At 55.4% G+C, this 938,552-nt stretch overlaps 341 protein-coding genes across 341 annotated transcripts; 180 read left to right on the plus strand and 161 right to left on the minus strand.

Annotated features, from left to right (window-relative positions):
- Positions 1-372: 372 nt before the first annotated feature.
- Positions 373-2,487, plus strand: J7T54_004529 (L-serine dehydratase 2; the record flags this gene model as incomplete). Its single annotated transcript, XM_051503192.1, has 1 exon — positions 373-2,487. One exon carries the CDS (start codon positions 373-375, stop codon positions 2,485-2,487), a length of 2,115 nt encoding a protein of 704 aa, XP_051364839.1.
- Positions 2,488-4,630: 2,143 nt separating this feature from the next.
- On the minus strand, positions 4,631-5,719 carry J7T54_004530 (uncharacterized protein; the record flags this gene model as incomplete). Its single annotated transcript, XM_051503193.1, has 2 exons — positions 4,631-4,789; positions 4,841-5,719. 2 exons carry the CDS (start codon positions 5,717-5,719, stop codon positions 4,631-4,633), a joined length of 1,038 nt encoding a protein of 345 aa, XP_051364840.1.
- Positions 5,720-7,971: 2,252 nt separating this feature from the next.
- On the plus strand, positions 7,972-9,149 carry J7T54_004531 (Trichodiene synthase; the record flags this gene model as incomplete). Its single annotated transcript, XM_051503194.1, has 3 exons — positions 7,972-8,256; positions 8,309-8,787; positions 8,837-9,149. 3 exons carry the CDS (start codon positions 7,972-7,974, stop codon positions 9,147-9,149), a joined length of 1,077 nt encoding a protein of 358 aa, XP_051364841.1.
- A 1,077-nt stretch (positions 9,150-10,226) lies between these two features.
- Positions 10,227-12,109, plus strand: J7T54_004532 (uncharacterized protein; the record flags this gene model as incomplete). The annotated part of the gene is made up of 3 exons (XM_051503195.1): positions 10,227-11,744; positions 11,797-11,909; positions 11,956-12,109. 3 exons carry the CDS (start codon positions 10,227-10,229, stop codon positions 12,107-12,109), a joined length of 1,785 nt encoding a protein of 594 aa, XP_051364842.1.
- Positions 12,110-12,257: 148 nt separating this feature from the next.
- Positions 12,258-13,780, minus strand: J7T54_004533 (oligosaccharide translocation protein RFT1; the record flags this gene model as incomplete). Its single annotated transcript, XM_051503196.1, has 2 exons — positions 12,258-13,694; positions 13,769-13,780. The coding sequence occupies 2 exons, from the start codon at positions 13,778-13,780 to the stop codon at positions 12,258-12,260; spliced, it is 1,449 nt and encodes a 482-aa protein (XP_051364843.1).
- Positions 13,781-14,110: 330 nt separating this feature from the next.
- Positions 14,111-15,475, minus strand: J7T54_004534 (uncharacterized protein; the record flags this gene model as incomplete). The annotated part of the gene is made up of 1 exon (XM_051503198.1): positions 14,111-15,475. One exon carries the CDS (start codon positions 15,473-15,475, stop codon positions 14,111-14,113), a length of 1,365 nt encoding a protein of 454 aa, XP_051364844.1.
- A 1,416-nt stretch (positions 15,476-16,891) lies between these two features.
- J7T54_004535 (uncharacterized protein) lies at positions 16,892-18,520 on the minus strand (the record flags this gene model as incomplete). Its single annotated transcript, XM_051503199.1, has 4 exons — positions 16,892-17,289; positions 17,340-17,966; positions 18,062-18,268; positions 18,490-18,520. 4 exons carry the CDS (start codon positions 18,518-18,520, stop codon positions 16,892-16,894), a joined length of 1,263 nt encoding a protein of 420 aa, XP_051364845.1.
- A 1,271-nt stretch (positions 18,521-19,791) lies between these two features.
- Positions 19,792-21,479, minus strand: J7T54_004536 (uncharacterized protein; the record flags this gene model as incomplete). The annotated part of the gene is made up of 2 exons (XM_051503200.1): positions 19,792-21,209; positions 21,257-21,479. The coding sequence occupies 2 exons, from the start codon at positions 21,477-21,479 to the stop codon at positions 19,792-19,794; spliced, it is 1,641 nt and encodes a 546-aa protein (XP_051364846.1).
- Positions 21,480-23,540: 2,061 nt separating this feature from the next.
- On the plus strand, positions 23,541-25,583 carry J7T54_004537 (uncharacterized protein; the record flags this gene model as incomplete). Its single annotated transcript, XM_051503201.1, has 1 exon — positions 23,541-25,583. One exon carries the CDS (start codon positions 23,541-23,543, stop codon positions 25,581-25,583), a length of 2,043 nt encoding a protein of 680 aa, XP_051364847.1.
- Positions 25,584-25,805: 222 nt separating this feature from the next.
- J7T54_004538 (uncharacterized protein) lies at positions 25,806-27,974 on the minus strand (the record flags this gene model as incomplete). Its single annotated transcript, XM_051503202.1, has 3 exons — positions 25,806-27,694; positions 27,764-27,835; positions 27,908-27,974. The coding sequence occupies 3 exons, from the start codon at positions 27,972-27,974 to the stop codon at positions 25,806-25,808; spliced, it is 2,028 nt and encodes a 675-aa protein (XP_051364848.1).
- A 796-nt stretch (positions 27,975-28,770) lies between these two features.
- J7T54_004539 (putative transcriptional regulatory protein-like protein) lies at positions 28,771-30,912 on the plus strand (the record flags this gene model as incomplete). The annotated part of the gene is made up of 4 exons (XM_051503203.1): positions 28,771-28,967; positions 29,021-29,288; positions 29,349-30,448; positions 30,504-30,912. 4 exons carry the CDS (start codon positions 28,771-28,773, stop codon positions 30,910-30,912), a joined length of 1,974 nt encoding a protein of 657 aa, XP_051364849.1.
- Positions 30,913-32,750: 1,838 nt separating this feature from the next.
- On the plus strand, positions 32,751-34,208 carry J7T54_004540 (Acyltransferase family; the record flags this gene model as incomplete). The annotated part of the gene is made up of 2 exons (XM_051503204.1): positions 32,751-32,789; positions 32,931-34,208. 2 exons carry the CDS (start codon positions 32,751-32,753, stop codon positions 34,206-34,208), a joined length of 1,317 nt encoding a protein of 438 aa, XP_051364850.1.
- A 3,906-nt stretch (positions 34,209-38,114) lies between these two features.
- Positions 38,115-39,164, plus strand: J7T54_004541 (Short-chain dehydrogenase/reductase family 16C member-like protein; the record flags this gene model as incomplete). The annotated part of the gene is made up of 1 exon (XM_051503205.1): positions 38,115-39,164. One exon carries the CDS (start codon positions 38,115-38,117, stop codon positions 39,162-39,164), a length of 1,050 nt encoding a protein of 349 aa, XP_051364851.1.
- A 62-nt stretch (positions 39,165-39,226) lies between these two features.
- J7T54_004542 (uncharacterized protein) lies at positions 39,227-40,864 on the minus strand (the record flags this gene model as incomplete). Its single annotated transcript, XM_051503206.1, has 1 exon — positions 39,227-40,864. One exon carries the CDS (start codon positions 40,862-40,864, stop codon positions 39,227-39,229), a length of 1,638 nt encoding a protein of 545 aa, XP_051364852.1.
- Positions 40,865-41,219: 355 nt separating this feature from the next.
- J7T54_004543 (FAD-containing monooxygenase-like protein) lies at positions 41,220-42,707 on the plus strand (the record flags this gene model as incomplete). Its single annotated transcript, XM_051503207.1, has 1 exon — positions 41,220-42,707. One exon carries the CDS (start codon positions 41,220-41,222, stop codon positions 42,705-42,707), a length of 1,488 nt encoding a protein of 495 aa, XP_051364853.1.
- Positions 42,708-42,780: 73 nt separating this feature from the next.
- On the minus strand, positions 42,781-43,951 carry J7T54_004544 (uncharacterized protein; the record flags this gene model as incomplete). Its single annotated transcript, XM_051503209.1, has 2 exons — positions 42,781-43,132; positions 43,200-43,951. 2 exons carry the CDS (start codon positions 43,949-43,951, stop codon positions 42,781-42,783), a joined length of 1,104 nt encoding a protein of 367 aa, XP_051364854.1.
- A 392-nt stretch (positions 43,952-44,343) lies between these two features.
- On the minus strand, positions 44,344-48,819 carry J7T54_004545 (alpha-galactosidase 2; the record flags this gene model as incomplete). Its single annotated transcript, XM_051503210.1, has 4 exons — positions 44,344-46,493; positions 47,275-47,797; positions 47,868-48,549; positions 48,617-48,819. 4 exons carry the CDS (start codon positions 48,817-48,819, stop codon positions 44,344-44,346), a joined length of 3,558 nt encoding a protein of 1,185 aa, XP_051364855.1.
- Positions 48,820-49,710: 891 nt separating this feature from the next.
- J7T54_004546 (short-chain dehydrogenase) lies at positions 49,711-50,591 on the plus strand (the record flags this gene model as incomplete). Its single annotated transcript, XM_051503211.1, has 2 exons — positions 49,711-50,232; positions 50,283-50,591. The coding sequence occupies 2 exons, from the start codon at positions 49,711-49,713 to the stop codon at positions 50,589-50,591; spliced, it is 831 nt and encodes a 276-aa protein (XP_051364856.1).
- A 792-nt stretch (positions 50,592-51,383) lies between these two features.
- Positions 51,384-52,247, plus strand: J7T54_004547 (tagatose 1; the record flags this gene model as incomplete). The annotated part of the gene is made up of 1 exon (XM_051503212.1): positions 51,384-52,247. One exon carries the CDS (start codon positions 51,384-51,386, stop codon positions 52,245-52,247), a length of 864 nt encoding a protein of 287 aa, XP_051364857.1.
- An 82-nt stretch (positions 52,248-52,329) lies between these two features.
- J7T54_004548 (uncharacterized protein) lies at positions 52,330-54,410 on the minus strand (the record flags this gene model as incomplete). Its single annotated transcript, XM_051503213.1, has 2 exons — positions 52,330-53,789; positions 54,263-54,410. The coding sequence occupies 2 exons, from the start codon at positions 54,408-54,410 to the stop codon at positions 52,330-52,332; spliced, it is 1,608 nt and encodes a 535-aa protein (XP_051364858.1).
- A 569-nt stretch (positions 54,411-54,979) lies between these two features.
- J7T54_004549 (saponin hydrolase precursor) lies at positions 54,980-57,100 on the minus strand (the record flags this gene model as incomplete). The annotated part of the gene is made up of 1 exon (XM_051503214.1): positions 54,980-57,100. One exon carries the CDS (start codon positions 57,098-57,100, stop codon positions 54,980-54,982), a length of 2,121 nt encoding a protein of 706 aa, XP_051364859.1.
- A 537-nt stretch (positions 57,101-57,637) lies between these two features.
- On the minus strand, positions 57,638-59,625 carry J7T54_004550 (uncharacterized protein; the record flags this gene model as incomplete). Its single annotated transcript, XM_051503215.1, has 4 exons — positions 57,638-57,704; positions 57,861-58,725; positions 58,901-59,506; positions 59,592-59,625. 4 exons carry the CDS (start codon positions 59,623-59,625, stop codon positions 57,638-57,640), a joined length of 1,572 nt encoding a protein of 523 aa, XP_051364860.1.
- Positions 59,626-60,225: 600 nt separating this feature from the next.
- J7T54_004551 (uncharacterized protein) lies at positions 60,226-61,707 on the plus strand (the record flags this gene model as incomplete). Its single annotated transcript, XM_051503216.1, has 6 exons — positions 60,226-60,435; positions 60,508-60,635; positions 60,684-60,783; positions 60,835-60,976; positions 61,041-61,249; positions 61,306-61,707. The coding sequence occupies 6 exons, from the start codon at positions 60,226-60,228 to the stop codon at positions 61,705-61,707; spliced, it is 1,191 nt and encodes a 396-aa protein (XP_051364861.1).
- Positions 61,708-62,007: 300 nt separating this feature from the next.
- J7T54_004552 (Exo-beta-D-glucosaminidase-like protein) lies at positions 62,008-64,741 on the minus strand (the record flags this gene model as incomplete). The annotated part of the gene is made up of 5 exons (XM_051503217.1): positions 62,008-63,149; positions 63,300-63,422; positions 63,471-64,116; positions 64,169-64,372; positions 64,439-64,741. 5 exons carry the CDS (start codon positions 64,739-64,741, stop codon positions 62,008-62,010), a joined length of 2,418 nt encoding a protein of 805 aa, XP_051364862.1.
- A 3,860-nt stretch (positions 64,742-68,601) lies between these two features.
- J7T54_004553 (uncharacterized protein) lies at positions 68,602-69,282 on the minus strand (the record flags this gene model as incomplete). Its single annotated transcript, XM_051503218.1, has 1 exon — positions 68,602-69,282. One exon carries the CDS (start codon positions 69,280-69,282, stop codon positions 68,602-68,604), a length of 681 nt encoding a protein of 226 aa, XP_051364863.1.
- A 647-nt stretch (positions 69,283-69,929) lies between these two features.
- Positions 69,930-71,432, minus strand: J7T54_004554 (uncharacterized protein; the record flags this gene model as incomplete). Its single annotated transcript, XM_051503220.1, has 1 exon — positions 69,930-71,432. The coding sequence occupies one exon, from the start codon at positions 71,430-71,432 to the stop codon at positions 69,930-69,932; it is 1,503 nt and encodes a 500-aa protein (XP_051364864.1).
- A 735-nt stretch (positions 71,433-72,167) lies between these two features.
- J7T54_004555 (uncharacterized protein) lies at positions 72,168-72,644 on the minus strand (the record flags this gene model as incomplete). The annotated part of the gene is made up of 1 exon (XM_051503221.1): positions 72,168-72,644. The coding sequence occupies one exon, from the start codon at positions 72,642-72,644 to the stop codon at positions 72,168-72,170; it is 477 nt and encodes a 158-aa protein (XP_051364865.1).
- Positions 72,645-75,311: 2,667 nt separating this feature from the next.
- Positions 75,312-76,901, plus strand: J7T54_004556 (uncharacterized protein; the record flags this gene model as incomplete). The annotated part of the gene is made up of 1 exon (XM_051503222.1): positions 75,312-76,901. The coding sequence occupies one exon, from the start codon at positions 75,312-75,314 to the stop codon at positions 76,899-76,901; it is 1,590 nt and encodes a 529-aa protein (XP_051364866.1).
- A 3,655-nt stretch (positions 76,902-80,556) lies between these two features.
- On the plus strand, positions 80,557-81,555 carry J7T54_004557 (uncharacterized protein; the record flags this gene model as incomplete). The annotated part of the gene is made up of 1 exon (XM_051503223.1): positions 80,557-81,555. One exon carries the CDS (start codon positions 80,557-80,559, stop codon positions 81,553-81,555), a length of 999 nt encoding a protein of 332 aa, XP_051364867.1.
- A 688-nt stretch (positions 81,556-82,243) lies between these two features.
- J7T54_004558 (uncharacterized protein) lies at positions 82,244-83,663 on the plus strand (the record flags this gene model as incomplete). The annotated part of the gene is made up of 3 exons (XM_051503224.1): positions 82,244-82,612; positions 82,664-82,854; positions 82,910-83,663. The coding sequence occupies 3 exons, from the start codon at positions 82,244-82,246 to the stop codon at positions 83,661-83,663; spliced, it is 1,314 nt and encodes a 437-aa protein (XP_051364868.1).
- Positions 83,664-83,682: 19 nt separating this feature from the next.
- J7T54_004559 (uncharacterized protein) lies at positions 83,683-84,852 on the minus strand (the record flags this gene model as incomplete). The annotated part of the gene is made up of 5 exons (XM_051503225.1): positions 83,683-83,858; positions 83,911-84,279; positions 84,326-84,412; positions 84,460-84,746; positions 84,797-84,852. The coding sequence occupies 5 exons, from the start codon at positions 84,850-84,852 to the stop codon at positions 83,683-83,685; spliced, it is 975 nt and encodes a 324-aa protein (XP_051364869.1).
- Positions 84,853-85,060: 208 nt separating this feature from the next.
- On the minus strand, positions 85,061-86,189 carry J7T54_004560 (Alcohol dehydrogenase-like protein; the record flags this gene model as incomplete). The annotated part of the gene is made up of 2 exons (XM_051503226.1): positions 85,061-85,784; positions 85,849-86,189. The coding sequence occupies 2 exons, from the start codon at positions 86,187-86,189 to the stop codon at positions 85,061-85,063; spliced, it is 1,065 nt and encodes a 354-aa protein (XP_051364870.1).
- Positions 86,190-86,716: 527 nt separating this feature from the next.
- Positions 86,717-88,461, minus strand: J7T54_004561 (uncharacterized protein; the record flags this gene model as incomplete). Its single annotated transcript, XM_051503227.1, has 2 exons — positions 86,717-86,814; positions 86,868-88,461. The coding sequence occupies 2 exons, from the start codon at positions 88,459-88,461 to the stop codon at positions 86,717-86,719; spliced, it is 1,692 nt and encodes a 563-aa protein (XP_051364871.1).
- Positions 88,462-89,713: 1,252 nt separating this feature from the next.
- Positions 89,714-90,638, minus strand: J7T54_004562 (uncharacterized protein; the record flags this gene model as incomplete). Its single annotated transcript, XM_051503228.1, has 2 exons — positions 89,714-90,397; positions 90,444-90,638. 2 exons carry the CDS (start codon positions 90,636-90,638, stop codon positions 89,714-89,716), a joined length of 879 nt encoding a protein of 292 aa, XP_051364872.1.
- A 638-nt stretch (positions 90,639-91,276) lies between these two features.
- On the plus strand, positions 91,277-92,433 carry J7T54_004563 (uncharacterized protein; the record flags this gene model as incomplete). The annotated part of the gene is made up of 2 exons (XM_051503229.1): positions 91,277-91,294; positions 91,546-92,433. The coding sequence occupies 2 exons, from the start codon at positions 91,277-91,279 to the stop codon at positions 92,431-92,433; spliced, it is 906 nt and encodes a 301-aa protein (XP_051364873.1).
- Positions 92,434-92,946: 513 nt separating this feature from the next.
- J7T54_004564 (uncharacterized protein) lies at positions 92,947-95,719 on the minus strand (the record flags this gene model as incomplete). Its single annotated transcript, XM_051503231.1, has 4 exons — positions 92,947-93,025; positions 93,114-93,192; positions 93,422-95,415; positions 95,706-95,719. The coding sequence occupies 4 exons, from the start codon at positions 95,717-95,719 to the stop codon at positions 92,947-92,949; spliced, it is 2,166 nt and encodes a 721-aa protein (XP_051364874.1).
- A 9,732-nt stretch (positions 95,720-105,451) lies between these two features.
- J7T54_004565 (D-amino-acid oxidase-like protein) lies at positions 105,452-107,804 on the plus strand (the record flags this gene model as incomplete). The annotated part of the gene is made up of 7 exons (XM_051503232.1): positions 105,452-105,483; positions 105,551-105,670; positions 105,733-105,931; positions 105,999-106,399; positions 106,465-106,694; positions 107,139-107,624; positions 107,677-107,804. The coding sequence occupies 7 exons, from the start codon at positions 105,452-105,454 to the stop codon at positions 107,802-107,804; spliced, it is 1,596 nt and encodes a 531-aa protein (XP_051364875.1).
- Positions 107,805-108,555: 751 nt separating this feature from the next.
- Positions 108,556-110,459, plus strand: J7T54_004566 (putative gamma-glutamyltransferase-like protein; the record flags this gene model as incomplete). The annotated part of the gene is made up of 3 exons (XM_051503233.1): positions 108,556-108,720; positions 108,770-108,788; positions 108,847-110,459. The coding sequence occupies 3 exons, from the start codon at positions 108,556-108,558 to the stop codon at positions 110,457-110,459; spliced, it is 1,797 nt and encodes a 598-aa protein (XP_051364876.1).
- Positions 110,460-110,552: 93 nt separating this feature from the next.
- On the minus strand, positions 110,553-111,074 carry J7T54_004567 (Monothiol glutaredoxin-like protein; the record flags this gene model as incomplete). Its single annotated transcript, XM_051503234.1, has 2 exons — positions 110,553-111,005; positions 111,051-111,074. 2 exons carry the CDS (start codon positions 111,072-111,074, stop codon positions 110,553-110,555), a joined length of 477 nt encoding a protein of 158 aa, XP_051364877.1.
- Positions 111,075-111,317: 243 nt separating this feature from the next.
- On the plus strand, positions 111,318-112,007 carry J7T54_004568 (phosphopantothenoylcysteine decarboxylase; the record flags this gene model as incomplete). Its single annotated transcript, XM_051503235.1, has 1 exon — positions 111,318-112,007. One exon carries the CDS (start codon positions 111,318-111,320, stop codon positions 112,005-112,007), a length of 690 nt encoding a protein of 229 aa, XP_051364878.1.
- Positions 112,008-112,253: 246 nt separating this feature from the next.
- J7T54_004569 (uncharacterized protein) lies at positions 112,254-113,108 on the plus strand (the record flags this gene model as incomplete). Its single annotated transcript, XM_051503236.1, has 2 exons — positions 112,254-112,533; positions 112,579-113,108. The coding sequence occupies 2 exons, from the start codon at positions 112,254-112,256 to the stop codon at positions 113,106-113,108; spliced, it is 810 nt and encodes a 269-aa protein (XP_051364879.1).
- A 67-nt stretch (positions 113,109-113,175) lies between these two features.
- On the minus strand, positions 113,176-114,393 carry J7T54_004570 (Branched-chain-amino-acid aminotransferase-like protein; the record flags this gene model as incomplete). The annotated part of the gene is made up of 1 exon (XM_051503237.1): positions 113,176-114,393. One exon carries the CDS (start codon positions 114,391-114,393, stop codon positions 113,176-113,178), a length of 1,218 nt encoding a protein of 405 aa, XP_051364880.1.
- Positions 114,394-115,148: 755 nt separating this feature from the next.
- On the minus strand, positions 115,149-116,602 carry J7T54_004571 (uncharacterized protein; the record flags this gene model as incomplete). Its single annotated transcript, XM_051503238.1, has 5 exons — positions 115,149-115,508; positions 115,564-115,991; positions 116,082-116,281; positions 116,334-116,442; positions 116,500-116,602. 5 exons carry the CDS (start codon positions 116,600-116,602, stop codon positions 115,149-115,151), a joined length of 1,200 nt encoding a protein of 399 aa, XP_051364881.1.
- A 351-nt stretch (positions 116,603-116,953) lies between these two features.
- On the minus strand, positions 116,954-118,621 carry J7T54_004572 (Gamma-glutamyltranspeptidase-like protein; the record flags this gene model as incomplete). The annotated part of the gene is made up of 1 exon (XM_051503239.1): positions 116,954-118,621. One exon carries the CDS (start codon positions 118,619-118,621, stop codon positions 116,954-116,956), a length of 1,668 nt encoding a protein of 555 aa, XP_051364882.1.
- A 1,483-nt stretch (positions 118,622-120,104) lies between these two features.
- On the plus strand, positions 120,105-121,450 carry J7T54_004573 (Peptide chain release factor-like protein; the record flags this gene model as incomplete). The annotated part of the gene is made up of 2 exons (XM_051503240.1): positions 120,105-120,201; positions 120,258-121,450. The coding sequence occupies 2 exons, from the start codon at positions 120,105-120,107 to the stop codon at positions 121,448-121,450; spliced, it is 1,290 nt and encodes a 429-aa protein (XP_051364883.1).
- Positions 121,451-121,602: 152 nt separating this feature from the next.
- J7T54_004574 (uncharacterized protein) lies at positions 121,603-122,826 on the minus strand (the record flags this gene model as incomplete). Its single annotated transcript, XM_051503242.1, has 1 exon — positions 121,603-122,826. The coding sequence occupies one exon, from the start codon at positions 122,824-122,826 to the stop codon at positions 121,603-121,605; it is 1,224 nt and encodes a 407-aa protein (XP_051364884.1).
- Positions 122,827-124,015: 1,189 nt separating this feature from the next.
- J7T54_004575 (Effector protein PevD1) lies at positions 124,016-124,527 on the plus strand (the record flags this gene model as incomplete). Its single annotated transcript, XM_051503243.1, has 2 exons — positions 124,016-124,341; positions 124,395-124,527. The coding sequence occupies 2 exons, from the start codon at positions 124,016-124,018 to the stop codon at positions 124,525-124,527; spliced, it is 459 nt and encodes a 152-aa protein (XP_051364885.1).
- A 149-nt stretch (positions 124,528-124,676) lies between these two features.
- J7T54_004576 (uncharacterized protein) lies at positions 124,677-126,014 on the minus strand (the record flags this gene model as incomplete). Its single annotated transcript, XM_051503244.1, has 1 exon — positions 124,677-126,014. One exon carries the CDS (start codon positions 126,012-126,014, stop codon positions 124,677-124,679), a length of 1,338 nt encoding a protein of 445 aa, XP_051364886.1.
- Positions 126,015-127,021: 1,007 nt separating this feature from the next.
- Positions 127,022-127,768, plus strand: J7T54_004577 (uncharacterized protein; the record flags this gene model as incomplete). Its single annotated transcript, XM_051503245.1, has 1 exon — positions 127,022-127,768. One exon carries the CDS (start codon positions 127,022-127,024, stop codon positions 127,766-127,768), a length of 747 nt encoding a protein of 248 aa, XP_051364887.1.
- A 25-nt stretch (positions 127,769-127,793) lies between these two features.
- J7T54_004578 (uncharacterized protein) lies at positions 127,794-130,748 on the minus strand (the record flags this gene model as incomplete). The annotated part of the gene is made up of 1 exon (XM_051503246.1): positions 127,794-130,748. One exon carries the CDS (start codon positions 130,746-130,748, stop codon positions 127,794-127,796), a length of 2,955 nt encoding a protein of 984 aa, XP_051364888.1.
- A 273-nt stretch (positions 130,749-131,021) lies between these two features.
- On the plus strand, positions 131,022-132,263 carry J7T54_004579 (DnaJ-related protein-like protein; the record flags this gene model as incomplete). The annotated part of the gene is made up of 1 exon (XM_051503247.1): positions 131,022-132,263. The coding sequence occupies one exon, from the start codon at positions 131,022-131,024 to the stop codon at positions 132,261-132,263; it is 1,242 nt and encodes a 413-aa protein (XP_051364889.1).
- Positions 132,264-132,384: 121 nt separating this feature from the next.
- Positions 132,385-137,211, minus strand: J7T54_004580 (Serine/threonine-protein phosphatase 6 regulatory ankyrin repeat subunit C-like protein; the record flags this gene model as incomplete). Its single annotated transcript, XM_051503248.1, has 1 exon — positions 132,385-137,211. The coding sequence occupies one exon, from the start codon at positions 137,209-137,211 to the stop codon at positions 132,385-132,387; it is 4,827 nt and encodes a 1,608-aa protein (XP_051364890.1).
- Positions 137,212-138,484: 1,273 nt separating this feature from the next.
- J7T54_004581 (uncharacterized protein) lies at positions 138,485-140,139 on the minus strand (the record flags this gene model as incomplete). The annotated part of the gene is made up of 3 exons (XM_051503249.1): positions 138,485-139,252; positions 139,430-139,562; positions 139,613-140,139. 3 exons carry the CDS (start codon positions 140,137-140,139, stop codon positions 138,485-138,487), a joined length of 1,428 nt encoding a protein of 475 aa, XP_051364891.1.
- Positions 140,140-141,868: 1,729 nt separating this feature from the next.
- Positions 141,869-143,235, plus strand: J7T54_004582 (Satratoxin biosynthesis SC1 cluster protein 4; the record flags this gene model as incomplete). Its single annotated transcript, XM_051503250.1, has 5 exons — positions 141,869-142,060; positions 142,117-142,224; positions 142,279-142,655; positions 142,759-142,826; positions 142,892-143,235. The coding sequence occupies 5 exons, from the start codon at positions 141,869-141,871 to the stop codon at positions 143,233-143,235; spliced, it is 1,089 nt and encodes a 362-aa protein (XP_051364892.1).
- A 606-nt stretch (positions 143,236-143,841) lies between these two features.
- J7T54_004583 (uncharacterized protein) lies at positions 143,842-146,853 on the plus strand (the record flags this gene model as incomplete). Its single annotated transcript, XM_051503251.1, has 4 exons — positions 143,842-144,625; positions 144,695-144,988; positions 145,076-145,910; positions 145,962-146,853. 4 exons carry the CDS (start codon positions 143,842-143,844, stop codon positions 146,851-146,853), a joined length of 2,805 nt encoding a protein of 934 aa, XP_051364893.1.
- A 4,747-nt stretch (positions 146,854-151,600) lies between these two features.
- On the plus strand, positions 151,601-152,482 carry J7T54_004584 (uncharacterized protein; the record flags this gene model as incomplete). Its single annotated transcript, XM_051503253.1, has 1 exon — positions 151,601-152,482. One exon carries the CDS (start codon positions 151,601-151,603, stop codon positions 152,480-152,482), a length of 882 nt encoding a protein of 293 aa, XP_051364894.1.
- A 2,185-nt stretch (positions 152,483-154,667) lies between these two features.
- Positions 154,668-156,225, plus strand: J7T54_004585 (short chain dehydrogenase/reductase family protein; the record flags this gene model as incomplete). Its single annotated transcript, XM_051503254.1, has 2 exons — positions 154,668-155,383; positions 156,117-156,225. 2 exons carry the CDS (start codon positions 154,668-154,670, stop codon positions 156,223-156,225), a joined length of 825 nt encoding a protein of 274 aa, XP_051364895.1.
- A 2,744-nt stretch (positions 156,226-158,969) lies between these two features.
- On the plus strand, positions 158,970-160,451 carry J7T54_004586 (Diminuto-like protein; the record flags this gene model as incomplete). Its single annotated transcript, XM_051503255.1, has 1 exon — positions 158,970-160,451. The coding sequence occupies one exon, from the start codon at positions 158,970-158,972 to the stop codon at positions 160,449-160,451; it is 1,482 nt and encodes a 493-aa protein (XP_051364896.1).
- A 359-nt stretch (positions 160,452-160,810) lies between these two features.
- Positions 160,811-163,773, minus strand: J7T54_004587 (uncharacterized protein; the record flags this gene model as incomplete). Its single annotated transcript, XM_051503256.1, has 4 exons — positions 160,811-161,279; positions 161,436-161,758; positions 161,805-161,821; positions 161,883-163,773. 4 exons carry the CDS (start codon positions 163,771-163,773, stop codon positions 160,811-160,813), a joined length of 2,700 nt encoding a protein of 899 aa, XP_051364897.1.
- A 1,202-nt stretch (positions 163,774-164,975) lies between these two features.
- Positions 164,976-166,517, minus strand: J7T54_004588 (uncharacterized protein; the record flags this gene model as incomplete). The annotated part of the gene is made up of 2 exons (XM_051503257.1): positions 164,976-166,261; positions 166,328-166,517. The coding sequence occupies 2 exons, from the start codon at positions 166,515-166,517 to the stop codon at positions 164,976-164,978; spliced, it is 1,476 nt and encodes a 491-aa protein (XP_051364898.1).
- Positions 166,518-166,610: 93 nt separating this feature from the next.
- Positions 166,611-168,468, plus strand: J7T54_004589 (uncharacterized protein; the record flags this gene model as incomplete). Its single annotated transcript, XM_051503258.1, has 7 exons — positions 166,611-166,632; positions 166,834-167,172; positions 167,223-167,294; positions 167,369-167,391; positions 167,447-167,465; positions 167,526-167,648; positions 167,957-168,468. The coding sequence occupies 7 exons, from the start codon at positions 166,611-166,613 to the stop codon at positions 168,466-168,468; spliced, it is 1,110 nt and encodes a 369-aa protein (XP_051364899.1).
- Positions 168,469-168,616: 148 nt separating this feature from the next.
- On the minus strand, positions 168,617-169,797 carry J7T54_004590 (ER-derived vesicles protein-like protein; the record flags this gene model as incomplete). Its single annotated transcript, XM_051503259.1, has 2 exons — positions 168,617-169,662; positions 169,716-169,797. 2 exons carry the CDS (start codon positions 169,795-169,797, stop codon positions 168,617-168,619), a joined length of 1,128 nt encoding a protein of 375 aa, XP_051364900.1.
- Positions 169,798-171,071: 1,274 nt separating this feature from the next.
- Positions 171,072-172,430, plus strand: J7T54_004591 (Mannan endo-1; the record flags this gene model as incomplete). The annotated part of the gene is made up of 1 exon (XM_051503260.1): positions 171,072-172,430. The coding sequence occupies one exon, from the start codon at positions 171,072-171,074 to the stop codon at positions 172,428-172,430; it is 1,359 nt and encodes a 452-aa protein (XP_051364901.1).
- Positions 172,431-172,635: 205 nt separating this feature from the next.
- Positions 172,636-173,010, minus strand: J7T54_004592 (Thioredoxin-like protein; the record flags this gene model as incomplete). The annotated part of the gene is made up of 1 exon (XM_051503261.1): positions 172,636-173,010. One exon carries the CDS (start codon positions 173,008-173,010, stop codon positions 172,636-172,638), a length of 375 nt encoding a protein of 124 aa, XP_051364902.1.
- Positions 173,011-175,222: 2,212 nt separating this feature from the next.
- J7T54_004593 (Protein of unknown function (DUF3602)) lies at positions 175,223-175,636 on the plus strand (the record flags this gene model as incomplete). The annotated part of the gene is made up of 1 exon (XM_051503262.1): positions 175,223-175,636. The coding sequence occupies one exon, from the start codon at positions 175,223-175,225 to the stop codon at positions 175,634-175,636; it is 414 nt and encodes a 137-aa protein (XP_051364903.1).
- A 359-nt stretch (positions 175,637-175,995) lies between these two features.
- Positions 175,996-177,246, minus strand: J7T54_004594 (centractin; the record flags this gene model as incomplete). Its single annotated transcript, XM_051503264.1, has 3 exons — positions 175,996-176,058; positions 176,115-176,885; positions 176,938-177,246. 3 exons carry the CDS (start codon positions 177,244-177,246, stop codon positions 175,996-175,998), a joined length of 1,143 nt encoding a protein of 380 aa, XP_051364904.1.
- Positions 177,247-177,830: 584 nt separating this feature from the next.
- On the plus strand, positions 177,831-179,932 carry J7T54_004595 (Cell division cycle-related protein-like protein; the record flags this gene model as incomplete). The annotated part of the gene is made up of 2 exons (XM_051503265.1): positions 177,831-177,878; positions 177,926-179,932. 2 exons carry the CDS (start codon positions 177,831-177,833, stop codon positions 179,930-179,932), a joined length of 2,055 nt encoding a protein of 684 aa, XP_051364905.1.
- A 315-nt stretch (positions 179,933-180,247) lies between these two features.
- On the plus strand, positions 180,248-181,558 carry J7T54_004596 (Sulfide:quinone oxidoreductase-like protein; the record flags this gene model as incomplete). Its single annotated transcript, XM_051503266.1, has 1 exon — positions 180,248-181,558. The coding sequence occupies one exon, from the start codon at positions 180,248-180,250 to the stop codon at positions 181,556-181,558; it is 1,311 nt and encodes a 436-aa protein (XP_051364906.1).
- A 2,812-nt stretch (positions 181,559-184,370) lies between these two features.
- On the plus strand, positions 184,371-185,303 carry J7T54_004597 (uncharacterized protein; the record flags this gene model as incomplete). The annotated part of the gene is made up of 1 exon (XM_051503267.1): positions 184,371-185,303. One exon carries the CDS (start codon positions 184,371-184,373, stop codon positions 185,301-185,303), a length of 933 nt encoding a protein of 310 aa, XP_051364907.1.
- A 4,817-nt stretch (positions 185,304-190,120) lies between these two features.
- On the plus strand, positions 190,121-191,839 carry J7T54_004598 (uncharacterized protein; the record flags this gene model as incomplete). Its single annotated transcript, XM_051503268.1, has 1 exon — positions 190,121-191,839. One exon carries the CDS (start codon positions 190,121-190,123, stop codon positions 191,837-191,839), a length of 1,719 nt encoding a protein of 572 aa, XP_051364908.1.
- A 530-nt stretch (positions 191,840-192,369) lies between these two features.
- On the plus strand, positions 192,370-193,557 carry J7T54_004599 (uncharacterized protein; the record flags this gene model as incomplete). The annotated part of the gene is made up of 1 exon (XM_051503269.1): positions 192,370-193,557. One exon carries the CDS (start codon positions 192,370-192,372, stop codon positions 193,555-193,557), a length of 1,188 nt encoding a protein of 395 aa, XP_051364909.1.
- Positions 193,558-193,828: 271 nt separating this feature from the next.
- On the plus strand, positions 193,829-194,707 carry J7T54_004600 (NADP-dependent mannitol dehydrogenase-like protein; the record flags this gene model as incomplete). The annotated part of the gene is made up of 2 exons (XM_051503270.1): positions 193,829-194,028; positions 194,077-194,707. 2 exons carry the CDS (start codon positions 193,829-193,831, stop codon positions 194,705-194,707), a joined length of 831 nt encoding a protein of 276 aa, XP_051364910.1.
- Positions 194,708-194,756: 49 nt separating this feature from the next.
- Positions 194,757-196,217, minus strand: J7T54_004601 (Endo-1; the record flags this gene model as incomplete). Its single annotated transcript, XM_051503271.1, has 1 exon — positions 194,757-196,217. One exon carries the CDS (start codon positions 196,215-196,217, stop codon positions 194,757-194,759), a length of 1,461 nt encoding a protein of 486 aa, XP_051364911.1.
- An 805-nt stretch (positions 196,218-197,022) lies between these two features.
- Positions 197,023-197,226, minus strand: J7T54_004602 (uncharacterized protein; the record flags this gene model as incomplete). The annotated part of the gene is made up of 1 exon (XM_051503272.1): positions 197,023-197,226. One exon carries the CDS (start codon positions 197,224-197,226, stop codon positions 197,023-197,025), a length of 204 nt encoding a protein of 67 aa, XP_051364912.1.
- A 405-nt stretch (positions 197,227-197,631) lies between these two features.
- J7T54_004603 (uncharacterized protein) lies at positions 197,632-198,474 on the minus strand (the record flags this gene model as incomplete). The annotated part of the gene is made up of 1 exon (XM_051503273.1): positions 197,632-198,474. The coding sequence occupies one exon, from the start codon at positions 198,472-198,474 to the stop codon at positions 197,632-197,634; it is 843 nt and encodes a 280-aa protein (XP_051364913.1).
- Positions 198,475-198,931: 457 nt separating this feature from the next.
- J7T54_004604 (methylisocitrate lyase) lies at positions 198,932-199,840 on the minus strand (the record flags this gene model as incomplete). Its single annotated transcript, XM_051503275.1, has 1 exon — positions 198,932-199,840. The coding sequence occupies one exon, from the start codon at positions 199,838-199,840 to the stop codon at positions 198,932-198,934; it is 909 nt and encodes a 302-aa protein (XP_051364914.1).
- Positions 199,841-200,908: 1,068 nt separating this feature from the next.
- Positions 200,909-201,187, plus strand: J7T54_004605 (conidiation-specific protein 10; the record flags this gene model as incomplete). The annotated part of the gene is made up of 2 exons (XM_051503276.1): positions 200,909-201,031; positions 201,086-201,187. 2 exons carry the CDS (start codon positions 200,909-200,911, stop codon positions 201,185-201,187), a joined length of 225 nt encoding a protein of 74 aa, XP_051364915.1.
- Positions 201,188-202,480: 1,293 nt separating this feature from the next.
- On the plus strand, positions 202,481-203,848 carry J7T54_004606 (uncharacterized protein; the record flags this gene model as incomplete). The annotated part of the gene is made up of 2 exons (XM_051503277.1): positions 202,481-202,731; positions 202,786-203,848. The coding sequence occupies 2 exons, from the start codon at positions 202,481-202,483 to the stop codon at positions 203,846-203,848; spliced, it is 1,314 nt and encodes a 437-aa protein (XP_051364916.1).
- A 1,186-nt stretch (positions 203,849-205,034) lies between these two features.
- Positions 205,035-206,510, plus strand: J7T54_004607 (N amino acid transport system protein-like protein; the record flags this gene model as incomplete). The annotated part of the gene is made up of 2 exons (XM_051503278.1): positions 205,035-205,777; positions 205,847-206,510. The coding sequence occupies 2 exons, from the start codon at positions 205,035-205,037 to the stop codon at positions 206,508-206,510; spliced, it is 1,407 nt and encodes a 468-aa protein (XP_051364917.1).
- Positions 206,511-206,958: 448 nt separating this feature from the next.
- Positions 206,959-207,817, minus strand: J7T54_004608 (NADH:ubiquinone oxidoreductase; the record flags this gene model as incomplete). Its single annotated transcript, XM_051503279.1, has 3 exons — positions 206,959-207,063; positions 207,119-207,243; positions 207,700-207,817. 3 exons carry the CDS (start codon positions 207,815-207,817, stop codon positions 206,959-206,961), a joined length of 348 nt encoding a protein of 115 aa, XP_051364918.1.
- A 418-nt stretch (positions 207,818-208,235) lies between these two features.
- J7T54_004609 (uncharacterized protein) lies at positions 208,236-208,970 on the plus strand (the record flags this gene model as incomplete). The annotated part of the gene is made up of 1 exon (XM_051503280.1): positions 208,236-208,970. One exon carries the CDS (start codon positions 208,236-208,238, stop codon positions 208,968-208,970), a length of 735 nt encoding a protein of 244 aa, XP_051364919.1.
- A 193-nt stretch (positions 208,971-209,163) lies between these two features.
- Positions 209,164-210,624, minus strand: J7T54_004610 (uncharacterized protein; the record flags this gene model as incomplete). The annotated part of the gene is made up of 1 exon (XM_051503281.1): positions 209,164-210,624. The coding sequence occupies one exon, from the start codon at positions 210,622-210,624 to the stop codon at positions 209,164-209,166; it is 1,461 nt and encodes a 486-aa protein (XP_051364920.1).
- A 409-nt stretch (positions 210,625-211,033) lies between these two features.
- J7T54_004611 (uncharacterized protein) lies at positions 211,034-212,215 on the minus strand (the record flags this gene model as incomplete). Its single annotated transcript, XM_051503282.1, has 3 exons — positions 211,034-211,463; positions 211,518-212,011; positions 212,069-212,215. The coding sequence occupies 3 exons, from the start codon at positions 212,213-212,215 to the stop codon at positions 211,034-211,036; spliced, it is 1,071 nt and encodes a 356-aa protein (XP_051364921.1).
- A 2,559-nt stretch (positions 212,216-214,774) lies between these two features.
- On the plus strand, positions 214,775-216,367 carry J7T54_004612 (uncharacterized protein; the record flags this gene model as incomplete). The annotated part of the gene is made up of 2 exons (XM_051503283.1): positions 214,775-214,985; positions 215,046-216,367. The coding sequence occupies 2 exons, from the start codon at positions 214,775-214,777 to the stop codon at positions 216,365-216,367; spliced, it is 1,533 nt and encodes a 510-aa protein (XP_051364922.1).
- A 172-nt stretch (positions 216,368-216,539) lies between these two features.
- Positions 216,540-217,559, minus strand: J7T54_004613 (uncharacterized protein; the record flags this gene model as incomplete). Its single annotated transcript, XM_051503284.1, has 5 exons — positions 216,540-216,760; positions 216,813-216,897; positions 216,952-217,076; positions 217,135-217,260; positions 217,319-217,559. 5 exons carry the CDS (start codon positions 217,557-217,559, stop codon positions 216,540-216,542), a joined length of 798 nt encoding a protein of 265 aa, XP_051364923.1.
- A 413-nt stretch (positions 217,560-217,972) lies between these two features.
- On the plus strand, positions 217,973-218,478 carry J7T54_004614 (uncharacterized protein; the record flags this gene model as incomplete). Its single annotated transcript, XM_051503287.1, has 3 exons — positions 217,973-217,983; positions 218,054-218,154; positions 218,216-218,478. 3 exons carry the CDS (start codon positions 217,973-217,975, stop codon positions 218,476-218,478), a joined length of 375 nt encoding a protein of 124 aa, XP_051364924.1.
- A 1,169-nt stretch (positions 218,479-219,647) lies between these two features.
- J7T54_004615 (plasma membrane protein Pth11-like protein) lies at positions 219,648-221,146 on the plus strand (the record flags this gene model as incomplete). The annotated part of the gene is made up of 3 exons (XM_051503288.1): positions 219,648-219,998; positions 220,062-220,453; positions 220,519-221,146. The coding sequence occupies 3 exons, from the start codon at positions 219,648-219,650 to the stop codon at positions 221,144-221,146; spliced, it is 1,371 nt and encodes a 456-aa protein (XP_051364925.1).
- Positions 221,147-221,525: 379 nt separating this feature from the next.
- Positions 221,526-222,855, plus strand: J7T54_004616 (PesA; the record flags this gene model as incomplete). The annotated part of the gene is made up of 2 exons (XM_051503289.1): positions 221,526-221,783; positions 221,833-222,855. 2 exons carry the CDS (start codon positions 221,526-221,528, stop codon positions 222,853-222,855), a joined length of 1,281 nt encoding a protein of 426 aa, XP_051364926.1.
- Positions 222,856-224,396: 1,541 nt separating this feature from the next.
- On the plus strand, positions 224,397-225,047 carry J7T54_004617 (uncharacterized protein; the record flags this gene model as incomplete). The annotated part of the gene is made up of 1 exon (XM_051503290.1): positions 224,397-225,047. The coding sequence occupies one exon, from the start codon at positions 224,397-224,399 to the stop codon at positions 225,045-225,047; it is 651 nt and encodes a 216-aa protein (XP_051364927.1).
- A 664-nt stretch (positions 225,048-225,711) lies between these two features.
- J7T54_004618 (GTP cyclohydrolase-like protein) lies at positions 225,712-226,782 on the plus strand (the record flags this gene model as incomplete). The annotated part of the gene is made up of 1 exon (XM_051503291.1): positions 225,712-226,782. The coding sequence occupies one exon, from the start codon at positions 225,712-225,714 to the stop codon at positions 226,780-226,782; it is 1,071 nt and encodes a 356-aa protein (XP_051364928.1).
- Positions 226,783-227,388: 606 nt separating this feature from the next.
- J7T54_004619 (uncharacterized protein) lies at positions 227,389-231,756 on the plus strand (the record flags this gene model as incomplete). Its single annotated transcript, XM_051503292.1, has 1 exon — positions 227,389-231,756. One exon carries the CDS (start codon positions 227,389-227,391, stop codon positions 231,754-231,756), a length of 4,368 nt encoding a protein of 1,455 aa, XP_051364929.1.
- An 801-nt stretch (positions 231,757-232,557) lies between these two features.
- Positions 232,558-232,905, plus strand: J7T54_004620 (uncharacterized protein; the record flags this gene model as incomplete). Its single annotated transcript, XM_051503293.1, has 1 exon — positions 232,558-232,905. One exon carries the CDS (start codon positions 232,558-232,560, stop codon positions 232,903-232,905), a length of 348 nt encoding a protein of 115 aa, XP_051364930.1.
- A 596-nt stretch (positions 232,906-233,501) lies between these two features.
- Positions 233,502-234,169, minus strand: J7T54_004621 (30S ribosomal protein S24e; the record flags this gene model as incomplete). Its single annotated transcript, XM_051503294.1, has 3 exons — positions 233,502-233,581; positions 233,644-233,891; positions 234,087-234,169. The coding sequence occupies 3 exons, from the start codon at positions 234,167-234,169 to the stop codon at positions 233,502-233,504; spliced, it is 411 nt and encodes a 136-aa protein (XP_051364931.1).
- Positions 234,170-234,453: 284 nt separating this feature from the next.
- J7T54_004622 (FAM86A) lies at positions 234,454-235,561 on the plus strand (the record flags this gene model as incomplete). The annotated part of the gene is made up of 2 exons (XM_051503295.1): positions 234,454-234,735; positions 234,794-235,561. 2 exons carry the CDS (start codon positions 234,454-234,456, stop codon positions 235,559-235,561), a joined length of 1,050 nt encoding a protein of 349 aa, XP_051364932.1.
- Positions 235,562-238,331: 2,770 nt separating this feature from the next.
- J7T54_004623 (uncharacterized protein) lies at positions 238,332-238,817 on the plus strand (the record flags this gene model as incomplete). Its single annotated transcript, XM_051503296.1, has 1 exon — positions 238,332-238,817. One exon carries the CDS (start codon positions 238,332-238,334, stop codon positions 238,815-238,817), a length of 486 nt encoding a protein of 161 aa, XP_051364933.1.
- An 863-nt stretch (positions 238,818-239,680) lies between these two features.
- J7T54_004624 (Peptidyl-prolyl cis-trans isomerase-like 4) lies at positions 239,681-241,087 on the minus strand (the record flags this gene model as incomplete). The annotated part of the gene is made up of 2 exons (XM_051503298.1): positions 239,681-240,950; positions 241,008-241,087. The coding sequence occupies 2 exons, from the start codon at positions 241,085-241,087 to the stop codon at positions 239,681-239,683; spliced, it is 1,350 nt and encodes a 449-aa protein (XP_051364934.1).
- A 6,406-nt stretch (positions 241,088-247,493) lies between these two features.
- Positions 247,494-252,275, plus strand: J7T54_004625 (ATPase family protein; the record flags this gene model as incomplete). Its single annotated transcript, XM_051503299.1, has 4 exons — positions 247,494-247,643; positions 247,690-248,885; positions 249,267-250,506; positions 250,566-252,275. 4 exons carry the CDS (start codon positions 247,494-247,496, stop codon positions 252,273-252,275), a joined length of 4,296 nt encoding a protein of 1,431 aa, XP_051364935.1.
- A 281-nt stretch (positions 252,276-252,556) lies between these two features.
- J7T54_004626 (uncharacterized protein) lies at positions 252,557-253,934 on the minus strand (the record flags this gene model as incomplete). The annotated part of the gene is made up of 5 exons (XM_051503300.1): positions 252,557-252,988; positions 253,061-253,269; positions 253,323-253,461; positions 253,514-253,613; positions 253,669-253,934. 5 exons carry the CDS (start codon positions 253,932-253,934, stop codon positions 252,557-252,559), a joined length of 1,146 nt encoding a protein of 381 aa, XP_051364936.1.
- A 2,332-nt stretch (positions 253,935-256,266) lies between these two features.
- J7T54_004627 (SAGA-associated factor-like protein) lies at positions 256,267-257,496 on the plus strand (the record flags this gene model as incomplete). Its single annotated transcript, XM_051503301.1, has 1 exon — positions 256,267-257,496. The coding sequence occupies one exon, from the start codon at positions 256,267-256,269 to the stop codon at positions 257,494-257,496; it is 1,230 nt and encodes a 409-aa protein (XP_051364937.1).
- A 980-nt stretch (positions 257,497-258,476) lies between these two features.
- On the plus strand, positions 258,477-259,109 carry J7T54_004628 (uncharacterized protein; the record flags this gene model as incomplete). Its single annotated transcript, XM_051503302.1, has 2 exons — positions 258,477-258,873; positions 258,946-259,109. 2 exons carry the CDS (start codon positions 258,477-258,479, stop codon positions 259,107-259,109), a joined length of 561 nt encoding a protein of 186 aa, XP_051364938.1.
- A 1,003-nt stretch (positions 259,110-260,112) lies between these two features.
- Positions 260,113-263,773, minus strand: J7T54_004629 (uncharacterized protein; the record flags this gene model as incomplete). The annotated part of the gene is made up of 3 exons (XM_051503303.1): positions 260,113-261,446; positions 262,582-263,697; positions 263,755-263,773. 3 exons carry the CDS (start codon positions 263,771-263,773, stop codon positions 260,113-260,115), a joined length of 2,469 nt encoding a protein of 822 aa, XP_051364939.1.
- Positions 263,774-264,114: 341 nt separating this feature from the next.
- J7T54_004630 (uncharacterized protein) lies at positions 264,115-264,932 on the plus strand (the record flags this gene model as incomplete). The annotated part of the gene is made up of 2 exons (XM_051503304.1): positions 264,115-264,204; positions 264,258-264,932. 2 exons carry the CDS (start codon positions 264,115-264,117, stop codon positions 264,930-264,932), a joined length of 765 nt encoding a protein of 254 aa, XP_051364940.1.
- A 25-nt stretch (positions 264,933-264,957) lies between these two features.
- J7T54_004631 (uncharacterized protein) lies at positions 264,958-268,425 on the minus strand (the record flags this gene model as incomplete). The annotated part of the gene is made up of 6 exons (XM_051503305.1): positions 264,958-266,343; positions 266,403-266,783; positions 266,884-266,990; positions 267,200-267,431; positions 267,510-267,817; positions 268,182-268,425. 6 exons carry the CDS (start codon positions 268,423-268,425, stop codon positions 264,958-264,960), a joined length of 2,658 nt encoding a protein of 885 aa, XP_051364941.1.
- Positions 268,426-269,624: 1,199 nt separating this feature from the next.
- J7T54_004632 (uncharacterized protein) lies at positions 269,625-271,424 on the minus strand (the record flags this gene model as incomplete). The annotated part of the gene is made up of 1 exon (XM_051503306.1): positions 269,625-271,424. One exon carries the CDS (start codon positions 271,422-271,424, stop codon positions 269,625-269,627), a length of 1,800 nt encoding a protein of 599 aa, XP_051364942.1.
- A 1,646-nt stretch (positions 271,425-273,070) lies between these two features.
- Positions 273,071-277,459, minus strand: J7T54_004633 (septation protein H; the record flags this gene model as incomplete). The annotated part of the gene is made up of 5 exons (XM_051503307.1): positions 273,071-275,173; positions 275,221-276,552; positions 276,599-277,105; positions 277,153-277,317; positions 277,382-277,459. The coding sequence occupies 5 exons, from the start codon at positions 277,457-277,459 to the stop codon at positions 273,071-273,073; spliced, it is 4,185 nt and encodes a 1,394-aa protein (XP_051364943.1).
- Positions 277,460-280,760: 3,301 nt separating this feature from the next.
- On the plus strand, positions 280,761-282,986 carry J7T54_004634 (dihydrofolate synthase; the record flags this gene model as incomplete). The annotated part of the gene is made up of 1 exon (XM_051503309.1): positions 280,761-282,986. One exon carries the CDS (start codon positions 280,761-280,763, stop codon positions 282,984-282,986), a length of 2,226 nt encoding a protein of 741 aa, XP_051364944.1.
- A 994-nt stretch (positions 282,987-283,980) lies between these two features.
- J7T54_004635 (uncharacterized protein) lies at positions 283,981-287,004 on the minus strand (the record flags this gene model as incomplete). The annotated part of the gene is made up of 6 exons (XM_051503310.1): positions 283,981-284,049; positions 284,119-284,243; positions 284,421-284,480; positions 284,537-285,247; positions 285,788-286,433; positions 286,483-287,004. The coding sequence occupies 6 exons, from the start codon at positions 287,002-287,004 to the stop codon at positions 283,981-283,983; spliced, it is 2,133 nt and encodes a 710-aa protein (XP_051364945.1).
- Positions 287,005-289,146: 2,142 nt separating this feature from the next.
- On the plus strand, positions 289,147-290,390 carry J7T54_004636 (Dihydroceramide delta(4)-desaturase-like protein; the record flags this gene model as incomplete). The annotated part of the gene is made up of 3 exons (XM_051503311.1): positions 289,147-289,341; positions 289,396-289,674; positions 289,746-290,390. 3 exons carry the CDS (start codon positions 289,147-289,149, stop codon positions 290,388-290,390), a joined length of 1,119 nt encoding a protein of 372 aa, XP_051364946.1.
- Positions 290,391-290,720: 330 nt separating this feature from the next.
- Positions 290,721-291,834, minus strand: J7T54_004637 (Vesicle-associated membrane protein-associated protein-like protein; the record flags this gene model as incomplete). Its single annotated transcript, XM_051503312.1, has 7 exons — positions 290,721-291,098; positions 291,146-291,271; positions 291,319-291,434; positions 291,486-291,544; positions 291,599-291,621; positions 291,679-291,749; positions 291,795-291,834. 7 exons carry the CDS (start codon positions 291,832-291,834, stop codon positions 290,721-290,723), a joined length of 813 nt encoding a protein of 270 aa, XP_051364947.1.
- A 1,043-nt stretch (positions 291,835-292,877) lies between these two features.
- J7T54_004638 (uncharacterized protein) lies at positions 292,878-293,967 on the plus strand (the record flags this gene model as incomplete). The annotated part of the gene is made up of 4 exons (XM_051503313.1): positions 292,878-292,959; positions 293,008-293,224; positions 293,273-293,423; positions 293,485-293,967. 4 exons carry the CDS (start codon positions 292,878-292,880, stop codon positions 293,965-293,967), a joined length of 933 nt encoding a protein of 310 aa, XP_051364948.1.
- A 407-nt stretch (positions 293,968-294,374) lies between these two features.
- Positions 294,375-294,880, minus strand: J7T54_004639 (uncharacterized protein; the record flags this gene model as incomplete). Its single annotated transcript, XM_051503314.1, has 3 exons — positions 294,375-294,560; positions 294,619-294,696; positions 294,809-294,880. 3 exons carry the CDS (start codon positions 294,878-294,880, stop codon positions 294,375-294,377), a joined length of 336 nt encoding a protein of 111 aa, XP_051364949.1.
- A 696-nt stretch (positions 294,881-295,576) lies between these two features.
- J7T54_004640 (uncharacterized protein) lies at positions 295,577-297,089 on the plus strand (the record flags this gene model as incomplete). The annotated part of the gene is made up of 4 exons (XM_051503315.1): positions 295,577-295,793; positions 295,841-296,100; positions 296,295-296,861; positions 296,910-297,089. 4 exons carry the CDS (start codon positions 295,577-295,579, stop codon positions 297,087-297,089), a joined length of 1,224 nt encoding a protein of 407 aa, XP_051364950.1.
- A 1,655-nt stretch (positions 297,090-298,744) lies between these two features.
- Positions 298,745-301,484, plus strand: J7T54_004641 (uncharacterized protein; the record flags this gene model as incomplete). The annotated part of the gene is made up of 2 exons (XM_051503316.1): positions 298,745-298,846; positions 298,902-301,484. 2 exons carry the CDS (start codon positions 298,745-298,747, stop codon positions 301,482-301,484), a joined length of 2,685 nt encoding a protein of 894 aa, XP_051364951.1.
- Positions 301,485-302,258: 774 nt separating this feature from the next.
- On the plus strand, positions 302,259-303,554 carry J7T54_004642 (tyrosyl-tRNA synthetase; the record flags this gene model as incomplete). Its single annotated transcript, XM_051503317.1, has 3 exons — positions 302,259-302,379; positions 302,438-303,243; positions 303,297-303,554. 3 exons carry the CDS (start codon positions 302,259-302,261, stop codon positions 303,552-303,554), a joined length of 1,185 nt encoding a protein of 394 aa, XP_051364952.1.
- Positions 303,555-304,079: 525 nt separating this feature from the next.
- Positions 304,080-304,379, plus strand: J7T54_004643 (uncharacterized protein; the record flags this gene model as incomplete). Its single annotated transcript, XM_051503318.1, has 1 exon — positions 304,080-304,379. One exon carries the CDS (start codon positions 304,080-304,082, stop codon positions 304,377-304,379), a length of 300 nt encoding a protein of 99 aa, XP_051364953.1.
- Positions 304,380-304,568: 189 nt separating this feature from the next.
- J7T54_004644 (putative peroxisomal-coenzyme A synthetase-like protein) lies at positions 304,569-306,110 on the minus strand (the record flags this gene model as incomplete). The annotated part of the gene is made up of 1 exon (XM_051503320.1): positions 304,569-306,110. One exon carries the CDS (start codon positions 306,108-306,110, stop codon positions 304,569-304,571), a length of 1,542 nt encoding a protein of 513 aa, XP_051364954.1.
- A 787-nt stretch (positions 306,111-306,897) lies between these two features.
- On the plus strand, positions 306,898-309,161 carry J7T54_004645 (uncharacterized protein; the record flags this gene model as incomplete). Its single annotated transcript, XM_051503321.1, has 2 exons — positions 306,898-308,692; positions 308,770-309,161. 2 exons carry the CDS (start codon positions 306,898-306,900, stop codon positions 309,159-309,161), a joined length of 2,187 nt encoding a protein of 728 aa, XP_051364955.1.
- A 674-nt stretch (positions 309,162-309,835) lies between these two features.
- On the minus strand, positions 309,836-311,003 carry J7T54_004646 (uncharacterized protein; the record flags this gene model as incomplete). Its single annotated transcript, XM_051503322.1, has 2 exons — positions 309,836-310,421; positions 310,471-311,003. The coding sequence occupies 2 exons, from the start codon at positions 311,001-311,003 to the stop codon at positions 309,836-309,838; spliced, it is 1,119 nt and encodes a 372-aa protein (XP_051364956.1).
- A 1,575-nt stretch (positions 311,004-312,578) lies between these two features.
- On the plus strand, positions 312,579-314,168 carry J7T54_004647 (Vitamin H transporter-like protein; the record flags this gene model as incomplete). Its single annotated transcript, XM_051503323.1, has 1 exon — positions 312,579-314,168. One exon carries the CDS (start codon positions 312,579-312,581, stop codon positions 314,166-314,168), a length of 1,590 nt encoding a protein of 529 aa, XP_051364957.1.
- Positions 314,169-315,414: 1,246 nt separating this feature from the next.
- On the plus strand, positions 315,415-316,572 carry J7T54_004648 (Succinate--hydroxymethylglutarate CoA-transferase-like protein; the record flags this gene model as incomplete). Its single annotated transcript, XM_051503324.1, has 1 exon — positions 315,415-316,572. The coding sequence occupies one exon, from the start codon at positions 315,415-315,417 to the stop codon at positions 316,570-316,572; it is 1,158 nt and encodes a 385-aa protein (XP_051364958.1).
- A 712-nt stretch (positions 316,573-317,284) lies between these two features.
- J7T54_004649 (delta(12) fatty acid desaturase) lies at positions 317,285-318,576 on the plus strand (the record flags this gene model as incomplete). The annotated part of the gene is made up of 3 exons (XM_051503325.1): positions 317,285-317,334; positions 317,392-318,333; positions 318,384-318,576. The coding sequence occupies 3 exons, from the start codon at positions 317,285-317,287 to the stop codon at positions 318,574-318,576; spliced, it is 1,185 nt and encodes a 394-aa protein (XP_051364959.1).
- Positions 318,577-321,705: 3,129 nt separating this feature from the next.
- Positions 321,706-322,353, minus strand: J7T54_004650 (Neugrin; the record flags this gene model as incomplete). Its single annotated transcript, XM_051503326.1, has 1 exon — positions 321,706-322,353. One exon carries the CDS (start codon positions 322,351-322,353, stop codon positions 321,706-321,708), a length of 648 nt encoding a protein of 215 aa, XP_051364960.1.
- A 1,369-nt stretch (positions 322,354-323,722) lies between these two features.
- J7T54_004651 (uncharacterized protein) lies at positions 323,723-324,739 on the plus strand (the record flags this gene model as incomplete). Its single annotated transcript, XM_051503327.1, has 1 exon — positions 323,723-324,739. One exon carries the CDS (start codon positions 323,723-323,725, stop codon positions 324,737-324,739), a length of 1,017 nt encoding a protein of 338 aa, XP_051364961.1.
- A 2,268-nt stretch (positions 324,740-327,007) lies between these two features.
- Positions 327,008-330,784, plus strand: J7T54_004652 (Inhibitory regulator protein-like protein; the record flags this gene model as incomplete). The annotated part of the gene is made up of 1 exon (XM_051503328.1): positions 327,008-330,784. The coding sequence occupies one exon, from the start codon at positions 327,008-327,010 to the stop codon at positions 330,782-330,784; it is 3,777 nt and encodes a 1,258-aa protein (XP_051364962.1).
- Positions 330,785-331,630: 846 nt separating this feature from the next.
- On the plus strand, positions 331,631-332,737 carry J7T54_004653 (40 kDa peptidyl-prolyl cis-trans isomerase; the record flags this gene model as incomplete). Its single annotated transcript, XM_051503329.1, has 1 exon — positions 331,631-332,737. The coding sequence occupies one exon, from the start codon at positions 331,631-331,633 to the stop codon at positions 332,735-332,737; it is 1,107 nt and encodes a 368-aa protein (XP_051364963.1).
- Positions 332,738-333,708: 971 nt separating this feature from the next.
- J7T54_004654 (uncharacterized protein) lies at positions 333,709-335,094 on the plus strand (the record flags this gene model as incomplete). Its single annotated transcript, XM_051503331.1, has 1 exon — positions 333,709-335,094. The coding sequence occupies one exon, from the start codon at positions 333,709-333,711 to the stop codon at positions 335,092-335,094; it is 1,386 nt and encodes a 461-aa protein (XP_051364964.1).
- A 904-nt stretch (positions 335,095-335,998) lies between these two features.
- J7T54_004655 (uncharacterized protein) lies at positions 335,999-337,060 on the minus strand (the record flags this gene model as incomplete). Its single annotated transcript, XM_051503332.1, has 2 exons — positions 335,999-336,392; positions 336,456-337,060. The coding sequence occupies 2 exons, from the start codon at positions 337,058-337,060 to the stop codon at positions 335,999-336,001; spliced, it is 999 nt and encodes a 332-aa protein (XP_051364965.1).
- Positions 337,061-340,180: 3,120 nt separating this feature from the next.
- J7T54_004656 (NOT3-general negative regulator of transcription subunit 3) lies at positions 340,181-342,286 on the minus strand (the record flags this gene model as incomplete). The annotated part of the gene is made up of 4 exons (XM_051503333.1): positions 340,181-340,238; positions 340,303-340,837; positions 340,886-341,957; positions 342,032-342,286. The coding sequence occupies 4 exons, from the start codon at positions 342,284-342,286 to the stop codon at positions 340,181-340,183; spliced, it is 1,920 nt and encodes a 639-aa protein (XP_051364966.1).
- Positions 342,287-343,057: 771 nt separating this feature from the next.
- Positions 343,058-343,744, plus strand: J7T54_004657 (D-tyrosyl-tRNA(Tyr) deacylase-like protein; the record flags this gene model as incomplete). Its single annotated transcript, XM_051503334.1, has 5 exons — positions 343,058-343,064; positions 343,138-343,316; positions 343,368-343,410; positions 343,462-343,655; positions 343,706-343,744. 5 exons carry the CDS (start codon positions 343,058-343,060, stop codon positions 343,742-343,744), a joined length of 462 nt encoding a protein of 153 aa, XP_051364967.1.
- Positions 343,745-344,938: 1,194 nt separating this feature from the next.
- J7T54_004658 (uncharacterized protein) lies at positions 344,939-345,952 on the plus strand (the record flags this gene model as incomplete). Its single annotated transcript, XM_051503335.1, has 2 exons — positions 344,939-345,563; positions 345,618-345,952. The coding sequence occupies 2 exons, from the start codon at positions 344,939-344,941 to the stop codon at positions 345,950-345,952; spliced, it is 960 nt and encodes a 319-aa protein (XP_051364968.1).
- A 69-nt stretch (positions 345,953-346,021) lies between these two features.
- On the plus strand, positions 346,022-346,654 carry J7T54_004659 (uncharacterized protein; the record flags this gene model as incomplete). Its single annotated transcript, XM_051503336.1, has 1 exon — positions 346,022-346,654. The coding sequence occupies one exon, from the start codon at positions 346,022-346,024 to the stop codon at positions 346,652-346,654; it is 633 nt and encodes a 210-aa protein (XP_051364969.1).
- Positions 346,655-347,095: 441 nt separating this feature from the next.
- Positions 347,096-348,864, plus strand: J7T54_004660 (uncharacterized protein; the record flags this gene model as incomplete). Its single annotated transcript, XM_051503337.1, has 3 exons — positions 347,096-347,152; positions 347,204-347,707; positions 347,767-348,864. 3 exons carry the CDS (start codon positions 347,096-347,098, stop codon positions 348,862-348,864), a joined length of 1,659 nt encoding a protein of 552 aa, XP_051364970.1.
- A 1,010-nt stretch (positions 348,865-349,874) lies between these two features.
- On the plus strand, positions 349,875-351,279 carry J7T54_004661 (uncharacterized protein; the record flags this gene model as incomplete). Its single annotated transcript, XM_051503338.1, has 2 exons — positions 349,875-350,805; positions 350,855-351,279. 2 exons carry the CDS (start codon positions 349,875-349,877, stop codon positions 351,277-351,279), a joined length of 1,356 nt encoding a protein of 451 aa, XP_051364971.1.
- Positions 351,280-351,800: 521 nt separating this feature from the next.
- Positions 351,801-352,869, minus strand: J7T54_004662 (uncharacterized protein; the record flags this gene model as incomplete). Its single annotated transcript, XM_051503339.1, has 2 exons — positions 351,801-352,614; positions 352,691-352,869. The coding sequence occupies 2 exons, from the start codon at positions 352,867-352,869 to the stop codon at positions 351,801-351,803; spliced, it is 993 nt and encodes a 330-aa protein (XP_051364972.1).
- A 490-nt stretch (positions 352,870-353,359) lies between these two features.
- J7T54_004663 (uncharacterized protein) lies at positions 353,360-355,662 on the minus strand (the record flags this gene model as incomplete). Its single annotated transcript, XM_051503340.1, has 5 exons — positions 353,360-353,984; positions 354,036-354,876; positions 354,924-355,309; positions 355,359-355,575; positions 355,623-355,662. 5 exons carry the CDS (start codon positions 355,660-355,662, stop codon positions 353,360-353,362), a joined length of 2,109 nt encoding a protein of 702 aa, XP_051364973.1.
- A 1,831-nt stretch (positions 355,663-357,493) lies between these two features.
- J7T54_004664 (uncharacterized protein) lies at positions 357,494-361,634 on the plus strand (the record flags this gene model as incomplete). The annotated part of the gene is made up of 2 exons (XM_051503342.1): positions 357,494-358,838; positions 358,888-361,634. 2 exons carry the CDS (start codon positions 357,494-357,496, stop codon positions 361,632-361,634), a joined length of 4,092 nt encoding a protein of 1,363 aa, XP_051364974.1.
- Positions 361,635-361,858: 224 nt separating this feature from the next.
- On the minus strand, positions 361,859-362,688 carry J7T54_004665 (uncharacterized protein; the record flags this gene model as incomplete). Its single annotated transcript, XM_051503343.1, has 2 exons — positions 361,859-362,433; positions 362,517-362,688. 2 exons carry the CDS (start codon positions 362,686-362,688, stop codon positions 361,859-361,861), a joined length of 747 nt encoding a protein of 248 aa, XP_051364975.1.
- Positions 362,689-364,319: 1,631 nt separating this feature from the next.
- J7T54_004666 (tripeptidyl-peptidase-like protein) lies at positions 364,320-366,239 on the plus strand (the record flags this gene model as incomplete). Its single annotated transcript, XM_051503344.1, has 5 exons — positions 364,320-364,973; positions 365,025-365,257; positions 365,309-365,848; positions 365,900-366,025; positions 366,077-366,239. The coding sequence occupies 5 exons, from the start codon at positions 364,320-364,322 to the stop codon at positions 366,237-366,239; spliced, it is 1,716 nt and encodes a 571-aa protein (XP_051364976.1).
- Positions 366,240-366,774: 535 nt separating this feature from the next.
- On the plus strand, positions 366,775-367,749 carry J7T54_004667 (uncharacterized protein; the record flags this gene model as incomplete). Its single annotated transcript, XM_051503345.1, has 1 exon — positions 366,775-367,749. The coding sequence occupies one exon, from the start codon at positions 366,775-366,777 to the stop codon at positions 367,747-367,749; it is 975 nt and encodes a 324-aa protein (XP_051364977.1).
- Positions 367,750-367,907: 158 nt separating this feature from the next.
- J7T54_004668 (uncharacterized protein) lies at positions 367,908-370,132 on the minus strand (the record flags this gene model as incomplete). The annotated part of the gene is made up of 2 exons (XM_051503346.1): positions 367,908-368,754; positions 368,802-370,132. 2 exons carry the CDS (start codon positions 370,130-370,132, stop codon positions 367,908-367,910), a joined length of 2,178 nt encoding a protein of 725 aa, XP_051364978.1.
- A 719-nt stretch (positions 370,133-370,851) lies between these two features.
- J7T54_004669 (carbohydrate-binding module family 20 protein) lies at positions 370,852-372,651 on the minus strand (the record flags this gene model as incomplete). Its single annotated transcript, XM_051503347.1, has 1 exon — positions 370,852-372,651. One exon carries the CDS (start codon positions 372,649-372,651, stop codon positions 370,852-370,854), a length of 1,800 nt encoding a protein of 599 aa, XP_051364979.1.
- Positions 372,652-373,498: 847 nt separating this feature from the next.
- On the plus strand, positions 373,499-374,277 carry J7T54_004670 (uncharacterized protein; the record flags this gene model as incomplete). Its single annotated transcript, XM_051503348.1, has 3 exons — positions 373,499-373,710; positions 373,767-373,902; positions 374,017-374,277. 3 exons carry the CDS (start codon positions 373,499-373,501, stop codon positions 374,275-374,277), a joined length of 609 nt encoding a protein of 202 aa, XP_051364980.1.
- Positions 374,278-374,355: 78 nt separating this feature from the next.
- Positions 374,356-375,912, minus strand: J7T54_004671 (uncharacterized protein; the record flags this gene model as incomplete). The annotated part of the gene is made up of 1 exon (XM_051503349.1): positions 374,356-375,912. One exon carries the CDS (start codon positions 375,910-375,912, stop codon positions 374,356-374,358), a length of 1,557 nt encoding a protein of 518 aa, XP_051364981.1.
- Positions 375,913-384,284: 8,372 nt separating this feature from the next.
- J7T54_004672 (Fungal specific transcription factor) lies at positions 384,285-386,519 on the plus strand (the record flags this gene model as incomplete). The annotated part of the gene is made up of 5 exons (XM_051503350.1): positions 384,285-384,730; positions 384,795-385,178; positions 385,232-385,441; positions 385,499-385,842; positions 385,915-386,519. 5 exons carry the CDS (start codon positions 384,285-384,287, stop codon positions 386,517-386,519), a joined length of 1,989 nt encoding a protein of 662 aa, XP_051364982.1.
- Positions 386,520-386,624: 105 nt separating this feature from the next.
- Positions 386,625-388,302, minus strand: J7T54_004673 (uncharacterized protein; the record flags this gene model as incomplete). The annotated part of the gene is made up of 2 exons (XM_051503351.1): positions 386,625-387,822; positions 387,887-388,302. The coding sequence occupies 2 exons, from the start codon at positions 388,300-388,302 to the stop codon at positions 386,625-386,627; spliced, it is 1,614 nt and encodes a 537-aa protein (XP_051364983.1).
- A 939-nt stretch (positions 388,303-389,241) lies between these two features.
- J7T54_004674 (uncharacterized protein) lies at positions 389,242-390,421 on the minus strand (the record flags this gene model as incomplete). The annotated part of the gene is made up of 3 exons (XM_051503353.1): positions 389,242-389,253; positions 389,381-390,234; positions 390,298-390,421. 3 exons carry the CDS (start codon positions 390,419-390,421, stop codon positions 389,242-389,244), a joined length of 990 nt encoding a protein of 329 aa, XP_051364984.1.
- Positions 390,422-390,818: 397 nt separating this feature from the next.
- J7T54_004675 (uncharacterized protein) lies at positions 390,819-392,441 on the plus strand (the record flags this gene model as incomplete). The annotated part of the gene is made up of 1 exon (XM_051503354.1): positions 390,819-392,441. One exon carries the CDS (start codon positions 390,819-390,821, stop codon positions 392,439-392,441), a length of 1,623 nt encoding a protein of 540 aa, XP_051364985.1.
- A 4,621-nt stretch (positions 392,442-397,062) lies between these two features.
- Positions 397,063-400,430, plus strand: J7T54_004676 (uncharacterized protein; the record flags this gene model as incomplete). Its single annotated transcript, XM_051503355.1, has 9 exons — positions 397,063-397,212; positions 397,284-397,653; positions 397,736-397,853; positions 397,905-397,969; positions 398,045-398,084; positions 398,145-398,437; positions 398,881-399,053; positions 399,112-399,364; positions 399,445-400,430. 9 exons carry the CDS (start codon positions 397,063-397,065, stop codon positions 400,428-400,430), a joined length of 2,448 nt encoding a protein of 815 aa, XP_051364986.1.
- A 2,700-nt stretch (positions 400,431-403,130) lies between these two features.
- On the minus strand, positions 403,131-404,142 carry J7T54_004677 (sodium/hydrogen exchanger family protein; the record flags this gene model as incomplete). The annotated part of the gene is made up of 3 exons (XM_051503356.1): positions 403,131-403,204; positions 403,455-403,838; positions 403,893-404,142. 3 exons carry the CDS (start codon positions 404,140-404,142, stop codon positions 403,131-403,133), a joined length of 708 nt encoding a protein of 235 aa, XP_051364987.1.
- A 1,760-nt stretch (positions 404,143-405,902) lies between these two features.
- On the minus strand, positions 405,903-408,669 carry J7T54_004678 (uncharacterized protein; the record flags this gene model as incomplete). The annotated part of the gene is made up of 2 exons (XM_051503357.1): positions 405,903-408,372; positions 408,443-408,669. 2 exons carry the CDS (start codon positions 408,667-408,669, stop codon positions 405,903-405,905), a joined length of 2,697 nt encoding a protein of 898 aa, XP_051364988.1.
- Positions 408,670-412,858: 4,189 nt separating this feature from the next.
- Positions 412,859-414,470, minus strand: J7T54_004679 (uncharacterized protein; the record flags this gene model as incomplete). The annotated part of the gene is made up of 3 exons (XM_051503358.1): positions 412,859-412,911; positions 412,988-413,468; positions 413,925-414,470. 3 exons carry the CDS (start codon positions 414,468-414,470, stop codon positions 412,859-412,861), a joined length of 1,080 nt encoding a protein of 359 aa, XP_051364989.1.
- A 5,660-nt stretch (positions 414,471-420,130) lies between these two features.
- On the minus strand, positions 420,131-422,707 carry J7T54_004680 (uncharacterized protein; the record flags this gene model as incomplete). The annotated part of the gene is made up of 5 exons (XM_051503359.1): positions 420,131-420,253; positions 420,325-420,434; positions 420,570-420,918; positions 421,951-422,172; positions 422,252-422,707. The coding sequence occupies 5 exons, from the start codon at positions 422,705-422,707 to the stop codon at positions 420,131-420,133; spliced, it is 1,260 nt and encodes a 419-aa protein (XP_051364990.1).
- A 522-nt stretch (positions 422,708-423,229) lies between these two features.
- J7T54_004681 (NRPS-like enzyme) lies at positions 423,230-426,901 on the minus strand (the record flags this gene model as incomplete). The annotated part of the gene is made up of 1 exon (XM_051503360.1): positions 423,230-426,901. The coding sequence occupies one exon, from the start codon at positions 426,899-426,901 to the stop codon at positions 423,230-423,232; it is 3,672 nt and encodes a 1,223-aa protein (XP_051364991.1).
- Positions 426,902-427,896: 995 nt separating this feature from the next.
- Positions 427,897-429,534, plus strand: J7T54_004682 (MFS transporter; the record flags this gene model as incomplete). The annotated part of the gene is made up of 2 exons (XM_051503361.1): positions 427,897-428,082; positions 428,146-429,534. 2 exons carry the CDS (start codon positions 427,897-427,899, stop codon positions 429,532-429,534), a joined length of 1,575 nt encoding a protein of 524 aa, XP_051364992.1.
- A 457-nt stretch (positions 429,535-429,991) lies between these two features.
- Positions 429,992-433,088, plus strand: J7T54_004683 (Beta-1; the record flags this gene model as incomplete). Its single annotated transcript, XM_051503362.1, has 4 exons — positions 429,992-430,038; positions 430,095-430,153; positions 430,209-430,498; positions 430,551-433,088. 4 exons carry the CDS (start codon positions 429,992-429,994, stop codon positions 433,086-433,088), a joined length of 2,934 nt encoding a protein of 977 aa, XP_051364993.1.
- Positions 433,089-433,612: 524 nt separating this feature from the next.
- J7T54_004684 (Flavohemoprotein-like protein) lies at positions 433,613-434,890 on the plus strand (the record flags this gene model as incomplete). The annotated part of the gene is made up of 1 exon (XM_051503364.1): positions 433,613-434,890. One exon carries the CDS (start codon positions 433,613-433,615, stop codon positions 434,888-434,890), a length of 1,278 nt encoding a protein of 425 aa, XP_051364994.1.
- A 73-nt stretch (positions 434,891-434,963) lies between these two features.
- On the minus strand, positions 434,964-436,679 carry J7T54_004685 (uncharacterized protein; the record flags this gene model as incomplete). The annotated part of the gene is made up of 1 exon (XM_051503365.1): positions 434,964-436,679. One exon carries the CDS (start codon positions 436,677-436,679, stop codon positions 434,964-434,966), a length of 1,716 nt encoding a protein of 571 aa, XP_051364995.1.
- Positions 436,680-438,432: 1,753 nt separating this feature from the next.
- On the plus strand, positions 438,433-439,692 carry J7T54_004686 (uncharacterized protein; the record flags this gene model as incomplete). Its single annotated transcript, XM_051503366.1, has 1 exon — positions 438,433-439,692. The coding sequence occupies one exon, from the start codon at positions 438,433-438,435 to the stop codon at positions 439,690-439,692; it is 1,260 nt and encodes a 419-aa protein (XP_051364996.1).
- A 958-nt stretch (positions 439,693-440,650) lies between these two features.
- Positions 440,651-443,951, minus strand: J7T54_004687 (Beta-galactosidase-like protein; the record flags this gene model as incomplete). The annotated part of the gene is made up of 2 exons (XM_051503367.1): positions 440,651-443,874; positions 443,948-443,951. The coding sequence occupies 2 exons, from the start codon at positions 443,949-443,951 to the stop codon at positions 440,651-440,653; spliced, it is 3,228 nt and encodes a 1,075-aa protein (XP_051364997.1).
- A 1,862-nt stretch (positions 443,952-445,813) lies between these two features.
- On the plus strand, positions 445,814-448,991 carry J7T54_004688 (chitin synthase I; the record flags this gene model as incomplete). The annotated part of the gene is made up of 5 exons (XM_051503368.1): positions 445,814-445,832; positions 446,111-446,337; positions 446,387-447,411; positions 447,478-448,224; positions 448,277-448,991. The coding sequence occupies 5 exons, from the start codon at positions 445,814-445,816 to the stop codon at positions 448,989-448,991; spliced, it is 2,733 nt and encodes a 910-aa protein (XP_051364998.1).
- A 244-nt stretch (positions 448,992-449,235) lies between these two features.
- On the minus strand, positions 449,236-450,366 carry J7T54_004689 (uncharacterized protein; the record flags this gene model as incomplete). The annotated part of the gene is made up of 3 exons (XM_051503369.1): positions 449,236-449,554; positions 449,640-449,846; positions 449,915-450,366. The coding sequence occupies 3 exons, from the start codon at positions 450,364-450,366 to the stop codon at positions 449,236-449,238; spliced, it is 978 nt and encodes a 325-aa protein (XP_051364999.1).
- Positions 450,367-450,798: 432 nt separating this feature from the next.
- Positions 450,799-452,739, minus strand: J7T54_004690 (uncharacterized protein; the record flags this gene model as incomplete). The annotated part of the gene is made up of 6 exons (XM_051503370.1): positions 450,799-451,145; positions 451,196-451,616; positions 451,675-451,937; positions 451,995-452,300; positions 452,354-452,505; positions 452,576-452,739. 6 exons carry the CDS (start codon positions 452,737-452,739, stop codon positions 450,799-450,801), a joined length of 1,653 nt encoding a protein of 550 aa, XP_051365000.1.
- Positions 452,740-453,194: 455 nt separating this feature from the next.
- Positions 453,195-454,190, plus strand: J7T54_004691 (uncharacterized protein; the record flags this gene model as incomplete). The annotated part of the gene is made up of 1 exon (XM_051503371.1): positions 453,195-454,190. The coding sequence occupies one exon, from the start codon at positions 453,195-453,197 to the stop codon at positions 454,188-454,190; it is 996 nt and encodes a 331-aa protein (XP_051365001.1).
- A 441-nt stretch (positions 454,191-454,631) lies between these two features.
- Positions 454,632-455,580, plus strand: J7T54_004692 (uncharacterized protein; the record flags this gene model as incomplete). Its single annotated transcript, XM_051503372.1, has 4 exons — positions 454,632-454,677; positions 454,758-455,052; positions 455,122-455,428; positions 455,491-455,580. The coding sequence occupies 4 exons, from the start codon at positions 454,632-454,634 to the stop codon at positions 455,578-455,580; spliced, it is 738 nt and encodes a 245-aa protein (XP_051365002.1).
- A 210-nt stretch (positions 455,581-455,790) lies between these two features.
- J7T54_004693 (putative Cytochrome P450 pisatin demethylase-like) lies at positions 455,791-457,548 on the minus strand (the record flags this gene model as incomplete). Its single annotated transcript, XM_051503373.1, has 4 exons — positions 455,791-456,410; positions 456,462-456,821; positions 456,875-457,291; positions 457,350-457,548. The coding sequence occupies 4 exons, from the start codon at positions 457,546-457,548 to the stop codon at positions 455,791-455,793; spliced, it is 1,596 nt and encodes a 531-aa protein (XP_051365003.1).
- Positions 457,549-459,534: 1,986 nt separating this feature from the next.
- On the plus strand, positions 459,535-461,038 carry J7T54_004694 (uncharacterized protein; the record flags this gene model as incomplete). The annotated part of the gene is made up of 5 exons (XM_051503375.1): positions 459,535-459,708; positions 459,769-460,027; positions 460,110-460,223; positions 460,280-460,397; positions 460,462-461,038. 5 exons carry the CDS (start codon positions 459,535-459,537, stop codon positions 461,036-461,038), a joined length of 1,242 nt encoding a protein of 413 aa, XP_051365004.1.
- A 1,601-nt stretch (positions 461,039-462,639) lies between these two features.
- On the plus strand, positions 462,640-467,024 carry J7T54_004695 (uncharacterized protein; the record flags this gene model as incomplete). The annotated part of the gene is made up of 2 exons (XM_051503376.1): positions 462,640-466,446; positions 466,497-467,024. The coding sequence occupies 2 exons, from the start codon at positions 462,640-462,642 to the stop codon at positions 467,022-467,024; spliced, it is 4,335 nt and encodes a 1,444-aa protein (XP_051365005.1).
- Positions 467,025-471,053: 4,029 nt separating this feature from the next.
- Positions 471,054-472,196, plus strand: J7T54_004696 (Thioredoxin-like protein-like protein; the record flags this gene model as incomplete). The annotated part of the gene is made up of 2 exons (XM_051503377.1): positions 471,054-471,404; positions 471,456-472,196. 2 exons carry the CDS (start codon positions 471,054-471,056, stop codon positions 472,194-472,196), a joined length of 1,092 nt encoding a protein of 363 aa, XP_051365006.1.
- Positions 472,197-472,239: 43 nt separating this feature from the next.
- Positions 472,240-472,982, minus strand: J7T54_004697 (putative uridine kinase-like protein; the record flags this gene model as incomplete). The annotated part of the gene is made up of 2 exons (XM_051503378.1): positions 472,240-472,841; positions 472,907-472,982. The coding sequence occupies 2 exons, from the start codon at positions 472,980-472,982 to the stop codon at positions 472,240-472,242; spliced, it is 678 nt and encodes a 225-aa protein (XP_051365007.1).
- Positions 472,983-473,614: 632 nt separating this feature from the next.
- Positions 473,615-475,031, plus strand: J7T54_004698 (uncharacterized protein; the record flags this gene model as incomplete). The annotated part of the gene is made up of 3 exons (XM_051503379.1): positions 473,615-473,657; positions 473,712-474,925; positions 474,975-475,031. The coding sequence occupies 3 exons, from the start codon at positions 473,615-473,617 to the stop codon at positions 475,029-475,031; spliced, it is 1,314 nt and encodes a 437-aa protein (XP_051365008.1).
- An 880-nt stretch (positions 475,032-475,911) lies between these two features.
- Positions 475,912-476,481, plus strand: J7T54_004699 (protein MSF1; the record flags this gene model as incomplete). Its single annotated transcript, XM_051503380.1, has 1 exon — positions 475,912-476,481. One exon carries the CDS (start codon positions 475,912-475,914, stop codon positions 476,479-476,481), a length of 570 nt encoding a protein of 189 aa, XP_051365009.1.
- Positions 476,482-476,904: 423 nt separating this feature from the next.
- On the minus strand, positions 476,905-479,229 carry J7T54_004700 (uncharacterized protein; the record flags this gene model as incomplete). Its single annotated transcript, XM_051503381.1, has 3 exons — positions 476,905-476,917; positions 476,970-477,422; positions 477,470-479,229. 3 exons carry the CDS (start codon positions 479,227-479,229, stop codon positions 476,905-476,907), a joined length of 2,226 nt encoding a protein of 741 aa, XP_051365010.1.
- Positions 479,230-480,781: 1,552 nt separating this feature from the next.
- On the plus strand, positions 480,782-482,493 carry J7T54_004701 (Acyl-CoA dehydrogenase-like protein; the record flags this gene model as incomplete). Its single annotated transcript, XM_051503382.1, has 3 exons — positions 480,782-481,597; positions 481,717-482,102; positions 482,157-482,493. The coding sequence occupies 3 exons, from the start codon at positions 480,782-480,784 to the stop codon at positions 482,491-482,493; spliced, it is 1,539 nt and encodes a 512-aa protein (XP_051365011.1).
- Positions 482,494-483,231: 738 nt separating this feature from the next.
- On the minus strand, positions 483,232-483,934 carry J7T54_004702 (Cellular nucleic acid-binding protein -like protein; the record flags this gene model as incomplete). The annotated part of the gene is made up of 4 exons (XM_051503383.1): positions 483,232-483,380; positions 483,439-483,577; positions 483,633-483,763; positions 483,817-483,934. 4 exons carry the CDS (start codon positions 483,932-483,934, stop codon positions 483,232-483,234), a joined length of 537 nt encoding a protein of 178 aa, XP_051365012.1.
- A 3,964-nt stretch (positions 483,935-487,898) lies between these two features.
- On the plus strand, positions 487,899-489,959 carry J7T54_004703 (uncharacterized protein; the record flags this gene model as incomplete). The annotated part of the gene is made up of 3 exons (XM_051503384.1): positions 487,899-487,929; positions 488,053-488,856; positions 488,986-489,959. 3 exons carry the CDS (start codon positions 487,899-487,901, stop codon positions 489,957-489,959), a joined length of 1,809 nt encoding a protein of 602 aa, XP_051365013.1.
- Positions 489,960-490,739: 780 nt separating this feature from the next.
- On the plus strand, positions 490,740-493,613 carry J7T54_004704 (putative ubiquitin carboxyl-terminal hydrolase 3; the record flags this gene model as incomplete). The annotated part of the gene is made up of 3 exons (XM_051503386.1): positions 490,740-491,477; positions 491,530-492,341; positions 492,395-493,613. The coding sequence occupies 3 exons, from the start codon at positions 490,740-490,742 to the stop codon at positions 493,611-493,613; spliced, it is 2,769 nt and encodes a 922-aa protein (XP_051365014.1).
- A 625-nt stretch (positions 493,614-494,238) lies between these two features.
- Positions 494,239-494,919, minus strand: J7T54_004705 (Cytochrome b-c1 complex subunit-like protein; the record flags this gene model as incomplete). The annotated part of the gene is made up of 3 exons (XM_051503387.1): positions 494,239-494,337; positions 494,396-494,558; positions 494,642-494,919. The coding sequence occupies 3 exons, from the start codon at positions 494,917-494,919 to the stop codon at positions 494,239-494,241; spliced, it is 540 nt and encodes a 179-aa protein (XP_051365015.1).
- A 1,238-nt stretch (positions 494,920-496,157) lies between these two features.
- On the plus strand, positions 496,158-497,350 carry J7T54_004706 (Mitochondrial nicotinamide adenine dinucleotide transporter-like protein; the record flags this gene model as incomplete). The annotated part of the gene is made up of 2 exons (XM_051503388.1): positions 496,158-496,521; positions 496,572-497,350. The coding sequence occupies 2 exons, from the start codon at positions 496,158-496,160 to the stop codon at positions 497,348-497,350; spliced, it is 1,143 nt and encodes a 380-aa protein (XP_051365016.1).
- A 1,250-nt stretch (positions 497,351-498,600) lies between these two features.
- Positions 498,601-500,323, plus strand: J7T54_004707 (uncharacterized protein; the record flags this gene model as incomplete). The annotated part of the gene is made up of 3 exons (XM_051503389.1): positions 498,601-498,997; positions 499,053-499,356; positions 499,780-500,323. 3 exons carry the CDS (start codon positions 498,601-498,603, stop codon positions 500,321-500,323), a joined length of 1,245 nt encoding a protein of 414 aa, XP_051365017.1.
- Positions 500,324-500,921: 598 nt separating this feature from the next.
- J7T54_004708 (fungal specific transcription factor domain-containing protein) lies at positions 500,922-501,410 on the plus strand (the record flags this gene model as incomplete). Its single annotated transcript, XM_051503390.1, has 1 exon — positions 500,922-501,410. One exon carries the CDS (start codon positions 500,922-500,924, stop codon positions 501,408-501,410), a length of 489 nt encoding a protein of 162 aa, XP_051365018.1.
- Positions 501,411-502,191: 781 nt separating this feature from the next.
- J7T54_004709 (methionyl-tRNA synthetase) lies at positions 502,192-504,229 on the minus strand (the record flags this gene model as incomplete). Its single annotated transcript, XM_051503391.1, has 2 exons — positions 502,192-503,255; positions 503,302-504,229. The coding sequence occupies 2 exons, from the start codon at positions 504,227-504,229 to the stop codon at positions 502,192-502,194; spliced, it is 1,992 nt and encodes a 663-aa protein (XP_051365019.1).
- A 389-nt stretch (positions 504,230-504,618) lies between these two features.
- Positions 504,619-505,071, plus strand: J7T54_004710 (putative ORAOV1 family protein-like protein; the record flags this gene model as incomplete). Its single annotated transcript, XM_051503392.1, has 1 exon — positions 504,619-505,071. The coding sequence occupies one exon, from the start codon at positions 504,619-504,621 to the stop codon at positions 505,069-505,071; it is 453 nt and encodes a 150-aa protein (XP_051365020.1).
- Positions 505,072-505,161: 90 nt separating this feature from the next.
- Positions 505,162-505,865, minus strand: J7T54_004711 (NADH-ubiquinone oxidoreductase; the record flags this gene model as incomplete). The annotated part of the gene is made up of 3 exons (XM_051503393.1): positions 505,162-505,186; positions 505,236-505,735; positions 505,812-505,865. 3 exons carry the CDS (start codon positions 505,863-505,865, stop codon positions 505,162-505,164), a joined length of 579 nt encoding a protein of 192 aa, XP_051365021.1.
- Positions 505,866-506,554: 689 nt separating this feature from the next.
- On the plus strand, positions 506,555-507,306 carry J7T54_004712 (uncharacterized protein; the record flags this gene model as incomplete). The annotated part of the gene is made up of 2 exons (XM_051503394.1): positions 506,555-506,867; positions 506,933-507,306. The coding sequence occupies 2 exons, from the start codon at positions 506,555-506,557 to the stop codon at positions 507,304-507,306; spliced, it is 687 nt and encodes a 228-aa protein (XP_051365022.1).
- Positions 507,307-507,525: 219 nt separating this feature from the next.
- Positions 507,526-508,800, minus strand: J7T54_004713 (uncharacterized protein; the record flags this gene model as incomplete). The annotated part of the gene is made up of 1 exon (XM_051503395.1): positions 507,526-508,800. The coding sequence occupies one exon, from the start codon at positions 508,798-508,800 to the stop codon at positions 507,526-507,528; it is 1,275 nt and encodes a 424-aa protein (XP_051365023.1).
- Positions 508,801-509,118: 318 nt separating this feature from the next.
- On the minus strand, positions 509,119-510,532 carry J7T54_004714 (translation initiation factor subunit beta-like protein; the record flags this gene model as incomplete). The annotated part of the gene is made up of 3 exons (XM_051503398.1): positions 509,119-509,215; positions 509,273-510,385; positions 510,432-510,532. 3 exons carry the CDS (start codon positions 510,530-510,532, stop codon positions 509,119-509,121), a joined length of 1,311 nt encoding a protein of 436 aa, XP_051365024.1.
- Positions 510,533-511,284: 752 nt separating this feature from the next.
- J7T54_004715 (uncharacterized protein) lies at positions 511,285-512,940 on the minus strand (the record flags this gene model as incomplete). The annotated part of the gene is made up of 1 exon (XM_051503399.1): positions 511,285-512,940. One exon carries the CDS (start codon positions 512,938-512,940, stop codon positions 511,285-511,287), a length of 1,656 nt encoding a protein of 551 aa, XP_051365025.1.
- Positions 512,941-514,519: 1,579 nt separating this feature from the next.
- Positions 514,520-516,251, plus strand: J7T54_004716 (uncharacterized protein; the record flags this gene model as incomplete). The annotated part of the gene is made up of 3 exons (XM_051503400.1): positions 514,520-515,096; positions 515,148-515,374; positions 515,439-516,251. 3 exons carry the CDS (start codon positions 514,520-514,522, stop codon positions 516,249-516,251), a joined length of 1,617 nt encoding a protein of 538 aa, XP_051365026.1.
- A 118-nt stretch (positions 516,252-516,369) lies between these two features.
- Positions 516,370-518,094, minus strand: J7T54_004717 (uncharacterized protein; the record flags this gene model as incomplete). Its single annotated transcript, XM_051503401.1, has 3 exons — positions 516,370-517,243; positions 517,603-517,839; positions 517,886-518,094. The coding sequence occupies 3 exons, from the start codon at positions 518,092-518,094 to the stop codon at positions 516,370-516,372; spliced, it is 1,320 nt and encodes a 439-aa protein (XP_051365027.1).
- A 1,266-nt stretch (positions 518,095-519,360) lies between these two features.
- J7T54_004718 (Nuclear envelope morphology protein-like protein) lies at positions 519,361-520,692 on the plus strand (the record flags this gene model as incomplete). Its single annotated transcript, XM_051503402.1, has 1 exon — positions 519,361-520,692. The coding sequence occupies one exon, from the start codon at positions 519,361-519,363 to the stop codon at positions 520,690-520,692; it is 1,332 nt and encodes a 443-aa protein (XP_051365028.1).
- Positions 520,693-521,827: 1,135 nt separating this feature from the next.
- J7T54_004719 (uncharacterized protein) lies at positions 521,828-522,367 on the plus strand (the record flags this gene model as incomplete). The annotated part of the gene is made up of 2 exons (XM_051503403.1): positions 521,828-521,840; positions 521,928-522,367. 2 exons carry the CDS (start codon positions 521,828-521,830, stop codon positions 522,365-522,367), a joined length of 453 nt encoding a protein of 150 aa, XP_051365029.1.
- Positions 522,368-522,751: 384 nt separating this feature from the next.
- Positions 522,752-523,539, minus strand: J7T54_004720 (putative H/ACA ribonucleoprotein complex subunit 2; the record flags this gene model as incomplete). The annotated part of the gene is made up of 2 exons (XM_051503404.1): positions 522,752-523,161; positions 523,215-523,539. The coding sequence occupies 2 exons, from the start codon at positions 523,537-523,539 to the stop codon at positions 522,752-522,754; spliced, it is 735 nt and encodes a 244-aa protein (XP_051365030.1).
- Positions 523,540-524,135: 596 nt separating this feature from the next.
- Positions 524,136-524,865, minus strand: J7T54_004721 (ubiquinol-cytochrome c reductase subunit 8; the record flags this gene model as incomplete). The annotated part of the gene is made up of 4 exons (XM_051503405.1): positions 524,136-524,190; positions 524,249-524,429; positions 524,670-524,695; positions 524,810-524,865. 4 exons carry the CDS (start codon positions 524,863-524,865, stop codon positions 524,136-524,138), a joined length of 318 nt encoding a protein of 105 aa, XP_051365031.1.
- Positions 524,866-525,736: 871 nt separating this feature from the next.
- On the plus strand, positions 525,737-527,599 carry J7T54_004722 (uncharacterized protein; the record flags this gene model as incomplete). The annotated part of the gene is made up of 1 exon (XM_051503406.1): positions 525,737-527,599. One exon carries the CDS (start codon positions 525,737-525,739, stop codon positions 527,597-527,599), a length of 1,863 nt encoding a protein of 620 aa, XP_051365032.1.
- A 232-nt stretch (positions 527,600-527,831) lies between these two features.
- On the minus strand, positions 527,832-528,726 carry J7T54_004723 (Prohibitin-like protein; the record flags this gene model as incomplete). Its single annotated transcript, XM_051503407.1, has 2 exons — positions 527,832-528,344; positions 528,397-528,726. The coding sequence occupies 2 exons, from the start codon at positions 528,724-528,726 to the stop codon at positions 527,832-527,834; spliced, it is 843 nt and encodes a 280-aa protein (XP_051365033.1).
- A 924-nt stretch (positions 528,727-529,650) lies between these two features.
- J7T54_004724 (putative lipase-like protein) lies at positions 529,651-530,889 on the plus strand (the record flags this gene model as incomplete). The annotated part of the gene is made up of 1 exon (XM_051503409.1): positions 529,651-530,889. The coding sequence occupies one exon, from the start codon at positions 529,651-529,653 to the stop codon at positions 530,887-530,889; it is 1,239 nt and encodes a 412-aa protein (XP_051365034.1).
- An 842-nt stretch (positions 530,890-531,731) lies between these two features.
- J7T54_004725 (uncharacterized protein) lies at positions 531,732-532,415 on the plus strand (the record flags this gene model as incomplete). Its single annotated transcript, XM_051503410.1, has 1 exon — positions 531,732-532,415. The coding sequence occupies one exon, from the start codon at positions 531,732-531,734 to the stop codon at positions 532,413-532,415; it is 684 nt and encodes a 227-aa protein (XP_051365035.1).
- Positions 532,416-533,173: 758 nt separating this feature from the next.
- Positions 533,174-533,711, plus strand: J7T54_004726 (low molecular weight phosphotyrosine protein phosphatase; the record flags this gene model as incomplete). The annotated part of the gene is made up of 3 exons (XM_051503411.1): positions 533,174-533,255; positions 533,313-533,404; positions 533,457-533,711. The coding sequence occupies 3 exons, from the start codon at positions 533,174-533,176 to the stop codon at positions 533,709-533,711; spliced, it is 429 nt and encodes a 142-aa protein (XP_051365036.1).
- A 2,369-nt stretch (positions 533,712-536,080) lies between these two features.
- On the plus strand, positions 536,081-537,455 carry J7T54_004727 (Mitogen-activated protein kinase spm1; the record flags this gene model as incomplete). The annotated part of the gene is made up of 3 exons (XM_051503412.1): positions 536,081-536,193; positions 536,251-536,383; positions 536,442-537,455. 3 exons carry the CDS (start codon positions 536,081-536,083, stop codon positions 537,453-537,455), a joined length of 1,260 nt encoding a protein of 419 aa, XP_051365037.1.
- Positions 537,456-537,961: 506 nt separating this feature from the next.
- On the minus strand, positions 537,962-538,773 carry J7T54_004728 (uncharacterized protein; the record flags this gene model as incomplete). Its single annotated transcript, XM_051503413.1, has 2 exons — positions 537,962-538,587; positions 538,647-538,773. 2 exons carry the CDS (start codon positions 538,771-538,773, stop codon positions 537,962-537,964), a joined length of 753 nt encoding a protein of 250 aa, XP_051365038.1.
- A 2,443-nt stretch (positions 538,774-541,216) lies between these two features.
- Positions 541,217-542,226, plus strand: J7T54_004729 (uncharacterized protein; the record flags this gene model as incomplete). The annotated part of the gene is made up of 2 exons (XM_051503414.1): positions 541,217-542,029; positions 542,089-542,226. 2 exons carry the CDS (start codon positions 541,217-541,219, stop codon positions 542,224-542,226), a joined length of 951 nt encoding a protein of 316 aa, XP_051365039.1.
- Positions 542,227-542,660: 434 nt separating this feature from the next.
- On the plus strand, positions 542,661-543,309 carry J7T54_004730 (Dynactin subunit-like protein; the record flags this gene model as incomplete). The annotated part of the gene is made up of 2 exons (XM_051503415.1): positions 542,661-542,699; positions 542,749-543,309. 2 exons carry the CDS (start codon positions 542,661-542,663, stop codon positions 543,307-543,309), a joined length of 600 nt encoding a protein of 199 aa, XP_051365040.1.
- Positions 543,310-544,519: 1,210 nt separating this feature from the next.
- Positions 544,520-545,680, plus strand: J7T54_004731 (uncharacterized protein; the record flags this gene model as incomplete). The annotated part of the gene is made up of 1 exon (XM_051503416.1): positions 544,520-545,680. One exon carries the CDS (start codon positions 544,520-544,522, stop codon positions 545,678-545,680), a length of 1,161 nt encoding a protein of 386 aa, XP_051365041.1.
- An 845-nt stretch (positions 545,681-546,525) lies between these two features.
- Positions 546,526-548,237, minus strand: J7T54_004732 (uncharacterized protein; the record flags this gene model as incomplete). Its single annotated transcript, XM_051503417.1, has 6 exons — positions 546,526-546,721; positions 546,775-547,057; positions 547,112-547,274; positions 547,337-547,529; positions 547,591-547,726; positions 547,787-548,237. The coding sequence occupies 6 exons, from the start codon at positions 548,235-548,237 to the stop codon at positions 546,526-546,528; spliced, it is 1,422 nt and encodes a 473-aa protein (XP_051365042.1).
- Positions 548,238-548,885: 648 nt separating this feature from the next.
- J7T54_004733 (uncharacterized protein) lies at positions 548,886-552,880 on the plus strand (the record flags this gene model as incomplete). Its single annotated transcript, XM_051503418.1, has 6 exons — positions 548,886-549,229; positions 549,287-550,314; positions 550,484-550,499; positions 551,140-551,263; positions 551,311-551,893; positions 552,324-552,880. 6 exons carry the CDS (start codon positions 548,886-548,888, stop codon positions 552,878-552,880), a joined length of 2,652 nt encoding a protein of 883 aa, XP_051365043.1.
- Positions 552,881-552,990: 110 nt separating this feature from the next.
- On the minus strand, positions 552,991-553,998 carry J7T54_004734 (uncharacterized protein; the record flags this gene model as incomplete). Its single annotated transcript, XM_051503420.1, has 1 exon — positions 552,991-553,998. One exon carries the CDS (start codon positions 553,996-553,998, stop codon positions 552,991-552,993), a length of 1,008 nt encoding a protein of 335 aa, XP_051365044.1.
- Positions 553,999-555,948: 1,950 nt separating this feature from the next.
- On the plus strand, positions 555,949-562,259 carry J7T54_004735 (Autophagy-related protein-like protein; the record flags this gene model as incomplete). Its single annotated transcript, XM_051503421.1, has 3 exons — positions 555,949-556,122; positions 556,173-562,175; positions 562,245-562,259. 3 exons carry the CDS (start codon positions 555,949-555,951, stop codon positions 562,257-562,259), a joined length of 6,192 nt encoding a protein of 2,063 aa, XP_051365045.1.
- A 279-nt stretch (positions 562,260-562,538) lies between these two features.
- On the minus strand, positions 562,539-563,480 carry J7T54_004736 (uncharacterized protein; the record flags this gene model as incomplete). Its single annotated transcript, XM_051503422.1, has 1 exon — positions 562,539-563,480. The coding sequence occupies one exon, from the start codon at positions 563,478-563,480 to the stop codon at positions 562,539-562,541; it is 942 nt and encodes a 313-aa protein (XP_051365046.1).
- Positions 563,481-566,065: 2,585 nt separating this feature from the next.
- J7T54_004737 (uncharacterized protein) lies at positions 566,066-566,757 on the plus strand (the record flags this gene model as incomplete). The annotated part of the gene is made up of 2 exons (XM_051503423.1): positions 566,066-566,233; positions 566,296-566,757. 2 exons carry the CDS (start codon positions 566,066-566,068, stop codon positions 566,755-566,757), a joined length of 630 nt encoding a protein of 209 aa, XP_051365047.1.
- A 374-nt stretch (positions 566,758-567,131) lies between these two features.
- On the minus strand, positions 567,132-568,292 carry J7T54_004738 (uncharacterized protein; the record flags this gene model as incomplete). The annotated part of the gene is made up of 2 exons (XM_051503424.1): positions 567,132-567,489; positions 567,568-568,292. 2 exons carry the CDS (start codon positions 568,290-568,292, stop codon positions 567,132-567,134), a joined length of 1,083 nt encoding a protein of 360 aa, XP_051365048.1.
- Positions 568,293-570,866: 2,574 nt separating this feature from the next.
- J7T54_004739 (uncharacterized protein) lies at positions 570,867-571,370 on the plus strand (the record flags this gene model as incomplete). The annotated part of the gene is made up of 3 exons (XM_051503425.1): positions 570,867-570,984; positions 571,057-571,107; positions 571,174-571,370. The coding sequence occupies 3 exons, from the start codon at positions 570,867-570,869 to the stop codon at positions 571,368-571,370; spliced, it is 366 nt and encodes a 121-aa protein (XP_051365049.1).
- A 199-nt stretch (positions 571,371-571,569) lies between these two features.
- J7T54_004740 (uncharacterized protein) lies at positions 571,570-572,665 on the minus strand (the record flags this gene model as incomplete). The annotated part of the gene is made up of 2 exons (XM_051503426.1): positions 571,570-572,397; positions 572,456-572,665. 2 exons carry the CDS (start codon positions 572,663-572,665, stop codon positions 571,570-571,572), a joined length of 1,038 nt encoding a protein of 345 aa, XP_051365050.1.
- A 769-nt stretch (positions 572,666-573,434) lies between these two features.
- On the minus strand, positions 573,435-574,564 carry J7T54_004741 (Homoserine kinase-like protein; the record flags this gene model as incomplete). Its single annotated transcript, XM_051503427.1, has 2 exons — positions 573,435-574,087; positions 574,141-574,564. 2 exons carry the CDS (start codon positions 574,562-574,564, stop codon positions 573,435-573,437), a joined length of 1,077 nt encoding a protein of 358 aa, XP_051365051.1.
- Positions 574,565-575,828: 1,264 nt separating this feature from the next.
- J7T54_004742 (uncharacterized protein) lies at positions 575,829-576,245 on the plus strand (the record flags this gene model as incomplete). Its single annotated transcript, XM_051503428.1, has 1 exon — positions 575,829-576,245. One exon carries the CDS (start codon positions 575,829-575,831, stop codon positions 576,243-576,245), a length of 417 nt encoding a protein of 138 aa, XP_051365052.1.
- Positions 576,246-576,968: 723 nt separating this feature from the next.
- On the minus strand, positions 576,969-577,764 carry J7T54_004743 (uncharacterized protein; the record flags this gene model as incomplete). The annotated part of the gene is made up of 4 exons (XM_051503429.1): positions 576,969-577,020; positions 577,106-577,196; positions 577,242-577,607; positions 577,695-577,764. The coding sequence occupies 4 exons, from the start codon at positions 577,762-577,764 to the stop codon at positions 576,969-576,971; spliced, it is 579 nt and encodes a 192-aa protein (XP_051365053.1).
- A 589-nt stretch (positions 577,765-578,353) lies between these two features.
- On the minus strand, positions 578,354-579,658 carry J7T54_004744 (putative vacuolar membrane protein-like protein; the record flags this gene model as incomplete). The annotated part of the gene is made up of 1 exon (XM_051503431.1): positions 578,354-579,658. One exon carries the CDS (start codon positions 579,656-579,658, stop codon positions 578,354-578,356), a length of 1,305 nt encoding a protein of 434 aa, XP_051365054.1.
- Positions 579,659-580,491: 833 nt separating this feature from the next.
- J7T54_004745 (uncharacterized protein) lies at positions 580,492-581,390 on the minus strand (the record flags this gene model as incomplete). Its single annotated transcript, XM_051503432.1, has 2 exons — positions 580,492-581,004; positions 581,055-581,390. The coding sequence occupies 2 exons, from the start codon at positions 581,388-581,390 to the stop codon at positions 580,492-580,494; spliced, it is 849 nt and encodes a 282-aa protein (XP_051365055.1).
- Positions 581,391-582,565: 1,175 nt separating this feature from the next.
- Positions 582,566-584,434, plus strand: J7T54_004746 (Complex I intermediate-associated protein-like protein; the record flags this gene model as incomplete). The annotated part of the gene is made up of 3 exons (XM_051503433.1): positions 582,566-583,494; positions 583,540-584,211; positions 584,266-584,434. 3 exons carry the CDS (start codon positions 582,566-582,568, stop codon positions 584,432-584,434), a joined length of 1,770 nt encoding a protein of 589 aa, XP_051365056.1.
- Positions 584,435-584,525: 91 nt separating this feature from the next.
- J7T54_004747 (small subunit ribosomal protein S18) lies at positions 584,526-585,223 on the minus strand (the record flags this gene model as incomplete). Its single annotated transcript, XM_051503434.1, has 2 exons — positions 584,526-584,741; positions 584,795-585,223. The coding sequence occupies 2 exons, from the start codon at positions 585,221-585,223 to the stop codon at positions 584,526-584,528; spliced, it is 645 nt and encodes a 214-aa protein (XP_051365057.1).
- A 255-nt stretch (positions 585,224-585,478) lies between these two features.
- On the plus strand, positions 585,479-586,080 carry J7T54_004748 (U3 small nucleolar ribonucleoprotein IMP3; the record flags this gene model as incomplete). The annotated part of the gene is made up of 2 exons (XM_051503435.1): positions 585,479-585,634; positions 585,685-586,080. The coding sequence occupies 2 exons, from the start codon at positions 585,479-585,481 to the stop codon at positions 586,078-586,080; spliced, it is 552 nt and encodes a 183-aa protein (XP_051365058.1).
- A 689-nt stretch (positions 586,081-586,769) lies between these two features.
- Positions 586,770-587,969, plus strand: J7T54_004749 (uncharacterized protein; the record flags this gene model as incomplete). The annotated part of the gene is made up of 4 exons (XM_051503436.1): positions 586,770-587,101; positions 587,282-587,339; positions 587,388-587,724; positions 587,773-587,969. 4 exons carry the CDS (start codon positions 586,770-586,772, stop codon positions 587,967-587,969), a joined length of 924 nt encoding a protein of 307 aa, XP_051365059.1.
- An 84-nt stretch (positions 587,970-588,053) lies between these two features.
- Positions 588,054-591,107, minus strand: J7T54_004750 (DNA excision repair protein ERCC-like-like protein; the record flags this gene model as incomplete). The annotated part of the gene is made up of 1 exon (XM_051503437.1): positions 588,054-591,107. One exon carries the CDS (start codon positions 591,105-591,107, stop codon positions 588,054-588,056), a length of 3,054 nt encoding a protein of 1,017 aa, XP_051365060.1.
- A 253-nt stretch (positions 591,108-591,360) lies between these two features.
- Positions 591,361-593,432, minus strand: J7T54_004751 (uncharacterized protein; the record flags this gene model as incomplete). Its single annotated transcript, XM_051503438.1, has 7 exons — positions 591,361-591,705; positions 591,760-592,038; positions 592,523-592,627; positions 592,675-592,750; positions 592,932-592,957; positions 593,006-593,081; positions 593,128-593,432. The coding sequence occupies 7 exons, from the start codon at positions 593,430-593,432 to the stop codon at positions 591,361-591,363; spliced, it is 1,212 nt and encodes a 403-aa protein (XP_051365061.1).
- Positions 593,433-594,624: 1,192 nt separating this feature from the next.
- On the plus strand, positions 594,625-595,442 carry J7T54_004752 (Glycosylphosphatidylinositol anchor biosynthesis protein-like protein; the record flags this gene model as incomplete). The annotated part of the gene is made up of 2 exons (XM_051503439.1): positions 594,625-594,891; positions 595,023-595,442. 2 exons carry the CDS (start codon positions 594,625-594,627, stop codon positions 595,440-595,442), a joined length of 687 nt encoding a protein of 228 aa, XP_051365062.1.
- A 2,125-nt stretch (positions 595,443-597,567) lies between these two features.
- J7T54_004753 (uncharacterized protein) lies at positions 597,568-599,786 on the minus strand (the record flags this gene model as incomplete). The annotated part of the gene is made up of 3 exons (XM_051503440.1): positions 597,568-598,041; positions 598,099-599,500; positions 599,554-599,786. 3 exons carry the CDS (start codon positions 599,784-599,786, stop codon positions 597,568-597,570), a joined length of 2,109 nt encoding a protein of 702 aa, XP_051365063.1.
- Positions 599,787-600,733: 947 nt separating this feature from the next.
- J7T54_004754 (Deoxycytidylate deaminase-like protein) lies at positions 600,734-605,017 on the plus strand (the record flags this gene model as incomplete). Its single annotated transcript, XM_051503442.1, has 7 exons — positions 600,734-601,499; positions 601,550-601,648; positions 602,714-603,792; positions 604,137-604,523; positions 604,579-604,656; positions 604,719-604,856; positions 604,925-605,017. The coding sequence occupies 7 exons, from the start codon at positions 600,734-600,736 to the stop codon at positions 605,015-605,017; spliced, it is 2,640 nt and encodes an 879-aa protein (XP_051365064.1).
- A 4,133-nt stretch (positions 605,018-609,150) lies between these two features.
- Positions 609,151-612,099, plus strand: J7T54_004755 (uncharacterized protein; the record flags this gene model as incomplete). The annotated part of the gene is made up of 1 exon (XM_051503443.1): positions 609,151-612,099. The coding sequence occupies one exon, from the start codon at positions 609,151-609,153 to the stop codon at positions 612,097-612,099; it is 2,949 nt and encodes a 982-aa protein (XP_051365065.1).
- Positions 612,100-612,683: 584 nt separating this feature from the next.
- On the minus strand, positions 612,684-615,883 carry J7T54_004756 (Plasma membrane ATPase-like protein; the record flags this gene model as incomplete). Its single annotated transcript, XM_051503444.1, has 4 exons — positions 612,684-613,683; positions 613,733-614,445; positions 614,496-615,382; positions 615,436-615,883. 4 exons carry the CDS (start codon positions 615,881-615,883, stop codon positions 612,684-612,686), a joined length of 3,048 nt encoding a protein of 1,015 aa, XP_051365066.1.
- A 749-nt stretch (positions 615,884-616,632) lies between these two features.
- On the plus strand, positions 616,633-618,562 carry J7T54_004757 (oxidoreductase-like protein; the record flags this gene model as incomplete). The annotated part of the gene is made up of 3 exons (XM_051503445.1): positions 616,633-616,808; positions 617,037-617,376; positions 617,429-618,562. The coding sequence occupies 3 exons, from the start codon at positions 616,633-616,635 to the stop codon at positions 618,560-618,562; spliced, it is 1,650 nt and encodes a 549-aa protein (XP_051365067.1).
- A 388-nt stretch (positions 618,563-618,950) lies between these two features.
- J7T54_004758 (4-coumarate--CoA ligase-like-like protein) lies at positions 618,951-620,656 on the minus strand (the record flags this gene model as incomplete). The annotated part of the gene is made up of 2 exons (XM_051503446.1): positions 618,951-619,997; positions 620,048-620,656. The coding sequence occupies 2 exons, from the start codon at positions 620,654-620,656 to the stop codon at positions 618,951-618,953; spliced, it is 1,656 nt and encodes a 551-aa protein (XP_051365068.1).
- An 895-nt stretch (positions 620,657-621,551) lies between these two features.
- On the plus strand, positions 621,552-622,483 carry J7T54_004759 (NADH-ubiquinone oxidoreductase 24 kDa subunit precursor; the record flags this gene model as incomplete). The annotated part of the gene is made up of 3 exons (XM_051503447.1): positions 621,552-621,674; positions 621,761-622,051; positions 622,109-622,483. The coding sequence occupies 3 exons, from the start codon at positions 621,552-621,554 to the stop codon at positions 622,481-622,483; spliced, it is 789 nt and encodes a 262-aa protein (XP_051365069.1).
- Positions 622,484-622,684: 201 nt separating this feature from the next.
- J7T54_004760 (Epithiospecifier protein-like protein) lies at positions 622,685-624,355 on the minus strand (the record flags this gene model as incomplete). The annotated part of the gene is made up of 1 exon (XM_051503448.1): positions 622,685-624,355. One exon carries the CDS (start codon positions 624,353-624,355, stop codon positions 622,685-622,687), a length of 1,671 nt encoding a protein of 556 aa, XP_051365070.1.
- A 2,115-nt stretch (positions 624,356-626,470) lies between these two features.
- On the plus strand, positions 626,471-628,797 carry J7T54_004761 (Vacuolar fusion protein-like protein; the record flags this gene model as incomplete). The annotated part of the gene is made up of 2 exons (XM_051503449.1): positions 626,471-626,827; positions 626,881-628,797. 2 exons carry the CDS (start codon positions 626,471-626,473, stop codon positions 628,795-628,797), a joined length of 2,274 nt encoding a protein of 757 aa, XP_051365071.1.
- A 505-nt stretch (positions 628,798-629,302) lies between these two features.
- On the minus strand, positions 629,303-630,142 carry J7T54_004762 (Allergen Asp f-like protein; the record flags this gene model as incomplete). The annotated part of the gene is made up of 1 exon (XM_051503450.1): positions 629,303-630,142. One exon carries the CDS (start codon positions 630,140-630,142, stop codon positions 629,303-629,305), a length of 840 nt encoding a protein of 279 aa, XP_051365072.1.
- A 1,101-nt stretch (positions 630,143-631,243) lies between these two features.
- On the minus strand, positions 631,244-631,809 carry J7T54_004763 (putative protein N-methyltransferase; the record flags this gene model as incomplete). Its single annotated transcript, XM_051503451.1, has 3 exons — positions 631,244-631,324; positions 631,387-631,681; positions 631,736-631,809. 3 exons carry the CDS (start codon positions 631,807-631,809, stop codon positions 631,244-631,246), a joined length of 450 nt encoding a protein of 149 aa, XP_051365073.1.
- A 1,346-nt stretch (positions 631,810-633,155) lies between these two features.
- On the plus strand, positions 633,156-635,738 carry J7T54_004764 (Axial budding pattern protein-like protein; the record flags this gene model as incomplete). The annotated part of the gene is made up of 1 exon (XM_051503453.1): positions 633,156-635,738. The coding sequence occupies one exon, from the start codon at positions 633,156-633,158 to the stop codon at positions 635,736-635,738; it is 2,583 nt and encodes an 860-aa protein (XP_051365074.1).
- A 1,558-nt stretch (positions 635,739-637,296) lies between these two features.
- Positions 637,297-639,271, plus strand: J7T54_004765 (uncharacterized protein; the record flags this gene model as incomplete). Its single annotated transcript, XM_051503454.1, has 6 exons — positions 637,297-637,332; positions 637,720-638,035; positions 638,102-638,260; positions 638,313-638,519; positions 638,575-638,835; positions 638,898-639,271. 6 exons carry the CDS (start codon positions 637,297-637,299, stop codon positions 639,269-639,271), a joined length of 1,353 nt encoding a protein of 450 aa, XP_051365075.1.
- Positions 639,272-639,880: 609 nt separating this feature from the next.
- J7T54_004766 (uncharacterized protein) lies at positions 639,881-642,397 on the minus strand (the record flags this gene model as incomplete). Its single annotated transcript, XM_051503455.1, has 1 exon — positions 639,881-642,397. One exon carries the CDS (start codon positions 642,395-642,397, stop codon positions 639,881-639,883), a length of 2,517 nt encoding a protein of 838 aa, XP_051365076.1.
- A 457-nt stretch (positions 642,398-642,854) lies between these two features.
- On the minus strand, positions 642,855-644,313 carry J7T54_004767 (Meiotically up-regulated like protein; the record flags this gene model as incomplete). The annotated part of the gene is made up of 2 exons (XM_051503456.1): positions 642,855-643,714; positions 643,986-644,313. 2 exons carry the CDS (start codon positions 644,311-644,313, stop codon positions 642,855-642,857), a joined length of 1,188 nt encoding a protein of 395 aa, XP_051365077.1.
- A 1,900-nt stretch (positions 644,314-646,213) lies between these two features.
- Positions 646,214-649,873, plus strand: J7T54_004768 (uncharacterized protein; the record flags this gene model as incomplete). The annotated part of the gene is made up of 2 exons (XM_051503457.1): positions 646,214-646,448; positions 646,506-649,873. The coding sequence occupies 2 exons, from the start codon at positions 646,214-646,216 to the stop codon at positions 649,871-649,873; spliced, it is 3,603 nt and encodes a 1,200-aa protein (XP_051365078.1).
- Positions 649,874-650,189: 316 nt separating this feature from the next.
- J7T54_004769 (uncharacterized protein) lies at positions 650,190-650,534 on the minus strand (the record flags this gene model as incomplete). Its single annotated transcript, XM_051503458.1, has 1 exon — positions 650,190-650,534. The coding sequence occupies one exon, from the start codon at positions 650,532-650,534 to the stop codon at positions 650,190-650,192; it is 345 nt and encodes a 114-aa protein (XP_051365079.1).
- A 619-nt stretch (positions 650,535-651,153) lies between these two features.
- J7T54_004770 (54S ribosomal protein L6-like protein) lies at positions 651,154-652,038 on the minus strand (the record flags this gene model as incomplete). Its single annotated transcript, XM_051503459.1, has 3 exons — positions 651,154-651,521; positions 651,583-651,696; positions 651,753-652,038. The coding sequence occupies 3 exons, from the start codon at positions 652,036-652,038 to the stop codon at positions 651,154-651,156; spliced, it is 768 nt and encodes a 255-aa protein (XP_051365080.1).
- A 415-nt stretch (positions 652,039-652,453) lies between these two features.
- Positions 652,454-654,007, minus strand: J7T54_004771 (beta-tubulin; the record flags this gene model as incomplete). The annotated part of the gene is made up of 3 exons (XM_051503460.1): positions 652,454-653,638; positions 653,688-653,834; positions 653,996-654,007. 3 exons carry the CDS (start codon positions 654,005-654,007, stop codon positions 652,454-652,456), a joined length of 1,344 nt encoding a protein of 447 aa, XP_051365081.1.
- Positions 654,008-654,899: 892 nt separating this feature from the next.
- On the minus strand, positions 654,900-657,245 carry J7T54_004772 (uncharacterized protein; the record flags this gene model as incomplete). Its single annotated transcript, XM_051503461.1, has 3 exons — positions 654,900-656,285; positions 656,334-656,414; positions 656,565-657,245. 3 exons carry the CDS (start codon positions 657,243-657,245, stop codon positions 654,900-654,902), a joined length of 2,148 nt encoding a protein of 715 aa, XP_051365082.1.
- A 3,568-nt stretch (positions 657,246-660,813) lies between these two features.
- J7T54_004773 (uncharacterized protein) lies at positions 660,814-662,061 on the plus strand (the record flags this gene model as incomplete). The annotated part of the gene is made up of 4 exons (XM_051503462.1): positions 660,814-660,831; positions 660,899-660,911; positions 661,388-661,469; positions 661,953-662,061. The coding sequence occupies 4 exons, from the start codon at positions 660,814-660,816 to the stop codon at positions 662,059-662,061; spliced, it is 222 nt and encodes a 73-aa protein (XP_051365083.1).
- Positions 662,062-662,425: 364 nt separating this feature from the next.
- J7T54_004774 (uncharacterized protein) lies at positions 662,426-664,198 on the plus strand (the record flags this gene model as incomplete). The annotated part of the gene is made up of 1 exon (XM_051503464.1): positions 662,426-664,198. The coding sequence occupies one exon, from the start codon at positions 662,426-662,428 to the stop codon at positions 664,196-664,198; it is 1,773 nt and encodes a 590-aa protein (XP_051365084.1).
- A 561-nt stretch (positions 664,199-664,759) lies between these two features.
- Positions 664,760-670,996, minus strand: J7T54_004775 (uncharacterized protein; the record flags this gene model as incomplete). The annotated part of the gene is made up of 7 exons (XM_051503465.1): positions 664,760-666,154; positions 666,668-668,444; positions 668,787-669,420; positions 669,560-669,703; positions 669,850-670,212; positions 670,258-670,895; positions 670,950-670,996. 7 exons carry the CDS (start codon positions 670,994-670,996, stop codon positions 664,760-664,762), a joined length of 4,998 nt encoding a protein of 1,665 aa, XP_051365085.1.
- Positions 670,997-672,304: 1,308 nt separating this feature from the next.
- On the plus strand, positions 672,305-673,174 carry J7T54_004776 (uncharacterized protein; the record flags this gene model as incomplete). Its single annotated transcript, XM_051503466.1, has 2 exons — positions 672,305-672,371; positions 672,444-673,174. 2 exons carry the CDS (start codon positions 672,305-672,307, stop codon positions 673,172-673,174), a joined length of 798 nt encoding a protein of 265 aa, XP_051365086.1.
- Positions 673,175-674,648: 1,474 nt separating this feature from the next.
- Positions 674,649-676,453, plus strand: J7T54_004777 (Polyamine aminopropyl transferase-like protein; the record flags this gene model as incomplete). Its single annotated transcript, XM_051503467.1, has 2 exons — positions 674,649-675,995; positions 676,049-676,453. The coding sequence occupies 2 exons, from the start codon at positions 674,649-674,651 to the stop codon at positions 676,451-676,453; spliced, it is 1,752 nt and encodes a 583-aa protein (XP_051365087.1).
- Positions 676,454-676,776: 323 nt separating this feature from the next.
- J7T54_004778 (Transcriptional activator protein-like protein) lies at positions 676,777-679,132 on the minus strand (the record flags this gene model as incomplete). Its single annotated transcript, XM_051503468.1, has 2 exons — positions 676,777-678,592; positions 678,750-679,132. The coding sequence occupies 2 exons, from the start codon at positions 679,130-679,132 to the stop codon at positions 676,777-676,779; spliced, it is 2,199 nt and encodes a 732-aa protein (XP_051365088.1).
- Positions 679,133-682,419: 3,287 nt separating this feature from the next.
- J7T54_004779 (uncharacterized protein) lies at positions 682,420-682,851 on the minus strand (the record flags this gene model as incomplete). Its single annotated transcript, XM_051503469.1, has 1 exon — positions 682,420-682,851. One exon carries the CDS (start codon positions 682,849-682,851, stop codon positions 682,420-682,422), a length of 432 nt encoding a protein of 143 aa, XP_051365089.1.
- Positions 682,852-684,423: 1,572 nt separating this feature from the next.
- Positions 684,424-685,554, minus strand: J7T54_004780 (4-hydroxy-2-oxoglutarate aldolase-like protein; the record flags this gene model as incomplete). The annotated part of the gene is made up of 1 exon (XM_051503470.1): positions 684,424-685,554. One exon carries the CDS (start codon positions 685,552-685,554, stop codon positions 684,424-684,426), a length of 1,131 nt encoding a protein of 376 aa, XP_051365090.1.
- A 2,654-nt stretch (positions 685,555-688,208) lies between these two features.
- Positions 688,209-688,580, plus strand: J7T54_004781 (uncharacterized protein; the record flags this gene model as incomplete). Its single annotated transcript, XM_051503471.1, has 1 exon — positions 688,209-688,580. The coding sequence occupies one exon, from the start codon at positions 688,209-688,211 to the stop codon at positions 688,578-688,580; it is 372 nt and encodes a 123-aa protein (XP_051365091.1).
- A 158-nt stretch (positions 688,581-688,738) lies between these two features.
- Positions 688,739-690,507, minus strand: J7T54_004782 (mfs monosaccharide transporter; the record flags this gene model as incomplete). The annotated part of the gene is made up of 4 exons (XM_051503472.1): positions 688,739-689,072; positions 689,127-689,345; positions 689,405-690,361; positions 690,413-690,507. The coding sequence occupies 4 exons, from the start codon at positions 690,505-690,507 to the stop codon at positions 688,739-688,741; spliced, it is 1,605 nt and encodes a 534-aa protein (XP_051365092.1).
- Positions 690,508-691,842: 1,335 nt separating this feature from the next.
- J7T54_004783 (uncharacterized protein) lies at positions 691,843-693,244 on the minus strand (the record flags this gene model as incomplete). The annotated part of the gene is made up of 5 exons (XM_051503473.1): positions 691,843-692,190; positions 692,246-692,813; positions 692,872-693,103; positions 693,153-693,180; positions 693,242-693,244. 5 exons carry the CDS (start codon positions 693,242-693,244, stop codon positions 691,843-691,845), a joined length of 1,179 nt encoding a protein of 392 aa, XP_051365093.1.
- Positions 693,245-694,042: 798 nt separating this feature from the next.
- Positions 694,043-695,104, plus strand: J7T54_004784 (Protein of unknown functionlike protein; the record flags this gene model as incomplete). The annotated part of the gene is made up of 1 exon (XM_051503475.1): positions 694,043-695,104. One exon carries the CDS (start codon positions 694,043-694,045, stop codon positions 695,102-695,104), a length of 1,062 nt encoding a protein of 353 aa, XP_051365094.1.
- Positions 695,105-695,194: 90 nt separating this feature from the next.
- J7T54_004785 (cell division cycle protein) lies at positions 695,195-697,270 on the minus strand (the record flags this gene model as incomplete). The annotated part of the gene is made up of 1 exon (XM_051503476.1): positions 695,195-697,270. The coding sequence occupies one exon, from the start codon at positions 697,268-697,270 to the stop codon at positions 695,195-695,197; it is 2,076 nt and encodes a 691-aa protein (XP_051365095.1).
- Positions 697,271-697,854: 584 nt separating this feature from the next.
- On the plus strand, positions 697,855-699,096 carry J7T54_004786 (Ribonuclease H2 subunit B-like protein; the record flags this gene model as incomplete). The annotated part of the gene is made up of 1 exon (XM_051503477.1): positions 697,855-699,096. One exon carries the CDS (start codon positions 697,855-697,857, stop codon positions 699,094-699,096), a length of 1,242 nt encoding a protein of 413 aa, XP_051365096.1.
- Positions 699,097-700,865: 1,769 nt separating this feature from the next.
- J7T54_004787 (uncharacterized protein) lies at positions 700,866-701,855 on the plus strand (the record flags this gene model as incomplete). Its single annotated transcript, XM_051503478.1, has 2 exons — positions 700,866-701,272; positions 701,327-701,855. The coding sequence occupies 2 exons, from the start codon at positions 700,866-700,868 to the stop codon at positions 701,853-701,855; spliced, it is 936 nt and encodes a 311-aa protein (XP_051365097.1).
- Positions 701,856-702,427: 572 nt separating this feature from the next.
- Positions 702,428-709,474, plus strand: J7T54_004788 (Calcium-transporting ATPase-like protein; the record flags this gene model as incomplete). Its single annotated transcript, XM_051503479.1, has 4 exons — positions 702,428-703,305; positions 703,354-703,416; positions 703,576-704,776; positions 705,485-709,474. 4 exons carry the CDS (start codon positions 702,428-702,430, stop codon positions 709,472-709,474), a joined length of 6,132 nt encoding a protein of 2,043 aa, XP_051365098.1.
- Positions 709,475-710,291: 817 nt separating this feature from the next.
- Positions 710,292-711,823, plus strand: J7T54_004789 (NAD-dependent protein deacetylase-like protein; the record flags this gene model as incomplete). The annotated part of the gene is made up of 2 exons (XM_051503480.1): positions 710,292-710,511; positions 710,586-711,823. The coding sequence occupies 2 exons, from the start codon at positions 710,292-710,294 to the stop codon at positions 711,821-711,823; spliced, it is 1,458 nt and encodes a 485-aa protein (XP_051365099.1).
- Positions 711,824-711,915: 92 nt separating this feature from the next.
- Positions 711,916-714,848, minus strand: J7T54_004790 (Protein kinase-like protein-like protein; the record flags this gene model as incomplete). The annotated part of the gene is made up of 2 exons (XM_051503481.1): positions 711,916-713,354; positions 713,402-714,848. The coding sequence occupies 2 exons, from the start codon at positions 714,846-714,848 to the stop codon at positions 711,916-711,918; spliced, it is 2,886 nt and encodes a 961-aa protein (XP_051365100.1).
- Positions 714,849-715,862: 1,014 nt separating this feature from the next.
- On the plus strand, positions 715,863-717,145 carry J7T54_004791 (Branched-chain-amino-acid aminotransferase-like protein; the record flags this gene model as incomplete). The annotated part of the gene is made up of 2 exons (XM_051503482.1): positions 715,863-716,082; positions 716,130-717,145. The coding sequence occupies 2 exons, from the start codon at positions 715,863-715,865 to the stop codon at positions 717,143-717,145; spliced, it is 1,236 nt and encodes a 411-aa protein (XP_051365101.1).
- A 309-nt stretch (positions 717,146-717,454) lies between these two features.
- On the minus strand, positions 717,455-717,924 carry J7T54_004792 (uncharacterized protein; the record flags this gene model as incomplete). The annotated part of the gene is made up of 2 exons (XM_051503483.1): positions 717,455-717,548; positions 717,662-717,924. 2 exons carry the CDS (start codon positions 717,922-717,924, stop codon positions 717,455-717,457), a joined length of 357 nt encoding a protein of 118 aa, XP_051365102.1.
- A 673-nt stretch (positions 717,925-718,597) lies between these two features.
- Positions 718,598-721,935, plus strand: J7T54_004793 (uncharacterized protein; the record flags this gene model as incomplete). Its single annotated transcript, XM_051503484.1, has 5 exons — positions 718,598-720,841; positions 720,893-721,121; positions 721,171-721,292; positions 721,356-721,831; positions 721,893-721,935. The coding sequence occupies 5 exons, from the start codon at positions 718,598-718,600 to the stop codon at positions 721,933-721,935; spliced, it is 3,114 nt and encodes a 1,037-aa protein (XP_051365103.1).
- Positions 721,936-722,029: 94 nt separating this feature from the next.
- Positions 722,030-726,853, minus strand: J7T54_004794 (DNA replication ATP-dependent helicase/nuclease-like protein; the record flags this gene model as incomplete). The annotated part of the gene is made up of 3 exons (XM_051503486.1): positions 722,030-725,296; positions 725,486-726,751; positions 726,809-726,853. 3 exons carry the CDS (start codon positions 726,851-726,853, stop codon positions 722,030-722,032), a joined length of 4,578 nt encoding a protein of 1,525 aa, XP_051365104.1.
- Positions 726,854-727,179: 326 nt separating this feature from the next.
- J7T54_004795 (uncharacterized protein) lies at positions 727,180-728,313 on the plus strand (the record flags this gene model as incomplete). The annotated part of the gene is made up of 1 exon (XM_051503487.1): positions 727,180-728,313. The coding sequence occupies one exon, from the start codon at positions 727,180-727,182 to the stop codon at positions 728,311-728,313; it is 1,134 nt and encodes a 377-aa protein (XP_051365105.1).
- A 172-nt stretch (positions 728,314-728,485) lies between these two features.
- On the minus strand, positions 728,486-731,185 carry J7T54_004796 (uncharacterized protein; the record flags this gene model as incomplete). Its single annotated transcript, XM_051503488.1, has 1 exon — positions 728,486-731,185. The coding sequence occupies one exon, from the start codon at positions 731,183-731,185 to the stop codon at positions 728,486-728,488; it is 2,700 nt and encodes an 899-aa protein (XP_051365106.1).
- Positions 731,186-733,758: 2,573 nt separating this feature from the next.
- Positions 733,759-734,441, plus strand: J7T54_004797 (Golgi apparatus membrane protein-like protein; the record flags this gene model as incomplete). Its single annotated transcript, XM_051503489.1, has 4 exons — positions 733,759-733,795; positions 733,855-733,870; positions 733,984-734,085; positions 734,141-734,441. 4 exons carry the CDS (start codon positions 733,759-733,761, stop codon positions 734,439-734,441), a joined length of 456 nt encoding a protein of 151 aa, XP_051365107.1.
- A 1,130-nt stretch (positions 734,442-735,571) lies between these two features.
- Positions 735,572-738,164, plus strand: J7T54_004798 (uncharacterized protein; the record flags this gene model as incomplete). Its single annotated transcript, XM_051503490.1, has 5 exons — positions 735,572-736,038; positions 736,093-736,536; positions 736,718-736,845; positions 736,958-737,144; positions 737,195-738,164. 5 exons carry the CDS (start codon positions 735,572-735,574, stop codon positions 738,162-738,164), a joined length of 2,196 nt encoding a protein of 731 aa, XP_051365108.1.
- Positions 738,165-738,489: 325 nt separating this feature from the next.
- J7T54_004799 (uncharacterized protein) lies at positions 738,490-740,172 on the minus strand (the record flags this gene model as incomplete). The annotated part of the gene is made up of 1 exon (XM_051503491.1): positions 738,490-740,172. One exon carries the CDS (start codon positions 740,170-740,172, stop codon positions 738,490-738,492), a length of 1,683 nt encoding a protein of 560 aa, XP_051365109.1.
- A 1,845-nt stretch (positions 740,173-742,017) lies between these two features.
- J7T54_004800 (uncharacterized protein) lies at positions 742,018-743,277 on the plus strand (the record flags this gene model as incomplete). Its single annotated transcript, XM_051503492.1, has 1 exon — positions 742,018-743,277. The coding sequence occupies one exon, from the start codon at positions 742,018-742,020 to the stop codon at positions 743,275-743,277; it is 1,260 nt and encodes a 419-aa protein (XP_051365110.1).
- Positions 743,278-744,295: 1,018 nt separating this feature from the next.
- Positions 744,296-745,480, plus strand: J7T54_004801 (Initiation-specific alpha-1; the record flags this gene model as incomplete). The annotated part of the gene is made up of 2 exons (XM_051503493.1): positions 744,296-745,376; positions 745,425-745,480. The coding sequence occupies 2 exons, from the start codon at positions 744,296-744,298 to the stop codon at positions 745,478-745,480; spliced, it is 1,137 nt and encodes a 378-aa protein (XP_051365111.1).
- Positions 745,481-746,122: 642 nt separating this feature from the next.
- J7T54_004802 (putative acyl-CoA synthetase-like protein) lies at positions 746,123-748,009 on the plus strand (the record flags this gene model as incomplete). The annotated part of the gene is made up of 1 exon (XM_051503494.1): positions 746,123-748,009. One exon carries the CDS (start codon positions 746,123-746,125, stop codon positions 748,007-748,009), a length of 1,887 nt encoding a protein of 628 aa, XP_051365112.1.
- A 385-nt stretch (positions 748,010-748,394) lies between these two features.
- Positions 748,395-750,026, minus strand: J7T54_004803 (Sphingosine N-acyltransferase-like protein; the record flags this gene model as incomplete). Its single annotated transcript, XM_051503495.1, has 4 exons — positions 748,395-749,000; positions 749,060-749,347; positions 749,397-749,710; positions 749,801-750,026. The coding sequence occupies 4 exons, from the start codon at positions 750,024-750,026 to the stop codon at positions 748,395-748,397; spliced, it is 1,434 nt and encodes a 477-aa protein (XP_051365113.1).
- Positions 750,027-751,816: 1,790 nt separating this feature from the next.
- Positions 751,817-752,755, plus strand: J7T54_004804 (uncharacterized protein; the record flags this gene model as incomplete). Its single annotated transcript, XM_051503497.1, has 3 exons — positions 751,817-751,984; positions 752,037-752,210; positions 752,264-752,755. The coding sequence occupies 3 exons, from the start codon at positions 751,817-751,819 to the stop codon at positions 752,753-752,755; spliced, it is 834 nt and encodes a 277-aa protein (XP_051365114.1).
- Positions 752,756-753,169: 414 nt separating this feature from the next.
- Positions 753,170-754,723, minus strand: J7T54_004805 (septin; the record flags this gene model as incomplete). The annotated part of the gene is made up of 7 exons (XM_051503498.1): positions 753,170-753,413; positions 753,468-753,935; positions 753,984-754,121; positions 754,177-754,264; positions 754,318-754,434; positions 754,520-754,595; positions 754,709-754,723. 7 exons carry the CDS (start codon positions 754,721-754,723, stop codon positions 753,170-753,172), a joined length of 1,146 nt encoding a protein of 381 aa, XP_051365115.1.
- A 1,114-nt stretch (positions 754,724-755,837) lies between these two features.
- Positions 755,838-756,939, plus strand: J7T54_004806 (uncharacterized protein; the record flags this gene model as incomplete). Its single annotated transcript, XM_051503499.1, has 2 exons — positions 755,838-755,907; positions 755,960-756,939. The coding sequence occupies 2 exons, from the start codon at positions 755,838-755,840 to the stop codon at positions 756,937-756,939; spliced, it is 1,050 nt and encodes a 349-aa protein (XP_051365116.1).
- A 214-nt stretch (positions 756,940-757,153) lies between these two features.
- J7T54_004807 (uncharacterized protein) lies at positions 757,154-757,858 on the minus strand (the record flags this gene model as incomplete). The annotated part of the gene is made up of 3 exons (XM_051503500.1): positions 757,154-757,201; positions 757,264-757,756; positions 757,803-757,858. 3 exons carry the CDS (start codon positions 757,856-757,858, stop codon positions 757,154-757,156), a joined length of 597 nt encoding a protein of 198 aa, XP_051365117.1.
- Positions 757,859-758,529: 671 nt separating this feature from the next.
- Positions 758,530-760,294, plus strand: J7T54_004808 (Cytoplasmic dynein 1 light intermediate chain-like protein; the record flags this gene model as incomplete). The annotated part of the gene is made up of 4 exons (XM_051503501.1): positions 758,530-758,833; positions 758,885-759,264; positions 759,324-759,417; positions 759,468-760,294. 4 exons carry the CDS (start codon positions 758,530-758,532, stop codon positions 760,292-760,294), a joined length of 1,605 nt encoding a protein of 534 aa, XP_051365118.1.
- A 248-nt stretch (positions 760,295-760,542) lies between these two features.
- Positions 760,543-762,825, minus strand: J7T54_004809 (Spermatogenesis-associated protein-like protein; the record flags this gene model as incomplete). Its single annotated transcript, XM_051503502.1, has 3 exons — positions 760,543-760,877; positions 760,930-762,528; positions 762,582-762,825. The coding sequence occupies 3 exons, from the start codon at positions 762,823-762,825 to the stop codon at positions 760,543-760,545; spliced, it is 2,178 nt and encodes a 725-aa protein (XP_051365119.1).
- A 1,387-nt stretch (positions 762,826-764,212) lies between these two features.
- On the plus strand, positions 764,213-765,634 carry J7T54_004810 (Autophagy-related protein-like protein; the record flags this gene model as incomplete). The annotated part of the gene is made up of 4 exons (XM_051503503.1): positions 764,213-764,325; positions 764,532-764,651; positions 764,793-765,430; positions 765,492-765,634. The coding sequence occupies 4 exons, from the start codon at positions 764,213-764,215 to the stop codon at positions 765,632-765,634; spliced, it is 1,014 nt and encodes a 337-aa protein (XP_051365120.1).
- A 380-nt stretch (positions 765,635-766,014) lies between these two features.
- On the plus strand, positions 766,015-767,479 carry J7T54_004811 (Argonaute-binding protein-like protein; the record flags this gene model as incomplete). The annotated part of the gene is made up of 4 exons (XM_051503504.1): positions 766,015-766,082; positions 766,130-766,245; positions 766,299-766,975; positions 767,030-767,479. 4 exons carry the CDS (start codon positions 766,015-766,017, stop codon positions 767,477-767,479), a joined length of 1,311 nt encoding a protein of 436 aa, XP_051365121.1.
- A 136-nt stretch (positions 767,480-767,615) lies between these two features.
- J7T54_004812 (uncharacterized protein) lies at positions 767,616-769,304 on the minus strand (the record flags this gene model as incomplete). Its single annotated transcript, XM_051503505.1, has 1 exon — positions 767,616-769,304. One exon carries the CDS (start codon positions 769,302-769,304, stop codon positions 767,616-767,618), a length of 1,689 nt encoding a protein of 562 aa, XP_051365122.1.
- A 447-nt stretch (positions 769,305-769,751) lies between these two features.
- Positions 769,752-771,158, plus strand: J7T54_004813 (tRNA threonylcarbamoyladenosine dehydratase 2; the record flags this gene model as incomplete). The annotated part of the gene is made up of 2 exons (XM_051503506.1): positions 769,752-769,762; positions 769,820-771,158. 2 exons carry the CDS (start codon positions 769,752-769,754, stop codon positions 771,156-771,158), a joined length of 1,350 nt encoding a protein of 449 aa, XP_051365123.1.
- Positions 771,159-774,470: 3,312 nt separating this feature from the next.
- On the plus strand, positions 774,471-776,982 carry J7T54_004814 (Telomerase-binding protein-like protein; the record flags this gene model as incomplete). Its single annotated transcript, XM_051503510.1, has 3 exons — positions 774,471-774,703; positions 774,773-776,230; positions 776,298-776,982. 3 exons carry the CDS (start codon positions 774,471-774,473, stop codon positions 776,980-776,982), a joined length of 2,376 nt encoding a protein of 791 aa, XP_051365124.1.
- Positions 776,983-779,111: 2,129 nt separating this feature from the next.
- On the minus strand, positions 779,112-780,183 carry J7T54_004815 (Lipase-like protein; the record flags this gene model as incomplete). The annotated part of the gene is made up of 2 exons (XM_051503511.1): positions 779,112-780,028; positions 780,084-780,183. 2 exons carry the CDS (start codon positions 780,181-780,183, stop codon positions 779,112-779,114), a joined length of 1,017 nt encoding a protein of 338 aa, XP_051365125.1.
- Positions 780,184-782,456: 2,273 nt separating this feature from the next.
- Positions 782,457-784,157, minus strand: J7T54_004816 (Acriflavine sensitivity control protein acr-like protein; the record flags this gene model as incomplete). Its single annotated transcript, XM_051503512.1, has 2 exons — positions 782,457-783,637; positions 783,707-784,157. 2 exons carry the CDS (start codon positions 784,155-784,157, stop codon positions 782,457-782,459), a joined length of 1,632 nt encoding a protein of 543 aa, XP_051365126.1.
- A 9,286-nt stretch (positions 784,158-793,443) lies between these two features.
- Positions 793,444-794,301, plus strand: J7T54_004817 (Zinc finger protein-like protein; the record flags this gene model as incomplete). Its single annotated transcript, XM_051503513.1, has 1 exon — positions 793,444-794,301. One exon carries the CDS (start codon positions 793,444-793,446, stop codon positions 794,299-794,301), a length of 858 nt encoding a protein of 285 aa, XP_051365127.1.
- Positions 794,302-801,551: 7,250 nt separating this feature from the next.
- J7T54_004818 (uncharacterized protein) lies at positions 801,552-802,758 on the plus strand (the record flags this gene model as incomplete). Its single annotated transcript, XM_051503514.1, has 2 exons — positions 801,552-801,981; positions 802,661-802,758. 2 exons carry the CDS (start codon positions 801,552-801,554, stop codon positions 802,756-802,758), a joined length of 528 nt encoding a protein of 175 aa, XP_051365128.1.
- A 485-nt stretch (positions 802,759-803,243) lies between these two features.
- On the minus strand, positions 803,244-805,574 carry J7T54_004819 (uncharacterized protein; the record flags this gene model as incomplete). Its single annotated transcript, XM_051503515.1, has 4 exons — positions 803,244-803,273; positions 803,360-804,963; positions 805,013-805,480; positions 805,535-805,574. The coding sequence occupies 4 exons, from the start codon at positions 805,572-805,574 to the stop codon at positions 803,244-803,246; spliced, it is 2,142 nt and encodes a 713-aa protein (XP_051365129.1).
- Positions 805,575-806,335: 761 nt separating this feature from the next.
- J7T54_004820 (BTB/POZ domain-containing protein-like protein) lies at positions 806,336-808,310 on the plus strand (the record flags this gene model as incomplete). The annotated part of the gene is made up of 2 exons (XM_051503516.1): positions 806,336-806,557; positions 806,607-808,310. The coding sequence occupies 2 exons, from the start codon at positions 806,336-806,338 to the stop codon at positions 808,308-808,310; spliced, it is 1,926 nt and encodes a 641-aa protein (XP_051365130.1).
- Positions 808,311-808,384: 74 nt separating this feature from the next.
- J7T54_004821 (Choline kinase-like protein) lies at positions 808,385-810,949 on the minus strand (the record flags this gene model as incomplete). Its single annotated transcript, XM_051503517.1, has 3 exons — positions 808,385-809,119; positions 809,168-810,600; positions 810,838-810,949. The coding sequence occupies 3 exons, from the start codon at positions 810,947-810,949 to the stop codon at positions 808,385-808,387; spliced, it is 2,280 nt and encodes a 759-aa protein (XP_051365131.1).
- An 850-nt stretch (positions 810,950-811,799) lies between these two features.
- On the minus strand, positions 811,800-814,032 carry J7T54_004822 (uncharacterized protein; the record flags this gene model as incomplete). The annotated part of the gene is made up of 4 exons (XM_051503518.1): positions 811,800-812,619; positions 812,667-812,969; positions 813,024-813,201; positions 813,909-814,032. 4 exons carry the CDS (start codon positions 814,030-814,032, stop codon positions 811,800-811,802), a joined length of 1,425 nt encoding a protein of 474 aa, XP_051365132.1.
- Positions 814,033-814,427: 395 nt separating this feature from the next.
- On the minus strand, positions 814,428-815,843 carry J7T54_004823 (uncharacterized protein; the record flags this gene model as incomplete). Its single annotated transcript, XM_051503519.1, has 5 exons — positions 814,428-814,455; positions 814,867-815,191; positions 815,245-815,277; positions 815,332-815,590; positions 815,640-815,843. The coding sequence occupies 5 exons, from the start codon at positions 815,841-815,843 to the stop codon at positions 814,428-814,430; spliced, it is 849 nt and encodes a 282-aa protein (XP_051365133.1).
- A 183-nt stretch (positions 815,844-816,026) lies between these two features.
- J7T54_004824 (uncharacterized protein) lies at positions 816,027-818,025 on the plus strand (the record flags this gene model as incomplete). Its single annotated transcript, XM_051503521.1, has 5 exons — positions 816,027-816,349; positions 816,405-816,990; positions 817,039-817,308; positions 817,624-817,936; positions 817,988-818,025. 5 exons carry the CDS (start codon positions 816,027-816,029, stop codon positions 818,023-818,025), a joined length of 1,530 nt encoding a protein of 509 aa, XP_051365134.1.
- Positions 818,026-818,646: 621 nt separating this feature from the next.
- On the minus strand, positions 818,647-824,762 carry J7T54_004825 (Dedicator of cytokinesis protein-like protein; the record flags this gene model as incomplete). The annotated part of the gene is made up of 2 exons (XM_051503522.1): positions 818,647-819,257; positions 819,305-824,762. 2 exons carry the CDS (start codon positions 824,760-824,762, stop codon positions 818,647-818,649), a joined length of 6,069 nt encoding a protein of 2,022 aa, XP_051365135.1.
- A 1,757-nt stretch (positions 824,763-826,519) lies between these two features.
- J7T54_004826 (uncharacterized protein) lies at positions 826,520-827,332 on the plus strand (the record flags this gene model as incomplete). Its single annotated transcript, XM_051503523.1, has 1 exon — positions 826,520-827,332. One exon carries the CDS (start codon positions 826,520-826,522, stop codon positions 827,330-827,332), a length of 813 nt encoding a protein of 270 aa, XP_051365136.1.
- A 308-nt stretch (positions 827,333-827,640) lies between these two features.
- J7T54_004827 (small subunit ribosomal protein S5e) lies at positions 827,641-828,471 on the minus strand (the record flags this gene model as incomplete). The annotated part of the gene is made up of 3 exons (XM_051503524.1): positions 827,641-827,958; positions 828,030-828,213; positions 828,332-828,471. The coding sequence occupies 3 exons, from the start codon at positions 828,469-828,471 to the stop codon at positions 827,641-827,643; spliced, it is 642 nt and encodes a 213-aa protein (XP_051365137.1).
- Positions 828,472-828,853: 382 nt separating this feature from the next.
- On the plus strand, positions 828,854-829,297 carry J7T54_004828 (uncharacterized protein; the record flags this gene model as incomplete). The annotated part of the gene is made up of 3 exons (XM_051503525.1): positions 828,854-828,856; positions 828,959-829,214; positions 829,278-829,297. 3 exons carry the CDS (start codon positions 828,854-828,856, stop codon positions 829,295-829,297), a joined length of 279 nt encoding a protein of 92 aa, XP_051365138.1.
- Positions 829,298-831,317: 2,020 nt separating this feature from the next.
- Positions 831,318-832,627, plus strand: J7T54_004829 (uncharacterized protein; the record flags this gene model as incomplete). The annotated part of the gene is made up of 4 exons (XM_051503526.1): positions 831,318-831,353; positions 831,598-831,619; positions 831,691-831,767; positions 831,821-832,627. 4 exons carry the CDS (start codon positions 831,318-831,320, stop codon positions 832,625-832,627), a joined length of 942 nt encoding a protein of 313 aa, XP_051365139.1.
- A 2,244-nt stretch (positions 832,628-834,871) lies between these two features.
- J7T54_004830 (uncharacterized protein) lies at positions 834,872-835,801 on the plus strand (the record flags this gene model as incomplete). The annotated part of the gene is made up of 3 exons (XM_051503527.1): positions 834,872-834,929; positions 834,984-835,347; positions 835,402-835,801. The coding sequence occupies 3 exons, from the start codon at positions 834,872-834,874 to the stop codon at positions 835,799-835,801; spliced, it is 822 nt and encodes a 273-aa protein (XP_051365140.1).
- Positions 835,802-835,971: 170 nt separating this feature from the next.
- Positions 835,972-836,785, minus strand: J7T54_004831 (Membrane steroid-binding protein-like protein; the record flags this gene model as incomplete). Its single annotated transcript, XM_051503528.1, has 2 exons — positions 835,972-836,469; positions 836,537-836,785. 2 exons carry the CDS (start codon positions 836,783-836,785, stop codon positions 835,972-835,974), a joined length of 747 nt encoding a protein of 248 aa, XP_051365141.1.
- A 610-nt stretch (positions 836,786-837,395) lies between these two features.
- Positions 837,396-839,477, plus strand: J7T54_004832 (uncharacterized protein; the record flags this gene model as incomplete). Its single annotated transcript, XM_051503529.1, has 2 exons — positions 837,396-837,713; positions 837,768-839,477. The coding sequence occupies 2 exons, from the start codon at positions 837,396-837,398 to the stop codon at positions 839,475-839,477; spliced, it is 2,028 nt and encodes a 675-aa protein (XP_051365142.1).
- A 222-nt stretch (positions 839,478-839,699) lies between these two features.
- J7T54_004833 (uncharacterized protein) lies at positions 839,700-841,343 on the minus strand (the record flags this gene model as incomplete). The annotated part of the gene is made up of 3 exons (XM_051503530.1): positions 839,700-840,748; positions 840,816-841,025; positions 841,091-841,343. 3 exons carry the CDS (start codon positions 841,341-841,343, stop codon positions 839,700-839,702), a joined length of 1,512 nt encoding a protein of 503 aa, XP_051365143.1.
- Positions 841,344-841,833: 490 nt separating this feature from the next.
- J7T54_004834 (Replication factor C subunit-like protein) lies at positions 841,834-843,063 on the minus strand (the record flags this gene model as incomplete). Its single annotated transcript, XM_051503532.1, has 2 exons — positions 841,834-842,875; positions 842,930-843,063. 2 exons carry the CDS (start codon positions 843,061-843,063, stop codon positions 841,834-841,836), a joined length of 1,176 nt encoding a protein of 391 aa, XP_051365144.1.
- A 433-nt stretch (positions 843,064-843,496) lies between these two features.
- Positions 843,497-845,306, minus strand: J7T54_004835 (Dihydrosphingosine 1-phosphate phosphatase-like protein; the record flags this gene model as incomplete). Its single annotated transcript, XM_051503533.1, has 4 exons — positions 843,497-843,582; positions 843,639-844,912; positions 844,968-845,184; positions 845,237-845,306. The coding sequence occupies 4 exons, from the start codon at positions 845,304-845,306 to the stop codon at positions 843,497-843,499; spliced, it is 1,647 nt and encodes a 548-aa protein (XP_051365145.1).
- Positions 845,307-845,859: 553 nt separating this feature from the next.
- J7T54_004836 (uncharacterized protein) lies at positions 845,860-846,957 on the plus strand (the record flags this gene model as incomplete). Its single annotated transcript, XM_051503534.1, has 5 exons — positions 845,860-846,135; positions 846,187-846,346; positions 846,396-846,482; positions 846,562-846,654; positions 846,800-846,957. The coding sequence occupies 5 exons, from the start codon at positions 845,860-845,862 to the stop codon at positions 846,955-846,957; spliced, it is 774 nt and encodes a 257-aa protein (XP_051365146.1).
- A 5-nt stretch (positions 846,958-846,962) lies between these two features.
- Positions 846,963-849,211, minus strand: J7T54_004837 (Ubiquitin-activating enzyme E1-like protein; the record flags this gene model as incomplete). The annotated part of the gene is made up of 6 exons (XM_051503535.1): positions 846,963-847,595; positions 847,647-848,227; positions 848,278-848,339; positions 848,390-848,488; positions 848,591-848,922; positions 848,978-849,211. The coding sequence occupies 6 exons, from the start codon at positions 849,209-849,211 to the stop codon at positions 846,963-846,965; spliced, it is 1,941 nt and encodes a 646-aa protein (XP_051365147.1).
- A 720-nt stretch (positions 849,212-849,931) lies between these two features.
- J7T54_004838 (uncharacterized protein) lies at positions 849,932-851,182 on the plus strand (the record flags this gene model as incomplete). Its single annotated transcript, XM_051503536.1, has 4 exons — positions 849,932-850,346; positions 850,399-850,553; positions 850,599-850,959; positions 851,010-851,182. The coding sequence occupies 4 exons, from the start codon at positions 849,932-849,934 to the stop codon at positions 851,180-851,182; spliced, it is 1,104 nt and encodes a 367-aa protein (XP_051365148.1).
- A 150-nt stretch (positions 851,183-851,332) lies between these two features.
- Positions 851,333-851,963, minus strand: J7T54_004839 (DNA polymerase delta subunit-like protein; the record flags this gene model as incomplete). The annotated part of the gene is made up of 2 exons (XM_051503537.1): positions 851,333-851,509; positions 851,559-851,963. 2 exons carry the CDS (start codon positions 851,961-851,963, stop codon positions 851,333-851,335), a joined length of 582 nt encoding a protein of 193 aa, XP_051365149.1.
- A 710-nt stretch (positions 851,964-852,673) lies between these two features.
- On the minus strand, positions 852,674-853,472 carry J7T54_004840 (meiotic recombination protein Ski8/Rec14; the record flags this gene model as incomplete). Its single annotated transcript, XM_051503538.1, has 3 exons — positions 852,674-853,044; positions 853,095-853,360; positions 853,465-853,472. The coding sequence occupies 3 exons, from the start codon at positions 853,470-853,472 to the stop codon at positions 852,674-852,676; spliced, it is 645 nt and encodes a 214-aa protein (XP_051365150.1).
- Positions 853,473-855,369: 1,897 nt separating this feature from the next.
- Positions 855,370-856,544, plus strand: J7T54_004841 (Septin-like protein; the record flags this gene model as incomplete). The annotated part of the gene is made up of 3 exons (XM_051503539.1): positions 855,370-855,490; positions 855,598-856,160; positions 856,209-856,544. 3 exons carry the CDS (start codon positions 855,370-855,372, stop codon positions 856,542-856,544), a joined length of 1,020 nt encoding a protein of 339 aa, XP_051365151.1.
- Positions 856,545-856,961: 417 nt separating this feature from the next.
- Positions 856,962-857,738, minus strand: J7T54_004842 (guanylate kinase; the record flags this gene model as incomplete). Its single annotated transcript, XM_051503540.1, has 3 exons — positions 856,962-857,225; positions 857,281-857,597; positions 857,648-857,738. The coding sequence occupies 3 exons, from the start codon at positions 857,736-857,738 to the stop codon at positions 856,962-856,964; spliced, it is 672 nt and encodes a 223-aa protein (XP_051365152.1).
- Positions 857,739-858,496: 758 nt separating this feature from the next.
- Positions 858,497-860,317, minus strand: J7T54_004843 (ATP-citrate synthase subunit-like protein; the record flags this gene model as incomplete). The annotated part of the gene is made up of 2 exons (XM_051503541.1): positions 858,497-859,525; positions 859,877-860,317. 2 exons carry the CDS (start codon positions 860,315-860,317, stop codon positions 858,497-858,499), a joined length of 1,470 nt encoding a protein of 489 aa, XP_051365153.1.
- A 1,999-nt stretch (positions 860,318-862,316) lies between these two features.
- Positions 862,317-864,331, plus strand: J7T54_004844 (ATP citrate (pro-S)-lyase; the record flags this gene model as incomplete). The annotated part of the gene is made up of 2 exons (XM_051503543.1): positions 862,317-862,751; positions 862,802-864,331. 2 exons carry the CDS (start codon positions 862,317-862,319, stop codon positions 864,329-864,331), a joined length of 1,965 nt encoding a protein of 654 aa, XP_051365154.1.
- Positions 864,332-865,109: 778 nt separating this feature from the next.
- J7T54_004845 (Ribosomal protein L30/L7E) lies at positions 865,110-865,379 on the plus strand (the record flags this gene model as incomplete). The annotated part of the gene is made up of 1 exon (XM_051503544.1): positions 865,110-865,379. The coding sequence occupies one exon, from the start codon at positions 865,110-865,112 to the stop codon at positions 865,377-865,379; it is 270 nt and encodes an 89-aa protein (XP_051365155.1).
- A 407-nt stretch (positions 865,380-865,786) lies between these two features.
- Positions 865,787-868,151, minus strand: J7T54_004846 (uncharacterized protein; the record flags this gene model as incomplete). The annotated part of the gene is made up of 5 exons (XM_051503545.1): positions 865,787-865,959; positions 866,013-866,125; positions 866,178-866,449; positions 866,855-867,091; positions 867,753-868,151. 5 exons carry the CDS (start codon positions 868,149-868,151, stop codon positions 865,787-865,789), a joined length of 1,194 nt encoding a protein of 397 aa, XP_051365156.1.
- A 1,467-nt stretch (positions 868,152-869,618) lies between these two features.
- J7T54_004847 (uncharacterized protein) lies at positions 869,619-870,225 on the plus strand (the record flags this gene model as incomplete). The annotated part of the gene is made up of 2 exons (XM_051503546.1): positions 869,619-869,915; positions 869,968-870,225. The coding sequence occupies 2 exons, from the start codon at positions 869,619-869,621 to the stop codon at positions 870,223-870,225; spliced, it is 555 nt and encodes a 184-aa protein (XP_051365157.1).
- A 263-nt stretch (positions 870,226-870,488) lies between these two features.
- On the minus strand, positions 870,489-871,373 carry J7T54_004848 (uncharacterized protein; the record flags this gene model as incomplete). Its single annotated transcript, XM_051503547.1, has 3 exons — positions 870,489-870,540; positions 870,615-871,026; positions 871,079-871,373. 3 exons carry the CDS (start codon positions 871,371-871,373, stop codon positions 870,489-870,491), a joined length of 759 nt encoding a protein of 252 aa, XP_051365158.1.
- Positions 871,374-871,980: 607 nt separating this feature from the next.
- Positions 871,981-873,798, plus strand: J7T54_004849 (uncharacterized protein; the record flags this gene model as incomplete). The annotated part of the gene is made up of 4 exons (XM_051503548.1): positions 871,981-871,983; positions 872,042-872,192; positions 872,373-873,553; positions 873,613-873,798. 4 exons carry the CDS (start codon positions 871,981-871,983, stop codon positions 873,796-873,798), a joined length of 1,521 nt encoding a protein of 506 aa, XP_051365159.1.
- Positions 873,799-874,152: 354 nt separating this feature from the next.
- J7T54_004850 (uncharacterized protein) lies at positions 874,153-875,166 on the minus strand (the record flags this gene model as incomplete). Its single annotated transcript, XM_051503549.1, has 1 exon — positions 874,153-875,166. One exon carries the CDS (start codon positions 875,164-875,166, stop codon positions 874,153-874,155), a length of 1,014 nt encoding a protein of 337 aa, XP_051365160.1.
- Positions 875,167-876,878: 1,712 nt separating this feature from the next.
- On the minus strand, positions 876,879-879,674 carry J7T54_004851 (uncharacterized protein; the record flags this gene model as incomplete). Its single annotated transcript, XM_051503550.1, has 3 exons — positions 876,879-879,016; positions 879,067-879,479; positions 879,532-879,674. The coding sequence occupies 3 exons, from the start codon at positions 879,672-879,674 to the stop codon at positions 876,879-876,881; spliced, it is 2,694 nt and encodes an 897-aa protein (XP_051365161.1).
- A 7,838-nt stretch (positions 879,675-887,512) lies between these two features.
- J7T54_004852 (pre-mRNA-splicing factor ATP-dependent RNA helicase-like protein) lies at positions 887,513-889,878 on the minus strand (the record flags this gene model as incomplete). The annotated part of the gene is made up of 2 exons (XM_051503551.1): positions 887,513-887,629; positions 887,686-889,878. 2 exons carry the CDS (start codon positions 889,876-889,878, stop codon positions 887,513-887,515), a joined length of 2,310 nt encoding a protein of 769 aa, XP_051365162.1.
- A 1,029-nt stretch (positions 889,879-890,907) lies between these two features.
- Positions 890,908-895,163, plus strand: J7T54_004853 (uncharacterized protein; the record flags this gene model as incomplete). Its single annotated transcript, XM_051503552.1, has 6 exons — positions 890,908-891,045; positions 891,100-891,703; positions 891,753-893,197; positions 893,714-893,851; positions 893,958-894,034; positions 894,095-895,163. The coding sequence occupies 6 exons, from the start codon at positions 890,908-890,910 to the stop codon at positions 895,161-895,163; spliced, it is 3,471 nt and encodes a 1,156-aa protein (XP_051365163.1).
- A 955-nt stretch (positions 895,164-896,118) lies between these two features.
- Positions 896,119-899,676, plus strand: J7T54_004854 (Exportin-like protein; the record flags this gene model as incomplete). The annotated part of the gene is made up of 7 exons (XM_051503554.1): positions 896,119-896,184; positions 896,240-896,269; positions 896,322-896,394; positions 896,449-897,242; positions 897,297-898,766; positions 898,814-899,382; positions 899,439-899,676. 7 exons carry the CDS (start codon positions 896,119-896,121, stop codon positions 899,674-899,676), a joined length of 3,240 nt encoding a protein of 1,079 aa, XP_051365164.1.
- Positions 899,677-901,124: 1,448 nt separating this feature from the next.
- Positions 901,125-903,073, plus strand: J7T54_004855 (Sterol uptake control protein-like protein; the record flags this gene model as incomplete). The annotated part of the gene is made up of 2 exons (XM_051503555.1): positions 901,125-901,206; positions 901,389-903,073. 2 exons carry the CDS (start codon positions 901,125-901,127, stop codon positions 903,071-903,073), a joined length of 1,767 nt encoding a protein of 588 aa, XP_051365165.1.
- Positions 903,074-903,111: 38 nt separating this feature from the next.
- On the minus strand, positions 903,112-904,134 carry J7T54_004856 (DNA replication complex GINS protein PSF3; the record flags this gene model as incomplete). Its single annotated transcript, XM_051503556.1, has 2 exons — positions 903,112-903,677; positions 903,870-904,134. The coding sequence occupies 2 exons, from the start codon at positions 904,132-904,134 to the stop codon at positions 903,112-903,114; spliced, it is 831 nt and encodes a 276-aa protein (XP_051365166.1).
- Positions 904,135-904,468: 334 nt separating this feature from the next.
- J7T54_004857 (ATP-dependent rRNA helicase) lies at positions 904,469-906,411 on the minus strand (the record flags this gene model as incomplete). The annotated part of the gene is made up of 2 exons (XM_051503557.1): positions 904,469-906,187; positions 906,238-906,411. 2 exons carry the CDS (start codon positions 906,409-906,411, stop codon positions 904,469-904,471), a joined length of 1,893 nt encoding a protein of 630 aa, XP_051365167.1.
- A 482-nt stretch (positions 906,412-906,893) lies between these two features.
- Positions 906,894-908,708, plus strand: J7T54_004858 (uncharacterized protein; the record flags this gene model as incomplete). The annotated part of the gene is made up of 2 exons (XM_051503558.1): positions 906,894-906,899; positions 907,143-908,708. 2 exons carry the CDS (start codon positions 906,894-906,896, stop codon positions 908,706-908,708), a joined length of 1,572 nt encoding a protein of 523 aa, XP_051365168.1.
- A 2,878-nt stretch (positions 908,709-911,586) lies between these two features.
- Positions 911,587-912,268, plus strand: J7T54_004859 (uncharacterized protein; the record flags this gene model as incomplete). The annotated part of the gene is made up of 3 exons (XM_051503559.1): positions 911,587-911,867; positions 911,975-912,127; positions 912,187-912,268. 3 exons carry the CDS (start codon positions 911,587-911,589, stop codon positions 912,266-912,268), a joined length of 516 nt encoding a protein of 171 aa, XP_051365169.1.
- A 1,173-nt stretch (positions 912,269-913,441) lies between these two features.
- Positions 913,442-913,981, minus strand: J7T54_004860 (uncharacterized protein; the record flags this gene model as incomplete). Its single annotated transcript, XM_051503560.1, has 1 exon — positions 913,442-913,981. The coding sequence occupies one exon, from the start codon at positions 913,979-913,981 to the stop codon at positions 913,442-913,444; it is 540 nt and encodes a 179-aa protein (XP_051365170.1).
- A 679-nt stretch (positions 913,982-914,660) lies between these two features.
- On the plus strand, positions 914,661-915,248 carry J7T54_004861 (uncharacterized protein; the record flags this gene model as incomplete). The annotated part of the gene is made up of 1 exon (XM_051503561.1): positions 914,661-915,248. One exon carries the CDS (start codon positions 914,661-914,663, stop codon positions 915,246-915,248), a length of 588 nt encoding a protein of 195 aa, XP_051365171.1.
- Positions 915,249-915,276: 28 nt separating this feature from the next.
- J7T54_004862 (uncharacterized protein) lies at positions 915,277-916,360 on the minus strand (the record flags this gene model as incomplete). Its single annotated transcript, XM_051503562.1, has 3 exons — positions 915,277-915,416; positions 915,535-916,301; positions 916,353-916,360. 3 exons carry the CDS (start codon positions 916,358-916,360, stop codon positions 915,277-915,279), a joined length of 915 nt encoding a protein of 304 aa, XP_051365172.1.
- A 457-nt stretch (positions 916,361-916,817) lies between these two features.
- Positions 916,818-919,333, plus strand: J7T54_004863 (uncharacterized protein; the record flags this gene model as incomplete). Its single annotated transcript, XM_051503563.1, has 3 exons — positions 916,818-917,023; positions 917,078-918,950; positions 919,010-919,333. The coding sequence occupies 3 exons, from the start codon at positions 916,818-916,820 to the stop codon at positions 919,331-919,333; spliced, it is 2,403 nt and encodes an 800-aa protein (XP_051365173.1).
- Positions 919,334-919,950: 617 nt separating this feature from the next.
- On the minus strand, positions 919,951-925,369 carry J7T54_004864 (Guanine nucleotide exchange factor-like protein; the record flags this gene model as incomplete). The annotated part of the gene is made up of 3 exons (XM_051503565.1): positions 919,951-924,895; positions 924,969-925,099; positions 925,352-925,369. 3 exons carry the CDS (start codon positions 925,367-925,369, stop codon positions 919,951-919,953), a joined length of 5,094 nt encoding a protein of 1,697 aa, XP_051365174.1.
- A 3,139-nt stretch (positions 925,370-928,508) lies between these two features.
- J7T54_004865 (40S ribosomal protein S0) lies at positions 928,509-929,493 on the minus strand (the record flags this gene model as incomplete). Its single annotated transcript, XM_051503566.1, has 3 exons — positions 928,509-928,768; positions 928,816-929,264; positions 929,324-929,493. 3 exons carry the CDS (start codon positions 929,491-929,493, stop codon positions 928,509-928,511), a joined length of 879 nt encoding a protein of 292 aa, XP_051365175.1.
- Positions 929,494-929,839: 346 nt separating this feature from the next.
- J7T54_004866 (30S ribosomal protein-like protein) lies at positions 929,840-930,891 on the plus strand (the record flags this gene model as incomplete). Its single annotated transcript, XM_051503567.1, has 2 exons — positions 929,840-929,873; positions 929,921-930,891. The coding sequence occupies 2 exons, from the start codon at positions 929,840-929,842 to the stop codon at positions 930,889-930,891; spliced, it is 1,005 nt and encodes a 334-aa protein (XP_051365176.1).
- A 215-nt stretch (positions 930,892-931,106) lies between these two features.
- On the minus strand, positions 931,107-932,346 carry J7T54_004867 (Vacuolar ATP synthase subunit d; the record flags this gene model as incomplete). The annotated part of the gene is made up of 4 exons (XM_051503568.1): positions 931,107-931,190; positions 931,238-932,127; positions 932,174-932,262; positions 932,315-932,346. 4 exons carry the CDS (start codon positions 932,344-932,346, stop codon positions 931,107-931,109), a joined length of 1,095 nt encoding a protein of 364 aa, XP_051365177.1.
- Positions 932,347-932,870: 524 nt separating this feature from the next.
- On the plus strand, positions 932,871-934,788 carry J7T54_004868 (nucleolar protein NOP58-like protein; the record flags this gene model as incomplete). Its single annotated transcript, XM_051503569.1, has 3 exons — positions 932,871-932,905; positions 932,965-933,054; positions 933,105-934,788. 3 exons carry the CDS (start codon positions 932,871-932,873, stop codon positions 934,786-934,788), a joined length of 1,809 nt encoding a protein of 602 aa, XP_051365178.1.
- Positions 934,789-935,400: 612 nt separating this feature from the next.
- J7T54_004869 (uncharacterized protein) lies at positions 935,401-936,507 on the minus strand (the record flags this gene model as incomplete). Its single annotated transcript, XM_051503570.1, has 1 exon — positions 935,401-936,507. The coding sequence occupies one exon, from the start codon at positions 936,505-936,507 to the stop codon at positions 935,401-935,403; it is 1,107 nt and encodes a 368-aa protein (XP_051365179.1).
- Between the last annotated feature and the right edge of the window lie 2,045 nt (positions 936,508-938,552).

Raw genomic sequence — 938,552 nt, forward strand, 5'->3', positions numbered from 1 at the left:
GCTGGTGCTGGTGCTGGTGCTGGTGCTGGTGCTGGTGCTGGTGCTGGTGCTGGTGCTGGTGCTGGTGCTGGTGCTGGTGCTGGCTGGCGGCAGGCCGCGTGTACCCGCTTTCCCCTGATGGACAGCCACCCATTGACCAATCGCCGCCCTTCCTTTACTCACCGCCCGTAATAGGCATAAAGCTCAAGGCACGGATACTGCCCGGCTTATCTGTTGAGACCACCATGTTAAATCTTGGATGGCTCAATGTTTCCTTCCGCGCGCGCTCTCAACACATCCATTTCTCTAGAGTCGTTCAGCATGAGGCGTCTCAAGGCACCCCGACAGGGCACGGTACCCAACGGACTCACTTCCGCGCCGTTGCAGCGGTCAATGGCGACCTCGTCGCGATGCACACATCACCTGGCGCCGCCAAGACCTGCCACCAAACAGCGGCTGTTAGCCGGCACAACGAAACCACCACCACCATCATCATGGCAGGCCAAGCGCTCGTTCAGCACCACGAGATCGTTCAAGGCTCCGGCTGAAGAGGCCACTGGCACCTACACGGAAGCGGATCACGAGCATGCGGTCATCTCGACTTTTGATCTCTTCTCCATCGGCATCGGGCCCTCTTCCTCCCACACAGTGGGGCCCATGCGCGCTGGCAACATTTTTGTCGCCGATCTCTTCGAGGCTGGTCTGCTGCACAAAGTCAACAAGATCCGCGTCTCCATCTATGGCAGTTTGGCGTTGACGGGCGAGGGCCACATGACGCCCTCCGCCTTGCTGCTGGGCCTCGAGAGCGAGGATGTGGAGTCGGTCGACACTGCCTATGTGCCCACGCGCTTCTCAGACATCAAGGCGACCAAGAAGCTCTACCTGGGTCGCAGATTACCCGATGGCAAGGGCAAGCAAGTGGACTTTGATTACAGTCGCGACTTTGTGTGGGAATGGGGTCGCAAGCTGCCTTTGCACAGCAACGGGATGCGGTTCACCGTCTTTGACGAGGATGGCTACGTTCTGGCACGCAACGACATGTTCAGCGTGGGAGGTGGTTTTGTCGTCAACGGCTCTCTGTCCATTGCGCCAGGGCAGCAGCTGGAGGGCAGTGAGGATGCCGCTGAGTCGCCCGCCGATGTGGAGGCGAGTGGCAAGCAACATCCCGTCGATCTGGCAGAGAACATGTACTACAAGGAGATCAGGCGTGCCGACGCGGCTGGCGATCGCAAGACAGGCGCAGAAGTCAGGTCTCTCCCCGATGGCGGTGCTGAGCCGGCGACACATGCCATGCTCGGACAAGACCCGAGCCAAGTGGACCAGCAGCACCGAGGACCAACGTCGATCCAAGCACACAATGAGGCTTCCAGCATTGATCCGAAGGCTAGCGACGAGGGCTCGTTCCAAGGTCCGCGTTACCCATTCCACGATGCGCAGAGCCTGCTGGCCTTGTGCCAGAAGCATAATCTGACCATAGCCCAGCTGGTCTACGAAAATGAAAAGGGCCTTGGCCACACGGACGAAGAAATCTACGAAAAGGTCTTCAAGATCTGGCAGGTCATGGACGAAAGTATCTTGGAGGGCGTGCAAGCAACCGAGGAGACGCTGCCCGGCTCCCTGAAGCTGCACCGTCGTGCTCCCGCGCTGTACCGACGCTTGACAAGAGGTCTGTACCCGTCACTTTCTCAACAAAACGGGGAAGGCAAGCCAAATAGCCATAGTCACAAGGACGGCGACAGCCAAATGCCCGGACTCACGGGCGGCGCGTCGACGAAACAGCTCGCCGTGAACAGGCCCAAGGACCTGGCAATGGGCCACCGCCGTGTCCCCCGTATCCACGGTTCCCTCGAGCATCCCATCAGCCCGTCGCCCACTCGTCGTACCACGTTTCCCACCATGGACTACTTGACCGTGTACGCCATCGCGGTGAACGAGACAAACGCCGCAGGTGGCCGCATCGTCACGGCGCCCACAAACGGCGCCGCCGGCATCATCCCCGCCGTGCTCAAGTATGTCATCGAATTTGTCAGCGACGACCCCGAGCGCGACGTGCCCACCTTCCTCCTCACCGCCGCCGCCATTGGCATGCTGTACAAGCGAGGCGCCACCATATCCGCCGCCGAGGGCGGCTGCATGGCCGAGGTCGGGGTCGCCTGCTCCATGGCGGCCGGTGCCTTTGCCGCGTGCATGGGCGCCAGTCCCCAGACGATTGAGCAGGCAGCCGAGATTGGCATCGAGCACAATCTGGGTCTGACGTGCGACCCCATCGGTGGCCTCGTCCAGGCGCCCTGCATAGAGCGCAACGCGCTCGGTGCCATCAAGGCCATCTCGAGCGCCAACCTGGCCCTGAGCAGTGACGCGAAGCTGCAAAAGGTCAGGCTGGACGATGCCATTGCCGCCATGAGGTTGACAGCCAAGGGCATGAGGAACGAGTTCAAGGAGACGAGCTTGAGCGGTCTGGCGACGAGCGTGCCTTTCAATATCCCTGTCAGTGTGCCAGACTGTTAGACAAAGAAGTGCCTCTTTTTCAATATACGATTGGGCGGCATAAAACAACACCGTAGAGAGGCAGTGCTGTCCGGGCAGGGAGATCTTCGACGTTGACACGAGAAGCTGAAGAAGTGCTGACTGGCATGTCCGCGATACAAGTTTGCCTTGACCACTGCCATCAGCCGTTCACTGTAGGCCATGATTGAGGGACCGTCATCCTGCTGCACAAAGCATATGGCCGGCTCAGACGAAGTTGAGAAGCGATAACCGTTGCAGCTGCAATAGAAGCCTCCAAACTATGCGCCTGCGCGGCCAAGTCCGTCACTTCTCACGGCATGATTTGACCGACACCATGGGTCGCGCGCGTTTCGTCTGCTGCGGGTGCAGACGTGACACGTGGCTTTCTGTCATATGTACCTCGACAGAAGGTGTGCGCGCCCGTGTGCCTGTGGAACGTGGACACTTGAGAATATCTAGTTGGAAACCACCGAGTTGAGCATGTCCAAAGACGACATGCATCTGCGGACTACTTCACGTCAGCGAGAGCGAACAGATTCGTGCTTTGGGGTGGCGCGAGCTTTGCGCTCCGTAATAAATAGGATAGCTAGCCTTTTGATCCAATGGGGTACGCATGTGTTTCGATACACCGACTTCATGTCTCCTCCTCTGATGGACGTATTGGGGGACATGGTCAGACCTGTGACCGTAACGTTGCTATGAACGCCTTAGCCTCATCAAGGTGGCACGCAGCCATAATCACGACGGAATCCACTGATCAACAGCGCAAGTCCTCACCACAAATGTAGAAAGATGGTAGATATGCGTCGACACCTGGCTGATCGTCTGCCACGTCAGCGCCACGGTGGTCAGGGCGACTTCTGGGCCCCACCCCCAAGAAAGAGAACAAATTGAGATACCGCTGATTCTCTTCGACCGCTTCAGCTTTTCCCTGCCTCACCGGAAACGGCTGGAGCGAAATACGTAGACCAACAACATCGTATGCGTACAAGCGGACCACATGCAACCACCACGAGGCTACGCGTCGAAGACTTTCCAGAGAACGCACGTCGACACAGGCACCCCTGCAGTGGTAAGTAGCATGCGGGTGAGGGGAGAGTCCTGCATGAACAGAAGGGTCCAGGATTGGGCAACGAACGACGCCTCCCAGCTCCAGTCGAGGCTAGCTGCCGCACTCTGAGCCGTTCTCTGCTCCTTCATGAACCATGCATGCCCGTTCTCGCTACTTGTGGAGCCAAGACAAGGTGTCAACCACATCAGAAGACAGTGGCTGCCCGAGCTTTAGGACTTGGGACACCTACTCGGTCACAACAATCGTTCGTTCGTTCGTATGACGTCTCTTGTCCATAAGGAGCAAAACCCGCAATACCCAATCGTATCAGCACGCAGTGTTTCAAGAGCCACAACCCATCGTTTACGACAGGTTATATCGTCTTGCCCCAGTATCTGTGAGAGATAATAATACCACTTGTGGGACACACACCAGACCGTCCAGACGGCACATGAATGTGGGTATAAAATAGGTGGCTCCTTGGCGCTGCTTGCTTGTTACGGTAAGTAGAAAAAAGGCGGTCATGATGTGGAGCAGACGACAAGGACCAAAAACTGGACTCACTGGAGTCTGGAGCCAGTTTCGTCTATGGTACATAGTTTGTGACCTGGTTGTCCCACGGTCCCAGATGGCCTGATTAATCTAGTTTCGCCGACTTCCATGGTGCAGGGTCCTATCCGCTGTCTCTTCCGCTTCTTAAAGCCGATTGTAATAGGAGTTAGCTTGCGAAGCTCCAAGTAAAGGATCAACCCCTTGTCCAACGTTGGGGTGTCATAGGCCGAAAAAGGTCGTCTGGAAATTGGAATGACAGTTCGGCTCGGGCCCCCGGCGCGGTACGGCTCACGCCGTCTATAGCGGACTGTTTCCGCTGTCGAGCCCGCGTAGTAGTCCCCTGCCCGTTCACCGCTGATATGTTACCCCTTCCGTGATAGTCATGCTCGTGAGCTGTCGACCACGAGGATGAATGGAACCAAGCCGTACGGAAGTGATGCAACTGAGGTTAAGAGTAACCTGGGGTATCTTGACTTGACTAACGCCCCGTCCAATTCGAAGAAAATCCATAGAGAACAGACAGATAGCGCGTTGCTGTTCTCAACCATCGTGCGAACGTGTCGAGGACGTTCCTCGGCTTGCAAACTTCCCGCCTTCTTTCAGCAACCTGGCCTCCTCAAGCGCTTCGCGCTTTGCAAATTCGTCGAGTAGTTTGTGCGCCGTCTCGAGGGGCAGGTCGGCGATCAGGTTGGCATATTCCTGTACATGTCAGTTGTGAGACTCTTGCGCAGTAGCGAGGAAGCGCCATACCCTTGGGAAGACATTAGAAGGGTAGTTCTTGAATTCTTCCATCATCCTGTTCAGCCGTAGAACTTGCTTCCAGGGAACAATGCTGTCACCAATCAAGAAAGTTGGGTATTTCGCCATGGCAATCTCCTCCAAGATCCATCGTCGTTGGAAGTACGATCTCTCCATAAAGTCATTGCAACCGACCCAGTGTGGCATCTGGAAGGGGATCATGCCTTTGGGCGCATCCGTCCAGATGTGGGCAATGCCTGCGGCCCAGCGATGCGTTGGCGCATAATCGTCTGGATGCTTCTCCCTGTCACCGGGATCGCCCCATTTGGCGGGCATGGCGTCCTCTATCTCGGCCAGTGTGGCCATCGCGACGTCCGTGTGAGGATGCTTGTCGCCGAGCCAGCCAACGACCAATTCGGCCGAGCGGTAGATGGCCTTCATGTCGGTGCGCTGTTTCGATTTCTCCGCCTCGTCCCTTTGGTTGACGCACAAGAGGTCCATCCAGATCCGGAGACTGCGTGGCGCCTCGTCTTCGAGCTTCTGGCTCGAGATCCCAAAAAGCTGCCGCAGCCATCTCGGCGCTCCATGCGGCTTCCTAGCTGGTTTTCGTTGATATCGCTTCGAGACGGTGGGGAAGAAGACGGCCCTGATGTGCTTGAGTGCTGAGACCAGGTGTTTTGGCACCGCTACACTTCGCCCGCTCATCCAGATCCTGTCCATCTCCTCCCTGTCCCCGTAGAGGGACGAGAGGGCGATAAAGTCGACATCCTCGGTCAGGCGGGCGGTGATCAGTCGACACTCCACGGGCTCTTCCAGTGTGCGGGCGGCTTGCACCTCAAGGAGACGAAATTCCTGCTTGGCTGGGTCGAGTCGTCGGTATGGGGTATTCATGATGGCTTCATGTGCCGTCTGTCGTGCACTTGGCGCTGCAGGCCGCGGATTCGGACTTTCGGAGCGTCCACCTCAATACTCGGTTCGGATAAGACTTTGCGGCGTCGGGCTCTTTCTCGTATCAGTACGCTGCGAGGGCTAAGGAAGAGCCGATGTTTGGTACAACTTGTGCCGTTCTGCACCTGAAGTGGGGATGGAGCTGTCGGTGGGAGTCCAGGATAGGCGTAGTGAGTACTCCGTACTATCGGGTGCATGTGTCGACTGCGCCTGTCTGGGTCGGTCGAGGCAGCATCATGCAACAGAAATTGTCGGAACCAGACTGGCGGAACCGCCATGGGTTTATACGGCCACAAAGACCCCGGCCTAACAGAATTTTCTCCTCGTCTGTTGAGGGCTGGACGACTGCACAGCGTCTTGACAAGCCGAGGGTCCCTGGCTCGTGGACCGCGCTTTGACGGCGTCTAAGAGACACTTGTACGGTCAAGAAGACCTAATAGGAGGGGAAGTCTGTAGGAATCGCACTAATGACCAGGCTACCTGCCTCATGCTGCTCCAGTGGAGGCACTAGTTGCGAAGGCGCCAGACGGGCACGACCGAGGTGGAGATGAAGAAGAAATGGTCCTGTCAAGGTGACAAGGACAGCACGCTCGCTAAGGCCAAGCATCACCATGTCGGACTCCCTGCTGTGGAGTAAATAACGGGGGTGGCATCGCGCGATAGGTGGGCAGTGAGCACAGCGCACCGTCGCCAGACTCAGTCTTGAGGCGGCCGTCTTTCTGAAGGAGCGGAGGCTTCTTCAGATTCCGTCAACTTTTGAGAATCCACATGACTTATCATCTGAATGACAAGCAGACTGGGATCTTCGACCCTTGCTGAAGAAGACATGTATATTAGCGCAACGGTTTCTGCAAATGACAGGCCAAGACTCTCCACTCACCAAAAGACTTTTGTCCTTTGTATGGAGCGCTGTACAGCACTGACTACGCCTTCGCTTGTTCGTTTTGTGATAAGTGATGAACTTCTGGCCCTGGCCCCTCCTGAGTCCTGACGAAAGCACCTTTCCTTGTCGCTAGGGTCTGACCATCTGGGCCCTGCGAGAGGCGCAATGGCGAGATCTCACTCAAGTCTGGAATTGAGTACTTGACCAATTTCGGTTCCGTTCTACTAACCTCTGTTCTTCCAAGCCATGGACCTTGGGACTCAGCCTCAGCCAAGTTCTTCTCTGCCTCGGCTCCCTCCCCCCACTGGGATATAACCCCACAAGGTAATATAGCACCAGCCTAGCGATAACAGCACGTGCGGGCCCGTGTCTCATCCACTTGGCCTATCTTGCGTACTCTGAATAGCCTCTGATTGCGCTCTGCGCTAATTAGTAGTACAAGTCTGCAGTGAATTTTGTAACCCGGGAAGTCTGATGCCCGAGACTCGAACGAGTCGAACATCCACTTGTCCCCACTAACGAAGTCAAAACTGAATGCAGACTCGAGGACCGGCCATGTGGACGCCCTCATCCTTCTCGACAATGATCAACACCCTGCAACACCGCGCAGAGCTCCAGGTCCAGGGAGTAACGGACTAGACAACACATATGTCCTACATATGCTGCGAGAATTGGCGTGCGGCGGCCCCCAAAACTGAATCCGATTCGGCAATCCCCTGCTCGCGCATGCAAGGCTCGCAACCCTTGGGTCCGAGGTGCAGAGAACTCTTAAGTTCGCGGATCATGCAACTGCCGCCAAGCACACAAGGGGGCCTTGTTTGAAAGGCTTGAAGCCTCGAGTCCGTGGTCTTGCAGCAAGCTGCCCGCGATCTTTCCAAGCCGGATGATCTTCCTCATCGCCGTTCCAGAGGGCAGTATCCGTATCATCTGCTCACTGATCGATAGAGCTTGCGGTGGCGGTCCCCACTTCCTGTTTAGCTGCCTGGACCGTGAACGATAAGTAGAAGCCGTAGACAGATGGACCGCGTAGCATAAAGAGGCCCGGTGGTGCCCTGTCTCTCGGGGAATATTTGACTCGTATCCCTCCCACTTTAGCCTCCGTCCGTTGTCGAACTTGCGTCTCATACCCTTGGTTCGTCTGGGGTCCCATCAGTTGCAAGTCATCATCCGTTTCTCTACCCCAGAGCCGCGGCTACTTTGTCCATCCGCGAGCCACTAAAGCACTCGCCGCCTCGTCCCAAAGAAGCAGCAATCATCGCTCCGCACCATGCATCGCCATGGTCATTCCGCATCCTCGCCCTGGAGCAAGTTAATGGGCCGCTTACTCAACACGTTGAAGGGCTTCCTCACACCAAGCGCGCTACCGCACCTGATCGAAGATGATCTATCAAAGAACCCCAAGCGCCTGGCGGCAGTGTGCCGACCGGTCTGCCAAGACATGTTGGAGCAGCTGAACTATCCTGGCGCGCCTGTGTTGAAAGCAGAGTCAGTTGAAGCCCTGTTGGAGTACATGTACACAAGAGCCGTCGAGATTGGCGTCCCTCTCAACACTCGGATATCGGCCAAAGGCTTTCGTCTGGGGTACGCCGAGGGTCTGGTGAGTCCACTGACGCGCGAGGGGTTTCTCGACAAACAACTGACAATGCCAGCTTGCGCACCCTAACCACTCAGTGGAAGCACAAGGCTATGTAGGCCTTTTCACGTGGTTGGTTGTGCAATATGACGATATCGTCGGCCAGAACGACGAGATGATGGAGGAAGCCACCATTTTCCATCAACGCTTCTTCAACGGCGAGAAGCAGCCCAACAATCTTCTGGAGGGCATCGCAACGCTGCTGCGCGAGGCGCACGACCACTATGATCCAGTGCTGGCGAATCAGCTGCAGATCTCTGTGCTCAAATTCCTGACGAGTAACCTCTTGGAGCGACACAACGGTTTCCAAAACATGCGCGTAACACCGGCGGGCGCTGGTGTCAAGTTTCCCGACTTCTACCGCGACATGTCTGGTATGAACGTGGCATATGCCGTGTTCTGCTACCCAAAGGACCAGTATCCTGATATGGGCGCTTTCCTGGAGGCTATTCCTGACATGGCCCGCTTCATCGACATTTCGAATGACGTTCTCTCGTGAGTCTTTCCCGGCAGCTTTTGGCGCATCCTCCACTAAACGTATCAGCTTTTACAAGGAGGAACTTGGCGGTGACGACCGCAACTACATCCACAACCGCATGACGGTGTGCGGAAAGTCAGTTCCAGCTGTTCTGCAGGAGACGAGCGACGAGGCAGTTGCCTGCGCCAAGCGCGTAAATGCCATCCTCAAGGGACGCGGCATCTATGCTCAGTCATGGAACGACAGCGTGAGGGGCTACATGGCCATGCACACGACCAATGTGCGCTACAAGCTAGACGACCTCGGCCTGGGCGAGGTGCACCCACTTGCGCCTTTCGAGCACAAGATTGGTGAGCTGTTTGAGAGGATAGAGAAGTGATGCCCGCTTGCTGGGGAACACCTTGGATTCGTTTGGGTGCATTTCGGTGTGACATGGGTCTTCCTCGGGATCATGTGGTCTGGCCACGGCAAGGATCATACGATGACAAGATGGGGATTCCTACACCTTCGTTAGATATCATAGCATACAGCAGCGTGTCCTTTAACTCATTGCTTGCATACCTGCGGAACACTTGCTGCGAGCGTCCCAGCCTCTTCGACTCAACTGATTCGATGTTACTTGTGTAGCAAACATGGCCACCAATCAACCAGCCAAACACTCAGATGGGGGTGCTCTCACTGAGCCTCGGCGCTGGACCTTCAGAGACGAATCACGACAGGTACATGTGCTCCTGTAGGTGAGGTACGCAGTACGCAGTACGGATGGAGAATGGTATGATCCACAACTTGGACCACAAGTCGCGCTCGGCATGGTACCCTTGCCCAGCAAAATCGAGGGCGCTGTTCGCGGGCGTCAGGACTGATATCGACGCTGGCGCTCGACATTCATGATCGTCAGCATCGGTTGGTAGCCCACTTGGTAGAATTTCGTCGAGGCTATGGGACGCATCGAAGAATGGCTTGGTCTCTGGGAAAATGATGATTTGTCAATTTTCCTCTTCAGCGCTGGACTGGCATTACTGGTGGCTGTGAAGCACAATCGACGCGAGAGCTATCCGCTCACGACGACGAATTCGCGGCCGCTGCCTCTCAGTGTGGTCCTGGGAGTTGAACAGCCGATTTCTGGCACCACTGGCGACGGTAGGAGACGCGACAAGTGGGACACGGGCTCAAGCGCGATAAAAAGAAGGGCGATGCTCAGGTCAGATTGAAGCGTACGTATCGCGTCAAGAGGTGGGGAATCCACCCCGCGATGGCGCAGGCCGCGATAAGGCACACTCGCAATCGATAGACTGACCGATAAGGAATTTCCATCTTTTTTTTTTCCTGATCCGAAATTTGCATCCCGAAGGCTGGACCAGCGCCCGCCATTTGCGACAGTCGCGTCACTGCAACTAGATTTTGTCACGTTCCCTTCTTTCCGCATCAGGATCACACTTTGTGGTCCCTAGGTACAATGGCTGCCACCAAGCGTCAAGTCGCCGACGAGGCAGACACCGTCCGCCCAAGCAAGAAGTCGAAGCCCCTCGAGCCTGAGGTCGACGCTGATTCGGACAAGGCTCGCCTGAAGAAAGAAAAGAAAGAGAAGAAGAAGACTAAGAAGGGCCAGGAGGAGGCTGAGACGGAGACCAATGATGATGTCGACCAGGACGAAGCCGAGCGCAAGGCTGCGAAGAAGGCGCGCAAGGAGGCCAAGAAGCTGAAGAAGGCTGCCGCTGCCGCGGCAGACGAGGCCACCAAGGTGCCCGATGCACCTGCGCCCGAGGTGGCGGAGGAGCAGAAGAAGGAGAAGAAGCCCAAGAAAAGCAAGAAGGGTTCAGAGCCCGTGTCCAATGGCTCCGTCATCAGCGGCTCGTACGAACAGACCATCACCCTGACCGACGTCCCCCAAGCGGACATTGATGCGTTCCTGTCCAAGCACCAGATCACCACCACGGACCCGTTGAACTCCGAGGTCACCCTTCGTCCGGTCGTCGAATTCCACCACCTGCCGTCCACAAACCTCCTCGAGAAGCAACCCTCGCCCTTTGCTGGCTTCAAGACCCCTACACCGATCCAGGCGGCGTCATGGCCATTCACACTTTCTGGCCGCGATGCCGTTGGCGTTGCGGAGACTGGATCTGGCAAGACCATGGCTTTCGCTCTGCCCTGTGTCGAGAGCGTCGCAGCCATTGGTAAGAAGGGCGTCAAGGCCGTCGTCGTCTCACCCACCCGCGAGCTCGCCATGCAGACACACGTGCAGCTCGAGAGCCTCGCGTCCAAAGTCAACCTCAAGACCGTCTGCCTCTACGGCGGCGCGTCCAAGGATGAGCAGCGCGCCCTCCTCAAGCGCGGTGCGGATATCATCGTCGCCACCCCTGGGCGGCTGAAGGACTTTATGTCCGACGACACTGTGAACCTGTCCGGTGCCAAGTTTGTCGTCCTTGACGAGGCGGATCGCATGCTCGACAAGGGTTTCGAGGACGACATCAAGAACATCCTCGGTGCTTGCCCTACTAGGGAGAACAGGCAAACACTCATGTTCACGGCTACATGGCCCCAGTCAGTCCAAACCCTTGCCTCGACATTCATGGTGTCCCCCGTCAAGATAACCATTGGCGTGCAAGGAAAGGAGTCGGCGGATGGCAGCGTAGAACTCCAGGCAAACACTCGCATCACTCAGAAAGTCGAGGTTATGGAGGGCCACGAGAAGGAGAACCGTCTGCTACAGATCCTCAAGCAGTACCAGCAGGGCAAGAACCGCAATGATCGGATTCTGGTCTTCTGCCTGTACAAGAAGGAAGCCACCCGAGTTGAGAACACTCTGAGGAGGAAGGGCGTGAATGTAGGCGGCATTCACGGTGATCTGCGTCAGGAGCAGAGGACGCAGAGTTTGCAAGCATTCAAGGAGGGCAAGACGCCCGTCCTCGTGGCAACAGATGTCGCGGCACGAGGCTTGGACATCCCAGAGGTCAAGCTGGTCATCAACGTCACAGTAAGTGCACTCGCCGGGAAATCTCATTGATGCGAAAGCTCACGCTGGACAGTTTCCCCTGACGATCGAGGACTACGTCCACCGCATTGGCCGTACCGGTCGCGCTGGCAAGACAGGCGAGGCCATCACCTTTTTCACGACACAAGATAAGACACACTCGGGATCGTAAGTCTCTGATCCGTCCCACGCCAACAAAGCTGACATTGGGTAGTCTCGTCAATATTCTGCGTGGCGCCAACCAGCCCGTACCAGATGAACTCCTAAAATTCGGCACCACCGTCAAGAAGAAGACGCACGACCTCTATGGCGCATGGGCCAAGGATGTAGACATGACACAAAAGGCGACCAAGATCACATTCGACTAGGCTTTGATGACGTGTCGCGCTAGGGAGGAGAATGTTTGTTTTACTTGGTTTTTGAGTTGCGGAAAGATAGGTACTCGCGTCGCAAGGTCTCTCTTTCGGTGAAGGCGCTATGTATGTCAGCATAGATTACGAATGTCACGCACGGAACTTACATTGATATCACCAAGGGCAATGCAAAAGATGCAACCCTGAACAACGATCTGAAAGGCAAGGCTTCGGCGTCCTCCGTAACATTGAGAGCAAACATGACTCCAGCCGTACCGAGGGCCAACGCCAGGGCAGTCTTGGGCACCAGGTCTCTAAACCCAACGGCCAGTCCGTGCCTCGCAAAGAAGCCTCTGATGAAGCTGGCACTCCAGATGATGCGACACAGCATGTTCACCGAGTTGGCAGCTACCAAGCCACCAGCACCGAGGTCTAACGTTCTCATAAAGACAACCGCACTGCCGGCGAACACCAACGAGAAGGCAAACATCCAAACTGACTGCCTGTGCACCTCACCTTCGCTGGCTACGGAAGCAACGAATGCCTCGGCGATGCCATTCAATGCAAGCAAAGGAATGTAGAAGCAATAGGTGGCCAGCACGTCGCCTGCGCCAGAGCCGAGCCATCTGCGACCAGCGACAATAGCAAGCAGTGGCTTGGCAGCAAAGGGACCGAGCGAAAGGATGACAACCGACATAAAAATGTACATCTTCAGGATGCCCTTGAAGGATTCCCTCGCTTGCAAGATAGAAGGCTTCGCTTGAGGCGGGGTGAGCAGTCGGGAGAAGTACGACCGGAGACTCTCTTCAATGGGTTGGAATAGGAGCCTTGCAAGCAGGCCACCATAGTTATTCGCCAAGGCATAGACACCCTGCACGTTTGGCGTCGATAGCAGGGAAACGAGGAACGTGTCTCCCTGGGTAAGGATGTGCTTCACGACCGACTGGGCCATCATCGTGCCAGCTAGAGAGAGGGTGGGTTGGTAGAGATAGCCGTTCAGTGCATACTCTCTCCCGGTGCCTGCGTGTCGCGGGAACAGAGATAGGTCCAGTTGCGAGACGAGTCGATAACCGGAGACGAGGTAGACGACGAACAGAGCGACACCGTACACCATCTGTCCCAGCGCGAAGGGCAATACGCCCAGATCTCGCCCACTGCGCTCTGCCCACACCGCTGATCCAAATGTGACCGCACAGCGGAGGAACGTAGCGAGACCTTCCGCCAAGGCCCTGGTGCCAAACTGCAGGCGTGATTGCATGAGCACGAAAACAGGCTCGGACAGCAACTCCACGATCGCAGCCAGCCCATACAGCCTGAGTGACGTTGCTAGGAATGCTGCGTCGGTGCTCGCAAACCCTTCGTACATACAGCCCAGTCCCACGCCGACAACGACACCGAGAGCAACGCTGACATACCCCAAGTTGACCACCGCCTGTCCAGATCCATCAGTGCGCTGGATGGCGACGCGCAGGCTCTCACGGGCGAAGAAGAGCACGGACAAGTAGTACACTTCGAGTTGTGTGGAAAGCCCCAGAAGAGGCGCGGTGAGGAATCGTACTAGGAGGTTGTTGAAGAGGAAAGTGAGGAGCCGCGAGATGAGCTGGAGAGTGATGAGTAAGGAGGCTCCTCGCAACGCGCTGGCTTTAGGCTGCGACGCTGTAGTCTCTGGCTCACTCCTAGCACCATTTGACGTTGGTTTGGATGTTTCTTTGCGTTTTTGAGTGCCTGAAGCCATTGCTGCGGTGGGGTGTGCGTGATGATCAAATCAGGTTATGATTCGAGATAAGGCGTTGAAGCCTTGGGGACCATTTGCTTGTTAACTTACGACTTGAAGAAGAAGCTTACCCGGGACCTTCGCACGCGCACAGACTTGTAACAAAACTTGAAAAACTTGATTTTAGAAAGCATTGGACATTTTGCAGTATTTGCATTTCAATATATTCGTTACTCGTTATCACAACTCCGTCAACCATCACCATCTCCTCGCTAGCAAACATCTTGAACACAACTCGTGCTTCAATAGGTAGTCAACGCAGGCGAACCATCAGCCTTGGGCAAGGAAAACTTTGTCTCCACAAAGACCTTTTGCATGGAATCCTCCCTCTTTTCGAATTTGTAGTACACCTTATCCAAATCCTCCAACCTGACGCGGTGCGAGACCATCTGGAGGGGGTCCAGCTCGCCTTTGCGGATCTGATCAAGGAGCTCATTCCAGTATTTATGCACGGGGGCCTGGCCGTTCCCGATCACGCGGATGCCGCGCTGCATGACAGACCCAATGTTGAAGTGGTTCGTGTAGCCGACGTAGATACCAGTGACTCCCACGCGGCCGTAGTTGCGGACACCCTCAATCATCTCGTTCAGGATCTCGCTCGTGTCGGTCTCGGCGCCCGTCATTATCTCGACCCAGTGCATCCAGCCCTTGGCATACTCGCCAGCAGCGCACTCCAGAGCACAGTCGGGACCCCGGCCGCCGCAGAGCTCCTTGAGCTTGCTGACAACCGTAGGCTTGTTTGTCACTCCAAAGGAGAGCTTGCTGTAGTCCACTAGCTCAAGCTTGTCGAGGTGAGAAACGGGCCAGTGCTCCTTGACGAAGGACAGACGAGGCTCCTGGTCGACAAAGATGACCTTCTTCGCACCCTCGCCAAGGGCAAAGATACCGCACATCTGGCCAATGGGACCAGCGCCAAAGATCGCAACCTCGTCGTTGGGGTAGACGGCAGTGTCCTTGACGCAGTTGTAAGACGTGGCGAGGACGTCGGACAGATAGAGCGCCTTCTCATCGGGGACATCCTCGGGGATCTCGAGAAGGTTGACATCGCCGTAAGGCACACGGACATACTCGGCCTGGCCACCGGCGAACCCACCCGTGAAGTGAGAGTAGCCAAACATGCCTGCGGTGCGCCCACCGTACATAGCATTCTCTGCCGTGTTGGAGTTTGTCTTCTCGCACTGAGACGACAGCTTCTGGTCGCAGAAGAAGCAGTGTCCGCAGGCAAGCTGAAACGAGGCAACGTAACGCTTGCCGACTTTGATCTTGCTCTTGTCCACGCCGGCTCCGACCTCGTCCACTATGCCGCAGAATTCGTGTCCGAGGATATCGCCTTTGCTCATCTGCACAACGGAACCATGCAACAGGTGCAGGTCCGAGCCGCAGACGGTGCTGCCGGTGACCTTGAGGATGACATCGCGATCCTCGAGGAGGCTGGGGCGAGGGACGTCAACCATCTCGACCTTGTTCTTGCCCTGCCAGACGAGTGCCTTCATTGAGGAGCCCTCCTTGCCCGTCTCAGCGTAGTTGGCGACGTCTTGCTGGGTCGTGGCATTGTCGCTGTGGCCCATCGCCTTTTCCGCCTGCCATGCTGCTTGGCTTACTGACATTTCGAAGTATTTTGTTCGTGTTGTGCGAGGCTCGTAGGTAGGAGATGGCGAGATCAGTCGAACAAATGAGCCTGTTTCGCAGCATTCCTCAGGTACAAGTACCGCCGTTGACTCCGAAACCCCGTGTCTGCCTCTGTTTCCCGCGTCATCATACGTTGACTTGTCGCTCCCCTTCTGTCAAAATGACGATGTTCTAGAGATTGAATCGGTGATGTGTCGTGGACGACGTCATGGATTCGCAAATTCAACTGCCGGAGCTCTTGTTCCTGCGGGGACTGGAGCACGGGCAGCCGTTAAGCGACGCCACTTCCTGGCATTCGATCTTTGACATGTCTGACAAAGCTGCTGGTAATATCCGCCTCTTTTCCACATGGAGTGCAGAGATGCGACTCTGACAAACGCTGGGTAAGTTGAGAAGAGTTCGGCACTAGGGATAGGCTGTGACGTGTTGTGGGATGAATGACATGGAGTGCCAGGTCTGTTGCGTCGACAAGGGGCCTCAAGCTGGACCAGTTCCCCTACTCGTCGTGGCTGCGAGCCAAAGCTTCTCATGACTAGAAGCGCTGTAATGGTCAGCCTTGTGCTTGTTCAACTTTAAGTTCCAAACTTCCAGTCATTCTCGAGATCACGTTAGGACAGGACGCTACGCTAAGTGCTAGCCTCGCGGGAGGACCCGGGCGCCGGATTAACTTGCCCCGCCGCTGGGCTCTATCAAAAAATCTCAGCTACAATTCATCTGATTCCTGATTCTCCTTCTTCAAGCCATCGCCCTCGTCAACGCTGCGTTTCCATGCTCCATACGGAGAGATTTCTCGTTCTCGAACCTGAAATCTCTCGCTCTCTTTGCATGTGGGAAATTCAGGGTAATGCTCACTTCCTTCGGGAAGGCCTCGCCTCCCTCTCGTCCCTCTGGACGATGCATAGGCCTGCCAGTGATGGCCTGGCGTCAATTGACGTCTGCAATCGGCATCAGAAATCTCAGAGCCTGGGCGCGCCGGAACCTTCGGGGGATGGAGATGTCCCAGTGTCTCTATGGGAGTCGTTGCTGAGCTTGTTGAGTAAAACTTGAGTGCGATACGCGGCATGTCGTCCTCCTTCGTCTGGGGGATGCGGCATAACTCAATCCTGATCATTCTGACGAGGACGATGGCTTCACCTTTTTTCCCCTCCAGGTCAGTTTGCTCTTGTGCGTGGAAGGATAATGCTAATCGGTGTGGCGCTCTTTGACTGGGAGGCCATGACTCACATCTAGGTAACGACTTCAAGCGACGCGTGTGTCGCCTTGCTTGACATAACGGCATTGGGCTAGGCGGAGGATTGCCGCACAACGGGGCTTGGGTAGATTGTGTCTTCTCCTATCTACCTCAAATCGCAAATAAGGCCTTTCTGCCTGGGAAACTAACTACAAGTCACTTCCTATTCTCGCTCCGGGTTCGTCAGCCTAATATCGTACCGTCCCACCAAGGCTGCGACTATCTTATACGTCTGAAGCAGCGCCAAATGTCGACCCAAACACATCCTTGAACCCGCACCAAATGAGAAATCGGCCGCATTGAAAAGCTTGGTGCGCTCCGCGAATGCCGATCCCGACTCATCATCCTGCTGCAGCCAGCGCTCCGGACGGAAAGTATCGGGGTCATTGCCCCAGATGCACGGGTTCCGGTTGATGATGAAAGGATTCATGCCGACCTTGGTGAAGGGGGGAATGTAGCGACCGTCGGGCAGTGTAAGACCTTCCGCGGGGGCGTACCGTTCCAGCATCATCGATACCCCTGGATGGACGCGGATGGCCTCACGAACGCAAGCGTCGAGGTCTTTCTGCATTAGCGCAGGTCGCCGTCTGGGGCGTGGAGCAAAGACTCACATGGCAATGCCTTGGCTTCAGAATACTGCGCTATGCGCCCCAATTCAAGTTTCCCGAGCTCGCTCTTCAGCTTGCGGTAGACATCCGGATGCTTCAACACGTAGTACATAACCGCCCTGATAGTCAATGCTGTGGTGTCCGAACCAGCAAGCAGATTGATGAATACATAGTTCATGACCATTCCATCATCGACAATGTCTGGATACGTCTCTTTTACTTCCATAAAACGTTGCAAATAACCCGGTGTTTTGGGGTCAAAGTTGCGGTCGTTTCCTTGGGTGCGTGCCGCAATGTGCTCGATTGCCACCCTCGTGGCATTTCCCAGGTTCGGCGGGCCAATCCGCTTGATTGGGTTTTTGTCCAAGCAATAGTCTAGGATTGGCACCTGGCCGATGGCAGCAAAGTAATCGAACGCCTTGTCCTCTGTGGAGATGGTCCCGTCGTGGTCCTTGCCTTGAGCCATGTAGCCAAAGTCCTCGCTGAACGATGCTGCGCCTACCATGTCCCAGGTGCAGAACGCGATCCATTCACCCAGATCGCATGTCTTGGCGGTCTTAACGAAACGTTCTTCTAGATGCTCTAGCAGTTGATCGATTACCTTGTCGACCAGAGGCTCAACTGTGAGCACTGCGCTGGAGGAGTAGTGTTAGCCACGGGCTTCCTCATCCTGACGTGCGCCTCAGGATCGGTTAGGGAGAACATGTTTGGGATGATGTTCCAACCAATCTTGGTCGAGTTGTTATGGTAGAAGTCAGTTTTCAGGTACTTGTTGTCGGTGCCGTACATGGTCTTGATAAGCTCAGGATAATCCAAGTCGACAACGTTGGGCCCGAGGCGGATAACAGGCCCATGCTTGTCATGAAGCGCTTTGAGTTGATGCTGATAATCACCTGTGCGGACCAGGTAGAAGCGGTACCAGTTGGTCAAACCTGGATCTCTCAGCATGAGACGCTGTTGAAAGGGCGCTGAGTGTACTCGCCGGCAATGGGAGGGCCGGGAAATCGCCAAAGCCGCGTGAAGATGATTTCACAAGCCCAGTGAACAGATACAAGTACGACGGCAAGATAAATGGCGGCCATAATCAGCCCGGCCCAGGTTTGCTCGAGGAGCGCGCCTCGCAATGAGTCGTTGTACCTGTCATACCACGAACCACTTGGCTCAGCTTGTGCCCCTTGGTCCATGTTGACTTCAGGCCCTCGATTCTCAGGTAGCCTTCTGAAGCTCACAGAGAGCAGTAACAGGCACGGACTCGATGAGGACCAGTGCAAGTTAAATGACCCAAGATTCGTTGGTGAATACACGCATGAACTTCTTTCAGTATTTGACATGCATCAGGCTGTGCTTCTTCGTGTGATTGCCAAGGCCACCATGCATGCATGCAGCATGACCATGTTGATCCGCTTGACGAGACCTGACCCAACCCGCAGAAGCAACGTCGATTGAGCGACCAATCACTTGACAGCTGTAACCAATACCATAAACTCAATGCGATTTGTGCGTTTCTCATCTTCAGTCAACGCCTGAGCCGGGGGCGTCCTGCAGTTGGTCCAGCGCCGAAGCTGGGATGCCCATTGTCAGGAACAAATTCCCTTCGATTCACAAATGTAAGTACATACGTACGTGCATCATTCGTACAGTGAATCCAGCAAATTCAAGCTCCTCATTGGCTTTCTTACATTGGGCACGCCTCGATTAGTCTTCAAGCTTTGTTACAGGAAGCCACTTTGCACATGGACTTTGAGAGCACAGGGTCCAGTCGCAATGGACATGGATGCTTACACGCACGTAAAACCAACCCCTTCATGAATCACCACCAGGGCTGAAGTATGCCTGTCACATAGATCACAGCCAGCCGTCAGAGGCCTCTTGCCATCCACAGCATACAAACATGTATTCTCGTGCACTGCGCCTTTCTGTGGTCCGCTTTGAGCACCCGTAAAATCAACCTGAAGCCGCCGCTTGTGGCATTAAATGTGCGACCGAAATCCCGAATTTGATGTCAAGCAATTACCTTCGCAACAGCGTTGGCATCATCGTCTGGTCATCTGCCGAGCAGGCTGTGACAATGATTTGCATTGGTATACCCGTCTGTCGGCCGCTATACAAGGGATATATCGACCGGTGGACATCTCATAAAACGAGCAGTCGGTACCAGAACCTCAATGGGACGCAATTAAACACTGGTCAAGTCCCTCATACTGAACAGGATGAAGATGAGATATTCGACTCGGACAGTGGTACGTGGAAGGGAGAATCAAGCGGCGTGAGCGGGGAGGATGTACCCGCTGGTGGTGCATATGTTCAACGCCCGACGTCGGCTCTACGAGGAATACGCGTAACTAAGGAAGTGTCTGTGACTGAAGCGGAATGGCATTGACTGTTTCAGTCGAAGGCGCCTTGGTATCGCCATCACTAGTCGTATACGTATAACCCGTAGTCATTGGCTGTGTGTTCAAGCCGGCACACCCACCGCCATCACATCGGGGTTGCCCTTCAGCTCCGACTTCTTGGGCATGGCTCCCGTCCTCATCAACAAGGCGCTTTGTGTCATGGCTGGGTCACGACCCATGCTCGCCATGGCGACGACCTCCTCGCCCTTTGTATAGTATGCCACAAAGCTAGCGTCCGCCGGGTTGCCGTCTACAATCACGTCGTCCCAACCACCAACTGTGTTGCCGCAGTAGCGCATTTGGGCGCCCAAGGCAGACCAGAACACGGGAATGAATTGCTCCGTCTTGATCGAAGGGTTGACAATGTGATTCGCCACTGAGCGACCGGCATTTTGTGCGACGTTCCAATGCTCGATGCGAGTGAACTTGCCTTCGCCGCCGGGTCCATGATAGGGGTATGTGCTGATGTCGCCAATGGCGTATACATCCTTCAGACCAACGACATTGAAGTTCTCGTCAGTCTTCAGAGAGCCATCTTCTTCGAGGCGGACAATGCTGTTGTTTCTCAAGAACTCAGTCGCTGGCGACACACCAACGCCGAGGATGACCAGGTCAGCCTCAAGACGAGTGCCGTCCTTGAGCAACACGGCTCCGATATTGGACGGGTCGGAGTTGGAGGGTTCAGCCTTGTCGACACCAGCACCCATGTAGAACTTGACGCCCTTGCCTTCAACAAGTTTCTGCAGGCCAGCGCCAACCTGCTCGCCCAAAACACGCTCCAGGGGAACCTTCTCCATGCCAATCACAGTAACGTCGTTGTCCGCAGCAGTTGCGACAGCAGCTTCCATTCCGATGAAGGACGATCCAACAATGACGATCTTCTTGCCCTTCTCGCCGATAGCGCTGGTGATCTTCTTTGTGTCATGGGCGCTGCGCAAGGTGAAGATATTGCCCAGAACCTTGAAGCCTTGCAGTGGCAGAAGCTTTGGCTGGCCACCAGTGGCAAGGACCAGCTTCGTGTACGCAAATTTCTTGCCTTCCTTGGTCGAAACAGACCGATCCGAGAAATCGATGCTGTCAACCTCCCCATCGACCCACTCAACCGACCCTTCCGCGAACCAGTCCTTGTTCCTCCAGGCAAGCTTATCCGTGTCCGTCATCAGCGCTTTGCTCAGCTTGGTGCGATCAATGGGTAGGTAGCCTTCGTTGGAGATGACCGTCAACGGGCCGCCAAACCCCTTCTCGCGAAGGCCCTCAATGGCACCGAGACCACCTGAGCCACCACCAACAACGACAATCTTCTCTTCCTGTCCATCCCCCGCGGCATTGCACTTGAAGTTGGGGGCGCGGCGTGAGGACTTGATAGCAGACTCTTCGCCAGTGATGTATACCGACCCGTCACGCTCTGTGACTTTGAACGTAGGCAGAGCATCAAGGGCGGGAGCATCTTCAACATCGCCAGTCTTGGAGTTGAAGCAGGCTGGAATGTCAGTCTGGTACCCAAGATCTCAGTGTGGAATTTCATACCTCCATGCCACGGGCAGGTCAGGCGACCAGACTTTGTCAATACACCTTTCACGAGTGGTGCGCCATAGTGTGTGCACTTGGATCCAAGGGCCTGGACTGTGCCCGCAGCATTGACCAGCAAGACCTTGCCGTTCTCGATACCCTCCACCTCGACCTCCTCCTTGGCTCCAGGGCCCAAGTCAAGGGACTTGACGCCCTTGAGCTTATACTCCTGTGCGGCCATAGCTCGTAGAGTTGTTGAGAAAGACCTTGTTGCTGGATATCTGTATAAGTGCGGCCGAAGCTGGTTCGCAAGACGATGTATTCGAGGTATGGACATGAGGGAGAGAATGAAAGGTGAGATGAGGGGTATGCAGCAATACAGGCAATCGTAGAACGGTCGATAACACTGCTAGCAATGCCGGAAATACGCTGTTGATGCCTCTAGTCGATGATGTGGTGACGACGTGAGCGCTGAGCTCGCCAATCCGCTGCTGCTGATTGGCTACAATCCTTGTCGAAATGTAGGCGGACGGATCGGTGCTGGCGATGGTGACGACATCTCCAGGGGAACGTTCGTCTGGGCTGCCTACCCTACTCCACGGCTGATCAGTATGTTCTCGGTGTCGTCGGGAGCTTCGCGGGCCAATTTAACAGTTCGGTACAGTACGCAGTATATATTCGCCCTTCGTGAGGTACATGATGCATGGAAGAATAGAATCTCTCATCTATCATGGTCGATTCATTACTAGACCCTTGGAGGAACAGCATTCCCGTGCAAACCAATCTCAAGCAATCATTAGACACTAGCGACGGTGGTATTTGCTCTATTTACTGTTTCACAAATGAATCAACAGCAAACAAGGGTTTATTCCATACCTTACGCTTGAACGAAGCAACTACTTATCGTAGCAGATTTTGTAAAGAAGAGGCGGCCGCTCTAGCAGCTTGAAGGTTCGTTCAGTCACGGTCGCAGTCACGGTTGGGCTTGATTGCACGTGCCTGACAAAAACCCTGCTAAAACATGGCCCGGGACCAGTATAGATAGATTATATATAAGGATATAATTATACAAAGAGCTCAGACAATGAAACTAATTCATGCTTTCCTCATCGTTCCGTCCAAATCAGGATGGCATCCCATAATTAGAGAGGCTGGTGCTCAATACAGCCATCACTGTCGTCATGCCCATGTGGTAACCAATTGCTGACCTCGACCGCAGGCCGCTTTTGGGCCGCCGTGCCTGCATCTAGCGGAGGTTAGTGGTCGTCTGACCTCCACCGCTATGCACAAGTTGCATCTGGGAATCGGCAGGTGCAGGCAAACACCTGGTGGTATATAATAGGCAGAGCTCGGAGACTGCGTTGTCAAGTGGAGATGGTTCACGAAATGCTTATACCGCCCTTTCTGAGCGTCTTCCTCTTTCCTTCCTTCATCTACAAAGTCGTCTTCAGCTAGCTTTTGCTGGCTGTGCCGCCAGGCATTGGGCACCGAACTTCATATTACCGTTGGGTGAAAGCACCACAGCAGGCTAGAGAAGGCGTGCCCCCCACCACGGGAGCGGAACCCCGCGGCTGCCCTGAAAGCAGCAGCCTTTGGCAGGAGCAGCGCCCTGGATTGAGTGGAGCGGTTTGCCGACGTCAATTCGCGCTCCTGTCCATCCATGCTGAGTGCGAAAGGATCGCGTCCTATGACACTTATCATCATTTAACTCTATTTCCAGACAGCAACGCGACGAACCTACGAACCTCGAATCAAACTACGCAAGTCCACGACCTACGAAGACCGAGTACATACCTACGTACAATTTGAGACCTTACGCCACACAGGAGTTGGAGATGTTGAGGCTTGGAGGCAGCCACCGTGACCATTTTTCCACCGAGCGATAAGACGGCGTGTGGGAGCCTCGAGGGCTTGTACGACGGGGCAAGCATCCTGAATCGAAATTGGAACGATGGAGAATATCGATCTCACGGTTAATCGACGCACCAATCCCGCCCAATCTTCCATCGACTGCTGTTGTGGTCGCGCCGATTGCGCACTGCTCAGGAAGAACTGCACGATTCTCGAAACTGTCGAAAAAGACGTCCATACTGCAGCACAGCTGGGCCAGGTACGTCTATATGTCGCTGTCATAGATTACTCTTTTGTGTTCATTTGTGTCGCGTGCGCTGTCTTTTGATGTCCCCACTGGAGAGGTTCATTTGCGAGCCGCATACCAGTCGTGGTGGTATTATTGTCAGTTGTGCTTGCACTCAGAGGAAACGTATCCTTCTTCACCTGGAGCCTTCTGGGTGCGTTAACAATGGAGGAAAAGTCTGCACAAACGTTCCAGCACTCGACGCTGACATTTGCGCTGCAGGCTCTTTTGGCCCGGCATGAGGCCTACATGGCTGATGCGGAGCGTGATCGAGTCAGTTCCTTGACGCGGATCGAAAAGCTGGAGCATGACAAGCACGAGTTGGAAACACAAAACGCCAATAAGATCGAGGAGAACCGACAGTTGCTGGACCAGCTCGAACAGATGAACAACACCGTCTCCGAGAGCGACACGAAGATACGGAGCCTCGAGGCAAGCCTATTATCATCCCAGCAAGCCGTGCGCCGGCTCGAGGCTGCTGCCGCCCGCGCTGAAGATGCTGAACGGCATTTGGCGGCACTGGAGGAAGAACAGAACCAGCTACACCAGGAGCTACGTCTGACCAAGGAGGATGCGCGCTCGCATGCGCAACGGTGCAAGGAAGCCCAGCGGGGTATACTTGATATGCAGTATCAGCTCGAGAACATGGAGAAGGAGGCCAGAAAGGAACGCGAGCGCCACGTCGAGGTCATGGATCGCATGGAACGCCAACGCGAGGTGGAGAAGCAGCTGGACACGGCGGCTGGCCGGCTCAAGGGAGCGGCTGCAACGAAAACGATGGGGAACGAGAAGAGTGGAAGCAATGTGGTTAACCACTTTGTGAGGGATCTTCTTCAGGACAATGCAAACCTACAGCTTGGTATAGCCGAGCTGCGGGAGATGTTGCTGAACTCAAATGACGAGATCCAGTCTCTCAGAGAACAGCTCATGCACCACCAACCCGTGGACCAAGAGCCTGTAAGCGTGGCCCCGAGCCTCAAAGAGGAGCTGGAGCCGCATCAACGGGCAGGGTCAAGACTGTCGCAGGAGCTACACATACATCATCACTATCACGTACAGAAGCAGGAGGCCAAGAAGCCAAGAAAGAAGCGGCCAGGCTTGACGCCTGGCGTGCTACAACCTCCGTCAATATCGCCTGCAGCAGCAATACTCTCTTCATCAGCAGCTGCTGCTAGCCTGTCACAGCCTGACAGGCACCTACCGACACATGCGGGTGCTTGGACGCCATTGTCCAACCCACCGTCCGAGTTTGCGTCTTCAGTGCCAAGCTCGCCTCGATCAAACAGGGTCAGTTCCCTATTTGACACAAACGCGTTCGACACCGGACTGCCAATGTCCCCGATTACGAGTCTCGATCCGACATCCCCTACCTGGCGTGCACACCACAAGCGACCCTCTGCCGCATCATACCAGAGTTTCCAGACGATACCCCACATGGACTTGTCTGATGTGAGTGGCACACCGTGTCACCAACGAGGCTACTTTGACAACACCATCCATGAAGAAGACGAGGACGCTCCGCCGATCGACGAGGACACTCCCGGCCTCACGCCCCCCGAAGCCTCCACCGAGGACTCCATGGAAGGCTCTGCTGCCGAGGACTCGGAATTCTCGAGCGAGTATCTGCCGCCCCCTCGCCTACGCCGAGCGACATCACACGAGTCCATCATGTCGTTGTCGGGAGGTCTCGACATCCATACCCTCAAGGCTCGCCCGAGCCAGATGACGCTGAGGCCCATCGGGGGTCTGGAAGCAGTTGTCACCGGCGTGACCGCCCAGCCAACGTTGTCGCGCACGACGGCGAAACGCAGCGATGCCGCGTTGCGGGATCACTTTGCTGGGAAACAGAGCTACCGCTCCGTCTCGTCTCCGATGAGCGCAGCACAGTCTCGTAGCTCGTCTCCCGCATCGCAGAAGGGTATCACGGGCGGCCTGGGTAAATTAGTAGGCTGGCGACCCTGGGGTGCCAACAGCTCCAACAACCCGGACGGTGCCAGTAACACGCCTACCAAAGCTGTGGACGTCCCGACGTCAACAACGGAAAACAAAGCTGAAAAGGCGTGGAGTCGAACACCAGGGATCAATCAGCCTGGCTCTATACCTGGCTTCCAGCAATACTGGGCCTCTCAGCGTCGCAAGGGCGCACCGGCGAAGGTTACGGCCGAAGTGGTCAACCACGACGTCCTCGACGAGAGCTTGCGGGAGTAATACCTATTTCCCAACATTCACTTTCTTTCCCCACTGTCTAGGTTTGCATTGCCAAGTACGGCGACACTGGTCTTGGGCGTTTGTTTAAGGGTGGGACACGGAACAACATTTTGCATATTTACAGCGTTTGGGAAAAGAGAAGATACCCTGGTCATGGCTGACCCTTCATTTGTTGACACAAAAAACACTATCGCAGATTAATATAATTCACCAAACCTCATTTCATTCATTCATTGCATCGTCACGACTCATGTGTTGCTCGTTAAAGCTCTGATTTAGCATGGTCCAGTACGTCGTGTCGACGCCCTGGAACGCCCAGTCATTCGCTCCAGACGGAAAGTCCATCCATCCTCCCGGCACATCGTACTTGTCCCCGTTGAAGGCCTGTATACCATTTGCCACGTCCCCGGCAACAATGTCGCTCCCTTGGAACGTAAAGTCGTTAAAGTCAAAGCTCAGGAATGGTGCAAAATCAGCCGGGCCCACGCCATTCAGCGTGCTACCAGGCGTTGGGAGAACATCCGACGGCGCGTCGACGGGCTGAGCAGGCTTGGAGTTGATGTTCACGGTGCCGAGAAAGGGGATGGACAAATGGACATCTGAGTCGAGACCCTGTCCAGATACTATGGGCAGCATGGCTCGGATGGTCTCGGCGCTCTCGCTGGAGAGCTTGTCGGTCTTGTGCTGGCCCATTGCCAGAAGTCTTTCGTGAGCCGCTTCGACGAGGCTGCGGTCGTCTTCGCGCTGTGGATCGACCTGCCCTAGGTGACCGAGCATGAGTGTCATGGCGGCTATAAGGGCGGAATAGTCAATGTGGCGACCCGCGACGTAGACGATGTAGTCTTTTCGAAAGGCGAGGAATCGCTCGAGGACCGCGCGGCTGGCGCGCATGCAGGTTAGGCGGTTGAAGCTGTACCGGTCGCCGCCCTTCATCAGGTACGGTAGGTGGAGGAGGATGAGAAGTGTGTAGTGTCGTACTTGTAGACGGATGGCGGAGCACTCGGAGAGCATGTCGAGCGGCGAGCGGTTTAAAGCCGCCGAGATATCTGGGATGGACCACCACGTGTTTTCCACCAGGCAGGCCGTGTTTTCGAGCTGCAGGTCGAGAGCTTGTGTGACGGCGTATGCGTCTGGTTGGTCGACAACCTCGTTCCGTTCCGAGATTTTGCGCGCGACGGTGGCGTAGGACTTGCCTAGATTGTCCAGCGGCGTGGAGGACGGATCAAAGGGCGGATCGTTGCGCGAGCCAAAGGGCAACCCCAGAATCAGTGAGTGATATCGGTCTCCGCACTGGATCCTGAACCAGAGAGTGGCTGGGTCGGCGTGGCGACTGGATAGGGACCGTGGCAGGGGCGGGACCTTTTTGTCTAGGCCCATGAGCTGGGCCATGTTGAGGGCACGACGACATGTCATCCAAGCCTTTCGGAGCTGGCCCGCGTCGCCCTGAAGCATGGTCATGAGAACCAGGCACTCGATGCCCTCAATGCTGCCGATGAGGGGGTCACTGGAGAGGACCCAGTCCTCAGAGGCCCCGAGCCAGTTGGCCAGGACATGGCAGGGACGCTTGCCGTCAAAGTCTGCCGCAATGGAGGCGAAGACAACGGGAGAGAGATTCTGGACGCAGACAGCGTACTGGAGTAACCGCCGGGTGATGAGGACCGGGTGCGTATCCGGCGTTGGGTAGTGAGGATCGGCTAGAGACGCTGGGGTCTCAATGTTGGGAGATTTTGCTGCATGGAATCCCGACAAGACCGTCGTAGCACCAGGTGAACTATACGCCAAGGTAGAGCGCAGCTTTGCCGAGGGAAGGAGAGCATACACATCTCGAGATAGCTGCTTGAGCTTTTCTGGCAGCCGAGGCCCAGCAGGTGAAGAGTATTGCCGGTTGTAGGGAGACCCGGACGCGCTTTGGGATGGAGTTGGGGCATGCGTCTCCAGCAGGTTGGCATGTCGCGCGGCTGAGGTCTCGAGAAGATCATCCTCCATGTCCCTGGGATAATTGTACTCATTCGCCTTGGACTGTGGGTCGGCCAGTCTGCCCATCATGGCTTCCAGGCGGATGAGGCGCTGGGCGAGAGCTTCATCCTGGGGACGCGAGGATGTGGATGAGGCTGGATGGGACGATGGCGCCGGGAGATTGTTATCGTCAAGCGGTGTCTCTTGAGACACACATGACGCACCTTTGGCCTGGCAGTTCACACAGACAAGGTCGTTCTCGCGCGCAAAGGTGCATTTGATCTTGCGCCGGCGGCCTGTGCATGATTCGTCAGTACATGTGCTGTCTGGCGGTCGCGCTTACGGACGCCGTGGGCAGGAAGGCGCACACTCCCAACAACTGTGAGTTCCCTTGCGGACCTTGCGCTTCTTGCTGGCAGGTTCAGGCGTGCGCATGGTGTGTTTTGTGATTCGGCCGAAGTAACGGATGAATTCAGATGGTAATCTGGCGGGAAGTCGAGGCCAAGTCAGGTTGTAGGATGGGTCATCGACACGCGGAGTTTACCTCATCTAGCTCCGGAAGGATTCGTTTGGGTACATGTAGGCATCGATGAGCGGCACAGGCATTGGCCTCATGATCCATCCTGCCAGGTACATACATGTCCATGAGACTGAGTTCGACCACTTTTTGAACTCTACCCACTGACCGCATACGCGGAGCCAGATCCAAGTATGAGGTGCCTCCTTCTGAGCGATGGTGCATTGCTTGGTTCTATTGACGGATCCAGCCTGAGTGCAGACAGCCCATGCCACCGCAGACCAGAGCCTTTGACGGCGATAATGGGCGAGGTTGACGACGTGGATGCGCTAATTATTAAGTAGGTGAATTGATACCAAAGGCGAGTCACGCCGGAGGGAGCTTCATGAATCGCTAACACCTTTGCGCTCACGGTATGCCAGAATCTGTTAGCGACCGAATATTCCCACAGGACCATCCCGGTCATTTGTCATCCTCTATTCCTCTTCATGCATTGGCCTCCATCGTGAAATCTGACCGTAGTCAAGAAATCAACATGTCAATCTCAACGAACATAGCCTGAAGTCCTCAGGAAAGCACTCTTGTTCATCCAGTGTCTTTGAAAACGGCGACTGACCCGATTGTCATCGATGCGCTCCCAGAGCCCACGGAGCCAGCGTCCGTCAGGCGAAAGGGTGAGTGAGCCGGCCGCCATCCCAACATGAACCTATCAAGATGTCAGGCTCACAGGATCCGATTCTAGCCTGCGACTTGTGTTTTACAAAGAAGATCAAGTGTGATATGCTCAAGCCCATCTGCTCCAACTGCAAGCTGTACAGCGCAGACTGCCGAACAACCAGCGTGGCAAGAAAAAGGCAGCCCAACAGCAGGCCAAAGCAGGCGGTCAAGATCCGCGAGGCCGAGACGAAAGAGTACGTGACAAGTCGGATCATTTGCTCGTCCGTCTCACTAAGCAATGTGCTAGGCTCGCAGAGGAGAATGCGAGCCTCAAGGAACGACTGGCTCGTATCGAGCAGCAGCTCCAACAGGTACTCCAGGCCGCGAAGCAGGAACATGCCCTGGCCACAGCCTCAGTTCCGGTCTCTTCGACGAACGATAGTACCCCTGAGGAGGTCGCGAGGAAGTGTAGCCCCGAAGAGCTCAAAGGACCGAGCGCTTGGCGCTTCGATCCAGTAGAGCCAAGTCTTTATCACGGTCCTGGTGATGAGGATCTGCCTTTGCCGCCTTTGGATGTAGGTCATGACCCCTTTGCACAGTACGCACGAAAGTAGCTCGCTGATCAGATCGCTTAGCACCTCATGCCCTATATTGACCACTACTTCGACACGTTCAACAGGGCTCTCCCGCTCTTCGACCAGGCAGTCTTCATGCGCATGATGCGCGATTGGCACCACACTGACCATCCCAAGCGGGACCGGGCTATCTGGGCCGCCATCCTCATGGTCTGCGCCATGGGTCTCCGGTCTCCTATTCCGGGAGACGAGACTCCCACAATTGACCAGCGGGCTCGCACCGACTGGGTAAACCGCTGCATGCGCAATGCGCAATCGGTCATGTCCGAGCTCGTCATTCGCGAGAAGGATCTCCTGGGCGTGCAGGTCCTACTCTCGTTGGTCTGCCTGTTCCACAACAGTAGTGACTCGCGGCCTGCGAGCGTCCTCGTGGGTACGGCGGTACGGCTCGCTCAGAGGCTGCAGCTGCACTCCAACGCCTCATCACGGTCATACGCGCCCGTCGAGGTTCTTCAGCGGCAGCGCGTCTTCTGGATCGCCTACCTATTCGACAAGGACCTTTCGCTCAGAGGACAGGCGCCCTCTGCACAGCAAGACGCCGACATTGACATCCCACTTCCGCCCATGAACCCACCGGACGGGGCAGGTTTGATCTACACTTCCGACAAAAAAGCCTGCCTCAACACGTTTCGGATACGCTTGGATCTCTCCCATATCCAGGGCAAGATTTTCGACAACCTGTACTCGAACCGCGCGAGGAAGGTACAGGGCGCTGAACGAAGACAACGCGTCGCGGCGTTGAGCAACATGCTCGAGCAGTGGTATGCTCGCATCCCACCGGCCTTTTGCATCGAACACGTATTGTCCACCGTCGGTGAGTCCGAGCTCGTTCAGATGGTCAAGCTCCACCACGCGTATCTTTTGGCCGTGGTGCACACGCAAGGCATCTACTCGAGTGAAAGTCAGTGGTTTGGCCGCATCAGCTCCATGAGCAAATCCATGATTCAAGACTATGCAATGACAATCCTTGGGCCCACGTCGAAATATGCCACCAGGTCCCAGGAGCCTCCGATGGCGCAGGGCTGGAAGCAGTGTGTCGATTTGAGCCGGAAATGCATCAGGCTGTTCCAGGACGCGACGCCAACGGAATGTCTTATCTGGTATGCTGTTGCTCCGAAGGTAGTGTTATCTCGCTGATGATCCCAGGCAATGCAGCTGCGCGCACTTTTCGGGGCTGATTGTTCTTCTCGCCAACAACCTCATGCAGCCAACCCACCCGGACGCCTGGATGGACCAGGAACTCAGCAATAAGGCGGTCGAGCTCCTGAACAATCTCGCCAGTGTTCTCCCGGCCAATGCATTGGAAACATTGTGTGTCGTGGTCAATGAGCTGCACGGAAAGGCGAGTAAGGCTGTCGACGCCGCGAGATTGGAGGCCGCACAGACGGATTGGATGCAAGCCAGCGACTGTAATTTACTACTGGAGAACCTAGGCGATGAGATTGGGTTCCCCATATTCGCTGGCGATGAGGATATCACGGGAGCTTTTGAACTGGATGACACCTGGGATCATTTGTTGTCGAACGACAATGTTGTCGTTGGGGGAGCTGAGTTCCAGACATGAGCTTGGCTTGCAACCAGGTCAGCGGCAGCTCGGACGCACACTTGTGGACTAGTCGTAGCGGCACGAAGCCCAGAATGTCCTGTCGTTTGGTTGGATATAGGCGGGCGACTGGCGACTCCTGGCCCCCTCTAATATGGCGGAGCACCGCCTAATTATCGTGACTCGAGTCGTGCGGTGCATTGGGCTGCTGGCCAGCCGTCACAGAGTACCCTGGCGCGAGCCGGTTAATAAAGACTGGAAATAGTGTCTCCCGCGGTCCAGACTGATCGGCTATTGACTGCGCTGACTTCCTCAGAAGTCAATCAAAGCTCAATCACGTGTCATGTCTGATTGGACACGTGACAATGAGGATCTCGCCCCAAGACAGAAATACATCGCCAAGCCGGGACGAGGCGCCTCCAACGCACGGCAGTGATAACATTGTTGCCCCGGATCCCAAGAGCTGCACATCATTGCTGACTGCATGTGCATTCCGTTGACGACGACATCAGGAGCTTGCTCACACGGACTGTGTTGATGAACGATGCCGCACAATCCAAAGAGGAGAGGCAATCCGAGAACCGTCCATATTGTGAAATTCGGCTGGCATGTGCATAAGTAGATAGTAGTTGGTTGTCAAGTAGCATCTAGAAATCCGGCGCAGTAAGATTGCAGCCATTTTGATAAAAGAAAGCGTGGGCCTGCCGTGAAGCCGCGCGGCAGCACTTGTACCACGACTCACCACCTTACTTTCCATTAGGTTCCTAGGCATAACGACATCGTTAAACGTCGATGAGGGCTACCATTATCAATCATATTTTTACCGAGTCTTTGATTGAGAATAAAAGCTGGAATCGCCTCAAGCTGGCCCAGGAATTGGCCGCAAAACGCCTGAGAGACCTACTCTGAAACAAGTCGATGCCGGGCCTAGTGCGCATCGCGCCCCCTGACGCCTTTCTAGCCTCGCGCATGTGAAGCGGGATTGGGAGCGAATTACGTACTATTACCGCGGCTGCTTGGGTGGGTCAGCTTGCGTGGACGCCTGTGCTTCAGCTTTTAGCGTGACGATCAATGGGCGTTCAATCCGCATCGTCCTTCTGAATCCCAATCTGCACCTAAGATACGCGTGGTGGAACTTGAAACCCTTTGAGCACTCCTGTGTTGACTCGTATTGGGCTCGCACACCATTTGTGTCGCAGAAGGCACAATCCCAGCGTACGTGCGAGAATACTAGGATACGTCGGAGATCTACGATGCAACCCCTGGAGGCCGGACCCCTTTCTCGGCCTGCAGACTGGAGGGGCTTGACCCCTTTTGACTTTTTTGAGAGCCTGTCAGACACTAAGGATTGGACAGTGGAGGCTGCCGCTAGCGCTAAAGTAGACCTAGGGGCCAGTGGCCACAGCGGCTCCGACAAAGATGCGGGTTCGGGCAAGAGCAGCAAGACCGGTCTTTGACGATGGGAGACTCCAGTCATCACCCACTCCAGTCGCTTTTGATCCTTTGACCTCTGTCTCCAGCCCTCGCTTCCTCCACTCCTAACCTGTCCTGTCCCTCAACTCTGCTAATTCTGTTCCTTCTGGCCTCTCGTTGCTTTTCCTTGCTCTATTCATCATTTATCCTCAGTCCTTCCATCGTCCTGTCCTGACGGGGCGTCCGCAATTCCTGTGGAATATCTTGAGATTGTCTCACTGCCGACCTGGTGCCGACAGTGAGCAAACAGCCTGCGAAAGCTTCACCATCGCTACACTCTTTACCATAATTACTCTTCCGTCCAGTCCTTTTGGCCGTATCCTCGACCCTGAACACGATACGATAAGCTTTAAACTCTATATTCCGGCCGACATCCCACCCGCACCATGGCTATTGGTGACGAGGGTAACGTCAAATGGGTTGACGTAAGTGCTGGCGCAACACGCTATGAACTTTCCCCATGTCTCGCGAGGCCGTGGTCGCACAAACGCTACCCACATGTCTCACTCAACACTACACGAGACACAAGGAACATAGGGAGGTTATGTACTAACAGTCCTTCCCAGGGCCTTCGAGGCGTTGCCTCCGCACTCGTCGTGATCAAGCACATCTCGGCTGGCTGGTTCACGTACCTCCTCTGGCCCGCAGCAGATGAAAAGGCCGCGCCCGTGCTGCTGCAGCTGCCCTACTTCCGCGTCCTCATCCAGGGCCGCATCGGCGTCGCCATCTTCTGCCTTGTCACCGGCTATGTCTGCGCCCTCAAGCCAGTCAAGAACTTCAACTCAGGCACCCAGACCGTCGCCTTTACCTCGATGAGCCGGTCCGCCATCCGTCGTGTCCCTCGACTCGTGCTCCCCGTCGCCATCATCATCCTCATCAGCTGCATCGCGACCCAGATGGGCGCCTTCCTCATTGCGAACCACTGCGACGGGTACGGATTGCCCGAGACGAGCCCCCGCCAGCGCGACAACATCTTCCTCGCCCTCGGTGCCGCGTTCAAGGACCTGCTGAGCGTGTGGACCCATGGTCAGAGTGAATACGGAGCAGAGCTCTGGACCATGATGCCCATCCTCAAGGGTGCCTTCTGGGTCTACATCTTCCTCATTGCGACCGCCTACGTGCAGCAAAAGTGGCGCATGGCCATCGCGCTGGCGCTGACCCTGTTCCGCTGGGCGTGCAACGATCCCTTCTTCGGCATGCAGTTCTTCTTTGGCGCCTTCATGGCCGATCTGCAGAACCTCGACCCTGGCTCGTTCAGCAAGTTGCAGGTCATGTCCTCGAACAGCTCCATGCGTGGCGCCCTGTCCATCTTCTTCCTCCTCGTCGGCCTCTTCGTCGCCTCGCTTCCCGACAAGCACTCTGAGTGGCAGCCGTGGTCCGACTCCCTCCACAAGTTCCTCGAATCGATCCTCCCCACGAACCCCGACTTTCCTCGCTTCGCATCCGGCATCGGACTCGACATTATCGTGGTGGGGCTGCACCTCTCGCCTATGGCCCGCGGTATTCTCGCCAACAGATTCTTCCTCTTCCTCGGCCGCATGTCGTTTGCCGTGTATCTCCTCCACAACCAGATCCTCCGCTCGGTGCTCTGCTGGATGATCTACGGCATTGCGGTCCCCGCCGAGGGCGAGCCGCATCTCGTGTTAGACAGCCCCGTCCGCCTGTTCATGGTCCTGCCCTTGTATTTCGCGCTCACCTATGGCTCGGCGTATCTCTGGACGACGCATGTAGATGCGTTCTGCGCGCGAGTTTCAGAGCGCATGGTCGGCGTCATCAAGGAGAACCAGAACGAAAAGGCCCCTCCACTGCTGCCCCAGTCTCAGCAGGGACAGCACCGTTCATAATCAGCACAATATGTATTGCCGGATCTAGTTTGAAACAAAACGGCGTCCTGGATATTTATTTTTTTTATCACATAGTCGAGGACCTTTGGATTTACTTTGGCATGGAAGCGGCTCAGGCATATGCGATCTGGACGTACAAGTAGCGAGCGGGTTGATACTCGGAAGAAGCCGAGAGTGAGAGACCCTCGATTGTTTGCGTTACTAAATATATTTTCTTCCTGTTAAGGATTCTGAGCTCGCGGATATTCGCGTATGCGGACATCGGACACGCATGTTCTTGCCAGAACTAACGGCAGTGCACGTCAGCATTGAGCGCTGCTTATTCACTTCTGGTTTCATACAATTGCTTCACGCGCGCAGCGATTGCGGCAGTTATGGCAAATATTCTTCGATTTTCGCCTCCTGGCGGTTCTTGCTTACCCTATATTCATCGCTCATCCTAGGGCACGGAAACTGATTGAAGTAAATCAACTGCTCGAGGTTAAGGCAGCTGAGACAGGCTATATTCATATATGGTGAGCACGACAGAGAAGATGTAAGCACTTTAGCTGTAGTGGGCGACAGGTAAAGGCAGAGCGTGGTTTGACCTTGAGCTATGATAAACATACAGAAACCACTTCATCCAATGAATTACAGCGCTGACCGTAATGAGCGACTACCCCTCGGGGCTCATAAGATTCTCCAGTGATCCCCGGCTTTGGCTGACATTGCTGGTATCTCATTCTTGCTACAATTGTAAACAAAATCAGCGACTACCTTGTGGCGCCTAAAGATATTTCAAACAGTAGCCACACCCGATACTGGCTCCGCAAATTTGATGGGTTGTGAGCTTTGGTTCATTTAAGATGAAAAATAAATAAAGGAAGAGCTGTGCGGATCAAGACACGCCCATTATCGCTCTCTCCAATGAATTGACAAATCTGACCATACGCATTGTAGAGGGATAAAGGCACACTGCATAGTGCCATCGTCAATTTTTGGGCATTGGACGGAGCCTAGCGTCGCCTATTTACATTTCACTAGACCAAGCTAAATACTGTGAGAGTTAGTGAAGAAAGCCCCTTGAAGGTAGGTACTTGGATATGTTTTACAAACCTTCATTGGAAACCCTTTAATAGCACGCCTCTCATTTGCTCCTTCCAGCCTCCTGGTGACTTTGAACGCTTTTGACTTTTTCGTTGATGAAGATCCGGAGGTCTTCGTTTACTTCCGACGAGTGACTTTGAACATCCACATTAATCGCATGCCGAAGGCGATGGGCGATTTCATGCTGACTTCGGCTCATCAGGGCCACAGAGATGTTATCACCAGCAGACTGTGACAATATATCCACCACAGCATCGACTTGGTCGCTGCATTCATCCAGCCCATCAACCATGATCGAGACCTGTTCGAAGGACTCGGAAATTTCTTGGAGAATGGACACCAGTCTTATGACGGCGGGTGCTTTTCCTGCAGCATTGGGTTTTAGAGGATGCAGACAGACTCTTATAATACCGTTGCAAACATTCGTATGCTTCTGAGTTCTGACTCGCCAACTGGGATACCAAGGCTCCGAGAATGTGAACAGGGTTTCCGCTTCCGAAGTTGCAATAGAAATAGGCCACGCCGACTCCTTCTCTTCGACGGCGAAGCACTTCCCGAATCATCCTACTCGCTAGGGTAGTCTTGCCAGAGCCAGGAGGTCCTGAGAGCCAGAAAAGCGAGCCAGGCTTGTCTGACCATGCCTGAAATGGGGCTGAGTGAAGCATCCAATTACCCGTGCCCATGAGATCTTGGCTCAAAATACTATCATGGCGGGCTTGAGGGTCAACCTCCATGAAGTACTGAAGAACAACCCGCTTGAAGTACGGATCCACAAGGCGGGAATCATTCAAGATGCCGTGAACTCCGAAGGAGATATCTTGAATCCCATTGGAGATCTTAGTGATAGACATCTCCAGCTGGTGCAATTTAGGAATTTCTGAAATAACAAGAGAGACACAATCAGCCCCAAGTGCCAGTCCAATATTGGCCTTCTGTCGTGAGAGGTTGTTGAGCAATTCCTTGGTTTCCAGAGCGGAGAACGGCCATTTCAGCTTCCTCTGGAGCCTACAACACCTGCTCTTATCGAAGTCGGCCTGGGTTTTGCTCAAACCAGCGTCGATTCGCTCGAGTGTTCCCTGGCATTGTGTCACATGGTCCAGGTTAAATGAGGCCATGATGGTTGTCGACTCCAGTTTCAACGCCAGAGAGGAAAGATTACGTAGCAAGTCGCTGACTGCTTTGACCTCCTGGGTAAGATCGCGAACATCCTTCTGAGCACTGTTCACAGCCTTGGCATACTTGGAGGCTCGGAAAAACACAAGATCTGCAAGAGATATGATGCCAGCTACACTTGCAGAAACAGACAGCAGTTCAGCCATATTGGCGGGTTGTCCGGAGGCCAATATCAAGTCTAGAAGCGATAGAAAATGCTGGCCAGGATTGTCTATGCTTATTTTCAAGTAAACAGGGGGGGAGACCTGGTCTTTTGATGGGAGACATTAGCTGCAGATAGTACAGCCCCAGTGGCGGTCTGCACAATGTACAGAGTGCACTGCCACTGGGCTGACAAGTGCATTAAGCTGATCACACCTCAGGCAGCAACACATGTAAGTGTGCTATGGTCAGTCCTGTACCCCCAACTGTCTGCACTGGATAGACCAGAAATCGCTAACAGGCACGCAAAGCGAGGGGAACCGAAACCCAATGGTGGTCGATCATTTTACTTTCTGTATGTGACATGTGGCGGTGGAACGCCATGATATTGTTGCCTGAATGCTCAGTCAATAACCAGCCCAAAGGGGCCTGCCTAACTTTCACCGCAAGGAAGGGACTTTCGCCCCAACTGTCCAGCCACAGACCACATAGATCTGCCCCACCTAGTGCGCTCAAAGCCTGTGACAAAAGTGGTCGCCAATTTCGATTGTGACTGTACCGTGTTTGGTACAATTTCAGAGACTCCGACATGCTAAACGATTACTAATACGTCGACGCGAAGGTACCAGCCTCATTCCCAGCTTTTCTAGCCCTTTTAAAGCCCTAGCTTGCCGACGAGGATCATGTCATGCGGCGCGTCGTCACAAGACGTCCCACTCGATCTGGTTGCTCTCACTCGAACAAGCATCCAACTCTGTGCCGTCCGTAGGCATCTGAATGCGAGCTTGGCTGTTGAGTTCAACTCGAACCCGTGGCCGATCACGCACGTGCCTCTGCAAACAAGCAGACTCCTTGTCCGCGGCAACGCCCCCCTCCTTGATCTAGGGCTAAAAACGGTACATGTTCTGTACAATACTAGTCTAGTAATCATTGATGTGTCGAGGCGCCTGCCAGCGAAAGTAAAACCTGGGGTAGTTCACCAATCGACTTGTATGCGAGCCACACCATTGCCTCACGACGCACGCGGCACGTCATTGGTCTGGTATAGAGTATATACGTACTACGTACGAACATTGAAGCATGCAGGTTGGATCGTGGTGTAGTTCGCGCGGGGTGGCCTGGGACATAGGCTCACAGACGGCCCAGTTGGGAAAGAGTTCGCCGGTGCGCAGGTTGGAGAGGAAGGGCGGATCTACGCACCGCTAGGGGTTCTCGCTGGGTTTCTCCAATCCCCACATCCTAGTCTAGATGATCATCGCCTGGGTCCGCTGGAAGACCGAGGTCCGCATGGGATCTTGGAGACTATCCATCTTCTGGGAGAGGGCTTGCGAAGCTTGCGAGCTTGCGAGCTTCGCCATGATGATACAGTTGACTTGCAAGCGAGCGATTTCCCCATCTTATCATAAGTAGCAAGGGTCCCTCGAGCAGAATACACCAACCACATGTAACCAACTCGCCGTTCCCTCATTGAATTTCGAAGACATCAATCCATAGCAAGCACCCAAAATGCCCAAACCCGCCGAACTCGCCACGTTCGGCATCAGCGCCTTCAAATCCATTGCGCTGCAGCCCGCGCTGCCCGCAGCGCTGCTCATCCTTCTCGACCGCGTACCGAGAGAGATGCTGGCCCAGGTCATCGACCCTGCCAAGCTGCACCAATACCTTGGCACCCCCCAGGCGCGCAATGTGCTCAAGATCTTCCTGGCCTTGGGTGTCGCGAGGCTGGTGAACCGCTGGCTGAGCGCGGCCGCAAACAACAACTGGAGCTTCAGCACGAAATCTACGTGGCACTGGCAGAGCGAGCTCGCCGTCGTCACGGGAGGATGCATGGGCATCGGCAGGAGCATCGTGGACGGTCTCGTCGCGCGCGGTGTGCACGTGGCCATCCTGGACGTGGCGCCTCTGCCCGAGGATCTGGCCAAGATCTCCACGGTCAAGTACTGGAAGTGCGATATCACAGCACCGGAAGAGGTCAGGGCGGCGGCGGACGACATTCGTCGGCGCGTCGGCCATCCGTCCATTGTCATCAACAACGCCGGCATCGCGCAAAGCACCCCCATTATCGACACGCCCGACGAGTTCCTGAAAAAGATCATGGGCGTCAACCTCATGAGCCTGTGGTACACGACCAAGGAGTTCATGCCCAACATGATCCTCAAGGACAAGGGCCACATTGTCACCGTCGCCAGCATGGCCTCGTACGTCGCTATCCCGACCGCCGCCCACTACTCGGCCACCAAGTCGGGCGCCCTCGCCTTCAACGAGGCCCTCAAGGCGGAGATTAAGCACGTCCATCGCGCCACGGGCGTCTTGACGACGAGTGTGCACCCCATGTGGGTCGCCACCAGCATGACGGCGCCGTTCGGCGAGCGCATCAGCAAGACACAGGGAAAGATGATGGGGCCAGAAGATGTCGCCCGTCCCGTGCTCAAGCAGATTTTCAGCGGAAAGGGGGGACATGTGTTCGCCCCGGCGGAGACAAGTTGGATCAGCGTGGCGCGCGGGTTGCCTTCGTGGATGCAGGAGACGCTGAGGGACGTGGCGGGTAAGGAGTAGGCAGCCGTATTCAACAATGAGTAGAGAAAGACATCGAAGGACATAATTTCACAATACAATTACTATGGAAGGACAGGCATCTCAAAGTTCGTCGCTAGATCAAACCATAATCCTCGGAAGCCCCCCTCGCGCGCAGCCCAGACAAGGTCCACAAACCGTACAAAGTCGACCCCGTGACGAGGATGTCGCGAGAAGGACGCCAGCTGCGGCACAATATCTATGCCCAGCCCCTTCACCTCCAGCATGGCGACGAGGAGTGGGAACGCGACGGGTAGGCCCTTCATCTCGGGCGGCGCCCAGGCCAGAAAGCCAGAGATCTCGGCGACGATCATGTGCGCGTCGCCCGCGACCTGCTCGTCCCGGACCCCGAGCGGGTAGCGCAAACGGTGGACGATGAGCAGGGCTGCCCTGCGGTACACCCTTGCCTGGACGAGCATGGCGGCCGTCTCCATGGGCGTGAACGAGGTGTAGAACCAGACGGGCGGTTTCGGCTCCCAAGCCTGTATTTGTGCCTCGACCCCGGAGAATGCATCGTCGACATTGTCCTCGGGGGGACTATAGGCGGCCGTGAAGAGGGCCCCAAAGGCCTTGGAGCGAGCACTGCACTCGCACAGCTTGTGCAGCTTGGGCAGCAGGGTCCAACAGAGGCCCAGTTGCCGGTCGACAATGAAGCGGTCACAGGTGGCCACGTTGACAATGGGCATCTCCCTCCGGAGCAGGGACTCGACCGTGTCAATCCAGACGGGCGTGACGGTGATGGGGTCGAGGCTTTCTTGCCCCAGCAGGTCATCGTAGTATGACTTGACGGCCAGCATCGCACTGCGCAGGATGGGCTGGGCCGAGGTGCATACGGTGGCAATGTGGTACACGAGCAGTATCTGGCCGACCATGAGTATGGCGGCCGCATCCTCGGGCTTGACTGTGTTCGCGTCCTGCAGGACGCGCAGGCAATCGCGCCCGGCCGAGATGTCTATCTCGCCCAGGGGCCGGATGCGATGGTGCTCCAGGTCCCAGAGTGTGAAGACGGTCTGGTAGGCGCTGAGCACAATGGCATCGGCCGAGTGGGCGATGGACTGGATGGCTCGCTGGAAGGCGTGAGCGAAGGAGGACCCGATCATGAAATCGGCGTGGAAGGTGTAGAACATGTCCTTGTCATGCAGGACAGCGTGCACCAGGGCTCGTGGCGTTGTGTCCGGCGGCAGCGTGTGCTGTCTGCCCACCGGCCATGCTGGCGATAGGGGGTCAAGGTATGGCGAAGGTGTTGTGACACTTGTCGCCGGCGGCGAGACGGGCGTGGCTTGTTGTTGTCGTAGCGGTTCCTGTTGCGCATATGAATCATCCAGATTCAAAATATCGACGAGTCCATAGGGCAACGGTTTGGCGGTCGGCCGGCGTCCAATGCGTTTAGGACGCCTGTCAAAGAGGCATGCGACCTTTTGCTGGTCGCACCTCTGGCATGACTTCTTTTCCTTGTCAAAGAGACACTTTTCCTTGCGTTTCGAGCAGCGATCACAGGCGACAGACGGCATCGTCGCGGTGTCTGTCACCCACGTAAAGGCACCGCTGTCTGCATGGGCAGCCGCCGCAGCCTTCATACCCTTTGCAGACGCCGTCGAATGTCGATTGCGGGGCGACTCCAGAGTTAGAGCATGCGTGCCGAGGCTACGCTCAGCGAGAGGTGTGCATGGATCGACTTCCATTCCGAAGCTTGCGAGGGCTGCATGCCGGAGCGCGGGGAACGTCGATCTGGGGTCGGGGACATCTTGCCCCTTTGGGAGCCGCAGTAGGGTCGGATCGTCGGACTACATGGTGCTCCGCATGCATGCAATCTTGAAGATCGATGGACGAGAAGAATGACATAGGTGCTCCGCACGAACAGAGAATGTGGCGTGCACTGTACATGCAATCGTTCCGTCGAGGGGGCGTCGAGTCGAGCCGACCGGCTTCAGCTGGTCGTGTATATGAAGCGTGGTGTGTAGACTTGGAGCCGGCTCCCAGATAGACGGACTCTTGTACTTTTCTTCACTTCACCTTTGTTCATCCACACGGAGCACAATGGCCACCGAAAAGCTTGATGTCATCATCGTCGGCGCAGGCATCTCCGGGATCAACACTGCGTACTACCTGCAGGCGCGCGGGCCAGCCGACACGACCTACGCCATCCTCGAGGGTCGGGGTCGTTTGGGCGGGACCTGGGATCTGTTCCAGTACCCCGGGATTCGATCCGACTCGGACGTCTTCACCTTTGGTTTCTCGTGGAACCCGTGGCAGCGCACGACGCCCATCACGCTGGGGTCGAAAATCTGGGCGTACCTCGACGAGTCGGCGGCCAAGGAGGGGATTGATAAGAACATTCGGTACCACCAAAAGGTGGTTGCAGCAGACTGGAACTCCCAGGCTGAGAGCTGGACGGTACGGGTCCGCAAGGTTGACGAAGGAGAGAAAGAACACGAGCACGAAAAAGAGGAAGAAGTACTGTACGAGGCCAAGTTCCTCGTACTGGGAACAGGGTACTACAACTACGACAAACCCCTAGAGACGATCATCCCGGGGATCGAGGACTTTAAGGGACCTGTCATCCGACCCCAGTACTGGCCCAAGGACCTGGACTATGTCAACAAGAACGTCGTCGTGATCGGCTCGGGGGCCACCGCCATCACCCTCGTGCCCAGTATGGCCGAGGACGCGAGGAAGGTGACCATGCTACAGCGTAGCCCTACGTATCTCGTCAGCATGCCGTCAAAACAGGGCATTGTGATGAGGTGTCTGTGGGCTGTACTGCCCGGCGCCGTCGTCAGTCGAATGCAGCGCCTCCGCTACATGGCCTTTAGCAATGTCTTGTACTTCTTCTGCCAATGGTTTCCCCACGCGGCAAAGAGGCTCATCAAGGCGCAAACCATGGCGCTGCTGCCGGCCAACTACCCCTTTGAGCCGCACTTTACACCTCGATACAACCCCTGGGACCAGCGCATGTGTCTGTGCCCCGATGGCGACTTCTTTGCGGCCCTGCGGTCCACCAAAGCGGACGTCGTGACGGATACCACTGAGCAGGTGACGGACGACGCAATCAAGCTGCACAGCGGGAAGACACTAAAGGCCGATATCATCGTCGCCGCAACGGGTCTGAAGCTACAGTTTGCGGGCGGCATGGCGCTCAGCGTGGATGGGCAGCCGCTCGACCCGTCCAGCAAGTTCACATTCAAGGGGGCCATGTTGCAGGACGCACCCAACCTGGCGTACGTGTTGGGCTACGTGAATGCGTCCTGGACGCTCGGCGCGGAGGCGACGGCCATCTTCCTGGCGCGGCTCTGGCAGGGGATGAGGAACAAAGGGATCCGCGTGGTCACGCCGCGCGCCACGCATCTCGAGACGTCCACGATGGAGACCCAGCCGCTTCTGCCGCTGTCGGCGACGTACGTGGACAAGGGCGCCAAGGACATGCCAAAGGGGGGCACGGGCGTGTGGGCGCCCAGGCGGAATTTCGTCAAGGACTTGTTCCTGGCCAGCACGACGAATCCGCTGCACGGGCTGGAGGCTCGTTGATCTCGAAAGGGTCTTTTGTATCACTATCATCTCTAGTGCCCAATGACTGCAAAAATTGCTGAGAAGGTCAATATCAGGACGTCCCGTAGTGATGTCGCATGATCATGCCGAACAGCACCAGATCATCCATCGCGTCGGCCACCGTCGTCTTGACGCTGTCCCCTCGGACCACCATGCCGTACAACTTCCTCAACTCGATGGTGTAGGGGTCCTCATACGTCTTGCGGATTGTCGTCTCCTTGTACGCGCCATTGGCGTTCTCGCTGACGTGCATCGTGATGGGCAGCCCCTTGACATACGGCGTGTCGTACTGCACCCGGACGGATTTGCTCGCGCTGTAGATCTCAATGTGGGCATCGAATCGCGGGATGTTGTCGATGCCCGACTCGTAGGAGACAGTAAAGGTTGGGTATTTCAGTAGCGCGCTGACTTTTGTTAGTCTGCTGCAGCACGGGTGGGAAGGGGCGGGCGGCCAAGTCAACGTCCACTCACTTCCAAAAGGGCGTCCCGAGCGACGAGCCCACCACCCTGTCCGGCATCCCGATCGCCTCCCTCATGAGCGACAGGTCGTGCGAGCCCAGACCACCCAGCAGCCTCCACATCCGGGTCGTCTCGTCGTTCACAGGTACTCCGCCGCCCACCTCGGCCATGGCGGTCTTCACCTGCTCCTCAGCACGCTGTGTCCTCCCCTGCGTATCCTCAGCAGAGAAGTCGCTGGGTTTGATGGGAAAAGTGCCAGACTGATCCACAAAGAAGGAATTGGAGCCAATAATGTCCCGCACCCGCGCGTAGTCGATCCGGTCCATGCCGCCAATCTCCTCGACCGCGTCCTCAAAGACCATGGCGTAGCGACGCATGTAGCCGACCATGACGCGGCCCTTGCTCTTCTTCTCTGCATCGAGCACCTTTTGGACGTCGCGTCTCGTGAGCGCGACGGGCTTCTCGATGAGGACGTGCTTGTCGTGCGCCAGCGCGAGGACGACATGCTCCGCGTGGTACTCGTCCGAGTTGACGACCATGACCACCTCCACCTCCGGGTCCGCGCAGAGGTCGTCAGCGGAGGCGGTGGTCTTGAGGTCAGGGTTGGGGATCTTGGTCGCGCAGTGGGAGAGCGAGGAGGGCGAGACATCGCAGAGGTGCGTGATGCGGAAGAAGCTGTTCATATGGAGTAGGTTGGGGATGTGGATGACCTGGGCGACCTCGCCGCAGCCAATGAGGCCTACATGGACGATGCGCGTGGCCATGGCGGCGGCGCTCGATGGGCAACTGTCGCTTGACGAGTGTAAGGTAGTCGACGGCGAGATAGTACAGGATTGAGTCCAGCAAAAGGGTCGCGTGCTGATGATGGATCGTGTCCCGTCCCCCCACACACCTTGAGGGGAAGACGGGAAGATGCAGTGCCACGCGCGCTTCTCCACCATACATGTATGTAGGTGATGTGGCATTCATTCATGATATTGATAGATGGACTTTCACATTGCAGGTTATATTCATTCATCAAACTCTACCAAGTCAAGCCGTGGCAGTGGCTGTAGCCCCAGGCCTCTGCGAGGAGACGGTCAACATCCTGCACGCGGTGATCGTAAGGATTCTCATTATTCGTTTCTATTTCGTTTCTATCCATCCACTCTGTTCGTTACACTCTCGTCGCAATGACGACGTGACTGTCATAATCACCCTCGAACCGCAGCTGCACACCAACGTTCATGAGTGTGGCCCCCGACACCGTCTTGTCGCCAACCTTGTACCTGGCGCCCGCGTCAAGCCCCTGCAGCCTGAACCAGGGCTGCGCGTAGTTGACGGTGCAGCGCGTCTGGAAGGCAAACAAAATGACCTGCTTCCCATCCTCGGAGATGAACTGGCCCGCCGGGTTGTTCGAATCCTCGGGCAGCACGAGGCGGTAGAAATCGCCCGAGACGACCGTCTGGTTGACCTTTTCGGCCAACGCCAGGATAGATGGCATCGCCTTTCTCTCGTCGTCCGTGAGACCCTTTGGGTCCAGCTCGAGACCGAACGAGCCCCCCATCATGGCGACGTGGGCGCGGAAGGTGACGGACTGTGTGCGGCCCGTCATGCTGTTGGGGCAGGCGGAGATGTGGGCGCCCATGGCGGACGCGGGGTACACGATGGAGTGGCCAAACTGGATGCCGATCCGCTCGAGGGCGTCGGTGTCGTCGGACGTCCAGAACTGGGGGAAGGACTGGAGGATGCCCGGGTCGAAGCGACCGCCGCCCGAGGCGCAGCCTTCCCACAGCACGTCAGGGAACTGCGCTGTGAGGGTGTCGAAGACGCGGTACATGCCCATCATGTACTCGTGGTCGAGGTTCGGGGAGGGCGCCTCGTGCAGGCCACGGTTGTGGTCCCACTTGACGTATGTGATGGGCGCCGAGTCGAGGAGCTTGGTCATGGCGTCGATGATGAACTCCTGCACCGCGGGCAGGGAGAGGTTGAGGATGAGCTGCTGGCGCTGCTCGGTACGGGGGTATCGGCCCGCGTGGATGGCCCAGTCGGGGTGCGCCTTGTACAGGTCGGACTTTGGGTTGACCATCTCGGGCTCGACCCAGATGCCAAACTGGAGTTTCTGGTCGGTCCCTGCCGCCTTCATCTGGGTGATCTTCTCGACCATGGGCTCGAGGCCGTGGGGGAAGCGGTCCTTGTTGACGTCCCAGTCACCGAGCCCTGCGAGGTCGTCTATGCGGGCATGCTTGCCGTTGCCGAACCACCCGTCGTCCATGACGAAGAGCTTGACGCCCAGGTCAGCGGCGGACTGGGCCATGGTGGTGATCTTCTTCTCGTCAATGTCAAAGTAGGTGCCCTCCCAGCTGTTGAGGAGGACGGGACGCGTCTTCTCCGCAAACTTGCTCTTCATCAGGTGCCTGCGGAAGAGTCGGTGGTACTGCCTCGACATGCCGCCCAGCCCTGTGCTGGAGTAGACGCTGACGACCTCGGGCGAGGTGAAGCTCTCGCCGGCCTTCAGGGGCCAGGAGAACATGGCAGGGTTGAGGCCGATCATGGCGCGCGTCAGGCCCTGGGAGCCCTTTTCGACGTCGGCCGCAAACGAGCCCGTGTAGACGAGCGAGAAGCCCCACGCCTCGCCCTGCGTCTCGGTGGTGGTGGACGAGACGAGCGACAGGAAGGGGTTGTGGAGGTGCGACGAGAAGCCCGTGCTGTTCTGGAAGCCCTGCGTGCCGACGTCGACCTTGCGACGGACGCGCAGGCCCTCACGCGCCCAGTCACCCTTCATCTCGATAATCTCGAGGTCTTCGTACGGAAAGTCGACGCTGAAGCTGGCGAGCTTGTCGAGGACAATCGCGTCATGGCCCGTGTTCTTGACCGTCACGCTGCGCACAATGGCATCGTACTTGGGGAAGATGGAGTAGAGCAGCTCGGCCTCGACAGAGCTCACGTCGTCGACGAGGGTGACTTTGAGGGAGGCGACGTCGCCGTCGCTGCCAAAGGTCGCGGGGAGACCCTGGAGGCTGGGCTTGCCGCTCACCAGCGCGTGAGACTTGTACTTGAACTCGCTGACGGTGCTGCCCTCGCTCTGGCGGATCTGGAAGGCCGGTGTGCGGAAGTCGCCGCGACCGCTGTCGGGAAACTCGCGACGGGAGCGCGAGAGCGCGGGCGCCCATCCCTGGGGCTCCCCAGGGTCGCAAACGAGGCCATCCTCGGGCGCATAGCCTCCAAAGTGGTCCGTGACGAGGTCGCCCGTGTCCGCGTCGACGTGGAAGCGGTAAGACACATTGTGGCCTGTGAAAGCGAAGGATGTGCCGTCGACGGTGATGGCTGTGCTTGTCAGATTTCAAGTTATTTCTCTTTCTGGAGACGCTGGGGAGGAGGATACGCACGCGAAACGCCCACTGTGGAACCCATTTTGACGACGGATGCTATGGCAGCAAGCAAGCAAATGGCAATACAGAAGTCGAATCAGAAATTCTGTATCTCGTCAGGGACGCGCCAGTACTTGTACTCGCTCGACCCAACGCGTCATGAGGACCGCCCTCCTCCAGTTGATTTGATGCATGTGGCGGAGTGTCCTCCTCCACCAACGCCCACCTCCACCTCCTCCCCATCCATTATTCTATCACCAACCCCGCGACGGCGAGGGGCCCTGCGGAAAAGTGGCGGAGTACCCAACTCTAGGCGTCTCATCCCAGGCGATTAGCGCGAGTCAAAAGCGCTTCTTTTCCGATGGAGGGCTTGTCACGTTCTTCTCTGCCACCCACATCACGCAGTCCATGTCCTATGGGCTACCGGTCCGAAAAGGCGGATTACGACGGGAAAGGTAGGTGATACATGAAGTGCCAAGCGTGCGGACAGAGCGGTAAACCCCCAGGATTCACTACGGATGTGATGAGGAGCGCCGTAGCCTACTATGCTTAAAGTGCTCATGGACTGGTGGGGGCGCGTTTGCAACATGGTCCGTTTGCATCCATCTCGCGGTCCTTGATCTATCTTGATCTGACATCCATGGTCCATCCATTTGATATCTCCTACCCTATACGCACCAGCCTCAGCCGACGACCAATACCTCAGACTGCGCGTCACTGGATGCCTGCAGCCTTACCTGTCCGCCTAAAGGTATACCAGAGCGAGAAATACGACACGACACCCGTCAAGCAGAGACCGCTGATGACACCAAACCCCATGAGGTACTTGGGCTCGTCGTCGTTGGGGAACAGGTACGCGCCGTAGATCTGGGCCAGGTTGCCCATGGCGTTGACAAGGGCCAGCGAGATGGCCTTGACCTCGCGCTCCATGTCGCCAAATGAGACGGATGCGTAGGAAAGGGACAGGCCGTTGGACGCCCACAGACCCGACGCCATGATCACCAGCAGCGCGTACCGCGCCTTGAAGTCGTACACGGCACAGATGACAATGGAGCACAGCATGGCCACAATCATCCAGCACGTCAGCATGAGACCGCGATACTTGGTGTTCCTGTCGGCCAGGACACCCGTGATGGCCGTGAAGACAAAGGCGACGCCAAAGATGGGGATCGTCATGTACTGCGCAGCGGTCGCCTCGTAGCCCAGACCACGGACCAGAGTCGGATAAAAGTAGGAGAGTGTCGACGATCCGACGACAGCCTGTTGATCACTCCCGGTTAGCGTCCCCTTCTTTTGGCCGTCATGCAATGGGGTGGAGGGCTGTCCTTACCATGTAGCCGACGACGAACAGCCACGTGCGCCAGCTGGTCAAGCTGATTCTGAGCGCTTGCCAGTGACCCAGTCGACTCTCGCCATCACCGTCCACGCGCGCGTTATCGTACTGCAGACGCTTGATGGCAAGCTGCCTGTCCTCGTCGCTAAACTTCCAGCGCGCCGTCGTCGCGGGAAAGTCGGGCAGGATAAAGGCCGCGATCAACGCGACGCCCATGGTCGCCGCCCCCTCGACGACAAACAGCCACCGCCAGCCCGCCTTGCCGTGCGCGCCGTCCAGACCGCTGGTGATGGACCCGGCCAGCAGACCGCCAAAGGCGCCCGACAGGATGGCGGCCGAGATGTAGACGGCGAAGCGCTTGCTCTGCTCCTCGCGCTTGTACCACGAGGACAGCAGCAGGAGGATGCCCGGCGCGAACCCGGACTCGAGGATGCCCATGAGGATGCGCATGCCGATCAGCACCTCGTAGCTGGGCGTAAAGGCCATGCCGACGGTGACGCCGCCCCATAGAAACATGATGGTGGCGAGGTAGTAGGATGGTTGCACGCGTACGAGGACCATGTTCGAGGGCACCTCGAAGACGACGTAGCCGACGAAGAAGACGACCAGGACGACGGAGTAGCGGTTCGAGTCGAGGTCAAGATCCTCCTCCATGCCGGCGATGCGGGCATTCCCGATGCTGTTTCCACTGTCAGTGTGCGTGTGTTCACTTGTTTGCCTCGTCGAGTGGCCGAGGGAGAACGTACTTGGTTCGATCCATGTACGAAAGCAGATACATGATCCACATCATGGGCAGGAGGAACATGTCGATCTTGCGCACGAGCTTCTTCTCCGCCTCCGTGTCGGGCACGTACTCGTCCATCTCGGACGAAGCCGCGTGTTCCTTCATGACAACGGTGTCGTGCTCGTGGTAGTCTTGCTTCTCCACGGTGGCAGCGTCAAGGGCCATTTTGTCTGGAGTGGGCTTCTTGGGAAAGAGGCAATAGTCGGGAGGATGGTGAGATGTGCGACGTCTCTCTGGAACGAGGGAGCACAAGGCGCGGCGCATGGTGCTTAAGTAGCCGAGTCTCAAGCTGTCAAGGCCCAACTAAGTGTGCTCGTCAAAGATTGGGGTGTTGTTTGTGTCCGCCCCCGAAACGAGAGCCTGCCCAGCATGTGTCTAGCACAATTGGAGAACCTGGGCGCCGTGACAGCCATATGGCGAAGCTGGAGGGAGGTGATGAAAGTGAGGTCGGCAATTCGTCCCTGCTTCCCTCCAGCCGCGAGGGTGCTTTTGGCAGCTTTCTCACCCGCACTATGCCCTCTCTACGGGGAACAATCCCCGCGGGGTACGGTGATCCAAGCATGAGTCAAGTTCATCAATGTCCTAGCGTCGAGGGTCTCGGGACTAGGACTCGGGAGGCACGAGTGCAGGGCGTGGGCGTCAGGACTAGACCACATTCATGTTAGTGAGGAAACGCGTTGTGGCCTCGAAGCGCGATATCCCTGTCCGAGTCCCGACACTGGTGCATCTGCTGGGCTTCTCCACGTTGCGGAAGATTGCCGACATCTCGAGGTGCCGCGAGTCGAGGCCCATGACAATTTGCCGCGCCTCGCATGCACATACATCCTTGCGTCTCGCGGCTTCAGGACCACCACGCTGCCTGGATCGTGTCGGCAAAGTTCAATAGCCTAGATACACCTGAACGTGAGATTGGTGGGACTTGCATTTCAGTGTTGAAATGGCCATCTTACTTAAATGATGCGCCTCCAGTGTCGCAGGTGTCCTCTCAACAACCACCATCCTCCGTGCTCTCTGCCTCACACCTTAAACCCACATCCTCTTCTTCCCAGTTCCAACATGAGTCCCGCCGCAGATGAAACCGCCTCGCTGCCTCTCAGCACTCTCCCACAGCCCGGCCACGACTGGTCCATCAGTCTCAAGGACAAGGTCATCGCCATCACCGGCGCTAACCAGGGCATCGGGCTGGGCATCGCCGAGGTCTGCCTGGCCAACGGCGCCGCCTGCATCTACTCGCTCGACGTCTCCGAGCCCGGGGAGCCATTCCAGGGTCTACTGAAGCAGCACCCTGGCAAGCTTGACTTCCAGCACTGCGACGTGACCGACGAGAACAGCGTCGCGGCGGCGCTCGACGCCATTGTCGAGGCCAAGGGTCGCTTCGATGGCATGGTCGCCAATGCCGGCGCCACCAAGCACCAGCCTGCGCTCGAGTTCTCCATGGAGCAGGTGGAGAGGCTGTTCAAGCTGAACGTCTTTGGCGCATGGAACTGCGCAACGGCCGCGGCCAGGACGTTCATCAAGCTCGGGTGCAAGGGGAGCATCGTCTTCACGGCCTCCATGACCTCCTACAGACCGAACAGGGTATGTCTGTCGTCTTTCCTCTCTCTACAGCGCTGACAAGGAGGCAACAGGCCGCTCCTTCCGCGCCCTATGGCGCCACAAAGGGCGCTGTGCGCAACATGACGCACACGCTGGCCATGGAGTGGGCGCAGTACGGCATCCGTGTCAACTCCATCTCGCCCGGCTTCGTCAAGACGGCGCTGACATACTATGTCGAGCGGTCGCCGGACTGGGACACCAAGATGAAGTACTACGGCGGCATGCCTCGCCTCGCGTTGCCGCAGGAGTTGGGCGGCGCATATGTTTACCTTTTGAGTGAGACGGCGACTTATACGACAGGTATTGACATTCCCATTGCTGGTATTGTCGGTGCGTGGTAGACTAGGAAGAGAGGGCATAGAACGGCGTTTCTGGTGACATGGTCAATTTAAGAATTTGAGAGAATATAAACTCGATCTCGACGAGAAGCAATATGTGCTTGGGGTAGGCGAAATTACTTGTTGCGTATGTACGCCAGTTAGCCACATTCAGGGCATATATGGAATTCCCTTTTGGCCTGTTTGATATTACTACTGGCTGATGGGTGAGACTGGACTCTGGAGTCTGGCCTCTATCCTGACCGCTGCCGCGGAGGAACCAACATGAAATTGGCGAGTCATGTGATGCTGGTGAGGGTTCATGTTGCTTGCATGCGCAAGCGACGGCATCCGTCTTGATCGCGTTTCTCTCGAGCTGAAAGATTGAGGCTGCCAAATTGTGGGAAACTCGACGGGAGTCAGACACCACGTGGTCAGCCCTCGTCGTTGTTCAACCCTAGCTACTCCGTACTGAGCACAAATCAGAAAGTCAAGATACCACCCACTGACTCGGTCCAAGTTGACGACGCGGCAATTGGCAAGACTTCATGCATTTCCCCCATGTGGAGAAGATCCGGGGAGGGGGGCTCAAGCTCCAACCACCGGCAGGCGGGAACCTGCCCTCGAGACGAGGCACACTGCCATGTTGGTGAAGTGTCACTCAAGAGTCAATCGACTGTCATGTCAATACCAGATCTTGGATGGTGAAAAAAGACTCATATCGCATCTCGTAGGACCTCTCCGACAACCCATTGACCAGATCGGTGGCTGCCAAATCCAGTCCTCTGCTCTCAACTCCGTATCCAAACCGCCATCATGACTTGGGACCCCAGTAGCAACAAGACCTGTCAGATCCTCAAGGCTGCCGAAGAAGGCGGCTATGGCGTCGTCGCGCCCATTGCATACAACATTGAAAACATCCTCTCCTTCATCCAGGCCGCCGAGGCCAAGCGTTCGCCCCTCATCATCCAGCTCTTCCCCTGGGCCATCACCTTCTCCAACGGCCTGCTGGTCCACGCCGCCGCCCACGCTGCTAGGCACGCCAACGTGCCCGTCTCCGTGCACCTGGACCATGCACAGGACGAGGCGATGATCCGCCACGCTGCAGACCACCTGCCCCTTGACTCGATCATGGTCGACATGAGCCACTACGAGATGGACGAGAACCTGGCCAGGACGAGAGTGCTGGTCCAGTACTGCCACGATCGGGGCATCGCGACAGAGGCAGAGCCAGGGCGCATCGAGGGTGGGGAGGATGGCATCGCCGATACGGCCGACCTCGAGGGCGCGTTGACGACGGCCGAGCAGGTGGAAGATTTTATCGCGACGGGCATCGACTTTTTGGCGCCGGCGTTTGGAAACGTGCATGGCGAGTATGGCAAAAGGGGCCCCGTGCTGGACTGGGACCGCATCGACATGATCAGGAGGGCGGCCAATGGGCGCGTGCGCATCGCTCTGCACGGCACCAATGACTTTCCCGAGGACGTCATGAAGCGCTGCATCGCGTCTGGTGTCGCCAAGGTCAACGTCAACAAGTTGGTGCTGGATGACTATCTGGTGCATGTCAAGGAGAAGGCGGCCAAGTTGAGCTTGACACAATTCATGGAGGGAGGGGTGACAGAGGGACGGCGGCTGACAGAGTGGCAGATGGACGTGTGTGGGTCGACAGGGAGGGCGTAGTGATGACATGTAGATTGATCAGCATCAGCTGGCAGGGGGAGATGAAGAAATCTCGACAGCAGTAGACCAACAGTCGAACGAACTACTCGTGCTCGTGCTCGTGCTCCTTGTCCACACGGGCCCATTCGCGGCGCAGATCATCCCGCCACGTCGCCATGGGCGTCCAGCCTACTTTCTGCTCGGCCGCCTCCATGAGACCCAGAATCTTGTCTCGCTTGCGACTATCCTGCACGCACAGCCCGGCACCATACAGGCACTGCGCAGAGAAGATCTGGCAGCCCTCGTCCCCCAGCTCCATGGCGATCCCGCAGATGGTGTCCACGCAGCCAGAGAGCGTCCTCTGCATCTTGAGATAGCCGTCAAAGCCAGCGGGATGGGGACTGTGCAGCGTCACGAGGATCAGCGCGAAGCTGTACGCTTGCAGAGCCACGCCAAACTGAGGCGGATGCACCCACATGGGCGTGAAAACGTCGTCCGACACTGCTTGGGAGGGCAGCGGCTTGTAGCCGGCCCCCAGAAAGGTCTTCCAGCGCGCCATGTCGGCCAACAGCCCTTCCTTGGTCGGTCGTCTCTTCATGGCCGCGGAGAGGTCATTGGTCGAGGCCGACCCGTCGACGCCCCTCGCGTCGGCGCAGTAGTTCACCGCCTGCGAGAGCAAGTATATCGCACGGTTGGCCATGGCATGTTGGTCCAGCTCTGCGTAGTCCTGCACCGGCACCCAGAAGCTGAGGCAATGCCGCCTCTCGCGAAAGGCGGCCCAGAGATCCTGCCGCAGCCACGCCCACCAGACGGACTGGCGCAGACCCCCCGAGGCCCCGTGGACGTCCTGCGAGCGCTGGATCCAGAAGACGCCCTTGAGATGGCGCTGCCAGATTCCCTGCCCGTCGGACTCATCCAGCATCTCGTACGCGGATATGGTGATGGCCGTGGCGAGCAGCTCCTCCGAGTTGGTGTATGACTTGTAGGCGAGGGCCTCGGACAGGTAGTGTAGCGTCTCGTAGTAGTAGCCTATCCACTCATTCTCGCCGCCCGCGCTCGCCGCCTCTGTGGCGCTCTCATGCGCATCGAAGCCAGGGCAGACGTCCCGCGAGCGGGCGCGATGCTTGGCCGACAGAGCTAACATGGCCTTCATGAGACCCGTGTTCCGCAGCGCCAGACGTATGGCGTAGGTAGAGAAGAGCCTTTGCGGGTCAAAGAGATCCAACCAGAGCGACGAGCGCTCTGCAAAATGGCGAAGGAGGACGGCTTCGTGGCCTGTCAGCGTGGCGTCTACGTCGCTCTGCCACGCTGCCCTCTCGAACTGGGGGGCTGCGCTGATGCCGTTGGCCAGCGCCTGTGCGTCGAAGCTGGGCTTGTGCTGCACTGAGGGATCGTCGCGCTCCGGGCTGGGGGCGAGGGAGAAGCCGCTGTCAGCCTGGGCCGCGTCTGTGGCCAGGAGACCCAGCCACCGTGTCGATGCGAGGTCAGTTGTCCAGGGTTCCGAGGTGATGGTGTCTGCTGGTGAGCAGGAGAATTGCGGTGCCTCCTCTCCGAGGGGTAAACCTATCCTAGAGAAAGTGTTTTGAGGCGAGAGGACGGAGGGAACTGGTGGGAGAGATCCAGGGACCTCGGAACGTGGCGGCGGGTTGGCTGGGGGCGGTATTGAAGGCGGAAAAGACTGCGATGCCTCATGATCTTCATTCGCTCTGGATGTTGGCGTTCTATTTCCTTCTTCGTGAATCTCATCGTCTGTCGCGGGAGACTTGGACGTCGTGGCAGCGAGTCGTCCTTGACGCGCACCACCATCCGTATGGTCGCTTGGTGTGGTTGGGAAGACGCACTGCCGCGACGAGACGCTGCAAGGGCCGCAGGTAGGCAGAGTCTCATCGCATTTCTTGTGTCGCTTTCTACACGTCAGGCTGCATGGGCATCATCAGCAATCTTTCCAAAGGCCGCCCAAGCACATGGTCTGGGGAACGTCCACGAGGCGCGGGCCACGCTTGAGGGATGCGAGGGAACAGGAAAGCGTCAATTACCATCCAGTTTTTGTGCGGAGACCCCGACCGCGGGGTTTTCTCGTGCGTTTCCGACGCTCCGCGGAGTCTGTAGAAGTATGCTGCCGCACTGGAATTTGGCCGCGTCGCTGTTCCATAGGGACGAGGTGAGACTGTTGAGCACATACATGTATGTGTGTGGACAGGAGACGCGCGACGCCGTGAGCCGTCGCCCCGGCCCCGGAGGCAGTGGTGCTTCCTGGTGGATCGCTCGGTAATAAGTAGTAGGGTGTACTGCAACTGGCTCCCCAGAATGATCAGCGTAGCATTGCTCCAGAGTCCAGACTGCTTGTCCGATTGGGGGACTGGAAATGTGCACATGTGGGGATTGGAGACGTCCTGTGACTCTTGTTGCCGTCTGTGTTGAAGATTGAAGGAGCAGCATGATCTCTTCTCCTACGTACTTATTTCAGGCTGTGCCAATCCGCAAGCCTTGACTTGACCATCTCGAGATTTTGCCACTGGCATCCACGCGACAGGGACATGGAGATGGACACACAAATGATCGCGGGTCGGAACCTCCCTCGGCTAAAGGAACGCGCCCTCTCCCAACGTCCTCGGAGCGTCTCCTGGCCCCCAACGAGAGAACACGTCGCGCGTGTCATCTCACTCGAGCGAATGTCTTTCGCATACCTAGTGCCAGCCCTTCCGTGTCGCCTCACCAAATCCGCTACCTGCTATCCTCCCACAGACTGGAGACTAAGCACCATTCAGGGGCCGCTGATACACGACCCCATCAATCGTGGTCGTCAGGTTCCCTGTGGCGTTGAAGATGTTAACCATGGCATCCAACTCCAGGAAGAACCCGCCTGGACTCGTCTTTTTCGTGGCGTTGACAGCGCCTGTCTGGCTCAGATCAGAATACCACTCGACCCGGTTGTTCCAGAAGTTGGGCGGCGTAACAGTGACTGTCACATCCTCCGTGCCATCCAGAACGTGCTCGCCGTCGTCCGAGTAACCGTCATAGTGGACTACCACCCTCTGTAGGCCGTTGACGGTCTGGTTGCCGGCAATGATGCGCACGTGTGCCACACCGAATGCCTGACCGTGGAGAGTGTAGCTCCCCGGCTCCACCGTGTAGAGAGGTGGCGCCTCGAAGTCGTCTGGGCAGTACGGAGTGGCCCAGGGGATAGACTCGGGCACCTCAAACACGGGAGGGACAGCCTTTGGCTCGTGATCCAGGCGCGTGGCGAGCATGAGACGGTACTCGCGGCCACCGTCGGCAGTAGACTCAGGGCAGGGCAGGGGGTTCACGCCACCGCAAGAGGGGGAGACCACAAGACCCTGCCAGAACACGATCTTGGTACCGTCGGGGGAGAAGCCTGGGTCTGCCCTGCCGTTCCAGTTGGGGTCGTTGACGGCGCCGTCCGTGTCATCGCCCTCAGCGTTGACCTGCTGGCCATAGTAGTCGCCCCGATCGCCATGCCGGTCTACAAGGACGGGCTGGAAGAATCGGCGTCGCCCATTGTTGCGGGTGGAGGAAGCCACAGTCACGGTGACTAGATCGATCAGGGGCGGCACGTGTCGCATGCCCGACATGAACATTTGACGCTCGGAGACCCTGGTGTCCATGGCCACAAACCACTCATCATCCCACGAGAAGGCAATGGGGTCTGCGTAGTCTGGGTGGGCCGTGAGACGGCGAACCTTGCCTGTGATGAGATGGATGGCAAACAGGTCAATGTTGTTGGACTCGACTGGGGGCCCAACGTAGGTGATCTCATCACCCGTGCCGCTGAAGCCACGAAGCTCACCCAACATGATGGCATCGTCGTGCAGACGCAGCTCAGAGCCGACCGCCTCGATCGGGGGGTTTGTATTCGGGTCCACGAGCAACTGCACGTTGGCTAGGTCATACCTGGGGACGCCATCCTCGGGATCTGGGTTCAGTGCCAGCTGTCCAAGGTAGCAGAACTGACCGCCCCTTTCGGTGAAAGAGCTCCACGCGAGATGCTCGTTGTCGGGATGGATTCGGAGCTCCCGGGGCCCCGACCCGGTCCCGTCAGGCTTGCTGTTCCAGTGGATGGGGTAGATGTGCGTCTTCTCTGCTGCGCAGGCCTCGCTTTGCAGAGGCTCACCGTCACAGTCGACAATGTTCCGGCCCCACAGGACCTTGTCGCCGCTCCGGAATGCCTGGGGATAGTTGCGCAGGGGGTCCAGAGATACAGCGTTTTCGGGGGCCACAGCGCAGCTCAGGCACTTCCATGGGTCTCCGTTGGGAAAGGTAGTGCCGTCTGCCTTGACGAGGATGAGCTGCTTGCCTGTGTAGATGCTCGCCGGATCAGGGGCAGCCGGGGCGCCGACCATGACGACGCTGACGACAACGTGGTGGCCATCCGGGGTGAAGCCACCGGCCTGGAACCCGTCCAGAGCTACTTGAATGCATCCGGTGCCGTGAGGGTTGATGTCTGGGGTACAGGCGCCCTCTCCAGAGGTGGGCGCCACAGGGGGGAGAGGCAGCTCGACGACATTGAACGACTCGGGTGCTGGGGGCGGTGGCAAGTCGGCGATGCCTCGTGTGGCGCCGAGAATAGATATGACGGCTGCGAGAGGGGCGGCGAAACGCATCTTGATGACTGAAAAAAGGTACGCCCAATAGTGCGCGGCAGGCGCACCAGGACGACTGTGTCGCTGGCGGTTGTCGATGGGTTGATGCTCTGTGGGGACGAACGAGTAGAAGGACCGGGACGAGTCCTCTGCATTCATACCGTTTTCTGGGTCACCCTTGCGCATTTGATGTAGGCTTTGCTGCTCGCCGCCATGGTTGATATAAGAGTCGACCGACTCGATGAGGTCGCGCAGATGCTGCTTGGTATACATGTGGTTCGCCTTGATCCACGCCGAATGGAAACGGTGATGAAGGGTTCATGTTTGTCTCTGTACTTCCGTCGTGCCGTGTTCATGTTCGTGTCACCAGGACATCCGTCAAACGTTTCCAAGTTCTGTCTCTGTGGCGTGGTCCGAGTACGTACGTGTATCCGTACGAGCACTCGGATTCTCTATGCGTCCGAGACCCTCGGATACATGCACGTTTCAGGTTAGATCGCGATCCAACGTTGCGCGGCTGTTGGAGAGCGAGGCGGCCGCGCCCTCCACTTGCCCTCGGGGACGTGTTGCATTGGAAAAAGTACAAGATTGCATTATCCATCGATTTGCCATCGGAGCGAACAAAAAAGTCTGGGGCATAGTACCAGACTAGTCCCTCAACGTCATCGACACCTTCCACCATCCAGCTCGCCAACGCCAACGCCAACGCCAACGACCGGGACGGGGGGAGCACGACGACGAAGCAGTAAGTTTCATGAAGTAATCCACACGCTGCTATATATGCGAACAACACTGTGACATGGGGCGCGACTAAATGGCGACAGACTTGTCACTGCCATATTTGCGCTTCCAATTTTCGTTGATGGCCCTGTAGTCCCTGGATATATACGGATGCCAAATATCTCTCCATAAGCTACCTCTGCGGGGAGGATCCAGGCCAATGTCACGCAGCAGTAGATCAAGGTACGGCACCGCGTCAAAAATGAAGCAAGGGCTTTTGTGCCACTCAGTGGGGTATCGCCAATTCCCAAACCTGTTATGCAGCACCGTCTCATATCGTAAAGCTGCCAGGGCATCCTGGTCCCCGACGGCGGCAGCTGGATCGTTTGCGAGGCGCCCAGAGAAGTAGGCACTGATCCACAGACCTTGGAGGTGAGACGTGATCACGTTACTGAAGTTGCTGACCATGCCCGCGAAGGCGACATCGCGAGTTCGCAAGAACCGCTCAGCGGGAGGCACGATGAAATGATACAGCATGAACGGAGTGAGGGGAGTGTACGGCGTGACCTTGTCGCTGCTGCGAATACCCTTTTGTTCCGTCATCGGGATGTAGTGCTTATTCCACACTGGCTGATTCTTCAGGCGCGGGAAGCGGGCGAGGATTTCCTTGTCGGCTCGTTCCATCAAGGCTGTCTGGTTGGCGAGGTCTTCCCCCGGAGCATCCTGCACTGGTGCGTGAGGGAGGCCAAGTTCCCTCTCGATACCCTCCGGGAGGAACTTCATGGGCGGGACATGCTTCCACCCCGTGTGCGCCAAGAACGCATCGGACTCAAATTCCGTACCGTCAGCCAAGTGGACTTTCCCAGGACTGAGGTGGTCGATCTCGCCAATGTGAACATCGACCAAGTCACTCTTGATAAGCTCCCAGATGTCCGTTTCCCAGTTGACGATACTGAAGCTGGTTGCCGTGAACATGGCCTCCGTCCAAGGCTTCAGCTTTGCCGTCTTGGGATGCGCGTCGTACTTGTTGAGTGCCAGGACATCCCCACCGAGAACGCGCCAGAAGCCATCGACCAACGCCCTCCCAAAGGCAGTGCCGTGTAAGAATCTGCGGATGTGGCCGAACCCATCGACATCGCCCCAGATGCAGGGGCTGAACCACGAGAGGAAGCGAACATCTATTCAATCAGCGGCAGCTGGGCGTCATCGTGAAGGGCACATACTCGCGAGAGCCTCAATCCATTTTTTGAATGGCGTAACGAATGGAGGCGACATCCAACAGGGACCATGACCAGATGCTTTGCATTGCAGTGAGATCCAAGACCTTCATGAATAAGGAGGTAGGCAACTTACACCTGATGACCCAATTCACCTTGGTTCCCGCCGACGCGTATGCGTATACCGCATCCCAGGCAAACTTGGAGCCGCCATACACCGTCACCGACTTGCCCTCCTGAATAGTATCCTTGTTCTGCAAAAAGTCTCGGCCGTGGAATATCCGACCACCAAAGGTTTCCTGGCCATCAAAGTGAGGCAAAAAGGCCTCCGAGGTCAGACCAGAGGCGACAATCAACCGGCGAGCAAAGACTGTGGTCTCCTGCTGGTCATTGGACACAGTCAGCACCCAACCACCCTCAGCGGTTTCCTGGTGTTCAGCGGCTGTGACCTTGGAGTTGGCGCGGATGAGGGTATCTATGCCAAATCTTGCTGCGTAGGCCTTTAGGTACGCGTTGAGGACACCTCCGGGGATGTGTTCTCGAGGGGCGACACCAAACGTAGCCGTATCCATGGGAAAGTCGGGAAACTCAAAGGTTCCGAGCAGATTGTTGCTTTTCAGACCGGGATAGATCCTGTGATCAGCCCACGTGCCACCGAGCGTGGGTGCCGCGTCAAAGACCACAAGCGAGCTGTCGGGGAACATGCAGTGATACTGTTTCGCCGCGCCTAGACCGTACCATCCTGTCCAAAATGTCTCAGGTCAGTTATTGCTTATGAGAGTGGGAGAATCTAACGTGAAAACCAGAGTCCACGCAGCAGAACGCACCGGCGCCGACAACAACGCAGTCGAACTTTTCCATGATGCACCCTTGACTGCCTCAATGTCACATGCATACATACATGTATGACACAAAGCGCCGGCAAAGGAAAGGGTGATTGCCAGAGCAGAAGAAACTTCTGTTTCTTTTTTGAGCGCAACGAGGGGTTGAGAAACTTGAGAGATGAGACAGGAGAAAGCCAGCTTCGGCAGAGACATAGCCGTTCCTTTTCTTGCTGGCCATGGCTTTTGGCCTCTCGGGGACCAGGATCGAAACCCGGGTGTGATTCCGGGTGTGATTCCGTGCGACTTAACAGGGCACCCCTGAAAGCTAATGTGCAATGGTTGGACGAGACTTCATCCGTAGACGGGAACCCTGGCTCATGCATTCGATGGAACCAACATTGCATCTGAGATATGAGCAGTCATACTCTGTAAATATGGATGTAATGTTCCTGGTCGGAGGGAATCGGCGGCCACTTGCCCAACCGCTGTACGGAGTATGGATACCTCATGTCCTGAGGGAGTTCATAAAGAAGAAGCAAAGAAAAGATAAGAGTAGGCACCGACCGAGGAATTGAAAGAATACCCGACACCTGTTCTTTCGACATGATGTCTCACCACTCGACAAACCATTCCCTTCATGTTTGTTGACATGGCTGCAGGACATCTTTCCGAGGCTGAAGCTGCTGCTGCTGCCGCTGCCGCCGCCGCCGCCGCTGCGGAAGCAGCTAGGCAATTCGCCATCGAAGCCTGGACTCTGCTCGGTGTTGCAATCGTCTTCACCCTGCTGAGGACATATTCGCGATTCAGAGCCGTTGGCATCAAGAGATTCAAGGCCGACGACTACCTTGTATGGGTTGCAATTGTCAGCTTGTATTCTCCATAACCTTGGGGTGATCAGACGGCTAATGCGCCACGCCAGCTTTTCTATGTCGCTGAGACTGCTCTTGCGTACTCGGTCGGCAACGCTGCGAGAGGGTTGGCCAACAATGGAATGACTGATGAAGAGAGACTTGCCTTGGCTCCCGATGAACCCGAGTACCAGCTGAGGTGAGGCATTTCGAAGCGGTCGTCTTAAACCCGGAATTGACTTTGTAGGGTTCTCGGCTCCAAGATCCAGGTTGCTGGATGGTCGGTTTATGCACCTTTGATGTGGTCGCTGAAGGCATCCTGGCTGGTATTCTACCTTCGGCTGACGGTGCGTATAGGTCAAGGTAACATTGGGCATCAAAGCTGATTGAGTATCTAGGCCGGCCTTTCCCGCAGTTACTTGATTCGCATCTACATCGGCTTCGGCTTCATCGGCTGCACCTGCATCGTCGTCCTCTTGAATCTGTTCCTCTCCTGCCGACCCTTGCACAGGTTCTGGCAGATCTATCCCAACCCAGGAAGTGAGTTGTTGCCTTTAGTTTCCCTACATATACACAGTCTCCACTAACCGAGTGCTCTGTCTAGACGCCTGTCAGCCTGCTTTGTCCAACCCGATTATTTGGACATATCTGTCGATGAACGTTTCCACCGACGTGTACCTCCTTTCGATACCGCTACCTATGCTCTGGGGATCGACGCTGAAACTCTGGAAGAAAGTCGGCTTGATGGCTCTCTTTGGGGGCGGCATTGCCGTCATCGCCTGCGCCATCCTTCGCTGCGTATTGATTGTCACCGTCAGTGCTCCGGCCTCCGTGTTCCTGTCGAGGACCCTTCTCTAACAAGGAAGCAGGATCCTATCAACGGGGCGCAGCTTGCTGGCTCCTGGGCCATTCGAGAGAGTTTCATTGCTGTCATCGCCACCAACATGCCCATGGTCTTTCCCCTGATCAAAATGTGGTTTACGCCCGTCTTCGACACTCTGTTCTCGACCCAACGATATTCTCGGAAGCTCGAGGACGAGACGCCCCCTGGATTACGCACGTTCGGCGGCGGCGGCAGCAGCGGGCCCAGCTGGCGCGGCCGTGGCCCTCCCACGGCGAATCCTATCACTAACATAGAACAGAATGAGAGCGAGGAGAGAATGGTAGATGGCACGATGATGCATGATATGAGTAGCTCACGAGGCGATGGTTCTGATAAGTCTACAAAATGTCGTGACGTGCAAAAGGAGGTTGAAGTAACGGCTGAATAGAAAGATTCACATACAATAATAGTACATCACCCTCCAGAGAGATTTGTATATAACTACGGTTAGAAGCTGGAAACAAGATACCAAGTGAGAGTTGGAAACTGAACCACACGGTCGATGGGTAAATGCCAGGGTTCGACCTCAAACTCGAAAAGATCGTTCGCCTTATTGGTAAACGCTCAGAATACAGGATGAACATTCAAAGCGGAGCAGTAACCTATTTAGGATTCTTGAATGATGCAATGGTAGGATTAGCCGGCCATAGAAACATCCTCGAATCTATCCCAACGCCACTGGACATGCTCAGAGCGTCAGCTCCTTCACCTTCACATTTCCTCCGTCCACTTTCACACGCTTGCCCCCATCACCCTCGACCTCGAGTACCATAGACTCCCGAGGCCATAGTGTGACATAGTTATCGGACCAAAACACTGGATTCACGTCTTCGCCTTGTTCATCCAGCAAATTGAGCCGGACGAAGAAGGCTGGTACACCGGAGGTATTCTCCAAAGTCACGCTCCACGTTCCATCCTTCTGATCCGTTGAGACTTCCAGAGTAACCTCGTCCATTGCAAAGAGAGACTGGTAGTCTGCGTATTTGGTGACAGGCGTGTGATACCAAGTCGATTCCGCCCAGTCCAGCTCGTCGAGCGAGGGCGCGATCCAGTATACATTCCGGCTGAGGACCGCCCCGTCATTATCGTCGTCCCGCAACATCAGTCTGACAAAGACGACATCATCCCGATCCTCTAGCGCTGGTATTTGGTCAATCTGTGCCCCTGTATTCGGATCCGTCGTGACGGCAAAAGTCTCGCTCGAGATGTTCTTGCCCTTCAAATCCACAACATCGACAACGACACTTCTCTTCCCTTTCTTCCCCAGCGATCGGTTGACGAGCCACACACTCCGACTCTGGTAATCAAAAACAGCATGCTCAACACGGGCACCAGTTTTGGTGCCAAAGTAGGTGCCCGCAGGATGCAGATAATAGTCAAACTGATTCCAATGAAGACTTGGCCACGCGTTGACCAACATCCAATAAATCATTCCGGTGGCTGGGTGATCGTCCGCGCCCCAACGCGCCGCGAAAGCTTCGTACTCAGCCCGGCTCGCTTCGTAGTCTGTCACCTGGCACTTGAGGATGTAATCTTCCAGGCTCGTGGGTTTGCCGTAGCGCGCGTAGAGACCGTCGTTGTAGATTTTGCGGTCATAGAACTGGGACACGTTGGTCGACATGTGGTACAGCCCTTTATCTGGTTTAGTCCAGAGATCCTTCATGTCTTCCTCAGTCAGGAACTTCTTCAAGCTGCTGATCTCGGGCGTGCCTACACCAGCACCCAGCTCGGATCCAAATCCAAAGGCGGCACCGTAGCGATCTTCAACTGGCGTCACATCGTACCAGTAGTTGGGCGGCACCCAGTCATAGGGACCACTCATCTTCATGCCTGAGGGACCGAGAAGGTCAGGGTACCCTCTTTTGCTCGCAGCTGCAGCAATGGGGAGCTGCCAGTCACCACCTCGTAATCCTTCCACGTAGATTTCCGTTGCTCGATCGTCTGGCCAATAATCACTGCCAACTAGGTATACGAGCATACTAGGGTGATTTTGCATCATCGATGTCTCATGTCGGATCGTTGCATTGGCGTCATCGTAGTCTTGCTCATCCCAGTAGTCGGGTGAGTCGACCGCAAGGTCGGGGTTGTACTCCCAGGATTCCCCTACGATTGTCAGTTCTCGGGTGTTCTGGTTCAGTTTTGGTCACTCACACTTATTGCAGCACTCCCAGCCAGCCATAACCATGAGTCCGAGTCGGTCGGTAATCTCATACAGCTCAGGATGCTCGTTTTTGCCTTCAAGACGAATCGTGTTCAGGCCCATGTCCAACATGTACTTGGCAATGTTCTCGAACCGTCCGGCATCGAATCGTAGGAACATGTCCGCGCTATATCCGCTGCCCATGACTTGGAAAGGCTCGCCATTGACACGAAACATAATATCGCCGTTTTCGTTGAGCTCCGAAGTGACGGTACGAAGTCCAAAGGAGCGCTCCACGCGATCGGAGACCTCGCAATTGGAAGACACCGACACTCGAGCGCTGTACAGCGGCTGGGGGCCCCATTGCTGCGGCCACCATAGCTTCGGATTGTCGAATTCTGTCTCAAATTCGAGGTCCCTGGACTGACCGGGTTTCAGGGTGATGGTCTGGTTCAGAGTGGTTGCGGGCCCACCATCAGGCTCATTGATAACAGCCTTTGCTCTAACCTTGATCTCTCTGGTCTCCAAGTTTCTGGCGGTTGTGCGGAGAATCACCTTTCCTGGTGAAATGTCCACCAGTGCGCTCAGCGTTCCAAGAGCGACTGGTCCAGTCTGTCTCACGAACACATCTCGCCACACGCCGGTCCCATTATCCGGCTACAGAGTCAGTCAAATAAGAAATAGAGGATCACGCAATCAGTTGACATACAGGTATGGGGTTCCAGTCGATGAAACCGAGGGCCAAATCCGTATAGTAATTGGTGGGATACGCTTGGATGAGTAGGCCATTCTCCTCGCTAACCCACCCAGTCACGTCGTACTCTTGCCCTGAATATGCGCCGCTCTGATCTTTCTTATCAACGACAAGCTCGCCATTCAAGTAGATGTCGGCTCGAGAAGTGATGCCGTGCGTCTGCAAGAAATAGTGATGCCCCTTCCCCGGCTCAAGTGAGAACTCATGACGATAGATCCAAGGCACTGTGAATTGTCCCCAATTAAAGTCGCGCAGATTGTCAGAGAACCAGAGGGTTTCGTCCGAGTAGACACCTTCTGCGAGGAGACAGCCCATGAGGGTGCATCGCGGAGTCGGGATGTGGTGCCACGCGGCAGTGTCTGCCCCCGGTTTTGAGAGCTGTGCAAGGTCTAGAGGGACGTCTGAAGACGACTGAATGTCCCAAGTTGGGATTCTAGCGCTCTCCCCAGGTTTGGAAACTAGAGGTTCTCCAGTTGCGAAGGCATTGAGAAGGACAAAGCCGAGAGGTCCAAGCAACTGGCGCGCCATGATCGAGGTGCAGCTGTCGCAAGTGGGAGTGTTCTGGTGGTGCCTGCAAAGGTGCGGCCGCTGCTTGTCTTGAAGGACTTTATGTGCAGTTCACAGCGTGGTATTGGGTCCCTGGACGCAGAGCAACGTTACCCAAGCCGAAGCGGGCCCTGTGATCCTACATCCTACATCCTACATGCATCACGTAGATCCCCGCAGCGCATGGACGGTGGGACGACAGAACTACTTCGCTTGAGGCTCTCTGAATTGACATGAGTTCCGTCAAAAACTTCAGGACCTAGGCAAATGCGGCTCATCCAGGTGTGGCTGACTCTACTTCAACAACATCCACAGCCGACGATAATGTTGAGGAATCAGTCATGGCACAGCGAAGCAAAACATATCACGACTTTGTCTATGCGGTCCACATTGGTTGCAATTAATTTTGTCTACTATCTAATCCTTTCCGCCTGTGCATGTTTTGTCTTCACTTCCGAAGCTACTAGACCCAGCAACCACGTTGAGGTACATGCACGTCTGCTGGGGCCCCAGTCACCCAGGGTCCGAGGGCATCGCTAATGGCCCTCCCGGTGGCCCGCTAAACGCCACACTGTCAATCCATCAAACAGACAAAAGAAAAGAGGGCCGAGGAAATAAACAAAAGTCACAGGGCGCAGGTAGTGACGGCCTGGCCTGGGGGTTTGTGTGTAGTAGGGGCTTAGGAGGGGAACTCAACGGCACCGAGCGTTGAACTCCAGCTCCTCCCATACGACCTTGAACTCAGGAGCGGCCAATGCATCTGAGGGGGGCTTGCGCTCCGCCGCACGCCCTAGATGTTCCTTGTCTGGCGTAGCTCCTTCCTCGTCCAAACCGCTGTCATGGTCTGTCGTCTTAGGGGTGGCTGTGGGGCTGATCGTTAGGCACCTTTCTGTTAGCCATGAGACCGGAGCCTCCGCGGCAGCGAGAACCCAGCTACGGCTACCACCCACCGGCCGTGCTGCCTCCTCTCGTGGAGCAAGTCCACGCTATGCACAGTACGCCACCACACACGACATGAGGCCTTGCACAGCCGGCGAGACGACCCCGACGATCTCGCGGCACAGCTCAAGTTTCGACTCGGTCATGGCAACTTTGGACAGTTACCTGATGTGGGGAGCTGTTGTTGAGGAGGAAAGTGGAAGGAGAGAAGAATACAGATCTCTCGTGTTTATATACATGCTCACAGGCGTGCAACATGTCGTGCATCATATTTTGCATTTGGTTGTTTAAGTCCATTTCTCTATCATTTTGACCAAGTCGGGTGGCTATAAACAAAACTTTAGACTTGAATGACTGCATAGCAACTTGTACATGGCGAACTGTTGAAGGGACTCGTCGGTTTGTTTACTTTGCCAACCACGAAAGTTCTCGGGTGTTAACTTTATCCACCATGGAGCTGCACTTCAAGCTGTTGCACGTATATAGATAGGTCTCTGCTAGGTCGAAGTCACTCAGAAAACGGGTCTTAGAAAATGTATCCCTCATGTAGGGTGCCTGGATGCCACGCACCCATGCCTTGTGATGAAGTTCTTCCGCCTCATCGCCAGTCTATCACAGCACCAATTCCTGAGAATATGGACTTGTATACCTCATCTCAATAGAGATTTCAATGCAATTGATGATGACATACTGCCGAGCATATACATATATTCAGCCGAGCCTGTCCTATCCTCGTCTCCATTCCTCTCCACCCCACCAATCCAAAGTAATTTTTCCAGTTACATGTACATAGAGTTCGGGATGATACTGTCATACCACGAGAAAATGGCCACCACTGAAGGTGCTTCAGCGGCTGGTATGGCTGCTTGCATAATTTATGTGCTTCCCTGTTGGCTTCATGTTGTGCATGCATACTCCCGGGGGCCTTTTTTGCTAGTTCGTTCCTCTCTCCATTTTCTTTCGTTTCCGGTCCCTCAACTGCTGACAGTGGCCACCACGAAGGTCATGAGTCAAGACTCCCGGAACACCTGGCGAGCTTAGTCAATACCTGGTGGGATATTCTGTCAACAGTGACTATCTACTTTTCCTTTTCGGGGACATAGCACCGTCACATTGCTTATCATGTTTATCCAACAGTCTTCTGGAATCATGGAGTTGGAACGCTGGCATTGCTTAATGGAGACATTTGGATGGCTTCTGGTCTGAACTGATCAGTGCAAGAAGCCTGGGTGAATTTTCAACAGAGCTGGGGCCGTCTTCAAATTGGAATATATGCCAAAACTGCCTGTATCGTCAGTGGTTTGAAACTATCCCACGAAACGGTTTGCTCCTCCTCCCTCACCTCCCTCTACCCCTCCTCCCTCTGCCTTGCCTCCTTCCGCGTCATCTCCCTCTGGCTCATTTCCCTCCGCCTTATCTCTTCCACTATCCCCTCCTATCTCCTGCTCGTACTTGGCGACTGCTTCAGCGCCTGGAGTCTTTGGCCAAGGCCACCAACCTTCCATGGGCATTTTGACGTACACTGCGTTAAAACATAGCCAAGAATCAGTTCGATACTCGTAGACCTTGGCGCGGTTCCAGTTCCAGGCGTCCACTTTTTTCGTAGTTGCTTATATGACACAACCTGGATCAAAGTTGACAATGGTGGACCGCCTACAGCTGCCCACTGCGAGCTGAGCCTTCCACTCTGGGTGTGTGATCCAATAGAAACGATAATAGCATTGTCTCGAGAATACAAGAAACGGTGTGGGCGTCCTTAACCGAACATAAGGCGAACCACCATGGATATCGACACATGACCAGTGTAGTCCCTCTCGCATCAGCTTGGGAATATTGTCAGCCCATACAATGAGCGCTGCGTGCCACCGAGGGCGTCTAAAGGTTTTTTCTAGCGACAGAAATTCGAACTAGATATTGGGCTTATGTTTGTCCTTTCCACGTACCGTGAACCAATCATGGGGACGTTGTCTGTCCCAATACTGTTCGATAGCCTTTGCCTTAGCATCGGAGGGCCCCAAAAAGGAATACGCCGGGGGCAGCATTGAAGTCGTCGGAGAGTTTGTCATGATCTAAAGTATGCTATATGCGCTGGTCTGTGGTCTGTGGTCTGTGGTGTGCGGTGCGTGGTGTCTGCTGCCTGGCATACAGTGCCTGATTCGAAAGCAGAAAATACTGGCCTGCATACTGGTAGAGGTCAAGAGCCGCTTTATAAGGTAAAACTTGGCTTATTCGAAAGCGCTAGTGAACACGTAAAGAAAGGGGACGAGATAGTCAGATGACTTGAGAATGTTGGGTAGAGAATACTAATTAGTGCACGCTTCGCATCAACAGTCGATGGTCTCGAGCCTAAATTGCTGATCATGCTCACGCTAGTAGCGTCAATTCTCTTCTGTCTCCCGGTTCAGAGGTACCGTGATTGACCAATCTTGCCAGGCCTCCCGACGTCGAAGAAGTTTGTTGCGTCTGCGGAACGTGTGAACACTAGGACGAGTACACTTACTCCATGCCATGTGCGCTGCGGCCATTGCGTGGGCTGTACTTGGTGGTATTGAGCCTAGCACATATGAAGACACGTGGCAGAGCCCCAAGGGAGAAGCTTTCACCATTGATAAAGATCCTTCGCATGGCGTGCTGCACAAGCTTCACTTTATTCCACAAAAGTTGAGCCAACAGCGTTGGCGTTGATAAGAATGACGAGGCCTCATCCGAGAAAGAGCTTGGCAGAATTCCGGGAAAGATTTCATCGGCTTGTTTATCCCCTGGCTGTACAGCTGGCCAGGTCGAGAGCATGGCATAGGCATCCTTCACGTGTGATGCACCCCCTGGGCTCAACACCATCACATAATGGTGAGAAGGGCAAGCGCTGCTAATTCTGGATTCATTAGTAAATGTGACATTTTGCTTCATGTCTCAGACTTTACCTTCTCCTCTGCTTCATATTGCTTCCACCGATACACAGTCTCCACGCCATTGCGTCGCTGCGCCGTATCGCACAGCTGTACATTCCCACATTCGCACGTGGCACCCTCTTTCAGCCACCTATACGTGAGACTCCAGCGATCCTCTCTCCATCGGACCGTGCCATCGGGCAAGGTGTCTGTCTTGCGCGCCTTAATTCCGTGCGTCCAGTGCAGGCGCGCATCGCCTCTCATCTCCATCATGCTCCTGGGCTTGAGGTCGACGTCTGTCTTCGCGTCGCCTTTGGCGCCTTCGCGAAATTGCATGAAGACCGGAGCGCCGAGCGACAGTGCGTAGAGCTGGTCGAAAGCGCTGTGCGTATCCACGTGAGGCGGGATGCCTGTTCCCGGGGCGTAGTGCTGGAGGCATACCTGATCCGGTGGTCTTCCCTCTGTCGTCGGTAACAGTGGCTGCAGCCAGTCTGGGAACGGGATGTAGGGTGTTTCCTCATCGATGCCGAAAGACTTGTAGCTGAAGGTATAGCCGTAGTGGAGAGACAGGCGACCACTGCGATCCGGCCATTCCAGCTCGTTTCGGAAGATGCGAATGAGCTCAGCCTCATGCTCTTTTGTGACAAAGTCTTCTTGCATCCGGATGCCCGACGGGCGGATCTGGAGCTCCTCCATGTGTGCGTTCCATCCTACTTGGAGGGGTGAGAGGAACAACGGAGCGGAAATTCCAGAGGTCGTTGAAGATGCGGACCATGGGCTTCTTTCTGCGTAGGGTAACCAGATACCTCGCGCAAAGCTTTGAATGCAGCCCTCGACCAAAACAGCATGGGACTCACGCCCGTGAGGAGCAGAATTCTTAGATTGGTTTCTATTCCAGACATTATGTAGCGGGTTTTGCGTAGGCATTAAACACAGCTGTGATACCTATGGACATCATATTCGCTTTTCATGTGGCAACTTCGTGTCACGAACCCGGACAACCCCTATCTGCGTTGCGCGCGGCAGTGCTACTGAGCAAACTCAAAGGGCACTAATTGTATGTACAATTAATGCCCGGGACCCGAAACTAGAGCGAGTCAGGTTTATGCCGCCGACGGCTGAAACTCCATGCAACGACGATCGCAGGCTGGTAGCTCCTTTTGCCGCATTACGGCCCATGGGCAGAGCTTTCTCGCTATGTCTGGCGACACGGATTCATCCGACCGGTAATCTGCCTCTTGTGATTGCAGTCTCAAATTCACGGACAGTGCGCGGCTCAATCTTATTATAGCGTCGTCGGTTCCGAAAGGCGTGACTTGGATTCACCATTGTCAAACAACCATTCAATCAACGCCCACCGTCGGCTCGACATCGTATTCGACATCCGAACGAATGATATACTTGGCACCTTTCCTCACGCCAGTGCCCTCGTGCAGAAGAGCGCCCTTGGTCTCGCCGTGAGGGAAAATGGCGACAGCGCCCATGACCGGCCGCACGGGGTACGCATTGAGCGTCCCCTCCTTGGCAGACGGCAAGAAAAACGTGGTCTCGCCGCCTTCAAACTCGTCATTGAGATACAGGAGAAAGGTGAACAGAGAACTCTGCTTCTTGCCAGGGGGTGATGCATCGTACACATACTTGTCATTGGGCAAGATGCCAGATGGTGGCCAAGCACCGTCAATGTGGCACCGGTACTCTGCACCTGGGACGTACCGATATACTCGGAATCTGCGGTTGATGCCCCTGGCTTGGCGACCGTTGATTGAGGAAGGCACGTACGGGGCGATGCGAGCCCACAGCTTATCATGGAATGCCGTATCGATGACCCAGTAGAAGTTATGCGCGAGGATGCTGACCTGGCCGTCGTCACGGATGGGTGCGTCGGGCACAAAATTGGCAGCCTCTCCTGCAGCAATGATGGACTTGCATTCATGCGGTGAGAGGAGGTTCCTCGCGAGACTCAGTCCGGGAACAACGGGATGCGGCTCGTGGATGATTGGCGTCTCTGGAGTCTGCGAAAGCAACACAGCGTCTGGCGCGGTGGTGTAGAGAATGGCGTCGTGATGGTTGGGTGGTTTGCGCTCAAGAGCTGGCGTTGTTTCAATTATGCGCAATAGAGAAGAGATTTTGTCCTTCTGCAGGGTATCGAAAATTGTCCCATTCTGTACGGCGGCGTGCACCTGCTCGCTGGGCGTGGACGGTCGAAGGTCCCATATGTCCTGGAGGACTACCTGCGATGTCGGGTGGGTGACAGCTGCCGGATTCGAGTCGATCGGCCCAACTGTACGAAGAACAGCATCGAGAACATTGAGCAGATCACGCTCGTTGTCGCTTCGGACGGCGGGCGCGGCGTCCTCGGCGGACCTGACAGTAGATAATCGGCTGATCACGTCCAGATCCCTGACCCATCGACAAAGAGCACCGAGCTTCGGTTCCTCTGACCTGATCCTCATTTCTGCCAGTAGAATCCTAGCATCCAGGTACTTTTCGTCGGCCAATGCCGCGGTGATCCGCGAAGTAAGGTTGCCTCCGTCAGTCGATGCATTGTTGCCGGTTGTCGATGCTTTGCGAAAGTCGTACACAGCCACGCGCAAGTCCTTACAAGACTTTCCCTTGATCAGACTCGGGTATTGGGATAGGGTTTCTAGTGTCTCGACGGTGATTTCGAGCTCTTCGTCCGAGATGACAGTGTGCAGGTTCGAGGGCGCCAGGATGGTGGTAGCGGTGGGTGAACGTCCACCATTGGAGACTTCGACGGTCGTAGTCTTTGTGACTTTAGACGGAGGCCCGCTCGAAGCTGCAGCCTGAGCCTGTCGCTTGCGCTTCTGAGCCTTGGATTTGGACATGGTGGTTGTAGTGACTCGGAAGTGTTCGTGGAGGGGCATGGACTCACGGTGGCGACCGATGCTCATAGGAACATTTCTACCAAGCAATTCAGGACCCCACTCGATGCTGACATAATCTTGCGGGACTCTTAAATCCGAGCTACCTCCTTCAGCTACCCTGTACAGGAATAGTCGCATGACGTCCTTAAAAGACACCGGCGAAATGTGCGAGCTGTTTTCTCTTTCTTTTTTCTACCAACTCTCTCATGATTAAAATTAAATTCTCATTCATGACTCCTAGGCGCGTGTTCGAAACGTCGTGTTGACGTTTGAATAATGGCAAGCATATGACGTCCCCGCCAGTTGGCAGCGGAGCACAGCAAAGCCAAATCTCAATTTGAGGTTAATTTTGAATTTCATGAAACCAATCCTCCTGACCAAAGTCCTTCTCCAGTCTATAAGCCATGTAATCATTTATGAGAGCTTCAGTCTTAATCTTTTCGCCCAATGAGCCCGACGTGGCTGTCTTCATTTTTTCAAGATCAATGTCAGCTGCGCCGCACTCAAACTCATGCAAGGCCAACCAGGTGGCCGCTGCAGGCGGTGGTTCATCCGTGGGGGGAGCGAGACCCTTCAGTACGCGAGACTCTGCGTTCGACCTTGCAAACAAAAGCTGGAACCGAGTCGTGCGCAGGAACCCTCTGGACCCTGCCAGGGACGGGAGGTGCTTGTGGGCATCAGTAGTCGCCCTCATAGTCACACGGAGCCGCAGCGACCTACCTCATCGCGGAACCATGTGTCGAATTCTTGATCACTGATGCCTCCCCCGAGCTCAACTTGATTCAAGACCAAGCTCCTTGTGTGGCCCTTCCCTTTGCTTCTGGGGTCGTAGACTTGGACCAGTCGATCGTTCCTCACATCAAGATCGGCCAAGTCATAGATGACTCCAGATCCAGGCAGCGAGGCACTCTTGAACTGAATCCCACGGAACTCGTCGCTCTTCACAAACGCAATGTCGTCCATGGCATACATGGCGAGATACGGTTTGTCCGCAGAGGGGTTCACATCCACGAAGCGTCTGGCCGAGGTCACTCCACTAGTCCGCATGATTTCGGCAATATGCTCATTGTCGTACCATCTGAGGAACGTTTCCTCGTCCAGCATATCGTTCCGTGAGATTCGAGACATGACGCACAGCATGCCCTTGCCGGACAGATCCACAGTGGCTGCCATGATGTGAGTATAGACGGCGTGGTGTCGCTCTATACGGTGTTCCCCGAAATCAATATGCGTGTCTCGGCTTTTAAAGTTCTTTGAGCATTCGAGTTGAATGTAAGTTCACAAAAGGGCTGCTGAACGAGTTGCCAGTCAATCACCTACGGTCTACCCCACGTCGGGTGTGGAATTCCTCCCCATGCGGAAATCAATAACCTTCTTGATCTGGCTGTTGTCGCCAATCCCTATAACCTCGTGAATGATATGATTTTATTTCTCTTCAAAAGCTGGAGAAAAGCCTGCTCGCTGCGGGAGCAAATTCAATAGCATTCATCTTGTGTGATGCCTGCGGCCTGCCTCATCATCACCAAATTCAACTAGGACTTCACAAGCTCTTGACATGTATAATCGAATAATTTTAGACGCCCGTTCAAATAGAGGCTCTCATTTCCCATGTGTAGCCTGCGCGTTTGCGACGAAGCCGACTTCGTCACTTGTTCTCTCGGCACGGCCACGGTCACTCGTCTTGATCACAAAGTCTGTTTTCATGAGTATTCCTCCAGCTCCCCCAGGTAGCCTGCGATTTGGTCGAACCCTCAGCAAGTCCATCCCCGTCCCACCGGAATCATCGACGCCGAGTCTTTGCGGGTTACTCAGACCGGCACCATATGTGCTAAATCTCGACCCGAACACCTTCTGCATTAGGCTGGATAGAGGTTTCTTGAGTGTGGGAAGACAAGCGCTAATAATTCCAAAGTTCATCTCCAGCAAGGTCCACATGCCTCTCTGTATGAAGTTGAAAGTAACGTCTTCCTTGTTCTTCAAGGAATTTTGTACGGATGTCGTTCGGAGGATCGAGGTGATGGTGACGCTGTTATCTCTTGTTAGTACAGAACTCGTCAATTTCAAGGAGGGGAAATGTGTCTATACGTACAAGACACCCATGGTAAAGATACCAATCACAAGCAACTTGTCCCGAGGCTTGAGCTGGAGTCTCACGATGGACGGAATCGGGAGTAGGAGAACCATTACGTCCGTCAAGATGTTCATAGCCGCGTAAGCCACCCAGAACTTGTTTGAGTTAATGCAAGTCGCCTCCAGCGATTTGTTCCAGGCCCCAGCAATGGGAACACATTGCCATATTGTAGCACCCACGCCCCCGATGCTCCACGCCACAACAATGCCCATTACTGTGTATGCCGCAACCTGGAATCCTCTCGAGATGAATATGCGCATACAGAAGAGAACCATGGCTAATTTATTCAGGCATACACTGATCTTGTACGGAGTTTGCGCGAGGAAAAAGTATCGGAGTGCCACTCGAAGCTGGTCCGTCTCGAGGTCTGACTTGTGCATACCATATCCATTCTCGATGGCTAATTGCATACAGATAGACACCATCATAGACATGACCTTTAGATGTCAGTGGCTCGATGTTGGGTTCTCGGAGTGACGAATAGGACTTACCAGTGACAGAAGTACGCAAGCATCGTCCCAGCCTATCTGAGAGGCTTTGTAGCGAAGGCTCAGGCGTGTGATAACAAGCAGCCAAGAGGATATGATCATGATCAGAGACAGCAAGTACAATTTCCAGCCATTGTTTGGCAAGTCGGCTGGAAAGCCCATCCCATAGGGGCCCATTCTGGCGCAAGTCAGCGTTATGGTCGGGTCGAAGGCACTGGCAAATCGTCAATCCTTTGGGATGATACAAAATCCAGGATAACTTATTTTATCTAGGCGTTCAGGTATCTTCGGACCTCAGTGTCATTCCGACGAGGCAAACGCGGGCTTACGTACTGCTCGACATGGTTCCATGCCGAAATTGTGCTTTTTGGACTTAGGTTCTTTCAAAAGCCTAGCCTACGTGTGAGTACTATGAAGTTAAGCATCAAGCTCGCCTTCTGTAGCTTCTGCCGAAATTGAATCGCGGCCCAAATCACCCACCCCATCGTGGTCTTTTCTAATTTCGAGCATAGGGGTGGATTGTTTTCTGTCTCACGGACGCGGACTCATCATGCAGGCTGAACCAACAGGTTCATGCAAGAGCGAGATGATATGCTGCCGGAAGCAGGTAATTGGATCGCATCATGCAAAGACCCCACGCTCGACAAATCACTTTGAACTTCACCTAATTAAAGAGTATCAATGGTCAGCCAACAGAAAACATCATCACTGACCTCCCAGAAAAACCATGTTACTTGTCTCCGACGAATGTAGGTTGCTCCTCCCCGCGATGTTGAACATCAACCTATTTACTATGTCATCACAAGCGCAGCCGCAGGGCAATGATGCGCAAAAATACTATGATAAAAATTTTTGACTGGAGAAGGCACTTATAAGCTCCACGGCTATGGATAATTCCCTCGTCCGTGAGCTACGCGCTGAGGAGGGGAGGAACATGCAGGCGGCCCACAGGCGCAGTTCCCCGGCATCCCCTGGTCTGGCTTATTGTCATGTCCGTCGAACTGGGTGATCTGGGCTTGAAAATCCTTGTAGTATTACGTGAAACGAAGAAGGAGTCACGGAAGGGCTGGAAGGGGGCGTGCTTCCACGAGAAAAGGCACACGTTCGAAACTCACTCCTTTCCCATACCACCGTTCACCTTGTTCGCGTGGCCTAGAACACCCAGCCAGCGCGGAGGCCCTCAAACAATCAGGCGCTTATAGTAGAAGATTACTAGGGACAATGGTACAGCAACCTTCATGTTTGCTACTGGCAGCCTTCGCACTCAGCGTGGTGCGCGGCAACCCTTGCCATGCCTGCCCATCAGATGTATCTGATTACTTGGTTGCGCAGACCAAGAATGGTGCCATCACCGGCCACATTGCCACAAACACCAGTTGTGTGGTCGAGTACCTAGGCATTCCCTACGCCAAACCACCCACAGGCAACCTACGTTTTGCTGCGCCCGAAGCGCCCACAAGTGAAGTACCCTTCGAGGCCGCCAGCTACGGCTTTGACTGCCCACTCTCCCCATCGCCGCCGACAGAATATCCCGGTTTTACACCACAAGCACAGCGGATAGTTGAATACTTCGCCTCAGCTGCTGGGACGCCGCAAAGTGAGGACTGCCTGACGCTGAACATCTGGCAGCGACCTTCTATCGACCAGTCTGGGGGGTTAAAGCCGGTCCTGGTGTTTTTCCACGGTGGACGCTTTGCCATTGGCAACACCAACAGTCCTTTCTACACGGGCAAATACTTTGCGCAAGCCGAAGACATTGTGGTAGTCACCGTCACCTACCGCCTCAACATCTTTGGGTTTCCAGGAGCGCCAGGGGAGACTCAGAACCTTGGCCTGCTGGACCAGCGCGCGGCGGTAGAATGGCTTCGCGACAATGCGGAGGCGTTTGGCGGCGACCCATCCAAGATCACCATTTCAGGACAGTCTTCTGGGGGTGTGGCTGTTGATTACTGGACGTATGCGTACCAGGACGATCCCATTGTGCACGGAATCATTGCCACATCGGGAAACGCATTCAGCTTTCCTGTGAATAGCCCCGGTCTCCCGGAGAGAAACTGGAATACTGTCGTGGATGCTGTGGGATGTGGTAATACGACAGAGGCCATGGATTGTATGCGACAGGTTGACTGGGAAGATATCAAAGCAGCAGCCGCCAGCGTTCGACCTACCGGAAGTTCCAGTGTTCTGAGGTCAATCCCCCCATTCTACCCGATACCCGACGAGAAGACAGTCTTCTCGGACTATATGTCTCGGACAGAGGCAGGCGACTTCTCCCCTTTACCAGTTCTCATGGGCCACAACCACAATGAAGATGGGTACTACAGGATTCCAGCCTACCGCAACGGTGTTGTACCCACCGACGAGCAGGTACGCTCGTTCCTCCTTGAGTCTTTCACCTGCCCTGTCTCTTTCCAAGCAGAGGCTCGCCGCGCCAACCACGTTCCAGCATTTGGCTATCGTTACTTTGCGGACTGGGATAACACCCGTCTATACCCCACCAGCGGCGCATACCACGGAGTCGATCTGCACATGGTATTTGGTGCATCGGAAGACACGAGCGGCTTGCCGCCATCGAAGGAACAGAAGCGCCTCACGAGGGTCATGCAGCGTATGTGGGCTGCGTTCAGTGATGACCCAACGTCTGGTCTGACGGATGCGCTGGGCTGGCCTGTGTGGGATTCGGAGAGTGACACATTGGCCCTGCTGGGCAAAGACAACTCTGCAGAGGTGGAATTTGTGAAGCCAGAAACGTATGATGCACCGTGCTCGACGGTCGTCAGGGGGGCCCTGGCAACAGGTTCAAGCGCTTGACGGATGGGTGGTGTGCACAAGTGACGAGGGTCGGGTATATATGATCCTAACATGTGGAATATCAAACTATTACCCTCTTCGATGCATGGCTGTGTCGCTTTTAATGTCGCCGTAGTGCTCTGTTCGAAGATATGTGCGCGAAACATAGCCAGGGAGATAGCTTTAGTTGATGAAGCCAGATCTGCGGCCTGGAATCATGTTCTGCGTTTTCCAGCTTCCGGGCATGGAATATGAGAGCCATGATAACTGAAAGGCCGATGATGACATACTCTATCGCGGACAAGTAGTTGTAAAGTTGCATCCTCTGGCGCTATATGTACTTAAGTTGTGTTGGACAGCCATCCAAGTACTAGGCTATAGCAGATCAAACCTGAAGATACTTTGACCAGATGACAAATGCAGTCCTTGCAAGGCTTTAGGATCAATGTTTATCTCGTCACTTATCTTATCACAGTCAATGATTTGTCCGATCTCCGTTTGCCGGACCTTTTCAGCCTCAGTTCGGTCAAGCCAGGTCAGGTTATATGTGATACTGGCCAGTTCACCACTACCACCACCAAGTGGCCCTCTGGGTCCTACCGAATATTCCACTTGTAAGGTGAATAGTGGCAATGAATGAACCAAGGGACTGGAGTTTCCCTGGATCGTCCCCATCACTGGCTGGTTTTGAGCGAGCATGTGCTTCCAAGGCCTTGATTTTTCTCCAGGTCCGTCGAGGCTCGGTTGTTTGACATCCGGCAGAGACTGAGTTTCCTCCGCAAATTCTCTTGTCGTTCGTGGGGAGGTGCAGAGACCTGTGTCGCCACTTTGAGTGGCTGGAATAGGTCGAGAAACAACGGAGAGAAGGCTATTGGCGCGACTTGGAGTCGAGGTTGAGTTTATTATAGTGAGGGCGGTGCTCTCGTTTGGGTACTGGTATAAAATTCTGTTCTGTCGCTGGAGCATCAGACTAATACTGTCTTGCACTTGGGATTCCAAGCGTCGGATGAATTCACGGGTATTGACCGAACTCAGTGTCGACAGTGGTAGCTTCCATCCTGGATATAGTCTTCCATGGCACTTTGGGGTGTGGAACTTCCCGTGAGCCGCGAGGAACAAATTGCACAGATAGCATGCATCTTTGCTCGAGCATATTACCCTCGGGCAAGGACGCACATTGGCTACCTCCAAGTGGTAAACCAACTGAACCTCGGCGTGAATTTTTGATTCGTCGAGTATTTGTTTCCTTTGTGCGAGGAACTTCGCATTTGCCTTCTCTTCTGTCGTTCCGAGAAGCCTGCATATTTGACGAACGGTTGACTTGGCGTTTTTGCTGGCCACCTTCTCATTTCCTCCCCGTATTCTTGTCAACGTCGAGGCCAAGTTACGCGAAGTTATCGATGCATCAATTTTTTGGTAAGCTTCATTAGGTAAAGTGACCAGAGTGAATGAGTAATTCCTAGCTATCGGGAATCTCTTGGCAGTCCGATGCAATAATACAGCGGCATCTTTGTATCTCGCTACCTTTTTGAGAATGTTCATCAAGTTCTGTTTTGAGGATGGATCCAGGTCTCGGTTCGGAATAGTGCTTATTAGCGTGGCCAAGCCCTGAAGCCGAGATAGTGCATGAGTGCGCTCGACCACGTCCTGAAGTCTTCGGCCTATCTGATGTTGTTCCCAGGCGTCAATGGCGGCGATCAGGCTTTTTGCTCTGCTCCCAAAGTCTGCGGATTTTCTTAGTAGTTTCTTAGCATTCTGTAGCAGTGGTTTGAGAGGTTGACGTTGGTTTCTATGCTTTTTGAGTCTGAGACGCTCTAGAATCCGTGTTGAGCAGACGGATACAATTTCGGAAACTATCCCTTGATCACCGTCTTCTACCGTCTTTCAGATCTCATTTGTCAATCGACATTGACTTTGGAAAAAACCAACCTTTGACCGACTGTGAAACGGCACGTAGTATTTTGTCCAGTCCTGCTTTGATGGAATCGAGCTTTCTGAGGCTGTCTCCGGGCGTTTGCGAATTCGCAGCAATCATAACTTCTAGTTGCATCTTCTTTTGATTCTCCCTCAGGCAGAGTGCCGGGATTCGATTCGGATCAGTTTCCAAGCTCGACAAAAACGCCAGAGTGCTGGCTAGATCACGCTCCCTCTTGAGAGGAAGCACGTAGTCTTCAGGAGCTTGTTTCAAGGACCCATCAAGCCCATTTGCCGACGGCTGCTCAGGGACTGTGTGTAAAGCATGGAGAAAAGAGATGCCGTCCGCACACGCTGTCGCTGTTTCGTGATAATTCATAGCCAGTGCCACAGGGAATTTTGAGACCGTGGGAGACAGGGGGCATTGACAAGCTAGCGGACTTTACAAATGCCATCTCCATCAAAATGCTCATTGCCAGAGAGGGGTCGAGCGACTTTATGGATTTCACTGTGCTTAGGTACATGTGCCAACTGCCCGCATACACGGACCTCGACGCCTTATCTTGGACCATCCAACCGCGCCCTCGCTTGCAGGCCCCAACGCATCGTGCGCCTGTAAATGCACATTGATGCACCCACCCGACACTCTCTGTCTCCCGCTTGGTCAACCTGAATGGGCTGAGGAGGGTTTGTGCCATGCTTCATGCAAGCCACGGAGAAGCATGACAGTCCCTTTGACTGATGATGTGTGCCCTTTGCGGGGAATTCCTTCCCAGCCTCTCCTTTCGGTCCTTCGGAGATGGAAATTCCAATCGCCTCTTCTCATGACTCGACGCCAGACGGCTGGAGAAGCCAAGTGGTTTGAGTATCTCTGCATATAGATTGTTTGATGGGAAATGGCTGGTCGACTGAGACCAGACTGAAGCAAGAAAGGGAGTATTGTCGTTGGTGGTGGTTGTCTGACTTCGCGCAGGCCCTCGACGGACAGTGGTTGGCAGTAGAAGCATGTTCTGGAAGATCTGTGTGTCACTGCTTGCTAGATTAGGATTTCATTAGCAGACAACTCTACATCGTGCAATTTACATAAAGCCCCACGGATTGATGCTGCATTCTCGCCACGTGCACGGGCATCAATGTAATTGTTTCGACCGAGTTTCGACCGAAGCTAGGCTCACGCCGCGGACGAGCATCGTAGACTGTCCCTAGACAATGGATTGGCTCCATACAAAGGGTTCTCTGGCCGACCCCTGGTTGGAAATTGGAGAGGATTCGCCGGCTCATTGGCATTCTCGCCTTTACCTAGGGCCCTGACGAGAGCGTCCACGACTCCACAACCCTCGCATGCGCGATCCTTTCCATCAGACTCACAGGTGCCTCAAATCTCCTCCTGTGTAGACATGATATCCGTAATTTTGACCCATTTAGCTTGGGCTTCCAAAAACCCACAGGGATCATTTCGGCCGAAAATTTTAGATTCTTGCTCCTAAGTCTCCTTGGGCCAGGGCCTGCTCAACTCCACAAAGCCGGTCTTATGTTGCTTGACTGAGTAGCTGAAATGACGAGAAGTCACATTTGATTCACCAGCCCATGAAAATCGTCATACATGTTCGGCTGATATCGGATCTGTGTATCATTATTCAGCGGACCACATAAACGCATGATATAAGATGGCAGCCTGTGGCCGTCAAGGCAGTCTAAGAACCAAGCAACAAACTCAATAGCACCGATTGTTTACCAAAAGCACTCTGCCTACATTGCCACCATGACGCGAAGCGCGCTGAACTTTGCATTTCCCAGCAATGCCTCGTCTCCAACACCGTTCACGATCCAGGTGGATCAAGGCTTTGTGGACGAAAGCAACCTGAAAGCCAGTCTATACCGGCCCTCCATTGACCTCCTCGACGACAGCAACAACAACTGGCTCGAAGGCCCCCCGAGCGCCAACATGACAGCACTGGCTGACTACTGGGCCAACGAGTACGACTGGACCACCCAGCAAGCCTACGCCAATGGCAACCACTCCCACTTTGCCATCACTGTACCCGAGACTCCTGCATGGCCCCACGAGGTACCATTGCACTTTATCCACGAGCGCGCCGATTATGAAGAAGCTCTGCCCTTGTTGCTGCTGCATGGGTGGCCCTCCACCTCTATGGAATGGCATAAGGTTATCGGCCCGCTCGTGTTCCCGGACAATGCCTCCTTCGCAGGCCACCACGTAGTCGCCCCAGATCTCCCTGGATTTGGGTTCAGTCCCGCCGTGGCACACGCTGAATTTGATGCCAAGGCGATCGCCGGTGTCATGGACGAACTGATGGGGCGGCTCGGCTACGACCGCTACGGCATTGTGTCCACGGACTTGGGCTGGTGGGTCACAATGAAGATGCTCGAGGTGGTTCCGTCTGGACGCATCGTCGGTCATTTCTGTGACTTCTTCCTCGTCCAGGCGACCGCGGAGGATACTGAGAGATACATGAAGAACCAGACCACGCCTGAGGAGACACGATACATGGCCAGCAGCATGGAGTGGTACGCCCAACACACAGGGTACCAATATGTGCAACAGCTACAGCCGCTCGCCGTTGGTCAGGCCTTCTCAGACTCACCCGTGGGATTCTCGGGCTGGATTTGGCACCTCCTTGAGAGCGTCAGCGACGGCTACCCATACAATTTCGACGAGATTATCACGACGGCCGTCTCCCTGTTCGTTCAAGGAACGTACGGAAATCTGCGGTACTACAAGTACGCCTTTGATGTATGATCGGACCCATTCTTCGTGGCAAGCTCTTGCAGTGACTGATTATCTATAGCCAGCCGCATTTGTGTTGGAACGCACCAACGTGCCGACGGGCGTCTCGCAATGGGGCATGGGGTCGCCCGGTAGCAAATTCCCAGGGATCGCAGATCTCAGCTTTGTTGTGAGTAGCATGGTGTCAAGGTCATCTGACAACGAGCTGACACGGTATGATGTAGCCTCGAAGTTGGTTGGAAAGGATGGCGAACATTCGCGAGATATATCGCCATCCAGGTGGAGGCCACTTTCCAGCTCTAAGTGAGCCGTCGTCGTGGGTTGCAGACGTCTTACATTTCTTCCAGGCCTGTGTATAGGCCTAGGCTCATAGGTCTTTGATATATATATAATGCGGTGGTATAGCATCAAGCCCTGCGCAGCCACGTCTTGCTTCTCCACACGGCAGTTTGATGAACCTGGAGCTCCCCGGAATCTCATGGTTCCCCGCCTTGGCAGATTCCGTATGTAGGTTCCGCCACAGGAATGCATTCAATTGGAGAGGCTATCGTGGAGTGCAGGGTTGCTGGTGCGAGTCCCCACCGGGTCGTCATTACACCGAAGCCTCTTAGTTTATTTAGGGCCACGAGCAGGCCGACAATCACAGAGCGCTTTGTACAAACGTGGAATTTGCCCGAATTCGTGTGGACCCGCCGTCGACATGAATTTCTCTACCTTGATCACCCTCCTACTGCCCCTTGGTGGCGTGCAAGCTGTTGAGCTGCTCTCCACTGCCCACTGGGACATTGGCACGGACATACAGGGTCCGCAACGATTGAACGGCGTCAGCTATCAGGAGGACGTGCTGATCACGTATGGCAACCATCAATATGTCACTTTCTACGACACGGCTCCGGCCGGGTACTCCCACCACTACGTCAACGTCGGGCGACGACAGGTGTCGCCCTCGTTGGGAGAATGGGAGTTTCTCACCCTGACGGACTATGTGCAGACGACCATGGATGGCCACAACATGATCTCAATGGGCATTTCTGGCGACGGCCGAATCCATCTCAGCTTTGACCATCATGTTTGTCTCTCCCTGATGCCTGCCGACTAGGAATTGGACTGACATGCGTAGGACGTCCCACTCAACTACAGGGTGTCGACAGCCGGCATCGCGGAGCAGATCCCGCAAGAATGGACGGCGGACCTCTTCGGCCCTGTGATCCACGAGCTCCCTGGTTCAAAAGGGCCTTGGGATCCACTGACGTATCCTCGCTTCCAAAATCTTGATGGAGGTGACATTCTTCTTGAGCTCAGAATCGGAGGGTGAGGACTACATCGTCCCTGCACTTGGCAGAGCGCTGCTGACATATATTCACAGCTCTGGCGATGGCGACAGCTACATTCACCGCTACTCCGTCGAGTCGGGCGACTGGACCCCCTACGGCATATATATCCAGGGCAACAACAACAATGCCTACATAAACGGTCTGGGCACCCACGACGGCAAGCTATACACCTCCTGGACAGTGCGGGAGACGCCCGACGCAAACACGAACCACGACCTCTTCTTCGCCTACTCCGAGGACGCCGGCCAGACTTGGCTCAACAGCCAGGGAGAACAGCTCACCAAGCCGATCCTGGCCGACTCGCCCGAGGTCATGGTTTGGGAGATTCCCCAGAACAGCGCCATGGTCAACCAAGAGGGTCAGCTTGTCGATGCGCAGGGCCGCTTCCACATGCTCATGAGGGGCAACACCTCGGGACAACAGTTCTACGAGCACTATCTTCGCGACACGGAGGGCCAGTGGACGGTCAATTTGATCAGTCCCGGTGACATCTCGGGTCCTGATCTATACGCACCACGGGGGAAACTCGCGGCCGACAGAGCAGGCAACACGCTGATTGCGCTGCTGCCAGACGAGCCCCAATTGGAGACACGAATCTACACGGCGAGCGCCACGGACGGTTTTCAGTCCTGGGATCTGCTGGCTGTCATTCCCAACGCATCCACAGAGCCATTGTACGATCAGAAGAGATTGCAAAAAGATAACATTTTGAGTGTCTTTGTCCGACAGGGCGGGCCATATCCAGATCGAAAACTCCAGGTCTGGGACTTTCAACTCGCGTTCTGAGCGGGCCAGCACATACAGACTAGAAGATAGCAATGGCATTGGGGGGACTCGCACAACCTCCTGGAAGATTCAGAGGGGCACTCGTGAGGAAGAATGTCCATCTCTGCTGTCTCTCGCATTCTCTGCTCAACGTTTCCAGATCCCACAGTTCCCCCATGGGCATGCCCCAGCCCGCGAGCAAGAAGTCGTGCAGCCCTATTGGCAGTTAGTGAATATGCCCAAGGATGACTTCTGCAGCGGGACCTACGCCATCTGTCTTCCATGGGGACCACTTCGACGCCGTTGTTGTCGCTTGCCACAGCGGCAAAGTGGTTGTCCCACAGCCATTCGAGTGTCTCTTCGCATCCCTTGAGGCCAGCCCATGCATATGCATGTGTGACGTACTTGTTCCTGTCCTGCACGCCATGCTCGTCATACCATTTTGTCCAGCCGACGCGGATGAGCAGAATGTCGCCTGGGCGGAAGGTGATGTTGCACTCTTTGGCGATTTTCTTCAATTCTTTGACGGTGATTGCGTGGTTCGACATGGGACTATACTGAATGTTGTTTCTTTCAGCGTATCGGGCGTAGTCTAGGAGGACACCGCGTCCTACGATGCCACCTCGCTTGGTCCAGTCTGCTCAGTCAGTGTCGGAGAGTAGCAGCAGAGGGCGCGAACTAACGCTCAATGCCCAAATGCTTTCCACGCGTGACTTCGTCGTGTTTGTGGCCATTGTAGTACAGGCCTGTCTGCGCATCGCCCCAGTGGCCTAGAAGCTCAGCATTGTCACATCTCGAGCCTGAGCGCGACACGTACGGAGACCATCCCATTGGCTGCCTGTCTGTGTGTTGAAGCTGATCTCATCGTCCCATGAGTAAAAGTCGAACCCCGGCTTCGTGCGCCAATCGACCAATTCATGCTTCAAGACGGAGCGGCCGAGGGTGGGCTCACTGAGCTTGTCGAGGCCCCAGTTGAGGGCGACACTGCGTCCCACCCTGATCTCCTCTTTTGCCTGCAGGACCACCTGTTCGGTCAGGATGTTCAGCGTCCCTATCTCGTCTTTGACGCCATCTTTGTCGAAGACGCCCCACGCAAAGCCGTGTCTGGTTTCTGTCAGCGAGTTTTTGTTAAGGGTGCAGTCTGGTGGCAGTACCGCGCGCCTGGCACGGCAGGCAGATCTTTCCACGTGGGCAAGTATTGGGCGTCCATGATTGACTAATCTACAGGTGTAGTAAAAATTTGGATTCTTTTCCTTTTATTCTGCTATTTTCGAGATCTACTTCTTCTACGACAGAGCGAGTCATCACTCACACGGGAGCCCTTGCCAGCTGACTCGTGATATGGGGTGGAACGCGGGGATGCGGGGACGTTCACGGCAATAGTTTTCCATTTCATACTACTCCGAGAAGACAGAAAATCAGAAGCGCACCGCCATCCTGCCCCTCGCTGTGTGGTTCTGCATCTTCTCCACCATGGTGGGCAGGTCCTCGAGCGCAAAGTACTCCGTCCTGGACACAATGTTGTGCTTGGCGCTGAACTCAATGGCCGGGCGTGTATTGTGGCACTGCCCGTTGCTGGCGCCCATGACCCTGTACTTTTGCAGCGCAATGTCAAAGACGTTCAGCTCAATGGGCTGCGCGGGGATGCCGACGGCCATGAGGATGCCATTCCCGGGGCGGATGATGGCCGGCATGGCCGCGTAGGCACGCTTGCTGGCGGTGAAGTTGACGGCGGCGTGCACGCCGCGCCCGGTGATCTTCATGATGCGGCTGACGTAGTCAGCATCTTGAGCTGGGTCGAAGACGTGCTCGGCCCCGGACGCTTTGGCTTCCTCTAGGGCAGGGGCGGCGGTGTCAATAGCAATTACCCGGTACTGCATGGCGCGCGCGTACTGGATGGCGAGCAGGCCAAGACCACCGCATCCAATGATGGCGACCCAGCTTTGGGGAGGCAGTTTGAGGTCGTCTATGGCATGGTACGCCGTCACACCTGCGCAGAATAGAGGCGCTGCCGCGACGGGGTCCAGCTCTTTGGGCAAGACGATGGCGTTGTGGTGGTCAATGACGGCGTACTCGGCAAAGTAGCCGTCCCTGCCGAAGCCTTGAACCACAGGCGCGCTCTTTTCGCACCACAGGTTGTGTCTGGGGGGAAATGATCAGTCCGCGTGACTCGCTGCTTGTCTCGACCTGTTGGTCGTTCACTCACACTTCTCTGCAAGGACGACACTCGTAGCAGACTTGGGTAGCCGGGTTGAACCCAACATTGTCGCCTAGGTTGAAGCCCGAGACGTCTGATCCGAGCTCGACAATCTGTCCTGTTGCCTCGTGGCCCATGGTTGTCGGCTTCTCCGGGTACTGCATGCCCTCGGTGGGCTCAAAAATCATAATGTCCGAGTGGCACAGCGAGGCGCAAAGGATCTTGACAAGGATCTCGTTGGGTGCCGGTTTCGGGATGGGAACCTCGTTGAGATGGATCTTGAGGTCCTCGGGATCCATCTGCTGCGCCTTCATTGTGCCCCTGGGCGTTGTGCCATTGGAGAGACCCATTGCGATGGTGGGTGGTGTGCTTGAGGGTGTGAATACTGGACGGTGGAGGGTGGAAGTGAAGTTCTAGCAGCCTTGATATGTTTGAGAATGAGGTCTTTATGACCAAGAGGCCTTTTTAAGTACCAATGTCCACATCGGTTGCGGGTAAAGGGTTCGCTAACACGAGTCATGGGCCGTCAAGGCGGATAAGATTTCCAGAGGGGTTCGCTCTGATGGGAGGGAGGCATCGCTTCCGCACACGATGATGCCCATGTTATTCCCGCTCTGCCGAGGGATCTTATATGTGTCGTCTCCTTTATGTAGGTGCTTGGTTCTTGTAGAAGGTGGGCAAGTATCGTCATGATGGACACATGCATGCTCCTTTTCGTCTACAGTCACATGATTGCATCAAACTATCACACGCTATAGACTGTACGAGCCAAAGGCGCCGAGTATCTCCGCCATAACTTGGCAGAAAATATGTATTCTTCACTAAAGTGAACGCTACACTTAGGCAGTTGATGACAACACACAGCACCGTAACCCGTCTACGCACGCTTCTCCTCCTGGACCTCGGTGACCGTCTTGTCGTCGATACGGTCGTCCTCGAGCTTGTGGCTCGTGTCGGTGTCGACGAATTCGAAGACTGTGAATCTAGATTAGCCCAGTGCACTTTGATAATAAAAGAGGAGAACATACGGTCCACAGGAGCAGTCTTGAATTTGCGGGCGGGGGTCTTCTTCTGGAAGAGGTAGTCCAGGTCGGCAAAGGAGCGGTTCATTGTCTCGGGGAGGAAGAACCAGATCCAGATGGCCCAGATGAAGCACAGGCCAAAGTAGAAGAAACCGGCCTTGGCCCCCCAGCCCCAGGCGTCGCCTACATTGTTGAGCATGCGCGGGTTGAGCTGCTGGACGCAGATCTGGCCGCAGACGTAGACGGCGCGGCCGAGGACAATGGTCTGGGCGCGGACACGGTTGGACGAGGCCTCGCCGACAATGACGTACGTAGTTGGGCCGAGGCTGACCTTGAAGGTGATTTGGACAAAGATGAGGAGGACGGCGAGGCCGATGAGGATGCCGTTAGTCTGGGGGAAGCAGCCTAGGATGCCAGTGATGAGCATAAAGAACCCGATGGCAGCGGAGCCGTAGAAGAAGAAGGTGCGGCGGCCGAGCATGCCCATGAGGACAATGGCGACAATGGTGCAGAAGATGTTGACAGACTGGATGCCCATGTTGAAGTTGAAGGCCTGCATGTCACCCATGCCGGCGGCCTTGAGGAAGATGGCGGCGTAGTTGGTGATGGACTGGCCGTTGAGGATCTGGACGACCCAGGCCATGCAGACGATGCCCGTGCGGCGCAGGTTGGTGCCGCGGAAGCAGTCGGCGTAGCTGGCGTGCTCGGCGTTGATCTTCTCCATGCGGTTGGTGTGCTTCATGAAGGCGAGGGTCTGGGCCATGGTCTGCTCGGTGTAAAAGTCCTTGCGGGCGAGACGGCGCAGGGCATGCTCAGCCTCGGGAATCTTTTCACGACGCACGAGGTACCAGGGCGACTCGGGGGCGAAATAGCCAACGAGGAAGAGGGGGACGACCCAGATCCACTGGAGGGCGTAGGGGACCTTCCAGCTGGCGTCGCCAGAGAGATCGAGGGAACCGCGCAGGGTGCCGGCGGCGAGGAAAGATCCGGCGCCCCAGCACATGGAGACCCAGGCGGTGAGGTAGCCGCGCATGGCGGCCGGGCAGATCTCGGCGGCGTAAGCGGTGGTGAGAGTCTGGAAGATGCCCCAGGGGATGCCGCAGAGGATGTTGCCGGCGAGCAGCATCTCGACGTTGACGGCGAAGAAGAGGCAGAAGATGGTGCAGGTCATGAGGACCATGGCGCCCATGTAGACGCGGCGGGAGCCGAAGCGCGACTGCAGATAGCCATTGATGAGGAGGCCGATGATGGAGCCGCAGTTGTTGCCCGTGCCAATGGCCGACTGCCAGGTGGCCGAGATGTGCATCTTGCCATTCTTGTCGGGCCAGCCAAACTTGTTGATGTAAGCATCCTGCGCGAAGAAGTTGTTGATCAAGCCAACGTCCATGCCCTCCATGACCAGCGCCAGACTGAGCAGCGCGCTGAAGATGACGCCAGGCATGTAGCGGGAGAAGAGCTCCTTGCGGGGGAGGCGCGACTCCTCGTCCGACGCGGCGTGCGCGGCCTCGATGAGTTCGTTTTCGGTGCCCCAGGCGCTCTGGTCGGCGTGCGACGTCGCAGGGGCGAGACCATGCTCGGTCTTTGTTTCGGTGACGGCCATTTCGGTTGTGCCTGTCTGTCGCTGGCCTTGTGAAGTTAAGGTGACTGGACTGGACTGGACTGGACTGGGCTGGGGAGAAAAGGACTGTGCTGGGAGGGGGGCGATCCAGGCTACTTATCCATCGTCTTTGTCTCTCCGTCCTCCCCAGCTGGGGTCATCAAGTCTCCCCCCAAGGCCCCCAATCGTGTGGGACTCTCAATCAATCTGCAGCGCAACCTCGACGAGGTCACACCTCCGCACGCGGCTGAACAAGGCTCGGCACTCTACTCCCACCAATGGCACGGGCTGTTCGACTGGCTTTGCCCCGAGGCGACGAGCCCTCACGACTCCACCATCTACCCCGTGGGCGACCGTCTCCAGTCTTTCCCCAGCTTCCTCCCCAATCCCCATTCGGGGACGCACGGGCCCCAGCAGGGGTGTTGCCTCGGTCGTCGTGCAAGTCGTGCCCGAACAGCCAATGGGGTTCGTGAGGGGGGCCTTGTTCGTCCTAGGTTCGCCCCGACACCGCTTGGACAGTCTTTGCGTGCTGTCCTATCACAGAGTACGGAGTACACGTACCGTACGGATACGCGTGCTTATCATAAAGGCACAGAACGAGGGTATCACATGTGGCCGCATTGCCTGCCAAAGCGAGGCATGTGAGGCCGTGATCCCAGTCATGCATACATGTAATCTGCATGATCCAACGCGATACTATCGACAAGTGCATGTGGCATGTTCGGGGCTGACTGGGACGCATACAACAATCGCATTCGCATAACGACTGGAACCTTGTATAATAGAAACACCCACGTGGAGTGGCATCCTGCCAGGACGAGATCTGCTAGGGCGAGATCCAAGTTACCTTAGGGACGTCAACGCGACAGGTTATTACTGGACTCAATAGGTACGGCTGCCGACGCTACTTGAGCCTTTCGCTCCTCGATGAACCGAAGTCGCCACCACCTTGCAACAAAGACAGTCTGGGGAACCTGGGGTTGGCCGCCACCAACAATTAAAGTTGGGCTGCCCTGCGGTGCCCCAAGCCCGAGCTGCGTCTGTCACATTGCCATCATTGTCACGCAGGGCCGACCGCTCCCGGCAGTCCGGCGTATCTGGACGCACCAGGTTCCGGGGTTCCGGGGAACCCTCCACGCTGTGCATTTGTTGGGACCCCTAGTGAGCTGATCTGGCTTCGATTACCAGGCGTACGTATACGTAGTAGGAGATGACTGGCGGGCAACAGCCAACAGTCTAGCTAGCATGCTCCCTCTCACGCCATGAGCTTCACCCGCCACTCGCGCCCATACATGGTCACAAACAGCAACGCCACCGCACCCAGCACCATCTGCCCAGCCGCAATCGTGCTGAACCAGCCAACGCCAATGCTACTCACCGCAGGCAGCACCAGCGCCGACGCACCCGCGCCAAAGAAGTACCACACCATCGGGTGGCCCGCCATGACCTCTGAGCCACGCCCACTGAGCACGTCAAGACAGTACGTGTTGAGACTCGGGAAGCAGAGCAGCTGAGACACGCCGCCCAGGAACATGGCGATCACGGGCACCGCGATGCCGCCCACCGCTCTATCGACTGTCCACCCGTACACGAGCATGCAACCTGGCAGAGCGATGCCCAGGGCGAGGAGACATGAGCGCACGCGATCCTCCGGCACGCGATTCCCATGACGCCTCTCGACCCACCGACGAACTACCCGGTCGGCCCATCGTCCACCAAAGAGAGTACCCGTGAGATACCCGATACCGGGCGCCAGATAGAACAGCCCAGACTCGGTAGGCGACGTCAACGCGAAGCGAGGGTTGAGCACGTAGCCAAACAAGGCCGTCAGGATCCGAAACGCAAAGAAGCTCGCAATCGTAGGCGACAGCGCGGTGCCAATGGAACACGCCAGCGTCAGGAGAACAGCCACCACGCCCGTCCACTTTCGTCCGTAGACCTGGCTCAGCGGACCCCCAGAAGGCGACGCTGATCCCCATGAAGACGAGGTTCAGCGCGTTGGACAGGGCAATGACCCGTCCCTCGGTGCCGTGCTCGCCCCCAATCTCGGGCAGCGCCGAGAGCACCGACGTACTCGACACCTGCAAGACGAGCCCGGTCCAGCTGACAATCGCCGCAGAGAGCGTCTTGCGCCACCGCGAGTACCGGCTGTACAGGCTGTTGGGCGTCTGCTCGTACATCCACTGCGCGGGCGTGCCGTCCTATTGGTCGCCAGACGCGAGACCCAGCTGCTGCTGCTGCCGGCCTTGAGCGTCCTCATCGTGCTGGCTCTTTACCGAGTTGGAGAGTGGTCGTGTGTCGACGACGACTTGGATGGCCTGCGGCCCTGTTGTGAGATCACTTGCCGGGTGCGGAGGACATGCTTGTCGGGGTTTTGAAGCATGCATGTTTTAATCTCTAGAGTGAGGGAGCCCGGGTTCATGATGTAGGATTGTCTACCCATGCTGCTTGCTTGACTCAACTTGGCTGTCGGCCAAGTGCCAGGACGCCGAGTGGAAGGGCGATTGGCGCGTCGGTGACTGGATACACGGCCGATATATAAGCGGGTCCTTCCCCGCGACCGGCCTCAAGAGCCGGATCCGCCCACCGGTCATCGGCGCGGGGAAGTCCGGTGCTCGACCGGGGAGACCCGGGGTATACATGCTATTTAGTATCAACAATCGTGTCTTTTGTCTATTGCGTGTTACGGTAACGGCTTATGAATATGAAAAATTTATTCATAAGCTCCGCGAAAACTTGAGTGTCTTAGCATTGTGTAATTGGACATGAGTCGGCGGCTAGAATCAAACGAATACAGAGGGGGCAAAAACAGCAGGATATGCCTCAAAGGACCTTGGTAGGTTTGAATTGGCTAGAGTAACGAAGTATGGCTTGAGAATATAGTACAATTCTGTAAATATACAAGTAATGACGCTTTGATGCTGTGCATATACCATGGCCTCGCCCATTTGTGCTTCATGACATAAGAAATCCTTCCTGCAGGGTAGCCCATCCGCCACTATAAACACCGACGTGCCCAACGCGACCTCCATCTCTCCAACACCTGCGCTCCAACTTCTCACTCCTCCTAGTTCCCCCAGTCTCTAGATCCCTATCCCCCCCAAGAGCGGCAGCACGCAGAGTCCCCTCCTACACGAGCACAGCCCAAGCCCGCACAAGCCCAGCAAGCGGCTATTACAATCTTCTGCGCCGCCGCATTGCAACGACACGCAGGAACCCAAATCGCAGGCAAAGTTGGTCGGGCAGTCGCTGTTGGCCGAGCAAGCGCGGCACGCGCCGTTCTTACAGACTTGTCCCGCCGCGCACTGCGTGGAAGCCGTGCAGGCGCCACACGTCCCGCCCGTCAAGCACGCCTGCCCGGCATCGCACTGGCTGGTCGCGGTGCACGACGTGCAGACGAGGCCGGCGCACACCTTGCCGCCCGAGCAAGACGCGTTCGAGGTGCACCCTGCGATGCAGACGCCGGCGTTGCAGACGTTGCCCGTGCCGCACTGGTCGTTGGTCGTACAGGAGCCGCATAGTCCGGTGCTGCTGTTGCAGACCTGCCCCGTGGCGCATTGCGAGTTGGCCGTGCACGACGTACAGACACCCGTGGACGGCGAGCAGACTTGGCCGTTGGTGCAGGATGTGGACGTGCAGGCCGTGATGCATGATCCGCCCTGGCAGACCTGTCCTGGGGAACACTGCGTCGAAGCTGTGCAGGACCCGCACGCTCCACTGGTGCAGACCTTGCCGGTGGGACAGTCCGTGTTCACTGAACAGGCAGAGCAGACGCTGTTCTTGCAGACGAGGCCGTTGGTGCAAGACGTCGAGGTACAGGCGTTGATGCATGTTCCTCCGCTGCAGACCTGGCCGCTTCCGCACTGCGTCGACAAGGCACATGGGGTGCAGATCCCCGCCACACAGGCCTGGCCGTTTGTGCAGGCCGAGTTGGACGTGCAAGCAGCGATGCAGAGGTTGTTGGAGCAGACTTGACCGGTCGAGCAGCCTGCGTTGGTATCACAACCCGCGATGCAGGCACCGTTGCTGCAGTATTGCCCAGAGGGACACTGACTCGACGCGGAGCAGGCACCGCACGCGCCAGAGCTACAGACAAGGCCAGTTGTGCATTGTGATGTAGCAGTGCAGGCCGTGCAGTGTCCATTGTTGCAGACCTGTCCCGTCCCGCACTGCGCGTTGGCCGTGCACGCAGCTTGGCAGACGCTGTCGTCGCACACCTTTCCACTGCCACATTGGCTATCAGCGCTGCAAACTTCGCAGGTGCCTCCGTTGTTGCTGGTGTTGCAGATGAGGCCGGCCGAACACTGTGAGGAGGACGTGCACGTTGTGCATCGCTTGTTCTGGCACACCTGGCCTGATCCGCAGTCCGTGTTAGACGTGCAACCGGCCACGCATGCGCCGCTGCGGCAGATCTGAGTGCTACCGCACTGCGAGTCCAGAGTACAGGAGGTGCAGAGACCTAGAAGGCAGACCTGGCCACTGGCACATTCAGACGACGAGGAGCAGGCGCGGCAACGTCCCGTATCGCAGAGCTGTCCGGTCGTGCACTGGGACGCTGATGTGCATCCTGGCTGGCACGCGCCCAACTCGCAGATATTCCCAGCGCCACACTGAGAGTCGGACGTGCAGACGCCACAGGCACCGCTGGAACATACTTGGCCGGATGGGCATTGCGATGTTGCTGAACAGGGAGCGCACGTTCCCGCTTGACAGACGTAGCCGACTCCAAGGGGGCTGCAGTCATCAGCAGACGAGCAGCTCCCGCACGCACCATTCTTGCACACTTGTCCATTGGCACACTGCGAGCTGAGAGTGCAAGCCGTGCAGCTGCCCAGAGAGCAAACTTGCCCGTTGCTGCAGTCGCTACTGACAGAGCACCCGGGCACTTGTGATGCCGCCACGCAAGCGCCATTGGAGCATTGCTGCCCATCGCCGCATTGTGTATCCGCCGTGCAAGTCGTACAGATGCCATTCGAGCAGACCTCACCCGTCGAGCACTGCGCCTGGGACACGCATAGTGGCAAGACCGTGGGCACGCACGCGCCAAGCTGGCAGAGATTACCGCTCGGGCACTGATTATTCGTGCTGCAGGGCTCGAGCGTACTCTTGACACAAAAGCCCAGCTGGCACACCTCGTCTGTCGCGCACTCGGTGTCCCCCGTGCACTGTGGCGGGATACACTGGCCAATCTGGCAGATCTGGTCGCCAGGACAGCCCGAGTCGCCATTGTTTGTGCGGCATCCCTCGACGCAGACGCCGTTTGTGCAGACGAAGCCAGACGAGCAGTCACCGTTGGCCGTGCACTCCGGGTTGGAGGGCACGCAGACGTTGTTGGTGCATGTCTGGTCCCCGGCGCACTCGCTCGACGAGGTGCAGGATGCTTGCGTGACAGCCACGCAGGCGCCGTCGACGCAGACACAGAGGCCCGCGAGACAGAGGTTGAGTCCCAGCACACTCCGTCCCAGACAGTCGTTGGCATCTCCGCAGCTGGGGGCGACCGACGTCGTCTGCGCTGCGGAGCTCGATGCTGTTGCTGTGGTGGTGGGAGTTGTGGTTGGCACCTCAGGCACGAGTGTCGGAATACCATCCAAGATTGAAGTCGCGGCTGAGATGACAGTGGTCACGCCTCCGAGCACAGACGTGATCTCCGGGATGACGCTTGTGACTTCGGGAATCACGCTCGTTATCTCTCCGACGACTGAAGTGACCGCCGGAATAATAGTGGTCACTTCAGCCACCACGCTCGTCACCTCTGCGACCACTGAGGTGACTTCGCCAACCAGCGAGGTACCGCCTTCAATCACAGAGGAGACTTCAGGTATGACGGTAGTCACTTCAAGGACGACGCTTGTAATGCCGCCAACGACCGAGGTGGCCTCAGGCACGATACTTGTGATATCCCCTACCACGGACGTAACTTCAGGTACAATGCTTGTTATACCGCCAACAATAGAGGTGACCTCTGGAATAAAAGTCGTGACACCATCAACCACGCTTGTAATCTCAGGAAGCAAGGTGGTGACGTCCTCAAAGACAGATGTAATCTCCGGGATAGCAGAAGTAATCTCAGGGATGATGCTCGTTGCTTCAGGGACCACCGTCAAAACATCATCGACGACAGTAGTTACACCGTCGAGTACGGTAGACGCGCTGCCGAGGACGCTCGAAAGCGCAGGGACAACAGTGGTGATGTCGTCCACCAACGACGTGAGTTCCGGCACAACACTCGTGAGGCCATCAACCGCGCTCGACAGCTCAGGAAGCACAGTAGGATTGTCCAAGCTGGCGCTGACGGTGGCGTCTTCCGGCGGTACAGATTCCGTGACAGGCAGTGGGTTCGTGGCGCCGCCGAGGACACAGACTCCATCAAGACAAATGCATAACCTAGGAAGCGTGCACAAGTCAATGCCAATGAGACAGTCCGTCGCCGTCTCGCACTCCAGTCTCTCCACACAGACGCCGCTCTGGCAGACGCGGTCATCGCCACACTGCGCGTCCTCGGTGCAGTCGTCCACGCTGTCATCCGTCTGGCAGACGCCATCAGCACAGATGCACAGGCCATATGTGCATACGCCCACGCCAAGCAGACAGTCGGCAGCACTGCTGCAGCTCGTGGAGGAAACATCCGCGATGCACAATCCCGCAGAGCATTTCTGATCAAATGCACACTGGTCATTGCTGGAGCATGCGATGGGTGTGGCTGGCGCCACGCAAAGACCACCCGTGCAGACGAGATCTGTCGCGCACTGGCTGTCAGAGGTACACTGACTAGGAGTGATATCGGGCACGCAGCTCCCAAGCGAGCATATGAGGCTGTCGGAGCAGTCGCTGTTGTTGTTGCAGCCCTTGGGCGCAGGGAGACAGAAGCCGTTCTCGCAAATCTTGTTGTCACTGCAGTCGCTGGACTGCGAACATGGAACGTTGCCCGTGTCGATGATGCAGACGCCCCCTTCACATCTGTAGCCTGGAGCACACGCTAGAGTCGCGTTACAGATCGGCGGGTCCGCGTCCGGAAGACAAACACCAGAAGGTGAGCAAGTCTGTCCCTCTGGACAAGGTCTCTCCTCGCCGCAAGTAGTAACGTCGGCGACGCAGGATCCATTACGGCAGACCTGATTAACCGAGCACTGGTCGTCGGCGGTGCAAGAAGAGCCGCCCAGACCATCTGGCACACACAGTCCGCCTGCGCAAACAAGTCCATCAAAGCACGGCTCGCTCTCGCTGCATGTGCTGGCATCAAGACGCACCGTACAGACGCCATTGGTACACTGCGGCAACGCCTCTGGACACGTTGAGTCGTCTTCGCAAGTGGCCTCGCCGCTGGGCAGCACGCAAAAAGAGGACACGCAATCGAATCCAGTGGGGCAAGACGCCCCGGAACCACATGGGCCAGGGCTGTTGGCGAGCGTGCAGTTGCCACTGGCGCATTGCAGACCGCCAAAGCAATCAGCAGTGGAATTGCAGGACCCAAACCCAGTGTCTAACGTGCAGAGACCATTGGTACATCGAGGTAGAGCCTCAGGACAGTCGTTGCCGGTCTCGCACGGTTCGAGACCCGAGGGCAAGGCGCAGAGACTGCTGGTGCATACGAGCTCCTCAGGACAGTCCGAGTCAGCTTGACACGGCGATAGTTCGACAGGCAGAGAACATGTCCCCGACTGGCACTCGAGACCCTGAGTGCAGTCGGCGTTTGAGGAGCAGGTTGTCGAAGGTGTCGCCAACGTACAGAATCCAGCAGTGCATTGGGGCAGGGTTTCTGGACACTCAGAGTTCGACGCGCACGGGCTGGGGCCTGATGGTAGAGAGCAGAGGCCCTCCTGACATTCAAGACCTTCGGGGCATGAACTTTCTGCTGAGCAGCCAGGGGCCTCTAGACGGACCGTGCAAACATTCTCGTTACACTGCGGTGTCAATGCTGGACAGTCATCGTCCACACCGCAAGGAATAGGCCTTATCAAGAGTCGAGAAACACAGACACCGTTCTGACAGACATCATCCTCACTAAGGCAAGGAGTTTCGTCGTCACACGACGCCACTGGCGTACGGACTGTACAGACGTTGGCGGTGCACTGGGGCAAGTTGGCTGGACAGTCGCTGTTCTGGCTACAACCCGGGGGCTCCGGCCTGGTGGTGCAAAACCCCGCCGTGCAAGTCGGCAGTTCGGAGGGACAATCTTCACTGCTGTCGCATATTGGTGGGCCTTCGAGGGGTGCAGGCGCGCAGACATTGTTGAGGCACGTGGGCAGGTCCTCGGGGCAGTCCGCGTCTTCGTCGCACGTACCTGGGACGCGAAGCGCACAGACACCATTGAGGCAGCTGGGAAGGTTTGCAGGACAATCGGCGCTTGTTATGCAGGCGATGACGGGAACTTCCACGACACAGTAGCCGGAGTAGCATTGCGGCGTGTTGGCGGGACAATCGTCCGAAGAGGAGCATGATTGAGGCGGCTGCAGGGGAGAGCAGATGTTGTCTATGCATGAGGGCAAAGCTCCCGTACAGTCTTCATTATTCTGGCACTCCACAGCTGGTGGCAGCAGTGAGCATATACCGTTGATGCAATGTGGTGAGCTCTCAGGACAGTCGCTCTCCCCTTGACATGTATCTGGGTCGACACTTTGAACGCAGATGGCCTCGACGCATTGTGGCAAGTCTTCGGGGCAGTCCAACCCGGAATCGCAAGTAATAGATGATGGAAGAACCGAGCAGATACCGTTGACACACGCAGGCAAGGACGTGGGGCAGTCCGATTCGGTACCGCAGGTCCTTGGACTGCCGTCAACAGAGCAAATGCCGTCCACGCATTCGAGACCCCGAGGACAGGGACTCTCATCGCTGCAGCTGCTAACAGGGGGTTGGACCACGCACATACCACCCAGGCAGAGGGGAAGATCGTCTGGACAGCCCTCGCTGCCATCGCAGCTCGCAGGTAGTGGCGGTAGTGAAACAGCAGGCAGCCCTGATGAGACCGGTGTTGGGATGATGTCCGATGGAAGACTGCCTGTGGGCAGAATGTCGCTCACTGCTACCCCAGTTGGTAGGGAGATGGCTGGGGTCAGCTCAGAAGTAAGTATGTCGGTCAGTGGCTCGCCCGATGGTAGCAGGCTTGAGAGGATATCAGTGAGTATTTCTCCTGACTGAACGAGATCACTGGGAGCTACCCCCGAGGGCAGCAAGCTTGTCGAGAAGTCCGAAGGTAGGACATACGTCAGGAGGTCACTTGGGGCGATCCCTGAAGCCAGCAAGCTCGTTGGAATATCAGAAGGAAGTATGTCCGTGAGAAGATCGCCTGGGCTTGTGCCTGGAGGAAACGGAGTTGTGACGTTCGGCAAAGGTGGCGAGCAGATTCCTCCTATGCAGGACGGCAAGGCCTCATTGCAGTCTTCGTCGCCGTCGCAAGTAAGTTCGCCCAACGAAAGAGAGCAGACGCCGTCCAGACAAAGTGGCAAGCCATCAGGGCAGTCCGAGTCACTCAAGCAGGGGGCTTGGGCCACGCATCGGCCTTCCTCATTGCAAGTCTGCGCGACTGGACAGTCAACATCGCTGCCGCAAGGAGCTCTCGGGGTGCAGGCACCAAGTGCACAAGTTTCACTCGTGTCACAATCTTGATCACTGATGCAGGGCAGATCAATCACGCATCCACTGTCGCCTTTGCATACACGGCCTGGACCACAGTTCGTGTCAGTCTCGCACGGATACTGACGAACGCAACTGCTGAGGACGCAAATACGTCCGTCGGTGCATTGCTCGTTGCTGGTGCAGGGGAAACGGGCTCGGCATGCGTTGACCTCACAGATCTGGCCAAGAGGACAATCGTCATCCACCGAGCAGCCCTCCGAGGGGAGGCAGATGCCTTGTGAGCAGGTCTCGTTCTCGCTACAGTCGCTGTTGTCATTGCATCCGGACTGTGGAATACAAACACCTGCCTCGCTGCAAATGTAGCCCTCGCCGCAATCATCTCCCGTGGTGCATGTTGCACGGGGCAGGCAGAGACTTGCTGTGCAAATGTAGCCAGCTTCGCAGTTTGCATCGTCCTCACAGGGCGTGACCCCTAGACTGACTTCGGGCAAGTTGGCAGATACGCTGCTGGGCAGGCTGACCGGCAGGCTGACAGGAAGATTCGTTGATGTGATGGTCGGCAAATTGATTGATGCATCCGTCAGAAGGTTGAGCGACAAGCTGGTAGGTAAATTATTGGGCAGGTTGGCTGTCACACTGGCGGACAATTCGGCGGACAGGCTGATCGACAAGCTTGGAGATGGTACGACAATGTCCGGAAGACAGAAACCTTGAATGCAAGACTGGTTCTCTGGACATTGGCTATCCACGGAGCAAGGAACAGTTGAAGACACAGGAGAAGTTATCGGAGATCCCGGGAGCCCCAGTGCCGGTACACAAACACCACCCTGACAAGTTTGTCCTGTTGGACACGTCACATCGTTACCGCAAGCAACCGGAGCCCCACACACCCCTGAAGTACACAAAAGGCCTTCGGGGCAGTCATCTGTCGATGTACACAGGAGGTCCGACAGAATACACGAGCCAGCTGTGCACACTTGTCCAGTGGGACAGTCCGAACTGTCTTGACAGGTTTCCCCAAGTCCTGGTGTCGCACTTGGTAGCGCAATAGGAGTCGTCACTGACGAGACAGGCCCGACTATAGTTGGAGGTCCCTCTCCCAGCGGAAGGGAAACTGTTGCCGTAGCCAGGAGGCTTGATGACTCTGGCAACGACGTTGGGCTGGGCAGGCTCGGAGACCCGGGTGTTGTCGGTGTATCTGGCTCATTGACAGACATTGAGACGGTCAGAAGGTCTGGCAGGCTGATTGATGCCGACAACATGAAGGATGAAGTATCTGGCAGAGCAAAAGTCTCTGCCGGGACAACAGGCGTACCGAGTGATTCTGAAATCATCGGTTCATCCGTGAGGCCAACCGATGCCGATGCCGATATCAACGGGGAGCTGGACAGCTCAATGGACACCGAATCAGTCAGTGTATCAATTTGGGTGGCTGATACTGGAGTGTCGACTGTTGTACCGGTGTCTGCGACTTCTGTAATTTCTGAAGACACGATGGTGTCTGTAGACACGATGTCCGAGGTGTCCACACTTGTAGGCGTAGGCACCGACAAAGTCTCGTCCGCTATGCTTCTAGACAGAGTCTGCTCTGTAGGTGGTGACTCTGTAAGGAGCGGCTCTAGCGAGAGCGTCTCCTCAGCAGGCAGAGTGATCTCAGTGGGCTGCGTCTCTCCTGGTTGTGTCTCTAAGGGGGGCATATCTTCTGCGGGGAGCGTTACCTCAGTAGGGAACGTTTCTGTTAGCAGCGCCTCTGTAATTGATGTTCCCGTGAGTGGTTCTTCTGTTAGGGGCGCCTCTAAAGAGAGAGTTTCCTCAGCAGGCAGAGTTGCCTCAATAGGTGGCGTCTCTGAAGGTGGTGTCTCTGTAGGTGTTGCCTCTGTAGGTGGTGTTTGAGGAGGTGGCGCCGCTCCAGACGGTGTCTCGAAAGGGAACGTCTGTTCTAGTAGAGGTGTTTCCTCTATAGAGGCGTTAACTGTTTCCTCAGCAGGCAGAGTTGCCTCAATAGGCGGCGTCTCTGTAGGTGGTGCCTCTGCAGGTGGTGCCTCTGTAGGTGGTACCTCTGCAGGTGGTGCCTCTGTAGGTGGTACCTCTGTAGGTGGTACCTCTGTAGGTGGCGTCACTCTAGATGATGACTCCAAAGGAAGCGTATCTTCTGTGAGAGTAGGGAGCGCTTCCTCTGCAGGAAGCGTCTCCACCAAAGGTAGAGTTGCTTCAGCAGGTGACGTCTCTGTAGGCGGTCTGTCCGTAGACGGTGTGTCTGTAGGTGGTGTTCCTGAGGATTGTGTCTCTAGGGATGGAGTCTCTATAGGGATCGTCCCTTCGGGAAGCGTCCCTTGACTAGGCAAAGTTGCCTCAGGAGCGAGATCCTCTGTAATTGTTCCCACGGCTGGCTCCACAGGTGGTGTTTCTGTAGTTGGCGTCGCTGCTGGTAGTGTCTCTGTAGTTAGAGCCTCTTCTAGAGGGAGTGTATTTCCAACAGGGAGTGTTTCCTCTAGAGTATCAACAGGTGTCACAACTGTTGACGGCGGTGTGCTTTCGGCATCAGTTGGAACGGCAGGAGGCAGTTCGCCCGAGTTCGTTTCCGGGGACACAGTACCGGATGACTCGAGATCCGTGGGAGCTATGCTGGCTCCGAGTGTTTCAGTGAAGACTTCAACTGTCGGGGCAGATTCAATGTCTTCCAGATCTGGCGTTATAGTGTCTGTGGCGGTAACACCGCCTGATAGTTCCTCTGTCGGTGTTTCTGCCGAAAGAGTCATGCTAGGTGCAGACGGCGCGATTTCGAGATCAGCAAGGACAGACGAAGGAATCGCCTCGATTGTTGTATCTGATAGTGATGGTTGCGTTGCCTCGCTCAAAGCCGGGCTCTCAATGTTCTCAGGCGAAGAATTGACAGTTGGTGACAAGGCTGAAGTATTTGGGTTAGAGACATCCAACTCAGCCGATGTTTGACCAGGTGTGTCCGTGATCGACGGGTCTAGTGGCGGCAAGCCGACACTGGAGGAGCTACTCGGTACAGGCGTATTCGAAATTTCTCCTGGAACCTTAACAGATGTATCGTGCGAGAGGCTAATGGTTGTCGGTGGTGCGTCTATGTCTGGTAGGGATGACGTTGGTGTTCGACCAGGATCAGGCCCGATCACAGCGTTGAGCAACACACAAAGACCATTTTGACACTCGCTATCTTTTCCGCAGTCAAAGTTCGACGCACATCGTGGCTGGGGAATGCAAGACCCAGCCTGGCATATCCGCGTGTCATCGCAGTCAATACTTGATGCGCATGGAGCGACAGCAGCACAGAGTCCGTCCTGACATTCGTATCCAGCGAGACACTCACGGCTCGACTGGCATGGCGTGCGAGGAACACAGGCGCCTGAGAAACAATATGAAGTCGGGTTGCATTCTCCATCGTTAGCGCAGCCCGTGTTGGGGACGCATGTGCCGCTCTCGCATTTATAGCCTGCTTCGCAGTTGATGTCCGTTTGGCATGCCATGGAACCTGCGTCTGGGTCACCGAAACATATTTGGTCGCCTTCGGAGCCATCGGTTCCTGTCCCTGAGCACGACGACGGAACTGGTGACTCTGTCGGTACAACAGTTGGCGGATCAAGTGGTTCAGCTGGCGTCACAATGTCGGGTATGTCACCAATTCTTGTATTGACCGGATTGCTAGGTACATCTGAAAAGCCAGGGGGTGTTATAGGAGACTCTTCGGGACCAGACTGCCCTAGGTTGGTCGATGCCTGCTGACTGGGCTGGGGCGTTGTTGCTTCTGCGTCCTCGCCTGAGGTTGTGAACGTGGATGCGTGGAGGTTTGTCGCAGAACTTCCAATTGCCTCAGAAATAATAGGCTCGGGAATAGTGTCGGTTAAAGTTGCTGAAGACTGTGTTGGCTGCTCGGCAACCGTCGTTCCAGTAATCATCGTGATAGAGTCTATCACGACCGGCTCTACTTTGTCGAGGGATGGTTGAGAAATTAACGATTGGTCCACCGGTGGTAAATCTGTAGTTGTGGTTGACTTGTCTGGCGGTGGAATTACTGGCTGAGCTGATGTTGCCGCACCTAATATACAGACGCCACTCTCGCACCTCTGACCGGATGAACAAGAGATAGTGCCGCAGAGGCTACCCTCTGAGCGATGACAAATACCTGCGATGCAGATCTCGCCGGGCTCGCAGGTGCTGCCCTCTTCGGAGCAGGCGCTTGGGTCTCCCTGAGGAACACAGCTGCCTTGGATACAGACTGTGTTGGAAGGGCAGACTTTTCCGCCTTGTCCGCAGTTGCTTAGCTCGCCCAGAGGGACACATGCGCTGTTGAGACAGACATAACTAGGAGGGCACGATCCCTGCTGTCTTGTGAAGAGTCTTCGAAAGCGGCCTGGCATAGTGCATGAAGAGGGGTTGCCAATAGCTACACACTCTCCACTGATGCACACAGTACCTGAAGCACAAGGAGGTCGGCATTGCGAAGTGTTGCTTGGTTCAGGCTGTGATGTTTCTGGCTGCGTGCCAGGAGACTCAGCGCCACCTGGCAGAGTTCCTCCCGGTTGGGCGCTGCTTTGCGCACCATCTGTTGTTTCAGTTGCTCCAGTCTGATTGCTCCGGGTTTGGTCGCCTCCAGGAATTGGCAGTTCGGCTTGGGATACCACTGACTGGCTACTATCCGCAGCTGGCGGCTGATCAGGTTCAGCACCGCCAGGGGAAATGACACCAGGCTGGCTCGTTATAGTCTCTCCAGGCTGGGTATTTTTGGTTCGACTTCCTCCAGATATGCTAGACTCAGAGGCTACGGGCTGACTGGCGGATACTTCATCAGCTCCTGGCGGAGAGGCCTCGTTGTTGCTACTGTCTGAGTCTGACCCATTGCCAGGCGCTTCGCTGACAGTTGGGATTTCTGTTACTTGTGGCTGGGAGGGAATTCCTGGTGACTGCTCGCCTCCACTCTCAAGGGTTGTCTGCCCGTCGCCAGAGCTTCCGGTCGGTTGTTGCTGCGGATTTGATCCATCGGCTTGTCCTGGCGCTGAACCGCCACTCGGGATATTACCAGAGCCTGAAATGCCACCGTATGTAATTGGATCTTGGCTAGCACTCGCCCCCTTTGATGAATCGCTGCCAGTCGCGGCTTCAGGGCCTTGGCCTTGCTGCTCGGTATCTTGATCTGAGCCGACTCCATCGCTGGGCACCCCTCCAGATTGACTGTCCTGGTCACCGCCAGCATTACTGCCAGTGACCTGTTCAACCCCTGGTTGCTGAGAATCTTCTGGTCGTGACTGGGGGATATTGATCCTCCCCGATCCGCTAGGACGTGGCTGCTGAGTCTGATCGTCATTTGGCTCGTTATTCTCGGGAACATCTCCAACACCTTCGTCTGCAGAGATTTCTGAATTGCTACTATCGGAACTCGAGCATGAGACCAACCCTGCATCAGGATCGCCAGTGTCGCCTAGGTCTGCAACGCAGATGCCCGAAACACACACTTGTCCCGGCGCACAGACAATGTCCTCGCTTCCGCAACCAAGGGTGTTTGTGTCAAAGTAAATGGGAAAGCAGCTACCCTCGTAGCAAAATCTACCTGGGTCGCAAGCCTGACCTGACTTTCCGCAAAGGTCAGCCTCGGTGGAGGAGGTATTCAGCGCGCGACAAGCCCCAGAGAGGCAGAGCTCGCCTGCAGCACACTTTGTACCGTCTGGACCGCACACGTGGGATCCAGTGGTAGCACGCACCGACTGGCAGATGCCTTGCTGGCAGGTGGTGTTTAAGGCGCAGTCACTGTCGAGACCACACTTTCGGGAAGGCGTGCCCAGCTCGAACGGTATACAGCCTCCTTGGGAACACCAGTTTCCTGGGGCACATTCTTGTTCGTCCTCGCCACAGCGATTGGGATCCTCTCCAATACTGAGTCTGACACAGACGCCGTTAACACAGAGCTCGCCTGCTTCGCATGCCTCCTTCGACGCACCGCAATGTAAAGGGTCGACCCAGACCTGGATAGGCTTGCATGAACCATCTTGACTGCACCACTGTCCTGGCTGACAGGACTGCCCAGAGCTTCCACAGTTTCCTGGGTCTGAGCTGCTGAAGTTCATCGGTACGCAGCTAGTTGCAACGCAGAGCTCGCCAGCACGACACTTGTTGCCCGTCGTGCCACAGTTGTAAGGGTCGATGCCGACCACATTGCTTGTACATGATTCTCCCACGCAGAAGCTGCCGCCCGGGCAGTCCCTCGTTTCGATGTCGATTTGGCGCTTGAAAACGGGCCGCTAAAAGGCATGGGTCGGCCAGTGTGCAGCATGGGCGCCGGTCACCAAGGCCGTTGCGACTGCCAATGATCGGAAGATCAGCATCGTGAATTCCCAGGCAAGCAAGACATCCCTGGGAAGAGTCCGGGTGACAAGATTCACAAAACGTGGGATTTCCAGACCGCAGACCTGCTACTGCTATTCTTCGCTCGTGTGCGTGGCTTCTGGGCGAAACGTCTGCCAAGGGACATGGCTATTGTCAATCCCCGCTTCATTTCACCACGAGGAATTGTGGCGTTTATTTAGCGCTCGGGCACGGAATGGAAGCTTTGGAAACTAGACACAACTTCGTATATGCCCTTTCAGCAGTCGTTCGCACGCTCAGCGGTGGCTGAGACAGTTTTGGACACCCGAAACACTAGACCTTGTGCCTTGGGGCGAGAATATCATATTAAGTACTGGGACAATGAAGTTGTTTCTGGCGGCTCGCAGTCTTTGTTGAAGATGACAGATTCTGACTATGCTCGGCCGGTGGACTTACATGACCACATGCAAGCAACCGGGTTGGATGGAATGTGTCAAGCCGCCTGGCGTCCAGCCCCAGGAGTTTAATCTAAAGCACTAAATCGGTTGGCGGATCTAAGAGGCTTCCCGGATAGCCCAAGAACCGAGTAGTGGCGCAACAAACTATCCTATTTTGGTTCTACGTAATATCATGATCATAGTGATTGAGACCACAAGCACCCACAAACCGTGTGCAACTTGCAAGCGAGCAAGCATCAGGTATTGATCGCTACCGAACACGGACTCCACGTCGTGCCTGCGATAAATGATGATTTGCCACCAGGGAGACAACATCATAGCAACGTATTGAATCATTCTTTTCTTGTTTTCAAAAATACATACCAGCCATCTTGTCGAGACTGCTTGGCGACCCCTATAAACGCTTATGCAACCGTCTCCCGATTAGGTAAACTGTCATGTCAGACTGTGGAATTTCCTATTTGGGCAATGGCGTCGAAATACCCCCGCGTGCCGTCCGGTCTCGGTCCCGGTCGGTCCCCATGGTCCCTAAAAAAATGGCGCCCATCGACCAGATTCAGATTCAGATATGTGAGATCTTGAGGCGTCATTCCAACAGATCTGAACCGTTCCGGATCACACCATCCGTTCCGAAAATGGCCAAGCAAGACACCATTGTTATTATAGGGTACCCACCTGAAAGCATCTCGCCCTAGATCACATCCCGGCGCGCACGTAGCTGACGCCCACTCCAGCGCCGGTATCATCGGCCTCGACGTCGCCTTTGTGCTCGCAGAGCGTGGTCTCGGCTCACAGATCACCATTGTGGCTGAGTACATGCCTGGTGACACTGCGACTAATTACACGTCGCCATGGTAGGGCTGGACTGAGCTTCGCTGCGGATGCGACTGGAAGTTGCTGATCATTCTACGCATAGGGCCGGCTGTAATTTCTCAGCCATCTCGGGCACGGATGCCAATGCGTTGAAGTGGGATAAACTAGGCTATGCGCATCTCATGCGCTTAGCGACTGAGTGCCCGGCTGAGTCGTATGTTGAGCGGACGCCTTCGGTCGAATATTGGCAGGAGACTGTTCCTCATGAGAAGATCAAACACATGGCGGACTACCTCGAAGACGTAAGTCCCGGCGTTCCAGAATCGGCTGAGAAAGATTATCGATGGGCGTTATCGTAACGTGCTGCAGTTCAAGGTCCTCCCCTCCAATGAGTTGCCCGAGGGCGTAAAAGCTGGCATCACATTCACAGCGGTCACCATCAACGCCCCAAAGCACTGCGAATATCTCCAAAAACGGCTCGAGGATTTAGGTGTCAAGTTCTTCCGCCAAAGGCTACCCAATCTTGCAGCTGGCTTCATCAGCCCCTCAACAAGGCTAATCTTCAATTGCACAGGCCTCGCAGCAAAGACGCTTCCGGGCGTCAAAGACGAGAAAGTCTTTCCTACCCGTGGACAGGTTGTTCTCGTCCGTGCGCCAACCGTGAAGCAAATCAGCATGCTTCATGGCAACGGCTTCGAGACCTACATTATTCCGAGGCCGGGTTCGAATGGCAATGTGATCCTTGGAGGGTACATGCAAAAGGGTGTCGGGTAAGCTAAGCCCGACCATAGACATGGAAATTGGAAGCGGGGCTCACCTTGACTGACGGACGCAGCGATGGCTCAACCTATTCCTACGAGACAAAATCCATTCTAGAACGTACAATCCATCTCGATACTAAGCTGCAAAACCCAGAGACGGAGGTCCTGGCTGCTTTCGCTGGCATGAGGCCTTCGAGGACGGGCGGCGCGCGCATCGAGGGAGATTCGATCACAGTGAAGGGTCAGAAGAAGCCGCTTGTTCACAATTATGGTGCGGGTGGCACTGGGTACCAAGCAGGCTACGGTATGGCTCTTGATGCCGTGCAAGCGGCCGATGATGAGTTGAAGGGGCTGGCTATTGATGCTACGAAGGCGAAGCTATGAGTACGGATAATGTACGGGACAATACTTCACGTGTAAGCTACAGCTGCGACCAAGCGCCCAAATCTCGAATTACGCCCACAAGGCTCTGCAACCTTCATTTGGATGAAACATGTTTGCATGGTGGCTCAGCACCATACTGGCCTATTTATGCGGCCCTGTTGTGCACTTTTCTGCCTTGGCGCCGCCTAGCTGTTGGTTACACTTGCGCGAGCTCGGATTCAGTTGCTCCTCACCTCACTTATCAAGCGACTCCTCAACCCTTTCCTCTTCGTCTCCTTTTCTCTACACGACAACTCTCTATTACTGCAACAGCTACGAAAGACTGCGACCATGATTGCTCTTATGGCCTGTTTCCCTTGTGCAGGATCTCGCAAGAGAGCCGATACCATCCCTGAGAAGCACGCACTTATCCCCAACATGAACGCACAGCTTGGAGACCCGGATGATGAAAACGAGCAGCTTCTTCGAACAATCCTCGAGGAATCACGTTCAGCCAATGCTTTTGATGCCGGCTTCCATTCTCGCATCGCAGACCACCTGAACGAAGCCGGCGCTCACGCTCTCTCCCGCGGCTGGAAGGAGCGTTTCGCTGAGCACATCCTACGAGGAGTTGAGTGCATCGTTGAGACTGAGCGCAAGATGGGCATCGCGATGGGTCGCGCCTACGACAAGGCTCACATCACCTACAAGGACTTTGCAAAGGAACACCCGGTATGGGACGGCATGATCAAGACTGGCCTCACGATCATCGCAATTGGCATTCTCGCGGAGATGCTGCCCTGGGCTCTGGAGTGGCTCGGCTTCAGGCTCCTCACTTCTGCCGGGTTCTCCGATGTTGGACCAGTCATGGGTATGTACTGAACACATCATGAAGAGATCGCTGTGTTGACGGACATCCATAGGGTCTTTCGCTGCTCGTTGGATGTCGATGATTGCCAAGAGATGCGGCAACGTTCCCGCGGGCTCCATGTACTCGTATCTGCAGCGATTGGGAATGGTCTGGAGGTACAAGCCCATTGTTAAGGTTTAGAGCTTCCAAAGCAATCTGGGAGCCGGATTGACATTCTATCTTCGTCGAATATCTCTCCTGTTTTCTGGATTTCGATTCGATTTTGAATATCCTGCTTGTACTGGATGTAGTCGCTGAGGCTTTGTCTCTGCCTTTGTTCAAGATACGAGTATGGGTGTGGCCAAGGCTCTTATGCTGCTCGCTTTTGGTCACACTCTGATAATTGAATCTACGGTCTCAGTCGCCAGTTAATGCTCAAGTGACATGTTCGGGGGGAAAGAGCGCATTGATGCGAGCTAGACGTTACATGTCCGTTTACCTTTCTTCGAATACAACAGAGACACAGAAAATACCAGCGCCTCGAATACACGTAAGCTAATAAGCTAGAATATTGACCAACAGGCCGTTCAGTTCTTGTTGATGCAGCCTCGCTGCTGTTGGAAAGAGACGTGGACTTTATGCAAAGAGAACAATTGGCAATACTAGAGAATAGGCACTATTACAGCCCCCATGATCGACTTCCATGATCAACAAGCTATCAAGATCTGTCGCCACTCCCGAAGTCAGCGCGAACTCCGAGTATCCTCCCCACGCCAACTCTTCCAAGGTCCGAGGACGCAGTGGAGTTGACACAGCTACCCCGCGTGTCGGCTATTACCCGTCGTTCTCCAACTCCGAGTACTTAAGCTTCGATATCCTGGCGCGAAGTCCAACTGCCAAGAAGATCCTCTGTTCCGAATATCTCCGATCCTCCGGTCTATAAAAGAATACTATGCCGCTGCCAACATCGTCCGTGTTCGCCCCGCCGTCGGGGGATGTGTTCAAATTCGCCTCGCGCCGTAGTGTCGTGCACTCCACGCAAGGCGTCGTGGCTTGCACACAGCCACTTGCAGCACAATGCGGTCTCGATGTTCTTCGGAAGGGCGGAAACGCGGCTGTGAGTTGCACTGTATAATATGAACCATCTTCACTTCTGACGGAATCAGGACGCTGCTGTAGCTGTTGGTATGGGCTGTGAACGAGTGATTGGCGTTGATCCACTCATATAGCTAATATGCCATAGCTGCCGGAATGAACGTGACGGAGCCATGCTCCACTGGAATCGGAGGTGACATGTTCATCCTTTACTACGATGCCGAGAAGAAGACGGTGTCTGCCATGAACGGCTCTGGTCGTTCGGGGAGCAAGTGTAACTTGTCCACGGTCCGTCAGTCGCTGGGCATCAAAGATGGTGAGTCGGGCAAAATCCCCATGAAGAGTGTGCATGCCGTCACCGTGCCTGGTGCCGCGGCCGGCTGGGTCGACACCGTCGAGCGCTTTGGCAACAGGAAACTGAGCCTCAAGGAGATCCTGGCGCCAGCCATCAAACTGGCTGAGGACGGTTTCCCCGTGTCAGAGACGACAGCCTACGCGTGGGGAGTGCAAGAGCGCTTGTTGCGCAAAGCATCGCCCAACTTTGCTGAAATGCTCAAGAATGATCCCTCGGCGGAGGGGGGCTTCCGAGCCCCGAGGGCCGGCGACATCAAGAAGAACCCAGATATGGCCACAACCTTTCGCGCATTGGCCGACGAAGGCAAGAAGGGCTTCTACACAGGACGGGTCGCTGAGGAACTGATCAAGGTTGTCAAAGACCTTGGCGGTCACCTCGAGCTGGAGGATTTGCAACACCACATGGAGGCAGGCAGCGAACCCGTGGACCCCATCTCTCTCAAGTTCACCGGCCATGGACTTGGGGACAAAGGCATCGAGCTGTGGGAGCATCCTCCCAACGGCCAGGGGATCGTGGCGCTGATGGCGCTGGGTATCATCCAGGAGCTCGAGAAACAGGGCAGGATTCCCACATTCAAGCCCGAAGACTTCAATTCGCCGCAGTGGCTGCACGCCATCATCGAGTCTCTGCGCCTGGGCTTCACCGATGCAAGCTGGTACGTCACCGACCCCAACGTGAAGGAAGTCCCCGTCAAGGGTCTCCTGAGCCCAGAATATCTCGCCGAGCGCGCAAAACTCTTCGACCCAAGCAAAGCTTCGGATCCCATGGAACCAGGCAAGCCCTCGCCCGCCCTCCAAAGCTCAGACACGGTCTACTTTGCCGTCACCGACGCCAAGGGGAATGCTGCCTCATTCATTAACTCCAACTATGCCGGGTTCGGGACAGGTATCATCCCCAGGGGATGCGGGTTCACCCTCCAGAACCGCGGCGCCAATTTCTCACTGGATGAGAAACACCCCAACGTACTCGAGCCGCGCAAGCGTCCTTACCACACAATCATCCCTGCAATGGCGACGAACGGATCCGACGGGTCCTTACACTCGGTGTTTGGTGTGATGGGAGGCTTCATGCAGCCCCAAGGACACGTCCAGGTACTGTTGGGCCAAGCAATCGGGGGCCTTAACCCCCAGCAAGCTCTCGATGCACCAAGGGTGTGCATCGGCGCTGGGATGCCCGAGCATGGTGATGTGCTGGACTGGACTGTCAACGTCGAGGACGGCATGCCGCAGGAGACCATTGACGGGCTGAAGAAGCTAGGACACAAGGTCAGTGTTCCGTGTGGGAACGAAAGGTACATGTTTGGTCGTGGCCAGATTATACGTTGGACTGTAGACGAAGTGGAAGGCACAGGCGTATGGTCGGGCGGCAGCGACATGCGAGGAGACGGAGGGGCGTATCCGCTGTAGAGATGTTCGACAGAGTCCGTACATGTATCGTATTATAGTACATTATTGTACACTGTGTGATGTCGCCTCTTTCCGTGCATACCCACTGTCCGTCTACTCGGTCTTCTCCTCCTTGCCCTCTTCCACCACGAGCTTCTTCTCCTCAAACAGCTTGGCGAGATCGCCATTCTGGTGCATGCTGACGAGAATGTCGCAACCACCAACAAACTCTTTCTCGACGTACAGCTGGGGTATCGTCGGCCAGTCGGAATACTCCTTGATACCGCTCCTCAGCTCGGCATCCTCGAGGACGTTGAAGGCGGCGAAGCGCGTGGGATCGACGCCCTGGAGGCCAAGGATCTGGATGACGGCGCGCGAGAAGCCGCACGCGGGAGTCTCAGGGGTACCCTTCATGAAGAGGACCACGGGCGCCGAGGCAACAGCCTTGTCGATGGCTGTGCGTGTCTCGGCAGACAGGAAGCGGATCTGAAGGCTCTGTCTCGGGACGGCCAGTCGAGGCGCGGAGAAACCGGCCCTGGGGGCGGCCCTAAAGGCGGTTCGGAGACCCTGGCGCTGTCAGTATTAGTGCGCGACATAGAGACTGGGACGTACTGCTGTGGCTGTTCGGGCAAACATGACTGTGGTGTTGATGGGTTGACGAGAGGGAAAGTTTGGTGATGCAATTCCGAGCCATGATTAACGAGCTGAGACCCACTATGGAGCGCTGACCAATCGCAAGCTTGGTAATCACGGCCGATGACGGGCCAGTTTTAAATAACAATTCATGAGCTGAGCCTGCTAGCCATGTTTCTTTGCTTTTTTAGAACCATATGTTGAGCAAAGTGTGAAATTTAGATAGATATGGCAGCTCACGACCTTATGGAGGCACAATCGCCAGCTCACGAAGTTGCCCTGTGCCGATCGGATGGCAAGAAACATCTTCTGCTCGCCGCATCTGGCTCCGTCGCAACCATCAAAATCGCCCCCATCATCAAAGCGCTGGGCTCGCAACCCAATCTCTCCATCCGCCTTGTGCTCACCAACTCGGCCGCCAGCTTCCTCGATGGCCAGGCGGCGGAGCAGCCTTCCCTGGCCGAGATTGCACGATATCCTAACGTCGATGGGGTCTACAAGGATGCAGCGGAGTGGTCACCTTCCTGGACCCGAGGGGCACCGATCTTGCATATCGAGTTGAGGCGCTGGGCCGATCTCATGGTCATCGCGCCTCTGAGCGCCAACACCATGGCGAAACTTGTCAACGGCATGTGCGACAACCTGCTGCTGTCTGTCGCCCGCGCCTGGGATGCCACGGGTCTCATTGACGGGCGTCGCAAGAAGATCCTCGTCGCGCCTGCGATGAACTCGGCCATGTTCCATCATCCCGTCACCAAGAGGCAGATCAAGGTTATGGACGAGGACTGGGGCGGCGCCGACGGGTGGATGGAGGTGCTCCATCCGATATCGAGGGGCATGGCGTGCGGGGACTCGGGAGACGGCGCCATGATACTCTTTGACGATATCGTACGAAAGATTGAGATGGAAATGAGACTCAATGAGTCAAGCGAGTGAGCTCATCAAGGCTGCTACTCATTCCGTTCGCAACTGCCATCGCAGCAGTGAGATTGAGAGGGTGGTCTGTTCCTGCCGCATGAAGTCGACTTGAGGGAAGGAGCGCCATACCTACACTTGCCTTCCGGAAAGGCCTTGGACAGACACAGGCTACCGCCGACAATCTCTGGCCGCTTCTTATTTCATATTCCCACCACGTCTGCAACGCTGCAACAGATACGAGCTGTGCTCACGAAAATTACCATCATGCCGCCCAAGCGCAAGCATGCCAAGCGACAGCGATCGTCAAGCCCGAGTCGTCTACCACTTGAGAACGGCGTTGGCTTCCGCGCTCGTCTTCGTAGCATAGGTCCTTCCGAGAAATCACCAGCGTCTGATTCCGCGTGCGACGTCACTACTCTACCCTTGACAGTGGAGCAGCAGTTCCGTATACATTTGCTGTGGGACTCGTGCACATCATCGACCAAGGAAGACGTCTCCGACAAGACAGCGGACAAGGACGCTGATCAGATCGCAGCGCTTATGAGTAAGTTTAGCATGGCACGTGACGGGATCCGTTCTGACCTCTCAGATGCGTTCACACGAGATGGTTCCGCCCTCCACGCCGCTGCCTTTGCGCGTCTGGCCCAACATCGAAAGACCTTTGACGAGCAGGTTGCTGACCTCACGGAGGACTCGACCAGAGCGCTCGAGGACAACGAAACACTGTATACGGGCAACATTGCCGTCCCATTCAAGTTCACTCTGTGTGAATCACAGAATTTTCCCTCCGACATTGTTCTGGCACACCTGTCAAGCCTCGCGCATGAAGTCCACCAGGCGGAGAAGGATGTGCGCAAGCTCGTTGGAGAGTGGGATCAGTGCCTCGAGGCCGAAGAAAATATTTGGCACGAGCTGGGCAGTGACGGGAGCGAGAGATCGTGTCAAGCGTGTCTTGGCGAATCCTTGTCTCCCGAAGAAAAAGTCGCTTACGAGAAGGAGGCGAAAGCCATAGTCGAGTCGGGCTGCCAGAAGATCGACGACCTGGAGACGGAGTGCAAGAACAGATGCCAAGCTCTTCTGCAACAAACATTTCAAAAGAGTTTGATGGAAATGGACTGAAATATTTTTGTCTAGCTTCTCCTTGTTCTCCTTCTGCTGAAAGGATCTATAACACACACAAATCATGCTACTCCTTTTCGGGGATCACAACGCCCCATTCATGCTGTGTCCGCCCGTACATGATATCACCCAGCCACGTCTTGACCTTGTTGGTGATCTCGCCCGGTGCTCCTTCGGGTCCCATGGGAACGTTGACGTCTTGTCCCCGGTGGTGGATCTGCGAGATGGCGCAGACAAAGTAGGCCGTGCCAGCAGCAAAGGCCTCCAGAATGCGGCCCTCGGCGTCAGCCTCCAGCACCTCATCGATGGAGTACTTCCTCTCCGTCACCTCGAGCTCGCCAGCCAGCTTCTCCCTCACGATTTCCAGGCAGCTTCGTCGCGTCACGCCATCCAGGATCAACTTGTCGTCGAGTGGTGCCGTGATGAGTTCCTTCTTTCCGTCCTTCCTCTTCCACACGACAAAGAAGTTACTGGCGCCTGCCTCTGTGCACTCGCCATTGGGGCCGTAGAGCCACAAGATCTGGTGAAAGCCCCTCTGGCGCGCATCGTGTGTGGCCATGAGACTGGGGCCGTAGTTGGCGCCCACCTTGGCGTAGCCGAATCCACCAACCCAGGCGCGGACCATATCCTCTGGCGAGGTGTGAAGACGGAGACCACCCTCGGGTGTGTCGAGGCGGGGCATAAAGGTGACCATAATGTACATCATGGCGGCCTTGGGCGCTTGCACGCCAAGCTGGCCATCGGTGCCGATGAGCGTGGGACGGATGTAGAGGTAGGATCCAGGCTTGTCCTTGGGCAGCCACTTGGGACCATCGACTGACAAAAGCGCAATCATGAGCTTGACAACCTCCTCAGGCTCGAACACGGGCAGCGAGATGCGCGCCGCACTCATCCTGAACCTCTGGGCGTTGCGGTCAGGGCGGAAAATCCTCAGCTTGCCATCGTAGCCTCGGTACACCTTGAGACCCTCGAAGCACTCGGTCGCGTAGTGCAGACAGCTCGCCGTCGGCAGTAGGCTCAATGGTCCATAGGGCTTCAGCTCCGGGGCCGCCCAGCCCTTGCCGAGAGTCCAGGTGGCCGTGATCATGTGGTCTGTGCAAACAGTCTCGAGGCCTGCATTCGCTTCCTGCTCAGTGGGCACGCCGCGAGGATTGCTGGTCAGGGTGGTAATGAGTTGTGAGGCGTCGAGAGCCTTTGGAGAATCATCAGGGGCTGTTGAGATGGATGTCTTCCTCTGGACGGCCGAGGCGGTCAGGTCGACATCTTGAACGGCAGAGGGAGCCATTGCGCCGGTTGTGGTGTGTTGTTGGAGGTTGGTTAGCTTGGATCGAGGAAAGAAGGAGGAATCTCGAATAGATGTATGTGAGAAAGAGCAATTGTCGACTGGAACAACAAGAATTATGACTACTGAGCCGCCGCTAACACGTTGGCTGGCTCCACACCTCGGATCGCCGAAGCATCCAGGTGACTCGTCAACATACAATGGCCACCACTTGCTCAGGAGGTTCTTTTTGTCCTACAATTGCATCGTGTGATAAGGATCATATGTACCATGGGCGTCGGCCGACTCCGTGTCATCGAGTATCTCATTGTGGCTATTCAATCGCTGAATTTCGTTCCAAGTACATAGTCGCTCGGTGAGTCAAGACGACTTTGGTGGGGGCGGCGTTGCCCGTTATCGTCGTCACGACTCACGACTCACGTCGGCGTGAAACCGGGGGACATGGCTTTTGCAAGGCACAATCAGCGTAGCCACGTTCAGGTCAGCCGGCGTCGTCTTTTGTGGCTGATCTCGCAGCGGTACGTACTACGTGCAGAATCTTCACTTTCCAGCAGGGATGATCAGTCTGATTGATAAGAAAACGACATGCAGGAAAAGAATTCGAAAAAGTCTCACCCCTCCAAATTTTAGACCGCGGTTAGCCGAGGCTTCCCGACTCCCGCCTCAACTACCTTACCTTATCTCTAGATTTTGGACAGACAGAATCGCAATATCTATTCGTAATCGTAAGTGTACGTATTCCATGGCCTCGTTCACAATCAATTGGCCGCTGCCAATCGCTCAGCCTCCTTCTTCCTCTGCTCCTCTTCCAGAGCCTCTCTCTCCCTAACCTGGGCCTCCAACCCAGCCTTGACACCCTTCTTCCGCTGTCGTGCCTCGTACATCTCTTTGTTCTTCATGATTCGCTCCACGATCTCGCCTGCGTTCACGTGCTGGAAAGCGTGAGAGCCAATTTCCTCGTAGATGCCCATTTCCTTGGGCGCCTTGTAGGGATCGTAGGTCAGCGGCATGTAGGCAGTCGGACCGTGGTAGACGGCGACAGGAGTCCCAGAGGGCAGGCTCTCGAGGTAGGCTCGTGAAGGGCTGGCAGGGGCGCCAAACACGACGGCGTGGATGTACTGCCGAGTCGAGATTAGCCACGTGCAAGAGCACCGGATATGATGATTCTCTTACCTTGCACTGCAAGACACAGAGCCCTCTCTCAAAAACGTTCATGATGGGGTAGTTAACCCCCTTCCACTCGTTGATGACACTGTCCTCGTGAATACCCACCACGATGTACGATGGCGGCCCTCCCTTGGAAAGCTCCTCCTCTTTGAGAGCGACCTGACGCAGGAACTCAATGTGCCCGCTGGAGAAGAGATCGAATCCGCCGTCAACGTATACAATCCTCTGCCCCGGCTGAACAGGTTTCCCTTGTATCCCCTTGACCTGGCTGAACTTGCCCGGCCCACTGCCCTCCAACGTGGCCTGCTCAATCGAGCGCCAGAACCACACGGCCACCCCTGGTGCCAATGCCGTCTCGTCGGATGCGTAGCATTTTATCCTGCTGTGCATGCTGTCCCCCAGTTCCATCCGCTCCTCCGGCGAGCCGTCGCCCTCTGTCCCTGCGAAAGCTTCTTCCATGTTTTTTATGAAGTGGCTTTTTGTACACAACAGCATCCGCCCCACGAGATCAGTTGTGGAGATACCTGGACTGCGCTTGACGACCTTGAAACGGCCGGCTTCCTTCACAAAGCGATAGCAGTCGTTCCCGTCCGAGTCGGACGTGATATCATCGCCGTGCACGACGTAGCGGCAGCCGTAGTGGGAGATGAAGGGGAGGGAGGTGACGTAGGGCGCGTATGGGATGGACTTGGTCACCCAGCGGCAGGCGTCGGTGGCAGCAACACTAATCTTGTCAGCGTCTCTGTTGCTGAGGGTATCCCTCTCGGGGGCGGTACCGCTCGTCGAGGTTCATCACTGTGGGACCCTTGTTCGCGAGGATCGCTTCATCCGAATGCACTCCAGCGTAGAGCTCGCTGCATTGTTGCCTAGCTTGGAATATCGCACCTGCGTGTCCTGTCTGGGGTCAGTATCCTCTACTTGTAGACCAATCGGGGACCCTACCGTGGTGGAAGAAGTCAAAGCAGCCATCAACCCACATGCGGCCGTCGAGGAGCTCTGGCTCAGGGTTGCCTTGTACCTGGCCTTCGAGAGGATGTGTCGTCATGTTCTCGGTGCGCGCGCGGGGGTGCGATCAAAGTGCGCTCAGGAACTGCGAGAAAAAACAACTTTCACAACAATCAACGAAAAGACGCTATTACATGTGTTGGTTCCTGATGTGCAGGAAGAGAGCGCAGCATATACTCAGGGGACGGGACTTCTAGTCCAGTGACGCAGGGCACGGCCGCACGTTGACGTTGCGCCAAAAAGGACCCCGCCGAAGCGCGGAGTAAAAGCGGGTCCCTGACATTAGGCTGCTCGAGCATGCACTTAATCCTTAATTTGGAGTACGTGTAGAAGGTCACCTCATCAAGCATCTTCTTCAAATGACCTTTTAGCTTCTCACATTTACGACTCTCTACACCGCAATACCGGCCGAGTTTTTCTGCCTGGGCTCGCCCGCCGCCTCAAAGATTCCATTGCCCAGCCTGACCAGGCCTTGCGCAGCGCTCTGCCCCGGTGCGACCCATGTGACATTGTGTCCAAGCTCCCTAAGGAAGGCAACGGTCGAGTTGTCGTACGGGTACTCGAAGCTCGTCTCGGGCGGGGACAGTTGATCGTGCAGTCGCGGCTTGGCCAAGGCATCCTCGACGTTCAAGCCATAGTCAATCACGTTGATGATGTTCTGGACGGTAGAGGTGATGATGCGACTGCCACCAGCGGCACCAATGACGTAGTAAAGGTCGCCCCCAGGCGCCTCCACAATGACAGGGGTGATACTGGACAGCGGACGCTTGCCGGGTCGGACAAAGTTGGAGGGCGAGGGCAGGTAGCCAAAGGCGTTCCGGGTGTCGGGGATACTAAAGTCGTTCATCTCATTGTTCATAATCACACCCGTCTCGGGGACGACGAGCCGCGAACCGAAAAGCAGGTTGATCGTCGTGGTGAGGGACACGGCGAAACCCGCCGCGTCGGCCGCCACAATGTGCGACGTGCCAGGCGTCTCGATGGACTCCAGACCAGCGGGGTTGTAATATTCGATGCCAAACGTCTCCGTGTCGGAGATCTTGCCGCGGATCTCCTCTGCTGTCTCGGCAGACAGCATGTCCTCGATGAACTCGGGCAGCCCATCGACGAACGACGGGTCACCAAGCTCAGCACGCTGCCCGTATGCGAATCGCAAGGCCTCGTTGAGGCGTTGAGTCGAAATGTTCTTGTTCTCCAGGAGGCCAAAGTCTTCGTACCCATCGAGGATGTTCAACGCGCTCAGAGCCACCGCGCCAGATGACGGTGCGGTAATCGTGGTGAGCTTGTGCCCTCGGTACGTGATCGACACTGGTTCTCGCACTGCAATGGTGTAGTTGGCCAAGTCCTCCAAAGTCATGATGCCGCCAGCCGCCTGCAATGCCCGGACTGTGGCGTTGGCAATGGGGCCGTTGTAGAACACATCAGCTCCATATTTGGCAATGTCCTTCAAAGTGTTGGCATATCGCTTCCTGGTGATGGTCTCGCCCAGCTCTACGAGCTTGCCACGGGGCGCAAAGTCAAGCGCCCACGCAGGATCCTCGATCAGGAATTCGTGATTGGACGTCTTTCCGAAATACGCAACAAGATCCTCGTTCACCTCGAACCCTTCTCTCGCCAGGTCAATGGACGGCTGAAGCATGTCTTCCCACGGCAGAGCGCCGTATTTGGTGTGAATGTATTCCAGCCCTCGAAGCTCGCCTGGCACACCGCTCGCCAAACCACCCATGCGACTGGCCGGCTCGTTGTCCTTGTACATGTCTTCTGTGGACGCAGCGGGAGCAGTCTCCCTAAAATCCACAGTCTCATAGTAGCCATTGGGAGTGCGCAGGGTGAGGAAACCACCACCACCAACGCCGGAATGGTACATGCCCATCGTCCCAACGCAAAAAGTCGTCGCAACGAGGGCGTCGACAGCATTGCCGCCCTCTTCCAGGATGTTGGTGCCAATCTGAGAACAGAGATCGATCTCAGAGGCCACAGCGCCAAGGCGAGGCTCGCTGCCGGAGCAATTGGTCGGTGCAGCAGCCGCCGCAGGCAGAAGCGTCAGGAGTGGAAGCATGATTGTTGGATTGGGAGTTGGACAGCCACGCAAAGCATGTGATACGAAGTACGCCACACGATCACGGCTTCAGAGAAGGAGGAGGGGAACCGTCTCCAACAGAATACGGCATCCCCGAGTATATCCATCCTCGCTGGACGCAGGAACACGCCTGATAATACCCATGCTTTAAGCGCATGTCTCCACACAAGCACTTCGCACACAAAAGTTCCTTTCCCCTCTTGTTGATCAACAACTTACCCCGCGGAAGGATCACGGTGCTTATCTACTAGTGTTGGTCACTGCCGAGGAGGGCTTGTGGGGTATTTGGAGTACAGTGATGGCTTCACTTGCTGCGAATTGTCTGGGCATAACGTAAATTGATACGTAAGAAACGCGCCCTGCTCAGCTGACCATACCTCTACCCCTCATCGAAAATTCACTAACTTATCCAGCGTTTTGTCCCTTTCTCCGGGTATTTACTGGAGTCTGAGAGGTCTGTCGCTATCAGCACCCTGGGAAGCGAATCGACTCCAAAGTCTCGTCTGTGCAAACCTACTCCAACATCTTGCAGCTCTCATCTCCTAAACGTCAGCAGTGTATGCCTGTGTGGTGATGGGTCGCCAAGACGTTGAAGAATGCTAGGAGGTTGCCGTCGGGGTCGAAGACGCTGAACATGCGCATACCCATGACCTCGCTGATCGTCATGTGTACCTGGAACCGTACTACGCCCTCAGAGGACAGTCTGCTGTAGTAGATCTCGAGGTCAACGGGTGACAGTCCAAACAGCACGGACCCTGGGCACAATGGCCCGTGACGCTCGGCGAACAGGATGCGCAGAGGTCCACATGTGAGCAGAAAGGGGCCCGGAAGATCGCCGAAGTCCTAGTCGTTGTATTCCGCCACACGGTAGTCAAAGTTCCGGAACCCCATGTATTGGATGTACCACCGAGCTGTTCGCTCGATATTATACGTGCTCAGACATGGCGTGACGCGATTGCAAGCCGCGGGCGGGTCATAGTCGGGGTCATGTGCGGAAGGGTGCTCCCAGAAATCTCCGTCTTCATTGCTGGTGTTTTGTACAATTTTTGCCAAGAGGGTCCATTGTGTGGAGGTTCTGCTGATAGACGGGACTGCGACTAAGGACAAATTGTGAGTGATAAGGATAAATTCTATAGCGACAGAAGACGGCGCTGTGGTCGACGATGTCTCTCTACCAACAAGCAATAAAGTGAAATTGCAAGCCGAAGCCATTCGGAGTGCCATCAGTTGTCGCGGAATTCAGACACGTCAATTGAAGTTGAGCTAAGGTAGGTATTGTTCCTTCCCAACGTACCAGTGACCAGCTTTTGTGATGTAGGGTAGGCCAGCCTATGCGCGGAGTTGGACCCAGCGACGCACTTCAACTTGCGGTTCGTCCTTGATCACACACCATGACGGAACCTCTAATAGTCAAATCCTTGGCCAAATCACGACTTGGTCGACCTCACAATTGATCTGCGCCATGCCGCCACCTGCGCAATGGATATGCAGAACATGTCTACGCGCTTTGCGCCCGCCTCTGGCCAGACAATTCGTCCGCCAGGCCACCACAGCTGCTGGTAAAGTTTCTCTGACCACTGCGCGCGCCTACCAACAAGCCACTGACAATCAAAAGGCGATAGCAAGTTGGCCCCTGCCCTGCTCACCCGGGCTCAGAACCTGTCCGCCGAATACGCAAACCTCCAGAGCACTCTTGAAAAGTCCTTCTCCCAGGCTGCTGCAAAACGCGCCGGCGAAATATCCTCCGTGGCAGGCGCCCTCGCCGCCTACAACAACTCAAGATCGTCCATTGACGACCTCACCTCCCTTCTCGCCGACCCGGACTCTGACGCTGAGCTCGCAAGCATAGCGCGCGATGAACTGGCCACGGAGGAGGAGAAGCTGGTCATGCTGGAGAAGGAATTGGGCAGGAGCCTGGCCCCCAAGGATCAGTTCGACGAATTACCGTGCATGATTGAGTTCCGACCCGGTCCTGGCGGAACAGAGTCGCGGTACTTTACGGACACCCTGTTCAACATGTACCAGTCTTTCTGTCAGCGCCGCGGTATGCGCACCAACGTGCTGAAGTACGAGTCGGCCGACTCTGCGGGGGATACCAAGTCGGCCGAGGGAGAGCTGCCACTACAAGAAGCGGTGCTGGAGATTCTTGATCCAGGGGCGTACGGGCAGTTCCGCACCGAAGCTGGCATGCACCGCGTCCAGCGCGTTCCCTCGACCGAAGCAAAAGGACGGGTGCACACGTCTGTCGCCGCGCTATGGGTACTGCCACTGTTCCCGGAAACGGGGGCGGGTAGCAGCATCGACCCCGACGACCCGGAGAGCGAGTTTTACGTTGACCCGTCCGAGGTCAAGGTCGAGACCATGCGCGCCAGGGGAGCAGGCGGGCAGCACGTCAACAAGACAGAATCCGCCATTCGGATCACCCATATACCCACTGGTGAATCAGTGTCGATGCAAGACCACCGCTCGCAGGGACGGAACAGACAGGAGGCTTGGAAGATTCTGCGCTCACGTATTGCGGACAAGCGCCGGGAGCAGCGCGAGGCGGAAGCCGCGCAGCTCAGAGACAGCGTCCTCACCGTCAAGCAGATCCACCGAGGCGAGAAGATCCGGACGTACAACTACAACCAGGACCGATGCACGGACCACCGCGCTGGCTTTGACACGAACAACCTAAGAGACGTGCTGGAGGGCGGAGAGGGTCTAGACAAGGTCATGGCGGCGAGCCGCGAGTGGATGCTGCAACGCGACATTGAGATGCTGACTCTTGAAGAAGAGACCAAGCAGAAGAAGCAGCAAAAGAAGTGAGCTGCTGTGTATTCATCCGTTATATGCATACCCCATCCCATGTACCAATATCCAGATACCATTTAGAAATGTATCATACCAAGAAGAGAACGCCTCATGATGATGCCTAAACGCCTCAGCCCGTCAAAAGATTCCCTACCTGCATGGCTTCGTTACATCAAGCCTCCCAGGACCACTTTGCCAACACTCGCAACCTCGGCCTTGATATTGGCCCGGCTACTCTCCTCAAACTCCTTCACAACGCCCGCCACTAGAATCTTCCGCACCCGCGTGTCCGCCTTTGCAAACTGCTCCATGACGACCGGCGTACACCCGCTCGTGGTGGGCACCAGCATGAGTATTCTGTTGTACACGTCGCTCAGCGCATCGCACAGCGTGGCAAACGTCTCAAAGTAATCAGGCTCAAAGGGGAGCGACGGCGTCAGCAGATACGTGTACTCCTCGCCGGGCAGCAGGTCGGATTCGGACGCCGCAAAGTTCATGACGCTCGGCGCGGGCGCAGAGGGGAGGCTGCCCGAGCTCAAGGGGTACGATGACGAATCCTCCTCTGCCGCCGATGTCGAGCGTCGCGATTTCCCGCCTGGCCGACGAAACATAGTGGGCAGCCTGGCGCGCGAGATGGCGGACGCAGAGGAATCATTTCGCAGCTGCTGAAAGGATTCGAATTCGTTAAGCAGCCCCGTAAACGCCCTCAGGAACTCGACAGGGCTGCTCGAGTACAGGTCGGCCAGCACCGGCAGCGAGAGGCCTAGCAGCAGGTAATTCGTCGCTCGCCTCGCCAGCTTGCGCTGGTCAAACGCACGGTGCAGATCCGACTTGTCCATGAGATATGCGTTGAACCAGTAGCACCGCCCGGCGTGCGCTTTCCGCAGGTAGTCCATTGTCGCCATTCGTTTTCGAATCGTGTCTTGCATGTGCTTGTACCCGGCGCTGGTCCCTTCACTCCCCTGCCAGAACCCGCCGCCGCCACCGATGGGGGTCGGGGGAGGGGGCATGCTGGCACCTGTCGCTGTCCTGGAGAGCATCTTGACGGGGTCTGGCGGTGAGGCCGCGCTTCGAAAGGGGTCCTCAATCTCGGCGCGTGGCGTGAGCTTGGCTGCGTTGGGGAGCGCGTAGTCGGGGAGCGCTGGAGGCGCTGTGGCGTCGGTGATAAAGGGCGCGGAGGCGGAGGAGGCGTCGGTGGTGTTGGAGCTGCCGCGCCGGCGGGCAGCATTGGTAAAGGACGTTGCTTTTCGGGAGAAGGACGACTTGCGATCCTTGTCCTTGGCGGCGGGTTGAGGAAGGGCGCTGATGGTCGCGGAAATGTCGCCTTCGCGCGTGGTCGGTCGCGGCGAGGGGAGACTGTCCAGGTTCAGGGTGAGTGGTTGGCGTTGCATAGTGCTCTGCAACTGTCGACACCATCGGTCGGCCGGTATTATTATATAATTTGTCTCTGATATTACCTTCTCTGGATGGGGGAGGATGCCATGTAATTTACCGCCTGCCCGCATAATTACGCGCCATGTGGCTGCAGGGTGGGCAGGACGCGCGAGCGCAGGGGAAGTGGGGGCGACACTGTGCGACCATCCAATCACGGACTGATGCGACGTGATTCTGTCTGTTCTAGGGTAAGTCAATTGTTCTTGACAGAAGATGGTCCTGAGCTTCATTCATTTGTTTGCAACCCCTTTATTACAAAACCAAAAGCTTGCTGGCAGTGCCAGACGGATGAGACAACATGACCAAAAGGGTTCCTTCCATGGCCCCCCCTTTCCGGTGCGAACAGCCACGGAGAACTCTCTGTCACAAGACACCCAGCGCACAGTCCATTATTCATGTCTATCTTCATTTGAACATGATTCTATAGCTTGAGCATGTCGTTACGATCCGCGTCTATCATGTGCTCAGCCTCGGACCGGACATTGACGGCTGACTTGTTGGCTTCAAGTTGCGCTCATGTCAGGCTGGACCATACCCATTCCCCCACTCCATGCATAATCAATCAGCATGGGGACTCGAGGAGGCCCGGCATTGATATCGTCGTCAGGCCTGGGCAGTAGCACAGTCAGTACCCACCGAATACGAGACTTGTCTACTTGGCGCACGCCAAGCCATCCTCACCCCGACGCGCATTGCCATCACTGCCGAGATGTGGACACAGCTCGCCCCGGCATTTGTCCCTTTGACGTAAATAACGGAACTCTGTGGACGATCCCCAGCCCCAGCGCAGGTCTTGACTGTCATCATAACCAGCAAACACGAGACAGGATGGGAATGATCGCCTCAACATCGTCGTCCTTGATTCTTCGAGGGACTCGGAACTTTGAGCGCGGCCCGGCCGGATCGGCAGCAATGAGGCTATGTACGGCATGGATGTGTTGTCGACACGTACCAAGTGTGCGTACGTCAAAGGGTCTCCAGTGGCAGATGTGGTCTTGAATTGGGTATAAAAGGTCAGCCTACCTCTGTATGACCTGACTTGAAGCAGCAATCAACCAAGCCTTTTTTCGCAACATCAAGACAACCAACTGACCACCGCCAAAACCGCCGAAACCACCAAAACCAACAACCAACGCCGCCATCACAATGCAGCTCATCAACCTCCTCCCCTTCCTCACTCTCGCGGCTGCCGCGCCCAAGGCCGCTCCTACTCCTTCCAACTACGAGAACGTGGACATTGCCGACTTCGCCGTCCGCAAGGAGCAGAGTGCAAGCGGAGAGGCACCTACTTTCAGCTCCGTCTCCTTCAAGCTCTCCGGCGACGATGCCACGGACCTGGCCTGCTCGGCTTCCAACCCTGACTTTTCCGGCGAGATCTTCACCTGCGGCGACAGCAAATACCGCTTCGCCCTGAAGTCTGGCTCGGACGACGCCGAGTTCGGTCTGACTCTTTACCACGAGTTGGGTCCTGCGTAAGTACAGCTGGCACGGCCTCGACGACATTACACTAACATTCCGCGAACAGCGTCGGTGTCTGGGGTGAGGGCAACGTGCCCACATACTGCCGCGCCGGAGGCAACGGTCCCAATGACTTCATCTGCCAGCAGGTTGCCGCGGTCACTATCGGGCTCAACTCGGATGGCTCCCACGCCCAGTAGAGGTGTACATTCTTTCCATGCCTACAGATATAGATCATGTTTAATTGAACTTGTACATTAGATCCCATGTTCCGAGCAACCGGGAGCAATCATTCACTCCATTCTAATGCCCGACCATTGCGAAAAGTGAACAACGACGCTAGTGGCCCCTATGGCAGCTGCAACGCCTCTCGATCACTCTGCCGAGCAGCCATCTCCACGGGAGATCCTTGGTGAGGCAAGGCGGTACCCCGGATCAGCAAGCCACTGCCATTGCTCGCCGGCTCTGGCACTAAAGGCTCGCCAGCCATGTATCGTCTCAACAGTTTCCACAGTATCGGCATCAGGCTCACCAAGCCCATAGTCAGCGGGATCAGCTGCCCCGTTGAGCCGACCCCATACACATCTGAGATGCCGTTCCAGACCAGCAGTAATTCGATGCCGGCGACAGACACGATAAAGGCGACAAAGGCACAGAGAAAAACCATGAGCTGCTCTCTCCCACCAGAACCAGGGAACATCTTGAGCATCCAAGTGTCAGGTACGAGATAAGTGATCCCGGCGATGAGGGTGATTGGCAGATAGACAATGCTAACGAGGACTGCGCCGAGCATGTCGTACGTTCTTTTCGAGAACCACCGCTTCACCGACGTTCGGAATATCCAAGCAGCCAGACGGAACAGGAGAGTCGCAAGCGATACCGCCGTCATCAGCGCGCTAATCACCACGATGCCTTTGCGGTCTTGGATCCGGGCGAAGAAGAAGAGCGACGTCCCGCATGGGGTCGCGGCGAAGACCATCTCGGCACCTCTGAGCAGGCATACCCAGAACCAAGCAGCGTAGCCAAGTATGCACATTTCGACCAGCGTGGACCCTGACTGAAACCCGTGCATGCCTTGCGGACTGTCAAGGTTGAGTTGAAAGGTTGTCGCTCGCTTCAGACCTGAAATAACGGGCACCTCTCTGATACCGGCATCGTCAATCTCCTGCGCGGTATGCGTGATGGACGCCAGCGCCTGGGTCATGAAGGCCGTCCACAGCAGGACGATGATCTCTACAGTGTATGTGCACGTACCGCCAAACGTCAAGACGAGTATGGCCATCATCAGCGCAGAGCTGAACGTGATCAGGCTCGTCATGAGGGAGCGCTCCTCCGAGGGCAAGAGGTAGACCACCAAGAAGACACTGAGCCACTGGAGGTAGACGCCCAGACGGATCCCCAGCCCGTAAGCATCCTCGTTTCCGACAAACCCACATCCACTCTCGCGAGCTTTGCACTGGTCCGCACCAAAGTGGTTCTTTTGCGCGACGAACACAAGGGCCAGGACGAGGGGGAGAACAAGGAAGGCGGCGAACCCCCGATGAAAGCATATGATATAGATTTTGTGTACCCTGCGTGTCCAGCGAGAGACGGCGCCTTTGGCCTGTGCTGTCCGCGGGCCATCCCCCGCGCGAGGTGGCGCATCGCTGGCCTGAGCGTGGTCTTCGTTGATATCGTGATCACCCATTTGGGCGGCCGGATTCCATCAGCTGGCTGGCTCGCCTGCGCCTAGGGTAACGAAGAGTGAGTCTCGTGATGGTCAGGACTTGGTACTCGAGAATGTGAGGCTCGTGGACGCAGGGCTGGCAGCACAAAGGTACAGAGGACATGGTAGACGTCTGCACGCTCTGGAGATAGAAGAGGGAGCGGCAAGAAAGTGCAAGGCAGCCTTCGTCGCAGCTTCCCATTCTATCCTGGTCAGCCTCACAGCGTTGAGGCAGATTCGGATCACGTGGATGCGGCTGAATCTTGGATGCAAATCGAGTCTTGATTGCAGCATGGTGTCTGCATTTCTTGATGGACGCAAAGACTGGAAAGATTCCCCCGTTCGGTCAGCCTATATCCAGAACAAAGTGACTCTGTCCACGCACAACATGACAAGGGTCGACCCCGTCTTCCTGCCGCCTGGCTGATGCATTCACACCATGCCCCCGCATCTCATCCACGAGCACAGCAACAAAATGTATCAAGTCCGTACGAGATATGATGTCTTGCCTTGTGAAAGAGGTTACCGCCTAGCGTCCAGAGGCCCAGAGCTGTTCAGCTCGACCAACCCCTCCGACGTCGGACGACGTTGCCTGGGCGACCGTGCGGTGCCATGCCCATAACCAGGGGCCGTGGCTTTTGCTTTGTCACTTGAACAAACGTGGCTGGGGGTATGATGGTCGTCAGTCGTGACCTAGGACGGGGTGCAAGAGGTGCTAAATGTATATCTGTCGTTATAGAAAGCTAGCAAGTCACAATGAGACGCCAGAGCATAAAGTGCGCAGGCGACGGGATAGACATTGAAATGGCTGCCTAACAAGCGCAATCCAAGCTCACCGTGACGATTCCCGGCGTCACGTCTGACCAGGCACCGATCAGTGTCCTTGCATGCTGGTGCTCCTAGACAACAACGAGTCCTGCCATCAAGACCAGTCTTTTTCCGCTTCATTATAGATTGATATCGTTCGCCATATTCTCCTCATGTACACCATGGCCGACAAACAAGAATTCCTTCCAGCCCCACCAGCAGCACCTCTCACCGTTAATCACATCGACTGGCGCTCCACCGCTATCCCAGAATACAACGGTCGGCTCGCGTGCACGATTGACGGCGTCCTCACTCCATCTGAATGTGACGGATTGCTGAAATTGGCCGAGTCCAGCGTCCAAGCCGACAAGCCATGGCAACCAGCCCTCATCGGCCTGACGCCCGGAACGCAGATTGCGTCGCGCCCAGGGTACCGTGAGAGCGACCGCATCATATGGTGTGATCAGACCGTCACCAACAAAATCTGGGCAAGATGCATGTTGGTTGACGGACTCGAGGCGCTGTTCGCCACGGTGCCCCAGCAATACGGCAAGGTGAGGCAAGGCGAGTGGAGGTTCGAGCGACCCAACGAGCGCATGAGCTTCCTGCGCTACGGCCGTGGCCAGTACTTCAAGCCACACTGCGACGGGCCGTACTACTACGACGCCGACGACACCGAGTACCAGACGCATTACACGCTGCAGCTCTACCTCTGTGAGTCTCGCGCGGACTCGCCGGAGGGTGTCCTGGGCGGCGCTACGTCTTTCCTTGCCAAAGACAAGAAACGCCGCGTGGACGTACACCCCAAAGCTGGTCGCGTGCTCATCTTCCAGCACGAAGGCCTCCTGCACGAAGGCGCCGAGGTGAGAGAGGGTATCAAGTACACCATGCGGACCGACGTCCTGTACAAGTGGATCCGAGACCAATAGTATATATTCACACACAATCAAGGCCTTACGACCGCTGCTTCGGCATCTTCTTCTCCTCCATGGCCTCCACGTCCTGCTTCTTGTGGAAATGCGGCGCCAACTCCGACAGCCACTTGGGTTCGATCGGCATGACGCTTCGCATGTACTCCTTGGTCGTCTGGACGAGCTCAAAGTAAATGACCATCTTCTCTGGCGGATCGACGGACATGAGGACGCTGCTGGGGTGGATCCAGACAGTGGTCTTGGTCTTGACAGTGCGGTAACTGTCACCCGACTTTTGCAGGCGCGCTGCGTTGGGGAAGAATCCAGCTGTGATGGCACGCTTGATTGGGGGCAAGTTGCTGGCGCCGCATGTCGAGGGGGTCACCTCGACTCGCTCGCAGAGCTTGGCCAGCTGGTCGCGTACATCACGCGCCCTAGTGAGCGAACGTTGCTGCAGGAAGTTCTCGCGCGCCCACACGGGGGAGTAGTCGCTGTCCACCCACTGATTGAACACATTGAGAAGAGTCAAGTGGTCACCGCCATCCTTGACTGTGAACCGGTTGCGCGCACTGTCGGCGTGGATCTTCTTGTCCTTTGGTCGAAAGAACAAGGCAGATGCCTCGCCGAGCATCGATACAATGGACAGCACCTCGTCTACGCAGCCCTCCTTATCGGCCGCGATGACGGCCTTGGCCAGCATGGGATCGGTAGGGAACTCAGCCATCTGGCGACCGATTTTGGTGAGCTGACCCTTGTGATTGAGACCCTGCAGGTTGAAAAGCTGGTTCAGCGCGCCTATGAGCGCCTCACTCGGTGGCGGGTCCATAAAGTCAAAGTCTAGGAGGTCATTGATACCAAGCGACTTGAGCTGCAAGACGACGCCATTTAGGTTGGTCCGCTGGATCTCAGGCGTCGTTGACTCGTCCATCTCGTTCATGTACGCGAATTTTGTGTAGAGCCTGAAGCATTTGCCGGGGCCGACACGACCGGCACGGCCACTTCGCTGATTTGCCGCCGCCCGTGAGCACGGAACCACGACGAGGTTGGACATGCCTGTCTGCGGGCTGTAGACGTTCTCTTTGACATATCCGGGATCGATAACGTAGACGATGCCATCAATGGTGAGCGAGGTCTCGGCGATGTTGGTCGCCAACACGACCTTCCGAGCGCCCTCGGGCGTGGGCTCGAAGATTTTGGATTGCAGTTCAGACGGCAGGTTGGCGTAAATGGGGCAGATGACGAGTTCCTTGATGCGACTACCGAGTTTCTTGGCTGTTTCCGAGATTTGAAGCTCCGCCGCCTCGATCTCATCCTGTCCAGTCAAGAAGATCAGGATGTCGCCCTTGTCCTGCGTTGTGTGGATCTGGAATGTCGTTGTGATGGCAGCCGCGAGGTAGTTGGCTTCAGGCGCCGGAGTGTAGTAGATATCGACGGGGTACCTTCGTCCAGGAATATTGAAGATGGGCGCGTCGTCGAAATATGAAGCGAATTTCTCGGCGTTCATGGTGGCCGAGGATATCAGCAGCTTTAGGTCCGGCCTTTCCCGCGACAAATCTTTGATCAAGGCCAGCAAGATGTCGGTATGCACGGTCCGCTCGTGCGCCTCGTCGATCATCAGCGCCGAGTAGCCCGCAAGATCGGGTTCCGTCATGAACTCGCGGAGCAGCATACCATCTGTCATATACTTCAGAATCGTCTTGTCGCTGGTATTATCCTCGAAACGGATCGAGTAGCCAACTTCGTTGCCCACTTTGACGCCCATCTCCTCGGCAACACGGGCCGCGACACTCATCGCTGCCACTCGACGAGGTTGTGTGCAGCCAACCTTCATGCCGTTCTTGGTGTACCCAGCCTCGTGCAAGTACTGCGGCAGCTGTGTTGTCTTGCCGCTGCCCGTCTCGCCGACAATGACCAGCACCTGGTACTGCTCCAGAGCCGCGATGAACTCGTCACGGTATTGGTAGATGGGCAGAGTCTTTCTCGTGTCCTGGATCGACAGGGCCTTTTTTTCGGCCGCTTCTATCTGTGCCGCCAGGTAGAGCTGCTCCTTGCTGAGCTGCTTGCCTTCGCCGGCTAGCTTCGAGTCGAGGGACCATTTGATGTGCTGGTCCGGATCCATTACCAACTCATAACCGTCCATATCCCGCTCCGAGCGCTGAACCTGCGCTTTCGCCTTGGCCGCCTGCTCCCTCTCCCATTCCTCATGTTCTGTGACAAATTTCTCCTTGCCATACTCGTCACGGTCGACATATCGCTTGTACAGGGCTTCTTCCTTCTTCCGTCGATCCAGCTTGCCCTTTTCGGTGATGTAGTCCTCTGGCAATGCGTATCCGTCACGGTAATCGTCTATTCGGAGTCGCTCCTCGGCCAACCGTAGGCTCTCTCGGTTCTTGGCAAAATCTGCCTTCTCGCGCTCGGTGAGCTTCACGCCGCTGCGCAGCTCCTCCGTCTCGTCGGCGACCTGTCTCCGTAGCAGCGCCAGCTGTTCCGCCTCACGCTTGCCCAAGTACTCTCTGCGTGACCGGTCGCGCAGATCGGACATGTTGACGCTGCGCGCCGCGGTCTCCTGCTTGTGACGGCCATTGTCTTTCTTGGATCTCGAGTCGTCCTTCTCCTTGAGTCGCTTTGCGAACGCATCGCGCTCTTCTTGGTCTCTCTTCTCCTCCGTCGCGCCGTCTGACAGATCCTCCTCTTCCTTTGGTGTGTGGCTCAGCTTGACGCGCTTGCTGGCTGACTCCTCAAAGTCGGGCCCTCCTTGCGGCTCGTCCTCCTCCTCATCCGTCGGAGGCTCTTCGTCGGCCCATCGGTCGTCACCATCCTCACGTCGGCGGTAGCTCTTGGAAGAGCTCGATTTTCTAGGGGACCGCGAGCGGCTGCGTCTGCGGGATCGATGCTTGTCGTCGCGATCGCGTCGTGACCTGTGCTTGCGCTCCTTTCCTACTTTCTGAGGACCCACCTCCTCATCGTCCATGGGCAGAAGAGCGTACCGTTTCGACATGACGATGAATGTTCTGCCGCAAGAAGAGGCAGGGCATACTTTACTCCCAGGTTGGAGTGTGGCAGAAAGTCGAGGTCCGCTGCAGGTTTGGGGACGGAGCTCCACCCACCCATCCCAGTCTTATCGATAATTGACCTGCAAGGGTCTACCTGCCGATAGTCACTTATCTATCATGCCACGCTGGAACTTCGAGGTCTTGCCCACGTTTGTTGTAGACTTTCCACTCTGTTCTCCCCCCACACACTCCTTTTGACGTCTTTGCGAAACAGCACCATGCTAGCCCATGGTGCACTTGCATTCCTGCTGCTGGCATTGGTCCAGCTAGCGTACTGCGCCCAGGACTACTACAAGGTCCTCGGCGTCGACCGCAACGTGGGCGACCGCGAGCTCAAGTCCGCCTACCGCAAGCTCTCCAAAAAGTTCCACCCGGACAAGAACCCCAACGACGACACGGCGCACGAGAAGTTTGTCGAGGTCTCCAACGCCTACGAGGTCCTCAGCGACGAGAACCTGCGCACCATCTACGACCGCTACGGCCACGACGGCGTCGAGTCGCATCGCCAGGGTGGTGGCCCTCGGCAGCACAACCCCTTCGACCTCTTCAGCGACTTCTTTGGCGGTGGCGGGCAGAGGCGTGGGCCGCCCGGGAAGCCGCGCGGGCGGGACACCGAATTCAAACTCGAGATCACGCTGGCTGATTTCTACAATGGCGTCGAGACACAGTTCGAGTGGAACAAGCAGCACATCTGCGACCACTGCGACGGGACAGGCAGCGCCGACCGCAAGGTCGACAGGTGCAGCGCCTGCAACGGCCAGGGCGTGGTAATCGTCAAGAAGCAGTTCGCGCCGGGCATGTTCCAGCAGATGCAACGGCCCTGCGACGTCTGCGACGGCCGAGGGGAGAAGCCCAAGAACAAGTGCCCCCACTGCCACGGCAGCCGGGTCGTCAGGAAGCAAACACCGGTGGACCTCAAGATTGAGCGAGGTATCGCCAACGGCGAGGCGGTGATCTTCGAGGAGGAGGCTGACGAGAGCCCCGACTGGCACACGGGCAACCTGGTGGTCCACCTGACGGAGAAGAGGCCGTCGATGGGGGACAACCCGCACCGTCTCGACGGCGTCTTCTTCCGGAGAAAGGGCGACGATCTCTACTGGACCGAGGTGCTGTCTTTGCGCGAGGCCTGGATGGGCGACTGGACGAGGAACATTACACACTTGGACGCGCACGTCGTCCGCTTGGGTCGCCCCAAGGGCAAGGTCGTGCAGCCTGGGCAGGTGGAGACCGTCGTCGGCGAGGGCATGCCCAAGTGGCACGAGGATGGCGACAGTGTCTACCACAAGCACGAGTTTGGCAACCTGTATGTCACGTACGAGGTGGTGCTGCCGGACCAGATGGACAAGAAGATGCAGGGCGAGTTCTGGGATCTCTGGGAGAAGTGGCGCGCTAAGAAGGGCATTGACCTGCACAAGGACAGTGGCCGGCCGGACCAGCCACCTGTACGGGATGAATTATGATAGACTACATATAGAGGATAGCGCTGACGTTGTGTTGTGTTATGGGTTGATGTTGTTGTTTGTCCATGGGCCGAATCGTACTACGCTTGAACCCATGGGATTATCCATCGCCTCGCTCCATTCACTTCTGTGCCTCCTCGTCGGTCATACCGCGACTGCCATTGCGCCTGGTCAACTTCCACCTAGTTGAGGCATTGTTGCTGGTCGGCCCCACGGTTGCCATCTCTTTCATCCTGGCCCTGATGCTCTCCTTCCTCTCGTCTTGAAACATGTTTGGGGTCATCCGTTTCTCGGGGCCGTCATGGCGCAGCGAGAGTATCTCAGCATGCACGGATTCGGTTCTTGTCCCCGTACTTTGCTGATCCGACGCCGACGAGGGTTTCGAGGTCAAGTCATGGAAGAAGCCCACGATATCGTCCGAATAAAAGGCGTAGCAGGCCAACGGCATCGTGATACCAACAGAGACCGCGAAAATGACAGCAAACGTCCATTTTGGCGTCGTCACAAAGGCGGCCACGTCAATGGCGAAGAAGGACGTGAGAAACGACATGGGCAGGAACAGGATGGTGACAACAGTGAACACCATGAGCGTCCTCCCTTGGCGGACGCTCTGCTGGGCCTGTGAAATGGCAATCTCGTTCTGCTCCAACGTCAGGGTCGTGTTGATCGAGCTCTGTATCCGTTTCGCGAGCTCGTCCATCTCGTAGATGTCCTTGAGGATGGACTTTGCGGATTGGATATCCCGTGGCTGTATCTTTTGCAGCTGGTTCTGCACAATCTCCTGGGCCTCGACAACGGCCTTGAGGATGTTGAGCTCATCTCGAATATCCTTAATTTCTCGAAACAGGCCAGCAGCCCTCCCAATGGCATTTTGCCTCTTCTGGCTTCGGAGTCTGGCGCTCTCCATTTTCGAGAGCAGTTTGCGGTACAGCTCCGATTCTTCAATGGCGGTCTTGTTGATGGAATCAAAGAATATCTGCCTGAGGGATCCGTGGGATCTCGTGGACGGACTGCCCCGGTTGAACTGCCCAACACAAAAGTCCACAATGGTTTGGCTCATCTCTAGAGCTGTGGTCGGTTGGGACACTCGGGAACGACTGTCGCCCTGGCCGAGAAGATCCAGCACTCCGCTGAAGATGGGGTCCGGCATCCCATCCATGCGATGAGTCGACGAAGTCACCAAGGTGTAGTCGTCAAGCATCCACAGCCACAGCTGGTCAACTCTGACAGCGGTAAACAGGTGCATGGCGTCTGCCATACCCATGGGAGAGCCGTCGATAGCCTTGGTAACGACTTGATCTAGGTTGCGGAGCTGCATATCCTTCTGGAACCGCTCGTCAGAGGCAAAGTGATAATAGAACTCGTCCAGCGTGCGTGAGCCATGGATAATGCTATCACTATACTCCTCGAGCAGCTTGGTGTACTTCTCCAGATTCTTGATGTAGTCATCAGATGCTGATAGCCGGCGGCGGTCTGTAGCTTCTTGCGAAAACGTGAGATAGGGTACGTAGAGAGCGAGCGGGTAGCTGTCTCCATCCTGGACGCACCGTGGCTTCATGAAGCGAGTCTTGGACGTGCGGTCTGGTGTCTGGAGCCAGCTCTTCCTCAGAAAGGCGCTCATGTCGCGGTACTGGGTCTCGCTGTAGGTTTCGTCTTCGACATACAGTTTCAAGATGAGATCTTGCATCCATTTGAGATTGTTGGCGGGCAAGTGTATCCACGTAAAGCGCAGTTCGTCGAAGGAATATAGCTTGTGCTGGTCCAGACCACCAATGGAGTCGGCATGCCGTATGCCTGAGCCGACTTGATGCATGGTCTCCCTAGCCTTGCGCATGATTTCAAGAGGACTGGAGGTGTAGATAGTCTCTTTGATGGAGCGGTAGCGCCTCAGAAACCCTGATCGTCCGCCTGTGGCATAAAAGTCAACCACTGCTGCCTCGTACTCATCAAGGATCCCCGAGGACTTTTGTTCAAACGATGGAGCCACAAACGGTTCTTTGGGGCCCGATGTCTGAGTAACTGGCGGGTCGCGCAGCATGTCTATGATGAGTCCGTAGACGTCGGAAATCCCTTGCTGGTCACCAGCATCGGCCGCTTCCTCCTCCTTCTTGGCCAAGTACTTTTTCTCGTTTGGCCGTTTGACAGTGTCGCCTTCGACGGGTCTTTTGCTCGCCTCAAGACCGGCGTGTTCCGCGGGCCAGTTATCCTTGGGCACGTTATCCACGGGCGATACGTGGCCTGTCACGGGCGTCGCGGGACGCGATGAGATTTCGGCCTCGTCCAGCTTAAGTTCTTTGATCTCTTTAACCTCTTTGACAGCGGGCGCTCCGTACTTGCCTCCGCGATATTTGGCGGACGAGTCCTTGTCCTTTGTTTTCATATGCAAAGGCTGGCCGACCACGTCGATTGTCGTTAATTTCCGAGGCAAAGCGGCAGCCTTAAGCTTTTCCTCCTGTTTTCTCCTCTCCTTAGCCAGCTTCATGGCCGACATTCTCATCTTGTCCGAATTGTCTCCTTGTTCAGTCGTACACAGGAGTCCCCAAAGCACGTTCGGCATGCCCCTGTACGCTGCCCAGTCCATCGCAGTCCAGCCCATCATTGTCTCGCTCAGCATGGGGACGGTGAGCGTTGCGCTCTTCTTGAACAACAGCCGAACAATCTCGTGCGTCTCTCCTCCATTCGCAGCCCACCACAGGGCGTTTTTCTCGGTTTCCTCGTGGTTGTCGCCAAAGTCTGCCACGTCTACACGGGCCAGTATAGCCTCGGCCGGGAACCGATTCTGGCGAACGCACGCCGTCCCCAGCGGGGTGAACTTCTCCTTGTTGCGGATAGTGAGCTTGTCCGACGGTACCTTGTCCAAGATAGAGTTGGTCCTCTCCAAGTCATTTGAAAACGCAACAAGATGGAGAGCAGTATGACCCAAGTCATCTTGGACAAGAGGGTCGGCTCCTTTGTCCAGTAAATCCACGACGACCTCATTCCATGCCCTCAAATGCTGCATCGGATCTAGCTGCTCTGTGGAGAAGGAATTCTCCACGGACTCTCCCATGGCCGCTCGATGTAACGCATTTCGCCCAGACTTGTCTCGAATAGTGAGATCAGCTCCCGCGCTCAGAAGAAAGCGAGCTATAGAGGCCAATCCGAAGGTAGCAGCAGAAAGAAGCGCTGTGGTGTTGTTGACGTTGCTAATATTGACGTCCGCTTTGCCCACCTTGACCAGCATCTCAATGACGGCTTCGTGGCCGTACGAGGTGGCATATATAAGCGAGCTGTTCCCGCTATTGTCCCGTTGGTCGACATCAACCGGCTTTTCCTTGTGGTTGAGCAAAACCTCGACAACTTGGGGTCGACCTATCTGGCATGCGTGCATTAAGCAATGAAAGCCCCCCTTGTCTCGCTTGTTGGTATCGGCCCCTCGCTTCAAGAGACTCGCCACTGCGTTCAGTATGCCAAAACGAACAGCCGCCATGAGTGGTGTGGCCCCCCGGAACGAGGATGCCACATCGCTATATGCACCCTTGTCCACGAGCACTTGCAGGATGCCGTTGTCGGGAAGGTCGGTCAGCCGATCAATTGCCGCCTGTCCAGCCGTGTCCTGTCGGTGGACATCCGCACCATGCTCGAGAAGCAAATTTACTATGCTGAGCTTATTGGCCTCGCAGGCTGTCATTAGAGGCGTCATAGCCCTCCAGTCGCAGACATTGACAGCGGCGCCTGCCTCAATAAGGGTTTTGACGACTACATCTTCGCCGTTCCAACACGCGAGATCGAGAGGTGTGTAGCCTTTGAGTGTTCTGCAGTTGACGTATGCGCCGAAAACGAGAAGCTGTCTGACAGCTTCGAGCTCGCCATCACGACTCGCCGCGTGGAGGCCTGTGAATCCGAGCTCGTCATGGCTGGCCAGGTCGGCTCCAAGTCCATAAAGTAGAGCAATAATATCCGTCTTGCCGTGCTCAGCCGCCACCCGCAAGGAAGTCATGCCTTTGTTGTCTCGGGCATGTATGTCTGCGCCGTTTTCAATGAGGATCTCGCACACTCGAAGTTGACCATGCTGCGCAGCCGATCGCAGCGGAGTCCAGTCATCGTTATCACGTGTATGTATGTTGGCGCCTGCTTTGATCAAGATCTCAGCGATCTCATGGTGGCCTTTCCAGCAAGCTGTGTCTAAGGGTGTGCATTCCAAATCGTCTTTTGTATCAATGGCAGCAAGGTCCATATGATCCAGGATCACTTGAGTGACGGCAACAGATCCTTTCCAAGCTGCGCGATGTAGAGGGAGCTGCTCAGAGGGCAAGAGGGCCATGGGGTCAGCGCCGTTGTCAATGAGGGTCTTAATGATGGCGGCGGCGCCGTCTACAAAGTCCGTCCCCAGAGCCATGTACAAAGGGGTCTCGCCTCGCTTGTCCTGTTGCGACAACAGCGTCTGCGCACATGCGCCGCCGATGCTCGCAAAAATCTTGACCAGAAGGTTTGGGTACAGCCAAGGGTTCAGGCAAAGACGATGGAGAAACGTGCGGCGCAACTGGAGAGCGGGCGCCAGTGGGTTGGCCCCTTTTTCAAGGTACGCCAGCACATCAGATGGCTTGCGCGATTTGGCGGCGACGAGAAGCTTGGTCTGAATGTCATCACGCCCATCTTCGCTCTCGTTGGTGCCGGAGAGGGAGGAAGGATGGCGATCTGCTGACCCAGGGTATCCTGTTGGGGTCGGCGGAGCTAGAGGAAATCGAGTCGTCTTTCGCGTACTGCCACTCTTCGCAGATGAAGGACTGCGCGGCTCTGGCACGATTGGCGAGCCAGTTCGCCAACTATGCCGGGTGCTGACGTCGCGACTCGGCTTGCCTGAGCCCCCCTCGCTGCCCTCGGCTTGTTCTTGACCTGCGCGAGAGCTGATGCCACCCCCTGAGGAGCCCGGGCTCCTGTTGCTGCCACTCCGGGACGCGGAACTCATGATGTGGTAGAGGCCGTGGTGTGCTGCGCTCGCGGAGGTTCTCTCGCTCGTTCTGCCTCAGTTTAGGGCTGAATGTGTGGCCTGACTAAGCAAGGTAACCCCTCAGGCTAACAATGAGGCCATCAAGACCTCCAAAAACAGCGTTCACAAATCAATCCTTGGTTTTTTCGGGTTCTCCAGCCCCGCGAACGTCAAGATGACATTCTTCCATTCATCGCAGTTCTCCGTCCCTGCAATTTTAGGCACCAATGGGGAGGATCCGACGCCAACGCCGTTGCGACTGTGTCGCCTGCATCTGCTATTTTGAGGGAGGGGTGAGGGGTCGTTTGTGAGGGAAGAAGGTTAGGAAGAGGCCTTGTGTATCAAGATTGCAGAACAATTGGTGACTCTATCTAATGATTGATGACTCTCCGTGGTGTAGTGGTTTGGGCCAGCAGACTACTCTATCAGGGGCCAGGCAGCTGGACCCTGCCCATGTTTGTCGGATTTCTGAAGTTTTTGAAGAGGGCACCATTGGCGGCTCCTTGGAGACCCGGCTAGTTGACTCTTGGGAGTCGTTCTTCTTACATAAAAACCTGCGATGCAGCTGAGCAGGTTGGAATCTGTCTCTCAGATGTAAGACGCCCTGGCTGAATCTGTAAATATATGGGGGCGCTTGCGAGTCAAGTGAACAGCCAGAACCAGTTGCGACAAATCGCCAAACTTCTTTGCTTGATGTTAATGTTGAGGTTGTGACTGTGGGCTGTTGTGGTGATGCCGCGTGTGAGGCAAAGGTGATGTTGATCCACGGTCCTGTGCGTGGTTGTTGGCGAAGACAACACATTGCACGTTATGCTAAAAGAGGAAATTCTTGAAACGAGAGGTCAGGTGTTTGGGTTCAAAGAAGATCAGATTCTATACAACTATTGTTATTGTTGATTTGCAGGCCTTGTTGCGTTGAGTGCGCACCAATGGTCCCCTCAAGACGTTCTCATCGGTGTCTTGATAACAGCCATGGTTATTTCCTTAGATACGGAAGCAACGACTTGTGCCCAGGCCGTGTATGTGAAAGGGCGAACAATTGCAATGCCAGTTGGAGCTTACGCGCACCCCAGTGTAGGTCAAGTCCGCGAAACAACTCACATCTGAAGTGTGAAACGGGGCGAACGTCCGCAGAGAATCTACTATTACTCGCGTCTGCTCGACTAAGTCAATCGATTGCAAAGGGCGTGCATGATGGATTCTCAGGCATGATCAATAAGAAGAGCCAGAAACGCTCGTCGCAGCATCCCCGTCACTTCGCCTCGAAGTTGTCCACACTTTCGAGATGGCCTGCATCACTAGGCTCAAACGGCACCTCTTTCCCAGCAGCCAAGATTAAATCCCTATGCTTCTCACTCCTCACCTCGATCTTGAAGTCGAACGCTGTCGGATAGCTCAAAATGCCTGGCTTAGGCTTGACATCTACTGGGCTGTCCGCCGATGGGCGGATGTTGAAGCAGGCGAGTGAGTTGACAATGTTCAGGAAGAGGCTCTGATCGGCGAAGAAACGGCCCGGGCAGATTCTGCGGCCGTACCCGAACGTATCAACCGGGTCGGGCTCGTTTCGTGGGCTGAGGAAACGCGCGGGATCGAATTTGTCAGGATCAGCGTATACCGAGGGATCGTGGAGGAACCATTTTACTGCGGGCAGAAGCATGGCATCCTTGGGAATGTGATAGCCGTGGTATTCAAAAGCTTCGGTAACAGTATGAGGGAAGCCCATTGGTGAGATAGGCCACCAGCGTAACGATTCCTTAACCAGAGCGGCAATATAGGGGAGATTGTCGCGGTCCTCAAAGGTCGGCAACCGGTCACCAATGACACGATCGATTTCCGCTTGAGCATGTTGCTGGACTTCTGGGTTCTGTAGCATTGCTAAGGTAAAGATGGTCAAGGTAATAACGGTGGTGTCGGCGGCCGCGCCGTATAAGCTAGCAGCCGTCCAGGCGATAGCCTCAGAGTCGTCACGGCCGAGTTGCTCGCCATCGGTCCGTGTCTCCGATTTGCATTGCTGAATAAGCTTTGAGACATATGACGGGTTTTTCGTTTGTGCATTAATTTGAATTTGGCGTTGGACAAAGTGATAGGGGATATAAGCGGTGGCTTCGATGCTGCGGCGCCACTTACGGGCAGTTTGCTTGAAACCTGCGCCTGGAAATCCTTCCGGAAGGTGTTGTAATATAGGGAGGATATCCACCGCCCAAGACATAGGCGAAGCAGCAAGCGAGAATTCATTCATCATCTTATCGATGAGGGTGACGAGGAAATCCGGCTTATGAGGCTCAACCGTGTAGCCGTAGGCCATCTTGAGCACCGTCGCGCCAGCAGTGCTGATAGACTCTCAGTCAATAGTCAAGGCTGAATACATAGGGAGACTCACGTCTTGAAGTGGTCAAGCCATCTGTCGGGCTTATCGAGTGCGCGCACGAGCTGTCTCTTGACTTCCCTCTCCTGGATGTCTAGGAACTGGGCCGCAGAAACCTTTGTTCCTAACTCGCGGTGGAGGAGCTTCCGACAGCGCTTGAAGGTTTGATTATAATCCTGGCAGAGCACAATAGACTCATAACCGCATAGCTTGTTCGCCATGACCATCTTAGGCCGCCCTGAAGTCTTCGAGGCGTGCTGTTCGAGCAGATCGTGCGCCATCTTCTTGTCGTGGATGATGACCAGCGTCATGCCCATGACAGTAACCGAAGAGATACCGCCATAAATATCTTTGTGTTTGAACCAATGCTCAAATTCGGGCACGCCTGCGGGAGGGAAGTCGGCGATGTTGCCCAGGATCGGTAGTGGTTTTGGGCCAGGCGGTAGAGGCAGGGTAGAAGAACCTGTGGTGAATCGCAAGTAGAGAAGGTACGTGCTAATAATGGCGATGGCCACGAGCGCGAGGGTCTGGAGGGACGCCATGATGACCAGACTGGAGCTGCCTCGGTCACCTCCTATCTGACCCAAGGGACGTGAATGTCGGAATACTGGGAAGGGATGAGTAGTAGCTAGAGTTGTAAGTTCAGCGAAACCTGAGTCTGGACACCATGCTCCGCCTGCCATCATTGTGTGCGCGGTGCGGACGGCCAAGCTGTGGCGTGCGCGACCCTGAAACCGGCCTCTTGTGATTGACGTGCATCACCTGCACATGGAGTTTGATCCGTGCAGGAGATTACTTCCACGGTCCAGTCGTAAATGTGGCTGTTGGAGTGTTGGTCAAGACCGGCCGGCGTCCAGGTGGGTGGGGCACCCTCGCAGCGGACCAACTCGCACCTGCCCTATGTAGTTGTTTGAGAGTGCCCCACCCGCTTTTACCCGGCCAACAGCCAGCCATCTGCAAACTTTGTAAGGGGCACCAAAGATGTCGGCAGAATAAGGTCAAGCCTACCGTTTCCATGTTGTCTCAAAAGTGAGAACTGCCGACTGACCAGGAAATTAAATCCAGAGGCTATTCAAAAACCATTGTCGTCTACTTAGCCGGAGCAGGTGCAAACCGGTTTCCCTCCATTTACATTTACAGGGGTGGGTCTTCCGCCTCCTGGAAGGATGGCCCGCTTCGAGCCGCTGAGTTCCTCGGATTTGTTCCGGGGACCTAGTGGAGACCGAGGCATCTGCAGGGCCGTACGCGCGGCCCGCTCTGCCGCAGGAAACCAATTTGTGAAGCGTGATAAGGCTTACGTTCGACGGCCGCCAGGGTCTCCACTGTCAAGCTGTCAGGGGTATCAGTCGCGCTACGGAAGTAACATCGCGCGCTGACTTTGATATAACCTTGTTAGTTGTCCAGGCGTCGAGTTACATCCAGTAGGATCGTAAATACATCCTTCACCCGCATGCTAGGCAAGACCTCCACTGATCTACGGAGCTACGGATACATAGATCTTGATCGCAACGGAGCCATTGACGACTCGTCGACAGAACAAGCTGCGCTGCCCTCAAAACAACTATTTAATAAGTTTAACCCTGCGTACGGTGCTCGAGGGGTGTCCATGTCTCTTGGCTCCGCGGATCGCTGGGCTCCCGTTCTGAGGGTGTGGACGATGGCCACATGCAGACGGACTCTTGTACATACAGCCTCGGATGATGTAGCACCATTTTGGTAATGACCACTGCATAAGGAACGCTGGCTTTCTTGCAGCTCCCTCAACATGCTCGCTACATACTCCCTCATCGGTCGCTCCTCTTGACGCTTGTTGACGAGCCGTCGGAATCCCATTCTAGGCAGGAGTCTTGTGGTGCTCTTTCGGGTCAAAGGCGCCCCCTCGGAAGCGAGTTCAGTTGCATGCGACTCTGCAGGACGGCATGCCGCGCCGCTCTGGAACACCAACAATCTACAGCGACCGGTTTAGGCTCGGATTGCATCCATGTCCTGAAGGATCCTGAGCCTCACAAACCCCTGGCGAGGCTTTTTTGGTTCCTGACGATGCGTGTGCCACCTACGTCGATCTCAAAAGTCAGGACGCATAATTTTTTCAAACCATCTTCGCCTCCTTCAACACTCTTTCGTGACACGAGGTCGTGAATGATATCGCGGAGTCATACCATCGCGTCGAGGTAGTCCACCGAAGACTATTCTCTCCACCGACCCTGGCTCTGTTCGCAACATTTCACAGGCTTCGAACGTGATTCTGTCACACGGAGGCAATTGCCCATCATGGCCATGCCAACGCCTGAAGAGATTGAGTGGATGGAAGCTCACATCAAAGACTCACTGGTACCCGATTTAATTGCTTGCTGCACTATCTCAACTTTCTTTGCGACTCTGGCGGTCGCATTACGGGTGTGGTCACGCTTCCAGCACTCGCCGAAGCTGGTTCTCAGCGACTGGCTGACCATTCTCAGCTTGGTGCGTTCTAACGAGCCGCTCTTCTTGTAGCCTCAACTAATATCAGTCACTTTCAGCTATTCTACGTCGCCTTTACCACTGTTTTCGCTTTCTCGACGCGATATGGCGCTGGCAGGATGATGATCCTGATCAAAGACCCTTATGACATGCGCATGCTGGCAATTGTAAGTGCTAACTACAGCGCCACGTTGAGTAAGATACTGACAAGATTGGTACAGCTCAATATCCTCAACGTCATTCTCTACGGAATCGCTACCGCATTCGTCAAGGGAAGCATCCTCGCCCTCTACTACGCCATCTTCCCCCAACAAGGCTTCCGAATTTACATTTGGGTCCTTGGCGTCATTAATTTTCTGGGTGCTATCGTCATCGTTCTCGTTACGGTGCTTCAATGCCAACCCCTTGAGAAGCTTTGGAATCCAACGATACAAGGCGGACATTGCATCGACTTTAGCAACTTCAGCCTGTTCAATGTCGCGTATAACTTTATTCTCGATATTCTCATCCTCTTGGCGCCTCTGCCGTTGGTGAAGAACCTCAATCTTTCTCGACGCAAGAAGATTTTCCTCGGCCTGAACTTTGCGCTGGGTGGAGGGTGAGTCAACCCCAGAATTGGTCGCAAGGTGCGCGGGATCACACGCATCAGCACTTGTGTTCCTCCCCCCTCTCCCCATCCTGGCTAACACCGTTGACCACAGTGCCTGTATTGTGGCCATCATTCGCCTCCCGTTCGCCCGCAAAGTCGGCGGGACATCCAACCCCAGCTGTAAGTAGAGCCGTGAGCTCACTCCTCCCAACCAGAACACTTTAGCTAACGTTGCATCGCTTCAGGGGACATGATTCCCGGGGGTATGCTGTGTGTTGTCGAGGTTGTGGTTGCCATTCTCTGCGCGTCTCTCCCAATCTATCGCCCACTCCTACGGCGCTTCGCTCCTGGTGCGGTGACCCGCGCTGGAACGTCCGCATACGTCCGGAGCGGCGGCAATAGCTCTGGCGTGGGCGGACCCTATTCAAAGAGCGAAGTCAACACATACATTTCCTCCAGTGGGCATCGAAGCCTACAAAAGGGAGGCATTGCCGTCACTGACGACATCAACATGATGTCCCATGTCAATGTTGACGGCAAGTGGGTGCGCATCTCTGATGACGACGACACTATGCTGGTCCATCCCTGAGACAATTCGCAAGCTACGTATATCAACAGCAGTGTGCAAAGTGTAAAAGGTTTCGGTGTTTGAAGAATCATGATATCATATTTGGGTCTCAGCCGGAAAAGTCAATTCTCTGGGAATTTGTTTGATTTTATATTCTGTTCTCTTTTGTGGCTCCTCATAAGTCTGATGCAGGTATGATTGTGAGCCTTGCGGGGCTGGCCATTGAGGAAATATTTCCTAGTGTAGATTAAATTACGGGACGGTCCCTACAACCCTTGTCGTTGGCGGTATGAGAAGCAAGCCACGGTGGATATTTGAACGGAAGGTCCGCGATCCTCCGCGAGTGCTCCGCAATGCCCCGGACCCCCGGTCCGAGGCTAGCTTAATCAGAACGGACGAGACGCCCGCTCGGATAGCTTTCAATTCTGGGCCATTCCATATCCCGGCGTAGTCCAATCAATGGCAATCTTGACGCAGCAGGCCTTGCTTGCTAGAACAGCTTGCAAGAGGCCGTTGACTGACAAAAAGCCGCTACGGGGACAACTGTAATACTTGGATCCTTCATCCCGAGCCTTTTTGAAGCCTCTGCCTTTACTTCTTCCTGTCGCAAACGTCACCAAAGTCACAATGGCGCAGTTTTTAGAAGGCGGCGCTGCAGACATACTCGACCTTCCGTGTCCCCCACGTACCAACGCGGATGCTTTCAAAACTGCTCGCGAGCTTGAGCCCGCCATCAATTCGCTGAGCAACCTGTCCCAGCTCCTGACACGGGCAGCTGTCTCCAGCGGTGGCTTGACGTTTTACGATCTCGTCAATGGGGAACTTCAGTCCGCATGGGTCTCGTACTCTCAACTACTCGCTGATACCATTGAAAATGCATCGCTTCTCCTTCATCATCCTGCCATAGCGTCGTCCGCTATTCTTCTGTTGCACTTCGACTCACAGCGCGAGAACATCATCTGGTTTTGGGCTGCTACGTTTGCAGGACATACTCCAGCCATTTCCACGCCCTTTGTCAATGATACTACACAACGAAGGAAGCACCTTTGCCATCTTCACACGTTGCTCGACCGCCCTATCGTGCTCACGAGCAAACGTTTAACGCATGAGTTTCTTGGCATGGAGGAACTGACTGTCCATGAGGTGGAATCCCTCCAAAATAGTGCGGATCGTGATGCCGGCTGCCCTACAGTTTTATCTGGTCCCGAAAAGGGGCCCATGGACATTGCCGCCTTGATGCTCACATCGGGCAGTACTGGCAATGCCAAAGCTGTCACTCTGCGCCATGGTCAGGTCTTGGCAGCTGTGGAAGGGAAGCATGCTCATCACAGCACTGCTGCCGGCAGTGTCTTCTTGAACTGGGTCGGGATGGACCACGTCGCCAGCTTAACGGAGATTCACCTGCACGCCAGTAAGCTTAACTCTGCATGACCCTCCATAATAATGATCTGCCGAGAGCGCTAACATGTTGGCCATGCAGTGCTTCTGGGCTGCGACCAAATCCACGTTCCTGCATCAGAGCTGCTGACGCAGCCACTCCAGTTCATTCATCTACTGGACCGCCACAAGATCACGTACACTTTTGCGCCCAACTTCTTCCTGACCAAGCTTCGCGACAGTTTGACGGGCTCTGCTGTCGCCCTCACTGCCGATCTGCGCCCTCTCAAGGCCCTCATTTCTGGAGGCGAGTCCAACGTCGTTGCCACCTGCGATGAGCTAACTCGGCAGCTCCGACAGTTTGGCGCCGTTGGTGATGTTATTCGCCCAGGTTTTGGTATGACAGAGACCTGTGCCGGATCCATCTACTCACGTGCTTGCCCATCTTCTGATCTCAGTCGCTCATTGGAATTTGCCAATCTAGGTACCTGCATGCCTGGAATCGCCATGCGCGTTACGCGTCTTTCCCATCCCGGGAAGCACGCTGACCTTGGCGAGGTGGGTGAGCTCCAGATCTCTGGACCAGTCGTGTTCGACCGGTACTACAACGACCCCAAAGCTACCGTGGATTCCTTTACGCCCGATGGCTGGTTCATTACGGGCGACCTGGCCTACCTCGATGAAGCCGGCAACCTGAATCTCACCGGTCGCACCAAGGATACCATCATTGTCAACGGTGCCAAATGGAGTTGTGCTCAAATCGAGACTGCTATCGAGGAGGAGGGAATCCCTGGTAGAGTCCCGACGTACACCGTTGCCTTCCCCACGAGGAAGACAGGCTCTCCGACTGAGGACATAGCCGTCGTGTATGCGCCTGCCTATGCTCCCCATGACCACCATGCCCGTTTCGAGACTGCCACTTCAATTGCAAAGGCTGTCGCCCTCGTCACTAGCAAGAAACCCGCTCATCTCATCCCTCTGCCGCAGTCCCTTCTTGAAAAGTCATCACTCGGCAAGATCTCGCGGACCAAGGTGCGCACAGCGCTCGAAAACGGTGATTACGGCGAATTTGAGCGCAGCGATCTACTCGCTCTTGAGCGATACCGCCAAGCTCGGTGGCGTCCTGCCGAGACTGCTACGGAAAAGACCGTGCAGCTAACTGTTGCGGAGCTTCTCGAGATGAGGCCTGAGCAGGTGAATCTGAATTCGTCCATCTTCGACCTCGGTGTTGATTCATTCAACCTGATCCAGCTCAAGACGAGGATCCAGAAAGCAGTCGAAGCTCAAATTGACATTCCCATGTCCGTCCTACTAACAGAGTAAGTCGCTGGACGCCCTTGTTACCAGCTTACATCGGCTAAGGAAAACAGGCCAACTGTCGGCGCGATCTCTTCTGCAATCGATACCATCCTCTCTCAAGCTCCAGCCTACAACCCAATCGTTCCTCTACAGCCTCATGGCTCCGGCACACCTTTGTTCTGCATTCACCCTGGCTCTGGAGACATTTTGGTTTTCATCGCCCTTGCAGCTCATTTCAGCACCCGCCCTGTGTATGCTATTCGCACGCGCGGCTACAACCCCAACGAGCGACTGTTCGACTCGATTCAGGAAACTGCTCACACGTATGCCGAACACATCCGCCTCACACAGCCTGTGGGCCCGTACGCCATCGCAGGCTACTCGCTTGGCTCAACTCTTGCGTACGAAGTCGGCAAGGTGCTCGAAGCACAAGGACAGGACGTCAAGTTTCTTGCCAGCATTGACTACCCTCCCCACATCGCCGAATACGTCCAGAGTCTCAACTGGATCGATGTGCTTCTCCATATTGCATTTTTCCTCGAGCTCATTGACGAGCTTACGATGGTGGAGATCACCCCCTCTATGCACACGCTAGATCGACGAGCCGCTCTGTCATATATTTTGGACATTGGCGACAAAGACCGCGTTACTGCTCTAGCAATGGACCACGAGAGGCTTGGTCTGATCAGCGACATTGCTGAGAACTTCCGTGTCAACGTCGAGCGCTACGAACCAATGGGCAAAATCAAGCATCTTGATGTATTCGTTGCAGAACCACCTACGTATGCTGCCAAGAACAGACAGGATTGGCGAGTGAATAAGCTGGGTCGTTGGACCGAGCTCTGCGAAAGCGAGGTCCGCTTCCACGACTGTCCGGGAATCCACGCAAAGATGCTGAATCGGGAGCATGTAGCGGACTTTGCAAAGATCTTCAAGGCGGCGATGCGCCGCCGTGGCGTTTAAACTATGGATCGCAAGTGAGCTTTGTCCCTTATAGAAGCCCGTATGGAACCTCCGAGGAACTTGTTCAACAGTGGTCTCCGTTGTGAGAGGCTAGATGGGAGTACATGCTGCGGCTCGAGGCATAAAGTCTGGCCCTGCACAAGTCGTATATGCCTTTTTCCCTAAGGAAATACACTCAGCTTCTACATAAGACATGTCAGAATGGATTCTTGATTCAGAGTAAGAGCACTCCTCGCTCCCAGTATCCTGCGTCGTTGCGGAGCAGCTTTCAGGGGGCGGACTTCGGACAATGTGCCCCAACGCAATAACCGGACCGAAAAGCATATTCGGCTCTTTTTGAGCAGCGGGGCCTATTGATGGCTTGCATGGTGAAGGTAGGTGTTGTTGCTTCTGTCAGAGTAGTGTTTGGTGCTGTAAGCTCGCGAACGTACCAAGGCGGGGATGGCAGCCTATGAAGCGCGTGGCGGCGGGCTACATGTACATGTAGCGCGCAGAATCTGCAAGGCAAACAGATTATCACCAACATCGCTCGGGAAACAAGATTGATTGGGCGCAATCAAGCACAAATGCTCAGGTCACTGCAGATGCAAGAGACACAGGCAGGGCAATATGACCAGGGCGCCGTCGGTTAGCGACCGGCGTTGAAGCTGCGGTCATCGACCTATCGTCAAAGTCTGCTAGAGGCACCAACCGCACCTCGTCCTGCGCACGAGCCGAGCCACCCTTTCTCGCGACCTGAAATCCATTATGCGGGCAGAGGGATCGCACTCTATTTTTCTCCGCAGACTCTTAAATCGTCATCGAGGGATGACTGTTCACCGGTTCATCGTATATGCGGCTAGTTGCTCTAGATGAGATGTAACAATATGTTTGTCTCAATTGTGTGTAGGCAGCGGGGCTGCCGCCGTGCAGGCTGGAACATCGTCAAATTATTGACACATGGGACATCGCTATCCAAACCCGCGATTTGAGTGTTCCGACGTACTTTAAGGCCGTCTCCACCAATGATTTCATTATTCTCCGTAATAAGCCCTTCAAGTTTTGAATCGCGCCGCTGTGCTTTGCACTTGCAGCCGAACTGAACCTAAAGAAGAGTGGTACTGCCTAATTCATTGCGCTTCTTGGTCTCTGTTCCCCGCTCAGGCCAAGCACTACCTGCACATAATGCTGCCGAACCCCTGTGAGTTTCTACCAATCGTCACTTACTACCCCGCGGTTTGTGTTTGGGATCTCTTGAGTGCCGCCCATAACAACACCCACGTTTCCCCGACTTATTCGCCAGTTCTCAGCAAGACATCTACAATTGTATTGCACAAGGCAAGCGAGACCTCTCAAAAGGCCAAAGTAATATACATGCTCTTACGAACGAGCTCGAAAATGAGGGCTTTTGGAACCGAATGCGGCTAGACGAGGATGGCCGAGTTACCTCTGTCTTATTCGCCTATCCTAAGTCCCTAGAATACCTTAAAGCCTATCCGGACTTGCTTATATTAGACTGCACATATAAGACAAATAAGTATAAGATACCCCTTCTCGATATAGTTAGGGTTAACGCTTATTAGCGATCTTTCTGTATCGCCTTCGCCTTCCTTAGTGGCGAGGATAAAGTCGACTATACTTGGGCACTTAATCGGTTACGGCAAATATACGAGAGCTATAGCGCGAGACTTCTATCTATTATACTTATAGATCGTTGCCTTGCCTATATGAATACAGTATCGCAATACTTCCCACAAGCGGTATCTCTTTTATGCCTCTAGCATGCAAATAAGGCTATTACTCGTCACTGCCTCCTAAGCTTTACCCGTAGCGATAAGGATCAGCCTTAAGCTCAAGGCCTTAAGAAGTGGCAAGAGTTCTATTAGCATTAGTATTAGATTATAGCTTCAAGCACTAAGGATATGTTTGAAGATAACCTTAATAAGCTCAAATAACGCTACGTCCTAGTCTATCTTAGAGAGGTTGGTTATATTATAGAGACCTAGCTTAATCTTTATAAAGAGAGGCTTATAAAAGCTTAGGTTAATAAATACCCTTACTTCGGCAATATTATCACCTCCCGGAGTGAGGGTATCCACCAGCTTATCAAGCAATATCTAAAGACTAGTTAATTAGACCTCTTTAAGGCCTAGAGGTCTATCAAGCGTGCGTTACTAAATTAGATCGCCGAGCTACACGCGAATCAGGCCAAACAGAAGATACGCACGCCTCTTAAGCTAACTAGGCCGCTATACGCCAATATACGTGGATAGGTATCTCACGAAGCGTTACGTAGAGTCGAAGAGTAGCGGAAACGATCCCTTAATATCATTCTCCCTAGTTATATAGGAGTATTTGAGTTATCGAACGGTCTTCTATACGCTCATACGCTCTAAACTCTTCGTTAATAGTAGATACCTCTTCGATTACGGCACTTCTATACGTATTAGCACCTTTATCGCGAGGGGTCTCCTTAGTTACTGATAGAGCCACGCCGGCTATTCGACCGGGTTATAGCTAGCTTAATACTACCAAAAACAAGCACTTAGCGTGAACCCTGCGCATTTAAGGCTATTAAGCAAGCATTATAGGCAATAAAAAGGACTAAAGTAAAGCCAATATACACAAGATATAATCAGCAAGGCTATATAAGAAGCTTAAAGGCGTATGCGTTACGATATACGGATCTTATACTATTATTAACCGCAGCGCTATCTCAAGAGGCTTCAGCTTCAGCTTCAGCTCGCCCGCCGGAACTGATATCAGTTTTAACACCAGCGCTAGAACTACCCTCAGTACTAGCGGTAGCACTAGATCACAATCCACTTATATCGCCGGCGCCGGCGCCGGCAATAGGTTTAACTATACAGCTAGTAGTGCCGCCAGATTCGCTCCCAGCTGCGGAGCTACAGCCACTCTCACCGAGTATCGTTTTACTATCTTTATCACTAGCGCCGAGGCCAGAGCCGGAGCCGGAGGTACCGTACTATCACCCTTATGCTATATATTAACGATATATTATAGCGCGAGAGGCTTGGTATAAGACGCTGCCTCGAGGTGATTTAAAGACGAACTAGTAATATAGAAAGGCAATAGGACTACCTCAGCGATATAGCAAGAAGGACTATAACTAGTGTTTAGATTATAAGTAAATAGGCAAACGATATATAGAGAAGAGACCTATCCGGGACTAGACTAAGGAGGAATAGATAGTATATCTAGATTAGACTATAGTAGAGGAAGCCCGGGTTAAAGCGCAGGTTGAAGCTTAGATGGTAGAAGAGATAGCTATTAGGCGGTTTTCACGTAAACGAGGCATAAAGGATGTCTAGGAGGCAGCTAAGAGAGATAGCGAAGAGCAACAGGCATTATATAGAGGTACCTGAAGAATATAGTCGAGTATATATATAAGTAAAAGACTGTAAGGCAGGTGATATTATTATAGGACTAAGTAGCCATCTAGCCTCGCAGCGTAGCCGATTTACGCGGAGGCGAGGCCTTCATAGCTTACACGCGCTGCAGGAGGCGCATCACGTGACACTTATTTGCACCCGCCCGGGTGCACCGTTACGTAAGCCTTACATGCACCCGTGCGGGTGCACCTACGCAACCTCTCGAATTGCCCATCAACCAGAGCAGGAAAACCTTACGCGATTTCTATAAGCCCAATCCGGTACCATGAGCAGGGCCGATATGAGGAGGCTGAAGTACTTCATAACACTGCCCTAGACCTTCGCCGGCATATTCTTGGTGAAGATCACCCGCACACGACTCAGAGCATTATGTACCTGGCCTCCACACGGGAGTCGTTATAGCAAATGCGGTCCTATGTAAGATCGGTTCCGTCTCGGCGGTCGCGCAGGACTGAAACGCGTGTACGGCGGACGATAGCGACAACTATGTCAAAAGTCCAGAACAGCTCAAAATCCTTATTACGTACACCTCGATGTATGTATAACTCATTCGATTAATGCCTGATCTTTTGCGCTTGGCGCAAAGACTTTGGCGTAGCCGTTACACTCATCGTCATATAACATACCCTTCTTCTCGTCACTTACCGGCCTATGATTCATCTCTCACTCTCTCTTCGAATCGCTTCCAATAATATTTGGCTCGCAAACGGCCACCTGTCCAGTGTTCCGGATAAGGCAATTTGAGGCTCTACTCAGGAGCATTCTCAGTCGACGGACATTCTAGGCGACGCACTTCGTCTGTTTCTGCCGCAGACGCAGGCGCAGACACCGCCAGGCAAGACACAAAACCCCAAGGGACCGGCTCGATGCACGACGGGAGAGTGCCGATGGAGAGCATCGAAACAGAAACATCGGGGGTCGACTCGTCGTCTCGAGCCGACTCAGAAGACATAGCAACACAGTCGATGAGCTCTTCGGCCAGCACACCGACCGTGTCCACACCTGTCGACCAGTCGACCAGCCTGAGCTCGTCACCGAGCGAAACCAAATCCAGAAGATCTGACTTATCTCACGCGACACAAACGGAACGCACGTCTAAAGGGCTCTCAAAGTCCGCGACACGGTCTGCAGGAAGCAAGCGGTCGAATAGTGCAAAAGCAAAGGCTGGCCGTTCAAGTGGCGGCAGCGACCGACAAGGAAGCGCCCATTATCATCTAACTCTGCGGAGGAGCTTGTGTCCGGGGACGAAGCGAGGTTTCTGGACCTGGAGAGACGAACAGCAGATCGAGCTAAAGCGAATGATGGTGAATTTACGATGTTGGGGGCGAAACGAAGACTCTGAAGTGATTCCCACTATGAAGTACATTAAGGCCGCATTTTCAGCTAGTGTCGACTGGGTTACCTCGTTCTATGCGTATCTTAGTGCTGGAAAGCAAGAGGCCCGAAGGGCGGATGAGCACCGTCCAGCGTCCACGGGCAAGCTCCACGCACCGAAGACCCAGCTCATATCGCCATTGCCTGATGCATGGATCAAGCGTACACGCAACACCATGAGTGCTCCTGTCGACAAGACTCTGGCCGTCACTGCAGACAAAACAGGACTGCGACATCACGACTTTGCCACAGTCGTGCCTCGGACGAAATGGCTCAATGACGAGATTGTCAACGGCCTTCTTCTATGGCTGGATCACGCTATTAACTTGGCGTCTGGCATCACCGATGTCCAGACAGAAACCCGCAAGATTCTTGTTCAAAATTCCTTTTTCTTCCAGCATATTCGAGATAGAGGTGTCCGCAATACACAGCGAGCACTAGGTCGCAAATGCGTCCGAAAGGCGAATTTCCTTGACATTGACAGCATAATCATGCCCGTATGCGAAAACAAGCATTGGACTCTCATTGTGGTTCGCCCTCAGAAGAGAACCATGTCACACATGGATTCACTGACAGATTGCGCCAACGAGAAGTATATCAGCCTCATCACTGCGTGGATCAAGGACGTCTTGGAGGAAAAGTTCGACAAGAACGAGTGGAAGGCGGTGAAAATCAAGACACCCCGTCAGACGAACAGTTCGGACTGCGGCGTCCACACAATTACGAACGCCATGTGCGTGGCTCTCGGCTTCGAGCCAAATCAAACATACAAGGCTGGAGATATGCCCTTACAGCGCCTACGGATTGCATCGGTGCTTCTGCACGGGGGGTTTAAAGGCGAATGCAGCCTGCATGCACACTGAACGTCAACTCTAATCTAAGGGGGGCGGTGCTTTGATCACGCGCTGGGAATCCTTGTACAGGCTACACACTGTTGGCTGCCGTGACCTGTGAGCTACGCGACAAGCTGATGGCAGCCTAAGGAAGCTGGGAAAGTGAGTGAGTTAGATCAACGCGGAGGGCAACTAGAGATGAGTACAGCCCCTGGGTTGTCTGGACAGGCGCCGGCAAGAACACAGCAAAGCGAAGTAGATGTTACAGTGGGGCCGTTACAGCTGTGAGCGAATGCAGCTTCCTATTCGTGCACTCTGTCTGTTTGTGAAGACGGGATCCGGATCTGTAGGTACATGAATCTACGTTGATGATCGAAAAGAAGCCGCGCTGGCGCTGCCACAGTAGCCGGTTTTGGACGAGCGCTATAGGTACTGCCAGGTCTTTATGAGTGGGTCGTAGCCCGTCAATACGGGTGCCATTGGCACAGTGACTTTCAGACAGTCGAACACTTTCAGCGGCCGGCGAAGCACAGCTTTGTGTTCGGCAACTCGCCGTCCAAATAGAGAATTTTGCAAAACACACTGAGGCCACGGCTGATATTATTATAGCCGCCCTTAGATTTATCTAAGGTTAGCTTATATTACCTTTACCTTAGCCTTATTTCGCGAGGCTAATAGGTATATATATAGGATATAGCTATACCGCGCGGAGTATTACGAGAAACCGCGGATCTACCCGGAGTATGAATTATTATATACGAAAACCCAGGATATACTCCTAGCGGTAAGGCACCCCGTAGCTATCCCGACGGGCCACCGTAGGCTAGCCTAGAGATAGTGGGGGGGTAATATTACGGTTTTACCAGTTGCTAGCGGCTGGGTATAAGACCCGGCCTAGTTCACCCAGGCACGTAACGCGTGCCCACGAGGACACACAGACCTCGTAGGGTCTTTATAGGAAAGGGGGACCGTAAATTCCCTCCTCTTTCTCTTTTCCTACCTTATCGTTAGATAGACTTAATCTAAGCTACCAAGTTATTCCAACAGGGCTTAGCCCATAACACTTAGCTACCTATGTATTTACTTACGGGGGGAAATCGAATATTTATTCGTCGGATATTATAGCTCGTGCTATACGAATACGTTACGTCTTTAGATAGATCGTTAGATATATTATAGGCTAAGCCTTATTAGAATAACTTAGTAGCTTAGATTAAGTCTATCTAACGATAAGGTAGAAGAAGAGAAAGAAGAGGGAATTTACTATCCCCTTTTCCTGTGAAGACTATGCGAGGTCTATGCGTCCTTGCGGGCACGCGTCACGTGCCTAGGTGAACCGGGCTGGGTCTTGTACCCAGCCGCCAGCAACTGGTGGAACCGTAACAATTCGCTACGAATAAGCTACGTATACGTAGATGCCGAGGACGGCATATATAGAGAGGAGCGTTCTATTAGATATATATTATATACCTAGGTTATTGCAGGCATTAAGGGTGGCTAAAGCCACTAGCCCTATAGCTAGGTATAGCTCGGGAAACCCCGATTAGGTCACGTGCACAGGGGGCGCACCGAGGGAAGAACCTTCGTAGGCGAGGAATGCTTCTAGGAAAATCAAGAGATTAATATAGTCACCAAGGACCCCGTACTCGCAGCGATCTAGCTGCGCCCTCTCGACATTGTGCACCTTCTCACTCTCTTCATTGAATCCAGTTTCTGACAATTATGTTAGTTATATTAGAAACACTAAAGTGCTAGTCGTCGAGCATTTATTCGGGTCACAGTCGAGTACAACAGAAGTGATCTAGGCCTTGACAATTATCTTGATATCTGAAAAGCTAGGTGGAGACTAACTATGATGAAGCGTAGCTTTCTATGTATTAATAGGTTCTCTAATATGCGCGGACAGAGCACATTTGGGATCTAGCGCTTAGCAGCTGGCGCTCAGTGAGGCTCAGTCCGCGCACGTCCGAGCTATTCGTGATTGGATCATGAAAAGGGGAGGGGGGGGGCTTGTGCCTATCGTCTAGTACACTTTGCAACGTTGCGGAGTATTGGTTTCCGGGGGCGGACTTCGGACATACAAATGTGCCCCAATGCAATGACCGGACCTGTAAAGTAGGAAGAAAAGCATATAAATGGCTCGTTTCTTGTTACTTTTTTTCATGTCCTTGTGATACAAGCACTTCAACGGCAGCAGTTTGTCGCATTCTCCGAGATGGTACCTTACAAGGCTATAAAAGCTTCCAACGCCCTCATCAATGACTCCAAATCGACAGCACCTCGCATCGCTGTATTTGTCGGTGCCACATCCGGCATTGGCCAGCTGACGGCCAGTGCCCTGGTTGCGACAGGCACGAGAGTCCGCATCTATCTCATCGGGCGCAAGAGCTCCAAGGAGCGCGCGCAGAATTTCATCCAGGAACTACACTCTATCAGCCTCAAGGCGGAAGTCATCTGGACAGAAGGCGAGGCATCAATTCTCGGAGACGTCAAAAGAGTCTGCGATATTATCAAGTCCAAGGAGAAGCATGTGGACTTATTGTTTCTCACTGCCGGCTACGTGCCCTTTGTGCCACGCGATGAGACCGCCGAGGGCGTCGAAGTTACGCTAAGCCTGCGGTACTATTCGCGCATGATGTTCATTCTCCAGCTTCTTCCGTTACTACGCCAGGCCAAAGCAGCGAGAGTGATTAGTGTGCTTGGTGGTGGTTTGCTAGAGAGACCGAGCATCGACTTGGATGATCTGGATCTAAAGAAGCCAGGGAGCTTCGGCGCTATGCAATCACAGGTCCTATCGGCAACTATGAACACAGCGGCTTTAGAGAGGCTAGCGGCGGACAGCCCTAGTATCACCTTTATCCACTCTTGTCCTGGATCGGTCGATACGGGAAATGTTAGGAGGGGCTTTGAGCCGGATTCTCTCAAAGCTTGGTTCGCCCGGGTCTTCCTTGAGCCCTTAATCTACCTCTTTTCGTTTAGTAACGAGGAATCCGGCCAGCGGCACTTATTCCAGAGCACCAGTGCGTACTATGGTGGCCGGGGGGTGCCGTGGACAGGCAAGGCAGGCATAAATTCGTTTTCAGAACCAAGTAACGGTCTATTCCTTGTTGATTATAGGAGCGAATGTACGCTCAATACGAGCGTGTTGCTTGTCCTACGAGAACAAGCTGTAGAAAGAATCTGGCAACATACACTAGCGGTTCTTCGACGGTACTCGAGATTGGAAGACTAGTAAAGTATATCGAGGAAGGAACACGAGTTTACTGCAAACGTCTTTCAACTTTAAATACCTTTCTCGGCCGAGACGTAACGTAATACGTGGGTCGGGTTTTTCAGGAGGGACCGACCGGGCCGCTAATTTAGATAAGCTTAAACTTTACCCCGCAAAACTCAAGACCTTCAAAAAGTAGACCATTGAAAGTGACATAGCAGCACGGGCGAGTTGATAGTATTTGTCTTGGTCCTAGAAATCGGTACAAACTCAAGATGCCCAGTAGTAGCTCTCTATTGACCTAGCCAGGTTCATGTCTAACCATAGCACTTGTTCTTGTTTAGCGCCTACCGCAAGAACCGGAAACACCGAGGTTGCTGGTGTACTTGCAGACGCAGCCGCCGCCGCAGGGAGGGCGTCCGATGCCGCAGATACCACCACATGACTGCCTAGTGTCCAGCTCGGCGAGAGCATCAGCGGGACTCGTCGGGGCGGCGATGACGGTGGCGAAGAGGCCGAAGACGGTAGCAAGCACGGAGACTATGAGAATGCGTATCAGTAGAGGTCCGGGGGCTCATGGAACGTCGAGGTCAAACGTACAGCGCATCTTGACTGCGGATGATGGAAGTGTGTTGGGTGGATGGTGTGAATTGTCTTGAGTCTGTTGAAGTCTTGTTGTACTTCAAGCGAGAACAGAGCCTTCAGGAGAGTTGGGACGGCACGCTCTTTTATACATGTATTCACTCTTGTTCATAATCATTCAAGCAGCCCCTCTCAGTACGTCGCCTAGGTCCTGTTTGCCGACATACGTGTAGATAGAACTTAACATGGGACCCCGCGACGGTCCAATGAAGCACTAGGCAACCTGGTATGCTACTGATACACTCCTTCCTAAAAGCTTCTTTATTGATCCTCCACAGTCAACCGACCGGCTTTGCCCCGCACGCCGAGTCTTAAGTGAGCAGGGAATGGAATCCTAGGACTGCTGACAAGGGAAGGTGCGCTGCGAAGTAAGAATAAGTAGGGCCCAGAATCGAACATGGATCAGGGCTACTTTTCCGACTTATCAATTTAGCACGGATTTCGGCCTTCAACCTGTCCACGAGTGGTGCATGCGTACTCGTAGTTAGACCACAAAGAATCTATGACGACCAGACGAGTACATGTGTCACTCAAAGGGTATGTAAGAGTGATTCAAACAACTCGGCAGAATCTCACATATTGCTTTTGAACTGATCATGGAGCCACTAAAGGGAGCACGAGTACGTATTGCCGGCTCCCCGGCTGACATATATATTCTCTGTTGCCCACTCTGCTAATTGTGAATGACCTGCTTGATTGCAAGACTAGGCGCAAATGCCTGTCCCCATAGTAGTCGCCGCACCACAAGGATCTGGGTCAGGTATTTAGGAACTGAAATCCATACAGATAAGTTACATGAGGAAAGGCTCCCCGCAGCTGGAGTGGAATAAGTAGACAGCAATGTGGATCTTCAGACAGGTATGATGCTCCCTTATGCCAAGTCTGATGTTGAGTCCACGCTTTGGTATCCTTGGCCGTGACAGTCGGTAGGAAAGGCAAAGGGTGCGCACTCGTCTTCATATCTGAGACTCATCTCATGTGAACTCAGGATGCCCTCACCTTAGCCTTGTTTCGCGAGGCCGGCGGGTGCAATCGACCCCAAGTTCCACGGACCGTTCTGTATGCTAGCAGCAATCTCCCCGCACTCCTATAGACTCGTCTGCCCGCCGCCATGAGGATACACCCGGTCTTCCATACGAACCTGTTGAGTCCTGCTGCAGATGACCCACTGCCAGGACAGAGGCATCCTCCGCCACCAGCCGTATACGTAGAGGTGGATGGAGGGGAGGAGTTCGGAGTCGAAGAGGTGATCGATTCCCGTTGGGAACGAAGGGGCAGAGAAGGCCCACGCCTGAGGTATCTGTTCGATGGACGCGACATGATAAACCGGCTGAGGTACCCGCTGATTGCCTAGCAAGCGCCCCCAAGGCCGTCCAGAACTTTCACCGCCATTCTCCCCAGAAACCGGGACCTGTTACTACGGCTCGCAAGGGGACTTAATGTCATAGCTCGACCGCTTAGCAGTGGCATGGCAATTAGATGTTACATAGCCACGTGCGCACGTGCGCACGGACGTCCGCGCGCCCCCGCCTCTTAGCTAGACGCGCAGTCAGTTCGTTGTAGCTCTTAGAGCTACGTCGTGTCGATAGAGGCAGTTCTACCGAAGGAGAGTGCCTATCCGTAGTAGTAGACCGAATACATTCCCCGTCCCCCCCGTTCACTGAAAGCGCGATTGTTGTATCTTGTCCACGGTGTGGGTGCCGCCTGCAGGCAGCGCAGGGCCCAGGCGGACGCGGGCCGCACATAGTAGATTCAGGCTTCTTCTTCAGCCTTGTGATGTTATTATGGATGGCATGGATTCTAGAGCTGGTGAATTGGTCAAGACGATTCGAAAACACCCTAAGAAGCTTCGAGTGGGATCCGAGCGTCTACGCTTTGATGTTTTTGCGTCAGCTACTGCGCCATTCGCAAGACGTACATGACGCAACAGCTGCCGCTGCATCCGTAGTCCCGTACTAATGAGCTATGCACAAGCTTTCGACGTTGGGAGCATCGGGGTGTCTGGACTCTGCACCGGGTAGACATGGTTCAATGGCCAGCGCGGGATAGCAAGCCCATTTATACGTAGAAACTAAAACAAACTTGTCAGACGCGGTGAATGGAATTGATGTGGAATGTGGGAGGCAATGTTCACTTCATCTTCACAGATGCTCCCAACCCAAGGGCCCAAGGCTGGAGCACCACGTGACCGGCTTCCGCCAAACAGCCAGCTCGGTCGGTGATCGACAGTGCACAAGTCCACAATGCTTCACGCCGTCGCACACTTCATGTTGACTCCCGTCTCACCTCTTGTGCTTGTACGTACGAGTACTCGGTAATTACCAACTACGTACGTAGTTTGGCCAATGCGAGCATGATCCGAGATAGAATCGACTCCTCCTTGGCGGCTCGACCCTCGTATTACGACGTCCCAACGGCTCGAAGCTGCGCCTTGTGAAAGTTATGCATCAATTGCCGTGCACAAGCGCTTGGCGGCGCGGTTGAGCTCCAGCAAGCTTACGTGCCCCCCTGTCGCTTTTTCGGTTTCCCAAGCGAGATCATCGCATCGCGAGCTCAGCGCCAGCCCTTCCCTCCCTCCCTTACCATCCTCCTAGGACTCTCGCCCACCCGTCGTCGACACTGTCATTTGTTCCAATTCCTCGTAACCACAGCCACGCCGTCGCAATGGCCCAGGACCACGCTGCACGCCTCCTCGAGGAGCACGACGCCGCCGTCAAGCGCATCCAAGAGCAGGTCAAGTACTTTCACGACAACAAGAAGCAGTTCCGCGTCTACCATGGCTCTACCAGCTCGACGCGCCCGCTGAGCTTCAAGCGCGATGAGATTGTCGACACCAGTGACATGGGCCGCATCTTCCCCGTCGACAAGGAGACCATGACCGTCAAGGCCGAGCCCAAGGTGCCCATGGACCTGCTCGCCGCCCACTGCCTCAAGGAGGGCGTCATCCCCAAGATCGTCATGGAGTTCAAGGGCATCACCGTCGGCGGCGGCTTCTCCGGCTTCTCCGGCGAGAGCAGCATGTACCGCTACGGCCTCTTCAGCAACACCGTCCCCGAAATCGAAATCGTCCTCGGCGACGGCAGCCTCGAGATTGCCAACCGCGAGCACAATGCCGACCTCCGCGAGCACGCCGCCGGCAGCCTCGGCACCTTTGGCATTGTCACCCTCTGCACCATCGAGCTCATCCCCGCCACAAAGTACGTCCACGTCGAGATCCGCGAGGTCGACGAGGTCGCCAAGGCCCACCTCATGTTCGAGGAGGCCTGCGCCAACCCCGACATCCACTTCATCGACGGCGTCTACTTCCGCAAGGGACGCGTCGTCGTCATGTACGGCCGCTTCGTCGACGACGTTCCCAAGGGCCACCAGGCCCTCAAGAAGATGCAGGTCCACTGGTTCAGCGATACCATCGAGGATCTCCTCGACAAGCACAAGCCCACCAACGAGACCCCCCAGTCCATCTACATGACCACCACCGACTACATGTTCCGCTACGACCACGGTGCCTTCTGGGGCGGCAAGCTCGCCTTTGCGCACTTCCACGTCCCCCAGAACGCCCTCACCCGCCGTCTCGCCGACCCCTTCCTCGACAGCCGCACCTGCTACCACGCCCTCCACAAGTCCGGCCTCGCCGCCGAGTACGTCGTCCAGGACTTTGGCATCCCCGCCAAGAACGTCAACGAGTTCATTGCCTTTGTCAATGACACCCTTCCCGAGCTGCAGATCTTCCTCGCGCCTTGCATGCGGCCCCGTGAGATAGGTCTCACCTCGCGCTTCCACCCACGCGTCGCCGAGGTCGCCGACGAGCGTCTCTTTGCTGTCGGCGTCTACGGTCGCGGACCCTCGGATCCTGCCGCCTTCTACGAGCTCAACCGCAAGCTCGAGCTGCGCAGCGCCGAGCTCCTCGGTGCCAAGCTGCTGTACGCTCGCACCTACTACACCGAGGACGAGTTCTGGACCATCTACGACAAGACCATTTACGACGAGATGCGCAAGAAGTACAAGGCCGAGGGTCTGCCGTCCGTCTACGATAAGCTCAAGGCCGACATGAACACGGGCGCCGGCCAGAGGAGGCCCGTCCGGGGTATTCTCGAGACCATGTGGGACAAGGCTATCGGCAACAAGGAGTACCTGCTCAAGAAGTGAGAGGCAGACGCAAGAGTAGCGAGGCAAGGTGAAGTGTAGGACAGAGGTTTTTCAGTGGGAATATGTCAGGATACCCAGTCGTGTTGTATTATCTCTCCGCATTCCATCCATCTTAGACTAATTATGTGTGGTTCACTACTACAAAGCTTATTACATTTTGACTCGTTTCGTGGAGAATCCGTACAATCAATTCATTGACAAGGTTCAGCATCAGCACTAATAACACCTCGGCAAAATATCCGAGTCACAGTTCGCCTACTCAAATGTCAAATCTCGTAATTCGTAAACACATTATACTACTCCCTATGTAAATAGTCCCCCCCAACAACCCAAGAACGTGACTCGTTACAATTCGTTAATCATCTCTTCCTGTGTCGTCCGCGATTATCGCGTCCTCCTCCGTCTCCCGAAAGCGATGCCAAAGCCCCCTCGGGCCCAGGCAGCAACCCACTCTCCAGGACATCGCCCAAGACGCCCATCCAGCCTCGCTTTCCATCCAACGCATCCGTGAAACTCCGCACCATCCGCTCCACCACCACAGGGTCAGTGCCACCAACCTGCCACGACCCTCGAACGTCCCAGTCCCCCGGCCGCTGCGGTCTTCGCTCGAATTCGCCGCTCCGTGTCGTCAGTGGCGCCTGGGGGATGGTCTGGCTCCGCGTCGAGATGGGCTGCCCATCCCTGTGGAAGCGATCGGGTAGTTCTTCTATTGACTTTGAAGAGTCGCTTTCGTCCTCCGCATTATCAATGACCAGGGGAAGGGCATCCTTGGCGGCAGTTTGCTCGTGCTCTTCATGCTCCTTCTTGTGTCTCTCCATCGTCATGGAGCTTCGCGGTGATAGCGGGATGAATGACACAGACTTGGATCGCTCTCGCCCTCGACGTTCATTTACACCATCTGCCGAGAAGTTAGCACTGCTTTCAGCTGGCTGACCGCCACGCACCCTCCGCAGTGTCTCGTGAGCGTTGGATCTCATCACTCACATGGTCTGGGGGGTAGTTACTCCCAGGAGGACCGGGTGGTGGCCCCGGGGCTGGCGGACCTGGCGGCATGAATCCCGCCGCAGGATGAGGGCCTCCTGCTGGGGGCGGTCCCGGAGCGGGAGGGGGCGGATAGCCGGTATAGTCTTGGGGGATGTAGGTTGACGGCTCTGCCGCTGGATACGGTGGATATCCCGCTGGTCCACCCGCCGCGCCAGGAGTCTGTGGGTAGGGCGGGTAGTATGCTCCCCCTGACGTGACGGGCGGTGACCCTCCCCGAACAGGACGGTCGTCAAAAAAGCCATCCGGGTCGTCACGAGCTCGGCCTGACCCCATCAGTAATGGTTTTGAACACTGCATAGAGTTACTCACGTCTCCTTGAGTGATCCCTCGATGGTGGGGCAGATCTCGAGCGATCTCTTTCATTCAAGTCACGTTCCCTTCTCTCACGAGATCGTCTATCCCTTTGCTCTCTCTTCTCGGCGTCCTTGCGGTCCTTGTACTCTTTGATGCCGAAAGCAGCGGCTCCAGCTGATGCCATGTCTCTCAGTCGGCTCTTGCTTCTGTGTCTGTCCGATGACCCATCCGATGATACGGACCGGCGGCGACGCCTCCGCCTCCTCCGCCTTCTCTCCTCTGCTTCGCTCTCGTAGCCTCGCTCGGGTCCAAGGGGGTCGTTTCCGTATTCTACAAGCCCTAGTTGGGGATCAGTCCCAGTGTCGGAACGGCGAATGGATCTGCTAGCCTGTGATCTGCTGCGGCTGCGGCTGAGACGACTGTCAACAGACCGCCCCCGTCCGCGCACGTAGTCGCGGTCGTCGTCGCTGTACGCCCGCGATGATGAGCGCGATCTCTCTTTCTTGTCCTTGTGGTTCTTCCACATCTTTGTGGCCACGCCAGCCGCTGCCGCAGCGCCACCAATCTCGGCCGCGCGTCGGATCTTGGACTTGCTGCGGCTGCGCGACCTGCTCTTCGACTTGTCACGGAAGTGTTTGACGATTCCAGCGGTCGCCGCAGTGCCGAGGGCAGCTTTCGCGGCTGTGGACAGACTACGACCCCGGCTCCTGGAACTGCTCGAGCGGGACCGAGAATACATCCGGCCGCCCGCTGAACGACGACGGCCACGACTGCGTCCTCGAGAAGCCTCCTCTTTGTCCACCTTGTTAGACTGATAGTACTTGGCAGCACCAGCCGCGGCCAGGGCCACGGCGGCTATGCCGAGGCCCTTTTTGAGCCGAGAGTGGTCATCTGGAGAATCGTCGCGATCACGGTGGCGGTCCTCGTACGCACTGTGAGCCCGACGCAATGCTTCGGTCCCCAGTGCTCCCAGAGCGCTTCCCGCAATGACCTTGCGCCCGCGGTGGTCGGGCACGTCGCCATACTCATCGCGACGGCTGTTCATCAACGCAGTGATGCCAGCACCAGCCAAGGCACCGGCTGCCAGCGTGCGCTTGTGGTTCTCCGGACTTTCGCTGCGTTCGCGCCGGACCACCCGTCGCCGATGTACGTAGTAATCATCATCGCTACCGGAGTAATCATGGTCACGGCGATGACGATCGTATTTCGCCATGCCCCAATCACGGTCACGGTCCCGATCATGTGGCCCGACTTCGTATCGTGTATGGCGATAGTAATAGTCTTCTTCGGGCCTCTCTCGTCGCGCCAATTCTCGGTCGCGCTCCTTCTCCCTAACCACCATGACACCAGGGTTCGACTGGCGTGGGATGACAACAGGAGGTGGTGCAGGAGCCTCTTCGACATAGATCTTCTGCGGCTCCCGCGGCGGGGCACGGATAATGACGGGCGACGACGGTGGTGATGGACGGGTGTAGTACTCTGTTTCCTTGCGGTAATGGTCGATCTCATATCCATGGTCGTCATACCGGTCCTCGACTCGTCGCTCGACCCTCACACCATCGTCGCGTCGCGTGAAGGTTGTTCGCCTGTCGTCAAAATCGCTTCCCTTGCCCTCGTACACTGTGATCTTGCCTCGATCAGCCTCTTTCTGTGCCTCATAGTCCCGCTCCAGCACATCGCGGTCATAGAGCACGGTACTCCTGCGATCGTCGTACTGGGAGGCCATTCCGACGTGTGGCTCGAACGCGGATCTGGGCCGCTCGGGGCGACGTTCACGCTCTCGTTCGTATTCATGATTGTCGTCCCATCCACGAGTGTCTCTCGAGTAGCGTGAGCGTCCGTCGTCGACATCTGGATGCTCATAACGATCGTCACGACTGGGTTTGATCTTGTAGCGACGCACTGTCGTGGATTTGTATGGCTCGTCGTCAGATAAGCGATCATCGTACTCGCGGTACCGGCTCTCCCGGTAGACGTCGCCCATAGCTCCAGTCTCCGTGTCGCTAATCTAACTTGGGTGCGGATGAAAATGGACAAATCGCAAGTCGTTGTAGACACGAGTGGACAGTTGCTGGTGTTCGCTCCTGTGCGGTATGTCAAGCGCTTCAAGATACCGCTGTGAACAGAATGATGCAAAAAATGCGCAATACGTAAGGTAGGGATGATGTGCAGTAAGATGACTGGAGGCTGGGGTGGACAGAGGAGGGGAAGATGGAGGGGCCTTCCTTGTGCGATGCCGTCAGCCGCGAAGGGGGGTCGCAGCGAGTGTCAAGTCGACTGACTCTGGTCGCCTTTCGAGGTGCCTCGTGGATTGTGCGCTTTGTTCGGAATACTGCTGGGTATGGACTGAGAGCGAAAGGATGATCTGATCTGTGTGTCTTTCTGCCCAGTCTCTCTTTCGTCAGTCAGGCGTCGTCATACTCAAAACTTGGCACCACTACCCAAGAAATGCAGTTACGCAGCCCAGTAAGAGCTACCCTGCAGGAAGTATTCTTCGGTAGGTCGAGATCCACGTCCTTCGTACGTCCGCACACGTAGGTGATATGCAGCTAGCTCAACTTGTGGCTGATGCGAGTTTGCACATGTCCATCTCCATCCAATCGTTGGGGCACCGGCACAGCACCTTGTGACCAGGCTGTAAGGCAGCCGACTGTTGCATCACTGGTCACGGCATTAGGGCAGGTGATAGCGCTTTCATCAGCAATGAATTCTACATAACGTCGTCGACAGGCTACTTAATGAAAGGGGACTAAAGTCGCGGCAGACTCCGTCTCCCGCGTTCCAATTCGATTCTAACCGGAGTCTATTGTAGGTCCTCCGTAATTCTGGTGGCAGGTTCTTGGTGAGAGTCATGTCCTCGGTCGGGATGTCGTCATGGGGCCCATATCGACGCCTCTGTCCACAGTAGCCTGACTGTCCAGCGGGAAGGGCGGAGCTAAGGAGAATTCATGATGGGTCCAGCGCCCACTGATCGGGTTCACATGATCATACAACTTTAGTATGTACCTATGTAAGTTAGGATTCTTTAGAAATCAGATGTTGGCTTGATCTTAGATTCACATGGTGCTGTCCGGCACTCCAGGTCTTCATGAAAGAAAGTAAAAAATCATTCTTTGAGCTATTTGCTTCTTGTCGCAAGGCCTAGGTGCACTAACAAATCATCGCTGCTTGTATTCCAAACCCACATCAAGCTCGTTTCGTGATCTGCACGACCAAATCTTGCTGGATGAGAACGCCATGGAACTTGTTCACAATAGGCCGCTCCGTGTTCAGTGCAGCAAAGTCAAAACGTCTCAGCAGCTCGGGCACCATCTTGTTGAGCTCAATCGTAGCGACGGGACGCCCGAGGCAACCCCAGCGTCCCGAACCAAAGCAAAGGTCCACGGAGTTGTCCATCAAGCGATACTCCTCCTCCGTGGCGCGCACCCATCGATCAGGCCGGTAAAAGTCTGCGTCAGCGCCGAATACCTCCCTGTCCCGCAGAGCAGCATGGGCAGACCACGCGACGTTGGTGCCGGCAGGGATATGCACGCCGCAGACCGTCGCGTCCTCGTCCGAAATGCGAGGCATCACACCAGTGATGGGGGGCCAGATCCGGAAACCCTCCTTGATGCAGCCCTGCAGATACGGCAGCTTGCGGGCCTCGGCGTCCGTGATGGGCGTCGAGATGCGGCCCTCCGCAATGCCTTGGTCGATCTCGGCTTGCAGACGTCGATAGACGTCCAGGTTGGTCATGACATGGGTCATGATGGTGCGCAGCGCCGTGGCCGTCGTGTCTGATCCCGCAATGATCTGGACTAGGGACTCGGCTTCCGCCTCCCTCTGGTCCAGACCATGCCTCACAAACGACCCCAGCATGTCGGGCTTGTCCACCTTCTTCTCGCCGAAACGCTCGGCAACGACCCTCTTGGCAGTCGCCATGATGGGACCGAGGCCAAAAGCATCACGCTCGGTGGGCATCATGCTCTTGCCCAAGGGTCCCTGTAGGATATCCACGAGCCATGGGACGAGGGCGAACATCTGCATCATCGGTATGGTGTCCTCCGTTGTCTTGATGTAGCGGAAAAAGTCGGCATCATTGTCCATGAATCCAAACGCCTCACCAAAGGCGATTTTGGAGATAATGTCCAGGGTCATGTACTGCACCTTGCGTGAAAAGTCGACGCTGACCACTTGGTCTGGGGTAGAGAGGTACTTGTCCTCGAGAAGCTTGACAAAGCGTGCAATCCCCTCATCGATATGCTCGTGCAGACCGACGATATCCTTACCGCCGTAGCCAGGGGCGAGCTTTGCGCGCAGAGCCGTGTGTATGTCGGCATCACACATGGACAGCGTGCAGTCGTTGGGCGGGTCGAGGCGGAAGCCCTTGTACCATGGAGCACGGTCGAACTGCGAGCGGACGGCCCAGAGGCGTCGCACCTCGCGAGGATCGCCGCATACGACATGGTTGGGCGCGATGCGTGCCAGGGGTCCTTTCCAAACTCAGCATTGTGGGGGGAAACGACCAGGGAGAGGGAAGGAGAAGGTGTAATAATTACCGTGTCGCTTGCAGACTTCACCAAGGTCCTCAAACAAGGAACCCCGCCATGTCTTGTAGATCAGCCACAAATCAGTGAACCCGGCGATCTTGGGGCCGGGAATGTGCGCTAGACGCCGCCAGGCTCGAAAGCGCGAGAAGGCGACATAGGCGCCTAGAAGGCAAGCCAACGTGATCCAGGCGCCGCGCATGTCGAATGCAGATGAGAGCAGGCGAACGGACGGGGATGGCGTGAGTTCAGTGACCCGTTCTGGATGGAGTGTTGGTTGGGCTCGCACATTGATATGGTCCGACCTGTTGGCCTGTGTAACCAACTATCCTGGTTTCCTGCAAGGCAATACTCAGGTACTCGCCAATCACATGAAAGCAAACAAGTGACACGTCTGTCGAGTCCAATTCTCGAATCTCTTACCGTTGGGAACGCACGGGCCGACCTGGTCCGGGCGGGGAGATCGAGCAGCTCGAGTCGGCGCCAGCGGCTGGCTGACTGGAGCTGATAACCTCCAGTCGATAGCACTCAGGTCCTCGGCCACACGTGCGAGATCCTTGCTGGCGACACGCACCTCGTGCGTGAATGTTGCACTTCCTATGACAGCCTGTCCATCAATGTCCTCCCGATCACTATGGCGGGTCGCGAGAAAACGCCTGTCAGCAGGTTAGAGCAGTCGCCTTCTCACTCCCCTCTTGCGCCTTCGGGAGATCTGGCCCCGGAAGATGATATCGACACCGGTGAAGGGGGACGCCCGCCGGTGCGACCACAATTAGCTCATCCTGTGTACGTGTCGCTGATTCCCATAGGTCGCGGCATCATTGGGCAGCTCAGATACGGACTCGGCTCTGGGGGTGGTGAGTGTCATCCGTATCCTGAGGTGGCGTCCATGACCACTGACGGATAGAACAGAGCGATGATTCGAATTCGACATCATCACTGCGCTCCAGTATTTTTGAGATGGAGGAGGAAAATGGACGTTTGTACCATGCGTACAACCGAGGCAGTAAGGCACTCCTCGTGGTCTCAGACAACCACTTACACGCACAACAGGATACATCTTGCCCAGCGATGAGGTGTGTTTGTAGCCAGCCTTAACCCCCCGACTGCTATCTGACTAAACCCTTGTAGGGTGAGAGTGAACGCTTGGGTGAGTCCACCACGTTTCCGAGTCAGCCGCCGCACATTTCTGACCGACTGATTGACGCAGACGTTCAACACGAGCATTTCTTACAGACATTCTACAACCGCCTGTGCTTTGCGCTGGGCGCGCCAACGGCCAAGCGAGTGCTTGACGCAGGGACCGGCACCGGCATATGGGCAATAGATTTTGGTAAGTGTGATAAAAGTCCAAACCACTGTTGTCCCTGTATCTCACCAAGCCAGCCGAAGAATACCCCAACGCCGAAGTCTACGGTGTTGACATTGCCCCCATCCAACCTCCCTAGTAAGCTCCGGGTTCCCAAGTATAGCTGTTCCGCCCGTTAACCACCAGTGTGCCTCCGAATTGTCGTTTCGAAATCGACGACTTGGAACAAGAATGGACGTGGACGGAGCCATTCGACTACATCTTCAGCCGCATGATGAACGCCTCCTTCGCTGACTGGACTGCCTACACGAGGAATTGCTGGGAGTGAGTAGATTCGACATGTGCGGGCCGCGCCATGGCTAACCAGAAGAGCCACCTGAACCCGAATGGCTGGGTTGAGATGGTCGACAGTGTGTTCCCCCTGGGCTGCGACGACGGGTCACTGACCCCCGAGCACACTCTGTATGAATGGTCCCAACTACTCCTGCAGGCTTCCCGGAAATTCGGCCGGTCCTTGGCCGATGCGAAGGACCACAGGCAGCGGCTGCGCGACCGGGGCTTCATCAACGTCGTGGAAAAGAGCTTCAAGTGGCCGACCAATAAAGACTGGCCCAGCAGCAAGTATCTCAAGAACATTGGGAACTGGACGCATTTCAACATTGACCGCTCACTGGAAGGCTTGAGCATGGCCCTGCTCACGAGAGGGCACGGCTGGACCCAAGAGGAGGTGCTTGCCTATTTGCCAGCAGTGAGGAAGGACATGCGGGATCCGACGATCAAGGCCTACTGGCATGTGCTCGTGGTGTACGGGCAGAAGCCGGATCTCCCGGCAGACGACGAGTAGCGTTTGCTTCTTTGATGTTCTCGCATTTCATAGGGACAGGAGTGGGTGGGTGGACATGGGTTTGGCGTTACAGCGAATGGATGTGTATACTGAAATTATTTTGGATAATTAACGCCTACGCCTCCAAATGCTCTCGAAATGCAGTAAGCTACTCGTCGTAGCCATCCTTTGTGCCAATGAACCCGGTACCGCCCCCGCTGCGTCTTTTCCTCCCAATGACGTCCTTCACCCAGTCGCTCAGGGTGAAGCCCCAGTGACCAGCCACCAGGACACCGCTGACCACGTTGATGATTCTGATCAAGAACCGCAAGAAGCTGTCACGGTGTTCCCTGACGGCCAGCGTGATGGGCTCAATGTCGTATTTGAAGAAGATGCCGGGCACACTACGGTCCCTGACGGCCTTGCTCTGCTCCGTTACGGCGTACTGGTTCGTCGTAATCTTGTGGCTGCCGTGCGTGTACTCTGTCGGCACCAGACTCAGCATGTACTGGAACTTGTGGAAGTTGGTCTCGGCCGTGTTGACCGTCCTGTCGAGCGGGTTCACCAGGGACGGGTAGAATGGACCGTAGCTCAGTTCCGAGATGATGTGGCTGAAGTTGAAGCTGTTATGGTCGAGATGCGTCTGTTCGCCCATGTCCATATAGCCGTGCCCACGAGCCGTGATGTGGAAATCGCCCTGCACCTTGTTCAAGTCCAGGGAGCCGTACAGTCGGCAGCTGTCCGCGCGTCCCTTGACACGGGGCGTCTTGGCCCACTTGGCCTTCTTCTTGCCCAGGCGCACAATGTCGTGAACGTGCTCCTCGCCAAAACCGTCGTCGTGCACCAGGTTCTTCCACCCAGCGCCAGTGTTGACCCTGCCGTGCGCATCACGGCCGAGCTTGTGCACGCCCTCGCCGTCTACCCACTCGGCCCACCTCGTCCGGTCTTTCTGCAGCTTGTTGGCCGCGAGGATAAGATCGCCCGCCGCGTCCTGCACGTTGACATGAAGGTCGGCGCACTGCATCTTGACGACAATGTCGAGGTTGACCTGCATCTGGTGGCTAATGCCCTTTTCGACCGCAAAGTTGTGGCTTTCATAGCCGTTCCACCACCGCGAGGCCTCGGCCCAGACGAAGAGGATGGAGAAGACCATCATGGCGACGGTCCATTTCCCGCCGTCGGATGTGCGAGTGACATACTGAGGTTTGCTCTTGGCTGCTGGTGGTCAGCAGGTTTCCCTCCTCAAGCTGGCCCGGGCAGTCGCTTACGGAAGGCGTCAAAGGCGCTGACGATGCTCCCCTTGGCGCCAAACGCATCGTCGTCGAGACGCTTCTCGTTGTAACCGTCCATTTTTGATGGTGGGGTGGTTTTGGAGGCAGCACTCCAACTTGGAACCCCCGGTGTCTGCTGTGACTTGTCCTTACCGCATCACCCGTCGCGCTGAGGCAATGGAACTGTTGCTGGAAGACGTGCGTTGCGTCGGACGTCGAAAAGGATTCAGCCAGTCAGGAAAGCGTCTGGCTATTGATCTTTGGCCGCAATGCCTCGGGGCGCTGTCCTGAAACTGAAAGGACACCTTGATCATTGGGCCCCTGATTTCGCGACCGTGTCTGATTGGAGCGGCGGAAGGTGCCCCCATCTTTCACGGAACATTGTTCACCCGCTGCATCTGGACAAGAAGCTCTCGTGCTGCGGCTGGAACCACCGTGACTAACGAAGCGGCCCTTCACTTCGTATACGCGCAATGCTTGCGACAGCAGATGCTCTTAATGGGAGTCTTGTGGGCGATCCCAAGCTTCTCTCCACACTTTACCCGCACCGTACGGGGCGGTGTTGACAGCATCCGTTCATTTCTAGCCAAGAGGCAGTGCAGCTCGAAATGTGCGCGCCTCGCTCGTGTCGTCGAGCTCAATGCATGCCATCATTCCCAGGAGTTTGCTGCTTGCACGCTGCCCAACCGGACGCCTGGGTTTCGCCAAGCGCGGGCGTCTTGTCGATCGGCAGCCAACAGCCGGTCTTGGCAGCAGACGTCAACCAGGTCCTAGTCTAGTTTCCCTCTCCACGAAGCAGCATGCGTGGCTTTCGACGTAGACGTTTCTCTCCTCCAGAAAAGAATCGCACTCTGAGTATTGAAAGCCCCAAAGACCGCGCGCAGTCTGTTCGGTGGCATGGACAGGTCGATCGCTTCCCCAAGCGGGGCGGCCTCCCTTGATTCGAACTTTGCGTGACGCACCATTCGGCATCTGAGTTCCGTGGCGCCTCTAGCCAAACCAGCACCACAGCATTCCCGAGGGCGCCCTCGTAATGCGCCGGCCGACTATCCGGGGCATGATGCATGCGCTCGCAAAGGCGATACGTACCTTACTTACTATGTACTAGTCCAGGCCCGTTGTGTGCGAGGGCTGTCGAACCGGCTTAGCATTCCTGTTCGCCGTCTCGTGTTGACCTCGCACTTGCTGCATCTTTGCCTTTTGCAACAATTGAATTTTAGCAATTGCGCGTGCTGTCTTCACTTGGTGTCACGTCCAGAAATCACTCGCTTCTACACCACAGTCGGACATTGGCTCCCCCGATACTCCAACCAGGCATCTCGCCAACCCATCATCCGGGCGCATAGCGCAGCCATGAAGCTATCATCAGTTCTAGCTCTGGCGACAGCTGTTACCGCCCAGCAATTCTCCATCGCGAGCGACGACGACATCAAGAAGACGGCGGCCTCCGTCGCCTGGGACCTCCTTCAATACTATCATGGCAACGAAACGGGACAGACGCCGGGCATCCTGCCCGGACCGCCTGCTTCGGGGCTAGGTCCGTACTACTGGTGGGAGGCGGGTGCGATGTGGGGGACGCTTCTCGACTATTGGTTCCTCACCGGCGACGACGCTTACAACGACTTGATCATGGAAGGCATCCAGTTCCAGTCCGGGCCGCAGAAGAACTTTATGGACCCCAACTACACGCTGTCCATGGGAAATGACGATCAAGGTTTCTGGGGTATGACGGCCTTAACCGCGGCCGAGAACAACTTCACCAACCCGCCAGCCGACAAGCCGCAATGGGTCGCCCTGGCGCAGGGTGTCTTCAACGACATGGCGAGTCCCGAGCGCTGGCAGACGGATACCTGCGGCGGTGGTCTGCGCTGGCAGGTCCCCTTCTCCAACGTGGGCTACAACTACAAGAACTCCATCGCCAATGGCTGCTTCTTCAACATTGCCGCCCGGCTCGCTCGCTATACTCACAACGACACGTATGCCGACTGGGCGGAGAAGGTCTGGGACTGGGTCGAGGGCGTCGGGTATATGGGCAAGAACAACGACGCACTGTACGATGGCGCGCACGTCGAGGACAATTGCACCAAGATCAACGAGGAAGAGTACTCTTACAACAATGCCGTCTTCACCCTGGGCGCCGCGTACATGTACAATTACACAAACGGCTCGTCAAAGTGGGAGGGGCGGGTGAACAAGCTGGTCGACCACGGATTCGCTACGTTCTTCCCCAACGGCATTGCCTACGAGCCCCAGTGCGAGACCTCCAAGACGTGCACCACGGACATGAAATCCTTCAAGGGCTATCTGCACCGGTGGTACGCCACCTCGACGTCGGTGGCCCCCTTTCTGCGCGACAAGGTCCTGCCTGTGCTCAAGACGTCGGCAGAGGCATCCATCAAGGTCTGCACCGGTGGTGACAATGGGCGTCAGTGCGGCTTCAGTTGGGCGGCGGGTCAGTTTGATGGCATCATGGGCGTTGGGCCGCAGATGAACGCCCTTGGCGCGGTCTCATCACTGCTCATCACGGAGACCCATGGCACGGTGTCGAAATCGACCGGCGGCTCCAGCGAGGGCGACCCAACAGCTGGTGGTGACGAGTCCACCACCACAAAGATCACCACCGCTGACCGCGCTGGCGCAGGAATCCTGACATTCCTGGTTCTGGGTAGCACCGTGAGCTTGTTCGGGTGGATGTGTTTCGGAGACGCCTAAGGAAAAGTATTTGATGCTCAAGTAGTTGGTTTTGGTTTTGTTTTCGTTTTTTGGTTTATTGGTCTCTGCGCCGGCGTTGGGGTGGGTGAAACGGTCTATGGGAATGGAATAGGGTATCAGCTAGAGAGCCCTCGGCGGCCCAGGGCGGCGTAATAACGTCGAAATGGTGGTGTTTTTTTTTTCCTCCCTTTGACATGATTCTTCATCAAGCTTCCCCGGCCCTCTTCGCGGCCAGGGCGCTCACTTTCTCCACTGCCGCGCCCAGAGCCCTGGGGTCCGCACCCCTGATCATGGCCTGTCCATTCACAGCCACCTGCTTCCCCTCCTTGAAGAACATGAACGTCGGCATGGCGCTGATGCGGTACCGCTGCGCCGCCTCCTGGACAGCGTCGACATCGACCTTGGCGAGAGCAAAGTGCGCGTCGACGGCGTGCGTCTTGGCCAGGTTGGCAAAGACGGGGCTGATGGTCTTGCAGGGTCCGCACCAGGTCGCGGTGAAGTCGACGGCGACGTAGGTGTGACTGGCGAGCAGGGCGTCGAGCTCGCCGACAGAGTTGATAGTGTGGACTTTGTCGGACATGTTAGTGGTAGCTGTCGCAATTCGATGTGGTTTGTGAGTGAATACCAAGGTGAAGCGGGGACATGAATGACTCTTATTATGGCAGTGAAGTGGTGGGGTTCCAGAGGTTTCTGGCATGTGCAGTTGTAATAACAGTGCTGCCATCGTCGAATGCTTACCCTACGCAGGCTTACTGCATATGTAAGCACATCAATGATAGGGGGGATGGCTGCATCTATATAGGAGCCTACGCATATGCAGAGATTACTATTTATCATTTTGGGGTAGTATTCTCCCCATCTCAGGCACGTCATATATCTTGTGTGGGCAATGTTAGCAGAATACCTGGTTCAGCACGGCTCAACTGACCAGAAGCGCTCACGCTCCGATCTCATCAGCACAGGCTTCAAGACCATCGTTACAAAGCGATGATCGTTTTTTCATATTCCCTTCGGAATGACTTTTCTTGTGAGATTCCCACAGTACCCGACTGGTGAAATCTCGCTGGCTAACGCTGTGCTGTGTTGGGACTCTTGAGTGTCTAGTACGTCTTAGTCTCGAGACACCGTACAGAAATTCTCGGATGAGAACGCCGCCCTCCATAATCCGGCTCTCGTCATGACAATGCTTTCATTCGCTTGGAATCCAGCCTCAGGAAGCTTCGCAGATCAAGACCTAAATCTGACCAACGAGCAACGGGTGCACAAGCTGTCGGCTACTTCCATAGCTACTAGCTACTCACACGGATAAAAGCATTCACAGTAGCCTTTCCGAGATCTCATCTGCTTGTGGCGTCTACGTACGACTCGCTGTTCCTTCGTGTTATTACCTAATGGGCCCTGGCAGCCCCTGGCCTTGTCGCATGGCAGCGCCCGCAACGAGGTCTATTCTCACCCAGGAGGCCATGGCCACCAGTCGTCGATACACTTTCCCGCCTATCTCTGCGCGCTATATGCGAGATCGGATCTGACAGGTAGATCCGGGGGGGGGGGACGGGTTCGGATGTCTTTGAGTGACCCTTACGTTTCCGTGCCTGCGACCATCTGAGATGTTCAAATATGAAGCCATGCTCTGGTCCTGAAGATGACGATGACACTCGCCAACAACTCCACGTCAACACTTCTTGAGCCATGTCAAGCTATCTTCTCTGGTCTGTTGTTGACGGGCCTCCTCAATACACATTGTCAAGAAGCGTACTTTGGGAGGACTGGCGTGGACAGGGCGTGCTGGCCTCCCTGACAATCCGGACCTGAGAGACCCACTTCCCCAGACTTCAAATCGGAGCCGCCCGAGACTCAAGAATTTTTTGCGCTGCGGGCCCACCAATAACTGTGCTGCGTGCAGCTTCGCGAAGCGCCTCGCATCGGCATTGCAATTTTGTTGACCGGATCCGTGCGCGTGAGAAGGCACACTCAGCCAGGCCACGCGGTCACCTGGCATGCGAGTCGCCAACGCAGTCACGTCCGACCAAGCTCCATCTCGAGCTGAAGAAGTGCAGACCGCAACACTCGTCATCGGCCCCTGGCGCCTGAAGTGAAGCGCCTGACCGTCACGCGCACCATCCATGCCGGCCATGATGCAATTCCGGCCCCATCTGGGCCCAATTCCCATTACCCCCAGAAAACCGCTGGTTGGCCGGGCAAAATTTGCCGACTCCTCAGCGTCCTCACGCTTTGCAGTTAACCGCTAGACCGACCCTCTGCTCCAAATGCGGAGCCATGTTTCCATGGGATAAAATTTACGTTTTCAAACTCCCCTTTTCCAGGGGGATGAGGTCTTGTGACGTTTCTACACAGTCTCGCTTGACCAGGCCTCACTGTTTCTGCTAGCGCTTGTGTGCACCATGCTCACAGTGTCTGTCTTGAATGGATACCTTGATTTGCACTTGCGGGGAAGGCTCGATCCCTTGTGCAGACGATCCAGCACACGCCCCGAGCGAGGATCTCACGATGTAATGGACAGAAGAGCTTTTTTTTTTTTTTTGAGTGTCGGCTGACCTGTTGACTCGGGCCTACCCGTAATTGCACTAGCTATCAAGCTTCATCGCATCATCGTGCCTGATGCTATATAATCCAAGCTTCTCGTTGCCCTGCCTCGGTGCTCGTTGTGTTCTCACATCTTGCTCCTCATCTCACTCTCCTGAAGCTGTCCACCAGAAGCCACGCACCAGCTCTACAACCACCGCAACACCTCAACAACACAGCACATCTGTCCGTGCCTAACCACCGTCACAATGCCTTCCTACATCCTCACCGAACCCGCCCCGAGCACAACTTCCTACATTCGCTCGGGCCGCGGCGGCGCTGGCAACACCTTTCGCGCGTCCCCCCAGCCCACCAGCACCACCATCACCACCTCACCAGCACCCGCGTCGTCCTCTCCACGTCGCTTCTTCTCCGGCGTGGGCGGCGCTGGCAACGTCCACAAGGCGTCTGAGCGCCCCAGTGCCTCGGCCACCCTCGACGACGAGCTCCGCCGCCGCACGGCGCGCGAGGAGAACTTCATGGGCCACTGCGGCATCGGCGGTGCTGGCAACGTCTACAGGCGAAAGGGCAGCGACGCCTCTAGCCAAGTCTCCGACGCCAGCTCCGTCAGCAGCGCCGGCAGCAGGGCCAAGCTCTGGGCCAAGGTGACTGGCAAGCAATAGCTTTTGCTCTGTTTGCAAAAAAAACGACACAAAAAAACAGGAAGAGAAGGGCTATGGCATGAGCGATTGATTTGGCGTTCACACTTGGGTACCTCAGAGCGAACGGGATCCTGGAAAAAAAGGGCATTGATTTTCCGGTGTTTCTCTGGTGAACTTTCATTATACCCCCCCACAAGAAAGGCGAAGGAAGGACTGGGCTTTTGTTTGTATGAATGAATAATGACACATGTCAAGATGACAACACACTGAATCGCTTCGTCCCTTTATGGTTACAACTTGGGTATCTTGACTCTACTGACAATGGATGCTGCGATACGCCCCTGCTCCCTCAGTGTGCATATTACAAATAACAACAGATCTTATATAAATTTCGCATGGATGCAGTCGGGGTCCTCGTGCCAGTCGTCAATTGTCACCCACATCTGGATACATTAGTGTCGAGAAGAAAAGGAGGGGGACATTGCGACCACAAACATACCTTCTTGAACGTGCTCAGCTGCGCCAGGATACTCCCGCCGATCCATGTGGTAAACTTTCGCTCGGGCGGCGCGAAGATCTTGAGCCGCATGTCCTTGGGCGCCAGCTTCTGGACCTCGGAGAGCAGTCGGTCCGGGAATCCCTTGATCATCGTGCTGCCGCCCGACAGCACAATGTTGCTGTACAGCGACTTGCGCAGGTCCAGATCCGCGCGGCTAATCGAGTCCACCACGATCTGGTGAAGGCCTGGGTACTCGAGGCCGATGATCTCCGGGTCGAAGAGGATCTCCGGTGCGCGGAAGCGCTCCGCCCCGACCTTGAGCTTGTTGCCATCTGGTAATTTGTACTCGCCCATCTTGCTCTCGCTGTGTTTGGGGCCGAACCACTCGCGCTCCTCCTTGCGAGGATCGTGCGCCACGTAGGACAGCTGCTCCTTGATGAGACGCACAATCTCCTTCTCGGCACTCGTGTGGAAGACGTGGCCGCTCTTGCGCAGCAGCATCTGCAGATATTCGGTCACGTCTCGCCCCGCCACGTCGACACGGCGGATGCTGTTCTGGACGGAAAAGCCTTCGTAGACGGGCACCGCGTGCGACACGCCGTCGCCCGAGTCGAGCACGATGCCCGTCGTCCGTCCACTGGCGTATAGTGATAGGATGGCCTGCATGGCTGTGTGGAGGGTCGGTACGTTGAAGGTCTCAAAGAGGATCTGGGCGGCCGTGTCGCGATTGCTTCGGGGGTTCAGAGGGGGCTCGGTCAACAGTACAGGGTGCTGCGCCAGTCAGTACATGTCCCTTTTCCCGGGCGAGGCCGCTGCTGCTCACATCTTCACTCATGGTCTTGAGTGCGTCGCTATAGACGTATTCCCAGATCCGCTCCATATCGTCCCAATCCGTCACAATACCATGGGCCAGCGGGTACTTGATCTTGAGAAGGCCCCTCATTTCGTTCTCTGCATGCTTCCCAATGAACACGTCGCCTTCCAGCGCACCGGCGAGCACGCGCAAATGCTTCGGCCGCCCTACGAACGCAGGGAAGTAGGTGTCGGGCATCTCACCTCCCGCGAAACCTGCGCGAATGGTGCCCGAGCCATTGTCCAGCACGACGGCTGCTTGAAGATGAGAGTCACCCATATCGTCGTATCATGTGCTTTGGAAAAGGGGGGCAGAAGGAGGATGTAGTAGCCCGCCTCAACGTCCCACGACGCCTTCTTGAGGCCCTCGAGGGACAATGAATCGCAGCACAGGCCACCGACTCGACAATGGTGTGCTCGTGGTAAGGTACAACGCAAGGGGCGAGCGTGTAAAAGTCGGGGCGCAGTGTTATGGTGTTTGCGTAGGTCGTCGGGACGGAATTGAGTCAGTAGACGCACTGTTCGTTGCTGTTGATTGGCAGCTCGTCCTTTTTTATTGACTTTCACCTGAGGACGCTCTCCCGCCAGACGCGTTGGCGTTCCGTCAGTACGGGGGTCGAGTCGAGTCAGGAGGCGCCATCACGTGTGGCGGACGAGTCGTACCTGGAGGAGGGCGCACCAGCCACTGCATCAGCCACCGCCCACCCACCCACGCTCCGGAGGCTCAACACTTAAAGTGCTTCGCGTGATGCGCGTCGCCCACTGAGTTTCGCGTCACGAACGTGCCAGATACCGAGCTGCCAGCACTGCGCAATATTCACACGTTATCCGATCAATCAATTGCTGCCCCAGCAAATCGCCATCATGGTCAAGACTGGGGGCCCAGGCATTTACAGTGCCACGTATAGTGGTGTACGTCGTCGTCCTCACTCCTGCAGCTTGCCCGTCTAACTCAGCAGATTCCCGTTTACGAGTTTCAATTCGGCCTGGACCTCAAGGAACATGTCATGCGCCGGCGCCATGACGATTGGATCAATGCGACGCACGTTCTCAAGGCAGCCGGCTTTGACAAACCCGCACGTACCCGCATCCTTGAGCGCGACGTCCAGAAGGATGTGCACGAGAAAATCCAGGGCGGCTACGGCAAATATCAAGGCACATGGATCCCACTCGAGTCCGCCGAATCCCTCGCGCAGCGACATAGCGTCTACGACCAGCTCCGTCCCATATTCGAGTACCGACCCGGCAATGAGAGCCCGCCACCTGCGCCGCGACACGCCAGCAAACCGAAGGTGCCAAAGGCCAAACCGCCCGTGCCCCGATGGAACAGCAAGGCGTCAAGTTCTCACCCGAAAAACACACAAGTCCTAGCTGCGACAGACAATGCGGGCCCTATTGTGGAGGACTATGACAATGGCGCTGACACGTTCATGGGGGACGATACACCAGACAACCTGACCACAGCCTCGGCGTCGTACATGGCCGAAGACGACCGGTTCGACATGCCGCATATCTCGACTGGGCATCGCAAGCGCAAGAGAGAGGAGCAGATTCAAGACATGACGGAACAGCAGCATTCGCTCTATGGCGATGAGTTGCTAGATTACTTTCTGCTGGCGCACAATGAGCATCCAGCCGTCAAGCCGGATCCGCCCCCGAACTTTCAGCCCGATTGGCCGATCGACGAGGAGAACCATACCGCGCTGCATTGGGCGTCTGCCATGGGCGACGTGGATGTGATCAAACAGCTCAAACGGTTCAACGCCAATGTGTCGGCGAGGAATATCCGGGGGGAGACTCCCTTTATGCGCTCACTCAACTTTACAAACTGCTTTGAGAAGCAGACGTTTCCCCAAGTGCTGCAGGAACTATTCGAGACGGTCGATGCGAAAGATAATGAGGGGTGTACGGTGATACACCATGCCGCGATCATGAAGAATGGGCGCATGTACAGCCACTCGTGTTCGAGATACTACCTTGATAACATCCTCAATAAGCTTGGCGAGGTCATGGATCCGGGCGACTTCCAGCATTTCCTCGACGCACAGAATCAAGAGGGCAATACGGCGCTCCACCTGGCCGCGCAGCGAAATGCCCGAAAGTGCATAAGAGCACTGCTAGGACGCAATGCATCAACCGACATGCCCAACAATGAGGGCGTGAGAGCAGAAGATCTCATCAAGGAGCTCAACGCCAGCAAGCGAGACAGGGGCCCGCAACGGTCATCCTCACCATTCGCGCCGGACTCGCATCGACACGCGTCGTTTAGGGATGCCTTTGCCGAGAAGGCGAAGAGACCGGTCGTCGCCTTTTCGTCGGCAGCGGCCAACACCGTCCAGTCACATATCTCGCCGCTGATACTCGAGAAATTCCAGGACCTGGCTAAGAGCTACGAGGAGGAGTTTCAGCAGAAAGATGTCGCCGAAGTGGAAGCAAAGCGTATCCTGCACAACTCTCAGGCCGAGCTTTCAACCACGCGGCAGCAGATTGCCGAGCTGGAGAGCCAGCTGGAGGCGGACGACGCAGCCAACAAGATTATGAGCGACGCCAACCTGGCTAAGCACCAGGCGCTGGAACTGATCACCTACCACAACCAGCTCCGCATACGCGACACCGTCGACGCGGAGCTAAGCAAGGTCAACGGCGACGCGTCGACACAAAAGGAGACGAGCGAGGAGAAGCTGTTGCTGGCGCAGCAGCTGTCACAACTACTGGGGGAGAGGCGGCAGGTCGAGTCGGAGTACGTCGACGCACTCAGCATGGTCGGCACGGGCGACAAGATTGAGCGGTACAGACGACTGCTCAAGACGTGCCTCGATCCCATGGACGGGGAGAACCTGGATCTCAACCTTGACAGTCTCATTGAGATGATGGAGGAGCAGCGGGAGGTGCCCGACCTGGATGGGCTACCCGCGCTGGATGGCGTGCCCATGGATGGTGGTGACGCCATGGACGTGAGGGCATAGAGGGTTCTTTGTCTTTAGTGGCATGATTGTTGACAAGCGCATCGATACAAACTATTTCTTGGATTGATTAATGAAACGATGTTTGTTCAGTCCATGATGTCGTTCTCCCGTCAACGCAAACTGTAACGGGTAAAAACTGGGTTCCCGCCGGGACGGGTGCCGGCCGGCTTTGAAATATTGCTAGAAATCACGCAATCCGCCCGGCAAAAGGGCCACGGCGACGTCTCACCACACTCACCTTATGTTCACTGTTGTTTTTCCACTGTCCCGCCCTCACTCTTTAACAGCAGTTCTTGTTTCACTGTCCACTGCAGCATGTTTCCCACACGTCTCGCCAGCGTGGCTGCGCGTCGCTCCTTTGCCACCGTCGCGCCAGCGTCGTCGTCGTCCGCGCACAAGGTGGTCGTCGTCGGTGCTGGCACGGCAGGTCTCAGCATCGCCCACCAGCTGCTAGGCACGGGCCGCTTCAAGGACCAGGACATTGCCGTCGTCGACCCCGCCGAGTGGCATCACTACCAGCCCGGCTGGACGCTCGTCGGGGGCGGGCTCAAGACCAAGGAAGAGCTCCGGCGGCGGATGACGGACCTGGTCGACCCCAAGTTCAAGTTTTACAACACGTCGGTGGGGAGCTTCAAGCCGGAGGACAATGCCGTCCGTCTGGGCAGCGGCCAGTCCCTCCAGTATGAGCATCTGCTCGTGGCGCCCGGTGTCAAGGTGGACTTTGGCAGCGTGAGTGGGCTGCCAGAGGCCCTGGCCGACGCGGCGACGCCTGTCTCGTCCATCTACGGCTACGAGTCCGTCGACAAGCTGTGGAGGGACATTTCCAAGACGAGCAAGGGCCGCGCCATCTTCACGCAGCCAGCCGGCGCGATCAAGTGCGCGGGCGCGCCGCAAAAGGTCATGTGGCTCGCGCTAGACCACTGGCGCCAGGCAGGCCTGTACAAGACCGACGGCCCGTCCGACGTGGACATTACCTTTGCGTCCGGGCTGGGCGGCATGTTCGCCGTGCCCAAGTACGCGGCCAAGCTGGAGCAGCTGCGCAAGGAGCGCGGCGTCGAGGGCCTTTTCTTCCACGACCTCGTCTCGATCAACGGCGACAAGGCCGTGTTTGCGCGACCGGACGGGCAGGACAAGGTGGAGAGGCCGTTTGACCTCCTGCACGTCGTGCCCAAGATGGGCCCCCACGCCTTTGTCAAGGACAGCCCGATTGCCAACGAGGCGGGCTATGTGGACGTCCACGACAACTCGGCGCAGCACAAAAAGTACGCAAACATTTGGTCGTCGGGCGACGCCTCGTCGCTGCCGACCTCGAAGACGGCGGCGGCCGTGACGGCGCAGGCGCCCGTCATCGTCAACAACATCCTGAACACCATGGACGGCAAGCCTGTGGAGAACGGGTACGACGGGTACACGTCCTGCCCGCTGCTGACGGAGTACGGCAAGGTGCTGCTGGCCGAGTTCAAGTATGGCGGTGTGCCCAAGGAGACGTTTGGCGACGTCTTTGGCATTGACCAGGCGGAGCCTAGGCGGTCCTTCTACCACCTCAAAAAAGACTTTTTCCCGTGGGTGTACTACAACAACATGGTCAAGGGGACATGGGGCGGTCCCAAGGGGTGGCTGAACTAAGTGGAGGAGCGACTGGAGCCAAGCAGGCTAGTCGAGGCCATGTACCACTACAAACAGGGCTGAAATGGACCAAGTTACGTCTTCTGCATGATCCTTTGAGGATGACTGGACCCGAATCGCTACAAGATCCGAGCGTTCCATATCTGAGCCCGACCTCGTGCTGTCAGCACAGCCAGCCCCACGATTGCCAGCCCCGTCGGGCTTCATGATGCAGAATGGCGTCTGACAAGACTAATAGCTCCTGTCATCCATGCATGGAAGGAGAGTCAGGTGAAGTCAAGATGTGGATAGGTCAGCCCTGTGACCGTCCCGCCTTGACACCCATGGCCATAGGTCGTAAGCCTGCCCGCGATCGGACCCAGATCCATGAGCCCTGGCCATATATGCCGCTTACGGACTTGAACATGTCCCGCGGCGCCCGCTGTCCATTGTGAAGATGGTGAGAGCCAATACGTAGTAGATTTACGTACTCCGTAGGTGAGGTGCTGTGGCCAGCGGGTGAGGGGACTGCAGGCGGGAGGCCTGCAGGGTCAAGGGTGCGCCCGCTGGCATGTTCCAGACAGGGGTTAGGTGCCTGCATACTTGTAGGGCTGAGATACGGCCTCCTCTACACGGTGGGATTCAATTCCCAGCCTCGTCGACACGAGCTTGCCGGCAGATTGCGGCGCTTTTCGACGCGTGCTACAGGATGATGCTGCGACTCCTGTGCTTGCACTCCGTGTCTCTCTCTGTGCAGAATGAGGCTGGGCGCAGCATGGCCATCTTGTCGCGTCATCGGTAGAGGCTCAGCTGTGGGTCAGACGTTCTGTGATAGGAAATAGCCGAGGGGGAAAGGGCTTTTCGACGAGTCGGATCCGTCACACGAGCACCGCAGTCGTCGTCGTTGTCGTCGTTGTCGCCGTCGTCAGGTGGCAAGAGTCTAACTTGGTGAGGTGCTACGTAGAAGCGAGTCCGTGTCCGAGGGACGCAAAAACAAACAAGAAAAAAAAATCGGAAAGCTGTTCACGGTTCGGGAGTTGCAGGAAGCCATGGACCGCAGACTTGAAAAATTGCCAGCAATGGCGGTGCCTGGAAGTGGAAGAAGGTGGTGAGAAGCCAGCTGACAACCCGCTTTTCCCTAGTCTAAGAACTCCTAGTGAAGGCTGCGACAGGTCGAGGAACAACCTGCAGGCTGCAGCATGCTGCACTCTGGCCAAGATCTTAGTATATGCGAGGCGGGCACCATCGACCTAGAGTTTTGTCGAGGAGGATTCAACAAGTGTCGCGGTGGCGTTGGTCGTCGTTGGTGTAATTGCGCACATGCTGGCAAGCTGAGCGCTGCAGTGGTAGACGCAGGCCGCGCTGTCGTGACAGGATGCACCTGATAGCTTACAGTGGACAATGAGAGGTCATCGAAGACACGCATAGGCGCATCGCGAGTCCGCATCCGTAGTTGGCCCACCATTGCCTGCATGGTGCATCGAGGTTTTGTCTGTGGGGTATTGGCGAATTCTTGGTCTCGTTTTTTCCACTGCAGTGTTCACAAGAACTGTAGGTGACTGGTAGACGGATGGCGACAATAGGTGAGTGAGGTGAAGCTGCCTGCTCCCGCGCTGGTGTGTACCACTGTACGGAGTACCTGGCCAGCTCTACGTACTTACACGCATGTAGCCTCTGGTCCCATCTGAGCCTGCGACTGGACTGGCGTCGAAATCTTCCAGGCTTCCATCGCCGTTCTTTCTGTCGATCCGCTGGCGCCATCTCTGCCAGCGTCGATAGTTGCTTCACTAGCACCATGACTCTTGCGCGCGCCCAATGGCCTTTCACGCTGCCCAAACTAGTTGACGTTTTAGGCTCGTGGCCATGTGCCAGCGGCAGGGGTCTGCTGGACGGCGCTCTCAGCTCTGTAATTAGCGACACAAGGCCCAGTCCTGCACTGGAGCCTGGAGGCTGGCAGCCGCGTTTCGCAAGACAGGCTGCGACGCTGCATGCCAGAGACTGGATTCTACTAATTCGCTCTCATGTAATAATAATAATAATAATAATAATACCAATAATAGTACTCACTCCCTACGTACAATCAAGATTAAACACCAGCTGGAGCAAGACTGGGCCGCCGCTAGCGCGCATCCGAATCAATGGCAGCGCCACACGCCACGCCAGGCCGCACGGAACGGGCGTGCCCACTGACGTCGCGGCCGCGAGGCCTGAGCTGAAAACCTGCCCCCGTGCAAAAGCCCGTAGCTGAATCCGGTCATGCGAGGGGCGACTCATCAATTTCGCGGCGCCATCGATCAATGCATCCTCAGCTACCATCAACGAAACGGCCCATCATGGTGCATGCAAATTCGAACCCGTGATGGTGTCGCCAGGAGAGGATAGTTTTCTCGTTGCTCTAGCCAGTCCCTATTTGAGCAGGCCATGTGCGACGACGTACTTGAGCTCATTAAACCACGGCTCCTTCGACTTCCATCGCATCAAATCATTGCCGGACTCCCACACCCAGGTCCCTGTCCTCACCTAATCATTCCTCACTTCACCCGAGCGCGCCTCTCGAATAAAAAAACAGTCAGCCCTCCCGTTATTGAGCATCATCAGTTAGCCCAGCCTCGCCTTCTCCTTGCGGAAAGGATCCCCAAGCTGAGGTGGACATCAAAGACAGGTCAAGGGCCGCATCACCGACAAGTACCGGTACCAACCAGACAGACCGTCGTAATTATCGCGGCTGAGCCCTCCCTGGCCCGGCTAGAGGGAACGAGCATCCATTTGATCCCACCGTTTCACCGAGTCCCACAGTTGCTGCTCGCTCTCTCGCTCGCTCGACGCTGACACCATGCCACCCGTCGCGACTACCAACCGCCTCGGCGCCGACTACTTGAGAGACCAGCCACCCACCACCCCCTTTTGGTCTGCCGCCCCCGGTGGTCTCTCCATCTTCGTCGCCGTCGTCGTCCTGCGACTCTGCATCCGCCGATTCCAGAGAAAGAGGAAGAGCAGGACGCCGTCCAGACCCCAGGCGCCCTCCCTCGTTGCTGCTGCTGCGGCTGCTGCTCCCAGGCACTTGCAGCACACCTGCCCTCACCAGCAGCTTCATGCTCCGCTGTCCGGGACCATGAACGAAAAAGAGTCTGATGACCAGCTGCCGCCCGTCCCCGGCACTCCGCGGCGCAACACCGGAGGACCAGGCGCCGGAGACGGCATGCTCCGACAACTCATCGCTCGGCCGCCTCCCGCTCCGCCCTTGACGCCCCCGGAGCTGAGCTCCACAGTCTTCGCGTTCGAGAACCGGCCTCACAGTCCCAGTCGGGACAGCCTCATCCACCAACCCAATCCAGACTACATCTCGCTGTCTGCCTCGGGCCCGGCATGTTCCCCCGACGCCACCGCAGCGTCGGCCCAGCCAAAAAGGCTGTCCTACTCAAGGACCATCCCCATCGGTGTCCCCATCACCCGGCAGTCGTCTGCGTCAGAGTCGGACACCTACTTCTCCCCAAGCTCCTATCCACCCTCCAGCCCGCTCCTGCCCCCGGCGCCTCCCACCGGCATGACAGCGCGCCTGGACACCGACGAGCCTAGCCCGGCACGAACGCGCGACATTGAGCTGCGCGGCGAGATTGTGGGCATCCTCGACGGTCAGGGCGTCGGCTGGACACGGCACACGCGTGTGTACGGCGGAGGACCATGCATGGCCTGCGCCGCGGCCGGCAGGGCCCACGGTGACGGCGGCTTCTACGGTCCCAATGTGATGCCCGAGGAGATGCGCTAGGCGGGGAGCGGGAGAAAGGCGAGGTGGGAGAAGACGGTTTGCCCGCGAGGGCCTTATGACGATTCACGACAATTTTTCCAAGACCATGATCGATTTTATTAAACGCTGTCGACGTTGACTTGCCAGCTGGCGAACGATTGACAGCTACATAGTTCTTCGATGTATATCTGCATATTCTTACTTTGTTTGTTTCTTTTGTGAACCCTCTTATTAGCCGTGATACTGTGTCACCATAGATGCACGTACAACCCACGGACCCCCAATGTAAAAGGCCAGACTTGGTGCAGTCTGTTCCGAGTGACGTGCATCTGCCGGTCTTGCGATGGATGGCGTTTACCCTCCCCGCTAGGCTGCTGACGGTCCTCACCACACATGCAGGTTATAGCTGGTTCTCACGAGGTGCACCACGGAGCGGGGCTCCAAGAAGCTGCGTGACGTGTTCAGCCAGACTTATGGGCCTGGAGGGTATCTACATGTCAGTATTTATGCATGAGGTCTGGTGGCAGGACTGGAGGCTTTGTACTGGTACATGTAGCAGCTGTGCTGTTGGGTGATCGTGATAGGGGTCCTTGTGCAAGGCTGAGGAAAACTAGACATGAAGAACTGGCGTGCTGGTTTCGTGGAACTGAGCGAGGGGCCTTTACTGGCCACCATGGAACACTTGCCAACGGTGGCGTTTGCTTGCCTTGCCCGTTTGGAGTTTACTGCTTGTGACTATATATTTCAAGGCAGTATGGACACATGCCAGATTCACCCACCAGGGAAGCAGAGGATGTTGTGCGAACATATACGGATATGAAACGTGGGTATGAGAACGACAGTACGCAGGAAGGTTGGAGACACTTGCTTTCTATTGTCCGATGGAAATAAGTCTAGTTCTTGTCATTTCCAAACGAAGTCACGGATAGTTGTAGAGGAGAGGCAGCCAAGAACCAGAGGGTACGCAAGCACTGGGAGTGGTAGGAAAGGAAGCCTGTGCCTGCACTCCTTGGCGACAACACAAGAGAGCCATACTGGCATCCGGTTTGCACCCTGTCCTTGACGGTCAACGCTCTTTCATGCTCACTGAAGTTTATGACAACTTACACTAACAAGGACACCACGACACGTCAGAGCGAAGACCCCTAGGCAGACTCAGTACGTAAGACTAGATCTCACATATAGAGAATTATGTACTCCTGCAAGAGCCACAGTAATCTTGGATCGCATCTTGTGCTGTATACTGATACCTTAGTTAAGCTGGTGGACAAACTCATGGTCAGCCGTGGACGACCTACACGAAGCCTAGATCGATTCGAAATGAGATCGGCGAGACATGGAGGACAGGAGTTGGGATGGGAACAAGTCTTCGGTTCTCAGTCGGCGCACAATTTTCACCTATGTTTTTTTTAGGTGGCTTGGAAGCTTCTTATCAATACCAGTGAGCTTCTTGATATGGCCAGTTATTCTCGAAAGAGTGTCACGCCTATAATCACGCACATACTGCATCTGGGCAGTAGGGTCCACTATCTTCTGGCTGAACCTTGGGAAGTTCAAACGTAGATTACATGACTGCTTCTAGAGATTGGAGATTTGGAACAGAATACCTTTTCGTAAGACACTGAGAACTGGCTGCTGATATGTGAACTGACACAGCTTTCGAGTACGTGCTCTGCCAAGGATGTACACTTACACACCTGGATGCTGTGCGGTGTGTTTAGATGCACCCCGACCATTGTGAAATTGTCAGCAACTCTTTAATACACTTCAAAGAACATTGGATTTTCCAATAATCCATTGTCTTTGTCAAGGACAACAGATTTCGAGTTGGATGCGCATCGAGGGACCAACTTGGAGCATGAAGCCTACCCTGTATACATCTCCTGCCACAGCATTGCGCACGCAAAGTCGCAAACTATAATGCATCTTCGGGTCCTTTGGGGCATCTTGCTTCTCGGGTGGCTGAAGCTCTGTACGGAGGGTATAATAGTTGCCGACTGCAATTGTGCACACGGCCATGTTGCCATATGCTGAGAAGTTACTCCGTGAAACCACACCCGTGGGAAAGGTGACCGCTCACAATGACCCCAGCAAATCCTCACGTGCTATCAAGAAAACCGATCAGGTCGCACTGGCACGGAACGGAATAAATAGTGAATAGCGTGAACAGCTCACGAGCTTCCAAGCCTTTCGATAACACATCACATCGACGAAGCCGGGCGATCAAACCGCATGGCCTCGTTAAGCGCTGGCGCCGCACACCCCGCATAAGGCTAAGCTACCGGCGCCCCGCATGATGCAGGATACAGTCGTTCTAAACTGTCGCAGGTCGAGCAGCCGCCATGTGCGAGCCTGTTGGAGCAGCTGTGCATGGACGAGGCCCGGGTCTAAACAAACAGGCAAGACTCAAAGACATCCATGGCGGTCAAGATCGCAAGATATCACGATAGCCGCCAAGCGCAGACGCGTCACGTCAACATTCGTTGATTAAGCGCGTCGGGACACGAGACGGGAAATGAAGTGGCGTGGCGTGCATATCATCTGCGGTATTATGGGTTTGATATTGGGGAACGCTGACCACCAGCCGACTGAAGGATGATGCTGGGCCGGGTCGCATGGAGCTGGGCTTCAGAAATACCAGACTAATACCAATGAAGTATGCCTTGCTAATCTGTATACGTACGTAAGAGCCATAACACTCCTGAACTAAATTCCAGGGGCGTATGCTTCTCGGCATCAGCTCTGCTGAGCCAAATCGCGGTGCGAATATTTCAACCTGCGGTGGGTTCGTCGCTGGAGAGGCCGAAGGAGGAAGAGATTGAAGGGGGGTCAGGGGCGGATGTCAGAGATGCAGGGGACCTGCAACGCGCCTGAGAATGTGCAGATTGCAAAGTAGCCCTTATTCTGAAACACGGTCGACTCGGTCCACCCTGACACACAGCTTCAACAAGTTTCAACAAGTTCACGCGAAGATTCCAGTCACGGAAGCACTTATGCTCCGGGAAGAACTGAGGAACCATCTGGCGGTCAAGACAATTCAGTTCGCTCAAGATGTCAATGTCCAATCATACCCGATGGCATGCATGGACGACCCAGGCGTTCCTCAGGACAAACGAGTACTGATCGCTGATTCGCCGCGATACAAAGACGCTAGACGCTGGCTAGCCTCGTGGCCTCACCCAACACGCGAGAAGACGGACTGGAGAAAGCAAACCGTCACCAAAAGGGCGCTAGCGCGCAGTCTGTCAGCTATTAATGGTGCTCTTCGATTCCAGGCTCCGAGCTCCAGTCGAGACTTTGGCTCGGCAGGGCAGGCAGGCAAAACACTCCGCTGCAGACTCTTTGTTCGGCTCTGTCGTTCAAGGTAGATCCAAGTGGCTCCCCTGCCATCGCCGTTGCCGCATCCGTCTCTGATCGCAGTCCACGTACAAATAGATGACTTCACAGAGTGCTTATCAAAGACTGGATTCGCCCCCGACGATGATCCCCGTGACGATGCTTCGCAGGCTCGCGGCAGCGCTCTTTGCCCCTGATGTTGGTGGGCAGCGCGGTGATTGGCCAGACATATCTGTGCATCCTGCATGCCAGCACACCTTTCACTGCAGCAGCAGCGGCTCCAGTGGCTCGCCGAAGACCCCTTCCGGGGGCTGCATTCCTGCCTGAGAGTGCATGCCGTGTTATCTACTGATCCACAGACACTAATTGAGTACCTGGTGCTCATTGCACAGAAGGCAGGAATCAAGTGGGCGGTCAATGTGAATCACCAGACATTTGACTCACGACCCGGCAGACAGCAGATGAAAACACTTGGTGCTGAAAAGCCGTGGCCCGCAAAATGCCTATCAGCCTTTGGCGCTCTCATTGGCTGCATTGTTGAACAGAGTGTACAGATAGATCGACGCTGATTGGATGAAAGGACCCTGGTCCCCTATGAGAGCTGCCAGAAGCCCTGGCCGCACGGAGTAACAGACTAGCGGAGTAGCGGTAGTCCTGAAGGCTGGAGCTGCAGGAGACGCCCAACTCCTGGCGGGGGCTTGTCGCCTGCCATTTTCGCCGCCGTCCATCCGACCGTGCCTGCCATCTCGAGTCTCCAGTCGCCTGTCTTCTTCTCTTTCCCAACTCCCTCCACACCTCTTCCTCCTCCACCTCGCCAAATCGCCCTTCCCTTCCCTCCTCTCCCTCTTTCAATCAGCTTCCCTCCCGTGGCTTCCTTCCTTTGTATTCCTGTCGGTTGATTAGTTCGCATCTGCAACGCACACGCACGCGCCAACGGAAAAGCTCGAGAATTGAAACACGAAAAGACCATCAGCCCTCGCGTGCACGCACAGACGGCCGACAAGGAAGGATACGCTCGAGGGCATCCATCGACCAAAATACAAACCTATCATCATCATCGGCTGACAGTAAGCCCCGGACTCCCTAATTCGACTGTATTTTATTCGATTGTTCGACTGTTCCGTTCCTTGCTTCGACCAGCACTCGGAACGTACGTCCTCCAGACCTTAATTCCCGACCCACCCGATCAAACCTCGCCGGAAGCGTCACCATCGGCTCTTGCTCACTTGGTTCTTTCTGTCTCCATCGCCAAGTTACTTGCCATCGCACGCGTCGCTCCCTCGGACTCGGACTCGATATTCATCTTCAATTCTGCATCATACTACTACACCCCACTCGTCTTAATTGCACGCAAAGAACGCAAACGCTCACAGTCACGGACAACCTCTTTTTCTGGCTGTCGAACCGCTGCACCTCTCATCGACCGTCGTGCACGCAACGAGCCTTTTAATCAACAAAAGTACATTTCTATCTGAGCTATGAACCCAGGTGGTCCCGCTCAAATGACTTCCAACAACTATCCCTCCCAGAACGGGTTCGGCAACACGGGCGGACTTGCTTCGCGACGTGGTGGCCAGAACATCAAGCCCCTGTCTTTCGATGCCTTGGGCACCAGTAAGGCTGACGACAAGGAAAACGTGGTTCCCACGCCGCGCACCAGCCGTTCTCACCTTCTCGACCGCCTGCGGACCGCGCCTAAGTCGGCGACGGCCTCGTCCTTTGGTCCCATGTCACCGACCGGCGGCTCCGTTCCCACGCAGCAGTATGCCAGGAGCAACTTGGCTGCCAATGTCCACGGGCTTGGCCAGGACAACATCTACAACGCGCCCAAGACGGCCTTCCCGCAGTACGGTCAGCAAAACCAGCAGCGCCAGCAGAACAACAATGTGCAGTACATGATGGGCCAGCAGTATGCGGCTGAGCAGGTGCTCGCCCCTCCCGAGCTCACGGTAGAGGAGCAAGTCCAAGAGGGCATGGATCCCAATCTCTATGCACAACTGGTGGCCACCAACATGTACCTCGCTCAGCAGCAGCAGCGGTTGCAGCAGCAGCTACGTAACGTGCAGGCCGCCGCCCAACAGTTCCAGCACATGAACCTGAACAACTCGCAGCTCGCTCAGCAGCAGATGGCCATCTACGAGCAGCAGCAGCAGTTGCGCAATTTGCAGCAGCAACTTGGAGCTCAGGCTGCCATGACCCAGCAGCCGCAGCGCCAATCCCAGCAACAGCAGCAGCAGTTTTACTACAACCCCATGACGGGACAGTATTTTGTCGACACCTCTGCGCAGCAAGGAGGCTCGCCCTACAACGAGCAGCCCATGACCCCTGGCGGTTTCAGCGTCTATCAGCAACAGCACGCCCAGCAGTACGGTTCGCAGGTGCAGACGCCCCGCGTACAGGTCTCTCCTCCTCCCGAGAACCAGCCGCAGCAGCAAACCTTCCGCAGCAACTCGCCTCCCAAGCGATTCGATTCCCCTGGCGAGACTCAACCCTTGCCGCCACCGTCCGCAAACGCCTTCCGCCGTGGCCACAAGAAGGCTTCGTCGCTGGCGCCTGTCAACGCCGCGCTGGCTGCCTCAGCTGGCGCGGATGGCGTCCTGCCCTCTGCTGGGCCGAAGACGGCTGCTTTCCCCATGACCCCTGGCGGCTATGGACCGGGTCAGAGCCGCGCCGGCGAGCACCCGATTCGTCAGCCTCGTGGCCCGCCCCCCATGGACGAGCTCAAGCTCAAGCCCACAGCCAAGCACGAAGGCAGCAAGAACTTTGCGACTCGCACCCGACGATCGGCCGTTCACAACCTCGTCCGCGCTGGACTTGAGCGACGCAAGGGCACGGGCAGCTCGGCCGGTAGCATGAGCCCGGTGTCCGAGACCGCGGAAGAATCGACGACACCCATCACCGACAATGATTCTGAGTCTGGGCGTAGCGGCTCTGGCAGTCTCGCCGGTGAGGAGGACTGCTCGGTGGCACGCAAGGTGGCGGGTGGAAGCTGGGGAGCCATTGGATCCGATAGGCCCGGATCGCGCCAGCGCGCACGTCGCCATGCCAGTGACAGCGACCTGTCGACGGCCAGCAGCGATACCGGCTCGTTCGCCAACGTCTTCAAGAACGGTGCTCTGCGAGCATCGCAAAAGGCCCAGGAGGCGAACGGAGACCAGCGCAGGGCCCCTCGGCTGGTGCTGACGAGCGCGGAGAAGCGCCGCATGACTCCCCTTGTGTAACAGCCCGCCCTGTTCTTTCCTTTTCCTTCCTCACTTTTTTTTTTACGACTTTATGCCAACACTCACACGATTCCTGTGACTACGACTGATTGCTCGGAACTGGCGGATTGGATTGTGACAGGGTTCATTCATCTTCGCTTCGACAGACGACCGTTTTTTGAGATTTGTTTTTCCTCGTCCCATCAGCTTCACTTCAGACTGTCCTTGACGAAATCTTTCTTACATTAATTGCACCGACGAACGGAGGCATGACTTGATTTGGTTCAGGGGGGTGGTTCCTTGTACAGGAATGGCATGGGATGGGCCACTCACCCAGGGACGATTCCTTGACGAGGAGGATAGCGATAGGTAGAAACATGGGTGCAATATACAGTTGGCCCAAAACTCGAGTGTCTTGTGCCGAGTGACTTGTGTTTGAGCAGTGGCAGGCAGGCAGGCAGCCAACCTGGAGCCGGCGGGGGCACGTGAATTGTTGGCTGTACCTCTCCCAAGTGCAGCAGCACTCACTCTATGCGTGGGTTTCCGCTCGCATGGATTGGATTCTGCTCTCTCATCTCAAGCTGCCACCCAGTCCCAAGGATGACCTCAAGACGACCATTTCAATTGATATGCTTGATCATTACGTGCGCCATGTTTCTCGTCTTTGTGCTCTCCTGCTCCTCAACACATCGCTCTCGCTAGCCTCGCCACAGCAGCCTCTCGCCTCCTCCCGGTCCTGTCCGTCACTGCCCGACAAGGTCAACACTACATATCGTCGCGGCGACGACAACACGCCTCTCGCGCCCTCCCCGCTACCGCCACCGCACTCCCTACGTGATGGACCTGCGATTATCCGACGCCTGCTCGCCCTGCCACCGAGCGCGTCGCTCAGGAGCATCCGCAACGTGACGCTGCAGGGCGACACCTTTGAGCCAGAGGGCATGGTCCTCCTTGGGCCGTCACGGCTGGTGGTGTCGTCGGCCGAGTACGTCACGCCGACTGACAAGTACGCCGCCGGGGAATGGCGGAATGGGACGGATCGCACGCCGGGCGCTGGGTTTGGGCATCTGCAGGTGTTTGACTTGAGCGACGACGGGGCGATGCTGGCGGACGCGTCCATCTCGGCGGCGGGCGCGTGGGAGTATCACAATGGGGGGATTGACTATGACGGGACGCGCATCGTGGGCGTGCTTGGGCAGCGACGGCCCGGGAGCACTGGGTTTGTGTACGCTGCGGAACTCGAGAGCCTCGCGGTGGAAGGGCTGGTGCACTTTACGGGGGATCACATGGGGGCGGTGGTGGTGGATGCGGAGAGGGAGAGGGTGCTGGGTATGAATTGGGGCGCGCGCAAGGGGTATGCGTTTGGGATTGGGGATCGGTGTGAGGAGAAGGGGGCGGCGGACGTGGTGGTGGTGGAGAACAAGTCGCTCTTTGTGGACTATCAAGACTGCAAGTTCCTGGGGCGGGTAGAGGGCGAGAAGACGACGGAAGACGGGTTGATGCTGTGCTCTGGGGTGAAGACGCTGGGCGGCAGAGAGCGGTACGTCCTTGGTGGCCTGGCGCTGGTGAGCGTGGAGAGCATGGATGTCGTGTGGGAGATGCCGGTGACGATGGAGAGTGCGAGGGGCACGCGGGTCACGATGAATCCGTTCGACGTGGCGCTGGTGGAGGATGGGCTCAGGGTATTCTGGCTGCCGGACCAGCACGAGAGCGTGCTCTACGAGTACGACCTGGCCTGATCAAGGGCTCTGGAACGTAAGCGAGGAGCGAGCGTCATCCGCGAGTTCGCGAGTTCGCGAGGCCCCCCTCCCCGCCCGCTGTGGAGAGCCGTTGACGCCCTGCCCTCGCCGACTCCATGTCGGAGCAGAGGCGCCCGAATTGGACGTGGGGAATCTAGGCATGCCCCTCCTCCGGCGCGAAGAATATATTTGCGAGGGTCTGCTTGACTTGGTCCTGCATCATCCTCCTTCCAACTCACAGATCTCTTGCCTACCGTTAAGACCACCCATCATGTCCATGTCCATTGAGGAATGCGCCGTCGCGCGCCCCGGCTTCCCCAAGCCCTTCCCCGAGACGCCCTCCAATGTCACGGAGCAGTTCAAGATGAGCGGCAAGGTGACGGTCGTCAACGGGGCGGCGGACGGCATCGGGCTCGCGGTGGCCGAGGGCATTGCCGAGGCGGGCGGCCACGTCGCGCTGTGGTACAACTCGTGAGTTGGAACCTGCTCCTTCCAGACAGAAAGACGCTGACCCTTCAGCAACGACGTGGCCGTCCAGCGGGCGGAGGAGCTGGCGCGCGCGCACAGCGTCAAGGCCAAGGCGTACAAGGTCAACGTGACGGACCCAGAGGCGGTGCAGCGGACCGTCGCGGCGGTGGTGGACGACTTTGGGCAGCTCGACGTCTTTGTGGCCAACGCGGGGACGGCCATCTCCAAGCCGATCCTGGAGCAGACGCTGGACGAGTACAAGTTCCAGATGGCGGTCAACGTGGACGGCGTGGTGCACTGCGCCAAGTACGCGGGCGAGGTGTTTCGTCGCCAGGGCCGGGGCAACCTCATCATCACGTCGTCCATGAGCGCGCACGTGGTCAACGTGCCCGTCGACCAGCCCGTGTACAACGGCACAAAGGCCTTTGTCACGCAGTTTGGCAAGTGTCTCGCCCGCGAGTGGCGCGACTTTGCCCGCGTCAACATGGTCAGCCCGGGCTTCTTCGACACCAAGATGGGCGCCAGCGACCTCTGCATCCACGAGGCCTACCGCATGGCCGTCCTCGGCCGCCAGGGCCACACCAAGGAGATCAAGGGCTTGTACCTGTACCTGGCGAGTGATGCGTCCACCTACACCACGGGCGCGGACATGATTGTCGACGGGGGGTACACGTTGGCTTAGATTTTTTTTTTTGGTCCTATTGTAAATGGTATAAATATATATACAGTCGTCATGGCAGCACCCAGGTCACCACCGTGTTCGCGGGCACGCTCCCACTCCACGTCTCGCCGCTGTCCGTCTCGACGCGCAGCCAGACAGTGTCCGCGAGCCTGTTCTCCGCCACGACCGTCCTCGTGCCGTCCGGGTTCACCGTAGCCACCGACTGGACCCCCGTGCCGTCGTCGTACGTGTAGCTGCCCGTGCCATCCAGCACCACGGCGCCCCGCGGGATGAAGCGGCTGTACTGCGCCAGCATGTAGTAGTCGACGGTGAGCTCGTACGTGCCCTGGTCCCTGTCGACGACAAAGAGGCCGCGGCAGGTGGCGCAGCCGCCGGGGATGTAGGGCCCAAAGGTGCCGTCGCCCTGGTCCGTCCAGGTGCCGAGCGTCCACATGCCGGCCGTCTCGGCCCAGTTCTGCAGGGGGCCGACAATGTTGCTGGACGACTGGTGCCAGGGCGTCGAGGGCGCGGTCCAGCATTCGGTCATGTGGTTGGCCTTGTTGGGGAAGCGGTCGTGAAAGTCGCTCAGGACGGTCCAGTCGAGCGGGTTGGCGTAGCAGTGCCACGCGGCCGCCTGGACGTAGTCGCCCGCGCCCTCGAGGACGGTCTGGGGATAGTCGGGCCGGTCCGTGTTGTGGTCGTAGGCCCAGATCTGGACGTCGCCCAGGCCGGCGGCGGCGAGGGCGGGACCGACGTGGTCCTGCGTGACCGAGGCGGCCTCGTCGGCGCCCTGGTACATGGTGACGTGGCCGCCGCCCTGGCTGTTGAGCGGCTCGTTCTGGATGGTGATGGCATCGACGTGGGCGCCGTGCGCGGCGTATGCGTTGAGGTACTCGGCAAAGTACTGGCCGTACGCCTCGTAGTACTGGCCGTCGAGGTTGTTGCCCTCGAGCTGGCCGGTCAGTTGCCTGTTCTGCTTCATCCAGCCAGGGGCCGACCAGGCGCTGCCGAGGATGTAGGCGTCCGAGTTGAGGCCCTTGAGCTCGGCCAGCAGCTCGGCCATGGCGACGCCGCGGTCCCCGAGGTTAAAGCCATCCATGTTGGGGTCGGCATTGTTGCCATTGTCGTCGTACGTGTACGCGGGGGGGCCGCTGAGGTCCGAGGCGGCAATGGTGTGTCGCAGGAAGCCAAAGTGGGCGCCGTCCGAGGTGACGAGCTCCTGCAGCAGCTTGGCGCGCTGGTCGTCGGGCAGCGAGTTGATGACGGTGACCGTGGCGTCGGTGACGGTGCCTCCAAAGCCGGTGACGGTCTGCTTGTGGCCAGAAGGGGTGTCGTTGATGGTCAGGTCCCACGTCGCGCCCGCGGGGTTGCCGGCGCCCCGGATGGGGGGGTCGACCTCGCTGAGACGCAGCGAGAGGTTCTCGTTGGAGGCGTAGGCCTTGGCTGCGGACTGGCGCGCGTGGAGGGTAGTGGCCCCGGCGGGAGAGGCGACGGCCTGGGTGGCCAGGGCGGCGAGGACGGGGATGATCATGGTGGCGGGTTTGGACTCGGGAGGCTGTTTCGTACAAGGAAGCACGATCAGGGAGACGTGCTCCCCTTGTATGCCATCTTGTAGTCAACACCTGGTCCTCGGGCACTGGCCATCGCGAGTCCCCAGCGACCAGCATATGCACGACACGTCTTGGCCGCGTCAACGGCGCGCGCGATGGATGGACGGGGTTGCCAATCGGCTCTGCGTGCTACCGAAGCTTGCCTGGACATGGAAGCTGAGGATGAGCGACCGATGCATGGCGTCGGACAATTCTGCCGAGTGTGTGGAAGCGAGCACTGCAGTCCGCAGTAGAATACAACATGGGGACTGATGATGCCCTAGGCTGGGACAGGAAGCTAATCACGATGCACCCACCGCATGATGAGATCGTTTCATCGTTTCCAGGCTCAGCACACGAGGGGGGATTCGGCCCGAGCCCACATTCAGCACCTGCACGTAACGTGCCTAGAGGGATCTGCGTAGGTCAAGGCGGGCATCGCAGCGACGCAGCCGGTGCGAGATCCGGGTCGGATCCGCTTTGTCGGCCGCACATCCGGACTCCAGACTCCGGACCCTGGAGCGACCCGCCCAGCAGCCCCAGCTCCGTCCCCAGGCGGAGGGCTGGCTCTTGCAGTGAACATTTGTCTCACCAGTCTTGTGTGCATGAGAGTGTCCATGTGATCGTGTCCAGAGATCCAGCTCTATTCATGGTCGCTCCAAGCACAAGCAAATGCTATGCATACATGTACTCCGGGAGCCCAGGCCCGTGCCGTACCTCATCAATCATTACCCTCCTACTCGTAGTCTACCACCGCCTTGTGTACTTGCTCTCCTTGGGCATGTGGTAGCCCTGCTGCAGGGCCGCCCGCCGCTCGGCCTTTTCGTGCCGGCGCAGGTCGCTGTTGTAGGCGGGCGTCGACATGTACTGGGACTTTGGGCGCGCCGTCCAGCCTTTGCCGTCGTCAATGTAGCCCCACCACTGCTCCTCGCCGCCGCCGCCAAAGCACATGTTGTACTGTTGTAGTAGGAGGGGTGTGTTTGGTGTTTGTACGTTGTAGCGTAGCTGTGTGGTGGTGGAGCAGCTGTTCGGTCGGGGTGCAGACTGCAGTGTGGGATAGATGGCAGACAAAAGCATCAAAAGACCCCGGATCCAACGATGGACTTGAAACATCTTATATAATTACGACATTCGCCGTCCTCCTGACGCTCTCCGCGTCCACAAGGAGTGTGCAGCACCACAGACTCGCCACGCGCTGCCCACCACGCCGATCATGACGGCGCAGGCAACGCAGGGTCCAATGACGCTGGAATGCACGGACGATCACCCTGTCACTGGCAAGGCTGAGCGGCGCACGGACAGAGGCTTGGACGTTGGCTGATCTACTAGTCTAGGTGGTAATGCAGAGCTAACCAACTACTTGCAGCACACAACGACAATGCCGTCCATTGTCACCCCCCAGCCCTGATTGCCGTCAGGCATCGTGTAGCGCGCGCCCTTTGTCTCCATGGCCTGGTCCAGCGCCGCCTCGTACACTTTCAACTCCTCCTCCGTGTAGTCCTTGAGGAACGTCTGCCGACCCGAGCGCACAATGACACTGACCAGCGACTCCCTCGTCGCGGCGCCGTACCGGACCTGCTTCGTGGACACCCGCACGTCCTGGAACCCAGCCTCGCGCATCACCCTGCCCGCGTGCTCCGCATCGAACCACTCGGGCTTAATGGGCAGCTTGTGCAGCACCGGCTCGTTGGGGCGCGCCGCCCGCTGCGCAGGGTTGATGGCGTCCTCAAAGTTGCCCAGGCGCGCCCAGGACGTGACGGCCGCGACGCCTCCCGGCTGGAGCGTGCGGTAGATTTCGCGCGCCCCCTTGTCGGGGGCCTCGAAGAAGAGGATGCCCAGGTTGGTCACCGAGTGCGTGAACGTGTCGTCTGGAAAGTCGAGCTGCTCGCCCGGCATGACGGCCAGGCGCACATTGTCGCGGTCGCCAAACTTGGCCTTGGCCAGCTGCACCATGTTGGGCGCCACGTCGACTGCGTGGAGGCGGACGTCGGGTGTCTCGGAGAGGATCTCGGCCGTGACGACGCATGTGCCACACGCATTGTCCAGGACGACGGAGGACGTGTCAATGGGCTTGATGGCGTTCATCAGCGTGAGGACGTGCTGGCAGAGGGCGCGTGTCGCGCCACCGATCAGGGCGTCGTAGTCGGCCGCCATCTGGTTAAAGGTGGCGGTGCCATCCATGGGTTGTGGTTGGGACATGGCGGTGAGGCTTTGAAGCAGAGAAGATGAAGTGCGGATGATGATATACAGCTCCTCTGAAGAATTGCTGATGATTGTGATTGCACGTGTGAGGAGGACGGGGGGTCTCACTGTCTGGAGCCTGGGATGAGACTGGTTTGGTGTGAAAAGGCCGAACGAAGCATAAGCTGAGCTGCTGACATGCATTCGCGCGGGGAAGCGGCACTCTGGTATACTAATAATAATCCGCCATCTATTTTACCAGGGGCCTATGTATCATCCATGGGCTGCTCTCTTCCTACATGGAAGAAGTCCATCATCAACCATGTCTCCTGGCCAGAGCAGAGGCCTCCGTACTGGGGGCCCAGTAGTACCAGACTAACACCAGAAGGCACTGCGTAGAAACTGCATTGAGCAACGTGAATCCAGCGTGAAGAGACTTGCAATCAATCATTTACTTGCCATCTCACCCCGCTCGCTACACCTTGTCGTACAGACACCCTCCCGCCTCAGCATCCACCTTGATGGCCTGCTCCAGCCCGACCACCGTAAAAAGCTTCTTGGGCGTGAACTCGCTGTCCACCCCCGTCCTGCCCTCCTCCTTGAGCTTCAAAAGCCCATCCTTCATCGCCTTGTACGCCGGCCCAATCGACGCAAACGGGAAGATGATGATCCTGAAGCCCAGCGTCTTGGCCTCGGCAGGCGTCCACGACGGCGTCGCCCCGTGCTCGACCATGTTGAGCAGCACCGGCACGGGCGCCAAAAGCCGACACGCCTCGCGCGCCTCCTCCGCCGTCGTGACACCCTCGAGAAACGCCACGTCGGCACCTGCCTGGACAGCCGCCTGCAGACGAAGCATGGCCTCGTCGAAGCCATGCGTCTGGAGGGCATCCGTCCGCGCGATGATGACAATGTCCGACCCCAGCCGGCTGCGGGCCTGGTAGGCCGCCCCGATCCTCTGCGCAAACGTGTCCACGTCGACGACGGCCTTGCCGCCCAGGTGGCCGCACCGCTTGGTCTGGATCTGGTCCTCAATGTGCAGGGCGGCCACGCCCGCGCGATGGTACTGGGCCACGGTGCGCGCCACCATGTTGGGGCCCCCGTAGCCCGTGTCCGCGTCCGCAATGAGCGGCACCGACGGGTCCAGGTTGGCCAGCATCTCGGCGTGCTCGCGCATGTCGTTGAGCGTGGCGAGGCCGAGGTCCGGCTGGCCCAGCTTGGACGCCACCGTGCCGGCGCCCGTCATGTAGAGACAGTCGAAGCCGACCTCGAGCGCGATGCGGGCGCTGAAGCCGTCGTAGACGCCGGGTGCCACGATCATGTCCTTCTCTTGGAGCATCTGGCGGAGCTTGGCGCCTGCCGACGCGGGGGCTTCTTTCGAGGACATGGTCAGCGGGGTGTGATTGTGTAGATGGCCGGGTGGTGTTGGGGCAGAGATCGCAGTATCCGTACTAGACCCTCGGATAGCTTGGGATCTTATACTTGTGTGCTTGCAGAGTGTAGTATCAGCCAAGGAAGCGAGCGGGGAGCGTCTTCAAGTGCCGAACGGGACGCGTGGCGACCTTGCCGGACCTCCGATCGGACCCCTCCGGCTTGGCCATCCCAGAGCCCCGTAGTTGGCCCAGATTCTCTCCGAGACTCCTGGACTCTGGACTCTGGAGCATGATCCAGTAGGATCCAGTGTGATAACCGTCTTCGAGCCGTGTCCGGTGGCACACAGTGAGTGGCCTTGTTCTCATGACACTAATGTACATGCATTCCATTGCACCAGACGTCCTGAAGCTCGCCTTTCACTATTGATCAGAAACCCAGACATGCCACTCCAGTTGCGACTTACCTTTATCTTGACGCCAGTTCCTCGTGCCAAGGGCTGAATCGTTCTTTGAATTCACCGCTGAATGATGTTGGCCCCAGAGAGACGATACGGACCCATGATCTGATACCACCGCACAACGTTGACAATCATGGACTTTTCTTTATCCACCTATAGATCACTGTCTATTATATGATTCGGGAACAATTGCATTGCAGGAACCATACCAGAAATTCGTCATCATCATGCCCCTGCCCCGTTTCAACCCCTCGAGACCATTAATCGAGCTGCGCACGACGTCACGACTTTGTCCAAGCTCAGCGCCAACACGCACAACACCAGCAAATCGACCTCATCCCAGGCTCGCATTTAATTCTTTGCCTTGTCAAGGGTTTTCCTTTCTTTTCCTCCAGGTTTCGTCATGCGGGGATCGTTGGTGATGACACAGCTGTCTCGTCATCTCAGCATCGTTTGTTTGCCCAGATGACGTGCACGATCGCGATGCCAGTTCAACGTCTATAAGAAGGCACCGAGACGTCCGTGAACGTACATTTGCCTTCTTCCCCTGACAATCCTACCAAAAAGTACCTAAAAATTCAATAACCCCGCAACTACCAACCAAGTACGAACCAAGCACGCACAATGGCCGACAGCAACCCCGGTAACTTTGCCAACCGCTCCAAGGAGGAGGTCCAGGACATTGCCTCCAAGGGGGGCCAGGCCAGCCACGCTGGTGGTTTTGCCAGCATGGATGCCGACAAGCAGGTGCGTCTTCTCACGCCAAGAAGAACGAGTTCATCGTGCTAACGCTTTTCGCAGAAGGACATTGCGTCCCAGGGCGGCAAGGCTTCGTCCGGCTCGTTCGAGCCAGGCAGCGAGAAGGCCAAGGAGGCCGGTAAAAAGGGCGGATTGAGCTCCTAGGGTTTTTCGTAACTCAATACAATTCGAAGATGAACTTGCACGCAGAAATCAAACCGTGATACGTGGCCCTTTGAGCTGCTGTCACATCTCCTCGGACAGGCTGCTACCAGCCATGGTAGGAGATGTGGTCTACAGTGACATCAGTTAACTCAGCGGTGCGACTCGAGGATCTGATGTCTGGCCCGGTATGTTCTGTCATCGAGTATTGATGAGTGTAAATATGTAGCCAAATAATAGTCCGTAAGCGTATGTAGCCCAGCGTTGATCAAGTCAACACTTATGCTAGGCACAGCCTACCCTACAGACAAAACGGATACCCGGACCCGTTGGAATCTCACTATTCTCGTCCGCCCAAAGTGCAGAAGTACGTTTCCGACGACCTGAGGCTTGGCTGATCGTGTGACCAACCTCGAGGCGCCACGAGCCAACCAACACCCATCTACTCGTACAGAGGTCCCAATTTGGCTGCTCGAAACTGATCAGCATCGAGTCCGATCGCTCCATCTGGCCTCAGCTTCACTTCAGCCTTCCAGCCCCGTGTGCCCGACATGGTCGCGGGCGGTCAAGGCAGCAGCATCGGGGCCAATCAGCCGGATGCGACGCGCTGCGGACAGTGCAATCCGGCAGCCTGTGCCGCCTGGCAATCCGTCCACCTTCGCCCCGGAAACGCCCCACAGACTGCAAAGGATCAGATGACGACACACGGGCTCTTTGTCACGACTTCTGTGGCATGGACCTTGTAGCGGCGACAGCGTGCAAACGCGGTATGGCAATCAGGATTGACTAGGCTCAGCTCATGCTCAATGGCAAGGCTACCTACCGCGCACATGCCCCTGGACCGCCTGGTGGCTGCCACCGACATCCCTAACTAGTCTAGATTCTGCTGCATCTTCTTCGCCCAACTCTCCAGTGGCCAAGACGCACAGCTGCGAGCATCATGCATTCTTCCACGCGAGGACTCCACCCACACCCGCCATCCATCCATCCCCCGAGGAGCAGAACCTGGGGTCCGTCCGTCCGTCTGACTCTTGACCAGGGAAGCACGAGCCCAGCCAGTCCAATCCTTCAACGATGGTCAAATATGGCCCGATGCACCTACCGCGCGCTCCCCTTGTCTCCGTCCCTCCCTCAACTTGCCATTGACCCCAGATTCCACTCGGAAGCGCATGCCTGCCATGTCTCAGAGCACCCGCTGTCGCTCCCCAGACCATCTCGACAGCAACTCGCCTGCGTTGCGCAGTACAGAGCTCTCTCATAGGGAAAGAAAGGGGTGACCGCGCGCACGCGGGCGACATGGACCTGATGGCGCCGACGCTACCGCAGCCCTCGGGGGACGGGGCGCCCACCACCATCCACACGCGTGAGCAGATCATTGTCGAGGCGTGGGGTCAAGGGTTCAACGTCGGCGCGCTGGTCTTTATTCTCCTGACGGTGCTCTGCAACTACCGGCGGAACGTCCTGCTGCACAAGCTCATCCTCCTCGAGCTGGTGCTGGCCCTGGGGCACGGGTTCTTCATCTTCGCCCGAGACCCAGCCTACGGATGGTAAGTTGTTGTATACAACAAAAAGAAGGGCCAATCTCGTTCTGACCACCGCAGGACCCTCAGCAGCACAGCCGTCGCCTTGTATGTCTCCTACAACGTCCACAACGTGGTCGCGTGGATCAAGATCAAGCCCTTCCTGCCGCGCTGGGGCGGACGCTTCTTCATCTTCACCCTCGTCGCTGTCCAGCCGTACTGGGTCCTCGAGGTCTACGCCAACTTTGCCTACTTCAACCACCTGGGCCAGGGCTGGTTCGACTGGACGCGCTACTTTGAGCCCCTCGCCCGGGACCCGTGGTGGATCTTTACGACCGTCAAGCTGGTGCTGGTCATCCGGCAGAACTACGAGTACTCCATCGTCGGCTTGGTCCGGACCAGCCCCCGCTTTGGCATCATGCTGCTGTGCATGCTGCTCTCCATTGCCTTCCTCATCACCGACGTCGTCGCCACCGCGCTCTTGTCGGCCCAGAGCGGTATCAACCCGTACTGGCGGCTCGCCCTCGTCTTCAAGTGTGCCTCGGACGCCATCTTCCTCGACGACTTCAAGTCCGTCCTCGACAAGATTGCCGAGTCGGCGCTCAAGTACGTGGCCAACCTGCCCTCGACCTCCAAGGACGGCGGCTTCGGCTCGGCGCAGGTGGTCTCGGGACGACGCAGTGGTCCGGGCGGTCATCCGGCGAGTGGTCGACGGCCCAGTGCCGCCCTGCGGCCTCGCCACTTTGTGCAAATCTCCTCCCACAGCAACAGCGACGGCAACGGCACTGGCTACAGAGACGCGTACGGTCGAGAGCACCCGCCGTCGCGTGCAGGTGGAAGCGGCCCGATGCGTGGGATTGACGAGACGCCCCTGTCGCCAGACGGGCAGATCCTGGCCGAAACGACGATTGAGGTGTCGGGGAATGATGTGACGTACAGAAACCCCAGTGCGTCGGGTGATGACCGCTCTGCCTCGCAGGAGCTGATTCTCTCCGACGGCAGTGTCAACAACACGTCGCAAGACTACGGTTGGGGAGAACCGTCCCGGTTGTCGTCGGCAGACGATGATGTCGAAAGGGGCATACCAATGCGGCCAATGAGGGCCAAGACGACTGATAGAAGTCGGAATGGGGTTATGAGTTAATGAATTTTGCCTGATGCTTTATGAAGATGATACACACATCCATGCATCCATCTCTCTTTGTATGCCTGCCCGTCTGACAGACTGACTCGGGCGGAATGGTGTCTGGGGTCGTGTGGCCGTGCCAATGGCGGCAGCCGTCAGTGAGACACACTGGATTGACGCAATATCGCAGGATGCCTTGGCTTTCCAAAAGTATCAGAGATATCACGAGGTGGACGGGCGAGCTATCGTAGAGAAGAACCTCTGTGTCACGATGAAGTCATCACCAAAGATCAGCCCTCAGCCGCAAGCCATGGTCATCACCCGCCCAGGTTCTTATCACCCGCCCCGCCCTGGGCCACTGACATCTACCTGCATACGGGATCGGGGGGTCGACCTGTCGACCTCTGGCCTTGATCACCGAGAGCAGATAAGCTTAGTCCGAATGCGGAGCTCGACTTGGACCCCGAGCACCGTCCAAGGCGTCGCTGCTGCGGCTGGTGGCCATTCATTGCCCCTTGCCAGCGGGAACCACAGGAGCAACATGATCATTGCAAATAATCATCCGGCAAGCAAGTCCCAGTAATCGTAATCGCAGTCTGGGTGCTCGAAGCCTCAGACTCGCAGCAAGACCCTGCCTGCCCTGCCCCGTGTGTGAACCCAAGGGCCAGGGCAGGGCTCCTTGCGGGCGGCAGATCGCAGGACCCTCCACACAGTGACGCCAGCCAAGGAAAGGCTTGCTTCCAAGTCCCGACGTCCATCGTCAGATTCACAACGCCTCAGCGATCATCGTGCTCGAGTCGTCGTCCATACGTAGCAAGAAGAGTATTTCTGACGTTGCGCAACGCACTAGGGTAGTGGTCTAAATAGCAGACGATACGGCACCCAATGTGATTGCATTCCATGTCCCTGGGTGTTTCTTTTTCCTTCCCTCCCTCTCCCTCTCCCTCTTCATCATCCACCGACGCAAAAACTGTTATTAACAGATTCCCACATCGCCCACCCCATAATCCACACGCAAAATCCTCTATCCCCAGGACCCTTTGTGTGCCTCCCCCTGCCGGCTTGCTTCCTTTGGTGTTCCTTTGGTGTTCCATCTTCCATCTTTGGATACAAATAGTACCTCTGCTCCCTCCCATCTCACGCGTGGCTCCCTTGGGAACAGAGAAGAAAGGCACGCAAGAGAGAAGAAGACCGCGCAACCACCATGTTTGGCCGCGAGAAAAAGTCCGAGAAGCCTCAGCTGCCCGAGCGCGCCTCGACGGAGGACATTTCCGTGGCGGGCGTCGCGCCCGCCCATGGCGATGCCAACGCCTTCTCCGAGGGCGGCAAGAACTATCGCAACATGGGCCGCGGCAGCACCGCCCTCGTCCTCATCACCAACCAGGTCGGCATGGGCATCCTCTCCCTGCCCGCCCAGCTGCAGGTCCTCGGCATCGTCCCCGGCGTCATCACCATTGTCGGCCTCGGCCTGCTCTCCACCTACACCGCCTACGAGCTGCTGCAGTTCTACCGCCGGTACCCCCACGTCGTCAACGTCGTCGACATGGCCAAGGTCGTCGGCGGCACGCCCCTCGAGATCGTCGTCGCCATCGGCATGATGATCAAGCTCTGCCTCTCCTGCGCCAGCGCCACCGTCACCCTCTCCGTCGCCTTCAACAGCATCTCCGACCACGCCATCTGCACCGTCGGCTGGATCGGTATCTCCGCCATCGTCTGCTGGCTCCTCTGCCTCCCGCGCCAGTTCAAGTTCGTCGCCCACATTGGCATCCCCTCCACCATCAGCATCTTTGCCGCCATCATGATCGTCATCATCTCTCTCGGCGTTGCCGATCCCAAAGGCGTGCCCCCCGAGGGTTGGGAGAAGGAGGTCAAGGTGGTGGGCAACCCGACTTTCAGGGAGGGCCTCAGCTCCTGTCTGCAGATCTGCTATGCCTATGCCGGTAACATGTGAGTACTGCTCCTCTTCCGCGTGAGGACCGCAAGTTGGTGTGCAATGCGCTGACACTTCCTGACCAGTGGCTTCGTCTCGTACATGGCGGAGATGAAGGACCCCTCCCGCGACTTTGTCTGGGGCCTCGCCGCTCTCCAGGCCTTCTCCATCCCTCTGTACCTCCTGGTTGCCGTTGCCATCTACTGCCTCTCCGGCCAGTACGTCGCCTCGCCGGCCCTCGGATCCGCGCCGCAGATCCCCGCCAAGATCGCCTACGGCATCGTCCTGCCTGCGCTGTTCGGCACCGGTCTCGTCTTTGGCCACACCGCCGTCAAGTTCCTGTACGTCGTCGGCATGCGCGCCCTCAAGAGCACTCACCAGATGACCGACAACTCGGCCAAGTCGTGGAGCGTCTGGGTCGGCTCCGCCACCGCCTTCTGGATCGTCGCCTTTGTCATCGCCAACGCCGTCCCCATCTTTGACTCCATCCTGTCCATCTCGTCCGCCACCTTTATCGCCTGGTTCACCTTTGGCATCTCGGCCGTCTTTTGGTTCTTTCTCAACAAGGGTCGCTACTTAAGCACCCCGACTAAGATCGCCCTCTCCGTTGTCAACGCCTTGATCATCTGCCAGGCCCTCTTTATGAACGGCGCCGGTCTTTGGACGGCCATTAAGGGCCTGCTGGAGATCTTTAACGGGGACGGTGACATTGACGGGTCCTTTACCTGCGCGGACAACTCCATTTTCTAGAATTTGCATGTCGACATGGATCTGTATATAAGCGTTCTCGAATAGTCCAACCGTTTGCTTGAGTAGAAAATAGTGCCGTTCCGAGCATGTCAATGTCCGGCGTAGTCCCGCGAAAAGCCCCTCCAGGCAATGGTGGGTTGTGGCCGTTTTGATGATGTCCGTCGAATGTCGATATGCGTCCTGCCCACGGCGTCGGCTAGAACAACGACTGGTCCGGTCCTCGGTCCTGCGTAATCAGTCGCTCGTCGCTCGCTTCCTAACCCATCGCTCACAGCACGTTGCACATGGCGAACAGGCCCTTCCACTGCACTCGCAGCAACACGCTCAATTGACCGACCGAGTGCGTCTATCCCAGTACATATACAGGTCCTACACCTCTCTCTCTCTCTCTCTCTCTCTCTCTCTCTCTCTCTCTCTCTCTCTCTCTCTCTCTCTCTCTCTCTCTGTCTCAATTGCTCCTCTCGCCGCCCTTGGCCTCTCGTAGCTCGTCCATCTTGGCCACTCGCTTCTTGAACTCGTCGTACTGGCACTTCTCGTAGCTGTGGCGCTCATCCTGCTGCTGTCAGTCCACTACGACGGGACCGGCCGGAGGCAAGGGGAGAACGCACGCTGCACTTCCACGGGGCGTACCACGTCTCGCGGCGGCACTTGTTGAGGGGAATCAGGAGGTTGGCGCAGCTGTCGCGGTAGGCGAGAGGCAGACGGGCCTCGCGCATCTCCTCGCGCGTGGCGGCTGCAAGAGGGTCAGCAAAAAGTGCGCCTGCGGACGCGAGGGCCATGCAACGTACGAGGGAGGTTTGTCGCAGTCGAGGAACCCATTGTGCTGTGTGGCAATTGACCGTTGTCGTGTTGGGGTTCGAATTGATTGAACGTTTGCGAGGTTCGCGGACTGGGGGGGTGTGGGTGCCTTAGTCATCAGGCAGGAGTGGGCAATGAACCGCACAGGCGTCGAGGATTGGGCATGAGCTTGGCATCGTGGCCAGCTTCACTTCCAAGTGCTGCCACGAAGACTGCAATGTACCACCCGCTCTCAATTATCGGCTCTCTAATGAGATAGCTCTGACAACTATAATGGCATCTCGTTGTTCCTAGGAAAGAAGGTGGCCCGACGCGTCCCAGCTGAGTGTAGCCGCGCTGCATTTCAAGCGAACGGCCAGCGTACGAACCCATGAGGTTCAGCACGATTCACCTCCGAGAATCAATGACCCCTCGTTGAACAGTTCTTCAGACTGCTCTGCGTCTGCCTGCACGTCGTTGAGATCGCGGTCTATGTTGCTACGCGCATTGGCCGTCGCGACCAGATCCATTGGCTGAGACGCGCTCATTCTGAGGACAGCAGCGTGCGGTTCTGCCAACTCACGCTGGCCACAACCGAGCTACATTTGAGCGACATGAAACAGGTGTTCCTGACGCGTATTGCTTTGGCTGTTGTGATCTCATTGTTTGGATACGATGAAAGCCAAAAGGAGTCTCGTGTGTGCGCTGTCGCTGGCCTCCCATTTCACACCTTCACCTCCTCCGCTGAGCATATAATTCATCTTCGAGCACCATCACTCTAAAGTCATAACCAGCGTGCTTCTTTTCTCTTTCCTTCTGTACCCAACTTTTTGTCTTTATACACACACATCCGTGAGAGTTACCTTTACTCGGCCATTCTTTTTGAGAACACTAGTCTCTACGACACGGCACAATACTTAATAGACACACACGTACACACAAGGCATCATGACGAGCCACGAATCTGTCATCGCCTGGCTGGTCCCAACGGCGCGCGGCACCAACGCGGACAAGGCTGTCAACATGCCCGAAAACTTCTTCAAAGCAGTCGCCACAACATCCGCCCCCTACCTAGACAGTCGTCTGCCCAACCTCATCCTCAGCCGCCCGCAGAAGGCACTGCAAATCACCTTTGACCAGACACCCAAGCGGCCGGGGCGCTTCACCCTCGGCACGGACCCTCGCAGCTGCGACATCATCCTCCCAACCCTGCCCGGCGTGGCACGCCAGCACTGTGCCCTCAGCTTCGACCACGAGGGCCGTCTCACCCTCGAGGACTTTTCCGAGAAGGGGACCCAGGTGTGGTTCGACTGGGAGAGCATGGGCGACAAGGTGGACTACACGTGGACGCTGTCGGGGACGTCGTCGGCCCAGCGGGTCGCCATTGACATCCAGGGCCTCCGCTTCCAGCTCATCATGAACGAGTGCCCCGGCCGAGATGCCGCAGCTCACAAGGCCAAGGTCGACGCCTTTTGCACACAACCACCATGGGGCGAGGCCCTGAGCTTCGACTGGGCGCGCAGAAGTGTGGCGCCCGTGTTGCCCCTGTTCACAAAGGAGCCTCTGTTTCGACACATCTTTGTAAAGGGGCTGGCGGACGACCACGCCAACGGGGAAATATACCTGTGGAACATGGCGAGACCATGGGAGCCCATGGTCAAGGCGGTCGCAGCAGCTGCTTGAGGTGCATTGTACTACACCCAAACGCATCTTTCATATAATTCACCAATTTGTCTCGCATTGGGAGGAGTTTCTTGTCTTGCCTTTTGCTCATAGGCGTTCATGGGAGAACTGAGTTAGTAATCTCAAGTCAATCAATCCAAAATCTAAACACCGCAACGCCGTGGCTTCCACAATCCTCCCCCTCCCCTAATCCTCATTCCGTCTCGGTGGCCAAGTCGCCCCCATCGGCCCCCTCTGGTAACTCCAGCGCCTGTTGCACGTCGTGCGCCTGCTGCTGGTCCTGGCCCTCCTCCTCGACGTAGTCAAACTTGGTCATGCTAAAGTCCGGCACCGTCCGCTTGAGTTGCTTGCCGCCGCGCCGCGCCCTGCGCTCCTTGGCGTCCTTGGCCTCGGCCGCGACGAGCTTCTTCTCGCTGTCGCGGTCGAGCATGGTGCCCTGCAGACTGAGGTAGGTCGAGTCGCCGCTGATGCCGACGTCAAAGTTGCGTATGCGGAAGCGCGTCTTGCCCGCGACCTTGTCGCCCGCCTCGTCGACCCAGTAGCCCGTGCTGTGGATCTGGCGGACGACGCCGTGCTCGTCGGGGACCGCGCCGGTGACGACGGACGCCGTCTCGTCCGAGACGCCGTTGTTGTCGTCGTCGTCCGAGACCCATTTCCACGACGGGGGCAGACGGCGCGCCTCAATGGACGCGTTGAACTTGCCAAAGCACACGACGCCAATGTGGCCCTCGGTCTGCAGGTTGACGCTGCCCTCCATCCAGGCACCGCGGCTGGGCACAAAGAGCTTAACGTCGGCCGTCATCCAGCCAAAGGCGCCGCCAAACTCGGCCTTGGAGGTGAGCAGCGTGGGCGACTCGTCGTCGCGCGCCGCCCCTCTGCGTCCGGGCACCTCGCCCAAAGTGATGTTCTCGTAGTCGAGCAGGACCCCGCGGAGCGAGGGCACGTACCGGTTGCGCAGGTGCCGGAGGTGCTGCGACTCGCAGCCTGTGATCGGCTTGGCCCAGCCATTGGGGAAGATGGGTTCGTAGAGGGAGACGGTCTGCTGGTAGAAGGGGAACTGCGGATGCGAGGGAATGTCGGACGGTTGGTGGATCTTGTTGGGCTTGGAGGCTGGCTTGGAGTCGCTGTCGACTTGCATGGCGTCGGGGTCGGCAGCTTCTTGCTGCTGCTGCTGCTGCTGCTGCGGCTGCTCGACCATGGGCGCGGCGTGCTTCTTGTCCTTCTTTTTCTTCTTGTCCTTCTTCTCAATTTGGACTCCGTCTTCTGGCTGATGAGCGTCGTTTTCGGTAGCGGGCGGTGCGGCATTGGAACTGCCATTGGCCTCCTCGAGCTTCTGCTTGCGCCTCTTCTCCTTCTTCTCTCGCTTCCTTTGCGCCGCCTCGTCCTCCACTACAGGGGTCTCGGCAATGGGTGCATCTTCCACGACGGCAGTCTTGTCCTTCTTCTTCTTCTTTTGTTTCTTCTGGTCTTTGACTTGGTGCTCAGTCGGATCGGCTGCTTGTTCGGGTTCGGGGCTGGTGGCAGCGACGCTCTTGGATTTCTTGTGTTTGCGTTCCTCGGTGGCAGCCTCTTCCTCCCGAGCGCGCTTCTTGGCCGACTTGTCCTTCTTCTCCTTCTTGGGCTTCACAGCCTCTGGGGTATCGATTGGCGCCATGGCTGCGCTTGGGGGTCTGTTCTCGAGATGGCGATTAATTGTATCGTGAGCGGGAGGTGAAGATGCTTGTTTGCTGAGACTGGGAAATTTTTCCTTATCGATATGGAGATGCCTTCACTTGGGTGGGGCCTGTGCTTCAGTCCTCAAGACTCCTCCCCACGCATTCGACAGGACAAGAGTTCCCCCATTGAACTTAATCGAGAACTGCTCTAAACTAGTCACGCTGTACTCCCTGACTCGCGTTACGATTACTACATCTCATCGACCATTCTTGATAGCAGCACGAGTGAGGAGTATCAGCCTCGATTGAAGGAAACCCTTCGCTCCAAAGCACGCAATGATCAAAAATTACAACAGATTCCGATACTTCTATCAAGCAGACACTAACGCCATTCCAAATAAGTCTCTCTTACTCCCGCCTACCGAGGTCGTCCCCCGTGTGGGTGATTTCGGTAGTGACCTTGATGTGCCCCGTGTAGTCTACCAAGTCCTCCTCGCTGTTCTCGCCCGAAAACCCTCGTCCCACGGTCGTCTCCATGCGAGATTTTGCAACGCCGTGTTCGTTGATGGTCCCCCCTGCATAGCCAGGCTTGCCGCTCGAGCCCATGTTCATCATCTTGAAGCCGGATCGCTTGCTGCCGGACTTGTGCGAGCTCCCGAGCAGCTTGGGCGCGTACCGCGTGGCGATAGTCTTGAAGGACGGGATCGAGGACGCCAGGATGCCGATGTTGGTCTCAATGACGGACCAGTACATGGCCCCCGAAATGACCCAGGTCGCGTCCGAGGATGTCAGCATCGGAGGAACGTAGGTGATGCGCACAATGGAAGAGACGCAGGCACTGTGACAATGTAAGCTTCACCCTGGATGAATCAACGAATAGCAGGACACTCACAAGAGTCCAAGGCTGAGGATCACCCCGAGCCCAATCTTTTGACGTCGAGGTAGCTGGATCTTGATGATCAAGGGAATCGGCAAGGTATATGTCATCACATCCGTGAGGATGTTGACGGCCGCATTCGCGAGGTAGAAGGCGTTGATGTTGATGCACTTTTTGTCTTCTGGCAGGATGGTCACGTCGTACGCTGCCTGGACAGGCGCGCACTGGAAGATGCAGGCCAGGACATTCCCACCAGCCTGGCAACAGATGACGCCAATCATGATCATGGACAGCTTGGTCAGTCGTGCATCCCCAAGACGCTTGTACAAGGCAAGAACGGAGATCTTGATGAAGCCGAGGCAAGCGTTGTAGAAGATGGACGACAGCCACACAATCTGGAAGTAGGCAATCTTGTTCTCGGTACCGAGCTTGTCAAATGCCTCGTAGTGCTGGCCCATGCCATGTTGGACGGCAGCGAGGGTACAGCCTATGAAAGCCCAGGACAGTAACTGCGAGCTTGTTAGATGATGGACCGACCAGCAGAGTTTTGTGCGATATGCACGTACAGCAGCAACGCATATCAGCCAGTCGTCGGATCCAACTGATTGCACGATGAAGAATCTCGACCACAACCGCAGACTGATGGCGATGAAAGTGATGACGCCAAACGCAATCGCCACCGAGTTCAAGAGAGGGCCCTGGGTTTCCGCCATTGTGTCCGGCGCGCTGGTGGAATCGACGAGGGCAGGCGAGCAACTGCACTGATGACAGTCTGGTAGCAACAACGACAACGACAACGACAACGACAACAACACCGACGAAAGCTTAAGAACGAGTGGTTTGGGTCAAAAAGGAGCACACGTCGTCTCCGGGTGGCCAAGAGACGTGTCACATCTTTATGATGATTGAATTTGCAGCCTTGTCCCCTGAACGCTACGTCGGCAGGCATTTTGCCTTTTGCGCTGTCAAGCCTGCGGACGGCCGACGTCCCCCAGGAACCCAGCTACCGGTTCGACAGGTCCCACCAGCCGTCTACAGTATCCATACAGAGTACAGGCTGTCGATCAGTCCTTTTCGGGTCCGAAGACTGGAGCCCGTCGAAATGACAACCTGACAAGCACGACGCGGCACGAAATGTGGCACCCCGTCTTGGCTGTCCAGGCTCTCAGCTGCGGCCGAGGCCTCTCACCTAGCTTGGCCTTGATGCTGGCTGTGGATGGCCTTAATGAGCTGACACATGATATGTAATGGTTGGACGAGAGAGGGCCAACAGGTATCGACCTGTCACTTTTCTTGATGCGGCTAAGTCGATGGTGGCTCGATTCAATTTCCTTCTTCTCTCATCGTACTCCGGTACTCATCCGAGGTGGAACGTGGAGGATTTAAATGTCCGGGTCTCGAGAAGTACATGTCAGAAACACCAATATGGTCCCTATCATAAGCCCTCACGTCCAGACGGATAGTGTTTGTTTCCCACTACGTACCGTGCCAAGGTCTTACGCCACGGCGTGTATCTGGCTATCAATGTGAAGACACGCTTGCGAGTAGTGCGTGATGATTTGCCCGTTCCGAATCTTCAAGTCGTGGGCTCGTGCCTGGGCCCCACGCTACTGCGACACTGGCCCCCTCGAACTGGTTTCCTAAAGGGTCAATAGACACGCCGATCAATGCTATGAGAACACGCATGGTCGCATTCTCGAGTCGTGGCCAACTATGGCGTAGATCCTAGCGCCAACAGCCGCCATCAAGATGGTGCATGTCTCTCTTCCAAACAGCGCGCGTCGAAAGCACCCTTAGTTAGACTATGGGTGATTGTGCCAAGACTCTATCTTTGGCACGTAGTTCAGAATATTACGACTCGAGATTGAGGCCGGAGGGCATTCTGGAACCAGACTAAACTGCGGGCGTCTCTTAGTTTTAGCGGCATTAGCCTTGAAATGGCTTGACCCCCCCCCCCCCCCCCTGTGTAGTTTGCGAACTAGCGAACGGCACGGAGCGACGGGCACCGCGACGATCCTCTCGATAGCACTGAAGTTTATCATTAGGGGCCGTTCAGCCTCACATGTTTGCGATTGTTCGAGGACAGGGAGTTCGGCGAGAGCACGTGCAGCTAGTGTCGAGCACGGCCCGGTGCGTGCGTTCGTCAGTCTGTCCAGATAGATCTCAGAGAACGCCAAAGTGAAGCGAATGAGATCAGTATCTGTACGTAGTGCGTATGCATCCACAAATCACTTGCGCGGCTATAACATCCCGCGCCCCGCTGAGAAACGCTCGCGTCGAATGAGGGACTTTGAGGACCCATCCATACTCCGTACGTGACGAGAAGATGCAGAATCTGCAACATACCGCGGTGGAGACTGAAATCTTCAAGGCGCGGGAGCATCTTCTGCCAGTCCGTGATTGGCATCGGAGCATCTGCGACATCTTTTCTCTTCAAAGTTGAGTAATTTATGGGTACCTAATAAAGACGTGGCGGATCCCAACGGTCGCTCGTTTGCGGTGCCCAGTCCAGCCGTGCCGGGGCTACGGGGGGCACGGGGGGCACGGGGATGCATATCAGGCTCCGCACGCGGTGTTGATAAGTGACAGGTCACAATGGCAACCATCTTCAGGCCGTTCGTTGGTCGAACACCTTCCGGAGAGGAGCAGCTGGACCTCCCCGGTTACGGGTAAGCGAGAGGAGGCCGCTGGGGCGTGATCCGACCCGAGGCCGATGGAAAGAGAAATGACAAGATCCAGAATGATGAACCTGCGAGCGACGCCTTGACGTGCGCGACGCCATCATGCAAAAAAGCACGGCTTGTTGCTCGCATTGATTCTTCCAAGGGGCGGCCGTATCCGCCAGGCCAAGAGGGGAAACGCGACAAGCAACCAGAAGTGGAGCACAAGTAGTTCTGTCCATGTCGTGAGAGGCTCCGCCGCTGGTTGGCTCTGCACCAACAGGATCTTGAACAGTATGCACCGGATGCGGAGGCTCCTCGCCTCTACCAGGAATACCACCAACCTTGCCTCCAGCAGCAGTACCCTGGCCATTGCGTGTCGGCGATAGCAGTTATGGAGACTTCCACGCAAAGACTTTGCCCCGGGGGTTGGGCCAAGGGACTGGCTGGCTTTCCTTATGAGAGAGAGCACGTGCATGCTGCGTCAGAACCTAAAGGGACCACACAACATCTTGTTGCACTCACTTTTGTTCACCGGCGAAACTTGTGCTGTTCTCTCACTCGACCAGCTGTGTGACTGCTGTGTGACTCAGTTGAGTCAGCCGAGACAACATGGCAATCCTTAGTGTCCAGAACTTGGCCCTAGCCTGCATCGGCTACGTGGCCTGCACCATCCTCTACCAGGTTGTCTACTACAGGTTCTTCCATCCGTTGGCAAAGTTCCCGGGCTCGTTCTGGGCCAGTGTCACGCGGCTCTGGATCGCATGGCACAATGTCCAGGAAGATGAGTGCGCCACGTACCAGAAGCTTCACGCGGAGCATGGTGAGTAGTACCACCATGGAAACGACCATGAAGAGAGCAGCAACTGACAGCGAGGAAAAGGCCCCGTCATCCGCATCACCCCGACCATGCTCCTAGTCAACGATGCCACCAAGCTCCCCTTGATCTACAGCCGCCAGGCCAGCAAGTCCCAGCACTACATCACCGGTAGCTTCGGCAAGGATGAGTCGCTGTTCAACATGCAGGAGGCGAGTCTGCACGCCAAGTTCCGCAAGCTCGTCGCGGCGCCGTACAGCTTCACCAACATCAAGCGCATGGAGCCTCTTGTCGACGAGCAGATTCAGCGCTGGCTCGAGACTCTCGGCCGCAAGTTTGCCGAGTCGCGCGAGGACTTTGACTTTGCGCCCTGGGCAGTCTACATGGCGTACGATGTCATCTCGTCCGTCGGCTTTGGCGCGCCCTTTGGCTTCATCGAGCAGGGCAAGGACGTCGAGGGCCTGATCCAGGGTTTCCACGATGGTCTGGTGCCCTTTGGCATCATGGCGCGACTGTACCCTTTCACCAACTGGGTCAAGAGCACGTTCATGGGCAAGTACCTGGTCGCCAGCCCCGAGCAGGACTCTGGCATCGGCACGCTGATGCGCTTCCGTGACCGACTCATCGCGCAGCGCTTCAAGGACATTGAGGCCGGCACGACGGACGGCCGTGTCGACCTCCTGCAGGCATTCATAGATGCGCGCGACGACAAGGGCGAGCCTCTCGACATCAACTACCTCAAGGCCGAGATCCTCCTCGTCCTCCTCGCCGGCGCAGACACGACCGGCACATCGTTCCAGGCGCTGATGCTGCATCTCTTCTCCAACCCCGACGTGTACGAGAAGCTCATGGCCGAGATTGACCAGGTCACCAAAGAGGGCAAGCTGTCGGAGATGCCGCAGTATGACGAGGTGCTCGCCCACTGCCCGTACTACGTCGCCTGCGTCCGCGAGAGCATGCGACTGAACCCGTCGGCGCCCAACATCTTCCCCCGCCTCGCCCCCAAGGGCGGTCTCGAGCTCTTTGGCCAGTTTGTCCCCGAGGGCACCGAGGTGACGTGCAACCCGTGGCTCGTTCACCGGGACCCGCAGATCTACGGGCCCGACGCGGAGGAGTTCCGTCCCGCGCGGTGGCTGGACGAGGAGAAGGCGAAGGAGTTCCAGAAGTACAACATGGGCTTCGGCTACGGTGCGCGGTCCTGCCTCGGCAAGGATATCGCCATGATGGAGCTTTTCAAGGGCCCGCTAGTCTTCCTCCGATCGTTCAAGCCGAGGGTCAAGAACGAGAAGAACCCTGCCAGGTATCTGGTCAAGGGGGGCGTCAGCTACTTTGAGGATATGTGGATCAACATTGAGAAGAGGCCTCAGATCATCCGCCAAACAAAGTGAAAAAAAGATCTCCACGACATAAAGAAACTCTGCCGCAACACCTTGTCCATTCTGTCTCTTTGTCCGCGACTTGTGCCTCCGCTAGACCTGCCAATCTTGCGCACTAGGTGATGGACATCTCGGGCATTTGTGTTACTATGATACAGTACATTAGGACCTCTCCAGTATCAAACTACTGCATCATCTCGTCCATGGAAGGTCGGACAATGTCAGGGTCCGTCGAAATCCTCCTCTCGTAACCCCAGTTTTCGATTGACTCCCACTTGGCGCACACATTCTCCGAGTTGGACTGCGTGGCAGGGTGGTCAGCCGCTGGGTCGTCCCAGTAGAAAGAGTACACGGCCGGGTTGCCGTTGCACATGATAGTCAAACGCAATGTCTCGATGCAATGATCTGAATCTGTCAGCACAGCTCTGAAAGATGTTCACGTTGGTCTTGATCTCACCCAGGTGACCATGGAAGTAGTCGTCTTGCGCCTCTGTGAGATCACCGTAGTATCGATCTTTCCACAACCAGAAGCGGAGTTGACGCTGTCATTGTTAGCAGGCAACCATCCCAGTGCCCTGGTGCTTTTTTAAACGTACCAGGCAGTGAAGTTCGTGGTACACTCCCAGACTTGCTGGGTAGCCTCCGCCTTCGAGCTCAGCAATGTTCTCGAATGACTCGCCGGCCTTTTCTAACTCGTCCCGGGTAGCATTGAAGTAGACAGCTGGGTGATTTCAGCGCAGTTGCATTAAAATCATAATCCTAGGGAAGCAGAGTCTTACGTCTCATCAAGTCATCCCACGCCTCGTCTTGCTTTGGTGACGGCCAACCTGAGTATTGGCTGTATTTGTGGTGATCCGTTGCGTGTCCAGCATTGAGTTCATGCTCAATGTGCTCTCGGACTGGTGCTGTTTTATATCCATCAGCTTCAGGCTCTGCGAAGTCGATACAGACCGGCAAGATTACACCATGATGCGCCTTTTGTCGGTCGTGGGTTTGGCCCCTTAGAATCGATGCCCATGCAGAGCGTCACGACCAAGATCAAAACTATGCCATGAAGTAGGACCATGTAGACTCTTTTGCAGGTCACGATTGAAGACCCGCGGCTGTGAAGCTTCACCGGTTGATCGTGCTTCTCTATGAGGCGTTGAGACTCTTCATCGTCGCTGAGGCTCGCGCTTCTTGAGGGATCCTCGTAGTGATTCATGTTCACAAAATGCCGTGTCAGTGTGCAATGCTTCTCGTCAAAGATAGGGCGAGAGTGGAGGATGGAGAGTTTTGACTAGAGCACAGTATCTGCTGAACCAGAGAACGACCCAGCTCAACACCGGAGTATAGTCTACGGTCGTAGATAAGAGCACAACATCATACCACCCTTCTGCGGGTGCCACCGGGGGTCGCCCCGCCCGTGATCGACAACACCATCGTCAGCTTGCTCATGCATGCAGGGTCTCCCTCGGTAGTCGATGAGCATCTGATGGAATGATGAGGCAACAGAACCGCTTCCAAAAGGCAAGCGAGCGAGGTGTGATATCAACGACCCCGCGCGTGGCGTGGTCTTGCTACCAGCCTGGAGGAGCTCTGTCTCATGACAGACTGGGTAAACAGCATATAAGAAACATGAACGGACTGTGAGTGCCCAAGACGTGAGAGTTCTTCTTCATCAGAGATCACACAAGCCTCTAATCCACATTACGACAGTTGTCTTACTATTGCCAATTCACAAGGTACCATGCAGCTCATCAAGATTGCCGCCTTCACGGCCCTGCTGGGCTCTGCCTTTGCCAGCCCTGTCCCGAATGGTACGTTTTGTTACTTCATTTGCGTTCCCACACACTTGATACTAACACACAATGTTAGCAGGCCGACCTTCAGCTCAAGGTGTCCAAGAAGAGGCACGTCTGTTCAGGCGTGATGCTGAGAGACCCCACTCTGCGGGTGTGCAAGAAGAAGCTCGTCTGTTCAAGAACGACGTTCGGCCCTCGGCAGAGGGCGTCCATGAGGAGGCCCGTCTCTTTAGGCGAGACAGACCTTCGGCTCAGGGCGCCAAGGGAGAAGCACGCCTGTTCAAGAACTCTGTGCGTCCGTCGCCTGAAGGTGTCAAGGAAGAGGGGCGTCTCTTCTAGAGAGATAGGTATCACGATAATGCCGTAGTGAATACTTATTTTGAGCGTCCTCAGCTGCAATGTTGGGTATCTTACCAATTGCATCCGCCGTCGTAATTGGCATGCGGACGTGAACGTGAGCGAAGGATGGTACCCAACCCTGGATGGGTGCTCTTGCGCAGATCACACGTTCAACTCCAGACAAGGCTCTAACTCAGGACTGATCACGGCAATAAACGTTGATTCCAGCCATTTAGGTGATTGAGGCGGGCGAGCTGAGCGTTTGATGACAATCTAGGCGGCCTTGACCGACCAAAGATCGTCCCCAGTCGGCCTGTCCGTGAGTCGATCTGTCAATCATACTCCGTCCGTTGAGCGTCGGAACATTTGATAGTCAACAACTTCAAGCGTCGACGCTGAGCGACTTGAGAGTGGGGTGCAGACTGCAGTATGCAGGTGCATTGTTGATCTGCGCGAAGGTGTCTCCATCCTTCACTACGACGTCATTGCCGTCGTATTTCATGCCCAGCAGGGCGGTCGTTGTTCTTGAAATGCCATTTTGTCGCGGGATGATCAGTGGTAGATTCGCGTACTACTGCACCACACCCTCTTGAGCTCCTCGAAGACGGGCTAACCAGCCTCGAGACATTCCTGAATAGGAACTTCGGCCGGGAATGTTGCACGTTGCAGTGCATGACCAGACTCGGAGCCACAAGTGGTCAGCCAGGCGCGCCTTCTCCGTCAGATCCTCAACCTGAGCCCTCCTGTGACGATCCTCAGGTACCTGGAATCCTTAGCCGCTCGGACACTCCTCTGCTGGGTTCTTCTGCCGTCCACCCGCCACCCTCACGTCAAGCGAGCACGCAGGCGGAGGCGGCTTCTATCCAGCGAGCGTCGACATTCTGCGCGTATACGTACGTCCCTTGCCGTACATGTATGTGTGCCTGCCTTTTGTAATTGCGACCTGCCATTTTCTGCAACTAGTCGAGCTGTGCCGCTGTTCTATTCTCATACTTTCGTGAAACGACACGCTACCCCTTTCCTTTGGTCGAGTCTAGCATTGCAAAGCATTGTACTTTCACTCTCGTTGACCGAGAAGCCCTCTCATTGGTTGGGGGGCATTTGGATCACGCGTCGAATTCAAAGATTATGGTCATCGTCGAACCCTCACATTCGTCCATCTTCCGACCATGAGCCAGCCGCAGCAGCCAGGAGGCGGGCCTACGCCGCCCGAGTTGGTGGCCCTCGCTCCCCAAGCGTACTATCAGAAGCCAGAACACCTGCTCGCAGCGAGCATAGCTTTCATCGTCCTCACCCCAGTATGCGTCGCTCTTCGATTCGGCATAAGGAGGTGGCAGGGGAGCACATTCAGGATGGACGACTGGCTACTCGTGCCGGCCACGGCGTTGACTATCGCCATGAGTGTGTTGGTGATCCACGGCGTGCGAAAGGGAGCCGTCGCGTACAGACTGGAATTCCCACAGGGCTTCACGGCGAACCCCTTGACGCTGGCAACAGACCAGACCTCGCTGATGGCGCGGGTAAGCAGTTCCCCCCGCTGCTACTTTCGTAAGGCGCAAGATCACTAACGCGCAGTAATAAAGACTGAATACGGCTTCACGATCATGCTACCCCTCGCCTTGGGGTGCAGCAAGCTTTCCTTTCTGTTCTTCTACCATCGCATCTTCGCGGTGGATCGCAAAGGAGCAATCTCATGGTTCCTCAGGGCCTTGATGGTGCTCATGGTCTTGTGGTCCATCGCCTTCTGCTTCGGCACCATTTTTGAGTGCGGCACAGACTTTGGAGTCATCTGGGGCCCGACTATGGCCATGGTCGAGAAGTGTGTCGACACCATGCTGATGATCTACGCTTTCTGCATCTCCGACTTCATTACCGACGCCATCATCATCCTCATTCCGGTTCCCCTGATCTGGAAGCTCCAACTTCCGAGAGCCAAAAAGCTGGCGACGAGTGCCATCTTCTTGCTGGGAGCAGGGTACGTGTCAATACCTCATGGCTCTTCGTGTCCTGCTGCGCCATGTGATACTGACGCTTGCATAGTACCCTGGGTGCCTCATTCTGCCGCCTGTACTTCACAGCCCAGGCCGTCAACGTGGGATTCGACCCCACGCAGGACGAGATCCTGACCATCACCCTCTATCTCTACTGGGGCCTCGTCGAGTCTGGCGTCGCCATTGTCGCCGCTTGTTTGCCCAGTCTGTCATTCATCTTCAAGGCGTCGTCCGTCAACAACGTTGTTGGCAAGTCTCGCACCATCTTCAGTTCATCGTCTTCGCGCAAGTCTCTGCACACTACCAACAGCGGCGCACATTACGAGCGCACAGCGGACATGAAGCACAGCCTCCATGATTTGGATAGCCACAGTGACGACAGTGATATCGGCTTGCAAGGCCGTGCCCACGTTGAGGACAGCTCACGCAACAGCCGTGAGCCCATCATGGACGATGCCGTGTCGGCCGTCTCAGCGCTTTCGGCGCATCCGTCGTTGATCTCCAATCTTTCACGCGGAAGCAACCGCCTTGAACAGGATCCAAGGAACTTTGACTCGTACACCACTGACTCGAGCTGGAGGACGCGAGGTCCCAGCGTGCCCGATGTCAATGAGGAGTTCCTCGCGCCGCCACCTCCCTCGCACCATACGAGGGACTTTCGCGGCTCTCCTGTTTGATGGACGTAAATGAGGGGAGTGTATCATGTGTATTGAGATTTTGTATGTGGCGCGAGTGGTCGGAGTATCGCTTTTATGTTTTGAGCGTATAGAGATACCATAGTCATTGAGGAAATCATGCGCAAGTACCACGTACGATGCGGCCGCTTGGTCACGTAATTTTCCGCAACGTTGCCTCGCTGGAGGCGCCTCGAAGGCGCATTGCTCTAGTTGCTGCAGATCCTGGACTCTCCTTGCGTCACCAACCGGAGGAAGTGCATCCTAGCAGCATGTTCTAAACAGAGGGCCCCGCTGGATGCTACGAATCCTTGGCTGTCCACGTACTGTTCTTACCAGCAACACCATACAAGGACTGTAGTTTCATCGACAGTAGCTCAACATGGCAAGCGACACTCGTCGTCTAAGAGTTGGCATCATCGGTGGCGGCCTCGCCGGTGCAGGCGTTGCGAATGCTCTCATTCAATCGCCTCATCTCGATGTGCACGTTTTCGAGTCAGCACCAGAGTTCTCCGAGAGGGGAGCGGCCATAGGCCTATCTGCCAACGCTCAACTGGCGTTGAGAGAGATCACCCCATCGGCCGAGGACTCGATGAGAAAAGCAGGCGGCGTGCCGATGAACTCATCGAGGATCATGGTCGTAGGTCGGTTCGAAACGAATAGTGAGGTCTTGAGCTGAAAATTTCCAGGGCTCGGGTGAGCAAGCGGGAACGCTGGTCTTTGACCTCGCAGGAGCAGGCATGGATCCAGGCATCATCTTCCACCGTGCTTCTCTGTTGCGCGAGCTTCTGGCGCCCTTGCCTCAACATGTCTTACACCCGCACAAGAGGCTTGATGTAATCACCCCTCAAGACGACGGCAGTGTAGCAGTGTCATTCGCCGACGGCACAGTGCTCACCTTCGACGCTGTCATTGGCGCAGACGGCATTTCCAGCTCAGTGCGGTCACATGTGCTTGGGGAAGAGGCGTTCAAGCACGCAGCAACGCCCGGGGGTTTTTGGGATGCGAGGGCGCTGGTCTCCTTAGACAAAGCGAAAGCAACCCTGGGTGAGGATCTCTTTGAGCTGGATCGACAATATGGGTGGGCGGGCGACGGCGCCTTCATCATGCACGATGTCCTGGAAGACCGCTCGCTCGTGCAAGTCGTCGTGTCAGCCGTTGAGCACGACCATCCCACAGACCGAAAACGGCCTTTGACAAAGGATGTTCTCGACGCCAAGTTCAAGAACTGGCCCGACATCCCCGTGGCCCAGGGGGTGAAACAGCTACTTCTTGACGATGCAGAGCCCGTAGCTTGGTCGCAGTGGGAGCACAAATCGACGCCCACCTACGCCAATCACCATGTCTGCATTGTTGGCGACGCAGCTCATGCCACGACCCCATGGCAGGGTGCTGGCGCCGGCCAGGCTCTCGAGGACGCCATGATACTAGGCGCCTTGTTCAGCAAAGTGCGTAGTGCATCAGACGTGGCGGCCGCATTCAAGGCCTTTGATGCGGTGAGAAGGCCGCGTGCCCAACAAGTGATAGACTCGAGCAGAGGAACCGGGGCCATCATGTGCGGGCAGGACAGAGAGTTGGGACTTGATGCAACCAAGCTGGCAGGCGGTTTGGCGCCACGATGGGGGTTCATCTTCGCCTTGACCATGACGGACCACAAGGAACAAGCCCTTGCGCAGTTGCATGAGTTTCAGAAGCGCAACGTGGCATTGTAGCACGACAAATGTCTCCCCGCACGATGCGGTGCAAGCACACATACAGTCTGTACTTCCGGGAGACACCTCACGCTTTTTGCAACTCCGGCCAAGTGAGGGTGACGCCCTCCGCCCTGTTCATTGGCTCTAGGAAACCCCGAGCGCCCGTACTTCTTGCATGCCCCCGATGGTTGAGGTCGACGGCTCCAATTCTGGAATCATGTTCCGACAGCGCGGATTCATTGATGGTACTCGCGAGCAAGGTGGCTAGGTTGCGCAATAGCCGTACAATATATTTGGAGTCAGGCTCTGAAAAGTACCAATTTTGCACGCCAACCGGGTCATTACAACCGCTAAAATGCTTCGGCAACAGGTAGCATCCACGGTTCCGGCTGGAATGTTAGTCGGGCTGGTCTAGTCGCATTTGGGCAAGTAACGGGGAAAAGCCAGACGCCAGCATTCCAGAGGAGAACCGAAAAGGCAATGTGCCCCTGGGTGGCGTCTACTGGTGCGCTCAAGTAGAAAGTCTAATGCCCTCCACCGTGAGTGCAGCCGTACAATCGCTTGTCCTGAATCGTTGCCTGTCCTTTGTCACTCAGTCCCTTGAGTCGGATGGCACAGGATCGCGCGGTGCCCCCTTCACCATCGAGTCGTCCAACTGGAGGAGACACGGCGAAGAACAGTACACTGTTGAAGCCATGTCCACATCAGAAAGTAGGTGGGTGAGACCGCCCATGGAAGAGTATCGGTCTAAGAAGCACGGCTTCGTGCATATATCACCAGGCTTTCCACCCGCAGTAATCCCCTTGGCGTGAGCCTCCCGCGCAGCCACGCGACGGGATCGTCAGCCTTTCCTTCGCTGCCCCTCCATCAGGCACGCATAGACAAGAAGCCCGCACGTGCCAGAGCACGGTACCTGGCGATCGATCCATGCGACCTTATTCGGGAGTATACCGACGAAGGGCCCGGGCACACCACCTCCAACAGGTGCTAGTGATGGTGCCTGGATCTAAACTCTTCTTGTCCATAATGCGCCATTTTCTCGGAAAAGGAAGACTTCTCTCCTTGATCTCCGTGCTTCGACCGTTGGCTGTGTGCGTGAACACTTTTCTCTGGGACCCACACAGCGGCTCGTGGCATTGGTAAACGTGTCGACCCTCTCCACGACGACATTGTCTATGTACCTGGTGTTGATTCCTAAGACAAATGGAGAAAGCGCAGGACCCATAGAGGTTTGCCCAAGTGAGGACCGGCGCAGGGGGATGTTTGAAGAGTTTGCGGGTTGCCGAGCTGGGGAATTGGGTCTTCCATGTGTATAAAAGGTCGGTCGTCCTGATGGTAGAAAGGAGTCGTTTCTTTCTTCTCTTGCATCAACAGCATATCCCTTCTTTGCAATCTCTTGCCAATTCTTGCCTCTCCCTCGGCTGGTTCCTGAGATATTTTATAAGTGATCTTTCTTGTCACAGAAACAACTGCACACATACCCTCTCTCTAGTGCCATACAGAGCAACTCAGAAGCACCACAACAAGAACACACCAATCTTTCTTTCACAACCGCCAGAATGTTCAACTTCTTCACCACGCTCATCGCCGCCTCGGCTGCTGCCACGGTTGGCGCCATCCCTGCCCGCCGCAGCCAGTCTGCGAGCATCACCCCTCACGACAAGTACTCATCCTCCATTGGTGTCCTGGGCTGCAAGATCGACACCAACAACGTCGCATACTGGCCCAGCTCGCCAGACTGTGACAAGATCTGCGTCAAGGTCACCAAGGACGGCCGTTCGCGCCACTTGCTCAAGATCGATCAGTCCGGCGGTGCTCATGACATCTCATACGACGCCTGGAACTACCTCGTCTCTGGCAAATCTGCAACCGAAGACCCTCAGATGGGCGGCGGCGTCGAGATGGAATACGAGTTCGTCGACAACGAGGAGTGCGCCGATCTCATGGACGATGGAAAGCTGGATTTTTCCGCCGCCAACAGCATCAACTTTGTCACCTCCTGCGGCGCTAATACTTGGGTTGGCAAGAACCACAAGCTCATCAACATCCAAGATTCCCAGTGCAAGTACGGCGACGATGTCGAGTGCAAGCTCGACCTCGCTGTGAGCAACCAGCCCAACTGCGGCAGCTCGGTGCTGGGCATCAACTCCGACTCGGGCCTCAAGGTTGTCGACATTGCCTACGGCACCGGCGCGAAGGTTACCGCTTGATAGAATATAGAATTAGACTTGGACTACAATTCATGAATTGATGAGAACTCGGCGTCACCGCGCGTCTCGATACATGTACATTTCCCCCTCTGAAAATGCATTGTGCAATATCTCCGGCGTCGGTATGAAAAGCGGTCCGATACAGTCGCGAGAAACGTATGCAGCCAGCCGTGCGAACAGGGCACACAAGTTGGTGAGGCGAAGCCATGTTTGATGGCGGTAATGATGTGCCCCTGACTGAGCTGTACGGGAGGGAAGGCGGGCTGCAGCGGTGCGGCTTGCCTGCACGTGGTCAAATCCCCACTTCCCCTCGAGTACTCTAGCGTTCTTGCCGACCCTGAATTCCGGCGGCGGAAAGCGCACCACATGAAGGTTGAAGGTGCCCGAGATCGGCTATGCTCGATAACCCCCCGAATCCCCCGCTTCAGCGGCTTCGCAACCCACTGAATGACCAAGCGCGCAGCGCGGATGATTGAACAATGACTAATTCGATTGCCGTCGACTAGGTTCCTCGGTATCTTTAGGTTTGCTCCAATGTTGCTGAGCATCATTGTCACTTCAAATTCTTAGAACACCCCTTCGGCCTTTCTTCTCCCATCCTCCCTAGCATTCACTCGCATTGTCATTCCTCTGGTTGGCGACGTTGAGTGGCCAATTCGCGACCATGTCCGCTGGCGACGAGAAGCTGCCACCTTTCTACTCGCCAAAAGCCGCAGCAGCCGGCGGCGATGTGCGTCAGCATGTGGACGACTTTTCGATCGATGCGCCTGCGACACGCGCCGGCCAACTCAGCCAAGAGGGACAACTTCCCCCGCCGTCCCTGCTTTCACCTGCCTTCACCCCGCCAGCGACGCCTGGGACACAGACACCGAGCGCACTCGGTCCGCGAGGCGTTCCTGTAGACAGCAGTACGCCCTCGGGGGGATGCGGCTCAAAAAAGCCCAAATTGGTCGAGTCGCTGCCAACGGTCGAATGCGAAGTCCGCGCTCGAATTCCGACTGTCAACAACGGCGAGTTCTTCCTCCACGTATACAAGAACAGCGTGGACAGCAAGGAACATCTGGCGATCGTCTTTGGTGATGCTATCCGCAGCAAGACTCTGGATGCGCCGAGGCCGAACGAGACAGAATGGGATCGGATGATGCGCGGAGCGTATACGGGCAAGCTATATCCAGGACGAACGACAAGTTCTGAGGATCCGCAAAAGGAAGGTCAGCCAGCATCAAAAGATACCCCGCTGGTGCGCATACATTCGGAATGTTATACTGGCGAGACAGCTTGGTCCGCGAGGTGCGATTGTGGGGAACAGCTAGACGAGGCCGCCCGGCTCATGAGCCTACCGGGCAATTCAGCTGGCGGTGTCATTGTCTATCTACGACAGGAGGGCCGTGGAATCGGTCTCGGCGAGAAGCTCAAGGCATACAACCTACAAGACTTGGGCTCAGATACAGTCGAGGCGAATCTATTACTGCGCCACCCAGCCGATGCCCGAAGCTACGGATTGGCCACGGCGATTCTTCAGGACTTGGGTTTGGATGAGATACGCCTCTTGACCAACAATCCCGAGAAGATCCGTGCGGTTGAGGGTCCCAACAGGGAAGTGGTTGTCAAAGAGCGAGTGCCAATGGTGCCACTTTCATGGAAAGGGCGCGGGGGCATTAGGAGCCAGGAGATTGAGGGTTACATGAAGGCCAAGGTGAGTCTGGTCGACCCAGTCATGAAGATCGTCTACTAACAGCGAACAGATCGAGAAGATGGGGCATATGCTAAGTCAAGGTGGGATATAGTAGTTCATTCGGATCTTAGAAGCTCATCTGAGTCGGAGTGGTCGGACTTGAGGATATTCTGCCATTTTCCCACACATAGATGCGTTCACCATGGCCTACACAACAATAAATCTCGTGAATACGTTCGCGACAGCAGAACATTTCAGACTTTAAAGTGTTGCAAGAGTACCTTGTAGGCTGGCCTGGTTTGCTCGTGCGTTTGAGTCAGAAAGGACAGCTTGTTTTTGCCCTGCCACAAACCCAAAATGAACTGTAGTATGCAGAGCAAGTTTAAATCTCAGTCTCAGCATCATTTTAGATAAGGTAATCACGTCCTATTTACCTGCTGTGTTGGCCCATCGACACTGGGTGTGGTTACAGGAGCAAACCCATGTTCAGCAGTGGTCCCACTATCGTCGCGCGTTTGAAACGCGGTTCCGTTGAGAAAATCGTCACCATCATTCACACCTCGGCCGGATTTCTCGCTTCATTCCACCATTGCTTTGACTTCGAAGTGTCAAGTTCATCACCCATCGATGGGCGACTAGCGATGCGGTAGCCACAATCACAATACTATGGACATCCGTCTACGACTCGCAATCCGGCGACATGGCGTGCCCGAGGTCAAGCTTGTTTGGCCGTGCACTGCATCCGACGACCTGACGATCGCCGCGTTACTCGCACAAATCAACGATGTCGTGGTTCTAGAAAGCGGTCAGTGGGGACTCGAGGACTATGCTGTGGAACTCTCAGATGGCTCGGGCAACAGTTTCGAGTGTTTGCACTTCCAACCTTTGCGCAAGGTCTTCAAGCAGGACGACCAAGTCCTCATCCGTTCGCTCTCCACTGAGGACATAAAACAGCGCCGCGCTAGCGGGCGACATCAAATCTCGAGCGACGGCATCCATTTAGTAGATGGTATCCCCTTTGGTCGTCGAAGAGCTCCGCCTGGCCGACCGCAGCTCGAACTACCACCACGAAAAAGAGCGCGCATCGTGTACGACGCGGAGGAGGAGGATGACAGCTCAGTAGAAGATGAGGTCCTAGAGCACATGCTTCTTGAAGACACGCCGAGAGCATCCGAAAAGCGCGACCATTTCCGCTCCAATGCACACAATGCTGACGTGGAGGAAGACGACGAGCCCGATCAAGACTATGCCACCGAAAACGACGCCGAGGTCGACGCTGACGACTATAACATGGACGAAGATGATGATCTTGAGGAGGAGATCCGCCTGCTCCAGGCAGATAACGATATCGTTGGGGATCATTTCTTTGACAGCGAGGACAAGCAGAACCCGCAGCCCGAACTGCCTCGACTCAGTCCACACGCACCAGAGGCTCCGAGCAGCCAACCACTGTTGCAGGAGATCACTCCTGCCGCTGTCAATGCTTTGCAAATGGCGTTCCCCTCGACGCCAGCGTCTGCTATCCGAGATGCGCTGCAAACCCATCAAACCGACATACACAACACTTATCGAGATCTCGCCGCCGAGAATGATCCAACCATGTCCTTTGACAAGGTCCTTCAAAGCTTTCTGGCCGAGCGATTTGCCAACACCAAGTCGTCCCCCGGGCCATCGCTACTGCCGGAAACTCCCAAAGTCCAGTCACGCCCACTGATACAAGTTGTTGAGGCCGACGAACCGCTAGGCTCGGGCAGCCCCCAGCCCAACGGTATCGATGATGGTGATGCGGTAAACGCCTCTTCGAGATCAGCCGAGACGTCCAGCAGCAGCGACAGCGACAGTAGCTCGAGCGACGAGGCGAGTCTGCGAGGTTATGACGAAGAGGAGAACGACTTTAGCGACGACGAAAGCTCTGATAGCGACTCGGATGAATCGAATGCAGTCACGTCGCCTAGAGCAAGTACGTCCACGGATGGCGGACTGCCTGCAGAAGAGAGCTCAGCCAGCGGCAGCAGTTCAGACTCTGAGGCTGGATCGGACAGTCAGTCGAGCTCCATGAAGAAGAAAGTCAAATCCAATACTTCTTCTAGTTTTATGAGCAAAGACGTCGGACGCGATCCCATTTCGGCAGTACCCGAACGCCAGAAGAAACCAAGGATTGAGGTTGTCTCCAGCAGCGAGAGTTCGGATTCGGATGACGAGTACAGCTCCAGCGATGATAGTGAAGACTCCGATGAGGCAAGCTCCGATTCTGACTCTTCGCCCGACGAGCTCTCGACTAGGAAGCCCTCTGCCAAGGCGACAACTGTGCCTCCGGATGTTGCACAGACAGAGACAGGGCAGCCCACGCAGGCGACGGTTCCACGGGGCCAGGGGATGACTAAAACGCAGAAGCGCAATGCGCGACGCAAGTTGGCAAAGCAGCATGCAAAGGCCGGTCGAGCCCCAGCGCCAATTTCGGAGGTTGATGAGCTTGTTGCTCGTAAGAAGGCCTTGCTGAGCGCTGTGTCGCAACAAGAAGACACCAATGCCATGGATCAGAGTGTGCGGCCGGACCAGGCGACTATGACAGAGGTCGATGAACCCCACGGACGTCAGGACCCCATGGAATTGGCCGATATCTCTCAGGACATGCCAACTGAGCCATGCTCGGTAGACATGGAAGTAGATGCAGATGCAGACGCTGAGGATTCCGTTGGTGTTATCAACCAAGCAGCAGTTTCGGAGACAACGGCATCGGCCGATTCCAACCGGCGTCGTGTAAAGATGGACAAGGACGCTGGTCGACGCTTACTTTTCGGAGCCCTGGGACTCAAGAATCCAAAGAACAAAGCAGACGAAGAGAAGATCAAGGAAAAGCTGATGAAGGATGTTCGACCACTTAAAAACCATCGACAGGAAGAGACGACGCAGCAACAGTATGGAACTCCTGCTGTCGATGACGACGGAGAGGAAGATGGCAATGAGGATTGGCGCGCCAAAATTACCTACCGTGCCGTCGAATGCTGCCATGAAGGCATGCAGCTAAGTGAGCCGCCGTTCCCATTCGTACAACGATGGGATCCTCAGCAGCAGTACGGGGCGATGCGCAAGCGAAAACGCCAGTCCCAGGAGTACTACCAAGACGACGCGTATGAAGATGGCTACGACGACGAATCTTACAACTACAAAGGCTACGAGGAATCTCATACGCCCAAGAAGTCAAAAAAGTCAAAGAAGAAGTCGAAACAGAATGGCCATGCCAACGACGAAATGATGGTCGAAGACAATGTTGTGCTCGACTATGACGATGCGCCAAAGAAGACACCCGCTGGTGAAAGCCAATTCACAGACTACGACGATTTGCCGTCGCTCCCGCCTGATGTTACCACACTTGCGGCATTGACCTTGGACATGGTCACGTCGGGTATGGTGATATGTTGGAAGGAACTACAAATGTCCAAGGCTACATCTTGGCAACCCACGATGGCTCTGGTTACTGCGTTGGTCATCTCTGTAGAGGATAGCACCATCCACGTCATCTTGGCGAAGCGTGATCGCCCCGAGGATGACCGCGAGTACGACCAGACCACCGGCAAAAGGATTTACGATAAATTCGAAGCCCCAGACAACTCTGATGACGACATGGAAGATAATCTAGAGCACGAGGGTCACAGATGGGTGAACTGGTCAGACATGGTCGAGCCACGCGTTGTGCAGAGCGCCCCATCGTCAAGGACCGCAGCCAACAGCCTTGGCCCGGAAGCCGACGACCAACATGCAACGGTAGAGCCAACTACCGAGGCAGAACCGGCCCAAATTTCCGATAGCGTCCACAAAGACCCTGCCAATGGGGAAGAGGACATTCCTACCGTTTCATCTATCCCGTCTGGTCAGACTTTTCCTCGGTTCGAACCCCTGGACACCAGTGCCTTGGATAACACGGCTGTCAGTAGCAGGACTGACGATTCCCAGGCTCAATCAGGCAGTGACGGAGCACGGAGACAGAGGCCTCGGGGCCCTCGAGCTATAGTGGAGGATTCTCAGCCGCCTCCCATGGCCAGTAAGTCGGCACAGATGCCCGGAGGTGAACGTCTCCAACCACAGCAAGAGCAGGCCCTCTGTCCCGGATCTGAAGTGTCGGTGCTGGCAGAGAATTCCAATCCGTCAGTCGACGTCACCCTAGCTAGCCCAGGTCAAGAGCCAGACGAGCGCCAAAGCCCCCTGGTGGAATACCCGCAGCTCCCACCCTTCCCATCATCGGCCGGCAGCCTCCGTAGCGGACGACAGCCCAACCCAGAGGATGAAATTATGAACGATGCTGGCGATGGTGATGATACAGTGATTCATCACGATATCGGCTCACCGGACGACGGGGCAGGCGCATTTGATAGTGAAGAGGCCAACATGCGACCCCATGGAAGCAGCTCGCCACTCTCTTCGCTGAACGATTTATGGCACACGGCAAAGAGTGCCAAGAGCTCACAGAGCCCACTCAAATCATTGCAGATGTCTGCCCTCTCCAAGAGAAAAGGCTCCAAGTCCGGCTATGAGGAGGCAATGAAACGCTTGGACGAAGGAGACGAATCGGAGCTGTCGCCCGATCGGAACACTTCAATCAGAAGTCTCATCCCCAATGCGATACAGCCATTACCGGCGGTGGATGTGTCCGCCGACCGCGGCATCGCGAACAGCAAGCAGGAGAAGGTTACGGGCCGCCGTCGCTCGTCTCCATTTCGGGTTTCGGAAGGCAGTCAGGTCATTGAGCTCATCTCTAGTCCAGTCTTGCCACGACCGGTCGAGCATTACCCCGATGACCGCATAGACAAAACGTATCAGGATGAAGAGGATGAGGAGGGTTCGTCACTGCCCCGTGGCTCCGGCTGGGTTCAGAAGAATAAGATGGAGAGAGAGTCCCGAAGGCCAAACAGGGATTCCTCTGCTGCTTCCTCTTCACCGGCCGGTGGCAGACGAGCAAAGAACAGATCATTACCCTGGCCATCAAGCGCGGCGCCTGCAGGACAAGGGCGCAGAAGGATGAGCAAGAAATTCTAAACAATGAAGGACGTGTGATACCCATGATTGAACCTGGCTTTGTGGTATTTATTTATGTAACAGCAAACGGGCTCATTGCGCCCGCGATCTTGATCAGGAACAAAAGTTCAGGATGTATGGGATGGTCGTTGTCGCGGTTGCCTGACGGCTGTCTCGAGCGATCATCACCTGGCATGCCAATCAATAAACACAATTGCTACCACAAATCAAACCACCTTGAGAGTCTCGTTATGCGCGAATCACCAAGCTGCTTAATTTGAGCACATGCGCCACATCTCGGCGTTGACCCAAAATGACCGTGGCCCTGGTCGACTTGCTCTTCTAGGACAGGCCCCGCGTGAGAGAGAGCGGTGAATTGCGGGGGGGGATTGTGACTTGCGCGCGTGCTTTGCAAGCCGCCAAGACCGATGGGATAGCACCAAGAGACACAACGATGGGGGCCGGCGCACAAAGAGGGATTCTATGTGTCCTGAAAACCAGGGAGTGAGTGAGTGAGCTGAAAGGGTTGAATGGACCGCGTCACGAGATTACTGTCAGACTCACAGCCCGCTTACAAGGTACATGTGTTCGTAGGTGGGCAGGGCAAGCAAAAGGCTTCGTTCTTTTTTCTTTAGCTTTAGCCCTCTACACAAACCTTACCTGAGGAGCATACAATGGCCTTGTTCGAAAACTCCAAATACTGAACTGCAATGTGATCTTCCCAAGCTATAAGATGCTGTCATCCCTTGCATCTTGCGATTTCGAGCGTCTGCAACGATTGAGAGGATTCAGAGAGCACGCGCTCGACGACGCCTCTTCACGATGAAAATCACCACCATACTATCACTATTCGTTCTCAGCGCCGAGGCAATGCAGTCTGCGCCTCAACAAACCACCCACGTCCAGCAACAGCTCAACAACCCGGAAAGTGTCAAACCCCCTGCTTACACGCCCATTGCGACACCAGCGCCGAATCAGGACGAGGTGTTGCGCAGCAAGGGCTTCTATCAAACGACTTTCTACAAATGCCGGACCAGGCGAGATGGGGATGAAAAGTGCGGGTGGTACACGCCCATATTGAAGGCCGAGGCGAGAAGGGAGCTCAGCATGAGTGTGGTCATGGCCACCGTGAGCGGCGCAGCTCTAATATTCGTGCTTGGCCTGCTTTGATGACAAGATGCGTACACGATATACAAGGCGCAAACCCACAAACGTGGCACGCACATCACCTAGGATGTATGGGAGAAAGCTATGAGCATTTCATACCAGGCGCAAAGGGCGCAATGATAAACGGGGTATTACGCGGCTCAGATATCGGAGGCAGGTGGTCCAAATGTGTGGCTCACATCAATCACGTCCAGCGAGGCGCGGTAGCGGGCGTTGCATCCATTCAGCAGCAACGTGATACAATTGAAATTCACCATGATACATTCAGCCGTTCGCAAATCGTGACGTCGTCCTGGTCTGAAACCCGAAACACCATTGATTCATGCTAGTGTAGAAGGGGTCGTAGAGACCATCCGTCTTTCCTCCCGCGGCGCCGAATCCAGAGTCCCGCCCGATACGGAAGAAAATTGCAGGCGGGCTCAACAGACAACAAGAGTCATATTTTTCGCCAGCACGACCGACACGTCCCCAGTGACGAGAGGCCACGCCAGCAGCTGACCGGTACAAACGCCAGCCATATCCGCACCACCTGAGGAAAGCCCCAATGCTTGTTCCTCCCCGTTTCAGATCCGACCCCGGATATAGAGGGGGCGATGCGTTTATTTGTCCTTCTTCGCCTTGGCACCCTTGACCTTCGCGGTACCGCGGAGGGTCTTCTGCCTGTTCTTCCTCTGCTTGCCTGCGATACTGTCAGTACTGGACCGTGACCACGCCATCCGTCATCATCAAGATTGTACGCACGCTGCTGTCGGGAGGCACGCTCGGCCTTGGTCGCGAGACCAACCCGGACGAGACGGTACTGGGGCTCGAACTTCTTCATGGCCTCAGGCGAATCGTAGACGAGGGCGAAGCCAGTGGTCTTGCCACCACCGAACTGGGTGCGGAGACCGAAAACGGAGATCTGGTCCTTCTGGGCCTTGTAAAGACCACCGAGCTTCTCGCGGAGCTCTTCCTTGGAGATGTTGGCGCGGTTGGGGTGCAGGATGTCACTGTCTGTCGTCAGCCGTGTCCCTGTACCATCCGTCGCATCTCATTTCCCATCCGCTGCCTCGAGAGTCGACGACAAGCAATCGTATGCACGGTATCCTCCAAAATACACCAGCAGCATGCAATTGTCCCTCGTGTCGTCGTCGTCGTCGTCGTCGGTCGAGGCAAGCGGTGTGGGGAGGTCACGGGCTACTCACACAACCATCTGCTTGCGACCCAGGAGAGGGTTGCGGATGAACTTGCGCGTGCGCAGGGTAACGGGGGAGTCGTTGTCCGCCATGGTGTCGGTTGTCGAGGTCTCGATGGGGGGAATTTGTCGAAGTTCGTCGAGAGACCGTTGGGTGGTGGTGATGGGCGTGAGTCGATTTGCGTGATGGGGGCTTGGATGCGCAAGGGCGAAAATTCCGAGCATGCCCCGTGTCGCTTACTTAATTGGGTCCAACCCTAAGAAATTGCGCGTGTGCGAGTGGTGGATGTGGGGCAGCGGCTGGCTTTTAGAAATTACTCACGTGACTGATGACAACAGGACCTTCGTGCCCGGCAGATCCTCGGCATCCCGCAACCATGATGCACCGTGAAGCAATCACCAGCGTCAACTCATGCATCATGGATAACGACGCGTCTGATCAAGTTGATCGATTCTGCCGTCAATATCTGCAGTTGGAGAAAACCCTTGACTTTCCGGAACGGATTCATCTGCGACAATCTACAGTCCAGGAGGCCATCTATGACAACCTCTTTGCAGATGAGGCCCTGCGTTGTGGACCTCCGATCAGGTACCAGGTCAAGACACTCAAGTCAATTGTATCCAAGATTGAGGACAGCATTGAGGACTGGGACCAACATGTGAGCAGCGCGGCCTTGTTTCCGTCGGGTGGCTCCGGTCTGTCTGACCTGAAGGTAGGAAGTATCTGAGAATCTCATGAGTGCCTTGTCCGTGCTCCTAGCATCCCCCCTTCCAGCAGAAGCAGAAGCTGTGCAGCAGAAGTGCTATGTCACGTATCATTTGTCGGCACTGGCGAGGCAGCCTTGCCCTCGTGTCACACTGCTAGAAAACCGGTCTCTCATCTCGGCAGCGGGAACAACAGGTCTGCGGACATGGGAGGCGGCCCTACACATGAGTCACTTCCTCTCCCAGCGCCCTGAGATCGTCATGGGAAAGCGTGTACTGGAACTCGGTGCCGGCACAGGCTATCTGTCGATTGTCTGCGCAAGTTTTCTTCAGGCCACGCATGTAGTCGCGTCGGATGGCTCAGACGATGTCATCAACAATCTTCCGGAGAATCTCTTCCTGAACGGCCTGGAAGGTGCCGATGCTGTCACAGCGATGGATCTCAAATGGGGCCACGCACTCTTGGGCACGGAGGAGGCGGCTTGGAATGGTGGTCGGTCTGTCGACGTCGTGCTCGGTGCTGACGTGACCTATGACCGGAGTGTCATTCCAGCTCTGGTGGGGACCGTGGACGATCTGTTGCAAATGCATCCCCACGCTGAAGTGTATGTTGCAGCGACTGAACGCAATGCCGATACATTCGGCGCCTTCCTTTCGGTCTGCCAGAGTAATGGTCTGGCGGTGGACGATCTGGAAGTTGAAGTACCCGCTCGCGGTCAGCAGAAGGGGCCGTTCTACAATGACCAGGTGGCCATTAGAATATGCAAGATATCAAAATAGACATGATGGGCTGTTAATTAATTCGTGCTATGCGTCGCTCATGCGTAATTACTGTTGTCAAGTGGCCAGGCCACAATGCAGTGCCGGCTTGGATGATTGCGTTGAGTGCGAAATCACATCATAATACCAGGCATCATATCATGCACGAGGATACCTGAGCATTATAGACGCATAAATAAATCGGCTATACCGAGAGGAAAACAATCACATCGTTCCTACAGCTAAAGTCTGCTTGATGAACACAGAAAGGCAACGAACGACATCGTGACATAGGGTAGCTAATTGTGTACCCGCGACTGGCTGCACCACCGATGGCTGCCGGGTGATCCAACTGATCGTTACACAAGACCACAATAATATCACGAGATCTTCTGCAACGTGGCAGGCGATGATTATGCGCCTTCATGGCATGAAAGGTGCGCCTTCAATTTGGCACGTGGATCGAACAACGTGCTGGGTTGTTGATGAAGTTGCTCACCGCGGACCATCTCGCCGCAACGCCGCACGATCCTGGAGAAATGGGAAGACTGCTTTCTAAAGTGTGGCTGACGAGTAAGGACGTACCGAGTAATGATCGGCAGCGAAGGGGGCGTCGACCTTGATTGTCGGCGATGCGATCATCATCATCATGTCTGAACCGGAGGACCACGTCCGCAAGTGGTGGTGGGTTTGATTCTATTCCACGCGACTGGATTTGGTCATTGGAAGCTTGCTAGTCAAAACGCAGATGAGGGAGGTCGATGGACCCTGATTTTGCGACGATGATGTAAGTTCCGTAATTTTTATCCTCATCCATACTTTTTTCATGCAATGATGCTGACGTTGAGTGCGAGCCTGAGCCGGACAGGACGAATGCAGTCTCGAAGTCTTCCCTTTGTGGATGGGGCTGTGAGATACGCAGTTTAGTGATATTGGAACTACACGTCCGTCTCGCTTAACGAATTACCGACGGCTTCTTGTCACGTAAAAGGCCACAATCTACGATCAAGTGGTTATTATCTTGCTCAACGTGAACGATCGACATGCAGTGTGACAATGATTTTCGGTCGCGTTGTTTCGGGCTGGGCTGACCGCTTGAGACCACGCGTCAACAATCAGCCACGATGGTGGTGCGGAAAAGAGGCGTTCTGTGATCAACGTGTGCAGTGGAAGTGGGAATGACAAGCCACAATGATTGACTAATGGGATGACGCCAGTTGTTGCACAAAAAGCTCCTACTGACCCCCTTTCCCCTTTGAGGAGACGGGCGGAAAGGGGAAACTGGTTGTGAAGTTCTGGTTCCTTCCTTAATCGATCGATGAGAGTGATCAAGGAAATGGGCCACGAATTTCGCCATCAACCGTGCGCGGGTGATAGTCTGGCGCCGCCTGACGGACCCCTGATGGTTGGATTCCTCTGGAGGCTCTGATTTGCACCCGTCAAGCCATGTTGTCAGGGGTCCTGGCCCCGAAATGGCGTACCCTTGTCCCATCATTAAATGCCTTGATTGCGTACGGGTTGAGCTGCTGTTGGAGCTCACGCCTTATCTACCCAAGCAAGTTTCTTCAAAAGAGCGACATTGCCTGCCTCGCTGCATCTCGACTGCCAGCTGAGGATCATATCTTTCCCATCTGCATGAACAAATCTGTCACCTGGACAGTGCTGCATACAACACGCATACACTGAGCTCCATCCGTCCAAGAACCGGTCAACCAAAGTCTACCACCTTAGGTACGAACTGCCGGCGCATACCGATAGCAACAAACTGAACCAAAGTCCTGCAGCGACCAGCTCAGGCCAAGACAACGCATCTCCTCCAATTGTGGCTTCCGTGGCGGCCACGCAACGCAGCACCTTGGGGTAGGGTTCCCCAGTCGAGAATCGAATACCACCGGGCACCGTCGAATTGCAGCGTCTGCCCGCCCGCCCACTTGAATCGAGACTCCGGCCCAGCCAGATACGCCCGCGCATCCAGTCCCCTCACTCGCTGTGCAGCAGCATTCTGCCACTGACCGTCCAACCGTTGTGTCCGGAGGGGGTGTGCAGCGACTGGATTTGGCCCTTATCCAAAGTTCCAGGCTACCGGAGGCGAAAAAGGTCAAACTCAATCGACTTCTTTAGCAACTGCCCATACGCTCAACCGGTCTCCACGGCATCTGCCGCTTACCTTACCTTTACCTAAAGGTAACCTCACGTTCCTTTATAAGGTGGGATCCTTCATCGCTTCGTGGGACCTAAAACAAGCACGCAAACTGGCACTTCTTGCAGGTTCGCTCTGAGCTGCAACGAGCTGCAACTGATCAGGAGTAACTCCACCTGCGAACAGCCGTTCTGTGGAGCACACAACACCACAATCGGGTGGAACCTGGATTGTTTTGGGCATCGTCGGCCTCGGGATTGTGGAGGACTCGGTTATCAACGTCTGATCCGCCCATCTGCTGCATCAGTGACTTGGGCCTCTCGACATCGATCCGAACCAACACGTACTTCACACCTACGAGTGTGAGCCATACAGGTCGACAATCAACTAACTGGCTGAACCCTCCAACCTTGCCATTGTCACGCTGGCATAACCAAATACGCAGACAAACATCCCGTTGCTGTCCGCGATACGCGCCGGAAGAACAATCCAAGCGCCGACTGCGTTACTAGCCCTCTTACGGCTCCATCGCCTGTCGAACCTCACATCTCACCCAGTCCAATGGTCTCGTTATTATTACGCGCGCCTACATTAGCACCGGTACATACTTGCTGGGACTTACCAAACGCAAACCATCCTGTTACCACCACAATGGTTGGTCACAACTACACACAAGCCATGCAAGAATACATGGACTTGAAAGGCATCCGCGACGAGCTCAGTGACCATATTGATATGATCCGCTCTGGTTCGCTCTCCACCACATTCAGCAACTCTTCATACACCACCTCGCCAGCAACGTCACCGACACGCTCTGCAAGTTGGCCATCGTCGTCACGTCGGCACTCCCGATCTGGCGAGCGCCGACATCACTCAAAAGCGCACGCTCGGTGTAGCGGCTGGGACGATAACTTGGAAACACTAGATACCATCCCAGACGAGGAGACCATGGAGGAGATCTCTGTCGAAGAGCGACGTCTGTTTGACGTCGACGAGGGCATCAAGCGGGCCTTGACCGAGCTGCTCAACTGCGAATCCGTCCGCAACAACCAGTCCATGCGTCTTTGGGTCCAATCAAGACTCATGGAAACAGAGAAAGAGTTACGCTCTGGACGGCGGAGGCGCACCTCGGAGTGACCTTGGTACCTTTTTCACCTTCAACTGTGTCACATTTGACTGGTTTTTTTACTTTACAAACCATCTTGGTACATTTCATTGCGCTAGGAGTATTTTTTCCCTGGGGTTTCGGCCAGCCAGTGAAGCTGAGTCATGGGCGTTCATCACACAAGCGATGTCTCACACAAGCGATGGCTTCGGCAATACTTTTCCTTTTCTCCAGCCATACTCATCAGCCAAGCTATTGGGTTGCTTAATACTATTTCTTTGGCCAATGGCCATGATGTTATCTTGATGACATTCAAAAGCGCGCACCTCCCATTTAATGGCTGCGACGTCAATTACGTATACACTCTTGCTCTTTTAGCCTTGCGCAGCGCAAGCAAACACCTACTTCAATTGACCAATGGTCAGCTCTCACCCTCCAACCCTCCATGAACTGTGACCACAACTCCAACATCCCCGATAGGTTGCGTACGTAGGCAAACCCTAAGCGCCTCATGGTGACATTCCGCATGTCACGTCTAATGCAGCAAAACAATTGCGGCTGGTGGTATAACGCTGATCTCGCCCAGACTTGCTTGGAGGGAGTCCTCGGGGGGGATCGCCGGTCTTGGCACAGCGACAAGCATTGCCAAGAAATGCAATGGGCCCTGCTACTGATTCTGGGGAAGACAAGGGTCGATCGTGGCGGCGAACTTTATGTGTTGCGATAGCACAATGATCAGCCACAGTTATTCGAGCGCTAAGACTAGATTGCATTTGTTTCGTGTCAGCGGCGTTTATGCCTAGAATCCGAGAGCCTGGGAGACTTGGAAAGTTCAGTTGAGCAAAGTCGGCCATGCAAAGGGGTATCATTGGAATTTTCTGGCTCCCGCCTTTCATCATCTCCTGTATCTATCACGTCGATCATCGCGATCTCGACTTCTGTGCCTGCGCCTGTCGTCACGACGCCTGTCGCGATCCCGGCTGCCATAGCTAGGCCGTGGACTGCGGCTCCGCTCCTGACGCCGGTAGTCTCGCCCGTCACCATTGCGGTCCCGGCCTGACTTGTCACGGCTGGGCTTTTCCTGACGGCCCCTAATCTCATCCTCAGCATGTACCATGTCGTAGTCCTTCCCTTGTCTGCGGTCATCCTCCGCTCGGTATTGGCGCCTTTTCTCCAGGTCCCTGACACCACCCCAACCGCCACGCGCATGCTTGCGGCGCTTGTCGTTTGCGTCGCTGCGCCAGGAGTCGCTGAGTTTGCTGACACTCTGGGAAAAGTCGACGTGTATGCGCCGGTCATCAATCAGCACGCCCTCCATCTTCGAGTATGCTGCTTCGCAAGACTCCTTCTCCTCATACTCAATGAATGCATATTGCAGACTGTCACCAGTCTTGGCGTCGCGGATGACTTCGCAACTCAGGATCTTGCCGAAGCGGCCAAAAATCAGCTCCAGGTCCTCATCTGCCGTTACCGGATTGAGCTTGCACACGAAAAGCACGTTTTCCGGTGGCTTGACCTCGGCGAATGGCAGGTCACCCATTAATTCCAAGGTCAGGGCTTGTGCCTTGGCCTCTCGCTCCCCGCGCCGCCTCTCCAGCTCTTCTTCGTCGACTCCGTCGTCCTCGTGAAGCGCGGCTTCATCTGCGATTCGTACAGTTTTGAGTTGCTCTTCGGTAGGCGGTGGACTGGCGCTCGGCGCTCGGAGTCCTTCCGGATCAGGGTACGGGTCATCCAGGATGATTGTGTGTTTTATCCGAATGTCGATCAATGGATAGCCCTTGTCGTCGATGACAGCCTCGTTGATCTTCTCCAGCGCATCGAAGCCCTCAACTACCTTGCCGAAAATGGCAGCCTTGCCATCCAGATAGTCCGTCTCCTCACCTAGCGTGATGATGAATTGTGAACCGGCCAGCCTCGTCTCAGGGTCAGATACGAGAGGCACCGTAGCCATGCTGACTGTCCCTCGTTCGATGTGCTTCAGCTTTGGGTGGAAGAAGGCGGGAAAGGTGCGTTTCGCGCTCCCCAGGTTGCCCCATATTGAAGAGCCGCCATCAGATTCTTTCGAGAGAGGACCGAGCGGATCGCCAGTCTGGAAGGAGAAGTTCTTCTGGACCGAATGAACGGGCGAAAAGTTGTAGTACTTGGTTTTGCAGAGTTTGAGAAAACTACCCTGTTAGTATCACATCACACGCGACAAAGCCGGGGGCGGGGGGTAGTGTTACTTCTCGCAGAGTTTGGGTGCGTGATCTACGAGCAGATCAATGACAATGTCGCCGGCACTCGTCTCGAGAAGCACAGACATGGTGATGTTGATGTTGACAAGATGGCGCAACTTTTGGCGCTGGAGTCTCGCGGTGACGAAATCAGGAACCCGAATCCCGCTCCAGGACCACAAAGGTCACGTGGTAGCTCAGGAACCCAACTCCGTCTTGGCATTCGATGAGGTACCTTACCTTGTCTCGACGATCAGGGAATACCATTCGATCAGCAGATCTCGGTCACCACACGTGCACTATCAGGCGCGGGCGACTTGCACTCATGTTCACCATGTCTATCCCGCCGCAATCGCCGGGTTTGGATTGAAGATTGGCTTCGAGAATGCCGTCACAATCCTGGACACTCACAGGCCATGATCCATCATGGGCGGAAACCAGTGAGTCTTGCACATGTGTCTGTACAACTCAGAGTTAGAGCACTGACAAGCCACCGCGACAGTCTGTTCCGTATAAGCAAGCCTGGGGCACGGACTGCTAGCACCGCAGTTGGAGCACAAGCGGACTGGCATGTGCGCCTCAGCTGAGTCGTGCTAAGATACTCGTGGAAGCTCAACACGGACGGCATTTGCGACATGCTAAAAGTGCACTGCGCCTATGGCTGCAGCTGCATGTATCCTCAGGCAGTCATCCAGGAGAGCATGACTCGCCCGCGGGCGCAACTTCGCGGCATACTCTGGCGGGCCGTGTCTTCGCTTGAGCGAAATGTGGTGGTCTACCGAACCTCGAGTGCCGCTGCTGCAGGCTTGACGGTCGTCATTGACGGCTGTTACGCAACACCGAGGCACGCAAAGTCTACATGTATCCATACGAAACAGATTACCTTTGCAAATACACGGGAGCCTCGGCTAATGTAGCTCGTTCCCTTCACCGCGCTTGATGATACCTCACAGCCGAAGCTCAGCAGGTGCCTTGCGTTTGTCCGACGACATGCCCTACATGGTGTCCCTTTACGGTGCAGGGGATTTTCAAGCGCAAAGAGATACATGCTCGACCAAGTCCAATAGTCGAACCGGTTCATCTGCAGTCTCGATGAATCGTGGACGCTAGTCTCATGTACAGCCTCTTTGTCAAGCTCACGGTGGCTGTTGAAGCGGGCGCGTACTGGTGTGTGGCCCCACATGTGTTGACTTTCAATACTCTGGCGGTTGTACAACATGAACACAGCCAGGCGGTTTCAAGATCTGCCCTCTTCTTCTAGCTGGGGTTGAAACGGATAGGTATCACTGCAGTAAGCTCCTTGACAGATTTGACGCCCGTCTGGTGCACAATGAGACCTGGGGCAATCCCATGGCCTCTTGATCCTTATCGATGAGCTACCCGGTCCGGCTTTGAAGTGCTCGGAAATGATTGGCATATCTTGGACCCGAATCGCGCTTCACACGAGAAGCGTAGACTGTAGCCCAAACATGACGTCTCTACCTCTTCACGAGTCGAAAGTCACGTTCACTCAAGAGACAGCGCCATAACCCTGAACGCGCAGATGCTCGAAGAGTATACTGAGCGTGGATCTGGATCTCGCAGTGCTCCCCATGGGATCTCCGCTCTCATCAGCAACATGCTTCCCCGGCGGCCAGGCACATGGCGACGGGTGGGCCACGAGGCGCGGTGCGGTGCGACGGCACGTCAGAGTATTGTACCTTGAAGAATCTGCCCCAAGTCTGAACAATTTGATAGGCACAGCTGTACCGCACTGGCTAAACGTCTGTTGTACATGGTTCCACCTCTTCGCTACAACGACAGCGGGCGGACAGTTGCGCTGGGCCACGTTAAGGAGGACTGGGAATACTCCGGGTGCGAAGGTCAAGGCCACAGATGGAACTGCCGACCCCCAAACGGCCGTAATTGGTTGACTTTGATATGCATCTCGAGAGCCACTGGCTTGCCCATAGCACAATCCTCAGCCAATCATCATACCGGCGGCTCGGGGAAGCAGATGCATTTCGTGCTGTGCAACCACCATGGCGCAAGGCAGTGCCTGCGAGACTGTGATTAGGACGACGTGCCCAACCGATTTCGAACACGGGGGAAGTCTCTGTCGAAGTGGCTTGGAGACTGACTAACAAAGCCTTGCTTTGCGTCAAGGCAGGGTGGCATCGATGGCACGCACACCACGCACCCCAGCTGATTCAGGGTGTGCAGACGCACCTGTAGGGCAAGGCTCGAGCCAGGGTCACAAGCCTCGCGCGACGAGAGACAACAAATTTCCAATATTTCGCTAAGAGGTGTTTCGGAGTACCGAGAAGCATCAACCTTGCTCTCAACACATGCAGCCTCATGCACGTGTGCATGCAGAGATACTACAAGAGCAAGCGTGGCTCGGTACAAACTTGATGTGCTGTGAAAGCAGCCCATCTGCCCGGGAAGAAGTGGCACGTCTTCCTATTGATCAGTCTGTGTTCGTTTTACCAGGCCAGAACGGACCTGTCATTGTTTGTGGCCAGCCACACAGGCAAACACGACACACGGGGCAAGGCCCCTCCCGCCACTAGCAGCGCAACAACCCGCAGGCAGACCCTTCGATAAATCACATCTGGTCGATCTGGATCAGTCCGGAAAGTGTATGCCAACGAATGGCGGTCAATCATTATCCCTGCGCTTTCGAGTCCCGTGTTGGTGGTCGGTGAACAACACTCTGGCGAAGCTGCAGAACAATGCAGGATTCTCAGGCCTTCTTGAACATGGGCCTATGATCGCTGTCAAAAGAACGGTAACACAATACATTTGGTTAGACACTTGCGTCACGTTCATGTCGCCACAGGTGAATCGTGTTTCTCATCCTGGTCTACGCTGGGAAGTGCACTGATTGTCGTCGATGATGACATGCATGGTGTGTCGGCAGCAATGTTCCACCTCGACGTGCTAAACAATATGTGTGGGAGTCAAAATTCGTCGGACTCGGAGCGAACCGACCTGTCCAAACCTTTCTATGCCCGTAGACTCGCTGACAGACGACATCAAACGCATCCGCTCCCTAGTTCTGCGGGCTGAAGTGAGAAACGATCAAAATGACGAGACGCAGCCCTTTTGTCAGCCTAGAGGTCGGGTGTACGCTCACTGTTTCCGCATCCGAACGTGCCTCGCATGCTACATGCTGTCAAGGGTCACCATACATGCACGACGCCGACTCGTGAGAATCCGTCCACGTCGAGCCCCCCATCTCTGTGTCGACATCTGGCAAGGCTGTGGCCTCCTGGGAGTAGACGTGCTGACATGACCAAGTTACTCTGCTGCTAGTGCTGCTAGTGCTGCTGCTACGACCGATGGATGGCCTGCATTACGTTGGCGACTGGGGGTTGACCCCAGCTTGTGTTTCTGCATTCGGTTGTGTTACTGTCGACGCAAATTGAAGAGCATCATGTGGGTACTAGATAGGCAGAGCAACACAAAGGTCCCTATCTATGCTTCAACACAGTGGGCGATTGCCTCTGTGGATCCCCCTTTTCGGCGTGTTGTTGCAAATTACTGGACAATGGCTTCACGGGATACGGAACAAACAACAAGCAAGCATGCATTGGCAGTAGCAGTGGGAAGATATACGCCAGGAAAAGATTCTCTTGGGTGTGTGGTATAGAGGCAGATATAACAAACAAGTACACCCTCAACGACAAGACTTGGGTCTCTGTCTCTTTCATTTTCAAATTTCACCCCAGGAAGCACTTACGTCCCTCGAATAACTTTGTCTTCCTCTTCGTTCGAGTCAAATCCCACTTGGAACTCGCCAGAGTGTGGTGGTTTGAAGACACCAGGACGATTCATTTTTGCCATACCATGGTCGTACATGCCTGCCATCCCTTCTCAAACAGCCGTCGGTTCGACCCGCTGCGAAGTACCCTTCCCTCAACGTACGCAGACCATCGTAGAAGTGGAGGCAGTGGGCGCTCATCGTCTTATCTCATCTCGAGAAACGGAAGCATGTCGACGGGCTCCGAGGACAATGGCGCTCGGAAGAGGATTCCAGTGGCCGTAAGGTCATTCTTTACCTCGCTTTGGTATCTGTTTATGAGCTGACCAGCCGGCAGTGTGGTCGTTGTCGGAAACGGAAGATACGCTGTAGCGGTGACAATGGCCAAGGGGAGGCATGCGTCAACTGCCGCAACGCGGGCGTCACGGTCTGCCAATTCCTCAGAGTAAGTCCGTGGTCATAACAAGCCGTACGGTGACACTGACAGGGCCACAGCCGCACGCTCTAGAAACTACTTTGCTCAAGGACAACGATCCTGCGTACGGCTATAACCAGCACAGGTCTCGAGCTCAAAGCAGTGGAAGCTTCCCGAGCCTGCCTAGTACACAGCCGCATCTTCTCTCAGCAACCGCATACCATGACGGCGCAGCCCTCTGGGGTTCGGGACAGGTCGACCCAATGCAGTACAGAGACAGCGGCGCGCACACCTATGGTCCCCGAGGCTACCTCGACTGGGGTCCCCAAAACTTCGAACCAGTCCCCGAGCAGCAACCGCACGGCTACCCGACCCAAAACATGTACAGTACTGCTGCTTGTTCCCACGCGCCCCCAGAGCCACGATATTTGGCAGTGTATGAACAGGCCCATTTGCCAAACATGAAGGCAATGCCAAGCTTGAATCAGGGGGGTTTCGGCTACCATGTCCATGGTCCTGCCATGTCGGTCGCAGAACCTCAAGCTCAACATGCTGCTGTTTCCGAAAGCCCATGGTTCCTTAGCGTTGCCCGAGGGCTTCCCGATGGCGCGCGAGGCGACCAATCTCCCCCCGATGGCTCTCCACCCAACTACACCCGTCACAACGATGGGACTGCGTACAGCAAGCCCTCGCCACCAAGTACGTATACCGGCATGGGGTCTACCTCAGGCTACGGATCAGCCGGCTTCGACAGCTCATCGCCATCCTCATGTTCCCCAACGGAGCAGACATGCGCGACTGACATGAATGGGATCGAACCGTGTGCGTGGCACAAGCGCTCGAACACCCCTGAAAATAGCACCAATACCGAGAGCTACTCTACATACGATGCTATTCGTGGTCTGCATGAGATGAGCAAGGCAACTCAGCGTGCGTGATGGCTGCGCATTGATCAACATGCCACAGCACACTGACACGCACCAACAATCCTGCAAGGGGCTGTTGCTGGAGGTCAAGCAAGGCCCGCTTCTTGAGTTGGGGATCTGTCGTCGTCGTTTGGAACAAATATGTACAGGAAATTCCTTGGTCACTTACCATTGTGGCTGCAGGACCCGGCGAAGGCTGCCGCGCGGCGTGTCGTACAAGACCCGAGACTCCACTTCTCTTTTCTTCGAGTCTTCGTCTTTGTTTCGTATTTTGTCGTTATCTGCTTTTACTTGCATCGCGCGTGTAGTTGGGGGGGGGGGGTTCTGGACTAATGGCGGGTGTCTCGTTCCTTGCATCTGCATTAGAGTAGACCACTCAACGAGCCTTCGGATCTCTTGACCGACAGTGGCAGGATTTTCGTGGTTTTGTTTATTTTTGGCATGCCGGGAGGTGAAAATGTATGCGGACGGTGAAAAGGGAACTGGGACACAGAACTGTCTGTCAAGCTTGGAGTGGCTGGTTGGGTCGTGGGACGTTTCACTTACGAGAGCGTCTCATGGCCGCACGCGGTGGAATTCTGATGGAAAGTTGGGTGGCTGAGCGACTGATGATGAGAGGCCTTATTGCTACCGCTGCTTTGGTGGTGGCCACAGCGTGGCAGGAAAAAGATAATGGCGTGAAGGGTTGGAGCTGTTCCCTCGAGGATTGGATCGTGGGAGCCATCACGCCCCCGAGGGACCCTTCATCTTAAGAGGTAAAGAAAGTGTCCGCATCACCTACCGCCGTATCCGGCACCGTCTGAGAAGACTACATGTACCTTCGCGTTATGCAATTTGGGGTGAACATTAACACAGCAGCAGCCTGGCTACTACTGCGGTCCATTCTACGCGCGAGGCGCTGTCGGGCCAAGTGAGGAGTGAGGGACTTGGATTTACTGTTTCCTGAAACGCCTCAGCTTCACGAAGACTAACACCTTCACGCCTATTGTCGCCGGCAATTTGTTAACAAACGCTCCCGTCCAATCCTAGTTGCTTTGGCGACAAGAGATGTCCCACCGCGGGGTGATTACCGATGGCCTGGCGGGGTTTTCCATGACTGCTCAGCGAACGGACATTCTAATTTACGTACGTACTACGCTCTGCGTCGTTGAGGCGGAAACTGTAGTACCGTCATAATTACAAGATCTAGGTAGTCTACGTAGCAGCCCTCCGTGCTCGGTATAATCTTGCCATGGCAGGCTATGACGCTATGGGAGCCGGCACAAAGCCCAGTTGACAGCCATTTTTCTGGCCGGCATAATCTTCACTCTCCCAATAACAACACTCACTCATCACCTCATCTCAGCAGCGTCAGACCACCACACGTCCCTCGCAATAGTTGACGGCTTCGCTCTCCGTCGGCTGACATTATGGTTCTCCCCGTGCCCCTTTTGCGCCTTCAATGTGGTGTCAACTCCTACGAATGGGGCAAGGTCGGCAACGACTCGGCAGCTGCGCGCTTTGCCGCTGCGACACCTTCCGATGACCTCAAGATCGAGTCCGAGAAGCCGTATGCTGAGGTGTGCCAGCTGTGACACGCCATTCACGTTCCCGCTAACTCTCCAGCTCTGGATGGGTAGCCACCCCAAGAACCCATCCAAGCACGTCGACACTGGCCGCACTCTGAACGAGCTTTTTGAGCACAACAAAGCTCTCCTGTCTACACACATCACCGAGAAATATGGCGACCGTTTGCCGTTCCTCTTCAAGGTGCTCTCGATCAACAAGGCCTTGTCCATCCAGGCGCACCCGAACAAGAAGCTTGCCGAGCAGCTGCACGCGCAAGATTCTAAGAACTACCCCGACGACAACCACAAACCGGAAATGACAATTGCCATCACACCTTTTGAGGGCCTTTGTGGCTTCAGGCCCCTCCCCGAGATTGCACACTTTCTGGAAAGCATCGCGCCCTTGAAGCGCATGGTCGGCGATGAGGCGGCAACGGAATTCATCAAGGTCGCCAGGGACGACGGTGCGAACAAAGACACGCAGAAGAAGGCTCTGCAAAAGGCGTTTGCGGGTCTCATGACCTCGTCCGCGGACGATGTGGCAAAGGAAATGCCCAACCTGACGGAGCTCGCCACGAACGAGGGCAAAGACTTTGCAAAGGGTGGACTCCCTTCAGCCTCGGGCGAAGTGCTTTCCGACCTGGTCATGCGTCTACACAAATCCTTTGAGAACGACATTGGCATCTTCGTGCTCTTCTTCCTCAACTACGTCACGCTGCAGCCGGGCGAGGCAATGTTCCTCGTGGCGGATGACATTCATGCCTACCTGTCCGGCGACATCATCGAATGCATGGCGGCGTCGGACAATGTCGTGCGCGCCGGCCTGACACCCAAGTTCAAGGATACTGACACCCTCATCGACATGCTGACGTACAACTTTGCGCCGATCGAGGAGCAAAAGATGAAGGCTACGGACTACCCCTATGCCACCCTCAACCGCGCTGCGTACAGCGCCAGCTCCCAAATTCAACTGTACGATCCGCCCATTGAGGAGTTTGCTGTCGTCAGGACCTCTTTGTGCGGAGGTGAGGGCAGCAGGGCGACCTTTGAGCCCTTGTCTGGGCCCAGTATCATCATCTGCACGAATGACAAAGGAAAGATATCGGTTGGGCCAAAGAGCGAGCCTATGGAGGAAGGCTTCGTGTACTTTGTGGGCGCCACAGCCGAGGTGGTGCTCGAGGCACAGGGCGGCAAGGAGGACGAGTTCGTGACGTTCAAGGCATTCTGCGAGATCGGAGAAGACAAGCAGAAGCTGTAACAAGAGCGCAGGGTCTCTGTGTGGTCGAGCCGGGTTATCGGTAACAGTACTGCCCTCGGGATACCAGGATCAGCATTCCAGGCGGAGTGGCCGCTTCCCTATAGTGGAGATACCGTGCAACTAATAGACGTTTAAAGATCATTCCTTCGGCTCTCGTTGCCCCGTGGAGCGAGCAGAGGAGCAGCGCGCCGACAGTTACCTTCTTCGCAGAGCAATTAGCGTCGTTTCTCCGCGTTCTTCTCCGCGCGCCCCCATATTTCTCGACGCTGATGTATTTCATGGGAGACCTCATTTACGAGACGTGCGCTACTCGCGTAGTCGGAGCTCTCTGCACTGCATTGCTGCTTCCCTTCTCTTCCTGATACATCTCTTCGCAGGCCATTTATTTTGCCCGCGCGCTCCAAAGACGTCCCGACAGCACCAAAGAAGACCAAGGATAAGATGTTTGAAGAGTCAATCGTCAGCTTGGACCAAGAGCATGGGGCTCTTGACCTTGGCGGTCTTCCCATCCTCCTTCATCCGGACGAATTTGAAGGGGTCCGCTTGGCGGCGAGCAATTTCGCCTCTGACCTTGAAAAGGTCACCGGTCGCGCATCAAGCGTCATCCAAGACCAGAACAAGATTCCACAGGGAGACGCTGTCATTGTCGTTGGGAGCGTGCAGAAATGTCGCTACTTCGACGACATGAGTGAGCACGCCCGCGAGATCACCAGGCTGGAGGGCAAATGGGAGACGTTCCGCTGCCACGTGCAAGACAGCCCGTGGCCTTCGGTCAAAAAGGTCTACGTGGTAGCCGGAAGTGACAAAAGAGGCGCCATATTCGGCGTGTACACCCTGACCGAGCAGATGGGCGTGTCGCCGTGGTATTGGTGGGCTGACGTACCGATCAAGACGGTGAGGCACATCTACGCCCTCCCGGGCCCCTTAATCCAAGGTGAGCCGAGTGTGAAGTATCGGGGTATCTTCATCAACGACGAAACACCCTGTTTGACGGACTGGGTTCACGAGAAAATTGGCCCAAAGTACACTTCAGAGTTCTATGTTCGGGTATTCGAGCTGCTTCTTCGAATGAAAGCCAATTTTCTCTGGCCAGCCATGTGGTCTGGGTTCCCGTGGCCGGGGAGTTCCTTTTTTGAGGACGATCCGCGGAATCAAGAGCTCGCCGACACATATGGCATTGTCATGTCGACGTCTCACCACGAGCCGATGCAGCGGGGGATGACGGAATGGCGCACTGCCAACAAGGGCGTCTGGTCTTGGGAAGAGAACGAAGACGCTGTGAAAGAGTACTTTGAGGTCGGTGCGCAGCGAGCGCGGCCCTACGAGTCCATCGTGACGATGGGCATGCGAGGCAATGGCGACAAGCGTATTATTGCCAAAGACCCGCAACGAACGCTGCAGGAGGTCCTGGACACGCAGAGAGACATATTTAAGTCGGTATATGGCAGGGGAGATGGCGTCCCGCAGGTCTTCGCACTCTACAAGGAGACACAGCTGCAGTACGAGAGGGGTCTCCAGGTGCCGGAGGACATCACGCTGATGTTTACGGATGACAACTTTGGAAATGTCAGGAGATTCCCCACGGCCGAAGAAAGCAAGCGGAAAGGGGGCATTGGGGTCAGTGATCCCGCTGATGGGGAGTATGTGCGGAATCTTGTTGCTAACCTGATTTCCAGTTGTACTACCACCTCGAGTACGTTGGCCGCCCCCGAAGCTACAAGTGGATCAACTCGAGTCCTCTCGGCAAGGTGCAGCAGCAGCTCACAGCCGCGTATCGCAATGGTATCCAGCAGGCATGGGTGTTCAATGTCGGCGACATCAAACCCATGGAGATGCCCAGTTCCTTTGCGTTGGCTCTGGCTTGGGACATCAACAGTGTACAACGGAAAAACGTCGAGTCCTTTTTCTCAACATATACCATGCGAGAGTTTGGAAAATACCATGCAGATGCCATCACCAAATTGCTGTACCGCCACGACAGACTGATTGCCCTAAGGCGCCATGAGCACATTGAGCCTGATGTGTTCTCCATCGTCAACTATAGAGAAGCCGAGTCCATTTTAGAAAAGTGGCTTGCTCTGGAGAAGGACGTCCAATCACTCTTTGAGCAGGTTCCAGATCACCAAAAGGCCGCCTTCTTCCAACTTGTGCTGCATCCGATCAAGGCCTCGCGTATCTTCACCGCGCTGAGAACGGCACAAGCACAGAACCAACTCTACGGGCTCCAACGACGCAACACGACCAATGTCTTGGCAAAGAGAGCCCTCGAACTTTTAGATGAGGATTTCGACCTCCAGGAACAATTCCACAACAACCCCTGGACAGGAGACAAGTGGAACCACATCATGTCACAACCTCACTACGGCTACAGCACCGAGACATGGCACGCCCCCTCACGAGACATGATCACGGGGATGAGCTACGTCCAGAAGAGGCAGAACACCAACCGCGTCTTTGGGCAGATTGGTGTCTTCGTGGAGGGCCATGGTGGTGTTCGACCTGGCTTGACGAACGAGGAATCGGACTACACGCATCCCTCCAAGGGTGATCTGATTCCGGGCCTAACGTTTCCCTTGATGAGTCCGTACGGCCCAGCTGAGCGATTCTTTGAGATCTTCTCGAGAGGCGCAGTCAGCGTTGAATGGGAGGTGGCCGCTGATCAGCCCTGGATCACCCTGAGCGCCACAAGCGGGACGTCGACCCCCGATGACGAGAGCGACGCCCGCATCACCGTCGCCGTTGAGTGGGAGAAAGTACCAGAGGACTTTACGGGAACCGTTGTGATCCATGTGCAGTCCCCATCCGGATACTACGAGAACGTCCATCTGCCCATTGACAACCGTCGGGCCCCCCCGGGAACAACTGGCTTTGTAGAGGCGGATGGTGTGGTCGTGATCGAGCCGGCCGCCCACGAACCACCCACCGGCTACGAGTTGTACCCTCTGCTCGGCCGCACTGGCTCAGGAGCAGTGACCATTTCACCTGGGACGTCCGGCAAGGTGGAGTTTATGCAATTTCCCATCTACGCCTTCTCGGCACCTACCAAGGTGACCATTACGCTTCTCTTTACAATGTGTCTCGAAGTGCGACCTGACGACCCCTTGCGCTTCGACATTGGCCTCGACGATGAGGTCCAGGAGGCCGTGCAACTACTTACATGCCCCGAGAGGGGTGAGCTGCCCGATGGCTGGCCTGTTGCCGTGCAGGACCTCGTCTGGACACGCGAAGTCAGCTTCAGCCTGCCTTCTGGAAAGGATGGGCAGCATGTGGTGCTTTATAGACCATACTACGCGGAGTTGCTGCTGGAGAAGATCATGGTGGACTTTGGGGGGTTGAGGCACAGCTATTTGGGCCCATGCCAGAGTGTTTTCTTGAAAGGTGCTTGATAGATGGTGCAAGGGGGAACAATTGTCAAAATGAGCAATACAAGAACATCTACCATACTTTCTTGACAACTCGGCAGAGTAATGTGTGTGTACGAAGAGCAAAGGAAGACTTGACTCGTAAGGCATACACTTTGAATGGGTATCGGGAACTAGTTGTGAGCTCAACAGCAGACCACATGGCCCCTTTGCAAAGCAAATAAGAGAGTGAAAACGCCATCGAGTTCGAAAGCCCCAAGCATCCATGCGTCTCCTCCCGGTGCTGCTGCTTTTATTATCGCATTTCAAAAGTTCGGGTTGTATTCCCGCGATACGCCTTTCCCGCTGTCCGAGGGTGTACTCTGTGCCAGCGTCGACGACACGGAGATGGCAACCTCCTTCTTGATGCCCCCGCCAGAAGCATGCCCGCCGTCATAGTCCATCCCCTGACCGTCCGTGCGCAGTGCGTGCGTGCTCCCATCGGCATCCCGGTTGACGCTCACCAGCGTCGTGCACCCGCCGCGGCCGGTGTTGTCGTTGGTGTTGGCGAGCATGATGCTGCCCGCGCTGGGACCTTCGCGGCGCTTGCCCGACTGCGAGGAGAGGAGGGAGCCGAGGAAGGGCTTGAGTCTGGTCTGGAGCCAGCCCCAGATCATGGGGAGATTGGAGGTGGCGACCGCAACGAAGGATTCTCGGACGGCCCATGACGAGCCTTGCTTTGGGCCGTTGATGGGGTCCTGCGCACACACAAGTTAGATAGTCAGATACGACGTGGGTCGGTGTGACGTTTGATCAGAGCAGGCACGTACCTTCAGGATGAGGACGCCACGGAGAATGCCAGCGGTCATGACGAAGATTGCGCCAGAGAAGACGACGCAGAGACTCAGCTTCTTGATTGTGGGCAGACGAGCGCTCCACAGCATGGGGATGGGGATGAGGATGAGATAGACGTCCGTCAAAACGTTCAGGATGACGGTGAGGAGGACGTATACCTTCGAGATGGCGGGTTGGCATAAATCTGGGCAGTGTTAGTCCGCGTGCCCACCGAAAGGTTATGATGATGCTGCGCACTGCCGGGATTCGGGTTGATCTGCCAGAAGTGGTGGAAGGGTTGGCAGCTGAGTAAGAGAGACAAGATCAAAGCGAGATACGAGGCGCCGATGAGGACATATCCAGAGATGATCCGGTTGCGATATCCGTTGACGGATTCCTAGAAAATATGTCAGCAGTGGATTTCCACCCGCGCTCTTGTTTGTCTTTACCGTCAACCTGGAATAGAAGGCACAGAGAGAGGCCTTAACGAACCATATGACTGACACGTAGACACACCAGCCTGCCACTTGGACCTTGGATCCACCAACTCTGTACGTCTGTCAGCACGGCCGCTCGTTTACAACCACGGCAGAGGAGATCATACCTCCAAGCATATTCTTCACTGTCCGGAGACAGGGCTGCCCGCTGGGCATCGGTCAAGCCACTGTTGGTCAGACCGTTGTACCTGGCAACAACATCGTGCGCCAGCGCCGTCTCGGCAATGTAAGGGACCAGCGCCCCCAGCATTAAGTAGTCATCGGCGGTGAGGTTCCGGAGGCCGACCTGTCTCAGCCGTATGAGGATTCGAATGAAGACAATGGCGATGGACAGGCCAAGCAGTGTGAAGCCCTCCACCTGGGAGGTTGCCATGTTGACAAGTGCGCGTGTGTACTATCTCGAGCAGCCAAGGCGACAGGGAGGAGCATTGGGGGAACAGATCCAGGAGATCGGGTGCGTCCCTTATTCTTTATGCATTGTACAGCATGCGAGCTCGGCGAGGCTCCATGTGGGGGGAAGAGCCTACTTAAGCCAACTCTGAACTGCTATGTTGCATCCCACGAGTCATTCGCCCAACCGGACTGTCGCCGATCCAGAGGACGTTGTTTGCCACGAGACGACGTGTGGTCGTTATAGGACTGGCAACTGTACAAGGCGAGTCGAGACTACAGAGATCAGCACGGGACGGGTCTACCGTCCTAATTACTACTTGCGTGCGGTTCAGGGGTTTTCCTGTCGGCCACACGAACGGCACTGTTGCCCGGACCTGGTCCCTGGTCCCTGGTAAGTAAGCCATGTATAGCTTGTACGTACTGTAATTAAGTAGTCTGTCATTAGAAGCTTCAAGTCCTCTCGACAGCCTGATATTGTCCATTGCATCGTCACCCTGGTCCCTATATATTACCACACAAGATCTCACTGGAGATGCCGCTTGGACTGAGTCAACCACATGCTGGCCATTGTTGCCTCATGAAAGTTCAGCAACTTTTGCAGTATGCGGCCAAAGCCGGCGCTGGACCACTGTGTACTTTACGCGCACGCGGTTGACACATCCAAATGATCCAAGACCGCTAGTGGCGTATGATCTGGCGCCACTGACCTACTGGTCTACACGTATTATTTGTACTACTTGTACGTACTTTGACCACTCCCCGATACCCAGCTTGGGTCGACAAGGGACTTGAGTAAAAACCCTGCTCCCAGACGGCAGAGGGCAGTCTTCAGACATTGATCGTCGAAGATCATTTGGAGCCGAGTCACCATGGATTGACGCATGCCATGCTCCACACAACCTTTCCAGCGTTAATTCTATGACAGTTCAGTGCAGTCCCTGGCAAGTCATCATACTTGACACGAGTCGCTATCAGTGCAACAGCAAGTAGAGCATTGGTTAAGTACAACCCAATTGAAGAATCCCGCCATCCAACCCGGACGGGTTAAAAGGATTAGATGCGCCGCAACGGAAATAGCCAGTGTGGTAGGTATTGTCTTTTGTTCACGCCGCTTGATCACTGATGGAGCCGAAGGAAACGCGCGCCACTCGGGTCATTTTGTCCTTTTCAACTACGTCAGCTGAGCGCCGCCAAGGCCTTCAGCCCCTGGGCCAGTACGAGAGATCGGCATCAGCCACTGTGGTAGGCTAGTCCTTGCTAGGCAAACGGCACGCGGCCCTGACAATTTGCTTCCCCGGAATGACAGGTGAAAATGGTGGCTGTCGATCGACGATTAATGATCGGAGCCTCAGACGGTGGAAAGATATTACAAGCGTAGAGTGCAGGGCTGAGTGGTCCGCTTTCTGCACACAGAGTTGGATCACTCAAATGTTGCCGCCCCTGGGGTGGGCCAAGATCAGCGTCGATGCCCAGGAGGATAGGCGTTTCCTCGACATTCACCGCCGCATGTATCACTACATGCGGACTCTCCCCGTCGTTAACACCGACACGCTTCGTGGCCATTAAACCAGTCATCCTGGTCTCAAGTACACGTAGGTATGTATCAGGCTTGATGGCTGAAGCGTCAGCGACATGGACTTGATGATCAAAGACATGAGCCCCCCGAGGTGGTGGCACCGGGTAGGCTGTTTCCCCCCACAGTCCCGTCGGTCCCTCCTTCCCATCTTCCCTTGGATCGGGTCACGCGCTCCGCTCGGGGTTTGTTGACGCGCGCCCACCATCATCATCATCGCCAGAACTGTATCTTGACAAGATCTCGTCCCTACATGCACCACCCACTACTCACACTTGCTCAAGTTACACCTGTATGAGCTGCAGAACCTGTACTATGGGTTGAGGCACCTGCACGAGTCTCTCTTCACGCCCGGTCTTCCCTTCTGCCCGCACGCCTGTCGCGCCGTCAATCCTTCCCCACCGCTGGCTGGCTTGCTTGCCTGCTAATTAGTTGCGCCGCCGACCGACGACGTGCTGCAATCTGCCCTCCGCGGACCCTGCCTGCATCGCGAACGGCATCTCCACCACAGCCCGGTAAGTTTTGACGAATGACAATTTCTCCAGCGGCTCGTTGCTGTTTGTCTTTTCTCAATATCTGGACCGGGATCCGTCTGTTTGTGTATCTGTCTTTGTCGTTGTATTCTCTCTCGTCTGCTGCTGCTTGGAATTCGTGCCATTTTGCATCTGGCCTCATCTCAAACCCCCCAACTCGCGCGCGCATGCGCGCGGGTTGTTGCGAGCCCGACGTGCGACCACCCATGGCTGACAGAACCGAAGACGAACGCACCGGCGATGCAACAGACAGTGCCAGCGCACTGAGTAGCCACGCGGGCACACCCACTTTCGAGAAAGACTGTCGAAGAGGCCTCACCCCGAACAAGCGACGCCGACGAAACCTATCCGACCGAGAGGTGTCCAACCTACGAGAAGATCGCGCAGACCTCGGAATGGGTTCCAGGGAACGGAAGACCCGGGGGCTTGGCCGCAATGGCGGCGGCAACGGTAACGGCGACCGCGGCGAGGAGGCGCACATCTGGGACGGCATCAAGAAGCAGCTCGGCGGTTTCGTCAAGAATGTCAACACCGAGTCGGATGGCCTGAGCAGACTGGTGGACATGGACAAGCAAGCTGGCGCCATGGAGGCGGACAAGGTCCCGGGTCACATGCTTAAGGAAATGGACCAACTCTGTCGGTCCGGCGTCAAGCAAAGCGACCAGAACCTGGCACAGGTCAATGGCCTCATTGAGTCACTCAACATTCTCAAGGGTCTCGTGGATGCCAATAAGAAGGACGAGGCGGGCCCAAACAAGCGAGCCTCCACACGGGACTCAACAGCGGCTGCTTCGCTGTACGAGTTCGACGGGCCGGGCGAGTCGCCGGTACCCAGCCCCGTGGCGCCAGGACCCTCTCGAGGCAAAGCAGGCGAGCGCGCGAGCACGCGCGACCGAGATCGTGACCGGGACCGGGAGCGTGACAAGGAACGAGACAGTATAGGGCCCAAGTCGGGTAGCGTTGAGCCAGCCGGCGCTGGCGGTGTGTCGACGCCAATGTCGGGCAGTGCTGGCATCGCTCGCTCCAAGGTCGTCTTCGCAAAGGGGGATTCTGTGGCGTTCAAGCCCAAGTTCATCTCGGGGGAGGGTACCCCGGACTGGATCTTGGGCGAGGTTGCCCAAGTCGTCGGCGAGGGCAAGAGCCGCCGTTACAAGGTGCTGGACATTGAGCCGGAAGATCAGAGCAAGGCCAAAGAGTACAAGACGAGCGCCAGTAGCATGATCCCCATCACCCCCGAAGACCAGGCCAAGTCGCTTCCTGACTGGGAGCCGAAGACGACCGTCCTGGCCCTATACCCTCACACGACCACGTTCTATAAAGCCGAGGTCCATAGCATGGATGGAGAAGGGAACGTCAAGTTGCAATTCGAGGGCGAGAACGACTCGTCGACACTCCAGCAAGTAGAGCGCCGGTTCGTTTTGGAGTACAGAGCGTGACATTGGAAGTAGCCAGCGTGGGCAAGCGACTGGCCCGTCGATCACGGCCTCGGATACCTGCTCCAAATGCGCCAGGAAAGGGGAATGAAAAAGTTGACAGCGTTTCTTGTACAATTCAACAGCTAGGCTGCTAATTGCTGCGGCCCCCAGCAAGCTTTTGAGGATTCTAATACCTTATACTTTGAGCAAAGCACGCGCGCACAATATGACCAGTCACCTCCATACCTCTGTGACCCTCGTTCCCCACGACTCTCAATGTGATCATAATCTGCAATGTGACGATGACCGCCAGTGCGCGGCTTGGTCCATGTGACCAATAGTCAATGCATGTACGAAGAGAATCCTCTTCTCCTAATTCTCCTTATCCGATTCTGCCTGTGGCTCCGCCCCGGCAGTGAACTGCATGAATCGCACGACTTCCGCTCTGACCAGATTACCCTAGACCAAGCTGCCCAATGCTAGCGCGAATGTGACCCTCCCCCCCTGGAAATTAGGCCTGGCCCAACATCCATCTTTAATCATGCTTGCCCATCCCTGATTTGCCCCCGTCACTGTGTTGCGTTGTTGTGTTTATCTATCCGTTCACCAGCCGACTGACCCTTCGCCGCTCTCTTGGGCTTGCATCAAAACGACAGATTGACTGATTCCAGAGTCCTGAAAAGGTATGCATGCGCATCTTGACCCAATTGACGCGCCCATCGCGTCAACGCCGCCTCGTGCCGCCGTTGGACCACCAGCACCAAGACTCCCTCCCCCACACGTCTGTCCCTGAACCCCAGATAAGGCTATTGGGATGTGGTTCTTGAAACGGCTGAGCTAACGTCGTATCCTAGCCAGACATTGACGCTCCTTACTCGCCTGTGCAGCCCTAAGGCTTATCCTCGCAATACACCCATCCTCCTCTCCTCCACCACCGCCGCCTCCTACCCAAGTCGCAGACCGACCACCGCCCGAGCCGGCCTTCCAAGCCACCCGTCACCATGGGCGGCCAACTCTCCAAGATGATGGGCAAGATCTTCGGGTCCAAGGAAATGCGCCTCCTCATGCTCGGCCTCGACGCCGCCGGCAAGACAACAATCCTCTACAAGCTCAAGCTCGGCCAGGACGTGACCACGATCCCCACCGTCGGCTTCAATGTCGAGACTGTGACCTACAAGAACGTCAAGTTCAACGTCTGGGACGTCGGCGGTCAGGACAAGATCCGTCCCCTCTGGAGGCACTACTTCAGCGGCACACAGGGTTTGATCTTTGTCATCGACTCGTGTGACCGCGCGCGCATGGATGAGGCGAGGCAGGAGCTGCACCGCATCATCAACGATAGGGAGATGAAGGACAGCCTGCTGCTCGTCTTTGCCAACAAACAGGATTTGCCTGACGGTGCGTGTTTCACCCACCCCTTGTGTTTCTCCGCCAGATGGACACGCACACACCATGCTGACACTCGAGTAGCCATGAAACCCCAAGAAGTCACCGACGCGCTGCAGCTTTCCAAACTCAAGGACAAGATCTGGTTCGTCGTGCCCAGCTGCGCCACCACCGGCGAGGGTCTTCTCGACGGCCTGCAGTGGCTCTCCGCCAACGTCAAGGCGCCGCCCGCCCCGGTTAAGAAGTAGAGCATGTAGCGGTAGACCGAACGACTGAACGAACAAGATACCCCCGATTGCGGAATCGCCTGCCCTCCCCTCGATGCGCAGCAACGCCTGCCACGCGTTGCGGTACGGAGACTCCTGGAGTGGAACCCTGTGCACATGGACTGGCACCAGCGAGCGAGCTCATTTCCAAGGTATAGCGTGGTCAAAGTGCAAGGACATGGACGTGGAGCTGGAGGCTGCGACACGCCCTACCTTGGGCGGCGCAGACTTCCACGGACAGGCACGGGATTGTGTGCATTCTGGCTACGGACGGTGCATTTTGACATGTATATCTCGTTTTACGTTGCTTTGCCTTGCTCTTTATATCATCTTAATTATAATTGGACTCTTAGCGTCAACACTACTCCAGACCCGAGGCCTGCTTGCCTGTGTGGTGGCTAAAACGTAACCCACTCACTCATCCGGCGGCACACTCAGGCGTGGCAGCAGAGGTATGGCAATCTGCTCGCTGATGAAAAGTAGTATACATCTTCTATGCAATATGTACAAGAGTTTCTCGGTCGCTGCGACAGTCTCAAAGCCGTCTGTAGTCGCCCCGCAGAATAACGCGCTCCTGCCGCTCGCTCAATGATTTGCAGAGGGATCCAATCTCCGTGTGTGTCCGATTGTGTTCGATGATACATGAAGGAGCTGTAGCCCTTCGCATGGTGGGCCTGGCGAGACATTTTTGGGTGATGTATCCAGACGCGCCGCGGTGAAGTAAATCAACCCATGCCGCCGGAGTTCCTTACGGGCGGTATATGGTTGCGTTGAAGATGGCGCTCGCTATTGATCTGTATCATCGATTTCGAGTAACTCATCGCCCTGGACCCAGGACTGGCACAACAAGAACAAAGCCTTTTGGTGATGTCGGTCTCGGCATACGCGTCGGCCTTGGCTCTATAGTCCGAGCTTGGAATGAATTCGGTGCTATGGGGTTGACTGCCCTCGAGAATGTGATGCTCTGTTCCGGATAAAGATGTCTCTACCCCTTTATCCGCTTGGGTGGCCGCAACAGATCGTCGCCCAGCGCGCTTCGCTTTGTTCCGGGAAGACTGCTGGTCCTGATGTCGTTGTCGTCTTGGCTCACGCGCCGGTGGGGATACTCGACCTTGAGACCCTCAAAGGCACTTGCAAGTACCTTGTCGCCTGTGGAGAAGAAGGAATGTTGCAACGCCTGCTCGGCAGTGAGGCGCTTGACAGGATCATACTCAAGGAGGCCGGCCAGTAGCTTGTAGCCTTCCGCACCCAGTGACGAGAGTGGAGAAGGAGGGCTGCCAGCGTTGCTTGGCATTGACGAGGATGTGGACGCTGAGCCGTGGTTGATGGTATTGTAATACCATTTCTCCAGTGACGATGTGTTGGGATACGCTCTGGCCGAGGAGTGGTGGTTGTGATGGTGGTGATGATCCACTGGCGGCCTCACGGAGCTCAGGTGTGCGTAGTCGGGCATCGAAGTGATGAGGGGCCACCTCTCCTTTGTAGGCATGCCCATGACCTCGACAATCTTCTGCATCTGGTTTCGCTGGAACGGAACCGTCTTCTTGCTATCCATCTTTGCTTCCTCGCCTTTGAAAATGGGTCGAAGTGATAACAGCTCGGCAAAGATACATCCAATGGCCCACAGATCTATCGCAGGCGTGTAATGGTACGATCCCAGAATGAGCTCCGGTGCACGGTACCAAATTGTCACAACGACCTTGTCGCCGCCGAAAAGCGATGCAAGCGGCTTGTCAAAACGGCGTGCCAGCCCTACATCGCCAATCTTGACACGGCCCTCTGATGTGACCATGATGTTGGCTGGCTTCAAGTCGCGGTGCAACACCCAAGACGTATGAAGGTAATGACACCCGTTGAGCAGCTGGAAAAGAAGACTTTTGACGACAGTCGCAGGTATCGGTCGTCGAGGCCCTGGTGGCTGCGTCGTGTGATGATGAATGATTTGCAGCAGATCATGCTCGGCGTACTCAAAGACCATGAAGATGCACTTGTCCTCCAGCAGCGTTTCAACCAGCCTGATGACGTTTTCATGCCGGAGCTCCGCGCATATACTCATCTCACGGATAGCGGATTGTGAGATGCCCGTATAGCTGATCTGCTCACCCTCCTTGTCGGGCTTGAACTTCTTGATAGCGACCTGCAGGCCATGCGGCCGGTGGACCTCGGCATCTTTGCTACCCTGCTCCTGCGCGGGATGACTCCGGGCTGTAGCCTTGTAGACCCGACCATACGTGCCGCTGCTGATGAAGCCAACGATGCGGTAGCGCTCAGTCACCCGAGTCTTGGGCTCATATCGTTGCGAGGCCCTGTCGAGGGGATCTGGGACACGATGGTGAGCACTGGGGGTCGACGATGATGAAAAAGGATAGAATGGGCCACTAGGGCGGAAGCGAAGGCTCATGATCTCTCATGCGGGATCGGAGAGCAGACGACAAGAGTGAAGCGAGTCACGATAGTGATGAGGTCAAGTGGTGACCCTAGATATCAGGAATATGGTTGACCCTCTTCCGAGCGTCGGGGAATTGGAGATGGGTTCGGGCAAAAGAAATGAGACAAACGGACGGACATAACAACGCAGCGACTTACCGTCCAGTGCCGCCGCTGGAGCATTTCGCCTCAATGGCTGACTCCGGCCCGATATTAACAACTGACCGCCACCGTTCGCGGACCCTGGAGCTGACGCGCCCGATGGTGGATTGATCACGCTCATCCGGATGATGAACGACTCATGGACACACGGGGATCGGTGGATCTCCCAAGCCACAATGAGCTCCCGCGGCAATCAATGCACGCCCACGGGCCACATCAACAAGTGATCCCACCAAAGAGGATGCGTTCATGCCCCCAGCTGTGGGATTCTTCCACTTGTTCTCAGCTTCTCGTCGGGTCGCTGTCCGACGATCCGCCTGAATCGCGCGCTTTGACCGCGTCAAGCTGTCGCGTCTGCAGTCGTTGATTAGCCCCAGTGTTGAATGTGGGGTCACAAAACCGCACATACCCGTGGTTGATGCTACTAGGGAATGAGGCTGGTGCGAATCCACAAAGATGAGGACGCGAGTAAGTCTGGCCGTAGGTCGCGACGTTGGAGCGTGCGGAAATGAAAATGATGAGAGAGCGCGCAAGGCTAATAGTAAATGGCGTTTTCGAAACAGGAACCGCAGGCCGCCAATTACACCAGTTGCGCGTTCCTGAATGGCGAGGCAGGCGCCAACGCGGCGGCTGGGGTTCTCCACCCCTCAAGGGACTTGGACGGACATGGGTTCGGGCACTACGGTACAAGTTAGGTACATTGACTGAACGTGAGATAGTAGTGCTCTTTTCTGTGCTTGAAGATGTATTGTTTCTTTTCCTTGGTGAAATACGTGGGCAAGGATAGCTATAGACTCCAGTCGCTCTCCCTCGCTCTAACAATCAACTCTCTATCGTGGCCCCAGCTTCTCCAGCACACGCGGACCTTGCTCGTCCCACTCAGCCTTGGTCACCCACATGCTTTCATTATTCGCCATGATGTTGGCCAGCACGGCACCTCCCAGGAACACCATGTGCCTTCTCCGCGGGGGATCCTCGATCCTGACCTTGAACTTGGACAACCGCTCAGGGTTACCTTGTAGCGCCCTTGTGAGCCAAAGCTGCTTCAGCTCCTTCTCGAGTCGTGATGGCAGACCGGGGTACATGCTGCTTCCGCCGGACAGGACAATGGCATTGAAAAGAGACGATCGAATGTCGACATCGGCGGACTGGATCGTGTTGAAGAGGAACTCGCCCAGGCCCGGTGACTCGCTGTCTACCAGGTGGGGCTGGAACAGGCACTCGGGTGCCTCGAAACGTTCGCTTCCCACGCGAATGACACGGCCGTCAGGGAGCGTGTAGTTCTCCACCAAGACGGTGGTGTCCTCGCTGAGGTGCTTGTCCAGCTCCAGGTCGTAGGAGACGTAGCACAGCTTCTCCTTGATTTGTCGAACAGTCTCGAAATCGGCGGTGCGGTTCAGGGCATAGCCGCGGCGGAGGAGCAGCTTGATCAGGTTGCGGGTGACATCGCGGCCAGCCACGTCGAGACGCTTCGTGAGATGGTTGAGAACGACGGATTCGTAGACGGGAACAATATGCGTGACGCCATCGCCTGAGTCGACGACGACACCGGAGCTTAGGCCCTGTGCATACAGAGCAAGGACAGCCTGGATCGCTACGTACACACCGCCGAAGCCATAGCGGTCAAACATGACCTCGCACATCTGCTCCCTGTTCTTCAGCGGGTTCATGGGCGGCTCTGTCAGCAGGATCTTCTGCCCCTGCGTATCGACCTTGAGTTTCTCCTGGAAGGTGAAATCCCAGAGGTGCTGCATATCGTCCCATCGCTTCACTATACCGTTCTCCATGGGGTAGGTGATTTGGAGCATGGTGCGCGCCGCGGCCGCCTCGTCACCGCACATAATGTCCTTGATGACTACATTGCTGTCCGTCTTCTCTTCGCTTCGTAGGATAGGTCGACCGACGATGGAGGGGAATTGGTGCTCGGGGAAGTTTTGGCCCGCGTATCCGACCTTGAGGAAACCGGTACCGCCGTCGAGGACTGGGTGTTGTCAGCTCATGCAGCTCCAGGAGCTTGAGTGTGACAATGTCAACGTACCAATGGGTGAGGTCGCCATTGCTGCGAATATCAAGGCTATAGGCCGATCACAGCGTGTGAGTCCTAGTTCAACTGGAACGCCTCGATAGTTGCTCGCGATCGGGTCAAGGTCCTTTGCCGCAGGTGGTGGTGCGTGGCCGGATGACGCTTGGGGATGGCTGGAGGTCCAGCCAAATGGTGGGGTCGCCTTGTCGTCAGAGGCACTGCCTCAGCGGGAAGCTGCATCACGTGAGACCCCGCGTAAAGACACGGAGTGTGGTCACGATGATGAGCAGCGATATTGGTCAAAGAATCTTGTTGTATCTGTATTTTCAGAGATCTGAACTATTCTAAAGGGGCGAAGAATTCGGCTCTACCATCATGACGAAAATTCTTGTCCTGAATCCAAATTCTACAGAGTCCATGACGGATGGCATGGTCTCAGCCATCAAGTCCGCCGGCTTGGACAAAGTATGCCAAGTCGATGTTGTGTGCTGGAAAAGTCATGCTGATTACATGTTTAGGTGGTAGACATTGACCAGTACACCGCTCCGTCATCGGCTCCCAAGAGCATCAACAACGACCAAGACATTCAAGCCAGTGAAGCATCGGTGATAGGAGACATGCGCAACAAGCTCAGCAATGGGACTATAGACGCCTCCAGCTACGACGCGATTCTTGTGGCGTGCTACAGCGTGCATACTCTGGTGGATTCACTAGCTGGTCTGTTACCGACACATGCGATCACTGGCATCTTTGAGGCCAGCGTGTCCACCGCACAACTGCTTCTGCGGCCTCATAGCGACCAGAAATGGGGCATCGTGACTACGGGAAAGTTCTGGGAGGAGCATCTGACACATGGCGTCAAGTCTTTCCTCGGTCAAGATGCTGCCAGTGACAACCAACTCTTCGCAGGTGTCTTCTCGACAGGCCTCAACGCGTCCGACTTCCACCACGTTCCTCAAGAGGAAGTCACTGCGCGGCTCAAAAGTGCGAGCAAAAAGCTCTTGCAAACGGGCGATGTACGATGTGTAGTCATGGGCTGCGGTGGCATGGCTGGCCTGGAACGTGTGATACGCGACACGGCAACTGAGGTGTATGGTAAAGAAAGGGCAAGGAGGATCTTTGTCGTGGATGGCGTCAAGGCGGGAGTCTTGCAGCTCGAGCAGACTGTGCAGAGCAAACGTATATTTGGGTAGCTTGGCAACCTAATGTCCTGGTATCTCACGCGGTACGATGTTCCCGGCCCCAAACCTCATTCGCACTGCGCTTGCCTTTGGTCTCTGGCACCCTCCAGAAAATGAATACTGCAGACAGAGCTGCTAGTCCCGCGAAGATAAAGTACACGTGGCCATCCCCATGGGTCGCATTCTTGAGCTGGGTGTTGACGATTGGGAAGAGGAGTGTGACCACGAATGTCGCGATCCAGTTGGAAGCCAAGCACCAGCTCTGTGTAGCACCAACCGCCTCTGTGTCCACGAGTTCGGCTGCCAAAATGAAGGGGACTGGGCCGAGTCCAACAGCAAAGAACGCCACAAAGAACAACACAGATACAGCCGAAAGCCACTTGACGCGATAGATGATGGAGACAGCCAGGACAAGCGAACTGCTGCCCTGTCCGATAGTTGATATCAGTAGACAAGACTTGCGGCCAATGCGATCTGGTAGGGGCGAGCACGCCACAGTGGTCACCAGATTCGCTGCCGATATGATGATCGTGAGGAGTGCCGCGTGGATCGGTAGCAGGCCTGTGAGTAGGGATACCGAATACATAATGATCGAGTTGATGCCACAAAACTGCTGGGCTGCCATAACGCCGACCACCGCGATAATGGCGGGCCGAGAACGACGATCCTTGGCCACATCGAGGAATCCAATATGCGCAGGCGAGCTTAAGAGGGCCGAAGCCCGGCTGTCGTTGTCTGTCGTCGCAAGGAGCCGGTCCTGCTCGTCCGGATCACTATTGTCGACATTCCATTCCCGGGTCTCCGAGCTGAGGTCCACATCCTTACCGCGGATCTTCTTGAGCACCACATGAGCTCGCGCTCCTTTTCCATTCAAAGCGAGCCAGGCCGGCGTCTCTGGCATAAAAAAGCAGCCAAGACCTTGCGAAAGGCCCAGCGCTCCACCCACGCCGAGGATGATCCTCCACCATCCGTCCGAGCTCAGAAAGTACCCCAGACTCTGAGCGACGAGGATGCCGATGTTGATAGACACTTGCGTCATGACGCCGAAGAAGCCACGTTGCGCTGGAGGTGCGACTTCGCTAATGTATAGGGGGACGACAACGGTCGCGGCGCCTGCTCCAATCCCAGAAATGACCCGTCCAATGCAGAGGACCCAGACAGCCGGCGCCAGCGCTTCGATGGTCGAGCCAATCGCGTAGACTCCAGCCGTCAATATCAATGTTGGCCGTCGACCTCGACGCGAAGACAGAGGCCCTGAGTAGAGTGCCCCGATCAAGCCTCCGAGGGTGAAGATGGAGGTGACGACACCAAAAACCGCCTTTGACATGGGTATGCAGTTGGCAGGGTCGTTGGGCTTATTAGGATCCCCAAAGATGGATTTCCTTCTGCAAGTCATGACATCTTCGGGAGCATTCAGCTCGGCCTGTGTAGGATTAGCATGCGGTCACGGTGTCGCAGGGTCAGGACCTGGACGATACGCACCAAGTGATAGCCGTATTGAAGTGTGCCCACTGTCGCGGTGGCGATGAGAAACAGCAGATAAAGCGTGACGCCTTCGGTGGCTTTTCCGAAGCTGGCCATTGCGGCTGTATGCGCTGCGCTGTTGACAAACACTATTGACAATCGTGTGAAGGTGATGAAGATGAGACACGTGGAGATGGTTGTGGGGGATGGACGGTAGCCTGGTCGGAGATCGTTGGTGAGGCCCAGGTGCAGCGACTGCCGCCAACCCAACCCACTCGCAGTGTTTACACCGGGACCCTTTTGGCCTATTATCGCAGTCGCCTCAAGTTGCGGGTCAAATGCTCCTCCCTCGCTGTTCTCAATGTTCTGTGAGACGTGGCGGGCAGGATACAGGATTTGCTGACGAAGGAAAGCACCACAAATCGGCGCGTGTCATCATGTCCTTCGGCGCACTTTTTCGTACAGCTGACCTCTTGCTCAACCACCCTGTAGCTCTCACAGGGCCCAACGCAATACGGGCATCGTGGTTGTCCATATTCCGTAATCGTTGGGAAACGTTTGAATCGTAGTGCTGTGATTTCGACAGCAGGAGGGCTACGCGAATATCTTTACACAATTGCGCACGCGACCTTTTTCGCACAAGACAAGCGGAAGACGTGCGGCAGTCAGAGGGAGGATGAATCACGTAGGGTGAATAAAACCGAGAGGGCAAAGCCGTTCCCCACGCCAACCTCGCTACCTGGTAATTGATACATAAGTTACTAATTACACCTCGCGATCTTTAGCTTCCGTCAGCTTTGCGTCTTCTTCCCTACCTCCTTCCTGAGTTGACGACTCAAAAGCAGACGTCTCGCCCAGAACGTTGTGCTCTGGACGTCCTGGTTCGAGCAGCACCGCAAATGTCGTCGCCGGCACTGTGATGCCAAACATGGCGAACACGATGGCGAGGTTCACCATGGGCATGACCTTGGCGGCACCGATGCCAAAGGCCAGACAGGAGCCGACGGAATTAAAGGAGCAGACAATCCCCGCAGTCAGGGTCAGGGTCTCGAGGTCGTCGAAGAAGGTGCCGATGATTCAGTAGACCAACATGTGGTACGACTCGTTCATGAAGCGCATGATCACCATGCAGGCGAAGCCGCGTCCAAAGCCGGGCGGATCCCAGTCGATAGTGACCGACGGGGTCGTGTTGGCGTACTCATGTTCGTTGCCCACCTGCCACGCGAAGACGGACATCATGATGACCGAGAAGAATCCCCAGGTGATCTTGGCGAGCTGAGGCCGGCTCCAGATTTTGAGATCGAAGAAGCAGCCCCAGAAGATTTCTGCCACGGAGGCTGCGATGCCTGGAGTCAGGGATGCCAAGGTACGAGCTAGAGCTGAGAAGTACCTCGTCTGGTAGATGCCCAGGTACGTCGAGTTCCGGTTGAAGCCTATCAGAACAGGGACCAGGAGGTGCATGTGCTTTCCTCTTGAGCAGCTTCCACATCTTCGTCACTTCTCCCAGGGTGGCCTTCTTCTTGGTGGGACCCTCGACCTTGGACCGGTCGGGTCGGATCACCTTGGAAGGGGGCGAGATGAGGAAGGCCAGAGGTAGGCCGAGACACTGCAAGGAAATGAGAACGAGATATGAGATATATCGTGTATGAAACCTTGCCCCGCTTGTCATCGTTGGCGTTGAAGAGCGAGCTGCATCGAGGCCCCGACAAACTGGCCAAGCTCTCGCAGACCGAGCCAGATAGCAGCTTGGCGTGGTGAGCATTGGACTCGGGAACTTTCCAGAGATGGTTCACTTACTGAACTTGCCACGATCTTTCACGGCCCCATAGCCCAGTGCGATGGCACCCTCAGATCCCCACAGAGCAGACGCGCCGAGACCACAAGTGGCCGCTCCGAGCAGGACAAACCATTCGACTTCGTAATGGTTGTTGATATGTAGGTCTGCCGAATAAGGCGCGCAGCCCAGAGTTCCGACGATGAGGACGTTCTTGACGCCAAATTTGTTCGTCAGCAGCGCGAAGATGGCACAGCCAAAGGCCATGATCCCCAAAGGTCAACGAATTGGCACCATTGGCGAGGTAGGACTCTTACTAGACGCATACACCAATGCCTTGTGACTGTTAGCCAAAGGGGAAATCCACAGACAGGAGCATGTTTCCTACTGTTTAGCGCATTCCAAACACCCGATCGGGTGAACGAGAAACGCGATGAGTCCAGCGACGAGGACATTGAACAAGGGCCTCCTGTACCACCTCGTAAGGCGATGGTGTGATGAAAGTCACCTTGCGCAGTCTGCGCTGGGGACTCTTTGTATGTCGCTATTTCCACACTCTCTACTTCTCGTCCAATGACATGGTTTCTTCTCCCTGGATCGGCGTCCGAGAGGCATCACCGACAGCTTCAGTGGACCCTGACGTGGAGCCCGGTCCGGTGTCACGGCGATGTCGTGATTGATACGGTGAATCTCACAAGGTAGGCATTTATACGCTTCGGCAAAACGGGTGGACAGTCACTCACGCAGACCGCTGCGTTGCATGTATAGGGATCTAGAGACTAGCACCATCTTGTCTGCTGCTCCAAATGCCGGAGGTTCTCTGACCATTTCGGCTTGCAGATGTAGGATCGAACGAGTGCGAAAGGGATCACGACATTAAGACTCCATACCAGGCTACTAACGTACTTCACTTGGCGAGCCGAATCATAAAAGAAATTGAGACTTGGCAGATGAACCAATATCCTCGTGCGAATGACCAAATGGACCACCAGGCAACTAGGCAACTATCGCGACGGAGAAGACAGTAGACCAACGAACACTTCTCGGCACCACCATCGTGGACGAATGTGGCGGCTACATATCTAGACTTAGAGACTGGTCCGCTTGGAGGATCAAGGACCGCGTCCTTGCCCCAACCCTTCACTGAAATAGCCGCCTCTCTCAGGACCGACTGCTCCGATGAGAGGTACTGTGACGGAGCGAGGATCGTGGGGTTGTCCACTTTGATTTCGATTTCTCAAGGCCGACAAGCGTCCAGCCGCAGCAGCATAAGACAATATCTCTAGACCCTTGGCCTGGGGCGACACCATGGATTCCTACAAGGCGATGACTGGTAGAGCTCTCAGTAGACGGGGGATCTAGATTGCATGCCCCTTGAGTGACAAGACGAGCGTCTTTACAATGTGTCCTGAGCATTGACGCAACTCTGCCTGTATGGCGAGGGTTGCAAGAGAGTACCAACACTGCTAGTCCAGGTGAGCTGTTGTTTTTCTCTGCAACAAGCCTAAGATCTGCGTACATCCTCGTTCGCGCGCAACATCCAAGTCTCCCTCCACAATCTCATGACCAGCGTCAAGCAGGAATTCCACAATCCGAATGTGCTCCTCATGTATGGCTCGCCTCAAGATCGACTCTCCCCCAGCATCCTTGACCGTGATGTCGGCGCCACACTCCTCGACAAGGAGTTTGACAGTTTCAAATGATTGGAAGAAACCGGACCGAACTGCACTTGCAAGGTAGGGCTCTTCCCTTCCATCCACGCCCAGATTGACATGCCCACCCTTGGCGAGAACCATTCGCACAAAATCTGCCCGCCTTGTCGCCATAGCGTATGAGACTGCACAGTCAGACCAACAGTCCGTGGCGCGAGGTTCAGCACCGGCATCGAGTAGCATCTCGACCACTCTTGCGTCCCCCAACTGGCCCGCCTTGCACGCGTACATGAGAGGCGTCAAGCCGTCCGCGTCCCTGGCGTCCACGTCTGCCCCGGCTTCGATCAGCTTCTGTGCCCTCTGCGTCATGGTAGCGCGCGCAGAAGTCACGTGGAGGGGCTTCACTGGGCCGGGTGGATTCACATTTGCGCCTCTGGCCATGAGTACATCAAACAAAGTCGCATCGTCAAAAGCGCTCGCGTAGAATAGCGCGGTTACGCCATCACTATCAACCGTCTCCACGTCGGCACCGTAGCTGAGCAGTAGCTGGGAGGCTCCGCGCAGACCCTGTGACACGGCAAGAACAAACGCAGAAGTGGCCAGGCGACGACGAGCCTCTCCACTCTCGGAGTACGACAGGAACTTTTTCAGCGTGACCATGTCCCCTCTCTCGACGACGAGCCGGAAGGGCGTTTGCGAGCCGGCACCTTTGGAGGGATCGGCGCCAGCTTGTAAGAGGTACTCCACCACAGGCTGTCTGTCGTCCATTACAGCCCAGAAGAGCGGCGTCTCCAGCTCTGGGTGAGGTGTATAATCAGGAGGAAGCTTGTAGTCCTCCACCAACATCCTGACGAGGTCTAGATGCCCGGCACTGGCAGCCTCGAGGAGCGACTTGCCCGTTTTTTGGATAGTGCTTGCCTCTCGTGGAGAAACAACACGATCAAGAACAAGCTTGGCGCAATCAATTCGGTTGTTGCGAATGGCCCAGAGAAGTGCCTCGCAGCAGCTGCCGTCGCTCGATCCTCCTCTGGCTATCCAGTAGTCCAAGAAAATGGCCAGTACAGCAATATAGTCGCCAGTGCCAGGTGGCATCCCGTCCCGGGAAACGTCCAATGTTGTGTCGAAATGTGCCGAGTCCATAACGGCCTCATGGCCTCCTGCAGCAATGATCGTCCGTACGCATTCAGGGTGCCCATTTCGTGCGGCCATGGCAAGAGGCGTAAGACGAAGAAGGGATTCGCCTCCAGGCAATGAACCCGCGCAGAACTTGTTTACATCCGCGCCTCGGCGAATAAGCAGATTGAGCAACGCCACCTGGTTGAACTCGGCAGCGAGAGCCAAAGGCGAGCGACACATCGCATCGGCTTCCTCAGCGTTGATATCACTGCCGTTATCGAGAGAGAGCGAGGCTGTGGATAATTGGCCCTTCCTGGCAGCCCAATGCAGAGCCCTACTTCCTTGCGCGCCATCCAGGCGATACATCACCCTGTTCGCAGCGGAGTAGGCCCAGCGGCAGGCTTGCGCGAAGCTGTTCATAGATGATATCGATGGGGCAAGGCACCAGCTGATTTCCTCGAGGAGCTCGGAGGGAAGCTTGTTGAACGGCGACGCCATGGTCTTTACTAGGAATTTTTTAAAAAAAAAGTAAGAGATTGAGATGCTTGAAATCAAGGTAGAAAAGTATCAAAGGTAAAGTATAGTTTGAGTATTAGGCTATGGTTGAGATGGGCCCAAAGAGGTTGCCTAATGCGTATTGCGGCTGCCTGCACGTGTATATCTTACATGTACCTTAGGCATAAGACTACCTCAATAGTCTCGCCCGAAGATCCTTGTTGCGCAAATCCATATCTTGCGGGCCTGAGGTGTGGCCGCTTTAACCTAAGCAGAGGGTGAGCAAGGTGAAACGGGTGAAAGGGCCCTGCTCATGCCAGTGTATAATAGTGACTGACGCGAAATGGACATACTGTGCTGTTATGTAACCCCGGCACAGACCCCAGATCCAGGCCTCGGAGGATGTGGGTCTTTATCCGGAGTAACCAGGCTTTTTTCTTCTTTCGTTTTGGTATTATATTATAAGTAAAAGCGGTTCCGTCCGCTCCGTCAAAAGCAGCATGAGGTCTATGAAAAGCGGTGGTATCAAATAACTGTCTAACGCAAGAATTGCTCGATACTAGCGATTGCGGAAGGCAACGTACAGTTAACTACCTTGGAAGTAGAGATGTTACAACTGAGACCTGCCTGTGCGAACGCTGTCGCCGCTGCTGCCATGCATTGTATTGCTTGGTCAACAGTTGCAACTGCTTCCTCCCAGTGACGATAGGCCGAAGTTCCTCAAACCTCCGATTCTAAAACCCCCAACGTTCGAGATTCAACGCCCCATGTCCAGTATGCAAGTTATCAGGCCCACACGACCTCTTGTCACCTTCAGTGAAATCTCGTCTTTCCATGAGGCACTTCCGTGGAGTGTCCTCAAGAGCTTGCCTCATCTGCCAGATAACGAAGCTCTCCCACTCAACCAGACCTGTTCCGAGAGTCGGGCTTTGAATGAAGTCAAGTTCAGCCACTCAACTATAAGAATACTCATCATCTAGTTCCTGCCCTTCCACAGTCTCGAACGTTGAGTCTGCTCCTTGAAATTGGAAGTTTGTTGCCATGCGTACTGAATAGAGTCATGCACGAACCTGACCAATTGGTTCTCATGACCTGCGCCAGCCCAGGAAGATCACCCCAATGGCGGTGTAGCGACCAGCACGCGAATGACCTCTATGATCAAGTCTTGTTCCTCGTGGTCTCGATAAGGAATGTTTCTTGCGACGCTAAGAAACGCCTCCCAGGTGCTCCCGAACTTGTTCGTCGGCTGTTGCCTCAGAAAGCGACTGGAATGCAGATTGGAAGATGATGATGGCTTCCTCGTCGTCTTCTGATGATAGGGTGTAGTCCAGGAAATACTGCAGATTGAACTTACCGTTAGCCATCGTGTGGACGTGGCTCGCTGGTGATAAGTGAATCGGCGTCACAAGTCCGGGCTTATAATCGCCGAAAAATATAGGAAAGTTTGAGCGGAGGGATGCTGAATGATTGCTGAGCGAGGCTTATGGGAGTGTTAACGTTGGTATTGGAATTGGAGGGAATATAAAGAATCCGTGAGGTGAGAGAAGATGGCGTTTGGAAACTTGGCGGTGGTGCGTTAAGCGCGCGCGTATGGTAGGTAGATGATACTGGGTCCTTCCCATGGCATACTTCCTACTTGCTATTCCTCGCTATGTCCATCGAATCTCCCCTGGCGCCCTGGTGCGCCTCTTTCTCTCCGGAGGAGGCCCTCCTTCTCGCGGAGCTGTCTCTCCTATCCTCTCACGCGAGTTAGACGGGGTGTGCCTTGGTGTGCCGAGCCGGCCACCACCACCATTCTCCTTGTTGCTTCCTCCGCTGTCACTTCGTACCACCACGGGCGCTTCCCGCAGTGCCTCTAGCCCGGGGAGCCTGCTCGAACTTGCTATGACCGGCGTGGACGTCCGAGGCAGACGACTGCCTTTGCTGGCGCTCGCGTCAACAACACCATTCACCCGCCTCGGAATGCCAGTGGCACCATCCCGGCTCCTTGGGCGATACATGGAGCTCTCCCTTTCCAGCGCCGCTGACCTTCGTGGGCTTGCCCCAACTTCAACATAGGCGTTGTTGCTGAAGCTTGCCCTGCTTCTGTGCGTCGGTGTTTGCGGAACGGAGGTGGATGCGTGGAACCCAGGGGGCGTGTAGCTCGTGTTCCTCCTAGTAGCAGAGCGACGCGACGACCCCGAGGTCGGAGGCGGTGGTGCGTTCTCGTGGATCATCATCAACATGGCTGAGTTGCCCCCGCCAATGTGTGACCGTACCAGTTCCGACGCCAGATTGCGAACAAGGACAGCAGAGTCAGATTCCGCCAGTGTCTGGATGGACTCCATGAGCGACCGGATCTGCGCAGTGTTCAGCGTCCTAGTGCCGTCACCACTGCCTATTGTTGGCTCGCTCGCGTCCATGATGGTTCGCACAAGTCGAAGCAGATTGAGTCTAATGACAGCTTTCTTGTGGCCCAGCCGTTGGGCGATGCCTGCAAACATTTCTGGCCGCGCCAGTGACCCAGCAATCGAGGGGCTCAGTCGCAAGAGTTTGAGAAGAGGCTCGAGCAGGTTCGAATCAAATGCGTTGAGCTTGTTAGTGTTGAAGCAGCTGACAATGGCCTTTGTCAAGTCGCCATCGAGCAGTCGCGTCTCGACATTGGCGGTTTCCTCCTGCAGCCATATCAAGATGGCGTCTAATGCCGTAACTTGCCAGTACTGGTCCGTCAACAACGACACGTAAAACGCCAAGCCATTGTTCTGCCACAAGTACCGGCGGCCTTTGGACCCGGAGTGTGCCATGTCGCACAAGATGGGCAGGGCGAACTCTTTGGGTGGCCGGTCCGTCTTCAAGATACGCATTAGAAGTGGAATGATGCCGCCCACCGCAGCATCCTCCTGACGCTCCTTGTTCAGGCGGCATAGATTGAACATTGTGTTCAACACCTGGTTTGAGATCTCACGGAAATGTAGTTGGTCTCTCTTCATGCTGTAGCTCAACAGATCAATGAGGAACTCAATCGCATCGGCCGAATGCAGCGCTTGCAGGGTCGCCGACAGCATTGATAGGTTCTTGATGAACTTGAGCATCGTTATCTGATGCATGGGTGTCATTCGTCGTAGGTCTTTGAGGACACTTTTCAGGACCTGCCGATCAGCCACTACTTCTTTGACATAGTTTTCAGCCTGGCTGAAAAGGTAGAAGATATTGACAATGCGGCCTTCGATGAGCTCGTCAAGCTCATCCTCGCCCTCTTCGTCGAGCACACGATGCAGCACCAGTGCGAGAGGATATAGAATCTTGCTCCGCGAAAAGATCCTGCAGAAGTCGTTCTTGGGCGTAGGTCCTTGTAGCTCGAACACGCTCCAGATGCCGTTGACTCCGATCAACACAAGGTCTCGCGCGCCGTCATAGTCTTCATCGAGGAACTCGACCAAAACATTCAAGCCTCCCGCGGACACAAACATTTGCAAAGTCAGTGTGGATGTCTGGTACATCTGGCGAACAAAGGCCGCCGCCTCGATGCGGATCTCGTTCGAGTACTGCCGAGCCGCGAACTTTGTGATGATGGGGATGCCACCGACGAAACAGAGGTTCTCCTGGATTTCCACATCATCAAGAATGATGGCGTTGACCACCTTGAGCAACTGCAGAATCATATACTGCCTGCTCTTGACCGTGCAAGGTTCAAGGATCTCCAGAATGGGCAGCAGGCCATGAGCGCTGAGAATTAGATTCTTGACCTCAACATTCTCCCACAACAACATTAACTGTGCAAAGTCAGCGAAAGCCATGTTACTGTTTGGCTCTGACTCACCAAGTCTTCAGACAGTTCTGACAGTCTATCCTCACCCTCGGTGATCTTCAATTCACGCACGAGCGCTTCCACCTTTTCGGCCAGCCTCGCTTGTCTGTCTCGCGCAATGTTGGCGTCAAGGTCCATTTCGTCCCAACCTGGATCCATTGAGGCGAAAGGGTCGTCCTCGTCGTCGTCGTCGCCAAGCCACGAGTTGCTCGATATTTTCGACATGAGCATGAAGCCGTTGTCTTCCGACCCACGTTCGCTCTCTTCCTTCTCTAGCTGGTTACTAGCCGGGCCAAAAACATCTGAGAAGTCTTCATCGTCGTCTTCAGCAAACTTTTGTATTTCTATCGAAGAGCGGGCCCGGCGCATGGGTCGGTCAGGCAGAACGGACGGTCGCGATGTTGCCTTCTTCCTGAGACTTCCACTGTCGGGCACCTGCATAGATCTTGGCAAGCTTGTGAGATCTGATGGGTGGAACAACCTAGGTGCGTCGGTCTGGCGACTGCTCTTCTTGGCAGCCTGATTTGGCTGACGATCGAATACACTGTCATCGCCCACAAAGAGGTCCGAATAGTCTTCGACGCTCTGCTCTCTGTAGAACAGATCTGGTCTGGAAGGCAGTTCGAATTTATTGTGGTGTGATTTGGGTGGTGACTTATGTTGATGGGGGGAAGAAACAGCGCTCATGACTGGTTTGCCAACTCTCGATTTCGAGCGTGAGTGCTTCTTCGGTGAAGTAGACGAAGTTCTCTCCGTTCGGCGTGGCGTGGGCCTGATAGTCCGGTCCAGCGAGTCGAAGTCCTGTACGTGACCTGGCCCTTTGATCGTCATGAGTTCGCCCTCCAAATCATCGTCGTAGCTCGTAGTATCATGTCGGCTGTCGTTGAAACAAGCGAATGACTTGAGCTTGTCACTTGACAGCAGCCCGCCAAAATTGTCCTGCCCCTTGAGTTGCGGCAGTTGCAAGGCACTGGGGGAGATTGCCGTTGCAAAATCGTTATCCCAATTGTCGTCGCCGGCGATCTCAGGAGTCATGAAAGCTTCAGCGCCAAACTTGGGCTTGGCCAGCGACAAGTGTCCTTTTGCTGGAGTTCCTCCCGCGTAGCGCGCAACACCAGCGTGCTCGGAGCCTGAACTTGCACGCAAGTTTGATTCCGATGATTCCAGGGCCTTGTTCCACTGCTTCACCTCTTCCACGGCTTGCGTGAATCCATCGGGCGCTTTGGAGACTGGCACATCGGCCCGCCGACATCCCACAATCCAGGCGTGTTTGAGGAGTTTTCGTGCTGATACGCGGAGATTAGGGTCTTTTTGAAAGCATTGCATGAGAAAGTCACGAGCGGCCTGTTGAAATTAGAGAGGATCGTATCAGATGATGAAATTTACTCACAGCGGATATTCCCTCTGGTAGCGGCGGATGGTCGTCGTTGACAATCGCGAACAGTGCAGGCATAGCAGCGAGGTTGTGATAAGGGGGGCGGCCTTGGAGCAGCTCGATGACGGTACAGCCTACACTCCAGATATCGGAAGCTGAACTTGCCCCAGAGAGCTGTATAATCTCAGGCGCCATCCAGTATGGTGTGCCCACCACCTGTGCTTCCTTGTCTTGACCACTCGCAAGCGTACTAGTCGAAACACCAAAGTCCGCCAGCTTCACAGTGCCATCCTTGGTCGTGAGGATGTTGGCACCCTTTATATCGCGGTGGATGACACCCTGATCGTGCAGGTACTGCAGCCCCTTGAGTACCTGTGTCATATAGACGCCCACAAGGTTCTCCGGGAATTTGCCGTATGATTTGCATATTGAGTGAAGTGATCCGTTCTCGCAGTACTCAAGGATAATGTTCAGGCACTCGGCCGTTTTGACGAACCCAATGTACTTGACAATGTTGTCATGCTAATTGGTTAGCTGTAGATATTCACCAAGGACTCAAGAGTACCCACCAGAAGGTTCTTGAGAAGATCGATCTCGCTTTCAATCATGCGCAACTCGCTCTTAGGTAGGTCCGTGAGTTTGATTTGCTTCACAGCAACAGCCTCTCCAGTGCCCCAATTGAACGCCTTGTAGACGGAGCCAAAGGCGCCTTTGCCCAGACACTCTCCCAATCGCTGTCCAACGTCAGCTCTACCTTCAGACGGCGGTGTATCCTCATGGGGGAAGCATTGAACGTACGTAGTCCTTCAGTCCGGGATCTTGCACTGCCAAACTTTCCCTCCCCTTTTCTTTGCGTGAAGGTGTTCCGGGAACCATTCCACTGGCCCCATCCCTCGTTGCGACTACTCTTCCTCCACCTTGTTGGTGATACTGCCTCGAATCTGACGGCATATCCTTCTCTGGCACCTCAGCGCTCGCGCTACCTTCGCTGGAGGATTTCTATCTTCGCAACAAGGAAGGCGTCAGGATGGATCGTAATCGTCGGGCTGAGGGCGCGATCGCAACGGCAGACGACGCGGCTTTGTGTCGTCGAAGGGGGCTGGAGGGTCGTGGCATTCCCAAGGTTGCTCAGAGGTAGGTGCCTCGTTCGATGAGGCTAGGATCGCATTCGTGTTCGTGGGGACGAGGCTGCCGTAAGCTGTGGCCGAGAACAGCTCGAGTCGTCCGTCACATTCGACTAACTTGGCGGTGCGGCACTGCTATGTGGGATAGATCCCGGCGAACGATAACCAAGGAAGGCGTGCAAACTTGATAATTATTCCGTGACGAAGCTGGCAGAAGTTATGAATGTCATACTAGCCTAACTAATCTTAGTGGCTTGCCAATGTTGATGTTGACAAAGACAGCCAGACAGACATGCATACATGCACCTGCGATGGGCTGCGATGGCGCAGCCGCCAAGCGCCTTGCCCCGGCGCGCCTCTCACTGTTAACCCCCACTATACGATCGTCTCGATGGCGCTAACGTCAGGCACGTTTTGCCTGATAGTCTAGTCGGGACGCGCATTTTGTCTCGAATGCAAGGCGATCACTGGCCTGTCAAGTGCGTTCGAAGGGATGCCTAATGAGAAATGGATGTGTGAGTGTGACCGTTTGTTTCTGACCCGAGCATAGCGCCAGTTACCAGAAGGGAGCTGCGAGGTGTGGCGTGTAAGGCGGCTAGTTACAGCATCATTCAATTTATAGGAGCAACCCAAGCCGATGATCACAGTGTAACAAGGCCGCGGGAAGCCACCCATTTTCCTCTGGGAGGTGACCATGCTGCTGGTACGTCGTACACCGCCTCGAGCAAAAGGTAATCTCTTTTAATGCATGGTGTGCTGGTACTGCGTTGCGTGGTTGTGCAACTTGCCTGGCAAACGTCCAGTCATCCTCAGTTCTGGTCGAAATTCCCAACGCCTAATCTTCAGCGCTCGATCTTTACTCATTTAACCTCAACGCGAACGACGCTACATGTATTTCTTGCACTTAAAAACTCACATCTCAAGTGGCTTGTCCAGCTCCATTCCTCGAGTTCCAAAACTGCACGAATATCGACACAACGTTATCCGGTGGTACTTGCGAAGCCCCTGGTAACCGGCTTAGCAACATGTGCATATCCATAAATTCGGTAAAGGCCGACACCACCTCAGCTCGGGTGCCTCGCGTTGGGTGGTTGTCCAAGTAGTCAGACAGTTGCGAGAACAGTTGAGGATATCTTCCGCCCGAGGGGCGAGACTGTAGGCCTGTCCATTCGCCAATCACAGCATCCATCTGTTCCCAAGAGCCTGCCGTTCTTGTTGTCTCTTCTTGGTTCGACCGTGGCCGGGACGGCTCATCTTCCGCATCCGATTCACAGGGCCCGTCTTGTATAGCCCCATGGTGTTCAGATTGTGATGTGTTTGACGACGACGCAGCCACGGCGCTCTGCGTTGCCGAGTTGGATACGAATGAGGTGCTCGCGCTCGGGGGCTGTGGATCAGGGGTCAGTGTCGTGAGAAGTGTGTCCCAATGTCCAGGACTGGGGCTCCGCGTCCGGTCACCGAGGCCATTGTAATCTTCGCCCCTTGATGGACGCCCAATGCCACGGGGTATGGTACCTCGAATCGCCCAGATAGGAGGAGGAGGCAGGTCCAAGTAGTAGGGACCTGCAAAGGATCCGCCGTGATCACGGGTCTCTAATCGTGGGCCCCCGTCGGCTTGGCCATGTAGAAGCATCCACGTCCGCTGTTCGAGGTCTTGCTGAGATTGGCAAAAGTCTCGCGAAGCCCAATTGCGCCCAAATAGCCTAGTCAACTCAAGCTTCAACACACCTCGTTGACGTATGTCTTCTGGCGTCAACTGTTCCCATGAGACTTCGAACTTGTTCTGTATATACTCGGCGAGCTCGCGTAGCAAAGCTTGATCGCGGCTCGCTCGAGGACCACGACGTATTTCACGGATAGGTTCATATCGGTTGGACCGCCTGCCTGCTCCGTGGACCCGATCATCGTCCAGGTTGTCGGAGAGAAAACGGGTCAATCCTGCTGCGTTCACTTCGACAGGTCCAGTGCGCCTATTGATTCTCCTGCGGAGCTCACTGCGAATCTCGCCCCGTGAGACTCCTCTGGTTCTGGCTGTGGATTTGCGCAATGAGGTTCTCGGCGGCAAGTCAGATTCGACGGGGGCAACAAAGAATCTGATCAACGGCATTAGTACAAATCGCGCAGACGTATACTTTGAGGACTCACGGTAGACCCATGCTGATCACGTCTGAAGCGGAGCAGCGAGCAACGAAACGAGTGTGGTCCAGATCAATGCAAGTTGCAGTGCGTAGGTGTGGTCGACGGCGCGTTCAGTCGCGTTGACACAGTATTTGTCGCCAGGCTGGTGACGTCGCGGGACCAATTGCGAAAAGATCGGTTCGCGACACGTTGTAAAACCTCGATGCGCGACAGCGATGCGACTTGAATTCCTGATGCGCGATCACGCGATAACAAATCGTGGAGCGCGGGATGACGGTTGATGCGATGCGCTTCGAGGTGCACTATCCGTACGGCGTATCGCGACGCGAATCTAAAAAATGGAGATGGCAGGGTGAGAATGCCTGGGGCCAGGCTGCACTCGTTCATCCTGGTCGTGAGCTGCTCAGATCAGCTAGTGCTAGACTAATGTGGCTTTCTGGCTGGGGACGGCCATAGATCCCAACGAAGGCTTCTAGAATAAAGAGAGCAAAAGAAAATGTAAAGATAGGCTTAAACAGTGTTATAGTCTTAAAGGTTCGCGTTTGCGCTTGTGGACCATCTCTAACGCAAAGAAGGACACCATCCTATCGTTGATCAAGGTACTTCTCTATCTTGAAGCATCAGCAAGAGTTGACGCCGCACGCAACGTGCCAAGCAAGCATCGGACAGTGGCTGAAATCCACCCCGTCAGCCACTCTATCTGTGGCTGGGTTCTCAAGTTTCGACAAGGCACTTTCTCATGTCATGTTATTATTTCATTGGCGAAAAAGCGAGTCTAGATATCATCAACTCGACCCAGCGCCTTTGCCGCCATTACCTGGCCATAAGAACCCAATGTCGGACGCGTGCACGTCAGCGCTACCGACTTGGCCTTGATTCATCAACGTCATCCGCGACTAGGAGCATGCCTCGCCATGACTAAACCTCACCATGTAGCAACCGCCCTGAGCACCGCCCGAGCCCTCATCAAACCGAAGGAGGAGGCGCTTTACGCCACCCGAGATATCAGACTTGGTCTTGAACGAATAGCTCGTGTCATCAAACCGACCCAGACGTGGAAAGGCGTTCACGTGGGAGGAACTAACGGCAAGGGGTCGATCTGTGGCTATCTCTCCGCGCTTTTCACAGTTGCTGGGGTTGGCCATGGGCAGTACACATCACCAGCTTTCCCCGACAAGCGTCACTCCGTCGTGATCAACGGCCGTTACGTCCGGCCAGAGGACTATGAAAACGCAGCTCGAAGAGTCGAGAAAGACTATCGAGCTGTGTCGATAGGCTGGCGGCTCAGCTCAAGTCAAGACGCCGGATCTCTTTCGCCCTTTGAGTTGGAGACTGCAACCGCATTCAACCTCTTCAACAGCCATGGCGTCCCCTACGGAATTGTCGAGGTTGGAATGGGTGGGGCGACCGATGCCACAAACGCCATGCGGCGCAAGTCTCTGACTATCATCTCCAAGATTGGCTTGGATCATCAAGACTATCTTGGCAACACTATTGAAGAGATTGCCAAGGTAAAAGCTGGAATCATGCGACCAGCGGTGCCTTGCGTCGTGGATGGTACGAATGAGCCAGCTGTGCTCGCGGTGCTAAAGGAGCATGCCGAGGGCGTGGGAGCACCCATGTGGGTGACACAAGAGGAGTCGAGTTTCTTGCAAAAGCTAGATCAGGATAGATGGCAACTGCAGCCTTACCAGAAGCACAATTTGCTGTGCGCCATGGTAGGCTTCCGCCATCTTTTTCCGCATCTGGACATCGACATCAACAGAATGCTGGAGATGGTCCCTCAGCTTCCTGGTCGACTGGAATGGGTCGGCATTTCTGATTTGACCAAGAATCGATACAACCAACCAGTCTTGGTAGACGCGGCGCACAACGCACTGGGTATCAAGGCCCTGGCCGACTTCACCAAAGAGAAATTACGGCAAGACGGGCGACCGATCACCTGGGTAATTGGGTTCTCGACAAGCGGCTCGAAGCCAATACCAGAGATGCTGGATATGCTGGTCGAACCTCATGACAACGTCGCCTTCGTCGAGTTTCAACAAGGACCCAACCAGCCTCCCAGTATGCCGGCACCGCTGGGGCGAGATTTACTGGCCAAGGTGTTGGCAGGAGCGGAAGAACAGCTGTATGATGGGGAGCCCGACGTTGGCAGTGCCATGCAATGGGCCGCGGACAAAGCAGGCGATGGTCACATCGTCCTCACTGGCAGCCTATATCTGGTTCGTGATCTATATAAACTTGAGGGAATCTCTAGAGCATCCGAGGCCGGCATTGCCTGGCCGAGCCGAAGAGAGTTGTGGAATCTCAGTAAGCGCTGGCGAGAGCAGCCCCTCACGAAAGGAGAATACGAGCAGTTCCGGCGTGCCAGGACCGCTTGGCAGACTTCACGCGAACTTAAAGCTCTGGAGGGGAATGGGCCTCGCCCACAGGCTACAGGTCCTGAGTCTAATGACACAGCAACATCAGCGCAAGTCAACGATGTCACTCGGCTCGACCCGTCTCTGCAAGCTGCTACGGATGGCAAAGCGCCACCCAAGGAAGACATCGAAGAGATCAAGCGTCTGCGCGAAAGCGAGGACTTTCACCTCCGACAACAAGAAGCGTACGAGGACTTTATCCGCAGTGCCGAGGAAGACCTAGAATGGGAATCGAAGACACCGACGCCGGATGCTGCGTTCATTCGTCAACTGAAAGACGACCTGACCCTATTCCGCTCACGCGAGAACCATCACCGCAAGGCCTTGGACTCCATTGCCGAGAAGATAATTGCCCACCCAGCTGCCCAGCGCGTTGTAGCACTGACCCATTTCGAGGTCTACGGTCGACCCTTGACATACCATGTCTCGAACTTTGAGGACAAGCCTCGTGTCGACCGCGCAAAGCGCATTGCCGAGCGAGCGGCACGGCGCCAGGCATACAGGGACCATGCGATCGCCGAGAAGCAGGCCAAGAAGGATGCAAGGTTGGCGAAAAGTGGCGCAGATCCCCGGCTTTCGGCAGGCGACGGCGCAGGCGAGGAGGAACCGATTGAAGAGGATTTCTGGGGGCGGCCTGTGAATCTTTTGGAGCAAGGGCCGCGGCCATACAATCGAGCCAGGTTTTTCAAGATCGGCAATACTAGAAAGCCATTGGAGTGAGAAAGGCTGTAATATACCACCTGGGTGTATGCTTGGCTTGTAGGCTAGGATGCATTGCCTAGCGTGAGTTGGCTCAACCATCATCATAGTGTATTTCTAAATAGACGACATGATACGACTGAAGCAACGGTAACACGGGCGAGAGACTCCCTGATTGGTCGATCTGATACATGGAATACATTGGAATTTAAAAAATTAGCTTTTCCAAGCACTTCAACGATGCCTCCTACACAACTCATCATCGTTTGTTGCCATGGGCTGTATGTCGGCAGCCCCGTGCCCCCCTACGATGAGAAATCATGGCTTATCGCGCCATTCCAATCAGGCGAAGAGCCGACGTTCGTTGAGCATATCCGCACAGGCATACAATGCGTTGCCGAGGACATGAATAATTCGGTGTTGATGTTCTCAGGGTAGGTGGCTACGATATCCCCTTTTCAATCACTATCACGCGGTCTCGTCTACGTCTGTCGCGAATGTCTGGCTCACGGTAGGATAGGGGTCCCACACGCAAAGAGACTGATCTTTCAGAAGCTCGCACCTATCTGAACGTTGCCCAAACTCATTCGTTCTGGGGCCAATCAGTCCCGACTTGGAACATCCGACTCGAAGAGCGCGCACTGGACTCCTACCATAACATTCTGTTTAGCTTGACGTTGTTCTACTCCTCATTCACCGCCTGGCCTTCCCGGATCACCATAATCAGTCACGATTTCAAGCGCCCCAGGTTATTGGACGGTCATTGTCGAGCGATCGGCTACCCCTTGGGACAGGTTGACTTTATTGGAATTGACCCTCAAGACATGCGGGACGGAAACAACAGAGCAGCGTGGCAGGGTGTAGCTACTGCGATGAGCGATTGGGAGGCCGATCCGCATGGCCGAGGTAGCAAACTGACAGGCAAAAGGAGCGACAGAAATCCGTTCAAGGTGTGGCAAGGAATCTTCGTTGAAGGATTTCAAGGGAGGGAAGCTAGCGGTCTCGTGACTATCGGTCATGGCAAAGATGAAATGCTTGCTACAGAAGCCTCGAGGCCGTGGTAGGCAGTGTCTTCAAATAACATCTATAGACGTGAGTTTTCCTGTGCTCCATCTGCGACTGCCTGTACCAAAAATGCAACTGCATCTTGTACCATATCCGCACTGAAGGCGTGACCGACGCCCTCATACACCCTGTCGTCGACGTCAACCTCAAGTTCTTTGAGTATCTGGACCATCCGTTTGCTGTTCCTGTGCGGCACCAAGCGATCGTCAGCTCCTGAGCAGAGAAGAAGCTTCTTCCCTTGCAGGCAGCCTCTCGACTGCAGAATCTGTCTGAGTCGAGTCTTTTCTTCCGGAGACAGAGGTAACGACGGGAGTGTCGCCGTACCGAACAGTATCCCTTTCGGATCATGTGCTTCGCAGACTAGTATAAGGTCCCTTGGGAAGTACTGACTTCCAAAAAAGTCCTCGCCATAATCCAAGTCAGACCTTTTCGCCCGATCCCCCATGAGCCCTGGCTTCTTGTTAGTCGTACGACCCATGAACATGCATGCACCAGGGAAAACGTACCCATAAAGTCAGGGCAGCCAACCACGACGACGCCAGCTTTGACCCTTGGCTCCCCAATCCAAGCCTCCCAAGCAGCATGGCCCCCCAAGCTCCAGCCGAGAACCACATGTCCCCCAATGTCACGGGTCATATATCCACCCACGACGTCCATGAGTGCGCTCATGTCTCCTTTTCCGCCCCTTACCATACCCATCATGTCTATTGCATGCTTTGAATTTCCGTCTTTCCATGCCTTGTTGCCCAGTTCGGAGACGAGTCTCGTGCCGTGGTTGGGCATGTCAAAGGCCAGTGCGATGAGACCCTGTACGGAAGCAGACGAGCTTTCGTTGTAGCTCTGCACAGCTCGACACGCAATATCGCTCATCCGCGCGCGATCCCGCGTGCGAGGATGGAGTAACCACAGACAAGTCACCGGGACTTCAGGCTTCAGCTCTTCTAGACCATATGCGTCAACCAACAAGCCCGCCATGGGTATAGTCTTCATGGAGATACTGGGTGCCGGAGGGAGGCCCCTTGTGGCGTAAGCAGCAGTCTTGTCCTTGAGCAGCGTCATATTTGTGATATTGCGTTGGCGCAGGGGGGGGCACGTGAGGATGCGCGGAGGGATGATGTTGAGGCTAACGTGAGGTGAAGTGATGCATTGGATGCTGGAATGCGAGTGGGGTTGCTCGGGAGCTTCGCATTTCGCATCGATGGCATGTATGAGCGAGTCTGTTCTCGAGACACATCACTACATCTCAAAGCAAAATGGGTTCCGTAAAATTGGTGCTGTGTTCCGTGGGTATTTACCAAGCTAGTATTCTCGCCTGCTTCACTGACCATCTTTCTGAATATGATGCTATGTATGGCTTGTGGCCAAAGGGAAAACCGCCTGACCATATCGTGACCAAGAAAATAAAACGGAAGCTTGCTAGACGGAGATGCCCATGCTCCTTGCGAGCCCAAGCGCATATTCGACCAACTGACAAATCCAGCGCCCCAACGCCAATGTGCAGTACCTTCTGTGCTTGGTATCTTCATTCTACCGCTGCATCCTACTCCCCACTCTACCTTGATGCTCTCCTGTACAGTGATAGATCTTTCCCTTTGAGCCATTTCCTTCATGATCAAGCTTGGTAGTTTAGTCGACCTTCCAATGATCGTTCTCGTCCGATCCTAAAAGCAGCTCAACACCGTACAGACTCATTGTCAGTCCAACATTGACCCATCTCCAAGTGCTGCCGCCGACGTCACCCTCTCGTAATGACCAACCGTCCTCGCTGTCGCTGGTCGAGAAGTGCTGCAGCAGAAGACTGGTGTATACAGCAATCATGATGGAAGGCGAGAGCCAGCTGAGGAGGCTAAGAACCTTGGTGGCGGTCTCCGAGTCGTCCCAATCAGCGTCGTGCATGTAAACCTTGGCTCCCAGATCCTTGACGGACGGGATGATGCGAGTAGCGCAGTAGAATACAAGCAGACGATATGTTAATGAAATCATCACCGACGGTGTGATTGTCTGGAATGCCGCCAGTAGCAGGGCCAGTGATGAGTGTATGGCCTGCGGTAGCGAGCCCAGAATGTGCAGCAGCGTTGAGTAAGAAGCCATGATGATAGGTGGCAATGGTGGAATATCAGGCTGTGTTGCCGCTTGATCCTCCCCATGCTGTGCGCCATCAGAGGGCAGATAATCTGTAAAAATCTGGTAGACGCAGAGCACGACGTAAGCAAATAGAAGTGACGACTCGACGGGGCTGCCTCGACCACTGCCGATGCCATATACGCATAGGAAGATGGCGGTCGTCATGGCTACTCCAATGAGGATGGCATCGAAGTTGTTGATTTCGGGAAATTGCGCCACCCGCCAGAGGAAGTAGACGGAGCTCGCAATGACGGAGCCCGAGAAGGCCAGTAAGATGATCTGTCAGGTTAGCGATGGAGGAATAGAGAACATCCAGAGGTTCACCCACAAGCCACGAGTCGCTGCGTCCACTATTCACGAGCCACCTGGTGAGCTGCCCAAGTGATTGAATGACCAAGAGCGTGCAGAACCCTTCAAGGAGCTGGAACACGGGTCCTGAATATCGTAAAGTGTTCTCCCAGCTGCCGAGCATGAGTGTCTCGACCACGCCATCCTTTCCGAACACCCACTCAGTCCAACTAGTACTTTTGGACTGGAGAAGACCTCCCAGGGTCCTCTCAACCCAGTTCGTGCTGCCCGCATCGACTGCAAACTGTCCCAGCGACCAGATCAGCAGCGCAGGTATGATGATCCATTGCGACAAGCGTAGAACTGTCGACACTGTCCACCGGATACGGGAGCCTTCGGGAGTCAGGAACTTGACTATCGAGTAGAAAAGGTAGTATAGAAACAGCGACAGGCTGTACGCCAAGCCGCTGTCACGTCCGCCCACATCAAAAGCCACTGGTATCGATAAGACGATGCTGAAGAGAAAGGCGGTGCCCAGAATGACGCTGAAGAACCACCACATCGGGACGACAGACTCGGGTAGGTAGCTAGCAAACCACTGCAGCAAGCTTGTGTGTGGAGGGAATCGATCGACTTGACAATGAGCTCGCAGAAGAGCGCGATGGCGTATTCGTTTGAGCTGCTAGTAATTATGCAGGCTTCGGTTGCGTGCACGCACGCGAGATCGCGTGACCGGGCTATGAGCTAGGGATGCTCATGGACGATGCGCGGGATCGACGACCGTTCGCGAATAACCAGAGGAACACGTCGCCGGAGCGTCACCTTGCGATCGTGCTTGGCTTTGTTTGCTTCGAAGAGGGTGGGGGTGTTTAGGATGAAGACAATCAGAATAAAAGAGGAAGGCGGTGTTGCCCAAGGGAGCGTCGGTTTGTTTATCGACAGGGCTTATCTGCACGTGCGGCGTCGAGAAATTGGCTTGTGATTGAGGCGGTTACTCCGACTTTAGAGATTCAGGGTCCAACTCAACGTGCATCGATTTGCGTCGATATGCAACCGAGCACAAGAAATCAAATAGAGCGTTAGGGTTTCTTCCGGGTTTTTCCCCTGTTCTATCGCGCTATGGCTCAGGGGTCAAAGTGCATGCGTGTGTGCGTGCATGCGTGGGAGTTGTCCAACTCCATTCTGGGTGGACGTGGTCCTGATTGACGCCCGATAATTCCTGATTTCTTCACCGTGTTTCCGAGCAAACTTTGGCGGTTCTCCACAACCTCCGCACGAAAACCAACCGTACGGAATATACTCATTTATAGACTATAATAGTTCTTGTATTCGCGGTCATTAACACCGTAACACGCATTTACTGCTCTCCTGTTTTTGAGGCCCCGGTCGCCTCTCAGCATTGCGTCATGATCACCATAACGCCTCCCAGCTGGCCGTGTTTTCACTAATGCTAGGCACTCCTGAGGGACGGACTTGGAAGTTGAAGTTGATATCGAAGCCAGAAAGGCCACAGTCGATATGTACTTCATGTCCTAAAACAGCCGATGGACTTAAACGTCGAGTTGTATGAAGCCCAAAACCACCAGGGCAGGTATGGCCTGGACGAACAAGATCTTCCTGCTCGCTGTAGCCGCGCCAAATATCCCAGCGACAAGGACGCAGCCGAGGAAGAAGTGTTGGAGCTGCTTCGAGAATTCAGGGATTGGGTGAACGATGCTCCAGGTTAGACCTGCTGCAAGAAAGCCGTTGTATAATCCCTGGTTGGCGCCAAGGGTTTTCGTCTTTTCTGCGAATTCAGCGCTCAGTCCGAAAGCCTTACGACCTCGTGGTTTCGTCCAGAGTGCCATCTCGAGAATCGTAATGTAAATATGAATCAGGGCCACAGCACCCGTGCCAACGCTGGAGAGGGGTGCCATTGTAGCAAGATAATCGGAGTTTTTCTAGGAAGATCGCCTCAGTAGGATGAGTGCTGCGTTTGCTGCTACTCGGGGAATCCGCCCTATTTGACCTCGACCGTGGGATGTGGGAGGTTTCATCCGCCATGATCCGACTCCTAGATTAATCTGATCACGTGCTATAACCGTCTATAGCATAAGGTAGACAGTCACCCGTACTAGAAAGAATGATACCATAACAGCTATAGGTAGGCCTTAGTCACGATTGAATTTGTATACTAGGGAAAAGATCTGTCAATTGTCGCAAAGGAAATCACTAGTAAGAGTCACACAGCCAAGCACGTGGCAGCTGACACGATGTCAGCTTGTCTGTTCGCGAATGAAGAGAATTAGTCTGACTCTGCATGCAAAGATGCTAAGCTCAAGTCGCCACAGCGAGAAAAAGGCGCCTCGGGCGATTCCATTCTCGAACGATGAACACATACCAGGTAGATACGATTGGTGCGAACGGGTTCGAGGAGCCACTATTAGCCGTCCGGTCACCACTCTCGACGGTGCATGACACATTAAAGCCGCGACAGGCTCTCTGCAAGGCAGCGGCCACATGTTGACCCTTTTTGACATGCGGTTCCGCTAAACCCCTGGATCTCCATGAAAAACAGTCGCGCCACAATCGCTATCCACACCGACATCAGGTGAGCTCCATTCCCACGGGTACAAACTGGCCTCGTTCAGCAACGACGGCTGGCTTTTCTTTCGTTTCAACCTAGGCATCGATCGTCTCGTCGTCGTCTTCATTATCGTCCAAGATGCCATCCTGGTCGTCCTCGTCTACCGTCACCAAGACGCCCAAGCAGCGCAAGTCGGCGTCTGCAGCGTCGTTGTCTTCGAAGAAGGAGACACTCGCCGACAAGGCTGTCGCCGATGCGAATGACTTCTTCTGGACTTACACGGAGGAACCGCATCGCACCAGACGGCTGGCTATCATCAAAGCCCATCCAGAAGTACGTCAATCTCAAGTGGTCTCTCGCTCTCGGCATAACCGTTAATACTCGCAGATCACAAAGCTTTGCGGACCAGAGCCTTTGACCAAATGGGTTGTTCTCGGCGTCGTCACACTACAGGTCCTTCTTGCGATATACCTTCATTCGACACCATTCTTCTCTCTCAAATTCTGGGGCATTGCATACGTTATCGGAGCGACGGCGAACCAAAATCTATTCCTCGCAATCCACGAGATCTCTCACAACCTCGCCTTCAAGAATCCTTTGGCCAATAGGCTGCTTGCCATGGGCGCGAATCTGCCCATTGGCATCCCTTACAGTGCCTCCTTCAGGGTACGTGCGATGGAGTCAAGTCATAGAAACGGACTAACGACAGACAGCCATATCACCTCACTCATCACAAGTCCCTCGGCGTCGATGGCATGGACACTGATCTTCCGACCGCCTTCGAAGCATGGGTACTCGACTCCATCCTGGGCAAGGCCTTCTTCTGCACATTCCAGATCTTCTTCTACGCCATCCGCCCAATGACCGTCTACCGCGTTCCTCTTACAAAGATCCACTTGCTCAACATCGTTGTACAGCTCGCCTTCGACGTTGTTCTTCTGCGCTTCTTTGGTGTCAAAAGTCTCTTGTACCTGCTACTGAGCTCGTTTCTGGCCGGAAGCCTCCATCCCTTGGCGGGGCATTTCATTGCCGAGCACTACGTGTACGAGACTATTACCCCGAAGGCGCGTGATCCGAACAATCGTGTTCCGGTGCCCGAGACGTTTTCTTACTATGGCCCTCTAAACTGGTTGACGTACAATGTCGGTCTGCACAACGAGCACCACGACTTTCCTGCTGTTCCGTGGACCAGGTTGCACGAGGTGAATCGCATTGCGGCAGATTTCTACGACGACCTGCCTCGCCATGAGAGTTGGGTCATGGCCATAGTAAGGTTCATTTTCGACAAGAACGTTGGCATGAGGTGCCGCGTGAAGAGGGAAAGCGGAGGTCGTGTTGTAGGCGGCGGTAGCGGGTGGACAGAGAGCGAAGTGCAAAACTAGAGCCATCCTTGATGGTGGCGGCACTCGAGCAAAAGCAGAAGAAGAATACGTATAATAAATGAGATGTTTATTGCCTTGGTTGAAGATTCATTGACGCATATGAACCCGTAGGCTGCCAAGCACAGGCGTTAGTATGGACGCACAAGCTACACATTATCTTCAAGCGCTAAGTTCAGAAAAGTCATCCTCTCGCTATCGGCTCATCACACCCCTACATGGCTACATGCGTCCAATCTCAATAGGAGTCATCTCTTGTGCATGTACCCTCCTGGCAAATCGTATCTACACGCCGCTCACACGATCGGTTTCGGGACCCCTTTTCACTTCACCTCAGAAGAAGAAGTAGGCAACCAGAAAAGACAAGAAACACAACATTGCCACAATGGGCACCGAGACCCCATGGACCTGCTGCGGGACGGCTTGGGCCAACTGCCCTGTAGCCTTCTTCGCCTCCTCGGCACCCTTAGCCACACGTTGACGGACGACGCTATCAGTACGCGTGGCCTCTTTGACTGTCTCGACCGTAGACTGCGCTGTGGCCTGCACAGAAGCGGCGGCAGTGGCGGCGGCAGCTTGTGCCTGCTCCTTAATTTCCTCGGGCTGGGACTTGGGGGTATCGGTGTATGGCGGGGGTGCGGCTGAGGGAGTTTCAACTCCAGCACTAGGTGAGGCGTAGGTTCTCGAGGCTTCCGGGGTGTCGACGTTGTCCTGTCTGGTTAGAAACTTATCGGCTCAAAGTACAAGGCTGCACTCACCGCGCCATTGGTCTGTTTACTCGGTGTTACTGCAATCGATGGAGCTGCTGCGGTGTTATCGGCCGCGGCTAGCCAGTTGACGCGAATCTTCCGCTCGGTAATCGAGGACTTTTCCGTGGTATCAAACTGCGTCCGTTAGGTGCTGAAATGAGTCTTGGCAAGGGCTGACCTACAACTGAGGCGATGCTAGCGAATTCCTTGTCTCCAGTGATCGGCGCAGACTGAACAAGGAATTTGTCACGGCATTTGGCGTCTGCTGGAGGCTCCTGCTTCATAGCCTGGAGTAGAACTGCGGAAGCTTAGTACAAAGCAAGCAGACTGACACACTCAGGTCACGTACCAGTAACATCAAACGATTGCCCGGGCTCGATACGACCAGCATTTGGGCGGACACAGTATCTTTCAATAGTCAGCGATGGCTGTTATCGCTCAAGCAAAGGGAACGGCGCGTACTGCTTGGGGGCGGTCGTCTTGACCTATGGTAACAGTGAGTCGGCATGTTCCGCGCGCATCGAGGGGTAAGCAAGACGAACCTTGAAGGCGACGGGGGTCGCATTGGGGTTGCGTAGGCTCAAGGTCTGCGAAACCTCAAAGGTGAACGGCCCTGGCAGCTATTAGTAGATGCAGCGAGGCGTATTGTACTACATACGCTGGAAGCTCAGCTCGCTAGGCTCGATATCGACCGACATGGTGTTCTATGGGCGATGCACTCGGGCAAGGGGTTTACTCTAGGGAGGGGTACGGGTCCTGGGTGGTTGAGAAAATGGAAATTGTCGTCGCTGTGGTTTTCCGTGAGGTGTAAAAGTGTGTCGTTAAGGTTTTCGCAAGGTGAGTGTACAGTTGGTGAACTTCGTAGGCGTGGGTTGCGATGATCTCGGGACGGTGATGTGATTTTGGAGGGTCTGTTTACGACGTCAGTGCCAGCCAGCTGGCCCAGCTGTGGCCACAACTACCTGACAGTCGAGAAGCGTACCAGGTAGATTCGAGGTAGCGTGCGTTGGAATCCTCCGAAGAAATCCCGGGATTCTGGGCACCTGCACAAATATCATTACTTGCAGCACGAATGATCTTCTCACCTTGCAATGGCACGCATATGTAGTAGACTGTCCCTGGATCGGGGGAATCTTCTAGTTCTATCAATTTTGTTTGCTTTGGTCATTCGTGATCCGGGTGATTCTGTTCTCAAAAGGATCCCCAGCCTACCCTGTAATGCTGAGCAACGTCGTTAACAACACCTTACCTTACTAGCCTTGAGCTGGGGGGGGGGGGCGATGGTCAATCTTGTGTGCCATTGTGGGCAATCTGATTCCATAAGCGTTATTCAAGATCTCGACGTAGAACGCTTGTCGAACAGGGAAGTATTATACGTGAATCTAGCCGGTGCGTTCTGAGTAGTGACGAGCAGTGGCATTAAGGCTAGTATGAAACCGTTACTGCGTCAGACTTAGCACTGCGATGTTACTGAATTCCAATTATTCATGATGATGTTGACAACCAGAATCGCCCGTCGAATGAGGCGCCATTCAATTAACATGCCCGCTTCTGCTGTCTTTGATTACTCGATGCAGAGACGTGGATGATGTCCTGACAATACGTTTTCCTGCCCCTCCATCACTGGGTACGAGGACAAATAATCTTTACCAGCCTTCACAAACTCCGAACCCAAACTCCACTTCAACATCAGCCAACACCGCCCTGACGTCAACCACTAAGCATCTCTTAACAATTAATCATGGCAACCGACTTGGAGCAGTTGTTGGATATGGGCTTTGAAGAAGCCCGGGCTACGTTGGCTGTCAAGAAATCTGGCGGTCGTAAGGTCTTACCTTTCCCAACTCAGGTGCATTGCTCATCGTGAATAGTCCAAGGAGCTCTTGAATGGCTGGAAAACAACCAGGACAAGACTCTTGAGCAGATCCAGGAGGATACTGGGGGTCAGGACGATGAAGATGATGAAGAAGCCACCAAGGCTAAGATCGCCGAGCTGGAGGCCGGTACAGAAGCCAAGTCAATGGTCTGCAATGAGTGCGGCAAGAAGTTCCGTTCCATGCAAGCTGCCGAGTTTCACGCATCCAAGACGTGAGTGTCCGCCATGAATACAGGCGGTCAAGGTGCTAATTACCATAGCGAGCACACTGACTTTTCGGAATCCACCGAGGAGATCGCCCCATTGACAGAAGAGGAGAAGGCAGCAAGACTAGCAGAACTTCGAGAAAAGGTCAAGTCCAAGAAGGCCGCCAGCGCTATTCAAGACAAGGAAGAGGCAAGGCGCAACGAGGTAAGTCATCAGCTACTTGCAGAGAGCGTGAACTGAGCAGTCCAAGCAAATACGCCAAAAGTCGACCAAGGAAACTCAAGAAGCCAAGGAGGAGCTTCAGCGCAAAGAGCAGATGAAAGAGGCTGCGCGCAAGCGTCAAGAGAAGATTGACGATCTCGAGGCCAAGAAGAGAATCAAGGCCAAGATCGAAGCTGACAAGGCAGAGAGGAAGCGGAAGGCCGACGAGGCCAAGGCAGCGCGGGAAGGCAAGGCGGCCCCAGTGGCCGACTCAAAGCCCAGCACGGCCCCGGCTGCTCCCAAGGCCAAAGTTGATCACGATCAAGCCAGACTGAGGCTGCAGACTGCATCTGGAAACATCATGAAGACACTTCCCGCCGAAACAACGCTGTTCGAGTTAGCAGAGCAGCTCAAGACCGAGACAGGGACTACTGTCACGAGCTTCTCTACTACATTTCCCAAGAAGACTTTCGAGGGAGACGTCGATATGTCCAAGACGTTGAAGGAGGCAGGCTGCGTGCCTTCATCCGTACTCATTGTGAAGTAGGCTATCTCAGAGGTAAGAGGGTACGCACAGCCTGGTGTTGGGGTACTGGGACAGATAGCGAAATATCAAATAAGAACCATCGAGTCACGCATCACCGTCATAATTCAGTAGAAACACATGACAACCAGTCGTAACTTTTCAAAGTCCTTGAATTTGACCCCATCCCCGGGTAAACTCCGTTGTGAAGGCCCTCGTCGCGTCATTGCACAGTGGTAAATCGCAGTTGTGAACACCGCCCTCTTCCCATGCTGTCTTGATCGATTAAAAGTCAAAACACCGCGCGTGCGGGCACCTTCAAAGCCATGCCGTGGAATACAAAGGAAAACGATGTTTTTGCGGGAGGACAAAAGCCGTCGCGGGTGGGAAAATGGTCGTCGAGAAGGGTTTCGTTTATTTGGTGAAACTGTTTAGTCGAAGAGACCGAAGCCCATGTCGTCGTCCGACTCGTCCTTCTCCTCCTCCTTCTTCTCCTCAACGGCGGGCTCGGCCTCAGCAGCGCCACCAGCGGCAGCACCGCCGGCAGAGGGGCCAGCAGCAGCGCCCCCGGAGCCGACGTTGGTCAGGAGCTCCTTGATATCCTTGCCCTCGAGAGCCTGTGTCCCTCGTGTCAGTAATCGTTGCATCGTATGTCGAAATTTCGGCATGTCGTACCTTGGCGAAGATGGAGGTCCAGATGGGCTCAATATCCTCGATGTTGGCAGCCTTGATCAGTGTCTGGAGCTTGTCGGCCTGTGAGAGATTGCGGTCAGCTTAGTCCACCAACGGTGATCAACTTCGGCAATATTCTTTGGCGATGCGCGCGGCGGGGCACGACGGATTCTGAGTCGATAGGGAGACTCACAGTAACCTCAATGCCATCGTCGGCGAGGATAAGCGCCGCGTAGGACGAAGCGAGCTCGGGAGAGGTAGACATTGTGAATTTGATGTCTCGTGGTCTGTGACGTTGAGGATGGTGATTTGGCGATAGTCGGAGGTTGAATGCGAAGTACACACCACACGAGTAGACTGACCACAAAATTCCTGGTCCGCGAATTTGTGACGCTGCAGGGCTTCGAGACCTAAAGTGGTAGAGCAGGCAAGATTTTCCGGTGCCGGCCAGATGCAATCATATGATTGGCTGTCAGCTTTGTCCAATCAAAGCCGCCAACGTCAAGACGAAACCCCGTTGCTGTCCTCATGGTCGGTACGTACCTGCCGTCGACAACTGAATGCAGGAACCCCACCTCCGGTCAGTCGAACAGCCCCACCATGAAATCAGAGGTAATCAGCATCTGCTCCCGGTCGCGACATTGACGTATCCCGCATACCCGATCTTTCCTTGTCGTTGAGCAACAAGGAGACAATTCATGCGATCGACGAAACCTCGATCCTTGGACCCGAAAAAGATCCAGTGAAAACCTTGTCCAACACACCACGATTGTGGAAGGTAGCGACTTGTCAGCGTATACTGCATCAGCCAGGCCGGCGTTCGGAAGCGCTGGAAGAGCGAGCGACCTTCGCCATTGGTAAAACCACAGGACGGATTACAGCTCATAAAAGAACTCTCTACACCATCGAGCTTCTCAGAATCAAAGTCCGCAGAGATATTTCTGCAATCATCTACCGAAGAATGGATACACCGGCTGTCCCGCTGCCTCAAGATGCCCGAGAGCAAGTCATCCTCGATCGTTTGACCGTCATTCGCGACAGCCTCCTCCTTCTCAAACGCGATCGCACAACATATATCCGTAGTCAAGATGTCATCCCTCTCTATGACGACACGATACAGCAAGTCAAGGATCTGAACACAGCACGAGCGGAATCTGGCAACAAGGAGGAGAATCGAGGTGCGCGGGTCCATGGCTTGATTAAGTACTGGGCTAACAGACCGCAGTGGACAAAGTCTTGGAAAGCTGTTTTCAATTGCTATCGCTCTTCTACCTGACTATTGGGCGCAACAACGAAGCCCCTGCCGCTTATGCTCTGACATCGACTATCAAGCGTTTACTTGACCATCTGACCGAGGTCGAGTTGTACTCGGCCAAAGACCTGGATAGCATCAACACTACGCTATCCCGACTGTCAACGAGCATTCGAAAAGCAGAAGAGAGTGGAGCATCCGATCCGCAACATTCGCATTATCTGCTGGAGCTGGTGAAAAATCGTGTCGCAAGATGCCAGGAGATGACGGATCACCTTTCGAAACGACTTGGGCGTTTCAGCGAATGTCTTTTAGATAAGTATGAGAAGCTTATTTCCATTCTGCGATCTATCTCATTAGCCAACACAAAAACACATGTAAGCAGTTCAGTTACGAGAGGTCATATGTGGCCCGCTGACATGCACAGTTCTCCACGTCTGAAATGGAGAAGCTACGAGCCCAACTCCTACAAGTTGGTGAAATGCGCACCAATGGGAATTTCTGCAGTCCCGATGGCACCGCAGCCAGCGGCGCTGACGAGGTGCTCGACTTGTACGAGCGGTGTGTGAAGTGGTCGGATATGGTTCTGGAAAGAAAGGGTCAGGTTGCCGAACAATGGAAGCCCATATACTCAACTCTCACCGGCATCCGGAACGAGCTGGAGAAATTGTCGCTGACGCAGGCCTGGTCCCTCCGTGAGACGGATCTCTACGATTTCCAGCGACAACTAGATAAACTGGACGAAAGCCGGCAAGGTGGCAATTTCTACGACGACAAGGGACGTCCTGCTGATCTTTGGACACAACGTACTCTGCTCTATCTGATTAGACGAAGCTACGCATACATCTACCAGCTCATGATATCTTCGGAGCCAGTATCAGAAGCCCTACTTCCCGTTTACAACCAGTTGCAGACATTGAAGCGGTGTCTCCGTCAAGTCAAGGACACAGGCGGCGTGTCCTCGGTGCGAGAGCTGTACCCATACAGCATGAAGGTAAATACACAAGTCACCAAAGAAATTCCAGTGCCCTGACATCAGCAGCTGAATTCACTCGACAATATGCGCCAAGATGGGAAATTTGTTGTTAACAACGACATTCCCGAGGGACAAGGCAGTGTCAGTGAGCTTCTTGCAGAGTGCTTCGAACTCACCTATGAGCTAAGGGTAACAGCGGAAGAGAACAGTGAGAAAGAAGCCCAGACTACGAAAGCTGAAGCCTAAGGCGGAGCTTTCAGCGATCTGTGATACTTTAGATTTTTGATTATTTTGAAAGCGGCGCGACTCGTTTCAGATCCACATGTTTCCGAACTCTGGTGTTTATCTTATTATCAGTGTATGTTTACTGTGTCCGACATGAAGGTGGAAGCCCTTGATGGCGGGGAAGAATGATAATACTACGTGGCAGTTTGCTCTCAACTGGCTTTCACGGCTCGGCATAACCTCCGACGCCTTTCTTGAAGGGGATGATCTGAGTCTATCGCAATAGGATGAGCATGAGTCCACCTTGAATAGCCTATGCTCACCTTCTCTAGGTCCCAAACGTCGTTCTTGGCGTAATGATCGCTTCGCAACATCTCCCAGATCTCTTCTCTGGTCTGGTTCCGAACGATGAAGACGCTTCCTTGAAAGTCAAGGTCAGAAACGTCGTCACTCTTTGGAATATCGTGGAGAATCGCGCCTATGCTGTCAGTTGGATAGCGGAGCTGGGAGGGGACTGCAGACCGGCAACAGCAATCTGGCCAGTTTGAACCCTTGAAGCGAGGCCATCGAAATGAGCCCTGGGACAGGCGATTAATTCTAGTTCGTTTAGACGAAGAGGCCACCTACGGACGGCATTCCAGCCTTCTCTGCCTGGCTCCCGCCTTGTCTGGAGCGATGACTAGAAAATCATACTTGGCGGACGAGGTCGCGGTGCTCATCAAACGACACTGAAGCGCGGTGGTAGAACGCGAAGCAGTGACAAGACCGCGAGCGAATATGCGAGACGCCATCGTGCTAATTGCACGTACAACATCAGGGGACGAGGGTCGGTGTTCAGATGACTGCTGCGGCCTGTCGGGTTCAGAACTAACTTAACAACTACTGTGCATGTAGGGTACCCTACACCTTGGACCGATTTTGGGCTCATCAGTCTGCGATGAACATCGAGCCACCGGAAAAGTCCACTCATCTTTAGCGGGGTTTACAATGCATGCAGAACTTGTTTCTTCTGGAAGGCACTAACGGTGCCTGACCTACATCACATGCACAATGCTCGAAGATATTGCAACGCTAATTAAAGGAATGTTAGCAGTTTCCGGAATATTTCTACGAAAGACTTAGGCCAACTGATTTCAGAGTTCCCCTCTAACAGCATCGAGGAGCTTTACGTCCTGGAGACTTCGAATTACCCTGGAAATAGGACTGTTAAGTCTGAAAACATGCATCATTGCTTCTATAAAAAATTAGTGAGGCTGCTTCGCAGCTGAGATGCAGAGTGAGTGGTTTCAGCTCGTGTGGACCCTCTGAGGGATGAACGTCACTCGGTCACATGATATGTCTCATTAGAGTTCGAGCTAGCAAGATAGCAAAGTAAAGAGGAGACACCGTCTTCATCATGACTTCAATTATGAAACCCCATAAGTACCCTCGTCCTGGGCGTCATCGGGTGCACCGTCCCGCCATCTTCCCCATCTCCACAGTATTACCCCAGACTGTCGCCTGCGAGTGACCACACATTGTAGCTTAGGGTCTCGAGACGCAGGCTGGGACCCGGCTCAGGTCGCTGATTCGCAGCTCCAGCGACTCGCACTCCTGCACCCTGCGCTGGCGGTCCAGATTGGGCCTGCCAGCTCTTTGCATCCGTTCTGAAAACGCAGTCCCTCCTCGACGCTGTGATGACTGACGAGGAGTCCCCGGCTGCAGCCAAGCGCCGCATGCGCCGCATCCCAGATGATCAGAGGAAGAGGAACGCTCAGAGTTGCGATCGTTGTCGCAAGGTTTGACTTCACGCCATGCGCTGGGGTTTGTGTCGCGTGGCTAACGCAGTTCTAGAGGAGGTGTAAATGCGTCCCTGCGCCCGACGGCAACGGCTGCTTGAGCTGCCAGGAGCATGCAGTCCCTTGCACTTTCACCGCGCCTAGGCGGAAGCGATTCTACGGCAGTGTCGATGAGCTCAGCGACAGGTACCGTTGCCTGGAAGCCATCGTCAAAGGAGCCTTTCCCAACGACAGCACTAGCACGGCGGCGGAGCTTCATCAGCTAGGGCAGAAGCTAGGTATCAAGATGCCTGACATTGCTGACGCAGCGCGACCGACGATCAAAATCGAGGAGCTAGTCAGGCAGCCTGGAGCAGGCTCGATGTATTCCAACGCTGGTGGTGGCACCCCTGGGACATATTCTGTTGCCTCGGGAGCACCCTCGGTAGCTTCTGCCACAAGCGAGACACCCAATCCCCTCAACAGATCGAGCAGCGAAGAGCCAAACATCTTCTTGATGCATGATCTCGGCGGAAACGAGCACTACGTTGGGCCGTCTGGTACTCTGAACTTCTTGAGCCGCATACGGATGCTCGTAAACGAGGTGCCAAATCAACAGTCACAAGTCCCAGCCATGTCCGTCGAGGGTACGCAAACAGGGCGCCCCGAATCCAGCTACCCTCGTCAGCCCGCAAACATGATTCCGGGTGTCAACAGGAATACCGACGACGATGACCAAAATGGTGGCGGGTCCGTGGACAAAGGCAGTCCCCGGATTTCTGTTGACAATCTGCCTTTGGATGGACCGTCACCGGGCTCCATCACAGCAATTGCAAGGGATTTTACTCGTCTGCCGCCCACCGAAATGGAGGAGATCCTCAAGCAATTCCCACCGGATGATAAGCTCGAGGCTCTCATTGCATCGTACTTTAGGGTCGTGCACGATGACTTTCCTCTCTTCCATCGAGCTACATTCCAAGACGAGTTTGAGGTATTTGTGATTCAAGCTCGGCGCGACGCGCGAACAGCCACAGGCAAGACACATCGCGGGCCCCTCCCTGACTGGGGATGGATTGGTTGTCTTCATATGATGATCGTTTTTGGCTCAATATCGGATCCGGGTATTCCTGACATTGATCATACGACTCTTCGCCGGCGCTCCGTCACGGTTGCCCGAGCGTTGTTGCCGCAATTCATTTTTCGATGCACGTTGACAAACGTGCGCGTTTTGCTACTTCTATCACTGTTCTTGCACAACTACAATGAGAGGAATGCTGCTTGGAACCTGGTCGGCGCAGCAACCCGAATAGCCTTTGCGCTGGGCCTGCACCGATCTGACATGAACTCCTCTTTTCGACCCTTGGAGAGAGAAATACGAAAATGGGTCTTTTGTACACTCTACACGTTCGAGCAATTCCTTGCTTCCAGTCTCGGTCGCCCGGGTGGTCTGCAGGAGCTCGATGTAGAGATTGTGCCGCCACGCGAGGGCTTCTTGGAGGGCGGTGGAGGCACGGACGCCAGGCTAGTATCCCTCTCCCTCAAACTCCAGGCGATCCTCGCAAAGACCAGGTTAGTCGACGCCAATAGGCGCAAGGCAGAGCTTGCGACCCCGTATGTCCCCTCATCGAGTGTTGACCAGGTACTCGGATCCTTGGATGAGTGGATGTCCAAGGTCAGCCAGCTCAGCGACTTCCGACTGCCTTGGATCAAGTCGAATACTCTGGATTATCCAGATTCGGCAGACTCCGTGGACATTGAGCAACTGGCGACCTCGCTGCAGGTGAAGACCAAGCCTCATCTGCGGGCCGTCCTCTTACTCCATATCCAATTCCATTTTGTTGTTCTTGCGGCGACTCGAGCTTTGTTGTTGCGGGATATCACGCTTCTCCGGAAGGGGAAATTGGTCCCAAATGCGCAGGCAAACGGGCTCTCAAAGTACTCAGATCGAGCAGTACGGAGTGCATGCCAACTCGTCTACATTGTCATTCTACTCGATGCCTTTGATATTCTCAGCGGACTGTCTGGCCTGGATGTGTACTACGCGTACCACGCGTCTATGATCATCATCCTTCGCCTGCTGCGCAGTGTCGATGACTCGACGCCAGTAGGCAGCCCGCACACCGATGCCCAAGTGGCCGAGCAGCACATTTGCCTCTCGCTCCGGGCGATCATCGACCGAATACAGGCGGTCATGGACCGCACTCCAAAAGCTGGCGCCATGAAGCGGTTTGCCAAGGTCGTGCAGGCGTTCACGGCAAGGCTCTCGTCTTCAACGCCGGTATCGCTCTTGAGCGGAGGTCCGACAGACCTCATTGGAGAGCCAATCGTTCCACTGCAGCAGCAGCCGCAGCACCAGCCTCAGCAGCCACAAGCTCAGTACCAACAGCATATGGGCGGCATTCCTCAACCGCAGTACGCGTATGGAAACATTGGAGGTGGGATCACCAACATGATGCCGGAGCAGGCACAATTTGGGCAGATGCCACCATACGAGGACACGAACATGGACGGAGGTTTCCTGGGCCTGTTCCCATCGTCTACTTTTGGAGCAACGGATACCAGTCAGGGCCCGGTGACTCAAATACCCTCGAATAGCATGGCGCCACAGAGCTGGCTGGACATGGAATTGTTGCTTGGCGGATATGGCGTGCAAAGTTAACGCATGGCGGGCTTGGAAAGCACCGTCCCATCAAGAATGAATTACGTGCTGTTAGAGACCATGGGATGGGCCAGGAAATGGGCACGACAATCGATCGGCTCAAGCATTTTTGGAACAAAATGATCGCATATACGGGCGAAGACATATGTGCACATGCACTCGCATATTGAGATGATGAGCATCAGGCACATTTTGCCTGCGATATTTGAGCAATGTATGAGATTTTTGAGGCTGATACTCTGCTATTGACTTTTGTCTACCGCTCGCGGGTCTACAGCCTCCTCGCTTATGAACCCTAGATACATGGTAGCAAAGAAATATTTGAGAATCCTTGTCCTTTGGGGTTTCGATGGTAGTGAGGTCACGAAGGCTACATAGAAGTAACAATGAGAGGACAGTGAAACACGAATGAATGAAAATCAAGTACCTTAGTGAGTTCTCGTACTTATCTACCTACGCTCCGACACCCAGGCTTCTTCTCTCAGGCAAATGCCAACATCAAACCGCGCCTCGGAGGCCCCGAACTCGAAGCCATCCTCCATCGATCAGAGCATGTTAGTGCTCGTGGTGGCTTTTTTGCGACAGTGCTAATAGCCGCTATCGGCGGGGTCATGGTGAGATGTGATGGTGGGGTCAAATTGTTGACTCAAACCTGTCCCTGACTGACTTTGGCATTGCAAAGGCACGAGACGTTCATTTGAAACCCTCCCCCACCCTCCTTCATTTCACACGTAGTAGTCGTGCTCTGGAACTAGAGTCGGTCCTTTATTCGCCATGGCTACTCTTACCGCTGAGGCGCGCCTCGCCCTGATCCGCGAGAACCTCGCCGAGCTTCTCAACCCCGAAATCATCGAGAAGATCCTCACGGAGGGCGGCAATCCCAAAATCTACTGGGGTGTGTCTCTTTGCAGTACTGTACAGGGGAATGAGGTTAGAGGCTGACGGGATACTAGGCACTGCGACAACGGGTCGGCCACATGCTGGATACATGGTCCCAGCCATCAAGATTGCCCAACTCCTCGCCGCTGGGTGCGAGGTCACGGTCCTCCTCGCCGATATTCACGGTTTCCTCGACAACCTCAAAGCCCCCATTGAGCTAGTCGAATCGCGCGCGCAATTCTACCGGTTCTGCATCACAGCCCTGCTTAAGGCCATGGGCGTGTCGGTGGACAAGCTCAGGTTCGTGCTAGGGTCGAGCTACCAGAAGAGCGCGGAGTACGTCATGGACCTGTACAAGATCAGCTCGCTGATCAGCGAGAACGACGCCAAGAGGGCCGGTGCTGAGATTGTCAAGCAGAGTGACAATGCGCCGCTGTCGGGGCTGCTGTACCCGGCGCTGCAGGTGTTGGACGAGCAGTACCTCGACGTGGACGCGCAGTTTGGAGGCATGGACCAGAGGAAGCTGTTTGTCGCCGCGACCGAGTGGCTGCCCAAGCTCGGTTACAAGCAGCGCGCGCACCTGATCAACCCCATGGTCCCCGGGTTGCAGGGCAGCAAGATGAGCTCCAGCGACGAGAACAGCAAGATTGATCTGCTCGACTCGCCCGAGACCATCACCAAGAAGGTCAAGAAGGCGGTGGCGGCCCCCAAGGAGGTCGAGGGCAACGGCGTGCTGGCACTGATTGAGTATGTCATCCTGCCGGCAGCCGAGCTGCGGGGCGGCAAGAGGCAGGTGGTGATCGACCGGTCGAGAGATGGGCTAGAGCCGTTGACGTACACCAACATTAAGGATATCCAGGATGACTACGCCAAGGATATTGTAGGCGACACCCCATCCGGTGTAGCATGGGCATCTGAGCTAACATGAAGCAGTTGACACCTCAGCTCATCAAGCCCGTTGTCACCAACGGCCTCATTGAGATCATGACGTCCATCCAGGCGGACTACCAAGCTTCCAAAGAATGGCAGGAGATCACGCTTAAGGCCTACCCGCCTCCCGTGGCGGCGCCCAAAAAGGAGAAGAAGAAGAAGGGCAAGGGATCGATGCACCCGGGCAAGAAGCCCGAGGCGGCTGCCGATGCGCCTGAGGAATCACGGAAAGATGGCGAGACAGAGATACCTGTGCGATGACGCGGAGATAAAATGTAGATAGTCGAAAAAAAAACAAAAAACAAAAACAAAACAAAGCCATATCCAAACAGTCCAGGCTTATGAGGAGATGTTGGTTCAGTGTAGTGGTGTAGCTTGGCTGGCCGGAGCATTTGCTACTGCGGACGACCCCCGAGCTAGGCGCGAATGCGACCGAATCAACGTAAACTGTGGACTAGAACCTCCGCGGCTCAAGTCGCCTTGCAAGCCACAACAAGCCAGCCATGCAGATGCACAACCTGACGGGGTGACGTGCGTAACTGTCGGATATTTCTGTGAGGCAAGGCAAGACAAGGATGACGTACGAGCCCCTTGTCGCTGCTATAAGTTGATGCGCAACCCCGATGGCGGGAGTGCGCGAGGAGAATGTCGCGAGGTAAAGACCTCGCTCGACTCGCCCCTTTCGCATAATAGTTCAACACTTTTTCCCCTTGGACGAATCCTAGACACCATCTGCGGGACAAGCAAGCCACGTTGCTAGCTTGCACAAGCCCGTGCGCGCGCACCATGGGCCGCCGACCAGACTCCGAAAAAGTCTACATCCTCATGTGCACGTCACCCAACGAGTCCCTGACTACCAGCGTCCTCTCCGTCTTTGCCGCGCTCCAGGACGCGAATGAGGAGTGTCTCCGTCAAGCCCGCGCCGCAGGCGTCGAGTTGACGAATGAGTCGAGCACGTCGGGGCCGGAGAAGGACACCATCGGCCCCGTGGAGCCGGTGAGATGGGATACGGTGGACGGGGTGAGCTGCTGGGTGGAGGCGTTTGATGTGAAACCGCAGCGCATCGAGCCGTCAGTGTTACAATAGGTGTTTTTGTGTTCATGACGCAACAATAGAGCAATACGACGTGGGGAGGGGGCCAATCAGGGTTACGGTCTACAGAGGCCGGGTCTCTCACTCCATAGTAACGAGAACCCGCTGCACAAAGGGAGGACGAGATGGTCTATTTGGTCTGTACATATGTTCTATCATGTGGCATCCCAGCGCTTGCGAGGTCTATAGCTTCGCCTTGGAGGCCTTCATCATCGTCTCGGCGACAATCCTCCTCTGGATCTTGCCCGTGGCCGTCTTGGGCATGATCTCTGTAAAATACACGTTCTTCGGGACCTTGAACTTGGCCACCTTTTCGGCCACCCATCCCTTGAGTGTCGCGGCATCCAGCTGCTCGCCAGACTTGAGCACCACGGCCACGCCAATGTCCTGGCCGTACACCTCGTCTGGGATGGCAAAGGAGACGGCCTCCGCGACCTGGGCGTGGCGTGTGAGTACGTTGTCCAGCTCAATTGGGGAGATCTTCTCGCCTCCCTTGTTGATGAGCTCCTTGATGCGGCCGGTGATGATGACGTAGCCGTCTTCGTCCAGCTTGCCCTGATCACCCGTCCGGAAGAATCCTTCCGTCGTGTATGAGGACGCGTTCGCGCTGGGATTGTTCAGATAGCCATTTGTAACGTTCTCTCCCCTCACGCAGATCTCGCCCTCCTTGCCTTGCGCGAGCTCCGCACCTTGTCCATCCAGGATCTTCACCTCGACGCCCTGACCAATGCCTACAGAACCGGGCTTGCGCTTGGCAGGAGGGAGCGGGTTGGACGTCATCTGGTGGGCTGCTTCAGTCATGGCATATGCCTCCAGCACGGGTGCATTGTACGTCTTCTCGAGCTGGTGGAACACTGTGGGCGACAACGGGCTGGAGCAGGAGCGAATGAAACGGATCTGGGGCCTGGGCTCCGGCGGCGGGTTGCGAAGCAGGATCTGGTGGATGGTGGGCACCGCCGTGTACCAGTTGGCCTTGTGTGTGGTAAAGTCCCTCCAGAAGTCGGTGGCCGAGAACTTGGCCGGCACAACCATGGAGCCGCCGGTGTGCAAAGGCGCGAGCAACGCAGCAAGAAGACCATGGACGTGAAACAGAGGCATGACTAGCATGGTCCGGTCCCTGGGCGTGAGCTGGTACGTGTCTCTGATGTTGCCCATTGTCCTGGTCAGGTTCCTATGCGTCAAGGGCACAACCTTGGGGCGCGACGTGGTGCCGCTAGTGTGGAGGATGAGCGCGACATCATCCGGCTGTGCTCTCAGGACCTTTTCCCTTTTCCCCTGGAGCTTCCCCTTGTGCTTCACGTCGAGGACGACTTCCCCTCGCTTGCCATCCCAGTAGCATTCGGCGACGGCGGAACCGAATTTCTGCGCCGCCCGCACGCTGGCTGCCTTGGCGTTCCACGCGCCCTGCGGCACAAGCACAAGGTCGGACTGCACATCTTCAATGTAGAATTCGAACTCGTCCTGCTTGTAGGCTGGATTGAGCGGTGCGGCGATACCACGTTGCCAGCTGGCGGCCAGGAACGCGACGATAAACTCCCACGAGTTGGGCAGGGCAATTGACACGGGTGATGCCGTCGTGATGCCTAAAGAGGCGAGCTGTTGCTGGAACCGGGACACTTGGCTGGCGAGGGACGAGTAGGTGACCGTCAAGGCGTGCGGACGGGAGGGAACGATGACAGCGGTCGCAGAAGGATCGCCCTTGATGGCTGTCTGGAGTGTCGCCATGGCGGCTGCCAATGCGGATGCGCACTTTGAGTGTGTTGGGCGAGCTATGAGGTGTGAGGTGGTGATGAAGGTCTATGAAATAAGGTCTGGCGCGTCACTTTAGCGGCCGTGTCCGATCCCGGAACCTGAGCCTGAGCCTGAACCCCCTCGAGTCCCGGACTGGACATTGGAGGGCCGCTGGGCCGCTGGCGCGGCGTCGAACGTGGGGCATCTGACAATTGAGACACTGACCATGATAAAGTTGCCGTAGTTTATGTACGTACGTGTGTACCTTGAACTCGCGCGCTTGTCGATCCAGTCAAGATGCTGTCTTAGATGTGATTGTGTAAGATGTTATTGAATTGATACATCAAGTTGCTCGCTGGTGGTTCAGCTGCGGCTCTTGACTTGGATGCCAGAGCAATGCTCAATACAGCCATCATACGAGATGAGATTTCACCATCAAGACCATTGATGTTCAAACCCAGGAATCCTCCGCAAATAATCAAAGAGGCAGTGTTTCGGGCCACAGCACCCCGGTGCCAGCCTACAGTTGAGATCCGCCTGTTCGGGAGGCGGCTCTGGAGGCCGCGTCTTCCTCCAGCTTCCCCTCCACACTTATCTCCAACCCCAACCCAACGTTACCCAGCCCAAAACAAAAGTCCCACCACGCTCATCCCTCAGATCCCTCTGCCGCTCTGCACACGTGTCAGTCGAGACTCGAACTCCCCAGACTCCTACCGACTCTACCGGCACCGCCGCGTACGAAAGACGCCAGTCAGCTTTGCATGCCGCAGTCGTAACGACCATGGCCGACATCGATGTCGCGCCCACCTTTGGCGCCGAACTCAAGGACGGCTTCAAGCCCGCCAATGCGTGGGCTGGCCACGGCATCGCCTGGCTCGAGGACATTCAGCAGTTCTACCGCGAGCGCTCCGCCATAGAGAAGGAGTACAGCGGGAAACTGTCCGCGCTGGCTAAGAAGTACTTTGACCGCAAAAACAAGAAGACGAGCCAGCTCAGCGTCGGCGACACACCAGCCATGACCCCCGGCTCGCTGGAAAGCGCGAGTCTGACGACGTGGTCCACACAACTGAACACGCTCGAGTCACGGGCGGCTGAGCACGACAAGTTTGGGAACAATCTCCTGTCGCAAGTGGCCGAGCCCCTCAAGTACTACGCCACGCGCTTCGACGAGCTGCGGAAACGACACGCCGAGTACGCCGACAAGTTGGAGAAGGAGCGCGATCACTCCTACGCCGAGCTCCGCAAGACCAAGGCCAAGTACGACGCCGTGTGCCAGGAGGTCGAGACTCGCCGTAAGAAGTCCGAGTCGCACTTTGACAAGGCCAAGGCGCAGAATGCCTACCAGCAGCAGGTTCTCGAAATGAACAATGCCAAGAACTCGTACTTGATCGCCATCAACGTTACCAACCGACTCAAGGAGAGATACTACCACGAATATGTGCCCGAGGTCATGGACAGCTTGCAGGATCTCAACGAGTTCCGTGTCATGAAACTCAACGGGATTTGGGGCGTGGCCACAGCCCTGGAGAGCGCGATGATGAGGTCAAGCCATGATATGATGGAACGTCTCGGCGGGGAGATCAAGCGCAACGCTCCGCACCTCGACTCCATGATGTACATGCGCCACAACATTGGTGGCTTCAGCGAGCCCGCCGACAAGACATTCGAGCCCAGCCCCGTGTGGCACGACGAGCCGACCATGGTTGTGGACGAGATGGCCACCGTCTACCTGCGCAATCTGCTTTCGAAATCAAAATCGCAACTGGGCGAGTTAAAGCGCGACGTGGATAAGAAACGCCGAAACGTGGAGGAGGTCAAACGGTTGAAACAGCGCGTCCGCGAGGGGACGGAGAAGAAGGACGAGGTCGAGGTCGTGCGCTCCTTATTTGCTCTCCAAGAGACGCTGCACGCCGTAGACCGCGATCGACTGACGGCCGAGGTAGAGACGTTCACCATCACCAGCGCCGTGGGCGACGTCACGCTCGGCGCAAAGAATCACAACTTCAAATCACAGACCTTCAAGATCCCCACCAACTGCGACCTCTGCGGGGAACGCATCTGGGGCCTCAGCGCCAAGGGGTTCGACTGCCGCGACTGCGGGTACACGTGCCACTCGAAATGCGAGATGAAAGTGCCCGCCGACTGTCCGGGCGAGCAGAGCAAGGACGAGAGGAAGAAACTCAAGGCGCAACGGCAGAGCGCGGCCAACACGATGCTCAAACCGAGCGCCAGCACCGGGTCGACAACCAACGTCAGCGAGGGGCCAGAGCTCAGTCGGTCCAACACAATGAACTCGCTCAGCTCACGGGCCGCCTCCCACCACGGACAACTAAGTCCCCCAGAGGAGACTCCCCCCGAGCAGCCACGACCGAGCGTAAGCAGCGCGACCAGCGGAGGCGCCAAGAGGAATCGCATTGTTGCGCCTCCCCCGGCCGCCTATGTCACCGACGGAGGCGGTCTCAACGGGAGCGGCTCCAGCGAGAAGAAGGGCAAGATGCTGTATGGGTTCGATGCCAGCGGGGATGGCGAGCTCAGTGTCAGTGAAGGCAGCCCGGTGACCATGGTGGAGGAAGACGGTACGTTTCTCCCCCCCCTCCTCCCCCTTGTGACTAAACCCCCTGTTGTTGACCGTGTCGGCTAACTACCTCCGCAGATGGCTCCGGCTGGGTCAAAGTCCGGTGCAACGGCAAAGAAGGGTTGGTTCCGGCCTCGTACGCCGATTTTACAGCTGCACTACCGCCTACGCCATCCATCACAACGACGCCGGCCCGACCAGGGAGCACATACTCCACATCCACGACGGCCTCGTCAGTTGGTCCGGCCAAGAAGAAACAAGGACCGGCCGTGGCGCCAAGGCGCGGCGCCAAAAAGCTACGCTATGTCGAGGCTTTGTACGAGTACACGGCCACCGGCGACGGGGAGCACAGCATGGTAGAGGGCGAGAAGTTTGTCCTCATCAAGGAAGACCCCGGAGACGGATGGGTCGAAGTGGAAAAGGCCGGTGTGACGGCCAGCGTGCCGGCGAGTTATGTGCAGGTTGTCTGAGTCTGCAACATACTCTTTGCATGATGCTGGTGGTGAGCATCGGAAGCGAAGCACGCGCGGTGGTTTTCTGGGTTCATGGGACGGTGCATATCTGTAGGCATGACATGGTGTTAAAGCAAAAAAGCGTGCGCGCCTGGCTGTGTTGACTACTACACACAATCTCAAATCATCGATTCAAATCTCCTGCCCTGTGCGAGAAGACAATGTTGGGAGCGTAGGCGGCGACTCGAGCCGCCAGCAAATTGAGATTATCATGGGCGTTTTCCCCTTTCCGTCCGTTCTATAGTAATACAAATATCGTTTGTTCATCATACACCCTGTCTGTCCGTTGTCCCGCAAATAAAAACCACGGCACCCAGGTCGTAATCCATGGAAACACCAGTACACTCAGGGTCCTGCCCTATCCCGAAACGCCATTGTAGAGTTGAGGTATATGCTCTTCTGCCGGAACTTAGAAAAGCTGAAGAAAAATAACAATAAAACGCCGAGCTGATAAATCTATAAAGGGCGTGATGTGTCCGTCGTCGTATGAAGAGAGGCGATGTTGGCAATAAGGAGATTCGTAAAGGAAAAAAGAAGGAAGGCGGACTACTTGTCCACGATCTCAGCCTTCACGAGATCGCAAAAGTGGAAATAGAAGACAGCGCGGTCGCGGTCAGTGCGGGCGACGCGTCCTATAACATTTGCGCCGTCGGTGCACTGAGACTGGGGTGGCTCATGCCACTACGCAGAGCCTGCTGCAGCTCAGCAATCTGCGCCATGAGCGACAAGCTGTCCGAGTTGCGCTGCTCGAGCTCACGATCCTTGTCCTCGAGGTCGCGGTCTCGCTGCTCCATCTTGGCCTCCAGTTCCGCGACGCGGTCGCACAGCCGCTTGTTCTCGTGACGAAGCCCAGCCATCTCGTCGCCGGCGCTAATATCACTCGACCGTCTTTTTCGTTTCGATCCGGATTTCTCGCTCTCGTTGTCAACATCGGCTGCGGGAGGGGTAGGTATCTCGGCTGGCGGCGTCGCCTGTCCCGTACCGTCGGTATGCACGCGTCGCAGATGCTCGTTGAGGTTTTCCTGTCGCGAGAAGCCCTTGCCAGTATGCCTTTTGCAGTTCAGGTGAGGGCAGTTGAACGTCTGTCGCGGTCCGCCATGTTTGCCGTGCACCTCGCGCTCGTGACGCAGTAGACCACCCGAATACGTGAAGCCAGGCAAGGCTTCGCAGCCCGCAGCCTTGCATCGGTACGGCCGTTCGTGTTTGTCCATGTGTTTGCTGTCATGATTAGCAGCGCTCCAAGAGACCAAAACAAGGAGTTGCTTACTTCCACTCGCACTTGCGGCTGAACGCTCGAACATCATCCTCACAGTCCTTTCTCGGGCAGTGGTATTTGCCATCCTCGCCCTTGCGCACATCGCGCGCGGGCTTGATCCTGTTGGACACACGCCGCCCGCGTGGCTCGACACTTGAGTCCTCCTCAGCCTCTGGTGTCGGCTCCGCGGTGTCGACAGTGTCGTCTGGCGCGGGCGCGGTCGTTTGCAACGGCGACGAGAAATCTGCGGGCAACTCGACTATCGTTGGCGAATGTCTCTCCTCGATGATGATATGCTCCTCCGTTACAGGCATCTGTTCGTCGCCCATCGCCAAATGCTCATCTCGCACTTGTATGTGGTCGTTCATCAAGTCGACCTCATCGCCCATGACGTCGCGCTCCTCCGAGAGCATGCCAGGCTCGGTTGTGTAGTGACTCAAGTGATCCATGTCATTGTCAGTGAAATGCTGATCGTCGCGTCCGCCGTCGAGATCGCTGTATGCCGAATCGTTGAGAAAGGCGCGCGGCTCGTAGGCGACACTCATAGTGGGCGAGTGCGGCCCAGGCGCCACAGATGAGAAGTTCGGATTCGAAGCTAGACGTGAAGATGGTTTGCTGGCGCAGAAAGACCGGGGCAGCTGAAGGTGCCGAGTCGCACGAGGTGGTACAAAATCTGGGCGAAGCGAAGGTTTGTAAAGCCTTTGAACAGTGAGGTGCGCTTTCGAGCAACTGCTCCGAAGATGACGGATCCCGCAAACACGCGCGCAGGTGATAGCCTGGAAAATCACGGTCTGGAGGGTCGGGATGGAGGATGGGTGATGCCGGCGCCAACCAGATGAACTCGATGCTTAGTCAGTCGGGGTCACGTGAATGGGTATCGGGTGGGCGTTTATCAGAGTCTCAAGTTGTAACAGTGATAAATTCATTGATGAATTCCCGACTGCCCCTGTTTATAAACACATTAGCCAACTTTTTGAGTGCTCTAGGCACCAAGCTGCTTTATGCCCGGTGACTCGAGCGTGAGAACAAGGCGCGTCTTGCGGCGAGCAGACTCTTGCCTTCGTGACTCATCGCCCACGAAGCCGCCGTGTGCATGGTACGTGTAGCCACCATGAAAGTGCGCATGTGCTCCCATACGCAAGGCAGCATCGACGACGTCGGTTATAAACCAGGCCCGGACTCACGTGGTCTGTCACGATATGCAGGCCGTTATGTTGAACGCGACTGTGTCTGAGACATCCGATACCTCCAAGACGCTGTAGCAGATTGAGATGAGGTTGGTGTGATTGTATGTCATTTAGCAAGCGCTCATTGCACTCTCGAAATCACAAGATCAGTAACCGCATACGCGCATCTGTTATGCGTTGTGCAGTTTTCATTCTTTGCGTCCAAAGGGAGATTTATGAGTTCCTGCATAAGGTAGCTTTTAGGGTATAAATCGTCCAAGGATATGGGGCCTGGGCCCTCAATAATAGTCCCATGAACACCTCCATGCTGTCGCAACTCACGTTCCAACTTCCATGTAAGGAACAAATCAATGGACAATATGTGAAGGATGGAGTATTCAAGTTTTGCAGGTGTCATTCTGAGAAGGGATTCACGGAGTCTCACAAGTTGTGATCGCAAACGGATTTGGTAAGATGCCCTACTGAGTACAAGTACTAAGTCCTTGTCCGTACCAGTGATAGAACGCGGGCATCGCGACTGAAGCAATTAGCTGTCAATTAAGAAACATCATCCAATAGGGAACTTAATCGCGACAACTCAATCGCAAGCTCATGGCACCATGCCTAATTCATCCGTGACTGGCCGCGCTCGGCTCGCTCGTGGACTTCGGCTGAAGCTCCCCAACAACCCACCAATGTCCTCCGTACTGGGCATTTTACCTCATCCCGAAAGCGCTCCCCCACGTAAAATATTTAACTGTCTCCATGTCTGCCTCTGATTATCTTTTCCTCTTCAACTTCTTTTATCCATTCGCTGCTGCCTTTGCTCTTATCTCGACAGGTCTCTCCCTTTGTCCTTTGTTCTCTGCCTCCATACCAATTCGCTCCGATTCACGCCAATTCACTAGGCCAGAAAAGCTTGTCGCACGCGCTTCCATTGCTTCCAAGCTCAGTATGGCCTACGCACCAGACAAGCCAGCAGGTGTGGACTCGGCAGCGGACAATGTCACCGCGTACCCCCTAGATGCGGAACGTGCTCAACAGGCCGTCGACGACTATGATGTTGCAACAGTCGAGCGCGTCTACCGCAAGCTGGACCTGCGCATCATCCCCGCCTTCTGGGTCCTATACTTTCTCTGCTCGGCCATTCGCTCCAACATTGGCATTGCGCAGACAATGAACCAGGATGCGGGGCATGATCTCATGACGGTGCTCAACCTCACGCCTCGCGATACCTCGCTTGCGCTGGCCTTGTTCTACGTGGCATACGTCATCTTCGACTTTCCCTCCAACTTGGTCATGAGCAAACTGAGCCCCCGAGTCTGGATGGCGAGAATTGTTTTTGCGACGGGCGTTGTGGGTGCTTGCTTTGCCGCAGTCCAGGATGCATGGAGTCTCAAGCTTCTGCGGTTCCTGCTCGGCGTGGTCATTGCCGGCATGTGGCCGGGTATGTCATACTACCTCACCCTCTTCTATCCGCCGTCACGCACTGGGAAGAGGATCGGCATGTACTTCACTGCCGCTCAGGTCTCTGCGGCCGTGGTTGGCCTCGTTTCTGCTGGCTTCCAGCTCATGGATGGCCTGGGTGGTCTCGTCGGCTTCCGCTGGATGTTTCTCATTTACGGTCTCGTGGCGATCGTCTTGAGCTTCATTCTACTCTGGTGGCTGCCCGATCGTCCCCTTCCGCCGGGCCAGGTCCGTGAGCGCAAAGGGCTGTGGAAGTTTCTTCCGCCCTCGCCCGAAGCCTTGACTGGCCAGGATGCTGTCGTCCACTACCAAGACCTCAAGCGTGTCTATCACGCCCGTCCGTGGGGTATCAAGGATCTCGGTCGCACGCTCCTCGACTGGCGTCTCTGGCCTCTGACGCTGATGTATTTCGGCGTCGTCGGTGTCGGCATTGGCACACAGCTCTATGGCTCGGTCATCATTCGCTCGATCCAGCCCACTGCCAGTGGCATCGAAATCAGCCTACTCTTCGCGCCGATCTGGATCATGGACCTCATCGCCATTCTCATCTTCATGCCCATCTCGGATCGCTTCCATCGTTATCGCGCCTTCATTTTCTCCGGTGCCGTTTGCGTGCAGATCACTGGTCTACTGATTGTCGCCTTTGCTACAAACAACGGCTGGGCCCGTTACGGTGGTTTGTTGATGGTCGGATTTGGTCTTGGCCCCACCGTCCCGAATTGCATGGCCTGGACGAACGAGATCTTCCAGCGTCGCCACGGTGAGGTCGGCGTTGCGACGGCCTCAGCCCTGGTATCTGGCCTCGGCAATCTGGGTAGTGTGACGAGCACCTACGCTCTCTACACAGGCTGGCCGGAGGACGCTGCTCCTGGCCCTTATCAGTACCGGCGCAGCAACTTCACAATGATTGGCATTCTGGTCATGAGCATTGCCAGCTCTTTTGCCATGATGATTCTCCTCAGGATCTTTGGCAACGAGCCAAGCACCAAACTCCACGACGCCGAAATCGATAGCGAACTGGAGGATGGCGCGGCACGCAGAGAGAACCAGCAGCGCGGCTTTGGGCTCTCAAAGTAACAGCGCTTTGTTCCGACCTTTTTTCTTTCTTTACGGATGCTACTTTTAATCTTTCTACAACAGCACTTGGAGTGCACGGCCGGCGTCTACTTTTGGATATGGAAAAGCTCACTGTCGCCTGGACGAGTCAAACAGACCTTTTGACAATGCTTCTGCGCTATCAATAAGGTGTTTGCTCGTCCATCAGTGGCACATCAATGATTTTACGACACACATGATACCCCCCACAGAGTTTTTATTCGCTGTCAGACGGAAGGATATCCGACAGCGACAGTGCTTCTACGCCATCGCTGGGACGGCGTGTTTGGACCGAGCGCCTAGTTATGCCGACGACAATGCTGTTGCGCTATCGTCGGTTCCTGAGGCCTCGTGGGAGTTTTGATTTATGAGTCCGCGGACTCACGAGGAGGAGGAACATTGCAGTAATATATAATGTTTCCAACTCTCTCATGATGTAATTGTGTCCCATCCACGACTCACCTCTTGTGTTACATCCTCACTGCCCACGTCCTTCTCATACTATCGTATTGTCGCGCCTTGGGCTACTTGCTCTACTAACCTATATTTGTTTCAATTGAGTCTATCAAGGCATGGCGAGTCTAGTATCCGAGCGTCGCTGATCTAGAAATTCTGCTTCTCTTGTACAGCGCCAAGGGACAGAATGTTCCTAACCATCTCATTGAAGGCAGACATAGCTCGGGACAAATCCAGTCTGTGATCGCGGCCGGTGCAGAAGTAGTCTAGTTCAATTGCCCGTCAATATGGCCTCCCATGATGAACACAACGGCCCACACAGCATGGCTACGAATTCCCAGTCGAGCTGTGCGCATCCGGCGAAGATAAGGCACCCCTTTACGACGCGTTGTCAATAAAACTCCAAGCCGGCTACGCGGCACATTGTTTGTCTCAGTAACCAGCCCCGCATCACTTCCACTTCCAATGCCCCAGATGTGTGGGGGAAACCTACCATATAGCCGACTCGATTTCAACGCAGACTGCTACCGCCCATGACGGCTCTCTTCGCAACTCGTTTTAAAATTGGCTGGCCTGAAGACTTGAAGGCTGTATTTCTTTGAGCATCACCGGTTTTGCTATGGTATCTTCGCTACGAGGCTCGGCGGTCAGGGTACTGCGATCAGTGCCGTGTATCGCTCACAACATCCAGCTTATGACGAGGTCATCAATCACCTCCTACCGATTATCAACCCAGGCAACAATCCAGAATGGCACCCTCAAACACATTCGCATGTCAAGCACCTCAACTTCTGAGCTCCCCTTGGATGGCATAACCGTTGTCGCGCTTGAGCAAGCCATTGCCGCCCCCTTCTGCACACGCCAACTCGCCGAGCTCGGCGCACGGGTTATTAAGGTTGAGCGTCCTGGCGAGGGGGATTTTGCACGAGCATATGATACCCGTGTCGTAGGGCAGTCATCGCACTTTGTCTGGACAAACCGATCCAAAGAGTCGTTGGCGCTGAATGTCAAGGATCCCAAAGATTTCAAGGTTCTGAAAGCCTTGTTAGCAACAGCCGATGTCCTGGTCCAGAACCTGGCGCCTGGCGCCTCAGACAGGCTAGGCCTAGGATGGGACAGATTGAAGGAGGAAAATGACAAGATCATCGTGTGTGACATCTCGGGGTATGGAAGCCACGGTCCTTACACCCACAAAAAGGCATACGACTTGCTTGTGCAGAGCGAAGCTGGTCTCCTCTCTATCACGGGCACGCCCACCACACCCGCCAAAGTAGGCATTTCCGTGGCAGACATTGCCGCAGGCACTGCAGCTTTCCAGAACATCCTCGCCGCGCTGCTGAAGCGAGCTAAGACCGGCAAGGGCTCCAGAATCGACATCAGTATGCTCGAGAGTATGGCTGAGTGGATGAGTTTCCCCATGTACTATGCGTATGAAGGACAGGAAGCGCCCAAGAGGGCGGGTGCGGAGCACGCGACAGTGTATCCGTACGGGCCCTTTGAAACAGGTGGCGGAGGATCTGTGATGCTCGGCATCCAGAACGAAAGGGAGTGGGCAAAGTTATGTGAGATTGTGTTGGGTGATGCCAATCTCGCAGCGGATGAGCGTTTCAAGAACAACAGCCTACGATCGCACAACCGAGCGGAGCTCAAGGCGATCATTGTAGACCGATTTTCCATGATGACCGCCGAAGAGGTGCTTGTCAGGCTCGACGAGGCGACCGTGGCGAACGCCAAAGTGAACGATATGAAGAGCCTATGGGACCATCCGCAATTGAAGGCCCGTGGGCGTTGGACAGAGGTTGATACCCCTGCCGGACGGGTACCAGCACTTCTGCCGGCGGGAGTGGCAACCGCCGCGGATGCAAGGGTTGGACCCGTTCCGAAGGTCGGCGAGCATAATGCGAAAATCCTCGAGGAACTGGGCATGTGAAAGGGAAGAGTAACACAGCCCGGCCTGGATGCCATCCGGGCGCTGCTGAGTGGGCCCTCATCTGCCATCTCAAACAAGTCTAGGCGCCCGCCCGATAAGGACATGTCATTGAGCGATTTATTGCTGTACCGAGTTTCTGCTAGATGGAGCCACGTGTGTTGGCGCCATCTTACCTACCTTACCTTACCATATCTGAGACTGTGATTCGCGCACGAGGTGACGCTAAGCACCAGGAGTGGTGAGATTGCATTTCTCTATCTTGGATTCCTGGCCTAGAATACCTACGTAGTCCATGATTCATCTGCACAATGCCCATGGCTGTGCCTTGAAATCTTCACTTGCCTGGTTTCTTCTAGTGCAGCCCACTGCTTGGCGAGTCAACCTGAATCCACTCGGCCGTTCACCGCCCAGCACGAACTCGCAAAGTCTCGACCCTCGACCCCGTTCTGCTCCATGATATCCACTTCCTAGACAATCCAGGGTCTCAGATCCAATAATGCCCTCAGGGTCCAACCGGGGGCCGAAAATTCAACAAGCCTGGAGCAATGAGGGTCCCTGTCAATCAACCCCTTTCTGCCCGTCTGTCCAATAGCAGTTCGGCACGCACGAGTTTTGTTGAGAGTCATTGATATCGTCGCCTTTTCTCGGGACGTTTTTCTTCTTCCTCTTCGTTTTCCCTTCCTCTCATCACTCCGCAGAGCTATTGCCCACCATGATTACCACAGTCACCGCCCGCACACAGACTGAGGCGCCTACCAAGAGGTAACACTGGCTCTGGCAGGTCTTGTTCGCAACAGTCCATGTGCTAACATACGGCAGCCTGACCGCCGACCGCGTCTACCCCGACATCAACACTCTTCGCAAGGCCATTCCCAAGAAGTGCTTTGAGTCATCGGCGCTCATCTCGCTCTCCTACCTGCTTCGAGATGTGGTCATGATTTCTGCCCTCGGCTGGGCAGCCATCACTTATATCCCCGCCATCCCTGACTTCACCCTGCGCACCGCCGCCTGGATCATCTATGGATTCGTACAGGGTCTGGTCTGCACTGGTCTCTGGATTCTGGGTCACGAAGGTGGACACGGTTCGTTCTCGCAGAACAAGCTGCTGAACGATGTTGCTGGCTTCTTCTGCCACTCGGCCCTGATGGTGCCCTATTTCTCGTGGAAGTTCTCCCACCACCGCCACCACATGTACACTGGCCACATGGAGAAGGACATGGTCTTTGTGCCCCGCACAAAGGCGGAACACAAGCAGAAGAAGGAGGCTACTCACTCCAGCCTTGAGTACCTGGAGGACACCCCCATCTACCAGTTCGCCACTCTTGTCTTCCACCAGGTCTTTGGCTGGATGGGCTATCTCATCTTCAACATCTCCGCTGGCAAGAACTCGACGCAGGGCAATGGCGTCAGCAAGAGCCACTTTGACCCCTCTTCGGTTGTCTTCCGTCGCAGCGAGGCTCCCTTCATTCTGCTCTCCGACATTGGTCTCATGACCACCGCTTCCGCACTCTACTACCTCTCGACATATGTCGGCACCAGCACCGTACTCCTGGCGTACTTGCAGCCATATGTCTGGGTGCACCACTGGCTGGTGGCCATCACCTATCTGCACCACACCCATGTCGATGTCCCCCACTTTGACGCCGAGAACTGGACCTTTGTCAAGGGTGCCAGTGCCACGGTTGATCGCGAGTTTGGCTGGGTCGGCAAGCACCTTTTCCACGGTATCATCGAGTTCCACGTGGTTCACCACCTTTTCCCGTAAGTCTAGCTGCTGTACTGTCCTCAGTGCGCCACTAACATCCGCACAGTCGCATTCCCTTCTACTACGCTGAGGAGGCCACCGAGGCCATCAAGCCCATTTTGGGCGACCTCTACCACCGCGATGACCGCTCATTCCTCGGTCAGCTTTGGTCGTGCTTCACGACCCTTCACTGCGTCGACTATGATGAGAGCAAGTACGGTCGTGGCGCCATGAAGTGGGTCACCAAGAAGACCGAGTAAGCATGATGATGGCCTAGCGAAAACTACGGCGTGCATAGAGAACGGCGTTTCTGAGATTTGCGTACACGGAATAGATTTTGATAGACATAGACAATAGATAGAATGGTCGTCTGGGCACGGGCGTGTCAGACGAGCCGGGCATCTTCGGTACTATTAAGAAGCTCATTCAAACCCAAGTCAAATGGTCGACCAGTGACGACGGCAACTTCTTTTTGCTGCTATTGTTTCTTTACCGAGCCAGACAATCAATAATAAACCGACAAACTTAAAGTGAAGCTGGGTGCGCACGATGGCGCGGTGCTGAGGAGCGCATGCATGTCTTGCAGCTCGACGAATCAACTTACACGCTTCCAGCTCTTCAGCTCGGGGCATCAAAAGAAAGGGCTAAACCAAGTAGGACCGATCCCCCCGCATGGGGTAACATGAGCAAAGTCGGCAATCTCGGCGTGTGCGGTTACGCGAGTTGGTCGTTGTGCGGAGGCATCGGCTTCGTTCCCCTGATGCCATGACTGCCGCTGCGTGACGGCGTGGGGCTCTCGGGGTCTCGGGGCTTTCGCGTTGCGCTGGCTGTGCTGGCAAGTCGTGAGTAGCCTCTTGAGATTCTCAAAATTGCTAGGTGCCAATAAGGGCATCTCGAGTCAGAATGTTATGCTTATGTGATGAATGAACCTTGTCACATAGCGCAGTGTTGTTGTCACCCTCTTCGTTCCGGCCGCCCAGGACAACGCCCACTGTGAGGGAAGTGCTCTGACGATTTGGGACTGGAAAGCTTTGAAGGGGCCATCGTCTTGTACAAATATACGAACAACTCGACCGAGCACGAAGTGGAAGAGTACGCTTAGAAGAAGTTCGGTGATGTATGTTAGTGAGTAGAATTTTCTGAGAGATGCCCATTTCCACCATCTTCAGGGCCGGCCGCCTGTCTGTCACATAAAGCGCCTGGATCCAGTCGCTACCTTAATTATGATGTTTGAATGACATTTCAGCAGGGTTTTTTTTCGAAGTGACTTTAACTCTATAAAGTAAGATGTTTTGAACTTGAAGATACAACCGGGGAGTAGGGTATGTAAGGCCACACGGGACAGCCCACGTAAGGAAACCATCAAGAACAGACTTGACCTTAAGTGATTTTGACGCTCGTATTCTAGTGTAAGACTGATTTTCTGTTAAGTTCGAAACATTTGATAAAATCGAGCTGAACGTGCTGCCGCCTTGAAATGTCGCCTAATACGACTTCCCGTGTGGACGCGATGCCCAAAGCTCTGATGCGCGGGTGACCACACACTTGCGACTGGAGCTCCATCTCCTCAGCTAATAAAGGCAGCTTCCCCACAGCCCGCCTTCAGTCAGTCTGTCGCCATGACACCTTGAAACATCATTGACTGGCTCGCTGCATGGACCCGATCATACGATCATGTGTCGGTCAGACGCGTCGTCTCCAGTGTCTCCATCTTTTGAGATTAGATCTTGCTTTTAATTGCTCGCAAACGATCTTATCAATCAGTACTTAAAACCCCCAGTCCGACCTCGGCGTTGCTACTGCGATCCCAAACGAGCGCGATCGTCAACGTCTCCCAGCAGCAACGCGTGCTTATCGCGGTCGTCGCGTTGCTTATCTCACCATCGCGTAGCGCTCTTGTTCTCGCCGTAAATCCATCGCGATGGCTCGTTTTTTTGAGCTGAATGCTGGGGACGCAGAACACGATCAGCCCTCGCTGGTCGAGCAGCGGCTTTGTACGAAGCTTGACGACGTCACTATGCGGAGCGATGCCAAATCCACCGACGAGCAGCCACGAACTCGCAACATTGTAACAGAAGCCTTTCAATGTTACCCGTAAGTACACATTGACTATGACTTCGCATGGTTCAAGTGCTGATTTCGAAGGATCGTGCATGCTATTGTATCAAACATTGACCTGAATACACTCGACTCGCTCGCTCGCGCCTCGTTCTACGTCCATGCTTCTCTCCTTCAGTCACGCTGTGTGCTTATTTCCTCGACATTGCGCTGTGTTCACGAATCCGCTCCCATCGATGCGTCGGAAACACTGCGCTACCGCGCTCGCGCAGGCAACTGGTTCTATATGGAGGACGGGCGATCCTACAATGGCAAATCGGGTCATTGCGCCCGAGATCTCGTCGGCCAATGCAGGAGGTGCGATACGGTGATTTGCAGGAATTGTGCGATCAAGCCGCCAGCGCCAGTCACCCTGAAAGAGAGACACAGAAGGCTGTGTACAGCTTGCACAAAAGCACCACTTGCGACTCTAGCGAAGCCACCATTGGATCCTCGCCTTCCATTGTCATCAGAGTATATACAAAGAGCGCTTTGCAAGTGCGATAGCGAGGGGGTTTGGCTCTGCCAGCCTTGCGGGAGGAGCATCAGGACAGCGGACGGCGAATACCAGCGGTACGCACGACGCCAACCAAGCATACTGGGAAGACGGCTAACCGGCATAGCATCTGGCGTTGGAGAAGCCATTATGGCGAAGTGCTCGGCGGACTCGGTACAGGGATCGGAGATGGTGATCGCGGTGTCATCTGTGGTCGCGAAGAGGATTGCCTAGCGGCCAAAGAGCACGAGACCCAAGTCGACTGCGATGCAGCGGACGCCAAAGACTACCCCGTGTCGCCGGTATGGGCTGAACCTTCTCCGCCCACAACCCCTGAACCAACGCACTTACCTAGCCCCTTGGAGACATTGCAACAAGAGGAGCGAAGAACGCCGAGTCCTCAAGTGAGATGCGGATATGAGCGACATGAGGTGGAGGGCATCGGCGGTGTTGTTAAAAAGACACTCGTGAAGATGGTCAGGGTCGGGGCCTGTGTCCCTGAATGGGAGGATGAACGAGGCCTGAATGGGAAGCCCCTGAGCCGCGAGATCAGGGGCGACTTGCGAAGTTGGTGCGGCTGGTGCTGGCGCGTCGTACCTGGCAAGAACGATAAATGAGAGCATGAATCAAATATACATGTTATGTAATGTGGTAAAGAAAAACAGAATGCATCCATGATATACAGGGTAACTCCCAGAGCCTTGTATGCCGTTCGCCGTCTGATGATACAACACGCCTTCATACAACATTTTCGCCCAAAAAAGCTGATGGTACAGCACGCTTCTCATCCAACTCCTTATATCTCGCCCCGATACATCATCTCCGTCCGCATTTTCCGCTCGGCCTTGGCCTTGAGCTTTGCGGGACCGTACCTCGCGATGCGTCTCTCCTCCTTGGCCTTGAGCCACTCCAGGTGACCCTTTGGCGGGGGCGCGACGGTTCGCACAATGATCGTGGAGCAGTCAAACTTTCTTGCCAAGGCCGTGACGGTCCATGTCAACGGGTCCTCTGCTCGCAATTTCCTCATCTCCTCCATGTGTGCGGGTGTGAGGTGATACCGCGCCTTCTTGCCCTCGTTCTTGTTCATCAACGGAGGCAGTTTCTCCGTGGTCTGTCCGCCGAGACCGACAAGTCCTTGTGCGCTACCCTTCATGGCGCGCATGCGTGTGATGGCCTGTCGACGCGGGTCTTCAGGTGGGAGGAAGATGAATGGCGTGTGGAAAGGTGAGGCCTCGGAGCTAGGGGGATTGTAGATAATTTGATCGCCTTGTGACGCGTTGCCATCCCGTGATGGAAGAAAGGAGTCGTGAGGGGCGATTTTGAGGGATCGTTTCGTCCGGGCGGTGGTCTTGTGAGAGCGGGTCGTTATTAAGGGGATGGAGACGGGTGTTCTTTTGAGGAGCAGCTCAGCGGCTGGACGAGCGAGCGCGCGCATATCCATCATGGCGAAGTAATTGTAAGGAGAGCGTAGCTCAATTAAACATGATACGGTCGCTAGGGCAGAATGAAGTGGAAGATAATGCAAATCGGGTCGTGTGCCGCTCGAGAGCTGGGTAGCAGCATGAGGTTCAAAAGATTCTGAGGGAAAAAATCGATTACCTAAGATTAGGATGCCAGTCACCTGATCACGTGATGTGACCCGCGCTCAAGCTGCAGCTCCGTCTCTAGAGTCTAGCAGAACAGCACTTGGCATTTAGTTTCCAGGGACCAGTGACGTAGCTCGAGGTCAAGGTGATAGACGACGAAAGCTTCATGATAAATGTGTTTGTTTGAGAGCTCTCGGCAAACGCCCGGTGGTATTGTTCCAAATGTCCAGTACTACAGAACAGCGAAACCAAAGCGCGCAGATGCCGAGAATGTTGAATGAAGCACGGTCAATGTGAGCCGGCAAGCTTCGGATATTCTGAGAAATATATCGCAAAGAGATCATCTTCGTCAGTCTTAAGATATTGGAATACGGGTGCAATGATATCACCGTGCTTCGGCGGTTGCGGATGCGCGTGATTCTAGCTGCAGCGCATGATGTGGGCGCGCCTGAAAATCGAGGGGCTTCCAGTCCAGTCGCGAGTCGTCACGGGGAGGTTACCTGTCTAATGGCTTCCAAATTGGTCGATAACGACTGCCTGTGGCCAAATCTGTACCTTGCTCTATGATCGTGGCCGAGGGGAGGCTGTCACGGTGGATATGCCGGCTTTTGCATGAGGTTTATGCACCACCAACAAGTCAGCTGCATCATGTGAACAGTGAAAAAGATGTAGGAGATCCTCATCTCCTCCTTCCCATCCCTGGCCGCGCATTGTTCACTCCATCCCTCCCTCCTCATCTCAATTCCCCAAACTATCGCTGTCGACGCTGCAGCTGCACATTTCATTCGCCCTTGAACTTAGCCCTTTAGGAGCGAGAATTTCTTCAGTTCAACATCCTAAGACACTTGGCTTTGAATCCGAGACGCAAGGCACCACAGGCCCCGGGTGCACCTCTCGAAGCGCGTCCAGAGTCCAGACCCTCCACAACCCACGCTACGTCACGTTCTCCGACTGGAGCTCCAATCAAGCCGGCGGGTGAGCCAACGAAATCCACTGCGGCTAGCTCCGTGACTTCCTCTTCTGTTGGTCGTGTCGAGCTATTCCATCAACCCTTGAGGTATGTGCTCTAAATGCATTGATCTTGTGCTCCCTTCTTGGGCAAGCTTCGCAGAAGGGCAGCTTCTACCTTGTGGCTTTCCAAGGTTTCACCGGTCTATCGATATTATATAAAGTCCCAGGACCAACGCTGACGCCTATTCTCCCCCATAGCTGAGCAGGAACCTCGAAATGGCGGACGGCCGTACGACAGGGGATTCCACGCCCCGTCCTACAGAGGCAAGCTCAGACAGCAAGGGCGACAACAAGACCAAGAAACGCAGGTTTTTTGGTCTAGGGACAAAGAAGACCGACCAAGGAGAGAGCGCGGCCTCGAAAACACCTAGTGCGTCCAAGACCATGACATCTCCCACGCCTGCTTCGCAACCCGAGCCCCCTCTGTCGCCAACGAGACAAACCTCGGAGTCCTCACAGGTCGCTTCTCCAGCGCGATCCCAGATTTTCGAACGCGACGTCCAAGACCCTACGATCCCCCAAGCCAATTCGCCTGCTATACCCACGCATATTCAGACCGAGAACCACATCCCGGCAGTTTTAGATGATGCCTCGGAGGCCATCACCAACCGCAAGCTTGATCCTGACGCGGTTGAGATCGTCACGCATACCTCACACCAGCCTGCATCTGTGGCTGTCACAGGTGCCGCCTCTCCGCCACCTGCCTCTACACCTCACGATCAGACGGCTACGGAGTGGGCGCGAGAGTTGACCTCGTTCGTCGATCGCCAGTCCTCGGCTCAGTCGCCCGACAGCGTCTCCAATTACGGCTCTCTTGACTCGGCTGACGTGCGCCGTTTGTCGTTCATCTCATTCGCCGATGTTGTGCAAGCTGAGCACGCTCCATCACTGAGCGGCGTTGGATCTCGCGAGAGCATTCACGGTGCAGGGTTGACCTCTCTGCCCACTTCGGCCTTCAACCGTTCGCCGTCGCCTATTCGGTCGCCCGTATCAAGCCAGGGCCCCGGCACCAGCCCGCCGACCAGCAACCCTGGCAGCATACGTGGTATCGAGATGAGTCCGGCTCGGAAGCCTGTGGGTACTCCTGGCAGTCTAGGTCTTGTGCCGCCAGGTCATACTGGCCAGTTGAATGTCGAGACGATGAGTCAGGCATTGCGGCGAACGACCAGCACGGACTTCAGCAAAGTGACGAGCATCCCCACGAGCCCGATAGATGGACCAGGGTCGAGGTGAATTTTTTCGTTCTTGTAAGCGAGGTGTTATTCCAGGGTGTTGGAGCAAACTGTTTCCAAGGCTTTCTTTCGTTCTCAGTTCTATCATGGTTGCTGGAGCTTTCCTCGGGTATCTCGAAGTTGGTGTCCTTTCCATGGAGGTAGTAATCCTCGGTTCTGCGTATCCATATTCTATTCAATGGTTATCACGGGCGTCTTCACATTGTCGCACATGATCAAATGGCCGACGGGTACCACTGGTCAACAACTAGCGCGTGCTGTTGTGTCTTGGTCGTGTTGCCCATTCAATATTCCTGGCGCGAGAGCATCTTGAGATTTGTGCCCAAACCCGATGAGGGAGAAGTTGCGAATTACATCATCTAATCTCCTTGTTGTGGACACTGTCCGCTCTTACCTTAATGGGGTTTTGCATTCAGGATATTTGCCTTGGGATGTAAGACACGAATCGCTTCGCGCCGCAGGGACGCAATGAGGCTCGGGTTCTGCGAACTTCGTCACACACTTAACAATATAAACTGGAAATATTAGAAAAGCTCGAAATCTCGCTACATAGCTGATTAACACATTGCAAGGCATGGTACTCGCTCGCTTCTACGTTCGAGGGCGGGATGTAGGGTAGCTCCCAAGAAAATACCAACTTGGACTGGTGATTGTTGTACCGCCCACCGTTTGTGCCAAGTTATCGGGCTCAACGGCCACGATCAGCCGCCGGGGTACTAAGTTATAAATCATCTTCAGCAGAGGGTGGCCTGAGGTTTGCTTGGAATAACCCGAAATCCCACTCGTGTCTCAGATCGGAACATCTGGAGACGAGGCCTCGGAAAGATTTGCAGTGCGTTCCTAAGCCCTGACTTCCTGTTGCAACACAACTGCCGAGACCTGGAGATTATCATTCACTTGGTGTACTTTAATTAATGCCGATTGTGAAATTAAATTCTCACTGTTGTGGGCAGCCTTTAGGTAGGTAATTCGCCAGGCTGTGGCTGTTCAGGTGTGCGAACACAGGATCAGTCAGTACCTAGTGCCCAGCTGTATCACGGCGTAGCACGGGACTCTTTCCTCTTCCAGAAGCCCATAATGTGATCTATCATGGTTGCATTGGGTATCGCGGAAATGAGGTCACTGTTGACGGGCAGTGGGCAGGACGATCCCCTATAATAGTGTCAAATCCGGCATCCGTGGAAGAGCGGCTGTGGCTGATAGCTCTAGCAGCGCGCGCCCGCGCACATTGATTGCGTCAGCGTCAAGCCTGATTCACAATTCTGCATCGTGCCGCACCACTTGGCAGGAAATCATGGTGATTGTGACTCATAATAGTACGGATACACAGCGGCGAGCACTAGGAAATCGCCGCGCGAGTGTTCGGGGACGCTTTTGAGTATAATCAACATGAGCAAGCAGGTATTTCCATACCTTATCCTACATGTACCTTCAATGGGTAGTACCTCTGGACATGCACTGGCGACGACTCAATTAGCGGCTGGCTGCAGGAGGTCTCTGTTCCTGATGGCTGATAAATAGTCAAAGTCTCAAAGGGCTTAAGCAAAGGCTCTCTCTTCTAGCGCAATGAAGACTGATCTCGCGATTCATAAACCCCAGTCGAAAGTACATGTAGCTTTTCCTTCATTGAACAACCCCGGTCACGATTTGTGGCGAACTGCGAGTCGACGTTTTCGGCTGTTGGATGTAGGTACATGTACGTACACTCCGTGCAAGTTGGAACGTGTCAAATGCAATCACCAACATCGTAAAGTGCCGTGCGTCAGTGCGCCCACGAGGCCGGGCCACATGCAGTTGATTGATGAATTGCCGTAGATATCGAGCCCCGGAACGATAACTTTTTCTGATCCAATTAAGCAACAGGGTTGGAGCGATATCTTACACCAGATCCAGTATCCGTGCGGGCTATCCGTACTACCTACCAATATAGGCAGGGGTGCAAGGACCCAGGCGGACTAGACAGCGGACACTCTCTGTTCCCCGCCCGCGACGAATCAGACCGGCGACAACTCACGACGGACGCCCCCGCCAGCCGTCTGCTCTTTAACCTCACATACCTTACCGTACCTTACTTTGCCTAACATCCTGCTACCGTCTTTCGCTTCGCTTTTCCCGGCTCAGCAGTACCCTGTCCGTGCTCTTCCTCTGTGTCCCTATCACACGAACGTACGAGACGAGCGGATACCTGCTGCCTCTGTGCCCATGAGGAGCCTAACCCAACCGCATCCGCGAGCCATGGCAGTATAGCCGAACCACAACCACATCCACCATGGGCGAAGACATCCAACCTCCTCCACCGCCTCGGACCGGAAGCGCCGCTGCCACTGCGGCCACCAGCAACTCGTCTGCCCTCGACTCCGGGCGTAATGCTATGGAGCGTGCGAGTGGGACTTCTCTTCGCGCCTCGATGGCCTTGCCGGCGACCGATTCTCCCAATGGGAAGGACGTCGCCGTTCGCGCCGTGACACCCGATAAGGACGCACTCCTTGGGACGTCTGAGGAGAGTACATACGTGCTGCGAGGGGTCACTTCGCAGGAGACATCGCCTCGTTCAATACCGGGCGACAATAGACGGAGAGGCATGGTGTTCAACGATTCATTCGGAGAAGACTACGACGAGACCGAGGGCGGGAGCCCACCCTTACCGAACCGTTTGACGAGTGGAGGAGGCGTACGGCCGCGCACTCGAACAATGGACACCGCCATGCTCACGGGCCAGAGGGCTGCCCCGCCAGGTGCGGTAGCAGAGACCAGGCACCGGGTGGGCAGCGTGAGTTCGGGCGACGACCAGCGACAACCAGCCGGCGGTCTCGAGTCAACTGGATTTCCAACAATCATGGCTGGCCGCGGTTATGAGCCGAGCCCCACGAGCGCGAGTCCGAGCATCACAACAACGATTACCAAAAGCGAGAAGAAGGGCTCCAGCCGGCGATTGATCAAACGGCAGTCCTCACGACCGACCTCCCCGCGCGTCTCCCATCCCCCTTCGGTCGATTGCCTGCCGTTCACCGTACCTACCGACAGCCCTTGCAAGGTCCTTGCGCTGATGAAGATGCTGTGCGGTAAAATGAAGGGCGACGTTGAGTACCAAGGCGAGATGGGAGGGCCCTGGCATTCGGGTGTGGCATACATTGATGAGGAGAGGAGCTGCCTCATGTTCGACTCGGGGCAGAGCGGGCCCTTTCATATCCCTCTGGTGGCGGATCTGCGAGGATGCCGAGTGCTGCCTGTGGATTATCCCGATGCGAACAAACACTGCTTGGAATTGGTGTCGTCAAATCCCATCATCGAGGTGCTGATTCACCCTTTAATACCGGAGGATTTTGACTTCTGGTTGGCCGCCTTGTTGACGTGGCAGCAGTTGCGGCCCATCGCGTTAAAGCTGACAAGCCAGAGGACAGCAAGCCCCGTTAGCCCTGTGAGGCCAGAGCTCGTCAGGAGGGCTCTGTCGTCGGAAAACGCAAAACACAGCAACGCGATCAAGGTGGGTAATCTACTTGTCTGGGATAAGGGCCCAGCGCAAAACGCAAGGGACATATTGCACCGTCCATCCGCGAGAGGATCACAACGCGCAGTGGCTTCCTGGCGAAGGGTGTCTGTCATCCTGCAGGACAATGGCGAGTTCAAGCTCATTGCCGAGAACGACGGCACGATCATAGCCGTGCTGGATATGGCCCAGCTCTCACGGAACGCGATACAGCAATTAGATCGGACGGTCCTAGACGAGGAGTACTGCATCGCCATTTTCCCCATGTACGCCTCCACTGCGCGTACGTTCAGTCTCTACCGACCCGTGTACGTGGCGTTGGATTCGCGAATACACTTTGAAGTTCTTTTCGCTCTCCTGAGAGCTTTCGCGGTGCCGGACGTGTATAAAGTAGACAACCCGGAAAGCACTCAAGTACAGGCTATCGACGATGTGGAGAAGGTTTACAAGGGCGAGGTGTTTCGTGTCGAGAAGACGATCCTGGTCAGAGTCACCGAAGCCAAAATGAAACCGCCATCTTCACCGGCCAATGCTGCGACCATGGAGAAGGCTATTAAAGCAGAAGCATCAGACCCCACAGGAAACTACCTGGCAGAGGTGATTCTAGATGGTGAGGTCAGGGCAAGAACGACAACAAAGATGGCGACTAAGAAGCCATTCTGGAGAGAGGACTGCGAGTTCACCGATCTGCCCTCCTCCATGCCTCGGTTGTCAGTGGTGTTGAAACGGGTGGAGGATGGGCCTTCAACGCCAGGGCCGTCCCCTATCTCAGCCCACCAGAAGGCAGCCGGCCAGGTCGAGACCATTGTCGGCACAGTTGAGCTCCCTCTGGTTGCCACAACAGCCGGCATCCGCGAGCACGAGGATTGGCTGCCGATATTAGATGAGAACGACGAACCGATCGGGACCATGCTCATCAAGGTTGTCCACGAGGAGCACATTGTGCTGCTAGCCAGAGAGTACCAGGCCCTTGCGGACATGCTGCATAACCTCAATTCGGGGATCACGACGCTGATCTCGACGGCTCTTCCGGGGCAACTGCGTCGGCTGGCCGAGTTGTTTCTGAATATCTTTCAGGTCTCTGGTATAGCGAGCGAGTGGCTCATGGCACTGGTCGAAGATGAGATTGACGGCATCGGCAATCAGTCGACACTGAAAAAGTATCGCTTCAACAACCGTCTGAAATCCAACGAGTCTGCCGATTCGGCACCGGATCGCGAGCTCATGGTGCGAGACATGAGCAAGTCCCTGGCTGGCGAGGCCAACCTGCTATTTCGCGGGAATACATTGCTCACCCAAGCACTGGAGCTGCACATGCGGCGACTGGGCAAGGAGTTTCTCGTGGAGACGTTGCGAGACAAGATCTTTGAGATCAACGAGCTGGATCCTGATTGCGAGGTGGACCCGAGCAAGATCTCGAAAGAGAATGGTGAACTGGAGCCTCATTGGAACAAGCTCATTGACCTGACCACCAGCGTATGGCACTGCATTGCTGCGTCAGCCGGGAAGCTCAACCCCGAACTAAGGAGTATCCTCAAGTACGTTCGTGCGGTGGCCGAGGACCGCTACGGGGATTTCATGCGGCCGGTCGCCTATACTGCCGTTTCCGGCTTCCTCTTCCTACGCTTCATCTGCCCTGCCATCTTATCGCCGAAACTATTCGGCTTGTTGCGCGACCACCCCAGGCCGCGGGCGCAGAGGACGTTTACACTCATTGCCAAGGCACTGCAGAAACTGGCCAACCTGTCAACATTCGGCAAGCGCGAGGAATGGATGGAGCCTATGAACCGCTTCCTCAGCGCTCAGCGCAATGTGTTTAGGGTTTACATCGACCGGGTGTGCGATCTGCCCGCCGACAGGTCAACGCGCACGTTGCATGCAAGTTACAGCACGCCGATCACGATCCTGAGCCGACTCAGCCCGACGGCGCGCGAGGGTTTCCCCAGCATGCCTTTCCTCATTGACCAGTCACGCAACTACGCGAGCCTTGTCAAGCTATGGGTCGACCTAAAGCCGACGGACGGGGCGAAGCTGCCGATTGAAGGCGACCTGCTCATCTTCAGCGAATTGTGCACGGCTCTGCAGCAGCGGGCCGACGCCTGCCTCGCGCGCCACGAGGCTCTGACCCAGGTGGACCCGTCGACGACGACCACGTTTGCCGCCGACGAGCTCGCCGATTTGCTCGAGCAAGCCTCCCTGATCGAATCGCAGAGCTACTCGTACTCCGCGTGGGGCAACGAGCACTCGGCAGCTGATCTGCTGTATCCGCCCGGCTCGTCAGGTAGCGAGGCACCCGATGACGCGCAGCCCAGGATAGGGAAGCGCAAGAGCAAGGACGTGAAACGGGGCCGCGGAGCACACGATTCCAGCGGCAAGGGAAACAGCCTGCGCCACGGCAGCGGTACTGCCAGGGCGAAAAATGGCAAGATTGGGCGGACGATTCTGGGCGGTATCATGAGGATCGGTGGGCGAGCGGAGAGCCCCGACGCGAAGGAGAAGGACAAAGACAAAGACAAAGACAAAGATAAAGACAAGGACAAGGACAAGGACAAGAGGTGACCTTGGGCGTTCCGTGGCACAATATGCATTCTGGCTGGCGAAAAAATCTCGAGACGACTTTATGAGCGATATTTCTACACAACGTTTCACCTACCTTGTCTCCTTGGGGGCAATGTGTTCCTGGGAGAGGGTCGATTTGGAGAAGGAAAAATACCATTGCTTTTGTCTGTGGACGTATCAGCGTGCCCACAGGGCCATTTTTTGTTTAGGGGAGGAGGGGCACTATATAGCGAACAGAGCGTGATGATTTATTGCACTTTGAGGTTGTGTGCGTGTCTGCAACAATTGTGATGGAAGCTCTCTAGAACGTTCCACTACAGCGTTCTGCCCCTCCATACGTACTTGTATGCATTGAGGGATACTGAAGACACGATGTGAACGAAACGAACCCCCCATTTGTGTAACCCTTTGCTCGTGGACACTGATTTGATCTGAAAAGACTTGTATGTTTGGTTGTGTTTGTAAACAGACCCTAAATCATATTTCATATTTGGTCAGGCAACGACCATTAATAGTCCTTTCGCGGTGAATTGATCGTAGCGCGGAGCTGGCGGTACCCCGCAGCCAATGTAAGGTAGTACTGTACATCCAGTGTAGCATGCACGTAACTAGAGGCTTGGAGGATTGCCTGGCATCAAGCTGCGCTTCGCTGCCCCTCGATTTGTTTCTTTGCCCCCACCATCCGCTCAGCCTGAGTTTAGTCTGACCTCGTTACGACTTCTCCTTTGAAACCTCGTCACCTCTACTCTCCCACTCGACATACCTTTCCTCGACATCAGTGAGCCGTCACACACCTCACACACCCTCCATTGAACCCAAAACCCCCCGCGCTCACAGCCACCCATCATGGCCAACCCACGCGTCTTCTTTGACATCTCCATCGGCGGCCGTCCCATCGGCCGCATCAACATGGAGCTCTTTGCCAACGAGGTCCCCAAGACAGCCGAGAACTTCCGCGCACTTTGCACCGGCGAGAAGGGTGTAGGCAATGCTGGCAAGCCCCTCCACTACAAGGGTGCCATCTTCCACCGTGTCATCAAGGAGTTCATGATCCAGGGTGGTGACTTTACAGCTGGCAACGGCACGGGTGGCGAGTCCATCTATGGTGAGAAGTTTGAGGACGAGAAGTTTGTGCGGAACCATGACGAGCCATTCCTGCTGAGCATGGCAAATGCTGGGCCCAACACCAACGGAAGTCAGTTCTTCATCACAACGGCCTTGACACCGCACTTGGACGGCAAGCACGTCGTCTTCGGCAAGGTCCTCTCCGGGAAGAATGTCGTCCGTCAGATTGAGTACACGCAGACCGCGCCGGGCGATGCGCCCGTCAAGGATGTCAAGATTGAAGACTGTGGTGCACTCGGTGGTGACGAGGCGGTCTCCGCCGATGTGCAGGAGCCGGATGAGTTTGGCGACAAATATGCCGACTTCCCCCAGGACTGGGAGGGTGAGGGCGACATTGACGCCAAGAGTGTCCTCGCGATCGCGACGGCGTGCAAGGACTACGGCACCAAGGCGTTCAAGGCGGGCAAGCCGCAGGTCGCGCTGGACAAGTACCAAAAGGGCCTGCGCTACCTCAACGAGGACCCTGATCTCGACAAGGAGCCCGCCGACACCAAGAAGGCCCTCGACACCTTGCGGTTCGGGCTGAACAATAATTCGGCGCTCATGGCGACCAAGCTCGAGCAATGGGACGATGCGATCACTCACGCCACACGCGCACTTGCCGTCGAGGGCCTGGCCGACAAGGACAAGGGCAAGGCGCTCTTCCGAAGGGGCTACGCGGAGGTGCGGATCAAGGATCGCGAGGCGGCGCTCAAGGATCTGGACGAGGCCAGCAAGCTGTGTCCCGGCGATGGGGCTATTGTTGCGGAGCTGGAGAGCGTCAGGGCGCGCGCAAAGGAACAGGCCGCCAAGCAAAAGGCGGCTTTGAAGAAGTTCTTTTCCTCGTAGACTCCTGTCCAGGCTGAAAGGCCAAAGGCACGTTTTCGAGCGGGAGATCTGCGGATGTATGATCAGAGCGGTTATTTGCTGGCGTTGAGGGGAAGAGCATTGCATGTACCAGGGAGGCGAACTGTGTTGAGTACTATATGCGTCAGGATTCGGCGAGTTATTAGACAGCCCTTGACAAGTCGTCGCCAAGTCAATGAAATCTCAGACAAGCTATCTGTACTGAGTCTTAAGTGATGTTCCAAGTATCTACTTACCTGATAGTACTGCCAGGGTGCTGAAACCGAGTGGTACGACAATGCTGAAACCGGGCTGTCTGGGCTATGGCAGGTAACAGGTTCTTTCTATTCTCGTCACCTGCTCCTTGGCTCCTGCCCTCAGTCGGGATGACATCAAGGCCAGAATAAAAGGCATCCACCATTCTCCCCAGTCGCTCATTGTAGCATCAGTCAGTTCATTGCTTGATCGAGGGTCATTTTGATTTCTCCATGAACTGGACTGAGAGCACACCCAACCGCCACTCTCGCCGCCGAGGCTTCGATCCTGATACGGCCCGTCAGATGGAATACTTTGCCAAATCACGCGCCTGTCAACAACAGGACACGAGATTTCGTCGCGATAGCACCTCTGAGGCCCCGTTCATACCAAGCTATATCCCGCAAGCGTTACCACCGTCGAGACAGACCTCAGATCGCTCGCGAGACTCAGGAGGGCCGAGGGTATTCAACCGAAGGAAGCTGGTGCAATTATCGAGTGAATCATCTGAGAGACTAGCGAATGACCCGAAGTTTGGGCCACAACAGCCGCTTGGCTCTCGTCAAACGGAACGAGAACAACGCGCACCCTCGCACCCCGATCGACACGATTTGACAACGAAGCGTCAAAAGTTACTATGCCAACAAGACTGGAGTGGACTGGAGCTGCAGAGGCCGTTGGTACTCGATTACGAGCCCGCAGCCATACAACGAGATCAGATGCACATGCAACACCAGGATCTGAAGAGGACAACAAAAGCAGCCAGTACCAGATACCACCGTGGTTTGCTTGGAAGGAGCCACGAGGAAAGCGAACACGACCATGATCGCAAGTCGATCAGGTTGCACATCGGCGACAAAAGCCTCCGATGGAGTCGCAAAGGCAATACAGTCAGAAGTGTGGACAGCCAGCAAGATGGGCTATGCTCAGTCCGTGAGGACGATTTGGAGCCACGCCATAGCAGCCCGCTCTCAGAAGTTGCGCTGAACAGCCTAGGCACTCTTGCGCCGACAGACAGTACTAGCCGTTCACAAGCCCGCAATTCGACACCTACACAATACTTTTCTAGGGACCTCGAGGCCGGTGACGGCGGCACTTTTCACTACAACATCACTTCGGTACCGAAGCTCGTTCACCCGCAACCTCGCAAAGAAAAGACGAGGCTCATACAACCTTGCTCGTCGGAAGCAGGCACCGACGTTGCGAGCAGTATAATCGCCGATGCCGGTGCCTCCAGGGCAGGTGGTTTCGGGAGCTCCAACGAAGACCAGCACTGGGGATCATCGCTTGGACTCTTTGACAAGGATAAGCGGGAGCCACAAAACTCCACGTGCATAAGAGACGACCGACGCGGACCAACGTCTCCTGGTATGAGGCAGGCGGAGCAAGCCTCGCCCTCCGTGTCGAGGCTTACCAAAGAATTCCAAGACAAGTCGGTCAATTCTCCACTTGCCCCTAGAGCAGAAGCGCTCTTGGGGTCTAAGGGCTTCAAATCTGAGCCCGAGAAGAGCGCCGGGGGGATGCCCATGGCTGATCCCCTAGGCACGACCCCTCCGAGGAACATGCCTTTGCCATGCGTCGAGGCGCCGGTGTCTGCCGATGAAGAAGAAAGGATTTGGCAGAATTATCTTCTGGATGATGTCGACATGTTTCGAGTAAAGCACCAGGCACAGGAGGAGGCGCTGGCATGCACAGGAAGGGGGCTCATGAGGTCGCCCACTGGTCAAGATCCACACCACCTGGCACTTCCGGCATTGACGACGACGACGGGTTCGACAACAGCATCACAGACAGCCAGCATAGCTTCGGCTTGCCCGACAGATGCGGCGACATCGGCAAGTGTCGAGCTCGAACCTCCTCCTCCTCCCCCGAGAGCCAATCAGAGCACCACTCGTCAGCCAGTGTTCTTCAAGAAACAAGAACGCCCCAGGTTGCCCAAAGCGCCCGCTCGATGTGTGGGCAGGCTCTCGTCCATGGAGGGGCCGAGTCATATCATCAGTCAGCCGTTTGGTAGACCAGTGAAACGAGGCAGGGGAAAGGCGCTGGACGGCTGGGCAGACACCGAGAGACAAAACGATTCGGGGACTGCCTCCAGGCGCCGATGATAACGACCCGATCGAGGATTCGTGGGAAAGATGGTGCAGCCGACGAGGCTGATCGAGGCCTGACTTCTGAGCGAAAGAAGCACAACGTCTGTCCGGCGACTGCCGCCACAACGTGGTGACGTAGGGTGTCAGGTGCGCTTCAGCCTAGGGCGATGCGAATATCGCAGGCCCGTCTAGGGCGGAATTAAAGCGCGTGCCCTGATGTCGCGGTCGCATTGGAGACAAGCCCGGCACCTCGAGGACGGAAGAATGGCACCTATAGGGCCAAACCAAGGGGGGAACGAAGCGAGCCTGCGTGACGTACGGAGTCTAATCACTGGGGGCAGGGCAGACTGCTCAGCCTCGATGGCGGGATCCCTGTCACTCCGCCACCCCCAGCCTTTCTAGAAGGCTTCTGTGCATCTTGAATTCTCCACTCCATATGCGGGCTGACATGGGGGCCAGGTCGCCAGGACCGCCAGGTCAAGAACTAATTCTGCGTTGGCCGGTTGGCTCTTGATCGTCGGACTGGCGCACTCTAATTTCATTGGTTTATTCAGTGGAAGCCTAATCGAGCTAAGAGATGGGCGAGTCGTGGTGCATCGAAGACGAGAAGGATCACCAGGCATCGCGATGATGAGATGGATTCAAGAAAGCTGCACTGTACAACGCGGAAGAAGACCCAAGTACGCAGCTGCCTAAAGATACACGGAAGAAGAAACGCAACTAGATAACGCACGCTCCTGGTGGATATCCAAACACCGACAAATCATCTACTGGTCCTGTACTATGCATGTCGCCAGTCTTCCATGCCCGTGCTGCCCCCCCCCCCCCCCCCCCTTTTGGTGTGTGACCACCGCCACCACGATGCGTGATGTCTGAATCTGTACACCGCCCACCAAGAGACTCGAAGGACGAAGTCCAGTCATGTTCGCAGATCCTGCCTCTTCCTCCCCGCGACGCCTCCACACTCATGGCACTCGAACCCGGATCGCCCAACGCTCACCCGGCACAGACAGCGGCTGCACCTCCACCAGGCCTTGACAACGTTCCTCCGTTGATACCACGCCTCGCCCTCTTCCACGCCCCGCTTCTCAATGTCCTCCCTGTGGAACTCGCGTAGATGGTCCCTGTAGTGATCACGGCGGTGGAAGGGGTCGTGGCGTCGTGAGCATCGGGAGTAGTCGCACGGGAAGTTCTGCGTGGGGATGGAGTGCATGTGGTCAATGTGCCGACTCAGATCGGCGCGGCGCTTGAACGCCTTTGGGGTCTCCCGAGGGCAGTGGGGGCAGGGGATGTTGGTGGAACTGGAGCATGCCCTGTGCTTGTGATCAGTCATGTCTGTTGCGGATGGCCACGAGGGATGGTGGTGATGAGCATACCGTGGGCGTGAGGGAGATGTAGGAGATGGAGCAGGCGCAGCTGCAGCGGCGCACGGACGCTGAGCGGCGAGGTCCAGCTCGGGAATGGGCAGACTTGGAAATGAGGTCGGTGCGGCCGGTGGCAGGATGGGCGAAGGATCGAAGGAAGACGCAGGAGAGATGGTGTAGTCCATGCCTGGCGAGGTGGGAAGCGAAAAGGGTGTTGTGAGGCGCGAGTCAAAGGCCCAGCTCGGTCCATAGGCGGCGGCTGGGCTGAGCATGTTCATGCTTGGGTCAAAGGAGCCGTACGGACTGAACGGGGCGTCCCAGGAGCCCATGCTCATGGGTGCGGTATGGTATGAGTCGCAGGTGTTTGTTGACTGGAACGAGTGGCCCCCTGAGCTGTCATAGCGCTCGAGAGGTACGCTCTGTAGACGTTGGCAGGATGGTAGGGAAGCTGTTTGCTGCTTCTGCTGCTGTGGAAGACATGGGGTGTCCAGATCCGGCAAGCCAAAGATAAATTCTTCCAGCTCGTCGAAGGACATTTTGTCTTCCACGTAGTCTGATCCATGCTCGTCTCCCACATGGACAGAAAGAGCCTGGGCCCAGTTGCCGTTGCTGTTCATCTTTAAACACAGGCTTTGCGTCGTGTGTTTTGTTTTGTTCTTCGGATAGGCGAGAGGGAGTCGCGCTCAGGCAGGCTCAACGCAGTAAATGCCGAAGAAGAAGATCCGTCTTGGAAAGATTGCCAGGACCGTGGGGGGCAATACGTGGGAAGGAAACATGAAAACTAGTATGAGCGCGATGTAATATGTAACACACCTGAGAAAAAGGATAAATAAGTAAAGAGAAGAAGAAGGGAGGTGGAAGGGGGAGGGTGTCGAGTCGATAGGTAGAAGATATAAATTTACAGCAAATAAGGGATCGGACGTCGAGTGCCCAGCCCTACGGGAGCTCAGGTGCCAAGCCCATGCCATCTTGCATTTTAATCTTGCCCTGCTACGGGTCTGATCAGTGAGGCTGTGGGCACATCCAGAGACCTACTACTACGTAGATACATACCGGGATAGGAGACTCAAGGCGAGCAACAGGGATGAGGTGACCGACCACTTTGGACGTTTGGTCGTCCCACGGGAAGACGAAACAGCAAAAGAAGGCGAAGGCATGTACCCAGTTGCCGGCAGCTTTCTGCGAGACTCGTGCGGATAGCGCAGATCATGGCTGGGCCTATACCTGTACTACATGTATGTCATCCTAGGACGAGGGTGTCGACGGACCAATGTCAGGTGTGCAGATGGGATCGTGTCACAGAAGGAGTGGAGAGCTCGGGGAGTCAGGGTTCTCCAACACTATTATGTGTGCTTGTGGGTTGGGCCTACATGTAATCATGGCGGAACCAGCCAGGCCAGCTGCAGGAAGAGCCAGGGGAAAGGGCGCGGCGAGGCGGTGCTGATACAGCCATATGGCATAGAGAGGGCGCAGAAGAGAGGCCTCGTGATCTGATTTGCGTTATCTTCCCGGCGGCTACTATAAGCTACTGTCTGGCGGTGAAGAGCTTCGAGTGAGTGTCCTGAAGCGGCAAGGGACCCGGGCGTGCATCGACTTCATATGGTCCATGGACCTGGCCGGGAGGGGTGGGGTCTGGTCGGAGGTACATGTTGACAGCGAGCTGCGGCTAAAGCAATTGGGTGTTCAGTCTGGCTAGGGGGCAATAGCAGATTGCAGTCCGGGGAAGCTGGTTTCCATGCATGCCACATTGGAATACAGCTGTGGTGTGGCTCTAGCCCCCCAAGACAGATGTAGGCGTGCGAGTGCGACAGGGTCGACGTGTTGATATGAAGCAGTTTGTCCAGCACTGCGCGACCTGTCAGAGTCGAATCGCCTGTGAGTTTTGTAGACGAACCGTTCTTCGTGACACTGAGCACGGGGAGGTATAACTGCATAGGAGCCCAGCCAAGACTCAAGATAGCAAAGAAAAGCCCCGATCCAATGTCTACTCGCCAGTAAATTGTAAAACGAGACACCCGGCAGTCGGTGCAGCAGGTACGTAGGGAGGCTCTCGTCACAGCGACGCACGACAAACGGCAACTTCCATGCCACTTGTCCAACCAGCAGAAAGGGCTTCGACGGAGGTTCAGTCCACTGGAGCCATGAACAGGGGGCTGGGGCCGCTGAACCTGGCCGGCTGGCAAGATCGGAGACTGGCGTGTATGCACGGATGAACGATGCGAATGGGGATGGGGGAGGAAATGGGAAAGGAACGCGCTGCGCATGCGCAGTCGCTTGTTGCATGTGTCCGACCTACTCGCCAGTCGCCATTGTCAACAAATGGGAATCTCAGCCGCCCGCCAGCGAAGCATCTGTGTGGTCGCTCGCCCCGCACCCCCTCCGCCCATCTACAGGTAGAGGTACCTTGAGCATGCAGTCGACCGAGCTTCAAATCGGGGGCGCGGAAACGCTGCACGCACTGCCCCCCCGTGATAGTAGCGAGCTGAGGGCTATCTTTTGCTGGCCCTTCATCCTCCAGATCTCCTTCAGTCCCGCAGCACATCAAGTTGGGACTAATACTGGGCAGATGGGTCAGGGGACGTGCCTGCGCCCTGACCACCAGATGAGTGGACGGGTGCACATTGTTAACAACCAGTTTCTCGCCTCGTGCAAGTAAACTTTGCATTGGTGACATTGGCGTCTGCCTGGGCAGAGAAAGTCGGTGCCTGCTGCTGGCGAGCCGCGAGAAGTATCCGCACTGTGTCGCTCGGTGCTTCGAGGCCGACATGGGTATTCAAATCGCAACAAAACTCAATCGTGCTTGGTCACGGTGACGGTGTCCCTAGTCGCGGCTAATAGCCCTATCCAGAGGAGGCAGTGCAACAATACGTATAATATCGTGGCAGTTCACTCGTTTGTTTGCCGGACGGACGGGACCGAGCCGGAGCAGCTAATACTTCCATCTCATACGCGGTAATATCAACAACCACTGAATCAATCAAGCTGAGCTTTGATGCCTTCTTGGAGCCAGACCAGCGTTGGGCAACACCAACACACATTAGACTACCTACTAACCTACCCTACGTCACTCATCGCTTCGTTAACGCTGGTGCGATGCGAAAGTCCACCAACGTAAAGGCACAAACTACTTGATGCTCCCTATGGATATGGAGGAGCCAGTTTCGGTTCATCCAAACACAGCACACCCGTCCGTCCCCGTGCCATGGTTCCTGTCGCTGCGTACTGTAACAGTGGTAACCGTGTCGCGGCAAACAGCGTGAGACACATTGTGGGTGTGCACCAGAACCGTTTCCCATGTGTTCCTCAATCACGGCTACCAGCCACTTCCTCCTCTCCAGCAAGACAGCCTTCACCAGATGGAATGCGCAGACCCCCGGTCACAATACGTCAAAAAGGCAATCAGCCATCCGACAAGTGACCCCCTTCCGCCTCGTTCGTTATCTCAATCACATGGGCTTAGCGTCTCGGCAAGCATCCAACTTGCCGACAATCGGAGCTCAATGCACGCAAGCACAACACAAATCCTGATTACCGAGTGCGCATGACCTGCGATACCGAAGTAATACAACAAAGAGTCCCAGCCCAGCCGTCCCTTGTGCCGTGGGAGAAAGCAATGAAGTGAGGGTAGCTGCCGTCACCCCCGTACGCCTGCCTGCATCCATCCATCCATCCATCCATCCATCCCACTTTCCTGTCCCGAAAAGTATACCTTAACTGAAGCACGCGTGCGCCTTGACCTAGTCATCCTCGAGGAACTTGTAGATGAACTTGAAGTCGGCCTTACGACGGTTCATCCTGCTCTCCTGTTAGCTTGGACCATCACCTGGCAGCAACAGCAACAACACCAGCGGATACGTACCACGTGCTCTCGTAGTCGAAAAAGCGATACGTCCCCTGTTCGTAGTCCTCCGTGATGCTCTTAGGCTCCTCATGACGCTGAAACCAGGTCTGGTACTGCTTGTGGAATCGCCACGCGTGGTGCTTGAGCCACTGCGCGGCCAGCAGCTGATACGGAGTTCCCTGTTGGTAGTAGAACACGTAGAAGAGCGTGTCCGGGTCGATGCGAGAGTATAGTCGCGGGTCGCCGAACAGGGCAAGTGGCTGCGTGGGAAATCTGGCCGCCGCGGCCGCCTTGGCCACCCTGTCGTTGCGCTGATATGTTGATGGCGGCTCGGCATCGGCAGCAGTTGGACGGTGGTCTTCCTCCTCGGTACCCCATGCGGCCTTCATCATCTCGTACGCTGCGCGGGACGCTGGGTGAGGTCGGCTGTCCTTGGCGGCCTCGTACGCGTCCACGAGATCCTGCAGCGAGGACGGCAGGTGGTAGATGGACTCCTCCTCCGGCTCCTCCTCTATAGGCTTGATGCCGTTGGTATGGCCATTCGTAGGTTGCGCTGTGCTTGTTAGCCTCCGGGTTCTTCAATGTGCAAAATGCCACAAACCCTTCGCCGCCGCCACCGAGGCCTCGGCCGCCGCCGCAGCTACCGCCGCGGCCTTTGCCTTGCTTTTCTTGCCCCTAGTCGATATTGTAATGGGGATTTCTGGCTCAGCGTACATCATCGCTGGCGTGGATTGCTTCGAGTCATACTGCGCGGGCTGTATCGACGCACTCGCTGGTGAATTTGTGGCGCTCGCGCGTGACTGCCCATCGGGCAACGATGAGGGAACTTGTGCGCCCGGCGGTGGCGGTAATGGTGCGATGCCGACATTGCTCTTCTCGCTTGCTGCTGCCGCCGCTGCTGCTGACGCATATTTGAGTCCCTCGGCCGGCCTCGCTGGCGCCTGCGCAGGCTTCATCGCCGGCCCACTCGCGCTTCCATTGCTGATTGTCGATAACGGAGTATGTAATGTCGCCAGAGCCGGTAGCGGAGACCTTGTCGCAGCGGAAGACTTTCGTATCGCCGCTGCCGGCCCTCCCACAGCCGTTGCCGCTGCTGGTAGCTCTTCCTTTTCTTTCACTGGCTTCTTCGGTTTCGCAGGTTCGGGTTCGGGCGTCGCTTCCTCGTTCACCACAGATTCACCGTCCTGTGATGAGTTCTTGTCGTCGCCGGCCATGCCGAATGCCCCCTCCTCCTCCTCGAGATCAAGCTCGTCGTACAGCTCCTCGTCGTCGTGAAAGTCATCGTTCATGCCCTCCGCAACGTAGTATTTGATGGACTCTTCCAGATCCATGACCTGATCCGTGTCGACGCCGCCATTCTCCAGCGACCGCCTGATGAGTTCCAGCTTGCCTTGATGCCATTTATGTTTCTCGATGATCTGGTCAATCCGCGCAATACGCTCGGCCTTGTCGCGCTGTGATTTGCCCTTTTTCATCGTCGCCGATAATTGCTCGCTCTCCACCTCGAGGGCCTCGATCTGCTGCTCCAGCTCATCGACCGTATTGCTGAGGAACTCGCCCGCGTCCAGTTTGGCTTGCTCTTTCGGATCGAGCTTCGCGGCTGCTGATAACCCTTCTTTCGAATACGCCTTGGTCTTCATGGCCTTCTCCACTGCCTTGAACTTCTCCATTTGCTGCTCTCGGTTAGTCCCGCCGACTCTTCGCCGCCCCGGCTCTGCCGCCAGGTTGTCGCCATTGTCAATCATACCGTTTCTATCAGCCGTCTTTGCTCCATTAACGGAGCTTTGTCCTTGATGTCATTGCTTGCCGCCCATGTTTTGATCTGGTCGCGCAAGCGCTGTAGCTTTTTGATCTCCCGTTTCAAGTTGTCCTCTTGCTTTTCCTTCTGCGCTTGGTTGTTGGACTGCTCGAGCTTGTCGTAGATGGACTCAAATTCGGCGATGCCTTCCGCCACCTTCTTGAAGCACTTGTCGACTTCCTGCTGTAGTTTTCGCGCCGCCATTGTGGTCTGTGGAGGCGCGCTACCTCTGGTTCGGGGGTTGTGTTCAAGTGTCGTTTGCTTTCGTGGGGTCGTTGTGAAGGATGTGCACCCTTTCGCCTCGGGGTATGCTCCTGATCCTGGAGTACAGGGTGTTTTCTAGTCGCGCAAATCAATTGGAAATGATCTGCTTGAGTCTGTCGTCGTCTGTTGCGATCGCCGCGGTCTCGGAGCGTCCTAAGCCTGACGTGGACGTTGGACGTTGAGATGGCGTTCGGATGCGTAAGGTTGAGCTAGCGGCATCATTGGTCCATGGCGGGAAGTAGCGGCTACCGGGGGTTTGTTAGGCTACAGGGACTACGGTGCTCACGACACTTTCGATGGCGAGGCTGAGCCAATTCTGAAAGAATCTGAGAAGTTGAGACACTGGATTCAGACTTTTCTGAGTATTGCCTGAGGTTGGGCGATAATATTGTTGCTTGTGTAACAGGTTGTTGTTGTCGTGGCCTATTGTTCGGTACATGACTCAGCATGTTCGCGTTAAGCGCATTGAAGAGCTCCTCCCTGACATCCGCTCACATGACCCCACGCGTGTCCTCTTGGCGCCGCAAGAAAGTGTCGACTGTCGGCTGTCAAGAGTCGGCGCCGTCTTAATTGCTCGCTCTTTACGCTCTCCTCACGGTTCGTCAGTGCGAGGTCTCATGCCATAGACTTTCCTGGCCTCATTTCCGTTACTTTGAGTGACACTCGTTTTCGTACATTTGGCGCAAAATCAGGCCGCCATCGTCAGTCATTATGAAGGGTATGATCCCTACGCCACGAGAAGCAATTGCCCCTGGATGAGCGCCCAACTTACATCTCTCTTAATGTTGCAGCCATAATTCAGCGGGTCCTCTCAGCATCTGTCACCGTCGACAAGGAGGTGGTGTCGTCCATCGGCAAAGGGATCCTGGTATTTGCCGCGGTGGGCCCCAATGACACCGAGAAGGAGATGAACGCCATTGCGGCCAAAGTTACAAAAATGAGGTTATGGGACGACGAGAATGGCGCCACGGTTCGTTCTGCATTTTTGCGAAGTCCTGCTCTTGGTTCTGACAAGATGTAGTGGAAGCAATCCGTCAAAGACATAGGAGGCGAGATCCTGTGCGGTATGACTTCCCGTGGTCAAGCATACTGCAGCATCAACTGACGCATGGTAGTGTCACAATTCACACTCCTCGCGCGCACAAAGAAGGGTACCAAGCCTGATTTTCATGGGGCCGCCAATCCGGAAGACGCGAAGCGGTTATACGACCACTTTGTCGGCGCTGTGAGGAAGGAATACGAGTCCGACCGGGTCAAAGACGGAGTGTTCCAGGCAATGATGGAGGTCGCCTTGGTGAATGATGGTCCGGTGAGTGAGCCTTCTCCAAGTTCATGCTCATGTGCTCACAAGTCCTCCAGGTCACGCTAGAGCTGCAATCCGGCGAGAAAATAGAATAAATCTGCTCAGTCTTGTATGCCCGCCCTCCATTGCAGCACGTTGGCTCATGAACGAGGAATGCAGGTCCAAGAAACTCGTCTCTCTATCGAAGAAAAGGGGCCCGGCAAGAACTTAAACTTGCATATTGCGGCTTGCCAGCTCTGCAGTGCGTACTTGTACAGTTCATCTGTTCAAGCCTCGTCACGGCTGGCTCTCATGGGTTGCCTCGAGGCTCTCTCGCGCCGTAGCCTGCGGAACGCGTCCCCTTGTCGCACTCCGAGACGACAACGGCTTTGCGCGAAATATTCCCGAGCGTTGAGCCCCGTCTAGTCCTCGATAAGGTCAGCATATGGAAATGTCTGTGTCAGTTGCGCCCGCCATGGGCTTGATACTAAATGTGTGGCCTTTAACCACACAGGTGGCACCAGCAAGTACCTGGCATCCACGACACATACTTGAGGGGCAGAGTCCAGGCAGGACACAAGAACCGGTAATCCCCGGCCGATCTCCAGTGATATGCAGCTTTTGGGCCGGTGAGAAGTCATGAATGGCAAGCGAGCCCAGCGGCGATAAGCACGAATCAACCGACGTGAGGGCCACTCTGGATTTAGGCCGTTTCTTTTCACAGCGAGGACCGCTCCATGGTACGCCTACCACTCCCTCAATTGGTGAAACGTGATCAACCGGGACATTGATAGCCGGCATCGTCTGGTGTCGACCCCAGGCTTTCCCCGCAATTGTGACAGGCCATGACCCCAGCCCACCGGCATCAATCAACAGCTCTATCGCGAACAAGCATTTGCCTCCCGGTCACCCTTGCGGCTCTTCGTATTGCCGCTGCCTGTTGGCGTTTCCTCTATTGAATACGGAACATGGAGAAGCGCTGCTTTGGCATGTGCTTCCACGGCCTTTAGTGTCACCGACGGACAGCCGGTGTGATGAGTCTATTGGTTTGGCTTGCCAGTTAACCTGGTCACTATCAATCGCCGTGGCCACGGCATTGCATTGCCCGTTTGCATTGTTGATATTGGCCCCTTGCGAGCCCGCTCAATTCTTTGAGCCGGTTCAGGCTAATCGATTGCTCCTTGCACCATCATCATGACCACTGACTACATAAAGACCCAGGCTGGACCTCGAGGGTGGACCGGCTTTGTACTCTTGACCGCAATTTCATGTGCCCGCTATTTCACCGAAGCAGAACTGCACTGACCATCATGAAGAAAAGCGCCAACATCCAAGAGCAGCCCACAGTGGCTATGTCCGCAGGGTTCGACGATGACCTCCAGAAGCCCGACCTGACCCAGCGCCACGGCGTCAAGCAAATGGACGTCGAGTCCACTGCTCTCGCAGACGCCATCGCCAAGGATGCGCCAGACTACAGGTCAACCATGCTGATCAAGCTATACGCTATGATGGCGCTTTGCGTCCTGAACGGCATCATGAATGGCTACGACGGCTCCGTCATGAGTGCCATCAATGCCATGGATCCCTTCCAAGACCGCTTCAAGATTGGCATGACCGGCAACCTAAACGGTGCCGTGTTCTCCGTCTACACTGCTGGCAGCATCGTGGGCAGCCTCGGCTGCGGCTTCATCATGGACAAATGGGGCCGTCGAGGGGGCATGTTCATGGGTGCCGGATTCATCGTCCTCGGCTCCGTGCTGCAAGCTAGCAGCCACCACCTCCCCCAGTGCATGATCGATCGCTTCATTGTCGGGTTCGGCAACCCCATGTGCGCGACGACTGCCGCTGTCTTCATCGTCGAGCTATCCTACCCCACGTGGCGAGGCCTGGCTGGTGGGTCGTACAGTGTGCCCGGATGGAACATTGGTGCCAACAGTAAGTCTTGGACGTCTTTGCCCCGGCAGTTTGAATTGCATGCTGACGGCGTAGTTGCTTCCTGGAGCTGCTATGGCACCAATTACTTTACCAACGACTGGTGCTGGAGGATCCCCTACATCATCCAGCTCTTCTTCCCCTCGGTCGTCTTCTGCCTCGTCTGGTTCCTGCTTCCCGAGAGCCCCCGCTGGCTCTGGGCCAACGGACAAGCCCATCGCGCCAGGGAGATCTTGGTCAAGTACCATGGCAACAACAGCCCGGACTCGGCCCTCGTCAAGCTCGAGATTATCGAAATGCAGGAGGCTCTCGAGGCCGAGGAGGAGACCAGCAACCGGAACCTGAACTACAAGGTCCTCGTCGATAACCGGCCCAACCGTCTCCGCCTGTGACTACCGTGTCTCGTCGCCGTCTTTGCCAACTTCATCGGCGGTTCCGTCATCTCGTACTACCTGCCTGTCATGGTCAACGACATTGGTATCACAGACTCGCGCCGTCAGCTGCTGATCAACGGTATCAACACCATCGTCAGCTTCATCGCCGGTCTGTTTGGCTCCTTCTTCGTCGACAAGTTCGGCCGTCGTCCCTTGTTCCTGTGGGGCACATTCCTCACCGGCCTCGTCTACATCCCCATCAATGTGCTGGCGGCCCGTGCGGAGGGCTACGACGAGGGCACCATCCCTCGGTCACAGGCATATGCCTTCATCGCCATGGTGTTCAGCTACGGCATCTTCTGGGGCTTCTGCTGGACGCCTCTGCAAGCCCTTTACCCGGCGGAGATATTGAACAACGAGATCCGCGCCAAGGGGATGGGTATCAAGGGTCTCCTTACGGGCTTGTCGAGTTTCATCAACACGTACGGCACCTCGGTGTCGCTCAAGAACATTGGCTGGAAGACCTACACCATCTTCCTCATCCTCCACTTTGTGCACAACGCGGTCATGTGGTGGTCGTGCGTGGAGACCAAGGGGCGCACGTTGGAAGAGATTGACGAGATCTTCAACGACCCCCAGCCGGTCAAGAGGAGTCTGCAGAAGACGACGATCATCTCTGAATCTGGTGCAGGTATCCAGATCAAGGAGGAGAGGGCGTGAGGGATACTGCGAGAGCTGGCCGCTGGAGGCTTATATGAATATAGGCAGCTCACGGATTGTTCGTATATGCTACTCCTGTTGGATTGAACGAGTGTGGCTAAGAAGATGAATGACCCTTTGTGGAATCCCCCCCCCCCCCCCCCCCCTAGTGATGTAGATTTAGAAACGGACGTACATGTGGTTACGTGTGTAGACTGCTGGTTCCGAGGCATACAGCCTACCCTAAAGACCTAAGACCGAATCCAGGGGTAGTTCTCACGCTAGCCTAATCGGTCGCATATCCACTCCAGAGGCCACTTAGCCAGTCTCGAGCTATGACGGCAGCCGCTCCGGCAGCTGCATAGCTCGATGACTTTCAGCAGTCATCCAATTTGGACAATTGCACGTTTGACGAGCCCTAGTCACTCCCCATCTGCCTGACACCGCTAAACAATCATCAACATGGCCGATGCAGAGGAGAAGGCGCGCCAGGAGAAGATCGCCGCCGCCAAGAAGCGCGTCCGTCACGCAATCCCCCACCTGTACCAGGATGCCGCTGACAAGGCCTAGGTCGAGGCGATGAAGAAGAAGAAGAAGGGTGGCGCATCCAAAAAGAAGGGCGAGGCACCAAAAGAGGAGCCAGATGAGGAGCCTCCCGCCGAGGACGCAGAGCAGCCTGAGCCATCGACCGACGCCCAAGCAGCGGAAGCGGCCGAGGAGAAGCAGTCTCAGCCCGAAGAAGCCGCCGCCGATGACGACAAGGCAAGCGAGGACGACAAGGCAGACGATGCTGCCATGCCGTCTCTTGCGCAACAGTCCAAGATGCGCTCCACCTCCTTCCGTGCCGGCGCTGGTGGTGCCGGCGCGACGTCCTCCGGAGCCGAGGGCGGCGACACTGCACCAGACATCTACCGCAAGCACGTTGCGCGCATAGAAGAGCTAGAGAAGGAGAACAAGCGACTGGAAAAAGAAGCCGGCGACAGCGAGAAGAGGTGGAAGAAGGCTGAGGATGAGCTCGCCGACCTGAGGGAAGCCGAGGGCGATGCGCCAAAGGACGATGATGTCGAGAAATTGGTAGGTCATTGGTCGGCCGTGCGTTGTGCCTGAGGCCCCCCTGCTCACAGTGGTCACAGAAGAGCGAAATCGCATCACTCGAACGACAAAACATGCAGCTCCAGCAACAAGTGTCCAAATCAGGCCATGGCCACCGCGCGTCCGTGTCCGTCGCGTCACCGTCTCCTGACCTCCAGGCCGAACTGGACAGCAAATCTTCGACCATTGAATCTATGGAGATTGAGATTTCCCAGCTCAAAGCCCGCCTCGAGCGCCAGGAGTCCGGGGCCGAGACGGAGAAGGGGCAGGTTTCCGCCCTTGAGGAGAAGCTGGCGCGCGCGGAGGCGGCGGCAGGCAAAGCACAGCGCGAGCTACAGGACGTCAAGCGCAACCTGGACCGTACAGCGGAAAAAGCAGTCAAGGAGGGCAGTGAGCGCTCGAGTGCCGAGACAAAGTTGCACAGTTTGGAGACGGAGCTCGCCCAAGTCAAGACCGCCAAGGAGGATATGGAGAAGAAGCTGGACGCTGTCGAGAAGAAGGTGTCTACTTTGACGACGCTGCACAAGGAGCAAGATGGGAGGCTACAAAGTCTACGAAAAGAGAAGGAGGCCGCGGACAAGGAGGTTGGGGAGCTCAAGTCCAAGGTCGAGAGCTTGGAAAGCGAGAATGCAAAGCTCAAGAGTCGCAAGTCTACTGAGGGTGGTGGTGGAGGCCTTGATGACGAGGGCGTGGATGAGCTCGAGAACGAGGAGCGCACGAAGCTGGAGCGCAAGATCCGCAGCCTCGAATCCGAGCTGCATGAGCTCCGCAGCGGGCAATGGATCGACAAGCGACGCGAGATGGAGGCCTCTAGTCCCGGTTTCCAGGACGTCGACCTGTCGGGAGGCCACGCGCCGCCAAAGAAGGCATCGCACGGCGGCGGCGGTGGCATTGGCGAGTTCTTCACGAGCGGACTGAATGCGCTGGCGGGCACGGATGACCTCCTCCCTGACGACGACGACGACATGGACATTGACGAGGATGCGTTTAGGCAGGCGCAGCAGGAAGAGGCCAGTCGAAGGCTGGAGAGGATCAAGGAGATCAAGAGGTCGCTGAAGCACTGGGAAGGCTGGAGGCTAGACATTGTCGACGTGCGGCGTGGAGGCGGCGAGGGCCACGGTGATATTTTCGAGGTGTAGTCCTGTCCAGTCTGCATGGGCTGACTGCTTGCTTTGCCTTGGACTCTGTATGACGAGAGCTACGTAGAGTATTTACGACTGATGGGTGCGACGGCGCATTTGCAGAGTCACATTGTGATGGGGCGGGTGACCAGTCGCCGTCACGCAAGTAATGGCTCAATTCAGCCGAGTGTGCGGAGAGGGAGAACAGCACAGCTAATGCAAAGGGCAGGTGAGCTGGGCTTCCCCGCAACCCCGGATTGACGGAAGTATGCATTGCGTGTCTTGTGATGGAGGGTTCTGTCGTTCACTGTTATTTTGCAAGCATCGAGTTACGTGTATCACGTTGAGCGCCCCTAGCTTCATGGACGTGGAGGAACCGTGTAGGGTAGGGCGAGACAGTGCAGTACCTTGGGAAGATGGTCCCGCAGGAAATGATCAATTAGTCCACTAGAAGGGGCAAGGCCCCATCAGTTACGTGAAGAACATGACAACGACTATTAATTAACTACCTGAGACTGACTGGGCCGCGTCCGGTGCGGTTACTGCGGTATTAACTGGTATCGCGGCATTACCACCACCCGCCGATTCTCGGCGCCCCAATTTGGCCTGTGTGTGGCCTGGGGCATGGGACTTACTCACCCAGACGGGCAGAAGAGGGAAAAATAGAGCAACAAAAAGCTTGCATCCTCCCTCCTGTGTCGTTGGCTCCCCAAAACCGCACATAATTCAACGCTCTCGCACTTGACATTGCCGTTGGCGCATTGCATCGGCTTCGGCTCCTACTTCAGTGGCCCGACGTCACTCCGCGCAACCGGCTCCATCTCCATCTCAGTCTCAGGCTCTTCTCCAAAAACGTCCCGCCCGCCGCCACCCGCTGGTCTAGTCGGCAAAGCAGCTTCGCTATACCCTCGGCTCAAGCAGGTGTTCGTTCACCACTCCAAGGCGCCCCTCTCGGACAAGTCCCGAGCGTGTATCGACTGCTCGATCGCTCTCTGTGCGATATACCCGGTTCCCTCCTCTCCTTCACCATGAGCGCCCTACGTCTCTCCCTTCGCCGCTCCTCCTCCGCCCTCACCAGCGCGCCTCTACGCTTCGGCGCCGTCCAGACAATCTCCTCTCCTCGCTTCTTCTCCGCGTCCGCCGCCATGGCCTTCAACAAGATCAAGGTCAAGAACCCCGTCGTCGAGCTCGACGGCGACGAGATGACCCGCATCATCTGGCAGTCCATCAAGGACAAGTTCATCTTCCCCTACCTCGACATGGACATCAAGTACTACGACCTCGGCCTCGAGTACCGCGACCAGACCAACGACCAGGTCACCCTCGACGCCGCCGAGGCCATCAAGAAGTACTCGGTCGGCATCAAGTGCGCCACCATCACCCCCGACGAGGCCCGCGTCGAGGAGTTCAAGCTCAAGAAGATGTGGCTCTCGCCCAACGGCACCATCCGCAACCATCTCGGCGGCACCGTCTTCCGCGAGCCCATTGTCATCCCCCGGATTCCCCGCCTCGTCCCCGGCTGGGAGAAGCCCATCATCATCGGCCGCCACGCCTTTGGCGACCAGTACCGTGCCAAGGACGCCGTCATCTCCGGGCCCGGCAAGCTCTCCATGGTCTTCACACCCGAGGGCGGCAAGCCCGAGGAGGTCGAGGTCTTCAACTTCAAGAACGGCGGCGGCGTCGCCCAGACCCAGTACAACACGGACGAGTCCATCGCCGGCTTCGCCCACGCCTCCTTCAAGCTCGCCCTCGCCAAGGGCCTGCCTCTCTACATGAGCACCAAGAATACCATTCTCAAAAAGTACGACGGCCGCTTCAAGGACATCTTCCAGGAGATCTTTGAGGCCCAGTACAAGAAGGACTTTGACGCCAAGGGCATCTGGTACGAGCACCGTCTGATCGACGACATGGTCGCCCAGATGGTCAAGAGCAGCGGCGGCTACATCATGGCCTTGAAGAGTGAGTAGTGAGCGCTTCTTGTACTAAGAGCTGTAAGCTGACATGGCAGACTACGACGGTGATGTCCAGTCCGACATTGTCGCCCAGGGCTTCGGCTCCCTCGGCCTCATGACCTCCGTCCTCATCACCCCCGACGGCAAGACATTCGAGTCGGAAGCCGCCCACGGCACCGTCACCCGCCACTACCGCGAGCACCAAAAGGGCAACGAGACTTCCACCAACCCCATCGCCTCCATCTTCGCCTGGACCCGCGGTCTCTCCCAGCGCGGCGTTCTCGACGAGACGCCCGAGCTCGTCGCCTTTGCCGAGTCGCTCGAGCAGGCCTGCATCGACACCGTCCAGAAGGATGGCATCATGACCAAGGACCTGGCTCTGGCGTGCGGCAAGAAGGGCCGCGAGGACTACGTCACCACAAATGAGTACCTGAACGCCGTCGAGAGGCGGATGAAGAACCTGCTCAGGGAGAAGCTGTAGACCCGGGGCAACTGGGTTCTGTTCGTAGCAAGCATGCACATAGCATTATAGACAAGCAAGAGAGGAGGCAATGTATATATGATGGCACGATTTTCCAGACCAAGTTCGGCAGTAGATATCCATGCATTTCCGCTCGATACAACGTCAAGTGCGATGATTCATTTCCTTCTGGTGGTTCCATAGAGCGCAATTGTCTCCCGCGTAGTATACAATGCCGTCCCTGAGCGCCGTCAAGCAGCAAATCGTACAACCCAATCAATTTCGTTGATAGTGCGAAATCACACTCATGCTCTAATGTGAATGACTGGCTGGCAACCAGCTCCATCCTTCCTTTACCGTGGACCAAAACGTGATCGCCTCACTCCTGGATCCTGCAACCCCTTGATCGACTTAGAATATCCGACGCTCGTTTGCTATCGTACAAATGATTTGAGCCTGCTTCCACTCTCTCTCACAATCCAGACCGTTCTCACAATCCAGACCGTTCTCACAATCCAGACCGTGCCTTTTGCGCCCTCGACTTAGCTCACGGGCTCTACCACGGGGCCAGGCGTGCCCTTCTTCGACTTTTTGCTGCTCATCGTCTCCGCAGCCGCTCCTTCGCTCTTACGCTTCTTCTTGGTCGGTCGCGCACTAGAGCCTCCCTTGGGCCTGTACCCGCCATCATCGTCTCGCTTCCGCTTGCCTTTGATGGCCGGGGGCTCGCCGTCGTCGTCCACGCTCACATCGCCCGCCTCCGCGTGCGCTGCCTTGTCCGGCCGAGGCGCCACGTTGCTCGCGCGCTTCCCGCGGCTCTTGCCCGCGTTGCCGCGCTCGCCCTTGGGTCCGCCGCGGGCCTTCTTGGTGTGTCCGTCGTCGTCATGGTCTTCGGCGCCGTCCCCGCCCGAAGCTTGGAGGAAGATGTGGGGCGCGTGCTTGCGGAGCCAGCTGGTGCTGCTGTTGGGGTTACGAAGGAGAGGGTGCTGGGGGGGATGCTCGCTCGGATGGGCCATGGGGGCCAGCGTCGGGATATGGGTCTCCGGATCGAGCGAGGCGTCGATCATGTGAAGATAGTTGTCGACGTCGTCGGGGGTGAGGAAGTGCGACGGGTAGGTCTCCGCCGCGTCCTTTTCGAGCTCCGCGAGCAAGCTTGGGTTGGTCTCCTTGGCCGTCTCGAATGACAGGTGCGGCACGTCCCGCTGCAGGTCGTCCAGTCTCTTGAGGCTGCTGGGGTCTGATCGCTGTGTCGTCGTGTCGGGGGTGGCGCCATTCTCCGTTGGTATGGACACGTCGACTCGCTTCTCGGGCGGGATCTGCGGCGAGTTGTTGATGTCTTGTAAGAAGTCCATTAACCGGCTGTGGCTGGGGTTAGTCCAAAGGTGCTGGATAGGCGTGTGCGCCACGGGGGAAGATGGGCGAGGATATCACCTACTCATTCTCAACTGCTATCCTCTTCACAGTCGCGGCGGCTTTGGCTTCCTCCTTGAAGATGTCGTCTCCTTGTTGCATCGTCTCTTCGAACCCGATGCGCATCTTGCGATACTTCTTCTTCCATGACTTGTAGCCTGCTTTTCGCGGTGCCACCTCGCGTAGCGGTGATTTCGCACTCATTGCTATGCTGTGTCGATTCGAGGAGACAAGAAGAGATGGTTCGTACGCGTGGTGAGGGTGTTGGGCCGTCCCAATGGTGCTGAGCGCGCTGAGGCCCTCGGCAATCTGGATGCAATTGACCTCGAATGATTATGATGATGGAATGTGAGAACCGTGGTGATTTTATCAAGATGGATGACTGCAGATGGAGGGATGCGCAGCCGTAGATGGCGGCCTGGACGGTTGATGTAGGGAGAATGCCGTGAAGCACAGAAACCAATGCTGACTCCTGTGCGCGGACCGACATTGTCATTTTCGGCCGTGCCTCCCGCCAACGCGCTTGCTGGCTCAGTGGCTAGGTTTTGGTGGTGAGCAAACACAACCTTCACCCTGCTTACAACGGCACTATTGGCACCTTTAAAACATATAAAAATACCCCGATCAATTGGCCTATGGTCTGTATGTTGATGATTTGTACATGTCCTCATTACGCTTCTATGGTTACTTCACTTCACGCCGCCACCTCCTGGCCCAGCCGCTGGAGCTCCTCTTTGATGAACTCGGCCGCGTTGATCATTTCCGTGCTCCCGTACACCACCCTTCTACGGGCTGTTTCTCCGCCCGTCCTCGTGACCCAATCCTGCAAGTTGCCGTATTCCTCCATGCTGCCGCCGCCAATGGTGAACACAATCGCCTGACTGTACCCTTGCCTACGTTGACCGAAGCTGGCCGTCTGCCCCATCGACCCAGGGAGACCGCCTGGCATATTGCTGTTGCCCTGTCGCGACGTGCTTGGTGGTGGCATGGCACCACGTGCATTCGCTGACCGTGGATCGTAGTACAGATAATTTTCTGTCTTGGCAATGGCTGACGATGAGGCCTGGGAGGGGTCCATTATCGATTCTACAATCTTCGTCACCGTCAGGTCCTTGTCAACCGGCAAGAAGTTTTTCACGCCGCTGACGAGCGACTCAAAGTTGGATGACAGTCCAGTATGGACGCCAGTCTCCTTCAGGCGGTCGGTGAGACGCGTTGATATTGAAGAGAATCGGCCAAAGAGGTCTGTGCTGCCTTGTTGTTGGGGCTGCGTCTTGTTGACGGTTGCGAGTTGAGTCATCTTAGTCGTAGCGCGTACTCTGTCGAGCTGTTAGCAAACGTCGTCGTGTATGTAGTCTGCATATACTCACTGTCGGATATAGGGCAGCGATGACACGTCTGCCCCGGCAGCCTCGAGGGCCTTGGTGAAACTTTCAAACTCGGTGCGGTTGAGCTCTTGCTCGGTGCTGAGGAACCAGATGATAAACAGTCGCAGCTTGTCCGTGGGGTCGTTGCCCTTGTCCTCACCCTTGACGACTTCCATGATCTGATCCTTGGTCTGCTTCATGACCTCTTCCTCAAGCTGGAAGAAATTGTCCACCTGCCTTGTCTTGATGCCGTTGAATATCGCCGTCAAAATGTTCATGTGCATGTCCAACGTCGCCTTGCGTTCCTGCATCTCCGGCAGCTCGCCTATCACCGCCTTCAGATGCTGGGTCGCCGCGCTCGTCTCGTTTTCCAGATCTTCAAAGTTGGAGGCACCGGCCTTTTGTGTCATGGCTGTCGACTCTTCCCTCCATTTCAGCAACTCCGCGTCGACCGAATCGGCAGCCTCGACAACGGGTGCACCCGCGTGCTTCGTCCAGAAGAAATCATTTGAGTTCACGTCGTAAACCTTCCTTGACGTTCCTGCACTAGGGTTGCTGTCGTCTTTCGGGAGTTCGAGCGTGATCCTGTTCAGCGACATCTTGAGGACGTCGTGGACGAGGGACTGATATGTCCATGAGTGAGATAGCATCGTCGTCAAGTCCACGTTGCGATCGAGGAGCACAAGCACAGGTCTAGATTGCGACGTGGCTCCAGCGCCCTGGCGTTTTTCGGAGAAGAGGTTGTCCTTGGAGTTTAGAATATGGTCTCGTAGCTTGCGATCGAGCCGCGCGGCCACCATCTCGGCCGCAGCGTCTTTGGGACATCGAATAATGGGTATGACACCTGGTCCGATTAGCTCTCGTGCATCGCAATGCTAGCGAGGTGCTTACCCATTGTGACCACCACACTGAAAAGCCCAGTGACAATGCGATCCACCACCCTCTCTAGCTCCGCGTCGCTCGTGGTAGCACTGTTCAGTGCCCAGTATGTGTGTTCCTTTTGCATGCCCAAGCTGAACAGGTCCGGCTCCGTAACAATAAAGTTGAGGTATTGATCATATAGCTGGGCAATGTGTTCTGACGTTCCTGCTGTCGCCGTCTGCGTCGCAAAGTCCTCCAGCAGAAGACGGGGAAGAGAGGACAGAAAGTTGATGTACGCCGGCGAGTACAGACCCTTTTCGAGATCGGTCGTGATCGATTGGAGATTTTGTGCGCTGGGTTCGACCAGGTAGATGACAGGAACGTCAGGTATCGGATGTCGCGCGGTGCCAATGTGCCTTTGCGAGCGTAAGCCAGAGTCGTCATCCTCCAGGGGTGTATACCAACTTGTGCATCGTCACTCCCATCATGCGCAAATCCGCCAGTCGCAACACGCTGCTAACGACATCGCGACCGAAGTCATCGAACACCAGGACTTTCCAGATTGGGTTTCCTTCCGTGTCGAGAATGGGCGCTACCGGCGCATGGAGGGCTTGAGCTTGCGCATCTTCTGTCTCATTCGACTGAACCGTCTCGTTGAGGTTGAGGATCTTCTTCAAAGAGGCTATCCATGTCAGCTAGATCTGACATGTGAGCGAGCAGTGGACGTACCAATCTGGCGGTCGCGCAGCGAAGTGCCGCGGGTCGCCATGACGATTGTCCGTACTGAATGGGAGCAGAAAAGCAGCAGGAGAGACTCTGTCTAAATTGAATGCGGACAGAACTCAACTTTGGCCTGCAATTCCTGGCTGCAAGATAGCTCCCCATGTTCGGGCCACGATGTCACTGCCCACCTAGAGCTCAGTTCAGCATGGGTTGCTGTGATTGGTGGTCGACGACCACCTGGAATCCACTCGGGTGGGATGACGACGGACCGTCAGTAGCTCCGGGGTCAGGTGCCTTGCGCCTGAGGCCGCAACGGCGGAGCTACAGCCATGCCAGCGCAGCTGTTCTGGTGATGAGCCCATGTTTTCCCTCCCCATTCAACGTCGCTCCTTCAACCACCTGATAACCAGCCATCGAAGCCGGCCTTAGCATCCTGCAATCTTTAGAACTGTGTTGCGTATGTACAAAAGGTACGAGAAGACGGACTCTGAATTTCCCACGCGGCCCACCCATTTCCCCGTCGTTTACTCGTCCTTATTCACGCAATCATTTCACCCTGGACGTGGTGGTGCATGCAACGGGCTAGCAGATAACCTCGCCCTCTATTGTTGGTGTTTGTCACCCTGCGGCAATCCCAACTTCGCAACACAATTAAAGCGTTAGGAAGGGACATTAATCCTTGGGTCGCGAACAATCAGGTAGGTTCCCTTACTCGAACCCATTCGCATCACCATGTTTCCCCTTGTTACGCCGGACTTCAGCTGTGGACTTTGTTACTGGACTCGCGCTTGACGCGCGCCCATGAGTGTGTTCTTCAACGTAACCCTGCCACAGTGGGGTTTCAACTTGTACCTTAATGCAAGTCTGGGAAATCTCCTTGCGCTTGTCCGTTGGTGTTCTGCCTATTTGGGCTTGAAGCTTTGTGTGGTAGCAGGCATGTGCAAGCTCACCATCACTGGCGTAAACCTTGCTGTGGCAGGCTCAAGTCATGTTCGACGACATTACCATGGATGGGCAGTAAAGCGGGCAGACTGTACTCAAGGACAGCAGACTCTTTCTCGGTCGGCGTCACGAATATACTTGTGACGATCGATGCTTGGCCCCATGCGACCCAACAGCAGCTGCTGCGCCTTTGGCGCTGGTCCCTCCTACCAGACAGCCATCTCGAAGTGGCCGTCACCAGTGCGCGCTGCACTTCAAATGGTCGCTCTGTTCGAGCTGGTCCAAGCCATCCGGCATTACAAAGCTCACACTGAACTCGACGCGCCTTTGGGATCGATGGTCTTTGTCTCGAGGCGAACAATGATCTGTGGCTCTTGCAATGCCCCTTCCCATGCTGCCTGTCGGAGATCACGGTGCATTGCTGTGCGCTTCTCTCTCAGAACCCCCCTATACCCTTCATTAACCCGACTCTTTTGCGGAACTTTCCTTCTGACAAACAATTAGTCTTTATAGATCTTCTCCAACGACAACAGACTCGTTATCCTCACGCTTGGCGTGATAGGATTTTGATGCACGATCCCTGCCACTACTCCCCAATTCGGGCTAGCGCGGCGACAGAACTGAGCGATCCGCGCGTGCAATATAACCGCGTTTCAGCCGTTATCAGTGGTACGCCTTCTTTTCATTGTCTCACGTTAATGCACCTCACGTGCATCCCAGTGGCATATGTGGCTGCTCCACTTCGTTCCCTTCACGCTCGTTTGGCGCGTCCGAGTCTCCCAATTGATCATTTTCCATCAAGCATCACTGTTATTACTGTTGGGATGGCATCAGAATGCCAGTTGAAGGGGGAATAGCTAGACTGACGTTGTATCATATAGTAGTCTGGTCGCGCACGGCTGGGAAATTTCCATCGAGCATTGTGCAAGAGCATAATGCAGTCATGGCAGGGCCAAGGAGGCAATGGCGACGATAACAGCTCCTGGCAGAGCAACTTCAACGCTTTTGCCCCTCAAGACGGCCAATTCAACCAGCAACAGAACTGGGCGCCCCAGAATCAGACGCCAGGCGGTGCAACGTATGCCCAGCCGCAAGTGAGCCACATCGACAGCCCGGCCAACCTATATCACGATTCGAACCAGTTCTCCAACTACACTGGTGGTCATGAACCACTAGGTCTCGGCCGACAGTATAATGGACAGAGCCTGCTCAATGGCGCATCATTCAGTGATGTACAGCGTGATCCGTACGGTCAGCAGAACAACGGACATCAGGCTGGACAGGCGCAACCGCAGCAAGGATTCTCCCACCACGCCTTCGCCGACTTTAATCCGCAAACCCAACTTGGCCAACAGCAACAACCGCAGCAACAACAGCAGCAACAACAGCAACGGCCGCAGTACTCCCAAGCACAACAGCACCAGTATTCCCAGGCACCTGCTCCGAATTACTCTCATAACATCGCGTCCACGCAGTTGCGACCATCGCCCACTCCACCGATACCTAGAGAGCAAAACTACACACCAGAGATATACGCGTCGCAACTCAGCAATGGTCAGCAGACAGCCTCTTATCAAACGAGTCATCCACAGCCGCAGTACCAGCAGCAATCCTCACCGTACCCCCAGGCACTACCCAACAACCAATTCAACCTGAGGCAGTCGGCAGCACCGCAATTCTCTGCTACGCAACCACAGCCCTTGGTGTATGGACAGAGTGGGACGCCGCAGCCGCCGCAAAAGGCTCCATACCAACCGACACCCGCGGCCGGGTACGTAGAGGAGCCGTCCCCCAAGAGACAACGGACCGTGGAGTCGGCTACGTTCTCGCCAGCTCCTGAAGCCCCTCCGTCCGCGACAGAGATTCACTCTCGCTTCGAGGAATTGGACTCGCTGCCTCCGCCTACGCAAAGCTCTGAGGAGGCGCAACTTATAAACACATTTTGTAGGCGTACAAAAGCTGCACAAACCAAGTTCCCCCCCATTGCGGGTCTGCCAAATCTCGTCAGCCTCGGATCCGTCAAGCTTCCGGCTCCAAAAAGCTATGATAAGCTCGCGCCGTTGGTGGCAACCCCCTCGAGAAGCAAAAAGCCCCTTGTGCCAGGAATTGGGTATGATCTACCGGCCGAGATCCAGGGGAGATTTGCCAGCAAGTACGCTCCAGCACCCGACAAGCTGGGGCTGGATGAGCGACGCCTGGAAGCTCAGGCGCTCCTGGACGAATTCGAGACCTCAATGAAAGCCACCGGGAAACGAAGGCCCAAATACACCGAGTATCCTCGTAAGCATTCTCGACCCGCACCATGTCCGAAAGCTACTAACGGTTTCAGATACATTCAAGGAGCAACTCAAGGCAGATGAGCTGTCGAAGAACAAGAAGGCGAAGAAAGAGTTCAAGGAGGACAAAAGCAAACCGATTCGCCCACCTACCAGACCCGATGACATTGTAGAAGGAGCTGCATGGGACGCCATCGGCATCGTTCGCGTCGACCCTTCTGCCAGCAAGACCAACAGTCCCATTGCCAATCGCATTCAGCAAGCTGGCGATCTTTTCATCAAGCTGCGGGGTGACATGAACCAGGCTAAGCAGCAGCTTGACCAGGCGGTGTCGGACAAGAAACCCGATGCCGAGATTGCGACACTGAGGAAGGCTGCAGAGGAGAGAAAAATGGCACTGCACCGAGCACTCGACGCCACCATCGAACATGCAGATGACGCTATTATTGACAACCTAGGCACCCACCAAAAGCTGATTCTCAGCTTGGTGAACGTCTTGATTGGCTCTATCAAGGCGAACGATTTCACTGGCAAGTTGCCGAAAGTCGTGTTTGAGCTGTTCACACACATCCCGATGAACAAGAAGATTGCAGAGACTACCAATTTCGACACCGTTCGCAAGCGTTTTAGCGACAAGGGTGACGATGAAACGAAGGAGCTTGTTCGTGAAGTGTCTATCAAAGTCAGGAAGGCCCTTAAGGAAGCCGAGTCAACAGGCTATTCGGGCACATCGGCCGCTGGACGAGCGAGGGCGGCGGCGGCTAAGCCTACTACCGACCCAGCGAGTACCAAGCGTGGGCGAACCGATGACACGGCTGATGGCCGGACGGTGAAAAGAGTCGCGACCGAGTCGACGGGCGGTAGCTCCCTTATGAAGAAGCTCGCCCAACCGAAGATTCAGTTGCAGTCCGCCTCCAAGTCGACAGCAGCAAAGGGTGCCTCTACAATAGGTGATCGGGCGAGGGCGGCACCTAGCAAGCCAAGTTTGAAGCCTGAAGCGAGCGAGGATAAGCCTAAGGTGGAGGCAAAGAAGAAGGTGGTAAAGCCACCAGCGCCTACGATGGGGCCTGAGCCTTCCTCTGGCGCCTTGTCTGGCATTGGATCACTTTTGGCTTCAATCAATACACCGCAAGCAAAGGCAGCTGCCGCAGGTCCAGTACAAGAAAAGGCGAAGAAGGGAACGCCGCCACTGGAAACGGAGGAGGAGAAGATGAAGAGGCTACGCAAAGAGTCGCGCAGAAACCTGCGGGTGTCGTGGAAGCCCGCTAGTGAGCTGGTGCAGCTCAAGGTTTTCGAGAAGGAAGAGTCCGAGGACGAGGGCCGTCACGTAAACCTGGTCCGGGACGCTGCTGATGACAAGTCTGAGGGTATGGTGCTCAAGCAGAGGGCCAATGTGGAAGATGACGAGTCGGACTCGGACGACGAGGTGCCCTTCAAACCATGGATGGCGCCCCTAGGCTTGGACTACTCGCCGCTGCCTGAATCCACGCGTGACAAGAATTACGTGACCCGAGGCGGCCGAGTGACGTTCAGGACCGAGGAACAGGAAGCCATCGCTAAGCGCGAGGGCGAGGTGCTGATTGCCGCCTATGCCACCGACGCTGACATCCCACCGTCGCCAAGCTCACCTAAGATGGAGGCTGTCACCGGTGGTGGTGTGTACAGGGTGGGCAACTTGCCCGCGGAAGAACCTAAGTACGAAGAGGTCCATAACCGGTGGCGGGACGAGCAGCAAGTGGGCGCTGATGGCGCTTTGTATTCAGCATTGCAGCGTCTGGGGACCACCTCTAGCCCTGCAAACATGCTAGACTCGATACTCGGGCGTCTGGGCGGATCAACTACAGCCCAGGCTGTCACCAGCGTCGCTGCTCCCAAACTGGGCGGCACCGACACCAATGTGCCACTTGCCATGGGCACGACAATTGCCGAACAGGTCGTTGCCCTGCTTAGATCTGATCGCGCCCAGGCTTGGCGCGACCCGAACCCTGTGGCCTCTGACATACACCGCGTTCACCATTATAAAGATCCCCAGACCAAGACTTCCGGCGCGGTTTTGGAGGCTGCAGTCAGGCTTTTAGCGGGAAAGCCGTACCCAGCGACAGCGCCTCCTGATTGGTTGCAGCATGACGAGGAAAGGATCCGGGAATGGTGGTTTGTGTATAACAAGGATGCTGCTGCCCGGCAAAGGCGGGCAGACGAGCAGCGCGCGAGGGCTGGTGCAGACAGAGCTGCGCAGATGGCTTCACAGCCTGTAGGTCCGCAGGCTTCAGGCGCTGACGCGCAGGCTTGGATGGCATGGTACGCGCGCGCCTCGCCCCAAGAACAGCAGGCGTATGCCCCGTACATGGCGATTTTGGCGCAGCAGATGAGCGGAGGGCAGCCATCTCAGCCACCGGCGCCGGCACAGCCGCCTCAGCAGCCTGACCAAATGCAGGCTATCCTCGCTGCCATCGGGCAAGGCCAACCACAGGCAAACGCGTCTGGCGCCTACGGGTATAATCCCGATTTCCAACCTGGACAACAGCAGTCTCTGCCAGCTAATGATGGACACGACTATGGTAGAGGGCTGGACACTAGGGACTCCGACCGCCACAACCTGGACCACAATGACTGGGATGACTACAGTCGGGACGAGTATGGAAGAGAGAACAACAGGAATAAGGACAAAAAGAAGAACAAGCCGGGTCCATCAACCATTCACAAGCCGCCCAATGCGGCGCTTATTGGGACGAAGCCGTGCACGTTTTGGCAGCAGGGCAAGTGCGCGAGGGGCGACAAGTGCACATTCAGGCATGATTAACCGGGGAGGTTTACAAGGAGGCGACAACGTCAATCTTGCATTGTTTCGGAGTCTACATGGTGCTTTCACACTTAAAAAGGAGACTTGCACGTTTGAACTCCGCGAGGATGCGAGCTTAGTAGTAGTAACCTTTGAATCTGGAGAACATAATTGCTGATACGTGCCTCCTATCAAGTTGTGATTTCCTGACCTTGACATGTTGTCCTTGAGTCACGTTTTGTCCCCTACGCTCCCGTCTTCATCTCGGTGTCCGCATCTGTCGGCCTCTTCACCAGCCCTCTCAGGCTCAGATCGTAGACCACATCCTCGACACGCTTGACGTCATACTTGACGGCATCGGCACGCTTCCTGAGGATATCGTTCTTCAAGTTGAGGACCTGGAAGCCGGCGAAGAGGTCCTTGATGAATGCCGAGATAACGAGCGGGAGCTCAAAGTCGCCCATGGTCACGCTGTTGATGGCCAGACGCGACAGGTCCGAGGTAAATTCTGTCAGGGCGAGGAGGTACTCTTCGATTGTGATGTGGAAGGCATCCTTGTCTTTGAGATTCGTGGGCACCTGGTAGATCTTGCCGATGTCCTCGAGGGTGGCGAGCCGGCCTAGACGGGCGGGGGAGTCGTCCAGCGGAAAGCCACCGAGCCAGGCTGTGTAGATGGCTGTGGTGATGGCGGACTGCACGGTGCGTGACCATTTGCTGTTGTACTTGTAGTAAGGATGATTGGAGGCTGTCTTGCTGAGTTCGCCGATTATTTCTCTTTGCTCCCCGATGACGGCTTCGACCTGCTCGATGAGGGCGGGGTCTGAGGGGGGTCAAGTCTGTTAGTGATTGCGGATCTTGCAGGATGGGTGGAAGGTAGCGAGCGGGCTTGGATAAGGCACGTACAGCGAGCGCGAGGTGTTCCGTGAACTCGGGAGAGGAGGGCTTGGGCTGTGGCGACGGCGCGCTCGAGGCGTTGAATGATCTGGGTGAGAGTCTCGCGGACGGCAGTCTCCTCTTCGATACGGTCATTGAGGGAGGTGAAAATCTCGGGGTGGAGCAGGGTTTGTGAAGACATCTCGGCGAGTGTGATGATGGTAGTGTTGGTGGTCAAGCCTCAGGTGAGGTGAGAGAATTGAGTTTGTTTGTATATGAGGATTGGAGTTGTCAGAGTTTTGGGGTTCACGGCCGTCAAACGCGGTCTACTGGTCTAGCATTGATTGGACTTACTTTACGACGACCTTCAATCATGAGGCGATTACAACAACATCACTCGTCACTCTAGCTGGACCTTGCGATCGTGGGCACGTTGGCAATCTCAAAGGTGATGATTGAGTGTCGCTGAGGCTGTGGCGCTTCCCTCACACATACATCAAACCTAACGATGTGCGAAACACATACGTAACTCGCAACCAACGTGGGCTGAACGGCGTTGCAGTCCATTACATTCAACGTTTTCCTCTTCACCACCCGGGCAAGCCCGGCAAGCAATGAGAAAAGTCGCGTCACCTGGAGGCAGTGTAATACCAGGGACACTGTGGGCGGAATCATGCGCAAGCACAGAGGAAACCGCCCAGAGACCAAAAATAAGAATAATCACGATTGGTCTCCTTAAAGACCTTTCAGAGATTAAACTGAAAAGAACAGATACTACACTTGATCTAAGCCAAAGGCAAAGAGAGCTAAGGAGGGAAAAGAAAAGAAGAGGAAAGCAGACGGGCGCGGGTGCAACTATATACCCCGATGGCCGTTGGCGGTGAGCAGTAAATGGCAGAATCTGACGAATGGTGGGCGATGCAGCTCAGCGGCTGCCTGGAGCGGCTGAGCCCAGGCAGCACTGGTGCCACTAATTATTAGCAGGCAACTCCAGTTCATCTTCAGTTCATCGTCAGTAAGCAACTGTACTTATTAGGCTTTGAGTCATACCTGTGGCAGTCACCTCTTCCTCTGCGCTTCCTCCTTACGGTGTGTGAAGACCGAATATGCAAAAGTCCCCCAGCGGGCCGCCTCTCCTGGGCCAGCAAGCCCCTATACGACGGTACAAGCAACGCGTCTCGTCCACGGGCCATGGCTCAGGCTCGAGCTAGAGTTTTCCAAGCCAGTTGATTGCAAAAGGTCTCAGCCAACCTGCGGATAAACTGAAGACCTGTAAGAAACCAGAAGGCCCGAGCGGCCGAGTTGCAGTTGCTTCTGCGAGCGTGTCTAGTATTGCTGAGGGGTTCACCGTCCAACGCACCTTGATTTCGTCGCATCATGCCAGCTAGGCTCTGACCTGCTCCAACCAACAGCATATTGACAGCATCCACGATACCATTGTTGCCACTCCCCTGTATCACACAATTCGACAAGTCTTCCATTACCTGCAGTGAACAATGGTGGCCGTCGTGCCGTGCCGAATCGTCGCCCGCCACATGGCCATGCCGTGCGTATCTCCGCGATTTCGGCTGGTGGTGCACGGACGCGCAGATTGTCTGTTCTCACTCATATCTTGGGCTGGCTCGGGCTCAACAATATCAACCCGCTTAGTATTGTCCACGATGCAAGATGTCTGACGTGGGGATCCTCGCGCGGGAGTCGCCGTTGGCGATAATTCAAGGAAAAAAAAAAAAAAAAAAAAAAAAGCTATATCAAGCAAGTAAAGCCCAGCAGGAGAAATAGTCCCTCATCAACAACAGTCTCGCCTTCACTGTCAAAGGAAGAGCCCGAACGATGAGACTCGCGCCACTGCTCAACACGCTCGCCGTGGCCTCCTTGGCTCATGGCATTCCTGTCGTTGAAATCCATGCCCTCGAGCTTGTGGAGATGTTCATTGGGCTTCACCCGGCAAGCCACGACCACTTTGAGCGCATAATTTACAACATCGCCAACCCTCACCATGCCAGCTACGGTCGACACCTTTCCCGCGACGAAGTCAAGGCTTTGCTGCTGCCGCCTGCCGGTGCGTCCGAGGAGGTCAAGCGCTGGCTGCTCAGCGAAGGAGTCGGCGAAGGTCAACTCGTTGATCGAGGGCAGTGGCTTCAAGCCCACGTACCAATGCATGTGGCCAGAGCTGTGTCCACCACTCCATCCAGCTTAGCGAAGCGCGGCCTCGACACTGTGCCGCAAGATGTTCGCCGCCACATTTCCCACGCACAGAGAGCGCCCATGTCCAGCGTTGGAATAGGCACGGAGCACAAGCGCCAGGCTCCCATTCATACTCCGAACGCAGCACACGCCCCCACGGATGGATTCAACCCGGATCCTGACATGGACGTTTGCAAAGACACTGTCACCCCCGAATGTCTTTACGAGCTGTACAATATCCCCGACCCGCCGGCCAAGGTCAACCCAGCGACTCGACTCGGCATTGTTGGTTTCAACGGCGTAGGTAGCATCCCTCCGTCATCGATCAAGATCTGTGCTAATATGAACTAGCAAACTGCCCAGCACTCTGAGCTCGAGGAGTTCATCCGTCGCTTCGCCCCCTTTGCGGATGGCGCCAACTTCACCACTGTCCCTGTCAACGGAGGCTCCAACCCGCAAGGCGACAACTATCCCTCCGGCGAGGCGAACCTGAACATCCAGCAGGCGGTCGGTATGGCCGCTGGACTGAACATTCGTTTCATGTCTGTCGGTGGCGCACTTTACGACTACATTCCTGATCTCGAGTAAGTACCCTTCTTATTTCTGACGCATGCACCAGTTACTGAACATAGCAGTATGGGTCCTGGTTACGGCCTGGAAGACTTCCTAATGTTCGCGTCCTTCCTTCTAGACCTTCCAGACGAAGAACTTCCTCAGGTTGTGTCCATGTCGTACAGCATGCACGAGCAGATCCTGGGCGCGGAGTACTGCCGCGCCGCATGTGACATGTTTGGCCAGCTCGGCGCGCGTGGCGTCAGCGTCATCTCCGCGTCTGGCAACCATGGCGTGGGCAGTGGATGCCAGTCAAACGATGGTCTGAACACGACGACCTTCACTGTGACTTTCCCCGGCATCTGCCCGTACGTCACCGCTGTTGGCGGAACGGAGCTAAACCAGCCAGAGACAGCATGGAACTGGACGAGCGGCGGGTTCTCCCGGATATTCGACCGTCCCGAGTGGCAGGACGACGCTGTGAACACATATCTCGAGAAGCTCGGAGATCAATGGAAGGGTCTGTACAACCCAGACGGTGCCGCCTACCCCGACGTTGCGGCTATGGCTTGGGGATATCAGGAGATGAATCACGGGGCCGTCGAGGTGACAGGTGGTACAAGGTATGCTCACTTGCAGAAGAGAATGGAACGGAATCTCGCTAATGCTACTAGTGCTGCCACGCCGGTCTTTGCTGCCATGATTGCTCTCTTGAACAATGAGCGCTTCAACCAGGGCAAGCCTTCCATGGGATTCCTCAACCCATGGATCTACAGCATTGGCAATGTCGGTTTCACTGAGTGAGTTGCACCTCTTCCCCCTAAGCATCTGACGCTGACGGTTCCACGCAGTATCACTGAAGGCAAGACACTTGGCTGCCCAGGCACAAGTTACGAAGGACTGCCCTCGCCCTACGTGGCCGATGCCGGTTGGAGCGCTGTCGAGGGATGGGATCCTACCACTGGATTCGGATCGCCTCTCTACGACCGTCTCAAGAAGCTTGCCTGCAAGTGAGTGTATGCAGATGACTACGCAACGGGCGACGACATGGCGAGGCTGGTCCTGCAGTATGTCACGCGCAGAATACTCGGTTAGAGATAGACATAGAGGATTGAACATTTGTCTCCAAGCTAGGCACAGATCCGGCGAGTCTTACCTGAATTGTTGATTCACCTCCAATGGCATAGCGTTATCCGCGAATCGTGCCGGTGGTCTTGGCAGCTCTTGAGAATTTGATGAGTTTACTTGAGTGGGTGTGCGTGTCGGCAACTCAGCGATGCTAAGACGTGTGCATTCCGTGGCTGTCGAGGTATCCGCGATGTCAAGTTGCGTGCGGCGCATCGACGGATAAGTATCCGCGTCCTCATGTTACAACAATTACCACTTCAACGACAAATTACTCACGCTTCTCAGTCGCCGCTATCCCCTCTTAAGAGTTCAAGTACTTCAAAAGTCGAATATCTTTTTCTTTTTCTTTTTCACCCTCGTCGAGTCCCATGATATTCAGTATCCCAAGCTACCCAACCCCTGACGCAAAACAATTGCTACAATGAGCCTCCCCACCCACTTCACCCTCAACACCGGCGCAAAGATCCCCTCTGTGGGCTTTGGAACGTGGCAAGCCCCGCCAGGTCAAGTTGCCAAAGCTGTCGAGACCGCCCTGCGCACCGGCTACCGCCACGTTGACTGCGCCTCCATCTACCGGAACGAAGCGGAAGTAGGCGAGGGCATCAAGGCCTCTGGCGTGCCCCGTTCGGAGATTTTCATCACCGGAAAGCTCTGGAACACAAACCACAGACCCGAAGATGTGCAGAAGGGCTTGGACAAGACGCTCCAGGACCTGGACGTGGAGTACCTGGACCTCTTCCTCATGCACTGGCCGGTGGCCTTCCGCCCGGGCGACAAGTCGTTCCCCCTGGAAGAGGGCAGCGGCATCTTTGCCCTGGAGGACATTGACCCGGCCGTCACGTACGGCGCGATGGAGAAATTGCTGGACGGCGGCAAGGTCAAGGCCATTGGCGTCTCCAACTTCACAGTGAACAAGCTGGACGACCTGCTGCGCAAGACCAAGGTCGTTCCGGCCGTGAACCAGATCGAAGCACACCCCTACCTGCAGCAGCCCCAGTTGCTCAAGCACTGCCAAGACAAGGGCATCCTCGTCGAGGCCTACTCGCCCCTCGGGAACAACCAGACCGGCGAGCCACGCACCGTCGACGACCCCCTTGTCGCGGAGCTCGCGCAGGAGCTGGGCTTGGACATTGGCCAGGTGCTGTACTCGTGGGGTGTGCAGCGCGGCACGGTCGTGCTGCCCAAGAGCGTGACGGCGTCGAGGATTGAGACCAATCGCCAGATCAGGGCGCTGCCAAAGGACGCGTTTGACAGGTTGAACGCGTTGGAGAGGAACAAGAGGTTCAACTGGCAGACAAGGTGGGGGTACGACATTTTCGAGGAGCTCGGCGAGGAACATGTGAAGAGGGTGGCCAGAGAAGCTGGGGAGGAGAACAAGACCAAATTCACGGTATGATTGATCTACATGTATGATTAGACCATAAAATAGATTCTCTTTGTGTCATGTCAACGGACGTAAAACTCGCTTGTGAATGTAAATGTCCAGGATGCACCTATTGTGTTGTGGAATTCTAACACGATCTGCCTTGAATCAAAATGCCGCTGTATCCTGAGTCAGCCTATCACCGGCCACACAATCGATTCGTCGAACTGCAGGTTTGGCCAGAACGCAGAGCTGTCCAGATCCAACCAGTCTGTCGTCTGCCACTCGTCCAAGAGGTAAGGGTCCAGCGGGGCCATGCCCCCTTCGTAGTCCCATATCCCGTCGGCACCCATGATCATTCCATCATCGACAATGTGGTCTCCGCTCCTCGGCGCCGACTGCTCCAAGCCATTGGCACTTGTGACGTCGGGGCGTGCTGTGGGCTGCCCTGTCGCTGCACCGCGGAACTCTTCGAGGATGACAGCATAGCGCCTACTAGGACTATTCGTCGCCGTCGCTCTCGCCAGGTGTGTCTGGCATTTGTCCGCCAGCTGCAAGAGACTCTGCCGTGATTTTCCCGCGATGCTTGTTGTGTCCGCGGGTTGTTTGCTCATCTTGCGCTGCTGGATCTCCCATACGTAGACGACGACGAGGGCGCAGAATGTGACATAGTGCGTCCACCAGAAGGCGTGGAAGATGGGTCCCTCTTTGGCCATGCGATTGACCGTTTCAAGAACGGTCCTTGCGGCCGCGATGCAGTTGTTACTGTGTGATCGTTCCGAGGGGTTGTTGCTCAGAAGGAATAGACGGCTGGCGTGCATGATGGCGTGAGAGTGCGCGAGCTTGAGGACGGTGGCTTGTCGCCGATAGGAGGGTATGAGCATGCTGGGACGAACGCTTCCTAGATGCACGGGCAAGCTCTCAAACCAGGATTGGATATTCTGGATGAGTCGGTTTGCGGCGGACGCGCGCTCAGCGTGAGGGGTATCTTTGATAGTGTAGACTTCACGCGAGATGGTTCCTATAATTCTGGCGATCCTGCTTCTTATTAGCATGAGAAAGTGTCCTTCCGCGGAACATCATACTTGGCGTGGAAACTAAGGGCGTCAATATGACAGTCCTCTTGACATTCAAGCGCCTCACTGGGTCCAGAGGCCGTCATGTCCTCGTCGTTGACCCGGTCCGGGAAATCTTGATCAATGTCTTCGTCGTGAAAATGTCTGGGCCGCCCAAAGACGACCCCGAGATAGTTGTCTAACACGTAGGCGGTCCAGAATGTCCGCATCCTACACTGGGACTGGATGTAGTCCGATCGGGGGCCACCATGTCTCCGCTTCTTTGCGTTCTCGCGACGATGCATGCCCAGCGCCGAGATGATCTGCAAGGCTGAGCCAAAGACGTACCAGGACTTGTTGAAGCGCGACGTTGTGAGTAGATATAGCACGTGCACTAGCCGCGCCTGCGCGGACTCGAGTTTGGGGTAGCCTGTCTCGGCGTCCACGAGCAGGGAGGACACGGTGAAGAGTTCGTCGCTGCGCTGCAGTGCGTGGGCTTCGTCGTCGGCGGAGAAGTACCCCTTTGACTTCTCGTCGTGGCACGTCGCCAGGGCGAGGCAGGCGAGAACAATGGCGGCACGCGCGTGGCCAATGCCATACCATACTGGCTGGTTGACGTCTGTATTCTGCTCAACCACTGACAGCCACTTTTCCACAGAGGGCCGATGCAGAATTCGGTATGTCGCGACGCAGAACTCAAAGTACAAGTCGAGAAGCCTGCGGTTCTCGGGGGGTGAGCGCAGCCGTATTGGAGTATGATCGTCACTTTCTGGAAGCGGACGATCGCCCGCCATGGTGACAGGTTGATTCTCGACCGAGGGACGCACGACCGCATCGCTCATGGTCTGCTCGCTCTGGTTCCTCGCATCCTGGGCACTCAACCTCTTCCACGCCCTGTGCAGAAAGGTCAAGCCAGAGGTTGGATCAAAGACCTGGCCCTGGATCTCCGCCATACCAAGCTCAGGGCTCGCCCTGCCTGACGGCGCGACACTCTGCTGCTGCGACATGTCAGCGGCCCCCGTTGCAGGACCATCGGGCTGGGCAGCTGGCGTCGCACTCGAAGGAGGCGTGGGTGGCCGTCCTCGTGTGTACTTTGCATTATACTGGCAAGCCCGTGATTTGGCCACGCACTTGTTGCATGGCTTCTCGCCATTGCACTTGGCCTTGCGGGCTTTGCAGAAATCACAAGCGCGCGATACCTTGCGCGCGACTTTGCTGGCCGACGCTGGTCGGCTTTCGTGCTGTAGATCCGTCGAGGACGGGTCTGAGAAGGCGGATGCAAAGCTTCGACGACGAGGGCCAGGGGACACAGATGATGGGTGCTCAGCCGCCGCCGCGGAGGAGAGTCTTGTCGGTGGCATGGCGGTGTGACTGGCAGGCGGAGAAGCAGGTCTGGACTCTGGACAATGAATGAATCGGATTCATGAGAAGGTGGAAGGGAACATCAAATCGAGGACAGACGGAAAATGCAATATGGCGGAAAAGCATGCGGGGGCGGGGAATCGTCAGGGACCAGGGTGGTCACGGGAATCCGCCATCGGAATCCGGACTTGAACTTGGGGACAATATTCTTACGGTAACTTAGTGTATAAGAATGAAACTGAAACCATGATCCTCCTTGAGCACAAAACGATATTGCTGCTCTTAATGTATAGACCGTTTTTACCGCACAGGGCTGTGACATGGACCACAGTTGGATCACTACTGTTCAATGATGTTGCTCGTTGAACCAAGACGAATCTAGCTACCCTGTGGCTTGACCAGAGTCACCAGAACCGAATGTCATATTGCACATACCGGCACAGGACTGTAGTTCCCAATACTTGGACGCCAGCGTCTCGTCGTAGAGGAGGCGGGCCTGTGTACTGTTGTCCAACCGCACGCTGAGGAGACCGCATATTCATACGGTGGTTTGTTGGCCAGGCAAACATGGCTCGTCTCCTCACGGTGCTTCCAACTTCATTCACAAAAAAACATGTATGTATGTGCATGACGTCCCATTCAGTTGTTCTTCTTATCTCTACTGAGTCGGTCCAACCTGTCGCCACACTGTCATTTCGACGAGAGGTCATCCCCAATTTCATCGCCAAGTATCGTTGATGGTGTCGGCGCTATCGCACTCGGTAGGGGTGGTGAATCCCCTGTTGGGGTCACTCTCCCAGACCACCTCGCCGCCCGACGTCTTCTTGATGTACTTGTACGCAAACGACCGAGCGGCCGGCAAGTCGATGGTGACAGACCAGAGGGGATCGCTGCTCGTGTACCCATCCGCGCTCAGGGGCACAGCGTCAGCGGGCGCCCAGTTACCCAGCTCCGTCAGCGCGCCGACGACAAAGACATCCTCGCCCAGGGTGGTGGTGACGCGGGCGTTGAAGGTGATGGTCGCGTCGCAGGGAGCCGGGGCCTCGCACACGTCCGGGACCGTGTTGGCGCCGGTCTCGCCCCAGCCGGGGGGCACGATGCCCTCGCGACGCTCCGTGGCCGTCAGGAAGGCGGCGTAGGACCAGGTCAGGTCGCGGGCGGAGAGGGGGGTGCCGTCGTTGCGGTCATACTGCTCCGCCAGGGCGCCGTCGGCCGGGGTGTAGGTCTGCACGACGGAGACGAAGCCGTCAGCGTAGGCGTGCACGGCGTCGACGATGGAGGTGAAGGTGGCCGAGTCACTGGCGTAGGTACCCTTGGCGACGTCGGGGACGCGGTCGGTGAAGAAGGGGAGGGAGACGTCATCTACGGTGATGGAGCCCGTCTGGTTCCACTGGTAGAGGGCGGCGTAGAGCTGCTCGGCGGCGGCGAGGGTGGTCAGGTACCACGGGTTGCCGTCGTAGTAGACGTCCTCTGCGTAGCGACCGACAGCGACGGCGTCGCGCTGGCTGATGCCGGCGTTGAGGGTGTACTCGGTGCGGAAGGAGTCGACGACGGCCTTGTGGTTGGCGAGGGCGCGGGAGGAGCAGGGCTGAAAGGTCGAGTCGGTGCAGTCCGAGGCCGGGTCAAAGGTGTGGATGGAGGACAGGATGGAGTTGGCGTCCTTGCCGGTGCGGCCGTCGCGGACGTTGATGTTGGAGTCAATGTAGCCACTGTCGCCCTCGGGGACCCAAAAGTCCTGCACGAAGCAGAGGATGGCGGGAGCCCACTCGGCGCAGCCGGGGCACTGCTTGTCCAGGGTCGAGGCGAGCGCGGCGCCCTCGACCAGGGCGCGATGGGACGCGGACAGGGTGAAGAAGGAGGAGCCGCTGACCTCCTCCCAGAGGTCGTAGCCCGTCTCGTTCCAGTAGCGGACGGTGTAGTCGAGGTCCTTGGCGATGACGGGCCAGACCGTGTCGGCCGCCTTGCTCGCCTCGCCATTGTCGACGAGCCAGTCGGCGTAGAGGATGAGGGCGGTGGCGCGGAGGGGGGGCCCATCGCGCTGGGGACGACCCCAGGAGCCGGTAAAGGCCGTCAGGTCGATGTTGAACTTGGGCTCACCCAGGCCGCCCGAGTCTGGGCCGCCCGATGGGTTGGTGACGCCCTGGAGGATGGCCTGGGCCGAGACGTAGTCGTCAATCTTGGACTGCAGGGACGAGTCGCCGGCGATGAAGCGCTCGACGAGGGCCTTGTAGGTGAGGGCGGCATCGCGGGTCCAGGTGTAGACGTAGTCAGGGTCGACGAGAGATGGGCTGGCCACGACGGCACCCGCGGCGGCACCCTGGGCCTCGGCGCCATCCGGGCCAATGTTGGCCAGGACGCCGTCAATGGCCACCTCGCTCTGGGTCTCGATGAACTGCTCGAGGGTCGCACGGCACTGGAGTCGGTTCGCAGCACGAGGCGTGGCAGCGGCACCAGCGCCCAGGACGACGCCCAGGGTGGCGGCCGCGGTGACGGTCTCCCATGCTCGGGGCAGATGCATATTGGTTGGCGATGTGATGGGTCAAGAAGCTGGACGAGAGGGACTGAGCTGATGCTGCAGGTGGCCTGTTGTCTGGTCCTTGTGGTCTGGTGTCTGGTCTTTGCGTGCCCGCGTCCTCTATATAAACTATATTACCCCAGGTCTACCCGATGAAATCATGGAGTCGAGTCCACCGGGTCTTGCTCGTCGGTCCGGCGACACTGGGGATCCCAGGGGTTCGTTGACGCCTCGTGCGGAGAGAAACAGGCCCGACATGGATTGTTGGACTCGTGGACCCGGTTCGTTTCGGCCCTACTCGAGAGTCGTGACGGTCGAGATACTCGCTGCTAAACTGTTCCAGGAAGCCAGGCTTGTTGCCAAGTCGGCCCGGCCCCATGTCTGTGGCAGCTGTGCCGGGCCTAAAAGCCTGCTTCCACTGCTTCTCCTCAGCCACGCACAGAGGTCGCATTGTCATTTGATGTTGTTTGCGGGGGGGGGCGCGAAATTTGCGGGGGGCGGAAGCGGAAGACGAAAGCGCCTCCTCCGCGCTTGTCGCCGTCCGGTGCGTCAAGCGGACGCGCCTTTCCGATGCCGAGGTTGCACGTGGCGACTGCCGTCCGTTATGAATGTTATGAATCATTCATTAATTTCTGCACGGTCCTTGAGATATCTCGGCCGACAATCAACTGCGAGAGGCTCATTGCCCTCAGGCGCAGCGCAGCCCTCGACAGCGCCGTGAGCCCCCTCTCGGCCGACTCGGCCGAGGGCAACCATCAAGTACACGAGGTTCCTCGAGCTGCTCAGAAGGCAAAATCAGATAGCATTATTCATTGTCTCTCAAGTTGAGGAATTCATAGCTGCCAGAACCATGAAGGTCCTGATCGCCGGCGCAACGGGCGGCATTGGCAGCCAAGCCCTCCGACAGAGCCTCGCCCATCCGCACATCACCAAAGTCGTCGCCTTGACCCGTAGAAACCTCTCGCTTGAGCACCCCAAGCTGGAGAACATCCTGATCAAGGACTTTGGGAAGTGGCCCGACCATGTGCTGAACCAGCATGCGGATGCCGCTGGGATGATTTGGTATCCTTGCTCGACCCCCTTTCTTGGCTCCGTATCGTTGACGGGTAGCTTCCCAGGTGTATTGGCTCATACAGCGGTGACGAGAAACTCGACTTTGAGTACCCAGTCGCTTTCATGGAGGCCATGGTGAAGGTCTTGGATGCCAAGAATAGGGACGCTCCCTTCCGATACGTTCATCTCAGCGGCAAATTCGTTCGTCAAGACCAAGGTCTCAACTTGTGGTGGGGAGACCGCCCACGCAAGCTCAAAGTAGACTGCCAAGGATGCGTCCGGGTCTCTCGCGTACAAGAGCTGACGACACGCTAGGGAAAATCCGACACTGCAGCCCTCGCAATGGCCGAGAAGCACGCCGATGTGTGGCACACGTGCGTTGTCAAGCCAGGAGGCGTGGCGCACCACCCATGGCAAGACCTGGGTGTCTGGTTGATGGGAGACAATTGGGCCGTGAGAGGGCAGGAGCTGGGTACTTTCATGGCGTATCTAGTTGTCGATGGACAAAGGGAGAGCTCCATCATCCTCAACGACCGTATCGCTCAGAAGGGGAGGGCGTTGCTGCGAGAAGCGTGAAGGCAGGTTGCCGGGAGGGCAGCCCGAAGCAGAATGACGCCCCAATTCTTTGGGCGAAGCAGGAGCAAGAGAGAGCGTTTACTCTGATGGTGCCTCGGTTCTCGTATCAGTGCCGAAAGTAAGATCCAGTAGTCGTCCAGCTGGGCTTGCGCAGCGGAGACAAGGTCGGATAGCAGAGTCAATGAGCTTTTCCATCTCGAGCCTCTCCACGTTGTGCTTGCCAATAGCATCCTCCATGGAGGCTTCCATCAAGTCCTCTCTGAAGGCAAACTCGCGCATCGTCGTGAGAATAGTCGTACATTGCTTCGAAATGGGCTCTCGACGCCCACCTTTCCCACGTGCCTCAAAAGAAGCGATAGTCTGTTGAATCAAAATCCTGTCTAGCTCAAACGACATGACCCATGGCTTTTCTGTCCTCTCGGGCGGTCCGTGCATAGACTGGGTTCGACGTTGAACGATGCACATCAGAAGGACCACTGCCGACATAAAGGCCGCTTGCTCGCCGCCTCTGCAACGGGAGAGCTGCTCTTTTGCGTGCTGCGCCCCGACGTGCCGGCTGAGGGTGTTTCTGCTTGCGTTTCGGCACGCCTTCAGGTCGTAGCAGGCCGTCTCTTGAGGAAGCGCGAAAGCCAGGGGTAGATGAATGAACATTTGCATCGTAAAATACCATATCTGGCACAACAGGCGGGTAGGCTCCTGCGCGGAGTCGAGACATCGCCCTGGGGCAAACTTGGGCGTATCCCACCAAGTGCTTGGCAAGCTGCTGTATATCGTATCAAGACGATCTTCGAGTTTTCTGGTCACACCCTCATCATGATGACGGCCTTGTGCGTTTCTTTCCGCTAGTCTCGCCATGACGGCGCAGAGAACTCGCTGGACGTTGGCCTCCTTCTCTGCGACAGGATCAGTCCAGACCTCGTGACCAGCGCCAAACGTCTCGGGCCCTGTAGCGGGTGCCTGGCCTAGGAGAAGGCTGTAGTACGAGTCCCCGCAAGAAGCCGAGAGCCACAAGCGCCGCAGGAGCCCATTCTCGTCGCTCTGCGCGTCGCGCCTGACGGCGGAGTAACTCTGGTGGATGCCGGCAAGCCTAGCCATGTCAACCGTTCTTCGAAAAGTTGACCAAGTCTTCCTCATGTCGCCGCTGTTCAGATAGATGGTGGCCAGAACGAGCAAAGATTCTATGCCATTCGTAGAGCAGGCCTCGTCCTCATGCGTCATGATGTAGGCTTTGGATCTTTCCACGATCAAGTCGATCGTCCGACTCATGTCCTCGAACCCGAGCAAGGATTCATCAAAGTCATCCGGAAGCTGCTGCATGTACAGCGCAAATAAAAGTAGCATCTTTGCAACCTGAATCGGGCTGCCCTTTGAAATCTTGGCCAGGTCTAGGAGCTGGATGGCATCATCCGGCCTAAAGACACTGCCGGACGGCGTTTCAGCACCCCAGAGCCAAGCGCATGTGTTGATTGTAATGGTGACTGCATCTTGTGGGGACGGCAGCAGCGTCACCAGGGAGTGCTCTGAATCTCGGCTATCCGCTGTAGTGGCAACAAGAGCGTTGACATCTGGCATGCGCATGCTCCTCATGTACCGGTGCTGCTGCAGTCCAAGATTGGTCTTGAGGAGCGACGGCATAGGCAGGGCGTCATAGTCTTCGATCACGCCAGCCGCATCATCGTACGAATGGGCATCGCTGTCGGTCGACGTTTCATTGTTCCTGGACAGCGAGACTTAGATGACTGGACATGGAGCACATTGCGGCAAGGGCTTGGGTAATACGCAAGCCATGATGGGTTGCGCAACGTACTGGACGCGCTGCCTAGCTGGCAGCCCCCCAAGTTGATCGGGCGCCGCACGCTTGAGGGTCCCTCGATCCACGGCCTGCTCTGTAAATGTACAATGGCCTGCACCAGCTCGACAAAGTTGGCATGCAAGCTGGCCGGCTTCTGTCACGCACCGACGCTTGCGTTTTCGGCACGTGTCGCATGGACGGGAACGTCTGCTCCCGTCGGCAATATGATGAGTCTTTTCCATTCCACTGCGTATCAGTGCAGCGGCTCGTGCCACTTTGAGCCTTTAGGTACAATTGACCATCGAGAACATGGCAGTCTGTTTGATTATAGATCCACGCGCTGTGAGTTGAGAGTGAGACCCCTGAGGGATGAAAGCTCGAATGACGTGTCGGAAATTGACCCACCGGTAGAATACCGGGCCGTCGCTCCTGTTAATGCAATATCGAGTCACGCTACTCCGTAGGTAGGTACCAATATCCATCTTGATGGTTACCTCAAGAAGCGCCGTGGTGCCGAGAAATTCAGGTCAGACCGCACGAGTGGTCGACACCTGCACCATCAATCTTTCCTCCTCCACATTCATTCAATCTTTTCAGCTGCCCCCCTAACAGCCATTATGGCTTCGCAGGCTGCTCTTACTGGCCTTCCGAGGGAGCTGCTGGGTGCTATGATGCTATCGCTGCCGAGTTGCCTAAAAACGGCGACGTCAAAAACTTGCGGCTGTCTTGCAAGATTCTGAGCGAAGCCGCACTCGCTAACCTTAAGCTCAGCTGGGTATTTCTTTCCGCCCACCCCGTCAATATCGAGATCTTGAGAGCTATTGCGGACCACGATTATTTCCGGTATAAGGTGACCGAGCTTATTTGGGATGATGCGAGATTCGTCAGTAAAGAAGACGACGTGGGTTCCGATGAAGATGGCGATGAAATGTACGAAGACGATAGGGAGTCAGTAGAGATGTACGCTGACGATCCCGAGGATCGGCCTCACCAAGGCCAAAATTACCCAGAATGGTTTGGGGCCGCTCTCGATTATAATCGTCTTTGGGGCCATGGCTTGAAAAGACGTCTGAACGAAGCTAAAAGGTTTTCCACGAACGCGGAAGATCTTTTCAGTCAAAGCAAAGCAGAGTTACCTGCCTCGCTGGCATGGGACTACTATCGGCAGCTGCTTCAACAGCAAGACGAGGTACCACAGTCGACGCCCGCGCTTGACGAGGAGGCCTTAAAATACGCGCTTGCCCGCTTCCGTAATCTCAGGAGAATCATCCTCACGCCAGCTGCCGACGGCCTTCTCTTCATGCCGCTCTACCGCACCCCGCTGATCCGCCAGCCCCCGCGTGGATTAAACTACCCACTCCCTAGTGGCTGGCCGACAGCGTCGTATGCCGAGCCGGCTCCGGAGGCTCCTCTCTGACAATCAGAGCAAGTGAAGAACAAGTGGAGGGGATTTCGTACCATTACGCGGGTACTAGCTCAGGATGATTCCCACTCTGTCTCTGAGTTCCTCGTGGACGTTGACTACCTCGACACTGGGTTAACGTACCATGTCTTTGATGATAAGTCTCACCAAGAGTACAAAGACCTGGTCACGGTCATGAGCCGATCAAGATTCAGAAGCTTGACCTGTCTCTGTCGGCTGGCGATGCTGAGGATGGGCAGAACTGGACTGCCTCGACTCACGATAATCTACGCCATGCTCTGGGCTGTGCAGCGCTGGAGCACTTCAGCCTCAGCACGAATGCAAGCAGACGCAACTTTGGCATAAGACAAATGCTCGATAGCTATATCCCGTCACGACAGACTCTTCCGATAGAAGCGTGGCCACGGTTGTGTCATTTCGGAATCGCAGGTATTGTCGTTGACACAAACGATCTTGTCGACGTGCTTGCAAGCCTACCAACCACTTTACGAACCGTGGAACTCAGCTTCCTCCTTTTCAAAGAGGGCGGCGGGGGAAGCTACAAGGAGCTTCTCGAAAAGATACGGGATAAGCTCCCCTGGGCTGACTGGGAGGTTCGACCGACATTGATCGTAAAGACGCACTACGTTCCCGATACTTACCATCGGAAGACCACGTGGTTTAGTAAGGAAGCCACGCGGGTTATATATGGCGAACAGGACCATCTATCCGGATCGTAGCCACACAAGGGCTTCAACACGGTCCCGCGTGGTACAGGCCTGAGGGGGGGGGGGGGGGGCGGTTCTCGCGACGAGTTTGATCCTACGTGGGGAGAGCCACATGGCTGAGTGGAAAGATATGACTGATATGACTACAAATACATCGATTGTTGGTGGGCAGGGAGAAATCGCCATCAGGATTACTAATGCAGATCTTTTTGTCCTTGAACTCGGCAATATTGCTAGTATGGTGAGCGAATATTTCTTTGGATTGAAGTGCGGGGACCTACGAGCAGTCCTTCTTGATGTCGGGATTCCACGAAATGAGCTAGGCAAACGTCGTATTGCTGTTTCGAACAACCGTGAGGCAAGTATCATCTGCTTTGACAGTGTACTGCTCACAAACAGAGTCACCAGCGGCTCCTGTAGCTCGCGCATGAAGCCGCGCGTGTAGCTGAGACGGCGCATGGGCATGAGTATGAGCGCTCACATTAACAGCAAGTACCCAGGCAGCCAAAGCTGGCTGGCAGAGAAGCTTCATTGCGGAGGTGAAGAAGACCCTTGATGCCGATGTGTCAACTTCGGCGCACATGCAGGGAGAGGAGAAGTACAGTTGAGTACATGTATCTTGTCGTCGAAAGGACCAATTGCAACGGGGTCGCAAAACCGCGAATCCGTGGTTACCGGTCTGGGAGGCGCCAAGCTTTAGCAAGTGAGTGAACATTAAAGGTAATACAGCCGACGGTCGGTTGTAACGCAGGGTAGATCCGTTTATGATGCTCTCTGACTCTTGCAATGCAATCTGTGTCAACGGGGTATACGTTCGACCAAACACGAAGTGGGTGCCTCCGAGTTGATCCCGGACTCCCAGTCCAGGAGACCTCGGTCTTTGTTCAATTTGGTCCTTGTCTCAGGTAGTGGATGGCTTCTCACGTTGGTACGCATACGTGATATGTAGATTGGAACATTCAACGCTGAAGACTGATTGCTGAAGCACCATTCGTCGGCCGTCTCGAAGCGCTGACTCGATGCGGCTGAAGACTGGAGATTGGGGTCTGAAAAGTGGAGACTCTGAATGGACCTCAAAATGTCCCGTCCGACTGAAGTCCCGACACGGCACGACGGACTCGCGGCATTTCAAAATCTCCTCACAGCCAATCATCTGATGTTTACGAGCAAGATCTGATGACATGAATCCAGATCTTTGTTTCGTGGCGCCGACAGGCGGCCAGCCGCTATCCGCAAAACGCCCGTCCGACGCAACCCCCATGTGATACCAGATCAGCGCAATGCCCTAACCGGACGGACTTGTTGACGACAAGTCAGTGATGCTGTATGCTTTGTATATTTTATCAGCATGCAACGGCGGGTAGAGCCAAAGTAGTGGAAATCATCACGCTGGGGAGATTTTCAGTCTTGGTACAAACACACAGAGTCAGATCGACAAATGTGAAGCTCTGCCGTCTCCATCGCCAAGACTTTCAAACTCTGTTTGACCCCGAGAGAGCTCGGGCCGGGTTTTCCTAGTGAAGTGATGACGCGAAGCACTTGGCAATAGCCCGGAACAGCGAATGAGATGGGCTCGGAGCTACTCTTCCCTCTCTATAATATGTCATGCCGGAGAATCAGGATTAACCATATCTAATTCAGCTCTCGGCGTGGGATTCGTCTACGTCCGTCCGGAGCTCGGTTCCGAAGCCGACCCACGCCGTGTAGTGGGTCCGGGGTCCCGGAATCCAGGGTGCTACCCTACAGGCCTACCAATAGAGACGAGCAATCACTAATGTTTTCGATGACTCTCATATAGGTTCTCTCTCTACGCAAAGCGACTATAATTATTTGGTGCGCCAAAGAGCGTCTGTCTTTCAAGAAGATCCCATGCCTAAGAGTCAAAGGCTCGCTAGAGAGAATGACGTGATCCTGAAGCTTTTGGCGGACCACGGGACTCGATTGCCCGTTTTTTTCCAGAGCATGGGATGCGGTATTGCCGTCCGGGACAATGAAGGAGATTCATCGGATGGACATTGAGGTGTGTCTTAGCAGGAATCTGTGTAGGATTTGGCGTCAAGACTTCAATAGTCAGAGAGCTGACAAATACCAGTGTGGACGCACTGCGCTTTCGAGCGTAAGAAGTCTAGCGCTTCGAGAAGGGTTTTGAAACCTGCCACGACGGAGCATTCGTGACCCGCCACTTCCCATGAATACGGTGTTCACATCGCGAAGACTCATCTATGAGTCCTTGAGAGCCAGCGCAGGATGGGTTTCATGGGGGCCAGTCACTTAGTTGGGAAAAACCGAACAGCTTTGTCACGCTCAAATTAAGCCCGGGAAGACAGCTAGGGAGGATCGTCCCAAGGGGCTTCTGGAAAGAGCGTTCACGCTCTTCCATGAGCAGTGAATGTAGATGTTCGACGCCATGTCAAATATTCCTGGTTTGATATGTTAGTAGATTGCAGTCCACCACAAGAGTTCGACGATGATCCCACTGCAGCAAACCAGCTTACGATCTTTTGTAGAGCACATGCTCTATCAGAAATTTCGTTGAATCCATGTGTCATGCCGTGAGCTTATCGGCGGTACGTGTCTGCCCTATACGTAATATGCAGTATGCTGCATGCCTCTATAATAAAATTAAAAGAGTCCTCTGCCCTTTTCAAACAAATAAGGAGAGGAACGCGAGCGAATTATCAAATAAAAGCAACCCTATCTAGGTGTAACTCTATTATAAAAATTTGCTGGAACGGAAATATACTGAGCTGGCGTGGTGGGTAGGAACAGATGCTTCCCTTGGTATGGAGCGGTTCATGGACGACCAAGATCTATACGACCTTGGCGAGGATCCTAACTATCTACATAAGAAGCTACTCAAGCGTATGCCAGGACTCTGCGTTAAAACTCGATCTAACTACCGTGCGAATAAGGGCCGATTCACAATACATTGGCCGAAGGCTGATAACCTAGAGGCCAAGAGCGATCGTATAGATTGTTCCTTTCTTTTCACAGATAGGGGGGCTATAGAGCGTGACCTTTTTAAGGCAATATGGTTAGACGCACACGGCGAGTGCCTTCTTATGAACTAAATAGTGGTTGGTAAGCTTAAGAGCGTGACGGTTGTGTTTAGGGAAGGGCTTTCTATATAGGAAGCTATACTATCCTACGGCCTTAAGGAGAACGTTGGTATTAATATCGACACAGAGCATCGCGATAAAGGAGAAGGAGAATCTGTTAAGTCAGCTAATGGGAAACGCAAGAAGAGCCTGGATCCCGCCGCAGAGGCTAGTCGCAGGCGTGGGCGTGGGCGTGGGCGTGGGCGTGCGAACAAGACAACACCCGTGTATAAAGCAGGCTACGATGCCGGTCTTGCCGCGGCCAACGCAGAGCTCGCCCAGGCAGCGAAAGACAGACAGTACGACATAGGCTCCTCTGACGCTATGAATGGGCGGCCTCATCGTAGACACGGACATGGCATGCTCAGGGAGGAAACTCTGACAATGGGGATGCCCCGCGTCAAACCACAGGGATCTGGATAATACATTACACAAGCCACGCCGGATGTTCGCCAAGATGACTGACAAGATATGTGTTGATGTTTTTTCCTGAAAGTATGCAGAGAGGAAATCACGTAGACAGCACATGCCACTCAGTATTCTGTGAGCCGTAGTTGCGGCCTGCAAAGAAATTGCGCGCACACTGACCAACCGCAGATTACCAAGGGAGCGACACGACATACACACCAATTCATGCTCAGCCCGAAACGCAAAAAGCAGAAGTCAGCAGAACTGACGCCACGAGAAGCCGGACGCTCGTTGTCCACTGATAATGCCCGCCACTCTCATCATCCACAGCTTCTATACCCTCTCGTACTAGATCGTAGTCGAGCCATTCGCATCTACTGATGACTTCAAAATCAAGCTTAGACTGGTAGACCTTGATCGCATCAATTCCAATCTTTGAAAGTTCCTTCTGTAAGGCTGCGTCGAGACACTCCGTCCAACTTTCTGCCAAGGTCACATTTGTTGTCGCGCAATATTTCGATACGCAGTCGTACTCTGTGTAATACCGGTTTGCCTTGTCTTGGGATTCGTTTGTATCCGGGGGGCAGCAAGGTCGGAACATTTCCCATTCCGTTCCGGCGCCCAGTACATAAGGGCTCATGTTCGCTAGCCCGATGCCAGAGATAGTGGCTTCACACAACATGGTGAGACCGTATTCCTCGGGCAGGCGCCCACATGCAGACTTGTTGTATAGCCATGAATGCTGGATCTTCATTCGGTTAGTATGTATATTCACTTATCTTGTTCTGCCTTATCGACGAGTTGGAACTAGGCGTTGCCGAAAAAACCTACCGCCTGCTGGTCCGAAAGAGTGAAGTTCTGGATTTCCGTCATAGTGGTCTCGGAAGTGCTACAAACTGCGGAAAGTGAAAGGGGAGCGTTCGGTCGTTGTTCCGGGCCGCCAACTGATGTTAAGTGGCTGTAGGTCAGGGCTCAGGCCAAGCACCTAACAACGGTGAGCCTAAGAGTACATATAAGGTAGCCAATGACCTTAATCGCTCTACGGGCGGCTCCGCGAATCTGGGGTCGGTTGGTTGTGATTTACATGCAGGAGGTTGGAGCACACATAACTGACGCGCTCGCGGCCGGGTAAGCTCCGAAGCAACCCGGATATCACAATGCCTTCAATATTTGATTGAAGTGGCGACGGAGTCTACAGAGATAAATTCCCAAATATAAACTCTTGTCAAATAGTAGAATAGTATAGCAAGCATACTGATGTTGCTCACGGAAAAGGATCTTTCCTCTGTGGCTACCCGGTTGGAGATATCTGCGGCCCTGTGGGTGCTGTTGGTTGGGCAAGAATTCATACATATTTCAACACGTCACCCGACAGCTAATGTCTGCAGGTCGGTGGCACAAGCTTCTCGTTTTGACGCGTGTGCGGAGCAAAGGCCGCGGAACAGGAAGGCTTCGTTGCAAAACTCCCCCTTTGGCATGTGGTCTGGAACTGACATGAACCACCGAAGATATGCGAATCGCGATCCATCTTTTCAGCTTCCTATTTGACCTACTGCAACCACAAGATTGGAGGCTGGCTCAAGACTCAAGAGGGAAATGAGTTGGCATATTCACAAGCAATCGCCAGCGGTTGCATATCGCTTGGCACTACGCTGCATGCATTCGGTTCAAGCATGTAAAAAAAATCTCGCCATGCCGCGTTCCTCAACTGACCGTTTGTTGATCCAGTGCCTGACATCTCAACTCCACCGATACAGCACACATGAAATGATTGAAACTAAAAATGCCTTCCACGATGCAGCCTTTCCTACGCTCTTAGGCTCGAGCTGACTCGCTCATCCCTCTGTCATTGTTGAGAAGCGCCACGATGACTCTGAAGTTGGTGCAACGCAAACCGATGGGTCAATTTATTCAGAGGCCACTGTTGGCGTGCAATTGACTTGAATATTGTGAGGGTAATGCACCGGGACCGGGCCTGCTTATATCCGAGTCACCCGGACATCTGGGAGGCTAATTAGGACCCCTGTTCCGGCGCAATCAGGATTGATGACCTCGCCAACTTATCCTTCCATGTCAGAATGGAATCACCCACGACGAGCAGCTCAATCTTGTTTCATTTCACGCAACCAACTGACTCGTCGAACAAGTCCAAACTACCTGGTCTCGAGATCGCTATGACGACTGGTACTGTACCAAAGCGCCGTCAAGATGAATGAAGGCCCGCCGCGCAAGCGGGTGAAGAGAGCTACCAAGTGCTGCTTTCAATGTTGGTGCTCCCAACTCCAGTACCGTACCGTCTCGGATTGTAGTACCTGGAGCTGACGCAGGAGCCAGGTCGCAAACGAAAAGTCAGGTGTTCCCTCACGATCAAAGATGAAGGTGACTGTGCCGAGTGCGTCAAGAGCGGCACCCAGTGCTCCCTTGAGGCCCCACCAACCCCTGGTTTCCCAGCTTCTCCTCCAGCCGGCGTTGATGACCATGGATCAAGGCTGGATCGGATCGAGTCGCTATTGACGAGGCTTGTAAAGTCACAAGAGGAACAGCAGGCGCATGCCATCTCTACCGAAAACCAGCCAACTATGCCTGGCGGAATCTTCGATGGGGCTTTATTCAATGGCTTGGAGGACTTTGGGCAGGAGTACCAGCACTCGATTGCGCCGGCACTGTACGATGATGGTACGGCGGTTTTTGGGGGCCCGTCTTTTGGCCATGCGACCAGTGACACGGCAAAGTTTGGGATGGACAGCATACGATACATCGGTCCCTCTGACGAACTGGATCCAGACCTTTTGGCCCTAAGGCCTGTCGACGACAAGCAAGAGATTCATTTCCCGAATGGGACCCATTGTCGTCGCGTCTCCCGCCACACGCATTTCGCACTGGTGCCATACAGCCGTACGCGGGTCCGCGCGCAAGAGTTGCAGGAGTTGGATGCCATTGAGAAGATTGTATCGCCTCACGGAAAGAGTCTAGTGAACCTCTACTTTCGAATGGTCCATCCTTGCTTTCCTATACTGGACAAGAAGTCAGTTCTTCTATCGCAGTCATGCCGCCTTTCCTCAGGCTAACCCCCTTGTGTGTGTGTCCAGAACATTCATGGAAAAATACGCACGGACGCATCGTGAATTCTCCTCGCCGTGCCTCGCCGGAGTCTACATGCTTGCCGCCAAATGGTGGCACCATGATCGGGAGCTTTCTGCTCAGAAAAAGCCGGACATTGACGGTCTCGAGCGCATTGCTCGCACGTCTCTCCAGAGCGTGATTGATAGGCCCAAATTATCCACCCTTCAAGGTGGCCTGTTGCTTCTTCAACATGGGTGGTCTCATGAGGGCGCTTGGGCCCTGAGCGCGCAGATGGTTGCTGTCGCGCAAGATCTGGGAATCGACTCTAGCTGTGCTGGTTGGACCATTCCAACGTGGGAAAGCGGCTTGAGAAGACGCCTAGGCTGGGCCATCTATATGATGGATAAGTGGTAAGAAAATCTGCCATACTAACGCCAGGCGCGAAGTTGACAATATCGCAAAGGATGGCGCTTTGCCGTGGTCGACCCTCGCACATCATCGACGACGATTGGACGCCCGATGTTCTGTCTGCAGAGGATTTTGTGGACATTGAGGATGGAGAAGAAGCCGACGACACTATTGAGGGCAGCGTGGATGTTGTTGCCGGGGGCAAAGCCTTCGAATCGATGATTTTTTTGACTCACATTGTCAGTCAAATACTGCAGAAATTCTAGTGAGCCTTCTACCTCTCTCCGCACCACATGGGCCTATCTGACAAGAACTTCATTAGCTCGCGGAAGGCTTTGGCGGACAAGTCTTCAAACATCAGGACCGTGCTGGAGCAGATCAAACCGATCCAAGTCAGACTTCGAGAATGGCACCGGGACTTGCCTGCGTCCCTTCAATTGGACGCATCCGCGAGCCAAAGACTATCTCCGAACGCGTCCCTACACCTGGCATACTTCGCGGCCGAGTTCACGCTTCACCGTGTCCTCCTGCGGTCGCTGCTCCGCCACCCGTGCGACCCGTACATTGTACAGATCTGTCGTGCCGCTCCCAAGGAACGGGTTACATCCGCGGTCGATCTTGTGGCAAGGCTGGGGGGTCAGCACTTGCAAGCATTCTGGTATTCGCGTATGTCACATCTTGAGCCCGCATTGTCTATTCGCATGTGAAACGTCCGCTTACCTTTGTCTGACTCTGTAGCCAGCGGGTACTGTCTCGTCACAATCGGTACCTTTACAGCACTGATGTTCATTACATCGCAGTCCACCAAGGAGGCCGAGACGTATAAGAAGACTCTGAGTAACTACCGATGGCTGCTCCGAGTCAACAGCCGTGCTACAGAGTACATGGATTTTGCTGTGCAACGACTTGACCTATCACTTTCTCACATCCATGAGCTGACGGCGGAAGACATTGTCGGTCAATCCACACCAGTAGAGACGGGCACGCCAAAGGCGAGCGGTGACGCCCCATCGCCAGGGTGTCAAGTGGCCACAGCTACTGATATGCAAGCTGGACAAACGAGCGCCATGAGCGAGGCACGCCCCAAGGCGCAGCCAATACAATGGACGCAAGAGAACGCCTTGTTAGAGGGAGTCGATGACACTCTTCCACCATCGTTCTTCTACGAAGACGCTGTTCTCAACGCGATGGAGAACCAGTCACCTCTACACAGTTCGCATCTTCGGCAATATCAACTACCGCCTTTATTGTACCCAATGTCCCCCGCGTTTGATTTCGCGGGGGCGACAACACGGACACTGGAGTACGAGTCCCAGCCATCCGAGCAGGGAGATTCAAACTAGGGACCAGTATGAAAGGAGACGATCCCACCAGCCTTAAGAGAGAATAAAGGTCCATAGCGAATTCATATGATGACAGTATTGAGGATATCAAAGGAGGTCCAGCGTCTACTCATCTCGGCCTTTCTCTACCTGCACCTCCTCGACGCCGCAAATCACACCTGGGCCCGTCAATAACCACTCTTCGCCCTTGTCCTCCCGGGAGCCTTTGACCAGAGATTCCGCTGGAATCTTGAAGAAAACACTCAGCCCGTAATACAAAACGCCAGCAACCACGACGCCGACCAGCCAGTTCAGGGTGTATATGTTCTGAAACCCCTCCGGGACGTCCACGCCAGGGTTGACGGCCTTGATCAGTCCCGGCAGGCCTGGGACAATGGCGACGAGGAACGCCGCCGCCGCACGGGGATTCCAGCCCTTGTTGTACCAGTAGAATCCGTGGCGGATGTACAGCTGCTCAATGTTAAGGTACCTCTTGCGTAGGATCCAATAATCACACAGCATGATGCCGCACATGGGTCCAAGAAAGACGCTATACGCGTAGAGGAAATTGAGAAAGTTGGCGCTGCTCGCCAAGATGTTCCAAGGCAAGGTGCAGATGGCCAGGACGGCGCAAATGAATTGGCCCCGGCGCACATCCACCCACGTCGGCAACAGCGCCATCAAGTCGTTCCCAAACGCCACTGTATTGCCGGCAATGTTGGTGCAGAGTGTCGCAAAAGCAAACATGAGGCTGACGAAAAAGGCAGCCGCACGGCTGTCAAACCGGGCCACGACATCCAGGGGGTTCCAAAGGGGTGCGTCGACGTTGTAGATGACGACGGAGGCCGACGCAAGCGTCACGCCCAGGAAGGCGGTCAAGGTGATGCACACGGGCATCATGATGACCTGCGACCAAAAGGCACCGCGGGGCGACTTTGCGTAGCGGCAGAAATCGCCCATGTTGAGGGCAAAGGTCGCCTGGGGCCCGATAGCCGATGAGATGGCGCTCACAAAGGTAAAGGCCACCGTCCGGCCGCTGGACACGTTGGTGGGTTGCGAGAAGATGGGCCCAAATCCTTTGGCCACGACGACGCTCCAGATGAAGAGGGCCAGCCCGCCCAGTGGCATCATGACCATCTTGACGAGAAACACCCAGCGGAGTTTCGAGACATTCATATAGAAGAACGGCAGACTGATGAGTACGAAGAGAAAGAAGCACAGAAGGTTCACCGAGGTGATGTTGGCGCTCTCGGGCAGTCGGTTTGGCACGCGCGAATCCAAAGACGGCCATATGGCTCGGAGCATCTGATACACGCACGCGCCCCTACATCACCCCTTTTGGTTAGTGAAAGAGCCCACGGGACGGCAGGGAGAGGGACTGGACATACCCCGTGGTGAATTGGACACCACACCAGAAGATGGCCACGACGCCGCGGACGGCGACGGCGAACTTGGACCCCTGCAGTCCCCAGCACGCCCTGTTCATGACGGGATAGTTGAGCCCCGTCTTGGCGCCGACGTAGCCGGTCAGCGCGCAGGGGATCATGACGAGGCAGGTGCCGAGGACAATGGCCCCCATGGCCATGCCAGGGCTCAGGCCGTTGGCGACGAGGGCGCCGGCCATCTGCAGGATGGGGATCTGGAAGCCCTCGGAGATCCAGAAGCCGCCGACGCTGTACCAATTCCAGGTCCGGCAGGTGACTGGGACAGGATCCATGTCGCCGTTGGAGAAGTCGTTGCCAGGGAAGCATTCGGATGGTCTGGGTTGCAGCGTGAACCTGCTTGCCAGCGTACGGCGATGCATGATGGCGATGTGATGGAAGAGGCTTGTAGAAAGGAGGTGGTGAGTGCAAAGCAAACGCATGGGAAGATGGATGATTGTTGGTTGGCAATGTCTTTTCTTTAATACATACAGACTAAGTAGGTCGATGATGCCAGCTCTCGCCCACCCGCCAAGGCTACTACACGACTATGTAGTTCAATACTGCCCGATACAGCTTGCGCGTTGCCCCTTGGCTATGGCGATAAGTGTCCGACAGTCTGGGACTGGAGGTGCGCCCGCATGGGTTGTCGACTGGACGTCACCCCACGATACGTGAAAATGATCACGGTCAGATAAGATAGAGCAGCACAGGCGGCCCGCTGGCTGTCACTATCGTTCCTTGCCACAAGGCGCGCTGCCTTATCTAAGGCGGGCCGCCGGTCTTGAAAGCGGCCCGCCTGGGACAGCAGGGCTGTGGGTCAAACCGACCATCTTCCTCCGTTTCTCGTTCGCAAACATGAGCCAGAAAATCAGGCATTTTGAGGCCTTCAATCAATCAATCTGTAGGCACGTGCCTGCAGCGGCGCCAGGCGACTCGGGCGCGTCACCTTCCTCATAACCACACGTAGCTGTCAACCAGACATCACCACAAGCCTCATTCTATTCACATCAATCTAGAAGGGCCGTTTAGGATCTAGTACTTTATTTATTTATGCACGCGCGAAGTCTATCCAATTTGATCTGTATTTATTGGTCTCAGTCCATAGTCCGAACCGAATTCGCGTCAATCAGTCAACTGGAACCCCTGGATCTGGCCTGATTGATTGACGCGCAGCCCTGTGGGATGACCCCATGAACATGTCGTGCAGTCCTCCACCCTCCACCCCTACCACGGACCCAGATCGACCCCATGGGCCCAATATGTTTGGCCAGGATACATGTACGATCCTAAAGGTTCCAGAGCGCAGTAGTGGTGGACGTTCATATGGTGATCTGTCTGCGCAGTCCGGTCATGGTCATGCATACGGTTCTGTCGATCCATGTACTACCCTGGCGCTCTATAGACCAAGCACAGACTCCCTCCCCCGGATGGCCCCTGTCCCTCCGCGCCGCCGCTCACGTAGATCTCCGCGTCCGACACGAGACCCGCAATCAGGCCACCCACCGCTGCCCTGGCATGTCTAGTGCTATGGATATCACTGTCCGTGTTCATAGTGTGACGGAAGCCCCTCACCCGGCCGGACGGGTCGGCTTCGGCCTTGGCAAAGACCTGCACGACCTCCCCGGCGTCCTTCCTGACCTGGTCGAGCAGATGCAGGAGAGACGCTGCGTCCATGGCGTCTGCCATGGGGCGGGAAACCGCATGGAGACGCTGCTGCCGCGTTGGAGACGAGGACGTGGGGGCCGGGGATGCCAGCACCAGGATGTGACAGTCGTCCAGCTCGGCACCGCTGCTGCAGCTCGCTTTCGCGCTCCACCGGTGCTCTCCTTGCCCTTGGCGCATAATGGCCGGCACGTCGCCCTCTGGCACCTCACCAAGCGCGGCGGCGATGCCAATGGCGCTCGCGTACCGGGACCGGGCCATGCTCTCATACGTGTCCGACGTGATGGGCACCATGCCCTGCGCCCGGATGGCTTGCAGCTTGTCGCTCGTCAGCAGCGGGCACTTGACGAGCACCAGATGCACCTGCTCCGTCGTCACGTCCATCTGGCGCATGAGCTGGGCGACAGTTGTGGCCACCTGGCGCGCCTGCTCTTCCGTGCCGACCTCATGAGGGGCCAGCGTCCGCGTGTGGCCGACGGACGCGGACAGGCCAGTCGTGGCGTCGCCGGTTTCCCGAAGGAATAAGGTGACGTGAGGGCTCAGCACCCCTTCTGTACCGCCGGAGAAGACGGTGACCGCGTCGGCCGGGATCAGAGGCTCCCAGACGGCCGAGGCGAGAGTCCGGGAGAAGTCGTTCACGCAGCCATTGCCTATTTCCCGGTGAGCCAAGACTGACGAATGAAAGGAAATACTGTTAAGCAACGTGGCCTTACCTTCAGTTTTCCCTACAACGGCCAGGATCTGGGATGGGTCGTATCCGGCTTCCTGGATCTTCTGCAGCGGAGAGATGTCCGCCGGTGACGATATGGAGAACTTGAATATCTGGACCGACGCCATGTTCAAATATTGCTCATAGCACACAGAAATGGCTCGACACTAAGTGGAAGAAATAGAAAAGAAAAACACCTCGCTGTTCTCATCCACTTGGAATCAAAGGATAGACTTCACATCCTGTTTGAGGCTTTTGGAGAAATGGGGCGGCGCTCTGGCGGGCGGCGGGAGGCGGGCCGCCGTCGGTGTCGGCGTCGGTGGGCCGCCAGCGCCCGCCACAGCTCCGCCAGTCCGCCCTCTCTTATCTCCGAATGGAACAAGGATCAACCACAGTGAAGCTTGTCGTTACCATTGGTATAATACATGATCAAGGCTAGGCTTGGGCCTTACAAGGCCGTCAGACAAGAAACCTTTTATGCTCTTCTCTCGACATCCCCGAGCCTTCAAACACCACCAAGCAGAGATGGCGCCCGCCGCTCTCGTCGCCCCCAGCGCAGCCCCAGACTTCAAGTTTACTGCACAGGCCATCAAGAAGTCGCATCACTCTACTACCGCCGCATCCGCATTGGATCTGGACATTGGAGAGGTGACTGTGGAGAACATCCAGAGACTGTACGCCTGCGACGCCGCAACACCCACAGATGTTGTCCGCGCCACGTACCGGCAAATACACAGCCATCCGGACAAGGCGGTATGGATCACGCTGGTGCCCGAATCCAAGGCCTTGGCAGCGGCCGAACAGCTGGAGCGACAGTATCCTGATCCTGGGTCGAGGCCGCCATTGTATGGTGTCAACTTCTCGGTCAAGGACTCGATCGACATTGCCGGGCTTCCCACGACGCTCGCATGCCCGACCTACGCCTACACGGCGGCGCAGACGGCACCCGTCGTCCAGCGCTTGCTGTCCGCTGGCGCCATACTGATTGGCAAGACCAATCTCGACCAGTTCGCTACCGGGTTGAATGGCACCCGGTCGCCGTATGGGATGCCACGCTGTGTCCATGACAGTGACTATGTCTCGGGTGGCAGCTCCTCTGGCTCTGTTGTCAGCGTGGCCGCAGGCCTCGTGGCCTTTGCCGTGGCCACCGACACGGCCGGGAGCACGCGCGTTCCGGCAGCCTTGAATGGCATGGTGGGCGTGAAGCCAACCCTGGGCACCATCTCGACTGTCGGGTTGGTCCCGGCGTGCAAAACGGCAGACTGTATCACCGTCATAGCCAAGACAGTCCAGTCAGCGCGCATGGCGTTGAGGACCATGTGCGCGTATGATGAGAACGATGTCTATGCACGAGATGAAGCACAGCTCTCTGTCTTGGCAGCCCAGCCCTCCTGGTGGGACGCGAGCAGCAATGGGAGGGTGCGCTATGCCCTGCCGCCTCCGGATGCCGTGTCGGCCGCATTATCAGAGCCATACGCTGCCCTTTTTCATAAGGTGACGACCAAGCTGCCGACCATAAGCTTCATGGACCCTGACCACGGAGCCGGCTTCGACTATTCTCCCTTGGCCTCCGCAAACGCAATGCTGTACGGCAGCTCCATTGTCGCGCAGCGGCTTGTCGCCTTCAAGTCGTATATGGACACCCATTCCATGGAGGGCATGCACCCCGTCGTCCGAGACATCTTCCGCGCAAGTCAAGGCTTCGACGCCGTGCGAGCATACGAGGACATGTTTACCCTGGCGGAGTACAAACGCAAGACCGCACGGCAGTTCCGCTGCCCTCCTTCTTCTTCTTCTTCCTTCTCTTCGTCGTCCGCCTCTTCGTCGTCCTCCGCCGCCGGCCGAGGCGGCATAGACGTGCTCGTGGTGCCCTCCACGGCCACGCATCCCACGGTCGCCGAGATACTCGCAGACCCCATTGAGCTCAACAAGCGACTGGGCAGCTTCACCCACTTTGTCAACCTGCTCGATCTCTGCGCCGTGTCCGTGCCTATCGGTGGGACGTGGATCAGCAGGAATGGAAAAACGATGCCCTTTGGCGTCACCCTCATCTCGACGCCGGGACGGGACGAGGATCTGTTGGAACTGGGACAGAGGTTGATGAGCGAGAGCTGGGAGTCGGAGGATATAGTTGACTGTGAGAAGTGAAAGTAACTTCATAGCGAGTCAATGTCATAACTATCAATGTATGAAATTAAAACCAAAGGGAACATGAACTTTTGTCAGGAGTACACACATCCTCGACTTCCAGTGGGACCTCTTCTCAGACCTTTCTCGAACTTGACCATCAGCCTCTTATCGTGATCTCCCCTTCCTAAACTAGTCACATACGACCATACCCAGTGGAAAATACGGGATGCCGTCCAGTTATTGTCTTCTGCGCCCTAGAATCATGTTTTGGACACCATGACCTCCATTTTCGGAGCGAAATTGTTTCAAATTCGGCACCCTTTGCCCCTAAGAGACAGTCCTTATTTAAGCCGCAACAGAAAGTCTTTATCTAAGCCACAAGAGACAGTCACTTAAGAGGTCAAGGAAAACGGTCGGATTAGAAGGATATGTGTATACAGGTCGTTCCGTCCCTACCGAATGCATGTTGAACGTGTTGAATAGTAATTGGTTGCCTATAGCGTGAGCGTTGTGACCGACACTTGCATGAGCGTATAGTACGGCGTGGTCATTCTACGTAGATGCAATACAGCAAGGTATTGAGTACTGAGTAACTAGCGGGCTTTATGCCTCGATTTTCAGGCCGCAACGACTCCTAGAGCAAAGGCGGTCGCACCAAGCTCAATTTATCGTGCTATCTTCACCCGGCTATTACCCGCAACACCCGATTCCCTAGACACCTACGGCAAGACTGTCATAATTGTGCGTAACCCAGGCGACATCCAGCTTCACAATCTTTACCAGTATTATGTAGCTACAGTAACAAGGGCCACGCGCGTACGTCGACCGGGTTGCGTCAATGTGCCACAACGTCCCGGGCTCGTAGATGCAGACGGCATCGGGCCCCAGGCGCATCACACGTCCGTGCTTCTTCTGCTCCGTCCAGAGCGTGTCGTAGATCTGCCAAGATTGCCTGGCTCTCACGACCCAGATATTTCTAAAAGACGCCATCAAAGGTCCTGTCCTTCGGAGCCAATAACAAGAGGCGAGGACTGTGGTGCGGTTTCAGCCATCCAGGACGAAGAACTACTCCGTACTTTGGTGAGTCTGATTTTTTGCCTTTCTTTCTACCTCGTGCCGCGCTACAGCCGTGTGCAGACCAGTTTCAGCTTGAACCACTTGATCCCTGCATTCATCCGTGGGAACCGGTGCTCGTTCCGCGCCCCACCTGCTCAAAGATGACAGAGAAGCGGCACGGCACGAGTAGTGGACAAGGGAGAAACGCAATGCGACATCCGGATTGCCAGCCGTCTGTATCCGTAGTTCCCGCGCCAAGGGCACAAGTCTACGAGACGAGGGAACAAGGAATCCAAGCCCATCATTGGAGCCTGCTGCTTGAGTGCTGCAAAATGTATGCTGCAGCATAATTCTGCAGCACGCCTCTTTTTAGTATTAATTTGCAATGAAAATCGGGGAATCGTTTATAGTTCTTCCTTGGCAGATATTGCCGCGTACCACGCTAGCCAGGCTCCATGTTCCTGCCTCTCTTAGTATAGATCGACCGTCGAAGAGAGCATTTTGTAGCAGACTTGCTCTTTTGCAGTATGCAATGGTACAAAAATTTGCATGACCGCGAACTTATCACTGTAAATTATTGTTGCAGCTCTTTCTGCAGAATAAATCCGGTATCTAACACGGCCTCGTGGCCCTATTCCACCATGGACACCCTTATTGATGATACCGGCCACCTAACTGAAGCCCTGCTCGATGAGATCATCGCCATAGATGATGATGACGATGAGGATAGGCTATGGTGTGCCGTAGCCTTGACGTACCCCTATCTGGCGTGTGGTGTTGACTGCAGTTGGCAGCAATAGCCTTATGTAACGGGCAGGGTAGCTGAGAGGGACGGTATCCAGGAATCGAGGGCTTCTAACAGCACGGATATGCGGCATGTTGCGAATAGCTTCATCGCGAGTCCGGATTCGATATTTTTCGACCTTTTCTGTCTGCTAAAGGCCACCTTCGACCTCGTTCGGTGGCTGCGGGACCATATCGAAGTAGAAGGAAGTCGGTATACTATACCAGAGCAACGAGTGGTATTATTCTTGTGGCTCATGGAACGCCGCGAGGGCATTTCACATTAACCGTGGGACAGTATTGAGTATCTTCCACTGTTTAAAGGGGCCTATGAGGAGGCTACATAGGACCTTTATCCGGCCGCTGCTGTTAGGCTACGTCTCCACGGCTGTCGAGCTTGACTAAGATCTCCACGAATTCAACGGTGCTGTGGGCGCTTTTGACGGCGCTTATGCGCCGGCTCACATTCGAGGGGATAACTAGCAACGCTTCTGGGATCGGAAGGGTCAGATCACGTAAAACGTGCTCGTCACGGTGACTGTCGATGGTATTTTTATATATATGATGGCTGGGGCTGAGGGCTTGATGAACACCGCCGATTGTTAACTAAAGCCTTGCAACGGACCTTTGTGGTACCTGAATACCGTTATTACCTAGGAGACAGCGGCTTTGGCATGAGGAAGATCTATATAGTCCTATAAAATGGACTATACTATCTCTAATAGTTCGCTATTAGCGATAGACCACCGGAGAATGCGAAGGAACTGTTTAATCTCCGGCACTTGTACCTAAGGACTATAGTGGAATAAGCTAACATTATATAGAGGAGAAAGTAGAAGATTATACATATCAGTGCCGCCGAATACGATTTCCCTGACTAAGTAGCTATTATCTATGCTTGCACGGTGTTATTAAGTTTCGTCACGTTAGCAGGCGGTCGTATAAGGAGGTATGGCGTAAAGAAGTCGAAGCTTTATTAGATTCCAAGAGGTCGACGCTTGAAAGGGATGTTTAAAGCGTAGTCACCCTCCTTGCGGCAACTGCATCAAGTACAGACCTTAGAGAGAAAATAAGCCAGTGAATATGGGAGTAATATAGCCTTTAAAGAGGTTATGAATACGCGTTGGTAAGACAGTGAGATTCGTGGTCTTGGAATTAATATTAGAAAAAACCGAGCCCTCGATAATACCGACGACATTACCTTCGAATTACCTATCTTTATTGGCGAAGATATTTTCATGAGTTCTAGTCCTTTCGGGCTCTAGGGGGTCAGCAATCAAGCCAAACTTCATACGACACTAGCGCAATTTAATTATATTCGATCGTATGCTAATTTATATCACCAGATTGCTGGATTCTCCCCTTTTCACTTAACTTATAACGGGGATAAATAGATATGTATATACGCTCGGTAAATGTCTCCATGTCCTGGATCGCCTTTTCGGTATCAATGGCTCCAACTGCACTCGAACAGACGCTGTGCTCGCGAACTGGAGGATATTGGTGCGTGAGGGCATTAGCTATCAAACAGGCCAAAAGGAATTTCGCTGTGCCTGATTGCAGCTAATTGGCGTACATACGCAACATTAGCCATCTGAATAATTGAGTTGCTAACACGGAATGACTATTCGATACGTTCGTTCCTGGTCTGCCGCCGGCCGACTTGACCGCTTGATTGGAGCGCTGTGATAGAACGGCCCCGAATCCCCGCTTCATCCAGGCTATTCTATCTTGAAGAGCTGCGTTGAGCGTTGCTTGCTGGTGTTCAAGGCTGGCCAATAGCTAGCCTCGATGGTTATGCCGCGTCGACTGCGTAGGTTGGGGCTCTGGCTAGGCTGAGCATGTTCTTGGACGGCCTCATTTGTCGAGGGCGTCGATTACGCTCTCGATTGAGTCGGTCCCTCGGACTCAGGAAGCGGCCTTCTGGCTGGTCCCGGCCTATTTCTGGGTGGCTGTACACGAGGAGGCATTGGCATGATATTGTATAACGGATAAAGACTTAGGCAAACGATAAAAAAGGGTGGTCGCTGCACCTGTCTCACAAATATCACAAATATCACGACTTGACCCGGCAACACTTCAATTTCAGCGGTGGACCAGGTGTAAGATGGTACAAAGGAACTACCCCACAAATTTCATAAGGCAAAGGTGTTGTAGCGTATGTACACTAATTAGCCAGTCAGAGCACATGTGGAATTCCCTTTTGGCCTGTTTGATTAAAGGTCTCTCTTGGCGTCGCTCCACCCGTGCTGCCAGAATATTTGCAGCACTCGAGCAGCAGGCCCTTGGCAAGACTGGCCATGTCGTCCCCCCACCCTCTTGTTCGCGATGGCACTGATGGGCTGGAGACTGAGAGTCGGAGGGTGCAAGTATGCGGTTCCAAATAAGGTGGGTTGCGTGGCGCTGATACGGTCGCTCCCAAGAATGCGACAGATCATTTGAGGGCAGTGGGGCTTGGAGCGAAGGATTGTGACTGGCTTCGGTGACTGGCCCTCTGTCTTCTCTCGTCATCTCTCTTGCCCGCCCCACTGTCGCTTGCGGTCAGACTCAAGCCCACGGCTCGAAAGGCTGGGGTGCGGGCGGCTCGTGCTTCGCTCGGCAAAAGCAAGGAGAGCTTTCAGGAGGCTAGAGTGCGCGGTGCGTGTCTGTTTTTTTGTAGATAATTACGTAGAAATGGGACCACGATCCCGCCGCACTCCACGCTGCCCTTCTGCAACGACTCTCCCGACTATCCACAGCTCCGGGTCTTATTCCGTCAACAAGCGGTTCTGCTGGATGTGATACCGCATTTCAAACAGTCATGGCACCCGCTGGACAAGGTCCAATGGCTCTTGCCATCATGTGGACGTTGACGGCCATCACGCTCGTGTTTGTAGCGCTGCGCGTCTACACCAGACAATACATAATCCGTATGTTTGGTGCCGACGATGTCGCTTACGTTGTTGCTGGTGTACGTTTCCCCGATTCTCCTGGAGGCGCTTTTTGTGGTCCATAACGGCTGCTGACTGCCCCTGTATTTAGCTGTTCCTGCTATTATACACCACATTCCTTCAAGTATCACTCCGGTTTGGGTTTGGCCAGTCCATCCAAGCGCTGGAGCTCGAGGACATTGCCTTGGCCATCAAGTGGGAAATGGTGGGACAAACCTTTGCGGTCCTGGGCATGGCGATATCGAAAGCCTCGCTTGGGCTCTTCTTGCTCCGATTCGTGGTGGAGCGATGGCAGAGGATTGTCATATGGGCTGTCATGCTTAGCCTACTCGGGGATTCCGCCCTCACGGCTGTTGTCTTTTGGGTCCAATGCATCCCTGTGGAAGCCATCTACGATCCGCGAGTGAAAACCCCAGAGCTTTGCACGATCCCCATCACGCCATTCGCCGTGACGCTTGGAGGTATGTCTTTGGCTGCGAGACTGCTGATTCTTTCATCGCAAAGTGGGGCGTTTTACGCTGACAAAGGATATTCGGAGCATAGTCTGGTGTATCGTCGCTGATTTCTTCTTCGCCATTTTCCCCGTCATCGTTATCTGGGGCCTCAACATGAAGAAGAAGGAGAAGATCATCATTGCTGCGAGTATGAGTCTAGGCGTCTTGTGAGTGGTGCACTGTCTCGATGTCCGAGAAAAAGGCCTAACTTCATCCAGCGCCGGAGCGGCCGGCATCATTCGAACGTACGAAGTGGCAGTCGGCTTCACAGCCAACTATACAGGTACGTACAGCTGTACATGTAGCCGCTGGCTGGCACATATCTCAAAGCTACGGCTGACGCGCGCGGTCTCTGCAGAGGATACTGTCGCCTTGATTATCTGGTCGGCTGTCGAAATGTGCGTGACCATGATCTGCATCGGCATTCCCATACTCCGCCCATTGTATCGTCACATCAGGCACGGTTCGTTGGCCTCGACCGGCGAGGGCTCGTACCAGAAGCAAAAGGAAGATAGCGGCCGCGGTCTATACGAGTTGAACGGGATGCCGAGGACGCATGGAAAAAAGAACCACCCGGGCAACGAGTTGAAATTGGGCGTTCGCACCCAGACCATCACAGAGATTGAGACCTCAAACGACAACGATAGCGACGAGCACATTCTCTCTTCACGCGGATCGCATCGCCAAGAAAGGAGGATTGCAGGACAGTCGGATGGGATCCATGTCCAGGACGACGTCAAGGTGGAATGGAGTGGATGACGATCATTATTCATTACGGTTTCTTCTGGTGGCGTATCTTCCGGTCCTCGACTCCATGTCACCATGCAAATGTTTCAACATGTACAAATGATCGCTGTACCAATGAACACTAGCTAAGCGTCTTCTGACTGATCGCTGTCGATTGTGGCCGACCGTGCTTTGCTTTTTTGAAATCGCCTAGGCTTACTACCACTGGAAACAAAATGGAAAAACTCACTTTATTTCTCGCCCGGGAGCTGTCGACATCGACATTGCTTCTGCTTCCTGTCGTAACCTATTGCGTCTGGTCTGTAGTCTCGTACTTCTTGTCGCCTCTGAGAAGGTATCCTGGGCCATTCCTTGCTCGTGAGTAGTTTTTCACGCCGCCCAAGCCGAATCATGCCATGTTCGTGCCTGTTCAATGTGCTAAATGCTAATTCGCTGCCTTTACATCAGGATGGACCAGACTCTGGTATCTCTACCAGGTATGGACGGGCGATTCCCATCTCGAGCTCAAGCGACTTCACGAAAAACATGGCCCCATCATCCGAATTGCGCCGCACATTATCGACATTGATATGCCCGAATTGATCCAGACAATCTACAACACCAAGGGCGATTGGCTCAAGGTGGGTTCCGACGTTGTCCAACATTAGGTATCTAACGAAGGCTAACATATGTTCATAGACTGAGTTCTACCACGGCAGCAGCGCTCTCGTTAATGGGAAAATCGTGCTAAACCTATTCAGCCAGACGAATCCCGCGCAACACGCCAAGGAGCGTAAGCCCATTGCTAAGCACTACTCTTCGTCCGCCACCACTGCCCTCGAGCCACATATGGACAAGGTCATTGATAAACTATGCCACGAGCTGGAGGTCAGGTTTATCGACGTGCCTAGCGGCCCTAAAGCATTTGACCTGGGGAAATGGATCCTGTTCTGTGAGTATAGCATTCCTACGTCTCTCGCCACCTTATGCCTCGAGTGCTCCTCAAGCGCACCTTTAGCTGACTAGACCTAGACACTTGGGATATTGTAGGCGCAGTGACCTTCTCGCAACCTATCGGATATCTAGACAAGGGGGAGGACTTTGACGGTACGCTTTATAATGCGGACAAGGCTATGGACTACTTCGCCGTCGTGGGCACTATGCCTTTCCTAGACCGCGTTTTTGACAAGAACCCTATTTACCGAATAGGCCCACCCGGCTTCAACACTATCACAGGCATTTCCGTGCAGCATCTTATCGACCGCAGCCTCGGCAAGGATAAGGATATGCACGACCCAAATACACCTGATTTTCTAGATAAGTTCATCGAGACAAAGAAGGCGGACCCCGAAAACGTGGACGATGGCCAAATTATCTCCTGGCTTATGGTAAATATGATTGCGGGCGCTGACACGACTGCCATCACAATCCGGAGCGCCCTCTACTACGCGCTAAAGCACCCGCGCGTCTGGCAGAAATTAACCGAAGAGGTCCTCACGGCCGGGTTCCGTGGAAGGACACCTCCCCCTTATAAAGATGCCCGAGCCCTACCTTACGTCGACGCTGTAATACGCGAGGCCCTACGAGTTCTTCCAGGAGTGTCTATGACCCTAGAGCGATACGTGCCGCGCGGAGGCTATAGCTTGCCTAGCGGGGACTATCTGCCGGAGGGCGCCATCGTGGGGATGAACCCGTACATCACCAACCGAAACAAAGCTATCTTTGGAGAGGACGCGGATGATTTCCGACCTGAGCGCTGGCTCTGGGACGAGCGAAGCGGAGAGACAGAGGAGGTGTTCCAGGCCCGCCTGACGCGCATGAACAAAGCGGATCTCTCGTTCGGTGCGGGTAGTCGTCTATGTGTCGGCAAGAATATGGGGCTTTTCCAAACGTACAAAGTCCTGGTCACGCTCATCACATTGTACGACTTTAAGTTAACGACGGACAAGGAGTGGAAGGTTATCAACAGCTTTTTTGCTAGACAGGAAGGTTTCGAGGTATCGATGTGGAGGAGATAGTCCTTATTATCTATATAGCTGCGAGCTACACATGCACCTTGCAATGGCAACGCCTCCTGATGATTCTGACCGACAGCAACTCACAATGTTCAACTTCGAGCTCACTCTGTCTGCTATTGTTTCCGTGAAGTAACGCTTGAACCTAAACGCGGCGTCGGCGGCAAATATTCATATAAGTCCTGTCAAGTCGTGAGAATCGTTCGAAATATTGTAGATCTAGAAAATAGTCCTCTTTGCTGGGAAGAGATTGAAATAAGGAAGCCATTTGAATTGTTCGAAACTTATCAACAGCCAAATAGACTGAATAAGGCCAATCTCCACCGCCCCGAGAACAGCTCGTGCTGCATGTATCAATGGCTGCGAAGCTTGCGCCGAACATGGACAGCAAATTCCTCCCGGGTATACAGTTTTACGAAGCAAAGAGTCAGGCGTCAGCAGTCGAATAGAACCGATGACTATTCCACTCTCTGCTAATAGGTCGCCAAGCGCTAGGCATGCATAGAGTACACGTCGCTAGGTGCTTTTCTCAGCTCCCGTCTTTGCCACGACGATGATAGATGGTTTGTCTCAGGAGCTAAGCTATTAAAGGCCTCGCTATAGCCTCATTGGATTTCCTCTAGTAACTCCCGCTGGTATACTACAAGAGAGAGAAACCAGAGGCCATTTCCCTGCTACGTCCTAAAATACAGCTTCGCATCGGAGGCCTTATGCAGACCACCAAACTCCAGTCCCTTTCCACGAAGTCGACCCATTCCTAGGCATTTTAAAAGCTTTCTCAGCCCCAAGCCCTACTGCAGTCATAGTATCGCAAGTTATGATTCCCAATACTTTGCCTCGTTCGACGCGTTAAAGCTCGGTCGCTTCATTACCAATCTCGAAAACCCAATAGATAATTTCGACGACCCGAATTATAACATAGAGCCTATATTTATCATCACCGATAGGAAGAACTTCAAGGGGTAAGGGGGAAACAAGGTCGCTTCGGGCATTTTGGGGTATCTCTCTAAGTTCCTTTCGCTTCGGATATCATAGTATCATACAGGCGGTATCGACGTATCCGCACTAGAATACAGGGAGTATTCTTTAGGCAATGCGAGGCGCTACTTCGACGAGGCAATAGCCAAGAGGAGACCCAAATTTTCATCGAGCGAGCTCGCAGAGAAGGTTCCATCTTCATGGTTGTCGGACTATATACCTTCGGGGATGCCCAGGTTGCACTGTCGGAGGCATCGGCGCAAAGCAATGAGAGACAAACATCGGCGCCATTCTCGTACGCTGCGGCTGCGGCAGGAGCTCCCGTGCCTGTCAATAGCGCGATAGACGCTAGACTCGGTGGAGATCGGATTCGGGAAAACGATAGAAACGTTCAGTTAGAAGCTCCTGGAGAGAAAATCTTTGCGTTTCGATACTAGAAGGTCAAAATAACGCGCTTACGCAGTGAAGGAACACAGCCTCGTCCCGGTAAGGGTTCGCAATGGAAAGAGATAGGCTCGTCACGATCGAGAGCTGCCGGAAATGAAGGCCAGGGGGACGAGGCGGCTTGGCCTATTTATTATACTATCCAAGTGGAGGTAGACGACTCGGCCGATTGATCCGAATGATCTTGAAGGTGAATTCGAAGAAGAACTAGAGGATGGGGTCAAGTTTCTAATCCAGAAATAGAATGGTATAACATACTTCATGGTGACCTCTCATCGAGGGATCGAGATGTGTGATTGCGCGCAGTGGCCCCCTGGCCCCAATAGTCGGGACCAAACGGCCCAGGCCTACCAGAAACATGCATAAGCGAGCTAGCCCGGCCGTTTTAGCTCCGCGCCAGGGAACAGAATCATTGACTATTTCACGCCCCAGGCGCCTAAAACGTTGCCCCTACCTCTGATTGTTTTTCTTCCGCGCTGGACCTCAAGACGCTTCACGCGGTTCACCAGCAGGCCAACGCAAACCGGCCCAATGATGGTGCATAGCGTGATGGCCCAAGTTACGACCAGGAATATTTCGGAGGGTTGGTCAGGAGAACCTGACTCGCCGCTGAATATGCCAGTGCTCTCGGCTAAGGCTGAGATCAAAAAGCCGATTTCCCCACGGGCAACCATTGCAAGACCGAGAATGCAAGCCGGATAAACCGAAACGGGCATTTCAGCCTTCGAGGATGTATTTGATGGAATACTCCCGCCTTGTTCAGAGAATGCAGGCCGGAGAAGCCCGTTGCCATTCGGGCCATCCCTGGCCGTCTGTCGTTGAGATCGATCAGACCTCGCCTCATCGGCGTTCGTCGTCTTATCCGCTCCAGTTGCCACACACTTCGTTACAGATGCGATTCCTTCAGTGCGCTTCTTGCCTGTGTTGAAAGCCTTCATGATGGTATGCTGCGTTATTCGGAGGGGGTCGATAGGGGATAGCAACCACATGCCGCAGAGCACTTTGCTCACCACCATCATGATAGTATAGACGATCCCACGCCAGACGATAGGTCCAGAGAACATTTTCGTGATTGGTATAGAAAAGCCAATAGATGCCTGGACTTGTCAGTGGGGCCATGCAGCAATACTCAAGAACCACTTACGAAAAAGAATGGCTTTAGAATGTACTCGACTGCCTTGCCGTAGTAAAACTCATAAATCTCCAAGCCCGAGTTATGCATGCCCGGCTCACTGGCTCTAGGCGTGGAATTTGCCGTAGACGGATTTACAGCGCACGCTTCTACAGGTGAATCTGACCGAACGACTTGAAGATCGGTCGCAATTGACGAGGAATTCGACTCAGAAGCTCGATCCCTGACATCGCCGTGATTTGCGCAATGGGGTACCTCACTGTCCCACCAACTGATGGTCGCGCCAGCGACATATGCGGCAAGCAGGCTCGAGGTTCCAGCAAACGCCCCTCCAGCCACGAGCCCAAACAACCAACAAGAATGGATGACAAATGCAGTTTGCCGAAGCCGTAGCAGCCTGTCCAGCTTGGATTCTGGACTGCTCTCTCGCAAACCATTCAGGTGCAGCGTAATCGGCCCAACAATGAACTTACACACAGCTGGCACCAACGTCATAAAGCCTAACGAGACGGAAACCGGTCGGATTACGGTGACAGCACTAAACTTGCTGCCACCGCCAAGGTTTGAGACGACCTGGACCATAATTAGACCGACGACGTCATCCATCATCGCGGCGCTCGTTAACACAACACCCATACGCGTCGCGGAAAGGCCGCTGGTGCCAAGAACCGTGAAAGTTGTCCCTAAGCTGGTGGCGCAGAGCGCGGCGCCGGCGGCGAAGGCCTGTAGAGGAGACGCCCCGATGATGGGGCCGAGGGTAAACGAGAGACTGATGGGGACGATGATGCCCGTGATGGCGACACCGATTGAGAGAAGGAGATTTGCCTTCAGAGACTTGAACGATGTGGAAACGCCACCTTCAAGTCACTAGTCAGAAGCGAGAACGAGATACAAGAACTGACTGTACTAACCTTCAAAGACAATCAGAATCAGGCCCAGGTAACCCAGCTGCACTATAGCGTGCTCCAACTCTTCGGACAGCCACTTGGCACCAGGTGTGCCCCAGGCGATGCCGAGGAACACCTGGGCAAGCAGACCACAGTATACAAGTTTATCAAGGCAATAGTTCAAGCCATTGGGGAGTAGAATGAATCCCGAGATGATGACAATTGTAATGACAGATGGCTCGTGATAAGCTAGTGAGGAATCGGTTCCCGCCATGGCGATCGACTGTCGGACGTCTGGCGTGCGTCCTTGAGACTTTGAGAAGAAAGCCAAGTTCGAAGGCAGCACATGTACTAGCGATACCACTTACTGATTTGGTCTTGGAAGAAAGGGGGCGTATTACGCGTGATCGAGGCGTAGGTGGTGTTGTTGCTAATAATGTCCATGCACAACGGAGGTCGCTTTTAAAAAAATTATCCTGCCAAGTCACTAAAAGATCTGGGGTTTGTTAGGTGTAAAGGAACCGCGCACCACATTTTAGTGGTGAATCTTCCCCGCACTTCACTTTTAATTAAGGGGAGCAAGTGAAAGGTCATTCATTAGCCTACCACAATTCGTCGCTACATTTTCTGGGGCTATGGCGGAAATATAGCTAGACGCTCGCGGACACCGATATCGCTGAATGCTAGTAAATTTTTATACGTGGCGGTGATTAAGCGTCGAATATTATTATGACCCGATATGCGACCGCATGTGCCTTTCACGTGCTCTCTACCTTTTTTCCTCCTATTATATCTCTACTATATACCACGTATAATAGAGAACTATAGACACTAAGCGACTATAGTCGATTATATTATATAGGCGCTCGCAAACAATAATTTAATATTACTAACTATACAATGCTTAATTATAGTTACTTACTTATATAATATTCACTTAGTGTATAAGAAGCTATGCTTTATTATAATGAGTCTGTTAGCTCTTCAGATAGTGACATCATCCTCTACATAAGAATTGTTATCTCATATATGAAGTATAACCTTCGTACTACTTAAGTTAATAATATCTTAGTATACTTAGTTTATAAATTAAGTTTAGATCTACCTACTGTGTTAGGGGGAACGACAACGCAGCAGGAAACGGATCAGGGCCGCTAGGCTCTGCCTACCCGATAGGAAGATAGGTGATGCCGACGGGTGTGGCTGCCTTATGTAACATCGATTGCCAACGACAACCGCATCGTCGGTCGTGGAGGTTATCACAAAGGCTGCCGCCACGGCTTCACGAATAGCAACAACCTAGCGCATCTACGCTCTCGAGATCGGTTGAAGGATGTGGTAGAGGTCCTGAGATGATTCGACAGGTCTGCAGGGGCGCCAGGCCCGCAGCCTGGGTTGTGGCTGTAGGTTAAAGTATAAAAGTGATAGAATTTAAGCAAAAAGGGGGAAGAAGGTTAAACGATTGATAGCTACGTGCGTATACTAAAACGCGAAAGAAAGAAAAAAAATAAAAAATTCTAAGGGCCACCCTAAACTCCCACATAGCATACATATATATATATATTAATATAGTTGGTAGTGATTAATCTAATATCTAACGGCACTTACGAGAGACTATCAGTATAAGCGGAAGGGAAGAAGTAGCGCTTGTATTAATTATACAAGTGATATACTAGGTTTCTTTTCTCTTTTTAGCTATAATAACGATATACTCGTAACGAAATTATTAACTTCTTAGTCTAAAATCAGTACTTTTAATATATATCTATCGCTAATCTCAAGGTGTCTTTATAAAATGAGCTGTCTGGTAGAATATCCTATGAGTTTCGTGTTATGTGAAGGCCAGAACATTGATAGGGCTTATGAGTGTCGTCATTTTAATGTTCGAATGTACTTTTGTTTCAGACTCCCTACTTGGGTCAGACTGACTCTTGTACATATGCCCCGGAGAAACCTTCTTTAGCCACGTCTATGCAGGGGCATATTCGCCTAGATATTTCTATCAAACAACTTTGCGTCATCTTGTGGTCTCCTTTACGAATCGATATGGTAGTCTGGAAATTCCCCTTCCTTGCGTGCCTCGTCCACCTCATGCTTCGGAAATGACTTTTGACTCATCTCGTCAAAAGACCCTAAAATATTATTGCGCCCCGATAGGTCAAACAAAAGCTGGGCATACTTCGCCTGAACACTGTTTTGAGGCGCATCCTTGACCGCCGTACGAAGGATTTCTTTCATATACTTCTCGATCTTCGCCCCTTTCTGAAGAAGCTCCTTGATCGTCTCCAGCCTCTGCCACGCCTGCCATGCATTCAATCTCCGTACGCTATTCACCCAGCTTTCCTCCCCGGGCTCCTTGCGCGCGCCACCTAGCCGGTATCCAAAAATGACTATTTCGAGGACCGGTATATCAGAAGGCGTGCCTTTCTTCAAAGAGAACAGTGTAATCTGCCGCCGCGGCACTGAGAGGATAGAAGGGTTCTGTTCCACCTTCCCACAGATGTAGGGACGACATGCCCATGCGGCGGCCCAGGCCATGTGGTTTGCTACTGCCGTTCTTTTCACACCTTTGCTTTCGGTAGATATCGCAGTTTGCAAAAAGATGCTGTCGATGCCAAGACCTTGGAGTTGTCGAACGTCAAGCTGGTCGAGGATGGCAATCATCTGGGACCTAGCCTCTGGTGGATCTTGAACCTTGCTTGCCAGCAGGAACAGTCGGCTGATGCACTGTTTGCGGGTAGAGTACTTGCTTGTGCTGGCTAGCGACCGCGCATGGCGGACCAAAACTGCAAGGATGGGGATCATGGGCTGATATCTATCCGGACCTTTTTGAATTATTCCATTCCAGTTGCTAGGCGACTTAATCCAGTCGTACGCCGTCTTGTGAAGGAAGTCGACCGTCGCAGGGCCGCTTCCCGTTATAGGGTCTGAGACTTGGAGAATGCCCCTAGTGCACCCTTCTACAACCCTCACGGTCTGCTTCGCTATCGCCTCATGCTTCGCGCCCTCGGGATACTTTTTGGTTGGCTCAAGGTAATCAGGATCGTCCGCGTCTTCTTCGTCTGCAAGCCAAAGGAAGACGGCATCCATCTGCCCGTTCCAGGTCCTTTTCCACTCTCTGACCAGCTGGTAAAGCTTGGAGGCCTGCCGCTGCTTCTTCGGCCCTATCTGATTCTGGATGGCGGTATACAGATCGTTCAGGTCAGGGGGCAAGTTGTCGAACACCTTGCGAATGGCGGAACTATGGGGGTTATCCTGGGCGGTGATGCGTAGCTGTTCAACGACGAGTACAACCCAGAGAAAAACGCCTCGAGCCTTGGTTTTCAGATTGCTGATTAGCGTTTCGATAGCCTCTGGATCAACCTTTCTGGCGTCCTGGATTGCTACGTTGAACAGTAGGCGCTGGTTAACATACTCGTCAATGTCCGGTTGTGTGAGCTGTTGCATGGCTAGGGAGTGGGATCTCCTAAGTTTGTCCCGAAAGTAGTTCCCCGGCCTGCTGGACACGCAAAGTTTCCAATCGTACTTCTTCCGGGATTGCAAGAGAAATGTTACCATCTCGTTGGTCAGCTGGTGAGTCTTGGGCAGATTGTCGTTGAACCCTTCATACTCATCCAGACCGTCTATGAAGAGCGCGAGTCGTATATTCTTTTTTTGCAGCTGCCAGGCAAGCCTAGAGAAGCATTGGCAGAGCTCCGGCCATTCCCAGTCTGGAGCTTCGGCCTTATCACCTGCAATGCTGAAGTAGAGCTGTCGTCTCGGGGCAACAATGTCGGACAGCTCCGGGTTCTGGCTCAGGAGCTGGTAAAGTAGCGACCGGAAGAGGCCGACACGCGACTTTTGGATTTTGGAGCCTGCGTTCCAAAAGTAAAACTTGGCTACTTGGACTTCGTCTTTGCCCGCCCACTCTTGGAGCCGGGGTTTGAGAGATGGGTGGGTGGTGATGAACTTCATCAGTGTGCTCTTGCCAGACGCAGGTATGCCGGTGATCCAGAAGACTTTCTCGCCCAGGGAGTCCTCCTCGTTAGTGTCCTTCTTATGAGACTCCTCCTCATGAGTACTCAGCCAGTGCCGAAAGCTCAGCCTGGAAGTTCCTTTTCCGTACTTTCTACCCTCGTTGTCACCGTCAAGGAGCCACTTGAACGTGTTCTCGAAAGCCGATTTAATTTGGCTGGCGCGGTTCTCCATCTCCGCGAACTGAAGGCTGCGGAGTAATCGTTGTGAAAACGGCAACCTGGTCTCTAGACCAGCGTCTCTCGGTGCTTCTATTGTTGGCAGGGGCGTATAGGGAGGAGGGGCGGTAGCTTCGTCCGTTGTAACTTCTACTAGACCCGTGGACGCCCAGATTGCCGTATTCATCCTCGTCTGTACTTTGTCGTCCTGCAACCGGCCGCCTGCTCTAATGGCTTTCAAGTCCTCGTCTATATCCTCCATCGCTGTTTCAATGTGATGGACGGTTTGGAGGACATGTTCAGTTTGTTTCTTGTTGTTGCGTGCCTCGCTCCTTTTCATGCAGTCAGCCTTCAGGTTTTCCAGTCTCAAGCTTTCAGTGGCAAGTCTTCGGCTGGACTTACCACACACACATCAAAACATTCATCATGACCTGACTGCGGATTCTCTCGAGCTGCGTGCTCATTGCTTCTAGTTCCCCCTGCTTCCAGATGCTGCGAATGGAAACCTCAAGGGTCTGACGAGCCCTATTCCACTTTCTCTCCTTGGTCACCGTCAGCTTTCCAAGTGCGTCCTTGAGCTTCTTTTCCACATCGCTGCATTCTGCAACAAGGGAGTCCAAAGAGTCCATGTGTCCGGAGTAGCTTGATGTCCTTATTGTCTCCCTCGCCGAGGAGGCAAGGGAGGAGAGGTATTCGGAAGAGGAAGCTAGGCCGATTACTTGGACTGACTGGCCCGTGGAGGACGAGTATATTTCAAACGCCTTGGATGAAACTTTGACTCCAAAGTCCACGAACGCGACAACAGCTGACGCTATAGAAAGCGCTTCCATGATGTTGAGCAAGGCAGTAAACTCGCCGGTCTGAGCTATGCTCGAAAGAAGAGTTGGATTGCTAGCTTAGAGTGTGGGAGCGCGAAGTTAACCGACGGTCTGGGTCGATCTTTAGCCAGAGATGCGGGGTGTCGGTTGACCAAATCTGGATAACCCACTGTCTGATACGTTGAGAGCACAGTTCCTTGACGAAAGGCAGGCTTGAAATGTGACACGTCAAATTAGCGTATCCACAGGGTGGGGTGCAAGTCTGCCGAACATGGTTGCGGATTGATACGCTTGCGCGCGTTGCGGCATTTTTGGGATTGGTTAAGCGGCATCCCAGCAACCGGGAGGGGCGGCACTGGAACCAGAATTGGAATAATTCCCAGCGCCACCAATTGGAAATCGATGCCTAGCCTGTCCTTGTTTGGCCTTACAGTGAGCGCAAGCGGCAAAGTTCCTGCGAACCCACGCACCAGAATGGGTTAGCGTCAAGGCATCCGGGCCCATATCCTTCGGTCTCGTAACGTGTCCGTCTCGATTCCGCCTAGGCTAGTAAGGCATTAGGCCCGATGGAGAGATCATGCTCCATCTCTTGTCTCCATACCCCACTGAGACAATCTGTATCAAGTTGAGCTGCGGCTGTGCTAGGGTCGGGCCGCCAGCATTGCCCTCACTGGGGTCCGGGCACGTGGATGCTGACTTGACAGTGGTCCATCTTGGCAGCTCACCCCAACCGTTAAGATAACACCCCCAGTCCTTGACCACCCCTAGACCTTGACCACCCAAGACACGGACCCCTCTTCCACTTCACATCACATTCCAACCGCGTTTTCTCGCGTGATTTGGTAGCTAGATACTTTAAATTAAGAACACGATATTATTATGCCCTCATATACAGAAATTGATATCGAAAACGCGCTCAAAGAGGTCCGAAGTGGGATCTCTCAACGAGTTGCTGCTACACGCTATGGGATCCCCCGCACAACCCTTCGATACCGATATGAAGGCGGCGAGAACGTTCAAACCTCTCATGAGCATCAACAACGCCTTTCTACCCTTAAGGAAGCCCACCTCCGCGATTGGGTCTTAACCCAGCAAGCCCTAGGGCTCCCGCCATCGCATACACAACTACGAGACTTTGCCACTCGAATCCTGGCTACTTAAGGCGACATACAACAACTCGGAAAACGCTGGGTTGAGGGCTTTTTACGCCGTAATCCGGAAATCAAGACCGTACGAGGAAGAGGCATGGATTCTGCCCGGATCAATGGAGCAACTACTAAGACTATCCAGTCCTTCTTCCACCTTCTCGACCTCCTAACGATCCAAGCTATCCGACCAGAGAACCGATATAATACCGACGAACACGGGATCCTCGAAGGCCAAGGAAGCAACGGGCTAGTCCTTGGCTCTGCAGCCAGCCAAATAGCCTTCAAAAAGCAGCCTGGATCACGTTGTTAGACTACAATGATCGAATGTATCTCAGCGACTGGCCGGGCGCTGCCTCCGGTAGTCATCTTCAAAGGTGAGAGCGTACAAGCCCAATGGTTCAATAAGGAGCTTGGTCTAGAAGACTGGTGCTTCTTAGCATCAACCAAGGGCTGGACCTCTAATAGCCTTGCGCTACATTGGCTCAAAGAGGTCTTTATCCCTCGAACACAGCCGTCTCAGCCAGAGGCTAGGCTACTCGTTATTGATAGGCACGGGAGCCACACAACTGATGACTTTATGTATATGTGTTATTCAAATAACATCTACTTACTCGTCTTACCGCCACATACATCGCATATCTTACAACCCCTTGACCTAGCTGTCTTTGGCCCCCTGAAGACGATCTATCGGTCTGAGATCTCAAGGATCAGTATCTTATCAGATACAACGCCTCTCGGCAAGGCAGTCTTCCTCGCTGCGTACAAAAAGGCCCGTAGCAGGGCCCTGACGATCAAGAATATCACAGCTGGCTGGAAAGCAACAGGGCTATGGCCAATTAATCGCAACAAGCCTCTCATGAGTCGGCTACTAGCCCAACCTCTCGATTCAACAGCAACAGCAGCCATAGCGCCACTAGCAGCTTCTACCTAATTCAAAAGGAGCCCAAGGAGCTCTTCCAAACACCTCGTCATTCAGGACAGCTTTCTAGGCTAGCTCGACCCTTCCTTTCCCCTTCAACAGACCGTACGACACGCCGGCTATTATTCCGGAAGATTGGCCGTAGCATTGACGGGCAGAACACCAAGCTAGCCGAGGCCGAGGCCACGATACAATCCCTTAAGCATCAGATTGATAATCTACGGCCTAAAAAAAGAGCTAAAGTCACCTGTAGCCCTAATAGCCGGTTCGTACGGATTGAACAGATTGTCGAGACCAAAAAGCGGCTTGCGCAGCAACTTGAGCCGGCCGGGCTTTCCCAATTGACTCAATCAAATGATTTTAATTCCCTATGTCATGAGTGGCAGCTTGACTAGCTAAAAATACCCTAATAATATGTTCGCGATGCTATTGTGTTGAGTTTGACGCCTTCAACGGGCTTGTGTTATGCTGTATTGGGTGGTCAAGGTCTAGGGGTGGTCAAGGACTGGGGGTGTTGTCTTATGCCATTGGCTTTCTCGGAGACCAAGACAATCATCGAACACAGCGATTAATGTTTACCGAAGGATATTTGGGATCAAATGAGGCATGGGCGAGGGGGGCACATGGCCGGATGATAGTGCTATCGAGGTTCGGGTCGAAATTACGTCCAGCACAAAGCCTCATTCAGCAGCCCGTCAAACGCTGAAACAACCCCTTGCCCCGTCTGCACCTCATGCAAGCCAGTCTGTATCTATTTATAGTCGTCAGTACTGTGAATGCGCTGCTACCTTGATTTGAAAGTACCCCAGAGGACAAGTGAGCACAGTGCGCGCCTCGAATCGCCTCGCGCTGTTTGTGTGTCAAGTCCATCAGACCTGGACTTCCTCCAATTCTCGATACTACACTATTCAGAGCGCCAAAAGAGTTGAAGACAACGCTGGATAAATAAACAGGTGCCGTCAAAATTCTTTTATATTTTGCATGTGAGCCATTATGGAGGCTTGAAAGCACTGTCAAGTCTTCGCTTGACGGGAGCATCGACACGGATACTCTACGCGGCATCACCCTAGTACAAGTAAAGCGTTTCTCCCGAGGCAAGAGAGTACAGATGCTCCCAACATACACGATAGACGGAACCATACACTGTGAGGTCTATCATGAGAATACGGACACGCAGTACTTCGAATTATCTTATAGAGACAGCCCGAGATGCGCTGTTGCCTAGTGCAGCCCACGTTCATATATTTTCTCTGCCTTCATCGCAGGTCCTACCATTGTCTCTGTGGGAACAACCTTGCTAGCAAGGCGTTAGGGATATTCAAGCCTGCATTAGCATAAGTCCTTAAATGTTGACTAGCTGTCACGGAGACAGTCTCGGGTGCGCTGTTGCCCAGTGCAGCCCACGTCCACATTATCCCAATGTCTTCATCGTATATTCCACCGTAGACTCGATGAAGCGAGCTCTGTCGTTGCTGGGAGCTGCTGGGAATAAGATTCAGGTCGGGGGGTGTAATCAAAGGCACCTTATCGACTAACTTCCAGCTGCTGCCCCCCATGACAGAGCCCGTGTCACGCAGAGGTTCAAGCACCCAGACGCGGCCACTCCAGTAGGACTCATTAGCGAGCAGTTTTGGAACAGCTAACACATGGCTAGGCGGCCAGGATCGTTTGATTCCCATTATCGCGTTGTAGGGAGCGTGGTCTGATGTGAGTGGAAGTACAGCGGGCAACTGAGACATGAACTTTGAGCAGTGGGATGAGCTACCCATCACGCTAATAACGTGTAGCACGTTGGCTATTGGAGAGGAAGGGGGAGCCACGTCGGAAGTGCTGCGGCATGAGAGGCGTACATGCACAACAACAGCATCAGCCAGCCACCAAAGTGTCTCGTCAGACAGACCAAGGTCATGGAACGTGTAGTCGTCCGAGCGATTCAGACTTCGAAACGCAGCACTTGCCCGATCGAACCATTGAAAGTCCTGCTCACTGCAAAACGCCAATGCTAAAACCACCAGTTGAGGGTGTGAAAGTGTATCGGCATTGAGGGCACTGTCAATCAAACCCACCGGGTTCTCTACAGGCCCAGCGACCGCTGGCATGAAGCTATGAGAGATGCCCGGTTGGAAGATTGTCTGCCACTCCGGTCGGCCTTCGATGGCCCGTATGAATTCGACGGTAGACGCTGAGGGCACGTATCTCTGCGGTGCGCCAACGAATATCAAGTCGATCTCGATGTACTCCTTGGTTGCGCTGAGGTGTATCTGAGGTCTATTGTCGCTCTGAGTCGCAGGAGATAAGGATTCCTGGGCCAAACCGTCGGTGTAGGCGCTGGTTGGCCGTCGCAGCCAAGACAACGCTGTAGACCCGTCTATGCCACCCTCTCGCAGAGCCACAGGGGCTTGTCGCATGCTCAAGGGGCCTGGCTCACCGATGGCAAGAGATGCCAGTGCTGCCATGAAGAAACACCAGTCCTTGTCTTGCTCCGGTCCATCGTATATAAGCCCGGCATCTGAGACGTTCAAGGCGATGGAAAGCCTGTCGCGCTGATAGAGGCACCCAGCTTCTTCGAGAAGCAAATAGTTAGAGATGAGGCTCCCGGAAGAATTCTCGTTAGAGACTCTTGTCCCTGCTGGATAGGAGGTAAGTCTGCCCGCTAGGCTCCGATTGAATCTCGACCGATCATCGTCACCCATTTCATCTTGGAAAAACGAGCTGATCATCACGAGCGTCGTTAGGACAAATCGAACCACGCTGCCTTTCTCATCATACACTCTCAACCTAGGCTGGTGAGCGAATAAGAAGGGCCCAGAAATCCTGGCTTCGTGGATGCACCATGCTCGTGTGAACCATCTAGATGCTAAGATGGCTTTGAGGACACGTCTTAGAGATGCAAAATCGTCACTCGTTGGCGCAAACTGTCGAAGAATGTGCATTTTGACGTCTTCAGTGATGCCACGGGTCTCGTCGTGGACGATTCGCAAGGTGCTGCCTGGATTGACGGCACTCTGCACAACGCTATTGAAGCGATTCAGAGCATCGGCGGCAACGTGGTCGATCTTAACATCTTCCATGACAATGACAAGGCGAGCGGCATTCTGATAGATGGCGTCCATGCAGGCAATCTGGAGGCTCTTATCGGCATCGTCCTGTTGGTTGATACATAGACTGTCGATCCAGACTCCCTCAAGCCTCTCTTCGTCTTCATAGCGGAGGTCTAAAATAGACTTAACCATGTCCTGAGGGAACGGCCACGGCTGCAACACAGGATTCTCAGTCGCTCTCGTCCATCCATCGTTGGGCCAGCTCCAGCTCACTATAACGTACCCGTCAACTGCGCGGCGTCTTGTCCCCCTGGGCACTAGCACTCGAAATGGTGCATTCGATATTTTCTCGGACTTCGTCTCGAAATTCCTGGCAATTGTGGGGTTCAGTCTGTGCAAGTTGTCGAGGTGTCGGTCGTGACGCTCCCACTGGCTCTCGAGCTTATCAATCACATCGCCGAAAAGCTTCCGACGGTTTGGCTCGGAGAGACACCAGAGGTCCATGTCGCCAGTACGAGTCACAAATGCGGGATTGCTCATGGCAATCAAGAAAGAGGCCAAGATTTTTGGTATTGTGTATGAGAGTGTTGCACGGAGGGGTAGACAATTGCGTGAAAGATGCATAGTGAAACTGAAGGTAAGTAGCCATGAGGGTCAGAAACTTATGTTTCCGCGCAGAATGTACCCCTCACGCCAAGCAGAAACTCTTCGATGTCGAGGGTTTAGTGCGCGGAGCTGAACTGATAGGAATAGCATAAGTTCTACATCGAGATATAGGGTAGTACCTAGGTATCTCTGGGTAGCTCACGGTATTCACCTGTAGCTTATTATCGTGGCGTACGCTAAGATGCCTTTAGTGTGGCCATAATTGGATCCAAGCGTGCTTATCTAGGTACAGAGCATACACAGCACAAGGGAGCTGAAACAACATGCATAGCGGGGTGGGCATCTAGAAATATTCGTCCAACAAATTTCTTGCATCTATCACAAGCATCATTCATACGCAACTTTTGATATATAGATAGCCGTCTCCATTTATAGCCCCTGGCGACGATCGGGGAGCCGCATGTTCACAGTGCCAAGTGCACCCGATAAATTTCCCGTAGCTACTCTACTCTAGGTAGCCATGGCCAGTGACTGTTGTCAGCCGTTGGTAGGCCGCACCTATTGCATAATGCAGTTGGTTAGGAGTTGCATTAGAGCTGGAATGGCTGTCACATAAGTGAGTTGGTGACCATTTTCGAACCCAATGATGCAAGGGCACGGCACAGGAGCAGCAACATGAAAACCTGGTTCTGGGCGGATGAGGCAACCAAATGTTGGCTTGCATGCTGAAAGTGTTATAGGCAATAGTTTCGCTCTCCTTCAGAGAGGGGTATCGGCGTTTCGTGGCTTCTGCAAGTATACGAAGGTGCCAAGGCGGGATGGCAGCCTATGAAGCGCGGCGGCGGGCTAGTGCGCGGAATCTGCAAGGCCAATAGATTATCACCAACATCAGAGGCAAAGCAAGATCAATTGGGCGCAGTTGACCACAAAGGCTCAGGCCTCCGCAGATCATCTCCTTCCTCTTTTAATTTTTCTTGTTATAGATCTATTAGTATAGCCTATATAATACCAACAAATTCTTGGCGCGTTAGCCCGACCGCGCCTAGCCTTAAGGCTCCTGAGATAACTACTCCATTACTCAAAAAAATAAAGATCCTTTCGAAACGCCCGGGTACTACCTAATCTCGTCTCTTAAGGTTAAAACTCAGTAGCTTATCTAGCTACTAGTAGCTTCTAGTTATGAGGTAGTTTAGAAATAGTTTAAATACTAAGGTCGTAATAACCTAGATAAGATTATAGAGCTTATTTAGGTGAGTACCTTAGATAAAGCAAAGCGTAACATTTAGAGTAATCACCGAGTAAATCGAGTAGTAATCACGCCATGGACGCATTTGCGAGGACAGGAGCCTGCATTTCAATGGCTTACAGTGTCTCAGCCACCCGGAATGCCTAAGCTTGGGGATAGGACCGAATTGTATTTCTTATGTGAACGCACGCAATACGCCCGGTGATCCTGGTCCCCTGGGGCTCACACAAGGCGACGGGGTTAGGCCGTGTAGCCCCTCGAGGGGGCTTTCATGGTGACAGGCGAAGTTGGGGGCGGGGGAGGAACACCACCACGTGATTCCACGATCGAACACTCTGCCAGTCTTTTGAGCGATATGGCGGGTTGAAACTGAAGAAGACGATCGAAGTTGATCTTCAACCCGACAAAAGAAAGGCTTTATACTGGTGGGAGAGAGTGTGGCCCAATCAGATATGACCAGAGTCACATACAGCACCCTAGCAGTCTGCCAGCAGTCGTGACCACGTTTTTTGGATGCCGCTGGGAACCTTGACAATCAAATATTTCTGTCGAGGTATTCCATTACTGGACATTTGGGGAGCCTAGCTGACGCCATCACCACTCATTCCAAGCTGTTCAGCCGTACACGTAGACAGGTATAGACTTCCAGCCTAGCATCCGCGCTGTCCCGCTCGTCTATGCGAGGCATTATGCATTTCGAGACACCCGGAAAATGTACATCTTTCCGGGACATCAGCTCAAGAAGCGACGAGTAGACTCTCTTCCCCCGCCACCCCCGCGAGCCCCGCCAATGCTGAGTCTGGCTATCCCCGCGTCGTGCTATGATCGTTCTTTGCCCGTCCAATTCCCCTCCCTGGTGCTGCTGATCAAATATAGGACAGACCAAAGTGGAATATTGTCGATGTGTTCCCTAAATCTCCAGACGACGGCTTCGAGCAAGCGAGCCACATGAAGGGGTCATTCTCGGGGGCTCCGGTACGTCAAGAAAGAAGCTGAACGTTTTGAGCGAGTGTTAAGCACTGAATTTAGACCGATAGGGGGGGTAGACCTTGGCCAACACTTGGCCCCATAATTGTGGACTGGAACTAGGCTTTGTCACAGAGCCTGTACTTAGTGTGATTGCTTGTATGAGTATTTTAAGGAAGGACTGAGTGATTTTTTGTTTGTATGTCCTCAGTGGAAAAAGACTGAGAGGAAGTACGTAAAATTGAGATACTACCCGGATTATCAAACAAAAGGTCGTGAAAAAGGTAAGGCCGGCTACAAACCATGGTAAGAAAAGAAATATGCGGCCTCATTTGTATTTTCGAAAACATAAATCGAAACCTCGATATTTGCAGCGCCAATACGACATAAGTCGTGGGCCACACGGTGTTGGGTGCCGCCAGGGGTTGTATGCTGTTGATCGCCTATGGCAGCCATGAGATGCACGATTCTCCGGGGGCGTGCGTATCACAATCCCCCTACATAGAGAGTCCGGCAGCTCGAGACTCTACGCCAGACTGCATCTGGCCTACAGATGAAGGGGGAGGAATTTTGCCAATCTGGCATAAACAACTACCCTCAGCTCGACAAATCTGTAGCGAACGACAATGCATACGTGCTTGACACTGACCTTGACTACAGATTTCAACTGAGAGTTCTCAGTCTGTCCTTCTCATTCACTACATGCCACAGAGTTTCAGACATTGAGGTGGCATGGCTGTGAATCTGGTGGACCGAGTGTTATTCTGATGGCTGGAATGGACTTGATGCTCAATACAAAGGAGTGGTCGTTCAGGTAAAACGCAGCCGTTGCACTAGATAATCAGTGTTTCCTGAATTTCATGATTCCCCTGGATATCATCATTTTGTCTTGCTGGGGCCCACTCATCTCTTACTTCTGTCAAACCTGCAGCAAAGAACTCAACACTATTGTCGGCCAACTTGACCTGTACATGCTTCATTTGGCGCCATTTGACCAAGTTGCGCGAGTCTAAGCGCGGCCCTGCTGTAAGCCAACCATGCCGCGGTGCCGCCTGTGTGCAGCGAGACCATGTGGCGCTTCCTCCAAAATCTCACGACAGTATGCCGGGCTGAAGCAAAGAATCCTCGCGTCAAATCAGCTAATTGGCTGGTGGAGGTGAATTTTGTTTTTTGCAATTTATCTTTGACGACGATTCTTTTCTCGTGCACACGTATTGTCAAGCGGGACAAGTTTGACTGACGCCAGTTGGGCTCTAAGCTATCCTGGTATCTCTAACTCTTACCACGCTTCACCATAGTCAGTCTCTAATTTAGCTCCCCAGCTATCAATACTTCAATTGTCTACGCACAGACTACTATGTACTGCATCAGACTGTGACTCGACCGCTCAACGACATCCTAGTGTCTTCAGTTCACAAAACTAACTCTACATCTACCTATCGTATAGCTAATCTGACCCGAGCGTCACACTCGCTGACCACAACATGTCCTAGGCGGATCATGCCATGAACCGTTTTAAGTGGTATGCCGCCACCGATCCCAACGAACAGTCCTGACTTAAAAGCCCACAATAACAATATTTCATGGCCGTTGATATTGCCCAGCTTATAAATGTTCTATCAACCGTCAGTTGCTATAAGGTTTGATGGTGTGCTCATCTAGCATCTCTATAGCGGCAACCTGTCCAAGTCTCCGAAGGGCAGATCCACCCTACCCTATAGAACTCGTGGCCTAGCCTGATTAGCATCATAGTCGTGTGGTCCACGCCCTGGTTTGAGCAAGACTTGTGTTGGGAGCTCGGGATTTTTATGTCTCCGTACGCCGAAATAATAAAGCTAAGTCGCTGAGCCATTTTTACTACGAGACACTTGCGAAAAGCAACAGCAAGGACAGCTCGCCATTTGAAGAGGGCTAGCTCAAGCGTCAGCCTTGTTCCTTCAAGGGTACAAATCGCCAGCCAACTATGTTGATGCCCAAATAGGCGCGCGTACAACGCGGGGCTCGTCGTGGGTGACTCCGTTCTAGGGTTCCGTACGTGTTACGGGCCCGTGTTGCTGTCGGCGGCCGATAGTTACGTGCCCGCGCGCGCAAATGAGTATCACGTGCTACGCGCCGAGAGTGCACGCACTTAAATTCCTTAAGTTATCGGTGTTATTTAATACTGTTTTATACTTAATTAATACATTTGATTTTCTCAGCTCTCATTAAATTTAGATAAGTTCAACGGATTGATGACCTGACTCCAGTCAAAGCAATTGTTCATGGGGCATAAAATTGAAGATAACGAGGGAAATGAGGTCTAATAAGACGCTTTTGGGTACGAGTGAGACGGAGAGAACGTTACCAACCATGCCAGCCAGCAAACAGCTTGAGATGATTGGTATGCAACCAACTCGCGGCATATGACTGGTGGCGCCTAGTTATGTAATCGGAGCGACGCCTAAAAATGACACAAGCGACGACGATGTTGTGTGACAGGCCCAGTGACTGTTGGACCAGTCACTGCCCTGATTGGTCAGGCTCCACATTCGGCCCACAGCTGCCCTCAAAAGGCGGCATCATCGCGGCATCGCGTTCTTCCTTCTTTCCATAGCATCAGCATGTTCTTCAGATAGAGAATTCATCATCTTCCTTCTCTTCTGATCTGTTGTTCATCATCATCTTCATAGATACCTTGACGAAGGGTATCAAAACGGAACAAGTCTGGCAGTTGAGCCTTGGTGGGTGGTGGTGACGGCAACGAGCGTTGTTGGCGGCATGTGGTTCGGTCTAAAGCCAGCTGTGGCCATTGTCATGGGTGCGGTGATGGGGCTCATCTGGTACGGGGTTGTGACCGCTTGATGATGCAGTTGCGTGAGGCTTCTGCATCGAAACAGACGTTCGTCATCAAGACCGGGCTATAATAAGATCTGATTGCCGTACAAATACATGTAGACGGCGAGGAAATGCTGACAGCGTTGGTGTCACGACTAAGCGACTCCTTGGTGTGCCCACGAATTCATTACTGTACAGAGTGCCTGTAGAACTGCTTGGCCTTCGAGCTCATTTCTGGGATTTATCATTACTACATCGACTTGAGCTCCTCGTATCTTCACCCCAGTCGCACGCAGCAAGACTGTTTTCGAAACTCGGCGACTTGCTTTCGCCTCAATCATCCCTCGCGCGCAGTATCCTTGGATGCTCGGTGGTCTCACTTACTAGCCAAGCTCAAGCTACACCGCCAGCCTCCCTGAAGAACGCCGTCACATCATCGAGCAAGGCCGTTCCCGCGCTGTCACCAGGGTCTCCAGCATTGGCCTCTGGCCCAGTCTCGCCCCCCGCCGCGATGTAGGAAAACACGCCCCGTTCACCGTTCATTCGGAGCCAACTCGTTCTCCTCCACCTCGAACTCCAGCTCGCCAATGGCAGGGTCGATGACGAAGGTGTTGGCTTCAGCGGCCAATTTGGCCCTGGCTGATATCGAGAGTACCTGCAGCAGCAAAGTGGCTAGCACGAGAGCTTTTGATAGTGAAAGAAATGATCAGTATCATATCAAGTAACTTCAGCGTTCAGCATGTAGTTAATCTTCTGAAGTGTGGAGCCCTCAGTGCCATCAGCAAGCTCGACAGTCCATATCACGTTCTCAAAGTGCTCCAACCCGAGCGGCGCGGCTGTAGGGGCGGGATTGGCCGTGATAGCGAGGGAGCGAGCCTCAGCATTTTTGAATTGGGCCTCAAAGAGACCGTTCAACCGGGAGAAGTCAGCATCATTGATAATGAACGGGAGCTACAAGGGCGACGGCTCACGTGGGTAGGCGTCACCCTGCTTGAGGTCGCCACTCTCGAGTGCTACAGAGTCTCCGAAAAGTGCCTCGATCTCGACTTTGTATTCGAACGCCCCTTCTTCATTCTCGCTAGCCTCGCCAGCCTCAACGACATCCTCATCACCGCCGGCAGCAGGTGGTTCGACAACCTCAACAGTATCACCGCGCTCGACAACCTCCACGTTCCCCAGTGGCTTCCCTCCTGCGCTTTCCTCCCCGGCAAACATTTCTCCTAGCAGGCTTACACTGTCACGGTGAGCGTTGCGAGCAAGGAGTGTCGGCACGGCCAGGGCGGTCGAAGCCTTGAGGCAGATGGCTGCTAGGGCGAGGAGCTTCATGTTGAAGTATTGTGGTCATGGTTCAAAGCACTGGAGGGCTGCTTAGGAGTTAGGTCGGTGACGACCAGCGTATACCAGCTGTTGTATGTCTTTCGCACCTGTCTCAATTTCTATACCCGGAACTATAACGGGGCCCTAATCAGGGACTAGGGATTAGGCTATAAGCCACTTATACTAGTAGGTCCGTGTGGAATTTCACTTTAAAATCAGCGGTGCAACTACAACGACACTCCTTGGTGACTTGGTCCATGACAGGAAGTTCCTTTGGAGCTCCATGCCTTTTTTCCTTTTCGGGGGTATCTAGTATCTATCCACCTTTATCAAATGCATTGACTGATGTCTACGGAACAATCAAACTTGATAGGATACTCCGGGAGACAATCAGCTGCCTACATGGATGTATTATTCGAGGCACAAGTTAGTGCACTCATCTTTGTCCTGCTCGTTCCGCGAGACGATATCCGCCATGGTCACTCCGGGCTCTTGCGGTATATTGTTGTTGTGACGAATACTGAAGAGAAGCTAGGGACTAATGTTTAAGGTACGACAGCGTTCCATGCTAAGGTATCTTGGTGCCTACACGTATCCAAGCTCCTCTAGTGTAGGTGAGAAACATCGGATTTCTAGGGTCTGATCAAGAGCAGTACTTTGCAGGGGCAGCTTTATTGCTGGCACTATTGCAATGTCTCACACGCCAACAATTGGGATCCTTGGGGACAGTACTGTCTAGTATGTCTTCTTTATTACTTTCCTTTTTTTAGAGAAACGCGCGTGCCATTCGTGCCGCCGGTGGCCCGGTGGTGAATCGGGCCTGACATTGTCTTGAAACTAGTCCCTGTCAGACCCATACTTGCTGCATTTTTGTGTGTACATGTCTCGAGTAGTCTTTGTGAATGAGCAGCAGATGGAGTGCTGATATTCGTGTCTCGTACTGATGATTTTTTACTGGAAAAAAAGGCCGATGCCAGCGACAAAAGCAACCAAGCATGCCGTCCATGCTATAGCCAGGCTTCCGCGAATGCTCACCCCCGTATCTTCGTCATCACTCTCGTCGGCAGGGCACTTGATCATCGAATCATCCCAACGGCAGACCCTGGCTGTAGCCGAGGCATAGATACTCTCTACGAGCTCGGAATCAACCTGTGCTTCGCATAGACGTGGAGTGGGTGTCATGTTCGAAAAGAAGGCGCAGGCAGAAAGATCGACATCGTATCCGCTGACAACTTCTGTGAGGTTCCACACGTGGCCCTGCAGCATTAAGCATTGTGAGTCTCCATCAGCAAGGCTATCTCGAGGGTCCTGGGCCCCTTCCTTTGTCGTAAAATACACGCGATTCCATATAGAATTTCCCCGAGAATAAGAGAGGAAGATACTCCTCTTGAATGCAGTAGGGCCAGTACACATTCCATGAGAATGTCCAATAGGCCTCTGTGTTGAATGTATCGCCGTAGACATGGTGAGCAAAGAACGGCTTGCTGTCCGACGCGTTGGCCAGCTTTTCCGTGTCGACGGCGGTTGCACCGATCACATCCCAGTCGCTGGCGCTCTCATTCCACTTCATCAAATTGATGCGGATGCTGAAGTTCACTGACCGAGTGGCAGCTGGGTTCTGGAAAGCAAAGACGAATGGGGAGAGATACGAAGGCGCATACGTCTCGTTGCGCGGGAAGATGGAGGTAAACTCGTTGATGCCCGTTTCAAAGTCGGTGTCGGCGCCCATGGTTAGGCTGCCGCCGAGGAGGCACATCCAGGCGACCAGTCGCTGCCCCATTATTCGATCCATGTCCTCTCTCGGGGCAGATGGTGTCCATTGGGCATTGTCCCGAAACAAAACGCATATCTACACTCTCAAATGAAAAGTCCCAGGAAAGTATTGTGCGGCTCGAGTACCCGTTCCCTGCATTACGTGTTGACCGTTCAGCTTGGAATCATATACGCGACGGTCAATGGCATCCCGAGGCTGTCGCGATCAGACAGAGGAATTTCAACAAGCTAGGATCCTCAACCTGCAAGGAAAACCAGAAAAGGTGATGACATGAAGCTCAGATCCTGCGATGCACTTTGACCTTGAGCCATTGAGACACTCGCGCACCGGAAGTACTCGAAAGTCCTCACAAAGTTTAGACAGTCCTATTTTGTGGACGATCTAGTAGATCAATTCATGAATCTAATGTAAAGGACGCTCGCGCGGGCAGAGTCAGACAGATTCTCAGAATTCTAGATGTCGTTCTGATAGCTAAGGGTGTTAAAATCAAGGTACCTGATACGTGGATTCCACGGATTCACCAATCAATGCTCAGGCAGCTCAAGCGAATCCTGCCTTGCGCAACAGCCACTTCACCTCCTCTGCTACCTCATCCTCTCCCTTCTCAGCATCAACGGGCATGACATCCGTCTCCTCAGGCAATGCGCCCTCATACACTTCAAGCTGACCTTCGACCATCTTCGCACTCATGTAATGCCCCTTGCGGGCTTGGAGCCTCTCGATCAACACTTCGCGCCCTGCCTGAAGATCCACAAACACGCTGTCGATACCCCGTTGCGAGAGGCGATCCCGGATCTCCGCCCGATACGCGACGCGAAGCGCCGAGCAACTCACCACCACGGAGGCATAGCCAAGCTCGTCAATGGTCTCCACGGCCCGCGCACTGATGCGTCTCAGCCACTCGGCCCTGTCCTCGTCGGACAGCGGCGTGTCGGATCGCATCTTCTCCACCGCGGCGCGCGTGTGTATCGCGTCACCCTCCGCAAACGGCACGCCAAGCCACTGGGCAATCGCTGTACCTGTGGTCGTCTTGCCCGTGCCGCAAGGGCCAGCCATGAAGAAGGCCGTCCTCCGCTCGACGGGGCCACTGCGCTGCCAAGCGTTGTGCATAAAGTAGTCAATGAACTTCTTGACAAAAGATGCATTCACCTCGGGCGCGTTGGCCAACGCCGGCGACAAGGAGCATGCCTTGTCCGTGGCAAAGGGCTTGGGGGGAGCAAACTCGTCCTTGTCGTATTTGGAAGCGAAAAAGTCAACGAGCTTGATGGGCGGGTTGACCTTGGGGTCAGGGTTCGACGCACGCAGACGACGCACCCACTCCTTTGGCTCTACTTCCTCAAAATCAAGACCAGCTGAGCGGAGTGCCGGAAGAAGGTCATCCACAAAGCTAAATGTCTTGGGGTGCGTCACATTTGTAAATCCGCTGCCCGACTCGGAGAGAGATATGTCAGCAATGGCGGCGGCGACAACGTCAACAGGGGTCCACGACGGCGTCTCTGGCAGTTTTGGCAAAGCACCAATAGTGACAGCGGTCTGCATCATCATCGGGATGGCTTCTTGAGCGTTCCATACGCCGTGTTGAGTGTCGCCGGCAATCTGACCGACGCGAAGCACACGAGACGTGATGCCCTGCGCCGCTGCACGAGCGCAGACGTGCTCCGCGACAGACTTGGACTGCGCGTATCCCATGCCTTGCGCCCACTCCAGAATTGGTAGGGTCTCTGGTATAGGGGTCACTGTCGAGCGCGCACACGTACTGACGGAGGAGCAGAAGTTCATGGAAGCGCGGGTTGGCGAGGACTTGCAGAGGGCGAGCAGATGGTTGACGCCTGCAATGTTGCCCTTCTCGAAGCTTGTGAGCTGCATGTTGAAGTTGACGGACCAGGCGCAATGGATCACCGCGCGGAGGTTTCGGCCCACGGCATCATAGACGTCGGGAGCCAAGCCCAGCTGTGCATCAGACAGATCAGAGGAGAGTGCCACGATCTTACGACGGGAGGAGAGGGGCAGAGCATGGTACACCTTCCGCTGAAGCATGGACTCCTTGACCCGGGCGAGAGCTTGGCTCGCATTACCAGTAGAGCGCACGAGGCAGTAGATTGTGTGAATGTCGGGGTTGGCGGAGAGCTGGGCGACCACGTGTGCACCGAGCGAGCCAGTTGCACCGGTGACAACGACAGAAGTGGCCGCCTCACACCTGAAATTGCCATACTTGTCAATCATGACTTGCATCTCGGTCTCGACGTCTGCAGTGGTCGAATCAGTGCCGTTGCGCAAGCCATACAAGAAGCGACTAAGCTTTTCGATGGATGGGTGTTCAAAGACGACGTTCTGCCCAAGTTTTTGGCCGCCAAGGTCCACCGTCTTGAGTATATCACTGCGCATCTGAATTGCTTGCAAGGAGTCGAGGCCTAGAAGAAAGAAGTCTGTGTCGTTCTCAACTTCGCTCTGCGAGGAGACCGTGCTCTCGAGCAGCTGTCTGATGTAGGCGGCAAGCTCCGGCAGCTCGAACGCCTGTAGCTCGCCCGAGCCAACGTCCTGCGCATCATATGTCTGTTCCATCTGATCCTGGAAAGCTTTGTAGAAGGCTTGGCGAATGATGCTGCCCTTGTCGGTCCGTGGGTAAACGCACTCCGCGGGGAGTATGTGAACCATACTCTTGGATATGCGCGCAAACGCATCGACATTCTTGTTCGCGGTGTTGACGACAGGCCAAATGGCGTCTAAAATATCTTCCTGCGACTTTCCAGTCAGGTGGGCCGCCGGTACCACCAGGACACCGAGGTATGGCCTGCCTGCGCCAAAAACCACGGCTTCAGCGACGTTCTTGTGTGAGCGAATTTGGCCTTCCATGCCCACGGGACCAAACTTTTCACCATTGCTCAGAACAAGCGTATCATCAAGACGCGCAATGTATTTCCAGGCTCGAGGAATGGTCGGGTGAGGCTCGAAAAGATCCTTGGTCGCGTAGGATCCATCAGGCTGGTTCGACTGGACCTTGGCGGGCCAGCCGTCTGTGACGACGCACTCGTACAAATTGGGACCGCGAGGCACCCACCGAAGATACGGCGTCAGCCGATCGTGTTCGCGGACATAGTTCCATTCTGTGTCGCCAGGGGGCCGGAAAGAAGTCATGAGCTGGCCGACCTCGGTGGCACCGTAATGGCCGACCAGGTTCACACCGCTGCGCACCAAGGTATTGCCCAGTTCGTCGGGGCAGGCGGAGCCGCCGTACATTACGATCTTGAGCTCTTGCAGGAGACGGATGCCCTCTTCGGTCTCTGCGAGTAGCTTCAGGGCATAAGGTACGCCGTAGAAGATTTCGAACTTGTGCTGGCGCATGATCTTGATCAGATAGTCCTGCGTGAGGGGCAGGTCGGCATTGTACATGTGCAGCGACCGGCGCGCATACACGGCGCGGAACAAGTTGCAGATGCCGTGGTTGTGGAACAGAGGCAGGGTGATAAACGCCTTCATGCGCATGCTCATGGCGTAGTTGGGCATGCATGACTTCTGGGTCTGGTAGATGGGCTTGGGCAGCCCGGTCGATCCGCTCGAGTGGATGATCCAAGCGATGTTGTTCACTTCCACCTGGGGATCAAGATGGGCGTCCAGGCGAGTGTCGCCTATGACATCGATTGGGAACTCAAAGACACTCCGGGCGGCAATCTCACAGATCTGTACGCCTGGCATGCTCTGGCGCACCAGATTTGCCATGTCCTGGTGCCTCGCCTCGGCTACCAGGGCGCTAGCTCCAGTGGTGGTCAGCAGGGACTCAATAGCAGCCTGCGATATCCTCGTCGACAGCAGTAGGACTGTGTGGCCTAGTTTTGTCAATGCGAGCATGGTGATGAGATACTCGAGATTCGAAGGCCCCAGCAGCCCTACCACTGTAGGCTTCTCCTCTGACGAATGCCGGGCCGGGAGTCGAGCTTCGTAGTGTTTGGCGACACGCCACGCGAAGACATCGAGTTGCTGCATGTTGTAGTCGACAAAGTCAATGCCATAGTAGGGATACGAGACCGCATGGTCGTAGGGATGTAGCCTTGCCCGACGACGGATGAGACTGTCAATTGTGGTAAGTGAAGAGTCGTCATCGTCGCTATCTGCATCGACTCGTAGCGCCTTTGTATGAGGCAGAGGCTTGTCGGCGTCGTCTTGGACGGCATCCTCTCGACGGGTTGGACTTGGGGCGTAGACTGCGGTGGGCATGTTGACTTCGACCTCTGTGTATGTGTCGATGAAGGATGGCGTGCTTCGTCTCAAGACACTGCCATCAGCGAGGATAGCTTTCGATTATGAGGACATGGCCAACTGGACGGCCGCGTGGTCTGAATGTGCTGATTGTACCGAAGCCGCAACGCGCGCATACCGGAGCATGCATGCCGCATGGGCATGGTCAGTCGATCTCTGACGGATAAACCTCCAACAGTTCTACAGTTCTGGGCGGGCGGACGCACCCGAGTGCTGTATGGAGACATGACGGATACTTTTCCGACATGTTTCCAGTGGACGGCGGAACCCCGCATCATCTCCATGCTACGTACAACGTCCGATATCCGTCCACACCAACAAACTTTGCGTTTCTAGCCCGTGCTCTAGTTCGCTTCTTCTCATCCCCAGGTTCCCCATACACCAGGGTGGCCTACGAACGCTATCCCCAGAGCGACATGCCGTCGGCAGGCTAAGTCTATGGAGACCCCGGCCATTGACCGATCCTACCCCGGAAGCCACAAGGACACGCTTGTTGACTCGTGCTCCGCGGCGTGGCTGTGAATATCCGTCCGTCCTGTTCTGTCATCTTCTCCTCCCGGCATGGCTCCTTCAGTGCTGGCTCTTCATCGAACTCCTCAGCAGATGCCGCATTGCCATCGCCATTGAGCCATGTGCCGCTTCTCCGCTTTGTTCCGTCGAATCGTAACAACGCTGCGGTTGGGGCAGCCTCCTTTCGGCAGACACCAGACCTGTGGCCGTACAACATAAAGACAGGTCGATGTCCACTGTCTTATCCTTCCATCAAATCCAAGTCTTCTCGATAGCACAAGTGGCTTTGCGCATGCTTCCTGCAACCAGCTCAAGCCTGAAAGGACAAGTCTCTTCAGAAGTCCAGGACAAGCCATCAGGCCCCGTTCGACGAACACTTTCCATAAGAGCTCCTTGTAGCCGTCACAACATCTCGTGATTCGCACACGCAAACACCGGTCACCATGGCGTCCGATAAACCAGATATCGTCGAGGTGGACAACCGCTCCCTCGAGCGGGACGCTGCCGACCACGAAAAGGCCACAGCAATCCACACGATTGACAACATCCGAGTCCTCGGCCTGAGCGACGAAGATGCAGACTTCTACAACAGCCACACGGAGAAACAGCGCAAGTCGATCACTCGAAAGGTAAGCCATTCCCGCGCGTGACGAGCTCATCATGGCCGGCTGGGACTGACACAATGCATGCAGGTCGACATCCGCCTGGTGCCCATGCTGGCAATCCTGTACCTCATTTCACACCTTGACCGTGCCAACATTGGAAACGCCAAGATTGAGGGCCTAGCCACCGACCTCAAGCTCGACGATATCCAGTACAACATTGTCCTGTCACTGTTCTTCATCCCGTACATCCTGCTCGAGATCCCCTCCAACATCCTCCTCAAAAGATTCAAGCGCCCGAGCGTCTATCTCGGCATCCTCGTCACGATGTGGGGTATCATCATGACCCTGCACGGCGTGGTACAGAACTTTGGTGGTCTCTTGGCTGTTCGCATGCTGCTCGGTGTCTTCGAGGCCGGGTTCTACCCGGGTGCCGTGTATCTCTGCACCTTCTGGTACATGCCCCGGCAGCTGGCGACTCGCATCGCGTACTTTTACTGCACGTCTGCGCTGTCCGGTGCCTTCTCCGGTCTGCTTGCCGCCGGCATTGCCCAGATGGACGGCGTCGGTGGCTACGAGGGCTGGCGGTGGATTTTTATCCTCGAGGGCATCGTGACCGTTGTGCTCGGCGTCAGCTGCTTCTTCTTCCTCATCGACTCGCCCACGCTCTCCTCTCGCTGGCTCCGCCCTGAGGAGATCCGCTTCCTCGAGCTGCAGCACTTTATCAAGCAAGGTGGCCGGTTTGCCGACGAGCACGACGACAAGAAGTTCAACTGGCACGATCTCAAGATGGTCGTGACCAACTGGCGCCTGTACATGCAGGCGTACATCCTCATGTGCATCTCGGCGTGCTCGTACGGCACCAAGTTCACGCTGCCGTCCATTGTCAAGGGAATGGGCTTCACCAACACAAACGCCCAGCTCATGACCGCCCCTGCGTACGTTGCCGGTGCCGCATCCTCCATCTTCTTTGCGCGTCTGTCCGACCACTTCCACTGGCGCATGCCCTTTGTCGTCATGCCTCTCGGCCTGATCACTATTGGCTATGCGGTCATCATGTCCTTCCAGGGGGATCTGGCGGGGAGCCACATCGGGCCGGGATATTTCGCCCTCGTCCTCTCGTGCATGGGAATTTACCCAGTGCAGCCAGCCGGTTCGTCATGGGCGGCCAACAACCTCGCCCCGTCCTCGCGTCGTGCCATTGGCGTGGCCTTCAACATCTGCGTGGGCAACATTGGTGGCATCATCGGCAGCTACATGTACCTTGACCGCGAGGCGCCCACCTACGAGACCGGCTTTGGTCTCTCGTTGGCCTTTGGTGCCAGTGGCATGCTGGTCGCGGTCCTGCTCGAGCTGAGCTACAAATGGGGCAACGCGAAACGGGCCAAGCTCAGCGAGAGTGAGATTCGGGAGCAGTACAGCGATCGGGATCTGATGAAGATGGGCGACAAGAGCCCTCTTTTCAAATACACCTTGTAGTTGGGTTGAGCCTCGGGGTGCCCGGTGGACAGTGGGGAGCTCCTGGTGAATGGAGTCGCGGACGCAATTTGGCTTCCGCTAGTCTAGCAGAGATGTATAGGGTGAGCAGTAGCAAATTTCGAATTGACCGCCTGCTTAGCAGATGAGTTTAATGCGCCACGACTACGGACTAGACGTGGACGTCAACATTGAGGCGTTGGTGATGGAGTACCATGAAATGAAATCCCACTGTCTTTTTTTCAGACTATTTCGAACTCGAGTCGAGAGTAGGTCTCACTATTAGGGAAGGAGTGTTCGCATGATTATGTCAGCACATGAGGCGGCAAACGGAGACGCGGCCACGCCCCCAAATGTCAGTCACCTGGGACCAAGCATTGACTTGATCACCTCACCACATACATGTACCCAGCCCCTTCATTGCCCACTGCCGGTTGAACGACGCGTCCAATGCGTCGAAATGCGTATCACAGATAGCCGGCAAGCATTCAGTCTTCTGTCATTGCTGTACGTCCGCCGCCCGATTGCCTCGATGCCCTATGCTCGTACTGACCATGTCCCAGGGGCTTGGCGCTGGGCAGCTGGCGGTTGTCTTCGCGATTCTACATAAGCGCGTCTTTCGGTGCGCTCCTCCTTTCTCGGCATGCTGCCCCGAAACCATTGCTGACGGATGGCAGAGCGACCTGTCTTCTTCACGGTCATCACGCTACTCGCCTGCAGTGTCATTCTTCAATGTCGAGCGCAATGGAGCACCAGTCACGGACCGCCTCTCGAGGTCGCACGAGTCACCCAGAAACCGGCGCTGCGCGTTGAGCAAAAGGGACTTCTCAGAGTGGCTGCGCGCGTTTACGATACGTGGACGCGCCTACATGTGCTGTTTCGGACACTGCTCGTCTGTCTCGTCACACGCACGATACTCTTCTGGTACACCTTGCGCAAAGCACAATGCGGCTGGATTGGGATAGAGGTGGGCGCTCCATGAAACATCCTCATTGTGGACAATGCGCTAACATCTGCAGGCATTCTTGCCCTTTGCGACGCTGGCTGCCAGCCAGATCATCACATACGCGACCGATCGCCTTAGGGGTGCCAACCTGTCTCTCGACCGCAGCCCTGTGCCTCGAAAGTCGAAACGAGTCGTCTACACTATCGTGGCGTTCGCGTGGGCGCTCTGCGCCATGTGGGCACTCGGGAGCTTGCATATCCGCACAGGGGCAGTGTGCCCAGTGGGTTGGCGCGTGTGGCCCTTGACGCCGTTTCTCCAGATGACCATGTGCTTGCTGGACGCTGTGATCCTGGCTCAGGTCTCGCGGCTGCGTCGATACGAAGTTGAGGGCAGGCGCGATACCTCCAAATTCCTTAGCACGCTCTTTATGATGGCAGCTGTGGGCTCTACCGTCGTGGCGTTCTCCCCAATACTCATCGAAATGAGCTTGTACTGGACTCTACGACTCAACGCTGTCGACGTCCGAGATTTACTTCTGGATTCAAGCGTTGCCGTCTCGGTCGTCCTTTGTGCGCTAGCCTTGATGGCGTACCTGGAGGCGTCTACTTTGGCGTTCATCATCGCCTCCCTGGGTCTGTTTGGGTTTAGAATACCAAACCTTGGGGCCGGTCCGCTCCTAGCGCCCATGTCACCCAACTTGGTTCTTGGGTCATCACTAGCTGCCGCTCTCTTGACGACACTGTTTGTCCTTCTCACCAAGCCCAACGACGGGAAGGTCCGGGCTTCCACAACGGCAGTGCTACACCATGTCACGAGGCTGGGCTTCTTGTGCATTGTCGGCATCTGCGCCATCTGGGCCTTCCTACTGCCACCGCATGGCGTCGGCATGGCTTTGCCATCGGCCATCAACAAGCTGTTCCAGGTCGCCGAGATGGATGCCCATCAGTGGGCGGAAAAGGCTGCCGCCAGCAAGAGTCTCAAGGATGCCGTGACGGAGTACCGGAAGCGTTATGGCATTGCACCACCGCCCAACTTCGACAAATGGCACGAGTTTGCCACCAAACACCATTCGCCCATCATTGACAGCTTTGACCAGATCCATCAGGACCTGCTTCCATTCTGGGGTGTCGAGCCTGCGGAGATCAGAGCGCAGACGGGGCATATCCTCGGCTACTCAAGTCTCGAGATGGGTGGTCTCCGCATCCGCGACGGCAACCTCCAGCAGTCACCCCACGTCCCGGGCACGCATCGTTGGATGGCCGAGTCTCTCGAGAGGATGATCGCCCCCTTTGCGCAGTGGCTGCCGGACATGGACCTTGCCATCAACTTGGGTGACGAGTGTCGCATGACAGTCCCGTTTGAGGACAAGGCAGTCCTGTTGGAGAAGGCGACTGCTACGCGGAAAACGGCCGCGCAGAAGAGCACGGACGGGAACGTCGTGTCGCGCCGGTGGCCACAAAAGAGGGAGAGGTGGCCGCAGGACTGGGCAGACGTGCACGGGGACTTTTACGAATCATCAGACATCCCACCAGACTTCTCGAGCAACCTTCGAAAGCCGCTCTACTACGAGTGGGTGGCGCCAACGTGCCCTGCGGGCTCTCCAGCGCGAGACCGCAGATGGTGGGATAGAAGCACAGCTTGCATCCAATGCGCGGCGCCGCACTCCATCCTGACCGACGAAGGCGCTGTCATGGCGCATCCGGGGATGGCCAACAATCTGTGCTATCAGCCAGATCTTGCGTACCTGGATGGCTTCATCTTGGCGCCCACCGCCGTGACGACCAAGAAGCTGCTGCCCATTTTCAGCCAGTCGCGTGTTGGTGGATTCTCCGATATACTGTTCCCGTCACCCTGGAACTTCAATCTAAAGTCGGAGTACGAGGAGGCGGAGGATCTCGCGTGGGAAGACAAGCAAAACGCCTTGTTCTGGCGGGGCACGCCTTCGGACGGGTACGCCTGGGACGGCACCTGGACCGGATTTGTGAGAGCACGCCTGGTCAATGAGGGCTTTCAGCGAGGTCCAATGTTGGACCTTGGTCCAATGTTGGACCAGTCCGTCGGCGTCAACGTGTCCTATGCTGGGCGGATCGAGAAATGCCACGCGGCGGACTACCGGGCGCAGCTCGCCACGTTTACACACTGGGGCAGAGCGACGCTGACAGAGGACTACCAGCCCGAGGCAGACTGGCCTCTGCCGCCCGTCACGGCGTTTGACGAGCACTGGCACTACCGTCACCTCATCGACGTGGACGGCGCCGGGTTCAGCGGGCGATTCCTGCCCTTTCTCCAGTCCCGGAGCGTCGTGTACCGGGCCGCGCTCTTCAAGACGTGGTATGACGAGCGCCTGCGGGAGTGGCATCACTACATCCCCGTCGACGTGCGGCTTGGAAATGGGTTCTGGTCGGTGCTGCGCTACCTCGGCAGCAGCGAGCGACACGACCAGTCGAAGCATACGGGCGACGAGATTGCGCAGAAGATTGCGATGAACGGCAAGGCGTGGGCCAGCAAGGCTCTGCGGGCGGAGGACATGCAGATATACATGTTTCGCTTGCTGCTAGAGTGGGGACGGGTTGTGGATGATGAGCGGGAGAATCTTGGCTACGTCGTGTGATGTGTCGAATCACTGATTAATACTACGTACGGAGCACACCGACAACCTACCGGTGTCCGGTGTTGACTTATTTTCTGGAGCGCGCATCTGCGCCGAGAGGGACCAGTGCATATGCATGGTCCCCCTGGTCAAAGTGGCCTGATTTGCGCCCGAGCGGCTGAGTGTCGTGCGGAGAGTTCCGGCCGCTCGAGAAAACTTTTTCTTTCACGTCAGCGGTGGTCCCTGAACTCTATTTTCGCTGTCAGCGAAGCGGGCCGGCCAGAAAAGCCTTTTCGCTGCCGTCCTAGGGTCGTCGTCTAGTCGGGTCCCTGGCGCATAATCGTATGATTTGGTCGTGGGGCGTGACAAGTAGGGCAAGCCACGCGGCACGGGAAAGGGCACCCTTGTCGACATCCTCGTGGCCGGCCCGTGAGGAGAAGAATATTTCCAATACCTACGTGCGGGTACCGCAGTCAGCACTCCCGGCGCTCGCCTACATATACCATGCTCGTCATGATCCCTGGGCCACGGATCCTACATGCACAATGTCTCTCACGTACAGGCAGTCGACGCTGATCAGGGGCTCCTTGCCCATGCTCCGGTCGCAGGGCGAGACCATCACGTCGAGCTTCTACGCCTCTCTCCTAAGCGCCCACCCCGAACTCCACAACATCTTCAACTCGGCAAACCAGGCCACCGGTCGTCAGCCCCGCGCTCTTCTCAACATCATCCTCGCCTTTGCCGCGGCGCCGAACCACACGGCCGAGCTCATCCCCCGCCTGGAGCGCGTGTGTCAGAAACACTGCTCGCTGGGCATCACGCCTGACCAGTACGACCTCCTCGGCAAGTACCTCCTCCGGTCCTTTGGCGAGATCCTCGGGGACCGATACACGACCGAGCTGCGAGAGGCATGGGAGAAGGCCTACTCACTCCTCGCACGCATGCTGATCGGGCGCGAGGAGCAGCTCTACCGTCAGTTCGGCAAGTGGACGGGCCAGCGCCTCTTCCGCATCGAGGACAAGGTGGCCGAGGCCGACGACATCTACTCCTTCTACCTGTGGCCTGTGGACAAGACGCCCCTCCCCCTCTTCACGCCGGGCCAGTACATCGGCGTGCGGATCGACGTGCCCGAGATCGGATACCTCCAGACCAGACAGTACTCCCTCTCCGAGTCGCCCAGAGAGGACTACTACCGGATCAGCGTCAAGCGAGACCGAGGCGTGCCGAGCGGCGCCAACGGGAGGGACATTGACGCTGCCCATCTCAAGCCCGGACTGGTGTCGAATCTCCTGATCAGCGACTACAACATCGGCGACACGCTGTCCGTATCCCACCCGGCCGGCGGGTTCGGCTTCGACTCGAGCGCAGCGGGTGGCATGGGTCCCCTGGTGTTCCTGTCCGCCGGCGTGGGCGCGACGCCGCTGATGAGTATACTCAACACTGTCCTCGAGGCGCCGGATGTGCAGCAGCAGATCTCGTGGATCCACAGCTCGCGGAGGAAACCGCTCTTTGAGGAACACATACGCACGGTGGGGAGGCGACACAAGAATTTCCACTCGCGGTTCTGGCGGAGCGTCCTGGCTGACCAGGAGCAGCGGGACGCGCGCAGTCCTGCGTGGGACAGCGTCTGCGAGAGTATGCGGTCGGAGATGGAGAGGGTGGACCGGAGTGTCCTCGGCCTGGACCATGGTGCGGCCGAGTATTTCATCTGCGGCCCCGATGCCTTTGCGGCCAGTGTTCGGCATTTCCTTCTCGAGCAAGGCGTCGGGGAGTCGAGGATCCGGGTCGAGTGGTTTTCTACAGGCGAGCTGGAGGCCAGGTAGGCAGTTTCTGTACTCTGGAATATGTACTACTCTCTACTACGTGTACCCTATAACGACAAGACATGATGAGCGTTCATTTATTCAGCCTGGACTGCCGCGCGGGATCCCGCCAGAATTGACAAGCGTTCGTCCTCACGTCGTCCCTCTCCACCTTGGTGTTGCCCGGCTGCACGACCAGCTGCTTGGGCATCTTGTTCCCGCCCTGCTGCGGTTCGTACAAGGGCCACTTGGGCGTCCCCTTCCGGCGGTGCGTGTTGGGATCACCGCTCGCGACAAAGCTCGCGAGGTACGCGTGGTACATCTCGCCGATCTCCGGGTGCTGCACCTCGGGGTCGTCCCAGGTGTACATGGTGTCCGCCGAGTGGGGGATGCCCTGCCAGGCGGGGAACGTCTGGTTCGTGTTGAAGCGGAGCTTGTAGACGGGGACGCCCGCGCGGGACACGACTTGGGCGGTTTCCTGGCTGGGGCACAGGTAGGCGTAGTCCGACCACGCGGCGGAGATGCGTTCGTACTGGGTGCTGAGGGGCGAGTGGGCGTAAGGCGAGTCGGGTTCGGTGACGGGATCGGGGTACAGATCCTCGAGGAGCGCAAGGTCATCGTCCGTGAGGTCGGGCGAGATGTTGTGCAGATAATCGAGCCATTCCTCGTTCGTCTCCAGGTTGCCGGGCGTAAAGGCCCTGCCCTCGTTTGTGGTCGTCGTGGTGATGGTGGGCACGTGGAAGAATGTGCCATCATAGCCGGACTGGGAGCCGAACTTTTCGATGAGGAACCCGCCCTGGGCTGGCTGGAAAGGCCAGGTCAGAGCGGCGTTGTGCTTGAGGAAGAGGGCGAAGCCGATCGCGCGAATGTCGTCAATGTCGGCGTCCCGCAGACAGGCAAGAGACTCTTGGTTGGGCACGTCCGACCCGTGAGAACAGCCGAGGCGTGACATGAACTCGTCCATCTGCTGCTCGTACAGGGGATATGTCGCATTGGGCAATGCGCGCGCGGTGACGGAGCCGGACAGGTGGATCGCCCCGGCAAACAGAGGCTTGTTGGGAGAGGCGCGCTCGTCATCGTCGTCGCCGTCCCCGATGGCATAGTTGTGGAAGTAGTGGAGGCCCGTGGCGTGCGCCCCTGCCGAGCGTCCCCCCAGGGTGACCCTGTCAGGATCGCCTCCAAAGGCGCCAATGTGCTTCTGTACGAATTGCAAAAAGAGGTGCTGGTCCATCAAGCCCGGGTTCAGCAGGTCCTCCTCTTCCATGAGCGCCGAGGACAGGAAGCCGAGCGCGTTGAGGCGGTAGTGGAAGTTGACCACGACAATGGGCTGCTCCGAGGCCGCGGCAAACGCGGCGCCGTCAAAGCTCTTGTAGCTGCCAGTGTTGAAGGAGCCGCCATGGATCCAGACGAGGACAGGCAGCTTCTCGCCCAGGGGAACCCCCTGTGTGCGGTAGACGTTGAAGTTCAGGCAGGCCTCGTCTTGGAGCGCGAGGTCGACCAGTTGGGTAGGCTGGACGCAGATCTTGCCATACGTGTTGGCCGCCTTGATGCCATCAAAGGCAACGGGCGGGGTGACGGGGCGAAAGCGACGGTTTCCTGTGGGCTGGGTGGCATAGTCGATGCCCAGCCACGCATCGACAGGTTTGGGCAGCGGGTTCTCACTCAGCGTCTCCGAGATGATGGTGCTGGTGAAGGTGCCGTAGTCCTCGAGCGTGACGGCCAAGGGGCATTTGCCTGTGGGCGAGCCCAGGGCCGCCGTGGCCTGAAGGGCGGCGGTGAGGGCGAGGATACGTTTAGGTAGCATCTGCATGTTTGCTGTCACTGTCGCTCCACGCTTCAGCTGTCGTTGAGGCCATCGCGGTGTCTTATATAGACAGGTAGCCCGGGGGGGGCTGCCCCGACATCTTCCTGGCATCTGGGGAAACACGCATCTGTCGAGCTCCTACATTATTCATCGTCACGATTCATGTTTCCCCGGACGGTAGGTGGACTTCGATAGGTAGAAGTGGGCGCTGTCGGCCCTTCTCCTTGTCTCTCTCGAGACTCTGCTCTCACTGGACCAGTGGGTGAAGCAGACTAGGATTACCCCGGGTTATTCAGCATGGCGCGCCCCGCGAAATGGCGCAACATCTAGTCTGCCCTCTCATTTTGGAATACTTTACCGATTGGCCTTGGCTGAGGAACTTGTGGCATGAATAATACTAGTGATCACGCTCCAACCCCACGGGGAAGTTGAGGAGAAATTGGAGACTTTTGGTTCTCAGCGAGCGACCTGTGACAAATTGCTAAACTTCGTGTCGCAACCCTTCAGACATGGTAGGACGAAACCCTGCTCCTGACGTGAAGAAATCACAGCAGACAAGCAGGGAAGCTTGGCTGCCCGTGGGGTTTTCCTTGGCGAGTCCGCGATGCCAGCTCCAACCTCAGAGTAGGCCCGACTCCACGAACACGTGGAGGCGCGCATACAAGATCTATTAAGCTGCGCCCCATAAAGTAGTTCATCAGCCAATCAGATCCGTGTGTGTCACTTACACGTACACGGCTGCTATGCGCCTATAGGACTGCCTTTGCGTACGGCGGTGAGGATGCACATGTCACGTGCTCGCTTACGGCGACATGGTCATGAGGCTACGGCGGCGTGAAGAGTTTGATTGGCTGATATATGAGTTTAAAAATTCTGCGCTTACATAGGTACTCCGTATGGTATCTTCCATGCGCATCCGGGTGCTCACCAATTAGCCCCGCTCTAGGGTAGGCCAGAACACACGACCACATGGATTCAAACACGCATCATTTTTCGATCACTTGATTGACTGCCTCGCCATCGACCGTTCGACATGCACCGGATCGCATCAATGGCTTGCGCGCAATCCGTCCATATTACCGCGATTCCAGACTGTGTTTTACCCAGTCCGCCAGCCACTCAGCTGCCGCCGGCCCCCGATGGTGCCACAGCCTCAAACCCAAGACGTCGAATGGCGCGTCGATCTCTGCGGATCCAGGGGGGCCGGCACCCAACAAGCTTGCGTAAGTTGTATTAATGTTGTAATACAAGAACCTGTAGACAAGCTTTTCAATCGGCGCCGGTTCCTGCAGCTTCAGTCCTTGGCTTCTCGTCGTCCTCTAGCGATGGAATCGAATGTTTCCTTGGCAGGTCCAGTCTCTCTTTCTTGCCCACATCTACAGCAATATTTTCGCCAACGTCGACAAGCAGCAACTGCCGCGTAATCGCTCCTTCACATGCGGCAGCCACTAGCTCAATCGCTCAACTTACGATTTCCTTGATTCCTTGCTTCCTTCCAGCCTTTCTTCGCCGTGTCGTGACACGGGCATTGTCGCGCGGAACGAGCAGCTGCGCGTCCCACACGACAACTGCAAACGGGAACTTACGTCGAGTCCAGTTCAGGTCCTCCTGTCCAGCCGCCTTCTCGATCATTAACCCAAGACCGTGCAATCAGTCACTCACTCTTGTCGCCCGCGACAAGATCACCCGCTCCTGTCTTGGACCAAGCTCAATCACCAGACCGGATCACACTTGTCAGCCCCCTCAACCAGCGCTCAAGATGCGTCTCTCACGAGCCAACAACACCTTCTGGATCCTATGGCTCTCCTTTGCCATGTGGTGCTGGTTCAACTCTGCCGACGACCCATCCTCGCCCTTCTTCAGCCCAAAGCGAGCGTTCAGGCGCGCCCACTCGCTTGTTCGCCAGTCAGAGGCGACCGTCTTTATCGAGCGCCTCCTCGCCTCGCGCGTGTCCAGCGAGGCCAGCCTGGCGCACGAGACCGAGCGGCTCTGCGTGGGCATCCCCAGCGTGCACCGTCCCCACTCGACGCCTCTGCTCCACACGCTCGGGACGCTGAGCGACAACCTGTCGGCAAAGGAGCGAGGCAACATACACATTGTCGTCTTGCTTGCGGACAGGAGCCCGAGGACGCACCCTGCCTATGGGGAGCCGTGGCTGACGCATTTGGCCGACGACGTCATGGTCTACGAGAATCACGACGACAAGGACGCGCACGGCAAGCATGAGCCGGACTCGGCGTATCGCGTCATACCGTACGACGTGCGCAGGAAGGGCAGAGGATGGACCCGAGGCGAGACAATTCAGCTGGATCATTCTGTGCTGATCGAGGCATGTAGACAGCATGGCTCACCCTACTTTGCCCTCATGCAGGACGACGTGATTGCCTCGAGGGACTGGTACCAGCGTGCGATGAATGGCATAGACGAGGTCGAGCAGCGTTCTGAGGAGAGCAAGCAGGATTGGCTGTACCTACGCCTGTTTTACTCCGAGATGCTGATGGGCTGGAACAGCGAAGAGGTGCCCGAGTACCTGAAACAGATTGGTACCGCATATGGCCTACTGGCCGCGTTGGTGATGCTCGCGTGGGCGTTCCGGCGGCGGCCTAGTTGGCACTCGAAGCTGGGCATTGGCTCCCCGGTGCCTCACAGCTTCGGCCACGCAGCCGCTCTGATTCTTGGGCTCTGGGCGCCGGCGGCCACTGTGCTCGTCTTCTTGACCGGGCGCGTCACGCTGCACCGGATCATGACACCGCCTCAGGTACGCGAGATGCCCCAGTACGGCTGCTGCGCCCAGGGACTCGTGTTCCCGCTCCGACACCTCGAGGGCCTGCAAGGGGTGCTCCGCGAGCCGCCGTATCGTTTCCCGGCGGACATGGTGATCGATGTCTTTGGCGACGAGAGGGGCCTGGCCAAGTGGGCGTTGGACCCGAGTGTGCTGCAGCATGTGGGGATGCTTGAATCCTCCGATCGAGGGAAGAGGGTAGAGGTGTGGAACTTTGGCTTTGAGAGGCAGAGATGAGGCATCATGGGCTTTGTAGGCATGCACAGACAGATGGCACGGTTCTGGGAGTTTGGTGCTGGGTCAGCAGGCATGTTGTATAGTCATTGGTGGTATAATCGTCGATAAGATATTGGCATCATACATCAGTTTCCCTACAGCGAGCAAGCAGCCAACAGCAAAGTGAGCACCAACACAGTCGGATTCCCCCTAGCAAGAACGCGAGACGGCACCTCGCCCTCGACGACATCCTCGACCATGGCAAAGCCAGAGAGGCCCAGATAATTGTACACGGCGCGGTCCGCACTAAACCACTCGTCGCACTGCCCGTCGATCCAGAAAAGCCAGTGAGCCAGTCGGCCAGCGCCTGCGTGGCCTCGTCTGTCTGGGCGTCAAAGGCGCCGCGACGTGACGTTGTGCGTGTGGTAGTGTAGAGGCGATCTCCACGGCGGGGAGGCCTTGGAGGGCGAGGGAGAAGACCTTGGAGCGGGTGTAGGCGAATAGCCAGCCCTACTCTGTATCTGCGGGCATCAATCAGGTCGAGTTCGTCTCCAAGGTTGTGGCTGTGCGAGGAAGGACGCCGGTTCCCGAGCGCATAGATAGACTACAGCTGTCAGCAAGGCTTCCCTGCAAATGTCAGGGCGATCCTGAGTCCTGACTCGTCAGCGCCACGTTGAATGTGGTGGTTGACTCGGACGGGGTGCGAGCAGAGTCCCGAGCGGGACCAATCGCGAGACACGACTCGGCTGCTTTGGGAATGCATATGCCAAGTTGGCGCATGAGCCACCGCGCGTAACGCGGCAGTGCTGAGGGAATCAAATCAAATCAGATCAAATCAACTGCGCTGATTGACGTGCAGTGTCCGTGGACGAGTGGTCGGTCATGGATGTACTGGTCACATGGGAAGCCCAGGCCTGCACTCGTCGATGGGGCAACGTGAATTCATGACACTATTTCTCTCATCACATCCTAGCCTAGTCTACCCCAGCTGGAACCGGGAGGTGAACTTGAACGGCCCCGGCCTCAGTCTGTTGTGCTCCCACGGCGCAGGGCCACAGCTGCCCGTGCCAATGCCATGCTGGACGTGGTCCAGGTTCAGCACCGTCTCGTCCAGCGGCGTGAGCTCGTGCGGGTGCTTGCACTTGTCCAGGTCCTCCAGGCTGTGCTTCCGCAGCGAAAAGTCAAACGGCTCGCCCAGCTCGACCAGGAGCGGCGTGCCACCGCCCGGCGCCGAGGCACCCACACGCACCCAGCGCGTGTCCGTCCGGTTGCCGTTCTCCTGCGGCCACTCGTATGGGGTGTGCAGCTCGTCCACCGTCGCCTTCCAGTGGCCGAACCGCGACGCCGCCTTCTTGTCGCGGTACGACTCGCCCGCGCCGCGTCCGAACCACTCGGCCTGGTCGTACGTCTTGGGCAGCGACATGGTCAGCCCGATGCGCGGGATCAGCTCCGGGCACGTGCCCGAAAAGTCGCCCTCGGTGGCGATCTCGACCGCCTGGCCCGTGATGGTGTAGGTCATGGTCGCGTTGCACCGCCATTCCAGCACCTTGGGCGCCACGCGGACCTTGCTCACAATCTGCACCACCCCGTTCTTCTCGGTCCATGTCGCGGATCGGACCTGCATCCTGGCGCTCGGCAGCCGGAAGCGGTCCCATATCGGCCCGTCGCCGCTCTCGCCCACGTCGTTCTGGGTCTGCGCGCGGTACAGGCTGAGCTCGGGTCCCTTGGTGATGACCTCGCCCTTCTCGTCGGACCAGGCAAAGTTACCCCGGATGAGATCATACGTGCAGTGGCGGGACCCGCCCGCGAGGCTAATGTGGAGGCGCCCATTCTTCTCCCGGACGCTGCTCTGGTCGTCTTGCTGGCCCTTGGCGTCCACGGTGATCAGGGCGTTGGTCTTGGGGATGTTGGCCAGCGGCACCTGGGCCCACGCCACCTCGTGGCCCTTCTTGGCCCACTTTGTGTCGTTTCGCAGCACAAAGTTGATGGTGAGGTACTTGGCCACGTCCTCCGTGGACACCTGGGTCGGCACCTTGACCGTGCCCGTCTCGCCGCCCGTGATGATCGGCAGCGCGAGCGGGTGCACTTGGCTGCTGTCCTCCGCGTTGGGCGACACAATGTGCCAGGTCGCCTCAAGGTGGCCGAGGTCGACAAAGTCGTAGTGGTTCCTGATCTTCAGGTCGTTGCCCTCAATGGTGACCGTCACGGGCTCAATGACCTTTTTGTACTCGACCAGGCCAGGCGTGGGCTCGTGGGTCGACCACGTCATGCCGTCCATGACAAAGTCCCCGTCGTTGGGGTAGTCGCCAAAGTCACCGCCGTACGCGTAGTACTCGAGACTGCCCTCCTTCTTGAGCAGGCCGTGGTTGCACCATTCCCAGATGAAGCCACCCTGCAGCAGCGGCTCCGTCCGGAAGGCCTCAATGTAGTCGAGCAGGCCGCCGGGCCCGTTGCCCATGGCGTGGCCGTACTCGCACTGGATGAGCGGGCGGTCGTTCTTCTCCGCAACGTGCTTCTTCATGCCCTCGATGCTCCAGTACATGCAGCTGTACATGTCGGCGCTGACGGCATCCCTGTCGCCCTCGTAGTGCACGATGCGGCTGGGGTCGGCCTCCTTGATCCACTTGTACATGGCGGCGTGGTTGCTCCCGTAAAAGGCCTCGTTGCCGAGCGACCAGAAGACGACGCTGGGGTAGTTCTTGAAGCGCTGCACCAGCTCGACGGCGCGGTCGAGGTACGCCTCCTTCCACTCGGGGTTGTCCGACGTCCACTTGTTGGCCGTCTTGTAGGACTCCTCCTGAATCTCGTAGCCGCTCTTGGTGTTCTGGTCCTTGATGTTGGACCGCTCGACGGGGTCGAACCCGTGCGTCTCGAGGTCGGCCTCGGCAATCACGTAGAGACCGAGCTCGTCGCAGACCTCGTAGAGACGCGGGTCGTTGGGCTGATGGGCACATCGCAGCGCGTTGATGTTGTGCTGCTTCATGAGCACCAAGTCGGCACGCATGGACTCGTAGGGCACGGCACGGCCGTAGAGATGGTGGTGCTCGTGGCGATTCATGCCGTAGAAGATGATGGGCTTTCCATTGATCAGGAAGTTGGGATCCTTGCGTTCGACGCGGCGGAAACCGATCCTCTGGGCAATGGTCCTCTCGGCAAAGGTCAGGGTCACCGTGTAGAGCACGGGGTCTTCGGCGGACCAGAGCCTCAGGTCCTTGCCGTCCACGACGACAGAGCTGGATGCTGAAGACTTGAAGGTGTCTTGCTTGAGGAGCGAGCCGTCAGGCGAGTAGAGCTTGAGTGCGACGTCGCCCTCGGTGCCCTGCGTCTTGACGTTGGTCTTGAGTGTGGCCTTTGTAAAGGTGTCATCAAGCTCCGGGATGGAGTTGAAGTCGACAATGGCGTCCTTGGGGAACGCCATCAGATAGACGTCACGGAAGATGCCGGACAGCAGCCACTGGTCCTGGCGCTCAATGTAGGACCCGTCGCAGAACTCGTAGACGCGGACGGCAATCGTGTTGACCGAGCCGGCGCCCGACTTGCTGAGGTACGATGTGATGTCGAACTCGCTAGGGTTCCGGCTGCCCTGGCTGTAGCCGACCTCCTGGCCGTTCACCCAGAGGTGAAAGGCCGAGTCGACACCCTCGAAGCGGAGGCGGATCTGCTGGCCATCCCACTCCTTGGGGACGGTGAACTCGCGCCAGTACGAGCCCGTCTCGTTCTCGTAGGGGACGTTGGGCGGATCCACGTGGATAGGGTAGTTGACATTGGTGTAGAGTGGTCGCCCGTAACCCTGCATCTGCCACATGCTGGGCACCTTGACGTTGGCCCAGGTCAGGGGGTCGGCCTCGGACCACTCTGGGGCCTCAAAGGGTGAGGCATCGTGGCGGAACTTCCAGGTGCCGCTGAGCAGCTGGTAGGTGCTCTTCTCGCGGTCGAGGGTGCGGGCCACCTCCTCAGAGGTGTAGTGGAAGAAGTGTGCGCGGGGCGGGAGCGTGTTGCGGTGCAACACCTGCAGGTTGTTCCAGTCGGGCTGGGACTTGGGGAAGGACATGTTGCTGGTGTCGTTCTCGTGTTGAGTTGAGTCGCGAGAGCGTGACAGAGACGAGGAGGACAGGGTCAGCGAGGAGGACGCGGCGTCGTATTTGTACTGTTCATCAGCCCCTTCCAAGGCCCTCCTCGGGCCCTCCTCGCGAGCCTGCAGCGCTGCATCATCGTGCCGAGTGGCGCCAGTATGGTTGGAGCGCAAGCTAGCCTCAAGCTAGAGATACGTAGGTACGCATCGTGGAGGAGAAGTGAGGGGATGGTGGGGTTGCTTTCCCGACGGGCGGCAGCCTTCTGCGTTGGGACCCCTGGGGGAGAAGTTGGATGGTGCAGGAGAACTGTGGGGGGAGGTGCCGCAACCCCGCGAGATGCCTGTCCGTCCATCCACCTTGGCTCACAACAGCTACAGCCAACGTAAGGTGTCTGCATCCTTTGTCGATGGCAGAGATGCTTCAATTAATCGTGGTGGCCCGAGTACCATAGGCAGCGAGATTCACAGACAGTGTGAGCCCACTGAACCTACAGCAGGAGAAGTGCCGGCAAGCTCTCCGACTCCTTGGCCATCTTGTGAATTACCCTACGCCATGCGTTAGACCTGTGGCTAGCATCGCCTAGCAATGTTCCGGGGTCCGCTTCTTGCTCTTTCAGGAAATGCCGGTTCGGAAAGCAAGACAATGTTTTCCGAGAAACGGGCCTGTTTATTCCCGCAGAAAGAATAGGGGCCACCGTCCTCCATTCAGCTCAACAATCCTGCTCTTCATTGACACCGGGTTGGTCATCCCCTCGCTGGACTCCGTTTCGTCATACCGGACCACCTTGGCATCTCTACCATAACTCGAACATGCTCTCCCAATGGCCAGGAATTTCTTCTTGGTAAACATCATACATGCCCCACGACATGTGATGTGTGCAGGGTAGGCTCGACTGCGGAGGGGCCGTCGAAATCGAAGGCTGGAATCTGGATGCCCCTCGCTCAAGTTTTACAGCAGCAGCGATCAATTAGCTCTCATGCCGAGGCTCGCGCGACAGACGACACAGCAGGACAGAGAGCATCGTCCACTCGTCATTGTGTCCTCAGCGAGCCGGGAGTCCGAGACTCGAGGCTAGGGCAGCTTGGCAGACTTGAGATGCGTTGGAACGCGACTTCAACGAGGCTGAGTTGAGTTGCCCTGGGAATGAGCATGCATGTGGCGCACACGTGTGGCGTCGATGCTATGTTTGGTACCGGCAGTGGTGTTCGCGGCTGCGCCCACTGGCAGCCAGTTGAGCGATTGTGAAGTCCAGTCAGTCTGTGAGAGGCCTCTTGGCCGGCGACGATCCTTGTCAATTGGGATTACAATAACCCCCCTTCTGAACCCCTATTCTAAAATACCCTCCACTGAGGCCTCGCGGCGTAATTTGGGCCGACGTCACCAAGTCTTGGGGACAGGGTCTCGGCTTGGCTGGCGCTGTGATTCTGCCTCGCGAGAGACCCACCTTCTACCGTGCTTACTGCTCACTCGACAAAGTCGCCAACGCCAGTGAGCAAAATCTAGCCTCCTACAGTTTAGTAGCATGTGTGATTAAAGCGTAGAGGTGCAGATGTCTCCGTAGTAATGCGTAGCCTTTAAGCCCGATGTTGCTCATAGACCGCTGGATATTGGCACCACCTCTGGTAAGGATATTGACAGCCAAGACATACTAGCACTGGTCACTGGACCCCCCTGGCAACCAGCCACAGGCGCTGAAACTACCGCGTACAGCCTCCTGATGGCATTTTCCTGGGACATGGAGCCTTGGGGTTTTTGAAACGACGCTTCCCCATCTCGACAGATCTCGACAGTTTGGACACTCCGTTTTCCTCTGATGCTCATTGCACCATCGTCACGTACCACAGCTCATTTAACTCTCCAGTCCCTAGGAGCGTTTCCCTCAACGACACAGTTGCACAGACCACGGGTGCCAACATCAACACGCGAGCGCACAGCAAACCCTTCCCCCGAAACTGGGGCCGTCTCCTCCCTTTGCGAAAACACTGGTCAACGACAACGCCCACCCTCGAACGCTGACGACGTCGCCAACAGCCCTGAGTGTGGACAGGGCATGCGCGCGCGCGAACAAGATGTCGTATAATCGCTTGGGTAAGTTCATGCCTGACCTCGCATCTCTCTGGGGGTGCAGCGATTGCTTGCCTTTGTCCCGGCCCCTCCATCCATCACCAGCTGAAACGCCTGGCGCTTGACCGGTGCCCCCGTGTACACCGACGGGATTATCCATCTCGTTGCTCGCGCATTCATTGTCGAGCTCTGTCAGAAACATGGAAGCTCCAAGCCTGCAAACACCGCGCTATCTATCCACTTGATCGCGACCGCAAGCGGCTTCGCAATCCCAAACCGCAAAGCTAATACGCTCCTGATAGACGACGACTACTACGGCGATCCCATGGATCGTCGAGGCGGTCGAGGCGATCCCTATCGCTCCCCGTCGCCTCAGCACCCTATTCAGCCTGGCTACCAGCTTGACGAGAACCCCTACGGTCGCAGCCACTCGAACCTCGATATGCCCATGCCGCCACCGCCCCATCTGGGGACCCCAATCGACTCGCGCCTGGGGACGCCGAGCGATCATCTCGCGCTCAACGCACCCGTGAGTCTCCGTGGCACCGCGCGGGAGAACCGCAGCCTGACGTGTACAGCACTCGACCGACAACCTGTCCGGATACGACGCGCGTAGCCATCACCCACAAGAGTACGCCGTGAACCCCGAGGGCCTCCACGATGGATACTACCAGCAACCCTACGAACCAAGCCCTGCGCCGCAGGACGGCCAGGGCTACGAGTGGGAGGATCGCCGGCCCATGCTCGTGCACCAGCCTTCTGGGCTGACCGACGAAGCATTCCAGGACGAGCCGGCCCAACCTCAGCCCGCGCCCGGCGGCGGATTGAAACGCTGGAAGACGGTCAAGCAGGTTCTCCTCTACCGCGGCAACCTGGTGCTCGACTGCCCCGTGCCCCCCGTGCTGCTGCAGCAGAACCCGCACGGCGAGCGAGACGAGTTCACCCACATGCGCTACACGGCCGCCACGTGCGACCCGTCCGACTTCTACAACGAGAACTTCACCCTGCGCCAGCGCCTCTTCAGCAAGCCACGGCACACGGAGCTGTTCATTGTCGTCACAATGTACAACGAGGACGACGTGCTCTTTGCGCGCACCATGGCCGGCGTGTTCAAGAACATTGAGTACATGTGCAACCGTCCCAACAGCAAGACGTGGGGCAAGGATGCGTGGAAGAAGATTGTGGTCTGCGTCGTCAGCGATGGCCGTGCCAAGATCAACCCTCGAACCCGTGCGCTGCTGTCCGGCATGGGCGTCTACCAGGAGGGTATCGCGAAGCAGCAGGTCAACAGCAAGGACGTCACGGCCCATATTTACGAGTACACGACACAGACCCACCTGGTGCTCAAGAACGATATCGTCTCCCTGGTCCACCGTCGACAGCCCGTGCAGATGCTGTTTTGCTTGAAGGAGAAGAACCAGAAAAAGATCAACTCTCACCGTTGGTTCTTCCAGGCCTTTGGCCGCGTGCTGGACCCCAATATCTGCGTGCTGCTCGACGCGGGTACGCGTCCCGGTGGGAGCTCCATCTACCACCTGTGGAAAGCCTTTGATCTCGAGCCCATGTGTGGCGGCGCCTGCGGTGAGATCAAAGCAATGTTAGGGTATGTCAAAGTCTTGAGAGCATAATGTGCTGTCCCCAGGCTAACGTGCGGATGTGACGAGCGCAGGCGAGGAGGCAAAAATCTGCTCAATCCCCTGGTGGCGACGCAGAACTTTGAGTACAAGATGAGCAACATTCTGGACAAGCCGTTGGAGTCTGCGTTTGGCTTCATTTCCGTGCTCCCCGGTGCCTTCTCGGCGTACCGATATGTTGCGTTGCAAAACGACAAGAACGGCCAGGGCCCGCTGGAAAAGTACTTTCTCGGCGAGACGCTGCACGGCGGTAGCACGGCGGGTCTCTTTGAGTCCAACATGTATCTGGCCGAGGATCGTATCCTCTGCTTTGAGCTTGTCACGAAGCGCAACTGCCACTGGATCTTGCAATACGTGAAATCGGCCACGGGCGAGACGGACGTGCCCGACACAGTGACCGAGCTGGTGCTCCAGCGTCGTCGTTGGCTGAACGGTTCGTTCTTTGCGGCGATCTACTCCATTGTCCACTTCTACTCCTTCTTCCGCTCCGATCACTCCTTCTTCCGCAAGCTGGCCTTTATCATCGAGACCATTTTCCAGACCGTCAACATGATCTTTGCTTGGTTCGCCATCGGCAACTTTTTCCTGGTGTTCAAGATCTTGACGACCAGTCTGGGCACCGAAGATCTCCTCGGTAGGACGGGCGAGGTCCTCGGCGTCGTTTTCACGTGGTTATATGGTGTCATGCTCATCACTTGTTTTGTACTGTCCATGGGCAATCGTCCAGCCGGGTCGGGCAGGTTGTACACCGCCATGGTCTGGTTCTGGGCAGGCCTCATGATGTGAGACCCCACAAAGTTTGCGAAGACGAGAGTATCTACTGACATTTGCCAGCTATCTCATGTTTGCCGCCATATACATTGCTGTCATTGCTATCATGGACGATATCGAGAAAAATGGCTTCAACATCAACGAACTGTTCAAGAACCAGGTCTTTTACACGCTGATTGTGTCGGTCATGTCCACATTTGGCATCTGGCTCATCGCGTCGCTTCTCATGTTCGACCCCTGGCACATGGTCACGTCGCTGGTGCAGTACATGCTGCTGACGCCAACGTACACCAACGTCCTCAACGTGTACGCCTTTTGCAACACGCACGACGTCTCGTGGGGCACCAAGGGCGACGACAAGGTGGAGAAGCTGCCGTCGGTCAACACCAAGGATGGCCAGGGCAAGACGGATCTGCCCGACGAGGGTGATCTCAACGCGCAGTACCAGCGGGAGATTGCGCTCTTTGCCCAGAAGCACAAGGAGGTCAAGGCGCCGCCCACGGCCGCCCAGCTGCAGGAGAAGCAAATGGACTACTACCGCGGTGTGCGCACGGGCGTCGTGCTGATCTGGATGATCACCAACTTTGCGCTCGCCGCCGTCGTCCTCAGCGCCGGTGGCCTGGACAAGATCACGCCCGGCAAGGACGCCGACGACCAGGAGTTGGAGCGGTCCAACATCTATATGTCGATCGTGCTGTGGTCCGTCGCTGGTCTGAGCGCGTTCAAGTTTATCGGCGCGTTGTGGTTCCTCATTGTCCGCATGTTTAGAGGTGTCTAGGCTGACGTTTTGTCTTCTCCGTCTTTTTTTGTCTGGCCGTGACTGCCGCCACCTTCTTTCACACTGTCATTTTGATTATACCCATGACCAGAGGCGATATCACTTGGAGGCATTGGCACGTTGAAGATAAGCGCGTGCGCGGTCCGTTGTATTACTCAGGGGCAGTGGTCACATTGATGTAGTTTAGATGCAGGCGTCTAGAGGGCATTTTGCTCTATTGTCATGAAATATATGAGGTCTGATACTACTGCTGCTGCTGCGGCATATCTGGTGCTGTACCCGCTGCCCAACGTCTTCTCCTGCGCACGTAGGCGACCAATGTCAGGATGACGGCCTGGTGCACTGAGGCGACGCAGTTGAGACAGACGAGCGACAGGCAGGCCGTGTACAGTGATCTGTACCACTCGTCCTCGGTAGACGGACCGGTGAAGAGCCTGCTCGTGCCGAGGAGCACGGCACTGACGAGGTAGAGTACCGCCGCCACGGCCGAAGCGAACACGCCAACGAACTCCAGGGTGTCGGCTGTGGAGCGCCGCAGCTTGTTTCCATGCTCTGCTGCTGACCTACACGGGGGCGTCCGTCAGTCAAAGTCCTCGAGGTGATGGGGGGAGGAGAGCAAAAAACAACGTTTTCGTGGGGTCTGTGTACCAGTCGAAGATACCCCTCTTGATGATCTGGTACAGGGCCCTCAGGCACGAGAGGATGCCCACGGCGAGGGTGAGCTGCGCCCAGGCATAGAGACCACGGCATTGGCTGTGATACCGCCCGGAACCGGCCGGGGGGTTGCCGAGGGATGAGTACCACGGCTCGGAGGCGTGGGCAAGGTAATGGTTCTCGCAGTTCCAGTCATACGGACTATCCTATGATCAGCAGACGGCTTCTCCCGCGTGGACAGGGGGGGGGGGGGGGGGGAAGAGACGCACTCGTCGGATAGGTCGTCCCGGGCTATCGCGGCGAACTTGGTGATACAAATGGCGGGGAGGATGATGATGAAGATCGTCCACCGGGTGATTTTGGAGTGGATGCGCAGCCATCGCGGGTAGGACGCGAGCTGATGCCACACTCCCGTGTGCTGGCCGTCACCTTCGGGGCCCCGATTCCACCATGGCGTCCTGGAGGACGGTGCTCGTGGCCCGAGAGGCGGTGAGCAGCGTTGGCCCGGAGCACCGTGCGTGTCGTTCAAGTCGGCATGAGGTCTGGCGCGGTATGGCTCTGGTGCTATGCTGAGCGCTGGAGAGAAGGTGATCTCTTCGAAATGCAAGTCAGTGCTCCAAGAAGTGAACAGGACTTCCTCGTCACCACGGCGTGTGCGGTACGCGGGCGGTCTCCCTCTCTCGACCTCCTCGTACGGTGGCGGGGGATTTTCGAGGTCCATGGTCGCGACACGAGAAAGGCGTGGAGAATACGAGTCTTGACAAGACGATAGTACTTCCCTGGAGATCTGGTCATGGTCTTATCTTTCTGGCTTGACTTGATGTAAAGCCTCATGTACGCTGTTCGGGTCTTGGCTATCGAATGTCAGGCAGTGCGGCTGAGCTGGGCGTCCACGACTCCCCGCGCCGCCCGGACTACGCACCGATCGACACCATAATGCAGTCAAAAGAGGGTGGCGGACGATTGGGATTGGAATCATTGGATGGGCGCAATATAGTCTGCCTTGCAAGGCGGGAGAGGCTTCCGCTGAGGTGGGGGGAGGGAGGGGGCACGTGTCTATGAAATGATGCTCGATGTCTATCCGATATCCGACGCAAGTATATCCGAAGGTCCGAAGCGCTCTACAACCACATCAGGCAACAGCCGCCATTTCTCATGTCCGCGCGAGTGGCGCCCGCTCGTCCTCCTCCCCCCCCTCGTGCTCTTCGCTGGCCTCGTCGATGAGCTCAGTCCCCGCCGGCGGGAAGTGTGACAGCAGCAGCACCAGCAGCCCGACGATGGCAATGGCCGCGTTGACAAAGAACGTCGTGTACGCCTTGCCAATCGTCGCCAGGCTCGCAAAGATGAACCCAAACAGGCCCTGCGTCACCATCCGCGCAATGTTCTCGATGAGCGTCACCGCGTTGAGCGCATCTGCGCGCTGCGACTCGGGACACATTTGCGTGATGACGCCTTTGGCGGCGGGCGCCGTGCCGGAGCCGAACGGCAGGAGGAACGCCGCTTGGGAGTGTCAGTGACAAGAGTGTGCAATCAAGGACAAGAAGACGTACCAAGGTAGATGTGCCACCACTCGGTCGCAAAGGCGGTAAGCGTGGTGAGCAGGCCATCCACGAGGAGACTGACCCGTAAGAAGAAGAGGTCAAAGTGATATCCGCTCCACGTCTTCCGGGGCGCGGCGGGCTCTGTGGGATGAATGACATCCGCCTGCTCGACCGCCGCCGTCGGGGCGTCCATCTGTCCAGGGGACGTGGGAATCTCGTCTTCCTCGCTCGGATCCCGCGCAGGGCCCTTGTCGCCGCGCCCGGCCCATACGTTACGTCCAAACGTGATGATACGAGGGAAGATGAAGATGAGGAAGAAGCTCCTCATGAACGAGAAGCCGGCCATGAGGGGGCCGTTGTCGGCTTGCGTAAAGTCGAACATGGCTGTGGCGTACATCTGGATAAGAAAGGGGGCGTAGTCTGTGGCGATCTGCATTCTTGTGAGCATGGAGACTGTGAGATGACCGGATTCAAGGAGAAGGACGCACCACGCCGACAAAGATGCCTGTACAGAGAAATATGACACCGTAGTGCTTCCTCTTGGCGCCGCTCGGGAGACGCAGCCCCTGGGGCTTCAGAACCCGGAGAGGGGCGAGCAGGCCGGCGTCGGCACTCTGCTTGCCGTCCGACATGGACTCGACGGAGATGTAAGGCAGCGTGAACCGGGCAAAGGTCGACGAGAGGAGGAATGAAACAAAAGCGATGCAGAACGGGGCGCGGATCTCAATGGCATCGCCCACCACGCCACCGACTGTACGGCACTCGTCAGCCAAGGACGCCCGGGATGGACCGACCACTGATCACTTACGCAGTACTCCGACGCCGTTGCCGAGCATCAGACAGCCCTGCAGCTGGCCAAAGACGGCCGTGCGCCTGATGGGTTCGACCACCTCGCCGACGATGATGTTGATGATGAGCACGTAGCCCACCGGCCCGCCAACAATGGTGATGCTCTGGCTCAGCTGCATCATCAGCATGCCTATCTCCTTGCCAACGGTGAGACCGGCGATCTGGACCACGAGGCGGATGACGGGGACGCACGTCTGGATCAGCAGAGCAGCCCTGGGGCCAATCTTCTTGACCGTCCACCCGGCGATGAACAAGTTCAGGACGCCTGTCTAGTCAGCATGGCTGCTGTGGTGCGCTGTAAACATGAAGACCGCCTACCGCAAAAGGTCGTGCTCATGCCCATGATGCTATACTGCCATGATGTGGTGGCCGTCACGGGGTTGATGCTGCATCGGTCGCCATGGCCCTGGTACGGTGGGTGGCTGTCATAGTAGACATCGCACACCATGATGTGGAAGGCATAGAATATCCTAGAGAAACGGTCTCAGATCACACGGATGGGGACAAGCGGGACGCGCACGTCCAATGTTCTGCACTCACGGAACCTGGGTGACGCTGAAGGCAAATGTGATCAAGAACCCAGCGAACAAGATACGATGCTCCTCGCAGAACAGCCACGATGCCAGCTTCTTGTTGCTGCGGCTGGCCTTGTCGCCAGAGCTCAGCCGGGCCAGCAGCGGCGTCCTCTCGCTGGTGGTCGTCATGGTCGTGCGAGTGAGTGCATGTGGCTCGTCGCACGCACGACAATGAAGATGGATGATAGAAAGAATTGGCTGGATTGTAAATCGATTGTGTCGGCGTCAATCTGCCGTCCGAAAGCCGCACCTTGTCCGGTCCCGGTATCGGGCAGGATAATGCTTACCCTGGGGCCGGCATCTCACGTCTTTCACGAAAGACGAACTTGAAAGATGTTCCAATGGCCGGCATAACGAGATCACTCAACCAAACAATGTTAGTAAACCTCCAGACGCTGACATCCACCAACCGAGACTAGTTCCTCTCCCAATGACACGCGGCATGTGAAACATGGCCTCTAGCCACGCGCTGAGGATCGATGACGAAATGGACGATCACGACGCCTGCTCTCTGCCATGACGGTCAACTGGTCGATCCTTGACCACACATGCCGTGCCCATCTTCTCGTACTTACACATACAGAATGTCACCCACGAAGACGAAGAGGAGCGCGACCGCCACCAACGGCGACAAAGCCAATGGCAGGACCACGTCTAAGACGCACGACGTCAGCACCATGGAATCCGGAAAAGAGCTCGAGCACGAGGTTCAGAAAGACCAGACATCCCCCAAGAAGCGTAAACAACCACCTGAAAAGGAAACACGCCAAGGATCACGCAAGTCAGCGCGCAACGCACCAACAGCAGAGCCCTCCCAGTCACAGCTGCTCCGGTACATGCTATCTGACAATGCCACCGAGCTCTGCCGCCCAGCTGACGAGGCGCGCGACCTCGCGTCACGGGAAAATGCCAAGTGTACCGTCACGTACACGTCCAGCGTGCTGAACCCGTTCCAGGAGCTTGTCAGCGCCGTGGTCCTGTCCCGGCCCATCTCGCACATGCTGGGTCTTCGCACGCTCCGGACCATATTCAATGCGCCCTATGAATTCAACAATGCCAAGGCCATACAAGACGCTGGCCTGGACAAGGTCCACAAGGCTCTCTGGGACGCGCGGACACAGCACAAGGCCAAGACGGCCGATCAGTTGAGCTACCTCGGTGATCTCGTCTTGGAGTACTTTGCCGACGAGGACGACAAGGAGGGCGAGCGCCTTGCCAAAGTGCTGGCGAGCGACAAACCGGATGAAGCGCTGCAAGACCTCATTGACAAGGTCAAGGGGCTCGGTCCCACGGGAGGAAACATTTTCAGGAGGCGAGTCCAGTGGCTGTGGCCGGCGGCTTATCCGTTCATCGACAGCAGGAGCTCGGACGCGCTGCAGCGCGTCGGGCTTCCCTCGGGAGAGGATGACTTGCAACAGGTCATTGGAAGCTACTGGGATGGGATGGACCATGCAAAGTTGGTGGGGCAAGACGTCGACGAGAAGAAGAGGCGGGCTCTTGTCGTGGTTCTCGAGCGGGCGACTGGTGCTGACTTGGAGGGCAAGGTCGAGCAGCTCAAGGAGGCGGCCGCAAAGCTGTAAAAAGTGACTTATTTGAAGAGGGAAAAGTCATTCAAGCGCATTCTGCTATTGATCAACCCTTTAGCTTCTGGAATTGAATTCTGAGCCTGTTCCTGGACAACTCAGTGGTCGTGTCAGTTTCAGCCACGTTGAACACCATCGCGATGCGCGAATCGCTGAAAGTGAAATCAAGCTCAGGACATTCACTCTGTACACTTCATTTTCACTTCTGCGATTAATATCTGAAGGCCATCATCACTACACCCGTCGGGCATTAATAAGCATCGGCGATGCGGGAAAGCGAACAAGCCGAGAAGACTTGACCAGTAGCAACATGAACTCATCATTCACTAAATTGCGTCACCCATTTTCATAGTACATACCTACATAAGCACTATCAAGCCAGCTATTTCTTCTGAGATTCAGACTATCAAACAACATTCACCCTATCTTCACCAGAACATGTCCAAATTCTACGCCCTCATCGCAGGCACAGGCGCCGGAACAGGTGACACCTCTCTCGCTCCCTTTCGACCGGGCTTGCCCTGTACTCTCCCTCATCACGGAACATAAAACTGACAACCCCAGGCCGCGCCACCGCTCTTCGCTTCGCGCAGGCATATCCGGTAGTTCTCTTTGCGAGAAACCCAAGCTCCTACGAGGACATTGTCAAGGAGATTGAGCACAAGGGCGGCCAGGCAGTAGGCATCACCACTGACGTCGCCGACGCCCAGTCCCTTCGCCGGGCCTTCCAGACCATTGACCAGAAACTCCCCGGCAGCAAGCTGGCAGCAGCCCTCTACAACGTCAACGGGGGCTTCGCCAAGAAGCCCTTTCTCGAGCTGACTGCCCAGGACTTTGACGCCGCCTTTGACGGAACTATGTACGTGAACGTCACCTACCTCGCCTCCTCATCGCCTAACGAGCCTCGAGCCTGACTGACACGCCACAGCAAGGCCTTTGTCAACTTTTCTCAGGAGACACTCCCCCTCCTGCTCACGTCCTTCCCGGACGCGCCGCACCCCCCGACACTGCTCATCACCGGTGCCACCGCCTCGCTCAAGGGCTCTGCGCAGTTCGGCGCCTTTGCCGCCGGCAAGTTCGCCCTCCGTGGCCTGGGACAATCCCTCGCGCGCGAGTTTGCTCCCCAGGGCGTGCATGTCGCCCACGCCATCGTCGACGGGGTCATTGACATTCCCCGTCTCGATCACTTCACTGTCAACAACGGGGTCGAGGACGGCAAGATTCGTCCTGAAGCGGTAAGTCCTCACAGCCCTTGCGTAGTAGAACTCGATCACTGATGCTACGGGACACCATGCAGATTGCCGAGACGTACTGGCAGCTGCACGTGCAGCATCGCTCCGCGTTCACGCAGGAGTTGGACATCAGGCCTTATGTGGAGAAGTTCTAGGTTGGGGGTCTTTGTTAATTAGATGGGGTCCCTACTGCATGAACACGCACCAGAGCGGCTACTTGACTTGGCATGGCAATGTAAGCAAAGATTCACTGTGATCTGAAGACAGTGCTTCACAGCACTGCCTGTCCGTATCGTCATCCCCCATGCCATTCGTATACCCCGGATGCCCTTGGCTCCATCTGCAGCGCAGCCACCCTCGCACCTTCACTTCCGTGGCCTGATTGTGGTTTGGATGCCCTTCGTGCGGTAGAACCACCGAGAGCTCGTCCACCAGACCTCGTTGGGATCCGTGAGCGCAATGTCAAACGTGGCGAGCAGCGTCGGCACAACCTTGTAGACCTCCATGATGCTCATGTTGCGGCCCAGGCAGATCCTCGACCCGCCACCAAACTGCAGCTGCGCCGTGCCCCAGCGCTGCATCCTCTCCTTGTGCTGCTCGTCCGTCTCGCCGTCATGCTGCAGCCACCGGTCCGGGCGGAAGGTGTCCGCGTCCTGGCCGAACATGGCCTTGTTGCGTCCGACAATGTACGGGTTCATGCCGACGCACGAGCCCGCGGGGACGACCGAGCCGTCCGGGAGGGCGAGGCCTCCCTCAGGCACGATGCGCTCCATACACATGGACACGGGAGGGTGGAAACGCAGCGTTTCGTTGACCACCGCCTCGAGATAGAGACATTGTCGGGCTTCGGACATGGGCACGGGCTTGTTCGGTTCGAAGCGAGCGCGCACCTCGTCCTGCAGCTTGTTATAGACCCGCTGATCCTTGAGGCAGTAGTAGAAGAGGGCCTTGAGGGTGATGGCTGTTGTGTCGGCTCCAGCGATCACTGCAAGTTGTTAGGGTACGTCCCACGGGGGCCACTGGGAGATCAGCTTACAGTTCAGCAAGAGGTATCCAATGATGGTGCCCTCGTTGACAACGTCGGGGTGGGTGTCCTTAGACTCAATAAAGTACTGCAAAAAGTCGGGCTTCTCCCCGACAAAGTTCTTGTCCTCGCCCTTGAGGCGAGCCGTCATGTTCTCCACGGCGATGCGTGTGACGTTGGAGATGTTTGGAGGGCCGAGGGGATACACGGGGTTCTTGTCGAGGACGTGGTCGAGCCACGGCATCTGCCCACACATGCCGAGATAGTCAATGGACTGGTCAGCCACGCTGAGGGTGCCGTCAAAGTCCTTGCCGGCCTCCATGTATCCGAACTTCTGACTAAAAGTGACGGCGCCGAGGAAGTCCCAGGCATCTAGGGCGGTCAGTAGATATTCTCGCCTTTCAGCGGGACATGACAGAACGCACAGTAGGCAAGCCATTCGCCGAGCGGGCACTCAGCTCGCGTGTCGACGAAGCGGGCCTGGAGATGGTCGATGAAGTCTTGGATCACGGCGTCCATGTGAGGCTCCATGGCCCGCACGCTCGGCACCGAGTAGTGGCGGACGACGGGACGCTTGAGACGGGCATGTTCGACCTGGTCGACCTCGCTAAACATGTGATATGTAATCTTGCCATTGATGATGGAGCTGCTGTTCTTGTAGAAGTCTGTCTTCTTCCATTTTCCGTCTGTGTTGTAGACGGTGCGGGACAGCTCCGGATAGTCAATGTCAAGCAAGTTGGGGCCGATACGGACAACAGGACCGTGCTTCTCGTGGAGTCTCTTTATGCGAGGAGCATAGTCGGCCGAGATGGCCTGACGCAGCCGCCAGAGGTTGGTGAATCCTGGTTCACTTGGATCAGTGCCAACCTTGTCAGGTGCGCGTGACTTGATGGTACTCACCAGCCAGAAAGGGGCCCGGGTACTTCTTCAAGGGCGAAATCTGATAGGCGACGATAAACCAGAGGAGGACAGCAACAGCAGGCGCAAAGACTACTGCACTCGCCAGCTGAAATCTTGTGTCGTTGAGAATGGGCTGCCAGTCATCGTACCAGCACTCTGGGGTCGCCGTAGCGAAGCCGCTGGACGCAACAGAGCTCATTGTAGAGGCCGAAACGAAGAAAGAACGTTGCTGGGAAGCTTGCCGCGAGGTGAGCAAATGATGTGATTCAATCTCACCAGAATAGTGCCCTGGGTGAAGGCTGAGGAAGAAGAGTTGCCCACATCTCCCACTTCAAGGGAACAAAACCTGGAGAGATTTTGGCACGAAGCCACCAAGACCATCCTGCATACGCAAGTCGGATGCAGGACACCTTCCCTTGGAGGAAGCCATATCTCCCCCTGCCTGCTGGAACCCCTCATTCTGCAGCTCGCCAGTCACCTCACCTTGGCGTGCATGCGACGCTCAGGGCTGACTTGTCCTTCCCCAAACCATGAGCCACTGCTCATCCAGCGGACCGACACGACGTCCGGAGCCGCAACGAGATATTCTCCAAGCAGATACGCGAAATCTACTAAAGTAGTCGGCGTCGCTTCTATTTGCTGACTAGTGGCAAGAGACTGGAGGTTGCCACAGATTGTGTCTCGTGGAGATAAACTGAGCATTGCTAGAGCTGATCATTTCCATAAACCTCTTGGCCGGGTATTTGTCATGTTCCTCAAGAATCCTCGAAGGCTCGAACCCTGGTATGATATGTACTCTAGGCTCACCAACCAACCAGCGTTGGCAGAATGTAAAACCGGTGATATGCCTCGCGGCAACAGGGGCCCTGCCCCCGGGTGCTGTCATATTTTCTGGGGCCTGGTCCAGGGCGTGGGGGCTGATGACCTTGAAGCCTAAACAAGCTCAGGATAAATAACTAAAGTGCCACCCGCCGCCGCGCCGTACCGCTGTCGAAAGATAGAACGGACAATGGGTGTCGGCTCTCGCTACGGACCACGAATTGCGGTCAGCGGTTCTTTTGTAACTTTGTTCCTCGACCTTATTTGGCCCCAGACCACAGTGCACACCACGTGATGACCGATTGTTGACCTAATCTTTGCCGCAGGTACGGATACAGTACTCAACTCCTTTGATGGAGACTCCGCCTTCTGCAGAGCAGCGGTGACTGAGAAGTGACCAGTCATCTGTGTTTAGGTGGTGTGTCCGGGACCCTGGGGATGCGATCCATACAGCGGCCTCTGACAACTGGAAGCAGGAAGATGCCATCATGTTGTTCGAAAGCCCTACCTTCTCCAGAATGACTTCAAGAATAATACTTACTCAAAAACTTCTTGCTGTATGATGAGACCTGAGAACAGATGATGCTGGCATGCCAGTTTTATGCACAAATGGGAGCAGGGCGAAGCGGAGATTGCGGGTCGGATGCGAGATTGCGCAAGCGAGACCCATCTGAAACTTCTCAGACTAGGGTCTTTCCCGGAGTAAATGGTCTCTTGTCTCGCCTGATAAGAGAGTGTCGAGGTGCTGGTTAGGTTCCCAAAGTACCAGACAGCACACGGTGTTTGGTGGCTCTCTTAGAGGTCTTTGGAGGGCACTCTACGACTGGAGCACCTCGTCACCGCGGTGGACCTTGCTATCAGACGGAGCGTAGCCAGGCAAACCAGGCCCCGGGGGTGGGATATTGTCAATTGGAATAAATGCCGGGGGACCATTGTGACATGTCTCCTCGTACGCCGTTCCGAGTGCCAGGCAACCAAAAAAGCAAATGCGGGATTCACTCCCCTGATGGACTGGGTCGAGGAGGCCGCGAGGCGAGCCCGGCTCCTGTGGCTCGCGGCAGTGACAGAGCACTGCATGGGCGTCCTGGAAAGCCACTTGTCGATCATCCGCTCTGCGAAGAAGTAACGTTAGTTGTCCCTTTCGAAGTTTGACTTGTCCCTTTGCCGGTCGTGGCTTGTGGGATATCATACCAGGCCCTCGCGCGACGTCGTGGATGTTCTCGTTCTGGACATTGACGCAAGCGCCTCCTTCTTGGATTCCTCGAGCGTCCACAACAAGCCCACCAAGTCTTCGAGCTCTTGTCAACACCCCCGAGATTCTTCTTTGGCCGACTCCTTTCCGTACCTTTTCTGGGTTTGAACCAACATGGCCACTCCAGAGCCCGCCCCGTTGGGGATGGGAGGCGAAGCGCATTGGGCGATGGCTGTGATGTGGACTTTCACAGCCTTCGTTTTCCTGTTCTTGCTGTTGCGAATTTACACGCGAGTGGTCTGTCTTTCGTCATACGGCCTTGACGATCACATCTACGTTGTCGCCTTTGTACGTTGCTTCCCCAGTAGACAGGCCTCTGGGCCAGCAATGGCTAACTTGTTGATGCAGGTGTTTCTCCTGATATTCATCATATTCGTACAGCTCTCGGCGCAAATTGGCTTTGGCGTCCAGATCGAGTATCTGCAGCATGACATGGCTCGAGTGACCAAAGCGACTTTGTACGAATGCATCGGGCAAGGCTTTGCCATTGTCGGCATGTCCATCGCAAAAGCATCGCTTGGCGTGTTTTTGTTGCGCCTTGTGTCGCTTCAATGGCACAGAATCTCCATTTACGTGGCCATGGGAGTGTGCGTGGCCGCCGCTATTGGTACGTGATCCATGCCGAGGGAGAGACCTACGGCCTTCTGAACAGTGGGAGATGTCGTGGGCTGACACTCTCTTCTCTCTAGCCCAGTTGCTCTGCTTCTGGCTCTCCTGCGTCCCTTTAGCGTTTGTATACGACAAGCGAATTCCTGGGGGACATTGCCCCATCGACACGAGGCCGACATCATACATCCTCTGCGGTAAGGCATCACCACAGCTTTGTCTGCGAGACTCCATAGCTGACCCGATGAGCAAGTCACTACCGTCCTCGTCGATGTGTACTTTTCCCTGTTGCCATGGCTGGTCGTCTGGGACCTTCAGATGCCGAGGCGCGAGAAGTACACAATTGCGTTGAGTTTGAGTCTGGGTCTAGTGTAAGCGAGCACCCTCTTCCCCCAGCCCTTTCCACGGTCCGATTCGAGGCTGACCCAGGCACAGAGCCGCTGCCGCCGGCATCAAGCGAACGACTACCGTGGAGGGCCTGTATACGCCCAACTATCTGTACGACAGCGTCGGTCTGATCGTCTGGTCGGCAGTTGAAATGGCCGTCACGCTCATCTGCATCGGTATTCCCGTCTGCATGCCCCTGTATAGGCGCGTGTGGCGACGCCTGAACAATGAGCAGTCGTCGTCGGGCTATCAGAAACAGTCTGGCGAGCAGGAAGGCTCGTCGAGTGTCGCGCTTCAGACCATTGGCGGCGGCTACATTGGCAAGGACGGACAGGCCTTGCCGGCGAACATGAACAAGAGCAAGGGCAGCAGCCACAACAAGAGCTTTGATGTCAAACTAGGCATCGAGAGCGGGGCCAACCAGACGACGGTCGGGCGAGGTGGATCGAGCGACTCGGTGGTGAACAACTCGGATGAAGAGATTTTGGGGGAGGCATATCGACACGAAGCCCGGCACAAGCAGCTACAAGGGCTTTCAGCCCATCGTGGCCGTCAGCCGTCCGAGGGCGACGGACGCCACGGCCAGGGCATCGTCGTAACCAAGACGTACACGATCAACAACTGAAAGAGCTGCAGTGAGCATATGTAGTCGGATCTGTCGCCATGAGCGCCCGAGGCAATTCAAGGTTTCTTAGACGACGGGCAAAAGAGACGTGTTGAATGACTGTTCAGAGTCCAGACTCCAGACTCCAAGTTTAGACGTATACGTGACTACCCGGTACCCGGCTTTTGTCCGTGCTGCTCAGACGGTCTCGAATTCCACCGATTGACTAATCCAAGGGGCGTCGATGCAGGGGTCGTGATATCGACGGCTTGATTAGATCTCCATGCTTTCGCCGTCCGACCCATTATCGAATCATCCTGATTGCTAACGAAGAATGGATTAATAAGAATCGAGAGCGGCTGCCCGCCTGCATCCCCGCTCGCCAGGGCCCAGAACTTCAGAAGTCAACGGATCCGCGATCCACGTCAGCCACCTGCATGCGGCGGATGCTCCTTGATCTTTCGGCGTTTGCCTGATCTCCTATAGCACCGCTGCTGCAGGTTTCGGTCCTTTTCAATCTGCAATGCTGGACTCTTGTGATGATCGAGCGAGCGAATTTGCTGGCTTGTGATCGGGCCACTCGCTTGCTGGCTGCCGCCTCGAGCTTCCAACAGGTCCCAACGCGAACTTGGGGTTCGGTTACAAGACCCCGAAAAGGGGACATGATGGACCTGGGCGTGTGGCTTTCGGAGAAGTTTGACATGCAGCGCTAAAGTAGCGGCGATCCAGCGGTAAGAAGCCAATCAGCCGGTAAGGCCGTTGCGGGCCTGCGGCTACGTAGTACTACGTAAAAAGGGTCCTCGCTTCGAAAATTTCATGAATGACGCAAGAAACGACTCAACCCTCACTGTAACAGTGTCCCCGGTTGACTCTTTGCTTTGTTCGAGGGCAGGGCTAGCTCGTTCGGTACTCCATACCGTCCGCGAGATGCATACAGACGTACAATCCCCTCCACTTTGCATTGCGTGCCTTGCGCTAATTTCTGAGGGCATCCGAGATGAAGTCACCACCCACGTCGTCCGTCACGCCGGCGGAGTTCAAGGCCATTATTAATGATGCTCGTTAATGGTCGTCAGAAAGGCGGGTTTCAGGTGCAATTTCTCCCTTTGCACCAGTGTATAATAGTCAATTGCTCGTCAGCACCTCATCTGTCGTTTTGCCCCGTGAGTCAGTGACATCTGGCAGCCCTTTGCGTTTCCTCCTGGAACTTCGTCATTTTTTTAACTTGTCCACTTCTCTCCTTGTCAATACATCAGATTCGTTCAACAGAGCAAGTGTCATTAACCTTTTGAGAGCTGCAACGAGCTTGACAGTTACCCACCATGTGGGGGAGTGGTGTCGATGGCGATGTCCTTCGGAGGGCTGAATCGTCCATGCAAACGCAGCAGCCGCAACCCGAAGACGAGCGATATGTAGCAGATGGTGGTGAAGGCACGTGGGGGGAGCGTCGAGTGGAAGACGTGACAGAAGACGAAGCTCTCCACGAATATGAGGCTCTCCGCCACAACATCATGCAACTACACAAGAGCAGGACCGGCGGATCACAGCATAGTCGGCCTCTCACAGCAACGAGAAGCAGAGTAAGCGCTGTCCCATCGAGAGCTGACCAATCGCGGAGGTCAATGCGTGAATCTGATGTCGAAGCTGGCCACCACCTTTCTGAGAAGGACGAAGGCGATGAGGAGGACACCGACAAAGATGACGGCGACTTCGAGCTCGGCGCTTTCATGCGCGAGGGACACTTCGAGAAGCGAACAGACGAGGCTGGCTCCATGAAAAAGGTCGGCCTCATGTTTGAGAACCTCACGGTCAAGGGCACTGGTAGCAAAGCCACCTTTGTGCGAACAGTGCCAGACGCCATCCTGGGCACCTTTGGACCCGATCTGTACAAGCTCTTGGCCCGCTTCGTTCCCTTCCTCCGTCCCAAGGGTATGCAGACGCGTACTCTGATTAACGACTTCACCGGCTGCGTTCGTGACGGCGAGATGATGCTGGTCCTCGGCCGGCCTGGCTCGGGCTGCAGTACCTTTCTGAAGACAGTCAGCAACAATCGCGAGTCATACGCCTCCGTGGAGGGCAATGTTTCCTACGGCGGCATCGATGCTCAAAAGCAGAAGAAGCTGTACAGAGGCGAGGTCGTCTACAACGACGAAGACGACATTCACTTTGCGACCCTCAGCGTGTGGCGGACTCTGACTTTTGCCCTCATGAACAAGAGCAAGAAGGCGGTCAAGGAGGATATCCCGGTCATCGCCAATGCCCTCATGAAGATGTTTGGTATCAGCCACACGAAGTACACTCAGGTCGGCGATGAGTACACGCGCGGTGTCTCGGGTGGTGAGAGGAAGCGTGTTTCCATTGCCGAGACTCTTGCGTCCAAAGCCGCCGTTATTGCTTGGGACAACTCGACCCGAGGCCTCGACGCGTCAACTGCCCTCGACTACGCCAGGTCACTGCGTATCATGACCGATGTGAGCAACCGAACGACGCTCGTGACCCTGTACCAGGCGGGTGAGGGCATCTACGAGACCATGGACAAGGTGTTGGTCATTGACGACGGCCGCCAAATCTTCTCGGGCCCCGCCAGCAAAGCGAAGCAGTACTTCGTCGATCTTGGCTTCGAATGCCCCGAGCGTCAGACGACCGCCGACTTCTTGACCGCCGTCACTGACCCCAATGAGCGTCGTTTCCGGCCTGGATTTGAGAAGTCTGCACCCAAAACAGCCGAGGAGCTGGAAAAAGCCTTCCGCGAGTCGCCCAACTACCAGGAAATGCTCGAAGATCTCCAATCATACAAGCGAAGCCTCGATGAATCAAACTTCCAGCACACCAAGGAGTTCGAAGGTGCCGTGCAAGAGTCCAAGTCGAAGCACGTCGCCGAGAAATCGCCATACACCGTGCCCTTTTACAAGCAGGTCGTAGCTTGCACCAAGCGCGAATGGTGGCTTCTCCTCGCTGACACGGCCACACTTTGGACCAAACTCTTCATCATCATTTCCAATGGTCTCATTGTCGGTTCCCTCTTCTACGGCCAGCCCTCAACGACTGAGGGGGCGTTCACCCGAGGTGGCACTGTCTTCTTCTCGATCCTGTTCCTGGGTTGGCTGCAGCTCTCCGAGCTGATGAAGGCCGTCTCTGGTCGCGCGATTGTCAAGCGCCATGAAGACTATGCCTTCTACCGCCCCTCGGCTGTGTCCCTTGCTCGTGTTCTCCTGGATTTCCCCGTCGTCTTGTTCCAGACCATGATCTTCGGCATCATCATGTACTGGATGACTGGTCTATCCGCAGACGCGGGCAAGTTCTTCATCTACATGCTCTTCATCTTCACCACCACCATGATGGTCACGGCGCTCTACCGCATGTTTGCTAGCTTTTCGCCCGAAATCGATACCGCTGTTCGCTTTTCCGGCATTGCGTTGAATCTGTTGATCATTTTCACCGGCTATGTCATCCCCAAGACTCAACTCTTGGGCAAGTACATTTGGTTCGGCTGGCTATACTGGGTAAACCCCCTCAGCTACAGCTTTGAGGGCGTTCTGACCAACGAGCTTGTCGGAAAGACCATGGAGTGCGCGTCCAGCCAACTAATCCCGCAAGGCCCAGGAGTCGACCCTCAATACCAAGGCTGCGCCATTGCCGGCGCTGGCGTCAACGGTCAGTCCGTGACCGGTGCTGATTATCTGCAGGCGCAGTATAACTACAGCCGCTCCAACCTGTGGCGCAATTTCGGCGTACTCATCGCCTTCTCCGTGCTTTACATTCTCATTACAGTTTTTGCGACTGAAGTAATCAACTTTGCGCAGGGCGGCGGTGGCGCTCTGCTTTTCAAGAAGACCGGCAAGTCTACGAAGCAAACCCAAAAGGCAGTCGCGCCAGTTGACGAGGAGAACCCGAACAGCTCTGCATCAACTGTTGTCGCCGACAGTGCCAGTGCCGCTTCTGAAGAGGTCCTCGAGCAGCTGACGGAGAGCAAGTCGATCTTTACATGGCGCAATCTGGAGCTGTCTGTGCCGTACATGGGTGGAGAGCGCAAGTTGCTCAACAAGGTCAACGGATACGCCAAGCCTGGTGTCATGGTCGCTTTGATGGGTGCCTCTGGTGCGGGAAAGACGACGCTTCTGAACACGCTATCGCAGCGTCAAAACATCGGTGTTGTTTCTGGCGAGATGCTCGTCGACGGTCAGGCTCTCGGGGCAGACTTTCAGCGCAACACGGGCTTCTGCCTCCAAGGTGACCTCCACGACCGCACGCAGACTGTTCGCGAGGCTATCGAGTTCTCCGCGCTGCTTCGCCAAGACGCTGCCACTCCTCGCTCGGAGAAAATTGCGTATGTTGACAAGATCATCGGCTTGCTCGAGTTGAACGACCTTGAAGATGCTATTATCGCTTCTCTGGGTGTCGAACAGCGCAAGCGGTTGACCATTGGTGTGGAGCTGGCTGCGAAGCCAGCTCTCCTGCTCTTCCTTGATGAGCCTACGTCTGGTCTTGACTCCCAGTCAGCCTACTCCATTGTTCGTTTCCTGAAGAAGCTCAGCCATGCCGGCCAAGCGATTATTTGCACCATCCACCAGCCAAGCAGTGTCCTCATTGAGCAGTTCGACATGGTCCTTGCCTTGAACCCTGGTGGTAACACGTTCTACTTCGGCCCCATGGGGGAGAACGGACAAGAGGTGACAAAGTACTTTGCTCACCGCGGCGCCATCTGCCCTCCCAACAAGAATGTCGCCGAGTTTATCCTCGAGACGGCCGCCAGACCTCACAAGCGAGAGGATGGTACAAAGGTCGATTGGAACGAGGAGTGGGCCCGGAGTCCAGAGGCGCAAGCTGTCATTGAGGAAATCGATGGCCTCAAGCAGACTCGCAGCCGCGCCGTCGCTGACGAGTCAAACCAAAAAGATGGCCAGAATGCCGCCGAGTTCGCTGCTCCAGTTGCTGTCCAAACCATCGAGTTGACGAAGCGCATGTTCAGGCAGTACTGGCGCGATCCTTCGTACATGTACGGCAAGCTCTTCATCTCGGTGATCATGGGTATTTTCAACGGCTTCACCTTTTGGCAGCTCGGGTACAGCATCCAGGACATGCAGAACCGCATGTTCACTTGCTTCCTCATCGTCACAATCCCCCCTACCATTGTCAATGGTGTCGTACCCAAGTTTTACACCAACCTGGCACTATGGCAGGCTCGCGAGTACCCATCTCGCATCTATGGCTGGGTCGCATTCTGCACTGCCAATATTGTCGCCGAGATTCCGGGTGCGATCGTTTCCAGCGTCTTATATTGGGTGCTGTGGTACTGGGCAACGGGGCTGCCTGCTGAGAGCTCTGTCTCGGGCTACGTCTTCTTGATGACCATGTTGATGTTCTTTTTCATGAATAGCTGGGGGCAGTGGATCTGTGCTTTTGCGCCCAACTTCACTGTCATCTCAAATGTCAGTAACAAATCTCTCCCTGATGGATGGCAGGACTAACTTTGAGACAGGTTTTGCCCTTCTTCTTCGTCATGTTCGGTCTCTTTAACGGAGTCGTACGCCCGTACGCATCACTCCCCGTCTTCTGGAAGTACTGGATGTACTACGTCAATCCTTCGACGTACTGGGTCGGTGGCATCCTCGCTGCAACCCTCCATGATCAGCCCGTGGAGTGCTCCTCGCTAGAGACTGCCATGTTTGATGCCCCGCCTGGCCAGACCTGTCAGGGGTATGCCGGATCGTTTGCTGAGCAGATGGGTGGCTATCTGTTGAACCCTGATGCGACCAGCGGGTGCCAATACTGTCCATATGAGTCTGGTGACCAGTATTTGCAGACCCTCAATATCCAGGCAAGTGAGAAGTGGCGAGACTTTGGTATCTTCCTCGCCTTTTGCATCTCGAACTGGGCGCTTGTTTACTTTTTCATTTATACTGTCCGAGTCAAGGGCTGGAGCTTTGGTTTCGGGTACGTTTTTGGTGGTCTCGGAAAGGCTGTCGACAAAGTCAAGAAGTCGCTGCAGCGCAAGAAGGAGGAATAGAACCTGTCAAATTCGGAGCTGGGCGGGAAAGTGGCAATAGAATCTTCTTCATAGCGAGCATTAGAACATATAATATTGCAACACATGAGCATTTTGACTTTCGGAATGACACAGTGTGCACAAAGGTCTAAAAAGCGAGTCAAAGTACACGGCAAGCAGATGACTGGGGTCTGTTTGCCTTTGGGGTTTGTTTGCTACCGAATCAATTGTTCCCACCATCCAAGTGCCGCTCTTCGAGCTGTTTTCAAGGTACCTCCCTTCAGGCTGACCTTTACGGCGGGAACAGGTTGAGCAAGGAGTCGACCTCGACTGCGTGACCTTAACGGGCACTTGACGATGATATACTCCCCACGCGTGACTGGATAGAAGTGGCTTCACTCTATCCCGCTTCCCCAAAATATGAGTATTACTCATAGTAATCTACTTTGCTTCCTCTGAGTGCCGGGGCACTTTCTCATCCCATCCTTTGCTCACCGACCTTTGCTTTCAGGTTCCTAGATAGCAGGTGCTTTGCTGTGAAGATGACCCTTATTCCGCCTACTTTCCATGGTAGTCACTTGCCGTTCACATTCATTCTTCTTCCATCCTTCCTCGGCCTCCCCCAGACATGACTCTTCCATCACCAGTCTCTTCAACATTCTGCCTCAGGAACTCGGCATGGCAGTTCTAACCAACAATCTTTCCGCTGCAGCGGCGGTGAGTATCATTATGGAAAATTTACGGTATTGAAGACTAAACAAGAAACCATAGCAAATGCGCTATGACCTAGGCCGATACCGTCAAGAAGAACTACCGCTCGACAGTAGCAGCCGCAGCGCCAATAGGTACAGTAATCTTGTCCGCAACAGGAAGCCTCCCAAGATTGCTCAAGGATGGGGAGGCATGTCGTCTGAAGCACTTCGAACCAGTCCAACTACTAACGCTTTGGTCAGTCTCAATCGATGATGCAGAGGCTTATCAAACACGTGGCCTTGCCCACGGAGACTCGTCCTGGAAGAACGCTACAAAAGCTGCTCAGTAATTACACTCTCTTCCTCATCATTATCTTCGAAGCACGCTGAGACTCGCAGAAAAACTACAACCTTCTCGCCCCGTCAGCCTGCCCATATGACCGCGGCCATTCCTGAGCAACTCAGCGAGTGCGTTGGATCTTGGACCTGCGCCGCAGATCCAAATGATCCGCTGCGCACGATCATTTACAGCGGGAATTGTATCGTCAGTGGCTCACTCCAAGTCAGGTTTGAGATCGCGATGGAGGACGAGCATGATTCTATGGAATATCTGTACTTATGGGCATCTGCCACAGACATTCGGCGATATGCTATCACAGACATCTCGACGCCAACTCTAGAGGGAGGCGTCTGCCGCTTCGATGCATTCACGGACAAGAAGAAGTACAGGATCCATCTCAAAAATCTAGAGCAGACCAGGGGGTTTCAAGAAGCCCTTCTCGAGATAAAGAAAGATATGAGCGACCGGGCGCAGCCACCAACCGTGGTTCCTGCTGCTCAGGAGGTTATTCAATCACGTCCTTTCCACGACATTCAGCCTCTCGGTTCCCAACCCCCAGGCCCTGGGATCGAGACAAAAGACACACTGCTCGACATCAACACGCCAAATGAAGAGGACACAGCCTTCTGCTCTTTGATGGAGATGAAACTGGCTGCGGTAGATTCAGCTCTGAGAGAAGTAGTGAGTTTTTTGAACAAGAATGGTGGTCTTTCGAAGCACAGCGCCCTCATGGCCAACATCGCTATGCGCCTGTTCCAAGATCAGGATCACAATGACTGGGGAAATCCCAACCAATGTAAGGAAACAATACTCGGGCTCATCGCACGTATATCTTCATGTGCTGGAGGCAAGAAGGGTTGTGAAACTGCCCACCAGCCTCCGCATGGACATCCAGATTCGATGCGCGGCTACGATACGAGGGTCTTCAGTGTGAAGGACATGGAAGAGCGGCGACGGGACGCGCGTATGCCTTCGCATAGCATGAGCCAAGATTCAGATGTTCAAAAGCATGTGTATCGCCCAGGTCAGTATGGCGTACCGCCGTGGTCCACAGTCGCTGACTTGAAACAGGCGCAGACTCAAAGATATCAATGTCGCCCATGGCACCACAGAAGGATATCGTCACGTCAGTGCCGAATGTCACAAGACTGACAGAGCAATTGACAGCCATGAAAATAAGCCCCGGACTTCCAGATGCTAAGACAGCTCGTCAACCCGAGCTTGGAGAGAAATTGAATGGCCAGTCCAAGAGTGACACAGACGGTCAAAGCGTGACTACAGCCAACGCAACCTCGCCTTCGAAGACATGCACCCAAGAAGCTGCAGACTTCTTTCCGTCAAATTCCTTGCCATCGGATCAAATCCCTGTGTCTTTGAAGATGCCACAAACGAACAAGGCTAAGACCGGCCTGGAGCGCTCGTATTGGGCTTGTTGAAGGTCGAAGCTTCGTCTCGGGGACATGAGGCAGACAGAGATTCGACTGAGGGGCTAGGATCTAGTATATTGCCAGTGTTCGCGGTCGTCTTTTTTGCAATTCTGTATCTCGAGGTATTGTCATTGTCATTGCGATTGGAGTTTTTGAGTGATTGTAAGAGAAATCAATCACCTTACAGATTTTTCCTGACATTTAGTAAGGAACATGCCCAATAAAGCCCTCGTTTCCTCATCAAATCCGTGACTCTGCCCTTCGCCCTGCTTCAGTACTTTCTGGAGGAAGTCTGTGGCTTCGCTGTATCGGCGGAAAAAGTACAATTCTTCTGCCGCGTACAGGACGTCCTGAATCTGGTGCTTCTTGGCACCCTTCTCAACCGGCAACCTGACAATGTTGTGGACCTAGATATGTCAACGGGACATGTCACTTGGATTCGCTGGTCGCCAGTTTGAACCGACCTCCCCGTTTTCAACTTTTGCTCGATAGTCTCTCCTCACGGCTTGGTACGCTTCTTCAGACTGGCCTGTGCGATCGCGAGGTGGCTCAGTCTTGGTAGTTTCTTCAGGTTCGGAATCGGACAGGGTTATTGAGAATAAGCCTCCAAGTTCTGAATCCATGGCGATGACGTGAAATGCCCCGTGAGTCTGTTTGTGCTTGATTGACGATGATTAGAATTTGTGTTGTCGCGCCCCACGAGAAAGAATTCGACTCGGATCGGGCCCTTCGTTGATGCTACTAGGAGTGGTGGGACACCACCTGGAGATGAAGCACAGTTTGCGATGAAAATATAAGAGCAGTGCAGAGGATATCACTTATTATGCTAACTCACGAGACGAAGAATGGGAACAAATGTAATGTGCTAAATTGATCCCACTCAGTTGTTCGTTGCTTGTCCTCCGTCCTTGGAGGCAATGAGGCACAAACCCGTGCAGGTCCAAAGTGGTAGGAGTGTGGGAAATGGTCACTCGCTTAGAGCTTCTCGAAAGGATTGTGGCGCTCAGCAAAAACATCGAAAAGTCCGCACCTGTCTTCCAGCTGTAATTATCTAAGGTATTCTTAAAAGTCTAACATTCCTCTCAGGAGTCGACGGTGAAGGGCTCGAGCATGAAACCCAGCGATTGCATAGGGTAGCCAAATCAGATAAATCAACTAAAATAAGTTAAGTTAACGTTAGTTAGCTGCCTAAGAGGCTTCAGCTAGTCTCTCTACCAGCATGACCTCAGCAACAAACAAGGTTTGGTGCATAGTCGCCTGGCTTCCCTGTCGATAGAACGGGGTCAGTTCCGATTAGAACTAAATCCATGATGGCTTTCACGCTGTGTGCATCAACGTGCATCTCCCATTGTGGGCAGTTATGTCGCAAGAAGCGAAGGTTGACCTGGCCTCGACCACTATCTTCGTGGCGCAGTACGCGACGATCCTGGTCTAGCCGCCGCCGACAAACCCACAGTCCAGGGTGACGATACCTTGGGCGATCCAGCTCGCCAATTCTTTTTGTTGTTGTTTGCCTCTTGCATATCTCATCGTATCATTGCAATCTCCCCTTCTCTGAGCGTTCATCCAGCGTCCTTGTCATTTTATCGTCATGGCTGAGAAGCAGGAGGAGACTCTCGTGCAAGACGAGAAGCCCAACCTTGACGCTAGCTCTTTGCCTGGGCCGGCCCCAGCCTCGAATTCCGAAAAACCAGTCGCCGCGAAGATCTCCCGCAAGCCAGTCCGGCAGTCCTTTATCGACATTGACAAAACAAACCCACGAGAGTTCGAAGGCGAGGTGGAGACGAACAATGAGCTTCCCTCGCCAGACACACTAAGGGAAATTGAAGATTACATTGTGCTGGATCGCGATGGCCGATCACATGCTTTCAAGTCACTCTATAGTGGCAACAACGTCGCACGCAGGGTCATGGTGATATTTATACGGCACTTCTACTGTGGTGTAGGTTTCGAGACGCCTTGGACAGACTTCAGCTGAAGCTAACACCTCCAGATGTGCCAGGACTACATACGAACCCTGTCCGAGACAATCACACCCGACTCCCTTCTCGCTCTGCCTCTGAGCACGTTTATCGTCATCGTTGGTTGCGGCGACTCTGCGTTTATCGACGACTACGCAAAGACCACGAAATGCCAATTTCCGATCTATTCTGATCCAAAGCGATCCCTGTACAATGCCCTGGGAATGCAGCAGTCGCTGAATCTTGGAGGCAAACCAGCGTACATCAAGCAATCGCTGCTGCAGTCCACAATGGCCGGGATCGCACAGGGACTAAAAGCCATCCCGTCAGGACTGGTGCTCAAGGCCGGGAACCAGCGGCAGGTGGGCGGTGAATTTCTGTTCGAACCGGCAGACATGGTCACCCCTATCAGCACGCCAAAGGAACAGAAGCAGCAGCCATTCGGGGCTCCCGACGCTGCTGGCGGCAATAGCAGGAGCCAGAGCGGCGCGGACGATGACGATGAGTTACGCGTGGAGGAGAAGAGGGTAACCTGGTGCCACCGCATGAAATCCACCCGGGATCACTGTGAGATGCCCGAGCTTATGGAGGTTCTCGGCATGAATGTCAAGCAGCACAACAGCGAGAAGGAAGAAGAGAAATGGGACAAGGCATCGAGGAGCAGAAAAGGGACCGGGAGCAGTATGGCGCGGCAGATGAGTGAGCTAAGTGCGCTCAACGGGGTTGGACCAGCAGCGGCCTCGCCGGTCGAGGCAGCAAAGCAAAATGCTTGAAGAGGAATTGATCAGGCTGATCAGGCGTCTATGTAGCGTTCATCTATTCATGTACCCATTGCCCATCTTCGTTGCTCTGTATGACCTCGTCGACAGGCAACCTCTTGTCCAGGATCTCTTGGCCGTTGACAAGATCATTCTCCAACGCCCTCTTATCGCCTTCTTCCAGGGTGGACACAATGCCGGCGCGTACGTGCCGTTCTCTCAGCCGTCGCCTCGCTACTTCAAAGTCGACCTCGACAAACCACACCTCGTCAAACAGAGCCTTTGCGTCCTTCCACAAGGGTTCGTTCAACGCAACGTAATTACCCTCCACAATGATCACTCGGTTCTCCCTACCGATATAGATGTCTCCCGGAATGGGGTCTTTCCGTCTGTGATCGAATGTCGGAGCTACAATCGCCTTAGTAGGGGGGTTTCTGAGATCAATCACTAGATCCAAGTAGGCATCCGCGTCGAACGTGAACGCCGCGCCCCGACGCGCGTGCGCCTCCTCGGCATTTGGCATAGCGGAGAGTTGCTTCCGCGTCAGATGGTAACCGTCCATAGAAATGGCCTGGGCGATTCGAGGATCGTCCAGGGCCTCGTTGACGGACTTTTCGACGACACTGGCCAGAGTTGTCTTTCCTGAGCCTGGAATACCTGCTATTCCAATGACTGTTCTTGTCAGCCACGTTTCTCGAATGAGAAAGGGTCTGTCATTGACGTACGGAGGCGCTTATCTGAGGGCAGATCCTGGAGTTTCTTGAGGACCTTGTCCACCAGCTTTTGAGTTTGGGTCTCCATAGCAGCGAATGCTCAGACTTGACGGTTCCTGATGTCTGCTTCCTGTGCGCAGGCTGTCATGAATAAAGCTTGAAATTATTGAAGCCTTCAGGAGGGAAGAGTGAGAAGCTCAGGCTTGCCCCGACGTCACGGGTGCTCCACCAGAATGCGGCTTGATGTCAGCCCAAGAAGGTCATGGTTTATTCTACGAGCTCTCATCAACACACGTGGTCCATGATGTTTTTGTGAAGGTTATACTGCATTTCGGCCTCTCCAGCACACGGAGAATTTCACCGACGTGTATTCAAAGTTCCAATACCCAGTCTATTGCCTGTACTGATGGTGGCCAACTTCACGGGGCGGTTCATTTACACTTGCGAAGAGTGATTTTCGCACTTCATTCATATAGCGCGGTATCCCGCAGGCATAAATCGTGTATAGCTGCTTATATTATGTGACCTTCTCTCGACACCAAAGGCCAACAGCGTCAATGTGAAACAGGCGACAAATAGACTCTGCACTCTGTGCCTTACCGTCGCCACCCTATCGCCCAGCTTTTAGTCACCCCACGGCGGGGTATGCTAAATGCGACCGCTTACTCCGAAAGATTTCTCCCACGCGACAGGCCACGCACCAAGAATCTGCCATCCAAGATGGCCGCTCAAGCACCCACAGAGGCTCTGAAAGAGCTCAAAGGTACGCCGTCCTTGCTTGAAACACTCACCGCTCAGCATAAACTAACAAAGACAGTCGCCGATCCATCAGCTGATGGCAAGGCTAACGAGAACAATGGCGAGAACGGCATTGACGACTCCGACGACGATGCCGAAGAAAACGATGGAGCCCCGGGCGCCGGCGGTGCCAAGAAGAAGAAGAAGAGAAAGCCTCGCAAGAAGAAGAAGACACCCACGAGTCAGACCGAACCTCCCCGAGTGAAGCTCAGCCAGCTCTTCCCCAACAAGAGCTATCCCAAAGGCGAGGAAGTCGAGTACAAGGACGACAATCTCTATAGGACGACTGACGAGGAGAAGCGCCACCTCGACAACCTCAACAGTGACTTCTTGGCGGACTACCGTGAAGCGGCCGAGGTGCACCGACAGGTCCGACAGTACGCGCAAAAAGTGATCAAGCCCGGGCAGTCTTTGACGGAGATTGCGGAGACGATTGAGGACGGCGTACGAGCACTGGTGGGCCACGATGGTTTGGCCGATGGCGACGGCATGACTGCTGGCATGGGCTTCCCTTGCGGCCTGAGCTTGAACCACTGTGCGGCACACTTCACTCCCAACGCGGGAGACAAGGTTGTCCTGCAACAATCAGATGTCATGAAGGTCGATTTCGGTGTCCACGTCAACGGACGTATCGTCGATTCCGCCTTCACCATGTCCTTTGACCAGAAATATGACAACCTTCTTAATGCAGTCCGTGCGGCCACCAACGCCGGCATCCGCGAGGCTGGTATTGACGCACGGGTCGGCGAGATCGGCGGCGTCATTCAGGAGACGATGGAGAGCTACGAGATTGAGCTCGACGGCACGACCTACCCTATCAAGTCTATCCGCAACCTGACAGGCCACAATATTCTGCCTTATAGCATCCATGGTACGAAAGCCGTGCCCATCGTCAAGAGCAACGATCAGACCAAGATGGAGGAGGGCGATGTGTTTGCCATTGAGACGTTTGGCAGCACTGGTAACGGTTACGTGCGGGACGACATGCAGACCTCCCACTACGCGCGAAAGGAAACATCAGGGCACGTGGACCTTCGACTGAGCTCAGCCAAGTCTCTGCTCAATGTCATCAACAAAAACTTTGGCTCGCTGCCCTTCTGTCGACGTTACCTCGACAGGCTGGGTCAGGAGAAATATCTGCTAGGCCTGAACAGTCTCGTCCAAGCTGGCGTTGTGGAGGACTACCCTCCGTTGGTTGACAAGAAGGGTTCATACACAGCGCAGTTTGAACATGTAAGTCAATACATGATTACTGGAGAGTGCCTTGCTAACTGTTTTGCAGACCATTTTGATCCGGCCGACGGTGAAAGAGGTCATCAGCCGCGGCGAGGACTACTAAGCACCTCCCCCCACCTCCTGCTAGAACAAATAAACTATTGTGAAGTGTTCGTGCTATGAAACTGTGATGATCCACAGAATTAACGGCGATGGAGAATGATAATGGAATGTGACCTGACTGGTTCGATGCCTTCGATTCAGGGTCCTCGGATCTACAATCGACGTCCTTTCGCAAACCTTCTCTGGAGATTCGAATGTTAAGAAACCTGGAGATTTCTGCTGTTCAGCCAATGATGCCGGACCTTTGACGTTGCAATGATCCGGTTTCGCCTCCGCATTGCCGTTGCCACCCGCGCGTCGGGAGAATATTCCCACTTCTCCTGGCCCCTGGCGAGCGAGCCAGAGGCAAAGCGTTCTAAACCCGGAAGCCTAGTGTTGGCAGACCAATCACATTGCGCATACGCTGGATTTCGCTCCGATCTTTTCTCGCTGGGCGCAGCACTACTTCCCGATTTGGCATAGTCTTTGTCGCTCCCGCCGCTCCGCGCTCGGTACGGTAACCCTCCTAGAAAAACCTTCACATGCTGGACATTGTCGCGCCTACTGAATAAAACCCGCAATCTCCCTTTGCCCTTACTCACCCATTTCCCCATATTACTCATTCACACTGTCAAACACCCTCGCGGACCACGACAAGATATTCCATCAAGAATCTTTGTTGCGCCTTCTTCTACACTCGTTTCGTCTTGCTTCGAACAGGCAGGAAAGAAAAAGAAAGAGCGAAGAAGTTGCTCTGTCGCCCCTGCCTCGACACGCACGCGACTGCTATCGAAATCTTCGAATCTCGCCACTGAATACTACCGTCAAGCCAAACAACTATCCGGCTAGCGTTTTCAACTCACTCGACACTCAACGTTCTCAACCCCAAACCTTTCTTGACCATGAAGGTCTTTTCTAACGCCGTCACCTACAACTATTCGTGGGACGAGGTCTCATCGGCCAACTGGCAGAAATACGGCCCCTGGAACAACAAGTCAGAGCATGTTATCGCTGTCGACACACTATCACGCTCCGTCGATCCCGCCACCGGCGTCCTTCGAACCGAGCGTCTCATTTGCTGCAAGCAGTCTGCGCCAGAATGGATCAAGTCCATCTGCGGCAAGGTAGATGAGAGTTACGTCTACGAGGCCAGCTACGTCGACCCCACAAACAAGACCCTCACCATGGTGAGCCAGAACTTGACATGGAGCAACCTGGTCTCCGTGCAAGAAGAGTGTGTGTACTCGCCGCTGTCCGAGGGCGAGACCCTCTTCAGCCAGAGCGCGAGGATCACAGCCCTCTGCGGTGGCTGGCAGAGGATACGCAACAGCATCGAGGACACACTCGTCACACGGTTCCACGAGAACAGCATTCGTGGTCGTGAGGGCTTTGAGCGCGTCCTCGAGATGAGCCGCAAGGTCTTCGCCGAGGAGAAGGAGAGGCTGCAGCGTGAGCAGATGGTTGCGGCATAAGCTCCGTTTCCCACGCGCACTTGTACATTTCATCGGCGTCGGTTGAGTCTGGGTTTCTTACGGCAGCATTGCTTTACGGCGTTTTAAGAGGGGTTACATGGTTAGAAGGCATAAACAAAAGGTCGTTTGAGGAGCGAATGATATTATACCCGGTTTACCGATAGATTAGACTACCGGGTAGAACGACTTACGATGTTCTCTAGAGAAATAATATTCCAATATTACTACTCATCACAACACGAGAGCCATTTCCCTGTCAACATGTGTCACACTGCGGGATTGTGTCTGCATCATGCAAGCTTGGGAACCATCATGCTAGCTTCAGAAACCTGTACTGCCAACGCGGGAACGAAATATCACCTTTGTTATAGTAAACCCAGCCTACTCCGACTCGCCTCGATACACCCTCTTGAGTCCGAAGACCTAAGAGGATGGACTGCGTGTCTGGGGGGTCCGTGATCGTGTCTGACGCGACAACCGCGACCAACTCATCAAAATGGGTGCTTTGGGTGTCGTCGAAGCGAAACTCCCCTTTGTGAGGCCCGATCTCCAGCGAGCATATTGGGCCGATCTCGGTTTTGCGCTCAAGTACAACGTTAGTCGCCTGTATACAGGCGCCCACAAAGCCTAGTTCTCCAAGCTGCAGCTCAAGTAAGTCGACAGAAGCACCCTGGTCCCTCAAGATTTTCATGTCGATGCCTAGCTTGTCTTGTGCGTATGACATGAATCGGTGACACTGTTCAGTGACTGATGCATCTTCGACCCCCTCACACGCAGCTTTCCACATCTCGTCAGTCCAGAACTTGCGTGCACTATCGCCGTAGTGCCAGTATGGGGTGAGGACGTGCATTCGCTTCTTCTTCATGGGGGCTTGCGAGATGTTCCGCGACAGCCAGAGGCTGTCTCCAAAGACAAACTCAATGGGACCATCCCACGACGCCCTGGGACGTAGTCAGTCAAACCACTTTGTCTTTCCGAGTGAACTCACCATGACCAAGAGGAGAAAAAAACGTCCGTGTCCTCGCATACTCGCCTCCTAGTCTCCTCCGAAGGGAACCACAGCATGGCTTGATATAGATAGTCGGCGGGAATGCCCTGCGTTTGCTCAAGGCTGAGCTTACTCCGGAAGACACCTTTCGTGAAGCGGTTAAACACACCCTCGAAGGCGTGGAGAACATCTTCGGGAAATGTCAGCGTCTTGCGGCTGTAGTCCTGCACGGCAGCCTGGTAGTCCTTGATGGTAAGCGTCCCAGTCAGGTCCCCTAGATAGCGGTAGGGTGTGGGATCCAGGTCCTTGCGCAGCTTCCTGTTCCACCATGGCGGACCAGTTCTGACCGTCAAGTCCTGGACTTCGCTCAGCGACTCGAGCGCGTACGCCTCTCGCCATTGGAGCTGGATGCAGTTGAAGTAGACCTCGTCTTCTGTAAAGTACAAGCATCTCTGAGACAGCGCTTGCTCTTGGAACGTCCATCCGCGCGTGTTCCAGACCGAACTTCGCACCTCGTCGTTCAGCGTTGGAGGTGCCAGGCTGAGATGGATTTCTGTGTCCTCATCGACAATCGTCACGGCATTGATAGTTCTGCCTCGCCGAGGACTGACACCACTGAGTCCGGCGTCCGCATTCTTGCCCGACACCGCGATATATGTGACGGTGGCAATGTCGTAGACATTGTCCATTGCTTGTATCAGATAACCCTTATCTTCTTTGTCATCTTGCACAATGCAGAGTGTGTCAATCCAAAGGTAGCCCATCCCAATTCTTCTTGAAAATTCCATCGCGTCTGTTACCGTCTGCGGCAATCGCACGCTGTGCATAGCTTCGATGGAAGCTTTCGACAGGCCGCCCGGGGTGCTGAGACTCTCAAGGTTGTTCCGCGTGGTCAAGAGGATAGGCACATCTTCTGTTTTTCCACAGGGACGCAGGATGGTGGGCAAGCAGCCCCAGACATACGACAGCGCAGCGAATGCGCAGGGCTCATTCTTCAGGACAAGGCACTCATCCTGCACATCGATGAGTCGAAAGCCTTCTCTTGCCCCGAACAGTTCAGTGTCGAATCTATCACTCTCCATTTGCTCAAGAGCTTTGGCTGTATGAGCATGCTGCTTGCAGTCGCGAAGCCATTGTCTGACCATCTCGTAATCAATGTCTGCGTCGACGGCGCGTCGAGGAATAAGCGAGGGCGCCAGTGAGTTCGTGGCCATGGAGCCATGACCACCTGACACCGACTCTATCTCGGCGATAATGTATCGATCCTTGACACGATCTACTTCTCGGATAACTCGCCTGTTCTCGCTGTAGCCTGGTGGCGACGTGTCCAAAGCCAGCAACAGCCGTGGTTCAGGGTGTTCAGTAACGCCATCCCTCTTCAACGAGATGGGACTTCGACTCTGGATAAAGGCATTCGGAATCTGGTCCGCCTCTGCGACCAACCTTGACGACGACCACCCTTCACCCCATTGAGACTGAACTGCCCTGGATAGCAGATTGCAAAAGGGGCAGTCGGGTTCGAGGTAATCGGAGAGGGGCGCCAACTCCTTGGATGGCTTCTCCGTCAGCAGTAAGGAATATAGGTCAAGCTTGCCGCAATTGGCACAGAGATCAGGCAATGACTCGGCCCTTTCCTGGTTCTGTCTTTCGGGTTCCAGTTGTTGGCGGCTAACGTTCGGTGAAGATGACGGTGGACGTCGCCGGCTTGCGGAGTCGCAGACGAGGCGGAGGGCGTGCTGGATCTTGTCCGTGACGGTCATGGCAACTCACATCACATTGTCGGATGATGAGAGGGCGGAGAATGGTCGGCCGGGATGTGGCCAGGCCGCAAGGGTGGGTTCAACTTTCCCAGCTGACCAGCACTCAGCAGCAGCCATTCTGCAGCCTCATGCCGCACGCGTGCAGCGTCCTCTCCCATATCAAGGCAGTGGAATGGTGAGCACCGAGAAGGATTGGACTCCTGATATTACGATGTACACGCTCGAGAGGCGTCTTCAATGGAAGGCAGCCTCTATCTCGTTAGAATTTCTACACTGTACAGACCACTGTCCTGACTCCTGCACACATGCCCGGCTGTCTGTGATAGACCGCAGGAAACAGGTAGAGATGAGCGGGATCAGATCAAATTACGCCGTTGCAAGAGTAAATCAGCCAGGTGTTTGTTGCACTTGACTCGTTGCCCGCACTGCGAACGAATGGCTGAACCAGGAACATGTCGTTCTCGATGTGTCCTGTTTCCAGAAGCTTTCCACGCTATCTCAACCTCAAGGTACCTTACGTAGACGCCTCCGAGGTCGAATTGATCGGCGCGCAAACTCTATTTGCCTGTAGCCATGATGCGGGCCAATCTGATTCTGACCTAGGGTCTGGTCCTCCTGGGGACATGTGGAATGGCTACAATTATAAACACGCCAATATGTCGAATTAGCAGAAGAAAGAGACGTTCAACTGCCAATTGACTTGGCGCTCAGCGCTTCGCAGCTCAACGGCCATTCTCTACGCCAGGACCGAGAATTGCCAGCAGCGTCTTATTTCAGACAACCTGGGAGTCTGGGACACGCAAGAACGAGCGAGGACGGGCATTGAGGGTCGGAATCCCCGGGAGCTACGACCTTTAATGATCCTTTGAATGGGGCGTCGGGGTGCTGGGGACAAGGATGTTTGATCAGGCAGACAAAATTTGGCTGGGAACCGCATCGCCAGAACCCGACTCCAGTTCCAATTGCCCTTGCAAAAGTGAGAGCAGGCCCGGGAGGCAGCCACACGCTCAAACTGTGTTTCCAACTCGAGCGTCGAGCGGCGTCCGTGGATGCAAACGAGCCGCCTCACTCAGGCTCCTCGGCGCTGGAAATTGAATCGGGCACATGGACCCTGAGATCCGTGCGCTGATTCTCCACGCACCAATCAAGTGCGTGGCGCACGGAGGATGGCCGCTTTCTGCGCGCGGCGCACCATCCCTCCTGGGCCTCCTCCAGCTAGCTGGATGCCGAGGTCGTGTCGACGAACTGGAGACTAGAGACTGGGCCAACAAGCCTCTCCCGTCTGGAGATGCCGTCCACGCCCAATCGCGTCCCTGCCGACGCTGGCTCATTATTAAAGTCTCTCCAACGTTAGGCTGCTTCCGTAAGGTCCTTTCGATCCGCCAAGATGGCTGCATGGACCAGGCCAGCACGGTCGACCACCTTTGCTGTTCGGGACATTGACTGACTGACTTGCAAGTTGTTGACTCGTCTCCCTTCACCTTGCTGGACTGACTCCCGATTCTGTCCTCTACAGTAGCCACCGCTTCTTCGCTCGATGTCTCCGGCCACAATGAAGACCTTCACCCGCGAAGCCGTCCGCGACCAGGGCTCCTCGGTGGACAACCCGTGGTGCATCATCGACACGGTCGTCTATGACCTCTCCGAACTGCTCGACACCCACCCGGGCGGCGAAGCTGTCCTGCGCCAGGTCGCCGGCCAGGATGCCACGTCCACCTTTTACAGCCTACACCGCCAGGAGGTCCTCGCGTCGTACTCCGAACTCGTCATTGGCTCCATCGAGGGGGAGAAGCCCCAGATCATCACACCACAGCCCGGCGACCTGAGCCCCGTGCCGTACGCGGAACCGCTGTGGCTGCGAGGCGAGCCCTTCCGGTCGCCGTACTACAACGACAGCCACAGGCGACTGCAAAAGGCCGCACGGGTGTTCACGGATCGCTACCTGGTGCCCGAGGCCAAGGAATGCGAAGCCACGGGGAAACTGCTCAGCCAGGAACTCATCGACCGCATGGAGAAGGTCGGGCTGCTCCGCATGCGCCTGGGGCCAGGAAAACACTTGCATGGGCGCAACCTCTTTGACGGCGCTGTCGAGGGCGAGGAGTTCAACTACTTCCATGTGGTCATCCTCGCGCAGGAGATGGCGCGGCCCATGGCCAGAGGCTTCCAAGACGCCAACATGGCCGGCATGACTATTGGTCTTACGATACTGCTGAACTTTGGGCCAGAAAACGAGTGGAAGACGAGAATATGCGATGAAGTGTTCAGTGGGCAGACGAAGCTATGCCTCGCCATCACAGAGGCATTCGCTGGCTCGGACGTGACGAGCATACGGACGACCGCGGAGAAAACGCCCGATGGGAAACACTACGTGAGTCCATCCCCAACCGCCGTGATCCGATCCGCGTCAACGATCAGAAGCCGGCACCCAAACCGTCTATTTTATGCGTGCAACGTGAGACTGACCCGGGCCCGTCCCCCCATACACAGATTGTCAATGGCACCAAGAAGTGGATTACCAACGGCACGTGGAGCGACTACTTTGTCACGGCCGTGCGCACGGGCGAGGGCATCAGTGTCATCCTCATCGAGCGCGGCGAGGGCGTCGACACAAAGTCCATCAAGACGTCCTACTCGTCCACCGCCGGCACCGCACTCATCACCTTTGACAACGTCAAGGTGCCCGTGGAGAACCTGCTCGGTAAGGAGAACGACGGCATCCGCATGATCTTCAGCAACTTCAACCACGAGCGGTGGGCCATGTGCTGCAGCGTGCTGAGCCAGTGCCGGGTCGTGGTCGAGGAGTGCCTCAAGTGGGCGAACCAGCGCATCGTCTTCGGCAAGCGGCTCCTAGAGCAGCCCGTCATCCGGCAAAAGTGAGTGGCTCCCGGGATCCCTTCCTCAGTAGCAAGAAAACTAACCAGGTGCAGGCTGGCCAAGATGATTGCTCTCGTGGAGTCCAACCAGTCCTGGCTCGAGTCCATTACTCACCAGATGTGCAATATGCCGTACGCGGACCAGGTTCGGCATCTCGCTGGCTCCATCGGCCTGCTCAAGATGAGCTGCACGCGCGCGGCGCATGAAATCGCCGACGAGTCAGTCCAGATCTGGGGCGGTCGTGGTCTCACGCAGACGGGCATGGGCCGTCATATCGAAATGTTCAACAGGACGTACAAGTTCGACGCCATCCTGGGCGGGGCGGAGGAGGTCGTGGCGGATCTTGGCGTGCGGCAAGCGATAAAGAATTTCCCAAAGGCGATGCTATAGCGGATTTGTGAATGGAATCAGTTTGCTGTGCGATCGAGGGTGACGAATTCTGCCTAGAGGGATGGGTGCCTGTGACGCTGTCAACTGTCCTGTCCAACGTTACACCTTACCGGACGGCTTCTTCTCAAGAGCACACAAAGAGAGGCCTTGAAGCTACACACACCACGAGCATCTCGTACACACAACGTTTCATCCTGGTCCATGTGATAGACCAAGCGCAATTTCATCTCGTCCTGACTAGCAACTGACCGAGCCCACATCGCCTGGCTCTCAACACCAACGTCCCCGCCATATCATCTCACCCATCACCGCCTGGATGATCACCAGGTATCCGGAGTGTTGCCGAATGTGCGTGTTGCTGCCGAAATGCCGCCGTATCGTTTCGTCGTGGTCGTTAGCTGCTCGCCGAGCAACGCGAGTTGCCGTTTCTCCGAGTAGTGTACCGAATCAAGTCCCCTTCCTTTGCTTTTGTTGCCGAAGCCCCCAATGCTCGCGGTAACTTTTCTCGCAGAGAAAGAAAATAGTGATAAAAACAAAAACAAAAAACATCACCACCCTCACCAATGTCGTCGAAATTGTGTTCGTGACTCGTTAAATCAAATGCGTGCACAAAGAAAATAGAAAGCCAAGATCATCGTGGGTATCGTGAGCTGCCACGCCAACTACCTCCCAGTCGTCCGAGTCGTGTGTACCGTTCGTGCAACAGAGAGTTGGGTCTCCACGGGAAACCTGTCGAAATTAGGCGTTGGGGCAAGCGGCCTGGACGTGGCCAGACTGCTGGCACTTGTAGCAGATCTTCTCGCCGCCAGCGGACTCCTTGGGGCAGTCGCGCGAGTAGTGGCCGGACTCGCCGCAGTTGTAGCACTTCATGCCGTTGACACACTCGCCTTGATTCTTTGTTAGCCCTCTGCAACGCCAAGCTGACAATTGTGTGTGTATACGTACGAGACATGTGGCCGTGGCCGCCGCAGGAGTAGCACGTCTTCCCGGCGCTGTTACCGCCGAAGCCACCACCGAAGCCAGCGTTGCCGCCATAGCCACCAGCGGTAGGGCAGTTGCGGGCAATGTGGCCAACCTGACCGCACTGCGAAATTGTTAGCAGCCAGGACCGACTGGATGTTGCTGGGGCATGGACAAACCTTGTAGCACTCAGTCGAACCACGGGGGGCACCGGAGCCGCCGTTCATGGGGCAGTCGCGGGAGATGTGACCGGCCTGGCCGCACTTGTAGCAGGCCTTGTTGTCCTTCATAGGCTCCTGGCAATCGCGGCCTAATGGTGGTTAGTTGGTGTTACCAAATAGAAGCATGACTCGTAGAACTCACTCATGTGACCAGCGCCACCACAGTTGTAGCACTTAGCAGCAGGCTTGTTGGGGCAGTCACGAGACTGGTGGTCAGGGTTGCCACACGAGTAGCAGGCACGGGGAGCGTAGGAGTCCATGATGTTGGAGGAGTGCCTATGAATGGAAATGTCAGTATTTGCTTCCTTGCAGACTATGTGCCACCAGTGTGCATTGTGAAGTTCTGTTAAACGATCGCGACGCCAACGAAGGTTTGTCGCGAAACGGCGACCAAACGGTAGAAAGTTCAGGGTAGTGGCGGGGCCACGCGTGAGCATGAACCATTTGGGGGTGCGTTAAACTCACAGTAGAGGAAGCTTTGGATAGCGAGTCTGGAGAATATGACAGAAAAGTCAATTGACGGTATCTCAAATGCACAGCGAGGTGTTTTGAGAAAGAAGAAATGTGAGGTGTGAGGGAAAGAAGTTTTGAGCACACGTTGAGCAGAGAATTTTGGAGAAGGGCGGCGGGCGGTTTCTTCGCCAAAGCATTACTTAGCACCACTACGTCGGCGGGCGAGGGGGCACTGGCTGATTTTTTTGTGGCGCCCAGCGAATTCCGGGTCGCGCACAACCGTTGCCACTGGCTGGCTGCCCACCAGACTAGTTGCCGTACGTATCATAGCTTCTGCAGGTGCGCAGCGTCTGGAAAGCAAGATACTTGTCGTTGTTGCAGCGAAGGCCAAAGTTGGCTTCCATGTTTTTTTCATTTTTTTTTTTTTTCATGTGGAGCCCAGCAGCGGCACCTCGGGTTGTGTCTCGTAGGGGTCCTAGAGCCAGATTGAGGGGTCATAGTGATGCTCAAGCCTCCGAGCTGGCCACAGCACCAGCCCTATTTCTTTGAATCTGGGTCTCATATTCCAGCTCATTAATGCGACACCATTCTCCAAAGCGCCCAACCGTTGGCTACAGGTACTAACTAAAACGATAAGGTTGGCGCTGCTGGTAGTGGCAAGCATTCTGGGATTGACTCTGAGAAGCGCAGTCCAGCCCAAGTGTGGAAGCGGGGGCGGGGCAGATCTGGATATGGGAGCTTGGATTGGTCCAGCTCAATCGCCTTTCAACGCCGAGCCCCCATCGAGACCCTAGCCACAGCGCACGGGTTCTTGACAATGAACGATCCCAGTCCGTGCACGTGATGCTGCGGCCCTCCTATCACGACGACGACAACTGGCCTGGGCTGGAACTGGAATGCTTGATGGACCCATTCAAGGCCCGCCACTGGGACCAACTGTGACAAGACGCGTGGAACATCCTTCAGGTGCCTCAGCTGCATCGTACTCTCCTTTGACTATTTGTTAGGTGAAGATATCGATATGCAATCTAAGGTACATGTATATATGTCTTTTGAAGCCTCACGTCGGTCAGCCTGGTCCCAGCCTAGGAAGAGAGCTTGAAACCCCCAACCCTCCTCTGCAAGGCCTGTGCATGGTCATACTTCTTGCTGGCTGACGCCAAAAAGCCCAACTTGACTTTGCCATAGGACTGAAGTGGTCTCTGGGAAGGCGCGATTCTTGAGGTACCGGAAGCTCTGCAACAGTCCCCTTGCGTCGACGCCGGTCCCCCACGCAACGGTGACCGAGCGGGCTGTTGCCTCAACCTCTGCATTGACAGCCAAGTTCGGCCAAAGGGCAGATATTAAAACAACTGCCGTGACATTAGGAGTGTCCAGCTGATAGCATGCGGAAACGTACTGAAGCCGTCATGGGCTGTTTCGAGTCCTATGACATTCGCGTCTTTGGGAGAATTTTTTTAACTTAGCTGCGGCCAGGGGCTCGAGGGTGGCGTGTCTGCCTCATCGGCAAAAGTTGTCAGAGACGTGATGTTGCGAACGAGGGATTCGTGCGGGACCGCGGAGAGATTGGCAAATGCCGCAGGCTCTGAGATTGGCTTGGTGTACACAGCTGAGGATGCCAGCGTGCACGCCTTGGTAGTCGATCTGTAGAGGAGGCTGGCAACCAAGGACGCCAGAGAATCGTATCGCCACGAGTCAAGCAAGTTCTTGAAGGCTTGGAAGATTTTGCCCCGTTTAGATATGTCGTACGAGATCGTCGTCGTGGATATGTCACCCAATCGGAAGGTTGCAAGGTCGTATCGAGTGACGACTCCGAGATTGTTGCCTCCCCCTTTCAAAGCCAGGAACAAGTCTGGGTTGCAGCGCTCGTTGGCGTTCACAAGTGAGCCATTGGCAAGAATAACCTCGTAATTCACAACGGCGTCACAAGCCCACCCCTATTTGGTGGTCAAGTGTGGTATTCCTCCGCCAACGAGAAGTCCTCCTACGCCGACATTCCCGTTGCGTCCTCCTGCCACCTGGACTCCTGTCCCATCAAGGTGCTGGTACACGTCAAGCCACTTTGCTCCAGCCTCGACACGGGCAATCGAGTGGCCTTCGTAGAGAGAAATCGATGACATGGACGTCATGTCAACGGTGACACCACTATCTACATTGGCGAAGCCTGCTGCAGGAGCATGACCCTGCCTCCTGATTACAAAGTGACAATTGCCGCGGTTGCTGTGATCTTGAGGGCGTCTGGAACATCTCCGGCTGTCCTGGGCTGCAGCACATAGGCTGGTTGAAGCGCAGACTCGTGTATCGACAAGTAGTCAGATATAGTGGCATTATAGTCCACATCCTTTGGGAAGCTGACCGAACTGCCCAGTCGTTTCTTAAGTCGATTACACTATCGAAGTTTGCTCTTTATCTGTGACATTCGGAGATTTCTATTCGTACACATGATGATGCTAAAGCGCTAGCGACTAGCAGAGCCCCAGCAACATTCGCGGTCTGAAGAAACAACATTTTCTCGTCCACATGCAGTCGAGCCGAGTTGTTTGACACTGTGTTTGCCATAAAGGCGCTCAGTACATGGACGCCGGACTATGACTACTTGTACGCATTCTCAAATACTTAGTTATCAAAATGTTCGGGTCGAATGATCCTTGCTTTAAGCATTTACCCAGCTTTTGGTGCTGGTCATTCGGCCGCTCGCTGCACACAGTCGGCTCTTCTGCATCCTGCTTGCCTGGAGACCCCAGAGGAACCTCAGAGGAACCCCAGAGGCACCCCGTTCTTCATCAGAGGCTGGACATCAAGTGAGAATAATGAACTTTCATCAATATACGTACCAACGATTGTGAGGTCGTCGACGGGGGTGCAAGGCTGTGAGAAGGCCTCTCTGACTGCGTATGCATATTGGACAAACATAGTGGCCACGAGCAATCCTCTACGTGCCAACGAGAGCTCGCCAGATCTGCACAATTCGCTTCTTATCATCTCACAAAATCCTCTGGGGCGGCACCAGCAGCCAAGAAAGCATCCTGGTCACGAACGGGCTCGCGTGCGTGCGCATTCGGTGCGAACCACGCGGCTTCGGAGCTATGCTTGCTCGTTCGGTGTGCTCGATGTGGACTGACACGATACCTGCCGCTGAAAGTACTGCGCGTGGATTAGAGGAGCTGCGTCTCGTTCTCAGCCTCAAAAACGTGCAAGACCGACCTAGGATGACGTGCCCAGTTCAAACTGGTTTGAGGCAGATATTGGTTCCAAGTACGTGGCCGCTAAACATGAGTACTCAACTCATGCCACCTGCAGCAGAACAAGGATATCTCAGGTGGTGGTAGCGCAGCGAAATATCCAATGGCATCTCCTCCGGTAGGGCATGTTGCAGTAAAAATCTCGGGTTTGGCGAGACGATGTGACCTGGATGAACTACAGTGGGTGAGGATGCTTTGTGCACGCCTAATGTTTGGGAAAGGAGACGGCGTCGAAGAATAAAGCGAGGGCAGTCCTCAAGCTTCCTATATGTTTTAGGCGAAACTGAATAAAAAAAGACAGACTCCTTGACATGAATTGATCAAATCGATTGAAACATTAATTATTGAAATAATGAAGAAGACACTGGACCTTTCTGAGAATGGCCCACTGCCAGGATGATCGTCTGGTCACGTGGGTTGGCGACGCTGCATTTGTCGCGTTTGGGGAAACGCGTCTGTCGTTGCAATGCCCATCTTCAACCCGACTACGCCAGCGTTGCGACGTCAGAGTTAATTCGGAGAGCCGCAAATGCATCTCAGCGGCAATGGCGAGCTGGTTCGTAAGTGGGCGGCCGGCACTTATGGCTGCACTCGAAAATGTTTGCCGGCAAATCGATGATGAGATGGAAGCGGGTGAGCCTCACATGAACTCATCTCTTGGGTGCACGACACTAATAGCTCAGAGGTCAATTGCAACTACAAGGACGCTACCATTGACGCTCGACCGGACCTAGTCACTCACGATGCCTCTGTGCAGACCGACGAACCTGACCTCGCCTCACCTGAGCATCTCAAGCGTTCATACATCAAACTACAGCGCAAGTACGAGGCTCTCGACAAGCAATTTAGGACCGCAAAAGATGCTATCGCGACAGCCAAGTCCGAAAGAAGCGGATGGAGGCGCTACGCCGAGCAACTCGAGCGGAGCATCTACCACGCCCAGAATGCCCACGGCATCGAAATTGCTGTCCTGCCACTGCCAGGCACAGTCAATCATGAACGATCGGATGCTCCGAAAGAAAAATCTGCCGTGCGCGGTAGCAGTGTTCAGTCTGCAGATCAGAACCTGGATGAGCATAGTCTGCTCCCCAGTACAGTGCCAGGGACCTCTCCTCAATCTCACTCGGATCAGGCCGTGTCACAGACACATGACTCTACCGCGTCCACCCAGGATGGCTCCGAGCAGGATATCCATACAGATCTTCCGCGATTGCCAGAAGACAGCAACGTGGCCCCGGTCACGATCAAGCAAGAGATCTCATCAGACACTCCAGTCTTTGTGGCTGAGAAGGTCCTGCGAAAACGGAGCAGGATGGAAGAGGCCCAGCCCATAGCTCATGCCATCAAGTCCGAACCCAGCGAGTCGGGATCGAGCCCACTGGTCAGCCTGCACCATTGCAGCTTCGTCCCGCAGGAAAGCTTCGACCTCGACGCAACAGCTCAACTTGTGGATACACCTCGAAAACGCAGGCACCTGCGGATCATACGTGAGCCGACACAATCTGAGCGAGTCCCCCCAATGGCGCCCCCTCCGGTAGCAGCTGCGCCTGCATCTCCGAGTGTTCCTGAGGCGACAGGTACACCACGTCAAACATACTTGTCAAGTTTCTCTTCAGCTCTGACGCCTGTGGATGTGAATAGACGAATGCAGAAATCGGATCCTGCTGCATCCACCGAGAAGCGGATGAAGAAAGGCCTCAGCGACGGCATAGGAAGCCTCGCCGAGGATAGCGGCGGGTACAGACCAGATGGCAGGGACAGAGCGCAGATGCCAGAGGCGATTAAGGGTCGCCTCGACAGTCTGCTAAACAGTCCATCGCCAGCTCCGCAGTCAGCCTCGATCTTACGCCCGATTCGCCGAGCAAAGGACATTCAGGGACTGCCCAACGACGAACTTGGCATTCCAAAACCACGAGCGTTGCCATTTGACCAGTCTGGACGAGCTACCCCCAAGCGCCCCAGTGACGTTCTGACACCCCAGTCAACGCGGACACCTCTGGCCGAGACGACCAACAACTCTATACTGCACAACAGACAGCGGCCAAAGGGAAGCTTGCGCACCAAGAAGGTCGCCGATCTACAGTTGGACGACTTTAGGATCAACCCAAAGTCCAATGAAGGCCTTGACTACGCCTTTTCAGATGTTGTCCGTAACAAGGATGAAAGAGCGTGTTTGCAGGGCTGCGTGGCAGACGATTGCTGTGGGCCCCAGTTTCGCGGGTTGGCACGAGCAGAACGACCCAAGGAGCCACTTACCGGGCTCCAGCGTCAGGAGGAGCAGAAGCTATTGGAGGAATATCTCGGAGACGACGCCTGGAAGATCGGGCAAATGGGCCCTGAAGAGCGTCTGAAGACATGGATAGAGGCAAAGGCGCGAGAATTGTCCAACAGGATCGGGACGCACAAGGCCCGCTTCACTCGTGTACGCTCGCCGCCAGGGTTCTGGGAAACCGACTTTCCAACGACGCAACAGCGCGAAGATGAGAAAGCGGAAGCCCAAAGGCGAGAGCGGCACAAGGTTGAGGAACGACGTAGAGAAGCTATGCGCCCCGGCGGCGTCTGGGTTTTTAGGGACGAGCTGGCGAAGTAAATCTGGATGCTGCGGCCTTCTTGCTGCCTCATAGAACTCGTATATTTTCCAAGCATGCTCGCATAATCCATGTCGCTTGCTGTTGGAGCCACATGCGCCTGGCGCCCACGTCTATGACTTGAACCAGCATGCACCACGTGGAGCACGAGAGTAGGTGCAGCGATGCTGTTACGGTCGCGGGGTGTCGCGCCGCCAAACACTAACAGCCCTCGTCTATGCTTGTTGTCCGCCTTTACCAAGCACGCGAGGGCGCGCGGATGACATTGATAAAGCAGACCGGAAGAGTGGCTGGTGTTTAGGGGAAATTCGAGCTTCTTGAAGCTCTTCACGTAACCATGTGTTGCTGTTCCACTACAGGCTGGATGCGTAGGTGGACGGTCGGGAAATTTAAAATATTTCTCCATAGGGCCCCCAAACTTGTTGACGTGCAACGGACATCCAGTCGTCACACCCAGCACTTGCTCGCTCCAAGATCACCGGCCCCTTCGTTGTCGGGTCAGAGAAATCCATCTTTCGGGAGGAGACTTTCGCTCTTGCTTGTCATACAGTGGCTGCGGGCATTGTTACACCAGTTGTCCATCCTCGTCGCGCGCTTGACTCGCCACGTACGACCGCATTACTTCGACCTTGCGACGACCTCATCCCGAGCCACGCGCACCACGCTGCTGCGCCCAAACGCCACCGAATCAAGGAGAAGAAGACGCTCTTGGCGATCCACGGGTCTGTCGCAAAGTCCATTGCGACGCCCGTGATCGTCTTCATCGACCCCAAGCCGGCAAGATGACAAACCGCCATCTGCCGGCTGGGCAAAGCCTAGCACCGGCCAACGGTTCCGCCATCGCTCACGGCACAGTCCTCAGCAGCAACCATAATATGCCTGCTGCGGCAGATATGCCAACGAGCGGAGGCGGTCCGTCTGGGTCGCGCCGCAGACATCACCAGTACCCGCCTCAGCACCACTACAACCAGCACCAGCACCATCACCATCATCACCACCACATGCAGCAACAGCATCCCGCGCAGTATGCTGCGCCATACGCCCATCACCAGCAACACATGGGCCCGCCGCAGCACATGTATGCCAGCGGGTATGGCATGCCATATGGTGTGCCTCAAGGCTACTATGGCATGCCTGGAGCGCAATACCAGACAAATGGCGCTCGGGGGGTGCCCAATGATCCCCGCTATATGCAATACCATCACCAGCAAGTCTACCCACAGTCTCCTCCAGCAGCTCCGGGCTACTCCCCCATGGCTGGTGTGACGGTCCCCCCAAGCTATCCCCGTCACTCTCAACCAATGTCTCCAGCCCTGGCGACACCGTACCAGCCTCCACCAACCCCGGCCGCGGCCGCGCCTCCCATACCGCCGCAGACGCCCTCCTCGACACAGTCTTCGCAAGCTGTCCTTCTGCCTCACACCCCTTCCACGCCCCAGCTCAGCGAATACAGCGCCTCTGTCAAGCCTGCGTCGCCTGCTACATCTGTGACACAGAAACCAGCCCCATTCATCGCACCTGTAAGACCGATCATCTGTGCGCCAATTTTAACGTTTGCTGATCTGTCTATAGCTCCCCTGGTTCTCCCATCCCGGCGAGCCCTTTCCGGCGTGGAAGCCGAAGAGTTCACGGAAGAAGTTCACGTCCAGCAGCCTCGCTGTGTCTCTACCTGCCGTTCAGCAAGAGCCCGCTTCTGAGTCGAACGAACCGAATGAAAAGGCAGACGCCGCGCCTGCATTGTCGAGTGCGACGGCGGGACAGATGAAGGATCAAGCAGCATCTCAGGAAACTACCAACATCGAACATGCTCAGCGCCCAGAGACCACCTCGGGCACACCTGCTACGTCAACGGTCCAAGAGCATGGCCCAGTTCCTACGTCAGTAGTTCCAAAGGACGCTTCCCAGAAGACGGTTGCCGAGGTCTCGGGGGCAGAAGAGCAGGCCACCGAGCGGGAGGGCATTGACGAGGCTACATCAGCTCCGGCCCCGGCCCCGGCTCTGGCTCCGACGCCCCAGCCTGCTCCCCCTACCAGCTGGGCCAACCTGTTTGCAAGGAACGCAGCAATCCGGGCTGTTGCCACCCATGGCGATTCGAGTGTATCCGCAGTCAATGGAGATGGCGCAAATGGACCATCAGGGACGAATCTGTTCCCCAAGGCAGTGACAAACTCTGCAGGTGATGCGATCCATGCATACCGAGTCGGGTCCAGCGGCAAAGCAGCATACATTGAGCCCCGTGGATTAATCAACACGGGGAACATGTGCTACATGAATTCGGTCCTACAAGTTTTGATGTTCTGCGTCCCTTTCTACGATTTCTTAAACCAAGTCAGCCAGCGAGCTGCGCACAGTTTCAAAAGCGAGACACCCCTGATTGACGCCATGTACGTATAGCTAGCCTTCTTCACTTGGGGAGGTAAGCCACTGACACTCTCAGGATTATGTTTATGCGCGAGTTCAAGGTACTTCGACCGCATGGGTCCATCGAGCAGCTTCGTCAATCTCTCAAGGCGGAAGATCTCGACAAATTTGGCGAACCTTTTACTCCTGAATTCGTGTACGAGGCCATCAGGCAGCTTCCTCGATTTGCGAGTATGAGACGTGGCCACCAGCAAGACGCGGAGGAATTCCTCGGGTTCCTCCTGCAGTCGCTGGATGATGAGTGCACAGCCGTCATGGGCAACTCGTCGAGCAGCGGTGCTCCTCAGGCCCAGTTGGATGCATCTAGTGTCGATGGTCAGGCTGAGGTATCCGGCGACTGGCTAGAGGTGGGCCGCAAGCAAAAGGCAGCCGTCTCTCGCTCTTCGGGTACGAATGCATCAACGCCCATCAACAAAATATTCGGCGGCTTCTTGCGTTCCGAGTTTCGTGTCCCGGGCCTCAAGGACTCCATCACCACCGAGCCATACCAGCCTCTTCAGCTGGACATCAGCACGCCCGACATTCGGAGTGTCACCGATGCCCTCCGTGGCCTGACGAAGCCTGAGCGCCTGCAAGGCGACTTCAACTCTCCACGTGGAAAGGATGTCTTGGCGACCAAGCAGGTCTTCATTGAATCTCTCCCTCCAGTGTTGATCCTCCATCTCAAGCGCTTCCAGTTTGACGCGGAGGGCCACGGCACTGTCAAGATCTGGAAGAAGATTGACTATCCCCTTGAACTCGAGATCCCCCCGCAAGCCCTCTCACGTCAGAAGCGTCAAGCCCTCACGGAGAGCACAGTGCCAAAGTACCAGCTCATCAGTGTTGTCTACCATCACGGCAAGAATGCCAGTGGAGGTCACTACACTGCTGATGTCCGTCGGCAGGATGGGCAAGACTGGCTCCGCCTGGATGACACTGTACTGCGTCGCATCCCCAGCGACGATGTCGCCGAGACTGGCTCCAAGGAGGAGCAAAACAAGGAGATTCGCAACAAGGAAGCGAACAACAACAATAGCCCCGGTGCCTCTGCGAACAGGTTTGGTGCCATGAACGACGAAGACGATGAGGCTGGGGATGAGGGGGATTGGGAACAGGTGACGACCACTGCCGGAGGAAACAAGCGCTGGAGCAGCGTCATCAACGGCAACGGCAGCACCACGCCCAAGAGCAAGCAACACAAGGAAAGTGTGAAGGACAACAAGGTGGCCTATCTCTTGTTCTACCAGCGGATCTGAATTTAGATCTGTCATGTAGCGGTCAGACTTGTCTGGCCTTATTCCTCCACGCACCCTCCTACGACTTACGGCCTTGGAGTGGTTAAAGAAAGGGACAAGACACGTCAGCAACCACAAGCCTGGGTCCAGGGAAGGTCTCGTATGCGAGTGCATCATGGACATGGAGCAAAGGCGTCATGTGCAGGGGGGCGGCGTTCCTCGGCTCCTGGGGCCTCGGGACGACAGGCGACGGCGTCGGGAAGAACATCCTCGAAGATGAAATTACTGGCGACTTGCGTCTACGAGAGCAGGTTTGGTGTGCGGGAGTAGGTCAATGTACGGAGTACGCAACAGCAAGCTTTTGGTGGGCGATAGACGATGGTTGTTCAATTCGAAAAGCTCCGCATTCGAATTGAAGCACAAGTCCTATCATTCCATGTTTCTCATTCATGACGCTAGGAAAAAGAAGAGTGTTGTGCGACTGAAGACGAGACATCCTCCAATCCCAGTCGAATGAGTTCAATACAGGGGATATACAAGCACCACCTCCCCATGTCTATGAACGTTCTCTTTGTTCTAAGTTGTCTTTCCCTTTCTCCGTATTGTTACATATTGCATGCACCACCCTCTCCGGCTCTTCTCTCCTTTAGTGCGCCTTGCGGATCACAGTCGCGGCGTCCAGTGCGTCCTTCTCGGCGAGCTCGGCCTCGACTTGCTTGATGATGGGGGCGAGGTAGGGAACGTCCTATTACATCGTGTCAGTTTTTCACTTCTCGCTGGTGGCATATGCGATTGCGGCGTACGGTCTGGTCGTTGATCCACTCGTTCTTGGGAAGGAGCTTGTGCTGGTAGCTGCACTGCGCAGCACGGCGAATGCGGTAGACGCGCTCGTAGGCCTCCTTGGGCGAAAGACGGTTGAGGGCAATCTGGACGGCCTCGCGCTCCTCCTCGTAGAGATCGTCGTATCTACTCTGCATCAGCTCTCTGCTCTTCTCCATGCCGCCCTTGCCCCGTCGTGTGCAATGGCTTTGGTAGGAGGGTGTGCAAACCTCAAACCCATCTTGCGGTACCCGGCGGCGTTAACGTACCACTTGCTGATGGGCATCATCAGCTTGTGGAGCCAAGGCCGCTTGACGATGAAGGGGGCGAGAGAGACCATCTTGTCGTCGTCCTCGTGGGTAGATGGATGTAATCGGTTGTGGTCGTGGTGAGCGTGCTGCGCGATATCGTCCGGGTCCCTGCGATGAATTGGGAGGTTTCGGCAAAAGTTGGAATTGGGCAGATCACGTGGTTGTTTTTCAGTCAGCTCGGTTTCGTGGGAGGTCATTGGTGGGCACTATGCGAAGCGGGTCTCAATGACCCGTGCTTTCAATCCGAAGGCGTGCAGATAGGACTTGGGTCATTCTGGTGAAAAAGGGCATGAGAGTAGGTGCTACTCAATGTTTAATTCTGATTGATTGAGTTGCTTGGTTATTGAAGTCTTTTCTATTTAGTAGTGTTCTAAATGGACAATTTTGAGTTGCTTCCTCCTTGATTGCATTGCAAGATGACGGATCAAAATTGTTAGTCGTCAATGGATCATTGCAGAAATTCTCACTCAGCAAAGATATCCAGATTTCGAATTCGACACAGGTTCTTTGCTTATTTCAGGAAAAACAGATGTTCACTTTCGTTTTATATCACAGCAATCCAATATCACAGCAATCCAGACTCGACCAACTGCCGCAATTCGCTTGAGTATAGGGTAGGCCATTCGTCGAACGAAAACGGTCCACAGGACGAAAAATGGCGTCACTGGTCAACCAAGACGCGAGACAGCAAGCTTCACGGTCACTATTACTACCACAGTCAAGCCAATGGATGACCCGAGTCGATGCAATAAATCCATCGCCGAAAGTTATTTCCTGTTGCTTTGGTTCAATTCGGCTTACTTGATCTCGTGTCAATCCTCGAACGTCAAAGTGTAGGATATCTATCTACCTTATCTCCCGAGCGAGGTCCGGCTTTGCTCCGTGCCCCCAAGACTCCACCCTCGGCCAACTTCGCTTCTCTCACCACATCCACCACTCTAATCCCTCGTCTCGCTACCACCACCCACGCACAAACGACGACCATATCGGCGACTACGCAAACATCTCCGAGTCAGTCGCCTCCCACTTTACGCCACTGCACCGATTCTATGCCAATGGCCGGCGGCGTTCGTTGATCATACCGGTCACTGTGCGTGGGAGAGCGTTCCCCGCAGTGCCGGTAGCTGCCAGTGCCTGTGGTCACGATACGCATGGGCACCGCTTCCCGAGAAACCAAAACATCACCCTCATATACGCTCGCTCGGCGAGTTCCCGAGCAAGCAATATCATTTCGGCGGGGTGCCGCAGCCCATGACACCGGTTAGGAGGAGACGCAACATAGAGATCAGAGCTCGAAGGAATGTCTCACGACCAGCGGACGAGCCGGGCCAACCAGCCATCAACGACAAAGTATTATGCAACGCCAGACTATGGAGTGACCGCTCAAGTCTCTCAATCAGCAGACGACACGGGCAGCACCTCGAACACCCGCCCAATGAAGAATCTGGGCCGTCCGACATTGCTGCAGAGGTGGGCGGCAAGAGCGCCGGACTCGCAGTTCCATGCCACTGCTGGTGCTGTAGGAGGGTTCACATCGGGAATTGTCACATGTCCGTTGGATGTGATTAAGACAAAATTGCAAGCCCAAGGTGGCTACACGCCCGTAGACAGAGGGCGACATGCTGGGCATCCCAAACTCTACAATGGCTTGGTAGGATCGGCTCGAGTGATCTGGCGAGAAGAGGGCATCAGAGGCCTGTATCGCGGGCTTGGACCGATCGTTCTAGGGTATCTCCCGACATGGGCGGTGTGGTTCACAGTGTACAATGAGGCCAAGACCGTCCTCGGCCACCATTATGGTACGTCTCACCTTCACGGGATTCCGTACTTGGAAAGCTAACGAGTCCAGAAAACCAACACATTATCAACTTCTGGTCCTCCATCGTCGCAGGCGCCAGCAGTACGGTAGTAACGAACCCCATCTGGGTAATCAAGACGCGGCTCATGTCCCAGAGCAAACTGCCTTCGGATCAGGGGCAGAGTTCTTCGACCCTGTTTCCAAAAACGGGCAGCACACCTACAGCAAGGCCAACATTATCAGAGCCTTGGCACTACCGATCGACCATCGATGCCGCCCGCAAGATGTATACCTCGGAAGGCATCGCCTCGTTCTACTCTGGTCTGACGCCAGCATTACTCGGCCTGTCGCATGTTGCTGTTCAGTTCCCCACCTACGAGTATCTCAAGACGAGATTCACGGGACAAGGCATGGGCGAGGCATCAGCCCACGGACAGAAGCCCCACTGGGTGGGCATATTGTCAGCGTCCATTCTCTCAAAAATGCTCGCAAGCAGCGCGACCTACCCTCACGAGGTGATCCGCACAAGACTGCAAACCCAACGACGACCTGTGGCTGGCGAACAGTACCTCCAGGGCATGGGCATTGCAGGAGGGTCAGAGATCAAGCCACAGGTCCCCAAGTATAGAGGTGTAGTCATGACCTTCCGAACAATCCTGCGCGAGGAAGGATGGCGGGCATTCTACGCCGGCCTGGGAACGAACATGACACGGGCTGTGCCGGCGGCGACGGTGACAATGCTCACATATGAGTTTGTCATGTCCCGCTTGAATGGGCTGAGGGACGAGGGCAAGGCCTTCCTGTTACAAAGCGAAGCATCGCGCCCTTGAGAGTGCACATAGCGACGTGCCGCAAGGCTCCGAATTTCATACACAATTATTCAGCATTGGAGAAAGGCTGAGATACCCTTGGTCGGTGTAGGTATAGACGAACTTTTCAAACATGTTTACTTGGTTCACACACGGTTGCGGCATTCATGTGTTCCTTTTGTTTTCGAGAACGGTGCAAAACCCAAGAGCACAGCGCAAGAATGGTTCGCAGGCTAGTCAGCTTGTTGCATGGTGATGTTGTATATGCATGAAGGATATTGTCTTGGCCAAGTCGGAGGCATTATCTTATTCAGTATATAGCCGGTGAAGAGGTGCACATGATTCACCATTCCGAGATGCTCGTGCTCGCATGTGAATGGCGTCTTTGCATGGTGATTGAGGGCTCGCGCGACCAGCACGAGGCTAACGCTGACCTTTCTGTGAAATCATATTAGAACCACGGCGAGGAAGAGGGAGAGTGACATGTCCATACCGCCTGAGATCTTGCTGATCGTATCGACGATCGGGTGTACCTGCATCGCGTGAGTTTGAAGGACCTTGGCCACTTCATCAGGCGTACGCACACGAAGAGAACACAGGCCATGCTGAAGGCCGCTGCAGGCGCCATAAACTTCTACATTCTTTTAGCTTGCGCTGGGAGGTAGGCTGTAAATTCTCACTCTTGGATCCATTGCAATGGTGCAGTTGTGCGACAACGAGACCAGATCCCTCGAGTCCTCGCGCCAGATGCATTGGATTGCGTGTCCGACAGTCCGATTAACGTGAGTCGCATATCTGCCCCACATCAACAACATATCGGGAGTTAAGTTCGGAACTTGGCTTCTTTCCCAACTCTTCAATTTCAAAAATCAGCCGCATTCCGGAGGTCAAACAATTGTTGATGGGACTTCAAAAGAAAGCCTAGCCTTTCGACCCTCCGCAGAGGACTAGTGAAGTACGTATATACCGTTATCGAAGTACTTGCCATGTCCGTATTGTGACTTCTCGGACCTGATGTATCCGCCTAGCCTGGCCTAGCCTGTCCTAGCCTAGTAGTGCCGGGCGGCCCAAGCTCCTTCCCTAAGGTACTTCCCAGGGTCAAGAGTCTAGACCGTCGCTGCTGCGGCGAGGTCTGGACATGCCAGTCACGACTCGCGACCGCGCCCCCAGCTGAGCATCTCAGTATCACCACGCGACATATCCTGAATATACGCACTGAGCTCTAATACATCGCGCTTCAAGCATCAACATAACAACACAAGTCCCGCGCAATGGTTGTTGAATTGAGGAAGCGCAAAGCGCACCAGCAGCCCGCCGTCGAGCAGCCTGCGCCGAAGAAGAAGGCCTCGTCGCAAAAGCTCAACAAGAGCGCCAAGGCAGCGCCCGCGAAAACAAAGAAGGCTGCCGACGATTCGGACAAGGCCGCAGCTGAGCAGCCTGCGAAATCAGCCAACGGTACCACTGACAAGGTGGAAGACGTGAATGTCAAGGACGCCGTCCCTGCGCAACCCAAGACGTATAGCGAGGGGGACGTCGTGGATGACCTGGAGACCTTTGGCGGTGAGGTGCAGACACATGAGAGCGAGACGACAACATTGAAAGACCTGCTTGATGCGAGCAAAAAGGCAGTGGTGCTGTTTACCTACCCAAAAGCGTCAACTCCAGGCTGTGAGTCCTATTAGGTCAGGCCTTTGACGTTACTTGACGCTAATACCGATACTAGGCACCACGCAGGTCTGTCTCTTTCGTGATGCACTCGATGAGATCAAAGCTCCTGGACTGTCCGTCTACGGCCTCAGCGCAGACTCGCCCAAGGCCAACACCACTTTCCACACCAAGAAGGAGCTGACCTATCCCCTGCTTTGCGATCAGAAGCGCACTCTGATCAAGGCGATTGGACTGGCCAAAGTCCCCAATGGCACCGCAAGAGGCGTCTTTGTCATTGACAAGGAGGGCAAGATCTTATTGTCCAGGTCGGGAGGACCAGCTGCGACGGTGGACGCTGTGAAAGCCTTGCTCGAGACCATGTAGACTGCACGGGCGAAATCGAGCTGGCAATGTCCTCCGAGAAGGGGCATGTTACAGGGCGATCATGCTCATGGGCTGCGCCGAGGGGTTCAAGGAACGAGCAGTCCTATATTTGCCACTTCTGTATTTGTTCGCATACGAAGCCAATCAGAAGTATGAAACGAAACTATGTACTCGCTACCATATGTCCTCGATAAGAGTACACTGCAGTCTTCTTCCACAGCCCGCCACTAGAACCACTTGGTGAACAACGTGTTCTTACTCACTTCACTAGGTCTATCTTTGCAGGAAAGCATCCCATACTCCAGCTTGTCTTGTCCAAAATTATGCCGGCTTGATCGTCATTCGTCTTCTTTTGGGTGTCTCTGAGTACGTTCATATGGCCATTCTAATTGGAGACGTCACGACTGACACTTTTGCAGAGCTGGACTTCTTCCTGGAGCAATCCTTATCATCTCCAAATGGCATCTCCCTGGCGAGACGCGGACCAGAATCGCAATCTTGTACACTTCAGCCGACACACGAGGCGCCTTCTCTGGGCTACTGGCTTATGCTATCGCCAAGATGGACGGCGTCGCAGGGTTGCATGGCCGGCGGTTGATTTTCATCCTCGAAGGCATCATGTCCGTCTTTGTCGCGTCCGTGTGCTTCTTCCTCCTTTGCGACTCGCCTGCTCTGTCTGGGAGCTGGCTCGACGCGGACAAGATTCGCTATCTCGAGTTTCGACAGGTTACCCGTCGCTCCACGAACGCTCGCGAGTTCAAGGAGAGCAACAAACACTTCAGCAAGGCCATTTTTAAGGACATATTTGGCAACTACAAGATCTACCTCTTGATCTTTGCCAACTGGTCCAACGCGTTATCCAACTACGCCATGAAAATCACCATGCCAACCATTTTAACCTCCATGGGCTACACATCGGCCCATGCGCAGCTGATGACAATTCCGCCCTACGCCATTTACTGATGCCTCAACCGCCAGTACTGTTCGATGTGGTTGAACACAGCTATAGAGAACCAGGAAAGCCAACTACCCATCTCAAATGGGATCGGTCCCCACAAGGCCGCTCTGGTGACAACGGTCATGGCCATAGCAACTCTTCGTCAGGAGAAGTTGTCACAAACCGCAGTCAGCATCCATCTGGACGGGTCGATTCATGGGAGCGATTGCCATTTCTGCGCTGCCTCTACTCTGACTAACGCCCGAGACGGGTCTATCGAGACTGGAATCCGTACAGACGCGTGTCCTGCAAGTCCTGTGTCTTTTACGAACCGGAAGAATGACTCAAGCCTGGTACGTGTTCGGGGGGACCGTACCTTTCGTCTAGGCGCTGGGTCTGCATAGGAAAAGCCGTGCCGCTAGCAACAGGAACACCCCGGGGAACTATATCATTTCCCAGTGTCGAAAACGCATTTTTTGGACCGTCTATATCATCGACAAGTACCTCGCGGTTGTCTTTGGCCGGACTCGCCTCTATCACGACGATGTCATCGACCAAGAATTTACGGATCGGGTGAACGACGAGGACATGTCGTTTTAAGGGCCGCTGAACAGCGAGCCAACAATGGACTGTCACATTGACTCGCTCGTTTTTCACGCCAAAATCGCCAAAATCGTCGACAGCATCTCTCGCAAGGTCTACTCTCTCCACCGCGTGCCCAAGCCAGCGCGTCTCGCACCAGCCCAGACATTCGGCCAGAAGCTGTATGCCTGGCGAGAGGAACTGCCACCTCATCTTGGAGCAATACGGCCCCTCAGTCTGATACCCTCGTTTCGACGACAGTCCATGGGTCTGAAACTGTCATATGCTCATGCGCTGATGCATGCCAATCGGCCCTTTCTAATGGGGGCCGATCGCACAGAAGAGGAGGAGAAAAGCACGATAGTCTGCATCAACGCAGCAAAGCTCGCACTAGACACTGTGGACAGCGTTGTAGGCGACACAATCATGTTCCACGCCTTTTGGTGGACGCCATACGTGACCTTTTGCGCCTTGACAAATGTCTACGTCTGGGAAATCCAAAAGGGAGCGAGTAATGCTGACAACCCATAACTTTTCGCACTGGCCAAAATATGTCAGGGTCATCTAGCTGCTTCGACAGTCACAAACTCGCCAAGCCAGAGCTACAGCGTCATACTTGAAGAGCTTCGTCAAGAAGCCCGCCAAGGGCTGGCACACCAACACCAGCTGACGGACAACGCCAATATGGCCACCATGGCGCAGAACGAGCCAAACCAACTACAAATGACTTTGGAATCTTTCACTCTGGTCCGATTCCAGAGGCAAATGCATTGGGCTTGTCCCCGAACGAGTGGCAAGCAACCGACTGGCTGGATCTGGACTCATCTGGAAGTACTACAGGCATCCATCATGGCTTGTATCCTTGCGCTAACAGATGTGATGCAGGCTTTCGGTTCATCCTTGGAGATGAATGGCTCACCGATCATGTGGATGGGGGACGTTGGCCAACAGTAGCTGTCCGCACTCCAGCGCGCATGTCCACTGGCTCTCATCTGTAACAACACCGCCCTTGTGAATCCGTCAGAAGATTGATATCTCAGGATTCAGGTCTGAACCATGTTCGTTGTGCACCTGCCCGAGACATTGCACGATGATCTGCAGCAGAGCCTGCCTTATGCACATACTGTGATTGAAGCTGTCAAAATGTTTTATTATGCACAATCCCCGTACCTATGAGCATATGACTCGTATCACAGTATCACCGTCCAAACGAAGCCATCCTCGCCCTCGCTTGCCCCAAGTCCTAAATGCAAGATGCCTGCCCGTCTGCGCCATAACCACCATAACCCCGCTACACCATAGAATCATGCGCTCATTGAGGCTTGCCCCGGATGGGGAGATCCTTTGTGACCTCTGCTGAGGCAGTCGACATGCCACCAGCAGCAGATCCTTCGTCCACAGCCTTGCCTTCGCTCGCCGCGACATCAGCACCTTCGGACACTACCTTTTGGCCTGCGACAGCCTCCGACACCTTGTTCACAGCAGCCTTGGCCGCTTCGGCCGCCTTGGCAGCCTTCTTGGCCTTCTTCCTCTCCTTCTCCCTCTCCTTGTCCTCTTGCTTCTTCTTCTTAGCTGCGGCTTCAGCCGCACGCGACTCCGCGCTTCCACCGAACTGCTCTTTCCACTCGGCTAGCTTCTTGTCCTCGATCCTGGAGAAGAGATACGTAGCCTTGTTGAGCTTGTGACCGGGCTTGAGTGTATCGGGCGTCCACGTGTCAGGGATGGATCCGAGCGTGGTGTTGAGCTGCTGACAGATTGATTCGGCGGTGCTGGGCATGTAAGGAGAGCAGATGGAGGCCAGAAGCTTGCAGAGGTTGAGCGCGAGACCAATGACAAGGTATGTGCGCTGGGGTTGCTCCGTCAGACAAGTGTTGTCGAGGCGGTACTGCAGCAAATTGTTGCCCTCGCTGCTGATCTCCAAAATCTTCCTGGCGCCCTCACGGAGATGGACGCCCTCCATGATATCGGTGTACTCGCCCAGCAGCTTGTTGACATTGGCGACCCACGCGCTGAAGTCAAAGGTCTCGTCCTTGTACTCGAGTGAATATTCCGGAATCACACCGTCAAGCTTGGCATTGACAAACTTGACAACACGATTGACAAAGTTGCCAAAATTGGCCAGCAGCTCGTTGTTGTTGGCCTGTGCGAAGGCGTTCCACTCAAATTGAGTATCGCTCGTCTCGGGCCGGTTGGAAAGGAGGTAGTATCGCCAAACGGAAGGTGAGATACCAATTTCTTCGGCTTGGTTGCCGAAAACACCGATGCCGCGAGATTTCGAGAACTTGCCGTTCTCATAATTGAGGTACTCCGTAGTCGAGAGTCTGTGCAGCATAGTCCAGCCCTGACGGGTGCCAATCTGGGATGCAGGGAAGATGACTGGACTGTTAGCACATTACGCTTCGCTGGTGAAGTGAAAACTCACTGGAATGAAATTGGGTGTTGTCCTTGCCCAAGAACTGATATAGCTTAACTTCCTCGGGGTTCTTCCACCACTTCTCCCAGTCGTCCGTGTACGAGGCTGTGATCGAAGGGTATCCGATACAGGCGTCAAACCACACGTAGAAGACCTTGTTCTCAAAGCCGTCCAGAGGTACTGGGACACCCCACTTCAGATCACGGGTGATACTGCGTCCTTCGAGTCCCCTTTTCAGCCAGGCCTTGGTGATGGCGACACCATTGGCCGACCACTTTTCGTGCATTTTCTCGAACCATGCCTCGACCTCGGGCTGCAGCTTGTCCAGCGACAAGAAGAGATGCTTCGTATCGCGCGGGACTGGTGTGGCGTTGTCCACCTTGCAGCGAGGGTTGATCAGCTCAAAGGGGTCTAACAGCGAACCGCATTTGTCGCACTGATCACCACGTGCATCGTCGTACTGACACTTTGGGCAAGTTCCCTCTACAAAGCGGTCCGCCAGAAAGGCCTCGTGTTTCTCGCAGTATGGCTGCTTCGTGGTGCGCTCCTCTAGGAATCCATTGCTGTGCAGCTTCCAGAAGATGTCTTGCACAATTTCTGTCTGTTTTGGCGTGGAGGTCCTGCCAAAGTGGTCGAAGCCGATCTCGAACCAGTCGTAGACGGCCTTGTGTTTCGCGTGGAATTCATCGCAAAGCTCCTTGGGAGTTTGTCCCGTCTCGAGGGCCTTGGTCTCGGTCGCAGTGCCGTACTCGTCTGTGCCGCAGATGTACAGTGTCGGGCGGTCGCGAAGCTTGCTGAAGCGCGCATAGACGTCGGCGCTCAGGACACTGCCTACAACGTTGCCCAGGTGGGGGACATTGTTGACATAGGGCAAGGCGCTCGTCACGAGGATGTTGTTCTTGCCCTTTTGGGGGAGGATTGGGTTTTCGACGCCCATGGCGATGCGATGGTGGGGTGGAAGAAACAGGTTCACTTTGTCTTCTTGTCTTGCGGGTCTAGCGCAGAAATATCCTTGTCTATGTGAGGGCTCCCTGTGAGAGATGCAACTCTAGATCGGAGAACAAACAACGCGACAGAATCAATGACCAAGGCTGTTGTTTGAGTCACAAGGGATGCGCAGTCGGAGTTCTCACTTTGGAGTCGAGGGGCACTAGTAAGTTGAGGAATTCCCCGCCATCGCCCGCTCTAGAATTGTCAGGCGGTCAATTTCTGCCAATCCTCGCTCCCTCGCGCACTCACTCACCCGACTCAGTACTTTCAACTACATGCCTCCAGTACAGTCTATTGCCTCTTTCTCTCATCGAACGGCGCTAGGCAATCGCCGACATGGACGACGACCTCTTTGACGACGTGTTGCACGTCGAAAGCCGATTTCACCAGGAAGGCTACCAGGAGGGTTTGCGCGATGGCGCAAAACATGGCTTAGCCGAGGGCCGCGCATTCGGGTTGCAAAAAGGCTTTGAAAAGTGGTTAGAGAGTGGGAAGCTGGCTGGGAAATCTATCGTATGGGCCAACCGCCTGCCATCCGCAACGCAAAGCTCGGCGTCGGCGTCATCAGGGTCCAAGCTTCCGTTGCTGCCGAACAACGTCCGGCTTGACAAGAACGTTCACACACTATATTCCCTGGTGGACCCAAAGACCTTGTCAATAGACAACTCGGACGCAGCTGTTCAGGACTTTGATGAGCGACTGAAGAAGGCGCAAGGAAAGGAACGTATTGTCAGTCGCGTCGTCCATGGGCCGACGAAAGATGGACAAAGGGCCGGCTCCGTCACTTGATAACCCAGTCACGATTGTGTATCAAAAGGGATCGATTGCCGATAAGCTCTATGCCTCCGTTGTCTGCTTATGTACATATTCAACGCCGCCTTACTTGAAGATGCGGCAGGGGTAGCTAGGTCATGTTAGCCAGTATTCATGTCGTTTCCACACATTAGACATACCCATCGGGATACGACCTCTCTGTAAGCTCGTATTTGTACACTCCCCACTGCGTCCCGTTCAAGCTCGTGCCGCTCGGTGTGGGTGGCAATCCGCCAACGAACATATCTTTGGCCATATCGCCCGGCGACTTCTTCGCGTACGCCGCCAGGCCAGTCTGCCCCTGCTCCTTCACATCGACAAGCTGCTTCTGGCCCGCCTCGCCGATGAGCTCAACCTTGGGTTGAGCGGCGCTGCCAACACTCAGCAGTCCGACAACGTCACCCTGGCCCACGACGCTGAGGGCAGGATAGGAGCGGCGGTTGTCGCGTTTCCAGTATGGGTTGTCGGCGATGTCGCCAGCCGGTACGGTGACGGGATCATCGTAGGCAATGGGATCGTTTGAGCCAGGCGGAGGGTTTCGGTAGGTTGGGTTGAGGGGGACACCATTGGAACGATTGGGGTCAATAGCAAAGAGACGGCGAAAGGCTTCCCACAGACCGGAAGACTGCACCGTGTGCTTCTGCGATGTTGTTAGCCGGATGTTTTGAGCGTGCCACTGGGCGTGGCACGGGCGAGAAATCGGCATATGAGCTGACCTTGGTGATGGAGACCAGGCTCCCGGCGGCCTTGTTGGCCATTGGCGTCGTCATTTTGACTGTATGCGCGATGGAGGCTGGTTCCGTAAGGCGCCCTTCAAGTTGAGGTCGAATTGGCACGGATGATGCTATTCGGCGACGGTGGTTTAGCCGGAGTTTGACCGGGCTCGCGGGTGTCTGTGGGAACCAATCACAACACCCCCATTTGCCATACGGATAGGACTGGACCAATCTCGCTTCATCTTTCGTTTACTCGGGGCGAGATGCAAATTTATTCGCGACTATAATCAAGCATTCACCGGACTTGGACTCGGAATTCTCCCACGAGCAGAGCACGATGGCGTGGGCTGCACCATTTGCGCCGTGATGTCAAGGCACGATCGTGTTTGGGCGTGAGGGCCTAGCACACTCTGTCCCAGCTGCTATAAGCCGGATTGGCAGACTGCACCTGAGACCAAAGCCATTTGGAGCCTGGATTCGAGGCTATTGTAATTTTGTAGTGTCCTCGTAAAGCGTATTAGGCTAGTTTGAGCGCACTCCCGTAGATGCGACATGATTACTCATTTGCGTAGCAGGCTAGCAGCACCGAGCTGTGCCCCTCCATCCAGCACCGCGGGACCGGGGTCGATCTCAAAGCTTCAATTGAGAACCAACCGCGGAGTCGCCAGTTCCTACCACTGCACGAGCGCGCGACTGCCTTTCTAGAATTAACCTCCTCCTAGTCTCACAGCCGACCCGTCATCATGGATATCCGCCTCCTCACCAACGCCGACCTCCCGCTCATCCAGCACGCCAATCTCGAAAACCTTCCAGAAAACTACTTTCTCAAATACTACCTTTACCACTCCCTCTCGTGGCCTCAGCTCTCGTTTGTCGCCGTCGACGTCTCGCGCCCGAAGAAGGGGCCGTATGACTACCCCAAGATTGTCGGCTATGTACTGGCCAAGATGGAGGAGGAGCCCAGCGATGGAGTGCCTCACGGTCACATTACCAGTCTCAGTGTGATGAGAACACATCGCAAGCTAGGCATCGCCGAGAAGCTCATGCGCCAGAGTCGTTAGTTGCGTCCTGGGTCTTTCAGCCTACAAGAAGAGTAGTGAGACCATACTAACGGCAGGCAGAACTGGCCATGGTAGAGACATACCAAGCGAAATATGTCTCTCTGCACGTCCGTGTCTCCAACGTGGCTGCACGACATCTCTACGAGAACACATTGGGCTTCACAAACGAAAAGGTCGAGTCGAAATACTACGCCGACAAGGAGGACGCCTTCTCCATGCGCCTAAACCTGGACGAGATTAAGAAGCAGATCGAGGCGGGCGAAAATAACGGCGACGTGGAGGAGGACAAGGAACACGAGGACGAGGGCGATGCGGTCGGCGAGGTTGGCAAAGATCCGGGGCAGACTGCTGAGGGGAAGCAGATCAAAATAGCGCTGGGGAAACGGCCGGCTCTCGGCGTAGGGGACCTGGTGGAGAAGGACGATAGCAAATAAAGGAGGGCATACATGTATGAGATGCGATGGCATACATTTCGGGCGGTTGGCATAGACAAAACGCATAGACCCAGGAGCTGGTCACGGAGAGGTTGGCTCGGACGAGCGATGGGCCTGATCATGGTGACGGAAGGTTCTATATACTGGTGACAATCTCTCGATAGTAACACACTAAGTTCGCATACAATCCGAATTTTCACCGGGGTTGCGTTTTGCGTCTCAAGGCTGCGAAGCCGGCAACGTCCCCGTTTGCTGTCCCGCATAAGCTGGCGGCGTTCCTGGCGGCGGCCCTGAGGGCGGCATGTAGTAACCACCCATACCTCCCGGCGAGGGCGGCCCGCCCTGGTGACCGTTCGGAGGGGGCGGCGCACCGTATCCGGGACTCGGCGTATCGAGTCCCACGGATGGTCCAAACCTGCCATGCCCATGCATTTCAGGAGGCCGATACCCCGTTGGCGGTGGCCCATAACCCCTTCCACCCGGCCTCGCAGACTCATAACCTCTGCCTCCAGAACCCTGTGGACCGTATCCCGCACCGGGATATCCAGAATGCGCATTCCCTCTTCCGTATGCTGAGCCCGGAGGGACCGTGGGCCCAATCGGTCGTCCGCCGTACTCCATGCCTTGCTGGTCCATCTTGAATTTTCCAATCTTGAGACCACCGGCGTTCAGAGAGAACTTGCTGCCGACACGAATGCCCTGTGGATCGAAGGAGACGTCCTTCTCGGAGGCTTTTGACTTGAGTTTCCCCATGAGGCGGTCCCTGGAGGAATGCTGAGGGCGGTAGCCGGAGCTACCCCCTACACTGGGCGCGTGATGGAGTGAGCCTGTGGCCGCGGGGCTAGGTCCAGTGGAGCTTGGACCAGGCCTGGGCCCAGCGTGGTTTGAATCCATTGTCGGCATATCAGCAAAGCCAGAGTCTGCGCACGTCTTCCCTTCCTCGTCTAGCACGATATTCACGCCTCTTGGCCCAAAGAAGCCATCGTTCCATTCGCCAATCACCCTTTCGATTGCGGCCTTTCGCTCGGGCGACAGTCGTTTCGCATCCGGGACGACCGCGTCATCCGGTATGAGGAAGCCAACAAAGGTAGTCCAATCTTGCAAGGAGACATCGTGGTTGAGTGCCCAATTGCGCGGGTAGGGGATTTCAGCCCTAATACTGTTTGGTCGGATTTGTAGAGGATGGCGAAGCGGTTGACGGGCTGTTGAAGTGCGCGATGCAAAGTACTGTGCCGAGGACTGTGGGGATTGCGACGCTTGCGTTGTAGTCTGATCGGACTGACCGGCAGCATGAGGCTGTCGATGCTGCTCGTGATGTTGGTATCCGGGCGTCTGTTGGGGCCGTGGGTATAACGGCGGGATATTCGTGGACTGCGCGTTGGGTATTGGGGAGGATGGCAGAGGGATATCGTTCGAGTGGAGAGGGCTTGATTCGACATATGGTGGGGGCGGTTCGTCAGACCCTGGAGGGGGTGGGTGTCGGGAGCCGCTCATGTCTTCCTATCTGTGCCCAGCAAGCAGTGTAAATAAGGTCTATTGTATGTAGCGGCGCAGCGAGTCAATGTTGGGCGATGAGTGTCCAGGGCCTCGAGATAGTTGAGGTGAGAATAGGGTATTGGTGAGGCTATGCAAATGACATCACCCGGCTACCGTTGGTTGGAGGGGCGCCAAGCCTCCCGCGTCGCTGCACTGTCCTCCGCATGCATGTGGCTTCGTGATAATATCTTCTCCCCACCGGATTTGGATGCAGCCACCATGGTTTAGATTTTGGGTTCTGGTATTTTTTTCGTTCTTTTTCTTTTATGTGAAGCATCAAGCATCTTGAGGCGCCTTGAGGTGCAGATTCACGTCTTCCTCGGCGTAGTGGTCGCTGATCAACCCTGATAGATGCTCCCAAGTGTGTGTGCCCCTGAATGGATACCTGGTTAGCCCTGAAATGCGCTCTGATAGATTCAAAATGACTCACAGGTTCGTAATGTACGTGTCGATCAGGTTGGCAGGCAAGAAGGCAGTCAAGCCTGCCTTGACCTCGACGGCGTGCACAAGGCTCCCATCCGAGAAATCCACATGCTGCATGGGATCCGCGAATTCAACGGCCGTCTCCTGGGTATAAGGACACTCTGGACTGAGCTTGTAAACACCGGCCAGTACGACAATCGGGACGCGATGCTGCTTGGCCGCTGCTGCGACGATTGTCGAAAAGTTCTCGCTAACTACTCCGCCATTGGCAGTGATGGCGCTCGCACCTATAATCATCTTGTTGACGCGAGACATGTACGACATGCCGCCTCCTGTTGTCATCACAACTGTTTGCACGCCCTGGCTCTTGAGCTTCTCTCGGAGCGCTTTGTACTTGTCATGCCCAGTGGCACCACGCGGCTGGGGCATGCAGTGGATCAACAAGGTAAACTTGCGCTTCTGCGCGGCCCTGAGGATGAAGCGCTGCACCGTAGGAGATGGGTGATAAACGAGAATGTGGTCGCCGGGGCGAATCTGCACCTCGGCGTGCGCGGCAATCTGGTCATCCACCTGGCCCATCTCGTCAATGATTTCCTGTATTCCGTTGATCACCTCCGACCGCAATGCGTGAACCTGGCTGTTGGTCGTCTTGTGCAATGGCGTTGACGTGCCAGAGTTACCAAACGGAGAGATTGTGCCTTCGTTGTCCGCCACATCCTTGGCGGACAGGAGCATCGACAAACTGCGTGGTATGTTGGCTGAGCTCGCGGCGCCCACAGGCCCAGGTCTTCGAGGGGCTTCGAGCGGTGCTGAAGAATGAAAGCTTTGGCTCATTTCGCCAATTGGGGTCATCTGTCCCTCGCTGGGAGTCTCGCTTGGCGCTCCGTCGTTTCTATCCTCGGTGGCCTCATCGCGAATGAGCCCGAGCACGCGCCGCACAATGTTGCCAATGACAAGCTCGTTGGGGCGGGCGCGCATGAGCTTGCTACCTGCCCGGGACACATTCGCGAGTAGGGTGTCGGCGTCTGTCCATTTCGACTTTGCGACTACTTGGCGGAGGCAGTTTGCGGTGGCGAGGGCACAGTCTTCGGGACCTGAGATCTGGCGACGCTTCAGGAGGCTATGGTTGTTAGAGGATGAACGGCAAATGACGTGGGTTCTCATACTCAACGAGGGACTGTATGGTGAGGTCGAGATGCGCGTGCCCTTTGAGTGACCGCAGGTACGAGTCGAGGGTGGGCGCAAAGCCCGGTACGGCGGAGGGCATCTGCGCCTCTGGGTTTGATGATATGTCGATGTTGTCTGTAATCTGCTAGTCCAGCTAAGAAGCTATGATCGGTGTGCAATATGGACGAGTCCAATACTGTCTCTCAATTCAATGGGCAGGCTGCGTGCTCTGTAAACGTGGTTCGGCTTGGGTGGTGTTGGAATGGAGCGTGTGTGATCCGCTGGTGAGTCAGTCAAGCTGTTTTGCAAAAACGCCTTCCCTAACCGTGGGCCGTTTTCGCAGGGTGGGTGGGGGTAGCGTCCCGGTGGTACTGTCGTGGGACCTGAGACGACACATAATTCCGAATATCCTGTTGACTAGTAGCAATCGGGGTAGCCACGTTGAAACTGAATGGGAGGGCTTTGTCCTTGCGAAAAAGAAATTATATATTTCAATCACCAGGAACCTAGATTAATGCCATGCCGTGAGATGTGTGCTGCTGCGATAGGCCACTTTCAGCAGGTCGTCAACCCCACCAATCGATGATGCAAATTATCGGGTTATCCAGCTTAGGGGCCCAAGCGATGCATGATGTGAATCCCAGGAAGTACACACACGTACGTAGCACCTCACCCAACCGACATGGAACCAGCAACTTTTGAAAGGTATCACGATTGAATCGCAAAGCTGTCCTATATTTTCTGCGTTACTCTTCACAGGGGCCAGCCCCGTTATAGGGCGCTTCCACCTTACCTTACTCTACATTGTCAACGACTTCACGGCCTCGCTGTCCTGCGTTCAGTCCTCATTCATCACCTCAGTATGCCGTCCTCACATCCATCAGGTCTACCTGGAGCCCCTCGCCATTCCCTGAACTTCCGGGTGGGAAGCCTTAATTCAAACATGCGATCAATCTCGATGCCACTGCGCCCCTTCATCTCTGGGAGGCAGAAGAACCCCACAGCCACCCCAGTTATGCACAATCCGCAGTAAACGAACCCCGTGAAGGCTCCAAGGTCCGCAGCATCCACCTGATATAGATATGGCAACGACGCCGCCATGATAATTGAGCTCGCCTGCGCAGACACGTTCCCTATACCCTGCGTCTTGGCCCGGAGGCGCAGAGATGGCGTTTCGCCGAGGATCGCATACCCGGCAGGCCAGCAACCCATACCACAGACGACAATCGTCGCAACCATGAAGCCAGCAACAAAGTAGGGTGCGATGGTCAATTTGCCCCTGAAAAAGCCGCACACGCCAACACCGCACCAGAACGCAGCAGCCACGCCCATCGTCCAGAATGTGGACTGTCTGCGTCCGACTCTTGACAGCGTCCAGATACCAACCGCATTGCCTCCGATGCCAGCCACTACCCCCGCGATCATCATAAGGAGCGCGGTGCTGGAATCGAGCCCCACGGTCTCGAGAAATGTGTTCGCATTCGAGAGGAGATCGAGCCCGAACAAAGCTGGGAAGACGTTGGCAAGGATGGTGATGAATGTTCGTCGAATGTTGGTGTCCTTGAAGCAGGCGATGAAGGTGGAGCCTCCTTTTGTGGCTCGCTCCTCTTCCAGCGTGTCGCGGTAGCCTTTCAGGACCAGAGATGGGTTGATCTTTGGCGCAAAGAGCTTTGTTGCGCTCCTCAAGGCCCGATCGGTTTTGCCCTTGCGCAGCAGCCACGCAGGCGATTCATGCATGGTCAAGGAGATGATGAAGGGCGCGAGAGCCAGGACGCCTTGCGAGCCCAACGCACCCAGATAGCCACGCCGACCCGGGACACCGTTGGTCACATACGTCACCACAAATCCGATCAACTGGCCCACGAGAGTGAATGTTGGGAAGAGAGCCATGGCAGAGCCGCGGATGGAGGTAGGCGCGTTCTCGGATACATACGTGAGGCAAGTCGTCTTGATCAGACCGACGGCAAAGCCCTGTATGGTAATGCCACCAGTGAACATGGCCCTCTTCGTCACAGCACCGCCGCCCACGTGCGAAAAGAAGATGATGACGACTGCCCCGGCAGAAACAACACTGCCAGTGAAAAGCGTCCATTTGCGCCCGAAACGATCACCCAGCCATCCAGCAGCCATGGCACCGCATGCTGTCCCTGCTGGCGGCAAGCCAAACCACATGGACAACCACATGGAGGGAATGATTTGCCGCCTTTCGAATGTTTCGCCGTAGTCTCGTTTGAACGCGTCCACGCTGACGATAGCGCCCACGATGACGAGTTGGTAGCCCCAGCTGATGATGGCAAGAGTCATGACCAGGCACCATCGAGCAACCTTCGGGTACAGCTTGATGGCTTTACCCAGCGGGAGTCTCTGCTCGGGATCTACCTCATCCTGTGACGCGCTTCTTTGGCAGCTTATGGGGCATGTGGGAAGATTCTTCGAGTCGCAGTGAATGGGTTGGATTCTCTCAGTTTCCTGATTCTCATCCAGGGGGCTGTCGTCGGATTGCGCCATACTTGTCGTGTTGTTTCTCTAGTTTCAATGCAATGATCTTGCACACAATCAAATTGATAACGCTGGCTAAAGGAATCTTGGACACATTCCGGTCCCGTTCTTTATACACGCAGGCCAGTCCTTATGCATCCCTTTAGAAGCAGCAGTCAGAGTGGCCCGCATTGCTGACGTGACGACCGAGGGTGATCTCTCTCCAACCTTGTCACGAATTGCCGAGCCAGACTAACGTAGCCCTACATGGGAGATCTGCGCTGTTGGGGGAGAGACAACTGCCCCTTTGTGTTCTTGTTGCTATGATCGTCGTGTAAGTCCCATACCGACGAATCATAGCACGAAGCGCACTTCGCAGCCGGGAGCGGGGAGCGGAGTGCTTTCGTATGCTCCGAGTCCGATATGCGTCTGAATCTTTCTTTCTCGCAGTAGAGTCGGGAACGTCTCGAGACACAAGGATGAGATCTTACTTGAACCGGAAGGTCCTGACAATATCCGACTGTAAAATCATGGATGGTGTTGACAATGTTCGGTTGTAATTATTATGCCTGGTCTTGACAACGTCCGGCTTTAACATTGTGCAACCTCTGGGCAATTGTTTATCGGCCAATCTAGACTAGGCCAGGCGGTACCTACATGCTACACCGCTGCCGCTGCCGCTGCATGAAGCTGTAATTAGTCTCTCTAGAAGGAGGGGGCTTGTCACATATTGCATACGTACAAGTATCATGGCTGCTAGCATCCTGCTACCCCCTGTTGTTCATTATTGACGACCATGGCCCGAAATGCGGCTTCTTGGCCGAACTTCGCCGCAGGTAACTCACGCGAGGTCATAGGGCTTTGGGCCAAATGCTCGGACAGACCTATCCCTTGTAATCGGAGTTTCGTGATTCCAATTGCGCTTATAGTCAGACGAATGTCCCGGAGACGGAGCGACTTATAAGGATCCAATGACCTACCTCTGTGTACGTCGTTCGTACCTCGACAGCAAAGGCGTGCCATTCAAACTTGTATTCTACTTCAAATTTCACATTGCTTTTCTCTACTAAGTATGATGGGTTCTTCATTGAAGGCAGAAGATGTGCCTATCTGCCACATTGTCACGCCTGTTGGCATGATGGGCTATGGCTTCGATATAGCTCCAACGGAGTATCAGCTTGCTCACCTCGTCCCTACCGGAATACCGATCGCAATCATTCTTGATGCAGGATCAACAGACTCGGGTCCACACAGGCTAGCATTGGGTTCTACGGGATGTCCACGCGCTGCTTACGTTCGAGACTTGACTAAATTGCTGGATCTCGTTCACCGGTTCCGAGTGCCGTTGATATTCGCCTCGGCTGGAGGCGATGGTACAGATCAGCATGTCCAGCTCATGGAGGATATACTTACAGAAATATGCTCACGTGGAGGAAATGAGTATGTTGAAACCCGTTGCAATTGGTCCCAGTATTAACAAGCTTTCCGCAGAGATTATAACTTCAAGACTATCTCGATATGTTCCAACATCAAGAAGAGCCTTGTCGCTCAGCGCCTACAAGATAATCAAGTTACCGGCTGTGGACCCTGCGTTCCCCCCCTCACAGTCATGGATATTGAAGAATCGACGAGTGTCGTTGCCCAGGTCGGCCCGGAAGTCTTCCTTGACGCAATGCAAGCCACCCCTGACTTCGATATCCTCATCGGTGGGCGAGCTTACGATCCAGCGCCCTATGTCGCCTACGCTCAATTCGCATTGAACCGCCAACACCCCGGTCTAGCAGAACAAAAGTCCGAGCACAGACTGGGCGGTTTTACCCACATGGGCAAGGTTATGGAATGCGGCGGCGCATGCTCCCAACCGAAATCGCACGGCGCTATCGCAAGTGTCTTTGCAGACGGTGTGTTTGATGTTCGACCCCTGGCATTCGAGTCCAGATGTACAGCGCAAACTGTCGCCGCCCATGCGCTGTATGAGAACACGCGGACCGACTTCCTTAAAGGCCCTGGTGGTGCGCTGGAGCTGCTGGGAGCAGTGTATGAGGAACTGCCCGATCAAAGAACTGTCAGAGTGCGCGGTAGCATTTTCAAGAGCTCGAGAGAGCAGGGTCTGCCCTATTGCTTCAAGTTAGAAGCCGGCAAGCTCGTGGGCTACCGTTCACTCTTCATGGGCAGTATCAAAGACTGTAAGTACGCAAAGGCCTTATGCTATGAAAAGTTGCGCTGAAACGTGACAGATGGTCTTATTGAGCAGATTGACACTCTCCTCCCGGCTGTCAAAGCCTACGTCAAGCAGCAACATGTGCACTTGTCTGACAACTGGAATCTCGACTTCCACGTCTACGGAAGGGACCACACGAATAAACGTGGCGGCCCTGGGGAGCTGTTTGTCGTGGCAGAAGCGCTGGCACCATCCCGAGAGTTGGCCAGCAGCATCGCGTCAAAGGCGCGTATAGGATTAATTGTGAGTGTTGCGGGTGGTCGGTCCGTCGGCAATACCGACGCGAGAAAGCTAATAGGGACAACAGCATGCACCATATCCTAAACAGAAAGCAACTTCAGGCAATGTCGGCTTCGGTATTGGCGGATTAATGGAGATTGAGGCCGGTCCCTGCGCGGAATTCTCGGTTTATCATCTGCTTGAACTTAAGTTGGGAGAAGAACACCTTGTCCTGGACAATACCCCTGAGATTGAAGGGTCCTTGCAACTTCGCAGGACGGTCCAAACTTTCGGTCACGGAAGGCCTACAATCAACGGTCTTGACTTCCAGAGGGACGTCGCGCGTCTTCGTGACACTCTGCGACAGCCAACGACCAACAGCCAACCTCGGGCGACAGGCGAGGAAGCACCTCGCACATGTCTCCCCGCCAACTTGTCCGACCTCTGTGGGGTGTTTCGATCCAAGAACGCCGGACCTTTCGAAATCACCATCGACGCCATGTTTCTCACGCCCCAAATCTACGAGGCAGTCAAGAAGTCCAACATCCTCACACCTGAAACGGTCGCTCGCGAACTGGGTGTGTGCAGGAAGGACATCATCTGGATGGGCTTCTACGGCCCAGCCAAAGCTTTCAAAGTCACCATACCAAGAATTCGCTCGGGCATGAAAAAGGCCGCCGGAGGATTCATGGAGAATGACGTCCACGGCTCCCAAGAGCATGTCGGCTTGGCGACACTGAAGCTACCACAAGACCTCGAGGATCTTGTGTCTTTGGATTCAGCAGCATCAAAGGCCGTGGTGAACACTACACGTGAGTGGACGACAGTTCTTGGGGTGGCGGCTGCAGTCGGAAGTTTGGGTGTCGCCGCATTGCTCAAGCGATTGGTGAGTGGGAGGTGAATCGCGGTGCTGTTTCCCGCAAGGCTTGCATAGGTGACAATGCCATTCCGAGTATTCAATGCCCGTGTGAGAGAATCGTTTCATATTTAAGTTCCACAGAGTCTGTCCAAGGCACCATTCATGATAAAAAGGTGTGCATGTCGCTGGTGTCGAAGTTCACCATGCTCATGAATGGGTCATTCCAAAAGCCGTCCAGGAGATCCAAATTCATGCCAAAGTGACTCGGTGCCATTTGTGTCAGGTCAAGTGCTTGCCAGTCATGAAGCGCAGTGGTCGCCTGCATCTCATTCGAGACCGGCTCCAAGATTTTCTCTTCCTGGATGTTAACCTCCGCGCCGCGCACTTCGCTCGCGTTCGTGACAGCATCGTAGACTATCGACGCCCCCATTCTGTGGGTCAGGCGTAGCTTGCTGTCGCCCGTTTCACCGGTTGAGTTCTGGGCGAGGACTTGGAAGACTTTGGCAGTCCGACTGTACTCGTCTTCCGGGTCAATAGAGCATCCTCTGAAGTGATCTTGCGCCAGGGCTATGTGACGTGCGGCTCCTTGGCGCTCTTCGGGTGCCACGTCCTGTTGCCTGTAAAAGAACTTGAGGAGAATGATGGTGGCGAATGCAAATCCACGATAGTGGTTTTTCGGTAAGCAGCGCTCGCGTTGTGCTGCCGCTGCATTGAAAAGGCCTCCGGCTGTGCTCCTCCACGAGAGCGTCGCAAGGTGTATGAACCGCTGGGCGGCTGACAGGGCAGTTGCCAACATGATGTGTCTTGACGTTCCCTCCGACGCTTTGGCGAAGAACAAAGCGTATATGTGCAGTTTCGCGTCTAGGATATCGAGCTCGATCCGTGTTTCCTTATCATCGTGGAGCGTACCTTGCGGCTTCAGTGCACTCAATTCCGCATCGACCAGTCGAATGAGCGACGCTGTGGTGGACTCTTCTGTGTCTCGGTTCAAAAGCGCAGAGAACTTGGCAACGACCAGCTGGATTCTTACCCTGCTGGAAAAGAAATTCGGTACATTCTGGAGCTGGAGGAACTCCTCTATGGTTTTGATGTCGAGTTCAGCATCTATCGGGGCAGGAACCCAAGGTGGTAGCTAAGCCTGGTCCGTCGTCAACATCTGAGCTCGCCCTTCCGCGAAAGAAGGCTTCAAACTTACGATGTGGTGACAAAAAAGCATCCCAGCCATGTGTTGATCCTCGCCGATATGTTGCCCGGAGCAACTCCCAAGCTACGCAAGGATGGGACCGTCTGTTGACGATCCAAGCTCATGAACCGTGCTGCCTGGATGGCTACGCCACTGTACAACCAGGTGGGATCTTTGGCCTGTGTGCTCACGCCAAACGGCCATTCGCACAGTAACACGATGGCTTGTATCTTGTACAGTGGCAGAGGAGCGTCCATGATCTGCTGGTTTAGATATCTGGTGAATGCGTCCTTGAATCGCATGTTCACATCCACGAAGCGCGCTTCGGGCCGGTGGGATCCAATGATGATTATGACAGTCCAGAACAGTAGTGGTTGCCCATGCAACATGGCGTCTACCGATATTGATCCTATGATTGGAAGCTGTGGACGGAAAATGTTGGCGAAGCTAGATTTCGTCAGCCGCTGAGACAAAGTCAAAACGTTTGTCCTACATTTTGAAGGCCTCCACTGCAACCTCGGTGCCCAAGTGAATATCTTCTAAAGATATGGTCGACGCACGGATATTGAAGTCATCCTTGGCGTCCACTTGATCAACGTTGGCAGGCGAGTCTGAGACCGCTGCCGAGGATTGCTGTCGCGGCACGGCAGGGGAATCAGCCCCAGATGTTTTGCTTCTGAGCTCGAGGAGCTCCTTGTTCATGGCTTCTAGGCGCCTGACGTATTGTCAGCCGAAGCTCATTGAGGTAGTTTCCAAGTTAGCGAGACTTACTTTCGCGCAGGCGTCCGCTTGAATGAAGCGTCCACTGTGCAGAAGAGATTCCGTCCATCACATCTTGAGCATGGATTGGGGAACTTTTCCTTGTAATTGCAGCGCAACTACGGAACATTAGTCCACGGCTATGGGCGCTTTTGATTGTGGGAGGAGAGTGGTGAAGATACTTTTGATTGCTTGCACTCAGTGCAAGTCTTGACCGCACGCGCGCCTGGGGCAGATCGTGAAGCCATCCTGAAGAGTCATGTCTGTCCCGCGCTGGGGGAACATGTAAAAGACAGAGCAAGATTTCGTGGTAAAACTCAAGAGTTCAAACCTAGCAGGGGGGCTATCTGCCGGCATAGAAATCCTGGGAGCTGACATGGAGCATTGAGCACTCAACCAAGCGCAGCTGCCGCAGGCCAAAGCTCATCATCTTCAAGTTTAGTGCGTTCTCAGCGGTAAATTGTCTGGACTGTTATAAAGAAACCCGACTGAAGTTGACATCGCGACAAGTCTTGCCTGGCATTCGAAATTGACTGTAGCACGGATCCAGCAATAGTAGTACGCGTCAAGCTCCAGCCGAGCCGACATCTGCTCGTGCCCTAGGGTAACGCGAAGAGCATTGCCAATGATGGCACGACGTCGGCCAATAGCGGGCCCAGCGTCACCCAACAACGTCAACACGTGAATCCATCATCCGTCATCCGTCGTCGAATCCAACATCCCATCGAGCCCTCCCACATCGCCCACTGTCACTCCACTGCGACTCAGCGCTCCCCTCTATCCGGCCGTGCGACATTGAACTCGGCGCATTCTCCTCTGATGCCCCCTCTCGAGGACAAGTAATTCAGCCAATCGCGCCTCGCCTGCATTGTCCACGCCAGCAGAGGGCATATACGCATTCGGTGATATTACGTGCGACTACGATTCGAGACGCATTTCCTTTCAGCAAAGCGAGCCTCCCACCTCCCCGCCCCACGTCCAGATTAAGCGAGTCCCTTATTCTTCTAGCATCATCGAATTGTGCGGGCGTTTGGCGATTCGTCGCACTTGGCCATTGCCCTTCTCGACGCTCGTTTTTCTCCCTATCCGGGCGCGGCGCGGACTGCCGCGGCACCGACTGCGTGTTTCCCGCAACAGACTTCGGCGTTCGATTCGGCCTCGAGTTCGCAACATTTATAACCCTGATGGCTCGCACTCGCATATAGAACAATGAATTCGCTCAACATCCTCACCACGCGGGTGGCGCCACCATCTCGATCCAACAGCTTGAGCCACCTCGGCTTGGGAACGTCCGAAGACGAGAAACAGGGCGACAAGGTCGACGCATCCTCGCAGGATGATGTTGAATCGTACCCAGCAGCCTCAAACGAGACGCAGTACGAGGAGAAGTATGAGGCTTCAGATGATACACCTTTGCTAAGCGAGACTGCGGTCGGGAACAAGCGATCCCGCTGGTGGCACTCATTACCGCGCAGCCTTGCGTCAAGTATCCTGGGGTCCATCCGATGGGTGTTTGCAACACTGGCCTCTCCTGGCGTGTATTTGTACGCCTGCTTCTGCGATGAGCTTGGATACTTTGCTCCTTGGACCCAGTTCAAGAAGGCACTTGGTATCCGAAAGGGGGCCAAAGCCAAGACCATTGCCAACGAAGACGGTGCATCTGAAAGTGACAGGCGCCTTTCTCCTTCTCATGCACTCGGATCACAGCAGCGCAGGCGTGATCATTCTAGATCGTCCTCGATTGCCGTTTCGTCCGAATCCGAATCCGATGAATTGCAACCACGAACACGAAGGCACACTCGATCCAAGTCGGAGAACGTGGAAGAAATCAATCCGGCGCGGAAGTCAATCCGAATCAAACTCAATAATGACGAAACCCTGGAGAAGCGCAGGCACAGAAAGACCCAGTCGGCCGTGGCGCGAGCCAAATCAAGCGAGCTTGGTCAGGAGGAGCTATCGGCGCATCTTAAATCACCCACGTCTCCCACCACCGCGTTGACCAAGTACCCCCGAGCACCTGCACCTCCCCGTCCTCTGATCCCGCGCCGGCAGGCCTCGTACCTGAATCTCGAGCCGCCGCGCAAACCCACGAAAACCTTGATTCTTGACCTTGACGAGACTTTGATCCATAGCATGTCGAAAGGGGGGAGGATGGCCACAGGCCACATGGTGGAGGTGCGACTCAACCCTGCCTCTCTCGGCGCTGGCGCGCAAGTTGGCCCTCACCCGATCTTGTATTGGGTCAACAAGCGCCCGTTTTGCGATGATTTCTTGCGACGCATCGTCAAGTGGTTCAACCTCGTCATATTCACGGCTAGCGTCCAAGAATATGCGGATCCTGTCATCGACTGGCTCGAGTCGGAGAAGAAGTTCTTCTCAGCAAGATACTACCGTCAGCACTGTACCTACCGTCAAGGTGCTTACATCAAAGACCTCAGCGCAGTGGAGCCAGACTTGAGTTCTGTAATGATCTTGGACAATAGCCCGCTGAGCTACTTATTCCACGAGGGTGCGTATGCAAGATCGCGTACTGAGCCATGACTAACGTTCTGCAGACAACGCAATTCCCATACAGGGATGGACCAATGACCCCACAGACCACCACTTGATGCATCTGATACCGCTTTTAGAGGGGTTGCAATACGTTCATGATGTGAGGTCACTTCTGGCTCTCAGGGGCGGAGAAGAGGGACAGAATTCATGAGCTTAAGACGCTCCAATTGCATTGTTGCTGTACGTATAATCCATGGTTTGACACACTATTGAATATCCAAAATGCCAAACTCCATTGCGACGTCTGCCGTTCTGCATTCGCCTGTAAATTGTAATCCTGTAGGTGCCGCAATAATTAAGCCTTTCAGGGTCCAACCACATTAAGCTACCCCTGAATATATGACGCAGCAATGTTTCTCATACAGCTAATGCAGTGACCAAGCGCTCAAAACTCGGTAGACCGGGTCCGTCGACATCATCCAAATCTGATGATGACCACCAGGATCCACGAAACTACGTACTAATTAGTATGGGCAAAAACCGGCTTCAACCGCGGCTTTCGAACACGGCTAGAACCGGTTGCAGGGCACTGCCATTGGCTGGCCCCAGGTCGAGGAGGTAAAGCTCCTGCGTCAAGATGACGGTTCTGTTAAGCTGTTGCAACCAGCGACAGGCTCAGTAGACTGCGCAAGCTCAATTGAATAGGTCCGAAGTAATGTTGTTTGTACCAAAATTACTTTCAGACACGGCCGTCAAAAAAACAACGAAAACGATTCTTGAGGGAATGTGCAATATGATCGAGGCCATCATAATTCCTCTTGGTTCTGATCCCGCGCTTGCACATCATCTAGCGACTGAGGCTAACCGCATGCGGCAGCGCTCCCAAGCGCAAGAATGATGACATCACAGCCTATGAGTGACGACAGGTGCGACCAGCTGGGTTCTGGAACCTGGAGCAGGAGCTTGCCCGGGCAACTTGGTACAGAGAATGGGTGAAACTCACCCCGATCGAGATCGGTGGAGGGGGTCTGGCTGCGTTCGGGCTAAGCTAGCTAGCAGTACAAAAGGTTCAAGCTCTGCTGTTGCTACTGTCGTCACGACTTTGATCCTACTCATCTGACGCACTCTTCAATACCATCAATCTTGCCCAATTTCATCGACTCACTACACACAAACCGCCATCATGAGCCTGCACTGTAAGTTCCCATTGACCTCGTCCCTCTCGTGATGTGGGCGGGACAACCGAAATGCATGAGGCACCCCAGCTGACCCGTTTACCCCAGACCTTCCCCCCGTCAAGCCTTCGGCCATTGCCCTCGGCACCTTCTTCAACCACGGTGTCGAGCTCGCCGTTCTCTCTCCTCTCTTCGGTGCCACATACCAGCGCGCCAAGTCTGCCAACACTAAGGAGGAGTTTGTTCGTTCCAAGGAGGCCAGTTCTGCTGCCGTCGCCTGGGGCACCACCCTTGTCGGCTCGGCCCTCCAGGCCTACGGTGTCGGCGCTCTCATCAACGCTACTGGTACTCTCTCATACAAGGGCGCCACCTACCTCGGTGGTCTCATCTTCGCTGCCACTGCTGCTCCCGGTCTCCTCGTCCAGGCCCTGAGCGAGAGGAGGCCCCTCGACACCGTCGGTGTCAGCGTCCTCGCCAAGCTCTTCGAGACCGTCGGTCTCTCGGTCTTCCTCTCCTGGTGGGGGACCCGCACCAACCCCTTCGAGTAAAGGGTCACATGGAATAATTTGACTGGATAATCAAGTGGCGTTCAGGACAGGCATGGAAAATGGCCGGAACGGACGCTCTTGATTGATAGTTACTACGAGGTGGTGGAGTTCTTTGCTGTACCTATGTATCGTCTTTGGCGAATAATTGTACTATTCAACCAAAACCATGACATACGTGATTGTTTGCGAGTGAAAAATGATAGACAAGCTCCCGAGTCTGGAAGTTCAGTTCCGTCCAGCGCAAATTGGCCAGATGTAACAGATGTGTGAGCAAGTTGATTCTTATTGAATAACACCGTAACGCCTTTGACCACGACCGTAAGCCTCTGGTAATGTACATCCAGATGTTCGAATAAACCAGTCAGCCCGTACTCAGTTCACATCCTAAGCCACTGCCTTGCCGTCGCCTTTGGACCAGAAGGCCTGCTTGCTCAGCTCCTTCTGCAAGTACTTGACCAGCGCAGAGTAGCTCTCGCCAAACTCCTCGCCATCCTCCTCCTTCTCGTCGCTCTTCTTCTTGCCACCCTCGCGCTTCTCCATGATCATGACCACACTGGTCGGTCGCTTGGTCTTGGCGGCCGCACCCAACTCTGCGCGCGAAGAGACAAAGATGAAGGGAACGTTGTGATCTTCGCAGAGGACGGGAAGGTGGGAGATGACATCGGCGGGGGAGATATCGCCGGCGATGATGACAATACCGGGGAAAGAGGTGACGCCAGGTCCGGCGGCGGGTGACTTGCGGAGTGTCTTCACAACTTCCTTTACACCACGCTTGAGGGTGTTCGCCTTAGCAGCTACTGTTGTTAGCACGGAAAGTATCGCTCCTGGTCGATCGACAGGGTCTCACATTTCCGGATGGTCTTGAAAACCTTCTTCGTGCCCTTGTCGTCGGCCAATGGCACCGCAAAGGGCACGACAGTCCTCTCGACCGGAAGAGAGGAAGCATCGTCAACCTCAACGTCAGAGTCGTCCTCCGTGGCAGCGACCTTCTTGACCACGACGGCGGCGGCCTTGACGGCTGTGTCGCGCTCGAGCTCATCTTCCGCGGCAGCGGCAAGCTTCTCCTTCTTTTCCTTCTTGTCCTTCTTGTCCTTTTTGGACTTGCTCACGCCCGACTCATCGCTGCGCTTCTTGTCCTTCTTCTCCTTCTTCTCGGGCTTTTCGGCGGCCATTTTGAATTATCGAACGGCCAATTGGACTATGCGCAGAGGTTTGAGGATGGCCAGGGGAAGATCGAGGCTGACAATGTGATGCTGGGTCCGTCGGTCGTCGTAGTATTTGTCGAACTTTGGATTTTCTGGGCGGCCAACTTTTTTTGCTGGGGCCTTAGTCGCTGGCCGAAATTTTCGGTGTTGGCGTCCGGCTCCGCCGGATCACGTGACCGTCGAAGCGTTTTCGCCTGCTCTTCTAACTCATCTCTTGCCTCGAAAAGAGGTTGCCATACTTGCGATAAATTGAGTATTGGTACAAGTCATGGGTGTTCTTGAATAGCATGATGAAGCTTGGGCTCAATCGCAACCAGTTAGGCTGACTTCATATTGTGTGACTGGGTCTCAGAATGTCTGTCCTGGTGGCATCACCGTACTGGCCACCAACGACCCGTCGGTGGCGATTACAAGCTGTTCAAATACACACGAACCACGGCAGCGTGCGAAGCATCGCAATAATTCTTCACAAATGAGATTGATTGCACGAAGTTTATCCGGCCCCCATCTAAGTAGTTGTACAAAGGCTTCAAGGACAATGAAATCCCATAGTCGAACAACATCTATTCCTCGTCCGCAAACTCAGCGCGACCGGCCTTGGAGTTGAGATAGTGGTTGCTGCATTAATCCTGTCAGCGCCTGGGAACCATGAGGCTTGATCCAAAGGGTAACATACCGCTCAGTGGCCCAGTTCAGGATATAGTAGCCGGCAAAAGCGGCGGGGAGCCAGTAGAAGATCTGGGACTTGGTGCGGCGGAATGTGTTGAAGACAGCGTCGTATGTTGCGCCAGCAAAGGGGTTTTGGCGGTTGGCAGAGAGACCCCACTGGACAATGCCCTTCTGCTTGTTGGCACCACCTATATGGTCAGCATTTGCTCAGTCAACAAGCGCGAGCTATGTCGTCGGGTCCCTCCCAGAGCTCCTAGACAAAAGCGAGGTTTCTAGCGCATCTGCTCAGCGAGAATGCACCAATCGTTATCGGTTGAGTTTCGTCTTCACTCTTCCACGTCATAACGGTCATCTGGCCTGTCGCGTCGCAGCTGGGATTCGGTCGACTCGGCTCGGCGTGCAATCGTAGGTAATCTATGGTCACTCACCAATGGAGCCCCAGTCACCAATGTAGCTGCAGATTGTTAACATCTATCCCTCAAGTGATGCGTCGCGCAACGTTGCCGGCTGTATAAAGGCCGCATTCGATCACTCGCCGCGCTCCGCTAGCTGATGGTGGAGAACTCACTGTCCGGTCTTGGGGTCAGGCGCGCCGCCCCCACGGAGGATCTGGGTAGGTCTCATGATGGCTGGTTTCCGTCGTATGGGTTGGAGGGATATCGGGATGCGAGGTTGAGGATTTCGGGCGAGGTCGGTGGAAAACATCAAGCAACGGGGCTTGCCGGGTTTTAGCCGCGCATGTGGCCAGACGCATTCGCCAATAGCACGACACTGATTTCTGTGCACTGGACTGGGAGCGAACATAACGATAACACTCCTGTTCCTATTCTACGATTGGAACTTTTACCGTTGGAACTTTCACCGAATTGAATGGGCTAGAGATTTATAGCAAATTATCGCCGTTTTAACTATTTTCGGCGACCAGAGAGACGTTTCAGAGACGTCTAAGCTAGAGCTAGACTTTACGTACCCTATACATTGACCTCGCGGCTTCTCTGGCTGATACGTGTTGCATCACTGGCAGTTTGGTCTAGAAACTGATGCAATTGATTACTCGAGGATATGCGTTTGTTTCGTCTCATGAACAGCTCGCGAGTGATATGTACACCCTTGGGCTTTGATTCGCAAGTATATGGCATTTCCAGCAACAGCCCTGTGATTCTGCACGAGCTAAGAGCACAAAGACATCGACGGATGGTTACCAAATAATAGAAAGCATTACTCACTCAGAATTCTCAATCGCTTCCGAGCATCGTACTCGTCCACACTCTTCGGTTGTTTGGTGCTTTCCATCGTTGGCTCATTCCTGTTCCGTTCATGAAAGCTGCGCCCGGGCCTAGCTTCATCCACATCATCTCATGCGACGGCCACCTCTACCTTTTCCACGAAAGTCAGTCAAGAGGCAAGATTTTCCGCCCATGACTACTCCTCAAACTCACCCAATGCTTCTCAAAGGCTGATTTATATCGTATGACCACAATGAAGAGTCGCCACAATGAGCCTCGATCTCAAGCACATTCCCTGCCCAGCCGGCAATAGCTGCACCGCTTTCAAATGCATCTTTGGCCATCAAAGGGACATCAAAGCCCCAAATGTCAAAACTCCGCAAGTCAATGACGCACAGCAATTCAAGGCAGTGAAAGACACCGGACCGCCAAGAAAACGCGCGAAGGTGGATGATGCACCATCCGCAAACAAAGACCACAAGCCAGCGTCGGACGTAGACGCCCTGACAGGCAGCGTGAGGACGGCCACGAAACAAGTGTCACCACCGCCTCTGAAAAGGCCATCGAATGATTCCAAAGCAAATCAGGGACCCGAGAGCTCTTTCGCCAAAGCCTCTGCTGGGGCAGAAGCAGCCTCAAACTCGACTCCCGTTAAACCAAGAAAGATTGAGACTTTGAATCCTAGGCTTCTGAAAAGCTCCCCTGCCAGCCATGAAACACGCACCAAACTATTGTGTTTACTACATGCCGAATACACACGCCTCAACAAAGAGCTGAAGAAGGATGCCACCGCCAGCGAAGAAGAAATTGTGCTCTCAGACCAAGATATAATCTTCAAATCGCTCGATGACGAGGAGAAGACTGCCCTGGAGAAACCTTCTGTATACCCCAACGTCATGAAGAACATGGTGATGCAGTACAAGCGTATGAATACTGCACAGTGGAAGGATGAACGCAAGCAAGCTATCGCAAAGCTAGCTCCCAAGGACAGCGGCGGGGCCAGCGCACCGAAAAACATCGAGACTGGACTGCCCCCAGCTCTAGAGGTCCAGATTCTGCGACGCCTGTTGACACCGATTCAAAACCTAGCGAATCATGGCTATGTGCCTTCCATACCGGCGCCAGAAGACATACAGAAAGCCAAGGATGGGCAGGAAACAGCAAAAGGCTGGGAGCAGTGCGATCGATGCAAGCAACGCTTTCAAGTATTCCCAGGCCGCCGCGGCGAAGACGGCGCACTCACCTCTGGCGGGATGTGCAGATATCACTGGGGCAAGCAATATGTCCCCCTCAAGCACCCGGGGGATCGATCAAGGAGGGAAAAGCGATGGAAGTGCTGTACCGAGGAAGTTGGCGAGTCAGCAGGCTGTCATACGGAAGATTTCCACGTCTTCAAGGCGAGCAAGGCCAACGTGCTGGCCGCAGTCATGAATTTCAGAGAGACACCCCCCAATCCGTCTGCGCCTGCAGACCGAGCTGTGGCGTTTGATTGTGAAATGGGATACACCGTCCATGGTCTGGAGCTCATCCGCCTTACCGCGGTGTCATGGCCAGCTGGAGAGGTGCTCCTCGACGTGCTCGTACGTCCGATCGGCGAGATATTGGATCTGAACAGTCGCTTCTCTGGTGTATGGCCAGATGACATGGCCCGCGCAACACCCTGGAACGAGTCGTACCCTCCGCCCTCGGCACCCGATCATGCAGTGTCTGAAGATTGGGGTAGCGAAGATGGCCAGGTTGCTAAGAAGGTCCTGCCCATTGTTTCCTCCCCTGAAGCGGCACGAACACTTCTTTTCTCATTACTCGCACCGTCAACACCCTTGGTTGGCCACGGACTCGAGAATGATCTCAACGCCACGCGTATAATTCATCCAGCCTTGGTCGATACTATTCTGCTGTATCCTCACAAAGCTGGACTGCCTGCTCGGATGGGTCTGAAGCATCTGATGAGTTACCACCTGAACCGTCAAATACAACAAGAAACCGGCCCGAAGATGCTAGGCCACGATTCGGCCGAGGACGCCAGGGCAGCCGGAGACCTCGCGAAGTTACGGGTCGTGGAAGAGTGGGAGAAGATGCAACGGATGGGCTGGAAGGTTGTTGAAGGTGAACTGATCCAGTCTGAGACTTGACAGCTTCGTTTATGCATAGGGTTGGCTTAGGAGCCTACCGTGGGTGTTGTTTTCAGGCGTTTGGTGGGTTCGATACATAGCGGACCATTCTACGAAGTCACAATTTGAGAACTGCAAATGCCTGCCTCCTTGGTGATTATGTGGTCTTTTTCCTAGACCTAGAAGTAGAAGTACAGTCCTTGTAGTACAATTCATCAAGTAAGTGGCGAATCCGTCCTGCCCATGTCCATCTTTACGCCCTGCCAACCGACAAGAGGTACTGACCACCCTGTTTCCCAGCACCACCCGGCAAGTATGCGACATTGGGGTTGGATGCCAATGTTTGGGCAATCTCCCTGCTCGCCTCGATCTTTCGGATCTGGATCAAGCCGTCACCACTCTTTGCAATCGCCTTGCTGATCTCTTCGGCACTCTCGGCCTCACCCTCTGCGCGGATAACGTTCGCCTGTCGCTCCTGCTCGGCCTTCTCAACGATGAAGCGTGCTCGCTCGGCATCCTGCTGGGCAATTTGCTTCTGCTCGACAGCCTTTGTGAATTCGCGACCAAAAGTCATGTGGGTGATGGAAACGTCCTCGAGGGCAATGTTGAATTCGGCGGCACGGCGGGTGAGATCGCTTCGGATGCGCTGGGATACGGCCTCACGCTGGGTGATCAGCTCGGCAGCATCGAACTGGGCGACAATAGCCTTGAGGACTTCGTTGCCGATGGACGGGAGGACACGCTCATCGTAATCGGCGCCGAGGTTCTTGTCAAGTCAGAGCGATGCGCTACACTGGATTTAGAAAGTGCCAACGTACCTGGTAAATCTTGGGGAGCGCTTGCACGTTTGGTCGATGCAGCACACGGAGCGTCAAGCTGACCATCTGCAGATCCTTGCTGCCGGTCGTCGTTGAGATACTCCTTGGCTTGGTACGCACATCAAAGATGATGCTACGCTGCAGCCACGGGACTAGGAAGTGCGTGCCCTCGTTGATGACGTCCTCCTTGACACCGGAAAGCCTGTCGAAGATGACGGCGCGAGTCCCGCCTTTGACATCGTAGATGGCCTGGCTCGCGAAGAAGGCGCCGACGGTGGCTGGGACCGCGAGGCGGTAGGTAAAGTTGAGAGCCCGTGCAATGTTGGCCATCTTGAAAACGGGCGTTGGGGATGGCTTCGGGTTTTGTGGGATGGTGAAGCTGTTCGGGACTCGGAGCTTGAAGTGGTGATGCATCCAGGTCTTCGAGCTACCATCGAAATCACGTGACCAGTAATCGACAGAGTTGAGAATACCTCAAGGAAGACAACCCGACGGACCATTGGATTGTTTCTCGATAAAAGCACAGCATCTGCATTTATTCTTACAGTTCACAAACGTCACCGGAAATACTCATCTGGTCTCATCACTGTAAGCACCGGGTTGGATCTCACAATCATCGAGGCTATGCGGTGCAGTTGTGCTGCTTAGGACACTGCGTCTGATTGTGTCAAATTTCAAGACAACTCTACGCTACGGAGTACCCAAGCCTGGCACTTTCCAGCTGTCTATGGCCATTGCCTCATCATTTATCATTTGGCACAGTCACCTTCCCTTTGACGTGTCTGTGCCGGACTAAACGTCTGTACGGAGTATTACATGTTGAGGCGCCAGACGCTGGTGTCGGGGATCCATGATTCACTTGAGATCCTGCGGAACGAATCGGCATTCGGATTTCGGAAGGGACCGCGCGCGGATGTTGATGGACTTTAGCGGAAGTTGCGCTTCGAGTGGAATTGGCGTCGCAACACACAGTTTGGTTCACATCAGTAAGGAAGGCGGGCAGTGCGCTCGCCATGCCACTCCAACAACTGAGGCGCCAGTTACCCTCCGCTCCTCTGTTTCGTCTCCTTGACACAGTTCCTCGAGTCAAGATCATCCAACGCCGGCCGCGCATAATGGAGCACATTGGTGGCAGTACCAAAGCACAGCACCTTTGCGTGCTCGTCCATGGTGTGAGTCTCCAACCAATCCCGTGTCCGCGTCATCGAAATTGTTGAGGCTCACAATCCACAGCTATGGGGGAACCCGAATCACATGAACAACATTGCGAAGAGTTTGCGCGCGACATTTCCTCCCGAAGAGCTGTATCTCCTCCTCGCCAAGCGAAATAGCGGTAGCTTCACCTACGATGGCATCGAACGGGGGGGCGAGCGTGTATGCCACGAGATCGAAGAAGAGATGAAGATGATTGAGGAAAAAGGTGGCAAGATTACAAAGTTGAGTATCATTGGGTACTCACTCGGTGGGCTTGTGTCGCGTTATGCTGTGGGCTTGCTGGAAGCCAAGGGTATTCTCGATCGCGTCGAGTGTATGAACTTTACAACGTTTGCGACACCACATCTCGGCGTGCGATCGCCGCTCAAGGGATGGCACAACCATGTCTGGAACGTCCTCGGCGCGAGGACGCTGTCCATGTCTGGACGTCAGTTGTTCATCATTGACCAGTTCCGCGATACTGGAAGACCGCTGCTGGCTGTGCTGGCAGACCCCAAATCAATCTTCATGTCAGGCATGCGGAAATTCAAGCGGCACACATTATACTGCAACATTGTCAACGATCGCAGCGCAGTGTACTACACGACAGGAATACAGAAGACCGACCCATACAGGGATCTGGACTCGCTCAGGGTGAATTGGGTGAAAGGGTATGACAACGTCATACTTGATCCTGCGAACCCTTACAAGGCCTATACCAAAGTCCCAGATCCGACTTCCTTTTCGTCGTTGACGGTGGCGGGCCTGCGGTGGCTAAAGAGGATACCATTCATGATTGCACTTGGCATCTTTGTTCCGATTGGCGTAATCGGATATCTCTTGAACTCCATCGTGCAGAACGCACGAAGCTCAAGTCGCATCAAGCTCTACGAGAAAGGACATGAGGGCGTCAGAATCGAACAGTATCGAGTCCCTGTCCTTCTCAAAGAGATGCGGGAGGAAGTCGAACAGGTTTTTGAGACGATCAACAGTTCTCAAGAGCAGGAGTATCTGCGCCCCGAGGATGAGTCCGACGCGGAACATCTGGGAGTTGACCAGCGCTCTCGGATGAAGAGAGAGCGCAGAATGTCTGTAGCTTCGGAGCCTACTTTGGCATTGGCCCCAGCTCAGTTCGAGATGATTGATGGGCTGGACACACTCAACTGGCGGAAGTATCCCGTCTGGATCCAAAGAATCCGGCATAGCCATGCAGCCATCATTGTGCGGATGGACAGGGATGCGTTCAGCGAGGGCAAGTTGGTACTGAAGCACTATGCTCAGTCCGAATTTGTGAGGTGAAGCGGGCAATGTCTGTGCTTCTGGCTAGGATATGTAAATATCGTATCAGCGTCTCTATCTATAGACTTACAAAGTACATACAGCATTGGCTCTAGTTCGTTCAAAGATTAATGTAATGAATGTCCACAAAATCAATCAATGTCTTACACAAACGTGTCGGTCGTCTGTTGTGCACACACCTGGATGACTGAAGGCCCCCTTGAAATTGACTTGCTTTCCCACGTGCCAATTGATCATCTGCCGATTTTCAGAAGAAGTGTAGATTCATCCTTTAACGATTGACGTTCTATGTCATGACGTCGAGCACACTAGGAATCGGAGAAGATAGCAAGAACTTCAGCCAACATGAAACCAGGCCAATTGAACGACGTAGCTCGGAGGTACGCCGTCTTACCCCAGACGGCTCAGGCGAGCAGTTGCGTTAGACCCCGCAGCTATGACCAATCACAACACGAGCATATACTCCTGAACTGCTTCGGCCAATGAGACGGCGTAAAGGGTGGCAACCACCAAAATCCAATCCGAGCCGACACACCGTGCAGTAAGTCCAGCAGCACATCAGTCGATTCCTCCCAAACGGTCTCGACCTTTTGTTCCATCATCTTCCACCTCCTCTTACCTCTGCACAACACTCCCAGCTTCTCATTCATCTTCTGTTGTCGTCTCATACTTTGATTGCTGCGCGAGCGATACTCCTCCTCTAGCACGATTGTGTCGAAAACTTGAAGGGCATGATCCGCTGCGTAATCTTTGGCCGAGCTCAGTAGGGCAGCATCAGCGACAGGACACACCGCGTGAGCCGATACTCTCTTCGAGCTAGCCTTCCGACATTCACCTTCACAATGGTTCTTCAACACTCAACTACGCACACATACTCTCATCCCTTTCCGACCGTCACCCTCGCGTACTTTCTTCGCTATTCATCGCCACGTCTGAACCCCTTCGCCACCCACGTCCTCAGCACCGACACCATCTCCAGCCATGTCGACCCAGAAACACAACGTCTCCATACTACAAGGATTCATCTCAAGAAAAGCCGTATGCCTGGCGCGGTATACAAACTCTTGCCAACGAGCATGACAGGCGGCGGTTCCGGCGACAAGTCGTCCTATGTTCTCGAGACCAGTATCGTGGATATTCGGGAAGGCTGGATGAGCACCGAGTCGCGCAACCTCAACTTTACTGGCGTGCTGTCCGTCATAGAGCGGCAGCACTTTGCCATCCCCACGAACCGTGGCATCACAAGCGAGACTGATGTCACCACCACGGTCGACTTCCGATCCAAAATTGGCGAAAAGCTGCGAGATAAATTCGGCCAGGCCCAAGCACAGAGCGACGGTTGGTTCTTTTCCGGTTGGGGCGCGAAAAGGATCGGCTCCACGATTGAGAGCCTCGCGTCGAACAAGACGCAGGATCAGCTGGGCAAGAGCCGCGATGGGATGCGCTTGGTTCTGGAAAGAATCCGCAATACTGGCATGATCGGAGTCCTGGAAACCCTGAGAAGGGAACGACAGATCCAGGCTTGAGCCATTGTACAATATTTGAGCACTGCGCGCGACCCAACGCAGAACTGGGTAACAACCACCAGGATGGACTTCGGGTCCAATGTACACACTGACATTTATTTCTGAGCACGGCGTCATGGGATTGATTCAAAATCTGGTCGATAGCTAGGGGGGCATAGTCGAAAGCACGAGGCAGGACAGCGAAGGGTGAAGAACATGTCGGCAGGTCACAAGTCCCCTCTCTGGGTTTCTGGGTAGCAGACGTACCTGTATGCTTAGCAATGAGTGTACATATTAACGAAGCAACGATTATATCTTGTTCTCGTATTATCCTGGTTGTCACTGATTGTTGAAGTCGATCTGTCGGGCTCAATCCTGGTCATTTCTGTGCTGACAAGAGCCGCATATGCTGGTATTAAATCGTTTCATTTCACCACGGATACGAGACCAAATCAGAATAAGGCTGAACAAGCATACAAGTTCGCCAGTTAATATTGAACAGCACGTTCAAAGAATGTGAGGCTGCTGGGTATCTGTGATGGTGTGACGCACTGTGCCACACTGCCACTTTGGGCCTAAGTATAGTGCAGACTGGGGAGCTTTGACATACAGGCGCACTGTACCACTACCGCGGGGTATCGATAATCTATCCATAGCCTCTTCCACTTTGCCTCAGCCTCCTCCTCTCTGATCTCGATAAGCCCTGCATCGTACTCACAGATATGTCTGAGCCTGTGTCTGTTCTCTTCGTCTGCCTCGGCAACATCTGCCGATCCACAATGGCAGAGGGCATCTTCCGGCACACCGTCAAAGACCCGCAGTACCAAGGGCGCATAGGGAAAATCGACTCTTGTGGCACAGGTACTATGACACAGCAGGGATGATTGTAGCTCCATTAGTAACGAACACATATTGCAGGCGCTTACCACGCTGGTGATGACCCTGACGAGAGGACGATGGCCACGCTGGAACAGAATGGCATCACAGACTACCGGCATGCTGCTCGCAAAGTCAGTTCCATGCCGCGCACCCCTGCACATCTCATTACCTGACACAGCCCAGTTCAAGAACTCGGATCTTCAGGAGTTTGACTATGTATTCGCCATGGACCGTTCAAACTTGTCGGACTTGCGGCGTAAAACATCAAGTGGCGACAGAGCCAAAGTCATGCTCTTTGGAGAGTATTCTGGCACGGGCAAGGCGGAGATTGTCAACGACCCGTACTATGGCGGCGATCAGGGATTCAAGACGGCTTTTGAGCAATGCAGCCGGTTCGCGCGCAACTTCCTGGACGAAGTGGTGGCGACGGAGAATTAGACAACGCTCACTCTTGGGCTTACAGACGGAAAGATGATCATAGGGCTAGAAATAGAAGACTGACACACATGGGGTGTTTCCAGATAAAAAGACTAGAAAATAAATATGTACAAAGTCATCTGCATCATGGAGTCTATCCATTGATGAGCCCTGTGTGAAGCCAGAACAGGATGTGTCAATGCGAGTGAAGGGTGCAGTGTCACTGGCCGCGAAATCCACACGACTAGGGCAGAATCATGTTCTGTCCTTTTTACTATCTTCCTTGAACCCATAGTCTACAGCGCGGCCAATGTTCAAAATGTCAAAGACATTTGGAGGACTCTGTGGCGAGCGTAAAGGCCTGGTCGAGATACCTTTCATCTTGGCAACGCGTCAGTCTCACGGAACCCTATTATCAAACCAGCAAGTTTTTATTTGACTTCAGGTAGATTGTTTACATATTTCTATTCTTACGTGTTTTAATCGCAGCAATCTCCGAGCCATAACCCAATTTTTATGGTACCTGCCGAGGGAGTATGGAACCATCGAAGCATTCATGACGGAGGCGGAGACTTTAGACGAAATATTTTCCCGGACATGATACTATTGCTTTGAATATACATGCATGTAAGGCTACGAGGCTGACGAGTTGTACATTTTTACTCAAGCCGTGTAGGCTTAAGGTTGTGGTTGGGTAAAATTGCAGCGTGTTTGATCGACGCAAGAGCCGACGGACGCCTCGAGCTCGCTAATGAAGTCTTCGACTGGCATAGGCAACTCATTGGGGGCCTGCTGTTACAGGAGTTTGCCGTCTCGTAAAGTCTCGGACATGGCTCCTCAGCCTGCCGTGGCTCCTGGTACAACGTGCCGAAAGAACCAAGTCAGCCCTCCGACAAGCCTCACTAGAGCGACGCAAATGTGCCCTCGCATCAAGTCCCAGTCCTTATCCAGGCACAAACTACACTACGGCCTAGGCATTTCAGGGGTATCGATACCACCCCGGGCCAGTGCTTCGCTACATGCATGCAGAGGTATATGCACCTATCAAGTGTTGACATACCTGACCTGCCCACCCCTTTTTGTACTATGTCTATCTAAGTTCGTCATGATTTAGGACGCCGGGATGGGATGGAAGAAAAGAACAATCTCCTTTCACAAGTACACAGATACTTACTCTACTGACGTTTTTGGTCCTCTATTCCCAAGTGTCGGGTTGCTCCGTCACCTCGGCGCGAATTCCTGAAGCTCCCAAGGGAGTTGAAGTCTGAATCTGGATCCTCGAGAGGATGGCGTATAAATGGTTGCTGACGTCGGAATGGCCATATATCGGGCACGAATAGCAGGTTAGCAGACGTCGGCGGAGTTTCCAATAAATGGCCGAAGCGACGGCACAAGCTTATACAACTTGGCCTGTCCGCAAATGGCCCTGTTCAAGAAGACGCACATACCTACAAAATGTAGCTCATGGTTCGTCAATACGGTCATGCTGACCAATTGGCAACGCTCTTGATGAACGACTTGCTAACTTCGTTGCGTCTATTGTTTATGAAATCCGGGATTCTGCAGGGAGCGGCCTCTGGCCAATGTCCGAGGGAGTTGCGCGAGTGATAGACGCCCAGCAAAACGCGGCTCCTGGATGGCAATGGAGCCATCACCACGGATGCTGAAAGGGCGCGAACCTGTTTGGACTTCGGCCCCTAAATGAACTCGGCCAATCTCCAGCCGTTGGGATCCTTTTAAGTTCAGGTATTTTGCAGGCTAGCTGAATTGGCGTCAGCCTCGATTAATAAACGCTGTCTAAAAATTGACATCGATATGCAGCAGTTGTGAAGGTACAATGCAGGAGCGAGGACTGCATTGTGTCCCTGGTGTGATTGTTGCGTGTGATTCGTGCGTCGGCGGCTGCCTCAATACCGGGTTGAAATGACAAGGCGCAGCCATTGGTCTAACAGCTTCTGCAGTCAGCATCGCCCAAGTCTGATAAGACAGGTACGTACCCAAATCACCATCACCTGGCGGGCTAGCACCCACTATTCCCTCCTGCCAGACGGAACCCCACAGGCTATTCTTGGGCTGCGCTTGCGCCTCTACGCGCCAACCTTTGATGTATCATCCATATTAATATCCGGGCCTACCATGCTCTGTCCTGCTGCCCTCGTTATTGTCCCTCTATCACTACTTCAGCCCTGAGAAATCTTCCTCTCGTTCGCTTGCCTCACTCTGCTCGACGCAGCACAGCAATCGCCACTGCTCTTCGACTGCCCCGCTCCTCACCCTCAACGCGCGTACCGGCGCCTGCATCTACCCCTCGCTCGCATTCTCGAGCTCTCTCCAATCCCTCGTTCCTGTTCAACACGCACCGGTGACAAGGACAAAGACATACATAAAAAATGGCAGACCTCCAGGGGCGCAAGGTCTTCAAGGTCTTCAACCAAGACTTCATCGTCGACGAGCGGTACACCGTGACCAAGGAGCTCGGTCAGGGCGCATATGGCATCGTCTGGTAGGCCACTGTCTGTGCTTACCCCGCCGTTTCGTGATGCTGACGGAGAGTCAACAGCGCCGCCGTGAATGGCCAGACCAACGAGGGCGTCGCTATCAAGAAGGTCACCAATGTTTTTAGCAAGAAGATCCTGGCCAAGCGTGCCCTGCGCGAGATCAAGCTGCTGCAGCATTTCCGGGGGCATCGAAACGTGAGAACGTCCCGACTGCAGACTAGATGGAAGCAAGCCACTGACAAAGGGGGTCCAGATTGCATGCCTCTATGACATGGACATTCCTCGTCCCGATAACTTCAACGAGACATATCTCTACGAGGAGCTTATGGAATGCGACCTGGCAGCCATCATCCGTTCGGGCCAGCCCCTGACCGACGCCCACTTCCAGTCCTTCATCTACCAGATCCTCTGCGGTCTCAAGTACATCCACTCGGCCAACGTCCTGCACCGCGACCTCAAACCTGGCAACTTGCTTGTCAACGCCGATTGCGAGCTGAAGATCTGCGACTTTGGCCTGGCTCGTGGCTTCTCAGTCGACCCGGAGGAGAACGCTGGGTACATGACCGAATATGTGGCAACCAGGTGGTACCGCGCGCCCGAGATCATGCTCAGCTTCCAGAGTTACACCAAGGCCATTGACGTGTGGTCTGTCGGCTGTATTCTTGCTGAGCTGCTCGGAGGCCGGCCCTTCTTCAAGGGTCGCGACTACGTCGACCAGCTCAATCAGATCCTCCACATCCTCGGCACACCCAACGAGGAGACACTCTCGCGCATCGGCTCGCCCCGTGCGCAGGAGTATGTGCGCAACCTGCCGTTCATGCCCAAGAAGCACTTCCCCGCGCTGTTCCCCAACGCGAACCCAGACGCGCTCGATTTGCTGGACAAGATGCTCGCGTTCGATCCCTCAAGCCGTATCAGCGTCGAGCAGGCCCTCGAGCACCCCTACCTTCAGATTTGGCACGATGCTTCGGACGAGCCGGACTGCCCGACCACCTTCAACTTTGACTTTGAGGTCGTCGACGATGTTGGGGAGATGCGCCGCTGCATCTTGGACGAGGTGCATAGGTTCCGCCAAAGCGTGCGAACAGCGCCAGGGAGTGGTGCGCAGGGCGGCGGACCTAATCAGCAGCAAGTGCCGGGTCAGGTACCCATGCCTCAGAACAATGGACAGTGGACAGCCGAGGACCCGCGTCCGCAGGAGTATGTCGGACAGCATGGCGGGCTTGAGCAGGACTTGGCCGGTGGGTTGGATGCGTCGCGGAGGTAAAAAGGGGTTGGTCCGGTGTGGTGAATCTTACGTGTTAGACAAAGGAGCGAGCGGACGCTTGGACAATATTTCTATTTTCGTTTGACGACGCACGCGCAAGTAATGAACCCTTGCGCCATGAGACTGTTTCTTTCATGTCCTTTTTCCTTTTTCCTTTACATGTATCGGTGTGTGGAATAACTAAGGTAGGGAGATGAGAAATAGGTCGCCAAGCGGCCACGGCAATCTGTGCAAGCGCCCGTTGCAAAGCGTCGCACTAAGGCGTGACCAAGGCTGGGCATGTGAGCTTACTGAATGCCATGTTCACAGGTGAGCTAGTTGGACATCGCAGAGGGAGGAGGCATTGATCTTTTGCTAATTTCTTCTATAATATTTCACTAGTCAAGTCTCAAAAGAACGAAGAGAAGAAACCCCATCCATTACCTATGACGCCAGACACCGTGTGAGACAGACACAACTAGTCCTTAGTCCAGTATCTATGATCCAAAACTGCCACCATGAAGGCTTCACCCAAAGAACCAGTACTGCGCAGTGTATCCCGTGCTGATCTCCCCCTCCTCGGCACCAGTGCACTTGTGCGCAACACCTCCGACGGTGCGGACCCTATACGCGAGTGTCGCGCCCAAACTGCCGTCGACGGCACCGAGGTACAGCCAGTCGACAGTCCCAGTGCCCTCGACCCCGTCGTCCGCGGCGGCGGGCGCCTTGATGTTGTCAATCTTGTAGGCGAAGAAGTCGATCTCCCCATCCCCAATCTCAAAGTAAGGGACGCCGTCAGCGTTGAAGAGGTGGTGGCCGGAGAAGGGGATGCTCAGCCCGTCGACGACCAGGTCGTTAGTCCCGGGGAACGGCGAGCCCTCCTGGTCGACGCCCGCGATGGTGGCGTCTGGCTGGGCAAAGTTGAGAGGGATGTCCTGCGAGTAGAGGGTGTTGGAGGGGAGGGCGTCAAAGGCGTCGATGGTGAGCGACTTGTCGGACTGGCCCGGGTACAGAGGTGTGACGTCGTAGAGCATGGCGAGCGCGCCGGTGGCCTTTGAGGTGAGGTCTTCATTGCATGTGTAGTTTTGGATGCCGAAACCGAGGGCAATGTGCTTGACCTTGAGGTTCTTTCCGGGGCTCTCGAGTTCATGTTCTTGAGGGAAAGAGTCAGAATTGCGTAAGCTGGTCATTATGAGGTTTCCATGAACTTACCACCCCCGTTGACGGGGAGTGTCGGGCGTGGACGGCTGGCGCCGCATGAAGGGCCACTTTGGCGTTTGACGGGTGTGGCGACGGCAAGGGCCGCCGTCGCAAGGATGCAGAATGTTTTGCAGAGCATAATGTTTGGTGGATGGACGGACGGGCGAGTGTTTTGGTTTCTTGTGTGTCAATGGTGGAGGGTTTGTCTCAGATAGGCCGTGTAAGTCCAGCAAAGCAGGGCCGCGAGGGATGGATGTCGTGTACAGCAAGGAGATACGGCAAAGAAATACCCAAGGAAAGAGAAAGAGGAAAAAGGGGGAAAACGTGCTTTCAGAGAGGTTTGTCTTTGGACTGGTAATGACGAGGCTGGAGGAGCAGGATGGGCATTCGTCTTATAGACCTCTCAAGCGCCCGCCAAGGCTACCAAGGGCATCCTTGCAGGCCGCGCCGAGAGGCGGCCACCCGCAACGGGCGGCAGAATGCAAGGATGCTTCTCCGAAGGGGAAGTTGCAACATGCGTCTCTCCCACGAGTCAAGTTGATCTGCATGCGCCTGAGAGGATGTTGGTTTTGTAACGTGCGCACAATTGCCGTGCCTTGAGCGACAAATTCTACTAGTTGAGAGTACTACGGATAGTACGTCGTATATTGTCTGCCACGCCCTGAATTTGGCTTCCGACCTGGTCCTTTGTCGAGGAGGCTGACGCCGCCAACACTCACCACAAAGACGACTCTTGAGCATTGACGGCTGAGGGAAGATGGCGGCGGAGTTAAGCGGGACAAGCCAAGGACAATTAAGTACTGTACTACGTATACGTACTGCCGACTGCGCGTCGTGGGGATTAATTCCCATCGCAGCGAATGAGAGAGCTGTTTGCGCTCGGTAGCGCGGTTATCGCCAATAAGGCCAAGGTCACCACCTTGAGCAATTCTCCGACCAGCCTTTGCCCTTGCAGCCTTTCCAAACACGCATCTGACGATTCCCCCTTTCCCCTGGATCTACGTACGCAGTACTACCAACATTCTCCGTCTGATCCGATGCAGAGGCACGCCGATCTCGCCAGAGGAGTGTCGTGATGCCCACGTGCGGCCTGGAGTGCAAATCTCTTCAGAGACCGAGACATGCGTCCCAGCCTCCGGCCCTCATCTCTACAATGCGCCTAACCGCCAGCGCGCTTAATCTGGGCACCGTCATTGGCCGCCTGGCGAAGGATTAAAATAGATGCCTCACTCAATTGGCGGGGAAGAGGGGCGCGCGGGTTTTGTGCCCCATCCGCCAAGCAGCTTATCGAACTAAACGTTGTACGTACTGTGACCTCAACTGTACGCAGGTTGAATTGTCGAATGCGATCCTTCTGGCTACATTTATCAGTCCCTAGACGGGTGGGATTCAAGAAGTACCTCATCTACATCGAGAGCACTAGCATCCTCAACAGACGTTCTGCATGTTCCGGATATGGACTGGCGACATGCGAGGTTCTGCATATCTTCAAACACGTTGGTTGAGGGAGTAGCACCGGCAGCTCATCCCCATCTCCCGACTTTTTCTATTTGAATTGAGTTTGCTAGACTAGCTAGATGCATCTAACATACCATTTACATGGCGCATGTCACCCTCAAGCTTCAAGCTAGCCTACCCCAGAATTCAGTTTCAACTAAGTTACCGAGTATTCAGTTTCGCTTCGACAGATCACACGGTCAATCAACACAGCTCTGAAACCGCTCCCCCGAGTTTCAACCCCGCATCCTCAGTTTCAGGGCCGTTAGACCGCCCAGGTAGGCTCTCAACAGAGTAATGGATGGTCCCTTGCATCCTAGCCTTTAGACAAACGTTCGGCCGGATGTGGAAGAAGAATTCAACGATGTCGCAGTATGTTGAATACACTGGGGACCTGTTTGCTCTGTTGCGGGGAGCTGTCCCGAGAAGCGCCTGTGTCGCTTAGCATTTAGCCCTATGCACAAAATAGGACCAACGGCATGACGAAACCCACCAGAGGGCATGACCAACGGTGCCGGTGCGAATATCAGGCTGACTGGAGTAAGAAAGGTGCCTACATGTAGCCGATAACTCGCGCTGCGCCCTCGTCTCTTCTCCTCCAAGGTCTCGTACTCTGTGAGCTGCTGCATCAATTAGGTGCATTGGATAAGAGTGAACATAGTGAAGGAGGATGAAACTGTCGTTTCTGGCACACTAACAAATAGTAGGCAAAGTCCAGATGAAACAGCAACATTTCGTCCTGAATTAGGTAGGTCGTCAATGTGTCAATGTGTCAGTGTCACTCTGGACACCGGGTACATGAAGACTGCGCGGCCATGTAAGCACTGTCATCCCCCACCAGCAGAATTGCAGTGGCGAAAGTAGCCCTGCACGCAAACTGCAGCGGCATTCGAGTTGAGTATCTCGTACATGTGAAGGACTGGCCCTTTCATGAGCTGGCCATGAGCCACAAGTCAGGCACTAGACTAGTTAGCATCGCTTTATACCAGCTCATCTGCTGTTTATCGCACCCCGTTCCCAGACTTTGTATACATGTTTCTTTGGCTCTCAAGCAATAACCAGACATCACCGAAATCTACCGTAAGATGACCTCGAACGCCAACACGTCGCCTCAGCGCATCTTCATCTTCGACAACCCTAGGTGTCGGTCTCATTTGTTCTTCCGCCTGCTGTCAACCCATCCTCAGCTGAAGACTCACTACCACCCATACGTCCTCCCTGGCTGTCAAGGCCCAGAAAAGATTCATTATGACATTTATAAAAACAACCCTGCCCGTGCGCAGCTGGTCAAGGAACTGTGGGAGCCAATGTGCTCAGACGACTACACGTTCGCCAACGCAGAGCGCCATCTTCTCGACGCTGTCGCGGCCATTGAGAAGGAGGGTAAGACCCTCCTGAGCAGCGAACACTGCTGCTACCTCTTGAAATCGCAGATTCTCATCAAACACACCAACTCCCGCCAGCTGGACGAGTCCTGGGCCACCGACCCTAACCCCACTCACCTCCCCGATGAGCTGTGGAAAAGCGTCACCCCGATCATGGTGATCCGGCATCCAGCTCTCTCCGTGCCTTCGATGTGGCGGTCCATGGCTGGTGTTCCTGCTCTCGCCAACATGGATCCCATGGAGAATCACAATTACTGGTTTGCCACACTGACATGGTCAAGGGTGCTTTTCGAAGCTTTGAGGAACCAAGGGCGCATGCCCATTGTCGTTGACGGCGAGGACGTATGCACTCGTACTGATGAGGTGATCCGGGGCGTATGCGGCGGACTGGGTATTGATCCTGCCGGTGTCACGGACACCTGGGGTCCATGGGGTCAGTCGCCGCTGGACCACCCTCTCTTTGTCGAGATGACAAGGACGATCTGGGAGAGTGATGGGGTAAAGAAGCACGAGGTCGGTGATTCTTGAAAGGCCATGAAAGTCTGCTGCTGACACTTTTAATTCACTCGTAGGCCAAGGGACCTGTCGACGTAGACGGGGCTGTTCGAAGCGTTGAAAAGGAGTTTGGCGCTGAGGTGGCGGAGCGGATGAGAATGCTCATCGACGGGGAGATGGACAATTATCGATTCTTGGAGCAGTTCAAGGTGTAAATTTGATTGAATCGGCCTCTAAGGGGTTATTTTCACGTTTGTGGATCTTACGCATCTGACTGAACATACATTGAGGCACCACGCAGTCCATCTCAATAGTGGCAGGCACATATAGTGTTTCGTGCCCTCGAGATGCTGACAAGAACAGGGATCATCTTGGAAACAAACCTAGGTCGATAGAGTGTTTCAATAAGCTTGACTTTTGCCTTTTGCACGGTCTGCAGGGTAGACTGGCTGCCACAACTACAAAACCGCACCGTGAGTCCGTGACGCGACCTGCGCCGCTGCGCGTCTGACCGCAGCTCTCACTCTTTGTTCGCCTTCACATTTCATTCCTCAGTCAACCTCTGGCCTCCTACATCTGTCGAAGCTGTCCTTCCGAACCGAATACCCCCTTCCTCTGGTCTGTTCCCTCCAAATTTTCCGCCGCCACCATGTCACGCAGGCAGGTAAAAGGCGACTATATCGAGACGGTACGTGGAAACCCAGCATCGCAACTGCCAGCACCTAACCGGCCCGCAGGAAACCGGCAATAAGGTCTCCCGCAAGGCAAACCTCCTCGGCACGCAAAACATGGTCCTCGGGGGCAAAGTAGTCATCCAGCCCGAAGTCATGATCCGCGGCGACCTCGTTCGCACCGCGCCCTCCTCCTCGTCGTCCGGCGGCACCGCGGCGCCCAGCACGACCGCCATCCAGACCGGCCGCTACTGCTTCTTCTCCAAGGGCGTCGTGCTCCGACCGCCCGGGCGCCGGTACAAGGGCCAGTTCTCGCACATGCCGATGCGCATAGGCCACCACGTCTTCATCGGCCAGGATACCGTGGTGCAGGCGGCGACGATTGGGGACCATGCGCGCATTGGCAAGAATTGCGTCATTGGGGAATTCGCCATAATCAAGGAATGCGTCGAGGTCCTCGACGGCGCCGTCGTGCCACCGAACATGGTCATCCCCAATTACTCCATCGTGGCCGGGCAGCCAGCCAGGGTGGTCGGCGAAGTGCCGGAAGGCGGAGGGCCTGACGAGAATGGCCTCCGAGGGCTATACAGCACTGTCGGAAACAATCCCCAGAATCCCGACATGTAGGTCGCCAATTCCCAACATGGCCTGCCAGGCCATATATACAGCCTCGCGCGAGGACTACGCGCATCGCAGCATACCAACGGTGTCGTGCGAGCCCAGCGGCCAAGAGACATGTCACCCGTCATATGCAAGGATTATCATGGCTGCAGCTGTTTCACAAAGATGGTGTCTGCACGAGAAGCCAAGTGCACAATGTAGTAGCTCTGCCTTGGACGCTTCGTGTCGACTACTCGGGACTGGATGGGCTTGACTCTTATTTTCTGCACCGTCGTCTGCTCTTTTCCTCTCGATGGTAAAGTGCGTCGCGAACTAAGAACTAACGAGTCGTTTGACACTGTCGGCCGCCACATTTCGGTTCCCTGCAGGGTAACTAACATTCTCTCCTTGATGCGTGTCTGGAAGCGGAAGTGCAAAGCTGCAAGTGGCGCGCTGAAAACCACAAGTGCGCCAGGTTACGGGCTAGGAATGCTCGCTTACCCGTCGCCTGACATCTCTTCTGCTCGTGTGTGCAGCGCAATGTCTTTCCTGCCGGCAAGGGGCCGGCTGGTTCGTTTAGCTCATGTGGTAGGACGGATGATCGATCGCCGCAGCGTGGCAATCGAGACGGGAGCAGTGGCCACCATGCTTTTTCTCCTTCATCTCCGAGAGCGCCAAACTTGCTTGTCTCGTGGCTGACAGACATTATGAACTAAACCTTAAGCATTCAGGGGCTGCGCCGACGTCACGTCTTTTCCGAGACACCATGCTTGCCCCGAACCTCTTTCTCGCGTCGGCTCAACGCAGAAGTCTACTTCTGTTGCACAGGCAAGATATGCGTTGCGCTTATGCAGTAGACATAAGCGTGCATAGTCTCCGCCGCGATCAACCCTTGCCGGCATTAGCGGGTGCATATGCCGCGGTGGGCGATGCTTATTTGGGGCAAGAAATGCACGCGCGAGACGAGCTGAACGAGATGAGTGAAGCTGTGATTTGACAACACGGGACACAATGTGGATGGATTCATGTCTGAGTTGATTTACGTAGGAGTGCCGACCGGCGAGTTGCAGTCTGGCCTGAAAAAGTGCTCAGTGCTCTCTGTTTTTGCCTGGGCCTTTCCTTTTCTTGTCATTTGTTCAGAGTCTTGACCAGACGTTCAGACTTTGTCCAAGAGCTAGGCCAGGTTTCCAGACTGGTGGCAGACGAGCGTCGTCTGTATACTCAAGATTTCGTCGCCATGGCCGCGCATCGAGGCATACTGCGGCGCATGCTGTCGTCCGCATCCGCCTCGATGCATCCCCCCGCAGACCCGGAGAGGCAGTACACGTCGTCAACACTCCCCGTCAAGCCCAAGCACTTGAGCGTCTTGACCTCCAATCCCGAGGACCTCGTCCCAGCCGCCGACAAGCTGCTCATCTTCCGCACACTCACTGGGATCGACACGGTGCCTGTGGTCTCCTCAGGTCACACGACACGAACAGCGGCGAACATTGGTATCTACACCCGCGTGGTGCGCCATGAGCGTGCAGCCAAGAAGATGTACAGGGTCATCAAGCTGCTCGCCTCACTCTGTCTCGGGCTTCAGATCCTGTTTGGCGCCGCCGTCACGGCGCTTGGCGCGGCAGGGGGCTCCTACAACGGCATCACCGGGCTAGGCGCGTGCTCCACCATCACCGCGAGCATCGTTGCGTATATCAAGGGCAGTGGCCAGCCTGACAAGCTCAAGCACGCTGAGACCCGTTGGCGGACCGTCCGTGAGTATATTGAGCAGCGGGAGCGAGAGCTGTGCCTCTTGAACTGTGGACTGGACGTATATCACGAGGTCATGATTGTGGAGGACATGTACCAGACGGTTAAGGAGGAACTTGCCGTCAAGGGCCCGAACCAGCAGAACGGAACGGCACCTACCACGGCCACCAACGGCGCAGGCATGGGCGGCGGCGGCGGTTCAGAAGGCATTCCGCAGCGGGTGAACAGTCTGCGCGGAGGTGCTGTGAAGAACACGGATGGGTGGAAGAAGCAGACTGGCGCCGGCATCAATGAGCGCATCAACGACTTTGGCACGAGCGCCCGTGGCTTCGTTGATAAGCTCGGGCATGCAGGCGACACGACGAGCCGAGAAATGGACGGTCAGGTGAACAGCTTGGGCGCTGCTGGCTCTGGGCTCGTGGACAAGATCGATAGTGGGAGGGACACGGCGAGTAGAGGCATCGGTCAGCACCTTGGCGCGGTGGCTGCTAATCTGCGTGAGAAGGCGGAGGATGTCAGCGCCGCGGGGCACGACATTCTGCATCGACCTGTACATCAGACGGAGCCGACCGGGACGGTAGACTGTCGCCGCGAGAATGGGTGCCGATGTGGTGCGGAGAAGGGCCCGACAAGCGGTGCCAGGAGTTGATTTCCCGGGGCAGGAGGGTCGAAGGAGAGGCCAGAATAGAATACATTGGCATGTAGGGCACATAGAGAGGAATGTAATTGGGAACACGTCAAGAATGCACGACAGATGGGACCTAGTGTCAGTGAAAATGGGCAATGTTTCCTGACGACGTGATGCATGGGGAGACTGGGCGCACCCTCAGTACCTACGAGGGCTTTGTGAAAGCTCCTGTAGGATAGTCAATGGGGTTGCGGGCTCGAACTATGACTTGCTACGCGCCTCGCATGAGCCGTTAGGCTCTAGAAAGGAGGCGAGTGAAAATGGACGGCACGCTCATAGTGACTCATCGTGATGGAGGATGACAATCTGTCTCAATCTATGCTCCCCATAAAGCAGCGCAGATTGTTTGATCAATCAATCACCCTCGACTTGCCTTCTTCACAGCATACTTTCGAAAGGAGCCGTTTGGTCACAATTGTACAGCGTATTCCGCGTAAGTCGATTCTTCCTTGAAAGGTGCCCTTCACCATGAGAAATATGACATTCACTCGCCGATCCGAAAACTACATGTGGCCAATGTCCATGGCACTGGTTTCGACGTTTCTGATGAGAAACCCCTTCTCCATTTCCTGTCTCTCTTCTGTAATCTGGACACGACTGACAAACGACTGTTGCTACCGGACATCACCAAAGCGTCAACCCCTGAACCGATTCACTCTCAACAATCCCAAGACCGCAGCCCGATACAGCTGTATTCTACCAAGTATAAATGTGCAATCAACGAGCTGAACGTTTCCCATACGCCATGTCTGTCCTATAGCAGTGTCAGCTGCGCCGCATCACGCTTGCCCGATTCGAGACATATGTTACCAGTCATCCTCTGTGATGGGGTTGAAGCTCCCGATCATCTGCCTCCCGGGGTCGTCTGTTAGAAAGACAACCTTGGAACCAAGTTTTGCAACGTTCTTCTTGCTGCCCTCTGACGTTTTCCCGCGGAGCACTTGGCCGACTGAGCCAAAGATATACGGCTCCTTTGAGTGGAACGCAACAAACTTTCTAACTCTGCCGCCTCGTGATTAGCTCGTGTTTGATGGATGTATCACATGTAGATGTACTTGTTCGCCGTGAACCTCTCACCGTAGGGGATTTCGAGAATGGCGTATCCGCTGTGTGTCGGCAGACCGTTCTCATCGATCGTCTTGAGCCGTCGCCTCTGGTGGTATGAATTCTTGTATTTCTTGACAAGACTCTCAAAGAACAAAAGGCGCGCAAGACCCTCGACTTGGGGGTGCTCTGTCGTTCGGACACATTGCGACTGGTCGATCTGGCTGCGATCGAGGGCGGCCCAGTACGCGTCGAAATGGTGACATCTGTACTTGTACAGTCGATTCTCATATGCTACGTCATGTTGGTAAACAGTCTTCGCCTCGGGTATGTGGAATGAAATCGTACAGGGACTTCGGCGGGAGAGATCGATCAAGTTTGTCCTCGTTGCAAGTGCAGCCACACCACGGGGATTTGAGTAGACCTGTTTCCCATCGAACGCAACACAGGCGCAGTCGACGTCAAATCCTGTCAGGATTTCGCTGATGGACCTGTACAGTCGAAGAATGACCTAGGGTTGCTTTTCAGCACATGGAATTGCCATGCAGCCTTCATGTTGCCACCCTGACATACCTGGACGTGTCGAAATGGCCATCTCGGGGAAACAAAGGTGACCGCGTTGGCTGTCCGGATTGTTAGGCCGCATCCAGTTGCCAAACGCTGGTTCCGCCGGATAGCCGCTTCGAGCTGAGATATCTTGGCCAGCGCGGCTTCCTCGGTGAGGCCGTAGAGAAAGAGGTCAATATCACTTGACGAGGCCGTGCGTCTGGGTCGATGTGAGATCCACCAAAGCTGAGTCGTAGTTCGTCTCGACATGGGGAACGTACTGGTAGTATGTCTCTAGGGGGTCCTCAACCGCTGGGTCGGTGGGAACTTTGACGTCCGTTCTGTGAGGAAGCAACGGGAGCATGGCGGACGAGCCAGCCGCGACGACGTTGCTCCAGTCTATGCTAGAGAGGGTCGCTATGAACGGGAGTTTCAGCGATGGTACTCGTCCTATTGCTAGGATCGTGGCATACTTACAATGAGTGAAGGCATCAAAATTGCGTTGATACGCCTCCAATGAGTCCGCAACGGCACAGGACCTGTCTGTGACAGAGGAATCACTCGCCAACGGCATCAGATACTTTTCAGGGTCACAATGTTTCCGGTCAATGCTTCGAAACGTTGGCAGAGCAGTATTGGGGGCATAAATGTGAACCAGGTTCGCCACGTCGTCGATTGATCCGTCGCGCTGCGCAAAGGCTTTACGTAGGGTCAGTTCATATTGTAAGAATGGCCCTAATACCTCTTGCGTCACTGTGCCAGTTTCGCTGTTGAGATATGCCACAAAGTTCTTGGGATGGTCTGGCAATCCATGGCTGTCCACGATTGTCTTCTCCGCGTCGTCCTCTGGCTTGGGCACAACTGTGCTGTTGCGCTTGTCTGAACGGGAGCGCAGCGGTCGCGAGCACAAGTCTCGGAACGAAGGCATCGTCCACAGATAGTGCGAATAAGACGAGGGAAATGCAAGGCAAAGGGAGCAGAAGAGAAGTCCGCCTCACAGCAGCAATGATCTTCCACACCGATCTCCGGTTTGTGTTTAGCGCGACAGACGTCCGCAGCTGAACGTGGCAGGCATGCCTGGATACCCTGTGGCGCGCGTTGGTGACGCTCAGCCCCTGACGAGATAGACAACAGATGGAGAAACAACGACCTCTCATCACATTTTGATGGAAGTGTTTGCACGAATTGATCAATGAGCCACAGGTAAGTCGGATGCGCGAGCTGGGTTTGTAGAGGAAGGCGGATTTGGCAAGCTCCTAAGCTAGTAATATTTCAAGCAGTTGCCGAATGAGATACCGAGATCCTTGAGCAACATGGTCTCGTTAATCGAAGCAGAAACTTGCACCTGCGTGCGACAAGTTATGTGTCCCTATCATGTAGAGTTTATTGATGACTCCTGACTCTCGACTGGAGTGAGTTGCCGGGATACCTCGTTACGCCGCTAGCGCCGCGGTAAGCGCATTCCGACGGCAATGTCTAGGTAGCGGCACGTTCCTGAATCGCGAGCAATTCAACACCCAGGTGATCCGGCCTCGCCCGTAATTTTGCCTCTTGTACAGTCCATTGTCACAAAGTCATGATGGCGAGCAGAAATAGGATCGCGCGGAGGGCGCTGTCTTCGTGGGGCCAGTGCCCAAACAAGGTGCTGCCACGCTCCGCGACGGCATCCTTCCACACAACAGCTGCACCGGCAACGGATGGCGTGTACCGCGACCTTACTGACACACGAGTTCGCATGCCGTGGATAGAGGCCTTTCACAAGCAGCAGAAAGGGCAGATGATGGAGGATATGGAAGATACCCCAGAGGAACGCGATCTCACTCCGAAAAAGATGACTGACAGCTATCATCGTGTCGTTCTTCCGCTTGGCCAGGATCCGTGGCTGTCGGATACATACATCAACTCTTCAGGCCATATCAGGTAAAAAAAGAATTGCGTTTCCTCTGTGGGCTTTCATCACTAACCCTGCGCTGGCAGGCTCGGCACATTGCTCATGGATCTCGATGCGCTTTCTGGCATCATCGTTTACAAACACACGGGTCCTGGTGTCACCACCGTCACAGCTGCTTTGGACCGCGTCACACTCGCCCATCCTCTCACAGAAATCTGTGATCTCGAGTACAGCGGCCAAGTCACGTATGCCTCCGGCAGGAGCAGTGTCGAGATCACTTGCAGGGTCGCCAAGGCCACAGCTGAGGGCGAGCCCAGCAAGCCTGAAGACGTCCTCCTGACTTGCACATTCACCATGGTGGCGCTGGATCCCAAGTCCAAGAAGCCCGTCAACATTCCCAAGCTCGAGTACAGCACGCCCGAGGAAGAGAGGATCTACAAGGCGGGCGAGGCCAAGTCAATCGCCAAAAAGGAGACGCTCAAAGCGTCACTCCTACAAACAGAGCCGAATGATCCCGAGTCGGCACTGATTCATCGCATCTGGCTCCGGCAGCTGGCATACCACGATCCCAACAACAGCCTCCGCCAACCCAAGAACGTGGTGGCCATGTCCAAGACACAGCTGTCGACGGCCGCCATCATGCAGCCCCAGTACCGGAACCGCCACCAGACAATGATCTTTGGTGGGTTCCATCTCAAACAGACGTTCGAGCTGGCCTTTTGCTGCGCAGCCAGTTTTGCCCACGCACGCCCGACCTTTATCAGCGCTGATCCATGCACCTTCCGCAACCCTGTCCCCGTTGGCAGCGTCCTGTATCTAACGGCCACCGTGGCCTACACCGATCCCCCGTTGCTGGAGGAGGATGGCTCAGAGCCCCATCAGGTGGATGCCGACCAGCCCATGACGCGCGTGCACGTTCGCGTGGACAGCAAAGTCAGGGACGTGGAGCATGGCGTCGCGAAACCAACGGGCCAGTTCAACTACACGTTCTCCGTCCCCAAAAACCTCAAGGTGCTCCCGCATACGTACGAGGAGTACATGATGTACATTGACGCCAAGAGGCGTGTCAAACACGGGGACGCTCAGCGAAAGCAAGAGGAGATGACATCGTTTGGTAAGAGGCGGGGCTCAGAAGGAAGCGTCGACCTTATGGAGTAGTCAGAGCTGGTTGTATCAATGGAATATGCCTGGTCGTTGGTGCTGGAATGGCTTCCTCTGCAGGCCTGTGCTTAGCGCGTGTAAGCCAACATGAACTTGACTTGACCATGATGGGCCGCGCACAGCGAGCTTCAACGAACGGTTTGCACCACTGTATGATTTCTAGCAAGTGGACTCCTCGAAACAGTTTTTGCAAACTCATAAGAAGCGCAGGGCAATTAGCTAGTCCCCCAGCAAGAGGCGCATGCCGTTCGGCTCCTCATCTAGATTACCCTGCACTTGCTCTATCACCCTGGATTCTGACGTCCACAAATTCAGTCGTCCACTTCCGCTCTCTGCTCAACCAGAGGGTACACAACCCTCCATGATTCCAGCGATTTCTACGGTGACCAGACGAGTGCGGGCATTCGAGGGACTTTTCTTTCATTACATGTAGGTATGCGGTCCACACTCTCTTATAGTTCGATCTTTCAAGCCGAGGCTTTTGGGTCATGATCTCATCACCTCATTGCTCCTGCCGTGTCAAGACTCGAGACTCGAAATCGCGAGTCAACTGCTACACCGATTTTATGTTAAGGCTTCAATCGTCATAGAACATGAAGATTCCAACCTCCAGTCGTTTCTGGCGATGAACAGCATTGTTAAAGCTTACTTGGAGCTGTATCTTACACTTCGACTTACAGCACACTTTGATACGATAGCAAGTCGAGCACACGTCACTATCCCATCGATTCGTACATTCCAAAGGATACATGGACGCTTACTCAATTTCCTATTCCAGTTCGTCGAAACGCAAGTCCTCGAGAATCTACCAGGACCTCAATTCTATACACTTCTCTAGCCTCCGGGGTCTGGGACAGGAGCAGCAACTTCGAAAGCTGAGCACTATGGATACTTACCGCAAGGTGAGTGGTGTCTGGATTCTCGACGAGCCTCCTTTTGACGAACAAAGCGTAGCCATAGCGGCAGCGAAAAGCCCCATGTTGGCATCGTCGGCGCTGGCTTAGCCGGACTGCGTTGCGCAGACATCCTCCTTCGCCATGGATTTCAAGTGACCATCCTAGAAGGGCGGGAACGCATCGGAGGTCGTCTTCACCAGGAGAGACTACCAAATGGGCATCTCGTGGATATGGGGCCTAATTGGATCCACGGCACAAAGGATAATCCAATACTCGACATTGTCAACGAGACCAAGACAGATGTCGGCAGCTGGGACACGAGGTCGTACGCTTTTGACGAGTTTGGTGGCTTGTTTGACGTTGCCAAGAGCGACATGTATGCGGATATCATGTGGGACATTGTGCAAGACGCCTTCAAGCACTCGAATGAGTATTCGGCAGAGATTGACGACAAGGAAAGCTTACATGACTTCTTTATGGAAAAGGTGGTGCAAAAACTACCCGAAACCGACCAGGACTGGCAGATGAAGCGACACGTTGTCATGCAGATGTCCGAGCTATGGGGTGCCTTCATTGGGAGTCCGATCCAGAGGCAAAGCCTCAAGTTCTTCTGGCTAGAGGAGTGCATAGAGGGAGGTGAGTTTGTAATGCAAGTTGATCGTGCTGTTCTGATCAGTGTAGAGAATCTCTTCTGCGCCGGCACGTATAAGAAAGTACTTCAAAGCGTTGCTGCACCGGCGCTGGCAAAGGCAAGCATACAGTTCAACACCTTAGTTGACCGAATCACTACCTGCAGCCAGCCTGGAGATAAGATACAAGTCCATGAAGCGAGCGGGAGCAACTTGGAGTTTGACGACGTGGTAGTCACCGCTCCTCTTGGCTGGCTCAAACGACACCTGGACGCATTCGAACCCGGCCTACCAGCCCGTTTGACTCAAGCAATCAATTCAATTGGGTATGGTAGTCTTGAAAAGGTAAAAGTGAACTGACTCTGAGACGTTTGGTCGTTGACAATCTACCAAGGTGTACATTACTTTTCCCGAAGCGTTCTGGCTCTCTCGAGCAGATGACGATCAGAAGGTCCAAGGCTTCGTTCAATGGCTTTCTCCCGCTTATGCACCCGAGTCGAACCCTGGGAGATGGTACCAGGATGTTGTCGAGCTCGCCAGTCTCACGCCCGAGACCTCACATCCTACACTCTTGTTCTACATGTACGGCGCCCAGTCCGAGCATGTCACAACGCGGGTCGCGGAACTACAGACGAAGCACGAGAAAGATGAATTCCTGGTTGCCTATTTCAGGCCGTATTACTCTCTCCTACCTCACTATAAGGAGTCTGACGAACGATGCCAGCCGACAAGCTGTCTGTCAACAGCCTGGTCCAAGGACGAGCTTGCAGGGCAGGGCAGTTACAGTAACTTCCAAGTCGGCTTGACTGAAGGCGACCGTGACATTGAGGTAATGAGACATGGGCTTCCGGAACGTGGTCTTTGGTTTGCTGGCGAGCACACAGCACCGTTCGTGGCTTTGGGCACAGCGACAGGGGCCTACTGGAGTGGCGAAGCAGTCGCAAGGAGACTTGCGGAGTCTTATGGTATGAAGATGGCCGAAGTATCACAGTGAGCATCTCTGCGTCACCTAGAGCACTTTTACACCCTGATACTATAAACCTATCTGCAGTACAGGAAGACATAAAATTGCTACGAATCGCTCATTGAAATCACCCCGTTGCATTAGATCTCACCCGCAATAGCATTCACAATCTCCTTTTCGGCCGCCTTTTGCTTTGCTTTCATCATGGACAGCACAGTCACGATTGCAAACGTGCTGCCGAGCTCGCCCGTCGCGCCCTGCCCGACAAATTCAATCGTGCCCATTTCGGAGTTTGTGTGCAGACCCATGCCCCCGTAGTCCGTCCACGTCGCGACAGGATTGTCCAGGTCTCCCGGTCGGCTGAGGATATATCCCGACTTGCCGTGCATCATGTCCTTGAATCCAGAGTCCATAGTCTTCCACTGGAATGTCTCCTGGCCGCCCCGGTCGACTGGCACGGTAAAGGTGTAGGAGAGGTTGCCGATGGAGCTCATGCCGCTCTTCTTGACGGCATAAGAGGAACCGTCGGCCAACGTGATTTGGGCTGAAGAACCGCTGAGACCAGAGTCTTTGGCTTCACCAAGAAGAGGCCCTTTCTCCTTGTGCCCTCCTCCTGTGACGGTAAGTTTGCCCGTAAGCGAGGGGATTCTGCCGGCATGACTAGGCTCCCCAAGAGCAGGGCCGACCAAGATGTAGGTCTCGCCCGAGCTAGACATGCGCGACCACATGACAACCTTCTGAGGGAATGGCATGCTGCCGCGGCCGCCAGGGGGTGCAAAACCCATGGGAGGTCCCTGACTGCTCTGGCATGGAGGCTGATGGCCTCCATATCGAACTTGGGGAGGTGGGGGGCCGTAGGGTTGGTGTTGATTCTGAAAACCACCATGGGCGCCTGGAGGCGGACCCGGAGGAGGCGCGTAGTGGTTGTATCCTCCTTGCTGGCCAGGTGGCGTGTGTGCGTAAGGGCCACTTTGACTTTCCCCGTTCTGGTACCCTTGGTTCTGAAGTCCGCCGTTGCTGTACCCGTAGTCACTCCCGTAACCGTTCTGACCATAGCCAGGATGTGAGCCATTCGCATGCTGCTTCCCACTGGGCTCATCGAGAACCTTGTCCAGCTCATCGCGAGCCTTGCTGATGAACTTTCTCATGGTAATCGACGTACTTTCAGGTATGTGTGTCTAGGTATGCGCAAGCGATGCCGGGGGGATTCTTCGGAAAGTTGGCGTTTTGTCGGATACGAAAGATCCCTCTAGAGCTCAAGGTTTACGTTTGAAAGGAGGAAATGCGAAAGACGGAAAATGGAGAATACGTAGGAGGTTGTGTAAGTACCTTATGTAGGAATCCGTGGTGGGACGGATCTGCCACTGTCTCGTGAAACAAGCTGAGCATGGCCGCCACGGACTGCCTGCTTAAAGGCGAATGCATTGATTGAAGCGGTCAGGCGCATCACGAACCAACGCACCAATGAAGATCAGTGTGAGGCTGTGAGCTGCCACATTGTCCTGTTGGTTGATGCCCTTCATCTTGTGTCGTGCGACTCGTGCCACCGCGGGAGTGTCACCTTGGGTACAGAGTGCACCGCACTTAGACGTTGAGCCGTGAGCTTGCTTCAGAAATGGATGGACCGATGATGAGAAAGATTTCCGCCAGGGGACATATGTCGAAACATCGTTGAAGCTCACACAGACAGGCTTTTTCATCAGCGCGATCAGGTTGAGAGTACGTGCCTTGACTACCCGGGATCCTGACCTGGAGGTCACCATTAGGGTCTCCTGTTGACGTCAGTGAGTGGGGCTCAGGAAGTGCTAGCCTAAAATGTTGTAGATCATCTCTGCAAGCTTTCATGTTGTACTCCGTAACGCGAAGAGAGCACGCTTCCCTGGGTAAGTGAAGGTGATGGCGAGAAGATCAATATGCATGGTATAAAAAAATTCGAGCACAGCCCCATCTTCGCGCCAGCGTTAAATTCCTGGCGAAAAGACCAGTCACAGGCCCAAAGCTCACAGCCACAGCGGTCATCTAAACCAGCCACTATGATCGCCAAAACAGCCAGCTTCATAGGAAGATCACTTGTGTTGAATCAGGAACAAGAGCGTATCAGTTGTTCGAGGAGTTCGACTGGCAGCGGCTTTTTCGCCCAACTTCATGAGAATGCAAACTTAATGAGAGAGACGCCCTAATATCCATTGGGGATCTGATTCTGAACGTGGGCGAAGCCGCGAAATCGTCCCAGGGGAATCTCGCGAGCATGGACTTGTGCGCGGGAACGCGAAACGACAGCATATGGTGAAGAAGAAGAAAAAAGTCAAATAAATCGATTTTGAATGTATTCGGCAAAGCGCTAACTAGGAGGTTCCGTTCTCCAGGTCGATGGCCGAGTTCAAGGCGCTCCAGCTAGTCTCGTGCAAGTCGATCCGTTAATCCCAAGGCCGTACGAGCCGAGTCACCTTGTCAAGTGACTGAAAGTTGCAATCGTACCAACGTTTCCTACCACGGCGTTTGAACTGAAGCCAAAAGCGTGTGCTTGGTCACCTACTAAGTACCTATGTAGCAGGAGGTCTGCATCGACTCTGTTGCTGGGCCTGTCAGACGCTGACATTGATATCCACAGACTGGACTCCTGGAGTCACGAGCCTCCGGTCAGACCAAACCGTCAAGGACGGACTCCGAGGACTGGACGCTAACGATCGGCACGGGCCCACCTCGAGCCCCTGTAGAGCCCGTGACACCCCCACACGACCAGTGACTACTCGCCTGGAGCTGGCCGCGACAACGCCATCCTCAGCATCTAAGCCTTACGCGCGACTGGACTATACTTCACGCTGTCAGACGCTCGCAGCTTTCAAACTTCGCGCACCATTCCCACAAACCAAGAGGTCAGATTGTTTGCCTTTTTCAAAGTTTGATCAAACATCCTTATCGACCCGATATCCCTTGACATCTCGCCCGCGCGCCTGGATGGCGTCCGAATCATGAATACGGCCTCCCCGCATCTGGCCAAGGGTCCAGTCGTCCTACGATTGCCCACTTGAACGTCGGTCGAGCAAGGCTACTACAGCTTCGTACCCAGAAGGTGATAACCGTCGCCTCCCTTTGCAATGGCGACTCTATTTCAGTCGTTCCGGAGCTCCTCCATGCCCAAGAGGTTGCTCCGGTATGCACTCGCCAGGCTCGAGTTGCTCGATACCGATGCGTTGAACATGGAGAACTTAGACTTTGCTCTCGGGCGGAATACAGTATTCGAATTTCGAGATGTCGGCATCAGGCTCAAGGTACGGCAAGACGATAACCGCCCTCTGTCGCGCTTCTAACACATAACCAGAAACTAGAGAACCTCCTGAAGCTACCACCCGCCCTCCGTTTGCGTAAAGCCCGAGTCATTCTACTGCGCGTGACAATACCCGTCGATTTCTACACAAGCCCGATTGTCATCGAGGTGGAAGGCGTGGACGTCAGGCTCCAGATACTTGGCACCGAGCTTGAGAAGGGCCCTGCTTCTGATGACAGAACGCCTGTAGAGGAAACCATCGTACCAAATGCTGCCGACTTTGCTCAGTCATTCCTTGAGGGCCAGCCACAACTCGAACGGCAGGAACTGGAGAATGCGCTGGCAATCGAAACACAAGACCTAGGGGCTTCGGTCACCGTCAGCGACGATGGCAGCGGCGAGGAAGACACACTAGGCACGGGGCAAGCTCTCTCGCTGCCATGGTTTTTGGCCGACTTCCTGCAGGGCATCATGGATCGGATGCAGCTCAAGATAAATGGTGTCACGTTTCAGCTCGACGTCGATGTACCCCTCGACCCGAGCTCGTCGAGACCCGAGGCCGTGTCTTTCCAGGTTGCGCTCCAACACATCAGCGTGGAAGGCATGACTGCAGCGAGTGAGGTACAAGGTGAACCTGCGGCAATACAACACAAGGAGGGCAAACGACATGTCTCTTTGCGGGACGTGCGCGCCTACATCATTTCGGAAGCCAATGTTTTCTCAGCCCTTGCGCAGTCCCCATCCGTGACGTCGCCTTCCGGAACATCGTCACCATACATGACTCGGAATCCACCATCTCGCGAACCCACATTCGCGGACAACGATGAGCTACGCAACTCCTTGTCATCGGAAAACAGACCGCCGTCCGACCCAGACTCGCCTTTGGAAGATAGCGAGGATGCCCTAGGTATACCTTACGATAACCCCCCGACGTCAGGAGGGTATGAAGACGAAGGTCCCTCCACGCCTCGAGCGTCCGCTTACTACGGCTCTGATGGGTCGCCGGTGGAATCAATGTTCCACACGACTGTTCTACCGGGTGATCGCATGGCACACTCAACAGCCGCCTTGGACGACGAGGCCCCTGTTTGGGCAAGCGCACAACTACCTCCCTCAAGGGGGGGCAGTCCTTTGGACTCATCATTTGGTGAGCCTATGGCGATGAGTTTATTGTTTGATCAAGACTCGACGCCGGGCGACGATCATGAGGAAGACCTCACCCAATCCCGCATTTATGGCTCCGAAGAAGCGCAGAGCATGTATATGAGTGCTTTTTCTGCAGAAGATCCATTCCTCTCGGCTGATGCACAGGCGACGGCAAGGCTTGACACCGAAGCAGTTCCAATGGTAAAGGAGGATGAGTCCAGCCTCCACGGCCAGTCTTCTCACCACAGGCGAGATTTGATGCCCGGTTGCTGGGAAGATGAAGAGGAGACCTCGATCAACGAGGGTCCAGCCACCCCCGAGCCCCTCGAAAAGTCCGAAGAGGACGAGAAGCCACTTGATCCTCCCGGCAACTTGGATAGTGGTCGAGCTTCTCCCAGCCGCGCCGCATTCGAGCAGTCCACGGACGCAGATGAGGCTGCAACACCAAAAGGACCGACCAAGCTTGTGAAAGAGCTGTTGTCGTTGGAACAAATATCGGTCTATATCCCTTCTCAGCACGAGCATATTGAGATACAACCTGCGTCAGCCGAGTCGGTATCGAGTCTCGGCCAATCTATGAGCCGATCTTTCATTCCTTCCGCACCTGGCGCTTATTCCGTTCACCACGCGCGTAGTCCGGCGCAAGGGCCCGAGCCGGAGAACAGGGACAAGTCGCAAAAGTCAGATGATACTCTAGAGATTGACGTGTCGCCCATCGCAATTCAGTGCGACATGTCTTTAGGCTTTCTGCTTTCGACAGTGGTTAACAGATTACTTGGGATGCTCAAATCGAGCCCTGCGGCTCCATCGAAACAGGAACCTGAGAGGACCAAACAGGCCAAGTCTCAGGAGATATCTGTCAAGCTTGAAAGTGTTTCCTTGGATTTCGTCAGCCTGCTTGGGGGCATTTCTGATGTTGCACATCGGCACTTGGATCCAGGCGCCTTCAGCTTGGATAAGGATGTCCTGTTGAACATGACTCTCAAAGACCTGCATATCGCCACAACTCATGGCTCGCCGCTGGTCACAAACGACAAGATGACGCCGGCGGAGAAGACCAAGACGTCCACCTACATCGGCCTCAAAACCTTCCAATTTGGCTACCCAACAAGCCACATTGTCTCATTTGACAAAACGCAGCCTATGAGTACATCAGTCCGTGATACCTTCGCCGCCTCCGGTCGTGATATCGAGATCACTTTGACCCAGCTTGGCCTGAACACTTCGATTGAGGTTTTGACCCTTCCCGTGGTGGTGCAGCTTGATCTTCAGAAACTGGACGAAACATTTGGGTGGTTTGGGGGTTTGAGCAGCTTCCTTAACATGAGCTCCTCGATGACATCTGCCCAGTCTCCGATAGTGAAACAGGAGAAGCCCAAGCCCAAAGCCAGGGGCGTCCGTTTCGAAGCTCCATTGGAGCCGGGTCATAAAGCCGCGATCGCAGAAAGCAAGTTCAATGTGCGCTTTGGGGGTTCGTCGATTCGTCTCGTCGGCAAAGAATGCAGTGTCGTGGCTAGATCAAGTGCGGTCAAGATCATCGCGCGTGAAAACGCCATTGGTGCAGGCATCAGTGACTTTCGTCTCGATGGTCCGTACCTGTCCTCATCAAAAGCTGATCCGACGTTCAGTACCAGGTTAGAGACGATCAGGGTTGAATTCCTGAGTATACCGACCGAAGATGATTTGACAAGGCTGCTGGGACTCATCACACCGTCCACAGCTCACTTTGACAGAGAAAATGACGAGATCATGGTCGATACGCTGTTACGGCAACGGCGCAAAGGGTCCGTGCTGAGGGCATCTGTCGACACAATGACTGTGGATGTCAAGAACGTGGCGCAGCTCTCTGTTCTGCCCAGTCTCGGGGAGGATCTGGCAAAGCTTTCGACAGTAGCCAAATACTTACCCGAGGACGACCGTCCGGGGCTGCTGACGATGGCCAAGGTCCACAAGTTGAAGGCCACGGCGGACAGCGGGGGTGAGCTGGGACTCTTTGAGCTGGCAGCTGAGAGACTTGACGTGGCTCACATCTCGTTTCCGTCTCTGGTCGCGGGCTCTGTGTGTGGACTGTGCATCAAGCGGAACCGCGTCGAAGAACTTGTACGATGCCCAGCCGATGAATCATCTGGGCCAGACCAAGGCCCAGTCGCCATGATGCGCATAATCGGGGATGAAATCGAACCAGTCATTAAACTCAAACTGCACAGAGCTGGTTTGGAGTATCGGGTGCCCTTTGTCATGGACATTCTAGGGCTCAAGGAAGACGCAACACCGCAGGAGTTCGAAGCTGGGCTCGCGGCCTCTGTTGCCAACCTCGGAGAACAGGCACAAATGGCGCTGAAGAACCCATCCGACTCGGGAGGCAAGTCAGTCGCCACCAAACCTACGACACTCGACATCGGCTTGTACGACTGCATCGTTGGGCTGAATCCCTTGGGTTCGCCCGCCAGGATGTTGCTTGCCTTGACCGACGCCAATGTGCAAGTTGTGCTACCGAAGGATCAGGAGACGCACGCCGTCGTCAACCTCAACAAGGCCTCCGTTCTTCTCATAGACGATGTGCAGCAACTCACAGCCGGCCGGGCCCAATGCAAAACACATCGCCGAGCAACCTCTACGGCATCCCAGCAAGTGTCTGATCTTTGCGCCCAAGGCTTCGCCGACATCTGTTACGTGTCGTCCCTCTCTATCGTGGTGAACGTTCGCTCGGGGCCGGAAGAGTCGCAAGTGGAAGTCGACATGACCAACCAGTTGGTTGTATTACAGACTTGTGCCGATTCGACCCAGACCCTCATTACACTGGTCAATGCCCTGAAACCACCGACGCCTCCTACGAGAGAAATCAAGTACAGGACCAGTGTCGTGCCGATCGAAGAGATGCTCGCCTCCATTTCCGGTGAAGCCTTTGGCAAGCCTGAAGGTGAATATGACTTCGATCAGGACTTTGCTGGCGCGCAGGAGCTTGCCGGCAGCAGTTCCGATATTGAATTTGGCTCGGAAGGCTCCATGCCTGTTGCATCCAAATACTTTGATGAAATCGAAGACGTGGATGCTGGCGAAGAGATGTTCGATGCGCTGAAGTCATCCGGCCTGTCGCTTGGTACCTCAGTGCAGGAAGACCAAGCGGACGTGTCGTTCCAGGGACTTGAGTCTCAGAACGGCACGGCTTCCCACAGCAGTGCGGAGTCGCTGTCCATTCGAGACGACTTCTACGAGCAGGTGCCGAGCGGCCGGCATGATATTGCCAAGATCTGGGATTCCCGAACAAACCAAATGGAACCGGCTCTTCAGCAAACAGTCGAGAGATGCCCACTCAAGCTGGTAGTCAGAGACGCGGGTGTTGTATGGAACCTTTTTGATGGGTACGACTGGGTTCATACCCGCGATGTAATCACCCATGCTGTGGAGGAAATTGAGCATCGAGCCATGGAACGCCAAGCCAGGATGCAACCTCTAGAACAGGAGCAGGAGGACGACGATGAGGAGGCCATTGCTGACTTTTTGTTCAACTCCATCTACATCGGCGTCTCGGCTGATCAAGATCCCCAGGAACTGACGAGAGCGATCAACCAGGAGCTCAACGACAATGCCACGACCACAGAGACGGAATCCGTCGCGGCGACCACCATGACTGGGGCATCAGACCGGACCATCCGGCAGACTCATCAGAAGCCGCGTCGCCTGAAGCTCAAGCGAAGCAGACATCACAAGATCTCGTTTGAGTTGCACGGCATCAACGCCCACTTGTTCGCGTACCCCCCTGAGTCGAGTTCGACGGAAACCAGCATGGACATTCGAATCACAGATCTGGACATTATCGATCAGGTACCTACCTCGACCTGGCGCAAGTTTGCCACCTACGACCGAGATGCGGGCCCCCGATCGGCCAAATCCTCCATGTTGCATCTCGACCTCCTAAGCGTGAAGCCTGTGCGTGAGCTTCCTGTGGCCGAATTTGTGCTGCGCGTGGAGGTCCTCCCTGTACGTCTGCACGTCGACCAAGATGCCCTGGATTTCATCACGCGGTTCTTCGAGTTCAAAGATGACCGCGCGCCCGTGCATGCGTCCGAAAGCGACATCCCCTTCGTGCAGCGCGCCGAGGTGCTCCCGATCCCCGTTCAGCTCGATTTCAAGCCAAAACGTGTCGACTACGCCGGGCTTCGCTCGGGGCACACTTCTGAGTTTATGAACTTCGTGACCTTGGACCAAGCCAACTTGGTGCTGCGGCATGTCATTCTACACGGTGTGCCCGGTTTCGACCGGCTGGGAAAGACGCTGAACGGCATCTGGACCCCAGATGTAATCAAGGAGCAATTACCGGGTGTGCTTGCTGGACTGGCGCCTGTGCGATCGCTCGTCACCATTGGCGGGGGCTTCCGAGATTTGGTCGAGATCCCGATCAAAGAGTACAAGAAGGACGGCAGGGTACTGCGCAGTTTCTCAAAGGGGGCCAATGCCTTTGTGCGCACGACCGGCACAGAGATCATCAAACTTGGTGCCAAGATTGCCATCGGGACGCAGTACGCGTTGCAGGGAGCCGAGGGCTTCCTCACAGACCAAGAGCAGCAACAACGCCAAAGCGAAGGCCATTGGGAGGAGGACGATTTCGAGGCTCCTGAAGAGAGCAGGCAAATCTCGCTATACGCCCATCCAGCGCCGAATGTGATGCAAGGATTCAAGGGCGGGTATCGGTCGTTGGCCAGGGATATTGAGACGGCGCGAGACGCCATTATTGCTGTCCCGGGGGAGGTCATGCAGAGCCAGAATGCCGGAGGCGCTGCAAAGGCCGTGTGGAAGCGAGCGCCCACCATTATCTTTAGGCCCGCCGTGGGCGTGACCAAGGTGATTGGGCAGACACTGATGGGTGCGACAAACACTATTGACCCCGAACATCGCAGGCGGGTCGAAGACGTGAGTCCCCCGTCCCATGCATGCATGCACTGCATTTGAATAGTTGAAGAGAGATACTAACACTCACAGAAATACAAGCGATAAAGCATATGACGGCAGACGACCTTGAACAACATGAAGAGTGGTTTAACTGCTCGACTTTAGGGGTTGGGATAGAGTTGAGTAACGATTCTGATTTTTCTTGGCATTTGGGAAGCTGGCGTTGTAGGACGATGATACACCAGACGCACTATTCACTGCATGTACGTTGGTTCAGAACTTGTCTAGACTGTGTAGTGGAGCCGGGCTGCGTACATAAATTCGAGCTTTTACATAACATCCCTTAACACGCCTTCATCACGCCGTCATCCATGCGACCTCCTCTCAGTGTCCATCATACAAGCCGAGCCGCTTCTCCTCGATATGTCTCGCCTCGTTCGCTTCGTGCCACCACGCGTGCGACTCATCGCTGGGCGCCCACTCCCCGTCCTCATTCCTTTCTGACCACGGTTTGGGGCTCCAGATGTAGTGTACCACTTTCACCTCGTCCTGTCTCCAGATAGTGTCATGCACGCCCTTCCAGCGCAACGTCTTAAGCGCGTTGTAGATGTACGGCAGGACCACCCACCGATCCCTGTACAGGTCCGCCAGCAGGTCCTGGTCGGGGAAGGCCATGTCGGCCGTGGCGGGGTCCTCAAGGGCGGTGGTGATCTGGGAGAGGTAGAACTTGGAGGGGTTCACGACCAGGAGGCCGCTGTTCAACGCCCCGAGCGGCGCGCGCTCCGGGCCCCTGGTCTGGGCGAGGTCGGGCGTGGCGTGCTGCGATGTGTATGCGCAGTTCGCCGGCACCCACTCGGCCGGGTAATGCTTCTTTTTGGCGGGATTGCAGGTGCAGGCCGGGCTGGCGGCCAGGACCCGCCGGCCGGTGGTCTCGTTTTTGACTTGCAGCTGGTCTGTCTCGCCGTCGACGCCTGGCCCGCCGCCGAAGCCATGGTGTCGCGGGGGCGCATCGAGCTCGAGGTCCATCAGCTCGTCCAGGTTCTTCGTGATGAGCATGTCGCTGTCCAGTAGGACGATGCGCTCAAACTGGTCCAGGCCAAAGGCAGCCAGCTTGGTCCATGTGTCCCGGAAGCGCGGGTCGTTGGCGTAGGTGCCCGCGTGAGAGGGCAGCAGGGGCTCCACGGTGACGGTGGGAATGCGCCGGCTGTGGAGGGCAGCAACGGCAGCAGCAGGCAGGCTGGCCGTGATGATGGCCACAAAGGGGTAGGCAGTAGACGTCTTGGAGAGGGTGTAGTGAAGGGTGAGAAGACCTGGGAGGTAGGACATGTGTGTGATGAGAGACGCCCAGACTGCGCGAAGGGTTAGTCCAGTGCCACTTGTGCGCATAGGCGTGTGTAATACCTTTTGGTGAGTCTGGGACGGGCGGTGACTGCGCGCTGTGGACGGCCATTGCGACGAGCGATGCCTGCTCTGGCTGAACAAGGTATGTGAGATGAGGGTTTTGACGATGCTGGGAAGTATGCAGGCCGACCACCGAACAATGTTGATGACTAGACTGCTATGTACATGAGAAATACCTACTTATCCACCCACGTGGGGCTCCCTCCGTCCGTCAGGAACAGTACGTTGCGCGATCGGCTTTTCATGAGAATCCAGATTCAGGGTCCAACTTGCGCGTGGGGTTGGTCGTACACATGTGACCATGCCGCAATGTGTTCGGTTCCTTTCCGCAGAGCGTCGGCTGTCTCTGCTGTGCCCTGTCGTAGGCTCGTCTTGGCCATCAAACGCTCAAGTCCCAAGAACGGGCTTATCATTGTCGTCTTGCTCAGTCCTTGTCCCTTTGCGCGGGCGAGATGGAGACTCCGCTCGGCAATGACGACATGACTTGTTGGTGGACTCGAGGAAACGGCCCGCTCTCCAAGCACGCAGCCAGTTACTTTAGCCAGTCCTCGCGACCGAAGCGTCTCGATTGATGATTAGGTCGTATTTCCCCATGGCTGCGCCAATTCCGTCAACGCTTGCTGCTTCTTGGGATTCGAAGGAGGGTCCAAGGTTCCTAGGCTGCCCCGCGAAAGCTCGGACTCTTCACCAACACCACACTGGGCAAAATACAATCAGAACCGGGCGGCGATAGCAGGAGATTTGCAAGATGTGGAAAGTGGAACAAAGGCAGAGACGGCTGGAGTGAAGGTAGATGCCAGAGGAGTGCAGAAGGCAGGCGTTGTGCTGCTGTCAGCTGCACGACACGACAGCGCCCGCACAATTGGCAACCAGACTCGAATCCCGCGTCTGTCCACACGTGGGTTCTGGATTTGGAACACGGTGACACGGACAAGTCGATATAGCAATACAGTGGACTGGGGAGCTTTCTTTTCCCCAATGCTGCCGACTTGGCATTTGCGCTGGTGCACGTACGGATGCAACGACAAATGTCCATCATCCATGATCTGGCTCACTTCCCACCACCCCTGCTTACGAGTGCCGTGGCCGGTCCACCATCGCCAATTCGGTTGACAATGGGATTGTCAGCTTTGGCGATATTTGGGGCGGTCTGATGCGGAATGGGGCGACCCATGACCCAAACTACCCTGGAACTGGACCTGCTAGCAGTCACTCCGAGCGCGAGTCGTCGAGGACATGTACATGTACGTACGTACCTGTAGGCAATGAGTCGGATATCAAGATAACGGCGGCGGTGAGGAATGAAGATCGCACCGACCACCGGCAGCTGCAGCCTGCATGCGCGGCTGGCGTGCATGTGGATTCCTGGGGGTCTGGTCGCGGATCTGTTGAATTGGACTCGTGACCGCCAGTGGAGGGGCAGTGGGGTAGGTAAGCTGTAGTTCGTAAGTTAGTGGTGATCGAGGCCCGGATTCCGACCAAGTGACTTCAACAAGCCTCAAGGGCACAGCCTCTGGTGCCGTGTTGCAAAGATGCAACATTGATGAGACTGAGAACTGACTCGGTCTCAAGACTAGTCATCAACCATCGACCTGTCTGTCGACACGGGAGCATCTGACAGACCGAATCCAATTCTTGCACTCGCCGATCTCGCCCGCAGGCCCATTATCAGCTTTCCAGGACGTAAGCATGAAACTTTTCTAGGCTGCACGTAAAGACTGCAGAATGTCTTCACAGCACTCATTCGTCAAGTTCGAGCCGGTAGCTGCGGGCGACCTACATACCAGGTATCTTGCCGTTTTTCTTTCGAATCGCAGGTCTGACTCGAGCGAGGGTCATTGTCTGGACTGGTGGTCGACTGCGCCCGCCATAGTGGGCTGCCTTCTCACACTGGCCCATTGACGGATGGGCTCTTTCTCTGGCATGAGTGCCTATCTCTGCTCCAAGGTATTGTTAACATCTGGCAGTCGACTGTAAAGTAGACCACGAACTCAATCGACTCGACGCCAATAGGTGGGGCAGGGTAGCTTACAGCTCTCCACTCTCGCGGCCTCGCCCCACCCGCTCCCGGCCCCAACAAGACAGACCGCATCCACCTGCCACAGCCTCACCGAGACTTGTCAAGCCCCTATTGTGTTGTTGTTATCCCCCCAATTGACATGGCCTCGCCTTACGAATATTGCCCGATCCAGACAGTCAATGCCAACCCGTTGCTCCCGTGATCCTATATAAGCCATAGCTGGCTGCCGCGCCGCCGCCTCTTCCACCTGTTTTTCGTTCCGGCCGTGCCACCCTCGAGTCGTACTACCTTACCGCACCCTCTTGTTGGAGTGCCGTCCATCCATCCATATCAAGCCCGTCCAGCCAGCCAGCCAGCCAGCCAGCCATACAACCCCAAGCTTCCCCTCTCCATTCCGCCCTCTCAGTCTCTTTAACACCTTCTCTGATCTGCTTCTCTATTATCACCATCTGTCGGCCCATTTCTATATCCCATTTTCATCAGTCAGAACATGTCCCGTGTCACTGCTCCCGCGAAACAACTCGCCCGTGCGCTCAACGGCACGGCCGCCTCTCGCGCCGTCTCAACGAGCACCTTGGAGCACAGCACCAATGCGGGCGCCACCATCTCGCCCAAGTATGCCGAGCTGCTCCGCAATCGGCTGAGCGAGCACACTGATGTATGTTCAGCTACCATCTACAGTATCATGCAATTGAGCAATACGCTGACCCCATGTCGTAGTCCTCTCGTGGCATCACCACCACCCACCGCCCTACGCCTCAGCCTTCCCTCGCCAACCGCACCAAGCCCTTGATGCAGACATTCTCCTCGTCCGCCATCACGCGCACGCCTTCTGCCCATGTCGACGCCGCCGTCCTGCCGTCCTTTGAGTTCCTCAACGAGGCGCCCAGCCCGTTAAAGCCTACCGTACCCATCCTGCCGGACAACTACTCTCTGGCGAGCGCCGAGGCGGCGGACGCTCCCCTCGAGGAACCACAGGTCACAATCCTGGCCGTGAACCCCGACAAGGTCCTCTCCGCCAATCCCTTTGGTGAGATGCACCGCGCGGACGTGCGCTTTGTGCACGACGGTGTCGGCCCGCAGGGCGAGGAGCAGGCGGGCGGCATGCTCAGGGACCTCTGGAAGGGCATGGTGGACGAGGTCATAAGCGCCACGTCCGCCGCGCAGCCCAAGAGGGCTTAGCCATGACGTGCGCAGGATCATTCGGAGCTTTTTTCTTCGGTCGCTCGAGACTCTCAGGCGTTTTTGGCTCACTACATATTATGACACGACTTACGCATTTGTCTTGGTCACTTAAAGCGTTGTAATCAGCCGATCCGGCATTATATCTTAATACTACGTTTGCCCTGTCTTGGCACGGCGAGACCGTGACCGCCACTACATACGTACTCATCCTCTCCATACATTTGCTCTTCGTGACCGGCGCATTTTGCGATTCGTAATGTACCGAACCTTGCCACGCTCCCCCAACCCGTGGCATATCTCTTCGTTCAGCTTGTTGTTCCCTCCCCAGCCACCGAGTCTACTTTCCCCTCTCCTTGCTCAGCTGGGTCTCTCTACCGCTTCTTCATGGATGGTCTGGGCTTGCACTCGTCTCCCTGTATCGGGTGCAGCATGACCTTCGTAGGATAGCTCGACGTGTTGTTCTGGTACCCCTTGCTCCAGTCATAACTGATGGCGTAGGCAAAGATGGAACCAGTCTTGTTGAACGCGGTCGCCGTGATGGATCCGCCAACGTTCGGATACCCCTTGAGCCTGTGCTTGGCATCCTTGTCCCAGAAGTGGAATGTGCCGTCGGAGCCGGCGGTACTAAAGGTCCCGTGGACGGGGTGGAAGGAGATGGAGTTGACGGCGTGGACGTTGACGGTGTTGTTCACGGCGGGGTCTCTGTGGCACTTGAACGAGAAGTTGGAGCTGTCATCACGTGTGAGCCTCTCTGTTTTGCGTGCCACGGGGGGCAGGGAAGGAAATGGGAAGTCTGTAGCAACATACCTGGCGTCCTTGTCCTCGACGTACTGAATCGCGCACCGACCCTCGATGCTGCCAATGGCATAGCCCGCCGAGTCGGTGAAGCAGCTCACCACCCGCGTCTGCCACTTGAGCGGGCTCTGTATCGACTTGTAAATCTTCTGCGGGTTCTTGAGGTCGATAACATTGATGTAGCGATCGGCCGTGCCGACCACGCACAGGTCGCCTTTGACGTCCATGGCGTACACCCGGTCCTGACATTGCACCGTTGCCGCAGGTCCCTGCTGCCTCATGTCCCAGTACTTGACCGTCTTGTCCCACGACCCGGACACGATCATGGGGTTGCCGCCCGCCTCGAAGAAGCGCGCCGTGCGGACGGGCTGGTCGTGCGTCCCCGCCACAATCTCCTGCTGCGACGCGAGGTCGCAGACCTTGACGCTCTTGTCCGCGCCGGCGCTCACAATCTTGGTGCCATCGCGTGAAAAGTCGACATTGAGCACGGGCTGCGAGTGCTCGTACTGGTAACGGCCTTCTGATTGTCCCTGGCCGTTGATCTCGTAAATCCGCACCTTGTTGTCCCACGAGGCCACGGCGAGAAAGTCGGACTGGTTCTGCCCGGGGTTGAAGGCGAGGTCGGATATGGAGTCGGTCGGCGGGTTGCTGAGAGGCACGTCGCTCTTGAGATCACCCTGCGTCTGGTTGCTGGCCGAAGCCGCTGTGGAGGATCCGCCGCCAAAGAGGCCCGACATTGCCGTCGTTCTGTACTCGGTCTCGAGATGTTCGTTGCTTGTAGACGCAGAGGCGCCCGAGGGTTACTCGAGTGACGTCGGCTGATGGATAACTCGAGATAGCTCGATGAAGACAGTCAAGTCGTTTCGTTCACGGAGAAGATGGGTTCCGATGAGGTCAGGCGAGCAAGGCTGGAGCTCAAAAGAGTTGAAGCTTCGCAGGGCTTGGCGGCTGGGAAATGTTGTAGCGACAGAATTAGGCCCTGCACTAATTTAGGCACCTACGCGCATCCGTCGCGCCTGCGGAGCACACATATCTAGAGGAATGCGATATCCGTACAGTAGAGCAAGCACTATACTCTGGATATCACAATCGTTCCTTATCAGATTGAGATCAGTTTGACTCTTTTCTTTGGTTCAAACGCCATCCAGACTGACCTAGAATCTTCAGTGCAGTCTCTGCCTCAGTGACCCAAGGCTCTTGATTTCGCAATCACGTGATGCATCATGACCGCCCCACACGCTACAATAAAACTTTCTGCAGCGCACCGAACCTCACTTTCATCTCTTCCCTTCTCTCCAACTCCCCCTCGCTCGACAAATCGCTATTCGAAGCTCACATACAGAGACACTTGGGCTCTGCCCAGCGTCTCCCACACAAGCTTTGGGAGAAAGTCCCCGGACGTTCCTCTCTCTGTAGAGGATGTGCGGAAACGCGCCGCCATAGAAGCACAGCGGCTGACCTCTCCCTGACCTAGGCCTTCATGTCCACCATCGCGCCCTTCTTGCCGCTACATCTGTCTCTCTTGCACCATCATCTCCCCGGACTTGTGTGAACCTACCGTCTGGCCACCTATGGATGAGGATACGAGTCCGCGTCAGGCTGGTGGGTTTGCTCGGCGCTGGGGGTGCCGTGTGGTGTGAGGGGATGGATGGCATGTTAGCCGTGTCGATGATGTGGAATTGCTGGTATCGGGCGGAGAGGATATTTGTCGAGGTTGATAGGTATGCGATTGCTTGACTGCATCTTGCAGTTACGTTACTCGATGGGGCTCATTCTCGAGGCGAGGGGGGTCGTTGGTCAATCACATGTCCTGGCGACAGCCTGGCTTGGGGACTGATTCTCGTTTTTTACACTCTGGGCTTCGCGGGAAGTCTTCTCTCTTTCCGAGATGATGTCTCTTTGCTTGTTTTGTCAGCAAGGATCTGAGATGTCAAAGTTCTGTGATGAAGCTATACATAGAGTCAAGCACTGAGGATAGGGATCATCCCTTCCAATGCGGACCATGTTTACACAGTCTCTGAGAACTTTGACAGTCCTTTCTCTTCTTTTCACTTTTGTTCTCCGACTGCACAAGTCGCATCCTACTGTGCGAAATCTATTTCTCGAGTGTAGATTCTGTCCCTTTGCACCGTAATTGGCCGCGTATTCGCGCCTTTCCTTGTGACATTGGCGTGCATACCCAGAGCCCGCGTCATTGATTGGTGAATCGGGTGCAAGTGCATCACATTCTCTCTCTGCGCTCTGTCGATAGCGTGGCCCATTCAGCAAATGGCTTTATTCTCACCGTCCAATACGGAACTCATATGCGCAAGATCATCTGGCTTGGTATGTCGACGTGACGACTCTTTGTCCTGCACAGGGTGAAGACGCCGTCACAACGGGCGCTGTGTTGATGTGGCTGCCTTGCTCATCGCGTCGCATTTGCAAAGGACGTCACACCATTTGAGAGCAGTCAGTCTTCCCATCTTCTACATGTACGCTGTTTCGGCTCTGTGGCAGTGCAACAATTCCGGATCTCGATGCATCCCCCAGCGGTCATGGTCAAAGTACTATTACCTAGTCTCGAGATGGCGGTCGAATCATCAAAATCGTGGGGCAGGAAGGCTGAAGGCTGGAGCTGGCTGTCAGGCGAGTTAGCCGGCGCGTAATAAGCCAACCGATGTAAGTGCACTCACTGCATGTTGACGACGCAGGGGCTGGCTACAAGTACCTCATGCAGAATGACAGGGGTCCCTCACACTTCCTCACGGTAGCTTCACCCTCTGCATGGCTCCCAACAGTTTCAGTCCGGTCTCGGCTGATCCCTCCAGCGTTGACTCTTCTGCACTGAACCTAATCGATCAGAAGTAGTACCGTATCACAATCGATTCTGTAGTGAGTCTCGCTACGCCGAGCCCCAGGCTGGGTAGGACGAGTCCGCGACTAGCTGACTCGCAACCAGCTGAAGATGCCTTGGCTTCCACAGCAAAGATTTGAATAGTCAATATCGGGAAAACGGTTGGCTGAGTACCTGAGGTGGCCTCATACTATATCTACCTATACCCAAAGGGGGGACATTTCGCGAGTCGACACGGTGCACCACCCGTCCACCTCTGATCGAGACCCTCGCCGTAGCCTGCTCCCCAGGATCATGTTTAGCCGGTCATTCTTCATTTGGTCTGTACCTGACGTTAAGTATCTGCAAGGTGTGACTCCATGTGGGACTCCATCGCCCTACTTCAAGTCCCCTTACCCTTCTTTTCCACAAGAAGCCAAACCTCCGTCCCCAGACTATCTACACTACGGGAGTACTGCTCCATCCATCGCCAGCCATGAGACGACGCCTTCCCATCGTCGTGCTTGCCGCTGCTGCCAGTGCCACTACCACGACCGACCTCAAAGGTCTTCGGGAGAAGCTGCCGGCGTGCTCACTGGCGTGTATCGTCAAAGGTGTGGAACAATTCGGTTGCGCGATCACCGACCTAGAATGTCAATGCCGAAATATTGAGGGATTGACCGCAGAGGTCTCGCCCTGCCTCGTTTCGGATGGCTGCTCCTTTGAGGATATCACCGGTAGGCTTCTCCATCTTGTGGCAACCATGTTGCTCGAGAACCAATTGCCGTAGCTAATGAGCCCAGACACTGCTGCTGCTGTCGCTGGCGCCTGCGCCGATCTCATTGCCGCGGGCACAACTGCTCAAGCCACTCCCTCATCGAGCCAGGCTGTCTCCCAAACGACGAGCGAGCCTGTCGGCGAACCAACACCAGGTTCAGCTGCATCATATGGGGCTGGAATAGTCGGCGTTGTGCTTCTTGCTGTTGCGGCGGCTATGTGACGACAAGTGGTTGATTTTGGAACAGAACATTTCTTGCAAAGGAGGAAAAGTCGAGGCGAGGCGTCTATGGATTACGGGAATAACCTGTCTTTGTGTCATTTCGGTCCTTTGGTCTGGCCAGTCTATGCCATGTCTATGTCTATCTCTATCAGCAGGATTCATTCGCAAATGTTACCGTGCTGTCTCTTCCCTCCCTCGATTAGTTAGGCCACGCCGTTCGAAGAGCGCCCTGGCTTCCGCCGTCAAACAGGTCGTGCGCCTTGTCGAGCTCGTGGAACCTGGATCCAAGCTCCATGCCCCTCCTCCTCTCGGCCTCGACGCGCCTCCAATCCCATTCCCCGTCCTTGTCCAAGTCGACGTCGCTCAGATCGACGCTCTCATCGCCGACCTGCGCCTCGCCGCTCATCCAACCACCCGGGCGCTCAGGGAGCATCCCGCCATCGGAGAGCATGAGCGCCGGGTTCACGGTCAGACGTCCAACTTTGAAGACGTACTTGCTGATCGCCGTCGCAATGATCTTGCGCTCCCAGCCGCCTGTGGCATCCTGCCCGCTACGGACCTTGACACCACGGAACCCAGGGTCCAGCCACTCGGTCGGCTTCGCAGTACCCTTGGGCACAAAGTGGGTGATCACGTACAGCCACTTCCTGTCCCAGCACAGAATCCGGCTCCACACCTCGTACTGCTTGAACGGCGGGCACTCCTTCTTAAAGCTGCATGTCACAGCGCCGAGCAAGATGCCCAATGGGCCACTCACCGGCTCTTTGGTCTTGGGGTCGAGAACGAGGCGCGATCGGGTGTTGTGGGTAAGCTTGCGCATTGTGGAGCGAAGCAGGTATGAGACAAGGTGCGACCGGGAGACATCGAGGTCAGTGAAGAAGGTACTGTTGGACTTGTGGAGGTTGTAGTCGATCTCGAGGAGAGGAGCCCTGGTCGTCGAGATCATGGGCTTGTACAGGGCTCGTGGGCCAAGTGGCGGGGATTTGCGAATGAAGTGATGGTACATGATGGTGTAGAAGACGCGGAACTAGCCATCCATGGTTAGCAACTCCAAGACCACGACAGTGAGACCGCCCAAGACCTACCGTCCACGCAAAGGGCAAGTTCTTCCAATTGAACCAGCAGAAGAAGAGCATGAGGATCCTCGACGTTCTGCCCGGTCCAGTCAGAAAGTGGGTGATGGCCGTCTTCCAGTCGACCTTGTAGGCCGCATAACCTCCGCCCCCGAGCATCAGCGGAACCACCACGGGGACGAACAGCGCAAAGGCATCCACGCGACTCGACGCCGACGCCATTTTATCGGTGCTTTTTCGATTCGCCACGATGGGCAGTTTGGCGCGCAGAGTAGGCGCGAAGTGGGATGATTGCGATGCAGATCAGGGCAAAGAGCCAGAGAGGTACGGCACGAAGGTAGCAAAGGAGCGTACTGGTCGAGCAGATGGGTTGCAAGCCGGGCATGTAGGAATGCGCGAAGAGAAGGACTGGTCACTTATTAACAACAAAAAAAGAACAGTTGACTCAGGGTGGGTAGACATATGAGCCGAGGTATTCGTGGTCAGTAAAATTATTTTGACGCGATCGACGGACTCAGGGACCCAGGACGGGCTCCACATGGTGATCTCAGACTCCAGTCGTAGATTTGAGTGCCTGTTGATCTCTCAAGGTACGTACCTTAATTGTCTCTAGGGTAGGGCAGATCTTAAGAAAACGGTCACTCTGCCCCTGGGCCCTCAAGGGGGTCAACATTTGTCCACTACCTACGTCTAATTAAAACGTTTTTGTTTGGCCTCAGATCGAGAGGAAGCCCTCTATATCAAAGGTGCAGCGACTGTATCATGATCATGTGGCGATACTGCTGACACTCAACCAACGGTGATCATAAGCTGCATGAGACGATTTCACGAAAGAGAGGTACGTAGTCCAAGGTGTCAAAATTGATGAAGTTGCCCAATGTCCCGACGCGTGTCTAGCAGTACCTGAATACTTCAAATAGAAAATCTTTGGTCTCGACATGGTAGTTGTTCGGTGTCTATAGAATCATAACATCATTACTGAGCCAAGACCTCAGGCCCTGATAACCTTGGTACCCTCTGCGGGCTCCAGCACCTGCCATTCGCACTTGAGATTCTTGTCATCGTTGAACTCTCTCAATTTGGCGATGATCTTCTCAGCAATGTTCTCAAAATCGTGCGTAGCCAATGCCAGAATCGTGGGGCCTGCGCCGGACAAGCATACACCCAGGAATCCAGGATCCTTCTTGGGCGACATGCTCTCCACAATCTCATTGAGACCTGGAATCAGCAATTGGCGGTACGGTTGATGAATCTTGTCCTGCATCGCGAGATGGATGAGTTCTGGGTCCGGTGGCGACTGTCCCAGCGCTACCGGCAACAAAGCTATGCGCTGCAGGTTGAAGACGACATCGGGCCGCACGTACTTCTCAGGCAGTACCTCGCGGGCCTCGTGTGTGGGGACGACAAAGTCGGGGATGATGGCGATGGCCTTGATCTCCTTGGTCCAGGGGAACTTGATGTGATGCCCGATGCCGTGGGGCGGATCAGGGGGTGTCTCGCCCGTGTCGACGCCGCCAGCGGGTGCTGGCAGTACCTCACTCAGAGGGATCTCGGTGCGAGCTGTGTCCTCGGGGCTCAGGGGCTTGAGGTAGGTGCCGACAAAGCCACCGAACAAGGCAGCGCCCACGTTGTCGGGATGCCTCTCTGCGTGTGGAGTCAGTCAACGTTCCGCGTGTAGACAGCCCTAAATTACTCACCGATCATGAGACAGTAGTCGAATAGACGTTCATCCGTCAGATGGCTCAGCCCTCCCACCTCCTTGCCCAGCACCACGCCCGCGACAACGGCTGCTCCTGAGCTGCCCAGTCCTCTGCCCAGAGGTATGGGATTCTTGATGTGCACATGCGTCTCGACTGGGAACGACCTCTGTCCATGACAGCGCAGGACATAGAGCGCAACCCGGGTGATAAGATTCTTTTGCGGGTCCAAGTCGATGTCTCCAGAATCCTCACCTTGGCCCTCGTAGGTGACCTTGCAGTTCAGCGGCTCATCCGAAGACGTCTTTGTTCGGTCAACAGTAACGTGGAGCTCAAGGTAGATGGAGAGCGCGAGGCCAATGACGTCGAAGCCAGGGCCAATGTTGGCGCTCGATGAAGGCGTCTTGATAACGAAAGAGTCCATGGCGTGTCTGACCGCTCCAAGCGTAATGTCAATGTTTCGTCAGCTCACAGGGCACAGAATGGGATTCTTGAATGAGGTTTTTCGTGATGGTGCTTTCGGGCCCGAAGTCGGACTCGGTGGAGCATCCCCGGTCGCGCCTGCCCCTCCACCAGTCGTTGCCCGTTAGACGACGGCCCCGGGCTCGTCCAGTGACTCCAGTTATGATGATGAACAACAGATCAGAAGAGAAGGAAGAAAATGAGTGTTCTCTATCTTAAGAACATGCTGATGCTTAAAAAAGACGAAGAAGAAGAACGCGATAGCGCGAAGATGCCTTTTGACGTGTTGGCCGAATGTGTAGCCTAACGCAGCGATGCAAACATGCCTAACACACAACACTACGTAGCCAAGCAAGTAACCCCCTTCACCTCCAATCCCCTGCGAGTGACAACTTTGACAAAGCGAGCTGTCTCATGTCTCCGAGTGGCGCGCAGAGAGCATTTGCAGACCATTGGCGAGTGACATGACAGATAAGGCATTATAACCCGCCAAACCCCCTCTGACGTCAAGTGCCCAGGGTATGCCAAACGACGTGCTCTAACCAACTTAGTTAACGGGAGCAAAATGCGCCCGTATCGGCAGGTTTCCTCACGTGTCGCTATCGTCCGCCGTATTCCTCTTTGAAACGTCGAATCAAGGAGTAGAGCAATCGTTCCCTCTCAAAGATTCTCCTTTCATCTGGCACGCTACCGCTTTTCTTGCCAGCCTACGGAGTAAATGTCATGTCGTTCCACGTAAGCTGACGTCCGACGCATCTTCGTCGCCTCAGAGGCAGATCACCTGCGGCGAACACAGAACAAGATGTCCACACAGTCGTGGAATATTCACATTCCGGGTCGGGAAAATAAGCCATAGCAATAATTAGTCCCTGGTGGAAGACATGAATCTAACTTGGACCCAGGTTCCTCCAGGGCTTGTGGATCTCCTCGAGGCTCATGGGGCGCACGCAGCAGCGCCGAAGAAGGATCAGCAAAGGATTCAGTTTGTTGCACGGTTCGCCTCTCCCGCGCGCAATAAAAAGGATTCAAGCCCCCCCGGGAGCTCCAGACACTAGGATTTGTCCTTGGGTCGAAGTACTGCAATCATCGAGTTCGCAGCGCATAGGTACATTACGAACGATCTCCTACAAGATCTCAAGATGCACTTGACAATATCATCTGTCCTAACCCTGGCAATGCTTGCCTTGGCCGAAGAACCTACGAAAACGACAAGAGACTTCAAAGCCATGCCCGCTGCCAAACGCCACCTCCTTCTCCCGCGGCAAACGTTCTTCCCGAACCCGTTCGGCGACGTGAGCGACGAATGTGTCAAGGCCGCCGAAGAATATGTCGACTCTCTCCCTACGCCTGATCCCGACCTCGTGCAGGCTATCGACGTGCCTACAGAAGAAGGCTGCTACACGCTACCGGAGTCGCTGCACGATGCTTGGAGCAGCTACTCCAGCGAGGCAAAGTCTTGGGCTACTGCGCACGCAGACATTATGAGCAAGGCGGAGGAACACTGCCCCGAAAGCCCTGTTGGGCCTGAATTTGAGTGGTGCGATGGCGAAGATCCAAACGAGAACCTTGCCACCGGGTTCGAAGCATCGTTTTTCGTAGCCGTGGCCGCTGCCGCTGCCGTTGCGGCTGCGCTTGCACTCTGAAGAGACTCGGCGTAGTGTTTGCGGAATGTTAATGTGATACCCTTTTATTCGACATGGACGCTGGAGGAGGAGAGCAACACCGAATTCTGTATTGATAATTTACTGCGTGCATTACATTGTCGACGTCGACGACGAGAGCGAGCAATAAAAGCGAGCAGGACTGCTATAACTTAGACACCCCTAATATCTCGCGACAATTTTCACAAGCCTGTATGGTCGCAAATACTTTCTCGACGACTTCCCTCCCCCTCTGCAGATAAGTCTAGGTTTATTTTCGTACCCTTTTAGCGCCTCCATGTCTAGATCTTGCAGTGCTCTTCTTCTTCCAAGCGGTGATCTTCTCCACCAAATGGGTAGGTGTTGTCTCCTTGACAGCAGGAGAGGATTCCGGCGCTCGCGAACTTGTGCGCAGCGGATACTTTGTACAATTTTCCGTTTCCGACACAACAACCATCGGCTTCTCGTTCTCTTTATGATCCCAAAAACCTTTCTTTGGTGGGGGTCTCGGGTCTTCATGGCCAAGCGAAAGCTCGTCGGCCGATTCTTCGCGACTTCTCAGGTCACGGCTTCCGATACGTGCGGTGGATCGAAGGATCCGTGGCAGGTTATGTGCAGGTGGAACAGACTCGCTCAAGCAGGCCGGCGGCGGTAATTCCACTGATGGAGTGACGGATGCGTCAATAGCTGGCGCCGCCTTTGGAGACTCAGGGCAGCCCGGCTCTGTCAGAGGACTGATGTTTGTAGGCCGTCGAGGGTTCCCATCCTCGCTGAATAACTGTGATTCAGGGGGATCCGAAGACAGGAACACGTCTATCCCGGCATCAAACAAGCTTGGTAGCTCTGTTGTATCTGCTTCGCACGGCATAGAATCCGACGTCTCGATTTCGTCAACATCCAGCTCGACACCTCCTTGGGTAACGCCTAGTACAGTGATGCTCTCAGCCCCGGGCTCTGTTCCACGTCAGCTCGGTAGCTTATCTTGGTGGAAAAACATACCATGATCTTCATCAGCCACTTTCAACCACATGACATATTCCACGATTTCTACCCTGCCTGCGAATTCCGCAAACTCGAGTCCACCAGGCAGGCCCTCGGGTGGGAACTCAACGTCGACCGGCGTCTGAAGAACCGAGACGATGTGATCCTCTCTGACAAAGTTGCTCGCGAAATCCTGAAACATCTCCAGGAACCGTGCTTCACCTCGGAAGGCGAGGCAGCGCTTCTCAGGATGGAAGCCCATGAAACTCCTAGCGTGGGAGTATGACGAACCAGTATTCTGTACGTGAACGCTTGACGGCTGGCCAGAGTCATCGACGGTTGAATCGATGAGGAGGTTTTGCTTTGATACCAGCTCAACGTGAGCTGGGGTACAAGTAGAAGGTGCAAGTGGGAGGCTGCCTTTCTGGTACTTGCTCCACAGGGGTTCAATAGTTGCGCGTCGACCCTCACCTAACTGGTGAATCCAGTGAACTGTTGCTGCGCTGGTATCGGACAGGGTGTCCATAGAGGTTACGGTCATTTGATGCTGGCGGTAGCCAAAACGCATCGGGTTGCGGCGAAGGGGACGAGGCGAGTGGAAGGTGGGAGATTGAAGAGGAAGATTTCATCTGGTTAGGTACCTTATATATGAGCGTGAGTTAGGTGCGAGGCAAGCCCTCGGCAGGTGCGAACATGGTCAGTGAGCGGTCAGTCAGTGACTGATATTTCGTCGGATCTCCAGTCGTCCCGACTCACGACCTGTTGCTTTCAAACATGGCTGTATCCTACGCTTTCCAATGGCTGCGAGTTGCCTTGCTTCCGAGTATCAGCGCAGATCGAAAGGGGCAAATCATCCATTCCATCAGCTATGCCAGGCCTGCATGAAAGCATGAGATTACCACAGAGTAATAGGCAACCAAGGACTGAGTCACAGCCATGATCGATTTATTGCATTCTGCTCACCGCCGCTGGCACTCGTCTAGATACAAGTGAAACGTGCCATGATCCATTGAACGCTTCGAAGCCCCTACCCAACACAAGCACACGCAACGATCGGCCCAACCATCCTCAGGCTATCCATGATGATACCAAAATCCCAAAAGTAAACTCCAAAAATGTATAAGTGTATTCTATGAGTCTTCGCCGTCCTCGAGGTCACTGTCCGATAAATCGACGCTGAGCTTCTGCGCTTCATGTTCCTTCATCTCACGATATGTACTCCAGCTCAAACCCACGAATGCCACGATGATCATGGTGCCACCGATGATGGCTGCCCAGCTCAAAGGTTCGCCCGTGATGAACCAGTCAACAATGGCCACCAGGAAGATGGTGAGCAGGGCAGCGACCGATGATAGGACGGGTGAAGTGAGCGAGATCAGGACCAGAAAGGAGCCGCTGAAGGTGGCATTGGCGAGAACGGCGCACAGCACGAGCCAGCCAGTGCGGGCGTCGGGGAGCTCAAAACGTTCAATATCCAGCCAATGGAGAATAGGCAATGGAATCCAGAGAACAAGGAGGGTGAAAATGCCGATGAGCGACCCAAACGTGGTGGCAAAGACGACTCCTCGCCCAGGAGAGCAACCCTCCGGAGGGCAGGCGTAGCGCTTGTACAGTACCTCGTACAAGCCGTACAAGACCGAACCTATGCCAATCACGATATTTCCAATGAAACGACCACCGGCTGTGGTGTCAACTTTACCATCCTCACCCGTCGAGCCCTTGCTGTCACCGTATGCCACCACTAGAACACCACCGATGGCAATGATCACAGCCACTGACTTGTCGAGCCTCAACGGTTCCTTCAACAGGGGCACCGAGAACACATAGGCGAAGAACGCCGAGCAGTTGTATATAGCCGTGAGATCGGACGGTGTCGTGAGCGCCACGGCGACATACCAGCTCAGCCCCGCCACCGTCAATGCGGTGGTGATGATGGCAGTGTACCTCGCCATGTAGCGTAAGGGGTCCGCCTTGTGCGCGACGGACGGCTTGTGGACATCCAACGACCTCGTCTCCACCATGGTCGCGGTCGCTCTGAGGGACTCAAAGTGCTTCCGCAGAAACACCTTCCATGGGACCGTTCGGTTCTGAAGCTTGAGGACGACAACAGTCGCGGGCCACAGGACGACCCATGATCCGTGGGTGAAGTACATCATACAGTATGCCTTCCCCCATCCAAGGTCGTGTTGGATGTACGCGCTCAGCTCGGTCTGAATGCAGAACGTAATGAGGCTGACGACGAGAAAGAAGGCGGCAAAACTGTATTTCTTCTTGGCGGCATTCTCAGCGGCAATTTCTCGCGGATTCCGACTGTGCATCGTGGATCCTCTGCTAAAGGTCGGCCTCGAAGGCGGTGGGTTCCCTTGCTCTTCTTCCGACCCCCTTCCATCGTATAGGCGTTGTTGCTCGCTCCCGTCGTACAGGCGTTCCGACATGCTTGGTGGTTGTTGGTGGTCGGCCACATCATTCTCAACACCGTAGCCAGGCGCACCTCCATCCTGCTCCTCTGCCTTATAAAGAAGCGGTTGACCCAAGTGGCCGCTATCCAGCGGTGCGTGCCCTGCCATGGCGCCGATGGAGGAACACTGGGAGGGTAGCGAGTAGCGAGGGAGACGCGGAACAACTTCGCGACTGCCTGCAGTCTATCGTCGGGAGGATGTAGGCGGCATTCGATGTAGTACCCGTCCTTCGTATACGTATCAAAACATCAACCCCAAAGTTTGGAGAGAGAGCAAAGCGTGAAGGTAATTACAAGCAAGGTGGAGGATTTGTACAGTCTTCCTTAATGGTCGCCTCGCAGGCAGATAAGGCAACGTGCAGGACGGGGGTCCTCGAGACGCAGTTGACGGCGTATTTCCCCACGTGCGCTCATTGGTCTGGGTCGCCCGGTCAGCGAATCAGAGGGCTGAACACGGTGCTGAGTCAATAGTGGGGGGCCCCCTGAGTCCCTTGGTCCCTTGGCCCCTAATCAGATGACATGACGGCACGACCATTTCTCATCAGGAGTGATTTCACATGCGATTCATGCGCCCAGCAGCTATGTCTCTCAACAAACTCAGATGACTACAGGCACTCACTAAAAAGAGCCTTCTTTGTGTCATACGTATACTCTAGGTCTCCGTGCCAGTAGACTGTCGAATCAGCCTTTGTTATCGTCCACGCTTGATCTAGCGCCTGCACCACCTCTTCTGGCAACGGTCCCTTTTCCAGATTGTCAAGGTTCTGCTTTAGCTGTTCGACACTCGACACGCCGATCAATATCCCGTCATTACCACTCGTGATCTTCAGGTGCGAGTGGTGAACGACCCAGCGCAGCGCCCATCTCGATCATCGAGAGGTTGTGCTTGGCAGCCACCTCCTCCATGAGCTTGAGCGCCTGGAACGTGGAATCCTTGAAGTACCTCTTGCGGTATCCCTCGCCCTGCGCGCCGTTGTTGTGGCTAAACCGACCAGACTCGGGCAGGATATCCTGGCTCTTGATCTTGCCCGAGAAGAGACCCCCTGCGATGGGGTTGTAGACCACAATGTCAAGGCCATAGCGCCTGCATGCGACAAAGAGCTCGGACTCTATGTTGCGCGTGATGGCGTTGTACATGCCTTGGTATACCGTGGGGCGGATCCAGCCATTCTGCTGGCAGGTCATCACGACTTCGGCGACTTCAAAGGCCGCGAAGTTGCTCAGCCCCAGTCGGATGAACTTGCCCTGCTTGTGTAGCCTGTCAACTGCCTCAAGCGTTTCGGCAAACGGAATTCCTCTGTCCGCACGGTGCAGGTACAAAAGCTAATCAACATGTCAGTCTCAGGGCCTTCTCAAGCGAGGGGCGAACCTACATCGACCCTGTCCGTGCCTAGTGCCTGGAGGCTCTCTTCCACAGACTTGATCACCTTGTCTCCAGCGTTGTCACCAGGGTCCTTGGGGTAGCGGACTTTGGTTGCAAGGGTGAGCCCTCTTTCCTTCCAGCCCGCCTTTGCCATGAAGGCCTCCTGCTGTTCGCCAACATAGACGCGCGCTGTGTCGACCTCATTGTAGCCGCGGCTCTGGAAGACATCAAGCGCTTTGTTGAAGGTGGCGAGATCGGTGACACGAGCACCGTCGGCAGCAGACTCTCCAAAGGTCATTAGACCCAGGATGATGCGGTCGGTGAGCTTGCTTGCTACGAGTGGCATGGTGAGCGGGGTGAATAGCTACGTATACGATGCTAGACGACACTAAGAGGCATTCGCGGTTTCGGCTGAATGGTGAGATCTAGGTGTCGTGTCTCAGCATTAAAATCGAGCAGCTCAGGCAGGAACCGTAACGTGAAGCATTCGGTGCCTGTCCTGGGCGCTCACCCAAAGCCTTCCCTGGGAGCATGCGCCAGTGTCGGGGCGAGCAAACTGGGGTTGTCCAACTGCAATGCGCATTCTTTGATTCCGTACGTAGTAGGAGAGCTCAGCGTCGCCCCGGAGTTCATAACTGCGAGTGAAACAGCGACTTTTCGCCAGATATGATTTGGGGAGGTATGTCGCTGACCAGGCCTTGGGCCTAATGCCGTCCGGTAGATTCTCGGCGAAACAGTAGCCCGAGCTCAGGTACCTTACCTACCTTATAGGCCTCGATTTCTTGGGAGCCTCAAAGGTGACTTGATCGCAAGCTGCAGGCGCGAGGACACATCTGATTGAACCATTTCTCCTCATACTCAAACATGCTTCAGTAAGGACACAGACACTCAGGTACTTAGGTGTGATCTAATAATGCTAGTCTTCCCCACACATAGTTGCTTTCACCCATCATGAGGGCACATGTCGCCCGCCATGCCCGACACTTTGTCGTTCGTCGCGCCTCTTCCTTTCACAGCCTTTCCGCGCCAATCCCTCGACGACGGCATCTCAGTCCCTATCCCCTTTACTCGAACTACGCGCAATGTCGAACCTTTTTCGGCGTTCTCTTCCAGAAGCCTCCAAGGGAGGTGCGGCAGCCCGAATACGAACCGGGGTGGATGAAGATCATGCTCTGGCGAAGCCGTATGCTCGATAATCTACGACCGCCGCCCAGAAAAGAACTCTTGCAATCTTGGAGGGATCTTATGGCAAGCAAGATCAAAACTGGTCAGCCACTGAACACTACCCAGGCAGTGCAATGTCGAAGGCTGCTGGAGTGGCTGGCGGGACCAATCCCTGAAGGAGAGGGTGGGAAACCGTTGGCTAATTCCGACCTGGACGCGGCGAGACGAGTGCTGCTACTTATTGAACCATATGAGCGGTCCGAAGCCCATGTCCAACTAGCGAAAACACTGCATCGGGTATGGCAAAGCGAAGGAATCACAGGGAAAAGAGAGGACTCGACAAAGAGTTGGAGCTACATGGTCCTGGGCATGGCGCGCCACGGGGCGTCCCGGGAAGCTTTACAGGAACTATGCGGAAAATGGAACGAGCCGGAGTACAAAGCCATCGTCAGCGGAGAGAATAAGCTCATCGAAAAGGTCGCACAGGATCTGGCGAGGGAAGGCCACAAGCAAGAGCTTCTCCAATTATACGCCCGGGTAGAAGAGGACGATCTTCAGCTTGCCCCGCGACTGCACGAGATTATCACCATGTTCTACGCGCAAAACAACAGGGTTCCTGAGGTCAAGGAATGGTTTGCCAAACCAATGCCTATTGAGGGCCAGGTCCGAGCAGAAACATACTATGCTGTTGCAAGCTTCGCTCGGAGGAACGGGCTACAAGAGTGGGCCAAGCCCTTTTTCACGGAGCTCATGGAAAGGCAACCGAGGAAAACGCACTGGCACGTGGTGTTGCAGGCGATGTTGCTCATGGGCGAGGATCTGTCGAATGTGCGCAAGACCCTGCTGAATATGCAGGGCCCCAACGGGCCGCTGACTGCGGACACTTCGACCATCAACGCAATGCTGGATGTTGCTTGCGACACACTGGACGCAGAACTGGCGGATGAGATTCTAGCCATCGCTAAGGAAGAGTCGATACGGACCGACGCCGAGACATACCTAAGGTTGATGTCGTTACATCTTACAGCTGGGTCTCCGCCACCCATCGTGGACGTGGCCTTTGAAAAATTCCAAGAGGCCGGTGCACTGGAGCCCGATGCGCCGATGCAATCGTGGGCGCAGTACGCGCAGCTGCTCAACAGGTACCTCCTCTACCTGACTCGGCAACGGCCTGTGGACTTTAAGTCAATCTCGAAGATCCTCAAGGTGATGGAAGAGGAGATGCTTCATCTCAACCCAGACACAGCCGCAGCCCTGTGCCTCCGGTTCCTCGAGAACGAACAGACGTATGACGTACTTGACATTCTTTCGGCTAATGTTTTTCGATACAGCGGCGAACAGCGAGACCTGGTTCAGCAAGCAATCATGTCGTTCACGCTTGACCCGCAGACCAGCACTGCACGCGCATGGAACGCGTATCAGATTATGAAAGAGTTCTTCCAAGACCTCAGTCGCGAGAGGAGAGAGGCTGTGCTGCATGCCTTCTTCGACAGGAAGAGACCCGACATGGCGACGCATGTCATTAGCCATATGCGGCAACACTCCCGCATGGATGTGCAACCAACCATAGACACCTACGTGTCTGTCTTTGAGGGCTTTGCGAAGAATCCCGATCGCCAAGGGACAGAGAACGTACACAATATGTTGAAAATGGATGTGCGCATCCAGCCTGATACCAGGCTCAACACGGCGCTCATGCTCGCCTACGCAGCGTGCGAGCGACCATTGTACGCCCTTGACTTCTGGAACGAGATCAAATTTTCTGCCGAGGGGCCTACGTATGGGTCACTGGCCGCTGTGTTCTGGGTGCTGGAAAGGAAATCTGATGGCGCCAAGATGGCGAGAGACATCTGGGCCAAGATCGAGAGCATGGATCTGGAGGTGCCCGCAAGCGTCTACACTAACTACATTGGCGTGATTGCGGCGCAAGGTGACGAGAAGGAGGTGAGGGGTTTGGTCACGAAGATGGCGTCCTTTACTGGGGTGGAACCGGACGCATTGACGTGAGTTTCTTTCCCTTCACCTCCCCATGAACCATCACTGACGCGCTACCACAGCCTCGGAGTCGCCTTCAACGCCCTGCCGGGGGACGACCTACAAGCCTCGTTCAAGGAATGGGCAAAACAACAATACCCCGTCCAGTGGACAGCGCTGCAGAAGAAGAGGAAGCACATGAATGAGCACGGGCTGTGCGAGTATAGAATCAGCCGCAAGCTGTGTGCCTGATTGTACAAATGGTGTACACGTATGTGTGTCTATAGAAGTACATAGTAAACCCAACTGTTGTACATTGCCATCAGCATGCGAGAATACGCTCCTAATTTCCCCAGCGTCCCGGCGCCTGCCTCTGATCCGGGAACCACTTCCTGTTGAACATCTCGGGGTGCTGGTGGGTACTGGGGTACAGACCCATGCCAATCGCTCGTCGGACCATCTTCGCCACGCGGCGCTGGTTCACGGCCCTCAAGCCGTTGATGCGCCCGGGCAAGATCTGGTTTGTCGAATTCACGAATTCGTTGATCATGGAGAAGTTCTGTCATGTTAGAAAGGCGTTGGTGCACGAGGATGAACAAAGGGACCACATACCTTGTAGTGATCCTGCGGCCTGATGCCCAGGGCATCAATCGCATCGCCGCGGCGCCTGTTCCTCTTCCTCGTCTTCTCCATCTCCGCGCCGCTCAGATCGTGCGGGCTGTACACATCACCAGGCAGCCAGTGTCTCGGCATGTCCTTCATGTACTCTTCTGCCGTTCGACGTTGCTTGTTGGCCTCTGTGAGGGCGTAGATGTTGGCGGACGAGGCATCCTGGCGGGCGCGCGTATTCTGCACAATGCGCTGGGCGGCGTCGCCTCGACGTGTGTCGGGCTTCTGGGAGTTGTTGAGGTTCAGCAGGGTAGCGGTGGTAGACCGACGTGGCGGCGCTGGGCCTTCGCGAGGAGCAAGTGATGAAGCGGAGGTCGAGAATTGACGAAATGACGAAGCAAGCCCTCGAGGGGCTGGGAATCGCGGTACCATCTTGGCTAAGGCTGTTGGCACATTGACGAGGATTCTCGTGATGTTGGAGCTTAGGAGATTTCTACCGTGTCGCAGGCGGAATGGTCCGCCCATGGTATTCCGCTGAGCTGTAGGGTAGGTAGGCTGTAGCATTCCGCTACTTGTCGAACCCCACTAAAATTTTCGATCTTCCAAGGCACCAGCGTTGCTCATACCATTTATATTCATACTTTTGCTTGCTCGGCATACACAATTACCCCGGCGCAGACAACGACCATGGTTCGCAAACTCAAGCATCACGAGCAGAAACTCCTGCGCAAGGTTGATTTCATCAACTACAAGCAGGACAATGACCACCGCGACAAGGCCGTAGCGCGGCGGTACATGATCCAGAAGCCGGAGGACTATCACAAGTACAACCGGCTGTGTGGTGTATGAACGCCCGAGATCCTGTTCATATCATTGCATGCTAACATTCGCAGTCAATAAGGCAATTAGCCCACCGGCTATCGCTTCTACCGCCCGAAAATCCCACCCGTCGCAAACACGAAACCCTCCTTCTCCAGAAGCTGTACGACATGGGCATCATCTCCTCTACCTCCAAATTGTCCCTCGTGGAGAACAACGTGACAGTCTCAGCCTTTGCTCGACGTAGACTTCCGGTGGTCATGACAAGACTGCGCATGGCGGAGCACGTCCAGGCCGCCACCAAGATGATCGAGCAAGGCCATGTGCGAGTGGGCACGGACGTGATCACAGACCCGGCATACCTAGTGACGAGGACGACGGAGGACTTTGTGACATGGAGCATGGGAAGCAAGATCAAGAAGAATGTTATGAAGTATCGGGACAAGCTGGATGATTTCGAGCTGTTGTAGGTGACTCTGGGTATTGTTACAACATGGGACGGCGCCAGGAGTTACTCACGATACGAGGATGGAATGATTATCAGTTTTTCAGAGGGTTTTTATTTTTTATTTTTTTTTTCCGACTCATAAAGGCCGCAGTTAATACCTAGGTACGTTGGAGCTTGATGAGCCAGCAAACCCCGGCGTCTAGCCTTGACGGCCAAGGTATGAGCGCATTATGATGGGGAAAGGGTCAGCGAAGACGGATGCCTAGATGATCCTGCAGACAATCTCGTCAAGCAAGATGGCGCCGCTGGTCAATGTCGCCCAGGTGCTTCAGAGGTTTAGCTGGACGTTCTGTGAGGTTTGGCATGCCTTTCACCATCGAATCGCGTGCACTCTGCGCATAGCCCCACATGACCGTGCCGGAGAACGATAGCCGCCAACTTATATCGTGCAACTTGGAAAACGCCAATAAACACATTCCGGAGCTTCCATTTGGTCATGGCGGGGTTCAGTCTCTTTTCGTTCCGGTTGGATCCAGGGGTCGTTGCTTTCTGGTTGGCTCATTGTGCTATGAACTAGACCTTCCGCAAGCGCATGCCGAGCGTTCTCTGGGGCAGCATTTCCGTTGCGACGAGTTACTTACAAATAGCCCTGGTCAGTAAGCCAAATACCCTCCCGAACATTCATCTCTCATGCGAGCGTGATCGGTCAAGATGGTTGTCACCAAGTCAAAGGCAGAGTATACGCCTGACGATACGAATTTCACGCCAGGGAAGAATTCCCATCTCAGTGCCCTCGACCCAGGCTTCGCATCCCTAAAGCCTACGATTGATCCTCTAATTGAATCTGTATGGGAGCCCTCCTTATCACTTGAGGACTTTCGCAAGCTATGGCTGAATGACCAAACACCTCCACCGGGGTGTCCTGTCGAAGGGGAGGATGTTGTTTCCGAAACGAGGATGATTCCCATGCGCGACGGTCATGAGATCGAGATCAAGATCTATCGGAAGAAGGGCGACGACGGTACAAAAGCCCTGATGATGAGGTATCATGGGGGCGGCTGGGTGGTTGGTGGGCATTGTACGGAGAAGGCTGAGGATTTGCTCATTGCTGGGCGTACCAACACTACCGTCGTCAGTGTTAACTATCGAATGTAACTACCGTTTACACACCCACTGCCCCCTCCCCCCGCCTATCTCGGGAGTTCTTTCGCTGACAGCAGCAGGGCACCTGAGTGGCGCTTCCCCTACGCCGCAAATGACTGTTTTGACGCCTTACAATGGGTTGGTTTGCTGCCTGCAACGAATACTGACGCCGGCTAACAAACTCAGTGCCAAAAAAACGCGTCTACTCTCAATGTAGACCCTGCAAAGACTCTCCTTAATGGCGGTTCCGCCGGCGGTGGCCTAAGCCTGGTAACGGCTCTCGCTGCGCGCGATGCCGGGCTCCCCCTTCTCGCCTATGTCGCCACGTTCCCTGTCACTGTCCACCCAAAGTATGCGCCAAGGGACAAGTACGAGCTCAAGAGCTTTGCCGAGAACAAGAATGCCAGTGTTGTCAACGATGTGCGGCTGGAGTGGTTCACAGATATGTACATGCCCGAGCCCTGCGATGACTGGAGACTCAGTCCATTGTTGGCAGAGAGTCTGAAAGGTCTACCACCTGCGCGTAAGTCAGCGACGCATGCTAGCCATCTGTACCCAGCTGACAGTCCAGATATCGTGGTGGCTGGGTACGACTGCCTGAGGGACGAGGGTCTTGCCTATGCTCAACGACTCAAAGACGAGGGCAACGAGGTCGACCTGAATGTCTATGCCGGGCTGCCGCACTGCTTCTACATGATTGGTGACCACCCCAAGGTGCGCAAGTACTTTGATGACATGGTGGCTTTCGTGCAGAAGTACACGTGTTGAAGTTGCTTCAAGTATCAGGGAACAGGGAATTTAAGTAAATTTGAAGCAGACTTGCTGGGTATCCTTTCCTTGACGCCGTAATCATTATAATTCATCATCATCGTCGTCGTCGTCTGAGAGGAATATCGAGGCTCGCTTAGACGATACATCCTTAGTCATGCATGCGATGCCTTGCTCTCTCGAGCTGGAGCTGGGTTCCACTTTGATTCCAGACTTTGCAGGCGTTATGGCTGAAGCTTCTGACTTGATGGGACTCTTCACCGCTTGGGTCTTGTCCGCTTTCGTCTCCTTAGCTTCAAGCTTCGATTTCTCATGGTCTCCTTCGTCAGACTCAAATTTCTCCAGCAGCATGGCCTCTCGTTTGCGGTAGAAATGCGCCAGGCAATTGCGCCTTTGCTCCTGCGACCAATTCTCTACCACCAGGGCAAACTCGGTAGCACTGGCAAAGCAAAAGGTCCGGGCCATCTCGCAGAACTGGCGCAACTGTACATCCTGTGGTGGGTTGTATTGTGTGTACAGGCCTTGGCCCGGAGAGGTGCCCTCCTCATTGCTGGCAAAGAGTGCATGTTGCCCTAAAGTGTCACCTTCGCCATACTGTCCCAGGGCCGCCCTTCGCGAAAGATGCTCCTCGACTTTAGATGAACCGACGACCTCGGAGTTTTCATGCGCGTATTCGACACCTGCTTTTGAGAGGATGGCTTGGATCGCGTCCGTTCTGGGCGCGTTCGCTTTCCGCTCTTGAAGCAGCTGCTCCTGGTCCTTAGCCTTGAGCAATTCTGCAAGCTGGCTCAGACCGCCGTCTTCCGCAGTATCGCCTTTCGTTTGAATCGATCTCAGAGCATCGCCCTCCTTAGCAGCCTGGTCCATATCCACATCAAACATGTTGGAGCCCACGCGGGCTTCGGCAACGTTGGTCTTGTTGACGATATCCCGAAGTAGACCGCTCTCAGTATGGTAAGTGAAGATATTCTCCAAGCCGAATATCTCGCCCTTCTTCCCGGCTTGCTCCTGGATGCCTTTGAAGTATCGACGTTCTGAGGATGCTGTGTAGCCGATGTTGGCTTGCTGTTGCTTGTAGATTTGGCGGGCATAGACAATCTCCTCGACAGTGCCAACTGAAATAAGCCGGAAGACCTCAACGTCTCTTTTCTGACCAATTCGATAAGCACGATCTTGAGCCTGCAGATCATACGACGGGTTCCAGTGCGGGTCGATAATGACAACCTTGTTTGCGGACGTGATGTTCAGGCCCATGCCACCCGCCTTGGTCGAAATGAGAAAGACGAATTGTTTTGGATCCGAATTGAAGTCGTCCACCACCTGCTGCCGCTCTTCATAGCTCAGCGAACCGTCCAGAAACGACACATTATACGACGTGTAGTTGAAAAGGTGCTGCAATATGCGCAGCAAACGTACACTGTGGGAGAAAACGAGTACCTTGTCCCCGTGGCTGTGCCAGTATTTCAGCATCTCCTTCAGCACCTTCCATTTTCCACAGAACTCTGGGTTGATGAGACTGGTGATTTTCTCCCTGTCCGTGTACAGCTGGTTCCAAACTTCAGGGCAGCACGTCTGCAGGCTGCGCAACTCAGAGTTTTGTTTTTCGTCGAGATCACTTGACAGCGGAACAAGAAGCGTCAAATGATTGGCAATCTTCTGCAAAGTAACCATGGCCGGGAAGACGAATGTCTGCCACCTATTACCGTTGGGCAAGAACTGGTTGCAGCACCAGCCAATTTTCTTCCTGTGTTGGCCACATGTCTCAGAAACGGTCCGAAGAATCTCGACTTCCCTACTGTCGGTGAAATTCCGGTATGCCTCGACCTGCAAGTCTGTCAAAGGACAGAAGACTACCTTGTCTGTTTTCTTGGGCAGCTGATGCGCGATGAGAGACTTCATTCGGCGCAAGAAGAATTGCGGTAGCACGTTCTTGACCAGCTTCTGCGCGGTCGTTCTCGCTGCGTTGAGCTGCGCAGCTGTAGCATCATGCGACTGGCCGAGCGTCAGCGGTATCGATATAGCAGACCTCCATTCGCCCAGTGTGCCGAATTGGCCCGGGTTCGTCCAGTCGAGCAAAGTCCAGAATTCCTCGTATTTGTTCTGTATGGCGGTTCCGGTCAAACCAATCCGACACAATGCGTTCACTTCCATTAGTGCTTTGGTCGTATCTTTTGTGTGGTCCTTGATCTTGTGGCACTCGTCTGCGACCACGGCATCCCACTGTATCATGTTGATGGCGCTCTTCTTGTTTTTGTACGTGTCATAGGTGGTGATCATAATCTCAAGCATGCCGGCTCGGGCACTGCCGAGAACATCGTCTTTCCTGGCCCCATGATACACGTCAGCATGCCACCAGCCCCAGCGGTTCAGCTCGTTTTGCCAGTTGATCAAGACCGACCCTGGACAGATGATGAGCACACGCGGATACCACCGCTCATGGTGATATCGTATCTCCCGCATCCGCTTGTCGTCTCGCTCATCGCCAGTCTTTCCAAATGCAACTGTCAAGAAAGCAGCCACTTGTACTGTTTTCCCCAGTCCCATGTCATCGCCTAGGATTCCGCCCTGTTGGTACACGAATTTCCGATGCAAGAAGTCTACACCTTCAACTTGATAGTCGCGCAGATATTGTGCAATAGAGGCGGGTATCAATCCACCCGAGTATTGTAGCTCAATGTCTTCATAGGGGCGAGATGGCTTCACGCCGCTCTCTTCGGTAAACTGCGGTCGCTCTTGTAACTGGTTGACTAGGACATCCTCGTCGTCGAAAATGCCGTTGTAATCAGGCGGAACTTTGAGCGCTGCTTCGTGAAAGCTCCTCCTACGCGCATCAAAGTCCTGCCGCCTGGCCTGTAGGTAATCCGGCAGGTCGGGTGCATCCTCGGGCGGCTCATCGCCAACAGGCTCGTCTGCATATATCGACTTGCGCTTCTTTCCTGCAAATTTTCTTTTCGCTCGACGTTTCTTGGGCTTAGACGGAACAGTGTCAGACTCGTCGCTCCAATGAATTTTCTCCGAAAAGTCAGCATCAAGCTTGCGCTTCTTGCTGCCTTTCCTAGACTCGCCCAGCTTGGGCTCGGTGCTGGAGTCATCGGTATCTGCGGGCGAAAGATCATCGCTCACCACGACCGGGGACATGGTGGACAAGAACGAGTGCGGATTTGTTCTGCATCTTTCGCAGCCAGGGCAAGGCGCAGAGGAGTGGTATCAAGTGTGACTGTCAATCACTGTTCAGTCTTCATCTTCATACGGATGAGGCGCGTTGTCGTGACGTGCGGAGGATGCGTGATCACGTGATAGCTAATCGTTCTACTAAGGTACCTTACCACCAATACAATTCGGCATCCTTTCGAGTTTCTGCTTCATCCAGATCTTGATCAAGTACCACTAATTAGAGCTTGAAGCGGAAGCCATGCTCGACTGCCTCTCCAGGCGCCGCATTGATGGCGCCCTCCACCCTCTCTCCCCTGTCAAGCTTCTTGTTCAGCCCGGCCAGCATTGTCCGCAAAGTGAACGCAGCCGCAATCGCCGCCGCTGCCATTACGCAGTTATGCACAAATGCACCCGTGTATCTAGGCGCCGCCGATTTCGGGTAGAGATAACTTGCGTAGATGGACGCGCAGTTGGAGATCGCGTTGATGAAGCCAAGCGCTGCTGCGCGCTTAGCTGGGGGGCGAGGCAGCGTGTTGCTGATCCATGCGAGGGCAGTGGTGTACCCAGAATAAAGGCCCGAAATCTGTCACAGCATTCAGTCGGTGTCCGTTGACTTTCAAACCCTTTGACCACCTACCATGAGCATGATCGCCGCATACCTTGCCGCGACATTTGTGGTCGCCGCAGCGATTATGAACGTCACAACGGCCAGCCACAGGGGCAGGGTGATGTGCCAGAAACGCTCGCCAGTCCTATCCGCATGCCAGGCGTTGCAAAAAGTGGTGATCACGCCAAGGCAATACGGCGGACTCGTCAAGAGGAGTGTTTCGACCTCCGAGTAGCCAAGTGTCCCGACGACCGTTGGAAAGAAATTGGTGACGGATGCGGCAGAGACATTACCAAACAAAAGGGCAAGCTACAAGATTAGTCGAGGTCGAAGTGGACGCCGGATGCTACCTACTAGTACCCACATCTTCACATCTTGGAGCGCCAACCGGAAACCGAGCCAAAGGGTTTGCTCCTCACTGTTCGTCCAGTCGTCCGCACCGATATCTTCCTCAAGGCGCCAGATCGCCAGCGCAGTTTCTTCCTCCGACAACCACGACGTTGTGCGAGGAAAGTTGGGTAGCACCCAGAACGCAGCGAAAGCCACGGCGATGGTAACAACACCTTCAATTAAGAAGAGCCAACGCCACGCTCGGAGTCCCAGACTGCCGTCCAAATTGCCCGTGATCCCGGCAGAGATTAGTCCTGAGAAAGCACCTGAGATGAGCGAGCCTGCGTATAGATACGTGGTCCGAACACCAAGTTCTTGACGGGTGTACCAGCAGCTGAGGTAGTACAGACATCCGGGCTTTCAAGTCAGACTGCTGTTCGGGTGGCAAGGCGGGTGTACGCACAAAATAGGTCGCCTCAACGAACCCGAGGAAGAAACGGGCCGCGTACAGACCGCCCACGGACTGGCAGCCGGCCGTAGCTGAGGATATGACGCCCCATAGGATCATCTGGGCTTGTCAGGGCTGAACAATTCTTCTGGGTAACTGTGACTAACAGAAGCCGGCAGATAAATAGCAGGTTTGCCGATCTTGTTCAAAACCAAATTTGATGGAACTTGCATCAGAATGTACCTGGACTGGTCAGTATGCCACGCTGAATGGAAACAACGCTCTCGACCGAGTCAAACCGGCAGCAGGGGTACGACGAAGGTTGTCAGCCGATCCTGTTCAAACCAAGTACCAATACCTTTGATCGAACATCGAGTCTGATCACTGCTGCTGTCTGATTACAGTTGAGCGGATGACGACTCACCCGACAAAGAGGATGCTCACTGCTGTCTATGCACTTCGTCAGCTGCCATCCGTCTCCGAGAGTAGGTCGCCTACTGAGAACTGGGTGCCATCCTCGTCCATGTTCAAATCTTCCTCCAACCCGGCGTACCGCGCAGCAGCAATGTTGTTCCTACCAAGTCAGGTGCACATCCTTCTGCCGGGTGGAGATCGCCTACCGGTCAATGTAATTGAGGATGTACATGATGACAATCATGGGCAAGAGACGCAAGTCGATCTTACGTCGCATCTTCTTCTCGAGCACAGCACGCTCCTCGTCAGACAGGTGCCCGAGGATGTCTGGCAGCTCGAGACCCCGCTGCTTCGCCGCAACAGCAGATGGAGCATCATTCTTGGTGGAAGTGTGTGCAAGCTCGATCTCGTCTGCAGACGGCGTATTAGTGGTAGCCGCTGGCTTCGCCTGTGCAGCGCTGTTCGCAATGGCTCCAGCTGGAGCCGACTCGGTTCTCTTGTCGTCCGCCATGTCGTACATCAGCGATTTGACAAAGCTTGCTACGACTCCCGACAATCTCACAGCAGCGTCCACGGCTCTTATACCCCAGGCTGGCGGCTCATGTCCCTCCTCCAAATTCACTCCCGGGCACCCATCAAAGCCAGAGCGTCCACATCCCGCTATGTACTGTACTTGTAGGCAACGATCGCCCGGAAAAACGCCTGTGGCTGGTCGCTGGTAGGGCGCGGCCAGTGATATACGGTCACTATCATGGGGTTGCGGCGTGCATTGCGGGGAGAAGAAGAGCTCAATGTAACGATGAGCCTCAAACGGCAGTTCGCGCGGCTATCCAACGGTATGTCCGAGCGGAGATTCCTGTGGCATGACCTCACTTTGCGAAGGTCGGTGTTCGCCATATCATGCGCTCCAATGGTCAAGGTAAGAACAGAGTGCCGCTGAATACTTTGCACTTTGAGATGCCGCCGTGCCGTTTGACGGCACGTGGGAGCAAGGGAGACAAGATTGCTGCTCGTCAAAGCAACGCGTATTTACTCAATGCGTCCCGCATCTAGTTTTGGATGGTTCCAGGCCAGGAAACCGGCTATTCGGGCCCTACGGCGCGCGGTAACTGCGAAAGTCGTGCTGAGACCGATTCTACTTTCGATAATGTCACACAGCAGCTGATACTGTTACGGGCGGCTTATCTCGAACACAGCTTGGTGACGGACTCGAATTACAAGGGTTGTTTCTATGCCTCTACAATATCTAGGTTCGCCCCAATTTGAGCGACAAGTGGGAAATACAATAAATAAAAAGTTGACCAGAGAACACTCTAATCACGCGCATGGATATGGGAACGTTTGTCAAGGCACGACTGAGTGATGTACCAGTGCTCATCGGTTGTTTCCCCTCGAATTCTCAATGCAAGCCTACGGATTTAGGCTGTCTCAAAATACACGCTTCATTTGCCTAAATCTTTGGTGGTTTACATTGAATAATATAAGTATGGTTCCCAACGAGTGCCGGTACGTATTGCGTTGTAGCAGTAGCTTCTGGAGCAGGCATAGGGTAGGTAGGATCTTGGTTCATGAACAAGGACCTTGATGGGCGCGGAAACGTCACGTGATCTGTAATATCAAGTGAACTGGGCAAGCGAAGCTCTTCACGATCCCTTGCCAGCTCGCAGCGCGCACCATTCGCACCAGGGATTTCACCAGCCATCATGTCCACGGCGGCTACGAAAGGTCGATCGGCCTCCCCAGGCGAGGCCAAGGCGAAAACCACGCTGCACCCCGTCGCGATTGCCGACACGCCGGCTGCACAGGCCGTTTCCATCGGGCGACCCGCGCTGCTGCTAGGTGCTCTGTACGTGAGATTGCCAGCCCTCATCAATGACCCCGTGGCGGCATTGAACAGCGCGCTGCCGTTCGTCGTGTTGGTGCAAATTGCCTACGCCGCCATCTGCCTGCCCATTGCCGGTGCCCCGACCGTCGCGAAATCAACAAAGAAGCCTCGAGCAGGCGAGAAGAAGAGGACGGAGTCAACAGCACCCGCACTCTTCAAGGCAAGCCTTTTCCAGTCTTGTGTCATGTTACTTGTGTTTCTAACATGTCCGAACAGCAATCTTTCCTCGCGCTCATCCTGACCGTCATCACCGTGCCCGCCGTCCATATTCTCTTTGTGCTCTTTGGCGCACCCTTGCTCGACCACGTTGCCCGGACATTTCTCTGCGCCGCCCACTTCTCCATCCTCGCAGCGTTTCCAATGTTCTACACGCGCGGCGTGGATGCACAGCCCATGCTGGCACTGGCGGGCGCCCACGCGCCGCTTGATGAAGTGTCTGGCGGAGTTCTAGGCGCGGTGCTGGGCGCTTGGTTGGGCGCAGTGCCGATTCCCTTGGACTGGGACCGCGAGTGGCAGAAATGGCCTATTACGATTATTGTCGGGATGTACCTGGGCTATGCGGTGGTTTCCAAGGGCGTCGGGACGCTATTCTACGGCAAGAGACTTGCAAAATCGCCAGGGGAAGGCAACGAGTGAGGATTGTACATGCGTATGTACGAGTACCAATGTGCCATGCACATAGTGAAATCAACAAATCATGCCATTCGCGGTCTCGGTGCGAACCCGGTCGTGACTTCGTCATCGTGCCAAGACCTGTAACTTACGCGTCTTCGTTTCAATTGTACCCAGGGTTGTGCGCCGTCCGCCAAGCCAAGACTACTAATCCCTTGGCGATGTTGACATGGGGAAATTGACATCGAATTAAGGTACCAGTGGCCTGTACGTTTAAAGCTTTAGATTGCAGACTTTTTCTGGAGGCGGCTCAAAAAAGAAAAAAGCCTAACCGTGGGGCTCAGGGCGCTGCTGCGTAATTGAATGTCGGCTGCTGAATGCCGGACCCTGTGGTGAGGCTGACAGCTGGCGGGGGCGCCGCGTGTCAGTGACATGGAGCTCGCAAAGTTGCACGCGCTCGTGAAAATATGCAAGAACACAAGGCTTAGATTTTTTTGATAATTTTTTTTTGGGGTAGCTTCATGAAGTCGTAGACAACCGTCCGCAGCTGCAGGCGATTACTTCATCATTATTTCCCCATCTCTGCATTTGCTCGCTCTGCCATGTTCTATTTCCGTCGCCTAGTGATCGATCAGGGCGATCATTCAATAATTGTGGCTGGTGCTGCGGACGATGTGTGGCGGTGATAGACATGCAGGGCGATGATTGGCTGCTAGCACGTGGTGCATGACCTTGATTGTGGCGCTTGCTCGGCAGATGCACCGTTACAATGACGTAACTCTTAGATGTTGCGAGCTCACCTGGCCGTCGAATTTGGCTAGCTGCTCCTGTCGCTGGTCACGATCCCCTCCGTGGTGGTTTCTGCGATGAAGCTGTGAGAAGAACTCATGATAAACTAGATGTTTCAAGTCAGGCTGAGCACTGTACGGGTGCCAGTGGTGAAATACTCGTACAAACTGTGCTTCGTAATATTCACGGAAGCCAGGGGCTCAACACGCGTATTTATCTGAGCTGCGAGAAAAGCCAGCGGAAACAGAGCGCAGAAATGGCATGCCAAGGCTGTCGATGACGCACGTTCTCGCCTTGAGCGCCGACAAGTACGACCCGTTTACGGCATGGCCGCTCGCCAAGGACGCATGGATGATTGACACCGGACCTGGACTTCCCTGCTTGCTGCCCATTACACACTGGAGAGACGCGCAATGTGTCCGAGTTCCTTCTGATATATAACGTCCATTAGCTTTCCTTTTAGTCTTCCCAATTCTCTATCTCCCGCCTTCTTTTCTTCGAACAACCACAAAACCACACCAACCAACCCCTTCAAGTCAAACCATTCAATTTCTTCCGACCTCCATCACCAGTCACCCACCAATACCGCAACAATGGCCTTCACTGCTTCGTAAGACTCCCCTACATGTCATCACTCGCTGGTCATTACCATTCCGTCACATCCGTAACGTCCCGTGCCGCGGTGTCCTACGCCCTTCGCACGATGTCTTGCCAAAATAGATGGATAGATCTCCGCTAACACAATGCTTACAGCGACATTTGCAAAATCATCTTCGCCGTCATCTTCCCTCCTCTGGGTGTCTTCCTCGAGCGCGGCTGTGGTGTCGACCTGCTCATCAACGTCGCCCTGACCATCTTGGGTTTTATCCCCGGTATCATCCACGCCCTCTACATCATCCTCAAGTACTAGACGGCCTTCGCCAGCGCGCTCTGCTGCGATACATCACACACCATGATTGACGCATAATACCACGGGTCGTGAGGACGACCCTCGAGATGACGACAACGACGCATCGAGAGCAACAACGCCCTTTCTAATAACCTGCTCTCAATTCTGCCTGCACGCTGGGGAATCTTCTATGTTTTTGTCATTTGCACGAAGGAGTCACAGGGGCGAGCGCGGGAAGTGGCACTTGGATTTCTACTTAGTATACTTCGATACCCATAAATCCGACAACACGTCACCGCCAAACAGAACGCAAAACTTGTCTCGTTGTGTGAGGAAATGCACATGTAATGTGCCGTCTGCATTGCACCGGGCTCCGATCCAAGAAAGTGGTGCGGTTCGGGAATTATCGTAGAAACGCTGTACGCCAGTCATCTAAACAAGTGCCATCAAACGTATGTATGTTTTCATGCCTCACAAAAGCTCTCCTTCGCCCTCCTCGGCCGCCAAAGCATCGTCGTTTTCATCCCAGTCCAGTTCAGCGTCCAGTTCCTCTGCGCGTCTCTGCACCTCGGCCAATCCAGACAGCTCCGCGACATAGTCCCTCTCTTGCAGTGCCCTCCTCACGAACCCCCAGCCGTCGCTCCGATACGCTTGAAGGATCTTGGGGCTACACGCGCTGCAGCAGTCGTACGACTGGCCCCTGATGACTATGTTCTGAAACGTTGAGACATAACCCCGGATCTGGTGTGGCACGAGGCCCAGAGGGTGTGACGGGGGATCACGTTCGGGCACAGACCCATGAGTTAGCTGCGGAGCAGGCGCGTGGTTGCCTTTGGGATGCTGGAGCAGACTGGTGAGCGTCTCGACGAGGAGAGCCGAGGCGATGGCTGCGACACCGGGGCGTGTGACGGTGCACTGCTGATCGAGCGTTTGGTCTTTCATGGACTGTGAGTGTGTCTGTCAGCAAACAGTTCGGGCGAGACTGGGACGGCAGTAACCTACATCAGCTGGTGCCACGACATCGTTGCAAAAGTAGCAGCCCAGCGAAGGCGCATCGGCCTCTGTGCTCTCAGCGCCGTGTCGCATTACCACGTACGAATCGAAGCCGAGAGCGGCATTCATGACGATCTTGCCGGCGGCTTTGCCCATAACAGTCGGCAGCCAGCGCGACTCCCGCGTGTCCATCAAAAGAAAGACCACGTCATGCGCGTTGATCAGAGCATGGAGCTTATCGTAGTCGGCCTGTGTTTTGGCCTCGTCCGTGTAAGGGTGCCCCAACATGGGAACAGATAGCGAATGTCCCTCGCTGTCGACTCCGGGATATATCCTCTTCAGCATGGCGGCGGCCGCTGCCGCCTTGGGCTTGCCGCCGTCCAAGCAGTCCTCGAATTCGAAAAGGGGCTGCCGCACAGGGTTGGAGAAAGACACTCTTCCGTAGTCCACGAATGTGACTTTTCTGACACCCCAACCAAGCAAGTTTCTTGAGACGTAACCGCCCAGTGTGCCCGCCCCTAACAGGAGACACTTTGTGTTCTTGACGCGGTCCAGGTCCAGGTCGGGCGCCAAACGCCACTTCATGAGCTTCAGGTTCAAATCGACCGACGAGTCGGCGATCCGTGAGGGGTCCATATACTCTCCGAGGTTCGCTTGCTGTGCCTGCAACTTCCCATTCCGTGACCTCTCCCATCCTGTGACCTTGGGCATGTCTGCCATGACCACTTTCTCCGTGGGGTCCATCTCAATAGGGAGGATCACGCTGCGCGACTCATGCCTCCGTGCCCAGATGTCGCGGAAGCACAGGATCTTCACCTTGTCCAACTTGTAGCGCTGCCGGATCAGGATCAAGAGGTTGCGCAACGGCCAGCCTGGTCCTTCTGGGTAGGTCGACGGGTCCACAAAGGAGACGTAGCGGTCGTTCTCGGGGACCTCGTTGAAGAATCCTTCCTCGAACGCCCGCAGCGAGGCAACCTCCCACCGGTAGCCTAACGTCTGTGTTGTGTCCTCGTCGGTATCTTCTCCTGGTGTGCGGACTTTCTTGGCCAGGAAGAACCCGCGCTCTCTCCCGTCGACGCTGTAGCGCCATGTTCCCACCTTTTCCAGCAGCGCGCTGCTCTCGTCGACTTTCAGATGCTCGGCCGGTCCGTTCCGTTTCCATTGCGGGTCAGAATGTAGCGCTGGGAACGCGAACCAGTAGGTGCACTTGTATTTCTTCAGGTCGGCGTAGGAGAGGATGATGAAGGACGAGAGAAGCGACGGGACCGAGTAGATGCTGCCGTCGTTGATAGCATCCCAGATTTGCCGTCCAGCGGTCTGCACCATGGCCGTCTTGTCCGTGTTACGAAATGCGTCGAGGGTGTTTGCGTTCTTGATAATGCCCTCGCCGCGCGCCGAAGCGAGAGGGGCCCTACAAGGTCAGACATGTGGCTTCCCGACAAGTGTTTCTTGCGCCTGGCTCACTCTGTGCACGTCAAGGCGTTTCCCAGGATCTGCATGTTGCAGCTCGCATCGGGCTCCTCGAGCCGCGGCTCGTACAGGCCCAGGACGCCGCGCGCGGAGTCGTCCAGCTTGTCATAGTCAAGCTTGGAGGCGAAGAGCGCAGAGTAAAAGGGGAGTTCGATCTCGGAGGTGAATGTTGCGAATTGCAGGGGCGAGGAGGACGAGTTCATCGTCGCGCCCTGTGCTGCCGACATTTGTCTGGCTCGACGATAGACGTCGCCGCCGCTTGTTGGAGGGGAACGACGTGGGACACGGTACGATGCGCGGCTGGTTGGTGGTTTGAGATCAGGGATGCAATAGGTGCGCCGCTGAGGTTTGAGTATCGATGTTGAGGGAGGCGCGCGACGCCAAGGACAACTGATCGCGGTCAGGCCAAGTCGGGGCACTAGTGCTTGCTCGTCAGATGATAAATCCGAGGCGGAGGGAAGTCAAAGTGCGGCTCGTGATGTTCCAGCAGCTGGTCAGCGGGCGGTGGCCAGTGCACACCCAGGCTACTTACAGTGGTGGGCTGGTGGCTCAGGCTGCCATTCCGGGGGCCCAATCGCCAAGTCTTGTGCCCCGCCGCGGGGCTACATCAGTACTGGTACGTAGGGCAGCACGTATCAGGCCGTACTTTGTATTTTTCTGCCTTTTGCGACCTCAATCAAGCAAACCAAATTATCATTGATTCTCTTTGATTATGTTTAGCTGATAGAACCTGGATGTTATGGCCACATGCCTAAGCTTGATCTTTTTCCAGAGATGATTCCAGTCTGAGATACCACATTCTGGACACCAGCAGTCTCAAGCCCATGTGCAATATGACAATGAATGGACACCAGCAGGGCCCAGGTCTGATACTCAAAAAGGGGCAGGTTGGTACTTAAATCAATTCATAGTTACTAAAGTACTGCAAGACTTATAAGCATTAAATCACACCTGAGATTGAGTATCTGGTCGGGACTCTTCAGTACCAAGGGTCGAATGAGGGCATTCTCGCCCAATCATCTTACACGGCTTCATCAGCAAGAAACATGCCCACAATGTGCGACGACGAGTGAAAAAGATCGGAAAGGGTTGAGGAGACACGGAAGGAATGGATCGAATCTTACCATCCTCAGACTTTCGTGCAAAAGGACTGGGGCAACATACGCAGGATAGCATGAAAAGTGGCGATCGACCGACTGTAGCGAAAGCCGAGACCTCCGCATCCCGATTCGAGCTTCTTCCTTTTCCACAACATACAGCAAGACTGTACTGCAAGGCCATGGCAGATCAACACAGCGCGTATACTCTGGGCCACAAAGCCTCCCAGGTCCAGCATCACGAATGGCGCACCGCCGAGAACAGCGCCGGTCACCTCCTCCCGCACCTCAAGGACACAGCGTCCAGGACCCCAGGCTTGAAGTTCCTCGACGTTGGCGCTGGGTCCGGCACCATCACCGCTTCCTTTGCAAAGTACATGCCTCAAGGCCACATCACGGCTACAGACATTTCAGATGAGATCCTACAAAGAGCTGCGAGCTTTGCCAAGAAGCAAGGCGTGGACAACATTACCTTCCAGAAAGCCAACATTTTCGAGCTGCCCTTTGAAGACGGAGCATTTGACATTACTCACGCCCATCAGGTGCTCGTTCACCTGGATGAGCCAGTGGCGGGGATCAAGGAGATGATTCGGGTGACCAAGAGAGGCGGTATTCTGGCTTTGAGAGAAGCTGATATGGAGCACATGGTCATCTGGCCCGAGTTGCCTGGCGTCATCGGCTTTCACGAGACACTCCTCTCTACGTGGAGAGCTAGTGGAGGACATCCCAACGGCGGGCGCCAGCTCGTGAGCTGGTCGCTGCAAGCGGGCGTCCCTCGAGACGACATGACGGCAACCATGGGAACATGGTGTTATAGCCAGGAAGGCGACAGAAGGATCTGGGGTAAGTAGTCCTCTATCAGCACTTGGGTTGTCGTGCGCTAACATGAGCAGCCGATTCCATGATGGAGAGGGTCAAACATGGCCAGATGAGAGTCAAGGCTCTGGAGATGAAGCTGCGGTCGGAGCAGGATCTGGATGCGATGGCCAAAGGTTGGGACGACTGGGCTAGAGCGGAAGACGCGATGATGGGTATTGTGAATGGAGAATTGATTATCCATATCCATTGAAATGACCACAGATAGCCGAAGAACCATTTTATTTCGCAATGAAACTATGCGTTGTAAGGCTGCTTGAGCTACTTAGTGTAGTACGAGTTTCTGGCGAGGGCAATCACATGTTGTGCCTGATGCGAGTACTGCCGCTAGAAGCAGAACTTCCGCACCAGGGTGAGTTAGGCCTACACATCAGCGAATCCGGGCCGGGCGGTACGTAGACGTACTGGCTGTACTTCTTTTGGAACGATGGGTAGGTCCAGAAGTTGCTGATGAGGATCTGGACGTATTCTTCCATACGTGTCATTCCTCCATCCCGGGTGAATTTTTTTTGCTCACCTGACGGCCAGACACAAGAAGATGGCCTACTTGTAGTAACTGGGGCTCTTACGCACCGTCTTTCTATGCAATCAGAATAAGTCTCTTGCTCAGAGGGTTGATCACCTGTGAGCACTCCGGGCTTTCATCATCGCCAATACTTCCCAGTGGGGGATACGCAGTGCGTCTCTCTATCCTGATAAGCATATTTGTGCCAAGGAGATACTTGACGCGAGAGGTTTGCATCGATATCGCTTCAAGAGTAGGTCAGGTTTTGTCCATGCTTGTGCTATCCGATTTGGCTATTCCCACAAAAGTGTGGCACGATGGTACGGCGACAGCGATAGCACTAGAAAACGTCCTTAGCACTTTGTAGTGAGCGGGTCTAGCCGCGCATGAAAGTAAGTCGTACACGTTGACTCATGTGGATGCCTGTGTTCGAAAGTAGGAGTAAATAGATGGCCTCCTATCGTAGTAGCTTGGACCCTTGAAAATTGGGTTGGAGTTGAGGTGTGGGACTCCGCATTTCGCGCCAGCACCATCACGCGAGAAAGCGCGACTATCAACGTCACCGCGTTCGACCCCGGATCATCCATCAAGGGATGCGTCAATATGCTGATTGGTATCTGTGGCAGTGAGTTTCGGCCTGGGTGAGATCTGCGAACCTCTTTGACGGATCTTCTAGGCATATGCTCCGGCAAGAAAACGGTTGCTCACTATCTTGTTGAGCACCATGGCTTCAAACGCCTATATCTAAAGGCGTCGCCCAAGGAGGCCAGCGCTTCGGCGCCAGATGCTTCAAGCAACGCGCCAAGTGAAGAGCAATCACCTGACTCTGAGCCAGAGGCCTTCAGCGGCGCGTTGAGCTCGAGTGCTCTGACGACCAAGAACGGCCCAAGGCTGGCAGCCAAGGGGTCGCTCGCCTTGCGGCCCCAGCCCCAGGAGCATAGCTTCACCTCTGCCGAAGATCTACTCGACTTTGTCACGAGGCGATGGCGGAGTCGTTTTGTCATTACTGACATCCCCACCGAGGCTGTTCTTGACGTGTTTCTCCGACGACCCTTCTTCCTCCTCCTGTCCATCGACGCGCCCCTCACCGTGCGCTGGAAGCGCTACCGTGACCGCTCCAGCAGTGCGTCCGAGGCTTCGCGGATCAGCCTCGAAGACTTTGTCGACCAGAACGATCGGCATTTGTATGATCCACACGACGGTCTGCAGTCCCTCATCTCACGCGCTACTGTTCGCTTGCTCAACACGTCGTCCTCGCTGGCCCATCTCTACGCTAAGCTCGGCAAGCTGGACATCCCCAACCCTGACCGCCTGCGGCCCGGATGGGATACGTACTTTATGGCACTCGCCTCGCTCGCGGCGCAGCGCTCCAATTGCATGAAGCGTCGCGTGGGCTGCGTGCTCGTGGGTCGCGAGCGTAGGGTCATCAGCACGGGCTACAACGGCACGCCCCGAGGCCTGACGAATTGTGCCGATGGCGGGTGCCCGCGCTGCAACGAGGGCAACGGGTCTGGCGTCGGCCTGGGGACCTGCCTGTGCATTCACGCCGAGGAGAATGCGCTGCTGGAAGCTGGCAGGGAGAGGATCCGTGACGGCGCAGTTCTATACTGCGATACGTGCCCGTGTTTGACGTGTAGCATCAAAATTTGCCAGGTTGGAATTAGTGAGGTTGTGTATGCGCATGGATACAGCATGGACAATGACACGGCTGCCGTCTTCCAGCAGGCGGGCGTCAAATTGCGGCAGTTTACACCGGTACGTTGGCGCACACAAAGCAAACCTCCATTGTCACTCTCCCCGTCACAGGAGCATTCACTAACTTTGTCACAGCCGCCAAACGGTCTGATTCACCTGGAGAAGATGGAGCTTTACTGAGGAGCAGGTGCAGCAACAATGGGAGAGAGGAACTGCGGCAGGGCCGGGGAAGTTTTGTTATTCAGCCCATAAATATTAGTCCTTTCGATTTCCCCCTCTCAATACTTTGACAGCGACTGTGCTCAGAATCCAAACTCGCAATAGATTGGCCTAGCGAAACCGGTTCAACGCTCTCGGCAACATGGGCCTCTCCAGCTACCTCCTCGCATGCTCTCGAAACACAGGACTCGTTGTCCAAGCGTAAGGATGGAGAACAACCGGCACGATTCACCTGGAACATCCGAGGCGATCTGTACACTCAATTCCTCGACGCCCCTTCTGTACTTCAGAATATGTGGCACAAACTAGTGTACAGGGCCTGGCTCATTGAGGAGCTCGAGAGAAACGTGGTACATGGCTTGCCCGACATATGCGAGGCGGTCTTCCGGAACAACAGGGAACCTCAGCTGGTTGATCGGCTTGAGAGACTGAATCCGCAAGTGTGTCGGACTCAGCGGACGATTGTGGGTGACATGGTGATGCTACGACACATGCACGCCAACCATGTCCATCAGAGGACGAGCAACGAGGCGACATGGGTGGTTGGTCTCCTGTCGGACGTTCAGTCGATTGTAAGTCCATGGCAGCATCTTCAATGCAGAGAGGAGGCTTACCACGTCGAATCAGCTTGACCAGAGCCTTACAGTAGCGAACTACGGGGAAGGCTACCACATGATTGCCAGAGTTGTCGACTCGATTTATGAGGTAAGAGGGAAAAGACAATATCCATCGGCGCGTCTCAGCCCACATCTTACCAATTGCTACAGCACGTCGACCGTCTCAGTCCGAGCAACACGTGGAGCAGTGAGAACCGCCATCGGCTGCAGCGTCAATATATGAGGTGGAGCCACATGCCTCCCAAGACGGATGACTATGTGACATTGAGGCTCTACAACACAAGTACGGTAGGCAGAGCAGAGCCCTGGAACGACGGGCACGGTTCTGGTTCGAGGTGGCTTGCCAGTATCAGCAGCGTGAGCGTGCGCTCGTGCTTGGGTCTCTCCAGACTTTCTTTGATAGGTGCATAGACGCCAGGAACCATCAGCAGGCTACAAGTATCGGCTGACAGCTACAGTCAAAGACGCCTCACGCAGCTGCTGCTTTACAGGGTTGAGGAGGGTGGTATGGCGTACTGTCCTGCCCCCTCCCCCCCTGGATGGATAGATTGAGTATCTACGTCACGGCCATCGATGACGGACCAAAGCATCGTAGGAGCTTCTATAGCTCGTCAATAGTACGCGTCCGCCGTCTAGCACTAATTGTCATCCATGATTCGACCCTCCTTCAAATTATCCGGAACCGAAGCAAGAGGAATGTCATCAAGCGCCACCACCGACTCGCAGTACGTCATCGCTCTCCCAAGGGTGGTGGTGATGTTGACCCTGCGGAGACACTAATACGTAGCGCGTCGTTGTTTGCCGATCCATCCAATGGTCCAGTCTCTCTAAAAGGGTTGCGAATGTCAACAAACAACTCCTAGAGAACATGCCAGATCGACGTTGCGTGCGTGTACGAATTTGGTACTTGGTACAAATATAGAGACCTTCAATGTTTCATCTCTATGAGGTAGAAGTATGTTATGCAGAGATGTTGCAAGCTGCGCGCCCAAGAACTCCAAGCCCCTGAATTATTCTATCTCGGTAGACAGGCCAAGACCAAGCGTTCCGTCCTAAATCTCGGCAGGCTCCCAACGCAACGTGCGATGATCCTAATATAAAAATAGAAGGAGGGAATGACCAGGGCTAATGCACCCGAAGCGAGTTCTGTGGCAAGCATCCATACGCCAGCCTACCCTGCGTCATTCGACTCGATGGTTTCCCAACACGTCTTTTGAACCTCAATATGTACGAGGTCCAGCCCGGGATAATAATAAAAAAGCAATTGATGATCAGCATGTTGTTGTGTCACATCTTCTAATGACGCGGTAATGTACTGCTGGTTACCGTGGAAGTTGTGCTGATGGTTGCAAGCTTGCATTATCCAATTTCGAATCGAAAACAAGTCGAGCGCACATCACGAAATTGCATCTATTTGTGCATGAACCCTCGTGTTACATGTTAGCAGTGTGGTGCACGTCAATTGATGAATTTTCATCGATTATAGGACCTCCGATCGGCCTTGACCTTGCCTGGCCGAACAATTGAGACGGGTGAGGTGAGCCCCAGTGAACACAAAGAACGCGTAGGGCAGCGCAACACAACTGGTGCCCGCCATCGCAAGACGTGAGGCCAATCCCCCGCCGCCCACTTCATGACCAACGTTGGCTTTGAGTCGAAGAACGGGACCGCGGGAGCGGCACGCATCTGGCTGGTGTCGTTCGGAACCATAACCCGGCAGGCCCCCCGGGGGAAGACGTCGCAGTGTGCCCCCTTTTCTGAGCAATGAGATTGCGCCAACCCCTGAAGGACCGGAGCAAAGTTGGGTAATAACGCTTAGCGGTGAGCACAAGAAGTTGGCAGCATAATTTCACAAACCGGCGGGGGCCTAGTCACAAAGCTGCGCATGGTCGAAACCCTAATTAAATGCAGTGTTGACGATGATTAAGTCGATTTGATTAATTGTTGTGTTGCTGCTGTTGATCGTGGCTTGTGGCGAATTCCTTGTTTTGATCTTCGTGTTGGGCATCAAGCTTGGAGATCAGTCTGGCCTGTGAGCCATGGGGCACTAAAGCTCATGTGGCATCGATCAGCGTGGCCCTACAGGCCACAATAGGGGTCCCGGTGCCTACAGTACGAGGACATAATACTGAGTCATGTTATTGATTCGCTAAAGTACCTGACTTGTAGATTCGTGGCTGGGCCGGCGTTAGAGGCTCGGAGTAGACCGCCCACTTATTATTATGATATCGCTAACAGACGTGACTGGCGGTCAGGTAGAGATGCGTCGCGTTTGACAGAATCCTCTCGATGGGCACGTGAGCCAGTCAACCGCCAGTGTACTGTGGATTTTGCAGCTTGCAGGCTGCCATGCTGCCTGACGAAGCCGAACGTCTGGACTCTTGATGAGTGAGGCTGACAGTGACAGCGACACTGTGCTTGCCAACAAAGTTGCCAGAGGATTTTCACGCAAAGAGCCCTGGACTTGCCCAGACCCTGGCCCTGAAGTTAGCGGCTGGCTGAGGCGTCGGAAAGACCAGGAGTCACGCGCTAAAACATGCCCAGGACAGTGGCTGGCAGCGGAGCGCGTTCAAACTGCTAGTAAATAGGCCTGGCAAGTAAATACTACTGCAAAGGAAAGTAAACAAGCGATCTACTTGTTCTCACAGTTTTCTCGCCAGAGATATTAACAGACCAGATTCTCGGGGCGGTGTAATACTGGTTCATAGATCCTTTGCGATGTCTTCGAATCTCACTGAGCATCCGGCGGCGGATGGCAGTCACCCAGAACGCGAGAAGCCTCTTGATCCGCGGCGGCTGTGTATGTACATCCATCACACGTGCTTGACGTTCGGGGGTGATGCGTCGCGTGACAGGGATTTCAGACGCGACGCGTGTAGTACGCTAGGCCTAACTTGGAGCATAGGTAAACAACTGCGTCACCCCTGACTCTTGCGCAAGCGCGCCGCCCGCAGGGATACCCACTACACCACAGCGCGAGCGTAAAGTGGGTTGCCACTCAAGAGGCAGCAGTCCACACACACCACCAGTCACCAGACAAGTCAACTTGCATGACCACCCAATCGTGTCCGTCCCAACTGTCTCGACCTCTGGATGTATGTCTAATTCTCAAACCTCGCCGTAACTCTGTCGTCGCAGCCAGCAGGAAGGCAATATCTTTGTTTCCCGTCGATATTGCATTTGCCGCCATCGCAAAAGAAGACTAAGCAGCAGCAAGTCGCGCATTTGACTCACAGTGGCCACCGCCTGAGGTGACAGCCCACTAGCCAACTCGCCGCGCGCCATGCTGTGAGCAGCCATTGCCATCGACAAGAAGTAGTGACGAGGAGAGGCGGACCTCGTGTCCCCAGGAAGGAAAGAACGAACGGAAGAAGGGACAGCCGTAGTACCTTAGTCCGGCGCAAACGACACACTACTCAACGGGCCTCGCGATCCGAACGCGAAAGAGCAACCTCGCACTCGCAGCCACTTGCCAACATCATCGACCCGCGCAGGACCGCACGCTGCGCCTGCACGATCTCGCGATACCTACCACCACTGTCCCTACTTAGACTAGGTGCATCTCAGCGGCACATTCTCTCGACGGTGCATCCCAGCCACACATAGAGGGGCAGTTACATCAACATCCTCGCTGTCGCACCTGCCTTGTCTGACTTGCACCATATCCACTCGTCAGGCTGCTGCCAGTCTGAATCATCGTCCTTCTCCCGTGCTCTCCACCATCACTTGATCAACTTCACGTCCTCTCCGACCTTTCCACCTACTGAATCCCGCGTCTCTTACGACACGACTGGGCCCTGGAGCGCTTGCTGTGTCCAGCCCGAACTCTCGATTCTGGGATTCCTAATCCTCGGCCAGCTACCAGAGCCAAAAGACTTGTCTCAATCAGCATCAGAGCCGGCTTGAAACACAGTCGCGGACCAGCTTCACTATCTTGCAGTCTGACGCTACTATTGACATAGCGCCGAATCACAGCCCAGGCGTGACCGTCAGTACATTCCTTCGACGATTATCCAGAGACCAAACACAGAAAACACAGCCTGGTATCGCATTCCAGACAAGACCAATCATGTCTCTTCCGGAGGGTGGTGGTGGCACCTTCGCCCTGCCCTCGCCCACCCATGCTCACCAGATGGACGTAACGTCAGCTGTGCGATCCCTCCGGCGTTCTATTTCGAGGTCGCCATCCCGGTTCCTTTCGCGAACATCGTCGCGCAACCCCGACGGCTTCACACCGGCCTCGCCCCAGTCGCCCTGTCGACGTTTCCGTTTGACGCCGTCACGGCAAATCGATCATCATCTCGCCAGTACAGTGCATTCTCTCTCGCATTCGACCCCCGCCCCGGCGCCGCCTGCGCATCCATCTACAGCTCCTCCAGCTACTACGCTCACGCCATTACGACCAAACTCAAAATTGTCGCTTCGCTCGAGCGCCAAAGCAGCCAGGACGTCACCGTCTAGACAAGTCGGAGGACGAGCTCGTCCTACGCCACGAAGCCCACTGCGACGCGCGTTGAACGCGAGCCAGGAGCAAATCCCGGCGTCTACTCAGCGCTCACTCTTTTCAACACCTGAACTTCACATGGAACAGGAAAACAACGTTCAGAAACTGCACGATTCAGAACTTTCCCCTCAACGAACACCTGACAGACAATCGCGACACAGCCTACATCTCGACGTTTCGGGCTCATCTGGGACTGCCTTTTTGAAGGCGCTGGATGTCAAGGCTGAAGTTGCTCCCATCAGCGCAGGCGGCTTGAAGAGGAACGATGCTATGATGAACCTTGACCAGCCATATCAAGGGAGTCCGGTACCTAAGAGACGGAGTATGCACGGCGCCTCGAATCCAGAGCCTACCAGTGAGCGAAGCATATTTGAGGGCTGCAGCAGCCCAGCCGCAAATACGGCTGGTTTCACAATTCACGAGGACAGCAACGCTGGAACTCCGGAAGACCCAACCAATTCAAACCACATGGGTCGGCCAGAGGCGCAGGCGGCTCCGCCGACACCTTCTCCAGGCTTGTCGAAGCGAGCGTCGTCAACGCGCAAGTCATCGATATTGCCACGGTATGGCGAGAAGACCTCGTGGGGAAAGCGTTTTGGCCAGCGCCATTTGGCCCAGCTAGAAAATGAAGCTGTGTCGACGCCTCCCCGAACCCGTACGCCAATCTTCACCGCGAATTTTGAACCACCTACTGTTGGACCCTTATTCGGCTCGACAACTCCCATCGGAAACCCACCGACTCAGTCCACCAGTATATTCCAATTTGCTGAGAACAAGAACGCGGCTGGTCATCATCCATTGGCTCAGAGCACGACACTCAGTGCTTCATCATCGGGCAACAGCTTCACAGAAGAGACGTCTTCTGCCATGCCCGCGCCACCAGTGTTCAACAGGGCCCCGCTGCACCCGTTCTCGCAATCATTGCCTCTGGGCGCCGAGCGGCCTTCTAACGGTTACTCGACCATCCAACAATCAACTCCCGCGCCAGGTAGCCTTTTATATCAGGGTGCCTTTGGCTCAACGGGCATGGTGTCGAAGTTCAACCGCAATCCGGAGCAAGTGGAAAAGAAAATTGTCCCACCAGACACGCCGTGTAAGCCTTGGAGGAAGCCTTCCGAGCGCTTTTATACTTATCCCTCGGCCTCCACTCCTTGCTCCAACAGGAAGACGAAGTCCAACAATCGGAACTCGTTCTCCGGAATATCGTCTCTCACCTTTCAACCGCCAGCGGATGCTTCTCAGCCCCGGGATGATAAGACAGACCAAGAACCGTCAAACTTTGGTCGTCGTTCCATCTTCTCGCGCACGATCCGACACGCTGATGTCGACGGCGACGTGAAGCTTTCCGACGACAGCGATTACGAGACTGCGGCGCTGTTCGGCACCCCAACCAAGAATGGGTTGACCACAAGCTTCAGCAATCTCAGCAACCTCAGCGAACTGAGCGAGAACTGCAGTGATGATTCACTGGATAGCCCGTCTGCCAACCGCAGAAGCAATGGTCCTCGCGACCCTCTGAGCTCGGCGATGCGTCCTAGTCCGCTTCGCCAAGCCGACTGTAAGTTTATTTCGCGGCTTCCCCGATACTGCAAGAACAGCTCTCTGGAGCAGCTTGCGAACTACACAGATTCTCTCCCTTCATTTGGTCGAAATCGAGCTCTGCGAGTGTCCAACCCCCCTTCAACCTTGTTTGCTTCTCAGAAGGTGTTTGCTAAGATTTCCGGAGTTGGTACGGCCAGTCCGCTTGCGGACAGTCTGACACCACGTACGCCACAGGAATTATTTCTCCCCGAGAATACCAGCCAGCTCTCCATATCGAACAACAAGCTCTCCCCAGCTACACCTAGGTCCCAGCGTGAATTTCGCTCCTCCACCGCCACCTTCTCCACACCAGTCCATGATGATTTCCGCGCCTCTACTATGGCTCTGGAGCCTGTGCTACAAAGCCGATTCGATAAAGTTGAGCATCTTTCTGAGGAAGGCGAGTTCTCCATCATCTTCAAGGTCACGGAGAAATCAGAGCCACTGGACTTTTCTCTTTCGCGCCGTCAAAGCCCGTCATCTCTGAAAGAGCAGATCTTCGTAGTCAAGAAGACGAAGCAACCATATCATGGCCGCCGCGACCGGGAAAGAAAACTTCGCGAGGCGACTATTCTTCGAGCCCTGCGGGACAATGACCACATCGTGCAGTACGTGGCTGACTGGGAGGTGAATGATCACCTCTATATCCAGACTGAGTTTTGCGAGAACGGCAGTCTGAAGAACTTTCTCGACCTCAACGGGGACAAGGGCCGAGTGGATGATTTCTGCATTTTCAAAATTCTCCTGGATCTGACCATGGGCTTGAGGGAGATTCACGCCGCAGGTTTCATGCACCTTGATATGAAGCCTGCCAACGTCTTCATCACATTCGAAGGCGACGTCAAAATCGGCGATTTTGGACTAGCCCGTGAACTTACGGACTGTTCACCTCTGGACATGGAAGGTGATCGTGAGTACATGGCTCCAGAGATGCTACATGGCGAATTCAGCCCGTCGTCCGACATTTTCTCTCTTGGGTTGATGATGGTCGAGTCGATCACCAATTGCTACGTACCTGGCAATGGCGAAGTGTGGCACAGACTTCGCAACGATGACCTGTCTTTCGTGCCGAGCCTGGCGTGGTCTGTTTCCTGCGAGACCAATCCGGAACGGTCGAGCCACTACAGTACAGGAACCGCCTCGGACAGTGTCTACAATGCGGGTGATCTATTCGGATCGCACAAGCGGTCTGAGCTGCTTGAGCCTCCTACCTTCATGGCAGATCCTGACCACCCTGAGTCGCTGCGAGCCCTCGTCGAGTGGATGATCTCCAGCCAAAGCCATCGTCGGCCGACACCTGACCAGCTCCTTAATGTGGGAAGCTTGCAGTGGGTAGCGCAAAGACGCAAAGCGCCAGCAACGGTCTTCGAGGGCCGATGGGGCCCAATGGACTTGGGCAGGAATGCGGAAATCGAAATTGTCGACACAGAGATGACTGGTGTTTGATTTGCCACTAGAAAACAATCTGGATTACCTTGGAGTTTGGTCATCAGCTGGTACAGGCTGAAGGAATGCATTGGGCTATGAGAGTCTGGCGTTTGAGGAATACTTGGCCCTGTTACGAATTATGGTACATCAGCGGCGTCGGGGGACGTTTCTGTGGAATAGTCGTAGAGTTCTCATCGGCCGGAGCGACGAGAATCATGTATAGTATATAACATACCGGCGCGAGAGACGCAAGGCGCAAGCAGGAAATGGGCCAGGAGAGGAGGATTTCATTTGTTACTCACGAGAGGAGGATTCCATTTGTTATTCACGAGGCTTACGAATGCAACGGCAAGAACAGCATGCTATGATCTGGCATTTAATTATACAAACAGCACGAAAGGCAGGATGATGTCCCCACTAGTCTAAAGGCATAGATTCTGACAGTACGTACACTGCTGCACTATGCGTGTGTGGTATATAGTAATGGTAGACAAAAAAGTGATAAGCTCTCCTCGGCTTACTCTACAACGTGCTGGAACAGTTCTCTCAACAGACATTATGCCCTCTTCGCCTACATTGCCACCGTTACGCACTCCCCGCGTCTACAGGTCCTCCTCCTGCTCATGAATTTTCTCCACGAGGTGGAAACGATCCGCGCCGGTCTTGCTGTCTATCTCGTGTTCGACCGTAAGCTTTTGCAGACTGGCCAAGACATTTTCCAGCTTGGTATCCTTGTGGCTGCGATCCTTGCGGCCGAGATTGTTGAGCCAGCTCCACTTGTTGAGGAGGAAGTAGACAACCGCGATGACGACTGTGACGCCAAAGGAGAAGAGCCAAATGATGACGACGGTGACGACATCTGTCCATCCATCCTCGCGCTGGTCATATCCGCCCGGGGGACTTGTCTGCACAGGTCGACCAGAGAGCCAGCCGAAGATGCAGAAGAGCGTGGCCAGGACATCAACACCAAAGATGGCGCCCACGAGCTGCCAGGATGGCCATGTCTTGCCACCGCGGGTGACAAAGATGAGCCAGTTCTCCGTCAAGGCGACCTCGAGGAAGAGAACTTCCTGGACGGAGCCAAAGTTCTGGATGATGCCTCCGCTGGGGAGGAGCATGGTCGCGCGACAGATCCAGGTGCCTATGGCGAGCAGTATGCCGAGAATGACGGAGATGACCCAGATCTTGGGCAGCTGCCACTCGACAGGGCGAGGGTCCCAGTAGGCATTGTCGTACGCGACAGCCACAGTGGCCAGATCGGCAAACAGAGCAATGAAGACAATCAACTCGGCGCGGATGGTCTCATTCAAAATGATCATGCTGAGTACCAGGTAGATCTCGAGATGCAAGCACAAGGCAATGCGGTATTGGATGTAGGACTTCATGCGTTGGAAGATCTGTCGCGATGTCTTGATGGCGAGGACAATGGTGCTGAGGCCAGGAGCGAGGAACACAATGTCGGCGGCGGCTTGGGCGGCTTCCGAAGAGCCTTCGACGGCAATACCGCAGTCTGCTTTCTTGAGGGAGGGAGCGTCGTTGACACCGTCACCGGTCATGGCTGTCAAGTGGCCTCGTTGCTGGAGCATTTCGACGACGGCATACCTAGCGTGGTGTAAGTGACGACTTGGGTTATGGATACGTGTGAGCTTACTTATGTTCGGGGAAGACCTCGGCAAAACCATCGGCACGCTCGACAAAGTCATGCTGCACGCTGCCAGACAAGCCACCGTGGATGAGCTTCTCGGAGTTGTAGACCTTTGTGCCCAAAGACAGCATCTTGCATGTCTCCTTGGCGATGGCAATGGCGTCACCGGTAAGCATCTTGACGGGCACACCGAGCTGAGCGGCTTCAATGATGGTCTGTGCCGTGTCCTCGCGAGGAGGGTCGAACATGGAGAGCAGACCGAGCAGGACCCAAGGCTCGTTGTTCTTCTTGACAGCAACGCCTAGAGAGCGGAAACCACGACGGGCGAATTCCTGCGCCTTGTCGCGATAGAGGGACGCGGTGGGCTCGGCACATTCGGTCAGTTTCAAGATCGCACGGGGCGCACCTTTTGCGCAGGTGAATGTATCTTCGCCGAGACGGCACACTGCGGTGATGCGCTTGGAGACGGGGTCGAAAGGAGTGAATTTCTCAGTGACCCATCCCTGCTGGAGGATCTGGCGGGCGCGTGGATAGCGCTTGAGAGCGAGTACCGTGACCTTGTCGATTGGATCCAGGGACTTGACGCTGTGCGACGAGGCGAGGGCTGCCACCGCCATCATCCAGTCGACGTCCTGACCCTCGGAGACGAAGGGGTCACGGAGAGACAGTTTGTTGGCGGTCAAGGTACCGGTCTTGTCGGAGCAGAGGATGTCGACGCCCTATGTCTGTTAGCAGTGTCATGTGTCTGAGGAGTGCCGGGAGGGTATACGGCAAGAGACTCAATGGCCGTGAGCTTCTGCACAATGGCCTTCTGCTTGGCCAGGTAGGCCGCGCCGACAGCCAGCGTCGTGGTGGTGACCACAGGCAGACCGACGGGAACACCGACAATCATGAGAATCAGGGCGGACCTGAAGAGCGTCTGCTCCGCGCCCACCGTGACGGGGATATGGCGGAAGAAGCCGCCGATCCAGGCGGCAATGATCCAAAACATGACAAGAACCAGCAGACTAGTACCAATGTTGTTCATGACAGCTTTGAAGTGGCCCTGGTCGTTAGCACCCTGCACAAGATCGGCCGTCTTGCCAACAAACGACTGGCGAGCAGTAGCCGTCACCAAAGCGTACGCCTTGCCGCGCTTGCAGCCGGTGGTGTAGTAGACAATGTCACCCATGTACTTCTCCACGGCAAGCGATTCTCCGGTGATGGCAGACTGATCGACGGCCAGGAGGGGACGGTTGGTGTGCTGCATCATGTAGTATACTGAGCCGCGACGAGTGTCCCCATCCTCCTTTTCCTCTTCATCACCAGAATCATGATGACCGAATTTGTCCTCGGCGAGCAGTCGCTTGTAGATGGTGAAGTCCTCGGGGTGGTCGTAGTCGCAGATGAGACGGGCGTCGGCAGGAACTGTGTCGCCTTCCTGGATGACGACAATGTCACCGAGGACAAGCTCACGGGCGAGGATGTTGGTTTTTTGTCCATCACGCACAACGGTGCAGCGCATGGCAATGTCGCCCTTGAGACTGGCCACGACATCGGCGGCCTGCTTCTCCTGGTAGAAGCCAACAAAGGCATTGAGCAACAAGATGCCGACAATCACACCAAAGTCGATCCAATCACCGAGGCCAGCTGCCAACAGCGCGGCTAGTTCCATGACTGTGCTCATCAGCCGGGACCTTTCTGGGTGGGAGGAACAGGGAGCTACATACCGTAGAGAATTGGTCCCCGAAAGTATCCAATGAACTGCGCAATGGGGTTGGTCTTTGCTGCCATCAACTCGTTCCAGCCCGTCAACCTTCTTCTTGGCTCAATATCGGCTGTGTTGATACCAGTGTTGATGTCCGTGTTGAGCCAGTCCTCTGGGATACCGTCTCCGGGGGCGAGGGACCGACGGCGATTGTCCTCGTGACCCAACCCCCAGAACTTCCACCAAGGTCGTTTCTTAGGAGCCTTGTCATCCTCCTCGTCGGCTCCCTTTGTGTCCTCGCGATAGGTGCTGACGAAGCGATCAAGGGCGGCATACTCACCGAGGCCATCCATGTCATTGCCGCTTGCGCTGCTTGATTCACCCGTCGCACTGTTCTGGCTGTCGACATGGGCATCTCCGGCCTCCACGTCATTTTCGTGGGGCTTCTGGTGGTGAGGCCGGGAGAGCATATTGACAGCAAGAGGGGAGGAGGGCAACCTGGAAGACTAACACGGGGGTATCACTTGCGAGAGGGCAGCTGACTCTAGCAGAGCATCACAGATGGCAGGACACTGGGGAACAACGTGTGAGTGGCGCGCCCTGCCTTATATGAAGAGCCATCAAGCTTTTCCCTAGCTCCCCAATTGCCATGGCAGCTGACGCTGGGCTCCGAATCTCGCTGTGAGGGAAAGACGCGAGCTAGTATCCGAAATCTGAGAACCCCTCATATCAATTGATGGAGATGCTCGGGTACGCTTAGAAGAGGCCGAATTATCCGAAGGGTGTGTTCGCGCGATCAACTGCCACCTGATTCGCGGAGATGGCCGTCGATTTGAGTTTCGCACGTAAGAGTCGGGGGGCGCTAGAGAGCGAGAGAGGAGATGTCCCACGCTGCGCGCAGAGCCTGTGATGGTTGTTACTTGTTATGTGAGGAGCAAGCATGAGGAGCGCGCAAGTCGGCAAAGACGGATGGCTCGAGAGCCATCCCAGCAATGACGCGTGAGGCCGCCCAGAGGTTGGGGTATATGCCCGAGAGCGCCGTTGCATAACGCGAAAGCTTGGGACATGACGGTCCTCAAGCACCTGGAAGTACAATGATCATTGTCAGGGCCGCGACCCATTCTACCGTTGACAGCGGTGACCTCGCTTCCCAGATTGTTGCTGTACGTAGATGCTAAGCATAGGCGGCCGGTACAGTCGCGCAGCATCAGCAAAAAGTATGGCAGAGGAAGAAATCGTCGAGAAGGATAGGCAGGACACCCTCATGCCAGGCGTGAGGCCCCGTAGTGTCCTAGCTAGCCAATGCCGACTCATCCAGGAGCAACCATCTTCTCGCCTGGGTGCCGACAAGCCGAGAGACAGTCGATCAGGCCAAATCGAGAACCCTGTTGTGAGGTGTGTGTCGTAATGAATCCGGTGGTGAAGATGCAAAGCTGCAGACTACACGTACATGTAGGTGTAGATAGAGGAGTGAACGATGCAGGGTAGGGGCAAGATACACGTAGTCAAATGGCCTGGGGGTCGATAGTACTTGCCTTATCCATACGCGGAACGGCGTCACGTCCGGCGCTAACACTAACTGACGGTCATTACGTGTGTACCCACTGACCCCTCCCACGATAGGGTCGATGCTACCCTAGACACGGACCGCGACTCACGACAAAGCATAAGGAGCCTTACCTACATCATAGCTCCTGTGTTCGCGACGATGACCGCCTCGACAACTCAGCCGGGCCAGGCTTCCCTGCCCAGCGCCTCACCGACACATTCATACTGGCACTCGCAGCCGTCTCAAACACTCCTCGATCACCGAACAACGAGCCAACTCCCAAGTTCGGCCACTACTGTCATTGTAGGCAGTGGTATCACGGGCGCCTTCGTTGCCCGGGAGCTCATCGAGAATGGGGCCAGCGATGTCGTCATGCTAGAGGCAAGACAAGCCTGCTGGGGCGCGACTGGTCGGGTACATCACCTCACTCCCATACATGATCAAGGCGCTCATTAACAATCAATAGAACGGGGGCCACTGCCAGCCTCTGCTATACTTGACAAAACCGCACATAGGCCGTTTCGAGCTTGGCACGTATCATTTCTTACAAGACCTTGTCCGCAAAGAGACGATCAATTGCTCGTGGGAATCGACTGGCGGTGTCCACGCCATCTACTCCACAGCTGTGCTCGACCTCGCTCGCAAGGCGATTCAGAGACTGCCCAGTGACCTGTCTTCCAGCGTCCACCTCACTACCGACCCCGAGAAGTTGCAGACACTGAAACTTCGGGATAATGCCATCGCCGCCATCGTCCAAGACCACGCAGCAAAATGCTGGCCCTACAAGCTCGTCTCTCATATTCTCGAGGCCCTTGTACGGACATCATCCTTTAACTTGCAGACTATTACACCCGTGACGTATATCCAACGTTGCGCCTCGTCGTACATTGTCCACACCGACCGGGGTCAGATCGCTGCGGAGAACGTGGTCCTGGCCACCAACGCCTACACGTCGCACCTCCTGCCATCCTTCACAGGCTTCATAACTCCAGTGCGTGGGCACGTCTCGGCTTTGGTGCCGCCCGACGGTCAGAGCCTGGCACACACATATGTCTGGTCAATCCAGAAGGAGGGAGACGCCGGAGAAAGCGACGATTACTTGGTGCAAAGACCCACCGGAGAGCTCATACTCGGGGGCGAGCGAAACGCTGTGACGGACGGGGGTGTCGGTATCTCGTCGGACGACGAGGTTGACCCCATCGTCGCCAAGCGGCTTCGGACCGTGCTTTCTTCGATCCTGAAGGTTGGAGAGCATGGCATAAAAGAGTTGGAAGCCAAGTATGAGTGGTCAGGTATCATGGGATATTCCCAAGACGCATCGCCCTGGGTTGGGCGTGTACCAGAATCGTTGGGTGGGAGAGACGAGGGTCATGGTAATCTGTGGGTAAGTGCTGGCTACACCGGCCACGGTATGCCAGTTGCTGCGCGTTGCGGTATTGCCGTCGCGGAGAAGATACTTGGGAAGACGAAGCATGTGGTAGATGTTCCCAGTGAGTGGCTTATCACTCAGGAAAGAGTCGACGGGCTCAAGTCGCTGGCAATGTCGGACACCATGGAGGACGAGCTTAGGATGTTACTTGAGAGCGATGGCGCATTTTAGACAATGGGTGGACGTCTTCTTATATCAGCCGGCAATGTATTCCCAGAACCTTACATTCATAGAGGCCAATTCTCTTTGGTACGGGTAAGACAGCGGCAGCGGCAGGGGCAGTCTTGCCACTGGATCGAAGGCACTGGCTAGTGCCTTTTACCTAACTATCTATTCAACTTAGTGCAAGCAGAAGGACGAGTTTTGGGCTTTGAATGCTAGCCTTGAATAAGTATATGCATCTCCATAGAGTGACAGCAACATAGCCTAGCGAATGCTGGTTGTTTCACAGACATTGCTCATAGCCTTGAATGAAAATCACGAGCAGCTTCTTCCTTTGCTCTTTCAGCCAAAACCCTTCTGAGCAACTTGCCAGACTGTCTGCGTTAGCCAATTGTCTTCACCAGACAGATGTCCAACCACTCACCGGGTTCCTTGGGATGTCGGTCAGGAATACGACACCACCCTTCAGTCTTTTGTAGGGCGCTACCCTCTCTGCAAGCCACGCTTCTATATCCGGCCCAGAGGTTTCGCAACCCTGTGCCAGGACGACATAAGCCTTGGGCACTTCCTGACCATCAACAGCAACGCCAACGACCGCTGCGTCAGTGACATCCACTCTCTCCAGTATCAAGGCCTCCAGCTCGGATGGAGAGACTTGAAATCCTTTGACCTTGATCAGGTCCTTGGCACGATCAACAATGTGAAAGATTGCGCCCGGCGCATACTTGTTCACAATGGCAATGTCGCCGGTTCTCAACCATCTCACGCCTCGATCACCCTCACTTATCGCTTTTGATGTGGCCTCGCTGTTTCGCCAATAGCCTTTCATCATTGTGGGCGCCGAGACGTCCAATTCGCCTGGCACGCCGGGTTCCAGGATCTCGACTCCGCTCTCCATGTCGACGAGCTTCGCTCTGCAACCAGGCATAAGCTCCCCCACGCCTTCTTCCTCCGAGCTGTCAGGATCCCATGCCAGGGCCGTGCATGTCAGCTCTGTCATACCGAAGCCCTGTTTGAGCGATGCATCTCGATGTGGAAAGAGGACTGCGTTGGCCCCTTTTTGCGTCTCCCGTGCAAGTGGAGCGGCGCCGCTACCGACCATCTCGAGGCTCGACAAGTCTAACTTGCGTGCGAGTGGATGTTTGGTCATTCCCATGAGAATAGCAGGAACCACGAAAAGCTTTGTGATTCTGAGGTTCGCAATGTGATGAAGCATACGGCCTAAATCGAACGAAGACATGATGTACACGGGAACACCCTGTCCAGGGAAGCTCGTGGTGTAGTACCCCTGGCAAAAGGCGTGGTATAGGGGCAAAACGCACAAGGCCGAAGCGTGGTTGGGTTCCTGATCGTTTTGCAGGTCGCGCTTAGCCATGGATATGGTAGCCCGAGCGTTGGCGATGTGATTGTAATGTGTGATCTCGACGCCTTTGGGAAGACCAGTCTTTCGCCAATTAGTTGCATGTCTACCAGACTGGTCTTTGTCGTACTCACAGTTCCAGAGCTGTAGTTGAGACAGCACGTTTCGGAGGCAGCATCTCCAGGCTCATGCCAAGAAAAAGAATCGCCCGCCACAGGGCAAGCCACTAATCGAGTCCAATGGCGGTGTTCTGTCTGCCTTTGCGTGTTGACATTATGATCTACATCCGGGATCATCTCGTCGAAGAAGTACAGATCACCCGAGGCCATGGCCACGTCTGTGGATGCCCGTACTGCAGTGTCCCAGCTCTTTTCCGAAGCGAGCATGATCTTCGTGCCACTGTCTTCGAGCTGGTATGCGAGCTCACGAGCCGTGCAGGCAGGATTGGCGCCCGTGAAGATACCGCCAGCCATCCAGATCCCAAACATAAGGACCGGAAAGACGACACTGCTGCCAGCACATACCAGTACCCGGTCCCCAGGTTGAAGACCAGCATCGCGCAAGCCCACAGCTATACGCTTCGCCAGTGCCCGGGCGCTGACCAGCGTGAAGAACCGAGTCGCTGGATGATCCGCGTCTATCCAGACTTTTCTGTCGGGGAGATGTCCTGAAGGGGAACCAAACAACCACTGCTGGACAGAGCAGTTTGGCACCGTCACTGAGAAGCGTGATTCAATCGTCATGCTGAAGATGGTTGAGTAGGCTCCAGGCCAGCAGAGCTTCACCGGCTGTTCCACTTCGACGTGTGTCTTCTGATTCTTCAAACCCAACGGCAGGAGGTAGTGGCCAACGTGAAGGCACGACTGGAGCTATAAAATCACGATAGGGCTTTTGCTGGGCAGTACATATTGTGAAATTCGTGAACTACCACCTGATTTGATCAGCAATCTTCGAGGCAGTGTTTACTACCATAGACTAGACTAGTACGAGATCAGTCCAAGCGGCTGCTCTCCCGCACGTGGGACTCCACATAATCAATCATACGGGTTGAGACTTTGAGTGAGGGTTGAAGCGGCCACAGCATGCAGGAAGAGCAAGCGAGCTTCGAAACACATCGCGCCTATTCAAGTATGACAGTCTTGCATGTTCATATACCGCAACAGATCATGTATCACCTGGCCGTAAGTGAGGGCCCAACAGCACACCCGCGACCGTTAGACAAAGGAACGACGGGGCGCTATGGCTTGGCTTCAGTTGCACTGGCCTCGACGGCTGTGACGTTCGACAACACCGCGGGCATTAAAGCGCACACTGCCATCCTGACCGCGTTCCTGGACACCACTTGGTCACCCACACAATATACTGCTGTGAGAATGTAACTCGAGGAAATAGTTGTCAATGATGCTGCAGATGAAGTCGAGTCATCAGCAGAATGTGGTAAGGGAGGCAATTATCCGAGCTTCACCCGACTGACCAATTACGGTCGCTCATTTTGCAAGCAGCTCGCAAAGCACCGGCAACGACGACGTCGACGACATTTTGAGAGGCGACTTGCACGAGCTTCTCGACATCGAATCCAATCTCCACCACGACCCTGCGTGCGCGCCGCCTCAATTGCGACGACAAGTTCTCACCACAATGGCGTCCAAGATGACACCCTACCTATTCCGCTCCGCCATGCGGTCGGCATCGCGCGCTGGCTTTGCCCAGACACGGGCCTTCTCAGTCACGGCTCGCCGACCGAGCGACACCCTCATGGTGGTCAGTACGCCCCCGATGTCGCACTGAGAGATTCTCTCTGGGTGCGATTGGCGCCCGGCAGACCGGCTGACAATGTCTCTTCGCAGCATCGTAACACGCCCGAGAACAACCCCGACATTCCCTTCAAGTTCACCCCTCAAAACGAGAAGATCATCACCGAGATCCTAAAGCGCTACCCCCCTCAGTACAAAAAGGCCGCCGTCATGCCCATCCTCGACCTTGGCCAGCGCCAGCACGGCTTCACGTCGATCAGCGTCATGAACGAGGTCGCCAGGTTACTCGAGATGCCCCCCATGCGCGTCTACGAAGTGGCCTCTTTCTACACCATGTACAACCGTGACCCCGTGGGCAAGTTCCACGTCCAGGTCTGCACGACGGTATGTTATTTCGAGGAAAGGTGCAATATCAGAGAAGTGGCATGCTGACTCTATTAGACCCCCTGCCAACTGGGCGGCTGCGGCTCCGACATCATCGTCAAGACTATCAAGGAGCACCTCGGCATCAAGCAAGGCCAGACCACCCCCGACGGTCTCTTCACGCTCGTCGAGGTCGAGTGTCTTGGTGCCTGCGTAAACGCCCCCATGGTCCAGATCAACGATGAGTACTACGAGGACCTCACCCCCGAGACCACCGTCTCGCTCCTCAGCGCGCTCAAGGAGAGCGCGGCGGCCACGAACCAGGCCGACGCGGACGCCAAGATGCCCAAGCCCGGACCCCAGACTGGGCGGGACACATGCGAGAACAGCAAGGGGCAGACCAACCTGCTGGATGAGCCGTGGGGCGTGGAGAAGACAAGGTCGGACTTGTAGATGTTATATCACCTATTTGAGATTCGCGTTTTTTGTCTGTAGCGGATGTCGCTCAAGGATCTGGGCGGAACTGTACATAAAGTATGAATGCTACTACGGTTATAGACATACAACGTCTCCATCGGTAGATTTGATCAAGACATGCCGCGGACCAAATTAGCTCGAATCTTCAGACCTAACCGACCAAAAAAGAAGCCCGGATCAACCAAGACGCAAAATCCAACCGTCACCCAGCCGTTTGTTTTCCTCGCTCAACCCACCCCAGATAACAATAGCACTCTCTTCCAAATCAGTCATCACAGCACTCGCCTGCCACCCCCGCGACTCGGGCTCGTCAGCGTTGTCCTCGTCAAATGGTGATGTCGTTACCCGCAGCCACTTGCCCTCGCCCGTCTTCCGCCCGACGGCCTGCAACATGGCGCTGGTGAAGCTAGCCGGTGTCATGCCCAGCGGCGGCACTTGAAACGTCCACACGTCACTGTGGAACTTGCCAGCACCGGCGTGGCCCTCGGAACTGGGTGAGCCCTCACCAAAGGCTAGCACGAGATACTCGCGGCCGCCACCAATGGTCAATGCGTGGAAGGACATGACACTGCGAGCCGCCGGCCATTGGTGTGCAGGCTCAATGGGAATATCTTCAGATGAAGCATCCAGGTTGTTCTGGATGATGGACTGCCAGGTGCCTCGTGCGTGGACGGCCACTTCGCCTTTGTTGGCCTTGTCGTCAAACGCCTCAACTTCGAGGTGAATAAAGTCGAGCTGTCCGCCAATCTCGTTCTGGCCGTCAAAACCACCGAATCGGAACAATCGACTCTTGCTGATACAGATGGCCGTGCCGCCGCGAGCGGGACCCGGCGCTGCGGGAAGCTCCGTCCAAGTCCTGGTCCGGACGTCGAATGCCCACATGTCATTAGTACGCTCGCCATTCGCAAGACATCCGCCATGGACGATGAAGGTCCCGTAGCCGTCGGACTCGAGGTCGGTTGCGTTCTCCGCCACGTTACCCACAATGGGGTCTTGCGGGATGCCCGTCTTGGACGTATCACCGACGAGTCTCTGTCGCCAGTTCTGCGGTGGCTTCGGGGTTGGCTTGGCGAACTCTCGAGGTTTATCTGTCGCGGTGGCGCAATGGTAGCTGCGCGCCGCAGGGTGCGGCACAATTGTGCCCCCCTTGACGGCCGGGACAGGATCGAGGTAGGTCCACGTGTTGGTTCTCGTATCAAACACCCAGACACGTCCCGCTTCCTCCAAAGGCTTCATCTCAGGACCACCACGTCCTCCAAACAAGAAGATGCGGCTGCCAACAGATGCCGCGGCATGTCCCACCCGGGCCTCTGGAACATTGCCCGCCTGCGAGGCGTACGTAGCCGGCTGCTTTTCTTTGCTCTTCTCGGTGGGTGACGCTTCGTCCTTTAGATCCACAGTGTCCAGATCTCCTTGCGTGGGCTCTTCAGCAGGTGTCTGGAAGTCAGGCTCAGGCTCAGGCTCCGGCTGCAGTTCCGTAGCAGGTGATTGCCTAGCCTCATCGGGCGCTGCTGCCTTTGCGGCGATAGCGTAGTGGTCTGCGCCAGCCATGCTATACGGCAGCTTGACGACCTGCATCGCATTGTCGACGGGCTCGCGCGGGTTGATCTCACCGCCAAAGATGTACGCGGCGCCTGAGATGACATTGATCGAGTGGGATGACCGATCTATGGGCGGCAGAGGAATGCGCTCCCAAGTACCCTTCATGCCTGGCTCCTTGCCCCCCAAGCTTAGTGACGAGATTTGGGGCATTTGTGGCAGCTGCGGAAGCTTCGAGGGCATGTTGCCTTTGGCATCCTGGAGCAAGTCGGACGTGCGCCGACGAATCATGGAGAAATTGTTCTCCATTGCTGGAATCGCGGTCTGTTTTTCTTGGGCGAAGATGCGATTTGCGTATGGAAGAATTTGTAGAGGTCAAATACTGGTCCTTATATCGACTGCAGCCGTTAGCAAGGAAAATGCAGGGATCGGCGAGGCTCAGCCTGTGAGGATGACGTAGGTGTAGGTATCACGAACTGGTGCGGCCTCTTGGTGTCGAGAGAACATGAAACAGGTCTGGCGAGTTTATCGCAGTCGGCAAACAGTGTCCTTTGAGATGCCTGGTTCTTGAGCTCAGGAGATTGAAGAGTCTGTCCTCTGCTGCCGTGGGCTTATTGAGAGACCCTGATGATGGCTGGTTGCTTCAATCCCATAGCGGGGCGCAAGGCGTAATCTGGGGTGGGGTCCAGTCGTGATAGGTTGGCATGGGCAGTCCTGTCAGGCTGTCAGCCCGTCAATTACTTGGTATTACCAGGTACGGTACTTGGTCGGCGGCTGTACAAAATGCAATTGCCTGCTATTATTAGAGAGATGCCTGTCAAGACCTAAGAACAAATGGCCGAACCGATTGATTGGAACGACTCGGAAGGAAGGCTTCTGGAGCAACGAAGCTAAGGTACCTATCGAGCTCTCTCCTGGCGGTTAGATAAAACCAACATGATTACCTTAAAACCCGACCTTTACAATTGCTCAAAGAACGACCGCAGCTAGTAATCGCAGCATACTGTGCTCTTGCCGTAAATTAGCTATTTCTTTGTCACTCCGCTCTCGAATGATTCTGGAAGCTGCCGCGTGCATGGCAACGCTAATTAGTGTGAGAGAGCTGAAAGACACCTCGTAAGATATCCAGACAGACCCGGGATTGCCAGGTTCATATTAAGAGAATGCTACCTAACAATAATTAACAAACAACGAAAAATGTCTCCAGCATTTGCTTGCGCAGGATCCACCTAGACTAGCCTAGCACTGGCATATGCCCATCGGGCATGGTTAGCGGTGACGGGAGGCCCGCGCGGGGTACCACTGATCGCAACCCAGGTCGCATGGCATTTTCCAAATTGCATACTGGCACTGATGAATTCGCATCTAGACCAAAAGGGGTCCCTGTCGTAGCGGCGAGGCCGGGCAGAAGACACTTCATTTGCTCTGCGGGTTTGCCGTTTGGTTGTCCGAAGCTTGTTGGAGTCAGATAGGATTGAGGCCAGATCCAGCGATATGCCAGCGCACTTCGACGGAAGCGCTGGCGATCTAGACCGAGTACATGTAGCGAATTTTTTGATGACTCTCGCTGGAATGGCAACGGAAATCACATCCTTGCTCATTATAACGCATGTTGGGAGGAAGATTGATCGTGATCCTTTCGTGGCCACACCCATCTTGGCATGACCATCGCGGTGTCAGAAGACTGGAGGCGACAGGTAAAGCGGTCGTCTCTCAGCCCAACCTGATTTGCACACCAAATCGCGAATCTCTGGAGAGACCTCCCACACATGACGCAACAGCAGCGTGCGCCAATACCGTTCTTGTATAATTCATCTTTCCAGGCGTTCCACTGAAGCAATGCTTGCGTGCCAACTCCGTGCTATCCCTCAAGCTGCACAATCTTGTCGACGTCGAAAGTGGACAACCTGAGCCGGGCGCGTAGGTCTGGTCTTGCAAAGTCCATTAAGAGTACATACATGTATGATATAATGTATTTGCTTGGTGAGATCGAGCGGATCAGTACTGTACAACCTCTCCGCTGTGAACACCGTGTGGGGGGAGCATTCTCAACGTGTCTTGGCTCGCCGCTGCAGACTCCAAAGTGACCTTGACTGAGGACGGACCATTTGGCCCGCGACTTGACTGTTGGACAATTCGCCGCTGCAGAGCTGGGCGACTGTACCTCAAATCTCCCAGTCCTGATTCCTTCCATCTCTACCTGATGAAGGCACTTGATTTTGCCTTCACATTCGAGTTATCGCTGCAATTTTTCGTCTCCTTGACGCCGGAAACAATAGATCTGGCCCCATTTACCCACAGGCGTTTGGTCGCGGGAGTCGAGTAGCGTGACAACCGAAAGACTGCCCAGCACCTCCAATCATTGACGATATCGTCTTCAGGGTACGGCAACGCCTGCTGCTCTAGAGCGGTGCTCACTCGATTATGGCCGCCGTTTCGCCAGCAGCAGGCAGCGTCGAGCCCGCGCAACTGGGCTTTCTCGCCATCTTTAACCCTTCTCTGAGCGTCTCGGACGATACCCTCGATGACCAAATCGTATACTATGCTAGCGTCAACACCCAAACAGACCGCAAGCGGCAGCGGCGCCGCACCCGTGGGGGAAAGCCGACCGAGGGCCTGAGTCAAGAGGAGAGGAATGAGCGCCTCAGGCAGATTGGCCTGGCGCAAGGTATGGCTAGTTTCAGCAGAGGCTTCGCAGATGGCGCCGCGGTCGACACGGTCGACATGGACAAGTCGCGCGTGTTGCTGCACGAGCTGGAACCGGGCTGGTGGATTCTGGCGGTAAGGATGGTCACAAACTTCTGTTGCGGGAGGTTGCTAACGCGACGGAACAGTCCATCGATCTGACCAAAATTCCACTCCCCCCTCGACTACCGACAAAAACGGGCGATGGCCAGGAAGAAAAGTTCGAATACTCGAGTCGCGAGCTCAAGCCCGCCAGCTTAATGCTGGCTGATCTTCTGCGCGCGCACAACATCTTCCTCATGCACCACGATTCCTCGCTAAGCGCCCTATTTGTTCGGAGTAGACGATCCAAGTTTGTGACCGTGCTGAGCCGTTACTGGGACCTATACCTCTCAACATGGAACGTGATGCTACATGGCAATCCCGCACGCAACAGCTATGGCGGTATCAATGTTGCGCCTTGCGGTGAACTTGGCGTGGGCGTGGGCGAGGAGGACCGCGGAAGCAGCGAGCGCGAAGTGTTGGAGGGCCTGGTCGGGAGGATAGAAGGACTTGTTGATCTCGTCGTGTCCCGATTCGGCGAGTGTGAGGCCGGCACGGAGGGTGCAGCGTCGACCGACCAAACAAATTCGCATTGGCTAGGTGCAGGACACGAGCCTGGCCACGAAGATGGCGCCATCTTTCTTGGGACCGGAGCACTGTCACGCAAATCTGTGAGGGATGTCACGCACTGGATGGAGGATCTCTACACGTGGGGAGAGCACGCGTACGGCCTCATAGAGAGCCCGACATCTGTACGGCGAGCGAAGCCTAGCAAGTCCAAGGCTCAGGCTCAGGCTCAGGCCGCCGCACCTTCGCACGATGAAGAGCCGCCACAGCCGACAAAGGCGCAAGGCGATGCTGATCCCCGTCCGACAGATGAAAACGATTCCGAGCAAAGCAAATTGGACAAGATGTACAGCTACATGAAGATGGGCTACGGTACCTATTGGTCCTTACCGGGTGCTAGTGGACCTAGTAGCGACACCGAGGCCAAGGACACTGGGCAGCCTGCAACAACAGAACATGACAAGTCTTTAAAATCCGAACGACCAGGCTTGGGACGTCGCTCGTCTTCCAGCGAAGCAGCTGGGCATTTCCTCATTGGCCTTAAAGGTGACATTGAAGAAGGCAATAGCGATAACGGCAGTCACACCTCTGAGGATGGCGAGGAGAACCACAACTCACGCACAGTGCTACGGACCATCAACGTTGAACTCGAATCAGAGTCAGCAGAACAGCCAGAAGCGACCATTATCAAGAACTTTCAGCATCCCGCGAGCGTCCATACGCAGTCGCAAGTGGTGGGCAACATGGTTCCCGGGTACAATTCACATGACCTGAACAAGGCCGCAAAGCTGCGGGTTGTTGTATATGTAAACAGGCCCTTTGTCTTTGCTTTCTTCTTCCGTTTGCGTACCGACTCGCTGGCCATGGACACCCTGTACCGATCGCTGCACCACCAGCTCGCGCCCCTGAAGAAGCAGCTCATCGCGTCTACCGAATACAGGCCCCGCCGCCCAGATTCCGGCCGTCAGGCATCCGAAATCCATGACTTGATCTGGGACCCCCAGTCCATGACAGTGCGGTCGAATATCCCCAACATCCCCGAAACAAACGATCCTCCCGACCAGTGGTCGCGTGCTGACGCATTGAGCACGCACTTGCATCTGCTTAATATCCAGGCTGCAACGCGCCACCAGGCTTGTGAGCTCGAGCGTACGCAGAAGACATCTAGAGGGTGGTGGATCGTGTGGACACGCATCTACGACGAGGCAAAGGCGGGCGATGCCACCGACCTCCAGACAATCCACGAAAGCACGTCGGATGCCGAAAGTCAGTCTGCCCGCCAGCATGACGACCGTGATGCCACCATTGGCAAGGAGATTATCCTCATCCGCCGGGCAAGTGACCACATCGGGTTCAGGACGGAGAGCGTGGCAGGAGGTGAGGGCGCTGGAAGACTGGCGCAAGGCATAGGCGTCGACACAAGGCGCTATATCGAGGAGCTTCTCAGCTTGCTGTAACATGTCCGGACAAACAGGGACATTTGGGCAAGGTTTCCTTGTCTTCTCCTTTTTTCTTCTTTATCATTTCTTCTTTTCGTTGATTGGGAAACGCATACGAGGAGCAGTAGCGGGCATGGGACTTCTAGGTCATATCACATGGGGCATAGCATAGCATTATTGGCGCTTGTCCTGGTGCCCGTCGTTATTACGGGGCAGCTACTGGGCAGAGACCCTCACGAGTGGCGTCATAGCGAAATTTGTATCTGACGGTTTCACGTATTGTGTTCTTTATGCAACTCACATGTGTTTGGATATCATGGCTTATTCATCTATGTGCTCGGAAAAGTAGTAGCTTAATACGCCTCAAAATATATACCGATTTTGAATGAAAGTATATCTGGGGCACTGTATACCCACATGTTTTCCAAGTCCAGTCTATGTCCTGTCCCACGCCGGGGGGTTGCCGAATTTTGTCCCACGCTCAGAAAAAAGTAACGATCTGCCGAATCGGTTGGATCCGAATTTAAGCGCTGTAGCTGTCGAAAGACCACTTGGCGGGTTGACGGCCACTCGTGAGCGAGCCATCAAAGAGTTCCTTGTACACCTTCTCAGACACGTCAATGTCGTTCACAGCACAACCCATGCACTTGTCACGGACAGTCGCCGAGACGCTCTTGCCGCCGACGGTGATGGTGATGGTCTGACCGCACATGGGGTTGCCGTTGGACTGGGTGCCCATCAGCTCGTGGGACAGAGCGACAATGTTCTCCACCTGGTCCATGCCTGCGTCGTCCTCGCCGCAAGCACCGAGGCCGACCGTGTAATAGGTGATTTCACCATTGCGGACCGATCCACCGCTGCTGCCACCACCGTTCGACGGAGGGGAGCTGGCACTGGGCTCGGGCTCGGGCTCCTCCTGGATGGTGGTTGTGGGCGCAGGGGGCTCGTAGACCTGGGTGGTCTCGGGCTCGATCTCAGAGCTGGTCTGGGGTTCAGGTTCGGGCTGAGGCTCGGACTGTGGCGCAGGCTTGGGCTCCTCCTTGGGCTGCTCTGTAGTCTGGGGCTGGGGCTGCTCCGTGGTCTCCTCCTTGGGCTCCTCGGCAAAGACTGCTGGAGGATCACTGGTCGTCGGCTCTGGCTCAGGGATGGTCTCTTGAGTGGGCGTGATCCACCGGGTGGTCGTCTCGTCGACGAGCTTGGTCACGTACTCAATTTCGGTGACCCAGGCGGTCTCGATGACAAGATTGCGTTTCTGCTCGTTTTCACGACGGTGGAGATGAGCGTGGTGTTGGTGGACGCGAGGCTGGGCGGCAGCCAGGCCAATCAGCACCGCGGAGGTGAAGAGGGTAGCGGTAGTCTTCATGATGCTGACGTTCTTCTTTTGGTGTGGAAGGATAATAAGGCGATGATCTACACGCTCGGTGTGCCTTTGGGCAGAAAGGAATGATGTTCAATTGTGTTTGTAGGGGAGGCCTGCTCGGTAGGGAATGGATTGGCACGAGAGAAGGAGAGTGAAGACGCTTGATTCAAGCTGCTCAGAAGAAGTGAACAAAGCGATGGATATCCCCCGTTCCCGGTCAAGGCGCAGTGCGCACAAAATTCTCAGCTCCGACTCCAGTCGATCCCATCGACAGGGATCTGGCTTTCGATGGACCATCCATCGGCAGGAATGACCGTGCGGTGGAGGAGGCAGTGGATGCCCAGTTGTTCCGAGCTCTGTGCTGGAGGGCGGTGATTGGCTGCGTGTGAGAAAAGTTCCGCGTTGGCCATGTAGGGGTGCCCTCTCGTCAGGTACGCGTCCAATAGGAATGCGACCGTGCCTGAGGCGGTGCGGCTTGTTGAAGCCGGAAAAGAAGGACCGCCAGGTTCACGGTCAGACTTGCAAAGTCTATTATTCATCATCTTTGCTCCTTGTAGTACTTTCTAATACAGTGCGTCACAAAACTCGGGCCTTCTTTGTAATACGTACTGTAGAAATGGTGCGCGTATATAACGCTAGGAAGCGGAAGTGGCCTTTGGTTCTGGCTTGGTGAGTAAGTACTCAAGTCCTACGAAGGGCTAGAAGCGCTACGCAGCACGACCTGCCACACCGACCCCAAAGCCTCCTCACATGTGTGCATATATCTGATTGGGATGACCGAGGAAAGTGGCCGTGTTTGTGAACCGCATAATATTCTAGCTCGTTTTACGCCCAAAATTGTGCAAAGTGCCCTGTGGCGTATGTGATACATCCGCATTTCGGGGCCGCAGAGCGACTTCTTGCCCCAATTGACCATAGCGGAGAGGCACTTTTCGACATCCATTTGTCCTCGTCCGGGATAGGGGAGTAGACTCCAATTGCCATGTTTCCATATCAACTTGTCTCGTTTGCTTGACTGTTGAGCGGATGCGGCGCTGAGTTCTGGGAGCTCAGGTATGTTGGCAAGCTCACGTGTTACATGCTGAGGTTTTCACGTTCAAGCTGTTATCCTCTAGAGATGGGCATGTGCCAACCGACGTAGTGGTATCGCTTGACAACCATGTTGACGTGGCTTTCGTCCAATTTCTGTTCAGCCTGCCATCCGGAGTCGCTTCTCAAGCCTTTTTTGTAGCGGCTTTTGAGCTTACTCTGTGAGTCTTGTTTCTGAAAGAAAAGAGAAACAGCGATTGCCTCGAGAAGACGGGGCGATCCTCGTCGAATAGCTCATCGACGGCAAATGCTTTCTTAGCCACCTTGACAAATTGCATGTCGGCTCGTCTGCGCTTCTTGAAGCAGAAGTACACCACAGCTTCCGAATTGAGCTCCAAGAGGTCTTTGAGTGTTTGCAGCAGGAGTGGAAATGCAGGCTCAAAGTACACACACTCGGCAGCGATAATGACATTCGGTTTCTGGTCGAGCACCACCTGTGGCAGAGGGTCTCCCCTTTCATCCGAGCGTCAGACAAAGGGAGCTGTTAGGGTGAATGTCTGCACGCACCAGTTCAGCTCTAGAGACAACGCTCTGCTCTTCAAGCTGTTCAGCTGGATATTGTGCCGTATCAACTCGAGCATCGGTATTTGGTCGGAAATCAGCAGCTTGTCGTGGACCCCGCATTCTGCAGCCACACCGAGGCCAACCAAACCGCCTCCAGCGCCCAACTCTAGTCTGTGAAGAATTAACGTGTCGGCGCGGAGTTGCCCATTGAGCTTGTTTTTGCGGAAAGCATGATTATAGCAATAATTACATTCTGGCACCTTCAAGGTCTTGGCGATGGTATCTCAGCAGATGCTTTCCCAGGACCATTCCAGCAGGCCAAGTCTGACCACCACAGCCTGTTCGGACATCTTCGTGCAACTTGAGGGGACTCCTCAACTGCCCGTCGAAAGTAATATCCGTGTCGCCTTTAACCTTGGCTACAGGTAGAGGGGTAAGGTCTTCGCTGATGGCCGCCACTGGATCGAGGGCAGGCGAAGACGGGGGGCTGACACTGGAAGGCATCTGGTTCGCACAGCCGGATTTTTCTTTTACGGGATGAAGACTTTTGCAAAGAAGAACATTTTCGATCAAGTTGCGGTCAACAGTAGTGCCTATCACAAGGTAGCCGGCCCCCAGAGCCTAGAACACTCGATTTGTTTTTTTCCCAGATATCTTCCAGGGCCCAGGGGTTCTGCCCCTCTAATATGTGAAGCTACTGCGATAAGGGACTCCCCGCTATCGGTAGGCCGATTGTGGTGTAGTCGCGCCCCCGTCGCTGGGCCCAGACACTGCGGACTCCGCTTTAAAGTACTCGGTACTCCGTACTTCCCTTACTGAGATACCCGCCTTAGTCTGTGTAGTGATTACTCGTCATTAACCACCACTCCTTTAAGTTTGGACAGTCAGGTCATCATCGCCATCGAGTAGCATACGCGACTAACACGCGCTTCTTTGATCATTGAAAGCCATTGCACGCAGACGCGCTATCCAATGTCTCATTCTGGAGCAGTCACAGCCTCGACGTGCCTAGCAGGGGAATGTAGTCCTGACAGGCCCAGCCTCGCTTCTCCCTCGACACCTCTGGCTACGCCACACCTAGCTACCGAACAGGTCTCATCGCGTCCATGGCCCGAGACATTGCGCCTCAAGTCGTAATGGAGAAATGTCTGGCGGCCAGTATTGGCCCCTCGATAAACCGCTTTACGATTATCTCACTACTGACCTCGGGCCTGCCTGTGGAATGAAGGGATTGATATCGCTCCTTGGTAGTTGAGCTCGCCTCCAGCCATCGCAATGCTGTCAAACTCTACCAGGAGCGCATGCTCTTGCTCATACTACTCTCTTGCATGTACACTTGATGATCTCGAGTTGCTTCTTTGCAGCTTTATTTGTGAAGGCGCGTCAGTTATTTGGTCCTTCGCAACGTTGCGCCAAAGGCATCATGACCCGTCCTCTCTTGTGCCTGAGCGCACTCGTCAGCTTATACGCGCATGTCGTTGATGGCACTCCCACCATTGCTTTCCCATTCAACGCGCAACTTCCTCCCGTCGCACGGATAGGCAGCCTGTGGACGTATACTCTCTCACCGCATACGTTCCGCTCCGACTTCAACATCACATATACATTGGGCCAGCATCCGAGCTGGATGTCATTCGAGGGCCAAAGTCAAAGACTGTACGGAATTGCCGAAGATGATAGTGTACCACCGGGAGAAGTGGTGGGCCAGCCTTTCCAGATCATCGCTACGGATGATACAGGTTCCGCTACCATGGATGCCGAAATTGTGGTATCGCGAGACGAGGGGCCCAGCATCAGGATCCCCATCTCTGAGCAGATCCAGCAGTTTGGCGACTACTCGGCCCCATCTTCGCTTCTGACATATCCGTCGACCGATTTCAAGTACACTTTCGACCAGCAGACGTTTAAGCATGAGCCGAACATGATCAATTACTACGCTACTTCCGGGAACAGCAGCCCCCTGCCGGCTTGGATCGCATTCGACGCGCCGTCGCTCACCTTTACCGGCCAGACTCCAGGGGTGGACGCGCTATATCAACCGCCGCAGCAGTTCGATATTCGGCTTGTCGCGTCGGATATTGAAGGATTCTCGTCGACCTCAATCGAATTCTCCATCGTTGTTAGCAGTCACAAAATCACCGTCGATGAACCAGTGCTCGAGCTCAATGCCAGTCGCGGCAATTCATTCGAGTACGATGGTCTCGGGGGTAGTGTGAAACTCGACGGCAAGCCTGTCGCGCCTGGCGACTTGGACGTTGCCGTCACGAACCTACCTCAATGGTTGTCATTTGATCAAAAGTCATGGGTTCTCGAGGGGAAGCCCGGAAAGGAAGATCATTCTACCAACTTCACTCTCACATTCTCGGATTCGTTTTCCGACACTCTCGATGTTTGGGGCACGATAAATGTTGCGTCCGGGCTCTTTGAGACCACATTCCACAATATCGAAGCGACCCCTGGCGAAGAGTTCAAACTGGACCTATCAACCTACCTGAAGGATCCCAAAGATACTGAGATTGAGATCAGCACAAGGCCACAGCAGGCTTGGCTGAAGCTGGACGGCCAAGAGATCAAGGGCAAAGTGCCAAAATCCGAGTCGGGCAAGCTCGAAATCATGGTGCAAGCCCAATCCAAAAAGTCGGGTATTATGGAGACGGAGACCTTCGCGTTGACTTTCCTCGCGCCTGATGGCAGAAGCACGACAACGCCCACGACGGGGACAGCACAACCGTCACAGACAGGAACCAATGTCGACGATGATGGCGATGATCACGATGAGAAGGGCAATGGAGATGAGGAGGGAAAGGGTCAGAAGGACAATGCTGCGGACGAAGGAGGTCTTGGTACTGGCAAGATCCTCCTTGCCACCATCATCCCAATCCTTGCTATTGCGCTGCTCCTTATGCTCCTGATATGCTGTCTCAAGCGTCAACGCGCCCGCAGAACATACCTGTCCAAGACATTCCGTTCAAAGATTTCCCAACCCGTTGTCGGCAGTTTGCGTGTCAACGGCTCGAATCTGCACACTGACAAGATGGACCAACCCGTCGGTGTCGCGACTCAAATGTCCCGTGGGCTGAAAGGAGGCTATGGGCAACCAGACTCCCACCGTTCCTCGCACTCATCCGCCACTCTCGGCAGCCTATCATCGGGAGATATGAGCCAAGTGTACATGCTCAACGCCGGCCCGGGAAGGAGTCTTGGAAGTTCTGGGACTGAGGACGGCAGGGGTTCTTGGAGTACTGTCGGCCGGACAGTAAATGAAAATAATAGCCGGGGGTCTCTGGTCACCATCCCCTACTCGGCGCATCAATTGCTGCCCACACCACCTCTCCTAGCCCAGACGAGCGAGGGCTTCCGAAGTGGGCTGGACCTCACAATACCCTCTCTTGACGACCTGCCGAGCCTACAGCAGATGTATGCGCCTCCCCCGCGATCGACAGCAATGTACTCAACGATCACAACGAGCTCAGCAGCCCTGCCTCATTCGCGCCCTACTTCACCCAAGACGGGCCCTGCGACGGCTGCTAGCATCGGACAGAAGTCTAGCAGCTCCGACAAGGACTGGAGCACGATTCGAGAAGACGACTCTGTGCCTTCGTTGCCTCCGCCGCCGGCAAGACTCTCCGGCATCCGTGGGCTTGGGTCGGAGCGAGAGTCTATGGTATCGGAAGCCTCCTTCGGCTCCGGCGAGAACTGGAGAGTCCTGGGACGCAACAATGGCGGCAGTGTGCCCAATCTGTCCACCTACAGGGAGTATGTCGAGGGCTCACCATTCTATCCATCCGGTGTCAGGGACGAGATCGCGTCGAGTCGCTTGGTGCAGACTGCGCCCAGAGCGCAAAGCTCCCTCCGTAAGGTGTCTACGGACGAAAGCCCGGCTAGCAATGTTCAAGTATCGGGAAGCCGTATTTCTCGGCTCACCGAGGAAAGCAAGGGTGTGTCGAGCAATCGGACGCGAGAGGGCTCAGGGACCACCGCCGGGAGTTACAAGGCGTTCATTTGATCTGACATCTGGAGTTATTGATGCAATGTATTATGATACCAGCAGCATTTGGGAGCATGGGGCACGGATCGTTTTTGGTTACTTGCTCAGCGTTCAGATAGAGGAACACGGATACATTTGCATTCATTCATAGCAGAGTAATCTGAGAGGCCTGCAGATTCGGTTCTGGACCTCGAGCCCGCAGTGTCGATCCCATATCTCTTCGCCCGTGGTAAAGCAGGCTAAGAAGTCAGCCCCAGTATTCGATCAAAATGTTGATTAGTCCACATCGAGTCCAGTGGCTTTGATCGAATATTGCGTTTGTTGGCCCCTGTTTACCGCTGCTTTTACTATCACAGACGAAGCTAAATTAAAAAACATGAGGGGCCCGTATTAAAAAGGGACAACACCAAAAAAAGGGTGCGCAAGGGCCAAGGCAAAGCCCTCGGGGTTGCCGCGCACGATCTGTCACTGGACGGAGCTGGGCGCGAGGTGAGAAAAATGCACGCGACTGGACCCTGTGGCTGGCTCCATCGCGCCTATTACCCCTCCCCCTCCATCCACGAACCGAAAGAGATTAGGATGCTCAGTTCTCGATTGGGGCACAGAACTAGTGATAAGAAGAAGAAAGAAGAAAAACAAAGTGTACATGGCATCTCTCGAGCTCGACTCGTGACATGACGAGGCATACACAGTCCGAGCATCCTAATGCTTGTGGTGAGGAATAGGGCTTTCACCTCACCTGGTATCCTGGAGGATCGCAGGGCAGCTGGGATGAGAAAGCGCAATCGGCACGCTACCCCGCTTCTCATCGACTTTTCCCTGCTGAGGGGACGTACGCGGTAATACTCCGTACGTCGGTAGTAGTATTAGCATTCTTACCTCAGAATTCGAGTCGTCGCTGTAATCATGGACGGACTATGCAGATCGTGCGTGTAGTTTCTAACTAAGTAGTGAAGAATCTGCCCACTCGCCACGGCGAGACCCTTTGGAAATACCTCCCTTGTTAGTGATGCCGAGGGTGCGTGGTGTCTGATATATAAAAATACCTTAAAATGCTCTCGTTGCCCCTAACATAGCAAATTGAATTACGACCAAGCGGGTCAGGTACTTCCTCACGCACCACTTGTCCCTCTGCAATGCAGGTACCTAGTTGCAGGTCTAGCCGCCTATGGCGCTCATGACTGACTGGACCCGACCTGGAGGATGACGAGGTGAACACCGTCGCCAGGCCCTTCAGGTTCCAGTCCAGCCCATTTCCCCCAGCGAAACCAGCCAGTTGCCAGCGGCACTAAGCACAGCACTGGACTAGTGCAGTGCGTACCAGAGAGCCACCCATTCTCCGACTGCCTTGCCTGCCTGCCTGCCTGCCTCTCACGTCCGTCCCCACCAAACATCTGAAGGTGCTCGACAACGTTTTCTTCGGTCCATCTACCCTTAACCGCTCAACCCACCTTCTTCCTCGCAACCGTTCCCTCCCAAACGTATCCCACCGTCGTCGACTCGTCCTTACCGATAATATCAAGCTTCGCAACCGTCCGATTCACCAGCAGCTCACGCTGCCACACAACTCGCCGCTATGGGTCAGACCCTGTCGGAGCCCGTCGTCGAAAAGGTGCGTTAGATGGGCGCTCCCTGTCACACCGAGCGCCGCTGCTATCTTTCTCCTACAAACCGATCCAACGCATTTCCATATTCGTTCTCCGCGCATTTGATGCGTGTGTGCCCGCGCTGGCCCGAGGGGTGCACTCTCGAGCCCCTCCCTGATCCGACCATGTTGCCAGTCGTGCCATGCACGAGACATTGGGGCGTCGCAATGTTGTCGCGTGGGCTTGACAAGTCTTGACTTCTTGTCAGGCGACGCGCGACACTTTGCTCGTCACGAAGACCCAGCTCCCGTGTTTTCATATCCTGTGCATCGTGACCCCACTGAATGCACGTCATGGCGACCCCTCCATGTTGTTGTGAATCCAAGCTGACATGACTCTTTCGACTCAACCAGACTTCGGCAAAGGGCGAAGATGGCAAGCTCATTTGGGGCGTGTCAGCCATGCAGGGCTGGCGCATCAGCATGGAGGACGCTCATACCGCAGAGCTCGACATCGGGCCTGTCGTCCTCAAGGACGACCAAAAGGACAACAACAACGACCGACTCTCCTTCTTTGGCGTGTTCGACGGGCACGGCGGCGACAAAGTAGCCTTATTTACAGGCGAGAGCATGCACAAAATCATATCGAAGCAGGACACGTTTAAGAAGGGCGACTATGCTCAAGGCCTCAAGGACGGTTTCTTGGCAACCGACCGGGCCATCCTAAACGGTATGACACCACACGGTGCCTGCAGGCCATGTCTACAACAATGGAGCTGACTCTGAGGCGATGCAGACCCCAAATACGAAGAAGAAGTTTCTGGCTGCACCGCTTGTGTGGCCTTGGTGGCTGGCAAGAAGGTCTATGTTGCCAACGCTGGTGACTCTCGAGGTGTCCTCGGCATCAAGGGCCGCGCCAAGCCCTTGTCGCAAGACCACAAGCCTCAACTGGAGAGTTCGTCTGCCACTGCAAGGACCCGTCGGCGCTTTGACTAACACCGACTCAGCTGAGAAGAACCGCATCACCGCCGCGGGTGGCTTCGTCGACTTTGGTCGTGTGAATGGCAACCTCGCCCTGTCGCGCGCCATTGGTGATTTTGAGTTCAAGAAGAGCGCCGAGCTTTCTCCTGAGAACCAGATCGTCACCGCATACCCCGATATCGAGTCACACGACCTGACTGACGAGGATGAGTTCTTGGTCCTCGCGTGCGACGGTACGTATAACGCCTGGGCAGCCCCGCTGACAGAGATCTGACGCATAATGTGTAGGTATTTGGGATTGCCAGTCTTCCCAGGCTGTCGTCGAATTTGTCAGGAGAGGCATCGCCGCGAAGCAGGATCTCGAGAAGATCTGCGAGAACATGATGGACAATTGTCTCGCCTCCAACTCCGAGACTGGCGGCGTCGGGTGCGACAACATGACCATGATCATTATCGGCTTCTTGAACGGCAAGACAAGGGAAGAGTGGTACGACGAGATCGCCAAGAGGGTCGCCAACGGCGACGGACCCTGCGCACCGCCCGAATACGGTACGAGCATGCGCTAGTCCTCTACTGTTGGAAGCTTTCCTGGCTAACAATGTCTCTCGCAGCGGAGTTCCGTGGTCCTGGTGTTCACCACAACTACGAAGACAGCGACAGCGGTTACGAGGTGGATGCGGATAATAAGGGCAAGAGCTTTGGTGTCGGTGGGTACAAGGGTCGCATCATCTTCCTCGGAGACGGGACTGAGGTTCTTACCGATTCAGATGATACAGAAATGTTCGATAACGCCGACGAGGACAAGGACCTCGCCAGCCAAGTCGCCAAGAGCTCCTCCTCCAACAACACCAGCGAGACGACCGCCGTCACCGCCAAGGACACCGAGTCCACCGACGTCACCAAGACCGAGTCATCAGCGGACAGCACCGCCGCAGACGCGAAGAAGACCGACGCCACAACCACAGACGAGAGTAAGAAGGACTAGGTGGTTGTCACATCGTAGGTGGTGGGCACGTCTTGAGAAAGAGCAGAAGAGGAGGCCTGGACGAGCCAGCAACTGTACACACTGCAATGTCCACACTGGCGGACGGTTGGGGGAGGGATTCTGCATGGAAGCGCCCAAAGGGGCCGGTCTCTTGGGTGTATATGGGGAAAGGGGGTGGTGGTGGTGCTTCTTGTTGTCGTTGTCATTGTGATGGCCCCTCACATGTCAATTACAAACACACACATGTCATTGTTTCACCCGCACGCACGCACACACATACACGCTTACAACGAAACATACACACGCGCATGTTGTTCTTGGGGTTGGTTTGGGGTCTGAAAGGCTTTGCTATTACTGGTTTATAAGAGATTCCCCCGGTTTCTTCGCCCACAAACCCTGCCTCCCGAGATTGATGAGGCCTCTCCATACAGGAAGCCGACAGCATGAGTTCCAAGGATGCCAAGCCTGCTGTGGCATCTTCCCACTGACTTCGCATATAGTACACTCGACTATGGTACAGTATATACATTCATGGCGATCAAGCCGCCCATGTCAACCTGTTTCGCAACCCCAATTGGCGGCCTTGACGGCGGGGGACAACAGCGCCATTCACTCGTTGTTCTCGGCATCAGGTGCCGGGGTGATGATCTCGGGCTGTTTGCTAATCTCGGCATCGTGCTGCCCGCCTTGCTTGAAGTTTCCAGGCCTTCCAATCAAGCCTGTTGCCAAAGGGGGGATGTGACTCCCGTCCGCCGGCGCTGACAGTTGTGGTTTAATCTGCCCTTGCGCGAGGTGATCGTCTTCAAACCCATGAGTGAGAGACAAGTAGTCAAATTTACCGGTAGCCAAATTTTTGACCCTGATCTTCAGCGGTGGTGCCACAGTCGACTGTTGCTGCTGCTGCTGCTGCTTCTGTTGCCGCCGCAAGTCACGATCCCGGGACAGTCCGCACCTGACGTCCGTGACGAGCTGGGCACTGGGGCGGAAGCCGTCGCAGCGTCTGGTCAGAATCCCGATGATTCCGGTCAAGGCTTCCTTGACATTCTTGGCGGGGCTTCGCTTGAGCTGCTGGCTCGCAGACTTGTCCATGAGAAGGATGTTGGCATATTTCCAGTAGGGCGTGCTCGGCGACCCCCCCTGCAGCATATGCATTATGGCGGATAGCGCTCTTGATCGAGTGTGGCCTGTGAGAACCATGTGGTAGAAAACCATGCCCGCCGCGGAGGGGCATGCTGTCATTTCGCAGAGTTGCAGAAGCTTGTGGTAGATCTTGGAGGAGGGCTCATGGCCAACCTCGGCCATGCGGGTCAGCGCGTCGATTGCGAGCGGCCAGCTCCTCACAAGAAAGGCATTTTCAATCATGGTCTCAAATCCCTCTCTGCCCAAGGTGACCTTGCCGAGAAAACTGGCGTATTGGTGTTGTAGAAGCTTCGAATGGGCGGTGAGCCTGAAATGCTCCTCAAGTAGCGCGTGGACGGCGTCTGTGCTGTTCCAACGCTTGCCGTACTTCTCAGTCATATCCCGCATAAAGTCGGCAGGATAATTCTGGCTTTGGAATGCTTCGTGGAGATGCATGGGGCCCATGATGGCCGCCGTCTCGCGGCGCAGGTTGACGTCCTGGAAGAGGCCGAGCTTGTGCATGACAGTGACAATCTCTCTGCGAGCGTCGTCCTTCTTCACGAGTCTCAGCAGTAGGACCCATGTGCGGGCGTTGGCCCGAACGTAGCGTTGCTGCATCTTGCGCAGAAAACTGTAGAAGAAGCGGACGTCACGACTGAGGACGTAGCTCTCCAGCATGATGTTGTAGACTTCCGTGTCCATCGGCAGGCCGATGGCCTCCACCTTGTCAAAGAGCTCCTTGGCCAGGGCACGGTTGCCCCCGGCCTTGCTGATGAGGTTGAGCGCCATCTTGAAAGTCGGCGTCGTAATGAATGGCTTTGCCTTTTGATCCAGAAACGCACTCATGAGGAGTCGAGAGCGGATGGAGGAGAAATCGACACGTTCGTGGCGGCAGAGGCCTTCACTGTCGGCGCCGTAGAGTTGTTGGGCCATCTCGGGTACCAGCTGACCGCAGACGACGGCCTCAACATATTCGTCAAAACTGTCCTGCGTCCATTCCAATGGTATGGGGATGTCCTCGAGCCGCGTCGCGAGGTTGTACGGCTTAGGTGCTTCACGGTGGACCCAGAAGTCGCGGTCTTTTGCGTCCTTGTCCTTGTCCTGTTGCTCCGCCGCAGAGGAGCCGGTCGCCTCGTCCATATCCTCAATCTGCGGCCACAGCTGCTTGACCGCATAGTCTGTGGTTTCAATGTCGCCCAGTTCATATATCTGGATCTGCTTGCTCTTCTGGAGCAGACGACGCGACAGGGCAGACAGCGACAGCCTCTCCCCCCTGACGACAAACGAGGACGTGTCGGCCTTGCTCGTGCGTTTCTGGCGACGGGCGTGGTCTCGATATACTGTGAGCTTCTCTTCGACCGTGGCGGCGAGGTTGACGCGGAAGATCTTGCGCGTGTCCATGTCGACACCCCATTCCGAGGGCAGCACGATCCGCATGGCGGCCATCTTCCGGCCCCGCCACTTACCCGGCGAGATGTTCTGGACGAGGAGCATGATGTTTCTCCACGTGAAGCCGTCGACCATGTGGTGCTTCTCGGGCTGCTCAAAGTGAGATGCCCAGAGAGCGCGCAGACCGATCTGCGCCCTGGCGTCCTTGGCCAGTGCCGCTGCCTGCATCTTCATGGCCAGAGGTCTCGTGTATTGCCGTGCCGTGGGCACAAACGGGGAGCGCGCAATCTCGGCGGCCACATCTTCGTCTGGGATATTCCAAAACCGCGACTTTGTGAACACATGGTTGAAACTCCCGTCACGGTTTGTTCGCTTCCTCGACTCGGTAGTGTGCGGCTCGATGGAGGCTGGTTCTGTCGCAGTCTCTCCTAGATCTGGCCCTTTCTCTGCGAGCTGCTCTATCGCAGCGAACAGTCTGGAGGAGGGCGTTGCGCTGTACGGGGCCTGGTATACTGGGTTGACAGATCGAGAATTCGCGAGGCTCACGGCCGCCCGTCGCCTATATTGCGTGCCCAGCCGCGTGCAGGCAGGTTTTGCCGTCCATACTCTGGATAGCATCGCCCACGAAGGTCGCAGGTCATCGATCGTTCGGTTGTCACTTGCGTTGCTGGCTGCTGAATGTAGCAGGCGCAAAATTACAACACAGGCGCATAAATAATTACAGACCCTGGCGGTCGAGCGGGATTCAAGCTGCAAAGCGAGTGGGTCCACGTGTGCGCCAACCGGGTCATTGCCAACAGCTCTCTCCAAGATACGTATTTCACGAGGGACGAGATGTGTGAAAGAAACAAGATCCAAAGTAGTTTCTAGGTTCAATGTCGTTACCATTGATGCGTAAAAATAGCAAACATCCTCGCAGCGAGCCCAGGAAAAGCCACGAGCGGACGCCATGTAATAATGCCCCAGCACCAACCGAGTCCAACGTCCCAAAGACCCAAGGATAAACCGCCTAATAGCATACAGGCTTATACAGATGACATCAATAAAGAAAACATGAGCGTCGGGCTCTTCATGGTCATTCCGGTAGCTTTCCCCCGTTGGGCTCAGCAGGTCCGCTCTGGTCTATACCCTGCCACTCCTCCTGCCAGCCTTTGTGGCTGGCAACTGCTCCCCTGGATTCACCACTCTCGGCCATCTGCTTCACATCGCTCCAGTACGCCAGCTTCCGGACTTCTTCGTCTGCGTGCTCCATTGCCTGCTTGAGCGCATCTCTACGCTCGCGGTCGTGCTGGGTGTCCTCTTTCTCGAGTCGCGCAATTGTGTCGTCGTAGACACTCATCAGATGACTGAGAAGCAAGCGCCTAGACGCCTGAAATATGAAGATCGACATGACCTCATGCATCTCTTGGTGTAGGTTGGCCAAGTCCAGCGCGTTCTCCAGGTAGTTCTCCACGGCTTCGAGTTTTTCTCTGTCTATTCGTGCGAAACGCAGCCTCAGTAGGAGGGTCTCCAGGTCCTCGATATCTGGCTGGATTTGCTGCATCTCGGCATTCGATGCGTGACCAAGGGTGGAGTGGCTGGTAACTCGGCTCGCCCGGCTGCTTGCCAGGCTGGGCTGTGATCTCCGGCTGAGGCGGTCCGAGGCTGGTCGTACGGTGAAGTAGTCACCATTCAGCATATGTGGGTCCACGGATACGTCGTCCTCCTTCTTCTTGCCCCTCTTCCTCGTCCAGGCGCGCCTCCGGACAAACGAGTTGTACCATCGAGGGCCGTGCCATGAGAAGCTCTTGGAAAATGCAAAGGAGTACTCCCATCCTTCGTTGTCCATTCCCTCCTGGTGGTTCACGTGCCATTCTTGCCACAGCCATTCCCACATCGGGTCCGGAACTTGAGCTGTGTGGATATTCGTAGGTGAAGGTTTGTGGTAAGCGTTGGCTTTGCGAGGTCAGCTTCACCCGGCGGTCTTGGTCCAGATCACTTACTCCATGGCGTCGGATCTAAACCACCCAACGCGGCAGCTGAGAAGAGAGGTCGGCCACACAAAAAGCCGCCTCTTTGGTTCTCGTATAGTATATCTATCGCAGTCTCGCGTTCCGCATGCGGTTTTTGGGGCACTATATTGGGCGCATCGTATTGTGCATGGGGCGTTGGCTCTGCTTCAGTCAGCAGAGCAATCAGATAACTGATTTTCCATGGCAGTGCGTACCTTGGACCTCAATTGAGGGCCGCGAAGCTAGGTGAGTTAGGTCTTGCTGGTCTTGCCCTCGAGATGGTCGTTGCTCAGGCCTCGACTCTTGGTCGTCCGGTGGTGGCGACGTTGGTGTCGAAGGCGCTGCGCTCCCTTCTTCGCCTATCGCAGATAGCAGGCGCTGCTCGGTTGATATACGCTCCATGCCTGCTCCTGCTGAGGCGCCCTGACCTCGTTCCTCGTCGGGGCGGCCGAGAGCGCCATCGCGGTCGACAATGACGATTTCATGATCGTAGTCTCCTGGCTTCAGGCTCGCCACGCGGCGAGACGTCCGAACTCGTACCATTTGCGTCGACGGCCGCCTATATCTTCATCATGCTGGAAGGGACAGGTCGTAGCTCGATTGATCGAAAATGTGAAGGGGTGGGACTTGGGACGATCAAGCGATGCGCATGCTTGTTGTGGAGATTGGGTATGACGATCTCGACTCCAACGCTACAGCAGAGCGTCCAATTGCTTCGTTGTTCGACAAGGTGAAGTTCTGGGTTCGAGATCTAGCGACAGACGGGCAGGCTATGACGCTAGGCAGCTATAATCCTGTATCGTGGCTAAGGCATGGTGGCTTGGGACCCCTCCAGTCGTTGCAAACGAACATCTAGACTAGACTCTAGACTCTAATTAGGCTGTCGGATATGAGCGATCGGGCCACGCTACCGCAAGATGAAGAGGATCTGCGAGGTGCGCACAATGCCCCAGGTGCTGCACTAATGTGGATTTGATTAATTCACATCCACAGACAGCCTGGCAGCAGCGAGACCTCGAAAACGTGCAGCGAATAATGGGCCCTTGCTTCGAGCGGCCGAGCCTTGGTTCTTTAACTAGCGTGAATCCGGCTGGGAGACCAAAGACACTATTATCTCGGCGTGGAATCTAAATGACGTCACGTGTGTACTAGCCCGCCTTGGCTGCCTAATCATACCTTACCTTTGCAACCGACCTGTCGCGGAATTTTGTTCTTCCAAACCCGGTGCCGTCGTTTTCAATCACTGAGACAGCTGGATGCAACGCGAATCACAGGCATCGAGTCCTGTGCGGTTTCGTCTTCTAAATTATCCGTACTCCGTATCCGTTTGTATTTGTGTATCTCACGGTGCAGGGGCGTCTAAGTTGCCGAACAGACGTCTGGCCTGGGCCTGCCATGTCAACTCAGCATGGTCTTGTCTGTTCGAGTCGCACTCATTTTCAAGTTCCTTGGTACACTATCCACTGTGATATTTGAGTCAGCATATCTTATCTTGCATCGAGTAAAGATTCAAGATGCCATGCGGGCAGCGGAAGACTGAGATTTATTAAGCGCCGACGCGATCTCTCCACGCATTTGTTCACCAATCACGAAGAGGTCAAATTGGGGTCTTGCTAAGAATAGCCACCCGCCGCTAACACCCTGCAGTTAGCTGCTTGACCCAAGCAATATGAATCACAAGCCAACTTTGAGAACTACTGTCTTCTACGGCTCTGAAAACCACAGAGATATGAGTGCCGGTGTTCTTTCTCAGCCTGCTTGCTCACTTCACCTCGATCGCCACTGTGCAACAAGTGTGTCGGGTCTGTCATCGTCAGTGAGCATCGTTCCTTTTGAATTGCCGCCAGCGCAGCTGTTGCAGTGGACGCCAGGGGTCTAGCACGGCAACAGTGGCCAATGGCATGATACACCTGCCACCCTGGGCGCGCTCCAGTCACTCATCGCATCGCAACTCTCAAAGCTCGACATTTCCAGGTTCTCCTCCATCTATCCGTAGCCATCCATTCAACCCACCTCCTCCCATATCAGAACAGAAAAGGTCCAATCTTGCGGTGTGCTGTGTTGGGAGAACCAGTCCAGCTAGCTAGCTACTTACCACCTCTTCTGCCCTGGCTCACAGTGGCTGGTACTCTACCACTCCTCACTTGGCCTGCCTGTCGTGTCCGAGGTTCCGCCCTGCCTTGAATGTCACACACGTCCGAGGATTCTCTTCCCGCCGCCCAGCATTCCACGAATCGCTTCAGATAATTCATGGATCGTCAATGCGCTGCGCAAGCCTGCCAACTAGCGTGGTGACGGGAAGCACACTTTCTGGACGCAGCCGCTCTGCGCCCTCTGATTTGCTTAAGGACTGCTAACAACCAACAAACGACCTACCCTTCAAGCGACCACCCCATATTGACCGGATATCGTTGCCGGTGGCCCCAAGGCAGCCTTGTTCGCCATGTCTTCAGCCAGAGATAGGATGCGCCTGGGTCTCAACCCTCTCACGACGTCCTTGGGCTCGTACAACCCTCATCACCCCGGCGAGCCCATCTCGGCTATCTCCATGGCGTCCTCCCACTTACCGTCCGCGCAGACGCCTGGCAGTGCTCTCCAGCCATACAATCCTCAGGAATGGGTAGCCTCGCCGGCCCAGGTGGCGGACCGGCAGGGTCACTATGCTGGTGATGCTCAAGGTGAGTCGGGTACCTTCCTGTCCTCATACGAACGAGGCCAAGGGCTGATCAAACCAGGTGGCCTTCCGCCGCCGCCGCCACCTTACAGTCCGCCCAGGAGTCAACAACCGAGGCCAATGAGCAGCGTCATGGACCAGGCTCCTGTTCTGACTTCGACACCACCACCGCCGAGAATACCTGCGCAGAACGTGCATCGCCCGTCCTCCGATCCACCAGCGAACCAGTCCTTCCCACCGCCGCCTGGCGCTGGGGGCCGAGGTCCCTCGCGAGAACGCAGATTTGGACTGCCGGCCTTTGGAAGAAGGAGTCGCGACTCTGACCAACAGATGCCTGTAACGCCTGAGCCACCTAGCCTGATGCCCACTATAAGGCAGAGCATCGGGCCTGGTCCTTCGGTCTTCACGCCTGAAGCTATGAGGCCGCTTTCAACTGCGTCCAACTTCTCGCAAAGCGGCCCTCCTGCTGCAAGGAGGGCTGTCTCCGCAGGGGCGGTCGAGACACCAACGTCAGCGCGATCACGGTCTGGCTCGCATCATGGGCTTGACCCTGGCATAGCGATCCCTCCGCCGCCACCAGGACCGCCGCCCTCGAGCTCGCGGTCACAGAGTGTCCAGGGCCTGGACAGAGGGAATGTTCCGATCATCTCACCCCCAACCCGCCGACCACGGATTTCTGCTGTGCCTACATTAGGCCCAGTGCCACCCACACCGGCTGGCTGGGTGGACGAACCAGCACAAGCCGACCAGGCCTCCAGCGGCCAGGGTATACTGACTATAGATGTCGAGACCGCTCAGCACGCTGAAAATATCCCAGAACCGCTTGGGTCCTCGAACAGTGCCAGTGGCCTCAATCGAGCGAGGGCAGTCCGACATGACAAGACCATATTACAGAGGAGAGCCGAGAGTCGGACTCGGCAGGGCGGGCGAGGATCCATCGATGAGAGAATGCGGCCCGGCGGTATTGCTGATATATTTGTCCCCGCCTCTTCTCCAGCGGCTTCTACTCGACCCCCGAAGGCAACACCCAGGAGTGCTAGCGGCTCACGATGTGAGAATCCGCAGACGGGCGAGTCCAGCGCAATGGCAGACTCGCGCAACTCTACGCCCCGCGTTGTCGGCAACTCGAGGCATGTTCAGTCACTTGAGGCGGGAACGCCGCCCTTCTCTCCATTTCCAGCCAAGTTAGCACACAGGTCATCAGCTTTGGGACCCATCGCTCCCAAGTCGCTGCCGACACCACCCCCTCAGATCCGGTCGGCCTCCAGCCACAATCCGCGAGAAGGCTCACGACCGCCTCCATTCGTCCAGACACCCGTGTCGAAACACCTTGTGGTCACACAGAGCGCAGAGCAATTTGCAACAGGCACAATCGAGCGCTTCCAAACATTCGCCGCTGCCGAGGCCTGTGCTGCCACCGACATCGACAGGGTTCGCCTATTTGCTGCATTTATGGTCAGTGAATCGCGGATACGCAGAGAGCGATATGCCACTTCCATAGGTGCCATGGGCTCCGAAATATTCGACTTGACCAGAGATCTGTTTCGCCCCATGGTAACGACCCGGCGTTCCTCTGCGCCATCTCAAGAGGGATGGACCCCAGAAGCTTCAGAGCCAGAATATCAACAGAACGGATCCTGGAGCTCTACGCCTGCTGAGGCTGGACCAAGCTCAGCACCGGGCTCTGCACGGCTGCCACCGTCACCGAGCGGAGGTCAAAATGCGGCTGCCACCACATCCAACTTCATGCCATCGCTGTCGCCGATTCTGAGCATGAGTGTGAGTGACAGATATGGCGACGGAAGCTCCCGGGGTCGACCGTCCAGCCGATGGTGGGAGGTCGATTCACAAGGCGACCCGTCTAGACGTTTCGAGCGGTCCAAACGCGAGTCCAAGTACATGGGTGTGCCCAAGGATCAATGGGCAGAAGCTGATCCAGTCCACAATTTGCATGGAGCGCATAGCGAACAAGGCTCGTCCACCGAATACCCGCCCGAAAAGGTCGGCTGGCACGAACCTGAGGACGCAGCGAGTACGCCCCAGCCAGCTCGCTTCTTCCAAAACACCGCGGGCTCGACTCCTTCACCAGCGCCTGGCAATCGAAAATCCGTCGACGTCTCTCGACTGGTGACGCTGCCACCACCATACCCACGGCATCACCCTGCCGTGAACAACAATCATCCGGAGCTGGCATCCATCCGTGGCTCGGTCAGAACGCTGAGCGATTTAAATGAAATCGATGAAATCAAGCAGAGGTTTAAAAAGGCCAGCACCAAGAGACGGAATGATCTGGAAGGTCAACTGTCAGAACAACGCCAAGCTCTGCGAGCCAACCTGCAGCAAGAAATCAATGCCGGCAACCTGGGCTACACCGATGCAGGTGCTATAGAAGCTGACGCGCAGGCCCAAGAGAGCGTGAAGAAGAGGGACTTGGAGAAGCAGGAGTACGAGGCATTTCAGACAGAGGTAGTGGTGCCGGTCAACGAGCTTTTGACAGGTCGGATCGACACAGCGACAGCACTGCATAACGATCTTGCCCGCCGACTATTCGCTAATGGGCAAAACGACGTGGATATGCCGCAGGAAGAAGGCGACGATCAGCCAGAACTTCTTGAAAAGCTGACTCTCCTGAAGTGGATCTTTGAGGCGCGGGAGTCGCTTCATCGAGCAATCTATGACATCCTATCAGATCGCAATGCGAGGTTCCGCGATGTAATCACCAACCCGTATCGACTGTCGGGCAACACGGAGAAACTGAGGAATGCCGAGGCCTTCTTCAACGAGGACAACGCCAAGAGAGAATACGATTACGCGAATGAGGTGCTGGATCGAGCTCGAGAGTTTCGGTCCGTGGTGGACGATGCTGTGCAGCGTGGTGTGGCACTCCAGTCATCAGCCTTTTGGGATATCGCGCCTACTCTGTGCAATCTTCTGGACAGTATTCCGCCGACTTTGGAAGGGTTCAACATCCAAATTCCTCCAGCCGAGTATACGGAGAATCCCTCCTACAAGGACCACCCCATGCAGTACCTCTTGACCCTGATCCACCACACAGAGAAGAGCACATACCAGTTCATTGAGGCACACACCAATCTTCTGTGTCTACTGCACGAGGCTAGGGAGGCCGTCGTCAATGCCAAAGCAAGGGTCCTGGCCACGCAGACCGAGGACCATCAAGGCAAGCCTGTGGCTGCCGAAGAGCGCGAGACTCGAGCCCGGGTCATGAAGCATGGCGAGGATCTTCGCCTCACTGAAGACCTGAAAGAGAAGGTACGCGTGGTGGAAGATCAGTGGAAGAACGCCTTGGCCGAGAGCATCGGCAATGTGAAGGAACGGATCGGGGAATGGCTCCTCGAGACGGGCGGTTGGGACGAGACTCTGATCGAGGACGACAGTCTTAGTTTCGAGCGGGAAGGCACAAATGTTTGAAAAGAGCGTGAGCGAGCGAGCGTGCCATGTTTTCACAATCGTTTAAAGAAGACGAGATACCCGCCTCTAGAAGGCACTTTGAAGGTTGTCTTTTTGGATGCACATGTACCGATGAGATAGGATACAATGTCAGGCTCTGCAGCGCCTCGACATTACTGAATGATGATGAGAGACGAACCTGCTCAAGGTCATATTTACTTGCGCCTGATATCCCTGAAGTAAAGCACGCTGCGTCGTGTTATAATGTACATTTTGTCGCGTTTGTTGTTGTACATATTTCGTCTTTCCATAGCAGAACACCCTTGTATCCGAGACTTCAGGCCTTGTTCCTCCCCAGCCCGTACTCCAGTGGCAGGTCCATTCCCACCCTTCGGGCCGTCAACCTAATCCTCTCCTCCTCGTCCATCCCCATGCCCGGGTTGTAACGCTCCAGTAGCGTCACATACTTGCGTTGTGAGCGAAGGTAGTGCGCCAACTGGACGCCTCGCGCCGCCTCAGCCTCTGATGTGGCTGCCGAGGATGTGGTGGCTGATGAGGTGGAAATGGTTTCGCGCAGGCGGGTGTGCAGCGGTGCCCGAGGGGAGCGGAGTATCGGTCGAGGGGGCAGCTCGCGAAGGAGAGAGCGGTAGATTGAGCGCAGCTGTGCAGCGGACGGCACCATTTTGGGGGCTGTGTCTTTTCGTAGAGGTAGAGAGGGTGCTGGTGGATGTTCTCAAGAGGTCCGTTGTGCATATCTGTGATCAGGGTCGCGAAGATGGGAACTTCGATGATGACTAAGCAAAACCTAAGACGCCATACGAGCAGAACTACTCTGCTTGACTGACTGTCTTCTGATGATTATTGCATTATTTGGAATTTGGATCACATGGCTCATTCATACGGCGACAGGTCTTGAGTCAGAGGCTGCCATGTTCCCATGTTGCGATGTGAGTGGTCACGGTTTGCCTGTGACATCTCCGACCCCCGGCTGCGGTGAAGCAGCGCCAGGGGGTAGGCCTCAACAGTTCATCAAGGACATTGTCAATACTACATACGTACTTTTATGTCGAGTGATATGGGGAAAGAGATGTTCCGAGGGCTTTGTGAGAAGCGAGGAGAGAACAGTGCTGCACGATCATCGTAATTGAGGGCAACCAGAAGCAGACGCCGAGGCGCACAACGTGGACAACCAGGCCCTTGAAACCAACATGCTCTATTTCGGTCCCACAAACACAGTAGTAGTACAAATTCCGTGCAAAACCCACTCATATGATACAGATATCCAGTCAACCCAACTCCATCTAGCTGATCTTCTTTGACTTGAGCTTGATCGTTTCGTCGTTGATGAAGATCCCCTTGCCCTTGTACGGCTCCGGCTTCCTCCACTGCTTCACGCGTCCGGCGAAGGACATAATCTCCACCTTGTCCGTTCCCTCGATCAGGATACGTGTCGGCTGCGGTGTCGTGACCTTGAGGCCGGCCGGGATGGGCTCCTCGATGGTATGTGTGAAGCCGAGCTTGAGGATGAGGTGCTGCTGTCCATGGAAGGACTGCTTTCCCCGACGTTCCTGCACCGTGGCACGGTAACCGACACCGACGAGACGGAGAATGGCCGAGTGGCCTTCGGAGACTCCGGTGATGCAGTTGCTGAGGTATTTCCATGATGTACCTGCATCTGTTAGCAATTTTGTTCTCCTTCTCATCCTTCGGCCGAGTCAAGGGGCACATACCCCACATCTCTTTCTGTGTCTCGTTTTCCACGTCCTCAATGTTCATCTTGATGAGCTTGTTCTCCAGATCCTGCTCCAGAAGGATGTACTCTGGCGCATCGAACGACAATTGCCCTGATTCAGGTCAGCCTTCTCGTCGCCTGCCTCTGGGATATTCTTCCTCTCCCTACCTAGTGGTCCATTAACCGTCAACTTGGACATCAACGTCGCCTTCCAGTCTCTCGACCCTTGCTTTGCAACTAGGTCGCCCTTGGTGACTGTAACACCCTGTGGGATCGTTATAGGTGTTCGGCCGAGCTTCGATGGACATCTCGAGGTGGCAGAGAACAATCGAGACTGGTTGGCGGAGATCGTTCGCCACGCTGGTACCAGAAATTCGGGGAGACTTGAGGCTGATGAGGCCGCGAATATCCGGCCGAGCGCCTTGCTCCTCGAAGGAGCGAAAGATGCGGCCATTGGAGGTGTGTGGCGTGTGACAATGCGCTGCAGCCGTGGAAACCTTGCGTCGTCAAGATTGGTGGTATGGACTTTTTGAGCTGCTGAGTCAGAAATCACGTGTGGAGTCGGTCGACGCGACACCAACGCGCCGCCGTCCATTCACCTGGGAAGATCATATTTGTACTTGGAAAAAAGTAATTAGTTATTGAATTTTCAATCACAGTCATGGGCGATTCGACTTATTTGTTGGTCAACAACTGCTATTGCTTCTTACTACAAGGTGGATATCTAGAAACTCCTTTTCCATAATTACCACCGCAGCCCCGAATTGAAAATTGACATGGCTGGCTTGAGCATACTGCATGCGAAAATGGGATTGAGTGATGCCGGCATCTGTGCCGGCAAAGGTAGGCGCGTTTTAAAGCCACGTAATTTAGACCTCCTCCTCAAGGGGGAGCTCTTCCTCGTACTCCTCCTCCTCCTCGTCAATACCAGCATCCTGGTACTGCTGGTACTCCGAAACAAGATCGTTCATGTTGGACTCAGCCTCAGTAAACTCCATCTCGTCCATACCCTCACCAGTGTACCAATGCAAGAAAGCCTTGCGACGAAACATGGCAGTGAACTGCTCGCCGACACGCTTGAAGAGCTCCTGGATTGAGGTGGAGTTGCCAATGAAGGTCGAGGACATCTTGAGGCCACGGGGAGGAATGGCGCAGAGGGCAGTCTGGATGTTGTTGGGGATCCACTCGACGAAATAGGACGAGTTCTTGGACTGAACGTTGCGCATCTGGTCCTCGACCTCCTTCATGGAGACCTTACCGCGGAAGATGGAGCAGCAGGTCAGGTAGCGACCGTTGCGGAAGTCAGAGGCGGCCATCATGTTCTTGGGGTCGAACATCTGCTGGGTGAGCTCAGGCACGCTGATGGCGCGGAAGGAGTGGGCGCCACGGCTGGTCAGAGGAGCGAAGCCGACCATGAAGAAGTGGAGACGAGGGAAGGGAACCATGTTGACGGCGAGCTTGCGCAGGTCAGAGTTCAGCTGGCCGGGGAAACGCAAGCAGGTGGTGACACCGGACATGACGATAGAGACGAGGTGGTTCAGGTCACCGTACGAGGGGTTCGACAGCTTGAGGGTGCGCATGCAGATGTCGTACAGAGCTTCGTTGTCGATACAGAAGGTCTCGTCGGAGTTCTCGACCAGCTGGTGGACGGACAGGGTGGCGTTGTAAGGCTCGACAACGGTGTCGGAGACCTTGGGCGAGGGCACAACAGAGAAGGTAGCCATCATCCGGTCGGGGAATTCCTCGCGGATCTTGGAGATGAGCAGCGTACCCATACCGGCACCGGTACCACCACCAAGGGAGTGGGTGATCTGGAAACCCTGAAGGCAGTCGCAGCCCTCAGCCTCACGGCGGACGACGTCGAGGACCTGGTCGACCAGCTCAGCACCCTCAGTGTAGTGACCCTTGGCCCAGTTGTTGCCAGCACCAGACTGTCCGAAGACAAAGTTGTCGGGGCGGAAGAGCTGACCAAAGGGACCAGCACGGACGGCATCCATGGTACCAGGCTCGAGATCGACGAGGACGGCGCGGGGAACATACTTGTTGCCGGAAGCCTGCAATGGTGAGCGTGTGTTAGGGTGTCATTGCCCCCAACGTGCTCACCTCGTTGAAGTAGACGCTCATACGCTCGAGCTGGAGCTCAGAGGTGCCGTTGTAAACACCATTGCTGTCGAGGCCGTGCTCGCCAGAGATGGTCTGCCAGAAGGCAGCACCAATCTGGTTACCGCACTGACCGGTCTGGAGGTGAACCTAGAAGAGGATGAAGTGTCAGTGATTGCATCTCCTGACGTCTTAACGCGTTTCCACGATGTCGGGGTGGAATGTTGACAATCGAGCCGTGTATCGTTCCCGGCGGGGTAAAAATCAGGGGCATCTCTGGAACGCGTCGCGAGGGGCATCTTGGTACTCACAATCTCACGCATCTTGATGAATTGGTGTGAAGAAGGGAGGAGCAATGGACGTCGAGTCGACGAGATCGATAGCTACACACTGAGCTGGCGAGAGGCTGGTGGAGGAAGACCGGTGTGGTATGGTTGTAGGTTCAGAGAGGAAACAGAGAAGAAGGTGAGTGGATGTTGACTGGATTTTTGCTGGGGGAGGTGTGGTGGTTCTAGCCCCACTACGCCGTCGGCGGCGGGTGGGCTCACGAAATTGGTCCCTCACCGCCACTAGATAGATCCTGGCCAGCTGGTGATCTCCAGACGAGCCATCACTGGCTGCCTGACCACCGCTGTTGGCACTTGCCAAGGTACGTTCTGCAGTTCGGATGAGATGACTGGGAAAGCTTGTTCCTCTTGTTTTGAATTGCGTTCACCGCGTTAGTTGATAGTACATGTAGGCGCCAGAGCTTCACGCACCGCTTGTTGAAGCCTGGAGCTTACTGGCGCCTAGTGCGCTGGGGAAGCTTCAAACTATGGGTCCGGCTGTTACCCCTGGCTGCTGACTACCGGAATAGGCAAGGCGCGTACTCATGTCACAGGAACCATCACTTCACTTCATTGGAACTTGGAGCGCAGCGTGTGGCCATCTCAGGACATGCAGCACAATACACATATACGTGGCAGACTACGGTGATGAATCGCTAATGATACAATTCATGGAGTTATGTTCTCTACATCAGCGCCGGAGCGTCCTGATTGCAATGGGCGCGCTTGACATGACCAGTATCGCTGGCGATGCACGAATTTAGGGCATGTCTCGCTAATTGGGTCTACCGCTTCGATTGTACAGCCATTCTCATGGTACTACTGCCAAGGCTGTATATGTGATGTTCATTTGACGGTTCACATTCATATTCATATACTATAATAACATTTAGTGAGCTTTGACAACGCCCGCAGCGTCTGCTTGTGCCGCAATCCTCTTCTTGTACTGGTTCACGTCACCGTCAAACTTCTCGACAGTACCGCCATCGCAGACCCAGAGCGACTTGCACACTGCCTGCAGCATGGTGACATCGTGGGAAACCATCAGCACACCACCCTCAAACTCGTTCAACGCGTCGGCCAACGCGTCCATGGCTTCGATATCCAAATGATTGGAAGGCTCATCGAGAACGAGAATGTGGGGGTTGGTCAACGCCAAACAGGCAAACGCCACCCTGGATTTCTGACCACCAGACAGCAGACCCATCTTCTGCAGGCCAGTCGTGCCCGTAATGCCAAAGGCACCTAGTTGCCTTCGGTACTCCTCGTCCTTACGGCCGGGATAGTTCTTGGCCATGAAGCTGACAGCGCTAGTCGTCAGGTCCAAAGCATCCACGTGGTGTTGGGCGAAGAAACCTATGCGCAGTCGCGGGTGGGCAGAGATGATACCAGATGACGGAGACAGCTTGCCAATGAGCAGCTTGAGGATAGTCGTCTTACCAGCACCGTTGGGTCCAACAATGCCGATGCGCGAGTCCAGTTGCACGTCGAGGTCGACATTACGCAACAAGATCTTGTCCTTGCTGTAGCCAAACGTGACCTCCGACATTTGCACAATGGGTGGCGATAACTTTTCCACCGGGGGGAACTGGAACTTGACGCTATACTCTGCCTCAGGTGCCTCCAAGATCGGCATCTTCTCCAGCTTCTTGATACGAGACTGCGCTTCTGACGACTTGGCGGCGTTGTAGCGGAACTTGTCGATGAAAGCCTGTAGATGCGCACGCTGGACCATCTGGTTCTCGTACTCGCGCTTCGCCACCTTCTTACGCTCCTCACGTGTTGAGTAGAACGTGTCAAAATTGGCTCCTCTGTAGTAGTCGAGGCGCTCTGAGTGCTGGTGTACAATATCCGTAGCCACCTCGTTCAGGAACGCTCTGTCGTGAGAGACAACCAGCACTGTGCTTGGGTAGCCCTGCAGGTAGTTGGAAAGGAAGGTGATGGATGGCACGTCCAACATGTTGGACGGTTCGTCGAGAAGAAGGAGATCAGGCTCGCAGAAAAGCGCTCGGGCAAGCGCCAGACGCATCCTCCATCCACCTGAGAACGTCTTGGTCGCGTATTGCTGCCTCTCGGCAGAGAAACCGAGTCCAGCCAAGATACTGGCGGCGCGTGACTCAGCCTTGTCTGAGTCCATTTCGGCAAGTTTGCCTTGCACGTCTCCCAACTTGGTGTCGAGAGCCTCACGTTCCGTGTCGAGCTTGGCAGCATCAGCCGACGTGTCGGCGAGGGGCGCTCGCTGTGCCTCGATCTCGGCAAGCTTTGCCGTGAATTCCTATTTGTGTGAGTTGAGCTGCACTTTGCCCGCGCCCATGACACTTACATCTTGTTCCCGGAGTAGCACCTTCCGCCAGACGTCGGCATCGAGGACGGCCTGGATGGCTGGCGTATCATCACCCGTAATCTAGGAGAGGGTTAGCCTATTTTCCAAGGATGGTCTCGGGAGACTGACCTCTTGCTCAACATGCAGAATCGAAATATGTGTGGGGATCGGCACCTCACGTCGGGAAAGCGCCCTCAACAGTGTAGATTTACCGATACCGTTCTTACCCACCAGACCATATCGATGGCCATACGCGAGTGTGAGGGTTGTATCGGTCAAGATCCTCAAGCCACCAATTGAAACATCGATATTGTCCAAGGTGATGTCCTTGCTCTTGTTCGAGTTCGCCCCCAGCTGGAGCGGGTTGACAGCCATGTAGAACTCCTCGTAGTTTTCGGCGGACTCGGGCTGGTCCAGCAGTCTCGATGCCTCGTACTCGACTGTCTTGAACGTCTTCTTTTGCTGCTTGGCGGCAATCTTGCGTTCGGCTTTCTCGAGCTTTTTGCGGTCGACCTTGGACTCCACCTTGCGGCTGTTGGCTGATTCGAGATCGACACCGCCCGAAGCGACAGCTAGAGTCGATGACATGTTCCGTTGCGAGGACACTTGGATGGTCTGATCGAGCCGCTTCATTGTCGAGGGGCCGCGGCGCTCTCCGCCGTTGGCTTCGGTGTACTTGTCCACCCATTTCTTGACGAGTTCTGTAATCTTCTGCTCTAATTGAGGGTCGGGCTCCCCTGATGCCGACAGTAAGATCTCGCGGATGGCAATTCCCGCTTCATCCAGAGGTGAGGAGGCGCTTGTGTCCTCTTCATCGGTCCACAGCGTCGATGCATGGTTGAGGTAGCCAACTGAGTACTCCGAGACGACGGGGTCGATGTTGGGGATGACGGCTTTGATATCGGCATCCATACTTTCTTGCGTGCCGTCGAGTAGTTCCGAGGCCGACGATGTGTTGATGCTTTCTCGCTATGTCGAGGTCGCTGACTCTGATGCGGATGGTCTAGCAAACGGCGCCATCGTTCGGTTTTGCCCCGCGGTGGTCAAGTGAAGTTGGAATTTAAATGGGGCTCCCGGAAATCAGTCCGGGATTCGTCGCGTCGCCGACTTACCCTACAGTGCTGTGCTGGCGAACACCGTTTGCTTGTTGTGTCCATCAATGAAGCAGACAGCTCATAAAACATGAATGCTTGGATGCTCTGCTTGAATGATCGACATAAGGAATCAATTTTGTGTGCCGTGGCTGTAATTTCGTATTATCCTAGCAACGGACTATGACTAAATCACATTGTTTAGAGATTGTCACTCCACGAGAAACGTCTGCTCGCGCCTAAATTGTAAAAGATGAAGTATATCTCAGCATACAGCACAACTGTATAAGCCACTGCAGTACGAGTTCATGATACTGTTATTTGATTCGAAACATAACTGTCGAGAGTTGAGGGTTGTCCCTATTTACACGTAGTTAGCGTCTACATGCAGCCTGGGCGCTATCAAGCGTCCACTCACCAAGTCAAAAAAGAGTACCGGGTAGTTTTATTAGGTCCTGGAATCGTGGTAAAGCAGCGGCAACCGCCAGCTCTCATAATCGATCAAGTGTTAGTCAATACTTCTCGCCCATTTACGTCAAGGAAAAACACAAACGCACAAATGAAAATATTCTTATCAATTTTAATGCTCTGCCGTTGTTCATCACACCTGCAGTCGAGGGGATAAAGCGAACCATGTAGATCTCAGCTCGAGATGGACTGATTTGTGACCAATCGCATGGTACAACATCTCTAAATAATTGAACAGAGATCGCGTCTCGCGTCTGCGCATTGACAGCCCGCCGCTCATCACGGTGCGATTTTTTTCACAGCAAAGAAATGTCATCGGTCAGCCCGAGCCAATGATGCAACTCAATTCTGAATGAAGGTTGGCCCTTGGGTAACCGCACTCCGGAGATTGGGGGGGCAAACGGCCGCATGTGTACAACACGGCAGCTGAAAGCAGCTAAATCGGGGTTGAGTGGCCACTACTCAGCTCGGCCACAACATCTCAATCGACCACTAGGCCACCTAGTGATATCCAAAGAGCCCCCGGTGGAGATGGCACCACTTTCCTTTCCTCACCTTTGCAGACGGCGTAGAGGCCGTGGCATACACCATCAATGCTCATCAAACTCAGATTCGGGGACAGTTGACTTCGAGGGAGCCCCAGTCTTGGACGCTGCTTGTCTCGCAGCCGACGGGACCACGCGAGCAGTCCCAAGATAGTCTGAGTTGATAAGAGAGACACACAATATGAGATCATCTTGGACTCGACAAGATTCCGAAAGTGAGCTTTGTCAAGGGCCATTCTTCCCGCCCGGCGGCCGAACACGAAGTCGGAAGTACCCTGCCTAGCCTGCTGCCTGTCTTGGCCTGCCTCCCAACGTTACGAAATCCGGTTTCCCGACGGACTCGGCTTCTACTAGCCTTCTTGGAAGCATTAGAAAGTTCCCATTTATTATGTATAATAAAGTACCTGACGTAGGTACCTCAGTTGAGGGGTAGCTAAGCCATTGGACGTCCGGAGTGTAGGGCCCGACCATCATGAAGACTGCGAGTGGGCATGAACGCGGCTCGGCTGGTCTTAGTGTTTTATTTGTTGACATCCAGACATCAGAGCCCAGCATGAAGAGGGGTGGAGAAGTTGGCTTCCGTCCACCTGGTTCAGCCTTAACTAAAGAGAGATGCACTTATCTCACTCCGCAGCCCGCAGAGGCAGTAAGCAGGCGAGGTACATCAGCGGAGACCGCCATAGGAAGGCTGCTCCGTCGCAAGCATGCAACATGAGGCTGCTGATGACTATCGGTGAGGCGTGTCTTCCTCCAAGCTGGAATCATAACACTTGTGCAGGTGTAGCTTGATTGAGACGAGGAACATGATGAAACGTTGAAGCCTTCACGGCTCTGGTATTTTCCATGTTCCCTTTCAGGTATGGGCGGCGAACATCACAGAGCTGAGCACCTGCAGCTGAGCACAATGCGTCCCCACGCAAGGTGAGCATGGCTGCAGGTGTCATACGTCTGGTGAAGCACGGTGGCTATCCCGGACGTGCACAACATGCTACGAACAGGTGCCCGGGTGACGATTGGCAGGGTGCCTGCTCTGTAACACGTTGGCACTTGGACGTTTGTTTTTCCTGGATTCTCAATATTAGCAAGGCTCACCGCTGAACCCTGGTGTTTGCTGCGACGCGACCACAGGGCCTTGTGTTCTTGAGAGAAAGCCTTCTTCTCATGGATGGTAGCATCGCGCGTCACAGAGCAGATCTCGAGGCCCTCGGGTCGGACGAATCGTGCCACGGACCGTAATTACTGGCAGCAGGCAAGCGTTGTTAGAAGCGTTGTGTTATGCCTACCTAATGATGAGTGAATGCAAATAAACAGCCATTCTCCTCTTCACAAGGACTGGAGTCCCCTGTCGAGACTGAAGCTAGGCGAACTTTATGGCCAGGCCGGCCGCCGGCGTCACAAGTGAAGCAACAAGCGCTGGGTGGATGCACGGATAGGCCCAAGCGCACTGGATCGGTTGGCAAGCCATAATCAGGACTGCTGATCGTCGGAAGTTGGTGCGGCGCTGTGACTGCGGCTGCTGCAATGTCCGGATCGCGATGGATGGAAGTAACACCAGCAAGGTACCAATTATTATTAATTACTGTGGGAAGTCTTCAATGCAAGACATCAGTGAAGCACGGAACCATGATGAAGATGTCGCCGCTGGATTGGCAGTCCATGTCGCCTTGGCCTGCTTGCTGCATACGGCTACGTATGTGCCTTCCTTGATTGAGGCCAATCAAACAGGGCAGCTGCTCGATGGAACGGCGGGGGAACACCGCTAGGGCACCTGAGGGATCTGTAAATCGGAGCCCACAGGCGCTGGAGGATGCCCTTACAGCAGGCTGTGGCGCTAAGCTGAAGCAGACCCATCGCCATATGCGCCTATAGTGCACCCGTAATTTGACCTGCTTCCGGGCGTCATCCCTGCAGAGTCGGCTGGGGTCCATTGGATCTTGAAGTCGCCCAAAATCTCAGTTCGCAATCTCTCGCAACGTAACGACGCACGAGGTAACGCGGTACGTTCGTTCGTTCGTTCTGTTCTGTTTCCTCGAGCCGCGTGCTGCCTCCATCGCGCGCTGCTTTCCCTCCCCGAGCCCTTGATCTTGCATTTTCTTTGTCAATTCTGACCGAGCAAGCCCGACACTGATTGAGGAGCCGAGTGCCATCCAAGCGTTCACGTCCCTCCACAGTCCCCTCCAGTCAGTCGTCTTTCGTCGCTTGTCGCCCTACCGCGGTTTTCTACGAGGCCACCCACGTTGGTTGCGGAACATCCAAACACACTGGCTTCTCGAGGGTTGACAATGTATCCTCCGTCAGTCCCAAGCATCACCGTCGACTTTTCTTAGGATGCTTGCTTGTGGGGTATCTATCAGCTTGTAGAGACCCTCAGCAACGATGCAGACCATTCCCAGTGTAAGTTGAATCTAGCACAAGATCCCCAACTTCCACCGTCAACATACGCTGACATGATCAACTCTAGCTGGTGGGAACTGGTACTGCCATAGCTGCTGCGGCCTCCGGTTTGGTATTTGGCGAATCACTCGATCACGACGTCGGCGCCCACGCTCGAGACGCGACGTACTCTTCGCATGGCCCTGTTTACGTGACGGAAGAGCCTCGACAATACGCGCGACCCAGCATACTTCCCTCGTCCAGGCCTGGCACCAGCTCTTTCAGCCCACCTACCGTGCTTGCCTCAGATAAGAAAGAAGTCTCGAGACCACCTCTCTCCCGTTATCAGCGGCCGAGAACGTCCCAGTTGACCTCACCGCGATTGCCCGGCAGGCGCCCCTCGAGAACGAGCCCGGCGGAACCAAGACCCTTTGACACAGTCGCAGAAACACCAAGGAACTCTATCTCGTCCACCAACTCATGGCTAAAGAGGCTCTCCGGCCGACCCCTCTCTCAACACGGGAGTCTGCGCTCCAGTGTTGAGCCCGACTCAACGTCAATCGCCACTTTCTCCCAGGGGTCCAGCGCGCCTATTCTATCGCCCAGGACCGCGACAGCCCGCTCTTCGGCACCAAACAAGCTCGTCAAGCGAACGCCAGGTGCGCCTGGCGATGTCCAGCCTTCTCGTCCAAGGTCCAATTCCTACCTCCCGGTGCTCAGAAGACCGGCCACGTCACACCAGCGGACAGCTACGCTGCAGCTGCAGCATCAGTCGAGTCCGACTGTGCCAGCTGAGTCGTCTCGGGGCTCTGTAGATCAACCACAAGCCCATGAACTTCTTCCTTCGCCCTTTGAGCGACAGCCCTCTACCCGAACAAAGTCTGGGTGGACATCGTTCTTCCATTCTCGCTCCTCGAGCAACAGTGGGAAAAGCATTGGTCGAATTGCAGACATTAGCTCGCCATCACGCAACGACACTGTCAGGCGTCTAAGTGTCTATAGAGGCGATCATCACCAGAGGCCGCACCTAGTCAAACCGGACATGGTCTCTCCGACACCAGACACACCCACGGCGGCTTCGATGGCCGGCCACATTGCTGAACAGCCGGGACAGATTGAGACCGATGCTTCTGAGAGCGCAGACAAAACACCTTCGAGACCATCTACACGGCGTTCACTATCCCGAACCCTCAGCTCGGCCGGGAACTGGGTCACCAGGACACCAGGAAGCTTGCGAAGGCCTACACGTGAATCGACACCGAAAGAAGCTGGTCTCCGACATGTGTCAGACCCTAGCCCGTCACAAGGCCGTATTGCAGATCGACGAGGCAATCCCGCCGAGGGATCACCTGCGGCCCCCAGCTTCGATGCCACGCAACCGGGGCCGAAGCCAGGTTCGGCTGCCAAGTCGAATTCGCCGGCACTCAGAAGAAACGTTTCTTCACCATTGCCCCCGCTTTCAGGCGTCTCGAGTTTTCATGGCGATTTCTCGAGGACAGCATCGGGCGGGGCGTTTAGGGTACAAGGCTTGCGCCAAATTCAGCCTTCGGGAAGCTCTACTAGCTCGACTGCCTTGTCACAACATCGAGGTCAGCAGCATGAGCTCACTTCAACCATGTATGGTTCCGAGGGCGATACCCGCGATTTCAACTCGGTGGATGACGACGACACTGATTTCAAGAGCGACACCATGTACGACTCATTGCGAACTGGAGGGTCGGGCCGCTTGCACGCTGTTGAGACACCACTTGGGTCTATGTATGATGAGTCACCTCCTAGTACGGCCGGCAATGGCAAGGCCAAACGGCTATCCATACAAGAGATACTCGGGAAAGACTGGGAGGCCAGTAGTAAGATCTCCGAAGAAGATGAGAACACACAGACCCCAGTTCGTGACAGGAAGGCGGCAACGCACCTGGACGCTGAATATGGGTTTGCTGGCAAGGACCACGGCCGATTCTCCATTGACGAAGACTTCGACGAGGACTGGACCAGGGATATGGAAGACACGCCTTACAATGCTCTGTCACCGCCTTCAAAGGGGAGTTCGGTCAATCTGACGGCCGTCAACCCGCATGTGCGACTTGCTCTGGCCAACGTTTGCGGCAACAGTGTGCGCGAGGCCTTGGGGGGAGATCGCAAAGCTGAGAGGCCTTTGAGTAACATATTTGACTGGAGCGAGCCGCCTGCGCACGACAAGGTCGATGCCACAGGCCATGGCTTACGACCGCAAACCGCGTACGCCATTCAGGACGTGGACGCTAGAGGCGGGCGGTCAGCCATTCGGAAGGGACCGACACCAACACACGTCCGCAGCCAGAGCGTTCCTGTTGTGCAGGAAGCCGCTGATGAGACCAACGCCGCAGCTGGCTCCAAGTATGGAACCTGGGGTCTTGGTACGAAAACCATCAGCGAGGACTGGGACGATGATTTTGAGTTCGGCGGCGAAGACGAGACTAATGACACGGACATTGAGGATAGGTTCGCAGTACCCGAGTCGATACAAGCAGCCCAGCCAAGCGTCAAAGCGCACTCTGGACAGATTCGCGAGCTCTCTCTGCTCGTCAACGATCTGCAACGACTATGCCGCCACGGCAAGGAGATGGACCTCCTGGCCGGCCCGCAGAAGAGTTTGTGGAAGGAGGCAGAAGGCATCATTGCCCTTGCGTCGCCTGATGACGACGACATGGCTCCCGACTACGACACTTCATCATCGATTGAGCTGGATTTCGACGCCGAGGACCAATTCTCCGACGATGAATTCGAGCCCTCATCCTTGGAAAAGCTCGATGCTGCGCTGACGGGACGGGAACCAATCATGTCGAAGACAGCCGTTGTCCGAGACCGCCCGTCTCCTCGTCGGCGGTCTGTATTTTCCCCTGATGATGATATCTTCGGCGCTCAGTGGCCTTTGACCGAAGACAACCTGCAAGCCGCACGTGCGAACCGGCCGAGGACACCGGAATCACGCTTGATCAAGTCCACGGATGTCAACGGAGTAGTGAAGTCCGTGGTCGAAGTCATGCAGCAGCAGCAGCAGTCCGTTGCCAACCCACCTCAGGCCAACGGCATTGCTCACAGGAAGATGCATTTCGACACCAACAGCTTGAAGGTCCTGGTCAAACGGGCTGGCGACCTGAGAGATATTCTCTCTGACAGTATCCGCCAGGTAGACCAGATCACACACAGCCCGGCACGAACGCCTCGTCATCAGCGGCAGCTTGAGTCGAGCCCTGCCTTTGTCAAGGTTTTCGATGATCCTGCCTCGAGTCCGCCGAGGCGAACTGTCCGCAGCCGAACCAACACGGCGATGAGGGACGACACTTCACCAGACGCATCACCATCCACTGGCGTCACTCGTCGGCTGCAGCTGATGACTGTGCAATAAGCCAGCCAGGCCAACCTAGCCATTGTGGATTTGGCGTGAGGATCAGTGTATAACACTTTTGTGTGTTGTCAAAGTTTTTTCGTTTGTTTGCATAGCGACGGTTTCCTTTTTCTGTTTATTTCTACAGCAACAAAAAGACGGACGACGTTATGGCTCAGTCCGCTAGAGGCAAGGGTACGATCACGAGTGTTCTCGTCTAATCAGCTGAGGAGGACTTGGACGGGATTTTTTTAACGTTAGACTCAGTTTCGTCACGAGTGACAATGAAACACGACGACGGGTATCAGGGAATGGATGGTACATGGCACATGGAGGAAACGAACTCATGTAGCATCGGCGTATAGTGGATTTGTCTTTCCCCTTTCCTTGTCACGAATGCATGGATAGAATTTATGACCAAGAAGAAAAAACGGGTTTCTACGTCTATTAGAAGTGATGTGGTGTACATATACTGGGATAGTCGACTATAGACATTCCCTCTGTGCTTTTTCAACGAGACCAATACACAAACCCATTTTCAAAGAGGGTGGTGATACAATTGTCTGTCATCTTATGCTGCTCCTATATTAACCACCCACGTGTCATCTCCCCTGAGCACCCGATTGACGTCCACAATCCTTGATTGCTGAAGTGTGCCATGGGCGCCTTGGCCATTGCGGGCCGGCGGTGACTCGACTGCGGTTGCAGAACGTACTCCTCTTCAAGCGAGGGCAATGCCTGCGGCAGCCAAAGTCCATCTGACGAAGCCTTAGCTGCCTGTGGTTGAGAAAACCTGCGCCATAGCTTTGCACGCTGGGCGTGCGATGGCTGACTGTGGTTGGACTTGGTAATGTGACGGGCCATCCAGTCAGGTCTGGCGACCTGCTGTTGGGGACGCCAAAGTGTGCGGGTTGCCTGATCGTCGAAGTCTTCCATAGGCGCATGGGTCATTGCGGGCCGGCGACGATTTGACCGCGGCTGCAGAGTGTACACCTCTTCCTGCGAAGGCAATACGTGCGGTAGCCAGAGTCTATCCGATGGCAGCTTGGCTGGTTGATCAACCCTGCTCCACAGCTTTGACAAGAGGGCCTGTTCGGGCTGGCTGTAGTTGAATTTGGCAGTGTGACGGGCCATCCAGTCAGGTCTGGTGGTGGCCTTCTGCTGCTCGGGAAGCCAAAGCGTGCATGATGCCTGCTCGCTGAAGGTTTCCATAGGCGTATGGGTCCTTACGGGTCGGTGACTCGAGCGTGGCTGTAGAGTATACTTGTCTTCAAGCGGAGGCAATGCGTGTCGTAGCCACAGTTCATCTGACGACGGCGTGGCTGGTTGATTAATCTTCCTCCACAGCTTTGATACCGAGGCCGGTTCGGGCTGGGTATGGTTAGGTTTGGCAATGTGACGGACCATCCAGTCAGGTCTCCTTGTGACCTTCTGCTTCTCAGGAAGCCAAAGCGTACTGAATACCTGATCGCTGGAAAGTGCCAAGGACGCCTGGACCATTGCGGGCCGGCGACTCGAACGCGGTTGCAGAGTGTACTCCTCTTCATGCGAAGGCAATGCGTGCGCCAGCCACAGCCCATCTGACAACGACTTGGCTGGTCGATCAACTCTACTCCAGAGCTTTGACGACGGGGTCTTGGATTTGGCAGTGTGGCGGACGATCCAGTCAGGCCTGTTGACCTTCTCCTGCTCAGGACGCCAAAGCGTGCATGGTGCCTGATCGCTGAGAAGTTCTAAGGGCGCCCGCGTCACTGTGGGCCGACGATTCGACCGAGGCTGAAGTGTATACTCCTCTTCAGGCGGAGGAAAAGCGTGCGGTAGCCAGAGTCCGTCTGACGCGGACTTGAGCTTGGCTAATTGACCAACCCTTCTCCATAGCTTTGACGGTGGGGTGTTGGGTTTGGCAGTGTGGCGGACGATCCAGTCAGGACTGGAGACCCTGTCCTGCTCGAGAAGCCAGAGCGCGCACGTCGATATCTGAGGCAGGGTCGCGGGGGTTGTGCGCTTGTGTCGCCGGGTTGCGTGCGAGCTCGTTAGTGGCAGTGATACTGGCAACGTTGAGGACAGGGCCAGGATGCCTTGGGAAGGGAATGGGGGAAGAGACAGAGGAGAGACCCAGAGTGAGGCAATTTGAGCTACTGGTGTCTGCGGCTGTGTAGATAGCGGCAAAGACCATAAAGCCCTGGGTGTCTGGATGAGATGATCCGATGTGGGTTGTCCTTCAGTTTGAAAGGATGCCTCGGAAGCAGAGTCGATCCAGCAAGAGGGAGATGGCACCCGAGATCCGTCAGGAGAAGTCCATAGTGTAGGCTGGTCTGGAACCTGCTGCTCATTGTCATGTCGAGGCATCCATAGACAGCCATGAACATCATCAGACAGACTTTCTCTCTCCACTCTCCGGCGAGCCACTGTCTGAACGGTGGCAGAGTCAACATAAGACTGCCAAGCCCCTTGATCAGGCTGGTCAAGCCCAACCTGTTTCTTAACCACTTTAAAAAGATGGGAAGCAGGCTGCCACAGCTCGGCCTTGGCGGTTGGAGCGACCATCTGTTCCGAGATAGCTTCGTCTATCGCGCCCTGCACGTGAGCATTGCTTTCAAGGGCTTCTCGAGGCCACTGGCTTGGTAGCTGCACCCCGCTGGGGACCAAATGGAACTCCTCGCTCTTCAACATGCCAGCAATCTCCCAGAGCATCTCCTGGTCGACTTCATCATCGTCGCTGCCAAAGCCATCATAGTCATCCATGTCCTCAAAGTTGTCGCCGTAGTCTTCCTCATCGCACTCTTCAAAGAACGTCCTCTGTGCGTCGTCCTGAGGGGCAGCAGTGGGGAAATCAAACACACGCTCCAGGCCAGTGCTCATCGTACCGGGAATGGCGTTCTGATACAGGGCAGGGTAGGCGCTGTCAGATGTTTCGCCCCAGGGGAAGCTGAACAGACCGAGCGTGTGACGCACGGGGTGTAGTCTGGGTGACTCGACAATGTCCGGCAGAGCTGAGATGCGCTTTGACTTGCGAATAGGCTTGACAGCCAAGCTCGGCCGACTCGGCAGAGAGGCGGATCTTTTCAAAGGAGCCAAGGCTGGAATTGAGGTTGTGGCTGCTGCAGAAGGTGAAGTGGTGCTAGCAGCAGGCGAAGTTGGCTTCCACAGCCCACCGCGACGGATCGGTGTGTACTTTTTGCCCTTGGTCCAAAGCTGCTGACTATCGATTTCCAATGGTGGCTCCCTATACCTGCGGGTAGGCCTTTCTGTTGACACTGGGAGGGTTTTGGGCAGCACGAGGGATCGGTCTTGACTCGGCGACCACAAACAAGCAGTGTATTTGAACATGTGAGGCGACGCTGCTTCAGCTCTCCACAGAGAGACGGCCGGCCGACGCGCCAACTGCACAGCCTCTGCCAGCATTACGGGAATCTCATCGCCCATGTCCGAATCTGTATCCGGAGGTGTAGGACTGCCCAGCTGTAGAGGCGACAAGGCGAGATGGCTCATCCGGCTCCCCGGGACGGCGAGCCTGCGCAACGGTTCTGGCGAGGCCGACCTGGCGCTCAGACAAGTATCGACTGTCAGATGAGAGTTGCGATCCCGTCTTACCTTTGCCCATAGCGAGGCAACCTCCTTGGTTCGCTGAGGAGACACGCTCACTGTAGACAAGGAGTCACGGATAATGGTGTGGCGCATGGCCTGCCATTGCGTTTCCTGCCCATCGATTTCTTGCTCCAGTTCCGCCAGCAGTGTCATGCGCTGCATCTGGCCCACAGAAGATACCCGGCTCGATCTTTCTAGCTTTTGCAGTTGCGCCTCGATTTCGCGCAACGCGTGATCGGGCGATTCCAGCGGCGACGGCTCGGTCTCCACCACGACCCCATTGACGGACCTATACAGAGGCAAGGGTTCTGGTGGAGGTTGACGACGGGAGAAGGCGGGACGGTTAGAGAACGTCGGGCAGGGTGCGCCCAGACGACGCCACATGTCGTTGTCCAGCATGGTCTTCGAAGCTGTCATTTTGGCGGGCGACTCTGGAGGCGAGAAGTCGTGCTGCCTAGAGGTGATAGGCGGCGAAAACTGGCCGAGAAAAGGGGACTCGGCTACCCCCGTGTCGAATGAACTCGTTTCGCTGAGCTCTTCGTCTGGGGTCGCTGTTCCACGAAGGGACGGGACAGGAGACGTCTCGAGGGCCACAATTTCCAATGTATTGGTAGCCGGCGGTTCCTCGATTCGCGCGTCCTGCTCACTGGGCCCAGTCAAGTCGGTCTTGCCCAGGAGACTGTTCGTTTCCACAGTTGACATGCTTGACCTAGCTGACGGGACGGTGGTGGGCACGTTCGCTGTGAGACTTCGGGACCTTCTCCTACCCATTACCGCCCTACCGAGTCTTTCATCCACTGTCGCACTTTTGGCGTGACCCAAGAGGCCATTGAAAAGAGGACTCTTGCTGATGGGAATGGGCGGTAAAGGCGGTAACGAGCTTGGATCGCCGGCCGTCTTTTGGAAAAGGCTTGATTCGCGTGTCAGTACAGATCCACAGGATTGAGAGCGGCCATGAGCGTGCAAAAAGTGTGCCGCCTCGGGCGTGCGTGTCACTGGCCGTGGCCTGTCCAAGACGGACCCCCGGATGGGTGACGATTTGCGGGAAACTATCGAGGTCGTCATGATCGAATCGCGGTATTCAACATCGTCAAGCAGCATGACTGTCTGAGTTGTGAAAGTTCCATCAGTATGTGGCAGAGCTTCCAGACCTTTGTAGGTGACTGGCTTGCCAGGAGCCAAAGAGACGTCCATGGTAGTAGGCGAGTCTTGTCTCGGCGAAATGGCCCTTTTCGTAGGCGGTGGTGGGAAGAGCGAGAGCCTTGGTGAACTGCGAGTTTCGACAATGGCTGGCGGTGCTACAAAAGCCTCCAGTGCGGGTGTCTTTGGTGATCCATGAGCTTGGTAGTCGATCTGGTAGGGAGGCGGTGCTTCAGACCGCCCTTGTTGGGCGAAGGCATAGCTGTCTTTGTTGTTGTTGGACACGGGCGGGAGACGAGACGACGTATCGATTTTCAGGTCCTCGGATAGAGATGCTCTAGATTGTCTCGGCCGTGACCGCTGCCTTTCGCTGGGTGCCGTGGGCATGGCAATGGCTTTGGCAGCTGGACTCGTCCATGGCTGCTGCTGCTGCCGCAGAGGCGAGCGCGGCGGTACAACGGGCGTTTCGCCATTGGGAACGGCGAGCAGATCCCACACATCGGCTTTTCCAGCGCCTAGAGTCCCGCGTGTCTTAAGAGGCGCAATTCGGGTTTGTTGAAAGGCTATGTGCTGTGTCAGGCGTGGAGAACGTCGTCGAAGGTCGTCCAGGCCCGGTGATGGCTGCGCAGACGAAGTTACGGCCGATTCGACTACCTGGTCGAGATGTGTTCGGGTGGCGGATGGCACACCGGAGCCTCGAGTTCGTGAGGTCCATTGCTCGGCAGTCGCCGCTGAAGATGAAGCACCAGATGGCTGTGATCTGAGTGGTCGAGTGTGTACTGCCCGACGCTCCTGGTCCTGTCTCGCTGCGGTCATCAGATCAACCGTGGCGACCTTGTCCAGCGGATTCGGACTATCTTCCCGAAGAACAGGACCAGATATCAAATGACCCGACGTCTTCGCGTTTTTCGTCCTTTGGTGACCATCTCGAGACCTGGGCGAACCTTGAGGTTGGTTGTACCTCGAATCGACAGGATTACCGGATCTTGTGGGAGGAAACAGCTGCCCGGCGACAGGCAAGCCACCGATTCCTGTCTCGACCTGCCCTGGGACTGGGCCGTTGATGCCCGGCAACGCCTTGTTGCGATTGGGTGGCTTGTTGAGAGCAGTGACTCTGACGGACTGTGTTTCGCGCTTGGAGACTTTGCTGTCTCGCGGGGCGACCGACATCTGCAGGCTGGGCCGGTTTGCCATGTCGCGGACGAGAGCGGACATGCGATACTGGCGCGTGTCGTTGAGATTCGGATAGAGCTTTCCCTCCTCATCGGAATTGGCGAGAAGCTGGGACCTGGCCAACATCGTCATAGCTTTCTTGGTCAGTCGGCAAATCCCAACGAATCGAAGACACTCACAGATTAGAACGATAAGTCCGATACAAGGCAGCACCGTGCGTAGGAGCAGATCGAGAGATCTTATCCCCAGCAGCATCGGCCCGCTCAGAACTGTCCAAAAGGCAGCAGCCGCCACGCCGAGCACGAGCACTTTGGCGCGATCTGCATTCACCTGCAGACACCCATTGCCATTGGAGCTTCCCGTGCGGAATGTGATAAGAAGTATCGAGAGAACGATGGCGTCGACGCCCAGGATCGATGCGCCCAAAGGTAGCACGCGTGTCGAAGAGAAGCACACGGGTGCAAACTGGGGCCTCTGGAAGCCAACGTACACGCTCCCCAGCACGAAGCGCAACACAACAAGAGCCTGCGGTATGAACTTCGTCCAAGATCGTTTGGAGCCTCCTGTCATCGCCCAGAGAAGAAACTGCACAAAGGCGGTGCGGGCGATTTGATCAAAGGCTGTGGTGAAAACAATGGCGACTTGGCAGCCGGACGGAGTGTCGATGGCGAGGCCAATGAAGGCAATTAGAGCCCAGAGGGCGGCAGAGATAAGAAAAGTTGTGAGGACCAGCCTCTGGCTATCGTGAAAGAGCGAAGAAGCGGAAGTACGAAGGAAGACGACGGCAGCAGCCGCTGCGCCGTTTGTGATAATGCCACTATTTAAACTGTTAGCTCACGGCCTCTTGCGCTAGGCAATACCTATTCATTACAAGGAAAATGCCGAGATGATAGGCTGGACGGCGTGGCTGACAGTCATGGCCGCAGCGCGCCTCTGCTCGGGCGCAAAAAAAGGGACCAAGTGAGAGAACGAAAGTAAACAAGCCCAGTCAATGGGACACGGCATGAAGAGAAAGGCACCGAGAGAGCGAAGACATGGCGCGTCAAATGACGACGATACCAGATGCTGGGCTGCGCAAAAAGAAGGACATGTCAAAGGGAGAATGAAGCCATCGTGGACAAGTCCCCAGCGTCGACTATCCACCCAGCGTTACGGAGTAGGCGTGACAGGAAGTCGTCCAGAATCTGGCTTGGCGACCAGGGGCGAGTATCCGACTAAGGACTTTGCGCTGAGGATGAAACTTGGTGCGTCGGAGGCAGGGTTAAGGGGTTCACCACGCTCGATGTGCTGCGGTCAAGCGCATCCTGAGACGTCATGGCCGGTTTGAGGCTCCGCATAAAGCTGGTAGTGTAGCAGCAAATGGCTCACTGGGACGGTCCGCTTGCTTGTTAGGTTTGGATGCTTCGAGACAAGGTATGTTGACGTTGAAGATGCATCTTCAAGGCGAAGCAGACTCTGCGGGCTGCGCGTTGCATACTGCGCGATTGAGCGGGTAAGCCAAAGAGCGACGTAACGCATCGACCCTGACTGCATTTGACTCGCTCTCAGTTGCAGCGATAAAGTGAACAATGCCAGTTTGAACGCTGGATCAAATGGTTGAGTCACGCAGACCGGAGGATGACGGGAGTGCAGAGTGAAGATGTGGTGATCTGCGTCATCAATTGCGACTGTAACGAACTTAACTAACTTATGGCAAAGTCCGGTCCGGTTACCCTGTACTACCTACGTTGCCAGAGACCGGCAGACTCACCGGTCTTGAGCATCCTCCTTGCATCAATGTGAGTCAACAATGGTTTACCTCCGGTGACTTGGAAGCACTAAAGCACATTGCTTGTCAATCAAAACTTACTTGTATCATCATGCTGCATGCATGACCGGCAGCTCGGCTGCGGACCGCATCCGAAATATTCAATGCTACCATCTTTCGTGCTGTGTCACCAAATGATCACCGAACCAAGCACCACAAACTTTTTTCCCATGTTCTTGTTGTGGAAACTCCGTCCGTCTGACTCTTATCATACATGCCGCTACCCCGCTGACCGATGAACATGAAGGTTGGTCCAATGACCTGGTTGGGGATTGTCAGACGGCCAGTAGCTTCGTGTAAATCCTACAGCCGCTTCTCGGAAGATGGAACGTCAGAATACATACATAAAGCACCTTTCTGCCCAGGGGGTCGCCTAAAAACAAGCTCCAAAAGACAACGAGATAGTAGAAACAGTCACAATGGGTCGCCACGAGCTCGAGTATCCCAAGGATGCAACCAACACGGTCAAACGCCATGATGAGCGAGGTATGACTAGACTCCCGCCCTCTCTCCCCCGAACATCTCCAATGGTGGAAGGAAACACTAACAAAAATCTAGGCATCTATGCCCTACGCACTATCCATGAACTTATCAATGCCTCTCTCATCTTGCACATCTCCTTCAACACGGAGGGCTCGCCCTTCCCCACGACCCTCCCCATGCTAGGACAGATGGGTTCTTTCGCCCGTCCATCCTCCTCGACGGGAGATCCACTCGATCTCTATGTGCACGGCTATGTCTCCTCCCGGCTCATGAGCTTGGGCAGGAAGCACAGCGACCAAGACGGACAGAAGACCGAGACAGGACTGCCCGTCTGTGTCGCAGCCAGCCACGTCGACGGCCTCGTTCTCGCCCTGTCCTCATTCTCCCACTCATACAACTACCGCTCCGCCATTCTCTTTGGCTACGCAACTCTCGTCACCGACGTGGAGGAGAAGAACTACGCCCTGGAGCAGATCACCAATGGCATCGTGCACGACCGCTGGAGCCACACCCGTCTTCCCCTCACTAACGCCGAGTTGCAGTCGACCTCTGTGCTGCGGATCCGCATTGTCAGCGGGAGTGCCAAGATCAGGACAGGCAATGCAAAAGACGACAGAGATGACTTGCAGAACGACGAGCTGAGAGATGGCAATTGGACGGGGGTCCTGCCCGTCTACTCGAGCATTGGAACACCCGTGGACAGTGATTATAACAAGGTCGAGGTGCCCGCGCACGTGTCCGAATTTATCGAGGAATTTAATAGGGAAAGTAGGGAGTATTGCGTGGAGGCAATCAAAAAGAAGTAGCTTGAGCTGTTGTGGCATACCTGGGGTGAACCATGACAGGAGCCTCGACTCGAGCGGGCGGAGAGAAGAGGCCTTTTATACCTGAGTATTGCTATGTATTATTCTTGAATCTACGGACGTAAGGTTAAAAAGAGGCTACCTGTAGATTGAGCCTGGTGCGATGTCGGGATCTTTTGTAAACTGCACATCGTACGCGAGCGATCACCCTCGAGGAAAGCACAGCGCCCCTGGAGGGTGTCTCAATCTCACGTAACATGCATACTTTTTGTGAGTATCAATATTTTGAAGAGAATGCATGTATTTGAAAGACGTATTGTTCCGTACGGGGAATCCTTCCGAACGTAGGAGGACAATTACTCTATCCCTTGCCCTCGAGCCATCTGAGCCCGGGTGTACGTTCGAAAAATCGGCTATTGGATGCCTAGTTCTTGCTGCAGTCTGCTCACTCATTTGTATTGAAGTCTCGACCCTCTCATTCACTATTGCTATCCGTCAGTCTTTGCTTGTGTTTGTTCTAGTCACGGCTTCAGCACCAGACTGCCATTATGTGCAGCCAACCTCCTTGGAGGCCAAGCGCACAATATCACCTATCCTGCTATCGATCATCGACGTGTGAGAGAGGGGAAGCCGCTTTTCGACCTTGACAAAGCGTTTCTCTTTTGACAAAGCTCACAACTGAACCCGAGCACCCCCTTCTTCCAAGATTGAGGGGGTCGGGTTGAGAGTTGTGGAACCAGCTTCACAGTCACTGCAGTGGACCTCAGCGTTGTCGATCTTCGGGTCCTGGGATCGCTACAACAAGGAGACAAACGTATGTTATAGACCATGTGGTGAGCTCAGGAAGACAAGCTTGAACAAGACCATGTCATCACACAGTACCGTCCTTCTTCATGCCGTGCCACTTTGAGCAACAGTTTGGAAAACATGCTCCTCTGCATGACGTTCTCCGCAATGTCTTTATCTTGACCCGTTTCTTTCCATCGATTGCGGGTGAGCAAAGCAGTGTTGGTCTGCCTTCAAGCTTGCAGTCGCAATCAATGAATGACCTGGGCCACGGACATCCAGGCATCCTGATTCCTGGCAGCCTCGCTAGCCTCCCCGTCTTGGACTACTTGTAGGCGTCTGCCAGATATGAGGGTCAATTGGCAGTGTTTCGATGGCGACAGCGGCTGCTCAGTTCCTTTCTGAATTCTTTTGGCCAAGGATTCATAAAAAAGGTTCATGTTAAGGACATGGAGAAACCAGGAGCACCGAAACCTGAAACCGCAGGTAATTTGCCAAGCCTCGCTTCAGCCACAAACAACCAACCTTGAAGCACATCCACCGAGCTCAGCCACATCTTGCTGATGCCAGCGCGGTCTCATCAGCTCCGTGTTTCCCCTTTCATCCTTATCACTCCCCATATGCCCAATGCTGGTCATTGAGGACGGCGCGCTCTTCTCTCTGAAATCTTGACGGTCAGGTCTCACTCATCATGGCAAAAAAAGCATCGTCCACGGCTACGCCAGCGCCTGGCGCGCCGCAGGCTGCGGAGGAGTCTGTCACGCTCGCCCAAAAGTACACGACAGAACTCGAAGATCTGGCCGCGCAGGCACGCACAGACGGAGCCATGACGACCAGGCTCGCGCCCTATGTCAAGTGCTTTGCCGTTCTTTCGTTGCTGGGCGTCCTCTCCAATGCCTCGGTCCTCAGCTTGTCACCCGTGTACGGTGGCATCCCGTCCGGGATCTATCACACCAGGATCCTCATGGCCGGCTGCTTCGTTGGTTGGTCTGGCAACGTTGCGTTTCGGGACATCCTTCCGCGGAGCTTGAAGGCAGATCAGCTGTTGCCTGTGCTGGTGGCCTACGTGCCCCTGGTCCAGTTCATGCTGTTCAGGTTCAGTGACAAGCTGGGTGCTCTGTACGGGCCACTGCTCACCGAATGCCTGACGTTGTTTCCAGCGGCCGTCATGTCCGCAGCCTTCGTGGCCGATGAGCTAGAGGGGGCTGGTATTCCCTACCTCCCCTCGTTCATCGGGGATGCCGTGCCCGGTATCGGATCGTGGGGTGTGCTCAAGGGTGCCGAGGTGTTGAGCGGACAGGTCCTCAGTCGGAATGTGGGCAAGACGTTTGCGCTCACACGCATGGGACTAGAGGTCCTGCTCAGCGGTCTATACGCCGTGCTCTCCCCGTCCAAACTACTCCTTCTCACAGCCCCTGCGTTTTTGCACACGGCAGTCCTGAACACGCATGTCATGGCACCGAGCGCTACCCTCGCGCTCAACACGACGCTGCTGGATCAGCAATGGATGCTCCTAGACAGAAGGGAGTCAATCACTGGATACGTCTCTGTCATCGAGAGTCTGCAACGGGGGTTCAGGGTCATGCGCTGCGACCACAGCCTGCTGGGTGGACAATGGACTGTCGTGCAAGGCATTCAGGTCGCCGAGCCCATCTATGGCGTGTTCGCCATGCTCGAGGCCGTGAGACTGGTCGATATTGTGACGGTCAAGGATGAAGACGCCAGCGCACTCGTCGTGGGCTTGGGCATCGGGACGACCCCATCTGCTTTGGTGACACACGGTATCGACACGACGGTCGTGGAGATTGACCCCGTGGTCCATGAGTTTGCGGCCAAGTATTTCGATCTCAAGGAAAACAACCCGCCCGTCCTGGTCGACGCCGTAAGCCACACAGCTGGGCTGGTGGAGCAGGGCAAGACCTACGACTATATCATTCACGACGTGTTCACCGGCGGTGCGGAGCCCGTGGATCTCTTCACGTTGGAATTCCTCCAGGGCCTGAGTGACCTGCTGACACCAGACGGCGTCGTCGCCATTGTAAGTATTGCCCCCTTGTTGACAGCGTCGAGCATCGAGACTGACCCTAGAAGAACTACGCGGGTGACTTTAGCCTGCCTGCACCAAAGATCATAGTCAAGACCATCACCACCGTGTTCCCTACGTGTCGGATCTTCCGCGAGTCGCCAGCACCCATGGACCTCCCGCCTGGCCAGCCAGACTTCACCAACATGGTCATCTTCTGCCTGAAAGCACCGCATGACAAGCTCTCCTTCCGACCTGCCCGGATGGAAGACTTTCTGCAGAGCAGGTCCAGGCAGGCATTCCTCCAGCCGCAGCATGAGATCTTCCAATCGGACTTCCTCGGACCCGAGGACAAGGAAATCTTGAGGAAGAACGACACGGGCCGGATGGACGAGTGGCACAAGACCACCGCAGCAGGTCACTGGGATATTATGCGAACTGTCATGCCAGCGCACATCTGGGAGCTGTGGTAAGGTGGTAGTAATCTGAAAAAACCGTTCGGTCATATATACTATGATAGCTTCGATGACATTGAAGAAACAAAAGTATTGCACCGTTGCCAGCGACTAGACTGCTTGCTACCCCTCCCTCGCGCCGCGCCGCCCATGATATATCATCCGTACGTACCAGGAATTCGTGGCAATCATAAATAGGACCAGTCTATAATAACCCAGACAAAATTCAGGTCGCCTGCCAAGAACACGAAAACCAACATAATCCAAATGCGTGTCATGATTGCGCATGCAGTCCAGATCCGCATTCAACGTGCTGAAAAGAAAGTTGCTCGAAACGCCGGTCACCTCATGCGAGGGTAATCTTCCATCTCATCATCCTCGTCCTCCTCCTCGTCGCTGCTGTACCGGGTGCTCCTGGGACTCTGCACGCCGCTGACATCAGCGCTCGCCACGTTGCTGCCGTAGTTGTCGAGTATGCTCCCTGGGCCCGAGAACGAGGCCGGTCCCGAGGGGCCGCCAAAGTCGACCGCGCTGCCATTCCGGCTCATGGATGGCTTCTCGGGCAGCTGCTTGAGCAAGCCGGCCGAAATGTCCAGCATGCCCATGGCAAAGTCGGTCAGGCCCCTGCCCTCCCCGGGTTTCGAGCTCACGGACAGTGTCCACCTATACTCTGACAGACGCCGACGGTACCACTCCGCCTCCTCGCGCCCTGGTGACGTCGCCCAGAGTAGGGAGCCAAATGTGCCAATGAGCGCAAAGTTGGTCTTGGAGGCAAAGTACCAGAACGACCGCAGGTGCATGGGCCCCAGCCTGTTGACAAAGTCCATGGCGGAGATGAGGCGTGCCTTGGCTGCGCTGCGACAGATGTTCTGTACGTACGGGTCCGTCGTCGAGGCCGTTGCCGCCAGCGACCTGATGATGCGTCTGTGGAGTGTGATCTCGGTAGCAAAATACGCCAGGTGGAGGTATCCCACGCTGGTGAAGCGATGCGCCGTGGCGGCGAGCGACGAGTATCCAGACGACGAATCGATGCGGATGTTGTTGGGCAGGTTGCCGTACCATTCCTTTAGCTTGAGCTGGATGGGCTTCGCAAGAGACAGCACCAGAGGCGTACCCTGCGCACCGGCATCCGACACCGTCTGCATCGCGTTGAGCGTGTAGAAGGTGTCGAGGATTTCGGACAAAATATCCGACAGCTGAACAGCGCGTGTGAAGACGAGCCGCCCTCGCTCAATGTCTTGCTTCTCCTCCAAGTCGTTCTCGTCCCACTCCACATCCGGGAAGTCGTTGGACGTCAAGCTCTGCACGGCCCAGTTGGAGCTGAAGATGTGAGACGGTCGGCCATGGACCAATGCCCCCCATTTGTCCTGCATGTACAGCGCCCACGCAAGTCTCTTCCGCAGGCCCTTTTCCCACGGTGGTATCTTCCATCCTGAGCAGTCCAGATGTAGCCCGAGCTCGTGCGCAATCGCGACGAGCTGTGCGGTGGGTGCCCATTGGTCCCCCTCGGGTCGTTGCGACAGCAAAAGTCCCGCTTGCACTGTCGATAGCTTTGGTCTGTACACGGCATCCGCCAAGGTTGTGCGGATCAGCCTCTCCAGCTCCCTCACGTTGGGGCGCGGTATGTGGGCAAGGACATCATCGTGCTCCCACCAGTTGATGGCCAAGATGTAGACGGCGGCCAATATGGGTGGCGAGAACTCGCGGTACGAGCGCTCGTATTTCTCGAGAAAGACATGCTTCTGGATGATGGGGAATCCGGGGTGGACGATTCGGAAGTACAGATCGATCAGCCTGCGCCCGTGGGGCGCCACCAGGGTCTCAATATCGTCCAGGTCCTGGGTGAGATGCTCGTGCCCAGGTGTGCTATGGTCGGGCAGCATCAGAAAGGTGTCGTCGTCACTGACCTTGCGGAGCGTGCCGCGCGATAAGAGACTCTCGTCCTGGGGGTCGAATGACGAGAGATTGATGAGCGACGGTTCAAAGTCTGTGGTGGGGCCAATGTACTGGCTATACCGATCCGCCTGGAGACCCAGCGTCCTCTTGAGCATGGTCGGGCCACCGACATTGGCCATGTCCTCCAGAAAGGAGCTGCTGGCCGCAGTGCTGGACAGACTGGCGGCGTGGTTCCTTCGCCGGGTGGGCGTGCCTGGGGAACTGAAAGCCAATCATGTGTTAGTCAAGGGCCGTGTCTCACTGGGATGCAGATCAAGGAGATGGAGTAGTAATCAGACAGGCACGTGGATGATACACATGAACAAGGTGCGGCACGGGCCAGGCACGAGTAGAAGAGTTAGGCAGGAGTGAGACGAACCTTCTCTTGATGCTAATCTCTGACCTATGGCCGTTGAGCTTCCTCTTTCGGGTTTGCGGGCTGGACTGCGCGGACGACAGCAGCGAGCACTCGGCTGCATTCACCTGGCAGGAGATGCAGCCCTCGTCGTCCTCGCTGGGGATACACCGTGAGCTCGTCGACGCGCAGGCCCGGCAGGGCGGTAGCGACGCGGCGCCGCCGTGGCTGGGGTTGGCAGGCGCAGACACGGAGACAGCGTCCCTACCCTGGAGGCTCGGTGGCCCTATCTCAAAGCGACGGAAGCTGTTGGGGTGCCTGTGCGCGGCTGGTTCAGGCCTGGGAGGCTTGGGAGCGATGGGTATCGGCGCTGTCCTCTGAACCGAGGGATTGTTGTTATGGGTCATGATGGGCAAAGGAACCTGGGCACTATGTAGGTACGTAGATATCGACTGATATCAGGACTGCACTGCGCCCGCTCGGGGGGCAGCAGGCCGCCGGCGGGGTGACGCCTAGCAGGAATCCCCTGAAGCCTGGGTCGGTCCCTGACAACGGAGACTGGAGACAGGCGCGCACGCGACAGTGACGTTTCTCTGCCGGTGACTCTGTGCGGAAGGATAGCAGATGGGGAATACTCCGTAGGTAGGCTTTGTTGATGCTGATAAGGTCAAGTACCGGAGATAACGCCACGCGAGTGGCAGAGCGTGGTGCACCGTGGTCCGTGGGTGGTGGTTGGTGGTGGACTCGCGCTGTCAGTGGCCAGGACAATGTGGGATATGTCGCAGAGCGGGTGTAGATCGGGAATCCTAGGAAATAGATCCTGGAGAGAGGCCAGCCAGTGTCGGGGGTGGGCGTGATAAGCTCAACTGTCTGTCGCCTGTGCGTTTTGTTGGTGGAGGGCGAGCGGGCGAGATGGCAAGCCGATAAGGCTGCGGTGTTGTAATACGTACTACGCACGGCGGCAGCGTCCGATAGGCTGTGATACTGTACCACCACCTGCGTTGCGGGCGGTGCTGAGTGTCCAAAGGGACTCGGCTCAGTCAGGTCCAGTCAGGTCCCTGTGATAGCAAGTTGGATAGTACTCTGGGCTCCGTGCTGAGCGCACACGTACTTGGCGTACGTGCGTGGATTCAAGTGACAACGGCGGCAAGGACGAGATAAGAGTGCGTTATCGGCGTCATACCTGGCTTGGTACCATTTGGTGGAAGGCTGTGGCGGTTGGAACTTGCAATTGGTGGTCCAGCTCGGTTCGGTTCATTGTTGTCGGGCGCTGAGTTGCTGTTGCAGGAATAGATCGCGTACTCGATTGATTGGACCGCTCAATGGCGCTGATAGGAGCAGGACAATCAAGAAAGGCGACTAGCAGTGTCCATAAGAACGATGGAGCAAGATCCCCGATTTGTTCCTCTTGCAGTGCAGTGCCCGCTGCACATGTGGGTTTGATGGGCGCCCTTGACTCTGACACTCTCGCAGTTTGTGTGTGTGCTCGCACAAGTACGCTTGGCTCGGAGACTGGAGGCTGACCAGTTGAGAACAAGAGGAATGGATGGACGATGGGCAAAGATAAAGGCACGGGTGCCAAGACGCAGTTTAGGTTACGTGTAAGAGTCGGGCGACGGAGGCTACATGTACCTACATGTAGGCTAGGCAGACGAGAGCGGCAGGGTCTTGTCTTGACACTCGACGAGACCAGAGACGGATTGGGAAATCAACGCAAGAAGCATGTGCCCGCCTGCTTTCTTTGCCCTTCTGTGCTCTGCGCCGCACTGGTCGGGTGCAATTCACAAGACTCGACCTATCAAATTGCTGACCAACAGACTCAATTACAAAGGGTGCGTCCAGAAGGGGGAACTAGCTATCCGTCCCATCGGCTTGTGAAATACCTATTCCAGTAGTCCTATTCGCCCAGCCGAGCCCTCGGGTGCGTGCCCCAGCCACCTGGCCTGCTCGCGCTCTCGTCATGGGGAATACGTATGAGAGACCTTGGCTGTCAAGTCGCCTGGCGGCGGCGCGTGTCCAGACCGACCACATGCCAAAGACCGTCAGGCCATTTCGCAACATGCCAGCCGAAAGGAACGTTAATTTATGGTAAGCGCTTCAAACGTCGTGAAAATAAACAGGCAGCGGGAAAGTGTCCTTGACAGACTGCAAAGGCGGTCCGCCTACCGGAGCAGCGTCATCGGATTGCAGCGACTTTCAGGGTCCTTTGCTGTGAGACGGGGATTCGCATGCCCGATCAGGCTTCTACAGACGCAGCCTTATCTACGCAATTACCTATCTCGTACAAAATTTCGCACAATGAAGAGATAGAAATACATAATGGATTGGGCGACGCGAGCGAGACGAGGACGAGGTACCTCGCGCGCCGCAGGCGACCGGGTGGCGGGCGCTGTACCACCGCCGTCCGCGCCGCTGGCTACCGGCCCTTCAATATTACGGCATCGAAAAGCATGTGTGCATGGGGTCGCAGTTGCTCTAACGTAATGGCGCTCTCTGGCTTGTTCGCGGTCGAGTCATTTTCGACTTTGCGTTGCGGCTAAACTCGACTCGCTGGCTGCCGTTGCGCTTGGCATGTTGCAAAGTGTCGTCATTAGGCCCGAGTCCAATTCCAGCCTGTGCATTTCGAAGCATCTCGGTCGCTTTGATTATTGATATCGGATCCCTCACCAGACCTGGCTAGAGATCGCCTTGGGGGGCTGATGCGGCATGTGCAGTGGATTGGCGGGCTGCATCACTGATTTGTGGGGTTTGGGGAGACCGCCGACTCATCCTGACAACTGAAGCGGTCGCGTCACGTGAGTCAATGCATGGACTCAGCTCAGTGAGTGAGCTCTGAGCCTCTGACTCCACCGAGTGAGCTCGATATCAACATGAACATGATGACATGATCGTTCACATTGCAATTGACATCGCCTCAGGATAAAGTTGCTTACGCTTTCGGAGCACGCCGCAGTCTCCCACTGCCGATGCAGAATCGCCTGCAACGCCCGTGCCTGCGCCCGCACCAGTCTGGTACCATCTGGAGTGCCACCACACCTCATGCAAGCCCAAGCGAATGCTACTACCAATATCCATTGCACGACGACGTGCGCGTGTTACTGTCCCAGGTGACATTTCCGGTGCACATTCCACCACTTCCATTGTCTCAATAACCCCCAGACCTCAGGCCGACGCCATTAGTTTGGCCGGTTCCATTGGATAACAGTCACAAGACGGAGCAGTCGGGGGGCGCGAACCGAAATCTTATGGTAAGTCCGCGTACCAAGGACCTTCGTCGGCGGACGGTACGAGTCCAAGTGCTGCCAGCTGAGATGCAAGCGACTTCCCGAGCGTGACAAGATCCATGGCGGACATGTGAGCGCGTACAGACGAATCGAAAGGAGAAATCTTATCAGCCCGCACCCCTCGCTCTTTGATTCTCAGCCTTTCCCATCCGATCTCCAAACCATGGATCTCTCCTCATACAGCTCTGTCCACTCACGAGCCCCTGGTGGCGGCAAAAGAATATCAAACTCCAACGCCACTCGAAAACCGAGCTTCTCGTAAAACGATACAGCATCCATGGTGCTTTCGAGGATCACAGCCATGCCATCCTTTGAAGCTCTCTCCTGAACCAATTTCAAGAGGCCAGATGCTGCGCCCTGCCCTGTACGCCCAGGTTTGGTGCAGAGATACGACACATCTACATGTTGAATCAGCTTTCGACGACACCAGTCTGTCCAGCATGAGAGGGTAACGCACGGTAGTAGGCCGTCTGTCCGAGGACGTCCTCTCGCACCTTGGCCGTTAGGGCCGTGTACGCCTCCAGGACCTTGACGTTGCTCGTCTCCGGCCAGGTATCCTGCTCTCCCGGCGTCGTAGCCTCCTGGGGCGCTCGGGGCGCGTGTACCCGCCACTTGACAAAACTGATAATCTCGCCATCCCTTGACCGGGTAACCAGGAGACCCTTGTTGGCATCTTGCACATGCCGCACGACATCCTGGGCGAACCAGTCCCGCACGAACCGCTCACCTGCGGAATCGGGGAATTGCGTGCGCTGCAACGCGTTGGGCGCCATCGCCTCGAGGAACACGTCCGCAACGCTTGTCGCATCGCTGGCCGCGCCGGCCACGATTGTTGGCTCCATGGGTGTTTGTGAAAGAATTTTTCTTCCAGCCATGTCGAGAAGCCCGAGAAAATCTTCATACCCACACTATGAATGCTTCAGCAGCACGGCACGGCGGGTCATGTGACTAGGACATCACCGATTTTGGCATCGGTTCGTCAGACCTCACGGCAATGATGTCCAGCACCGATGGCTGGCGAGGGCTGCGGAGCACAGTTTTGGACCGAAATTCGCACGAATCGACCTCCAGATACTAGACCTTTGCCAATATTTCCCGCCTCCGCCCTCGGGCCTCAACGCTGAGCAGCTGCAGCCCGAATCATCTGAATAATGGGGGTGGTAGAGGATTTATCTGCATCCGTTGGGCTGGAGCATTATTGAAAGTGAAGGGGCATTTGTGTGATGTCAAGACCCGACGCAAGGCAATCTGGACAAAAACCAAAAGACCTCGGACATACAAGAACTCCTGCCACTTTCCACCGCATACTCTTATTGCTCCGATTCTCCAGGTAAGAGTATATGTGCCCCGAGTTTCTGGTGCTTTTCATACTCCATTTGGGCTGGACTACCGCGCAACCCCCAACGTCGGGTACATGAGACAGGGCTATGATTTGGCCACATTGACCCGCCACTGACACCTCAAGCGATGCACTTGAACATGTTGAAGCATTCCAACAAGATCACATGTTTTCAAACAGCCGCGATCACTCACATTGATAGATCGTATGTACCAGATCCAGACGACAGTAGCGAGCATACCGAGCACGCTGCTACTGCTGAGCGGTGACCCAAACCCCAGCGCCTACAAGGACGTGCGGCAAGCTGACCCACCAACTGGTAGTACGAGAGGACGGCAGAGGCTACTCGTCTCCGATGCCAGGCAATACGCAGATGTGAAGATTTGTGTAGATTCCTGTTGTTCCAGCAGACGCACAGCAACATGGAGTTCATTGGCTGTCACACGGGAAGTGCAGGAGAAAGGGGGGGATGGTACCCAGGAGAAAGGCATTCGGGCACAGCCCGCTCAGTTGAGACGCTGAGTACGCTGCCTATCTCGTGGTAGCAGTTGACCATCTTCTCATGCTCGTCTTATGCCTTACACCGAGTTCGTCGTGCGCCCGTTGCACACGTATCAACGTGGTCGCTCGCTCCGCGGATACCATCCCAAGGCCGCAGGGACCCCTGATCATCGGTAAAGCATGGGTTGACTTGACAAGGATCAACGATCTTGATGCAGAGGCTTGTAGCGTGGGGGTTCAGTACACTTATCAAGGAAGTGGACTTCGTCAAGACCGAGTGGCATTTGCTATGCTGGAGGCCATTTGATACCACCTGAAATGGTGACTGATTACACATTGCCTCGCATAGACATTTGCTGACCGCTTGTTTCAAAGCAAGAACGCCAGAAATGACAATTTCCCCATTTTCCGATGGCCCCCAAAGCCGTGTGAAAAGAGAAAAACAAACACAGCGCAGCAAGCTGATGCTGTGCACCAAATCTTCACAGACCTGCTCCTCGACATTGCTCCCTTCCATTTCCCGTCTTGAAGAGCTCGAGTAATTCGTACAATGAAAACTTTTGAACGCCCACTTTCAATCGAGAGACTTTTCTAATTCCATTAATGACTTGAATCCATCTTTCCACTTTTGCGCCTGCTCTTCCGTCGGTTTGGGGAGGGGGCTTCTTGCGTACCCGGCGTACCCAAGCCACGCCTGCAGGCCAGCCTTTGTCCCGACGACGCCGCCCTGAATAGCGGTCCAGTCCCCATCCGACAAGGTGTCCTGCAGATGCTGAGCTTCCTCCATCGACCCTTCCAGGTAAAGGCGCATTGTCGACAGACAGGCCTTGGGGGCAAGGTTGGCCAGTCCTGCTAGGATCCCGTGGCCGCCAACGGCGAGTGTCTGGACGAGAAAGTCGGCCGATCCACCGAGAACCACGAACTCGGGGTGGTCGTAGTCGTAGAGCTTGGTCAAGCGCCGTGTCGCAGAGACAACGCGGTTCAGCTTTCCAGTGTTGCCACAAGTAAGCTTGACACCGACAATGTTGGGATGGCGAGATAGTTTGATGATGATATCGGACGACAGGTCGAGGCCACCAACAGCGCCGGGGAAGTTGTAGATCAACAAGGGGATGGGCGAGCTGTCCGCGACCGTGTGGAAGTACTCGATAATTGTCTCGCAAGCAGGTGCGAAAAGGCCAGCATAGTACGAAGGCGGCAGAACCAGGGCGTAGTCGCCGCCGGCCTCGTAAGCCTCACGGCAGTACTCAATGGTCTCTCTCGTGCTCTGGCTGCCACAGCCCACAATGATGGGCAAGTGTGAGAACCCGTTCTCATTCAGAGCGCGTCGTGTGGTTTCTGTGACAGTGTATCGCTCCGCATGCGTGAGATGAACCGCTTCTCCGTTGGAACCCTGGGTAGCTAGCCCGGTGACGCCCGCGCGCGCCAGACGCACCGCGTGCTGCGCTATGGTTGTGGTATCGACATCCTCGGTTTTGGCTTCGAAGAAGCACATGGTAGGCACATAGACGCCCGGTATCAGTGGCCTGTATGTGTGGACGTCGGCGATAGTTGATGCACCATCGGTGAGACTCTCTGACGACGAACGATACCCATCGATGAGGGCACGCTGGCGGGGCGCCAAACTGAGGCCGGTGTAGCGTGGTCCATCGAGACTACTTCTCAAGCTACCACTGGGTGAAGGTGCGTCCATATGAGGTGCCATGCTGTGGCGATTGTATGAAGATGCGGAGGACAATGAGCTCGGCGGTGAGTCTCGGTCAAGCTCGTTTTGTATAAGGCAGTGGAGGTTGGAAAGGCCGCAGGTCACTGAGCTGGCTGGAGGCCTTGCTTTTCTGTGACAGCTAGTGATATGCTCATCTCTGACACGGGAGAAGGTCAGCTATTTATCGTGGCCGTCAATGGTCACTCTCGAAGCAAATGGTCCGTCTTCTCCATAGCCTAGGGGTGTGCACATCGGTTCCGTGGATCCAGGCTTGGGATGCCCGACTACGGACACGACAAGGGTGCCACTTAATATAAAGCAGTAGTTGGATATGTCCGCATGGTACCGTGTGTTGGGGATGCTAGGGCAGAGCGACGGGGCGCGCCCAAGGAGGCGATGCACAGCGATGATTGCCTAGGCGTCGTCCGGAGCAGATCCTGTCGAATCGACCGCATATTGCTAGCCGGATCATTCGATAATTGGGGAGTGCAATCGGGAAAGATATCCAACTGACAGGGGTGGTTGAGCTCGAAGAGGCTTCGATTTGGAGAGAGTGTGGGGGTTAGCGTCCAACAAAGTTCTTGCACCTGTTACAAGTACCGGCGGTACCGCCTTGTTGGCAACAAGCTGACCCTGCCGGCCGCGCGAGGGGCTGTGCTTTGATGAGGCCCGCCTCACGATGAATTGGTCGGTACGCGCGGTGTCCCATCATATGACAATGCCACCTGACCTTGAAGTGGATAGCAAAAGTCGGGCTGCAACAAATGCAAGGTGTTGTTGGCGTTTCAGCGTCCTCATTCGTGCGTAGGGAGGCATGTACGTGGTACAGGCAAGCCTCTCGATCCTTTCCAGAGCACTAGAAACGGCGAATCTTCGTCTTCGTCTGCAGTCGATGGAGGTCTGTAGTCTGTATTGGGAATTGAGCAGCCATGTGACAGACGAGGCGCATGCGCCATGGGCTGACGGGTATCCATGCAGCTCGGGCTTCAAAAAGCGCGGCAACCATGCTCACCCTCGTGACAAGTTGCCAAACCAATCGCCGAGCGTATTCAGTCTGCGTCTGGCGGTGGGCTGCAGGGTGTCAGAGGTCGCAAATGGAATATTCTCCTGCGCATCCACAACGTAACTTTTAGGTAAAGTCAGGCAGGAGATGTACTGAACGGAAGCATTGCGACTGCCATTGTCAGAGGATTCGTTCAGAACCAGCCGGCTGCCTGCCAGTGTGGGCCCTTCCTTCCTCCCTGGATGGGAATCTCTGGGTGGGATGGGATAGTAACTGAGTTGCTCCTGCTCCGTGTCAGAAATGTCATTTCTTTTGCACAGCTGACGTCGGCGTATCCGATTGACTGTCGAGCGCATGTCGAGTCAGTCAATGCGATTTATCGACCCTGTTGTAGGGATAGTTGCCTGTTGCCTTGTCCCTGTCACCGACTCACCCAGGCTGCCCAGCATTGATCAGCCCCAGATCTTCGCGCGATCGTACTTCGGAACGTGGGGGTCACCTCGTACTGCAACCTTTTCGGGTCCACCTGGCATTGACGACGATCCGCCGGAGTTGAGGATCCTCATTCAAGTTGAGACTGGAGCTCACCACGCCGATAGCTGCGCAGATAATTCTGTGGATTGGCTCTGCCAATCTGACAAGGCGATGAAGCGTATCTGGCGGCCTGCTCGGAACATGGACTGTGAGCGGTACCCCCACCACACGAGGACCGTCACCAGCAAACACAAAGAATCAAAAGCAAAGTGAGTGATAGATCCGTAGCCGCATCATCATCCGCAGGACATGCCCCAAGTTCACGTTCAGTCGCAATTGCCTTACGTCGAAGCCTCGCCGGAAACGACGACATTCGGTTGTTCCACACCTCACTCATGCACCATGAGCACGTTATTATCCCGAATGGGTAGCCACACCACCACCAACAACAATGCAACCCTTTTGTAAGTCGTGCGAGCATCGGTCTGGTATCACCCCATTGATGGAAGAACAAGGACGCCAAGTCGCCGGTTCTTCCGCTCAGCATACATCTATCGACCCCCCACCTCCGGTGTGTGGACCATCCGCCATGTCAAGGACTCAGGCTGTCAACAGCCACGGTAACACGACACCGGCGTCAGCTTTGCTAGTAGAATCACTTCGATCCAGAGCACGGTGTTGTGCGTCGCTTTGGCAAGCAAGGCCTGTAATAGCCACATCGGAGCCTTTCTTCATCAAAGCGTATCGCTCAACCAGCGCGGTGCCGTTCGTTTGAGGGCGAATGAAGGCAGCATACCAAGTCTTAAGAGACCGACCTGCTCTCTACCCCAGATTACCCCATGATTAACGCACATGCATGGCGCAAGGCATCATGTATCCGTGACGCACATTGCCCTACTGCATGTCCGTCCGCGCGGGGCTCAACTGGGCGTGCCCTTCAGCTGTACGTAGCAATGAACGAAAGGCCTGGCGCGTTGGAGCCGCGTCCGACCTCGGCTAGGGTCATTCATCGATGGTCGGGAGGTACGGAGGAGAGGTCGCGACGAGGGGGGCGCGTGCAGGAGAAGAACTAATAGATGTGGGGCAGACAGCAGCGAGTTACCAACGCGCACTGCTTCTTTTCGCGCACTGACGTCAAATCAACTTTGGCCTCGACATCTTCCTGGCCTCGAACAACATGAGTCGACATTACACATGTCTCATCCGGACGCACCACATCACCTCCCGCAAGAAACTCCATCGCGTTCGTCACTTGGCCAAGCAACAGGCGCTCTCATCTCTCCTCGTGCGATACGGTGGTCCGCCCGGGATCATGTACGCCGAGTCAGACCAGCTCTCGCCCCTCGAGCAATGGGTCTCCAGCGTGCAGGCGCTGCGCTACAAGGACTTCAACCTAGCCATCAAACCTGCAGAAATGGCTAGGGAAGGACACGCCGTCCCGGGCATGGGCTTCTGGGAGACCGAAACGACAGAAGGGTTTCGGGCCGAGATGAAGAGGCGAGGGCTTGAGGAATGGTGGAAAAAAGGCATGGGCTACAACTCACGTTGAACGAAATCGCTTGCTTTTCGAAAAGATTCAGTCTGCATACTCCTACAAAGTTTCCTGAAAGAACACCCAAAAGATTCGCCTGGTGCGCTTAGATGTGCGTTCATCACCAAGGGAGGTATGGACAACCTACTGCCTGGATACCGTCTATCTGTTCATGCTTAAGCAGTCGCATCGGCGGCTGTGGGCGAGGGGACCGCTGCAGCGGCGCCTGCAGGCGCTCTTTCCCTCTGCACCAGCTCCGTGTCGGGATCGCTCTCCTTGCGGCTCGGAGTCTCGTCTCCGAGGGTCTTCTCGTCAAAGGTCCACTTGCTCGAGCGGATCGGGTTCACCTTGCGCACGTACATGGCGTCAATTTCCTCGAGCGTGCGGTCCTTGGACTCAATAACAAAGAAGAACACGATCAACACGAGAGCAGCGCAGCAGCCCGCGAAGACGAGACCGTACAGGTAGTCAATCTCATCGGTGATGAAGCGCGTGAAGAAGGAGATGAGGCTGGCCAAGAAAATTAGCGTGATTTTTGTCGCGTCTCGGATCAGCAACACTCACAAATTCCAGAACCAGTTGGACGCAGTGGACAATCCGAGGCAGACACTGCGGTAACGCAGAGGGTACAGCTCAGCGTTGACGACCCAAACAAGTGGCGCCCAGCTGACAGCGAAGGCGGCAATCGCCAAACACGAAAAGGCCACCAGGGCGGTGCCGGCTTTGGGAGTGCGCATGGGGTCCTCCTGATCCAAAGCAAAGTGGCCAACAAAGGCGTACACGCTGCAGTTCTCATTAGTTTGATTCACGGAGAGCGGGGGCGGTTGGTCAGCCATTCTTACAAGAAACACATCATCATCCAGGAGGCACCAGCCATGAGCACGACTCGGCGACCAAAGCGGTTGACGACCCACATGCCAACGACGGTGCACGCGGCATTGACGGATCCCAGGATCAGCTGGGTGGTATAGCTGTTCTGGATACCGGTCGCGGCGAAGACGGTGGTGCCAAAGTAGAAGAAGAAGTTGGCGCCCGTGAGCTGCTGGCCGGCCTGCAGGATGACACCCAGCGTGGTGCGGTACAGCATGCGTGGGGCGGTGAAGATCTCCTTGTAGCTCAGGGCGGCCGTACTCTTGTTCTCCTCGTCGATCTTGGCCTGGAGGTCGTTGATCTGACGGCTCACAATCGTCGAGTCGACGGACACACCGCACAGCTTGGCAATGTTCCTGCGCGCCTCGTCGACCCGGCCATGCTTGTACGCATAGCGCGGGCTCTCGGGCATGAAGAGGATGCCTCCGCCGAGGACCAGGGCCCACGCAAAGGATAAGCCGTTGGGGATCCTCCACGCCGTGCTGTCCGTGTAGTGCTCGGTGCCCCAGTTCACCATCTCGGCGGTCCAGATGCCCAGGGTGATGAGGAGCTGGTACGACGAGACGACGACACCGCGGATGACGGCCGGTACACTCTCGCTCTGGTACATGGGGACGGCCACACTCAGGGCGCCGATGCTGAGACCGCTGACCATCCTGCCGATGGCGAACTGGGCCCACGATGACTGGGAGGATATTTCAATAGCCGTGCCTGCACAGGTGAAGAAGGCCGAGGCGGAGATGCAGAGACGACGGCCGATCACGTCTGCGACTTTACCGGCGATCAAGGAACCGAACAGGGCGCCGATGCTCATGAGACCGACAATGGTGCCCTGGCGGGCGGCTGAGAAGGTGTATGATCCATCTGGTTGTAGCTCGCCAAAACGGGAGGCATAGTCGTCCATGAGAAAGAAGCCGGAGATTTGTCCACTGTTCCGGCTGTGAGCTATCGTCCTGCATTGATACGGTCAGAGCACACACCTGATATAACCAAAGATGAAGCCGCCAATGCTGGCGATGGCTCCCAGGGAGCACGCCAACAGCGTGACCGTTTCCTTCTCTGCGATATTCGACATACTCCTTGTGTCTTGGGGTAAAGTGTCGGGTAGGACAGGTTCGGGAAGAGGGAGAGGAGGCTCAGTCAATGATGGCCTGGGTTGTTTTGCTCGGGTGAAATGCAGCAGGGGCGCCAGTCAACCTTGTTGTCTCTATTCGACTCGACTCTGGCGTGTTCAACGACAAGGAGAGTTCAGGACGGACGATTCGCTATCCGAGCTGTGAGAGGAGCTTTACCTTCGCCCATCTCCATCTCCATCCGCTGCGTCCGCCCGACATTTTTTCACCCAACAGATGGGATGGCCTGGCCTGCCCGGCACGTGCGACGGCATTTGCTCCACGCACGACGCTTCACGATGTCCGAGATTCCCACAATAGTCTGTGTCTTCCGCATTGCGGCCGAGAAACACAGTGATGCAGGGCGCCGTTGTGGTGATACCAGTCAAGACCCGCAAGATTGTAGTGGGACGATATCAGCACTTGGACGTCTCGGGCCGATTCGCAAGTCATTCGACCGGGAAAGCCGTCGAGCGGTCAATCGGTTCTGGCGGTCTTCTAGAATGCAGCAATTGTTTTCCGCACACGTATGTCATCAAGGGGGTTGAAGAGCAGCGAGGCGGGCGTTGTTGAACGAGATGATGCGGTGCGCCGGAGAGGCTGCATGCTTCAGCTCAGGGACGGGCGGGCATGAAGATCGGTGTCCACTCCAAAGGGTTCAGTTACGTCAAATCCAGGCGCTCCGTTCCCTCTTATCAGATCGGAGAATTTGCTACTTACCTGCTGACGTCGAGCGCTTTTTTTCTCCTTTTTTCTCTTCGTTTTTTCGTTGTCTGTCTTTTGCAACATCATGATCATCCGGTTGCGTGACGTTGCTGCTTAATAAAAAGACACGTCCGCGTGACCCTGCAAGAACTTTTCAACGGAGACAATGTCATCACGTCCGTGTGAATCTCCACGACCTTTGTGGACGAGTAAACCACCTGATCTCGTGACCTCTTATTTCCAGCCTTTCAAAAGTCAGCGTGCAGCCGTCGACGAGAGTTAGTTGTGGCGGGTTTGTTCGGGAATATTGGGGGATTCATGGTCGATTCCGCGAACCCCTTCTGAATCTTCACGGCAGTCGAGGAGCTTAGTATCGTGGCGCCGTCGCGCGCGCCGGCGGATATTGTATAATTAGCTGCACACCATCCGGACCCGTTCCTGGCGAATCGGCGGTCCGGAAGCACTCGCCGGTGCGGGAGCATCCGGTCCTACTCGCCAAGTCACGCCTACCCGGGAATCACGTGGCAGTCCTCGACGATGACACTTGTGATTATAATACGTATGTCCACATCGTGGCCCATTCACATGGAGCCTCACTTTAGTTCATCAACACCAATAGAACCCCTGAGTGTGACCTCTGGCTCCAGCCCAAACTCATCATCACACTCGTTCGGGCCATTCACAGGATTGCACCTCGCTGCCTTGCTGTCATCGAGACGACAGGCGTAGTCGCACCCCCATCGGGAACTCATGCCATATACTGGGAAATCTGTCGAGACGATGTGAGCGCCCGACCGGAGCGCATTGTCGCGTTGGGTAGTGGAGCAGTTCCGGCTCACGACAGTGTCCATGGGTACGTCGGCGCGGGTACGTACCCAGTAACCGGCGGCGACTTGTTCTTGGATGTTGGCAATCTGACGCTCCGTGTTGGGCTCGTTGAGCTGGGTAATGTCAGCCGCATACTCTTACAAAATGGTGCGAGTTTTGAAGACTAACCTTTTGGAAAGCACAGCTCGGCTCGCCGGGCTCAGAGTTGGTAAAGAGAACGCGGCCCTCGAGGTTAGGTCTGCCCTCAATGTAGGCAGATCGAACGTCACTCTCCCCATTGTCCATCAAGAAGAAGATCTTACCCCTCGCGCTGTCCAAGTCAGGCCATCCCCTGCCCAGCACCGACTCCTCAAGCGTGAGGTTGCCCTCCCTCAGATCATCCGGCACAATCAACCTCTGCCTACCGAGAATCTCTACAATCTCCTCGTCAAGGCCATCCAACAGACCTTCGCCGTCCCAGGGGATGACTTTGGCGCCGAGATCGCGGTCCGCGGTCTTGAACTCCATCATGATGGGGATGGGCACGGCGTGCGGGTGGGCGTCCATCCAATCGCGGATGATGGCGAGGCAGGATTTGAGGGTCTTGCAAACGGTGTGGACGTCCGCGTCGGGGATGTGCAGTACTTTGACGCCGGGCTCGTTCCAGACAGGGTCCGAGTCGTAGGGCAGACCAGCCTCCCTGCGGATGGCAGGTTTGGCGTAGTTGCCGCCCTCTGGGTCGGCGAGGACGTCTATCCTAGGTTGGAGTCATCAGTGCTGGGTCAATGCCATGGTGTCATTCGGATAGAGCTTACTCGAGGTTCCTCATCTGCTGATCACCGAGCTGGATGTCTAGCTGTGGGTGCGAGTACCAGTAGTTGATGGCATTTTCCAAGAGCTCGGCCTGGACCTCTTTCTCCTCATTGGGAGCCTCAATATGGTAGCTGTTGTGCGTCCCGACCACTTGCATGTGATTCATGCGAAGGGCGCCGTCAGTCCAGGTCAGGTTGTTCTTGGAGCAGCTCTTGGCGAGGGCTGCGGGCAGGACTTGATCTTGTTAGAGGTGTCTGCATTTGCATGTATGGCGATGACTTACGTGCCAAGGTAAGAATTGATTTGAGAGCCTACAGTTTGTGTTGTCAGTAACGTGTCGATGACGTGACTTGGTCAAGAGTCAAGACTCACCATGGCCACGGATCTGCAACGAACAGAGTGGTTGACAAGCGAAGCTTCAAGGGCGAGACAAGTCAGGGCTCCGTGCGATTGTATTTAAGAAACTTCTCCCCTTCTGCCTGTTGATTGACGTAGGAGCACTAGCGTGGCATCGCGAATTGAAACTTGGTCTGCATGCTCCAATCCGCGGGCTTGAATGCCAACACGTGCTGTTCTGCGATACTCGAGGCACCGTCCACCAAGGGTGATCAATCATATTCCCAACTCCAGGTAGGTAATCAGCAAGTGCGTGCGGCACTTCTGATGGATGCCCCGGTATTCGCGCGGTCGGTCGGCAGTCCTGTGAGCCGTGACTGCTGTCACACTCGTCCGCCGATTGCCAACCAGACAGATCGCAATCTGGAGGGACTCATGACACTCCTCAAACCACCCAATGCTCGAGCACGCGACTGTAACAGCATGACAATTGGCAATTGTCGCTATCGTTTGAGCGATGCATCGACTGGAGGCAGAGTGAGAGCGACGATCGGTGTCCCCGCGCGTCGTCATTGCCCCTCCAACTCAGAAGCAGCCCCTCCATAATTGACTGGAGCTCAGCTCCGATGCAGCTTCTGCCACTCAAAGACTGATGAACATCAAATCCTGTCCATGCTCCATCAACTACGAATCCCAACTGCCATTCTCATCCTGGCGACTCTACCACTCTTCTTTATTCCCCGTCTATCCTTCCGAGCCTCGACGTTTTCCAAACCGTACTCGACCCTTCCACCTTCCTTTCGAGTTGGCATCACCACTACGACCACCACTACCAAGATGAGCTACGCGAACGAACTGAGGATCGCCCTCCTCGCCGTCCAGCGCGCCTCCCTCCTCACAAAGTCCGTCTTCCACTCCAAAGCCAAGGGCACGGTCGACAAGAACGACAAGTCCCCCGTCACCATCGGCGACTTTGGCGCCCAGGCCCTCATCATCGCCGCCCTGCATAAGCACTTTCCCGACGACGAGATTGTCGCAGAGGAGGAGGCCGCTGCCCTCCGCGAACAGCCCGAGCTCGGCGACACAATCTGGGACATTGTCAGGCAGACGGCCCTCGGCGATGACCACGCCGAGAAGGAGCTGGGCGGTGCCATTGCGAGCAAGGAGAGCATGCTGGACCTGCTGGACAAGGGCAACAGCGCAGGCGGCAGCAAGGGCCGCATCTGGACCATTGACCCCATTGACGGTACAAAGGGCTTCCTTCGCGGCGGACAGTACGCCGTGTGCCTCGGCCTCATGGTCGACGGCGACGTCAAGGTTGGCGTCCTAGGCTGCCCCAACCTGCCCGTCGACGACCAAGCCCCTCTGGCGGCCGACATTGGCTCCAACCAGACGTCCGACGGCCACGGCGTGCTCTTCTCCGCCGTGCAGGGACAGGGCGCCACCTCGCGGCCCCTCACAGACGGATCCCTGGCGCAGGAGAAGAGTATCACCATGCGGGCCGTGCCCTCGCTCGCCGAGGCCACCTTTTGCGAATCCGTCGAGGCCGGCCACTCGGCCCACGGCGACCAGGCCCAGATCGCCCAGAAGCTCGGCATCACCAAGCCCAGCGTCCGCATGGACTCGCAGGCCAAGTACGGCTCCATCGCCCGCGGCGCCGGCGACATTTACCTGCGCCTGCCCGTCAAAGCGACCTACCAGGAGAAGATCTGGGACCACGCGGCGGGCGACCTGATCGTGCGCGAGGCCGGCGGCGAGGTGACGGACATTCACGGCAAGAGGCTAGACTTTAGCGTGGGCAGGACACTGGCCAACAACAAGGGCGTCGTGGCCGCGCCCAAGGCGAGCCACGGCGAGGTCCTGAGCGCGGTCCAGGAGGTCTTGAATGCCAAGCTATAGAGTGGGAGTGGGAACCGCAAAATAAAACTGTTTATGCCGTCTCTCTCAAGGCCATGAATTCAAAATGATATATCCTGACGCCACACGTTCCTATCCCACAATCACTAATTCGTCGCCATCGTCATCATCAAAAGCTACTTCCCGTCCTTGGAACCCCGACCCGCCCAGGCTCTCGCGGCCTGCCTCCCGTATCCCCTTCTCCGTGACGAACCTCGTCTTCTTGCGCACGGGCGGCTGCTGGTCACTGTCGGGATGGAGCTTCTCCCCATCCCGCATCTTGGACAGCTTGCCCTTGAGTTCATTCCCCCATCCCAGCGTGCTGCTGCTCACGCTGCCCGCGTTCGTGCTGTCTGGGCGCTTTCTCTTAGTGGTCCCGAGATTAATCTTTCGTTCTGGAAGGCCGGGCGGCCTTGGGAGTATGTTGCTCGGAGCACTTGGCTTCGCGCTTTCCTGAGACGCCTTGGTCTTGGACCGCGCGGCGACTGCGCGCTCCATGTAGTCTCTGCCAGCGCCCGTTCCAGTCCTGGCCAGTTTCGCCTGTATCTCCCGCTCCTTCTCCCTGGCAAGTAGATTCCGTTGCAAGTGGGCTTCCTTCTCCTTCCGGTCCGTGTTGGTCAGATCCTTGCCATCCAGCAGGTCGGCGGCAGTCATGCTTTGTCGGGTGTAAAATCTCGTCTTGGTCTCCCAGTCGTAGTTCTTGGGTGCCTTGCTGGCAAAGTACTCTTCCTTGCTCACCCAGCCAACCTTCTTCTGCCACTTCTCCATCTTGTCCATCGAACTCGTCCCCTTTTTCTTGGGTCCAGATCCGAAGCCGGACCCGGTATTCATCTCAAAGCGTTTGAGTTTGGTCTTGTCCACCACCGCATTTACGTGGTATTCGCAAAACTTGGTACGACGCTTGTTGACCCACGCGCCGCAGGGGTCGCCATCTTTCCGCAGGGCTTCGCAGTAGTGCATGTCGCGAGCCCGGCCGATCTCCAGGATTGTGTCTTCGTCAGAGTTAATGACCAGGCTGAAGCGACCTGTGTCTTGTTTGCCTCGCATGGGCGGCATCACATTCGGGTTGAGGATCGCCACGAGCGTCCCCTCTGTGAGCTTCCAGAAGCGATCAAATCCAGTGTTGAAGAGAAACAGGTCGAGCTCCCACTCCAGATCGCACAGTGTCATGACCATGTACTTGCCCCTGTCTTGGCTCTTGTCTGGCCCTGGCTTGTGATCACGGGGCGCAGACTTCCTCGCCACGATACCAAAGCATACAATGTCCTGTTCGACGTCGGGGAGCGCAAAGTCTGGGGCTTTGACGTCGCGCAAGAGGTCCTTGACGTTCATAATCTTCTTGCCCGACACATGCCGCGCCAGAACAGTATGGGGCAAGATCCGTTGGGCCAAGTGCAGGCTTGAGTACGTCTCAAAGGAGCCGCCATCCTCGTTTTCCGCTTTCCCTGTCCCATCAGCACTACTCGATGCCAAGTTTGGCGCCGTCTTGCTCTTCCGCATGCCTGATTCCTTCCATTCCGCAGCCATGACTTCCTCCCTGCTGAAGACTGTCGGCTTGGGCGCCTCCTCGGGTATTTCGACCGCTTTGCTCTTGAACTGCTCCATCTCCTCTTTGCCAATGCCAAAGGACTTGTTCCTGGACAGCTGGATCTTCTTGGCACGCTCGTCCTGCTCGATCTCTTTTGTTCTCGCTGCCGCTAGTCTTTCGCTGAACGTCAGACCGCGAGAGGGCGACGCGAAATGTTGCGGTGCACTGGCAGCCTGGGCCGGTTGGGGATGAGCTGAGGCGAGACGTGCAGGCGCTGCCGCGCGGCTGTGAGTGCGTTCAATGGGCTGGAAACCCTTATCCAGGCTGACTTTCTTTCTCCCAGCGGCTTCGATGGGTGGCTGAAGTTTCCTCGTCGGCGACGCAGGGACCTGGACGGCGCTCTGTTGCTCTGGTCGTAGATTCTCGTCGCCCCCGGCCGCCATTCGCTGCATGGTATGTGATCTCTCCAAGACTGAACTCCGCCCGCCGGTCACAGGTTGCTGTTCCTCCACCGCTTTGGCAGCCCGTAGCTTCTTCAGTTTTAACCGCGCTTGTAGCTCTTGAAGCTTGAGCTGGAGAGTCTCCTCGTCATCGTCCTCGTCGATCTCGACGTCGAGTGTGGCAGGAGCGCTGATTCGCATGCGGGACGGCGACGAGGTGGGAGAGTTCTGCATCTCGCGATAACGTTGACGACCTTTAGGCGTGCTAAGAAGCGCTTCGTGCGGCGACCGCGGCGGCCATTGTGCGCTTGGGGAGCCTGCTTTTTGGTAAGCATGTAGAGATCGAAGTTGTTCTTGGCGAAGTACTTGGAGGCGCCATGTTGTTCGAGCCTGACAACGTTGATGCCGCAGGGCCGTTCCCAGAGGGGAGCAGCCTGGGCTGGCGTTGGAGGGTGCCTGCTGCCTTGAAATGGACCCAAGGCCTTCAGCACTACGCGGACGATCGATTGTAAGGTCGGCAAAATGGTGATAATGCTGAAAGATGGGGGCCGGTAGTGTATGCAGGTCACTAGGCAGGTGTGGCGTTGATCTGAGATCTGGGGTTCGTTTCTTGGCTGAGGCTGAGACGCGCTTTACGCGCCCAGTCTTCCAGACGCGTCCTCCGACTCTCTGACATCTCCGTCACATCTTGCACTGCGCGTTGTTCAGCTTATCCTGGAGTATTTCGATCCTCAGCAATCAGGCCACCTAGTTTGTATTAACCTGCCACACAAATCTGAGTGGCAATGCCTCGTACAAGGACAGCAAAGGCCGCCGCGCCTTCGTCTCCAGCCGCGGAAACTCCCAAAGCATCCAGCAGCAAGTACAGTCTCGAGGCCACAAAGACAGCATCGCCGAAGCTCTTCGTCCTTCCCAAGGCTGCGTCAAAAGAAGCCAAAATCGTCACACTCCCAAACCCTCGAACCGCGAAACCATCCCGCTACCTCGTGTGTCCTCAGACGGGCTTCTACGAATTCACCAAGATCGCAGCACCAAACAGCGTCCCCCGAAGCTGGCTCATAGAGACAACGCATGTTTCACAAAGAAGCGGACATACCATTTCGGATGCTGAGTGCTTCATCGCTTCACCCCTGGATCCGGTATTCCTATTGCTGCCGTCGCTCGCCGAGTCTTCGATAGCAAAGGGTTCAGACGACAAGAAGAAGCTGTTCCTTTCCGGCGACGATTACTTTGATCAGCTCCCAACAGAATATTCGCACCTCGAAGAGATTCTGCAATGGACAGAGTCGAAGAGTGTACTTGAAAGCCGGATGGCAGCCATATGCGACACGGTAGACGCAGGGGATGAAAAGATGTTCCGAATCAACAGGGAGAAGCTTGTAATGCTCTGTCTCAGCAAAGCTAGAACACTATCCGGTTCGCTGCCCGTCAGCGTGGAGAAGCAATTCGTGGCAAAGGCTCTACAGGCTCCCGTTGTAAACCAGAGGCGGGCTCCTGTGCAAAAGAGCGCGTCGACGCTCAGCGAAGCCCCGGACTCGGGTACCTCGACCCTTCTCACTGAGTCGCTGGAATCTCAATCCTCAGCTGCCACAATCGAGACGGCAGCCACCTCGGTGGATCAGGACACGGTCGAGGTGGAAGAAGGCATCAAACCGACCGAGGAGGTGGTTGAACTACAAAGACTTCGTGTCGCCTTGGATTTTATTTGCGATCGGTACATCTCGCCAGCCGTGACGCAATGGCTTAAAGAGGGCTTGGCCTCCAGCAATGTCCAATTCTCAGCCCTAGACGAATATCTGGCTAGGGTTACCGAACTGCGAGCCGAGGCCTTGGCGTTAAGATCCTTGGGCGACTACTCTCGGAAACACATGCGAGACGAGGACGATGATGATGCGCGCGAACAGAAGAAGCGCAAGATGGAGGACGAGAAGAGACGGAAGCAGAACCAGAGCAGAGGAGTCAGGGATCTAAAGAAGGTGAATACCACCGGGATGATGAAGCTCAGCAGCTTCTTCCAGAAGAAATAACAGTACAGCATCCGTTTGCATACTACATCAATGCGTCTCCTAATGGGTATCATGGTTCTCATTACACGTACAGCGGGACGTTCATCTAGCACCTCTGCCACGTCCTCGTGTCGACCCAATGCCGCGGCCGATACCCGAAGTTCCTCGACTGCTTGTGGTGGACGGTCCATCGGACAGATAGCTTGTGCCTGCTCTTGCAGCTGCGGAGCTGGCAGCTCGAGCTCGGCTGGCCCGCGTGCCACGGACACCTGGGGCTGCCCGCGTGCTTCTTGTCCTCGTCGGCGGGGCCCGCTGCTTCTCCTCCTGCTCCTCTCTTTGTCGCCGTCTAAGTTCTTCGCGTCTCTCTGCCTCAGCGGCCCGTCTTTCGGCAGCCTGTCGTTTCCTCAGAGCTTCGGCCTCCTGCTCGGCCTGATCTTCGGTTGTGCCCTTCCACGCAGGGTTCAGCAAAAGGCGTTGATTGTGTTCAGTCTGGGAGAGAATGCGAGTCCAAGAGCTCAGCAGCGTTGACGCATGGCCCACAGTGGCAGCTACAACCTAGTAGAGGGCAGTATCAGCAAATTATTCCTGTCACTCAAAGGATCAGACTAACATTCATGTTGCCTCCTGCTCGCTCGAGTGTAGCGAGAACACCCTCGAGCGATTCATTGATGCCCCTCACCCCTTCTAACTCCCTTTTCAATGCGGCGTCGGGGTCATCATCATCCTCGTCTCGCTGCTCGGTGGTGGTAGGCGTTTTGGGCGTCTTTGGTGTTCGGGGAGTTTTTGGCCGGATCGTGTGGGGAGTGCCATGTGGCGGTGACGACCACAACTCGGACTGTTCTGTACCTTCGTCGTTTGCCATTTTGCTGCTCCGCCAACAAACGGTGTGGTGTTGAATCAAGCCAGTGACGCCATGTGTTGTTGCTCGAAACGGTCACTTGGCGGGCCACGAGGAGCCCTGCGTGCACTCCACCATCAATGAGGGACTAGAAGAGGACGATTGGTGAATGCGGACGCGAAATCGACGCGTCAAGCTGTTGGCCACGCGACGCGCCAGCTTTCAATTAAAAGGTCGTCGTCTGATTGGCTGCCGTTGTCCCAGCCACCTCCCGCAGCCACTGACAGCTAATCCTGGCGCGAAAGCGGAGCCCACCTCCAGAGGCTCAAGCCTCAATGGGTCCACAGATACTAGCCGAGCTCATTCCCAGCCACCCTACAGCAACTAGACCAGCCATCTATCCATCCCGTCCAAGCCCAACGTCAAGCGTCTCCGTTTTCCCATCTCATCAACATCACCCACATCATCCTCAAGTCAACAACAACAACGCGCGCACCCCTTTATCAATCGGTGCAAGATACCTACTACTTGGACGCAATTGTATGATACCTGCGACATCGTTTACTGCCGAGATTCCCGACATTTGCGACCACAAGTCGACCAAGAGCCGAACCCCGATCTAGCTTGAATATTGGGTGACTCAAGACTCGTCAGTCAGGATCAGACGACACTCGGACACTTCACCACTCGATCACATCTGGCGCACGACAAATTCGAGTTAATCGAAAATCACATTTCAATTTTTGGGCGCTACCCCTCATCGCATTCACGCGCCATCAACATGGCCTTCACACCATCACCCCCTTTCGAGCGACCCTCGACTCCTCCTGCACCCAGATTTGGCGCCTATCACGATCATTGGGAACCTTTTCAAAGACGCAAGTCCTCTCGCATTTCATCCCAACAATCCACATCGGCTGTTCGCACGCCTTCACCGCCCTGTGCATCTACCATGAAGACGGAAAAGCGAACGAACAAAGGGTCAGCACGCAAACCCGACCAAACTCTCCTCACACCAACCAAAACGCCACGCAGGACCAAGACCATGAAGGAGCTCAGCGGTCGAATCCTTCCCTCCGTCGACGAGAGCGTCCTCAGTCGCACAGGCCGGACTTCTAAGAAGATTTCTGGCTCGACACTGGAGAGCTTTATTGCAGAGGAGCAGGAGCAAGACTTTGCTATCTTTAGTGATACCCGCAACGGTATCCCGCAGAAGGACGAGGGCAGTCCCTTTTACAACCCGCCCCCCGCAACCAAGAGATCTGGACATCTCAAGCGCAAAACAGTCAGAATTCCCGGGGAAGGTTCCAAGTTGATTGATGAAGCTGTGCATCGCGAAGATGGCATGGTTATGAACTTGTAAGTGTAACACATAGACATAGTGCTGTACAGCGTTCGCTAACCATTACACAGCCGTGGGAAGACGTACTTTCAGCCAATCACTAGAGCCGCCGCCGACGATTCCAATGAGATCGATGAGCTCTCTCAAGGGGACGGGTCGCTATCCCATCTCAAGAAGGCCCAGCCCTTCAAGCCGAGGCTGCTGTGGCCGAGTAAGAAGACTGAAGACAAGGACGTGACAGACGAGGAAGAGGCAGCGACAGATATTGAGGATGCGAACTTGCCAGAGTCTGACGACTTGCCTGCTAGCCCCGTCACGCCAGTTCGCAACAAGTCCACAAAGTCGACACCAAATGCACCCAAATTCCCTGTGTCACCGCCTGCAACGCAACGGACAACCCGCTCCGCCGAGAAGCTCGCTCACCCAACACCGTCCCGGAGCAAAAGTGGGCGTTCTCAGCAGCCTGTACTCAACTACAACAAGTGGGGATCCGTCGCCAAGACGCGCAAGACGGCGACGACGACGGGCAAGCGCGCAGCAGATGAACCCCTCGGTCAGGATCGCCCCAAACGAGCGCGATCATCGGAGGCGCAAACATGAGAAGTCGAACGCTTTGGAATAAGACTGGCACGGATATCAATGGACAATGGCGCTGGTACGGATCTTTCGGCGTTTGCGAGCAATTATCGACAATTCGTTTGGTGGGGGATGATCACCTCCCCTTTTGCTTAATACTCTTGCGTCTTCGTTTCCTTGGTATAGGTGCCTTGGATCTTCTTGTTCATTCTTCTCTCACAACGTAACTTGATTGGATGGACACAGAAATGGCACATGCTGGACGGAAGAGGCTTTGTTGCATTGCGTCACAGCTTAGGATGGATATTGAGGGGAACTAGATAGATACCTTCGTGAGAAATGTCAAAACATTTTCACATTTCATTGTTTGCCAATTGTCCCAGTGACCTCGAGACAACCACCGTCGCTCACGCCGAGCCCACACGTTGGCGCCCGACGAGCAGTTGGGGCCGCCATCGGGATTCAGCAAATAGCCCCACGCTGCCCCTCGTTGGTGATGATGTCCTCTACTTCCACGCTTCACGTTGCCTTCAAGTTCTCCAATCCTCACGCGAATCTTGGATTGTTCCAAAGCTGTTCAATCTTCCAATTCCACAATGCATATCCTCGTCACCAACGACGACGGCCCCCCCTCGGCACAGTCGTCGCCGTACGTCCACTCCCTCATCCATCATCTGCAAGCCGCGGGCCACGTCGTCTCGGTCTGTCTTCCGCACACGCAAAGATCATGGATCGGAAAAGCGCATATGATCGGCCAGACACTGAAGCCTGTGTACTACCGCCCCTCAAATAACCCACATGACGCGGACGAGGGCTCGACGCACACGAGACCGCACGCTGGGGACGACCAAGAGGAATGGGTGCTCATCGACGGGACACCTGCGAGCTGCGTACAAATTGGGCTCCACCACTTCTTCCAAGAGCGAGGACCGATCGATCTTGTCGTGAGCGGGCCAAACTATGGACGAAATACAACGGCAGTGTTTGCCTTGAGCTCAGGGACGCTGGGTGCAGCACTCGAGGCAGCGGTGTGCTGCCGCAAGTCCATTGCGCTGTCGTTTGCCTTCTTTACGCGGAATCATGACCCGCAGATTATCGACGAAGCGTGTCGGCACAGTGTCAAGGTGATCCACGCTTTGTACAAGCAGTGGCCTGAGGACAGGAGCGTCGATTTGTACAGCGTGAACGTGCCGTTGGTTGAAGGCGTCGAAGGTCACAAGACGGTATTCACCGAAGTCCTACAGAACTACTGGCGAGATGGCAGCTGCTTCCAGGAGGCAGAAGCTGAAGATGAAGACGAACAAGAGGAGGAGATCCGCAAGGGTGAGGTGGAAGGGAACAGACGCGAGGAAAATGGCAAGGGCCACAAGCACAAGCACTTCAAGTGGGCCCCCCGGTTCACTGACGTTTACAAGAGCGTCGAGGAGTCAGGCCCAGGCAATGACGGCTGGGTTGTCAAGGAGGGCCAGACCAGGTACGTTTTCCGCGCGACCAAGGGATAACACTTGACTGACGGATTTAGCATCACTCCACTCAAGGCCAATTTTGCCAGTGCTCTTGGGGATAAGTCTCGAGAGTTGGTACTGTAAGTGGTTCCCTTTGTGTTATTAGACGGGGATAGATCATGATGGAACGATGATATGAGCGCATCACCTTGTAACGTATGCATGCACTCAATAGAGCACATTCTTACCACGTATAGTAGGCCGTCCTCACAGCAAATGACTGAAGCCTTGTCTTCCAGGAGCAAGGTTCAAGAGCCATCTGTTGAGGCAATCGTGGCGTATGACGACCCATATGTCCAACCACTAATTGTGTCGGCGCTCAAAAAGACATTTCCACGGGATACCGTCCGCATAAGCGAGGCCCTTCCGTCGTCTTTCCGCTCTGCGACGAAGATTGTCGCTATCACTGCCTACGAAACTATCGACTTTGAACACGCCGCAGCCAACCCGCGCGACTTTCTCATCAACAGCTACATGATTCGCAAAGCGCTGATACGAAAGCATTTTTTGTCCACGACGATTGACCATTGGACTGCCAAGAACCCAGACTCGATCCTCAAACGCTCTTTCAAGCGGAGTGAGCATTTCGAGGTGGACTATGCCGAGTTCCTCGACGATGCCCTCATTGAAGCGTTCGATCTGAGAGAGAGTATGGAGAGCAACGAAGAAAAGGACATTAAGGACAGAGAATGGTGGATACTGAAACCTGGCATGAGTGACAGAGGGCAGGGAATCAAGCTCTTTAGCTCCATGGATGAACTGCAGGGTATCTTCGACAAGTGGGAGGAGGACCGACCAGATTCTGACGATGAGGAAGACAAAGACGAGGAGCAAGAAGGGAAAGGTGACTATATCACCACCTCCCACTTGCGGCACTTTGTTGCCCAACCGTATATCCACCCGCCTCTTCTGCTCCCAGGCGACGATCGGAAGTTTCATATCAGAACCTACGTTTGCTGCGTGGGGGCGCTTCAAGTCTACGTCTACCAGGACATGCTGGCACTATTCGCAGCAAAGTCATACAAGGCCCCCTACGAGGAGTCCGACGACATTGAGACCTTCCTCACGAATACCTGTCTCCAGTCGTCGCCAAAAGCGAACACCGTCCAGCTCCTGTCCTCCTTGCCACTAGACAAGTCAACACTGGAATCGATCACAAAGCAAATTGGCGAGATCACTGGCGAGCTGTTTGAAGCAGCGGCCCGGGCTATGCCAATCCACTTTCAGCCCATGCCTAATGCTTTTGAAGTTTTTGGGCTGGACTATTTGGTCGACAGCAACGGCTGTGTCTGGGGATTGGAGGTGAATGCCTTCCCTGACTTTCGGCAGACGGGAGGCGAGCTCAAAGGGGTTGTGGAGGGTTTCTGGGAAGGGGTGGTGAACAAGGCGGTGAAGCCTTTCTTTGGAATAGACCGGGGACCGGCTGATAAGCTAACGTTGGTGAGAGACGTCGATCTTGGGAGACGATGATGCTATTGTACCTCGAGGCTAGGTGGAACGCTCACATATGCACCACATCCTGTTCCAGCCAGGTACGAATGAATGGTTCAACGCGATGCTTGTTGACTGGACCTTTACTCGCGAAATAGAATAAGCTGCTTCCACATGTGTTAGGCAGGCTGGACTAGTTACTAACCTTATTCAGATAGTTTCGAGGGCGCAGCCCCACTGCGGGTCTCACCGGCAAGCTAAGCTCTAATCAGCCACGGGAACCTGACTCGTTCGACATGATGTAATTCCTCAATGCTCAGCCTCAGCCATCTCAAGCTCTCGTGAATCCTGAAGCTCTTTCCCATTTCGAAAAGTTCATGCCCTTTCACCTTCCATGGCCGAACTGAACCCTCCAAGGTGACGGATGGGACGCGACACTACTGGGATCCTCAATCCTGCCATCACATTAGTACCTCTTTTGCGATGCATGATCGCACCAACGATCCTCTCTATCGCCTACCTTTCGGGCGTGACAGCCTCATCGAATTACCAAAGAGCTGCCATTGCTTTTGAACCTGCGCTCTCTCAGCATACTATCCACCTTGAGTGCTCGTTGAATACGCACTTGGCAGCACAGCATCTCAGCTTGGACCCCACGTCAACGCGTCTCGACTCTCAACCATACCCTCTGCCTCAGGACTGATACAGTTCTAGCAGCTGCCGTCCAACATGTCTCAAACTCCTCCACGTAGCGGCAGTGGGTCTACGAAACGTGCGACTTTACCCAGCGGTCAACCTTCACAACAGAGCAACAAGACGACGCCCGAGCTCCACATCCGGACAGACCTCAGTCGAGACAGCGAGGCGGACGCTGGTGCGTCGACCGCCGCAGGAGCTGAAGACAACGGCCGAGCAAACAGGCATCTGGAGGTCCCTTCAGCCCATGGAAGCTCTCGCCGAGATAACAGGTCCAGCGGCCAGGGTTCCGCCAGCCCTAGGTCAGATGGACAATCAAGTACGTCGCCTCGCCATCCGCAGCAGCCGAGCGAGACGAGTGGATGCTCTTCGAGGGATGGACTCGCCGCCATTGAGGCTGATAGAATAATGTCTGATCACGACGCACTACGACCCGATCGTGGTGCCGAGAACGCCTTCTTCGTTCAAAACAACCCCTTTGCCTTCTCACCAGGTCAACTTGCCAAGATGTACGACCCAAAGAGTCTTGCGGCATTCTATGCACTCGGAGGCTTGACAGGTCTGGAGAAGGGACTGCGCACCAACCGCAAGCTTGGCCTCGATCCAGGCGAGACGCTCCTCCGCGGCAACGTGACATTCGAGGAAGCGACAAAAGCGGGCAGTAAGACGTCCTACAACGCTAATAGCGCGAAGGCTCCCGTCGGCGGTGATGCGCAGCCTTTCGAGGACCGACTACGCGTGTACAGTGACAATCGGGTCCCTGCACGTCAAGGCCAGAGCTTCCTCAGTCTGGTGGCAGACGCGTTCAAGGACAAAATGATCATCATGCTCTGTATTGCTGCTACCATCAGCTTGGGCATTGGAGTCTACATGACCATCATGGAGAAGAAAGAAGGTGGTGACAAGGCCCCAAGCAGAGGCGATGACAGAGAGGAGAAGGTCGAATGGATCGAGGGCGTGGCGATCCTCGTTGTTGTGGCTCTCTGCGTGCTTGTCCAGGCAGTCGTAGACTGGAGGAAGGAGAAGCGTTTTGCTGAACTCAACCAGAAAGAGCAGGACAGGACTGTCAAAGTTGTGCGCGACGGAGAGACGGTCGAGATCTCCATCCATACGCTCATGGCTGGTGACGTGGTGCAACTTGAGCCAGGAGATGTCATTCCCGCCGACGGTGTACTCATCCAGGGGTTCAACATCAAGTGCGACGAATCGCAAGCGACGGGCGAGTCGGACCTCATTCGCAAGCAATCCGCTGATGAAGTCTTCTCCGCCATCGAACGTCGGAGCCGCCTTCAGAAGATGGACCCCTTTATCCTGTCAGGCGCCATCATCAACGAAGGTGTGGGTACGTATCTCGTCACTTCGACCGGTGTGCATTCCTCTTACGGCAAGATCATCATGAGTCTCAATGTCGAGCAGGAAATGACGCCGTTACAACATAAGTTGGGATACATTGCTCAATGGATCGCCAAGCTCGGTGCTTTTGTTGCCGTGGCGTTGTTCATTATCTTGATGACGCGGTTCTTCTTGAACCTCAGAAGCACAAACACAGATATCAAAGCCGACGAGGCCTTCAAAAAAGCGATTGACATACTTCTCGTCGTCGTCGTCATTGTCGTCGTGGCGATCCCTGAAGGCTTGCCTCTTTCGGTAACTTTGGCGCTCGCGTACGCAATGATGCAAATGCTCAAGGACAACAATCTCTGCCGGCATCTCAAATCGTGCGAGGTGATGGGAAGTGCCACCACCATTTGTTCCGACAAGACTGGCACCTTGACGCAGAATAAAATGACCGTCGTTGCTGGCACTGTGGGCATCAGTCATGACTTCGAGGAGCATGGTGACTCTGAAGGACCAACGGAAAGACCCGAATCGGCAAAGGACTGTCTGAGCGAGATCAGTCAGTCTATCCGGGACCTTTTGAAGGACTCCATTGCTCGAAATTCAACAGCTCGGGAAACCTTGGACGACGATGGAAATGTCCAATTTGTAGGGTCCAAGACGGAAACGGCGCTGCTCATGTTCGCCCAGGAACACCTCAGCATGCAACGTGTGAACAAGGAGCGGGAGGCAGCCAAAGTGCTGCATCTCATACCCTTTGACTCTGGACGCAAGTTGATGGGAACTGTTGTGGAGCTCCCACATGGCGAGGGGAGCCGTCTCTACGTCAAAGGTGCTTCTGAGATCATCCTCGATCACTGTGGCCAGATTCTGCGCGAGCCGCGCGAGAACGTGGATACATCTCTAGGTCCACTGTCTGACGACGACGTGGCCGAAGTCCATGATCACATCAATGACTATGCCAGTCGCTCACTACGAACCATCGGGATTGCGTATCGCGATTTCGAGAGCTGGCCCCCGAGCGGCGCCAAAACTACGTCAGATGGCGATCTCGACGTCGATGACCTTTTGCAGGACCTGTGTTTCGTGTCGCTGGTGGGTATCCAGGATCCCCTCAGGCCAGGTGTGCCCGAGGCTATTGCCAAGTGCCAGAAAGCTGGCGTTTCTGTACGCATGGTGACTGGTGACAATAAGCTCACGGCGCGTGCTATTGCTTCTGAGTGCGGCCTCCTCCAAAAGGATGGCATTGTGATGGAGGGGCCCGAGTTCCGAAACCTGACAGCCGATGAGCAGAAGGACGTCCTACCGCGCCTGCAGGTGCTTTCCCGTTCCAGTCCGGAGGATAAACGCGTCTTGGTGATTAGGCTCAAAGAGATAGGCGAGGTCGTTGCTGTGACTGGAGACGGAACCAACGATGCACCTGCTCTCATCAACGCCGATGTTGGTTTCTCCATGGGCAAGTCTGGGACTGACGTGGCCAAGCAAGCTTCTGCCATTGTGCTCCTCGATGACAACTTTGTGAGCATCGTGCAGGCTCTGAAATGGGGGCGGTCTGTCAACGACGCAGTCAAGAAGTTCCTCCAATTCCAGCTCACGGTCAACTTGACGGCACTGGCGGTGGCCTTTATCACGGCGGTGGCCAGCGAGAGACAGAAGTCGGTCTTGACCACCTTGCAGCTTCTTTGGGTGAACATGATCATGGACACATTTGCCGCGCTGGCTCTTGCGACAGACAAGCCCGAGGATGATATCTTGGACAGACAACCCGAGTCGCGAAAGGCGTTTGTTGTTACGCCGACAATGGGCAAGATGATCCTCTTCCAAGGAATATACCAGCTATGTGTCGCTCTTCCAGCGTACTTTTGCGACAACTTTATGGACCTCCAGTTTGGGGAAGGGCAAAAGGCAGCCTTTGTCTTCAACACGTTTGTATGGTTGCAAATCTTCAACCAGTGGAACAACCGCCGCCTCGACAACAAGTTCAACATCTTTGCAGGCGCCCACAGAAACTTTTATCTTCTCGGAATCAATGGAGTCATGATCATTGGACAAGTCGCCATCATGCTGTTGGGCAAGGGTATACTGTACCAAGGCGAGCCGCAGACGCTGGAGATGTGGGCGGTGACTCTAACGTTTGGTGCCTTGTCGCTGCCGGTTGGCATGGTCATCCGACTGATTCCCGATAGGTGGTTCATGTCCCTGGTCGGTGGCCTCGGCTGGTTGTTGCCGACGACGGTGAAGGAGCGTGCGAAGAAGTCTGCGGGCGCGCAAACCACGGATGAAGAGATTGGCATGTACCCTCACGCGTTGGTCGAGATACACGACGAGCTCAAGTTTTTGAAGCGCTGGCGGGGTGGTCGCCTCCGCAGTCTGAATGCTGCCATCCACCATCCGCGCGAAGCATTGCGAGTGGCCTGGAGTCCAGCGACGCCACCGAGCCCCGTGCTCTCAGGCGAGGAGGACGAGACAAACAGGCGACGATCCAGGTCGAGAACGAATACCACGCTAGGAGCGCCCACGGCGATGGCGGGCATCGTGGCTGCTGGCATCGGTATGGGGTGGTCGCCCGTCGAAGGGTCTCCGCGCCCCTTGGAGAGGAAGAAGTCGGGCGGAAGTCAGCTAGCGAGTCCGAGTGATAATAGCCCAGGTGTCAGTGATCGCGTTGGCTCGTGAAGAAGAGGTGACGGAGTTGTCGGGCGGCATGAGTGGCACCTTTGGTCTATGAAGCAGTATTAATTCTCGTTCCTTGCCATGTACGATTTTGTAGGAGTTGACGGAGGACGAAATCCTGGCCCAGCCTCTTCGAAGGCAGCGTCTCCTACACGATATCCCCAGACAATCAATAGACCGCGATTGCGTTGCAGACGGTGACTCGACGTTCGGTGTCGCGCTTCCAGTTTAAATGCGTGCTTTTCAGAAGAACTACGATGGCCGGCGCAAATACAGGGCCCATATATTATATATATGTCTGTCTGTGTTGCTGCCTTGCTGTCGCTGATGGTTACCTAAGTAGTTGGCCGTCCCTTGCCTCAGTCCCATGACTCGCTGTCTGTGCATGCAGGCAACTTTAGTCTACCTATCTATCTATCGATCGATCTATCTATTTTCTATTCGTCTTGGCCTGCCCTCTTTCTTCTCTCTCGTTTTTCAAGCAACCACACCACCACCAGAAGCCCAGCCTGTCCCACGTCCCACAGTCTTCAGTTGCGAAGAGCTGTTTCACCTGCATCTCACAGACAAAGCTGGGTCGAGCGCTCGCATAGATCGCATAGAGCTCGGTCAACCCCCCTCGAGACTTCACACGACGTTTACACTTGACAACCGAATCAGATTGTCTCACCAGGAATTTTGGCTTTCAACGCGGCGTCATCAAATCTCTACTACCACATCTTCATGCTTGGCTGACCTTCTGCGACCCACCCTTCCACCAACTGAAAGCCATTCCATCCGTCTCGTCCACGCGCATCATCAATCTTCCTTCAACTACGCCATGCCACCCGCCGCCGCAGAGGGACCGAGCGCGCCCCAAGGGCCCGTCGCGGCGCCACCGTTGACCACGCCTGAGACGGCCACGCCCGAGGAGCTCGAGCGCGCCGCCGTCACGATTTCTGTCGCTGACCTCGAGGAGCGCGTGGCGGATACTCGTGATTCGTGGGAGACGGATTCAATGTATGAAGATATCCTGGAGACCCTAGAGCAGGAATCAGGCGGTGAGTCATGAGCAGGCCAAGACAGAGACAGAGAGGCAGAGACAGAGAGAAGTAGGAACTGAGCTTGACGACAGACACACCGGGGAGCTGCACGCCGGAAGAGGCCAGTCGCCTGCGTCGCGAACTACGTGAATACGGACCCGTGGTGTTCGCCCAACGCACCCTCGACTCGGGTCGGTACACAGCGCGCAAGCTCCTCACGGCCTTCAACCTCAAAGCTCCCGCCTTCTTGGACGACTGTCCAGACGAGGACTTTCATCCTCTCCTCACGGTGGCCATTACGCGGGAGCTTGCCAAGCGGGCCAAGCTCACGCGCTACAACACCGTCAACGACGCCGTGCACTTGCTGCAGCGGTCCTCCAACGTGATTGTGCTCACGGGGGCGGGCATCAGCACCAGCCTCGGCATCCCCGACTTCCGCTCCAAAGGCACGGGTCTGTACTCCAAGCTCGAGCACCTGGGCCTCAACGACCCGCAAGAGGTCTTTGACATCCACACGTTCAAGGACGACCCGACCATCTTCTACTCGGTGGCCAAGGACATCATCCCCTCCACGGACCGCTACACACCCACACACAAGTTCATCGCCATGCTGCACGAGCGCGGCAAGCTCCTAACCAACTACTCACAGAACATTGACAACCTAGAGATTGTCGCCGGCGTGCCCAAGGACAGGCTGATCCAGTGCCACGGCTCGTTTGGTGGCGCGACCTGCGTCGAGTGTGGCTACAAGACGGCCGGCGAGGACATCTTCCCCGACATCAGGGCGGGCGTCATCCCCAAGTGCCCCAGGTGCATCCAGCGTCTCCGTCCCGCGGCGCCAAAACGGAAGCGATCCAGCGAGGGGCCGAATGGGCGCCGACGGAGACGCAAGAATGGGCATAACGACGATGACGACGACGACGACGACGACCCGGCCTACGACATCCCGCAGGCCGGCGTCATGAAGCCGGACATTACCTTCTTCGGCGAGGACCTACCCGACGAGTTTTCAAAACGGCTGACGGAGCATGACCGCGAAAAGGTAGACCTGGTCGTCGTCATCGGGACGAGTCTCAAGGTGACGCCCGTGAGCGAGATTGTCGGCTGGCTGCCGTCGCACATTCCGCAGCTGTACATCTCGCGGCAGGCCGTGACGCACATCAACTTTGACATTGACCTGCTGGGCGACTGCGACGTCGTCGTCGAGGAGCTGTGCCGGCGGCTGGGCTGGGAGCTGAAGCACGAGATGGTGGCGCCCGGGCGTGTCACTGTCAAGACGGAGGAGGGCTACAAGAGTCGACATGTCTTTACAAAGGAGACGTCGGAGTAGGGGCATTCATTCATAGAGAGAAGGAAGGGTCAATGATAATGAATTAAGTCGCTGGATATGCTATAGATATGTCTATATACGGTGGGGTCATACTATATCAACGACTCATACTTGTCCAGCCCAGACTTGGACGCCTGCGGCTGCTGCTGCGGCTGCTGCTGGGGTCGAGATGGTTGCGTGTTCGCCGTGCTGCTCATACTCATAGGCTGCTGGCCCCATTGGCTCTGAGGCGCTGCCGTGCCGAATCCAGTGCTCCCTTGTGCAGGCGGCGGCGGTAATGAGAATGAACCTGACGAGGCACCCATGGTAGGTCTCTGCTGGCTATTCAGTGACATGACAGCCATTGAGGATGCCAGGCCTGCTGCACCGGACGAGTAGTTGGGTGCTGTGCTCGACGGCGTCGAGGATGCCCATGGGTTCGACGCTGCTGCACCGCTGCTGCCACTACCCCAGTTGATGCTCGACGACTGCGGCGGCTGCTGCTGAGGCGCCGGTGGTGGGGAGAATGCCGCCGTTTTCTGCTGCGACACAGGTTGCAGAGGCTGACTGAACTGCGTCGACGTCGGCGTCAGGCTCGCAAACGAGTTCATGTCGGGCGTCACGGTCCTGAAACTAGGCTGCTGCGCTGTGAACGCGCACGTGACCGAGGGGGCGCTCGTCGGCTGCGCGGGCGTCGTTGTGGACCAGGAGAACGCTGGTGCTGAAGGTGTGCTTCGCCCTGACGACCGACCAGGTCCGTTGGAAGACGACATGTTCGTCGTCGTCGTCGTCGTGTTGGGTGTGTCGTCCCAGCGGGGGAAGCTCCCGTTTCCCGGGGCTGCTGCTGCGGACGTGCTGCTTCTCCCCTTGACAAGAGACTCAAAGTCATCCTCGTTCCCGGCAGGGCCTGTGGCATCAAAGGCAGTGCCCGTGAGTCCACCAAAGGAGAGCATGTCTTCTCCTTTGCTGACCGTGGCGGAACCATTGGTGCCACCCAGTTCTTGTAGTTTGCGCGTTTGTTCCTCCTCAACGCGAGATGAGAGAAGTTTGATGAGCTCCATGAATGTCTGGAACTGCTTCAGCTCGAGCAAGGGTCCCAAGCTCATGCTCCACAGGATGGGGAGGATGTCCATGGCGACAAAGTCGGCATCGGCCGTCTGCCCGACAATGCGAAGCACGTTCAGCGCAGCCATCATGACGGCCGGCTCTTTTGTCTTGATGCCCCTCACCAGCGGCACAATCTTCTCCTGCATCGTGTACTTGTCCAATGCTGACGAGGAAGACGTCTTCTTTTGAGGCGCAAGACCGTTCAGACCATCATCAGCTGCGGCGTCAGCCGACCCACCGCAGAGGATGACAAAGGACTGCAAGCCTCGTACTTTGATGGCGAGGCTGTTGGTACGCGTGAAGACCGCGGCAATAACCGGGAAGAGCTCGCCTTTGATGGTGCTGAAGTCAAGGACAGGTAGGACGACAGGGAGACTGCGCATGGCAGCGTCAATGATGTTATGTGTAGGGCACTCGATGGCGGCCAGCAGTACAGGAAAGATATCTACATCGTTAGCGAGATGTCTGGAAGAATTTTGTCATGCTACTTACCATCCTTGAATTCCTTTCCTGAGCAGTTTTCTGCGCAAATGGACAAGTTCTCGAGGAAGACCATGAGCCCGGCATCCCTTGCCGGATCCTTGTCCTGCTGCGCTTGCTTCGCGTTGACCACAAAGATGTCTTTGAGGGCAGGGCGCACTTTGTCAACGAATGCTCGTCTTGACGATGGCAGAAGGCTGAGAATCTTGAAAACATTCTGCAGGATCAGAGACAGCAGGTCTCGATCCTTGAGCTCCTCCAACAGGGCAGGCAGAAGCTTCTTCTCGATCACTGACTTGGGGAATGAGGGGAGAACCTTGTTCAAGCCGCGCATGAACTGGTTCTTCTCGTTCGGTGTCTTGGCCGGAAACGCATCCAGGAAGCGAATCGTCGATATGAGCACATTGTCAAAGAACTCGCTCTCTTGAAACTCCTTGGCCGTCATGCGCTGCGCTGGTCGTCGAGTGATCAGGCGAGGTAGGACATGGTTCGTCAGGTCCTTGGGCAGCGGCCGTTTGGAGAGGAACTTGTTCGATGCCGATGGTATCGTCGAGGACGAGGAGAAGAGCTTTCGATACGCGGACAAGCTGCCGTGGCTCTCCAAAGGCGATCGGTGAGGCGAATTGTACAAGGCTACGGACAGCAAGCCCAACGAGAACATGTCTGCGGATGCTGTCATGTTGTTGTCCATGACGAAGTCTGGGGAAGTATAGTCCAAGTTGAGCTGGACGAACCTGGGCAGCCTTGGGTCGGGGTTCAGCACCTCATACAGGTTGACGCCCTGTATCGACGTCGGTTTCGTCGACCCCTCTACCGGGCTACAGAACGCCAGCCCGCTGATCTTCCAGTCCGATTTGGCGTTGATCAGGATCGCATCCGGCGTCAGGTTGCCATGCAACAGGCCAGCATTGTCGTGCAAGAACTCGAGCGCCTTGCTGACCTGCAGCAAGCCCTTTTGGACCTCCAGCTCATCAAGTTCCAGCTCGCGGCGGCGCCGCACGCCGTCCGCATCTTCCGTCACGTAGCGACTTCCTCGACCACCCGGTCCACCAGATCTCTCCTGATCATCCTTCTCGTGCAATGCGCTCGCCAGCGAGGCTGTCACGGCCTCTGTCACAAATTGTAACCCGCCACCCCTCGTCTCCTCCACCGGCTCGACCAATTCCAGGATGCTGGGGTGTCGTAGTTTCGCTAGGCTTGACGCTTCCTTCCTCAGCCGCTCCACGACCTCCTCCACCGCGCGCTTCACCGACGTGCCACCACTCCGGCCGCCGAGCGAGCTGCCACCGGCATCAAGAGTTTTCTTGTCGAATACAAAGACGCTGTATGCCTTGCCTGTGGACTTCTTCTTGGCGTCGTATATCCGCCACGGTCCCGCCTGGGATGTGGCTGTCGAGGCGATGGAGTAGTTGGCGGTAATGTTCGTTGCCGAAATGGACTTGAGCGCTGAGGAAAACATGTCGTCGAATTCGTTACGGAGGAAGTTCGGCGCGTATAAATGGTATCATGACGGGAGCTGGATGAAAAGATCGCAGTTGCGCCGATGCGCCAGCGCGCTCAATGGGTTGTCTAGCCCTGTCGCGTAGCTCTTTGGAACGTAGTGAATGCTGCAATCTTAACACGACGGGCAGATATTGTGAATATATGGCCTGGAAGAGGTTGCGCGAATGATGGGTATCAATGTATGCGCCGAGTCGCAGACAGCATTCAGGTTGGCCTTTACAATGTCGAGTCCTGCGGCGTAATCAGGTACAGCAGGCATTATGACAGGTGTCGGCCCAATGGCTGTGACACCTGTGGCTCAAGCTTAGATTTGCCTACCCTGTGGAGCATGTTTCTGTACAATTGAATTCGTTAGACAGGCAGCAATATTGTATTGTACAAGCCTGATCATCTCCGTGTCTATCTTTTTCACCATGGCTGCTGCTGGGTGATTATATTTCTCCTGAAGTACCATAATTGATAAGTCAAGGTAAAGTAATCAGCTTCTCTACCCCGACACCGGCGGACATTACTGGTATAAGACGACCACAGCCTATAGAGCATGCAGAATTGAAGGTTACTGACGGGTCTCATCTCGACTTGATCAAGGAGTCATGGCGGCTACCTACATACCTGGTATGGTCAGAGCCAATGCTTGCGCAGTTTGGTAGACACTCGCTGGGAGTAGCGCTTATCCTCGGCGGAGGCAGGTCGGCTTACCAGCAGATACAGCGCTAAAAGGGCGTGTCTGACGCGAAGGGCTCCGATAGAGCGCCGATGGGATGCGACGTGCGGGTATTTCTATTTCTCAGTTACCTTTCCTCAGAATCGAGAATTGCAGCTCTATCCGTACTCAATACGACGTCGACTAGATCAATTGGGAGTTTGGATTTGATTGCACTGTTGCTACTCATCGTTTCGAATTGGACAAGGGCGGGAGACAACTACGTCCACGTCGGGCGCATTTTCACCCCAACCACCACCACACAATATGCGGTCCATTCTACGCTCGACCGCTCTGCGGAGCGCCACGAGGGCGTCAAGAGCTCTTCCGACATGCTACGCCGCGCGCCACTACAGCATCAGGACCCAGGCGGCATCTGCGTCGGCGCAGGCTCCCCTCGATGCCTCCAAACTGCAGGTCACCCAGACCACCAAGCCCAAGACCTTCAGCAAGCCTGAGGACCTCGTTTTTGGCAGGGAGTTCACAGGTCAGCTCGGCCGCTCTCCATGGAGATTTCAGTACTGACGGCTGCAGATCACATGCTCACCATCGAGTGGACCGAGAGCGAAGGCTGGCTGGAGCCCAAGATCGTCCCGTACCAGAACCTCTCCCTCGACCCGGCGACATGCGTTTTCCACTACGCCTTTGAGTGCTTCGAGGGCATGAAGGCCTACAAAGATAAAGAGGGCAGCGTGCGCCTGTTCCGTCCGGACAAGAACATGGCCCGCCTCAACAAGTCGAGCGCCCGCATTGCGCTGCCCACCTTTGAGCCCTCCGCCTTCACAGAGCTCATCTCCAAGTTTGCCAACCTGGAGAAGGACTCCATCCCCAACCAGCGCGGCTACTCGCTGTACCTGCGCCCCACCATGATCGGCACGCAAAAGACCCTCGGCGTTGGCCCTCCGGGCTCGGCGCTGCTCTATGTCATCGCCTCGCCCGTCGGGCCCTACTACCCCACGGGCTTCAAGGCCGTGTCGCTCGAGGCGACCGACTATGCCGTGCGCGCGTGGCCCGGCGGTGTCGGCGACAAGAAGCTCGGCGCCAACTACGCGCCCTGCATTGTCCCCCAGCTCGAGGCTGCCAGCCGCGGCTTCCAGCAGAACCTGTGGCTGTTTGGCGAGGAGCAGTACGTCACTGAGGTCGGCACCATGAACATGTTTGCGGTCATCAAGGACAAGGCCACCGGTCAGAAGGAGCTCGTCACCGCGCCCCTGGACGGCACCATTCTCGAGGGCGTCACACGCGACTCCGTCCTCGCCCTGGCGCGCGAGCGTCTTGTGCCCGAGGGCTGGAAGGTCAGCGAGCGCAAGTACACCATCAAGGAGCTTGCCGATGCTGATAAGGAGGGCCGCCTTGTTGAGGCCTTTGGCGCTGGTACGGCCGCCATTGTCAGCCCCATCCGCAAGATCTCATGGAAGGGCGAGATGATCAACTGCGGACTGAAGGAGACGGAGGAGTCTGGCGAGATTGCGTTGAGGATGAAGACCTGGATGGAGAACATTCAGTATGGTGATGAGGAGCACGAGTGGAGCTACAGGACCCAGGCGTAAATTAGACGTATGTAGATTTGCGGGAGTTACAGAGACAGCAGGCAGCATGCATCGATCTATTCAATGGGCGCGCTTTCCAATCAATGCACTATCAGAGTGCCATGATAATCAAGATTTCCGTGGGAGAAAATAAAGATGTGTCAATTGACGACAAAGGGAATCATCCTCTAACCATGGCGTGAACCAAGAATTTCTTCAGTGAGTGCATGCACCGAAGCCGATATGCACATGTCGTTGGTAGTCCAGCCGGGACCGTGCGAAATCCTCCCATCACAACAGCATCTAGGCTTGTCCTTCTCGCCCTCGGGTTCAGTTCTTGTTGTCGCCAGATGAGCTTGGGTCGGGCAGAATGCCCTCGGCTTCTAACCGCCTCCTCGCCTCCTCGAGGGCCCAGGTAGAAACACTACAAGAATGGTCAGTTTCCTGCGGAGAATTCAAAGGGAGAGAAGCGCATGTAGCATGGTGCTGCCTTTACAGGCCATCCCAACGCTTCTCCCCTTGCCCACGTTGACTCACGTTGTGTCGGGCTTGTACGCCATTGCAATGGCAGTAACCACAATGCTACCGCAGAAGATGTACATGGGCCATTCCCAGCCCTCGGGCTCGGGCTTCTCGCCAGGCTTCACGCCCCAGAGCCAGCCGGTCGGAGGGTCGAACTGCTGGCCGCCACCGCCACCTTGTCGTCGGGTCGTGAGGGAGAAAGATCTGGCGGTCGTGGGTGTGGTGCGGAGGCAGCGCACGGAGCGCAGGGGCGCAGCAGCGTGACGAAGGAGCGCCATTGTGTGTCGGATGATTTGTGTGCTTTGCGAAGTCGGAATGGGCCGCAATGGGGGGTCCAGCGGCGTCGTCGTTGTTGGTGGTTCTCGAGGTTGACGGACTCCGAGGCGCGAGAATGGCCGGGCCGGTGAGTCACGTGATAATCCGGCAGATGACCTGGATGTCTAGAGGACCCACTTCTTCTTGCTTAGGTTGCATTGTAGATCAGCAGATCTTAGCGACAACGGGAGGGAGTCTGAGGGGGGGGGGGGGGTTGAGCTTGAGATTATTAGCAGTCGCAATGCCTTCATTCCTGGCAAAGCAACGCTTATATATGTGACCAGCGAGGGTGCCATAGGCTTCTCAGACGCTCGAGTTCGTGAGCTTTGATGCACAACTACCTGATCCCACATCCACATCCACGCTCCTCACGAGTCACCAGCCGACTGGCCCATATCTCGATCGCTCAAAGCCACTGTTGCTCCATTGCCGCCTTACATGTGCCACCTGATACCCGCATCGACAACTGACAACTGTCGTTTCTTCGGTGCGCTATACGCGGCTTTGACGCGGCAGGTCTGAATGAGCTCTGAGATGAGATTGTGAGGTCAACAATAGCCAGAGCTGCATGGTAATTAGCAAGATGGGTTGTTCCCATACACAGTCTTCATTTCAAGACGACACCTAATAGACGCAATGGTTGCGCACAGTGGCATAGCCACCGCAGACTCCAGTCGTGGCGATGGCGCGCACGACTCGGAACACGATGAGAAAAGCAGAGGAATGATGGACGACGATCCGCCCGTCAGACCCAACCTCGGTAGGCGACACAGCTCCTGGGCCAGCATGGCTCAGATTGAGCAGATGGTTTCCAACGACATGCTCGACACGAAGACGTACGGCGTGTCAGAACTGCGAGAAGGCTTCTTCGACGCGTTCTTCCTGAAGCCAACTGATGCTCCCACTGCAGAAGACCAAGAATATGCCAGGACCACCTTGCCACAAGCTTTCGACAAGGGCTCGCCCCTCTCACCGAAGCACTTTTGCTGGAAGCAGGCCCACGAACTACGTTCTCTGACGGCCAGGGTCACAACGACGAGGGCAGGCATCCGGCTGCTCAAATCTTGCACGGCGTTCTTGATTGCATATATTCTCTGCCTGATACCTGCCGTGCGCGAATGGCTTGGCCGCTACAGCTATATCATGGCCGTGTCCGTCATCTTGAACCATCCAGCCAGGACAGTCGGCTCGCAAATCGATGGCGCATTCTTCACAATCATCGGGACTGTTGCAGGGCTGGGCTGGGGCACAATCGCCCTGCTCCTGTCCAATTCAACCATGGCCGCTCGTGCTGGCTTTGGAGGCGTCCTAGCCACCTTCATGGTCGTGTTCATGGGCATCCTTGCCTGGATCCGATCTACCCTGGTGCGATTTCATCAAGCCAACCTGTGCGCAGGTATAGCCATCACAATCACCACACTGGCAGAAACACAAAGCCGGCGTATCGTATGGCACAAGCTCTTCGGCTATGGCGTGTCGTGGCTGTGTGGGCAAGCGATTTCGCTCGTTGTGTGCTGCATCATGTTTCCAGACGCAGGCGCCCGCCCGCTCTCCACCACTTTACACAAGTTCTTTGCCGTTACCCGGGATGCCCTAGTCATCCCGAAGCCCAGGGACGTTCGACTCCGAAGGACCCTCGCCAGGATGTACGTTGAGTTGTCTGTTGCCTACCGTGACTTGCGCATAGACATGTCCATTACGAGATTTCGACCCGACGACATTGGAGAGCTAAGAAACCTCATGCAGACTGTAATTCGAACGATTCTGTCCGTGGAAACTGAAACTCTCATGTTCGATAACTTTGATGAGGGTCACGACGTCACAATCACCGTTCATTCGCCGTCCACGAACGACCCAATCACCCCGGACAATGCTGCCAGCAAGGTTGCCCGTCTCTTTGCGAGGCCCACAAGGGAGATTCTGGATTGTATGCTCGAGGGTCTCGGTCGATGTGACGCCGCTATCATGGACCTGTCTGGCTATCGCAATCACCTAGGTCCTCCCCCCGAGACGTCCTCCGACCTCGCTTCCATCCAGACCCGACTCGAAAACGCACTGGCATCGTTCGATGCTGTCGAGCACGACCTTCTCAATTCAGGAGAACTGCCAGCCTCCTCCATAGACTATGCGGACGTCATCCCGCTATTTCTCTTCTCCCGACACGTGCGTGAGACAGCTGCGGCCGTCCAAGCGCTCGTCACCAAGATAGAGGCCATGCAAGGCGCACCCAAGTGGCCGCGCGTGTACCTGCCCTCTTATCCCTTCCGTCAGGCCATACACCGGACCAACAGGCAAGTCCGGCACGACAGAGGTGGTATCACCGCGGCCTCGTACCACACCACCTTCTCCGAGATTGCCAAGCTCCTGGAGAAGATCAAGTCCCGAGACTACCGGCCTCCGGCCCGAACACGTCCAAGCACCCCTGAGCCGGACGCGGGGCTCACGGGCGGATCTGGGGTAGAGGCGACACACCCAACGATGGATGCTGGGACCGTTGATGACGGGACCGAGACGAGCAAGACGAGCAAGCGCTACGAGGTCTGGAAGGTGCTGCATCGTCTACAAGGGTTCGAGAGTCGATATGCCTTCAAGGTGTGCCTCGTCACCTCTTTGCTCTCTGTGCCCTCCTACCTGCAAGGCACGGAATGGTGGGACGAATACGAGGCGTGGTGGGTCGTCGCCGTGAGCTGGATCATGATCCATCCTAGGGTTGGTGGTAATCTGCAGGATCTGGTGACGCGCGCCTTCTTTGCGTTGCTGGGCGCCGTGTGGGCCGGAGCAGGCTATGCTGCTGGGGGTGGAAGTCCATATGTGCTCGCTGTGTTTGCCATGATTTACATGGTGCCGATGCTCTACCGCTTCACGCAGAGCTCACATCCGGTAGGCACCTCTTCTTTCCGTTCACCCTTTCGAATACTAACTCTGACGCAGCGGTCGGGTCTGGTTGGCTGCCTGTCCTTCACAGTCGTGTCTCTGAGTCTGCAATTCCATAGCAACGGCGGCTCAGTGATGCGTACCGCGACTCTCAGAGGCCTCTCTTTTCTCGTGGGCACCGTAGTACCTATCGTCGTCAACTGGGTTCTTTGGCCCTTTGTTGCCCGTCACGAGCTACGAAATGCCTTGTCTTCGATGCTCTTCTTCATGAGCATTATTTACAGGAGTGAGAAAACTCCGGTCCAACAGTCGCAGCATAGACTAACAACCCACAGGTGTCGTTGCCAAGTACGTCTACTTTGACGAAGGACACGAGCCCACGCCCGACGACATTGCGCGCTCCGAGATGCTCGAGGGCCGGTTGCGGGAAGGCTTCGTCCGCATTCGCCAGCTGCTGGTATGTAGTTCCATCCAGTCCCGCCCTTTACTTTACAAAGACAGCTCCGCTTATAACTTTTAGGTCCTGACACGTCACGAGATCCGTCTCCGCGGTCCATTTGACCCTCTCCCTTACTCCGCCCTCACAGATTCCCTCGAGCGTTTCTTCGAATATCTCATTGCCGTACGCCAGAGTGCACTGTTCTACAACCCGGAATACATTAGAGATGACTCTGCGGCAGCGGGGAAGTTGCTCGGCTTCCGACGTGATGCAGTGGCGGCTATTCTAGGAAATCTGTACATCCTCGCCGGCGCATTGCGATCACAGAGAAAGGTTCCGCGGTACATGCCCAGTGCAGCCGCCGCAAGGAAAAAGCTTATGCTCCGCACCATGGAGTTCGATGACGAGATGGCCAAGTCCATGCACGACAGCGAGCGGCGACGGCATAAGCAGTGGAGCGAAATCTACAGCTACTCGTACAAGGAAAGCCTTACTGGCTGTGTTGCGCAACTTGAGGAGCTGGAACGATACACGAAGCTCATTTGCGGCGTTCAGGGGTATGTACACATGAATCCACCACCCCCTTTCCTTTCTCGCCACCTCCCGCTGACCAGCCAGCTTTGACGACAACATTGAAGACGAGAGTGCAGATGACAGTTGAATATTGTGACTATTCCAGGACGCTATGACCAAAACAAACCCTGCCTACCAATGTAGCATAGCCAGTGACACCGCCCCTTATCCAATGTGAACGCCTAATATGCCCCATTCGTTGTCTCATGCATGATGTATCTTGTAATCGGCTTGTCCTTGAACAATACATCGGCCGGCATGGTGCCTTTCCTGGGCGTCGGACGCTTGTTCTCCTTTCCGCCTGCTCCCTGCGCTTTTCTCGGCGGTGTTCGTCCCTTGCCGGGTGTTTTTGGTATCCTCTGCGTTGGTCCGGTGGCGGTGATCTGGGTCGCAAAGTCTGGAAAGTAATGACTTTCCATCGCATCTTTGGGGAGATCGTAGATCCAGTTGCTCTCCTCCATGAGCCTGATGAATCGGCTCAGCATCGTCTCGTCGCCACTGTTCTTCAAGGTTTTCTTACTCCCCACCACAATCAGCTTCGTCTTTGCGCGTGTGAAGGCAACGTTGATCCTTCGCCAATCTTTGAGAAGATCGCCGATGGAGCATGAATCGTTGCTCCGCACCAGACTAAGCACAATGACCTCCTTGTCACGACCTTGGAAGCGGTCGGTTGTATGCATTTCCACTCCTCCGTAATGACGGAGCTGCTCCTTTAACAAAAAGAGCTGAGCACGGTAATGCGTCATAACACCCACCTCGTCCGGTGCTATGCCAACTGCGAGAAAACTGTCCACGAGTTGCTGTACGATGCGAGCCTCGCCAGGATTCACAATGCGCTTTCCTTGGGCTTCTTCGTGTACCGCAGGTTCCAGGGTATCAGTGTTGACAAACACAACCCGGTTCTCAGGCTCCAAAAGGTCACGCAGCCAACATTGGTAGCGCGACGGAACAGTGCAAAAAGATCGCACCGAAGCCGTCGCCAACGTCGATACGTCGTGATGCCTCTGGCTCAGAGCAGCCATATCTGGCACTTCTAGCTTACGCTTCTTCAGAGCTTCGGTGCCGCAGCGCAGTCGTCCGTCATAGATCAAGGTGTTGCTGAGTGTCATAATGTCCTCGCACATCCGATACTGGTGCTCGAGGTTGACGACCGATTGAGGGTGGGCATCAGACAGGAGCTTGAACAGACTCACATCGAGGCCGCCTTCACGAGCTTCCTCGTTCCTGACGACCGGGGGGAGCTGGTTGTGGTCGCCCACCAGAATAAATGTCCTTGCCATCCGAATGGGCCCAGCGCAGATTGGCAAAGTGATCTGTGACGCCTCATCTACAATGCAATAGTCGAATGCACGTTTCTGGAAAATGTGGTGGTTGATGCCGAGACAAGTGGTAGCCACAACGGGTGGTCTCATCCACGCTTCATCAATCTCGTCGAACGACTTCTTCGGGACCCCGGCCAAATGGGCGAACTCTTGAACACCTGGGTGAACTTTGGCGGGTGCACCCAGTCGGAGAACGGGAATGTTGTCCATCTTGAGCTTCAACAGTATATTGTCAACGGCAGTGTGGGTGTGGGATGTCAATAGCACCTGCTTCCCCTGGGATACGAGTGCTCGGATAATGTGGGCAATCGTGGTTGTCTTGCCTGTGCCGGGCATACCTAGAACCAGAGCGTAGTCTTGCGCGCTCATGACCTTCTCGATCGCCCTCTTCTGGTCAGTGTTGAGGCTCTCGCCGTCCGTAACGGCATATTGCGTTGGCGCTGACTTGAAACTGGGCGTCTTCAGGTCGACGATCAGTGACCGGATCTTGCTGGCTTCGGGAATGTCATTCGCCATCATTTGAACCAGGTTGTTTCTGATCGTGGCCATGCCGTTGCTGAACTCGTCCTTGTCGAGGCGATATCGAATAGGGTCCTGCTTGATCTTGCCTTGGGTATCTTGCGGCGCCGAGCCCTCCGGTGCGACCTCCATGATGCTAGCAAAGACCTGATTGTTCGCCTCATCGAAGCCCGGCTGGCGAATGCGGGCATTATGTAGACGCCGGTCTACTGCAACCTTGATGCTCTGCTTCTTGACCGCCGTGACATATCCAATGGCGAGTGCGAAATGGCCCTCTTCATCAGACACCACAATGGGTTCGCCAACATTGAGCTCCGATTCCGTGAAGGAAAACCCAGCCGGTTGTTGTAGGCGCTTGATAAAGGTGTAATGGAAGCGATTGATTCGGGGGTTATCAGTGTCAACGCTGCCAGACCCTTCCTTTATAATGACATCGGCAAAGCAACGAGACTTTTTCTCTCGCTCGGCACTCGTCATCGTCCACAACTCTCGCTTCGTTTTTTGGCCATCCTTCTCTTCTATCGTCAGCAAGTTCTCCCACTTGATGAAGAATGCTTGATGCTGAGGTGTCAAGTGCTTGACCAACTCATCGAATTTCTCTCCCATCCCACTGGTCTCGCCGTCGCCGTCATCGGCGAGACGATGGTAGGTAAAGCACGACGTCTTTGCGTAACATTTCCCGCACATGTGCTTGTGCTTCAGCATTGGCGGCAGCCGAACATTTCGTTCTCTAACGTAACAAGCGAGCTGGTTGCGCTGCATGACCATATGTCGTAGTTCGTGTCGAACCGCGGGAATGCGCATGGTCTTTGACGTTTCCATGTAGTAAAGAATACCGTAAGCTATGTCGATGTCGTATCGATCAGAGAGCAGAAGTGTGTATAGCGCTGTCTGAGCCATGTGGTTTGGGTTGGGATGCTTGCCAGTCTTCACCTCGAAGGGAACCGTCAACATGCGCTTGTCTTTGCCGTCGAGCATCGCAACCTCGACCGTTGCATCGATATTGCCTTTCAGGCCATACATTGGCGACCAGACATGTTCCTCTACGTCAAGCAGCTTAGTGACCGCCATGTTTGCCGTCCTCCCGCCACGGTCCTCGACAATTGCGTCGGGTACTGGGTTAGAAGTGACAAACGCAGACGCCCATTGCGTGACCTCATCCATCTTTGAGTTGAGATGTTCCCGAGCCACCTCAATACTCACGTTAATGGTATAGAGATCCTCTACGTGCTTCTCGCACGTTTGCTGGATAACTTTGTATAGAAAGAGACGATCCCACTGGTTTGCGAGAAGGGCATCCTGGAAAATCTCGTGGAGCATGGTGCCGTACACGAGCGGGGGTGAGGCCTCGCTGGTGGCTTTGACGCGATCTTGAAGCACGGCGCGTCTCATGCAGCCAAAGGAGTCCGCGACAACAGTCGATGAGATGAGCTGATCAGGGTGTAAGATCAGGAGATTTTCGGCATCATCCACAATGCACTGGCCTTTGTACGAGAAGTCGCCGATGACGTGGACGTACGAGTCGGCATGGGCTGGAGTATCATACCAGCAGCCGCGAAGATGCACTGTTCGATCGACTTTGCCTCCGTCAGCCCGGATGACCAGTATCTGGAGAAGTTAGCGGCTGACGCCAATCGAGGCCGGGAAGATGTACCTTTTCAAGCCGCGTTACTTGATACTTGTCGATATACTCGCTCTCTGAAACCAAGGTTATTAAGTATCGCTGTATGGTCCTGGGCTTCCGTGTGGACTACCTTTACTTAGCAAAGGCCGTCATGTGTTTTCGTGCCAACATACATGTGAGTTGGGGCTCTGTGCCTTTTCGACAGATTGAGTCGCTGCTTCCATAACGGCATCAAAGTCTGGATCATCGTCTAGATCGCCGAAGTCCTCGTCAAGTATGTGCGGGCCAGCCATACTCAGACTGTTTGCTTGCGGTTTTGCCTTCTTTGGTGAGGGGGTCTCTTCCTTCATTGCCTGCGTCGCTAGCAACAGGGTCGCATCGTCTAGGTCATCATCTTCGAGGTCGCCAAACTCATCTAACGTCGCATTATCCTTCACTACCGGCGCGTCAACCCGGGGAGCCTGCGTCAAGCTTGCTTCCAACTCCATGAAAGTCTCATCGTCGAAATCATCATCGCCATAGTCCGAAAAGACATCGAGAGCTATTTGAGCCTGACTCGGCACAGTCTTCGTCGGTGATCTTCGCGTCTTCCTTGCCGTTGGTGATTGCGGCAGATGCTGGGCTGCCTTGGGAGTGGCATCTGCAGGATTGACTTTGGAGCTGCTTCCGGCTGGACTTGGGGTTTGCATGCTGCTGTTCATTGTGTCAAGTAATGAGTTCACCAGCATTGACTTTGATGCTGCTTCCATCTCCTCTTGTGATGTTGTCGTCCCACCGCACGAATTTTTCTTCTCGATTTTCCTTCTCTTCGATCCGTGCAAGCCGTAGCTCATCGCTCGCCGCAGGTTGGGCTGGGCCTTTCCAGACTCTCGCGAGGTTCGCGGTGAAGACGATACCATCAACTGAGCCAGAGCCGGGTTCGCGAGCCCTAGAGGGGTCGTATGCGACTCATTCTTGTTCAGGGCGTATCGGTCCCATAGCTCCAGTGTGGGATCGGCGTGCGGCGATTTGAGTGCTTGTGCGAGCTCTTTGACATTTACCGCTGGGGTCGTTGGTTTCTCGTGGCCTGGCGACGAAATTGGTGAAGAACTCCGTGCTCGCTTTCCCTTACGTCGCGCCAGCAGTGGCGACAATGCATTGGCGTACAGAGTGTCAGGTTTACTGTCCCATCCTATTCTCTCATTTGGTGATGTATGCTCGTCTGTCTCGACCGTGGTGTCACTCGGTTCCATAAAGTCCCTCCACGTTAATCGGTTCGCGGGTGTTGTGGCAGTCTCCTTTGAAGGAAGCACCGTGTCATCCATGGGGCTTGCAGGCGTCTCATCTTCCAACGCTTGACATTGGAACTTGCTGAGTTTCTGTTTGGTGACTTCTGCGACAGGCGGTAGTTTGTAATTTTGGTTGACGGGGTTGCTTCGAGACCGCTGCCACGGGGATCGCTGTTGTTGTCAGTCAAACAGAAGACCACTGGGAGCAATGGTAAGGGCCAAAAATACCTTTGACAGGCCGATTCGCTCCGAGTATGACTTTTGCAAAGGCATTGTCAGTCAAATTGCTACCGAGCCTATACCAAAAATGTCCAAGAAACACGATCCTATACACATGGGGAAGCCGAGTGCGATGTAAGTACGAGACGCGTCGAGAAGCACAGCGGCGCGTCGCTGTGATCCCCACCATGGCCAGACGCGTGCTTCGCCTGTATCCCATTAAACGCGTACACGTGACCTGGCGTTGAGTACGTTCTTGAGATACCCCGGTAAGCTCCACAGTGAACCGTCGATGACCTCAACACCCGTCCGGCGGCTCGTCGGTAGGCCAACACCGTACACTCCATGTCCTTGCCTTGATCAAAGGACTTCTGGCAATCATGGATGGCTCTGACAGATCACCCGGCAATAGCAATGGCATCTCGCCCTCCCAGCAGCAGCCACAGCAGAAGTCCGATCTCATCTATGCTGACAGGATGCGTGAGCGCCTGGCCGAGATCAACAAACGCATAACAGACCTCAAAGAACGCAGCAGACCCTACGTTACCAGACTTGAACCGCGCATAAACACTGCCCTGGGAACCTATCACAGCTCCTCCATATGGACTCTGATTGGCACTGGCAATGCTCAGCTTCAGAAACAAGGCGTCTTCCTCGGTGCGATGCTCTCCGCAATCAACGAGCGGGAGCTGGAGCAACCGCAGGCCGATGCGCTGGTGGAACAGATGAAGGGCAACGCGCGAGCCTCGGCAGCGATTGGATTCGGCTCGCTTGCCGTGGCTGGCGTCCTAACGGCGAGGAGATACAAGATCGTCCCTCCCTGGGCCTTGCGGAGCAAGCTGACGCACACCGTGTGGCCTGCGATGCTGTTTCTGGGCTATTTGGTGCCGGTTTCCCTCTTCCTCTCGCCGCTCTTCAGGGTCTACGCCAACAAGTACTATTCTCGCCAGTTTTTGGAGGATGAGCGTCTGAAAGGGTGGAACTTGGATGTGAAGAAAGCGACGCGAGGTTTCAATGACCAACACCACGCGCAACTTGCACACGCAGTCTGGCCGACTTCGACTGAGCAGCAGCAGTCGATTGGCGGGCAGGCAGCCCCAGGATGGGAGAGTGCAGGCGCTTATGACAACACATCATCGTCACCCCAATCGCAATCACAACAGAGCTCCTGGGACGGCCAACCGAGCGCCTTTGACGACGCTTCCCCAGTGGCACCTTCTGCCGTCCAGCAGCAGACGGGCTCATCATGGGCTCGCCTCCGTGGGCAAGCAGCTCAAGGACAGCAGGCGAGATCTCCTCAGCCCCCGCGGGCTGCACAGGGCGGTTGGGGCGAGCCCGAAGATACAAGCGATCAGTTTCTGGGTTCCTCTACGGGGACAAGAGACAGGGGTGCATCCTCGTCTACCGATTTCAGTGAGGCTTCGGAGAAGGAGAAGGCACAGAGAGAATTTGATCGCCTGCTGGAGCAAGAAAGGAGAGGAAAGGACCAGTCTGGAGCATGGGGTGGGAGATGAGGACATGCGACAATTAGCTCAAGCATGTAACAATTAAATAGGCGCTCGGTATGTTTTTGTTCAAACCGCCATGTGTGGTTATATATTCACTCAGTAAATATAACTCTTATCGGGTACAGCCGGAGAAATTTGAATAACTTCCTACGCTAAATATACTCCCGCAATCGTCTAATTACGGCTTTACCTCGTCCTTCACCGCTACTGGCTCCACGTCGTTGCCATCCGCTGTCTTAGCCACATCGGCTTCTAACACGCTCTCGCCAGCCATGTTGGCGACCAAAGTCTTTTGTTCCAATTTCGGCTCCTGCTCGGACGCGTCTTCGTGAACAACCTCTCCCGCGGAGAATTCAGGTTCCGGCTTCGGCTTCGGTTCCTGCTCCGTATGCTTAGTTTGCTCCAGCGTCTCGGCGACCTCGTCCTGGACCCTGGATGTGTCCAGTTCGGGATCATTAGCCTCGACAGTAGGCGCATCCTCCGCGGGTGCCTCTGTTTGCTCCGCCGGTTCTGTTGACTCGCCCTCGGCTTCCCCCATAACGGTCAGGATGCCATCGCCGTCCAATGACCAAGTCGCGACAGGCGCGGAAACGTCCAGTGTTAACACACTCGAGCTAGTCTGCGCTGCTGGTGCCGCTTCCTTCGCCGGCGCCCTCCTCTGAGGACCCCTGGCTCTGCTCTTGCGAGCGTCTGACAAGGGAGCCTTCTCCTTCTCGGCCTCGGCCTCCTTCTCAGGGGAATCATCCCGCTTATGAACCTGAGGACCAATCTTGAGACGCTGATTCAAGTCGTTCATGAATCCAGCCTGCAAAGCGGCAATCTTACTCCCTGCCGGGCGCGTGGGCACCGGTGGCTTCTCCCTCGTCTCGCCTGCCGAGCTCTTAGCTGGACGAGCAGGAATTTGAGGCTTCGGTTTGTCGGATACGGCTGGCTTAGGTCGGCTAGGGACGGCTGGACGTTCCGGCGATCTTCTCACAGGCCTTGTCTCTGGCTCTTCCTCTTCTTCCTCCTCCTCCTCCTCCTGTTGGGGGGTGGAAACGGTCGTCGACTGCAGGTGGCTCTCTGGGGTATCCTCCCAAACATCACGACTGGGGAAGCGAGGGCTGCCGGTAGCAGGGCGGTCAACCTTAAGATGAGCCTGGTGGGCGGCCCAGTTCGGCTTCCTCTCCTCGGAAAGAGGCAGGAACTTGCTGACAGAGCGGCGCTTGGCCTCCCTCTCGGCAAGCTCCTCTTGCTGCTTGGCGAAAGCGTGAGCCGGGGTAAGCGGTCGCTCAGCCTGGCCAGCCGAGCGCGCACGATGGTGCTCACTCTCGGGCAGGTCGGGAGTCGACACTGTCGCGGTGTAGTGAATACTGCTGGGCGCATCCTCCCAAATATCCTTGCTAGGGAAGTGGTGGTGGTGCTTGTTCTCGTCGGCTTGCTCCTTGAGGTGCTTTTCTTTCTTCACCTCTTCGGGGAACAGGGGTTCGTACTCCTCGACGTCCTCGAGGGGAGTGTAACGAATCTCTGGTTGAGAGCTTTCCTTTTGAAGGCTGACGGGTCGACTGATGGAGCGACTAGGGGCTTCTTCCGCCTCGTAGTTACTGCCACGACGATCGGCAGGAGGATGCACAGCCGGGCGCTGACGGTACGCATTCTTGTTCTTCTGCACTTCGTCTGAGGCAAGAATAGGGGCGGTATAGTCCTCGTCCTCGGCTTCCGGCTCCTCATCGCCGTAGGAGCGGTACTCGGGGTGCTTTGGGTCATCGACGTGGATTGCATCCTCGTCCGCCCCAGCGTCTTCCTCGTTGAAAGCCGTAACGGAATGCGCCAGCGATGAGGTACGGCGGTGATGGCCAGTCGCCGGAGCCGCCGACTTGGGGCGAGGAGAGGTATGACGGACGTACTCCTCGCTGGCTTGGAAGGCAACTTCATCTGTGGGGGTGCCACGGAACTCCTTGGCGGTGCCGAAGCCACGACCACGGCTGGCGGTGTCGCGCACCAATTTGTTGAGGTCTTCGCGGCTCATGGCGTAGTCGTTCTGGCGATCGTGGATGGGGGTGTGCTCCTCGCGAGCCTGGATGTCGGGGTGTTTCTTGTAGTACTCCTTCTCCAGCTTGTCCTGGGGGGCCACGCCGTGTCCGTGAAGTCCATAGCTACCAGGGGGCAGGGCACGCGCACTGTGCCTGCGGCTGTGGTGTTTCTGCTGGCCCTCATTGGGGCCAGGCGAAGGAGCCTGGACATCACCGAGATGGGGGTTCATGGGCACTCGCTGGCCAATCTCTGGGATTCCGTGTTCGTCATCGTGTTGGTCGTGATCGCTGCTCTGGGACAGACTGGTACTGGGTCTCTTCCTGTGGCTATCGCGGGACGTAGCACGGGTTTCGTCACGGCTCCCAGGACGGCCGATTCCAAAGGACGCCGCACGATCGGAGTCGGTGCGGGTGACTGCCTGGACCTGAGCTTTGGCCCGGTTGGCAGACAGAGAAGGCTTGGGCGCATGCAGTTCGAGGCCCGCAGAGATCGTGCGAGTCTGCTCAGGGGAAGCGTTCCTTGAGCCTCTCTCGTCTTCCGCCTCGCTTGCGAGTGCGCCGTATTCCGCGCCCTCCTCGCCAACGGAGGGCAGGTCGACGCTGCTGGACCTCTCGATGGGGTCGCGGGTCCGGTCACCGAAGCTTGAACGGTGGGGGCTAAGCATTGAAGGCGGTGGCCGAGCCTTGGCCAGAAGGCCCTCATTCAGAGGCGAGGGGGCGAAGCGGTCGGCACTCGGGGACATGGAGCGCTCAGGGCGAGTCTTGTTGGGACGGGGAGGGATCTTGGGGCCAGAAGCAGGACCGTCCTTATCGGCGCCTCTGGTCGGGCGAGGAGGAATCGAGGGCGTTGACGTTGTGGCTGTCATGGCTGCTGTGTACAACGGCTGCAGAATGAGATGGTTAGCGAAAATGTGGAAGACGCAAATCGATGGACAAAGGGCCCAGGGCTAAATGAAGAGTGGCTACCAAGGGCAAAGCTGGCGGCCCGTTATCTGGGCTAGATAACGCGCAAACGCTATGACATGTCCGGCACGGATAACGACACCAGGAACAGAGTTCAAGCAATAATGCCTGAGCTCGCGGCTGCAGTCTCACCGACCATCTGTCGGACCCAATGGTTACAAGTGGCATTGAGGCTGCCTGGACCGCCGCCACAGCTAGCCAAGCTGCGAGTCGACTGCGTGTGGACTGGATCATCCATACTCGTGGGAGGCCGTATGAGGTTCTGAGCAGGTAAGGCAAAGCACTTACATGGCGTGTGGGAAAGAGTTTCGAAAAGTAGATCTAGACACCTGGTTGCCGTCGTTGCTATAACATGGAGCACTCAAGGTGTGGTGGTGGGATCTGGTCTTGTTCCTGGTGATCACGATAGCTTCAAGGGGGGGAAGAGGGAGATCAGGTACAGATTGAGCAAAGGGCTATAGATAGGGATATTGCACCGCCAATGGCACGGGCGAGGCGTTGCTGGCGCGATGCTTTATACGAATGCGTCGATGGCAGCCAAAAACCTCTGCGGCAGGTGACCGATGGATCGTGACGGTCTCGAGGCGTCACTGTGAAGGTGCTGCGCGGCAGTGGATCTGGGAAACAGGGTTCTAGATGAGCAGAAAGAAGCCACGCACACTGTAGGCTGTGTCAATGCGACGGCGCATGCATTATTCTGTCTGCCATTGCTTGCACCTTTCTCACAGTGTGTGTGTTAGCTTCCAGAACGTTCAGGCACTGGCACTACCAGCCCCACGAGGTGCCGGTCAGAAACTCTGTTCCCGGTTGCGAGACGGGTTCGTATCACCGATTGTTCGAGATAAGCATCAGTAACAATTTGATCCCAATGGAGATTGAGCTTGATTTTCGGCAAAGCACAAACTCACGCGGTCGTCCGCTGCCTTTTAAGCATGACCCTACGCGTAGCTGACCTTCGGCCTCGCTCGCATTGGCTTGTCTGACCGCTGCGCACCGACAACACAGTGCGCACTAGTGTAGCACCCCCCGCATGCCCCACCCGACCAGCTGAATTGGAAGCGCTGGATTTGCGCCCCGGTTCTTGGCCATTGTTGGCCCTTTCGAGACTGTCCATTTATTTAGACGCATCAGTGGTCGCACCGCGGCTGCACAGCGGTCAGGCTCATGAAGTCTGGTGGTGCAGGGCGCTCAGGTGTTCGGATGGATTGGTTGATGATGAAGAGGGTTTGTGACTGAAAGGCAGCTCTTGCGCAACACCGTCTGACAGAAATCAAGTGACAAGACCCCGCCAAACCGTCATAATTCTGGGTCGAGCAGACCCTCCGTCAACAACAGACATCTGCTGGCGCGTGCTGGCGCCGTCCGGTGGCTATTGCAATTATATGCGAGTCCGATACTTCCTGGACCCCACCAGCACAATACATCACCATGCGTTAGAACAACGTCGCTCGTGGACAAATCGAGATGAGAGGTAGACGAGAAGTATGCCGGGCGCCTCATCTGATCTACATATCCAGGACTTGAAGATTGCCCTGCTTGGCGATTTTCGAGATACAGATTCGTGGGGTAGATGACGTGACTTTTAGTGTTTCCACCATGACGATCATAGAGAATCTACAATACATGCCAAGCGCGAGGAGCAAACTCTCCATGAGGTGGAGCGTCATAGTTTGGCTGGGTGTAGTCGAGCACGAATTGGAATGAGTAATAATATTTATTGTAATAGCACATGTGCCTAGTCGTTCAGAATGATCAAAGATCTAAAAATGGGCGTTAGTTGTACGTAGTACGATACAACAAGGATCTGTCGCCATAATCCTACAGCCCGGTGTACTAGACTACTAAAAATACCGTGAACTTTCTGTTTGTAGATTTGATCGTACAAGCTGAAAGAGTAGAATCATCTAGAACTCGAGCTTTTATTGTCTTCCATGTGAATACTTGTTGGGCTTGCGCGTGCCTGGCTACAAGTGCATGTCCAGGGTAACTTGTTGGCGGACGGGTAGTTAGCCTGCGCTGATGGCGTGGCTGGTGACGGAAGCCGCGTAATAAACTGGATAACGTACAGGTAAGAGCGGACGACTGCGCCTTACCAAAGTCATCATCGTGCCTTGCCTCAAGATATGCCCAGAACCGCGGTGCAACTTGAACTCGGTCCAGCACAACAAAACCACGCCAGATGCGTAACTCAAGACACAGCTCATCCTCTTGAATTGATTCTGTGAGAGAGACCTGTAACGCATCTGTCAACGGTCGTTTCACTGCCACACTGCCTGCCGCAGCCAATCACCGACGTCCTGCCGCGCAACTACGAGCGGGCCCATACATTCTCCAACAACAATCCTCAAGGGTCCGACCTCAAACGCCCTAAGTTACTCCGGAGACTAGCTGTCATCAGCAGAGAACAGCACAGCATCATCAACTGCCCACACGTCGTTCCAGCGCGAAGCCACATCACCACACCACAACCACCACGATGACGCTCAAAGAAGAGTTCCAGACTCGCAACTTCAGTATGTACCCGGGCGCGCGGCTTTGCGGAAATGACCCTTGCTGACATGCTGCGCGAAAGGCATCTACGGGCAATGGTAAGCTCAAACTGACGCTGCGCACATGGCGAACATCTCCGTCTCAACGACAACGGCAATGGGAGAGCTATTGCCGCGCGAGAAATAGCACACAAGCTGACAGAGAGGAATAGGCTGGGCATTGCCTCGATGATTGTCTGCTTCGCGACAGGGCTGGCCAACATCTTCAGCTTCCTTTCCGCGCCGATCATCATTGTGTTCTGCGCGCTTGCTCTGTATGCCTCTCTCTTCTTCTATTCTGTAGGAACGTCGCCAAGCTGACCATAGTAGCGCCTCCTCGTTCATCATCCTCTTCATTGAGATTCCGTTCCTCCTGCGCATCTGCCCGACGTCGGGCAAGTTCGACGAAATGATCCGCAAGGTCTCGACCAACTACATGCGCTCGGCGACCTACGCCGTGATGGCCGTGCTGCAGTTCCTCAGCACCATCGGACCCGACACGTCGCTGATCGCCGCCGGTATCTTCCTGAGCCTGACTGCGCTGTGCTACTTGGCGGCCGCCATCAAGGGCCAGGCATTCATCTCGAGTAAGACGCTGGGCGGCCAGGGCGTCGCCCAGATGATTGTCTGAGGTCGGGTCCCGTCTTATGATGCAGAGCATTCAGCCACGCGCTGCAGCGCAATGCGTCGGCATGCGCCGGATCAGTTCCGTTGCGCAGATGAGAAGAACGTGATATTAGAGAAGCGGAAAGGGACGAGCACGTGTACGAGGAACAGGCGTTGATTGCTGTTAGGGCTATGACATATTTATATCATTCCGAATCACACCAGTTTATGCTTCCCCATTAAAGTGCAGCACGCACAGCGATATCTGGTCGTCCACAGATCGGGAGGCCTCATAGTCAGGCTTGTCGATATGACTCGACTTACCAAGCCATTCCACCCGACGAGCACGGAGACTACCGCTTGTTACATCCGTGAGACGACCACTGCGTTGGAAGGTCTCTTCTCTCGCAAACCGACCAAGACAAGCAACTGCGTTGCTGGGTCAACGAGAATGCATCTGGCCTTGCAAGCGTGAATACCAATGTGGACATTGACCAACTACATTGGCTACAAAGTCACGCGAGGAACCATATGCTAATTATTAACACCACCTCATGGCCGAATGCGCGGCTTCTCGTACTCATGCCCTGTCGATCATTTTTCATGTGGTCAAGCATCTCGGGTCAATGGCCGAGCCAGCGCCTGCAGAGGCCCACAACAAGTCATGAAATGACGGGAGTCGGCAGATTTTTGACCGGATGAGGAACGCCTCCTCCAGTTCGTTGGAAACCAACGTACATTTCCCCATTGAGTGCTCGACGATGACTGGTGGTTTTCACGCGTGGTACCTCGCTCTGAATTGCCCCGCGTAGAGAGAAAAGCGTCTGACTCTCTTCCCCTGATGATGCCCCTCACTCAGTGAGAATGCTGAGGTGGGGGAGCAATGGTGTGTGATGCGCAGCAAAGCGACAGAGTGCTTTACTCCTCTCGTCTGCTGTGCTTCTTCATGCTCTAATATTCGCAGATTTGTGTTCTCTAGCTGTTGTTTACAGCTCGGTTCCTTCCATCAGCTATTTTTTGCACCGCTTCCCATCGAGAAATAGAATGTCGTCCGGACGAACTTTCAAGCTCGCCACAGGCTATACCATCCCAGCCGTGGGTTTGGGTACCTGGGTTCGTCCATTTCTCTTCCTTTCTGTGTAGAGGCACCTACTCATGCGGTTTCAGCAATCCAAGCCAAAGGAGGTAGCCCGCGCCGTCGAGGAGGCTCTGAGATTGGGCTACCGCCATATCGACGCGGCCGCTACCTACGACAATGAGGAAGAGGTTGGCGCTGGTATAAAAGCCTCGGGTGTCCCGCGCTCAGAGATTTTCCTGACATCCAAGCTCTGGAACACTCACCACAAGGCTGAGGATGTGGAAGAGGCCGTCGATGAGTCCCTCAGGGATCTGCAGACAGACTACCTCGACCTGTACCTGATCCATTGGCCCGTGGCCTTCCAGAAACCTGAGACACCTAGAGCCCGCGCGGCGGTTGACACTAATGATGGCGGTGTTCATGTGATCGAGGTACCAGTGGAGGAGACGTGGCGAGCCATGGAGAGAATGGTTGAAAAGGGCAAGATCAGGACCATTGGCCTTAGCAACTTCACGCAAGAGCGCATCGAGGAGGTCCTCAGCTTGTACGTTTTTGCCTAGAGTGTAGTCGCGAGAACATCTGGGCTAACAGGCAGCAGCGCCAAAACCAAGCCCGCCGTCCTCCAGATCGAAGCGCACCCCTACTTCCAACAGCCGGCCCTGTTGGACTGGTGCAAGAAGAACGACATTCTAGTAACGGCCTACTCACCCTCGGGCAACAACGTCTATGGTTTTCCCAAGACCATCGACGATCCGACTGTGACCCGGATTGCCAAGGACCTGGGCAAGACACCCGCTCAGGTGCTCATCCAGTGGGGTGTACAGCGCGGTACTGTCGTGCTGCCCAAGAGCGTCACTCCGTCGCGCATTGCAGAGAACTTTGTCGATTTCGAGATACCAGAGAAGGCAATGCAGGAAATCTATGCTCTCGACAGGAATACACGGTATAACTTCCCCGCGAGGTTGGGTGTCAATGTCTTTGGGGAGAAGACGGAGGAGGAGCTGAAGAAAGGCAGGGCGGACTGGATCGCCGCGCAAAAGAGGTGAGAAAGCGAACGGTACAGCAAGATATCTTAGAGTTAGATTGAGAGTTTGGCGTTATGTTTTGTAGCCCCTGAAGATTTGTGATTTGCCATGCTCGTACCGCTTGTTTGTATATGTGTCTCGTAGCAACCTTACACCATCCAACGCCAGCGGATGGATGCGGCAACACCACAATCATAGTGGCAAGAGTTATTTCGCCCTCGTCAGACGAACGAAGCTCCCGCATGCTATATGTAATCGTTCATCCTATGCGATGAGCACACCCGCCGAAGTCGGCGCAGTCCTAGGCCCGTTCGCGGCCTTCATACGTGCGTCTCTCCTCTCCCATGCGATCGCCGTCATAAACCTGGTTCTTGCAGCTCGCAAATACATTCCATGAGAACAAGATCGTTCATAGATTTTTTGTTTGTGCTGTGCCAGAGAATTACAACATGGGCAAAATTGCAAAGATTGAATACTTCCGCGTCCCGCCCCGGTGGCTGTTTGTCAAGATCACCGACGACGCTGGCGTCGTCGGTTGGGGCGAGGCCTCGCTCGAAGGGCACACGCAAGCTGTTGAGGGCTGTCTAGATGCCTGGATTAATCAGTACACGGGTATGGAGGCCGAGTATGTGAATACCAGGTCCAAATGCAACACAGAGAGGCTGACGGTACCAGCGACATTGAGCACATCTGGCAAAAGACATGGCGCATGGGATTCTACCGCGGCGGACCCGTCTTCATGTCCGCCCTCGCCGGCATCGACATTGCGCTCTGGGACATCAAGGCGCGCAAGCTGAATGTCCCCATCTACCAGCTCCTCGGCGGCAAAGTCCGCTCCACACTCAAGGTCTATGCCTGGATCGGCGGTGATCGTCCCGCCGATATTGAGCAGCAGGCTCTCGGTCGCAGGGCGCAGGGCTTCACGGCCGTCAAGATGAACGGAACTGAGGACGTTGGCTGGCTCGACTCGCCTAGCACCTTGGATAGCTGCGTTGAGCGTGTCAAGGCCGTCAAGGCGTTGGGCCTCGATGCAGGTGTGGACTTTCACGGACGCGTGCACCGGCCCATGGCGAAGCAACTCGCCGCCGCATTGGCAGAGCATAAACCCATGTTTATCGAGGAGCCGCTTCTGTCAGAGCATATTGAGGGGATCAAGAGTCTGAGCGCACTCACGACGATACCTATAGCACTCGGCGAGCGGCTACACTCCCGTTGGGATGTGAAGCCCTTCCTCGAGGCCTCATGCATCGACATCTTACAGCCAGACATCGCGCATGTCGGCGGCATCTCCGAGCTTAGACGGATAGCAGCCATGGCAGAGGCGTACGACGTCGCAATCGCACCGCATTGTCCTCTCGGCCCGATCGCGCTGGCGGCGTGCATCCAGGTCGATGCCACACTAGCCAACTTTGCGATTCAGGAGATGAGTCTGGGCATTCACTATAATACCGGGGGCCACGACCTGCTGTCCTATAGCAAGAACCCGGAGATATGGGATGTCAAGGACGGCTTCATCAAGCTAATGGAGGGCCCGGGTTTGGGTGTCGACATTGACGAGGACAAGGTGCGGGAGTTGAGCACGGGTGCCGAGGCGTGGGTGAGCCCTGGCTTTGTTGGGCCAGGCGGCGAGTGGCGCGAGTGGTAGGCCATGCAATGGAAGGGACATCAAGTCTGCGAGATGACAAGACTTCAAAGAGTTAGTTTGGCTCGTGAGCTCCCGGTTGACATGCAGCTTGTCGTGACGCAGCGACCGTTGTTTACCATTGCCCCTTTTCATCGTCGATGGACGGCGCCAAGGCTCGTCACTGTATGCCACTGGCATACATCCTACGCAACGCCCTTTGGTCCGACACTATTGCGATCATTCAGTAGCTTTGTCAGATTGAGAAAATTGATTAGGTGTCGAGTGCGATTTGAACTTTTCCCCCGTAGGCTCATAATCAAACGAGCACAGGCCAGCAGTCCTGTCCCTACATCTTCGCCGCAGTCAATCTGCAAAAACACGACGAGCGGATGGGCACATCGGCCACAGCAAGCGCCCTGTCGAGCTTTCCTTTCATAGCTTGTGCCTCGTCAAGACGGCCTAACCGCACGAGACATTCACGCCACCCATGTAACGCCCATACATTGTTGGGATGCTGGTGTGTCCTCGGAAGCGTATTGTCTACGCCGAGATCAGCAATATAGACGGCCAGCGCATCCTCGACGAGGCCTTGTTCCAGTAACAGAGCCCCGTACGCGTGTCGCGTCGGCTGCATCCAGCCCCACGGCTCGTCAAACGGCAACGCGTCGTAGCGGTCGATGGAGTCGCGCAAGTGCGCAAAGGCAATCTCAAAGTTACCTCTACGATATTCGAGTTCGCCGTCGAGGAGCGCCTCCGCCACGGTCAGAATGTCGACGCACTTGTTGTTGAACAAGGTCCTCGAGGGTTTCACGCGGGGCACGGCACGCTGAAACTCTTTTCTTTGCTTTTCTGCTTCCTCGACATGGCCAAGGGCGGCCGATGCCATGCCCTTGGCGTATAGAGTTAATGCCGTCGTAACACAGTATAGGTCTCGATCAGATGGTAGACGCATGTCCATAATGTCCCGCCACCGTCCGAAACGTATGTAAGCGTGAACACGCATCGCGAGGAAAGACTCGAGCCAGTCTGCCATGGGAGGCGACTCCATTCTCAACAGGTCGTCTGAAATGGTCGCCTCGAGTCGTGTCACCGTGTCGAAAGCAATCTGCGATTGCCCCGAGAACATGGCAGCGTAGAGCCGAAAGTGGTAGTCATGCGATCGGTACAAGGTATAAAAGTTCATCGGTCCCTCTCTCTCGAGGAAGATCTCATCAGCACAGATGGCGTCTGTATTCGCCACCACTGCCGTTGCGTAGTCGCCGGTCAGAATGTCCAGATGGGACGGCATGTGGTTCAAATGCCCCGAGTCTGGGACCATGCCTCGCAATCGATTCGCCGCCGGCATTCCCATCTCGGGGGATTTGGACATTTCCACCAAGTGGATGTAGAGGTGTAATACGCCTGCGTGGTTGAAGCCTGCTTCTGTGTCCATGGCATGCTCAAGAACGCGCATCGCTTCGAGGGTGCGCGCTCCCGATGCAGGCTCACCGCTATGCAAGTCCCATAGTTGCCAAGGGGTGAGGTTCATCATGGCATCGGCGTAGAGGGCGGCGACATCTGGATCCTCGGGAAATTCTGCGTAAACCCGGCCCATGGCATCGGCATACTCGCGATTCCACACGGAGCAGTTTGTCTTGGTAGGCTCCTGACCGCCCGGGTATCGGAATGCCAGGGCTTCCACAAGAGCGCGCTCGACAGCTGTCGTCTCGGGGTGGGCGCACACGGACGCCTTCTCGACGGCATCGTGCGTCCTCTCCACCGTGTCATTCCTCTCCCTCTTCTCGAATAGCTTCCATGGTTTGTTGTAGTTGGGTCCTAGAGAGTAAGCGAGGCCCCAGTATGCCATAGCACACCCAGGGTCATGGGCTATAGCTCGCTCAAAGCATCGTGCGCCTTCCTCGTGGTTGAACCCGTAGCACCAGATGAGACCGCGATTGAACCATGTTTGCGCCTGTGGATGATGAGTAGTGACTGGACGAGCAAAGGACCCAAGGTCGTAGTATGTGTCTCGGGAAGAAGTACGGTGCATGTCTTGTTTGGAGATGGGAAACCGAATCAGGGTGGTGATGACCGAACACGACAAGCTTGGGAATGGTGTGATTTCATCCAAGTTCTTGTAGATGCTCGGTCAATCGCTGCAGGGCCTCGGGTTTGGGCAGGGACAACCTGGACAGGCGGTGACCCGGGATTGCAGGAACACTTCGGCCAATGACGAGTCATTATATTCCGAAAATTATGGGCCGACTGGGATTAGCCCACCGCTGTCGGTGAGGCCCGAGGTAGCCTCGGAACTCAGGAGAAGCAACTTGGGCTTGCAAATAGACTGATAATCGGTAATCTGATTTCATTAACTTTGTTTCCTAGCTCGAGACTTTCGTTATAAATTGTCACTCGATAAAATCTCCGCACATGGTGGGCTCTGGAGTCTCGGACGAGATGTGACCTTTGTGGTATACCCAGGTTCTGTGACAAAGCGAGCCCCTTATCGAATAAACAAACGCGTGAACTTGTGTAAAATCCAGTATCCTGACATTCTGTCTGTAACTCCTCAACTGCTGCGAGTAGTTCTCAGCCCAAGGTCGTAGACCTCCCCCCCTTTGACTGTTAGTTAAAACTTCATCTGAAAATCGGTGCAGAGCTGGTTTCCACCTACTTTCATCACCAGCTCACTCTCATCTCTCATTCCCACTCGCCAAGAAAAGAAGAAAGGTCTAAATCTCCTCTCTACGTAACCGTTCAACCACACTTTTGTTCAATCGAGCCGTGAGTCGGCGATCGACGCCCGACTCTACAGAAGTTCGCCTATCATCCAACACCTCGTGTGTGGTGCAGTTTCGGCACGATGCCTCCTGGTTCAGTTCACCCTCAGGAATGAATCAATTACATTAGTCTAGAACGCATGCCGTATGGTATGTGCAGACGTTTAGAAGAAAATGACGGCGCGGTTCCCAGGCAGTTCATGACTGTGATCAAGACGTGGAATCTGGAAACATTTGACGACTTCTTTGATCTTGGTCGGGACATTCCAGACTTTGCCAACATCAATCGCGAGCACTTTATTCCACTGAGGTACTATTTCGGCTTCTTGTCGAGATTGTGTTAGCTTGCGGAGCCTCCACTCGAGCCCAGTCTTCCCAAGGTGAGAACGGCCATTTCGTGTCAGCTGGTCAAGAATGAAAACCGCGAAGACAATAAGATCACTATTGCTCATCTGTAAGCGATACTGGACGACTTTGAGTTCGAATCCGAGGGAAGTCGCACACTATAGTCACGAACCATCAGATCGGATGGCTGACTTTGGACTTGCTACGCAGCAGCCAGCTAAACATCTGATTACCAATGTCTTGGGGGAGTCCGAGTCTGAGAGTGACAATCCAAACACAGGTCCAGACGAGAGCGACGGCTCGCAGTGCGAAACAAAGGTTTCAGAAGCCATAGGAAATTCCTTTTGCAAACGAAAAAGGTCTCTGGAAGTTGTAGACAACCAGGACAACTCCAACGTACATAGGGATGCGCTTGTCAGCGATACAAAAAGAAAAAAAAAAAAAAAAAAAGGCTCCGCCAGTACCTACAGGTAGTCTTGACAGTACTCAGTCAACAATGGCTGTCAAAGATCGACAACACCCAGGTGGACCCGAAGAAGAGCGTGCGTGCAAGCGTCCTTGTGCGGATCCGACGGTAGTTCGATTGAAGCGTCTAGTCAAGGAGAGTGAGTTGAATCTGGCTCAACATGAGCTGGCACAAGCAGAGAAGGAACAAGAGGATCATTTGTCATCACTGGTCACCGCAATGGACAAACTCAATGAAGATGTTACACAAACTATGGAAAAGTATGCACTCGTCTTGACGGAGGGCTTTTCACAATTCGCTGGCTATGATGTCCGTGGACGTATCAACGGCTTGGGACAAGACTACCAGAAGTATCTCACTTTTCAGGCTGAGAAGCGTGGTGCAGCCGGCATTTGAGTTCGTTCCGGAGGACCCAATCTTTGATCGGCCAGAAGAGATTGCCGAGGGCTCAGCACCACAAGAGAATGTAGAGCCAGCGTTGGAGACGCCTGGATCTCCGGTCCCAGCGGAGACAACAATTTCAACGCCGGATGCCCCCCAGGAAGCGTCACCAGACCCGGACAATCCAGGGAGCGAGGGGACAGAATCAGACGCGGCACCTCAACCGCCATTGAAGCCGGAAGAGTCTCCAACTCCTCGGCCAGACACCAAGGCGTCGTTTGCTGTCCTCGAGGACTTTGACTGGTCGCGGTTCGCGTACGCTCACTATGTCACGAATCCAGCGTACCTCTGCAACTCCCTCCTCATCTTCGAGTCTTTGGCTCGCCTGGAGTCCAAACCAGCACGCCTCATGCTGTACCCGACCCATATGCTTCTTTCTCCCTCTGCTCCCTCAGCAGAGGACATGGACGGCAAGCTCCTCATCAAGCCGAGGGAAGAGTATAAAGTGACGCTGAAACCCATCATGATCCAGCACAGAGATAGCGAAGACGAGACGTGGGCCGACTCGTTCACGAAACTGCTTGCCTTCAACCAGACGCAGTACGACAGGGTTCTGACACTGGACTCGGATCGCACTATCCTGCAGCCGCCAGATGACCTCTTCTTTATGCCACATGGACCTCTGGCTCTGCCGCGGGCGTACTGGTTGTTGTCTGCGGATCCGCCAGAGCGCACACTCGCTTCCCACGTGATGCTCACTGAGCCCTCGACGTACGAGTTTGACAGGATCCACGAACAAATACACCTCGCGGGAGAGAGGGAATATGACATGGAGATCATGAACAAGCTCTACGAGAACTCGGCCATGGTCCTTCCACACAGAAACTATGCTATGCTCACAGCTGAATTTCGCAGCGAGAACCATCAGGATTACCTGGGCAGCGATGAAGCATGTGATCCAATCGCGGTTCTGGACGCGGCGAAGTATATTCATTTTTCGGACTGGCCGGTGCCCAAACCATGGGTGCGAGTGGATGGTGAGATTCAGGCATTGCGGGATGTGTACCAGCCAACGTGCGTGGAAGTGGACAGGCGCGAGATCGGGAAGAAGTTGTACGATGACTTTGCTAAGCGAAAAGAGGTCTGCCGCACTTTCGAAGAATGGTTGACAATTTCATGCTAACATTGCCGGTAGGCGATATGTCGACTTGGTTGAGAGGACATGGAGATATGCGTGCTGGCCGGTGGTGGGCTTGGCTTGGCTTGCCGCTTTGTTGCGTTCGGCGCCGGCATGACTTGATGCTAAGATTGCGAAAAGGGGTCCAAGACGAATCGTCTAGCGCGACATCTGCGAATCTCATTGGCAATTCTGATTGACACGAACTGAGGCCAATGCTTTGCAAGCTTGCAAGCCCCCAAGGCCCAGCTGAAGAGTTAAAGGGCGCCTCGGGGTGTGATGCTCCATCCGCGTGTGCTTCGTGATGAAACGCCACCTCGTATCTCCGCACACGTGCTCGTCAGTCCCAGACCAGTGCAGACCAGCTGTCATATATGCATTTCCCATCCAACCTCTATGTACAGGTAGGTAAAAGTCTGTAACCGGCACTCACTACGCCGTCACAAGTGGGCCAGATCTGACACGCTCCAGCCTGAGTCCGCGTCACTGGAGTCAATCACGACTGGAGGCCGCCGGTGGAAACTCCTCTGCCTGCGTGTTTCTTGACCAGCCTCAACTGTTAAGGAACGACATGGCCAATCCAGCACAAATCATAATCACCTCCACTCATCTCCCACCCGCCGTCAGTCCGCGCGCCGTCTTGGCAGTCCGGAGCACGAAGCCCCCACCCCACAAGGCGTGCGCAGCGGCCTGTGCCTTTGACGCATGCGTCCCTCCCTCCCTCGTGTCACTATCCACGTATAGTCAGTCTCCAACAGACGGAAAAAGCGGGTTCGACAAAGATTGGTCTTATCGACTGCCCATAGCTAGCAACACGATCATCTCGGATTCTCCAGGGAGACTTTGATATCTCGTCATCTGGCCCAATGCCGCCACAACATTCAGTCGCTCATTTTACGCACCTTCTCCCCTTCTCGCACGTCCACGGCCGATAGGAATTCTCGCCACGCAACTTGGCCAGCGGGTGACCGACCCCCTTCTACACCGAACCCTCCCTACACGTCGCGCCCTCACGACACGCGCAATGCTCAACTCTCGCCGCGCCCTCGTGGCGGCGGTCTTCATCCTCATTGTCTTTTTCCTCATCACCCGATCGCACGATTCGAGCTCGGGCGTCGCGCCATCGAATACCAACACCGAAAAGACCTCCTCGTCGAATAATGGCGGCAACGCTGCTGACCCCCCTGCTGACCCCCCTGCTGCGGCCGCCGAGATTCCCCCCGAGAAGCCCAAGCCGGCGCCTGTCCAGAAACCGAGAAAAGACATGTCGCGCATGAGCACATACGACAAGCTCGCCTACGCTTACCCGTACGATGTGGACACAAAGTTCCCCGCCTACATCTGGCAGACGTGGAAATACGGCCCTGCGCAGGCCGAGTTCGCCTTTGGCGAGCAGGAGGCCTCGTGGTCAGACCAACACCCCGGTTTCGTGCACGAGGTCATCACCGACGAGGTGGCGGTCAACATGCTGCGACTGTTCTACGCGGCTGTGCCAGAGGTCCTGGAGGCGTACCAGGCGCTGCCACGCCCGGTGCTCAAGGCGGACTTTTTTCGGTACTTGATTCTGCACGCCCGAGGCGGCATCTACTCAGACATCGACACGTTCGCCATCAGGAGTGCAGTGGAATGGCTGCCGCCCCAGATCCCGCGCGAAACGGTCGGCCTTGTCATTGGCATCGAGGCGGACCCTGATCGCCCCGACTGGGCGGAATGGTACAGCCGCCGGATCCAGTTCTGCCAGTGGACCATTCAAGCGAAGCCAGGGCACCCCGTGCTCCGCGACATCATCACGCGCATCACGAACCAGACACTGGAGATGAAGCGCTCGGGCAAGCTCGCGAGCTTCCTGGACAAGAACATTGTCGACTTCACCGGCCCCGCGATCTGGACGGACACCATCTTCGACTACTTTAACGACGAGCGGTACTTTGACATGCGCGACAGCACCAAGAAGATTGACTGGAAAGACTTTACCGGGATGGAGACGAGCAAGCGGGTGGGTGACGTTGTGGTCCTGCCCATCACGAGCTTCTCGCCGGGCGTGGGACAAATGGGTGCCAAGGAGCCCGATGATCCCATGGCATTTGTGCTGCACAACTTTGAAGGTTGGTCCAACAATGGCATCCGCCTCCCCAGATAACTGACCGGGACAGGCACGTGGAAACCCGAGAGCGAGCGCCATATTGGCGAGCAGCAAGTGGTGATGTAGCGCGCCACGCCCGATCAAACCCCCTGTCTACATTCCCGACGACCGGAATGACATGAAGCCCAGCTCAGCTCAGTCCTTTCCTGTCATCCGCCGACTGTACATATCAATACCCGACAGCCCTGCGCTGTCTTTTACATTGGGTCGAGCGTGCGGCGCTGTATATACTGGAGTTTGGCTGCTTTTGGGAATGTAATTTCACTCATAGCGTATAGACGGTGCGTGCTGTCAAAGGGGACAATCTCAGCAGGCTGAGTGGACAGGTTTCCCAGCCACGCACGCAAGGGATAGAGGCGCCTGGAGCGACACGAGAGGATCCAATAATTGTACCACGAAAGACACACGCACGCGCTTCTTGACGGTGATGCTGTGCGGAGCTTGCCGAGTGCCGGAGTAGCCAAATCGTGGGGAAGCCCAGGCAGGCTCTGTGCGGGGAGCCGGCATGTGCGTCGGTCTTGGCTCACGTCTCCCGTTGGGGGTTGGGTTGGGTCACGTAATAACCAACTTCGACGGTTGGTGACAACCTCGGATCCGATCGCCTCTCCGCTCCAATTCTTCAGCCTTGCCTCGCTCGCTCGCTCGCTTGCTTGCTGGTCATTACGCATCCTCTTCCCTTCTCCCTCTTACTGACTGCATCCTGCCAGAATGCTGCTCTCACGCAGCGGAAGATGCCTCCCTCAACGGGTCTCCCTGGCTTCGCTGGCCAGCTCAGTAGCCGTGTACCCTCCTTCATCTCACCGGTGGTACTCGGCAGACAACACCAACCTCAGCTATCGTCGCGGGCCGACGACGCCAGAGCTCTTCCGGGGCACCATCCCCGAGCACTTTGCTCGGACCGTCTCCGCGCATGGCGACCGCCCTGCTGTCATTGCGCGCTCGCCCATCCCCTCCTCGTCCTCCGGCATATCGGCGCCAGAGACGCGCTTGACCTACTATGACCTGGATATGCTCTCCAACCGCCTCGCCTCGTCACTCGCAGACCTCGGCGTGTCCAAGGGGGACCGCGTGGCCGTATCACTCGGCAACGGCGCCCCCTTTGCCGCCCTGACATATGCATTGTTCAAGTTGGGTGCGGTCCTGGTTCCACTGAACCCGACCTTTACCAGTGTCCAGGTGTCCGCTGCCTTGAAGCACTTGGAGGCCGAGGTCCTCATCATGGGCGCCGTGACGGATCTGGCCTATCGACCTGGCAAGGGCAGAAGTAACGAGTCCCTCATCAAGGACGTCGCGGGAGACATCGCTTCATCCACCATCCAGAGCGAGGCGGTCCCGTCCCTACGAAAGGTGGTGGTGCTCGATAATCGGGCATCTCACCAGGACGTGTCATTTCCCCTGGAGAGGTACCCTGCATTAACACCCTATGGGACCCTCCTATCCGGGTCATCGGGTCCCGTCACGCCATCGACACCTCTGTCGCCCAGTGACACGATCAACATCCAGTTCACCTCGGGGACAACCTCGATGCCCAAGGCGGCCATGCTCAGCCACACATCCATCCTGAACAATGGCCGCTTCATCGCCCACAGGATGGGTCTCGAGCCCTCAGATCTCATCGTCGTGCCGCCCCCCTTGTTCCACTGCTTCGGCTGTGTGCTCGGCTACATGGCCACCGCCACGACAGGCGCGGCCATTCTGTTCCCCTCGCCGGCCTTTGACCCCGTGGCCACGGTCAAAATGAGCTACGAGCACGACGCCACCGGCCTATATGGTGTGAGCACCATGCTCCTCGCGGTGCTCGAGTCACTCGACAAGGGTATCATCCCTTCCGCGCCCAAGAACCTGCGCAAGGGCATCGCGGCCGGTAGTTCCGTCCCCAGCGCCGTCATGGAAAAGGTCCAGAGCAAGCTCGGCCTGCAGGACCTCGTCATCTGCTACGGCATGACAGAGACCAGCCCCGTCAGCTGCATGACCAAGCCGTCGGACCCCTTTACGTACCGGACGACGTCTGTCGGCACCGTCATGCCGCACACCGGCGTCAAGATCGTCTCGCCCACCGACAGGGACACCATCTTGCCCATTGGCGAGAAGGGGGAGCTGGCTGCCGCCGGCTACCTCACAATGAAGGGGTACTTTAACGACCCGGACAAGACGGCCGAGGTGCGGGTCCCCGATCCCGAGACGGGCGAGATATGGATCTACTCTGGTGACGAGGCCGAGATGTCGCCAGATGGCTACGTGACCATCACCGGCCGTATCAAGGACCTCATCATCCGCGCCGGCGAGAACATTCACCCCCTCGAGATTGAGAATGCCCTCTTCACCATGCCCGGCGTCCAGGAGGTCTCCGTTGTCGGGGTCCCGGACGAGAAGCTCGGCGAGGCCGTCGCGGCCTTTATCATCTGCAGCGATGGCTCGACGGGCAGGACGGTGACGGACAAGAGCGTGAGGGACTGGGTCAAGGACCGCCTGAGCGGGCATCTGGTCCCGAAATGGGTCTTTTGGGTCGATGCGTACCCCAAGACGGCGAGTGGGAAGATTCAGAAGTTCAAGCTGAGGGAGTTGGCTGGGGAGCTCATGAAATCAAGCAAGTAGATCCTCACGTGTATCATTAGCAAGGCCAGGCGTTTTGGTTTCTCTCTCGTATATACAATTCTTGCTTCCTCACAACAGTGCTCAACTTGGAATACTGCGGTCCACAATGGTAATTCGTCGCTTTTTTCGCTATCGATATGAGTCTTCTCTCTTCAGAAACAATTTCAAGTAACATGGTCCCCAAATGCAGTGTGGGCGCTCGCATTTCTATGGATCCTGTGAAAAAAAAAGAATGAAAAAAACCATGGCCATGAATGAAATGGAGAGCCGTGTCTCGTTGGCGCTCAGCGCTTTCAACAATTTCGAAACGCCGCAAAACGCCAGTCTCAGGGTGAATATAACCTGAGCGCTCTTCTGCACAGCCTAGGCAGACAAGACCCCTTCTCTAATCCACCTGCTTGTCGCACCCGATGCGGCCCAGAAGCTCTTTCCGGTCGCTGTGCCCCGGCAGACTCACCCCCGAGCTGCTCGACTGGAACTTGCCGTGTCTGCGTTCCCAGCCCTTGAGGTCCAGCGATTCGACGCCGACGTCCTGCTTGAGCGCCTCGGCTTCCTCGTAGACGTACTCGTCCTCACTCTCTTCGGCCACCGCCTCGTCGTCACTGCGGGTGTCCTCGGCACCTGCACCGCGGAGGACCTTGACGGCCACGCGGATGATCAGGGTGAACCAGAAGATGGTGATAAACTGGAGAATGATGAGCGGCGTGAGGAAGGCCCATTTCACCGTCTCATTGTAGCACACGTGGCCGCTCGAGTTGTAGAATGGCTCCAAAAGATACCCGTAGCCCGGTGGCGGGTCGACAGGCCCAACGAGGTTGTTGTTGCTGCCCTTGAAGCAGCCCGTGGGCATGATCTCCGGCGTGTGCGCGTAAATCGACCAGCAGACAGCGCAATACGTCACATGGCGCGCGAGTAGCCACGAAATCATGAAAAGTCCAAAGAGGTAGTCGCAAATAGTGGTGTAGCCCGCGTACTTCAGGCACTTGGCAAGCTGTAAAGGTCAGCATTCCGATGGAACAGGTCTAACTGCACACATCATGGCAAGCTTACCGGCAGGAACAAATCCACAACATCCATGATGACCAGAATCAGGTTGCCCACGCGGGTGTGGTGATAGCTGTAACATGAAGAGATGAGAGCGCACGTCACAAAGTGGTGGCTCAGCATCTGGTAGTGATCCTTGCGCTTTTCCTCCACGTGAATGACCAGGATTTGCTGGATCCAGAACGCCCATTGCACTAGGATGTATCCCTTCATCAGACCGTCCATCTCGCGGTTGGGCCAGGCTGTCCACAGTTCGCGTAGATTCAGATAGTGCGGCGAGTTGCAGTAAATGTACTAAGAATCGTCAGCCCCATGCTTATCGCGACGTTGCGGGAGACCTTACCATGCCCAGTGGCCACAAGAAGCAGTAGTAGACCAGCAACCAGGCCTGCTCGCTGAAGCGAGTCAAGTCCTTGCGCTTCGTGACGCCCCCCATCTTGGCGATGGGAGCAAGCACATACTCCATAGTCCACGCCCGCAGGCCTGTGAAAGCCACAACGCAGAACGCTATCAAGTAGACATCGTCAATCCCCACGCCATATCGTCCTGTCGTGTCGTTCAAGTAGGAGAGGTGAAAGAATTTGTGCGTGACGGATCGCGCTTTGGGAATGAACCCATGCGCGAGGAAAAGGAGGGCGATGAGGTTGAACGAAAGACCTAGATAGGGTGCCCAGTCAGTAGGGGTCCCTCAGTAATAGGAAGCGTGCGAGTGGCGCACTGCGCCGCCATGTGTCGACTGGAACATACCGACTTGGTTCTCAACAAACCAGCGTGCTGCTGCTCGCCAGAAGCTCTCCTCCTTGCGCTTCAACTTCCTGACGAGTACAACGTTGCTCCCCGAGGTCTGCATGTACAGCGGTCCGTTCATGCTGGAGCCACCGGAACTCTGTTTCGGCTGTGGGCGCTTGGGGAGACCGAGCGAAGCACCAGTCTGCTCGTCGACCGGCGACGAGGCATGTAGTTCGTCACGCATGGTGTCCGGTGGTCAATGGCACGTTTGGAAGCGACTGTCGGGACGATTGTGTACGTGAGTTGATTCGGTCGGACTGGTTGAAACCAGGTCTCAGCTTAGTCCCGAGTAGGGAATGAATGAATCTGAGACCAGCGGAGGGGGAGGAGAGGGTAGTCAAGAGGAAGCGCTCAGCTCGCTCCGTTGCTGCAACGGTCGATCGTCGAGGAGTTGAGGTAAACGGGTAGGGATACGAAGGCTGGACGTCGAATAGGGGAGGCAGCAAGCCAAGCGTTGGAAATTCTGCCACTGCCTGCACGGGGCTCAGATCGTGGGGCGGCGGCCTGTGGAGGGGGTGTCTTCAGCTGCAAGTGTTCCAGACTGGACAAAGAGTATCAACACGTTCTAGGTCTCTTCCGAAGGCTCAATCGATCGCGTGGATTTGGGGAAAGCTGCAGAGCACCGTGGCACAGCTTACCAGAGGGATGAAATCGTCGTTTCTGTCCGCAAGTGTTGGCATTATCCACGTAGACTTCAAATCTGGGTTATCGGAAAAGGTTGCAGTGCGTGACGGGTCCCACACAAAGCTCGACCCCGGTGGCAGGGGAGCCGCTGTCAGTGGGGCTCAACAGCAAAGCGCCAGCCAAGCACAATTAAGGCTTTTTGGCGGTGAGAAGGCTTTCGGAACAGCGAGGCCAATGAGAGCTGGCTGTAAAGGGGGGCTACAACGTTGTTTTAAGACATGATCTGATAATCGATGTCTCCCCATCTTCACGGCTGGCTTGCCCATCTTGAGAGGCCCGGATTGGTTAGACACGTTTACGGAGTACATAAAAGAGACGCTCTTTGGACCTCTACGCAAGTGTCCCAAGCCATAAATATCATTTTCCTGTTTTTATTCTTGGGCCTATCGGTGTTAGCGTCGGATAGCACCTAATGAAGATGTTCCCACTCACGGGTCATCCCCGCCGGCCTCCCACTCAGGTGCCGTTGTGGACTGGGCCGGGTCATCATGAATACCATCATTGGACAACCACATTGTGAAGGCAGTTATGAACATGCTCTTTCGCGTAGCGCTATTGCCCACGATGCCTAGATTCTATGCTCATCTGAATCTCATGGACCTTTGGATCCTCTCCACCGACTGTCCATAGATACTCCGCGATCGACCTGCTCTGTAAGAGGCGCTCGGCTGTTGGCAGATTCATTATGCACGTTCCTCGATAATGTTTGTTGATGCCAGATACTAAGCTCCACAATCCAGAACAAGCCAGTGTTATATGTAAGTAGTTCCCTTCGACTCAATCGCGGATGACCAGTGACCGATTAGGTTCATGTTGGTGCAGCGACATGGGGGCCCCGCGGCTCTACATCACCGTAGCACAGACCTGATCGATCCCAGACACCTTCGAGATGACTTGCAGCGGTAGGAGTTCAGTACTCACGTCACACAACATACAAAGACACGCAGTCTTCAAGACGAATCCAAAGTCAGAACAAGTGTCGCGCCACACTAGTTCGCACTGTCCTGCCACCCTAATTCGTGGCGGTCAAAACAGTGTTCTTACTGCTAAAAACACAGTGTTCCCCTGCCAGTACGTAACGTACCTGGTAATACTTGCACCGCCACATGACCTTGAGGACTGTCATCGGCTGGCCTGGACCACCCTGTGTCATCGTCGCCGCCGCCAGCAGCTCATTAGACCAGGTCACTTCAACTCCTCGGAACTTACATCAACCATCACCACGATCGCGCATTCTATCAAGACACCCGTATCACCGCCAACATTTCGCAGCCAACAAACTACTCCACGATGGCGTCCAAGGCCAAGTACCAGCCTGCGCCGCAAGAAGAGCCCATCAACGACGACTACACCAGTGCGCCACCCGCGTACGCAGCTGAATCGTCATCCCGCGACGAGCAGCAGGGCCTGTTCGGCGCCCCGCGAAGCAGCGAGGACAACATTCCCGATGACTTCAAGGTTTGCATGCTCCCTGGATTGATGACACTCGACACATGCTGACGCGCTGTAGTTTGGCGGCTCCGTAGCAGAGGCCACCCTCGACATTCGCAACCAGTTCATTCGCAAGGTCTACACCATTCTCTCGGCCCAGCTCATCGCAACCGCGGCCGTCAGCGGTCTCACCTTCTGGAGTGATGGCTACAAGACGTGGATTCAAAGCCACCCTGGTGTTGTTTACGCATCTGTACGCTTTTCCTTTCCCCCTTCCGTACAATTTCCTCGGCTAACCGCATACAGCTCTTTGGCTCCCTGATATTCATGGGCCTTACCTACTGGAAGCGCAAGTCTTACCCGACCAACTTGCTCTTCCTCTCGCTCTTCACGCTCACCGAGGCCTATGCCATTTCCGTCATCGTGTCCTTCTACAAGTCGTCCATCGTTCTCAACGCCGTCTTCCTGACCGCAGGCATCTTCATCTTCCTCACTGCTTTCGCCTGCCAGACCAAATATGATTTCACCAGCTGGATGCCATACTTGTTCGGTGCGCTCTGGGGCCTCATGCTGTTCGGTTTCATGTCCATCTTTTTCACCTACAGCTCCACGGTGGAGCTGGTCTATGGTGGCGTTGGCGCTCTGGTATTCAGTGCCTACATTCTGGTCGACACGCAGCTGGTCATGCGCCATCACCATGTGGAGGAGGAGATCGCGGCTTCCATTAGCCTGTACCTCGATATCATCAACCTCTTCCTCATGATCCTGCGCATCCTCAACAGCCAGAATAACAACTAAGCTGTGGTGTCCGCACAGATAATTTATTGGCAAGGAGTGGTGTTTGTATCTGGTGGATATTCACAGGTGTTTGCGGCGTTTTGTACTCTAGAAGTGCGTGCGGGTCTGGGTGCGTACGTTGCATTACAAGTCCAGTAGTGAAAAAGGAAATAACGGGCTATCTGCAGATTGGCTACCAATACACTTCAAACAAGATAACCGAATAGGCATGAGAAGATTCATCCACCGCTTTACCATAGTGCCATCGTTGTGCCTGGACCAAGCCAGGTGGCATGAACCTTTGGTGAGAGAAATACTCCAATTGATCCACGGATATTATTATCCCTCCATTGTCTTTTCTCTTGAGCGAGAAACACCAACGCCAGTATTATAGAACAGTCCATAGTCCATAGTCTCCATGTCGCCGTGCAGTGTTCACTGATGCTCGGCATCACCGTTCGCCCCCACGGGTTCGGGTGTGGCCTGGGCGGCAGACTCGCGCTGCATGCGAGCCTCGATCTCACGAAGCTGGGACTCACGGGCCAGCAGCTCCTGCCGCTTCTCGTTAATCTCGCGTTGGACTTTGAGCTCGATCTCACGCAGCTTCTCCTCTTCCCTGCGCAGCTGCTCCTCCTTGAGACGGACGGATTGGGAGGCAAGGTCCTCGGGGTTCATCGACCTATCAGCACTTTTAGGGTCAGCAAAATCCTTGCATATGAGAGATACAACATACCCTCCGGTGGAACCATCGACACTCTTGGACAAAGCCTCGGTACGGTAGTTCTCGTACAAGAAGTCGTGGGTAATCTCCTTGAGGTCGGCCAAGTGGCTGTGGAGAAGCGCCGAGCGAATAGCCAGGAAGTCAGAGTGGCGGGGGTTGTCCACCTCGACAACACCCCAGGGGTACTGGCGAGCGCGAACCTTGCGACCGCCAATCTCTACAACATCCTCTGAACCCACAATGGCGAAGGGCATCAAGCCCCTGAGCTCGGCATTCTCTTCCACTGTGTCCTCGTCGTCCTCCTCAATGTCGTAGGGGAAGTTGTAGACAGGAATGCGGTAGTGCTCAATGTCCTCCATGACAAGCTTCTTCGATTCGGCGAGCTCGGCGGGCGTAAGGGTATCGGCGCGGCCAATGACGGGGATGACGTTGACGCGGGGTGCAAGACGCTTCATGAGCTCAATGTCGAGCTCACGGAGACTAACGATTATCAGTTGGGCAACTCGCATCGTACGGCGTAGAACTTACCCATGGCCGGTGGGAGTGATGAAGTACAGCGTAGCGTGCACACGGTTGTCCCTGAAGCGAGGGTTACGCTTGATACGAGACTCCTCGGCAAGGATGTCATCGTATTGCCTCTCGAGGTATCCGACAATCTCTGAAAAGCTGCACATCAAACGTCAGACAGGAGCTTCGCTGCTTGTTGGCTTCATGTTCTTACCTGGCCTCATTGTCGATTTGGTCTCCGAAGCCGGGGGTATCGACAATGGTCAACGAGATGCGAGTGCCTTCCTCGTCCAGCTCCAGCTCTGTTCGTCTCGTCAGTATTATGGCGCTTTGTGCATGTTTTCAAGTGACGAACCAACGGTGATGGGCTTGATCTTGACACCATCCTCAGTGTGAGCGTTGCTTGCATCGTCAGACTCCTTATGCTGCAGTACGTCCTTGCCGCAGAGCGTGTTGACGAATGTGGTCCTTCCTGTGAGCTTAATAAGTATTCATTCGTGTTGTGTCGCGTTGCTGCTCGACGAGGGGGCGGTTCGAGCTGGAGGGGGTCATCGTACCGGTCCCTGAGGCGCCACAGACCATCAGGCAGAACTGAATGCCCTTCTTGACGTTCTTCTTGCGGCGGAACATCTTCTATAAAGGCGTAAAGCATTAGCATTCGTCTGTTGACCGTTGACGCGGACCATGGTCGCGCTGGCTGAATTGGGTTCGAGCTATCGAGAGTGACCGCTAGGGGGTGAACATACAGCGGAGGACGACATCTTGGCGATTGGTCGGCTGATCTGTCGCAGCGAATTTCTTTGCACTTGATTGCAAGTTCGGTTGAGGAATCGCGGATGTCGTGACAGCTGTCCCTGAGATTGGTGAGTGGACGAGGTCAAGGTTATGGATGGGTTGTGCAGAAGTGCAGCAACTGAAAGGAGAAAATGTCTAGAGCAAGACAAGTGGTTGCCCAGAATGGCGGTTGCAGTGGCAGTCTGGGTGCTGCAATTTCGGTGGCTCAGGGGGTCCAGCCATCCAGCTGTTCCTTTTCCACTGCGAGACCCTGACCGCAACTGCCCATTCCCCGTTGCCCGTTGCTCCTCCGCCCAAGTTCTGGCAACATGCCCCTTGCCAAGACTCGAGAGTGCGCTAATTCCTAAGAGGGAAAGGCCTGAGGGACGGCAGTTTCTCGGGGGAAGGTGAGGAGCAATTCCCGGATGGCCTTCTGAGATCACGTGTAAGCAGAAAGCTTCAGCCACATCAGCAGCAAACGCCACACTGTGCCACCCCTCGGGCCAAGGCCGGTGACCTCGACGGAAGCGCATCCCGTGATGCAATCAACCACGTAGCTCATTCATTATTACCTTAGAGTGCAGCGGGCGATTTCTTATTTTTACTTGGATTTTGAGACCTCCTCCTCTGGGTTCTGTTCTAACGGTGCACGCTTGTTCACGATTCTGCAGAATGCAGCACATTTATTGCTTTTGAGATCCGATCCTTATTGATTCCCACCATCACCACCATAATAGAAGCCTAAACACAGGGCGATATCCCTTTTCTGGATTTGCATTTTCAAAGAAACGCAATTTTCGGGAGACAACGCGCTTTTCTCTTGTAACTGAAGATCTCAAGTGCAACTTCTTGGCTATCAGATCAACAACCATCGACGTTGCTCTCGAATCCTACAGTCAACGAAGTCTCGACTACCCTGGATCCATAGCAATTGTCAGGATCCTGACCGGAGTTGTCGAACGATATGGATGTAAGGCGCGCAATATCGACATCAGTTCCGGACAGGGTACTGTCTGCCGCTTTCAATCAGAATCGCGGATGTTTTAGTGTTGGGTTAGAAACAGGTGTTTGCAGTTCGACCCTCCAGAGCTATTCCTCACCATGACCTTCGCTGGAACTAACTTGCTGCTAGTTTTCGACTCCAGGAGCGGTACTCTGAAAGATTCGAGAGGTCTGTCTGCAACGGTTCATCTTGCTCAGCATGTCTTACTAACTAAACGCAGACTTCAACGGCGGCTTTGGCCTGGTTCAAATGCTTGGGACGTCCCAATACATGGCCCTTGTCGGCGGCGGCAAGTCACCGAAATTCGCCATAAATAAAGCCATCATTTGGGACCAGGAAAAAGGCAAGGTGGTAACGGAGATCTCAGCATTGGAAGCCGTGCGGAACGTGCAGCTGAATCGTCAGAAGATTGTGGTTGTTCTGCAGCATAGCGCACGAGTGTACGCCTTCTCCAAAAAGCCCAATCTCCTCCACGCGTATGAGACGGCGGACAACCAAGGGGGCCTTTGCTGCCTCACCAACGATCGACTTGTCATCCCCGGTAGGACATCTGGCCAAGTCCAAATAGTAGAACTGGCAACAGGCAACGTCAGCATCATACCAGCACACTCCTCTGCGTTGCGCGCGCTGCAAGTCAGTCCTGACGGGGAGCTTTTGGCAACAGCAAGCGAAACAGGCACTCTGATTCGGATATTCTCCACAGCGAACTGCGCAAAGCTAGCAGAGCTGCGACGTGGCGTTGATCCGGCGACGATCTTCTCGCTAGACTTCTCACCTTCGAGTACACTGCTGGCGTGCACGTCGGACAAATCGACACTGCATGTCTTCGACGTACCGCATCCTCGGAAACCGAATAGCTACAAGAGCAACCACCAGCGCGAAGCCGAAGGGAAATGGGGGTTCATAGGCAAGCTGCCCATGATGCCCCGGGTCTTCTCTGACGTGTACTCCTTTGCCTCCACAACTTTTGAGTCGGGAGATGAGTTGGTGGCCGGAGGCATCATCCCAGCGACACAAGGGAACCATGCGAGCTCGCCGCGACCAGCAAAAGGCCTGATAGGGTGGATAGAGGAAAATGCCCTCATAGTGGTCGGCACCGGGTACAAGTGCCGATGGGAGAAGTTCATAATTGGGATAGGTGAGGATGGTAAGCGGAACTGTTATCGAGAAGGGTGGAAGCCCTACCACGGGCAGTCGTAGCAGTTACTTAACGCTATCGCAGAAGGCTCAACGGTGACTTCGCCGAGGAGAATGGCTTCGGCTGTGACGATGCCTGTCTTTGCGATTCCTGCGTTTATCCTCATCACCGTGCCTTCGTCTCCTCCTTTCGCGATCCTTGGAATCGTCTCTGTTCTTATGAGTGTCTCGCTCTCGCTCTCGCTCTCGCTCCCGTCGATCGCACTTCTCTGCGTCATCATCCCGTCGCGATCTTCTTGGGCGATCTTCCCCATCTCGAAGCGACCTGTGAGATTTGTGGTGTCGTCGTTTCTCTCGTTTGTCTGCCCGTTGCCGAGCCTCCTCGACTTCTTTCTTCTTTTCCTCTATTAAGAAAGGCTTCATGGGGTCATCGTCGTCGTGGTCTCGCATCAAGAGGGCAAGTTCTCTTTCTTCGGGTAGCGCAGGGCGGCGTTCTTCCTCCTCGCTGCTGGGTGCATCCTCCTCGAGATCGTGTCCCTCCTTCTTCATGATATCCTCCCATCCGACCTTGAATTCGCCTTGATCCTCGTCATCCCTAGCCTTGTATTCCGCATGGTCCACACGCACGAGTCGGCCTTGGATTTCGGCGCCGCCAAGGTTGTCAACCGCGAGATCCGTGCTGCGCTGATCTTCGTATTTGAGCCAGCCAAAGCCTTTCGACTTGCCCGTTTCCTTATCTCGGACAAGTTTGAGGAACGTCGGTTCGCCGAACTGAGAGAATATCGTGATGATATCGCCTTCGGAGAGCTCGTATGGCAGTCCGCCAAAGTAAACGAAAGCGGTGTTGCGATAATCACGATGCCAAGATGCCTCCGGGGAGCTGGGGGAGGTTAGCTGGGAAGCATGAAAGGGGGCATTTGACTGACATCCCGTTCTCAATCTCTTTCTTGTTGAGCGCTTGGATTGCGCGAATTTGATTCATTGTGTTGACCGAGTGCGCGTCGAATCGTCGCGTGGCGACAAACTGAAGATATTGGCGGCTGGCTGGCTGGTGAGATCGTCCAAAAGCTTCGCGCCCTTCTTGGGCTTGTTAGCTGACGGTAGTCTCCGGCTGATGATCGTGTTAGAGCAAAGAAGAAACGTGTGTGCGAAACGAATTTCGGAATAACAAGTAATACTGAAGAGACTGAGTTTGCCTTATGATGTAAACTTCTGGCTCAAGCCATCTGTGGTTCTGGGCTAGCACTTGGTGCAGGAACCCGCGTCTTTTTTGCGGGTCCTGTCATTGTCGGACAGACGCGACCAAGCTCTCCAGTCCGTATCCGTACCTCATTTGCCTGCTGCGAACCTGGACAGAGCATCATAACAACTACAACTTACCGATTGTCCGCCTCCTGACGCATTCGGGTCGACCGTCTCCGCATTGCGCATTGCTGTCTGAATTTTCGACACTCTTTGGACGTTTCCAAGGAGTTTCATGCATTAGAGCAATCGCCATGATCGCCTAACTCGGTACCCCTGATCCACCTAGCAAACAACCAGCACCGTCGACTGCTGCTCGCCGCTGATACCTGGGTTGAGCCCGTTTCAGCCAGGAAGAAGGACGAGTGCTACTGAAGAGACCGCCGATCGAAACTCCCTTGGCTCAACAGCATGAACTCACCCGCGAACCGCCACTCGACGCAGACCGCTGGGTCTGGCGAAGCAGACGGGCAGAATGGGGAGCAGAAGAAGAACCTCTGGATCTCGATGCTAGAGTCCGTCGCCAGTGGGAAACGGCTACCGGAGAAGAATCTCGTGGTTCTTGGCGGCACGCCAGACTCGCAACGAGACTTTCTAGACTCCTTGTCCAGCTCGGAATCGAAACGCAATTTTGACCGGCGCAAGATACCGCCGGTAGCGAACAACTTCGCGCTGGGTTACACGTACTACGATGTGCTAGACGCTGATCAAGATGGTCTGCAAAAACCTGCTCCGTCACGTCGCGGGCCGTACTGACATGGCGCAGACACGCTCGCTCGAGTCTCATTGTACCTACTGTCTCAACCATCCGCCGAATTCGCCTCTCTCATCGCACCCCTCCTGACGCCCCGAGCCATACCGAACACGGCGCTTGTGATATTGCTGGACTGGTCCCAGCCACACCTGTGGCTTCGCCAAATACGTCAATGGATCATCCTGTTCCTGTCCGTCACCAAGCAACTTGGAGATGAGGAGCGCTACGAGATGAATGACGTTATGGAGGCGTGGAAGACGCGCGGACGAGGTGGTGCGTCGGTCAATCTGGATGGAACCCCTTCGGCGCAGGCAGTATCAGGGGAAGACGACAGCTCCTTACCACGAGGGCCTGGAGAATGGACCGAGCCACTTGGTCTACCCCTGTGTGTGGTTTGTCAGAATGTGAGGCCCCTTATCTCCCGAAAGTATTACCCGGCTGACATGTGTAGGCGCAACGAATGGAGGTTCTCGAGAAGAACAATGGCTGGAAAGAGCAAGCATTCGACCACGTACTCCAGTACCTCCGGACAGTGCTCTTGAGACGTAAGTGTGGGAAGACATGGTGTGCTGCGTATGCGCTGACATATCTGCAGATGGCGCATCTCTCATATACACGTCGCAAAATGCCCCCTCACAGCTCACGCCACTCATTCATTCGACGCTGGGGATCACATCCCTTTTGAAGAAGCAGCCACTAAAGCAGAACGTCATTGATCGCGATAAGATTGTGGTCCTGCCCAACTGGGATTCGTGGGGCAAGATCCGTGTTTTGGGCGGACAATTTGAGGCCGAGACGATATCACAAGGCTGGGCCGAGGACATTGACGAGCGATTCAGCGGCGAACCCCCCAGCTTGGAGGTGTTGGCGCAGAATCGGGCCGCGCAGAAGGAGACAGTCGATCCACTTCAGGCCGAGAGTGCGATCGCGCAGTACGAGGAGTGGTGCCAGGAGTCCGCCAGTGATGGTCTGGCCCTTGTCGAGTCGATACTGCAGAAGAAGCAAGCTGGAGTCACGGTGTACAGCGAAGACGCTCAAGAGTTCTTGGAGAAGCAAGTCAAGCGCCTGGAGACGGCCAGGAACAAGGCGGCGCCGACGGAGAAGACCATGCCGGAAGCGCCGCCAGGTTGGTCGGAGAGAGAGCATGTCAGCGAGCACATTGGGCCCGTGCAGTTCAATGTTGGCGGGATCCAGGTGGACGCGGATGATATGCTGCAGCGCATCAAGGTACGGACTCCCTCAGCTTTCTCGTGGAGCAGCGTTAACCCCAGACAGGACCGCAATACATTCTCCTCTCCTGAACCAGCGCCGGAAGAGTCAGAGCAGCCCGAGACGTCCAACGTCACCAAGCAGTACGACAACGAGCAGCTACATAATTTCTTTCAGAATCTCATCAACAAGCCCGCCGGTGGAGGGTCTTAGACGTGCGAGGCATTCCTCACGAGCTCATTTGTTTAGACGCCATATTACTGTACTCATACCGTAGGGCGAGTGGTGGTAGATTAGATACCCTTTTTGACAGCAGAAAGCATGTATGTGTGAGCGAGGGATTTGACAAAACGTATATTGAAACACTTGTGATGACCCATAAAAATACGTAACCCAGAACGCCGTCAGCCCATCACCCCAACGCTACATGTGCACAATAATAACCTCTGCTGCTAAATACACTATGCCTTTGCCCTGAGGAGCCTGTAACGTGTTGGTGGTGGCTCCTGGGTCTCTGGCAAGCGTGCTTTGACTACCCCCCCAAGCAAACCAGGGAACAGCCAAGGGTGTTGTAGCATCTCGGCCTCAAATGCGTTGATCGTGTTGTGAGCCAGAGACACATACTTGTCATCCGCAAGGATGTGGCCCAGCTGGAAAAGATTCTCTACCGAGACGGCGTTGGTAGATGGAAGGGTGGTATCAAGTCCATCCTTGAGTCGCAGAATTGTGTGTGGGGCATCGGCGACTGTCGTGTAGAACCCGCCGGCAGGGTCGTAGAACTTTGCGATTTGCGCTTCTATAGAGTTGTCAGCAAGTTTTTCATTAAGCAAGCCATTGGCAGCACTGACTCTGTAGTTGATCTGCAAACATGAGCAAGTTGTCATCTTTTGTGGAGTGCCAGAGTTGGAGAAGCCCCTTGATCAAGTAAGCGTAGTCGTCCGCGAAACCCTCGCCACCCCTTTGCCCGTTCCACGTCCTGTGCAATGTCTGGCTCACAGGGTCCCACAACTTCTCCCGAAGTATAAAGTCCACGGCGTCCGAGCATTTCTTCTGGTACGGGTAGACGCCTTTCGGCTCATCTAGCGCGTCCTCCGCTCGGGCCAGAGCAGCGATGACCAAGCCCACTGTGCCCACGACAACCTGGTCGTCAATCTCTGGGCGAACACGATCCTGTTGCTGCTTCTTACTGAGCGCGGTCTTGGCAAAATGGATGCAGTCCTCGACCCGCTCAACGGAGACGCCAAATTGCCTGCTCAGCTCATCGAGTGATCGGTGGACACTGAGTGTGTTTTGGTTGATGAACTCGTCGTTGGGGTCGTGATGCTGTTCCACGTTGCCATCTTCGCGGATTCCGAAATAAGCAGCTGCGATTTGCGCGGCTTGCTTGTCGAGGGCCTCGACCTCGCGGTTAAACTCTTTACGTGTCCACGTATGATAAGCGCCCTCCCACATCTCTTGATCGCCTTTCTTCTGGTACGAATCCGCGGCCTCGGAAGTTGCAAAGGCGCCGTTGGGCAGCGCAATGGGTGCGGTCGTGAGGTAGTCGGCGAGCTCGATCACAACGTCGCGGAACTCATCGTTCGCCTTGCCTCCCTGCTTCCAAGCGTCCGTGTAGAGCGAAAGAAGCAGAGCATTGTCTGATGTCAGCTTCTCAAAGTTGGGAACTGTCCAGTCAGGCGTCAGAGAGAACCTGGAGAACCCGGTGCCTCCGACATGATCGCGCAGCGCTCCGTCGCGCACCTTCCGGAGAGTGGCAAGGGCCATCTGGAGGCCAGTTTCGCACTCTGAGTGCCCAATGACATCTCTGGCCGGTCCCGGCAAGTTGGGGAGCGACATGAGGAACGCCAGCTTGGGAGGTGTGACGAACTTGGGCGCAAGCCCGAAACCGCCGTACACGGGATCATAGGTCCCGGCAATATGGGAGTAGGCGTCTTCTAGCTGGTCAAGGTCGACCTCACTGGCCGTCTTGGTCTGTGTTGAAGCGGATTCGTGGGCAGTGGTGGTCTGAGCTGCTTGCTGTGAACTTGCGGCGCCTGGCGTAAAGTTACGTGTACCGTTCAAGGTACCCTCAGCAGCAAAGTTCCGCAACTGAGCTACCATTTCCGTGGCTTCTTTCCGACACCTCGACTCCTGATCCCTCCAAATATCCCTGACCTTTTTTACAATCGCCAGAAAGCCCAAGACTTCTTCCTCACTGTCGTCCGTTGTCAGCGGCGATGAGTTTGCACATGGCCAGTAGGTGCCGCCAAACACCGGCTCGAGGTTTGGGGTGAGGAACACGTTCAACGGCCAGCCGCCGATGTTAGCGAGTGCTTGAACATAGTTCATGTAGATCGCATCCAAGTCTGGCCGCTGATCTCTGTCAATTGCCACGGGGATAAAGGAGTCGTTGATGATGCTGGCGCATTCCTTGTTTGCGAACGACTCGTGCGCCATGAGGCGACAGTCTGATCTATTGCATCAGCGGGAAGCTTGTGAGGTTGTTTCCATGCGGACTCACGGTGGCAAGCTCTGTAGCCGATGTGCATGTATATGAGCTTGTGCTCCCTCCGGGCTCGCTCAATTGTAGCATCGTCCAGAGGCTGCCATGCGACAAGACTGTTTGCAAGACTTCTGACAAAGGCGCTCGAACTTTTGTCTGCTTGGTTTGTGAGAGGCTGCAATGGCAATGCCGTCTGTTGGCCTCCATCTGAAGGAATCGGCCCCAGGGCCTTTGCCGAAGCCGTGAGCTCAGAGGCAACCATTATGCTGGGTGTTGGACCTAACAGGGCCGCGGGGTCAGAGGGACAGGATGTCGCGTAAGATTGTGTGGGCGATAGTATATGGCTATAATGTAGAGCGCCAGATTCCTAAGCGTCTTGTGATGATTTGCCAGCGTTAATCTCAAAAAGTACAAAGAAACTGAAAGGCAAAATTGAACCCCGCCAAGTTATCAGACCCGAAGTTGAAAGTACGCCCAGGGTCTCGTTGGTGGGATGAGGTCTGCGGGGGCGCAAGGCGCAGGGGCCTTTTCCCGGATAATTGCAGCTTACATAATCACCGGATCAAGCTAACAGCTTTGCTGCTTTCTGCAGGGATCTGCAAACGTCGTCTCCAGACTCCACACTTGCTCGGCTCAATGAACGTGTATTCTTTTGTAAAACTCTGTACACCGAAGAACATGATCGATATTTGGGAACCGTGTCTTCTGATCAAGATACGGCCAGACGAAGACCTCGACTGCTGGTGCTGCGAGTGTTGGTCAAGACCTACGACGCGTCGTGCTGCGCATATATAACTATATGGCGCCAGGCAGATTTTCCTCGCCAAACTGAGCGCGGCCAACACCAGGCTAACCTTCTAGACTAAGCCAACTATTTTCAAATGCGTGCTAAAGTACGGATAAAGCGTCTGTGCTGGTGGCAGAAGGGGTTGATGCAAGTATGTGAAGAGTGCCTCGTTACGCCTGTTGGGACATGATGTTGTGCGGTGCATGACAACTCCGCGCGCGACTTCGTCACGAGGATAGGGATAGACTAGAGAGAACAAGCTGTCCCCAGAGAGCAGAGCGTCGTTTCACCAGTCGAGGATGGCAAGACTGCCGACTGGAGGGCGAAGACGGCGGTGGAGACATTGATGTTATGGCTGATAGCGACAGTGACAGTAGGCCATCCGTTGCTGAACTCCGGCCGAACGGCCTCTGCGGGGCAACTAAAGCTCACGCACCAGCAGAAGAATACCAGTAGACAGACAACCAAAGTAGCAACCGGACTGTGCTTTGGCGCAACAGACCACATGAAGTGACACTTGACTCCGACCTCGATTGTAGACGAAAGATTCTTCTAGGTGACCAAAGAAGCGGATGAAGCCCTTTAGGTTCATGTTTCCTCGAGGCTCAAGCTTCCTGAGCAACAATCCAAGACCCCAATGCCAGGCAGCTAGTGTGGGGTAGGCACAGACGCGACCCCTGTCACATGGCAGCGGCATGCTGGCAGCGCTAGCTGCTAGGTGGCTCCGCCCGCAAACTAATGCCTGGATGGAGATCACTCGTCTCCGTCACCGGCCTCAACCTTTACATCATCCGTCACCGTCCTTCGCTTCTCATCAATTCGCGCCTCTCCTCCGTTTATAGTATGAACGCCGATTGCGGCAATGGGCGAGTCCGAATACACTGTCTACATCCGGGTGCCGATACCCCGCGGCGACTTCGTTGACCCGCCATCCGTGAGCGACACCTTGCTGGCATCACAGGTAACAAAGCTAATGTGAGAAATGCTCAGGTTACTTGGAGACCTGCGGACGATGCCGCTCTGTGGAAGATTCTCTCCAAGACAGGGACCACACAAGACGACATAAACTGTATTTAATGACCCTGCCTGCGCCTAGAGAACCCGCTAACTAGTCTTGACAGGGACACAAGTGTACGATCATTGCTCACATCTCGCCGTTGCCCTGGCTAACCTCCTTCCAGCGCCAGCCGCTTCAATGTCCCCGTCGACTTTATCCTTAAGCAGGTTGCATACCTCACCGAACGACATACATCGCAGGTCCGCGCGCAACTGCTCAAGGCCACGGCTGCTGCCCGCGGAGGGTCAAGCAGCGCACCCTCCCCCGTACCAGGCCCTGATTCAGCGGCTGCATCGCGATCACTACGTCGCGACTCGCCATCTATAAGAAATGAGGCAGCAGGTCATGCGTCATCTCTGAACACGTCGCGACCTGGTGTGTCTAGGAATGCATCTACCAGCACGGCTGTTCTAAGAGATGCCGGGGAGGCTTCGTCGCTCCAGCTGGGCAGCTCGACGCGAACTGGCACGGCAAGTCGCCAAGCAGACCATGTTCTTCGGAAGAGGCTCTCCTCGCTCCCTATAGACTCAACACCTCAATCACCGCCTGCAGAGGTCAGCCCTCCCAGTGACAATGATCAGCGACTGTCTCCGGGTCCGGCCGAGTCGAGTTCAGGCTCCTCGGAGGACGAATCATATCCTGCACAGTCCCGGATCATTCGCCGACCGCCAAGATACCAGCAAAAGGCTTCGAATGTGTACGACGACGAGGACGACGAATCCGAGCCGGCTTTCCAGCCCTATCAGCCTCCAGCCGGCGGCAATGACAGATCGGGCCAGAGCATGACATCAACACTGAGGGACGAAGTGCGCCCATCCGGAGCAAGGCGGGTAGGCAAGGCTGCACAGCGCCCACATCACTCGCAAACATCGGATTCCGACACCAATCTGCCGACGCCAGCGCGCAGACCAGCACGCTCTTCGGAGCAGAGGACGCCAGGCCCACTGTCGCCCCGACGAACGACAGAGCTGTCCGGTCGGAGCCCAATCGCAAAGTCACGAGAAGGGAGTGATGGGACCCCAAGTATGGGAAGCAGCTTTAGTGATCTTGACGGTATGATTGACTGATCTTCGCCGCCTTCCAGCGCTGACCTCTCAACTAGATGCTTCGGTAACTCAATCCGCGCTGGAGGAAGCGCTGGCCAGTCACATGGGACGTCCTGGCTCAAGCAGTCGCTTCAGCATTAGCCAGGCTTTCCGAAGCCGATACAACCAGGGCGGGAACTAATGATGTGATGAACGCATGTAATGTATAACTCTCATACCTCGGCGAGGCGTTTGGCTATCGATACACGTAAGGACTCCTTGGACTGGCATAATACGGCGTTTGATTTCATATCGGTTGTCTGCAGTACTAGTCTGAAAACAAAAAGAAATACATGTTTGCGCCGCCTGAAAGCAAGCCTTCGTTTCCAAGTCGTGCGAAATATCAATCACGGCATGCTCTCTCGTGTCGTCCGATATCTTATCCTCCACAGGCAGTTAATTCTCTGGCCTAACACTTACTCCTCCCCAACTACGTTTTCACCCTTCTCTGCGCCTCATACCTCGAGGCTTCCGCTTCTTGAAGTACCACGCTTCGTATACTCCCCTCCCCTCCCAGTCACTATGTTTCGTCGACACTGGTCAGGTCTGCCGAAAGACGCGTACTTCCCCTACGACTTGAAAGAGCTTGGGTGCGTCTCGCTAGTCCTGCACCCGGCCTTGGCTGACATGACAATAGATACTTCGTCAACGAAGATGACGAGGTCCGCTCGCTTGCGAATCCAGACTTTTACTTCAAGTACTTCCTTGACCGAAACGAGCGCATCAACTTTCGCCAGCGCTTTTGCATGGACTGTACGTTTTAAGCAGTCTGCTTCTCTGTGTCCATGCTGCTAATCTCTGCTCAGACGCTCTTCAGAAGATCGTCCACGAACGCCTGGAGGATGAAGGCCTCGTCAAGGTTCCTCTCCCGCTTGGTACGCCGTCCACTGAGAAACACATCCCCATCTTCGCGGAGAAAAGTCTTTCGAAAAAGTCCCGCGTCGTGATCATATTTGGCGAATGCACCAAGGTACTCGGTTGGGTTGCGGGGCGGGTCATCACCGGCGAAGGAGGCATCGACAAGGGCAGCATGGTCCGCGTGATCAAGGCAGTCCACGAGCAGGCAAGCACCGCTACGGATGAGGGCCCTCCTGGAGTTGTCCTCGCCAATGTCGGGGAGTGTTGGTGGTGGCCTGAGGAGAAGAGGGCTCTGACTGTCACATCGAGCTTCAATGTTCCCATGCCCAGCCTTGTGCACGCTGGCGTCAAGACGACACCCGATTTGAACCATGTCAAGGGGTATACTAGCCCAGAGGACAATGTGAAGAGCATGTTTGAGGACGTCCTCCCGCACATGCTTGGGGAAAATGCGGTCCTTGACATTGTTGCTGTAGGTGATACTTGCTCGGTGGTTGAGAAATATCTCGACGAAAAGGCAGCTTGGGATACCTGGGGCAAGAATATCAGCTCCATGGTTCTTGTTGATACACTCCTCCAGGCTGATCAACTTATCAACCCCGATTTCAAGGACTTTCTCGCCAAGGTAGGTGGTTTTGCATCGTTCGAAGAAGACATCAATGTAAACTGACGCCTATAGCGCGCTCGATGCTACCAGATCTACTCAGATATTGTCGACTTGCCTTTGGCACCTCCGTCCGGCAATCCGAGCCTCTTTATTCCTGCCTTGGGTGTGCCTTGCTATTCTTCCTCCGAACCAAACTACGCAGAGTGCATTCTCATCACGGCACTCGAGCCTATTCTCGATTACCTGCAGCGCAACGCCTTGGGTCCCACGTTGGAAAACGACCTGATCCCCGTCCCTCTCATGCCGCAATTGGAAGGCGAAGAGGAAATCCCGGAGACCCAGGAGCTAACGGATGAGAACTGGGGGGAGGTGGCCGAAGGAGACAAGCCGGTTGTGGAGGTCTATCATGCGGAGCGGCTGGACCGGTACAGAAAGCAAGCCGAGATGTGGGAGAGGTATGCCGAAACAGGGCAGGCGATTGACCCGACCCTGGAGGATCTTGCAAGGGGCGAAGGGGCTTGAGCCATCCTGAGTCACGAGGCAGTCAGGCGGTGAAAAGAATCGCTGTTGATTTACGGGATATCACAGAATAGTGCTACAGACACTCATAGCAATACAACAAGGCAAAACCGCTCGTCGCTGCACGTACAGACGCCGCTCATGCTTGGAAAAGCGACTTGGCACCAGCACCCATCATGGGGCGGGTGTCATCCACAAGGTCTAGCGTCCTCTTCACCCTCTCCTTGACGACCGTCGCCTCCGCCTCCCACCGCCCTTCCGTCTCTTGCGGCGCACTATTCCAGAAAGACAAGGCGCTGGGCTTGGATGCCTCTTTCTTCTTCTGCTGCTCTTCTCGCATGAGACGCGTCACCATTAAGGACCAATTATCCAGCCCTGTCTTCAGACATTCACGGCATCGATCCTTGGCGATGGCTGCATCCCGGCCATCTGTCAACTTGAGCTCGCGCATCTGCTCTTCGGCAAGATCCACACCCTCGCGTGTCCATGCCACGCCATCCTCTTGCGATGACGACGCATAGAGGATCTCGCCTATAAATAGGTCAAGAGATGCTTCTTGACAGCGCTCTTCAGGGCTGCGCCACGGAGGCTGCGTACCATCTGTCGGAGGCGCGGGGTAGTCGGGTTCCGACACAAAGTCGACAATCCGTTGCATCGTCGAGGGCTTGGGTCTCTTCTGCACGGGGACGCGCGGGGCCTTTGTGGGCAACGCACGGCGGACTTTGAGAAGAGAAATGTACATTGGCAGAGCAGAGGCTGTGTCTCCACCGCGAGCCTTGTGGTTAGCGACGGCTGTCACAGCCTCGAAAATGTTCAGCGAAGGCAATGGTCTTTTCTCCTTCATGACCAGAGTTTTAGGGTCGTAAGGCAGGGATGCTTTATCGAGGCCCTGCGTAGCCTCCGCAAGTGCCAAGTCGTATAGTGCCCCAGCCCCCTCGCCACTGCGCTTCAGCTCCAGAAAGTTGGCGTATTCTAGTGCAGCCTGCATCCTCTGCCGCTGGTTAAGGCCCTGTGTTGCCAGTATCTTCAGATAAAACCGGTCTGCTGCAGGGAAGGCTACCTCGCAATCCTCCTCGCGCGGAGGTGGTGGGCTACCAGGGGGCACGGGTGCCGGACGAGGGTTCGATGGTCCGATGACAAATTTTGGCTCCCAGCACATGATCTTCCCACTGTGTCCCTTGTCCTTGAGCCACCCATCGCAATCGCCGGCCGCTTTTGCCGCCAGCATGATCGTTTCAAAGTACCCGCGCCTCCATTCTTCGCTCATTCCAGAGATGTCGTGCGGGATGAATTCCCAAGGTGTCTCGTCATTCGGATCTTCGTGATCATGTAGCCGTGGGATCTTGTGTCCGTTTCGATTTAGATCCTCGTGTGCGAGGCAGAGGTTTCTCGCTAGTTGGAGTGCCTGCGATGGCGAGGCGTACTTGTTGCCATGCGGTTTAGTCCACTTCTTCGCTTCTCGCAACATATGACGCTCCCGCCATTCCCATTCATGCGGCGTCGGATATTCCCGTTCCAGTTTTTCCTCCTGGTACATGAAGTACACGACCTGGAAGCAGGCGAAACCGGCCAGGGATATAAGCCCATAACGGATGAAGAGTTTGAACTCGTGTCGCAGCCAGTATCGCGTGCGCTCTGAGGCATATGTGCGGATTAGTGTCGAATTCGAGGATGTTGGAGAGGACACGGTAGGGCGATAGCGCGTGCTGACATTGGCGGATTGGGTTTGAGTCGAAGGACGTGGTGTGAAGCTTTGCTGGCAGCGAGGCCCGGGTGCTCGAAGGCGCAGGGGCTGCCAAAGTCGGCAGACCACAGGACGTGGTCGCATCTTGATGGACAGCGCGCCGCAAGGTGCCCGTCGTCTTCCCAAGATTGACAACTGGAATGGTTTGACGACGTGGACAATTGTGCATGAGATGGGAAACGTCGTCACTCAAGCCCCACCAGTAGGAGGATGCTACGTGCGATGACTAATCTGTGCATTGCTAGTGGGAGCCACAAATTATAACCTCATTCGTGATTTGTGCAAGTGTAGAAACCAATACTGCACTTTCACGTCGCAATTTCACCCCTTTTGTTTAGCTAAGGGCACCATGGTATGAAATGGCTCCTTTTTCTTTGGATGTCTTCTCGGACCATCGCTGGCAGCTTGTAGCCACGGCAATACTTTCTGGAGCCACTGCTGCCTCTCTTCTGCTTGGTTATCAAACGTTTGACAGAGAACTACGGCTGTCGCAGCTGAAAAGTTCAATACCTTCATTGGCGGACGATCAAGATGGTCAGAGGGTATGCTGGAGTCTAACATGTTCCAAAGATGAGAGCTAACGTGTCGCAGCTGAACAGCTTTGGGGCAGCTTCCACGCCAACAGCCGTGGACAAGGAAGATGCAAGGAACCAAGCGTTGGCGCAGCGAGCACAGGCAGGTGATTTCGATGAAGAGCTTATTCTGGAGCAACTGGCCCGCAACAGAGTCTTCCTAGGCGATGATGGCCTGGCTAAACTACGAGACGCGTTCGTTGTAGTGGTTGGCTGTGGAGGCGTTGGATCGCATTGCGCAGCCTCTCTTGCTCGTTCTGGTGTTTCCAACATCCGCTTGATTGATTTCGATCAGGTCACATTGAGCTCCTTGAACCGCCACGCTGTGGCGACTCTCGCTGACGTGGGGATACCAAAAGTCCAATGCTTGGAACGCCGACTCATCGCCATCTCGCCGTGGGTAAAGTTTGACCTGCGGCAAGAGAAGTTTGACGGCGACGTAGCCGCTCGTCTGCTCAACCCGTGGAAGGGCACTGATCGCAAGCCTGACTATGTTGTTGACGCAATTGACAACATAGACACGAAAGTGGCGCTGCTAAAGTATTGTCACGACAACAAGCTGCCAGTGATCAGCTCTATGGGGGCTGGTTGCAAATCTGATCCTACGCGCATCATTGTTGGGGACATTGCCACCACCACTGACGACGGTCTTTCACGTTCCACCCGCCGCCGCCTCAAGCTGCAGGGCGTTACGGCAGGTATCCCGGCGGTGTATTCCACGGAAAGAACCGGCGAGGGCAAGGCAGAGCTGCTGCCACTCCCGGAGGAGGAGTTCCAGAAGGGGACCGTGGGAGATCTAGCAGCGATGCCTCAATTTCGAGTGCGAATCTTGCCAGTATTGGGCACTATGCCTGCGATCTTTGGTCTGACCGTTGCGAACCACATTATACTCAGCATAACGGGATATCCACATGACTATGTCCCTGCAAAGGGGAGAGACAAGATGTACGAGGGGATCCTGAACTACGTAAACGGGTCGGAGGAGAAGCTTGGTCGGCTGTTCCACCCCGGTCTCATTGGGCTCAAGACGCCGATCACGCTCAATGACGTTGCCTTTTTGTCCGACGACCTGTATAGCGGTCGGAGCATCATCTCGGGCATCCCAACTCGTATTGTTCTGGTCCGCTGGGAGAAGCCTGAAGAGACGAACGTGTCATTCACGGGTGACGAGAACGACAAGGACTCGCAGCGAGCGTCCAAGCTGCGCCTAAGCGATCTCGTTTGTATGACAAAGGAAGAAGCTCTCAAGCACGAGCGTGAGGTTTTCAAAGAGGGCAAGAAGGTTGTAGAGGTATACGACGCGGACATTGTGGACAAGGTTGCTAGAAAGAGGGCCGAGATTGCCGAGTTGGAGAAGTATCGCTGAGGATTGACCAGTGCTTGGTCTTGTACTAAAATGATGTCATGTATAGAATATTTACGAATCAATATTGGCCCTCAATATAGAAGGATGACATTCATGTCCGGTTCTCGCAGCCGCCTTGCATCGGTGGGTTCGCGCTCACCGCCTCCCCGGTTGAAACTGGAACTTTTTCCAACACCCATAGCAGCGGACGGAAAGCTGCATCTGCAGGACTTCAACAAAGCCAATAATGGTCACGATAGAGCGAGGTCTTGCCATGCAAAGCAGCTGGACGAGGCTGTAGTCATCGACTCTAGACTCTGCTGGAGCCAGGAGGTGATAGCATTGACGTGACGTGGAGGGATAAGCTTGCGAGGACTAAAGTCGGTCTGGTCTAGCAACCCGTCCTCCCGCAGCTTTGCATGATAAGTTCAACATCTGCCTCCTGATGGCCCCTGTCGCGAACATGGCACGACGTGATGGCAGGTGAATCGGTGTGCTAGCTCACCTCACTCAGCGTCAGCGGTCCCTATAGGGGCCAATATTCACCGCGAAGGGCAGGGCTTGCAACCCCAATAGCTGTACGCCTTATTATTGGGTGTGTCGTGCGAGGATTCGCTCAACTGAACGAGTGGCGAGCCCTTTCTCTCGGCGCTGTGTGCTACGCACCACCAATCTGACCTCTAAGCGCACACAACTCCCTGGGCCCAGTCACCGACAGTTATTAACCTTTCAAGAGACACAGCACGCCTACTCCAAAGTCTACGGTCTTGACCAGTAGATACGAACAGGGCTGACGTCCTGGCTCTAACGTTCATGTTGGCTGATGGCCACTCGCCCTCAGAGGGGTGTGGTATGATTGCAGGTAACAAAACGTTCTTCCTCTTCAATAAGCCTTTGTGCTTCATGGAATGACTCCAACACAGGGTGATCCCATCTGCCTTGTCTAAAGCCTGGCCCATCATTGAGTGATGCTGGGCCTGAGTAGGGGCACACAGTCTATCGTGCATGGTAGCGCTGTTACTCTATACCTTTGCACGCCTTTTTGGATATTCATCTTTCGAGCCCGAGTGCTGGCCACGAGGGTACACGGACTAGGCAAACGCGGTTACTCGTGCAAATGCTGTTGGCCTCGTTCGAGCAAGCAGGGCTGCCCGGGTCACCAACACACCCTCAATTTAGACGCATAATCTGGCTCTACTGCAAGGCGAACTCCGAGTTGGGCATCTAGACAGGGACTTAGAAGTGTTGATACCTCATGGCTTTCGCAGCCGCCTGGGCGAGGTCCGCACGTTGGCCACGCTTATTGTCACTTGCTACGGCCAACGGCGAACAGCTGGCTCTGCGTGATGTGTCTAGGAGATCACCGGGCTCGTGAGTAGGCCATCTTGCTTGAGCATTGGAAGATTGGTTTCTTCTCGGTCGGTTTCCGAGCTTGTACTCCAATCAAATCGTGGCCTGCCTCGAGAAGATGGCCAGTGGTTAGAACACACGGGCAGTATAAACAACATTGATCTGCCTGAACTTGACAGCACTGATCGCCTTGCACAGAGTGCAAAGCAGCTCCCCTGACCGTGCATGAATATGATTCCACAGTGGTTCTAAAGTGTATTTACAATTTGTAGACAGCCCCGAGCACATGAAACGCCTTGTTGGCATGTTTCGAGTATGTCACGGTCCGTCTTGTCGACGTGAAGTCCACGAATGTATCTACATGTGTGTTTTTGTGATTCTTTATCACGCCAATGCGTCAGACACATTTTTTCACTGAATGTGCGTCCTCGCGAGTCCCTAGACCCGTACCTCATGTGCCAAAATGGTGGCTCTGCGTTGCGTCTGCGAGGCATAACAGCAACTTGAAAGTAGGAGCTATGAAAAGTATTCCGTAGCACGGAGGGACGGAAATAAATGAGCACTGATCGCAATAATATTGAACTCTGGACTGTCATATACTGATCAAAATTACCCTAGATACTGGCACCAGGCTAAGCGCCCGAGAGAGTCCATTGGGTTACACGAAATTTCCCAACGAGCCAATGATAGCCGAAAAATAGGCCAGCGTCCTGGAATTCAATCTGACTTTGTAAATGATGTGCGAGAATCGTCAGGAGAGACTTGTAAGTACCCCGGGTCAGAGGCATATCGAGAAGCAGGGCAACGAGGCAGCGTGGTGACATGTTGTACAAGGTTCGTACGGCGCAATGCATCCCGTGTTCAAGCATCGCTTGCAAAGAGGATTCCATCGACACATCTCGCCTTTAGAATACCAGGCTTCGAACATTCAAGACTAGGCTCGGAAGTGTTAGCTGTCGAAGGCTATGAGCAACAGGCCCCCTCATCTTGGGTTTGTGCAATGCCACGTTCCTTCTCTCTGACTAGGCTAGCCGCATGTCACGGGCCACCGCTGGTCTGCCGTTTTGATACATAAACCGTTCAGCCGGCAGTGAGCTGATCCAGCCCCCTTCGCGAGAAGGTGTCGAGTCCTCATATCAGCGAAATGGTGCAGCGAACTGGTGTAGAGGACCGATATAGGTGTGCAATGCGCTGGGCTGAAGGCTGGGCTGGCGTACTCCACGGCGGGCGTTCTAGTAGTCAATCATGAGACACTGCCATAGCCTGATCGCCCACATGCATTCGCTCAGTTGGTAGGATGAAATGGCAAACGAACCGGGGAGAGGTCGTACCCTGCTGCATTCGGTCCGAAATGTGCTATTAGCACGACGGATGGACGCCTTAATAAAATGTACTTGGTGGTTCGCGGCGAACCACTCACGTATAAATGGTACGTTGATCTCTGCGCACCAGTCCATGTATGTCCCAAGAGACAGCAGGCATTCACTCGCAGTGGCCTTGACAGCCTCTTGAGTTAACATTGATACGTGTCTTCGCGCCCTGTGTTGATTCACAAAGCATTGAGTTTGGCGGCGACAGCGCCATGAAGCACGGCACCCCGATAGTGCGATAAATACCGCCCACAAATCAAATACCAGCTACAGCTAAAGGCAGGCGCATTGGATCAGCCCCGCGACGAAGTACGAGGTGGGTGAAAGAAACTCTCCCCAATAAATCCCTTCACAAGCACGTTCAAGACGCGCCACGTCTAGCCAGCCAGCCAGACGGACGGACATACGGACAAACCCACCCTTTGCGGACTTGACACGCAGCTTGCTCACGCGCGATGCAGGGTAGAGCCGCGCTCGCTGTGCTGACGGGAGAACGCGAAGAGACCCCGAGCTGATACGCAGCCACGCACGCGCCACCAGCTTTCGAACCAGCGCCCTCTGTAAACTCAAGTCGTAGTAGGTCTATGCGTCGCAGAGCCGGCCTGCCAAGGTCATGAGCGCACGAGATGAGAGGGCGGCGGCAACTCCAACGGGCGTGTCCGACGGTTGGATTGCGCACCTGAGGAGGCGGGATCGCAAAGTCAAATGCTCACTGTGCGAGGCAGAGATGCCAAAGAACCTGGAAACGTTTCGCGAGCACGTGCAGACCAGCCACGGTGATCTCGCCCAGGACACGGCGGCGGTCGAGGCCGCGTTTGCGAGGATGAACCTGAACGCCTCCAACATGTGAGTGCTGGCATTGCGCTAGTCTACGTTGTTGGGTGTTGTGTTTTTGGCTGATCCAGGCGGCAACAGGTCGGCAGCACGCTCCCCCGCGCAAGGACCACAGACGCAGGCTACGCGGAAGCGGCAAAACTTGAGCGCTGAATCGAATCAGCCAGGTCAGGCATCAGGGGACGCCGATGACGACGAGCCGGTCGTCAAGAGACTACGATCTCCGCCACTGGCCAGGGGCAGCCCTCGGCACGGCCCTCCTTCCCCGTCCACGCCTACTGCGACCAGTGGACGCCAGCAGGCGCTCGAGGACTCGCTCGAGGAGTTCTCGCGGGGCACCCATCGCGCACCGACCTCTGGGCGGAAACTCTTCGATCCTGCGACGGACAGTGCCACGCGAGGCCGTGGACGCGGCGCTTCCAAGGGGACAGCGACCGCTCGACAGGCCCCGCCGGCGCAGCCAAGGCCAGCCCCCCCGACCACGTTCGCTCAAGGCCATGTGCGGACCTTTATACAGGACAAACCACAAATACCCAACAGCGTGCAGGAAAAGGAACCATTCACCACGCCCATGACCCCGTCGCAGCTTGCGGCCGAGGTGGCCAAGATTTTCAAGATGATCGCCGACGGTCAAGAAAGATGCACCAAATGGACCACGGCCAAAAAAGCGACACCCGATGCCAAGATCACCGCCGAGGAATGGTATTTACAGTGGCTTGAGCATCGGGCCCTGCTGAATAACCACTACGACTTGCTCATGGCATGCCAAGACCCAGCTGGGAAGGACACGCTCACATATATCCCCGTCGAGAGGGATATGCCAGCCAGGCTGTGGCAGTTTGGTATCTACCAATACCTCGAGCTGCTGCGGACACGCCTGCCCGACGCGTACGAACCTCTGGTATGCTTCCTGTACACGGCGTACGGTCTCTTGGGCCTGCTCCGAGAGACCAACCCGCTGTTCCAGGACACCTGGACAGAGTGCCTCGGTGATTTGGCTCGCTATCGCTATGCGATTGAGAATAAGGAGGAGGTCCGCGAGCATTGGGAGGGGGTATCAAGGATGTGGTATATGTATACCTCGGACAAGCTGCCGCACGTCGGCAGGCTCTACCATCACTTTGCCGTCCTCAACCGGGGCTTCGTGGTGCCGCAGCTCTGCTACTGGGCCAAGTCGCTATGCGTGCCCCTGCCCTTTGACGGCACGCGCGCGAGCATCCGCAAGCTGTACGACCCCTTGTTCGCGCAGGCCACGGCGGAATGGTTTCAGCGCGATATACAGTCAGTGACCGCGGGCGGCGCAGAGCAGCAGGCTACGAGCGAAGGGGGCGGCGACGCGGACGAGCGGGTTGCAACATCCTCCTCCTCCTCCACCTCCTCCTCGGCCAACGCGATCCATAAACATCGCATGGTTGATATGACGTTTGCGCTCGTCCTTGGCATTCTGTTTACGGGGGAGCACAAGGATCTACTCGACGAGGCCCAGGCGTATTACCTGCGCAGCCTCGACACCCACATTGCCATGATGTCCAAGCGTTGGTTAGAGAGTGGGCGAGTAGCTTTTTATTCTTCCTATGTGACCTATTGGCTGACCACTGGGACATAGGTACCAAACAGGCATCGCCATCACTTGCAATCTGCTTGGGTACTGGCATGAGAATGGCAACAAGTTCAGGTCGCTTATCATGCCCGACTATCTCAAGAAACCCACTGATCCGGCGGTGGAGGATAACGAGGCCACACGCGCCGAGTTCGACATATCCCTAAAATTCCTAACCCAAGTCTACGAGATCGCCATCCGACGCACGGGGGACACGAACACATTACCCTTTGCACACACGATCCTGGCCTTTTTACTGCACGTGTCCAAGTACCCAGACGCTATGGGGCGTGTAGCAGAACGTTTCCCGTGGGACCTCACCGCCGACATGCTCAACTACTGGCTCTTTACGGCCCGGACTAACAAAAGCAACCCGCAGTTTAGTGTAGATACATTCCCGGGCTCGAACAGCGAGCAGCCCACGCGACCGTTCCCAGAGGACCATGCCATGCGCGGGCTGTGGACCACGGACGACTATTTCCCGCTCAACTGGTTCCGGAACAGCAAGGTTGAGTTTGAGGAGCGCTACTTTGAGCGTCGGTCCCTCGTCGACCTGCGCGTGGAACGCATCCTGTGGATTGCGACGCAGCTGAGCAAGGCGGGCGATTGGTTGGTGTTTGATGCCTCTTTGGAGAAATTCGGCGCGGCAGGGCGGTTTGTCATGGATGTCAGTGGGTCGTCAGGGGCCTAGGCTAGGCTACGTAGGCCGTAGTTAATTAGAGTACTATGCATTTTGATTGTCGACATCACATCTGCATCTCCGCGCGAAGGGACTAGTCAGGGGCACTTTGGTCTCGACTTTGGATGCAAGGCGTCCGTCGCAGCTCGCTGCCTCGTACGACGGCATGGCATGCAGCCACACAAGGCTGTGGACGACGCGTCCCGCCAGTCCCTTGCATCCTCCTATGGCCGCCTTGTGTAACGGTTCTAACTACTTGTAGGCAGAATCAGTGAAGCCACGACGACCTCCTGGACGGCACCACCAGGAATGATGGAGGATGCATGATTGCTGTCCATGTGAGCCTGGAAGGGCTGTCTGGGTGGAGGGTGCTGGAGGTGCCATGCTACGTCGGCATAGTCTGTAATGGGCCTGTAGTAACATGTAGGTGAATGTTACACAGCGTCCGGGGGCGGCGCAGGTCATCGTCGTGGACGCATGCCAGCATCACATGATGGTGCGCGGCATGCGCCCACGGAAGGACGAGAGGCTGTGGCGCGTCGGCTGACGGGGCACGACGACCACGAGCACGCGATCTGCTGGTTCGCACTGGCAAGGATGCCCGGGCCGGAGGTTCGATGGAATGTGCAAATAACAAGTTGTGCACGTGTTTTCCGAACAAGTAATCTCCGATTGTGCAGGTTTGCAGTACTTCTTGTATAGCAATATGCAGGAACGCTGGTGTATCAGAGGGTGCTAGGTACCACCTACCTTACGCAAAGAGCCCTCGCTACGTACATGTCCAGGTTGTTCTGGTTTGCCCTCGTCTCGAGTCTCGGCCCTCCTCTGTCTTGCGATGGACAGCGAGCGGAATCATGCATACCTATCCAGACACGCCCCGTGCTTTCCCTGTTCCTGGCTGCTGTGTAGCATGAACAAGGCTCGATGGCCCCAGGCCACCATGGTCGATGAACATGGCCGTTTGGTGATTGATTATGCACGGTTACGAGGTACGCATGCGGTGCGAGCCGTGGCGCGGCCGCCTTGCAGACCGATTAGCCATTATTGACGGCCAACGGCCTACACGACCTATGGCGAGGCAGAGCTTGCGCGAGCCAAATGCGGCTCTTGTGCGACCGGTCCTTGGAACATGTGAGCAGGTCGTATCACATCGATTGCACCATTATCGACCAATGTCCTTCCTTCGGCATTTGACCGATGGTGGGCACAACTTGGCAGCTGCTGATGACATCAAAGGGACCAGTGGTCAATCAGCCCGCATGTGCACTTTGCGGCCATGGCGGCTGACCAGAAATCTGCGGATGTCTCCTAGAAAGGGTTGGGTTGCATGTCGCTACCGCGTCTGACGGCTGCACCTGGCGACAAGTGTACATGTATATGTGCTGCGCTATATTCAATGCTTTTGGTGGTAGCTGTCGTGCCAAAGTGCAGTTCCTCTCCGCTCGCTAAGGATTCAGGGCCAGGGGCATATCCCATGTCGTACAAGCGACGTGTCTGGGGCCATTATCATGGTTCCTGAACTTGGGCCGTGAACTTGGGCCCAGAGGGTTGGCGCATGTCAACATGGTGTCGCCAGGAAGTGACCATGACATGGAACCCCTTATCAGTCATATACATCAATACGGTACTGGACAGGGAGAGAGGTACATGGTCGTGATAGCCTCATATGACGTCCATCATAGCCAAAGACTATATATATTCTATGGAAAGACTCCTAGTCCGACGCAGCCATGCTGCCGTCTATGAGATCCTCCACCCGTGTACGACACCAAAGAGCGTCTCCTCGCTGCCCACGTTCCCCTGAAAGACGAAAGGCAACATACTGCAAACCAGGCCACTGTGCCACGGGCTCATCGCACCGCCACAGCGGCACACCGTGCGCGGGTGGCGGCGCATAGGGTAGGCCAGGGCTTGGGAGGGAGGCTGCCGAGGTTGGCCTCGACGGGCAGTATGGCCGTCGGTCATTGTATTGCTGTGTGAAGAGGGACAGACTCTTGAGTGGATGGATGGTGGTGTTCCTGCGGCCATGACTGCCTATTTCTGCGCGTACAAGTGAATGACAAGAATACTGATATATACGGGGATTCCTATGTAGCTGTAATATATCCAAGAATGACAGACAGACAGACAGATCTGTGACTCTACTGCCCCTCGACAAAGGCAATGTCCTGCTCGACCCATGCATTCAGCCTGCTCTCCAGCTCCGCATCGTCCTCGTCCGCGGAAGCAGCAGCGGCCCTGGTCTTGAACGCGCCGTCGCAAATGTCCGACGTCATGGGGCCAAAGTAGGTGAGGTGCGCGTCCACGTCGAGGCCAAAGGTACCGGCGTTGCACTTGATGTTGGCGTTGCCGGGGCACACGCGAATGTCGCTCACGGGGTAGTCGTCGGCCGTCGACTCGCCCCGCGACAGCCAGTACTCGGGCGACGTGTGGCGGTACCCAAAGATGATGGGCGGCAGACGCGGCACGGGGTCGTCCAGGTGCGTGATGCGGAACTCGGGCCCGGCCTGGTTGCTGATGTAGTCGCTCAGCACGCCGTTGCCCACGCGCGGCGAGCCGTACGTGTAAATGTCCACGGGGATGCCGTCGTTGCGCAGCTGCGCGGCCCCGAGCGTGGCCACGGCGCCGCCGAGCGAGTGACCCGTCGCCACGACGCGGTAGCCTGGGTGGGCCTTGATGGCATCGCGGATGGTCGCGGTGACGCCCGAGCGCATCTCGCTCCACGCGCGGTTGAAGCCGTCGTGCACGCGGCCGCGAGACACAATGGGCGAGTCCTCAAAGTTAAAGTCGAGGTTGGAGAGCCAGTTGCGGACGTTGGAGGACCCGCGCACGGACAAGACGATCTCGGTGCGCGCCGTGTCCAGGGCCACGTAGCTCGCGATGCCCGTCCACAGGCCGTCAAAGCTGCCCAGGATGGTCGCGCCGTTGGCCTCCACCTCGGGACAGTTGCCGCCGCACGACACGGTGGCCCCGGTTGAGGCGCCCGCGTTGCAGTACGCGGCCGAGGCGTGCTCTGCGTAGAAGGCAAAGTTGTCCACGTCGGACTCGCTGACGGATTCTGCGGCGTGTCAGGGCTTGCCAGGTCTTGTCAGAGGGGGCAAAATACAACTCACGTCTGGCAACGTTCCTCAGCGAAGTGGCATAGTCCTGCGCAGAGCGCATGGGGCTGGCCACCGCGAGGGCGGCGAGGGAGAGGATGGAGAGCGCCAACATGGTAATTAGCAGGGCCGCCGAGTGTGTGCGTGCGTGCGGATGGATGTCGAGTCTGTCTGCCTGCCAGTCTGTCGGTCCTCCTTGAGGGCGAGACAGCGCTCTCTATATACTCGAGCCCATGCCATCCCTCGCGAACTCATGCTAACCGCGCTGGGAAGCCTCCTCCGAGACAGTCGCCCGGAACTGAAGACGACGATCTCGAGCCAGGCGCTTCAGGCAGGCAGGGAGGCCACGACACGCCCGCCAAGAGGCCCCAGCGCCGCCCTGTCCGGGGCAATTACATGACATGGCGCCCCTGCCGGCGAGAGGAATGACCAGTAGCAGCTGGCAGGAGAGGTTTCCTCTCCGCGGGGTCGCGCGGGGTGGCTTTTCTCGAGAGACAAGTCGATAGAGACCTTCCCTTCGTGGCATGGAGCGTGCCGCCGGGACGTCGTCTGCCCGCCTACCAAGACTAGTTCCGCCCACGTGAACCCGAGGGTTCGAAGTTCGAGGAGGTGCAGCGCCGATCCAAGGCTGTGGGGAAGCAGACAGGCCAGTGATTCGAGAAGACTGGTATGGGTCTTGGGTTGGGGGATGTTGAGTGAGCCTGAGGGTGTGGGTGGGTCGACGCTGGCCCAGGCCAGTATCGTCGTCATGCTCGCTTCTTCCCTACGCGGCCTCATTGTAGGGCTTCAGCGCGCCGTGCCTGTCGCGTTCGAGAAGCTGCGCGTTGCAGGATGACGAAGAAGTCTGTCTTGGATAGCCGCGCGATGGATGCGCGTACGTGTGTGACGGTGTGATGGACTCGAGGAGTAGCCGCCCCTCTTCTCGAGGGTAAGGGGATGGGATGGGACGGGGAAATGGAAAGGTCCACCGTCTATCCATCAGGGTCGCCTAACTAGCTAGGTACCTTAGGTGGTTCAATTTGATGGCCCATTCTCCTCCAATTGACGCATTATTAATCTCAATGCCATGGACTGCCGCTCGGCAGGCGCCCAATCGGGTTCCAATGCCGAGCGACTGCAGTCTGCAGGTCATCACGTTGACCAACTTGACGCAGAGGCACCACCAAATAATAGACTGGAAGCAAGAACCTATGTAAGAAGAAGTAAGGTACCTGCAAGGTAGTTGTAATTTGCCCAGCGCTGTGAAGCCTGTGATTGGCACGCGTGGTGCCGTCTTCTCGAGTCGCAGTCGCTGCGACAACGTCTGTCGCCCTCCTCCTCTAAGCTCTAGGTCCCTCCAACAAGAATAGGTGGGTAGCAAGTAGCCCAACGTGATACCGCGTCCGCTCGGAAAGGGATCGTTCTCAGCTGGCGCCAATCTCCTGCCCTCACTTCCTCTGTCTTTCTATTCCGTACTTCACTGCTTCTCCTCTCCTGCCAAGCCGCGTCGACCCCAATCGCCCAGCATAGTCCGCTGACTAGCGGAAAGTGGCGGCACACGATGTGCTACTCCCACCTCCAGTCCGTGGCCAGGCTGGCCGTTCGTCTCAAAGGTCGCTGCATCTTGTCCCCAAGAGCACACGCGTCTAACCTCGGCGACGACATGTGAGATGGCTGTATGTGGCCTGTTGTCAGAACACGTGTAGACTGTGATGACATGGATCAATAATCACTGATGCCTATTTGCAACCAGTGCCAGACGATCTGTCACTCGCCTCAGAACGATCATATTATTGGATACTCGTCTCAAAACAAACGCTTCTGTAGACCTTTTGAACTCCAAGAAAGCTATCGCTCCTTCCATCTCTCAACACCAAACGGAGCATTGAGCTGCTAATGTGTCTGCGCGTATTCTGCCTCACATCTGTTCAGCCGCTCCAGCTCGGACCCTTCTTGTCTCTCGCTTCATCGAGGCCTCTCCCAAGTCTGATCCTTCTGCCCTCGGCGTTTGTCTTGCCTAACTGCCGCTGCCTATATCGCCAGGCATCTCGATTCGGGGACGCCCGTGGAATCGACGAGATCTGCATAACCGCACGGTAGACAGACTTGACTTCATCCCTCATGTGGCTGCTGGAAAGCTTCGTCAAGTGTGGATAAAGCCTCTCCAACGGGACAGGTGCTACAAGAGCGACGCCAGCTGGCCACATTGGTGCCCAAGCGTCCTCGTGAATCATCATCGTGGATTGTCGTCGTGGTCCATACGACTTCTCGTCGTGAATCATCATCGTGAATTGTCGTCGTGGTTCATACGACTTCTCGCCGTCAGAAGCAATGTGCAACTCGCTTAGCTGTCGTTGGTACCACACTTCCGTGACTGTAAAATCCTTTTGCTGCTGCTCCCGCCGCGGCTCACACGATCAGAAAGTTCATCTTGGGGTCCTTGAGGATCTGGATCCAGCACTTCTCAGCCGTCCCCGAGCTGTCCAGGCTCCAGATCATCTGCAGGGCCTCCATCGCCGTGTACAAGAACCCCCACGGGATCAGTCGCACAAACGTCTGCAGTCGGTCCATGATCATGATCCGGCTCTCCGTGTCCTTGGCGCCCGCGCCCGCGATAAACGACGGCCAGCTCGTGGCCTTGTAGTTGGGATCCTTTGGCGGGATCGTGACCAGCAGGTCCAGCAGCTCCCGGTTGAGCTCAGCGGCCAGCCCCGGCCCGACAATGTCGTGCACCGACTCAATGGCCTGGATGATGTACAGGCACGCCGCCAGCCGGTGCGACGTGCCCACCTTGATGCGGCTCTCCAGTGGTATGTCCTTGAGGTAGGGGATGGCGAGTGCGTCAATCGCCCACGCGGCAATGTCGAGCGTCTGCGCCTGGCGCAGCAGGTCCATGCCCGCCGCGCCCACCTGCCGCGCGCCGTCGTCGTCCTCGACAATTACGTTGGACAGCTGGGCCGCCGCGTACAGGATCTCGAGGACCTGCGGCGGGCAGCACAGGTAGCTGTTGGCCGTGGCCCGGCCGAGCATGACGGGGATCTGGGACGACTCAAAGTACGTCTGGACCGTCGAGGTGGGCGGCGTAAAGGCCGACGCCATGACAAAGTAGCTGAAGCAATCGGACGACATGTAGTCCCGCAGCTCGTTCGTGGGGCCGCCCTGCGTCGGGCCCAGGAGGCTCATGATGCGCCCGGCCCCCTCGAGATGGGCCTTCCAGCCGTGCTTCCCGGACTCGATCAGCTCCAGGTTGATGAAGAAGAGGGACGCCGCCAGGACGACGTCGGCGCCGACCGTCTCCACGTTCTCCACGGCTCGGTACATGAGCCGGAGCGCCTTGTGCTTCGCGACGAGGGCGTCGCGCAGCGCCAGCCGCGAGGCCTCGTTTGTCGTCGGGGTGATGCTGCCACTGCCGGGCAGCAGCGTCAGGGCCGGCAGCGACGGACGGATCAGGTTGGACATGTGCGCCGCCGCCGCGGCGACGAGGATGTGCTGCAGTATGGGGTTGTCGCGCGTCAGGGGTACAAGACTGCGGAATGGGTTGCGGTCCGCCACGTCAAAGGACACCAAGTCTTTGCACACCTGGTTCGTGACTGTGCTCGAGTCAGGTCTGTCCGTACGTACATCTATGACTAGGGGAGAAGGGGGAAGACGGTGCTTACAGTGTGAGAGGTAGTGTCTGTAGGATTGGGACAGGTCCTGCACGAGTGGATCGGCCAGTATATACGGGCTTGGGGGCGCTTCATCTGCGATGCGGCCGTGGGGGACGAGTTGCCAGTCGTCGACCTCGGCCTCGCGAGCAGACGGCGACGGCGCTGGGCTGGGTCTTTGCGATGACGACAATGATGATGATGGTGATGAATTGTTGGTCTCTGTGCTGGCAGGTTGCTGCTGCCTCACGGCATCCGCGCTCGACGTCTTGCCGGCCAGCTTGCCTCGCGAGGCCACGGCCCCCGTCCACCGGAAAAGCTGGCCATAGCCGAGACACTCCTTGCCAGCGCGCAGGCACTTGTTGCAGTGCGGGTACGAGCGATCACACCGCAGGCGCTGGCGGCGACAGTTGTGACATTTCTGGTGGAGTGCTTCAGTCGTCCGTGTCGCAGCCTGCACCATTGTCCTGTTCCAGGGACTGACTGACGGTCTGGCACGTGATGAGGCACGCTCTTGGCTCGGCGCAGGTCCAGTTGTTTGATAAGACTTTGTGCGTATCGTCATGTCCGTCTGTAGGTCTCGCTGACAAGGGGCATGAGGTGACCCAGTGGGCGTACGCAAGCCTGGGTTTTTTCTTTTTTGGCGTGAGGGGCGTTGGAGCATGCAAAATGACGTTTACGGCCGAATTCTTCGCAAATCCGATGGTGTCGGGTGGGATTTGGGCGAGAGAGTCGCTCTAGGGTAGGTAGATAGTGAGCTAGTCAGCCGGCTGAGACACGCTGCGCTCTGGCCTACCCTGTGGAACGTCCCAGAGGAGTCGCGAAACTCGCATACCCCTCTATTACGGAGTAAGCTCATCAAGTTCATGCTCCAACGGCTCTCAGATCACTACGTAGACTCCTCGATATCTCGTGAATGAGCTATACATCCACTATAGTACCTACGGCTCTCTATTGGGGCGCGTGGGGACTGTCTCCACAGTCAACTACTCAATTATTCCCACCACGTCGTGCGTTACCAAGAGGAGCATACAACTGTCAAAAAAGATCAATCATGAAATAATCAGCTGAGATTCATAGATTGTCACAGCACGAGAAATTTCAGTACTCCCTGTTTTGAGACCCAAATAACCACACTCATTTCACTAGGCTGTACGGAACTATATCTGATAGTATTCCGTATACGGACAGTGGAAGTATCAGATGACTATCGGCACAGCCCCCAATAAAACAGCCAAGGATCGACGTCAAGTAGTATCAGCTTCGTCGATCACTAGGGGCGGGGATCAAAGACGGACGTTTGGGCTATCAGAGATTCAGAAATGGTTTCAGGAGAACTTCCTATGAAAATGCACATAAGTGAACGGCTAGCCGATGGCCGTAAAGAATAACTTGCACGAAATACCCACCCAAAGTCAAGCAGCCTGCATGAAGGCTCAGCGCACCTCTCCCGTCCCAGATGCACAGGGCATCGAGCCTTGCCGAGCATCATCTCACATCACGGTTCTCGACTCTCCAGGCTCGCTGGGTGGTGTCACACCACCCGGGCTCCAGTACCTACATGTACATCCCATTACGCGGATGCAAGGATCTTGCCAACCGGTGGTTCGTGAAACTTCGACACGTGTGCCCTGGCGATACGAGCAAGCACTCGTTGCTTCAACACTGCAAAGTTTTATAAATACGTCACTGACTCGTGCAGTGTGAGGCCGCAACTTCAAAGCGTTCGTGAGCTTCTTGGCCAACTGGCGCGGTGGCACAGATCATCGGACACAAGCCGCTGTCCTGTCAGCAATCCGTAATCAACACCGGGGGGGCTACTTGACCTGTCACCTTGTCCAAGATTGGGACTCGAGAGGGGGGACCAGCGCTCAGGAGAGCCTGGGCAACACCGACACGGGCCTGCCTCGCGAAACGGCGAGAGTGTCGGGGCGTTAATGGCCCGACCAGCCCTCTTGCGCGTCTGGGCTCTGCAATCACATCTCTCCTGGTCAAAGTGAGTTGTGATCGCAGCATCGTGACATCAAGATGCTGCACCCGTCCTGTGTATCTCCTACCTAGGCCGTCAGCAGTGTCACATCACTGTTTCTGAATCCGCTCCTAGGCGCTAGCATACTTGAAGCAGGCCTTGATGGCCGTCCCAAACTCTGCAATATCAACTGCCGTACATGAATGGTGATCTGCACCACCCTCGAGCAAGGAACATCATCCCGGACGTGTTCGCGCTCGGTCGAACCATCATCCACACCTTTGGCGACCTGTCACTTTCATCTGTATCGCGAGGATGTGCGTCGCTACAGCCGCACCCCCTCCTCTGAAGAGACTACAGTGTGCAGAATACCGTAGATAGATCATCACCAACCCCGATCCCCATGCTTCTCCCCTCCTGCCCCCATCACACCGGCCTTGAGTCCTTCTTCCGATCTAGCTTCACGAGACCGTATCTCGCCATAGGTCAGATCTGTAACATGCATCGGTGAGGATGCATTGGATTCGGGACCATGCCGCTGGGTACGGTAGAGTACAGGATGAACAGACGCCCCTCCCTGAGTGATCTGCCCGAAACAGAGCGAGAACGCTCGCCTAGAGCCATGTTCTGCTCCTCCGGGCGACGAGTATCATGTCCAGGTGGAAAGCGCTGCGCGCGTGCTGCTCCCTGGACCATCTTCGATCGGACCAAGCCACTTCGCCTCTTGCACCGGCCCTCATCTGTTCGTGCCGGCAGCTTGCGTAATCATACTGCGATACCCATGACCACACGGGGCACGACTGCCCCTCCGCTACGTCTTGCACTGTACTTACGTATGTAGTGGTACAAACGCAAACACCCAGGGCGACAGGGGCTACTAGTGTTCCCCGCCACACAAGGTGACATCTGACATATGCAGAGTTGACCCAACTCCAAGATCTCAGCGACAAGCTCAAACGGTCAGACCAGATTTGTTGATGTGCCCCCCCCCCCCCCCCCTCCTTCACAAATTTCCGGCTGTTTGCATTCTCGATCCCTGTGTGATTTGCGTTCTGCGGTACGCTAGGTCCGTTGACCGAGACGCCGGAAACCAGCCAATGGCGTCCTGACGTTTGTAGGTGCTCCGTACACACATCACTGTGCCATGGGCTCTCAAGACCTGTGCTGCCGCTGGGAACCATGCATCGTGCCGTGTTCGAGACCAAACACCTGCTCGACAACACCTGGCGTAATCTCGTTAGGACCGTCTGCCCCCCCATGCCAAGTCGTCGTCGCCAGAGTGCCGTCAATCAAGTAATCTATGGCGTTGCGCCGTTGCCCCTGAACTCCCCGCCCCCAAAAATGTCCCATCTGAGAATCAGTACCAGTGGAGTGACAGCGGTGTACGCCATGATGCGGACTCACTGCCAGTAAGGTGCATCCGTCCAGGCCCTTGTATGCATCGGTCTTGCGTCCTGAAAAGTCAACGATACGCCTGCCTCCCCTCGATACCCCCGTCTGTCAACAGGGTGCCAGGGCCCCTCCCCTGGTTGACACATCTTGAGGGTGTGGATCTGCTCGGCGGCTGGGCATCGGCCATCTAGAATACTGCGGCATGGACAGAGGGTGATCAATGATCATCAGTACGTGTCTGCCTGCTGTGATCTGGCCGAGTCCCTGCACGCGCCGAGTCCGACGGGGTGCCACTGCAGAGTGATGATTACCCTTTGGTGGACTTTCCTGCTCAAATTGACTCTTCCTTCCAGGCAAATCTGCGAAGCGTGTCTCGAGAAAAAAAAGGCGAGTTCGCCCTTGATGGTCGGAGGTCTTGCCCACCGTTCCAGCAAAGAGAAGATGTCGTTTTGCGATGATCGACTCACAAACCCTTTTCGCATCGGCTGCAGAGGAAGATCCCGAAAGTCTATTCGCCGGCCAGGCAGTCTGAGTGTGTGAGTGTGTGTCCTGTGAGCGTTTGCAAAGACGAAAGGAGAGCATGATTCGGCAGTTCGGCAACGGGCATGCCAATCAAGAAGCCCAGAAAGTCCGGCGCAGACAAGTCGGCTTATGAACAATGCCCAATGCGTACTGGGTTGGGGTCGCTGATTTTGCTTTTGGCTTCCGACCGACTCGGGTCTAGCAGTTTGAGGGCATTCTGCTTGCGCCCGCCACCAGTCTGCACGCGAGGCTCCAAAGTTCCCACAAGCCCGTCGTCGACAAGCCCCGTTTTGTTAGTCGCCTGCCCCTTTCTGGCTTGACCCCTGGACATCAACGTCCAAAAATCGACGGACAAGAACAGGAAATCAAGATGACGGAGCCGAGTTTGGACATGGACCGTGTTCGATGTGCTGCGCGTGGGGCTCGTCATGGGGGACGCCATCTGTCCCGTCTGTGATCCAAGGTAGATCCCTCAAGTGGATGGGTATAATGTAGGTACGATATGTGCCCGGTATAGAGACCCTGGTCGGCGTAGTTGTAGGCTGCGTCAGAGCGCGGTGACAATGAGCTTATTGGCAGTAATATTACCCGCGGTCCTCATTCTCAATGGAGCCTGGACAACTTCCGAGTGACCGCGAACACTTGCCGTGATGGCTTCTGTGTGACTAGGACATTGTCCAATTGTGCTCAACAAGGAGAGGGGCCATTTTCGAGCTGCAGTGCAATAATTACCACGCACAGAGCACCAAGTATCAAGAAATGACAAGTCGATTTGTTGTCAATAAAGGCACACAAGAGCGAAGCTATCGATTCGATGCATTCGGCCAATCGTTCATGCCCGCGATGAGAACAGCGATGATTGACATCTTCGGAGCTCCACGGTGTGTGTACACGAGCGATTATTCCCATATTGCTGCTGTCGTTCGACAAGAGGCGGTTGGACCTCGCAGGCTTTGGTAGTTCCTTATTGCTGCGTCACCACCCGCTTCTGCCGTGCTGTCCAAGCGCCTCGTGGTCGGACGACTATTACCCAGACTGGCAATCACCTCGTGGCGGCAAGCTAGCGCCAAAGCCACGCAGTCTGCACGTACGTAGATGGCTTCTGTGTTATTAATTTGTTCCCTCGCCAGGCTGACCTGGCCTGGGGAAATTCAGTAGCGCGTTTGAAAGTGATGCAAGGTACGATTGTCCCTACTCTGTGCAGCAATTAATTAAGGAATGTGTTGCCTCGCTTGGCTTGGCCAGCAGCTGACACTCACTGACCGTGACGGACCGAGGTAACCTGCGCCGGCGCGCGTCTGGAATGTTCATATGTGGATTGAGGGGCGTGTGTCTAAGACATGGTCGCATCGCTCATCCACATCTCGCGTGGCTCCTCGAGTTGTGTGTCGTGTCAAGGGACCCTGGAAGATCGCCGCGGGCGCTGGAGATCACAGGAGACAGGCCCCGTCTTTCCCAGCATTCTGATCCCTTTCGAGTGGACATTTGGGCCACCATCCCACTAGAGAATACGAAATGGGGACAACCCTGCATTAGATGTAGCGACGGACCAGACTTAAGGCGCGCAAGGAACTTTGGCACTCGCTTCGAGCCTTCGACAGCCTTTGTAGATTTTGAGAGGTTGGGGGGAGGGAGGGAAAAGGGGAATGAATGGTCGAGCAGCTGCGGCAGAGGCTCGTACGTAGCGCATTTTGAAGCTCCGAGTCGACACTGCAGCGCTGAAGAAGGGCAATGCAACGAACGCGGCAATGTGGCCACGATTGAGCAGACTGATGCCTGAGCCAGAGCAGAGGATCTCGCGTTCCATCCATCTCGGAGAATGGGCGGTGAGGTGCAAGACGAGGCGTCCTCCCAGGTTGTGCCTTCCACGGCATTCATGCGATGGTGTCACATGACGCAGCTAGGCTTGGCCCAAACCCTCCTCCCGTCTTCGAAGACCACGACGATGACAAGAGGCTTCCCATCTTGACGCCCTCAAACAACGACAAAGACTCTCGGCTCCGCATAGCGACCGCTTGGCTGCGCCTGATCGATGGCGGCTGACAATGGAACGATTCAGGCATTTCAGATCACTACTGTACGACTTGCGTGTACATGGCTCCAGTGTCGTTAGCGTCCGCGCCCGGCCGCTCAAGCCATTGTCCTTTCGGGAAGAGTTGCGACGATGATACGTCCACGCACGTTCCCACGCAGCGCATTGTTTGATCAATCTCTCCATACCATACCAGTCCCAGGATCAAATCGCATGACTTGGCTTGGATTCATGACGAGCTCTGTCGCACCTCACCGCTGGCCCTTGCGCGGGAGGACGACAACTTCTGACAGCCTCGACAATCTCAATGTGGGCCAGAAATGGAGATGCTAGTGAGTCAGTGACGAAGCTCGCGTTCGCATGGTACGATAATGATCATCGTTGCGGCGTCTCGGGCCAACAGACCACCCTTCCTGTATCCGCCATTCCATTCCTTACTGTACCGTACACTACGTGCGTGCAAGGCAGACAACGCCAAGCAGCCACGGCGGATTCCCCTGTGCTGATCGCCGGCGCCTCATGATGCAGGCCCGTGATCTACTCCAAAAATGGAAGTTCGTCCGGGGCTTGGGCAAATCACAGCAGCTCCAAGGAGATGCCCCAGATCTTCCGTGCAGCATGCCAGCATCCACCCCCTGGGAGTTGGTACCGTCCAATTTCTGCTCGTGTTCCGTTTGGGTACGTACATAACTCTGTATGTTACTCGCGGCCGCATTTTGGCTCACGATGACGAACAACGGCAACCAGCACCATTCAGACAGAAAGTCTCACAGAATTCCACGAAACATGCCCCCGCCCTATCCAAGCGGATGCGTGCCCGCTGCATCCTCCCTCGACTGTGCATCTTGTTTTTTTTACCCGACTTTGATCCGCGCCGGCCGTGCTTCGATCCACCAACGGAGCGACGCAGGGTAGGTCAGACAGTAGGTACACCGTCACCGATGGTATCGTGGACAACGGCCCGCAGCTCCGCGCAGACATCACCTGCTTAATCGATGGCGGCAAAGCGAGGGCTGCTCCTGGTCCGATAGGTTCCCCCACTAACAAGGAGAGGCCCCGACATGCAGCCGCAACCAGCAACACGCTTCCCCCGGCCGTAGCACTCATCGCCCATAGCTAACGACACGGGCACCAGTGTCAGTTAGGAACGGCAGCAGCAGCAGCAGGTAATTGCCTCTGGGCTCGTGCCGCCGCGTCGGTACGGGTGGTTTGGGCGCACGGGATGGAACAGCAAGTGGGAGATCATGACGTCGGTGTATTGTTGTCGCTTGATTATTCCCGGTCTCGTCGCTGAACAACACCTAGGACCGGACTGCTCAACTGAAGCACGGCCTGCCGGAGGTGATGGGCCGTCCTGATTCCAGCCTACGGATTGCGTGCAGCAAGCATTCTGGAGTAGTCGATGGGCGGTGGTGTGAGACGGGCCACTAGCCTGGCGCGCCAATGCGAACCCAAGTTGGTCCCAAACCGAGACGTCGGGTGCTGCTGAAGATTTCTCTGGCAAGCGCAAACCGCCGAGTGAGGTGCCTCGGTGAGCATTCCTCTAATATGCGTGGGCTGGTCAGCTTTGGTGCTCATCTCGTCACACTTGGGTATCAATGCCCTGGGTGATGTGATGTGAGCCGCGCGAGAGATGGTTGGGATCAGTCGCACTCGTGGTGGAGAAGAAGTGCCAACAAGCTTTACAAATCGCTGACCAACCTTGCAGCGGGTCTCTTGTGCGGTGTGGACTCGAGTTTCTCCTTCTGCCACGAGATATTGTCGCACAAGCGGCACGCGTTGTCGATCATCACGTCTGCAAAGTCAATCCGTCCTAGCGTTGGCGTGCTGATTTATTAGGCACAACGACCAGTGTCTCATGTTGAGACTTTGGCGTTGGTCAAACTCATCGGAATCGGAGGACCCGTCGACACCGCAGGAGCACTCTGAGTCAACGGACGCGAAAGCCACGCAGCACCGCTCTGAGATGCCATAGGGCCGGCGCAGGCGATCGGTATCGTTGTTGTTGTTGTTGTTGTGTTGTCTGCAGTCTACAGTAGCTGCGTCACGGAGTATGTGTCCTCTTTCACGAGGGGCCCGCGTCCTAGAGACGGCGCCTGGTCAGGTCCTAAGGCAACAGCGAGGTGTTAATTACTTGCGCTTGTGCAAGCCGCCATCATGATTAAACGTTGGTTTGTTCAGGACGACAACGGGGCGCCACAGACTCCGGGCGTTGGCATCTTGCTCGCTAAAGAATGGAGGTTGCATCGAGGGATTGCAGCGAGACAAGACGAGACGAGGCGAGGACTAGAGCTAGCTAAGCATGATGGACTGGCATTGTGGACGTCGCCTGAGCTGTGAGGGCGATATATGACTAGCCATCGAGCAATTAAGTGCTAGTAGTCGCTCAAACAATGGCGACCCGGCCAGATGGCCAAATGCGTGGCCACCGACCGCGGAAGACGCTCTGCACATGATCACGCCGAGCAATGCATTCACTGTCCCGGAGATGAGGCATGACGATCTCGAGACATGCGAACATCGTGACACTGTCGTCGTCGACACAACGTAGCGCCTCTAGATCGGTGCGCACAGTCTGCAGACGAAGAGAAGAGTGCCATGAGCCACACTGGACAAGCCGAAATCAGGCAGGTGAGTTGACCGGCACCAAGAACGTTGTCAGCATGGCCAGGACGGGGTGAGGCTCGGAGGAGTCGAGGGCGCGATCATCGTCGACTGCACACGGCAGGATGATCCCACTGTCAGTGATGACAATTACTACCCCTGTTGGCATTGCACGCTCGTGTGGAACCCATCCGGCGCGGTTGAAAGACACGCATGAAATGTGGACCACGAGCTTACCCTTCGAGTCCACATGCCACCCCTTCTGCTGGCTCTTTGCCTAGTAGTGCCTTGGCTCTATTCCACGACACCCTCCCTGCTTCCCACCCCCCGGGACAGGGGAAAAAGAAGAGAGGGCAGGGGTGGGTACTTGTCAGATCTTCACACACCCGCTCCCCGATTGTCCGTCCTTGTCGAACTTGGAAGCTTGCTTGGAGGAACGACAGACAGATTGAGTGCCTGAAAGCAAGCCTGACAGCCTGTTTGGGCGCGTCCAGTGCAATGCCGGGCCCATCCTCGTCCTGCCACGATCACCCAGGTCAGTTCTGTCAGGCAATCCGTCCGCTTCGAGGGGCGAACATCCGCACGCCCCCCCTCCCCTTCACTCCACCTATTCCTGTGGATGCCCTGCAATGTCCGTCACAAAGGGCCCTCGGAAAGGTTCGCTCGCATGCTAGCTAGCTGCTCTACGGTTCTCTAGCTGCAGCGCGCGAGTGACAGCGGCGTCTCGCGGCAGACCCGAGGATCAAGGGGTGGGATTCTCAGATCCGATATGTGTATAGCGTGGGCAGATGTACCCGGCCAGTCCCAGTGCGTGCAGAGCAGACTCATCAGATTCTCGGACGCACCCAAAGAGAGCAGGAGTAGGCCCATCAAGACCAGGCACACTCTCACACACCCTCCTCACGTCTGTCAACCGCAAGCCAAGCCAAGCACGCACACAAAAGGCTGGCCTCGTACTTAAACTCGGCGCAACCCCGATCATCCCAAAGAACCGGAACCCCCATCTGATACTACGACATCTCGTGCCACACCACACATCATCACCAGCTTCAATCCTCGACATTTGACCCGTCACCGAAACCGACCACGCACTCTTCATCAAGTACGGAATCGAGCAGAGCAGAGGAGACAGGGCCTAGGGCAACAAGAACACCGCCGTCCCACCCCTCCTTCGCAACGCCGTGACGCAAGGAACCACCCATCTGACTTTACAACACACAATATATAAACATGGCCACCTCAATAGCAAGCCGCTACCATACTGGGCAGCACCTGGGACAGTACCAGTACGCTTGCCCTCCGCCATCGCCTCCCATGGACCAGCCGCGGTGTACCCTTCCTTCCATCTCCAACCTGATCGGTCTTGCCGACGCCGGATCACCAACTCACGAGTCTGCTCCCTCATCATCAAAACTGCAAAGGAGGTCTTCGGGCATCAGGACAGACAGCCGCCCCGGCACAGGCTACGCCAACGCCTTCCCTCACCACCACAGAGCATCACCTCCCTCACCGCCCATGAGCACCAGTGCCTCCACAGACACCACATCGCCCGTGCAGAGGCCAAAGACCCACTACTCAAACGCCTCGACGCCCACAGGATACTACCACGAGACCACGCCGCCTCTGGAGTCGGACATGCAGCGCCATCGCACTCTTCCTCAGACGCCTTCGGCACAAGCGCATGGACCCAGTGCTGGCAGCTACTTCCCGCCAGCCTCGTCTGCGAGCGCGCAGCCCCCCCAAGCGCAAGCCCCGTCCCCCCCATCGGGCCTCGCGTACCAACAACCACTGCCCAAGTCGTTCCCGCCGCCCAACATCCGCGTCTCTGTCGCTCGCTCGACCTTGGGCCCCATCTCCTGGCAACACCACCACTATCTCAACCCGGCGCCGGGACATCAGTTCCCAGCATGCCAGGACCGCTACATCTGCCAGACTTGCAACAAGGCCTTCAGCCGTCCCAGCAGTCTGCGCATCCACAGCCACTCGCATACGGGCGAGAAGCCCTTCAAGTGCTCACAGCCGGGCTGCGGCAAGGCATTCAGTGTACGCAGTAATATGAAGCGTCACGAGCGGGGATGCCACTGTTAGACCGGTCATGGCGACAGCCTGGCCGTCCGATCTGTACACATTCATGTCCGTCGCTGCGCAAGCATACGTTCTCTGCGACTTTTTTCTTCTTTTTTTCGGCGTACTATAGGGGCAACGGACTATTCGCGTTACGAGACAGCATTTACATGGGCGCACTGGTTTGATTCACGTCCTCATTGGAGGCTACAGCTGCGGATACCCTCAAGGGAGAAAGAACACTCTGTACAGGATAATGTATATAGACGACATGCACGAGACTTGCCTCCAGCTGACGGGAGACTGGCGCTCGCACTCGACAGGAAGCAAGCAAGCACCCTTCTTCGGCGGAAGGGCAAGAATACAACGCAAAGAACGTTGATCACTCTCCACACTTATGGCAGTCTACCTACTACGTGCTCTGCCCAACTTCCAATCCTACGTAAGGTGACCAACGTAGATCGGTGGCGAAAATGAAAATGAAAAGGCTGGGGGTGGCGCGGGAGCAGACTGGATGGATGGAACCCATCAACCCATCATTTCATACGTTGCTGGGAACAGACGCCAGACAAAACCGCATGCCGATCATGATGATGCCTTACATTACATACATTGTTACGACGGACGCGCGATCAACACCCGGCCTCAGATCCTCGAGCACCCGGAAAGCAAAGAAAAGGACAGGACAGGACAGGACATGCAGGACGAGAGACAGAGACAGAGAGGGGAGGGGTTGGTGCTGACGTCCAGTCCCGCCCGCACTATGACTATTGTGGCCCTTCTTGCGGAAACGTCAACCTGAATCATGCCGCATGCCACATGGAGAGACAGAGACTCATCGCTAGCGGGACCCATAATTTGTCTACAGAACGTACATGGTTTCCCTGGTAATTAGGGATATTAGTAGATATGCGATACAGGTACTTCGTGGTGGGTTTCCGCCCCTTCATAGTCAGACGGGCGACTCCAGTCAGTCCTGTTCGTCTACTCCTCCTCCTCCTCCCTGCCCTTGCTTGCTGGCTGGAGCCTGACGCTTCTGGAGCACGGGCCTCGCTGCCAACTCACCGTCTGGACGAACTGGCATGGACTACCTTGTCAGTGTCCACAGCTTCGGCTCCCCTTCCTGCCACGTTCTGCCAAGCGTCTCTCTGCTCTTCTCTCCATGTTCTGACAGGGACAGGATACGGACGAGTGTATTGCTCAGAAAGGACAAGTGCCGGTCGGCTCTGGCCCTCTGGGTCGTAGACGAGATGACAGTGTCAGATGGATCGCCTCATCCAGATTGACGTCCCTGAAATCGAGACTTTAAGCGAACACGCTACGGGACATGATGGATAATGCGCTCTATAGTACGTACGTGTTGTTCATAGTATGGCACGCACGCACGCGCTAATCATATGAATGGCTAGCGTGACGGCCAACCACGTTCTGGCATGTCTGGGGACAATACCCAGAGTAACAGAAGCAACATATGTGTACTTCATCACATGCGTAGTGCAGTGCCAAATGCACGCACACACACACACACATGCCGCGCACATTTCTGATGAACAGCACGTCCGTCTTTGGATCTTGGTTGATGATCCCTGCTCGTTGGGCGGAGGGGCTGGGATCCCGGTCCACACATTCTGCCGTGAACAATAATACCTGGTCCCTGGCGTTGCAGCAGCACGTCGACGTACGGGCGATTCCAGCAGTGTGGGCCACGGGCATATAGCATCATCAAGAGCCTCGTGTCGCTTTAATACAGCACGATTTTTCGGAAGATGAGCGAGGTGAAAAACCGCCCCTGCAAGAGAATGGACGTCCCGTCCTACATGTAGGCATAGATGCGGATTCCAGGCGCTTGCAAGTATTGGGCAGGTTGACCCGACCCGTGCCTTGTCATATGTTGCCCGCAGATCCATTGCGAGGGACGAGGATGCAGTAGGGCTGCAAGCTGCTGCATCCCCGATAGAAGGGGTGCCGTATGGACAGAAGTCGGGCCCTTTGTGGCACACGATGCGTGTTGGGTGGGTGATTGCCTGCACATCAACTGCTGGGTGTAACCGATGATGGCACCACTGCTCCAGGGCGATGCTGCTATTAGCCTAATGTTTGCCATACTGACCGACTGTCGCAGTGGGTTTCGTGGGCTCGACTGTCCTTATTCTGCGGCTGCCCGCACCGAGACCATGCCCGATCAATGTCATTGAGGACCGCCCGACTTGAGACGCTGGTTGATTTCACGAAGCCCGGTCAATGGGGCTCAGTCAATAAGGAGCAGCTGCTCCATCCGTCAGGAGCCAGAACCGGCCGGTCAGCATGCATTGTGCCGAGCGTCTCTGTGTGTGTTGCGGATCGCCCTTGCAGACAGGAGGAGGTGTAACGCGATGAGCAAATTTCTGTCCGTCCGTTCGTCCGTCCAGCGGTTAATAGATGGGACGGCACACCATGTCCTGGCAGGACAAGATGCAAGATCCTCGATCATCACCAGCGCGCTGGTCACAACTCACAAGGGCTCGAAACTCGCTGCCTGGAGCCTCAATGTGACAGAAGCATTCATGTCACCCGTGGGGCCCAGCCGCCCATGATGACTGTTGATTAACTAATAAGCCACGGAGAACATGCATTCGACGGCATGCCAGGGTGATCATTCAGCCATTGGGCATGCTGTGATCGCCGGCGCGGCGGCGGCGGCTGCTGTGGCTGGCTCTGATCGTTCGATGAGGGGGGTAGGGTGAAGCTTCGATAGGAAGAGCACCAATGAACTGATCCACGCTCCGTGGAGCTCGACTTGACTTGACAGCGCAGGACTTTTGGTACGGCTTGTGTTCGTACAGTACGTATCTGTCTGCCGCGTCGGCGTCAGCATGGCGCTTGCTGAGGGCACCTGACAAGAACGAGTACAAATTCATCAGCACGCAATCCTATCGTGGATAACAGGCGGCCCATGCTGCTCGATCTCACACACTCGATCTTGCTCGGACGCCATGGCCTTGCCTTGGAGGAAGATTGGAATCGGGTGAACAAGAACATGCGCACTTAGACGTAGATTGCATCCATGTCAGAACTCAGAAGCGGGCAGAGTCCGGCTCCATGTTCTTGCATCGGGCCAGCGCTCCCTTCTGGGAAATAATGTCGTCGAGCCCTTGCCCAGGCGTCACCCGAGACCCCCTGTCCCCTGGCCTCCGCGTCTGCCCCAAACACCTCACCCGAGACCGTGGACAGAGCCCGTCTTGGCACCCTGTGCCTGCGGGAACAATTGAGTTATTAATTGCTCCATAGTAGCTGATTGATAGATCAAAGGCAATTAACGGAAAGCAAGGGTTTGGGCTTCTTGAAAGCCCCGAACCCTCCTGCCCGCAACTCCGATGATCCTAAGCCTGAAACACCGGCGTGCCAGCCGTGCCCGGCACTTCTATCGAGCATGGGTTGAAAGCTCAGGCCACGATGCTGCGTAAGTCAGGACCCTAGTCTAGTTAACCATTCTGAGCATTGCTTTTACTTGTATTACGCGCATGGCGGGATTTCCGAATGCGACGGTGCTGTTACCAATGGGCCAGGTTCGACAATACTGTTGTGGTTGACTCATTTGACTGGAATTCACTTGGAAGTAGGTCGCCAAACGGATTGCGGCTGGTCTCCTAGTCGGACCACCTACCGACCTGAGTATCGCAATAAGCCAAGGTCGTTAGAGAATGTCTTACCCTGCTCAACCTACCATGCTGCTGGTCTGGCTGGCTGTCCGTGGGATTGGGGTGTGCGAGGTGTGCAAGGTCTGCATCCTTTGGCCCTGGACATAACTCGGCCGGCTCATCAGATTGAACCACTGGCTGACGAACGGCTAGGGCAGCTCGTGTCGCTCGATGTGAAGAAGGCCAAGCTTGGTCTCTGACGTGGAAAAGGAGTTGTGACATGAGGGCAATGGCTGTCAACTCATGGCGTCAACGCCAGAACAGGGGTAGCCGATGCTTGCTCTTGACGGAGCAAAAGTGCGAATCTCGTCTTTATTATGATCCGTCACAAAGGAGTACATAATACGTCCTTGTACATTATCAAAGGGCATCCGTTCGCTGTCGACCGGGGACTCTGTGGAGTCCGTAGAGCTGTGGTGCTTGACCCGAGCGATTTCATCTTAGCCTCAACCAGTGAGGTTAGATAGCTCAGGTGTCATTACACACTTCCTCATCGGAACAGATATAGTGCAAACTTTGTTCAGAAACATCTGTCGACAAATTTCCCGTTGAGCAGGTCATTTGAGAGGATAGCTCCAAACGCAGTCTTCCCCTTGTATGGATATCGATGGCAACCGTGGCACGTTGCTGCAGCTGGGGTATTATTGAGAATGCAACATGATCAGTAGCATAGTCAGTAGCACACCAAGCGCATTCGTGGAAGGCTTCATTGCAGTTGTGCCTGTGTCAGGCCCCGTGTGGTCTAGTTTCGACTGACGTTGGTCGAATCGCCAACTGCTGTGATAGCAACCGTTGCGTTCCCAAAGACGAGGGCTTTCACTCGTGTCGTTAGCGAGACCTACGCCAAATGAGCGAGGGCTGCACTGTTTGTTACACCCAGATGCAGAAGCATCGTCTCAAGCACTTGCTGTAGAGATCGAATCGAGGATTTGAGTCATCAATGTCGCCTCATCAAGCAACAGAACCGTGCGGACACAGCGAGCATGTTCGATACCGCGGAGTGGTAGCAACAGTTTCCACGTCAATGGTTTGATTACAGGGACCATTATTTGGGTGTAATGGGCCGGCCAATGCTCTAAACTCGTTAGGAGAAGCATTTACAGTGAGTGAAGCTGGAGTGTGTCAATGCCTGCCACTATGGCCAGCCCGAATTCAACACTGATATAAGAGAACGGGGACGATCTGATCTTGCGCAGAATCAAGAGTGAGATGTCTTTGAGAATCACTAACATGCCTTTGATCCATTAAGCGTACGCTATAGTGCACTTTCAAGGGGTATCCCGTCGATGGAGTCACTCGCCAAGAGAAGCTGCGGGAGCTTTCAATAGCTTCTTCGAATCATTAAGCGCGGTTTAAAGACTGCACGCTGCGACTTTGAGTGTATACTGCGTATCTTAGTAGAGCCTTCTCGGCGGGCCCGGCGTGATGGCCATTCAATGAGGGGTCTGGACGACTCCCCCTCAACGCTTCAGGCAATGCTAGAAATACAATTGTGTGATAAGGATACCTTATTGCTCGGAAGGCTATTGATGAACCAATTTTTGAATGGCAACAAATAACTTTGACCGCTGAGCCAACGCGAGAGCTCTCTGTCTGCGTCCGACCCTCTTTGAGGAAGCGCAGTTGAGCATATGGGTCTCGATTGGACAGGTCTGATCGCTTTCCAGAGTCTCGACAAGAAAAAGTAGGTGCTGGTGTCTTTGCCTCAGTCATAGAGCGGTCAAGATATGGAACAAGCTTCCTAAGACGTTATCTAGTCAAAGTGCTTTAACCGCCCATTCACCCCTCTGCAAGGCTAGACATTTCAACACACAGCTCCCGTAAAGAAGGTTCAACAGGGCCCAGTTCGACCCTTGGGTGTGTTGAGGAGCTAACAGCATTATGTTGATGGTATCTTGGTGTTGACTAACATGGAAATCGACAACGTTCCACAGGTCGAGATGGCTTCGGACAATGACATACTGACATGTGTCGTGGCGTTTCGTTTGGCCACATTAGGGGCTCGAAGGCTCAGCCATTGTCGATGGAAGTCTCCCATTTCGTCAAGCTTGACTTCAACCGTAGTTCCGTGAGCAGTCTCAACAACGACCTAGTTTCACCCATCACTGCTGGGTCAAGTGACTGCATGCCACAGAGAGGCTCACATAATGCCGGCGAAGATTATGCATTGCAATGGGACGTTCTGGGGAAGCTTCAACTCACCGTAGTTCCACGTAACTCTGAGAGCGTACATGGCGACTCGTGACTGGCTTGCGGCGCGGTGGCTCGCGGGTCCATCGTTGTGATGCGTAAAGACGGTGCAATGAGTCACTCAACTGCTGTTGTGCATGTGTTGCGTCGGTGTCTGCAGATCAACGTATGCCGTAAGAAGCTGGGGCTCACAACTATCGCCGGCAACACTTCAGTTCACTTTGCAAGATGGGTTATTTGTGTCGCTGTTAGGTTGAGAAACCGTGGAAGCCTTGCAAAGTTGGAATCTGATGTGCCTGTGGAAATGGGGAAGGGCTCGGACGGGGTGGGTCAGCTAGCAACTCCCCATGATCCATCTCACCTCGGGGAGGCAAGAACAACGGTCTACTAGTCAAAATCAACTTCAATTGTGATGGCTTACTACTACTACTACTACTACTACTACTGCTTGATTGAACCTTACAAGTCGATTCTGAAAAGTTATTGATTCAGCCACTGCTATAGCAGTGCTCACGGAACTCTCCTGGCACCCATATCCTCCTCTCTATGCGCCTGAGGATCAAGGTCTGAGATCGGAATATCGAGGCGAGTGAACGACGTTGGGGGGAAGGAAGGCTGCATCGTACATGCCTACCACCATGATACACCCGTGAGTTACGTTCCTTGCCTTCCGCGACCGCACAAACCCTCAATCGGTCTGCTGACTCTCCTCCCACTCTTTCAGTCTGCTCACCGGTCACCGCAGACTCTGGCACAATCTCAAAAATCACTTCTGAACTATCGAAACGGCTGCAAAACGAACCAAATTTCGCCCGAGAAGCAACGTGCATTCGCCGATCGTGAGCCGCACATAGCTTCCCCAGATAGTGGACGCTTTGCCTGTTGCTGATATAGCGCTGGCGCCAGGCGGGACGCGTGGGCCAGTCCAGCGGCGACTACAGTAGACAGTCTGGTATCCGTAGTTCCGTACTATTCTAGCACTCACCCATAGGTACGACTGAAGCTGAACCTTCTGCCTGACCAACGGGGGCTGGACCTGGACCTGACCGGCTCCTTTCGACTCAATTTCAATTTTCCCTCTCGTCGCCGTGCGTTTCCTGCGAAATAGTTGCGAGGCGTCAGTTTCGTCATGTCCCGCATTTCAGGACCATGACGCCAGGCTCTGCGCATCTCACCGGATCGTCCAATCGCGACCATCACCGTTGCACACTTTCCCATGCCTGCCAGCCTCGTTGGGCACCGACACGCTAGAGGCCGAAAAACGAGACCGACACCAAGTGGTGCTCGGAACAACAGATACCACTCCACCATTGTTGCCGTCATCACCGCAATACATCGCCGGCCTCAGGGCCTATCCCTCCCGACTGCCGTTGCCCACATGCCGAAGCGCCGTCGGCGCATCCAACCATGACGACCAATGCCGTCCCCGACACGCAGCTGGGCCTCACCTCCGAAGAGCTCCAGATCTTGCGCCAGGGCCAGGCCGCACTCGATGGGGGGTCCAACAGCTCGCGCGCCGCCAGCAGGGCCAGCAGCCAGGGCCTCCTGCTTCTCGACAGCTCCTCCCTCTCGGCCCTGGGGCGCTACTTTGACCGACTCATGGCCAACATCCAGCAGAACATCCAGTACCTCAGCGAGCAGGCGCAATTGTTCACACAGGTGCAATACGATCGAGCGGGAAACATCATTGATGGGGCGGACGAGGAGATTGCACGCTACACGGCGCTGCTGAGGCAGCTGGACGAGCTCGAGCTCGACTTTGACCGCATCGCCCACATCAAGGAGATTGTCAAACAGTACCGCTCACGCGTGGAATCGTTGGAACGGGATCTGGAGAGTACGTCCTCGTCGAGTCGGCACCGCCACTCTTCATCTTCACACCGACACGGTCACCGGCATCATTCGTCCTCCCATCGACATCGTCACTGAGCGGGCGTCGCAACAACACGAACAACGACAACAACTACCACCACCACCACCACCATTATCGCATACAATGAATTTACTCGATTACGCGGGTTCCTACAGTACCGCGTCCTCCTACAATGCTCTCCGCTAGCCGAACACAGGAAAATGTACAGAAGAAACGGGGACAGGCCTCGCGGCTAGGCAAAGAAAGACTGGCCTCACGGCAAAACAGGATTGGGATTTTATTCACTGGCGTTTTATTTGGGATACTCGGACATTTATCAACTCGCGCCTCGCGGCTGGCGCTCAAGCTTTCGCAGTATTATTCTCTTGGCTTCTGATCTTATAGGATACCCCCCCTTGGTTAAGCAATGAATTTAGTGTATGCTGCTACATTGCAAGCGAGACGTTGACTGCCCCCGGGCTTGTTTGATCGAACCAGGTGCCCATTACGGATGTTTAAGAGTCTGATGGATGGGCCCTCCCAGAATCACGGTTCGTTCAATCAACCATCATGCAGACACAGGATGCTTCAATTGTCGCTCCGGGCGTCGCACGCGAGATATTCTCGCAGACACCCTCACACGCTCGACCCCTGGCTAATGTAGGTGTCCATGTGAGCAACCCCTTGGCCGCCTTCGGGCCGCCAACCGTTCCATCGGCCCTCCCTCTTCGCAAGCCGCCTCCCACATTGGGCGTCTACTGATTGCCGGCTGAACACATCAAGAAGGCAGCCGGTTCAAGGCAGGTCACAGTCGCAACATCCGCTGGGCCGAAAGTCGATATGCTAGCATGACAACGGGCGAATAGACATGCAATGCGGTGTAAAAATAATATATCCTCAAAACATTTAGGGAATCCAGAAAAGAGCAGTAGTGCGAGAGTACAACAATACCCAGTAAGACATGTCCAACGCCAAAGGAGCTACCAACGGACTGGCGCGCAGCCACGGCCTAGCCTCTTGCCCTTCCTCCCGTTGTCGCCCATGCAAGCAAGTACCAATTCGTCCATTCGTCATCCAGACCGGACTCCTTAAAACGCCGTGTGTGAGTGTGTAAGCGTGCATGCGCGCGCTCTCTAGAACCCTTCCTCCAACTGCGCACGCTTGGACAAAAGAAAATGGTGTGTTGATCCTTGTGTGTGTTTGGCCGTCACTCGCCGTCATCATCTCGACTCGCATCGACTTGTCCTTCAGTGCGTGGAGTTTCGCTTGCCGCGGGCCTGTATCGCCAACAAGCGTAACCGTCAGTCAAGGTCTTGAGCTACCGCAGCAAAGTTCCCTAGGCCTTAGCTCTGCGTTGACGCACCAAGAATGGACTCGGCATCTCATCTCTCTCCGGGTCCCACGTAGCCACTGGCTCGCCGTTGCTATCCCTCCGCTCGCCCGCCATGCGGCGCTTGGGACTCGCGAGGTGACCACTGTTCTCGGGTCCCGTCGGCACAGGTCGCCCTCCAGCACGAGCTTGTGAGAGTTCCACCAGAGTGCGGCCCTTGACGTTGTTCTTGACCGCGACTTTGCCCAAAGCCTCGGGGTCCTGTGTCTTCTCCTTCCGATTCTGCGACTGCTTACGTGACAGCGCGCTGTGAACATTGGCTTCACCACTAAGGTTCGCCTTTGACGGAATCTTGCTCAGACGCCTGTTAGGCGAGCGAGGTGCCGGCTCAGATATCTGGGCCTGCCCCATTTTAGACACGAGACCACATGTGGAAGTCTGCGGCTTGAGCCGGTTGACGTTGATCGGGCATGTCTTTTGTGTCGTCAGCACTGGGCGATCCCTAGCTGTGAAGGGATTTTTGCTAGATCGGATGTTGCGCGTCGGCGAGGGGACGATTTCTTCATCGTCTGACTCTTCGATGGTCGGCTCGTCTGGCATAGTCCAGTTTGCCCCCTTGGAGCTCTTGGCGCCAAAGATGTTGCCCTCGGGCATAGCGGGCACTTTGGTCGCACCCGTGCGACGGGGCGAAAGTGATAAAGATGCGATAGCGATAGGGCTCGGCGATGCCATCTCGACGTCCATTGGTGTGCCAGCACCTGCGAACATGGTTTGTGCGCGTCCGAATGGGGTCCTTGCACCCTTCTTAGGTTCCTTCTCTTTCGATGTATCGGGACTTTCAATTGAGTAATCGGTAAAGTCAGTTGTTGAGGGGAAATCGTCGCTTTCGACAGTGCTCATTGAGGATTGTGGACAGAGTGACCTGGCAACAGGAGATGCCATTGAGGGCGGCTCTGTTTTCGGCTCTTCAGGGGCCACAGGGACCATGGCTCTGGCCAGTTCTTCTGCTCGCGCCGCCACCTCCGTCTCGAACTGTTTGTTCAGCGTTTCGATGTGTTCCTGCACCAGACGGTCGATCTCCAGACGGGCCTTGACCTCCCATTCCCGACGCAACGCCGAGTCAATCTCTTCTCGCATAGTGTCTCGTTCGCGCTCGAGGTTGGCAGTGGCTTCTTCCACGTCCTTCGCATGTTTAGCCACAGCCTCCTCCCTGGCCTTGAGCTTCTTGTTGTAGTCTGCGACCTCCTTCTCCTTGCGCATCAACTTCACAACAGGCAGGTTGAGCAGTTGCGCCGTATCAGGCCGTCGATCGGCATTCACGCGCAAGCAGTCCTTGATCACAGCGTTCAGCTCTGCCGAGTACATCTCCGGAAGAGGCGCAATTTTGCCTTCCTTGATCTTCTGCACCAGCTGGAAATGGGTCTTGGCGTTGAAAGGGGGCTCGCGAGAGCAGAGTTCGTAGATGATGCAGCCTAATGACCAAATGTCGGATTTCAATGTATACTTCTCGGCCGCGCAGATCTCGGGCGACATGTAGAAAGGCGTGCCCACATATGTCGACGCAAAGTCATGGGACTTGATCATCTTCGAAAGACCAAAGTCGCCGAGTTTGACAGAGTTGTCTTCGTCGAGAAAGACTTGACAAGTTAGTCAACTTCTCAAATGCAGCAGTCGAGGCCAGCTTACCGTTCTCTGGTTTCAAGTCACGGTGCAGGATAGTCATGGTACCCGCGGGTACCTTGGGGGGCCCATGTGTCGTGCCTTGCGTGAGACCGAGCACATTGGTGCCCACCTCGGGAGGATTGACACCATAGTGGCAGCGATACAGCGCGAGGCTGAGCTGGGTGAATACACTCCAGACAAAATTCTCTGGAGCGCGTTGCCCCTTGTGCTGCAGGTCCTTGATCACACGCCCCAGGTCGCCATTCCCACAATATTCCATGTACAGGTGAAGGTCCTGGCTCAGCTTAAGATGCTCTCGGTGGTAGTAGGCGACAATGTTCGTGTGTCGGAGATGGGATAGGATTTGGAACTCGGCGTGGAGCTGCTCGCGCTCCTTCTGCGACATGCGCTGGTAGGAGATCTCCTTGCGGCACATGATGAAGCCGTCGGCCTTGCGACGGACCTTGCGAATGATACCGAATGATCCATGGCCTGTACACAAGGGTCAGAGTTAGAGTCAGAGGTCGAGGCCGTGCGACAACTTACCAATCTTCTCCAAGGTGTCGTACTTGTCTTCGGTAGACATGATGGGCTAGTGTCGTCCACGACGCAAGTAAAACGCTAGGACGGGGAAGACGTATCGAGGAAAGCCAGCATGAGAGAGGAATTGAGGACAGAGAGGGACGTCGAGTAATGCACCGCTCAGCAGTAGTATGGAGCGAAGAAGGTCGAGCCGTGAATGACCAAGGGCACGCGAATGACTGGCTCTGTCCTGCTGAGTTAGTAAACGAAAGGCTGTTGTTGGTGTTGTTGTTGTTGTGAAGACGAGGAAAAAAGCGAGAGAGGAAGAGAGAAGTCCGAGTTGCTACCCAATTCTCTGTGGGTAACGCTGTCGAGCGTTTTGCTGGCGAGTGTTCCGTTGCCAACCAACGGCCACTGTACACCCCTGTCGCCTGACGTGGGATTTCGGGGATGTACCAAACAGTGACGTTGGCCAGGCAACCATCTTACGGCTTCGCTTTTCGTCAACTTACCGGGGTTCAACCGCGGCAATCGATAACAATAATCGATTCAGAAGCTAGCGCACATTATGGTGGGGCACGCCGCTCATGATGATTGATCGTCCATATTCAACTGACGACATGCAGGCAAGGCGGTTTCGCGATGGGTTCGCATGCTGGAGGTTCTTCCTCGACAAATTTCGCACACCGACGCCTCCTTTCTTTCCTTTGTTTGTGAGAGTTTATACGCCGATACATTCACACATTTATATACATATCTTTTTAGCTTTGCCTCTTAGCCGTCCTTCATGAACCTTACTTAGACACCCCGCAGCGACTCGCCACCATGGTCCTGAAAAAGTATGAGCTCGAGGGCACCTTGGCCGAGGAGAACCTCATGATCAAAGCCGGAACGCTACGGGACGAGAACCCCTTGGACACCAGCGAGAATTTCCAAGAATTCTTGTTGGCGTGTCGTCATGGCGACCTGAGAAAGTGCCAGGAGCTCATCAACCTCGGCGTTAACATCAATGGGAAAGACAAGTTCGATTACACGCCGCTGATTATCGTGCGCTCCACTCCGTACCAACGGCGTCCAGATGCTTACGTCTCTCCAGGCTAGCTTGTGCGGCCACTATGAGTTGGTGCGACTACTCTTGGAGTCCGGGGCGTTGGCTGAGAGGAACACGTTTCAAGGTGAACGTTGCATCTACAATGCTCTCAACGACCGGATACGGAACCTTTTGCTCCAGTACGACTTCTCCAAGTCGTCAGATCCATATGTATACTGGTCAACACATATTTCCTCCCTCATCAACAACCCCAATGGGTTGACCGACATTGCTCTCATTGCTGGAAACGATTCTTTCGATATTCACAAGTTCATTCTTGCTGCGAGAACACCATACTTCAACAAAAAGCTTACTGCGCAGCCTGAGACGACGCAATGGAAACTGTCCGCTGCCATTCCCACCGACTCATTTCAGATCGCGCTACGATACGTCTATCTTGGTGCTGTTCCAAGAGACCTCGTTGCGCAGGCCAGTGACGTGTCTGAGGAGGATGTCCTCAAGGGATTGGACAAGCTCAGCAAGCAACTTGAAATCGAACAGCTATGGGAAGCAATCATGGCGGGGAGTGACAGGCGACTAGCCCGACAGAGGTACGAAGACGAGGTCCGGCGGGCGCTTCGACAGATGGAAGCTTTCTTTCAGGCGAATGTTCTCGGGAGGAAAATGTTCGTTGACTCGGACCGCGTGGATGAAGTCGTTTGGAAACATGACAACTCCATCTTTGCCGATGTGCTTCTACGTGCGGACGAGCCATTAGCTGAAGATGAGGCATCGCCGCACGATGGAGCAAAGGACACGCCCGTCAACGCGCAGGGCATACCCATCGGTCCCGCCGCAGCAGCAGACACCACAAACGGCACCACGGCAGCCAAGCCTCGCAAGTCGATTCTCTATCCAGCTCACAAGGCGATGCTCATCCGAAGCGAGTACTTTGAGAAGATGTTCTCCGGCGACTTTGTCGAGTCCCGGCGTTCCGATAACCTGCGCATCGTCACCCTGGACTGCACGCCCGAAATCCTGGAACTGATTCTCACATTCCTCTATACCGAAAGTACAGATCGTATCTCCTTGGATCAGGCATTGGATCTATTATACGCCGCCGACATGCTCTTCCTCGACACGCTCAAGTCCAAGGCGGCCGTTGCCATCTCCACCCTCGGCAGCGGCTCCTCCAACGTCAATATTGGCGAGCCGATAGACGAGAAGAAGGGCGTCGAGGTCGAGCCGGTGAACATCTACGATGTGATTCGTGCCGCATGGGACCTTCGCGTGCAGCGTCTCGAGGAATTCGCGGCGCGTTACATCGCATATAGACTGGAAGACTACATTGACGACGGCGAATTTCAGGACATGATCCAAGAATCAGCAAGCAGGATCAAAGAGCGCCAGGAGACGGATACCATTGAGTTGCTCGACGACATTCGCTACTACCTGTCCGAGAGATTTCGACTGCGCTTCGAGGATACAGGGCTGGAAGATGTCATGGACGAGGAAGGGGAAATCGACGCACAGGTCGCTGCCCAGATTGCGGACGCTGCAGAAGGGCAGGTCAAGCAACCATCCGCAGATGTGGCGGGTACGAACGGGTGGAAACCGGAGGACAAGGGCCTCGACAGTGGCAACAAGGAGAAGTTGAAGGAAGAAGAGGACTCTGACGGCGATGATGAGTTTGTCGCTGACGCGATGAGTTATCAGAATCTTCTCGGCAAGATCGACATGATGCTAGAACGTCTCAAGCTAGATGCGTAGAATCAATTCACATGCACGTGCGTACGTAGCGTTTCAAGTGTCTCTATTAAGTTGCTTGTTTCAAGATGGGCTCTCTAAAGCTCCACAAGCTTGATCCTCGATCGCAAGGGCTCTGGTAATTCCTCCCTTTGAACAAGACCAAGCTGCACAAGATCACCCCAGAAGAACAAGGCTCGGTCTTGCGAGTAGCTCAGGTAGTCGAACTCGTCCGCGTCCTCCTCTGCGTCTGTGCCCAGTGGCTCGCCCGTCTCCAAGCCAGGCACCTTGGCTTGCACGCAGCCCCAGGCGGCCCAAAACAGACTGTTGGCGGGACGCCACAGTCGAGTCTCCTCAAGGAGGGCACGGACTTGCTGGTCGGTACGCTCTTCACGTGCACGCTCGGCAGCACTCCATCCTCCCGGAGGCGCGCGCGAGTCCAACATGAAATCAACGATGGAACTCGAAGATGGCGCAGATGTCAGTGTGGGTGGTGTCTGAGGAGTTGACGCGCCTGTGCCGGCATCTTGGGGGCGGAGCTTGGGTGTCGAGCCGGCGAGAGGGAACTGTGAGCGATGGTCAATGTACGCTTTCAGGAAGCGACGTTGCTCTTCGGGCTTGGGATAAGCAGCAGTGTTCAAAGCCCATGGGGTCTTGGCGTCATGGTAGTTGTACATCCATTCCGTGAAGTGGTTTGCAAATTCCTGACCCGGACGACTGGCGGCAGCGTATTCAAAGTCGATAACGATAAGCTGCTTGTGTTTGTTGGCAGGTTGCAGGAGAGGCGATTTTTCGTCGTCGGGTTGGAAGCGGAGAATGTTGCCGTATTGGGTCTGCTGAGGTTAGTCAACGTGGAATCGTGCGTGAGTAGCGACACTAACATCATTGTGGGCAAAGATGAGCCCGTCGTTGAGGCTCTTCGCATCTCCGTACTGTTGGACAAGCCATTCCCGGTACTTGTTGGCCACGGCCAAGAATTGCGCCCACGGCAAACCCAAGACGTATCCACTCGTCTTCCAATTGTGCACGACTGAGTTTCTGCGCGAATCCTCTCCGATCGTCTCCTCGTACTGCTTGTCCAGGTAGGTGACAATCCTCGCTACATTGTCCAGCCAGCAGTTCCAGTTCTTCCAGACAGCAGGCCCAGCCTCCCGTTCGCTATCCAACACTTCAACGCCATCGTGGAGCTCGCGCATGCGCTTGGCAATCTGCTTGGATACGTCGGGATCGCGCAGGTCGGCAGGTGTTAGGGGAGACGCGTTGAAATACTGCTCGAAACGACCGTTCTGGAAGGTGCCAAGCAAACGAGGCCCAATCTTCTTCCGCGCCAAACGCTGCAATACTTTGAGCTCATTCTCTCGATCGATGAGGTTGTCGGCTTGCGGGCCGTAAATTCGAAGGAGGAGTTTCGCCGGCTTCTTCTTGCTCTGCTCGTCGTCTTGGAGCTCCGTTGGGGGCGTGACGACGTAGACTGCATTGGTGAGGGCGCCGCTGAGACGCTGGACATCAATGCCCTCGCCGGAATCCAAGGGAACCCTGCGCCAGCCTTTGAGTCGCAAAGTATGGGCTGTGCGGATGATCTCGTTCTTGAAGGTGATCCAACATTCGTGATCTCGCCTCGACTTGGCATCTTCCGTATCGAGCAGGTTCACTGTGCTTGTGCTGTAAGCCATCGTCTTGGAGTTGTCAAGCCAGACGTCGCAATCTGGTACAATGGCATCTCCATCCACATAGTCGGTATCAGACGAGGCCGTGCGCTGCAAAGATGACCGACGCTTCCTGTGTCGCGGCCGGGGAATCTTGGGCGCATCACGAGAAATAGAGCCCAGACCCATGGCAGCCATGGAGTCGTCTAGTATTCTCTGAAGCTTGTCCAAGGAAACATCACTGGACTGGGAGTCGATGGAGTCGGATCTTTCGCGGCCGCTGGGCGTTGCTTTTGCCGAGTCATCGTCCACTGTACTAGGCGAGGCCGACTTGCGCCTGCTTCCTCGAGATCTATGCTTCCGCACCGACATACGCAGCCGTTCCCTCTCTATCCAGTCGCTCACTTGAGACAGCAGCTTCTCGCTGTAGTACTTGTGTCGATGGCTATGATCGTGCTCCTGTGGTGCGTTACCACTCAGGGGCTCATCTCCAGGGCGCCATGACGGCGAGGCGTCGTCGCGCGTGGATGACTTGGATGATTGAGGGACTTGCGATGGCTGTGATCGGCCACTCAACTTGCGACTGTGACTAGCGCGGAACTGTCGATGAGTGGGATTGTCATCGTCTATGAGCGACGGCTCAGGGGTTGGCTCTTCTATCTGGACAGCTGAGAGAGAGAGTAAGCCAATGTTCCCAATGTCAATGACAATATGATTGGTATCCTAGTATCTTTGTGTCTGTGAAGATATGGCGCAACTGCTAATATCCCAGGTATTGTTGGCATACAAAGCTCGGACACAGTCTGCCTAAAACCTTCTGAGTGGAAATTCCTTTGGTCCAAACTAACTCAATGGACGCAAGTCTCTGGAAACCCTGCAGAACCCCTACGACTAAGATCACGTACCTTTGAGAGTGCCACTGGCTGGTGGTGTCCTTTCGCTATCGTTCTCAGGCTTCATGGCTGACCGCAAGGGCTGCTGGCCACTTGCCCCGCCGAGGCTGCTAGAAGCAGACATGGCGAGCGTGGTATCGGCGATGGTTTGGGAGGTGCAAATGAGGGGAAAAGCAATGATCAAACCCGTCTTGAGGGAGTGATGAGGGGCAGGTCGATGAAGCTGGCGGTCGTGGGGAAATGGCGCGAAAAGGTGTCGGCGGTGTAGTGGGCCTCGTAGTCAGGGGCCAGGGCCGCCACGGTTCGGGGACTGCCGAAGGGAGTGGGAGCGCGATCAACAATCAGAAACGTGAGTTCCAACGGTGGCCAATAAGTTCATCCCTATGGGCTTGCTCCGTCGCAGGATGCCGCTTCTTTTTGATGGAAATTGCTGTACACTGATATGTTGGCGCCAGCACAACTCGAGGTCATTCATGGCGACTGCCAGCGAAGCGTCATGTGGACAGACCCCGAAATTATGTCACGTGGTGTGATGTAATGGCGTCCATCCTTCAGATCTACCTATACAAGGCAGCGGCCAAGCCTGTCAAGTGATTGTTTGACCCTGACCAACCACTTTACACGTTGGCTCTGCATTGCATTGGTAGGCGTTTCGCTTGACGTCGCACGATGCATTACGACGTCTAGAATCACTGCAGTGTGGTTTGCAGACCTTGTTACGTAGCTGCCAGTGAAGTAAAAAAAAATATGTGTGAGGACCCCTGCAAGCCGCAAGGGTCCTGTCTTGGCGGCATGTGATCGCTTTCCGCACTGCCAAGTCGTGAAGTATCTACCTTACATCGTATGCGCCCAGGTCCCACGCAACATGACGGTAGCCTTTGCCATACGTATTGCATTGGCGAAGCTAACAATTAAGCTTTGGACATGGCCTTTCATATTCCACTTCCAGTCCCTCTAGTCTATGATAACCAGCACTACATCTTCTCCACAGCCTCTCTGGTAACATCAATACCCTCGTTCCTCATGGCCCAAACCACGGCGTCAAGGACATCGTTCACAATCACTGCCGGTTCCCATCGAGGCTGCCTCTCCGCCTCTGTCTGGCGCCAAACCCCCGTCTTGACCAGGATCGGCACATACTCGGTCCCGTCCTCGGGCTGGAACTCGAGCGCCCCGCGAACATCACTCTCCGGGTTGTCGCCGATCATGTATACCCTGCGCAACGGCTCGGTCCTCCCGTCGGCCGCCCCGTTTGCTCGCAGGAGACTGTCGTGAGCGTACTCGTAAGTGATGCGCGAGGGTTTGCCCATATATTTGAACAGAAGCTCGTGCCCTGTCGACTCTTTCCAGACACCGCGGAAGGCGTGCAGGAACGCGCCGGTGCCGAAGCGGTTGATTGGGTGCTCTGTTTTCCATAGGAGGTCGAGGTTGGATATCCACACCTTGGGTTGTCCATCCTGTTGCCAGCCGCCATTCTCCAAGGACTTATCGCCATTCTTGTGAGATAGTGTGCCGAGATAGCCCTGATGCGACGCGAGGATGTCGTGAATGATTTGGGTCTCGAGTGACCAATCCCGAGGGTCGTTGAAGATGAAGACGTGGTCGATCTTCAGGTAGTTGCCATTCTTCAATTCGGCTGCGTCATAGGCCATGGCATCTGTGCCGCGCCATAGTTTGGTGGCATTTGGAAGCGCCCGGCCTTTGGAGTTGAAGATATGCTTGGGTGCGAATGGATAGATGTGCTCATACTGCTCGAGCAGATCTGTTGACGTGATAACATTCCGGAAGCCGTACCTGATGACTGTAAGTATTGGATCGTTCTTTGAGGTATGTAAACCTACGAGTGAGCAATATTTCGAGCTCTTTCAGGGTCTAAGCTCGTGATGTAGATAGTCTCGTCCTCTTTGGCCTGTGTCCTGAATTTTCGAAGTGGCGTGTGTGATTGAATAACCCGGTCGCCAATAAGATCGTCCACGCCATCTATACCAACCTTCTTTTTCAAGCTCGCCGCTTTCTGTTCTTCTGTTGTGTTGCCACCGCCATTCGTCAAGAACAGATACCTCGAGTCATGGTCCCGGCACAACCGCAAGGCAGACTTGGCACTGCGAATCTTCTGATCACCCAAATGGAGGACACCATCGCAGCTTGGCAACAGATCAGCACATTCACCTCCAGGTAAAGGGCTCGGGAGTGCCTACTCGTAAAGGAATCCAAAGCTCCTCGCCAGCTTCTTGGCCTCCTGGGAAAAGGGGCTAGCTGTTGACGATGACGTAACCGGCCACACCGGCTGCTCGTCGAGTGTGCGCCTCTTCACAAAGTTCAGCTCGAGATCACCATCCGGCGAGTCACTGGCAGCGCTCTTGAGAAACCGAACGGCTGGTGTGGTTCCGAATCGACGTGCCGTGCACGGCGCCCAATTCCGCGTTGAGTCGTACGCGCGACGCGCTGGTTGCCGTGCTGCTCGCGCGAAAGCGCCACAGCGAGGGAGCGCACCCAAGAATGTCATGATCTGGCTCTTTAATCGCCACGCTCGACTGCTGCAATGATGACGGAGCCAGTGTCGCGAGGTCGCAAGGTGGAAAGGTTGAACGTTGACTGTGTGCGAGGAGGCGGGCGGATGCGAAGCCGCAGGTCTCCACTATAAATTAAGGCGACACGAGCAAGTGCTTTGTCTCAGGGAGCATGCTCTTGTTGACCTTCAACCTCTCAACTCTCGTGCTCAATCCATTATCAAAACCTCGGGCTCCAATCAAACAATCAAAAAACATCAAGCTGCGAGGTTTTGCAGCCAGCCATGCGATCTTTCCAATACGTCCTCCAACATCCGGCTCCACGTCTCTCCTAATCACTGCACTGCCCTCAATTCTCAAGTTGTCTGAGTGATAGCAACATGTCTGATCATGCAGGCTGTTGTCGTTCGCCATGATTTCTGTATGACCTGCACCGCATTCCCAGAAAAACTGATACATGCATTTGGTGCCTGCTCTCGTCAGCGTCCTTTGTCGTCCCCACAAGGTTCACATGTTGTCACTAGAGCCGGCTCTAGAACAGCTGTCAGCGGGAGAGGTCGGGGTTTTGTCAACCATTTTCTTCAGTTCCCTCAGCTTGAGCCTCGGAGCTGGGATACTCTCCCTCTTTGTCGGGAACCGGGTCGCACCAAATTTCAGAGCTGACTACACCATAAAAGCCTTTGCTGAAATTTGTCATGTGTTGCGGTTGTTTTGGCGCTGAGCTGGGATGCGAATGTCTTGGAGTTCGTGGCTGGGCTGGGGCAAGGTGAGGTGGAACAAAGAAAGGGGAGTGAGTTACTGAAGAGCTCAAAATGCTAGGTATCTTAGAGGATCCACAAACTCTAGTCACCTGCCTGAGCAATTCAGCCAGTCTCTGCTTTCCGTCTCATATCAATGGCACCTTACTTTACCTGGTACTTAGTGGCATGTATTCTCCAACCGCATTCGCTGGTTTCGTTCAATGGACGCATCTTTGCACCACGACAGAACACTGGAGCTCTGGTCCATCACATTGGCTTGGTGTTTGTGGGATCAAAGAACCACGCCCTGAAAGGCATTCATCTACGAGGTGACTAGTTGTCCCGGTCAAAGTCACTCAATGGCGTGCCCCTTGGACTCCCTATGCACGGTTGTTACGTGTTTTTCCCTTCCCATGCCCCCGGAGAGCTTAGCTTCGTTTTCCTGCTTCCACAAACGCCCACCGCTCTGGGACGCTACAGCCTGAATGTCCGAGCCTCTGAATTAGCGCAGCTTGACTGAACTAAATCGGTGGGTGAGTGTAGTTGGTTTGCCCGTGCAGAATGTCTCCATTGCCGCTTATCCGCCCCAAACGACTAGAACACGAGGCGGGCGGACAGTCTTGACGTGTGAGCTCTTGTTAGATTCCGATATCCGATAAGTATGTACCATTATAATTCCGGGAGATAAGAGACAGATTGGCTCCAAGTGCTCCTCGACATAGCCGTGCTTGGAGCCGAGGCTCACCTTCTCCAATTCAAATTGTTTTCTATTGTTCATGAGATCCTCACACCTCATTCTGTTGAAGTTTGCGAAGAATTCTGGTGACGTCGAGATGCGTCTTGTCTGGTCAAGCTCACGATATCTGTTGAAATCGAACTCGACTTGATGTGGACTGCACGCGATCTTTCGCTGAAATTGTGCCGCGGGGATGACACACGATTCCACAATGTCCTGGTGAAATTCCTCAAATTTCTCTTCGGGACAGAAGATGCCGAACAATTGTGAAATGATGGCGGTGACATCCATAAGCTGCTTCTTCTGTTCCCTTTCGAAATATGGTGTTGACACAAGCGCGGTGAGTGCCTCGGCGTTCCAGTTGCTGATAGCAACTGCATCTGTTGCATAATATCAGTGCTATAGCTTCGAAGGGGGGGGGTTTCCTGCGTACCTCGCTTCTTGGTAACAGTCGTGGCCAATGCTTCTGTGATACCTTGGCACATTGCTGTTTCTGAGGGCAAGCAGCTAAATAGTATACCTTGAGGATGGTTAAACACGTTGAAGTTTAATGCTCTCATCATGATAGCAATTAGGATGTCCTCGTCTGTGTCGGGAATCGACAAAGCGACGCTGATGTCCAATTCTTCCCTGACGAGGACTTGAAGTTTATGTATACCCCGAGGGTCAGCTCGTGCCATGCGTCGGACATAGCTGTTGCCCTGCTCTGCAGTAGCTGGAAGCTTTTGACAGGTATTTTGGGTCCATGCTTGGACACCATCGACAACTTTCTTAAAGGCCTTTCCAGTGTCAGCTGAATGCTGACCCATCTTGAAGATTCTGGCTCACGTCATTGATATCTTCAGGCGTCAGATCCTCGTGGAATGGCTGCAAGGCGAATACGTGCGTCTGAGCATCATTTAGTTGCTGGCGTAGGGCGGCATTCTCCTTCAGAAGTTTTGCCTCCGTTGCAGCAACCGCCTCGCTCTTTGTGGCCAGTGCCTTGAGCTGCGCCCCCAAGACTTTGCAATTGTTAAAGAAATCGGCTACCATTTGTTGGATACCTTGTTCCTCTTTCATCTTCGCTGAACTTTCTTCGACTGGGGCAGTCCTCAATGGCTTGATTCGATGCTCAAATTGCTTGAAAGTAAATTCGGAGATAAAAGTGAGAGAGAGCTGATATCCTGGTGCACTGTCAAACTTATCTAACCCTTTCTTGCTTGCGTAATCCTGTTTATGCTCAGCTCAGTATACACGTATTTAGACCGAGCTTACCACAGTCAACATGAAATCTCCCATGAAGTTTCAGGATGGCCGCAAGGCAAGCTCATCATCGGCATTGACTTTGGCACTAAATACTCGGGCATCGCCTGGGCAGGAACCCAACAGCCGGACAGGAACACGGCTATCACCACTTGGCCTGTCTGCGCCGCCTCGTCGGAAGGCGAGTCGTCTGCTAAGGTACCGACCACGCTGAGATATACCAAGAGAGAAGTCCAGTGGGGGTTCTCGATCCCTGGAAACGTCCCTGAGGATGAGATTGTCGAATGGTTCAAGCTGTGCGTATGAAGAGTCCAGATCAACTCTTCAACCGGACTGACAATCTTCCGCTAGTGACCTTTACAAAACTACGAAGGCTATGACCCAGAGTAGTCAGAAGCTGTCTGCCCGTGGTGGCCGTGATCCGGCCCAGTTGGTGACTGACTTTATGGAGCGTCTCGGTGCTCATCTACACTACATTCTTCAGTACAAGCTCGGAGACACCGTACTCAAATCTAAACCCATGGAGTTTATTGCCACCGTGCCTGCCATGTGGAGCGATAGTGCCAAAGATCTCACAAGGCACGCGTGTCAGAACGCACCCTCGCTTGGTGCAAATGGCCGGCTAATCCACTTCATCTCGGGGCCAGAGGCGGCCGCACTCTATGCGCTCCAAGGTCTTGATCCTCATGGATTGAAAGTCAACCAAACAATCCTCCTTGTCGACGCAGGTGGCGGTATAGTCGACTTGATTGCTCACAGAATCACGCAGCTGAAGCCAATTCTGGAACTTGAGGAAGCTGCTCCAGGAACAGGTGGTATTTTCGGCTCATGTTGGCTCAACCGCCGAGTTGAAAAGTTCATGCAAGACAAGCTATGTCATCTCGACTGTTTTGACCAGGAGGTTGTCTACGAAACCGTTGACGTATTTGAGAAGAAAGTGCGTGAGGCTTAGCGCATGGCCCTCTTTTACTTATTGATTTTCCAGATCAAGCGCCAATTCGCTTCCAAGACTCCGGACGACGAGACCTTCACTTTCCCCTTGGGCGGCGTGGCCAATTCGGCACAGCTAGGAGTCTCCCGAGGGAGGTTTGCCATGAAAGCTTCCGACATTCGCGAGATCTTCAGGCCTGTTGTGAACCAGATCATCAAGCTCATCAAGGCTCAGCTGCAGTCTATAAGAACTCCTGTCACGGCTATCTTACTCGTTGGAGACTTCGGAGCCTCGATGTACCTGAGAGACAGGATCACTGACGCGGTAGGGATGACCGTGCGAGTTCTCCAGCCCCCAAAAGCATGGCAGGCTGTGGTTCAGGGCGCCGTACTTAAAGGTTTAGCCAACAATGATCCGAAGACAGCGCCAGTTGCTGTGCAAGCGCGTAAAGCTAGACGGAGTTACGGTGTGCTCCTCCTTGCCGCCTATCAACACGAGCGTCATGCGCACCTTGCGCACCTCAATGAGTGGGATATGTTTTCAGGCTGTCATCGCGTGCCAGTAATGTACTGGTTTGTCATGAGAGTAAGTAAAATACTACTATCAGACACTATGAGACAGCGGACTGACGGGTTTCAGGGTGATACCGTGTTGGAGGATAGATCCGTGCCTATCTTCTACGAGCTCACTCAAGCCGTCCACCTCGGCCGTCCCTTTGAGCTCGAAATAGCAATCAAGTACGACCGAGCAAACAGAAACCTGGCGGGCGCGGTCATCACTAAGGGCAAAGACGTGCTTGATTTGTCCACGCTTCGCGCAGGGCTTGGAAATATTCCAGAAGAGTCTCTATCGCAGAGTCTCGGTGCAGACGGATTGCAACACTATCGTCTGCAGTGTGAGGTACATGCGACATTCAAGTCTGCTTCGATTGAATATTCGCTCCACTACCATGGTAGGCATTGGCTGCTCGTTGATCTGCTATGTAGCATACTGACAAACACAGGTCGGAGGTACCACAGCGTTACTTGCGAGTATGTCTAGCTTTGCTCGACCAGTATCAAATGGACAAGGGACGGATTATCTTGTATTTTGCTCAGGGGAAGTCAACCTGGTCGTACAAGAGAAGCATTTGTCGTGGTTATTGCGACGCGCAATTGAGCTCGAAAATCCGGGACTGGGATGTTCATGTACCATATATCAGTGCGCCTCTTGGGTATTATTTTATTGCCTTGCAAGGACTCGCCTTCATTGGCCCAGGTGAAAAGTCGAGACAAGTGTGGCCTGGCGAGGCGGTCGTGGTTTGGTATCATATGGATTCGTCATTCAAACAAGTCTCCTAGATACGGGAGTACTATTATCAACATCTCTGCACCTATCCTCTCATCCCTGTGTCCCGAAACGTATCATCTTGTCTTGCAGGAGACGACGCAACTAACAAATCAAATACATCGGGCCTCGCCGGCCATGCAATACGTGGTATCCTCGAAGCAAACATGTACAGAGAAGAGAAATATGCTTTGCCCTCCTGTCTCTCGTATCAAACGAAAGTTATTGTCACCCAAGGTACAGTCATCCACTCGAAAATCGTCGCCCCCGTCGACGCCCTTGGAGACTGTCAAATGCCACATTATGTCGCCCAAAGTACGCTCGAAAGTAGTCGTCCTACTCCTCGTCCAAGCTGCTCATGGTGGCGTTCCTGTTCCTCTTTCCGCCCAGCTTCAACATGCTGAGTCGCTTCCGCACACTGGTCTTCTTGATCAGGCCTTGACCACCGCTGCCTTCCGATTCCAGATCGTGACTGGATGCCTGAGATGGCCGCCGGAGGTCTGCGGTGATGGTCGTTGTCGTCTTTGCACCTGCGGCCGCCGCGGCTTCGTCGCCGCTAAAGTGCCGGCTGAGTTCGTCGTTGGATTGGGCTGCCCGGAAGAAACTACCGCGCCGTGTAGTGTCTTTGCTCATGGCCCTGCTGCGAGGACTCGCAGGTAGCTCGATGCTCTGAGGGAATGCAGAAGAGTCTCGGTGGCCGTCAGACATCCTTCTCTTGTTGAGAAAGCTCAGACGTTTGCTTCGCTGATGAAGCGACACGGGTCGTGCGACGGAAGCTTCTTCTGCCCTGACACCATTCACGAGAGACGCGATGCCAGGTGTAGGTGTGCTGGTGCCGTTCGGTGACGACGGTGCCCTCCATGTTGGCGTGACACTGTGTGTATATTCGCGCAATGGTTGTGGCGGGGAGAAGACGGCCACCTCGGGCTCGAAGGTGCTTCCAAAATCTATGAGAGTTAGCTGCGGTCCATCTCAATGCCTGGGTAATACTTACAGCTCTGCAGCTCTTCGTGTCGGTGACGAAGAAGTGCGTTGTCACTGCGAGCGAAAGTCGCCAGACAGCGTTTAATCATGATCGCATGATCTACCAAGGCCATCTTGAGAGCTACGTCTTGAGGCTCAGCTTCCACCTTCTCCTCTTCTTCCATGTCGTCTTCATCTTCTCTCTCTTCACTGCCAAGATCGCTTGCGGCCTGCCTCTTCGGCTGAGGGAGCAACTGACGATAGCAAGCTACGCTATGTTCAGAGTTGGGGTTCACCGAGACACTAATGGCATCTAGCAGTAGAGCCGCGTTCTCCTCGTCGCCTTCAGCCACGCGGCGTTCCAACACTGTCATCTCCTGTGTCTTGCGCACAATACGCTCCAACGCCGTCTCGTGAGCAGTCAGCGCAACCTCAGACTGCTCAATGACCTCACTGCGGCGCAATATTGTCGGGAAAGGCTCAGCAGTGGTGTAGACGGTCTTCTCAGAGTAGTGCTCGTGCACAGGGCCCTGGGTGACCCTCTTTGTCATGATCGTAAACGTTTGTGGATGCGACGATAGCACGAATTCCCGAATCACCTGCGCAACCCTGGTTCTTTGGAACACTGGATGGCCCAGGTCACGATGAGGTGCGACATTCGAGATCACCAGATATTGGCCCTCGACTTCGTCAACGTCGCCGCTCGCGACAATGCGGGCGTTGGGGTACTGCTCTTGCATGCGGTCTGTGAAAGCCGAGCCCTTCTCACGAAGAGCGCCCTCGTAGATAAATTCCTTATCCCGGACGCTGGCTGGGAATCCGAGCCCTTTGAAGACCACCTTGAAATATTTTGAGCTAGCCCTGTCGCTCTTTGAGATTGTCTCATAGATGGTGGCTATCGCCCGTTGCGTCCGAGCAAGCTTGGCGAAGTCGAAGACATTGATCTCGTATTGTGTCTGCAGCTCCTTGTAGGCTGTCAATGCATTACTCCATGACTCCCCATCCTCAAAGTGTTTGATCATATCGAAGTAGATCTTCTCTTTGCGCTCGAAAGCCGTCTGCGACGGGAAATATGGTTCGAGCAGAGGAGTCGTTTGCTTGGTAGGATCCCAATCGTACAGATCGGCGTGGAGGCGCAAAGCCAGACCGGCTTCAGCATGATTTCTACTTGCAGCCTGAAAGTCGGCAAGCTGATGCACGTATCGAACAAAGATCTCCTCTTTCTGCATGTCGCGCAAGAACTCCATCAATCTCAGTTGGCTTATGAGGTGCGAAGCGTCGTTGGTGCTGTCACTGCTGTGCACAGCCGTGAGGAGATCCAGGAACTCGTCCACGGTTCCCACGAACTCCTGGAGAGCATCGTACAGAGGCTCGTCATCCGATTCCGACAAGGCGCCAAAACGCTCCAGCAGCTCACTCACAAACAACTTCTGAACGATGCTCTCCGTGAGTGGCTTGGTTTTGAAGAAGTTGTCCAAGCAATCAATGACCTCTGTCTGAATGGCGGACAGGTCTTCGCTCAAAGCCCACTCGCTGACGATCATGGTCTGGAGTACCTCGACGGCCATCTTGCGAAGCCCCTCGTGAACACTCAGGCAAAGCTCCACGATCGGCCCAACCAAGGTAGGGACGTACTGGACCTGATATCCGCCCATGCGTTCTAGGCCATACCGGTCTTGCTCTTCGGGTGTCGCATCCCAGCCGATGGCTTCCCATGTCGTTCGTAGTAGTTCGGCACCATGCTCTCTGACATCCCCAGCAATCTTCCAGATCGCGCGACGCTTCTGTTCGGGGAAGGTCTCCAAAGCCAGCGAAGGGCTCCCCACCAACTTGAGCAACGTTGTGAAGAACATTTTCCAAAGTTCGGTGTTGAACCCTTCTGCGTCCTCGGGGTCTGGCATGAAGGACTCAAGCATGAGGTCGGCAATGTATTGCAAAGCTCGCATCGTTGATTTGTGATGATAAATGCGCACGCTCAACCAGTCTTGCGGGAAGGCCTCTCCATTGAGGATACTAAGATGCACCTGAAGGAGGTTCTCTAACATCATTGCCAAATCGTCTTCGGCCAACTCATCCAGTTGCATGCCAGCCGCGGATGTCGATATTGCAGAAAGCACGGCGGCTAGTTCAGCAAGTGCTTCGTCGTGCGTAAGCTCGGCAGCCATTGTTTTAGAAGGGAAGGGGTAGGTACTCGGGAAGAGCAATGACAGGCGGTTGCGTGGTTTCTGTTCTACAGCCAGTAGAGCCAGATAAGAATCGATAATCCCAGGAATATGCTTTGGAACTTCGAGACCAAGATAGTCAATCTGGCTGGCCAGGACGGAGCAACACAACCGTATTTGTGCTCGCCATTGATCGTTAATCTCTGGTGCGTGCCCCCAGTGCGGCGTGATCCAGCGAACAGTGTTCGCGACAAGCACGGAACGCTGTTCGGGGTCTGAGAAAAGACCTATCCTGGAGTAGTTGATGATCAGGATCAGCTTGTATAGCACTAATTTGCCCTTCACATCGGCGCATGAGTCCACAAAGTCAATGGCGATGTGTAGGATCTCTTCAGCACTCAGCAAGCCGACTAGCTCAGGGAGCCATGTATGGAAGTGCTGCACTGCAAGCGTCTGACTACCGACCAGGACGGGGGACGTGTTGCGCATCATCGCATCCAGTGCCTTGAAAATGGACCGCAAGTGGCGGCTGAAACCCGTCGTGGAAGATTTGAGTCCTATGCCAGCCTCCTTGACCTTCTGCTGCCCCCTCGAGTGGGTGATAAACTTGAGTATATGGCGGACCACCTTGAAGGTTGCACGCAATTTGCGGGCTGTCTCGGGCTCTGTTGGGTTTTCAAGTAGCCTGGTGAACGACCGCACCAGACAAGGCGTGGCAAAGGGAAAGTTGAACTCGTTTTCCGCGTAACGGTCAACTATCGGCCCAAGATTGAATCGACGGTCATGCACAATGTCTAGCACCCGGACCAAGGCAGTGAAGACGAGGTCTTCGTATTCATCGTTGCCCGAATACTCGACCAGAATCCCAAAGAGCCCGTTCAGCACGTCGCTTAGCAGCTTGACCACCTCGATTTCAGGCACGAATATCAGCTGCCGTAACATTGGCGGTATGTTGTCTCGGGGCGTATCCTTCCATCTGAGCAGGCCTAGCACCACTCGGTCTTGGGAAAACTTAGTGCTGCAAAGGTATGTATCGACGAAAAGTGTGGCAAGAGGCCCAGTCACCTCGGCAGAGCGCTCGTTGTTACCGCGCGGCGTCCACGGTAGTGACAGATAGCCGCCTTTGCCGACAGGGCCGGGAAGAGGAGTTGACGTGTGCTCGTCAATTTTATAGAGAAGCAAGCCATGCGTGCCGTCGCGGACAAATGCCTGCTGATCCCATAAGGGAATGTGGGCGACAGCGAAAGGTGGATTCGGCATGTCACATAAGAAGAGGACAACATGCGCGTTACACACGTCGCTAGGCGATAGGGAAAGCCGCAGGATCTGGCCCCATGCCTCGCCTCTCTCGACTGCTACCGATTTGAATGTAGTCAAGGCGTCGCCATTTGACGATGCATATATGCAATTTTCGATGCGCTCTCCTGAGTTGAGGCGAACTTCGGCAGTGAGCTGAAAGTTGATCCCTTGCGTAGACACCGGCATGGGGGTGGCACTACCACCATATCGCGAGAGAAGATTCTGCCTAGCTAGTGTTGCTTGGTTGATGGTCAGGTAGATGTCCGAACGTGGTTTCGAGGGAGCACCGGAGAAGCCCATGCGATTCGTTTTGCTGACTCCCGATAGAAGTGTCGGTGTTGCCTTGATCAATGCATCCGCGTCAAGATGACTGAAGCTCCTTAGGTAGATTTGCAAGCGTTCGCCTCTGTTTGATTTCTCGTAATGATTCATCGGGCTGTACATGATTTCCCTGATGATGGGATCCCAGTCATCACCGTAGTCGGCTTTAATCGTAGGCTTCGGAGTCCGCGACCACATGCTCACCACCTGCTCGGACTCTTCGTCTTGTTTGACAACATTGTTGAGTTTGAGAATGCCCACTCCTAGGGTTCTCTGGGTTACTTGCGTGTCACTGACTGGACCACCTGCCCTTGTGCCAGCAGTGCTAGGCGGTCCATTGTCGGTATCATCAGTCGCAGGGCGTTGTTCGGACTGCTCGTTGACAGACTCCATTTTACCGGACGTACCCCGTGATATAGCTGATCGCGCAGTCTTGCTAGCCCACATGAAGCTCCGCCTAGAAGATTTGGTGCCAGGTGCCGACGGTGGCTTGACATTCTCCTTGCCGTAGCCATTGGGAGGGCCTGTTCCGGTTCTTGACGCTGGCTTTGCGACTGCAATGTGCTGCGAAGCCACGATTTTCACCACCAGATAAAGCTCAGACTCTGAAGAGGGTGCATCGCCGATATCTTGGGGCGCAATGTCCGCGAAGAGGGTGCTTGTCTGGGCATGTTTCGCTAGGCCCTCCAGGGTGCCTCCAGCAGCAACGTCTACCATGAAGGGTTCTGACACGCTAGCCAGCTTGCGGCTTGCGGACTTGCTCACCAAGCTGAATAGCAGTGACGTCTCCTCGGACGAAGAACCCGCAAACCCCTTGACGTCCAAGTATAGGTGGTGCCGCGTGCTTGGCTCGCTCGCTGTCTGCGGTGGCTCGTCTAGCAAGCTCATGACCGACTGCAATTGCGTTATCTCGACGGCCGAGTCATCGCCCGTGAGGACTCGACCTTGGGCTTGAGGGTCCCGAACGATGACATCTCCACCGCAGAGCTTGTTGACCTTGACCAAGTCCCAGACCGTCTTCTCGCGTAGCCGATCGTACTCGTGTGCGGTGAGAACGTTGTAGAGAAATTGCTGCCGGCTCAGATCAAGGTCGTTGATGAGCTGAGACAGCTGATTCAGACGGCCATACTGTCGCGTCAGGAGGAGTTCGTGGAGGTTCGTAGAGTGCCACTCCCTCAGGCATGAACCAATTTCGTCAATCAAAGGTTCGGACGCAGATGTCGGCGTTTCGTCACCCACTTTCAGCATGGGCACCGGTGCTGGTGGTCGCGGTGTGCTGGGGTCTCGTGTGACTGGTATAGACAGCTTCGCAGGAGGGTTGTTGGCAAGGTCCTGATGTGTTTTTCTCAATCCTGGCGAAGCCTGTGACGGCCCGTGGTTGTTAATGGCAGCGGCCCTTTCGTCGGTCGGATCGGTCTCGTCGTCGGTCTCGCCAGATTCGCCCAGCAGCTCTCGGACCTCCACGCAGCTTCTAGGGAAGATGCCACTAAATACGCGCGCTTCAAGAGTTTGTCCCTTGACGGATGTCAAGCCGGCCAGCAAACTAGGTGGCGCAACTAAATAGCCGCGCAACCAGTTGCCGTCCGGCGTTTCTTCGATCACATATAGCTCATCACCAATCTCGAGTGGTAGGTCGGCCGGGCTCGAGGGTGCGAATGGGTATGTCGCGATAGCGAAAGCAATTCGGGGCAGCGGCTGCCAGGGCATTGAGATCGCCTAGATCGTGTCTCAGGTGCGCTGCTTCGGGTGGTGGGAGAATGGCTCAGGAACGCGGCAGGATTCGTCGATCCAAGGCGCGCGCGAGGATGTGAAGTCGGGCGAGGCTCGACGGCGAAGGCATCAAGGTGCCCTTGTCTGTGCAGCAATGGAGTCGAGATTGAGTAAGGATATTAACGAAAGTTGACATGTAAATCTCACACTGGGCTGAGATGAGTTTGCTGGGCCGTCCAGGTCCGTACTTGGCTTGTTATTTAGCAGTCCAGTAGCTGCCTTCGCATCCAAATTTCTCGACGTCGTGCGACCCCTGAAGCAGCGCTTCTGGCTGGTGTACCTGGCCAGGGTCGTAGACAAACGGCTGCAAGCCCAAAAAATAAGGAGCCAGAAAACGTGGCCGACAAGCACTAGTCGCAACTATTGCAGTGCTAGTCGAATCATATCCATGTCTGTTTTTCCCCTCGAGTGACAGATCCAATGTTGATGCCTACCAGTAGTACAGTACGGAATACTACGGACGCCTTCAGGTACTTGAACCATAGTACTTGCATGGGATCTGTCTTTCGGTAGGTGCCGCCAGTGTGATCTCGGCGTATGTGACGCCAAGGGACAATAACTTGACTATGCACGAGATCGGGCATCGTGCCTTGTATCAATATTTGATCCTATGCACTATTATTACTCTAGCAATGATTGGCGAGGAAAATTATGGTTCTTATGTTAATAGTGAGCAGATCTCCATCAGACAGCATCCGTGATACCCACACAAGGTGCTCATGTCAAACTTTTGCAATTATAGTAGTATCCTGACACATCAGACAGGGTCAACGTTAGACGTCTTTATGGCAGGCTCACTCGATCAGTTCTGAGATATGCTTTGAAGTTTACATGTAACATGAAAGAATCATCGCCTATCTTCCAATGTCCTTGACTGAAACCTTGTATCTCTAGAAGCTCAAGACTATGGTGCAGGGTAGCCTCTTGCGCCCGACCTCAAATGTAGGTACTGGGATACTTGGTGACTACTGTGTTTGTTTGATTCTCCCGCACTCTCAGAACGTCCAATAACAAATACGTGATTGCATGCACTACCTAAGACGTTTATAGGGTAACATCGACGCCAGTAGATGACCACATGCACGTCTGGCCCGTTGCTTGCTACCTCAGGTACCTTACCTTACCTTACTGTGGCATTATGGCCGGCCCCACACCACGTGTCCGACGTAATATCCTGATGAATCGGCATCAAAGGGACTTTCGCTCATTTGTGTACATTTTTATTGTACCAGGCAGTGAATGCTTGTTTGTCGTCTCGCCCTCAAACCCAATCACACTCTGACGACACCGTTCGCTTGCTGACTGGTCAAACCAGCATCTGCCTGCTACTCGTTGACCTCCATGTCAACCTGCATGCGACCTCTCGTAGAAGGCCTGCCAGATTGTAATATCCCTCAGCGCGCAACACAGCGAAGTTGAGCAGCTCTTTCAGCTGCCCCTCTTGCTATCAACGACTGCTCGCCCGACGCCTGCAGTATCTCTTCGTCGTACTGACACAGGCGCGCGAAAGGTGCAACATCGCTCTTCTCCATCTCTCTGTCGTCCGACTTCCCCACGTCAAGCACGTGTATCGTCGATCATCTTCTGCACGTTAAACCCCTCTTAAGGTGTCATCGTCTCACGCATATTGATTTTCTTGACGTTCTTTCGCTATTTCCGATACCCAGGAAACAAGGGGACGGCAAGTGGCCATCATGGGAACACCATTCATCACTTTCCTCGAGCCTAGTAAGCTCGAGGGATACATGTCTAAAGCTGCCCGAGAGAACCAACCCAGTGCCATCCCCAAAGCTTTCCTCGATGCCATGGAAGTAAGGGAACAAGTCTTCGTCGAGGAGCAAGGAGTGGCTGCGGAGAACGAGTTTGATTCAGATGATTCGCGGTCATGCCACTGGGTCGTCTACGCCAGCGTGAACAAGACTGAAGAGCTGGAGATACGTGACGAGAGTGGCGCTGTCATCCGACCACGCAAAAGCTCAACGCGTTCGGTGCCTGTGGGGACTATTCGACTGGTACCTTTCCCTCACGATCCACATCCAGTGGATGGCGGCGAATACTGGGACGGTAAGCTGAAGGGCGAGGAAGACAAAGTCACCGGTCCCACCGGCCCTCAGAAGCCCTACATCACCGACCGTCCAACAAAGTATCACGATGGAAAAGAACCGTATGTGAAGCTCGGTCGGCTGGCAGTGGTGAAAGAATTTCGTGGCCATAGACTAGCGGGCCTGCTAGTCAAGACTGTCCTCAGCTGGCTCAAGGCGAACCCTGCTTTCTTCAACCCAAGTATCAAGGAGATTGGTCTTGAGAACATGGGTGCCTTCAATGAGCGCGACATTCCCATCTGGAAAGGGCTGGTCTGTGTCCATGCGCAGGAACAAGTTCAGGGGTTGTGGGCCAAATGGGGTTTCCAGCTCGACGACGGGATGGGAACGTGGATGGAAGAAGGCATGCCCCATGTTGGCATGTTTCAACGTCTTGAGGTGAACTCGGATCAGATTAGGATTTAGATACCAGGTATTGCTGCATGCATCATGTGGGGGATTGGGGGATATGAGCATTGACGACTACGACCACAGCAGGCTTGATAAAAGACCATGATTCATTGGACGTTCATTTCATTTGCTCCTGTGAGCTCGGTTTTTATTGAGACTCTAGAGCGAATTGGAGACAATCCGTAGCCGCGTTCCCAAGACCCGAACGCAAAATGCACTTCTGAAAGATGCCGTATCCACGCCAAAAGCCCCCCCCAGAGGTAAGATCCCACGCCAGTTTTCGCAGCCCCAAGTTTTTGCTGCAAAAAACATAAACAAGCGCTTTATCGGTTGGACTTTGCCACACGCTCCAGCTCATCCTTCTTCTTGATAGCGTACGAGTTGCTGCTACCCTTGGCGGCGTTGATCAGCTCCTCAGCGAGGCACTCGGCGATCGACTTGACGTTGCGGAACGAGGCCTCACGGGCACCGGTGGTAAGCAGCGAAATGGCCTGGTTGACGCGGCGCAGAGGCGACACATCGACGGCTTGCCGACGGACGGTACCGGCGGAACCGATACGGGTAGAGTCTTCGCGGGGACCGCAGTTGACAATGGCGTCAACGGCGACCTGGACGGGGTTCTGGTCGGTCATCAGGTGGATCTGTGATAGCTCAAGTCAGCCGTTGTCCTCTGTTCTCGTCCATTGGTCTTGGTGGTTCGGGTGCGACGTACGATCTCGAAAGCGTGGGCAACGATGCGGACGGCCATGAGCTTCTTTCCGTTGTTGCGGCCGTGCATCATGAGCGAGTTGGTGAGACGCTCAATGATGGGGCAGTTGGCCTTGCGGAAGCGCTTGGTGGCATAGCGGCCGGCGGAGTGAGGAAGGTAGACGGGGTTGCGGAGGGAGATGTAGTCACTATATTCCCATCTCGTTAGCCGGCCAATTCCCAAACATTCAGCATCCCCTCTCCCATAGTCTGATTCCCTCTCCATGTTGGCTCTCCGGGGTCGGGTTTTCGGTAGGTAGAACGTACGTTAGGGATATGTCGCGGACCTCAACATCGTAATCCCACTTGTTGAACAGCTTGATGTTGCCGACCTCCTTGACGACATCCTTGGGGAGGATCTCGGGGAGAACAGAGTTCTCGACATCAAGCTCGCCGTTGTCAGACATGTTGGCGGTGGTGCAGTCGTGCTCGTGCTCGTGGGCGGATTGAGACGAAGAGGAGGGGGTTGGACTGCCGTGTTAGTATCGTTGCTGAAGTGCGGTCGCGACGTTCGCTTGAGTGGGAATTTTTCCTTGGTGAGGTCGGAGGTGGGCTTGGTCCCAACGAGGGTTCGAAAAATGGGTGGTGTGGGTTTTGGACCAATCACAGACCACTAAACTTCAAGTACGTACCGGCACACCTCATATGCTTAGGGCACGGCTGCCCTCGCAAACTCCGGTTGTACTGCACCCGCGATTCAAGTGGGATTATGACCTTCTCGACTGAACGCCTTGTCCAAAATTTCCGTTCCCTCCACACGCCCGTTGAACGACAACACATCCAGACAAAATGGTACGAAGCCTGCATCTCCTAATCGAAGCCGACAATGACGCATGACGGCGACGGCGATTATTCCCAGCGAAGATACACCCGGCTAACCTCTTGCGATAACAGGCGCCCACCGCAAAGAAGCAAAAGAAGAAGTGGTCCAAGGGCAAGGTCAAGGACAAGGCCCAGCACGCTGTCATCCTCGACAAGACCACCTCTGACAAGCTCAACAAGGATGTCCAGTCATACCGCCTCGTCACCGTCGCTGTTCTCGTCGACCGCATGAAGATCAACGGCTCGCTCGCCCGCAAGTGCATTGCCGACCTCGAGGAGAGGGGCATCATCCGTCCCATCGTCACCCACAGCAAGATGAAGATTTACAGTATGTTCAACTCAGACAGCCCCGGAGCGTACTCGGAGAGACCTGTACTAACGAGTCAACCAGCCCGTGTCGGTGCTGCCTAAGTTAATGGCTCCACGAACTTGGTATTGGGATATGGCGTCGGGATGGCCTGCTTGATAAAAGGCCCGTAAGGTCAAGGGACGGTGTCAGGCGGAAAAGCCTACAGGGACATCGTTTTTTGCAATGAATGCTCATGGACCGGATTTGCCTCCGAAACGGCGACGAAATGAAAATGACGTTAAATCATCCAAACTCCCACATTGCCCGTGCATGTCTATACTTGCCCCTTCGGAATACGGCATATCCGGGTCTTCCAAGATCTTGACAGCAGCCTAAGTCTGTCTGATCCAATTTGCCACTCTATCTGTCACCGTGTTGACACAAAATTGTCAGTTGCCTTCCTTTCCCTGGTGCTTCTGCTGCTTTGCCACCTTGATTAGAGGATGTCTGTTTCCATGGAACTGGCGAACCAACTACAGTTTTGCTCGACTCATAACTCCTTAAGGGTAGGTGATGAGTGATTTCGCAATGCCATGAATCGCATATTGTCCCCGTCAACGCTTGAGGCATACTGGTTGCTCCTGTGAGACATGTGCTGAATCTGCGGAGATCCAACCAGTGGACGACTACTCGAAGGATTTGATCGCCCGCCTTTTGAGTTACGAGATCGCCTCAACAAAGCCTCCAGCCTCAAGCATAAAAAGAGGTCACCCTCTCGGCAGCCCAACCAGGCTCGGGCTCCCCAATTGAGCGCCAGACCAAGTACTACCTACTGTCGTCTACCAGCATCACGGACTTGTCCGATGCGACGCGCACACCCTTCTATCATTCGCTCGATAATTATCAGACACATTAGCAACAACCGTGGATAGAAGGAGCGACAATGTTGACCGTGGCCGAGAGTATGAAATTATAAATGGTATCGCGAAGCTTGGGGAAGGGGAGCTGGGGAGCTGTGGAGCTGTGGAATGAATGAAAATCAAGTTTCATCATGTCCCATATCATATCGCCTGTGAACAGAACGAAGAACACCAACTCGAAGTAACTAGCAATCAAATCAATGGCCATAGACACACTGCGTTGGCTCACGACCAAGTAAGGCTGCAATCACCATAGTGATATGCATTGGCAAATGTCGTTTGGCTTGTTGTCTGCGTACTGAAAACAAGGACTGGCGATATGAACTCGCAAGAGTCTGAGGAGATGAGGCCCCCCCGTCTTAGCTCGGCTATCTTCGATCGTTCGTATTCGTTGGGTCGGATCCTAACATGATAGCAAAACGACGATGAGGCTATGGTTGCGATATTAAAAGGAGAGTGACCGGCGACACACGCAAGTATCAATTGACTTAATCGGCCGTGATGCTGCTCTCAACACAGCGAAATGGTTAAGCCATCGACGGGCAAACTTGTTACGCGATGGCCGGGGCACACCGCGGTTAGATATGGGCGTCCAAAGGGGTGCCGACGCGCAATTCAACCATGTCTGGGCAGCGAGAATGAACCGGCATCAAGCGGACCCACATCGATCTCGCGGTGTCCGAAGGCTTGGCTTGGGGTAGACAGAATAATGGGCTCAAGGGCAGCGATCAAGAAAAGGGGTTGAAGCGAGAGAAGACTGTTTGTGACCTGCAAGTCGAGCATTTGGGCTGGATAGAATTTGGTGCCGCATTTGGCTCTGGCGGTGCTTGTTCATGAAGGTCGGAAAACTAGAGCACATTGTCGGCAATTGGTAGCTAATCCGAGATTCAATGTCGATACCGGGGCTCGCCTTGCCGCAACCTTTTTTGACCCATTGACTGGGATAGAATGGCCTTGTGGCCTCAGGCTTCCAGGCGTTGTCAGGGAGAGCTGGGGATTGACCGTCCGCGGGCCGTTGATTGGATCCGAAGCGGTAGTGCCCCACCTGGGTGAGCGCTCGCTATCAAACTTGGCCGCCCCTTCCCGGCTGCAATTTTTTCCCTCAGGATTTATTTGGCTCGACACCTCCGAGAATCTTTCTTCCTTTCTCCCACACATCCTCCGTTTTTGTATCCAATCTCCCCTCAGTCCTTTCTCCTCACAGCAAGAGAAAGTCGTCAAGATGTCTCCTACCGATAACAAGGTCCTGGGCATGCCGGTAAGTTGCCCTGAACCGAACGCCGACAAGAGCGCGCCTACGCGACACCGACATAGTCGAGCCGCCCGATGGTCATTGAACAACGAGAGAATCCATTGGAATGGATAGTCCATTGATTCAAGCACACTCTTGTGACATTGCAACCATCGGAGACGTGTCCTCGCTGATGTTGGGCTGGCGCGCGCTTGTCGAGCCGACGGAAGCATCTGTCCTTAAAGTGCGCATCGGCTAACTCAATTCACAGCCCTTCGTGGCGGACTTCCTGAGTATGTTCCATTACAGCATTCAGCGCGCGGACGTCAATATTCTCGTCGACAACATCTAACATGATCAATAGTGGGTGGTGTCTCCGCCGCCGTCTCGAAGACTGCTGCCGCTCCCATCGAGCGTGTCAAGCTCCTGATCCAGAACCAGGTCCGTCCCTTTGTCACATCTACCACTCCGCAACGTATACTTACAATGATTAGGATGAGATGATCAAGTCCGGCCGTCTCTCTCACCGCTACACTGGCATTGGTGACTGCTTCAAGCGCACCGCTGCCGATGAGGGTGTCCTGTCCCTGTGGCGTGGCAACACTGCCAACGTCATCCGTTACTTCCCCACCCAGGCCCTGAACTTCGCTTTCCGTGACAAGTTCAAGAAGATGTTTGGCTTCAAGAAGGAGCGTGATGGTTACGCCTGGTGGATGGCTGGTAACCTGGCCTCCGGTGGTGCTGCCGGTGCCACGTCCATGTTGTTCGTCTACTCTCTGGACTACGCCCGTACCCGTCTTGCCAACGACGCCAAGCACGCCAAGACTGGTGGTGCCCGCCAGTTCAACGGTCTCATTGACGTCTACCGCAAGACCATCGCCTCGGACGGTATTGCTGGTCTGTACCGTGGCTTCATGCCCTCGGTTGCCGGTATCGTTGTCTACCGTGGTCTCTACTTCGGCATGTACGACTCCTTCAAGCCCCTCCTCCCCAAGAGCCTCGAGACCAACTTCTTCGCCTCTTTCGCTCTCGGTTGGTGCGTCACCACCGCTGCCGGTATCGCTGCCTACCCTCTTGACACCATCCGCCGTCGCATGATGATGACCTCTGGTGAGGCCGTCAAGTACAAGTCTTCCCTCGACGCTGCCCGCCAGATCATTGCCAGCAATGGTGTCAAGTCTCTGTTCAACGGTGCTGGTGCCAACATTCTCCGTGGTGTTGCCGGTGCTGGTGTCCTGTCGATCTACGATCAGCTCCAGCTGATCCTCTTCGGCAAGGCCTTCAAGGGTGGATCTGGTTAAACCCATTCCACATGACATTTCCTGTATAGAAACTTCCGTGGCTGTTTACGGTGAGGAGAGTTGGGAGATCGGGTTCGCTCATTTCGATCGACATGTATTTGGTCTCGGCAAAAAGGGAGAGACGTGGATTCGGCAGACAAGGGAGTGCAGATATCCAGAAGTGGTTTACAAGACCGACTTTATCTCTGCGGGTTAGACTGGCATCGGCATGGCGTTATTCGATTACTGGCTTTGCCGTCCTTTCTAAGTCGCTGTAATATACATCTACGCAATTTTCCCTTGTTATAACAACTTGTCTTGCGCGTCTCCGTGCCATTCTGATGCTCATCCTCGCGGGCCATCTTCTTCTCCAAATCACGTGACCTTGGAAGCTACATATCTGTGACCCCGTATCACTGCCACGCGCACCCGTTCGTAACGCGTCTACGCCTAAGACCGGTCATTCACGAGAGGAGCCCCCCAATGCCTCCGCAAAATAACAAAGCGAAGGCCGCGCGTGGTCATCACCCGGGAGCCAAGGCTCCATCAAATGCAGTTGAAGATGACTCTGCCAGCGACCCTTTCGCGTCTGAGGTAGAGGAAGACGTCACCACATCGCGTCAATTGCCTCCTAGGCCACTGTCGGACGAGGCAGAGAGCTCGGATGACAAGACGATACCCCGTGACTTACTCACCCGTCTCCTCCACGAGTTCTTTGCAAAGGATACAACCCGCATATCAAAGGACGCGAATGCATCAGTCGGCAAGTATGTCGATGTTTTTGTGCGGGAAGCATTGGCTCGGACGGCTGTTGAGAAACGGTCCGGGTTCTTGGAGGTGAGCAGCGTCTTCCGAGGCGTGCATCACTGGGTTCTGAGCTGACGGCGTGCCTAGGTCGAAGATTTGGAAAAAGTGACGCCTCAGCTTATGCTTGATCTTTGAGCTGCTTGAGAAGCAAGTCCTTGTCAATATGTTCATGGTGGTCTTTCAATGACGAACGAATGCCCTGAATCCCATCACCTGTTCGCACCTCGCCATCTGCTGGTTATTCAACAAATGCGAACGAATATCTGTGGCTACGGGACGCTTGGCACCTCATGCTGTCTGCACACCCAAGAACCATGCATCCTCGCATTGCTCAAGCTGTCAGCCGAATTGCATATGTACGCGCGATCAATAAGGTTTGAATCGGCCTCACTCATGTTGCGCTCGCCAATTAGGTGACAAGCCGTTGGTCGATGATTCTGCAAAGCTGCGGTTCGCAGAGTTGTCATTCAACCTGCAGGTAGTGCTTGAGGAGTCGCACTGGCATGGTTTCACGACCAACTGATTAGGAAGTATTACACTCCGAAATCAGCAGACTCCAGTGGCCAGAGCATCAACACATAAGACCTAATTAGGCTATCAATAATCACAAGTATGGGCCATAATTTGAATTCAAGTATATGTCTACTGCCCCATTCTAATATGTCATTAGTATGGATTTCTGGAGGTGCTGAGATGAGTGTTGCAGGGGTGAAACCGGGAGCGTCTCGCATTTGTACGAGGCTGCATGTGGAAGGCCGTCAGTCCGCCTGCAGCTTGGCAGCGACCAGCCTCGAGATCATCTCATCCTGAACGTCTCGGTGTTTTTGAAGGGCAATGGGCAAAGTCTGGCAAAAATCTACGCATCCCGCTGCAGAACAGCTGTATTATCTCCAGCATAAAAATGAGGATTTGCCCATGGTCGAACCCTTTCGAGCCCAGGGCTGATGCGCGTATGTACAATAGCCAAGCGCCTGGGATTGAGCGCCACGATACTCCCAGACAGGTCGAGACGTGACCTCAAACTGTTTCGTTTACGGAGTCGCCTCTTGCCGCGGCCTCACTGGCTTCCGGTACCGTGTCTGCTCTCCTGAAGCTGTTTGGGCTCGACCTTGGCCTGGCTCCTCAAACACTGGACGATGGACGGCTCGCAGTCGTTCCGTGAATGTCTGTCGTGTGCTTGAAATAAGAAAGACTGTCTCCCGCTCATGCTCAACCAGTCTGCTTCATCCTCATCCAACTCCTTGTGAAGCTTGACGGTTGTTTCCTTTGACATTTCATTTTCCTTTCTTTCACTTCCCTCTTGTGTTTTTTGATAATACCCATTGAGTTCTCTTCATAAGGCCGGCCTTATTGTGAACCTGTCGCTACCTACTCTTCCGTTGCATCAGCTCGATCTCTGGTAGATCCAACATCTTCTCCTTTCACAGGCGCCCCTTCACACACCAGCCAAGCGCCAAGATGTTCTTCCGCTCGTTCGCATTTGCAGCTGCGCTGCTCAGCATGGCGCAAGCGCAAGGTATGTTCCTTCTCTCCCTCAAATGTCAAAGAGTGTACTGACATGGGATCTCAGCTGTGGATGTACAGGTCGTCTACGTGGGACAGAACCCAGCGAACAATGTGACGGGTCTCAAGTACTGGCCCGAGAACATCAAAGCAGAGCCCGGGACCATGGTCCAGTTCCAGTTCTGGACGGGCAACCACACCATCACACAGTCTTCCTTTGATAAGCCTTGCACCCCTTGGACGCCAGCTGCGAACGAATCCAGCACCCAGATGGAAGCCATCAAGAGCGGCTTCCAGCCCGTGGACGCCAGTTGGATGGATGGGAACATCCCCACGTACACCGTCATGGTCAACGACACGAAGCCATTGTGGTTCTACTGTGGTCAGGGCGCCCATTGCCAGAACGGCATGGCCATGGTGATCAATGAGAAGTAAGTGGACACCCTTTTCTGACCATTTCTCGCGACAATTGCTGATTATCGCAGGGCGGATAGCGGCAAGACCCTGGCAGAGTACAAGCTGGCAGCGGCCACTGTCGGCGACGGCGACGGCGGATCCGGTGGCTCGAGAGACGACGATGCTAGCGACGGGTCCGATGGTGGCAGCTCAGGAGGCGACACTGGCAGTGGCTCTGGTGACGGCTCTGGTGACGGCTCTGGCAGTGACTCTGGTGACGGCTCTGGCAGTGACTCTGGCGACGGCTCTGGCATCGGCTCTGGTGACGGCTCTGGCAGTGGTTCTGGTGATGGCACCGACGGCGAAGACACCCCTGGTAACATTCCCGGCGACGCTGATCAGGTCGGCAACCCGAGTGCAGCCGCCACGGCATGGGCATGGACCACTTCGATGTTACTGGTGGTCGGCGCTGCTGCGGCACTGATCTAGAGATTGCGAGTTTGTACGCCAACAAATATTCGGTTTGGGCGATCTCCTTGTGTCAGATTTCGGAGGAGTTGGATGATAAACAGGTCAAGCTGCTCAATAGCGCTTGCAAGATATTTTGAAATTTCGTAAAAGACACAACTCAGATTCACATAAGTATGCACCTACCGACTTTAGACCTTAGGGATCTTCCTTTTGGCCCTTCCCCTTTGTGCCGGGGCGCAGAGCTGCCTCCTGGGCATCTTGTCCAGCCAGCCCTCTTCCCTCTTCAAGTAGCCGACGCGGTGGTATTTCTTGCTCTTGGCGAAGAAGTCGACCCAGTGTTTCAAGGCGTTGAACGTCTTTTCCTCGGCGGCTGCTCGCTCCTGCTTCTTCATCTCCTCCATCTGCGCCGTCGTCCAGTATGCGTCCACTTCGGGATCGTCGATGGGCAGATACATCTCCTCCACGCCCCGCATGTCAGGCACGGCGTCTTCGGCAAAGCAGCCCGTCACGTAGGCGCGCGCGGCATCGCGGCCGCCGAAGTACTGGTAGGAACCGCCGGGGCCGTAGATGTGTCGCGACACGGAGACGTCGTAGATGGTGCCATTGATGGCGAGATACAGTGGCTTTTCGGGATCTGCGCCGTTGTGCTGCGCAAGCTCTTCTGGGGTCATGTACATCGGGCCAGACTGTAATCACTTGATCAGAATGCGGTTCCAGACCTTGGGGGGCAGAGTGCATTTGGGAATGCCTTACCAGCCTCTCCTTCCAGTAGACAGTGCGAGCGTACTCTGGTAGTTGCACGCCGCCCCATGTCCAGCTGCTGCCGCCGGTTACGACATAGCTGAGTCCGCACGAGGCGACGATGATGAAGCTCAATACGCGGAGAATGTCGAGGTAGAAGCTGGCCTTGTCGTCGTCGTGCGCGTCGTCGTGTATGCTTGAAGGCTTGGTGTGTTCTGGCTCAGCCTTGGCCTTGCGCTGACGCAGCTCAGAGTCCGCCATCGCCTCTGACTCTGATGATGTTGACTTCTCAATCGTTGTCGACGATGTTCACATTTGCTCGAGGTCTGGCTTGGACAAGGTGGCTTTTGCAATGACGGTCCACCCCACATGCTCGCATTCGTGCTTCAGGCGACTAGTAATTCATGCCGCCGCCCCCGGAGCAAGTGGATCCGCCTTGTGCAAAACCCCCATTTGGAACTTGAAAGGTTCCTCCCCAACTGGACTAGAATAAGCATATGGAATTGCAATGAACAGGCAAGGTGAACTTCTTTATATTGCTACGAAAGTCGAAAGAAGCCGAATAAGCTCAACCTTCATCAAGAGTTGTCCACGATGAGGCACTCACGCAGCGGACTGCAACTCCAAGCGTGTAGGGTAGGCATAGAGTCATGGTAGTGGTGTCGTTGTCCAGGCAACCACCGCCTTGGCGGGAAGTCAGTCCATAAACACGCAATCATACCTCCGCGCTCTGAACCCCGGCCTGCTCATCAACGTGCCAACGCCATCCGAGACCCTCCCGCAACTCTACCTTATGCAATTTGTCCCTTTTTAGAGGATCATCAAACGCTAAATAACAATCCGCATGCCAATCGACCAGCCAGCCGTAAATATGGATGACGAGTCGAGCCAGCCAGGCTCACCAGTCGGCAGGCCCCTCCAGGCTATCAACGCCAACGCGCAACAACGCGATTCCCTCAGCACCGTCCACGACAAGATCAGCCAGTTCAACAGTATGAGCATTGCGATGCAGTCCAAACAGCTCGAGCGCAAGACAGCCGACGCAGCCCTGAAACGCGCCATGATCGGGCGCGAGGAGGCCGAGGTGGAGTTGCGCAAGTGCAAGGAGGAGCTGAAAGCATTGCGCAAGGCTGTCGACGAGGGCAAAGAGCGCGAGCGTAGGGTCGGTGAGAGACTGGAGACTGTCATGGTTCGCAAGCACCTTTATGACCAACCGCACCCAAGTTGCTAACCCACAGCGCAGGAGAACTATGGCCGAGCGAAGGAGACACACGCACACACACAAGCTCTCTGGGAGAAGGAGATCCGACGCGCAAGGAAAGAGACGTTCAAGACCCAATCTACGCACGTCAAGTTACAGGAGGAGCTCAAGACAGCTCGCAGCGCGACCAAGACCCTCGAAGAGACCGTCGAGCGCGAGAAGAAGCGAAGCCACATGCGGGAGCAAGATGCTTTCGAAGCGCGCTACCAAATGGTGGGCGTCCAGGAGAAGCTCGAGCAAGCCCTCGCGCTGATCAAAGTCGTTGAGCAAGAGCGTGACGCCTACAAGACTGCAGCTAAGAATGAGGAAGTCGCGCGCATCGCAGCCGAAGGCCGCATCCCCCTACCTGTGTCGCACGATCCGCTAGACGAATTCGCATCACCAGCAAAGAAGACACAAATGAAGAAGAGGAAGCTCAGCGTCGAGCCACGGTACTCACTGTCAACATGGGAGGTCGAAGCCACATCGGCTGCCGAGTTGGAAATCGAGGACCTGACGAGTCAGATCCAATGGGAGAGGCAGCGCGCGGACCGAGCGCAGGAGATGATTGATTTCCTGCGAGCGGAGTGCGAGATGAAGTTCTGTGCCTGCGGCAGAGCACGAGCGCAGATCAGCCGGGACTCGTCTGCATATCAACTTTTGAAGGCCTCTGAACGCCACAGCGAGCCAGCAGAGGAGGCTATGTCTGAGGACACGGAGGAGCAGCTCTCCGACCACCCAGACGAAGCCCCGAGTGAGCACATGCTAGAAGCAGAAGACGATGCGACGGAGCGACCTCTACAAATTATGCAACAAGAATTCTCGAGCGACAACATCCCGATGCCACCGCTTACACCCAGCCCATCACGACCCGCCGCACTTCAGCCTTCTCCCGAGCTAGCCCCCGTAACGTCCAAGAAGGGCCCACGCCTGAGCACAGTCTTCTGCCCTAGCGAAGGGGTGTTTCGAACTGTCTCGGAGCAGGACGCCAGTCTGCTTGAAGCACAGGAAGAGGCGCAAGTCATCGTCCAAGATGCGGATCCTCAAAAGGCAGATCCATCGCCCTACGAGCATGAGGAGGAAGAGACGGAGGAGTTGCCCACGCCTGTCGAGCCCGAAACCGAATTGGACTATACGTCGTCAGCCCGCCTGTACGCACGCACCCCATCCGTTGAGCCCCCGTCGTTCGCCATGCTGGGTCAGCAGCGCACCTCGTTGCTCTCATTGCTTAACGCTCCACATGGGGGCGCCCGGGGCCAAACAATGCCACATGTCCCAATGGTGGAAGATCCCGCTGAGGCGGCAGAATGCCAGGACGAGGAGCAGCCAGATGAGGGAGTGCGCGAACCAGACTTCGAGCCGCCGCCTCGTGCGTCGCTTGAAACACGGCCGCATACTTCAACAGCCCTTTATGGGACTGTCACAACGACTGTCCCTCTCCGAAATGAGGACGAACAGCGCGAGTCGTCCGTGTCCTTCAACGAGAAACTGCGCACGCCCTCCAGCGGCAGCACAGCCAGTTTCGACACAACAAACCCGGCGCTCACGCCCACGATGTCCCGCGAGCAAGCGCTCGCCAAGATCCGCGAGAGGCGAGGTCGTGCCCGCAGTGCTCAGAACGGATCAGCCCCGGCTAGCAGGAATGCCAGCCAGGGGAAGGATAAGAGGGATTTGAGCGCACCTACAAACAAGGTTGCTAGCAAATCGAGATGAGATTGACGAATCAGCTGTGTTGGATTTCAGGCATTCAGCAAGGTGTTTTGCGCAGCAAATGGCGTTCTGGATGATTCAGGGGATTACTTCAATGTTTCTTGGAGTTTGTGTGTTATACGAGGTATTAGCGTGCGTACACTGCTTAATGAACGTTATTCTTCAATTTGCAAATGTCGTTGACGAAGGTTCTTTTTTATAGCCCCATGTTGAGGACAGACCCTCTCAGGATCCTAGAAACCCCCTGGCCATGTTGCGGCCACGTTCCGAGCTTACAGCATCGATCTTGACTGTTACGAGTACACACTCGACACCACCATTGCCAGCCTCCGAAGGACGTATCCGCAGCCTCCACTGACCTTTTCTGACGGTCCATTCTTCTGGTCCCTCTGCTCGCCGCCTCTTCCGAGGGTTGTGACTCGGGCCGTCGTCGTCTTTGAGCATGGCAGCATCTGCCTCATATTCCTTGCCATCCAACAGTATGGCTGCTTCGGGTGGTAGAACCACGTGCACAAGATCTTCGCCGAGGGTAGTGTGGCCTGGCGAAGGGACACGTGCCTCACCGCCGCTCGTGCCCATCCACAATCCCAGCGGTCCCGCTGTAGGCGGCAAGCCCAGCTTTATGGCAATGACCTCGAATAGCTTTCTAATTCTAGCCTTGGTATCGTTGAAAAACTCCGCGCGAGGGTGGCCCGACGCGGGCAGGTGCAGTTTCGTCGTCTCATGGCCAATCTCCAGCACGAGGTCGGCGGCCTTGTCGTCGACATAGGGACGCGCGTAGGTGACCCAGCCGCTGGTCCCCGCGGGTCCGCCGACGTCGTCCCTGACGGACAAGCCGGACTTTTGCACATTTTCCAGACGCAGCACAATCTCCGCGCGCTGTCGCACCTGGTTGAACGATATCTCGTGCGTAATCAGCTTCTGCTCCAGCCCCTTGAAGTGAAAGTAGCGCGCGTCGGCGAGCAGCTTGGCCCGGTGGACCTCGTCGCGTATGTGCACGGGGTACCCCCTAAGGATGCGCAGCAGGTCGGCGAAGATGTCGGCGTCCCGGTTCGGCACGGACGGGGGCAGGATGCTCGGTGGGCGGATGAGGCCCTCGCGGTCGAGCCCGGGGAACAGCTCGTCTGGTCTAGAGAAGAAGGCTGCGAAGCCGAGCGAGAAGAAGTTGGGCGAGTTGCCGGGGGCGCTGAAGGTGCTGCGTGGGATCTGGAACTCGCGGTGGCCGATGGAGATGAAGATGCTCTCCTCGTACAGCTGGCTTATCAGCCTCGGGACTGCAGATTTGGGTGTTTCGTTAGCTTTGCTTCCGCGCTACGGAGGAAGAACTGCAGCCAGACGTACGGGAATAGAATTGCGCATCGGCGAAGAGGCGCACAAAGTGCGTCCCGTCTCTTGGTGTGACATGGTAGCCCTGTAGATGAAGCGCAATGTCGCGAAAGGTCGCGGGGTCGCGATCGATGTAAAGAGTCTTGATGGCGGCGCACGGGTCTTCGTTGTCCTCTCTGGCTCTTTCCAACAGGGCACGGAAATGCTGCGAGAAGTATGATGGTGCTATCGATCTTGTTAGGCCGAATGTCGAGGAGAAGTCCAGTGGAGCAAGCTGTCGGTATACGAACCGTCCGAGGAGATCGACGCGCCAGAGAGGTTAAACGTCTCGCCCCCAATCTGTATCGGGAACACGCGCTCGTGCGGGAGGATGTAGGGGATCTTGAGCGTCCCGTGCGTGGCTACCGCGGTCGTGTTTTGATGCTGTTGTTGATGCTGATGCTGATGCTGATGCTGATGCTGTTGTTGTTGCGGCTGCTGATAGTGCTGGGCAATGTTTGCGCCGGCTTCGCTGGGCCCGTCTTGAGTTGGCTCAGCGGACATTCTGCGACTCGTATCTGTGCGGACAAGGTCTGTAATGCATGTTACTCAGGGTCATGTACCTTGAATACCTGCTGGTAGATGCAGAGATCAATCAATAGCAGCCAGCTGGGTGAACTACATGCCAGCAAGGGTGCCCCTACTAAACACAATGCCCGCATCGCACCCGCTGCCTGTTCCGCTTCTATCTCGAAACCAAAAGTCCCATCAATCGTCGAAGCCTCACCAAACTGATTGGATTTATTCTCAGTGAAGTCACTTTTGGTGGAGAGACAGCCGCTGTGGCTCAAATGGGCGAGTATCAATCTTCATAGCATCACGGGGCGATAGTATGTACGGAGAGCAGCAACAGTTGGCAGTGCAAACCAGGTAAGCATTCCTGCATTTCCGCGAGTGTGCAATGCTACCAGAGTTCACATATTCTGGTGTTTTCGCACTGTCTCATCCGCAACTCCAGCAAGCCTTGTAGATCTGTTGCTGAGTTCGTAGACGCTTAGCTCTTCTCCATCAGCTCAACCCCGTTCCTGATGACACCCACCATGGCTCCGGTCTGCAAAACCTCACTGCCTCCGCCCGCAACCCTGTGCTCAATGTCCGCAAGACCCTCCAGCCACGATATCATGACTTGCGGCTTGACCTCCAGTTTGACCAGCTCCTCCGACAGCGCCGTGATAATGTCGGCCAACGCCAGCCCCCGTGCTATCTTGAGCGAGTTGACCGTATTCAAGCAGCTCGTGACATCCGACGTCTTCAACAGCGTCGCCATGATCTCCTTGACGGCCTCGGGCGGCGGCGCTGCTATGCAGTTGTAGATGGTTTCTGTGGTGATCATCTCCCTCTGTATCGCACTGTCCGGCACCTTGGGCGCGCCGGGCTCGCGCAGCGGCGTGCTCGACGCATGACACGCCTGCAACACGTTCAGTGCCCGTCGCATGTCACCTTTGCTCAACTTGATGAGAGCGTCCACCGCGTCGCCGCCAATCTGCACATTCTCCTCGTCCACAACCTTCTCCACCAAGACCCGAATGTCGCCCTCCTTTAGAGGGCTGAAGCGAAACCGAGTACACCGACTGAGCAGCGCGGGGCTCAATTTGTGCGCGTAATTCGCAATGACGCAGAATCGCGTGTTCACAGTGTACTTCTCCATGATCCTCCGGAGAGCCATCTGCGCCGTGTTCGTCATGGCGTCCGCCTCGTCGAGAATGATCAGCTTGTAGCCTGCCATCCCTTTGCTTCCCGCCCCGCCTGCCATGTTGAAGATCTGTTTTGTGCTGGCAAAAGTCTTGATCTGCTCCCTCACCACATCGATACCACGGTCGTCAGACGCGTTGAGTTCGAGAACCATTTGTCGTATGTTCGCCTCGCCGTAAATGCGCCGCGCGAGCGCGAGGATGGTGGACGTCTTTCCTGTGCCGGGAGGACCGTAGAGAAGGAGATGGGGGAGGCGGTTTGTGTCGATGAATTTGTTGATTGTCGAGAGGATGTCTTGATGGCCGCTCACGTCGGCGAGTGTTGAGGGGCGGTATTTCTCGACCCTAGCCACGGTTCGCTGTCAGAGACAATTCGCATCCCCAGTGAACAGGACTCACCATGGCAGGTTATCTTCCGCTTCGACTGGCAAGTTTGCGGCACTACGCTTGCCTTGCTTGGCTGCGGACGAGAAGGCAATATCGTGGGATGGCGCGGTGCTGTCCACGTCCATCTCGTCCTCGTAATCTGACATGGCGTCGTTTTGGATTCAGACAAATATAGAGCAAGGGTTATAGTCGTTGAGGAAGATGTGCGTCGAATTTGTCGTTGACAGGAGGAATTGGCTGTTCAAATGTGCATATGCATTGACACCAAGGTCATCAGAAGTTGAGACGGCGACGCGTTTAACGACGCGTCGGTCCATCTAAATCCCTGCCCAAGCCTCAAGCCAATCATCTTTCCATCTATTGCGAGATACCCCACAATAGTTTCGACTCAGACTCAAATGTTAGAGCAAGTATGTTATCACCAGTCACATCAATTCCTTCTTCGCTTCAATGCCCAAGGTATCGCCGAGTGTATCGTAATTCATGTCTCTTATAGGTCACAGCGCTCGACCACGCAGCAAGAATATATACGGTTGAAAGAAGATATGTACACAAGTAACCCGCCCCACCCACCACTGCTTAGAGCTCCTCTGATAGATGGTTTGTCCCCATGCCTATCAACTCGAAAATGATGGGGATGCCTGCTGTTGCGAACCATGCAATGCCTAGGAACGTCAGTGCTGCTGCTCATTTCAATCAAAACCAAACACAGGAGGCTTACCCGCGTAAACGACGAGTTTGGTGACGACCTCGACATCATACCTCACACGAGGCCGCACCAGCAGCGAGAACATCTTTTCCTCATCATTTTCGTTATGCTCGTCTACGACGGCATGCACCTGCGCATGGCCATTCTGCCCTTGCGACTCTCTGCCAGCATCCGTCTCGGCCACGTCGCCCATCTGTGCCTTGTACTGTTGCAACGACGACTGCTGCGCGCCAGACGTTTGTGCACAATCAGAAGGGCCTTCCTCTTTGGTGCTTTTTAGCTCCATGTTACTGTTCCTGCTTTTCAGACTTGGGTTGCTGCTCAAGCTCTCCCGCCTCTTGCGCTCTCGGTAAGCCAAGGCCTCGTACGCATCGGCTGCGCTCTGTGGGCCAATGGAGACGGATCGTCCGCGGGTTGTTGGGTGACGAATGCTTTCCACCATGCGTGGAAAGTCGGACGCGGCCGGAAACATGGTGTCCAACTTTGATCCAGGTGGGACAGATTTGTACTCACTCGCCGGCGTGAAAAATCTCCTGGGCAGACTCCACCCTGATGTCTCGATGAGACGAAACAGCGATGGGAGGGTCTTGAGGAGGATGGGCTTCATTGATTCACGCCAGAGAAAGACGATGAGGACCCCGATGACAATTCTCGCCACATTGGTGAGCAAACCTAACGGGGTGATATCGACAGTGCTACCGCCATGAGCGTGCGTCTCCCAAGGGTCCATTGGGATGCGACCATATGTCCATGTTCCGATCTCAAGGCCAATGACCACGCCGGCAAACGATACACTGTCGTCGAAGCAGGGGCAGTCGTCTGCTGGCTCGGGGTGAATCCGAACGAGGATTAATATAACCAACCCGGCAATGAACGGCGCAATCCATGAGCTTGAGTGCATGTACTCATCCAGTGGCGGGCCGTAATAAAACTCGACGAGCGAAATCGCTGCTCCCAGTATCGAACCAATGATCACATCAAGGAACCCATGCATTCCGCAGTACAGCCTCCCAAATACAATCGAGACGGCATAAAAGTAGGCGAGGATCTCTAGACAAAACCTGGTCGTTGGCGGCAGCGCATTGTCCGGATCCTTCAGCAACAACAAGCCATAGACAGCCACCGAGACTGCGTTGGCGCTATGTGTCGAGGGGAACCCATATTCCAGGGCTGCGGAGCCAGACATGGTGATCCGATGTAAAGGCGGCGACAGAGGTCGGGGAAGCGAGTAGAAGTCCTTGATGAACCCTGTCCAAAACACCCCAAGAGCCAGGATATGCACAAGACTGTTTAATCGTGAGCGGTTGCCTTGTCATAACCCGGCATTGTCTGTCAACCTACCCCTTCCCAAACGCCGGATAGCCACACCAGAAGAGGATCGGCAACCCAATCATGAAGAACGTATGCGTCCCCAAGTTCGCCGTGATGGCAAAGTAGCTGTCCAGCGCTGGCGTGCGTAGGTTATCCTGCATCCATGCCAGATAGGGTGTCTCCCATCGTATCAGAGGGAGTGCGCTCTGGCGCAAAGCATACCGCCATTTGGGAAGCGCTCTCTTGTCTACGAGACCGCATTAGCCCTCGACCGGGGGAGGTACAGTAGGATTGCGCACAGTGGTCGAGACTACGCAGACCAGCGTCAGGTACGTCTGCGCCTTCGCCGCTCGCTTTGGGGTGGGACATGGTCGTCGTCGGTAAGAGGATGAGGAGAGACCATGTATCGGTCGGCTGTCGAGGATCGTGGGGTTCAGTATTAGGAGGGGTTCAACATTGAGCCACCTCGCCTCGGTGCAGGCGCTTCAATGCTTTCGAATGCTCGAGTAAGGCGATGAGAGTGCTTGAAAAAGGCGCGGCAGCTCGAGCAAGACGAATGGCCGTGAAGGGGCGCGACTGGCTGCGGAGGTGCGTGACCCGTCAATGAGTTGACGGTCGTGGAGGAGGATGGCTTGAACTTGAGCTTATTTGAACTCTAGAGCAACCTCAATCGCAATGCCGCCTGGAATCCGTCCGTCCCCCACCAGTCCGTCCAGGAATGATTGGCTGGCCCCTGTCGTTTGCCAAGGCCATTAGCTAGAATATAGTACTCGACGCTGTCCTTCGTCATTGAAGGATAGTTAATCACATTAATCCATACCAAGGTTGTTGTTGCGCAGGTGTCAGGACTTGCCGTTGCACCAGGTTGGACTGAACGATTCTATTACCAGCAGCGTTACTCACTCACTCACGAGCATCAACAATGACATCGCGTCTGGCTGGCAAGCATGCAGCCATCATCGGCGCGACGGGTTCCATCGGCTCCAGCATTGCCAAAGCATTTGCGCAACAAGGCGCCGTGCTGTCTCTACTCGGGAGGACAGCCCTTGACGCACAGCGGACATTAGGCCCTCAGCTCACGCCCTATCAGCCATTGGCTGGCGACTCATCTAAGGCACCTACCGAGCACCGATTTATCAAGCTCGACGTCACATCGTCAGCCGAACTCAAGAGACTCTTCTCGTCCCGAAAGGCAACTGTTCGTCACAGCAGGCACTGCTCACCTACCACCATTGCTGATGCGAATTAGGACGATGCCGTTGGCGCGGTGGACATCCTGGTCAACTGCGCAGGCATCACGCAGACGACCATCTTGAAGCGCACCCACGATGAAGACATTGAGAAGGTCATGGATACGAATCTGACCTCGGCTATACTTGCGTGCAAACACGCCCAGATAAATGACAATGGTAATTGCTGACCTCACGTCCCCAAGTACCACATCCTCACTGAGAATAGGCTGTATCCTCAACGTTTCCAGCCTGATGGCGACGCGTCCCGCCATCGGAGCTGCCGTCTACACTGCCGCCAAGGCGGGCATGATTGGTACGTGAACAGGTCGTGTATTGCTCAAATATCTCTGATGCTTGCTTGTTTGTTGGAATATGCGCTGACTCTGTATCAGGGCTCACGAGCGCCCTGTCTCTAGAACTCGCCCCGCGATCAGTTCGCGCAAACGCCCTCTTGCCAGGCTGGGTAGAAAGTCCAATGTGGAATAGTATGTACGCCTTTTTCCCCTTTTCCTGGTCGTCCGAATCCCAATCATCGATTCCCTGGTTCGCCTCGCATCTCTCGTAAAATGAAAACCAGAAGCCGGTATAAACCTGTACATGGTGGCTAATATTACATCACAACAACCGTAGATCTGAAGCCCGACCTCAAGGAACAGTATCTCAAGAGGATACCGGCCCGGCGCGTGGCGGCTCCGGAGGAGGTGGCTGATGCTGCTGTTTTCTTGGCGGCAAACTCCTACGCAAACAACTGCATCCTAAATTTGGATGGTGGGCTGAGTGCGGCATGAGAGCATCAATCCTCTATAACAATAGTGCCGCCAGCGTCCTCGATGGTCACGACCTCATTATCCATGGCTCCTGTCCGCTTGGCTTTCTTCGGTTGCTGCTCACTCTCGTCCCCGTCCGGATGTGAGCGCTTTAGCCCCGACCCAACGGTCATATCGACGCTGGCTTCAGGGTCAGCACCGCCGGTGGTGTGGCCGTTCGGTTCCGATGCTGATGGCTTCTGCGGTTTCTTGGGAATCTCGGGCCGCTCGCTCGTGGGGGATCTGAACGCTGGTTCGTCGTCGCTGAATTTGCCTTCTTCGACATTGATCACGACGTTGACCAATGTGTCTTCGTCATCCTCGTCAATCACCGTGAGGAAGCTGCCGTCATTGATCTTGAGCTCCTGTAGCTTTTTCGGGAGATTGTCCACTTCATCAGGGTCATACAGAACACCGACGTCGTTATTCAGGACGAATTCCTTTTCGCCGAAACCGAGATGTTTCCTCAGGAACCCTTCCACAACATCTTCAAGGGTTGTTCTCGATGGATCCACCACGATTGTAGCATTGAATACACCGCAGACCGGACAGGCTGGGTTGGGCTCCCGCGACCGATCAGGTGCCAGAAGACGGCCATAAGCAAAGGGCGTCAGGAAAACCTGTCGAGTCAGTTAGTTGGAAAAGATACGTATTTAGAAAGCAGTACTCACCTCTTTTGCTTGCCGATATTCTCCTTTGAGAACCTTGAAAGATTGCAAGACACACAAACCAGCTACAATGGCGTTCGTGGTCGCAATGGCTGGTATAATGTTTCCCGCCATCTTCTTCACGTCAAACCGGGACTCCTTGTCAATACCGAAGATTGTTGAGCGAATATTGGAGGTTGCTGTCACAAAGTCCAAAGTATCCGGATCATCTTTGTCGAAGGTGATCACCGGGTCAGGACCATCTGGTGTTTTGGCCTTCTTCATGGCAAGCAAGCGTCTGCTCAAACGATCCAAGCTGTCGTTGAAGACCGCGAGGTTCTCCTCGACGGACCATGTGCGTTGGTCATCGGCGAGAATGAGGTCTTTCTTGCTTACGGCGTCACTCGATTGAGCCAAAAGGGCGTCGTATGCAAGCGGCTCAGGGGCTCTCCGAGTCTTCCACATGTCCTCCACACTGCGTAGTCTCTCAATGTCGGCGTTGAAGACCTTGTCGAACAGCATCTGTGGGAAATCTGACGTGCCAACAGCGGCACGAATATTCTTCAGCGCCTCAGACTCCCGCTTCAACTCCTCGATCTCCTTTGCTAGGGAATGTCAGTCTACCGCGAATTAGCAGCCAAGTCAAATCACATACCATTATCAGCATCTTCTGAATGATCAAATGCCCCCTCTTCCTCGCTAGTGCCAAATATCTCACTAAACTCTGTCAGTCATAATCGCCCAGAGGAATAGAGCTGCTGGCATACTTTAAGAGATAATTCTTGGCCCACACAATGCAGTGAATCGGCTGGCTGGGTGTACTCCGAATGGTGCAGATAGGGAAGGATTTCGGGACCTCCTTCGGACTGCAATCATAGCATGCGGTGATTCCTTTCTTGATGACTTGGACTTGGCCATTGAATCCAGTTGTGCCGCTCTCAATGAGCGGAACGTCCGCTGCCAAACACATTTTGTTCACGTGCCGACGCGCCTCGAGGTTGTCCAGCGCGTTGAAGACCACTCGGAAATCCCGAAACCACGAGACATTGAATTGGGTGTCTTTGATGTTGGCATGGTGCGCAACGATGTTGACCTTCGGGTTGAATTTTCGCGCCGCATCCTTGGCTACCAAGGCCTTTGACTTTTTGATGTGCTCGTGTCGAAACAAAAACTGCCTATTGAGATTCGAGAGGTCAATCGTGTCGAGGTCGACAACGTGTATTTCGCCGAAGCCGCTGAGCACGAGATTCTTGAGCAGTTCGCAGCCAATGCCGCCGGCGCCAACCATCAAAACTCGCGCCTTTACAGTGGTCAGTAGCTGCCGTGGTATTCTTCTACTCCGGATCACACCATACCTGCTTCACATTGCTATTGAGATAGGGTCCCAATGACTGCTGGTTGAACCTGTCGCGCGGCGCAACTTGCCTGCGCTGCGGCGGCGGCTGCTGCTCGCTTTTAGGTTTCGGGGCACCTTGCGCAGTCTGAGATGCATCCGTTCGATTTTGCAGTGGTTTTTTCTGAGCGTCGGTGGACGCGCGGTTGCCGCCAGCAGCAGGCGCAGGTGCTGTGGTCGTTGTAACGGCCTCCATCGCTGCCTTCACGTTGGCGGGTGATCGCAGTCGTGACAGTCAGGGTCGTCGTTCAGTCGCGAGGATCCAGACCTCTCGTTCGGTGGATGGGTGCAAAAAGCGAGGAGGGAAAGCCCAGGATCGTCCCACCGCTCCTCGATATAAGTTGTCTTTCCCACTGTATCAGTCGAGTGAATGCTAAGGTGAGATAATACTGAGTGGCACGACGACGGGATCAGAGCGGAAGTGCTAGGCGCAATTTCGCAGCCAATGAGGATCCCCTTTGAAGTGACCAAAAGGGCTCCACTGAGCCTTGGGTCGACCGGGGGCTCTAGCGGCCTCTTAGAGGCACCTGTGATTGGCTCACCGGCTTGCGCAACAGCAACTGCACGAAAGTCGCTGTGGCATGCACGTTGACGCAGATGGCCCCATTCCAAGTAACGCTGTTGATCGTGTGCTGCCCAAAGTGACCGCAGAGAGATGTGCAACTGACTCTGATGTGTTTGTTTCTTTCAGGAGACATCCAAGAGGCGAAGAATGCATCTCAAAGTCGGCCATCCATCTGTGTTGTCGAAGCACTGCTGCTAGGCTGGGATCAGGTCGGGCTCAGTGTCCGACGATGCTTTCCCGCAGGGTTTTCAGAATGCCGGTTCCTAACACCGAAAGTCCACAACCGTAGACCGCCATCCTGTTCCTGCTGTTCATTCTTTTCCATCTCGATTTCACACACGTAGGTTCACCATGTCTTCAGATGATGAAGCCGATCCTGAGCTTGTGGAGCTTCTGCGCCAACACTTCCAGGGCAAGCTCGCTGTAAAGGAGGATGTTGACACCGGTGTCCTCGATGGGTGCGAGTACATCTATGACAATTGCATCGACGTGGCTGTTGATATGCGAGCTTCAAAGGCGGCAGCCGAGACAATTTTTAACAAAATGGCTGATCAGGGTTATTCCATGTCTTCCTGGTCTGAACATGAACTTCACCCCAAAACCAAGGATGAGGCAACTGTGGATTTCATCTTCACTATGGACCTATTGAACTTCTCTTTCTGGTCAGAACTGCCGGAAGATGAACGGTTTGCGATCGAGTACAGAGGCCGGAGATGGACAGGCTACTGGAGTTTAGTCGCTGGTCTGCAAAGAGCGCTGGAAGAGGGTATGGGATGCCGGTTGTGTTGCGCCCCGACTCCTGTAACTAACGAGCTCAGGGATACCCATCACAGACCCCCAATTCTGGCGTGACGAGCGCGAGTGCAACCTTGAAAAGCTAAGGTATATCTTCCGGTCCTGCACTGATGAAGACATGCCCATGCTCAAGGAACGCCTGGACTGCCTTCAGGAAGCAAGCCAGGTTTTGTACGAGGTATGAACCTCGACAGCACTAAAATCCTCATTAACAGATCCACAGCGCTATGACAGCTCCGCCGCCAATCTCGTTGACGCCGCCGATGGTTCAGCGGCACGTCTCGTGAATCTCCTGGCTCAAGACTTTCAGTGCCTCCGTGACGAACACGTATACGAGGGCCGCACGAAGCCGGTGCGCTTTCTCAAACGGGCTCAGATATTCGTCGCCGATCTGTGGGCTTGCTTCGAGAGTCAGTCGTTCGGCGAATTCCATGATATCGACAAGATCACAATGTTTGCGGACTACCGCATACCACAGATCTTGACATCTCTCGGTGCACTGTACTGCAGTCCCACGGTGACAGCGGCCATCAAAGACAAAAAGCTTCTCGAGAGTGGTGGAAAGTTGGAGATGCAGCTTAGAGGTATGTTTCAAACTGGTGTGCGTATTGTGGTTTGCGCTGACAACCGCCAGCTTGCAGTATCTGGGCTGTAGAGCTCATCAGGAGGGAAATCAAGCGACAGCATCCCAAGGCAGACATTAACGCAATTCTCATAGATTTCTTCCTTTACGACACTATCAAGGAGATGGAGGCTCAGGGAAAGGAGCCCCTGCCACACCACCGCACCAGAAGCATATGGTACTGAAGAATGCGGACAAGACGAACGCGGCAACGCAAGATGACACATACATTTACATGTTCGAGAAATACCTTCCAATTCGTCATAAGGCGGTGACTTCAACAACTCAGTGAAGACCAGCAAGCCTCGAAAACCTTGCGCCATTGCATTGTTCGTTCATGCCGTCGCACCAACAGCGATGCTTCCCATGATCTTATCCATTTGAGCCTTCTCAAAGTCCTTGTTCTTGTTCTTGTCCTCTTTCAACAGCACGGCAAGGACTTCGATGGGTGGGTTGAGTCCTAGCTTCTCTGCCCTTTGCCAGCGCCTTGTCCGAGTAATACCAATGCAAGGCTGTGGTGGTTAGCATCTTCGATCTAGTAGAATGCCTGTTGGTACTTACCCCATATTGCGAGCTGACGTCGAAATACCGCAAGATCTTTTCGTGAGTTGACAAGCCCTCCTGATGGACACGCGGCGCCATCCTCTCCTTTTCAATACCCTTCCAGTACTTGTTTATGTGGGCGTCCGTCATCTTCTCAGCCTTGAGCTCCGCCTCGGATGCTCGCTCTGGATCTACGACCTCCTCCTCCGCCTCTAGCTCCTCCGCCTCGGTTTCCACCTGCGTTGGAGTGACATCGTCGACGGTGTCGGCCTCGGCCGGCGTGGGTGGAAGCTCAACTTTGGAGACAGATGGTGAAAGGGCTGCCTTTTTGGCGTCATGCCCGACATTTTTTGTGACTTTGCTGTGGAAGCTGAGGGTCGATTGTCCCTTGGCTGGGCCTGTTGAACGTGTGGTACGGGCCATTGTGAGAGCAAGCTGAATGCGGCAGTGATTGAGTAAGTGTCGCCGTGTCAAAGAGGAAATGAAGTGTATGCTGACAAGGACACTGGCTGACGCTTGAATACAATGTTATCATATAATTCCTGAGTAATGGAATCGATGTTTAAGATCTTGGAGAGTTTTTGAGATCACAGTACGGAGTAACAAATGCAGGCACGAAAACGTCCCTAGCCGGCGCCTATGTCTACGTCGATCATAGTGGGCGTCATAGCAACGCCTGTGGCCGCGACATGAATGAGGCTGGCACGTGACTCGGTTTATGATTGCCCAGCCACATCCATGAGGTAAGGTGAAGTATGCCACGATGACGTTTGGAAGTCCCTTGAAAGCTCCAAAACAATCGACTTGCTTACATACTTACGCAGTATGAACATCGTTATATTGGTGAAGCTCCAAAGAGGAACCCTTAGAGAGCTGGTACACCCCAGTTGTCCGCCTGCGACCTTCACTGGACGGATCAACGCTCAGCGGGGCAACGCGACCTTGGAGCGTAAGCACGTGACCGCTCCGACGCCAGCGCCAGCGTCGGCATGTGCAGTTCGTCGTTTGGAGTTCGTCGTTTGGAGTTCGTCGTTTGGAGCTCGTCGTTTGGAGTTCATTAGATCAACTGCATGTATACGCCGTGCTCACGCGTCTTTTTCGAGAATACCCTTGCTGTCCGTAAGCCCTTTGATCTAACCACCTGTAGCCTCGCGATAGAAGGAGATACTGCGGTTCGCACCAGCCGTGCAGAACATCTCGCTTCTTCCGGTCTTGGGCAACCACCTCGCAGCCCACAACGCCTTATCTGTCTCGCTGTGTGTTGCAACGCAAGTGCTGCGCTCCACGGACCACACCTTTGCCTTGCCATCCATCGCGCCGCTGAGAAGATACTCCCCACTGTCGCTCCAGTCCAGAGTGGTGATCCAGGACGCATGACCTGTCAGATTACTAACGTGCTCGCCGTGCTTCATGTCGTAAATGGCGATGATGCCGGCATCGCCTGCGGCGGCCAGCCTGGTGCTGCCAGGCGAGAAAGCGACTGCGCGGACGGGTTTCGCGAGGCCTGTCTCATGTCAGCTTGTCTCGTGCATAGAGGATTACATGCAAACTAACCCGAGAGTGAGAACGCTATGCGCCCTGTGTCGTTGTTGAAGATGTAGATCGCTCCATTTTGATGCCCACTTGCCGTGAACTTTCCATCCATGCTCAAATCGACGCTCATACCAAAGCTGCCTGAACCAGGGCTTCCCGTTTCGTAGTCTTGAATCTTTGGCTTGCCCTCTTTTGTGGTGTCCCACACATTGATCCTACCGTCGTTGGTCGTGGCGGCCAGGTAGCTGCCATCCTCACTCAGAGCCAACGCCCAAGCCTCGCCGGGTCTAGTTGCTGAAGTTGACACTTCACCGTCTTGAATCCATTCTCCATTGTCCTGGTTGAAAGCCCATAGTTCCACTTCGCCCCCAAATCCGGCACTGGCCGCGACACGCCCATTTCGTGAGGCACAGATATGGTGGCAGCCCAGCTTGTGTGCGTTTGAGATGGATTGCTTCAGTGGGAAAGAGGGATCCGTAGTGTCGTAGATGTGCAAAGTTGACGAACCACTACCGGACAGTACAGCTTTTGGAGTGGTCGCTAAAGCGAAGATATCAGTTGTGTGAGCTGCAAAGACATGTGAGCTCAACTTGATCATGACGTTAGCGGGGCACAGCCAGCTCACCATTGTCAACCGTATGCGTGGTCAAATACTGCTTTGACTACATCTGGTCAGCTTTGAAGTTGCCTAGACAATGATCAAGCATATGACTGACCATCCTGCCGCTCAGGAGTACCTATTGCTAGGCTTTCAAATGGTTGGTGGATGAAGGAAGCAGAAATGGTAGTGGGGCAATAGACCTGACGAACTGAGGGTTGGTCATAGACATCGGTTTCATGCATCGTCACTGAGCATGCTTTCAAGAATAGCGCTCGCCCACAATGAACTATTGCGAAACAAGGTACAGACACCTGCAAGATGTAAGGGCAATACTTGCTTGAGTGCTTGTCTATCAGCTATGCGGACATTTCACATGCTACATATGAAGAGTTGCTCAATCTTGCGGCACGCAGTTGCAAATTATACCCAAATTGTTCACTGATGCCACATGGAAAGCAAACGCCAACTTCATGCATATTCCGCACCGCGTACACGAAACACATGCTCTTGTCCCCGGTGTATTTTACAAGATTATACATATCCGCACTCAATAGCTCAGGCGATGGGCGCTGGGGGGAAGTCCTCTTTCCATATCCGTCGCATGTCTACAAAGATGATTAGTTCCCAGTATGAAAGTGCTTCGTGACCACGTACCCTCGAGGCAGTTCTGGCAGAGACGATGAGTCCTCTTGGCTTGACCGCACCCCGGGCACTTGCACAAGTGGTTCACATCCTTCAGTGCCTTGCCAGCCATTTGCCTCTGCCTCTTCCTCGAATGCGATGTCTTATTCTTCGGTACGGCGCGTAGGATGCCCTCCCATATGTCGCCCAAAAGCCCAGGCAAGCTGATGCTCACACCAGGTACAGCGATCGAAAGCGTCGGTAAAAAGGGTAGGCTGTATCTGGAGGTATACAATCTCGCCCAGCGTGAGACAGCTGGCACAGCTGGGAGTGCCAGGCGGGGAAGCAATGGTGCCGCAACCGTTGCCATATTGATAATATCAGGATAACGAGCCTTACGTGCGATGCGGCAGTTCAGAGTCGGGCTTGGTCCAATGGTGAGGCGGTCGTTTTCGGATAATGCGAAAGCCTCTTGGCACGGTCGATTTTGGACAGTCTGATGCCGTCGGATATTCAGCGACGTTGGGCCACGCGTGGTTGTCGTGGGTTGCGCTGAAGCCTCAAGTCATGAGTTTCGCGATGCATCTTCAAAAGATTTCCAGACTGGCGAGATACGAGCCCAGTGTTGTGGAGCGGAGGGCCAATCAGAATTGCCATGTGCACGGTCACCCTCTGAGCCAATGAAGTGCGCTAGCGGCAAGTGAACCCCTGCACTTTCCCCCTTTCTTAGTCCCGTTGTCCCTGCCTTCCCCCCCAGGACTGAAATTGCTGTGCTAAAGTCGAGTCGGGTGCCAGTGGACGGCAGAGGAAGGGGCCCCAAAAAAGTTGACCGTCTCCTGGCAGTTGCTGCCTTTGCTTGTCACCTCCCGACTCGTAAACGACCCCTTCGAAGCAGGCATTGTTGTCTTTTGTCTCTGTCCAACCTCGTCACCCGCGTTCTCGTGCACTGATACAGCTTGGGCGTCGAACCGGAAGGCTTTCCTTGGAATAGACACAACATTCTCCTGATCTTCGCGAGTCCAACAGCAACCGTCACCGTATCCCGATCCCTCTGTCAGCTCCCCTAACGACAAGATGGCCGCCGCTCCTCCCAACACCATCTACCCTAACAGCCATGTCGGTTTCGACAGCATCACTTCGCAAATTGAGCGCAAGCTCTTGAAGCGTGGTTTCCAGTTCAATGTCATCTGTGTTGGTACGTCGGACACGTATGAGCTGTCCATTGACAGCTACCCCTTCTTCGCTAGCTCTGCGCAAGCATTCCGACCGCCGGATAGTAGCTGACTTCAATTCTTCAATTAGGTCAAACCGGTCTCGGAAAATCGACTCTCATCAACACTATCTTCGCGTCGCACCTGATCGACTCGAAGGGTCGCCTGCAGCCAGACGAGCCTGTCCGCTCCACCACCGAGATCCAAGCTGTGTCACACATCATCGAGGAGAATGGCGTCCGCCTGCGCTTGAACATCGTCGACACTCCTGGGTATGGCGATCTCGTTAACAACGACAGGTGCTGGGATCCCATCGTCAAGTACATCAAGGATCAGCACTCGGCGTACTTGCGAAAGGAGCTTACAGCTCAACGAGAGCGCTACATTCAGGACACGCGTATTCACGCGTGTCTCTTCTTCATCCAACCATCGGGTCACTCCTTGAAGCCAATCGATATCGTCGTGCTCAAGAAGCTTTCGGATGTTGTCAATGTCGTGCCTGTCATTGCCAAGGCCGATACTCTGACCGTTGAGGAGCGCCTCGAGTTCAAGGAGCGCATCAAGGAGGAGTTTGCCTTCCACAACCTCAAGATGTTCCCGTACGATAATGAGGAGTTTGACGACGAGGAACGTGCCTTGAACGGAAAGATCAAGGTATGAAATCTCGATTAACCAACAACGTGTCTATACTAACTTTAGCAGAGCCTTGTTCCCTTTGCTGTCGTAGGATCTGAGAAGAACATCATCGTCGATGGCAAGCAGGTTCGCGGTCGTCAAAACCGCTGGGGCGTGATCAACGTGGAGGATGAGAAGCACTGCGAGTTCATCTACCTCAGAGACTTCCTTCTCCGTACTCACCTGCAGGATCTCATCGAGACCACGTCGCAAACCCATTACGAGACTTTCCGCGCCAAGCAACTCCTGGCACTCAAGGAAAGCAGTGCTCACGGAACTGGTGGCGGCAGCCGTCCCATCAGTCCCTCAGCCGACCGCGAGTTGAGCCGCAGCTCCCAACGCATGACCATGAACGGTTACTAAGCTTCACATCCACTGTGAGCTGAACAGAGGAGCTACGGAGTCTTGGGGCAGAGCGTACTCGCGAATGGTCATGTTGCGGACGAAGCTTGCGCAACCCTCTGCGAGCGGACAATGGCCAATAATAGGTGACTAGAAGGCGGCTGCTGGGGTAAAAGGCGAGGAAGTATACCTGTGGTCTTGCGTCCCGGCCCAGCAGTACTCCAATTTGGCGTTGACTGTTCTTCGAGCTTTCAGGTACCCAGCTGAATACCTTGGAATAGGGATCTTTTACTTTGTGTTTAGTATTACCCCCGAGCTTATTGCCGTTTCATATGCTTTAATCAATGATTGCAAGACTCTTTGCTAGGTGTTCGGTCCCACGTGGTCTAATTACATGAACGCTCAATAACCGCGATGACGATGTACTCTTATTCTCCTTTAGGCCGCGGGTTTGTAGATGAAGTCTTCCAATGTTTTGTAGGCGGTCTCCAAGTCGTCGTTCACGATAATGGTGTCATGTACGCCAGAAACCTTGGAGAATTCCAGCTCTTTCTTTGCTTGGCTCAGCCTCTTCTGGAGGCTTTCCTCGGTTTCGGTCTGGCGTCCGCGCAACCTCTGTTCTAGAGTCTCCAAAGCAGGTTCCGGAGGAGAGATGAAGATATATCTAGCGTCAATCCCAGATTGCTTGATTTGCTTGACGCCCTAATGAGTCGTGAGTGGGCTGTGTATCGTTTGCATGGGGTGGCACAGCACTGACCTCCATTTCAATGTCGAGCAGCACAACCTTACCTTTCCTCTCCTGCTCCTGGATGGTCTTTTTGCTGGTACCGTAACGGTTGCCTCCGAATTTGGCGTGCTCAACAAACCCGTCTTTCGCGATGAGGTCCTCGAAGTCCTGCATCGTGACAAAGTGGTAGTTCACGCCATCCTGCTCGCCATTGCGGGGCGCCCTGGTGGTGTGCGAAACAGATAGGGTGAAACAGTCGGGATGCCGCCGGAAGAGAAGCTCGTATAGAGTGCCCTTGCCAACACCGGAAGGGCCAGACAGGACAATGGGCCTGGTGTCGACGGGTGCTATCCTTAATTAGTTTTTTATCGCCAGTCGCGCACGGAAAATAACGAACGTGTTGCCATGTTGCTGCGGAGACGAAGGATTTGTAGTCGACGAAGGGAGAATGTGCGGATCGGCGCAATGCTGGACAGTCGAAGAATCATGCGGATGTTGGTGATCGTTCCACGCCTGTTCGACTCCTATGAGGCGAGGCAAGAGCGGCGAGGCTGTCCCTTTTTTTTTTCTATCGTCGTAGTGGCTCTGGCGGGGTTGCAACAAGGGTAAGCGGTATGCGCAATCCGGGGTACCGTGCGTCCATCTTACCACGCTGCCCAGTACTTCATGTTCGATACATGGTGGTATTTCGCCAATAACTCGACCTCTAATGGTGGTTTGGAAAACATACGTCGTATGCCAGAATGCTTGTCGTTGTCTATGTGCCTCCTGTGCAGCGCGTGGTGGTGTGGTGTAAAACCACATCCGGAGCACATGGCTCGTAGTCACTGGTTCCCACAACCTGGCCACGGCTGTTAATGCTGTATTGGAACTCGGGATCCGACTCGCGTAGTGAATGCAATGTGTTGTCCCGCCTCACAATATAGCTACACTAACCTACCGTTGGAATCTCTCCCAAAGCATCGCAGATTGCCCAGACCAGTCATGCCATACCGCAAAGGAGCCTACCGAGACGGCGAGCAGGTGGGATAATGCATGTTTTTAACGTCTTGAATTATTTTGTATTGCATTCCTCTTTGACATCGTCATCCGCTTTCTAAATGGCATACCCTTACACAGCCCTTACTTTATGCGAGTTGTAAAGGCTAGAACATCAGATCTTGAACGCCAGTCGTACATGAACTGGCAAGTCATAAACTTCCCCCAACGTCTATCCATCTGCGACCCCTATGGCCATCGGACCTCTCTATGCCGAGAACTCCTGAGCCTTGCTCTCCTCCCACTTGCCTGGGACAAGAGCAAGGGGCACGATACCCGACACGTGCATGTCCGGACCGAAGACCTTGGCGTTGATACCGAGCTCCTGGGTAGCAGCCTTGATGTTCTTGAGCCCCTCCTGGTAGTTAGGGCCGGCACGACGGACCCAAATCTGAACGTTGTGCTCATTTAGCTGAGTAGCAAAGTCACGTAGTGCGCGGATCACACCCTTGAAGGTGCTCGCAACGTTGGTGAAGTTGGCAATACCGCCACCAATGAACAGAACCTTGCCCTTGTCCGACATGGGTGCGCGGAGCATGAGGTCAAGGACAGTGCGGGCGTAGTGGTAGGTTTGCGACTCGGTGGGAGCACCTGAGTATTCACCATAGTTGGCAAGCTCATCGGCGAAGCCGGCGGAGGCAATGGCATCAGCATAAACGACCGATGCACCACCGCCAGCAACAAGGGTCCATACACGGCCGTTGGGGTTCAGAACAGTGAGCTTAAGCGAAGCACCAGTCTTGGCATCGAGGTCGGCAATGTAAGCTTCCTCCTTGGTGAGCTCGCGGCCGAAGGGCGCGGGAAACTCAATGGGGGGACCGGCATCGATGTTGACCTTCTCGCCGGTAGCGGGCGCGACGTTGGTGAGGCCGAGAGCAGCTGGCGACCGAGCAATGGCCCACTTGACACCGCACTCAAAGTCGGCGGTCTGGTCAAGCTTGGCGGCAAGGTCAAGGAAGTGAACCTCAGCAGAGGTCTTGTCCTCGTTGGGGATGACAACGAGAGGGTTGATCTCGAGGTAGGTGAACTGGCAGTCAACGTAGACGGCGTAGAGACGGGTGATGAAGTCAACAAGCACGTTGTGCACGCCCTTGGGTACCTTGCTCAACAACGTCGACGCGATCTCTTCGTTGGAGGGGAACTCAGCAAGGTCGACGGGAATCAGCAATTTCTCGGCCTTCTCGTCAACATCGCCGACATCAACACCACCCTCGTGTGTGAAGAGAATCCAGTCGCCCTGCAATACGTTAGATGTACACTTATTCCGCGATGCATAAGAACGACGTAGGGAAAGGGTCTTTGTGGGTCGATAGCGGCTCAAGGTACAGGGGTGTCTAGTGACGGCCTTGCGTCGAGACATCCGTTCGTCCGGAATGCAAGGCTCGAGCTTTGCCGAGTAATCCACACCTCGAACCGGGGACACGCTCTCATAAAAGAAGCATTTTCCTCACTCGAGCTAGCGCCCTCGTTCAGTATCTTTTTTGCACCTGCTAGTCTCACACAAGCAAGCACGCCGTGTAACTAGTTTCTCGACCAAACGGACTCGCCCCGTGAATTCAAGGGGGGGGATGAAAGTTGAAAGACTTACATCGCGCACGGAGTTGATGTTGATGTAGTACTCAGTATCCTGAGGGTGGGGGACGAAGGGCTCAACCAGGAACTGAGTCAGAAGGCCCGAAACGTGCTCGACCTGCTGCTCCTTGCGTGCCCTCTCAGCAATCCAAGCCTTGGCCTCTGCCCAGGGCTTGTTCAGAGCCAGGAGACCGCTCTTGCCACGACGCTTGATGAGCTGATCGGGCTTTGCGACGAACTTGGCATCAGGGTGCAGCAGCCAAGGGTAGGTGACCTCAGCCTGGTTGAGCACATCGTTCACATCAGCATCCTCCGGGAAGCTCAAGGCTGCCAGCTTGGGAGGAGGGTTGTGCTTGGTGGGTTTGGGAAGAGGGCTCGGCTTGATAACAGGAGCGCGAGTGAGATGGTAGTTGAGGATGGCCTTGCCGTCGGCCTCGAAAATCGACTTGGCGGACATGGTGGTCTGAGAGAAAGGTGGAGGATGAGAATGTTGCTGGTGAATCTAGCCTTGGCTCTCGTCGCTATCGCACCAGATGTCAGCAATCTTCACGGAACAGTCGAAGAGGAATGCCCGATGGCGCATGGAGAAGTCAACAAGGCGACTCGCTGACCGCTTGCACATGCGCCAGCTTGTTGAATCGGGTGATGGAGGGGCAGCACCAGGAGCTCACATACCACTGCACAAGCTCAAGCGACAATCTGAAGGGATGAAGGATAATGTTGCAAATTGCAATTGGGGTCGCAGCGACAAGAGAGGGAGTGGTTGAAGCTGGAGATGTCAAAAGAGGAAGATGTGGAGGGGGGTTTGGAAGTTGAATCGGAGAGTCGGTGTTGCTCAGGCTGAGCAAGAAGAGGGCCGGATGAGGGACCAGGACAACGGCAGAAAATTGACAAGCTCCAGCTGCAGGCGCAGGGGCTTGTCCATTGAGGTCGAGGAGTCGGCGCCGCTCGGAATCAGTGGGTCGCTACCCTTTGCTTGGGTGCTTGGTGCACAGGCGGACTGCGAGCCGGGCGGTGAGCATGTGGCTTCAGGGGGCATGGGGGGTTGAAAAGGCGGGCAGAAAAAAAAGCATTGGGGTGGATGCTCTGCCAGGTACCGGTACCTAAACGCCAATGCTGTTGAGGCCTTCAATTTCGCCGTCTCTTCCTGGTGGGTTTACGCAAGCCAAGAGGATCCAAGATCTATTGCATTCGGCCAGCAAGAAGCCACCGACTCACAATGGCTCTCAGGAGGCGTTGGGTCGGCACAAATCCTCTTGCTGCTGCAGAAGGCGGCGGAGGGAAGACTGGAGCTTGCACCCTCAGTCGATATGCACCGAAGTCCTCTTGAGCACGAAGACTCCGAATTCAGCATTCGCGGCCAATGTGCAACGGGAGACGTCTGCCATTGGAATCGTGCAGCATGATTTGTTGGCCGATATTTTTGCTACCCCCTCGCTGCGCAGTGGCTGACCTCAGCCTCCGCCATCCCCGGCGTGAAATGGGGCAACTATGTGGTATCACAGCCACTGTTACGAGTCAACCCAGCCGCCCTTAGCTGGATATTGTCACAGCAACAGCGACCACGTTCCTACAGCGCTGTGCGAGTGCCTAAGAAGCCGGCATTGCTGGGTGCACGATTTTTTGTGTGATTTCACTCAGACAAAGCGGTGTGTTAGACTGGACCTTGAAGGTATCGGTACCTATGCCACCCTGATCGGCTGCCCCTCCATTTCCTGAAATGACGGAACGCGCTCGCAGCATGGCATTCAACAGGTCAACGAAAAGCACCGACGAAAAGAGATGCGGTCCCCAAAAAAGTTTTCCCCAACTTGCGCTGTCAAGCCCACACCGGTATCGCAACTGCAGCCAACGCATTGCTTGCAGCACTGGAAAGCGCAATATCAACAGAATCAACTGTCAATCAACACTTTTCTTCATTCCGAGTGTCGACATACGCTTCCCTAGCTACCACAACGACTTCGCAACGGTCTAGCGAAACCAACTGTATCAGCATCTACAGGCTTTGGAGGTTCGTGCTCCTTTCTTTTGTCACCTCCATCCAGGGGTTAGCGCGTTCACGGCTAGTGCTGTTGTAGCGGCTGCGCTGACCTGCAGGGCCACAAGCTTTGCCCCGCTTAAATTTTGGCTGCAGCTGGGCCCCGAATCCAAAGAAGGCACACCTGAGCCTCGTCCACTTTGGCGGGCACCCGAACGCACCGCACCTCCAATTGCACCTGGAAAGCTCCAGTCCCCTTCGCTCACCTCCATCCAGCGGGTTGATCTTTCTCTCTGCCCTCCTCCTGAACCTTCACCTCCTTCCCCTACATTCTGTCCCATACTGCCTCTGATTTCGTCCTCCTCTCCTTCTCTAATACCACTGCCTGTGCACACGAGGGCAGCTCCCATTACATCTGTGCTCATTGCTGACCCGCCATCCCACCTTTCAGCTCCCCCGCGACCACAAGCCTCTCATCATGGCTGCCAACGGCGACAAGGGCCTCTCGGCCAACGACAAGATCCAGCGTTTCGCGGCGCCTAGCCGGTCCATGAGCCCAATGCCTTCGCATGCTCTCTTCAGCGACAAGACCAGGTGCTTCGTCTACGGTCTCCAGCCCCGTGCCGTTCAGGGCATGCTCGACTTCGACTTCATCTGCAAGCGCAAGACCCCATCAGTTGCTGGCATTATCTACACCTTCGGCGGTCAATTCGTCTCAAAGATGTACTGGGGCACCAGCGAGACTCTGTTGCCCGTCTACCAGCAGGTCGATCAGGCCATGAGCAAGCACCCCGATGTCGACGTCGTGGTCAACTTTGCCTCGTCCCGCAGTGTCTACAGCTCCACCATGGAGCTGATGGAGAACCCCCAGATCAAGACCATTGCCATCATTGCTGAGGGCGTACCCGAGCGTGTAAGTTTTCTGTGAGCCACCGCCAAATGCGCCAGCTAATCAAAACTCAGCGTGCCCGTGAGATCGCCCACGTTGCTCAGAAGAAGGGTGTCACCATCATTGGCCCTGCCACCGTTGGTGGAATCAAGCCCGGGAGCTTCAAGATCGGTAACACTGGTGGTATGATGGACAACATTGTGTCCTCCAAGCTCTACCGCAAGGGCTCCGTCGGCTACGTCTCCAAGTCCGGTGGCATGTCCAACGAGCTCAACAACATCATCTCCACAACCACCGACGGTGTCTACGAGGGTATTGCTATCGGTGGTGACCGCTACCCCGGCACCACCTTCATCGACCACATGCTCAGATACCAGGCCGACCCTGAATGCAAGATTCTCGTCTTGCTTGGTGAGGTTGGTGGTGTTGAGGAGTACAAGGTCATTGAGGCCGTCAAGCAGGGTGTCATCACTAAGCCCATCGTTGCCTGGGCCATCGGTACGTGCGCCAGTATGTTCAAGACCGAGGTCCAGTTCGGTCACGCTGGTTCTTTTGCCAACTCGCAGCTCGAGACGGCCGCCAACAAGAACAAGTCCATGCGTGAGGCTGGTTTCTTCGTCCCCAACACCTTCGAGGATCTTCCTCAGACCTTGACTGAGGTCTACCAGAAGCTTGTCCAGGAGGGCACCATCACTCCCCAGTCTGAGCCTGCTGTGCCCAAGATCCCCATGGACTACTCCTGGGCTCAGGAGCTTGGCCTCATCCGTAAGCCTGCTGCCTTCATCTCCACTATCTCCGACGATCGTGGTCAGGAACTCCTCTACGCCGGCATGCCCATCTCGGACGTCTTCAAAGAGGACATTGGCATCGGTGGTGTCATGTCTCTTCTGTGGTTCCGTCGCCGCCTTCCCAAGTACGCCTCCAAGTTCTTGGAGATGGTCCTCATGCTCACTGCCGACCACGGTCCCGCCGTGTCTGGTGCCATGAACACCATCATCACAACTCGTGCCGGCAAGGACCTGATCAGCGCTCTCGTCTCCGGTCTCTTGACCATTGGTTCGCGCTTTGGTGGTGCCCTCGACGGCGCTGCTGAGGAATTCACCAAGGCTTTTGACAAGGGTCTGAGCCCCCGTGAGTTTGTCGACGGCATGCGCAAGGCCAACAAGCTCATTCCTGGTATCGGCCACCGCATCAAGTCCCGCAACAACCCCGATCTGCGTGTCGAGCTGGTCAAGGAGTACGTCCTGGCCAACTTCCCCAACCACAAGCTGCTCGACTACGCTCTGGCTGTCGAGTCTGTCACCACTTCCAAGAAGGACAACCTGATTCTCAACGTTGATGGCTGCATTGCCGTCTGCTTTGTCGACCTTGTCCGCAACTGCGGCGCTTTCTCTGCGGAGGAGGCCGAGGACTACCTGAAGATGGGTGTTCTCAACGGTCTCTTCGTTCTCGGCCGCAGCATTGGTCTCATTGCTCACTTCCTCGACCAGAAGCGTCTGCGCACCGGCCTCTACCGCCATCCTTGGGACGATATCACCTACCTTCTGCCTTCCCTCGCTCAGGGCCAACCAGGGTCTGAGGGCCGCGTGGAGGTGTCTGTGTAAAGGTTTTATGTTGATGATGCGGTTTGAAATTAAGGTGTTTGCTGGATCTGGGGTAGAGCGAGATGTATGAAAGCCTGGAATGATATGGCGCTAGAGCTATAACACCTTGATGGTTTACTAGAATATAATGACCAAACTACCTATTGTTATCTTTTGTGTTCTTGCGTGCTCAATATGACAGCGGTATCTCAAATTCGTTTCATCGTTTTGAGGTCCCATCTGCTTTCTTATGACTTCCATAAACAGACAGTGATGGACGAAAGGTTGGCTGTCTAGGAATTATGAACAAAACATGCGCCTCACACCGCTACAACATGCTCAACACAATGGTACAAGCTGTACTGCGCTTGCCAGGAGCTAGAAACTATTAAAAACTAGAAATGCACATTGACCGCCATTTGTGCAAGCATTTGACCGACTGTGATCGCCGAATGTCGGCTGGGGTGCATGAGGTGTGCATGTGCATGTGCAGGGTAGCTGGCTTCAACGAAATGCACGCGAAATGCGAGGTCACGTGGCTGCAAGGCATATCAATTTGAGAGTCTTGGCGGCAGCTTGTAACTTTCATCGACAGCATCCCATCGAAAGTAGCGAGCAAAGTGTGCAAACGCGACGAAACTACACCCAGCGAACTCAGCCGCGCGTAACGACCACGAAAAAGAGTCGAATCAAAATCACAATCATCCTCCTGCCATTCGCGCAACCGACTCATTGTGGCTATCCCAGCCACAACACCGACCACCGAAACTTCATCAAACCACACATATACCAGCTCAGCATGGCCTTCTTCCGCATAACACTACACCGCTCGAGCATTGGCATGCCCGAGCGCACGCGCGGCGTTCTACATGCCCTCGGTCTCCGGCGACGCGCACAGACTGTCTTCCATCCCGTGAGTCGGCAAACGGCCGGTATGATCATGAAGGTGAAGGAGCTGGTACGAGTGGAGGAGGTCGACTGCAGTCTCAGCAAGAATCAAGTCAAGGCGGAGCGAACTCCGGACGCCGGATTCTACCTCGAGAGAAAAGTGCAGAGGATGGAGGGCTGAGACATGACGGCGCGCATCGGTTATGTTTGTTCAGAAGAGGAGGACTGACTGGTCGTGCACTCTACGCGACCGCAATTGTATATATTTGTAACGACTTGTGTAACATACTAGACTAGCGATTCTGGGATACGAATACGCAAATGTGGACCACGCCTCTATCGTCTAGGGGGACGTGTGTTGTCAAGATCACTGATTGATTTTGCATTTGCCATGCTGATCACTGGTGTCTACTGCTGGGTCTCTTTTCCTTTCCCGGGAAAAACCACAGACCCGAATCCCACCAAACTATTCGCAAGGAAAAAAAAGGGAAACCAATGCCCCTATTCGTACAAAATCATGCCACAGCGTCGCTACTCTCTCCTCAGCGAGCCGCGGCGCGGTAGACTGCTCTCCGAACGCTCGCCTTCCTAAAAGCTGCGCGCCTTGTCAATGTACTCAGAAGAGGGCGTCTCATACTCATTGACAAAGTAGGTTTCGCTGTTCTTGCTGAACCAATTGGTGAACTTGGAAATCTCCTCCCTAAGGCGCGAGACAGACTGTTGATCCATGTTGGTTTGGGCAAGAAGTTCGGGCAGAGAAACTGTGCATGGTGTTAGTGGCGTGGTGCAGAGAGGGAGAATGGCCAAGTCGTACCGATCAGACGAGCAAGATGTTCGGCGCCGTAGACGTCCGCAGGTGACTTATACTGCTCATCGTCTGATTTCTCCCACAGCTTGCGCACCTCCAAGTACTGATGACGTTCAAAACTAGAGTCGTTAGAATGGTTTGCTCGCAACGCCTGCGATGAACGAGCCTCACCGATAGAGGAGAATGCGACCCAGAGCCTTTTGGAAATATTCTTGGAACCCGGCGATCACCTCCAGGAGGATGTCGTGGCTGGCTGTACCTGGTGGACGCGCCGGGCTCTCGTAGTCAATGTACGCATCAAGAATGTTGCGGACAGAGCGCTTGTGGGGAAGAGGCACAAGCTGATTATTCTTGGTAATGTTCTCCCAATCATCAACGAGTAGCGCCTGGAGATGGTCGGGGACCACAATATTGATCATAGGTTTGGCGTGGAAGGCATCCTCCTGACAAATGAGTTAGTGCCGTCCTGCTCAGTCGCAAGCTTGCGCTGACAGTTGTCTGAACGATAGTAGTGAAGTGAAGGCGCAATCCTAGTGAGCCATTTGCACTGGTGACAGTGTGCGATCAGAGTCGCTGTCCGCCGAATCATTGGGTGGTTCTGGGGGTGGTGTTTTCATAGACTGCTGCGGCTTCGCAACCCCCAATGGCTTCTGTTCCTGACCATCCTGACACTCTGCCAATTCTTTGGCGGGAACATCTGGCCTGGTCGAACGACGTTGGCGCACGCGCTTCTCCGTACAGGGAATCCGGCTGCCAGGAGCGACGTATCTGTCGTCAAACAGAAGAGCACCCCTGGCACCAACATAGCGATGATTGCGTCTAGGTAGTTCAAGGAGATGATCGCGCACTTCCCATCGCGCATACTGCTTGGCCTTGGCTTTCGCAGACAGCACCTTGGGTGGCACTGCGCTGGATGCTTCACCGGCCACGTCCATTGCTGTTTGTTGGACGGAGGTGCTCTCTTCAAACTTCGCATCAAGATCGGCCAGGTGTGGGTTGCGACCAACGTCGGACATTGGAAAGTCATGGGGCGTGTAAGGAACAGGCCGAGCAATGGGCTTCATCTTGGGAACTTTCTCCATTTTCTTACAAGGGTTTGGTTTGACGTGATGTGGCATGGCAGCGGGTTGTATGAGATGATACGGAGTGCTGGTGTTATGTGTGAAGGTGGCAGGGAAGGTAAAGTAAATGAGAACAGGTACTTGAGGACAGATGTGTTAAGCAAAAGGTACAAGGCGCACAAGAAAAAGTTCATGGAGATAAAAGGAGAAGGTTTCGGCGGACTAGTGAGCGTTGTGCACGCAGGCGGCAACTCTGCATCCCAGTGACAAGGCTGACCTGGGAAGATGGTGTTGTGCGATCGACCTGATGAGAGAGGCTTGGATGTAGCTGTATCCTTTCCCAATGGCAGAGCCATATAACACCAGCTCATCGTGACTTGCAACTTTGCAATGGGTCGAGGCGTGGGTGAGTGTGCAAGCCTGAATGCAGAGGACAACGCCGCTTTATCTGCACGATGCTGTGAAGCACACGCGATCAGGAGGCTGCGGATTGTTACCCGTTGGACAGGAGCAACAAACGCCTTGGGTATTTTTGCGGAAAACTCAAGTCCGGGCAAGCCGAATCATCAAGGCAGATGGATGATCCAGTGTCAAGTGGATGAAGAGTTATGCAGAGCCAAAACGTGCCACACATGTCCGCCTGGTGCAGCACAAACAGGTCGAGATGAGAAGGAAAATCGCTTACCTGCTCGAGGTCCCAGTCTTTGCCCCTGCGCCCCCCCCGAACCCCTTGAGCAGCCGAAGACGAGCGCTCCTCACTGCCGCGCGCGGAGTCTGTGGTGCCAGGCTTGACTGTCCTCTTGGGAACCCTGTTGCTTTTCTGCATGTTGCTTCGCAGCTGGGCATGGAGCTGCAAGGCTAATTCCTTGTGCTCGTCGTCGAGGGGGCGGATGCGATCGACGGTGACCCAGTCATCCCACGTGTTTTTCCAGCCCTTGTAGTGGACTTTGTAACGGAAGCCCTCGGCTGGCTTCTCGAATGGTTGAACATCCATGATTTTGGCCTCGTACAGCATGTCCATGTGAAAGCAGAGAACCTTTTCGTCCTTGTTGAACTGAGGCTGCGGTTGGCGTGCTGGAGGCATCTTGGTCTGCCCGTGCAAAGCACAATGAGCTGCTCTTGTTGTGTTTCTGGGTAAATGGGGAAGGGCTTCCGTGCCTCCCTAAGCGCGTTGTTGATGCCCTCGGTGACTGCCTCGACAGTGGCTAGTCTCAAGGCGACAGTGATTTCCTTCCGAATTTGTGAGTGAAGAATGAAGATTGGGACAATAAAGTGAGCCTTTTGTAAGGCACGTGGTGCTGATGATGGTTTCAGGTGATGGCATGAGAGAGATGGTCAAGTCGCCTTGAGTCTTGGTTGTCCCTTTTCCTCCCGTCAGGGTCGCGATCTCGGATCCTGCCCAATCACGCGTCGCGCTGCACTCTACCAGGCAAGCAACAGACACTCGCCAGATTCTTCTCAAAGACAAGTGACTCGCTTTGCATATACTCAAAATTTTCTTGCCTAGGATCTACGGCTGGTTTTGGACAATATATCAAGTGCTGCGAGCAGTCACAGCCCAAGTATCAGCCGTTGCCGATCCCACGTTGTCTTAATGCCGCCCACCTGCTCAAGTTCGATGGCATTTGTCGAAACGTCGCTGGACAGCACATTTATTAGAAGGCTAGACCCAGCATCTCATTCTGGTACTCATTGTCACGGCCAAGAGACTTCCACTGATCCCGAGAACACAACTTTTCAATCAGTACAGGCGCAGTATGTAGGCTAAGCCTTGCCGGCTCAGTCGCTTGTCCAACGGAAGCTCGCATCACTCGTGAGCACACAGCACTCAACACAAGGTAAAACGAAAATTGAAAGGTAGTGGCTTATGATTCGGGGCTATTGTCCACAGCGAGGCGCCACCGTAGCCTAATCCAGGTCAGTTGAGTTCCGACACATCTCAAGATGGTCGTCGCCACTGTTCCCCGCGATGGGGCGTCACGAGAACCTAAATATCACACTCAGGACGAGTTCTTCGGCTTCAGAAGCCATGGTACTATTTCCAAGGGCCTTGCGATGTGATTAGCTGTCAAGCGACTGAAACCGAGCCTGAAGACGCGAACAGCAGTCGAACTAGGCTTGACACTGGCCCTGATCAGGTCGGGTTGCAACAGTTCCGGCACAAAGTGGGTATTGAATGCTAATATCACACAAATATCGGCGACTGGATCACCCAAAGCTATGTCAAGAGACTCTCGTTCCTTTCGGCGACCACCTTGTTGAATGTCGTGGGACCATATCCCGGGAGTCGCAGGTACGTAGCGAAGAGCGAGGGGGGGGAGAGGGGGGGAGACACACCGTGAATGTGTTTCAAACATGATAGTAAGACATAGACTGTCATATCTAGACGACATAGTGAACATCAACAACAGCTTGCCGTTTTGCAGTGTCAAGGTTGTGCGCTTTGTACCTTCCCTTACCTCATTCCCACTTGGGCACTGCTACGTCACACCATCCCACTAAACGCGTCAAACCGACAGCACCTCTGTATCCCAGATCCCCATTCTCGACCATGGCGATCACTGAGACTGACGTCTTGACCAATTACCTCCTCAACCCCGCGCCTCTGCCGTTGGTCGTCACATTCGAGCGCTTCGCTGAGCACTTTCCCCCAGCGCAACGCGACGCACCCGCCGTGCGAGCGCTATGGCAGGATCTTGTCGCGCAGCGGGAACGCGTCTTGGCGGCGGTGCGAGAGAACATTGAAGAGGAAGTGGTGCGAGGAAGGGCGATGCGTCGCGAGGTGCTGCGGAAGAGGAGAGAAGAGGGCACCGACGAGGTTGATGCCGAGATTGAGATGGAGCGAGCGGTAGGAACCCAGCCTCGTCACGTTATGTCGAATCAGTGCCTAATGGTGCCAGCTATTCGGAGATCTGTCCGGCGCAAAGCGCGCGAAGCACACTCTCGACTCGATCATTCCTGAACTGGAGAGCGCAGCTCTTGCCTTGGAGGCTGATGTTGCAAAGCTACAGGATGAAGAGGTAAAGCTCCTCGAACTGGTCAAGTCCAACGTCGACAGCCTGAGCGACCTCCGCTATGGCAAGTTCAGCAACGCAAAGATTCGAGACGAGGTGCTTGATGGATTACGCACGCTGCAGGAGACATGCAGTAACAAATGATGATACCAAAATAACGAAAGAATGATTACAATTTCATTATACGAGGGAACGGGTCACCCTCCAGCGCAATCATAGACGACTAACAAGGTCAGATCGCACGCTTCCCGTACGTGAAACACCGACACCGGATTTTTCCGCCATTACAACCTCCAGCGCTCCCACTACGAAATGATAGCAAGGCCGCAGCATCTGCCACGCTTTGGTTCCCTGGCCAATCCTGCTCTTCATTGCATTGTCGTCTCAGCACGGTATATCGTCTAAATTTACCTGCCAGCAGGCTGCTGCTGCTGACCGTGGCCCTCCATGCGGCGGGACCTAAGGAAAACACACATTAGTCGCTGTTGTTGTTGCCCGCCTCGTCTCTGCGCGGACCGGGGACTAAGACCCACATCATAGAACGGCTGAAGAAGGAGATGATGAGCATAAAGGCCCAGCTGGGGAGCAGGTTGAAGCCCCAGAGGAGGTAGGCAAAGGGGACAGAAAGGCCATGCTCAGCCGCCTTGCCATTGAAGGGGTGCCAGAACGACTCCTCGAGCTTGAACTCGGTCTTGTGCTTGCCCTGGAGGGCGACGAGGTCGTCAGAGGTGACAGTCGTGAGGTTAAGGCGCTTCTTGTAGATGTCAATGGGTGCGGGCTCAGGGAGCATCTGGAAGGCCCAGAGCCAGCCAACGCCAGCAGACCAGACGTTGCAGAGAATGGGCTGGTCGTCGCAGTTGAGCATGCCCATGTGAGGCGCGTCGGTCTGGAGAGCGAACTTGGCGGCCGTCTCGTTGAAGGCCTGCTCGACGCGGTCGCAGTGGCCTGATGAATTAGCATCCTGGGACGGGGTCTATTGCTTGTCGCGAATACTTACCGAAACAAGTCTTGTTACCACCAGTGGTCAGGATCCACCACTCCTCAGGCTCCGTCTGGCCCTCCTTGACAGGCTCGTAGAGAGTCTGCTTCCAGTTGTCCAGGGTGAGGATGCTGAGCTTCATCGCGCCAGCCTTGGCCTCAGCCGCGGCGACGGGGTCATGGCGCCCAGTGTTGGGGATGTACGACCCAAAGTTGCCGAGGAAGTTCTGGAACTGAGCCTGGTACTGGCCAAAGGCGTCCTGCTGAGCAGAAGCCAGAGCGGGCAGCGCCGCAACAAGAGTTGTGAAGCGCATTGTGATTGTGCTGATGTGGGTGGTTGCGGGGAGACGAACGGGACACGTTGAGGACGGACGGCTGGAGCCTCCTGGTCACTAAAATAAACGCGCTGACGACGGGCAGTCGGGGACTGGAGACCTAGACTGGAGCAGGGAATGGAGACGCCTGGATGGGGAAGGGACGAAGGACTGACTCGGACTGGAGAGAGAAGGAGAAAAGCCCGGGCTTGATGAATGTACGGAAGGCAGCAAAGTCCCCGAATTTGTTGATTTAATTCCTTTGAGCGCAACAAACGGACAGCAAATTTGGGACATGCATAATCCCTGAACATTCACCTCGTTCACGCCCTCTTCCTGTTCCCTGAAGCCAAGGCTCCGCTCGCCGTCGCAGACGCGCGACTAACAGCCTGAAAGAACGCAGCCAGGCCAGGCCACTGGCAGAACCTCGGGCTCCATGTCGCCCACTGAAGTGTGGCTGGTGGGGCGACAGCTGCCAAGAAGGACGGTGGCTTGACGCGGGGAGGCAGACTGCTCCACTTTAGAACAATGCCAGTGAATATTGCTGTAGACGCGACATGACGCGCCAGGTCGCTGGAAGCGTTTTCAACATCCCAGAGCGCTCAAAATGGTCAGAACCCCCCTTGAACAATGTCCGCGCGATATGAAATACTAAATGTGTATCGCAGCCGCGAAAGTCAGCATCGCCTAAGCGCAAGCGCTATTCATTGCCTGTCGCAGGCGACACGACCCTCGACCGCATCGATGAGCACGAAGGCGGTGCACCACCGGAAGAGACACAACCCAAGAAGCGCGGCAGACCGAAGAAAGTACCACAAGGTGACACTGCAAAGCAATCAGTAGAAGCAGAAGCCGAAGCAAGAACATCAATTGAAGCGCCGCGACGGAAACGAGGACGTCCCTCTCTTGAAGAGCAGGCTCGACACGTACAAGACGGACCTTCGGAAGAGCGCCCACGGAAAAGGGGGCGGCCGCCACACAGAAGAGACAAGCCTGAAGCAGACGATGGCAAGCCAAAAAGGAAGCGTGGGCGACCGTCGCTTGGCGAGAAGAGCCACAGCGAACTGATCGAGGATGTCGTCGCAGTTGATCAGTCCGCGGGACATAATGCACCCGCAGCCGAATTGTCAGCTGAAACAACTCAATCCAGGAGAGGACGCCCAAAGAAGGCTCTTCCGACTCAGCCCCGCGACGACGAGGCTGTCCCGGAGCAAGGAGAGGACCAGCGCGACTCGACGACTGCATCACAGCGGAGACAGAACAGACAACAAGAGCCAGCGCAAGAAGAACCCGAGCAGTCACAGGAGGAGGCGGAGCATTCTGCGGCTGCGACACACAAAAGGGGACGACCGAAGAAGAAGGCCGAGACGCAACCAGAGGAAGACCGTAAACGACGAGAGGGCAGTCCTTCGCCCGCGAAGCGAAAGCGCGGCCGTCCCTCAATGAAAGCTGCCGAGGGACCCTCATCGACAAGCCATGTCACGACCTCCAAACCTGTCAGCGAGCCAGTCGAGGAGCAACAGTCCGGTGGTGAGACGCAGGCTCCGGAAGAGAACATGGCCATTGTGCGGCACTACAACGACATCCTCCCCCGATCCCACCCTCGCCTCGTGCCCAAGGACCGCACTCTCTCCAAGTCGGAGATTGACGAGAAATGGGCGCCTCTGGCTGGCCCGGCGCTGGAGGCAGCCACTGAGCTGCTGGTCCCCGCAGGCCATGCGACAATCAACGCACTGCCTCTCGGCACGACGAGACGCAAGCACACGGAAGCAGCTGTTGCGGGGATACAGAGACGTCTGATGGCGTACACCAGCAAGATGCCCTTTCCGCCGCCGTCGTCGGGCATGCGCCGCAAGGCAAAGAAGCGTGGTGGCCTGCCGGAGGAGTACGAGCCCGAGTTTGACTACGAGTATGTGTACGACAGGACGACCAACCTACAGGCTCAGCTCGACGCCGCGCAGTGCGCGGTGGAGGTGCTGCAGCGGGAAAGGGGCAAGGAAGAGCAGGCGCTGGAGCGCGACTACAAAGTCCTGCAGAATCTCGAGGCCAGTGCGAAAGCAGAGAAGAGAGACGCGAGAGAGTTGATCAAGAAGGTGCATGTCCTTGCGCCAGACAGACGGAGGGCGGTAGAGGACGAGAGTGGCTTGGTGGTCGACGGGAAAGCCCAGCCATCTCTGCAGGTACGTGCTTTCGTTCTCCTTCTGGCTTGGCTTGTTGCCCGAGTTTGCTAACTCGGCAGGATCTTGAGGATGAGGAGGTCAAAAGTCTGGCTATGCAGTTGAGCGGACACATGGACAGCATCCGGACGAACATGGCGCAGCTCGATGGGCTGTCGCCGCAGCTGGAACGGAGCAGTGCCGCGTTGAGGAGTGTCCTGGCGCGACAACTCAGTGACGAAGAGTATCATAGGGTGTTATTCGACTGAAGCATGGCAGCACTTTTCTGTAAGCGAGGCGTTTCTGTTGTTCGACAGTCCTGTGGGCTGAATGGTGGAACAACACTGATTTATCATACCACAAGCAGAGTGCAATCGCAATGGAGGCAAGTTATTCGACCCTCGTGGTTCTGGGTTACATGTGTCATGATCGTTTCGTCATGAGAAGCTTCTTCCAACATTTTCTCAATACCTTTTTCTACTAACACCCGATACAAGAACCAACAACTATATACAGTTTCCAAGAATGAAAAATGATCAGTGAGCGCCACTCATCACCACGCCTATCCAACGCAGTAACCCTACAAGGGCTCAGGAGTACCCTGACACGCTCACGCAACCCGTTTAGAAGCGGAAGCGCCTGGCGAAGCCGGTAGGGCCAGGAACATAGGGCCCGGTACCGTTGCCGGTGGGGTAGGGGATGTGAGTGGTCGCGGTGAGAGTGGTGGTCTCATCGGGCTCGCACTCGTCATACTCGTCCTCATCCTCATCGTACTCGTCCTCATCCTCATCCTCATCATCCTCATCCTCGGTCTCGTGCTCGACGGAGCCGGTAGGGGTAGCGGTGGGGGCAGACTCGTCACCGCCCATGGTGATGTAGACGGTCGAGGCAGGGACAGTGACGGTGACAGCAGAGGGGCAGACGCAAGAGTCGTCACCCTCGGTGTCGGTGGGAATGCCACCGCTGCCTCCCTCGGGGGAGACATCCTCATCCGTGGCAGCGGGAGGCTCGACGGTGAGGGTAAGGGTGTTGGTGGTGGTGGCAGTGGTGGTGGTGGTGGACTCGTCCGAGGCGCTGGACTCATCCTCGCCGGGGCTGTACGGCACGGTGACGGTGGTCTGGTAGGTGGTGCGGACGGTGGTGGTCTCGACGGTGGTGTCGTCCCCAGAGCCGTGGGTGATGGTCATTGTCTGGTCCTCGACGACCTCCGAGGTCTGGGTAGTGAGGCTCACGGGGGCCGTGGTGGCCTCGGGCAAGGCATCGGAAGCGGCCCCGGTGACGGCATCGGTAGGGATGGCGCCCGTCTGGGTGGCCGACTCGATGATGGAAGCGGAGATGGCGGGGGCCTCGGAGACGGGGCAGACGGTGGTGGTAATGTCCCTGGTGATGGTCTCGATGTAGGTGGTCTTGTCGGCCTCGGGCAGCTCCTCGATGTCGGTGGGGTTGGCTGGGCAGTCGGTGACGGTGGGCGCGCAGCTGGTGACGGTGTGGACCTCGGTGGCAATGACGGTCAAGGTGGTCTGGGCGTCACCAGGCAGGGTCGAGTTGTCACGCCTGTATTGCCAGTGCTCAGGGCGGAAGGCTGTGGCGTTGGCCAGGGTGGCAGCGAGGCCGAGGGCAGCAATGGAGGCCTTCATCTTGGAAAAGTGGTGGCAGATGGTTGGGTTGTTGCCAAGTGAGTGAGTGGGTGACAGCAGGCGAAATCGTCAAGCTGAAATCTCCGGGAGGTGAACTAATTCAAAAAAGAGCGAAAATCGATTCCACTTCAGAAAGGCTTGGTTTGGTTGTATCTTGCTTGCAAGACGTCGTTGGCACAGCCAAGTTTGAGTGAATGGAGCGGAAGAGAAAGGAGTGGCAGGAAAAGTCTGATCAAAGACGTTTTCGAAAGGAGCGAGATACCTCAAGGAGCGAGAGTGAAGATGAAGAAGAAGGAGAGGAGGAGAAGAGAGAGAGAGAAGGTGGGCTTGCGAGTAGAAAAGGGACGCATGAGCGAGAACGTTTCGACCCAGGCCGGGCCGGAGTATACGGATCTCCACCTCACAGTCTGCAGACTGCATCTGCGAAATGGCCAGGATTGCCACCCCCGGGATGCTTCAGATTTTGCAGGCTGTATGGACTCTTGGCGTCGATGGCGTGGGCCCGCGCTTGCTTGGGCGCTCAAGCGTCGAGTAGGGCTTTGGCCAGGGTGGCAGTCGTCCGTGACAAACGTGAAACGTGCATCGGCAAGCGGTGATTGATTGCTTATGAGGCGCGTCGAGGCCTGCCTCTGATCTTGTTTCTTGGGTGAGGAGCGCAGCGCATCTGGCTGCTAACCGCTGTATAGCGAGGCAGAGACCGACCGACTCATGTCCTTTGCTTGATTCCCCTGGGTAACGAACCTCTCCAGGCTCTCTCCACCTCATGATTGCCAGAGCAGATACACTCAGCTGGCGGGCAACAAGTCACGGCTGTCCGGCATGCGTACGCACATAGTGTACGTGTTCTTGCATTGACCCATCTGGCCTGGACTCTCTGGCGTGTTTGATGTTGACGACGCCCACGCCTTCACGGAGAGACTGTTGATGAGATAGGGGCCACCTGGGCGGGCAGATCCTAGTCGACTGGGGGCCACTTATGCAGGTACCAAGAGAGCCTGAGACGCTTCCTCCGCCAATCAATCACTGGAGCCCGAATCTCTCTCACCAGCCAGTCGCGCGACTGGACTGTCACGGACTCGACCAGCTCCACGCAGCGCCGAGACACGCAGATCGCTGGCAGATCTTCAAACGCTCGCTCGCGCACCATCTCGTCCACCATTCAAATAATCCCCCTCTCGCGCCCTCATCAACTGATTCAGACCCCTTGCGCGTTTATGCAGCGACTGCGAAACCACCCTCGGCTGGAACGGGATGGCCGTCGTGTTTGATGCAAAGTTGAGAAACTAACTCGGTCGCCCACACTGGAAAGCAGTACGGTACGTATTAATAGTGCATCCGTCAAACCTCATCGTCGTTCTGCGACGTCCTGTTTGTTTCGCAGCGTCTTCTGGTTGATTCCATCGTCTCTTATCGCCATGCCTCTCTCTCTGCCTGTGCGGACATGCGGTATAATGCTGCAACACTCGCGTCGTGACACGACATGAGCACAACGTGCTTCTGCTCGTATCCTATCATACCCTGCCAGCCATGTAATTAAAGGCCTTGCAACTAATTTACAAATGTTCACACAAAGACGGCCGCTAATACTGTGGCCATGGCATAACCACGGCGGTCTTGTGCGACCGTTGTTGTGTCGTGCAACGTGGAAGCCGCAGCTGGGAGTCATGCACGCAGCGACGGACGTGCCTCGTTTCAGCCCCAAAATTGCTTCATCATTCAATCTCCTCTATCCTAGGCCGCGACTGCTCAGACGGGTCGGAAATCCCAGTGACCGGGCTGACCGCTAATCCGGCTAATCTCCCGAGGACGGGGCCCGACGTACTACCAATATCGTCTTGCCTGGCGAGAAGACTCGTCATCTGCCAGGCCTCCAGGCTCTCTATCACATCCTGTGCGTGCTGCTGCACAAGACCATCGTTGTCTGTGCCGGACACATACTGCAATGTCCGGGTGATATCCTCGCGGCTGGCGTCCGTGAGCCCGAACCCGAGCGAACGCTTCTCCTCGCGGGCCTGGGCCAACGCCCTGACGAAACTGAGGATGGCGATAATGGCGGCTCTCCGTAAGATTCCCTTCTCCATCTCCGGCTCCATGACCAGGACGTGGAGACTGAGGTCCACGCCCCCCGAGGCAAGCGCCGGTCCGATGCCACCGATATTGGTCTCCAGGGCTGTACCGAATATCGAAAGAGCTGACGTACGCATACGCACGTCTTCGGTCCCCCGCTTGCTCTCCCATCCTTGCAGGATGCGCGTCAAGATATCGTTGTTTGCCTTTTGTTCTTTCGAGAGCTCTTCCCCGTCATCCGATAGAAGATCCTCCTCTTCTTTAGCCTTCCCCTTCTTCGCCTTGAGCGCCTGGAGACGCTCGTCTCTGGCCTGCTTGGCTTTTGTCTTTGCCCTGTAGCCGCGTCGGCCGGCAATCGACAGTAAGGTTTCTGCGATGTGCTGCGCGAGATCTCCGGCAAACGTCTGCCCTAGTCTCTGCACAATCTGCAACAAGGCCTCGCCGAAACGGAGACGTGTATCAGTCGTCGACTTTTCGCGAGGGTCAAGATAGTTCTCTAATATCTCCTTGATTGTTGTTTTCGGGTGCTTGTCCGCGAGTGTGTTGAGCATCTTGACGATACGAAGATTCACAAAGTCCTCGCCATTTGCCAGGAGCCTACACAGCAGGAGTGTCGTTGTGTTGATGTCCAGTACCGAACTGCGATGTTGAATCAGCTCGGAGAGAAGATTCAGTCCTTCCGAGACCACGGGCGGTGGGCTGTCGATCTCTGTGATATAATTCATCGCCAAGTTGTACTTTCGACGGTCTTCCACTTGGCGAGACCCGGGTGCTGTGCTGGTTGTTTGCTGCTCTTGGTCAAGCTGGTCTCGGTATCGGAGCAGCATGGCCAAGTTGGACGCTGTCTGGGCCACTGACCGGTCACTCTTGGCCAGCCGCTCGAGAGACGTCTCTATAGACGCAATTTCTTCCCCTTGAATGTCTGATCGTTGGAATGTAGGCGCCGTAATGACCATGTTGAGTAAGCTGAGCACAACGCCGACTAGCTCATCGCCCAGTGATGCCTGGGAATCGGTCTGCAGGACCTCGCAAATCAGACTAACAACCTGATCAAATTGACTGACCAGCTTTCCAGGTGCCTTGTCGAGAAGCTGCTGAAGCAATGATATCTCAAAAAGGCCCTGCTGAGGAGGCTCCGTGGGCTCGACCTCCTTCTCCGCCTGGAGCACTATTTCTCCAGAGCTCTTCTCCGCCTTGGCGATCCATCGACGCAGGAGGCCGAGGAAAACGGCCGAGGTATCTTCTTTCGAAGTGGCAGCCAGCATTTTGTCCGCCAGTACCGTCGCTTTTTGCTGCGGAAACTGCCAGCTCACTTCAGCCTCCGAGTCTACTTCGGGCTGCCCAGCTACAACGTCCACTGCGCCCTCGTCGCTCGCTCGGTAGAACCAAGCTTCCGCGTCCTGGAGAAGAGAGCCAATGCTCGGAGCCGTCGGGAACAGCTGAAGAATGGAATCTGCAGTACCAAACAGCTTGAGGTATGTCTGCAGGAGGCTTTGAGCAGCTGCCTGTAGAGCCCCGTCACTGGATGCGTGCGGCAGTGCAGCAATGCTCCATATCTGTGCGGTTATGGGCTGCAGCAGCCTCTTGCAGAGACCTGCTGAGGAGTTCGTCAAAACGAGTAATTTGACACGTTGAAAGGACTTTCTCAGTTGCTCCGCTGTGACGATGACACGCCCTCGACTCAGATCCACCAGTTCAGCGTCGCTGTCTTTGGCCTGGGTCCGCAATGAGGGATTGATATCTTCTAAGAATGGCCGCGCGAAAATGTTCCAGCCCGGGGCCCCTGTATCATGATCAGCTCATGGTCTTGCGAAGGAATCCCATCATGCGTACCGGGCTCTCCGTACAACCGCTTCCCAAGCACACCAAATCCTACGACTTGAGCGGCGACTCTAGCAAGATCGTCGCCCTCGTTGCCATCCATCAAGTGGAATAGCTGGCCTGAGATACCCTCGAACCACGCTTGTGGCGTCATGGACTTGGGTACGGACGAGAGAAGTCTCGTTGCATGGGCCACGGCTTCTTGGGTTATGCTAGCACCCTGCTTCTGAGGCTTCGCGGACGGCTCGATCTTGCCGTCAGTACTCGGGTGTACCTGGAAGATAAACTCGAGCGTGCTGCGAACACCGTCTGACTTCAGAGGCAGCATGGTGAGGGTGTGCATGAATGGCTCGGCGAGCCATGGTGGGAGTGTGCCTGGTTTGATGAGCGTGTTCAACGGAGCCAACAGAGGCCACGTATCGCTTCTGCGACCATCAAGTCAGGCTTGCTCTGAAAATAGGCGCCGTCTTTTCATACCTCTGGATGAGCTTGTTGAAAGCCTCTAATCCGGCCGCTCTGACTTCAGGATCGAGCGAGGGATCAAAAGCCTTTTGCCCATGCTCAACTAGAAGGCGTGCGACATTTGGCCGTTGGGGTGGCGTGTCTACACTATCGGTCATATCGGCATCGCTCTGGCAATTCACTAGGCAGTAGTTACTGTCTCTGTCGGCTTTGTTGCTTGCCAGAGGAGGCTTCAGTTTACTCATCCGCAGCTGTGGGTAAGTGGGGGCTAACGTCAGTTCAGTTGCACGCCCCGGGTGCGCAAATAAGTATCACGTGCTACACGCCTAGGCGCGTATATAAGATATATAAGTGAGCTACGGACGTACGAGTACGTAGTATAGCTAGTACCTTTGAAAATAACATTATTAGATCAACACTGCATATTTCATGTTTCTTTTAGTAAGGCAACTATGAACACCCTGCTATTTCCCCGGTTTGAGCGGCTTCCCGAATTCCCGTGCCAGATCTGCGTGCGAACTGGCATGGCCGTCCAGCTCCAGGTTGTTGTAGAGACTATAGAAACAAATATGCACTTGCGCGTTCCATTAAGTGTCAAACGCTGATAGTCGTCAAGATAGGATTGCTGGCTTTCTCTAATTAAGATATCTAAAGATCTCCCCAGGAACTTCACCCTTTGATCGAGCTCAATATTCTCAGTAAACTTCACATTGACTTCTTATTCCATGTACTAGTAGTGCTGACATAATTCGCCTTCTTCTGATCTTAATAATATAATAGCGCCGAAAGCCTTCTCTAGTCCACCTATCGCTGGAAGATAAACGCGAGATACCCCCATCCGCTTGATTATACTTCCTGTAAACATGCAAACTTGAAGTCGGACGAACAAAGCAAGAAATCAGTCCATATCTAGGAATAGGTCAGAAACTTTGCGTGTTTCGTTCAAATTCCTTGCATCTTCACTTCTACATCGACACAAACGCAGCCGCACACTCGTCCGTGCACCTCGATCCACCGAACCACACATATCAACACTCACAGATCACCACATGATAGCGTGAGCTGTGCCGATTTCATACTATGACAAACTCCAGAAACCATCTCCAGGCGACACTCGAAGACTGTCTCGGTACAAGCCAATACTACATAATTGCCACGAGGGTGGTGAAAAAACCGTGTGTGAATAGAATTGCTCATTGCGACGATCCAAATCACACAACTGCTTGTGATGAGCACTGTAAGTTATTGTGAGAGCGCTTATGGCTCTACTGCGTATGTCTCTTTGACGAGGGGTTTATGTATGAATCAGTGCGAGAATTCGAGTTAAGATCCACAGCTAGGAATGAGCCCAGGCCCAAGACAGAGAAACGGAACGGGAAGGCTGAAGGGAGAAGAGAAGCGGGCAAAGAAGAAAACAGCAAAGAGACATCTCGACTCGAAAACGGCACCTCCGCGAACCATTTTGGCAGCAACTCAGATGAACAGGCAAATGGCGCGGTTGCAGATTCTCCTCGAGGTTGCACAGCTGAAGCTGAAAAGTAGGCTCTGGTCAGGAGTAGCATTGCAAGGCATAAGCTTGTGCAACTGTACGACTCAAGTCGTTCAGGCTCGAGCCAAGACTTGCAGCCTGCATGAAAGAGATCAATTTTGCGCCCTTGTCCTCTCGGTCTCTCAATCAAATCAGAACCCTTTGGCCAGCAGCTGCCTTAGAGTGGGAGGGAGGAACGTCGGAGGATATTGATTATGCTATAGGGATTCCTGGACGCGAAGGACACCTCAAAATACCGCAAGTCTTGTCGTGACAGATTCAATTGCGGCGCTCACAAATTTACAGGACGTGAAGGAGCGGAAAGCTGGATGTTGTTCCTGGGACGAGGAAGACTGGAGGCACTGGGTCCCTAATAACGGATAGAGGGCTCGGGCAGCCGCTGATGACGTGCCCGGATTTTGGTGGTCACCCACAGTCTCTCCTCGAAATGTCTTCCTAGATCCCCCGTGCAGTGTCTCATCATCGCCAACGACGTGATCGGTTTCCTGTCGTCTTAGAGATCTCTTTCGTGGTTTTTGTTCAATGAATCGAAGAACAGGTGTTGGAAGAGCTCTTTGGCAGTCTTCCTCTTCTCGGGCAACCATTGAAGCATGCCCGAAGCAAAGTCGAGAAATGCCTCTTTCTCATCGCCATTCAGTTCCGTCACCAAATGTGCCAGCTTCCTCCCTTTTGTATAAAGCCTTTTGTATAAAGGTCTGGGCGTAGATTCTAGTCTGCGACCAGTCTTTGTGAGTTCTCCATAATGGTTCTTCAAGGTCTTACCTGTATGGATGAGATGACACTCAGAATGGAAGTAATCCAACGCTTGAAGAAGACAGTGCATGAAAAAGTTAATTAACGGTAAAGCCAGTTTTCATCGCCGCAATCAGTGCTGAAGTTGGAACAGGGTCTCCGTCTTTGACTCATAGACGAGACAGAGGTGTGCTTTTTCTGGCCCTTCTACCCGAAACTCATCAACAGGTGTCCGGATGAATGAGAGACCGTCAAGTGACGGCTTAGCGTGATATATAAGCCTTGAATACATCGTCTCCCTAGATACGTCTGTATCAAGAGCCGCAATCTTGATACTGGCGAAGTGAGAAACTAAGGATTTCTTCTTTTTCTTGCTAATGAAAAGATCAGAAATGAGATATAAGTTAGAAGGGGGGCTTGAAATTTCAGATTTTCCGCTAGTCAAACGGTAGAACCAGCGTCTACCCGAGCTTGGCGATCGTCTTGAACCTGCCACCTAGTCCTTCACCAGGATGAGTTGGGTGGAAACACGTCAGCCGATCACCGGGAAGCAGCTCCTCTTCAATGGGTTCAGCGATCTCATAAGCCATTGGTTCGACTTGGGAAACAGGCTCGAAGAAGGCAATCCGATGGAAAATCTTTTCGAAAAAAAAACGTGATCTTGCAACGTTCACTACCTTACGTTGATCATCTTCACACAATCGCGCCTCAACCGTGCTTCGGCAACGGGAAGTGAAGGAATTTGTGATTATGGGTTATAGAAAAGGTTAGATGGAAGATCACAGATAAAGGGGAGGGAAGATGCCTTGAGCAATAGAGTAGTAAGATGTAGTATTACTAGAGGACGCACCGAGATATCAGGTAGCTCTAGGATCGGGCATAGTGTGATGCGCTACGTAGAGGTTCTGGGACGAGCTTACCTACCTACCTAGTACGCGCCCGGGTGCTGGTAGCAGTCACGTCACGTGCTAACGCGTATGTGACACACCTCCCCCCAAAGCGACGCGTTCGCTTTATTGACTTTCTCCTCCACATCTCCACGTACCGAGACCAGGCCATGCAACAGCCGCGATCCGCTCATGCCACTCGAGGCCTCTGTTCCATCCTCTCGTATCATTGCCCGATTAATGCCGACCCGAACAACAACAAGCTCCTTCATTGTCCGCCAGGACTTCACCTATTGCGCATCGCCTTCCCCACAGTTCTCCGACTCTCGTTTTCCGTCAGGAACGTCTAACGCAGACCTCTCCTCATGGCCGGATGACCCGATGTGCCGCTCTCGAGCCTGTAACAGGACCTCGCTGCCAGCCGCAATTGGATTTTTCGTCGTCATTTGCTGTCGGTCACCAGACAGCCCGGCCGGATAGGAGAGAACGAGCTTCGGAACTTAACCCTAGCTATACGTCTGGTTCGCTCAAGTCTTGCGCTTCTGTCGTCCGAACCGGCTTCTATATTGGCTAGGAGAACCGCTGAAACTATGCCCGCTGCACAAGCGGGACGATTGAGGTTGGAGACCCGTGCCGATGGACTGCTGGGGAGGGCACTCCAGTCACCGCTTGCGGTGCGCGAGAGGGTTTATGCTATGAGTCGTCTGGTAAGAGCCTCTGGTGAGGTCGCTCGTCAGCTCTACCCGCTGGAACCCGAACAATGGTCACCAAAAGGCCGTGCAGATGATATTCACAGTGATGGGCTGGCGGGAGGACGCTGATCACCCAAGAGGCTGTGGCGTGGAGCGTGTACAAGAACGGAGTTGAGCACAAAGTTTGGCTACATACAGACAGTCGCGGGTTTTCATTCTTTCCACTCCGTTGGATTTGCCTTGCCGGAATGCGCCTTGGCGCTGCGAGGATCTTTCGGCTACAAACAGAAATCCAACCCGACTGTCACCCCCGATTTTCGCCGCTTTGCCAAAGCTCTCGGTCCCCCGTACTTTACACAGCTCCTGTCGCCCTCCGGGGAAGTCTTTGGGCCCACCCTGCCACTCATTCACTGAGGTCACTGCACCGCACCACAGCAACAGCTCCCGGTGTGTGATGCTTCTTGCATCTGGCCTCGCCGAGCGCATTAGCCTGCTGCTGTGGGCTCCGTCCCACCGCTTGCGGGACGCCAGAAAATAGTCCAAGTTCTTCGGAACGCGGATCTGTTCCTCCGGTTGTCCTGAAGTACGGACCATCAGAGATGAAAGCGTGGTTTTTATGGATGTCTTTTGTCCACGCGGAACGCCCTTCAGACCCTTCAGGGTGCTCTTGGAGCGGATACAAAAACTGGTCCCCGTCGGCAGCGCACTGCAAACGGAAGGAGCTTGAGTTCGTGGACAGCCACTTCGGAAAGGAATGCAGAGTGAGCGGGTGCCGACGACGGTATCATGATGATCCTGGCACACGCTAGGCTTTTCCAAACAACAGCGGGGATTCATGGTCCCTTTGTCTCGCTTGATTTGGGAGCAAAGCCCGGGACCCAGCCTGCGTTGGAGTCAAAGTTTTGTACTTGTCCGGCTTTGTGATCAATCCGCTCGGGACTTGGGTGGACGGCTTCCTTGCTGACGTGCGGACGAAAATTGGAGGAGGGGACAGGCCCCGAGGTTGATGGCAGTCCCTGGCTGTTCCTTGCTCCAGCAATGGCGTGAGGACAGCCCTCTTCACCGGAGGAGATAAGTCACTCGAGATTTAGTCGATGAGAACCCTGCTAACTCTTCTGCAGTATGTTGACGCAGTACGCTACGCCGATACCCCCTGAGTAACCAGCGGCGGCAACACGCAACGAGCGCTGCCGCAAGCGTGGGTGCTTGCCTCCCCACGAATATAATGACCGAGGGTTGCAAATGTGCGTGATTCAAACGTGCACGTATGATCAGCTGACTCACTTGGCGCCCTTCCTTGGGTCGCCGTTCTGTGCAGCATGGATAAGGCAGACAGTCGATCTCATCTGAAGCAATATGTCTACCAAACTTTTCACATTATCCTCGCAGGTTCGTCCGAGGCACAGGATGCTGCGCCCGCCGCTCTTCCACGCCTAGCTCAATAGTCTGTTGTTGGTCTGCGCTCCGTACCGAAACCTCCCATGCATACCGTCTGGAGGGGGTTTGACCGTTTCTCGAAGAGTCCATGTTGTGGAGTTGTTTGTGGGTGCTACCATCTCCATCAAGGTGTATTGGAGGACGCCGTCGCGAGTATCGGGTACGATGATATCCCAGGCACCGCTCCCAGCGGACTGACGGACTTTGGACGGCGACGCTGGCTCGTTGTCCCGTCCTTCAGACTTGAGGAGCCGTCAGTAAACAAGCATCCTTTCGGTTTTTGTTGCGACCTACAAGGCATTTGGCACAGGGTGCGTTCTTGACCCAGACCCAGTTCTGGCAAGGATCTTCGTAGTAAAAATACTTGCAACGGAACTTGTAGAACCCTCCGCCGCCGCTCATGATGTTTTGCGTCCTTCCGAGGTTGAGGGGAAATATCTGGCTGGCTGACTGTGGAGAGCCGGTTCTGTTTTGATATGGAGCTTGCGAGTTTCTATGAACACTGTCGATGTCTGCGTGTGATCCTCGCGGCAAGAGCTTCGCATACCTTAGTGAGTTGCGCACGCCCTATATCAATGATTCCTGACAAAAAGACCTTGGATCAAATCATACACTATCGCGCAACGGCAAGGGCCGCTTTCAGACCTAGTGAAACAAGGATATCCCCTGATGAACACTTGTAATACTTATCGCAGCTATACTTGCGTACACGCGAGTTGCGTGTGCGTCGTCTAATGTGGTCGCACCACAGCCATTCAGTCATCCGGGGCCCGTCGTGGGGCATGCTTGTGTTCATCTGCCTAGGAGAGATGCCAGGGATTGCCCCTTGAGCATCCTAGTACGAATTTTCGAGTCTTTGAACATCCCCACAGCCTGATTTTACACTGGCAGTAACGGTAAAAGTACAACGTAGGTGGGACAGAGATGTGTCCATGTCGTGTCGGCCACTAAGCTTACCTATAGTAGGTAGGACGGACCCTGGCCGATACCCCCCTCGTCTGCAGATACGTAGTGTCATCAGGAGCATAACTTCCACCACTCCTGGCCATTGCTCGAATGCTTTTGTAGTGGGCACAGAAGGGGGTGGTGCATGCGCCTTTGTTAAAACTTAGTTTCCCTCCTCGTCATCAGCGCGGCAGCCGCCTGGACGCTCGGACGACGCAACGTCGAGTCGCTGCTGCACGACATCGGGTGTTCAGCGCGCTGCTTCCGGCTTGCAGTACCAGCCCAAGCTGACATGGGGTGTGTCTTACACTACGGGGCATGTCTCGCTACTAATACTACATACGTGTGGACTCTTGAACCGAGGATCGACCGTCACATGATGCGCCTCGCAAGGCTCTGACGGAACAGATATGTCTGAAGACTCCAGAGTAAATTGTACGTATGCACGGTTCGCCAGATTGGATCGTGGCTGAGAAACTGATTGATGATTTGATCACGCCACATAGCCGTCACTCGGCACTATTACCTTATTCGACTCCGGTGCAAGGTAGTAGGGGGGCCAGGGGACTAGGGGTGTGGTGTCCCTGATGCTCGCTGGCGAGGTCCGCGAGGACGATGAAAGATGACATGTCTGATTCTGACCCTACGAGCCCAGCAACCAGGTACTTGGTCACCACCAACAATCTGTCCGAACAACACAAGTACCTATCATGGCAACCATGCGCGTGGATGTGACAAATCCTGAACACTTCCCAACACACAGCTGGTCTGGGTAGCATCGTTGCCTTCATGTTGGCAACCACTGAATGTGTGCCCACATGAAGCAAACGATTGCCGACTGGTGCCCCTCGGCTGGATCATACCACAAGCAAGCAAGAATCTCGTCAACTACTCGGGTATTTTTCTCTCGACGTGCAGTGTACATGTTATCTCCACGTTGAAACATGCACGCAGCGGCCGGTTGGATCCCAGCCACTGAGGCTGAACATCCACTACTATCCACTACTGTATGCTGCGCAACATATCACTCCCCGACTCTCTCGTGCCTCCTTGAGAACTAGGACAGACGAGGAAACGAGATAACAAGCCGGACCAGATTTTCCCGGCCGTTGTCTGAGTGAGGCGTCTATCTTTGAAGCTCCGATCTGTCACAGTCAATCGTGAGCTACAACCGTAATAGTATGGACAGGCGATCGCTTTCCCCGATCTTGGAGAATGCAGCAGCGATGACACCATCGACGAACAGCGAGAGAAGACGCTGGATGGCGGCAAGGCGTAGTGAGTGAGTACATTGATAAACTTGCAACGACTGTTCAAGAGGGTTGCAAGCCGCAATCTCAAAAAAGATCAGTGCAGTTTCAGATCTCGCCCATCTTGCGACCTGGGCCAGTGATCGAACCGAAAGCCCGGGAGCTGGTCCGCACTCCGCAAAGGGCATATCAGCCTAAGTTGGGGCGGAGTTTACGTCCTTGGCACATTGTACTGAAAGACAAAGAGGTTTTTGCATGTGCTCCCTGTTGTAGATATGGCCAGATGCAGAACGGCACTCAGCTGGCCCAGCAGTCTAAGAAAAACCATCTATTGCGACGAGCCCTGTGCCGCTGTCAACAAGCCTTCTCCGACATCGCATGACATACATAGTTACGCCTTGACACCATTCTATTGTTTCCATAAGTTCCTGTACCTTTGCGCTGTAAATAGGCGAGCGCGTAGCAATTCAGCTCTCGTTATAATAGCAGCGCATGGGTTGCTCTTCACCGATCACTCTTCATCGCAGCCTTTCGGCGCTTCTTCTCAGCCGCTCTCATCAGAGATCGCTTCACATCGCCATCATCGAAAGTTTCGAGATCGTAGTACGTCGGGGCAATTTCCTGGGACCAATGTTAGCGGACGAGCACAAGACACACTTGAAGAAGAAAAAATATACCATGAGCCACTCAGGACGAATGCCCGTGCACGTGCGAATGTACTGCTTCGAAGTGAGGACGAACTCGTTATAGAGGACCCAATCGTATTCAGTACGAAGCACCGTGGAAGGGTGGATGAGAACAGCCTGATCGTCTTTGACGGTGCGGTACACCTTTCCGGATGATTCCTTCATGGCCACCTGCATGAAGAATCCAGAGAGGAGTGCGCGACGAATGTTGTTGTAATAATTCTTGTCTTCGAACGGTGTTGACACGAGCTCGAGACCGTGTGTCTCCATGATACGTTTCAGCTGAGCACGCACATTGTCAGCGCTAGATAAGTGGCGGAAAGACAAAAAGTGCTCGTGGCACCACTGCTTGGCGCCGTGCGAGTCGTTCACCGACTGCCCTTTGAAGGCATGGTAGGCGTTGAGCAGCGTGAGATGATCACCGTCAGGGTGGGCGAAATGCGATTTCATCTCATCGGCACGCTTGCGGTTGTTGGCTGGCCGGACGAAGATTTGCGGAACAGATAGCAGAGACGTGATGGACAGAATTTCGTTGGAGCAGTAGAACTCCGGGGAGGAGATGAGCATGACCGCCAAAGCTGGATCGAGAGGGAACTCGGAGGCCAGTCCACCGAGAGTGGTGAGCTCGCCATCGTCATCCAAGCAGGCCAGGTAGTTCAGTTCCTCCAACGCTCGCATCATGGTCTCGGGCGCCGGGGGGTCCATCAGGTCAAAGTGCACCAGATCCTCCACGCCCAGCTTCTTCAGCTCAAGCACCGTGTTGGCCAGGTTGGAGCGCAGAATCTCAGGATATGTAGCCTCGATGAGCTCCTTCTTGAAAGCCTTCTCGGTGTATAACCTGAAGCACTTTCCTGGCTTGGTTCGGCCGGCACGACCGGCACGCTGCTGCGCGGAGGCCTTGGAGATGGGCGAGACAAGGAGCGACTCGACTCGGATGCGCGGGTTGTAGATCTTTTGCTTGCTGAAACCTGGGTCCACGACATACACGATGCCATCGATGGTCAAACTGGTCTCGGCAATGTTGGTGGACACAATGCATTTGCGGCCTGGCTTTCCTCCCTTCCTCAATGGTGGAGGCGCCTTGTCGAAGATGCGCTGTTGCTGTTGGGGCGGCAGAGTACCATAGAGGGGATACACAACCAAGGGGCCGGCATCTACCTCCCGCTGCAGCTCATCAGCCTCCATCGAAATCTTTCGGCAGGCATCTTCAATCTCATCTTCTCCGGTCAAGAACAGCAAGATGTCACCCTCTGGTTCGGAGGCGTGGATCTGCAGCACAGTCCGGATGGCAGCTTCGACGTAGTCCCGCTCGGGCTCGGGCGTGTAGAAGATCTCGACTGGGTGCGTTCGTCCGGGGACAGCCAGCAGGGGCGCGTCGTTGAAGTACCGCTGGAACTTCTGTGCGTCAAGCGTGGCGGACATGATGATGATCTTGAGATCGGGCCGCCGGGCAGCGATCTGCTTGAGCAACGCCATGAGAATGTCTGTGGCGAGCGTACGTTCGTGGGCCTCGTCGAGGATGATGCAGCCGTACCGGCTCATCTCGTGGTCGTGCATGGCTTCGCGCAGAAGCATACCGTCCGTCATGTACTTGAGCATCGTCTTGGGGCCCGTCATGTCCTCGAAACGGATGCTGTAACCAACCTCCTCTCCCAGCTTCACATCCATCTCGTCAGCAACACGCTGCGCGACTGACATGGCAGCCACACGGCGAGGCTGTGTACAGGCCACCATCTTCCCCGACAGATTGGGTAGTTCGTCGTACACCACATATTGGGGGATCTGTGTCGTCTTTCCGGAACCTGTTTCTCCGACGAACACGAGGATCTGCGTGGAATGATATTTCTCGAGGAACTCCTGGCGCTGCTTGTGCACGGGCAGATCACGCCTCGTCTCGAGGATCTGGAAGTACTTTTGGGAGTGTGGCTGTCCGGTGAAGGCGTTATCGCTCAGGTTCTCAACTTTGGAGTGTTGTTCAGCGGTCGTCTTGCGCGGCTGGAAGCCGGCAAAGGGCGAGTCGGCGGATGGGACGCCATGGTGGCTCTTGCCGTTGCCCTGCTGCCTGTGCGCGAGGTAGGGATTGTATGATTCGTCTTCATCCATGTCGTTGTCTTTGCGAGCCTTCTTTCGCGATGAGTCGTCGGCTTCGGCGCTGATTCGCTTACTAGATCTCAAATCGGACATGCTGGCCAAGATGATGCGCTGACTTTCGACTTTGTAGAGAGCGACGGAAGACAGTAGCGACCGACGAAGTTGCCCCGACGATTGTCAACGCTGGGCAAATTTTTGGCGGGATGGTTCTTATCGATAGGACTGGACTCTTTGACATGGGACAGTGCATACGGGTATAAAACGTACTGTGCTTCGGCGCTTGATACGTACTTCGTATGGCACAGCTCGCAATAGCCAAGTATCAGCTAGCATTTAATAAATACCAATAGGACAACAAACATCTGTATCTTTCTTGATTTTGTCTTCTCTAAATTGCTGATCGAAAATATTACTTGCTGACATTCCCATGAAGCGATATGATGGATCTCCTAATTCAATGTTTATCCATGCCGCGTAGCTGAGCACCATTCTTCCTTCCACTAATAAATAAACCACTCAAACCAATCGACAGGCACTTTTGATCCTTTCGAGATAAATCAGACCCTTTGAGGTCACCTCAATGGGTGAGATTGGCATCGTTGTCGGATAATTTGGACACCATCTAGGGTAAGTAGTTATCACCTGGGTACTAGGTAAGACCAAGAGGCATACGTAGTTGTAGCAACTTGCAATGCTCCAGAACCACTTACATGCCCATTGAACATGGGCACGATAGTACCAAGGAACGTGGCTTCGCGCCTTCATGTCAAATCGCATCGTAACCACGGGGTGGTCGGACGCATGCATGCATAGATATATTGTCCCTTGCGTCTCGTTGAACACAGGAAGCTCCAGTCGCACTGTGCCATTCTGCAATTGCTCTCATGGGCTACACCCTCTCACACATAAGCGATAATATGATCTGATCTTTTGTGACTGCGGAAACCTGTCAGGAACCATCCACCAGCAGCTGTAAGGCCGCACAATAAGAGGTCGTCGCATTGTGTTTTTCATTGCTCACCAAAAACCTTCCATTCCACTCAGCTTTTGCACGGCTTCACGGACCCTGAAAACTCTACCCACCACTCAAGAGTCGCCTACAGCTCGCTCGAGAATAGCAGAATGGCTTCAGGCGATGCTGGGTCCTTTGACCCCCTAGTCTTTGCAGCTCAACGGCCGAATTTCCAAATTGGACAGCACGACTCAAGGAGACAGGCCCCTCTGTCTGACTTGCAATATGGCTATCTGCTGAATCAAGGAGTAAGAAAGCACAATAGCCCTTGCGAATACTTGGCCCCTCTGACACGAAAGCAGATTAACTTCGTCACAACTCCCATCACAAACAAAAACTTCAGAAAACGCGTCTTCGCCTTGGTAGAGAAGCACCTCTCCCTGCTGCGAAACTCGGAGAAATCGGGGACGACCACTACCTCCGCACTGGCTGAGCCTGTTCTGCCACCTCTCACCCCTGAGGATACCAGCGTCTTTCCCAGTGCATCTGTGAACACGTACACGGGCTTCATCAGCCCTTGGATCGACCTTGCCTCTCCTAACCCCATCATCGCGAGCATCTCTCGGCAGGTCTTGAACCTCGAAATCAACTATGCCAATTTCACTGGCCTGAGAACTCTCGTTCTGCCGGGCCCATTGCGGGACGCGTCAAAGAATGGCGGCACCCAAGGTCTCGCTCAGTACTCTCGCGCTGTCCGCGAGGCACTTACCGTGGGGAGTCGGTTGACTTTCTTGGTTCACATGCCCATGTACCGCGAGCCTGGGACAGAGCAGACCGAGTCGCTATCATCGCTCGACAAGGACTTGCCGTCCCAAGAAGCCGAGAAGAATGTTGACATCTACACATCCTGGGACTCCTGGAATCACATTCGTGGGATATGCGATTATAATCTGCGACTGTTTGTTGGTAAGTCGCCCCCCTGCTTGCAAGATGGCCGTTTCTAATCCCAGCATAGCCCTTCAGATGCCCAGGAAACTACCCGAGAAGAACTTGCAAGACCGATGGTTCGCTGAGCCTCTTCATTATCTGACCCTGGGTCCTCAAGTTTTCCAAAAGAACCAAAGTGGGTATTCTAGCCTCACGAAACACCACCAGCGGCTCATCTTCGATTATATGCGCTTGAAGAATTACCCGTGGCTGTTGCTATGCGATGTCGGACCCGATGTATCTGGTATTGACACGAGCGCTGGGTCCTTCGCCGACAAGGGCGTGGACATCTCTTCCAAAGATCAGTTCCCTAGCCTGTCCGAGTCTCAGAATGCCCCTCAGCCCTCTTTCAGCACAAGGGCACCTAGTGACCATTTGGACTACGTCAAATGGCTCGAGTCACAACAGCCACCTCTGACGTACCTCGAATCGGACACGCTCACGAGCTTCCAGGACTGGCTCCAGTCGCCTCTACAACCGTTGTCTGATAATCTGGAGTCCGCAACGTATGAGGTATTCGAGGGAGACCCAGTGAAGTACGAACAGTATGAGTTTGCTTGCATAGAAGCACTTTCGGAGTGGAGGGAACTGAAGAAACCAACATCGAAAGAAGGCGTGGTCGTTATAGCCGTGGCTGGGTCTGGCAGAGGGCCCCTGGTCACTCGCGCCCTTCGAGCCGCCGAAGCTACCGGCGTTACAGTGGAGGTCTGGGCGGTCGAGAAGAATCCCAACGCATATGTGTATCTTTTGCGCATGAACGAGACCGTCTGGGAGGGGAAAGTCAATGTCGTTAAGGCTGACATGCGAGCCTGGAAGGGACCGGTGATCTCGACCACGGCGGAGGCTGGACCGGTATATGGCAAGGTCGACATCCTCATCTCTGAATTGCTCGGTTCCTTTGGCGACAATGAACTGTCACCCGAGTGTCTGGATGGTATCCAGCACGTCATGGCCAAGCCTTATGGCATTTCGGTCCCAAGCGCCTACACCGCTCACTTCAGTCCGATTGCGACGCCAAAGCTGTACGCTGACATCTTGTCACGGTCTGCAACAGACGAGACTGCTTTCGACACGCCATGGGTTGTTCACCTATATGCCCTCCACTTTGTCTCGCAGAAAGTGCCTGGGCATGCGCGGATTCAAGAGGCTTGGGAGTTCACGCATCCAATTCCAGAGGATACTCTCCAGTCTGTCGAGGCAAGGCGCTCAGGGGGTGTTGTTGGTGGTGGTGGCGGCAGCATGGCTGGAGCAGCCGGTGCGAATGACCACAACTCGCGCTACTGCCATCGAACATTTGTATGCCCGACTCGCGGTGTGATGCATGGTTTGGCAGGGTATTTCGAATCGACGCTGTACGAGTCGCAGTCAGAGGCGACACGGGGTCAGAAAGTTGAGATCAGCACGCACCCTGATTACATTGAGCAGAAGAGCAAGGACATGATATCGTGGTTTCCTATCTTCTTTCCTCTCAAGGTATGTCACTGCACCACGCAATGCGTGTTCCCTCGCTCACATGGACAGAAACCTCTCTACTTCCCTGGTGATACTGAGCTTGAGATCAGCATGTGGAGGCAGACTGATGATACTAAAGTCTGGTACGAGTGGCTCGTAGAAGCGTGGACATGGGTTGGCCCATCATCAAGGATTAAAGTAGCCTCGTCTGAGCTGTGTAGCAGCCGCAAGGTAGCCTGCTTGATGTAGGCAGTCGTGGATGATTGGAGAACAATGACGTCCGGGTCTTCGGCATGAAGCTGTCCGAATTGGTGCCTTAGTTTATCCCTGCCATCAAAGGCCGATATCGTCGTCGGGGGCCGCCGATCGCTCACTGTATTTTGCTTGAGTTAAGAATCCACCAAAAACTACGTAGCAGGTCTCGCACGGACAACATCCGCGACCGCACACAGACACTTCACACCAGCCACACCCAGCGCGAGAACTCACATCGGATACGCGCCGAAGTAGTCACCCCCTTCGCAACTCTTTACGTAGCCGAGGCAGCAACTTGGCACCTCCATCAGGAGGTTAGCGCAGCTCTATGCGGCTCCCGATCCGAAGCACCCTCCTCAGATCGGCAATGGTGCCCCGCAAACTCTCAACGGCCAACCCCTCCTCGTCCGGTACATCATCGTCTATAAATCGTCTAGCCCAGGTATCGCAGCATCTCAGTGGCACGTCGAACCCATTGCCACTATCTCAAAACCAGAGCCGAAACTTCGCGACCATGTCTTCGCAGCCCGCCCATCCCACTCTGCTCATCCCGGGCCCTATCGAGTTCGACGATGCTGTCCTTCAGTCCATGAGCCACTACAGGTAGGCTCGTCCCCAGACACTACTACCCCTACCACAGGAGCTAACTTTGGTCTTTCATAGCGAGAGCCACGTTGGCCCTGCGTTCGTTGCGACCTTTGGCGAGACCCTCACACAGCTGCGTCAGCTCTTCCAGTCGACCGATGCCTCTGCGCAACCCTACATCATCTCCGGCTCGGGCACCTTGGGCTGGGATCTCGTGGCAGCCAACTTGGTCGAGGCTGGTGAGAACGCGCTCGTGCTCAGCACTGGATACTTTGGCGATGCTTTCGCAGATTGCCTGACAACCTACGGCGCCGACGTGACGAAACTCGACGGAGCAGTCGGTGGACGCCCCCAGCTACCCGAAATTGAGAAGGCTCTGTCGCAAAAGAAATACAAAATCCTCACAGTCACGCACGTGGATACTTCGACGGGTGTTCTGAGCGAGCTCAAGGACCTCACCGCCACCGTGAAAAGGGTGTCGCCCGAAACTCTGGTCATTGTGGATGGTGTGTGCAGCGTCGCATGCGAAGAGATTGCGTTCGACGAATGGGGCCTGGATGGTGTCATCACAGCCAGCCAGAAGGCCATCGGATGTCCCGCTGGTCTGTCGATATCATTCTTCAGCGGCAGGGCGATGCAAGCCTTTGAGAAGAGGAAGACGTCTCCGGCATCCTACTTTGCGTCAATGAAGAACTGGACACCCATCATGAAGAACTACGAGGCCAAGAAGCCCTCGTACTTTGCGACGCCTTCGCCACAGCTCGTCCACGCGCTCAACACGGCGTTGAAGCAGATTCTCGCCAAACCCCTGTCCGAGCGCTTCGCGCGCCACACCGAGGTGTCAGACAAGGTCAAGAAGGCAGTCCAGGATCTCGGCCTCCAGGTTGTGGCAACAAAGCCCGAGGACCAAGCACATGCCATGACGGCCATATATCTACCCGAGAATGTGAAGATTCCCGACATTCTGCCCAAGCTTGCTGGGAAGGGTGTTGTTTTTGCGGGAGGCATTCACAAGGCTATTGCCACCAAGTATATTCGTTTCGGACACATGGGTGTGAGCGTGACAGACCCCAACCGCAGGGACATTGACCACGCGCTTGAAGCGCTGAAGTCGAGTCTGTCGGAGTGTGGCTACCAGAAAGCATAGAGTTGCGGAAACGTGTAATGAGATGAATAAATCCATGCCCTCGTGGCTTGTTCCTGCAGAAGGAGAAAATAGACAGACAGAAGCGGCGTGTCCCATGACCTCCGATGCCGAGTATGTGGAGCAGCATGTTCATGTCCTAAGGTAGCTGGATTCACATCAACACCCATGTCACATTGCCTCGCCTTTGAAAGCCAAAGAAACACTAGACTAGGAGCCAGAGGCAGACATGTGAGTAACGTATTCGGACCCTCGTCTTGATGTGTACAGCACAACAATATCAGATATCCCAACAGGAGTCATTCGATCAGGGTGGGGTCCCTGGTCACTGTTCGTGAAGGTTCAAGCGGATGTACCGGTACTTGACCCAGGTCGTCATGGTAGCGTATCATGACATTGTTGACATGGATGACCCCGCACTTGAGCTCTCAAGCTCGACGCACTTACGCCTACTGGAGGCCCGGTATTGCGGTGACAGCTGGAAACAGGTACCAGAACCTCGAGTTGTCCAGTGCTGGAGGCTGTCTGATAGTAGCTGAACGACATGGGCTGGAGCACTGCGATCCCCTCCTCCCAGCAATTGCAGCGACCGACCCCGCTATCTTGCCCAGTGAATGGAGCTGGCAGCTGCCGGAGTCCACTGTGAGGTGAGCTTTTCAAAGTTCCTCTCTTCCAGTCCCGTCCCGTCCTCGACTCCGTCGGTTTCCAGCCTCTCTGCCTTCGCAACCTCTACTACTTTGTCTCTTCAAGATTGGATCTTGCGTTCTATTGGCTTTCACGTAGCCTTTCTACACTCACCCGCCTGGTGTTTGCTGGTACTGCAAGTGCAGAGGAGAACCTTCCGCCAGCAGCACGACCCCAGGCAACAATACTTTCCGTCACACTGGAACTCTTTTCGCCGCCTCGTTTGCTTTCAACTCCCCCACTTCATCACCAACACGCGCCGGCTTCGTCCACCATGGCGCCCAGCATCGAGGAACTCGACGCGACTGTGCGCACCTTTTTCGAAGGTCGCGGAGAACAGGTTTGCCTACGCCACCTATATACCGAAAATCTCGTGCTAACGACCGTATTTCCAGCAAAAAGCTGCCCAGAATGCTCTCAACCAAGTGGGTTATCTGCCACCCTCCCCGCCCGAACGACGACTGACACCATATCTAGTTCAAAGAAGACCCCGATGCGTGGTTGATGGTCGACAAGATTCTTTCGGATGCGCAGTATCCTCAAACCAAGTGTATGGACGCGTAGACATGGGCGGAGCTTGGACGGTAGCGCTAACGTCAAGCAGACATCGGTCTCCAGGTCCTCGACAATGTGATCATGACGCGATGGAAAGTCCTGCCTCGAGATCAGTGCCAGGGTATCCGCAACTTCATTGTCCAGTTCATCATCCAGTGCTCCAGCAGCGAAGAGTCGTTACGAACCCAAAAGACCCTTCTCAACAAGCTCAACCTAGTTCTCATCTCGGTGCTGAAGCAAGAATGGCCTCACAACTGGCCAACGTTTATCAACGAAATCATCTCGTCCTGCCACTCGAGTCTGTCTATCTGCGAAAACAACATGATTATTCTGCGTCTCCTGTCCGAGGAGGTTTTCGATTACTCGGCCGAGCAGATGACATCGACAAAGACGAGGAGTCTCAAGCAGACCATGTGTGCCGAGTTCTCACAGATCTTCCAACTTTGCCAAGAGGTCCTTAACACGGCCACTCAGCCTAGCTTGGTCAAGGCAACACTCGAGACGCTGCTCCGTTTTTGCAACTGGATCCCCCTTGGCTACATCTTCGAAACGCCGCTCATCGAGACTCTGCGCACCCGCTTTTTGCCCACGCCGGAGTTCAGGAATGTTACACTGCAAGTGCTGACGGAGATTGGCGGCTTGCAGACCGGAGGCCCGGGACAGCCCAATTCGTACGACGAAGAGCTGGTCAAGATGTTCACCGAGGTTCTCAGCACGATTGCGGATATCATCCCAGTATCTCTCGACCTCAAGACAACATATCCTAGCAGTAATTCGCGGGATCAGGAGTTTGTGCAGAATCTTGCGCTGTTTCTGTGCAACTTCTTCAGCTACCACTTGGTCGTATGTCTCGTGGACTCACGCTCCCCAGTCAGCCTCGCTAACCACGATTTTTAGCTTATTGAGAACCTACCGAATCGCGATTTCCTCATGCATGGTCACTATTACTTGATTCGAATCTCGCAGATCGATGACCGCGAGATCTTCAAGATCTGCCTCGACTACTGGCTGAAGATGGTCCAAGAGCTGTACGAGGAGATGCAGTCTCTACCGCTCAACGACTCGAGTGCTTTGCAGGCAATGGGAGGATCTGTTTCGGGCAGTGGCGCCCCAGCACCCAGCGTCCTGGCCAACTACCCTCTCCGCAAACACAAGTACAACGAGATTCTGTCGAACCTGCGAGTTGTCATGATTGAGAAAATGGTGCGACCTGAAGAGGTGCTCATTGTGGAAAACGACGAGGGCGAAATTGTGCGCGAGTTTGTCAAGGAGAGTGACACGGTCCAGCTGTACAAGACGATCCGCGAGTGCCTTGTGTACCTGACGCACTTGGATGTGGTCGACACGGAATCTATCATGACCGAGAAGCTGGCGCGCCAAGTGGACGGCACGGAGTGGTCGTGGCACAACTGCAACGTTCTTTGCTGGGCGATTGGATCCATTTCGCTTGCGATGAACGAAGAGACCGAGAAGCGGTTTCTGGTCACGGTCATCAAAGATCTCCTGGGCCTGACGGAGATGAAGCGCGGCAAGGACAACAAAGCGGTCGTGGCCAGTAACATTATGTACATTGTCGGCCAGTACCCCCGTTTCCTGAAAGCCCACTGGAAGTTCCTCAAGACGGTGGTGAACAAGCTCTTTGAGTTTATGCACGAGTCACACGAGGGCGTCCAAGACATGGCTTGCGACACATTCATCAAAATTGCGCGTCAGTGCCGTCGCCACTTTGTGGCGATCCAGCCCAGTGAGCAGGAACCGTTCATTGAGGAGATTGTGAGGAACATGGGTAAGATTACGTGCGATCTCACGCCCCAGCAGGTGCACACTTTCTACGAGGCTTGCGGCTATATGGTAGCAGCTCAAGGAAACCAGCACCAGCAGGAACGGTTGCTGGCCGACCTCATGAGCATCCCCAACTCGGCCTGGGACGAGATCATCAAGCAGGCGACTTCGAATCCGGCAATCCTCCAGGACTCGGAAACGATCAAGGTCATTGGCAACATTATGAAGACCAACGTATCGGCGTGCAGCTCGATCGGGCCATACTTTTACCCTCAAATTGGGAGGATCTACCACGACATGCTCGAAATGTACCGCGCGACAAGCGGCCTGATATCGGAGGCTGTGGCCAGAGATGGCGATCTTGCGCCGAAGATGCCCAAAGTCAGGGGCCTGCGCACCATCAAGAAGGAGATTCTGAAGTTGATCGAGACATATGTCGACAAGGCAGAGGACCTGGGGGCTGTGCGGACCCAGATGGTGCCGCCTCTGCTCGAGTCGGTCTTGGTCGACTACAACCGGAACGTGCCGGGCGCTCGTGACGCGGAAGTGCTCAAGGCCATGTCGACAATTATCACCAAGCTCGGGGTAAGTGCGAGCCCACCTGAGGATGACTCACGTGCTAACCTCTGCAGGCCATTATGGAAGATCAAGTGCCGATTATCATGCAAAACGTGTTCGAATGCACTCTTGACATGATCAACAAGGACTTCTCCGAGTTCCCGGAGCATCGTGTCGAGTTCTTCAACTTGCTCCGAGCCATCAACCTGCACACGTTCCCGGCGCTGCTGAAGCTCGACAGCAACCAGTTCAAGTTCGTCATCGACTCATGCTCGTGGGCGTTCAAGCACGACAACCGCGATGTGGAGGGTGCTGGCTTGAACATGTGCCTGGAGCTGATTAACAACATTGCGGACAAGACCGACGTGTCGGCCGCGAACGAGTTCTTCCAGCGATTCTTTGTCAACATTCTGCAGGACGTCTTCTTTGTGGTGACGGATCCGGACCACAAGGCCGGGTTCAAGACGCAGTCGATGGTGCTGATGAAGCTTTTCTACTACGTGCAGCCGGCGGACGGCACTCAGCCTAAGATTCAGGGTCCCATCTACACGCCAGAGCAAGCAACAGCTGGTACATCGAACAAGGAGTTCCTGGCCAACTACGTTGGAAACCTGTTGCAGAATGCATTCCCCAACCTGCAGGCGTAAGTGTCTTTCTTGCCCGAATATCAAAAAGATCAACGACTAACGAGCTGCGCAGTGCTCAGATCAAGGAATTTGTGGAGGGGCTGTTCATGCTGAACACCCAGTACGACAAGTTCCGCCTCAACCTGCGCGACTTCCTCATCTCTCTCAAGGAATTTGCAGGGGATAATGCCGACCTCTACGCAGTGGAGAAGGAGGAAGCCGAGCGCGACAACAAAGCTGCCGACATAGAGCGGAGGCAAAAGGTCGGTGGCCTGCTGAAGCCGTCGGAGCTCGACGACGAGGAGCTCTGACTTGGTGAAGAGCTGCGAATAGAATATGCCCCCAAGCGCGCGCGGGGGGACACAGGGGAGGATGCGGACACAGCGAACGTTGGCGACGGCTGGGAATTCTACGGAATATAGACACAGGTCTTTGGCGCGAACGAGGGGCGACTCGAGACGATTGAAGGCCACGAGCAAAGATATTCAAGAAAGTGAGCAAGTGATCCGGCATGATCCGGCTCGGAGGGGGTCCTGTAGCTTTGCAGACCGGAGAGGCCTCTTGCATTGTCATTAGGTGATGGTGAACCCGGGGACAAGCAAGGGCAACGCGTTCATCGGCTGTGCCACGCAGGAGATATAGGATGGGGTGTGAGGCCGGCCAACTGGTTCGTTAGCCGTGTTGGAGTATCAGTAGTAAGATTGTCTCGCAAAGCAGGAGAAATCAAATCAACCCGGCTTTGAATACCTTTGCGAATGACGATTTCTGGTGAGAGAACGGTCTGGGACGAGAGAATGACACCGGATCCCGGGGTATGCGGTTGACGGACGTGGCTGGCGTGGCCCCCTCCCACCACTTCGGAGGCATCCTGATGCTTTGCGCGTACCAAGGTCCAAGAGCCCACTTTAAGGAGGGTGCCACCCCTCTGCGGCGTCGAGTGCGCGTATATAATTCCTGAATCTGTAATTACGTACGTTACCGCATGTGATTTTAGGCGCTCACGACCCTGCAGAAGCCCGGAATGTGGGGAGGATTACGAGTCTAGCCCTCAGTCCAGAAGCGCATGGACCACGCGCCGACCAGCTATGGTTCATGAGTACGTACGTATAGTAGAGTCGGAAGCTTACGCGCCCCCCTAGGACGGATGGATGTGCACCCTGGATACGTACGTGTGTGCGTGCGTATGTGCGTGCAAGCAAGCAAGGACAAGCGCTGGTGGTTGGACGAAGTGCCGGTGAGTGGGCGGCCGGAGGCTGGAGGAGGCGCGGAAGGAGGGGGGCCAGCACGCTGGCCCGGCGAGGGGGGTGGTGAATGGGATGATGAGAGACAGCAGAGTGAATAGACGGTCGACGGGATCGGAAAAGCAGGGCATCTTTGAGGCTACAAGTATCGAGATTTCAGTTGAGAGGCAATTGATTTGGGTTCCATGCATCAAGGAGCACGGTAACTTGAGCCTCGAGGTAACTTATGGAGCCGGACGGAGGCCTACTGAGGCCGCACGTCAGTGGCATCGAATTGAGGCTGTGTAAACCGGGCATATCCACTCAGCAGCACCTTCCTCTCTTCGTCTTGCTTGGTTCTTGGTCGGCCCTTCCTGGTCGGTCTGTCGCTCCTGTCCATGTCGCTCGACTTCTTCTGCAGCATTTCCTCTCCCAGCGGCTGCTGCCTGTCGCAGACCAAGACTTTTCAGCACCAGAAAGCAGACAAAAGAAGACGCTGCTTCACGCGTCTCATGACCCTGAGACCCCCAAGCCAATCGATGGAGTTTTACATTGTCCCCAACTCGACGCTGAACCCTTGCTCCCGAGACATGAGCGAGCTGTTCTACGCAGACCACCGAAGTGCGCCTACACGACGCCAGGACCCTTGAAGTGAAGGAAGCAAGCTAGTAAGCTAGCAAGCAAGCAAGGAGGTGCAGACAAGACGGGACTGGAGTCGAGAAACTGAGGGGCGGTGTCTATGGTCTGAGTCTTCTTGGGGCGTCGCGCGGAAATCGAACATCCCGTCATGGCGCGTCAGACAGGCCCAGCATCGCCAGCCATGAACGGGCCCACCAGTGGAGGAGGAGCTGTCGTCGGGAGCACCAAGACGCGGCGGTCGCATCGGAAATCGCGAAACGGCTGCGCCGAGTGTAAGAGGCGGCACATTCGCTGCGACGAGGGCAGGCCCGCGTGCACCAACTGCACCATTGCCGAGCGCGCGTGCTCGTTCCCGAATGCCTCTCCGGGCCACCATGGAGCGGCAGCGGCAGCAGCAGCTCAGGCTCGGCAGACGATGGGGACCGGTGGCGCCTCACCAGCAGCGGCGGGCAGCGGCGGCAGCAACATCAACGGCTCGCTAGAAGTGCCTTCTCCTCTGCATCACTACCCGGGTCCGCACAGTCCGGCGAGGAGTAGCAGCAGCACGGGCTCAGGTCCCAGACCGATGAGTGTCTTTGCCGACGACGGTCTTCCACCGTTACATGCTGCTGCTGGCGCTGCTCATCACCACCAACATCATGCTCCTTCTCATGCGCCGCATCACCATCCCCAGCAGCAGCAACCGCAGCAGCCGCTGCCGTCCCAGGGACTTCCCCGGTTCGCGCATCAGCAGAGTCTCCCGTCATTCAACGAGTCGTTTGCCGATGCCGCGCCGCCCGTCGTACCACGGTTGCACAAGGCCAGCAGTAGCAGCACTGGACCGCTGCCTGCGCCGCAACCGCAGCCGGCACAGCCACCGCAGCAGCAATTACCATCACCACAGTCGCAGGCCGGAAGCAGCAGCGGCGTTGGCCCGGGGGGTGGGAGCGGCAGCGGCAGCGGCGGCAACTTTGACGCCCAGCACATGGTTCTCCTCCATCATGTCGAGACAAGGATGCACTCGGACATTCTGGGCGTGGGCCAGACGCCGACGGTGATCGAGATGGCGATACGGCACGCCGTCGAGTGCCCGTACCTGATCGACCAGCTGCTGGCCCTGTCAGCCATGCATCTCGCCTACCAGCGACCCGAGCACGCCGCCACATTCCGGCACCAGGCGACAGAGCTGCAAACCCGGGGCATCACTCAATTTGCCAAGGAGACGGAGCGGCTCACGACGTCGGAAGACAACTTTGCGGCGCCTCGCTTCCTCTACGCCACGCTGCTCAGCATCCACATGCTGGCGGACACGCTGGCCTACCACCGCGCCGACTTTGACGTCTTCATCGACCGCTTCATCGAGTGCATGCACCTGCACCGCGGTATCCTGTACATTGTCCGCCCGCAGTTTGAGCAGCTCATGCGCTCCGAGCTCGAGCCCATCCTCGCCCTGACCCTGACCCAGCTGCCGCGCGACCCCCGCCGCGGCGCCGAGTGCGACCCCCTCCACGCCGTCCTCGACCGCTGCGCGCTGCCGCCGACGCACGCAGCCGTCTGCCGCGAGGCTAGTAATATGCTGCAGTGGGCGTTTGACCTCTCCGTCCGCCTGCCCTCCCCCGACGTGCCTCACGCCATCTCTGGGTGGCACGTCGTGCTGCCGTCGGAGTTTGCGGACGTCCTGCGGGACAGGAGGCCTGAGGCGCTCGTCATCCTCGCCTACTATGGCGTCCTGCTCCACCGCGCGCGGCGGTACTGGATCTGCGGGGGCAACGGCGCGGTCCTGGTCAGGGCGATTGCGAGGCAGCTCGGCCCGGAGTGGGGGTCCGTCATGAGGTGGCCGATGGACGTGATTGATAGAGAGCAAGATTGATTGATGGATATTAACTATGAAGCCGAAACAACTTGATTTCAAAAACTGAAGATATTCTCCTTCCTGTAGCCCAGCTGTTGCAGGATGCCACCATCGCGTGTGCCTCGGCCCCCGGTTAGCGACGCCTCCATCGACGGCGGGCCGCACACGTAGGCACGCCCTCGCTGGCTCGGGGGCACGAGCTCATCTAGCAGCTCCTTGGTCACGCGGCCCTTTCTACTCTCCTGCTGCCCATCCTCCTGTGGCACTGTCATGGTGTACACGGCGCTGAACCGACCTGGGTGCCGTTTCTCCAGCGCGCGAAACTCCTGCTGCAGCAGGATGTCCCTCTCCGTGTTGACGCCGTACACGAGTGTCATTGTCGTCGTCGTGTCGTCCTTGTCACCGAGGATGCCCTGCAGCAGCTGGTATACGGGCGTGACACCCGCGCCCCCGGCCACGAGGGTGATGTGCTCTGGGGAAGACGACGGCGACGGTTTCCATTTGGGTCCCTTGAGGGGCACGGCGAAGCGGAGGGTGTCGCCTGGCTGAAGTGCGTGGAGGTGTGTGGATTGTTTGCCGTCGGGGTATTTCTTCACAAGGAAGTCAATGTGGCCGGGCTCATCTTGTATTCGCGTCAGTCAGCCGGCGATGGAGGATGGGGGGAGTGAGGGGAGGGTGTACCTGATGTGGTGATGGGGGTGTATGGACGAGCGACGGGTGTCCATGAGCCCTTTGGCCATGAGACCGTCAACAGAGACGCTGATGCACTATCAGTGTTTTCCCGAAGAGAAGATATATCATTTTTCTCACGCACAAGTGAGAGGCAGGCCGCTGACAGAGTCTGGCGTGGGCAGCTTGAATCGCAGTCTTTTGGTGTCATGGTTGACCTGCTGCGCGCTCTCCAGCGGTAGCGCGATGAACGAAGGCCCGCCACCAAATACTCTGGGCGGCGTGGGACGCGACGCGGCGTGCGCGTCTGTCATTGTAAGACGTGTGAAGATGCTCAGGGCGATGCCACCGGCTGCCAGCGCCGCAAGGGCTCTTCGTGGGCGAATCCTCGTGAAGAGGGTAGAAGACATGATGGGCGTGGTGGTTTACTTCGATGGGAGGGCGAGGAGACTTTAAGATCAGCTTGATCCTCATATAGATAGAATCGCACCTCTTGTCTGTCAATGTGCATCCTCCTGCCCAGGCCGCCCGGACTAGCTGGACAATGTCAATGTGTCCGAGTCCGAAGAGCGCCAAGACCGGCACGTACTAGCTGGACAATGTCAATGTGTCCGAGTCCGAAGAGCGCCAAGCACCGACGTGCCGGTCTTGGCCCGGGTCCGAGGGAGGTTTTCCGTGTGGTGGAACAGCAGAATCCAGGGTATTATTCTATTCTAGACTACGTACAGAGTAGACAATCCTACATCAATCGCTAAACCCCCCAAACTCGGCCTCCTTGGCCGCCTCCTTGGCTTGATTCCGCTGCCGGACCTGCTGGATCAGATCCTGGAGCTTGGCCTCCTTGGCCTTCTCCTCCTCTGTCAGGTGGCTCGTCCGCTCCGCCTCGCGCTTCTTGCGCCTCTTCTCGCGCCGCTCGGCGCGCACGTCCTCCTTTTCGTGCTTGTCGCTCCACGCCTCCGTGTTCTTGCGCTTCCTCTTGGCAATCTCCTCGGCCTTGGCCGCGGCGTGCACGTCCGGACCGGCGGCCAGCGCCTCCTGCCGCGCCTTCTCGCGCGCCCGCTCCCGGTATGCAAACGTGTCCCAGTCCATGTCCTGCCCGAGCGTCTTGTCGCCCTTCCACGTCTTGAGCTCGGGCATCTTGGGCATCCGCAGCAGACCCCAGCCGTGCGCGACGTCCTCCCAGTCGAGATCGGCCGACTTGAAGATGGAGGTCGCCTGGTGCGCGCCGTAGCTGCGCGCCCAGCTGACGAAGCCGCGCTGCGCCTTGTCGTAAATTGCGCGGTCTGTCCGTGCCACCTGCCGTATCCTGCGTGAAGCCTCATCGGCATCCTCCTGCGAGGTCTTGATCTCGGGCTTGACCAGTGGTTGGATAGGTGTCTTTCGTATTTCGAGGAACCGAACGTAGTCTTCTTCGGGGCCGGGGTGGAGCATGACGACCGCGAGACCTTTGCGGCCTGCGCGTCCGGCGCGCCCGCTGCGGTGGATGAAGACCTTGGGGTCGGAGGGTGCGTCGATCTGGACGACGAGGTCGACCTGTGGAATGTCCAGCCCACGCGCCGCCAGATCGGTGGTGAGCAGGATCGTCGGCGCGACCGACATGAGGAACCTGTTAAAGTTCTTCTCGCGCACCTTGGCCGGGTGCTTGCCGTGCAGGGGCACGAGGCCGAAGCCCTTGGGCAGGATCTCGGGGAGCATGTGCTGGAAGTAGTCGACGGCCGCGCACGTCGACAGGAACACGATGCTCCTCTGGGGCGTGACGGGTAATTTCTCGAGCAGCTGGGCCAGGGCGGGCAGCTTCTGACTCGCGGGCTTGACCAGGTACCGCATCTGCAGACTAGCGGGCGTCCGTCGATCCTCGACAATGGCGCCGTCCTTCATCTTGACCTTGACCTCGATCTTGACGGGGTTGCGCAGACCGACCCTGATAATCTCACCGACCGCCTCGCTCACGCTGGCGCTAAAGAGGCCCGTCCGGCGCTGTTTCGGGAGACAGCTCAGGATGCGCTGCAGATCGTTCTTGAAGCCCAGATCCAGCAACCGGTCCGCCTCGTCGAGCACCAGCGACTGGAACGCCAGCTGCGGGCAGTGTACGTGGGGCGAGGTCAGGAGCTCGACTAACCGGCCGGGCGAGCCGAACAGGATGTTGGGACTGGTTCGGAGGAAGCAGCTCAGGTCCTGGGCGACGGTCGTGGTGCCGCCAACGAGCAGCTGCGGGACGACGACGGGCCTCGTCGTGTCCGGTCGCTTCTCTTCGTCGTCGAGGTAGGGCAGGGCGTGTTCGGCCGTGTCGCTGTGGAACTGGAGCAGCGACAGGAGGACGGTGTGGATCTGGGCGGCCAGCTCACGGGTCGGGGAGACGATGATGGCGGAGACATGATGTCGTTTCGTGGGCTCCTCGGCACGCAGGATCTTCTGGATGATGGGTAGGAGGAAGGTGAGGGTCTTGCCGCTACCGGTGACAGCCTGCGCGTGTGATCAGAATAGAATTGAGTCTCCTGGGCCGTCAGTCTCACCTCTACGACGACATCCTTGTTCCCCAGAAAGTGAGGAATGGTCGCAGCCTGGACGGGGGTCATCTGCGCGTAGCCCATTGTAGCCATGGCGTCGAGGATCCATTGATCAAGTCCGGGCTTGAGCACACTCCAGGCTCTGCTGTTGCGCTTCGGCGCTGCCTTGTCTGGCGCCATGCTCTCGTCGAGTGTGTGCGCGTGTCTGTCTGCTCGTGGGATGGACCACGGATGGAGGGGACATTCCCTTGAGCCAAGTGCCAACAGGATGCGCCGCAACTTTTTTTCTTATCGGTGCTTATCGGCCCTTGTCGCTGCTGATCAGCGCTTATCAGACAGCTGATAACGATATCAGCTGTGGGCCTGCGAGTCCGAGTCGTGACATGCCAGATGGTAATAGAATCAGACCCGCTGGAATTTCCGTCCTTGGCAAATGGCAAATGCCTGCACGCTGCCATCATCCGGGGTTACCGGCAGGCAGGCAGGGCAGGCTCACGACGATGTTTCGACTCGGTCTACCCGCCCAATGCGCTGGTTCTGGAGGCCGAAACACCGTCAAGTCGACCGTATGAGTGAACAGCACTGAGCCCAAGTACAATAATAAGCACACTTGGGGATGAATGATGGGAAACAACCGTGTAGATCAACCCCTGCACGGTCACATGCTCGTATGCACGTCGCAGTACTCCGTACTCCGTCCGTAGAGGGAGCTGAGGCGTACCGTAGCCTGGTGGGAAAAATCTCGTGCTGCTGTCAGTGTCCGTCTCCGACCCCGAAAAACCCACCACGATTGCCAGCGCCAACATCAGCAGGCTGACCAACCCCGAATCCCACAAAGTCCGCTGGTCACAAGCCACGCTTCTCTCTCTTTTCTCCGTCCTTCTCTCCCCCTCTGATGACCACAGGAACAGCCCGCCCTATGCGAGCGACCTCGGCCTCTGCCTTCTCACCTCTTCGTCCAACATGCCGCGGGGGAGACACCCTCCGTTGCATCACCGCCCGACTTCATCCTGGATTCGCTAGGCGTCACATCGCCCCGACTCTCTGCTACGACGCCCAGTGACTGTCCACCAACCCCTCCGCTCGCTCTTCTTGACAGCGCAGTCGCCCCTCTGGCGCGCCCTTCGCGCCTCGATAAACATCTCCACTCCACCATCCAGCCTACCGACCCCTACACGGCCTGGGTCGCCAGCTTCGCATCTCTCAGGCGCATCCTCGTGGGCGCACTAGCCTGTCCGGCACTACCAGAGTTTCCCAGCATCATGTCCACCCGACGTCGCGTCCCTGCGAGCCCCCGGGTCATATCACCGTCGCCTGACCCGTCAGAGCACGAACTCGACATCTCACAGGGTCCCGTCACCCGCTCTGCCGCAAGGAATCGCAGGGCAGCATCGCAGACCCTGCAGGACGAGGACAGCAACTCGGACGAGACACCGGGTCATCGTCGATCGCGCACGCGAAGTCGCTCCCCCATTGACACGCGCGCCATCCAGCGCATGACGCCGCGCCGGCCCAAGAAGCCATCTTCCTCCAAGATTGTGGAGGAAGTGGAGGAAGAGTCAGCAGCAGCAGCAGCAGAAGCAACAACAGCAATCCCTTCTGTGAGCAAACCGCCCAATGGGAAAGCGACGACCACAAACGGCCATCTGGCACCGCCCGAGCCGAGTTTCGCTGGCTGGACATGGCGCGATTTTAGTCGCAGCCCGAGTCCCCTCGGCTTGATCCCCATCCACCGACACTGGAGGACGTTTGTGCACAAGCACGAAGTGCCCCGCAAGGTGCTGCACGTCTCCATCGGCTTCTTCGTCGTCTGGCTCTACGTCGGTGGCACGCAGACGAGCGCGGTGCCGCCGTATCTCATGTCGGCCCTCGTGCCCATTGCCACAACCGACTGGCTGCGCCACCGCTACGCGTCCGTGAACCGCCTCTACGTCAAGGCGCTGGGGGCCCTCATGCGCGAGAGCGAGTACGCGGGCTGGAACGGCGTCATCTGGTACCTCCTCGGTGCATGGACCGTCCTCTTCTTCTTCCCCAAGGACGTGGGTGTCATGAGCGTGCTGCTGCTTAGCTGGTGCGACACGGCCGCGAGCACCTTTGGCCGGTTGTGGGGACGCTACACGCCCAGGCTACGCCGCGGCAAGTCCCTCGCCGGCTCGACAGCCGCGTTCCTCGTGGGCGTGGCCACGTCCTACTTCTTCTACGGGTGGTTGGTCCGCTCCATTGGGCCGATGCCTGGCGACGAGAACTTTTTGTTCCAGGGCGCGCTGCGGCTGCCGGCCGCGGTGTCGAGCGCACTCGGTCTTTCCCCTGAGAAGGCTACTATTACGGGCTCCCTCGCGCTTGGCGTCATGGGCGTCTGGTCCGGCTTCGTGGCGTCGGCCAGCGAAGTCGTGGACTTGTTTGGATGGGATGACAACCTCACCATCCCGGTGCTGAGCGGGCTGGGGCTCTGGGGTTTCCTCAAGGTGTTCACCTGAGGCGGAACACGCCAGCTTGGATTATATGGCTCGTATATTTTATGCATGGTACTTGCACGTGTCACGGATGAACGGATGGAATACCTACGCCTCCATGGCGGATTGGTCATGGGGGAACTGGGCTTGTACGACTTATAGGTAGCATTGTCGCTTACCATCTGCTTCTAACCTTCTACGGATGATGTTGTTCATGAGCATCCGTCATATTGTCAATAGACTTTTGTTAACACTCAAGCTCAGAGCAACATGCATACAGCAATGCCTGGTGACTGACACGTGCAGCGCTGCGTGCTCGTCGGGGCTGCAGATATCGTGCAGATGGCCTTCGTGGCAAAATGGTACGTACAGTACTACTCTGCACGAACAAGGGCTGGCTGGTGAGTTGTCTCTGCATCCTGGATGGTGCACGGGCGTGTGCCTTCATTGTCGACAATGATCCAGGTTGACTACCGATGAAATGGCCAGTGCTACGTTCATCTTTGCCGGGTGGCGTGTTACTCGCCAAGTCATCATCGATACCGGCCTTCCCAGTTCTGCAATACCCCAACTGTGCTTCTGTACGTACCTCTAAGGTCACTACGCATAGTATATGTGAAGGCAATTCACACTCTCTGTTACCCTTTGGCAAGCCCCTTAGCCAATAGGCACTTGTCCATGATGGACGCTACAGTAGAGTCTTGACAAGGCCATCCGCACAAACCCTTCACCGCCTTTCTCCAACAGTGGCACAGGCTAAGCACAATGAATCACTGTCGAATTATGTCATGGGAAAAGCGAACCTCACCCCACTGGCTGTCGTGATGGCGGGTCGTTTAGACCTGTCTTGAGCCAAGGTGGGAGGTACTCACTTGAGCCTTACGGTACCTGCCAACGCGCAGGAGCCTAAAGTCATTCGCAAAGTAGTAATATCGTCGTGGTCTGGATGGTTTCTTCGGAATCGCCTTGGGATTGGGTGGGCATGCTCACCAGGGCGTTCGGGTCAGCGCTGCGTATCGTCCGTTCATCGGCTAGTGACGGATCCACGATACACTCGTGTGTTACGTCGGATTGTCTATATCTTCATACACATCGAGTGTTACAGCTACATACCAAGGCTCTAAGCTGATGAACAGTCATCGCTGTGGGCAAGGCCATGATAGAGGACGCTGAAAGAGTGAGCATGCTGATTCTTGTCCAAGGGTTGAGGTGGGGGAGGGGCAAATCAGAGTATGTCTGCGGAGTACTCTGTACTTCTTGGTGTGCGGAATTTCAGCCAATTAAAGTGGCAAGAAACACCGTGAATGTCGAATTATGACCAATTATTATCTCAAGAATTGGCCCCGCCGATCATGCGACAACGTCCAAGTCCCGTCCCTGTCCCTTTGATGATAATGGGCAGGAACTTGGGAAGGAAGGAGCCATCATGCATGTCCTCCTCCGGTATCCCCTCCCCCCAGGCTTGCACCGAGAATACCACGACGGAACCTGCGCTCGCTCCGCCCTCCGCCCTTGGGGCATGCCTTTTCGGACATTTCTCTGGCGAATGTTCTGACAACGCATCGTCAATATTATATCGCACTCGTTCACCTCTCCCGTCCCTCAGACAGCACAGCATGCAGTGCATTCGCAGGCGCATTGCATCCCGCACACCCATCATCGTCCAGACAGTCCTCTTCCGTCGTTGGTCTGTCTGCCTTGCCCTTTTCCCATGCAGTCCTGCCCAATCCCTTGTCATCTGGCTGAGTACCCAGCCGGTGGGTTTGCTCTTCGTCAACGACGAACCTCAACCTGGTCTGTTCGTCTATCTAGCTTGCTTGCTTGCTTGCGAACTGAGCTTCGTCCCTCCCTCCACCCGCCTCACGACCTAGCATCAAGGGCGTGTGGAACAGCATCCACACGCCTCGTAATCCAGTGCTGCTTTTGCCTTTTACCTTAGCGTCGATGTTGCGCTTCTGCTCTGCTCGGCTTCACGCCCACCCAAGTGGCGTGCACGTACTCTTCCCTCCCGCCATCGAACATGACGCTCGTCCTTCGATAGGCCAATTCGGAACGGGTTCGATCCTGTGGGGAACGCTCGAATCTTCATGCGGTTCTTGTTGGCCAATGCTACCAGTGTAGCCACACTTTGACCTTGTTGCTGTTCGTACGGCCTACTTGTCACCAACCGATGATGCTCTATGGTATCCTGCCCCCAACCTATTCTTCGGGTGGGACAAATTTCTTCGGTGGCTTCGGCCATTCCTTTACTTCTGCCGCTTCCCTCCTGGTATCTCTGGCCCCAATCACAGAAGCCTTGGCCATGTCGACGCTATCCTTCGGCTCTATCAGAGCGGCTCCGAGTCAAGGGATCCATCGTCAAGACACGCACACACCCCCTTGAGCGCCAACGACAAAGAGGCATCATTCCTCTTAGCCTCCCAAACTCTCTCTTTTCGTTGGCTCCCACTCTACTGGTGCCGTGGCTAATGCGTCTAGTCCCCCTTTTTCCTCCGTACTGGCTGCTGCTTGTTCGGTTGACATTGTAGACTCACCCGCACGCCACCATACGCCGTCGGCCGCGATCACCTCATCACCGCCGCCCCAGCCAACCTGTCTTTGCCTATTAGACCGTCACGGCCTCGTTTCTCGAGCGGGGGTCATGGCCGTCAACGAATAGAGTCATGGCTTGCTACTCTTCTGATTGAGGTGTGTGTCCTCTGGGGTGTTTGAAAAAAGTATAAAAAGGGTGAACTTGATGGAGGAAAGCCAGAGCCCTTTCTCTTCCTTTCTCACCATCCCAATCCCAATTCCAAGCTACCTCTCTCTCCTCGGCCCACCTCCATTACCCTGTGACCCACGTCCACACACAGCTGTTCCTGACGACAACATGTCTGGCCCCTACTACACCACATCATACACCATGCCCGCGTCCACTAGCAAGGGCCACCAGTACCCTGCCTACAGCCAATACCCTACCTCTTCCATGGACTGTGACGAAGAGACCATGAGCCATCACGGCTCGGCCGTCCCGTCTGTCTACTCCGCCACTTCGGCAGGCTACATGACCGGCTCCTCCACCAGTGATTACGACAGCACACAGTCCGCCAGCGGCGTCGACTTTCAGGAGTACATGCAAGACCGCTACGCCAACGCCTTCAACCCCATCCCCTTGGACCGCAGCATGGCTGTCCAGGCTCAATCGTGAGTTGTTGTCCTCCTCCTCATTCACTCAATCCGCAAGGAGAGCCCATTCGGCTTGTCCTTGCGGACTGATCTGCGTTATGTCTCAGTGTCTAACACGGAGACAGATCCGGCAAGCTGAACGCCAAACACCGCGAGCTCCTCGAGCTCCAGCAGCAAGCGCAGGCGCGTCTGGCGAGGACGCGCGAGCGTTTCCAGGATGGTATGCGTGACGCGCGCGAGGTCCGTGGCGACCTTGAGTGGACGCAGAAGAAAGTTTCGTGAGTATTCGCGCTTCCACGCCCAGAGGGACATGTCACTGACTCGTGCGTCCGTCCAGTTCGCTTCAGAGCAAAGCTGCGCGCAAGCACCCTAAGGAGTACGCCAAGGCGCGCGCCAGGCATCCTTCCCCCGAGTACTAAAGGGGTTCGGTGCCAGAGTCGTCGTTGAGAGATGCTGCAAGGGCAGTTTTCTCGCACAGAATTTGTCGTTCCTGCACAGCGTCGGGGGAGGGGGGGGATCATGCAGGTACAGATCTACTACCCCCGAAAAACGAAAGTGTATGAGAGTACTGCACGCAAGATCTGGGGTAATATGGGGGGGCCAGTGGAAACGCGCGCGGCAATCTTGCATCCCACGTGAGGAACCATCCGCCCGGGTCAGGCTAACGGCGCGCGCGTGGATGCTGCTTTTGCAACGGCGAGATGTGGGGGGGGTGAGGAACCCTTTTTTCCTTGTGCTTTTCAGCGAAGCGTGTGTTTTCAAGGCGCGTCTACGAATCATGATTGGATGACCAAGGGGAGTATGAGACAGCCACAGGGAGCGGAGCGACACTACAGAGACGCCTCCCTCTTCCTCTGTGTGACAGCTGCAGGTACGGGAGGGCACGGTCATGGCAGCGCCCAGGGGGGGCGTGAGGAGAGCAACAGTGTTGGCCCAGGGCGGAAAAAAGCGAGCATGGGAGAGGCGTGTGCCTCCGGGTGGGAGTGCCAGCTCGGCGCAGGCTGCTCGGGAATCGAGGGTGGATATCGGAGTGAAGGTCTCTTATTGGGTGCTCGGTCCTGGATACGGCGTTCGGTATTGCTTCAATTTGTGTATAAGAGTACGTATACGGCATTCTGAAGGTACTCCATCATGTCTTGTAGTGCGCTTGTCCCTCCACCGTATCGTGACCGTGAGATGACCCAGAGCCGGGGCCATTGTGTCCACCACGCCCGCTGAAAACCAATGATAACGTGATCCGCACCAAGTCTCAACTGCTGTGAGGTGGCTCTGTCATGTGAGCGGGCTGCTCCAGCCAAGGTTGGCGTGGAGAGACCGAGTGGCATCTGTGCTGCTGGGGTTGCGGTCACGTGATACCCTTTCGCTGCCCTGACTGGACTTTGGGCATATGCCATACAGGTAATACTGCTTCCAAAACTGGTGTTGCATGCGTGCCGAGACTGCGATGGAAGGACTCAAGTCTCATCAGAGATTCCGCCGGTAAAGAACCACGAAGGTGCGTGGCCTCTAGTTGTAGCAGTTCCCGGCAAAAGGTAAGTCAGCCATTGTCGGGTGGTGCGTCTTTGTGTAGCAAACACGATTTGAGGGCCTATTCAAGTCGAGACTTCTCCAGGATGACAGCTGCTATGTGGCAGCCACGTTCCTTGAGCCTGCAAGCCAAGATTCCTTTCCAGCTTGTCCCATGGATTCTGGTTGAAGCGCGGGTCGTAGTAGTCCTTGTACCAAACTCTCTGCTCATCCCTCGATGCATTTTGAGGCATCATACCGTGAGCACCTGAATTGCCTTGGTTGCTTGCAAAGGATGGCCGTTGCGGAAGGCCTTGGGGAATGGGCTGCTGCTGTAATGGTGCCGGCGTGGGTGGTTCCTCGTCGGCTTCGTCATCGAGGTTGATCTCATCATCATTTGCCTTTGCACCCGAGGCATTATCAGGAGCAGGAGCAGAGCCTCCTCCCCCCTCCCGAGCTCCAAGCGGTGTCATGTTGGACCCCGTGGAAGACTCTGGCTTAGCGATGGAGACTTGGGCGTCCGCGCCAGGGTTGTACCGTCGCTTTTTCTGCGGGCGATCTGGGCCACCGAAGGAGGAGAAGCCCATCATCTGCGCCACGGCTGCTTCATCGAGCTGGTCGTCCATTGTGACGAGGTGTTTGATAATGTCCTCACAGTGAAAACGAAGTGAAGTCTGTCCACGGCTTATCGATAATTTGAGATCGGCAAAATGGAGCGATGCCATTGGTTGAGGTGACATCACGCATGGACCATTAGGCTCTACCGTACTCAGTACTCGCTCGACAAAGTCGCTAGTGTGTCTGGCTAGACAATAACCCTATTAGGAGTGGTGCCAATGTTGAGTAAGAAATGCAGCTCGCACTTTCGCACAGGCGTATATCCACTGCACTAAACCATAGACGGGTAGACTTTATTCACCAGCGCTAGCGACCTTGTCGAGTACAGTATTTCTAAGCTTACCTTCAGGCACGCCGCTGTCACAAAAGGATGTACGAATGCTAGACTGCTTCAACAAACCAAAATCTGGTTTCATGAGATTAACATGTGCTATTGATTCTAAAGTTGGACTGCGTCATAGCTATCCAGAACCTCGCACAGTTGAGTGGTTGCTCCCATTGCCGTGCCAATTCCGGATAGTCTAGCTTCCGAAGATCTTGGAGCGGCATGAAGAAGCATGAGAAGTCAATGAAGTCAATAAAGTCCCCTTGAAGCATGCTCAATCGTGCATTACGCCCACATCACCTTTCATCCCCGACACCCCATACCTCATCCAGGACTGCCCCCAGCCCATTCACAGTCGTATCATGGCTACTGTCACCATCAACTTGCCATCCAAGTACGCGCCCAATCATGCTGAGAAGACCAGCCCTGAAGGCCCAACGCCAACCCCATCGCTAGAGTGGCTCACACGCACCTGGTGTGTAACCCATTCCACCCTCTCCATGTGGCGATCAGCCCGCAATGTGAGGATCACGTACAAGCCTCTCGCTCCAAAGCCAGACGGGACACCGCGCATCGACGACCTGGTCGAGTATGAGCCCATCAAGAAGCAGGGCGTGCGCAAGAGCGTCGAGGGCGTGGATACACGCGCCGCTGATGGAGGCTGGGATTGGAAGGGCAAAGGCTGGCTGTTCTTTGTGGGGAGTCACTGGGAGATCTTGGCCTGGGGCGAGGAGGCCGATGGGGAGAGGTGGGCTGTGACGTGGTTTGCGCCCACGGTATTCACAAAGGAAGGAATCGACGTGTACTGTGATCGAAAGGAGGGCATCAGCGGGGCCACATACACCAGGATACTGGAAGCCCTGAAGGCAGTCGAGGCAAAGGAGCTGGTGCAGATGGTCGAGAGCGACATGAGGGCCGTGGATATCCAATTGCCTTGGACTGAGGCGTGATGTTCCGTTCCGTTAGCGAGTCTGATTATTATAACGTGTGCAAACTAGCCACTGCTACGGCGTCTGGCATCGTCGTTTTCTCTGGATCTCGCTCGAGTTGAGCCTCCTCTCGGCGAGCGCGACCTATGCCGCCGGTGATGGTGATGCTGTCGGTCATGGTGACGTCTCCTGTGCCTACTACTACTGTCATGATCACGCGACGTCTTGTGAGAACGCCCTTCGTGGTGCCTGTCTCCTGAGCTGGGCGAGAGTGACCTAGAATTTCTCTCTCGCCGCCGCCTGCGACGCCTCTCGGCGTGCTCTTGCTCTCGCCGCAATCGTCGCAGCTCGGCGTCTCGCTCCTCTTGCACGCGCTTTCGCTCCTGGTTCACTTGACGCGCCTTGGATGCCCCGAGCCTCATCATGGCGAGGGGGTCATTCGACACTGTACGCTGAGCATCGCGCTCTCGACGTTGAGGGTCGTCTTTACCCCACACGTTCTTCGGGGGAGCGTCTGTACCGCCGTCACCGGCATTGGAGTACCATGGCTTCTGCACACCATCCCTTCCCGCAGCATTCGCGAAGCGCATGGTATACTGGTCCTCCAACTCTTGCTTCTTCTTCTTGGCCTCTTTTTCAGCCTCCTCATTGCCTTCAGCCCGACCTCTCGCCCGCTCATCGCCAAAGAGATCAATGTGACCTGCGTGGTCGGTTATCGGCGCGGAGCTGGTCTTGTGCTTGAGGTCGACATCCTCGTCGGGTCTAGACTCGTAGCGCTCGTTGGCTATACGTAGCTCGAAATCCGTATCGTCTTCGCCTGGTCTTTTGCGCTTCCGCTGACCTCCGCGTGCTTCGCGCCTCTCGACAGCCTCGACCACTGGCGGCTTCTCCTCCGTTTCCGGCAGTGGCGGCGGTATCTCACCTCGCAGTATCGATAGGCGTCTCTGCGCATCAACTTCTTGCATGCGCTGCTCCTCGGCCTCCTCGGCTGCCTGTGCTGCTGCCTCGTCGCGGCGCACGCGGGCGATGTTGTCGGCATTGTACACGTTCCATGATTTCTTGCCGAGTAGATGGCTGCGGCGTAGTTAGCCGATGGATGGCGCAAGGGAGTTCTCGGGCTCGTACAGAGGCATGACCGCTGCCCTGGAAACCACAGCTTAGTTCACGCTCCAGACATGGAAACTGATGCAGAGGAGAAACAAGCCGACACTAACCACAGTGTGGGGCACGCTTTAGATACGTACAAACAGAGGGCTATATGAGCAGTAAACGGGGCATAAATAGCAAGGTAGGCTCAAAACGGTGCCTAACAGCCCCACTACGTGCATTCTTATGTCATCAAGTTCTGCGCCGCTCGATACAGGTCGATGTGGCTGGAACGTGGCGGTGAAACTCACCTCGCCTGTACTGTAACCTCACTCACCTCAACACTCCACATTACTCCGTATAGCCGTGCATCATCCAGGACAACACGTCTTCGCTCATTCATCATCCGACTACATTCTTTGTCCATCAGTTCCCGTTTCCCTGCCATTATACAAGCGTCTTGAAGTTTACTTGCGAGTCTCTCCCGCCATACCAGACACAATCATGTCGTTCATGCCGCAACGTGGCGGCCCGGCTGGCCCTGGCCAGCCACGGCCTGGCCCTGGAGGCCATCCTGGAGGTCATCCTGGTGGTGGCCCTGGCCAGCATGGCAGTCAGGGCGGCCCCGGAGGTCCTGGACGCCAGGTCACCCTTCAGTGCGCAAAGGTGAACGACAAGAACTTGCAGTCGCAATTGATTTACAGCAACATGTGAGCATCCGTCTTCCCCAACAGCAGCACGCACCCCGGTTCACACTCCTTTAGTTGTGCCGTCAACCCCAGAGATTTTCCGACGCAGCGTCCTAACCAGAACTTCCACGTCCTCATTCGAGGCGGCCAACCCAGGGGCGAATTTGTGGTGACCGCGAGGCCTCTGGACGTTCTGCCACCGGGGACTATTAGTCTCTCTGACCCCCAGCGTACCTGGTGCGGCATCTCACTGAGAGACCAGTTCACTGGTGAGGTATACGATCCGTTCTCGGCACGCGATGGAAAGGCCTACCTATCCTCGCTGGACCTCGAAGTAACATTTGCCTCGCCTAGTAAGCGGACAGATGTTCCCTTCGAGGAGTCTGATCTCATTGCAGATTTCACCAAGACATTCGATGGCCAGGTTCTCGCTCCTGGTCAGCGCATCATCATGGACCGGGGCAACATCCCTCTTCTCGTCACCGTCAAGTCCATCATCCTCGTCGACCTCAGTGGCGGTTCCGCCCCCGAAGGCGCGGAGCGCACCAGGGAGCCATGGTCAAGGGGCATTCTCACCACCAACACAGATGTCGCCTTCAGAATCGATAGTCAGTCCCCTCTCAAACTCAACACATCTTCGACGCGCGCAAGGGCCAACCCGATCCTCGCGCCCGACTTCAAGTTCCAGGACATGGGCATTGGTGGTCTCGCCGACGAGTTCTCGACCATCTTCCGCCGTGCCTTCCTCTCTCGTATCTTCCCACAGGCAACCATCTCCAAGCTGGGCATATCCCACGTCAAGGGTATCCTCATGTACGGCCCTCCAGGTACTGGTAAAACCCTGATGGCCCGCCAGATCGGCAAGATGCTCAACGCTCGCCCGCCCAAGGTCATCAACGGTCCCGAAGTCCTCAACAAGTACGTCGGCCAGTCCGAGGAGAACATTCGCAAGATGTTTGCGGACGCTGAGAAGGAGTACAAAGAAAAGGGTGACGAAAGTGGCCTCCACATCATCATCTTCGATGAGTTGGATGCTGTCTGCAAACAACGTGGCTCGGGAGGCGGTGGTGGCACTGGTGTTGGAGACAGTGTCGTCAACCAGCTGCTGTCCAAGCTCGATGGTGTCGACAAACTCGAGAATATCCTCCTAATCGGCATGACCAACCGAAAAGACATGATCGACGACGCTCTGTTACGCCCCGGACGTCTCGAGGTTCACCTAGAGATCTCCCTTCCTGATGAGAAGGGCCGCCTCCAGATTTTAGAGATTCACACGAACCCGCTGTCCAAGAACAAGATGCTGGGCGGCGACGTCAATTTGCACGAGATTGCCGAGCAGACCAAGAACTTTTCTGGTGCCGAGCTCAACGGTCTCGTCCGCAGCGCCGTGTCATATGCCATGTCACGCAGCGCCCCCATGGGCGAGCAGGGTGTTCCCACCGCCAACCCCGAGAGCATCATGGTCGACCGCGATGCCTTCGAGTACGCTCTCCGTGAAGTCCGCCCCGCCTACGGTGTCTCGGAGAATGATCTCGACGAAGCTGTCCGCAGGGGCATCATCCGCTACAGCCCGCATGTCGGCACCACCATTGAGAGCATGGCTCGCGTCATCGACATGGTCGCGACGTCGCAACATCAATTCGGCCACTCTGTTCTCTTCCACGGTCCAGACGGCTCAGGAAAGACTGCACTGGCGGCCTTTGTGGCGCAGCAGTCGGGCTGCCCCTTCATCAAGATCATCACGCCCGCGCACCTGGCCAGCCAGAGGGACGAATTCGCCCGAAGCGACTACATCCGCAAGGTCTTTGCCGACGCAGCGAAGTCGCCCTTTAGCATCGTCATTCTCGACAAGGTCGAGAAGCTTATCGGCTGGAACCCCATTGGTCCCCGATTCTCTACCACCATCCTGGAGCCGATGCAAGCTCTCATTGACCAGCCTGGCTCAGAGGTACATGTTGAGCCATACCCTTACCAAGTATCACATGCTAATATTTTACTCCTTTTTAGAAACACCGCCTTTTGGTATTCGCCACGACGTCAAACATTTCTGCTCTGAAGATGCTCGAGGTCGACCGCACATTCAGGAAGCACACGGCCGTGCCCGCCGTCGGCAACCTCCGCGAACTCGGTGCCGTACTCACCGAATCCCCCGTGCCCTTCTCGTCAGACGACATCGACACCACGCTGGGCGCTATCGAGCGACAGACCGGGACTGATCGTGTCAACGTTGGTATCAAGACGGTACTCGAGTGTGCTTTTGAGGCGCAGATGGCTCCGGCAAATGAGATGCCACTCATGTTTACGGAGCTTCTCGTCGGTTATATTGAATAGAGTACAAGACGTATTTTTCCGTATAGAACGTTCATGAATAGGAAGCCAAGTGACATGCTCATGGCTGAAACGTCTCCGGGTCTATTTGGGAAAGTGTGATGCAGAAGACAGCCAATCCACATGAGCAGCATCAGGTCGCAGCAGCTGTATTGTGCAAATAGGCTGTAAATCCTGCAGCTCGAGAAAGTGTATTTAAGCCAATTGCACCTCGCCAGCATAAGCCCTAGGTATCTCTAAAACATATAAAAGAAGAGACTCTGACTGAGGAAATATGTTGTTGCTGGTATAGCCGCCGCTGAGAACATGTGTCCTTTCCAATGTAGTGCGTGTCCTGTCTCCATCCTACAGTAGACAATATGAATATTAAGAACGAGTGTGCTGTGTCGTCGGCAGCAGACCGACGCCCAAAATCGATGTATCGCGCGCCTCGCTTGGTCGTTAATCGGGACTGTCGTAATGGTAGGATTTAATCCATGTGTATGTATGTATGATGTGTTGTTGTGTATGCATGTATGCCGTGCTGCGGTCAAAAGTACAAATATGAAATCTGTCGAACGATGGGTATCGGCTTTTCTGGTGGGCCAGTGTAGCCTCCGAATCGGTATATACTGAGAAGTTTATTCCAGGTTGCCGGAGTGTCGCCTGATTTCTTCTTCTGTCAAGGCGCCGATCCAGAGACATCTCTCGGTGACGCCCTCGATTGGATGGAAGTCGTAGTAGGTGCTTGCCTCGAGCAGTCGCAGCAGAGTCTTGACGACTCCGGCGCTGATACGGCATCGCTCAAAGTTCACGAGAGGGGGCGTGGTAGGCGAACTGGCAATTTCCGATGGCCTCTGAGCATTGTAGATCAAATCTCGCGTATAGATCACCACAAACGGGATGCACCCAATGTTGGGGCCCGACTCCATCTCGGCGCGGAGGTCAAAGAAGTTGCGTGTGGGCGTGACCAGAGCTTCCAAATCCTTCAGAGTCTGGAGATCGGAAGGGGGCACGAGCTCCCATGTCCGAGCCAGGCGGGAGACTTCGTTGCTTGACAGCGCGATCGTCAGCTGTGCAAGAGTCGCAAAGTTGCGATACCGGCGGCAATGCGCAGCGATATGGATATACTTGATTAGACAACGGGCTCGCTCCTCAATGTGTTGAGTCAGGACAATCTCAGAGACCGCCCACTTGACCATGAGGTTGAACCGGGCAATGACAACCTGAACGCCCTGGGCATCCGTGTTGCGGAGAAACTCAACCCAGGAGCTGGGGTTGTCATTTGCAGCGTTTTTCCAGTCCATGTCCACGAGCTCCTTCCAGTCAATTTCGTTAAGCGCATCCTTTTCGATCAGCGTGAATTGCTGCGCCAAAGTGTCCGAATCGAAGGCTAAGATGAACGGCAAGTGAACAGAGTACTTCCGGCAAGCATCAGCCTCCTGTCCCGATGCGTCGAATGGAGGGTGATCCGTGCCGATCTGATCGAACGGTGACCTTGGTCCCATCGCAATGCCCGGGGTAGCATCTGGAGTCGGAGGCAATGGCTTCAGAGTCAGATCTCGCTGTGCTGATGCGCGGCTGCCATTGTCATGTGGCGGTTCTTCCATGCTGCCGTCGCCAGTATTGCTCGGTGAAGATAAACCTCCTTGAGTAGCTATGTTCCTTTCCCCCAGCGGGTGCGCTGGAAACCCTCTCGTCGGTGAAGACGCATGGTGAAGGCCCGGCTGTTTCTTTGGTGTATATTCCTCTGAGATTTCTGAAGAGAGATCGCTGTCGAGGAACGTCTCATCTCCCGTGCTGTTGCGGGGAGGAAGTGAAAGGGCTGTCTTACTCTCCATTGCGGCCTCTGTCTGCTGAATAAATTCAAATGATAAGTGAGAGCCATCGGGTGAGGCGACTATGGCCAACGGGGAGGCGTCGTCTTCGTCTTGCAATATAGAGCGATCCGTCCAGTTCCGTGTTGTGCGCTCACTCTGCCCGTCGTCGTCCGTCAGACCACGATCTAGAAGTGGGACAGACAGATATGATTCCCTGGTGGCATCTGACAAGAACGACTGACGGTTCACCTCTGCAGCCGCAGCAGGCAAGTCCAAGCGTCGATTCCTGGGCCGGAGACCTGGTGGTGGCGTCCCCGACTGTTCTTCCTCAGCCGTGGATGCTTGACGGTGGATGTCGGTCCATGTTTCGCTAAAGTCAACACTGCTGGTCTCAGACAGCGCATCGTCGCGATCTGAGAGATCCATGGACAGCTTCGGTGGGGTAAGCCGCTTCTCGAATTTACCCTCTAGCTTTGCCAGGGCAGACTCAACACCGCCATCGTCTTCATCGTCTGGGATTTCAGCGAGTTTCTTGGCGTCCGCCTCAAACGAAGATCGCATTGGCGGCTTCGAGGAGCGCGTACTGCAGAGCGAGACCTGTCGTTTTCTCGGGTTGTCTGCTAGCTGCCCAACAGAGAAGACCTGCGTTCGGATGGGATACTCGCTGCTCTTGACGGACCCCACTCGTTCGGCTGACCTAGGTCTGTTGCGGTTGCCAATGGAACCACAAAACGACTCAGACAGGGCCGTGATTGAACCAAGTGACCTTGACCGCCTGAGCATACGCTTGTCCAAGTCATCCACGTTGGTTGCAGCTCGTAGGTCGCCCCCTGGTCGTCTGCGAAGCATGCGCAAAGGCTTCGGCACGGGAACATCCGGCTCTTCTTCATCTTCGTCAACTGAGTATCGTGTATAGCTGGTGGCGTCAAAGCTACGAATGTGCGAAGTGGGTATGATGTCGCTGCTGAGGGATCCGTTGCGGTGGTGCAGGACAGAGTTGAGTGACTGGTGGGTTTTACTCGACTGATCCCGACGGTGAATCTTACTCATTCCCCCGCTGAGAGGTGGAAGTCGATGGCTGCGTGCCCTGACAGTGCTCGGTGGCTGATAGCATCCTTCTTCCGATCCGGGAGTAGAAGAAGGGTCTTTCATCAAACTAGAGTCCGGCACAGCAGGCAGCGGCACATCTGGCGCCATGGCAGTCCGCATGTTGTGGTTGACGACATGTGAGGAACGCCGCGCCATGTCGCTCTGGCCAGCAGGAGGCGTGATCGGAGGCGTGATGTTGGACATCTTTGGCATGAGTGTGTCACCAAAGTCTTCGATAGATCTTTCAGACGGCGGAATCGTCGTGTAATTATCCGAGCGACCAGTTGCCGAAACGGTGTCATCCACAATAAGGATCGACTGACTGCCACAGGACAAAACAGACTCCCTTGGTAGCTGATGTGGTGGTTGCTGCTGTGGGTTTTGGGGTGGCCCGGTTTCCAGGTCACCTGGAGAGTACCCTAGATAAATGGGCTTGTCCTCCCCTTCCTCCTCCTCTTCTTCCTCCTCTAAGGTCGGTCCCATTCGATGATCACGATTCTCGGCTTCCGCAGCAGCATCTTCCCTGACCGCTCTCTTGAAGTCTTGGGCTACTTCAGCCCCGAGGAGGTCGATCCGCACCGGCGGCCTGGCGCCATCTCGGCTGATTGGCTTCTGGGGGACAATGGCTGTACCAGGGAGGCGATTAGTAGCGCTGGCGGTCGCAGCCCTGATTGGGAGATGATCTGGCGAGATGCCATTGCCAGGCGCGCGAGTACTGAGAGCCCTACGCACACTTCCGAGCAGCCTCTTCATTCCTCGACTGGACATGGCGTCAGCTTGGGCGTCAGGCATAAGCAAGCGTTCATCAAAGTCTTCGTGCTCAAAGATAGTGGTGTGCCGCCCAGAGTCCCAGCGAGCTACCTCGACAAACGCCTTGCCGGGGGGCATCATGTCGCCACGCACAAGACTGCCGGCGTGTGAAGTAGCCATGGTGAAGTCATGGTCTTTGTAGGTGAAATGGGAAGGCTCGTTGTCCGCAGGCGATTCTGGAAGGCTGTTGCTGCGCTGATGCTGCTGGTGATTCGGCCGGACCCTTTTCCCTACCAGCGCTCTGGGTGTAGTAGCCACAGGACCGCTTTGGTCATACACGGAGCTCGTCGACACAGGATGGGCCCCCAGACTGTGATTCACATGTGGTTGGGGACCACGGGTGAACTTGTTCGGAAAGGAGCAGGAGATTATGTCGAGACTAGCCAGGCTCTGAGGCGACCAGGGTCCAAAGTCGCGATCGTGCGTGGTGCTCTGCGCGTTCTCGGGTGTCGTTGGACGCCTCGCAATGACAATCGAGTCCCCAATGTGTCCAGGCCTAGACAACTCAGGCCGAAAATCCGACGCTGCATTCTCTGAAACAGGCATGAGCCTCGTAGACTGGGGCGGCGCTGTGTAACGCTGCTCCCAAAAGGTGGGATCAAGTGAGGAGTCCCGGTGCCCGGCCACACCACCAGGTAGTATAGGGGAGTCTATCGCAGCTCCATCATCGAACTCGGGCCCATCCCAATAGTGCGAGCAGACTCTCCGCCAACATTTCTTGAGCTCGTCAAGTGTCTTCAGCTGCACCTGGTATGTTGGGGCTTGCTGTAACAGATCATGTACGAGTTCGTTGAGCAGCTCGCAGAACAGGCGTCGAAGATCGTAATCGACAACGAAATCACCCATAAAATAGTTCAATATCCAATGCCGCAAGGCAACAAACGCCCTGACGTGGACAATCATGCCGGTTCCATCGTTCCGCGCAGCAGCCCAGCGCAGACGAGCGACAAGCATGCGGACAAGTGCGTCAGGTTCAAGGAAGGCGCGATATGTCAAGAAAAAGTCAGAAATCAGCTCGTAATCGAGGAAGCTTGGCGATGTTATCTCGGCCACCAGTCGGGGTGGCGTAGCAGCCGTGACGGCGCCAGAGGTCGGTGAGTAGCGAACAATCGTCCGATCGTCGCATGCCGGTTTGAAGGTCAGCTCATCGTACATTGGCGCATCGATGACTGTTCGAGCAGACATGAAAGTGGCACGGAGTGGGTTAGAGGCCTTAGGCGGCACGAGGCCTGTTGAACGGCGTGTCGTTTGGCGCGAGAATTGAGCTTGTGGTATTTGCAGAGTGCTTGGTCTCCTGGGGCCAAGGGGCGGTAGAGGGAAGTTGACATCACTATATGAGCGGTCGAAGACTGATGCCCGCGCGCTCTGAGGTTCGTCACTCTGTGGGCCGCTTTGCGCGAAGGAAGGGGCATATGAGGAGCCCCGGATCAGAGGTGTGCCGGTTGCTGTGAATCTTGGTGTGCCAATCCGCCAAGAGGGTATGGCGATCTCGAGATGGGGCAGCGCCTTACCGTTAGACTCTTCGGTGGTCTTTGGCCTTGACGGGTCACCAGGCTTGGATATGACTATCCGGAAGGCCCCGGCATCAGACTCATTGGGGGTGAATTCGTGGATGGTGCTGTCAGACAGCGCTCTCCGATGTCGAATTGGGCGTGTATCCGGCTTGGACAAAGGCATATCCAATGGCCCGTCCATCGCGGGGGAAGGTCGAGGCGTCGGCGTCCATTGGCTTTGATGAAGGTCGCTGTCGACATCTAAAGCACTACGAGCGTTGCTGAAAGTATCAAGCCCCGCGGTCCCCGGTGGGGTGACGGGGAATGTGAACTTGGGCTGAGGATATCTTTCGTGTGCCGGTCTGACCGTGGGCCTGGAATGTGTTAGCAGACCGGACGCTGCGATCTCACAGGGTTTCCACGTGGACCCCGAAACAGTTTGCATACTTGAGAAATATCCTCCCATTATTCCCTACGTTGGCGACCGCGAAATGGCGTCCGCTTCGACCTGCAGAGCTTCCATCGGGGGCGATCTCCCAGTTGTCAACTTCGGCGTCCCGCTTGACCTTGTGGAGCGTCTTGTCTTCGTGTGGTCTGCGCTCTGAAAGGGGGAGCAGAGGTCTGGCAGATGCTGCGTTTCGTAATGATTTCGAGGCCTTCAATGGGGAATGGTCCTTTCCAGCAGCACCATCTGCAGGGGATTTGGGTGATAGCCTCTGCGCCCTGAGCTCTTTGGTCGATCGCTTTGGTGATATAGGATTTCGTCGTGGACTCGTTCGCGCCGTGGGCACCGAGACCCAACTCGAGCCCGCGGGCAAATTTGGGCATACCTGCTCGTCCACGTCCATATCCTCCACTCGCGACGGCGTCACGACCGTCGTAGCTAAGGTGAGCTCGTGGTGCTCGCTCGGTTCGCGTCTACACGTGACATTGAGTTAATACGCGCGGTCGTCCTCCCAAAACAGCGGCCACAAAGGGTCCAAGAAGAGTTTCCAAGACAAACAAGTGTCTCATTCAACCCATATCACCGTCCACCAAGACGCGCTAGACTACACGTAGTCATCCCAAGGCTGAGTGACGTCTGTGATGGCCAACTTGGGAGTCTGGGCGGGCTGAGACTTGAGTGGATGGTGGAATGGGTCCAACAACTAGTTGGCGGACTGATCAGGGTTCGGAGGAGAAAAGTCACGTACGTTGTCAAGCCATTCGGGGGCGTAGTTGACAGCCGAGGATTAATGCATGTCCACGGAGTGTTCTGGCAGTCCAGTCGTTCAAGGAATCGTGAGGCCGAGGAAACCAGAACCAAACAGCAAAGGCACAATCTGAGCCATGGCGGGCGCGCACGGTTTTTGGCGGCGGCCAGCCCATCATGGCCCATGGGTGGGTGTTTGCTTGCCTTCCTTGGTTGGTTGCAGTGTTGCGGTGGGTGGGGAGGCCAGTTTAGGCTTGACCACGGTTCGCGTCGTCCAGTCATCTCTACGCACTGTACAAGTATTGATTGTCCCCGCCCAGATTTGGCTCACTGCGCCGGGCCACGCAAGAGCCGCAAGACCTAAGGTAAAGTGTCAAACATTGAATTGCCGGCCAGTTGGGTCCCGAGATCATACGCATACATCATTGTGTTAACTCTTCGCCCCGGTTTCAGTGTCTGCCTGGGCGATCCTTTGCGCGTTCCTGCGTCAACGCGTCTAGGCCCAGGCACAGCGTCGGTGACACAATCCTGTCATTCCCCTTAAGGGCCTGTGGCCGGTCCCAGGCACTCGGTTCATTGTGATCACTTGCAATCAATGAGGTGTAACTTGATTTCACGGCAAAATTGATTACTTTCGGAAACCCTCCTGTCCATCGTGATATCTTTTTCCGGCTACTTACCTGGCAAACAATCATTTGGGCCTGTTGCAGACGCCAGAATTGGAACACGCAAGACGGCAACAAGGAGGTGTCCATCCGGCACATGCGTCCGGCGCGCCAGGTTCTGGGAAGAGCACTGTAGCGAGGCTGCTCAGAAACGGCATTAACGGCGTGATCATCGAGCATGATGTTCTCAGGTCTACCCTGCTCGAACCCGCTCTAGGCTTTGATCATGCTGCGAAACTCGGCAATGACCTACAGTGGATACTCGCCCAGGACATTTTATGAAGCAGGGCTTGAGCGTCATCATCGACAGCACCTGCGACTTCCAGGAGGTTCTCGATAGGGGATCTGCCCATGCTAAGCAACATGGCTACTCGAATTGCTATGTCGAATGCAAAGTTTATTGATGAGTTAGACACGAGGCTGCGCACGCGAGACCCTATGGCAAGTCAGCGAAGCGTTGTCGACCAGCCTCCCGCTTCAGGAGATGATGGACTGAGAGTCCATGCCGCCCAGAAGGCAATGTTATGATCTTGGACTCCAAGGATGACCTGGAGACACTCCAGACTGCATCCTGAAGCAGGTTGTTGGTTCACGGCTTCTCAGTCCGACTGGAGTCTGTGAGAGCCATCCGTGAGGGATCGCAAGGAACGACATGTCAGCGCGCACTGTGCACCTGGCCTACTTCCGAGTGGTCGGTCGGTTCATCCCTGCTCATCAACTGAAGTCATCCCCACTGAACTTCTACTAATGACCAGCCCACGCCCTCTTATTAACACTGCAACCGCAGTGACGGGGGACAAGAGCGCTGCTCATCAGCTCCAGAACCTCGCGAGATAACAACGCAAAGGGGCGGGTTAAGAGAGAAGAGTCAGAAGAAGAAGAGTTAGAAGAAGGAATCCTGGTGTGATGCATGCTGCAGACTGCAGTCGCGGAACCCATCTCCCCTCTTTGCGCGCCTCGAACCGTACGTCTGGCAGCTCATTGGGCGCACTGCGGCCATCGTGACCATCCTTGTCGCCGGACGGTATGTATTTATGCAGCACGCAGGCCCAAAGTACGGTGTCCGATGCGGCGATGGGCACGGTGCGGCTCCTTCGATCACTAGCATTGCGGCATCAGCACGTGGGCTGAATGAGCTAAAGTACTCCGTACCTCACGGATACATCATGCCAGAGAGACGGACCTAGCGTCGTACTGTAATTTGTACTTATCAGAAATTGCAGACAGCTGTCGTCTGGGCCTCCTGCGACAAGTCTCTCCTGAAGGTGTGACTGCGACTCATGCGCACAGACTCGTTACTCAACCGGTTCAAGTCAGCCACTGACGCCGCCGTCTTGAATGACGTACGAATGTGAAGCAGGTCGCCAAAACGACTGCATAAGAAAGCAATAAATCGCCTGCATGGCTCAAAACTTGCAGCATATATTCAGTTGTGCTACAGTCTTACTCGCTGGCTTTACAATTGGGGTGAGAGCAGCAATGAGATCACTCCTGGTGAGAGATCCACGAACCGTCGTTACGTGCTGAGAGCGTTGGGCGTGTGCCGTTATTTATTGGTGCTGGCCTACAATTCTTCTGATCCCTTGAGACTCGACCACATCTGATTCCACCAGGCGACAATTGGGGCTGTCGGTCAAATGGTCAGAGGAGACACGTACTATTCAGTTTCATAAACTACATTACACGCAGCGAGCGCTCATGCACAGTCAGAAGGGACGAGACGCATCAAGTTGGTCAAGTATTGTACCAGGAAACATTAGTGAGATAACGGTCAAGTCCATCCCATTGGCCGCACAGGGCTTTCCCTCACCATCCTCTTCCAAAACATAAGTCGGAAAAGGGATGAGTATCTTTCCCTCATTAGTGCCACCAACCGCGCGAATACAGCCCGGCACACATGTTTCCCTGAGGAGTACAAAGAAGAGATATTTTTTGCTTTTGATGTAGAACCTGATCCGAGCCCAACTCCATGTAGCAGCAAGCTTCGTTTCTTGCGTCTCGTCGTAGCGGCCACAGTCCCTGGCAAAGAGTGTATCATGACTACCGGGTGTCGTACACGGGCTCCTCCCCATCCGGAGGAGCAACGTTCTCCTCGTCAGAGGACGGGGCGGTCTCGGGAGCTTGGACACCCTACCACTGGGTCTCCTTAGCGGCCTCGTTGGACCACTCGGTGGCGGGCTGGCCGGCAGCGGCCCAGTCCTCAACACCAGCGCCGGCAGCGCCGTCCCAGTTGCCAGTAGCGGGGGCACCAGCGAAGCCGGGGGCGGGAGCCTCCCAGTCGGCACCGGCCTGCTGGAAGCCGGACTCGATGGCGGCGGCACCCTCTTCCTCAACACCGGGGAGCTTCTCCTCCTCGACCTTCTCCTCAGCCTCGGCCTCAGGGTCGCGGTCTGCACGGTTAATAAAGATACATGCCATTCTTCCGGGAAATACATACAGAAGTACAGATCGGGCATGACGTCCCAGGCGGTCTCGCGGTTGTAGATGGTACCACGGAGGCGCAGGACCTCGCGGGCCAGGAGCCACCAGATGGTACCGATGGCGTTGCGGCCCTTGTTGTTTGTGGGGATGGCAACGTCGACGTACTCGGTGGGCGAGTCGGTGTCGCAGAGGGCGATGACGGGGATGTTGACGTACGAGGCCTCCTTGATGGCCTGAGCGTCGGTGCGAGGGTCGGTAACGACGATCAGACGGGGCTCCTTGAACGAACGGGTGATGTAGTTGGTGAAGGAACCGGGGGTGAAGCGACCGGCGATGGGGGAAGAACCGGTGTGGGCGGCGAACTTGAGGACAGCACGCTGGCCGTAGGGACGGGCAGAGATAACGCAAACGTCGGCAGGGTTCTCGATGGAGACGATGATGCGAGCGGCAAGGACAATCTTCTCCCTGGATCTCAAAGTCAGCAATTGTGTCGCCCAGTAGCTGGCGCATGGCTCCGAACATACCAGGTCTTGCCAATGTTGATCACGTTGACACCATCCTGGCGAGTCTTCCAGAGGTAGGGCTCCATGTGAACCTGGAGGTTCTTGCTGCCCAGGTGAGCCTGGGAAGCGAGGAGCATCTCAATGTCATTGCTGGTGGCATCCAAGACGGGGGGCAGGTTGTTGGGAGCCATGTTGACGGTTGTTGTGGTGGATGAACCGGTTGTCGTGGGGAGGAGGGAGTGAGGTTGCTGGTGATCGTGGAGGGGAACTCAAAAAGTTCGCGATATGCCGTCTGGATTTTTGCGCAAGGTGTGCGTGGGACACCAGTGGGAGCCCTCATGGCGCTAGATCGTACCTGGTCTAGTGTACTCTGACCTGCGACTTTCTGCAACCTGCACGTGATGAGCGAGCTAGTCCTCTTTGGACAACGCGTCAAGGCTTCGTAGGAACGGACTCGTGATTGCAGTGCAGAGCTGGGAAATTTTATGGATCGATCGCTTCGACATTGTATCATTCCGAGCAATTGAGGTGCCCGCCATGGCGCCCAGAATACCAGCGCTGAGCGCAAACTGTATGTATGCCAGTACGACTTTTCGAAAACCTTTCTAACCAGGGTAGTATGCCTCCGCCCGGTCACGAAACCGACAGTCCCCAACTTCCTACCCATCACGCAGACGGCAAACCTTTCGCAGCGCGAGAAGAAGCGCAAGGCTAAGCAACACCCGTATGCCTGGGCTCAGGCGCAGCAACGCAAGAATGCCAACTTGAAGCGCCAAGAGGAACTTAGGCAGGAGCGTCGAGTTGAAGGTGACAACGATCCGGTCAGGGGCAGGACGACAGCCTTCCTCGATTCACTCGAGAATGGCGAATCCGCTGCGGCCGGCGCTGGCAAGGGCCGGTCGATGGCGGAGCGCCGCAACTTTCGACTCGCCGATGCCGAGCTCAAGGATGTCATGCAGCATGCGTACGTGCTGAACAAGCCCATCCACCACAGTGTCGCGGACGGGACGGCCATGAAGGGTACCGTGTTCCATTCTGAGAATGCGGAGGAGCTCTTTGCTGAGCACGAAAGGAAACACAACCGGGCTTCTGAGGCGTTGAAGCGTATCACGGCCATGGAGAATGCGAACCAGAAGCATCGTTACTATCACAACGTCCATCGCATAGTCGAGGAGTTTGGCCGACACAAGACCGACAAGTCTTTGAAGAAGCTTCCGAAGAACGCCGAGCCGCCACAGGAAGCGAACATGAAGGCCCGTGTCTTGTCTTCGATCTGGGATGCTATGCGGCCCCTGAGCATCCAGCCACCCCTGGTGAGGGCCGGCCCAGACACCGGCAGCTCGGAGGTGCAAATTGGACTTCTCACTGCGAGGATTAGGCGTCTCGACACTGTCCTAAAGTCCAACAGGGGCTACAAGGATATCCAGAACAAGCGGGCGCTGGAGATGCTGGTCCACAAGCGACAGAAACTGCTCAAGTACATGGAGCGCAAAGAAAGGGGCAGTGAGCGGTGGACAAACATGCTTGACAAGCTTGGCTTGACCCCAGCGTCATGGAAGGGCCAGATCACGACATATGGGAGAATTTAAGGGCCCGACAACCTTGTAGAATACCTGTCCTTTTTATGTACAATACGAAGCCATCTGGAGCCGGGACTGGTGTCTATCCGTGTCAGGATATTTGCTGTGTCCACCTTTGCGCCGAGAATTTGTATCTCCTTCCAATTACTAAATGAGACAATGCGCTACTTCTACAAAGCGTGATGCAAACGATGTGTAAAGGGTTAGGGGGGTATGTTGCAAGATCAAAAGACACTAATAAAGTTGCCGATCCTGTCCTTCTGGTTTTGCGCTATGCACTCGGCGATCCAAGTGATGTTGCGGATTTCCTAGTGATTGTTAGCCTGCGGTCAGCACAAGTGTGCGTACCACTCACCTGCTCTCTCAGTTTCACCCACGCGTAGACAACGGAGTGTGTGAACTGCCTCGTGAATGCATTCTTCGAAATCTCCATCTCCTTCTGGTAGAACAAGTCCTCGAGAGACTTGCCATCAGTCGAGCCGCCGCCCATGTTTCCGGGTCCGGACGCACCGCCACCAATCGAAACTGCGTCAAAGAAGCTCTTGTAGTCATGGACGCCATCGACGGCCAAGCGAACACCCTCGGCGTCATCAGCCCGCGAAAGCATCAGCGTGCCCTCAGGGTACAGTTTTCCAAAGTTGGGATAGAGCTTCTTACGCTCTGTCTTGGCCAGTTCCGTACCAAAGGAATTGAGTGTGATATTGATGACACGGCGGTCCGCCTCGAACTCTAGCATCTCAGACATGACATCTGCCGTCGGCGTCCCAGCCATCTCAGGGTGGCTGTTGACGAATTGATAGAAGTCCTCCAGGTAGTTCTTGTAGAGGGTGTTGCGCACAATCTCAATATTGAGCTCGTCGAGATCCTGGTGGCTCAGACTGCCCTTGAAGTACGGCGCCAAAGGTGTCTCGATCAGCACGCTGTTGTAGAGCTCCTCAATGTTGGTCGCAACGCAGAGAACAGGCATGGTCTCGAACCAGCCGAGGGGGTGGCATCGCTCGAGGAGTTCGCGTGTGTCTCTTTCGTGAAGTGTGCCAGTGATGAGAAGCGCGACGTTGTCAATCATGTACCCGTAGGTGACGTAGTCCATAAAAGTCGCAAGCGAGCCGACGGCATTGGCACGAACGTATCGAAACTCGGAGATAAGTTTATCAGTAGTCTTGGATGCGAGGCTCGATGTCGAAGGGTTCGGTGGTAGGGAGGCCAGGAAGTCGCCATACGCAGGGCCAAGTTGGAGCTTAAGATCTGGAGCGGTCAGCCCGTGTCCTCGAGAGGGCATCGTCAAACGTACCATCAATGGTCTCGCACTGCGTCAAGTTGTTGTAGGCTGGACCAGTGAGGAGGCTGTTGCGGTAACCGCGCACAATGCCCTCGACGTAGCTACTTGATGTTAGTGCCTGCGATGCAAGGAAGACCACGGAACGGAACGTACCCATTGTTGACATTGTACAAAAGACCTTCCATTTTCGTTTCCAAAAAGGCACCAGTTCAATTCACAAAGTGATGTACAGGAACCTTGAGATGGCCGGCTGATGCTGCAGTTGAAACAGGCTGCTGTCGAGGACGGACGTCGTTCACCTGCCACAGTTGAGGCGCAACAGGCAGGCTAACGCCCCCGTGCCCACGATGACGGTCGGTCGCTGGCGCCCAAGGGACTCCACGTGAGTGGCTGGGGGTTGGGCGGAAGATTAAATCTCCGAACGCCGAGTCTGTGTCCCACCTGGCCAGACTGGCAGAAAGTGGAGTCCGACCCGGATTGGAGCTCGCCGCCGACGGATCAAACTTTCGAAAAAAAGTGTGAAAAATTTCCCAGTGATAATTGTCAAGCGCAACCAACCCACCACGAACCATCCTGCCTGAACTTCCTCCGCGCACACACCACTTCGACTCTTGTGCTTGGGAAGGAAGGAACACGACGTTATTCCCCAACGAACGAGGCAGGAGCTGTAGAGGGTTTAAACGCGAATCACGACTTGCTTCCCGCCGCCATGTCGCTCTTTGTGCTGGCTGAGACGCCGGCAGGGTAAGTGCATACCACCTCATCACCAATTGAGCCTTCAAGTACTGACTCAATGCCTCCAGCTATGGTCTGTTCAAGTCCGCCGACAAGAAGCTGCTCAAAAATGACAACCTCGCCGAGGAACTCGGGCGTCCCGAGAAGTTGGTCGAGATGTACGTTTCGATCCGCCGGTGAAATTTCAAGCATCTGATTGTGATTACAGGTTGAAACTGAAAAAGTTCGTCAAGTTCGACAGCGCTGCCATGGCCCTTGAGGAAGCTGCTTCGTTGAAGGAAGGCAAGATTCCCGAGCTTCTGTCGACCCTCCTCGAGGATCTCAAGTCCGAGAAGAAGGCTTCTCTCGCCGTCGCCGACATTAAGCTCGGCACCTCCATCTCAAACCTTGCCGATGCCAACATTACCGCTGTCGCCGGCTCAGATACCGTTGACCTGTTTCGTGGTGTGCGTGAGCACCTGTCGTCGCTCATCCCCGGCCTCGAGACCGAGAATGTCGACCGCATGGCCCTGGGTCTGTCGCACTCCATGTCGCGCCACAAGCTCAAGTTCTCCGCCGACAAGGTCGACTCCATGATCATCCAAGCCGTCAAGATGCTCGACGACATTGACAAGGATCTCAATGTCTACGCTATGCGCACCAAGGAGTGGTACGGATGGCACTTCCCCGAGCTTGCCCGCACGTTGAACGACAACGTTGCGTACGCCCGCATTGTTCTCGCCGCAGGCATGCGCTCCAACATTGCCGAGACTGACTTGTCCGAGATCCTGCCCGAGGAGCTTGAGACTGCCGTCAAGGCTGCCGCGGACATCAGCATGGGCACTGACATCACTGAGGCCGATCTCGCCAACATCAAGTCCCTCGCCGAGCAGGTCGTCGACTACTCTCAGTACCGCTCGGAGCTCTCCTCTTACCTGGAGAGCCGCATGCGCGCCATTGCGCCCAACCTGACCACCCTCGTTGGCACTTTGGTTGGCGCTCGCCTGATTGCCCATGCCGGTTCTCTGATCAACCTGGCCAAGTCCCCCGGTTCTACAATCCAGATTCTCGGCGCCGAGAAGGCTCTTTTCCGCGCTCTCAAGACAAAGCACGATACACCCAAGTACGGTATCATCTACCACTCGTCGCTCATTGGCCAGGCCACAGGGCGTAACAAGGGCAAGATTGCACGTATGCTGGCTGCCAAGACAGCTCTTGGTCTCCGTGTCGATGCTCTCGACGAGGAGATCGATGAGAAGGACGAGGAGGAGCGTACCGCTATGGGCATGACCAGCCGTATCAAGCTCGAGAACCATCTCCGCAAGCTCGAGGGCAAGGCACCTCTTCCTCGCGGCACCAATGTTGACCCCTCTGGCAACATCGCCGCTCCCGGACAGTTCACACTCAAGGAGACTCGCAGGTACAACACCGACGCCGACGGCGTGACAGAGGAAGCCAACGGCGAGACCCCCAAGAAGAGCAAGAAGGACAAGAAGAAGAAGATTGAGATTGTCGAAGAGTCTGATGACGAGATGGCCGATGCCAACGGTGCGGACGACAGCGACGACAATGCAGCTGCCACAACCCCTGCCAAGGGGGCCAAGCTTTCCGAGGCTGACTACGAGCGCTTGGCCGATGCTGCGGGTCTCTCTGTCAAGAAGTTCAAGCGCAAGTACGAGCGTGGAGACGTGGCCCTGAACGACGACGGTACCCCTCGCGTGTACAGCAAGAAAGAGCTCAAGAAGCTGCGCAAGGCCGATGAGGGCTCGACACCGTCCAAGGCTGCCGCTGTGGAGACTGTCACTGTCGAGAAGAAGAAGAAGCGCAAGCACGACTCGGACGACGAGGATGAGGTAGTGGAGAAGAAAGAGAAGAAGCAGAAGAAGAAGAAGCGCCAATCGACCGATGCCTAGGAGGCAACATGGACACAGAGGCCTAGGCGGGAGTGAATCTTTTCTGTTTCTCATACTTTCTTGTACGCTACGTGGATACCTCGAGGAGACAATGCTGTCTCGATGTTTCTTGGTCACGCCGTTGGCTCTAGGCGTTCCGGATAGGGTGTTTCTTTGGCATTTTTTATCTCTTTTTATGGTGGGTCTGGGAAGGCGTGGACAAGCAATCTTGCTTCATCTGATTAACATCAGTTCAATGTCTCAATGACACATATTCAAATAGTAGTGATCTTGGCACTACAATGTGAGTTCTGGAGTGTTTCTAATTGCATCTTGACACGGCGCATGGTGAGAAAAAAAAGTAATCGACGATAACGTATTTAACAGCTAACATTGTGCAATCCCGCCTCAAGCCAGCAGCACAAAGACGAGGAAAATGACTCCATGTCGACTTCCCTCGTATGTACTGCCACAACTGTCCTGCCGGTTCAAGGTATCATTTGGGTATCATATTTCGGTCGTAATCCAATCGTAGAACAAATCCCCCAGCGGCCGTTAGTATTAGCCCCATCTCATCGTTGCGTACATGGCACGCGTTCGACCATCCAATACCGTCCAGGGACTTCCTCACACTTAGATGTTCTCAACCACGCGGGCGTTCATGGCCGACTGGAAGCCAGGATCCTGCTGTCCGTCGCCGAAAGTGCCGAAGCCCTCGCCGGTCTCGTTAGCCGACGCGGCGTTGACGGCGGAGGACATGTTCATTGTCTGGTTGGCAGCGGGTAAGAAGATGACCTTGCTGTTGGCCGACTTGGCCATGGCCTGCATCGCCTCGAGGTAGCGGATCTGCATGGCGGGCGCGGAGCTCAGGATATCAGCGGCCTGGCGCATCAATTTGGCGGATTCAACCTCAGCCTTGGCGGCGATGACCTTGGACTCTCCAATGCGCTTGCTCTGCGCAGCCATGGATAGAGACTCCTGGAGCTCCTGGCTGAAGATGATGTCCTTGATAAGCATACTCTCCACTTGGACACCCCAGCCGGCGGCGACATCTTCAATGATCTCTCCAATGGACTGGGCCACCTCCTCGCGACGCTCGATCACGTCCTGGAGGATGCGCGCGCCGATGACGTGGCGCAGAGTGGTCTGGGTGCGCTCGACAAGGGCCTGGCGGACGTTGGAGATGCCAAAGGCAGCCTTGTGGGGGGCGACAATGTGGTAGTAGATGACCGAGGTCAGGCGCAGGGTGACGTTGTCCTTGGTCATGCAGACCTGCTCGGGGACCTCTGCGATCTGGATCTTGACATCGACCTGGATCAGACGCTCGGAGAGAGGGTTGATCTTGATGAGGCCGGGATCGACGGCCTTGTAGAATCGACCAAACTTGGTGACGAGACCGACATTGCCCTGGTTGACACTCTTGTATGGGTTGGGGCAGACGATGCAGCAGGGGATGGCGCCCAATGTACCAACGACGGCGCCAAAGGTGTTAATCATGCTCCCGTACCAGCCCTTGGGGCTGGCCTCGGACGTGACGGTAGTTGCGTAGCTGCGCTGCAGATCCTCCTTCTTGGGAGGCTGGACTTCCATCTTGTTGGTGGGCTGGAAGCCGACGACTTCCTCGGCTGCCTTGGAGGACGAGCCCTGCCCGTTCATGTTGGGCGCGCCCGATGCTCCCGATGCTTCATCCTGCCCGTGTTGGCCGTTGTGCATGGTGGTGCCGTCTACTGTAGAAGCCATTGTATTGATGAGAGAGGGGCGTCGAGCGGTTGTCGAATGACTGGATCCGGATAGAAGGAGTAGCCAAGAAATTCTATGCTTGTCCTATGTTCGGGGGTGGTTCGGTGGAATAAAGACGGATGTAGAATTGGGGTCAGCCATGGGGTGTTGGTGAACTTATAGCTGGTGCTTACGTCTCCCTTTGCTGGGCTGTTGCACTACGGTCGCCTTGTCAATGATGTGACTGGAAGCTACCTAAGCTCAGAGGCGCATGCGGTGCGGGTGGCATGCGCATGCGCCTGGCCTGACCTTGCCTTGCAGGGGTCCCACTCGCACCCGCTGGCCGGGCTACGAGTATTCCGTGGACCGTCTGGTACCCCAGTGCTAGTGCTGACTTCCTGTCAGTGGACATAACATCCGGGCGTAGCGACTGGGCGTTGTTCATGACTTCTTGCCCCCAGTGACGTCGAAATTCGCCAAGTACGTAGTAGCTATAATCCTGCAGCATTTCTGAAACTTCTACGTGCGAGTATCCCACCGCGAGACCGTATATGATCACCTCCACATGGCAGGAGGCGCATTGGGAGGAGAGGAGGAGACTGGAGGCAGTGAGGCACTACAAATGTGGTAGCAGGGGTTTGTTGGTCTTGGCTTCTTGTCACTAACTGCAACTGGAGTACGTATATGCGACACGCGGGGATGCTGTCCCCAGCCTATACGTACCTATGAAGTAACAGCCTACCCTGGTAGTCAACTGGCCAGTGATTCATTAGATGCCCTTTCTCAGTCACCTGCCCGGAAGCCTAGCAATACTATGTGCTCGGGAATCAGAAAAAAACAGTTCACAATCTGCGTTCTTTATCGGAGAGAAGCATTGCTGCTGACTGCGCGATCATCAGTAGATCATGAATTGGTATTTTGATCAATCCCTAGCGCCCTCCATCTGCCTTTACTTTACCTCTTGTGAAGTGAGTCCACTCACTCCATCCCAATTCCGAAATCGATGACACCGCCACTGCAACATTGTCCAATCAACGCCAGTCGCCGAGCCAAATAGTGAGGATCGCATCCCATCCAATCTCCATGGCACCGTACCAGAAGCTCGACCATCGTAAAGCACGCGTGACCTTGCACTGCCTCGCTTCCGGCACTCAACCCTCCTCGGTGCCTTCTGTTCCAGGCGATGGCCGGGCGATCTGCTGGTGAGTTGGGATGTTGGGCTCATCTCCATCGCCCATCTCGCATGGACATGTCCCCACTGCTCGCCGACAGTTGTCATCAAGGAGTACGTGGATAAGGGCTAGTTGAGTTCCTTTCCAGAAAGGGAAACTGGTTGTCGTTTTGAGGACCCCCGAGAATGCGGCTACGCATCCTATTGTCCAGAGTCATCTCGGGGTTACTTGCTTGCAAATTTCACCATGACGCTAGACATGTTCGATCCTCTCTCGTGATAGAAGACACTGTGGCTCCGAACAATGTGTGCACAGTCGGGTCGCGGCACCTCGTGTTACGCGTATACCTACCGGTGTAAGTGCATAGAAGCCAAGTTGTACCGAACACAAAACACCAGCTACTTACCTATCTACGGGTTCCGTGGTCTGCTACTCAATCACGTCACAGCAGTGATTACATGAGGCTTTGTAATTAGCCCAAGCTTCTGTCAACACTGCACTTGACCGCAGCCTTGTGGGCATCCCCAATTTGAGTACGGAGTACGGAGACCTGCCATTCGTGCACTCTGCAACTCTCTTCACCTCTAATAGTATGCATCATTGGCAGAGACAATGCCTGTATGAGTCATCATCTGCCATTTTGTAGCTGGACCTCGGCTTGGTTTGGCCTCGCACCCTGGGCCAACGGTTCAAACAAGGATTCGCAAACTCACGACTCAGTTTGTGATATGCTCAATGGCCCGGTAAGATACTCGGGTCAGTCAAAAGTCGGAAAGCCGGTATTCCTTCATTGCTGATAGATGCCGTACGTTTCAGAGTTGGGGGGGGGGGGGGGGGGGGGGGGGGGGGGGGGGGGGGGGGGGGGGGGGGGGGGGGGGGGGGGGGGGGGGGGGG

Source organism: Emericellopsis cladophorae (genome assembly GCF_022114955.1).
Source record: "Emericellopsis cladophorae strain MUM 19.33 chromosome Unknown NODE_5_length_938552_cov_118_678949, whole genome shotgun sequence".
Lineage (NCBI taxonomy): Eukaryota > Fungi > Ascomycota > Sordariomycetes > Hypocreales > Bionectriaceae > Emericellopsis > Emericellopsis cladophorae.